The 1031028-nt window shown below is 46.5% G+C and overlaps 1 protein-coding gene and 1 pseudogene across 1 annotated transcript; both read right to left on the bottom strand.

Moving 5' to 3' along the window:
- Positions 1 to 132913: 132913 nt before the first annotated feature.
- FRMD7 (FERM domain containing 7) lies at positions 132914 to 895637 on the bottom strand. The gene is made up of 12 exons (XM_069612841.1): positions 895402 to 895637; positions 482254 to 482358; positions 372311 to 372353; positions 343259 to 343337; positions 318743 to 318840; positions 306552 to 306666; positions 253418 to 253565; positions 240161 to 240256; positions 175714 to 175877; positions 175545 to 175613; positions 175389 to 175452; positions 132914 to 137851 (listed from the first exon to the last, which is right to left on the bottom strand). The coding sequence occupies exons 1-12, from the start codon at positions 895456 to 895458 to the stop codon at positions 136790 to 136792; spliced, it is 2100 nt and encodes a 699-aa protein (XP_069468942.1). The 5' UTR covers positions 895459 to 895637; the 3' UTR covers positions 132914 to 136789.
- Positions 495336 to 496779, bottom strand: LOC138481660 (tubulin beta-4B chain pseudogene; annotated as a pseudogene).
- Positions 895638 to 1031028: the final 135391 nt, after the last annotated feature.

The raw sequence follows: 1031028 nt of genomic DNA, 5'->3' as shown, positions 1-1031028 counted from the left end.
CTTGGGTACCTAGCTATGTCCGCGTCCTCAAGGGGGAGGCCCAGTAGCATTGTTAGAGGGTTTAGGGGGAGTAGTTCCTCTGAAACCTCAGCGATCCAGCCTCTAACCTCCACCCAATACGCCTGTGCTTTCGGGCAGTGCCACCACATGTGCCCTCTCGTACCGACCTGGTCGCAACCCCTCAGGCATGCATGGGACACTCCCGTAAACATCTTCGACAACTTCGCGGGATCTCTATGCCACCCCTGAAGGATCTTGAGGTTGTGTTCCATGTCCGCTGTAAATAGGTTCCCATGGAAGGCTATTTTGAATATCCTTGCCCAGGCGTCTTCAGAGATCTCCTCCTCCGCCAAGTCATTCCAAAAAGTACGGAATCTCCTCCTTTCCCCCAGGTTAACAGTGTTCAGTATTCTATACATCCCTGATACCGCCTCCTTCCTGGTGGTCGCTGTGTCCAGTAATTTCTAAAAGGGGGTCAGCTGTCTTTTCAAACTCTGGCCCCAGGATTGGTCGCATAGGATTCACTTCAAGCGGAGATATTCAAATATGGTGAGGGACCCCTGCCCCAGGGCCTCTCTCAAATCCTCATAAGGCAGAAACTCTCCTTCCCTAAACATTTGCCCCGCCCACTCCAACCCCGAGTCGGATCAGGACTGTGCGTTGCGGAACCCCCTGCTTCCCAGTTTGAGGGGTGACCCCAGAGCGAGGACATCGGTGACGGTCATGACGTTAAGTGAGCCCTCTGGGGGCCTTCCTTCCAGATCCCCAGAGGACTCCCAAAGTTGGGTGAGATTTAAGTCTATTCGGGATGAATTTGCTTGGGGCCCAAAGGAGGTCCCGAACCTTAAGCGGGTGAGCATCCATGTCCTCCAAGTACGACCAATATGTGCCCATCCCCTCTTTCATGTGTTCCAGAAGTACGCGCAGCTAGGCAGCGCGGAAGTAGAGTTGAAAGTCTGGCAGCCCAAACCCTCCCTCCTCCCTCGGTAAGGTCAAGATAGCCTTTGCGGTTCTCGGGGTCCTACCCTGCCATATAAATTCACGCACCGCATTCTGAAGGACCCTGAAGGTTTGGTCGGGGACGTTAGTCGGGAGGGCGGTAAAGAGGTAAAGTAAGGGTGGGAGTATGTTCATCTTCACCGCCGTCATACGACCGTACCATGACAGAATCATTGCCCCCCACCTCCTAAGATCTGCAGTGACCCTCGACACAACGGGATCGTAATTGGCCTGGGCGAGGTTGGATAGGTCCCGGGTGAGAAGGACTCCCAGGTATCAGATGGAGGCCTTCCCTACTGTTATCCCTTCCAGGCTGACCAGGGGGTCCAAGACTGGGTCCAGGGATCTCATGGGGAGCAGGACTGATTTGGAAGCATTAATCTTAAGGCCCGAGAGGCGCCCAAAGGCTGCCATCAGGGACAGGAGGGGGGGAAGCGAAGATACCGGGTTCACCAGATAAGCCAGGATATCGTCCGCGAACAGGGAGAGTTTGAATTCCACTTCGCCTCTCCTTATCCCCCTTATGTCCGGGTGAGCTCTGACCGCAATAGCCAGGGGTTCCATGGAGAGGACGTAGATCAAAGGGGACAATGGACAACCCTGCCTTGTTCCCCGCGGGAGGGGGAATGGTTCTGAAAACTTGCCATTCACTTGAACCCTAGCCTTTGGGGCCCTGTATAGCGCCGCCACCCATTCCCTAATGTATGTCCCAAAGCCCATTTTCCGGAGGGTGAGTTCCATGAATCTCCACTCCACCCTATCGAACGCCTTTTCCGAATCGAGGGACAGGACGCTTGCATCTAGGTCAGACACCTGGGCATAGTGGAGCAGGTCAATAGTTTTACGGATGTTATCTGAGCCCTGTCTTCCCCTGATGAACCCCACCTGGTCACCGTGGACCAGTTTCGGCAGGATCCCCTCCATTCGCCTCCCAATCACCTTGGCCAGGATTTTTACGTCCATATTCAACAGAGAAATTGGGCGGTAAGAGGAACACTCCGTGGGGTCCCTGCCCTCCTTGGGGAGAACCACTATGATTGCCTCCATCATGGAGTCCGGGAGGGAGCCCCCCCTCCAGCACCGCATTAAACACCTTCACCAAATGGGGGGAAAGGGTCGAACGGAACCTCTTATAGAAGTAGACCGAATAACTGTCCTCCCCCGGGGAAGTGCCCACTTTCATACCTCGGATCACACATTCCACCTCATCCTCGGTCTCCGGACCCTCCAACCCCTCCGCCATCTCTCTGGTCCGGGCCGGGATCTGTAGAGCGTTTAGGAACCCCTCAATCTTTGCCTCACCCCCATTGTATTCCGATGAGTATAACTTCTCATAGTATCGGCGGAAGGCTGTCACGCTCACCTGATTCCCACGGAGGCGCAGGTCTGGCTTCGAGTGCTGATGCTTCTTCAATGGTGAAGCGCAGGACTCTGAGGATGGACAGGTAGGGCCCCTCTACTCTGGTTTCTCTGGCTCGCAGGAATATTCCCCTGTGCGTGTAAAGGGAGTATTACCTACTGACGGAATAATGCTCAAGCCTCCCACTCCCTTCCAACCCTCCACGATACCCTTCCACGATTCCCCGTGAAGTCTCACCTTAGGGTCTGGAAGGATGAGTTCTCCATCCTGCTTCTGATGCAGGGGCACGTTGAAACCCAGTTACTTCACTGGATTGAGGTTTGATGGGAGTTCAAATAAGCTTGACTATTCAGGTAAGGCGCTGTAAGAGTTCTGTAGCAAGTTCAAAAGTTCAAGCTTAATAATAATGTTCATTGTCTTATTGCAGCAACCGCTAACGCTTATGTCTTTTTCCCCTTAGGGGCCGGGGTTCGGAATGCCGGAGATATGGCGCCGACCCGAAGTGAAACATTGTCATGATCTCTGCTTCCAAAAGGTCAGGGTTTTCCCAACTCCCTTGGAAGCAGATCCATAACCCAGGTTCCGAGTGCCAACCAGTCCCAATTGGGACCTTTTGGACCCAGTCCTGGCACCAGTGGCACCAGGCTCATAAATATGCCCAGTCCCAGCGCTGGAAGCGCCGGGCTCATAATGCTTGGGTGGACTTACCTGCAGCAGACCATGCTGCTTACTTGCCTGCCAGTTGAGTTTCTGATCCTCTTCTGTTTGGAACTACTTTTCCTGTTGGGTGGGGCAGGAGCCACTCCCTAGATTCAGAACACTGGAACTTTTCTTACCTAGGCGTGGCTGTGGAAGGAGACACCTAAGCACTACAGGAGGCTATTTAAACCACACCCGATGGATGAATCTTGCTTTGCGTTATTCTGCATCCTCAGCAGCAGAACGCTCATCGTGTCTTCTGCATCTGATCCTGGGCCTAAGGAAAAAGGCTTACCATTCTGAATCCAGTCTTCAGCAACACCTATAAAGACAAGAAAGAACAGGTTAGCATTACGGTCTTCAGTGACAGCTCTTCACTTACCTGGTCCATCGGCTGTCACCAACGCCTCGCGCTGCATTCCGGCATCTGAAAGACAAAGGCTTACCTACTCTTCGTGCGCTCCGGAGGTCTTCACACTGCATTCCGGCATCTGAAAGACAAAAGCTTACCAACTCTTTGCACGCTCCGGAGGCCTTCGGCGCTGCATCCCGCATCTGAAAGACAAAACAAGGTGCGTTTAAAGACATTGGGGAACTTTAATACTCACGTGCCATTACTCCTTTCCACATCTAACCCAGTGGGTATTCCGGCACCCTGCAGCCGCCCCGAACTTGTACCTGCAAAATAAAAAGACAGTTAGAGCGCATCGTGAAGCAGGCAACAAGCGCTTACTTAGGTGCTTCCAGGCGCTTCTATTCATCACACGGGCTCCATCTTCAACTCACTTCAGCCCGCCATCCGCCATCGCCGGAACCCTGCAAAACAAGAGACTTCATTACTAAAGACTTTAAAGACATTAGAATTACTCGAAACTTACCGTTCGTGCAGTAAACGACGGACAGCAGTCCTCTGAAGTCAAGAGGCCTGCTTCCCTTATCCAGTGAAGAAACTGGTTACAGCACCCTGCCTCGAGGCAGATGGAGAGCACGGCGTTCACTTACCTAAGGTGAGAGCGTTAACCTTTGGGGTTCTACAGGAGAAGAGAAAGGGAAGAAGAGAGGGACATTGAATAACCCAGTTCATTAATCCCACATTTTCTATCTGCAGACATCTTACCCTTCGAGCCAGACATACAGTGCACAGTGGTCCAGCCCAAAGAGCCAGCCGTGTGTTACACATCACCTTTGAAGATACGGTATACGCCCAGTCAAGACCGGCGCCTCTACGGGAATCAGGTGAGCGTTACAAACGTTCAGTTCCAATAAATGACAGGTAAGTTCTCGATGAGCATTCGGGTAATGTCTTTGCATTCGCTCATTCAATGTCTTTGTCTTTTTTCCCCATAGGGGCCGGGGTCCGGAATGCCAGGAAGCGGCAGGACCCGAGATGAAATGGGAATGACCCAACAGGTAAGTCTTAGAAGGAAACTGAGCTTTTCCTATTCCCTTCCTTCTCTCACCTTGTGTTCTTGTCTTTTTCTCTCTAGGCTCTGGGAAGTGGCTGCGGATCTGGATGAAGATGGAGGTGCCCAGGAAAGGTGAGTGAAATGCAGCGCTGCAGCGATCGAAGCGGAATGCTTTTAAAAATGTCTTCCCTTTCAGGATCGTCGGTGTGATGTCTCCGTGATGCAGCTTTAGCAGGTAAGGTCTTCTTTCTCTCCAATTCTCTTATCTCCCTTTGCAGGTGACCCAGGCTGCTGACAGGCGTGGCTGAAGTCCAGATGCAGGAGCTGACACGGTGAGCGTCCAGCTGCGAGGAGCAGAACAACGCGAAGCGTGAGTTGCTGATCGGGCGTGGTTTAAATAGCTTTGGAAGAAGTTCCAGGTATGTATCCTTCCACCGATCAGGTATGTATCCTTCCCCGACCACACCCAGGTGGAAAGTAGTCCCACAGGTAAAGTAGTTCCATTCAGGCCTCAAGAGGGCCTGGATGTAGCAGCATGGTCTGCATCAGGTAAGTGCACATTAAAACACTTGAACACATGTCTAGCTTTATGAGCTGGGTCGGACCTGGCTCCTTGGAGGTAGGCATCATGACAAAGGCCTCTCCAATGTGGGGTGTATCGTGGCCTACCTCACCCACCTCGTTCTTCACTGCCTTCAACAATCTACTTCTCTGAACCTCCATCAGTTTCCAAGCCAGGATCCTGTCCGCCCTGTCCCCCTTTTCGTAATACTTTAGTTTGACCAATTGGAGACTTCTCTCCGTCTTGTGGAGGAGATCCCTCAGCTGGAGCCTGTAGTCAGCCAGAGCGGCCACCTGAGCACGATCCAAGGGGGCCGTGGGAGGGCCCCCCGGTTGGAGTTGGGCAATTTTCTCCCTCAAAACCCTTTCCTGGGTCTCCCTTTCCCTTTTTTTCTGGGCTCTCATTTTGATCAGGACTCCCCGAAGGGTTGCCTTGGAGGCGTCCCATAAGGTATGCGAACCTACCTCCCCATTATCATTGAGTTCAAAGAAATCTGTGATGGCCTCGAGAACCTCCTGGGCTAGGACCTCGTCTTTCAACAGGGAGTCATTGCACTTCCACCTCCCCCTGCGATCGCTTAACCCTCCCCTCGCTATAATGATGCGGACCAGATCATGGTCGGACCAGGGGACGGGGTCAACCCTGTGGCCAGAAATCAATGGGTGCAGGATCTCGTCCACCAGAATGTAGTCTGTCCTGGAAAATGACGTGTGGACAGCTGAGTAATATGTGAAAGAAGGGGTGTCCGTTCTGGGGGTGGGAATCGTGTCCATCAGACCCAGTTCTGAGTTGACCCTTTGGAAGTTACGAGCCATGATCTCGTCTGCCGCCCTGGAGGGCTGGGGTCCAGCACGTTTCCCATCTCGGGCAGGGTCCAGGACCATGTTGAAGTCCCCCTCCCCCCCACTACCATGCCCTGTATGAAATGCTTGAGTTTATCGCTCACCTCCGCCCAAAATTGCGCTTGGCCCTCATTTGGGCCGTAGATAACGGCCAGGGTGAGTGGGGCCCCCCTGCAGGGACCCCCGCACTAGCAGATAGCGGCCCCCTGGGTCTTTCAGCGTGGCCTCGTTCTCAAAACCCACATTCCTCGCTACTAAGATGGCGACCCCCAGCTTTTTTCATTTGTGGGAAGCACTGAAGACCTCCCTGATTCCTCCTCCCCGCATCTTGGGCTCCTTCCCCCGTGGCCGGTGAGTCTCTTGCACTAAGAGAAAATCGAGGTTTGCCCTTCTAAATTCCCTGCAAACCAGGGATCTCTTCGTAGGGGTGTTTAAGCCTCGTACATTAAGGGAGCCCACCCCCAGGGCGGGCAGACTATCAGCCATGATCTAGAATTTCCTCTCGCGGTCAACTTCTTCCCATAGCTCTTCCCTGCATGCTCCCTTTGGATAGCTTTTTGTTCCCCTGCGCCCCCCTCCAGGTGGGCCTAGAACCAATCCCCAACTGCCCCCCTTCCCCAAACCCTAACTGAACCCCCCCCAACTTTTGTGTACCCCCCCCACCCCGGCATCCAGCCAATTAGTTCCGCCATCATTGGCTTTTGGCCGAACCACCAGCCTGCCCACCTCGGTCAGGAAATCCACGTAAGAAGCTCATCCGCTTGAGCCCCCCAAAACCCCCCCTCGGCTGCATCCCGTGTGTGAACCCATCATACTTGCTGTTCGGTGGGACGATGTAAGTAGTGAAATCTCAGAATCTGCGCCCATCTGTCAAGGACCCGACTGGTCGTCCCCGTTTTCAATCCTCTGAGTCATTCCGTTCTCCGTCTTTCGCTGGGGAGGGGGTATTCATGAATTTCCTCGCGCCGGTGCGCCTTCTTCTTTCACCGGACGGGCCAGGGCCATTAGGTCTGCCATGCTCCGGCCCCGTTGGGCCCCTCCTGGGGTTCGAGTCCACTGTGTACTCCTGAATAGCCCCCCTTATGTCTTCTTCCATAATCAGGGTCGAACGTTGGCCCATGTATTCAAAAGTTAGGGAGAACGGGTAGCCCCATCTGAAGCGTATGCCCTTCTCCTTTAGCAGTTGCGTGAGGGGGCGGCACATTCTAGGTTTAGCCAGCGTGTAGGCCGAGAGGTCCTGGTATATGGAGACCTGGGCGTTGTTGTAGGTGATTTCGCTGGCCTTTCTGGCCTCCTCCAGCACTTTCATTTTCTCCGTGTAGTAGTGGAACCGGACCAAAATCGATCGGGGGGCTCCCGCCCTGCCCCCGCTCTATGTACCCTGTCGAAGGTGGGTTCAGTTGTCATCTCTTCTGCGAACAAGAGGGTGATGATCTCGCGCACCACTTGGGTGACGTCCCTCTCCGTTTCCCCTTCCATTTCAGGCACACCAAAAATTCTGAGGTTGTTTCTCCTCTCCCTGTTCTCGAAATTGTCCATCTGCCGAGTCCTTTCCTCGTCCCTCTTCTCCAGGGCCTCTAGCCTCATGCATATTTGTACGTCCTGGCCTGCTGTTGACGATTGGTTGGTCTCGACCTGTAACAGTCTGTCCTCGACCTTGTCCACCCTTTGGTCCATTTTCTCAAATTTCTGGGCTATGTCGGACCGCATATCCCTGATTTCCTGTAAGATCGAGGCAAAGCACCTTTCCATTGCAGCCGAGGACGGGGCTGCACCCTCCGAATGGGCCATGGTCCTCTTGAGGCTCGTGCCCCCGCTGCCCCTTGCGATTTCCTGGAAGCGGTATCCCTGTAGGGCTTCCCTCCAGCTCATCTGGTGCTTCCCTGTGCTCTGCAGGCCAATGCTCCCAAGCGGGGGTGGGGAGTCCCCTCTAGCCCAGTCCTTGGCCACCCACACGGGCCGTCTTGGAGGGGAGTGTGCTGAAAGAGGGGAAGGCGCGGTCCGGTCACCCCTCGCCCAGTTGAGAGCTTCACTGATGCCCCCTGGGGTGCGTTGTGATCCGTGGTGGCGGGCACAAGCCCCGCCTGTCCACCGGCAGGGGCCTCACACCCTGGTCAAGCTCGTCGTGCCAGACAGGGGCCTCCTCTGGTCTCCCTGAGAGGGGTGATGACGCCTGGAGGGCCCTTGTGGCCAGGCCAGGAGGGTTTTTCTCGTTGGGCAGGGGGAGAGAGGGTCCGAGGCTCTTACCCCCAGCCAGTGGGCTCTTGTTATGAAGATGGGGGGGAGGAGGGGGCCACCCCCGGGCGGGCTCACGCCCCACCAGCAGCAGGCGGGGGCCTCACACCCGGGTATCCCCCACGTCGAGGTGCGCTGGCTCTGTGTCTCCAAAAGGGGGTGGGAGGGCCGAGGCGTCCGACCAGACAGTGGGGAAAGGCGCCACAGCTCCCGTACCCGACCCGCGGGGGCCTGGCAACCCGGCCGAACCTTGTTCTCCAGAAAGTAGGGGGTGGGGGGACCACCTCCGGGCGGGCACATGCCCCACCCTCTGCAGGTGGGGGCCTCGCTCCCGGGTAATCCCGAGGGCCGGTGGCGCAGTTTCCGTGTCTGGAGGGGGGCAGCGTGTTCCGCCGGTGTTCTGCGGCCCCAGCAAGTGCCCTCCAGGGGTCCCGGGCCCCCCACGGCCCAGCCGCCACGTCCCTCCAAAGGGCCGTGCCGGTCCGCGATCGAAATCCCAGGGGGGGGGGGCCAGATCCACACAGTCCACGTGGGCCGAGGGGGGGCACCGGGCCCCAGAATCGCTGTGTCGGGCCTCCGGGCGCTGAGGAAATCCTTGTCTTCCACCGCGCAAGGGGATCCTCGAGCGATGCCGTCCGGGTCGGGAGGAGGGAAGAAGGGCGGGGGGGGGATCCCGTCCCCCAGTCCGCTGTGGTGTCTCCGGGCCGTCAGGGGGCCAGTCCCCGTCCAGGCCGGTCCTCCGATCCAGAGAAGGAGAGGAGGGGGCAGGCCGAGTCGTATTTAGTATTTTATTTATTTCTATAGCGCACCAGGCCCAGGGGGCAACCGGGCGCTTAACTTAGTTACAACAAGATGAAAGCATGACAAGGCAATGTGACAGAGTATTACAGGATTATTACAGGAAGATTTACAAAATTTACAAAATATACATTCAAACGAATATCGATAAGGCAGTGATTTACAGGATAGTTAATAAGGGATGCAGAGTAGGTCAAAGTGCAAGTAGGGCAGTAAGCTGGTGTTGGCAGTCTTGGGCGGATAGCCAAGCTTTGGTAAGGTATTTGAATTTCAGGAAGGAAGGTTCTGCTCTAAGGTCATTGGGGAGTGAGTTCCAAAGTTTGGCTGCCAGGATGGGGAAGCTGGTTCCACCAGATCTTTGGAGATTAAAACGCGGGATGTCAAGGCAGTTGGCTTGGGCCGCTCTGTGAGGTCTGGTGGAATTGTGGAAAGAGAATCTGTTTGCCAGGTAGCGAGGGGCTTGGTTGTGGAGGCATTTGTGTGTGAGAGCCAAGGACTTCAAGGAGATGCGATGTGGGATAGAGAGCCAGTGCAGGTTGCGCCTGGTGTCAGATATATGCTGGCGCCTAGGAATGTTAAGGGCCGCTCTGATCGCATTGTTTTGGACAATTTGTAGCTTGTTTAAGTTGCGGAGATTAGTACCTAGATAGAGGGCATTACAGTAGTCGACCTTGGATAGTACAAGGGTCCTGGCCAAGGTTACGCAGTTGGCAGTGGTTAGGAACGGGCGACAGGCGGTGATGAGCTTGCAAGTATGCGCTGCTGCAGATGAGACTGCGTTGGATTGTCTAGTCAAGGATAGGGTTGAGTCGATGTAAATCCCTAGGGTTTTCGTGTCCTTCGCAATCGGGATGGTGTTCCCATCAATGGTGAAAGACTTGAAGGCAGGGTCAAGTTTAGTGAGTTTTTGTGGTGAACCAAGAATGAGGAGCTCTGTCTTTTCATCATTTAGGCAGAGGCCGTGTTGGGCCATCCACGCTTGGATGACCTGGTAGATGGCGTTGATGGCAAGGGAGTCAGTTGTGTAGTCTCCTGTGATGGGGATTAGTATCTGTGTGTCGTCAGCGTAATTGGTATACGTGACGCCCAAATGGTCCAAAATATCAAAAAGGGGTTTGGTAAACACGTTATATAACGTGGGCGAGACACAGGACCCTTGAGGCACACCACAAGAGACCGGAGCGGGTGGTGCGGCCGCAAGTGGGGAGAACACGCGCATTGATCTATTATCCAGGAAGGATCTGATCCAAGTGGCGGCATTTTCTGAGAAGTGTGCGGCTGATTTGAGGTGATGGCAGAGAATTTTGTGATTGACAAGATCAAAAGCAGCAGAGAGGTCCAGGAGAAGTAATAACGCCAGTTTGCCTTTGTCTTTGAGATCTTCGATCTGCGTTTTTAAATCAATAAGGGCGGTCTCAGTGCCATGGCGAGGCCGGAAGCCTGATTGCCTGAGTCCCAGAAGTTTATTTGATTCAAGGTATTCCTGAATTTGTAGGTAGGCCGCGCGGTCAAGGATTTTTAGTAAAAAAGGTACAGTGGTAATTGGTCTGTAGTTTGTGGGTATGCTGGGATCCAGGGTAGGTTTTTTCAGAAGCGGGATGACCCATGCATCCTTAAGATTGTCCGGTACAATCCCAGAGCTAAAGGAGGAGTTGATGAGCGTAGTGATGAATGGTGCTAGGTCGTGAGCAGCTTCCTTAATAATAGGTGCAGGACAAAGGTCACCCTGACAAATGGACGGTTTAAGGCTAGTGATAATCTTTTCCACTTCGAGAATGGAGAGTGGAGAGAAGCTAAAAGGAGTCAGAGAGTCTGTGATAGAGAGGTTTATGGTAGGTATAGGGATCTGTAGAGGGTTGGATTGAAGGCTAGATTGTTTGTTGTTGATTTTAATTTGGAGAGTGGCAATCTTACCTAGGAGAGCTTCTTGGATTTTGGAGCACCAGGTGCTATCTTTGGTACATGTGTCAGGTGGAGTAACAGGAGTTTCAAGTTCTTTTAGGATTTTAAACAATTCTTTGGTGTTAGATTTGGCTTGCTCGATGCGTTTGTTATATGTGTCTTTTTTTGCCTGGAATATAGCTTCCTTGTAGTTAAGGGTGGCCAGGAGTACGCGTGATTTGTTAGCTAGAGAGTGATTGCTTCTCCAGTGGGATTCTGCAATTCGTTTTTCTTTGCGTAGTGCTCTGAGATGGGGTGTAAACCAAGAGTTTAGGTGGGCTCGAGGTTTAGATTTTCTCAGTTTCGAGGGTGCAATGGTGTCTAAGGCTGTAAGCATGGCCCGGTTGAATGTGTCGACCAGGGCCGTAGGGTGGGTCCGAAAGGACGCGGGAGGGGTTTGCCTCTCTTCCAGCTCTGCGGCCGCCTAGGCCGCACTCTGCAAGCCGCTCAGGAGTCCCGGGTCCTGATCTCCGGATCCCCAGGGACCCCGGATGCCACTCTTTCGCCTGGTGGGTACCCGGGGGGGTCGCCAGGCGAATCGGTCGAGGTGGGCCTGCCAAAGGGGACGGGGGGGCTCAATCCCCTGCGATAGCCCGGTCAAGAAGGGAGCTGTGCACTCAGGCAGCCATTGCCTGTGCGCCCCCTGGTGGCCTTTCTCCATGTGTATTTTACCTGTTTTTGTGATTGTGGACTCTGGAGTACACCACTTCAGTAGTCCCCCTCTTTTGTGTTACACAGCACCTTCAGTGCAGTGACACAGGGTTGTCTTTTAGACTTCCCACCGACTCCATTTCTGAGGCTGACTACAGTCCCCCAGAAAAGGGTAAAGTTGCCATTAACTTTACTTAGTCATTTAACCACAGATCCAGTACACACCATTTTACATGGAGTACTGGAAAGGGTTACTCCGTATCCCTTTTTATCTGTACCTCTTAGAGCATTGTTTCGCTCTTTTAACATTTAGACTTGGCTGGTGGCAGTGGTATCTACCCTAACTTTTCTACTGCGATTATATTATATAAATGTGGTATTGTTTTAGGCTATTATATCAGCCTCGAACATAAACCCGCTTGACCAAATACTTTTTTTTTTTTTTCCTTTTGGCACCAGTCGGGTTTATTCGCCATTTCTTTTTGTTAAAGTCCTTCTTGTGTTTTATTTTGCGCGGCAAACCAGGTTTGCCTCCTTTGTTCACTGTCTTTTGGCAGGCTTCTGCCAAGAAGCCCTCCTCCAGGCGTCTGGGTGTCTAGGTGGGCTGAATGTGAGGGAGGGGTGTAGTCGCCCCCTGCAGAGGGTATCCTAGGAAACCCAAGTCGCACTTTGCCATGATTGGCTGAGGTGGTTGTCCGGGCTGGACAAACCTCCCTGCTGCATGATTGACAGCCAGGCTGTGTGAATGGGGGATTTTCGCATAAAAGGCAGGTCTCTTGGGCTAGAAGTCAGTCGCCACTGGAACCACAAGGAACCGAAGAGAAGCGGAGAAGGCAGCTGCTGCAACTACCCTGTCCTGGTGAAGCCCTGCTGCAGTCCCGAGCTATCTATCCTTCGACGACCAGAGAAGATCCAGTCCAGAGTCTTCTTCCCTTGAGCCTGGTGGGGATAACCACTTTATCTTCCACAGCCAGAGGATCCTCTTCTTACTCGAAATCGCTACACACTGCTGTAGTGGTCCGGATAGCCACCTGAAGAGCCTCTCCTGTTTTTGAGGAGCGCACCTTTTATTCACCATTGCTGCTGCCGGCTTCATCCCTGTGTGGTGCAGACCCCTCCAGACATCCTCCTTCGCACCGATGCTCCAGGAACCGTGGGTCTGCAGGAAACCAACAGGAACTGCCGTGGCACCAGCTTCACTGAATAAGGTTCTGTGTTCTGCTTGAAGAATTAGGGTGAATCCCTTTTCTTCGCCTCCAAGGCTTGTCCTTGTTTTCCCACTTTATAACTTTTGCTTCCTCGCTTGACAATATCGAAGTACTCCTGGCAACGTTGAATCGTGAACTGTCAGACTGTGTGATCCTCGACAACAGGAACCCGGTTCCACTTGATACTGGCTCCGGCCTATTGACTCTTGAATTCCGTCAAATAGTGTTCTCTGATTCTGTCTGCCTTGACAAAAGTTTTGCCTATGATTTTTGCCCCCAACACTCTCTGGTTAACTCGGGTGCTAAGTGTGTTTTTGCCCCAGTAACATTTCTTGCCATGGATATGCGTTTCTTTAGTAAGACCGAACTGTCCTTACTGTCAAAAAGTGATCGCAAGGGTATTCCCGGTAACGTCTTTTGTTTCACAACACCGGTCCGTTAAAACATAGGGTGCTTACCTTGAGTTAGAGTGTACCAAAGTGAATTGGTTGGTTGTAGTATGTTTTACATGTGGTTTTGAATAAATAGAAGTGTCGTGTTTATAGCACATTGTTTCAAAATAAATGTACTTATATTTTTTACCTGAAACCTTGGGTCAGTGTTTGCTTGAGTCGCAGTAATTGTGCTCCCTTTGTGTAATCTCTGCTACTCTCATATACTCTAGATATAAGCCTGGCTGCTCTGCTTCTGCTACCACTTTAACATAGTAGTACAGGCTTGTACCAAAGGTAAAACTTGTATTGCCACCTGCAGTCTTAATTGTGTGTAGTGGTCCCTAAGTGTCACAGCTCCGGATTCCAGGCGCAGGAGTGGCAAGAACCAACCACCCCCACTACAGTCTGGGCACCTGCAAGACCGTGCTTATGCAGGGCTCCGAGACCCCAGCAGGGAAAGAGGGTTAGGATCTCGATGGTTGGATGGGAATCGAACAAAGGGTAACCGGAATGAGGATTAGGGTAGGGGATGAGGACAGGCAAGGGAACATTAGGTAAAATAACAGTACATACACACTATTGCCCAAAACATGCACACAGTGTTTTACAACAACTTTTGATACAAAAGAGGCACTTAGCTCTGGGGGTGAGTGCTGGCCTCCTGCCTGCGCGTACTCGGTCCGGTGCTCGGAGCAGTTCAAATGCAGTTCAAATGCTGCAAAAGATTTTAGGATTAGTGACCGGTTACCTCACATAGGGCACAATACAAGAACACAGACATATGACATGGTGATGTCCCACCCCTGGGTTTGGTTAGTGCGGACACATGCACGTAAAATGTTAATCTGCTCATGCAGCTTGTTTATGCCCAACTAAAAAGGTGCAGCAGGGCTCGCCGCACGTGGCTTCTGTGGATAATTCAGAACCTGTGGCCCAAGTTCACCGCACGTGGCTAGGCACTTAGCTTGACCATCAGCAGGGGATGTGGTGTGGTTGTGCTGTGCCCCCTGCGCGCGCCCCTCTGATGTTTGGGAACCCATAAGCTTCCTTCTTGTTTCTGTGCTTTCTCCCTGCTGCTGCACATTTAAATCCAGCGCAGGTTGAAACACTAGAGCCTTGCAGTACTTATCTGGCATCAACGAGGGGCCGGAATGCTTGTTCCTTGGGGCATGGTCCCTTGCGTAATCCCTGTTGGCAGAAGCTCCGGAATATGCGTCTGCTCTGGTCGGGTGCTTAAGCACAAGCCCCGTGCCTTCGCCCTGCGCGCATGCACGAGCCCCTCCCAACCTGGGAGTGAAAATGTAGTTCCCGGCCCGGTGGCTTCTTGGACTTGTGGTTCGCAGGCCCTTTTGCCTGCAAAATGGACAAAGAAGCCTCCGATAAGGCTGGAGTTTGTTCCTCTGGTTTTGTTTTGCTCTGGTTTCTTTTGCCTTTCTCAGTGCCCTGTCCACCCCTGATAACACCCTGCACCCTGACTCTAAGGGCACTGCACAGCATGCTGCCTAACACCATCAAAGGCCCTCTGACAGTCTTCAGTCCAATTAACCTTCCTCGGCTGTTTAGGTGAAGTCAGTGCTGTCAGGGGTGCAGCTATGGTTCCATAGTCTGCCATGAAATTGCGATAATACCCAGTGAGACCCACAAAGGCTCTCAATTGGGTTTGAGTAGTGGGAGTCTCCCAGTCATGTACAACCTGTACTTTACTGGGGAGAGTTTGGATTTGACCCCCTCCTACCTCATGACCCAAGATATGTGACTTTACTCTGAGCTGTCTGGCACTGGGTGGCCTGATAGTGAGGTTAGCCCTTTTCAAGGCCAGCAACACCTTATCCAGATGTGTCAAATGCTCTTCCCAGGTGGAACTGTAGACGTCAATGTCGTCTAAGTAAGCCACACAAAAGGCCTCCAGCCCACTGAGCGCATGATTGGCCAATCTCTGGAAGGTGGCAGGGGCATTCTGCAACCCAAAAGACATGGCCCTAAACTGGTTGAGTCCCTCAGGTGTTCAGAATGCTGTCTTTTCCTTGACATGGTCCACCAGAGCTATTTGCCAATAGCCTGAGGTAAGGTCAAAGGTGCTCACGAATTTGGCAGCACCTGTGGTGTCCATGAGCTCATCAGCCCGGGGCAATGGGTGCGCATCAGTTTTGGTGACGGCATTGACTCCTCTGTAGTCCACACTGAACCTCGAATCCTTGGTACCTGCCTGGGAACTTGCCTTGGAGACAAGGACCACTGGACTGGACCAGGGACTGGTTGAGGGTTCAATAACACTCAGATCCAACATCTTGGCGACCTTAGCCTTGATGTGGTTCTTAACTGTATCTGACATACGGTGGCACCTGCTTTTGACAGGCATACTGTCACCAATGTCAATTTCGTGCCTACACTATGGTGTAAGGCCTGGAGTCCGTGAAAACAGAGAGGCATACTGCCGGACAAAGCCCTGCAGGCCCTCTGCTGCTCTGTCGTCGGATCGGGAGAGAGATGTACTCCCCCCACAGAGCCATCCTGAGGGTTGCTATGGCGCAAATCAGGAAGGGGCTCACTCTCATCCTCTTCTTGCTCTGAAGCTAGCAAGAGACATGAGAAAGGCTTGAGCCTCTTAACATGGAATACCTGAGAGGCTACCCCAGGGGTTCCCATGTCAACCAGATAATTGACTTCGCCCATCTTGAAGATGATCCTGAAGGGACCAGTCCACACTCTAGGCTTGGTAGGCTCCATCACAAGGATGTCCTATCCCGGAGTCCAATCCACTTGCAAGGATTTAAGGTCATGCCAGTACTTATTCAATTCCTGGCTGGCCTTGAGATTCGCTGTCACCTGACCCATCATCTGTGTCATCCTCTGTCTGAGGCCTAATACATAGTCCCCCACTTGCTTGGCGGAACCTGGAGGGGTGGCCTCCCAACCTTCTCTGATCAAGGCAAGGGGCCCCCCTCATGAGATGTCCAAAGAGTAACTCAAAGGGGCTGAAACCAACACCCTCTTGAGGTACCTCTCTGTAAGCGAACAGCAGGCATGGTAGGAGGAGATCCCATTTCCTCCTTGGGGGCTCTTCAGAAGCGCCTAGCATGCCTTTGAGAGTTTTTATTAAACCTCTCAACCAGACCATTGGTCTAGTGTGGTAAGAGGTGGAGAACTTGTAGGTTACCCTGCACTCTTTTTCACATGGTTTTCATGTAACTAGACATGAAGTTGGATCCTCTGTCAGAGACAACCTCCCTAGGGAATCCAACACGAGTGAAAATGCCCAGGAGAGCCCTGGCAACCACCTTGGCAGTAACAGTCCAAAGGGCTATAGCCTCAGGGTAGCAGGTGGCATGATCAGCCAAGACCAGGATGAACCGATGTCCACCTGAAGTGGGAGGGTCAAGGGGACTGACAAAGTCGTTGCCCGCCCTCTGTGTTCCAACCACTGGCAATGGCTACAGTGGGGCAATGACACTGCCTCCAGTTTTGCCAGACAACTGACAAGTTGGGCAGGTCCTGCAGTGGGACTCCACTTCCACTCCCATCCGAGGCCAGTAGAAATGGGCAGAGAGCCTCTGCTTAGTCTTCTTGGTACCAAGATGACCAACTAAGGGCTACTCGTGTGTCAACTGCAGCAGGAAGTGCCTGTAAACCTGGGGTACCACCAACCTCTTGAGGGCACCAGGTTCAGGCTTAGTGGGCTCATTAACAAGGAGCTCACCCTCACAATAGATCCGGAATGTCCGAGGCACTTCTCCTTGTGCCTGGGATAGGGCCTGTTTCCTCAGACCCTCGAGAGAGTGGCACTCTGTCCCTTACAGAAGTCCACCCACGAGGGTCCCCCTTCAGCCAGCAGGCATTGAAGATCAGGGTGGTCCTCCGGGTTGAGAACCTCTCCCACAGGAGTCTTCTGTCTCTTCTCCCTCAGGAGTTGAGTTTGGGTTTTCCACTGGACTCAGCCCGTCCGGAGCATGGATCCCAATGGGTGTTGTAGGAACAGCAGGAAGAGGAGGAGCCCCCTTCACAGAGGTGGCCTTCTTGGACTTCCGTCTTCTTGCCTTAGGCCTCGGCTTTGGCTCGGGTACCTGACTCACAGCCAGACCATGTGTCACCTGTGATGTAGTGACTGCAGCAGCAGTCAGGGGAGACCATCCGAGATCAACCCCAACTCCACTAGATCATTAACTAACAGAATGTTAGCAGGGACATTGTCCTGAACCAGGACAGGAAGCTTGGCTGTCTTGTCTCCAATCATGAGTGTGACTAAGGCTACAGGTGATAATTTGGGAGGCCCACCAGCTAACCTGGTGGTTCTCAGAGGAGCACCTACATAGTCCTCTGGCTTGAGCATGGTCCTGTCCACCACTGTCATGCTTGTCCCAGTGTCTCTCAAACCAGTAAAAGGCTGGCCATTCAAGCGGACACTTCTCAAAAACCTATGGGTGTTCCGTGGGATAGTCGCCAGTACTTCTGCGTACTGGTCCCCGGCCCCAAGGGACACCAAGGAAATCTCTACAGGAGCACCAAATGTGATCCCTGTAGAGGAGGGGAGGACAGTTGCCGCCACCTCAGACATGGGGTAAGGGTAGGTCAGGCTGACAGCCTGGACTCCAAGTGCCTTTCCTTCACACTTGGGGTCACCCTCTTGTGATCCAGAGCACCACAGTCCCAATAAGTGCCAGGAATGCGTGGTACGGTACTGGAACCACTGGGAGCCTGCTTTGCAGCAGATGAACCACTACTCTTATTCCCACCCACACATGACTTATCCCCACTAGATTTTTGGGTCTTAGGAGAGGAAGGTTTTGGTTTACTCGACTGTGATTGCTTCTGGGACTCCTCAGCTTTCTGAGAGGTCCCCTTTTCTTTGTCCTTGTCCTTCCCACTGGAGTCCTTAGGGGACACCCGGTGGGAGACCCACTTGTCAGCCAACCTAGCCAGCTTAAAGGGATCCAAAATGTTCTGGTCAGCAACATACTGATTCAGCCCTGGTGAACAGGTTTCCGAAAAATGCTAAAAAAAACAAAAGGTGGGACAATTCAAACGTTTTCACTTTGTAACCATCAATCCACCCCATCATGTTCATGTGCGCAGCACTCAGCCGGTCAACCCAAGACACATTCTCTCGTTTCTTAAACTCCCTGAACCTTTTAAGGTATTGGCTAGGTGTCTTGCCAAGCTTGGCAATCAAAGCAGACTTCATGCACTCATACTGACCCCTTTTTTCCACACTCAGTTTCAGAATAGTCATATCCAGCCTGAGGCACTCTGCTTAACAAACACTTAGCCCAATCTCGCTTATCAACATCATGAATTGCACAAGCCATCTCAAATGCTTCAATCCACTGGAGGATATCTTAACCCTCCACAAACACACCAACCAAATCTTTCATAAATTTGATTGCTGGGGATCTGCCACACTCAACTGGTTTAGCTGAAGTCTCCACTCTAGCTTTCTCTAGCTGGATTATTTGGTGCTCAGTGTCCCTATATTGGAGTATCACTTGCAGTTTCAACTCCTCTTTTCTTCAACTCCGCTTATGTTGCCAACTCTGTGTATTGAAAGGCCAACTGTTCCCATTGTAGCTGCAATTTTAAAAGTTCAATCTTCAAGGCTTCCCCCTGAAGAGCAGTGCTGGGGTTTGGAACAGAGGCAGCAAGAATGGTGGCATTCCCAGAATCAGATTCAGCAAAAACCCCAGGGGCAGTCTCCTCATAGGTTGCATTCCCGCCCTTCAAGAGTTTCACCATCAGTCTGGTAGTCGACCAGGGCAGCTGTAAGCTCAGCCCTAGACTTATCCACAAAGTCTAACTCCCTGGCTTCACAAGCACTCTGGAGAGCCTCTAAGCTTATCCTAGTCAATTTTCTATTTCCAATATACTTCATTGCTTGAAGTGCAGTTATCTTGTACACAACTAAAGCTCAATTTAACAAAGTGCAGATATTTTGTAAGTGGCATGGTTATACACTGATTATTAAAACCATAATCATCCCACCACTGTAAAGACTGGAGGGGGGTGTCTGTACTCCTGCTCTCTATATGGCAGAGGAGAGACACAGAGGACCCCAGCCAAGATTCTCTATAGGGTAGCGCTGGTCAGGCAATCGAGGCCTAGCTTCTCAGGAGGTGATGCAGGCATGTTCTTAAGTACAGTGTAGTCCCCAAGCCCCCACAAAGGAATGTCCACACACTATTAGTTAAAACAGTCTTTATATAATTAGGTTCAAGGTTATGTACACTATCACAATAACTCACTTTGTGCTCAGTAAATCTACCATGGCAAATATATACAGTTCTAAGTGGTACCACAATTATTATTAGATTCCATTAAGGTGCATCAACTGTTCCCTCGTTAAATGTCACACAAATCACTTAGTAAAGTTATCCAAAAATAGACATAGGAGGAAAGCAGTTGGTTAGAACAATGGGCAGAATATTGACCCCTACCAACAAGGCACAATTCTGTGTGGAAATCCCCCCCCCCCAAACTGGGCAACCTGTAAATTAAAGATATATCACAAGCCCAGTCCATATATTGTTATCTAAGTCTTATTTCCTTCTATAAGGTTTCTACCCCACAATGTACCTGGTAGAGCAGAGTTGTTCGATGAGGCGTTGATGGATCCTTTTTGACTGACTCCCTTTAAAGCAGGGGCCACAGATCATCAAGAGGCGTCGAAGAAGGTGAACTTGGCGTTGATTGAAAAGTTCGATGGTGCCGAGACCATGCAGTTGATCCAGGCAGTGCTCGTCAGCGATGTCCTTTGAGGATGAGGTGTGTGGGGCACCTCCGTGTTTGATAGTTCAGGACTGCAAAGAGTTTCTGAAGAACTGTGGCCCGACAAGGGCGTTGAGTCATTGAAGTCTTTGTGGACTTCGGGTGGTGGGAAACCCACCGGTGGATGCTCCTCGGCGCGTCGACGGCCTGGCCTTCTCCGGTGGGATAAGGCAGGCGGCGGTGCGGACGAGCGTGTCTGTGAATCAAAAGTCTTAGGCAAAGGAGCGTGCGGTTCTGGTCATCTGCGGCACAGTGTCAAGCTGTCCCCTCTTCTGGGCAACCCTGCTTCGATGGGCCTCCAACGGTTACATTGATGCTCCAAACCCTGGTCGACGGCAATGGACTTCGACGGTGTCGATGTCCGGGTGCTTTACTTCGGTCCCCGTCTCCGGTCAGCAGCCTTTCGAGGGTCTAGCTTTGGTGAAGGTTAGCAGTGCTCGATGGCCCCTGGGAGCACAGGAAGAGGGTGCCTAACCAGGTCCTCTTTCGGATCAGTCCTTGATGAACTCGACAGCTTTCGGATCGGGTCGAAACAAATGCAGCAGCATTTCTTCTTCCAGCTGGATGTCAAGGATAAGCAGTTCCAGTTACTCTTATCAACTCAGCTTCTGAACAATTTCCAGTGGTGAGAGGTCCCCAGATATATTATTCTGTGTCTCATCCCCACTGCTGGGTCACACTCACAGCCAATCATACAGAAGGGCATTCATGCAGTCAGTCAGCCAATCAGGCATACAGTGCATTCAGGCCATACTCCTCCCTCTCAGACACTCACAACAAGGAATGTGTATTGGGACAAGTGCCCAGCCACACTGCATTCATACCAGTTTCTTGCAGAGCTGTCTCAGTCATTGTGTCATACACCAGAAACCAGACATCCCCAACAAGAAGTGCATATTGGTCACACATTCCATTCACCCAGGTCCCTCCCACAGGGTGTACCCACAACATACAGTCACTGGGAAGGCTCCAGCCAGTCTGGCCCGGACTTCACAACACCACCATATATGGAACTTCCACCCAACAGCCAGTCAGGGCTTCCCAGGACTTTGGGAAAACAAGGTAACAGGTTATAGAAAGCAAGAGGCCACAGTGGCCATCTTGTTTCCTATCAGGAATCAACTGATTCCAATGGCAGGGCCTGGCTATCCAAAAATGGAGGATACTCAGAGCAACTGTCAAATTCAGCATGGAGATGCCACCAGCCCATACCCTTCTCTGTGGGCCATACACAGGTGCCCATAAACATACACTAGGGGCACAGGGTTGCACCCCCACCCATGGGTGCCATAAGGGTATCCCATGAGTCTGTACACCAAACCAAAAACAGGAAGAGCTGCACTGCCAGGAGTCCGATATGGACTCCTGGGCAGAAAACAATACAGAACACAAATTAAAAAGGACTACAGGACAAGGACAGGGAGGCCCTGTCCCTCCAATGCATTTCCAGCATCACACTACTGCCATTCTACGTGCTACCAAATCTGAAGATGGCTTGCAGAGGAGGGGCTTAGGTAGAGGGCAGTCATTGGCTGGGGGCAGTATGACGCAGTGATTGGTTATTAGTAGACAGACAGTTTAGAAACGAAACAGATTTTTTCTTTTACTGAGGATTCCCAGCCTGACGGGGAATATTCATGAGCATGTGACTCCTTGCCAGACCCATGCTGGAGAACAACAGTTACAGGTAAGTAACTTGTTCCTTATTTAAAATCATTTTATATTTTCATAAAAATAGGTATGTACAAGGTGGTGCTAACCCAAAAACTTGACAAACCCCAACCAATGGCATACCGCAGTACAACGTTGGATCTGGTGACGGCTAGGCTACCACCCTACGTTCAGGAAGTTGCAGCAGCCACACTGGCTGTGCAGAGGTCACGAAATATAGTTGAGAAGATCCCTCATGCTTGTGGTTCCACATGTAGTAACTGCTCTATTAAGGACTAAAGCCAAACATCACGATTGACTAAATAAGCGAATCTTATTGAATTCTGCAACATCACTCTTGTATGTTGCTCAGTGTTCAAGCCAGCATCTCTGTTGCCCTGCCTCTAAAATGGGGAAGGCCACAACTATATTATAACTACAAGTACCCTCACTAGAGCAGTTTTACCGTTTTTGTGTTGCTTGCGTTGGCATATGTTTTGATCAGTATACACTTATCCAGTTGACCCACAGTCAGAAAAAAATGCCAGTTACTTGGGCAAATACTCTGAACCTGCTTCCTAAAGCTGCCATTGAAATATTGTTACAGTCGAACTCCCCTATTTCTGCAGGCAGGACTGAATCATCACAAGGAACACCCTCTTCCCCACCTGAATCCCTGGTCCCTAGTGGGAGTCGTAGTCGATTGACTGAGGTTTTGGCATGAAGTACAATGAGGAGACAAAGACTCCAGAAAAATGCACTTTATTCTACTAATAGTTGTTAGAGGAAACGTTGATCCAGCTGGGGAGTTTTCTCCTATGTGCATGCAGCCATTGAATATGGCGATACCCTCTTGTTGTTGACGTGAGTGCTATCAGGAACCTATCAGAGGGTAAGGGAACTGGCAGTCCCGAAGCTCATGTGCCTGTGCAGGTTCCACTAACACCATCTCCTTTAGGTAAAACAGAGGAGGTTACCTCTGACGTTCCTGAGAGGTTTTCGAAGAGGATGAATGGCGACCTAAGTAATTCAGGAAGCTGGTTGCTTTTTAAGGAGAGTATCATGTGAGACATTAATGCGTGTATAAATGTTGTAGATTTGTTTTGCATGGGTTGATTGAAAGGATTTTAAAACTCCTATGGTACACTTGCTGAGCGTGGATAAATCCTGCCAATTTGAGCCTAGCAGTGAGAACAAGTCTTGTCAAATCCCTTGCATCCAGAACGGGGCTCATCAAGGCTGCCAAACAGGCTCAGAAGAGTCTCCTAGCAAAGGAATGCATTTTTGGGAAATTGTAGCCAAGCCTTCCCCCAGATCAGTGGGTGAGGTCTCCTATGGTGCTACTTTTACACTTGCTAAACCGGCTATTATATCCGATCTTTCATCTTCGAAGGATATTCGTTCAGAAAAGTCCTGTATGGCAAGAATAACTGACGCCACTTTAAGGAGGTTTGCCATGGACACCAGAAACGTTTATACTCACCAATGTTGAAAAGCCCATGGCACATGACTCCATGGAGGCGCTCAAAAACAGAATTTTAGCCTGGTTACATCAAAGAGTGGGCCATAATTGTGCCAGAACACAAGATTTGAGAGTCCTTCGGAGGGTGCAGATTAGTAACTGGTGTTCCATAAACCATACAGATTGCATAGTCATTGGATGTCGACTAAGCAGTTTGCCCTTGGTTTTGGACAAAAATATAAACTTGCAGACCATGTCCCCCTCATACTAAGTTAAGAATTATTATGAATTGATTTTTTTTGTATGACTGGAAGATCTATACATTCTTTTTCCCCGCTGCTCTCAATATTGATTGATCATGTTATGTATTTTTATGTTATGTTTGTATTATTGTTTGTGTCTTCTGTCAGCGCACTGAAGCCTATGGGCGTTCTGCGCTAGAAACAAACTGAATAGGAAACCCAATTACAAAATCCAGAACTGGATTTCCTGGTTGATGGCAGTTGTGATTAATGAGAAGGGGGAAAGCAAGGCAACCACCACTTTATGTACATCCAATGGAGTGATCGCAAACATCCATTTAAATGGAAGTGGAAAATTCTCCACAGATAGCTGAAATGGATGCATGCACTCGTGTATGCAATTCAGTGACCGCCAAGCGAGTCAATATTTTCACCAGTTCTTGCTATTACTTTGGAATAGTACACAATTATGATGGTTTGTGGAAGAAGCAGTGTTATTTAACTGCAGCAGGGACCTCCATTAAAGATGCAAATGATTTAAGTTGAATCCTAGAATCAACAAGGCTCCCAAAAGAATTGGTAATTTTGAAACGTGCAGTGCACCAATCCCCTATAGAATATCAGCAAAGGGAATATACTCACTTGAGAGACAGCGCGGGGCACAGCGCTTTCCTGTGCGACCTTGGCAGAAAAGATAATTCTCCAGTTTCAAGTGCAGTAAGAAAATGAAACACAATCTGAAACATCAAGCAACTGTCAGTGTTTCAGGAACATGCACCTGATGTATGAAAAAATACATGTGGAAAAGCAGGATGTTCTCTTTAAGGAAGTTTAGTTGTTCCCAATGCAGTGCAAGTGTACTTCCCATTATTGCTACCATGTGTTGCACATGTTTGGCAAGGGAGCTTGGGAAACAGAATGCAGAGGGTTTGTCACAAATCTCAGAACAATTCAAAGATGTTTAGTTGGTCAGAATCAAAATATAGGAAAATCAACCGACTTGCAGCAAAAGGGCACACTTGCACAAATCCTGTGCAACTTAATCCAGATGGCGAAAGTGGCGTGCCTGGAAGATGTCAGTTTGGAATGCATTCCCTAAATTGGTGAAGGCGTACCCCACCCCGAGGATGATACAAATGTAGTTCTAAAAGCATTGATTCAAAATGTATTTCTTAGGTTGTGGGTATCATAAAGTATCAAGAGTTTTAGATCGACCCGTTTGAATGTATATTGATCCAGGAGCTATACAAAATACTGAGCCTAGAGCAAAAGCTGCATTGCCCATACCACCTAAAATCGGCGAGAATAATGGAACGCCAAAACACTGCCCTAAAAATGAATAATGGGGCGGGTATGGGTGCAAATTTGCTTGAGGTGGCCTGACATGCTCCCACTAGCCTTAAAGGAGGTGCACTGCCAGTAACATAATGGGACTAAGCCCCTATGAGATACTAGTAAATCAATGTGTTTGCCATAAACTCCATTGGTGCTTTTGAATGGGGGCACAGTGCATTTGGCAGACTGAGGTTCTAATAGTGCAATGGTTTAGTGAAAAGTGTGTTTTACCTATCTTCAGGTATATGAAACCTTGTCCAAGGGCCAACCACTCCCTTCCATACTTTCTAGCCAGAACAGTGGGTATTTGTGAAGCTTATAGGCAAAGGTTAAGACCAACAGTGGCTGCCACCCTTGGCGATCTTATTGATGGATCTGCCATAGATATACCTACCAGGATCCACACTGCCCTACAGCAATACTGTCAGACATTACCCCAAATAATGGTGACACCATCACCATTGTCTAATATAATGTTGTAATCTTACCACTGCTTATCTGTGTTTCTGGGGAGGAAACCTTTCTTCCCGTCCCCTTTCTTCCATCCTTGTAGGCGTCGCCCAACATGGGGACGGTACCGAAACCTTTTGGCAGCGGAAAATTGAGCTTCCCCTTTAAATTTAGTATATCGTGAGGGGGCGGGCTATGCCCCACTGAGGCCCCCCCGCCCTCAGTCGCCTCACCTTTTGTCCCTTTTTCTGCATGGACGGTGTCGGACCTCTTGGCACATGTTGGTTGCAGGAGGATTCACAAGATGTGCCTCATGCGACCCACTGGTTCCTTGCCTTGCACCCCCATGCACTCTGTCTTGAGTGTTTAGGCCGATCACCACTGGGACTCATGTTCAGCTTGCAGCGCGCTCGGTCACAGGGTATTGATGAATCATTTGTCGTTCTGAAGGGAGATCTTCCACTCTTCTCTGCCCTACCTTAAGGACTTCATCCCCAGGACTTCTCGTCAAGACGAGGTAGGCCCTCTCTTCACCACCGTTCCTGGTGCCCGGCCTTCGCTGGTGGCTGATGGAGGGCAATGTCTAAGTGGGAGCCCCCTTCACGCAACCAGAGCCGAACCTGGTGGTGACAACTGACTCCTCCCTCTCAGATTGGGGGGCTACTCTGGAGGGCTATGCGATTCATGGAGCATGTTCCAGGACGGAAGCCTCTTGCATATCAATCTGCTCAAGCTCAGGGCAGTGGGCCTAGTCCTCAAGGCATTCTTGCCCCTCATCAGGCACAGGTCTGTTCTAGTCAGGATGTTTAACCTGAACAAGCAGGGTGGCACCTGTTCCCTCCCAACCCCTCCTGCATGGAGGTGGTTTTGATCTGGGAATGGGCCTTATATGGAGGGGATTTGGTTGCATTCCACCTCCCGAGGGGTAGCAATGCAGAAGCAAACCAGTTGCGTCACTTGGGGTTCAACACTTCGAGTGGGAGTTGCACGATGACTCCTTGCGTACTCATCCAAACTTCTTGCCCAAGGTGGTCTCTCCATTCCATCTGAATCAAGAGATCTGCCTGCCGGTTTTACCGAACCTGCAGTCTGAGGCATAAAGGGCCCTACATTTCTTGGACCTCAGGAGGGTTCCCAAGTTTTATCTTTCTCGGACTAAATCTTTCTGGAAGTCTGAGGCTTTGTTCATGACTTTTGGGGGCTCCTCCCCCATCTCTCAAGCGTCCAAGGCTTCCATCGCCTGTTGGAGGGTTCAGGCCATTTCGGAGGTGTACACTCCCATGGGCAAACCTGTTCCTGAAGGGATTCATGTCCATGAGGTCAGAACTAAGGACACGGCCGTCGCATTTCAGAGACCTGCTTCTTGGGATGTTATCAGCAAGGCAGCTACTTGGGCCACTCCGTTGGCCTTCTGTAAGCACTGCTCACTAACTAGCTCAAGGCCTGATGCAGAATTTGGTCAGGCGGTTCTGAAAACCCTTTTTTCTTCATTCTTGATATGAGGCAGGTTATCACCACTCCACCCTATGTTCTTGTTCAGTGGAATCACCCACAAGGATGGAGGAAAGGGAACGGGACGTATGAGTAATTAAAGTTACCCACCGTAGTGACTATAGTACTCCTAGTCCATAGTCTCCTTTCCTCAATACCTCCCACCCACCTTCCCCCCGCTTGCATTCCAATGGCTAATGGATAATATGCGTAGCTAGGTATCAAAGTGTCCCATGTGTTCAAAGGGGAGGTGCTGTAGGGCGGGGCCTCGGTGGGGTGCTAAATTTAAAGGGGAAGCTCAATTGTTCACTGCCAAAGGTTCCGGTACCGTCCCCATGTTGTGGATGCCCACAAGGATGGAGGAAAGAGGACTATGAACGTAGGAGTACTCTAGTCACAACAGTGAGTACGTTTATTTAGACTCTTGTGTCCATTAAACAACTGTAAAATGGGAAGGATGGAAGCTGTTCAGCAACAATTACAGATTTAGAACTGGCCATGGTGGAACCACACGAATATTATTGGCTGGCAGTGCAAGGATTGTGGATCTCATTCATGGTATTGATTGGGTTTGTACAGAGTGCAACACAATGTGCATTTGGACAAGTCCCTCCTGTATGTCTTTTGTTGCCAGAGCAGGTCCCTGAAGGGTGGGAAAGATGTTAGATAAGGTAGCGCAAGATTCAAAATGGGCATAGGGTAAACCTATGAAATTGTTGGCCAAAATAGAGAAATTTGAAATGCCAAGACCAACTCATAAAACTGATCAGAGTATTGGACAAAATATGTATATTTCCAGGACATATATAGACAAGTGCATGGCCAAATCTCATAGGGGATGGACAATGGAACAAGGATGATCAGTAGAGAACCAGTGTGTTTGAAGGAGTGATTTAGAGGTGAGCTGTACTTTGAATGGAAATTAACTGAGAAGGTAGACACAGCAGTAGTGTCAGGAATTTGTTCGCCTGCCCATGGAAGCCAAATAAAAGGTCAGTGCTATATTTTATAGCAGAACATATGTAGTTACAACATGAGACATTTGTTTTCATGAGAAACATATAGACTGCCGCATAGGATGTCATTTAAGAGTTGGTTAACACCTCTCTATTGGATTATATCGTCCATTGCTATTGCGATAGTCATAAGCAATCCGTATTCGCGATGAGCCTGTGTTGCATTCGATTGTCAGCAGCATTTACTTTAAACGCTTGAATACTTTGGAAGAATGAATCAAGCTAATTTGATGAAGAAAACCGAAGACTATGCACTTTATGCAGACTATTTGTAGCATGTGCTTGTGGTTTGAATATAATGATGATGCTCTAACCGAACAGCACGAAACAAACTGATATACACTAATAAAGCTGTATAGTTGGAAATATATTTGAGACCCAGGAGGCATTACGATTGGGTGCACAAAGGATGGAATGAAAACTGAATTATGGTAATACATTTATATGGGGACAAAATAAGTAGAATTGTGTAAAAAAGGGGCAAATGTGGAAGGTGATGACATTTTACTGTAGGTCTGTAGATATACATATGCCTTGGATGATCCATTGTGGCTTTGATGTAGAAACGAGCGTAAGGGGTGAGGGTGCAGACTAATGTTTTGCAAGCACTTGATTCCTATTAGGTGGTATGAGGATGAAATAAGCCACCATACGATGTACATGGGTATGCCTACTCGCACGCCCCTCATTAAATCAAGAGTTTTACTGGCGAGGAATGGAATAGGGATCACATGACTGAGTCAGCAGTTTTGATACCATGGGGTGTAATGGAAAGCTCCGAGAGGGGTGATCTGTGTCGCATGGCTGGGCTGTGCTCGGGGCCTTCATTTTGTACCGGATATACTGTGCTGGGTTCATGACCTATTTATGTTCAGCTGTATGGAATAGTCTGTTTCTGCCTTTGCTGTCTGTCTCCATATAAGATTATTTAGTAGTGAGCACTAGGTTTCTGCAATGGAGATAAGGACGCACATAAATTTGAGGAAAGACCAATTAATTAAACCAGTATTGGAAGAGATGCAAGCAAACGATGCAGCAAAGTATAGGGAGAGAAGGAAGGTTGGTAGATTTTTCATTGGCATGTTAGGATAGAGGGACTAAGTTGAAATTGGAGAAGAAAAAATATGAACGTGGGATAGAAAATTGCCCACTTTCACTCTTGGGAGCATATTCTACCTTTTTAAAGGTACCTATAGCTGAGCATATTTGTTCACATCATCTTTAGCCTTCTTAAGAGATGTACATTTCGGTTCATGTTCATTGGCAGTGAAAGCATGTTAAACATTTTAAAGATGTCTGTGTTGGGAGAGCTGATGTGAGATGTCAAGGCTGTGAGTTGGTAACTGAAGATGCAGGGTTGCAGTGAAAACAGGACTATCAGAGCATTGAGGAGGTAGAGTGCCACCTGAATTCTCCAATAGCCAAACAAGGTCTGCCTCAATTACACCTCTCTGAGAAAGTGAAGAGGCATGGTAGCTAAGTAAGTAGCCAACATAGGCCATTCATCTGAGCTACAGGTTTGCCTCTTAACACCCATCGTTTCCTTTGCTCGCCAAGTCTGAATTCCAAGTATCTTCGGAGCCAGATTATTTTTGCCTGTGAGATTATGAATGAATTCAAGTATCAACTTTCTTCACTGCGAATTCAAAAACCAGTAAGTGGGTTCATCGTTTGTTAATTTTCATTTTGGAAAGTCAGAGCAAATTTTAAATAAGTGAGATGGTGCAAGAGAATTAATACTCTACAAGCAGTGTATGTAATCCATAAAAAAGTGAGAGGAACGACAAATTCAGTGATGCTCTAATGGCCAAAAATATTTTGTACATGGAAGACAAATGTTACGCCCAGTCAAATCTTATCTGTGCCACACGTGCGTTTCCTCTGATAACCTTTCCATTAAAGTAGTCTGTTAATCAAATACATGGCGATGGTTGCCTTACCTTTTCCCTGCAACCTAAGGTTTTTAAAACATTTTTCTATAACTGCATGATTTTCAGTATATGTTGTTTTTGTTGACACAAGTTTGAGGCTAGACACTGTGAGGCTAGAACAATCTTTCTCCAAATTCAGGCGAAATGTGATCAACTGGTTGATGACAACAAATGCTAAATGAATGTATGAATTGGTTCCTACTTGACTGCTACCTGTACTACATGCCTGTAACCAATGACTAATGTAACCTGTAACCTGTAACTTACTGTAACTTGTAACCGTTCTCTAAGCTGTACACTTTCTCTCTTGCGCCCTTATACCCCAGGGTCGGGTGCGCATAATAAATTCTAAACAAACAAACAAAATGGTTAATTTGGTAAACCTAAAATGCTAAATCTGGAAAACAAATTTGCTTGTGGTGTATAATAAACACATAAAGGCTGGTGGAGCACCATTATGTATTTATGTGAACACATAATGCCCTTTCCCTTAAAAGAAAATATAAACATGCAACTACTACATTTAGGCTGACCAATCTTATTGCTTTTAAATTTGTGTCAAAGAAACCGAACCAGAATTTTCATTTCATTTGGGAATATGTTCACAGCAAGTAGACTGACCCTGCCACACTATCATTTTATAAAACGACATTTGACTGTTTTTTTATTGTGATAGTGACACCCCTTTAATCGAAAAGACTTTGCACTTGGTGGCGTTCTGCATTCACAAGGGAGCCCAGCAGAGTGCACCAAATTATTGTTTTCAATTTTGTTTCAGGCAAAGTGTCCCAATTAACCGAGGTAGCTTGGAGGGTTGCAACTCGAGTCTGGGGATGAGAAAGTTGCTTGAGACAGTAATTTAGATGTATAGCTTTTTACTGTCGGTATTGTGTTCTTCCCCAGATGTATGTGGTGTGTAAAGTACTGGTAGTCTTAGAAGTTTGGAGAAGGGAAGCTATATCATCAGATCCCATTTAACTGACAAGGTTAAACCAATAAGTCTGTAACAGAGTGGCCTCTCTGCCACCTGTCTGGGCAAGACACTACAATCTGATGTGGTAGTGTCAGTGACTCTCTCACAATAAAACAAAAAAATGCCAAGCAGGGCCCTTATTTGCAGCTACTCCGTTAACCTCATTGGACACATACACAGATGATTTCATACAAAGGATGGCCTGCCTTCACTGATGAAAGCATGGCTATTCACTAGGTCGCAAGAACACCCCCAAGCCAATGCTGACTTTTCATGTAAGGGTGCGACTTGTGTAGAGATCTGACACTCCCAAACCCAACGACTACTGGCCTGGTGACAAAGGGTATTAACACTTCTCCAGTCTAACCTCTCTCGACCCATAAACCGCAGCAATAGGATACCTGCCAGATTTGCCGCTCCTGCTCCAAGGGAAGACCAGCTTTTTTAAAAAAAGACTAAAAACAAGCAGCAAAAGTCTATGGGGTACATGATCTTCAAAAACGGACACATGTTCCCAGATTATCTCCAAGAGTTTTCTGTACTGCTTATTAAGCACCGACGCAGGTAAACAAAGAGCCATGGACAGGTGCTGATATCCAGCCTATTCTCCCCTAACTATTCCTCCTCAATCTCTCTACCTTCCACTACACCAATGGCTAGGAAATGCGTCCACATCAGCGGACAGGCGGCTTGATCAATCCCTCCACTTCTCAAATCGCACCCAGCAACTTTGACCCCTTGTTGATGTACCAACCAAAGCAAAGCCATCCACATGAACAACTGTGCTCGCAAGGCTGAACCCTTTAGCAAGCAACCATGCATGGTAACACTCGGGGCTTCCCTCTAGTATCACAAACTGTGAGTGCCCTCACCTAACTCGCCTAGATTCTTTCTAGTTCGCAGAGTACAGGTTCTTCTCTGCATGTACTATTTCCTCAGGTTTTCGCATTTTGCCCCTACCTTGGAGATTGTGCCAAAGATTGTTCAAATGGCAGAGTTGCATCCGATTCAAGGCAGTAATGTTTGCCATGCTGCGGTATATTTCCCAACAAGATGGCCAAGTTTCTCGGAGTGCCTTCTGTTCACCTTTTGACAACAGAACTATGTCACAAAATCCTGAATTGGGTCTGTTTAGCACTGGCCCCTCTTGATAGCAGGACTATAGACCACAACATGTGGCTTCTTCTCTCTGTATGGTCAGTTACCTTTCTAACACAGACCAACCCTGGTAAGAAACTGGATCTTTCATGGACAAAACCGTACGAGCATGGAAAACCAGAACTGTCCAGAGAAAGCTTCTAACTCTAGCATCCAAATGGCAGATGTCATTGGCACTAAGTACTCGACTTTAAGTGTCAAGTCCCAGCAATTCAGAGCCTGTAAAGGTGCCAACATACGGACAGCACAATGGCACTCTCCTTAGTAGGAGCCAGATATTTAATGGGAATGTATAACCTATTTAAGTGCTCCAAGAAGACGTGCCTGATGAAAATTGTACATATCTAAATTAATAATGGTTATGGCGATGTGGTCTGATTGCAAAGGTGCTTGAAACCACCAGACCGTATTTCCCATTGGTGCAGCTCTGCTTAATACATTGTATGATCACTTCATCTCCTTCTCCTTCATTTAGTTTCTAGCAGGATATTTGCCTGCATTCCAGCTGGGGACAGCTCTGGGTTCATGAATTACTATGTTGAGAAAGCACATGGAGGAGAATGAATAGTGATGTTGGCTGTGAACTCCTAATGCTACAGAGTATCTGGGATAGCGTAGTCTCATCCGATCAACTGGTGGTGTTGGGTCCCTTCAACAATACATCTATAAAATGCTTCAAGAACTTTCCAGCAGCCATATGTAACATGCCATCAAGTAGATCAATATACGTGAGCAGTTGTGGAGTATATTCAAAGCCATTATACCATTAACTGATGGACTATTCAAAGGAACATTATATTTGAAGTTCAGAAGACCTTTTGAAGCAAATGGGGCTTATGCAGTAAAGAATATTTCAATTAGAAGCTGCTAATGACTGGGGAAGGGCAAGAAATAGGAGTGAGAATATATATTTGTTTTTGGTTTACCATAAAACACAAGAAATAATCCAGTCCTTTTTGTGGAAAAAAGAAACCAGTACTATTTGTGGAAAAATGGATTTCGAACATTTTCACCCTTTCCTTCACACCAACCCTAGAAATTCAATGGTCTCACAAGAGAAAACCCAGGTTTGTAGTAAATAACTTTTCTCCCTGTGTGCTCAGCGTTTTTTGGGATGAAATTCTGTTGGCTGCAAACACAGTAACACCTTTTATGTTTGTAGGTCCATAAATCCTTACTGCCCCACATTTCGCCAAGGAACATTTCAAAACAGAAGCTATTTTTCGGAAAAAAAAAGAAATTCATACGTATTTTTCTAAAATGTGGGTTTTACAAATTCTGGTACACTAAAGTATTTCTCGACCCCTAATGATGTATATCTTTTCATCCAATGATTTGATGTGGGCCTCATTGATACTGTTACTGTGGATACGTACACTTCGGCACCTTCTCCACCTTCTCCAAATGAAAATGCACATAAGGCCCCTATCATGCAATGGAAGGAGGAACCAAACTACGCATCATAAATTCACCAGCTTTTAGAAGCCGCAGTGACTTTCCCAAGCCACTTCATGGTAATCAACTCAAACCTAGAGAAAAAATACTGATTGCCCATAAAATCAACACCCCTTCTTAGCAAGCGATCTATTTCATATTCCTCTGTAGGCGAGTTCATGCTTCCTGTCATTTGTTTGTTACTAACAGTTTAGTTTTCATAATAGACATATCATTCCTCCTGACTTTGTTACATTGCTTATTTATTTAATTTAATGTGATTTAGTTTATGTATAAACTTTTCACATAAAATTATCTAAAATTGTACATTTTTCAATCTTATAACACTAACAATAACAATATTTATGAATATGTATATAGATAAAAACATTCATAGACATTACAGGGCCTGCAGTAGCGGCCCTATAGTTATGGTAAAGTTGCTCAACCCATAGGAAGAGCACTTTTTGAGAGGCTTATAACTTTGCTACCCCTGGATGAATCCTTACCAAACTTGTTTGGTGAGGTTTCGTTAAGTGGGGGCACAGTTGTAGGGGGTGCCAAAACCTCTGTTTTTTCCATAGACGCAATGGAAAAAAACATTTGCTCACATCTACAGCACAAACTGCTGCACAGATTTTCACCAAATTTGCGGCAGGAGCAGCGGCTTGGTCCCGAAAGCATGCTTTTCTAAATTTGGTGTAAATCCGTTCAGTCGTTTTAAAAAAAAAAAAATGGTCCAAAAGTAGGTCAACAAATTTAGTGATATCTGGGTTTGGTCCGACCGATTGGATGGTGAAAAGTGTGAAGTGTCAGATTTTTGGAAACGCCCGCCATGTTGGATTCGGGGACAGCAGCCGGTGTCCGCGAACATCGCAGTAAAAACCTATTAAAACACAACATTGCACTTGTCAAACTTATCAAACAATCTCTGGGGAGGTGAGGGGTGATGAAAATGGGATGGGATATGGGCGTAAGAAACCAAAAAACGGGTGTTTTTCATTCCCGAAGTCCGCAAACAGTCCGGATGTTTGGATACAGTCCTGTGATGTTCGCGAACACTTCAGATGTTAGGGGACATCTATGCCTATTTCTGCTTTACAGGGTTGGTGACCAGTAGTTTTTAGATGGCTTATAACTCTGGCGCCACTAAATGAAACTGCATGACATTTTGGAATTTTATTCTAGACCCGATTCTGAATAATATTGGAAAGTGTGGAGCTGTTTTGTCAAGAGGGAACAAAATCAGAGGGGGATCCCAACATATTGTAAAGGCTTATAAATGTGGTGCTATTTGATGAATCTGCACAGAAGTTTGCAAAACGATTTTAAATCTAGATGTAAATGTTTTTACAATGTTTGGTGGCATTCGGTCAGGAGGGGGCTAAGAGGGGGTGTCAACATTTTATGATGGCTTATAACGTTGTTGCTGTTTGACGACAGTGGACAAAGGTATTCGGAAAGAGTATCGACCCAACCTTGAATGTTTGTGTAAAGTCTGAATGGATTTTGTCAAGTGAGGGCTAAATTATACAACTATTGTATGCACATACATTTTGACACTTTTAAACATATAAAACATGGGCAGATTTGAAGCAAACTCTTGTAAGGAGCGTTGGCAAGGACCTTTAAAGCATGGTTTTGCAAATTGCCCGCGTTTTTATTTTTTGACAAGCGTCATAATGTAGGTATAAATAATAGTGATATGCCTTTGGTGACTGAGGTGTAGCCTGTGGCCATGGGCAGTTGCCAGATTGTCTGGGTCATGGAATAAGGTCATGAACCGGACAATCTGGCTATGACTGCGAGGGACGACAAATGGGGTTAAAGTGGCCATGTCCACCTGGGACTGGCTATCTGGTAAAGTTATTTGAAAGTGTGATAGGTTTGAAAGGGACAAAAATGTGCTTGTGGTAATACGGCTATAGGGTTCTTTCTTTGTCTTCTGCAGGCTTCCATGGAATGTGAAGAGGGGCTCTGTACGGAGCCCTGCCTTCCCTTTCCATTGTGGCCATTTTGGAAAAGAATTTTGTTTAAGAATCCTTTTTTTAGTGCCCCGGGTTCCCGCTTTGGGAACCAGGTGTGCTAATGGCCTACATCCCACATTGCAGGGGCTGGAATGGGGGACACACTTTGCTTGGGCCGATAACGCAACATTATTTTCCGTTAGTCTAACACACAATGCTAATGGAAATGTTGGAAAATCTTATTGAGTCTTTGTACTTTACTGAGAAATGTAAAGTAGATGGAGTCTGATTTTATTTTTAGTTATATTTTTTAACTGGGAAAAGTGGTTCCTAAAGGAACCTTTTGTTTTGTTGTTTTTAAAAAAAAATTTAAGGAGAGGTAAGACTGTAAGGTGGGGAGTGTAATGAGGAAAGAGGCACCAAGCACTAATATGGAGCAGCAGGTGGACAGGGGAAGATGTTGCGCATGTGTTACTTCTAAGGTAGGGGCAATGTTTATCATGATCCTTGATTACAGCTTCAAACGCACTTCGAAATTCCTTCCCCCTGCACAGTGGTGTGTTACAGTATATACAGAGGACTTGTCTTTGAAAGATATGGATCAACAGCCTCTTTTATTGCTTCCAAGGTAGCTGGTGGAATTTTGTGTCCCACAGAAGTAGGCTGTGTGGTTACAGTATTGGTTGAGGAAGATGATGTAGAGAAAGAGCCTACTACTTGCTAAGAAAGGAACAACCTTTCTGAGAGCTTTGCGGTGGTTGGATTTGGTGGCAGCGCATGGAGGTGGTCCCGGAGGAGTAATATCCAGGTAGTCCGCAAGTGCATTTCACTTTTGTAGCTTTAGCCTTTGGTACATTCCCAACAGTGGTAAATAACTGTCACACCCATGATTCTCTCTGGATGCGAGAGGGAGGCACTTCCTCATCTTCTTGGTCCTCTTCATTGTCTTTGAAAGTACTGTGCTTTTTGTTGTTGTGTAGGGCCTCCAGATGGTGGCTCTTGCGAAGGGATGGCAGTAGGTGATGCCATTTTTAAGATAAATAGCAGTTTTGCTAATATTCTTCCATGTATGTGCTTTGTACTAGATTGTTAATGGATAATGAGTAAGAATAGGTGTAGGAGCTGTGCAAGGGTACATTTTGAGCTTGAAAGTTCCTAGATCAGTAGAATGCAGTTCCAAACTGTCCTCGAAGCACGGACCCGATTGCAAAGGCGTTCGTGGACAAGTCATTATGACGCCATTAAGCGCATGATCACGTGGCAGTGTCCGGAGGGTACATGATGAGTGAGTTTACCAGTTTCAAGTACAATTTACAAATTCGACAGAATATCTTGTTTTTGGATCATTTAAATTCTGGACTTAACGCAGACAAAAGGAGTCAATTTATATGAGCCATCAAAAGAAATCTGCACATATCCATCTGGGGGAAAATCTACAGATATCTTTGCGTAGCCTTAAACGTGTATTATCTATCAATTAATATGGGCTATTAGCGCTTCAGTTGTATTAAATGTTCACAATTCTGGAGTCAGTCCCCTCTCTGTCTTTTTTTTTACAAATGAGCATTTCAATGTGATGAAGTCCTTGTTCCAATTTGGACGCCAACCAACTTCATCACAATAATATGTTACAGCTGTAACAAATCTCACTGCGGTTTTTCTTAATGGCGACACCGAGCAGTGTCGTCAAAGGGCATCTAGGATTACACATATCCTTTATATAAAGGAAGCCTTGTTGTATTGCTTAAAGCCTTTAACATTCTGAGATTTCACAAACTACTCAGTAAGGTGGCCATAGTATTTCAAACTGGAATATCATTCCCTCTGATCATTTTAAGCTAAAAGTGTATTTAGATCTTAGCTAATGTGGAGCTAAGGTATTTTGTAATTATGCAGCATTGTCTTTCATAGATTCACATGCTGTTTGAATAGTCCCTGTCGCCAGGCAGGGAATCCTCAACTTAAAAGCAGTTTACATTGACATTTAAAAATTGTCACTTTGGGTCATATTGCCCCACATTCAATAGACTGGCCCCACTTTAGCTGCACCTCTGGAGGCCAACTTCAGATGGCATGTCCAGTGTTGAGAGGCCACAAAAAGTCTCCATCTTTTGACAATTTTATTGATCCACAACTTCTGGTGGCCCATCAACATCTACAACCATGAAGCACCTGTCCACAACTACTACCCCATCAATGCCACTTCCATTTGTTCCAGAAACGTGTCCTCCGCTCCGTTGACTACTCCATTGATGTGTATGGCTCAGATGTGCATTTCATTGTTGACGACCCTGTTGACTATTGTTATAGGTCAGATGGTGGAAAGGGAGTAACTGGTTGCATTTTCACAAGTAGATTTATTTAATATGTAAAAAGGCCCATCTATACTGAATAGAGTGGTGTTTGCCCCAACTAACACAAAACTAACCAGGCTGGACTACTGCAACGCTCTTTACATAGGAGCCAGTAAACAAACCATCAATAAAATCCAACTCCTACAAAATAATGCGCTGAGAGCAGTGCTAGGAATCCCCAAGAGAGAACATATCTCTTAACACCAGAAGAGCCAACAACTGGCTCTCCACTCACGATAAAATAAAAATAAAAATTGCCTCCATCACCCACAAATGCTTGAACAATGCAGCACCTTGTTTACCTATCCGACAGATTCACTTTGAAACCTGCCACAAGAATCACCAGACTCGCCAACACCAACTACCTCTGGGTCCCCAGATACAAACTGGCCAAAATTGGAGGCAGCAGCTTCCAGGTCAAGGCAGCCCTCCTATGGAAATCGCTACCATCCCCTCCAAGTATCGATCAAACCTAGTTGGCTCAAAGATGCCGACATCTAGGCATATATCTCGCTGACTTTGCCCGGCACCTCTCTCTACACTGCATACACCAAGCGCACCAACTACTTTGTGTAACTAAGCATGCCTTAATGTACCCGCTTGTATATATTGCATCCTCATTGTGTGCCAAGCTATCTTACATGCTGTAACCAAGCTTTGAGTATCCTTATGCTTTGCGCCTGAATACCCTCGGGTCTGGAGCGCACTACAAATAATAAACTAAACTAACTAGGGTGCTCGTAGTCGGTGTGATTTTCTAAAGTAATAGTCTCTCCTCTGTCCTAAACGACCTATTCTCTCCCTCCCAACAATAAGGCTCAAAGGAAAGAGGTCTACGAGAATGACTCCCTTCTCCTGGACAGGCTTCTATAGCCTCAAGTCTCTCTTGGGATGGCTTCTGTGATATTCTGAATTAGTCTTTTAGTTCTTCCAAAGGGCCCTTGTCCCTTTGAGTTCCTTGTTTCAGTTACTGAAGACTCTGGGCTTTCCTTTCCTCAAAGTTTAGCAATGTCTCTGTGTTTCCCAACTTCTGGTATGACGGGGTCCTTCCCTGGCCTATTCATTTAGTTTTACAAAATAGTCTTTCTGTTATACAGGGATGATTGGCCCCTTTCTACTCCTTTCTTTACAACTTTATTTTAGCATTAACCAAGTACAACTGTCTTGTTGGTGTTTCCCCTCTTTCTAATCTTGCCTTATATTGGGATGAGTGTGAGGGCTTTGTTGGTAATCTTCACAAGTGTGCCAACCTTAATTTATACTCAGACGAGTATGGTCGGTCCCTTGGTACTCTTTATTTCATTCCCGTTACCTCTTGTACTGGGCTGGTGTCTCTGGTGCTTTTCACAGGGTCAGATCTGTCTGACACAAACTGCATGGGCTTCTGTTTCTTCCTCCTTCAGCTTGAGGCTCTGTGGAGCCCATCCTGGTGCAGTCTCAGCGTCATTGGAGGACCACACGGACCACCATCTCTGGATCACGCCACTGCCTCTAGGTCTTCTTCCAGCACCCAAGTTGAGTTCCTGTCTCTTCTGTGCTTCCTTCTTCTCCTGGTCCTGAGCGTTTGTGTGACAACAGAGCGCTCTGTGTCCTCCTGCTTTCTCGGCCCCGGTTTGAACGTCTTTCATTGGTCCCTCCAAGGTTTTTATGAGGAAGTGTTGGGCTCTCCCCAGCGCAGGCACAAATTCCTTTGTTTCTTTCCAGGGCATATTTGTTATGCCTTGTTCCATCTCCTTCATCTCAGTATGGTTGGGTGTCAATCACTGATTACTCTTCATAGTTCTCTTAATCTTCAAATTGTAAGTGGTAGCTAAAGGTTGGTTATTGATAATATTGTAGTAGCAAATAGTGACTGGTTTGTACAGAAGATTTTGGTTCTTTGATGTTCTGGTTATCACCTTGGAAAAGTTATAGAGAGTTCCTGGATGGGACAGAGTCCCTATCACCAAGAGGGAAGTCTCCCCCTGTTAGGTCCTGCTTTCTGCCACCCCTAGCGGGAATGTTGCATAGCAGACTCGCCTCCCTAGCCTCACAGGGAATGGCTCCCCTCTGGGGAGAAGTGACACGATCCTGTGAATTTTCACACTATACAAAGCCTCTGTCTGCTGCTACAAATACAACCACCTCATCCAGGACCCAGGTGCATAACTTCTTTTCCCCTAAAGGTGCTTCCTGGAAACAGGATTTATCAGTTACACCCCATTCTGTTAGTGCCTACTCAGACACAGCCAGTCTTTACCCTAGCACTGTATGTACCTCCGCCTGTTCTAGGTCCTTGCATGATTCCGCCAGAAGAAATACTGGAGCATCTCATTTACAGACTTTGAGGGTCCTGAAGGTGTGTTCTCGGGGGACGAATATGAGGAGGTTACTCCATAACTTCTGGCACATCCCCCTATAATGCTGACCCTGTTCGCACATCCTTCACCCCCAGGGCCGCATCCAAAACTGGCTTCCAGTCACTCAGACTCTTGTGACCGGTCAGTGTACATTTTGTCTATTTTACAGACTCTTGTCTCTAAACTGCAATATATACTGCCTTCTCTGTCTCTTCTTCCATGGATGGATCTTTCTGCAGGCCCATTGCTGACACCTCCGCATCTGACTGAACGCCCCTCGCTCATCCCTATGCCGCACTTTTGACACATACCAATCTTACTGACCCCAAATCTGAGGATGACATCTCCCATGGTGGCTTATCTAATCAGACTGATGGCACCGATAAATTTGATGATCTGGTCCCAGGGAATAGTGAACCTGATAACCCACCAAGCAGAGATTCCCCCCTGACAAAACTGGTTCATTCCACGTAATGACGGAGGATGCAAAATAGTTTGACTTACTGTCGAAAGAACAGAAAAAGGTAGGCTTTGTATATCAACTGAGAGAACACACTAGAAAGTCTGTGGTCTCCATACCTGGCCTCAATGCCATTTTGAAGATGGTCTCTTGCCCATGAAGAACCTATTCATGCCCCCGACCCCCGTCAAGAAGGGCAGGTTTGAGAAGTAGTATAAGATGCGGGATCTGTCATGCATAAGTATCTGCGCATGCAGCCCAGCCCCGATACAGGGGTGTTGGCTGAGCCCCGTAAACACTCCACTAACCCATCCTGTCCATGCACAGTCCTACCCGACAAGAAAGGTAAACAGCATGACTCCTTTGGGAAATGCATCATTTCCACTGCCGTAGCTGCCAGCCAAGCGGTTAATTCTGTGGCAATCCTGTCCCTCTGACGGATTATTGATATCAGGTCGGCCTCTTCCTTGATTTCTTGCCTGATGACAAGGAGGAAGCTTTCGCCTTTGTGTGAAGGTGAGGCCACATCGGACCACGCTATATCTGTGGCTGCGGACACTGGTTTCAGGCAGATGAGAATTGGAGCAGTCCTTACACAGTCCGGGATGGCTGAAGGCGGCTAATTTCCATTCTGAGGTTCAATCTAAGTTCGTTGATATGCCCTTTGACAGGGAGAATCTCTACGGGCTGAAAATTGATGACAGACTCCAAATCATGAAGGCTGATAACTGATACTCGCTCCCTTGGGTATGCCTCAGAAACGGCATTGGTCCTTTCGTTCTGGCAAAGTGTGCATTTTGCTGGACGTTTGGTGACTGCAGGCCCACCTGCCTATTGTACCTTTCAGACACGTAAGCCACATCTGACCGCTACAAGGGGGAAGTCCCAGGCCTATAAAAGGAATCTGCGCTGCTGTGCTTCCTCTCACACAGAGGCCAATCCTCGAAAGCAGACCTGACCAGGCTTTGGTTCTGCCCCTCCACTTTCACAACCCAGTAGGATGGCGTCCCTCCAACTTCGTCAACCAGTGGCTCAGCGTCACCACAGACGCATGGGTGTTGCCTTTTATCCCACATGTACACATGATGGAATTCATTTACTCCATCTCTCCTCAAGAGCGCAGAAACATCTGTCATTACTGCAACGCAAGGTCCAGTCCCTCGTTTCCAAATGAGTGGTCAGAGGTGTCCCAGTCAACTAGTGAAGCAAGGGTGTCTATTTGAGATACTTTCTTGTTTAGAAGAAATCTGGCAGCCTAGTAAAACCTACACCACCTCCGGGTGGTCCCTTTTCAGCACATTCTAAGCCAGCTGCAGCAAGATGATTTTCTGTCCTCACTTGACCTGGAAGACGCGTATTTTCATGTTCCAATTCATCAATGCCACAGGCGGGTACTGAGATCTACCATTTCAGGACATTACCAGTTTAGGCCTTTACCTTCGGCATCAAATCAGCACAGAGTATATGCGCAAAATGCCTCGCCCGGCAGAAGCTCACCTCAATTGTTCGTGGATCCATGTCCACCCGTACCTCGATGGCTGGCTGGTCAGGGCTGCATCTCTACCTCTGGCTTTTCGACATACAGAAGCCACTATTCTTTACCATTGCTGGTAGTCTGTCAATTATGAAAAGTCTTGTATGGCTCCTTCTCAGCACGCTCTGTTCTTGGGATGCCGTCTGAACACTTCATCTTGCATTGCTACTCCATCAGACAACTGAGTAAAATCAATCCTTGCAAAGGCCCACCTGCTTTCACGGAAAACAGCTGCATCAGTCCACAACCTGAAATCCTTGTTGGGAATGATGTCTTCCTGCATTCCCCTGATCCAGCACTGCAGGCTTTGGTTGAGACTGCTCCAAGATTGTATTGGTGCCCGCTGGAAGCAGATTTCCTGAAATTGGCAAGACGAGATTCTTCTGATATGGCCCTGCCACAACCCACTGGGTTGGTGGACGATGCATTCAAATATCACCTAAGGGATCCCCTTCCAGATACTAGACTATCAGTTTACAGTCGCAGCCGACGCCTCCCTGGAAGGCTGGATGCCTACACAGTCCATTTTCATGCCAGAGACCTCTAGTCACCAGAAGAAAAGGTGCTGCATATCAACATCCCCGAGTTGTGAGCAGTGTTCTGGGCTCTAAAATCCTTTTGCGGATAGCTTCAGGGCTGGGTGGTTCGGGTGTTCACTTACCACACGACAACCATGTTTTACATCTGCAAGCAAGGTGTACCCTTTCCCCCCCACCACCTTTCTGTCCTCAGAAGCCACAAGCCCTGTGAAAATGGCACTAAGCCCACAGGATGTTCCTCATTCTGGTCCATCTGCCGGGTATACACAACACAGTGGCAGACCACCTCAGCATGGAAGTGCGATCTTGAGTGGAGTGGGGGGGTTCTGCAAAGCCAAGTACATTGCATCTTTCACATGTGGGAAGTTCCAGATATAGATCACTTTGCTACCAAGACCAACAGGAAATGAAAGGCATTCACCAGCAGTTTCCATCATGCAGGAAGCGTGGGGGATGCATTCAGGTTGCTGTGCGACGGGAAGTTTCTTCATGCGCCACCACCCATCCCACCCCCGTTTCCTCTCGTCCCACACGTCCTCAATGTTTTCACACTGCATTATTGCAGACTGATCCTGGTGGATCTGGCCTGGCCAAGACCATTTTGGTTCTCAGAAATCCCCACTCTCTCCGCGGACGCTCCCATCAACTTGCCTCCACTCTTCAAACTTTTGTCGAGGAATTCCGGAGCAGTGCTGCATCACGAACCAGGATCCCTCAATCTGAAAGCTTGGCTCCTGCATTCCTAGAATTAAGATAGATTCCTATGCCTACAGACTGCCGGAATATCCTTGCCAAAGCCCGGGCATCCTCCATGGCTTCCTGCTATACGAGCAAGTGGAAACGCTTCACTGCTTGGTGTGCTGTCCAAGGAATTAACCCTTTCTGCTTACAAGCTCAAAGCGTCTTGCCAAACCCTACTATCTATGTCTAAGAGTGGATTGGCACATTCCTTAAGGTACACCTCGCTGCCATATTGAGATTTACTTGTTCCCCTGGAAAACCTTCTCTATGGTATCTGACTCGTTAAAGAATTTCTGAAGGTGCTGTTCTGCTCCTTCCTGTTCATGCACTGGCTCCTGCCTAGAAATTGAATGTGGTCCTCTTCAAGCTTTATGAGCCTGCCTTTCGAGCTCATACATGAGCCCAGTCTGAGGTTTTGTCCTGGAAGACTGCCTTTTTGCATGCCATCACCTCTGTGAGTAGAGTGGGGGAAATCCGAGCTTTTTTGTGCAAGCCTCCCTACCTGGTTTTTCATAAATCCAAAGTGGTTCTTTGCACAACTTATGCTTTCATTCTCAAGGTTCTGTCTACGTTCCATATTAACAGACTTGTGGTTTTGCCTCCTTACCTTCCTTGGATGTTGTGCCAGCTCTGAAGTTTTATGTCTTGCACCAAGCAATTCCGCAAATGATCTCAGCTATATGTGGCATTTGGTCCTTTGCCATTGGCACATTTCTTTTGGAGTCCTCAATTTCCTGATGAATGTCGGCATGCATCTTGTACATTGATTAGCTGCGCAACATCCCCATTCCCGGCAGGCCTAGCACTCACTCTACTAGGGCTGTTGCGGGTACTACAGCGCTTCTCTCCAGTGCTCCCCTGGTGGATATCTGCAGGGATACTACTTGGAGATTGATGCATACTGTTACAAGGTTCTACTGTGTAAAACAGGGATTGCACAGAGGAGCCCAGGGTCGGCCAGGCAGTGCTGTGCCATCTGTTTGGCAGAGGTGAGTGGTTTTCTCCAGGTGAGCCTTACTTGTTCCTTTTGAGTACTGATTTGTATTTTATTCAAACAGCATGTGAATCTATGAAGGAACCAAGGCTGGAGAAGAAATGAGTTACTTACCTGGAATGCCGATAGCCTCCGGGGCTGGATCTAAAGAGGGACTCATCTATTGGCTATGGGGCAATATCACCCAAAATGACTCTAAAAGAGCACTAAAGTGACAGTAGTTTTAAAATGTAAATGTTAACTGCTTTTAATGTTACCAAGGATTCCCATCCTAACAATGGGGAATATTCAAACAGCATATGAATCTATGAAAAATAACAGTGCTGGACAACAGGAGTTACAGGTAAGTAACTTATTCCCTCCTGGCCATTATATACTTTGCTATTTTTACTTATGCAGAGGAGTGGTTTCCTCCTTGTTGACTTTGTTTAGATTGATCAGCGTCTTACCCCACCCTTGTGTTTTTGGTTGTTTCTGATTTGTTTTTTCATTAGGCTTCTTAACAATGCAGACACTTTGTAACCTCATTCGATTTGTTTTCCAGTCCTAAATTGGGCATATGTTGACTGTTATCCAATTACTACAATATAATGTAGCTCTTTGACCAAGCCGTCTTGGAATGTTAAAGGTGTTGCAAATTATATCAAACGCCAAAAGATTTTTTCTTTTCAAAATGTGAACCTGACATTACCTGCATTCACGAGACCCCTCCCAGTGATTAGGAAACACTACATTTAAATATTGGACTGTGGAATTGTTTTCCAAAGCTGAAGGTAAACAGGACAGTAGCTATTATTTAATCCAGAATTGCAAATTAGCAATGTGTACACCACAAAACTGATACAGATGGAAGATGGATATTTAAATGCCTTCGGAAAGGAGCTTTTAGTTACTATCAGTGTTTATGGGGACATATGTGTTCATACATTTTTTGGAAACAATTTAAAGCAAAGCTGCTAGCATAAAATTACATTACAATTATGAGGGGTGTGGCCAACATCAATAGTGTTGGGGGTGAACTCCAGACCTGGGCCTCGAAGATCCATCTATCGTCCTTTTTTTAATCGAATCAGTGTGTGATATTTGTGGACTGAGCAGATTTTGGTTCTCCTTCTGAATTCCCAAGAGTAGGTAAAACAGCCTTACTACGAGACGTCCTACAATGTTGCACAAGATGTTGCTAGGCTCTCTTCTGTAGCAGAATATCTTTGCCTTTGGAGGGAGAGAGAGCGTGCATATGTTACAAACCATTGCCTTGCCCATTTTAACTGCTAGACATTCCAATAAATGAACAGGAGATCTTGCATATAATATCAAAGTTCCCTATGCAGGAGATCCCAGGTGGTGATGGACTAACAGCAGAATTCCATAAAGCCTACGGCACTGTTAAGCATTAAATGTAACACTCTCCATTCAGTAATGCAAAGTCGAAATGGCTTGACACATCATGTAATTCATGTTAAACGAATAATGCAAAGTAACAGGAAAACAATTTTTTAGGCTTCAATGAAAAACAAAATGAAAATGTAATTGAAAATGTGCTTTTGCATGTGTGTTGTTACATAATATGGAGAACCAGGTAAATAGTGCAACTTGCATTTTAGTATTCTGCAAGGAAAAGATAGACAGAATGTGTATTTCAAATCCTCCAATAGATTGAGTACTGTTGCTGGGCCTACACTTTATTGGATTTCCATTACTGGTAAAAATTACTTAGCATTTTCCTTTTACATGCAACCTTGAATTTGCCAACTTAGTTTGAACTTGTTAATGGAAGTGTCAGATTTTTTAAAAAATGACTGGATATAGGTCCCATTATCAATTACTTTGATGAAGGCATTGAAATGCCTAATGACATAGCTGTGTTAACTTGAGGCAACATGTTTGTTCTAAAAATACAAAAAAGTCCAAATGAATTTCAAAATGAGGAAATTCATGGTCCTATATTTGTAAGCTTGCTTGGAAAGTCATCCTGGAAAGAGATTTTTGAATGCATTATCAATCAGTAATTGTGATTTCAAATAAGCATATTTCAATGGATTCCATCACCTCACATTCCCCATCTCGATAGATAGTCCCCAGCATTACCTGTTCTTGGAAAACGTATCCATGGGGTGTAGTGGAGCTCAATTACCATACTCTCTGATGCTCGATCTCCTAAACTCTGTATGTGACGTCACCCCTGTTGGGATGGAGGTGAGCCTATCCCACCACCCTTGGCACTTCCAGGTTAGGAGAATCGCATACAAGGTGATATAACCTACAAGTGGGGGTAATAGTCCCCACCCACAGGGCACATATAATGGCCCAGTAGTGCATAGAAGTAGGCAAATGGCGCTAGCCATGCTTCTGCTCTGCGACACCATTATGTATTAGGCCAAGTCCAAACTTGCTGATGGCCTGCGATGCGCGTATCCCGAGTTCACTCCCAGGCTGACATCGGCACACCAAGCCCGCTCCGCCTGAGCCCTGTTCCCACAGAAGTCAATTTCCCTCCTGTCCTTTCAGTTTAGCAAACATCTAGTATCACTTCCAAGAATGTGCCCTGCGAAGAGCGTGAGACCGCACCAGGCCCCAGCTCCGTGTCCATCCATCTCCATTAAACTGCCACTGACCCCCACCCACCCACCCAGCCAGGCCGGAGCCGGCCACACTTCATTGACCCGACCCCATACCTTTTCACATACAGATAAGTATCCAACCCTCAGATCCTGATCTCCCTAAGGTACCCACCACAGATCTAAAAGCTTGCGCGACCGTATATCTCTACAGTGAAAACGCATGTCTTTTCGTATTATGAGGCACCGGGAAGGTAAATCATAGATCAAACACCAGGGGGAGACCTTGGGTGCAGGAACAGTGGCATTAACAAAGTCCTGAATGTGGTGGTCAGCAGGACTGTATTTTATCCTCACATCGTCATGGCACCCCTTTCCTGTGCTGTCCATGTGCCCGCCATAATGACTGAATAATCATTCTCAGTTGTTAAGTTTGGACTAGATATATTGGGCCTCATTACAACCTGTCAGGTTTGGACCGCGGTGATTCCGTGACGGCGGTAACAAAGTTTCCGTGTCCGCAAGGTTGCGGAAAGACCGTCCGATTACGTGCTGTCGGTCGCGCGCACCACACGGATGCTGAAACATTGTTACCGTCATCACAGAAAAAGCCACGGAAATGGACATAGTGCTGCCACAAGTAGTGCAAAAACCGTGTCCGCCTCCTTCGCCACGGACACGGAACCGGAAATACCATGATCGCCAAAACAGGAAACAGAGAGGCGACCATCATATAAAGCACAATCCATTGCCATCCAGAGTCAGCACAAGCAGAATCCACACTGTGAGAAGGCAAAAGGGTCCACCAGCATGTCTGCCAGGATTCCAGCTCAGAGGCAGCGCAAACAGCGCTTTAGTGAGGCGGAGCTAACTGTTCTGGTGGAGCATATAGTGGAGCATGCAGAGATGCTGTTCAGTGCCGATCAACGGCGTGCCACACAGCAGCGGAGGAAGGAAGTGTGGGCGGAAGCAGCACGCAAGTGCACTGCTGTGGGTGTGACTGTGAGGAGCGTCAAGGACTGCCACAAGCGGTAGGGCGACCTTAGTCTGAGGGTTCGGAACCTGATCTCCACACACCGCCAACGCAGCAGTGGGACAGGTGGAGGACCCCTTTCCCCACTGAGCCTGCAAGCATGGGAGGAGCGTTGCAGCAGTGTCCTCCACCTTGAGGGCATCCATGGGATCGGGGAGGCTGAGGCAGGAGTGAGCCCACCTGCAGATGCTGGTAAGTGGTGAAACATGAATGCCACATGAGAATGTTGATGGCATGGCTGGGCTAAAGGACCCATTAACAACCCCCATCCTCCCAAGCAGTGCATGACTGGGCCAAAGGACCCATTAACAACCCCCCCCCCCAAGCAGTGCATGACTGGGCCAAAGGACCCATTAACAACCCCCCCCCCCCAAGCAGTGCATGACTGGGCCAAAGGACCCATTAACAACCCCCCCACCCCAAGCAGCGCATCACTGGGCCAAAGGACCCATCATGATCCCTATGGCAACCAATATCACAACAATGCATACCCCCAACAATCAGATGCATGTAACTAACACTATTGAATGATCAACCTGTATGATGCATGTGATGCACCCATCAGCCACCACAACAACACTAATTGCATGTCCTCTGTGTCCCCACAGCCGTGTCAAGTGACAGTGATACTGCACAACAGGCCAGGCAATCTGCACCGGCACGTGTCCAAGCCACCGCCCCTGCACAAGAGGATGCTGCCAGCAGTTCGGCATCCCTGCCCCCAGTACCAACTGCAACAAATATGCCGGCCACCACCACCAACATCCCCAGCGTCTCCACGCTGCCTGAGTTAACACAGGTGCCACGGGAACTCATCGTGCCCACCCAAACCAACACAGAAGGCAGCTGCACTGCAGAGGAGGCGTCCTGTAGTGACAACAGTGCCCCGGCAGAGCACTCTGATACTGGGCCACAGGGGGAGATGCCCACATTTGATGACCTGGGATCCTTCCATCAGCTGGAGTTTAGTCCCACATCACTCTGAAGTCCCATGAGGTCACCCACCCCATCTATGGCAGAGCTTAATTCCCGCATGCAGCGGATGGAGGAGCAGCAGGCCAGCCTCACCCAGCTGATGGAGAGGCAGCTCGAGGAATCTAGGCTGCAGAGGGAGTTGTAGAGCACGTCAGTGCGTCACCTATCAAGGTCCATTGGACGCTTTGCCAGCACTATTGTCACCCTGGCATGGCATGTGCGGGAGGGTAATGACAACACCTCCAGGCTCATAGAGTCCATGTTGATTGGGCAACAGGCAAATATTTCACGTATGCCATCTATACCTGATTCTGTGCCATCCAATACCACCACCCCATCCAGCTCCACTAATGCCAGTCCAAGGAGGTGCTCGAGTCGGCTAAAGGGGGTCTCGGCAAGGATGCATAGGCACAGAAGCGCACACGGAAGTGATGGCATGTGTGTGGGACACTGCAGGACACACATGGATTTGAAGGGTGTGAGGGGTGGGTACGTTTGGGTGGTGAGGGAGGTTGTTTTGGGTGTTTGAACATTGGGGCCTGGGTGGGGGTGGGTACGTTTGGGTGGTGGGGGAGGTTGTTTTGGGTGTTTGAACATTGGGGCCTGGGTGGGGGTGGGTACGTTTGGGTGGTGGGTGGGCACGGGTGTACAGCTTCCCTAACCATTGCACCTCCTTCCCTGTTGTTAATTCAACAATATATCATCATTTGAAATCAAAACATACATGTGTGGACATCTATCATTTCATTTGCAGTACAACAAATCATTTATTGTCATCACCATGTCCATGCATTGCTGTGAATGTGCTGTGTCTCAAAAGTAAATGCGAATCAGTTCATCCTGTGCTCTTTGGCCATCAAGTGGACCCCCAAGGGGAGGTGGTGCCATCCCATCTCCATCCCCATCCCCATCTTCTTCATCTGCGTCTGGGGGCATTGGGATGTTCCTGCGCAGGCAGAGATTGTGCATCATGGCACATACGAGCGTGATTTTACCCGTCTTCACTGGGCTGTACAGCAGTGATCCGCCCGATCTGCTCAAACAGCAGAACCCGGCCTTCAGAAGTCTGAATGTCCTCTCAATCATTCCATGTGTGCGGACATGTGCCCTATTGTGCGCCTCTTCATGCCTGTTCTTTGGTCTCCATACAGGTGTCATCATCCATGGCGTGAGTGCATATCCAGCATCTGATGCTGTGCTATTTTGTATCATTGTTCATTCATGCATGTGTGCCATGCAGTGGTTGGAAGTGTTTATCGGCCATCACAGTGGATGTAGCCAAATGAATATTGACCTACACATTTACGTGCATGTGTACTCTGCCCTGCGGGTGACATTTGATTGTGAGTATGGCATAGTGCAGTGATGTGCACACATGGCAGAGTCACTCCACTGTAATGAAGTAGTTAATGCAGGACGTCTCATTTACAGGCATCATGTGCATTGGGAGGGCAGTGTTCCATTTGTGGGTGGGTGTTTACAGTGGCACAGGCGTATGGGACAGTGACAGTATCGGCTGTGTGGGTCATGTGGCAGGGTGTGTACGGGCACACTGTGTTGACCTGTCATGTCTTCCTTTGTGATGTTTGGGATCCTCTGTCTATTTGGTTGATGGCAGGGGGGGTGATGCATGTGCGGTCACAGCCGCACACTCATATTGCTCATTGGCCTGGAGACACACACCACTTCAACAGGGTCTGAGCATTGTCAGCTGTACTCACCTAATAGCCATGTGTTTTGTCCAGCATAGCGTTCCATGTACCGTGGCAACGTGGAATTCCGCAGTACCATTGAGTCATGGGTTGAGCCTGGGAAACGTGCGCAGCAGTGTGTTATCAGTAGCGTGGCATCACATACCATCTGTACATTCAACGAGTGATACTGTTTCCTATTCCGGAACACCATCTCACTTGCACGTGGTAATGTCAGCTCAATGGGGGTGCAGTCAACTGCACCTATGCAATTTGGCATGCCTGCTATGGCATGGAAGGCCAACTTGGTGGCAATGACCTCGGGGAGGGTACGGGGTAGGGCTATGTGTTCCGACACATGGCGCAACAGGGCATCCAGTACCTGTACCAGGATTTTTGAAAAACAGTGTTGTGATATGGCGTGCAGCTCACCGACCGTGTGTTAATAGGTGCCAGTGCCAAGGAAATGCAGCACAGACACAACTTTCAGGAGGGGGGGATGGCGGTGTCTATGTGGCTGCTGATGTTGTCCTCAATCAAGGCAGTGATCTACAGGATTGTTGGACGGTCCAGCCGGTATAGTGTGTGGATCTCTCCTGGGGTAAGGTTCCAGGATGAGGCCCTGATGCGTGGTATTGCAGGCTGCCTGCGGGGTTGTGCCGGCTGGACAATGGGGTTTGCCATAGGTGCAGGGTTGGCTGGTTGTCGCCTGCGCCTCTTCCGCCTCCACCTCCTCCTCTGCACCATTACTGCCATCATGTGCAGTGCTGCCTGTTGGTTGAGTAGGCCCAGTCCAAGTGCAACTAGAGCTGCTGCCTGCATGGTTTTGTGTTGTGTTGGGCTGGGTGTGGCCCTTTTGTAGGCTCCCAGTGTGCTGCTGGGTCCAGCTGGGATGATTTGGTGCACCTGTGCACTGATTCATTTCAGCAGGCACTGTTTAACGTCATGTTCGCGTTGGCGGCGGTACCGTGATCAGTTTTAACGCCATTTTTCTGGCGGTGTTTCTGTGTCCGCGCTAGTTGTGATGCTCGCCGTGTTTCGTATTGCCGGTAACGGAGAGGTTTCCGTGCAGGTGGACTTTACGGGACCCTTAACTCCTCAGTGGCGGTTGGGAGGGTGCTATTTCCGGGGCCGCGGGTCATGATTGGGCGGACGCGGAAACGGTGCCGGTATGGTTATACTGGCAGCGTTAATTCCGGACCGGAGCACTTGTAATGAGGCCCATTGTCTTACAAATGCCCTGACGTTCACTGCGAAGATGAGCCCAACTGACCCACGTGGAGCCAGATCGACGAGGAAGAACCAGCCAATTAGCGCCTGGCATCCCCTATGGAGCAGGACCCTGCATAGGGTCACACCAACCAGCCATGTGGATGTCTACTGTATGTAAGGATGTCACTGATGATGCATTTTGCCTTCTTAACGTGCTGCAGTGTGATTTCTAGCAGAGCACTCTCGGGCAGCAGAGTTCTCTGCTGACACTTATATAAAAATCTTGTTATCCTTGCAAAACTATCTCTGGGCTTTATTCCCTAGCGGGTTGTATTTACTCTGTAGTGTGTGCACAAGGGTATATGCCTTCATTTGGTGACCCCCGTGACATGATTCCTGAGCCCCCATACTTGCAGCAATATCAAGGGGCCTCTCTGGAAAGGCATGCCCACCTACAGCTTACCAGACCAGAAGCGGTTCTTGTGGGTTCCAGCTTTGCGAAAACCCCACCTGCTGGTTGGAGCCAGGTGCGGCCCCAGGGAGAGGCCCAGAGGCGTTGTAGATGAACCGCAAACAGAGCTTTCGGAAGAACACGGACATGTGAGTATACACTGTAAGGGATAACAGCGTCTGGAGTTTGGGTAAGCAGCAGTATGATTAAGGGGAAAACGTGGTGACTGGAAGTGAGTGAACGGTCTGATTATTTGTGTGAAGAATTTTAGAGTTTGTTATATGGAGAATATAAAAGAGGGAAGGAAATGGAGCCTACCCCCGGCAGGGGGTAGAAGGTGGCACCACAGTGCACTGTCCTGACCAGTGCAGGAATACACAAATACAGAGATGAAGTAGGAGCCCCGTATAATTTGAGGGCTCCGGGACAAGTAGTGGTTGTTGTTTTAACTCGTTATCTTTGTTATCTTAGCTTGTTATTTTCAGTGTTCTTTTTATATGTTGGGAAGAGGCCCAGGAGGGGCAGGTATGGTGTGAATGGGAAGTGAGTAAGTGGGGCATCTGGATGCTCTATGGGGAAGAAACGTGTTTATTAAGTATATGTTTTTGTTTTATATGTTTTGTTTTTGTGGTCTAAAAATGCGATTGTGTCCAATTTGTTTGACCGCATAAAGATAGTTCTAACATGCATGTGACGTTTACTAATTGACTAACAATGTGGTCTCTAATGGTATAGACAGGCGGGAGGAACTCTGTACGAATAATTTTTGTAGTGCACACTTTAAATAAACAAAATACCATGGGAACAGACACCACACTGTCCCATATATGTAAAAGCCTACCCCTATTTAGTGACAAGATAAAAAAATACCACAGACAATGGGTGACAGAAACAAAAGGGGAAGGAATGCCCTACTCCTGGCCAGCGAAAGGGTCCTTCGATAAAGGTGATTTAGACCACATGGCCCCATATCTGACTGCTAAATACAAAGAGAAATATTAGATTTGTGGTGGATGTTTGAAGCAACACCTGTCCCAGAAAAAAGAGAAATGGCATTGGAAAATGTGACCACTGGTGACGGTAACATTGGAACAAATGAAAATGTACCCATTACTAACACGACCTGCAGAGGGGTACTCCAATCCGACCTGTGTGTCAGTGGGGAAGTGCTCCAGAAAATGAATACAGCACCGCCGCACCATATGATTCATCAACCACAACTCCCACCCACAAAGGAGTAAGCGTCTGGGACATTGAAGTAGCATTGACCTCCACCTGTACAGAGTTGGCTAGATTACCCGCAGCATGTGAGGCAGCAAGAGGATCGGAGAGTGGAACGCAGCCCCTGAGTAACCGCCTCCCCCACAGGAATATGAGTGGAAGTCAGGAGACTTTCTGTTCAGGAATGATAGCGCCCCCAAGCAGGCTGTGTGCGCGTCGAAAGGGAAGGAGAAACAGATATGAACATGGGGTCAGTAAGGGATGAAGAGTATTGGAGTGACTTTGATGATGTGGAAGAAGGAGCAGTGGGAGGGGTTCAGCAAGTACATTTAACCACACCAAGGGTGGAAGGGATGTGGGAAGGGAGGTTGAGAGAAAGGTTCGGGAGAATGGCATTAGCCAAAAGGAAAGGGAGTGGAGTAAAAGGCAGGAAAGTGAAATCGAAATTGCAAATGCCCCTTATCCACAAAGGAGCAGGTCAGCCTCAGGTCGCATGGGCACCGATGGATAAAGACAACCTCCTCAGATCACTCCTGCCACTCATGGTGGGCACAGGAAAATGGATTTACACCTTTGAGAAACACACTGCGGGCGTGCCCCTAGCTATAAGGGATATTAAAAGCTTGCTAGTGTCTGCAGTAGATCAGGCAGAATCAGTATGGGTGAAAGCAGGGTACCCGTGAGTAACCATAAGCAATGACTCCCATGATGGGGCTTCCATTAATAATATTCAAGCACGTGTATGGGAAGCACTGCAAAGAGTCTTCCCAGATACTCCCGATTTACACTCCATAATGCAATGTACTATGGGCGATGAGGAAGACGCTGTGCTGTTCTTTATCCGTGTCCAAGAGATGTGGAGAGCGAAGACGGGCACCGCATGGGATCAATCAACATCCTTGTTTTATGTTATTATAAAGCGGGGACTCCCGAAGGAAGTACAGAATGCTCTGGAAAAGATAGCAGAGATGGAAGCGAAAGTTTGGCCCGAAATTCAAAGCATAATAGTACATCATTGTAGGAGGATCAAAGAGAGGGAAAAGGAAACTATTCAGAGAAGGCAGAACGATGGAAGCAAAACTAGTGCAAACCAAACTAGTGAAAGTAGCTGCAGTAGCAGCCGTGCCGCCCACCAAACAGATGGGGGAAGGTGCCTCCATCACTGCACAGGCAAGGGATTCTCTGGGGCTGTGGTAACGGTTCCATACACAGAAGATTTAGATGTCAAGATAGGGGGCAAAATAGTGTGAGCACCCCTCCTTTACTACAAAAGCTTACCTGTCAAACTCCTGGGGAGGGACCTGCTCAGTAAATGAAATATGACCATATACTTCACAGAGATAGGGGTTGTTTGCTCCACCCCCGGAATGTGCTAGCTCAGAGCAATGTTTGTGGTCCATGCACTGGCAAATGATCAAGGTGAGGGGGATACTTTTAAACCCTATGTCCATATATGTAATTTGAGTGTTAGCAAGAGCAGTACCCACGCTTACCAGGAAAGAATGAAGAGTGCCTGCAGATTTTGTTTTCCGCCCTGTAGCAACATGCAAAGTGGTAGCTGGCACCATTTTGTCTTTAGATCTAGAAGGGTTGAAGGTGTCTGCAAAAAGAATTGTTGTACTAGGTACTGACATCCACGGGTGCAAGTGGCACACACTGCTATGCATTAACCCCAACATGCCATTGTGAGAATTAACCGATGAAGAGCTGTTTGAGGACGATAACAATGATGGAGAGATTGTGTTAGAGATCTGCATTCCCTGTGATAGTGCAGTACAGAAAAGTGCCAAGCCCTCTCATGGCTATTGTCAGTGGGCCTCCCTCATTTTATGAAACAGATATGCAACAGATCCCACCCCACCTATGGACCACCAACCCACATGATGTGGGAATGCTAAAGGAAGTGACCCCCGTAAAAATAACGCTCAAGCCAGGCGCTATACTGCCAAGAGTGAAACAATACCCCCTGTCTAGGGAATCGGAGGAAGGGATACAGGAAACATTACAGGCCGTTTTGCAACAGGGAATAATTGACCCCTCAACTTCCCTTTGTAATACTGCTATCTATCTGATATCTGATGAAGAAGGTCACAGGGGGGAGTTGGAGGATGATGCAGGACCTTCACCCCCTTAACGATATTGTACAGAAAGAATTTCCTCTTGTTCCAAATCCTCCATCCATCCTGGACAGCATCCCAAAACAGGCCACCCACTTCACAGTAGTGGATCTGAAAAATGCTTTTTTCCTCAGTGCATCTCGATCCTGAATCACAATATCTAACAGTGTTCACCCTTGGGGGAGGAGATACGAACACCGTCGTTTACCCCAGGGGTACTGTAAAAGCCCCAGTAGTTTCAATAGGATACTGCACGAAGACCTTGGTAACATTCAGGTCCCTAGTATGGTCATTCAGTACGTAGATGACTTACTGGTCTGTAGTGACAGTAAGCAAAGCTGTCGCAGAGATTCCATTACTCTGCTCTAACTGCTAGCACAAAAGGGGTACAAGATAGACGAGAAAAAAACTGCAATATTGTGTGGCAGAGTTCCCGTACTTGGGCCAGCTCATTTCAAAAGATGGTAAAAGGATAATTCCAGACAGAGCAGCATCAGTGCGTGCAACCGCCAAACCAAACACAGTGAAAGAGATGCAGAGGTTCTTGGGGCTCTGCAATTACTGCAGGGCCTGGATCTTAGATTATGCAGCCTACACCAGGCCACTTCTGCAAGGGCTTAAGGAAGCACAAAAAAAGAGAAAACACCTATTAAATGGACAGCGGAAATGGTAACAGGGTTTAATGATCTAAATAATTTGATCTCAACAGCTCAAGTACTAGCGACCACTGACTATGATCAATTGTATTTATTCTCACATTCTAATGGTACCCTCATGACCGCAGTGTTAACACAGAAAAGTTTGATGGGACACAAACCCCTAACCTATTACAGTGGCACACTTCATTCAGTAATGCAAGGTCAGTTCGCTTGTGAACAGGCTCTCACAGCCACAGCCTTCGCCATTGAAAAAAGCTCAACAATTGTCATGGGGTGCTCCGTCACTCTATACGTCGAGCACTCACTTTTTGCAATCTTGGAATGATCAAAGTCCACCTTGACAACACAGAGAGCATCAGTTTGAGATTATTCTGTCCAGCCCAAACATCCATGTGGTGAGATGTAAAACAGTAAATACAGCCACATTCCTTACAGAACCATGCACTGCAGAAGACATACAAGAGCAGGACTGGGCACAAATGAGGGAAAAGATGACATACCAAAAGCAAAAGAGTATGCTCTAGAGGAAGGGGAAGTGTTTTTCGTCGATGTGTCAGCATCCATCAACCAGGAGACAGGTGAAAAACATGTAGGGGCAGCCATAGTGAGGATGGAAGAAGGGGAATATGAAACTTTAATCGTGAAACAATTGCCCATGCATTATTCCGCACAGGCCGGGGAGCTTGTAGCATTGATTGAGGCCCTTCACGCATCTGAGGGATGCTGTGGGACAATTTTTCTATGATTCTGCGTATGTCATGACTAAGGTACACGCAGGACTGTCCAGATGGAGGAAGAGAGGGTTCAGGAGAGCATACGGCTCCCCAGTACAACATGCAGAATTATTAAACAAATTGATCTTGGCCCTCGCAGAACCTTCTGCGGTTGCTGTCGTCAAATGCCTCGCACATACAGAACACAGATGAAATATCTTTGGGAAATGCAGCTGTAGACGCAGCAGCCAAGCAATATCTCCGGGTACATATGGGTGCTGAGCGTATATTGGCAAACAAAGATGAAGTACATAAAACATATGCCTATACAGCGCTACCTATAGCTCAAATATTAGAACTCCAGAGCATAGCACCTACTGCAGAGCAAGGAATGTGGCTTAAACGTGGCTGTGCCCATTCACCAACTGATTTTCCCTGGAGACAACAAACAGGAAACGTTGTTATGCTGGTTGAGCTATTATACATAGCATTTGAACAATTACATTATCCAGCACACAGCTTATCGTAACATATAGCTGCCTATCTCCAGTAAGATTGGTTAATTCCAAATTTACAGGAATACCTGACCCAAATGGTGGTCCAAAGTACCACCAGCCAAATATTCAGCACAGGGCTGACTGAGAATGTTGTGGGGCACCCTGCCCCGCCCTGTTGGCCCCTTCCACAAGCTACACATTGATTACGTGGACATGGGAGAAAGATGTAATGGGGCCAGATACTTGATGGTAGTGAGGAGTCCACTTTCTCGCTGGTTGTAAGCAGGGGCATGTGCCCACCCAGACATAAAATGTGCAGTAAAGTTCTTAGTGAAGTATTCCCCTGATGGGGAGTGTGTGAGATCATACAGTCAGACAACGGAACACATTTTTTCAAAGAATTGTTCAAAGAGGTAACATTCTTCCTTGGAATAAAACACAAGATGTCCCCGATTTACCACCCACAAGCAAATGGAACAGTGGAGAAAATAAATGGCCTCCTCAAGAGTAGGTTGTCCAAATTATGCAACACTCTAAAGAAAAAATGTGTGTACTGCCTGCCCCAACCCCTGTTCCAATTATGTACACAGCTTAGCAAGGACCACCACTTGTCCCCCCATGAAATTGTAACTGGCCAACATATGCACATACCCTTGTCGACAGTAAGAAGGGTCTCTGATGCACAAAGAACAGCCACTGTCCTAGGAGAGGAGTTGAAAGAGTACCTCACACAACTCACACGTGCAATAAAGTGTATATCAAAGCAAATTGCATTGCCCATAGAGAGTGAGACCACCACAAGGGCTGCAGCAGAATGTACCCCCATCCAGCCCTTATTGCCAAGAGAGTGGATCAATGTGCAAAGCTTCATTCGGAAGTGGAACACCCCACGGCCCCTATGAAGGAGTGTACTGCACCCTGCTTGCTGTGAAAGTGAAAGGGTTGCAGGACTGCATCCACCTCTCATATTTCCGGAAAGCACAAGGAAATGTACCATCGAGCACCCAGAGTGAGGACCAGACAACTACCACTAAACCCTAATAAGTAGCTCTATGCCATCTTTGATTATTGCATGTGATAATGTAAAGAAAGAACATGAGCTACAATAAGTAATGAGCGCTCTTCCCCCTCCCCTCATTCCCATTCTGTTCTCCTCCTCTCTGCAGGTACAATGATAATGGAACTCAGACCACTGAATGACACTGGAAATGTCGATAGTAGGAAAAAGATTAGCTTTACAAGAAGATATAGCTTCAATTTACGGAATTACATTTTCAGTTGCATTGGTTGTTTTTCTAATGTTGATAGTGGGTATTTTTTGGGGAGTATCTTTTATCTGGGTGGCCCCTCTAAATGAAGGGGGCAGGGGCGTAGTGGAAAATGGGAATGGGACGGCCAAAGTGGGCCTGGAGTGGCAGCAGGACCCCAAACCTCATTAGTTTGCATAAAAATACAACGAAAAGAGACCCAGGTATTCTTGTATCCAGTGAGAATGTAACTAATGTGTCACCTGATGCCCCGATGCAACTTCTATACCTTCTATAGTTTTGAATGTACAACAATCTACCTCAGTATTTAACATGTTGCATAACCCAGCACCTAATATAGTTATAGGTTCATTCTACTGTAAGAGGATTCAATTCAACACTACAGCTAAGTCAACGCCTAGTCTATAATACTGAATGAAAACCCTTATTGATATATCTTTAGGTCCAGTTCATGCGTTCTGGATGACTACCCCTATATAACACCCCTCTCTTGGAATCCCCCTGACCCCACTGAGCCAAGAAGTAGTTCTGTTTTGCAAGTTTAAAAGGTTTATTTGATAATTTAAAATATATATATATATCACACTTTATAATAAATTAATAATTGAATATCACACTTAATCTGATATGATAAAGATTAACAACGGAGAATCTGGCACTAGCACACTTCTTATAATCACTAATGAGTTGACATGAAATGGATAAGGTAGCACACTGGTAAATAGGAACAAAAGAAGAAGGTGGTACAAAATGCTTTATAGAGTTCAAATGGATGCAAGGTTGAATGAATGAAATGCAGTATAGAAATACTCAATATGATTTCAACAAAACAATGTAATCACTTTTCTCTGGCAATCCCCTCCCCCCCTTTATGCAAGGCAAGGAAATGGAAGGAAAACACACAGTTCTCAGAAATGCAATCAAATGTGATTCAGTTCACCCCAGCAAGCTTAGACAACAGAAGTTTAAAAACACAGGCCCAAATTGCTTTGATATGTGCTGGCAATGAATTGAAAAGTATGCTAAAATACTTTTAATTCCCTTTCAGAGGTTCAGGGTGAGTGGTATCTGGTTAATATTAGTCCAGGCTCACACTAGCAATGATGCAGGGATAGTTAGCAGGTTAAACGAATTTCTGGCAAATGGAAGGCAAGCAGCAGCAGTTTTTACATGTGAAGAAATTTGCAAATCGCGGCAAAATTCGCGGATGCGCCGAGCGCTATTACAGAGGAACCGCAAGGACTATTCCTATCGTTTTTGGGTCCTAGGAAAGCCTAGGATCTCAGCTTCCAAATGAAAGTTATTGCAGGTCTCTAGCCCAAACGGTTGCGGAGATATGACCGATTTACTAGAGGTCGTTTTTGGTTTTTGCAAATTTTAAACGCACACTTTTTCAGCTTTAAAAATGATGGCAGGATAACACAATTGCTAAGCTGCAGTTCTACTTAGATTAAAAATGGATTGAATTATATTATTTTAACTAGGAGATTGGTTCTGCACAGTTTTCTAGGTACTCACACTATATTCTTGAGTGAAATGGGCCTCATCACGGATCTGGTCAGGGTTTTAGACTGGACTCTGGTCTGGTCTGGTCTGGCCTCTGCACTTCACAGTGATCTGGGTCAGCTCTCTCTGGTTCTCTGGTCTGGGTCTCTAGTTCTGGATAGATTGAAGTCTCTAGTTTGGCTCTCTGGAGGTTTGATGGAGGTAAAGTATGGATTTTTCCGGCAGAGCGTCCCGCTGCAGATGGAATTGAAGGTCCCTATCTGTCCTGACTCTCTGCTTTTATGTGTTTTTGAGAGTGGGTGTGTGTGTTGCATCACTAGACTTGCCCCTCTCACTTGTCATTGGTCCAGCTTTCATTCCTCCCCTTGATTGGGGAATGAACTGTGAGTCAGAGTGATGTCATTTTATGGCTTGCCAAGAGGGCACTCCCTTGTCAGATTGCACACATTCTATATTTGATAATAAAAGACATATTTCACAGTTACACAGTTGCTTGAAATTACGTATACATGGTGTGGCTGAATTTAGCCATGTCTCTGTCCAAATCTGCTCTTTCTAGGAGCTTGCATTCAGAGATGGCACATAATGGACTTTTTAACTGATTTTTCAATTTCTGACATGGACCCAACTTTACATACATGTGCGCAGGGAGTAGGGACATTAACTGATGAAGTTTCAGATTTTTAACATGCACACATTTAGAGTAATATCCACTTTTCCGCTGACACCCCCCCGAACATACCACCGGTTCCTACCACGTCTTAAACTGTGGGCAGAAAAATCACAAGAATTATGGTATCATTTATAAAATTTTCACATGTCCGCACCATGAGTTATTAATCTTTTTCTAAACAATATTCTGGCTACAAAGGGGTGTGGTTTTCTCTCAGCACAAGGTAGAAATACTGGTTAATCCAGTTCTGCCAAGCCAGCTTGCTCTCACAGGCAGTGCCCCTCCCAGCTCCTGCCAAGAGAAAGCTACATTTTACGACTGCGGTAATAAAAACCTTTGCCTGAGTGAAGAGGGCTTTGTTCACTCTCCTGCAGAGCACAGGTAATTCAATTATCAGATAGATGGCATATCCTTAGTGTGGGCAGCAAAAGGAAGGTTGGCCTGGGAACACAGTGGTGACTCAAGTTTCACTCCTGATGGGGGTAGCTGCCAAGCAAAATCAAGTTCCTTAAGCCAGACCTTCAGCTAACTGGCAGGTTTTTTGTTGCTTTTTAACTTAACTTGCAATTTTACACATGCAGCTAGAATGCTGATTCTAAGTGCAAAACTATGACATTTCAACAGTTACAAAGGCATGTGACACCAAACATAGGTCACTCATTTAATCTAAACATTTTCGATTTTAGTGTCTTTAAATCCAGTACAACTTAAACTGCTGACTCCGTAGCAGTTTTGTTATAAGCATTGTTTTGGGCTCTTCATTTCCCAGATTTTGTAGGCACACAACACTCCATTCTACCAAATGTCTGCTGGTGTCCAGTGAGTTTTTAGATGTGTTGCAATGTTTAAAATAGACAGTTTGAGCCTGCCTTCAGAGAAACACAGGGTGGTTTTAAACTGCCGGCTTTTGGATAGTGGTGAGTACTGGTACTGCACCCATTTTTGAGATTTAAGAAATGAATTCCCCACCATTCTAGGTTGCATTTGGCAATCAGCATTGCCATTCCCAATGGTTTCAGACTACTGTGCGGGTAGTCCAATGGTGGTTTTAAAGCGCTTTGAATCTAACCGGCGCTACTGTTTTTCCTTTGGCAACCCATTTCCCTCATGGCAACCCGGCCTTTCATTCTCGCACTGGTGGGTGGCAAGTGAGGCAACCATTTTGGTGTGCGCACAAACTGCGCAGCTTTCCTGGATTTCGGCGCACATGTGGGTTTTCCGCCATCTTGAATTTTCTAAGCCCACAGCACCAAATGTTGTGGCATGATAGCTTAAACGTGGGTCAGGACACCCAACAAGCCCCCCCCACGTGACTGCCCCTTGAATTTGAGTCGATGGGGAGTCGCGTGCACAAGGGTTTTGACCCATGCACCGGTCTGTCCGCATAATCTTCTTCCTCTTCTGTAGATGGCACAGTTCAGCATCTTCTTCTCCATCCGGTACTGATCGATGGTTGTCCTCGCCGGTCCTGATGGGAATATTGGGCGGTCCACTGGGCCCATTGAATCTTCGTTCCCGGTCTCCGGATCGCCCTCCTCGGCCCGTCTTCAGGTTTTCTTTCTCCTAGGACGACAAAGGAAGAGCGGCAATACCTACTCATAGACGTTTTTCCACCACTGTTGAGATAGTGGGGCAGCATATGCATTTCATCATAACGAAACATTACATTCTTATTTTGAAAAACAGTATGACTAAGAGACAGTTTCATACAAATCACAGTATGTTAGAGACTAGATGTGGTACGTTTTATGATTGGAACTGAATTAGTCTGATACAGTACCCGCTAGGATTCCAGAGGATTCCTCCAGTTGTTGCAGAGTGTGCCTGGGATGGCAACACTTCAACTGGTTTATGTGTACCCACTTGTCTTCCCCCTCTGCCGAACCGCCTTTGGGGATGTGGATTTTGTAGGCCACAGTTGAGATCTTGTCGATGATCTCAAAGGGTCCTTTCCATGTAGGCAAAAATTTGCGCTGCTTGGCCTGGTTCCTTTGGAAGTTGTATAGATAGACCCGGTCCCCCACCTGATATTCCTTCCTGGAAGTTTTCAGGTCATAATGGGTCTTCATGCTATCAGCTGATCTTTCTAGATTCCGCTGAGCATAAGCAAAAGCATGTTGGAGGTGTTTCCTTAAATTCTCCACATACTCATGAGTAGTGGAGGCATTTATCAGTGTCTGCTCTTGGGTCCTGTAGAGCAAATGCTGCGGAAGCACCATCTTGCGCCCAGTCATCAACTCAAATGGTGACATTTTGGTTGCAGATGAAGGGGTAGATCTGATAGCCATTAGGACCAGAGGTAATCGGATATCCCAACTTGGCCCAGAATCTGCCACAAACTTCTTTAATATGCTCACAATTGTCCGGTTATATCTCTCTACTGCCCCAGAAGAAGCTGGCCGGTAAGCAATATGCAACTTCCTTTTGACCCCCAGTATCTCCCACATCTTTGTCATTACTTCACTGGTGAAGTGGCTACCTCTGTCTGACTCAATCCTTTGAGGTAGACCAAAACGGGAAAAGATGTGGTTAATCATCAAGGCAGCTGCAGTTTCTGCCTTGCAATTTGGGGCTGGGAGACATTCCACCCACTTGGTAAACAAGCATGTCACAGTCAACATGTACTTATTCCCCCTAGCCGAGCGAATCACAGGGCCTACAAAGTCGATTTGTAAATCTGACCATGGCAGTGTCATCCCCCTCTTTTGGAGAGGCGCACGGTGCGTGAGGGATGATGGCTGAAATTGTGCACACACAAGACACCCCTTCAAGTATTGGTCGAGGTCCTGCCCCATGTGTGGCCAGTATGCAACCTCTCTTAAGATTTCCAATGTTGTGTGAAACCCCCTGTGACCGGCAGTGGCCGCATCATGGGCGTGACTTAACATCAGGCTTCGGAATGAGGTAGGAACCACCCACTGATCGTGGCCAGCTTTGGATTTCCTTACCAGCAAACCGTCTTGGATTCGGAACATTTTTGGACATTTCATCAACACTCTTAGGTCCTCTTTCCCAATGTAATCGGTATCCGTCAGGGGAAAGTTCTCAGGGTCCTCAAGGTGCTGGTAAAATTTACCAATTATTGGATCCCCCTTCTGAGCAGTAATCAAATCAGCATCAGGGGTCTCCTTACTCCATTGTGCAATTGAAAGGTCGTTGTGAGAATTTGTTTGGGACCTAGTGATGGCAGTGACCTGGATTTCCCCCAACAGGGACTCAATCTCAATTATATCCCCTTGGATGGCCCCGGTTTTGGCCAGCTGATCAGCTAAGTCATTTCCAGTTTTGTCTGGTCCCTCTACTTTGGAATGACCCTTGATCTTTTTCCAATAGATGGTCATCTCATTCGAGGTGACCAGATCATCAATGTTTTGGATCAACTTCCCATGTTTCAAGGGTTTGTTGTTAGCACATAACATGCCTCTGGTTTTCCAATTAACCAGGTGCTCCACGAACCCGTTCCGTACATAATCCGAATCTGTGATTATGACCAGTTCGTGGAGTTGATGCTGGACAGCAGTGAGGATGGCCTGATGCACAGCCATCAATTCTGCCACCTGACTACTTCGGGGACCAATTTTGTATCCAGCGGAAGGTTCTGGGGACCCATTCACCCATGCATTCCCTACGCCAGCCACCAGTTCTTTCTCCCCGTCGTTGTCAACATGGTAAGAGCATCCATCCACATAGACAGTGGGCATTCCCTCACACTTGTCTTCTTCAAATACTTTGTGTGGGGAATTAAGGTATGCCTCCATGTTGTCCTTTATTTTTAGACTTTCGTCCTCGAGACAGTTTTCTCTGGCACAATCATGCAAGTCAGGCAGACCTCGCGCGAGGGGACTCTTCTTGTTTTGGCCATATCGGACCTCCACAGGAAAGCCTTGCATTGACAGAATCCAGGAAGTAATTCGGGAATTACTCACATTTCCGGCCCGGATTCTGTCACTTTGGAGATATTGCAGAGGCTGGTGTGGAGTCTCCACTATGATGTGTTCCCCCTGGATAAACGGGCGGTAATTCTTCAATGCCCACACCGTTGCCAGGAGTGCCTTCTCACAATCGTTGAATTTTTCCTCCACAGAGGATAAAGTTTTGCTCGCATAGGAGATTACTTTATTGACCTTGTCATGCTTTTGATATAATACTGCCGTCAAGCACGTATTAGAGAACCCCGTCTCCAGGAAGAACTCCTTGTTTCTGACAGGGTAAGCTAGGCAGGGCGCTTGTGAGAGGCTTCTTTTGAGTTGTTTTACTGCCTCTGCCTGTTCTGGACCCCATTCCCACTTGACCCCCCCCTTCAGGAGATGAATCAGGGGTCTGGTGATCTCTGCGTAGCCCTCAATGAACTTTCTGCTGTAATTAGTCAGTCCAAGGAGGCTCCTTAGTTCCCGCAGAGTTGTGGGGTCTTTCAGTTTCTGAAGTGCTTCCACTTTCTTTTCCTGGGGACAGAGACCCTGAGGAGTAATCTCATGCCCCAGGAAATTAACACAGGTTCTACACCACTGTGCTTTCTGAAAGGAAAGTTTTGCTCCGGCGGCCCTCAACTGCGTCAGAACATAACGGATCTCCGCTATGTGTTCCTCCACAGATGAACTTTTGATGAGGACATCATCTACATAAGCCAGGTTACCCCTTGCACCCAAGTCGGGCATGGCCTTATGTAGGAAAATATTGAACTCGTTACCGGAGTTAAGGTATCCGAAGGGAGTCCGGGTCCATGTGTATTGCTGGCCCCCAAAGGTAAAAGCCAGTTTGTATTGGTCCTCCCTACTGACAGGCACAGTCCAGTATCCATTGGTCAGGTCTATTGCAGTGAATACCTGTGACCCCTGGATCTGGGCTAGCCCTTGGTCAATGTAGGGCAGAGGCCATCGGGAAGTATGGACCCGTTTGTTGAGCTCCCTAAGGTCGGCGCAGAGTCTCCACTGGCCGTTTGGCTTCAATATTCCCAGCACCGGATTATTGAAGGTGCTGTGGACTGGACGGATTATTCCCCGGGACTCAAGGTTCTTAATGATTTCCGTAAGGGACTCCATTGATGCGAGAGGCAAGCGATATTGCTTCACAAACACTGGAGTCATGCCAGGGTCCGTGGGGATTGTTGTGGTGTGGATGTCGGTGCGACCACAGTCATATGAGTCTACCCCAAAGAGATCTTGGAAATCCAAGAAAACTTGTTTCAACTTTTGCCTTTGTTCCAGAGTCACACAGGCATCAGCTAGGTTGACTCTCTCTTCCACCATCTGCCTGAAGCCTGGAAAGACTTCTGGTTTGGCTATCTCAGCGGCCTCCTCCAACTGGGTGGAGAAGTCCCTGGTCAGAGTGCTGATTTGGACCGGAGGCTTCAGGTGGGAAAGGCAGCCCTCATGTACCTGGAAAATCACCTCATCCCTCCTGAAGTCACAAGTCACATCTTCCTTACCATAGGGGCAGGAAGTGTACACCAGGAAGTTCCCCCCATGCCGGGTAAAAATCCTGTCTGGTGTTGTATTGTCATCACTGTCACTGTCAAAACAGTCCTTGGGGATTGGTCCTAACAGTTCGTTACCTAAATCCATGGAAAAATGTCGGTCATCAACCGCCATTCCAATAATGGTGCCTGCGGCTAGAGTAACACTCTTTAAGTCGCTGTTATCCACCTCTATTGGAATGGTGTCATGTTCTAGGTTGACTAATGGAGTTGGGTTTACCCCCAACCCTTGCTGTTGGAGAGAAGCATTTAGATGTATGTAAGCATCAGGGTTTTTCAACTCTTGTCCCCTTTTAACTTTCACTTCCAGGGAGAATTGTCGAGTCCTTTCTGGGATGGTGACTTCCTCTTTTACCTGAATTTCAACTGCATAAGGTAGCAATTGAGCTGACCTAAATGCTTTTTCTGGATCATCAAAGCCCATGGGATTATCCGCTAATCGGGACCAAGCTTTGAAGTTTATTAGGTCCAAACTAATGGCAAAGCGATTGAGAATGTCACTGCCTAAGTAAAAGGCGGCAGGGACGTCTCGCACGACCCAACAATTGTGGACTATGCTCTTGTTGCCAATGGAGATTTTAAGCATACACCTGCTTGGCAGGAGATGTTTTGAATTGGGCGCTTCCAGGTCCATTTCCCATTTGTCTATCAGTTTGAAGGTGGGAATGGCTGGATCTTTTGGGAGTTGGCGAAACATGGCTTCGCTGATGAAGCTCTTACCGTTGTTCACGCACACTCGAGCGAGAACAGAGTCCTTCCCATCATTTAACTGAACAGGGATGAACAACTGCTCTCCAATTTGCTGAATATCAGCCAGGCTCTGAGCTGATTTCGCATCTCTCTGGACTATAGGAGTGGGAGTTTCAGATTGTGGATTAGTATAGAATCTCAGAGTGTTTCCTTCCAGCGTGGAGTACCACTTTAGACTGCAAGGCAGGTTGATTTTCAGAAATAGAGAGGACCCTCCATCACCAGTCTGTTGTCCTACTGCTATTACTGTCACGTCTGGAATTTGGCTATTCTGGAAGTGAAATTCTACTTGGTCAGGTTTTTGTTCAACCATGTGGCAGGTGCCGTTTAAACTAACATGGTTGACACTCTGTTTTAATTTTATTGGTCGGCTAGTCTGGGTCCAGAGGACCTTGTTTACACAATCTATTAGGGGTGACAACCTTCTCAGGAGGTCATTCCCTAGTAAACAAGGGGTGCCCTCTGGGGTCACAACTATGACCGGGTGTTTCAACTTATGTCGCCCAATTTTAATGTCCAAGTCTGCCGTCCCCTCAACGGGAATTTCCTTCCCGTCAAAGTTCTGCAGTTGTCCAGGAAGAGAGGTGAGAGGAATTTGGTAATTCTCTCCCCTTCCTGCATTCAGTTCATCAAAGGCCCTTCTGGACAGAAGGGTAGCTTGAGATCCAGTGTCCACCAGTGCCAAGATTGTACCCTGCCCCTGTACTTGTACCGGGGCATAATATCTTCCCTCCTTCTCCTCAAGGGGGCACAGATAATGTACATTTTTGGACAACTGGTGGGCTAACTTTCTGGTTTTGGACATCGCGAGAGAAGAATTTTGGGCAGAATTCTGTGGAGAGCCTTGGGAATCTGAAAGAAAAAGTTGGCAACTGGAGATCAGAGCCATTGTGGGTTCCCCTGGTTCCGGTTCTGGGCCGCCCCCCCCTTTTTGGAGGCAGTCACCAGGATGGGTTTGAACCAGGGGGTTTTCTTGCTGTTTGTTCTGGGATGAGATAGTGGGCGGCGGTAGCTCAGTCTCCACATCTCCCCAGTCTGGATTTGCATCCCTAGGGACCCATTTTTCTTTGGGAGGAGTTCCCCCCTCTCTGAAGGAGAAGATCCTTTTCCCAGGATCCTCTGAGGATCCCTCTCCCTCAAATTGGAAGATCTGTACCTCCTCCTCAAATTGAGTCTGTTTGGGTCTTTTGTTTCTCCTACCCCCCCTCTGCTCCTTAGGAGGCAGACTTTCAGGGGCAAGAGATTTCGTTTCCGGTTCCTGGGTTTCCAGGGGCTGTTTACAAGTGAGGAAGGAAGCTTCCTCCAAGGCTTTACACCCCCCTTCCCTTTGTGCCTCCTCCCTGGGAACCGGTGAGTTATCGGGGTGCTGCCCCGTCATTGTTCTGGAGCACCAGGTCCAGAGTTGGGTGCGTTCTGCGCCGGCACGCCCATCTGAGGGTTCTGCTGAGCCCTCAGTATGTGACCCAGATCCCGCGCCATGTTTTGAACCTGGCGCTCTAACTGGGAAACCCGCTCAGGCTGATACGGGGCCCTGTTTTCTCCCCTGGGCTGATCCCGGGAAGGGTAGCTGTCCCTCCTCTGGTAATACCCCGGGTTGGGAAGATTTGGGTACCCCTCCACCCTTGGCCTCCCCTCTCCCGGATTCAGTGGTCTGGGCTCAGGGAATTGGGGAAAGAAGGATGGATGGTTTTGGGGCTGAAAGTCAGGTGGATATCTGGGGAAAAAGTTCTGCCCAGGGTTTGGTAAATTTCTGCCCTCCTGTGGGAAGCTTGGAGGGAAGTTCCCTGGGTTAGGTGCTTGGCTGGATCCCCCCCCTTGGGCTGGAGGAGTCCACACATAACCCAGGATGGGTCGATTTCCCTTGTAACGGGGACTTACATAATCAGGAGAGCGAGGGACCCCATTTGTGGGGCTGCCTCCTTGGCTCCCGGTCTGTGACTGACCCGAGGACCTCCTGGGCCTAGCATTATTAGGTGCAGGTAGGTTTTTAGGCCCCCCCATCTCCAAATCCAAAACGGGGGTGACCTTTACCTCTGCCACCTTGGCAGCAGCAGGGGTGCTGTTGGCTTTGGGGTTTTTCTGGGCATTACTTTTGCTATCTATCGGTTTCTGCACCTCATAGATCCGGGTAGCCTGTTCAATGACCCAGTCTAAAGATCTTTTCTCGTGAAAATCCCTCACGAGCTGGGTCATGATATATTTGGGCAAGGCATGGAAAAACGTATTTATAAATTCCCTGCTATCCGTGCGCACCCTTCTTGTGGTCTGTGCAAAAGCACGCTTTAACTCCTGCACAAATTCTTGTGGGGCCTGATCCTCCCCACATTGCAAATTGTAGGCTGCCTTGCGAGCCTCTTGAGGATTTCTGTGAACAGAAAAATGTTTCAGGATGGCCGCCTTATATGTGGACCATCTTAAATGATTTTGGTCCTCCAGCCCCGCAAAGAAACTGGAGTATTCCGGGGAGAATGTCAACTTTACATATTGAATACAGCTTTGGCTGTCCTTCAAATGGAAAGTCTCCATCATTTGTTCAAACAACTCTAAGTGCTCCCAAACAGAATACTTAGCGTTCTTATGGTAAGGCGTGATGACGCTCCTGATGACCTTAATCTGCTTTAAAGGGTCCTTAAGCAAGGCCCTTTTTGTCTTATTGGCCCTTTTGGTCCGGGTAACCCTGGTCCAATCGTCCTCGGACTCAGAGGCACTGCTCCCAGAGGTTCCCGTCTGTTCTTCCAGGTTTTCCCGGATTCTGCGAGCCTGGGAATGGCTGGCAGAATGTGGGGACCTGGTCTCCTGTGTCCTGCGCAGTTCAGAGGAGTCTTCAGATTCCTCCTTGCTGCCAGGATTTGATGGGTACCCCCTCCACTGACCTAACTGGGCAGAGGTTTTCAGGATGCCCTTAATGGGCCTACTCTCCTGGGGTTCCCCATTGAACTGTACTGTACTTGGGTGCCCATACCCGGATGCCCACCCCTCCATTCCTGAGTGGTACTGGCCTATGAGCCCCATACTCTTAGCTGGATAGTAATCTGCCATCCCTGCAGCCCTGTGCTTATGTGCGCCAGGGGACATGGGGGTGGCAGAGTCCAGGGACTGAGAGGTATGAGGGCCTCTGGTACTAGTGCTCCTGAGGTTATGCTCCGGAGTTTCTCTTTCCCAGCGAACCTCATCTCTATCCGCCCCTGCTCCCTGTTGCAATGCAAGAGCCTGCATTTGTGCTTTCAGTTCCTCTGTTAAGGCCTTACTCGACTCTATCAGTCTCTCCTGCATCGCTACCTGTTGTTGGAGCCTATCATTGTGTTGGCAGAGAGCCTCATTCTCTCTCTGTGCTTCCTGATTGGTCCTGGAGTACTGGGCCAGTCTTTGCTGCAGGATGGTTACCTCCTGGGCAATGTCCCTATTGGCCTGCTCCTTTCTTGCTAGAGCATCCTCCACCCTCCTGGTGTGCTCTAGCAAGTTCTGGTGTTCTTTTTGGAGGTCACCCAGTCCCTGGTGGGTCAGGTGATTTTCTTCCATTTTTCTTTTTAAATGGCAGACTTCCTGGCCTAAGGTATCCCTTTCCTGACTAAAAGCCTGCATCTGTGCCGCCAGGTCGTCCCTCTGCCTTTGGAAGGCACCAGCATTCTGGCACTCCTGATCAAACTCTGCCTGGGTATCCAGGTCTTTCAGAATTAGTTTGTTGCTCTCTGCCTTCACTCTATCTAGGTGGCCTTGCAGGGTGACTACCTGCTCAGCACATACCCTGTTGAAGTCCAGTTGTTGTTCCAGCTTTTTCTGGTTTTGCAGTAGGGAGTCCAAACCTTCTTGGTATTCCTTCTGCAAGGCCAGAAATCTGGTATCCTGTTCTACCTTTTCCTGTTGCAGCACATCCATATCCTTCTTTATTTTAATGATGTGCTGCCTACTATCATCTTCTGACTCCTGGCTCCTCTGCAGCCTCTGCTCAGAAGAGTCCAGATCAGATTGGGCCTTCTGTAATGCCATCTGTTGCCTATTTGCCAGATTTTGGCTTTCAGCACATCTATCCTGCATGTCTCCCATATATAGGTACAGGTATGCTGCTATCCTGGCAATCTTATTGTGTTCCTCTTTGGCTTTAGGAGCCATATATAGTTCACTCAGGGCCACATGTAAGGGACCCTGATCTCTATATATATCTGACCCTGTTTCAGTGACCTGTTGTGTGATGGCCTGCAACCACACATCCTGGCCCTGTTCGGTCCATTCACCTCTCACAAATAGCTTATGCAAGAGGTGCTCTCTGGCTATTTTCATGTCTACTAAGGTCGTCATTCTAGAGATTGGTCTCTGTCCTGACTTACAGAAGTTTGTATTTTATTTTTGCAGAACAGAACTTTTCTTGGAGTGTCCCTTTTGAGGAATGCTTCACAGCGTAATGCAGCGTGGTGATCCGACCGGATGTATGTATCCCGTCAGTTAGCACACTGTATTAAGCTGCACAAGTGGTATTCTAACCCAGACGTCCGGCACGAGCCCCCAATTTGTAAGAGGATTCAATTCAACACTACAGCTAAGTCAACGCCTAGTCTATAATACTGAATGAAAACCCTTATTGATATATCTTTAGGTCCAGTTCAGGCGTTCTGGATGACTACCCCTATATAACACCCCTCTCTTGGAATCCCCCTGACCCCACTGAGCCAAGAAGTAGTTCTGTTTTGCAAGTTTAAAAGGTTTATTTGATAATTTAAAATATATATATATCACACTTTATAATAAATTAATAATTGAATATGACACTTAACCTGATATGATAAAGATTAACAACGGAGAATCTGGCACTAGCACACTTCTTATAATCACTAATGAGTTGACATGAAATGGATAAGGTAGCACACTGGTAAATAGGAACAAAAGAAGAAGGTGGTACAAAATGCTTTATAGAGTTCAAATGGATGCAAGGTTGAATGAATGAGTATAGAAATACTCAATATGATTTCAACAAAACAATGTAATCACTTTTCTCTGGCAATCCCCTCCCCCCCTTTATGCAAGGCAAGGAAATGGAAGGAAAACACACAGTTCTCAGAAATGCAATCAAATGTGATTCAGTTCACCCCAGCAAGCTTAGACAACAGAAGTTTAAAAACACAGGCCCAAATTGCTTTGATATGTGCTGGCAATGAATTGAAAAGTATGCTAAAATACTTTTAATTCCCTTTCAGAGGTTCAGGGTGAGTGGTATCTGGTTAATATTAGTCCAGGCTCACACTAGCAATGATGCAGGGATAGTTAGCAGGTTAAACGAATTTCTGGCAAATGGAAGGCAAGCAGCAGCAGTTTTTACATGTGAAGAAATTTGCAAATCGCGGCAAAATTCGCGGATGCGCCGAGCGCTATTACAGAGGAACCGCAAGGACTATCTCTATCGTTTTTGGGTCCTAGGAAAGCCTAGGATCTCAGCTTCCAAATGAAAGTTATTGCAAGTCTCTAGCCCAAACGGTTGCGGAGATATGACCGATTTACTAGAGGTCGTTTTTGGTTTTTGCAAATTTTAAACGCACACTTTTTCAGCTTTAAAAATGATGGCAGGATAACACAATTGCTAAGCTGCAGTTCTACTTAGATTAAAAATGGATTGAATTATATTATTTTAACTAGGAGATTGGTTCTGCACAGTTTTCTAGGTACTCACACTATATTCTTGAGTGAAATGGGCCTCATCACGGATCTGGTCAGGGTTTTAGACTGGACTCTGGTCTGGTCTGGCCTCTGCACTTCACAGTGATCTGGGTCAGCTCTCTCTGGTTCTCTGGTCTGGGTCTCTAGTTCTGGATAGATTGAAGTCTCTAGTTTGGCTCTCTGGAGGTTTGATGGAGGTAAAGTATGGATTTTTCCGGCAGAGCGTCCCGCTGCAGATGGAATTGAAGGTCCCTATCTGTCCTGACTCTCTGCTTTTATGTGTTTTTGAGAGTGGGTGTGTGTGTTGCATCACTAGACTTGGCCCTCTCACTTGTCATTGGTCCAGCTTTCATTCCTCCCCTTGATTGGGGAATGAACTGTGAGTCAGAGTGATGTCATTTTATGGCTTGCCAAGAGGGCACTCCCTTGTCAGATTGCACACATTCTATATTTGATAATAAAAGACATATTTCACAGTTACACAGTTGCTTGAAATTACGTATACATGGTGTGGCTGAATTTAGCCATGTCTCTGTCCAAATCTGCTCTTTCTAGGAGCTTGCATTCAGAGATGGCACATAATGGACTTTTTAACTGATTTTTCAATTTCTGACATGGACCCAACTTTACATACATGTGCGCAGGGAGTAGGGACATTAACTGATGAAGTTTCAGATTTTTAACATGCACACATTTAGAGTAATATCCACTTTTCCGCTGACACCCCCCCGAACATACCACCGGTTCCTACCACGTCTTAAACCGTGGGCAGAAAAATCACAAGAATTATGGTATCATTTATAAAATTTTCACATGTCCGCACCATGAGTTATTAATCTTTTTCTAAACAATATTCTGGCTACAAAGGGGTGTGGTTTTCTCTCAGCACAAGGTAGAAATACTGGTTAATCCAGTTCTGCCAAGCCAGCTTGCTCTCACAGGCAGTGCCCCTCCCAGCTCCTGCCAAGAGGAAGCTACATTTTACGACTGCGGTAATAAAAACCTTTGCCTGAGTGAAGAGGGCTTTGTTCACTCTCCTGCAGAGCACAGGTAATTCAATTATCAGATAGATGGCATATCCTTAGTGTGGGCAGCAAAAGGAAGGTTGGCCTGGGAACACAGTGGTGACTCAAGTTTCACTCCTGATGGGGGTAGCTGCAAAGCAAAATCAAGTTCCTTAAGCCAGACCTTCAGCTAACTGGCAGGTTTTTTGTTGCTTTTTAACTTAACTTGCAATTTTACACATGCAGCTAGAATGCTGATTCTAAGTGCAAAACTATGACATTTCAACAGTTACAAAGGCATGTGACACCAAACATAGGTCACTCATTTAATCTAAACATTTTCGATTTTAGTGTCTTTAAATCCAGTACAACTTAAACTGCTGACTCCATAGCAGTTTTGTTATAAGCATTGTTTTGGGCTCTTCATTTCCCAGATTTTGTAGGCACACAACACTCCATTCTACCAAATGTCTGCTGGTGTCCAGTGAGTTTTTAGATGTGTTGCAATGTTTAAAATAGACAGTTTGAGCCTGCCTTCAGAGAAACACAGGGTGGTTTTAAACTGCCGGCTTTTGGATAGTGGTGAGTACTGGTACTGCACCCATTTTTGAGATTTAAGAAATGAATTCCCCACCATTCTAGGTTGCATTTGGCAATCAGCATTGCCATTCCCAATGGTTTCAGACTACTGTGCGGGTAGTCCAATGGTGGTTTTAAAGCGCTTTGAAGCTAACCGGCGCTACTGTTTTTCCTTTGGCAACCCATTTCCCTCATGGCAACCCGGCCTTTCATTCTCGCACTGGTGGGTGGCAAGTGAGGCAACCATTTTGGTGTGCGCACAAACTGCGCAGCTTTCCTGGATTTCGGCGCACATGTGGGTTTTCCGCCATCTTGAATTTTCTAAGCCCACAGCACCAAATGTTGTGGCATGATAGCTTAAACGTGGGTCAGGACACCCAACACTACCCTCCAACTCCAAATGAAGACATGAATTTAAATAATGTTTCAGTAATAAGTATCAAACAATCTGTACTGGAAGAAAACCACACAATGCCTAATACCACAAATAATACCTGTAGCAACTCCCAAACCACATTGTGTAATAATGATGTTTCAATGATTAGCACAACGTGCACAAAGATCACATAGAACATTGTTTGTTGGAAGGACATTTCCCCTGCGCAGTGTCAGGCGAAAACGGCAGACACGCCAGTACAAATATGATGCGTATGATGGCTTAGAGTTGAATAAAGTGGAAGACCTTGACCATTCCGGTCACTCAAACAGTTGGTACTCGGACATGAGTGCAATGCGAATACGAACGACTAATGGAGTTGCTACATTTATTCCTTAATACTGCACGCATCTGGAGCGCCCAAGGTTTTAGTACCGCAAGAAGTATCCTCAGAAGAAACACAATGTCTCATCCACCTTGCACTATGTAGGATAAAGGGCACCTTTCAGGCACGCAGCATCAAACTAAAACTCCTTGATCCGGACAGTTGCAAATGTAAGGTGGGCTCGACAGATCCCAAGTTCTTCAAAGAATCCTTCCTGGCTATAGATGGAACACGTTTCACAGAAAACAAGTGGCAAGAAGAAACTTTCATATGCGAAGCAGAAGGACTCTGTGACCATTCTGAAGAAAGACTAGCCTTTGCAGAGAAAACATGCGTGCACATATGGACAGAACATATTACAAAACTGGCACGGGTCACTGCCATTAATTTTGCATTCATGTAGCGCCATTGAAAAGCCAGTGAAAGTACAACAAGAATGACATTTTGAACTTTGTTTCTACAGTGAGGGAGCTGTTTCTGTGTGCTCCAACAAACACTGCAACAGAACAGTAATCATTCCAGATCTCCAAAAAGGAGCATCAGTGCTGATGGACTACTACTGGGTCTGTGGCAAAAAGGTGTACTTGCACCTCCCGTCATCATGGAGGGGTTATTGTTCTCTCGCAATGCTACATTCAGCCATGCTGGTAGTATGTGAGAGACACCTAAAGGAGGGGACCGTTGCCTGACAACAGACAAGCTACATCTGAAACAACTGAGGTAATGCCTACTGTGTTACCCCCAAGCTTCCGAATCCTTCCAGAAGATAAGCGCCATGATCGTCTGTTGAGGAAAAAATGATCCTGCAATTATCTGTCCAAAGAGTCCTCTGATCCACTTGCACAGATACCCAATAAATACAAACTTTTCAGTTCTGCAGAGACATTTTTTGCATTCCCTTGTGCCCAGCATTCAAACAAGAACCAATGACAAATGGCTTGAGATCGTCTGCTGGGAGCTTATCCAACTGGCAAATGACACTGAAAAAGGGATCAACGTCATCAAGGTGAAAATGAGAGCACTCCGGTTAAGGACAATGCAAAACAGGTTCGTCCTCGACCTCGTAATAGCCATGGAGGGCGGGGTCTGCAAAAAAATGGGACACTATTGCACGTTGTAGCGGCGGTGCATCAACTCGGTGGAAAAAGGAAGCAGAAATACAAGAAGATGGCTGGGTGAACATGGCATTCGGCTGGGTACCGTCATGGCTTGGGACTACTGTAAAGATTCTGATCCCTATCATCATGTTCATACTTGTGATCTTTTGCGTGTGCCAGTTGGGTCTCCGCTGTTATGCCAGAGCTGTACCTAATAGTGGAATGATGATGGTGACAATTGGGAATATTCATAGTTAAACGTTTCCTCATGATACAATGGAAGTAGAAATACAGTCAGAGCAAAATGATGACCCCAAATTTCGTATGGTTGCAATATATCATGGTCATGGGGATGAAGTGGACACATTATATCATAAGACTATCGCACCCCTGCCAGACCCTGAGAATTACAAAGAAGTGTGGGTAGATTTAGTGGGGCATAGGTGATGCATCTACTTGACCTGCACACCTGAACAGTTTGTGCAGCACACGGAAAGCTTGAGAAGCATATGCAGAACATCTATGCCATAAAGGGTTCCCCAGCATGGGAAGTAGAAGAAAGACGAGCAAATGAACAAACTCATTGTTACTCTCACTTGGTATCCACGGGGGCACCACGCGATACTGGATGGAAGTCTAAGCGCTATCCCGGACCCCTCTCTGCTTGATTATGTGCCTGATGTTGGGTAGCGCCTATAACAGAAGAATGGAGGGTTAAGATACTGGTTCTGTGATGGGTGGACTCCCACCTCCCTCTGGTCCAAATCCCCTCCCTTAGGGTTATTGCTCACCTTAGGTTTTTGTGCGTTGAACTCTCCGTCCTGCATCTCTGTGCGGGGGCGCGTAGTTGGTGCGGGCGTTCCGTGGACCTAGTTGTTTCACTGGTCCATGTGCCCTTATGTCGGGTTCAGACCGGCTATGACTCCGACTTTGCTTGCTGTCTTCCAGGTGAGTTATAATGTCTTTTCCGTCTTTATTCTATCTTTCTTTCCCTCCATTTTCTCTGTCTTCTCTGCATCTTGCTCCACTATGCTGTTCCCTAACAATGTCTCTTTTTGTTTTCACAGGGATGGTTGCGATCTCGGAGTTGCCGCGCTGATGGCGAAGACCACGGTGAGTTATTGATGCGTGGAGCGCTGCACTGTTTATTGGTGTTAATTGCTAACCTGTGTTGTGTTCTCTTCTCTTTTTACAGGTTGCAATGATGTTCCGGGGTGATGAGCGATCGAAGTGCTGCTTGCCCAGGTAAGTGCTTTGTTAATGCTGACCTTGTTCCTTCTCCCTTGCAGGTTGCGGTGAAACCCGGAGATGGGCGAGGTAAGAGAAGCGCAGGGTGCTGCCACGAATCGCTGCTTGCCTAGGTAAGAATTGTTATTAATGCTGTCCTTGTTTCTTTACCTTTGCAGGTTGCGGCAAACTCCGGAGATGGGCGAGGTAAGCGAAGCACAGGATGGAGTCAAGACCGGTTACTTCACAGGTAAGTATTCTTGCTAGCGAATACTGTTCTTTTTCTTCCAGGTAATGGAATCTGGATCTAGGGCTTCAGGATCGGGCCGCCGGAGAAGGAGATGAGCAGGAGCTGGACACGGTGAGCGTTACGCTGCAGGAGTGCAGAATAACGTGAAACGTGTTCTGCTGTTTGGGTGTGGTTTAAATAGCCCAGGTAAAGTAGTTCCAGGCCAAGTAGTTCCAGGCCCAGCCACACCCAAAACACTAGACCGCATGGCTTGGTTCTAAAGAACTGAGCTGTGTAATAGGCCTCCATGTTGGATGAAGGTCCAAAAGTGCTATTGCTTTATTCCTGATAATGAGCCTGGTGCCAGGACTGACTCCATGTATGTTTCTGATGGAGTTTTAAGGCCCTTGGGACCTGTGTGAAGGCCTTTAGCCCCACTGCTGCCAGCGGGCTGTTATACCTGATGGGGTCAGGGGCATGGATCGTGACAGCACTCCCCCCTAAGGCCCCTCTCAAGGTATTTCCTCCATCCAGCCCTGGTTTGGTCAGATGGTTCAGATGAAATCATCTTACCAGGCGTGGCGCATGGACGTGCTCACTAGGCTCCATGTCCTGTCCTGAGGGCTGTATCCCTTCCAGTCCACTAATTAAAATAACTTGGACATGGCAAGTTTAGAATCTAGGATGTCCTTGACTTCAAATTCGGGTTCTCCGTTAACCAGTACTGAATTTGGTGGTGTTTCAGGCTGAACAGGTTTTAAGAGTGACACGTGAATATGGGATGGATCTGCATATTTGGTGGTAAAGCTAGTTTTACTGCCACAGGATTTATAATAGCCTTGATGGTATAGGGCCCTAGATATCTGGGACGAAATGTTCGGGTTCCTCTTATGGGTAGGTGCCGAGACGCCAACCAGACTTCATCTCCGACTTGGTAGTCTGGTGCTTTTCTTCGGTGTTGATCAGAGAATCTTTTCTGTCTTTCTTTGGCTTGGATCAAATGTTCTGCTGCCTTTTTGAAGGCTTGGGTGATGCTCGTATATAAAGTCTTCACCGTGGGCATTTCCAAGGCCATGCGGGTATCTAATTCGGAAGTACATGGGTGCCTTTACATATACGGTATAGAATGGACTCTGTCCGGTACTGGTGTGTAGCGAGTTGTTGTAGGCATATTCGGCTATCCACAGCACATCCTTCCAGCTTTCTTCCACTTGATGTAACATGCACCGTATGTATTGCTCTAGTGTCTGATTTGTCCGCTCTGTTTGGCCATCAGTTTGGGGATAGTGACTAGTGGACAAACGCATTTCGATTTGGACAATTGCACAACTCTTCCTCCAGAAGTTAGACACAAACTGACTCCTTTGGTCAGAAATCAGGACAGAGGAGAAATCATGTAATCGTATGATTTGCTCTTAAAACAAAACACTTTTGCCAGACTGGATGTGTTTAGTAGACCCTTAAGTGGAATGAAATGGGCCAGTTTAGAGAATAGGTCAACAACCACTAGGATAGTGTTAAACCCTTGACAGGGAGGCAGATCTGTGATGAACTCAAGGGAGAGTGTGTGCCAAGGTGCAGGTGGAATTTCCTGGGGTTGAAGAAGGCCCGCAGGTCTTTCTGGGATTTATTCTGTGCACAAATGCCACATGACAGAATAAACTGCGTAATGTCCTTTCACCAGGTCGGCCACCAATAATTTCTTTTCACCTTGGCTAAGGTCTTGGCAATTCCTGGATGTCCTTCTATCAGGGGGTCGTGATAACCAGAAATGACTTGCTCTTGTAGTGACATATTCGGTAGATATAAACGCCCTCTGAAATACGGGAGTTGGTTCTTTTTTGTGTAATGTTCACCTTGAATGGTCCAGTCTTGTAGAGCCTCCCTGTTCATTAGGAGCCACATTTCTTTTTGGAGTTTGTCCAGGGATAATGTTGTTGTAAGTCCTAGTAGTTTGTCACCTGGAATAATGTCCACCGGGTCTTCGGTTTAATATGCATTATCATCAATAACCATGCGGGATAGGGCATCAGCTTTTCCGTTCTGGACTCAAGGTCGGTACGTTATTATGTAATCATATTCTGCGAAGAATAAAGCCCATCGGAGTTGATGGGATGATTGAGCCGTTGCCGTCTTGAGGTACTGTAGGTTGTGATGGTCGGTGATTACTGTGATGGTATGTCTGGCGCCTAGGAGGTAATGCCACCAAGCCTTAAAGACTGCCTTGATCGCTAGGAGTTATTTGTCTGTTATTGCATAGTTAAGTTCAGGTGTAGTAGATTTTCGCAACCAAAAGGCCACGGGATGTAACTGGCCTGTTTCGGGATCCCTTTGGGAAAGAAAAGCTCCATTGCCATGCTGGAGGCATCTGTTTCTTCTACATATGAGAGATGTGGGCGGGGGTGTTGTAGCACCAGGGCTGAGGTGAATCTTTTCTTGAGTTCCTGGAAGGCCTTCTCCGCCTCTTCTGTCCATTGGAACAGTTTGTTGTTTTTTCGTAATAAAGAAGTGATCGGGTGCACAATCCGGGAGAGACCCGGGATGAATCGGCGATAAAAATTTGCAAAGCCGAGCATACTTTGGACACCCTTGACTGAAGACGGTGATGGCCAGCTAAGGATGGTTTCTACTTTGTGCACATCCATCCGGATGCCTCTGGGAGTGAGGACAAAACCAAGGAACTCTACTTCGGTGACATGGAAGGAGCATTTTTCAAGTTTGGCGTATAGCTGGTGCTGTCAGAGTTTTGCAAGGATGGAGCAAACGTGCCTTACATGGTCCTGTTTAGAAGAGCAGTACACCAAGATGTCGTTGATGTAAACTAGGGCACATATGTCGATCAATTCCCATAGCATATCGTTCATGAAGTACAGGAGCGCGGCGGGAGCGTTGCAAAGCCCAAAGGGCATCACCTGATATTCGTACAGCCAATACTTAGAACGAAAGGTGGTCTTCCATTCGTCTCCTTTCTTTACACGCACAAGATGGTATGCCCCCCTGAGGTCCAATTTGGTGTAAATTTGGGTATCCTTGACTTGGTCCTGCAGTTCTGGGATTAGGGGTAGAGGGTAACGGTTTTTAACTGTACCTGTGAGCCACCAACCATGGCATCCCTAGAATCACCCGGAACTGAGGGGCCTTGATAAGGTCGAAGGCAATGGCTTCCCGATGTCTGTCTTGGCACAGAAGGGTCAATTATGCTGTGCGTTGAGTTACAAGACCAGAAGCTATCTCCGTGCCGTCGACCGTGGTGTCCTTCTAAGTTGTCAATTTCTGACAGAGGGGAAGCCCCATCCTTGTTGCCAGGCCTTGGTCTATGTAGTTACCAAACGGCTCTGCTGTCTATGTATGCCGCCACAGCATGCATCCGAGATGGTTGTTGGTGTCTGATCAAAATCACAGGCAGGGCAATGTGTGAGGTCTGTGGCTCTTTTCCTTCGCTCGACAAACGGACCTCTACGCTTGCCGGGCCTGGAAGTTTTTTGACTCTTGTTCTCCTCCTTCTTTCTCTGTAGTTCCAACTGTTCTCCTAGGGGGTTTTATGGGACATTCTCTGAGGAAGTTACCTGATTTTCTGCAGTACAGGCATAATTGCTGTTGTCTCCTTTTCTCTTTCGGCCTTGGTTAATGGGCTCTGTACCCCCCCCCAATTTGCATGGGTTCCGAAGTGTTTTCGCCTTTGAGCGTTCATACACAGTCTGATTCTCCGTTCTGGCTCGATTTGTCCTTCGATCTTGCAGCCTGTGGTCTAGCTGCACTACTAGGTTGATGAACTCTGCACAGTCTTTTGGTGGGTTTACCACCTGAGCTAGGACGTCTTTTGATTCCCCCCGTAATCTTCAATGGAATAATGTTGTTCGTTTCTCCTCAGGCCACCCAGTTTCAACGACAAGTCTGTTAAAAGTGGCGATATATGTTAATAAATCTTGGCTGCCTTGGCGGAGGGACAGAAGTTTGTTATCCAGAGCTTGGCCCTGGGTATGTCGGGCGAACAGCTTCTCCATCTCCTGTTGAAACCCCCTGAAATCCCGTAGGAGTGGGTCATCTTGGCTTACTAACGGTATGGACCAATCTGCGGCACTGCCACTCAGATATGACAGAATGAAGGCAACCCGCGACTGATCGTTAGGAAAGGCTCTGGGTCTACAAAGAAAATGGATGTGGCACTGGTTCATGAATACTGCATAATTTTTTGGGTCCCCCATAAAACGTTCCGGTGGGGCCAAAGGAACTGCCCCAGGGAGGACCACCTGCACTGAATTGACGGATGTGGCTGGAACCGACGGAATACTTCCTGGCAACAGAGCCTGCCCAGCCTGTGTTTGGAGCAATTGTCTGGCTAATTCATCGGTGCGGTCCTTGGTGACAATCAACTCCCTCCTAAGGGCGTTGGTTTCTTGCCAGGCGGAGTGCACCTCGGCCCGTAATTCTCCCAGTAACTGGGCTAATTGGTCAGTCTCTGATGTTTCCATGACGCCAAGGTGGATGTTTTAATTGAGGCTTCGCGTTCTGTTACGCTCACCTGGTATCCACGGGGGCGCCACATGAAACTGGATGGAGGTCTAAGCGCTATCTCGGACCCCTCTCTGCTTGATTATGTGCCAGACATTAGGTAGCGCCTATAACAGGACAATGGAGGGTTAAGATACTGGTTCTGTGATGGGTGGACTCCCACATCCCTCTGGTCCAAATCCCCTCCCTTGGGGTTATTGCTCACCTTAGGTTTTTGTGCGTTGAACTCTCCATCCTGTATCTCAGTGGAGGGGCACGTAGTTGCTGCGGCCGTTCCGTGGACCTAGTTGCTTCACTAGTCATGTGCCCTTATGTCGGGTCCAGACCGGCTATGACTCCGACTCTGCTTGCTGTCTTCCAGGTGAGTTATAATGTCTTTTCCGTCTTAGTTCTGTCTCTTTCTTTCCCTCCGTTTTCTCTGTCTTCTCGGCGTCTTGCTCTACTACGCTGTTCCCTAACAATGTCTCTTTTTGTTTTCACAGGGATGGTTGCAATCTCGGAGTGCCGAGCCGATGGCAAAGACCACGGTGAATTATTAATGCGTGGAGCCCTGCACTGTTTATTGGTGTTAATTGCTAACCTGTGTTCTCTTCTCTTTGTACAGGTTGCAGTGATGTTCCGGGGTGATGAGCGATCAAAGCACTGCTTGCCCAGGTAAGTGCTTTGTTAATGCTGACCTTGTTCCTTCTCTCTTGCAGGTTGCAGTGAAACCCGGAGATGGGCAAGGTAAGCCAAGCGCAGGATGGATTCAAGACCGGTTACTTCACAGGTAAGTGTTCTTGCTCGCTAATGCTGTTTTTGTTCTTCCAGGTTATTAATGGAATCTGGATCTAGGGCTTCAGCATCGGGCCGCCGGAGAAGCAGATGAACAGGAGCTGGACACGGTGAGCGTTGTGCTGCAGGAGTGCAGAATAATACAAAGCGTGTTCTGCTGTTTGGGTGTGGTTTAAATAGCCCAGGTAAAGTAGTTCCAGGCCAAGTAGTTCCAGGCCCAGCCACACCCAAAACACTAGACCGCATGACTTGGTTCTAAAGAACTCAGCTGTGTAATAGGCCTCCATGTTGGATGAAGGTCCAAAACTGGTATTGCTTTATTCCTGATAATGAGCCTGGCGCCAGGACTGACTCCATGTATGTTTCTGATGGAGTTTAAGGGCATTGGGGCCAGTGTGAAGGGTGTTAGTCTCACTACTGACAGGGGGCTGTTATACCTGAGGGGGTCAGGGGCATGGATCATGGCACTAATAGAGAGGGGAATTTGTTACTGTAGAAGTAACGAAAGGGGGGAATGTTGGGATGGAGATGAGCCTATCCCACACCCTGGGTGCTTCCAGGTTAGGAGTACCCCATAAGAGGCAAGATAACCTACAAGGGGGGAATAGCCCCCACCTGCGGGGACACCTATAATGGCCCTGTAGTGCAAAGAAGTAGGTGAATAACACTAGCCATGCTCCTGCTCTGCAACTCCATTTTGTATTAGGCTAAGACCAGACTTGCTGATGGCCTGCGGTACGCAAGTCCCGAGTTCACTCCCAGGCCGACATCAGCACACCAAGCCCACTTTGCCTTAGCCCTGTTCCCATGGAAGTCCATTTCCCTCCTGTCCTTTCAGTGTTGCAAACATCTAGTATCACTTCCAAGAATGTGCCCTGTGAAGAGCGTGAGACAGTACCAGGCCCCAGCTTGGTGTGCGTCCATCTCAACTAAACTGCCACTGAGCCCCTGACTCCCACCTAGCCAGGCCGGAGCCGGCCACACTTCGACCCGACCCCGTACCTTTTCCCGTACCGATAAGTATCAACCCTCAGATCCTGACCTCCCTACACATGTATTTTCGTATCATGAGGCACTGGTGAAGGTAAATCATAGATCAAACCCCAGGGGAAGATCTTGAGTGCGGGAACAGCAGTATTAATGAAATCCTGAATGTGGGGGTCAGCATGACTGTATTTTATCCTCCCCTCGTCATGGCACCCCTTTCCTGTGTTGTCCAGGTGCCCGCCATAATGAATGAATAGCCGGTTCTCAGTTGTTTAGTTTAGACTAGGTATATTGTGTCTTACAAATGCCCTGACCTCCACCGCGAAGATGAGCCCAGCAGACCCCCGTAGAACCAGATCGATGAGGAAGAACCAGCCAATTTGCGCCTGGCATCCCCTATGGATCAGGCCCTTGTATAGGGTCGCACCAACCAGCCATGTGGATTTCTACTGTATGTAATGATGTCCCTGATGATGTGTTTTGCCTTCTCAACGTGCTACCCATGTCATTTCTAGCAGAGCGCTCTCGGCCGCAGAGATCTTTGCTGACACATATCAAAATCTTGTTATCCTTGCAAAACTATCTCTTGGCTTTATTCTCTAGCGGGTTGTATTTACTCTGGAGTGTGCGCAAAAGGGTATATGCCTTCACCCCGTATAAAAAATACAACCGAGAAAGGCTTCCACTGCCTTTCTCCATCCTCGCACATAAAATTATCCATTTTACTTTCTTTTATACTAAACCCGCACCCCCCTTTTTTCCTTTTTTTTGTTTTTGCTTTGAGAGGATGCAGGATAGAGTGATTAATGATCTGTCGGAGGACAAGGAACATTACTGAAAGTTGTTTTTCTTTCTATGGATTGCATCCTCATCTGGATAGACTCCCAAAGCAGTGTGCGTATTCCGAGGAGGACTGAAAACACTCATAAAAGGGCATTCTGTAAAACTGCCCTACTAAACTGGGCGTCCCTGTGGCAAATAAATGTGAACTATAGTCCTTACAAACAGTTTGCAACGAGAACCATATGGCAGCCTGACTGATTTTTCCCAATAGAACACTTCTATGCAATGCAGAAGAGGCTGCCAACCCCTGGTAGAATGGGCCCAAAGCCTTGTTGGTGCTTCCTTGCCCAAGTTCTCATAGCACTTTGTTGTACATTAAAGTATCTATTGGAATAAAGTTTTCTTAACTCAGAGCATTCTTAGGGTCTAATATACAAAGCCTCTCAGAGAGAGAGAGAGGGAAAAAGATTTGAACTAAATCTTTTGATTTATATGAAACTCGGAAAAAACTCTAGGTAAAAAAGGTCTAGCGGAGACCACCAGGGGGCGTGGACCCAGATGGCTAGAACAGAGCTCTGCTGTATGTTCATCTAGGGGCCTGCATCATACCCTCTGACCCCCTGTATTTGAGGTGCTGAGCCTGAGGGTCCCGAGTTGAAGACCCAAGTAGAGCTGGTGGGGTGCTCCAGCGGCGTGCCAGTGAATGGCCCATATGGAACTGAGATGGAGGAGGAGGAAAGGTGTGCCAACCCAGAGACCAGGCTTGGTGTAGCGGGCCTCGCTGTCAGGACGAGAGCCTCAGAAAGGAAAGACGTGCCCCCGGAGCAAGGAGAGACCACAGGAAGGCGCAACAAGCCCCTGCAGTAAGGAGAGACCACAGAGCGTGAAGGGAGGTGAGCCCTGACAGGGGTGAGAGAGGGCACTCGCCCGGTGTGCCCAACGCAGCCATCGTCGGAATGTAGCCCCAGCCGGAGCAAACTCCATGAGATGGATGGCGGCGGGGCTCCCCCATCACCCGCATTGTAAACAACAACCTGGCGGGCACCTGAGGGGCAGAGCCGCAGTGCACACCACCCGGAGGAATAACACTGAGTGGGCCCTTGGTAAACAGACAGGTTCAATCAGGTGGACGTGCCTCACAGTTGCCAGGCCATTGTGGAGACGAAGGAGCATTGGAGAGGCCACAGGAGCAGTTCTCAGCAGTGGGAGTACACCAGTGCTGCGGGTCCCAAAGAGAAGGGGCTCAAGAAGAGTCTGATCCCATCCTGTGAAGTCAGAAGCTGGGGCACAGCCCCCATCCCCACCTGATGATTCTGACGACGGTGGGTCCCAGTGAGGACAGGCAGGGTGGTGGCCCAACCTCCTCCACCTGCCCTGGGGGAAGACATTACGCACTCAGTGTTACCCCAGAAGCGAGGAGGCAGCAGCCTGAGGACAGAGAGGGGTGAGCCATACCTGGAAGGGAGATTGGTGGATGGGGACACAGGAGCCATGCCTGGACACAAGTGGACTGGCATTGTGGGATGAGGAGCACCTGGAAAGTGGAAGGGTCCAGTGGGCCCACAAGAAAGCACTGGTTGCTAGTGGAGGGCCGACCTGGGGGAGTGACACCAACCAGACCACGACCCGCACCAGACGGAGCAGCAAGCCTAGGCCGGCTAAGGAAGAGTGTGCTGAAGGGAATCATGTCACTACAGCGGTTCAGGAGGTTTCAGAGAGGGACACAGGGAGCCATTGGGCATAGCAGATAAAATGGCAGGCGGGGGGGCACCGGCCCTGGCCCTGACCAGGGAGGACCTGAAGGACATTTTCACAGAAATAAGGGTAATTTGGACAGAAACACAGACCTCCATCTGTGAACCATATGGCAGGGTGGATAAACTGGAAGACAAGATGGAGGGCATGGAGAACAACCACATACAGGTAGATCTCCTGGACATCAAATATGAAGCAAGACTGATGGACCTTGAATCCAGGGAGGAAGATACATGCCTGAAACTGGACAACCTCCAAAACGGGGAACGGTGAAATAACCTGCATATACTGGGGGTGAGAGAACAGAGGGGCGAGACAGCGACCAAGTCGGTAGAAAGGTGCAAGGACTGATAAACCAACTTTTCATGCTGGAAGCAGGAAAGGAAGTCCAACTGCAAAGAGCCCACAGAGGAAGTGGTGGTGGAGGGAGAGGCCCGAGGTCCATTGTGGTCCTCTTCCTTAGATACAGGGAGAAAATGGAAGTTCTTGAGAAAGCGAAGCAATTGTGCAGTATCCAGTTCAAAGGTGACACAGTTAAAGTGTTTCAGGACTTGCCAGGCCTTACCCTGTCTCGGCATAGGGACTGCTGACCCCTGACTCAGTGACTGATGGAGATGGGTATCAGGTACAGGTGGTCCTTCCTCTTTGCACTGTTCTTCAAGAGGGGGGATACGGACTATAGGGTCACCAGTGGTCAGGAAGCACAGCAGGTCCTGTAAGTCCTAAAAGAGGGAGCCGCGAATCGGAATAAAGATGATGGTGCAGTTGGAGTCATGGAGGAGTCTGCCTGCGAAGGATCCTTACGGGCCAAGAAGAGGATGCCAGGAGGGAGGAAGTTCAAGAAACTCAACACTCCCCCCCACAGGAGTAACCTGGGGGCCTTCTGCTGAAAGACATACTGGTGGACATGGGCCTCTGCCCAGCAACACAGAGAAACGTTGAGCTGATACTGGGGGCAGGGGTCAAAGGGGAATCGCCTGGCACAGCTGATACTCGACCTGGGTGGCCCATCAAATGGTGGGTGTCTGGGTAGAGGGGCGGGGGTTCTTGTTAGGGGTTCCAGAAGAAGGAGGAGAAGGTGGGGATCAGGGTGGATAGAGTGGGGGTTTCGAAGGGGAGGTAAGAGGAAGGTTGGGGAGTGGTTTGAGAAGACATGGTGAATTGACCAGGGACAGATGGCTTGTAGGCCACAGAGGGCCTGCAGGCCAGAGTGGTATCCAACATGGCACAGGCTGAGAATAGGGGCTGGGCCGATGAGTTAAAGATGGGGATTTTAAATGTTAAGGGTTTAAACTCACCCACTAAGCGGTCATTGTTGGGAAGGACATTTCGTAATGGAGGTTTGGATGTGATGGTGGTCCAGTAAACAAGACTTACCAGGGGGGAAGAAAGGCGTATCCCGGGATCACAGATCGGGCAGGTTTACTGGGCTTTGGGTACAGTCAAAAAGAGAGGAGAGGGGATTCTACTCAGTAAGAGGATTAGCATAGCCAAGCCCCAGTTGTGGAGAAGTGCAGATGGGAAGGCCCTGGTAGTTTCAGGGACACTCGAGGGAGTGCAGGTGACCCTAGCCACAATTTATTGCCTGAATACAGGGCAACCACCATTCCTCCATGAAGTTATGGGAGAGATACTGACTTGGACAGAGGGGCTTTTGTTTCTCAGAGGAGACTTTAACATGTGGGCAGACAGAAGTATGGGCCACAGTGCAGAGAGGGACCAGAGGGGAGTGGGAGTGCACACGAAGGCTGGGGGGCCTCCTAGACTACATGAGGGAGCAGGGCCTGATTGATGTATGGAGAGAGGGTCACCCGGCCAACAGGGAGTATTCCTTTTTTTCACAAGCCCACGGGCCTAGAATGAGGATTGACGATTGGTTCATGCATTGGTCACTTAGGCAGCGGGTCACCACATACAGTGTTGCACCTGTTAGTTGGTCAGACCAAAATATGGTTGTGTTGACAGTCTCACTCCAGGGCCTCAAAACGCATGAAACTCTCTGCCGTTGTAATGACATGTGGTTGAAAGACGTGATCTTCATGGAAGAAATGGGGGCTGCAATAGAGCAATACTTTTGTATAAATGATAATGGGGACGTAGAATTTGGAATGGTATGGGATGCTGCTAAGGCTACACTGAGGGGGCTACTGATACAGGAGGGAACCACCAAGAAGAGGATCAGGGAGCGTCAGACGAAGAAACTTAGGGACGAAATCTGAGTGCTCAAGGCGATGGGGCTGGAGAGACGGAGCCCTGGGGAGGAAGGACTAGCCTTGGCCTGGGAGAAACAAAGGGAATTGAAGGAAATAGATGTTGGGAGGATGGTCTTCGGTCTGCAATCACTGAAGCAGTGCTACTATGAGAAAGGGGACAATCAGATGCCCTGCTGGTGTCAAAACTCTGGGGGCAGAGGGCCGATCGCTGGGTAACAGCAGTCGAATATTCGGAGAGGCTACTCCATTCTAATACAGGGGAAGTCCTAGAGGAATTTGCAGGGATTTACAAACAGTTATACCGGTAAGAAGGGAAGGTAAGTGAGGGGGACTTGGACAGGTACCTAAATGAAACACGGCTTCCTACTCTGGGTGAGGGGTATAGAGATGTTATGGAGTCCACAATCACCCCAGAGGAGGTGCTCAGAGCAATTGGGGGGTTAAAGATAGGAAAGGCTCCAGGGGAGGATGGATACACCTCAGGATTCTATAAAACATTCGACGGCAGCCTGGCTCGCCATATGGCAAGACTATTTAATAATATCCTATACACCTGGAAGGTGCTGCCCTTGTTTGGTAAGGCTCTGATAACGGTCATATCCAAGGTGTGGAACGACCCTAGAAGTTGCAAATCTTATTGCCCCTTTTCCCTCTTGAATATAGATGCTAACATTTTCATTAGGATACTGCTGACCAGGATGGAAGGGGTAATTCTGCAATTGGTGCATTCCGACCAAATGGGGTTAATCCGGGGAAGGCAGGGGGCGGGCACCCTGACAAAGATGCTGCACCAAATGGAGGCGTTGGTGAAGGGGATAGGCAACCCAGTTCTGGTGACGCTTGATGCTGAAAAAGCATTTGACCGGGTTAACTAGGACTTTCTAGACAGGGTACTGAGGAAATATGGCTTTGGAGAGAGAATGTTAGGGGGGATTCGGGCATTATACGGGTCCCCAATGGCAAGGGTCGTGGCCAATGGTAGACTGTCCAGATCCATTAACCTGAGGAGGAGCATGAGACAGGGCTTTCCCCTCTCACCGCTCCTTTTTGCGCTGTTCATTGAGCCGCTCAGGGAACAGCTGAGGCGCTCCCCGGAGGTGGAGGGGATTAAGGTAAGGGAGAGGGAGTTTAAACTAGGGTTCTATGCAGACTACGTCTTGCTACATCTGGTCAATCCAACTGTATCGGCACTAGAGATCAGTGAGAGATACAGGAGATATGCTGGCTTTACGGTAAACAGGGAGAAGTCGTCATCTTCCCCTTTGCAGAGGATGGCCAGAGAGATGTTGAGGCCCTGTGACCACTGGGATTTGAAACTGAATTGGAGGAGATGCATAACTTGGGAGTTTCCATAGTGAGGCTCGGGAAAGACTTGGGAGAGGCCAATTACCCACTACTCTTCAACAGACTGTTTAGCAAAATGCCGGAGTGGGGGAAAGGACAGATCTCATGGATGGGTAGATTGAATGCATTAAAAATGAACCTGCTGCCCACAGTGTTGTATCTTTTCCAGATGCTGCCAATAAAGGCCCCACAATTCATTCTGAGGGAGGCAAAATCTAGGATGCTTCGGCTTCTATGGCAATGAAGGAAGCCAAGGGTGGGATCCTCAACACTGATATTGGGAAAGGATGAGGGGGGTAGGGTTCCTGGACCTGGGGTTGTATTACAGACTGACACAAATTTGAACAATGGTCCCACACCTGAGGGAGCACAGGAATAAGCAATGGATATTTCTGGAAAATTCATACCTGCACCCGGCCTTGGTGGGATAGTGGCTCTGGGTCCTGAGAGGACGTATTCCGAGCAGATCCGGTGGTTTGAGGCTGGGTTGGCCAGGGTGGGTCAGCTGTGGGTGAAGGGGATATTCATCGGGATAGAGGAATTGGAAGCAAGTTTGGGGTTCGGGAGGCTCCCGGTCTAGTTATACCTGAAGTTGAAGGGGGTTTTCACAGCCGACAGATGAAAAGATCAGATCTGAAGGGACCTTACGCCAGTGGAGAAGGTTCTGGATGGTCATGCTGAAATGCCAGGCCTTATCTCACTGCTATATAAGGCTTTAGTGGGAGCGGGGCTTGACGGAGGGTCTCCGGCAAAGTTGGGAAAGGGACCTAGGCTTCACGGTGGGCACGCAGTCATGGTGCCTAATGTGCAGCAGGGCCTTTAAAACTTTGGTAGCTTGTCAGTATTAACTCCATGGGGTAAAGCTGTTACATCGGTGGCAAAACGACCCGATGCGGCTTTCCAAGATGTTTCCTGTAGTGAGTACCCTGTGTTGGCATGGTTGTGGTTGCCAGGCTGACTACTGGCATATGTTGTGGAAGTGCTCCAGAGTTCAGGTTTACTGGACGGAGGTCCTGGGATGGATCAGGAGTGCAGAGGGAAGAGAGTTAGGGTTTGAGCCAGGAGTAGTTCTGTTTGGTTTGGAAAATCAAGACGCCCAGCGGCAACCCCTCCCACATGTCTCCTTTCTTGTTGCTTGTAGCTAGGGCGTGCCAGGCCCGATATTTGCAGAGGGAGAAACTGCCAAGCTTAAAAGAATGGTTTTCTACGACTAAAGACATTTACACAATGGAAATGATCACACCCACAATTCATGGGGGCAGTGGGGCCATTGAGGGAGAACGGCTGCAAATTCATACCTGCTTTGGGCAAGGTGGGTGAAAGGCACTTGGTCTTCTAGAAACTAATCAGCACCGGCCAGGAATGAAAGAATAATGAAGTCAGTATGAGTAATGGCGAACACATCGGGCCCCTTGGGGCCGAGTTAGTTACTGAATTCCTGGACATTCACCAAAACACGAGAGTTGATAATGAGCGAGGGAGGGAGTTGTGAACAGTAGATAGGAACGGAGAAATGATTTAATGTTTAATGTGAAAGGTTTGAGGCTTACTCCCTCACGACATGCTTGTACCTTTCCTCTGTACTTTTCAAATTAATAAAGTTCAATAAAAAAAAGGCCTAACTCCCAGTAATTATTTTCCTCAAAAATTAGATGTTTACATGACAATGCCGGCCTCTCATGAACACGCCTGAGAGATGATCTTTAAAATCAAGTCGAACTGAGAATAAATGTGAAGGCTCAAAAGGAGAAGCCATCAAAAGCAAAACAACAATACTGAGGTTCCATGGGGAACCGCAAATTGTGTCGGAGGCAACATTAAGACCTTCAGGAACTGGGCAACCAAACGAACCAACAATAAGGAACAGTTCTCTTGAGACATCTTCCGAAAGAAAGACCGGTCTGGTAACCCTTTTCCATGCGCAATTGATGCCTTTGCCTATCCAAGGACAACAAATGTTCCAGACTCAATGAGGTGGGACAGGACGTAGGGTTGTTACCCCTTCCTCTGTACCATTCCTTGCATTTACTCCATCTTCATGCATAGGTGGACCTCGTAGAAGGCATGCATACAGAAAGAAACACCTCCAATGTGCTGCACAAGACACTATTTATTTAGAGAACAAATGGGAAATACATTTTTGGTAACTTCAGAACCTTTTGTCTGATTTGAAACTTAATTCAGCAGAATACCAATCATATAAAAAATGATATATTAAAATGTGTGAATTCCACACGATGCAGCTCTACCCCTCCTCTGTGCCCCTCTGTATCCCATCGGACTGTATATGTGTTTGGGTTACCTCTGAAAAGTACTCAGATTGTATCTGTAGTGTTGTATACCTCTGTAAAGCGCTCTGTTGCTTCTCAAAGCCATGTCCGTGCTCAATAAATACCATAATAATGATAAAGTATGAATTATGCATACATTTACATAACTTATGTATACGGTTACAAAATCATAAAGGAGTTCTCTGGATTCAGAATATTGTTGCAAATCTGAATATTTAATTCTTAACATCACATGTCCATACAGGGAATTGTAAGGGAAATATTACAGTCCAATTTTGATTTCACATTCCTGAGTGGTACCTCATAGCTAACACATCCCCTAATGATACAAGAATTCAGTGGGCCAATGTAAGCAAGGAGGAAGACCACACCATGGTTGAAGTGAAGGGAACCTATCACTGGCTCTGTCTAACCCAAACATCCATCAAATAATGCCACATGGGTGCAGTTTGCCTGATATTCAAACCCAAAAAGATAGGTTGGGAGTAGGATTCTTTTGGGAAAACAGAAAAGCAGGAGTGCCCATCTGATCAAAAAGCAGCCCACTTGGGTTCCAGCTGAAGGTAGCTAATGGAAAGCCTCCCTAAGAGAACCTTTTCCACATGGACTGAATTCAGAGGCCTTTTCCCATTACAGAACCAGATTATCTGAAGGGATGTTTGGAGCAAGTGGACCACTGAAATGAGGAACTTATCTGGTGGTGATGCCTGAAGTTGGATGGTCCCGCTACCCGTCCTGGTCCTTTGAAAGATGAACCAAAAGTGAATACAATTAACCCCAAATCATCTTGACAAATGGACACAAATGAGGAATGTAGTAATAGGCATATGTGCATTGTGATTAATAACTAAAATTGAAACCCTAGCTAGTTTCAGCATAATGAGACTTTCCCTAGCAGTTTGGCATCTGTGGAAGCGTTGGACATCCCAAATTGAAATGTGGAATGACAGGCGGCTTTGTGATCGGTGTCTGCCATTTTCAAACAGGTAATAGAAATCAATTCCTTAATGAACGCACGAAACTGAGGTGTTGATGGTGAACCATTTACCTTGAGAATAGTGAGATATTTAGGGCCTGCTACCCCAGAATTCGTGAGACCAACTCTTCAAAATTATTTGCAACTAATTCAACATCACAAAGGACATCAAATTGTACCTATCCACAAGCTTGAAATTAATAGTCTGTTATCAATAGTTAGAACATTTTAGATTGGAATCCGTCCAAGAATAGGTGAGCTACATTAGAGCAACATTTCTCTAATGCCAATACTTGTCAATGGTTCAAGAGAAAACTAAGTAAATTGTTCTATTTCAATCTTTGCTCTGAGGACTGCTTCACCTATTGTTTTCAGGGGGGACGTGCATTTCAGGCAGAATTCTGTATACTGTGGATTGTTTGAGTCATTGTTTATGAAAATCTGTGTCAGTTTATTGTTTGTAATATCAGATCTAGGAAACTCCTGTTTGTCTAGAATTGCGCTTTACATTTGATTATGTCTGTTCCTCCTTTGCTGCAAAAACTATGTTTTGTGTGTGTGTGTCTATATATATATATATATATATATAAATATATATATATTCAGTGAAAAAACTTTGTTAAAGGGACGTTATGGTTCCAAGTAAAACCGAAAAACCCCTGAAATTCGCCAGTTATGGTAAGCTAAGCAACCATAACTCGCGCCACCACTGTGCACTGCTAAGACATCGAAGGACATCAAAGATGACATCACAAATGTCATTGATGACATCACTGATGACATCACATGTCTGACGCCCCCTTTTTTTCCTTTCCTGACATATCTAGGCCACATGATTTTCTTCAGTAACAGTCAGGAACTAAAAATTGTAAATGTACTATATTTGTAGACTTATCCTTCAAGTATGTTCTTACTATAATTCCCTTATGGTCCACTCATATCATATGAAACATATACATAGGGGAAGACACAACCTTGAAAGACAGCAATCCTTTTTGTGCATTAAAATTATCAGTAGAGTTATCAGCACTTTCTGATAGTTTTGATGTTTTTTTATTACTGTACTTTCCCTGTATATGCTCATAATTTTATATGTTGTACTCCCACTATTTTCCTTAGGATCCAGACACATCATGTGATATATATAGATAGGGTAAGTAACAGCTTTGAAACAGAGCAATCATTTCTCTGCATAAAGGTAATCAGTTAGGTTATGAACACTTTCTGCTACTATTGCTGTTTCTTTTTCTTACTTCAATTCCCTTGTATATATTCATATTTGTATCTGGTATTGTCTCTTTCTGATTTGTCTATAATAATGCAATTATGTGGTAAGTGGGTTTTATTACCTACTTATCACAAGTTTCACTGTACGCAAAACTGTACTATGAAAACAGTTTTCATAAGCTTGCCATGTTGAATAGTGAAATGATTATTGCACCTCCATCATGTATGCTGCACACAATGCCTATGTTTCTACATGAGTACCTTAGTATACTGGATTGCAGTTAATAATAGAATGCTATTTATATCAATGCATAGCTTAATGCACTGATTAGCACTTGATATTTATTCCAATAATCCTTGACACTTTTTATTTATTGACATTACACTAAGAATCCCTTGTACAGACTTTTCATGAAAGGTAAATGCACATGTGATGTCATCAGTGATGTCATCAATGATGTCATCAATGACATTTGTGATGTCATCTTTGATGTCCTGGGTGATAGGCTTAGCAGTGCATGTTGGTGGCGCGAGTTATGGTTGCTTAGCTTACCATAATTGGCGAATTTCAGGGGTTTTTCGGTTTTACTTGGAACCATAACATCCCTTTAACAAAGTTTTTTCACTGAATTTCATAGGTTTTTAGTTGCTCAACTTAATCATAACGTCCCGTTAACAAAGTTTTTTCACTGAATTTCATAGGTTTTTAGTTGCGCAACTTAACCATAACGTCCCGTTAACAAAGTTTTTTTACTGAATTTCATAGGTTTTTAGTAGCGCAACTTTTTTTTTTACTGAATTTCATAGGTTTTTAGTAGCACAAGTTAACCATAAACTCCCTTTAACAAACCTTTTTCATTAGCACACAGACAATATACAAAGATGGAGTGTAAAAAGCAATTTCTCAGGGATGGCTTTACACAGAATGTTGCAAAGTAAGAATTTATGCTTGTTCACAGTGAAGGTCAGCTGCTTCAATTTTTTGCTTGTGGGCCGGAGTGGCCCACGACTCGCACTATAAGGTTCTATTGTTTTTTAACCTTGACAGACAGGGATCGTGCCAAAAGACTTCTTTTGAAGGAGGGGTGCAAAAACATAAGAGACGATAAGGATGAAATTTCTGAAACTAAATCGCTTTTATATATTATATCACTATGAGAAAGATCGTTGGCACAGACGAAGTCGTATTTAGGGACTGCATTATGCGTAGACAATGGAAAATGCCAATATAATGTAAGTAACCCTTTAGATTATTTTGTACCGGAATATAATAACAATAGCGTGGCGTTAAACCCGGTTAAGTCGTACTTGTTCGTTCAATGTGGCATATTGTTTTGTACCATGCACTATTACCGCCGAAGTGGTCCCCTGGTGCTCAGACGGCTCTGAAAAAGTCAGAGGAGAGAGGGTGGGTTAGTGGGAATAAGTTAACATACTCCGTTGCACTATCCTCGCTAGCAAATAGTTTAACGCCCTAATAAATAAAATGAATATGTTTAATGAAGATCGGCTCGTGAGACTAATTTATGTTTTTAAAACTCCCTAATAAATAAAATGAATATTTTTAATGAAGATCGGCTCGTGAGACTAATTTATGTTTTTAAAACAGGTACATCCTTCCCTACTGTCAATGCCACGATTTTCAGACCCCGGCCGACGGATTCTTCAACTGCCAGGTGCAGCTACTTCTAAACAACTTCATGACCCTCACCATCTTATGGGACAATCGCCAAGTACCAATATGCCCTTACGCGGTACTAGCGGCTAGAAGCAACATACCAACCATTATGGTGGTCTAATGCCTCGTTGTTGGAACAGCCTTCCCGTTATCAGTGCGACCATAGTGCTTCTTTTATCATAAACCAACACCCCGTGTACCGCAAAGGAACAGCGCATGACTCAAGATGAACTTTTGTGGATCGACAGCAAAGACAAATGCAAATCGCTGAATATTCTCTAAACATTTAATGTCAAATAAAAGTACTTTACGAAATGTACAATCTTGCTGTTTGCTTTTAAATCACAGTTTCATATTCCGAATAGTGGCTCGCTATGTTGTGAGATGATGTGTGTTGTTTTCCGGGTTCTGTGTAAAGTCGCGTAGGACTGGAGACGACTGGGCGCGTTTGGCTACGCACCCTGTAATGTCACGGAGAGAGAGTGGGAATATGAATGCTTTGATAATGTCAGGCTTAGGGACGGGAGATATGATTTAGTGTCGCAAAAGCAGGTCAGCCAGGTCGATGGGGCAAATGATAGGATTATCACATAATGTCGGCGCACAGCAGCCTGATTTATCGTTTGTTTAGTGGACAAAAAGTCAGGTAAGGGCCATAGGAAATTGTAATGTCAACAGACATAAGGAGGGTTCTTAGAACACTTTCAACCTGAAAACGAACAATACGAACAGCGTTCTCAGACCACCCCCATTTTGTTTAATTGCAAACATTACCTCCACGTCCACTCTTCCTCCTCCCAGTACTTACTTCATGAGGCCCCTGCCTCCGACACAGGACCTTCTTCTATTTCTTTAAATTCCTATAATTCCTCCCCCACATCCACATCACTCAGTTTCATATTACCAAGCAGGAGCATGGGACCTTCCCCGCAGGGTGGTTGAGGAGGGTCGTCAGTACTGTGACGAGGAGGAGTAGGACTAGGAGTAAAGATTACCGGTAAAACACACTCCACTAAATACAATTTTTAATCCAAGTTTCACCCCGCTGTCCGCGGTTGTCCGCGAATGCAAGATGGCGGGTGCCACAGAAAATCTGACGCGCTTCACGCACCACGCCGTCCAATCAGTGAACACGTCGCATGTCCGCGGACATCACGCAAGCCACTCGGCCAATCAGGGCACTGTCCGCGGAGCGAACGGAGATATCACACATTTTTTTGCCTTACGTTTTGGTCATTTTAATAAAAACTACTGGACGGATTTACACCAAATTTGCAAAAGTACGCTTTCAGAACCAAGCCCCCGCTCCTGCCGCAAATTTGGTGTAAATCCGTCCAGAGGTTTGGGCTGTAGGCGGGCGCAAAGTTTTTTCCCAATATGTCTATGGGAAAAACAAAAGTTTTGGGACCCCCCCTATAACTTTGCCACCCCCGGACCAAACCTCTCCAAACTTTGCAAGAGTGGGCCATATACTTTTTTTGCAAAGTTTGGGGAGGATTCGTCCAGAGGGAGCGAAGTTATAAGCCACCCAAAAAATGCTCTTCCTATGGAAACACCAACTTAACCATAACTACATGGACGCTACCGCGTCCATGTCATATATATATATATATATATATATATGTGTAAATTAAGGTGAGTGGTGGGTTCTAATTGCTAATAAATTTTGACTCGCATGATGAATTTGTTTTAAATCTTTCAGACAATTTTCTACGCATGGGCCTTTGCGAAAACAAATGCTGTTTTCAGCCTACCCTCATTCATTTTCTTGAAAAGTGCTTGGCACATATTGACTGATTTGGGGTAAATCCATCCAGTAGTTCGTAAAATATTTGAGACATGGGGGTGTCCACCTGTTTCTTAAAATCTTTATATATGTCAGCCTTGGTGCTTTGCAGAAGAGAGGCTGTGAGGCTTTTCAGAAATGAAAACCCACCTTTATTTGTTTTGCTTGGTGCCATTGATTCCTACAATATTACTGAGAGAAGCCGCAAATGAAAGAAATCAACATGCTTTTTGGATGAGGAAAGAGGATGCCATCAAACCTTGGAATGAAGGGCCCAACGACCTTACAGAGTCTAATAACGTTCTTCACTTCAGAAAGAGACTCAAAACTCTTCTGTTTATGTATTCACTCATGTGGGAAAACGGATTGTTTTGAACTACAGCATTTTAGCAATAACAATCACATCAGGCTAGAGTTTGGAAGTGTGAAAGAAGACACCATGTGAATTTGGGGATTTGGGTGTTGGTTGGGGAGCCAGTTACGGTTAGAACTATTTTGGTTTACAGGGGAAGACCACAGTAATCTCACAAGATTACAGTGGCAATGCTGCAAGACACGTCAGAAAAACATGGGCGTCACACGAAGCGATGAGTGATGGGTAATGGGAGAGGGTTAGGTAGGGAAAAAGAAATTGGGTGGAGTGAGGGGATCTGGAAAATGAAGGGGCACATTTTGAGTACCTGTGACGACATGAAAGACTTTTCAATTCGGACAGTTTTTCTTGAGATTGTGGGAATCGGAAACCTCTACCGCAGGAATTTCTGTTATTGGAAATTATTGTTGTGAAATTATTGCGGGACTAAGAAGTTAGGGAAAAAAAGGTTTAACATCTGCAGTGCCTACATCTGCTGGACAGGGGGCAATGGGTGTTTGGTAACAAAGAAATGGTTTGACATTTCCAGTGGACATGACTAGTGGGTCCAAAGGAACAATATTAGTGCAACACACACAGAGGCCATGGCCAAAGGCCATAACTAGTGAGACCTCAAACTATGCAACACGTTTGGCCATGGCCACTGCCAAGGCCCTAAGGCCATGGCTAGTGGGCTCTAAATTGATTGATTGATATTTTATTTCTATCGCGCTCGAACAGGGGAGAACAAACCAGCGATCTTACTAGGCCCAGTGACATTGAGAACGCGCAAGTGCATGGGAGGGGGGGAGGGGAAAAGTGCATGGAAGGGGGAGAGATGGAAAGTGCGAAGCAGAGGAGAAACGGATAAATAACAATAAATAAATAATAAAGGCAACAAACAGTGGTAACGCAGACAGCAATTTGCAAGTGCTAGGTTTAAGGAAAACTATTGATAGAAGATATGCAGTGGCCACATCCGAAGGCCATGGCTAGTGGGCCCTGAGGAAACTAAGGTATTGCGAAACCCTTGAAATTCAGTGAAAACTCATTTGTTAAGAGAGCGATAAGGTGATCAGATTTAATGCAGCAAAAACCCTGAAATTCAGCATTCGCATTTCAGTGAAGTTCACCTTGCCATATTTATATGCTTCTTTAAACCCATTGATTGATTTGCTTATTTATATAGCGCTTGCGCCCAAGCACTGTCCATAGAACGTAATTACATACATCATACTAACCGAGGTTGGTACTAATTTATCGACCTCGGAAGTATGGAAGGCTGAGTTGGCCTTGTCAACATTTGAACCTGCGACCTGCAAATCACACAAAGCTCAAAGCAGCAAGAGCTCAACCCGCTGAGCTATTTTACCAACATGATCGTTGTTAAAATTTTGCTCTGGTTCTTTTGGTGGCAAGTGGAACTTATTGAATATCTAGCCTGAGAATACTTACATGCTTACATGCTTCCGTCCAATGGTAAAGTGATGGACAAATGCAGACATAATGACTACTGAACATATTAACTTTCCTGCGAAACGCTGCACCAAGATCTTCTTATGTAGGTTGGCACTCAGGACAGGCACTCCTCCTCGGCATTGGCCTTTTCCCTTGCATTGCAATGATGTTGTCAACCCTCCCTGCTGTGGTAGTGCTTCCGGTTATTGCAGGAGCGGAGCTGAATCAATGTCCTGCAGCAGACTGAAGCAATGTGAAGGTGTGATCAGCACCAGAGTCCAGCATTGTCCTTTTCCAACTCATTGTTATTCATGAAAATAGATAATTAGCCCACGATGCAGAGACGTTTGGCCAGTGAACACTGTTGCTTCTTGGGTGACAAAATAAAGGTGCCAAACCACCACATCATAATTTTATTTATTTTATTTTTTACATTTGTAAAGCTCCCAAACCCAGAGGCATTAGGGTGCTGTTGCAAGACCAGTTACATGATACAATCTTGGCAAACTAAATAGTTAATTTCACATTAAAGGATAGAACAGCATGGATAGCAGATTAAGGACAGCAAACCGTGTTCAGAGGCCAGAAGGCCCGAGTGGGTGCTTATCTGTTAAGTGAAAAGCCATGTTTTCTGATCTTTTGCGGAATGTCCAGTAGGTGTTCTTAGCTCTTAGTTCAGTGGGGAGAGAGTGGCAGTGGTTGACTGCTATCGTTGGGAAGTTTGCCCCTCCTCCTTTCACACTTTTGGTTTTAGGTAGAGTGGGGCAGTGGGCATAGGTGAACCATACTGGTTTATTGGATTTGGATCTCTCAATTTTCTGGGCTAGGTATTGCGGTACTGAGTTTCTCAAACATTTGTGAGCCATCAATAGCGTTTTGAAATTGATCCTTTCTTTAATGGGGAGCCAATGCACTTTTCTTCTGGCGGCTGATATTTGATTTCTCCTTGGGATGTTTTGGGCCGCTCGAAGGGCATTGTATTGGATTACTTGGAGTTTATTAATGTTCTTTTTTGAAGTTCCTGCAGAGAGAGAGCATTACAATAGCCCAATTGTGCTTCTGTAGTTGCTCTGACGATGGTTAAGCAGCTCTGTGGGGTTAAGAATTGTAGTGTTGATGAGTTTTGCTGTGTATGCTGCTGAGGAGGCGATCACATCAACATGTTTGGTGAGGGAGAGTGCATAGTCTATGTAGACCCCCAGCTTATTTTTTTTATTTTTTTTATTGATATAGTTGATGAATCAACCTTTCAATGCATAAATATAAAAATGTATAAACGAGACAAAGATTTGCATATAAAATCGATTAGACTCACATCACATCATTACACATTAAAGCATATCCTATTAAAATAAATCATCTTATCTCAGAATTGAAAAAAGAGATATTACATTCAATTTTCATATTTTCTCTTTCACTCTTGATAAGAACAGTTTGTTGGCTTTTTCTTTAGCCATAAAGTATGACAAAGATAATACAAATAATTAAAAACAGCTAATCAAACATTTCTATCATTAAGATTTCTTTTCAAATTATCATTATAGTTTCTCCATGATGTCTTCATTTAATTTCAATGCCATTAAGTAATTCACAACTGCTATTCTTATTGTTGTTATTTGAGTATTATAAATCCGAAGCCAGAAGTTTTCAATCGTTAAAGGAATATATGTATCAAAATGTCTTTTGAAATGCTCAATTCTTTTGTGCAGTAGCATGGGACATTCTGCAACTAGATGGTGTAAGTTTTCCGAAATTCTAGGATCTTTACAGAAGCTGCAAAAATCATCCTTTTTTGTAATGATGATCCATTTAGCTAGAACACTTCTTGTATGCCATAGACCCCCAGTCAGGGCTTTAAGTGGGCCGGGGCCTGCCGGGGCTGGGCCCCGGCAGGCTCCGAAATTTCGTTTTGAGGCGGGGCCCTGCCGGGGCCCACTAATCTCCCCGGGCAGCCCCGGCCACTACACGAAAAGGCATTTTTTTCTACAGCCTGAAGCTCTCGCTCGTGTGCGAGAGCTTCAGGCTTCAGAAAAAAATGCCTTTCAGCTATAATGGTGGCGCCGCACCTGCGAGGCATCCCTTTAATCAAGGGATGCACGTGGGCCGGCGCCACCATTATGGAGAAAACGTGAGGCCACTGGAAGCAGAGGCCTTGCTTTCTAAATACTGAAGCTCTCGCGGATTCGCGGGAGTTTCAGTATTTAGGAAAAAGGCCTCTGCTTCCAGCGGCCTCACCCTTTCAGCCTTAATGGTGACGCTGCCCCTCCCCAGCTGGCGAGGGGCAGCACCACCATTAAGGCTGAATAGGCGAGGCGCTGTCCCCTGCCAGGCAAGCCTATACAAAATAAATGCAGAGATCAGCACCCTCTCCCCTATAGGGGAGAGGGTGCTAATCTCTACAAAAGGCTGCCTGGCAGGGGTGCCAGTAGCCCATTGAGCCGGGGCTCGTCAAGGGGGTGTGGCCTAACGGCCCATCAAGACCCCGTTGTTAGGCCACGCCCCCTCGATGGGCCCCGGCTCGATTTGTAGTGCCACTTAAGGCACTGCCCCCAGTGTTTTTACTGCAGCGGATACTGGGATCTGGTGTCCATCTATGTTGAAGGCAGTGTATTGGGGACTGGGCTTCTGCAGCATTGCAGGTGGGCCTGCCAGTAGGATATCAGTCTTATCATCATTTTAGACATAGGTAGTAAGCTGCCATCCATGATTGTATCGTGGAATAGATTTTGTTAAGCAAGCATGTGTCTTCTTCGCAGCAGCCTGACAAGGGTATGAGGATTTGGGTTTCATCGGCATAGTTGGTGTAGGATATGCTGATTTCATCCAGGATGTCAAAAAGAGGTTTTGTGAATATGTTGTAGAGGGAAGGGGAGACGCAGGTACCTTGGGGGATGATGCATGGGATAGGGGGGCATGCCAGTGTCTGAGAAGACCCTCATGGTTCTGTCTTTCAAGAAGGAGGCTATCCAAGATGTGGCATCAGGGGAGAAATTGGCTGAGGTGAAGAGGTAGTGACAGAGTGGGGTGGTCTGCAAGGTCGAACACAGCCGATAGGTCTAGCAAGAGAAGGGTAGCTGGTTTGCCCTTGTCTCTAAAGGAATTGAGTTGGATTTTAAGGTCTAAAAGTGCTGTTTCGGTGCCATGGCATGGATGGAAGCCCGATTGCCTCATACCTAGGATGTGGTTAGATTCAAGATGGGCTTGGATCTGGTTGTTTGCTACTCTGTCTAAGATCTTCAGGAGGAAAGGTACTGTTGTATAGGGCAGTAGTTATTTGGCACTGCCGGGTCCAGTAACGGTTTCTTAAGTAGTGGGCAGACCCAGGATTCCCTGAGACTCACTGGAACCATGTTGTTGGTGAAGGAAGCATTAATACATTTGGTGATGAATGGCACCAGGTGCTCTGAGCCGTCTTTGATAGTAGCTGCTGGGCAGATGTCACCCTTACAGTTGGAGGGTTTAAGGTTATTTAGGATGTTGGCTGTTTTTGCCTTAGATAATTGCCTGAATTTGGACACAGGTGCCGGGTGTACTTTGGAGGGTTGTGGGGGTTAGAGGGGTTGTTTTTTCTGTTTCTGTTCCTTTTTTTCTGTAGTAGAGAGAGTTTCTCGCACATTGCAGTCTGAATGTCTGTGCACCACGTTTCATCTTAGTCAATGGGATTAGGGGCTGTGGTGCGTGCCTGAAGTTCTCTGAATATTTTGAACAATTCCTTAGAGTTGGAGTTGACATTCTCAGTTCTAGTGTTGTATAATTGGGCTTTTACATCTGTGATAGCTTGCTGGTGTTGTTTGGCGATTTTGTTAAAGGCCTTTTTAGCGGCATTGTGGGCTGCTTTTTCCAAAGCACTTCTGCTTGCCTTTTCTTACTGCGCAAGGTTTGAAGGTCTGCTGTGAACCAGGGGTTGGGGTGGCAAGTGGGCTTAGCCTTTCTGAGGACGAGAGGGGCAACTAGGTTGATAGGATTAGTGAGGGTGATGGCATATAGGTCAGCTAGGGCTTGGGGGTCGGTTACCTCTGGATGTACTGAGGTAAGGGGCTTGAGTGAGGAGGAGGTGGAGTCTTTGGAGATTAGTCTTGGTCTACAGGACAGAGTAGGTGGGTGTGTAGGTGGCCATACTATGGGTTGTTTAAGGGGTGAGAAGGAGAAGCTGATGATGTGTTGGTCCGACCATGGGCATTGTGTTTGGAGGTGATGGTGACCTGGCTGTTCAGGTCAGCTATCCAGTCGAGGGTTCTGCCTTTGTCGTGGGTGGGAGAGGATATGCAATGTGTGAAGCTGAGGTCTGAAAGTGCATTTGCTGGAGTGGTGGCTGCTGCGTCAGAGGGGTTGTGTAGGCCCAGGTGGAAGTCACCTAGGATCATGGCTCTGGTGGTGGAATTGATATTGCTGCCTAGCAAGTGGTATATGTGTTCCTCGAAAGCAACTGTATGTCTTGGTTGCCGGTAGAGGATGCATAGGGTGATGGAGTCCGTTAGGGTATGTGGTCAGTTTTAGTGCGTGGTGTTCACAGTGTTCCTCAGTTGAGTTGCTACAGAGTCTAACTTGAAGGGGCTCCCTATAGATAAGGACGATGCCACCCCCTCGTGAGTCTGGCCTGTCGCAGTTTATGGTGGTGTAGACTGATGGAAGGGCTAGAGATAGAGCAGGGCCAGTGCAGCCATGTCTCTGTGATGGCTAGGTCGTCTAGTTTTTGGGCAGTGATGAGGTGATTTATATCTAGGGCGTGGGCTAGGAGTGACCTAGCTTTAATGAGGGTGCCCTGGAGTGGTTGGGATGTTTGAGGGAGTGATTCTAAGGTACGAATGGCTACGGTAGTTGTTTTTAGTTTTGCACCATGGGTCTTGATGTGGTAGTGGGGTTGGAGTTGTTTGGGTTTGGGTTGGAACGGTGGCATAAAGATAAAGTGGTTGGTATTTGTAAGTGAATGGGTGAACTGGGTGCTAACTTAAGAGTGGGGCTCATGGTTGGTATTTAGGAAAAGTGGTGCTTGGTGCTGTATCGCGTGCTCGGTGAGTGTTTCTGAATAAGACAGAGGCTGGGTGGTGTGTGGGTGTGCTCCTGTTGCAAGCACACATTCTGGCATTCCTTGCAGAGATGAGTGATTGCAGAGGTATATGTATGGATTGGAGCATTCATGTGAGTGTGGTGGAGGTGGAGTGGTAGAGGAGCTGTTGGCTAGCTCGTTGGGTGGTGCAGACCATTTACATGAGGCGGGGATGGCGATGTGTGGCTGATTTGGCTGGGGCATGAGAATCAGTGCTATGGGGCTGGCATACCTGGTGTTCTGTAGGCAGGTTTGGGACGAGTGGTATAGGCACCGCTTTGTAAGGCGGGGAAGTGGGACTTGTGCAGATGTGCACAGGGCTCATGGAACACTCATGGGCATGTCTAAGTCAGAGGAGGCTAACGGGCGGGCTTATCTTTTCACAGGCAGACACTGATCGTTCCTCAGAGGTATAGAGGGATGGAAGCTTGTTACAGTGGGGGATTGGTGGAATTTCTACGTTGTCAGAACGCGTGTGTGCTTGGCGGGAGGTAAGGAGGGTTGCGTGTGCAGACCTGGATGCGCCTGGTGCTATGGGTGGGCAATTGTTGGTGAAACTATGTGAATTATGTAGATAGTTTTCGGAAGAACCAAGAGTAACAGCGGGATGGAGAAAAAGAGGTTGGGCATGGTAGGGGAGTATGGCACGAACATATGGCAGGCTGCAAAACATAGTGAGACAATAAGTGAGTGCTGGCGGTACTGGGAGTACTGAATAATGAAAGTGGGTCTGATACAATAAGTGCTGGGGCTCAAAATTAAGGGTCAGAGTTGAGACCTGGCAAACACCCAAACAAATTAAGCATTGTGTACCACCTCGTTTACATGGTAAACTCTAACAGGCTAATTAAACCAATGTCTCTGTTCATGATCTTAGCGATCCCACTTCTATCGGCCACCCTTTGCTGCTCTCTCCTTTAACCTCAAAACCCCTAACCCATAAACATCCCCACCACCCAAGTCTACCTTTCCTCATTCTGCTGTTAGCTCACTTTGCCATTCCATGCTCCACCAGCTGTTGCTTCCTCTGCCTCAACAGATCACCCCTTCATTGCAGTCCACTCCCACCACACGAACTCCCCTACTGCCGCCCTGTCATAATACTACTCCTTGTTTTCCTCAGCACAATTCCTGAACTACTGCTGACTCAAGCATGCACAATTCATTCCTGTCTGCTGCTAATGGGGGAGTACTGACAGCTGTTTCTTGCCACAATACATTCCCACATCACACTCAAATTGGTGTACGTTTGTCATCGATTTTTCTAATTGGTGATTTCACATGGCATGGATCATATATATATATATATATATATATATATATATATATATATATATATATATATATATATATATATTAATATTAAAAAACCTTGTTAAATGGATGTGATGGTTAAGTTGCACTACTAAAAAAAAAACCTATGAAATTCAATGGAAAAATGTTGCTACAGGGACGTTCTGGTTACAGGTAAAACTGAAAAGCCCCAGAAATTCACCAATTATGATAAGGTACGTAACCATCACTCCCGCTACCACTGTGCACTGCAAGGACTAACACCCATGAACTCAAAGATGACATCGCAAACGTTGATTGCAACCTGTACAGTGGCCCTTTGTTCACAGGCAAGACGAAACAAACACAGTGCGTATTGGAACCTAGTTACAGTCGACGGCTTTAAATCGCAATGCGTGTCCAGGTCCCTGCCCACCCTTTGCAGTAGCTATTCCAATTACCTGCTAAAAACATCATATACCATACTGCAATATTCCGTTGGTGACTAATTTACAAACGTTAGCTTCCAACACTTTCTTGCTCACACCACACCCAGAAGCCTTATTGCACAATGTCGTAGCTTCCACAGACCCAGTTCCATGCGTGCCATTCTGCAAACGGCCTGGATGTGCATGTGGAATCTGTTTGTGGTCTGTGCAGATGTAGTGGAATACATTTCTAGCAGGACAGCAGATTTTATATGTAGCAGTGGCTCTAAAAAGAGGTGGTCACGGTTTTGTTTGTGTAGATGCTTCTAAGGGAAAACTTTCTGTGGTTTGTATAGAGATTTTTATATTTGTGCACTCCACCCATTCTTACAACAACCTCCTCACTGCATCCTGTACATGCAACTACAAAACACCATTACCAATATTGCACAAAGAAATGCCATTGTCATGGAATAAATCCGCATTTTTTTAAGCAATGTGTTGTGAAATGATGTAGCAGAAGCTCTTGTGTTGCAAGCTTAAATCTTTATTACTGCAGCAAAATCAGCAGCGGAAAACAGACAAGTGCAGCATTTAGTCCAAAGGTAGCTAGCCTTCAACGGTGCAGGGTGATGCAATGAAATGCAGACTCGAGTCATTGTACAGTTCATTTGTGGGGAGGGCTGGAAGTTCGACCTGCTCTGTGTCTTCTGCTGGCTTAGTCTGAGTCAGTGACAGCTTTGCACTCTTTCTTCCCGGCTCTTCAGGGGTCGCCCGAGCTCTGGCGAGACTTCGGCATCACGGAAGATCCCAACAGAATAATGTCAATCTTGCAGAAAAACATTGCAGCATCATACAAAAATGTAGACATGCTTCCATTGCTGACACATCTTCCGCCCTCTCACAGGGAACAAACTGCATTAGAACAAGTGCATAGTCTTGTTAGTGGTATGGATAATACAAAGGATTTTCGCTTTTTGTACAGATTTCTCTTTTCCTGTACTTCGCGGAGTCTTAAAGTAAGGTTTTCAATGCATCTTGTAAATGCTGCAACAAAATACCATTGCCAATGTTGGACAAAGACATACCATTGTCATGGTAGAAAACCACATTTCTACACCCAATGATCTCGTTGTTGCACAAGAACATTCCAACTTTGCTAAAAAAAAAAGTAGACATTTTTCATTGATGGTACGTGTTTCGCCCTCTGGGTGGGAAGAAACTCCATTCCAACAGGCCCACATTCTTCTTGGAAGTATAGATGAGAATGGAATTTTCGCAGTAGGAAAGAAACGCCCAAAGATCTCATCAGTTGATGCACCACACATGAAGAAGAGTCGTGACCCACATGCTGAGTTCGGTAGTGTAGCACGACAATGTCAAAAGGCCCGAAAGTGACCACTTCTTTGCAAAGATCAATAACAATGCTGAAATTGCAGACGTCGACAGCGCACCACAATGCCTCCACTCCTTCCAACCCGAAATTGCCATCCATGTCTTTTTCCTGGGCATACCTGTTCAAATCTACCACAAAGTCATGACCCAGTAACAACACTCTGCGTCTCTCCATTTCTACCAGTCTGAGTGCACGAAGTACAGTAACAATTTGTTACCGCCCCTTCCTGTTTTATGGTGCATACTGTATGCCTTTGGTCTGTGTTTTTCACAAGTACAGATTTTGCACACTTACCTTAGACCATTCTCCTTGTGATCTACATACATGGTGCTATTTATACATGTGTATTCACTTTGATGAATGGTAGCAGTATGTAAGCCAACTAATGCTGTTTCCAGCAGTTGGAATGCTAACCATTACATGCGCTCATACGTACATTTTGTGGTTATTGTGCTCATTGGTATGGAGACATCAATTTCCTAGGCTGTATAGTACATCTACGCAACACAATGGGTTTGTGGTCAAAATCTTTTAAATTCAGTAGAAAAACTTTGTTAAAGGGAAGTTATGTTTACGTTGCACTAATAAAAACCTATGAAATTCAATGGAAAAACATTGTTACAGGGACATTATGGTTACAGGTAAAACCAAAAACCCCCAGAAATTCGCCAGTTATGGTAAGGTAAGCAACCATAACTTGGAGGTGGAACCTAAGAAGCTAATTGAATAATCGCGGCAGACACATTCCCATTGCCCAGCATCCTTACAAGGGCACAATGTGGCACGTGCGCTTTCCGAACTAGTGCAAGGGCCGCGCCACAATGAAGCAGGAGTCGTCCTTCTCCCTATTGGTGCTCTTTCCTGTCACGTACACCCTGAACACCTGAGTGGCCAAATGTCATAGTTCCATTTCCATTGGCCAGAGTGGTGAAAAGGGCAGAATGTGGCATGTGCCTTTCCCAAAGTAGCGCCATGGCTACGCCCCAGTAAAGCAGGAGTAGTCCATCTTCCCTTGGCACTATCTTTTCTGCGGCACTGCCTCATTGGCTTATGCATTAATAGGCACACACGCATCCACCAATCGCATCAAAGACGCCATCATCCAACACTGTCACCCCTGTACAACACTTCAAATGTACCATCACACATTTACAGTACAAGTGGCGTGCAATTCCAAAGCACGTCCACTACAAAGTTCTGTAAAACTATGTACGATTTCTTCATCCGCATATATCCACATGGCCACCGAGGATGTGGGACGTGTAATCCTAAAAGTACTGCACAATCCGCAACCTTTTTATGATAGTGAGGGGGTGGTGGTGGGTAATATGAACCTCATGAGACAGTATTGGGGCGATTTGGTACTGCCCCTTCTTGGCAACCACACCCTAAACACCTAATTACCTGTTTCTCACAATTCCATTTCCACTATGCTCATAATGGCATAATGTGGCACGTGCGCTTTCCCATCTACACTTAGGGCCACGGCCCAGTAACGCATACTTTTGTATTTGTATTTTGTATTTTATTGAATTTATATAGCCCTTTAATCCAAAGTGCTTTACATGAGAACAAGAAAACATACAACAAGCATAGAATGACAATTGAATCAACTTGAAAACAGTACAAGGAACAATTTACATTATTGCTGAGGTGAGGAGGGAGAGGAGAGGGACAGAGGTGTGAGAGGGAATGGGAAGTATGACTGGAAGTAGAAGCAGAAGTAAGAGGGGAGGCGAGAAGATGTGAGGAAGAAGAGAGGAAAGAATAAGACTAGATAAGAGCAGGAGGTAGGGTAGAAGGGAGTAGAGAGGAAGTAGAGGGTAAAGAAGTACAGGAGTAAGAACCCCCCAGTAGGTGCTGGCAAATTGTCAAACATGAATGCAGCATTCACATTCAAAACCTCTGCATAGCACACTATCATTTCTGCACACCACTCCATATTTACCGTTACACACTCTCAGTACAGGTCCCGTTTCATTCCAAAGCTCCTCCACCCGAAACCTCTGCTAAAGAATGCATGATTGCAGCATCCACAATTATCGAGAGGCACACCCACCACATCTTTGGCCATGCACACAACAATGAAGCACTTTACACACCCACGACACCACTATGGATCCATGCATAGCACCATTTTGCCACCTAACATAATGCACAAACATAACATACGTAGCGCCACTTCTGCCCAACTTCCCCATACCAAATAACACCCATTCTTGGAAAAGTGTCCCAATTAGCATAGTCCGCAAACATACCAAAGCCTGCACCACCCCTACCCACTGCCATTCACAAAGTAGTGTGTCACTGACAACTGCACCCTGTGGCCACAGTACACAACTTCACACTGCACCATCTCATACCGTACATACACCCAATAGTCCAATCCTTCAACACACCCACTGCAAAGAAATGTACACACACCACAGTAACCAAGCACATGCAAGCAGCACTTCAGCCATGCCCTCTTCCATACTTACATTACATAAACACTGCACCCTGTGGCCACACATACACCAAATACTGTACCATGTTGCAACTATCACCACAACCATGGAACGCATAATACACCCTTTGGAACTCACTTGTGCTGCTGTAGCATGTGTACAATGTGCTCCACACCCATTCTCCAAACATCACCTCCCTGTGCCTAATTCACTGTCAAACCTGAAAGGCTGCAGTGCCAGCGATCTGCACATAGCACACTATCCAAGCACATATAAGTTGCCCTTCAACCACTCCCTCTACCATACTGACAGGATGCAGAGGCCACAATACATTAGTGCTGTTGTTCCGCTCAACGCCTAGGCTCTTGAGTTGCACCAAATAGTCTCGGCCTTGCACACACCCACCCCAACGTAATGGCATCATGCATGTCACCATCTCACCAACTAACATAATCCACATACACAACACTTCCACCAGCACTCCCACCCAACCGCCGCACCGCCATTTAGCTATCCTGTACTAAATTGCCACATTTACCATATTGTAAAAATAAAACACTGGCTCCTGCATTCCTGCGCACTCTCATTCACATACTATAGATGTACCGACTTCCACTCACTAAGTATTATGTCACTGCCAACCTGCCCACATACGGCCATGCACCCACTAGTCTAATCCTTCAACAGACCCACTGATACATCATGCACCCATGCATGCCACCATGTGGCCAACTACCACTAACCATCCACATAGCACAGGCATCTGCGCTCCCACCCAGCCTATGCCATGTGCAATTCACTCCCCTTCTAAAATTCACCTGCCACCCCTCACCACGGAAAGTGGTCGCCACCACTATCAAGCCATTACGACAGCTGTCTACAATCACCACACAAAGTAGTCTGCTGTCTATGTACCCGCGAATTGATGCAATACGCACTAATACTGCAGCCACTCCTCCGTCTTCGTCCACCTAATAATCATATCTCAGATGAACCACTTCTCTCTCCCCCACCCTTTCCTTCCCCTCTTCCCACCACATGCCGTACATTATGTTTGTCAGTCCCTTTCAGCAGTGCACTGTCCTCCGACACACCATGGCAGCGTTTCCCAAAAACTTTGACACAAGGCACGATTCCCTCCAGCCAACCACCGGCCATTTCCAACGTTCACTAACATCACAGCGTACCGCAGGCCAATGACACTTCGGTCCGTGGAGCGAAAAGGGAAATGGGTCCATGGAGCGGACCCAGATATCACACATTTTTGGGATGTACATTTCAGTAGTTCGCAACAAAAGTACTGGTCTGGATTTCCACCAAACACACAAAAGCATGCTTTCTGACCCAAGACCCGCTCCTGCCACAAATTTGGTGAAAATCCGTCCAGCCGTTTAGGCTGTAGCCATGCGCACATTTTTTCCCATTCAGTCTATGGGGGAAAAAATGTTGGGACCCCCCCTATAACTTTGCTGCACCCGCACTAAACCCTACCCAACTTTGCGAACAAATTCAGAGCCGCCATATACTTATTTTGCAAAGTTTGGTGAGGATTCGTCCAGGAGGAGCGAAGTTATTAGCTGCCGAAAAAGTGCTCTTCCTATGGGTTTAGCAACTTAACCATAACTACACGGCTGCTACCTCGGGCCGTGTAATATATATTATATATATATTACACAGCCCTGTGATGCCTTACATCACTAAAGGTTGGTTCGTATTGCTGGAACCGCAAATGGACATACATGCCCATGTCGGTCGGCACAGATAACGACGATGGAAAACCTATTGCTTATGGTAATCTTACTGTGCGTGGTCCACCACCCATCTGTTGGACTGTGGAAGGAGTAGCACGCACAGTAAGGTGCAAGGTATCTGAGAAGAAACAGGAATATGAATAGATGTAAGTAGCCATTATTAGTGGGAGCGTACAGGACAAGAGTTTGTGTGAAGCATGTCGTGATGGCTGCCTGCCTCATGGACCCTGTTCTGTGTGTTATTGAGTAGCATCATATGTTAACCCACTGTCTCACTCTCTGCTTTTTAGGTGATATTGTTCTTGTACGGCTCCACACAAGCGAAATGTCTTTGAAACGTTGCCACCAGACGGTCCTTTCATGTGTTTCCTTTTTATAAAAAATGACAGTGCTTGCGAGTGTTGTTAGACCCACGGCACAATGTCTCTGTGTGTGTTGAAAGTAAAAAAAAGTTAAAAAAAGAACCCTCATGTGGGTCCCCTCGTATTGCAGGAGAATGCAGGAGCTGTTTTGCTAAAAAATGCAACACTGAAATGTGACCTGTCGATGTTTGTGTGCTGGTGACTGCTGCATGCACCTCTGGCCATTATTACTTTCAATACAATGAGGGTGCGTGGAACTGGTAATTGTTTGAAAGGGCATAATAAGGGCAAAACAGGTAATCTAGCACTGCATGAGTGAGCATAAGTTGTGCTGTTTCACTGCACGAATTCTGTTCCCTTTTCGTCTTGTCCTTTATGTCTGGATTTTCAGGGGCTGTAGAAGAATGGCAAGAAAACGAAGTACAATCACAGTTGCAATGTACGGGCAATGGTGGAGACATGGCACTGTAACGGCACATGATTACTGCCGTCACAAACCTCCATACAATGCACACAGAGAAAGTGTGTGGTAAAGTAAATTCATAATTATGCATACAGAACAGCAGCCTAATACATTTTAATGCTAATACACATGTGATGTAAAGTTGTACTCACATAACTTTGGCAAATTCCATGCTTGTATTGGGTGGACGACAAATTGCAGTGTACGGCGTATTTAATCGTTACAGACTACCTTTGGGGCACATGGGCAGAGCAACTGCACTGTAAGTTATCTTTCCTTTTTTTCTACAATTCCATACAATGTCTGCCCTTGGAGCTAATCATGCTTCCCACACAAGGCTGTTTTACAATGAGCATTTGTGCTGTTGAAGGAGAGGTATATTAGGTTTCGCTTTCCGGAGATGATGCTGGAAAAAAAAAGGATCCAGGCGGCAACGTGTTTCGATTATACCATGCATTTCTGAATGTTGGTAGTGTCATTACGGTTAAGTTAGTATGATGTATAAGGAGAGATGATGGTGCCGTACACATGCTGCACTGAATGCACAGATGGCAACATACATAAAATGCATTAACAGTCCCTAAGGAACATTTATATATGCAGTGTGTTACGAGGCAGTGGTGGACGATGGCAGACTATGTGTGCGCTGGATCAGCATACGTGGGTGGCTGGGCCATCGTACACAGTTTGGTGTCTTGCAGCATGAACATATTTGGGGCTGTCGTTGATCAAAGAAAAGGAATTACTTCATACCTTCTTCAAACATTGTAAGGGGGGTATGGTGTTCAAATGGTGTATCCATTGCACAATAAGAAAAGGAATCAGAAGTTTGAAAGTTTGAGGAGTAACGCAGTGTTTGCAATATGGCTGCTGAGCTATTTACCACGTGCTCCAGTGAAATCGGTGTTGTATACCTTCTTTTAGAATGGTGTACATAACAGTGAAGATGACCTAATGCCCTAAACGGTGCTAGTGCAATGTGAGGAGGCAAATGTTACAGCAGTAGGGACAGTTACGTAAGACATGTGGATGCATTGTTCAGTTTGCATTGCGATTGTGCAGATTATGGGGCAGGTTACTGTACTGTTGTGTATTCAGTGTGTCCACTTATTATAGGCTTAGATGAACAGTGTGCGTAGGAAACAGGTTATCTATTGTGTGGAAGAAATGCCAAGCAATGTCAACTGTAGTGGCTAAGGGGTAGGTGGCTGTGTTGTGTGGGGTTTCTGGTACGTGGATAGATGTTTGTATGCATAGTTGTACAGTGCAGCAGTAGTTGTGGGCAGGGTCTACAATATTGAGTGCATGGCTGGAGCCCGCACACTTTACTAGGTATAGTGAAGCATGTAGGGCATAGGCACAAGCTGCGTAGTGTAATATAGGTGTACATTGCAAATTGTGGCATTGCTGTGTGCATTGCAGAAATAAGTTCACACATTGCACTGTGGACATTTTAGAGAGGTATGATACCAATAATTTCATACTCATTGTTTGGATTGGGGAGGGCCTGTTTTTTGTGTATGGTATGTGAAATGTTGTCGTAATAGTTGCTACATTATCTCTGGGAAAAGAGAACAGAACAGGTTAGAGCAGGTATTTCGTCACATTGCAGTCCACACCATTGCATATATTTATTTACTTTGTGGAACCTCATAACTTTATAAGTACTTTGCTTTGAACCAGTGTACTGTGCAATTTACGCAGTTTCTGTGTTTCTTTGAATAATCATTGGGTCTGTGGGGGAATAAAATCCATACTGGATTAAAAAAAAAATTCCAAATGTCTTTGCTGCTATGGTGCACAATGAATTACAGTAACGTTTGCAGTGGTTATAGCAGTTTTCAAGGTGTGCTCTTGAAGTAGGAGGAAATGTAATGGTTTACGATTTCTGGCCTATACATGTTGGTAGGATGGGTTGCGTTCGAGAGCAGTTGGTGTTATGTAAATGTTTACCTGCTTCCTTTTTGTAGCACTGTTTCTTTATGCGTTTGGTTGCTGCTGGTGTTTTTCAAGTATTGTGGCATTGTACTGTGCTACTGTAGAATTGTGACGGTAGTTACGTACCTGTTGGCATACTGTAACAGCTCATACTTTGGAAGTGTTTGAGGATGTTTGTAACATAGTGGTTGTTGAAGTTTGAGTTGAGTTGTTGTTATGCTGCAAATAACGTTGTGGTATTCTGGTTGAAGTTAGATACCAGGTGGCGTATTCTAACTGTTTACAGTGTCCCATTCCTATCAGGTACGTTTACAAGCTCGTGCATTCCTGTTGCTACTTTCACATCTGTGTACATTCTAAAGTGGTGGTGTGCCATTATCGGTTTACGTAGTGATAGTTCCATATGCATAGCATTTGTATGCGTATTCTTGGAGAGGCAGTGACTCATTTGCGTGCTTGCTGGTTTCAAAGGTTACTGAGGATAGTTTTGAACCCTCATACTTAGTACTTTCCCTTTTAAGTATCATGTGGAAAATACTGCTACTGTCATTTGTGTACACGTATTGGTTGTCTGGGTGCACTCATTGGGTTAATTGGGGATAGGATTGTCCAACACACACTGTATTGCATTTCTTGAATACCTGCTGTCTGCTAAGTTGCTTTAGGTCCACAGTGTGGAAGGTAATTATATTTTTGTGCAATTACGAAGGTACTGTTGGGTGCTGGGGAGTAGGGTATAGCAGGTTTGTATATCAATTACTACATTTTGGCTTCAAGAAGATTAAGTAGGCATTTGTAAGATTTGTAGGTAATCTATGCTTTGGAATGATGGAAGTATTGCATTCCCACCATCACCATTCCTCTCGAATGCATGCAGTGTAGTGGCTTGCACTGGTTGTGTCGCCGGTATGGTAGACTATGGCTACTGTTTTGAAGGTTTTCTAGCCAAGTGATACCTTCCCATGTGTGAAGGCAGTCAGTTTGCAGTTGTTTTTGGCTCCATCTGCATTGTATTTTAAGAGCATTACAATTACATATTGACTATGTGAGTGGTGAGTGTATATGTAGCGTTGAACGATTATCAGAATTGCACGACGTACACAATATACTATGGTTGGCATTTTGCACCAGTTGCTGAAATGGAATGGAATCACAGTTAGGTATTGATACATACAACGCATTTGTTAGGGACTTGATCCTGAATGGTATGGTTGCAGAGACTGCATGTATGTTTCCACATGTAGGAAATATGAAAGATTTAATTTATGAGTATGTTTTTCCTTTCCAGTGTTTGTAGTAAGTACATTAGAAATTCCTGTGGATCTTCTCGCCTGTTTAACGTGAATTACACCATGCCAGCACAGTAGTCCAATTCTTGCCTTACTCCTGAGACACTGTAAATGTTGTCAGGATTACTTACTGCATTTCTGTGAAGGACAAGCATTTGTAAACACAATTGGTCTGTTCCATTTAAATACATGTTTTCAAGAATTGCTGGCATTTGGAATAGAACATTAATTGTTACATTTGCATAGCAATTAATACCTGTTGTATTAGAAAATTTTAATGGACCAGGTACTTCTGTGTCTGAGTACTTTGATGGAAGGGCAAGTGGTTTGTTTGAAGAGGCACTTTTTTGTGTGTGGAGTTGGGTATGTATTGTCTTTTTTAGACCTTTTGTCTGTGCTTTTGTTAGTTGATTGAGTATGAGCTGATTTCAATTTCTTTGGTGGTACTGTTGGCAAATCATTTAGAACTTCTGATTGAATTAGCTTTCTTTTGAAACCTTTGGGTTTCTGAGGAACAGGGTACATGTTCAGATGGGGTGTGTAGAGTGCACATAGTCTATTGTACTCTATGATGCAAGGAATGTCGGGGCTGACTGCAGTTGCATCAAAATTCACTAGATATAGGCCTTCCAGTGCACGTAGCCGTGACTATGTAACTCATGCCTTCTTTAAAGACTGTGCTGCCAATATCAATCAATGCTGCTTGTTCTAATGTTAGACCTTGTGATTTATGAATAGTTACTTCATAAGCTAGCGATACAGAAAACTGTTCTCTGCGTATATACATGTCTTTGAAAAGAAGGAATTGTGCCGTTGTGCGTCCTATTTTTTTAACTTATGAAAGTTTGTCAAAGTGGATATTGACAAACTGAATGCTGTTGTCCCGTGGGTATGTCTGGAAGCCAACAACTGTACCAAGTGCTCCATTAACTAAACCTTGCTCTATGTCAAGGTTACGCTTTAGCATTACTCTACAGTTCACACATAATGTTAGCATTTTCTCCAAACAAGCTTTGTTGGAGATGGAGTTTTCTAAGGAATTAAGTCGTCCTATGGCTTGTTGACACATGGGTATTGTCATACTTTGTACGTCCAGTTTGTCTGTGGCGTGAATTTCCACTAGTGGTTGTTTTTCTTTTTTCAGCATTGTTGCATTGAATTGTGCACAGCTTGCTAGAGTTGGCATTAAGGACATACAGGTGACATTTTTGTGAGCTAATTGTTCCATGACATCAGCAGCACATGTGTTATGCCCATACAGCTCGTCGATGCGTCTAGTATTGAGGGTAGACTATGCCTCCTCTGATAGTAAACCAATTTGTATGTTTTTTTAAATGTTGGCGTAGGTGAGGTCTGCAGACTGACGCATGTTTTGAGTTACTTCTGTCACACTCACCTGTGTCTCTGCAGGAGGGATGGATAAGCCTCCCTTGAGCCCGAATTCTCACTGCCCCTGTTTTCACCCGGAGGGATTCCTGTCAAATGCAAGATATACACTCAGACCTGAATTCACCTGATTTCCCTACACCCTTCCCTTCACTTTACATGTGCTATGATGTCCCCTAAGGGCTTGCCGTGATATTTAGTAAGGTGTGCACCCCATCCTGCATTCGCAGGGGTGCGATTCGCTCACATGAATGATGCCAATGTCTGTTAGCTGAGTTCAGATGCCACACGCTGTTATATGCCTTCACAGCGAGGCCGAGTGTGCAAGGCCCCAGTTTCTTCACTGGCTAGAAAGTCTTTTCCACAAGTGAACGTTGCGCGGAAAATGTTTAGCATCCTGAATTGTCCGTATTGTCTTGTTTGCCAAGGTATTTTGTGCGTGAGTAGTGCTGCGCGCCTGGTAATGTCTCTCCCTTTTCCCTTGCAGGAGTGGATTATGTGAGTCCAGGTTCAGCGCTACCGGAGACTTGGTGGTCTGGTAAGTTTGCATGGAGGCTTTGGTAAGTATGTACTGCGTTATGAGAGGGAGCGCAGTGCAATAGTCTCTGCGTTATTGGGGCGAGCGCAATGACTAATGTCTCTTCTTTCTTTTGCAGGGGTTTGCATGCTCATACGACTGACCTGGATTCTAGCATTGCGGGAAGATTCGATGAGTATGCGCAGCGTTATTGAAGTGCGCGTGCTAACACTATTCTTCTTTGTTCTTACAGGTGCCAGTGTTGAAGTCCCCTCTTGACCGGAGATAGCTGCGGCATGGAGAAAGCATGGAGTACTTGTAAGTGGAAGCAGAACGTTCCGGAGCAGGTAAGCTGAAGCAGGATGATCCGGAGCAGGTAAGCTGAAGCCGGAGGATCCGGAGAAGGTAAACAGAAACAGGATGTTCCGGAGCAGGTAAGCTGAAGCAGGATAATCCAGAGCAGGTAAGCAGAAGCTGGCTGAACCAGAGCACGGCAAGTGTGTTGCTGATGCAGCTCACAGTAAGCAACACGAAGCACTGGAAAAATCTTGGGTGTGGCTTATATAGCCAGCCACACCCAAACACTAGAGAGCTCATGAATTGTCATGCACTTCCTGTTTGGCAACAGGAAGTGGTAACCAGGAAGTTCCTACAAACACTAGGAAGGAATTAAGTGGTGGTATCTGCTATGGGCTTTTTGTGTGCTTATGCCAGGCCTGCCAAACCTCCACCCAGCTCCCCCCAACTACCTGCCTGGTACCTATGACAGTCTTCCCCCTCAAGACCCTTCCCAAAGGTGTGTGTGTGGGCTTTGGGTTCTCAGGATGGTCCCGATGGAATTTTCACACCAATCGGGGAGCATGCACGTGTGTGCTGGGTTCCCATGATCTTTCCTGGGGACCATACCCCTTCCAGTCAATCAAGGGTCTTTCGTACTAGTTTGGAATTTAATATGTTCTTTACCTCATATTCTGATGCTTCTTCACCCACTTGTATGGGTGAGGAAGGTGTGAAAGTTCGGGTTCCTGGGTGTGCTGTTTTTAATAGTGACAAGTGAAATATGGGGTTTATATGCATATATTGAGGTAACGCCAGTCTCATGGCTGTTGGATTAATTACTGTTTCAATTGTATATGGGCCGATGTATCTAGGCTGAAATTTTTTAGGACCCTTTAAAGCAATGTTTCTAGTTGCCAGCCAGACCGAGTCTCCCACTTGGTAATCTGGGGCTTTTCGTCGATGGCGATCTGCGTTTCTTTTCTGTGTTTCTTTGGCTTGCTGTAGGTTCTTGCTGGCTTCTCTGTCTGCTTTCATGATGCTGACATGCAGGTTTTTTACTGCAGACATCTCAATGTTTTCTGGCGGATCGTAGACTGACATCCTGGGGTTTCGACCATATATAGTAAAGAAGGGTTTTGCTTGGGTTGATGAATGTGTTGAGTTGTTGTAGGCATACTCTGCCATCCATAGTATTTCTCTCTAACTTTGATTTGTTTGGTGTAATAGACAGTGCAAATACTGTTGCATGGTCTGGTTCGTGCACTTGGTTTAGCTGTCCATTTGAGGATGGTGACTTGAAGACAGACGGACTTCGACTCTTGCCAGGGCACAACATTTTTTCTAAAAACGAGATACAAATTGGCTGCCTCTGTCAGAAACGATTACAGTGGGGAATCCGTGTAACTTGACGATTCGGCCTAGAAAAAACATTTGCCAGAGTCTGAGCTGAGGGAATACCTTTTAGAGCTATGAAATGGGCCATTTTGGAGAAGTGGTCCACTACAACGAGGATGGTATTATAACCTGAGCTAGGAGGTAAGTCAGTGACAAAGTCTGGCACTGGCAGAATGGTGATTGGCTGAAGGAGGCTGGCTGGTTTTTGCCTGAATGTTTTGCATTGTGCACACATCTCACAGATGTCGTGTCAATATCCTCTCGCCAAGTTGGCCACCAATAAGATTTGCTTACTTTCTTCATGGTTTTGGCTATACCCGGATGGGCTTCTAACATCGAGTCATGGTAGTCTGATATAATTGCTTGTTGCAGATCCTTAGTTGGAACGTAGAGGCATTTTTGGTAGAATGGTAGTTTGTCTTGAATGGTGAACTGATCTCCCTTCGTGTCCCAAGCCAGTAGGTCTTCTTCAGACATTTTTTCTTTTTATTGCTTCCTGGAATGTGTTTAACGGGGATGGGCCGAAGCAGAAGCTGAGAATTTTATGGCTGGGTATGATCTCCACCGGGTTAGGGGCATTGTAGACTTCCTCTCATGTGCCAATGCGGGATAACGCATCCGCCTTCCCGTTCTTAACTCCGGGCGGTAGGTGATCAAAAAGTCATATTCCATTAGGGCTAGGGCCCAACGTAGCTGTCTAGAAGACTGAGCTTTTGCTGAGCACACATATCGCAAGTTCCGATGATCTGTTATTATTCTGATGGTGTGTTCTGCTCCTAGTAAGTAATGTCGCCACTCACACAGTGCGCTTTTGATTGCTAGGAGTTCTTTCTCAGAAATTGCATAGTTTAATTCTGCTGGGGAGAATTTCCTTGACCAAAAGGCAATGGGATGAAGGCATCCGTTTTCGGGATTTTGTTGAAACAATACGGCCCCCATGGCAATGCTTGAAGCGTCCGTTTCCACGATGCACGGTAAATCGGGCTGTGGGTGTTGCTGTATCAGGGCTGAGGTGAATTTTTCCTTGAGGGCTCTGAAGGCTTCTTCCGCTGCTGGTGTCCATTCAAACTTTCTTTGTTTGCCCAGCAAGGATGTGATTGGATGTACAATATGTGAGAATCCTGGTATGAAGCGCCAATTAAAGTTTGCAAACCCTAGGAAACTCTGTACTCCCTTTACAGATGTGGGAGAGAACCAAGTGAGGATTGCTTCCACTTTTCTATTGTCCATCTTGATCCCTTCCGGTGTCAGTACATATCCCAGAAACTCCACCTCGGTGACGTGGAAGGAGCATTTTTCTAGCTCCGCGTACAGTTGGTTTTCACGCAGTTTGCGGAGTACTGCTTGCACATGGGTTATGTGTTCTTGGGGAGTGGTGGAGTAGATCAGAATGTCATCGATGTAGACGACGGCGCAGACATCGAGGAGTTCCCGTAACACATCATTCATAAAATGCTGGAACGCGGCTGGGCCATTGCAAAGCCCAAAGGGCATGACCTGGTATTCATACAAGCCATAGCGGGTACCGAATGCGGTCTTCCACTCGTCCCCTTTCTTTATGCGTACCAGGTGATATGCGCTGCGTCAGTCAAGCTTTGTGAAAATCTTTGCTTGTCTCACCTAGTCTATGAGTACTGGTATCGGGGATAACTGGTACTTATTTTTTATGGTGACTTAATTTAGGGCCGGTAATCAATACACGTTCTTAAGTCCCCTTCTTTCTTCGGTACAAAGAAGAGTGGGGAGGCGGCTGGTGACTTAGATGGTCTAATGAAGCCATTGGCCAGGTTTTGGTCCAAGTAGGTCCGTAGATGAGCATTTTCTTCCTCAGTTAATGCATAAATGCGGCTGCATGGTACTTGTGCTGCTGGTTGCAGATTGATCTGGCAGTCGTAAACTCGATGTGGTGGTAGCATATTAGCTTTCTCCTTCACGAACACATCCTGGAACTCCTGGTATTCCACTGGTAAGCTGCCCACCAAGCCTAAACCTGCTAACCTTTACTGTGAAGCTAACAATGGGCTTCCTTGGATCCCTTTGTTGTCGTAGCAAGAGACGCATTCCGTGGAAAAGAGTAAGGTTCGAGCTTGCCAATCTATCTTTGGGTTGTGCATCTCTAGCCACGGTATCCCAAGAATCGGCTGGAATTTGGGTGCAGCGATAAGGTTGAATCTCATACTTTCCCTATGGCCACCTTGGCAGATTAAGGTGAGGGTGGAAGTACACTGTGTTACTGGTCCTGAAAGGAGTTGTGTGCCATCCAAAGCTGTCACGCTTTCAACAGTGTCCTTACGGTGGAATGCCAATCCCAAGGTCTTTGCAATGTTTATGTCTAGGTAGTTCCCTATAGCCCCACTGTCTATGAAAGCCTTGAGGGCATGCATTCGGGTGGGCTGTGAAGGGTCTACAAAAATCACAGGAATACTGAAATGTGAGATCTGAGTGCTCCATTCCTGCTCGACAGACCGACCTCTACATCTGCTGGGCATTGGAGTTTTCCGCTTCGGTGTCATCCCCTGTGTTATCTAGTACCCCCATTGTCTTCCGTGGAGGATTAACCATGCAGTTCCAGAGGAAGTGACCAGATTGGCCACAATATAAGCAAAGTTTTTCCTGACGCCTCCATTCTCTCTCTGCTTTGGTGAGTGGTCCCCTGAGAACACCCAATTGCATGGGCTCTGAGTGTGTTTCTGAGGCCTGTCGATGGGACACTCCCTTTGGTCAGACATACACTGGTCTATGTTCTGATCTGGTTTGGTCGGCCTTGCGATCCTGTAACCGGTGGTCTAGTTGCATAGTTAAATCGATGTATTCACTACAATCTTCGGGAGGATTAACTACTTGCGCCAAGACATCTTTTAATTCTCCTCTCAGTCCTCGATTAAATAACATTATTCGTTTCTCCTCTGGCCGACCTGATTCGGCTATTAGGTGATTGAATGTGGTGACATATGAAACAAGATCCTGACCACCCTGTCGCAGAGAGAGTAGCTCATCATCCAAGGCCTGACCTCGAGTCTGATGGGCAAATAGTTTTTCCAATTCACGCTGAAAACCTGGGTAATTTCTCAAAAAAGGGTCGTCCCAAAGCACTAACGGGACAGACCAGTCTGCCGTGTGCCCTCCTAAATAGGAGAGGATGAAAGCTACTTTAGCTTGGTCATTCAGAAAAGTGTCTGGTTTGCTTATGAAGTGTAGGCGGCATTGATTCATGAACGCTCCAAATTTCTTGGGATCCCCAGAGAAGCGTTCCTGGGGTGCTAAAGGGATGTTGCCTGGAAGCAATACCTGAACGGGTGTGGCTACAGGTGCCACGGTAGGCTGTCCCTGAGGAACTCCACCTGGTAGTGGTGCTAGACCAGTTTAGGTTTGTAAGAGCTGTCTTCCCAAGTCGTCCGTTTTATCCCTGTTAACTACCAGTTCGCGCCTTAAGGCATTTGTCTCAGAGCGGGCTGCATGCACCTCTCCCCGTAGTTCACCTAACAATAGGGAAAGCTGGTCTACCTCAGAGGTTTCCATTGCTCGGGTAGAGGTATTGAGGAGGGCTTTGTGTTCTGTCACACTCACCTGTGCAGGAGCGATGGATAAGCCTCCCTTGGCCCCGAGTTCTCACTTCCCCTGTTTTCACCCAGAGGGATTCCTGTCAAATACAAGATATACACTCAGACCTCAATTCACCCGATTCCCCTGGACCCTTCCCTTCACTTTACATGTGCTGTGATGTCCCCTAAGGGCTTACCTTGATATTTAGTAAGGTGTGCACTCCATCCTGCATTCGCAGGGGCTCAATTCGCTCATAGGAATGATGCTAATGTCTGTTGGCTGAGTTCAGATGCCACACACTTTTAAATGCCTTCACAGCGAGGCTGAGTGTTCAAGCCACCAGTTTCTTCACTGGTTAGAAAGTCTTTTCCACAAGTGAACGTTGCGCAGAGAATGTTTAGTGTCCTGAATTGTCCAATTTGTCTTGTTTGCCAAGGTATTTTGTGGGTGAGTAGCGCTGCGCACCTGGTAATGTCTCTCCCTTTTCCGTTGCAGGAATGGATTATGTGATATTAGCCCCTCGAGTCCGGGTTCCGCGCTACCGGAGACTTGGTGGTCTGGTAAGTTTGCATGGAGGCTTTGGTAAGTATGTACTGTTATGAGAGGGAGCGCAGTGCAATAGTCTCCGCGTTATTGGGGCGAGCGCAATGACTAATGTCTCTTCTTTCTTTTGCAGGGGTTTGTGCGCCCGTACAACTGACCTGGATTCCAGTATCGCAGGAAGATTCGGTGAGTATGCGCAGCGTTATTGAAGTGCGCGTGCTAATGCTATTCTTCTTTGTTCTTACAGGTGCCGGTGTTGAAGTCCCCTCTTGACCGGAGGTAGCTGCGGCGTGGAGAAAGCACAGAGTACCTGTAAGCAGAAGCAGAAAGCTCTGGAGCAGGTAAGCTGAGGCAGGATGATCCGGAGCAGGTAAGATGAAGCGGGAGGATCCGGAGCAGGTAAACGGAAGTATGATGTTCCGGAGCAGGTAAGCTGAAGCAGGATGATCCGGAGCATGTAAGCAGAAGCTGGCTGATCCAGAGCATGGCAAGTGTGTTGCTGATGCAGCTCACAGTAAGCAACAAGAAGCACTGGAAGAATCTTGGGTGTGGCTTATATAGCCAGCCACACCCAAACACTAGAGAGTTCATGAATTGTCATGCATTTCATGCTTGGCAACAGGAAGTGGTAACCAGGAAGTTCCTACAAACACTAGGAAGTAAGTAAGTGGAGGTATCTGCTATGGGCTTTTTTGTGTGCCTATGCAAGGCCTGCCAAGCCTCCACCCAGCTTGCCCCAACTGCCTGCCTGGTACCCATGGCAAGTTCTCTGTATTGGAAATGTTGCCTGAGATTTACATTCCTGATGCTTCCAAGACTTTTACGGCAAACATTGTGTCCTAAGGTTTTGAAGATAGGTTCACCGTTCACTGGTGTTAATTGAAGGAGATCTCCGAAAACAATTACCTGTTTTCCTCCAAACAGTTCTTCGTAGTCTGTTTTGAGGACCTCTTGCAATCTGAGGTGAATCAAAGCTAACATTAGGTTAGAAACCATGCTCATCTCATCTATTAGGAGCATTTTCATTTGTTTCAAAACTCTGCGTAGCTCCATAGCAGCTTCTGCTGAAAGTTTATAGTACTGAAATTTGTTTTTGTGTTCTACTGCAAGGAGTAGCAATCGGTGTAGAGTGACTCCACCTATATTGTAGGCAGCTAAACTTGTGGGGGTGCTACAACAGCTGAAAGGTTGTTGTTTGTTAATTTTTGGAGGTATTAACTGATCATTTGTATTAAGAATATTGTCTTATTGTCTTATTAAGAATGTTTTCCATGACCCAGCTTCACCACTTACATACAGCAGTATAGGTGTGTAGTTGTCACAGGTACAAGTTTTACTTTCGTGCTGTATACCATGTTCCATTTTTTTCACTTACTTCTAGAAAAATGGTACGCTGCTCATTGTTTAGTTGGGATTTCAGTACAGCCAACTCTTCTGCAGATTACTCATACTGAAACATGGGGATGGTTACGTCCATCATGGCTAATTCTGCCTCATTTGCTGTGAGTGGTTGTCCAAGTGGTTCTTGGCTGCCTGTTAGAGAAGGTTATCTGCTCTCAGAAGTGTCTACATTTAGTTGTGCTTGAAGTTCTTCTTCTTGTTGGTGTTCATTGTCCAATATGGTTTTGAACTGTGTAAAGTTTCCATCTGTAAATGTACTTTCACTTGCATTGAAAGCATCTTCATAGGTGGCGTGGGTGCCTAATAAATCTTCTTCTTTTCTCCATGGTTTGAAAAGTTGCAGTAGGGCCATGTAGTACAGTTCTTTGTTTTTAGTTTTAAATGACAATTTCATATGATTAATTAGGCTACGTTTGATAAGTTTCACCAGGCTGTCTTCACAACTTTCCACTCTGTATCTACTTTTTTTCAACTGGTTTAATGTTATTCTTGTATGAGAAGTTTTGGGCTATCTGGTGCAGGCACATGGCTTCTAAAGTAATACTCCTGTTCGGGTAGTTTGTGTCCAATAAATTGTTCTTCAAAATGTCCTGGCTGTTGGGATCGTTTTTGGCTATTGTTTGTATGTCTTCGTACGATTTCAGTACTCTTTTCTGAAAGCAGCAGGACCAATGCTTAGCCAGACTATGTTGTCAGATAACCCATATAAGGCAGTGCCGGTTAAATGGTCTGCGGCTTCGTAGCAGCCACATTCTCTATGGGACAGCATTTTTATGCCAAAGCTGTACAATTTTTGTGCCAGTGTTTTGTCAGATGATATGTCATCCCAGAGGTCTTTGAGCTCTGTTTTCTCTGCTTTGGTTAAGTAGGCTGTGACATATCATGCAACTGCATTGGAATTGTCTGCAATGTACTGTACATCAACATTGGTATTCGATAGGAGGGCAATTATTGCAGTGTAATCATTGATGTACTTTGATGCTTCGCTCCTTTTTATGCAGTATGTGGTCTTAGGAGATTTCCCTTTCACACTGTGTTGAACCGAAGACATGAAGCTGTTTACTTGCTCTGTTGCTTAAACTGGTCTAGGGAAACCAAAGCGGCATTTCGTGTAGTATTTGCGCCGACAATACTTGCCACACTTGTGTCTTTGGAATTGCACATTTGTGCGTGTAGGTCACTTTGTGTACATTCTGAAGGGATTTCGCAAGAGACATATTTGTGAATGAACTGCAAAACAGTTTCATCACTCTCCTCCCCAAATTTAGGAGCATTTTTAATCTACAAAAGCATGTGGAGGTGTGATGCTCCTCTGGCTTGATATTATTTTCTCCAAAAGAAATGTTCCACTTCTCCGAGGTGAGGAAGTGCTTTATTACAAATGAAGTGCAGCATGGCAAGGAAGCGATGATGGAAGTACCGTGAAACATTTACAGGATCAAAAGAGCAAAGTTCTCCTGGTGTTTTCATGTCTACACCTGTTTTGTTTTTGTTTGCTATGCTTAGCAAAGTGCGCACCTCTTCCCATGCATACTCTGCACAACTTAAAGTGAACAACTTTGAAGTAGCTGTATAGCAGACATGTTTTGAAAATGGGAACCTGTTTTCAATGTGTGTGCAACACCATAACATAGCGTTGCCAGTTCACTTTCAAAAAGGAGGTGGAATATGTACTCCACGTTCTGTCTAAATCTAGGGTCTTCAGAATACATTTTTAAACAGTGCTATTCTGATGCTGTTATTTGTGTGCATCTTTCAACATATCTTCCAACTTTTCCAGTCAGGAAGAGAAGAGGAAATGCTCGTGCTTCCACACTTTTTTCCCATATACTGATTGGCGCGCCTTTGGCTTGCCGCAGTTGATATGTTTCTAGTGCATCCTCTATAGTGTCTTTGGAATGCAGTGGGTGAATTGTATATTGATCTAAAATATTGGAGGCTATAGTAGGATCTAGACGTTCAAATTGGCCAGTTGTTGAGGAGTCCCAAATTATTTCTGTGGTTTCTCTCAGGTTTTTTTCAACGTTTATTTCCTTGTAGTATTCATTGTTTTTTTTTTAAGGTATGGCTTTCCTATCTTTGTTTAAGTCCACTAGTTGCTGCCAAATATTTTTGTCTTTTGTAGGCACACCATTTACCAGGATAATCAAAGATTCTTGTATTGGCCTTTGCACCCGTGGAGTGTCTACATTTTCTTTCAGATCTAATGGTAAATAGACTACTTTCCCACAAATGCCTCTCAGTAATGGGTGCACTGTTTGGATTATAATGCTCTCATATAAATTAATCTGCTTCAGTGCATTTGGCAGTGGAAATACTTCCAAAGTATTACTGATCACCCATGAAGGCCTTTGGTTATTGTCAAATTTTGCAGTGCAGTATGTGCACAGTATGGGGGTGTAAGTAATTGCACATGTGTTTTCAGCTATAAGGTACAGAGCTAATTGAAACCATTGGGATTCCTCATTGTCTTCTATTTTCTGCATTATATCTATAGTTTTGTTGCTCTTTCTATAGAAAGTTCTATGATAACACACACATACTTGGTTTGGCATTTCAGCAGATGTGCTTTTGAACTTTGTATTTCTTTTTTGTATGTGTGACATAAAAAGTTGACATTTCCAATGTTGTCAGTACTGTTGTCTGAAAATGCTGGAGTTTGTAAGTGCTCTTCAGTTCCACATTATTTCCTTTGGATGTGCTCTATTTCTTCAAGCACTTGTTTGGCTGTACCGTGTAGGAGAATATCATTTAAATGTTGTAGTGCTAAAGCTGGACTTTTTTTGCATAGTACAGTTTGTAAACTAGATTTCTGACAGTTGAATGGTGGGTTGCTAACATTTTTATACGGTGGAAGGTGCTTTTGCAAGCAGGTCCAGAAATACAGGCTAAGTAATGTCCTCGTATTCCTGTATAGTTGCGCACTGGACAGGTGTCCATAGTTTGTCTATGTTCATTTTTCTTTTCTCGTTGCCTTTCACATAGTGATTGAGGAACTGCTGCAAATATTTGGTTAAGAATTGGCGAATGTTACACATTGATGTGCAATACCATTTGTAGGTGAGGTGTGTGTTAGTTTGGTGGAGAGTAACATTTAAGTCTGATGGGGATATTTCTAAAACCAGTGTTTCATCTTTCATTATGGTATTGTACATCTTTTCATACCCTCGTCCACTCCGATGTAAGGCAATTTGGTTTGTTTGATCTTGTTTGTATGATTCTTCATTGAAGTATGGCTCTGTGTTGGTGGTGTGACTCCACTCACCTGTACGCCAAAGGTATCTATGCTGATATTGTGTTTGTTTCGAAATACTGCTTGTAGTTTACCAATTAATGCTATTAGCGGTTTCATTCTGTTTAAACTTACTATAAACAATTCCCGTTTCACAATAATTGCACTGTCAACAAGAGCTTCCAGGATTTATATTCTGCGGTAGGTTTTGAGGGTTGAGTGTGATTTCTCGCCTCTATTTCTAAGGTTCTGAGGGACTCTGTGGTGGAACATTTTTTGTAAAAGTAATTTTTTGGAATGCTTCCTTGTGGTTATATTAGCATTTGTACGTGGTCTGTTAGTAGTAGTGGGAGTTGCACTCTTTTAGTGTTTTTCTTTTCATTGTGACATTTTACCAGACAAATTACACTTTCCCTACTGGTAGGTGTATCTATTTTGGTTAATGACTGTATTAGCTCTTCTCTTTCAACTTTCTGTTCTGCTTGCATTGGATGGCTACTTTCTATGCTTTCAGGTTGCATGGCTCTATTTCTCCGCTGCTTTCTACAGAGTTGCAGTTTGGTAGGCATTGTGTAGTAGCTGTTGGAGAAGAAAGTGAAGTGGGGGTGTGCAGATTTTCACATGTATATGTGTGCAATGTGCATGAGTGGTTCAATATGAGGTTAGGCATATAAAAGGCAGTGTGTCACTGTGTAGTGGCCTTTAACCTTCGGTTGGGGTCAGTATCTTACTATGTGGGGATTAGTCTAATGGTTGCCACATAATAAACACTGAGCACCTGTTGAGGTGGCATGAGTAACAATGAAGTACATACTGGTGGCTTGCTGCAAATCTATATTCTAAAATACAAGAATGGTGCACAGTAAGATGTAAAACACTATGATGGTAGTGTACTTACTTTGTTGCTTGGTGCAAGTAGGTTTATTGCAGGATGTATTTTGAAGTGCACATTTCAGTTGCTTTTGGGAGAGAGATGGGTACTGCACCTTTATGAGAAGATGGTAAGAAAATATGTTGGTTAATGGCATAGTCATCGCATTTGTACAATACATTCTTTAAAAGTGTAGGGGGATGTCTTGGCAGGAAGAGAAAATGTGCGTGTATAAATGGATGCCTTACTATATGAATGGGGACTTGGTAGCATAAACATGTTTATTGAAGGGGTAGGTGGGTTATTTGCAAGTATATTGTATGACATCCTATTTAGCAAGTTGTGTGTATTAGCGTAAAACTAATCACTTTGAGAATGGAGTACTTCTCATGGTGGAAGGATGACAAAAAGGTTTGGAAAGATGTACTGACTGCAAAGCAGAATATTTGTGTATGTGCATGTACTTTTGTAAATAAAAATGCTTGCTATATGAATGGAGCCATTGTTTCTGTTCTTTAATTTCCTTATGCACATTTATGAATGGTACTGTTGTCAATGGACACATAAAACATTTATTTTTCAAGAAATGTTGCAAACTATCAAGTGTGAAAGGTAAGTGGCAGGAAACGTTTGTCATGCATGCAATGTATGGACTTGGCTTAGCTTGGTGGGATACGCTGACTGGTCCTTTTCTGTGCGATTTTCGCAGATTTCATAGGAGCTGCGTTAATGGGGGAAAGCATCGTAAAATTGACGGAACGAAAGAACAGAGTAACCGTTTCCATATAACAATGGTTGCTATGGGCAAATGCCAACTTTGCCACCACTTACTACTGTAGGAGTCATTTCATGGGAGGTGATGGGAGAAATAACAGTATGCATTTTCAGTAAATTATGAAGGTTCAGTGCCAGGTACCGTGTTTTGCGTCGGACGTATAACACAGTTGCAAATGTATGTACATAAAGTAGTGATATCTTCAGGACATGCTGCTGGGTGGCGATGCCGATGAATGTGGTTGCACAACTCGTAGATCGTTTTACAATACTTTCCAGTGCAGGTGCTTTTTATTCACCGGACACTTAATCACTGCGTGTTTAACAGTTAGAATAGACTGTTCAACAGAAATGATAGTGTTAAATGCAGAATTCTTGGTGGATGCATCTTTCACCATTTAACAGTAGCCAATGAGGGTGTGCTGGAAACACAGTACTGGAAAGGGGAGAAGGACTTCCTTTGCTTTACTGGGGCGTGGCCCTCGCGGTAGTTGGGAAAGCGCAAATGCCACATGCTGTGCTTCTTAATATGCTTGCCATGGAAATGGGACTATGGATTATCCAATCAGGTCTATGTCTGCTTCTCTGTTCCATGCTGGGATGTTCTTTTGTGCCCATGAGAACCTTAGTGCTTCTAATCTGATGTTTGTCAGTGCAGTTGATATTTTTTTTTCCCTGTATTGAAAATAGTTTTGTGTAGTAGTAGTAGTTAGTAGTTTGCAGAAGCTCGGGTAATAAAGTAAGGAGGAAAAGCAGAGAGCAATCCTCAACAAATACAAAACAACAAGGTGTTTCTTTACAAGTCGCTTTACGGAAAAAAAAATTCACAACTACCAACAAAGAGGTGATAATCTATCCTGCTTCAAATGTGCTTGTGCACTCCCAACCCCACACAGGACCATATGTTTGCGAAAGCCGCGGCATTTCAAGGTGCACATGTGCTACAGCTGGGTCTTTCCATGGTAGCTGGCATGGAAATGGGACTGTGTGCGATTTGGGATTGGTCAATTACATTTCTTGAGCATGGTGTGTAACAACAGATTGTGCAAGAAGGTGTGTTTGCACATGGCTATGGGTATGGGAGTGCCATTTTGTAGGCGGACTATATGGCTTTTGGGCGACTCCTGGATACATTTGTTAAAGGTTTACGGTAAATGCTGTGCACTGGCTCCACACCTTGGGTTCCATAATGTCGATGTCCACTGGTACGGAATATGTGCGATGAAGTGGCTGCATGTGGGTCCTCTTTGTGCCAGTTTGTTGATGCTTGATCATCCAGACATTATTGTTCATTGTGGAGGGAACAGTTTAGGACATGTTAGCGGCATCTCACTGCAGTTTGCGATGAAGGAGACATTTCGGCAACTTATGGCAATGTTTCGAAAGTCGCACTTTATTTTATCTCGCATTGCCCAGAGACAGATGTGGCTGCATTCTTCCTTGTGTGGCCCACAAATTGAGAAAGCGCGGCGCAATGTGAACAAGGCTGTTTGCACCTTTTTGCGAGATGTTGGCATGTTCTCCTTCCACAATGACAACATTACATTTCGTAGTAGCAACATTTTTTGGTCAGATGGAGTTCATCTGACTGATGCTGGCAATTTCTGCGTAAGATCCAAAATGCAGTGCAGCGCTTCTTGCACATTTAGCAAGCATTTCCCCAGTGGTTGTTCACCACTTCCAACCTTATACACACAAACAGCACAGAAAGTCTCTTTTCAGAGCCACCACTTCATTTTGGGAATGCGTACAATGTTTTTGCCAGAGTCGCGCCGCCCATTGTTCACCACCCTATACGCGATGCTTATAGGCTGCAGCACCGCCTGCATGCTTTTATTGAAAATCTATTTTAGAACAGTGCAAGGTGACTCTGAAAAGAGCCTTTTTGGCTTCCCCCAACCCCTTCTGGTTGTGTTGCATTTTTCCTGTTCTTCTAACACACGCCACAGAAGGAAAGGAAAGGAAGGGAGGTTTGGCAAAGGGTGCATTTCTCCTGGTTAGCATGAGATTTGGTTGGTAAATAGTTCCACACCCTCCACTAACGCTGGCTGCAGGCAATGGGGAATCGCTCTACTCTATCCTCGTTTCTTTCTTGATTTACATCTACCTTATTACGCCTGTTCCCTTGTTCAGGCCCCTCAGAAAGAGGTGATGGTGATGAGGGTGTGGGTGCTGCTGAGTCAGAGGTAGTAAGAGCAGTCCTGGTCACCATTACTTGGAAAGGTACTTTCCAGGCATAGAATCGGTCACAAAGCAATTTCTGCATGAAGCAATGTGCACAGCTGCTCTGTTCTGGAAAGTCAAACAGGGATTGCAGCGCAGCTGGGGATGTGGCATTTTATAGGACTGGTGTGGAGCATGTGCAACAAGAAAGTGGCCCTAAATCTTTCCCAAAAACAAGTAGATGGAGAAGGGAGAGTGTAGGACCTCTGTAAGGGTGCACTTTAACTGTAACACTCTATACATTGTAGAAAATAGTATTTTTTAAATGTGCACGGGCCCGGATCGTGTCTTCCCAATAAGGGCCCACACACAGCGTGTTTCTGTTCCCATGGTGATGTCGCAATTGTTCTGCATTGGAACGGCTGTCCGCAGGACGCATATTGGCCGGAATACTTTGTGCCCATGTGCATAGGTGTCGGATGCCCTTGGCATCCCCGGAATAATTAAAAGTATGGCACAGGTGCCTCAAACATTTCAAAACAAACTGAATGTGTGAATGGTACAGTAGATGGGATGTTCACGTGCAAAGGTATCCGCAGAACGTGGGTGAGCACTTCCACCTACTAAAAGTACATCACACGTTTCTTCACATATCTTGGCCAGGGGTGGTGTTACCAGGCGGCAGAGGAAGAGATACGCATGTGCAAAGTTGTGCGACCGACAAACGTACGCTCCTACATCTGCTTACAGGCGGTTGTGTGGATGCAGACTTGCGGCCCGTAATGGCATCCTACGGATGCTTCCATTGTGATTGCGCATAGGCCGGCCAGGTGCGGTGGTCGTACGACTCCTCCATTTCCTTCACTTGCGATCATCCCCACCAGTACTGTGCCCTTCATAGTTATAATGGGCTTGTTAAAACAAAGCAAAAAGCACATATAAATTCAGCAACTTTTTATATATAAATCTTTATTTCCACACATTCATAGCCACTTTTAGAAAAGGGAAGGGGGAACAGAAATGGATATATATACTGGGGATTTCAACATTTCTACAAGTTGGTCGTAAGGGGAGGAAGGGATTCAGGTCTCATCGAAGCATCTCTCATGATACAGAATTTCGGGGATGGGATTCTGGAAAATGGGGAAGGGGGCATGTGTAGGTAGGGCAGTGGTATTTTATTTTGTCCATAATATGTCCTTGTACGAAATCTTTCAAGGTTCAACATTGTTCACCAAGTGCCCTCCCACTCACGAAACTGCTTTTTCCCCTCCCTAGTCCTTTCCCATTCACCCCCAAGACTTGTGGTTGTGTTTGATGCAATTGCATTCCTGATCAGGTTTTCTTTCATAACCTGTTTTTTTTTGTGTGCACCCACCAAGATGTAGAGAAGCACATTCTACAGCAGTATCCTTTTCACACTAGCCTTCACAAGGCAAAGGGCCAAAACATTACATGTCTAATTGACCTTCTAGGAGGGCAATGCTGAGGATGTGACCAACAGCCTGAATAGTTTTCTATATGCAATTGTCCAGCGGGTGACTGCCTGCGTTTCCTGTCCCAGGCTTGGGTTTGGGTGGGCATTGTGGGCAGAAGGCTTAGTGGAGATGGACACGCAGTTGACTATGTCTAAACATACCAGCATTCAGTAGGTTTGCACATGCTATGACTGACACTACCCCATTCCTTCATACCTCTCTGAGGTTTCTTTGGGGTCCTCTAGCCTTTGGCCATGGCGACTGTACATGTTGCACCAATAGGTTTCATGGGGGCCCAATAGCAATGGCCTTGGGCACAGAGCTCCATTACATCCTGCCTAGGAAATAGGATCACTGCAGGTGTAAAATTACTTCTTTTTTTCACTCTCTCTCCATTACTGCAATATTCCTCATATATTCCGCAGATAATGGCTGCAAACTACACATACAGCGGAATTGAACTACCCATGCCTGTGGACAAACTCTTGCCTGTCCTCATGAGCACTCACCAAGTGCCCCCTTCTCTTTTCATGGTCCCTCCATGCCCCTCAATTGTTTCTTTACTCCCAGGTCCTCTCCTAGCCGTTACCTCCTATCACTGTTTGGTTAGTGTCACGCATTGAGGTGGACTTGATTGGAATGCGAGTGCTGAATTTCAGGGGATGTTGCATTACATCTGATCACCTTAACACTCTTTAACAAATGTTTTTGTACTAAATTTCAAGGGTTTTGCTATATCTTAGTTTCCTCAGGGGCGAATATGTTACATAGTTTCTTGAGGTCCCGCTAGCTATGGCCTTAGGCAGTGGCCGCAGTCCGTGTTGCAACAATATCTTTCTTTTGGGTCCACTAGCCGTGCCATGTCAAAATACAACTTTGTTACCAAACACCCATTGCCCCCTGCCGAATATATGTAGACACAGCAAATGTTAAACCTTTTGGGTTCCAACTCCTTATCCAGGCAATAAGTTCACAGTAATAATTTCCAGTAATGGAAATTCCTGAGGCAGAGTAGCGGTTCAATGATTCACATAACGGGCAAAATTGTTCAGAATTAAAAAGTATTAGACGTCCTTGCAAGCACTCAACATGTGCCCCCCCTTCTTTTTTCCAGGCCCCCACACTCCACTCAGTTGCTTTCCCCCCTCCCTAACCGTCTCCCATTAGCCCCACTCACTCATCACTTTCTGTGACGCACACTGTTTTCTGAGCGCTTCTTTCAGTATTGCAGCTGTAATCTTCTACTGATAGACCAAACATATAACCGTATGTGGCTCACCAACCCACCCCAAATCCCCAACATCACAAGGTATCTTCTGTCCCGCTCCCAACCTCTAGCCTGATGTGATTGCTTTTGGTATTTGTATATCACCTATGGGCAGGCCATCTAAGCGCTGAAATTCAAAACAATTAGGGCTCTATTCTCATTTAGGTGTTAAGTACCGAAAAGGACGTTAAAAGGCTTCCTGACCTTTTCGGTACTTAAGACCTATTCTGAAGTTGGCGCGTTCCTCCGAAGACAGAAGGAATGCGCCAATTTCATAATATATGTGGCGGTCGCTGGGATGGGTTGGAAACCAACCTAGCAACCGCCACATTGGGAAGCTGGCTTTTTGGAAGCCTATTTTTGTGGCACTCCACCAGTTTAATATGTGCGCTAAACATGCACACAAATACAGTACCCTTTTGATGTTGTTAAACTGGAGGAGTGCAACAAGACGCCTTGTTTGGTGTAAATGAAAGTGTTCATATACTCCAGTGTGTTGTATATGGACACTTTCATGTACACCAAAGCAAGCAGCATCAACGTTACATTGAAGCTGGTGTACACGAATGTGTTCATATACAACATACGGGTGTATTTGAACACTTCCATGTACACCAAACCTAGCAGCTTCAACGTTGCACAGTGCAGATGAGTGAACTCTGGATTTTGTAGAACCCACAGGAGTGGAGTAATTAATGCTTTTGTGCTTCGGAACCCTCCTGCAGAAAACTGCAATAAACATAGTGTAGGGGCAAGAATCGGTGCTCCTGTAACCCATGACAAGGTCCTCATTAAGAGGTCACCAACTGTGACCCCATAATTCCTCCTGTGGCTTTAATGCTGCACCTCTGTGATGTTTAACGTTATGTATTAGTTATACAATTAGTGTACGTTTGTGTATCGGCTCTCTATGATTAATCACGTCCACAGACTTACTGTGAGGTGGTAAGAGTCTAAGATAACGGTGGGACGATAATCTTTGATGTCACAGGTTCACAAGTGGCGTGTGCGGCCACTTCTACTACCCTGGTGATTTTGGTAACGTGACGCCAGGGGCGAGGGTAAAAAAGACAGCAAAGGCGCATGTCTACGATTATAATATTACCAGAACTAAAGGTTCTAATAAGAAAATAAGAAAATCAAGCCAGGCTTCAGAAGGAACATTGGAAAACATATTGTGCATAAATGACGCAGGGATTGAAAGAAGTATTTGTAGAGCAGAAGCTGACAGCAGCTCCTGTGTATCTGGCATTACCCAGTAATCCGGGTTTACCTCTGGGGAGCTAGTATTTAGCGACCTTCAAAATCCAAGTTCTATATTAGCGCTAAACTATAATGTTTTGACTTTTATATATATATATGGGTCATTATGATTTAAATACTTTCCTTCTAGATGTGTCCAACATATTTCCAAATACCCAGAATTCATGTCACCTGGTATGTCACCAGTTGGCCTGGGGAGTTGAACGTAGCCAGTCTATTCTAGGCTATAAGCAGGAGCATAATAGCTCCCAGCTCCTGACATTGTCGAATCCTGGTTGGAGAGTGCACGCAGGAGAGCAGCACATCATTTGAAGAATTCTAGAGACTCATGTAAGGTAAGCCAGCAGGTCTGTGTAACAAGGTGTCACAGGGGTGGGCAGGATGTGCCTGGTGGTGCTTACCGTTGTCAACTTCTTCGCCTTTGACCAGTTGAGCTGGGACACGATTGTCCACAACATTGCAAAGACAAATGCAGTGCTCTTTATTAGTGCCCATTGGAATATTGTTCTCATACCAACAAAAAACATTATGCTTTTAAGCCTAATGTTTTTCAATCGTTTAAAAGTCCTTAATGACTCTATAATCTTAATGTATTCTTTTTCAAATCCAATATAAAATGCAGTATATTATCATTTCCAATTTTAGCGCCTGTTCTTGTGTGTTGCCTTAATATGTTAATGCATTACTGAGCTAATACATTTCAAAGGTCTTTGCTACAGCCATGAAAATGGGAGAACATGTATGTCCTCAGCTGGGTTTTTCCTTGTATCTTGTACCCATGTTTCATTTTTGAATAGCCAAAGAGTTGCCATGATGGTGCCAATGAGTGTGCATTTTAAAGCAAGTACTAGGTTACATAGTAATGTGAGGAAGTCCTGCAAGACCTTTCTTCAGTGCAAGCTGCATTGAGGGGAACATCTTCACCATCTCCACCCAACTGAAGGCTACCAGAGGAGAGACGGACCCTGCCTATGGGAGACCTTACATTTTTACCAAACAGAGAATAGTAATAGGGGTTCAGGACTTCTGACTCTGAATCGCTCGACTCCGTCCCACTGTAAACGTATCTCTCCGTGGCCCTTGGAGCACCCGGGACATCAGTTGGAAGCGTAAGCATTTGTTTTGCCAAAGCATACCTTGCAATGCTTTGCCTTCTGCTCAGTGGTGGATAATACCCCAAGGGTCTGAACTCTGAACCAGAAGGATGAGCAATGGATTTCATATCAGACTGACTCCAGGATCGTTTGGCCTGTTGCCCTTGAATATCTGGGGGATCCGGGTAAATGGCACTGCTTCTATGGTCTGGTTCTGTGTACATGCTGTTGCCACTACAATTGTTTGTCCTGAATCGGTCTGGCCACTGGCACTCATTCATCTTGCCCACATTGTCTGCTTTGTAAGAAGGAATTGGTGGGTAGCTTGTCAATTTCAATATTTCATCAACCATCACTGTTGTGCGTTTTGGTGCCTGGGGTGGCCGGTCAAGGTAAAACAATACTGGTGAGGGAGTTGCATCCTGCTGGTTTTTTACAGTGGTTCGCTTGCACTGGCCATCAGTATATGTTTGCTGGGGAATAGTCACCTCTTTCATGGTGCCCACCGAAGAACATTTTCTGTGCCCTTCACGCCTGTTATTGACTTGAGAAGTGGAATGCATCTTCCGCTGTTCGTGCCCCACAACCGTGGCATAGTCGGGGTCCGGGTAAATAAAAGCAGGGATTGAGCTGTTGCTACTGGAGTGATGCAAAAAAGCAACCTCTGCTTCAGGTTTGGAGCGCTCGAGCTCAGATGCAAATGTTACTTCAACTGAAGAGTTCCTCCTCCTGCTGGCTATCATTGGCTCCCAGTACTCACTGTTCACGCTTCGGGAGCACCGTTTGGTGGTGTACACAAGTCTGAGATCATTAACCTGATAGGAAAGAAAGGAGAGCAGTATTAGTTGGGATCAACAGTAATGAAGGTCCAGCTATGAGATCATTAAATTTGATGCATTGACCATCACTAATTTCGACACTTAATATAGAGCGATCAGCCCACTTTCCTCATAGCAATTTCCCTAAAAGGCTGCTTTCATCGCAAGTTGGCTTGTTGGGGAACTACGCATGCATTTACTGTGCTTGGAGGAAGTGGGCTGATCGTGGCTGCGGCAGTGTCGGGCTACCGGCGCTATATAAAATAAAATACAAATACAAGGTGGGGGCTTGGGGAGGGGTAGGGGTGTAAATGTGTGTATGGGATACATATGTGTGTATGTCGGAGAGCAGGTCAGGGAACCGGGGTTGTCCCCCACTGAGCAGCCGACTGGACATGGGGGGAGAGAACAGGGGTTGCGCGGTATCCCCTGCATGATGAACGGGGCGAGGAAAACATGGTTCCCTGCAGTTCCAAAACTGGGACCAGACAACCGGGCTTCGATGAAATCGGCTTGCGGAGAAACACCATAGATTCATATAGAACATATATAGATGATTAGCATAGAGCCAAAAGTATGTTCATGTTCACACTGGCAACAAGGAAAAGTACAACACTAAAAACATATGTACTAATATCCTGTTTATCAGCAAATTATGGGGCGTATTATTTAGCATAAACAATGAGGTAACTGATGGCCCCAGAACAGAATTACAGTGATAATTGGATTTCCGAGAGAGAAGAGAAACATTGTTGCTTTTGGGGGGTTTTAAGAGCACCATGCTTAGCAATCTGTCATAAGTAATTCGCAACTGAACGATTGGTGGACTTCATTTGTAGCATGCTTTCGAGATATTCTGAATTAATTCAGAGCAGTTTGATGTAATAATATATAAGTTGCATGTAAACAAGTGGTATGACCAATAATTCTGCCGCCTGCACCACAGTTAGGTAAATCCATCTGTCAGTCTAGAAAAGTAGACACCCCTTGAACAGAAGGCAATGCAGGATAATTGGTTGGCCGAAGACCAACCGCCTCATTTAAAGTATAAAGAATATATGCCCATTACTTATTACGTAGCTATTAGTTCAACTAGAGTGAGGCCATTTTAAGGTAACAAGAATCACCATTTTGTTTTCTTTATGCTTCTCTTTAACATCGCCACTTTTGCCTCATGTAAAACTGCTTTGCTGTAGATATTATTCCGCTTCAATGGTCCAAGGTTATTAAAGACATGTTGAAACATTGTGCAAGGAGCCAGACAGAAAAGCCTGTTTTCCTCCTTCACATATCCTTGGAAGCAGGGAGCAAGGCATTCTTATCAGTACACGGATGCTAGTGAGTCTCCTAAAAAACTAATATTAAAGGGTTTGAATTATGTTCTTCTTTACGGCCCCCCCTCTGAGCGCTGTGAGCCCCCGGAGAGCAAGCTGACCTCTAGAGTGTGAATCAAAACCAGGAGATAGTAAGGCCTGGAATGTGCCAGTCCCCCTACGCGCAGCTTGTCCATGAAAACAGAAGTGCTGTGTTCTCACAAATAAAGAATAGTGTCTGTAAATTCGAGATTGCAAACTGTTACTAAATATGGTGATCTAAAGTGTCATATTCGTCACCATGGTCAATCATCGCCTCCACTTTAAAGGGAATGAATTAGGGGCGGCATCGAATGTGTCAAATGTGTCATTACTGATTGTAAAATGCTCATTTTGTATATATGTAACTGATGTACGATTTTCGCTCTCTTGCGTCCCCCGAGGTCTCTTAGACACACGTCGCGGGGCGTGAGACCATTTGGCCAACTGAGACTATTTGTTTTTGCAATAAACCCTAGATTTTGGGAATACAACCTTGTGTCTGGCGTATCAGTTCGTGTGTGGTGATTGTGCCTTGTTTCCACATCTGAGGGTCCCTCAAGAGCCCCTTCACATCAAGAATACTTGCTGAGTGTGTTTACCAGGGAGTGGCAATCTGACCGTGTGCCGTATACTAAAAGTAAAGGGGTTCACTAAAACTCAAGTTATCATCGGTTTAATTAGATGAGTTAGCAATAATTCGTTTTTTTAAAAAATGTGCCGATAGCATCTGTATATTTCATTACATTCCATATCATATCAAAAAGAAAAATTAGTTGCCTAGCAAAGGAAGTCACTAATACTGTAACAGAAGAAATGCATAGCCGTGTTTCGCCCCTATGAGCTTTTTCATGGAATATCATGTTTGATAACCTGTGTTGCTCAGTGTCGTCTTGCTTCCTAGGCAAGCACATTGCCACTGAGCTAATGAATGGTAAGTGACATTTAACAAAAAAAATATATATTTTTTTTTAACAAATCACTCTTTTAGAAATGAAAATACATTTAATTGGCTTAGTACTGGTGATCGACTATGAGCCACTGCACTCTATGTATGGTACCTGTTATTTTAGCAGCTTTATTTAGCAAAGTTATTTCTATTATGATCATTGTTATAGGAGTCACACTTATAAAAATTCCATTGAAAGTTCTCAGTTGTGTACTGTGTTACCTTACATAGGTATAATGCCTTAGTAATGATAAATGTATAGTCAATGGCTGTTGGGCCTTTTATAAGATAAAGCTACACCATGATTGTTGTATCTGAATAAAGGGACGAGTCCCATTTAAGAGACAAACACACACACACACCAGGGCGGGAAGAGGGCGGAAGGGGAGGGACAATGGGAGGGACAGGCAGTTAAGTTTTGTAAGGGAGTAATGATGGTTGCAATGAATGAGGGCTCCGTGTATCATTGATGAAGGCGAATGACTGATTGAGGGATCTGAACCCTAACAACTGACGACGAAGTTGACGAGGACCCACGTCGTACAGCAGCACAGGAGGGTGGAAATAAAACACCCAGCAGGACAGGCTGTTTCCCAGCAGTAACGCAGACGAGGAGTAGGCAACGCTGCCTGCAGCAGTGTGGTAACGCGAAAGGAGGGGCAGGCGATGCCGCCTGCGGCAAACGGCCATAAATCACCAAGGGACTGAAGTTCCCAGTAACATAGTTATGAGAGTGTGAAGCGGTTGCCGACCGCAGTGGAGAAGACCGCCACCCACAGTGATGAGCCCAGCAGTGTGCGGCGACGCCGAAGGATCGAAGACCTGCAGCAACAAGAAGTTAAGATGCTCCCTGGATCGCGACCCAGCAGGAGAATTGGAACGTCGCGGGACCTCCGCGGAAGTCCTGCAGCAACAAGAGGTGAAGCTGCTCCCCGAACTGTGACCCAGCAGGAAGACTGGAACATTGCGGGACCTCAAGCCCGGCCACCGCAGAGCAATGCCGCCGGATCGCGGCACCAACCACCAGCGATAAGTAAGAGGCGGCAACGTGGGGGGAGAGCAGTGCAGGAGCACAGAGCCATGTGCAGACCCGCGCCCACCCAGGACACGCATCAGCTGGTAAAGCCTAGAGCGTATCACCATGCCCGCACCGCTACGCTCCCTGGCCCATATCACTACGCTCTCAGCCGCACATGTTCAGAGAGCAAATAGGATAACAAATACAAGCCTCAGTGACATCCAGCACGATCACACCAGTGAGTGGCATGCCCACAGAACACTCCTACCATAAGTCACACCCCAAAGTGACTGGAGAAGGCCAAGCACGCTGGCAAGCAGCAAAGGAGCCACAAGCCTCCTCCACTACCAAGCCACCACATCCTGCATCAACGTGCAACATAGACATTGAAGGTCCATTTGAATACCGCCAATAGCTCCAATCTACCGCAGAGCCAACACACCACCTAAATTACAACCATGACTGACCCAGCACAGGCAGCTGCAGATGCAGGGACACCCCCCACTGCCAATGCCAGCCTCACCTTGCATGCCAGCCTCATGAGGAGGCCAAGCCCATTCACGCTGAACCCTCACCATGACCAAGGTCAGCGATGGGAAGAGTGGGGTGAGGAATTCGAAGACTTCATAGGTGCCATTGGCACCCAAGACCCCCCCAACAAAATCAGCATCTTCACTAATGTTGCGGGAAAAGAAATTAAAAACATCGTACGCACAATTCCCCTGCAATACCGCGCCACTTATCAGCGCCTTTTGGAAGCCATTAATGAAAAAGTTGTCATAACACCCAATCGTGACTATGAACGCTATACCTTCAATCAATGTGCTCAACTCCCCCACGAATCGATAGGGGAATTTGTCATCCGCCTCCAAAGAAAGATCATCAAGTTCGACTTCTCCAACTTTAACGATGACGAAGCGATCAGGCTGCGCATCATAGAGGGATGTATATCGCCAATGTTCAGGAAACATCTTCTGAAAAAGCCCTTATCCCTCAAAGAAGTACTGGACTTGGCCAGGGTGTATGAAAGGATTGATGTTCAAGCAGCAGCCATAGAGAACCCCAAAAAGGGTGACGTCATCGCAGCCATAACTCCTTACACCCTATACCCGAATGCTCAGAGCAGACCAACTCCCAGGTACTCCTCACAACGTAAACAAAGCGGTTGTCAATGCTACCGCTGCGGTTTCGAGTACCCGCACAGGGGACCATGCCCTGCGATTGGCCAACAATGCATGCGATGCAGGCAAGAAAACCACTTTCAGGCCATGTGCAAGGGACAACTCCCTGAGGTGAGCCCAAGCCGCCAACAGAACACTGATCGCCCACCGGAGACACACAGAGAACAGCATGACCAGCGCCCCACAATCGCCTACCATCACCCGAACACAGTGAGAGCGCTAGAGGAACAACAAATTGAACCCGAAAGGAAAGCTCATGAGCTCTATGACTTCCGCCACCGTGACCCTGTGCAATTGGCTGCACAAGAGAGAACGTATGCGAGAGAACTCCCGCCACCTCACAAACTAGACAGCCATGGCCAGCCGTTCCCACTGGACATCGACCCGTAAGACAATTCCCCACCAAGGTATCATCAGGAGGAAGTACAACAATTCCAAAACCAACAAGACGGATATGAGAGAGAGTATGTCCGACTCCTAAGTGTCGACATCGAGGACACGCCAGCCCCCAGAGTCACGATAAAAATGGGGGACACCAGAAACCAATGTGTCGTTGACACCGGGGCAACAGTGAATGTTATGAACGAAGGACTATACCATGAGATTGCAGCCCTCTAACCCCTGCGGAAGTCCAGAACACACATCTTCCAATGGGGTGCAGCCCTGTCGATGACGTCCAAAGGACAATTACAATGTGACCTGACCCACCGCAAACTCGCGATAACCACCACAATCCATGTCATAAGGAGCCCCTCCATAGGATGCTGCCTTCTCAGCTACAGAATGGCCAGAGCCCTGGCACTCATCGACCTGCAATACGACCAAACTGAAATAATAAAAAGTCACCCGTCAGAATGCGATACCATCATGTCAATAACATGCTGACCCCTCACCAAAGAGGATCTCAAGGCTCAGTTCCCACGGTTGTTTGAAGGGGTAGGGATGCTTAAAGTCTCTGTCGTTAAACTGCACATCGACCCCATAGTCACGCCAGTGCCTCAACACCCCCGCAAGGTGGGTTTCCACCTCGGGGCACAAGTCTCAAAGGAGATCCAACTCCTCCTCCTCAATGACATCATTGAAAAGGCAGAAGGACCAACACCATCGGTATCCCCCATAGTAATAGTACCCAAGGACAATGGACGCCTACGCATATGCGTCGACATGCTCATCCCCAACACCGCCATTCAAAGGGAGAGGCACCCAGGACCAAGCCTAGAGCACATGCTTATCAGGCTCAACCAAGTGACGCACTTCTGAACACTAGACCTCAATCAGGGCTATCACCAGCTTGTCATAGACCCTGCTTCAAGAGCAATCACCACCTTTGCGACACACATAGGGCTGTTTAGATATAAACGGCTCAACTTTGGCATATCTTCTGCCGCAGAAATCTTTGAAGAAACAATCATACGCCTAATATCGTCCGAGGTGAATGCCCTAAACTACACTAAACTACAGCAATGATATCCTGATCTTCGGGAAGGACCAAGAACAACACAACAGGGAACTCACAGCTGTCTGCAAGATCCTCCAAGAAGCAGGCCTAACGCTGAATGGACTCAAGTGCGACATCAGCAAAACTAGCCTCAGATTTTTCGGACATATATTCTCAGACAAAGGCATAAAGGCTGACCCGGACAAGATAGGTAGGCTCCAGCAGTTGCGAAGATGCCGCTTTATGGAAAAATTGTTGTCATTAAAAGAAGCGGTTCAGATGGAACCCATTTTCCATTGACGGCGTCCAGTTGTTTGTTTGGGAGGTAAGTAATCATGAATAATGTGAACATATTGATATGCGTATGCCTTGTTCTCCCACTTAATGTCAAATAGCTTCCAAAAATCAGAGCTGGAGATTGGGACCAAGTTAGTACCACATTCTCATGGTCAATTGAGCTTCATGGTTGGAATCGACTAGAACCTTAAACTATCAATATGGCATTACACCCTAATACTAAAAACTTCAATTCCTCACACCTCTCACTCTAACCAAACACAACCACACATCTTAAACTCACATTGGACCATGTGCCCTTGCTTTCACTCACATGACTCCATGTACATGTTTGGACTAGTAGTGTACTATTACTACTTGATAGGCAGAGGTAAACTTGTACAAAAATATTACAAACGCTTCGTTTTCCAGGTAAAATGTTTACTTTGTAACTCTTCTGAAATACTCCCATCGGGAATTGGACTTTATTTTTTACTCTAAAAATGTGTTCCCAACCTTGGAATAGGTTCTAAAATACTAACATCAACATCTTTATCTCGAGCAGTGCACCCGGGGAATAGGTCGCTAGAAGGCAACATTTGCCCAAATTTGCACACCCTGGAAAATGAAAATCGAACACTTGCCCAAATAGTAATTCATACCCATCTTGGAATATGTGGGGGATGTTTGCCTACCTGGAAATGTTCACATAGAACCAGTATTCAACGTATAGGTTGAAGGAGTGGTGACGGGGAGGAGCCAGGCTTGCAGGGACACCCTGTACTTTATACGAGAGGAGGTGGATCGAAAAAGGGGGCATGGATGTTCCGTTGGTATGAAAGGGTGTGAACCAGTCGGACAGTACCAGAGTTTCCTCCTGTGGGATGGTATTTTCAATAGAAGGGTGTGGTGGAAGGCTGCAGAGTTGTTCCAAGTAAGAGTAGTGATGTGTTATCAGTGATGTTGTGGAGCTTAGTGTGTGAAGTGTAGAGGTCTCAGTGCTGTGTCGAGTGTGAAATCTTGGATCCTGTGGAGTTTCACAGTTCATGGGTCGATGGTTTCTGTCTGGGCTTCATTTTGGTCAGAAGCCTGATTGCTGTATCCCTGGGGCATTATTTGTAGTGGGATGGCAACAGCTTTCGAGGATGTTGCCTTGAGAAGGAAGGTTGGTGATGGAGCTGTAATTTCTGAGGTCATCAGGCTCCTGTTCTTTTCTTGAAGGTGGATTTATCCAGCTTTGTTGGTGGTAGTGAATGTGTTTTGAGGTTAGGGGTTGCATTGGTTCCGTGGTGGATTGCATGCTTTTCGGTGGTGCAGTATCTTGAAGGTGAAGGCCGGCAAGATGTTTGGTCTTTGTCCAAAGGCTGCATTTATTACGGACAGTTTCCAAAAACTGTCTGCCAAAATACTAACCCTCCATTATATTGGTGGCTGTCCAAGTCCTGAAAAGTAAACTGTTCTCTGAAAGAACACTATAAAACTGCATACAAAATTAAATTAAAGGCGAGTCCTTCTACTGAAGCATGTTTGATCCATACCTGTACCAAGTGGTGCAGTTTAAAGCATATGACATGAAACTTTAGTAATGCATGGTAAAGGATATACTTTTGTGGCAGTTTGGCAACCTTAACAGTGACCATTTTAGATCAAGATTGTAAAGCCCTCTTGGTGGGTTTACATGTCCTTTAAGGCTCAGCTTGGCATTATCGACCTTTTAGATTCGACCATTTGACCTATAACCTACATTTCCTCATGTCTGTAAACTCCAAGTAGAGCTTGGGCGGTTTGCAGGTTTGAATCCGTGGCCAGCTTAATCCTTTTGTTCTTTCCATAACACATGCTAGATACCTGTTAACCCTGCTTGGAAGTGGGAGAAATCTAGCATGGAGCACCATGCTTGTGATGTAGTACCTTCAATTGAACCTGCTACTTGGGAGGCATATAACAAGACTTGGCGGATGAACCTTACATTTGATAACTTCTATGCTTATGGCGTTTTATGCTATTGCTGTGGCACGTGCGGCTGCACATTTTGTGAAGCATCCATGCGAGACCATTATGGCATTTGAGGCTGTACGTCCATAAATTGTCAGTGCATACATGTTGCGCCTTTAAAATTAAGTGGCACCTATCTGTTCAAAAGCCACGCACTGTGTCTTTGTCAATGCCATTTCTTCTAATTTCCCCCTCATGGGATATGTTGATTTTTGCTTGCAGCTCATTCAACGCCCATGACACTGGCAGATTGGGTAGTGTCTAGGAGTGGCAAATGCTCTGAATGGCCGTAAGTGGCCCACGTGCCATATGGGTATTCCTGCTTTAAGCGGGGCTAGGGATTTCGTAATGCCACAGTATGTTGTGAAGGCAGTCCATGTCTTGTGGGATGAGCTGAACAGGATCGGCAAAACCCATAATCTTGTCAACTAAGATATTGATAGCAGATTGGTGATGGACTACCTTGTAGCAGTTTAGGTGTTAAGGTGCTAGACTAGTATGCAGCCAGCGGGGTTCGAAATTAAGATTTGATGAACATGAATTAAAACCAGCTCCTGGGTTTTGCTTAGCACTCAGTAGGCAGAAGCTACTGCCAGGGAACCAGGAGCGAGTGCACTGCACACTGAAAATCTAGCTTCCACCTGAATTGCACCAATTACGTTTTTCCCCCCTCGTCCTAATTCTTTACATCCTCAATCGCAGTTAATGCCTCATATGTTTGTAAGGCCCTAGTTACAACTAGGTTGCCTGATGGGTTTTGTGGCACACGGGTTTGACTGGTGAGCAGTTAGTTGGGGGATATAAGAGACCTTGGAGTATGGTGTTCAGTTGGTGCCTTCATTCTGAGTGCAATCTTTACTTGTTGAGAGACTTGTGGGGTGGTTTATGGGGCATGTGTCTTGAGGAGTGTCTCTGGTTGTTCGTGTAGCTTGTGTGGATAGCTTCTATGTAGACATTAGATTTTGGGTATGTTGCTGTTCATGGTGTCCGCATGCAGCTTGAAAGTGCTGCCCTTTTTTTGAAGTTTTCAACCAGTGAAGGCGAATTACTCAAGGAAGTAGAGCTGTGGCAAAAGAAATCGTAAATATTGAAAGGGGGTAATTTTTGCGTACAATCCTCCTTTTGCACTATGTAGGCAACAAAAAACGATGCTTGCTCTACACAGCATATCCTCCTGATGAGCAAATGATGGCAAACACGTGGTAGGCTAATTTCACATCAATGAACTAAGGGCCTTATTAACCAGAAGCGTTTTATAATGGCACCACCCCGTTGGAAAATGCTCTGGGAGTCTGGCCCCAAGTGTGAAGGATCAACAGAAAATTGAAAAGCAATGTAATTTTGTGAGATTTAAAACCATATCTTGAATTGAGGCAACATTTGCAATTTGCTACCCAAACTTAAAAATAGAATCAATCATTGGAAATTAGCAGTTTATTTCTAGTGGCTCACCATGCAGCAATAGGCCAAACTGAAAATTAATAACTATTTCCACACTGGACAAATTATTTAACTGATTTATTTGCTACTGAACTCCTAAACGTTGTAGATTTTTGGCAGGGCGTGGGGGGTGGGGGGGGCATTGCAGAATGGACCATGTTGCCCGCTTACCACATGTGAGGTGGGAAATTGGTTCTTTCTGTTTTTCTTCAATTCTGTCACAACAGCCATTTTTTAAATCGTTTTCTAATCTTTTTGTGATTCAGCATATATGTTTAAACTGGATGTGCCCGTTTTATGGCCTTGTGAGAGGAGGATCCCCACCGTTTCTTGAAATTTGTGACTTGACTAGATGTGTCCTGCACTGTGTAGTGTTGGAGCATCCTCCTGAATCGATGGTGGGCATTTTCCATGTTTTGAGCGTAGTGTGGTGCAGATGGTTTTTGACATGTCCTCCTCTTGACTTGAAGCCAATGAAGTGTGCGTAGTGCTCCAGTCCTGTTCGAACTTTTTCATGAGTAATTTGGCCACATTTTCTGGGAGTCTTGAGATAGAGGGTGTTTTTGCAGCTGTTTTGCTGGCAAGAGCGCGCACAACCATGTTTCTGTTAGTTAAGATGAAGCATGCAGAGCTGGAGGGAACGGTTTCTGACATGCTCTTAAACCTAGTTCTAGTGTTGAGTATTCTTACGAGACTTCTATGGTGGTGGAAAAGGGCATGGGCCATCTCAGATTAGAGGATTGAGATGCTGTTTGAGGGAGTTCACTTGCAGAGTAGCAATTCAGATTTTTTTAGCCGAGCTTTAGTCTGTTTTTGCTGTCTTGCAGGTGTCCTCTAATGCAAAGCATGTTTTGCTATCTGGTGGTTTGTCCAGTGGTGGTGACGTGTAGATGTTGAAACTGGGGAATGACTGCTCAGTGAGCATGGTAGGGACGCGATGGGTGGGGGGGCATGATGTTGCTTTCAGTTCTGGGTGTGATGCATGGTAGAGCTGTTTTAACTCCAATGCCTCACTTCAATGGCCTCCAACCGTTTTTTTCTCTCTCGCATACAAATACTGTTGCCTGGCTTTCCATCGCCCCACTCCCTGGCCAGGAAAAAACAGCACATTCTGTACCTCTGGGTACTTCGAAACCATGTTGGGCCTAATTGCAGACATTGTTTTTTGGTGACGACCTGGAGGTGGTGATACATTTTTTGTAGCACTTTTAGTTATGTTGACATACCATGCACAGCTACCACCCAAGGGCAGTCAGTCTCCAGGTACGCAAGTGACTCAGCAAGAAAGAGGACAGTGTTGGTTAGTGAGGGTCAAGGGATAGGATAGGTCCAGAACCAGGAGAAATTGGCGTCTGTGTTTGGTTGCAGATGGGTTGTTTGCGTGCACGAATTTATTGTATCCATACGGTTGAGGCCCAATACCTGGGTTGTTGGTTGAATGCAAATGTCTGTTATGTTGGGCATGTATGTGTTTTATGTGTACTTTGGCTGGTGTTTAAGGTTATGGTTGTAAACACTGACTTGTGTCCGTAGGGGTATGGTCCAATGCCTGGTATTGTTGTATCCAAGTGTTATGTTGAGTGTGTGTGGGTAGTTTGGCCAATGACGTGTATAGTACAAGGGATGTGTTGGGAGGAGGGAGGGGTCAGTACATTTGGTAAGTTTTTCTTGGTTGTTCACGATTCTATGTTCACTGTGGCACATGTCTACATTCTATCTAACTGTGAGGCATGTTTAGGAGGAGCTACTTTCTACATATCTCCACATACTTGACGATGCAATAAAGGAGCTGACAATGTGTGTATTTTAAAATTGAGGCTGTCTAAAAGCAAGAGATCTGAGTAAGTTGACTGTACAAGCACCAAACCAAAGACTGAATACGAACAATAGTTTTAAACCACCAAACACTTTCAATTTAGAGTTCTTATTCAATGTTTCCCAGAGATTTCATTGGTTCGTTGACGTCACCTCGAAGTTGCATGCTGATTAGCGAAGCATAATTGAAGCATACAGTTACTTCACATTACCTCCCCATATCCACAACCCACCCAGGACCAACTATGAAGTAACATTTGTGCTGACTGCCGGTACTTGGTCAGCACCATTGAGAACAGGAGGACACGAGACACCTGCATCTGGTGGGGAACGGGGATATTCAAACCATACCTTTTGGATGATTACCATCGCAGGCTCTGTGGTAGATGCTGTGAAGGCTGGCCACCTCCCAGAGCTCAGGAACGTATCGTCTGATTGCTTCTCCCAGGAACACCACTCTGTCCAGTGTTTCCCTTCCAACGGCCACCTGCCAATGGGGCATCAGCGATCATTTGACTGGCACACTCGTACAGAGCCACTTCCCGCTGCCTTGGCTGACAGCCCTGTAGTTACATCACCCAGTTCTAGCTAGGTTGGCGTTCTTGTGATGAGCAGCTTGAGCCCAGCCCATCTCTTTCGCAGATCCTGGTCATACTAGTCACTTGCTTCAGATGGAGGTTTCCTAGGCCCAGCCCGCCCGAGGGGTTTCTCACTACATGTACTTATGATTGCGCTATTTTTTTCTCCCTCCCTTTTCTTATGCTAATCATAAGGTGGTCTCTTGGGCTGTCTGAACATCCAATGCAGCGTTCCTGGTTATGCCCTTTGGTATCGGGTAATGTCGCCATGAAAAAAGTGGTCAGGTTGGCGACTTTAAAAAAAAATGCATCGATGGTGCACCCTCCACGCTATCAAACACTTTACCCAATATTCTAGGACAGGCGGTAATAATATATAATTGTACTCCTAGAATATTTGGGGAAAGAATTTTGGTAGCCAGGAAAGTCGCTGGAACCTAACTTTTTCACAGCGACATTGCCTGGAACCAGCCCTTATTACAGGGATCTGTAGCTTGGAGTATCTATGCTATTTCTTGTGTAGGTGCCCCATCGCCCCTTCTTTCCTGTAGCAGTTGTTTGGGATGCACACCCCCTCACTGGTGATGAATGGTGATGAATTTTATTTTTTAAAATTCATAGTGGGATTTTCAAAACCTTTTTGGAAAAAGCATTTGTAGAGTCGGCATGTTATAAATCCACTCTTGACATCCCTGTGCCCGCTGTTATTGTTTTTTACTTTTTTCCCCCAGAAATGCCCTTGCGCTTCTTTCATATATTGTATCTGGGCACCGCATATAGAGTTCTCGTTTGGCCATGTGTGAGCAGGTCCTCCATTCCTGTTGTATTCCCTTTGGATTCATGGACTGGCAGATTTTTTTTTTAAATTTCCCATTAGAATTTTAGGGACACAAAGTCCCAACATTCCAAGCAAAGGCAGGACTGGGTGGCCTTCACACGCATGGGCACGGAAAACTTTAATTCGGCAGCATACTACACTTGTTTAAAAAAAAAAAAAAAATATATATATATATATATATATATATAATAAACCCAGGGCTGCGACTTGGGTGGTCGCATGTATACCAATTTCCAAGGGCTCCTTCTAAATTCTAAAGGATAATTGGCTTCACACAAAGGGTAAAAAGTAAATGCATATCGTTCAGAGAACAGCAGCCACACTTTACCCAATATTCTAGGACAGGCGGTAATAATATATAATTGTACTCCTAGAATATTTGGGGAAAGAATTTTGGTAGCCAGGAAAGTCGCCGGAACCTAACTTTTTCACAGCGACATTGCCTGGAACCAGCCCTTATTACAGGGATCTGTAGCTTGGAGTATCTATGCTATTTCTTGTGTAGGTGCCTCCATGCTATCTCTTTCTTTCAAACCTCGGCTTTTATTTGCATTTGTCCATGGCCCCTCCCCGAATAATCCTTTTAGATTCAATGAGGTCTGCCTCCTGCTGAACTTCAGATGAAACTGGAAAATTGGCAGTGTACTAAGGGGAACATTTTCCTGTGTAACTGGAGGTATAGCCACCATGAGCGTTTGTTTTTAGGTGTAGAAGTCTAGAATACTTGTATAATAGATTTTGTTTATAGATTATTGAAGAAAAGCGCTATAAGCATACCTACCGCAGCACACTTGCTGTCCCAATCTTTGAAGAACCCCAAGTAAAAAAATAAACAACTTGACTTTCCTCCAAGTTTCTAACTGAAGCAAAGTAATGACATTCGTTCTGATCGTGACACACCAGGAATATTAAAGCAAGGTGGACCCATAATCGCCCCCTCCCCCTGGCACTAACCTATATTAATCAATGGTATAGTAGAATCCCGAATAAACGAGTATTCCGATCGCCACAATCATGGAGAAAACATCAGGAGGTCCTTGGGTCAGCTTTTTTAAAATTTTTTATTTATTTATTTATTTATTTATTAGTTTTTTTATTTTTTTATTTTTTTTTGGAGCAGTGGTCAGCTTTAGGCAGATTTCAAGGTATTTGGGTCCCGTGATAACGAGGAAGGATCAGAATATAGGTGTTCAGAGTTTAGTGATGGAGTAGTATAGATTGGATGGCTCAGATGAGATGCTGCTGGGTTGCATGAGTCAGTGGAAAAAAGTGAAGTAAATCAGGGAAGTATGACATACAGCATGGCTGAAGCATCGTTGAGATGAGGATGCATACTCGATTAGGCATGAAGTAGAACTGCATACTTTCTACACTGGTACGAGATGCTACTGCTTTCCAATGTGTCCTGGGATCTAAGGGTCTTCAGGTCACTTTAATCGCCATTGTTTTACCGTTTCACCTTTTTTTTTTCCTGGTGATTGGGGAAACTTGCTGGATGCCCATCCACTCACTCCTAAAAGGTACAGACAGTTTCATCCTGGTGCAGAGGACTGGGGATACTTTCAACAAACTGAGCTAGAGAAACTTTTTTTTTTTTTGGGGGTAAACCAACCTGTTATTTGTTGCCTGCAATGGTCTTCGTTGGTTGGTCAAGGCTTCGGTTTTAAAGGAACGTCTCCAGTATTGCGTTGAATTTGCACTAGCCATTGCCTGGTGGGAATAGACTCCTGGTTAGTGTTAACTGAGGGGGCGAGTGACTGTATGCCTGGCTGGTAGTTTGCAACATACCATTTTTACCCATGGTCTGCATGATATGGGTGCCGTTGGTTGGAGTGCTGGTTTGTGAGGGGCAGGTGGTTATATTGTCTGTAGTTTCCCATGGTAAGTAGATCTAGGTCGTGGATAGTGTGCTTGTGGTTCTCCAGAGCATGGGTGGGGAGAGATTGTACACTGAGTGCACAATTGAGAGCAGGTGGGCGTGTCCTTAAGAGGCTGTGCTGGTTGCAGGATAAGTGTCAGCAGTCCCACGAGCGGGGATGCATTGGTTGGTTTGGCAGCAAGGGTATTGCGTGAGAGAGCGGGAGTAGATGGTGGTGGGAAGTACATGGTGAAAGGCTTCCATCCGAGTGTGGCACTTGGTAGCGTTCATGGCGTGGGCAGGGTTGCTAGATGGAGTTGGGCCAGTATGCCAAGTTCTGTCCTTATGGTGTTGTTGCTTGTCTTATTCCACTTTGCGCCGTCTCTTTGGTTATTTTCGTGGTTTCCCTTAGGTTGTAGGATGGGGTTGGGCAGGGGTGCTAATTCTGTTCTCATGGGGTTGTCGCTTGTGTCCCTATCTTGTTGCATTTGTGTTTTGTATTTTATTTATATAGTGCCCAAGGGCATCTGGGCGTGTTGCTTAGGTTACATAGCAGCTTCACATAGACCTAATATACAGGTTAAAATGGCAGATTGACAGAGCATAAAATACAAGGTAATATACAGTCGGGAGAAAGAAGCTTAATTTACAATCATAAGTGTGATAAGCAGAACCATCAGAAGCACAAGTTTGTGCAGGTAAAGATGTAGGCAAAGTATTTACAGGATATATACAAAGCTTTATACAGTGAGGCAGAAAGCACAGGTGGTAGCTAAGGCATGCTAGTGCTGGGCAATGTCTTGGGCAAACATCCATGCTTTGGCCTTGTTTTGAAGGCAGGGAATGAAGGTTCAGCTCTTGAGAAGGTTAGGGAGTGAGTTCCAGAGTTTTAGTGAGGACTGGGAAACTCATCCCACCTGATCTCTGTAGCGTGAAACGAGGTATGGACAGGCAATTGGCTTGGGCAGACCTGAGGGGTCTGTTGGACGTATGGTGAGCAAATCTGAAGGTCAGATGGTTAGGTGCATGGTTGGCTAGGCATTTGTGTCGGCAAGCGTTTTGAGTGATACTCTTAAGTGATACAGGAAGCCAGTGAAGGCTCTGCCTGGTGTCAGAAATGTGATGGTTCCTGGGGATGTTTAACGCAGCTCTGATGGCATTATTTTGGATAAGATTGCATTGGTTTGTGCCTAGGTAGAGGGCGTTGCAGTATCGATTTTGGACATAACCAGGGTCCTGGCAAGTGTAGTGCAATTGATTGGTGTGCGGAAGGGTCTGCAGGCATTGATGAGCTTGCAGGTGTAGGCTGCGGCCGAGGATACTGTGTTAGTTTGTCTCGAGAGGGATGGTGTGGAATCAAGATATATACCTAATATTTTGGTGTCGTTCGAGACTTCAATGATGTTGCCATCCATGGCGAATGATTTGAAGGCGGAGTCTAATTTGTTAGTCTCTGATGGGAGCCCATGCTAAGAAGCTCTGTTTTGTCATTGAGACATAGTTCGTGTTGACCCATCCAGGCTTGGCTGACTAGATTGTTTACGGCTAGCGTGTCGGCTGTGTGATTGCCAGTGATGGGGATAAGTATCTGGGTGTTGTCCGCATAATTAGTGAAGGAGACATCCAGATAGTCCAAGATAATGAAACAGTGGTTTCGTAAACACATTGTAGAGTGTAGGGGAAACGCATGATCCTTGTGGTACCCCACAGGGGACTGGTGATGGTTCGGCAGCTGCTGTGGGGGAGAAGACCTCATGGATCTATTATTCAGGAATGAACTGATCCAAGCAGAGGCTTTGTCTGAGAAATTAACAGCTAATTTGAGGTGACGACAGAGTATTTGGTGGTTTACCAAGGCGAAAGCTGCTGATCGAGAAGGAGTAGAAGAGCCAGCTTGCCTTGTCTTTAAGGCCTTCAATCTGGGTTTTGAGGTCAATAAAAGCGGTTGCTGTGGCGTAAGCCGGATTGTCTAAGGCCCAAAAGTTTGTTTTCAAGATATTCTTGGATTTGCAGGTAGACTGCCCGATCCAAGATTTTTAATAGGAAGGGCACAGTGGTGATAGGCCTGTAATTAGTCGGTATGCTAGCATCTAATGTAGGTTTTTAAAGAAGTGGGATGACCCACGCATCCTTCAGATTGTCAGGGACAATACTTGTGCTAAACGAAGAATTTATAAAGGCAGTGATGAATGAGGCTAATTTATGTGAAGCCTCCTTGATGATAGGGGCTGGTGTTGTAGGAGTTTCCATTAGTCGGTTCTAGGGTTGTCTGTGTCATCCTAAGGTCTGTCCTTTGTTTCCTGTTTGATTGTTTAGTTTCATTTTCATGCATTTAGAAGTGTACCCAATGGCATTTAGAAGCTGCGCCCAACAGCCTCTCTGAGAAAGTTGAATTGTTAGAATTGAATTGTAAGAGCTGAAACTCTTAGAATTGTTCCCACTTGCATTTAGAAGTGTACCCAATGGCATTTAGAAGTGTACCCAATTGCATTTAGAAGCTGCGACCAACAGCCTCCCTGAGAAAGTTGAATTGTTAGAATTGAATTGTTAGAACTGAAACTCTTAGAATTGTTCCCACTTGCATTTGAAGTGTACCCAATGGCATTTAGAAGTATACCCAATTGCATTTAGAAGCTGCGCCCAACAGCCTCCCTGAGAAAGTTGAATTTAGAAGTGTACCCAATTGCATTTAGAAGTTGCGCCCTATTGCCTCTCTGAGAAAGTTGAATTTAGAAGTGTACTCACTTAGAGTAGTATTGTCAAGCCGACGAGTAGCATGTTGTGCCGATGAGTGGTTGGACCGGATGAGTGTTGTGGACTGAATGAGTGTCTAATCTGGACGAGTATATAGACGCGGAAGAATGTATGTGGTGCCGATGAGTCTGTGGAGCGGATGAGTGTACAGAAAAGATGACTGTGTGGAGCGGAAGAACGCATGGAGCAGATGGATTTGTAGAGCGGATGAGTATGCTGAACGAAGCAGTATGCTGAATGGATGAGTACGTGGAGCTGAGGAATAGTACGTTGAGGGTATCAGTGGGTAGACCTGATGAGTTTGTAGATCAAATGAGCGTACTGAACAGAGGTGTATACAGAGCGGTTGAGTATACAGAGCAGACGAAGGCGTGGCAAGTCAAAAGTACAAGCGCGGGGTAGACTGGAGTGCATGCGCAAGGACAGGAGTGCATACGTATGGAACACATGAGAGCATGCGTGAAGCTCACTGGAGAATGAAGGACAGACTTGAGCACGCAAAGTGAACCAGAGTACATGAATATGTCAAGCAGACATGAATGTGTAGGACAATCCTGAACACCTGAAATGAACAAAAATGCATAGAACGGACCTGCCCGCACGGAACTGCGTGACAAACATAATATGCTTTGGAATGCAGGGATGTTTGAAAAAAACATACATCATACCACACCCCATGCTTACTCTCTCCCTTACACCACCACTCAACTAGAACACAGAGATACTATGACACCATTCGGTATAACTGTTCTCATATCTACATCTCCCGCTCACTCCACATCACTCTAAGTAAACATTGCTGGTTTCACACCCCCCAGCCAGGCGTTCTCCTCAGGCCTAACGCAACCACACTCGCTCGGGATAAAGCCGGCCAGAGTGAACACATACTCCTGATCTCTCAACCACCACACCTACCGCTAAGAAGCAGCTACCACTTGAATTCCGCACCAGCTGCACACATACCTGGTGCGCACACGCACTTTTTGGACTCCCTCTACTCTCTCTACTGACCCGAACTTCAGTTCTCAAGGGCGTTCAACCTACCAACGCCTTCAGACCATACCAATAGTATATAAGGCGCTATATAAATGCAAAATAACATAACATAACATAAAAGCAATCTCTGACCTTCAAGCTCCCACAACAACTGCAGAACTACGCTTGTTCTTGGGGATGGTAGGATACTGCACGCGCTACCTCCCCAACTATGCCACAGTTACTGACCTGCTCCAAGCTCTCCTCAAAAAGGACCAGCCGTTCCTCTGGGACGTACACTGCCAAACGGCATTTTCAACCATCAAAGAGAACCTCGCCAATCACTGCCAGCTAGCGTACTTCCACCCAGAGTGGCACACCATCATCACGGTCAATGCTAGTCCAGTTGGCCTAGGAGCCATCCTAGCCCAGACAGACACCAAGGACAATGCACGACATGCAGTTGTAGCCTACGCCAGCCGCGCTTTGTCCCACACCGAAAAGGCTTACCCCCAAGCTGAATGAGAGAGCCTTGCAGCTGTATGGGCCTGCGAAAAGTTCCACCACTTCGTAATTGGCCAAAAGTTCACCCTTGTAACGGACCATCAAGCGCTCCTCTCGATATTTGGGAACCCCAAGACAAAAATGCCTCCCCGAATAGAGCGCTGGGGGATAAGGTTACAAGAATATGACTATGTGATCATCCACAAGCCTGGAGGAGAAGCTAACCCGGCAGACTACCTGTCAAGACACCCGCTGATGAGAAGTGATGACACTCAAGCCCATGAGGCCGAAGAATACATCTCCTACCTATCCTCCAATGCCATGCCACAAACAATCTCAACAGCAATATTTGCAGAGCGAAGCAAGGCCGACCCAACTATCAAAGCGGCCGTACGTCTCACCCGCTCCAACAAGTGGAAGGATTGCCAAGAAAGAAGAAATGGAGGGGAGGGAGCGGACAAGAAAGACCTAGACCGCCTAGCCAAAATACACATGGAACTGGTAGCCACTGATCAAGACATACTGCTACGAGGTAACAGGCTGGTGGCCCAAAAAGATCTACGAAAGACACTAGTAGCGCTAGCCCATGAGGGCCACAGAGGGATTGACAATACAAAAAAAAATCATAAAAAACCACATTTGGTTCCCCTACATGGACACCGTAGTGGAAGACATGCTAGCACACTGCAGACCCTGCCAACTAGGAGCGAGGAAATCACCCCCAAGCCCCTACAGCCGACAACACTTCCAGAGAGACCATGGCAAAAGGTTGCAATAGACTTCTATGGACCCCTGGAAGAAGGCGGATACCTGCTCGTGGTCATCGATGGATACTCGAGATTTCCTTTCATCAAACAAACATCCTCAACATCATTCTCTGAAACGGCACCCATCATAGATGAACTATTCAGTGAATGAGGCATCCCCAACATCGTCAAGACGGACAATGGATCCCCATTCCAAGGACGCGAGTTCGCCAAACTCGCAGATCATCTCGGCTTCCATCATCAGAAGGTTATACCACTCTGGACCCAAGCAAACGGAATGGTGGAACGGTTCATGGCCACTATAAAATTAACCAGACAGAAAGCCTTCGCGGAACAAGTATCTCAATCACAAGTTATCTGTGGCATGCTCAGAAGCTATAGGAACACACAACACGATGTGACGGGGAAAACACCAGCAGAACTAATGGTGAGGTACCGGCCCCGAACACGCATCCCCCAGTGGGAAGACTACACACCAGAAGAAGATGCGGCCATAAGGGAACGAGATGCCGAGAAAAAGAGGCAAGCCAAAGAATGGGCTGACAAAAAGAGGAACGCAAAAGACTCCCAGCTGGAAGTAGGACAAACAGTCCTGGTACGTCAAAACCAGAGGAGGAAAACAGACACCCGTTATGACCCAGAACCTCGATTCATCACGGCCATAAAGGGACCCATGATAACTGCAACAGGAGAACCAGGGGAGATAACCAGGAATGCGTCATTCTTCAAAAGTCTATGGGCCTCATTATGAAGTTGGTGCTAGTCATGGCGCTATTAGCACGAATAACGGGACCGTGTCCTCCCTCGTTCAATGGGGACTTACCGGTCCAGTCCGACCTTGGCGGGACCGATAAGTCCCCATTGTAAAAGCCATTAACCATTCCCATTTGAGCCCCCATAGCCTCAATGGGAGGGGAGAAGGCGTCAATAACGGTACCGCGATTTGCGGTACCGTTATTGACCCCGGTATCCCTTAACGGGTCCCATCCATAACGCCTGGTAAAACCAGGCTTTAAGGGAGGGACCCGCTAAGGGACCTCGGAAATAGGGCGCAAAGGGATTACCGGCACCGGTGTCATTACCGGTGCCCGGTATCCCTTTGCGCCCACCTCAGAATGAGGCCCATATATCTCGATGATCAAGAGGCACCCGAAGCAGTCACTGAGAACCCAGGAGATGAAGAAGACGTGGGCCCCCTGGTTGAAGCGATTGGCAAAGTAGAGAGTCTCCAGGTAGACCTCACAGGACAGTGAGGAGACCGGTGAGACTCATTGAACAGATGTGACCCCGGCTTTCATGTTAAGCACGGGGGAGGTGTTGTATCTGAATAAAGGGAGGAGAGCCCTTTAAGAGACACACACACACACCAGGGCGGGAAGAGGGTGGACGGGAGGGACAAAGGGAGGGACAGGCAGTTGAGTTTTGTAAGGGAATAAAGACGGTTGAAATGAATGAGGGCCCCGAGTATCATTGATGAAGGCGAATGACTGATTGAGGGATCTAAACCCTAACAAAGACTAGTCATTACATGCTTATTAGTTTCATTGTTGTTATGTTATAGGCTTTTATAAAGCATCACATACGCCAGTGGCATCTTGGTGCTAAGGAATACAACAGGAGCCAGAGGACAGCCTAAAACAAATAGGTTTTCAATGCATGCTAGAAAGTCAGATGATCCTTAGTGGCGCAAAGGGAGAGGGGAATGGAATTCCACAATTTAGCTGCTGCTACCAAAAAGGAGCGGCCGCCAACCCTCTGAAGATGATAGCGAGGAATCGGGAGAAGATAGGCCTCTAGGGAACCGAGCGGTCATGCAGGTCGATAAGGAATACATTTTTCCTTGACATTGACAGGTTTTCAAACCTTCTTCTACTCAGACTAGAGATAATCAAATTCTTTATTCCAAATTGTATGCGTTATTAATTAAACAATAAACAAATAGTTTCAGGAGTTTAGTTTCTAGCTCTGTCAGAATCGTGAGAGACTTGTAAGGAAAATTATTTTGGACTTGCTGTTTCATCTGGAAATTTGTTTCAAAAAGTTAATTTTGTCTTGGGTAAATATCCTTAATGTTCATGTTTAGGTTAAGCATACTTTGTACTAGTCCGTTACTTGTAATGTATACATTCTTTTGTTAAGAGTTATCATAAAATATTACCTCCAATCATATGACATCAGTAATATGGCTGCTCACAATGTTAATCTTACGATGCTTTTCATTCTCCGCTGACTTCGGCCCTAGTCCTGAAATTCTTGGAGTGTCTGCATGCATGTGGGCTCTATGAATTTGTTTGTCATTTTCTACTTTAGCATCCGTAGTTAACACGTTCAAACGTGTAACATCGTAATAAAGAAAGAGTGTAGATTATTTACATTTGCTATCAGCAAATATGAAAAACCTGTAACTAATGATTGCTAACTCATCTAATTATACAGATCAAAACTAACCAGTTACGTTTGAATATTGTAGAAATTAACCTAAAGGGGCTGGATTGCATAGGCTGTACTGGTTAATGCAAATTAAAATTGCATTTATGTGTTATTTTGGTCTACTTGTGCTAAATTACACAGGGAGTTATTGCATATGGTGGTATGATGTTTGTTTCTATATTAATATGTGTGTAGTCAATGTGTGTTTACTGCAATTACATATTTATAAAAGGAGCGATGAATTGAAATGAGTAAGAGACCATCATGTGAAAAATGCCCTTGTGCATTTTAGCACCACTGGACAGAATAACATGAAAATGCAGGTTAAGAGGTCGTCACAGCTGCCCATTGACAGCTGCAGTGGCAACCAAGTCTCTGCAGCACTGGGGCTACATGTACGTTATTCAACCTGTACCAAAACTATGATGATCATAAATAGCCCATGATGGTGGCAGGGTAAACTCTAAGAATAAAGCTATTCCTGGGTTATGGCATGGTGCATGGAAGTAGGTATGATCCTTACAGCCACATCCAATTTGGTATCACACATGTGTCAGCTCCTGTGAGCCAGGCTCAGCTGTGAAACGTGATGTGTATTTGTTCCTGACAAGGCTCCCCCTCCCCACTTGCAGGACTGTAGCCTTGGGGGGGGGGGCTTATCTCTCTTTGTTCCTTTGTAAGGGCATGTAACATCCTTTCCCCGGGTACAGACACTCCATAGGAGGCTTGCCTGGAAACAGGAATCAAAGGGCACACCCATTCACAAAGGGCTAGGCCTCACCCCAGGGGGTTGCATTTCTAAAGGACTTTAATTCTACTAGGCAGTGGTTAGTGTAGCTAGGGAGGCATCTGTACAGTTTTAGGGGAAGATTCTGCCATCTTGTTTCTTGCTTTCCTGTCCCCTCCACATCCTATAGCACAAAGCACTTTGGGTGTGATGTCAGAAGGACAAAGTCCACTAATTTCAAGAGCAGGGATTGGTCCACTAAGGCAGGCTAGCCTTAGTCCAATCACCTGCAGGCATTTGCCATTAAAAGAGGGGTCTCCCACCACTTCTTTGAATCATTATTGGAATCATCTTTTGGACTTAACCTTTCAAGAATATTTCATTGGACATCTCTTGGGAGAGTTGATCTTTTCAAAGTCCTCCACCAGTGAGGTGATGACTGAGGGCCAAGGATGAGGAAAGCTCTGTCCCAAATCTATGCTCAGTAACCATTGGGGGTGAACTGCAGCTGGAGAAAGCACCTGCCTCTCTCTGCCAGTCACAGCAGTAACCAGGACCTTGCTGTGTTGAAGGACCCCTGCAGTTGTGTGCCAGGCTCTTCGGTGTTTGGGAGCAGACCAAAGGGACTCATCCTGCCCCTCAGCCCAGCCCCTGGATTGGAACCCACAGCACCCTGAGAGCCAAGACAGCTGGGACCCTATTGTTTTTGCCATTGTACTGCTTGGAGTCGTGTTTTCAAGAACCATTCAACCCACCAGGACTTCTGGTGCTGCTTTTTCTACTCTAATCATCTTCAAATCAATGACACAGTGCCAAGAATTCTGGTTTGATGCTGATGAACTGACATGAACTGCAAAAAGGTACTAATGACTATTAACTGCCCTCTTGGTCACGTTCTGGGCCCTATAGAATGGTTAGGATACCAATTTCCTTTTTTATATCCAAGAAACATATTCTTTTTAAACAACATTGTGGTTTTACCTGCCTTACACGCTTGATACATTACTCATTCTTTAGATGTGGGTGTTGTGTAGTGCTTTTTCTATTTAGTTATTTTGCAGATGGTTTGTTTTATTAAAGTAGATCTATTTTCATAGCCCTTTGATTGGACATTACCTTTATTTTTAGACTTATACTTTGCTGTGCGGGTTGCTACTGAATCGCATTTAAATGCCTCTTAAGAGCATAGTCTTCCCTCGACCCACGTTACCACAACAGGTGAAGGAGGTATATCTCTTAACAGTGCCTGTTTTAGCTCTATGATTGTGTTAGATCTTGGTTTGCAGAAGTGTGAGATATGAGTGGGCATTTTCACCCCTACTCAGCCTTGTACTCCTGCAGAGCAGAATCCAATTTGTCACATTGGTGGCAGCGGTTGGGATTGGAGACAGACTGTGCCTACAGCGTGGTCAGCCAAAATAAAAGTGTGTACCTAACTTTAGATTCACTGCCAAGGTACTTTTCAATTACTATGACGTGGGTCTCCATGAAAATTGTGCAGGGCCTGGCAGCAGGCTGTCTGCACAAGCTACGTGAGAGGTTTGGTCTCTCACATATCAGTAAGGTTAGAGAAATCGAATTGCTGAGAAATCTCAGGGAATTATTAGGTGCATGTGGAATTTCATTTGAGAGGGAAACACCGCAAACCTCCAGTGGGAAAGGAAGTATCTCAGATGGTGGCACCCAAGGACAGCCTAGGCGCCACATCAACAAGGACGTAGTCCAACCATCTGAGGTGTTGAGTAAATATTGTGAGGCATTTACACATCCGTCCTTAGAGGCTCTGTGTGTATGGGCTGCAGGTAACAAAGTTGACACAACTCAGGGCATATCTGATTCAGACACATGTGAAAATAACCTTGAAAAGTGTGAGATGGAATTACAGCAGTGTTTAGATGACATGTGTTCTGACCCTTCTTCCAACCTATTCCAGTCATGGCCTCCATTTCAGTAGGGTGTCTATTAGGTAATGACCTCCGTGACCCATATGTAGTTATGGCAGTTTCTGGAGTAGAAGCTCTGGGAGCAGCACAGGAGGAAGCGCTTGAGGGCTGCACCACTGAGGGTTCCCTAACTAGAGAGCACAAGGGACCATGGTTTTCGGCAGCTCCATATCCAAGCCTGAAGTCCCCTGAGGTGCCTACTTCTGCAAGAGCGGGCCCAGTTGCCAATGAGATGTCTATGGTGTTAGCACCACGTTCAGTGATTTCAGGGTTGCCTACTGGCATAGAAAAGGAACCTGAGATGGTGGACAAGGCAGTTTCGAGCTTCACAGGGCATCCACAATGCCAATCCTACGTACGGTGTAACATGCCCTGCATGGCAAGAAGGAGGGGGAGCACAAGGCACAGAGTGGAACTTTAGCAGGGCGCAGAGAGGGGGAAGAGAAACATGGGGCGTGGAGAGGAGTTTTCATGAAGGAGGCAAACAGGAAAGGGGCACAGAGGAAGGCAGATAAAAGGGAGTCAGAGGATGAAAGTGGATGGAGAAATGCAGGGCACGTAGAGGAGGTAGAGAAGAGGAGGAACGCAGGAGCTAGGCATATTGAAAGCTGATGGAAGGGAAGTGCAAGAGAATAGAAACGCACACACACAATCTCTATCAGGACTGCTGCCTCATCCCCATGCCAAATACCCTACTTTAGGGGGACACAATCAGGCAAGATGTCATTTTTCATTATCAGTGTATGTTAGGGCCTTGCCAGCTAGCTCTGTGTATTGTTTGGACACAAACCTTCATCGATAATCTCTTCATATATTCACTCGGACTTTGGTTCTCCTCAATGTCCTCATTGACCCCTAACACTGCTTCCAATGTCACCCTTACCTATGTTCACATGTCTTATATCCACCCAATAATTCACCACAACCTTTGGAAACCAATTTCTGCTTCGCCGTGCCTTTCCCCACTACAGGAGAATGTAGTACTCATAATAATGGTTTTATTTTCATTAAAATAAGATGTGTACCAATTGTTGGAATAATTCTGAACAAACATCATACGAAAGAACTACAGAAACAAATGAATTCAAATCAAATTAATATTCATAAGGGCAGACAATGGAAGAAGGTATGTAATAATGATATCATGCTGCATCTGGCTATAGATCCTCATTGAGCAGGAAAGATGAAACTTTAAGTGTAGCTCAAAATCTAACATCATTCACCCGCTCCCATTATATTATGACCAAGGTAGTGATTGTCGGGGCCCAAAAGTGTATATAACATACAAACTTGAAATTATGTTTGCATGTCGTAAATCTTACATTTAAATCTCAGTGGAGTGTGAATACAAAGAATATTCTCACTCTCACGAAGTAGGGATGGAAGAAGGGTAGGGTGACTGTGTTTCTTCTTGCCAGCAGAAGTGTTTGCCCTTGGCCGAGGGTAGTGAGGTGTGCAGTGTTCTGCAACAAATAGAAAGTGGTCTGCTGTGAACATTTCCATGGGTTGAGTGGTGTTCATTCAGATCCCTCAGACGCCAAGCTACGTGTGCCTCCAGCAAAGACGACCCAGGTGTGGGAACAGCTCATTACTCCCATTTACTTTTCACTGGTGGTGTTGGGCTGGGCCATCTCCCAAGGTAACACTCATTTGCATAACATTTCAGTCTATATTTATTTCTTCATTTGTTTTTGGTCATTTTATGTGCGCTTATCCCCTGGGATTTCTGACATGAAAATTAGCTCAATTTGTACTATTTAAACCAATGTCTCCTGATGAGATTTCTGCTGACCTGATGTTTCTGAGGATTAATTTAAATAGCTTTACAAGGGACAGGACCAGAGATGTTTTTAGGTGCGAGCAAACTGGGCAAGAGCCCAGACACAGATGGAGGAAGGAGCGCAGCAGGGAGACCCTGTTAAATATCCCACATTGGAGAGCATTGTAACATCATTAACAGATGGTCACATTACGTGGACAGAATCAGGGTACAGAATCTTGCCCTGCCCATATCCATCTACTCCCTTGATTAAACCAATGTCTTTATACTCTGATCACAGTTATTTTTAAGAAGGCTCCTACCAACCAAATTACATGCTTAAACGGGCCCCAAATCCTTAGACAGTAGCATGATAATTGCTGCCTAATTCTGGCATGCCAGAATGGAGGGTTGGACATTTTAGGGTGATCAAATGGGTGACTCTGTGCCATCTGAGCACCCCTGTTTTCTGCTATGTCAATCCAGTTATAGCAAAATAGACTAACATTCCCAGAATGCAAAGATTAATTACATGAAAGCAAAATACTAAAGAACACATTTTAAGGTGACATGGAGTCACCTTGGAAAACTTTGCTGTTTACCGGGAGGCAAAAAAGGTTTGTGCAAGTAGAAAAGAAGCAATAATGTAATCCATTATGTTTGCTGCTTCCCTTTTAGTAGGAACAATGGAAGGTTTGAAGGCCGAGTTGATTGCGTTTCAGGAAAGTATTTTATTTCATTTGCAAACTTTGAGCTAGAGGGAAAAGTATTTGGGGCATCTGGCTTCATTGAATGCACACTCACAAATTACTTGGTTGAGCTCAATAGCTATCACACATGGATACTTGAGTATCCTGCCAAATTTATTAGCACGTTTTGAGCAAAGGGGAAATGTCCTTAGGGCTATAGGGGAACATTTGTTTGCAAGGTCTTGCTGATCACTCAGGCAGTGGAATTTGAGCCAGGTGATTGGGTGGGGAAAGCAACATGCTACCTGCCTGGCCAGGAAGAACTTACGCTGGGGAAGCTTGATTGCACATGGGTTCACACAGGACTTGGTTGAGCGTAATAGCTTATACACATAGGCACCACCTCAATTTATTTTCAAATGTATAGCACACTTTGAGAAAAAGGTACAAATCTTTGAGGCATGCGGCTTGATTGAACATACACTCAAACCTAACTTGGTTGAGCGCAATACCTATCATACTTGAAAACTTGAATTTTCTCAAAATATTTGAGCACACTTTTGATTAAGGGGATAATTCTGGTGGTTGTGTGGCTTAATTGAACTAATTCTCACACATGACTTGATTGAGGCCAATAGTTAGAACAAACACGCACCTGCATTTCTTGTAAGCATTATTAGCACACTTTGAGTGAAAGAAGGAGGTCTTTGGGGAAGGTGCCCTGATTGCCTGCATGCTCATACCCAACTTCATTGAGCACATATTCTGTGCATGATTCATGAAGTTGACTGAGCACAATAGCTGAAACTCAGAAGCAGTTGAATTTCTTGTCAAGCTTAATAGTACACTTTGAGTGAAGGCCAAAAGTATTGGGGTTAAAATAGTGCGAACGATCTTGCTGATCAATCGGGCGGTGGAATTGGTGGCAGTGTCATTGGATGTGGGATGTAACACACTATCTGCTTGGATGGAGGCGGAATTTGCAATGTGGCAGCTTGATTAAATGTGCCCCTCCAAACCACTTGGTTGAGCGCAATGGCTGATACAAACATTAAATGACTTTATTGTACATTAGTACACTTTCAGCTGCAGAAGTATCTGGAGTGCACATCTTGATTGAACGCCTGCTCACAGTTGAAGCTGGCACAGTTTGAACCAAGTGGAAATGTTGATGGGATAAGTGTTTGCAGGGTCTTGCAGTTAGGGCCAGGTCCTTGAGGTGGCAGCCAAATGTGGGAGAGTAAAAGGAACATATGTAAATGTTGCACAGTTTACATCAGAAGCACATGATACCCACATGTTTGCGCATGTACGGATTGTGGGTGGCAGCTTAATACAGCAACAGATAGCAACCAAAACTACGTGCACTCAGAGCACTGACACTTTTTAAGAGGGGGCTACTAGTGCTTCTAACATCATCACATACTTGGCTGTATCACTATTTCGCTATATTCATTATCAGCATTTCACTATTGCTAGCCAACTACCCATCTTACCTAACATTTCAGTCTGAAACAAGTGAAAGTGTTGCTCATCTAGCAATTGATCCAGGAACACGTCCATGTTTTGTAGGGATCTGTTTGACATTATCAGAGGCGTGGCACAGTGAATCTGTTTATGAAGGGATTGTTCTTAATGAGGGGTGGGGTTTAGTTGCAGCTCTTGGCAGCAGGTCAGGGGTAGCAAGTCATGATCTGTCACCATGTTAGAGCAGAATGTTTCTCAGTCTGGCACACTCTCTACATCGCCCCTCACTCATTTCACTCCTCTGGTCTATGAATCTGATGGTGTTGGGGATGACTCTCATGATGACCAATATACGGATTCTAACCAAACTTGTCACAAAAAAAGGTAAAGAAATATATCTAAGAAAGTTGATTCTGAATCCAACCCCACGTCCATCAGAGGTACTGATGGAGGAGCAAGCAACCTCTGAAACGGTAGCTGCCAGCACAGCCCCCTCCAGCATTTAGAGTGCATATTCTCAACAAAGCATGCGTCCTGTACACACACTCTTTGCAACACCTAGTCAGAAACCCCAGAGTGTCAGTATGGTAGCTCATCTTCACTTAACGGCAACATCAACTTGGCCATTACAGCAACCAGGGACACCTATGGCTCCTGTTCAACTTGTGGAGTGACAGTTTCTTCTTCTCCTGTCTAATAGCGATGGCATCTACTACTGTTACGGTGGATCCACAATGTGCATCTTTTGTGTGACATTTTGTTTTCAGGTTCAAGAGCGGTATCTTGCCACCTGCAGACTTTGCCAATCTGGGAATCTCATTGATGCTTGGTCATATGAAGCAACGTTATGCACATTAAATGGGAGCATCATACACAGCAACAGCCCCTGGAATCAACGAAAACTCAACAGCATGCCTGGCACTGCTCTGCACCGTCACCCCAGAAGCAGAAGGCACGCTAAGCATGTAGGAAAGTACTCCCAGCAGCAAGCAAACCTAAACCATCAAAGGGGGACAATGGGGATGTGCCAGCCCAATCTCATTCACTGATTTGAACACAGGCAGAAATATTATGGTAACCATTTATGACTATGGCTGATGATTGCCAAACTGATTATAATGCTGCCAGTTGACCTGCCATATGCCTTTGTTGAGAGAAAAGGTTTTAGGGAGCTTACGGCTAGTGCTGTTGTCTGCTGGAAAATTCACTGCCAGAATTAGCTATATGCGAGTTGTAGAATGCAGTAGTTCTTGCACCGAGAAAGACATTGAACAGGTCAGAGGTTAGAGAAGTCTACTTTGCCATGGATATGTGAATGAATGAACCAAACACTGACTACATCGCTGTAATTGCTCACTAAGTTTCCTTCTCCTTTAGAGGCCACACTGGTGAGCAAAATGGAATAATCACAGCAGCAGCTTGCCATCCACCAACAAGACGCATTGTGCCTGCAAGGCTTTGATGAAAGAAGCCACACAAGGACAGGCATTTGTGATAAAGTGAAGTAGGTGGTGTCAGTGTCTAAATCTTCCCAAGCTCTTCTTGAACTTTGTGGCAATGAACAATGGCTCCAATCCTTGAGATATAAGATGTCCTTTGTATCACTCACATTTTAGCTATAACTGAGTGTGTATTGGTAGCGTGAGATGGTGAAGTCATTGAGACGTGATTCCAACAATTCCATGTATAGATTAAAGATCAATAGAAAGAGTATTAAGCCTTGTGGCACTCCACACGAGGTCCGGTGGAGGTCGGCACGAAGTTGACAATTGGGCAGTTTGGCACCTGTCCAAGAGGTGAGAATTGAACCAGTTGACAACTGTGCCTGAGAAGCCCATTCTGTTCGTGAGTTGATCTAGGAAGTGTGCCAAACGCTTCAACAGGGCTCAGGTCACAAAAATGCTCATTACCCTACCTTTGATCTTTACCAAGTCCATGTGGCCAGCTGACTGAATGTCATGTCCCATTCTAATTATTCCACCCCGATACCAGAGGAATCCATCAACTGACAATATGTAGCCTCCATGTAAATCTCCCATTATTCTCATCCTCTGAGGCTTGGACTTTACCTTATCTCACCACTTGATTGAGGTTGGGTACGATCAAACTGCCAACCTACAGACCCATGTATAAATCTTAATCTTATCCATCCACAACTTACTGACACCTCCACTGCTATGACCTTGGCTTATGGAATGCAAGGTCGCTCTGCAATAAGAATTCTACAGTATTGGACCTTTTTCTACATTTGCATTTTCATTTCTTTTGTATAACCCGAAACCTGGATTCTTCCACATAATTCAACTGTAGCTGCTTCTCTTACTTCTTCTTTGTCTTCTTTCGCCCATGTCCCCTGAGCCAATGGTCATGGTGGCAGCATTGGTTTACTCTATCGTTCCACTTATCAATCTATTCCTTCTCCTGTGCCTATACCGGACTATTCTTTTTTTGAGTTTATTTATAAGATTTTCACTGCTCCAGATGCCATTTCCTTTCTTACTGTCTACAGTCCACCTGGCCCATTTAGGTCATTTTTTGACGACATTGACCACCTTCTTGGACTCATTCTACCTAGTCCTATTCCACTTGTTTTACCTGGAGACTTTAATCTTGACCTCTCTTCTACTCACTTAGCTTCTCACTTTCTTTCTATACTTGACTCACACTTACTTTCCCCACTCCTCCCACTCACACTTCTGGTTCTACTCTTGACTCAGTTTTTATCTCGGCATTTACTGCTTCTTATATATCTGCTCTACCTGTTTATCTGATCATTCCCTATTTTCTGCATCTCTTCTTTCTCTTACTTACAACTTTAATTCCTCACTCTTCTATGATACCTGCATAAATTCTCTTCCATCGCTTACACATTTTTCTACTCTTACTGCGGCCGAAGCTATGTCCACCCTTTCCTCATCTCTTGCCTCAAGTCTCGAACAACTCTATCCTCTTTCTTCCTTTCAGCCCACCCATGAACCGGCCCAACCATGGCTATTTTCCCATCTTTGTTCTATGCAGCGTCTTCTTCATCGTCTTGAAAGATGCTGGCACAAACTCTGATCTCCTGTTAATCATGCTAACTACTTCTCTTATTATGCTCTCTATGATGACTGCATTAACTCTGCTAAACACACTTATTTCTCCGATCTTCTACATAGTCAATCTGCTCACCCGTGGTGGCTTTTTTAAACTTTAACTCGGCTTCTCTCTCCCTCTACGTCCGATTCTTCTAGTAATTCATCTCCATCAGCATCTGACTTTGCACCTTTTTCTCTTCTAAAGTTCACTCCTTATGTAAGGATATTCTATCCTCACCTTCTTATAATTCTTCTCCTTTATCTTTTCCTATTCCTTCTAACATTATTTCTAACTTTGTTCCTGTTTCTGACTCCGATGTGATTCTCTTGTTGGCCAAAATCCACCCCACTGCTGCCCCCACTGATTCCATTCCTAAAATCTATACGCTCTTTGTACCATTTCTTGCTCCCTTCTTTAACATCTGCCTCTCTACTTCCACTTTTCCTTCTGCTTTTAAACACGCAATTATTAGTCCTATTTTTTTTTAAAACACAGCTAATCCCCTTCTTGTTACAAACTTTTGTCACATATCTCTTTGACCTTTTCTATCTAAGCTCCTGCAGCGTCTTGCTTATTCACAAATTTCAACGTTTGTGTCTGGTCTATCCATTCTTCCACCCACTCAGTCTGGCTTTCGGCCACGTCACTCCACTGAAACAGCCCTGACCTGTGTGCTTAACTCCCTTCTCACAGCCCGCTATCCTAGACACTATTCTGTTCTCATTCTTCTTGACTTATCTGCTGCTTTTGACACTGTGGAACACTCTTTGCTTTTGGATTCCCTCTCTTCCTTTGGTCTTTGGGGTTCTGTTCTATTGTGGTTTTCTTCTTATTTATCTAATCAAACTTTTTCTGTCTTCTGGGGTGGTAACACTTCTGCATCTTTTCTCCTTGATCACAGTGTCACTCAATGGTCAGTCCTGGGTCCTTTTCTATTTTACCTATATACCTCACTTCTTGCTCCTATAATTTCTTCATTTGGACTATCGCATCACTTCTATGCTGATACTCAGCTCTTTCTATCCTTCTCATCTTTTACTCCTGATAATGATCACACTCTTTCAACATGTCTTTTTGCCATTAAATCTTGGATGGCCTCCCATTTCTAACTTTAAATGCTGGAAAGACTGAGGTCTTATTCTTTCCGGCTAACACTCTCTTCCCACATTCCCCTCCTCCCTCTATTTCTTTTCCTCCCTCTATCTATCTTTCCCACTGCGCATAGCCTTGGTCTTCACTTCGATTCTAATATTTTCTTTGCCTACCATATTTCTCTCACATCTTGCTCCTGTCGCTTTAACCTCTATAATATTCGCAGAGTCCGACCTTTTCTCACCTTCCATGCTACGAAACTTCTCATCTCTTCTCAAACTTCTAATATTTTCTCGACTGATTTATTGTTCTGTCACGTTCTTTGGCCTTCCCTTTTCACGTCTAGCTCCTCTTAAATCAATCTACCACTCTTCTATTCACTCACTTTGTCTTCTTTCCTATTGGGACTCGATCTCTTCTTCTCTTGCTTCACTTGGTTGTCCTTCCACTCTCAACTTAAATGTAACTTTCTTTGTTTAGTTTTTAAATCTCTCTATGGGCTTGCCCCTTACTATTTTGCTTCTCTTCTCTCTTTCTATACTCCCTCTCACTCTCTTTGTTCTTCCGGTCTTTTCGGGCTCAATGTTCCCTGTCCCTCTGTGCTCAATCCCGCTTTCATTTTTTTCAGCTCAATGCTCCTCTTCATTGGAACCTGCTCTCCCTGTCTCTCTGTTCCATTACTTCTTACTCTCTGTTCCGTTGTTCTCTAAAAACTCACCTGCTTCATTGTCCTTGATTGACTGTTACCGATAGTATCTGAATGTCGATTTGCACTACTGATTTTTATGTACTGTTGTTTTTCTCTATGTAAAGTGCTTTGGACAAAGGTGCTATATAAAGTATAATAAAAATACAAATACAAATACAACCTTATGGCTTTTCTGAATACCTACCTGTTATTGACATACAAGGACACTGGGTTCCATAGAGTCACAGAGTTTGCCTCCTCGGGTGCAGGATCAAAGAATGTACGACCGGTCTTGCAGCCTCAGTTGTACATGACCTGTCATGGGGAATCTGGCTCTGGGTAAGAACTTTTACGTCTGAGGTTAGAAGGCCAGGATTGTTCACTTTCAAGAACAGCCATCATTAGGGCATATTTCATTTATCTATAACATCAAATTCATCCCAGTAAGTGAACCATTTGATGCAGGGCTTGCAGTTCAGGTCCCATTGGAGAACACCCTTGGATCGCTGTTAATAATCCTACTGGAATTTTACCTGAGCAGACAGGAAGTGTTCCTTTGTTCCGTTGCTTAATGTGATTGCAATGACCTCCATGCTGTTGATTACTTCTTGCATCAACGATTTGTCTAATCGAAGGTTCAGACCTTAACAATTTACATTGAAATAGTTTAATTAAAAAGGGTAATATCACAATTAGTAATAAGGTGTATTTCCTTCCTATTTTGTTTGTGGGCCAATATGTTATAGTCACTACAGCAGTGATCTATCACCCACACTCGTAGCATCCCTGACCCCTTTTGGAAAACTCCAAGACCACCCTTGGGAAGAGCCATCTCCTAGGACACAGGATGGTATCCGCCTTGGGAACTTCTCTTTAACAGTACCCTAGAACTCCCAATTCCCTTGGTCTGGTATCAATATTTGGTTCAAAGTTACATCTGTCACTGTTGCTGATGTTTTGGAGGCATTGGTTAGATAAAAGATAGAGACAAAGGGTTATTTGCATTCCCGCAATCGCTGACTCCAACCTGCTGGTTCAACTCACCTTCAATACATACTGTAGCCTTATATCTACCTTAGAGTTGCGCTTAAGTAAAATTGGTGGAACAGTGCCCAGGAGCAGAAGGTTCATTGATTAAAGCATGGTTGTAAATAAGTATCCATAGGCAACACAGTTTTTCAGTCCTTCCAAATCTGCCAACACTTTTGTCTTCAACTACAAATTCAACAACCTCTTCTCTAATTTAATTGCAGGCACTTGTAGGAGTATATATGGGCATGCATCTAAGCAGAATACAATTTAAAGGTGGCTAACTAGCATACACTGCTCCACCCTACCTTCTGCCAGCTAATCCTCCTCTGGAATATAAAACCCTTCCCACCTACCTGCAAAACTCTGCAGCTCAGATGAGTTTCACTCAACCCGGAGACAGGCTACCACCAGGACCAGAAGAACCTGTGCACAAGGAATGAAACGGGAAACTTGCCTCCTGTTTCTACAGCCTGCCTATATGAAAATATTAGAATCTTGGTGGCAAACAAGTTCATGTCAGAGCTGTTGTAGTTCAGGATGGAGCCCAGAAGCTTAGACTTCAGTCTGAACCAAGGCGCCACCTAAGCTACTTGTGCTCCTGCATCACACCCCACCCAACTGGCTGGAACGTCTCATGCCACATATTGTAACCCCCCACTTCATATATTGCCCTAAATTACATGTACAGCACTGCACTGCTTCCTAGATAGGCTTGCGATAAATAAATGCCCAAATACCAAATGCAAATTACCTTCTTGTGCCACACACATGCCTCTTGGTTAAGCATACTCTTATTGATGCACACATGTTTCTGCTGATTCAGGGCCAGTGAAATTAGTACAATATAAAATATTTTGCTTATATCCTGCAATGGTATGCCAGAGATTTGAGAGATTATGTGGGTTTGCTTCGGGCTATAAAGACTTTGAAAAGTTTTGATATCATTGATATTAAAGTACTTGATCATTTCTACTTCATCTGCAAGAGGGAAGTGGAATGGGGCATTTATCATCTGTTTGAAAATTACATATATACAATAAAAATTATTATGAAACAAGAAGGTACTCAGGAGCACTTTACATGCTTCCAATTGCAACTCAAGTGAGGCGCGGCAAGGAGGGTTCCGGTAACTGAGCTCCTCTGCTTAATGCAGACTCTTTTTCTCCTCTGATGTCTCTGTATTTCTAATATTTCGGTGTGCAATTGTAGCACTGTCCCTCCTAATGTACCACCTGATCTATGAAGCTTAGGTAATGTTTGTTGTCGAAATGCATGTGTGTCGGTTTCGGAAGTTTTCTTAGACGCTTTTGGCCAGCAGATGGTTAATTTCTAGTACAAAACAAAAGTCTATAATTTTTTCTTGTTCGAAAATCTACTGACTATTATTATTATTATTTCAACTCGTATTAGGCGCTATATGCTCATGGGCTTGAGAGCGCACGGAAGAGCCAAGAAGGAAACAGAGGAAGAATACCGAGAGATCAAAGACAGGGAGGCAAAAGGAAGGAAACATTCAGCTCAGTCGGCGGGATTAAAAAAGGGCGGTTTTGATAGTCCTCTTAAAGACTGTTCGAGTCGGTAAAGATCTGACAGTAGGTGACAAAGCATTCCATTCCTGTGGTACATGGACATCAAAACTTGCACCGCCAAAATTCTTCAACCGAAAATGAGGTTGGTTCAGAAGATGCTTTTCAGTGAACAGCAGCGTCTGACCAGGGTGTCTTAACCTAAGCCTTTTCATAAGGTACTGGGAGCAGCCGCATTCTGACATTTGTAGGCTGGGGATAGGATCTTCGGCCTAATTCTTTGCTTTATAGGCAGCCAGTGTAGCTTTTGCCTGTAGGCCGAAATGTGATCACGCTTGGAGAGCCCAAAAACAGCCCTGACTGCTCCATTCTGAGTGATCTGAAGACGATGGAGATTTGCCTCTGATGTACCCGTAAGGAGGCTGTTGCAATAGTCCAGCTGTGACATTACCAATGCAGTGGCTTACAGTGATCTGTTCTTTAAGGAGAGATGAGGCCTGATCAGATGGAGTAATTTAACAACATGTCCGCATGAAGAACAAACCTGTGAGACTAAGGGTGTAATAACAGGTTTTGTGGTATTTCCTACCGTTGCCACATGCAGTAACCATGCAGAACCTGTGAGACTACGAGTGTAATGACAGGTATGCTGGTATTAACTACCGTCACCACATGCAGTAACCATGATATGATAAGGCATTTGTAACGCGCCTATACACAAATGTTTCAAGGCGCGACGAGGCAGGGAGGGGGGAACAAGGAGAAGACAGACAACGATCCTATAAGGCCAGGTGTCATTCAGACCGCGCAAGTGCAGGGGTAGGGGAAAGGGAAAAAGTGCAAGGGGAAGGGGGATGGGGGAGTGCAGTACAAATAAGTAGAATAGAAATAAAATAATAAATAAATAGGGCCAGCTGGTGGAAAGTGCAAGGTAAGTGCAGGCAAGTGCTGGGGGGGAGGGGGGGCTGTAGTGATACAGAGACAGTCCCGCAGTGCAGGGGTTGCCAGGGAGGCAGTGCAAGTGAAGAGTGACTGTAGTCACGGTGTAAAAACCATGCAGTAATTATTAAGGGTCTGCATGATTTTGAGTCATTCAGACCCTTCTCTTATTGTCAATTTTGGGGTCCCCTAGGACTGCATGGGGATCAGTAATTCCTGCACCTGGTAATGAATGCATGCTGCAATGGCTCTGTGTGGAGTCAATTACCTCCACACAAAAGCGAGCGTGATCTATGAGTTTCCAAAAGGAAACTCTGAAATTTGCACTGTGCTATCTCAAAATACTGGAGGCTTCACCACTACTGCCAAACTTCTAGCCAGTCCCCAAGTCATTTTTGTTTGTTTCACCTTAAGTACAAATATTACCTGCTTTGAAACGTCAGTCAGAATATCTGGCGAGGATCTGCATTGCCTTTCTGGATAGTGTTTCCTTGGAAAAACACACAGAACAAATGAACATTTATGAGTACATATAAATATGTATACAAATACAATACACACTCAATAGTGAAATACAATTACCTTTCAAATGGTAAATTCTTTGTTTTCCGTTTGCTGGCGTTGTCTAAAAGCTGCTTCTGAGTCCGCCCGCTAAAATGTTAAAAAGAGTCATTGGCAGATGAGAACTCTTTATAAGCAGGTTATATTTTTATCATGAACCTCTTAAGACCTCTTTAGCTTTACAGGTCACCTGTATCTGAAGTTGGAGCCTTTGCTGCACAGGAAGGGTTTAGGCTTTGATTGCGGTTCTTCCGAGAGTCTGAAGAAAGCGTGGTACTCGACACAGGTCTTCCAAAAGGCTTTGCTGGCATCTCTGCTTGCCATGGCAAATTCAAGCGTGTCCTTGCACAAGGCCTGTTGGGAAAAAATTTGTTTAAAGGTGAGCACACTAGTTAACCGTGTGATCAACAGATTTCAATTGACTGGACTTGAAAAAAACTGTTGGTTTGACTACTGTATAGTGAAAAGCATTTCTGTGATGAAAAGTATTGGCTAGATTACTTACCGGTGATCTTCATTGCACAGAGTCCTAGTCTTCCTCATCACAGTCCTTACTTGAGGCATCAGCTCCTGAGACAGACTCCCCATACCACCTTTTCCAACATAAAGGAGAGACCTGGTTTTGCCCTTGTCCCTTCTCTATGTTTTTTAAAACAAATTCTTTTCATATGACCTATAAGAGCCACTCCCACCACAGCACACCACATCCAGTTTAAATACCAAGCTGGCATAGTATAAGGCTAGAGGGGTGGGGATGTGGGACTGTGAGGAGGAAGGCTAGGGACCTCATTACGAGTCAGGCGGAATGGGGTAATGTGGTCCGCTAATGGATGCGGACCTGTTATTCCCATTCCGCCTGATTACGAGGTCCCCTCGTGGGACCCGGTAACGGGTAAAACCAGGCGTCGTTACAGGGTCCCATGAGGGGACCAGGGAGCTAACAACGAGCTGGTCGTAATCGGCCCGTTGTTAGCTCCCTGCACCCATTCCCATTGAGCCCTATGGGGGTTCGAATGGGAATGGGGAAGGTCCGGGCCCGGGTTCCCTGAGGGAGGAATTACCGGGCCCTCCTAACTCGGAATGGCCCGGTAATTCCCCATTCAGGGAACCCGGACCCGGTTTTGGAGGCAGCCATGCCGCCAATAGCGACATGGCTACCGCGAAAGCTGTAATTAGGCCCTAGTACTCAGTGTAATGAAGATAACTGGTAAGTAATCGGGTAATTACCCCTTTGTCCATCTTCCTCATCACAATCCTTAATTACTTGATGACCTACCAAGCAGAATCCGTGTAAGTAACCCAGGATAAAACTGCATTGTATGCAGTACTCCGGGATGCATTTGTGCTGAGATTGATTGCGACATGGAATCAGCTATCGCCGTTACTGACCTTAAATGGGGAGGATCCCATAACAACAATATCACAGCCAATCCCACAGCAGCTCATCAGCCTGGCAACATTACCGTAGATTTCTTCGAATACCATTTCACCTAATGAGATTTCACCTAATTTATTTAACTGAAAATGGTAGGGAAAATGCTCTATTTGTAATGCATAATAAATAGGGTGTGGGGTAAGGGTATACGTTAGGGTGTGGACAGGTGAGGGAGGGCTGTGGGGGTAAAAAAAAGAAGTATAAAAAGTAGATTTCATTTTTCAGTGAAATGGATTCGGTGAAATCTCCATTAGGTGAAATATTTTCGAAGAAATCACATACATGGCAATACACTGCACAGAAGGGCCCACAAACCTGGTTCACTAGGGGCCACTAAAGTGTTAACAATCCTGATGATAGCAGGAGATGGAAAATAAATAAGCCGGTAGGTTGGGAAGATTTGCCAAATTAGATCAAGGGCATGCTGTGGCAGAGCTAGCCAGCATCTATTTGAAAGTGGATGAGGAAAGCATAATTTATACTGCTGCCAAATAAACTGCTAGCAGTAGAACGACAGAAGATATTAAACCTTTACTGGTAATGGCCCATTTGCCGACCCACTGAGCAGACGAGTACCTGGGACTAAGCAATAGAGGCGACCATATTCAGAAGAAATAAAGGAGGGAATCCCCAAACATACTCCGCAAGAAGAAAACGGGTGTGTCTATATGCAAGAACAAACTAAAGTAAGGAGTGCTTCAAATGGCTGCCATGGTGAAAAGTGGTGTGGTGGGAGTGGCTCCTATAGGTCCAATGAAAAGAAAACAAAATCATCAAACATAGAGAAGGGACTAGGTCAAAGCCGGGTCGCTCCTTTATGTCAGTTGGAAAAGTGGTATGGAGAGTGTGTCTAAAGATGACGTTTCAATTAAGGACTGTGACGAGGATGATGGAGGAAGGGTTAATGCCGACATATGCCAATGTACTCACGCCATATACCAAGTATTGGCGTTATACGTCAAAGTACTTTGTTTATTTTGCAGCTTATGATGAAAATAGAGATTCTACAGCTCATTGCTCATGGAACACAATTTTACAAGCATAGCACTCAACTCACGCACTTTTGGCGGGTGTCACCCGCCAAGCCCCATAGACGACCATTCACTTCAATGGGCTCTCACCTGTCCAAAACAAAATCTGTGCTTTTCACCTGCCTTGGTGACAGAAAAGGTTGAGAGCTATGTAATACTGAAAGCCATTTTGCCAACACGTGTTTCTGGGTTACTCCAGTGTTTTCTCAAGACTTTGGCAAGTGGAAGATAGGAAATAAGGTTTACCAGTGTGCTACCTAGAAAAGAAAGGGGAAGCAAGATAATGTTGACATGAATAGGGAAGGTGTCAATGGAAGGATAGTTGATAGAGACAATAGCAAACGACAAAGCACTATGAAATATGGGGTTTGGTGTGCCAGACATCAGGCTTGGTATGCCAGATAATGGTGAAAGCAGATATTAATTTGATCTGTTGCCAGTAAGGTGACTTGTAAAGTAGAAACGTAGTGTACAGTGTACCCATGTGGCTTTGGATATGAAATAATATATATATACTAACAAAAAACATTGTTAAAGGGACGCTATGGTTAAGTTGCACTACTACAAACCTATCCCCTTTACTGAAAAAGCTGTGCTAAAGGAAGGGTCTGGTTACAGTGGCCTACTAAAAACCTATCAAATTCATTGAAAAAACGTTGGTGAAGGGACGTTATGCTTCAGTTGCCCTAAGAACAAACTAGCACTTTCAGTGCAAAAACCTTTGTTACAGGAACGTTACAGCTACTTTGCACTAACAACAACCCATCCATACTATGCTTACAAGTAAAAGTGAAACCCCCCAGAAATTCACCATTTATGGTAAACTAAACAACCATAACTTGTGCCACCATTCTAACACCCCTGACATGAAAAATGCCACATATCTTCAAAGGTGAACCATCCCACCAAAACTGCATGCATGGACACTGGCCCACAAAGCATCCACTCCTTCCAACTGGAAATTAGCAGCAATGCCTCTTTGCACAGCATACCTGTACAGATCTTGTACACATGTATCACCCACGATCAGCACTGTGTGTCTCTCCATGTCCACCAACCTTATTACATAGAGAGTATTGGGAGAAAGTAGTACTGCCCTTTCCTGTGAATCACACCTTTGACACATGATTCCATAATTCCCACAGTTCCATTGGCATACCCACCAAGCTGTGAATAGCAGGATGTGGTACGTGCGCTTTCCCAGATACAGTGAAGACTGCACCCCAGTAAAGCAGGAGCAGTCCTTCTCCCCTGTCCACTGTTCTTCTTCCAGTACCCCCTCATTGAGGATTGTGAAATATTCATGCATGCATGCACCAATCACAGCCAAGAAGTCTGCATTCAACACTATCATTTCTGTTCAGCACTCCATACTTACCGTTGAACGCTCCGAGTACAAGTCACTTGTGCTTCCAAAGCACCTTCCGTACAAAGGTGTGGTAAAGAAACCACAATGTCAGCATCCAATTTCGTCCAGAGCGGCACCCATCATGCCTTTCACCATGCACAGAAGAGTCTACTGTTTGCTGACACCCATCACAACATAATGGAGCCATTCATGAGAACATGTGGCCATAAACCACAATCCACAAACGAACATAGCCAGTGGCACTTCTACCCAACCCCAGCACCATAACACAGCGATGCATGGAAACATGTCACAGTTAGCAGATTACACAAACCTACCACTGCTTCAGCCACAGCTACCCACTTCCATGCACAAAGTATTATGTCACTGGCAACCAAACCACACAGTCCTCACAACATTGGGCCTACTCCCAGGAAGCTGCACAAACCAGAATGTCCAAGCACATCACACATTCACTTCAACCCTACCCTCTTGTATACTGACAGTGTTCCAACACTGCATCCAGTGGGCACACTGCAAGACTTTTCAATGCACAATCTCCAGCCATACACCGGAAACCGTAGGATGTTCCAACAATGATCGCACCCATGGAACCAACAATGTATGCATGGCATCGCACTTCTGGTGCTCAATGAAGAGTAAAATGTGTTCCACAACCATTCTGTGAAGGTGATCACCCTCTGAGAGATGCAGTCAACACTACATTGCTGCAGTGGGTGTGGTGAAGGCCTTGGCTTTCGGGTGTATGGCCTACGGCATTTGGCCATGCACCCAATAGTCTAGGCCTTGGCCACACCCACTGCAACCTAATGCAGCCATGCAACATGTCATCAAGTACCACAATCCACACACATACCACAGCCACCGACACTCCTACCCAAGCTCGGCACCGTCATACGGCTATGCATAGAAAGATTCACCATCTACCAGAATCAACAAACTTAACACAGCCTCCGGCGCCCCAACCCACTTTCATTCACATACGATGGTGTACTGCCAACCCAACCAACCAACAGTATTTGCATGTCAGCTGACTTCTGGTGCTCTATCAAGTGTACAATGTGCTACACAACTGTTCTGTAAAGGTGAGGAGTCTGTGACAAATGCAGTGTAAACTGCATTGCTGCGGTGGGTGTGGGCAAGGCCTAGACTATTGGGTGCAAGGCCTTTGGCCATGCACCCAATAGTCTACGCAATCCGATGTGATGTGCAGTTTAGTCCGTCTCCACTGTTGACTCCAGTAGCTGCATCCATGGATTAAACACTGTAGGATGTGCTAAGGAGCACCAAACCCATGCAATCAACCATCTATGCAATGCTGATGTACCACACACAGAAGGGAACCATGTAAAACCTAATTCCAACTGCGGGACATAGTTGTCACTGCAAGGCTTCCATCCATGCAACACACTGGACTACACGGTATCTTATGATGTGCATGTTATGTTCAATGCACTCCCCTTCTGAAATTGAGCTCACACCAGTCACCACGGAAATAGGTCTCTGCACCAGCTATCGTGCCATAATGAAGCCTGCCTGCATGCAGCACATATGGGAGGCGGCTGTACAGAGACGCGCAAATTGCTGTTGTACGCAAGGACACCGCAGGCACATCAACATCTTCGTCCACCTATTGACATATCTCAGATGATTCACTTCTCACTCCCCCACCCTTTCCATCCCTACTTCCCACCACCACATGGAGTGATATATGTTTTGCCATACACTCCCCGTCTGCTATTAAGGTACCACCAGGCAGCATGGTAAGAGGTTGCGCACAAGCTATCATGCCGTAACGAAGGCTGCCTGCATTCAGCACACATGGTTGGGCCTGTGCAGGGACCAGTGAATTGGCACAGTACGCATGGATACTGCAGACACACCACCGTCTTCGTCGACCTAATAATCACATATCTCCGATGAATCACTTCTCTCTCCCCCTCCCTTTCCATCCCCTCTTCCCACCACCATATGCCGTACATTATGTTTGTCAGTCCCTTTTAGCGGCGCACTGTCCTCTGATACACCATGGCAGCATTTCCCAAAAACTTTGACGCACAGCATGCTTCTCTCCAGCCAAGCACCGGCCGCGTCCAAAGGTCGTCCACAACACAGCGTACTGCAAGCCAATGAGCCTGCAGTCTGCGGAGTGAACAGGGATATGAGTCCGTGGAGCAGAGTCAAATATCACACACTTTTTGAGACGTACATTTCAGCTCTTTGCAACAAAAGTACTGGTAGGATTTCCACCAAACACAGGCACGCTTTCTGACCCAAGCCCCCGCTCCTGCCGCAAATTTGGTGCAAATCCATCCAGCCATTCGGCTATAGCTGTGCGCAAAGTTTTTCCCCATTCAGTCTATGGAATGTGATGTCATCTTTGATGTTATGGGTGTTAGTCCTTGCAGTGCACAGTGGTAGCGTTACTTATGGTTGCGTTCCTTATGATAACTGGCACATTTCTGGGGTTTTTAGGTTTTACCTGTAACCATAACGTCCCTGTAGCAACGTTTTTCCATTGAATTTCCTAGGTTTTTCAGTAGTGCAACTTAACCATAACGTCCCTTTAACAACTTTTTTTGTTAGTGAATTTCATAGGTTTTTTTCAGTAAAGTGAAAAGGTTTTTTTTTTTTTTTAAAATATTTATTTTAAACAGGCAGGTTTAAGCAATACAAAACGATCAATTCCGACAAATGGCATAAAGAAGATACAGTAGATTGTTCACCCCCTCCCACCCTCGTGTCTTAACATTTCTCTTCTTCCCGTTGCCACTGGGAGTTATCTTCCTGTAGAGTCCTCCTGGCTATTTGGGGCTTGTATGTCAGGGCTGGATAATTCCGATCAAAGTCTAGGAGTGGGCCCCAAATGTTTTCGAAGCGATGTAGGCGGCCTGCCCCGGCAGCCGTCACCTTCTCTGCGATTAAGATGTCCCAGATTTTAACCCACCAGAAGGGCATTAGCGGTCCTTCTACTGTTTTCCAAGTGCGAGCTATTACGTTTCTGCCCGCCAATAGGCATTGGGATAGCAGTTTGGCCATATGGCCAGATCTGGGGTAGATTCCGGGGACTGGGGCTCCCAGGAGGATGGGCTCGGGCTCCAGGGGAAGTCGCACCTGAGTGATGTCTGTGATTGTTGCTAGGCATTGTTTCCAGAAAGCCTGGGCCTTCGGGCATGACCACCACATATGAAGGAAAGTCCCTACTTGGCCACATTGCCTCCAGCAATTCGGGTTGAGTGTGGGGTTCATATGGTGTAGCCTTAGGGGAGGATAATACCAGCGGAGGAGGATTTTATAGGCGCCTTCCCTGTTCGTAATGCAAGATGAAGAAGTATGAGCCCGCGACCAAATGTCAACCCATAGCTGGTCTTCGACTGGGCGGCCCAGGTCTGCTTCCCATTGGGCCATATACCGGGTTTTAGAGACTAGGAAGTCAGTTTGGAGGCGTTTGTATAGGGTGGAGATGCTCCCCCTAGTTGGGAGGTCAATTAGAGTCAGTTCCATGGCTGTGGGGGGGCGGGTGGCAGCTTGGCGGGTCTGTGGATGGGAGCACCAGTGGCGCAGCTGAATGTATGTAAATCTGTCCTGCTCACGAAGTTGGAAGAGTTCCTTACATCGCCTAAAGGTGCAGGGCTGTCCTCTTTCGAAAAGTTGGCCCAGGGTCACCAGGCCTCCCGCTATCCAGGATCTGAAGTTTCGGGTGGCCCAGCCAGGCGCAAAGGCCGGGTTCAGGAACACCGGTGAGGAGGGGCTAAGTCCCACTGGGGTTTTCTTTTGTTTCAGCGCTTTGTCCCAGGTAGCCACCGTGTGTTTGGTGGACCTCAGGAGGTTCTGCCACTGGCGGCGCTCGGAGGGATTGATATGTGGGAGAAAACGTAGCGGGAGCGGCAGTTGCGCCTGTTCAAGATCCACCCATCTCGGGCGGTTGGTAAGTATCTGCCATGTTCGAATACAGGCTAGTTGGGCCGCCAACTGATATTTTTGTAGGTCTGGGACTCCGAGGCCACCTAGTTTAGTATTGCCCAGCATCGTGGTCCTAGGGATTCTGGGCTTTCTCCCTTTCCAAATGAACCGTGACATTTCCTTCTGCAGATTCTGAAGGGCCGGTGCCGGGATTGGTACTGGGAGCGAAGAGCAAGCATATAGAAACCTCGGCAGCAAGTTCATTTTACAGGCCGTGATACGACCCATCAGTGAGATTTCTTGCGCCGTCCACCGTTTTAAGTCCGCCACGAGTTCCGTGAACAGTGGGGGAAAGTTTGCCCGGTAGACTTCCCCCGGGTCAGCTGGGATCTGGACCCCTAGATAGCTGATGCTCTTAGTTGACCATTGTATCGGGCATAGTGGGACCAGGGCCTCCCGCATCTCCCGGGAAAGGGCCACCCCCATGGCAGCTGATTTCTGAAAGTTGATGGCAAAGCCGGTGACCTTTCCATAGCTCTCTATCTCAGCTAGGACCTGAGGGAAGGAAGTGCGAGGTTCTGTGATGGTTAGTAAGACGTCGTCTGCATATAGGGCCAGTTTATGGTGTGATGTGTTCGATTGGAAGCCCTTGATTTCCGGGTTTCGCCTGATCCGTTGGGCGAATGGTTCCATGATTAGTGCAAAAAGCAGTGGCGACAACGGGCAGCCCTGTCTGGTTCCACAGGTCAGGCCAATAGGGGAAGAAAGGATGCCATTGACTCTGAGAAAGGTTTTGGGCGCAGAATAGTTAGCCAGAGTCATGGCGCAGAACTCTGGGCCAAAGCCAAAGGCCTCGAGAGTAAGCCTCATGAAGTTCCAGTCCACTTTGTCAAAGGCCTTAACTGCGTCCAGGGCCAGGAGTACCAGTTCCCGGGAGTCTCGGGAGGCCAGCTCCACCAGGTTTAAAGCTCTGCGAATATTATCAGCTGTAGAACGGTGTGTGATGAAGCCACTCTGGTCGGCGTCGATTATCTCTGGTAGGATCCGGGACAGGCGGGTTGCTAGGATTTTGGAGTATATGTTGGCGTCTATATTGAGCAGAGCAATCGGTCTGTAGGACGCAGGATTCTTTGGGTCGCCGCCAGGTTTAGGCAGCAGGACGGTGATTGATTCTTGCATTGACGGGGTTATAGTGCCCGTGGTTCTAAATGAATTAAAGAGCTGTACCAGGGGTGGGAGGAGTTGTGGTTTGAAAATTTTATAAAATCTTGTCGTGTAGCCATCCGGGCCGGGGGCTCGAGACTTGAGGGATTTTATCGCCTCATCGACTTCTTCGCCGGTGATCGGGGCTTCCAGCGAGTCCCGGGCTGCGTCCTCCAGTCGGGGGAGCGCCGCGCTTTGCAGGTATTCCCTCTGTTCTTCGGCCTTCCGAGGCGGGGCGGCCATTACCTGGGTCAGGTGGGCCGATGCAATTCGAAGCTTGTCGTGATCTAAGTATTGCGTCTTGCCCTGCAGGTCCCGTAGGCCCACGATTGTGTTATTTCTTCTTATCTTAGCGAGTTTAGCCACCAGTAGTTTGTTTGCTTTATTATTTTTGACATAATAGAACTGTTTGGCTTTCGTCATTTGATGGGCGGTGTGTTCCGCATAGTGGGCTTCAATTTTCTGTTTTGCTGTCCGGAGAGCTCGCTGCGTTTTAGGGGTCCAGCCTTTTTCCTTGTGGGTTTTTTCTGCCCTCTCCAGTTCTTCTTCCAGGGCCTGACGAGTTCGTTGTTTATGTCTATGATAGGCTGCCCCTTTGGCAATCAGTTCTCCCCGCAGCACTGCCTTCATTGCATCCCAGGTGTTAGCTAAGGAGGTATCTCCGCTGGGGTTTTCCTTGAAGAAATTGACGATTGTGGTTGCGATAGCGTCTCTGAGTGGCATCTCATTAAGGATGGGGTCGTATAGTGTCCATCTACGTCTCTGGGGATCAGGGGGACCCTGAACTCGGAGTTCCAAGGTGACCGGTGCGTGATCGGATAGGATTCTGGAGCCTATGGTCACCTCTTCAGTAAAGGCGAAGATTTGCGGGGAAATTAGCAAGAGATCTATCCTGGAGAATGTCCGGTGAACATAAGAATAGAAGGAGAAGTCTTTTTCAGATGGGTGGAGCACTCTCCATGAGTCCACCACCCCCAAAGTCCTGAACAAGCGCAGAAGGGCTAAGGCCGTGGCGAAGTCTCCGGGGGAGGGTGGGTGCGATTTGTCCTTTACGGGGTCCGGGACCCCATTAAAGTCCCCACCGATCACTATCTGGCCCTCCAGAAAGGGAGAGAGAGTTGTGGTGAGCGAATCATAGAAGGGTGCTTGGCCTAGGTTCGGCGCGTATACGGAGACCAGGGAGAACAGCTGTCCTGCCAGCAGGCATTTCACCGCTATGTAGCGTCCCTCCGGGCAGCTTATGGTGTCTAGAATCTGGGGATTCAGCCCTCTCCGGAACAGGATTGCAGTGCCACCTCGCTTGGAGTTGCCGGATGCGAAGAGTTGCTTTGGAAAGTCACGAGAGTGTAGGCGGCTGAAGTCTGCCGGTAGCAGGTGAGTTTCCTGTAGCATGGCCACGGCGGCGGCCTCATTCTGGAGTTTTTGTAGAATTGATTTGCGTTTGGCCGGTGAGTTCAGGCCCCTGACGTTTAGAGAGACGAACTTCCAGGATTGCTGTTCCGGAGCGGGACCTGGGGTCGCTGATGAGGCTTGTGGGAGGGGGGGAGCCACTGGAGGATCAGCCATTATGTCGTGGGAGATGTGACCATCTGTTAACCTGCTTCTGAAATTTTTGCTCAGACCACCAACGGGAGGTCCAAGTTTTAACTGGGGGTAGGGGACCCATTATGGGGTTGGGCCCTCCCCTGGCCAACGGGGCCGTAAACCAAGGAATAGCCAACATGGCTGGAAACGTAAGTGGTTTGCTCCAAGGACTCATAGGTGGAATGTACCTTGAAGCTGGGCATGGGCCGTGGGGGAGAGGCCCGCTGCATCGGGGATGAAATCCATCCGTGTTTTCAAGAGAAGCGATTGGTTCCGCTGCGCCAGGATCGCTGAGCTGGGTCACAGGGGTCGGAGGGGTCCCTTGCGGGGTCGTTCCAGGTTATCTTTTCCTCCTAAATCTCGGAACCCTCGACCATGTATTTTGTTTGGACCTAGGGGAGGCTATGAGGTCCGAGTCAATTGCCGCTTCAGTGGCCTGTGCGGGCGAGGAGTCAGTGGGGGCCGGCTGCAATATACTTCCAGCGTCATCTAGGTGACTGATCCTGCGTATGGTGCCCTTGTAGGAGAATTGCAAGGCTGTAGGAAAGAGCCATTTATAGCGAACCTTTTGGGCTTGAAGGAAGGTGGTTAGTGGGCGAAGGGCTCGCCTTTTTTGAAGGGTCAGCGGAGATAGGTCTTGGTAAATTTGAAGGGGAGTCCCTTGGAAGGTGATTTCATTCTCAGAGCGACTTATTGCTGATATGGCTTCCTTAGTTGTATAGAAGTGCACCCTGGTGATCACATCAGGAGGTCCGTCTGACTCAACTCCACGGCGAGGGTTTAGTCTGTGAGTGCGATCCAGTAGCAACAGTGAATCCGCCATATCTGGGAGGAGAGACTGAAAGAAGAGGCCCACGTATCCGGCAAGCTCTTGGTCTGGAACCGACATAGGGACCCCTCGAATGCGAAGGTTATTGCGCCGGGCTCTGTTCTCCAAGTTTTCCTGCTTATACTCCAGGATTTCGCATTTGTCTTGCAAAAGCCCGACGGAGCGCTGAATCTCCGACAGGGAAGAGGCGTGGTCTTGGGCTCGGTCCTCAATCTCCCCCACTCTTTGTTCTATCTCCGAGACCCTTTTGTCGGTGGTCTCCAACTTGGCCGTAAGTTCCGACATACATGATCGGAATTCGGTTTTAATGTCAGCCATGAAATCTCGAATGTCCTCTTTAGTTGCTAACGGTCCCCTGTTGTCCTGAGATTCTTGTGAGGCGGGGGGAGGGGTGTCCAGTTTCTTTGCTCTGTCGGATGACATTAGCATTGTCGCTATGTCCGAGGACTTGGCGGATTTCGGTTGCCTAGACATGGCGTGGTCCAGCAAGCGTGGGTCAGGGACCACAGGTAGTCTGTCCGCAGTAGTGGCGATGGCTTAAGGGTAGCCTGAGTCCCTCTAGGGGCTAGAATGGGTGTTCCGATGTCCTGGTTGCACGTAGGGGCTTCTGGTGCATTAAGATGTCGTCCCGGTCTCACTGGAATGGTGGGTGTGGGCCGGGGCGCCCCAGGAAGCAAACGAAGGGACGAGCGGGAGCAGATCAGGTGCCGGGGCCCGCTAGTTCAGGCCTAGCTCTCATGAAGGAGGGCGCGGGTCCAGATCGCCACGGGCGCCCGCCGGATTCCTGGTGGTCGTGCTGGCAGTGCAGGGTTGCTCGCCTCCGAACTCTTCGGTCCCAGCCCCCTCCTCCAGAGTGACGGCGGGGCGTAGCGGAGGGCGAGAGCCGGGGGACCGCCGCTGCGCGGTGAGGCGCGCCCCCGGTGTGTTTGAGGTGGCTGCAGGTCTTCCTCTCCCGGGACAGAGGCGGATGCAAAAGGGGGGGGGGGGGCCCGGGGCCCGAGGCTCCTACCTCGTCTCCCGCCGCCTGGGAAGTCAGCCGGGTCGCCGGTGCGCTCAGGGGTCCATCTGAAGAGCTCCGATGATGAGGCCGCGTCTCGGCCGTCGTCGCTGGGTCCCGTCCGCCATCTTGGATTGCGCGGCGGAGGGGCCGCGAAATGCAGGCGGTCCGATCTTCGTTGTCTCGGTAAATCTGGGCTCCGGCAGCTCAGCGGCGGGGCTCCGGACCCTCCCACGTCCCCTCATCGAGTTGGGATCCAAAACGCTGCCTGGGAACCTTCATAAGCTGGGATGCAGCGGGCTTCCCACGGAGGCCATCAAGGAGGCGACTGCATAGTCCGCGCTCCAGGCCACGCCCAGTGAAAAGGTTTTTAGTAACATATATAGACTTCACCTGGTTGGCGTATGTGCAATTACACGGCAAGTGTCTATAGGACTCCATTAGTGTCTGCATGTTAGCATCTGCAGATGCACTTGTAAGTAGTTGTGGAAGCACACGTGTTTACATTCCACACCTAGACCCATGCATAGGTCATGCACTGTACGCTGATAACACTGCACCTGTCGCCAGTCCTACGTATTCATGCAGTAGTCTACCACATTTAAAGTATTGCTGTCCACTTCGTGGGAGGCTGTGCAAACTTAGCAATGTGTGGCTAAAGTACTCCTAACTGTATTACGGCCACTGGTAAACAAATAACAGCAACCTGCACTGTGACATAGGCGTGTTAAATGTGGCATTACTCAGAGTTATCTGCTGCTTCTCTTTCCAAGACCCGTGAAACTGATACATTGTGTGTGCACTGAGCAGTGTGACGAAAGTATGAACAGGTCACATGCCGGTTATACAGTTGAAGAAAACATGTAACTGCAAGTGGCCCAGTTTGTAGTAAGGCTGCAAAATTGCAAAGCTGGTGCACCTTCCGGACGCACATACTAGTGTGTGTAAAGGCAAGTAAGGAAACAGCAGAATATACAGAGCGCAAACAATCTTACTGGTGGTAAGAAAAGGGCTGCATGTGCATGGGTTGCACAGAATAAATGGCTTTGTGGCATACGTAAAGAAGCTGTGGTTGGCGTAGTTGTAAAGATTCTTGTGTTCCACAATGTATGTATATCCTTGAATGGTACCGCTAACAGTGATGGCGTAACATAAAGTGTTTGTACTACATGTGACGACAACTCAAAACGAAGGACAAAGAAGCAGTGGGCCGGCTACCGCCTTTCAAAGAATGACATTGGGTACTTTCATGTGCAGCATTTGCCACATCTGCTGTGGCCAACAAGAGGGGCACTCCTGTATGGCAGCGGAGATATAAAACAACCTTTCCAAAGCACATGCTGTGCTACAGACCCTTACCCGGCAAAGGGCATTGTATTGTACATGTAGTGCAATGCGCTACTGTGCACAGGGAAGGTACATGGAAGTGCATTGCAACTGTCGTTACAGGAGCATTACAATGAGAGACGCCTATATAGGTGAGGGCCACCCAAAAATTCAATCTCCCCGGCACATGACAAAGAAATGCACAAATACACTTCTTTGCAATGTACCGCGCTGTCTCCATTGACGGACCAAGTAGATAATGATGCTGCCACATCGGTAGCTGCATACTGCGATAGAAAGTTATGCAAGAGATCGGAAAGAAACGCACAAACTGGGCAAGTGCCTCCTTCATGGCTGAAACTCGTGTAACATGCTGTGCAATGTTCCCTGCACAATGAACAACAATAATGTCGTCATGATTGCGCATCACACACACAAACCAAAATCAGGCACTTCATTGTACCTTGTCCATAGCACTACACATGAACATCATTGATTGGTAAATGAGTAGCAAGTGCACAGTGTTTTGCATTCACTTTCACTGAATGTATGTCAGCGTACCCTAAAATCTGCAAGATGTGCCTCGTACAACACACACCCATAACGGCACCCTCTGCATTTCTGTGAACAAATACACAGTGTCGTTCCGTCGGTCCGTACACACCACACCCACAAATTTCATTGCCCAATCCCGTAGCCTCTACAGGCCCATTTCTATGGGCGTCATCTGCAAAATGGGCATATGTACCACGTGCTACCCTGCAACTATTGTGATATTTGCAGACTTTCCGTGCTGCATGTTCGCAGGAATGGGGGAATAACTTTGTAGCAGGGGAGCACACGTCGTTGGTTGTGGTGGCTCTTAAAAGAAAATGTGTTTTCTTTGTGTTTTTTTAATTTTTTAATTATTTTTAAATGTGCTTCCCTAGAAACACTTTCTTTGCGGTTTTCATACGTGAATGTGCGTTTTGAACTGCAGCTCATATTCTTACAGTAGGGTCTTCAGTGCAGTCTGTAGATTGTGCACGAACATTTCATTGCCAATGGCCGACAAAGACATGCCATTTCCCTTGAAAAGGTCTAGGTATCGGGAACCGATGTTCTCATTCTCACAGGCAAGCATCCCAGCAGCATTCAAGAAGTCACACCTCCTTCTGTTGATGAGACCCCTTCCGACCTCTGGCTGGCGACAGGAAGCATTGGAATAATGCCACGCGATTCTCTGCAGTATACATGAGAAAAGCACCTTGGCAGTAGGAAAAATGCGCTGCACTGTTTTCATCAAAATCTTCAGTTGACTGAAAACATGGGAACAAGGCATGGAATCCAAAAAGAAGCCTCCAAAGTGCACGATCACAACATGTACAGTTGCCGAAGAGGCCATGCGTTGACATTCTAGAAGCAGTCCGCTGAAACAGCATGATTCCATACCACTCCACAAAAGGTCCACTCCCTACAAACCTAAATTGCTAGACAAGTCTTCTTGGAGGGCATATATGCACAGATCTTCCACAATGTAATCACCCACGATGAAAACTGTGCGCCTTGCCATGCTTGCCAGCCGCAGTACACAAAGTTCTGGAAAAGTGAATGCCTCCCTTTCCTGTGACGCACACCAAGAACACCTGATTGGCCAAAGGCCATAGTCCCATTTACATTGGCTAGCATGGTGAGAAGGGCAAAATATGGCACGTGCCTTTCCCCCATCACCGCGACGGAGGCACCCCGGTGAAGCAGGAGGACTCCTTCTCCCTAGGATAGGATAGAGCAATCACTGCAGTGCCATTTCCATTTTTTCTGTAACGTACACCATGACCACCTCATTGGCCAAAGGGAATAGTCCCATTTCTATTGGCCAGCATGCTCACAAACGCAGAATGTGGCACGTGCCTTTCTCCAGGTACCACCAGGGCCACGCCCCAGTAAAGCCAGAGGAGTCCTTCTTCCTATTGGCGTTCTTTCCTCTGACGCACACCCTGAGCAGCACATGATAGGGCAATCACTGCAGTGCCGTTTCCATAGGCCAGCATGGTAAGGAGTGTCGAATGTGGCACGTGCGGGTCCCAAGTACGTCAAGAGCCGGACCCCAGAGCAGCAGGAGTCCCTCTTCCTATTGCCGCACATCCTAAGCAACTCATTGGACAATCCCCACAGTTCCAATTTCGTGGCCCCACCCGCGAAATCACTGCATATGACTTTTGCGCTGCATGCGGGCCTCGGGGAATAACTTGCAACCAGGGCAGGGGGAGTTCGTAGTAAGGGGCGACTCTAAAAAGAGTCTGGTTTTTTTTTGGTGTAGATCCTTCTACAAAAACACCTTTTTTGTCTGTTTTTAGTAGCTTTTGTGTTTTCTTCTACCCACATTAGTTCAGTAAACTCTTCACTGCATCATGTAGACGAGCAAACAAAACTGCTTTGCCAATTGAGGACAACAAAATGCCATTTTCTTGGAAACACTCTGCATGTCCACAAGTAATAAGGTCATTGTTGCAGAAGAACATTCCACGAGCGGACAAAAAAGTGTACATGCTTCTGTTGATGAGACACCTTCCTTCGTCTGACTCGGAACAACATCCATGAGCAGTAGGCCATACTCTTCGTGGTATTGTAGATTAATGAAGCACCTTGGTGGTGGGAAAAAGCATCCTCACGACACCCAGCAATCTCCTCAGTCTACGGGGCAAATGTAAGCAAGGCAGGTAACCCATATGCATGCCGCAGTAATTAATTACGATAACATCTACTACTGGAAACGTGGCAAGGTCTTTGCAAAGTGCGTGCATATCGACGAAATGGCACTCATGCAGAGCGTTCCACAATGCGTCCCCTCCTTCCAAACCAAAATTGCTGTCAAAGTTTTTTTTGCAGAGCACAGTTGTGCACACCTATTACAAAGGAAGCACCTACAGGCAACACAATACGTTTCGCCATGTCAGCCACCCTCAGTAATGTGCAATCATTTCACCTCCCCTTCCTATTAACCACACCCACACTACCTGATTGGCTAATCCCCACACTGACATGGCAATTGGGCAAGGTGGTGTAAAGGGCAGATTTTGCCACGTGCGCCTCCCAAAGTAGCATGTGGGCCGAACCCCTGTACATCTGGAACAGTCCTTCTTCCCTTAGCACCATCTACTCTGCAGCTCTACTCCATTAGGTCACTGGTAAATAGGCACACACGCATCCACCAATCGCATTAAAGCCGCCATCATCGAACACTGTCACTGCTGTGCAAAACTTGAAATGTACTGTTGCATATTCACAGTACAAATGTTGTGCCATTCCAAAGCATGTCCACTGCAAAGTTCAATGAACGTATGCACGATTTCTCCATCCGCATACATCCACATGGCCACCCAGCATGTGGCACATGCCATCCTGAAAGTACCGTGTAATCCACTACCTTTTTGTGATAATGAAGGTGGGGGGGGTTGGTTTTAAACAATATGAAACTAGGCAAGGGATTCAGTCTTCCAGCGTATATGTATGACATTTATTTTGTATTTTCTCTTCGTATGCGTTTCTGTTTGCCTATCCTCACATTTTTACAACATTCTAGTCATGTAACCCAAATGTGCACTTCCATAGTGCACCATGACACAGTCCATGTTTGTGACTTACGCCACATATCTGCAAAAGCGAACCATCCCGCTGAAACTGCAGTCACCCTGCCAGGCCCAGAAAGCGTCCACTACTTCCAACCCGAAATTACCAGCTACTCCTCTTTGCATGCAACACCTGTGCAGATGGCGCACAAAGATATCAATGACGATAAGCATTATGCGTATCCCCATGTCAACCACCCTCACGACACAGTATTGTGCCGAAATGGTAATTCCCCTTCTTATGAACCACGCCCTAAACGCCTAATTGTGTTTTTCCCACAACTCCATTTCAATTTCCACACTGCTCATAATGGGAGGATGTGCACGTGCACTTTGCCATCTACAGTGGGGGCCACAGCCCAAAACAGCTGTGACAGTACTTCTTCCAGTCACTTTTTCAGCACTCCCCAAATAGGGTGCTGTCACATTTCAAAACACAGATGCACCAATCACATACAATACCTCTGCATTGCACACTGTCATTTCTATACACCACTCCTTTTTTACTGTTAAACACTCTCAGTATACGTTCCGTTTGTTTGCAAAGCCCCTCCACCAGAAATGTCTGCTAAAGAAGGCACTATTGCAGCATCCACAAACATCCTAACACGCCCCAGCACACCTTTAGGTATGCATACAACAGTGCAACCCTTTCCACACCCACCGCAACACTAAACATCCAAGCAAGAGACCATGTGGGCACCTAACATTTTGCACAAATGTTACAGAGGTAGCGTCAGTTCTACCCATCCCCCCCAAACCATAAAACACCCATTCACGAAAATGTGTCACACTTAGCTGAAGCCACAACCATAGCACAACCTGCACCACCCCTATGCACTACCATTCACATGCTATTGTGTCACTGCCAACCTATGCACACCACCTTCACAACATTGGGCCTATTTCAATAAATGTGCACACAGCACAGTAACCAACCACATATAAACTGCCCTTCAACCATACCCACTTCCATACTCACATTACGTACGCACTGCACCCTGTGGCCACACTACCCAACTTCTCACTGCACCATCTCCTGCCGCACACCAAATATTATGGCATGTTCCAACTATCACCACAACCATAGAGTGCACAATTCACGCTTTGCAACTCATTTGTCCTGCTGTAGCACGTAGACAATGTGCTCCACACGTATTCCCCAAAGATCACCACCCTGTGCCGCATACACTTCTAAACATGCATTGCTCAAGTGGGTCTGCTCCTTGCACACATTCCCCCACCGTAATTGAACAATACATGTCAGCATATCGCCAACTACCATTATGGACATATGCACCACTGGCACCAGCACTCCTAACCAACCTCGACACCACAATGGACATACACATCATTAAGTATAACTTACCATAATGTATAAAATTACACTGTCTCCGGCACCCCTACAACCTTTCATTCACATACTATTCTCTTACCCACTTCCACTCAGAAAGGATTGTGTCACTGGCAACATAAGCACAACATGTTTAGAACATGGCCCATACTCAGTGCTTAAAGTGGGTCTCCAAAAAGTGCGACTGAGCCGGGGCCCTGCCGGGGCCCCCCATCCCACACAACATTGGCGGGATGCATTATCCCGCCGCGGCCGCAGCCGCGACGGGAGATGTGCCCGCCAGTTTAATTTCAGGCGAGCTGACAGAAGTGCCAGCCAGGCACAGCGTCGCTGAGGCTGGCTGGCACTTCTGTCAGTCACTGTAACTTCCCTGATGACCCCTCATTTGAGTTACAGTTCCTTTGTTTGCCCTCGCCAGGTCACTGACCCTCAGCGAACCTGCGGGCTCCATGATCTAATATGCTGATTAGATCACGGAGCCCGCGGGTTTGCAGAGGGTGAAAGGCGCCTCGGGCTCAGTGATCTATCTGCTCTGAGCAGAGATCACAGAGCCCGAGGCGCCTTTCTCCATCGGCAAAGCTTTATAAAAGATGCCTTGAATTGTATACGTTTCAAGCCATCTTTTATAAACGTATAAATATTTCTATGTTTATAAAAGACCGCTTGAAACGTGCACAATTCAAGGCATCTTTTATAAAGCTTTGTCGATGGACAAAGCCACCTCAGGTTTTGTCCGTCCTCAACGCTCTATAAAAGATGCCTTGAATTGTTTACGTTTCAAGCCGTCTTTTATAAACATAGAAATATGCTATTAATCTCTATGCTTATGAAAGGAGGCTTGAAAAGTGCACAAACCATAGTAAGGTAAGCACACAAGTGTGCGTAAATTACTATGGTTTGTGCACTTTTCAAGCCACCTTTTTTATAAACATAGAAATACGTAACATTGGTATGTTTATAAGGCTTGAAAGGTACACAAACCATAGTAGTACGCATACAAATATATAAATGCTCACATACATTTATATATTTGTTTGCGCACCTTACAATGATTTGTGCACGTTTTAGGCCACGCCCACAATGGAAGCCACGCCCTCAAACGAGGGCCCCCCCTCAATTTCTTACCCCACTTAAAGCACTGCCCATACTGCAAGCATTCTGCACACAGCACACTAGCCAAGCACCTATAAGCTGCCCTTCAGCAATACCATGTAACATACAGACAGTATACAAGCATTGTACCCAGTGCCCACACAGCGTGACCTTTCTCTGCAGCAACTCCAACCACAGAGCACCGCAATGGAGGTATGCAGTAACAAATTGCAACAGCTACCATAATGTACAAACAAGACACTCTCTCCTGCATCCCTGCACCCTTTAAATCACATACTATGGGCGTACCCACTACCATTCACAAAGTATTGTGCCACTGCCAACCCTCCCACAATCTATTTGCAACACTGGCCTATAACGGCTGAAATGGACTCCACACCCATTCCTTACATGTCACCACACTTTAACTCATGCACATTGAAAAATGCATAACTGGCGTGTCCTCAAGACCTAGGTTCCTGAATGCATGGCCTATGGCCTTCGGCCATGCATCCAATAGTCTAGTCCTTGAACACACTCACAGCAACGTAATGCCACCATGCATGTCTCCATGTCAGCTTCTGCGACAATCCACATAGACACCACTACCACCAACACTCCTACCCAACCTGTACACCGCCATGGTGCTACGCAGCAGCAAATGGCAACAGTTAACATGATGGCCATGTGGGCAGCTACCATTTTGCACAAACGTGCTACATGTAGGAGCAGCTCTTCACCACAACTCCACCACACCATAAAACACCCAATCACGAACACAGGTCGCACTTACCAGAATGCACAAACATACCGCATCATCCACCACCTCTACCCACAGCCATTCACAAAGTATTGTTTCACTAACCACAACATTTTCGCAACATTCGGCCTACTTCAGCAATTATGCACTCAGCATAGGCCTTGAACACACCTACAGCAACGTAATCGACATACACACCACTGCCAACAGCACTCCTACCCACCATGTGCACCACCACGTAGCTATGCAGCAACAAATTGCAACAGGTAACACAATGTGGAAAGAAAACACTCTCTCCTGCACCCTATACACTTTCATTCACATACTATAGGCATACCCACTCCCGTTCACAAAGTACTGTGTCACTGCCAACCTACCCACATTCAGTTTGCAGCACTAACGCTACTGCAACCAATCGGCACATACTGCACTTTGCAAGCATCACCCTGTACCGGATGCAGACTGAAACATGCCTTCCTGCGGTGTGTATGTTGCAGCCCTACGCTCTTCAGTGCATGCCCTACAGCCTACGGGCTACGGGCTTTGGCCATGCACCCGATACTGTAATCCTTCCACAGACCCTCCGCACCTTCATTCATCCATGCATGCCTCCATGTGGCTAACTACCGCATTCCATCCTCAGCACACCGCCACCCAACCTATCTCATGTGGAATTCACTCCCCATCTGCAAATGTCCTGCCATCACTCACCACGAAAAGAGTTCACCGCAAACAGGTATTACCAGCATATGCTTGGTTTTGTAATATGGCCTAAGATATTACCCACAGAATTTGTAAGACATCAGCATGATACCCTGAGGTACACCATTTGCCAGTGACTACCATCATATGCCCAGGTACTCACATAATTTGCCAGCTATTGCCATAACATTTCCAAGTACACATTTACCAAGTATGAATGCCAAATGTCCACACACTCGCACAAACTACAAGGAATGGCATCATATACCTAGGTACCCACATAATTTGCCAGCTAGTATCATCATATGCCGGGGTACAAACATAGTTTTCCAGGCATTGGCATCATATACCCAATTACTTCCACCCATTGCAGGGCAGTGCCATCAAATCCTGCCTTATTCACAACTGCGCCTTGAGAGGCTGCATCTTTTCCAGCCTGGCGTTAGACTGCTTAGTGGCACTGAATCAGTCATGGTCCTGATCTTAGATGATTTTTCTCTGGCTCAAGACCGCAGGGAGGATGGAGTCTTGATTCTCCTTGACCTCTCTGTGACGTTTGACACCATTGATCACACTATCCTCCTCCAAGGCTTGGAACAGGCGGGATTGTCAGGCCTAGTTTTGGCCTGGTTATCTTCCTTTTTGAAGGCTTGAGTGCAGACGGTGTCAGGTTTTTTGCTCCGCCTATGCACATCCACTGTGGGGTGCCACAAGGCTCTTCTTTGTCACCTCTGCTTTTTAACATATACTTGCGTCCTCTGGCTACTTTAATTGAGTCGTTGGGTGTATGTTTTTACACCTACACTGGCAATACTCAATTAATTTTCATATTGAATACCTCTTCGTCTGATCCACCTGGTAAGCTTAGATCTTGCCTTGGAGAGATCGACCGTTGGATGTCTCAAAACTGGTTAAAATTCAATGCTGACAAAACAGAGATTATTGTGGCGCCTCCAACACCTCCCACCCCATGTTTCAGGTTTTGATATTACATATCTATCTACAATACATCATGGCAAGTTGTATTACCAAATGCCCGGGTACTCACACTACTGGCAAGACATCTTAGTAATATGGCTTGGCTTGCACTATTTACAAAGTTGTAGGTATGGAATGCCTAGGTACTCACCATTTGAACGGTACTGCAATCATGTGCCCTTTTGCTCATGAGATTTGCCAGATTTTGACATTACATGCTCCAGTACCCACACCATTTACCAGTTATTGGTATCATTACCCAGGTGCACAAACTATTCGGCAGGTTTTGACTCACACAATGGATCCTCTATACACAGTAAATACCAAGACACACACACAATTTGCTATGTATTCGATCACATGCCCAATTACTCAAATTATAAACCAGCTATTGGTATTATTAGTGGTATCATTATCAGGTACGTTGAACATTTCCTAGGGTTTGTCATCAAATGATAAGTAACAGACACCATTTAATATGTTTTGCATTGATTTGTCCTGGTATGCTCTACACAGAGAGCACATGAAAGGTACCGACGCCATATGACAGGTAGTCAGGTCATCGTATGCCCAGGTAAGCATGCCATATGCATGTTTAATAATGAAATGTCCAGCTATGACATTTCAAGGTTTTGCAACTATGTTTCCAGCTATTACACCATATCCCACGTTTTGCCATCAATTGCACAGGTACTCAGGACACTTTTCAGATATTTCAATCATTGCCCAGACTTATATCATTTACAGGTTACTGTGATCAAATGCACAGGGACTCACAATATGTGACTGGAGTTGCTATGCTTTGCCCAGGTACATATGTCATTTGCAGCTTCACGTCTTCTACTCCCAGCATTGCCTGGTACTGTCATCACATACATAGGTACTCACACCATGTGCCAAGTATTAGCAACATACATCCAGGTATTTAGCCTAATTTCCAAGTGATGCTATGCATGATATGATAGCATCATCCTAACTAGCTAACAAGAACGCACTTTTCAAGGATAGGCGTGGGTCATAGTTTACAGGAATAGGTGGTACAGGTTATACAGGAGATGGGGGAGTCTTCATCGAATCACGCAGACAATGGGCCTCATTACACGGTAGGCGCTAAGGGATTACCAGCACCGGTAAGGGCACCGGTGCGGGTAATCCCTTAGCGCCCTACTACGAGGTCCCTTAGCGGGTCCCTTCCTTAACGCCTGGTTTTACCTGGTTTTACCAGGCGTTAAGGAAGGGACCCGTTGAGGGACTTCAGAGCTAATAACGGGCCCTCTAACAGCGGGCCCGTTATTAGCTCCTTCCCCATTCCCATTGAGCCCTATGGGGGCTCAAATGGGAATGGGGAATGGTTCCCAGAATGAGGATTTACCGGGTCCTCCAAGGTCAGAATGACCGGGAAAATCCCTATTCCAGGAACACAGACCCGGAATGTGGTAAGGGAGTAGCCATGGCGCTAATAGCGCCATGGCTACCTCCTACCGTGTAATGAGGCCCAATGTCTGGAGTGTCTGTAAAGGTGTTCTTTGAAACTAAGGGTCTACAGGTTCTTCCTAAATTGCAGAGTAGAGATGACCAGCATCATTGTGGTCACTTTGACCACTTTGAAACACTTGTGTATAGGTGCGTTACAAATGCCATATCATATCATATCATTGGCGAGTTCATTTATTCGAGAGTCCTGGAAGCAGGAGAATGACTGTTTTCTCTTTCTTGCACACTTTGGTGTTCAGCTTGGCAATGTTATTTTTTCTGGTGGAGTATTGGCTTCCCGAAATGGTGAGATTTTCTTTTGGGTAGGTCTGAAAGTGTCTTGGTTCTTTGTTTGTCATTGCTTTCTAGGTGATGCAGGTTGATTTAAAGATGATGCAGCCCTGGTTGATAGACTGTGCAATCCTTTAAGGATTCGGTTTATGTAATGGATTTTTTTCTGACCTGTCATGAGATGGGGTGTGGAGTGCAGGTGGCCTACCGAGTTGGAGGCTGGGTCACCGGTGAAAAGGATGTTGCCCCTGCACATTCGGGAAAGGAGCAAGGATTGGATGATGGTTCTCTATTAAGGGGTGAACCGCAGAGATGGACTGGCCTACAGGGAACACTGGAGATTTCCCGACAGGCCTCTGCACCCTGGGCGTCTTTTGTGTGGTATTTCCCAACTTTCCCATAGGAAAAGGGTTGCGCTTGCTGAAAATGTGTAAAATGGGCCCCTTTGAAAATTAATTCCAGGGCCTTGTTTGGTTTTCCAGGGCCTATTTGGTTCCTAGTCCACCCCTGACGGAAACATTGCTTGAAATTGCTTGATTTTGCAGTGAAGTGATAACTAGTACCTGGCTAAATTTTGCTGGCAATCTGATTCTTAAAGGAAAGATCACAGTTGATGGTGAAATCCATAACATCTGTGCATGGTGTCTTTTAGGGTGGAAATCGGTTAGGATGCATTTGTGTTAGGCATTTTTGGTCTGAAGGTTGCTTGGTGAAGGATGAACTCGGATTCCCTCGGGTTCAGCTTCCTGTAGGAGCTCGACTTCCAGGATAGACTAGAGTTAGGTAACTTCTCAATCAATAGACGGCATTAGTACAGTTGACCTTCAGTAGAGGTATATATCATCTGTCTACTGGTGGATTTTTATGTCATGGACAGCAAGGTGTTCCCCCAGTCACTCCATTTAAAGTCCCTGTGGGACCTCAACATTTACTGGCAGTGTGAATGTTCCTCTGAATGAGCTTCTGTCTCCTTGTGGGTTAGGTGTAGCAGAAGTGGCACATTTACCCTTAAATTCGCCTTGTCCAGTTCATGGAAGAAAGGGGGGTTCTCTTTCAAAATATTGCACATTCAGCCATTTTTTGGTAATTTCCACTATGGAATTATTGTGAAATCATGCATATTTTTGTGCATTGTGAAATTCCCTGAGGTGTCTGAATTTCCTCCTGTGAAAGGTTTGCATAGCGATTTCACAGGAATCCACCCAGCACCAGTTGGGAGCCAAAGAACAAGGGGTGGTTCACCCATATGGGGATCAGGAGCATCACTCGCATCCACCAAATTTCTGGATTCAGTGAAGGTTTTACATTTGCAAAGAATCTAAAAACATTAACATTATTTGCAGATTGAAAGACTGGTGGTGTTCCTAATGTCTTTCAAAGGGCTGCGAGCGAAGACTATGAGCATCCTGCTATTGACTCATGGACAGCCGTGTGAAAAGCATTGGGGCGATCTGCCATTATACCACACCTTCCTAGCCATCGAAGGATGCAGGAAATCCAGCCTATTGAGGGCATGAATGCCCTTCAAGCCCTCCCAGTGCCTGCCTGTATCCGGCCATGGGTGTGCTCAGAATGTTGATCCCCACCCCTAGCCTCATTCCAGAGCAGCGAGCCAAGGGGAGGCGCTCGACCTGCTGAGTGCTACCAACACTTGGAGGGAGTCCATGTTGGAGACAGAAGAAGTCATTACTACAGTCCGAAAGTAAGCGTTTTAAAAAAAAGAAAATTCGTATGCATGTGCCCATTATATATGTGTGCATTTGAGTGTGTGAGAGTGAGAGAATTTGAATGAGGGTACACGCATGTGTGAGTTGGTGTCAGAGTGTGTATCTGCCTGAATGTGTCTGAGTGTGTGTGTGAAATTTCCATGGTGTGTGGGAGGTCCCCCCACCTGTCAGCCATGTATTAGGTGGGGTCAGGGAGGGTCCTCATCGTGGATTGCATTTTTCAGGGCAATACATCATTACTGGACAGCTGGCACAGCCAGCATGGGTGTTCTTCTATTTGCACATACTGGCATTGCTGGGGTAAGCCAACACAAGTGTGCTTTTACAATGACAGTACTGGCCTTTCTTTTTTCTATTGTGTTCGTGGTTAAAAACAACAATCATTATACAGTTAAAAATGATAAAAGGAAATTACATATACATTATACACAACAATCATACAATGTACACAAACAAGATTACAATGTGCAATACGGTAAAAAGAGGAAGCTTCCCACCTGCTGAAATGTCATCAGTGCTTTATGGGCCACTCAAGTTAATCCTGTGCAGAGACGTCTTTATGGGAGGGCAAAGGGGGCACTTGCCCCAGGCCCCCACCATGGAGGGGGCCCCACGAAGGAGCCTTATTTCTTTTTTAAAGTCAGTTGCCCCAAGTCAACAAAAAAAGTATTACACATCAGGATTTTCTATGGTGTGCTGCTATGGCTAACCTATTTTCTGCCTGTTGTTGACAAGCACATTTTGTTCTGATCTTTTCTTCCTGTAATGCTATGTTCACTGTGGTATACATAGTTTGCGTAGCACAACACCTGTAGCATTCTCACCTTTCTGTGTGGATAGAATTGATCATGTGCAATGGCCAAAGTTGAAATACATATTGACCAGCCGACGATACAGTGATCCTGGATAAATCTTATATCACTGACAGTACTGTACTGCCTTCTATGAAAAGGTTTGGTTCTCACATAGTGGTGGCATTGTTTGGCCAATTACCTGATCTTTCCTATCATTTAGGCCATTGAGTGGAAGGTGTTCTAGACAGAAGAGAGCAGACCAGATATTGCAGGCTTCTTACAAGCACATTTTAAGGTCTGCTTATGTGACAACAAAACAGTTTGCTTTTTTGTACAATTCAAACGTTTGTCTGCCCGTTTTTAAATACCATTGCACACGCCTGTGTTTGGGGTGTATTTAAAGCTTTACAATACAAAAGAGAAACCTATATGGAATCTTTTAAGATCTCATCCATTAATATGCTGGTATTTATATACTTTCCTTGATGATGAGACAATGAAGAATCATTCCCATTTTTCATAATATGTTTCTATAACGTTTTGTTTTGTAAATTGTTTATATTGGGTTATGTGATTTTCATATTTTCCAAGTCAGTTCTGTAAAATGGGTTTATTTTAGTTTAAGGCAAGAATTAGAAAATATATTGGTAAAGAGCAGAAATTGCAGAGTAGGTACCAATCCCAGCTTCACCTCTTAATGAATGTGTGATCCTGGGTATCTCATTTAATCTTGTATTTCCTCACCTGTCAAAATTGCAAGTCCCCAAACCTTTCAAAATTGTCAGCCCTTCAGAGTGATTTCGTTCTCAGGGTATGATCTTTAAAAAAGACTCACCCATGGTTTCACTGGCTATATATGGAGTTGATTTCTCTATAATGATAGTGCACATTGATATATTACACACCACAGCCACCTGTTTCTTTGCTCTCCAATAGCAACACTGCTTGAAAACCATGTCCCACTTCTAATTTCAGTCTGTCTGGATACAGACACCTTCCTGGTGTCTTCAAATCGTCATCCACTCTCTATGCTATGGTATGTGTAGTTTTATCCTTGCTTCCCTTGGTCGCCTGTATCCACGCTTGAGCACTTTTGCTGTATCTGAGGCAGCTAATCTGAGTCGTTTGACTATTCTGGATTATGTGTACTTTTGTCATAAAATCTGTGTCCTGCAGTTATACTATGTCCAGTATACCTTCCACGTGGCTGCTATTGATGAAATGTTTGCTGTACCTATGCTTGAATGCAAGTACCCTTGTTGTAGACTGCTAATGTTGCCCTTGACATGCTACTTGTGTATCACTCTGATTACAACACGAATGAAGAGGGTAAAGTATCTGAATGGGAGTTTACCATGATTATTTTGATCTCTGTGATGCAGCATATCAAGCTATGGATTGTTATCATGATACGGGATGCGGCGTACTAGATATTCTATATCCATGAATTCCTTTGGTCTGTTGGAGGGGAGCCCCAGAGGTGTCCGTGCCCTGATCCTGTGCAATAATTGTGTTACGGAAAGCCGCAATGCGATGGAGTGGCCACTAACTATCCTCCCCCACAAACTTTCCCTAGGCTCCCACCTAACTGTAATACATTTTTCGAAGCAAAAAAGTCTTGCGTTCATCAGAGTATCGCAACACATGACTAAGGTCCTCATTACGAGTTCGGCGGCGTGGCCAAAAACAGTGGTAATGCAATGGTAACTGAGTTACCACTGGATTAGTGCACTGCTGAACTATGGGTTTTGAGGTAAGGCAGAAGAAATACTGGAGGTAATTCCTCTGCCTTACCACCCAAAAATTGGCAAGTCTGCATAATCACCATCGATGGAATTACCACCGGCGATAATTTTACCAAAATCCCCATAGAGTCTTGTGGACTCCAATAAATAGGCACTAACATCTCCTACCACCACTTGTAATCCAGTGGTAATTCCACCAGACCAAGTGGCAGTAACGGTAAATCCATTTGGTGGTATTTCAGCAGATCTACTGCCAAAATATCACAAAATTTGTAATGAGGCTCTAAGTGATTCAGAGTTTCAATTTGCAGTGAACAATATCGGCATGAGGGATACAGCTATCTGAGCGATCCCACAAACTCAGATTCTCTTTAGTATGCAAAAGATTAAGTGTACATCTCAAGACAGTGTTGCTGAACTTTGGAGAAGGAGAGCGTGTCAAATATGGCAGTTGTTGTCCTAACTTTTTCTGGGTGGACCCAAGACATCAGTAGCACTTGCATGTCCCTAGCTTCTCAAAAGTCAAACTCCAGTCATGCCACTGAAGCTTTTTGTATACATGAAAGGATCAGCCATAACGTCAACTAAATTTAACCTGCAAATCGACAGCAAATCTGACATTTTGTTACATAAGGATTTATTGATTGGGGAATTTGTGCAAGAAAAACCTCTCAAACAATGAGCAACAAGGTAGTTCGGAGAATTTCCTACACAAGAGCAGTCGTTTCCATACGAGGTGCGTATCCAGAGAAATAAACCCTAGCTCATCACAAATGGCTGGCTTTGGCATTCCGTGGGCAGCATTCAAACGTATTTCCATAAAAAGCCCTCCAACAGAGTCAGGTCGAAATCAAAAAGCATATGGTAGATCTTAAGACCACAGATTAGAGCAGGCACCACTTTCAATTCATAAAAAGTAAGTAACAGCAAGAATGACATTTTGCCAAATTTATTATGAAAGTGTTTCATTTGAGTTAACTAATGGGAAGCTTTACTATCAATTGATTCATAAGGAGTTTGTTGTTAGATTGCCCTGAAATAACAAATCCCAAATATTTTAAATCATTTACCAACTCCCATCTATAGCCTAATAGACACCAGTTATGTCTAGTCTGCTTTCACCCAGCAGAGAAGTTCAGGACCTTGGTCTTCTTAGCATTAATGAAACAGTAATTTACCATTGTGCATTGTTTGAAAGCAGAAAGAAGTTGCTGCGCACGTATTCGGTTGCAATCAAATTCAAGCCAATTTTGAGTTAAGGATCTTTGGCGAGCTAAAAACAGCCCTAGACAGTGCACTTCCTATGTCTGAAAGATATAAGTTAAAAATGAACGGGACCAGAATGCATCCCTGACATAATCCTCTATCAATTGTGATTGGTGAAGAAACTTGGCCGGAGAGGTTCAATCTAATTCTTAGATTGATATCCGTGTGTACATGGATTAAAATGCTTAAAGGATAGCTCAGAATACCTCACAAATCTAGTTTGGTCCAGAGACGAGAAGAAGGGGCACTCGCAGGACCATCACCCATCTCTGTTTGAGAAGAACTATCCACCACAGTGATTATAGCCTTACGAGCAGTTCTTGGAGACACCACTGCCTCTTGATCTTTATTTTGCTTATATGTTTTGAATTTATTATGTATGCGATTGTTATGGTCTGGGGAAGAAGTTGCAAAGATGGGAGCGATTGGTCGGAAGGGGCCGGGTTTCTTAGTGTTTTTGGGAACTAAGCCCACATGTTCATCTTCGTAGCCGGTAGGGCACAATGGAATTTCATAAAATTGCTTTTGTTTATTTTATTTGATTTTAGATGTTTATGTTTCTCCCTTTGCCACCCCTTAGGTGCTTCTTTCTTTCTTCAGTGGGCGTTTATCATGAACAGCTGCTCCCATACACAACATTGAAGGTGATGGAGAATTTATGGGACTATCCTTACAAGGAAGATTACTCAGTCTTTTCAAATTCCATTGGAAACTCCCTTGAGAACGTGTATCAGACATTATCAACCCCAGCTTTCCACTGCGTGAGATTTGGCTGTTTCCGACATGCTTGCCCTCCCTATTCAAGACAGGATAGTCATGAATTGCAGACAGCTTATCAAATTTGCTTAAACAATCCTGCAATTCTTGATCAATGGAAGCCATTTGGAGGGTATGTGCCTTAGATTCAAGTTTAATAAGTTCAAAAACTTTGACCAAAGAATTGAGTACGAAGTTTAAGGCAGTAAGTGAGGGAACATTACTGTCCTTGGTAGCTTCTGGAAATGTGGAGGGATATGGCAGCCGAGAGGAATAAGAAGAAATTGTTGAATCAAGAGAAGAGTCCAACAAGTGAGGATCCTGAGATGGAAACAAGACCTTTTATCTGAGAGGTGGGACTAGAGTGCATAAGATATTATCCTTATGAATTAGGATTTTAGGAGCATAATTGTTCTAGGTGTTCATGAGTAACATCAACATCATTCAACAAGACTGCGCCCTACTTGGGTGAAAGAGTATTGATGCCATGCAATGAAGTTGAAGGTAAGTCTCCCAAAGTAGCATTGTGAGACTGGAAGAAGTCTCTAATATTCTTTTATATGTTAGTTGAGGTTAGAGTGAAGTCCTGAATATGAGGAGTAGTAGAGCCCTCGGAAGCATTACGCTGCCTACAAATAGAAGAGGGGTGTGGGACTGCCTGAATGGGCTGGCCAGTGCTGAAGGAGAAGAAGCAGGGCAGGGAGGAGAGAAATGGGAGACAGGAACCCCCAGGCTCTGAGTGTTTACTTCTCAAAAAGTACATATTTCAATGCTTCACCAAAGGGATGCCTACTTCCACAGCCAGCCAGGACATTGTAATTGTACCCCAAAAGCTCTGAATGCGAATATCAAGGTCAGAAGTATATCTCCGTTCTTCCTCTCCAACTGCTCCCAACTGCAGACACTCTGCGGCACTCCACTGTGCTATGCACTGCATTGATGTTTTTAAGCAGAAGAGTGTCACCCTCACAGCGCTCCTCCAGGAAACAGCTTATGCTCTGCCACAGCTTCTGCCGACTCAAAACAACAGATAATTGCCCCAACTGCTGGCCCTCTACAGCATTCCGCTGCACTGCACAGCGGATTGATGTTTTTAAGCAGGAGAGTGTCACCCTCACAGCGCTCCTCCAGATAACACATTATGCTCTTCTTCAGGTTCTGGCGACTCCAAAGAACAGAGAAGTGCTCTCAACTGCAGGCATTCTGCAGCACTCCGCTGCTCTCTGCGCTGGATTGGTGTTTTTAAGCAGAAGTGTGTCACCGTCAAAGCAGGCCTTCAAGAAACAGATTATGCTCTGCCATAGGTTCCGCTGACTCGAAACAACAGAGAACAGCTCCCAACTGCAGACACTCTGCAGCACTCCTACTGGTCCTATTGGGCAAATCCAAGAGATATATGTCCCTACAATTACAGATTTCTAGAATTGGCATTATTGGGCAAAGACAACACAAGGTAAATCACAGATTACTGTGTTCTTACAGTTACAGTAATGGCTTTACTGAGCAAAGCCAGGACAAATGTGTTTTTACAATGGCTGGTAGTAGTGGCCTAATAGGGCAAAATCCTAATGTATGTGTTCTTACAGAACTAGCATTATTGAGACAGGACAAGTGTTTTCTAACAATGCCTGACAGTACGGGCCTTCTTGGGCAAAGCCAAAGGATGTGTGTTGTTACAGTTACAGTGCTGCATCATTGGGCAAAGCCAAGGCATATGCTCTTATAGTGGCAGGCAGTAGTAGCCGAATTAGGCAAAACCATCATCAGTATGTTCTTAATCTACTGACATCATTGGGAAAAACCCCAATACAAGTGTGTTGTTTTAGTGGCTTGCCGTATTGGCCTTTATGGGCCAAGCCATGAGAAGTGTGATTTTACAGGTACAGTACTGTCGTTACTGGGCAAAGCAAAGACATATGTATTCTTACAGTGGCTGGCAGTACAGGCCAAGACGGGAAAAGCCCGATCAAGAGTGTGCTGATGGTTGTTGGGAAATTATTGGGCAATGCCAACACAAATGTGGAAATGATTGCATTTATTGTGGGCATCATGAAAATGATTTGGCTTCTGTGCATTGTTGGTGGCTTGGCACCTATTGGGGTTTTTCGTGTGTTACCTTACAGAAACCATTGTAAATGATGTGCCTTCTTAACCCGTTTTTCACAGATACTGCCTTTAAAATGCACCATTTTACTGTATCATTTAAACAAATTCTCTGAGGGAGAACCCCCATGAATAGCCATTGGTTAGTTTATGCTTGCACTCTATGGCCCTCATTAGGACTCCGTGAGAAAACCATGGTGCTATTAGCACCATGGTCGATGCCGGAGATCGCCATGGCGGAATGGAGAATTACCACACCATTCCAAGGTTAGTGGAGCGGTAATTCCCCATGCCACCATGGCCCTTCCCCATTCCCATTTTTGCCCCATAGGGCCTTTGGTCCAATGGAATCGCGTATGCGTGCTGACGCGCTTACGCGCTAAGGGGCTTTCCTCGAATTACACGCTGACGTGCAGAATTTTCACGTGCCAAATCACTCCGTATCAAGCTGGCCACGCGTAAGCACACGGAAGACCACGCTCCTGCCCAGAAGGCCGAACTACTGCCCCCCAGAGCCCCGAGCACGCTCCCACCTGCCATCTGCTGCTGCCTGACTGCCTGCTGCCCACGTGCCCTGCCATTTGCTGCCTGCACATCAGCCAGGGGTGCTGTTGCTGTGACCACCCCTGCTGGAACCGAAGACTCCCGACTGGGATTCCATCGCTCCACAACCCAGCCCCAGGACCCAGTTGCCCACCCACTCCTGCCTCTGGGGTTGTCATGTGGGGCACTGCAACATCTGGCTCCACTGACAACCCCCGGCCAGAGAGGCAGAGGGGCACCAGCTTCAGTGCCACCGAAGTTGGTGTCCTGGTGGAGCAAGTCCTGGGGCAGTATGATGCCCTCTTCGGAAGTTCCCGCGCCGATAAGGAAGGACGGACTCGGATCTGGACTGACATCGTGACTGCCATCAACGCGGAGGGGGTGGCAGTCCGCGACTTCCAACATGTCGAGAAGCGCTGGGAGGACTTCAGGTCCAGGACCCTGAACAAGGCCCGGCGCCTCTTGAAGGCAGCGGATGCCAAGGGGCGCCGGGGCCACTTGTCAGAAGATCAGATGAGGGTCCTGGAACGCATATCCCCAGCGCTCCACGTCCAGGTCCTTGAGAGGCAGACCCGTCTGGAGTCGAGCGGTAAGTGTACATGCATCCTGATTGTGAGCTGTGCGTGTGGTGATGTTTCAGTTGTGTGCAGGTTGCACATCTGTTTGTATGGGGTCGAGTATGGGTGGGGGTGTACAGGGCCGTGGGGCTAACACATGTGAGGGCTGTAATGTGTGAGACATGGATGGTGCTTGTGTGTGTAGGCTTGCATGCCAAATGCAGTTGTGTGGGCACACATGTTTGGATGAATGTGTATGTAAGTAGACATGTCCGTGAAGTCACGCATGTATGTTGTTTTCAGCTGCATGTATCAGCACTGTGTACGTGTGTATTTGACAAGGGGGCAACAGTGATGCAACTTGGATGCATGTGACAGCGGGATGTGGAAGCCTGATTAGCAGATGTGACATGGATGCCCATCTGAACACTGCGACACTTGGCAGAGGTGTACACATGCATGCAAGTGTGGTGGTGTGTGTACATGTGTGGTGCACTTCCTGTGTTGCATGTGATGTCTGGCTCAGCTTTGCCTGCTCATGCTGTTGTATGGGTATGGATGGTGCTGGCAGTTGCGATATGGCTGTGGTATGGCTCATGTGTGCGAGTTGAAATGACATGTGTGTTGGGGATTGTGATGGCATGTCTGAGGTTTGCCAATGCCACTCATGTACAACTTTCATGTGTGTATGTGTCCATTGTACAGTGCCCTAGTGCCTGTGTTATATTTCTCCCTGTCTGCAGCGTCAACTGATGAAGAGGGCGGAGAAGGTGCTGTGGAGCACAGCGGCGGGGATCCCACCGCCAGCCGGAGACGCAAGTCCCGGCTCCCCTCCCATGTTGCCATCTCGTCGGGGAGTGAGGAGACCGGTGTCGCGTCCCAGGCCGCAGCTGCCGGGGAGAGGTCCAAGAGGCGGAGGTTGGAGTTGGACTCCTCGGCAGCAGAAGGGGCAGCTGGGACCCCACAGGGCCCAACGGGGGAAGATGGCACAGAGTCATCCAGGTTGGTGGGGGGTTTGGTAGAGGAGGAGGCCGTGCAAGCAACAGAGACGGGGTCTGGAGGTGGGGATCCCACTGGTGCTAGTGGTGCAGTGCAGGACCAGGGACAGGAGGCAGCACAGGCCGCCGCGGAGGTGCCTGTGTGCAATCCTGTCCCTGATCCTGTCCCTGCATCATCTTGCACCAGCAGGGATGCCTACGTCCAGACCCGTTTTCAGGCAGGGGATGAGCAAACGACAACTGGCCTTCCTCTGCCTGCGGACGTGGCTATCCGGGTCCGGGTTGAGCCTGTCCTGACTGGTGTGGCGTTGCGTCAACGGGCCATGCGAGGTGACCTGTAGTCTTTTCATGAGGAGACTGCACGTCATCTCGAATGGCTCGTTGGCCACATCAGCCTGCTGGGACAGGTCACCCAGGCCGGATTCCTCCGTTTGATGGGACTTGCTACGACCCCCTCCTCAACTGAACCCCCTACGCGCCAGTCGTCCTCCGTGCCATCTTCCCACCCATCAGTCACCTGGGTGCCCTGTGGAGCTGCCTCTGACGGTGCGGCCAGGCTGGTGGAGGAGGCATCCCTGCCACAGTCGGGAGTCGGACGTCCAGCAGGGGTGGCCACATCAACGACTGCACCCCAGCCGGCGGAGGATGTGCAGGCAGCAGGAGGCAGTGCACGGGCAGAGGCACAGCAGCAGCAGCAACGTGGTGGGAGCCATGAAGGCTCGGGGCCCTCAACATCGGAGGGGCAGACATCGGCCGGAGGGCAGGAGGACCCAGGACAGAGAGTGTCTTCCGTGTGGCAGCGGTTGGGCCATGCCATAGATACGGAGCGGCAGCGGGCGGAAGAGGCACGGCTCACAATGGTCAGGGCGGAGAACTCCGTGCGGAGGGCCCTGAGGCGGGCCGAGTGCCTCGAGGCAATCCGCAGGGGGTTGGAGGTGGACACGTCGACGGCCCGGGGGACCCTTAGGGCCATGGAGGAGGACCGCCTCCGGGACATTGAGGAGGAGTTCGATGATGCCCTGGGCCGGGACATCCAAAAGTGAGCCGTCAGACTAGCCCGCTGCCCTTGTACATAGTTATGTAGGTAGTATTAGGTTTCCTTTGTTTTTTCTTTTATTTTGGACCTTTTGGACATTGGCCACATTTTTGTATATAGTTTATTTTATTAGTTAGTGTTGTTAGATAGGTTTCATTTCTTTTGTTGGGATAATGGACCCTGGCTTGTTCGTCTGTACATAGTTCACAGTTGGATTTAAATTTTCTTTCACAATTTACCCATGGAGCAATGGCTTTCAATTATTATTTCCCATTGGATTTGCTTTTGTGGACAGTGACTTTGGACACCATTACTTTGGATTATGATTTTTGGTTTTGCTTTTTTTCACGGACATGCTTCTTTTCATTTTTGTACATTCCCATTTCTGTTTCTTTATTTTTGAATCTATTTATGTTTCCTTTAATACATATTTTTTTATCGAACTTCAATGTGTAGTATCATCTCATTGGTTTCATGCATATCATGATATGGGTTTTGAGATTCACTGACACCCATTGGGTGTATGTGAGGGACATGTGTTTGTTTCGAAACTTGCAATTGGTGTTCTGTCATGTAATTGCCATTTCTGAGTGGGTGGATGCAATACTCGGGTGGGTGTTTTGCATTTGGAGGCTGACCATAGGGACCAGGGATCTAGATTGTGATGACATGTTGGCTGGGGAACATGAGTTGGGGCCTGCTGGCAGGTGCCCCACAGTGCTGGGGGGTGGGGGTGGTGGGAGACATGGGTGGGGGCCTGGTGGAGGGTGCCCCTGCACTGCTGGGGGGTGGTGGGGAACATGAGTTGGACATGGGTGGGGGCCTGCTGGCAGGTGCACCACAGTGCTGGGGGGTGGGGGTGGTGGGAGACATGGGTGGGGGCCTGGTGGAGGGTGCCCCTGCACTGCTAGGGGGTGGGGGTGGTGGGAGACATGGGTAGGGGCAAAGTGGAGGGTGCCCCTGCACTGCTGGGGGGTGGGGGTGGTGGGGAACATGAGTTGGACATGGGTGGGGGCCTGCTGGCAGGTGCCCCACAGTGCTGGGGGGTGCGGGTGGTGGGGAACATGAGTTGGACATGGGTGGGGGCCTGCTGGCAGGTGCACCACAGTGCTGGGGGGTGGGGGTGGTGTGAGACATGGGTGGGGGCCTGGTGGAGGGTGCCCCTGCACTGCTGGGGGGTGGGGGTGGTGGGAGACATGGGTGGGGGCCTGGTGGAGGGTGCCCCTGCACTGCTGGGAGGTGGGGGTGGTGGGGAAAATGAGTTGGACATGGGTGGGGCCTGCTGGCAGGTGCCCCACAGTGCTGGGGGGTGGGGGTGGTGGGGACCATGAGTTGGACATGGGTGGGGGCCTGCTGGCAGTTGCCCCACAGTGCTGGGGGGTGGGGGTGGTGGGGAACATGAGTTGGACATGGGTGGGGGCCTGCTGGCAGGTGCCCCGCAATTCTGGGGGTGGGGGCGCAAGGGGACATGAGTTGGTGATCATTAGTGCAAGGAGACATGTGCCTTTGCTGGGGGGCATGCCCATGTTGGGTGGGCTGCCTGCGGGACATGACCAGGGATGCAGGGTAGTCCCCTGTGGTGTGGGCTGCCTGCAGGGGCCATGGAGGGTGTACAGGGAACACCTGGGAGGACCCACACTGCCAAATCACATGTAGGACTCCCCGGCACCCCTGAAATACACATACCCTGCTGAAATCGCGTGTAAAACTTCCCGCGCACCCCTGAAATACCCGCACGCAGCCCAATCGCGTGTGAAACTTCCCGCGTACCCCTGAAATACACGCGCCCAGGGCAATCGGGTGTGAAACTTCCCGCGCACCCCTGAAATACATGCGCCCAGGGCAATCGCGTGTGGAACTTCTCGCGCACCTCTGAAATACACGCGCCCAGGTCAATCGCGTGTGGAACTTCTCACGCACCTCTGAAATACACGCGCACAGGCCAATCGCGTGTGAAACTTCTCGCGCACCTCTGGAATCCACGCGCCCAGGCCAATCGCGTGTGGATCTTCTCGCGCACCCCTGAAATACACGCACACGCTCCCCCAGGCCCGATCGCGTGTGGAACTTCTCGTGCACCTCTGGAATACACGCGCCCAGGCCAATCGCGTGTGGAACTTCTCGTGCACCCCTGAAATACACGCACACGCTCCCCCAGGCCCGATCGCATGTGGAACTTCTCGCGCACCTCTGGAATACACGCGGCCAGGCCAATCGCGTGTGGAACTTCTCGCGCACCTCTGAAATACATGCGCACAGGCCAATCGCGTGTGAAACTTCTCGCGCACCTCTGGAATACACGCGCCCAGGCCAATCGCGTGTGGAACTTCTCGCGCACCCCTGAAATACACGCACACGCTCCCCCAGGCCCGATCGCGTGTGGAACTTCTCGCGCACCTCTGGAATACACGCCCCCAGGCCAATCGCGTGTGGAACTTCTCGCGCACCCCTGAAATACACGCACACGCTCCCCCATGCCCCATCGCGTGTGAAACTTCAAGCTCACCTCTGAAATACACGCACCCAGGCCAATCGCGTGTGGAACTTCTCGCGCACCCCTGAAATACATGCACAAGCTCCCCCAGGCCCGATCGCATGTGGAACTTCTCGCTCACCTCTGGAATACACGCGGCCAGGCCAATCGCGTGTGGAACTTCTTGCGCACCCCTGAAATACACGCACACGCTCCCCCAGGCCCGATCGCGTGCGGTACTTCTCGCGTACCTCTGGAATACACGCGCCCAGGCCAATCGCGTGTGGAACTTCTCGCGCACCCCTGAAATACACGCACACGCTCCCCGAGGCCAGATCGCGTGTGAGACTTCTCGCGCACGCGTGTTCCCGAAACCCGTAATACACGTTCCCCGCTTTGTGTTTGCTGTTTGCCAGTCCGGTAAACTGGTACAGGGTTGGCGCAGCCCTTTGCGATGGTTTTGCGATCTTGATGGCTTTTCCTTGCGCGAGGACGTTCTTGGGGGCGTAACTGGCGCTGCTGCAGGGTCGCTGCGCCACTCTGCGCCACGTCTGCTTTTAGAGACGAGAATCCATGAATACGCTGTGCGCGGAAATTGATTTTATCGCACGCGGCTGGCGCAGCCATTCGCACAGGCACGCTGTGCGCCAGCCGCGTGCGACACTTTTGAGAGGAATTACATGAATCGGCCTGATAGACTTTTCTGTTTATTATAAAACACACATATTTTTTATAATATGTATACCCAAAAACACATAGGTTCTTAAAAAACGTCAATTCACCTATACACATTCTGTGGCTTTAATAAGGGCCTTCATACAAATCTATATTTCAAACAAAAACTATTCATTTCAACTTCAAACATAAACTAAAACAGTTGTATAAAATTGAGATCTATTGTTCACATAGACCCCTCTTCTTAGTGCAATTTTTACAGATACTGACTTAGTTCAGGATGGATACAATGTGTTGTTCTTTTTTCATAGGTCCTGCCCTATCTTTGTAGTGTCAGTTGTAATTACTTGCACTTGGCATTCAAGAATATATCTATTTCTCACTGCTACCAATTGAAACTAATTAACTTTACTAATTGCATGCTGCATGCCCTGGGAAATGTTATCTGGTGCGGGTTCAGCTTCTAAGCAGAATTCCCCTCGGCACATGGACCTTGATGCTTGGGCTACTGTCTGAGGCCTGGAACCTTGTGCTAAGCAATTTTATGTGAGGATGCACTATTTTCAGAATTGAGGCCTTGCAGGTTTTGGTCTAAATAATGGCAGTACACCTGCTCTTTCTCCGCAATGTTAGTGTTCTTCTTGTCTTGCATGCCGCCATTCATTATTTCCTGCTGGTGTATGCTGCAACCTCTCCCTACCTGCCCATCTGTATACTACTTGTGTCACACAATCTGGGTCTTCTGCAACCTTTCCCTACTTTTATAAATGCAAACTGCTTCTCACAACCTAATCTGTTCTTCATGGCAGCTTGCATGATCATTAGTGTTTTACTGACTGTTTATAGACCAGTTCTTAGCTTGAATTTTTGTTCTCGCTTGAGGGTAATTCGTGCACATACCTCTGCTTCCTTTTTGCAATATCGGGCAGCATACTGCCTTCTCATGTCAACATGTAGAAATGGGGTGAGTACTTCTCATTTGATGGCAATACCTAGCAATTTGGTGAGTGACTTGGCTTTCTTTTGCGATATCTATCAATAACGTTAAGAAAGGGGAAGTTGTTAGCAATGCATGGCAATTGTGTGCCTATGTGGACTATTGATGACCAACGGCACAAGTACATGGACGTTTGATGGGAAATCCTAGTTTTGGTGTGTAAACCTGGGAATTAGCTGGGGACGATGTTAGGGCCAGGAGCTGGACTGTGTAATCGACAAGCAGACATGCTGTTCTTCTTTTCTGTGGTTGGCAAACAGAATTGTCAAAATTCAGCAACAATTCCTTTCCACCGGCTCGGCGGCTTTCTCCCTTTTCCACCACATCTTGTAGAGGTGTGCTTTTAGTGAGTACATTTTACTTTTCACCAACATTTCGTTTTTTTATTTTGGTCTTAAGCACACACAAACGAAATATCAGAAAAAAACAAAATCTGAGGGGGAAAAACATCCAACATTTTTATTTTTTGGCAGATCAGTCGAAAAAATGGGGCAATTTTTGCAGAGTCCTAGCTTGGCTCCTACTGTGCCAGTGAATGGGAAGAAGTGCAGCAAACAATGGCTCGTCTCTCGCAGGAATTACATTTCCATACCCGGAAAAGGGCTAAGTACATGTGCTTTAGATGCCAATATTTGCCAATGACCTTAAATTTTGATGTCAATATCTCTGGATTGTGTATGTACCTGGGCATTTGATATCTTTACCTGGCAATTACATGGGCCCCAGGAACTGCCAGTGAGTGGCAAGGACTGCAGCATCACTGCATCCTGTTTCACAGAACTTTAATGCCAATACCTGGAAATGGGGCAAATAGTGCTGCAATGAACCTCATTAAAAGTAAGGTGGTGCTGTAAAAAACAGCAGTAGCATAGTGGTATTTCTGTTACCACCACATTACCGCACCACTGTAATATAGGTTTGGCTGTGAGGTGGAGGATATTCCTACAGCAAAAAGCTGGATATTCCTTACTGCCAAAAAGCGGCAAAATCAGCAGAGCTACCGCCGGCAGTAATTACATTGAAATCCCCATGGAGTTCTATGGACTCCAAACAAATGGGGACTTACACTGCCTACCACCACTTATAATCTGGTGGTAAATCTGCTGGATCATGTGGTGGTAACAGTAATTCCATTTGGCGGTATACAGGCAGATTTACCATCGGAATACCACCAAACATCTAATGAGGCCCAATGTCTTGAGTGGCTGGGCTTTTGATGGAAATATCTTCCAATAGTGGGAGTATCTGGGGACTTGATCACACTTTACACTGGCCAAAGCTATTGTTTTTTTCAACATTTGTTACAGTGTTAGTGGTTATGGTGTTATTGTTAATCATGCAATTGCAGCATTTAAAAGACAGAGCAGAGCACTTGCGGTCCGGTGGTGCAATGTAAAGATGTAGAAAGCAAAAAGGCATATGTGAGGTACTAGAAGGACTTCAATGGAATAACCCTCTAATGTAATACATGCTTTCTTCATGACTGGATTGCTTCTGCTTCAGCAGAACTGTTCCAGATTTACAAGGAACGTAATTCTACTTCAGAATGTTCCTCTCTGTGATTTCCTCCCAAGCATTTGCTGACTTCCCCTGCTCCTATTTTATGGAAAAGCTCAAAGCAAAGCAGTCAATCTCGGGTTTGTCAATATCTTCTTCTCCCTCTGTCCCTGAAATGGTTACAAATGCTTCATTCTCTAATTTTACTCCTATTGGAAAATGTGAGCTCGGGCCGATGGTTAAAAGCATGAAAGTTTCTTCTAGGTGGAACTGTCTCCTGCCAACATCTTCACTCTTGCACCATCCTTAATAGCATTAGTGAAATGCCCCTTGAAATTGGTATCTTCCCTCGGGGTCTGAAAAAAACACCTATTTCACCTCTTCTCAAGAAAACTAATTCTGACCGCAATATTCCTTGAACCACTGTACCATTGAAAACATCCTTGTTTTACATCATCTTAAAATAGGTGGCCGACTTCGCTAAGTCCCTGGACCTCCTTCCTATTTTCACCAATCTGGCTTTAGAACAGCCAGATGCACTTAACTACATTACTTTTCATGGGAGGTGGAATAGTGATGTCCCTGGATGCCAATTCCCCTCTCTTTTTCTTTTTGACTTTGACTTCTCACTGATTTGACACTGTGAACTATGAAACCTTCATTGACCTTTGGGTGTTTCTGCTGCTGCCTTTCACCTGATCACATCCTTCTTTATAGACAGGGAAACTCAGGTGAAACCCTTTTCCTTGAAAATCCAATTTGAAATGTTCTGGAGTGCCATATGGCACCATCTTGTCTATGTGGCTCTTCAGCACCTCACTAAAACTTCTTGCTAACCACATCTTCTCGCACACCACAATCTTTCAAACATATGTAGATCACATTTAGCCTGCAAGGATCTGCATTGGCATACCATTGTATATATAAATTCCTATCCCGAATTCAAGATTGGAGGATAGACAACACTCTTTTCCTGAATGATATGAAGGTTCATATTATCTATTTGTCCAATTCCAACTCTCCAGCTCTTCCCTTTATTTAGTCTCCATCCCTAGGAGCTTCCCATACACTGGTACCCTCTGCTAAAAATCTTGGAGTCATCGTCCACAATCCATTATCCTACGGATACAAAGACGCACAAAGAATTCCTCTTTCCAACTATATGTTCTAATGCCCCCCCTGGTGAGGAGGGATAGCTCAGGGGCAACACTTTTATATTGGAAGCAAGACAATGCAGCGCAACACAGGTTTGAATCCTGATCCTGCGCTTAGAAACCAATCCCTGGTATTAAGCACATTATGAAAGAACAATTATAATTAAGGCTCACCACGCCCCCTTTTTGAACATGTCTCAAAGAGTTGGGGGACCTGTGCTATGGGTCACTCTACTCTCGACGACTGTAAAAGCCTCCTGTTAGGTCTCCCTATTCATCTCATTCAACAGCTACTCGCAATCCAGTTGCTAGTGCCAAGGCTTTAAACCCATGGATAACCTCAAACCTAACCGAATCTCCTTACACATACATTGACCTTAATAGAGAGCTTACCGGAATAGAAGATTGCGCTACCTTAGGCAGAATGTTAAGAAATAACTGCCAACCAGATTTCTAAGATATTCAGACTCCAATGCATTGGCTATTTGCTCTTTCAAAAAAAAGAGGACAGGAGTCGGAGTTCTGGGTGCAGCTGGATCCTGCCACTGAAGGGGCTTTCCATTTTCCATTTCATCCATTGAGAATCACCTTCACTTCTGTAAAAGACTGAAACTGCCCTCTGCAGCAAAAGCCTCAGATTGGAATCCAGAACATCAACAGATTTCTAAATCTCTAGAATATAACCTATGGGTACTGCCTGTTCCTATTGTCTTCTTGCACAATGTGACCATGCTCTTCTCCATGCCCTCCTCCCCATTCACCTAACAATTCCAGACATTTCCAAAGCCTGTGAAAGATCTATATTCCCTTCCCTCTGCTTTGGAGGTGCAATTTATTATTTTATATAGTTATACATTGTAACTTTTAACATTACACACATATGAGAAAAAAGAAAGGAAAAATATGTTTTTTCATCACATCATCATAGATAATAAATTTGATAAAATGATGCCTTAAAACATCCTCATATAATTCCAATATACAAAAAAGAAATGATTCTTAAAAGTCCAAATCATTTCTCAAACAATAATTTCATAGATACATTCAGTGCAACGCTTTGATGCTAAAACTTCCATTACAGTGAATAAAAAGAAAACAATTGACAATCAATTTAAAAGTGTTTCAAATTAATGTTTTTAATGTTAAAATAAGCCAATGTGCTCTACCAGTCAACTTAAAGTGCTTCAAAGTTTAGCGATTTGACAAGCCCTGTTACTGACAGGACCAGGGAAGTGGTACGTCCCACAAGACATGTTTGCCACACCCCATCACTCTCATCCCATTTTAAAGCATCCCCAAATTGTTTAAAATAGGGCATACATAGCCCCTCACTGGAGGACACGATATTGTTACATGCCTCAAAGTCCCTATCTGATGCCTTTCTTCACTTTGATTAGGCGATAGCACATCATATTTACCCTGAATTTCTCTTGTAGGTATTAGGTTCAATTTAAATATTAAACACTCTCTCCTAACACATTAATCAGAGTAAATCGCAAAGGATGGAGCCAGAATCCCTGCATTCTTGTAGTCCAGCATTAAGTGCTGCAGTGAGACATAGACATGCATGGAGTCCATGGCACAGGCCCAATCAAAGCGGTATAACATTTTCTTCACCTTCCCAGGATTTTGGACCATATCCTCCACACCCAAGCTCAGAGAATCAAGCAATTCAGAGCAATACAAAGGGCCTCATCATGAGTTGGGCTGTATCCCGGCTGTAATACAGCCCGACTGTAATAGCCCTAGCACCGATCGGTCCGGTGGTTATTACCACCAGATCACGGGTTGGGTGTTAACGGTAAATCCCCATTCCACATTGGGTCCATTGGATTCAATGGGGCATATTCAGCGCTAATTATGCGGGCTAATACAGCCGGCGGTAATACAGCCGAAAACCAGGGATTTTCACCTCCAGAGAAAGGCTGGAGGTAAAACAGCCCATTTAGCGCCTAACTCGTGATAGGGCCAGCCCTTACATGCGGCTGTAATACCGTTACCACTGCATTTAAGGGCTACAGCCCAACTCGTGATGAGGCCTTAGTATTTTCCTAGATCCATTTATTACCACCCCCCCCTTCCATCAAGCTTTTGAAGAGAGAGTCTTTGACAGGAAGTAAAATGTTATAGAAGAACAATAGCAGCTTCCATTACGCTCTGCACTTTAATGCAACAATTGGAATGGAGCCTGGCAAACAGAAAAGAGGACGCCAGAACAAACCCTCAAATTCCACAAGCCAATCCAAGATCCAAGGCAGATGAAGTTAAATCCTGAAGAGTAGTTTCGGTTGAACTTTCCCCTCATGAAATTTTATCACAGGAATCAACGAACATTTCCCAAACGTATGATCTACTCTGCTCATTTGATTGTATAACTTGGCAGCACAAATGAACCAATCCATCATTTGGGATTTATTTTCCTTTGCTGCCATTGGAAAGCCTAGGTAAATAAATTCCTTTAATTTTTTCCAAACTTTCAATTGCCATTTGCCAATTAAATGCAGTTTTTTTTGCGTATTCTCACTGGACAAAATTTTAGGGCCTCATTATACGGTAGGTGGTAAGGGTTTGCCGGTACCGTTAAGGGCAGCTGTACCGGCAAACCCTTACCGCCTTACTACGAGGTCCCTTTGCGGGACCCGACCTTAACGGCTGGTGTAGACCAGCCGTTAAAGTTGGGTCCCGCAAAGGGACCTTGTTGCTAATTACGGTACCGCAATTTGCGGTACCGTAATTAGCCCCTTCCCTATTCCCATTGAGCCCTATGGGGCAAAAATGGGAATGGGGAAAGGCCATGGAGAAAGGGGGAATTACCGCCACGCCAAACTTGGAATAGGGTGGTAATTCCCCTTTTCTCCATGGTGGTACCGGTATGTACCGGCGGCAACCATGGTGCTAATAGCACCATGGTTTACCGCCTACCGTGTAATGAGACCCTTAGTCTTGGACGCATTAACCATTTATGAATGGGCTTGAGCAAACGTGTTAAAGGCTCTAATCAATCTTTTGAGACAGATAAACGTTGAATCAAAAAGTACAAAGTTGTCTGCATAGGCCAACCATACTGGATGCAACCCTGTCTGCATAGGTCAACCATACTGGATGCAACCCCTGGATCTTTGTTGTCGCTTATGCAGCCGCATTCAGGTCAATGGCAATGTCACATAGAGATTTAACAGGCAGGGAGCCAATATGCATCCCTGCCTGACAACCCTGAATGTTGCCACCGAATGTGAGAGAGACCCTTTCTGGTTTAACCTTACCCAGATTTTTGCATCCTCATGCAGCCCCATTAGAAGATGTAACAAACGTACAGGAATCCCCCATGATTGAAGCTTAGTTCACTGCAAGCCGCGGTCAATGGATATCCGTGATTTCACCAAATCCACTTGACCTACAGGAGAAATGTATTATGCGGGGGTGACCCCAGCTCTCCACCACTTCCCCATACCCTTATTATATCCCCTTACCCCACCCGATCTATGTTTTAAAATGTACCTACTTACCTAACCAATTCAAAGAAAAATAAATTTGAAGATTTCTGAGCAGGTGAAATTGGATACAGAGAAATCTACGGTATCAGCGGTCAACTGCATCAAAGGCCTCTGAAAGGTCAGTGGTGGCCACATAAACAGCTTTAGATTCCCCCTTACGAACTTTGCTTCAAATTGATTTTACTATAAACCCATTGATAGATGGAGATGCAATGAAATGGCCTGCTGATGCGTGGTGCCGTATAGAAACACAATAAATAAGTAAACAAATAAATAGGGCAAGAGAGGGAATGCAAACTCAGGAACGTAATGCAATTAGAAGTCCAGATCATTGAAAACTCACATAAATATACCTTCAAAAGCAGTCCAGCTGCAGATCCTCCCAGACTCGGTCTGACTTGACCCAGTAGATAAGTTCAGTGCCCACACACCTGGTCATCCTGCTCACAGTGTGTATAGAAGCCAGGGGGCTGAGGAAGAAGCAGTGCCAATGAGTGCAGGGACACTGGACTGGGGTGTGCTCCACTGCTGATACACTTTGATATTCCACGACCATGCTTCTGTAGACATCTGGACCCAGGGCCAGTCTTTGTGTCAGGCAGCTCAGGCGGCTTCCTGACGTCTGCCAGCCTCTAGGGGGCGCTGCACCAGCAGTCTGCGTGCTAGTCCACATTCACCAGGGACCCGGCCAGTCTGAGTGGCGAGCGTGAGACAGCAGTCTGTCTGAATTGTTATAGCTCGAGCCGGTGCTCCTGCAAAACCAGGCTGAACGTGGCACCAGCCAGCCTATTAATTTTAGCACACTGCAGACTCGGCTCTCAGGCAGGGCAGCAATTAGGAAATTAGCAACATTTGTTGCTTTATTTCACTTCCTCACTTCCTCCCGGGTGGTGGCGCTGGCGCACATGCCCTTCTCCAGGCTATATGTGCGCACACACAGTAGTGCACTGATACAGGATTCATTGGGGCTAGCTGGGCATGGGCAGCTTGCCCTTTCCTGACCTGCTGTCCCGAGACCCAGTGAGCCAGAGCCTGCTGACTTTGCAATTGGGGCGGCGTGAACGGTCCGTGCAGGCCGCAAGTGCCGAGTGCTTTTGCCTTCTGCTGCCGATCAAGGTAAGTCAGCAATGTTGTCATCTCTTTGGGCTGCTGTGAAGGTTGTTAGGGGAGGTCCCAGCCCCCGCCGCGAGCGCTCGAAGGGACGTCCCACATAGCCTGTCACTTCCCCCCTCTGCTCCTACAGGAAGGGGTAGTGGCCGGGCCATCCCAGGGACGGCCATTTCCGGCTCGCCCGGGGGTGGGGGGTGCTGCCTACAAATACAGAGGGCGGACTGCAGCATGGCCTCTTTTGCATTCCCCCTCCGAGGGTAGGTGAGGTACAGATGCGTAGGGGCTCAGTGCTACGAGGGGTTTCTTTGTTGTATCTGTGAAGACCTAACGTTGCAGGGGAATTAATTGCTTTGTTTTAAATTCTGCAACCCGTTTGTAGGTACAACCAATAATTCACCTGGGGACGGATGCCGTGCTGCAGAGGCATAATAATGTTATAAGGTGGTACCAATGGGGGTCCCTGTGATCCACTTTGTTGGGTTTGTGATTACATGCACCCTGTGACGGCCGCCGTGCTGCAAGGGCTGTCCTGGGTTTAGCTATGCTTCTGTTTAAAGCTGCATTGTTTCGGCATGTCACCTTGCCCAGGGTGAGCCGTCGCACTATACGGAGAATGGTGATGAGGCTACATGGACGACTAGGCCAGTGCGTTGCGCGTTTAAGTTAGCACGATTGGCATCAAGCATGTCTGTTCATGGCCTCTGTGCCACACGTTCTGTACTTACTTTGGTCCCTGTGCTGCACGCTGCATTAGGATTTGTCTATTCTGCAGCAGAATTATGTGATAATGTTGGGAGAAGCGGCCCCTCACGCCGCACCTTTCTTTCACCTGAAAAATGAATTGATGGCGAAATTGAATGCTAAAAGGGTAGGGATGACGGTGGCCACATGTTGCTTTGTTTACCGGAAGGTGTATTGCGTGGGAGCTGCTTGAGGCTTGGCCTATCGTACAGGCACTATGTTTTTATGTTTTATGTTCTACCGTTTTTATGCAGGAAGCTGGTGTATCACGTATTTTACTAATGTGATACCTACACGCACACAATTTACCATGATTGCACTATGGTCCTTGTGGTGTCTCCACCTCGGTTCGAAAATAGTGGTTTGGCCTGCGCGCACTTCTTCTATTCGTGCCATGATGTTGTGTGGTGGTCTAGTGTTTTGGCCGACGTGAGCGCTGTGACTGTGTCATGACGCTCACGTACTCACCTAATAAAAGGGGCTCTGCTGGCGCTGCGAGGGCAGTGCAGCAGAGCCCCAGGAAGTGGCAACTCGTGTCTGTGTGTGTATGTCTGGACAGGTTGTGGGCCTGCCACGTGGTCGTGGCCTTGTGAGCAGCACAGCCCGAGTGCCCTCGGAGCCGTGACTGCTGAGGACTGGGGGTGACACCCCCACACTGTGGAGCCTGCGCCCGGTGGCACCGGGCGCCGTAGGGTGCCTCCCTGCTGGTGATATGCTGGTTGCCCGCCGGTGTGTCGACTCTGTCGGGCGATCCCGACAGCATCAGTGGGCTGCCCCGGAGCCCGGACGCAGCCCACAACATTGGCGACGAGGATCGTGCCCTGGGTGTGCACAGCACACGGGCTCGGCTCTGTGAAGCCTGGAGCCGGACTGAAGCGGCATCAAGCCACGTGCGTGGAGGAGGAGAGGCTGCACCCGTGTGTCAGCTGGGCTGTTGGCGGCTCAGGGACCTCGTGCGGTACATCGGCACAGGTCGCCTGGGATCAGCTGAGGTGGCTGATTTTGATCGTGGCATTGGCCGTGCGGGGCACCCGGCGGGTGGTGGCGCCCACGTGGTCCAGACTGGGGGGGAGGAGCCTGGTCTGTCCCTGAACAAAGGAGGGGGTGGGGCCAACCCTCCATCTGGCCCGTGACTGCCGGAAGGTTTTTTTGTCACCCGACTCTGAGGAGGTGAATTGCGTGGCCGACGAAGCGGCTCTGAAAGGAGGTGTGGCCTCCAGAGGTTCGCTGCCCGCACCCCCAGGTACCACCGGGGAACAAAAGAAAAGGGCGGGGCTATCCCTCCTCCTCGCCCGGAGAGGGGGAGAGACATTACCATGCCTGGGCTGCGGCAGTGACCAGTGACGGAAGGCCTGTCAATACCTGGGCCTGGAAGAAAGTAAGTCGAGTTTTGTCCATAATTGCACCTTCTGGCTGGCGGAACAGCCAGAAAGGGGCCTGTCCTGAACATTCGAAGCCCAGATAAAGAAAGAGGGGTGTCATCTAAACCCTGCAGTTGTACCTGACCGGGCCCTAGGGGTTGCGGCTCCATCTGGAGTGCTCGTGCGCCCCTGGGGAGGAGGAACTGGGCAACCCTGGGGCAGTCAACTAAGGGGTGGGAAAGAGCGTGGCCATCAGGACAAAGGAAGGGTGTGCCCTGGTTGGGGTATAGTGCAGCGGAGACGCCCCGGTCTGCCACCAGCGACGCCCCCGAGAGGGAACCCACTACCCCGGGAACGTTTGGGTGCTGCCAAGAGACCTCCCCATAAGGCGGTCAAGCTACCTGAGGCCCAGGACTGCGGGCATCCCTCAACACCGGTGGCTGCGGCTGGCATCCCCCACAATACTAAACATGTCAGACGACGAGGGGGTATGTCGGGGTCAGCTGGCACCAATACCCCATTTCGATGTCCTGGGTGCGCCTGCAAGTCTGGGGGCCCGGTGGGTGGCCTGGGTGGAGAACCTGGAGTTGTACTTCGCTGCAATGGAGATCAAAGACGCAGCCACACGCCCGACACTCCTGTACTCTGCCGGGCTGGCCGTCCAGAGACTGTTCAAGACATTAAAGCCCCGAGATCAGTCGTACGACGCAGCCATTGCAGCCCTGAACGAGTATTTCAGACCCATGGTCAACAGGGACTATGAGAGGTTCAGGATGAGGTGTGCGAGGCAGGAGGAAGGGGAAAGCCTCGATGCATTCCATGGGAAGCTGTGCGGCATTGCACTGTCCTGTGCCCTGGGGAATTTCGAGGAGGACGAGGTCCGGGCGCAAATCATCTATGGCTGCAGCTCCGCCAAACTGCGCAAGCAGGTTCTGAGGGACCCAGCGCTGACCCTCGATCGAATATTGGAGCTTGGCCGGGCCCAGGAACTGGCGGAGGTGCGGGCCTCGGTCATTGATTCATCTAGACATCACCTCAAGGTGGAGTTCCCCACGCCGCGAGTGAAGGTTGAGGAGGTGGCCGCTGTCAACAGGTGGCCAGGAGGAAGAGTGATAAGGAGGGGAGACCGGCCGAGGAGAGACCCCAATGCCACCGTATGTCATCAGTGTGGGTGGGATCTGCCACACCTGCAGGACTGCCGGCGATAGGACAAATCTGTGGAAGGTGCGGAAAAGGGGATCATTTCGCACGAGTGTGCCTCGCTGCAGCCCCAGCTGGCATGGTAGGGGCATCAGGGGGGAATGAGGCGAAGGCGAGAAAGACCCCCAAGGTGGCGGCGGTCCAGGTGGCGGAGGGTCCCCGAGAAGTACCGTATGATGTGGGGGAGGAGGAATACGAAGAGAACATATTCTTCTTGTCCTGCAGCGGCACCGGTGGCCAGTTTGATCCGGGAATCTTCTGAACGTTCCCAGCCCGTGGTCGGGACCCGTGGTGTGCCGACTGGAACACACCTGTTTTGTTTTGCAGTGTCAAAATGTTTGAGTTTCAAGTAGCTTTTAGGTGGTGCGGGGACTGGAATGCACCCAATGTTTGCTGTGATGACGTAGGGGCACACTTGGTGCGTGGACTAGAAGGCACCTAATGGAACCCATTAGAGTGTTTGATTTTTGCAGTGGGTTTCTTTAATTTTGTTTGTTTATAATAAAGGAGGGATATTGTGTGGGGGTCTAGTGTTTTGGCCGACGTGAGCGCCGTGACTGTGTCATGACGCTCATGTGCTCACCTAATAAAAGGGGCTCTGCTGGCGCTGCGAGGGCAGAGCAGCAGAACCCCAGGAAGTGGCAACTCGTGTCTGTGTGTGTGTGTCTGGACAGGTTGTGGGCCTGCCACGTGGTCGTGGCCTTGTGTGCGGTGCAGCCCGAGTGCCCTCGGAGCTGTGACCGCTGAGGACTGGGGGTGACACCCCCACAATGTGGAGCCTGCGCCTGGTGGCACCGGGCGCCGTAGGGTGCCTCCCTACTGGTGATATGCTGGTTTCCCGCCGGCGTGTCGACTCTGTCGGGCGATCCTGACAGCATCAGTGGGCTGCCCCGGAGCCCAGAGGCAGCCCACAACACATATGCATTTCCTACAATGCGGCCTTCTGAAATGGTCGCTTGGTTGCTGTGGGCTGGGACCTCGCTTTCTTGTGAGCACCATATGCCGCAATGCTGTGTTTTCTTATTTTTTCCGATCTACAAAATGAAATGCATTACGTTTGTACAGCATTTCAAGAGTTACAGGTATAATGCAAAGATGCATGTTTTAAAAATGTTTACAGTGGCAGTTCAATGTATAGGGCATTGGTTGGGTTCCCTGGCAGGCAGCAGTGCAACTGGGTTTAGTGAGTGATACTAGGAAGGCAAAACCTGGTAAATATGAGCTTGTGTGCAGTTTTTTGGGCGCCACACCACTTTTGATTATTGCAGGGGCGGTTGGCTGTGCATTGCGGCTCGGTATGCAGGGTTCATTTAATGTAAAATTTGGGGCGCACATTCAGCAACTTCTGGGGCAGCAAAGGTAACGCGGAAAGAACGGTGGCACAAGCGAAAGGGGCCACCATTGGTTTTCGGTTTATGTGACAAACATGGGACATTTGGTGCATCTCTGGTGATAATGCTCACATCCTGGGAATAGTAAAGGAGGGTCCATTTTAGGGATTGTCCATTTTAGGCGCCGCCGTGGAATAGAGGGTACAGCGTGACTGCGAGCTGTAACGTGGGAGGTTTCTGTGGGGAGAGTTTGATATTGCCCAAAAAATATATGCTGCCTCTCAAAATTCGATCGCTTTTATAGTCGCGTGTTCTATCAATCAATATTGCACCGCGTAATCCAATGCGTTAAACACTCCAGGCGCTATATTATTTGCAGATGGCCATAACTGTCAGCAGTGTAGCCTGCACAGTGGGTCGTTAGCGGACGCAAGTTTCCTTGCTTCTTTGTCACACCGCTCCAACATGGTACCACGAGGAAGAATGTTTATGTGCTGTGTGTGGGGGACAGTGTACAAGGTACATATAAGGTTTGGACGGCGGCCGGGGCGTCGCAGTGCTGCTATGTTCAATGAAAGATTCGGATGGCATGGTATCCTTGCAGGGTCAGGGTAACGGATGCAACCGTTGGATGCATGTTTATTTCTGGAACAAAGAGTACGGTTTGGGCCCGCATGGTTTCTGAAGGACCAGCTTAAGTGCCATTGCTTTCACATTGGATGTTTAGGGCAGGTATTCGGTTACAGTGGGCAATTTGGATGAGTGGGCCGCATGTTTTCTCCAGTGTAGAAGTTTAGTGGGAATGTTTGAAGCACGTTCAAAAACGTGTGCATGCTGAAGGTGAGAAGGTTTATCCATGGTGTCTGCGCTGCATTCTCTGGTATGTCCCCTTGTTTGAGTTGCAAGCTCGGGGCCCCTTGACGTGCAGGATGTGACTGTAAATTGGTTCATTTCTAAGGCGTCGTAATTTATCATTAGCCTTATCAATGCTGCATTGCATGGTTGGCTGCCGCGCCACGTGGGGAGTTGATTGCTGTACAGGCATTCTTCGTGTGCACCCAGGTGGACATGGGGGCATTGTGCACTATTTATGGGTCTAACGAAGACTGGCGTGTAAAAAGGTACATTTTGTTTGGAGGAACTTTAATAAGGGAATAGCCACCGTACCATGTGTGATATTGCATTTGGTGGAGAATTAAATACGATAGGATATGATAGTTTATTTATATAGCGCCTATGCACTATACGTTTCACAGGGTTTACATAAGAAATGGTGTTTAGTAATGTGCTCCTGGTTAGCCGCGGTGCCTCGGGGGCTGTGGAGATGGGGGCGGGGCATGTCCTTTAGGGGAATGCCTATTTCAATTCTGTATGCAACCACTTGTCGGTTCCTGCCGGGGTTGGCGGCAGGGCCGCATGTGCGGTCTTGATGTAACTTGGGAATATGTCTTTGTGATGCCAAATGAGATAACTGCGCACGCAGGTGAAATAGATTGACCAGTAGACAGGATTGTTATTTGTTTTTTAAACAAACATCAAATCCCATCAATCCTGTAGTCCCTTAGTCTCTGGCCATGTGACCTAGTCCTTCCTGTTCCTCTGTCCTTCCTCTTCTTTTCCTGCTCTCCACAAGATAAGTACCTCTTTATCTTAGCTCTGTAATATTCGCTTGACAAAACATGTTTTATGCCATTAAAGTAATTGGAATTGTACACCATGGACAATAATAGAATAAACATGTATAGTAGAGCGCGCAAGCGTTAGTGTTTTAGTGTTTAAAAGGGATTCGGAGGCCCTGTGTCGTAATGTACGACACCTCAGGGGCCGGCCGTACCCCCGAGCAGAGCGCGAGTTCGCAGCCCCAACCCTTGGAAGGGCAGAGCTCTACGCAGGCGGGAAACTCCCCGCGAGCCGAGCAGAAACGGCCACACGCAGCGAATGCGCCAATAGCGAACTCCTTCTACGTGGGGGCGTGGCTTTGGACAGCGGAGCCGCACGATTATAGAGTACTACCAGGCAAATTGGAAAGATATATCCTGCAAACATACATATTGTATAAAGAAGGTGCAGCCTCGAGCAAAGTGGATCTGTGGACGCGCCACTACACCTAGACAGGTATTTGATTCAGGCACCGGCCAGCACAATGTCGAACTTCGAGTGGAGCGAAGAGGAGCAGGAGGCAGTCTACCAAGAAGACCTAGCCTATAGCTTCAAAGAAGTGCTGGGAGATTCACTGACAGAGGCAGTGGCACAAGGAGTGCGGCCTTTACAAGAAAGGCTAGATACCATAGAACTATTCCTGAGCCAGAAGGAAGAACGCACCAAGCAGGAAGATAGCGTGTCCACAAGGGCAACGTTTAACGACCCTAAGGGGTGTAACAGGGCCCGGAAGAGCAAAGACTCTTCTGACCCCCCCAGGCCAACCGACAGGGGTGAGTGCAGGAGCCCCAGAGGCTACGGACGCGTTCCTCAGACTAAAGGAAGCGTTCATGAAAGGTGCCGAGCCTCCGGACACCCTACCCAGGGGAAGACAATATGGGTTGTACAGAGGAGGAACCCCCAGAAGGCTTCCCAGACGAGGAACCGCCGATATCCCCACATCCACTCAAGCGGATGCAGATAACGAAGGGGATGAGGGGATCCAACCTCTGCCTAAGAAAAGGCAACGAAAACTCCACCACCTAGAAGAGGACGAAACGGCGGACATGTTCCAACCGGAAGAAATCAGAAATCCCAGATCCTCGGACTGGGTGCCATCGCTGAGAGTGGCGAAATACATGACACAGAGATTGAGGAAAGCTCTTGAAAAAGAGGTCAGACAAAGACTGAGGGCTGAATGTCCGAGACCAGACCTGCCGGGCAAAGTGGCGGAAGCCCCGGAATTGGACCCTAAAATGTTGTCGTTTGTCTTCAAATCGAACAGAGACCCGAGAAACGGCAAAGACTGCTCCTGGAGAAGCTGGCAAGAAAAACTCCTCGACCTGGCAGGTCCGCTAGCCAAAATAATGGACCTCACGGAACGAGCCAGAGATACAGGCGAGGAAGTAGACCCAGGAGTGCTAGCGAACTGGGGCCAACGGGCCGTATGTATACTAGGAAACACGAACTGCGTGATTTCATCGGAGCGCAGGAGAGGCCTCCTCTTGAAAATAGACCGGAAACTAGGAGACCTGTCATCATACGAAGCCGGCAAGGCAGCGCAGGGCCTATTGTTTGGAGAGACGTTTGGTAAGGAGATGGGGAGGTTCGTAGCGATCTACACCTCGCTGGAGAAAGCTCAGGCTTCGATGAAGAAATTTTTCCCAGGGAGAGTTTTTGGCGGGGCCGGTCGCTACAGAGGTCGCTCGACCGGTCGATACCAAGCATCCAGAAGGCCTCAGTACAACAGAAACCAATACTGGGAATCCAGGCAGACTGGTACCTTCTTTCCCCCAAGAGGTCGCTTCCCTAGAGGAAGACGAAGCAGAGGACAGGGAAGAGGACACAACTTCCCCACAGGTGAGAAACTTTACATATCCACCAGTAGGGGGGAGGACAGCGATATTCTGGGAAAACTGGCGCTCGCTTTCCAGCAACGCTTGGGTCCTTCAAACAGTAAAAGGCATGCGTATAGAATTCACAGAAACCCCCATTCAGGACCAAGCGCCACGCCCCGTAGTCACTACGCTGACCGAGAAAGAGCTGCTAGACTCGGAATTGCGAAACCTAGCAGAGAAACAGGCGATCGAACCATGCATAGCGCCTCCAAGATTTGTGAGCAACATGTTCCTGGTTCACCGAAAAGACAAAGTGAGACAAGTGATAAATCTAAGGCACATGAACAGCTGGGTGGCCTACAACCACTTCAAAATGGAAGAAATCCACCAGCTCAGAGATACGCTCAGACAGAACGACTGGCTGGTGAGGATAGACTTGAAAGACACCTATCTGACGATTCCTGTACAGGGGGATTTCCGCCCATTCCTAGCATTCGACTGGGACGGGCAGTTATGGCAGTTCGCAACGATGCCTTTCGGGCTCTCCTCGGCGCCGTGGGCTTTCACGAAAGTGATGAAGCCAGTAGCGGAAGCGATCAGAGGAAAAAGAATTTGCATGATTATATATCTAGACGACATCCTACTGATGGCCGACAGCAGAGAGACTCTAGTCTACCAGACCGAATGGGTAGTACGCCTCTTAACTTCGTTAGGTTTCCTAGTGAACTGGGAGAAGTCAGAGATGGCTCCGGCGAGGAGGATAGAATTCCTAGGGTTTATTAGAAACACCACGTCGGCAACACTGGAACTCCCAAACAAAAAGATCAGATACATAAAGAGAGAAATAAGAGCATGTCTCAGCAAAACGAGCATATCACTCCGCACCGTAGCGAGAGTATTAGGCTTATTAGGGGCATCAATACAAGCAATCTTCCCAGGGCCATTACACTACCGAGCCCTTCAGAGGCTGAAGATACGCCATCTTCAGCAAGGCCTACACTACCACCAACTGGTACTCTTAGATCAGGAGTCCAGGACAGAATTGGAATGGTGGATAGCGAACATGGAGGCCTGGAACGGCAGAGCCATCTTCGGCGACCGCCCAGACCTGATAATAGAAGCAGATGCCAGCAGAGCAGGCTGGGGAGCCCGGTGCGGGGATCTCCAGACAGGAGGGAGATGGAGCGCATCGGAACTCCAATTGCACATAAACTGTCTAGAGTTACTAGCCGGATCCTTTGCGATCAGGGCATTTACGAAAGGGAAAGTGAACTCCTTTATCCTACTAAAAATGGACAACATTTTGGCAGTCAAATACATCAACCATTTAGGAGGGACAAGGTCCAAATTGCTGGCGGAAATAGCCAAGGATTTCTGGCATTCCTGCCTAGAATCAGGGATCTCGGTAGTAGCCGAATACTTACCAGGTTTGTTGAATGTAGTAGCGGACTAGAACTCCAGACATCTCTCAGACTCCAGCGACTGGATGCTGGACCGGATGATTTTTCAGAAACTGGAAAAGATCTGGGCCCAATATGCACAGATCTGTTTGCGTCCAGGCTGAACGCTCAGAAAGAGAGGTTCTTCAGTTGGAGATTGGACCCAGCGACAGCCGGAGTGGACGCTTTCCTACAAGATTGGAGGGAGCACACGCTTCACACTTTTCCCCCATTCATAATGATGAACCGAGTACTAGCAAAGGTACGCAGAGAGACAGCGGACCTGATAGTGGTAGCTCTGATCTGGAAATCCCAAGTATGGTTCCCAGCACTCATGGAACTATTGGTAGATTACCCGAGAATACTGCCCCAAGGAGAACACCTCCTCACGGACCCAGCTGGGTCATATCACCCTCTGAGAATGAAGGGGACACTGCCATTGATGGCGTGCAGGATAGCAGGAGACGCTGAATCTCCCGGGCATTTCAGCACAAGCTGCAAGTCTCATCGCAGAGTCATGGGCTCCATCGACTCGAAGGAGCTACGACGCAGCTTGGAACAAGTGGTTGACATGGTGCAGAAGGAGAAATATTCATCCCGTTTCTGCCCCTCTAGTCGAGATCTTGAATTTCCTAGCGGAAATCCTCCAGGACGGCAAAGCATACAGAACAATAGGGGTATACAGATCTGCGATATCAGCAGGCCACCTACCCGTGGAAGGAGTACCGGTGGGAGAGAACGTAGCAGTAATTCGGCTACTAAGAGGAATAAGATTCAGGAAACCACCGCAGCCGAAATATGAATCTCTATGGGACGTAGCAATAGTATTGAAACTATTTGCGGACTGGCCCGACAACAAGTATCTCTCTCTAGGACAGCTGTCCGAAAAGCTAGCCATGCTACTATGCTTGGTGTCATGCAGGAGAGTAGCAGACCTGATAGTCTTAGAAGTGAATAGGAGAACATATGGGCTGGAAGGCGTGACGTTCAGCTTAGCCAGAAGAACTAAAACGGATTCTAGTACCATCACATACCCGTACATGCAGGAGCACCCGAAATGGTGCGTAGCGGCATGTATAAAGGAATACGAAAATAAAACAGCCGAACTAAGACCGGCAGGGATGACTCAATTATAATTGCGTGCAGAAAGCCACATAGAGGAGTAGCAACAGCCACCATAGCACTGTGGGTCAGAAACATTATGAGTTTAGCAGGCATAGACATGACAAGATTCGGGGCACACTTAGGCAGAGGAGCGATGGCCTCGAAAGCACTAGGACTAGGCGCATCATTACAAGACATCATGAAAGCCGCAGACTGGGCTAGTGATACGACATTCAGAACGTTTTACTACCAACCTATTAATACAATGGCAGGAGTAGTATTAAGAAGCTTTGAACAAGCTTAATGCTCGCCTCCGTCTTGACATAGAATGAAGATTCCCCCTGCTAATAGCGCAGGGAGCTCTTGATTCTATTAAAGACAAGAAGGCGAGCATTAAATTCCCATCCCGAATACACAATGAATGCAATAACGAAATACAGGTTGTAAAGTACTGTTGATAATTAACATGGCTATTTCTTCCAGAATAGGGTGTGTATTCCCGCCCTAACGTATACCATTTTGTTTCTTATTTACTTAGGAGATGAGCAAAAGAACAGCTGAAAGCCCGAATCAGAGCAGGTCGCTTAGAACAGCCTCGAAAGCTCGTATGTGAGAAGATTGAACTGGTACAAAGCAGGAAGTTCAGCACAAGTTCAACAGTTGAGTGCGCAGTTAAAGAGAAAGGACAAGTTCAAGCAGTCAAAGAAGAGGAAGGACAGAGGAACAGGAATGACTAGGTCACATGGCCAGAGACTAAGGGACTACAGGATTGATGAGATTTGATGTTTGTTAAAAAAAAAATTAAATTGAAAGTTATATTTGTTGAAACTGCTGGAGAGTAGAGAATAAAGAAGATGAAGCGTAATGCTCGCCTCCTTGTCTTTAATAGAATCAAGAGCTCCCTGCGCTATTAGCAGGGGGAATCTTCACTATAATGCGCCTACGCACAAGTGTTCAAAGGGCATGGGATCTGCAGGAGGGCATGTCATTTATTTATAAACACATATGACATAAGTGTTTTCGTGTTGTTCTTGCTCCATAGAAGAAGTACAGGGCAGTTACTTGGTTACGGAATAAGTTGTTCGGGAGCCATTACTTGGTAAACAGTTGGGGTCAGACTGGCGTGGAGCAATTTTCACCTACTACTGTAGGAGGAGGACAAATTAATTAAATGGGTGACATCTATGTATTGGGTGGCTATCTAGCCACATGTTAGGTTTCGGGCAAGCAGATTAGTCCCAAAAGGGTGACAGTAGAACGCCCATGACCTGCTTTGTGGTTATTACAAACTGATGTATGTGCAAGCACAGATTCAAGGATGCATAAGTGGGAAAAGGATCATTAGGCAAGCCGGGCACAGTACAGGTAATGAGCTCAAATTAAGGGTAAATTGTGCCGCGTAGCATTGCGGGACAATGAAGGTTGGATAAGGGTCTCCGTAAATGAACAATTTGCATCACATTGCATGGAGGGACCTTTACTGAGATGGCTTCTCAGCAGAATCTTGGTTCCTGCTCAAGCGGTATGTCCACCAGAAGCGGGTTTGGCCATGGGTAGCTGGTTGGCCATGGGTACCTAAGGTCGATGGATGTGGGGATCCATTGGGGTTTGATGGGGCCAGCTGAGGGAAACTACGATGCAGAATTACGGTGTGAATAATGGATTTGTGCTTATGTGTTATCATAGGATATGAAAACAATGTGGCCGCCTCAGTCGGTGCCCGGGAGTGTTACGGGGAAAGCAGAAAAATGATCCGAAAGGTCCGGTAAACTGTCGGACACTCCTACAATTACCTACTAGTGGTATGACTGGAGGATGGCATAAATGTACGATATGTCCAAATTCTGCTTGTTGTGCAGCGGTGGGGTCTGCCAGTACCGCGGCCCAACAACCACAAACAAGTTTTTTGGGGAGCTAGGTGGCCTCCTGCAATGTGCATGCACATGGTAAACCTGGACAGTGGAGAAGTTACTTATTTACATCCATTTATACATAATTTGAGATGACAAGGCCCAAGGTACAGTGAACAGAGCATACTCATCGGTAAGGTGGTCATTTTTTTTGGAATTGCACTCCTTTAAAACAAAACAAGAAAAGCGTGGCAAGGGGTAGAACACACATCCCAAGGCAGCTGGCTGCATCAATGCTGGTTTTAACGGGATGTCAGCCAAGGTAGATCTGATGTTGAAAACCCCCGTAATATGGGGGGAAATGTGTTTTAGGTGAGGGTTGAAGGTGCAAGGATAGGTTTTATTGAAGCATGGGGACATCGGGGGTAGCAGGGTGTGGACGCTTCAGTTTGGTCCCAGGAGTGCTACCAGGAACTCAGCGTAATAATCCCGAAATGACTGGTAAGCGCTGGGGCACCCCACAATGACATACCAGTTGTAAGACTGGAGGATATATTTGGAAAGATTAAGATGGCAGACACACACAGGCATGCAGGTGTTAGGACCGGGTGATGGCGTACATGCACTGTAAATTGTAAGGGTGGTTACATACAACTGAAAGGTCGGTCCAGTGACATGGCACGGTGAACCGGGGAAGCTGGGCAAGCTGTGGGACACCCCCTCAGGATAAATGCCACAGCATAACTGAGGATAAATGTGTATCTACAAGGTAACAATTGCATTCTTGAAGGCAGTTGGGCAAGCTGTGGCACACCCTCAAGATAAATACCACAACATAACTATGGATAAATGTTGTTCTACAAGGTAAAACTGTGCCCTGGAAAGGTTTGGTAAGTTGGGGGGCCTTACACAAGGTGGAGTTACATAGGTAAAACTGGATGTTGGATAAACCCTGCGATAGGTTGGAATTGTGGTTTAGGTGAAGGTTGAGGGTCGTATGCAGCTAGAACAAGGAGAAGTTTTAAAATGCCAGTACTTATTTACTAAGGCAACTGGGCGAAAGCATGCCCCGCTGGAAGGACGGGTGCCTCTAGAACAATGGTAAGTGGTGGGGCCTTACACAACGTGGATTTACAAGGTAAAACTGGATGTGGAAAACCCTGTGATATGTGGGAATTGTGGTTTAGGGAAGGTTGAAGGTCGTTTACTGGCTAGAGCAAGGATAAGTTTTATTGAAGCATGGAGGCATTTGGTGTAGCAGGGGGGCCACCCCCAAAGCGTGGCAGAGTCTGAGGCAGTCCTAGCTGGGGAGGGGTTCAACGCGGCTTGAACTGTGGGCTGGTTTCCCGATGGCCGCACTTGAACCAATCTCAGACGACGGCCACTGAATAATTTATGGACAAGGAGACTCCTCCCCTTCAGTTCAGTGGGCCCGAGGTGGAAGTACTCTGTGCAGCAATCTGGAGCATATGTCCGGTGCCCTGCGACATGCATGGATGCGGCAAGGGGACACCAAGAACATTCAGACCCGCGCAGCTAAAATCTGGAGCGTATGTCCGGTGCCTTGTGACTGATGTTTTGCCCCACTTTTTGGGGTTCGTTTTTTAGTATAGATGGTTGTGAACCATGATGCTTTAGGGCTGGGACTTCCCCCTGTGTTGTATGCTCCAATAAACTGTGATCTGTGTTTCCAAAATGTTAACTCTTGTCTGACTATTATTACTAACAGCTCAGGTTTTGGTTCCCAAGGTATGTCATCTTCACAGGAAAGGGTGAGGGGGGAGCGCCAATGGGGGCTGACACTGCTATGTCCTTTAATTTCCAGTTTTTTATTGCATGCAGCCAGGGTTGTTCAAAACGGCAGCATTAAATATAAAAGGAGGGTTTTAACGGCACAATCCTTGGCGTTCTGAAGTTCGCATCTGATTACGCTCACTCCACTGTTAGTGCCCCACTTAAAGTCAGTGTGTCAGTCAGCTCCATTGCCTGACGTGCAACTGTGCTCAGGATGTAACCAGGGGGTGCGCGTTCCCAGTTGGCAATGCAGTCTCCCAAAGCGCTTTCGAAGTGCCTCAAAGCCTCCTAGAAAGCAGGCTGCGCTTTAGACCAATGCCGATGCACGGGTGTCTGCAGCCTTCATGCTGGGGGGTTTGAATACTGTGGGAGGGGGGCTCAGCCTGACACCTTAGCAATCATGACTTCGTACCTTTCTCGAAACTGCTAAAACACTGAGCAGGCCAGAGCTATAGGAAGGAAGTGAGGGTTGTGCCAGGTAGCAATGCCCCCCCCCCGCCAGTCTTTAACTGTTGCCATGTTTGTCTGGGAAAGGTTTAGGGCGCCTCTTACCTGACTCTCGGGTAATTGTGCCTCATTGCGATGATGCGAGGAGCACAGGAGTGGGGCAAGCTGTGCCCCAGAGCTGCTCACACCGGCTGGAATGGTTCCCACTACACACGCAGAGCAGTGCAGGAGGACAGCTCGCGGGTTAATCGATCCCCTCAGACACGGGGCAGAACAGGCACATTCTTAGCCAACTGTAGAGACCAATGTAGGAATTCTTGCTGCATACATTGGGGGTGGGGCAGGGGGTTATTCTTTATTGGCACGAGAGGGTATAATTTTTGGTCTATTCTTTTCCAAAATGTCATTTAATTGCGTCCACACCTTTGTGGATTCCTCAATGGACACACATTTCTAATACACATATGCATGAAAAGACACAGACATGCCCACACGCACATATGTGTGCACTGAAGCACACATTTGAATACATGTAGCACACACATTAAAGCTCTCCTAATAAGTGGACAAAGATGCTTGTGCAATCGCCCTTTGCTTTCAATGGGTGTTTAATTCTTTCCCACACAGTTGTGGGGTGTCTGCCAGCACCCGGTGACCCTCTGCAGGACTGACCGAATTATAGTTTTAAGAACTGTAGCATCTTTCTGCAGCTGGTCTCCCTGGATGCGGTGACCCCAGCAGCTGAGCTACGAGAGAGAGTGGCTGAGCTGGGGGCTGGACTTCACGTTCTCTGGCACGCCCCGGCACACCCCAGAAAGAACAGATGCATTGTCGCATGTGCACATACCTCATGGCAGCTTCCTCTCACTTCTAGGCGCTGCTCTATTGCACTGAGAATCATGGCGCGTCGACTCACCCCGGATGGGGCTCAACCCTGTTATTACTCGACACACTCTTAAGTCTTCATGAAGCATTTACCCTCCTGAGCTGCCACATCAGTCTTTTGGGGAGATCTCTGCTGTTATAGTGCTGGGACTGATGTAGCCAATATAGACTTTTTGGAAGAGGGTTGCAAGTAAGAGGAATGCAGAGGAGAATGGGGTGCAGAGAGCAAAAGGGGCACATGGAAGTGGAGAGCAGGTGTCGATGGGTTTTAGTCAGAACGTGTAGTGAGAGATGCAGTGAGAATGAAGAGAGAAAAGAGAGAGTCAGATGCAGAACAGAGAACAGAGGGTTCCAGGTGCAGGGGCAGAGAACAGAGGCTGCCGGGAAGAGACGAGCAGAAGGCATGCATGCATTCCTGAAATGGTATCAAGTGGGACCCTCTGATACTGGCCAGGATACTCAGATCATCCTGCACCTCTGAGGTTATCTTTTCGTCATTATTGTTTGGGGGAGGCTCAAGCCCCTCCGTGCCCAAGATCTTCGCTCCCCCCGCTAGTAGAAGTTTAAAACGTTTTCACTGGCAATAGTCTCATTCCACATCCTATGGAGGTGCCTGAACTCATGCCTCTTCTTCCTGTGATGCTTTGCAAACAGCAGAGGTGCAGCCGTTTTATTTCAGCATGTTACTTACTGAATACTATTACCCCAGCGCCACCTTGGGCGTTTACCGACTGGCCACGCCACTGCACCCTCATTCCACTGATCGTGCAAAACCAGCCCCTGCTCAAAGAGTCACGGCCATTTGAGGGGAGGCCAGAAGGACGAAAAAAAGGCAGCATTACAATGAAGCCTGCAAGCGAAATGGAAAAGGCGGCAGTATTCATTTGGTGGAATGAAGCGGCATAAAATGAAGCAGTCTTATTCTTCCAGCAGATTCGACTAGAACTGTTTTTCCTTTTAACATATACCACGTGTCTGCTTCTTTCAGCAGACCTGAAAATGGTGAACATGTAGGTTAACTACCAGTCATTAAATTTTAGGGTTAACATAAAGTAGGGGCAACTGAGAGAAAGCCAAAAAGTGAGAAATCGAGACCACACACGTAAGCAGAAAGATTCACGGACTTTGCAAGGTTTGGACTGCAGAGCGAACTATTATTTCTGAACACAATGTTTGCAGCTAGATTATTGCTACATAACATTTCCACATAAAGTCCACATCAGTCTCATTTATTTCCACCTGTGTGGTGTTTGCTTGTGATGTAGTGTGCAGTGCTATTTACCCTTTCTGAACTCTTCTGAGTTTGGCAGGTGTCAGAAATGTGTGGCAGAGGGATGAAACGATTTGCACAGAATCAAACAAGTGGTCAAAAGTGGAGCTGAGATTTGAACTTTGGTCTCTTGTATAGACAGTCCCCAACCTGCAGTACTGACAAAAGCACAGCAGCTCTCTATGTATTTTAGTATGAGGCAAGGTGAATGGTCTTATGTAGCACCCATAAGCCAATAATGTTGTAGTTGCTGCACATAGCTCTGCATGCAACCTGATTTGGGGTAAGTAGGATAGTGGGAAAGGCAGGTACAGAACATCTGAAGTGTTGATGGGTGCAGGTCAGACGTAACTGTTACCTGTATGCCATGTGACAATTCTGCTCAGGGCAGACCTCGTGTAGTGAAACATCAATGGAGAGAGGGCGAGAGAGAGTGGCTGTTGCTAGAGAACGAGTACAGTGAAAATGTCTACAGTGTGGGCGAATAATGTACCCATTAATGGCTAATTACCTGCAATGTCACAGAAGCACCGGGACCGTTGCTGACAGTGCTGGTGCTTCCGAATCTCAGTTCAGTGGTGTCCTATGGGACTCCACGGGCATGGGGACTAACGTTTTCTGCCGCCTGATATCCCGGGCTGCCAGGACTTGTAATGTCCCGGTGTTACCAGATCTCAGGTGCCGGAAACGGTGTTACCACCCGACCTGTAATGAGGCCCCATGTGTGCCACGTCCTGTATATCGCTCTACCCATGGATCCCTTTGGATTGTGCTACACGCGGCCCAAACACAAAAATGAATGCATACTATTTGCAATGAGTATTTGGAGAAAGACAGTCTGTTCATACAAATATAAATGACATGTATACAAATACTTACGAAAATATGTGGATGAAGTTTAATTAGAAAATGCTTTCTCTTGAAACTCAGCTTCCGAATTTTAGCCCAGCTGAATGTATTGATCTTTGTATTGCCCTGATGAAAATAAAATATAGAGTCACTCCTACAGTACATTGCCACATAAATGACATGGAACTTAAACAACATTTTGCAACTCATAACCTTTATTAAAATCTGCAACAAACAAGATATGGATGAATGGCACAGCAGAAAACATCATCATTAATCTATAATGCAGTCATTCTTCTCTTGACAATCTTAAGACTTTTCATCTAAACATAATTACTGTATGTAAACATAGGGTCAGATTCTCAAAAACAAATTCAAGCAAACATTTCAGAAGGTATGGCTTTTTCATTTGCACTTCTTAGAGAAATGTCTAGGCCACCTTATTCACAAAGGTCACCTGCACTTTTCAGTGGGGCTGGACAGCAGTGTCAAATGTGTGCTATCCAACCACCTGGCATACATTCGCCACACTAATGTATTACAGGCTCCCAGTACATGCATGGGTGTTTGGAGTGCATTTTGCACAGTAAAATGTGAGAACAATGCATTCCTATCCCTATTTGAGGGATAGAAATGCAAGTGGGACAGCAGCAGTTCATACCAGTGTTTTTCCACTTTAAAAGAAAATGCATCACAGGGTCGGGAATGGCATCCTTCTCCCCGTGTTGCAATGAGGCGTAGGGGCATGCCTCGCTTTTCAGCGCATTTCAAAGTGCATCACATTTTTGGATTTGGGATGCAACTTAAAATGGGCTGAACAGGCCCCTTATTTGTGCAAATGCACAAAAGGGGAAATGTGGGCATTTAAATGTGAACTTCCATGATGCGCACAGCCAGATGACCTTTGTGCACAGGGCACATGTATTTTCTTTTGGAAGTAACAAGATTGCTTGCACCAACAAGATTTTGAGAATCTGCCCCATAGATTGTACTGCTCGTGGGGATACTGAATTAGGTTCTGGAGAACGCACTGGATGGAGGGACAGGTTTTAAGGAGGATTGTGAGTTTTTAGATAGCTGCTCAAGTGCACAAAATTCATTTCTGGGAAGTTAATCAGGATAACCTGTGTGCCCACATAGATAATTATTAATAAAAAATATGGGTAGCAGAAGAAATAATTCTAACACCAAACTGAGGTTGATATCATTTGTTCTTGGAATAGATCTGAAGAAAACTGCTTGAGCCACGGCCCGGAGGGGTCCAAGCCATGGGACGATGTCCTTGTTATTCATGTATCATTTGGCAATGACATTGGTTTCCCTCATTAGATTTGCACCAGCAGGTCTTCATTTGCAATGAAGGTTATTTTCTACATGCATTGGCCAACTTCTCATCCACTGATATGGGTACACTGGATGACCATGGCAGAGTGTTTGGTGATCCCGTGACTCTCTGACCATGAATAATCCATAGGCATCCTGTACAGCAAGCACCTGGTAAGATTTTTCCAGCCTGTTTGGGGTCGTTTGGGGAGGTTATATCTATGTTTTAAGTGGAAATTACAAATCCTTTTTTCTGCTGGTGTGCCTGTCTATTGTCAGTAGTTGCTATGGCTTGCAGTTAGTAATCCATAGGCATCCTGCACAGCAAGCACCTGGTAATAGGTTTCAAACCTGTTTGGGTCCTTTTTGAAGGTTTTTATATGGATTTTACAAATCGTTTCTTTCCCTGCTGGTTCAACTTCTAGAAAGGCCTGCCTTGGGGGTGTAGTCCTTTGTTAGTTTCTGTTCACCTTTTTTTCTCCCGTCCCATGTTTGATAGTAATTGGCTGAGGGTGTCAGGTGTGCCTTTCTATTGTCTGTAGTTTACTCTGTTGCAGTTAGTAATCCATAGGCTTCCTGTACAGCAAGCACCTGGCTAGATGTTTCCAGCCTGTTTGGGTTCTTTTGGGGAGGTTTTATCTATGCTTTAAGTGGAGATTACAAATCGTTTTTTCTGATGGCATGCCTGTCTATTGTCAACAGTTTTCCTGGCTTGCAGTTAGTAATCCATAGGCATCCTGCACAGCAAGCAGCCTGTTTGTGTCCTTTTTGAAGGGTTTTATGTATGTTTTAAGTGGATTTTGTCTGTCGGCCATTGTACTGAATTGTGTAAGGAAATGTGTTGCACCTACATGTATACTGATGGGCAGACCTCATAAAGGATTTAGATCTATTTTGCAGGAAATTAAATGTGTTGCACCCAAATGTATTTTGGGGCCAGAAATGTGTTACAACAGACATATTAGGAAGAATAGCAATGCGTTTCATTTGGATAGATCTGTGAAGAATAGCCATGCATCACATTTAGATAGAATTGTGAAGATTAGCCATGCGTCACATTTAGGTAGAATTGTGAAGATTAGCCATGCCTCACATTTAATAGAATTGTGAAGATTAGCCATGCTTCACATTTATATAGAATTCTGAAGATTAGCCGTGCGTCACATCTTGATAGAATTGTGAAGATTAGCCAAGGTGGTCTCTGATCAACACATGCTAGCCTGATCTGCCTGGGAATTGATGCCATGAACTCATTCACCCAGGCCTCCGTATCAGCTATGCTTGGGTAGGACCTGCTCTTTTTTCTCTTGCAGATATGCACTACGCTCTCCAATCAGATGAGCTCCCTAGCACTCTTAGCTCTCGGAAAGGACAATAATACAATATAATTCAGCATCTCAAAACATAAACTAGGACACGAATAACCATCAACCCGCTATAAAGAATTACATGAGACCCGGAAAATGGGCCCACTGGCACTTATTAGCCATGCATCACATTTAGATAGAATTGTGAAGATTATTCAAGGTGGTCTCTGATCAAGGCATGAAGTCCTTCACCCGGGGCGCAGTATCAAGTATGCTTGGGTTGGGCTTGTTGTTTTTTTCTCTTGCAGATATGCACTACGCTCTCTAATCAGATGAGCTCCCTAGAGCTAGAATTACCTGAGACCCAGGAAAATTGACCCACTGGTACTTATAACCGAGCTTCAGCAGTGGACTGACTCTGTTCCATCTCAAGGAATACGCTTTGAATCAAGCCAGGAATCTGGCAAGGCAAGCTCCTGCAAGTGACATTGACGTGCTGCCACCTGTCATAAATGCTCTCAACACACACCAGATCAGGAACACTCTAATCCCCGCTGCATATAACGCTGCCAGCTCAGACACACCACTTACATCATTGCCTGATCTGTTGCCTGACCTTCAGGTGTACCGAGTACCGGTCTTCATGCCTAGGAACATAGGATGTACTTGTGTGTCCAATAGAACAGAACTGAAGTAAATGTACACTGAGAAGGTGTCCTCCAATAAGCAATCTACATACCCAACAAGACACAGAGATGACCATAGTGGCTGATTCTGGTGCCTGGGTTCACTGAACACCAGTTATCGAATCTAGCTAGGACTTGTAAGTCTGATAGAACAGAACTGGATGTAACTGTACAATGAGAAGTATCTTGCTAATAAACAATGGCAGACTCAACGAGACACAGGGATAACCATAGACCTGCAATTCACAAAACCCATTCAAAATTAGGAATAGTGCTGCTCATCACTGATGACACTGCCAAACAGAGAAAGACAAACTCAAGCCCGGTAATCAGAACTAACTCTGCGCTAGACTGAGAATTTCTCCCGGAGAACCAATGCCCCAAACCTTTAGAATAGATTCGATCAGCTCAGTGGGCACTGGAAGGTAATCTGAAGTAGGATTCTCCCACCAATCTGCACAGACACTCACACATAACGATATGCTCTCTGCTCTACACCAACAAACAATATAATGCAGTATATCCCTTGATAAATTTCAACCTACCTGCACACATACCTACACACCTGCATGAACACCTCAATAGTTTTTAGAACGCAGCTATACCCCATGGAAAAATTGGCCTAGCTTCGCACATAATCTCATTCACAAGCTCCACCACTGCCAGAATGCAAACTCTGAGGTCAACGGCCTTGCTCCACACATTTTACTTACCTCACACAACCACTGCATCACACCTAGCATTAGAATGCAGCTACACACCACATAAACCGCATTGGCTGCACACATACTGAGCGCACACAAGCACTATTTACTACCCTACTCTCTCCACTAACCTGGACTACGTTCTCCGAGGGTGTTCAACCCACCGTGCTTTCACATCATACCAATGGAATATAAGGCGCTATACAAATGCACAATAACATAACATAACATGCTGCATGTCTGTTGGCCTGCATTGGCTTTCCTCCACATCTCTCTGTCAGCCTGGTTGATCCATTCAGCACCTTTTCTGTGTGTACTTTCATCTTCCTGGGTCATCTATCCAGCTCGTTCTCACTCTATACATTCAGCAGAATGTGTTTTTCAGCGAGCATTGTCTTTCTGTGTGCGTTCAGCCGCACTACCCTTACATATAAAAAGAGTGTGCTTGCAATTGTGTTCCACAGACATCTTTTACCTATTAAATGTATTGATTATCGTATTTTGAAGTAATTGGGAGCAGTGGCATTCTCTGTGTTCCCTCAAATCATCATACATGTCTTTTTAAATGATTGAGAATGGACAATTTAATGTCAGGATTTGTTAGGTTGGTTTTATTCTGCAATGTAACTTTTTTGGTCGTCAATCCTTTGAAATACCACCAACAGAATTACTGTTGCCGCTATTTGGTCCTGTCTATTTGGCAGTGTAAGTCCTCAATATTTGGAGTCCATAGGCTCCATGGGGATTTCAGTGGAATAATCGTTGGTGGTAAACCTGCTGAATTTGCCAGGTTTTGGTGGTAAGGTGTAGGATTTAACTCCAGCTGGAGGAAAATCCTCCACCTTACACCAAAGTTGTAGTACAGCGGTGCAGTAATGCAGCGGCCCACTGTTTTTTCCTGCACTGCCATACTCATAATGAGTTCATATTGCCGTGCAGAGATTGTAGTGCTTAATATCAATGTGAAATGTGTTATTTGTAGCGAGTCAGTTCTGGATATTATTGTTATTTCGGTTTTGGTCTAAAAATGATCCTACCAATACTTGGTATATTGGTTAATGGGCCTTTTACAACGGTCTAGGAGGATATGAAGTTTACTTATAATCTACAATGTGCATTGATGCTGATATCGTCCGGTAGATGGCCACACAGATATATAAAGTAGGGAGGATATAATGGCTAGATCGATACATTTACCTGTCCAGATGTTGAAATTATCTTGGATTATGATTAATTGGAGCTCATTTTAGAGTCTCCTGTAATTTGGTGGTGGGGACCCGTTACGTTAACACCTTTACGTAAGCGGTTCCCTGCCACCAAATTTTGGTAATTTGCACTGTGGCGTTCAAATTTAAACAGCAAAAGGTAGTGTACTTAAGCAATAAACCTTGAGGGGCCGAGGAATTACCGGGCCAGGTAAGGCCCCAGTATTTCCCATGCTCGTGGGGTGTATTGGTATTAGTATCCCGGGATGTTCATTGTTTTCTTTTTAAGTTGAGAAACGGCGTGCTTGCCATTACAGCGATGGAGCTGCACCGGGATCACAGAGTGTTCCTGGAACCAGCAAGGGACGAAGGAGCGCAAGGTGAGTGGGGATGGGTCGGGGTGGTGGGAGAAGGAGGCAAAGGGGCCTACGGGGGGGCACTTACCTCAGTACCGGTGGGGAAGATGGCGGCCTCCTGCCTCTGAGGAGGCTCAGAACAGGGATTTTCCATGTGGTAAAACCCCTGTTCTGAGACTCCTGATTGGCTGGAAGGCCGCCACCCTCCCCAGCCATGTACTAAAAGCATGCACGCCGCCTTTTGCCCTTCACGTTTGCACTCCGCAGTGCAAAGTGAGTATACTCTGCCTGCCATGCTGGCATACCAGGCAGTGTTTACCTTTCATTATGAGCGCTGCTTGCCATGCATGCATGGCAAGAGGCACTCACAATTACAATTCAATGCTATCCGACCTTCTCGTATGCCCGACAGCATTTAATTATAACTATGAATGCTGCTTACCAGGCGCTTACCATGTAAGCATGGTCGGGCCTCACCAGTGGGGTGAAGTTGTGCCTCTCTAAGCACAGTGAGCAAGGGGTCCATGGCTGGACTACCCTGGGTTACTTGGGTGAAACCCCAAATTTTACAATATTACAAAGGAGTGTGGGAGCCCCTCTACTAAGAATGAACATATGCCAAATACCCTGTTTTTCCACTAACGAGGCCCGTTAAACAACGTTTTAGCTCCCTGCACCCTTCACAGAGCAGAAATACCCATTTGCATATCAGTCTTTCAGACCTACCAGGATTTTGCGACATAAAATGTCAAATTTTGCACCATAAAATGGTAAATTTTGCGGCACAAACCTTTATTTATTGCTGCATTTTTGCTGGACATTTTGTATTAACTGGAGGGTGTAAGATTGCCACATTGCAGGAAGTAGGCAGAGTGCATGGCTACACGAGAGCCAGGGTATCATTATTATGCATCTTTTGAATTAATTTAATAGGAAGAGTCCCAGATGTCTCTGGCTTGGCAGAACAGTGTTTGATTTGGCTACATTTTTGGTTTAATGTGCATGCCGATTTAATAGTATTAACTAAATTGATCATTATCAGTTGTAATCCTGAAAATATTCCCCTATTATGTTCTCCAATCCCCCAAACACCCACACACCTCTCTCACCAACACACATCTCACCAACTCCTATTACAACTTGCATTCCTGAACCTCTCACTCTGTCATACAAATACTCACGTGCTATGTCACAGTGTCAAGTCACAATTTGGACTGTCCAGCCCCTGCCACACTCCAAATCATACTCCCAACTCACACCTTACACTCAATTCCTCCGGCAGTATACAGTCCTTCATTCTTTTGTGCTGCTTCTGCATCTTGCATCCTTTCTCCCATTCTATCGCACTCTTCCTTCATCCTTTCTCCCAATCTGCAGCTCACTGCCTCTTTCCGGCCAACTGCTTTCTCTCTGCTTTCTGGCTCACTGACCACACGCTCCCTCTACTTTCTGTACCTCCGCTCGATCTCAGATTTCGGGCCCACCACATCACTGCTTCCTCTGCTCTCTTGTGCACCGCTTCCTCCTCTGACCCACTGCTCTCCCTCTGCTTTCTTGCCTATCACTTCACATCCCACCCATAACGCTCCCTCTCTCTCCTTTCCCTCTCATAGTGTAACCATTTTAATTTTTTTTGTAAATGTAGATTTTGACCCGGATCCTCAAAAAATGGGGCATTTAAAAATAGAGCCGAGGATATGCTATTTTTAGACAACTCATTTTTGGAAATGAGCAGGTCACTTTATTCTCAAAGGTGACCGGCGCATTTCCACAGGCTTGAGCTGTAGCCCAAATTGTGCGCTAGCCAGCTGCCTAGAATGGTGTTCTGGGTTGTTTGACCGAAGTGTAATTATTTGCGGCAGAATTGACTGTAGTCCATTTCGCCGCAAATTGATTTGCACTTCAGCCAAACAACTCAAAATGTACCTTTCGCCACCACACCCTCTCCTACTTAACTGCTTGGTCGCTGCCGCTTCCCCTGCAACCCTGCTTTGTCAGATCCGTCCCTCTAACGTGGGTCGGATCCGACTCCGCAAGGTCCCCTTTTCATTATTTTCTTTTTTTTCTGTCCCCGCCTCCAATTTTGAGGAAAAGGGGAACACCCCTGAAATCCCATAACCCAAAAACACTGAACTTGGGGAGCTGGTTACACCCCTGCAACACATGTTCTGTATTTATAAAAATCGATCGAATAGTGCTGGACGAAAAAGGTCAAATTGTACCATTCGATCAATTTTTGTTATCAAAATGGGTAGTACCTTGAATAGAATCGCTCTCCTGACAGTGTTCTGCATGCTCCCAGTGCCTTTCATAGGGACAGGCCCTTCAGGGGCCTGCCACTGTAAAATGCGACCCAAAAAATGAATTTTTATCCTTTTTGAGGAACAGAAATGCAAGCGACACAGCAGCGGTTCATACCGTAAAAGAAATGCATTTTAGGGTCAGGAAAGACCCTGTCATGCAGTAGCACCCCCACATCCCGTGCGCATAGGGTTGCCTACAATTTCTGCACATTTAAAAGTGCATCTTTTTTGGAAATGAGTGATGCGATTTTAAATATGCAGAAACGCCACTTTATTTGATCAAGGAGGTGAATAAAGCCATATGAATGGGCGCGCATATAAAATGGCCCATGTCCTTTGTGGATTGGGCTGCTCTTTTTTTGGGAGCAAGTGATGAGATGTGTTGGCGCATTTCATTTCTTGTGTAAAAAAAAAAAAGTTGAGCACCTGGCACCCTGAGTAATTTTGATTTTTAAACAGTAATTTTGGCAGATTACTTTTTTTTTTAAAGATTCTGTTTTTGCGCAAAACAGCGTTTACGCAGCATTTTGCGCAAAACAGCCGTTTTCGCAGAATTTTGCGGGATCGCAAAATCGCTATAAGCTGGAGGGTCTGGTCTTTGTCTCAGCCACAAGGGCAGTCCAGCACCGAAATACTAGGCAATTCTCCTCTAGCATTTTGGTGCTGGACCTGGATGGGTGGGACAAAGACTGATATACAAATGGACATTTCTCCTCTGTGAAGGGTGCAGCGAGCTAAAGCGTGGTTGCAGACCCTCCTGAGTGGAGGAAAAGCCTGCGATTTTTAAATTAACCTGTAGGGTTGTGAGAAAACGATTGTGCTTCACTTCATTATATGTAACAAATGTTTCAGGCAATTAACCTTTATTTCTAGTTATTAACCTCATCCAGATATCTGAATGGTTCCATGTCATTTCATCGCGGGATGAAACAACGATGGTTTTTTCTCCGTTGATATTTCAACGCGAAAACTTATTTTTTTTAAAACAGTTTTTGGGGGGGTTCCCCTATCCTCCACCCCCTTTAATTATTTAATTATTTAACTATCCCCGAACACCCACACCCTATCTATAGATTTTTCTAACCCCCCTACAAACAATGATGAGTTTTCGCTTTGAAATATCAACTGAGAAAAACCCATTGTTGTTTCATCCCACAATGAAAGGACGGTGTACCTTCAGAGATAAGGCATTCCGTACTACCCATTCAGAAAGGTATAACAGAATACATTTAATAAAGCGCTCTTCTATTCCGTCTCGCAATGCAAGCACCTTATTGTTGCTATGCAAGGATCATACTCTTTTTAGGTTTTGTCACATAGGTATCACTTTATCGACGTCCATTGGAGCCAAGCATATCAGGATGGGTATTGGTAGATGAGAAATGGGCATGACACATATCCACCTTGGTGCTGTGTTATTATTCTCTTTTTGTGTATGTTTCAGGCCTTGTGATTTCCTAACATTCTATGGGTGCCCAATTTGAAATTGGTTGCCTTTGCTCCCAAATGTAACAGAATGAGTCCCAGATGTTCAGACATGACAGAAAAGTGTCCTACAGTTTATGTTTTGGCCCCAAAAGTGTCACAACCAAATATTAAATGCTACGAGCAAGAATAGGGGAGGGTGGCATTTTCGGATGGACACATCTAGGTCAGTGCTTTGTTCATGTTCTAACCACTCTACCCTCTTGTTGTGCAGGCATTGGCGGACCATGTCACAACAGGTCATGGCGTTCATTATTCTATGCTGTCATTTACAGAGTGCAAGGTTTTAAAGACAACGTTGTTCCTGCAATGTAGCATTTTTAACCAACTCACCTGTTTTATTAACTTGATTGATAGCTCACTGGGATATTTAAGTGCCATAATTTAACTCTGATGGTTCTGAGATGCAATAAATCTGTCTGGTTGTAATTTAAATGCATTGCCCTGTAGGACTCGTATTCTGTTAGTGTTAAGTGAAAAGAAAAAAAAAACACTAAGAAGGGTAGATAGTATTAAGTGACGATTCACAAATAAACTATGTACTTGAAAGGTGTTGCAGTCACTGGTGATCCTAAGCTAAACGGATTCCTCACTACCATTGGATACTGTGAAATGGGCTGATTTTGTCATTTCAATGTATTGCTCTTAGGTTTTCATTAGTTAGATTGTAGTGAAATTTGGAAACATCAAAAACGTGAAATCTGTCAAATATTAAAACGTGAAATCTGTCAGTAATAGGTGTGAATCATGATGTGTAAATCCTTTTGAATATTGTATTTATTTTAGGGACTTTTGGATGGGACAATTACAGCATACAGAGGAATGCAATTCATAATCATGACGGATTTATTTTATAAAGATGGATGTTTAAATAATGTCAAGTGGTAAGTTAATTTTCCCGAATCATGACGTACCTGCCAGGATGTCATACATTCATGTACCATCTCTAATGGCTCATTCTTTTGAATGTTCGCATTTTGTCCAATTCTTTTGTAAGATCCAAGAGTCTATAATTTATTCCAGTTCGATAGCAGAGCCTGACGCCAAGCTCCCACCATTAGATCCTTCCTACCACAGTTATTTCATCTTTCCAAAGGCCTCATCTACAACAGCAGTGTTAGTGTGGGAAGTTTCAGTTCAACACATTTCTGCCATATCCTTGGACACACAGTTCATGCATTGTGCATTCTGGATAGGCATACTCGATTCTTTTCTCTCTATTAAGCAAAGACTGATCCACCAATTCAGACTTTATACTAATACTTTCCATTCTACTAGGGGTCACACCTCTCATGCAAATATGACATCTTTGAACGGTCATGTTTCCATTAATTCTAGACCCCTTGCATTTGCTATAAAACATGTCCTTTCTCTGCTACAATAAATACATCCATTGTATCCATTAGGGGCATTAAAAGTAAGATTTCAGCCCTCCTACTTGAACTTAAAACGTTCCCTTTCACAGTGCTCTAAACAATGACACATCTCAAAAAGGATGGATTTGCACCATTTTCCCTTCCGCTACCCACTCAATTTGATTGGGAGCACGCCTCTTCCCCTCCATCCCTGCCGTCCTCCTGCGCAGTCCTGCGCAGTCTTAAGCTGCCCTCTAATCCCATTGGTGGGTCGCCTATCCTACAGAGAAATGTAATGCCTACAGAGCTATCAGCTGCTAACTGGGGATTGGAAGAATCTAGGTTTCTCTTTTCTCCTTCCAAATCTCCAATACCTTTTCTTCTGGAGTCTGCTGTGTCTACATGTCACCTTCGCTGCAGATTGCGGGCAGTTGAGACAAATGCTATAAATCAAGCCCTACCCAAGACATTATCTTAACTTCTTGCTACCCTGCCCCATCTCCAGCAGTCCCCAGGGCCCTGCATGGACACTAATAAGAAAGTCATGCATGCATCCTAGAAGGCACAGAAATCCATGGGGCCTGGGACCCAATAAACACAGAATCCCAAAAACAGGGAAATCTGATCATCTCCATCCTCCAAGTTTTGCTACTCCCCAAGTGAATAGAGCAATCAATCTACCTCTACCCTCTCCATTTCATCTTTCTGATCCCCTCCTTGCACGAGTCGTCCACCGACCTTATCAGCTTCTTCTAACCCAATTCCAAAGACAACCTCCCTTTCGTCACTGGTCTCCCATCCACCTGGTATCCAGTTTCCATCTTACTTGATGTACATTCCATGGCAAAACACAGATTTGAGATAAAGATTTTATTTCAGAACTTGAGCCAGATGCATTATTTCTCAAAGACTTCACCCAAAGAGAACTATCCTATAGCTGTCATTAAGCTAAACCTGCAGGATCCAAAATCCTCTAATAAAACAAACAGGAAAGAGCAAAGGAGAATGTCAAAGGTTTCAATTATGCCTTTGTTTCCTCTCCTTCCCTGAGCGTACGGCTCCTCTATGTGACCCCATGTTGTCTGGAACATTTCCCCATCCATTACTATCTAATTTTTACTGATTTACAGTGCCTTATCTTATAAACCTAAATTTGGAGACTAGCTACTTGACTTTATAGTAGATGCTCTATCAGAACGTCTGAATCTTTGCATTCTCAAGGACTTCAAAATCTGACTGAAAATACCACTGAATAGACTCACAAAATGTATTATCCCCAATTTAGGCAGTCTAGAGTATTACTTGTTGCACACAGAGGTATCACCCCTGCCCCATCACATGCTGGATGGCATCTTTGGACCTTCAAATCTGTAGAGGGCTCTCCCTTAGCCCAGTTTGCCATGGCTTGAACATGTGTTGCTTTTCTTCTCTGTGACCTTTCTCTAAACCCTCCCACACCACCTTCCCATGAGAATTATTCCCACTATAGGAACTGGACATCTAGCAATGTCGATGAAAAATGTGTTCCTGTAATTCCCAATTGTTTCTCTTACACAGCAGCCCTCCCTGACCTGTTCTTAGTAATAATATCCTGTGATGACTGGATCACTTGGTACCTTAAATCATTTTCCCAACTAAAACCTTCCAAACCACAAAAACACGTGCACAACTACAGCGCTACTTGGAGAAACATGAAAAGGCGCAGTTCATCAATAACATCCTGATCCACGATTGGATAGGAACCACAGGTGGGGTTTGGATGGTTCAAACTACTGATGCTAATCAGAGGGCAATTCAGAAAGCAAAAAAGGATGAATCTTGCTTTTGATTTGATAGACGTCTCAAGACCTCCAACCCACAAAGGGAATGTTTCAAAATCACTGGGGAGTTCAAGAACCCCTGCCCTCTGTCTGACTCTATCGCTCCTTCCCAAAACCCATACAACTCTTTGGCAGCCCATTTTCCTCTAAAATGTTACCCTGGATGAAGGCCTAACATCAATGTTGGCAGAATCTCCCTCTCCTGTCACAACTGCTTCTCCCACCACCTCAATAGTGATTTCTTACTTTTTTCTTATATTTATTGTTTGGATCCGTGTTTCACTAATGATCAGAAACTTTGGTTCTGTGGCACAATTGCATTAGTATTCGGTACTATTGCAGAGTTAACTTCTATTTTTCTAGACTGCTTTATCCGGAGGAGAAATACTTTTTCCTTTGTGCGTCAGATACCACTATTTGTTTATTACATTCCACAAACCGGATGGGGCCATACAGTTCAGATTGAAAGAAGGGGGGACCATTTGAATCCGCATAATCTTTCTCCACAATTGAAGGCCTTCATCTCCCCCTTATAGGAGACCCAGATACCACCTGATTGATGCAACTATCCTGATGGATCGTGATAATTTTTTCGAGGCATTTACCTGTTGCTAGTATGCCATGCAAATGGAACAAGATTATAATCCCACATTAGCCAGAGAAGAAAATAAGAATAGTTTGTTTGAATTACACATTTCAGGACAACACATTTGTGCAGGCATACACAAAATCAAATGATTTACCTGTAGTACTAGAACTCCCAAGTGTGAAACAGCTAGATTGATATGCATGCCCTCCCCATCGCTGGCTGGGTGTGGTCGTATTCCATACATGTCCAGTTTCCTTGCAATGTCCAGTAGTTGGATATCAGACTCTGCTGGAGTCTTTCCCCTGTAGGAGGAAGATATCTACATACTTGTAAATACAAATCTTTTCATGGAATTCTATAAACTGACAGCAATCTATTAGTCACTCATGTTAAATGAAAACGTGATGTATAAGGTATTGCATTGAGAAGGACATTTCAATTTAAGGGAAGGAAAAATACATTTTTCGACAGCAGAAATGAAAGGCAGAGAGAGAGGGAGAACAAAACAAGTGCTCAAGAAAAAACATTACAGGGCACATCAGGGAAACCTTTGTATCTGCTTCGGCAAGCGCTCTACCGCACGGCAACGTTTTTGAGTTGATGATAGAGGAAGAGGTTTTCAAGGAGGGTTGGGAAAAATTGAGACCAAAGTGGATTTATTAATTGTGATTGGATATCCCTGTAGGTGAGTGGGAAGGTAATTTTCTCAGATCTTTTTATGCAAGGTGCACATGCTCCAGAAGCGCATGAAACAAAACAGTTTTGTACCACCTGCACTGGTCCCTGGTTAGGATGTATAAACTTGGTCTCTCATACACAGCTATGTGTTGGGCCGGTGGGGTGCATAGGGACAGTTTGAGACGCTTAATCAGGGGATGCTACTGGGTGATGCATTCTAGGAGACAAGTTCTGGCTACAATAGAACATTTTATCATTTCAAATCTGGGTAGTCCAAAACAACACCGTGCTACTCACACTATGTTTTCGATGCACCAATTTCTCAAGCACACCACTTAGCTAAATTTACAACATGACACCAAACAGAGAAATGTATTATGGATATATGCTTTTATGTAGTGTGAACATGAGAATTATTGGGTGATAGTGTTAACAAAGAATTAGATAGGATCATATTAATTTGTTACCAGAATCGAGAGCAATTCATTATTGCATAATCCTATATTGCCACTGTTTACACAAAATGAGAAGAAGCCAAATTCAGTTGTTGGCAAGTTCCAGAACAATCTATTGTTGCACACAGATTTTTGAATGGTCTACACATGTTTCACTCCCATCCGGAGATTCCTCGAGGCCTTAAAGGTGTCTGCTGTGCAAGAATCCCATATTCAATAACTATCTCATGGACATCTGATAGACTGCTTAATCACATATTTCAGAGAATCCAGAGATCATATTGCCTTTTGGATTTTACTTCATCTTATTCAATTGAGTAAATTGAGAACATCTTTTGAGGCTCCACGTTGTGTATTGAGTTCAATTTGAGTATTTCCATCGAAAGCTACTGTACAATGTTCCATCAGGTAAAGGAATACTGTAATTATGGCAAATTTAGCTTCTTGATAAGTGATCCCAGTTAATGCGCATTGTCAGTAAAACTGTCATGAGCCTGTAGGTTCATCCTGACAGTCCATCTTGCGTTACATATGGCATTTACATAGGTTTGATCCTGGATAGAAAGGGTTCATGATTAGTGCGAGGAATTGCCTTCTGGCAAGGGTGTAGAAGCTCTGTTTTCTATTTGTATTAATTAATAAAATGATGCAGGTAATTCCATTTCTGAAAGGGTGATCTGGTAATCAGATTCCCCTTTCATAAGCTCTGTGCCAAATGCATAGTGCACATCTATGCTCTGCATCATCAGTAGCCCGATCTGCTGTGCCTGCTCTCCAGTGGCACAGAGCATTTTCAGGGGTTACAGGTGTCCATTTGACAGCTGCAGGGACAGCCAAGTCTCTTCAGTGCAGGGTCAGCATTCAAGATATGCACCCCTGTTTCACAAATGAAATGACTATGAGTATGCTGTCCTGGTGGCATGCTAAACTAATATCTAAGCCAAGAGTAGCAAAAAGGAGGTTAGAGTCACAGGCTACCCTAGTCATGGGCATGAAAGGGGAGGTCACCTAACTGCAGGCCATGGAGCTAGAGACTGGCAAGCTCGGGTCACCGGTAAAAGATCACCAAAGGTTAAAAGGAGTATGATTCAATTTTTCAACAGAAAAAAGTTTTTATTCAACATTACATGAAAGACGTGAATTCATAAATAGGCAAGTGCCTTTAGGTAGCACGTTTCGTATGCATATGGAAATATATTGTGGTATGCATAATGGTGGGTTAGTAGCATAAGTGACAATTATTTCTTGTATTGCAGAACATAAATCATGTAGCCATACATTAACATTGTTGACACATTGGTTGTTGGTGTTTCTGGTTCGGTGCGTAGTAAAAGGAGCAGTGGCTGTTAAGATGGAGCAGTGCTGCTTGTGGGCACCGAACTGTTTTCAGGACACGAATTTACGGTCAAGGCGCTGTTTGCGGATGATGGACGTGTGCCCAAGGGTTAAAAACTGGAATTAATGACACTGATCAGCGGCCGCAATAAAGCACGTATTCTGAAACACTAGCCGCCAGCACATGCGCATTGGAAGCTCCCTTTTGGTTAAAGACGCGCTACTCCACCACGCATGCGCACAATCACACAGCACTCGACTGATACAGCTCTGCAGTAGAGGTAAGCGTTCGTCCGTTTACATGCGTTTTGACAATATTTTGATTTGAGATCACGCTATGGGCACCGCGGCTCCAGCCACCACGATCATGAATGTTTCCTCTTGCCGCCTGGTCACTTTGCACACTCTCGTGCACCTTTGCCATAGTCACCTTTCCAGCTTCCTTTGACTAAGCACAATAGACGACTCACTAGCTCTGCCATTTTTGAGCGCGCATCTCTCTCCATCCATTTCAGATGCCAAAGAAATCCACCTTAAAACACTATTGTTTCAAAAGTGGCCGCCCCTTCCCCCATTCAGCACGGATGCACAGAGGCACAATAAACAAATAACACCATTGTGTATAATCACCTCACAAATGAAGACCTCGGCCATCCGCTAATGGTCACTGATCCACTTACGGTCCACCAGCCGAAATAACTAGGCACCATCATTATATCTATTGGAAATGTCACGTACCTAATAGTATCTATTGGACATTTCCTTCTAGATCTTGCTGTCTGATGCCGCAGACCGCTCCCCAGCCCCACAAACTTACCAGCAGCTGGTCCTCTACTAAGTCTTTTGCCATGGCGTTTAGAAAATAACCCTGGTAGGTCACCTTCTTTTACAATTCACCAAATTGCTGGAATTTTCAGATCACCAAGTCCATTAATTCCAGTTTTTAACACTTAGGCACACGTCCATCCTCTGCAAACAGCGTCTTGACCTTAAATTTCTGTCCTGAAGACAGTTTGGTGCCCTCAAGCAGCACCGCTCCATCTCAACAGCCACTGCTCCTTTTACTACTCACCGAACCAGAAACACCATCAACCAATCTGTCGACAATGTTAATGTATTGCTACATGATTTATGTTCATTAATACAAGAAATAATTGTCACTTATGCTACTAACCCACCATTATGCATGCCACATATATTTCCATATCTCCTTTTAACTTTTGGTGATCTTTTACCCGTGACCCGAGCTAGCCAGTCTCTAGCTCCACGGCCTACAGTTAGGTGACCTCCCCTTTCACGGCCATGACTAGGGTAGCCTTTGACTCTAACCTCATTTTTGCTACTCCTGCTTAACCCTCTAGAGCCAGAACCCCTCACAAAAAAGAGGGTCTCGTCCCCATTGCATCTCATCATAATATCTAAGGCATACACGAATTTAAGGTCTGATGGCCAGCATCTCTCATAAGTATCCGAGCCACAGTAATTTCATAACACACATGTCAGCCCGGTGAGCCCAGCCCAGCTGTGAAAGGATTATGTGCATTCCCCCAGGCATACTGTCCTTGCTGTAGCCTGCAGGACAGTAGCCTTGGGGGTTGCCTCTTTTTCTTCCTTTGTGAGGGCAGGTAACACACTCCCCAAGAGACAGCGACTGCACAGGAAGCTATCCAGGGAACAGGGCACAGGGCACACCCATTCACAAAAGGCATAGACTCACATCACAGTGCTGCATACCAACAGGCCTTTCACCCAAGTGAGAAAGGAAGGGGTGGGAGTAGTGTAGATTAGTGTAGACAGAGGGAGCTCTTTACTGCTGGAAGATTCCATCATCTTGTTTATCTCTGCCTCTAACTTTCCTTCCTGTCCCCTCCACTTCCTGGATATCGGAAGCAAAGTCCATTTATTTCATGAACAGGGATTGAATCCCTGAAGCAGACTAGCTTTAGTCCAACCACCGGTGGGTTTTCACCTTTAAAAGAAGGGGTTCTCCCACTCATTCTTTGATTCACATTTGGACATAAGTAAGGAACAATTCATGGTCCCTCCATTGGGAGAGTTGATATTTACAAAGTACTCCACCAGTGAGGTGAGGAATGAGTGTTCAAGGCAGAGGGAAGCTCTGTCCCCTAAACATCCTCAGGGACCAGTGGGGTGAACTGCTGCTGGGACAAGCTCTGCCTCTCTGCCAGCCACAACGGTACCCAGGACTGTACCCTGCTGAAGGACCCCTGCAGTTGTGTGCCGGACTCCCCCATGTCTTGGAGCTTGAGAACAAGGACTAATCTTCTTGAATCTCTGGATTCGGATTCACAGCATCCAGAGAGCCAAGACAGCCAGGATCCATGTTTTCATCTCCTCAAACTAGTCAAACTTCTTTCAACCCAGCTTCATCACATTTCATACCACAGGACCCACTAGTTCTGCCCTTGGCAATGAACCAAACTGTTCGAACCAACAAGCTTGCATCTCAAATCAGTTTGACTCTGCATCATACCTCACAGACTCTGTTGCCTGCTCAGTTTGAATCAACTGCTCATCCCTGGATCCTGAATTAAACCACTGGACCACTGGAGTCATCTGCTGACTCAAACCTGCAGTTACTAAACTACTCAAACCAGCCTGACCTCAAACTGCCATTCCGAAGCATTAGGATCATCCCTTCTAACAGGGCAGAGGTCAATTTGTCACAATTGGCTAGATCTGTTCTCTTACACATTTATGATGATAATGAGGACTTTGACACAGGTCATATGAATTTTCTGTGCAGGGCCTTTATCATTGCAAATAATTATTGAAGGTGTGGCAATTCAGGAAGGAGTCTTGTGTGTAGGATCGGATACAGGGCATGCATTTGTTGTCTGGCTATGAAAGGGTTATATTTCACAGTTGCATGAACAAATTATTAGAACATTTTTGGAGATGGCTTTATGAACTTTATGGTGGAAATCTGTCATTTGGGGTGAAAAACACTTTGGGCCTCATTACGAGTTTGGAGGTAGCCATAGTGCTATTAGCGCCATGACTACCTCCAAACTCGGGTCCGGGTTCCTTCAATGAGGAATTACCGGGCCATGCCAACCTTGGAGGACCCGGTAATTCCTCATTGAAGGAACCCATCCCCATTCCCATTCGAGCCCCCATAGGGCTCAATGGGAATGGGGAGGGAGCTAATAACGGGCCCATTAATAACAGGCTTGTTATTAGCTCCCTGGTACCCTAGTGGGACCTGCAAAGGACGTCTGGTCTGACCAGATGTTCTGAGCGTGTCCCGCAAGGGAACCTCGTAATAGGGCGGAATGGGTTTACCGGCACCGGCTCCATTACCAGCGTCGTTAAACCCATTCCGCTCACCTCATAATGAGGCCCTTTATTTTGATCTCCCTGTCCCACCCATTGTTTTGTCTACTCTAACCAATAGGCACACAAAGATGACTGCCTGAAAAGAATTGAGTGTAATGGGGAGAATGTTCCTTTCAGTATTCAGTTTAGACCTTGATTGAATCATGAAACCTGGAAACATTTATTTTCATTCCTCTGTCACACACCTTAGAATTTTTTTTTATTGTTTTTATTGTTCATTTTTTTCATTATTAAATTAATAAATAAGCAATAAAAACACAAAAATGCATTCCTTAGAAAACTTCTTGGTGCAAGCAAAAATACACTTTTCAGAAAATGAGTCTGTCTTTGTAAAGCCACTGTTGTCTAACAGTGTTTTCACTGTTGTCGATCAGTCGGTAACTAATGAACAGTGGAAGATGCAGCAGAAGCAAGAAAGGTAGCACCTCCAAAACAATCCAAAAAATAACACTCTTACAGGTTGGCAAATGACGTGCTGGTCAGTAAAAGTCCATATTGGAAAAGGTTATCCCAAGACCTAATTTATGGGGCTGAATGAACATCTTGCAACATACAAGTAATCCCATTTTAATACAGCACATACAGCGGATTACAGAAATGCCTCAAATATGTTATGTTCTCCATGTTCTGCATATTAAAGTTCCCATTGTTTATAACTTATCAACCTTTAACCCCCTTACATGCCACCTGAAGAGAAGTGACCATATCACATTGGCCTTGAAATCCCTAAAATGGCTGACAATGCATCTACTTCAAAGCCCAATATTTGACTCAAACAACCATTCATGGCAAGCATTCCACTAAAGTGCTACTGCTCTATTAGCTGAGCAGACATTTAAGGTCAGCTTCCCATGACCTTTTGATTTCCCACCAGCCGAAGATGCCAATGTTAGGGGTAGATCTATCCATCATCACTGCTCCTTCATTGCAGCCATGTGCATCTCCATCTGAGCAGATAAAGTTCAGAAGGGAAAGGAAGGGAAACCAGTTTCCCACCATGTGCAGGTCTGAAGGTTTACACCTACTTGTTCTGTGAGCTCCCTTCCGTATGGTTGTCGCATAAAACCCATTTTATCTTTCCTAATGACGTTCTCCGTGCATGCAAGTGATCTTTGAGCTGTGTTAAGCATCACAGAAAACTATAGTTAAAAAATGAAGACAAGAAGGGATTGCAAGGGATGCCAACTACTACTCCCTAAATTTCTTCAAGAGCTGCAAAAGACTATAGGAAGTTCAACAATTGGTTCCATTTAGTAGATGAGTGTGGTGGTACGGCAGAGGATATGCACTTTTTGCCTAGTTCCCATGCCTAGGAATCTTCCATGCTTGTCCTTATGCACTGGGACCGTCCATAATTTCAAAAGGTAACTCTCTCCAGTTAATGTTCTACTCATAATAGAACTGCAATGTCCACAATATTAATCTAGAAACAAATAACACACACACACACACCCCACCCCCTTCCAACAGTATCAGAAACCATTGATCTATGTGCTGTTATTCTGACTATTGCAATCTTATTTTTTCACACTTAGATGCACAGTTTTCATTTTCTTTTATCAACCGAAGAAATTCCCTGCATGTATGTTTTATTTGGGCCATTTTGTATTTCTCTTGCAGGGCATTGAATGGGTGTATTGTATTCCCATCATAGCACCATCTAAAACAATATCTTTGCAACCATCCAACCTTTTCAGAACAACATTTTATTGCTGATCTGCAATGCAGGGCTATCCCATAGGGACATATGGGCCTCATTACAGGTTTGGCGGTAACCGTGCTGGTGCTACCGGTGGGTTGCCGCCAGACCTGTAAAATATTACTGGCACCTGACCTCCCGGTGCCACCGGGCTATTCCAATTCCAGCGGCTGGGAAGTCAGACACTTGTAATTTTGTTAACCCACATTCCCTTAGAGTCCCATAGGACAGCTTTGCCTGCCGTGACCACTGTGCCCAGCAGGGTCAGACCTGTCGGGCACAGCGGAACCGGCAGGCGAACCCATAATTTGCCGGTCCGGAAACAAGTGTGCCGGTGATCTTACCGGCATCCTTATTTCCGGACCGGCAAACTTGTAATGAAGCCCATAGTCTTATGCAATCGGAACATCTGATTATTTTCAACCAAGCATGAGCACAATACATTTTTAACGAGCGAAGCATCAGCATCAGTTGTATCCCCACTGGAGGGAGTCTTCACAAGGAACACAGGGAACACATCTGTTCCATGCTCAATGGCTCGAAGCCTACACGTTTATGTTCATCCAGCTTGGTGTATCCGCCCCTTAAGTCTGAAGCAAAAGTGCAATAGGAAGATTGACATTTTTCTCTTCCCACCATGAGAATCTTTCTAGGGATTTAGCCATTTTAAATATAAACGTGTTTTGATCATCCAAAGAACTGATTGATGCAAGTAGAATATTTTCGGGGTAAGGCACGTGTATACTGTTAACTATAAAACAAGTGCCTGTGGATACTTGTTCCCATTGCTAATGTCCAACTGCAGTGATTTCAGTAAGGTGTTTATCTTCAATAGGGCTTTTTTTCAAATTGTTTACTAAGGTTACACACAAGTATATTACCCCTTCCACAGAGCACCTGATGTTCAATGGTGCAAATCACCCTTTAAAGCAGTCCCAAGATCTTGCTAAAATCTGAATTAATTTCCTTCAATGAAAAACAGGGTGTTCATGCAAATTTCGTATTAGGAGCACCACATCATCTCCATACATCATAAACGCGTACTCATCATGACCATAAACAACACCCTGTACTATTTGGTTCTGTTAAAGGAAAACCCTAATGGCTCCAAATCAATTTTAAACAAAAGAGATGACTGGAATCATCTCTGTAAAGTGCCTCTATTAAATGCTACTTTATAAGTGATACTTCTGTGTGTCCAGATACTAGTGAGACATTGGGGGTCATTACGAGGTTGGAGGTAAGTAACAGTTCTTACCGGCATGGAGCTAATACCGTATCCATGTAGTAAAGAGCCTGCTAATAGAGGGCTATAACGAGTTCGCGTGCACGAGCTTTGCGCCATGCCGGTAATGACATTACCGGCATGCCACTAATGTCCAAAAAATGGCCCTTAGCGGCATCATGGAAAGCGCAGACAGCACTACCGGCATCAATGGAAACGGCATTAGCGGGCACCGCTGTCAGCGGTGACCGCTATTAGCGGTGACTGTAAGTAAGCGGAACCGGAAGTAGCGTCATCGAACAGGAACGGGAAAGAGCATGGTGGCCATCTTGAAAAACACAACCCATTTCCATCCTCAGCACACAGGACCTGGAGCATATTGCTGACCACAGACATCGACCTTCCACAACAAAATCAGGCAGTAAAAAAAGGCACCTCCTGCCAGCGCAAAGAGCGCTTTAATGAGGATGAACTAACAATGCTGGCTGAGACCTGGCTGACAATGCCGAGGTTGTTTTCGCAAACAGCTTCAAGAGAGAGGCAGTGATAAAGAAAAAAGAAATCTGGCAACTTGTTGCCCAAAGAGTCAGCGCAGTAGGCAACACCCCCCGCACAATAAAGGATGTTCGGAAGAGATGGAATGACCTGCGCGTGCGAGTCAGGCCATGGCTCCTGGTGGAGGACCTAGCTCTCCAATAAAGCTAAGCCGGTGGGAGGAGATCTGCGCCAGCACGATTGGCATGGAGGCCATAGAAGGTGTGGACGAGATGGAGCATGGCGCCACCTCATCGGCAGAAGGAGGTGAGTGTCCTAAGAAAACACTGTAATGCAAAGTATGATGATAGTCCACCAATTTGTCTGTCCAAAGAGGCAATGCATGACTCAATACATACACATTTGCTGCCTAGATGTCGTCCGCAGCACAGACACATGCACATGCATGCAGCATGGCAATGCCATACCTGACACACACCACATAAATATGAAAATGGCATAAGTCACACTGCACGCAGGCCACAACATAAATGCATGTCACATAGCATACGCCTGCCCCAACATGAGTGACCCCGACGGATGCCTGCATGCTCCACCCATATAGCAAGCAACGTGATCATCAAAACTCCACTGCCTAATCCCCTCTAATGTGTAGAAGAGCAATAATACAAATGTATACATGATGCTTGTCAAATCATCGCTCATGCCGTCCCTCTCGTGGTCCCCAACAGGCTCAGATCCTGACAGCGAGGCCTGGGACTCACCCCCACAGGTGAATACACCCCTGAAGAGGGCCAGGGATGAAGGCAACAGGCCTTCCACTTTGAAAGGCCCAGGCAAGCCACGACAGGCACTGAAGACAAAAACAGCCCAGGATGCCACGGCACTGGTGCCGCCAAGGCCCATCACCACAGTCCCCACAACACCTGTGACACCTGCACAGGAGACAGTCGATGGGGCACAATCTGCAGAGAACAGCTCTGTTGGGGATGCAACAGCAGCTACGGCACCCCTGACAGATGATGATGTGCAGGGTCAGGTATGTGTACCTGTCAAGGATGACTCCTCGGACCTACCTGCAACACCAAGTCCCGCCCCATCCCCCAGCTCACACCTGTCGACTCCTGCAACGGTACCACCATGGAGCAGTCTGGGGGGAGGCCGTACACGGGAGCATGAGTCCCACAGAGGACCCACATGGATTTGCCCATGTCACACATGCAACCTCTACCTCCACTGGTGTACAGGCGGGGGTGCAGCAGGCAGGACACGCAGCACCAGGAGGAGCTCACTGCCCTAGTGAGGCAGTTTGTTGCAGACAGTGCCCAAGCAAGGCAGGAGGGGCGCGACAACACTGCTTCCCTGAGGCAGGTCATTGTAGAAAGCACAAATAGATTATGCAAGGAGGTGTCTGCACTGAGGCAGGTCCTCATCCGCATTGCGGATTCCATGGAGGTTGAGCATCCAGCCCCCAGACTGGAGCAAGCGGCCACTCCTTGATCGTCCAGCTCCACCCAAACCGGCCCCCTACGCAGGTCAGCGCGCACCCTGCGCAGCTCGATCATGCCACCACCAGGTGCAGGAAGTGGAAGGATAAGACAATAGACACTGACACATGAAGCTTCTGCTTGGACACCATGTGTGGGGGAGTTGTGGAGGAGGGGGACGGAGAGAGGGTATGTGGGGGAGTTGTGGGGGGAGAGGGTGTGTGGGGAGTTGTGGGGGGAGGCATGGGGGGAGAGGGTGTGTGGGGGAGTTGTGGGGGGAGGGGGAGAGGGGAGACGGTGTGTTGGGGAGTTGTGGGGGGAGGGGAAGTGGGGAGAGGGTGTGTAGGGGAGTTGTGGGGGAGTATGATGGGGGTGAGGGTGTGTGAGGTGGAGGGTTTGAGCACCTAAATCTTATTTTGGACAGTTAAATAAACCCATTGTGTGAAAAAAAAATCTTGAGTGGACATTCCTTATTGCAAATGTGTCATTTATTGATATACAGTGCATAGTGTACATGTACTCCCACACCCAGTGCCCTCTGTCCAACTTTCATGTCAGCCTCTGCACCCATGTGTGTTAGAAATATTGTGCTATCACTGACTGATGCACAGCACGTCCCTCCTGTGCATCGGCACTGTGATGATGTGCAGCCACATCTTCTTCATCCCCTTTATCATCACCAGGTGGTTGCAGTTCAATGTCAGGGGGCAGGGGCACATTCCGTCAGATACTTATGTTGTGCAGCATGACACATGCCATGATAATCTTGGCCACCTTCTCATGCCTGTAGAGGAGTGCTCCACCAGACCGGCTAAGGCAGCGAAACCGTGCCTTCAACAGGCCAAAGGTCTGCTCGATGACCACACGGGTACGGGTATGGGAACGATTGTAGTCCTCCTCGTGCCTGTTCTGTGGGTTTCGGACAGGGGTGAGGAGCCACGGCTTCAAGGGATAGCCCTATCACCTGCATGAGAGACAATAAAAGGTATATGATAGTCGATTTATGATGGACAGCTGTACTAGTCACACATGCCTGTAGATTATCGTTGGTCACATGCACATGTCCCTGGTTGTATGCACACAATTTTCATGCCCTCAATGTGTTCTGTGCCATGGACTCATGGTGTGGGTTGCATCTCCAAGATGATACACGGTGTACACTGCCTTGATGGTGCTCATGCATTGTGGACGCATTCTGCTGTGTTTGTGTCAAATTTGTGATGTGTAGTGTTCTGTATGATTTTCTAACTGGCAGCGTTGGCAGTAGGCTCTGCAATATGAGCCATTCAGTGCTGATTATTACGATGTTGACATGCTGCACTTCTGTGGTGGTGGCGGCTCTGTGACAAGCAGTGGATTTCCTTGGTGATTTTGTTCAGTGCACTCCCATGGATGCTTGTCCTGTGTAGTGATTTGCTGCAGACATTTACATAGTGAATATTCACAGCATGTTGCTGGATTGTGTTGCGGAGGGTGAGGTACGATGATGGGTGGTGGACGTGTTGTGGGATGTGGGGTGGTTTTAAGTTTGGCATGTTGTGATAGATGTCCAGCTTACTTCATTGCTATGGGATTTGGCTGTCATGTTCAGTTTGGGATGCTTTGGGGCACAGTATTTTTGTGATGTGCACATCGTGTTGTCGCATCAACAATGACACCATGGTGGTGTGTGCATCTATAACCCCCCATTTCACTGCCATGTGCCTGTCATGCAACTTACCAAGCAGCCAGGCATGTTGTCCTGCATGTCGCTCCATGTAGCCTGGTAGCGTGGAGTTCCGCAGGACCATTGAGTCATGAGTTGATCCGGGATATCGGGCACAACAATGTGTGATGATCTTGCTGGCGTCACATACCATCTGCACATTGATGGTGTGGTATTGCTTGCGGTTGCGGTACACCACCTCCATGGCATGCGGGACCACCAACTCCACGTGGGTGCAGTCGAGGGCACCTATACAATTTGGCATGCCTGCCAGTGCGTGGAAGCCAACTTTTGTATCAAAAATCTCCTGGGGAGTCTGTGGTAGGGATATGTAGTCCCGTGTGTGCTTCAGGAGGGTATCCAGCACTTGGTTCAGCATGCGTGAAAATAAGGGTTGTGACATGCCATGCATGTGTCCCACTAAGTGCTGGTAAGTGCCTGTGGCAAGGAAGTGGAGCACCAACACTACCTTCAGTAGAGGGGGGATGGCAATGCGTATTTCAATGAGGCTGACAATGTCGTCATGTATCATGTCCACGATGGTGGTGATGGTGTCCCGGTCCAGACGGTACAGGGTGTGGATCTGCTCAGGCGTTAGGTTGAACGGACTGGCTCTGATGCGAGGGATTGGGGGCTGCCGGTGTGGTACCACTGGCTGCACTGGTGGGGCATGCTGGGCCTGTCTCAGCCTTCTTCCCCTCCTGCGTCTCCTCTGTGGGGCCTGCTATTGTTGTTGTTGTTGCTGCTGGTGAAGCAATGCAAGCATGTCCTCCATCCCCAGTATTGCTACTACTAGTGGAATCATTTTGGTGTGGGAAGGGGTGTGGTGTGTGGGTGTGCTGGCCCAGATTCCATTGTCTCCACCTATGCTGATTGTGTGCACCTGTGGCAGTTGGGAACACTGCACATAGCAGTTTACGGGTGCTTTGCGATGCCGGTATTTCCGGCATGCCGGTATCCCCTATTAGCGCCTTCATGTCCGCCTGACTTGTGATGTCCTCCTGTTAGCGGCATCCCGGTATTGCTGGCCTGAAGGCCTGTGTGCCCACGCGCTTGCCGCTATTAGAGGCACCGTTATTAGTGGTGCCTCTAATACCGGGTTCTTACTTCGGAATAGCCCGCAGTGGTATGGAATGCCAGTAATCCTTCACCGGCATCGTTTTTCCAGTACCTCCAACCTCGTAATGACCCCCATTGTATGGACTCACTAACATTGTTCTTAAATGGTCCCTGAAACTAAGTATAGAAATTGTGTATTCCAAATATAGATGCTTCACTGCATCAAATGCTTTCTCTGAATAAACAATACCCCAATGCCGAAGAAAGCAAATCTTTTCTGGCAAAGCCCGTCAAGTATTTTAGCCCCCTAATGTCATATCCGTGGAAAGATTTAAAACTTTTCTGAAAGGGGTGCATTATCTTTTGAATGCACATTTCCAATCTATTCACATCGTGAGGTCAATATTTGGTTTTGGCCCCTGTGTGTTTTGAGTATCATTCATTCAATCACATAGATCCCGTTTCTCAAAGCAAGCATTAAAATAATCTACAGAATATAGGGATAGAATGCCATCGTGTCATTTCTAAAACTCTAAAGGCAGTTTATGTAGTCCAAGGGTTTTACATACTTCAAGTGACTTGGTGACCTTTTTACCACACCTACAACTATTGATTCATCCAGGACCAGATATTTAAAATGATGGGAAATCACAGTGTGAACGACAGAAGCTAATTATTCGTCTCAATGGAATATCCACCTCACATGTTGATTTGTAGAAATTGTCGAAGCATGAATTTGTTACCTCGCTTGTGGTTACAATATTACTGCCATCTTCCACTATCAAGTTTACAAATCCCTTTTCTTGTATTGCTTTAAGCCTAATGGACAGAATTTTACTGACATCCCCTTGCTCTGTGCATCGGTCCTTAAGCCCATTTTCAGCCAATTGGATGGACCCTGATACCTTTTTCTAACCATGTTTCCATTTTTACGTCCCATGTGCACCGACTGGTTGCATAGTTCTGAGCTTTTAACTTATCCGTCGGCAAGGCCTTAACTTTGTCAAGGTTGTATTCTGAACACCGGCTAATCATTTCCCCCTTAATTATGGCCTTGAACACTATTGAAATATCAGTGGCCTCTGGCTTTATGGTCAGGTAGCCTTGTCTCCACTATGGCGATAGGTAACAGTGTTTCTAAGCATTGCAAAATACAACGTTCATCTGCGACAGCTTTTAGGGTAATTGCCTGCCTGCATGTCCACTACCACACATTCATGACGAGAGAGACATATATCTTTAATTTTATTCTCACTATCAAAACTATTATAAGGAAATAAATAATCCATTCTGGAGTGGGAGTCGTGAGCAGGTGACTAACATGTGTACTCTGTATCACTTGCACGATGGGATCTCCATTAGCCCGTTGAACGGCGACCCTAACTAATATTCTTAAGGCCTTTAGATGCTGACAACCCATAGTTTCTACACCCTGGTGACCTAGCAAGTCATGCATCTATCACTGAATCACTGAATTGAAATCATCCCCAAGATTATCTTGTCCCCTTCCAGTTCATTAAACATATGTGTTGGGTCATCAAAATATAAGCTATTCTACCTGCATGGCCTATACATGTAACCCAAGATAAACAGTACATCCTTAACCAGGACCTCTGCAAAAACACATCTAGCCTTCCCAGCCACAATCAGACAAATGACAGTTCGTTGTAGGTGTGTCCGTAACATGGTGCAGGTCACCCTTGACTTATTTTCACAACCATTGGAGAGTTGTAGATAAAAAGTGTTATTGAGTGTGTAAGATTTGCTTAACAGCCATGCCAGTTTTGAAAACACTTTTCTCGGTTTATTTGGGCTATTAAACCCTTGATCATTAATGGTACAAACTTCAGAGTAACATCCATTGGCTCTCTGAACTGGTGATGTATGTTTACCAGTGTGGAGCCACTCTTAAGGAAAGTCGCATTTGACGTGCAGATATGCACGAAGGAGCAATCGAACACGGTGTGACCCCATTGCAGTGAATAGATAATGAAAACATAACCAGAAACGAACACAAGAAACAAAAACAAGCAGATTCTACATTTTTTCTACTTCATCAAAATCCTATCAAAAGCAAGTAATACGCTAGTACACTATCTAAACTTTACTTTTACAGAGAACAGCCTCCTCCCCCACCTCTTGGACATTGTGTCATTAACCACAGATGACAAAACGAGATACATGGATGGCTGGCCCAGCAGAGCTTTGACCAAAATCATTAAATGGACACTATGCTAATCGTTTTAATACAAAACATATGAGCAGAAAATGAAAGCTTAGCTAGTTTTCATTCTGAGCAATATCATCATAAAACCCAGTAATATGCATATATAAAATGCAATCTAAAGCTCACAGAGTTCGGGCTGCTCCATCAATTTCTGAAGATAGCATTGTGATATGATAGGTTATTTATCATGTGCTTAATACCCAGAGGTTTCTAAGCGTGGACCCAGAGATTGAACCTGTTGTGCTCCTTGTCGTTCTGCTTCCAAGGCGAGCACGTTGCCCCTGAGCTATCCTCCTGAGACGAAGATAGCTGTGCAGTGGTCAAAGTGTACGAAAAGAAGTAGTGGAACTATGTTCCCTGCTGGCCTGCCCCCAATCCCCACAAATCCTATCCCCACTTCCCCTCCACACACAATACAAACCCCGAAACACTTGCCCTGTTGTTTAAGGGAACGTTCAGTGCACAGCACTGAAAGTGCACGTTTCAACTTCTTCCTACACTTTAATTTTAAAACGAAACCATTCCGAGACGGTTTCTTTTTAAAATAAAAATATAGGAGCTGTAAAACGTAATTTAAAAAAGTAGAGGAGCACCGCTCCCGCTCACTTCGACCACTGTAGCTGTGGGTCCATCATTGAATGTTTAAAAAAAGAAAACAGCACTTCTATTCCTGTTTGTGGGATAGAAATACAAGTGGGATAGCAGCAGTTCATACCACTGTCTTTCCACAAAATGCATGGACAGTATCATAAATGGCCTCTCATGCATTGTGCATCCACTCTGCCTGTTGTAAACAAACACAGTGAAACGCCTCACCTCTGTTAATGATGTTTTGTGATTCACTTTTTGGTTAGGTTCAGAGATGATATTAGGTATGCAAACAGACTTCAAAAGCAGGAGTTACTATTCAAAAGGCATCATTTTTTACTTTCATTGTTAGTGTCATAGTTACTGTATGATTTGCGGATACTTGATGAGGGGAATGACAGCTCATGCAAGAATACCGTAGATCAGTGGTCTTCAAACTTTTTTGGCCAGGGCCCCCCTGAGCAAAATTTGGGCAGGTCGGGACCCCCCAGAAATGCCAAATGGACAGTATATATTGCGCGCCGTCACCTGCTCCCATCAAAGTCGCTGGGCTCCCTCATCCCACTCCTACCCAGTCGCTGGTCTCTCCCCACCCCATCACACACCCAGGGCTCTCCCCACTCTGCTCCCATCACTATCCCATGGTTCCCGCCCATTGTGCTCCCACCATAGTCCCTCGGTTCCCCCATCCCGTTCCCAACACAGTCTGAGGGCCAGTGGCGGCTGGTGAATCTTTTTTAAGTGGAGGGGCATTAAGGGGAGGTTCGGGGGGGTTTCCCCCTGTGAATTTTTTTTTAAATAATAGGTTAAAATGTTGCATTGTAGAGCATACTTTTAACAAAAAATGGGTAAATAGCCAAACAGTTTGCAATTGTTGCTGGGAGTCCAGGGGGCAGGCATTGATATTTTATTTCTATCGCGCTCGTACACAAGTGTTTCAGAGCGTGACAAGGCAAGGGAGGGGAACAGAGGAGAATAAAACAGCGATCTTACTAGGCCCAGTGACATTGAGAACGCGCAAGTGTGAGGGGAAAAGTGCATGGAAGGGGGGAGAAGTGGAAAGTGCGAAGCAGAGGAGAAACAGATAAATAACAATAAATAAATAATAAAGGCAACAAACAGTGGTAGTGCAGCCAGCAATTTGCAAGTGCTACGTTTAAGGCAGCAGACAGGGTAGGTCTGATAAGTGCAGGAAGAAAGATGGTTCTCCTCAAGTTTTAGAGTGGCAGGGCGCTGTTCCAGAGGGAGGCCCCAGCCGAAGACGGAGATCTACCCCCAGCTCGTTTCTTTGATAAACGACTGACCCTGAGGGAGTTGGAGGTAGAGGAGTGAAGAGCTCGAGAGGGGAGGTATTTGCGGAGGAATAGCTGAAGGTATTTTGGACCGAGGCCCCAGAAAGCCTTGTGGACAAGGCAGAGGGTTTTGAATGATAGATGTCCGGTAAAAAGATACCATCCCTGTCCCCTGGGCCCCACTGGTCCTAACACAATGAACATGATTATGTGTATATGCAAGGCGCTGCACATTCATACAGCAATCACTCTATCATTCACATGAGCATCCATCACCATACACTCACTCATAACGCATCCATACACATGTTTAAATAAAAACAATGAACATAAACGTACCTTCTGCATTGGCCTGTGTGTGGGTGCTGCTCCATCTGCTCTGTCCGTATGTGCGAGGAGGCGCAGGAGCTCCCCCTTGGACATACAGACATGCAGTGCCCCAGCCAGCATTTCCAATGAGCTATGCAATGCTGGCGAAGCAAAACGCCCCAGCACTTGCATGGCTCAGTGAGCATGTGCGGCTGGGGAACTAAACTGAACTGTCAAAGGGAAACAGTGTTTCCCTTTGACAGTTCAGCCAGCCCAGGAGCACTCCATTAGCTGGATAAAGCAGCTGAGGGAGTGCTCACTGTTTCACTGGGCTGGCTCCTTAGCTCCTCCATAATGGGTGAGGGGCCACTATGCAGTTAGTAATGTTGACCATTGTTGCTGAATATATCTCAATTTACTTACATTTTAACACAAAGCACCCCTTTGGGTACTATTGAAACAGTGGGCTTCATAACTACTCTGGCGGTAGCTGTGCCGGTAAAACCGGCACGGCTGCCACTGGAGTTGCATCCGGGTCTGGCACCCGCGAATGGGCAATTACTAGGTCATGTCGAGTTAGGCGGACATGATAATTGCCCTTTCGAAGGTGCCGGTAGATCCCCATTCCCATTTGAGCCCCATATGGCTCAAATGGGAAGGGGGAGCTCGGATGCACCGGCACCGTTAATAACGGTGCTGGTGCATCCGACGAGCTGAGGTCAGACCTGGCGGGGGCTGTCAAGCACCCACGAGCACAACTCTTACTATGGCGGAACGGTAGCAACGGTGCCGGTAGCTTACCAGCACCGTTGTTACTGGTCCGCCATAGTAGTAATGAGGCCCAGTCTGTGACTAAAGGAATGAATATCCATTTACAACTGTGGGCCACTTTTTCATTGTTGCCTGAGACAGTTTCATGCTTCAGCCCGCCATGTGGGCCACCCCTGCCCATTTCTTCCAATCTAAAAAAAAAAATTATTTTTTCATGTTGAGCTCTCAGGGCCCCCCTGGGATGCACCCGCGGACCCCTAGGGGGTCGCGACCCACAGTTTGAATACCACTGCCGTAGATCATGAGTTAAGTGATTTCCTCTGAAATTGGGCAAGCCTGCACGATGTAAGTCTGAATCCCGATAGGGCTGACTCAGCCCTTCAGAATTCTGAGACAGAGAAATTCAGTATCTTTAGTGCTATATAAATGCTTACCGTGGCCGTGTAGTTATGGTTAAGTTGCTGTTTCCATAGGAAGAGCACTTTTTGGGCGGTCTATAACTTCGCTCCCCCTGGACGAATCCTCACCAAACTTTGTAAAAAAAGTATATGGGGCACACTGATTTTCTTTGCAAATTTTGTTGATGTTTGGTCTGGGGGGGCGGAGTTATAGGGGGGGTCCCAAAACGTGCTTTTTTCCCATAGACTGAATGGGGGAAAAACTTTGCGCACGCCTGCAGGCCAAACCTCTAGACGTATTTTCACCAAAATTGTGGCAGGGGTAGGCTTGGTCTCAAAAGCGTGCTTTTGTAAATTTGGTGACAATCCGTCGAGTAGTTTTCATTAAAACGACTAAAAAGTAGGTCTAAAAAATGTAGTGATCTATGTCCGCTCCGCGGTCACACTTCCCTGTTCGCTCCGCAGACAAGATACCGATTGGCTAAGTGGCTGGCGTCATGGCCGCGGACACGCAACGTCTCCGCCGATTGGCTGCAGTGAGCCGTGATGTGCGTCAGATTGTTTGGATGCGCCCGACATCTTGGATCCGCCGACAGCGCGGCGGCGGCCCGAGGTGAAATGCTGTTTCGGAAACTGTTTATGTGTGTCAGAGTGCTTGGGAAGATTCAGAGAGTAAGAGATTGGTGAAATACTGTATTAGTTTAGGCGGCAGGTGTTAATGATGTATTCCATATACCCGCCTTGTCTGGGATGTTTGTAAGTACTGAAAATGAGGGGTATTTTAGGGATAGTGCTTTAGTCCGTGGTGTGCGCAGGCAACTTGACACTTCTCTAAGGACACTCGTGGTGTTAGCGAATATTAAAATTGAGTATATGCCGTAGTTACATTTTTTGTTTCTATGGGTGTGCTATTGATTTATACGGCGCTATGGGTGTGAGATGCTGTTGTGGCCAGGGCCTAGAGTCTTGGGTGCATGGCCGTGGGCCATACTTCCAAGACGCTAGGCCCTGGCCACAACCACTGCAGCATATCACAGCTATAAATACACCCGTAGTATCGCATATTGACCAGATGGTTGTGGGGAGGGCCTAAAGTCTTGGCTGCATGGCCAAAGGCCATGCACCCAAGATCAAATTTATACGTAGAGAAATTATAAGGCACTATGGGTGCGATATGCTGTGGTAGTTGTGGCCAGTACGTTGAGTCTTGGGTGCATGGTCGAAGGCCATGCAGCCAAGATCAAAGTTGTTACACTGCAGTTATAAGTCACCATGGGTTTTATATAGTGCGGTGGTTGTGGGCAGGGCGTACAGTTTTGGGTGCATGGCTGCAGGCCGTAGGACATACACCCAAGAGTGTAGACCCTGCCCACAACCACTGCAGCATATCACATTCATACATCACACCCATACAATCGATTATGTATCTGGTAGGTGTGGGCAGGGCCTAGAGTCCTGCGTGCAAATTGAGTACATGCTACAGTTAAAATGTTTTATTTTATGGGTGTGCTAATGATTTATAAGCCATCATGGGTGTAATATGCTGCGGTGGTTGTGGCCAGGGCCTAGAGTCTTGGGTGCATGGCCGTAGGCCGTAGGTCATACTCTCAAGACTCTAGGCCCTGGCCACAACCACCGCAGCATATGACAGCAATAGATACACCAGTACTATTGTATATCGATCAGGTGGTTGTGGGAAGGGCCTACAGTCTTGGGTCCATGGCCAAAGGCCATGGACCCAAGACCAAGTTTATACGTCGTGAAATTTTAAGCCACAATGGGAGTGATATGCTGCAGTGGTTGTGGGCAGGACCTAGAGTCTTGGGTGCATGGCCGAAGGCCATGCACCCAAGACTGAAGTTATAAGCACTGAGGTTATAAGTCAGCATGGGTGTGCTGTGGTGCGGTGGTTGTGTGCACAACCTAGAGTCTTAGGTGCATGGCCGCAGACCATGCACCCAAGACCACAGTTATAAGCAGTGAAGTTATAAGCCACCATGGTTTTGATATGCTGCAATGGTTGTGGGTAGAACCTACAGTCTTGGTTGCTTGGCCGCAGGGTGTAGGTGGTAGGTTATACATCGAAGACTCTAGGCCCTGCCTACAGCCACTGCACCATATTACTGCCATACATCAGACGTATAGATTCCAATATGTATGACGTGTGAAATTATACTTACTGTGTACTTTGTTGAGATTGCATATATTTGTTACATGACTTTGGTACTTGGCTGACATATCCTTTTTTAATTTCTGTGATAAAAGAAAAGAGCATGTTAGTGTTTGCATTTTATAAAGACTTATTACATTGTACAATAGACATTTTAGCTTTTTTTACCCTCATATTTACTTTACAAACTAGTGTACTGTGCATTTTGCTCAGTTTCTGTGTTTGTTTTTCAAATCCTTGGGTCTGGGGGAAAAAAAATCCTTGTCGGATTAAAAAAACCCTTTCATTGCTATGCTACAAACTATTTGTTTGTTTCCTTTGAGTGTTTACTTGTTGTTTCCGATTAATGTTATGTATGTTGGCTTGTTGCAGATTTTTTAAACAGTTAGATACCTGTTGGCGTATTATAACTGTGTCTTTTTTGTTATGGATCTGTCATATTCATTTATCTGTGTGGTTGTTATACACTCTTGGGCAGTTAGATACCTGTTGGCGTATTCTAACAGCTTATACTCTTTCACTTGAACTTTTTGTTAATGGTGAAGTACACATTAGTTATTACATTTTGGTTTTAAGAAGATTAAATACGCATTTGTAAGATTAGCTGGCAATCTCTGCTTTAGAGTAATGGTACTATCATTACATTCGAATCATCCACATTTACTTTTAATATATGCAGTGTAGTGACCTGCATTGGTTGTGGCTCCTGCGTGGTAGATCATACCTATTGTTGTAAAGGTTTTCTTACCAAGTGACACTTGACCGTGTGTGAATCCAATCAGCTTGTAGTTGTTTTTGGTACCATCTGCATTGTACCGTAGAAGCATAAGTATTATGTAGTTACTATTGCTTCTTGAGATAGTACACCAACTCTAATACTTTGTAAAATGTTGGCCTAAGTGAGATCTGCAGATTGATGCATGTTTTGTGTTAATTCTCTGTATTGGAAATGTTGCCAAATGTTCACATTTCCTATGCTGCAAACAGTTTTATGGCAGAGTTTGTGTCCTAAGGTTTTAAAAATAGGTTCACCTTCCAATGGTGTCAATTGTAGAAGATCTCCAAAAACGATAATGTGTTTCCCTGCAAAGAGTTATTCGTAGTTTGTTTTAAGTACTTCTTGCAATCTGAGGTGAATCAAAGCCATCATTAGGTTGGAGACCATGATCACTTCATCTATTAGTAGCATTTTCATTTGTTTTATTACTCTGCGTAGTTACATTGTAGCTTCTGCAGAAAGTTTGTAATAGTCTAATTTGTTTTGGAAGGAGTAGTAATCGGTGTAAAGTGACACCGCCTATGTTGTAGGCAGCTAAACCTGTGGGGGCAGTTACAACAGCTGACAGTTTGTTGTTTGTCAATTGTTGAAGGAACTTGCTGATGATTTTGATTAAGAATGTTTTTCCTGACCCAGCTTCACCACTGACGTACTGTAAGCGATATTCAATCAACACTACAGCTAAGTCAATGCCTAGTCTGGGATGCTGAGGAAAACCCTTATTGATGTATTTTTATATCAAGTTCAGTACTCTGGATGACAACCCTTGTATAACACCCCCCTCTTAGAATCCCCCTGACCCCACTGAGCCAAGAAATAGGTTTGTTTTGCAAATTAAAAGGTTTATTTGGACAATTCAACAATATATATCTATCACACTTTATAAATAAATTGATAACTGATATCACACTTCAGAATATGACCGTGATCAACAATGGATAATGTTACAGGGGTACACTGATTTGGTTACTTAGGAGTAGTGTAGAGGATGAGGTAGCTGAAAATGCTTGATGGTTTCAAGGAAATGCAAGGTGGAATAAAATGCAGTACAGAAATAACTGGTTATAATTTTAGCAAAAGGTAATATGATCACTTTTTCTTTTGACAATTCACTCCCCCCCTATGCAATACAAGAAATGGAAGGAGAGCACACAGTCTTCAAGAATCCCAACAACTCACAGTTTATAATGCAATACACAGTTCCAGTTCTCCCAGCAAGCTTAGGGAAAACAGGGATGAGTTTTAAACACAGGCGAATTACTTTAATGTGCTTTGCAAGGAAGTGAAAAGGTGCTAAAATTGCTTTTAATTCCCTCTAGAGGTTCAGGGTAGGTGATGGCTACTTTATATTAGTTCAGGCTCACTTTAACAATACTCTATGAATGATTAGCAGATTGCAAACGAATTTTAGCAAAGAGAGGCAAAAAGCTGCTGATTTCTACAGATGAAGAAATCGGGCCAAATCGCAAATTGCGGTAAATTTCGCAAGTGCGTGTCTTGCGATTACGGAAAAAGTATAGGGAGTAGGAAGTCGGTTCTAGGTTCATTGGAAAGCCTAGAATCACAGATTTAAAATTTCGTTCCTAGCCCAAACAGTTCAAGAGATACGGACGATTTAATAAGGTAGATTTTCGGATTTAAAGTAAAACTCAAAATGACAGGTGACAGCTTGCAGCTGCAGAATTGACAGGTGACAGTTGTGCAGCTTTAAAAATGACAGATGACACGATTTCTAGGAGGCAGTTCTACTTCGGTTAAAATAGTTTGGATTAGATTATTTTAACTAAGAGGTTGGTTCTGCACAGTTCTGCTAGGTACTCACAATATCAATTTGAAATAGGCCTCGTCACGTCTGGTCAGGTTGGACGGGACTTCCGGCGGGTGGTTCTGAAGTCCCGGCTATCTGGGTCAGCTCTGCTCTCTGGGTCTGTCAAGCACCGGATCTGCTCACAACGGTCTGGTTTGTGGTTCTCTCGGGTTCCGGATACAGCACTGCTTTCTGGATACTGCTACAGGTTCTTCCAAAAATTCTTGGCAAAAATGCAAACAGCTCGCCCGGCTGTTGAATAGTTTGGTTGGTTTTGAGGCCTGCTGAAGAGGATTCAGCTGGTGGATTCAGGCCTCTCTGCTACAAATTCTGGAGTTAATTTCTGTTACAGGTTCTGGAGATTGATGGATTTGAAGTCTGGATCTCTGGATGTGAAGTCGTCGGTCAGCATGCTCCGCAGCAAGTGGAATTGAATCTCTCTACCTGTCCCAGCAGTCTCTTTTTATGTGTTTTGAAGTGGGTGTGAGCGTGGCATAACTGAGCCTGCCCCTCTCTACTTGTCATTGGCCCAATTCTCCCCTCTCCCATGATTGGGGGAAGGAAATGGATTGTCATCATGATGAGGTCTGTTTATGGGTCAGAGGATCCTCCCCTGGTCAATTTGCCCACAAATCTATATTTGATTCAAATACATATTTATCTATGTACCATTTTTCTAATATTATAGGTCCAGTTCATCTCTCCTAGGATGATAAAGCAAAGCGGCAATACACATTCCTAGACATTTCTTCCCCACCATTGATATGGTGGGGTGGCATATACATTTTATAGTCAAAAACATTTGCGTTCTTATTTTGACCAAAACAAGATACAATTATAAGACATTTTTTTTTCCAAATCATAATATTTTAGAGACTATATGTGGGATATTTTAGGGTTGGAATTGAATTACTCTGGAGCGGTCCCCTCTGGTATTGCAGAGGACTCCTCCACTTGTTGCAGAGTGTGTCTGGGATGGCAACACTTTAGCTGATTTATATGGACCCACTTGTCTTCCCCCTCTGCCAAACCGCCTTTGGGGATGCGGATCTTGTAGGCCACAGGGGAGATTTTGTCTATAATTTCAAACGGTCCCTTACATGTAGGCAAACATTTTCGCTGTTTGGCCTGATTCCTTTGGAAATTGTATAGATAGACCCGGTCCCCCACAGTATATTCCTTCCTGGTGGTCTTCAGGTCGTAGTGGGTTTTCATGCTATCAGCTGATCTTTCTAGATTCCGTTGAGCATAGGCAAAAGCATGCTGAAGGTGTTTCCTTAAATTCTCCACATACTCATGAGTTGTGGAGGCATTTATCAGTGTCTGCTCTTGAGTCCTGTAGAGCAAATGCTGGGGAAGCACCATCTTGCGTCCAGTCATCAACTCAAATGGTGACATTTTAGTTGCAGATGATGGGGTAGATCTGATGGCCATTAGGACCAGAGGTAATCGGATATCCCAACTTGGCCCACAATCTGCCACAAACTTTTTTAATATGCTCACAATGGTTCGGTTGTATCTCTCCACTGCTCCAGAAGAAGCTGGCCTGTAAGCAATGTGTAGCTTCCTTTTAACCCCCAGTATTTCCCACATCTTTGTCATTACTTCACTGGTGAAGTGGCTACCTCTGTCTGACTCAATCCTTTGAGGTAGACCAAAACGGGAAAAGATGTGGTTAATCATCAGGGCAGCTGCTGTTTCTGCCTTGCAGTTTGGGGCTGGGAGACATTCCACCCACTTGGTAAACAAGCATGTAACGGTCAACATGTACTTGTTTCCTCTAGACGAGCGAATTACAGAGCCTACAAAGTCGATTTGCAAATCTGACCATGGCAGTGTCATCCCCCTCTTTTGGAGAGGTGCACGGTGCGTGAGGGATGATGGCTGAAATTGTGCACACACAAGACACCCCTTCAAGTATTGGTCGCGGTCCTGCCCCATGTGTGACCAGTATGCAACCTCTCTTAAGATTTCCAGTGTTGTGTGAAACCCCCTATGACCGGCGGTGGCCGCATCATGGGCGTGACTTAACATCAGGCTTCGGAATGAGGTAGGAACCACCCACTGATCGTGGCCAGCTTTGGATTTCCTTACCAGCAAACCGTCTTGGATTCGGAACATTTTTGGACATTTCATCAACACTCTTAGGTCCTCTTTCCCAATGTAATCGGTATCCGTCAGGGGAAAGTTCTCAGGGTCCTCAAGGTGTTGGTAAAACTTACCAATAATTGGATCCCCCTTCTGAGCTGTAATTACATCAGCATCAGGGGTCTCCTTACTCCATTGGGCAGTTGAAAGATCATTGTGAGCATTTGTCTGGGACCTAGTGATAGCAGTGACCTGGATTTCCCCCAACAGGGACTCTATTTCGATTAGATCCCCTTGGATGGCACCGGTTTTGGCCAGCTGATCAGCTTAGTCATTTCCAGTTTTGTCTGGTCCCTCTACTTTGGAATGACCCTTGATCTTCTTCCAGTAGATGGTCATCCCATTCGAGGTGACCAGATCATCAATGTTTTGGATTAACTTCCCATGTTTCAGGGGTTTGTTATTAGCACATAACATGCCTCTGGTTTTCCAATTAACCAGGTGCTCCACGAACCCGTTCCGTACATAATCCGAATCAGTGATTATGACCAGTTCGTGGAGTTGATATTGGACAGCAGTGAGGATGGCCTGATGCACAGCCATCAACTCTGCCACCTGACTACTTCGGGGACCAATTTTGTATCCAGGGGAGGGTTCTGGAAACTCCTTCACCCAGGCATTCCCTTCGCCGGCCACCAGTTCTTTCTCCCCGTTGTTGTCAACATGGTACGAGCATCCATCCACATAGACAGTGGGCATTCCCTCACACTTGTCTTCTTCAAAGACTTTGTGTGGGGAATTAAGGTATGCCTCCATGTTGTCCTTAATTTGTAGACTTTCGTCCTCGAGACAGTTTTCTCTGGCACAATCATGCAAGTCAGCCAGACCTTGCACGAGGGGACTCTTCTTGTTTTGGCCATATCTGACCTCTACAGGAAAGCCTTGCATTGACAGAATCCAGGCAGTAATTCAGGAATTACTCACATTTCCGGGCCAGATTCTGTCACTTTGGAGGTATTGCAGAGGCTGGTGTGGAGTCTCCACTATGATGTGTTCCCCCTGGATGAACGGGCGGTAATTCTTCAATGCCCACACCGTAGCCAGGAGTGCCTTCTCACAATCGTTGAATTTTTCCTCCACGGAGGATAAAGTTTTGCTCGCATAGGAGATTACTTTATTGACCTTGTCATGCTTTTGGCATAATACTGCCGTCAAGCATGTATTAGAGAACCCTGTCTTCAGGAAGAACTCCTTGTTTCTGACAGGGTAAGCTAGGCAAGGCGCTTGTGAGAGGCTTCTTTTGAGTTGTCTTACCGCCTCGGATTGTTCTGGACCCCATTCCCACTTGACCCCCCTTCAAGAGATGAATCAGGGGTCTAGTGATCTCTGCGTAGCCCTCAATGAACTTTCTGCTGTAATTAGTCAGTCCAAGGATGCTCCTTAGTTCCTGCAGAGTTGTGGGATCCTTCAGTTTCTGGAGTGCTTCCACTTTCTTTTCTTGGGGACAGAGACCCTGAGGAGTAATCTCATGCCCCAAGAAATTAACACGGGTTCTACACCACTGTGCTTTCTGAAAGGAAAGTTTTGCTCCGGCAGCCCTCAACTGCGTCAGAAAATAACGGATCTCCGCTATGTGTTCCTCCACAGATGAACTTTTGATGAGGACATCATCTACATAAGCCAGGTTGCCCCTCGCACCCAGGTCGGGCATGGCCTTTTGTAGGAAAATGTTGAATTCATTGCCGGAGTTGAGGTATCCGAAGGGAGTCCGGGTCCATGTGTACTGCTGGCCCCCAAAGGTAAAAGCCAGTTTGTATTGGTCCACCCTACTGACAGGCACGGTCCAGTATCCATTGGTCAGGTCTATTGCAGTGAATACTTGTGACCCTTGAATCTGGGCCAGCCCTTGGTCAATGTAGGGCAGAGGCCATCGGGAAGTATGGACCCGTTTGTTGAGCTCCCTAAGGTCGGCGCAGAGTCTCCACTGGCAGTTTGGCTTCAATATTCCCAGCACCGGATTATTGAAAGTGCTGTGGACTGGACGGATTATTCCCCGGGACTCAAGGTTCTTCATTATTTCAGTAAGGAACTCCATGGATGCGAGAGGCAAACGATATTGCTTCACAAACACTGGAGTCATTCCAGGGTCCGTGGGAATTGTTGTTGTGTGGATGTCGGTGCGACCACAGTCATATGAGTCTACCGCAAAGAGATCTTGGAAATCCAAGAAAACTTGTTTCAACTTTTGCTTCTGTTCCAGAGTCACACATGCATCAGCTAGGTTGACTCTTTCTTCCACCATCTGCCTGAAGCCTGGAAAGACTTCTGGTTTGGCTATCTCAGCGGCCTCCTCCAGCTGGGTGGAGAAGTCCCTGGTCAGAGTGCTGATTTGGACTGGAGGCTTCAGGTGGGTAAGGCAGCTCTCATGGACCTGGAAAATCACCTCATCCCTCCTGACGTCACAAGTCACATCTTCCTTACCATAAGGGCAAGAAGGGTACACCAGGAAGTTCCCCCCATGCCGGGTGAAAATCCTGTCTGGTGTTGTATTGTCATCATTGTCACTGTCAAAACAGTCCTTGGGGATTGGTCCTAACAGTTCATTTCCTAAATCAATGCAGAAATGTCGGTCATCAACCGCCATTCCAATAATGGTGCCTGCGGCTAGAGTAATACTCTTTAAGTCGCTGTTATCCACCTCTGTTGGAATGGTGTCATGTTCTATGTTGACTAATGGTGTTGGGTTTACCTCTAACCCTTGCTGTTGGAGAGGAGCATTTAGATGAATGTAAGCATCAGGGTTTTTCAATTTTTGGCCTCTTTTAACTTTCACTTCCAGAGAGAATTGTCGGGTCCTTTCTGGGATGGTGACTTCCTCTTTAATCTGAATTTCAACTGCATAAGGTAGCAATTGAGCTGACCTAAATGCTTTTTCTGAATCATCAAAGCCCATGGGATTATCCGCTAATCGGGACCAAGCTTTGAAGTTTATTAGGTCCAAACTAATGGCAAAGCGATTGAGAATGTCACTGCCTAAGTAAAAGGCGGCAGTGACGTCTCGCACGACCCAACAATTATGGACTATGCTCTTGTTGCCAATGGAGATTTTGAGCATACACCTGCTTGGCAGGAGGTGTTTGGAATTAGGTACTTCCAGGTTCATTTCCCATTTGTCTATCAGTTTAAATGTGGGAATGGCTGGATCTTTTGGGAGTTGGCGGAACATGGCTTCGCTGATGAAGCTCTTACCGTTGTTCACACACACTCGAGCGAGAACAGAGTCCTTCCCATCATTTAACTGAACAGGGATGAACAACTGCTCTCCAATTTGCTGAATATCAGCCAGGCTCTGAGCTGATTTCACATCTTTCTGGACTATCGGAGTGGGAGTTTCTGATTGTGGATTAGTAAAGAATTTCAGGGTGTTTCCTTCCAGTGTGGAATACCACCTTAAACTGGAAGGAAGGTTGATTTTCAGAAATAGAGAGGATCCCCCATCACCAGTCTGTTGTCCTACTGCTATTACTGTCACGTCTGGAATTTGGTTGTTCTGGAAGTGAAATTCTACTTGGTAGATTTTTGTTCAACCATGTGGCAGGTGCCGTTTAAACTAACATGGTTGACACTCTGCTTTAATTTTATTGGTCGGCTAGTCTGGGTCCAGAGGACCTTGTTTACACAATCTATTAGGGGTGACAACCTTCTCAGGAGGTCATTCCCTAGTAAACAAGGGGTGCCCTCTGGAGTCACTACTATGACCGGGTGTTTCACCTTGTGTCGCCCGATTTTAATGTCCAAATCTGCCGTCCCCTCGATGGGAATTTCCTTCCCGTCAAAGTTATGGAGTTGTCCAGGAATAGAGGTGAGAGGAATACGGTAATTATCCCCCCTTCCTGCATTTAGTTAATCAAAGGCCCTTTTGGAGAGAAGGGTAGCTTGGGATCCAGTGTCCACCAGTGCCGAAATTGTACCCTGCCCCTGTACTTGCACCGGGGCATAATATCTTCCCTCCTTCTCCTCAAGGGGGCACAGATAATGCACATTTTTGGACAACTGGTGGGCTAACTTTCTGGTTTTGGACATTGCTAGCGAAGAGATTTGGGCAGAATTCTGTGGAGAGTCTTGGGAATCTGAAAGAAAAAGTTGGCAACTGGAGATCAGAGCCATTGTGGGTTTCCCTGGTTCCGGTTTTGGGCCACCCCCCCCTTTTTGGAGGCAGTCATCAGGATGGGTTTGAACCAGGGGATTTCGGTATTGTGGGTTCTGGGATGAGATGATGGGCGGCGGTAGCTCAGTCTCCACATCTCCCCAGTCTGAATTGGCGTCCCTTGGGACCCATTTTTCCTTGGGAGGAGTTCCCCCATCTCTGAAGGAGAAGATCCTTTCCCCAGGATCCTCTGAGGATCCCTCTCCCTCAAATTGGAAGATCTGTACCTCCTCCACAAACTGGGCCTGTTTGGGTACTTTGTTTCTCCTACCTCCTCTCTGCTCCTTGGGTGGCAGACTTTCAGGGGTAAGAGATTTTGTTTCCGGTTCCTGGTTTTCCGGGGGTTGTTTACAAGTTGGGAAGGAAGCTTCCTCCAAGGCTTTACACACCCCTTCCCCTTGTGCCTCCTCCCTGGGAACCGGTGGATTATCGTGGTGCTGCTCCCGTCATTGTTCTGGAGCACCAGGTCTAGAGTTTGGGGCATTCTGCGGTGGCATGCTCATCTGAGGGTTCTGTTGAGCCCTCAGTATGTGACCCAGATCCCGTGCCATATTTTGGACCTGGCGCTCAAGATGTGAAACCCGCTCAGGCTGATACGGGGCTCTATTTTCTCGACTGGGCTGATCCCGGCAAGGGTAGCTATCCCTTCTCTGGTAGTACCCCTGGTTGGGAAGATTTTGGTACCCCTCCACCCTTGGCCTCCCCTCTCCCGGATTAGGTTGTCTGGGCTCAGGGAATTGGGGAAAGAAGGATGGATGATTTTGGGGCTGGAAATTGGGTGGATACCTGGGGAAAAAGTTCTGCCCAGGATTTGGTGAATTTCCGCCCTCCTGGTGGAAGTTAGGAGGGAAGTTCCCCGGGTCAGGTGCTTGGCTGGAACCCCCCCCTTGAGCTGGAGGAGTCCACACATAACCCAGGATTGGTCGGTTTCCCTTGTAGCAGGGACTTACATAGTCAGGGGAGCGGGGGACCCCATTTGTGGGACTACCTCCTCGACTCCCTGTCTGTGACTGGCCCGAGGGCCTTCTGGGCTGTGAATTATTTGGTGCAGGCAGGTTTTTAGGCCCCCCCATCTCCAAATCTAAAATGGGGGCAACCTTTACCTCTGCCACCTTGGCAGCAGCAGGGGTGCTGTTGGTTTTAGGGGTTTTCGGCGCATTATTTTTATTTTCGATGGGCTTCTGCACCTCATAGATCCGGGTAGCCTGTTCAATGACCCAGTCTAAAGATCTTATCTCATGAAAATCTCTCACGAGCTGGGTCATTATGTATTTGGGTAAGGCATGGAAAAACGTATTGATAAATTCTCTGCTATCCATGCGCACCCTTCTGGTGGTCTGCGCAAAAGCACGCTTTAATTCTTGCACAAACTCTTGTGGGGCCTGATCCTCCCCACATTGCAAATTGTAGGCTGCCTTGCGAGCCTCTTGAGGATTTCTGTGCACAGAAAAATGTTTCAAGATGGCTGCCCTGTATGTGGACGACCTTGAATGGTTTTGATCCTCCAGCCCTGCAAAGAAACTGGAGTATTCTGGTGAGAAGGTCCATTTGACGTACTGGATGCAGCTACTGCTGTCCTTCAAATGGAAAGTCTCCATCATTTGCTCATAGAGCTCCAAGTGTTCCCAAACAGAATACTTGGCGTTCTTATGATAAGGCGTGATGACACTCCTTATTGCCTTTATTTGTTCCAATGGGTCCTTAAGCAAGGCCCTTTTTGCCTTATTGGCCTTTTTGGTTCGGGTAACCTGGTCCATTCATCCTCTGACTCAGAAGCACTGCTCCCAGAGGTGCCCATCTGATCTTCCAGGTTTTCCCGGATTCTGAGAGCCTGGGAATGGCTGGCAGAATGTGGGGACCTGGTCTCCTGTGTCCTGTAATGCTCAGAGGAGTCTTCAGATCCCTCCTTGCTGCCAGGATTTGATGGGTACCCTCCCCCACTGACCTAACTGGGCGGAGGTTTTCAGGGTGCCCTTAATGGGCCTACTCTCCTGGGGTTCCCCACTAAATTGCACTGTGCTTGGGTGCCCATACCCGGATGCCCGCCCATCCATTCCTGGGAGGTACTGGCCTATGAGCCCCATACTTCTAGCTGGATAGTAATCTGCCATCCCTGTGGCCCTGGGCTCATGTGCGCGAGGGGACATGGGGGTGGCAGAGTCCAGGGACTGGGAGAGATGAAGGCCTCTGGTACTAGGGCTCCTGAGGTTATGCTCAGGAGTTTCTCTTTCCCACCGAACCTCATCTCTATCCCCCCCTGCTTCCTGTTGCAATGCAAGAGCCTGCACTTTCAGTTCCTCAGTTAAGGCCTTACTAGACTCTATCAGTCTCTCCTGCATCGCTACCTGTTGCTGGAGCCTATCATTGTGCTGGCAGAGAGTGTCATTCTCTCTCTGTGCCTCCTGATTGGTCCTGGAGTACTGGGCCAGTCTCTGCTGCAGGAGGGTTACCTCCTCAGTCCCATCCCTACTGGCCTGCTCCTTTCTTGCCAGAGCCTCCTCCACCCTTCTGGTGTGATCTAGCAAGCCCTGATGCTCTTTTTGGAGGTCACCCAGCCCCTGGAGGGCCAGGTGATTTTCTTCCATTTTCCTTTTTAAGTGGCAGACTTCCTGGCATAAGGTATCCCTTTCCTGACTAAGAGCCTGCATCTGTTCCGCCAGGTCGTCCCTTTGCCTTTGGAAGGCACCAGCTTTCTGGCGCTCCTGATCAAACTCTGCCTGGGTATCCAGGTCTTTCAGAATCAATGTATTGCTTTCCTCTTTCTCTCTGTCTAATCAAATTTGCAGGGTGGCTACCTGCTCTGTGCATGCCTTGTTGAAGTCCAGTTGTTGCTCCAGCTTTTTCTGGCTCTGCAGAAGGGAGTCCAAACCTTCTTGGTACTCCTTCTGCAAGGCCAGAAATCTGGTATCCTGGTCAGCCTTTTCCTGTTGCAGCCTATCCATATCCTCCTTTATTTTAGTGATGTACTGTCTGCTGCCATTTTCTGACTCCTGGCTCCCGTGCAGCCTCTGCTCAGAAGAGACCAGGTCAGATTGGGCCTTTTCTAACGCAATCTGTTGCCTATTTGCCAGATTTTGGCCTTCAGCACATTTTTCCTGCATGGCTCCCATATATAGATACAAATATGCAGCTATCCTGGCAATCTTATTGTGTTCATCTTTGGCCTTAGAAGCCATATATAATTCACTCAGGGCCACATGTAATGGACCCTGATCTCTCCATATATCTGACCCTGTTTCCGTGACCTGTTGCGCGATTGCCTGCAACCAGACCGTTTTCTCCTGATGAGTCCACTCACCTCTCACAAATAGCTTATGTAAGAAGTGCTCTCTGGCTATTTTCATATCTACCAAGCTCGTCATTCTGGAATTTGAGTTCCTTCCTGACTTACAGAAGTTTGTATTTTATTTTGCAAAACAGACCGTTTCCTTAGAGCGTTGCTTTGAGGGATGCTTTCACAGTGTAAAACAGCGTGGTGATCTAACCGGATATGTGTATCTGGTCAGTTGGCACACTGTATTAATCTGCACAAGTGGTAAATCTAACCCAGAATATCCCGGCTTCAAGCCCCCACTTCTGTAAGCGATATTCAATCAACACTACAGCTAAGTCAATGCCTAGTCTGGGATGCTGAGGAAAACCCCTATTGATGTATTTTTATATCCAGTTCAGTACTCTGGATGACAACCCTTGTATAACACCCCCCTCTTAGAATCCCCCTGACCCCACTGAGCCAAGAAGTAGGTTTGTTTTGCAAATTAAAAGGTTTATTTGGACAATTCAACAATATATATCTATCACACTTTATAAATAAATTGATAACTGATATCACACTTCAGAATATGACCTTTGATCAACAATGGATAATGTTACAGGGGTACACTGATTTGGTTACTTAGGAGTAGTGTAGAGGATGAGGTAGCTGAAAATGCTTGATGGTTTCAAGGAAATGCAAGGTGGAATAAAATGCAGTACAGAAATAACTGGTTATGATTTTAGCAAAAGGTAATATGATCACTTTTTCTTTTGACAATTCACTCCTCCCCTATGCAATACAAGAATTGGAAGGAGAGCACACAGTCTTCAAGAATCCCAACAACTCACACTTTATAATGCAATACACAGTTCCAGTTCTCCCAGCAAGCTTAGGGAAAACAGGGATGAGTTTTAAACACAGGTGAATTACGTTAATGTGGTTTGCAAGGAAGTGAAAAGGTGCTAAAATTGCTTTTAATTCCCTCTAGAGGTTCAGGGTAGGTGATGGCTACTTTATATTAGTTCAGGCTCACTTTAACAATACTCTATGAATGATTAGCAGATTGCAAACGAATTTTAGCAAAGAGAGGCAAAAAGCTGCTGATTTCTACAGATGAAGAAATTGGGCCAAATCGCAAATCGCGGTAAATTTCGCGAGTGAGTGTCTTGCGATTACGGAAAAAGTATAGGGAGTAGGAAGTCGGTTCTAGGTTCGTTGGAAAGCCTAGAATCACAGCTTTTCGTTCCTAGCCCAAACGGTTCAAGAGATACGGACGATTTAATAAGGTAGATTTTCGGATTTAAAGTAAAACTCAAAATGACAGGTGACAGCTTGCAGCTGCAGAATTGACAGGTGACAGTTGTGCAGCTTTAAAAATGACAGATGACACGATTTCGAGGAGGAAGTTCTACTTAGGTTAAAATAGTTTGGATTAGATTATTTTAACTAAGAGGTTGGTTCTACACAGTTCTGCTAGGTACTCACAATATCAATTTGAAATAGGCCTCGTCACGGTCTGGTCAGGTTGGATGGGACTTCCGGTGGGTGGTGCTGAAGTCCCGGCTATCTGGGTCAGCTCTGCTCTCTGGGTCTGTCAAGCACCAGATCTGCTCACAACGGTCTGGTTTGTGGTTCTCTCGGGTTCCGGATACAGCACTGCTTTCTGGATACTGCTACAGGTTCTTGCAAAAATTCTTGGCAAAAATTCAAACAGCTCGCCAGGCTGTTGAATAGTTTGGTTGGTTTTGAGGCCTGCTGAAGAGGATTCAGCTGGTGGATTCAGGCCTCTCTGCTACAAATTCTGGAGTTAATTTCTGCTACAGGTTCTGGAGATTGATGGATTTGAAGTCTGGATCTCTGGATGTGAAGTCGTCGGTCAGCATGCTCCGCAGCAAATGGAATTGAATCTCTCTACCTGTCCCAGCAGTCTCTTTTTATGTGTTTTAAAAGTGGGTGTGTGCGTGGCATAACTGAGCCTGCCCCTCTCTACTTGTCATTGGCCCAATTCTCCCCTCTCCCATGATTGGGGGAAGGAAATGGATTGTCATCATGATGAGGTCTGTTTATGGGTCAGAGGATCCTCCCCTGGTCAATTTGCCCACAAATCTATATTTGATTCAAATACATATTTATCTATGTACCATTTTTCTAATATTATAGGTCCAGTTAACATTTTGTGTAGCACCAAACCATCCGATCCCTGTCTTTGTACGATGTTGTGTCCACTGATGACAGAATTCTCCCCTTTTCATCCAGATAACGACCTCTAAACCTTTCCAGATTTTACACAAATGTGCACCGGGGATATGGGTTACAGATGATAAAGTGTCAGATTTTTAACATGCATACATTTGGAGTAACAACCTTTTTTCCGCTACTATCCCCAGGAACATACCACAGGGTCATAACACCTTTTAAAATGTGCACAGAAAAATCACAAGAATAATGATATTATTTATATATTTTTGACAGGTCCGTACTATGAATTATCCATCTTTTTAAAAGTATGCCCTGGTCAAAAAGGGGTGTGGCTTCCCACATCACATGGTGGAATAACTGGTTTATCCACTTCCCCCAAGCTCAGCTGGCTAGCAGAGGCACTGCCCCTCCCAGTTTCCCCTAAGAGGAAGCCACTTTACGCCCCCCCCAATATAACATTTGCCTGAGTCAAGGAAGTTGCATTGTTCTGTCCCTTCCAGTTCCCAGGTGCTCCACCCCTAATCTAATCAGAGAGGTGTCAACTCCTTTTGGCAAGGGGCAGCAGGATGCAGCTAGGCCTGGGAAGAGTGGCTGAGCAGGTTTCTCCTGTCGGGGGTAGTTGTCAGGCAGAATTCAGTTTCATTAAGCCAGGTTTCAGCTAAATGTCACTTTTTGTTCCCACTTTTCTACATTCAAATCAAACTGACAATTTTTACCTATACATTAAATAATTACTTCCTTCAAGTCATTTCAGAATATAGTTTTACATTGTATCCACCTCTTAGCAAGTCTTCCCTTGGTCTGGTTTTGTTTCATTTGTTCAGTTTTACACAAAAGTCTGGTGGTGAGTACCCGTAATGCAACCATTTTTGGGATTAAGAAAATGAATTCCCCACAGTTCTGAGTTGCTTTTTGGCAATCACCATTGCCATTCCCAATGGTTTCAGGCTAGCGTGTGTGTAGCCCAATGGTGGTTTTAGGCAGTGCCCTCCTGTGCTCACAACATAGGCAAAAATGGGTGGCAGCCTATTCTTCATGTTTTCCCTGTGCACTCTCTGGGGAGTTCTGGCCATCATGTTTCCCATGCCAGTACTGCACAGTTTTATGGCAGGGCTTGGATGCATGGGTAAAAACATCCCACAGTACATCAGTATAGGTTTGTAATTTTGGCAGGTACATTGTTTCTTTTCGTGTTGTACACCATGTGCAATTTCTTTTGTTACTTCTTCAAAAATGGTGTGCTGATCTTTGTTAAGTTTTGCTTGTAGTACAGTTAAGTCTCTGTAGCTTCTTCATACTGACACATGGTGTTTTCCACTTCTGTCATAGCTAATTCTGCCTCATTTGCTATTAGTGTCTGTCCTAGTGGTTCTTGACTTCCTGTTACAGAAGGTTGACTACTGTCGGAAGTGTCCTTATCTAGTTGGGCCTGAAGTTCTTCTTCGTGTTGCTGTTCATTGTGCAACATTGTTTTGTACTGTGTAAAGTTTACATCGGTGATAGTGCTTTCATTTGCTTTGAAACCATCTTCATAGTAGTCATAGTCATCTAATATCTCTTCCTCTTTTCTTCATGGTTTGAAAAGTTGTAGCTGGGGCATGTAATATATTTCTTTCTGTTGAGGAGTTTTTAATGACAATTTGACATGATTAGTTAAGCTTTGTTTGGTAAGTTGCACTAAGCTGCCTTCACAATCTGTCACTCTATATCTGCCTTTGCTTTCATTGGGTTTATATTATTTTTGTATGCAAAGTTTTGAGCTATGTGGTATAGACACATGGTTTCCAAAGTGGTACTCCTGTTCGGATAGTATGTGTCCAGTAAATTGTTTTTTAAAATGTCTTGGCTGTTGGGATCATTTCTGGCAATTGTTTCTATGTCCTCATATGATTTCAGAACTCCTTTTCTAGATTTAGCAGGACCAAGACTTAGCCATACTATGTTTTCTGATTTTCCATACAAAGCAGTACCGGTTAAAGGATCTGCCACTACATAGACGCCACATTCTCTATGAGAGAGCATTTTTATGTCTAGGCTGTACAATTTCTGAGATAGTGTTTTGTCTGATGATAGGTCATTCCAGAGGTCTTGAAGCTCTGTTTTTTCTGCTTTTGTTAAGTAGGCTGTAACATATCGTGCAACTGCAGTGGATTTGTCTGCAATGTATTGCACATCTATGTTTGCATTCCATAAGAGGGCAATGATTGCATTGTAATCATTAATATATTTTGATTCTTCTGTTCTTTTTATGTAATACGTGTTCTTAGGTGATTTACCTTTAACACTATGTCGAACTGAAGACATGAAGTTGTTCACTTCACCTGTTTCTGTAACTGGTCTAGGGAAACCAAAGCAGCATTTGGTGTAGTATTTCCCTTTGCTTTTGTATTTGCGACAACAATATTTGCCACATGTGTGTCTTTGAAATTGTAAAATCTGTCCATGAAGGTCACTATGTGTCCGTTGTGAAGGGATTTCACAAGTGACATATTTTTGGATGAACTGCAAAACAGTGGCATCACTGTGCTCACCAAATGTAGGTGCACCTTTGATCCATAAAAGCATGTGAATATGTGGTGCTCCTCTGGCTTGGTTTTCTTTTCTCCAAAAGAAGTGTTGTACTTCTCCGAGGGGAGGAACAGTTTTATTACATATAAAGTGTAGCATAGCAATGAAACAATGATGGAAATATCTTGACACATTAACAGGATCTAGAGAGCAAAGTTCTCCAGGTGTTAGTATATCTATGTTGGTTGTGTTGTTGTTTGATATGCGTAGGAAGTCATGTAAATCTTCCCATGCATACTCTACACAACTTAACGTAACAAACCAAGTGGGTGGTCCAAGGTTTCTGATCATACAACGTACATCATCTCCATGCCGTCAGAACCAGTATTCTTTCGTACCACGCATGTTTGCAAACAGATTTGTTATACTTGATTGTAAAACCTCATCTTTTTCTTGCACTTTTTGTAGTAATTGTGTAGCTGACATATTTTGAAAGTGGGTTCCAGATTTCAGTATGTGTGCAACTCCATAACATAGGGTTGCTAATTCACTTTCAAAGAGTAGGTGGAATATGTATTCCACATTTTGTTTAATCTGGGATCTTCAGAATACATTCGTAATGAGCGGTATTCTGATGCCGTAATCTTAGTGAGTCTATCATCGTATCTTCCGCCTTTGCCAGTCGGAAATAGCCGTGGAAAAGCATGTGCTTCTATACTTTTTTCCCATATGCTCATTAGTGACCCTTTGGTTTTTCGCATTTGGTAACTTTCTAGTGCATCATCTATGCTCTCATTAGAATGCAATGGATGAATTCTGTAATGGTCCAAAAGAGTGGATACTGCAGTAGGATCCAGAAGTTCAAATTGATCAGTTTCTGATGTTTCTTGAATTATTTCAGTTGTTTCCCTTAGGCTTTCTTCAATATTTATTTCTTTTTAGTATTCGTTATTGTCTTTCAGATATTGCAAGGCTTGTCTAACTTTATGTAAGTAAACCAGTTGTTGCCAAATGTTTTTGTCGGTACACCATTTTCTAAGACAATTAAAGAATGCTCTATTGGACGCTGCACTCCTAGAGTGTGAACATTTTCTGTGAGATCGAATGGCAAATAAACTACTTTGCCACGAATGCCTTTCACCAATTCAGAGGGAGGTAATTTTACTGTTTTTGGTTGAAGGCGTATTATTGCTTGAAATGGGTGAACTGTTTGAATTATGATGCTCTCATACAAATTGTGTTGTTGCAGGGGTTTTGGTAGTGGGAACAATTCCAAATTGTTTGTGATAACACGTGAAGGAGTTTGGTTGTTGTCCAGTTTTGTAGTGCAGTAACTGCAACATATTAGGGGTTCACTTTTTTGGTATTTGTTTTCTGCTAAAAGGTAGAGAGCTAATTCAAACCATTTGGAATCTTCATTGTCTTCTATTTTGTATGTTTCAATTAGAAACTTCAAAAATTTAAATGAGCGGCAGCTCAAGCCCTGCTTAGACAAAATTCTGTGCTCCTTTCAGGATCACGACTCTTGTATTGATCTGCTTGACAAATATAATAAACTTTTATCTGAGTTAGTAGAATCCGTGGCACCGCTTACCACTAAGCTAACTAGGAGAATTAGCAATAGCCAAAAATGGTACACTCCAGAGCTTCTTGTACTGAAGAAGGAAAAACGGACTTTGGAAAGGAAATGGATCACAGATAAATCGGCAGAGAGTAAAGCGAGCTGGAAAGGGAAGGATAAGGAATATAAAGACAAAATGAATGCAGCTAAGGCCAGTTTCTTTAACACAGAAATCGAGCAAGCTGACAACAACACAAGTAAACTCTTCAATATCTTGAAGAATATTGAAAAGCCTGCATCTCTTACTCCCCCTTTCGCACCTTCTGAGGAGGACTGTAATACGGTGCTAAATGCATTCCAAGCAAAAACGGAAAAGGCGAGACAAAACATTATCAAAGCCAGAACTTCTCCTAAACAGGAGAACTGCCCCATAGAAGTTAAGACTACTGCCAGAGAGCAGCTCTTTAATTTCGACCCCATCTCAGAGGCAGATATGTTGGAGGTGCTAAACAACATGAAACCCACCACTTGCGCTGAAAACATTTTACCTCCCGGCATCATTCTCCAACACAAGGATATCTTTGCTCCCATCCTCTGGAGAATAGTGAATGCTTCATTTCAAGAGGGCATGGTGCCTAAAGATCTGAAGAAAGTCACTATTACTCCACTGGTTAAAAAAGCGGGCCTAGATCCCAAAGATCCCGGGAACCTTCGCCCCATAACCAATTCAAACTTCATTCTTAAACTGTTGGATAAGGTAGCTACTCAGCAACTCCAACAATTCGTAGAGAACCAGGAAATCCTGTACCAGCAACAATCTGGCTTCAGAGCATTCCACAGCACCGAAACAGCCATGCTGGATTTGCAGAATCGGATGTTGACTATGCTGGATGACAACAAGTTGGGGATGTTGATGCTGCTAGACCTTAGTGCCGCATTTGATCTGGTGGATCACCCCCTCCTTATCAAGGCTCTCAGAGAGAAGGTTGGTTGCTCGGAGGGGGCCATTGACTGGCTTCTGTCCTTTCTTTCCAACCGCCAAGCGAGAGTCCACTGGGGTAACAGTTTCTCCGACCCTTGTGATATCCTATTCGGAGTACCTCAAGGGGCCAGCTTATCACCAATGTTGTTCAACATCTATATGCGCACCTTGTGCAGCCTACTGGTGAAAGCCGGAGTGTCGTTTACAAATTACGCAGACGACACCCAACTCATACTGGAGTTAGGGGGTAGGAATCACACCACAGACAGTGAAGTGATCACCAGGGTTTATAAGATCATTGACGACTGGATGCAGGGAAACTGGATGTGCTTGAACGACTCCAAAACTGAACTGATGTTGTTTGGCTCCAGCCGTCAGCTGGAAAAATTGGGGGAAGTGTATAACACATTCCAAATCAAGAACGCCACAATTCAGGTGGTCCCCAAGGTGAAGACACTAGGGATGATGGTCGATGCTGCGGTCGACTCGCATGCCCAGACCAGTTTCCTTCAGAAAAACACAGCTTATTATCTCAGGCTGATGAAAGCCATCAAACCACTGCTGAATGAGGGAAATAGGGCAACGATAGCCAGAGCCATTATCCTCTCTCGACTCGACTACGGGAATGCCCTGCTGTTGGGGGCTTCTTCCAAGGATCTTTCCAGCTGTCAGGTGATCCAAAACAAGGCGGTCAGGTTAGTGAAAAATGTGAAGAGGAAAGATCATGTTACGGAAGAGAGGCTCTCTTTACACTGGCTGAGAGTAGAAGAACGTATAAAGTTCAAGGCTCTCCGCCTGGTTCACAAGTGCCTCTATGGCACAGCGCCCGCCTACCTGAAAACGAGTGTAGTGCCCTACAATCCCAGGAGAAATCTACGATCAGGGGGCAAATGCCTATTGATCGCGCCCAAGTTTAAGCTGAAATCCGCGCTGGGCAGATCTTTTCTTGTACTGGCTCCCAAATTGTGGAACAGCATCCCTGAACCATTGAGGTTGGAAGCTAATCACTTCACCTTTAGGAAGGTGCTTAAGACTCACCTTTTCAGGTGAGAAATCGGGTGACGATGCCTTGTAGATGCCTTCTGGTGGTTAGTAGACCCTCTTAAATGTTGTATGTCACGCAGTATCTGTTGTGTACGTTTAAGCGCCCTGATGCCCGTGGGCTACCGGCGCTCTACAAAAACTAAATACATACATACATACATACATGTTACGTCTATAGTTTTTGTGTTCCTTTTGTAAAACGTTCTGCGGCAACACACACACACTTGGTTTGGTACTTCAGCCGATGTACTTTTAAATTTTATTATTTCTTTTTTGTATGTTTATAATAGAATGTTGCTATGTGCAGAATTGTTGCTAGTTTGTTCTGAAACTATTGCTTTTTGTAAGTGGCTTTCACTTCCAAAATATTTTCTTTGGATACGGTCAATTTCTTCTTGTAGGTATTTGGGTGTACCATGTAGAAGAGTGTTATTTAAAATGGCGATTTCTAAAGCTGGACTTTTTGCATAGTATAGTTTATACACTAGCTTTCTTACACTTGAATGATGTATTGCTATTCTTTTGATATCATGGAAGGTGCTTTTGCAAATAGGTCCTGAAATGCAGGCTAATGAATGTCCTTGTAGTCCTATGTATTTGCGCACTGGACAGATATCCATATTTTGCAGCACTTTCATTTTGATTTTGTCTTTACCTTTCACATACTGATTAAGGAACTGACGTAAAGATTTGAAAGATTTAGTAGGAATGGTACACATTGATGTGCATGGCCAGAGTTTTCAGGGGATACTTTTGTAAGCAGTGTTTCTTGTTCCATGATGGTATTATTGATTTTTTCATACCCTCGTCCACCGCTATGGATGGCAATTGTGTTTGTTTGTTTTTGCTTGTATGCTTCTTCATTAAAATATGGTTATGTGGTTGTTGTGTGACTCCATTCACCTCCACACATATTTAAGAAGTTCTTTTTGTTGACATTCCGTTTATTGAGAAGTTTCTTTTGTAGTTTAGTACTTAGTTTTGTTAGTGGTTTCATCCTATTTAACACTAAAATAAATAACTTCCTTTTGAGAAGGATTGCACTGTCTACGAGAGCTTGTAGGATTAATTATCTACGGTAGGTTTTAAGGGTTGAGGATGATTTCGCTGTGGTGAAACATTTTTGCTAAAATACTTTATTTACTATGGGTTCTTGTTACTATATCAGGATTCATAGGAGCATTGTTAGCAGTACTGGTAGCTGATTTTTTGTTAAGCTTTTTCTGTTTCGTGCCACATTTTGATAGAGGAGCCAAATTCTCGGTAGTTGAAGCTTCCTTTGTTTCGCTAAATGACTGTATTAGCTGTTTTGTTCCAACGTTATCTGCAAAATCTGCTAGAGATGGATGCTTACTTTGGACACTTTTACTGTCATTTGCTCTCTTTCTGAATTCCTTTCTACGGACTTGCTTTTTGGTAGGCATTCTTTGGGGTCTGTTGCAAAAAAAAAGAAGAGATGGTTTGATCTGTTGTACAATGTATGTGTGCTGTATGCATGCATGAGTTTGATGGGGAAGCTCTTTGTGGTGGTGTGTGAATGTGCATTGGGCAATTACAATGACTTGGGAAGGCTATTTTTCTGTTGGTATATTAGTACACTGGGCTTTAGATGAGACTAGAAAGTGAGTTAGTGAGGAGAAGCATTATTAGTGAACGTAATGGTATAAAATTAAAACAACTATTTGTTTTGTAGTACTAACATTCTAAGGCTTCTGTATGTTATTTGTGTTCCAAAAGAACAGGGATTTGTGTGCCATTCTGCCTGTTATTGTTTGTTTAATAAATGGGGATTTGTGGGTAGAATGGCTCAGAAATCAATGTTTTTTTTTGGTGCGCAAATTACATAAATAACCTCCACAGTCTCTTTGAGGAACAGTAAAAATATAAAGGTAGTACAGTACTTACTTTTTTGTGTGGAATGACCAGGTTTCTTTGGATATGTTGTTTGCAGTGTAGATGCTGTTGATTTTCAGGAGAGTAGTCTTCACTGCAATTGTAAAAGGAAGAACTTAGTAACTTTGTGTGTTTAAAGCAGTGATGTTAATGTACACGTTCATTTTGCATCTTTCGTCCGAGTATTCACTTTTGGTATCTCAATACAGTGCATGTGTGCATTTCATTTCACTATGTGCAGCCTTTACATGTTATTTGCAGTATGTTAGTTGAACCTGCTTTGGAAATGAGTACAAATTTCAGTTCATGAAAATCGTTTGTTTTTTTTAAGCTGTGTTGTCCATAGCAGAGAGGTTTGTAAGTGATAGGTCATTATAGTAGATGGGAAAAATTTGACTACTTTCATATTATAATTACGAATGCGAAAAATCGGGAGAACCTCAGAGGGAGATTTCACCATAGCAATCGGGAACTTTTTTTTTCTCATATGATCGCATTGGTAGTAGCATTGATTTAGGCGGTAGACAGTAAAAAAATGTGACATTTTCTAATGGAAAATCAAGTTTCGCGTCTAAATCGGGAGAGTTGTTACGTATGTATAGGTTATGCGGGAAACAGTAAGAAGTAGTGCGGTTTGTCAATGAAAAATCGGAAGTCTTCCACTTAAAGGGGGAGCGTTGGTATGTATTGGCTATGCAGATTTAGCAGCATTAATTTGTTTAAATGAAATCATAAGGGTTGCACATGTTCTCTGAATAAAATATGCATACCCGTACTTTGTACTCATGCATGTGCGTATGCATGGAGCTGTAAGTAGAAATCCACGACACTTGCACCGTCACTTTTGAAGTAGGTGCTTTACAATGATATGAGACTTGCATTCAGAGTGATCAACAGTACATTTGAAGTGCGGAACTCTGATGACGGAGTTAGATGTAGAGATCTTGAATGTGATTGGTGGATGGTTGTGTGACTGCTTAGCTGTGACCAATGAGGGAATGGATTCGCGAGTGATGTGGAAAGGGTAAAAGGACTGGCTAAGAGTTACGTGCTGCACATAGACCGCGCTTGTCTGCGGGTAGGCGTGGCACATACGGGGTTCTACAGCAAATCTAGCATGGAACGGGGACTGTAGGCATCAGCCAATCAGATGTTCACATTGTTCATTCGTGTCAAAAGATGGTGCATGTATTGAAGATGGCAGAGGTGGAGACAGTCAGGGTGTTGGTGCTCAGAGATATTTTCGTCCATGGTTTGCAGCACTATTTTCGAAAGTAGGCATGTGGCACACAATTTCGATGTTAGAGGAGTAGAGGTGGTGTGGAGCGCTGTGACTGATTGCAATGTTGCGGCAATTCTTCAAGTTTGCAGAGATATGCGTAGGGTGACCAGTCCCCATCTGGTAGTTTTGCACTACAGTGCTTGCCATTTGGGCTACGTCACTTCACCTACTTTGTTGGAAGATTTGGAACAGTTGGTACAAGCAGTCATTAACATCTTTCCAACTGCAAAAGTAATTTTTTCTGGCTTACTCCCTAGAGGAAAATGGGACACCAGTTCTGTTTTTTGTCCTGATCAAAGTATTGGGAGGTGTATCATCAATAGCGGCATGTGTGCTTTCCGGTTACGCGCTGGTATGTTTTTCTGCAGCCACGAGAACATTGTTTCCAGTAATGCGGCTTATTTTGAAGCAGATGGTGTTTCGTTATCTGTTTTGGGAAATGCCACATTCGTTTGGAATGTAAGGCTTGCTTTGGAGAAGGTTCTGTAATGATTGTAGGAGTAAAGTAAGAAGAAAAAAAATCAAAAAAATACAAAATAACAGGTGTCTGTCAGACATCTGCCCAAAAAACTAAAAACAACAGCTCTTTTCAGAGCCCACCTTAAAGGGAAAAAGGGGAATTCTATTTAAATGTACAGTCGTCACGCTCAGCTACTGTACGTGTCCACGGACATGGCGGTAGTCTGCAGGCAGCGCGTATTACCAAGGGGGTTTCTGGGGTGGAGACGCATGCAAATGAGAATGTGCGTAGCTAGGGATTGGTCAGTAAAGTTCAGTGGGTGTGTTCTGAATGCAGAGATTTAGTGAGAACGTCTTTTCCCTGACAGGAGACCAGATAGCTATGGCTCTGTGTGCTCGAAAACAGATTATCTGGATTTTGGGAGACTCATGGGTACATTGGTTGAAGGTGCATGCAGAAAGTTGCGGTATATCTGCAGATCTTGGATTTTCTCATGTGGAAGTGCACTGGCATGGAGTGCGTGGAATGAAGTGGCTAGACTTGCTACCTCTCGCTGCTACTTTACAGGCAGAGCGTCAGCGTCATTCTGATATAATTATCATTCATTGTGGAGGAAACAGTTTAGGGCATATCTCTGGAAATTCTTTGCAATTTGCAATGAAGGAAGGATTTGTGAAGGTCATGGACACGTTTCCAAATTGCCAAGTAGTTTTCCCATATTGCACAAAGACAAATGTGGCTGCGTTCTTCTGCATTTGTTCCACAAATGGAGAAGGCGAGGCGCAATGTCAATAAGGCTGTTTGTGCCTTTTTAAGAGATGTTGGCATGTCCTCTTTTCACAATGAAAACATTTAGTTTTGCAGCACTTTCATTTTCTGCAGAGATGGAGTCCATCTCACATATGCTGGCAATCAGATTTTTCTTTGAAATGTTCAAAATGCATTGCAACCTTTTTTGGATTCATAGTCACCCATTTGGCAATCTGTTTTTTCGAATGCACAGTTTTTGAAAACACACTAAACACCACCAAAAGGCTCTTTTCAGAGCCACCACTTACTCCCAGCGAAAAGAGCATTGGTTTTGCTCCGCTAGCACCCTGCATTTTTGTGCGTCCTACGACTGTCCGGGGACTTTTTGAAAAATGCGCGGGATCCTACACCAGTCACTTGATAGTTCCATTGTTAAAATGAGAAAGGCGGCTCTGAAAAGAGCCTTTTTTGTAATTTTTGTAGTTTTCCATTTTTTTATTTTTTCACACACAACACACTAGGAGAGGAGGGTGAAGGACGGTAAGGAAGGGACACCAACCATGTGGATAAGAAAGGGCAGGTGGAGAGAGAAAGATGTAGGGTGGCCTTTATTTAGGTAGGGAGCAGTTCTTCTAGTGCTCCGTGACTGTAGTCTCAAAAGCACTTCAAAGACTCTCCCCCCTGCAGAGTACTGCGTCGCAGTACATACACAATATTGTGACCCTCGAAAGGTAAGGGTCAACAGCATCACAAATGGCCTGTGAGGCATCTGGAGGAATGCGCTCTCCCACAGGAGTGTCTCTTGTGGTGAGAGGATGCTGCGGAGGAACTCAACCTACTACGTTCTTCACATGGTACCACTTTGCAAATGTCCGCACTGTGGAACGAGGTTAGGTGTCGCTTCATGGTTGTCGTACCAAAGCTGTACGCACAAGGTCTCCCGCGACTCAGTACCAACTTGCACTGGTTACACCTGACCTGGTTCGCACGTGCTTTTGGTACGTTTCCATAAATGATAAACAACCACCACACCCACGATATCCCGGCGAGTGCTTGTAGTGCGGAGTTCCTCCACCTCATTCTCTTCTTCCTCTTCTTCCTCACTCTCTACATCATCACGCCTATTTCCCTCTGCATGCCCTTGGGGAGGTGGTGGCGGTGGAGGGTTTGGGGGTGGTGCTGAGGCTAATGAAGCACCAGCAGCCATGGATGCCTTTAGGATTGGCCGGTTAATGTTCGCTACAGCAGTAAAGACAGCTCAACTCAATCTGCTATAGCCAGAGGTACAATGAAGATGAGCTTGGGGGTGTGGCCTTTTATAGAGGTTGAGGGGTGAGCCTCGTGACCATATCGAACACTCAAAAGCGTTACAAAAATTCTAAACAATACGTTGAAAGGTATGGTAATTGTATGGGACATGTGAAATGGTGATTTTTTAGTGTAAAATAATTTTCCATATTTGTATAAGTTCTTTTCAAATGTAGCGGAAGCACACCAACTGCGCAAATTAGGCCAGACGCTCAGCGTGGGTGTGGTCACATGATGACATCGTCAACACATCCACGTAGCAAATGGCTGCCCGCTGGACACCAAATGTAGAGTAATGGACGTGCGCATGCACGCGGGTGTTCTAAGGACTGTGTTTGGGTCCTGAAACTAATTAAAAGTGTGACACAAGTGAGACGGACAGTTACGGACAGGCGCGATGTTCGCAGTACTTATGGGTGTAGTGCGCATGTGCGTAGATGTTCTGCTGACTGTACGGCTAGGTACAGTGTCTTTAGGACACCTCCATTTTGTTTGGCTACGGACATGCTGGCCACCGCGCCTGTTCTACGGACAATTCCATTTTGGCTGCGGACGGTATGAACAGCTATAGTGTCCTTAGGACACTCCCATTTTGTTCATTTACAGAAATCCCGGACACCTGGTGTGTTCTAAGAACATTTTTCACATAACAGGAATTTCAAAAGCCGTAGAAACTAAATTTGAAAATTTATGAAGTGCTATTCAAATGGTATCCAACAGGATATCCTGATTATTCTAACTTAGAACAACCCAAGGTCACCATGAGAAGCATAGAGCAATATCATTTTACACAAAGAAAAACATATTTTATTTCTGACTTATTTATTTCACAAAAAGTGAGTGTGTTTAACAAGTACATAAAATTCATTGCTTTAAACAAAGACATACAGTTATAATTTAAACAAAATCTAAGTGCATTTTATAGAGGTACGCCAGTTGATTTAGGCAAGATATAAATACATTTATATGCAATATGAAAGCATTTATACAGGTCTGCCAACGTACACTTCTCACATGGTATTTGAAGAGAAAAGAAAAGAAAAGGTCTCAAAGAGAATAAATCTATAAGCAATTGGGAACAAAATGAGTTCCAACAGACAATGAGACCGTTAAGACGTTTCGGCGGGCCACCTGTAAGGCCACTGATGTTGGAAAACCGCCTTCCTCGGGGCAAAATGAGTAGTCAAATTCCCTACGGGGAAGCAGACAAAATACTCCATCACATAACGAAATATGTAGTTTGTACAGAAAATCAGTTGTATTTCAACAAAAACATACTATCACATGCTGTATGCTTCTCAAACGGAAATCCTGGGCTGACAAGTTTTAATTAAAAAAAACATTATTTCTTTAAGGCAAAGCAGTAATTTAAGTAAAGACTACTAATTTGAACTGCCTAGAAGGAGAACCTTACCCTGAATGAATGAGGGGGAATACTTCAAAGGCAGGAGGTCAAGACGTCAAGCAAGACCCCAGTACAGAGCATGAGCAGGAGTGGCTGGAGGAAGGCACTGAGGTAAAGGAAACATTAAAAAAACGAGGAAGAAGTTTATCCTTCAGTGAATCTGGAAAATACAGAATCTATGAAATGTAGTCATAGCAAGATGGAGAGTGAAAAAAGAGAGAGCACAAAAAGAAAAATTACCTGAGTCTTAAAAAGATATAATGTGCTCTTCTCCAAATATCGCATACGGATCTTTAATTAATAGAACCCGATGATCATGGACATTCTTCAGAGTAGAAGAGTTGATACCCCTTTAGTGAAACAATGTTGGTATCAAATGGGTGTTGCGGTAACAAATACCTACCGGGGGAAAGAAAAGAAGAGAATGAGAGAAGAGAAAGAGAAGGAGAAGAAACAGAAGGGTGAAAAGGGGGACAAGGGCAGGGGACAAAGACAGGACTGATCCAATGATAATCCGTTTGAAAAAACGGAAAATAGAAAAAAGTTAAAGGTTAAACTGCACATGTGCATGAAGGTCACTGGATTGCACAGATATTAAACCAGAGTGTTGTGCAAGATGTAAAGCAGTAAATAAGGCTTCCTAGCAGAGTAAAAAGTGAAACAAAAATATACTTACCAATAGGCTGGGAATGAATCAGGCGTAACTCACAGTGTCAGCGAGGATCTGACAACGGAGAAAGAGATAGACTGGGGACTGAGTAAATAGCCGGCGGCGTGAGGACGTGCGATCCAGCTGCCAAATAGAAATCCTCGATCGGCTGTTACGTCTACGTACTGCATCCCTGGGGGGATACGCGTGACGTATCCTATCTCCTCTTTAATAGGAAAAGCGCGAAGGGGAGGTGAACTGACACACCTTCCCCGTGATTGGGGCACAAGACGTATCCAATCACAGCACGGCCCCTAGACACACACCCTAAGAGGGGAGGTGTATGAGGGCCGTTGAACGCGCCATACAAAGCCGCGTTCGAGCGGAGCCGCGTTTGATCACTAAGCAACGCCGAGACACGGAGCCAACCTCATGATGGATAGCTGCAACCTGCAGCAATTTATAAGGCAGGTTTAGCTCCCACCAGTAGCGTGAGGACGGTGACTCAGTGAAGTGAAAATACGGATAGTAGCCCCATTGTGGTTAGACCCAGACGCTCAGCCTCTAAAAAGAAAAATAAAGTCCACGTGTGACTCTATTTGAAGACTTGTACAATGGCATTAAGGAAAGATTAAAGTGGTGGAATGAATTCCTCATTCAATCCACAGGTGTGAGTGCCTAATCGGAAGATCCACCGGGCCTCTCTGTCTAACAAACATTTTTCATCTTGGTTGTGACCAGTACGGAGAGGTATAATGTCCTTAGGATGCCCCCATTTTGTTAATTTATGGACAACTTGGACACCTGGTGCGTTGTAAGATTAGTTCCATGTTGGTTGCGAATGGTACGGGTAGGTGTATTTCCCTTAGAACATCGATATTATATTGATTACGGCCAGCCCGAGCAGGCACGCTGTCCGCGGACATTTTAACTCTTTTTAAAAAAAAATGTTTGATCCAAATAATTTCACTACATTTACCATAAAAAATGTTCAATACACACGCATACATCAATCAAGAGAAATACTGGGGGAAGCAGATACTGAAACGAATATAGGGGAATTAGGGTTTAACACGGGCTGGTTGTGAGGGGATGAAGGGATGGATGTTTCGTCAAAATGTTTATGTTCCTCTTGAGAGTTTGTGGATGGTTCACTAGGAAATGGAGAAGGGGGACAGGTACAGGTGGGGCAGTGATATCAAACTTTTCCTCTCATGTATTCCTCCACAAATTGCCTTAACCTTTTAAAATTCTCATTCAATATGTCCATTTTCTAATCTGTCCATTTCAGGCTGTCTTGCTCTGTGTCCTTTGGTGGCCTTTCTTCTTTTTTTACCTGGTCTGTTAAAAATAAAAATATATATGTTAAATTCCCTTAAAATACTGACTATTCATTTGCTTATGCAGAGAAGGTGTACCATTATTATCGCTATCTTCCGACATTTACCCATGCGGAAAATTGTCCTCCAGCCACTCCAAAGTACCGCACATTTCTGTGTCAAAACAACAGAAATACATTATTTTTTCTGCACCTCATACAAAAAAGTACATACACATATAAGAAAAATGAAGCACACTTACTATTTTCTTGTAATTTGTTTTTGTTGTACTGTGGGCGTCCACTGTCACTCCTGGCTGCACAGTTTCTGTTAGGTAATTACGTTGGAGGCATATCTTTTCTTGTTATGGTATAATCCATTTAATTCTACTTGGCAATTAAATGCATGGTTAATGTTTGCGACGTGTAGGTTCAATTGGTTACTTATTAGTACTTATAATGTGTTTCTGTGTTCTTTTTTAAACTTGTGCATTTCTCAAATGGCACAGTAGTACAATTTCAAATACCCCCTCAATGTTTGGGTACTGTTGATCTCGTCCGCGCCCGTCCGCAGACAGGCACTCAGTCTGTGCGTTTAAATATCATTAGCGAGGAGGTTCAGTATCTTCTATGTTACATGTATATAAAATAAGGGAATTATAGTACATATCTTAAAAAAATCACATGATGAAAGTGTATATTCTATTCAGTAAAAAAACTGTGTTAACGTGATGTTATGGTTAAGTTGTCCTACTAAAAACCCATAAAATTCACTAAAAAGAATTTTGTTCAGGGGACGTTATGGTTAAGTTATGCTACTAAAAACCTGTGAACTTCACCAAAAACAACTTTCTTAATGTGCCATTATGGTTTGAAGTAAAACCGAAAAACCCATGAAATTCGCCATTTATGGTAGGCTAAGCAACCATAACTGCCCGCACCACTGTGCACTGCTAACACTAACACCCAGGACATCAAAGATGACATCAGAAATGTTATTGATGACATCACTGATGACATCACATGTAAATTTAGTTTTCATGCAGAGGCTCCACAAGAAATTGAAATTATATCATTGGCAGAAAAGTATCAGAGATGATTGAAGAACTAAGATATGCCACGTAGTTCATTAAGCAATGCATTGATGAAAAAAAAACAATTCCATTACTCAGTTCTTTCAGTACATGAAGGAACGCATGAAGACATGTAGCAATTGTCTGCAGCATGCACTACAGAGATGCAATATTTGTGATGTTCCCATGTTGCATACCACATTGATAAATGCTACCTTTACAAATGTTTACATACTGTGAAACATAAGTATCTATGTATGCTTCCTTTACTACTTAATTGCACTATTGCTCACAAAAACATATAGAGAGCACTATGCATACAAATATAACCATATATAGGGAACGTAAAGTGTGTACCAAAAAGTGCTGTTTTAATAGAAAATGTTCATACCCGAACAAATTCACTTCATGAACAGACAACATTCTTGTGTTTCTGGATTTCTTCTTCTATGCACATGTATGATATGATGTAACCGTACCTTAAGGAAAGTATTGTTAGAACAAATGAGAAGGTTAAGGACTACAAATATAGAACTTTTACCTTCTTAAACTCCTGGCTGACAGTGAAGAAAGCCACCTGGCTTACATATGTCAGTGAACAAAAAAAGAATGTAATCCGTTCTGTCACCATAGTACTTTGTACTATGGCATAGTGACTTTTTAGTTCCTGCTTGTTACTGCCCCAAATATATCAGTGAAGGAAAAAGGAGTGAGCCAGACATGTGATGTCATCAGTGATTTCATCAATAACATTTGTGATGTCATCTTTGATGTCCTGGGTGTTAGTGTTAGCAGTGCAGAGTGATGCGGGAAGTTATGGTTGCTTAGCCTACCATAACTGGCGAATTTCAGGGGTTTTTCGGTTTTACTTCAAACCATAATGGCACATTTAGAAAGTTGTTTTTGATGAAGGTCACAGGTTTTTAGTAGCGCAACTTAACCATAACGTCCCCTTAACAAAGTTTTTTTTTGTGAATATTATTATAGTTATCCTTATGCCCATCACTCAACCACCATCATCATCATCGCTGTGTGATGAGGGTAGATGCTGTACAGCACTTCTTATCGAACCTCACAATCAGTTGTAAATGTAAGGCGGTTGCTCGATGAGAATAGTCCATTTTAACCTATTTTGGGAGGGTAATAGGTTACCTATTGAAGTGCATGTAGGTACATGGCTCGGTCTGAGGGGAAAGATGGTTCAAAACAGGGTGCTACCCAACATCCAAATGAGGGTTAGAATCACTCACACACATCACATTCAAAGGTCACTCAGTCAAATGAACTTTGTTCAGAGAAGCAAAAGTATTCATCAAAGTACAGTACAAATATTTCAGCATCACAATGTAACCAAGCAGTAATACCTGTATAAAGCCATCACCTATTAAAACAAATGCCAGATAAGACTCATAAAAACGTTCCTTATCCTTAAGGTACTACAAAACAAAATAAATATCAAATACTTACATGTGCCTCTGGTAATATTTTATAATCTTGTTATCTAAATATTCTTGATTTGGTAAATACTGATTCTGCTCCAAATGCTTCCTGACCGCCTCGTCCTGGAAATCCCCCAACTCGGCTGTTTAAAGATATACAAAATATGACTTAGTTTAAGGCATGACAGGGGGAGGCTAAACAGCTGTTAGCAAAATGAGTGACTAATATCAAACAATTCTAATGACATGTTGGGTGAAAGAAATTTAAAACACAATCTATTGTTATCCACAGTAGAAAATAAATATACCCTGTCATGTTTCCACTGGACACATAGATGCCACCTTTCAGTATAGCATTATATGGTGCCCACTATCAGACAATGTCGGAGGCTCCGAGAAAACATGACCCTAAGAACACCAGGGTCAAGAGTGCAAATGTCCTCAGTAAGATGAGATTGCCTGTGTTTAGTTAGAATTCATCTTTGGATATAGGAAGAACACCAGGGTTGTCGAGCTGTGAGGATCATGAAAGTGTTTTTCAGGGGAGAAAACATCCCTATCAGGGCTTTGTCCAGTTGCGAAACGCCTGTTCTTGTGATGCATCAAGCTTCTAAGCGCAATCTAATTGGCGGATTCTGTTTGCGGAAGCAGAGGTGGATGAGAAAACAGCAATCTGGCCTCTGCTGCTGAGGATACAGAATAGACTGAAAGTTCCACACCACAGATTAAAGTATTACCTTTTCAACAGGGACGTCATTTAGGGGTGACCAGGGGTCACAGTTGCGACCCCTGAGGTCTCCTTTGCTACCCCTGAGGTCTCCCTTGCTACCCATAAAAAAGTGTCTATTTCTTTTTTTAATGCAAGCTCCTGGGCTGGGGCCAGCCCCATGTGGCTCTTTGCTTTTGGAGTGGCTGGCTTTCTTGTTCAGGCTCTTCAAATAAAATAAAAAAGAACAGGGGTTCCACAGTTCTAACACTTTCAGCAGTGACACTAAATAAGAAGGAATAGGTATTTCAAATAATGTGTCTTTCTAGAATTCTATACAATAATTGCTACACTCATTAAAGGTTTATTTCAGGCACACTTCACTTGAGTCACTGATTTAGTCTGTTCTTAAACACCTCAACTCAGCCTTTCAGTTTTCTGAGGTCGATAAATGAGTACCAACATGGTTGGGAGATATTGTATGTATATTTTTTCTATAGCGTAAATGCTATCTAATAACACATCATTATCATTTGGCCATGGACGTAATTTGATAATATGGGCCTATACACACTGATCTTAACGATACATATGGCAATCCATTCTCATATGAAATGTATATCATATTACAGAGATATCGTAACCATATTTTTCTTATTGTACTTGGGAACAATGCTATGTGATACCACTTCCTGTTTTGTCAAGGGGTGAAAGGTCGTGTTCCATCCCTTCCCACAATATCACTTCGGGGTAGGGGTCAAATGTCATCACTTTGTGTGATGTCACTAGAGATCAAGGGTCATGTGATGTCACTTCCGCTACCCCAGGCATTTTGGTGAATTGACGTTGCTGCTTTTCAATGTGATATGTATCAACCTCGACTCAAAGTCAGTTTCGTGACAATTACTATGGGCTCTGCAAGGCTCTGTTCTTGGCACTGTCTTATTCTCATTGTACACTATCTCTGTATTTTCTCTTATTTATTCATTTAATCTTTCCTGCCATTTCTATGCTGATGACTCTTCAATCTTCTTCTCTTTCTCTGAGTTTTCTTAGACTCTTCACTCTAAAGTCTCTGCTTGTCTGTCTTCCAACCAGTTCTGGATGACCTCTCACTTTGTTCATCCCAATGCATCGAAAATGGAAGTTTTTTTCTTTCCTCCCTCTTCCCCATCTCCTCTTTCTCCTCCATCCTATCTTTTCTTCCCCACTTCTCAGCTCCCTTTTACCCCTTCTGCTCGGAACTTAGGGGTTTTCTTTGATTGTTCTCTTTCCTGTTCTTCTCATATTTCTCTTACTGCTCGTAACTGTCGCTTTCTCCTCTTTAATCTTCGTCATACTGGTCCATTTCTTTCTTTTCATGCTACCAAACTCCTTATACTTGCCCTATTTTTTCCCTGTATTGATTACTGGTTTTCTCTTTTGGTTGGAAAACCTGCTGCTCATCTTGCCTCTCTATGTTCTATCTATAAATCTGCTATTTATCTACTTTTTGGTCTATCTACATGATCCTCTAGTCCATCTGCATGTTCAACGGCAGCTTTTGAGTCCCCCATGGCCTAGGCCCACCTTATCTTGCTTCTCTTGTTTCTCTCTATTCATCTGCCTGAGCCCTTCATTCCCAGTCCACTTATCGCTTGGTTGTCCTCAAACCCCCTTGTGCATCTTCTAATTTTTGTTCCTTTTCTCGTCTTATGATATGATATTATATGATGTGGTATTTATAACATGCATATACACAAGTGTTACTAGGCGCAACAAGACAAGGAGGGGCATCAAAGGGAGGACAAAATAACGATCTTACTAGGCCTTGTGTCATTCAGATTGTCAAGTGCGGGCAAGAGGGAAGGGAAGAAGTCCCAGGGTGGAGAGAAAAGGGGAAGTGCAGTTAACTCACAAGTGCAGCCAGCGGGTGGCCTCATAAGTGCAGAGAGAAAGGATTGTAGGGTTGCAGATACAGAATCTTAAGTGCTGGGGAGCCCAGAGGTAGTGCAAGGGCAACTGGACATTCAGGAGCCTGGGCCCGAGTTCAGAGGGTGACCAGGTGACCAGTGGAGCAATCAAGTGCATCAGCAGGGGAGAGGAAGAGAGAAAGCAGAAGCAAAAAGGAAGGTCTTGAGTTGCTTCCAGAACTGGAGGTGTTCCGCTCAAGTTTGAGAGAGGCACAGAGGCTGTTCCAGAGGGAGGCCCCAGCTGACGAGATAGGCCTGCCCCCAACTTTATGCTTGGAGAAGCATCTGACCCTCAGAGAGTTGGAGGTGAATGAGTGTAGAGCTCGAGAAGGAAGATGTCTTGGAAGATAAAGATGGAGGTAGAGCGGGCCCAGGCCCCAGAAAGCCTTGTAGATAATGCAGAGGGTCTTGAACTTGATCCTTGCAGCCACAGGAGCCAGTGAAGAGATTTCAGAGCTGGAGAGATACGATCCCTGGGCTTGAGGCCAAGGACAAGTCTCACAGTACTGTTCTGGATAAGTTGTAAAGGTCGAAGAGTAGAGGCAGGAAGGTTTAGAAAGAGGCTGTTGCAATAGTCCAGCCTAGAGAGGACCATTCCATTGAAATTCTCTGCCTCTTTTTATTTGTTCTTCCTCTACTTTCTTCTTTTGTACAGTCGCTTAAAGTCCTATTTCTTATCCTTGCCATCTGCCTCGTGATCAACTGGTATTTACCTCCCATTCTATCATTGTCTGCTGTACCGTTTTTGTTCTTTTAATTGTAATGGCGCTTTGGCGATAGAATTTCATTTGTTCCAAAACCGCATATTATATGCAAATAAAGGGGACGGTAATGGGGGCAGCTTTCACCCCTACTTCTGCTACCCTTTATATGTAGAAATATGTACAATTATGTATTCTAGTAGACACCAATCCTAAGACAGGCAATGAAATTCTATTGGCGTTATATTGATGACGTGATCATTTGGGACACTAAAATAGGAGATGACAATCAGTTTCTAGAATTGATTAATTCCCTCAATTCTAACTTATGGTTTACTATGCAATTTGACAGCAGAGAGATATCTTTTTGAAGATAATGGTCACTTCATTGTTGATCTATTTCATAAGGAATCAGACAAAAATACAATTCTGAAATATGATAGATTACACTCTCAAGCCCTTCGAAATAACATTCCATCTGGTCCTTTTTTACGAGCCATGCATAATTGTACGAAATTAGAAGACTTTACTACCCAGTCTAATATAATACAGACTTGTTTATCTGAACGGGGCTATCCGGCTAGATTGTTTAGACAGTCTAAGAAAAGAGCAAAAAATCAGTCTCGAGAGAACCTTTTGAATAAAGAGGGAAGGATAAATAGGCGGAATATGACATACAATAAACACCACAATGAAATAAGAAAAGCAATCTTGAGACATTAATCCTCATCGGAAGTTTAGAAACTGTAGACACTGCACAGGATAATGGGAAAGGATCAGAAATATATAAGGAATCGTCCTATGGTATCTTAACATCCTGACGAAGATGGGCATCAGCTCGAATAGCGAACTAGATGTATTTCCATCGAAACAAAAAAATAGGGAAGTTTATATTGAGGAGTTTATTTGTCTGCTCTATAATCACCTTTAGTTGAGGAATATTGAGAATAGGCTTAGTGTGTATTTTAGCTGAACAGTTTAGTATTCTGTTCAGGTCTTGAACAGGCTTGGATTGCACTTCAAATGAACAGCGTATTATTTTGTTCAGTATATTATATCATATGTATTATGATGTGTGTACCACCATTCGATGCAAGTTGATGTCATAATTTGAAGACTGGTACTATATGTCATCTGCGGATTTGCACAAATTATATTGCTTTATTACACACATTCTTAATGTCTTTTATATGAACTGTGTATTGTTTAATTGTTTTTTGTACATTTTTTTCAAACAAAATATATTAATAAATGATTTTTATTGATACGTTTTGCTTGCCACAATCCTCTGTGATTCCTTGAACCTGTGTTGAAATAATAACGATTTGTTTACGCAAGGTATCAATTTTCTGTATTTTTCAAGCATTGCTCCCCAGATACAAGTGAGGAAGGGGATACTCACCTTTTGGTTCTATCTCTCATCCCACACACCATGGGGACACCAAAAGAGAAATGGCACATTGGGCCTCATTACAAGTTCGGCGGTAGCCTTGCCGGTAAAACTGGCAGGCTGCCGTGAACGTGCAAATTTTTCCAGTTCCCAGGAATGGGCAATTACCAGGGTATTACAACCCCAGCGCACCGGGTAATTGCCCATTCCTGGGCGCCAGAAAATATTCTTCACCATTCCCATTTGCGCCCCATAGAATAGATGGCGAGACAGACAAAACAAAACATATTATTCTAGAATACCAAACAGAAGGCCAGAGAAGGAGGAGCAGCTATTGACCACACAGCACACTCTCTCGTGTGAATGATACAGGACACCATTTACCATGGTGCAGGATGCGGCCCCAGATGCACATAGAGAGCTCAGTGTTCCACAATGAGCAGTGGATGGAAGGGCTAATAGGATGTAGGGAAGAGGGATTGGTGGATTAGCAGAAGGCATAATGCTGATGATGAATGATGAATGTCACACTATTTGGAATGATCACATCCAGGCCCTCATCTGGATAGATGATGAACAGCAGCCATTACACACAAAGGCACTCACACAATATTCTTTATGTTTCAGATGTCTGGAACAAAAGGTTTGATCAAATTGGGGACCAATATTGCCTGCCAGAGGACACTTGAGTTGCCGAATATACGGGTCAGAACCGTTGCCCTTATGGACTATTTTTGGGCCTGTGGGTTCCAAGCATATGCCCAATTACCACCAAACCAGAGTAGCCAGTGCTCCCTGCTCACCCTACACTCCCCAGCCCTTGTAGTGCCACATTCCAACATTGTGCCATTGAATGATCATCGAGCCCTACCAAAAGGGCCCTTCACTCGAGTTAAGAGATATATGAATACTAAAAATTTGAGGTCCATGGATACTGCAAATATTGAAAAAGAGACGAATTCATGCGTTACTGAAAATAAGAGAAATCTACGCATAAGACGGTCAATGAATTTGCAGAGGAGGAAAAGAAATAACAATTACTGGTTCCAGTACCGTGCGGACCAACTGGATGTTATCCCAATGGAATTTAGGCTATTTAGTAAAACAGCCATATTTGTTACCTTGTTGCTCGCCCCTAGTGTTCAGACTGCAGCCAACACCAACTGGCTGCAAATTACGAGGTAAGAGCTGCTACATTGGCAAATGGGACAGAGAAGTGGCTGAATGCAGTAAGGGAGGAATAAATGTCCTCAAGGTTGGTCCTTCTAGGGAACTGGTATGTACTAGATTTGTTAACTGCCATGTAGGGTGGCGTTTGTGCCAAGATAGGGAGCAGTTGCTGAATGTATGTGCCTGCAAAAATTATGCTTCAAAAGGCACATTTTCAGAAGCAATAATTGCCTTGCATGCACTCCACGAGACTATGCTTCACAAAACGAGCGGAGTGATCAAATAAAAATGGTTTGAGTGAATGTTTGCTTGGGTACCCACGTAGTTATCAGTGCTGATGAAAATAGTGCTTTCGAGTGTCGTATTGGCTCTCAGTGCCTTTTGTGCATGTCAGTTGGGATTGAGATGGTGTCGAGGGAGTAGGAAGGGGGGAAATAAATTATGACAATGGTGACAGCCAAAATTAGGGATGTGATACCACTGACCCGGCACATCCAAGCACAAACCATTCCTGGAAGTAATGTGGTTCAGGAAGAGGAGCATTGTGGCCTCAGGGGATACTTTCCAAGGCACCTTCTGATTTAGAAAATGATATCGCCCACTGGGTCGATTGTTATGGAGATGGAGGGTGCTGCTTTTTGGGATGCACTCCAGTTGAATATGTTGCTGCGGGAGGGAACTTGCGGGGGATCCCTATAATTTGCATAGCACAGGAGAAGTTGGGCAGGAAGGGCAAAGAAGTGTAGATCAATACATTGATCTAACGGGGGAATGTGAATATGCAGATCCAACGCTCACAAGGGAAAGAAGCAATGTGAAGGGTGACATCACGATGCACGTATATCATACCTACATTACACGAGTGCGCCACACATTAGGGGGTAGAGTAGGGCACTGCACAAGGAATTCCACGTGCTAAAATACACAGAAAGTATAGGTATTTATAAGTAGTAGGTAACTAGGGATAGGTAAGCATGGTGGCCATGATGAAGAGTACACATGCAGAAATAGTAATATTTGTATATTTTTGTAATGTAAGAAGTGTAATGAGTTTATGGGTTAGGTATATTAATTAATTACAGTTTGGCCATATTTCAGTAGATCCAGGGCAGACTAGGCGGAAGCCAATTTTTTTATTGTTTGAAAGGCCACAGCTCACAGTAGAAAGGCATTCTGCTGACATTCACAGAAACATTAGATCAGCTAACCAAGAGTGAGACACCAAGAAGCCCACAGTCTATAATTAATTGTTGCTGAAGGAAAAGTTTCTCATGGGAAGAGAACTGCAGCCGAATACCAGGTGCAGCCTGTGAGCAACCAGAAGGGTCCTCACCCACTAGTCCCCGTGGATACCTCTCTCATGTGGTCAGGGCACGGCCATCGCCTTTGGATACAGGCCATGGAGTGGACCAGTGCGGGAGGATCACCTGGGTGAGGGGCCTTTGGGGAGTGGGAGTGGGACACCGGATGGGGAGACGCAGTATCCCTCCCTGTAACACCTGTACCACATCCTACCAGGTAGGATACATGGGAACTTTACCCCCCCTTTCCCTTCACAAACACTTCCACATGGACAGCCCACTCTGGGAGAAAACAGACTCACACCTGAGCAGTGTACCTGACATGTCCCGCAACTGTGGTCAGGCAAAGTCAGGAAATTACTGACAATCATTCACACTTGACTTCCATTAAACGTCCCCATATGGATAAAAGACGGAGCACGACAGCACACTCTGAGCAAGGCAAAGCACATGAAGGAACAGCAGTTTTGAGTTGGCAGCTGAACAACGGGAGAAAGACAGCAAACCAAGAAGGGTTTGCAAGGAGGGAAATACTCTTTGGCAAGAAACCGTTACTTCCAAGAAACCTTTGAGTCAGAAAGTGTAAGGCCAGGAAACAAGACTGAAGAATTCCACATTGTGTGTTGGAGATACTGGAGGCCCTCCCGGGTAACTGACCAAGGCATGAAGGAGGAGCAGGTGCCGTGGTATTGTCCTTGGTTTCAAGAACTAAGGACGGCCAGAGAGATCAACATAGCCGGTGAGTTGGGGAGATCGATGAATGAACGGTCTGTGTTGAATTCAAGGTTGCAAGCGGCAATATTGTATAACCAGTGCTGGAAAGAACATTGTGAAACGCGTGTGATGAAAGTCGCAAGTAAAGCTAAACGACTGATGAATATTTGAACTTGAGAAGGAAAGATACAATACCATTGACAGAGTGATCCTGTGAATGTGCTCAATCGAAAGGTCTCTGTAAGGTATCCCCCCAAGAGGTAGTAGAAACGAAAGTAGATGATTTATCAGAACATTGTACAAAGTGAATTGAAGTGGTCATGCAACGGTTTAAAAAAAATCGCACATACGAAAGTCTTCGATTTTGATATCAAGAGGAAACCATAGAAAGTGAGACTACATGGTCCGAGCCCTAATGAGGGAGACCAAATGTGGATATTGTGGGGATCCGGGTCCATATGAGGGAGATCCATGATGAATACTGGAAGCAAGAACTTGTGCATGTGAAGATCCTGATAAGAGTGTAACTTGATATTTGTTTGTTACGACAGGCCCTCTGCAGTAAGAGACTGTTATTGGAAAAGATGCTTTGGCAGAAGACCCTGATACCTTTTCTTTGCACTGTATCCTCATGGCAGAGAAGCCAGAGTGTGTGCAAAGCTCAAATGTGCCACCTTGCCCCCTACTGAAAACGTGGGGCAGGGAAGCCAAATGCTCAACCAGCCTGAGATATTGTTTCTTGAATACCTTTCTTTTTGCATGCACAATTGTCCCACACCCTTTTGTATATAGCAGTAAGTATTGGCAATTGGTTTATTAGTATAGGCCCTTTTATTTTGACAGAGACATGACTAGGACTGTATTATTATTATGTGAGGATGGTAGCATGCTCCTAGCCTTAGATTTAGGTTAGGTAGGCATTCAACTAACCCATTGAAGTTCAATAAACACCCTTGAACTGTGATCACGTGTGTCTGTCTTTACTGTTTGATAGCATGCCTTCCTTACAAGTCCCACACAGCAATTTGAAGGACATCAGGCTTGGTACCAAAGGCCCAGGCAGCCAGTACAGTAGCAAAAGAGAAATAAATAGAAGAAATTAAGTTTCCCCAATGGTGTCGAGCACAGTTTTTTCTTTCTAGAGCTGGCACAATACAAGAGAGGAAACAGGGAGTGAACTGGTGCAAGGGGGCAAGGGAAGAGGGGAACCAATCAGGGGACTGGTATATGGTGTTTCATAGGCTGTAACAATATCACTGACCTTGGTGCTGTTCCCTCATAATTCTATTGGATAGACTGGGTGGAATACTGTTGCTCGCGCTGTCTCCAACAAAGGGGCCCAATCCCCATTGAGGTATGTATCAACTTGTATCTTAGCGGATGCCAACCAATGTCAGGCCAGTGTTTGTGCAGTTCAGCAGATAATGATGTAATTGAGGGGAGGGATGCTTGAGGGTCATGACATCATGAAGGGGTGTTGAGGGTGATGTTTCAGGAAATGTGTTTATCCAATCAGGGCATGTACTATATATGAACATATAGGGGTCCCTTATCGACCCACCAATTATGTATTAGCACATCCCCAAAATTGCAACAATTGACACATTATGCTAATATGAGATTTCCTTGTATAACTATTGTAGTCCTTTTGGGTGGAGTTGAGAATGTATTAAAGTTCAGTTCCATGGAGCTGTTTGTTCTCCCAGTCGACTGTTCAATTAAGCTGGATTTTTTTCTTGCACGGTGTACTCTTCTTTTGGATTACTTTTATATTTTTCTTGGATCGCCCCTGGAGATCCCTGGTCTACATGGCTATCAAGAATCTTTTGGTGCAATGCAAAAGTTTGGGAAAATTTAAAAACTTGTGCTAGTATGTCATTATTTGACTGCTTTATAAAGCAATTTTGAAGACCTGTAGCAACAGGTTATTAATTTTGTTGGAATCATTTGTAGAACATTGTAGCATATCAAAGTTTCAATTTTAACAATATATGAATATGTTTGCCTACAGAAAAAGTTAATCCTGTTGCCAATTCCTGTTATATGTGGACAAATGCTTTGCAAAAATGACAAATATGCCCCTGTTACTTTTGTGAATGACAACACTGTTTGTAAATATAGTCATTTATTCAAGCCCGTTTTTCCATTATGTTCTTTTACAGAACTCAGAAGTTTAAGGGCATGGATCTCTAATGTTAAAATACTGAAAATAATATAATGATTCCCTCTTATCAATAATGGTAAATGTTTTGAGGACACCCCTCACTGATTCCAATCAGTAGAGAAATTGAGACATTGATGGGGCTCATTATAAGTTGGCCCATGTGGAATTAACGTGCCGGTATTAATATACACCGGCACGTTACCGCACCAGCCAACTACGAGATGCCTGTAATACCGGCAAACTCCCCCATGGAGTCATATGGTACTCCATGAAATGGGGAGTTACACCATCAACCGGCACTCGTAATCCAGTGGACATACAGTTTGCCGGTATCCTGGCGGATTTACCGCCAAGATACCGGCAAACTTATAATGAGTCCCGTTGTGCCATATTGCTGAGGGAGGCAACAGTCATTTATATCTTTTTTGGGCTGCTTCGAAAATGTCCATTTGTAGAATGGGGCACAGGTGTTGGTCTGGCCCTTTCTGTTTGTTTTGTACAATGTCCAAGCACTCACCTTGAATGCCCTCATTAACAAGAATGTGTTCTTTAATTTTTGTCGAGTGTTTCTGAAGCAAATACTGGAATCCTTGTGTTTGCCTAGCCCATTAACAAAGCAGGCAGATGCACAAACAGTCCTCCAAGCGAGTTCTCTGGTGAAAGCAGCCACAGGATGCCAACTTTAGAAGAGGGGATAGAGGATTTTAAGGACACTATTGAGCGAGCCAGTGGGGAAAGGAGGGTGAAATTCCATGATAAAACAGAGGTTGCCTTATGATGAAGCTGTCTGTGGGTCCAGCATGCTGAAAGCATCCCCAATGGGAAGCATGGGAAGCATTGAGGAGCACAGGAGGGTATAGCCTGCAATTGAAACTTTCCATGTGGGGCCTTTTCTCCATTTTTGTTGGTGGAGCACCTGGAAAACCTACTGCTCCATCAGGGTCAGTGGAGTAACTTTGCTGAAAATGTTGGGGGGGGACATGACATCTGAAGAAAAGGTTCCCCAGCCAAATGATTGGGGACAAACCGGTGTGCCATGAAAGTTGGGGATGACAAACAACCTTGCCCTCCTAAAATTACGCAATTACGCCCATGATCAGGGTAAAACACAAAGGGTTGCCACACAGTCCCAAATAACATAAGGTTGAGGCGGCATGGCATGTCAGATATTTACCTATTAATCCAGCACAAGGAGTTGGTTTGGTCATAACACAAACAGCTTCCGATCCTGAAAACTGTCACCTTCTATCTGATGAGATAGTATGGGCCATCATTGTGTTCGAAATTCAATTGTTTCCCAGCTGGAATACTTTGCTGTACGAATAGCTTGGACGAGCATTGATTATCAAGCTTATGGATAGACGATTTACTCGTACATCAGTCTTTTTCATTGATCAATTTCTTCTCTGTCTCAAACTCTTCTGGCCACCCATGGCTACACGCATTTATCCCTCCTCGTCTTTCTTTGCTTTCAATGTATTTTCTTCTTTCATGATTTGATTCACTATTGCAGGATCCTCTCTAGTTCTGCAGCCCGTCTTCGTGATGATGCATTATTGCAACACATAGAAACATCACACAGCAGTTCCTTCAGCTGAAGGTATTATTGTTTCAAGGACTTTCTGCAATAATGGTGTGCATAAGTGAAGGTGAAGGCTTTTGTTTGAAGGTAATTTGTCAGTTTGGTGAAGAACACGTTTGTCAGCTTTATGAGAAATGGCTCAAACCTTCTTGAGTCCTTATCTGGCTAATATAGTCCTGCTGTTCACAGCCATTTATTTAGACTGGAAAACACTCAGCCATTGCCCTCATATTTTATTATTGCACCACTTGATTGGGGGGTGATTTCATTCTCGCTCAGAAACCATTGATGGAAGCTCGTGATAATTTCCATCCTTCTAAACCCCTTTCTCATGATGTGAAAAATGTGATGATTGATCCTGGTTTCTCAATGATACAATGGCGGTGTAGCATATTTTCTCACACACAAGTCTCCTAAAAATATCTTATCGGCCCGTTTCAATGTAATAGTGTGACTGGAAACCAATAATTATTTCAACATGCAGACCATCTAGGCGTAAAATCTCTGAGCCACCAGGTACTTATTTCCCGGTTACTTACATTGTAGAAGATGTGACACGAGTAAAGCTGCACTGTTATCGTTGCAAGAAAGTCTTCCTATTGCCAAATCCTTTTTTATTTGGAGGCTGAACAAATATCTGAAAAACAAAGAAAAAGCGTTTTTTGTGGATTATTTGCATTGTTTTCAAATTATTATGTTATGATCTGATAGGCCTAGTTTTTTCACTGCTTAAATAAATTAATAACCCAGCACATCTCAGTCACTCCTTTGCAAAAAGTAAGGATTCACGCCTGCCATGTTACTTATTGCATGGCATTCGTTCACTGCTGAATTAAGTTGACAATGTGCATTTTGCCTCTTCTTTTATATCATATTATAGCCTTATGGACCGAGCAAGGTGGCATTATTGTGGGATAATGACTCACCACCAAGAAATGGCCAGAGGCAAGCTGAGGGTCATAAGTTGGGGAAGGGTGATTATTCCAAACAACATTAACCACTCCAGAGGTCTATAGGTCTAATAATACACAATAGTATTAGCAATACCCGTTTTGGAACTTTGGTGCTGCAGTAAACAACGTTAGTTAATAATGAGAAAGTACTTCGACACACTGAGTTAATTAAATGCGGTTTTATTTTGGAGTATTTAAATAGCCAGCTTGTCTTCATTCGTTAAGCATTTCAATTGCAAACTCTGTTGAACTGGTGCAGGTTAACTTGAGCGAGGGTCGTGTAAAATTAAAGAGTTTCTCCATACGAAAGTGAAAGCATTTTCCCCCGTTTTAGTTTTCTTGTTGGTGTGCTAAATATAATGTTTCATTAAAGAAAAGGTTCCCTTAGGGAAGAAGTGTCTTGTTGAAAGACAACTTGTCTGGGAATTGCTATTTTGTTTCCCTGTCTGCTTTTCAAGTTAGAATGTTTTGAATGCAGTCAATGTCAGTAGGTATTGTTTGCACTCTGAATATTCTGATTGGCTGCAACGATTTCCATGTGTTACCCGGCAATCCAGGTGAGTGTGGTGGCGTGCAGACCCTCCTGGACCTTTCTTTTTGTAATTTGGAGCGAGCGTTGAAGACCCCAGGCCCTGCGTGCACCCTAGAATCACTGTGCTGCGTCTGCTTCCTCTCCCTCTCTCCTCCCGACTCCCAGCCTTACCACCTCCCCTGATAGTCTAATCATCCAGATTGCCATGTGTTTGTTGCCGTGCCAGCCCCTGATCGTCTCTTTAGTTACCCGGTGATATAGGTGAGCGTGGTGGCGTGCAGACCCTCCTGAACTTTGCTTTTTGTAATTTTCAGCAAGCGGTGAAGCCCCCAGGCCCTGCGTGTACCTTTGATTCACTGTGCTGCATCCGCATCCTCTCCCTCCCCCCTCCCGCCTCCCAGCCCTCCCACCTCCCCTGATAGGGTAATCATCCAGCTTGCTGTGTGTTTGTTGCTGTACCAGCCTCTGATCGCCTCTTTCGTTACCCGGCGATCCAGGTGAGCGTGGTGGCATGCAGACCCTCCTGGGCCTTGCTTTTTGTAATTTGCAGCGAGCGTTGAAGACCCCAGGCCCTACTTGCACCCTAGATTCACTGCAATGCTTCTGCTTCCTCTCCCGCCCTCTTCCCACCTTCCAGCCCTCCCACCTCCCCTCATAGGCTAATCTTCCACCTGGTCATAACTGACCTTCCCAGGGCAGCCCACTGCCTGGCCGCCCCTGCAGCTAAGGGCCCCTAGGCAAAGGGAGACTTCAACAGAGGCGGCACCAGGTTGTGTCTGCAGGTGTTAGCATGGGAAGCCAGTAGCCAGGCGTCAGCCAGCAGCGACAAATAAGGTATGGTTGTTCAGGGTCGGGAGTAGAGCAATCACTCTACTCTGGAAGCCCTGCCACATAACAGACCTACTAACATTGTGATAATACTGTGATTGTTGGCTTGTGCCCTCTAGGATCACACTGTGATTATTAGCTTGTGCCCCAAGGATAGTATTATGATTATTAGCTTGTGCCCTCTAGGATAGCACTGTGATTATTAGCCTGTGCCCTCTAAGATAGCCCTGTGATTATTAGCTTGTGCCCTCTACGATAGCACTATGATTATTAGCGTGTGCCCTCTAGGATAGTACTGTGATTACTAGCTTGTGCCCTTTAGGATAGCACTGTGATTATTAGCTTGTGCCCTCTAGGATAGCACTGTGATTATTAGCCTGCACCATCTTGGATAGCACTGTGATTATTAGCTTGTGCCCTCTAGGACAGCATTGTGATTTTTAACTTGTGCCCTCTAGGATAGCTCTGTGATTATTAGCTTGTGCCCTCTAGGATAGCACTATTAATATTAGCTTGTGACCTCTAGGATATTACTGTGGTTATTAGCTTGTACCCTCTAGGATAGCACTGTGATTTTTAGCCTGTGTCCTCTTGGATAGCACTGTGATTATTAGCCTGTGCCCTCTAGGATAGCACTGTGATTATTAGCCTGCACCCTCTAGGATATCACTGTGATTATTAGCTTGTGCCCTCTAGGATAGCACTGTGATTATAAGCTTGTGCCCTCTAGGATAGCACTGTGATTATTAGCATGTTCCCTCTAGGATATAACTGTGATTATTAGCTTGTGCCCTCTAGGGTAGCACTATGATAATTTGCACTGTGATTATTAGTGTGTGCCCTCTGGATAGCACTATGATTATTAGCTTGTGCCCTCTAGGATAGTACTGTGATTACTAGCTTGTGCCCTCTAGGATAGCACTGTGATTATTAGCTTGTACCCTCTAGGATAATGCTGTGATTATTAGCTTGTGTCCTCTAGGATAGCACTATGATTATTAGCCTGTGACCTCTCGGATAGGACTGTGATTATTATCATGTGCCCTCTAGAATAGCACTGTGATTATGTGCTTGTGCCCTCTAGGATAGCACTGTGATTATTACCTTGTGCTCTCTAGGATACCACTGTGATTATTGGCTAGTGCCCTCTAGGATAGCACTGTGATTATTAGCTTATGTCGTCTAGGATAGTAATGTGATTATTAGCTTGTGCCCTCTAGGATAGCAATTTGATTATTAGCTTGTGCCCTCTAGGATAGCACTGTGATTACTAGCTTGTGCCCTCTAGGATAGCACTGTGATTATTAGCTTGTGCCCTCTTGGATAGCACTCTTGATTATTAGCTTGTGCCCTCTAGGATAGTACTGTGATTATTAGCTTGCACCCTCTAGGATAGTAATGTGATTATTAGCTTGCGCCTTCTAGGATAGTACTGTGATTATTGGCCAGTTCCTTAGGATAATACTGTGATTGTTAGAGTGCCCCCTACCCTTAGAGATTAACACAAATTGCCCTGATTCGCATCTAGAAAGCACTGCTTTAGAATAGTACTGTGATTACTAGATTGTGCCCTCCAGGATGGCATTGTGATTATTAGCTTGTGCCCCCTAGGATAGTACTGTGATCATTAGACTGTGCACCACCGTTAGAGTTCACCACTTGCTGACTTGAACCACATTTAGAAGGCACCACAATAGAATAGTACAGTGATTATTAGCCTCTGCCTTCTAGGATAGTACCGTGATTATTAGACTACGCCACACCCTTAGAGTTTACCATTAGCTAACTTGAATCACATCTAGAAAGCAACGCAATAGAATAGTACTACAATTATTGAATTGTGCCTTCCAGGATAGTACTGTGATTATGAGCCTGTTGCTCTAGGATAATACTGTGATTATTAGCTTGTGCCCTCTAGGATAGTACTGTGATTATCAGACTGCACCCTACCCTTGGAGATTGGCACTTATTGACCTGAATCACATCTAGAAAGCACCACAATAGAATAGTAATGTGATTATTGACTTACCTTCTGGTATATTAGCCTTCTGGGACGGTACTTTGACTATTAGACTGCACCGCACCCTTGGGGTATACCTCATACTGACTTGAATCACATCTAGAAAGCACCGCAATAGAACTGTATTGTGAGTACAAACTTGTGCCTTTCTAGGATATTACCAGGATTATTAGCTGGTGCCTCTCTGGGATAGTACTGTAATTAACAGCCTCTGCAGCACACGTATAGATTTGTGGATATTAGTTTAAAGCACATGAAGGAAACACCATAATAAGAACAGTATTGGTATTACTAACCTGCGCCTCCCGAGGATAACAGTGATTTTCACCCTGTCCCACACTGGGATAGTACTGTGACTATTAACCTGGACCACAATGGGACAGCTCTGTGAATATTGGCCTACATCACACCCTAGAGAATTGACGAGAAGGCCTTTAAACCACTTCTAGAGGGTGCCACATTGGGACAACGCTGTAAGTATTAGCCCTACCTGCCGAGATGGCACTGTGATCATTGGCCCTGACATTCGAAGATGGTGCTGTTAACAGTACCCTACGTCACACCACAGAGATATGTTTGTTGCTGGAAGTCTCTTCCAGGGAGAGCCACATTAGGAACAGCCACTGGAATACCATAGCAATATAACCCTAGTAGACCTCGCGAACGGGACAGCCCAAACTTGAGACAGCGACTGAACTACCCTAGCGATATCACCTGACTAGACCACCCCAACAGACAGAGCCCAAGCTTGTATCAGACAATCCCCCACACCCAGTCCTATACCACAAGACAACCGGACTGAAAACAGAGCAACTCAGCAACACAACTGTACCAAGACTTCAACTAGAAATCGACCTGGAAGGAAACCTTAACAACAGCAGAAGACAACGCCAACAATAAAACACAAAGCAAACTATACCTTTAAGAGCCACTGCAACCTAATAAATGCAAGATCCATATCAAAACACTCAACAGAGATCTTTGACCTTCTCTACAGCATCAGCATCATATTCATCACAGAAATATGGCTGGGTGACAACTACAAAATCACACTCCAAAGCTGCATCCCACCAAATTCAAATGCCTTCAGTTAAACAGGAAAAATGAAAAAGGAGGAGGCTTAGCAATAGCATTCAAAGAATACATGAAAGTAAAAACAGACAAACCTCTTAACACCATGAACTGCAAACGCATGGTCATACACCTATCGCCGAATCCAAAAATTCATACTGGTTTACAGACCACAGACATACGATGCAACCTTCGTTGACAACTTCATAGAAGCCATCACCAACATAGCCATCGAACACGAACATCTAATAATCTTGGGGGACTTCAAAATTTGGTTAGAAAAAAAACACGCCAACTCTCAAAACTCACTAATTGGGCAGCTAACAACCATGAAACTGCAACAGTTGGTCAAAGCGGCAACACACTCGGCAGGACACACCCTTGACTCAATCTTCGCCAGGAAAAAACTTATCACCACAGCACCACCAATACAAATACTTTGGAGCGACCATCTCATCATTCTATTGGTGATCACACTACCAACTCAAATCACCATCCAGCCACTCAAGATCCCAACCACCACAAACTGGAAAACCGTCAAAGCAAGCAACCTAATGGAACAACTGGATACAACCAAACTTTCAACAACTGGAGAAGGCAGACCTAGATGGGAAAGTGGCATTACTTCACAAATGGATTGCTGATAAAATCAAAAACATTGCCCTGGAAAAACCATATACCCCCTCAAGAAAAAGAGCAATGGCCAAATGGTTCACTCCACTACTAAGCACCATGAAAAAGAACAACAAGAAGCTGGAATTGGAATGGAGGAAAGAATATGACCAAGATAAGAAAAACCAGTTCCAGAAACAGATCCGATCATATCAGAAGGAAATTCAAAAGGCAAAGAGAAGACATTATGATGACAGAATCACCAATGCCACCAACACATAAAAAGAAATGTTCAACATCATTAAAGAAATGAGAAAACCACCAGATGATTGTGACAACACTCCAATACCCTCACAGAAACTATGCAACGACTTGACAGACCATTTCAAAAACAAAATCAATGACATCCGACAAATCATACAAAACAGACCGACCAACCCTAACACTCAACCAACCGGACCTGACGAGTCACCACAGCACAAACTCCAAGACTTCCTGGAAATATCAGTAGAGACCTTCATCAAGCTGGTAAAACACAGCAAGAAAGCGGGATCACTCATGGATCCCTGCCCCCCTGACATCTACAAATCAATCCTTGCACAAGAAACGCCATCAGAATATTACGGAAACCTCTTAAATCTATTGCTCACAACAGGGACTGTTCCACGATCGTTCAAATCAGCATATATTAAGCCACCTTTAAAAAACACAAGTGACGATGTGGAAGCCCTCTCCAGCTACAGACCGATTTCAAACATTCCCTACCTGGCAAAAGCCCTAGAAACATACGTATACAAATTAACCCAAGAACATGTAGAAAAACACCACTTGCTAGACCAAGCACAAGTCGGCTTCAGACCCGGAAGAGGAACAGAATCGGCACTACCATCCATCTGGGATGACTTAAAAAAACCAGAGACTCCAACACAACCAAGGCTCTGATTCTGCTCGACCTCTTCACAGCCTTTGACACAGTAAGCCATGACACCCTAATCAAATGATTGGAAGATATAGGTGTAACGGACATGGCACTACTCTGGATTAAATCATTCCTAGCAGACAGAACAGAAACCTTATGGATAAAACCCTTCAAATATACTCCACGAGTTAACGACAGTGGAGTACCACAAGGATCCTCACTGTCATCACTATACTTCAACATCTACCAGACTCCAGTATTCAGGATCTTCAAAAACTACATTACATGCTACAACTACGCAGATGACACTCAAATCATCTACAAAATCGAAGATACTCAAGCCGATCACTGAACGCTAATAGAATGTCTAAAAGAAATCTTTGACTGGATGAACGCCAACAGCTTGAAAATCAACCTAGGAAAGACAGAAATCATGATTATATCCAAGAACCAAGAGAACAACACCTACATTCCTGGCCGACGGAAATGGGAACCACGCCCACACCATCTAAGGTAGGAAAAAACCTTGGCATCCTAACCTTAGAACTACAAGTAAACGCAATAATTAAGAAATGTTTCTTCCTCCTTCACACAACAAGAAGAATCATACCTTTCCTCTCCTTCACCCACAAAGCACTGACAATCATCGCCCTCATCATGTCTAGAATAGACTATGCAAACAGCCTCTACCTCGGGATGCCGGAATACCTCCTGAAGAAATTACAACGCATCCAAAATACAGCAGCCAGACTCCTCCTCAAACTATCCAAAAGAGACCACATCAGTCCAGCGCTAAAAATACTACATTGACTCCCAATCAAACATCGTATCACGTTTAGAACAATGTGCATAAGACACAGGGCAATCGGTGGACAGGGAGCAGAATTCCTACAAAAGAAAATAACAATCTACAAGCCAACAAGACTCCTCAGATCAAGCAGTGAAATCCGCCCGGAACTAAAACCATGCGTCAAGAAAAAGCTCCTCTTTCTCCCACCTAGCCACAAAAACCTGGAACAACATCCCGAAAGAAATAAGAAACATCAAAGACCACCTAAAATTTAGAAAACTTCTAAAAACATGGCTCTTCAACAACTCAGAACAAAATTGAAAAACACTAAAACAATTAAACAGGAAACACAAAGAACTGATTGACAGAATATATGATGGCACAGACAACTCCCAACACTGACTAAGGGAAACTCCTACAAAAACAAGAGAGCCAACGCTAGGTCTAATAGGACACAAGCAACCACCCCATGAGGACAGAATATAGCATACATGACCAACACTACCAACAACCTTACCCACTCAGAAAGGATGTAGGGTATGTGCGTATCTTGCAAGTAAATCAATCCAAAAACAAGGTTACTGCAAAGTCAAATGGGGATAAAAAGGCTGACCAAATACAAAGACAGAAACATGAAAGTAGCTGGCTTAGCCTAATGACAGAGAGATGAGACAGCCTTATTGCGCTGAAACTTAATCGCCAAAAGGAAACAACCTTCCCTTAATCATGAAGGAGACACATTAGAAATATGCATCTCTCCTAACAACAAGGATACTAACCAACCCAAAAAAACAAAAACTACTAAAAACCTCACCATTCCTCACACACCTCTCACCCTCTAACCAAACACAACCACACCTCTTAAAGCCACAGCAACCTACACACACTTCACCACACCGCAAAAACAACCACACCACACAGACCCCCAAACAACAGCACACGATGGACTCCGAACCGAATAACACACCAGTATGCTCGGCGAACGGTATTAACTGAACTAAAGCTGCCAGCAGTACTTCACAGCTCCCTTGCTCTTCTCCGAACTTTGCCCTACTAACACGCCTAACTTACCCCCCTGTGTTTCAGATCCATCAGAACGCCAAGGGACCACTCCGGTGGTGATAGTGCACGGTACAAATATCCTTTAACATTAACATGTGCTAATAGGAGAGGATCTTTGTAAATGCCAATAGTTTCCCTTTCCACTTGGCCTTTACCACTTAGCACCAATGGCTGAATAGGTGGGTGAGATAATGATCTGTCCAGAGTGAGTTCCTGTCAAGAGCTATTTTCCCAAGTGAGCTGTGGTCTGTAGCACATCCTAAAATAGAGTGGTTTTGCCATGTATTTTCTTTTTTAACCCCACTGTTTTGGCTGCAGTGTGGGTTAGTTTCCTCAGGGTGGCCCAGCTGTCCAATCCTCTGCGAAAACCGAGTGTGATTTCAGTGCATTCCCTAATGTTAGTCTAGCTTTCACCCTATCACAACACGGCAGTGGGATTGCCAGCGTGTAATCGCTCCTTCTAAATGCTCCAGTTTTGCAATTTCAATGACACATGAATGATATTTGCCTGTGTGGGTCACTTTCTCCTGGTGGTAGGTACGCATTTCAATCTTCCAGGACACTCTGGAGTGATTGTCATTCTATGTCAGATCCATTATTGCAGTTGACTCTGTAACCCTTCAAGACTTTGTAGTGTAGCCTGTCAATGTGTGTGTCGAAAATTGCCCTTTGATTAAAATAAATAAAACCGTATTCTGATATATTATTACCAATTGACTTTCTAGGCCAGTAATAAACAGGTATACCTTACCTGAGATATGATATGATATGTTATTTCAAACGCGCTTAATACTCAGAGGTTTCTTTTTTTTTTTAAATACGTTTTATTGGCATTTCTTAAACATTAACATAGGGACACAACATTGTCCCCAACCTCCCTTTCCCACCCCCCTCCCTCCCTACCGGTATTAGCGTCTCTGCAGTCCTTAGTGTCCCATGTGTGCTTCGGGCTCAGCTTCTAAACATATCTAGGATACGTTTGTTATGTGGGCACCATTGAGGCATGTAGTCACTTTGCAGGAATTCTATGGTGTCTCCCCAGTCTGTAGCGAATCGCTGTCTGTCCCCTTGGAGGTTTTATGTTAGTCTTTCCATCGCTACATATGCCCATATCCTGTGGAGCCATTCTTGTGTGGTTGGGGGGGACTTTTGTTTCCATTTTTGTGCTATTGCCAGCCAGGCTGCTATGAGGAACCACATAAAGTTTCGCTTTTGTGTCTTATTGAGAGTTTTATCTCTGGGAGCCCACATACCGCACATCCAAATTTCTTCTTCTAGATTGTCCGCTCTTTGAACATTTCCTGCATCTTGTTTTTCACTTCCGCCCAGAACTGTTGTAGTTCCCCGCAGTCCCACCAGATATGTCTCCAGGTGCCCACCGTGTCACATGCCCTCCAGCAGCTATCTTGGGTTGTCGGGAACATTTTGTGCAACCTTTCCAGGGTATAGTGCCATTGAATCATCACTTTGGTCCATGCTTCCCTTGTTTGTATTGCTCGTGTCCACTTGGGAATTTTATGCCACAGATATGTCCATTTCGTCCTCGGGATTTGTTTTCCTAATGTGATTTCCCATTTTTTCATGTAAAACCATGTGATGTTTTCTTCTTGGACGTTGATGAATTTGTAAAGAGAGGAGACAAATGTATTTTCTCCCATTTGGGTTAGTATGTAGATCTCAAAAGGGGTTGGAACTCTTGTCAGAGCCTTCATAATTCTAGGCGTTGTGAGCCAGTGGTGGATTTGCTCATACTGATATCTGTCCTTCTCAGTGAGGCCTAGTAAATCCTGGCAGTCTGTAAAGGATCTAATCTGCCGGCCCTCAAACATGTCGCCCACTTTCCTGCACTCGCCATCCCTCCACTTCTGGAATGAGCCTTTTTCTACCCCTGGGGGGAAGTCTGGGTTGTCAAACATTGGGATGAATGGAGCGGGGTCTATCGTGAGGGTTTCTCTTTTGGTAGCTCTGTCCCAGATTTCCATTGTGGTGCTCATGACTTTGCTTATCTCAATATTTTGATGCCTATGTACAGATCTCTTCCACAATAGGTGACGCAGGTTGGACCTCGCCACCGCTCGATCTTGTGCCATCCACCATTTATCTGATGTATCTGTGATCCATTCGTGTAGTGCCCACAGTTGAGCCGCCTCATAATACTTCCTGAAGTGGGGGAGCGCCATCCCTCCATCTGATTTTTGTGCTGTAGGCGCCTGTTGTGAAAGTCTTGGTGTCTTGTTTTGCCATATATATTTGGTGATTATTTTTGTGAGTGATTTACAGAAAGATGCTGGAACCCTTATGGGGAGTGCTTGGAAATAGTAAAGCAATCTGGGCAAAATCGTCATCTTAATGACCGTTATTCTGCCCCACCAGGATATTTTTAGGGGGTTCCATCTGCTCAGGTCTGATTTGACGTGTTCCATGAGCTTTGTGTAGTTCCCCAAGTATAGGTCTCTTATCGTAGGTGTCAGGGTCACTCCAAGGTATCTCACTCCTTCCTCTGCCGTTTGAAGACTTAGATCTTTCGTTAGCTTGTGGATCTCGTCCTTGTTTCCTGCCATAGTCATTACCGACGATTTCTGCTTGTTAATTTTCAGGCCCGATATTTCCCCGTAATCATCTATCAGCTGGATAAGATGCGGGAGCGTCCTACTCGGTTCTGTGATGGTCATCATCATATCATCGGCGTAAGCTGCTGTCTTATGTGTTTGACCTCCCATTTCTATTCCCTTTATTTCTGGAGTCGCTCTGATTTTTGCCAATAGGGGTTCAAGAAAGATTGCGTAGAGCAGGGGCGACAAGGGGCATGCCTGTTTCGTGCCCCTTCCTATTCTGATGGGATTCGAGAGCTCCTGATTGACTGCTATCCTGGCGGTCGGTGCGTTGTAGTTGGCTCGGATCATGTTGATATAGTCGTTCCCCATTCCCATTTTCTTTAGGCTTGCGAATAACATTGTCCATTCGACTCGATCAAATGCTTTTTCGGCATCTAGCGAAATTATTGCTGATGGAAATTTCATGATGACTGCCTTCTCAATGAGATGTATTATTCTTCTTATGTTGTCGTGGCTTTTCCTGTTAGGGATGAATCCCCCTTGTTCCTGGTGAATTAGTTTGAGTAGTGGCGCCAGCCAGTTCACAAGAACCTTTGTATAGAGTTTGGCATCTACATTAATTAGGGCTATTGGGCGGTATGAGCTCGGGTTTTCTGGGTCTTTCCCCTTTTTATGGAAGACAAGAATCTTTGCTTCGTTCATAGAAGGAGTGATGTTATTCCATGTCTTGAAGGTATTGAATAATGTGGTCAAATGTGGAACCAGAGTTTCCGCATATAGTTTGTAAAATCCCGCGGTGAAACCGTCCGGGCCCGGGGCTTTATTCTTAGGAAGATCTCTAATTGCCTTCCCCACCTCCTCTGGCGTTATTGGCGCGTCCAGGGCTTCTTTTTCAGAAGGGGATACTTTCGGCAGAGTGATGTCTTTGAGGAAGGCCGCTTGTTCTTGCTCTTTCGGGTGCTGTGAGGAATATAGGTTCTGGTAGAAATTTCGGAATACTTCTTTGATGTCTATCGTTTGTGTTTTCTTTGCTCCTTGTTCGTCTTTTATGGTTTGCACCGTTTGCTCCTGCCATCTGCCTTTTAATTGTCTTGCTAATAATTTGTCTGCTTTATTTGATTTCATCGCGTACCAGTGTTTTGTGTAAAGCAGCTGTGTTTCTGCTCTTTTAGTTCTAATCAGGTCTATTTGGCTCTGTATGTGTCTGTATGTTTTCTTGATTTTCCTGGAGGTGTTCTTAGTCAATTCTTCTCTTATTTCTTCCAATTTCATTTCCAGTTCTTCTTCCCATTTGTATGAGATCCTGTCTTTTTGCGCTTTTAAGGCTATTATCTGCCCCCTCATCACCGCTTTGAAGGCTTCCCATGTTGTGGTAGGTGAGACTTCCGGGGTGATGTTGTCCTCGAAGTATTCCTCCATTTTCTCTCCGATAGTTTCTTTTGCCACTGGATCTTGTATTACTTCTCTAGGAAGTGTCCATCTCCAGAGGTTCGATCTTTTCGTGAATTTGGGGAGTGTGATCCACACCGGAGCATGGTCTGAAAGTGAGATATGGCCTTTTTTCGATGTGCTGTATTTCCCCGACTAGGGTCCCAGTTGTCCATATATAGTCTATCCTGGAACTTGTATCATGTACGTGCAAATGGTATGTATATCCTTCTGTTGTTCCTTTGAGTCTTCTCCAGACGTCCTCTAGAGCTAGGTTTTGCATTGCCTTCTTCAGCACCGGCGAGGGAGACCCTAGCTGGTTGCTTTTGGGGTTCGATTGGTCTTCCGTGCGACTCCATGCCAGGTTGAAGTCTCCAGTCAGGACTATCTCCCCCTCCGTGAAGGATTCTAATTTGTTTATCGTGTCCTTGATGAAACCCTTCTGACCTGTGTTTGGAGCATACAAAGTGGCTAGAGTTAAATGACGGTTATCTATCTGGGCCTTCGCGAATACGTAGCGACTGTCCTTGTCTGTTTTTATCTCTTTGATTCTGACCTGTAAATGGTTTGCAAAGGCAAGGAGTACTCCTTTCCTTTATCCTTCGTCGTTTGATTGTAGGACTAGGTTGTAGCCTCTTAACCTGAACTGCCCTCTCATTTTTTTCTGTATATGAGTTTCTTGAAGCGAGATTATGTCATATTTTTCTTTGTGCAGAAAGTGTTCTATTTTCTTCCGTTTCACTGGTGAGTTCAGTCCTCTAACATTGTACGTTAGAATTTTCAGCCCCATTCTTTTAGGTTGGTCTGTAGTTTCGTATTGTTTCCTCCTTGTGGGACTCTGTTGCGCGCATTAATACCGGTATTGGAGTCTCTCCCCCTTCGAACTTTCCCCTCCGCTTTCCCCCGTCCCCCCTCCCTCCTTCCCCCCCAACTTTGTCCCTGAGGAGGGCACTGGGCCCTATGGTTGCTCCAGCGTAGTGCCTTTGCTCCATGCCCTCTAACTTCTCAGGAGTAACAGTTCGCAGGGAGTCCTAAACCCTGCTTGTGGTGCAGTTTCAAAGGCCGTCCCCCGGCGCAGCCGCGCTTGAGATCGCCATCTGCCCTGGTTGTCTTGTCTATGCGGATATAGCCTTTCCCTCCGAGCGCGCCCACTCTCGCGAAGAATGTCTCTGGTACCTTAGCATTTCTCTGGTTTGCGGGATTGGAGTCTTGTTTTCCGTTTCTCCATTTGTCAGCCCTTCGGTTGTCTCCTTTGTCTTCGGGGTGCGCTATCGTTCGAGGTCTCTGGTTCCTAGCATCCCAGGATCTTAAGGCCATGCTCGCAATTACTTACTCAGTGTTGTCTTTCTTCCCATGTGAATAGGAAACCAAATGGGAATGTCCATTTATATCGAATTTGTTTTTCGGAGAGGATTTTTGTTAGCTGGCTCATTTCTCTTCTTTTTCTGAGCGTTGATTGGGCCAGGTCCTGGAACAGCAGGATTTCTTTTCCGTTCATTCTTATTTGCCCCATTGTTCTGGCCTTCCTTAGAATTTGTTCTTTTTGTGTGTATCTCGTCATGTCCACTAGTACGTCCCTTGGGCGTGATCCGGGCTCCGCTGTTCTGCGGGGACCTACTCTGTGTATCCTGCAAAATTTCTTGGAACACTTGCTGTACTGCCGTACGGAGGTCTTTGTCTTCTACTGTTTCCGACATATTTTTAATTCTGATGTTCGATCTTCTAGACCTGTTTTCCAAATCTTCGCATTGGGAATCCAGTTCCAGCGCCAAGCGAGCGAGTTTGTCTTGTGCCTCAGCTTGTTGTATGCTTCATCGTCCATGTTCTGGACCGCCCTTTCCAGATTGTCTGTTCTCTCTCTGAGGTTTTCTATATCCTTTTTTAGTTCATGTACTGCTTGCTTCAATTCGCCCTTCATATTGTCAAATTGCGCCTGGGTAGATGCGATGAACTGGTCTTGGAATTCCTTGAACCAGGATTTCATATCGTCCCTCGAGGCCATGTCTGACCTTTCTATCTGTTCTGGTGGGTCACCTCCTTTATTTTTCTGTTTGTTTGTTCGCTTGGATCGTGTTTCCTATTCCCCGAATTTGGGTCAGGTCTTGGTCTTGCCTGGATCCGCCTTTATCCACCACCGTTGCCTGTGACCCACTCTTCGTTTTGATTTTTGACATGTGTTTGAGCCTCTTCCCTTGTGTTTCTAGTCTAGGTCCTCTCTTCGGAGTTTACGGACCTATCAGAGTTGTGGTTATTTTCTGAAGTCTCCTGATTTTGGGCAGTCGCTTTAAGTCTTTTGGCGAGCTTTGTGGGGCTAATGATTCGCTTCTGTGTTCCCTTTGGCAAGTTCTTCCTTAGCTAATGTCCATTTGCTGGGGGTCTGTGCTTGTGGTGCTCTGAGGGCTCTCACGTACTTCCCAGTGGTCCCTGCTTCAATTCTCTTGGGAGCTTGCATTCTCAGTTGCTTGTTTCTTGCCAGGTCCCGAGTTAGCCTCTGACTTAAGGCCTCCCCTTTCCGTGTGTGCCTTCTACTGCTGCTTCAGCGCTCCCCGGCCCGGCCCATCCCCACGCCACCTGGAGTGCCCCGATCCCAGTTTTGTGCTCAGAATGGGGGGGGTCTGCCGTTGTGGAGGCATCAAATCTCCCACGGACTTGGTTGTGGCGCGGGGTTATATGTCCACTAATTATTTTGGGGGGGATCTCCCCATCCTCCACTTTCCCCCGTGTGCTTTCTCTCTTCTCCACGCTGGGAGGGGGGGCCTCGCTTCCAATGTCTAGTGGGGGGATATCTCTTTCCCGCTTGTCACATAGTCTTTCCCCCGCCTTGTACCTTTGTTTCGTATGCTGCTCCGATGTCTTCCTCGAGACCCTGCAGCCCGCCTCCTTCAAGCCGCGGGCCCCTCGTTCTCTTCACGGGGCTCGCTTGACACCTGGAGTGTGGATGGCTCTCGCCGTCTGGTCCCGTCCTTCTTGCGGCCTCATTTTCCGATGTCCTTCTCCTCGCCCGTGGGTACGGCGCCGTCTCCGGGCCCGGAACGCCTCCTCCCGCTCGGGGTCCTCCTTGGTGTCGCTCTCCGCTCACACTCTCTCCGCCGCCGGCAGCTTAATTGGAGAGCCCGCTTCACTCTGACAGGGCTTCTTCTCGGCTACTTCACGGTCCCAATTGACCTCCCTCGTTCTGCCCGATCCGGTACTTTCAGCGGGAGTCGAGCCCCGGAGCGAGCGTGGCACGAATCCCGCCTCTGCACGGGGAGGGGCAGCCCGGACCGGCGCCCAATCTCTTTCTATCTTCCCCAAGTACCGGCGCTCATCGGAGGGGGGTTGTCTCCCCTTCCTCCCAATCTGGGGGAAAGGCGCTTCTCGGATGGCTCGGTGGGCTCTCAAAATATGGTGCTTTATTGTTGCGGCCCGAGCTGGGGGACGGAGCTACGCTCATGCACGTCTACCCGGCTCGGCCGCCATCTTGGAATCTCCTACTCAGAGGTTTCTAAGCGCAGACCTGCTACACAAAGGCTAGCAAAGCTGCTGAAAAAAGAGCCCTATCACTCAGTGGATGTCAAATCTCATTCCATCCATCCGGGTCCTCTTAAGGGCTCAAACACAGGAGATCCCAGCAGGAGCTTGTAGACTCTGCCTGCTGTACACATGTTGTCATCGGTGCTGTCAAAGAGCCATGGGACCAAGAGACATTAGAGCTACCTCCCCCCAACCGAGTCCTGAGTAGTAAATTGCCAGATGCTCATAAGCAAAAGATCACAGCACAAGTTGGGACAACCTGCCTTGCTATACAAGCACTGTAAATGTTGCTGGAAAAGAGCCCTAACAGCTGTTTTAAGGCTTTGGGGGGACTTCCGGAACGTGCAGCAATAAGTGATGAGATGAAGGAACAACGGACACCGACATGGCGCCATTCCTATTTATCTTTTCCCCCTGATGGTTCTCTATGCGTCATCACATACACAACATGATGTGATAACATGCAAACATTAATTTTACCCCCAGCATACCTCCTCAAAATAACAATTCCCCCTTGTTTGTTTCTTAACGACAAAGCAGTGTATCTACATCATATGTTAAACATTTAACACATATTCTTAAAACATTTTTTCAATATTCCTACTTGCTCTTTAGGTGTGCCGTGCCCTTCTGTGCAACTGGTGGGACTGTCATCATGTCTCTTTTCCGTTAGATTGTGATGTGCATGTGTGTTTTGTACCAGAACTGAGTCTCCCACTGTGAGATCCGGTAGTTCCCTCTTCCATCTGGTGCTCTCTTGGCTGGTGGGAGTGTCATCCTGTCTCTTTTCCCTTAGATTGTGATGTCCATGCCGGTTTTGTTCACCACTCAGTCTCCCACTGTGAGATTCTGTAGTTCCCTCTTTCATCTGGTGCTCTCTTGGCTGGTGGGACTGTCACCCTGTCTCTTTTCCCTTAGATTGTGATGTGCATGCCGGTTTTGCACACCGCTCAGTCTCCCACTGTGAGATCTTGTAGTTCCCTCTTCCATCTGGTGCTCTCTTGGCTGGTGGGAGCATCATCCTGTCACTTTTCCCTTAGATTGTGATGTGCACACCTGTTTTGTACCAGCACTCAGTCTCCCACTGTGAGATCCTGTAGTTCCCCCTTCTATCTGGTGCTCTCTTGGATTGGCTGGTGGGAATGTCATCCTGTTCCTTTTCCTTTGGATTGTGATGTGCAGGCCTGTTTTGTAGCAGCAGCACTCAGTCTCCCACAGTGAGATTCTGCAGTTCCTCTTTCAATCTGGTGTTCTCTTGGCTGGTGGAAAAAAGCAGTGGATACCTCACTGGACACTGTGAACTTCTAAACAACTGACAACTGGGTGTGAAGGTTTCCAACCACACCAGTACCACAAACAGCGTGCAGACAGTGCACTGGCCCACACCTGATAAACCTACCCAACAACCACAAAGGACTACTATTCTCACCTGTACCCATAACATCATCCACCAAATAACATGAATGGGTCACTAATCTCATCCATGCTAAACTAGCATGAGCACGCACCTCACTGCTACCCAACATCAATGGGCTCTTTACTTACCCATACTCGCCCATACTGGGGTTTAAAAAAACATACGACTCACTGCATCCGAAAACATCAATGGGAAAACAATGCGCACCCATACTGGAACTCCAAAAACATGCAACTCACTGCCACTAACATAGATGGGTTACTCTACTTACCCATACTCAAATAATTCATCCAGTCATCAATGGGGAATCACACTCACCCATAGGCCAAACTTCCTTGTATCTAAGATACCCACGGACAAAATCACTGCACTACCTAGAAGTTTGTTCTTTATACGTCCTATGGCAGTGCACCCAGAACCTCCAGCATTGCATGTTCACGTGAGAGCACTTGCTTCCTGGTCACGTGAGAGCACGGTCAAAAGTGCTTTACTCAAACTTATTGTTGATGCTCAGCCTCGTACTAACGATCTCCGAAGCCCTGAAAACTGATGCACCCAAGGTTCTGATACTGTCGCCAGCTCCCTCAGCGGACCCGCTGATGTTACCACTTCTACACTGAAAGCGGAGCCGCACAGAGCTCTGCAGCCCCAACCGCTGCAGCGGCTGGTCTCCATCACCAAACGTGATTGCTCCAGCTCACTCTCCTTTGGGCCACACAGCACCCTGAACAAGCCTCACGGGAAAGGCTTTTCATCACAGTCTTCACCCAAACGGACTACTTTCCAATACCGAAACTCGGCACACTTTTCAGCAGAATGAGAAGCTTACACAATTCTCCACGCCATCACGCAAACTGAACCAAGGCATCTTGACACTGCTCCCTGTGCCTGGCTCAAGTCGGATTCATCTTTTGCACTCGTGACCTTGAAGACACTCCCAAAGGCCTTCCATGGAGACCCACCCGACAACTGGTCACCCTAGATATGGAACTAGAACTCTGTTTCTGGGAAGTCCAACAGTTCAGTCACTCATGGTATCAAGTCTACTGGCGTTCTGCTGAGTTGCTGAAAGACAAACAGTCTTTGGTATGTCTGCTTCCCCAGGACCAACCACAACAGTAACTTGCTCTGCTACATTAATCTTTGGCACTCTTACTTCACCTGAGTGCCTTCCAAACAGTCTTTTATTTCCCCCTGGGTGGTGGGACTCATCATAAGGGGCAGTGGGCTCCCTCTCCTTTCTTTTGGTCTCTCTACTTCCTGCTCTGCACACCCCACAGCAGTCTCCTTTCTCCTCTCCCTGGCTCTCATTCACACAGGTACCTGTCTTCTCATGGGTTCTCACTAAGATCAGCTCGTTGCCAATTGTTATGTCCAGTAGTCAGCGTAATTATAAAGGATACTCTGGTGGCCAGCTGTGATCTTCAGGTTACTTCAAAAAAGGTAGCAGGCGCTCCTCTCCAGAAAGAACATGGCATGATAACCTGTTCTTAGATGAGAGTTTGCAGCACACACTTTTTGCTCACTGTACCTTTCACAGATGGGAAATATCCATTTGAACATCAGTCTTTGTCCCGCCACATAGGCAGTCCAGCACTGAAATGCTATGGCAATTCATCTCTGAACAAGAGTACCAACAGCAACCTCATACATGTGTTTCAGCCTTGTTGGGCCTCATCAGTGAGGTGAAGCTGTGCCTCTCTGAGCACAGTGAGCAAAAAGTGTGTGCTGCAAACTCTCATCTCAGAACAGGTTATCATGCCATGTTCCTTCTGGAGTGAGCGCCTGCTACCTTTTTGCTGATCTTCAGGTTACTTTAATCAGGTTTCATCACAAGGAGATTAGTACCAGTGAAAACCCACTGGCTCCCACCACCCAGGCTACCTGCCGACACACATCATGCATTCAGGGGGAAAGCTAAAGCAGGGGAATAAACATATAAATAGGAATACCATTCCTAACACACAGGTATTTGAAATATTTTATAGACCTGTATTTCTGTCACCAGGCTGGAAATGATCCAAGAAGCAAAACTGTACATGTTATGGGGTAATGAGTCTAAGGTCGGTGTTATCCTAAACCAACTGCTGTTTCCAATTTGTGTGAAAAGTGAATTTGTAGGTGAGAAAAGAGGTTTGGCCACAGAGTGAGGTGGCGTGTGTTGTGATTTGTGCAAATATACATTTTTCCTATTCATTCTACACACCGGCCTGATTATTGGCTTATCCATGGCACAGGTGTGAGGCATCAACATGGTATGATATGGTTCAAAGACAGAACTAGATTGAGTTATATCAACAGATATGTTGGTGTGGCGCTTTTGATGGAGGGGGAAACGGACTCCCTGTATTAATTGTTGCCCTATAAATATACTCCACAGTATTAACAGGCTACTTTTGTCTTTCATGAGAGCTTGTGCTAGATTGGTACAGCACTATATTAGCTCCCCTTGTTTTAAAAGAGTACTTGCACAGTCCATAACTGGAGGGATACATACGCACTTTGCTACCATCATGTTAGACGAAAATAACTATTGGTTATACGCCAATGAACAGTTCATACAAATCTTTAATAGTCCCTCAACTTTTGGTTCACAGAAGTTGAGTGACAAACCCACAGATGAGTGGGAATTGTTAACACAAAAGAAAAACAAACACATTCTTACTGTATAACTTGGAAACCTGATGTTGGAATATTTTAAGGCAAAAACTATCCCAGACGGGCTTCAGGTGCATAATATTCCAAGGGGCTTTATTGACAACCCAGAATTCATCACTTCTTTCAGCCACATGGGCAATAAATGCACACGAGACTGGATGATATTGATTATTGAATCCGCACAGAAGATAGGAGATGCATTGAAAGGGGATATCCCGAAAAAGATTAATTTGGAAATGTAAAAGTTCAGAAATATCTGCATCAACAGAAACCTTTAGAAGCTTCAAAAAGGCTGCATGCAGAACATTTACTAATGAGTATGGGTAACCGTATTTGCAATCTGTTGACTAGACATAACATACCCGTGAAGTGGCAGGTACACTGCTAAATATCTGAAATTCTTTGATACAGCGGAAGTGTAGGGGGTCCAGCGACGAAGAACCGGTAAAATCCGGTCAGTCAACTTTTTAATCTAGCAGGGAGAGAAGCTTTGACTCCTTTTTTCTCCAGGAGAAGCGCCAGAGGCAGGAGACAAAACTATCAAAGGAAGGATCCATTACAACTGTGAGACATGCAAACACAACAACGCAATTACAGGTAGCCATAAAACCACAATGATCTGAGTGGAGATACAATCCCAGTTTTAATCTATCCTCACAAAACGTATCTTCTGACAAACAGTCATGTGTGACTAAGGGTTTACATTTTGTAACATGTACGTGGGTGGACTTTTTTGAATTGCGTGTCGAATTGACATTTTATTTTAGATCCATAAGACTTAAAGCATTTTTTAAGAATAAAACCTGGGCACACCCACCAGACAGTAAATGAGTCCTTGTCAAATCTAATTTCACACCTCCATTCACAATAATCGACCATGAAATTCTAACATTTGAATATCTAATAATTGTATTGTAATGTATTATGCTTGTCATTTGTATAGCACAATTTTACCATTATTATAAACTCAATGCACTGTTAGTGAGAACGCCATCAGAGGATCGAAGTAAGCTACATTGGCAAATGCAATTTACTAGCACACAAACATGGATAAAGGATCCACTTCCGCCACAAACCCCATTTGACACAAGTAAAATCTCTTAATGCACTTAGAACAGCACTAGATACCCACAAAAGACCACATAGAACACCAACTGTATTTTTATTGAACTTGCTGAACTAGTACTAACAAAAAGAAAATCAGTTTGAAGACTATTACTTCTGGTTAAGAAAGGGCACACGTATCGGCTTTACATTTTCCCCTAACGTTGCCAATATCTACATCGCAAATTATGAACAGCACTTTGTGTATAATGAATTCAACGCTCTCAATGATTGCATATTAAAGTGGTATTGTTATATTGATGACATATTCAGGATCTGGCGTGGTAGTGTTCAGCAAGTCAGAAATTTTCAAATGCGGCTATACATTCGTCTGGCGTCTGTGCGTGCTGAAGGCTGGGTTTTCTGATGGAGGGAACCCGAAAGGACTCAATTAGGTTTGAATATTAGATTTAAAGGAAACAGGACAGATATTATATAGAGGAGCCAATGACGGTTAATCATGTATGTTCTGTGGCAGTGTTCAGCATTAAGGACAAACTGTAACAAATAAGTCATTGATATCTAAGGGAAGACGCTATTCACTTTGAAGTAGGACTGATAAGGACTTTGAGGAAGTTGTTAAACTGAACTTGGCCTTGAAGAGGACCATGTTGGTCGAAAAACATGTTGGCAATGTATGCAACTCTTGTATTGATCTTTGACAATTGGCAATTTATGGCAACTCATGTATTGATCTTTGACATTTAAAAACTAAGAATTTTGATACTGATTCATTGAGGTTTTGTTGGGATAATATCTCATCAAATAGTAAGGTGGCCTTTTTAGAGGAGCGCATTAGATGAAGGCACACCATGTTTACTCTGTTTTGTTAACTCATTTGTTAACTCATTAGGTGGTGGCTTAGCCTAGAAATGCCAGAATCTGCAGCTATCTAATATTACACTATTTTCTTGTCATCAGGAGGGAACCTCTTCATTTATCTGTACAGCCTAAGCCCTCTCATTCACTTGGTTAAGCCTTGTCAATTCTTGTAGTTTAAAACTAACTATGCAGTGGTATAAGAATCAAATCAACCTTTTAGATTTGGTTATTAAAGATCAAGGAGGAAGTCTGACAACTGATCTCTACAACAAGACCACAGATCGAAATACTTTATTGCATTTGGACAGCTGACATCCCATGAGTCTCAAATTTAATTTAACGGTGGGACAATTCTTTAGAATTGGGCATAAATATTCTCCTAAAGAAGACTACCATAAGCACTCCTGCATACTCAAAAGAACTAAAAGCGTGTGGGTACCCAAAAATATCAATACATCGGGCGTACCCCAAAAAACAAATGGAGGTTGAACGTCTGATTTACGGCACTATCTTTTTCAGTGTGAGCAACAGCATTAAACAAGCCATTAAAAAATACTGGCATCTTGTTAGAGTACAAGAAACAATTTGCCTAAATCGCTTTTCATGTTCAAGAAAGGTTCTAGCATCCAGTAAAGTTTCGTTAAAACCCAAGTCATCTGACAAATAAGCTCTTTCTAGTCCTGCTTCCCTGAACATGTAACACTTAACTGTACACCATGCATGTGGACATTGCATTAATTGCAAATATACTAGTGTGACAAAATACTTTATAAACAATGGTTTTATGTGACAATCTTTCAACCTGTCAGACTAAACAGGTAGTCCATGCCATTAAATGCCATTACATTTTGCGTATGCCTTTGTTATTGATTTTCCCTTCCGACCAGGACCCATTTGACTTCAATGTTGTTTTGAAACCAATGTAATGTCCTGATGACCGCTGCAAGTTCCTTCTAGTGCAATGCCCCCATGGGAGACTGCCGGTCACAAGTCAATATATATCTCCCAAAGTAGCACCCTAGCTTTTAATGATCGCTTTTAATGATCGCATCATTTGCATCCTGGATGACTACCATGATTGGAATAAGTATCTGTTGGTTCTTGAAGGTTGGGACACATTGATCCAATATAAGATGGAAAAGAGATTTCAGATGGTAGTGAACCCATCCTACTGTGCTCTGCATGCTGCCATGTATCCTTGAAGGTGCAACCATATTTGTACTGACGATAATGTGCTGGTTAGGACCCTTTCCAGGTAAGAGTTCCCATTTGTAATGTAGTCATATTCTTTCTCAAGGTTCTACTCTGAATGAGACAATGTGCAAAAGCAGTTCTTTGCAAGGTATTTACGGAAAACAGGCATTGCCAAAGCCGACTCACAGTTCTGGCTTTTGTGTACTTATGGGACAGGCATTTGCCAGTCACTGCCATAAATATACTACCCAATCATAAGATGGCAACAGCTGGAAAATGGTGTGAGTACCTAGGCGTATGATTTTGGTGTCTGGCAAATGCAAACCCATACAAAAGCAAAAACTGCTAGTTTTGTCAATGCTTGCTTTTAACAGGACTATGGGACTTCAGTGGCACGCATTGGTATACATCCAGTGGCTGAAGGCACACATGGTTATATCATTTTGAGTAAACCAGGAGATCAATCACAGTGCAATCAAGCCATTAACTCTCAGAGGAATGTTTAGAAATAATGAGGGCAGGCAGCAACAGACAAAGTTGCACAACCTTTTAGGTACACTTCAACCCCTGATTAAAGGTGTGCTTCTGCCCATTTCAGTAGTGCCTCCTGAAATGGGATGCACTTTGGCATGGTCAGAAAACAGACGCATAACCCTGCACCTGTTTGAAAAAGGTGCAAGAGGATACACAGTGTATGAGATGGTCATTTCTGTCCCTTTCATACGTTTTCTTTTATAGTTAGCCAACAGCGTTATGAGCCGCTGCTGGCCCAGTTGTACGTCTATCCATCAAGTTGGGATAGAAATACTTTTTTTGACCTTTTACACATTTCACCTCAACAGGCCTTTCATGATGAAATGTTATGTCAGCATCGATTGGTGCTCTATGACCCTATCATATATTAGTGTTTGGATCACACATCCAACACTAACATAAGCAAGGGGTCTAGCCAGTGCATGATGTGTGCCAATGTACAGCCCATCAGAAATGACAGGTCACTGGGGTGAATAATGTGGCATGCGCATTGCCAAGAATTGGGCATCTAAAAATGGTGTATCTTTAGTTCTATCTTTGATACATGATTATTTGTGAATCAGACTCTAAATGTCACGGTGGACACTTCCCTTATGCTGATAAGGTGTTACTCTGTTGGTTTGCCTTTGTTGAGCCAGCCCCTTGCATGATGGCCAATTGAGGACATTTTCTGATCACATTCAGCGATGCAGCTCCAAAGCGAGTATAGCAGGAACTCTACCATTGCTTACACCACGAACATACATGCTTGCGAGACCTGGCAATGTGTGCACTCATGCAATTTGTCATGGGGTGAGGGAAGTGTTTCTTTCCTGCATACTGTAGTCCCACCGGAAAGACAGTATAGATTTAATGAATGGTGAATGTGTACAGGAGGAAGCATGTCATATTAGGATCTTCCAACAGAAGTTAGAGAAGAATCACTGGTTTACATGTTTCTAGATCCCTGAATGAGGGCATGATTAAAGAGAATGACACTTTACAAGTTTCCACACAACAATGATACTTTACAACAGTTGCCAATCAAGGGAAATAAACATTACCGTGTTAATTCTTCGCGCAGTTGTCCAGGGTCGACCGGGAAAAACTTCACTATAAATTTGAAAATTACTTCCTTGGGGTCTTAAAAAACAAGGCCCTTGTTAGTAAATATTGAACTTTTACACTGTAAAATCATGCAAACATTGTATTCATTTCACAATATTATTCTACAGCTATGCATCTCAGATTGTTGACTGTCTCTCAATTCCACACATGCACTTGGATAGTTCAACTTTCTTTTGGTTCATTTTCATCATGTCCTATTTTAAAGAATGTAAAATTGAATCAAGCACTATGGGTGAAAGCTGGGCAGTTGGGCAGTGCGTCTACTGGTCAGAACTTCCAGTTTTATTTATTTATTTATTTGACATTTGTATGGCGCCTATACACAAGTGTTTCAAGGTGGAACAAGACAAGAAATGGGGGAGGGTGCAGGCATAGGGAAAAATAACAGTAACATTGTACTAGACCTTGTGAAGTTCTTACCTTTTCAAGTGCAGAGAACAAAAGTGTGAGGTAGGGAAAGCAAGTAGGGGGCAGGGCTGGAGAGGGGGAAGGTGGGGAGAGGGAGAAGTGCAGGAATAAGGGGCCGAGGGGGCTGAGCAAGTGCTGGGGGAGTCATGAGGGGCAAGTGTGGGGAAGTGGGAAAGGGAGAAGTGCAAAGCATGGGGCAGACCAGAATAAGGCTTGTCCGGGAAGGGTGCCAGAGGGCAAGTGCTGTATGTATGCTGAGGGGGACTGGTCAAGCAGTGCCTGGCCCACTGTAAACTCATAAGGGGCCAGGCACCAGTTGCAGCAGCAGGGAGGAGTAATGGAAAGTCTTGAGCAGTTTCCGGAACTTAAGAAGATCTGGATTAGGTCTGAGGGGGACAGAGAGGACATTCCAGAGGGAGGTTCCTTCCAAGGAAAGGAATCTACCTCCCACTCTCTGCTTGGAGAAGCGTCTGACCAGCTGAGAGTTGGAGCTAGAGCAATGAAGAACCCTAGCAGGGAGGTATTTAGGTAGGGAAAGCTGGATGTAAAGAAGCCCCAGGCCCCAGACAGCCCTGTGGATGATGCAGAGGGTCTTGAATTTGATCCTTGCATTTTACCAGGAGTAAGTGGAGAGATTTTAGGGCTTGGCTTGCGTCCAAGGACAAGTCTTTCAGCCCTATTCTGGATTAGTTGGAGAGGGCGAAGGGAAGAAAGGGGCAGATTGAGATATAGGCTGTTGCGGTAGTCCAGCCTAGCGAGAACCAGAGCTATGGAGACATTGAGCTTCTGGGGGAATTCTATGAGGAGATGGAGCTGAAGGTTGGGCTTCTTGGCAAGGTCTGTGATGTGCTCAGAGAAGGAGAGAAAGGAGTAAAAGATGACCCCAAGTTTCTAAGCCTCACTAGAGGGTGAGGGGTGGGGACCCAAGGAGGATGGCCAGAGAGTGGGGTAAACAGGTAGCAGGTGTCCCAATGAGAAGGGTCTCTGTTCTGCTGGCATTAAGGCAGAGATCGTTAGCAGAGCACCATGCCTGAACAGCAGTCCGGCAGTCAGGTATGAGAGAGGAAGGGGAGGAAGTAGAAGAAGGAAGCTTAAAGGAAAGCTGAGTGTCATCAGTATAGCTCTGGAAGTGAGGAGAGAAGGTGGAGATCAAGTGGGCCAGGGGGGAAAGGTCGATGTTGAAAAGCCATGGAGTAGGATAGAGCCCTGAGGGTCGCCACAGGTAGAGAGTGAGGTCGAGGAAAGGAAAGTGCCCAATTGCACTTGGGTGGGTCGTTTTGAAATGAAGGCGGTCAGCCACGCCAGTGCACGGTCCACGATGCCAAGGTTATCATGGTAAAAATTTGTGAGGATGACATGATTGACAGTGTCAAAGTCAGAGGAAAGATTGAGAAGGATCAAAACAGAGGGTGAGTTAGAGTCCAGCTTTAGGAGCAAGTCATCACGGGTGTTCAGGAGAGCAGTTTCCGTGGTCCTGGATGCTTGGACGCCACTGGTGGTCGTGGAGGCAGCCAACCAATTCGGATTGGGGAGTCAGTAGGGGGTTGACAAACTTCTCCATGAGTTTACCCAAGCAAGGGGTGACAGAGATAGGGCGGTAGTTAGCCAGGCAAGAAACGTCTGTAGACGTTTTTTTTTAGGAGAGCGTGCACAAGGGAGTACTTGAAGGGTTAAGGGAAAGAGCCAGTAGCAAATGAGTGGTTACAGAGGTCAGCCAAGGAAGAGGCAAGAGATGTTGTCCTCAATAGTTCTGGAAGAGCAAGGGAGCACCTGATTGGAGAGACATTCATAGAGAAGACTACTCTAGAGACCTGATCCAGTGCAATGGTGGGGAAGGAGGAGAGAATGGGTGGGCGGACAGGGGAGCCAAGTGAGGCAGGACAAGAGGGGGGTTGGTAGGGTGTAGATGATATGGAGGGCAGGATATCCTGAGTTTGGTGGAGAAGTGGGAGGCAAGTGCAGTGCACACGGCCTGGGAGGGAAGAGGAGGAAACTGCAGTAAGATTGGCAAGTTCCTTTAAGGTAACACAATACTTTCATAGGTGCCACTCTGTTGTAACATAGAATTTTTGAGAAAAATTGTAAGGACGTTTTTTATTGCCTCAGAAAAATTTAGCTAGATAGCATGTAGTTATAATGCATACAAAACAATATTTTGCACCACAAAAAAATAACTGCATTGCATTAACTAGAGCAAAGGACTCCAGTGTCGGAGCACGCACCTTGAACTGGTAAGCCCTTCTCATGTAGCTGTTTGCCCGTTGCGTGGTTTCCCCTCTTTTTACATCAAAATTGCTGGTAATCCACTAAGGCAGATGGGGATTTCTAATACTTCTATTCCCTGTCCTGCCTTTCATTACATCTTGGATTTCTTTCTCATTTGGCCTCATTGTTCCACGGCCATTCCAAAATGCCCGAGTGCGGAGTCAAGGGCGGTGCTTCATGTTTTTTCTCTACGCTGTTGAGTCGCTGTGGCTCTGGTCTCCTGGTCTACTCTTTGTCCCTCCGTGGATTGTGGCTTTGTGTGGCAGCATTTTGGCTCGTTCAGAGCATCCAGCATGTATTTTGCTGGTGTTGGGCATTGACTGCTATGGAGGCAGTGAACTGGAGGGCTGGTGCCTTTACCTTTAAAACTCACAGAGCACTTGGCCATGCCCTCTCGGAGCCGGAAACAAAACACAGTGCACTGCACCCTTGCAGCGTTAAGCCCGAGTGCGGAGTCAAGGGCGGTACTTTGTCTTTTTTCTCTACGCTGTTGAGCCGCTGTTTGGCTCTGGTTGGAGCAGGGGACACTCAAATTTCATCGTGGGAAACGACCTTTACAAATTGTGCTTCCTTGTCTCGTGGCGGAGATCATTAGCGGCTGCAAAAGGAGATGCATGTTCATGCCAGACCATCTCTCGACGCCGCCCATAGGAAGAGCCCACATTAAAGGTAACTCTTTTCCTGTGACCGTCAATCTCTGCCAAAAGTACTATGAAACTGTGTTATCTGGGAACTCCAAACTAGTATAAAGATATCAGTGTGGTGTGCTAGCAGTGTGAAGCCGTTTCATATTTAAAAAATCCATCCTCAAGTAAGCTGGCAACTTTTTATCTTTCTTTGAAGAGGTCCCAAGCTGCCATGACACTTTGAATTTCCAAACATTTGTCGACTTATACTGACTGCGAGGGACTTTAACCTCGTGTGTGTTGAGGCTGCGACTGCGGGGCCAAGCCCTTTGAGAATCTTGAAGAATTAATTCAAACATAACCCACGTGAGGTAGCTGCGACTGCGGGGCCCAGCCCTTTGAGCAGCTTGAAGAGTTAATTCAAACATAACCCACGTGAGGTAGCTGCGACTGCGGGGCCAAGCCGTTTGAGCAGCTCAAAAAATTAAATCAAACATAACCCAAGTGGGGCAACTGCAGCTGTGGGGCTATCCCCTTTGAGCAGTTTATTGGAGGAACTGATAACATACTGTGAAAAGTGTTATTCATGCTACACAGAGGATATTATTTAAGATCAAAGATGGCAAAAAATCTGAAAACCTCCAGCACATCACTAACATTAAAATCAACGCCTATTAGACCTCTGTTGGTTCCCACCCTGAAAAGAAAGATACAAAATCAATCTCTTGATTATTGTGGCAAAAAACTTGTGAAGGAGACATACGTGAATTCTGCAAAGTAAAGTCTTCTAGCAACATCCTAACAGCCAAAAGTACTGAGAATGAGAAGGTTGCCTCAACTGTTGCAACTGTTGGAACTAACAACTCAATAACGGATACTCAGCTACTGTCAGCTGATAGCCAGTCTAAATCGAACAGTGCCATAAATGCAGAAGCCCAAACCAAAGTCTTAACTTTATCAGAGGTGCAAAGAAGCCCAAACATTGCAGACACAATAAACTTAGAAAATCTGGAAAAAGAACAAACCTCACCAGCTGAAGATCTGAAGCATGAACCAGCATTAAAACAACCTGCTGGTGAGGTATATGATATACCGGCCTCCCCAGTAACTATTGATCTAGAACATTGAATTGAGGGATCAAGTACAAACTTAGAAGAAATATCGTTCATAGCATCCTCCTCTATGATCTCGTCGAGGGATAACAGTTTGTATCAATCACCGAGTCTTTTTGACAATTCTGCCCACACTGTACACATGTCATTGGCGGGCTTAGTGACGGAAGGTCAATTGTCACGTAGACAAACTAATATACCAACCCCAAACTCAGATTTAGCAGAGAAGACCCAGTCACAAAACAAATTACTGGAAATCACATTGAACTCTATGCATATGACTGTGGTCACCTTAACAAAACTGTTCGAGACACTAGACCATAAAATATCTTTACAGGCAAAACAACTTGATCAGATGCAAGTGCAATGGATGAATCAATTGTCATCGACATAAGGTTCTACCAACTGTTGCAATGGAATGGCACCAGTTAAAGGTTGTATGATGGAGAGAGACTATCTGAATTTACCAGAAATAAGTAATGTGATTGAGGATAATCCTCTCGCTAATGGTGTTGATAAGTCTGCACAAAACATCGATAACAGGCTGTAAAGAGACCAATCTGAGATTCTGGACGTCATTCACTTATCACGACATGATATGGGTGCAAATGCAGATATGAGTACACTGGGTAAGGCGGACAAGGCGCAGAACGTGACAAAGGAGGTGGTGGGTCAATCTGTTGATAAACCAATCATGTATGACTTATTTCAACATGCAAATGCGAAGAAAAAAGGCAAGACTGATGCCTAAATTAAAAGGGGTCAACAAACCATGTCTAATGCAAAAGAAAACAACAAAAAGGGGAGAAAGAAATGTCTGCAACAATAACCTAGATCAACCAACTGATTGTTGATGATTAACCACAATTAAATGAACTCATTGCAACAATTGATGTAGCAACATCCCCAATCAACAATACGAGTCTGGCAGTTCCCAGACTAACGTGCCCTACCACGGTGTCACATCTCCCGTTGCTCACACGATCACACGCCCCACACCACACCTACCCACAAGAGCAGTCCCTGCACACAGAAAGAACCAGCAGTTCGCCTGGTGTAGGAGGACACCAGCCTATAGCCCCGGCGTCTACCGTCCTTCGTTTCGTTGGTAGTTGCCATGGAAGCACACTCACGGCTGGCCATGCCCACGGAGACTCCCATAGCAACCCCGAACATCTGGCGTCTCGTGACCACGTGATCACACCAAGTCTCGCACGTCCGTGGGACAACATCGCGGGACACATCACGTGACTGCTTAACCAGTTTAAAAGCATCTTGACAAGGCAGGTACAGCGCTTCACAGCTCATCTCTTGAGGATTGTTTAGCGCTCTGGTTTACCTGCTTTTGATCACAGACTTTGCGACCTCGGACTGTTCTACGGATTTGTCTTGCCTGCTCCTCGGATTTCTGCCTCTTGGATCCCGCCTTGTTTCCCCGGCTCCTCGACCTTGGAACTCTCTCTTGGACTGCCTTTGGATTATCCCCTCTGAACCTTGAAACTCGGTTTTGACCTTTCTTGCCTTACTGGTCCATCCACATCAGACCGAGGTGTGATTCACCCAAGAGCCGGGTAGAACGCCTCTTTCACCACCATCAGCAGTTTGTGGCCCTCGCTATGCTTAGGACCCCACATACAGCACTCTTGGGTAAGCCTTGTTACTACTGATTGTTACCTGTACCAATTGCATTGCTCCTGTTTAACCATCACCCATTGTCTTACAGTGGTCAGGGGGTCCTTCCGGCGTTCCTCTACCTGATTGACGGCTCAACACACCTGTGGCCTCAAAGATTGCGCAGGCAGTGTATCATTTCTGTCTGTGCGGTACTTGGGGACGGAGGTACAATAATCTGCACGACCATCAAGATCAGAACACACGGACCAAATGGAGATGCGACAGGAAGATCCTGCATATAAAATTGGCTCAAAGACAGACGGAACACAAATGGTGAAACCTAGTAGTGATATAACAAATGAGCTATCGGAAAAATCAGATGACAAGTTAGTTACTCTCAGTGGCAACAATATGGAGAAACGAGTGCAGAAACAAAACGAAGAAGAATTTTCAATATTGACAGATGTGAGAATCCAAATTGAGAATTCGATAAAGAAGTATCTTGAAATACAACAACCTGCTAAAATGCCACCTCAAAGCCATCTCCATAATAGAAATATTGCTCTAGAGTCGGCAAGAATTTCACAAATGCAATCTAACAACGAAGAAAGTGCAACACAAAAATTGCAAGCTCAAAACAATAACAAGGCTCAGATAGCACTGTATGATCAAGAAGTGCAGCGATTGCAGCAAGATCAGCCGCATGCATCTAAAAAACATGAACAGAACATGCATTTAAGACACAACACTATCAACAGACAAACACATCATGAGACCTTTGACCATATGGAAATGTTAAGAGGTGCCAGCAATCAACAACAAACTAAAGAGAAATAGAGTGTTTTGTATACAACAGCTCAACAGCCAAAATCTGTTGGAATCGAAGATCAAATTGCCAGAGCGATTGAGAACTATTTTAAACTCAACATGACTAAGTTTCTTTCACCGAATAAAGACAATCCAAAGGTGGACTATGGCCCAGTAAATGCCCACAAAATGGATCTAATATCTCTAGCATACCACAAAACAAAGACAAAAAATGTAAGAGTAATTCCAAAGGGCCTGTACAAGGCAATACAATCGCCAACAACTTGAAAAAAAATGGAATATGTACCATAGATTCATCTTAAAATGTTGCCCAGCAGCATTTCCAGAGTATGTACTGAATCGTACAAGCGTATTGGCGACTTTTGAAGAAGTGAACACTCTACAAGATATATCCATCACTGATATTGAGCAGATAGAATTTTTCAAGGAAAATGAGCAGTCCATAGTAAGGCTTTGGATCCAATCCAACCTAACTAGAAACGCTTTATGGCAAGCCAGAATGGAGATATTTGTTTTGGGATTCTATGTGTATGGACTCAGAAGGAAATATCATGATGGAAACCAAGGACAGTTATTTTGATAAACAGGGACTGGAATACAATGCTAATGCAAACGGAAATTCAGTGAGACATACTAATTCACATCCACAGAACCAAAAAAGAGTGGGTTCCTAGGTCGTAACCAGTCTTGGAACAAGAGAAAAATGCCATCTCTTTGATTGGCTGGAACACCTGTGGCCATTCCCATCTGTTGGGTTCCAGTGCAAAAGTGTTAGGCTCCCATGAAATCATAATTATCCAAGAAATATGGCTACTAAAAAGTCCAACATGGGAAGATCATACTATTCTGCTGAATCCAGCTCAATCAGCTAATCGGGGTAGACCATCATCCGGCCTAATGGTGGCAATTAAAAATCATAAGAGGTGGCATCTTTCTCCTTGGTTATCTCTGAATCCTTTTTTACAGCTGGTTAAGGGGGAATTTCCAGGGGGATCAATGGCTATACTAAACCTGTATAGAAACCCAAAAGGAATCACTGATGATGCTTTTTTTCTAGATATAGAGTTGCTGTTAAATGCCATCATGGAATCCCCGGAGATTATGACAGTGATTGTGGCAAGGGATATACATTTGCAACTCTTACCAGCTCATAATAAGAGATTCAGTTTAACCTGTTTTAGGTGGATGCATCTGGTAAAAGATCGGAAATTGGTGATGTGTAATGGTTCCCTATCGGGAAATACCACTCCCAATGCAACCTGGGGAAGAGGGGCATCTGCTTCAATAATTGACTATGGGCCTCATTCCGAGGTTTGCGGTAAGTATGGGTTTTTACCGGCATGGCGGAAAGACCGAGTCCGGTCTGGTACGACGCCGCAATTTACAGGCCATTCCGACTTCGCGGGCACAAGCTTTCTGCCATGCCGGTAAATCCCATAGCGGCATACCGCTAAAGGGCCCGTAAAACCCCTTAGCGGCATGAAGCAAAACGGTCATTACAACACCGCCACCGAAGCTCCGCTGTCCGTTATTAGCGGTGACCGTAATTTACGGTATCCGTAAATTACGGTCACCGCTAATTAACGGATTCGGAAATTACGTCATCGCACAGGAGCGGGAAGGAGCGCGGCGGCCATCTTTAAAAACACAATCCACTGCCACCTCTTAATACAGTACCCAGAGGTATATTCCGACCCTCAAAAAAGCCATCAGTGACCAGTATCATGCCAAAAGCACTGAAGAAAGGTGCCGCCCGCATCAGGAAGGAGCGTTTCACGCAGGACGAGCTCCAGGTCCTGGTGGACACCCTGCACGCAAATGCTGAGACAGTATTCAGCAGCGACATGCGTAGGCCGACCATTGCCAGGAAGAAGGTGATCTGGGACTTGGTGGCACAGAGGGAGAGCGCCGTAGGGAACACCCCCCGTACGACGAGGGACTGCAGGAAACGGTGGGATGACCTCCGTCTCAGGGTGCGGGCCATCCTATCGGCCAACCGAACACAGGCCCTGGAGACAGGAAGAGGCCCAGCTTCTCCAATCAAGATGATGGCCTGGGAGCAAACGTGCGCGGACATGATGGGCACTGAAGCCATAGAGGGGGTCGGCGAGATGGAGTGCGGTGCCCCGTCATCCGCAGATGGAGGTGAGTGTCATGAGTGAAGATAGTAAATGCATTCCCAATGTAAGGCACCGCCAAGGGCTGGGCAAGCAGTCACATCACGTATGGGAACCCCCCCCCCCATCAAATCATGCCGTCACAAGTAAGACCCAGGCTGATGCCAGGTGCAAGGCTCCAACCCATATTGGCCAGAGCACACAAAAAGGCAGTCAATGTGAGTCAGCACAGTACTCCACCAACATGAGTGACCCAGACACCTGCATGCATTTACCGTCCAAGCCCAGATCACTGTCCCACTCCCAACCCAAATGTCAACAAAACGCTGAAATCCCATTGTCATACCATAGGCTTGTGGAAATGCTGACCCCCAAATCATAGCTCATGCCATCTCTCTCTTCCCCCCCACAGGCAGCGGCCATGAAAGTGAGGGCCAGGAAGCCACACAGCCCTGTACCTCCAGGGGCACAGCCAGGGGACAGCATAAACCTGCAGGAAGGAAGAAGGCACAGGCAACACCACGTGCACCAGCAACCCCCATGGAGGCTGCACAACCCACACCCACACCCCTACCCATGCCTGCACTGCCGTCGGAGACATGCCCCACGGTGCACCCAGAGGAGTCCAGTGTGGCAGGGGAGAATGCTGCCATGTGCCTCCCCGAGGAGCCAGATAGCCCGACATCAGTTCCCGTATCCGACGTGGAGGAGCCCCATGACATCGTGCACAGCCCAGACACTCCATCCTACAGTCAAGTTGCACACAGCGACTCCGGGGAGAGTGACACCCCAGGCCTCACAGGCCAAGGAGCACCACCTGCCAGTCCTGGATCCACATCTCCGGCAGAAAGCCCCGAAAGGGCTGCAGGCTCAACACCACGGCTGCCTAGCACATCTGCCACACCGGCCATGGATGGATTGCACTCCCAGCACCTCACGGGCCTGATTGAGGACTTCATCCGGGACAACCGTGAATCCTGGTCGGAGAGGCACAATGACCTGCAGGCCCTGGGCGAAGTCATCACTGCCAACACAAACCGGCTCTGTGAGGTGCTGGGCCGGATCGCTGATGCCCTGGAGGCAGCACCCCCCAGACCACAGCCCCAGTGGGAGTGCCCACCCTCACAGTGCTCCTCCACACAGACCAGCCCTGTCCGTTGGTCAATGCGCACACTCCGCCGGCAGAACATGGATAACCCTGGCTCTGGAAGCACACAATTACCATACTGCCACACACAAGTGGCCTATGTTGCACTGATGGAACTATTGTGGGGGTGTTGTGGGGGGAGGGGGAGGAGGGTGAGGGTGTGTGTGGGAGTTGGGGGGGAGGAAGAGGGGGGTGAGGGTGTGTGTGGGAGTTGGGGGGGCGGGGGAGGGGGGTGAGGGTGTGTGTGGGAGTTGGGGGGGAGGGAGAGGGGGGCGAGGGTGTGTGTGGGAGTTGGGGGGGAGGGGGTGAGGGTGGTGGTTTTGTTGTACACGTTCCTACATTAATGTTGAATACATTGGTTGTTCATTCCCAAAAAACAGAGTGGACATTGCTCATTTTGCTTGTGTCTTTTGATGTCGCACATTGCATGGTGTACAAGTATCCCCACACCCAGTGCCCAATGTCCTCTCACCCTCACACCCTCAGCTGACTTGTAAGTCAGAAATATTGTCCAATCAATGATTGACGCACTGAACGTCCCTCCTGTGCATCGGCACGTGCTGCTGTCCTGCCATTCCTTCCTCCTCCCCCTCATCATCATCTGGTGGTAGCAGTTCCACGTCAGGGGGCAGTGGCACGTTCCGACGGATGCACATGTTGTGTAGCATTACACATGCCATGGTGATCTTGGACACCTTCTCGTGGCTGTAGATGAGTGCCCCACCAGACCGGCTGAGGCAACGAAATCGTGCCTTCAACAGGCCGAAGGTCTGCTCTATCACCACCCGTGTACGGGTATGGGATCTATTGTAGTCCTCCTCGTGCCTGTTCTGTGCGTTGCGGACCGGGGTCATGAGCCACGGCTTTAGAGGGTAGCCAGCATCACCTGCATGGAAGTGGAAAGGAGGTAATTGTGTGTGCATTCATGGTGGAGAATTGTACTAGTCTTACATGGCCGCAGATGATTGCTGGGATGAGTGTGCACCCCCCCCCCCCTTTCCCACCCAGGTGGGGTATGCATCCCCCCCTTTCCCACCCAGGTGGGGTATGCATCCCCCCCTATGCATCCCGCCCTTTCCCACCCAGGTGGGGTATGCATCCCCCCCTTTCCCACCCAGGTGGGGTATGCAGGCGACCTACTCACAGCCCCAAAGCACTGCCATGGCCCATTCAGGTTACTCACCAAGCAGCCAGGCACGTCGTCCGGCATGTCGCTCCATGTAGCGTGGTAATGTTGAGTTCCGCAGGACCAAGGAGTCATGAGTTGATCCGTGATATCGGGCATTGCAATGTGTGATGGCTTTACTGCCATTACACACCATCTGGACGTTGATGGAGTGGTATTGCTTGCGGTTGCGATACGGCACCTCCATGGCATGCGGGACCACTAATTCCACGTGGGTGCAGTCGATGGCACCTATGCAATTTGGCATGCCTGCCAGTGCATGGAAGGCAGCTTTGGTGTCATATATCTCCTGGGGAGTACGGGGTAGGGATATGTATTCCCTTGTGTGGGTGAGGAGGGTATCAAGCACTTGGTTGAGTATCCGTGAAAATATGGGCTGTGAAATGCCATGCATGTGCCCCACTGTATGCTGGTAGCTGCCTGTGGCGAGGAAGTGGAGCACAGACACTACCTTCAGTAGAGGGGGGATGGCAGTGTGGATTTCTATGCGGCTCACTGTATCATCATGTATCATGTCCACTATGCTGGTAATGGTGTCCCAGTCAAGCCGGTACAGGGTGTGGATCTGCTCTGGTGTGAGGTTGAAGGGGGTGGCTCTGATGCGGGGGATTGGGGGCTGCCGGCGTGGTAATGGTAGCTGCACCGGTAGGGCATGCTGGGCCTGTCTCACCCTCCTTCTCCTCCTGTGTATCCTCTGTGGTGGGGGTTGTGGTTGTTGTAGTTGCTGTTGTTGTAGTTGCTGCCTTGCAAGCAGGGCCTCCAGCTCCAGGAATGCTGCTACAATTGTTATCATCTTGGTGTGGGAGGGGGTGTGGTGTGTGGGTGTGCTCCTTTTGTGCTGTGCCAGACTCCATTGCCTCCACCTGTGCTGATTGAGTGCACCTGTTCCTCTTGGAAACACTGCTCAGGGTCCTTAACACCTTCTCAGCGATGCCGGTATTTACTCCATGGCGGTAAGGTACTTTGCGGTCTTGTGGAGGCCGTTTTTTCCATGTCCGCTTTACTTGGGATCAGCTCCGGTTTACGCCATGCCGCTAATTACGGCATGGCGTGTCGGGTGCGCGCCACTAGACCGCTATTTACGGCATCGTACTTTACGACGCCATAAATAATGGTCTGGTGGGTCAGAATGGCCCGTAACGGGAAACGATGCCGGTATTCCTTTAACGGCATCATTTTTCCCTTATCACCCAACTCGGAATGAGGCCCTAGGTCTTTCTTGATCCTGACACATTTAACAGAGCCGTGAGCTTACATATTTCTCCACAGCCATACAGTGATCATAACATCTTGAAGCTGAAATGGCACTTGGCAGATTTGGTAATTCAAAAAAAGAGTCAAACCTTTTCACATTCGCTTATAGCAAATAATGCCTGAACGAGACCCAAGTGGAATATGCATACTCTGTCTGACTTCCATAAAAATATAGAATTCAGTATGCATGATGGCAAAGAGTCATCAACCGACTATACATCTTTTCTCCATCTTTACTGTGTACCATACAGTGAGCGCAATTTAGATTTCTCCAAACTATGTCATGAATATGATGTGTTGCTACAAGAAAAAAAAACATTATTAAGGAAAAACAGAAGATTGATTTTGCAGGCAAATGGTCTGAACAAAAGTGAGAGACTAAAATCACTAAACTGCCAATATAAGAACTGGCTCAGAGGTCATCGTATGCACATGCTACAAAAAGATGGTGAGTCCATGTTGAAAAACAGCCTCAATGAAAATACAGGACAGATATGGGCATTGATTAATATTAGTAATCATGCCACCCAAAAAGCAGCACAACACAATGGGGTAAATGAAAAAGAATGGGTCACATACTTTAGTAAAATGTACCAGAAGGAAGACTCCCAGTTGAGTACACCGCCTAGTGAATGTTCAAATTATGAAGGGCTCAAAATTGAAGAAGCGGATGTGTTATGTTTTATAAACAAACTCTCCAATTCACGGGCACCGGGTCCCGATGACATAAGTAATTTTGTGTTCAGACAAAATCCAGTCCAATGGGCTAGGATATTTAAGCAAGTTATAACCACCAATACAATACCAGCTACGTGGAAGTCGGTAATAATTATCCTGATATTTTAAAAAGGCGACAGAAAAATGCCCAATAACTCCAGACCTTATTCATTGCTTGATGTATCAGGAAAGCTGTTTTTAAGATTTATACTCAGGGATTTTACACAATGGACTTTACAATCAGGAGCCAGAGACCCACTCCAAACTGGGTTTGTCTCCGGGATGGGAACATGTGTCAACCTCTTAACGTTAACAGCAATAATTGAACATCATGAGGCCATCAAGCAGCCGTTATATATGACCTATATAGATCTGCAAGCAGCGTTTGATTCGATATCACAGGAGTTACTAATACAATAACTAATAAAACAAGGTTGCCGGAAATATATCGTACATCTTATTAATGATTTACACACAGATAATAGTGTACAGATAAGATTAACAAACGAAGGAAAATTGACTCAACCTATCATGACATTTAGTGGATTCAGACCGGGCTGTACACTTAAGTCAGCATTATTTAATTTTTTCATTTCAGATGTGGGAGAAGCATTTAAAAACATCTATACAGACCCGCCAAAATTATTAAATAAGGGCATTCCATTTCTAATGTATGCTGACGATTTAGTCATTATGTCAAAAACTCCTATGGGTCTACATAAGGCACTTGACGCGGTGGTAGCCTATACCAATGCTAACTACTTAAGTATAAATCTTGATAAAACAAAGATCATGATGTTAAATGTCACCCAAAAGATACTAAAAAAATCTTATACATGCAATCTCAAATCCAGAATGTACAAGTGGTACAGCACTACATATATTTGGGAGCCCAAATTCTAACACAAAAACAAAACCTTGCATTCAAACAAAGGAAACAGGACAAAGTAATAACATTTATCCATCAAACTGGGATTATTCAAAGAAAATATGGGAAGTTTTACGCTGGTGCCAACTTTAACGTTTTACTATCAAAAAGTATCAGCTGTCTTGTACTCCTCAGAAACAAGACCCATTTTGAATGAGACCTTTTGAGACCATCTTGAGGGGAAATATTGGCGGGGAGTTCTCCATCTTCCAGCATCTACCCCATTATCCCTCATTCGTTACGAATTTGGGTTGATTTCCCTTAATATAAGGTATACATGGTTGGTTGTGGCAATGTTTAGAAAATGTTTATTAGCCTGGAATTCCGATACAGTGTTGGGAACTTTGGCTGCTTACACATTTGCATCCAAAGACAAATTTATATGTAAATGGCGGAATCGAGTCATCCATATTCTGGCGTCGATAGAAGCAACTTTAGCAACACTTTTCCAAAACCCAACGCAGATAAAAACTAGGATATTTGCCATGGGCTGTGAAAACATGCTCTCATTATTGTGACTTTGACCCAGATACGATCACAATAAAAAACCACACTTATCCAGAACAATACTTGATCAGGTCTCCGTCTATGCAATACCGGAATGACTTGCTTCGACTTCGATTCAATCTTTGGCCAACAAGACAAGTGATGGCTCGGCGGCTCACAATGGTCAGGGCGGAGAACTCCATGCGGAGGGCCCTGAGGCGGGCCGAGTGCCTCGAGGCAATCCGCAGGGGGTTGGAGGAGGAGACGGCGTCGTCCCTGCGGACCCTCGGGGCCATGGAACAGGACCGCCTCCGGGACATCGAACAGGAGTTGGATGATGCCCTGGCCCGGAACACCACGGAGTGAGCCGCTGGACTTGCCCGCCGCCTTTGTATATAGTTATATAGTTAGTGTTAGGTTTCCTTTATTTTATTTTTTTATTTGGTTGCGATTGGACAATGTGCCACATTTTTGTATGTAGTTCAGTTTTTAGTTAGTTGTCATAGTTAGGTTTCATTTGGTTGGGCTCATGGACCCGGGATTATCTTGTAAATAGTTCTTCAATGGATTTGTCTATTTTTTGGATTTTTTTCATCGCCATGGAGCAATGGTTTTTGTTTATCATTTACACTTGGATTACTTTTCTGACTGTGACTTTGGACACCATTTGTTTGGATTATGCTGTGTTTTTTTCATGGACATTCTTCTTTTGGTTGTTTTGCTTTGTGGTTTTTCTCATTTAATTTCCATTCAAGTTGATTTTAAATACATTTTTATTTTCATCCTTCAATGTGTCGTATCATCTCATTGCTTTCATGCATGTCATGTTGGGTGTCTTAACATTCACTTGCAGCCATTGTGTGTGACAGACATGTGTTCATTTGCATTATTTACATTGGTTGTGTAACATGTCATTGCCTTTGATATGTGGGTGGATGTGATAGTTGGTTGGGCCTTTTGGCAGTGGAGGATGGCCATTACGGACATGATTGGGGATTGGTGGGACCCAGGTGCAGGGGGGCATGGATGGGACATGGGTGGGGGCCTGCTGGCAGGTGCCCCACAGTGCTGGGGGGTGGGGGTGGTGGGAGACATGAGTTGGACATGGGTGGGGGCCTGCTGGCAGGTGCCCCACAGTGCTGGGGGGTGGGGGTGCTGGGAGACATGGGTGGGGGCCTGGTGGAGGCTGCCCCTGATGGCTGGGGGGTGGGGGTGGTGGGAGACATGGGTGGGGGCCTGGTGGTGGTTGCCCCTGCACTGCTGGGGGGTGGGGGTGCTGGGAGACATGGGTGGGGGCCTGGTGGAGGCTGCCCCTGGTGGCTGGGGGGTGGGGGTGGTGGGAGACATGGGTGGGGCCTGGTGGAGGGTGCCCCTGGTGACTGGGGGTGCAGGGGGACATGCGTTGGTGGGCAGTAGTGCAAGTTGACATGTAGGTTGGCTGGGGGTCATGGCCATGGTGGATGGTGTGCCTGCAGGACATGTGCAAGGTAGGCCCCTGTGGTGTGAGCCACCTGCAGGGGCCGTGGAGGGTGTAAAGGGAACACCTGGGAGGACCCACACGTGCAATTCATGTGTGCTGCTCCCCGCGCACCCCTGTAATACACGTACCCTGATGGAATCGCGTGTGGAACTTCCCGCGCACCCCTGGAATACACGTACCCTGCTGAAATCGCGTGTGGCACTTCCCGCGCACCCCTGGAATACACGTACCCTGATGGAATCGCGTGTGGGACTTCCCGCGCACCCCTGGAATACACGTACCCTGCTGATTTCGCGTGTGAAACTTCCCCCGCACCCTGAAATACACGTACCCTGATGGAATCGCCTGTGGAACTTCCCGCGCACCCCTGAGATACGCGTACCCTGCTCGCACGGGCCCAGTCGCGTGTGGAAATTCCAGCGCACCCCTGTAATACACGTACCCTGATGGAATCGCGTGTGGGACTTCCCGCGCACCCCTGGAATACACGTACCCTGCTGATTTCACGTGTGGAACTTCCCCCGCACCCTGAAATACACGTACCCTGATGGAATCGCATGTGGAACTTCCCGCGCACCCCTGAGATACTCGTACCCTGCTCGCACGGGCCCAATCGCGTGTGGAAATTCCCGCGCACCCCTGAAATACACGTACCCTGCAGAAATCGCGTGTGTAACTTCCCCTGCACCCTGAAATACACGTGCCCTGCTGATATCGCGTGTGGAACTTCACGCGCACCCCTGATATACACGTACCCTGCGGAAATCGCGTGTGTAACTTCCCCTGCACCCTGAAATACACGTACCCTGCTCGCACGGGCCCATTCGCGTATGGTAATTCCCGCGCACCCCTGAAATACACGTACCCTGATGGAATCGCGTGTGGAACTTCCCGCGCACCCCTGAGATACGCGTACCCTGCTCGCACGGGCCCAGTCCCGTGTGGAAATTCCTGCGCACCCCTGTAATACACGTACCCTGATGGAATCGCATGTGGGACTTCCCGCGCACCCCTAGAATACACGTACCCTGCTGATATCGCGTGTGGAACTTCACGCGCACCCCGACATACACGTACCCTGATGGAATCGCATGTGGAACTTCCCGCGCACCCCTGAGATACGCGTACCCTGCTCGCACGGGCCCATTCGCGTGTGGTAATTCCGGCGCACCCCTGAAATACACATACCATGATGAAATCGCGTGTGGAACTTCCCGCGCACCCCTGAAATATGCGTACCCTGCTCGCACGGGGCCAATCGCGTGAGGTACTTCCCGCGCACCCCAGTGATACACGTAGCCCGCTTGCTGTGCTGGTACAGGGTTAGCGCAGCCCTTTGCGCTGGATTGGGTATATTGATGGCTTTTCCCTGCGCGAGAGGCATTCTTGGGGGCGTAACTGGTGCTGCTGCAGGGTCGCTGCGCCACTGTGCGCCACGGCTGGTTTTGGTGGCTGGAATCCATGAATACGCTGTGCGCGGAAATGGATTTTAGCACACGCGGCTGGCGCAGGGATTCGCACGCGCACACTGTGCGCCAGCCGCGTGCGCCACTTGTGCGCTGAATTCTATGAATTACCCAGTGTAGTCAAAACAGTGGTTTTGAATCCCTGATTAATTACTTTGCAACAGGGTGCAACATGCCAAGCCAGAAGGTTTATTAACCGTTATAGTTCTGCAATTGTACAAAAACTCTAAAATCTGTCCTGAGCGTTAGTGAAAGTCAAACTGTCCATTTAACTACCAATATATGGACCAGATCCAAAACAGTAGGTTACATGTGCATCACTTGACATTGGGTGTAATTGCAACCTCCAGGAAAATAAATCTCCTCTTCTAATGCCTTCACTCCTAAAAACTCCTCCACCGGTAGGATGTGGTATGTAGAAAAGGGCAGCTCTTTGCATCTGTTCATTTGAATTGTTATTATTATTATTGTAATATTTACATAGCGCAAACTTAGCCCAGAAGCAGCTAACATTCACAGTCAAGAGTGTTAAGGGGCAGACAGTAACACAGTAATGTGTGTGTACACAAAACAATTGTGGATAGACACCCTGTTGCTGTTGATTAGCCTTAGAGTCCAGATAATGCCATGCAGCCAGGTTTTTAACTCTTTCTAAAACACGAGGCAGGAGTGGAGAAGTCTGGGTTGCTAATGGGATGGAATTCTATAGGTCCATAGCGGAGCAAGAAAATTAATGTTTCCTAGTTTCCTCCTTGTGGACCCATATTGGCTCAAGTCTGGTGAAGGTGTCAAAAGCATGTTGGGCATGGGAGACTAGCTGGGGCCCAAGCTGGGGCACAAGAGTCCTTGCCACCCCTGTTCAACTTCATCACTATAAGGCATGACTCTTGACAATATTTCAAAGAGCACCTTTCATACAAGAGATGACCCTTCATTTTTAAAGGAGTGACTTCACTATAAGGGATTACCCTTTACAATTTTCTGAGGAGTGGCTTCTCTACAAGATGACCCTTACACATTTTTAGGGAGCTGATTTTATGCAAGAGATGACCTTTAGCACATTTTTAAAGAGCTGTTTTGCAGCAAAGGTCGCCTCTTAATTTTTCAAGTATCAGCTTTCGTACAAGGGATGACCCGTAGAAAGTTTCCAAGAAATTGCTTCACTACATGCAATAGCCCTTAATCTTTCAAAAAGAAGCTTTCATACAAGGGATGACCCATAACTATGTTTCACACTTCAACGTTGCTACAAGTAATAGCCCTTAACTATTTTCCATTTTAGAGCTTCCTGAACCGATCTGTGATCTGGACGGTGTTTAGAGCTGCAGTAGGCCGGTAAAAGCAGGTCCTGCTGCTCCATCCAGGTCAAGGTCGAGGTAAATGGCCCCCTCTTGGTCCCTCCATTTTCACTTTTCTGCCCCTTTCTCTGTTTTTCCACTCTTTTTCTTGCGCCTGCTACGCTGTGCTGTGCTGGGCCACTCCCTTTTCAATGTTCTGCCCCTTTCTCTCTGTTCTTTCCCTCTTTTCTTGCACCTGTGGTGCTGCATTACCTGTTTCTCACCCTTCCTTAGCATCCTCCCTTCCCCTCTGATTGGCTGCTCCCCTTTGTGGCCGCTGTTTTAACAGAAGGACCCAAGGCAGCCTTGCTTGTGCAGCCATCGGCTAAGGGTCAGAGGCGAAGGGCAGCTCCTTCATAAGCAACTCCATTTCCTATTTGGCCCTGTTCGCCTCAGGACCCCTGACACAGACAACCTACAGTGACAGAAACGGTAAGTGTGGTGTGGGCAGGGAGCACAGTCGTTACTGTACCCCAGTAAAGCCCACCACTCTTTTTACCCAATATTACTTAATATCATATACTTATCTGTATTTACACCTATTTGTGTAAGTTAGCCATATGCTGCACTTAGATGAATTGCTGGGGATAAGAAATGCACCGAACTGAGATGAATGGTTGAGGGTGGAAAATGTCGCTTAGCTGGATTGCCGGGGGCAGGAAATGTATTGCACTTAGATGGCTTGTTGGGGTAGGAAAGGTGTCACACTTAAATAGATTGTTCGGGGTAGGATATTTGTCACACTTAGATGGATTGCTGGGGGTAGGAAATGTACCGCACTTAGATGGATTGTTGGGGGGAAATGTATTACACTCAGATGGATTGGTGGGGACAGGACATGTATTGCACTTAGATGGATTGTTGGGGTGGGAAATGTATCCCACTTAGATGGATTGCTGGGGGTAGGAAATGTGTTACACTTAGATGGATTGCTGGGGATAAGAAATGTGTCACACTTAGATGGATTGGCGGGGGTAGCAAATATGTCACACTTAGATGGATTGCTGGGGGTAGGAAATGCACCACACTGAGATGGATTGTTGGGGGTAGGAAATATGTTGCACTTAGAATGAATGGTGGGGGCAGGAAATGTATTGCAGTTAGATGGATTGTTGTGGGTGGGAAATGTGTCACACTTAGATGGATTTTATGGGAGTAGAAAATGTGTTGCACTTAGATGGAGTGCTGGGGGTATCAAATGTACCAAACTTAGATGGATTGCTGGGGTAGGAAATGCACCGCACTGAGATTAACTGTTGGGGGTGGGAAATGCATCACACGTAGATGGATTGTTGGAGGTTGGAAATGTATCGCTCTTAGATGGATTATTTGGGGGTAGGAAATGTGTCAGACTTAGATGGATTTTTGGGTGTATGAAATATGTCGCACTTAGATGTTTTGCTGGGGGTAGGAAATGTGCTGCACTTAGATGGATTGCTGGGGATAAGAAATGTGTCACACATAGATGGATTGGCGGGGTAGCAAATATGTCACACTTAGATGGATTGCTGAGGGTAGGAAATGCACCACACTGAGATGGATTGTTGGGGGTAGGAAATATATTGCACTTAGAGGGATTGGTGGGGGTAGGAAATGTATTGCAGTTAGATGGATTGTTGTGTGTGGGAAATGTGTCACACTTAGATGGATGTTATGGGCGTAGAAAATGTGTTGCACTTAGATGGAGTGCTGGGGGTATGAAATGTACCAAACTTAGATTTACTGGGGTAAGAAATGCACCACACTGAGATGAACTGTTGGGGGTGGGAAATGCATCACACTTAGATGGATTATTTGGGGGTAGGAAATGTGTCACACATAGATGGACTTTTGGGTGTATGAAATATGTTGCACTTAGATAGATTGCTGGGGTAGGAAATGTACTGTACTTAGATGGAATGCTGGGGGTAGGAAATGCACCGCTCTTAGATGGATTATTTGGGGGTAGGAAATGTGTCACACTTAGATGGATTTTTGGGTGTAGGAAATATGTCACACTTAAATGGATTGCTGGGGTAGGAAATCTACTGCACATAGATGTAATGCTGGGGGTAGGAAATGTACCGCAATGAGATGGATTTTTGGGGTAGGAAATGTATAGCTCTTAGATGGATTATTTGGGGGTAGGAAATGTGTTGCGCTTAAATGGATTGCTGGGGTAGGAAATGTACTGCACCTAGATGGAATGCTGGGGGTAGGAAATGCACCGCACTGCGATGGATTTTTGGGGGTAGGAAACATGTCACACTTAGATGGAATGCTGTGGGTAGGAAATGCATCGCTCTTAGATGGATTATTTGGGGGTAGGAAATGTGTCACACTTAGATGGATTTTTGGGTGTAGGAAATATGTCACACTTAAATGGATTGCTGGGGTAGGAAATTTACTGCACCTAGATGGAATGCTGGGGGTAGGAAATGCACCACACTGAGATGGATTTTTGGGGGTAGGAAATATGTCACACTTAGATGGATTGCTGGGTTAGGAAATGCACTGTACTTCGATGGAAAGCTGGGGCTAGGAAATGCACCTCACTGAGATGGATTTTTGGGGGTAGGAAATATATTGCACTTAGAGGGATTGGTGGGGGTAGGAAATGTATTGCAGTTAGATGGATTGTTGTGTGTGGGAAATGTGTCACACTTAGATGGATGTTATGGGCGTAGAAAATGTGTTGCACTTAGATGGAGTGCTGGGGGTATGAAATGTACCAAACTTAGATTTACTGGGGTAAGAAATGCACCACACTGAGATGAACTGTTGGGGGTGGGAAATGCATCACACTTAGATGGATTATTTGGGGGTAGGAAATGTGTCACACATAGATGGACTTTTGGGTGTATGAAATATGTTGCACTTAGATAGATTGCTGGGGTAGGAAATGTACTGTACTTAGATGGAATGCTGGGGGTAGGAAATGCACCGCTCTTAGATGGATTATTTGGGGGTAGGAAATGTGTCACACTTAGATGGATTTTTGGGTGTAGGAAATATGTCACACTTAAATGGATTGCTGGGGTAGGAAATCTACTGCACATAGATGTAATGCTGGGGGTAGGAAATGTACCGCAATGAGATGGATTTTTGGGGTAGGAAATGTATAGCTCTTAGATGGATTATTTGGGGGTAGGAAATGTGTTGCGCTTAAATGGATTGCTGGGGTAGGAAATGTACTGCACCTAGATGGAATGCTGGGGGTAGGAAATGCACCGCACTGCGATGGATTTTTGGGGGTAGGAAACATGTCACACTTAGATGGAATGCTGTGGGTAGGAAATGCATCGCTCTTAGATGGATTATTTGGGGGTAGGAAATGTGTCACACTTAGATGGATTTTTGGGTGTAGGAAATATGTCACACTTAAATGGATTGCTGGGGTAGGAAATTTACTGCACCTAGATGGAATGCTGGGGGTAGGAAATGCACCACCCTGAGATGGATTTTTGGGGGTAGGAAATATGTCACACTTAGATGGATTGCTGGGTTAGGAAATGTACTGTACTTCGATGGAAAGCTGGGGCTAGGAAATGCACCTCACTGAGATGGATTTTTGGGGTAGGAAATGTATCGCTCTTAGATGAATTATTTGGGGGTAGAAAATGTATTGCGCTGAAATGGATTGCTGTGGGTAGGAAATGTGTCGCACCTAGATGGATTTTTGGGTGTAGTAAATATGTCGCACTTAGATGGAATGCTGGTGGTAGGAAATGCACAGCACTGAGAGGGATTTTTGGGGGTAGGAAATGTGTTGCACCTAGATAGATTTTGGGGCTAGGAAATGTGTCTCCACTTAGATGTTTTGCTGGGGGTAGGAAATGTGTTGCACTCAGCCCAGCAGAGAGCATTGACACCCAGTTAGAGACGATCAAATGACACAGCGACACCAAAAACAATGCTCCATCTGAGCTTTAGGTATGCATAAACACACCACTTTGGTGGACATCTGCTGCAGGCACAGCTATCCATCCACACAATTTAGAATGCAGCTACGACCTACTACTAATACGGGCTAGTTAGACACATAATGTTTTTAAGCCTACTTATACCAGACTTGCCTCAACACCTCTGCCATTAGAATACACCGACAACCTCAGACTAAATTTGGTCTAGCTGGTTATACTTAGAATCTCCTGCACTAGTGCACTGTCTTGACCTCCCTCAGCAACCACCCATATGCCTGTACTCTAGGGTTACTTACTGGAGCCTAGCTAGCCCACCTAATTCCTTATCTTGGCCAAGTGCACACAAACTTTCTCTTGAAATGGTCCCATATCTGGACTCTGGTCCCGAGGGTGTCCCCACCACAAGTGAATTGAGACTATAATAATGGTAAAAGGCGCTGTATGACTACCAATAACAATACAATACAATTTGTCAAGGATCGGCTTTCATACAAGGGTTGAGTGGCTTTTGTAGGAGGAAACATCCTTAACAACTTTTCACAGAACAGCTTTGCTACAAGGGATCATCCTTAACTATTTCTCAAGGCATAAATTTGCTACAAGGTATGACTCCTAACATGTTGGGGGTGGGAAATGTATCGCACTTAGGTGGATTGTTAGTGGTCAGAAATATATCGCTTTTTCATGAAGCAGCTTTAATAAAAGGGATGCTTCTTAACATTATTTCTATGAACAGTTTCGTACAAGGGATAACCGTTACCAATTTTTTCAGCGAGCGACTTTGTTACAAAGGAAGACGCTTAACAATTTTTTCAAGGAGCAGCTTCACTCTAAGGGTGTTCATGGAGCGGCTAAAATAGAAAGGATGACCTTAAACTATTTTTTAAGCAGCGACTTTTGTACCAGGTATGACTCTGAAGCCTTTACTACAAAGGATGATTTTTAGCAATATTTCAAGGAGTGACATTCGTAAAAGGGATGATGCTTAATTTTTCAAGGAATGTCTTCTTTACAAGGGATGACCAATAATAATTTGTCAAGGAACGGTTTCTCCCCAAGAGATTACCCTTAACAATTGTTAAGGTGTGGCTTTCGTGCAGGGGAAAACACTCAATGACTTTTCAAGGAGTGGATTTCATACAAGAGATGCCGCTTAATTTTCCAAGGAGCGGCTTTCGTACAGGGGATGACATGTAATAATTTTTCAAGGTGCTGTTTCACTACAAGGTATGACTCTTACTTTTTCAAGACCTGCTTCTATACAATGGATAGCCATAAACAATTGTTCAAGTAGCCTCATCACCAGTTTTTGACAGGGGTGGCTGTCATACAAGGGATGATCCATAACAACTTTTCATGAAGCAGCTTTGTTACCAGCGATGTACCTTGACAATTTCTGCAGGAGCGGCTTTGCTACAAGGGATTACCCTTGACAATTTTTTAATGACCCCCTTTTGTACAATGTATGACCCTTACATTTTTTTCAAGTAAAAGCTTTGCTATAGAGGATGGCCCTTTACTATTTTTGGAGGAGCAAATTCACTACAGGAGGTGACCGTTAACAATTTTCAAGGTGCATCTTTTGTACACAGGCTGTCATTTTATGGAATATACCTATATGAGTGAATATTTTTAGAAATATAATGGAATATACCTACACAGGATAATCTCTATTGATTGTTTGCAGAAAATCAACTTGTGGGTAAGACCCCTGATGAAGAGATTTCTATTTATTTGTATGTTTGTAGGGCACCAAAAGCACTCAGGCATCAGGGCGCTGACATATAACATACTCATAACAATACACAACACAGACATTAAAGTGGACAATCCACACACACGCAGTACAATAATAACAATGATTAAGTTAAGAGGGCACATTCGCTAAAGCTAAAGAAACCAGGGCAACGACAAGGCCATCAAAGACCAGGAGCTGTAGGGTAAAAATCCAACATAAATCTATCAATTCAGTACGATTCCCAGTTTAGTGGGGGAAAACGTGAGCTGTGCTAATGAAAGTCTGTTCATGTATTGAGGTAAGGTGCTGGAGCCATATCCCAGGATAATGCAATCTGTATTATCACTGTGACACCACTTATCCATCTGGGTTCTACACAAAACCTTTGGGTTTTGAGTTTGCATACAGTTGAGGCCTAAATTGGCATTAAACCAGGCCAGGATTTTGTTCTTCAAGGCTTGGTAATAATAAAGTTTCTGGGGTCAAGGGCAAATCTCCTTAAACTGGGATCCACGATATTGGCCTTTTCAGTTTTCCTTTGTCGTATATCCTTGCGAGGAGGAAGAGTCGCCGGGAGGCATACTGTAGCGGGCAGCCTATGAGACTCACTCGAGGCATCAACTCCCCTGCCGAGCACAGGAACGGGAGTGACAATCGTCACCTGCGAAGACAAGTCTGCTTGCGGGGGCTCTATCAGATCTGTTTGACTGCACTGGTGAGTCACATTCAATGAGGGGGAAGTTTGTGCGGCAATCTCCATTCTTTTCGGCTGTGAAGATTGACTTTATCGGCATGGGCGCTGGTGAAGTAGGCATAATGGAGTTAACAGATTTAATCCATAACTGGAAGTCTCCTGCATTTGTACAGGCCGCAAGGTCCCACAGTAGTTGCTCTTGGAGAGGTCTCCACATCTCTGGTAACCCTGTGTCTGCCGTGCCCCTGTCTGAACTCACAGCAGAATTAAGTCCTAACTGATCCCCCGTGGATTTAACTGGGTTAGCATGGAATGGATCCCCTTCAATGTATAACCTTCTGCATTTTCTGCTTCTTGGATCGTGTTGGCGCCCCAATTTATCCCTCCTTTCTCAGTTAAGGAATTCACTAACATTAACTGCACAGGCATAGAGGTTGTTCACCGAGGGCCTGCGTTATTGACCACAACCTTAGAATCATCAAGGAGCTCTTTGCTACTAAGCAGCAGTTTGGAGCAGACAAGCAGTTCTTGCTGGAGCTTCAATCTTTTTCTAGCACTCAGAGCTAGCACATCAGATATACGATTGCTATTCCTGGACGGTGTCAGAAATGAAGATTCAGTACAAAGTTTCTCCCTACTCATGCCACTGGGATGGGTACATGAGGAGCCTCGCCCTTAACTATGCATAGTTTCCATTTCCGTAGTTAGAGCTGTGCAATTGATCACGCCTGCCACCTACTGCAAACTTGTCACTGGCATAGCCTGAAGCTAGTTTCCAAGACCGCTAGGCATGGTGACCTGCCCAAATGGGCCCCTGAGATAACTGGAATAACAACACTAACGTCATCCATTTACCCACCCGAGTAACTCGTTGCCGGCTGGAATAGCCCAATACCTTAATCCTCTTTGTTCCGTTCTCTGAACTCCGCTTGGTCAGCCCATCAACGTGTAGAGGAGTACGAGAACCGTAAGAAACAATCAATGGGCTGGAATCAATCCAGGGGCAGCGGGGGGGGTCAAGAAAGCACAGAGGCGTTATGAACGGAGCAGCAGTCCCCACAGTAGGACTTCGCTCATCGCTGCCATCCACGCTACGATCCTCACTGCCATGACTGCAAACCCTCTGTAGATCAGAGTAAAGCACCCTACCCTACGCGTGTAGAAACCACGACAGCAGTCTGCCGATAATTTTTAAATATGTATCTTTACTGGAGTGTAGGATGTTTATGTTTTACTGAAATGTTCCATATTAACAATATGAATCCAAATTATCTATGAGATTAAGTCACAAAATCATTTTGGACATTACGTAGCAAAGGTTTGGCACATTATTTGACCAGTGAAAGTGTGCAGGGGATGGGAGTTCCATACTTTTGGGAACTTATCTTTTTTTGTGGTACCAAACTAACCCAAGTCTCAATGAACCACATAAGTTGACACATTATATATATTTTTGCAACTGTTAAAACACTCCCAGATACTTTATTACAATCCACCCCCACATGTAATTGGACAAAACCTCTTCAAAGAAATCCCATCTTTCTCCAATTCCTTTATTTGCATTGGTAGCTGTTATCTTAGCTTCCATATTCATCTCATGTGCAGAACACACCTCCGTTTAAAGGATTTGTCAGCAGTAGGTCATGCCATTAACCAGTTAAACATTTTTATTTAAAAAAAAATCATTACTATTAATAACTGGCCTAAGCCCTTTTAATTGTACTCTTAATTGCACATGGTTCGCATAAATACTTTAAGGATGAGTAAACAGGTTCTCTTTGCACTAGCGATAACTATCTCATCCCCCGGTTCACCGGCCTCCATTGGAACATACTAATCTAAATAACTGCCATTTCATCATGCACAGCACATCTGAAAATACAATTGAAACTCCTGGGTTTCAATCACTTTAACCTCGAGCATTGATTCACCCCTTGGTTTATTGATGGTCAGAACAAATAGCTGCCTTTAGCAATTCTTATCAGAACATAAAAACCATGGCCGGATCCTTTAGCTGAGTTGGCCATTGCGTAGATTGAAGTTACTTATTTACCCTCTGGCTTCTGAAACTCTGCAGAACCAGTTTCTCAAAAGTCAACCCCTGACTGCTCTGTTTCAATCTGTTTATAAAAAGCCCACTACATGTATATCCATAAATCCCCTTTATATGTTTTCTCAGTGTGCATACATGTTTAATAAATACTATTTTTCCTTTACAGTCAATTCTTCAGGACAGGCTCCCTTTCTCGCATGCACCTTATAAAAACTCCTCATTGTGTCTGAATTACATTTAAATTTCATTTGGCAGTTTTAACATTTGTCTTTGTACATGCATGCAAAGCTAATATGTATCAGTTTAACGAAAAAGTAACACTAAGTAACATATCCCATTCATATTTAACTATACTGGATACATATGAAATTGTAATATCGCACCCATTTTGCCACAGCACGCCCAGTCAAAAACATGGCACGTGCAACAAAAACATATCTTTATTGTGGGTAACTATCCTGTTCAGACAAACAACAATGATGGTGATATAGTGCCAAAGAGAGGAAGTCAAGAATACTGTTATATACAAAGATGGGCACTTATCAACTACAGGGATATAGACCGCCCAGTGGTCCAGAGTGCATCTGAAAAGTCAAGGAGAGTGAAGCTTAAGGTGAATATGATGTGACTCAGAACTTCGTGTTGCAATACACCCTGTAGTTAAAATCTACCTCACTATAATGTTATGTTGTGTATGGCCGCTCTGCATCCTTTTTCCATCCCCTACCACGTCCACATGCACCGATATTGCAAGAGGTGTAGAGGGGAGGCACAATTGTGTTATATCAAACATAAACAATATCAAGTCCCCTCTCCCTCCGCCCTGCAGGAACCCAAATGTGGGGGGAATACGTCCAGAAGAGAAGATACTGTATTCCCTTGCTGTGATGTGATTATGTCATTTCATAATCAACTGCCATGACATTACATCAGGAGGATACAGAATTCAGAAAGGGAAATAGTTGCCAATGGCTTGCTTTATTCATCAGATATATAGGAAATGCCACGAGGCAGACAGCAAACACTGGAAGACACCAGGACCAGGGAGACAGGAGGGAAGAGGAGAGAGAAGGGGCACTGCACTCTTCTTCTATGGTAGTGCTCCCTCTGCCATTAGGTCACTTCATCTGTCTGACTGTGCCCTGGGAGAAGATATGATTAGCAGAGGAGATCCCGTTAAAAAAGACATGACGGGTGGTTTGTTCAATGCTTGTTTTTACTAATCTAAATGATTTGCCTCACAAGCCTAGCTGGAGGCCACAATCCTGTTTCATTTTCAGGTTCTACCCTAAATAATTTGACTGTTTTGTCACCAGTGTAAATGTATCATCTCTCCTTGCACACCTCGAAGCTTTTCAGATCATGTTGCTGTGCGCCATACATAAACATAGCGACATAAATAAACATATTGCAGTGACAATGGGCAGTTTTACAAAAGTGGTTGACAATGCCGCACCTCCATTGGAAAACGCTTTGTAAATCAGGCCCAAAAAGTACAATGCCACCTTTACTGTTCTGATATTAGAAAGGAGGCACAGCATGACATATGCAAGCACATGTAGTTTTCAAGGGCATTTATATATGCACACTGTATGTTAACATGATTCTTTATACATTTTAAAATACTTACTTTTGATTTGTTTTGTTATTGGTTTAAGAAGTCCCAGCCAAACCTGCAAAAACATGAACACGTTTATAAAATGAGTGTCTACAAACATTTGTCTACTTCAAAAACAGTCAATAGTTTTTATTTTATTGTGTACTTTTTTATAATCACACAGGGGGATCTCTATCAGAAGACAAGGACACATTAGAGATGGTCAGTTGAGGGGAAGTCGATCTCCCCAGGTCATGAGGACTGAAGTTCAGGCCACTGTGACTTTGATCCTTTGTCAATGTCTCTGGTCTGAGGATATAACATTCTCATATCCCCCCAACCCCCCTCCCCCGCAAGCCCCCACCATAGATGTGGCCCTTCCAGAGATGACAAGTAGTTATAAAACAAACCCATGCACCTACTCCAAGGGTTCCTTGCCCACGGCACCTACGCTACAGAGATGGACAGACAATGCCCAAACACTGGCGGAAGAACCACCTCTTCTAGGCATAATCAGTGAGAGGAAACACTGAAGGCCCAATGTGGCCTAGAGGTCGGAAGGAAAATCCAATATCAATCCCCAGGTGGAGGATATTGATACTGGCTTGACCATTTGGCATATTGGTAGCACGCAGAAGGAATACCGATTAACCAGCTCTCAAGAAGAGCTGGACGCTTCACTGCCGCAAAGTGCACTTTACGAAAACACTCAAGTAAATAAATAATGCTTCCTGGTTCCCAGTAGGACACTGCCCATCTGTAATTCAGGCCAATAAGCTCCAATACCTCTTAACAAGCAAAATGCGCTGATTATCAAAAATTTCAAATATTCTAGTTAATAGTTTTTTTTGTATAATGCCGAATTATATTCATGACGCATCATTTCCATAATTTTTTGCTCTCTTATCCGTTAATTAAAAAAAACAAAAAACGTTGCAACCTTTCCCCCGCCCAGATGTCTAAATATATATTTAAATTAAATTGGTCTAAAATAATATGCATATTTATCATTTCAAAATATTACTGGTGATAGGTAGGCAACATATACAATAAAAAGTGACTTTCAGGCCAGGTTCTCCGTGCTCACAAGGTATTTTCGAGCTCTGGGAATGTCACCAAGCCAGTGGCAAGGGCAGCAGATGAACATTTATGTCTCAGTTGCTTGGATGCCAGGTAATTACATTGCTGGGCGATGCGGGAAGCAATTCTTACACGCAAAAAAATATATGGGTACAACAGGATAGCCAACCAGCAGTGCACAAAAGCACTTAAAAGCATTTTTGCTAAAGGTTTGTCATTGGGGCAACGCAAACGTGGCGACGCGTTCATGAACTGGTGAGTGGAGGCAGAAACTTTGTTGGGAGCGTCTAAGGATAGACAGCGACAGTAATGTAGTTTAGAGGATTTGGAACAAAATATACATTCCTTGGTTATCACCTCCTCAGTGGTTTAGGAGAGAATGTGAATTTGAGAGAACCTTATGCCCAAATGCTGAAGTTCCAGTAGTAGCTCAAAGCCTTCCCTTTCTCCTCCGCTTTCTCTCCCTCCCTCACCTGCGGACCTACCGGTCTGCAGCGCCGACTGGTTGCTTGGTTACCCTCAAAGTCTCACTGGGTTCCTGGCTCCTCTTGGCCGGTCTCCCCCGCACTGCCTCTGGGTATGTCACGCACTAGTGGCTGTAACTGTAACCTCTACAGTCTCCCGCCTCCTTGCACTTACCCAGAGCCGCACTGTCGGGCTGCACTTACTCAGAGCAATGCTGCCCGGATTGAACTTTCCACTCCCCCCCCTCTGCACTTCCCCCGCCCCCTTACCCTGCTGTTTGCGTTAACGCAATTGCACGATCTGAATGACACAAGCCCTAGTAAGATCGTTGTCCTGTCCTCCCTCCGTATCCTGCCTTGTTTTGCCTAAAAATACATGTGTACAGGTGCGTTATAAATGACATCATATCATAACAGCAAGTGCCTGATTTAAATGGAGTTTTTGCCAGGCTAGGCACCAGGACTTTCTATCTGGGAGGGCAAGGGTTGCAATCAGGAGGGCCCAATTCCTATTGGGTGTGGTTGTAGGCATACATTCAAAACAAGTCCCACAATACACATGCTAGAGTTTGTTTGCCTACAGACTGTTAATAGTTACTCAAATAGTTTGAGGTTATCAAGTCAGTATTTATCAGTGTGAATCATGACAAGTTCTGGTAGGATAGGACAGGCTATACTTCGCTACAGAAATAGATATATTCTCTTGAGGTAAAAATCCCACCGGTGAGTACGCATGACAGGAAGAGCTGTAAATGGTCCATACTTTCCATCCGTGCCTTGGCATTTTCAGGTATGGTCTTGTTGGACCATGAGGTGCTGCCAGATTCCCAAGGTATAACAAGCGGGGCACCCACATCTGAACATATACAAAGTCACTTAGGGCAGACAAACTGAAATCAACACGCATTGGCAAAGACAGCAGTTTTGGTTTCTGAGCAGGCATGGGATATGCATTTGCCAGGCACTGCCACAAGGGGCCTAACAATAAAATAGTTATAGCTGGTAAATTGTGTAAGTCCCTGGGCATATGATGTCATTGTCTGGCGAATGCTTGTCTAATAAGTTTACAGAAGCCAAAACTGTTGGCTTTGTAAATGTTTGTTTTGGACAGGACTTCAGTAAAAGGAACAGACTGAGGACACACATATTGCTCATTAATTAAGTGGCTGAAGACACACAATGGTAAGATATTCTTATTTCACCGTGAGCTCATTTACAATTGTAATTAAGCAACTAAGTCTCAGAAGAATGCTTAGAACTAACAGTTACAGGCCCTATACAGCACAATGTTTGGTGATACCTTGGGAAAAAGCTAGCTAAAAGAGTTCCCAGGTGGGTATACGTTAGGTGGGGAGGGGCAGTTAGTTGGTGGGAATGGCCATAGGAATTAAAATGACCCTGGGCAGAAAATGGGTGGCTAATTTACCAAACAAGACCACCATAGGCTATGTGTTCCTGCTCACATACCATCTCCCTCCTATCATTATTCCAATGTGATAGCTTTGGCTTATACCTAATAACCATATAGCCTAATAGCCATAACTAAAACCGGCTGGATGTAAGGCTTTGAATCAATTATAACCACTCGTATTGCTCTAATCAGCCTTCCATACCATTGTTAGCAAATCTTCCTAGGTCCTGCCACTAATGTTAGCAGTCTTGTCCAAACTGGTAAACCACAAGGTCTAAAAAAGCATGTGGTGGCATGTGTTCCATTGCAGAGGACACATGGCGAAGCAGCTGAGCTACACATTGTGGTGACAGAACCAACACTCATTTGCCGAAAGCTAGACTGTCTGTAATGTCACAGACATACTAAAGAATTATGGCATGGAAGGCGCTCCCAGAGCAATGATAGTGGTAAGGATTAATTTGAAGCCTTGAATCGATCCCTTTTCAATTGTATTACACTCGCCCGTCCAGAATTTGTTTTCTTGTGCCAACCTTATTTTTTTCACTTATACTCCAGTAGTTAATCCTGCAGAATATATATTTGAATGTAATTTGTAAGGGTCTTCAGTCGGTTAATGCACCTGCTCCATATATATGTGAGTCAGCAAACAATGTCCTTCCATACTGATAAAATGAATAACATTGACATGGATAATGCCCACCTGTTTTAGGGTGGGCACAGTAAACAGATCTGCAGCTCTCAATGGTGGAAGAGGGGAGACAAATGTATGGCATGTGGGAAGCATCATCCCTGACCAACACAAGTTTGTGTCACCAGCACCCCATACAGAAGCTGAGTAGAAGGTGGAGACCACAAGGCCAAGAAACCACAGTGTTGCTTTTGGCACTTCTTTGACCCATATCGACCACCAAAATGTCACCTTTCAAGTACAAACACGAGCTCACTGCTGCAGACAATTCCGAACTGCTGTCTCTTCAAACTCTGTATAGGACAACCAGTACCAGAGCCTCGAACCTCCTACAAATGGGCTCAAACCGATGGAAGCCTCCTGTCACTCTCTGACCCGACCCAGTGGTTAACAATGTCTCATACCAGCTCAGGCTTGACCTTTGAACCAGCCCAGGTGAGCCCTGCAAACTGCACTGTAGAATGTCAGATTTGAACCAGAAAGAGCTCCACTTCGAACTGAGTTGCACCCGTCTCACTAGCATGATTATTCGCATCCAAACCTGGTTCCACCAGGATTTACATCATCCAGAAGCCTGATTCGATGTCAAGATCTAAAAGAGATATTGTTGTGGGGGGGCGCTGTTGCGCACAAAGCTGATGGCTGCTTGAAGCAGAGTGCTCCGACCCTAACAACATCCTTACGGATATAAATCCTTCCTGGGGCCACCACATTGCTAAAATCATTGTGAAATTGATGGTGGAAGACTTGCAGATGAGAATGAAAAAAACACGGTAGAAATCCGTGACATACCCGCTGAGAAATCCAGCCCAACATCCACAGCGGAAAGGCGGCATGGAGGAAGCCGAGCCTGAGCTCCACGTGGAAACTACAGTAGAGGGGAGGCGGAATCCGAAGGATGGTCTAGTGGGGGAGGGGCTGAGACAGCGCCGTAGCACCATTGCGCCCAGCGTGCTGTGGCTGCACCCCCTATGGACTTACCGCCATATACATCCTGAAGAGACAGTGACTGCTGGTTACCGAGGATGAGCCAAAAATCCCTACAAAACACTGCTGGACAATACCAACAGGGAGTGAGGACCCGTGCCAACCTCCGACAGCCGCCGGCCCCACGGACTTGTGAATGGTCCGAGTGGGCATCCTGGCACAGCCCCGGCCTCCCAACGCCCAGAGCGGGCCGCAACCCAGTGAGGACCGAAAAGCTGAAGGACGTATTAGAAACACAGCAGGCAATTGCGATCGCTGCGCTGGGGGCGGTGTGGTTTACACAAGGGCTGGAAATACCATTACCACCTTGCGCTCTACAAACTTGGCGAGTCGGGGTACGGGGCCCCGAGGCGTGACTTGAGCTGCACGCATTATACAGTGTGGGACAGCCGCACAGCGGGCTGTTTTAGCCAGGGGTAGGCTGAGCGGAAAACCTTAACCGCATTACCCTGGCGAGCGAATATCCCATACACAAACTACCTGCGCTGGGCAGGATGATGAGGACACCCCGGGGGCCTCCTAAGCACTAAACGCTGACTACACTGGTGGAAGGGGAGCTCTGACACCCGAATTATGATCGCAAAAGAAACTGAAGTTAGGGCAAATACATGCAATGTGAAGTTCCACACCGGCCCCCAGTAACGCTGTTCCAGGAGGGAATTCCCCAAACCAGATTCACAAGATCAGTGTGATCCAATATACCCAGAGAGCCCTTGAAATTCAATTTACATCGTACAGAAAGAACGTACATCAACAGGAGGGCTACATTCCCCAGTGCCCCAAGCCCCCTACCGGGTTGCTCGGCAGATTCTTGTATTGGCAAAGACTGGCCTCATATTCGGATCACGTTAGCCCTGGAACACCCACGGTGCACAGAAGGCGCTTAAACTCCCGGTGCAAGGGCAAACAGACCTCACACCTGAGCCTAGAGGAGCTGACAAACCCCAGAGGGCACCCTTAAAAACCAGAAACAAGGGGGCACGAGGCACGTGGCCTGCTATCGCCTTACCTACCCCTCTGCGACAAACTACATTCTTGCACTACTAAGGGAAGGAATCTGAATCCCTTACATGTATATGGGCTAGCACTGCCCCCCCACTGCAGGCAATCCTATAACATAACAGCTCACTACGTATTCAACACGATCTACCAGTGGACACTGTACCCAAGGCTGCACATCGAGACTCTGGCCCCTGCCTATGCAGCACAGGCCACAGTGTAGCAAAGCCACATATTGAAACTAAACCCAAGCGGCGGCCCAAAACCCAGTGGAGTCTACATAATAATAACAGTGAGTGGCCCTGAAGACACAGCTTAGGCCAGTCCATTTCGGTCACTACAGACAGTCTTACAGGTGCGGCAGAAAGGGGCACTGGCCCCACGAACCAGAAGATCCCAATCCATCCAGAAACCATCAAAGCAACACTGTCCCTTACAGCCAAGAGACGTGGGAGAACATAACCCATTCTGTGACCTGGCTGCGCCATATGGGCCGTTATGAGAACAGGGGTTTAGGAGCCAAGAAAACTGGCCCAATGGACTCCTTTGCCAGCTCCCAGCCTCATGGGTCGACCACAACACCACTGATGACGACAGACAGCCAACCCGAGACCCCTACGGACGAGAGGGAGGACTGACTAACGACAATTGTACAAAACGGCTTTCTCGCAGTAAATGTCAAATTAGATGACAGTGTGGCAATGATCAGCTCCCTGAAGGCAAGTGTGGACAAGGGGAGTACACGAATTACTGACGCAGAAAACAGGATCAGTACAAATGAAGACATGATAACACAGCACAGTCGTGACATCATGCAAATGAAGAGGGAACTCCAAACAACTCAAAATAAATGTGAGGATCTTGAATCGAGATCCAGAAGAAATAACATCCGGATTGTCGGGATCTCAGAGTCCTTTGGTAAAGGCTCTATGGAACGTCAAATAGAAAACCTCCTGAAAACCCTCTTAGGCGCGGAATACTTTTCAGATCCTTTTCTCATTGAAAGGGCCCACCACACCTTGGCATCGCTTCCCAGACCCGGAGCACCGCCCCGTACGATAATAGCCCGTCTCCTTAACTACAGAAACAGGTATCCAGGGAAAAAGGCACCCTAGGTAAGCATAATACATATTTATCCAGACTTTTTGACCTATGTGCAAACACTGAGAAGATCCTATGAACCGGTCAAGAGGCAGCTCAGGCTACGCCACGTCCCCTATGCCCTTAACTTCGAGGCAAAGATGAGAATCCACCATGAGGGCAGGGCACACTTCTTTGAAAATCCTACGGAAGCCATGGCGTATATTGAGGCCTCCATCCCCATGCCCCCCAGAGACCGGGCAAGGGACCAAAACATGTGACCACAACCTGGTGAGGAGAGAAAGGGCCCCGCTGACTGAAAAGGTTTTCAAATCATATCCTTTACAAAGTTTGACGTCCAAGGGAAGGAAGAGTGGCCCCGACCAATAGTTGTTAAAGTTGGGGTTGTGAGCCTCTGTAGACAGCAGCCATGTGAATGCAACCTGCGACCCTCAGGAGAATTCCACAAGTTATGAGAAATGGGATACATCATCGTTTTGGGGTTCATGGTGCGGGTGGGGAGTTCAGGGGGTACTCGGGGAATGGTTTCCCCTGGCAATTGGCCAGGCCTCTCTGGAGATGTTACAAGTTTAAAATCAGAGAGTTGTGTTGTGGCGGGTGCCGTGCAGTGGACGGGAGCACATCGATATATGGGACATAGAGACAAGTCCAGTTACGGCTGTGACACAGACTAGTGGGGGGCTAAAAATTAAACTACTATCCTGGAACATCCGAGGTCTCAACAACCCGGTCAAAGCCAGGAAGATTGCAGCCTTTGTGACAAGACATAGCCCTCAGATCCTTCTTATACAAGAAACACACGCGCTCAACAATGCTAACACCAAGTTTCTGCCACGATGGGGGCCCCATAGATATTATTTGATTTTTTATTTTTATTTTTTACATTTGTAGCACGCACCAAAGGAAATAAACAGTATATTGGCGCAGATGACACAACCAGAGGTAGACGAGGAAAATCGAGACAGGCTCCCAGATGACATGGGGCCGTCTACCTGAAAAGGAAGGTCTTCAGTGCCTGGCGAAATTGAAGAAGTGAGCTCATTGTTCTTAGCGGTAGCGGCAAGGAATTCCACAACCTGGGACCAAAAACTGAGAATCTTCTGTCACTGGAGGAATGGTGATAGATGGTCAGTTTTCCCTAACTTAAATATTAGTCTAACATCTGGTGTTGTGCTTTCTGAAGCCGCTGAAGCTGTTTGGCAGGAATAACCAACAGTTGACTATTGCAATAGTCTAAGTGGGCACTAGTTAGTGCTCCTACCACAGATCCATGATCTTTGGTTGGTATATAGGGGAGTGCTTGTCATAGCATTCGCAGGACAAAATATACTGCTTTGGTCTTAGCTCCCACCTGGGCTTCCCTGCCCAGGTCTTCTTGTCACATACAACCCAGATTTTTGACTTTGGAGACAAATTTGAGACTCTTGCCCAAAAGTGATGGAATAGGCAGCTTCTTGGCTGCTGACAGCAAATTTTTAGGTCCGAATAGTATAAGTTTGGTTTTGGCAGCGTTGAGTTGCAAATAATTCTTAGACATCCAGCTGCTTATTTCTTCCAGGCAAAGCCCTAGTTGGGTAAATGCTTCCTGGAAATTGGAAATTTGTATGAAAATATGGGTGTCATCAGCATATGAGTGGAAATTCAGCCCATAGCGTCTCAGGATTTCAAGTAGTGGTCAAATATACAAATTGAACAGCAGTGGAGACAGGGAGGATCCCTGTGGAACCCCACAGTTCAAGCAAATAAGGTCTGACAGGAAATCCCCCATTCTCACCTGCTGTTGACGGTTGGTCAGAAAAGACCTGAACCAGTTCAAGGCTGAGTCAGATACTCTTCCTACCTCCTGTAGTCGTTCCAAGATAATTTGATGGTTTAGTGTGTCAAAGGCCACAGACAAGTCTAACATGACCAGGAGTGTGAGCTCCCCTTGGTCCGCAGCCTTTAACAGTTCATCTTATACCACTAACAGGGCAGTCTCGATTCCATATTTTGGTAGGAAACCAGATTGAAATTTATCTAACAATAATTCATGTTCGACAAAGTCCTGAAGCTGGTTGGTTACAAACTTTTCGAAGACCTTGGTTGGCCATGGCAGTCCTGCAATAGGACGGTAGTTTTGTAGTACCTCAGCATCTAATGAAGGCTTTTTCAGTAGATGTGAGACAATTGAGAGTTTCAACCTCTCTGGAACAATCCCTTCCCGTAATTACTTATTAACAAAAGTGGTAATAAATGGGGTGAGATCATGTGCCAGTTTCTTTGCTGCATAGGCCGGCAAGGGAGAGAGAGAATCAATTGTAGGTTTGAGAGCACTAATAAGTGGGAAAATATCTTCTTCAGTGACTGGATGGAAATCAAAAACAGATGGTAAAATCTGATTTTGCAGGTTGTTTACTTCAGTCACTTATGGTCTGACGTGTGCCGATGGATTTGCAGAAGCTGTTTGTTCAATTTCTACCCTTATTCGTTTAATCTTATCTATGAAAAAAGAATTGAAAAGATTAGCTTGTGCTTCAGAAGAATCAGACACTGCATCTATGCAGGTAGTATTACAGAACCTTCATATAATGGAGAATAGTTCTCTCGGTTGATTGTTGGCAGATTGTAGTTTTTTTCCCAAGACGTCTTTATTATACGGAATACTCAGCCCAGTATAGGGGAGTGCTCACGCTGATTCACCCAAAACTGGGTTTCCGACAACTCTCCAGCAAGATAGACCCCCAGGGCAGATACGTATTGGTTTGGGGGGAAGTGCAGGACGACAAATAGTGATAATCAACACCTATGGACACAACAGCGATGACTCAGACTTCGATTCTACAATACTAGATATGCTGATCACATCCCGAGAAGCACAAGTAATTTGGGGAGGGGATTTCAATACAGTACTTGATCTGTTCCTGGATCGCTCTTCAACGGTTTCCCGGGCACCTACTAGGGCTGCACTGGTCCTGAAACAGATAATCGAACAAACAGACACAATAGATATATGGCGCACACTACATCCACAAGAGAAGAAGTTCACTTTCTATTCATCCGTACATGATTCACACTCACGTATAGATTACTGGCTTATTAGTTCATCCCTCTCGGATGCTGCATCCGGCTGTGAGATACATCCTGCACCCTCTCAGATCACTCCCCAATAACACTCACCATCACTTTACATGAATCTGCACCACCAGCTAGACGATGGAGGATGCCCCACTCAATACTTAGAGACTCCCACATTTGTGAGGCACTCCACATCGAAATTGAAGAATTCTTTGAATTGAATGAAGGCTCGGTGGGCAGCTATGCTACCCAGTGGGAGACGTTCAAGGTCTGGGTCCGGGGTGCTATCTTAGCTAAATCCACTGGACTATTAAAGTCTGTTCGGAGGGAACTAGACATAGCCGAAGCCAAAATAGACATACTTCAAATTGAATACAGCACCACTCACACTAAGGACACTTTGTCTGACATACATATAACACTGAACGAATTTAATAAGCTAGCCGACAGGGAAGTCCTATATATGACCACTCCAACCCGGGCCCGCAGATATGTGGAAAGCAATAAAGCAGGCAAGTTCTTAGCCAATATGCTTAAAGCCGAGAGGCACTATGCCCCCATCCCCAGCATCCAGACGACCCAGGGGATGATAGTGAACAGGGAGCAGGATATCAACACCACATTTTCTGATTTCTAGGCTTCCCTGTATTCCAAGCACAATGTAAAATCCAGGGAAGACACAACTAAGTACCTAGATGACCTAGATCTCCCAACTCTAACACCTGAAACACACAGTATACTAGACGTGCCCATCACACTTGAGGAACTCACCAAGGCGATTAAAGCATTAACCGCAGGTAGGCCCTGGTTCAGACTGCCTTGGAGTCAAACTATACAAAGAATTCCATGATGAATTGGCCCCTGTGCTACTAAAGGTTTGGGAAGAAGCAATGGACTGTGGCACTCTCCCTGAATCTATGCAGGAGGCGGTCATCACAGTCCTTCTTAAACCCTGCCGACCTGCACAGGACATGGCCTCTTATAGGTGTGATGGCAGGGATCGACCCTGGGGCAAATGCGGCCATTGCAGCACTAGACACTGAAAAGGCCTTTGATTCAGTCTCCTGGTCATACCTATTCCTGATCCTCAAGCGGTTCGGGCTGGGTCAGTACTTTGTTAAGTGTGTCCGTTTGCTGTACATGAAACTGACAGCTAGAGTCCTTGCCAACAACACCATGTCGCCCACATTCATGTTAAACAGAGGCACCCGAGAGGGCTGCCCCTTCTCTCCCATCCTGTTTGCACTCACCATAGAACCTATGGCAGAATAGGTGTAGGAGAACCATTCCCATAGAGGCCTCAGGATGACAGGACCCCCGCAGATTATATCCCTATATGCCGATTATACCGTTGTACATCCGCAATCCACAAGAGAACATGCAACCTATCATGACTGACATACACATATTCTCTGACTACTCTGGATACAAAATCAACGTGTCAAAATCCGAACTATTCCCATTGACCCCTGGCAACAGAGATTTATCTGGAATAAGTGGGTTTAAAATTGCCCCCACACAGGTCCGCTATTTGGGAGTAATGGTATCCAGAGACAAACACACACTTTATATGCAAAACCATGGGGAACTACTTCAGAATCTGACGGTCAAATTCCAATTATGGGCTAACCTCCCATTGTCCATATACGGTCAAGTGGCCCTTCTCAAGCTGGTAGTACTCCCAAACTGCTATATTACTTTAATAATCTCTCGATCTGGACTGGAAAGACCTTCTTTTCAAAACTCCAGTCACTCGCCACCTCCTTTGTGTAGAGCGGAAAGTCAGCCAGGTTAGGGTGGGCCAAAATGGTGGAACCGTTCTCGTGTGGCGGCATCTCGGCCCCCAATTTTGAGCTATACTACTTAACATCTCAGGAGCAGTTTGCAAGACACTGGTTCGACCCAGAGGATACAGCCACCCACATTCCCCTGGAGAAACATGCGGCTTCCCCCACGGATATACCATCTGTCATTTTTGACTCTAAATACAAAGACACTTGTGAATTTGACCCGGCAAGCACCACCTTACAGGCATGGTCCAAGATATATAAGAGGATTGGACTGGAGACCCCACATGACCCAGAGATCCCCCTATGGAATTTCCCCAATATTGCTCCTACATTTGATAGGGCACTCCAGGAATCATGGACCCGAATAAACTTTTTAAAATGCGTGATATGTTCCCAGATGGTACATACTGTGAACTTACAGACTTTGTTGAGGCAGTGGGGGATGGGCAACTCAAACGCTTTCAATTTCACTGAATGAAGGCTGCATTTGCTACTAGATGGCCGTCATTTCCCCTGGAACCTCCAACCCTTGAATGTATAAGAGCCATGGTGACTGCTGGGGGGCAGAGGAGAGGGGTCTCGATGCTATACTCTCTAGTACAGTCACACTCCACTTCACGCAACACAGGGCATTGAGATAGACGAAACCATGTGGCTCCACTGCTGCCAACTCACTAAAAATGTGTCCATGAACTCGGGGCTACGACTGAGACAGTTTAAAATATTATATCAACTGCACTATACTCCGGCTAAACTAACCAAATTTGTGGAGGGCTGTACAGGGAAATGCCTAAAATGTGATGCACCAAATGCAGATGCCTACCACATGTACTGGGCGTGTCCTCTGGTCATGGAATTCTGGGGGGAAGTTGCAGAACTCCTAGAGGAAATCACGTCAATCCCAGCATCCCTATCTCCATTAAAATATCTGTTTGGGGATATTGCTAAGGTGGCAGAAACCACAAGGAGACTGTTTAATATCTCATGTGCCGTTGCAAAACGATGTATCTTGAAATGCTGGAAATCCGCAGGGAGACCTGGTCGAACCGACTTTCTTAAAGATCTGTCAATGGTGAACGAGCAGGAGGAACAATTTGTATTGACTGTCCGTTCCACCTGCCGACCCAAGGACATATGGACTCCGTTTTGGCTATATTTATGTAATATGCTACCCGATGTAGTCACTACGCCCCCAACATCTCCATAATTCATCATATCTGTTGCCATATGTGTAAATGTACATTATAATTATGTCTGGTGCTCCTGTGAAATATCTATGGAATGGTTCTGCTACAATGTAACTGTCTCTGATAAATAAAAGTTAAAAAAAATAAAAATAAAAAAGATATTGTTATGAATCCCCATAAGTCCACTTTTGGGACACTAGAGACTGCTATTGCCTTTTACATCTACATTCTGCATATTTTGTGTTCTTTACACAGGGGTGGGTTTTCGTTATTGTTTTCATAGTAAAGTTATTGCATATGGTGTGTTTAATTAAAGTATACATACATTTTTATGGAACCTTGATATTGACATTACTTTTTTTGTCTACTGTACCATTGCTGTTGAGGTTGCTAATGTAATCACATCCACACCTCTCTTAAGAGTATAACCTGCCCTCTGCTCACATTACCACAGAAGGGGAGGGAGGAATTTCTCTTTACTGTGGCTGTTTCATGTTTATGATTTGGATTTCTCTTGGTTTGTACTAGTATGAGTGGTGAGAAGGCAGGTAAGCCACTACTCATCCGTGTACTCCTGAAGAGCAGCAGACATTTTGCCACTGTAGCGTAGGCTTTGGATTTGCATGGATTTGCATGCTTTGAGGTGTGTAATAGAGGATGAGTATTGCATATGGCTTATTTCACCACCAGTTGCCATGTGCAACTGGTGAGTGAGAACTCACATATTTGTACCTTCTGCAGAATGTTGCCAGGCGTGTTTATTGTGTATCATTTTCCCTTCTTCTCACTTGAAAAGTTGAGCTGACTGCTGCAACCTCATGCAGGATTCTCCATCTCTAGGCATATGTGTTCCAATCACATGCAGACTGCATTGCAGTAACATAAATACATAGGACTCAATTCACAAAATACTTTTGCAGCCAGAAGTGCACTTCCGGATTCGCAGAAATCTGAAAATGGCCTTTTTGTAGAGAGCCATGAACAATAAATGTCAGGTTATGTCACTGACCGTTTCTAAGGTGGACCGCCACCTCCGATGGAGGCCACATGGCTCTAAGGGATGCTCGCGTAACAACCCTCAGTAGCCTTACATCCTACCACTAAACACTTGTTAGGAACTGTTAAGATCAATGAATCTTAAGCAGTTTCTTAAATGCATAATTATCAAAAGTGGCTCTAGGTGAAAGATCATTCCGCAGAACCTTCTTCTACGCTTCCTTTCTTCCACTTTCATGTCACCGGAGCGGCTGCTACATCGCCTCCTCACTCCATCAGGAGCTCCCTATGGCATGAAAGACATTTGAAATGCAAAGTTAACTCCCCCCTCCCCCCCTGGGCCTTACCGAGCATAGATACGATCGTGCTACTTCTTATCAGATGTTTGTTATTTTTTGTTACTGGATGCTGCCGCAACATTATTACTGGGGTTTCATTTTAAGAACATTTTCCCATTTCTGCTGTTGTTCACGCTTGGGCAATCTCTTTTTATTTGACCCTGCAACATTCTAGTATATGCAATACTAAGATGGCCGCTCCTATTGTTAGCACTGGAGTGTTTTTTGCTATGCTGCATCCCCCTCAGATTGGCTACTGCCCTCCACAAATGGGCCCATCAGAAGGCCAGCCCGCCTACCAAAGGCCCACTCATAAGGCCCCTGTATGCTCCCTGTCTGCTACAGGTAAGCTGCCTGTGATCCTGTGTGCCCCCACGCCTCCTTGGTCACCTGTGATGCTGTGTGCCCCCCCTTGGTCACCTGTGATGCTGTGTGCTCCCCACTGCCCCTTGGTCACCTGTGATTCTGTGTGCCCCCCACACCCTCCCGTTGGTCGTCTGTGATTCTGTGTGCCCTCCCCTTGGTTGCCTGTGATTCTGTGTGACCCCCACTGCCCCCCTTCTTGGTTGCGGTTGCCTGCGGTTCTGTGTGCCCCCCCTTGGTCGCCTGTGATGCTGTGTGTCCCTCGTGGTCACCTGTGATGCTGTGTGACCCCCACCCCGCCCCCCCCTTGGTTGCCTGTGATGCTGTGTGCCCCCCCTGGTCGCCTGTGATGCTGTGTGCCCCCCACGGCCCCTTGGTCGCCTGTGATTCTGTGTGCCCCCCCACACCGTCCCCTTGGTCGCCTGTGATGCTGTGTGCCCCCCACTGCCCCTTGGTCACCTGTGATTCTGTGTGCCCCCCCACACCCTCCCCTTGGTCACCTGTGATTCTGTGTGCCCTCCACTTGGTTGCCTGTGATGCTGTGTGTCTCCCACTGCCCCCCTTTGGTTGCCTGTGATTCTGTGTGCCCCCCTTTTTCGTTTATGATGCTGTGTGCCCCCCCCCTTGGTCACCTGTGATGCTGAGTGCCCCCTATCCTCCCCTTGGTTGCCTGTGATGCTGTGTGCCCCCCCTTGGTTGCCTGTGATGCTATGTTCCCCCCACCACCCCCCGTGGTCGCTTGTGATGCAGTGTGCCCCCCACAGACCCCTTGGTCGCATGTGATGCTGTGTGCCCCCCCCTTGGTCATCTGTGATGCTGTGTGCCCCACACCCCCTTCTTGGTCACCTGTGATGCTGTGTGCCCCCCTCCTTGGTCGCCTGTGATGCTGTATACCCCCTGGCCCCCCTCCCTGAACACCTGTGATGCTGTGTGCCCCACAGCCCCCCTGGTCGCCTGTGATTCTGTGTGCCCCCCTTGGTCGCCTGTGATGCTGTGTGACCCCCCTTGGTTGTCTGTGATGCTTTGTGACCCCCACCCCGCCCCCCCCTTTGTACCCTGTGATGCTGTTTGCCCTCCAGCACCCCCCCCTTGGTCACCTGTGATGTTGAGTGCCCCCTATCCTCCACTTGGTTGCCTGTGATGCTGTGTGCCCCCCCCCCGGTCGCCTGTGATGCAGTGTGCCCCCCCACCTCCGCCCTTGGTCGCTTGTGATGCTGCATGCCCCCCAGCCCTCTCCCTGATAACCTGTGATGCTGTGTGTCCCACAGCCCCCATAGTCGCCTGGGATGTTATGAGCCCCTCTCCCCCGATCCCTCATCCCTCTCCTCCCAGCCTGCTAATGCCCTTTACTTAATTTTGGTATCGTATTTGCATGATGGCGTTGCCCTGCAACACTGGGTAGGCACCATGTATTTGACCACCAACATGACCCTCGCATTTGTGTGCTGATGCCGCCCTGCAACATTAAGTAGACACCATGTATTTGCCCACCAACATGACCTTCACATTTGTGTTCTGCTGCCGCCCTGCAATATGGGGTAGACACCATGTATGTGCCTATTGCTGAACCTTTGGATTTGTGTGTTGCCGCCGCCTTGTAAGATGGGGAAGGCACTATGTATTTGCCCTCTGATTTGACACTTGCTTTTATGTGCTGCGTCGGACCTGCAACATGGGGTAGGCACTATGTACTTGCCCACTGATTTGTCATTTGCATTTATGCGTTGCTGAGGCCCATAATATAGGGTCAGGCTCAATCGGCTGTAATCACTTTATACTTCTTTTTGCACTTTGCGTACGATACCTGTTGCGCTTGCTGTGATGTTGTAATTTGCCCTGTACGCTTCATATTCTGTAACCTGAAGCACAGGAACTATGTTTAATCGCCGAGATACCTTAGGGTTTTGCGCGCTATACAAATAAATAAACAAACAAACAAGCATCCCAGGTGCTGTATAAGTTAACGGTTGGCCGCCGCCAGCCCATCCCACTTGAAGAATCTTGATATTTTGATTAATAACTTAAGTTGCGTGCCGGTTGGGTTGGATTACATTAGTGCTTATAAATTTCGGCCCTGTAACAAAAAAAAGTGGGGCTTTGTACCTCCACTTTGTGCATGCAACGTCGGGATGTCTGGAGGGGTATGAATGGAGCATCATGATCGTTAAACGCAGCAGAAGTCAAATTTGGTACCTGACAAAAGTGCTTGTGCAAGTTTACCTTTTTTTAAAACCCTGTTTCCCTGTGAGTGATTCACTTTCATCAAAGTTTGATACCACTTTCTTTTGTCACTTTTTACCTTTTTTTCAGTTACAGGGAGTTACTCATAGAGATTTTCTTTGCTTTGTTTTACTTTTTTTTTGATTCTGCATATTGTGGACTTATCATTGACAACATGAATGAAGCTGTCTCCCTGTTTGCTCAATGATCTTCCTCTAACCTTGGTATAAGGTTGCATTGCAATCAATGAAGATTAACGTAATTCAAACCCTATTAGTCCTGTGAACACTGTCTGTCTTTTTGTTTTGTCCTTGTCTCCTTGTTTGCACCCTGACGCCTTTGGGCTTTCGGCGCAGTACAAATAAACAAATAAATAAATAAAATGAGATCATGGGGCAATGTCGCAGAAACTCATTTGGTGATACAGGCAAAGCCCTTTCCGGTTGTCAAAGTTAAGATCTTGTGTGTAGAGGAGAACAGTGCTGACAAGAATGACATGATGTATGAATAGTGCTTTAAAATGTATATTTAAATGCAACATGACCTTTGCCTGTGCTGAACATGAGGGTGTGGATCGCTGCATTCACAGCTAGGTGCCCTACTGGATAGGAGTTATAGCGGGCATCTCTGCACATAACACTCTGTGATAAGGACACACTATTCTCCAGTGAGGACAAGCAGTGGCAGGTCATGCTGTACATCAATGCATTTGTAATTTGAGGGACCTCTTGATGTAGAGTTCCTGCTAGACAGTTATGAAGTCTCCAGTTGGTGCCGAGTGTGATTTTGGAATGATTTAACCAATTTGCTCAAACCCAATTATTCGGTTAGCTTTGAGGCATGATGGTTAGATTACATATCCACTTCATGACAGCTCATAAGGACCTCAAGCATGTCTTTGTTTTTAATTATAAATGCAGGACTGGTTCTGACTCCAGTGTGCCCAGTATTCCCTGGAATCCTGACCAGCTTTAAGATTTCAGAGGTTCACTGAAATGTATTGGGTCACAGAGATGGTGGGCAGAGGTAGGATGAGTGTATGCCTTCTACTTTGCAGTTTATAGGATTTTAAACTCCTTCGTTTGCCAAATGTTTTGGCTGCCATAGTGCCATGTGTTAATAAGTGTGGCCTAAAATGTACTTTTTAAATGCTGACTTTTACTCAAAATGTAATAATATTATCATTTAGTGGTGTAATTTTACACTTTGAGTGATTGCTACGCTTCATTGAGTGCCATGAATGAAATGCTGTTAATAGAGTAAATGAATATAATATTGTCTAACTGTCAAATGCAGCATGGCATCCATATTTCACCTTATCCTGCTTCTGTGTCCCAAGCTTGGCTTTCAGTGTTCTTAAACCGCACCTCATTATGGCAGTAACAATCAATAAGAGAATGCAATACATTTAGTGCACACATTCTAATGGAAACCGGTCACATTTGCAAAGGTTATTTTGACAATCCATCCCGTAATTTTATTTCATAAAATACTTCGAAGTTATATTAACTTTTCTTTTTAATTGCTTTTATTGTTTTTCAACTTGCAACATCATCGGGAGTCACAGTTCAAATAAATAGCATTTGCTTGACAACACCACACTCTCTGTACTTTTTGTATATTTCCAAACTAAAACACTTTTTAACCCCTCTGCCCACTCCTCCCCCACCCCTAACCTGCCCGCAACACTCCCCCCCCTTAGGTAACTGCCGGGTATCTTCTGTCTTTTGTTGGGTCAGGGTGCGCTGGTGAGGGCCATATCCATCGCTGCATGTAGGCTGGTTCTGCTGCAACATTAAAGCAAAGAATCTTTAATCATTGTTTTAGGCACCCCAACCAAACATTTCCCACCCCACATATACTTTTACATCTGCCCTGGTGCTATATCTGGCCAGGAAGGTGGACCACTCCATTTCTCTAGATGGTTTGCGCTCATGCAGGGCACCAGTCAGATTTTCCATGTCGTAAATGTCCCTCGCCTTCTGGCGCCACTGTTGCTCCGTTGGCAGCTTAGTAGCTTCCACCTTATCATTACACAAACATGGTCTGCCAGCAGAAGAAAGTGCACCATGTGGGGCAGCCTCCGCCATTCATCCTCCCACACATCAATACCAAAGAGTGCCAGCAGAAGAAAGTGCACCATGTGGGGCAGCCTCCGCCATTCATCCTCCCACACATCAATACCAAAGAGTGCCAGCAGAAGAAAGTGCACCATGTGGGGCAGCCTCCGCCATTCATCCTACCACACATCACTACCAAAGAGTGCCAGCAGAAGAAAGTGCACCATGTGGGGCAGCCTCCGCCATTCATCCTCCCACACATCAATACCAAAGAGTGCCAGCAGAAGAAAGTGCACCATGTGGGGCAGCCTCCGCCATTCATCCTCCCACACATCAATACCAAAGAGTGCCAGCAGAAGGCCCAGCTTCCTTTCAATCCCATCAAGGTTCTTAATCTAGCCCAGAACCTCCCTCCAGAAGAGCTGCACCTTTGGGCAGGTCCACCACATGGGCCATTAATCAGTATTCTGTCCGGATTCATGCCAGCAAAGTAGGTTTACCCCCGGGGTACATCTTGGAGACACAAGTGGGGTCCAACTGCCACCTGTATAACAGCTTAATACCATGTAGGTTGTATTGCCATGCTATCGAAATGTGGCAGGCATTTAGGCATACCGTTTTCAACTGGTCCTCATCTAGGTCCTCCCCATGTCCCTTTCCAAGCTTCCCTGCTTCCCTTGTGGGTCTCTATGTCCACCCGATGCGCAGCGAGCAGTGACTGGTATAGCCTAGAAATTAGACCCCTCATGAACAGTGTGGTGCTGAACACCGATTCGGTAGCGATCCAGGTCGCTTTGGAGTTGCACTTCCGACTTGGGAGACATCAGAACTCATTTCAACTGCAGATATTTAACCCTTTAAGTGTCAGGTTATTATGCAAGTCTATGCAAAAAGGACGAGCATACTCATTCTTGGCACTTAGATGGACAGCGCACCGACATGTAAGCTATCTTCAAGGACTCCAAGTGCAACAAATTCCAATCCCTTCACTACCTGCCCCACCCTTTAAAGTCCTGCCTCATACCAGTCCTGGAATTATAATGGGTCATGTATGTCATCCCTTATCAGCGGCGCCCATATATGGCTCAAAGGGGAGGGCCATGTAGTGACTCCTGCCAAATCTCTTCCTATCATCCATAGCCTCCTAAGCGTGCCAAGGGCCTTATGGTGATGTACCTTGCGTGAGACCGATCTCCATGGCACCCATTACCATTCTTCTACTGTCACTGGGCTAAGCAGGTGGTTCTCAATACGAACCCATTGCTTATCTTTATCTACTCGCAGGTGCGGCACAATTTCTCTAAATTCTACAGCTCTGCCATAAGTAAACATGTCGGGAAGCCCCACTCATCCTTTTTCTTTAGGTTGTATGACACTCTCTGCTTGTGCCCCTCCCAGATAAAGACGTTAATCTTGTGTTTGAGCCCTCAAAAATGTTCCTCAGGTAGTACTACCCGCAACATCTGCTATAGGTAAAGAACTTTTGAAAGAAAGGTCATCTTTGCTCCATTAAGCCTCGCTAGCCAGGATATAGTAGTCGTGACCACGCCTCCATGTCAGAAAAAATGTTGTGTAGCAGTGGAGGAAAGTTTGCTATGTAGAGATCTAACAGGCTCCTGGTGATCTGTGCACCTAAGTATTTTATCATGTGCCTTTCTAAGGGGATCCTGAGTTCCCTCATGTCATCTACCAGAAGTGACTCTTCACGGCTGCAGGGGAAAAGCGACAGCTTCAAGGTGTTTACTTTATACCCTGCCACATGTCGGTTTTCCCCTACAATGTGCAGCGCTCGCCAAACCGAGCTAACTACATCCCGAACATGAAGGCGGTTATCATCTGCGCACATCCCCAGTTTATACTACCATTAGGCCCCTTACTCCGGTGTCACTTCTTAGTTTGATGCCCAGTGGCTCTTTAATTAAGACTAATAATAGAGGGGACAGGTGGCTGCCCTGCCTTGTGCCTCTAAACAGGTAGAATTCTGGGAACGTCTTTCCATTGACTATTACTTGCGCCATGGGGTTGGTGAAAAGTGCATGTATGCCTCTCCTCATTCTGTCCCCAAAACCCATCTTCTCCAATATTGCAAATAGGAACCCCCATTCCACCCAGTCGAAAGCTTTCTCAGCATCTAGGCTAATGAAAGCATAGTCTCCCCATCCCGTTCCATGTGCTTTATGAGGTTCAGCATTTTATGCATTGTGTTTGCATCCTGCCGTCCTGAGATGAACCCCACGTAGTCCAGGTGTATGAGGCGAGGCATCATCGTCTCCAGTCGTGAGGCCAGTACCTGTGCAAACATTTTCTCATCAAGATTGAGCAGGGATATTGGTGGCGCTAGCCTGGGTACCTACCTTCCTTGGGAATAACGGAAATTAGCGGCTTGGTGAAGGACTGCAGGGCCTCGCCATTGACTAGGATGCATTTATAAAGTTTGGCCAAAAATGGCAGGAGTGCGCCTGCAAATTGTATTTAAAATCTTATTATGTACCCGTCTTCGACCTGGGACCTTCCATTCGGGAGTCTGTGTATGACCGCTAATATCTCATCCTCAGTGATAGGGACTTCCATGATTTCTACCTCTGCTTGAGTGAGCTTGGAAATGTTTACATCGATGAGGTATTCCTCAGCTGCTGTAGCGCCCTTTTGGCATTCACTCTTGTAGAGCTTCTCATAATACTTTGCAAAGCAGGTGGCCATCTCCCCAGGCTTTGTTTTGGACTCTCCCCCTTTATCCCATACAGACAGGACGCACCTCTCCTCTCTGCTCTCTGAGCTCTGAGCAACACAGCTAGTAGAGCGTCAGCCTTGTCCTCTTTTTCATAATATTTCTGCTTAAGAAACCTCCGCTCCCCCAATATCTTTCCCGAGGGCCACTTCCACGAGTCTCTGCTCTCTCTTTCTTTGAGCCCCTTCCCTCATTAAGCTTCACCTCAGGGTTGCCTTGCCTGCTTCCCACACAATATTTATGTTCATTCCCCCAGTATCATTGGCTTTAAAATATTCTTCTATGTCGGATTGGCGTTGCTGTGTGTAGATCGGGTCCCTTCAAAGAGAGTCATTACATCCCCCTTGGTGTCCGCCCTACTTATCCCTGCCACATCTACTTCCATTTGCACCATGTCATGGTCTGTCCAGCCCACTGGTCTATGTACACATCCTACAAGCCTCCCAGCCTAGCCACCATTGAGTCTGGTGTATGTGGCATGTAGTGAAGAGTAGAAGGTGTATCCTGTCTTAGTGGGGTGGATCTGCCTCCAAGCATCAATAAGCCCCCTTGTGGCTATAGTTCTTCCAAGAGCCCACACCTGTTCTTCCACATCAACAACTGCCATGTGTCTGGTCTGGGCTCTATCCATTTTCTCATTCATCCAAGAGATAAAGTCCCCCCTTGTTATCATGAGGTCCACCCCTAGTGCCATGCCTATGTCCAGAGCTGCCTCATTGAACGCTGACTGGCCTTGATTGGGGGTGTAAATTGCTGCAAGTACAACCCGCAGCCCTTCCAGGTCTCCTTGCACCATTAACAACTGTCCCTCATGTCACTTTGTGATCACCGCTCCCTTTAGTTGCATGTGCCTGTGTGTGATGATTCTCACTCCCCCCTGCTTGGCTTCTCCAGACGCCCAGTGCACATATCCTATGCCTGCCCCTCTGATTGGCCTCTCCTCAACCATTTTAAGTCTCATATCCTCTGAAAATAGCATGTCCAGCCCTGGGGTACTGAACTCATGGTTGGCCAGAAACCTCTTTGCAGAGGAGTTGAGGCCTTGAACATTGAGACTACCTATCATGAGTGTGGCACCCCCTTTCTGTGCCATTGTCATTCCTCACCCATCACTGCTCCCTAAGCATCTCTAAATATCCTGTCAACCTCTTACCTTCCTTACGCTACAATATGCTCACTGGGGAATGTCAACCCTTCATTTTCCAACCCATTACCCGGCCCTTTCATATCCTAACATACACACAACAGAACATAAAACATACCAGTATAACAACCATTATATAAACCATGAGACGCACTCGCCTCCTCCAAGGCCCACTTGGGGCATGTGATCCACGATCCCATATCAGCTCTCACATAGGATTCTTTGTGTATAGTGCCAAACTATAAAGGTCCAAGACCTATTGTGCGACGTTCCGCACTATCCCCAGCATGTCGTTCACTCATGCACCTTCGAGGAAGGTCCATTGAGTCTCATAAACCTGCAGCCACTTTTCCCTCTCCTTTGGTGCAATAGGCCAGTTCAACTGCCTCCTCAGCTCTGGCCTCCCGCCGAGGCAGCTGGATCCTCTGTCGGTTCCCCGCGGATGAACATAAATGGCACAGCGCTTGCTCTGCCTCAGTTGTCAGCGTTATTCAATAGTCCAATGCTTCCACTACAAATTGCAGGTCAAAGGGGTAGGACCAGTGGTATCTGATTCCATATTCTGTAAGCCATTGGGTCAGTGGGTGGCAGTCTCTCCGGCTGCTCCGCGTCATACTGGAGAGGTCCTGAAAGATTTGTATCTTAGAGCCCTCAAATTCCAGGTCCTGTAGTACCTTGGCCTTTACCAGCATCCCTGCATGGTCCTTGTATCTGAGGAACTTCACTAAGATTGACCATGGTCCATTTCCAAATGGCTTTCCTCCCCTGTGGACTCACTCCAGCTGCACCACTTTCCTGCCTTCAACCTTAAACATGAGGTTGATAATATCCTGTACGTTGCTGTCTACTCGGATGGGCATTTCACCAAACTGTTCATTCAGCCCGATGATCCGTGTATTGTTCCTCCTCTCACGGTTTTCCTAGGTCGTCTAGTTTCAGTGCTACATCATCTTCTCGTACCTCCAGCTTCAACATTCTGACATTCAGTCATATTTCTAGCAGGTCTGCGTTTAGCTGATTAGACTCCAGCCCGTCCATTTTTCCTTCGATCGTGTTAACTCTGTTCTTGAGGTCCGTGAGGGAGGTCTCTATGTCATTTAGAAGGGATCTGATTTCGGCTAGGATACACCCCAAGTCCAACTTCGTGGAGAACTGGGAAATGTCCACTTCTGCTGACTCCACCCCACCACCTTGCGCCCAGACTGATGTTGTTTCAATGTCGCACCAGCCCCTGTTACAGCCTGTGGAGGCACGGCTCTCCTATCTCCAATCCCAGGCTGGATTCTATGCTCTCACTGCCAGCCAGGCCACCTCGTCTCCATGTGAGCCTCAACCAGCCGCCTGCACCTGCTTCAGTGCTCAATCCTGGGCCAGGCTCCGCTCTCTCCTTTGCACACAGTCTTTTGTGTCCTCGCAGGCACATAGACCCACCAGTTGACACACGGCAGCAAGATGGTCTGCTGCTTGCTAGGCCTGTCTGGCACTCCTGGGGGTGACTGAAACATTTGTTCAACCCCAATTTTACCTATTAATGCAGGGACTGCCTTATTTCTGGCCCGCAGCTTCACTCCCACTCAGAGGTGGCTAATGAAGGGCGGAGGGTGCTGCATGTGGCACACTGTCTCTGCTGTGCAGGTCCAGCCAGGCTTATCATTCATAAATTTGAGGGGACACCCTGCACCAACCAGTCTCCTAAGGTCCTGCCCCAGTGCAAGATGTCTTGCCCAGTCTTGCTGCACCCACACGAGTAGCACACTGTTGTGTGTCTTCTGCTCTGTGGGGCGTAGTTCTGATGGGGTCCACAGGTGCTCCCCCAGGGGGTAGCAATCGTACTTCTTCCCGGCGGATGGGCAACCTTCCCTGTTATGCATGCACTGTGTGGGCTCACTGCCCGCTCCCTCACCTTTATGTCTGTAAGGCCTGCGGTAGGGACACCTGATGCCATGCTGCTCTCACCATGGATCCGCTAAGGAGGATTGGCTGCAAACCCACCTGGGCCTTGGCCCAGCTGTCACTGCTGTCCTTGGTCCCTCAAGAGCCCCGTTGGCCTCTGCTGTGCCAATCCACACCTGGCATGGGCGGTTTGTGTCTGTGGCCCCATCCCCTTGGGGATGCAGCGTTTCGCCTCTTGGTGCACCGCCCGTGGCCTCACAGCCCAGTCACAGGTCCCTGCTTTGATTTAGAGTACAGCCTTGACTCTCAGGGCACACATGCAACAGTCAATTGCTGCAGCACCTGTCGGGCTGCGGCCCTCAATTTTCGTTTTCCGTGCCTTTCGATTGCTTCTCGCTTTGCCTCTCCAGCGGTCTCCCTCACAAAAGCCATACACGGGGAGCCGTGGTCCATCCGATTGCAGTTTCTGGGCACAAAATGAGCACCGATCCTGGTATGTTACAGTGCCTCCAGTTCTAAGCACTGGCTCACAAATGATCAGCTCAGTATCATCTCAATGGGCCGACATGAGGGGGAGCTGCCTCTCATGCGGCCATCTTCTTCCGTGCCCCCTTGTGGTCTCCATTTTATTTATTTTTCATTTTAAAAACACCCACAAATATGTGGAGTTGTAAATGAGACATTTATTGGAGGAAGTTTTCACTACGAAGCAGACTATGCATTAAACATTCCCTAACTATCTAAAAGTAAAGTTGTCATGTCCCACTTACAAAATTCACCCTTCTCTGTGCATATGCTTTAACAAAGTCAAAAATAAAGTGTGAATTGCAAAGCAATGACATGGTACTGCTGACACTTACAACGGATAAAAGTTTATGTAGAAACAACATTGATTACATAATCCTGGTTGATACTCTTAAAGCAAATCAATATTTTTCAGCTAGACAGATTCCTTTAGACATTTACAATGGTAGCATGACTATGTCAGATTTCTTCAGAAAATTGAAGGTCTTAATCCCCAAAATATATAGACGAACATTTTGACAGCTTTAATTAAAGCGAAGCCTTTGTCATATTTGTTCATTTGATTAATGATAACATTTTACATTCAAAATGATTTTATGTATGCTTGTTTGCTTCTAATAAAGGGATTTACAGAACTGATGGCTCAGCACTTGTATTCTAGAGAGAGCACAGTATAATAAAAAAGCAGATTCATTTTTATTAGATAATATTGAATAGAGTTTTCTCTTGTTTCTTGTGGTTTCCTGTGGTTTGGCCCTGTTTTTCTTCTACTCGAAGTTATGTGTTGAGGTTGGTGCCTTGGTGTATGGCTCCCATGTGAAAGCTGAGGGACTGCTTTGTGGTTCATTAGACGGGGTGTTGTGTCTTAACTTCCTCAGTAAATCTGGAATTTTGAGTGAGTGATGTAAGTGTGGAATCTATGTGGTTAGAATGCTCCCCCAGTGGCAGGTGGCAGTAGGGATGGTGGGATGAAGGTTCAGCTGGTGGGCATTCCCTCATTTCCTTATCTTCCAATTACCTGATGTTTCTGATGAAACTCCTTGAATAAAGAAGAATCCTTTTAAAATGAAGGCTCCATAATGCGTTCAATGGCCTTCTTTGTCCATCACATCCACTTCCAACTGTTGCTGGTGGAATATTCTCGCGGTATAAGTTGCATGCTTGCATCACTCACTCAACAATCCACATTTACTCAGGAAGGCAAGAGACCACAGTAGTTGTGTGGGAATCCTTTTTTGTCATGAGTTAAAGGAATAGTGCGCTCAGAAATATTATTGTCCCAAGGGTTCGGGAATGTGTTTTTAAGCATATGTTGATCGATCGTACAAACATTTCCTATAGTTTTCCACTTTTGTACACATGCGAAATCAGGCAGCAGAGCGCAGCCATTTTGTGATAAGCTGATCCGTTGTCGCATTGCCCAAGCAGGACTGCCCTGGCGGCACTACATCATATCCCCCGCCCCTGAGGCTGAGATCACTAGACAGGTACCGCACATTTCACAACCCCAAAGCAAGTCTCGTGTCAACATTCTCTGCGCTTCAGCAAATGACGTGTCTCCATGGAAATGGCAGGACGCCTCTTTCCTCAGTAAGTATAAACAGATCACTTCTCATCAGACAAAATCAGATTTGCTTTTCGAATCGTTTCACTTTTTTTTGAGTATTCTGTGCCTCGTTTCTGTACTCTGGTCAGCTACCATTGTTGCTTGTAGCCCATGCGAACAGATACCAGTACCATTTCTATCAATTGTTTTTGTTTCCCCCATAATGGCAACAATACAGCCCTACCAGTACGAGGCAGTACGAGCCAGAGTATTCCGAGGCGGAATTACTCGAAAGAGAAAGATGTGGAAACGATGGGGCTTCGGACGACAGTTGAGAGGACGATTCAACAGATCAAGAGCATGGGCCTAGTCGCATGGATGGCGTCTCCACCTGTTGTACCTGCAATTAGTGTGCGCTATTGCCAACCGAGGAGGAGAACTGCTGTGCGTTACCGAGCTGCCAGACTTCAGGGCAGCCTGCCTCACACGATCCGTGTTAAGGAATATGATGGTGTTTATGCAGGAACTTCGAGCAACAGTTCGCCCTCGGAATCCAAGTAAGGAGTAAGTGTACTTTAGTTGTGATGTCACTTAGGCCACTACCATTTCATGGTTGTCTCCTATATCATCGGAACTTTGATATAACAATGCCAAATGAATGTAGTCTTGCAATTCTATAGTAATAGTCGTATAATAGTTGTTCAATATTGTACAGTGTCTAGGTAGCATTTGTACTGGCAACAATGCCATTGGATACACGAATTGTCATTGGCAACTAAGGTTTAATACAGTTATTTTGTTCATTTAAAAACAGTTTGTATCTTTCTCTTTCACAGGTGATACAGGCTGGTGGCCTATCGTTCGTTTACATGGTGGCTTCATGGGAGGCTTGGACACCGCGTTCGACGAGTAATACCCGCCTGTGTCGTTGGTGCCATTAGAGAAACTTTCCCCAGTGACAGCGGTCAATACAGGGACTTTACAATGTGTAGTAGTTTTGTGCCATCAAAATAAGAAACAAAATAAAACACAACGGAAGTTTAATCAATGGTTGTTTCAGTTTTTCAGTGAATCAAGTGTGTCTCCATTCAGTAGTGTTCTGGGCCTTGTCTGCATGCCTCAGGCCCATCCATCCCCCCTCCATTATCAAAGGCAGTTCACACCGGTGGATGTGCGCTGCCAAGGGGTGCTGTTAGGGGTGGGAACGGCCAAGGTGCCAAACACCATGTACACTTCAAAGGTATCTTCCGCACAGGGGCTATTGTACACATGGCCTCCCCAGACCCAGTGTCTCCAGGCAGCATGGCCTCCCCAGACCCAGTGTCTCCAGGCATGCTCCCCTGAAGCTGGCCGTGCCCCTACCATCCACATAAGACCATGACATATACACGTCATTCATTCACATACACACCCTCTTTTCTAATTCCTTATAAACCACTTGATATTTAACATGAGAACATCTTTGAGCACTGCAAGTAACTCGTGAACGTGCTACCTGAGAACTTCTGTGACCACTGCGAGTCAGCTCCTCGTCTTGCTACCTGTGAACATCTCCCTGTTCTCCTGCCACTAATTACCCTGCTTGCAGAATCTAACTGTTTGTTGGTCAATGTAAGGGCAGGTCACCTAATCATATCTCCTTGATCTCTAAATTTCTATCTATTTCGAGCGAAGGTAACCAGTAGTGTTATGTTCATTCATCTTATTGCCATTTGCTTGATTTTAATTTGTTATGTTATCAATATATATCAACTGTCATCAGTGTCAACTGGGATCGAATAGCATCCTTTGCGCACCGTGTCTATAAGCATGTTTCCTTTTGATGCTCGATATTACATTCAAGGGACGAGTAACATGTTATGATTTTCGTCACATCAATGAATTCTGAAAGTTATCCTATAATACATCCGGCCAGGCTACACTGGTTTTGATGTGGTGACCAAACCATAGCTTGCATAGAAGAATGTATGGTATAATTATTTCTTTCTCACGTTTTTATGCAAAGTAATTTTCAAATAATTTTGACCTTTTTCTTTTGCAGAATTTCCAACAATGCCTGCATGTACGATTTTCAGTTGCCCTTCAAAGACCCATGACAAATCTGAAGGCACTACAATGCATGTATTCCCGAAGAATATAGATCGAATAAGAGAATGGGTCAGATATTGCGGATTTGCGCTGGCAGAGCTTGAAAGTAGAGACCATGAAGTTTTGGAGGACATGAGGGGTGCTCGATTCTGCATCTGCAGCCTGCACTTTACCCCGAATATGTACAACAAATCCATGTACACAAAGAAGAATCGACTCAGAACGACTCGTAAATTGCTCCCAAATGCAAATCCGACTCTATTCATTCACAGGCCGCCTCAGGTGAGACAAGGTTCCGGATTTAGCTGTAGCCCTCTGGGTAGTGAACAGGTAACTAAATGGACGGATTGGTGTTTTAGGTGTAAATGTCCCTTATAATACTTTTCATATTTAGAAGATTGTATTGCTTTTTAAATATATACCATTTTGCTAAACACCTGTACTTGGTTTTAGGAGCATCATAGAAAACGATTTATGGGCACAGACAACTATGCTATAGTGCCCTTTTAAATAAGCATAATGTATTCGTAATCTATCACCTTACATGCCAATTTTTAAGAATCGCATTTCTAAATCAAAGAAAATGTTCCCTTTACATCTCCATGACTATGCACTGAATATGAAGGAGCAAGTTTCAGCATCCATGGGGGTCATTCCGAGTGAGGTGGTAAGGGGATAATGGCGCCGGTAATGGTGCCGGAGCCGTCAACCCCTTTCCGCCTCATTACGAGTCTGCTCGCTGGAACCCTGGTAAAACCAGGCGCCCTTAGCGGGTCCCGCGAGCAGACCAGGGTGCTAACAACGGGCCCGCTATTAACCGGCCCGGTGTTAGCACCCTCCCCATTCCCATTGAGCCCTATGTGGGCTCGAATGGGAATGGGGAAAGGTTCCTCGAATGAGGAATTACCGGGCCCTCCAAGGTCGGAATGGCCCGTTAATTCCTCATTCGAGGAACCCAGACCCGGTAACCGGTAAGGGGGTAGCTATGCTGCTAATAGCGGCATGGCTACCTCCTAACTTGTAATGACCCCCCATGTCTTGCCTGGAGTCAACAACAACTTTGAGCATGTATCAGGTAGTCTTACTTAGCTATTCAGTTCCGGAATTATTTTATGCATGGAATTTGAGATAATATGATCATATTTACGTATAGTGTCACTCGTTTACACAATGTTTAATTCGTGGTTTGTTATTGATATGTACCAATGTCTGTGTCATATTGTGTGTGTTCAATTTCAATTTCAATTTTTTCGTCCATACTAAAACACTGTGTTACAGGGAGATGCTGAAGCTTGGACTACAATTACATTGATCCAGAGCCAGATGTATGAGTACTGACAGTTCCCTCGAATTAGATAATCTGATCATATTTACATATCGTGTTGTTCGTTTACGCAATGTTTCATTCGTGGATTTTTTATAGATATGTACCATTGTCTGTGTCACATTGTGTGTATTAAATTTCAAATGTTTTCATCCTTACTAAAACAAGTACTGTGTTACAGGGAGATGCCGAAGCTTCAACAACAATTACATCATCTCTCATAGTTGATCCAGAGGTATGCGTACTGACAGTTCCCTCGAATGAAAGAAAGTCAGACCTAGATCTGAAACTATTAGACAATGACAATATTAGAAACAAGCAGTTTTTGCAAATTGCTTGAGTACAACATTTCGAACAGTGTGCTTCGCACAGTCAACTTTGATCGAGTAAACTAGCCATCAATCAGGAGAAATTTGAAATGTATATTTTGACTAAATGACATACACGATGTACGAGTTTATCTGTTTAAGCCATGTGTGCGAAGGAATAATTTGATTTCTATTACAATGGATACTCTTTTCTAGGGATGTATACAAGATCGGGATATAGAAGAGGAGGCACGTGGATCCGAGTCGGTGGACCAGCTTACTGGTGCAGTCGTTACAGTGAAGAAGAAGGTTTCACAGAAAAGCAAGAAAGATAGGGTAACTTACAAACAATTTCATTTACAAACAGTGTTTTATGCTGGTGCCTTCAAAATATGCATTTCTTTTTTTAAAAATCCAAGTTGTCCAATACTGTATGTTGGATTTACATGTTTTTCCAACCTGTCTTCTAGTTGCCTGATGGTGTACGAACTATGCAGACACAGACAGCGACAGAAATGAGAGATGCCGCTTGCCAAACTGATTTCACCATGGAGCAACTATTATTTAAGGCGCATCGTGTTCAAATCAATAAGCAGACTCGTGATGCTTTTGCCCAATGGCCAGAAAATTAATTTAATGTGACCGGTGAAGCCAACAAAGTGTTTTTGGACCATTGCTACAATGCGACTACTGCTCCACCAGATGAAGATGAAACTGAATGTATTGAAGATGCTTTTGAATTAGTCGCAGACCACTTGACACAATCGACACCCGCCAAAAAAGGACCACCCAAAAATCAATCGACATTGATGATTTCTCCGATTCATGTTCAAGTAACAGACGCTGAAATGACAGAGACCGAAGCATCAGTACAATTGACCAAGGAACCAGACAAAGATCTTGACCACAGTATGTCTAGTTTGCCTGATATGTCAACCACAGTTCTGTCAGAAACAACATTAATGCAGGATGACAGTCTAATAAAGGAGGCCAAATACATAGTATTCGACAGCAGCTTGATGGAGATTATAATGATGCTGAAATGTGTGCATTCAGTGAGAGGGGAAATATGTGGGAAACCATTGGTGAATGTGACTCGTCTACCACAAGGCAGTAACCTCAAAATACATGCCACCTGTGAAATGCTCCATGAAAAATGTTCATGGTCCCCTCAACCGATGATGCAGTGAAAAAAAAAGGTTCTGAAAGTATTTCACAGTGGTCCCAGTCTTTCAGCAACCATCTTTGGTGGAGCTCCAAAACTTGTGATGGGTCGGTGGAAATTCTACTACAAAAATGGCAGCTTCACTCTTGGACAGAAAACCAACATTTCCACCAATGTGAACATGGCCCTTTGTCGCCGGAGCAGGCACGGGAGAAGAAGTGATTGATTCCATTTTCACCTCCACACAAAGCCCTTGAGAAGAAGATTGTGTTTGATAAAACTCTATCAAGAGATCTGAAGGGACTCACAGAATTCTGTCACACAGGAGATTTGGAGGTACAGTACAGGCCAAAGAGATTGCATTTCAGCATAGAAGGGATTAAATATATAGGACATTAATAGCGGTATTAGCGCATAATGAGAATGTAGGCCGTGAACAATCGAGGACTGTGTTAAACTTTGGGATGCTTCGCTACACTATGGCCCTTACGAAAATAAGCAAAACCTGGGTGGTCAAGCCAGTATATGAGAAAATGGAATTCGATTTTGTGAAAGATCTTATTATTAATGTCTTGGAGATGCATAATCATGGAATTGCGTGCGATTTTGTTCCGAGTACACATGCATTGCCACAAAACATTGCCAACGTGCCCAGTCCACCTAAAGCAGAGCTCGTGGATCAGTCCACTTCCCTGTTCAAATGATTACCATCTTTTTTTTGATCAACAATGTTTTTATGAAGTGTCCAAATAAAGCATCCAATGTGTCTTTTGAAATCTATCCTCTTTGTCAATTTCTTTTTCAACTAGTACCATTTTTACGAATGCCATACAATGTAACGCTGTGCTTTCACAGTTCACAGTTTTGTCGAGCTACTATGGGACCTTCACTGATCGTGGGAGCACAGATGGATTACAGTGTGAAAGAAACTTTGGGGTTTGGCATTTGCCTTACCATACAGTTGACCAGCAAATAGAGGAAAAACTACTGGTCCCACAAAAGGGATGAGACGTAGGCTACATAAGATATTCGGCACGCGAGAACTACTGACTGTGAACAAAAAACAGCGCATCAAAGTGCGTTGTTGGTTAGAAATAGAAGCACTCTGACCAATATATTCATGGGGGCATGTGTTGGGGGTCATTGCTAATGTAAGGAAAGGGTGTGTCGGTTGAGCCCCCAGCCAACATACATTATACGCGAAAGTGGCATCCTGATCTTGCACTTGTGGGGGGCGCCTCCTTTGCCCATCTGCTGCCATGGGGAAGGAGGCCCTGACATAAGCAGAGATGGGGCTATTGCTAGACACACTTTGACTCCATTTTGTGTACCTTCGACTCCAATTTTGGACTACAGCACATTTTGTCATTGCAAAGTTTCCCCTACCCCTCAGCAGCGCCATGAACGGCGAGCAATGACAGCCCCCACATTTTTCCTCCTGTGCCTGTGCTTCACAATTCCAGTTCTCATGGATGCGGTGAGACAAGATGTTGCAAACTAAGAATGTATATTCATTCGGAGTGAAGGTCACCAGCTTTGAATTTTTGCTTGCGAGTTGAAGAAGCCAACGCATTGCACACAGTATAAGGTACAATTGTATTTCGACCTTGAGAGAAAGGGACCATTCTGAAAGGAATTGAATTAAAGGAGGGGTGTAATAATGTAAGATATGATGAGGTTCACCATTCCTAAACTGGACTAAGGAACATGTAAGTTCAGTTTATGAAAAATCGTTGATCCGAACGGAGTCTGCGTTACGGTCTGCGTTACACAAAGAGAATGGAAATGCCGAATATAATGTAAGTTTGACTTTCGACGATTTTATACCCGAACAAGGTAACTTATCATTAGCTGACCGTTATTGCTGGGTTACATTGTTCTGTGTGGCATATTGCAATGAAACGCAAGTACAACCTTTGTGTGTACTGGTCTTTCTACCAGGCACATGGGTAGTCCAGCATCGAGATGCATGTAGACCACCACTCGGTTCCCCCAGGTTCAATGCTAATATTTAATTAAAATGCCATCTATGTGTTCCTCGAATTGTAGTGTCAGCTTCCGCATCCCGTTTCGAGCTGAACATACTCCATAGCACTAACCTCCGAATCAAATTGTGGAGTACTTTCCAAGTTATTTTCTCTGTGTTCACATTGTTTCACGTCTGTGCTAATCGTTAGTTTTAACACAATGCCGAATTAATGGGTAAAATGATAAATTGTAATAAAGATCAGCTACTGAGACACATTTCTGTTATGTTTTCCAAACAGGTACATCCTGCCATTCTGCGATTGTCATTGATTCCAGATACCAACTGATGGATTTTTCAACCAGCAGCTGCAGATACACGTCAATAGCTGGATATCAATGATTCTTTTTTGGGACGATCGACAAGGGCCGATATGCCCTTACGCGGTACCAGTGATTAGGAGCAACATAACATCGTTTACGGTGGTCTAGCGCCAAGTTGATGCGCAAGCCTTGTGATTCACCGTGCGATCAAAGTGCTTCTTTTACCCAAAAGGAACAGCTTGTGTACCCAAAAGGAACACTGCGTGACTCACGATAAACATTTGTGGACCGAGAAAAAAGAAAACAATTACCCATTTCATTGAATCTGGCAATCGCCGGATGTTCTCGGAGCGTTTATTGTGAAATAAAAGTACTTTAAAATGAAATAGCAAGACTGTACAATTTGTAAAGTACAGTTTTATATTCCGAATTGTGACACGCTGTGCTGTTAGACGATGTGTGTTGATTTCTGGGTTCTGCGTCGCGTCACGTCACGTAGGTGGCTACGCTGCCCAGTAACCTCATGGAGAAAGGCGGAGAATATCACTAGGTTTGGTGATGTCAGCCTCAGGGGTGGGGGATATGATTTAGTGCCGCCAGGGCAGTCCTGCTTGGGCGATGTGGCAACGGCTCAGATTATCACAAAATGGCTGCACCCTGCTGCCTGATTTTGCATGTGTACAAAAGTGGAAAACTACCATAAGGTGCATAGGAAATGTTTTACGGTCGATCAACGTATGCTTAAAAGCACATGCCCAAACGCTCGGGACAATAATATTTCTGAAGGCACTATTCCTTTAAAGAGTTTAATTTCTTTTATTTTTCTAAACTAACCATATATTCAAATGTTCAACTCAGGTTTCTTCTCCATTGGGCAATCATTTGGCTGAGCTCCTAGGCTCCACAACCTACATTCCTACTGAGCTCCACCAGAAATGTCCTTTTCAGAGAGCACTCTTTAGCTAGCACCACACCAGTATTCACCAATACTAACTTGCTGCCACTTGTTATTGGTATTGGTGTCAAGGCGATTTCCAGACAGACAGTTTCTATGGCATTCCTACTTCATACCGTGGATGTTATCTAAGACAAGAAGAGCTTTTATATTCGTGATGATCGCATTATGCACTTTCAAGAGCACTCATTTCCTCATAAACTTTAATAAAGGTGGCCCGAGATTTGTCACCATTGTTAGATTTTGGACAATGGCCTTTTTTCGATTGTTCAGATAGCCCATTCCAGTTGATCACTGCCAAAATATATGCCAAGATAGTTATAGTGTTTCACCACATCTAATTATATTTTATCAACATAATCAAATTGATATTTAGATTATGGCCTCACTATTGTTTTTGCCATTCTTTGTAGGCTGGTTGGGGATAGAGACAGAACCATCTGCATATGATAACATACAGATCAATGGATCTCTTTGTGATCTAAAACAAGTGGGAGCACAGTATATTAGGTCATATATATTTATATGTGTTAAAAGGTACAAGCTCAAGTGGGCCTCCTTGTTTCAGGTAATTTTCCATAGTAATTTCCTGAGACTTCCCCCTGCCCTCTGGACAAATTCTCATTTTTTATCAGATTTTCTCATTAAGATATCTTATCTCCTTCAGTACATGTCTGAGTGTCACTCATTTTTCAAGGTTTCAACCATGCTGTGTAAATTGGTGTATTATGTGGCCAGAAATGTGAAGGTTTGAGCACCCATTTACAAAATCAGTTTGGGAGCAGTGTAGCTTTTCAGTGTTTTCTAGCTACTCAGTTAGCTACTCAGTTAGTTTGCCTCGCAAACTATTCAGGCATGTGTTGTCTGGCACTATTAACTTATAACATGCCAGTAACATCTTATAGTTCCCTTTACAAATACACACTAAGACACTCTTGATTCAGTTTACAGAATTATTATTTTCGTTAACAGTTTGTGAAACACCTAGACACTAACTTGAGGCCATCAACATGGGCCAGCTTTTAAAACATCCATCGGGATCTCATCTGGTCAATTCGCTTTCGTTGCTTTTGATTGTTGTCCAAAGGCAATGGTTACCCACTAATAGATATAATTAACCACTGCTGAATGTTTATGTCTCCCAAACCAATGCTCTTTGCCTGAGGATTGTAAATGTTTTGTATATGAACTCTCCAGTTCTTTTTAGACTTGTGAGAGCTCTACAGGGTGTGTGTTTTGCCTAATGCCATGGTTATAATCTCTGACAACCTCTTTGAATTAAGGCCTTTGACTATATGTATGTTAGTCCTCTAGTTCTTATCACTTTACTTTTTAAATAATCTGATTCTTATTTCATCCTTTTAGTTTCTGCTTCATTTCAGTTGGCCTTTTTTTGTGCAGTTCATAAATCCATTTATTTAATCTTTGCCTGATTGCTTTTACTTATTCATATTACCAGTTGGTTATTATTATTTCCTTCAACCCTATCCAAGGAACCTATTCCACAAATCTTATTCCACATACATTGGGTAAAATCAACATACTCCCCCACACATCTGGGGCCTCTCAGTTCAAGCCCTCATTATGTCCACTATCTTATTTACAGTCCTATCTTGCAACAGTTGATGATTCAATGTATTATTGTGTTAATCCTGGATTGAAAATCACCCCTAATGACTTTGCATTGATCTTTGATATCTATGCTAAAAATTAAAATGCAGGATTAAACTGCCATGGCCACTCTCAAAAGTATTCATAACTTTGAACAGTTTGAAAGCATAAAATTACTGAAGCTGGAGTAGGATAGTAGGATGTAATGATAATTGAACAATAAATCAGTTTAAGACATGTTGACTTTGCTGGAATATCTTCACTAAATCTATCATTGGTATAGCAAAACTATTCTTATAACAGACATTGTCAAAATATTTTTCCTGCAATGTACCTTTGACTTCAATCCTTAATTTCACCAGAACATTCCAGCATCTGTTACCCTTCATAATTCATCCTCCAGATAACCTTCAATGGACAATTTGGTAGTAAAGGATCAAATAACTAATATGTTATTATCAGCATATGTTGTTCCACAAATCCTCATTTTTATCTCCAGAACTTTCATCTGAGTTCTTTCTAGTAACATATTGCATTTATGCTAATCAGGGCTCCTAGTCAACCAGTATATTTCTGCTCTTAATTCAGGCAGCCTACATCCAAATAGTCGACATATAATCATATGTATATTGCAATTCCATTGTATTAAAATGTACAGTGGGATTATGTATTTTGTAATGATTCATTATGAGTTTATGAGTCTTTCATTTTTGCATTAGCTAATCTTTTTCAATAGTGATTCATTAGCAAACATTCATAATTAAGCAATAATGCCACATTCCTTTCCGAGGGCATTTCTAGGTGGTAATGGCCCTCTGCCCAATTTAAATGTCTGAGTGAAGCAAGGGTCTTTTACGAGGGCCATGGGATATTAGGACAGTGAGATGTTTCTGTAATTGAACAATTTATTATATTTATTAGTATTTCTAATGCGCCTATACACAATGGGCCTGATTCACAGAGCGTTTTCCAATGGGACTGCACCCTTATAAAACACTTCTGTGAATCAGGCCCAATGTGTTTTGAGGTGCAACAAGACAAGAAGGGGGGAACAGGGAGGAAAATCAAGAACGAAAAACGATTATATTAGGCCTTGTGACATTCAGATCATGCAGGTGCAGTAAGAGAAGTGCAGGGAAGAGGGGGCGGGGTGCCGGTCAGGGTGCAGGGTGGAAGGGCTTGTGGGTAAAGCGAGTGACAGCAGAGGCAAAGTGGACAGAGCCAGTGGAAAGCAGAGTGCAGGGGAAGTAGGGTCCACATGCTAAGTAGTGTGAGGTAAGGGTCTAGGAGGGCTAAAGGGTGCAGTTTCAATCCTTACTTACACCGGAACACCCACCATGTGTTACTCTTCATAAGATCATCCTTAAGTTAACCTTCACAAGATAATTTGGTACTAAATATAACTAATATACTATCATCAGCATGTTATTTCAACAAATACTCATTTTTATCTCCAGATCTTACACCTGGGTATTTCTAGTGATATAGTGCATTTATGCTAATATATAAGAGCTCCCAGTGAACTAGGAAATGTATGTTCTAAATTCAGGCACCCTACTCCCAAATAGTTAATGTATAATCATTTGGATATTGTATTTTCTTTGTATCAAAATGTACAGTGGGAGTCATTATTTTGTAATGATTCATGAGAGCTTGTGTGTCATTCATTTTTGCACTGGCTAATCTTTTTCTAGCTTGATTCATTGGCAAGCATTCATAATTAAGCAATAATAACACATCCAGAGGGCATTACTAGGTGGTAATGGTACACCACCGAATGTAAGTGCCTGAGAGATGCAAGGGCATTTAATGAGGGCCATGGGATATGCTGCTTGGTTATGGCCCAAGGACGGGGGATGGGGCATTATTGCAAGTAAAGCATTCCACTCATAAAGATAGCATGTTCTGTTTAAAAGGATAAACATTTAAATGTTTACACCAAAGGGTCAGATCAACCATTATTTGTCCATGTCAGTGAGTTATCTCCAATGGAACTGTCAACATTTGCATGTTCTAATGAGTTTTATCAAGTGTAAGTGTTCCATTTCTCTGTCAAAATAATTTCTCTCTCAACATGTATTACATACATAAGGCAGAATAATTTCAAGATTAATTCAAAGAAAATTCTTATCTTTTTTTTAAAAAAAGTTTATTGATAAAAATTTTGTTTGTGATGCATACGCATCTTTACAAAATTATAGCATTGTTCATAAAAGTTACATCCAATAAACATCTTTACATTTTTGTGATATTTAGTTCATTCAGTTCATTCCCAAAATTACATAAACAACAATATCATAATTTTTTATCAATTTACAGAATTAAAACAGAATTTAAAAAGGGCCAAAAACAGAACGTCAAATTACAGATAACATATATAAAATCATGTAATACTTTACCTAAATAAGAAGGATAGAGAGGACACAAACAATTTTGGTTTTTACAAGACATAATGTATGGCAAAGAAAGTAAACATATAAAATTCTTATCTTTGAATCTGAAAAGTCCACGATCTCAATTTCTTTTGCATTTAGTACCATTGTTTGTGATATTGAATGTCATATTTTCAAGATATCATCTGCAAACGTATCTCTCACTGTGTTCTCTTATCTACCTTCTTCAGCCACACTTTCTTCTTTCCCACAGTTCTTCTTGTTTCACTCTGAGTTCTTTTATCATTTTATTATAATCCATGTATGTATTATGTTAGCTCTCTTGTGCAGTCCTTTACCTTTCTCCCATCTAGCTGTTTATCGCTGTTCTTACTTTTAGCAGTAGCCCTTCATCTTTTTCACTTCTTTATCTTTTCTGTGCACTTTCTTAAAATCCAATGTGATGCCACAGCCAAGTCTTTCTGAATGGATGTTTTCCTTCCTGGATTATCAGTTTTATTCAAATTTCTTTTCCTTCTTAAAATCTTTTTTGAAAGGGGAACGACTTGGGTTGTTCTCTGTGGACTTAAAAATGGGTGGTGATATTCTGTATCCTCAAGAAGATCCTTCAGATTTTCCTGACAGCAGATCACCAATTATTTTCTGTATCTGAGAATCACAGGATTTTCACTGGTCCATTACTATGATAAAATGTTCCTCGTGGGAAAATTGACTGACTTGTTTAGAGGAGCTGCAGCACTTTCATGATGCAATTGTGACATGCTTTGGTGATACATTCTCTTTTGCCAAAGTTCTCAGATTGAATGTTGGCAAATATGTTTTCTCAAGGTCAGACCATTCTCATTGTGACATCAGGATCCGTTTTCATCTGGGAGTGTAATCTAATATCTACTTTTATTACAGACTGAGACTGACTATGCTATTTTGGCGATGCACATACATTCTAGTGATGGTCTCCCTGTTTAGACAAAGACGAGCCATAGGTCATCCCTTCTGTGCCCAATCATGACACAGATCCATAGCCAGTTCCATCCCAGATCATTAACAACACTCCTAAAGGATGTAAAGCCCTTTTGATCAACACCCGCTCTGCCATAGTAAAATCATTTTAAGATATATGAACTTCTATGAACCTTAATATGGGACTTTATTTTCATCACCAAGACTTGGTTCTCAGAAGAAACCATTGACTTATTCATCTACATGTCTCCATTGCAATTTCCTCTATGCTACTACCATCGACAGACCAAATCAGTTAGACATCTGGCAATAAAAGTAAATAACAAATTTACATTTGAAGTTAGTGAGTACCCACTCATCACACTGTGTGAAACCTTACTGCTTCAAAATTGCTCTTGCCCCAATTAGACTGTTCATTTTTTCTTGAACATCGACCACCCACCCCTGACATCACCTTCACTGACAACATAGCTGATCTTATCGGCAAACTCCTAATTGTTCATCCAAATTTAATTGTATTAGGAGACTTTAATACTTGATCCAATGATTCAAGCCTTCATCTACAAAAAGTCTTCTCAATCTTGACCTTCTTACTATATCCCAACATTTACAAGGTGCCACACATGGCCACAAACTTGATTTAGTCTCTATATGTAATGTATCACAGACACAGTGAGTTACCCAATAAGAATATTTATTTATAACTATTAAATAAATGGAAATGCTATTTGCAGGTCATATGGGAGCCCTGCTGGCACCAGCCCCTCGAGGTTTCTTTCAACCATCTCTCTCCTCCTCCTCGTTCCAACCTCATGGATAGCTGCTAACACAGGACCCACAAGGCTGCAGGATCGGCATGCGAGGAAGCCGACCCTACACACACCCTCTTCTTCACAAAGACTCTCCAACAGGATTTAGGAAAGAAAACAGAAACTTAATGAATATAGTCTCTGAGGTAGGTTGGTCTGCAGGAAATTCTTTCATTTTTTGGACCGCATCAATTCTGTGGCTGAGTACCTTGCCCAGACGAGATGCCAGGCCTGCAAGTCCTTCTACCATAGGGAGTCTTCACATCTGAAGCACTTGGAAAGGAAGTAACACCAGAGAACTTGGACTCCATTCCTTTCTCAATCATCACTCATTCCAAGTTCCATACTCTGTAATACTCAGTCTTAACAGCGGACCTAAATAACTCTTTCACGCTGATGGGATCAGATCATTTACATGCCCCAAAATGAAGTGCTAGGGGTAACATGATCCTCAACAAAACATCCCCAACACACGGCAGCACTCTCTCTCTCACTCCATACAACTTCTTGTCCCTCAACTGACTCCTTGTAATACTCTCTCTCACACTCCCCAATCTCTCCACAATCAAAACAGGACAACCCATCCTTGAGGGAAAAAGTTTAATATTGGCTTTCCCCCCTCTACTGAGCTCAAATGGCAAAACACCATTGTTGCTGTGTGGCGTGAACCTTTTGAACTTTCACAGACTCCCTTGAAGCAAATTTCCAATCACAACCATGGTAAATAGCACTGGTCTTGTGTGTGATGGCATGCACACAACAGTAGTCACTCCATTCCATTGATATAAATTGGGTGCCATTGTTCGTCACTGTCACTCTTGGATACCCTTCTCTTGCACACAAATCCTCTAGAAAATCCACCACCATCTTTGAAGTAACACTATTAGTCACTAACACCTCTACCAACCTGGTGAGCAGATCCAACACCACTAAACAAAATGATTGAACCCCATTGTGCCAAACTGGATCCAAAACATCTATGCCTATTTTCTCCCAACGTTGCGTAGGGATATCAGTCATTGCCATCGGACACTTGGCACTCACACATACTTTATCACTTCTTTTGCAAAGGATGCCATCCCTAAATGCCCTCTCAGTTTGAAGGTTGCAGGCCGGCCACCAATAATCATTGCAAAATATTTGTTTCATCTTCACTAGGCCCTGATGTCCTTCATGGCCCAGTTCACCCAGCCATTCTCTGATGCCTTTGGGTGGAAGGATTTTATCACCTTTCCACAACAGTACATTCTGGATCAACAACTTATTCTTTACCTTCCATAAGCTCTTGAGTTCCAAACACAGCCTCATTTTTGCTGAGATCACCCCTTGACAGAGCATCCATGAATCGTGCATGCTTCTCATCGCATCGCATTTCAGGTTCCCATTCTTATCGTGAAACAGAACTGTTGCTGACATCGAAGACTACTTTGTTTTCTTCGTTCTCAAGTCCTCCCTCAACATTAGATGAAGTTCTCGAAAAACAGTCAGCAGCATGTTTTTCTACACCTGTAATGTATTTTAAGACACAATAATACTCTTGCGGACTAGAAACCCACCTTCTGATCCTTCCTGACACTATCCAATCCTTTCGATGTAATAATTTCAACTAAAGGTTTTTGATCCGTGTGAAATTCAAATCCTGTGCCCCACACAACATTTTGAAACTTTTCTGCAGCCCACATAACAGCTAAAGCTTCCTTCTCAATGGTGGCATTGTTTTTTTCCACCCCTTTCAAAAGTCTTGAAGCAAAAGCTATCAGGTATTCCGTGCCATCTTCCACTTGAGTCATGACAGTGCCCAAACCCATGTTGCTAGTATCTGTTGTGATGACTGTGACTCCACCTCTCTTAACGTTCTGTAGAGCAGGAGCTCTAACTAAGGCAAATCCTTCTTTGCAGGCATCATTCAATATAAATCCTCCTTTGCTCTTTAGAGACTCCCTCATATTGATGGTGTGGGAGGCAAATTTGTTGATGAATTTCGAATAACATTCAGCCATTCCCAAGAATGCCCAGAGTTGATCTCGGCTGATTGGAGCAGGCATGCCTTCAATGGCATCAGACAAGTTGTTCTTACGATGAATGCCCTCCTTTGAAATGACACGTCAAAGATATTCAATTTCACTTCTGTTCATCTTCTGTCTACTCGGGAGGATAGCTCAGGGGCAACATGCTTGCCTTGGAAGCAAAACAACACGATGCAACACAGGTTCGATCCCCAGGTCCGCGCTTAGAGACCTCTGGGTATTAAGTGCGTTATAAATAACCAATTACAATTGCACTTTTCCTTACTGAGCATCATTCCTGCTTTTTGTAGTTTCTTAAGCACACTGTTGAGCTTTTTGTTGTGCATCTCCTGATTATCTGCATAGACTAATATGTCACCCTGAAAGCACAGGACTCCTGGATCTCCATCAAATATATGATCTTAAACACTGATGCTGCAGAGATGAGCCCAAAAGGCATCCGTTTGTACTGATACAGCCCCTCCGGCATTATGAAAGCATTTAAATGTCTCGATTTCTTATGCAATTTTACTTAATGATAGGCTGAAGTAAGGTCTAATGTGGAAAAGAAACCTGCTGGTCCAATGGTGGAGATAATTTCCTGTTACAATGCAGTTGTTCAACTCTCTCATATCCACACACATTCGTATTTTCCCTGAACTTTTCCTCACTAAAACCAATGTAGAAAACCCACTCTGAGATGTCAATACTTTCAATAATGTCCTGCTTCACCAACATTCTTAGTTCTAATTTGACTTCATCTCTCATCGAGAGAGGTATGTTCTGCATTCTTTGCGTGACTGGTATACAGTTATATTTAAGTATGATCTGGTGAACAAATCCCTGTAGACATCCAACTCTATCTTGAAAAATGTCTTGCAACACATTTTTACTACTTAATGACCCTGCCACTGACAGAACAGGGTCCTCTGCATTAGGGTCAAGCTTGACTGATACCTTTTTTGGTGTGTCCAACTTAACAGTGGCACTATAACGCTCACCTGATTCCCACGGAGGGGCGGGTCTTGGCAGGAAGGTGTCTGTAACACGAAACGTGATGTGCAGGATTCGGTTGGCTTCTGGGGTCGAACTTCTCCGCACTGTGTGTCGAACTCGAAGGGTGAGGATTCTGCAGGTGAAATAATATGGGGATTAAAGGTCTGGGTTGTTGAATGTCCCTATCTCTCTCTCCTCCCAGCTTGTCTGTTGAGCCCCCCTCCCAGGTCAACGTGCTCACCTTAGATAGGTGAATGCTGGGCTCTCCATCTGCGTCTAGTGCAGGGTGCCGTTGCCAGTTCCTTCACTGGTGAAACTTTGGCCTCTTGGCTTCAGAGGATGGATACCGTCGTTGTCTGCACGACCGGTAAGTTTCTGGACACCTTTAGTCTTTATAGTCTTTTTATGCGTGGCAGTGAAGCACCTGGAATTGCGTAAGTATGGCAAGCGCTCTTACTGTCTCTTTCTCTGTCTTTGCAGGTGACGATGCGGAATGAAGAAATCCGGAATTCGCCGCGTGCCGGGAAGTGTAACACTGCTGTTGTCTTTGCAGATGAAGATGCAGCGTGAAGAATCCGGAATGCCCAGCGTGCCGGTAAGTAGAATAATGCTGTTTATCTTTGCAGGTGAAGATAAGGCGTGAAGAAGCCGGAATGCATAGCGCGCCGGTAAGTATGGAAATGCTGTTTATCTTGGCAGGCGAAGGTGCAGCGTGAGACTCGGCCGCTGCCGATGGATCAGGTAAGCACTGCGTGTTTAAGTTCGTTCTGCTAACCTGTTGTTTCTGGTCTTTTGCAGGTGCTGATGTTGATCGGGTACAGGAATGGTGAGTATAATTCTTGCAGGTTCAGGATCCAAAGAAGAAAAGCTGGAACAGACTCGGTGAGCGTTCTGCTGCAGATGCAGAATAACGCGAAGCACGTTTCATCAATCGGGTGTGGTTTAAATAGCCTTGGAGTGATGAGGCGTCTCCTTCCACGGCCCCGCCTAGGTAAGAAAAGAGTTCCTGCTTCCAGAAGAGTTCCAGTGCTGTATCCAGGGAGTGGAGCTGCCCCACCCAGGTAAGAAAGTAGTCCCAGTTCACCGAGGACTTCTAAGAGTCTGGTAAGTAAGCAGCATGGTCTGCCGCAGGTAAGTCCACCCAAGCACCTTCACACCAATGATGAGCCCGGCGCTTCCAGTGCCGGGACCGATGCTTCTGATGAGCCTGGTGCCACCGGCGCCAGGACAAGGTCCAAAAGGTCCCTGTGGGGACCGGCTGGTGCCTAGGATCAGGGTAAGGGGCCTGCTTCCAAGGACGTTGGGCTGATCCTGGCTCCTTGGAAGCAGTGATCATGACAGTATCCCCCCTCAAGGCCCCTCCTAAGTGTGTCTTTCCCGGGGGCTTTGGCTTGTCTGGGTGCTTCAGGTGGAATCTCTTGACCAGACGAGGTGCGTGGACATGTTCTGAGGGTTCCCAAGACCTTTCCTGGGGACCGTATCCTTTCCAATCAACCAGATAGTATAATTTAGACCTGGAAATTTTGGAGTCTAGGATGTTCTTCACTTCGAATTCGAGTTCTCCGTCTACCAAAACGGGTTCTGGGAGTTCAGTCAATCGGGTTTCTGGTTATACTGGTTTTAATAAGGAGACATGGAATACTGGATGTATTTTCATATGCGTAGGTAATTCCAATTTGGCAGCCACCGGATTAATTATGGCAGATATGAGGTAGGGCCCAAGGTATCTCGGGATGAAAGTGCGGGGTCCTTTTAAAGGTAGGTGCTTAGTGGATAACCAGACTTGATCTCCTACAGCGTAGTGAGGGGCCTCTTTACGGTGCCGATCGGCTGCCTTTTTGAATTGAGCTTTAGCTCTTTGCAGATGGGCAGTGGCTTCCTTAAAAGCACAGGTGATCTCCGAATGTAAGTGATCCACAGCAGGTGCTTCCATTTCTTGGGGAGGATCCAGGTTGGAGGTTCTAGGATGGTGTCCATATAATAGGAAAAAAGGAGTCTTCCCGGTTCCAGAATGAGTCGAATTGTTGTAAGCGTATTCAGCGATCCAAAGAATGTCCTTCCAGGGGTTTTCTGTTTGTTGGAGCATGCAGCGTAGATATTGTTCTAGTGTCTGGTTTGTCCTCTCGGTTTGTCCGTCAGTTTGGGGATGGTGACTGGTCGAAAGTCTTACATCAACTTGGGCTAGACGACAGCAACTGCGCCAGAAGTGAGAGATGAATTGACTTCCCCTATCGGAGACTAAGACCGAAGGAAAACCGTGTAAGCGAACGATGTTTGCCAAGAATTCCCGGGCCAGTACTGAGGCTGAAGGCAGGCCCTTCAAGGGTATGAAGTGAGCCATTTTCGAGAATAGATCCACGACTACTAAGATGGTAGTATATCCCAAGCATGGAGGTAAGTCCGTGATAAAATCCATGGACAGAGTATGCCATGGACAGGGAGGGATGTCAAGTGGCTGCAATAGGCCGGCTGGTTTTTGCTTTTGACTTTTATTCTGGGCACACACACCACAGGAGATTACAAAGTCTCTAATATCCCTTTTCCACGATGGCCACCAGAAATATCTTTTAATCTTTTCCATGGTCTTGGTAATGCCAGGGTGCCCTTCCATTAGAGAATCATGATAACCGGAGATTACTTGTTTTTGTAGTTCCTCACAGGGCAAGTGCAATCGTCCTCGGAAATATGGTAGGTCTTGATCTACTGAGTATTCTTTTCCCTTTAACTGCCAGTCCTGCAAATCGGTCGGAGTTAGAAGCGATTTCACCGTGGTCTTGATGTCTTCAAAAGATTGAGAGCTGACCAAACCCAAAATCCTTTGTTCTGGGATTATGGGTATTGGATCTGGATTGATCAAATGTTCATCTACTCCCATCCGGGAGAGGGCATCCGCTTTTCCGTTCTTACTACCTGGTCGATAAGTAATTATAAAGTCAAATTCTGCTAGGAACAGAGCCCAGCGAAGCTGTCTGGAAGACTGAGCTTTGGCTGTCTTTAGATATTGTAAGTTGCGGTGGTCAGTCATTACGGTGACTGTGTGTCTGGCTCCTAGAAGATAATGCCGCCAGGCTTTAAAGGCCGATCTGATGACCAAAAGTTCCTTGTCTGTAATTGAATAGTTGATCTTAGGAGGCGACCGGATGTAGTTGGTTTGTGACCGAATCTCTTTGTGATAACACTGCTCCCATAGCAAGACTAGAAGCATCCGTTTCCATGATGTAAGGAAGTTCTGGGCGAGGATGTTTTAAAACAGGTGCAGAAATGAATTTAGCTTTTAAGTCTTGAAAAGCTTGTTCCGCTTCAGAAGACCACTCAAAACGTTTGTTCTTTTTGAACAGAGCGGTGATGGGCTGGACTATCCGGGAAAATTCAGGAATGAATCTGCGGTAAAAATTAGCGAAACCTAGCATGCTTTGAACTCCTTTTACAGAGGTTGGTGATGGCCACTTGATAATTGCATCAACTTTCTTTGAATCCATATGGACTCCGTTAGGTGACAATATGAATCCCAGGAACTCGACTTCCGTTGTGTTGAAAACGCATTTCTCATGCTTAGCAAAAAGACTATGTTGACGCAATCTCTCGAGAACCTTTTTAACGTGTCTCTGATGTTCTTCTTCAGATGATGAATAGACAAGGATGTCGTCAATGTAGACAACTACACACACGTCAATGAGCTCTCTAAGGACATCATTCATAAAATATTGGAAAGCAGCCGGAGCATTACACAGTCCAAAGGGCATCACTTGATATTCGAATAGCCCGTACTTGGTGCGGAAGGCCGTTTTCCATTCATCGCCCTCTTTGATCCGTACCAAGTGGTAGGCTCCTCTGAGATCCAGCTTTGTGTATATACATGCATCTTTGACTTGGTCCAGGAGTTCAGGGATCAAAGGTAACGGGTATCTGTTTTTAACAGTGATCTGATTCAGGGCGCGGTAATCTATGCAAGTCCTAAGGTCTCCTTTCTTTTTCGGAACGAAGAACAAAGCCGATGAAGCTGGTGATTTTGAAGGACGGATAAACCCGTTAGCTAGGTATTGGTCCAGGTACTGTCTGAGATGAAGGTTCTCTGGCTCGGTGAGGGCATAGATCCTGCTGCAAGGAGGAGTTGTTCCAGGTATTAGATCTATTTGACAGTCGTAAGACCTATGAGGAGGTAGGGTGTTAGCTTGATCCTTCTGGAAGACGTCTTGGAACTCCTGGTATTCGGGAGGTAATTTGAGAATCTCCCCAGAAGAGATCGCCGCTAGTGAAACATCAGGTCGAGGATAACAAGTGGTAGAATACTCTGGAAACTGAACCGTCTTTGCTCGCCAATCAATCTGAGGATTGTGCTTCTCTAACCAAGGGATTCCCAGAATGATCTGGAACTGAGGGGCCTTGATTACATCGAACACTATTCTCTCCCGGTGTCCATTGTGACTCAACAGCGTCACTTCTTGGGTGGCATGCGTTACTGGTCCGGAGGCTATCTCCGTGCCATCCACAGTAGTGATGACGTCCTTTACTGCCTTAGGGACAAGGGGTAGATTCATCCTTGATACCATTTCACGGTCCACATAGTTACCGATTGCTCCGCTGTCAATGTAAGCTTCAATTGCATGCAAACGATCCGGACGTTCAGGACTAATGAGGACCATGGGTATCACGAAATGCGAGGTCACGGGACAGACCTTAACGCTCGGCAAGAGGACCTCTACTCTTGTCGGGCGAGGTCGTTTCCCTGCTCAGACTTTGTGGTACAGGTATCCGCGGCTCCTACAGTTTTCTTAGCTGGTTTCACGGGACAGTCCCGAAGAAAGTGTCCTGAATTACCGCAATAGAGGCATAATTGCAGCTGCCTTCTTCTTTCCCGCTCTTTCTGGGTTAAAGGTCCTCTCATGCCCCCTAATTGCATGGGTTCCACAGTGTCCGCTCCCTTATTCGAGATCTGTGGTTTAGAAAACACTCGGGTATCAAATCTGGAACGATCTGCCTTCCTGTTCTGTAGTCTATGGTCCAGTTGGACAACTAAGTCAATATAGTCTGAACATTCTTGTGGAGGATTCACAACTTGCGCTAGCACATCCTTGAGCTCTCCACGCAGGCCTCTGTAGAAAAGCGTTATTCTCTTGTCCTCGGGCCATTGTGTTTCCACTATGAGTCTATTGAAAGAGGCTATATAAGTCAAAAGGTCTTGGTTACCCTGTCGTAATGAGAGAAGTTCATTGTTCAAAGCCTGCCCTTGTGCATGTCTTGCGAACAGTTTCTCCATGCTGGACTGAAAGGCTTGAAAATCATGTAAAACCGGATCATCCTGGGTGACTAAAGGGATCGACCAATCTGCAGCGCTGCCACTGAGATAAGAAAGCACGAAAGCCACCTTGGCCTGGTCTGTTGGGAATGCAGCTGGTCGACATAAGAAGTGCAGGCGGCACTGGTTGATAAACACTGCAAATTTCTTTGGATCACCAGCAAAGCGTTCGGGCGGAGCCAAGGGCACATTACCGGGCAGATTGATTTGCACTGGATTTGAAGCTGATGCAGAAGGATAACTCCCTCCTGGAACGGGCAAAGGTGTCTGTCCTGCCTGCGTTTGTAACAACTGCCTAGCAAGGTCCTCAGTTCGCTCCTTAGAAATTATCAGTTCTCTTCTTAGAGAGCTCGTTTCCTGGCGAGCTGCATGTACTTCTGCTCTTAATTCCCCAAGCAACTGGGCTAGTTGATCAGTATCTGAGGTTTCCATTGCGCCTGGGTAGGAGTTTTGTGGTGGGCTTCGCGTTCTATAACGCTCACCTGATTCCCACGGAGGCGCGGGTCTTGGCAGGAAGGTGTCTGTAACACGAAACGTGATGTGCAGGATTCGGTTGGCTTCTGGGGTCGAACTTCTCCGCACTGTGTGTCGAACTCGAAGGGTGAGGATTCTGCAGGTGAAATAATATGGGGATTAAAGGTCTGGGTTGTTGAATGTCCCTATCTCTCTCTCCTCCCAGCTTGTCTGTTGAGCCCCCCTCCCAGGTCAACGTGCTCACCTTAGATAGGTGAATGCTGGGCTCTCCATCTGCGTCTAGTGCAGGGTGCCGTTGCCAGTTCCTTCACTGGTGAAACTTTGGCCTCTTGGCTTCAGAGGATGGATACCGTCGTTGTCTGCACGACCGGTAAGTTTCTGGACACCTTTAGTCTTTATAGTCTTTTTATGCGTGGCAGTGAAGCGCCTGGAATTGCGTAAGTATGGCAAGCGCTCTTACTGTCTCTTTCTCTGTCTTTGCAGGTGACGATGCGGAATGAAGAAATCCGGAATTCGCCGCGTGCCGGGAAGTGTAACACTGCTGTTGTCTTTGCAGATGAAGATGCAGCGTGAAGAATCCGGAATGCCCAGCGTGCCGGTAAGTAGAATAATGCTGTTTATCTTTGCAGGTGAAGATAAGGTGTGAAGAAGCCGGAATGCACAGCGCGCCGGTAAGTATGGAAATGCTGTTTATCTTGGCAGGCGAAGGTGCAGCGTGAGACACGGCCGCTGCCGATGGATCAGGTAAGCACTGCGTGTTTAAGTTCGTTCTGCTAACCTGTTGTTTCTGGTCTTTTGCAGGTGCTGATGTTGATCGGGTACAGGAATGGTGAGTATAATTCTTGCAGGTTCAGGATCCAAAGAAGAAAAGCTGGAACAGACTCGGTAAGCGTTCTGCTGCAGATGCAGAATAACGCGAAGCACGTTTCATCAATCGGGTGTGGTTTAAATAGCCTTGGAGTGATGAGGCGTCTCCTTCCACGGCCCCGCCTAGGTAAGAAAAGAGTTCCTGCTTCCAGAAGAGTTCCAGTGCTGTATCCAGGGAGCGGAGCTGCCCCACCCAGGTAAGAAAGTAGTCCCAGTTCACCGAGGACTTCTAAGAGTCTGGTAAGTAAGCAGCATGGTCTGCCGCAGGTAAGTCCACCCAAGCACCTTCACACCAATGATGAGCCCGGCGCTTCCAGTGCCGGGACCGATGCTTCTGATGAGCCTGGTGCCACCGGCGCCAGGACAAGGTCCAAAAGGTCCCTGTGGGGACCGGCTGGTGCCTAGGATCAGGGTAAGGGGCCTGCTTCCAAGGACGTTGGGCTGATCCTGGCTCCTTGGAAGCAGTGATCATGACAGGCACGGCACCCTTCTTGAGACAAACTTTTCCAGTGGTATTCCTCTCCTTGAAACTCAAAGTGGCCTGGAACCAACCTACTAAGTCGGTAGTTGCTCCCCCGTAGGTTCTTGGGCAAATGTCTACTTCATTTAAATACTCGGGTCCCATATTCTCCCTGATCTTCTCTGATATCAAAGTGCACTTGGCCCTAGAATAAATCATCATAGCAGTAGGCACTCCATTTACAAGTACAGGTCACTTCGGGCTATGTAGCTCCTCATTCTCATCCATGACTAAATTTACACACTCTTCCTCTTCTCCCTCACTGTGATCACTCCCTATCCAATCCGTGGATCTTTTGACTTGAAAGCATCTTGACAAATGTCCTCTCCCTTTACAAATTCTGCAAATTATTCTTAGAGCAGGGCATTCTGGGCCATTTGCCCAGTGGGATATGCTGTCACACCTGAAACTTCTTCTGGAGTCACCCCAACCTCTTCCTCAAGATTTCAATCACCCTGTAAAATGTCTTCTTCCTCTAAAAGATCTCTCATCCGAAAACATCTTCCCATCACCAGAACTACTGCATCAGTAAAGGAGGCTGAGGTGCTTGAAGGTTTGGCAGTCTCAGGTTTCACAGACAACTCCCTCAACTTGCTTTCCAGGACCTAGAAACACTGTTCTGTGTGCTCTACTTCTTTTGCAATGCGTAGCACTGTATCAGGGGTGGATCATCTTCAGACAATAATTTCTCTCTGACTTTACCACTGCTCCACTCCAACATAAATTGGTCTCTTAATCTTTAGTCTAACCGTTGGTTGAATTGACATGGTCTTGCTAATTTCCTTAATGCAGTAATATATTGTTCTACTGACTTTCCTTCTTGTTGAGTGTATTTCCCAAATTTGTAGCGTTCTAAAATGGTGCTTATTTTTTTCTCGTAGTGCTTTTCCATCTTCTTGATTGACTTTTCATACTCAAGCAAGTCAAAACTTTGACCAGCTAAGAGATCAGGTAGATCCTCACATTTTTCCTAGCCTGCTGAGCCTAAACAATGCAGGAAAAGTGACTTCCTTCTTTCCATGCAATAATTCATCCCACAAACGTTTGCAAAGAGTTCAAAGGATTTGATCCATCTTTTCCAAGGAATTGCTAGTCCCTCCACCTCCAGCAGGATGAAAGAAAGGGGGTGGCCGCATACTGTGGAGAGACATGTCTCCTGTACCCGTGTAAGAGAACGTACTTGCAGGCTCATGGGAGGTAACTTCCCTTATTACACTTATGATTGTGCTTTGTGTGGAGAGTAACAACTGGTATTTTTATTGAGGAAGTTAAGTTGATGTACATCAAAATTTGAAGCTCTTAATGTTGGAACAGAATCAAATACTGGGATGAAGAAGTTTGGACGAGGATGCACTATGTGGCCTTTCCTCTAAGGTACACGTAGCATAGGCCAGAAAAACAATGTGGGATGCAGGCGTTACACGGAGGCTGCAGAGCATAAAATACTAATTTGTAAGCTTTGTAAGTACGAGAGGGTAAGTAAACTGAGCCTGCACAACAAGCAATGCGTTTATGGCTGGCCTCCCTTGCCCTGCATGCGCTCTCACAGGGCTCCGGATCAGGCGTTCAGGAAAGCTGTGTTGCTTCGTGTCGTATCGCTCCGATGAACAGTTGCTGGCAGAGCCCTGGCTACCAATATCGGCACTCAGTACCAGTTTGTAATCTATCATGGACACAGTGAGTTACTTGATAAGAATATTTATGTATAACTATTAAATAAATGGCAATGCGATTCATGGGTCATATGGGAGCCCCACTGGCAGCAGCCCCACAGTCTCCTTTCAACCATCTCTCTCCTCCTCCTCCTTCCAACCTCATGGGCACCTGCTAACACAGGACCTGCGAGGCTGCAGGATTGGCACACAAAGAAGCCAACTCTACACTGTACTGGTGGGAGAACAATTTAAACAAACATGTACATCTTGTGTAGCCTCCCCTTTCTAGGGCAGTACTATGTCTACACATTTGTTTGTTTGTTTGTTTGTTTGTTTGTTTATTTGTTTATTGTTTTTATATGGCACACCAAACCCAAGGGTAACTGGGCGCAAGCAGTACAAGGAGGCTTTAGGCTTAATGATACATAGAGTTACAGTCATAGAATTACAGTCATAGGCCCTCATTACAACACCGGCGCTAAACCATGCCGCTATTAGCACCATGGTTGGTGCTGGTGTTGTAACGAGACCGCCATGGGGAAATGTGGAAATTCCGCCCCATTCCAAGGTTGGCGGGGTGGTATTTCCCCATTTCCCCATGGCCCTTCCCCATTCCCATTTTTGGCCCACAGGGCTCAATGGGAATGGGGAAGACAGCAATTACGGTGCCGCAAATTGTGGTACCGTAATTGCCTGCGAGGTCCCTTTGCTGGTCCCTACTTTATCGGCTGGTCCAGACCAGCCGTTCAGGTCGGGTCCCGCAAAGGGACCTCGTAGTAAGGCGCTAAGTGGTTAACGGTGCCGCAGCCTTTTACGGTGCCGTTAACCACTTAGCGCCAGGGTCGTAATGAGGCCCATAGACTTGCCGTATAGGCGGTTGAGGATATGTACAATACATTACAATATATACAGTTGCATTAAGGAAGGCAGTATAAGGCAGTAAGAGGTGAAGTTTCAGTGCCAATTTATATGGTGGCAGGTGCTGGCTTGATCTGTTGTTTGATACTAAGTTGGTCGGTGAGTGTCATTGGTTCTAATCCATTTCTGTATGTTTCGTCTCAAACTGGGGTAAGTTTGATCAGCCCGGAGTGAGTAGGGGAGTGAGTTCCATGTTTGGACTGCCATGACTGGGACGCTTCTGCCGCCAGATTTGGCTAGGTTGAAACATGGTACGCTAAGGTAGCAAGAATTGGAGGATCTAGTAAGGGGATTAGTAGTTTTCTTGGCTATCCTGTTGGAGAGGTACTGTGGTGCGGCATTGTTGAGGCATTTGTGGGTCAGGGAAGTTGTTTTTAGCATAATTCTGTCTTTAATTGACCGCCAATGGTTTTGTCTTCTGATCGCCGATATGTGATCTCTGTTTGGGATATTTAGTGCCGTTCTCAGTGCGTTGTTTTGTAGCGTTTGGATTTTGTTTAAGATGTATTTGTTGGACCCCATGTAGAGGGCATTACAATAGTCCAATCTTGAAAGTACAAGGGCATTAGCGACAGTAATGCAGCTAGTTGGGGATAGGTAAGGTCTGCAGGTCCTGATTAATTTGCATGTGTATGCTGATGTGGACCAAGGGAGTTGACGTGTTTCCTCATGGTTAGGGTGGAGTCAAGGTAGAATCCAAGTGTTTTTACTTCCTTTACAACCTTGATGGTATTGCCGTCAATGTTGAAGGAGGAATACTCGTTGTTGAGTTTTTTAATGTTGGTCGGGGTACCTAGTATTAGGAGTTCGGTCTTGTCGTCATTCAGGCAGAGGCCGTGCGTGGCCATACATGCCTGAATGAGTAGGTAGATTTTGTTCACGAGAGCCATGTCAGTGACGTAATTGCCCGAAAGGGGTATGAGGATCTGTGTGTCATCTGCATAATTGGTGTAGATGACACCCAGATTGTCCAATTTGTCAAACAGTGGCTTCGTGAAGATATTGTACATGGTGGGTGAGACGCATGATCCTTGTGGAATGCCACAAGTTATTGAGATAGGATCTGCTGAGTCTATCGGGGAGAATACTTGCATGGTTCTATTGTTGAGGAATGACTGAACCCATGCTACAGCTTCCGTAGAAAAGTGAGCCGCTGAGGCAAGTTGTTCGCAAAGGATTTCGTGGTCCACCAAGTCAAAGGCAGCTGACAAGTCAAGAAGGAGCAGCATGGCAGTTTTCCCTTTGTCAGTGAGTGCCTCAATTTGTGTTTTTAGATCGATCAATGCAGTTTCAGTGCCATGTTGTGGCCTGAAACCTGATTGGAGGGTGCCGAGGAGATGATTAGTTTCCAGATATTGTTGTATCTGTATGTACGCTACTCTGTCTATCTTTAAAAGAAAGGGGACCGTTGTGATGGGCCTGTAATTATTTGGAATGGCTGGATCTAAGGTTTGTTTTTTCAGCAGGGGTAAGACCCAGGATACTTTCAAATTACTTGGGACAATGTTAGTTGAAAAGGATGCATTGATGAGTTTGGTAATGAATGGTGACAGGTCTCTCGCTGCATCTTTGATTAGTTGTGCTGGGCAGTTGTCGCCCTGGCCTCTAGTTGGCTTCAGGGAGGAGATGATTTTCTCTACTTCAAGGATGGAAACTTTGGAGAATTTAAATTGGTCTGGTTTATTGGTTGGTGTGTCGGTAGTTTGGAGGGGGAAAATCGTGTTTGGTGAGGGAGGATTTCTTATTCGCAATCTTTCCTTTGAGGAGTACAATTTTGTTGGCTAAAGCGTTCTGGATGTTGGTGCACCAGGCTTTGTCTTTGGTTATATTGTCGGCTGGAGGGATCGGTGCCTCTATTTCTCGTAGTATGGTTAAGAGCTCTTTTGTGTTAGAGCTGGCTTTGGCAATCCTGTCGTTGTAAAGGTCTTTCTTAGTGTTTATTATTTCTTTTTTGTAGTGGTCAGCAAATTTAGTTAGGTTCGTTTTATTTTCTGCTGATGGTGTGTGTTGCCATAAGGCTTCCAGTTTCCTTTTTTTTTGCCTAAGGTCTTTTAAATGTGGGGTGAACCACACGTTTAGGTGTGCTTGTGATTTGCTTTTGCGCAGTTTAAGAGGTGCAATGGAGTCCAATACTGTGGACATAGTTGTGTTGTAGGTGTCAACTAGTATGTTGGGGTCTGTGGATGCAGATAGATTGCTTAATGAAGGCAGGATAAGTGGTAAGAGTCTGTCCATAGTGATATATTTTTTGATCCTGGTGGGTTGAGGAGGGGCTATAGTCATGTTTGCTTGTGTCTGTCTATTACCATGGTGAAGGTAATCAGGTGGTGGTCAGTCCACGGCAGTGGAGAGATAGAATTGATAGGTTACAATTTAGGTTGGCCACCCAGTCAAGGGTTCTGCCTTTTGAGTGTGTTGGTAGGTTTACTTTTTGGACAAGTCCTTGTTCTGATAGCATATTAGAGATAGCGTTGGTGTCATTGGCTGTTTGGTCATTAAAGCCAAGGTTGAAGTCCCCTAGGATGAGTGCCTCAGAGGCTGTCTTTGTGTTATTGGAGAGGATGCTTGAAATGTCATCCTCAAAGGATCCAATGGGTCCTGGAGGCCTATACACTAGGAAGATTGTTAGCGTCTTAGAGCTAGATATTGGTATTTTTGCTATAAGCATTTCGCAGGACGCGTTTGGGGGTGATGGTATATGTCTGATTGCTAGATGTGTTTTAGCTATGATGGTGATACCTCCTCCTCTAGCGTTAGTTCTATCTGCTCTGAGGATTTGGTAGTTTTCAGGGAACGCTAAGGCTAGGGCAGGACCTGCTGTGTCATGTAGCCAAGTCTCAGTGACTGCTAGGAGGTCGAGTGTATTTCAGCTGATCAGGTCGGCTATGTCTATAGCGTGTGCTATCAGGGATCTAGCGTTTATTGAGGCCATATTGAGGTTGGCGGACTGGGCAATATGAGAATGAGTTTTGATGGATTTGCAAGGGCTGGCTTTAGGTTTGGGTAGTTTCTGCAGGGTATCTGAGGCTGTTTTATCTGGATAGTGGGGTAGTTTAGACTTGGAGCGGTTATTATTTGGGTGGTGGTCCTGTTTTGATAGGACATTAGATCGTGTGTCATGGAGGCAGGGTAGCCTAGCTCGAAGTTAGATATTCCTTTCTGTGACTGGACAGGGTATGGATTTGGTACTGGTCATGGTCGTCAGAGCATGGTTTACTGCTAGGCAGTTAGTAAAGGTAGTCTGGTGGATGATTATTATAATGGTAACTGTTAAAGAAGTTAGGGCGAGGTTTCTTATATTCATATTTGCAGTAAAGTGATCCAATTTGTTTGGCAGTAGTGTGCTGTGCCGGGAGGGGGACGAGGTGGAATCAGTTCAGGTGGGTTGGTCCCGCAAAGGGCAGTTCACAGTGGGCAGAATGGGCTAGTGCACATTGGTCAGTTCAGGGCGGGCAATGTGGGCTGGTGCACAGTAGGCAGTTCAGTGCAGGCAGACTAGGCTAGTACACATTAGGCAGCTCTGGCAAAATATGCTGGTACATAGTGGGCAGCTTTAGGGTAGGCAGACTGGGCTAGTAAACATTAGGCAGCTCAGGGCAGGCAGACTAGGCTAGTACACATTAGGCAGCTCAGGCAAAATATGCTGGTACACAGTGGGCAGCTCAGGGCAGACAGACTAGGCTAGTACACAATAGGCAGCTCAGGCAAAATATTGGTACACAGTGGGCAGCTCAGGGCAGGCAGACTAGGCTAGTACACATTAGGCAGCTCAGGCAAAATATGCTGTTACACATTAGGCAGCTTAGGCAGAATACGCTAGTACACATTAGGCAGCTCTGGCAGAATAGGCTAGTACACATTAGGCAGCTCATGCAAGATATGTTGGTACACATTAGGCAGCTCAGGCAGAATAGTCTAGTACACATTAGGCAGCTCAGGCAGAATAGGCTAGTACACAGTGGGCAGTTCAGGGCAGGCAAGATAGTTTCACTTGGAGCGGCATAAAGATTTTGCAGGCATTGTGCAAGAGAGTCAGTTTAGTAAGGGGGAGCATGTAGCATCAAAGTCATTTCATGGGATTGTCATTTGCCTTGGGTGTCTTACCAGGTTACATAGTAGTATGTGTGGGCTGGAGGAAAATGGGCAGGGTTTCTGGCCCCGGCCTCTGAAGCCTCTGGACAGGCTTGAGACAGGCTATGATCCTTGTTGTGAGGATCCTTCTTGGGAGGGCCGGTGCTCACCTGCCGGCACGTGATTGGCCCTTAAGAGGGGTAGCTGGCCAATTGGAGCGCATATGCTCCAGTTTGTGCAGGCAATGTTAGGCAGCTTCGGTGAGGAGGGCGGCGGCCATTTTGGGCAGGGAACACATTGTGTGTTCCAATGGAGGCACAGATGAAAAATGCAGAACGAATGCTTGCAGGGCTGGTTTGTGCCTGAAAAGCATTTACTGCTCCTCAGGGATCGGAAAGAAGAAATATCAGGCAATTTCCATGTGTGTTGGGCAGAAAGGGGGTTCCTCTCAGAAGGGGTGGTAAATCAGGCAGGGGGCCTACCTTACCCAGATGGGCTCAGCATTGGTGTTGGGACACTGCTCCTGCAGTGGGGAGGGCTCCAGTGCCTCAAATGTCAGCCGTGCACTGATCAGCAGGCTTGAGACAGGTGATGATCCTTGTTGTGAGGATCCTTCTTGGGTGGGCATGTTAAAAGAAGAGACATAAGGAACTTTGGCCTGTCCTCTCTAGCCTCTGACTGGACCACTACCATCCCCAGCACAACCACTGAAACACTACATTCCCTGTAATTGCTCTTATAGTAACCTTGTATAGCCTCTAGGTTCTGTCTTCCCTGTAAAAGAAATAACATCAAAACTAATATGGGCTGATGCATTGCCTGGTTTACACCAAATCAAAAAGAGTTTGCTGGTGCACAAGTTTCATTCTTCGTACTGAAAGGAGAAACTTGACATCATGCCTTCTTAACTTATGCTTATAAATCAACAATCATTTAATCCAAAAAAACTCTTTACCCAAAGCAAGGCGCAAAAGCACTCTATACCCAAAAAAGATTGTGAAGCTGCTTAAAGACTTCACAAATCATGCATCTATTGAGTACAAAATTAAACCGAGTTAACATCTCACCAAAAACGTGGCTGCTCTCATTGAAAATAAATTGATAAGAACTATAAGGGACGTTTGACATCATTCTAATTCCCAAGATCTTAATCACAATTCATTTGGGCTTACCGCTCCACCATTTAATATGAAAGTTTCTTTCAAATCATTTATCCCTCTAACTTTATATTGTCTGACTTTCCGCAACCATGAAAGTGAAAAATCAGGCTCACCACTCAACGCCCATCCAACTGGATACTTCAAGCAGTTAATCTATCAATCAGCCCCAGGTTTGGCTCTTAGAAACATCTACATCTTCTCACTAAAACAGGGGATTCTCCCTGGCATACTTAAAGAAGTAATGCTGACTTCTTTAGTGAAGAAACGGCCCCTTAGAAGCCAGCCATACAGCACATTTTCATTTTATTTCTAATTTATCGTTCTTGGTCAAGATGTTGGAGTTCTTAGTAGTCACTCAACTGCAGACTAATCTGAAGAGTATTAACATTTAGGACACTTTGTAAGCTGGTTGTTGGTCTGGTTGAGGGACTTAGTTGTTACAGCTGCCACAAATGACCTGTGCTCACCTACAGGGAAAGGTGGAGTAAGGATACTGGTGCTTGTAGATATCTTGGTGGCCTTTGAAACAATCAGTCCTCCATTCTTGGTCACCCAATTGAAAGATGCAGGAGTCGAGGCTACTGCACTGAACTGACCACTTCCTTTCTTTTCAATCAATGTCAAAGGATAGGTTTTTGCCTCTTTGCTTCTGAGCCTACTTTGGTGAAATGTGAAGCACCTCAAGGGTTGATATCTCCCTTATATTATTCAGCATTTACCTTTGTCAATTATCTTTGATGATTTAAATATGTGGCTTTATTTATTTAACTATGTTGATGAAACCCAAATTATTGTGTAGGTAAAGTCTTCCTCAGCTTGTGTAGTAGCCAATAAGTTTAAAAATCATATTATTGATCTGGATGATTGGATGAGCATGCAGATTTGCGAGCTCAGTCCCACTTAAGGAGAGATCATGATAGCGGGCTATCAATTTCCATATTTGCACATATTCTGGACAGTATCTCTAGGTAATTGCCGCTTGAAATGTCTCTTGGTAAAACATCCTGCATACGATTTTATTAGGTGACCTTTTACCTTCCACAAATCTCTCACATACTTAAGATTGGGATCTTTCATCTCAAAATGAAGAGAAGTCTATTTCCATGTATAGCTCAGACCTATTGTGTAAAAGCGATATTGTCCCTCATTCAGTCATGCTTAAACTGTGCTAATAGGATTTGTGTTTTTCATGCTAGCTGCTTATTAAGAAGGCTATAAAGGCTGCTTAATGTGGTGGTTCACCACCTGTTGAAACATCCACAACATAGACATAACTCACTCATCCTCAGGGTTTTGATTGGCTCCCAGTTGAGAAGCAAAGCACATTCAAGATCTGATACATAGTCCATTGGGCCTTCTTGGTGATTGGTACGTTTCTTGAAGCTCTCCTTAGGAAATATTGTCCCACCTTCAAATAGTGGACAGTTGACTATGCCATACTTGAGACGGAACAGGATAAGTGGCAGAGCCTTCACTTAACTTGCTTCCTCTCTCTGCAATGTGATTCCTATTGCCATTAGACAAACTGACTGCCATCTTCATGTTTGCAAGTGAGCCACAAAGCCACTTGTGTCATATGTGCCCTTTGTAAATAAATAAAAACACAACAATATAACAGATCTGATTGGTGATCTATATCCTTTGTGTTTTCTCCAGAAGATGGAGTGACAATAGGTACATTGGAGTGGTGCTCTCTATTAACTAAGAAGAGGCTACTGAGGACTTAATGAGAAGGTGATTATGGAGAAAAGAAATTAGATCTTCTCACACCTGATGACATTTGTCTACATAGAATTTTGGGTTGGTACGTTTTGCTTCTTTTTTTGATATAGTTGAAAGCCAAGCAATTTCATTGAAGGACAGACACTGGGCCTCAATACGGGGTTGCCGGTAAAACCTGCTGGTAGGCAATGGGTTACCGGCAACTCTGTAACACTGTTTCTGCCGCCTGACTTCCCGGTGCCACTGGATAAATGGCAGGTGGCGGAAATGGTAAATCCCCATTCCCATGGAGTCCGATAGGAGTCACGGGAATGGGGTCACTGTGCTAAACTGTATTCGTATAATACGACCTTGTTATGAATTTTGGCTTAAGCCCATTCGTGTTGCACAGAAAACCGCGTCTGAAATGTTTTGATTTTTGATCAACACCGCTGCCATTTTAAGAATCATCCACCATTTTGATTTTAACTCTTGCTTGTGTCCTAAAATGGTGCACTGTGTTTTGAACTGCAGCCGAACGACCTTTTGAGTTGTGTCAACATGTAGGCTTACCGAGAGCAGACTGTTTGTTCAATGCAAAGAAACCTTGTGACTCGTTTGAACTGCAATCCAAGTGTTGTCTGTGCTCACAAGCCTCATCCTCATATAACAACGAGACAATGTAGAACAAACTCAGATCGTGTGTTTTTGCTGAACTGTATTGTAGCGATTCTTGAAACAAGGCTTACTGTGGATCAGAGAACCAATGTCACCATTGTAACTTCATGGACATGCAAACTTGTTAAATCTGTTGTACAATATTGTAATATTTGTTATGTGAACTGGGCACGAACCCTAGCATGTAAATTGTTAGTTTGGAGAGGGGCTGGACAATGGATGAAAACTATATAAATGAGCCTGTGTTAAGATGTCCAGCACTCTCAGCCCTCACTGTGTCTGCTGGTACACACTGCGAGGTGCTGGGAGCCAGAAAGCTATCTGTCTGCTTTGAATATGTACAGACTAAAAGATATTCTTATCTTTTTGACCTGTGATTGGCATATTTAATTTTGTGGTACTAAGCCTCAATATTTCTTTGGTCTTTCAGATGGCGCCCGAATAGGGACCCTCAAGATTGATGTCTCCTCACTGAAAAGAAGACGTGGCTATCGGACTGGGATCGGAGAGTGAGAAAAAGGGGGCCTCTTTGTACGAGACGCGACACCTCGTCATTACTGCACAATCCGATCACCGAACGGTGAGGACGCGGTTCGAGAAGGCATCTTGACGTGGGACCCCATATCGAGGCAGGCTCTTTGACGGAATCGCCAACCACAAGGATCCTTTGTAATCCGATCAGACCTCCTTTGCATTTTGTAATTAGGTGAGTCATGCCCCGATTCCTAAGTATCCTGATATTTGGTTGTAGATTTGCACTCACGAGTTCAAACGACGCCAGGTAACACCAGTGATCTGACATGCCTGGGAAATTGTCTGCCTGTTTCAGGGGTTTATTCAGCAGAGACAGACAATCTTTGGAATACGGCCGACCGGCACCACCTGAGGGTTCGCCGGCATGTACTATGTACTGTAAGTACGGCCTTGGTAGTATAGTATTCAACGATATTTGGCACAGACAAACTAGACATTCTTCCGAATTTCAGTGGCCAGTTCATGGCAGTTTTGAAATTGCCCATATAGAGTATTTGGAGTCTATTTTGTTAAAGAAAAAGGCTAGGCCTGCTGCAGTTGATATAATTAAGAATTGGAGAAAGGAAGCTATGCAGCAACTTAAGAGCAAAGAGAAATATGCACGTCAACATCTGTCTAACTCTGAAAAAGCATTATTGTATGATCAACAGAAACAGTTGGAATCTATTAGAAGCATGGATAGGGCTTTTCAACTTGGGGTACAGAAAATATATCCGTCTCAGGACTTTCCTGCCTCAGACCAGCTAATTGATAAGCTTTCAAATGAGCATAGGACTGTTGCCACTGCATCACCCCATGTGACTCTCCATGTTGTTTTACCTCTTCCTGCTGTTGTCCCTCCTCCTGTTGTTGTTCCTCCTCCTCCAGTTGTTGCTCCTCTTCCTGTTGTTGCTCCCCTTTCTGCATCTCTGCCCTTACCGCCAGTTGCTGTTCCCTTAACTCCGTCTTTATCACCAGCGGTAGTGTCTCCACTACCTGTTGTACTCCCTTCCCAAATACCTCCCCTCTCGAGCTCTTCGCTCTTCTACCTCTAACTCCCTCAGGGTCAGTCGATTCTCAAAGAAACGAGCCGGGGGTAGATCTCTGTCTTTGGCCAGGGCCTCTCTCTGGAACAGCCTCCCTACCACTCTAAAACTTGAGGAGAACCATCTCCGGTTCCGGAAGCACCTCAGGACCTTCCTCTTTGCATCTGCCTTTGCTCCCCCTTGCTGATCTGCTCTCTCTAGGCACTGTTCATCTGGCCACCCTCCGTCCCCTTGGCCCAGTTACCTGCTCACCCCGCCACCCTTCTGCACTGCTCCCTGGCCACCCCCTGCACTGGGGACTGTATCTGTACCCATACAGCCCCCCTTCACCCCATTTTCTTCTTTTTTGCACTTATCAGACTTACCCAGTTCTGCTGCCGTAAACACAGCACTTGCCACTTGCTGGCTAAACTACCCCTGTTTATTGCTCCATTATATATTTTATTTGTATTTATTATTATTTATCTGTTGATCCTCTGCTCTGCACTTTCCACTCTCCCCCTTCCATGCACTTTTCCCCTTTCCCTTTCCCATGCACTTGCACAATCTCAATGTCACTGGGCCTAGTAAGATCGTTGTTTTGTTCTCCCCTGTTCCCCTCCCTTGCCTTTTCGCGCTCTGAAACACTTGTGTACGAGCGCGATAAAAATAAAATATCATATCATATCATACAAGATTTGTCCGAACTTTGTTTTCCAAGTGGTTCTGCTCCACTTGTAGCAATTGAAGGGGCAAGTGCTGATTCAAAAGTAGTGATTCGTAGTACAGTTTCTAAAGCTAGAAAAAGAGAATTGTATCCATGGGCTAAGACATGTATAGAAGAAGGTGAAAAATCAGCTGTCTTAACTACAATTTCTGACCAAGGAAGTATTCCCGAACAGAATATTTTTATAGAGGGGATGGGAATGCACTTGGCTGATATTTGGAGTGATTTGACGGACATGGATGTCCCACAAGGGTTGAGGGATTTGAATGCCTTAGCTCAAGGGACACTGCAGAGAAAGTACATGAGCATGTTGAGAGGGCTTTTGAGTTTAAGAAGGAGTTAGATCGATTACATAATGATGATATGGATGGCGATAGATTGGACGCTTCGTATGTGCAGAAACAATTTCTTCCTTCTTGTATATCAATGAGTGGAGAAATGCATATTTGCACAAGAGACGCGCTGAGATGGATTTCAGATGTTTCAATTTCTCCCATGGAGTATATGACACGTTTAGTCAGTATGCTCCGGCAATGCAAAGGAAAGTGTTACAGGTAATGGTAGAGTACCTACAGGATGAGTTTATAAAGACAAAGGTTAGTTGTCCCTCAGATTTGATGGTCATTTATAAGAGATCATTTTCGCACGATACTGCTCTGATTACTTTGTCACCTGATTTAGCTTTGTTGCTTAATGAACGTTCAGAATTGCCTACTTTTCAATTGCCAATGAGGGAGGTACCTCTGACATTTGTTCCTAAAGTAGAGATTCCAGCTAATGCCGCAACAGGCACAGCAGCCGCTACTATTGAAGCTCATTATGTCTCACATTTTGTTCATGTCCCATTTTCTAGACAGGAAGTGAATACCATTAGACAGACGATTCCAGATATTAGGAAAAATCCAACAGGATTTTATAAAGAAATTGAATATGTCTTGCATTTGTCAGTTTTCACGCTGGGTGATATAGACTTGTTGTTCCCTGTGATACTACCTGCTGATTTATGGAAACAGATTAGAACTATAGATGATCTGGCAGGACTGGGTGACACGTGGGTTAACTTGGTGGGGATAGATGGAGAAAGGAAAGCTGGTGAGAAACCGCCACAGGTGATATTGACATTGCCAGACAGAATAGTAACTAAATTAAAAGCTTTGGTTCCAGAGAGAAGAATAGTTTGGGACAAGCTTACAGCTTGCATCCAGGGGAAATCTGAGGGCACTACCGAATTTTTTTATCGTTTTGAACAAGTGTTTTCAGATTTTAGCAGTCAGGACTTAAGTACCGAGTCAGGAAAAAGGCTGTTTGTGGACACATTTGTGCGTGGATTGTTTCCTGATATCCAATCACAAATGATGACTTCCGAAAGCGCCTGGCAAGCAAAATTGCAGTCAGAAGTATTGCACATGGCTCAGTATTATGAAAATAGGGTCAATAATGAAAAAGAGAGGATAGAAAAGAAAAAGGGAGACTTGAAAACCGAAGTATTGTTGCAGCAAATAGTAAGAGGAACTGGAGGTGTGAATGCACAGTTTAGAGGACAGTTTGCCCCACAGAGTAATGCACAAATAGGTCCTGTACACATGAACCAATGTGATTATTGCAGACAAGAAGGTCATTGGCGAGCACAAGGCCTGATCCTTTAGCAGAGATCGAATAACACATATGGTATCATGGGTAGACGATCCAGAGGCCGTCCTGGGATAGGGTGCCTGGTAGAAGCCATTTCGCTCAGAATCAACAGTCATTTTCACAGGATAGTCAGCAGCATAGTGCGAATAATGGGAACATTTTTGGCAATCCTTCGACTGTCTATTTTTCTGAGGATCTTGCATTTGATGCTGTACTGTTCCATTAGGACAGCCCGAAGCAGAGGCTGGAACCAGTACCTATTCCCGTCGATCAGAAAAGGCCCTACGTTAAAATGAAGGTGGGGAATAGGAATCATCTATTTTTGATAGATACAGGAGCAGAGAAGTGTTCCGTTGATCATTTGTGGGTTCCAGATATTCCACTGTCAGGGCAGAATAACATTTCTGTAGGGTTCTCTGGTACGCCAATGGTTAGTCCGGTCTCTCAGCCGGTACTAATTGCACTGGGGCCATTCACTGATTCATATTGATTTCTTTTGACAACGAATTGAATTGTGGCAAAACATTTTTGGGGTTGAATCTGTTGAAAGAATTGAATGCAGTAATTTATTGTTCTCCAGATGGCGTGCATTTGACGATTTCACCTCAACAAACTTCTGTTTCGCAATTTTTGACTAGGCCTTCACCGACTGAATTGGATAAAGTTCCGGCATGTTTATGGGCGGTTGATGATAATGACGTTGGTATTTTACAAATTGAACCTGTTAAAATTGTGTTGAAACCAGGTGTTAAACTACAACGTATTCTACAGTATAAGATTTCAGTTGACGGTGAGCAAGCTTTAAAGAGTATAGTTTTTGAATTTGTACATCGAGGAGTGATTGAGGAAATTGCAGGCAGTTTGTGCAATAGTCTGATTTTACCGGTGTATAAGAAAGGGGACAATGCAATTCCTTTCTGTTTTGTTATTTATTTGCATGCTATCAATAAGATTGTTGCTCCACAATTTCCAATTGTGCCTGATTTGACCACTATATTAACGATGATTCCAGCTTCAGCTAATAATTTTTGTGTTGTGGATCTAAAGAAAGCTTTCTGGTATTCCTGTACATGTTGAGAGTAGATATTTGTTCGCGTTCACCCTAGGGGGACGCTTGTTTACATTCACTCGTGTGCCACAAGGGTACACTGTGAGTCCAAGCATTTATAGTAGAGCTTTGAAGGAACTGCTCGACGCACTTGAGTTGCCTTCCACTTGTACGTTGTTACAGTATGTCAATGATCTTCTTTTAGCTGCAGATTCAGAGGTTGCTTGCAAGGAGGGCCCCATGTTGCTGCTTATTTATCTAGCAGAACATGGGCATAAGGCTTCATTGAAAAAGTTTCAATATTGTCGACACAAGGTCGCCTATTTAGGCTATCTCCTGTCATAGGAGGGGAGAAGACTGACACCTGAATGGATACAAAGCATCTCTAGCATGTCTGTCTCAAATACACAGAAAGAGGTCAGAGCCTTGATAGGCATGGCTTCGTACTGTAGACAGTGGATCCCTAATTTTTCATTAATGATAAAACCAATGTTGGCATTGACAAAGAAGGGCATTTCTTTGCCTTTACCGTGGAACTTGGGTTGCCAGAAAGCTTTTGATCTGCTCAAGGCTGCGTTGTGTTCAGCACAGGTTTTGGGCACACCAAATTATGACAAGGCCTTCATATGTGCATGAATGTGATGGATGTCCTTTGGCTGTGTTGATGCAGGAACATTGAGGGAAGAATAGACTGTGCAGTTATTTTTCTTCACACTTGACCCTGTTGCATGCGCTTTGCGAAGATGTTTGAGAGCTGTTGCTGCTGCTCCTGCATCTGTAAAACAAAGTGAGTGTATGGTTCTGGGTCACTCCTTAAACGTGATGGTACCTCACTCTGTAGACGTTCTATTAAACAGAACGCAAACGCAACATCTCACATCACCACGATTAACAAGATACGAGCTGATTCTATTTGCACCGCATATCCAAATTAAGAGATGTTGCGCATTATATCTGGCCGAACTATTGCCTCTTCCGCAAGAAATTGCTTGCAGTGGCAAGATGTCACATGACTGCCTCTATACCACAGAACAAGAGACTAAAGGCAGAATTGACTTAAATGATATACCGTTAAAAGATCCACAAGGGGATCTGTTTTGTGATGGCTCCTGCTTCAAACTTCCAGATGGTACATCCACTGCTGCTTATGCCACCACTACATTAAGCACTATTGTGGAAACCAAAAGAATTCTGCATAACTCCGCGCAGGCTGCAGAGATTATTGCATTGACTCGAGCTTGTGAACTTTCTGAAGGGCTTAGTGTGAATATATTTACAGACAGTCAGTATGCCTTTGGGGTAGTTCACAACTTCGGTAGATTATGGGCAAAGAGAGGTTTCTTGACCTCACATGGAACTAAGATACAGCTTGGCACTTTGATAGTTCGGCTTCTCTCAGCACTTGCGCTTCCGGCTCAGTTAGCGATAATGAAGTGCGCAGCACACCAGAAAGTAACAGATGATGTGGGGAGAGGAAACGCTTTTGCTGACAGAATAGCCAAACAAACTGCCACCGATTTGTATTCTGAAATGAATATAACAAAAGAAGCCACTAACACTTATATAATGGATGAAGGAATTGGTTGTATGAAAGACATTTAGGCTGATGCCACTTCAGAAGAGCTTAAGCAATGGACTGAGGGTTTAGCAAGTTTAGATGATGAAGGTTGTTGGGTAAATAAGTCAAAACACAGATGGATGCTACCCGATGCTTATGTCACCGCTATGGTTACGATGGCTCATGGACCAACTCATATATGTGCTAGAAAGATTTGTAAACTGTTAGAACCTGTCTGTATGAATGTAAATATCTTGAAAACTGCTGAACGTGTGGTCCAAAATTGCATGGTATGCTTACAGCATAATGTGGGGAAGTGTACATCGACACTGAGGGGTAGTTTTGCTCCCCCCTCTGTGCCTTTTGAGGTTATACACTTCAATTTCATTGAAATGGAGCATTGTCAGAATTACAAATATGTTCTGGTAGTCATTTGTGCTTTTAGCAAATGGGTCGAAGCTTTCCCTTTAAAAGATGCCACAGCAATGATGACGGCGAAAACCTTGCTGAAGAAATATTTTCCTAGGTTTGGTTTGCCGAGGGTAATTTGGCCAGACAATGGTCCACATTTTATCACTGCTGTTATCCTGCAAGTATCCGCGGGATTGCAGATTGATAAACGGTTCCATTCGGCTAGACACCCTCAGAGTGCCGGACTTGTAGAACGCCACAACGGTATATGGAAGAATAAATTGGTTAAAATGTGTGCCAGTAGTAATTTAAAATGTCCAGATGCCTTATCGATAGCTCTATTGTCTATGCGAATGGCCTCACAAATGAAAACTGGGCTCTCTCCCTATGAGATAATCATGGGGAGATCAGCCAATATTTGGAATGTACCCAAACCCAATTGGTTAAAAGATGTAGAGCATTTGCCCCTTTCTGAGTAAACTCAAAACTTGTATTTGATTTACCAACAGGTGCAAGAAGCCTTCCCAGTAAAATATGAGGGGCCTGGTCATCAACTCCGACCCGGCGACTGGGTGCCCGTGAAAGCATTTGAAAGAGCATTCTGTCTCGCACCTCGCTGGAAAGGATCATTTCAAGTCCTATTGGCCACACAGACCGCTGTATGAGTAGACTGAAGACGATACTGGATCCATGCAACGCACATCAAGAAGATACCTTTTCCTCTGCCCCACGACAAAGGGGAACAGAAGGAAATTGTTCACTCTGATCCTCATCACAAGTCTGTTCTAACTGACACCGAGGGTGTCATGGAAATCCTTTCTGAGTCTGTGGGGCCTGGGGAGACTGCCGCTTTGCCTTCCAGTTCTTCTTCGGAACTTTCTGTACCATTGAGCAATCTTGCTTCTGCTCCACCACTTCCTTCAGGAAACGACAACACTCTGTTCGCAGATCACACCGTACCTGGAGTCTTGAGGTACGATCTGCGTCGATCACCTAACAAATCACTGACCAGTCCAATTCTGGTGTTCTTCACAAACTGCACCGTCCGGGCCCCCGCATCGTACTGACTTGCCTGCGCATTCCGTTATCTGCCTGTCAGCAGTTGAAACTCGACTACCAAACCAGACCCAATGACGTCCATTATCCGCCTCACTTGAATAACGTTTCGAACTAGAGTCGTCTTCAATTCGACCCTGTTTCAACATCTGCTTACTGTTGGACCACCACAACTGCCGCATTTTGAACTGCATTAAAGCACTGAACAGCCCCAGAAGCTGGGTTCATGGTTGTCGAACCACCAAGACACTGCAAAGGTATTAGTGACCGATACTCCCCCCCCCCTTACGGGGGGGAGGGAGATATTCACATTAATCTCTATTTGCAAATCAAGAACATATCCTTTGAACGTTGTGTTTTATATTATCTTTTTTATATTGTGTTCTTTATACAGAGATGGGTTTTTCAGTATTTTCTAGGTAGTTATTATTGCATGTGGTGTGTTTAATTAAAGTATATATACATATTTTATAGAACTTTAATTGCACATCCATTTATTTTGGACTCTTATACTTCGATGTTTGGGTTGCTATTGAGCCACATTCACACCCGAGTGCTGCATCTTGCTATCTTGCATATTCCTGCATGTGAGCATATCCTTCCCTCAGCCCACGTTACATAAAAGGTGAAGGAGGTATATCTCTTAACTGTGCCTATTTTACCTTCATGATTGTGTTGGTTCTTGTTTTTCAGAAGTCTGGGGGATGAATAGCCTCATCCTAATGCTCCTGTAGGGTAGAAGTCAATTTGTCACACTGGTACAGTCTCCAATGTTACCTCAGTGTGCCTCAAACTTCACAGTGTTTTCCGTACTTGCATACAGTGTGGCAAATGTGAAATACGTTAACCATTTTTTAACTGTTCAGTGTTCGCTGTTATCTCAGCGTGCTGCATGCTCGGTAATGGGTGCCCCCCCATTTGTGCTTAAATGGCCAAGATTTTCATTTTCGATGTTCTGTGCCCTACACCCATTAGGGGCCATGAGCAGTAGTGTCCAATAACTGATGGTCAGAAAGGTCTTCTGACTATGTTAATGTGATGGGATTGGTGAACCTGGACTCAAAGTTGGCCATAGTGTGTCATAAAGCCTATATCTATGTTCAGACCGCTGATTTAAAGGTTAAGCATGATCAGGTATGTGAGCTCACACATCCTTCTTTGTGTAGTATTAGAGAGGTCACCATTCAGTGCCCATCCTGTGTGAAGTTTCGGCCCACTTCACACAGAATGGGCACTCATTGCAGGATTTCTCAGTGATGGTTTTAAAAGGTGGACTCTCGACTACCACTCTTGTGATTTACCTGGCATTGAACATTTTTCTTTGCAATCCAAAAGAGTGTTTGTCATGCAAATGCTTAAGGACAAAGAATTCCACAACAATGCAACTTGGACATAAGAGTGGCAATAGCATTTCTGCACATGAAGGTAGGGTGACAACCAGGAATGTATTTGTTGAGTGGAGAGATGTTTTTGGTACTAACCATGGGACCTTTAGCACTGGTAGGATAGCTCAGTGGCAAGGCCCTCGTCTTGGAAGCAATCCAACAAAGAGCAACACAGGTTCGAATCCCGGGTTACTCTTAGAAACCTCTTCTCTTCGGTATTAAGCGCGTAATAAATAACCAATTATACAATGTTACCTTTCCTTTAATGCATGCCAGTTGTGCTACTATGCAGTATTTTATGTGCTATAATAAGGGCTTTGAATTTGACTGTGGCTCTCATTGTGAGCAGTAACCCTAGCCTTGAAATAATTCTCTTCCGTGCTGCCAGGAGCAGTGTGTTATTGTAATCTAGTAGTTTTGAGCCAGTTATGGCCTGCGCAATACCTACAGAGCTATCTTCCAACAGAAAATGTGTGATGTGACGCAGAAATATCAGATAGTAAGATGATGCACTAATGATGGTGTTGGCTTGATCAGACATGGACAGAGTGCATCTAGTGTAATACCTAAACACCTAACGATTTAACTTTGTTCACTATTTTAATCTTTGTGTGTGTGTGATAGTAATGTCTAAGAAAAGGTTTGCAACTTTTATTTAAGAAGTCCATATATAGAAGGAGGAAATCAGTCTTGGTTTGATTCAGACTCTGCCAATCAACCGCCATCCAAAGGTTCTATGTGACTAGACCTCTTTTTAAAGGTCTTAAGAGAAAAAGACCGATTTACATAGACTGATTTTCTTGTGATTGGAAAACCGATATTGTAAAGGTCTTTTTCTCTTGAGACCTTTAAAATGTGGTATCCCTTTTTTTTCTCCTTCATATTCAGGGGGTTTCATCCCCGAACGGCCCATTGTTCCTCCCCGCCCCACACCCCCCAGGCACCCAAAACAAAACATATACATACATGCACATAACACACACACCAACACACGCACCCACACACTAATCTGTTCTCCTAGTCTTGCCTTCTGGGTCCCCACCTGCCAGTCAGCTCCTGTGCATACTCGTGTGTGGCAGGGGCGTGACAGTTGGATTTAGAAATACCACTCTGTGCGGTCAAGGAGTGGTCTTTCTAAATCGGTCTTTAAGTGAAAAGTTCTTTTTTAAAAGATATTTTCACTTGGGACCCATCCAAACCTCGAGATCTCATCATGACTCAACATGACTTCTGATAAGAGAGATGCTCAAGATTGTAAGGCAAAATGGCCTTAGAAACATATGTTTTTGAATGTGGATGGGGTAGAATGGGGCACTCAAATAATTATGGCTATGTGGCATGTATCCTATTAACCTAACCCGAGCTGTGTCGCCATGAGGTTGTGTTGCCTAGAGATTGCAGGTGATTACAGATGAAAAGATGGGACCTATGGATGATCGTGTTTTAAAGCATTGCAGGGGGTCATGTTTTCAATTAAATTATTTTTTATAGCAGTTACTAAGTATCACAGTAATCTCAAATGAGAGTCTCCTTGCTGCTTGTGGTTTGTGAGCGTGTGCAAGATTTTTGGAAGGAGGTGCTCCAGATGTTGCACTTGATCACCGTTGCATAATTTGAGCGAATACTGTAATTTGTACTATCCCTTTATTGTTGATCCTTTCTAAGGGCATGAAGGGGTTCATTTACAGACACCTGCTCACGGCAATTGAGAGCAATTTAAAAAGTATGGGGAAAGCTATAGAGAGCAAATGGTGAGGGCTCACCACATGCATTCACTAAACGTGCATTGTTGAAGAAAGACATGTTTCACTGAAGATGTACTTTACATGCATTTGAAGCTTTCCATATACTGCTTAGGAATTCTTTAATTGATGCCCATGTGTGTATGTGTACCTTACATATGTGTCTCCTGAAGAGGGTGGATATGCTGAATAATATCACATAGTCAGCAAACTTAGATCCTACACTACCTCTTGTAATAGTTGATCATACACTCACCCCACCACATCACTGGTAAATATGTGTGTTGTGGGGTTGGTACAGAGGTCAAACATGCTCTGCCCCAGTACAGGTCTAAACGTGGATTTATGTTAAATTAGGTTGGAATATGGAGCTTTGTAGTTGTTGCCTTAACTCATGCGTTCATTTACCTTTTTACGTCTATGCACCTGAGCTTTCTGTTTTGTATGGAACTCTATCATGCATAGGTCATGGTATATATGTTATGTTCCACTTACTAATAAAGGATAAAGGACATTCTTGAAGCACAGTCTTTGAAGTGCAGATTTAAGGGCCCATGTTGGTTAAGGTTGTTTGGAGGAGAAAAATGCAGAAGGTTAAGGTTGAAGAGATGGCAGTTTCTCAGTTTCTCTGGCCTCATTATTTATTTATTTTATTTTATTGGGCATTTGTGAGGCGCTTATACATCAAGAAATTGTGTTTCAAAGTGCCCACAGGGCAAAGCGAAGGGGAACAAGAGAACAGTAAAACAATGGAATATGATCATAGTGATGAATAAAATACAAAACGGTCCTACTTGGCTGTGTGAACATTCGGAGCGTGCAAGTGCAGAGTAAAAGTTCGGTGGAAAGTTGGAGGCTTCATCTCCAGCTATGAGCTAGATGTAAATCTGTCAACTTTTGGCCCAATTATGACAGAATGACCCATTGCGTCCAATGGACTCAAATATACGGGGACAAACACTGCCCACCGCCACTTGAAATAAGGCGGTAATAGCGCTGGACCAAGTGGCAGTAACGGTAATACAATTTGATGGTATCTCAGTGGATTAACAGCCACGATACCACCAAACATATAATGAGGCCTGTCCCTTAGCCAGCCTCTATTTTGGTAGAGGGCAGGGCCATGTGTCCACTCAACTCCCATATTGTCTTCACTTACAGCAGTTTAATCTTGGATGTACCATAGCACTGGTAAGCTATCATCCATTGACGCAGTGGTCATTTTCAAAAACAGGTGCCATCTAAAGACCTTAATACTCTGCTTCTTCTTGGCTTTGAAGCAGATGGATGAGCATTTTACACTTTTCTCTCAAAGCACTTCCGGTCGTGCTGTTGCCAGCTCTTGTGTTGTGCGTTGCCAATATGGAGGAGTCCTTACTCTCTAGCTATGGATGTCCACCGCCCAGCACCAACCCCTGAATATGATAGTACGGGAGTTCGAAAAATGCATTTCCCCATTTATAGACTATGTGAGAAGTGCTTCAAGTCAACATGTTGTCTCAGGGACATTTTGTTCTTGAGACCTTACTGGCGTGGTGACATTTTTTGATAGCAACATTACTGGGGGAATATTTTTACTGGAGACATTTGTTTTCACAAATCATCAAATATTGCAGCACTATCACTAGGTGTGATGTCACAGCATCATCCCCTGTTTGCAGCCGGATTTAGAAATACATGCTGAAGAGAAGGCTGGATTTGATAGTTTCTTAAAGGTCGAGGTTTTCACAGGGTTTTATGTGACTGACTTAGCCCTAAACCTATTGTGCTTTCAAAAGTAAGCCTGATATGTGACTGACCTTTCTCCAATTCTGCAGGCCTTTCAGAAACGATACTGGCCTGTAGTGCCCAGTGCTCTAAACATCCCATTCGCTGGCCAACCATGTGGCTAGTTCTGAAAAATGTATGTTTTCTTTTTAGAGGGAAAGTGACCATGTAACTGGCTTTTTACCAGTCCTGCTAGCAAGTCACAGAAGCAGGTGGAATAGCTGTTGCTCACCTTCTAGCAGAGTTTTGGAGTCACCCACCTGAAAATTACCTGCATACCTTACGCAGCTACCCACCTTTAAGAAGTCAACATGAAACGTGACTGTGGCTTTTCAGAAGTTACTACCACATATCTTTTGAAAAACACTGGATTCCTTTTACTCATTGTGCGATACAATACTATTACTTTGTTTGTATGATAAGTCCTACACGTGCTGTTAAAAGAAACGTATAATGAAATGCATATATTGATACAAATATAACAATTGTGTACATTCATTGGGACTCATTACAACTCCGGTGGTAGCCGTGCCGGTAAAAACGACAGGCTGCTGCCAGAGTTGCACATTTTTCCTGCACCTGGCTTCCCGGAATTACCTGGGTATTGCGACCCCGGCGTTCCGGGAAGTCAGGCGCTGGAAAAACGGTATTCCCCATTCCCATGGGAATGGGGAAGACGGTAGTTTGCGAGCTCGGTGCCTTTCCGCCTGCCAGGTCAGACCTTGTACTCTGCTGGTCTGGTAACAATGGTGCTGGTAAGCCTACCGGCACCATTCTTAACGAACTGGCAGGGTTGTAATGACCCCCATTGTCATTAGACATTGGGCCTCATTGCGAGGTTGGCGGTACCCTGCCGGTGCTACCTGCGTGTTGCCAGCAACTCTGTGACAACAATTCCACCACCTGATATCCCGGTGCCACCAGGATACAATTAGTGGCGGCGGAACTATAAATCCCCATTCCCATGGTGTCCCATAGGACCCCATGGGAATGGGGACACTGAAGCACCGACACCGTTACTAACGGTGCCGGTGCTTCAGTGAGAGACGTTCCGGTAGGGGCCTGAACTCACAGCAGGCATTCTCGTAGTATGGCAGTCCAGAAAGGGTGCCTGTACGTTGCTACTGGCACCTTTATTTCCGGAACGCCATACTTGTAATGAGCCCCATTGTCTTTCAAGTGAAATCTTTTTCTCCATAGACTGGTCTAAAGTTCTCTACTGATGAATGATCACTCATGGCTGTGCTTTCCAAGCCAACACTGCACGTGTTCCTACAGTTCAAAGGGACACTCTTGCAGCCAACCCATAATGTATTCATTGATTTCAGAAGATTTGTGGGATTCCACCCGACCTAAGCAAGGGGTGGGGGATCAGCACAATGTGTGAGCCTTGACATTATAGACTTGGTCTGCTATGTGTCATCTCTCTATACTTTCTAAGCTTAATTTGTTGACCAATGAACAATGAGAAAGAAATCGAGAATCCTGGCTTTTTCTGCAACAAATGGTGTGCGGAGGAAAGCTAGTTAAGTATGAGGGGCTTGACAGTGACAGGTGTGATCGCTGTTTCAACCCTCTTTGTGTGGGGGGATTGGAAACAGCATATGTCTGTTGCATACTGGTATAATACACAATAGGGAATTTAACCATGCATGCTGGATTGGACTGGAAGAGAATGTATTAAGTACTAATATTTGCGAGAAAACATAAAAGACATGACCAATATGCAGAGAATATGATCCACGTGGTTTAACCAAGCTATGTCGCCAAATAGTGGAAATGTTTGGCTGTGATTAAGAGTACAACTCAAATGTGCGTGTGTGTCCTAAACCCTGTTTGTTTCATTCCAACTTGCTCCCCATTGCTAATAGGTAAAGTCATTACAAAGAATTCCAAGGCATTGGTAGGTATGAAGACAAATGGGTTGATTGAAATGAAGGTGGGCATAGCCCCCCCAAACTGAACTTGAGGGATCAGCCTTAAATCACTTCTGTATCCAGAGGTCTCTTGAGATATTGTAGGACCAACCATCAGCCAAACATCGTGCCCGAACAGGCAGATGAATCCGAACCCCAAGATGTGCCACAGAGCCTTATATCAAGGAAAGGTTCTCTCAGCTAGGAAGATGCAGAAGATCATATAGCTTTAATGTACATATGGTACAGGAACTCAGCTACTCTTATTTTTATTTCTGTTGTCTAGAGGGCAAACAACCACTGACCGTTCTCATTCAATCCAGCTCAGCCTCGACTGAAATTCCTTGAACACTTCATTCCCTCTTAAGTACCAGCATTCTACCAGCATGCATAGATGACCAGCAGGAACAAACACTACAGACACTACGCAACAACTCATCCATTTATAACATTCAAACTCAGACACAACACACTTTCGATGAACCAATCTTATCCCACAATTCTCTGGTGAGGCTTGGTGACTTGATAAGGGGCTACATTCAATTTCTTTAAATTATGTATTCAAGTGCATAGGACTATGTCGAGTCTTCTGCACTACATACAATAAAATATTACATTTATACTACAATTACAATACATTTAAAGTACAACCACCTATTATTTCTAAAAGAAGATTCATATTATTTTAAAAAACAACTATACGGTTCTGTTATAAAAAGCAAGACAATTAATGTTACAAAATTGATTACAAATACATGTAGTTAGCATTTATAGACATATCATCTATATTCTAAGTGATGGTAAACTTTGATAGTACTATTTTCCATACATGATCTGCTGCTCCTGTTATGATAAGTCAATCAGCGGAATACAGTGTAGCCCAGAACTGGTCTCAGCATACATTTTCTAGATTATGGCAGTAACTGCCATATCCTCTTAAGTATTTATTAGTCCGACAGGAGCAGTTTATTAAAATATGTCTGGCAGTCTCAATATTGTTGTTACATAAACAACACGTTATTTCTTCACTTGGGACATTTGTCCATGCCCTAGTATACACAGAATGTTTAAACGTAAATAAAGAATGAAACGCCGTATTGATGGGTTGCTGAGTTTTAATAAAAAAGTCAGCTGCTGATTAATCATATGTCCCTGTATGGAATACGAGGCATACTTTTTCTTACGTGATAGAGTTGCGATGGATTGTGAGCAATCTCTATAGTTTTATGCTTTAACACTTTAATAATCAGGCTCAAATTCTGAGGGCATTTTTAAGTTAATTAATTGGGCCTCATCACGAGGTGGGTGGTATTCTGGTGGTGAATTTGCCTGAATACCATACAATGCAATTACCGCTACTGCCACTTGGTCCGGCGGTATTATCGCTGGATCACAAGTTACACTGGCAGTGTACGTCCCCATTTTTTTGGAGTCTTGGACTCAATGGGGCATTTTCGGAGGAATTACTGCAGCGGTAATTCCGCTGCAGTAATTGCATCAAAAATGGGAGAAAAGTTGGTGGATTTATCTCCAGCTCAGAGCTGGAGGTGAATCCTCCAACTTTCCACCCTATGCATAGTTAGGCAATGTGGTAATGCGGCTGTAATGCTATTACTGCCACATTTTTACCACACCACCCAACTCGTGATGAGGCCCATCTGTTAAGTGTGTCTCCACTGTGCTTACTAAGTCTATATGCACAGGATTGCTACATTTGAACGAAGCATGCTTGGCAAATAGATCCAGTAAAGAGTTTTGTGTGTCCTTCGCCAGTTTAATCTTGGTGAAAAATGTACAACATGCTATGCTATCTTCCATATTGATTTTAAAAACAATAAACCAAGTTATAGGTGCAAAGCCTCTACCAGCACCAAACTGGGGAGATTAAACAGAGAGTGCAGAAGCTTGCCTTCAACATAATTTCACCATGTTATATTCCTCACAGATAGGGTTTCCAGACCATACATTATACTGGGAAGCACTCCCTTTTTGTAAACTTCAAGCTTACCTTCGATTGATCCTCCACATCTGAGATTAATAAAGTATTTAACCAATTGCCATTTTGTAGTTATCTTTGCAGTGAAAACCCTTATATAGGATCACTGGGAGAGGTGTATGCCCAGATATATGTATGACTCAGTAATGTCAAGCTTTTTATATCCGATCTACCAGGAAGAAGGCTGCTTGCAGATTCTATCAGATCCTTTGATCATGACTTTAGTCTTGGCATGGTTGGGTTTAAGACCATTGAGGGTTGCATATTCGAAAAGGGCTGACTTGGAGTGTTGCACGCCCATGGGTGTTTGGTGAATTAAGATCATGTTGTCTGCATAGCAGATCCATGAAATCGGAACCTTCGCAAGTTTCGGGGGGACGTTTTGATATTTCTGTAGGTGTATATCAAGATATGCTAGTGGTAATGGGCTTTGCGAGCGTGCCGTCTTGAGAGGTCCTTATGCAGACCATAGTGTCTGAATATAATAGTTTGATGTAATATAACATCAAAGGGTCAATTCCACAATTTTCCAATTTGTTCCATAGTTTAAAGCGATCAACACAGTTGAAGGCAACACAGTTGAAGGCTGCGGAATAGTCTATGAATCAAAGATAGAGATGTTCCCCAAATAGGCCGTTATGAATTGTAATGCCCATATGCCAGGCATTGTGTTGCATCCCTTTCGAAAAACAATCTGTTCTCTTCCAATGAGGATTTTTAACTCGACCCATGCATTTAGTTGTTGCAGTAAGAGTGAAGCAAAGATCTTGCTGCATTGTCTAGGGAAGGATAGCTCAGGGGCAAGGACTCGCCTGGGAAGAAAGACAATGCAGAACAAAACAGGTTTGATCCCCAGGTCAGTGCTTAGAAACCTCTGGGTGTTAAGTGCATTATAAATAACCAATTATAATTATAGTGTCTAACATAGTCAAGAGGCAAAAATGTAATGGGTCCACAAAGCTACCATTCATGTGTATCGGAGTCAGGACAGAAGTACGCCAACTGTTTGGTATCTTGCCAGTACGCATTGTTCTGGTGTAGAATCCGTAGAAGAGTTATGTCCACATGTCAAGGTTCTCTTTATATACAATATTTGCTCTGCCGTCAGTCCCTGTCACCCTCGATGTCTTAATTTTTTGTATCTCGGCAAGTATGTACTCAATGTCAAAGACAATTTCTCCTTTTAAGAATGGCAGTCTCCCTTCAGTAGGTACCATTTCCGCCATACTGTCAACCCAAAAATGATCTCTAATGAACTTGTGCCAAGTAGTCTCAGTTATACCATAAACCTCCTTAAGCGCTTGATCCAAAATGTACTTTTGGTAGAGATGCCAGAACCTTTTTCGAATCACGAGATTTTAATAAAGTGAATATCACTTTCCAGTTTGCCGAGTTGAGATTGCCTTTATAGCCCTGTAGCCAATTTTTATGTTGACATCGGAGAGATCTAATTGTTTTTTCCACTGAATTAAGTGATTTTGCTTTTATAATTAATCAGCAATTTTTATGGAATGATTTCTTCAGCGCATGAATATTTCTATCGAAAAGTACGCTGTTATTATTAGACCACTTATTGGTGCGAAATGCATAGGGATGGTATTTTAGAATATGTTACAGGGTCAAGCCAGTAGCCCATCAATTTTTCTGTAATAGCTCAGTAGGAGCGGGAGTAAAAAACAGGCAGCAATGCGTTGACTTTCTTGACATTGGCCATCGACCATAATAGCCCGTTCCCTGGTTATTGCAGGTGACGTCTCTGGATGGTCCACCAGTTGCAATGTGTCTAAATAGTAAAAATACTATGCTTAATGCTGTGTGGTCACTCAGATCTAGGGATTTAATTTTGTATTCTTTTACCAAGATCCGAAGTTCATGTGTAGTAAAACTACTGTTCAAGCAGGAAGCACTATTCCCATTCCTCCAGGTCTTTACAGTAAGAAGTGAATTTCTGTTGCCAGAAGTTAAAGGCAGGCGATCAAAAGATAACAACATGTCGGATCAAACACAGCTCTTGAGCTGCACTTTTCGCAGATATAGATCATGGTGACTAGAGGTGGAAGCTCGAAGAACCTGGCCCTCCTGTGCTTACCACTAAGCATGACAAGGCCATTAGGAGTGGCATCTTTCCAGCGCTGCGCAAGTGCCTTCCGGTGGGTCGTACAATGTGATTGCCAATGTATTAATATTTGCTGTGGGAAAATGCTTTATGACTACACATAGATAGTTAGGATTCTCTTTCCCATCTGAAATGGGGAAGTGGTCAAAAGAACTTTAACCCTGATGCATATACCACCCTTGGGGCACCCAATACCACCTTCTGTGGCTCTAGAAACAAATACGTAATAGATGTTGAGCACAAAATGCCTCCTCGACCAAGTTTCTTGCAGAAAAAATATATCAGTCTCACAGAGTAGATATAAACCCTCCCTATGGTTGATGAAGGATCTGTGCTGCGTGCATTCCAAGACACAAATTGAAGTGGGCGAGAAACTATAGGCTGTCAATTTTGCACTAATCGGCCAGATAGTGGAGCCTAATAATTGCAACCTATGCACAAACTGCATAGGTTGACTTGTCTTATTTAGAGAAGATGCTTTGCCTCTGAATATATTCCACCCATTTGTGATAGAACTTTATTTCTGTTATATTTAGTAATAGTTGGATAGGTGAAATTCTGTGCGGTAAAGGATAGCTGGATTTCATAGCCCAGTTTTAAAATAGATATTGAAAAAAGCCTAATTCTGTCTGCAACCACAGGGGATTTAAAGTAACAGTGGCCCTGTTAGTAGCACTATCCAAGGCAGGGAATTCCACACACTGAATGTCACTAGAACTAATATAGTAATATGTAATAAGTGCAGTATGCAAGAACGATTTTGAAAAGAACCATCAGTGGTGGGGGAAATTTCCCAAAAACATATTTTCTTTCCAAGTAAGACCCCATATGAGCGTGTTAAAGTGTTAATCATGGGGTGAGTAAAGTTGCCAGTAGTGAATTTTGCTTTGGGAACCATAGTAGTGCAATTAAGGGGCAGCCTCCCCATGGATGACGGCACAATGTGGGGATTACTCTACATACTTTGCGGGATTAGCTCCTGGTGCATCTGGGTGGGTACTTCTTTCACTCGATGCACAGCAATGGGGTCACAACTTTGAACTCTTGAGCTGTTATAATCAGGCAAAGTAGAGCATGCAGGTTCCTCACTAAGCTGGCACAAACCATTTTCGAAAAATTGAAGCCACTTGTCCAAAGTGCTGGCAATGTTCGGGCCTGAAACCTTGTGGTTTAGGGCTTTAAAGTTAGCAGGTGTTGTGGAAGGAAAAGGGACACGGGCCCTTTAAGGCAAAGCGAAAGTGGAAAGAGGAGTGGGGCTGGGGCGGGGGGGAGGAGGGGAGGCAGGAAAGGGAGAAGCAGCAGTTAATGTTAAATAAAGTTGGAGTCAAGACGTATCATGTAGCCCGCGTCGTATTTCAGGTCTACACACCCTGTAACAACTGGCGATGAGCAAGGAGGGAGCCGCGCCTGAGGAAGCAGCCCGAGTCACGGAGGGACCCGGCGCCAACTGCGGTGAGCAGAAGATTGTTGCCGGTGAGGAGAATCCGGCGACACATGCTGCAAGAAGCGGAAAGAAGACGAGGACGTGCGCAGAGCTGCGGAGTCACAGAAGGACACAGCAGCGTCACGCCGGAGAGGAGATCCAGCGGACAGAGAAGTGCAGTGAGCGGCGGAGTCGGAGAGGGACCCAGCGCCACCCGTGACGTGCCAGCGCCGGAGTGAAGATCCAGCACGCCGGCCGCAGAGAAGGAACAGGAGACACGCAGCGAGACGCCGGAGTCGAGGAGGGGCTCCAGCGAGGTGCCGAACGACACCGCTGACAAGGAGAACGAAAGAGGACAGCAGTACGCCACCTCAGAAGAACCAGAGGTGCCGCGCAGACGTAGGTACAAAATGAAGAAAAGGGAAACGCAACCGCCCACGTATCATACGCTCCAGAGAGGGGAGGCTAAGGCACGCGCCAGTGACCATTAAAAGCCACTCAAAAGCGAGGAATCTGAGGCACAGGCCAGTGCCAGCCATAAGCCACTTGAAAGCGAGGAAACCAAGGCACATGCCAGTGCCAGCCATAAGCCACTTGAAAGCGAGGAATCATATGCACACACCAGCGCCAACCACAAAGTACTTGAAAGCGAGGAGTCATAGGCACATGCCGGTGCCAAGCCACTTGAAAACGAGGAGTCATAGGCACACACCAGTGTCAAGCCACTTGAAAGCGAGGAATCACACGCACACACCAACACAAAACACAAAGTACCTGAAAGCGAGGAGTCATAGGCACACACCAGTGCCAAACCACTTGAAACGAGGAATCATACGCACATACCAGTGCCAACCCACTTGAAAGCGAGGAATCATAGGCACAAGACAACGACAACTACAAGCCATTTGAAAATGAGAAAGCAAGGGCACGCGGAGCCACGTGAAAGTGAAGAACCAGAGACATTTAAATACAAGGTCCGAGGCCGCAGCACCACAACCACGCCTGAGCATCAAGCCTGAGCATCAGTGACCATGTCACAGTCTGGGAGCACAGCAGTAGACACCACAGAGCCCGCCACACCCGGTGTGACGCCCACCAGCCCAGTCTCCTTCCTCCACCGCCCATACCCGTTCTCACTAGAACCTCAAGAGAACCAGGGACAAAGATGGCAAGAGTGGGTGGACGAGTTTGAAGAATTATTGATGGGCGGTAGGAAACCAAGATGCCCCAAACAAGCTAGACTTCACAAATCTGGTGGGGAAAGACATAAAGAGTGTCATCAAGACCATCCCGACAGCAGAAAGGACCACATACCAAAAACTCATCGAAGCCATCAACAATTGCCTAGTGGCCGTCCCAAATAGAGACTATGAGCGCTACATTTTCAATCAGTGCACCCAGATGCCCCAGGAAATGATCGGCGAGTTCATATTACGCCTACAAAGGAAGATCACGTATTGCGACCTCGCTAACTTTAGTGACGACGAAGCCATCCACCTGAGGGTCATAGAAGGATGCGTGTCATCAATATTCCGCATACACAAAAAGATAGACTCTATCGCGGCCATCACCACTAGTCAAACAAGCCGCCAATACAACAACACATACAGACAAGACCAGTGGAATAATGCGAGATGCCCGCCACCAGAAAGACAATGCTACCGGTGGTCGGTTTGAATTTCCACACAAGGGCCAATGCCCCGCAATAGGACAAATGTGTATGAGATGTGGCCAAGAGAATCACTTTCAGAGCATGTGCCGTGAAAAGACACCCCCACTACCATCATACCAGCCACCCAACCAACAAACAACTGCAAGGAGATTCAAGGCGCCGAGACCTTTCAACCCACGGCCATACCCGGAATGGGAGTATACCAAGCCTGCCACCAACCCCAGGTCCGCGACCAGTGCCGGATTCATCAGAGTGGTAGAGAACCCTGCAGGTAGGCCAGGCGGATGAGACATACACCAACCAAGAACAAATTTACCACATGCAAGCACATTTCGAAGAAGAACGCCAGAGGGAGAGCGTCACCAGAGACCCCTACGAAAACCCACCAATCGAAGAACTCCCAACAGAACAGGCACAATACGCAGAATATGACTGATACAGCAGGGAGTACGTCCACCTCATCTCAGAGGCCTCAGATGACAGCACGGCACCTAGAGTGACAGTACACCTAGGAGGAATAGACACACCGTTCCTGGTAGACACAGGCGCAACCGTCAATGTCAAGAGCCACCTGACATACGAACACTTAGCAGACAAGTTCCCATTGCAACCATCACACGTCCACATATTCCAATGGGGCGCAACACAGCCGCTGACTTCAAAAGGACAATTCTCATGTGACCTCATCCACAGGGGTAAAAGAGCTCAGACGATGATACACGTCATCCACAGTCTGGCAACGGGAAGATGCCTTCTCAGCTACAAAACCGCTGTCACCCTATTTCTCATCGACATCCACTATGACGAATCGGAAGCAATTCAAGGAATACCGCCTGACTCCCAACTCATACAGGCCATCCACCACAAAGCCCCAAACATTGAAGACCTGAAATCCATCTATCCAGCCCTATTCGAAGGATGGGCTTGTTAAAGAATAATGTCATCAAGCTACACATCGACCCAAAGATACGGCCAGTACCACAACACCCCAGGCGAGTAGGGTTTCATCTACAAGCGAAAGTCACCCACGAGCTGCAGACACCACTGGACAACAATATCATAGAAAGAGCGACAGTGCCCACACCATGGGTGTCTCCACTCGTAGTCGTCCACAAAGCAGACGGACGCCTCTGCCTCTGCGTGTACATGAGGATCCCCAATACAGCCATCCAACGGGAGAGACACCCAGGCCCAAACATCGAAGACATGTTGATAAGGCTCAACCAAGCCACTAAATTCTCAAAATTGGATCTCCAAGAGTATATGAGCAGTAGCAGAGATTACACAAAGGGACCACAATTACTGTGACTCAAGCAAACACTGACTCAAGGTTTCAGGTAGAAAAATATAAGTACATTTATTTTTAAACCATCAGTTATAAACACAACACTTCTATTAAACTTTAAACAAAACCACATGTTAAATATACTACAACTAACAAATTCACTTTGTACAGTATGTCTCAAGGTAAGTACCCTGTGTTTGAATGAACCGGTGTTATGAACAAAACACGATAGTTCGGTCTACTAAATAAACGCGTATCCATGACATGAAATGCTACCAAGGCAAAAACACACTTAGCACCTGAGATACCCACTGGGAGTTGGAGGCAAAAATCACACGCAATATTTTGGTTAGGCAGACAAAATCGAGAAACACTCGGAAACAGGAGTTCAAATGTCAAAGGGCCGGAGCCAGGTTCGAGTGACACTGGAGACCTGTTGCCGAAGATCACACCGTTAGACAGTTCACGATTCAGCGTAGCCAAGAGTACTTTGATATTGTCAATGTTCGGAAGCAAAAGTTATAAGAAGGAGGGAAGACAAGGGCAAGCCTTGAAGATGAAGAAAAGGGATTCACCCAGTTTCCTCAAGCAGAACACAGTACCTTATTCCAATGGTGCAGCTGGTGTCCTGGCAGTTGTTCCTGTTGGTTTCCCGCAGACCCACGATTCCTGGAGCTTCGTTGTGAAGGAGGACGTCTGAAGGGGGTCTGCACCACACAGGGATGAGGCCGGCAGCAGCGACAACGAATACAAGGTGCGTTCCTTAAAAACAGGAGAGGCTTGTCAGGGAGCTATCCGGACCACTACAGCAGTGTGCAGCGATTTCGCCCACGAAGGAGACCTCTGGCTGAAGAAGATGAGCTGGTTATCCCCCCCAGGCTCAGGGGAAGAAGACTACGGACTGGATCTCCTCTTAGTCGTTGAAGGGTAGATAGCTCAGGACTGCAGCAGGGCTTCACCGGGACGGGGTAGTTGCAGCAGCCATTGTTCTCTCCGCTTCTCTTCGGTTCCTTGTAGTTCCAGTGGCGACTCTGACTTCTAGCCCAAGAGACCTGCCTTTTATGCGCAAAACCCTGGCTGTCAATCACGCAGCAGGGGGGTTGTCCAGCCAGGACAACCACCTCAGCCAATCATGGCAAAGTGTGACTTGGGTTTCCTAGGATACCCTGTGCAGGGGGTGACTACACATCTTTCCCACATTCAGTCTACCTAGACACCCAGGCGCCAAGAGGAGGGCTTCTCTGCAGAAGCCCGCCAAAAGACGGTGAACAAAGAAGGCTAACCTAGTTCGCCACGCAAAGTCAAACACAAGAAGGACTTTAACAAAAGAAATGGCAAATAAACCCAACCGGAGCCAAAAGAAAGACAATTTGGTCAAGCGGGTTTATGCTTAAGGCTGCTAAAATAGCCAAAAGCATTACCACGTTTATCTAATATAATCGCGGTAGAAAAGATAGGGTAGATACCACTGCCACCAGCCAAATCTAAATGTTAAAAGAGTGAAACAATGCTCAGGGAGGTACAGACAGAAAAGGGGTACAGATTGGCCCTTTCCAGTACTCCATGTAAGATGGGGTGTACTGGGTCTGTGGCAAAAGTGACTAGGTAAAGTAAATGGCAACTTTACCTTTCTCTGGGGGACAGTAGTCAGCCCCAGCGAAATGGAGTCAGAGGGCAGTCTTAAAGACATCCCTGGGTTACTACAGTGAAGGTGCTGTGTAACCCATACAAGAACAGGGGCACCTGGAGGGGTGTGCTCCAGTGCCCAAGATCACACAATGAGTAAAACACATAGGCCATAACACATGTAAGAGTAGAAAAAGGATGTACACTCTTACCAGGTGGAAAAAATAAACTCCAGAAATCCAGCAAAGCTGCTGGGGGACTCATTAGGTGAGGGAAATTAGCCCTAGAAGGAGAATTCTCCCTAACATACCACCAACTTGTCATAGATCCCGCATCAAGACCCATCACCACCTTCACTACCCATGAGGGCCTATTTCGCTACAAGCGGCTTAACTTCGGTATCTCATCCGCTGCCGAAATCTTCCAGGAAACAATCCACAGACTAATTAGCCCGGTCACCAACGTATTTAATTACAGTGACGATATTCTCATATTTGGAGTCACCCAAGACCAACACGACACAGCCCTATACCAGGTCTGCCATATCCTCCAAGACGCCGGACTCACAATCAATAGCCAGAAATGCGAAATCAACACACACACCATATGCTTCTTTGGCCACATTTATTCGGACCAGGGCATCAAGGCCGATACGGACAAGATCCACACCACAACAAACTTACCCAGCCCAAAGGACACCTCTGAACTCCGCTCGTTCCTGGGCATGGCAGGGTACTGCGCTCGCTACCTCCCACAATACACCTCACTCACGTGCCCACTACGGCAGCTACTGAAAAAAGATCAACCCTTCCAGTGGACATTCTCCACCATCAAACGAGAACTGGCCGCCAATCGCCAACTAGCGTACTTCAATCCAAAATGGGAGACGGAAATCACTGTAGACGCCAATCCAGTATGGCTAGGTGCAATTCTGGCTCAAACTGATCCACAGAACAATGCCAAAACCCACATCGTAGCGTACGCCAGCCGCGCGCTCAACACCACCAAACAAGCATACTCGCAGGCAGAGCACGAGAGCCTGGCAGCCGTATGGGCGTGCAAGAAATTCCACCATTTCGTCATCGGACAAACCTTCACCCTCATAACAGACCATCAATCAAAATGCCTCAGCGCATCGAACGATGGGGCATCCGCCTCCAGGAATAGGACTATACCATCATCCACAAACCTGGGGGCGATGTGAACCCAGCAGACTATCTGTCACGACACCCGGACGGGGCGCCCGACACCACAATGCAGGGAGAAGCCGATGGATACATCGCATATATGTCACAGAACGCCCTTCCCCCAGCCATCACTGCACAACTGTTTGCGGAAAGGAGCAGGGCTGACCTCACCAACACAAACAAATGGCGACAGGCGGCCAACGAACACTTTGAGCCGGGGGCGGGAGGGAAGTCGACAGAAGAGACCTAGTCAGAATGGAGAGAATACACAATGAACTGGCCACAACAAGCCAAGGCACGCTACTAAGAGGGAACCGCCTGGTAGCACCCAAAAGTCTAAGGAAGCCACTGGTCATGATCGCACACAAAGGCCATCGAGGCGTGGCCAACACAAAAAAGATATTGCGGAACCAGGTGTGGTTTCCCCATATGGACACCATTGTGGACGACATACTAAGACACTGCAACCCGTGCCAAGTAAATGAAGCCAGCTCACCACCCTGCCCCCTGCAGATAGTTGCACTTCCAGATGGACCTTGGCAGCGCGTAGCGCTCGACTTCCACGGCCCAATGGAAGAGGGAGGCCACCTGCTAGTGGCCATAGATGAGAACTCCTGATTCCCACTGGTGAAGCACATACAGTCCATGGCTTTTACCACATGGTAGGTATAATAGATGAGCTGTTCAGCATCCCCAACACAGTGAAAACGGACAATGGATCCCCATTTCAGGGACAAGAATTTAAGAAATTTGCAGCACACCTTGGATTCCACCACCAAAAGATCACACCACTATGGCCCTAGGCCAATGGGATGGTGGAACGCTTCATTGGGAATATCAAGCGCATGCGCCAAAAAGCAGTGAAAGACCAATCCTCGATGCCACAAGCCATCTCACAGATGTTACGGAGTTATCGGCATACCCCACATGAAGCGACCGGCCGCACCCCAGCCGAACTCATGATCAAGTACAAACCACGGTCCTGGCTTCCCCAAATCGAGGACTACACGCCAGAGGAGGACGACGAGATACGCAGCGAGAAGCGGAGAAAAGACAAAAGGCCAAAGAATGGGCTGACAGGAAACGGAAAGCCAGGGAACCCCTGATCCCAGTAGGAGAGACCGTGCTGGTCAGGCAAGCCCAATGCCGGAAAACAGACTCGAGACATCGCCCCGAGCCCATGATAGTGAAGGAAGTAAAAGGACCCATGGTCACCGCTTTAGGAGACCAAGGCGAAATAACCCGAAACGCATCATACTTCTGGCGAATGTTGCAAGAAGATCAAACCGAGGACATGCCTCTAGAGGAAGACGATCCTATGGACCCAGAGACTTCCCCAGACCCGCCCGAGGCGCCCTCGACAACAGGGACGAGCAAACCGGACGACCTCACAGGTCAACCAGAAGGCCCACCCGGCTCATCGAAGAAATGTAATCACGGACTCAGTCGATAAGTAAGGGGGGGTGTTTTGGAAGGAAAAGGGACACAGGTCCTTTTAGGCAAAGTGAAAGTGGAAAGAGGAGAGGGTGCGGGGAGGAGGGGAGGCAGGAAAGGGAGAAGCAGCAGTTAATGTTAAATAAAGTTGGAGTCAAGACGTATCATGTAGCCCGCGTTTTATTTCAGGTCTACACACCCCGTCACAGCAGGATTTTGGTCGCACCATGCAAAGTGAAATTGAGTCTCGGTGCAGGTAATTGCTAGATTATCTGTGTCAACGACTGTACGGAATTCCGCAGTGGTACAGGAGCCTTGACTTTTTCCCCCTGTCTCTTAATTTTGCGTTTTTGGGCGTTTACCACCTTGCTGTAATCTAGGTGATGGTGAAGATGAGGTGTCAGCTAGGGCCACAAGAGCGGGTGTGGCAGAGTCAGCTGTGTTAATCTGGTCACCTCAGTGTTACTAATGGTGATTACTTCAACATGGGTTGATAAAATTGTGGGAGGCTCCAATGGTCCCACCCGTGATGAAAAATTATTGTGTCCATCAGCCCCACTGTAAGACTCAGTTGTACAGATTGGTAGAGAGGTGTTTGTCATTACGTCATCCACTACTCGTGTAAGGATGGTCTTCATGTCCTGCTGCTCCTGAACAAAAAGTAGACACCATTCCAAAGATATCATCTGCAGTCACAGCCAAGGCATTAATACTAGCCATATAAGTTAAAAACCCTTCTGTTCAGACTGAACACACCCACATAGATATGAAAGGTCTTCTAGTCATATATGCTTCCCCAGTCGAGTGTCTGCAATACAGTTCTAGCCTGGGTTTGTGTTAGGTTCATCGTTAATCACATTTAAAGTGGAAACAATTCCCAGTGATTCCTGCTGGGTCCCAGGCACAAGTTGAGCAAAGAGTTATGATTAGCGAAAAACAAGCCGTAATAGATGGAGAGTGCAGAGTAGCCCATCAGCGCTCACACCAGAAAGAATACAACCCCCTAGGGAAAAAGGCCTAACACACCGATTGCAGGGAGAACAAGGTTTAATCTCACAAAAATACAAGGGCGTGCCAGCAAAGAACTCTGCTGCCATGGAGCGCTCTGACAAAAACAGCATAAGCAATGGGTTTTAAAGATACACAACGTCACAAGTGACGGAGATTACATAGGTTACAAATCCATGTAGCTGGATGATGAGACCCTAAACAGATATGGCCTGCTCCATAAGGGATGCCAGGTGATTGGCCACAGCATCTTCTGTCCATCTCCTTCCGTCATCGGGTATCAAAGCTCTAATTGGCAATTTAGTTACACAATTAGCCAGGTTACACTCTTCCTCTGTGATTGGGCTGACCTCACCTCCTCTCTCCTTTCCTCTACCTCTCAGCTTCTCCTCCTTGGGGATCTCAACATCCACCTGAACTCCCCACACTCCTCCTCCAGGTTTTTCAGCAACCTATGCGACTCTCTTTCCCTCTCCATTTTACCCTCTGGTATGACACACTCAGCCGGACACACTTTGGATGTTCTCATCTCTTCAGACATCCCCCTCTCTAATCCTCTTACTATTCCTATCTCCTGGACTGACCACTTTCTTCTTTCTTCTAACTTGAAGCTTCCTGTGCCCTTGGCAAAGCCACACTGAGCACTGCCACCTTCCTTTGTTGTCATTTGTCCTATGAAGCAAGTGTCAGTGGCCGCCTTTGCCTTCAATTTCTCTCCCCCACCTACGCCTGATGCTGACTCCGACTCTGACACAGCCCTTTCGAACGTACAGCTTTCTATCTCTAACACTCTAGATATCCTTGCCCCTGTCATGAGGATCCGTCTGAACCCTGCCACCAAGTGCAACTCTTGGTACCACTCCGATCTGGCCGCGCTGAAATGTAAGTGTAGAGTAGCTGAGTGGAAGTAGGGGGCATCGGGCGCACCCTCTGACAAACTTGCCTGCCGTCTGCTCCAAAGGCAATAAACACTCTCCATCTTTTCTAAGAAGAGGGTCCATGTGCAAGCCCGCATCTCTGCAGCCTCTAACAACATGGCTGAATTTTTTAAAATCTGCAAGGATCTGGCCAATCCTACTGCCATTTCTACCTCTTCTACACCCACCGTAGCCCTCTGCACAGCTCTGGTTTCTCATTTCACCACTAAAACCACTAAAATCCAGGACATCCTGTCTGCACTCCCCTCTTCTTCTCCTCTCTCTCCCTCTACCTCTCTCAGTCCCTTCTTGGCCGCCCCGCTCCCCTCCCTTTCTCCTGTAACACCTGATGATATTTCTAGACAAGTCCGGTCTATGAACGTCTCATCCCCACAGGTGAACCTGTGCTCCTCCAGAACCATTAAGGACAACATTGTTTCTCTTGCCTCAGCCTTGCCGATTTCTGTAATCACTCCTTTGCCATATGTTCTTTCCCTTTTCTTCTCAATCACTCCCTTGTGCACCCTCTACTAAAAAAGCTTTCTACCGACCCCTTCATTCCGGCAAACTATCACTAGATCTCTATCACCCCTTTCCTGGGCAAACTCCTGGAGAAGTTGGCTATCTCTCAGCTAAACCTCCACACTGAATTGGTTGTCTCCATTACCATCAGTCTGGCTTCAGAGCAGCCAGAGGCATGGAAACTGCTCTCCTGAACACCTGTGAAAATCTGCTCTCTAACCTTGACTCCAGCTCTCCTTATGTCCTCATTCTCCTTGACCTTTCCCCTGTATTTGACATGGTCAACCACACCATCCTCATTTGTCGTCTGGGTCTGTGAGACCCTGTGCATCACGGATCAGGCCCTTGTGTGGCTGATCTCCTTCCTCTCGGACCGACCCTCCCAGGTTCTGCTTGGGTCCTTTCTCTCCACCTATGGTGTTCTCCAGGCTCTATCCTCTCACCCTGGCTCTTCAATGACTATCGTGCCCCTTCGGCCCTCATGATCTCTACCATTTCCTCTAACTTTCAGTGTTATGCAGATAACACACAGCTCTTTTTCTGGCTACCCTCGGCCTCCTCCTCGCTCATCCCTGACTGTCTATTTGCTATTCAGGCATGGTGCACCTCTACAGATCACTGGCTTAGTGCCAACAAGACTGAGATCTTTCTCATTGGGACCTTTGCTCCGGCTTCTCCTCTCTGACTCTGGCCGACCTCCCTGGGCCCTTTCCCCTCACCCTTTTGTGAGGCAATAAACATTGGGGTCAGCTTCAACTCCACTCTCTCCTTCTCTCCCCACATCAAGGACTTTGCCAAGAAGCCCATTTCCAGATGCACCTCCTCAGAGGTATTCTCCCTTTTCATACCTTCCCCCAGAAGCTCACTGTCTCCAGAACTCTGGTTCTCTCTAGGCTGGACTACTGCAGCAGCCTCTTTCTCAATCTGCCTAACTCTACACTTCGCCCTCTTGAACTCATCCAGAACTAGACCGCAAGACTTATCCTTGGCCTCAAGCCTAGGTACTGAAATCTATCCACTGGCTACCTGTGGCTTCAAGGATCAAGTTCAAGACCGTCTGCATCATCCACAAGGCTTTCTGGGACCGTGCCCCTAACTATCTTCAACTCTGTCTTCCTAAATACCTTCCTTCTAGAACCCTCCACTCATCTACCGCTAACTCACTGTGGGACAGTCATTTCTCCAAAAAAGAGAATGGGGGTAGATCAATCTCCATTGCAAGTGCTGTAAGAGGATTCAATTCAACACTACAGCTAAATGCCTAGTCTGGGATACTGAATGGAAACCCTTATTGATATATCTTTATGTCCAGTTCATGAGTTCTGGATGACTACCCCTATATAACACCCCTCTCTTAGAATCCCCCTGACCCCACTGAGCCAAGAAGTAGTTCTGTTTTGCAAGTTTAAAAGGTTTATTTGAGAAATAAAACAAAATATAGATACCACGCTTTTATAATAAATTGATAATCGATATCGCCCTTATAAATATAATGTTAATCACCAATGGGTAATCTGACACTAGCACACTTCTTTATAATCAATGAGGAGTTAGTATAGGATGGATAAAGTAGCAAAAATACTTTTATGATTTCAACAAAACAAGCAATCACTTTTCTTTGACAATTCACCCCCCCTTTATGCAATGTAAGGAGATGAAGAGGAGAGCACACAGTTCTTAGAAATGCAATCAAATATAATTCAGTTCAATTCCCCCCCCAGCAACTTAGAGAAATCAGGTATGAGTTTTAAAACACCGGCCCAAGTGCTTTGAATGTGGTGGCAAGGAAGTGAAAAATATGCCGAAAATGGTTTTAATTCCCTTTAGGAGGTTCAGGGTGAGTGAGAGATACTTGGGATGAGTTCAGGCTCACTTTAGCAATGATTCAGAGATGGTGATTAAGAGGCAAACGAATTTTTAGCAAGGAAAGAAATGACTGCTGATGGTTACACGTGGCTGGATTTTCAACCAAATCGCAAATCGCGGTACAATTCGCGAGTGCGTGAATCGTGATTACGGCAAAAGTATAAGGAGTGGCAAGTCGGTTTTGAGTTCGTTGGAAAGCTGAGATCCTAAGCTTTCGGAGGAAAGTTAAACTCCTAGGACGAACGGTTCCAGAGATATGAACGATTTTGTAAGGGTCGTTTTTCAGATTTAAAGTAACTCAAATTGACAAGTGACAGCTATGGAGCTGCAGAATTGACAAGTGACAGTGGTGCAGCTTTACAAAATGACAAGTGACAACTTCTAGGAGGTAGTTCTGGTTAGATTAAAATAGTTTGGATTAGATTATTTTAAACTAAGAGCTTATTTCTGTCACAATCTGACCTAAGTACTCCCAATATATTTTGGAAGGACTGGACCTCGTCACGGATCTGATCAATCAGGCTAGCGGCACTTCACAGCGATCTGGTCTCTGGGTCTGCGGTTCTGCACGGTCTGGTCTGGTCTGGCACTGGTCTGGTCTGTACGGATACAGCGGTCTCTGCACGGCTCCTGGATCTCTGCACTGGTCCTGGCAAAAGTTCTTGGCAAGGGATTCAAGCAGCTTGCCCGGCTGTGAGTAGCTTGCAATGATTTGAGGCCTGCTGCAGAGAACTCAGCTTGTGGTTTTAGGCCTCTGATTTAGGTTCTAAAGTATAAGTTCTAGGTTCTGGAGTATGTAGCTGGAGTCAGTCTGGAACTGGTATCTTCTGGATGTTGTGTGGTCCGTCAAAACGCTCCACAGCAACTGGATTTGAATCTCCTCTCTAGCTTCCAGTGGCTCTTTTTATGTCTTTTGAAAGTGGGTGTGTGCGCAGCATCACTAAGCCAGCCCCTCTCTCAACTGATCATTGGTCAAGCTTTTCTCTCTTCCTTGATAGGGGAAAGGAAATGTGAGTCATGGTGATGCTGTTTTATGGCCTGCAGAAAGGACACTCCCCTGTCAAATTGCACACAAATCTATATTTGACCCAAATACATATTCCACAGATACACAGTTGTTTGTCATTGCATACACACATCATGCATTACTGATGGGAGGCACTGTTCCGACCCTGGCGTTTCTAGGAGCTTGGGTAAAGAAATGGCAACTTTTTGCGCTTTTTAGTAGCTTTCCCCATATCAGATTTTTCTCCAAATTTATACAATTGTGTGCAAGGCATGTGGGCATTTAGATAAGGAAGTGTCAGATTTTTAACATGCATACATTTAGAGTAACAGCCTCTTTTCCGCTCGTAAACCCCCAGATCATACCACCGGGTCCTAAAACCTCTTAAAATGTGGGCAGAAAAATCACAAGAATTATGGTATCATTTAGATAATTTTGACAAGTCCGCACCATGAGTTATACATCTTTCTTAAAATCATATTCTGGCCAACAGGGGTGTGTCTTCCCAGGTCACATGGTGGAGAAACCAGTCTATCCACTTTCTTTAAGCTCAGCCTGTCCTCAGAGGGGGCTGCCCCTCCCTGTTTCTGCCAAGAGGAAGCCACTTTACGACCCCCCCAATAAACCATCTGCCTGAGTCAAGGAAGGGCTTTGTTCAAAAGGAAGCCATTTACGACCCCCCCCCCAATAAACCATCTGCCTGGGCCCTTTGTTTAGTTTCCTGCAGTCCCCAGGTAATTCAATCAGAGAGTGTGTGACCTCCTTTTGGCAGGGGCAACAGAATGCAGCCAGGCCTCAGAACCTGCTGATCAGTTTCAACTCCTGTGGGGGTAGATGTCAGGCAGAATTGGAATCTCTTTAAGCCAGTTTTTAGCTACATGTCATTTTGGGTTCCCAGTTTAAATCAAACTTACAATTTTTACACATGCAGCTAGAATGCTGATTCTAAGTTCAAAACTATGACATTTCAACAGTGACAAACTATGTGACACTCAAAAGTAGGTCACTCATTTATTCTAAACATTTCGATTTTAGTGTCTTTAAGTTCAGTTTAGCACTCAGCCAGTCTTGTTATCAACATTATTTTGGGCTCTTCATCTTCCCAGATTTGTAGGCACACAAAACTTCATTCTGCCAGATGTCTGCTGGTGTTCAGTGAGATTTTTGGATGTGTTGCAATGTTTGAAAATAGGCATTTTGAGCTGGCATTCAGAGAAACCAAAGGTAATTTTAAAGCGTTTTTTTTTGCTAACAGGCGCTGCTGTTTTACCTTTGGCACCCATTCCACTCATGGCACCCTGGCCCATCATGCTCGCACTGGTGGGTGGCAAGTTAGGCAACCATTTTGGTGTGCGCACAAACTGGGTGGTTCTCCTGGATTCTGGCGCACATGTGGTCTTTTTGGCCATCTTGGATTTTCTAAGCCCACAGCACCAAATGTTGCAGCATGATAGCTCAAACGTGGGTCAGGACACCCAACAGTGCCTAAATCTGTAATGGCCTCCCTGCCTCTCTCTGCCTTCAGCCGGATCCCCTTAAGTTCCAGAAGCTCCTCAAGACCTTCCTTTTCTACTCCCCTCCCTCACTCCCTCTCCCCTGCTAACCTACCCTTGCTCTTTCCACTGACTGCTGACTGGTTGCTTTGTCAGCCCTTCTAAACCCTCTCCTTTTCCACCTCCCAAGCCCCAAATGCACTATTGTCGTTACGTAGGCAAAACCAGAATAAATGATCACCCTGCATCCCTGCGAAGCTAGAAATGCTTTAATAAGCGCTATGTGCTCCATTGCCTGGGCTGCATACTGCATGGGCAGCCTTTCTTGCACCAGTACTTCGTACTCACAATCAACTAGGCAGACAACTACCACACCAGTGTACCTCAGACCTGTCCCCTCGTTAAAGATTGCTGAGCCGTCAACAACAAGTACTTCCCCCTTCAAGCGGACTAACTTTTGTTTTGGTGTGTCCTTCGCCTCCTCTTCAAATGTCACACAGTCATGATTAGCGCTATCTTCCTCAGTACAAAGTTCTGTCAGGAAAGTGGCAGGGTTTACTGTTTTATACCGCACTATGTAGATGTTTGGGCTGGATAAAATGACCTCATATGCAGATGGCAGCTGTGTGGTTAGTGTTGATTTAGATTACTCTAGTATGGCAAATACTGCATGCTCTACGTACAATGTTATGGAACACCCCATACTGTGAATGGGGCAGCGGCAAGCACCTGCTTGCACAGGCACTGCCCCAGCATTACTGAATTTAGCACTCCACTGTAATAGACCAATGGCTTGTTGGGTTTATAGTCATTGCATTGAATGCAATAGCATCGAATGCCATACCAGAGAAAAAAAAGCATTGGAAAAAAAGCATCAAATGCATTTTTTTAATGGGTTCTCCCACCCCCCTTTTTCTAACCTTTACAACCCATTTTAATTAAACTAAAGCCTTTACCTTTTTAAAAAAAAGCATTCAATGCTTTTTTTCAATGCTTTTTTTTCTCTGGTATGGCATTCAATGCTATTGCATTCGATGCAATGACCGGATACCGGCTTGTGGACCATATTGCTCTTTTGAGTGAGTACTGCTGTCATCATCTGGCCATCAGAATGGGAGAACAAGTAAAACTCTTGAGCGTGGTCAGGGGTTGCCAACATGGGGCAGTGGAAATAAACTCTTTCAGCTTGTCAAAGCTTGTGAGCATGTCCCCTGCCCATGTTATCTTATTGTCTGTCATTTGTGCTTCTTTAAGGCCTTGCAACAAGGGCCTAGTGTATGCAGTGTAATCGAGGATCCACTCTCTGCAGTAATTACACAGACCAAGGAACATCAATATTCCTTTGACAGTTTTTAGATGGGGCGCACAGCGCACTGATTCAGTGCATTCTGGTGTTATTTTCTTTTATTGACGGATATCAATTGACCCAAGTAAAGTACTTCCTGGAGGCAGTATTGTAACTTAGCCTTATCTAATTTGTACCCTTTATGTGCTAACAGCTGTAGGAGCGTTCATTATCACTACATACTAGCAAGTCATCCACATACTGAATGATAGTACTGGGTTCCTGTATGTTTCCCAAATCTGCGTGTAGTATTCTGTTGAAGATACTGGGCGATTCACAATACACCTGTGGAAATCTTGTCTCCTGTACTGCTTTCCCCCGTGCATAAACACAGTGAGATATTGAGAGGCTGAGTGTAGGGGAATGGAAAAGAAGGCATTCTTTAGATCTACAACAGTGAAAAGTGTTGCTTGCTTTGGACTGCTGTAAAAAATGGTTGCAGGATTAGGAACTACTGGAAATTCTCTCTACAAAATGTCATTAAAGGGGTGGAGATCTTGTATCATTCTCCAACTTGACCACTTTGCCTTTTTTAATCGGGTATATAGCCGTGTTGCATGGGGAACTGGAGGGCACAATACTCCCTTGGTTTAGAAGTATAGAAATGGTGTCGCTTATCCCCTCCTCTGTTTCTTTGGACAGAGGATATTGTCTCATTTGGGATAACACTGTACCTTGTTTGAGTGTGATTTGAACGGGTGATACAAGGGCCATCATGGGACACTGTACTCTATAGTATTGCACCATTATCTCACAGTGTATACAAATAGCCAACACTGTCTCTCCATCATCAGCCCTGTCCTCAAACAATTCTGCATCTGTTACTTCTTTCAAGGGTATGGTTGGCTCAATACACAATATAGTGCACCAATCACAACCTTCTCAATCAGTCCAGATTAACCCAATCTTCTTTTCTGACACCACCAATCCTTCCAAGTCCAGTGAAATCACTGTCCCTGCCACAAGCTACAGGGACACAACAGGTCTAATGATAAAATCAGATCATATCCGCCAACACACTTTTCCGACCTGGGGAACTGCATCAAGTAACACTGTTATCCCATACACAAACATATCGGGATGAACAGGGATGCTGCGAACCACCACCACCCATGCCATGGCATGCATTATCATCATGGCTCTCACAGCACACATCCCGGGGGTAGCACATACTATTCCTCGATCTGTAAAGGAGATGGCCATGTTATGTTTGCTCAAGATGTCACACCCTAACAAATTCACTGGGGAGGTTTCCGTATATAATAAAGGTGCACGCACTACTTTGCCTCCTATTTTGATGGGCACTTCTTCTGTGAAACTGTTGCCACAGCCCCCCAGAAAACTTGCATGTCAAGGGTTTCACCTGCTAACGGGAAGTCTCCTTCACTAATGCATGATGTAGTAGTAACCATGTCAACCATGATGATGAATAGTTTATTTCCTATCTCAGCACCCACCAAGGGTTCCTCGTCTGGGTGGGTAGTCATGGACAGTACTGGGCTCGGAAGAGATTTCTGTGGGTTCTCAAAATTAGGATATGTATTTGTACCTGAGAACATGAAAAGGTTGCCTCCCGACACTTGTTCCTCATTAATGCACCACTGTCCCATTAGGAACAGCGTTGCTATGAGGCCTTTGCAGCGCAGCTTGTATTGGGATGCTGGGTGGGCCTGAGAGGGTTATGGTGGCAAATGTGTATACACTTGCTGTATCTCATATGGTATTGACGTGGGCACCGGGGGTGCTGGAAAGGGTTACTGCTGTGGTATTGGGTCCACGGGAGAGTACGGATTGTATCCCGCTCCCATCCTGCTTCTGTATTCCCTCACAAAATGACCTATTTTTCTGCATCCCCAACACTGAACTGGTTCCGCTCCCCTCTCAGCCCTATTCCTCCAAATCCACCTCTGCTCCCTTTCATCCTTGAAACCCTCCTCTTCCTTACTGCTGACCTCCTTGGTACCACTCATTGTATTGTGACTGAAATCCACTGTTCCATTGCCCTCTGCCTGGCCAGAACACTGCTATTCTTGCATCGTTCGTGCCACTCCCTGCTCTGCTGAGTCTGTTTGAGTAACTGCCACAACTGCCCCTTCAACTGCTATCTTGCAAATTTCTTATGAACTAGTTTTGCTTCTTCAACCTGCAACCGTCGTGCCATTTCCTTCTCTCTTTCTTTAATCTGCTTACAGTGATTTATAATTATAGTCTGTATTTCGGCCCACGCTTTTGCCTCAATACCTACGAACTTATTGAGAGCTTTCTGTACTTCCTTGGGCAATCCTCTTTTAATAACGTAATAGAAAAGCGGAACCGACCCGTCCCACTCTCCCCCCATCTCGGCCCTCCACATCTTCTGTACTTTCAAAATGTATTGAGCGGTTTCTTCATCATCCCCATTGTATACTGCATTATGGAGTCCAAATCCACTGTATCGGGATACGCCATCGAAGTGCAGCCCACACCTGCGCTCTGATGTCATAGAAGTGCACCCCATCATGCACATAATCATCTATCTTAACTCCTGGATATCTAGCCTTAATCCAAACATCACAGGTCTGATCCCCCACAATTGCTACAAGCAAACATTGTATATCTCCCACTGCTAAAGGGAAACCAGCTGTTTGTTTTTCAAAAGCAAAATGTCAATTTCCCAACCCCTGCACTGAGGGGCGGGCGTGTTTTAATCAAGTTGCTTTTGTCCATCTGAGCCCAAGGTACATTCTGTGCCCTGACGGGGCCTTTATGCAATAATGGCAGCCGTGAACCCACTCCCGTCTTACCCTTCTTACATTCACTCACCTTTTTCCTTGCCACAGCTACCCTCCCAAATCTGTTCCTCAACTGCGGACCCCATATGCTCTCTACCCGTGGCATCTCCCTGACCCCACTCTTTCCTGACCTCCCTGACCCCACTCTTTCCGCTTCGGTTCAGTGCATAGGTACAGGAGGGATAATCCAGCCTATCACTGTATGGTCAGCCTATAACATCATTTCAGAGTAATAACCTGCCCAGCATTGTAGTATCACTTGTCTATTCGCTTCGTATGGCCGGTCTCTGTACGCTATGAATACCTTGTTTAGTAGAATCTTGTAGCCTTGTGCCACTCTTCACCATTCTCCAAGGATACATTGCCAAATCTATGTGGACACACATGCCTGTTAGCCTCTGTATGGTAGTCATTATTTTGCACAGTATCTACCAATTTTGTTACCACTGGTGCTAATTTGAAATGTATTGTGCCGCATTATCCACGTGCATGTTATCATAGACGCTAATTTGAAATATAGTGTGTAAAACTATCTAGTAATTAGCTAAATCTATGGTACCTTCACGTTAACTGTGCACTCCCAAACACAGTACGTTAGCCTGATTGTTAGATTAATGTACACTATGCCCATTACTGAATGAGTAGTGCACTGTAATTACACGTTGCCTCTCGACAAAATGAAATGCCAGATCGACTAATTCCAAACCATGCCCCTAGCATTGTGTAGTGGATTATTCATATAAGTGGCCTCTGCTGCTATATGTGTTTTAGGGCTACCTTAGAAACTTTCCTAAAGAGAATATAGTCATGTTAGGCTGGTTACTCGCTACTATGTTCCTATTCTATGTTGTACAAAACTGTACACCTTGCACAGGTAGCCCCTTCAACGGCTATAGAAATGGCCTCACTAGATTGGGATGCTACCGGCATCATCCCATCCCCTCTCCCACTCCAATCCTACCCTCCACTTTACTGTTTCCACCCATTCAGGGCTATGCCAACACCCTTAGTGCTATAAGAAGCTTTAATACGCCTCAGCCCACTACCATCGCACACATGACGGCTCCCAAATACATACTAAACACTACGGACGACTCACATTCTTATCCCATTAAGGGCAACACTAGATTTTATCGTCTTAGATCACGTACCAAAGTGTGCCATCACCATTATAAGTCAGCCATAGCTACGCCCAAACAGCCGAAGCCTAACTTCTACCTTCATAACAAACACAACAAGACACCTGAGGTAAGGATCACCAAACAATCCTCCAGCTCCCCAGACGCACAGATTTTGACTACCTCCACTGCACACGAAATTGAGCCTCCAATTAACTTCAAAGGTGCCCTTATAAATGCCCGGTAACTAGGAGCCCACGCCATTGAGATACACAACCTCATTATTGAACAACAATTGGATATCCTAGTAGTCACAGAAAGCTGGCTTCACCAAGCAACTGGACCGCTACTAGCTTTCGCCATCCCTCTGATTATATCATCCTTAGGACTGACAGATCCAATACTCAAGGAGGCGGTGCAGGCACTATAGCTAAGACTAATTTACAATTAAGATCTTGCCCCCTCTTAGATATAGAAGGCTACAAACTCCTCGTAGTCAAATTTGCAGCTAACCAGAAAACTAATATCAACTTTGTGGTGATTTACAGATCGCCCAAATCCAATACCCATCCAGACATAGACATATCTCTGCTATTAGCCCCGCTCAATAAGCCGAATGCTAAATGCATCATCCTTGGTGACCTTAATCTAGGATTTGATGACAATCAAGACCACAAAGCAGGAGCCCTTCAGGCGGCACTTAAAGATATGAATTTCACACAATTTGTGAATGCCCCGACCCACATTAAGGGCTGATCACTGGACTGGATATTCTCACTCAACACTACGTTAGCTAGTGATTCAATCACACCCATTAATTGGACGGACCACCACAGTGTAAATTTCACCCTCACTTGCAATGAGATATGCCCTCCCAAGACCAAGACAATGGATACTTATGAAACTAGAAACATTTGCAAACTTACAGTTGAGAACTTAGCCCCCATCCTTAGCAAAGCCTTAGCAACCAACTTGGTCATAAGTGACAACCCATGTCTCCTTGTAGACACTTATCATTAGTGTGTCATGATGCCTACCCCCGGGGACCCAGACCAAGTCCAGCAACCCCGGAAGCAGGCATCAAGTTATTCCAAGCAAGCCCAACAACCCCTGCTAGGGGCTATTTGGGTGCAGTCCTGGCGTCTATGGCGCCAGGCTCATATGGAGAGTCAGTCCTGGCGCCATAGGCGCCAAGCTCATAGATTAAAACTTACCTGATGCAGACCATGCTGCAAATTTACCTGATGCAGACCATGCTGCAAGAGCTCCAAGCCAAAAGAGGCTTGGAAGGGACTACTTTACCTAGGGACTATTTTTTACTCGGGTGGGGCTGGGGAGGAATACTTACCTGGGACTACTTTGGAGGCTATTTAAATCACGCCCGAAGAGCAGCACATGCTTCACGTTATTCTGCATCCAGCAGCGTAACGCTCACCGTGCCTGCAAGTCTGCATCCAGTCTTCTGCCATGCCTGCCTCGAGTCTGGAGCTCCTAGAAAAAGGGAGAAAGAAGGGGAAAAGGTTAGAACAAGAGCAATACCTTTGATCCTTACCTGAATTCCTGATCCATCGCGACTTCGAGCTGGAAGAAAGAAGTTATTTTATGCGCGCCGCCTCGCCTGCTGCAGCGCCGCGCTGAATTCACTGGCCTTCGCAGAATCTTCACATTCCACCACATCCTTCTGCATGTTCCCGCCGCACTCCGGCACCTAAGGGGAAGACAAGAACAGCAAGGTGAGCCAAGGGAATACACAGAGGCAATATTAGTTACCCCCCATAGACTTACCTGATTTTAACACCGGGGGTACTATTCCTCTTCACAGGTCAGCGCAGCTTCCACTGCATCCTCGCCGAACCCCGGCCCCTAAGGGGAAACAAAAGGACAGCAAGGTGAAACAAAGGGACAAACAAGGGGAAACCTCCTCACCACAATAGACTTACCTGATTTTACCGCCGGAGGCATTATTCCCCGAGACTTCATACTTTCTCTCAGCGCCTGAATAAGGGAAAAAGCAACAGGTTACATATTGACATTATTTTATCGAACTTTGTTGGATAATACAAATCCTTACCTGAATATTACAGGTTGCCGCGAGGAACTCTTCGCTAGGGTCAAGCTGCAACCTGCAAGGAATCGGACAAGAGTGAAAGTCAGACATTTGAACTCTTACGAACTACATACTTACGGCGTCTTGCCAGGAATCTCAGAGTCAATATTGTTCTGGAACTCACCAATTCCTCCGAGCCAGTGAAGCAACTGGTTATCTACGCGCCCCTGCGCCCAATGCAGGATGGAGAGCTCATCTTTCCAAACCATCAGGTGAGACTATAAGAGGGGACATCAAAGGTGATCAGTGGGGAGAACAGCGGGAGTGGGGGGGTTAACGCTCAACTCCGCGGTTAATTCCCTTTCTCCATTTGCAGAAGAATATTCCTACGGCCAAGCAAACGAAGCTAGGTGGGCCAGTCCGGTCCGTCATCTCGGCACTACGCGTCACATTGGTGGAGACCGCAGCTGTCCAGTTCAGATCAACGCCCCTGTGGGAGCCAGGTGAGCGTAACAGAGTGCCTCACCTATACTATTGATTCGGTAGCACTGTTAACAACTAAAACGCGACGTGCTGACAAAAGAAGAGTCCTTCTGGTTCAATGATGAATTAGTATCGCTAAAGCGAACTAAACAATCTCTTGAACACATAAAAAATCTCCCACTACAGACTCCGCTAATGCCTTTAAAGCTGAAAACAAAATATATAAAGCAGCAATTATTACTCACAAAGCGAATGCATATAATACTCGCATTATCAATGCTTCAGCAGACTCTAAAGAGCTTTTTTCCATTCTCAGAGAGTTGGAAAACCATACCCCAATCACCAGCCCAGCTAACTCTAATAAAGAATGGTGCACCACCATTCAAGATCCGTTAGCCTCCAAAATCGCTGTGTTACAAAAGAAAATAGCTACCAAAAGAAAAATATTAGCTGAAAAAATGTCCCTAATAACACCCCCACAAAATCTAATGATAATGCTCACCTACTATTCCATTTCACCCCAGTGACTCAAGAGGTAGTGACCAATACTATGTCTAAACTAAAAGCCTCCAACTGTAAAGGGGATAACTTCCCAGCTCACTTAGTTAAGTAATGTGCTTCCACCCTCACCCCTATCATTACCAATTTTGTTAATGCCTCCTTCAACACAAATATGGTCCCAGCTAGTATTAAAGAAGTTTGGGTCACCCCACTTCTAAAAAAACCAACCCTTGATCCGACTGTGCCCACAAACTACCGACCAATAACCACGGTCCCGTTCTTGCTTAAGATCATCGATAAAATAGCATATTCACAAATCCAGGCCCATCTCGAACAAAACCAGCTCCTTGGAGCTAGACAATCTGGATTTAGGCCTAACCATAGTAAAGAAACGGCACTCCTTGACTTGAAAATCCAGATGGACACCATCAGAGACTCAGGGAAACGCTATATAGTATTGATGTTAGACCTTTCTGCGGCATTTGACCTTGTGGATCATGATAAACTATGTACTACCCTAGCTAATGATTTTAGCTTTTCTAAACATGCCACCCTTTGGGTGAAATCCATTCTAGCCGAATGCACGTCCAGAGTCTCCATCAGTTTAGAAGCTGATCCCATACCAGTCCCCATCGGGGTACCCCAAGGGTCATGTCTCTCACAGACTCTATATAATGCATACACAAAGCTTCTGTTCTCGGCATTAGACGACATGGGTGTCATCTACACCAACTTGGCAGATGACACCCAGAACCTCATACCAATCTCAGGGAAGTATGACCAGGACACATTGACCATCAACAAAATGTATGCTATAATTCAAAACTGGATGGCCTCGAACAGCCTTTGCCTTAACGATGAGAAGACAGAGATTCTCATTGTGGGATCCCAAACCAAAATAGGTGCCCTCCATTCAGACTACTCATCATTCAACATAGATGGCACATTGATTCCAGTACTTAAACAAGTAAAAACTTTAGGAGTGTACCTAGATGCCAACCTTACCATGGCTAAACACATAAGTGTACTCTCGTCATCCACATCATATACATATAAATTAATTGCCTTAAGCCGCCAGTTCCCCACACCTACAAACTGCATTACTTTTGCTAGGGCCCTGAATCTATCGAAGCTATATTATTGCAATGCTCTCTTACTAGGGACGTCCAACACCAACCTAAGTAAACTACAATTAATGCAAAATAAAGCATTACGGGCTGCCATAGGAATAAAAAAGTCTGACCATATCTGCAACATCCGGAAGGAGACACACTGGCTACACATTAAGGCCACAATCATCTTTAAAACATTATGTGTCACCCACAAATGCCTCGCCAAAAAAAGCCCCCATCTACATGAATAACGCCATAAATAAAAAAGAAACCATCAGAACGATTAGATCCAACAATAACTTGCTCCTTGTGGTTCCTCGCTACAATAGTACTAGAGCAGGGGGTAGCAGCTTCCAAGTTATGGATCCCTCCCTTTAAACATTAAAAATGAGGAATCCTTCCATTGCTTAAAAAAACGACTAAAAACCTGGTTATTTAACCAATTTTAGCAAACTGACACAAAGGCCAACATCAGTCAACATCTGTAGGTCTAGAAAAACACCTACCGAAGGGAGACTCGATCCAGAATTTTAAATAACTATGACTGTTTCATCCTATGTATGCTAAAAGTCTATGCAACAATGTCTTTTTTGTAACACTGTCCATCCACATGTATGTATTTGAATATTCCAAATCAAGGCCAACAAATAACAAATGTAATAAATAAATAAACAAATAAATCTCCTCTTCGTCCTCTAGTTCATCCACTGTGTTCCATTCTTCCTCCTGCAACTCCCTATTTGTAGCTCCATCTGGCCTCACTGTCCAGTAGTCTACACTCACTGCCCCTCATTCATCACACTTCCCCTTCTCCTTCTCAATGTGACATCCTTGATCACGGTGCTGTCCAATCTAAACAAAATGTCTCCTGCCTTCCATTCATCTAGTCCACTCCCCGGTTTGCTTCCTTTTTCCCTGAGTGCCCTCAACCGTGACAACTCCATTTGAACTGCCTTGAATGCCTCTTCTAACTCCTTCTGTGGGTTCCTATCATCTCTCTTGATATTTGCCGGTATAGCAGTGTTAGTATTCGTTTGATGTGGGGGTGTTAACACGGATGGGGGTGGTGCTGTGGTTAAGGGGGGACATAGGTTGTATTAGTATGTCAGGTAGCGAGAAGGGTTGGATAACACCCTTCTGGGATAGAGGCAACTCTCTTTCCTCAGATACGGCTGCTTTCACTACAATTGTTGTTGAATCATTGTCACACTGGGAATTACACTCCTCATTATCCTCTATATCCTCAACCATTTCTATAGCTCTAAAATCTCTTTGCTCCTTTAGAAATTTTAACCTTTATATTTAGCAGCCACAAATGTGTACGTGTGTTCCAGTATCCCTCTATTGTTTGTACCCTGCTCTGGCCAGGGGAGGAACACGCCCCCTTGCCTCTCCGCCACCCACTGCTTGTGATATTTCTCAATTTTATCCTTATACAACGGCAAGGCACTGCATATGTACTCTCGTGGTGTAACTACCCCCTTGTTAAAAAAACTTATTTAAGAAAATGTCACATCATAAACAAAATATAGTTTGTCTTGAGCTTTCCTACCAGTCACCAACTCCCTCTTCCCTGTTGCCCCTATATACTCTCTCTTCTCTCTCACACCATGCACACACACTCTCCCCACACACAACACCCACACCACTTCTTCCACAGGCCCTCCCTTGGCCTCCTATCCCAGCACAATAAAAGTAAAAAACACTAAAACAGAAAGCTAAAATAATAAACTAAAATACCAACCACTGCTTCCTCTTATTCCCCCACCCAGAATATATTTGGCACAGAAATTCGATGCCTCTAATTATATAGAGCCCCTACTTCTGTATTCTCTTATCTTATTTCAAAATATGGCGCCATCTCCTTCCCTAACTCCGAAAGGATTCCACCTCTCTATTTCTCTTCTCATATACTTATAACAATAATAAAAAATATATATAACCGCCATGTAGCCTTTACACACTACCCAACCCAGTCACACACCATTCGACCAAACACTCTCACCCCCCTTCTCTTCAACACATGCAACCCCGCACCCCTTTTCTCCTTTTCTCCGGTTCCCCTAACTTTCCTCTTAGCGTCCTCCACCGTTGTTTTCACCCACACGAGGGGAACTTACATCAGCGTGTTCACCCGAGCTCCTCTGTTATGGGGTCTCGTTAATAGCCTGCACAATTCTAGGAGCTGCGCCCGCTCCAAAGAGTACACAGGAAATCTGTCAAAATGGCTCCTGTACACCACTACAGGTTGCGCACTTGGGACTGGTGCCTGCAGGTGGGCGCGGCCCCTCCAGATGTGCAGCCTGGCATCCACTCTCTCTGCAGAAAATCTGGGATCATGTTGGTGTCACCATTTTGTAAAGTAGCCCTTCAATGCTCACACCAGAACAAATACATCCCACTACAACCCACAAGGCTCAGCACATCTCTTGCAGGGAGAACAAGGTTTAATCTCACAAAAACACAAGTACGTGCCAGCAAAGAACTCTGCTGCCATGGAGCGCTCTGACAAAAACAGCATAAGCCATGGGTTTTAAAGATACTCAACGTCACAAGTGATGCACATTACATAGGTTCAAATACATGCAGCTGGTTGGTGCCATCCTATACACATATAGCCTGCTCAGAACGGGATACCAGGCGATTGGTGGGGATCTTCTTCTTCCATCATCGGGTACGAAGACACCAATTGGCAATATAGTTACACAATTCATTATTTGTTAGCTCTATGGTGCACCTGGAACCAAGGGCATGAGCGAGCCGGATACTTTTGAGGTTGTGATAACTTCTCAGAACTATGTGTACCCCCACTCCATCCCAGACATGCCGGCGCCTCCACAACTTTTCCACGCACAGTTTAAATGTTACCTTCTCCCATGGCACCTTGCAGCATACATCACATGAACCAAAGTTGTGGACAGCACGTCACAGCTCCCTGATCTTCCTGATCGATTGACACTTTATAGTTTCATGGCCAGGGGTCTTAGGCTGGTCAGTGCACTCAAATGCTTGTATCCTGGACTCAGGGGTCCATGGCCGCTATAACTTAAAGATATGGACTGGCCTCAAGCCCTCACCCCCCTTCTCGTGCGATAGTTCTTCAAAGATCAATTCCAGCCCTCTCTTGGCCTTGCAGGGCACATTCCTTCTAGGTCACATGCATTAATGATAAGACACAATGGAGAGCTGTGTGTCTTCAGTGATTTAACCTCTGCCAGGCTGCCAGGGCTGTGAGCAGAAGATGCACACACACCCTTCTAACCCTCGGGACGGGATTAAGCATACTAGCATAGCTATGGCAGTAGGCTTCAATCTCAAGATGGCGTCTCATTACACATGTGATATTAAGGCCAGGATTCACTACATTTCCATTACAATCTAGCTTCAATGGGTATCCCCTCACCCCCCTACATTCTCCTAGCTCCCCCACAACATCTCCTTCTACAATCGTCTCATCCTAATTCACTGAGGGGCCTGGAACTTCCACCCTCGCTCCCATCAAGAGCTGGCAGAGGAAAATGCCATTGCTGTGCTCGCCATGTTAGGTGGCATCAACTTGTAGCTAGTAATCACATGGGTGAAAAACCCTGTAATTTTTGATCGACTTCCGGCTGGCAATTCCAATTGCCTTTCCGAATTCTGCTGTGTCACCTTGTTGGATACGTTTTCCATTTGCGATGGTGTGCGTGGAGCAAAAGACGTATAACAGCATGTTGGTTTACCGCACCTTTGAGACGTGTTGCCGCCAACAGGCTTACAGTTTCGTGACAATGCTGCTCGGTGGCCCGACCTGCTGTGCAGTTCATAGGGGCACGGCAGTGGGGATTTGGCAAACTTTCCCTTGTGTTTACCAGTAAAAGTAATTTTAGGTCAGCACTATGGCTTTGAAGGGCTCCGAGTGTGGCAACAATAAATAGATCCTCTAGTTTATGGAAGTGGTGGCAAGAGCAACACAAGGATTATCACCAAACAAATGGTTGTTTACAGCTATACAGGTGTAATAACACTCACCCCACTGAACTGCATGAACTGCATATACTGCTCACACCTCTACTCACAACGCAGCTGAGGCGCGAACAACGTTTTTTTGAAAGCCAGTTGCAGGCAGAGTGCATAGATTGCGAGCTCCGCAGAAAGAGCAAACGAGTACCAGCAGCGGAGGCTCCCCTGCATAGACTGCTCACCCTCTGCTCACAACCACGCTCAGGTGCCACGAGCTCACTTTCAAGTTTCCTGTGAGTTGTGCTTCACCGTTAGAGGGATGAACAGGATCAATCCACATGGATGGAGCACAGGAGAGCTTGTGCTGTGACCAATTAGCACATTTAATATGTCTTTTTATACAAAATATCATGTTTGAGTCATGTTTAATGTGCATTATGCTTGTTTTGTGAATGTTCTTAAAGTCTGACTCCCTCTTTCAGAAACCTCTTTGTGAAAAACATCCGGAGTGTTTGCTTTTTGACTCTTTTCCACCCTATTCTTCCTTCTACCCTAAAATGAATGACAAAAAGAAACACTAACCTTTCTTTTACACCACTCAAAAACTAGAAAATAGAGAAACCTGCCGTTTTGCTCTAGATACCTATTTTGACTAATATGTTGCTAATGGCCCCTACTGCCATAATGTTATGGAACAAGTGGATCATTCTGAGAGCTTCTCATCAATGGGTGAGGAGGAGGCAGATGATGTGAGTCAGCAGCAGGTGAACAGCAGGAGACAGTGATGGAGTGGCCGCGGCAGGTGGAGCACTAGGAAAGCAGAAGTTGAAGGACAGTAGGACGGGTGAATATGAAAAGACAGATGAGGGGCCACGGGTGGTTGAATGGGATAGGCAGATGCAAGGCACAATGAGCAGGAAGAGGCAGGGAAGCAGGATTTGTAATGGAGGCCGATGTAGGGCAGGAGGAGGATGTCGATAGGTGTCAGAAGGATGACAGGCAGGCAGAGAAGGTGCGGTATGCCACAGGAGGAGGGGGAGGCTGACAAAGCTGATGCTGGTGGCCCCCGTCCTGTGTAGGGAGCAAAGCAGGCCCGAGGAGGAGACAGGCAAAAGGGTACTGCTCCTGATGTATCTCCAATGGGCCTCTTTGTCAGATCCTAGTAGCAAAAGGCATGTACCATGGTGGGTGTGTGCTGTTCACAAACTCAACAGCATGAAGATCAATTTTCAATGTGACTGCCTCTTTGTAACTTTGTTATTCTGAGTCGATCTCTTTGTAGTGTCAGGCAATTTTAGATTTGATATTTTGCTCTTCTAAAGATGTTTTCATATGTTCTCATTCGTCTACGTGATTGGCCTTCTCATAAAGTACTTATTTATGTATTATTTAAAAAAAGATCTTGTGCCTAGTGAACACTTAGATGTTTATTGTTGGTAAGTGAACCTTTTCCTCAAACACCGTAGAAACTTTGATAGTACTTTAAATATTACAAACACACTTACATTATTGCCAGAGTTACTCTTGAATTCCAATCCAAAATATTCCTTCTCTGAGAGATTCAGTTGACTGCAGCTCATAGTGAACAGTTCTTTCCCGGGCGCTTTTTGCTAAAACAAATGATAAAATTACACTTTAGTAAGTAAGTAAAAGTGTATTCGGAATGTATTCATTAACAACATAACCAACAACGCATAATACAAAACAGAACAAATATTCATAAAACTCTTACTTCAATAAATCCTTTTCTAAATGCTGCCTTTAACTCATTCAAAAAATCTTCACCGGTACAGGTCACAAACAAAGACATGGCATCCATGCCTGTCCCTATGTTATTTTTAATAAAATGCAGCCTATGGCATTTTTCATAAAAAGCAGTGAAAACCTGCAAATTGTTAAAAAAATGATTAACTCCTCGACTCTAAGCAGACCACGCTTGCATATCCTGTCTGGGCTCAACCAGCTCATCCTTGCTTTTAGAGGTAGCAGGTTTAGCCTAATCATCAGTTTTATCCTATGGCAATCAGGTCAATCAATCAATCAATCAACGCATTCATAGAGCGCTCTTTCACCAAAGGCATCATGGCGCTGTTTAGAAGTGTGGAAAGAGAGAGCACACAGCAAATATGGGTCTACATCTCTGTTTAAAGAGACCAAACGGCAGATCCTTATTAGAAGTGTATTTCATAATTCCGGGCCCGAGATGGAAAAAGCCAGACCGCCTATCCTTTCCCGACGATAGGCAGGTATTTCCCAAAGTACTGCCCCTGCTGAAAGAAGTGCATGGCCTGGACAGTACAAATGAATTTTTTCCTGAAGTCCGTGGTCCAGCTCTATGATGCAACTGTCGGGCCAATAATAAGAACCAACAATAAGGTCCTCAGTCTTAACCTTCGCCATTAAGTTTAAGCCAGTTGGCTCCCATCCAAGCCCCAATTGCTTCTAGGCAGGATCTAAGCTGAGCTTTTGCCCCTGCCAGGCCCAGATCCAGCCTAAATAGAATTTGGGTATCATCTGTGTAAGAGTAAAATCTAAACCCAAATGAGTGAAAAAGAACTGCCAACGGCTGGATGTATATATTAAAAAACAAGGGGGGAGGGTAGAGCCCTGCGGAACCCCACAAGCCACCATTTTTAGGTAAGAACCTGATCAAAGCAAGAGACACCAGTTGCGAGTGAGAAGTCAGAAACGCCTGGAACCACTCCAGAACCTGGCCAGAAATGCCAGCATTCTGTAGCCTAGAAGGGCAGATCAAAAGCGTCTGACAGGTCCAATAAAATAAGGCCTGCCATACTGCATTGTTTTTTGATCACTGTTAGGTCATCAAGAACTGACACAAGGACAGACTTGGTCCCCATTAAAGGACTAAAACCCATCTGATGGAGTTGAGGGGTAATGGCTGCTTCTAGAACTTTCATGAGGAAAGGGAGCAGAGAGATCAGTCGATAATTGGCAAAAATTGCTGCATCTAAGGATGGCTTTTTCAGCAGTGGAATCACCAGTGCATTTTTCAAAATGGCCGAATCTGGCCAAAGGCCAGCAAGGAATTTGTTCCCTCCACTATTGTATCACTAAAGCTCATGACAGTGGATTCAAACAAGTGTAGAGGGATATGAACTGTAGGAGATATGGATTTAAGAAGGGTAACACAATTGCAGAGCCATCGGTGGGCTGAAAGAAGTCCAAGGTGGCATTGGCCGGGGCATCAAAGATGCCAAATCGAGACTGGCAGACTTAGAGGCCCGCACCAGGATGTTGGAAATACTAGCCCTAATTGTCTCACTTTTCTCCATGAGAAAAGGGATAAATTCTGACACAACATCTGAGACCCAGGGCCAACAGAAGCTGTACCAGCGTTAGAGAGTTATTTAACTGTTTGAAAATGATTCTTGGGTACATTACCTGCAGAATGAATAGTGGCCGTAAAATGCGCACGTTTAGCCATTTTAAGGGCTTTATGACACGATGCGAGCAATTTCTTTTATTTATCTCTCGGATGGAAATCGTAGGCAACCCGCCATTTGCGCTCTGCCTGTCGCACCATTAAAAGTAAAGCATGTAACTCGGGTGAAAACTAAGCAGCTGAGGGACGCAACCGTTTTTTTATCCATTTGAAAGCAGCCAGCTGATCAGCTGCTAACGTGCATGCTATAACAAATTCCAAAATAGCTGAGGGTAATGGTGCAGGGCCATCCTTCAATTCCTCATAGATTGAGATAATCTGGGGGGACAAAGTCATCGACTCAACCGGCCTCCAGTTTCTCTGGAAAACCTTTATATTTTCACTAGCAAATCAGGAGGAACACCCCGAGATAAGTTGGAAAGGTACCACATAATGGTCCAACCAAGTCAACACGTGACAGGGGAAGATCCACAGAAGCTGTGCAGATACAAATATAAGGTCAAGAGTATGTTCTTTCTCATGGGTGGGTCCAACCACCCGTTGTTGCAATGAAATACTACCCATTGCTGCTTGGAAGGAGGTCACAAACGGGCTACTAACAGCGTTAGCCCAAATATTAAAATACTGTGGTACACATTGTTTTTTAAACTTTAAGACTAGGTCTGATACCACATCATAAAAAGGTTTTTTCAAAGGCAGAGAAACAAAAACAGGGGGGGGCGATATACAATAAGAGAATTAAAACTATGGATGAATTGATAGCAATTCTTACAAACATAGCCTCCATTTCAGCCAGAAAAACCAAAGGCAAAAGACTGCAGGTGAAACAATCCTTAAATATCAGGGCCACTCACCCTCCTGGATGTGATGCACCACGATCCAGGCAAAGAAAGGCATATTCTGGTGAAAGAATATGGAATACATCAGGATCAGTGGACAACGATAGCCAGGTCTCTGTTAGACATACCAGGTCAGGCTTGTGAGTTTCCAAAAAAGAAAACCTTTCAAATTTATGGGCAACCAGGGAGTGAGCGTTAATTAGACAGACACAGGCCTTAAACTCCTCCTGAACAGAGTCAGCTACGGCAGTCCAACCTGTGTGAAAAATTGTATTGTATTTCATCTATAACAGCACCTTCCCTTACACTCACGTAGGAGGGGCTGTGGTATTTTAATAGCATGCCCACTAGAAAACCGAGTTGTTTCCTTAATAGGAAACTGCCTTAACTCGATCATTGCTTTATCCAAATTAGGGTTCACTGGAGTATCAAGCTGGACCCTAAGAAAAAACTCCAAAAACCTCCTTTGCCTGGCAGGCCATGCGTTGAACTCCCATTTCGCGCCTCAACTCATCTCCTGGGGAACTGGGCAATAGTCCGGAAAACGCCTGAGGAAGGTGTTCTACATGACCACCCGAAACCAGCAAGGTGTGGACCCCTGCAATTTCACTACCATATAATACAGCCATCTGGATGTTAGCCTCCAACACTAGGAGGCATTTGTGAAGCCTTTTACCCCCATATTGATGATAAAATCAGAGCAGCCCTCTAAGACCTGAGGCAGCTTGTTTATTCACCATATTTACATGGCTGTGCCAGCTACCTTTATTGGAAAAAGTCAGGCCTAGATATTTATAAATACTGACAACCACTATTTTTTCCTATTTCATAAACCAGCTTGCTTTCACGTCACCCTTTCCAAAAACCAAGATCTTTGTTTTTGACAAATTCAGTTTCAGACCGTGGTCATTGAATATAGAGTTAGCATAAATTAAGCTCTGCTATAAAGCAAGTGTAAGATCAATTACAAATGTGTCATCGGCATGTAGCAGCATGCTAAATTTGGTGCCATTTAAAAGTGGAGGGCGTATCCTTCATGAGGCATTCTGCAGATTAAAATCATACAAAAACAAGACGAAAAATAACATGCAATAAAGCACACCCTTGCTTCACCCCCCTCTTTGTGCAAATGTCTCTTGAGTACTCATTTGCCCTGGAACACCTAACCACAGCTGAGGTATCCTCATACATCAGTTGCATTAAATGAAAGAGCCCAGACAGGGCGACGATCCAGTTGACCTTATTCCATAGTAAATTGTGGTTAATAGAATCAAATGCTTTTGACGGATCCGAAAAAGTTGCGAAAATTTGATTATTTCTCACTGTATACTTCTCCAAAATGGTATTCAGCACAAAGCACTGGTCTATGTTGGAGAAGCCTTTTCGGAAACCAGGCTGGGTGTCGTGGAGAAGTTTACTTTCCCAGATCCATTCTTCCAATCTCGCGACCAGACATCCTGCGTAAATTTTATTTGAGACATCTATGAGCGCAATTGGACGATCGCAGTTAGGGTCTACCACTGAGTCCTTTTTTTAAAGCAGGACAAGCAGGCTTGTTTTCCAGGAGATTGGGAAGGTTAGGTCACGCGCAATTGAATTAAAAACCTGATTTACAACTGGTACCACCTGTCTTGCGACCTAAAAACACCTCAGGTTTTTGGTCATCAAGCTGGAATCTTTGCGCTTTTTCAGATTCTTCATCCAAATAACTATTTCATCACAGGTAAAATTAATGTTTTCTTTGTCTTTACTTTCCTTCAACATACTTGGTCACCCCACTATGCTTCATCAAAACACCTTGCAACCAAATTCCAAAATGTACTTGAATGTTTTTCCCGGACTACCTTATCCAGCAGCTCCCATTGTGACTTGATATATTGCCCCTTCTTTAATTTGAGGAGATTTCTATAAACTCGCTACATAGCGTATAATTTCCCAGCATTCACAACACTCTCCTGCGTAATCAAATGCAGGTTCCATTTTTCGTGCCTGCATTCAGATGAATAGATGTTTTTTTTTATAAATCGAGCACAAAAGGTGTTCAAATTGGGGGACTGCCTTCCTTCTTGGAGCTGCGGGCACTGAGGACATTTCTCTGTATGCCCAGTATTTCACTGTCTTGGATAATTCTTGTAGCCTTGTCTCCATCAACTCTTCTCATGGGAGGGTCAAGCACAAAGCCTTCCTTATTCTGGCAGACCCGCTCCTGTTTACTCAGTAACGTTAGTGGGTACAATGACACTTTTAGAAACCATAATTTTGGTGGGCATTTATACAGTGCGAATACTGTGAGAATAACAATGCTGTTGTGCAGTTCCATCTGAAAATTATGAAAAATATTCTTGTTTTTATACAATTCCAAAATATAGGTTCTCTAATGACTACCAGACCCATTACATTAACCTTTCCTAGGAGTCCAACCCCAACCTTCTCCGTAAGTGCACACAATCAACCTCACTCGCAGTGGCATAAGAGTAGTTCATTAGTTGGTCCAACATAAACCGGATCAACTTTTAGGCAAGCCTCATAGTAAACTGGTAAACATGTCCTAAAAAATGGAAAGAAAACCCTGGCTCTGGGTTTGACAATTTCAGTCATTTTTGTAAAGAGGTAATGCATCCCTAAGTCAATTAAATTGCAAAGTGTGAAAACATCATACTAGTAAAACATCTTGAAACACTTACCTGAAACTCGAATCACAGATTCAAATTCCTGTCCTTAGTCTGCCATTGCTACCACCGCCTTAAACGTCCATTGTATATGAGCTCTTTAAATGGATAATTTTGCTTGCCCTAATTCACTCTTTAGCCTATTATAAAAGATGGCAAAAATAACATTCTAAAATATAAAATAAATACCTATTAAGAATAGTTTTTTATAGTCCATCGCAATAAAGAATTATTGATGATGTTCACAGGAAATTTCAGCGACCTCTAGGCCTGGACCTATTCCACAAGTACATGATTGACACGCCACATTCCAATAGAATCTTAGTGGTGCAGTAAACCACACACTTTCCCACGTCTACTAACCTCAAGGGTACATGCACCATCTAATCTACAAAGATGACCAAACACTAATAACCCATTTCTTTCCCTCTCATAATTGTCACTGAAAAATTGACAATAACAGCATAGAGATTTTGTTGATTCTAGAAATGTGGTTCTCTGATACTTCTCATATTGAACACCTTTATTCCTCCAATCTCTAAAATATATTACTATCACAGACAATTAAAAATGGAAGAGGAGATACCAGCAAAGACTCAAATGCAAAGTCTTTCCTACAAACAGTTGCCAAACGTTTGAACATGTATCATCTACATGCACTGTACTGCAAATGCCATCACTACGGCTACTATTCTGTTGGCCAATAGACTCCTCAGGTTTTGCTCTACTTTTATGGATAGAATTTCTGGACTGAATGACTACCACTGTCAACCTACCAAGACAAGCAATTATCATGGGGGACCTTATCCTATGGCCAAATATAGTTCTAATCCACAGGCCTGCAGCCTCCTTACAAAAATAACTCACCTTGGCTTTTTGCAATTAGTTTATACCGGACTCATATACAGATGTATAATTCACCCCGAACATCCATCAAAGTAATACTATTGTTCTGGAGATATTCTGGTACGAACACTGTCTAGATAAAGACCTTTAAAAAGTATTGACATACAATCAACACTCTTCATTCCAACCCTCACAGCCAAATAGGTAAGGTAGACCCTGGAAGCAGGTCACCCCTGATGACATGCATTTACTTTCAAGGGACCTCGAAGTGGGGTTCACTTTCTTATTAACCTGTGAGCCTTATTAAACATGTTTCACAGGGACATACAAATCACTCTGCCTCTCTGATCCCTGTTAACACACTTGAAGTCCACATTAATCATAAAGGGTGATAGCAAATCCTTTCGGCAAAAGCCTGGCAGAAATGAGAAAAAGGGGGGAAGCTCAAACTTGTTTGGCAAACGTTGCTACCAGAGATGGCAATCTTAAAAACAGTAAAACTATTTGGTGTAAAAAGAAGGAATAGACTCTCTTAACAGGTACACCAAACAAAAAGGCTACGCTCTTTAAAAAATGTATATATATTTTTTTTAAACGTACTTTACCAATTGCCATTTGGAGCCGTTCCAAACATTTTCACATTATTTCACATACTAGTTTACAAGTAGAAACTATCAGGAGTAAAACTCCCCAAAACAATTAGAATTCTTAATTGAATCCTATGCTACAATTATCTCAAGAATCGTGCAGAAAATTAAAACATCTAAAACAAATAGGTCTCCTCAGGTTTAATAACACATCTTAACCCAACACTGGCACCAGCCCCCAATGAATTCTGTAATTTGTCACTGTGTGCAGGAGTCTTACCTCAAGTATGAAATCAGTTTCAAGTACTCCCATGCTCTGAAAGGGAAATGGAGACCCACATCCTACTAACTATAAAGCATTGCACACTTGTCAATGAAAGTTACAATTCTTTAATGAATTTTCATCCAACAACTCATCAATCTGGATGCAGAACTGTATATTCAAGATGACAGTCTATCATCTGTGACAATAACCACCCTGCTACTTTGATTTAATTGTAGCCATCTGCAGCATGTTATATGGCCATCCAGGCTATTTTAATACACCATAGAAACTTTTCTAGGCATGGATGGCCCCGCTATGGGATGGCTCTAACACTTCCTCATTTACTGCTCAGGCACCATCACAATGGGTGCATTCACTTTTGGTATCCTCCCCACTGTACCATGGCGGCAGTACAGAGTATGAGCCCTGACTCTGAGGCTTTTTAATGTTTACATCCCTCATCAAATACTTTGATATCTCATTCCAACTCTTCGCTGATGATACACAACTTATGATAAGCTCAGGGAAACACAACACAAACCAACATACCTAACTAGCCTTCCTTGCATTCAGGATTAGATGTTTGTTAGGTCACAATCAATATACCATGAAGGGGGAAACCCAATCTTTATTACCTTGGTATTAGCTCTACCTTTTATCGGGGAAACAGTACTGTTAGACATAGGAAGTAGTTAGCTCTTATCAAGAACTTAGTCAACATTCATTAAATTTGCACTGTAAAACGAGTAATTCAATCATTTTTTAATAATCATTTCTATGAAAAAACACATAATAGCTTAAAAAGGCGGTGGGCCAGTCCCATTCACTTTACGTAAAACAATCATACATTGTTTAAAAAACAAAAAAACTATGTTGTGACACTTTGACTTTGACATTGAACTAGTGGCTTCTGTCCTGATGACAGGTATTTGGTTCAGTGATCAGTGTGGGGAGCAGTTGCTGTCTCACACTGTTCATAGGACCTGTGTTAGGGTTGTTAGGTCACAATTACATTTTTGGGGGTCCTTTTTGTTAACTCTGTCAGCCCTATACATGTTTTACTGGATTTCTTGGTTTTTAGACTTTCTTATTGTCAGAGGGACACCTTTGCAAGTCCCCCTGCAGTTGCAAATTCTTTTTGGTGTGCTGCCATTATACTCCCTTTTTTCACACAAAAAGTGTGTGAGGGAGTACATGGTAAATTTAGCATTAGAGAAAATCAAATCAATACATGCAGCCATTAAACACCTTGGCAGAAGAATGTCTGCAAAAATACTACATTTATTAAAGGTACTGGAGAAAAGAAAAATGTCTTATGGATATCTCATGCTACACCTTTTATACATTCATGTAGTAACTGTACAGTGCCTAATTGCTAAGGATTAACCACAGTTTTGAAACCTTCAATTTTAGATGGTTTGTCTCATGCCTGAAGAGTTTACCACTGATGTATTATCTTGATCTTTACTAATCCAATGTATTAATAGATTATAAATATAATTTAAACAGGGTTATATGTGCTGTGTGTGTTTTGCCAATGTGACTTTTTCAAAGCTGATCATTTCATAAATTCCAAAAATCAACTTAGCTGCACCAATTGTCATATATTACATTAAACAAATATATAGATACTATAACATTTAAATAAAGATGACAATAAGGGCTATTTAGACACATACAGACACGGATGGGAAAAAGAGATTAAAAAAGAAAGTTAATTGTTCAATGTATAGTAATCATGAATTCTGTGGCAAGACCGGAGGCAAGCATTATGCTTTCTTTCTTTACTTCAAACTCTTCAGCAGCTTACACCAATATCACAAACACAACTTCAACTTGAACTACAAATCCCACGTAAAAGTGACTTTTTGTGGCCACATCATGAAATGTCCCTTCTGAGCCTCCATGATGCCCCTCGTAGCTTGGCACTCTATAAGTCCCTGCTGCCTCTGAGTCCCTCCTCTTTCTTTGCTGCTCCTTGGCAGATTGTCTCGGGAGGATAGCTTGCTGGTACTGTTGTTTCCGGGCCGGTAAACTACGAGTTCTGCGAGCGGATGCTTTTTCGCCCGCCAGGTCTGACGCCTTTTTGCCCATCCAATGAGACTCAAATGGGAATGGGGAGTAGTATTTTCCGGCGCCCGTCAATGAGGAAATACCAGGACCGCCACGGCTGTAATGCCCTGGTAAGTCCCCATTGCTGGGCGCCAGAAAGAAATTACTCTGGTGGCAGCCGTGCCGGTATTTACCGGCACAGCTACTGCCGGACTCATAATGAGGCCCTTTGCATTTTTGGTACTAGGGAACACCCTGTAAGAATGATATTACACTCAGGGTAATAATGACAATTATTGAAAGATGTATTTGATTTTAATTTGTGCTTTTGGTAATGTTTTTCTGTGGTTCAAGAACATGTTTGTTGTTGAGTCAGAAGGGCTTTCCAGTTCCCGTCTGTTAATGCAAAGCATCTGGTGGGCCGGTCAGTAGTGTGTTTAATTCATAACGTAGCCGAGACTTAGAAAGGAGGACCTTTTGGGCGCAATCTTACCCTGACGTTTGAGAAACAGGCGCAACCTAATTATTTGTTTTTGTTTGTGTGATTGTTTCCAACCAGTTTTGTGATCCATAATTTATATTGTCAATGTATTTTTTTTGAGCTCAACTGTTACCTTTTCTGTGGCAGGGAACCGTGTTTAAAAGACAAGCATACTCGTCCTTGGCACTTAAGGGGTTAAAGCATGTGTCCACTGTAGTCTGTCATTTTGTAATGTTTGGCCATGTTACCAGAATACTATGTCGGTTGCTTGTGAATGTTTGCTGGGGTTGCTCTTTTTGCCGTGTTGGCAAATGTAATACAAATCTACACATTTCATTGCCAAAAGTTCAAATTCACTTTGAACTGAACTTTCATTCCACTAACCCTTACATGTCAGCCTTGTTTTACTAATGAATAATTTTTGAAATGTAACATTTAAGGTATATGCCTCATGCTGGTGTGGAGTTTTTAAAAACAATATTGCTGAATCAGTAGCGTGTAAAAAGATCTGGCTGTTTCACCTTCAATATCAAGCGTCCCACTTATCAGACAGAACAGGAATAAACATTCAGAAAACGAATCTTTATAGAAATTATCATCATTTATAAATACTAGAACCAACAGGCATAATCATTGATAATCATGCCTCACCATCAGCAGGTCCTTGTTACCCGCAAAAAGTAGTGAAAAAGTAGTAACCCTACCCAAATGGTGTGCTCTGAGAACAAATATCCACCCGGCACCAAAACCTGAGACCGCCACTGCGCCATTAATGCCTGCTCAGTTCCCAAACACCAAGCCATTACTGTTAGGTTGACCACTCGTCAAGAGAACAATCCTGGACAGTGACTCAAAAAACCCGGAACAAATCCCTGAATTTACAGACAGAAATTCTAGCCAAAATGTTCACTTTATGGACACAGATGCTGGATGGGGCAGGCAACCCAAAAAATGAGGTAAATAAGCGGTGAAATATTAACTTATGTTATATCCATTGCTCCTCAGCATTTTAAAACTGCAAGAGGAAATGTCATTGTTAAACCAGTCAAGACCATGCACAGTGGTGGCTGAGCAAACTCTTGGAAGGGGGCGCTAGAGGGGGCCCCATGGGTAATTGCTTTAAAAATTGACGTCAGACACAATTCATCAAATGAGTCAATAATTTAAAATGCAGTAGCATAATCAGGACCAATGCTCTTCCCTATAGAGATAAATGCATGTTCCCTGCCCCATCAGAAGGCTGAGTGGTTGAATTAACTAATTAATTCATGCCCGACATGCTTAGGACACTAAACATGGATTACAGAAGACACATTTGGGACACCAAGAAAAAGTAGCTATACTATACAATGCCTCATTCCAAGTTTGCCGGTCCAGTAACAGCGGTACCGTTAAGCATGCCGGTACCATTGTTACCAAACCGGCAAACTACAAGTTCTGCTTGCGGGTGCCTTTCACGAATGGTGCCGGTGCATTCGGCCTCCCCATGCCTTATAGGGCTCAATGGGAATGGGGAGTAATGCATTCTGGCGCCTGGCAATGGGGAAATACAGGGTCCGCTAGGGCTGTAATGGCCCTTCATTTCCCCATTGCCAAGTGCCAGAAAAATGTGCAAGTTCAGCGGCAGCCTGCCGGTTTTACCGGCAAGGCTACCACCGAACTTGTAATGAGGCCCAATATGTCCCTGCAGAAAAATTACCAACATACCCATGGACAATAGATATAACCCACATTCAGTTTCGTGGCAGGAAGTAATTTAGAAGAATCACAGTTGCAAAAGCCTACCGCTGTTGGGATTGCTGCAGCTCACACTGGTTGCTACTCACATATGATAGAGCTGCCAGTATGGCATAGAGCTGGCCCGTATGACAATATGCTTACAATATATCACAATAGTTCATGTTATGTTATGTAAAAAAGTGTTCATATTGTGCCCATCAGCACCGTAGGGCTCTTATGCATCAAGGCTTATGCGGATTGGGTAGTATTGTACCTTTGCCTGGAGTGAAGCAAACAGTGGTCTGTGTTGGAAAGGAACTGGGGAAAAAAGTGCCAAGAATAGGGAAGCAGAAGTAGAAAAGAAAGGAGACAAACAAATGGAAAGGTATAAGGGGCTTCAAGGGACGGGTGTACGCTTGTGGTAGAAGGGGTGCATGTGTGTGTAATCAGTGGTAGTGGATCAAACAGATTGTTGACGGGAAAGTATGTTTAAAAGCACAAATGGTGTTGATTCAATCAGCCCATTATGTTCTTGCATCAGAGTCCCAGCCTTAGATGTATTATTTCCTTGGATTGTGAAACCCTGATGCTAGCATATTGATTCATGCAAACAGCTCTAAGAGGGCCCATTGTACATTTTCCACCCATGGACATCTGACAAGCTTTTTTGCATTAACTGATGCCAAAGGCGACGCATTGGGGCTCATTTTCTATAAAAACAAGTGCTTAATTTGTGGGGTCTCAGCCCCAGCACTTATTTCAGAGCCCGGAACTTACTTTCTTAGACTCATTCTGATTATGAGGTTGTGTTTTGGCAACTTTATTGTTAAATCTCATTCACAAGTTGTCACACATCAAGCAACAACAGTATGCACTGGCCACATTCCTTTTCACCCTGTGTCTGTGCATTGTTATTCATGAACCTGATGACCCACGTAGACAACAGAGTGGTAGTTATTCATTTTCATTAATAACAATGAGTTGGAAGGTAACATCGCTGGTTGCTTGTGTTGGCCACACCCACACACTTCTTCAGCCCTCTGCATAACATTGCTCCTCCACTACTGCAATACGCAGCAACAGCACCACATTAGTGTGGGTTGGCAGCAAGAGGATAGTCAGCAGCACCAACACAGAGGAAAGGTCAGGGAAAAAGCCACTGCCTAAGAGAAGTGCCTTAAATGAATGTGAACCCATACACAAAGGGTTTACTGCAATCTTTGACTGACAAGTTTAACAGTTCAGTAATAATTTTTCCTGCAGTTGTCTGTTACATTCTAAACTGGCCCATTCATGCACATATACACAGACTCTATGGGTTCACGTCTTGCTCCTTTATTCGCCAGGCTTTCACTGCCTCTCCACGTGCGTTCCCTCCCGCTTCCCTGTAGTCGCCCCCCCCCAGTCTCTTGTTTCATTTTCCCTTAAAAGGGACAACTCTCCCTTGCCCACAACACCCCCCCCCTTACTTATCACGTAAATCCGTGGCCTACATCTGTTCGATGAGACAAGTGGGTTTTCGTATGGTCCACTGTGGGTGGCCGTGCGGGTCCTCAGCATCCTCACCAGGTTTCTTTGGCAGAGGGTGCGCCGGCGGCTCTGTCTTGGGTTCCTCTTCTTCTGCTTCATCTTCCACCACGGGTGTCTTGCTTCATGATCTTCTTTTTTTTTAAATTCTTTTTTTTAATTTTCTTTTTTATTGTGGTGCAGGTCTGTACAGCATTGCAAATGAAACAGAATGCAGAACACAAGGAGCAGGGCAACAAACAAACAATGCAGTTAAACAGGTTCTCGTTAACAAATAAACATCTTACAACCAAATTTACAGACATGTTAGTTTTATGCAACTTCCTCTTCTGCCTCCTCCTCAAACTCTCCTTCCTCCTCAGCTGTAGCATCCTGATATTGTTGATACTCCGACACAAGATCATTCATGTTGCTCTCGGCTTCTGTCAACTCCATTTCATCCATACCCTCCCCTGTATACCAATGCAAAAAGGCCTTGCGGCGGAACACAGAAGTGAACTGCTCAGAAATGTGTTTGAATTGCTCTTGGATGACCAATGAAAGTAGCAGACATTTTCAACCCACGTGGAGGAATGTCACACACAGCAGTTTTGACATTGTTTGGAATCCATTCAACAAAATAGCTGCTGATTTTGTTCTGCACATTAAGCATCTGCTCATCCACTTCCTTCATGGACATGTGGCCCCTGAACACAGCAGCCACAGTAAGGTACTGGCCATGATGTGGATCACAAGCAGCCATCATGTTTTTAGCATCAAACATCTTCTGCGTTAGCTCTGGAACAGTTAAGGCACGGTACTGTTGGCTACCATGACTTGTGAGTGGGGCAAAGCCTGGCATGAAGAAGTGCAACCTGGGGAAGGGGACCATGTTTACTGCAAGTTCATGCAAGTCAGCATTTAGATGACCAGGGAACCACAAGCAGGTACTAACACCACTCATAGTTGCAGACACTAAATGATTGAAATCACCGTAAATTGGAGTGGTAAACATCAAGGTTCTGAAGCAGATGTCATACAGTGCTTCATTATCAATACAGTAGGTTTCGTCAGTGTTTTCTACCAGCTGGTGAACAGAAAGTGTGGCATTGTATGGTTCAACAACAGTGTCTGATACTTTTGGGGGATGGCACCACACTGAAAGTGTTCATTATTCTGTCTGGGTACTCCTCACAGATTTTGCTGATTAGAAGTGTACCCATTCCAGAGCCAGTACCACCTCCCAATGAGTGGGTGAGCTGAAATCCTTGAAGGAAATCACAGCTCTCTGCTTCTTTCCTCACTACATCTAATACTGAGTCCACAAGTTCGGCACCTTCTGTATATTGCCCCTTTGCCCAGTTGTTACCAGCACCACTCTGACCGAAGACAAAGTTATCTGGCCTGAAGATCTGGTCCATAGTTCCTGGCTCAAGATCCACCAAAACCGCACGGGGCACATATTTCCCACCTGTAGCTTCGTTGTAGTAGACATTGATTCTATCCAGTTGAAGATCACTGTTGCCATGGTATGTACCAGTGGGATCAATGCCAAGTTCATCGCTTATCACTTCCCAGAACTTGGCTCCAATCTGGTTGCTGCACTGGCCGGCCTGCAGGTGGACAATTTCCCTCATATTCTTTTTTCATGTGTATTATCTTCACCAGATAATCAGACCAGACGTCAGAAGTCTTCAGTGATTCGCCTTCATGGTCCTCTTGAACAGTTTACGGAAGAAAGATGCATTCCGGGTTATCTCCCCGTAGTCTCCTGAGGCCGTGATCATTGGCCCTTTCACTTCAGTGACTATGAAGGGCTTGGGTCTGTATCTGGATCCGTTTTCCGTTGCCTCGCCTACTGGGATCTGAGGCTCTTTGGATTTCTGCTTCTGGTCAGTCCACTCTTTGGCCTTCCTCCTCTTCTCGGCCTCTCGTTCTCTGATTTCGTTGTCTTCAGCCGGGGTGTAGTCCTTCAGCTGTGGTAGCCTCGTTCGTGGCTTGTACTTTATCATGGGTTCTGCTGGGATTCGGCCGGTTGTCTCATGAGGTGTGTTTCGGTAACTCCTCGACATCTGGGAGATGGCTTGGGGCATGGAGGCTTGGTCTGCAGCAGCTTTCTGGCGTGTCCTCTTTATGTTAGTGTAAAGGCCCATCCCCGTCTTAGCACGTGAAATATAAATAAATAGACACACCCCAACGGGGAATGAGACTAAGAGAATAGGTTGCCAGAGTTAGTCTTTTTTATCAAGAATTGCCATTCAGAGAACTCTGCTGCCCGAGAGCGCTCTGGCAAACAATACACTTACAATTGATTATAAGGGCAGGAAACATCATAAGTGATGTTAGACAGGAATGTTACAAAGTTCATCGTGGTTGGACACAAGCTCATGTTGTATAGGCGCAAATAGTTGCTGCTCCTCCGTGGTTGGCTGCTGAGCTGGTGGGAGGGTGAGCGTCACGAGGTCCATCTGTCTGTGTCCAAGCGGGGGTCAGGGCCAGATCGCTGTGAGGCAGGGTGGCCGCTAACTAAGCTAACATAATATACTACAACAAAACATGCACTAAATAATAGTCATTGCAACTCCTTTGAACAAATCATCATGAACCTATAAATTGTATTCCCGTAATCGCACCATTACTTATTGGGACTTATATGGGGTACCAGGTTAAGGGTCTTGACCAATATGATAACATCGATTGCGGGGTGGGTCTGGGCTTATCAAAGAGGCTGGGGGGGAAGTTGGCGCTTGTTAGTTGTTGGAGGCAATATACTGTGACAGAGGTCTGATTTTAACTAAGGGCATGCTGGGGTGGGCTTCATGGCACGGTCACATATCTGGTACATCAAGAGAATACCTTGCAGGGACACAGGGTTATACTGGCAGTAATTTTCCAACAGCAAGGGTGAGCGGGCATGGGCAGGTTTGTGGAGGTGGATGAGCTGCAAGTCCTGGCTCAGGCCAGTTCACACGCGGGGCAGTGATCTCAGAGGAAGAGCGAGATGTTACATTTTTTTTTGTTGCTATTGCCTCTGGCTTGAGTGTGAGAATGGAGCGGCGAAACCTTCATACACAGTGACAAAAGGTGGGGGCCCTGTGCGTGGCGCTGCTAAGGGGAGAGAAGCCTTTTCGTATTAGCGTAGTAAGGCCTAGTTAAAAAGATGGAGTCGAGGGTGCACAAAATGGATGCCACGTGTCTTGTGCAACAGCTCCATCTACGCCAATGCCAGCCTAAGGCCTATATTAACATAACAGCGATGGAGGCATCCCCCACCATTGGAAGAGCACATGGTCCAAGCTGTACTGAATGTATGGCAGAGGCCCAAACGACCCCTCACTCCCACACATTCCCCCCTTTCGTTACATCTAAAGTAACAAACTATTTATTATTCTTATTTCAATATACTCTGCTTCTGCAACCACTTCATCCCAAGCAGGTGTTCCTTTTATTGGCATCCATGCCCTGCATACGCTCCTTAAACTATGGCCCTTCCGTGCATATTCATCTGGTGTGCATGTCATATATATTCCTCCTTCCCCATCCAGGTCCACCCACACTTCCCTGTACCATTGCAGCTCCCTTGGTTCTTTTATGGTGGTGTGATATAGATTATTGACCCTGTCCCCATTCTGGCGATATATACAGCTGTCATGCGATACTTTGGGGAGTTAGGTTCTCCAGTTTGCATTTGTGCATCTATCATAGTAGCCACTGTTGTCTGTTGGCCCATCGTTACCATCATCATTGTTGAATTAGGCATAGATTTTGCATAGCATCGGATACCTAGTTGGCACACACAGAAAAATAGTAAAATAAAAATGAAAATTTTCATCACAGTGTTGAACCAGGATGGTATCTAGTTGAACATATTGTCAAATGAGTTGCTTGGCTCTATTCTCCTTCTTTCGACATTGTCTCCCCCAACCTGTGTACTGCTGAGATCACGTGGGAGAGGGTCCCATTATCTGCATCTTCAGAAGGTACGAATGTACAGCATGCGTTCCAAATTTTTCGGCAAACACCGCCGTCCATCGCTGTGAGAAGGTCTAGGACGTACCGGTTCTGCATTGTTATTAGGCGCAAGGCGCGAAGTTCCACCTTGATCACATTGAATCCCTCTTCCGTGTCGTTGGCCAGTTGGATCAGCTCCCAGCGAACGACCTGTAACCATTTTGGCGTTTGTTCAAGCTTGGAGTCCTGGCGTCAGGAGGGAAGCAAAGAATGTCTCGGCAGAATTGAAAAGTTTGTATTTTGTTGGAATCTCAGCAAGGAGAGCGGATGATTAGTTGGAAATGTAGTTTGATGGCCGCTTTTTGCAGGAGAGTCTGTCCTTTAGGTCACTTTCCGACAGCAGATCATATGAAGGGGGTTCTGTTATTGCTAGTTGGGGCGCTGCCGATGTGTCAACCGATTGCCCTGCTGCCGATGTGCCAGCCGATTGCCCTGCTGCTGATATGTCAGCCAAACCTTTTCCTCCTTGGATATGGCTTTCTGGGATCACCATCAGAGCTGAATGCAGGGTGGCCAGGGCGCAAGTACCTCTCCATGATTCCGGTAGATGCAGGTAGGCTTGTTTGCAACAGCCCCAATACATGTCCATTAACGCAGCTGTACCTTTTTTCATATCTGGAATAATTATTGTTTTGTTGCATTGTTTGTTAGCACCCATTGGTACCTTGCCTTCTCCATGAAAACAAAGTTCATGTGGTATTTCTGTTTGGATCTTGATGGGTTTTTCTAATGTGGTAACCCAGGTGAGTTTTGCGATGTGCTGGGACCAGACAGGAGCACACATTTCTTTGACCCATTGAAAGTTTTCTTCAGTTAGTCCCCTGAGTGCTTCAGTTTTGCACTCAATCGTTTCGTCATGCCACTTGTTTTCTGTGAATCTTGTTCCTTTTATGACAAAGAATGGTTGTTTAATGCAGATTAATCCTTGGCGCCTGTTTGTGCATGTTTTCTCATTCTGCAGCAATTCTATTGTAATTGTGTGTTCCTGGAAGGTGCTCCGAATTCTACATAATACAAGATAAATTAAACACTGGGCGTCTGACAAGGGTACTTATTTTGGGTGTGCCTGATGCATGCGGTATGAGAGAGCAGACGTAGCAGCTCTCGTCTGAGTACCATTTATTTGATTGGTCGGGGTGGCGGGGGTCTTCAATTTCATCTAAATCCAGGCCATGGTAGATGTCATATCTTTAGCCTCCCGCCCCCCTTTTCTGTCTCCTCCTCCCCCCTTTCAGGTTATTCAGTGTTTTTACTTTTTGATAATTTATGGGAAAGACTCCTGCCCATGAAGTGCCATTGAGTTCATTCACATTGTACCAAGCCTGTAGTTCTGGGGTCTCTTGGGTAGCAGCAACATAAAAGTGCATTATAGTTCCTTGCAAGGTGGGTTCTATAGTTGTCCGTACATCAATATTTATCAGGTTAGATTCATTCTCCCAAAAGTAATCACCATCATACCGGTTGGTTTTATTGTCATTACTCGGGTTTATAGCAGCAAGTGGAAGGAGGGGGGCTGTTGCTGTGCGATTAATGTGCAACGTAGGGTGGTTTGTATTAACAGAATAATCATTAACAGAATAATTATGTTTCCACACCTGCCCATATATGTATTGATCCTTCTTGTATCAGCTGTGCCCCACCCCCCCTTTTCATGTCCTCCACAATGAAAAATACAGTATAGTACCAAGCCATAAAAAATAGCATAACCGAAAGCAATATTGCAGAATACTTCACACCGCATTCTAAATTATAATATTTATTAGCTCTATTAACTACCCTATCACTAACTGAAATTGTGCTGTTATTTGTGAGTGCACTCCTTTCGGCCATTGTGTTACCTGGAGGGGGCAATATGAAATTGTTAAGCGACAGGCATACATATTTATTCATTTCATTACGTTTGTCATTTTATCATTACTTTCTACTTATTGCTTAAATAATACTTTCTATGGTGTGCACACTTTAATGCTATTTTTCTATATTTATCGTACATACAATTGCTATTACATTTGTTTGTAACTAACATAATTTTCTTCAATAATGAGCATTGTGTCTATGTACAGGCTGTGGATTGTCATTTCATGGAATTTGATAAAAAGAAAACAGAGAGCGAGAGAGAGAGAGAGAGACAGTTATAACTACTTTCTTACTTAATGCTTTTCAATTCTTCCTCTTCGTCATTTTGTTTTGTACTGTTTTCATAGTTACTTTCCTACCCACTAGCTACTTCATTGCTGTTAGTTTGCTCGCATTGAGGGATTGCACTATCACATGCTCTTCTCACATCTGACAGATGCACCCAATATTTCAATCCCTTAACCTTTACAGCTGTAGGTGTGCAGTAAATCACTTCACACGGGCCATGAAATCTTGCAGGGTTCCACCTCCGAACAAAACTTCGCACATACATATTTCATCCGGGCATTAACTGACCCTTTGGGCTGTCTTGGGCTGGCATTGCAGTGTCTGTCGCAGCATTTTCAGTAAAGGGTGGTGCAACTTGTCATGCAATGCTATGCACTGTGCGTGTTAACTGGGTAAGGTATTCCTTGAATTCTTCCCCTAGCACTGTGGCAGCTGTGTGTGCATCTGAAGCTTTTCTTACTGGGGAGAGTGGCGTATGAATGCGCCTGGCCGTCACTATTTTGTGCAGGCTCAAATGGTGGTCTTTACTTGGCTGCGTTCTGAGTTGGAACAGGGCTAGGGACAAGCAATACACCCAATTATTTTTGAGCGTGTTGCACAACTTTGATAACTTACTTTTGAGCAGGCCGTTTATTTTTTCCACCACTCCATTAGCCATTGAGTGATAAATCGAACACAGTTTATGCTTGACCCCCAGTAATGACGTTACTTCCTTGAAGAGGTCATTCACAAAGTGTGTGCCATCATCTGATTTTATAACATCACATATGCCCCACCTTGAGAACACCTCCCGCACCAAGAACTTTGCGGCACACTTTGCATCTGGGTGGGGGCATGGTCCAGCTTCTACCCAGCTTGAAAAGCGGCACACTATCACAATTAGGTATCTATGTCCATTACATCTTTCTCCCATATCCGTGTAGTCAACATGGAGCTCTCTAAACGGGCCCACAGGACGCGGTAATGTTCCTCGTAGTGTTCTCAATGTCATTCCTGAACTGTACTACTAACAGGTGGTACATTCGATAGTGAAGTTTGACAAATGTTCCTGTAGGTTTGTTACAAACCAATGTTTTTGTATGTCTGCTGCGATATGTTGCTTAGATACATGTGTCGGAAAGTGTAGCTGTTGGAACGCTACTTCCAGAAACTCCACTCGCATCACCACTTTCCCTGTTGGTTCCTGTCTCCATATTAAATCTGTTGATGACTGCTTGCACCCTCACCCACAATTCTTGCTCTTCTACCGGTGCGTGCCTTTAAAGCTCTATTATTTGGGATAATGGTGTATGATTGCATCCTTTTTCTAATGTGTCTGTACTCTTTGATAATACATTCAATTGCTGGTGGGAGATTGAAATACGCAGCGTCTTTCGCTGCTGTGTCTGCTGCCGCGTTTCCCAATGAGATTGCGTCCGTGTTGTTGGTATGAGCTTGGCATTTCACCATTGCTACTACTGTTGGTTCTGCTAATGCATCTATCAGCTCATTTAGTAATGCAGCATGTTGTACTGGTGACCCATCTGCCCTCCGGAATTCTCTCCTTCGCCATCTTGACAGCCCTGAGTGTACTGTTGTTGTGGCGTACGCCGAATCTGAATATATCATTACTGGACATCCTTTAGCAGTGCACAACGCCTCAATTAGTGCAGTCAATTCTGCTGCTTGTGTGGAGTAATGAGAGGGGAGGCGTTTTTGTTCAATGATCTCATATCCTTCCTCTTCCTTTCTTACAACCACCACTATTTTGGAATTTGGGAATATCATCCTCCTCTCCCTCATATGTAGCACAATCGTGTTCCTGCATGTCTCCTACAGTGCATGGTTCAGTAATGAATGTGGCGTGGTTCTCCGTATTACACCTGACCACATGGACATTTGGACTGGATATTATTATTTCATAGGCTGTCGCCCTTTATGTCGTTGATGTTGATTTTGATCTCTTTAGGATAGCAAAGAGCGAGTGCTCTGCATATAGGGTCACTGAGCATCCCATCATGATGGTGGCGCTTTTTTCGATTGCGAAGTGAGAGAGCTTGTTCGCATGCAAAGTGCTCTTGCATCACTGAATCCAATGTTCTGCTGTAATAGGCTAGTGGCTTGTGACCTAGCAATGCGTTCTGTATCAGCACTGCAGTCATTAAAGTACCATTGCAGTGTGAAAATAAGTAGAATTCCCTGTCATCATCTGGTTTTGTGAGAACTGGTGCATGTGCAATGAGATCTTGCAATTTGAAATACTGTGTCATCATCTCATTTGTCCATTTTATTGGGACATTATTCTTTTGTGCTTCCTTCAGCCCTTGTAGCAGTGGGCGTGTGTATGGCGCGTAATCAAGTATCCATGTGCGGCAGTAATTACAGGTGCCAAGAAACATTTGCATGTCCTTTACTGTTTTTGGTATTATCATATGGCGTAAGGCTGCTGCCCTCTTGGGCAATATCCTCTTGCCATCTTTTGAAATTAGCTGTCCTTAGTAGAGCACTTCTGCTAGGCAATATTGCAGTTTGCCTTTGTCTACTTTGTACCCTTTCGTGGCCAACAAATTCAACAATGTCATAGAATTGGCCCTGCACTGCTCTTCACTCTTGCTGCAGACAAGTAAATCATCTACGTATTGTATTATTCTGCTTTCTACATCAATGTTTCCTAGATCTTCATGCAAAATCCTGTTAAAAATGCTGGGGCTTTCACAATATCTCTGCGGTTTTCTGCATTGTTCGTGAACGCTCTGTGGTACTGAGAGCTTTGGTCAATTGGAATTGAGAAGAAAGCATTCTTCAGATCCACTACTGTGAAACATGTGGCATCTTTAGGTATGCTACACAATATTGATGCTGGATTAGGAACTAATGGGAATTCTTTCTGGATGACGTCATTAAGTGGGCGTAAGTCCTGGATCATCCTCCAAGCCCCACCCTTCGCTTTTTTATTTGGAAAAATTGCCGTGTTACATGGTGAATTAGATGGCACTATTATCCCTTGTTGTACCAGGGTGTTTATTGTTTCTTGTATTCCTTCCTCTGCCTCCCTGGAAAGTGGGTACTGTTTTACTCTGGCAATATGGCTCCTGGTTTTAATTTTATTGTGATTGGTGTAACTTTATGTAGTAGCCCTACATCCTGGGGGCCTTCTCCATGTCGTTCTCAAATATGGTGGGTGGCACGATTACACTAGCCATAAGAGGATTGTGTATTTCCCTATGCTGGATCATGATATCACAAGGTATACTTATCTCCATTATTATTTCACCGTCACTCTCACTGACAGTGAACAATTCTTCATCAGTTAGATTGAGCAACATTATGTTTGGGTCTATGCACAGTATTGTTCTCCACTCGCACCCATGTGTGTTCAGTCCTATTACTGCAATACGTTTGCTCGAGACCTGCACTCCCTCTAGGTCAATAGGCAAAATTATTCCTGGCACAATGTCTGTATTTACAATTGGGCAGAAGACAATCTGAGGGTACCTTCCACTCTTTCCTTGTTATCTCTGGCACCACCCGTACTAACATCTTGATAGCATAAATGAACATACCCATGTCAATGGGCACCCTTCTTAACGCAACTTCGTTTGTCATTGTGCTGATCATCAGCATCGCCCGTACAGGGCACACTCCTGGGGTTGAACAAACTATCCCCCGTTCAGTAAAGGAGATAGTCATGTTTAATTTACTCAAAAGGTCTCTTCCCCGAAAAATTTACTGGCGCGTCTTCGTGGTACAGTAGAGGTGTGTGCACTGTTTTTCCCCCCACCATTATATCAAGATCTTTTGTGTAAGGAACTTTTAAAATAGCCCCGGAGAACCCTTGCGTTTACAAATTTCTTTTCGAGAGCGGGAACCGGCCTTCCATAAGGCATGATTTTTCTGCTCCCGTGTCTACCATAAAGATTAACTGTTTCTTTCCTATCTCTGCTCCCACTAGTGGTTCCTCATCTGCACTTAGAGTAGTGGATAGGACTGGGCACACTGGTGCTTTCTGTGGGCTCTCCTAATCTGCATATGTCTCTGTTCCTGCAACTGAGAAGACGTTATCTCCTACCACCGCTACACCGCAAAAAGGTGCAGGTGCGCCATTAGCAGATGTTGCAAACATGTTATTGTTCACATTTCCTACAGTATTTTGTCTTGCCATTTTCTGTTGCATACCCCTCTGCTGTGGTTGTTGCTGGGGCTGCTGACTTTGTTGCATTTGGGGCTCATTATAATATTGCTCATTTTGTCCACCCATTCTCATGGGTAACCCATAGGGACTTCCTGGGTGTGGGTGACCATACTGTTGTTCATTTCCCATAGGGGGCTGTCCTTGGTAATAACCCATGGGTCGCATTCTACATTCCCTTGAATAATGCCCCCACCTCCCACAGTTTCAACATGACCCTTGTGGTCCTCCCCTCATCCCAAGCCCTCCAAATCCTCTATTTCCCATTCCACCTTATCCCCTCTTGGTCTTCTGCACCCACCTCGTCCTCTTACTGGCCTTCCTTGCCATCGGGGCCCTCCATACTGTTCCTCTCCATCCCACTGCTCTTGTCCACTTGCCGCCCATGTTGAGGCCATTCTGGCTGGTGCGCTTCCCCCTCCCTCTCTTCTTTCGCCGTTCCTGTCAGTTGATGTTGCTGCATTCAGCGCTGCGACCTTCACTAATTTATTTTGTACTAACATCGCCTCGTCTGCCAACCTTCGCTGTGCTATCTCTTTTTCTCTTTCTTTGATCCTCCTACAATGGTGCACAATTATGCTCTGAATCTCGGGCCAACCCTTGGCTTCTATCCCAGCTATTTTATCCAAGGCCTTCTTACCTCCTTCGGAAGCCCTTTTTTGATTATAAAGTAGAACAAGGCGGTAGATTGATCCCACGCCGTACCCGTTTCACTTCTCCACAGGTCTTGCACCCAGAGGATGAATTGCGTAGGCTCCTCCTCTCCCATAGTGCACTGCATCACTAGGTGTAAATCTGGAATGTCTGGAAACGTTCTCCGCAACGCATCCCATACCTGTGCTCTAACGTTGTTAAATGGCGAACCGTCATGGCAGTCACAGCTCATTGTCACTTCCGGGAACCCTGCCTTCACCCACACTGTGTCCGCTTGATCACCAACAGCGTACACCAGAAAACTTTTCACATCCCCTATTGCCAGTGGTACTCACGCTGTGTTCTTTTCGAATGCACATATCCATTTCCCCGTCCCACCCAAAAGTGGAGGGAGAAGTTTCAACAAGTTATTCTTATCCATCTGTGCCCATGGTATGTAGTGGGGCCTCCCTGCTCCTTTGTGTATTAGGGGCATTTGCAGCTTTGTTTTTCCCCCTTTCTTGCTTACCATTCCCTTCCTTTTTTTTACTTACCAGCATGTTTCCTACTCTTTGTCTTAACCTTCCCTGCCATCTTGGTGCAGCTCTTTCATCATCTTCCTCGAATAGGAATGGCAATGGAGGTCCCGTCACTGCCACTCCCTCTTCATACTCATCTAAATCACTCCATACTTCCTCTACTTCCTCCTCTTGTTCCCTTCCTTCTTAGGCGTCCCCTCTCTGGCTATCTGGTGTTTCTGGCCATATTATTTTCATGGGTTTGCCATTTAAATGGAACAGAAACTCACCTGATTGCCACTTTGTTCTTGCCCTTTTGGTATTGGCACTGACGATGGTGGTGGGGATGGTGTGGATCCCCCTGTGCCGCTTGGTGGAGGTGTGAGGTTGCCCAATGTTAATGGTGGTACTTCCCCTCCCCCTGGCAACATCTGGCCCCTGTCGCACAAGGCTTGTAACCGCATTATCTCTAATTGTGCATGTGCAAGCTGTCTATCTAAATCTCCTGTCAACTGTGCCAAATTCACTGGTGGGGCACTGGTTGGGTCGTACAGCCCTCTTTCGTATGGGGGATGCGCAGTGGCAGACACCACTGCCGGGGTCGTTGGTGCTGTGCATGTTGGCACATATAGGGGCTCACTGTATCCCACTGCAGGCCTTGTCATCAACGGGTATATTTTGGTAGTGTCATTCTCTGTTGTGGTTGTCGTGCATTCTCCCCCTCTATCCCCATCTCCTCCCTCCCGCACCTTCTCTTTTTCAACTATCGCGTCCTTACTTACCTCGCCTGTAGGTGTTACTTTCTGGAACATTCGCCACAAATCTAGCACTTCCCTTCTGTTCTGCAATTGCCTTCCCCTGTATTTCGCAAGCAAGTGTGTTGATACTAGATCTAACACCCTCTTGTCGAAGGACCCTCCCTTTGGCCATAAAGGCATTACGCTGTCTCCTTTTATTTCTACCACCCATTGATCATTAGACTTTTGTATTTTCACACTATACAAAGGGAGATGCTGACAAATGTGCGCTAATGGTGTTGTCCCTCCCATGATAGTGTACTTGTACTCTTATTTTTGGTCACTTCACTTTCTGGAGTTAAATATACAATCAATCAGCCAACAGCCTCTATTTTATGACACTCCTTATTCAACCTTGTTTAACCGTTGGCGCCAACAATATTTCAACAACTTTGTTACTTACACCACTTTGCTGGAACCACAAAGTATTTAAAAAAGTGTTCCTTATTTGCCACTATTCAACATGTTTATCATAATATTCACACATTTTATTGATTTTCCTGATCAACTTTAATTATTTTTCGATTCACAAATACATTGGCACTTACTTAACAGAACATGTAACACTGTCGCACATGAACATAAAACACAAACATATAACATGAACTACCTTCGCCTTGGTCCCCTTTTTAATTGTTTCAGTTTATACCCCTCAACCTTGCTTTCTCATGCACTCCCCACCTCTGAACTCCTCAAGCTACCTCACCAAGAGTTCTGCTCACACGGAAAAAGAATATTCTAAATTACTACTCCGAGCCTACTAAATATATGAGACTCCTACTGTTTTCTCTTTATCTTCACTTATTTACCTGCACTGGACGAGACAATGATATGCGGCGCTACCTTCTACCCCCTTTGGGCTAGGATTCCTTGTACCTCTGTTACCTCTTTTTTCTCCACAAAAACCTAATGGCCATATAAAGGATAGGTAAAAAAAGCCTCAGTAACATTCACACAGACCCTGACTTTTGCCCTAACTTTTATCTTGCCCACTCCGTTATCTGTTCCCCTTTTCCCAACCCCTCTTTTTCTCCCTCTGAATCTTTCGCAAATGGTACTCACGTGTTCAGTCGGGTGGTCCGAGAGCCACCGTTCATGGTCTATCCACAATCGGGTCCGCACCCCAACCAAGCCGTGGGCCGCCTCGGTGAGCAGTTTTTTAGTTGAGTATTCGGTAAACGGGAACCCTTGGACTCTCTCGTTGTGCGCACTGGCTGGTCAACTGCAGAGGTGATGGTTTTGCTGGGGGGCATCCCGAATCTCGACGCGCGGCACCGGGCCTCGGGGAACCTATCTCAAATCACGTCACGGCTGATCACCAAATGTAAAGGCCCATCCCCGTTTTAGCACGTGCAATACAAATAAATAGACACACCCCTACGGGGAATGAGACTAAGAGAACAGGTTGTGAGAGTTAGGGCCTCATTACACGGTAGGCGATGGACTAAGGTGCTATTAGCACCTTGGTCCATGCCGGTAAAATACCGGCACCGCCTTGGAGGAAAGGGGAATTACCGCCCTATTCCAAGGTTGGCGGGGCGGTAATTTGCCCTTCCCTCATTGCCCTTCCCCAATCCCATTTTTGCCCATGATAGGGCTCTATGGGAATGGGGAAGGCGCTAATTATGGTGCCACAAATTGCGGTACTGTAATTAGCACCCTGGTCCCTTTGCGGTTTGGTTAAAGTACCAACCCGCAAAGGGACCTCGTAGTAAGGCGGTAAGGGTTTACCGGTACCGGTGCCCTTACCGGTACCAGTAAACCCTTACCGCACTACGTGCAATGAGGCCCTTAGTCTTTTTTATCAGGTATTGGCATCCAGAGAACTCTGCTGCCCGAGAGCACTCTGGCAAACAATACACTTAGGGCCTCATTACAAAAAGCAGGCGTTAAATTCTCCAACCCGCAAAGGGACCTCGTAGTAAGGCGGTAAGGGTTAACGGTCACCGGTACCATTAAGAGTGACCGTTAACCCTTACCCCCGTCCGTGTAATGAGTCCCTTACAATTGATTATAAGGGCAGGAAACATCATAAGTGATGTTAGACAGGAATGCTACAAAGTTCATCGTGGTTGGACACAAGCTCGTGTTATATAGGTGCATATAGGTGCTGCTCCTCCGTGGTTAGCTGCTGGGCTGGTGGGAGGGTGAGAGTCACGAGGTCCATCTGTCTGTGTCCAAGCGGGTCAGGCTGCTGTTAGGCAGGGTGTCCGCTAATTAAGCTAACATAATATACTACAACAAAACATACACTAAATAATAGTAATTTCAACTCCTTTGAACAAATCATCATGAACCTATAAATTGTATTCGTGTAATCGCATCATTACTTATTGGGACTTATATGGGGTACCATGTTAAGGGTCTTGACTAATACGATAACATCGATTGCGGGGTGGGTCTGGACTTATCAAAGAGGCTGGGGGGGAGTTGGCGTTTGTTAGTTGTAGGAGGCAATATACTGTGACAGAGGTCTGATTTTAACTAAGGGCATGCTGGGGTGGGCTTCATGGGGTGGACTACAGTCTGCTAGCAATCAACCGAGAGAAATGTTTTCCATCATATCTAGGTTTTGTAATCCAGATTGTAAAAACTCAGCACCTGACCTTACAGAAGCACGAGCCAATCTGTTTAACTCCTTCTTTGTAGATAAGATAGAAAAAATCAGGATAGATATTGAACAGACTATATGTGCAAATCCACCGCCAGATACAACTCATTCTGTGGTATCTAAATCTGATAGTCCCCAAAATCAGATCTCGTTGTCTGTGTTTGACTTTCATTCAGTCACTAAAAAAGACATTCTTGAACTTATGACCACTCTTAAACCCACAATCGACTCCCTTTCTCCCCTACCAGCCTATGCAGCCAAAAAATTGGTGCATGAATTAACTCCATTTATCACCACCTTTGTTAACAAGTCTCTGTTGACAGGGTCTGTTCCAGAGAGCTTAAAGCTGTCTATAGTCTCACCCCTATTAAAAAAAACATCACTGGACGTAGAGGTTCTGCAAAATTATCGTCCTATTGCAGGTCTATGTTGGCCAGCTAAAATTCTTGAGAAATTGGTTACTAACCAGCTCCAGGAGTTTGTTGAAAATCAATTGTTGTTAGATAAACTTCAATCAGGATTCCGACCTAAATTTGGAATGGAGACAGCCCTCCTAGCAGTACAGGATGAACTGCTAAAGGCCACAGACCAGGGGGAACTCACACTTTTGGTGATGTTAGACCTGTCTGCGGCCTTTGATACAGTGAATCACGAAATTCTCCTAGACCGACTACAGGAGGTAGGAAGACTCAGCTTTGAAATGGTTTGAGTCTTTTTTGACCAACCGTCATCAGCGTGTGAGACTGGGAAAGTTCTTAACGAATCTCATCTGTTTAAGCTGTGGAGTCCCACAGGGATCTTGCCTGTCACCATTGCTGTTTAATTTATATATTCGATCCCTTTTGGAAATTCTTAGACGGCATGGGTTGGACTTCCATTCATATGCCGCTGATACCCAGATTTTCTTACGAATTACCAACTTGCAGGACGTGTTCAGTAAACTGGAGCAATGTTTGACAGAGGTAAGCAGCTGGATGTCAAAGAACTATTTACAACTTAACGCTGTGTCGGGGGAAATTCTGGGCCGTCCGCAGACCTCCGGGCAGGAAGGCCCCAACTCCTCCCGTATATCCCAAAAAATTGAGTATGAGACACACGCAAGAAGCAAGGTGATACTGCTGTTTATTAAACAAAACGGCAGGGATGGGTCAAGGATCGTACGCGTCCGTCCTGACACTCTCTCTCAATCGTGGGGCTCGCAGGCCCTTTTTACCTTAGTATGACGCGCTACTTGCGTCACCTGGGAAAGTTAGCAAAAAACCTATCGCCACTCTGGATTGGCTCCTCGAGTGGTAGGGTTAGTATAGCATACGTATAGAGAGCGTTATTAGTGGTCGAGGGTTAGTCAGGTGGTATACTTGGGTTGTCCCTTCAATTTGATACATGAAAATTGTTACATGAAGACCCCTGAGGATTGGTCAATGTTAATGGCGTCAGTGATAAGAGCCCCATGTTCTGATTGGTCCACTCGCGAGCCCCCCAGTCTGGGACCATCGTTGTTCCCAGCTCGCGGTGCACCTGTCATTTGCAACAATGTATCTCTATGGGTATGTGCAGACAATGTGAGGATTTATTCATATGCTGGAAGGCAGACTACTCCCACCGCCGCACATGTCCATTGAGTCGCTTAATTGTATCTGCCTGTGTCTTGAAACGAGGGATCCAGGCGCCTCCCTCCTCCTGGGCCTGGCGCCCTGTCAGGTTCGGTTTGGTCACGTGAGGTGAGACCGTGATTGAGGCAGAATTCTGCACAATTAATATTGCATTTTCCACTGTGTGCCTGGCTTAATTTGCAGGTGTGACCTTGGCGTCGGCTTGCGGCATGCGAGTTTGCAACATTGTGCCCTTGACTGTCTGCTCTCGCCGAGCTCATTCTGCAGGGTCAGCAACTGTACTCTTGCTCATTCAATGTTCATGGAAGCTCTTGCTTGCGGCCTACTTGGGCCTGGTGCATAGGTGGAACCGTTTGATACACAGGCGCTTTAGGTTATGGTATCATATTGCTTTATCCCCAGTGTCGTGTCTTCGTTATATTTCTCATTATGATGTATGGGTTTAGGAGAAGCGTGAGCAAGCCTTTTTAAATGAGTTCATTGTGCGTCTTGCGTTTCTGCATTTTGAAAAGCCTATGTGAAAAATAATAAAGATGCGTGTCAGTGGGTGTGTCCGTCACCTACGTCATAGCACTGAGTATGTTCTTCGTGTGGATTGCTGTGGGAGTGTCCAGTGTGCATGTTTGCACGGGTGTGCTGACCGTTGGCTAGGTCGTCATGGCATCTCTAACGATGTGTTGATTTAGTGTTGGATGGTTCAGTCGAGTCCATCCCTGCCGCAGGTGTCGGCATGGGCAGGGGAGGCTGGTGGGCACGCGGGTGGGCACATCCGTATGTTCCTGTACCCGGCTATTTGGTCGTCTGGTAGATGGGCAAACTCCTCTCGTGGCGGGTGCCTGGGCCGTGATCCTCTAGGCCAGGGGTGTGAGGGGATTGGTGGGAGCTTTTTGTGCCATTCTCCCACTTCAGTCCCCCCTCTGGTCGACTTGTCGACCACAAACATATCCTTTTCCTTATCTCCTCTCACTCTCCATATTTTAGTTACTCCTCCCAAATGTCCATAGTGGTTAACATGGTCTTCAAACGACCAATACATATATACACAGGTTCCTCCAGGTGTGCAGTATACCCATGTCCCTATGTAGCTTCTTGGGTTTCTTGGGTTTTCGAGCTTCACAAATGGAGGGTCCAGGTGGTTGGTGATGATCTGGTTGCGCAATTTCTCTCTCTCTTTTATTATTGCACCTGTGTGTTGGCCGCCATCTGCTGGCATCAAGGGGTGCATACCAACCATTTCGATCATCTAGTCTGTGGTGCGTGCCTTCCGGGCCCTCCAAAATCTTATTATGATCAGTGCAGCTCCAGCCAAAATAATGCATCCAACTATAATCTTCAATCCATCCGACAGCCAAGATGGCATCCATGACCATAATATCGAAAACCAGCTGTCATCCTTTTTCACACCTTTGCTTTCATCCATCATTTTGGAGTGCATCTGGGCCAATTGTGATACTGCTTCTGTCAGTGTACCATTGTCAGCATCGTTAGCAGGAATGAATGTGCAGCATGATTGTCCTATCTTTGCGCAAACTCCTCCTTGAGGAGGTCCAGTAGATATCTGTTCTGTAGTGCTACCATCCTTACTGCTCGCAGTTCCTCTTTTATTGCGTTGAATCCATTTACTGTAGAATTAATTGTCATCATTAGTTTCCATCTAGTTATCTGGAGCCATTTTGCGTTTGCGTAAGCCTGTAGTCCCGGATGTATTATTGAGGAGAAGAACATTGCTGCTCTGCTGAATAGTCTGTGTTCTGGCGGGATTGAAGTGAGTGCTGTTTCCGACCTTCCCCATAGGTAATTTCCTGTCAGAGGTTCTCCTTGTCTTTTCTTTCTATTCAGGACAGTGTTGTTGCCGTTGTTTTGGTTTTCTGGCTCCTTCTGAGGTTTTACAGATCTCTTCTTTCTCTTGTTTCCTTCATCCATTTTGGGGAAGTTCGCCACATTCACATGTTTCTGGGGCACCACTAGTGATGGTACATTAACATGTACCATTGTGCATATACCATTCCACAGAGGGGGCAGTGTGTGGTATGCCTTGTCTCCGCAGGCCCAGTAATGGTCCATTACCACTGCTGTTCCTGCTCCCCCCTCAGGTAACTCCGTCACGCTCTCACAGTTGGTGTTGTATCCCACGTCCACTTCTCCTCTATGTTGGTAGCATACCTTAGGTGCAGACAGCGGCAGTATTGTTATTGGGTCTTCATCCTTCTCTATCCACGTTAGCATGGGTACGTACTTGACCCAAGTCATCCAACATCTGTTGTTGTGTTCAGCAATAGTTGTAGTATCCTCTCTTGTTACCATGTTGCTGCCAACCACTCCTATGTCCCATTTGTTACCCAGGTACACCTTCCCTGTTATTGTTATCAGTGGTCTTTCCCAACATCCTTGTTTACCAGGAACTTCAGTGGCGTACCAATCACATGGTAGGTATTGTAGTGTTACTTTCTTTGTTTCTCCTTTTTCAGGGCCACTTGTTATGTATCTGAATGCTTCAGCATGCAAACTGGTCTTGTGGTAACTCAAATAAACCTTGAGGAAGTTGTTTTCGTACGAGTATGTGTCTCGTGTTTTCCATACCAGGTGCACCGTGTTCCCTTGAAATCTCCCTTTCGTTTGGAACAGTGCCAGGTATATTATACATCGTGCTGTCTTTTCATCTATTTCCGTGGCAACGAAAGTTCGGGAAGCGCTCATGATGTATGGGATCAATGAGCAGACGTAGCAGCTGTCTTCTGTTGTCTGCTTGCCTATTTGGGTCATGTGTTGGTACCACATGTTGTTCGAGATGTGTGCTGAATCTTGTATGTAGTTGTCAATACCTTTATTATCTGAGTATGTGATGCGTTTTAACTCTATTTCCCTTGTGTGGAATTTCGCTAGTACCACCTGACGTAACACCTGTTGCAGCCGTGGGTGGGGGTATATTAGGTTTGGGTACAGCCAAAATGTTGATAGCGTAACTGTTCTGCCATACAGAGGCAGCCAAGAACCCGGAGATCATCAAAATCCCTATCATCTTTATTACAGAGGCTAGTCTCACCGGCATTTTGCTCTTACCTTGCTGCAGTCCGGCAGCTAATTCTTGCGACGTTAAAGTTGCCCGCCTGAAAATTCTCAATATGCTTGTTATTAGTGTTAGTTGTTGTTTTTTAAGCTCTCCCTATCAAGTAGTCGTTCAGTGCCCAGGCGAAGAGCTGTTCCCACGCCAATCTAAGCGATCTATCTCTTAGGACAGGCAAGTATGGGTGAAGGTGGGGCATTGATTGTTCTATGGCCAAGAGAAATGCTGTGTAGTAGACACGTACCCTCCTTCTTTTCAGGTACTTTGGCCTTTTTATGTGATAGACGAATTGGTGTGATAGCTCTTCAGGGTAGTTATCGGCTGAGGGTAGCATCTACTCCTGGGCAGTGAACTTTGTTAGTTATCTGTTTTCTTAGCAGTACAATAATACACAGTACCTGCATGTGCGAGCAAAAAAAAAAGAGAACATTCAAGTGTTTACATGTGTATATGTGCAAGATAATGTCCTTCAGTTGGGTTATTACTCCAGTGGGTGGGGCGTCGATAGGCAGAGGGTTTGAAGCTCAACTGGCGGAAGTCTCTTTACTCTTTGATCGTGTGACCATGGAGTGGGCGGTATGGGAATTACCCTTCTTTATTTCAGTCGTTGTCTCTGGGGAATCTGGGGGTGGTAGGGTGGGGAGACACGTAGGCCGTTGGCTGTGGTAGAAGTCTCTTCCTCCGTGGGTGACGCTGTTGTTGTTTTTCCAATGGCCCTGTCGGTGACGCTAGGGCGGGTCTGTAGTTTGCAGATCTTTACGTCGTGTAGGTGATTCCAGGCACGTTTGTCCTGTAGCTTTATTGCTCTCGTTGATACTTCCTCTAGCAGGTGGGGGCCAGTGAAGCGTGGGCTGTTCCACTTTCTGTTGAAATTGTGGAGTAGTACGTGGTCACCTTTAGCAATTTTGCACACTTTTTCTTTTTCCAATTTTTTATCCGCGTCTTCTTGTTGATCACTCTTAGACCCGCCCTGCGTGCGCTCGAGCTGTTGAGACACAAACACCACACTAGTAATCAAAGAAAACACATATTGCTACATTTCATCACCAAGAACGGTTGCAAGTGTTTTCATAATCAGTGAATGCTCTTGATGTTGGCGTTAGAGGAAGGCGCATTTGACGTCCGGTCACCACCTCGTGAGGGGTGAGGTGGTGATCGGAGCCTGGTCTATTCCTTAGCTCAAATAGGGCTAGCGGAAGGCAATACAACCAACTCTTCTTTGTTGTTTGCTGTATTTTTGCAATTGCCTCCTTCAGTAGGCCATTCAGGCGTTCGCATATACCGTTGGCCTGCGGGTGATATGCACATGCAAATTTATGCTTGATGTTCAGTAAGGATGTGATGTGCTGGAACATTTCATTGGCGAAATGCGGGCCATTATCCGACCGCAGTACCTCGCACACTCCCCACCTGGGGAAGACCTCCCTCACTAGAAATTTAGCTGCTCTGAATGCATCTGGGTGTGAGCAGGGTCCTGCCTCAATCCACCTGGAGAATGGGCATATTACTACAATCATATACCTATTTCCTTGACATACGTTGATCATATCAACATAGTCAATATGGATGTGTAGGAAGGGTCCCTCTGGCCGGGGTATAGTACCTTTTATCACCTTCAGCGTGTGACCGGCCGTGAACTGTTGACATGTGAGACAATTGCTGATAAAATTTGTCACATGGGAATTTAACTCGGGGCAGAACCAATCTTCCGTAATTCGTGCTGCAATAACTTTCTTGCCTGTGTGGGCTGGGTGGTGTAACTGGCTCAGGGCGGTGTTTAATAGTGCCAATGGCATTACCATCTGTCCAGTGTTATCCTGGCGCCATAGTGCGTCAGTTGGTGGCATTGTACATCCTCTTTTTACCCAAATTTCTTTTTCTGCCATTGGTGCAGCCGCTTGTAGCTCCATTATATGTGTGGCTGGGAGATGGATGTACCCTTCCCTTATCAACATCTCCTTAGCTATTCCCCTCCCTCTCCCTCTCTCTGACTCTGGGGGGTTCCATATCTCACCAAAATATGCAGCATACTTTGCATGTGCGTCTGCTGCTGCATTCCCCTTTGAGATATGATCTTCTCCATTAGTGTGTGCTGTACATTTGACCAAAGCTAATTCTTGGGGGTCATTTATTACTTCAATTAGTTCAGCCAACAAGAGAGCATGTTGCACTGGGGTGCCGTCAGCTCTCCTAAACCCTCTTCTCCTCCATTTTGACAACCCTGAGTGGACAGTAGACGTGACATATGCACTATCAGAATATATAGTTTGTCAAAGCTTTCCTTCAACGCCAAGATCAGTGCAACTAATTCAGCTGCTTGAGCAGAGTAATGCTGTGGTAATTGTACGCATTTCATCGCCACACACACCGGTACCTCTGTCATTTTTACAACTGCTGCCCCAGTTCCCCTTATTAGCATCACTGTGGTCTATTGTTGATGACCCACCAATGAACAAGAGCTCACCTCCATCTAGTGCGTTCTCTGCAACCTTTCTAGTACATGAGTACATTTCGGTAGTCTGCGTACAATCGTGTGCATAGTCTCCTTCCTCAATTACTTCTGCTATAAACCTTGCAGGGTTAACCGTGCTGCATCTAACAATTGATAGTTCTGGTCTAGATAAGATGATCTCATAACCTGACACCCTCTGTGTGGTTAGTGTGGACTTAGGCTTGTTCAATATTGCAAATAGTTCATGTTCCACAAATAGTGTGGTTGGGCACCCCATGGTTATTGCTGATGCTTTCTCTACCGCAAAGGCAGCTGCGGCGAGACCTTGTTTGCAAGGGAAATGTCCCAACATCACAGGATCCAAGTGACCACTGTAAAACGCTACTGGTTTGTAGCCCATGCTTGTTTTTTGAGCCAATACTGCTTTCATTACTGCTGAGTCGCAATGTGAAAATATAAAGAATTGTCGTTCATAATCTGGGGTGGCCAGTACCGGAGCAGTTGATATTGCATCTTTCAGTTCATCAAAAGCCTCTTTCATTTCCATTGTCCACCCCAACTTTTTCTCCCCTTTGTTAGCTTCTTTTAGGGCCTCAAGTAGGGGTTCTATGTATGAGCTGTAATCAAATACCCAGGCTCTACAGAAGTTGCACAGTCCCAGGAACTGCTGCAGTTCCTTCACTGTTTGGGGCAGCGGCGTTTTTGAAATGGCCTGTGCTCTTTGTGGTGCAATCTTTCTTCCGTATTGGGATATGAGCTGACCAATGTAAAGTACCTGTTCCTGACAGTACTGTAACTTTTCTTTGTCTACCTTGTAACCCTTTTCATCCAATATTGTCAGCATCTTCAATGAGTCCTCTCTGCATCTTCTTTCGTTTGTGCTGCAAATTATTATGTCATCAACATACTGCAACACTGTGCTTTCCACTTCAATGTTACCCAAGTCCATCTTTATTACTCTGTTGAAGATTGAGGGTGACTCGCAGTACCCTTGTGGCAATCTGGTGTGTTTCCACTTTGTGTTTCTGTAAGTGAAGCTTGTCAGATCTTGTGAGTCTGGGTGCAGGGGTATTGATAAAAAGGCATTTTTGAGGTCTATCACTGTAAATCGTGATGCCTCTGCTGGAATGCCGCACAATATTGTGGCCGGGTTTGCTGCTATGGGGTATTCTGCTTCCATTATGTTGTTCAAAGGCCTGAGGTCCTGTATGAAGCGCCAAGACCCCCCTTTAGCTTTGCGCACTGGGTACACAGCTGTGTTGCATGGTGATTCTGATGGTACCAATATGCCATTATTTATAAGGGCCGTTATTGTTTCATATATGCCCTCATCTGCCTCTTTTGATAGTGGGTACTGTTTCACTCTGGGGAGTATTGCACCCTTTTTCAATTTTATTCTTACTCCCCCTATGCTTTTTATGCACCCCACGTCATAGGGACTAGTAGTCCATAATGATGTGGGTACCTTTGCCATATCCCCCTCAAAGAAGGGAACTGGGGTGGATGTGGGTGCTTCAAGTGCCATTGCAATTTTCTGTGCCACTTGTTTGTACATCACTCTTAGCCATATTTCTACACTCATCATAAACACCATTTCACCTTCTTCCTTTTCTTCTGAAAAGAGCTCCTCATCTGACACCTGGGTTAGTCTACATCCCTCTGCTAGTGCTATCACTGCCCTCCATGCTCTTCCTTCTCTCTCTTGGGCATGTACTGCAATGTAATCAGCGGTTGCTATAATGCTCTCTATGTTCACTGAAATCACCTTTCCTTCTGGTTCATTGGCTGGTGTTTCTGGTCTAAACAAATAGGCTGCTGGCCTCCTCCAGATCTTTCCTTCTATCCCTGTCATCCATGCAAATGCCATGTCTGTCCCGTACTGGAACACTTCACCATCTACTGACTCAGCCCTAATCACTGTCTGTCCACAGTATGCTTGCATAATTTGTTGTGCAGTGAGCATGTTAATTCCTGGAGTGGAGCAAATTATGCCGTCCTCCGTAAAGGAGATCGTCATATTCAACCTGCTCATTATGTCTCTCCCCAGTATATTTACTGGTGAGGCCCTAGAATATAAAAGTGGGACTGACATGTTATAATCCCCTATTGATAAGGGAATGTTATCAGTAAAGGGAACCAACCCCCTAGGCCCAGAGAATCCTTGGGTGTTCATGGCTTCACCTGACATCTTAAATTTACCTTCCCTTATGCAAGACCGGGTCGCCCCGGTGTCAACAAGGAATGATAATTTTTTGTCACCTATCGTTACCTCTATGCGTGGTTCCTCCGCACTATTGGGTGTTACCGACAGGATGGGACACACCAAGGCCGTCTGTGGGCTGTCCTATTGAGGGTATAATGATTGACCACTTCCTGTGTAAGGGTTGTGTCCCAGGACCGTCACCCTTCCCAGTTGTGTTTGCTGTAGTTGTGTATTGGTAGAGGTTATGTTATGGTCTTGGATTTGGGCAGGTTGCTGTACTTGCTGTACTTGGGGTTGTTGTGCTATTGCTACCTGTTGTTGTGGCAGTGAATATGTCTGTGGCTGTTGTTGTGTTACTAGTTGTTGCTGTCCATTTCCCTGTTGCAATGTCTGCTGTTGCTGGATGCCCTGCTGTTCCTGTGTAGGCCCTTGTTGTCCCTGTTCACTCCATGATGGTGTCTCACTCTACACGTGCGTGACATGTGCCCTACTAATCCACAAATCCAACACACCGGTGGTTCCCTGTTCTGCCATGGAAAGCTTCCTGTGTTGTCCTGGTATACTGGTTGCCCGGTGGGGTAGAAATTTCTAAGTCCTCCCACCTGCTGTTGTGTGTTATATCCGTATCCTCTCCCCCTCATTGTTCCTCCCCTTCCCCTGTTGTAATTATAATACCCAGCTCCTGGCGTTGAGTATCCTCCTCCCAGGTTAGTCGTGTATGGTTGGAGTGGTGGCAGCTGTTGTGTTATAGTCTGTGATGATTGTATTTGGGAGGGATCTTGTGCAGCCACTACTTGTGTGGGGCTTTGAGTCATTGTTGCAGGTGTAGTTATTAGTGCGCCTTCCATCGTGTATTTAGTAAGTTTTTTCTGTACTAATTTAGCCTCTTCCGTTTTTCTATCCTCTTCTTTTTGTTTCATTTTTTCTTGCCATGTCCTACAATGATGCACTATTGTCAGTTGTATTTCTGGCCATGTTTTTGCTTCCATCCCCACTACTTTCTTCAGTTGTTTCTGAACTGCTTCTGGGAGCCCTTGTACTAGTATATGGTAGAATATTGCTGGTGTCTTGTCCCATTGTTCTCTAGTTTCCATGCGCCACTTCTCTTGAACTTCCTGGATATAATCGACAGGATCTTTGTTCTCACGCCTCTTGCGTGAGGTAATTGCTCCTATGTCTGATGTGTCCGGATACTGTACCCTCAGTGCCTGCCATAATGCATGTCTGCAGTTTGCGAATGGTGCCCCATCGTGTGATGTGTTTGTTATTTTGATCCCGGGGAAGCCCGCTTTCTTCCAGATGTCATCCGCTGCATCCCCTAATATTGATATTAGAAGGCCCTTTACATCCCCCACTGCCAATTTCTGTCCTGCGGTGTGTTTTTCCATTTCATATATCCATTTACCCGCACCTCCACTTAATGATGGGAGCCTGCACTTTATATTTTCCGTGTCTGCATGTTTCCAGGGGACGTATTGTGGTCTAACCCCTCCCCTCTCCAGAAGTGGCATTAGGTTGTGGCCTGGTTGGCCCTTTGGGTCCCATACAATCGAATCTGTACACCCCTCCTCTTCTTCCCTGTCTTCTACGTCGTAAATAGGGTCCACATTGCTCGTAACTTTTTCTCCTCCATCTCTTCCCCCTCTTTTATCATTTCCTTTATTTAATGTGGGCGTGTGTATTCGTTCTCCCTGCCTGCGTCCAGGGAGGTCTCTAAGCCTACCTGAATAGGGTGTCAGTTCGCGTGGGAAGGGCGCGAGTTTAGATGGGCATGTTGCACGTAATGAGCGTGAGGTAGTGGAGCATGTAGGACGGGATGGTGACGGTGTGGCTTCACGTGTCTGCCTTTCCGCTATTCCTTGCTCTTCCTCCTCACTTCCCTCCAGTTCTTCCTTTCTCCTGCAGATCCATGGTGATTCTCCATTTGTCCGGGAGATGTATAATTTATCTAAGCTTTCCCTTTCACTGTCTCTCCCTTCCTTCTCTATCCCTTCTCCTTCCTCACTGCAAAAGTCCTCCATTAATGGCAACCCCCAATCTGTCTTTTTCCCCCTAATCGTTACTGTTTTTAAGTCTATTAGATCCGTTCCTCCATTGTCTTCTTTGCCAATTGCTCCCCTTTGTGCTGATGTTGTTGCTACTTCTGTTTCTCTGTATACATACCTCCTTACTTCACTCCCCCCTCTCCTTCCTTCTCTTTCCCCTTCATTTTTCTCCGCTATTTCTCTACCAATTTCCTCTCTTTTCTTTTTCAATTCCTCCATTACTTCAATACTCATCTTTTCCATTATCCTTTCTTCCTCTTTCTTCCTTTCCCATTTCGCTCTTTCCCGCTCTAATATACCCTCTATCATCCTTCCTTCTTCGTATTTCCTTGTCATTTCTGATAGTAATCTCCTTCTCCATAGTTCCATTTCCTTTTCTTTCTCTTCTTCTTCCCTTTTCTTGTCACGCAGTGCGGCTCTGGATACCCTCTCTGCTACTGCCTTCACCCTTTCTGCTTCTCTCATTTTCTCCTCAGTTCGTTCCCTCATTTTGTCCAACTCATCCTTGCTTTCTTTCCTTTTCCGTGCTCTCTCTCTTTCCTCTCTCTCGAGTTGCTTGATCAGTGTATTCTGCTCATCCCTTAACTCTGCTAACCGTTCTTCCAAAATCTCTTCCTTCTGTCGTAACAGCTCTTCCCCGTTTCTTTTCCCCTCCTCCCCTTTCCTTTCACTCTTCCTGGTGTTGTCCTCGTCCATTTTCCTTACTACCTCCTCCTCTTCTTCTGTTAATGAACCTCGTAATTTTAATAATACCTGCGCAGCTACCCACTCATCCTGTCCTTTTCCTGCGATCTGTTCCTCGCCAATCCCCCCTTCCCCTGCGGGCATTTTCGTGCGAGCTGATCCCGTCGTGCCACTCTGCTCCCTTCCTGTGTGGCTACCTGTGGCTGTATATGGTGGCGGGCTGTATGCCGGGTTCGAGTACCCCTCAGCCGCCTTTAATTGAACCATGTCTCGTAGTTCTGTTAAAGGATATAATCCTCCTTTTTCACTACCTTCGCCAGGGGTATATCGCCGTTCTGTTCCTTTTTTATTTCCTTTTCGCTTATGTTGTTACTCTTCTCTCCTCCCTCTTCTCGGTTCCCTGTGTTTTGTGTGCCTTCACTCTCTTTCCCCCATTCTCTCCTTCCTCCTTAATCTTCTCTTCCTCCGTTGTTCCCCCCATAATAAACATTCCGTTTGGTCCTGGTCGTGACCCTTGGAACATCCTCTATAAGTTAAACACCTCCACGTGGTGCGTCAACTTCTTCCCCTTGTATGTGTTACGCAGATGGTTTAATAGTGAATGTTGGGTATATGGATCGAAGCTACCATTAGGCGGCCATGGTGTCGTCATTTTGTTGTCCGTCCCCTGTGTCCATTCTATGCTATACTTGATCATTTTCTCCCTATGGGGTGACAGTGTTTTACATATGTGCTGTAGCGGGGTAGTGAGGGTGTTCCCCCACCCTCCCGATCCTGCCCCGTATGACATAGTAGCGCTTCACTTGTTATCCTTCCCCTATTTGGTAGTGGTTATCTTACTAACACTTTACACTATACAGCCTTATATCTTTACCTGGCCCCGTAAGTTTGGGGACTTGCGATAGTCCGCTAAGGGAAATTAGTAAAATATAGCATTTACATTTGTATATTCTTTTCTTCCTTTATCGAACACCCTGCGGCCGAGGCACACATAGCCCCCTGCAGCTGCGTGCCCCTTGTGACGTTCTTATACAGCCGTCCCACTTTCACTTGCTCCTCCTCCTTTTTCTACACTTGCCGTGGCCGGCGTTCTCCGTGTGCAGCCACGTCCCCCTTTTCACCTTCCCCTGATCAACTCATTACCGTTTACCTCCATTTCCACTCCCTTACCACAACTCTCTTCCCCACCACTCTCAAAAATAAAGATGCCTTGTGCTCGAGATATCCTATGAAAGCCCTACTGGTGACGTCACCGATCTCTTCAAACTACTGATAAATTCTTCATATGTTTTTTAAAAGTTCAAAATACACTTGCAATCTACCCCCGTTAACCCCACAGCTGTCTTCCTGTTACGCCTGGAACAAGGTAATCAACAATATAATCGGACTGTGCACGTTGCGTCGCCTCGCATGTGATACGCCCCTCGACAGGAGGGCTTAACCAGCCAATTATCTTCCGTATTGGGCAACCAGCTAGCTACAGCCTACAGGGAAACGTCATCTATCTATCGAGTTTCTTGCCCGATCAATAGGGATCCTCATCTACTCATTGATCAGTAATTACCAAATCGTAGGAAACCGCACACACACACACCCTTACACGTGGTCGCGGCCTAGGCCAATCAGTGTCTACGAGCGGCCGCACGTGATGTTTTCGTGCTCTGCCCCCTTCTCTCCCGTAACGTAACGGACTGCTCTCACAATTGGCCGGCTACCATTCATTTCATCGCCAACACTGATTTATAAAACCTTCGCCGCACACCTGTGCAACACCTCCCGCCTCCCGTATTCAATTCCTCCCCCCTCCCTCACAATTTCACATTGCTTGTTGTGCGTGTCATACTCACCAAGTTCTCTTGATGCGGGGCCGCTCGACTGCGTGCACCCCTCCAAGCGGCTCGCCACCTCCCCTCGTCTGGACCACGTCTGGACACTCGCCAATATCCGGATTGCGCTGTCCGGTCTTCTCGCAGTTCCGCGATGGTCCTGTAGTCCTCAAAAGGGGCAGCGGCAGAAGGGGCCGCGCTGCCAGGCCTCCTCGCAACGGGAGTACTCGGAAAAATAAAATAAAAGCAGACCTCAAACAGATCTCAGCAGTGCCTCCAACTTGTCGGGGGGAAATTCTCCCGGTGTCGGCTGGGCCATCCGCGGACCTCCGGGCATGGAGGCCCCAACTCCTCCCGTATATCCCAAAAAATTGAGTATGAGACATACGCAAGAAGCAAGGTGATTCTGCTGTTTATTAAACAAAAACGGCAGGGATGGGTCAAGGATCGTACGCGTCCGTCCTGACACTCTCTCTCAATCGTGGGGCTCGCAGGCCTTTTTTACCTTAGTATGACGCGCTACTTGCGTCACCTGGGAAAGTTAGCAAAAAAACGATCGCCACTCTGTATTGGCTCCTCGAGTGGTAGGGTTAGTATAGCATACGTATAGAGAGCGTTATTAGTGGTCGAGGGTTAGTCAGGTGGTATACTTGGGTTGTCCCTTCAATTTGATACATGAAAATTGTTACATGAAGACCCCTGAGGATTGGTCAATGTTAATGGCGTCAGTGATAAGAGCCCCATGTTCTGATTGGTCCACTCGCGAGCCCCCCAGTCTGGGACCATCATTGTTCCCAGCTCGCGGTGCACCTGTCATTTGCAACAATGTATCACTATGGGTATGTGCAGACAAAGTGAGGATTTATTCATATGCTGGAAGACAGACTACTCCCACCGCCGCAGATGTCCATTGAGTCGCTTAATTGTATCTGCCTGTGTCTTGAAACGAGGGATCCAGGCGCCTCCCTCCTCCTGGGCCTGGCACCCTGTCAGGTTCGGTTTGGTCACGTGAGGTGAGACCGTGGTTGAGGCAGAATTCTGCACAATTAATATTGCATTTTCCACTGTGTGCCTGGCTTAATTTGCAGGTGTGACCTTGGCGTCGGCTTGTGGCATGCGAGTTTGCAACATTGTGCCCTTGACTGTCTGCTCTCGCCGGGCTCATTCTGCAGGGTCAGCAACTGTACTCTTGCTCATTCAATGTTCATGGAAGCTCTTGCTTGCGGCCTACTTGGGCCTGGTGCATAGGTGGAACCGTTTGATACACAGGCGCTTTAGGTTATGGTATCATATTGCTTTATCCCCAGTGTCGTGTCTTCGTTATATTTCTCATTATGATGCATGGGTTTAGGAGAAGCGTGAGCAAGCCTTTTTAGATGAGTTCATTGTGCGTCTTGCGTTTCTGCATTTTGAAAAGCCTATGTGAAAAATAATAAAGATGCGTGTCAGCGGGTGTGTCCGTCACCTACGTCATAGCACTGAGTATGTTCTTCGTGTGGATTGGTGTGGGAGTGTCCAGTGTGCATGTTTGCACGGGTGTGCTGACCGTTGGCTAGGTTGTCATGGCATCTCTAACGATGTGTTGATTTAGTGTTGGATGGTTCAGTCGAGTCCATCCATGCTGCAGGTGTCGGCATGGGCAGGGCAGGCTGGTGGGCACGCGGGTGGGCACACGGGTGGGCACATCCGTATGTTCCTGTACCAGGGTATTTGGTCATCTGGCAGATGGGCAAACTCCTCTCGTGGCGGGTGCCTGGGCCATGATCCTCTAGGCCAGGGGTGTGAGGGGATTGGTGGGAGCCTTTTGTTCCATTCTCCCACTTCAGCTGCTAGGACTGAACTTATATTATTCGGCCCTAAGCATTTTCTGACAGCTGCAAAAAAACTGCCTGTCCCAACACTGCTGGGTAAAAATCTACAATTTGTCTCTAAAGTTGAAAATCTGGGATGTATGTGGCAAGAAGACCTGGGGAGTGAAACACAGGTAGGAGCAAAGACCAAAGCAGTCTACTTTGTCTTGAGAATGCTACGTCAAGCCCTTCCCTATATCCCCAAGGAGGCACATGCCGCTGTGGTAGGGGCGCTAACTAGTGCCCACCTTGACTACTGTAATAGTCAATTGATGGGCATCCCTGCCAAACAACTTCAGCGACTTCAGAGAGCCCAGAATGCGGCCATTAGATTGATATTTAAATTGGGCAAATTTACCCATGTATCATCTTATCGGAGAGAGCTACATTGGCTCTCAATTGCTGACCGTATTAAATTTAAGATAGCCTTGCATTATTTTCAAATGCATAAATGGCATTGCCCCTCTGTATCTGAGAGAGCTAATTCAGCGTACCACCCAGCAAGACAACTATGCTCTAGCGACAGTCATCTTCTGATCATCCCACACTCAACCTATATTTCCAGAGGTGACAGAAGATTTTCTGTCTTTGGACCTAAGCTGTGGAACTCGCTACCTCTGCAGCTTAGGACCATTAGCTCTCTTTTGCAATTTTGTCGAGCACTGAAAATCTTTCTCTTTAGGTAGACAGCCCTGCTTTTTAGGGGACCTGTTTCGACTTACATACTCTACCTTTGTTCTTGTCATCTGCGACTAAATAGAATTAAGTTCGTCATGTGCACGCTATAAATACAAAAAATCAACAACAACAAAAAATCAAAATCAATGGCAGGGTCATATATCTGGTACATCAAGAGAATACCTTGCAGGAACACAGGGTTATACTGGCAGTCATTTTCAAACAGCGAGGGTGAGGGGGCACAGGCAGGTTTGTGGAGATGGATGAGCTGCAAAGCCTGGCTCAGGCCGGTTCACACACGGGACAGTGATCCAGGAGGAAGAGCAAGATGTTACATTTGTTTTTTGTTGCAATTGCCTCCGGCTCGAGCGTAAGAATGGAACTGCGAAACGTTCACACATAGTGAGAAAAGGTGGGGGCCCTGTGCGCAGCGCTGCTAAGGGGAGATAAGCCTTTTCGTATTATCGCAGTGAGGCCTAGTTAAAAAGATGGAGTCGAGGGTGCACAAAATGGATGCCACGTGTCTTGCGCAACAGCCCCATCTACGCCAATGCCAGAATAAGGCCGATATTGACATAAGGGCGATGGAGGCGTCCCCCACCATTGGAAGAGCACATGGTCCAAGCTCTACTGAATGTATGGAGGGGGCCCAAATGACCCCTCACTCCCACACCATAGCCATGAAAAGTTCCACCATGCCATTGGCTTAAGGCCACAAGGGGGTGATCCTTTGATGGTGGAATCCTAGGTGTGCTGAAAACCTCCTGAACTCTTGTCCCTGGAATGGTGGACCGTTGTCTGTTTTTACGACGTTGGGGACACCTAATTCGATGACTAGTTCGTCCACCACGGCCACCACCTGGTGGAATGCTGTGGACAGAACATGCTTCCCCAAGGGGAACCAGGAGTATTCGTCTGGTAGTGGAACTGTTTGAAGGGGGAAAGGGGGTGCACTTTGTGCTGTCACCTGACATGGTGTGCAATGCCTCAGTTTGTCCTCGACTATGGTGTCCATGTACGGTTACCAGACCTGGTTTTTGTGTTGGCTATGCCCCTGTGTCCTTTGTGTGCAATTATGACTAGGGATTTCCTGAGACTTTTGGGAGCTACTAGCTGGTTTTCTCTCAGGAAAGTCCCTTGCTCTGTTGTGGCCAGCTCTCTCTGTACCCTTGCCATTCTCTGCAAGTCTCTCCTGTCCACCTCCCCTGTGTCAAAGCGTTCCGTGGTCACGTGTTGCACCTGTTGGTGTTTGTGAGTTGGACGGCCGCTCGTATGGTGGGGTCAGTCCTGCACTGTTCCGCAAACTGCTCCTTCATGATGGCTGGGGGAAGGGCGTTCAAGGACAGGTACGCAATGTATGATTCCACCTCGAGCTGCATGTTGGTGTCTGGAGCACAGTCAGGGTGTCTTGACAGGTAGTCTGCAGGGTTGGCTTCACCCCCGGGCTTGTGGACGATGGTGTAGTTGTACTCCTGGAGGCGGATGCCCCAGCGTTCTATGCACAGCAGCATTTTGATCTTGGGGTTCCCGAATAGGGACAGGAGTGTTGGTGCTCTGTTATGAGTACGAATGTTCTCTCAATGATGAAGTGGTGAAACTTCTCGCATTCCCAGACTGCGGCTTGGCTCTCCCGTTAAGCTTGGCAGTAGGCCTGCTCAATGGAGGTGAGCGCTCTGCTGGCATATGCCACTATGCGTGTCTCTGACTTTTGTTGCGGGTTGGTTTGGGCTAGAATGGCACCTAGCCCGACGGGGCTGAAGTCCACTGTAATTTCCGTGTCCCACTGCAGGTTGAAGAATGCCAGCTGGCGATTTTTTGCCAGCTCCTTTTTGATCGTGGAAAAGGCGCCCTGACACTGTTCACCCCATACAAAGGCGAGATCTTTCTTGAGAAGTTGTCTAAGCGGGCTGGCAAGCATCGCGTAGTGAGGAAGATAGCGGGCACAGTATCCAGCCATGCCGAGGAAGGATTGCAGTTTGGACACGTCCTTTTTGGACTCCAAGTTGACGATGGTGCTGATTATGTCAGGGTCTGCCCTGATACCTTGCTCAGAGAAGATATGACCAAAGAAGTATAGGCTCTGCTTGTTGATGGTGTACTTCGGAGCATTAAAGGTGAGGCCAGCTTAATGAAGGATGTTGCATACCTGCCACAGTGCCTCATCGTGGTGGTCTTGGGTGACTCCAAAAACCAATATGTCATTACTGTAGTTGAAAGCATTGGTGACTGGAGCTATCAACCTGCGTATCATCTCCTGGAATATCTCGCCTGCTGAGGATATACCGAAGTTCCGCCTTTTATAACGTAATAAGGCTTTGTGTGTCATGAAGGCTGTTATCGGTCTCAATTGGGGGTCATTGACCAGCTTGTGGTATCCCTGTTTCAAGTCCAGCTTCGAGAATCGGGTGGCCTGGTTAAGTCTCACCAGCATGTCCTCAAAGTTCGGGCCCGGGTGTCTCTCTCTTTGGATAGCGGTGTTGGGAATCCTCATATCGACGCAGAGGCAGAGGCGTCCCTCTGATTCGGGAACTACCACCAAGGAAGACACCCAGGTGGTGGATCCTTCCACCCTTTCGATGATGTCATTGTCCAGCAATAGCCATAGCTCATGTGTCACCTTGGCCTGTAGGTGGAACCTTATCCTCTGGGGTACCGGAGGATCAATGTGGAGTCAGATCACTGTATCCTTCAGCATGACTACGCCCGTGAACAGGTTTCGGAAACATTGTTTTCAGTTCGTCCATGTCTAGCGTCCTCTGGGATAGGGCTTGTACTGAGTGAGTGTGTGGTGGGAAGCCTTGGATCGTCTCAGATTGATCATACTGAATGTCAATGAGTTGTAGAGCAGTGGCCATTTTGTAGCTGAGGAGGCACCTCCTGGTCACTGGGCTATGAATGACATGAATTACGACTGGGACTCGTCGTCCTCTGTGCACAAGGTTGCATGAGAATTGTCCTTTGGATTGCAATGGCAAGGTCGCTCCCCACTGGATGATGCGAGCCTGAGATGGGTGTAGGGGTTATGTACCTGTGAGTGCTTTGTATGTTTTCTCATTCATCACATTGAGGGTGGCTCCTGTATCGATGAGGAATGGTGTGTTGAGTCCCCCAAGGTGCACTGTTACTTTAAGGGCTGTGCTGTCATCGGATGTATCGTATATGAGCCGGACATATTCTCTACTATACTGGTCATATTCATGGTACGGTTCCGTACTTGGTGGGTCTTCTTCAATGGGTGGGTTCACATATGGGTCCCCAGTGGAGAACTGCCTTCTTTGGTCTTCCTCATGGTGGAGATGCTCTGGAGTGTCATATGTTCCACTCGGCGTGTCAACGTGTAGGTTTCCACGGCTCGAATGAATCCAGGATGTGTTGCACATGGTGCTGTATTCAGGGGTGTTGCTAGGGGGGGGGCTAAAGGGGCTGTAGCCCCTAATCTTTTGGTTGTAGCCCCGGATAGAATCTCAGGAGCTACAGCCAAAAGACTAGCTAGCCCCCAGTCCCAATAGTTCCAACATCAGCATAGCCCGGGTCTTTTCCAGACCTAGCAACTCCCCTGGCACTGTCCCTCTCCGGGTACGGTAGTGGGTTAGATGGTCTCAATGGGTCATATCGGTAGTAGTGGGGCTCTTTCCCGGAACATGATCTGGACGTGGTTTTCCTGGCCACACCCATGCACATTTGGCCAATGGTGGGGCACTGTCCTTTGTGAGGGAATTCAAACCCACAGCAATAACATTGTCTCTTGGGCTGGGTAGGGCGGGCTGTGTTCCAAGCATCCTGGTGGGATGATGTGCCCAGATTGCGTGTCTGCCCTTGTGGGTTGTTGATCATAGTGGCAACCATGTCCAGCTTTTTTGGGTTCTCGATGTTGGCTGCTTGTGCATCGACCCGTTCATAGACCCTTGCCAGTTCGTGGGAGGGGTTTCTTCAACAGGTATTCTGAATTGGGAGGACAAACACCCTTCGATCACTCGTAAACGGATGGCTTTGTCATCATTAAAGTTCGCAAAATCACAATACGTTATCTTCCTTTGAAGACGTAGTATGAACTGTTCAATTGTCTCATGGGGTGCCTGGGTGCATTGATTCAATGTATACCGTTCGTAGTCTGTGTTGGGCAGGACTACTAAGCGTCCATTGATGGCAGTAATGAGGAGTGGGTAGGTCGATTTCTCTTGAGCAGGGATGGTATTGATGACGCCTTTGATCTCCTTCCCTACCAAGTTGGTAAAGATGTCCAGTTTGTTGGGTGCGTCTTGATTCCCACCGCCCTCATGAACTCCTCGAATTCGTCCATCTATTGCTGCCACCTTTGGCCCTGATTTTCTTGTGGCTGTAACGTGAAGAGGTCAGGGCGGCATAGAAATGACACTGGGTTGGTGGGGGTTACCCCTGCTCCGGGTAGTGCAGCACCATCCACTGCTCCTGCTTGTGACATCCTTGCCTTGCCCTGTCGTGGGTGCTGGTGATTGTGCTGGGTTTATCTTCCCAGGCTGCTGTCCGGTTCTGCACACGTGCAGCTGAGTTGGCTGTGTTATTGTATGGGTTCTGGGGATTCTGAGCCACTTGGTGTGGGCGTGCAATGTCCTGTTGGCACCCAAAAGTTGGTGAAGCTGGATTAACGCCCCACATGTGGTCTGTGCAGTCTGCACTTGGGCTGCTATGTTGTCAAGCGGAAACCTGTGCAGTTCCCTCTGGGACCACTGCAAAAGATTTAGGCCTACAGGTGTTTGGCAGTAAACCCACTTGGTAGCAGTCTGTACCACACAGATTCACTTGGTATTGGTAGCTGTGGCTAAGCAGTCAGACTTCCCTCAAGAAGAGTTAGGCAGTATGTGGAGTATACAAAATAGGGCAATTTACACAGTAGAACAAGCAGACACGGAACAGAGCTTGGGTGTAAAGATATATAGTTATTTATTTATAAAAACACATCTATGAAAAACACACTGGCACTAATATGACAAACAACTTCAATTACAATTACTATAAGTGCCTCACTCCTCTAACAATATTTCGACAAGTCTAGGTTCAACGACACCACTTATTTGCTGACAGAGGTGAATGCTTTAACCTGGATGGCACTCTAATATTTGTTAAAATGGGAGAGAAAAGGCAGGGTATGAAACCAACTCGGTACCAACTCTTTTACGAAGCAAATGCAAGGCAAGTAAGGCAGGGTCTACTGTGGATCACAAAGTTCAGAGGCCAGGCCCACTCGGAGAGAGGCAAGGCGATATGTCCCAAAAAGTATCACAGTGGAAATGCACTTCGAGTCTTTGTAGCAAATTGTCACAGAAAGGTTGGACCAGTTTAGAACAAAAAGTTAAGAAGGTCTGGAGGTGACCCAAGGAAAGGTAAGGATTTAAGACACCTCACGCTAACCGTCACAAGGGAAGCCAGGCGGACACGGTACCTTGTAAGTGACGAGACAGCTCCGGCGGGGGCAGTTGATCCTGGTGGTGGATGCAAGTCGGGGCTTTGCCAAGAGAGGAGATGGTCTCGTCGTCGAAGGAAAGTTGAAGATCGTTGCACCACCAGGGAAGAGACCAGCCGCGGAGTGCTCCTTCACAAGGCACCACCTTTTGGTCGCGGTACGGGCTAGTGGCTATCCGGTTGCTGGAGTGCTCAGCACAGGCAATTCGACCACTACGCCCTGGAAGCGAAGAAAAAGCAAAGGGACTGGTCAGGGGAAGAAGACTCTCCAGCCGGGAGATCTCCTCTGTCGTTGGGAAGTGGTGAGACGGTTCAGCAGGGCTCCACCGGAGGTGTCGTCGTTGCAGGTCGGCTCCGCTTTACCCTTGTCGGATTCTTAGGTCCTGTGGCGACTTCTGAAGATCCAGTCCCAAAAGCTCTGCTTTTATGCGGGAAACCCCCATTCATTCAGCCTAGCTGTCAATCAAAACACGCTAAGTGGTGAGCGGGGTGGCTCACCACTTGGGCCAATCACACCAGAGTGCGACTTGTGTTGGCAAGGCAACTCAGTCCAGGGTGCCTAAACCCCCTCCCACACACCCTGTGGTACCCAGACAGAATGGCACCACTTTGGAGGGCTTCTGTGTAGAAGCCCGCCAAAAGTGGAACAAAGGGCTCAACTTTTGGTTCGGAGTTACAGAGGTGAACATAGACGCCATTTTAAAAACCGAGTTCTGGGAGAAAATACCGACCGGTAGATTTATTTAAGACAAATAAACCGGCGGTATGTTAGAGACTAACGGGAAAAAGTATTAGCCTGCAACAACATTGTACTAGTTCTGTTAGTAAATTTAGGTCTAGTAAAGCCAATGGTGACTTTACATGCCCTGGGAGACAGTAGTCAGTCCCAGGGTATGGAGTCTATGGTGGGGATCCTTTAGGAGGCCCCAGTGTTACGGCACGGAGGGTGCGGTGTAACACACATAGCAAAACACATGAGACCCTATGGAGTAAAAGACCCCATAGCCCATTGACATTCACAGGATTCAACCACATTCATGTCCAAGAGGGGGAGAAAAGAGTCTCACTCTTTGCAGGATGGACAAAAACAAACTCCAGAAATCCAAAGCTGCTGGGGGACTCACTAGGTTAGGAAATTCAGCCTAAACGGAGAATTCTCCCTAACATATGTCCCTCGTTTTCACGTGGCTTTATAGCTGTGTAGTGGGACACTTATTTTTTTCCGCAATCCTCGCTTTCACGTGGGTTGGTGCCAATATGCTGCACGTGCGGAGTGTATGGCGCTATTTGGTGGGCCAATCCTGGTTTTCTAGTGGACCTGTGTGCCGTTGCTGCGTTATGATTGTTAATTATCAGTCTTCGCTTTCTAGTGGGTTCATAGAGGTGTCCTACACATGCAGCGTGTGCAGCAAATCTCTGGCGGTTAATCCTCGCATGCTAGTGGACTCATGCGCTGTACCTGGTTTGGGCAGCATTGGCGTGGCATCCTGCAGCATGCCTCAGTGAATCCTCCTTCTCCTATGACCCGCGATGCTGCTCCTCCATGCAGGTCCGCTTTAGGCTCGTCTTGACCACAGTGCTGCTCCTCCTCTGTCGGTCTTCTTTCGGCGGACTCAGTCAGCAGTCCATTTACCGCTGCTCTAGACCGCAGCACTGCTTTTCCTCTGTTGGTCTTCTTCTGGCAGCCTCCGTCATCAGTCCTCTTTACAGCTGCTCCTTCGGGTGGCTCCTGGGTCTTCACCCCTTCCGCATTCGCCAGCTCCGACCGCCTCTACAGGTCGCGCGGCAGTCCTTGGCCACCTCCGCAGGCCTCCACTTCAATCCTGCTGCTGGTCTCCTCCGTCACCTGGCACGGGAGCTGTGCAGAGGCAGGCCAGCGTCCCTTGACAGGCAGCGTCCCCTCCTCACTGGGACGACGGCATGGGCTGATGTGCTCGTCGCCAGTTGTTACATTCGAAACTGGCCCATTCATGCACATATACACGGACTCGGTGGGTTAACGTCTTAATCCTTTATTCTCCAGGCTCTCACTGCCTCTTCACGTGCGTTCCCTCCCCCTTCCCACTCCTCCCCTTCCCCCCTCCAGTCTCTTGTTTTGTTTTCCCTTAAAGGGGACAGCTCTCCCTTGCCTACAACATTGTCCATCAATTAAACTTAGTAGGACAGCAGGTTTACTATTTGCCACCTACACAATCGGTAGAAAATGTTAACAATGAGGATGATGTGCTTAAATAAGCACTTAAATATTTGTCTTAAACTAGTATGTTATGTTATTTTAGGCTGTTTGGCATTTGTTAAGTGCACATCTGCCATGGCTAGTGCATCCATCGCCTAAAATAGCTAGTGGGAGTTGCAGTATTAATGATTAAAATGCAGGCACTGTGGGGGAAGAATCAAGGGTTTTGGCAACTTCGGGCTAGGAGTTTCCTGTCTGTCCCAAGTGTGCTAAAAAATATTTGAGCCCTGGCACTTATTCCTTTACGAATTAAGCTAAGCACTGATAAAAAACATAGGTGGCTCCCTGCAGCCACATTTTCATCATTTGCACTGTGGAGTGCAACTTTAAAGGGGAAAAGGTGGCATACAAACTAGTACACTGCCCTTTGCTCTTCACATTTGCACTGCGGAGCACAAAGTAGGTAAATGCTCCCTGGCATGCTGGCCCGGCAGGCAGTGTTTACTTTTAGTTGTGAGCGCCGCTTTCCATGCTCGTAAATGAAATGAAACCCTCCCCGACATTCTCGCACGTTCAACTGGGAACACTGGTTACCATGCGTACATTGTGAGACTCTCCATAACATAGTCAGCGATACATGAAGCATATACCGGGCAGTCCGCACTACCAGGTCTCATAATTAGGGTCACTACATGATACATTATTGAGCCAGTCTTTGTCTTAACTCTCTATTCCCATGTACAGTAATAGAAACCTGGAAGAATGTTTGAGCTCTTTTGGAATGCAACCTGCATACATTTCAGATTCTGTCCCAGCGAAATTAAGCAATGTGATATGCCGGTCTACGCACAGCGTGGCAGGTGACCCTCCCAGGATAAGGCTAAAACCTTTGGGTATTTGATCGGGATAGTCTTCATCGTTTAACACACATATGAAATCACTAGTAAACCAATACTTTTAGCATCATACGAATAATAAGGTGGCCCTCCCTTTCCCCTCGATAAACAAGTAATCATGATACATGCCGTAATTAACACACACTTGCCATTCTTTTAACAGTGGCTCGCCAAAGCTATTCAGAAACCGCCGAAGACACAAATGGTCAAGGGTTTAAATGAAACACTCAATCCAATTCTCACCAGTCATCCATGTAATTCGTAGCAGAACTCTTAAAGTTTCCTTGGAAATCTGATAAAAAGGAACATGTATGATTGTAACAATGATGAATTTAGGCAGATCGGACTGTCCGCCTTGAGGAAGGTCACAGAGTGGGTTACAGCTCTGCCTCCCAATATATTACACCAAGGGTACATAGGAAAGATCGTATCCATTTCTGGGAATTCTTTCAATTCTTGCAATCAAAATGTATGCAAATGTAACAGAACATGGAGATACTAAACATTTAAAAAAGGCAAGTACTGTGCAAGTGTGTTTTATTTGGGTGAATGTAATTAATGTTATTCATCAGTAATAGCATTGTGCAGGAAACTGAATTAAATATGAATGAAATATGCAAATTGTTGCATGCACCATTTCAAAGACCCTTTGTTAGGTAAAATGCCTGCTTGCATATGAAGTACATTTTTGTCGTAGCAACATCTACATCTGTAGAGTTAATACTCAACTTTTCAACTAATGAGGCAGCTAAAATTGCTACCCATGTCTGGCTGGTCTTTTAAAAAGTGACAGCATAATAACAGCTGTGTGAAGCTAAGGCTATTGATTCTTGTCGAAATTACAACATTATCAACAATTAAAACCAGTTGTAATTGTTTCATGAGATTTACTTTTATCGCACTGATTGAATCTATTTTAAACGGTTTAAGGATCGGGTGCGATTTTCTGATTTAATGTTATAATTTATTTTCGCATAAGGTAGTCGCAGTCATTTTTGTTGTATTTTCACGTAGATCCCAGCAACTTAGACCTATCATAACGCGCATGAGGCTGTTGTTTTGACTTCAATTTTGCAACATAATTTCCAACTTAAATTTTTTTAACACTGCTTTGACTAATGTATTCATTTGAATTCTGCATTAATTCAGATAATTTCCAGAGCCAACCACTCTTAATAAAGTTTATAAAGATGGATGTTGTGTTTTCTGATGCCTGATTTCTTTCATTGGCGTAACTCGCTTATCATTATCTATTACAAAGAACACATTGCTTTTGGCTCTTAGAGAATGGTGGCCTATTTGCCAGGTTAAATTGCGATGGATTTCCATAACAGTTAAAGATACTATCACATTTTGTAACCACACTTTGTATCTTTCATCTACCATAGAAACAAGTGGCAGCACCCAGCCCCGGTGCCCACATGCACTAGAAACCACTCTGCTCGGCCAGTATCTCTATTATGCACATGCCTTTGGCGCTGGGTGCATGGCATTGTAAAATGTTAAAGGTCAGAAGCGGCAGGTGATGAACACAAGCCACTGTGAAGAATCCTACAGATCCCTCACTGAAACCCTGCCTAAAGTCTCCTTCCAGGTGGCAAGGGGAAAGGCAGACACTTCCTGATCCTGCCCTGGGGGTGGTGTTCTGCGACAGGATCCCCTGAGGTGAGACAAGGCCCAGGGTGGTGAGGCAATCCCCTGGGATGAGACACAGTATTTGTCCTTTGAAAGGAAACATCTTTAAAAATTGCCAATGGCTTATTGCCATTATAATATATATGAACCAAGCATTAAACCTGTGGCTCTGGGCACAAATACAATTAAACCTGAACAAATCTTAATAACAGAAAGATCTTTCAAGGTACCTCAGGATAAAAAAAAACCCTTACTCCCAAAGATACAAGGTATAAGGATCTATTCAAGAATGCCGTAAGTCAATTTTCTTACTCTGTATCAACCAATTGTAAAGGTTCACATTTTAATGATTTTAAGGGAAATAAATCTCTCCTTAAAATCAAGAAATTGCTTAAAAGAACTAACTTTGTTGTTGGGGACGATAAGTCCCATAATCACATGAGTAATGGGACAAGGAAGAGGACTGAAGAGGCATGCAGTATTAGTCAGGAAATTAAGCCTAACAGCCCACACCTGAAGGCACCTGGGAGGCATAAAAGGCCCCCTTCGGCGCAGACAATAGGAAGGAGTTGGAATTGTGACTGGAGTGCGTGCTGTAGTAGCAGAAGCAGAAAGATGAAGGCACAGTGCTTGCAAACCAAGCAGAAGTGGGAGAACCAGAGGGACGCCGGAATGTGGATGCAGCAGATTTCACCTGCTGTTCTGACAGGGTCCTGATCCCCCAAACTCTGAAGTGCACAGCAGAAGATGTGCTGGAAGGCTGCCTTTCCCTATGTGAGCCTGATTTTCATGGTTGCTGTGCAGGAAACGTGTTGCAGACTGAGGCGAGGCATGGGTCTCAGGAGCAAGAGGGGCTCCTTTGTTGAGTAGCCGGACTGGAGACTCCTTCAGAGAGGAAGGGTGTGGGTCCCTGTGAAGCCAGAAGCAATAGATGTTGTGCCCAAAGTTGTGGAAGTCGTGCAATCCACAGAACAAATATTACAGAAGCCGGTGATCCAAACCCGGCATTCTGATTCCTTGCGCGAGCACTGCCGGCAACAATATCCAGTCCTACCTTCACTCGCGTATAAATAGAATCGAGCTGAAGTTGTTTGATGAACTTTTTAACAATGGGACAATGAGAAAGTAGCACTTGTGTGTGATCAGTAATCTTTCTTTTCCCTCACATGTAGAGTAAACACTACAGAAAGCCATTGTTGAATACTTTAAACATTGTAAACTATATGAAGAAGTGGTCGTGTGTGCCTAATTTCACTTTTCAAAGAAAGAGTGACCTTTAAATCTTTATTCACGCGAACCTTAAATGCTTATAAAAGGAGTTAAGCATTTAAACATTGTTTTCAGGGTAATTCATAGAATTTCGCAGAAAAGTGTCGCAAGCGGCTGGCGCAGAGTGTCCGCGTGCGATTGTCTGCGCCAGGCACGTGCGCTAAAACCGATTTCCACGCACAGCATACTCATTGATTTTAGGCTCCCAAACCAGCCGTGGCGCAGAGAATCGCAGCGACCCTGCAGCAGCGCCAGTAACGCCCCCAAGAACGCCCTTGCGCAAGGAAAAGCCATCAAAATCGCTAAATCATCGCAAAGGGCTGCGCTAACCCTGGACCAGTTCACCGGGCTGGCAAACAGCAAACGCCAAGCGGGGAATGTGTATTTCAGGGGTGCGTGGGAAGTTCCACATGCGATTGGCCCCGTGCAAGCAGGGTATGTGTATCCCAGGGGTGCGCGGGAAGTTCCACACGCGATTTCAGGAGGGTATGTGTATTCCAGGGGTGCGCGGGAAGTTCCACACGCGATTCCAGCAGGGTACGTGTATTTCAGGCGTGCGCGGGAAATTCCACACGCGATTCCAGCAGGGTACGTGTATTTCAGGGGTGCGCGGGAAGTTCCACACGCGATTTCAGCAGGGTACGTGTATTCCAGGGGTGCGCGGGAAGTTCCACACGCGATTCCAGCAGGGTACGTGTATTTCAGGGGTACGCGGGAAGTTCCACACGCGATTCCAGCAGGGTACGTGTATTTCAGGGGTGCGCGGGAAGTTCCACACGCGATTTCAGCAGGGTACGTGTATTTCAGGGGTGCGCGGGAAGTTCCACACGCGATTTCAGCAGGGTACGTGTATTCCAGGGGTGCGCGGGAAGTTCCACACGCGATTCCAGCAGGGTACGTGTATTTCAGGGGTGCGCCCGAAGTTCCACACGCGATTCCAGCAGGGTACGTGTATTTCAGGGGTGCGCGGGAAGTTCCACACGCGATTCCAGCAGGGTACGTGTATTTCAGAGGTGCGCGGGAAGTACCACACGTGATTTCAGCAGGGTACGTGTATTCCAGGGGTGCGCGGGAAGTTCCACACGCAATTCCAGCAGGGTACGTGTATTTCAGGGGTACGCGGGAAGTTCCACACGCGATTCCAGCAGGGTACGTGTATTTCAGGGGTGCGCGGGAAGTTCCACACGCGATTTCAGCAGGGTACGTGTATTTCAGGGGTGCGCGGGAAGTTCCACACGCGATTTCAGCAGGGTACGTGTATTTCAGGGGTGCGCGGGAAGTTCCACACGCGATTTCAGCAGGGTACGTGTATTCCAGGGGTGCGTGGGAAGTTCCACACGCGATTCCAGCAGGGTACGTGTATTTCAGGGGTGCGCTGGAAGTTCCACACGCGATTCCAGCAGGGTACGTGTATTTCAGGGGTGCGTGGGAAGTTCCACACGCGATTCCAGCAGGGTACGTTTATTTCAGGGGTACGCGGGAAGTTCCACACGCGATTCCAGCAGGGTACGTGTATTTCAGGGGTGCGCGGGAAGTTCCACACGCGATTTCAGCAGGGTATGTGTATTTCAGGGGTTCTGGGGAGTACTACACGTGAATTGGCCGTGTAGGTCCTCCCAGGTGTACGCTCCACAACCTCCACGGCCCCTGCAGGCAGCCCACACCACGGGGGACTACCCTGCACCCCTGCTCATGTCCCGCAGGCAGCCCATCCACCATGGGCAGCCCCCACCAGGCCCCCACTCATGTCCCCCTGCACCCCCACCCCCAGCAGTGCATGGGCACCCTCCAACAGGCCCCCACTCATGTCCCCCTGCACCCCCACTCCCCAGCAGTGCATGGGCACCCTCCACCAGGCCCCCACTCATGTCTCCCACCACCCCACCCCCAAGCAGTGCAGGGGCACCCTCCACCAGGCCCCCACTCATGTCTCCCACCCACCCCCACCCCCCCAGTCACCAGGGGCACCTGCCAGGAGGCCCCCACCCATGTCCAACTCATGTTCCCCACCACCCCCACCCCCCAGCACTGTGGGGCACCTGCCAGCAGGCCCCCACCCATGTCCAACTCATGTTCCCCACCACCCCCACTCCCCAGCACTGTGGGGCACCTGCCAGCAGGCCCCCACCCATTTCCAACTCATGTTCCCCACCACCCCCACCCCCCAGCACTGTGGGGCACCTGCCAGCAGGCCCCCACCCATGTCCAACTCATGTTCCCCACCACCCCCACCCCCCAGCACTGTGGGGCACCTGCCAGCAGGCCCCCACCCATGTCCAACTCATGTTCCCCACCACCCCCACCCCCCAGCACTGTGGGGCACCTGCCAGCAGGCCCCCAACCATGTCCCCCTGCCCCCAGGTCCTGACGATACACAATCATGGCAGTAATGGGCAGCATACCCAGCACAAACACCCAGCCAAGGATTGCATCCACCCACATAGCAAATGCAATTACATGATACAACCCCAATGGCAAGTATGTAAATGGACACATGTCCGTCACACACACATACACAATGGGTGCAAGTGAATGTCAAAACCCATATCATGACATGCATGAAACCAATGAGAAAATACCACAAAAGAAAGTTATAAAAACATGTATTCTCGAAGAAAATGAAGTAAACTAATCAAACATACAACAATGGGGATAACTAAATAAATTGTCCTTGTCCGATAAGTAATGTAAAAATCAAAAAAACAAAGGAATCCAAAAACTAATGTTGTCCAAAGCAAAATCATGGTGAAAAAAATAAGGAAAAACCATTGCCTCATGGTGAACACAAATGTAAATCAAAAAAATGTATTTTAAAAAATCCAAATATACACAAGAATATTCCAGGGTCCATGAGCCCAACACTATACATGAAACCTACTACTACCTAATAAAATAACTATATACAGAAAAGTGGCCATTGTCCGAGCGGTCCAAAAAAATCTCATAAAATAAAGGAAACCTAACACTAACTAACTAAAGAACTATATACAATGGCAGCGGGCAAGTCCTGCGGCTCACTCTGTGATGTTGCCGGCCAGGGCATCATCGAACTCCATGTCGATGTCAGGAGGCGGGACTCTGTCCTGGCCCCGAGGTCTCGCAGGGATAACCCCATGTTCACCTCAAACTCCCTGCGAGCTTCCTCGAGGCACTCAGCCAGCCTCAACGCCCGACGCATGGAGAACTCCGCCCTGACCATGGTGAGCCGCTCCTCTTCCGCACGCTGCCACTCCGCACCTATCCGCTGGACCAACTGCTCCCACACGGAAGACACTACCATCCCAGGGTTCTCCTGCCCTCCGGCCGATGCCTGCCCCTCTGATCTTGATGGCCCCGAGCCATGATGCCTCCCACGTCGAGCCTGCTGCTGCCTCCGACGCCACTGCCTCTGCCAGCACGACAGCATCCAGGATGATGGAAACCACCAACGCCGTCGTGCACGTGCCCTGCCCGATGATGCCGTCACATCCTCCATCTGCTGGGGTCCAGTTGCTGTGTTGTCCACCCCTGCTGGATCTCTGACTCCCGACTGTGGCAGGGATGGGATCCCCACCGAGCTGGCTGCATTGGTCAGGGCAGGTCCACAGGGGGCCCTGGTGGCATCTGGGCCGGAAGACGGCAAGGAGAACGACTGGCGTATAGTCTCCACAGAGGAGGAGAGGGCCGCCAGATTGGCCGACACATGCAGGAAACCCCCGAACATGGCCGATCCCAATTGGGCCACGTCGGCACGGTGCTCTTCGTGATGACGTGCGTGCTCCTCCTGAGAAGCACGCACGGCATCACGAATCACAGCCGTGCGCATCGCGACCCCAATCAGGACCTTCTCCACACGGCCAGGGGTCCCCTCGTCCGCAGGTGGAGGGGAGTCAGATGACATGGACATCCCCTCTACCTGCGGACGGGCCTGGGACGGGGCATCCCTGCTGGTGCAAGGTGGCGCACCCACAGGTTCAGGGACAGCGACATGCACAGGCCCCTCCACGGTGACCTGTGCTGCCTCCTGCCCCTGCCCCTGGACTGCACCACTTGCACCAGCAGGGATGCCCCCACCAGGCCCCATGTGTGCCTCAGTGGCGGCCTCCTCCTCCTCTGTGGAAACCACCAACCTGGATGGCTCCTCGCCGTCTACCGCCATAGCAGGCCCCTGTGGGGGCTCACCCACCCCTTCCGCTGCAGCCGTGGGGGCATCCCCGCCGCCTTGCTCCACAGCGCCGTCTCCGCCCTCTCCTTCACTAGCCGCTGCGTAGAGGGAGACATAGAACACAAGCATCAGGGTACTGTACAATGGTCCCCTAGACAGGAGGCAATAGCAGATGAGTGCCACTGTCAAAGTACACTTCCATCATGTCACACCACAACACATGTGTCAGTCCAGGCAAAACACACACAGTGACAGTCATGGTGTGTGCCATGGACATTTCAATGCATGTCCAATGGACTCTCGAATCATACAATGTAATGGGACTCACATGCATCATGGGTCATGCCTATCACATGCACACACTTCACCTCAGTCACATCCATCTGGCCCCGTACACCCCAATCACAGTGCATACAAGGATGACTAGGCTGCATCAGTGAATCTGTACATTGTCACAGACATGTGTCATGCATCCATGGCACTCACAAGTCACAGACACGCAGGTCAGGCACACAGACATGGATACCACATATGTATCTGGCATCAGCACCCATCCCCCGCCCCCACCCATGTCCAGGAACAGAGACTGCCATGCTCTCATGTGTGCAATCTGCACAGGGCTCCCCATGTCGCATTCAAACACATGCAACAACCGTGCGGTTCACACATTACAGGTCGCACATGCATTCCCATGATGTTCCTGCACACATACATGCGTACATGGCCTATGTCACACATGCAGGCAAGTATCAGACAACCAGCACACTGCAACATGCCCTGTCTCACACAGCAATGCTTGGCCACTTACCGCTCAACTCCAGACGGGTCTCCCTCTCAAGGACCTGGTGGTGGAGCGCTGGGTGTGCGCGTTCCAGGACCCTCAACTGGATGGAACTCATGCGGCCCCGGCCCCTCTCCACGAGGCACCGGGCCTTCATGAGGGTCCTGGACCTCAAGTCTTCCCAGCGCTTCTTGACCTTCTGGATGGTGCGGGTTGCCACCCCCTCCGCGTTGATGGCAACCACACAGTCGGCCCAGATCCTGTCCCGTCCTTTCTTGTTGGCGCGGGACGATCCGAAGAGGGCATCATACTGCCCCAGGACTTGCTCCACCAGGACACCAACTTCGGTGGCAGTGAAGCTGGTGCCCCTCTGCCCCTCTGGCTGGGGGTTGCCACTGGTGCCAGATGTTGATGTGCCCGACATGGCAACCCCAGGGGCAGGAGTGGGTGGGCAACTGGGTCCTGGGGCTGGGCTGTGGAGCGATGTTATCCGAGTCGGGAGTCTTCTGTTCCAGCAGGGGTGGACACAGCAACTGGACACCTGCAGATGGCTGATGTGCAGGCACCAAATGGCAGGGCACGGTGGCAGCAGGCAGGCAGGCAGGCAACAGCAGATGGCACGTGGGAGGCTGCTCGGGGCACTGGGGGGCAGTAATTCGGCCTTCTGGGCAGGAGTGTGGTCTTCCGTGTGTTTTCGCGTGGCCAGCTTGATACGGAGTGATTTGGCACGTGAAAATCCTGCACGTCAGCGTGAAAATCGAGGAAAGGCCCTTAGCGCGTAAGCGCGTCAGCACGCGTACGCGATTTCATTGGACCAAAGGCCCTTACAGCGTAAGCGCGTCTGTGACGTTTTGCGCACGGGCGTTGCCCTGGCAGGGCTTGGTGATCCCGCGTGCCTTTATGTTCTGTACGTGCTTTTCGTGCGGTGCGTGTGTTTTCCATCCGTTGGGGTTCACACGCTATTACTTCACAGCGGGTGTTGGCTACGCGTTCTTCTACACGCAAGGCACACGGTGAGTGGTACCCCGCTCCCCCAGGCCCGATCGTGTTAAAAACTTCACCGAACATCACGCGGACCCCTGTAATAAACGTAGCACGCTCCCCCAGGGCCGATCGCGTGAGAAACTTCACGCGAACCCCTGAAATACACGTAGCACGCTCCCCCAGGCCCGATCGCGTGAGAAACTTCACGCGAACCCCTGAAATACACGTAGCACGCTCCCCCAGACCCGATCGCGTGAAAAACTTCACGCGAACCCCTGAAATACACGTAGCATGCTCCCCCAGGCCCGATCGCGTGAAAAACTTCACGCGAACCCCTGTAATACACGTAGCACGCTCCCCCAGGCCCGATCGCGTGAAAAACTTCACGCGAACCCCTGAAATATACATAGCACGCTCCCCCAGGCCCGATCGCGTGAAAAAATTCACGCGAACCCCTGCGATTCACACGTTTTTGCCCACTTCCGCCGCGCTAATTATTCCATGAATCGGCCTGTGTATCTACTGTTGGAGAGAGAACAAGCATTGCCCAAGCCAAGAGTATTCCCATTAGGACTGAAAGCAGCTTTTCTTAAAGTCAGAAAACAATCAATCCAACTCTGTGAGCCTAATAGATACAAGTGTGTAAGAATTACCTATAGCCAAGAGTGTGGCACCAAGACTTTTGAGTAATTAACAGTTGGCAGAGAGAAGAAGGCAAAGTTAGTGAAGGGAAACCTGATGCTCATGAACATTATTTGAAGTTGGCACAATCTATATTGCCAAAGACTTTAAGCAACAGAGAGAAATGAGTCATACAGGTAAACTTAAGTTGTTGTTGTGGCAGACAGACAAGAGAGGCAAAGAGGCTGCCCCTTTTAAAGAGAGATATTCAGAATAAGAGTGCCGTACCTTGTAGAATGTGTTGGAATGCCTAAACCTACATCTTTTTAGAACTAAAACTTGTTTTGAATCACAAAGTACGGAAGATGTGGTGGTATAACAAAGTACTGAGGCTGTGGTGGCATAGCTGGTTGTCAGTAGTTTCAACATTTCAGTAGCCCAAGCACATTGGAGTACTGTGAGACATAGGATACCGTTCTCATGGTAAACTTGAGTAGAAGTGAAGTTGTGGCAATAGAAGCAGCATCACTGTGAAGTCATCCTGACAAATATACCTATTGTTAATCCTAATCTTGTAACTCATACTAACTGTTAACAAAGAAGAATGTTTAACCGACAGCTGTAGAAGTTGCATTTCTTGTGAACTGTGGTGACTCTTCTTGGATTACTAGAAGTTGTGACAAAGCATTGTGGCTATGATTACATTGGTGCTGTTCTGAGGAAGTGGAAAGTCCATATTTCACCAAGGAGAAAAGATTTGCTATTGTTGTAACTTTGGTAAATAAAACATTACTTTGACATTGAAACATCAAGAACTTATTTGGGACTGGCTTACCTACAAAGACTTCCTTATTTCTTTCTTTTGTTGAACATTGGAACAGAATTAATTTTGAATCCTGGGGAAGGGAACCCACCCAGGATATTTAGAGGTTATCAAGAAACTGTGAATGTTGTTGATTTTATTTGAATTGCCATATCTTTTCTTTGTGGATTTGATGTTGTGAGGGCCAAGAGGGTTAAGATTCATTCTAAACCTTCCAGCCATCACCTCTTTGTTTTTGCTTTGTCACCCCGAGTGGGACGGGTATGCCCAGACGTGGGTCCTGTGCCTGCTGGGCCTAGAGACCCAAGCTACTCCTCACTGATGAGCCCCAACAAAGGCGAAACATGTTTGGGGATGCTTGTGGTCTCGTGCAGAAGGGATGTGACCTAGCAGTTCGGGCTGGACTGCCCCTTTTGGAGTGGGCCAAGCCTGATTTGCTTATGGTCTTTCCACTTCTGTAATGGCTTGGCAGACGAAGAACGGTGGTCTGAAGGGCTGCCCAGAGCAATGCCAGTGGTTAAGATTCTTTCTAAACCTTCCAGCCATCACCTCTTTATTTTTGTTTTTGTTGTGAGGGCCAGACATCCTGCGTTAGAGTGGTCCCCTTTAGTTTTGGTTAGGCAGGGAAATCCTCAGCAAAGTAGGGATAGTGATTATTTCATTTATGCTTTAATAAAATGGCATGTTTTGAACAATCATCAAACAGTTGTCCCCCTCTCATTGCTGACCCCTCACATCACTGAGCAAAGCAAGAGAGCCCTATGTAATGTTGAAGCGCTTGGCAATGTCCCTTCATGAGAATTCTTGAAACATAATGTGTTGAAATTATCTATTTTACAGCTGGAGTGGGGATCAGACAATGCTAATTCACAGATACGGGACATGTGTGTGTGTGTGTGTGTGTGTGTGTGTGTGGTTGAGAGCCAACCATGGTGTTAGCAGTTAAGAGGGCACAGGAGACCGGACAGTTACCCCTTACCAGTTGTACATGACTTTAAGTGCTCATCCACCGGTTTCCATAGATGCAGAGAATTGGGCCCGGGCCACAGGTCCCACCATGCGATTGAGGTGAAATTCCACAAAGAAATTCGAGTGGGGAATGCACAGAAAGCTTCTGCCCAGTATTCTGCTAGTCAGTATCATGCAGAAGTGACTGCATGGTCAAAGAGAGATGATAAATGCATTCATACAGGGCCCAGGAGGCAGTGCAATACAGTTTGTTAATATACTCAGACTAGACAAAGTCAGGCATAACACAAAATACAGATTCTGTGCATGATGATCATGCAGCTACAGGGGATCATAGCGGAATACACTAAATGAAAGATACAAAAATGTTTTGAATTGCACCTTATATGTTTCACCTTACACAAGAATAAGGTGGGCAGTACCTGACCCTGGCGCCCAAACATGCCAGCTGCCAATGTGTGCAGCCTGTGGCATTATTATGCACATTCCTTTTGGTGCGACGGGTGGGGGGGGGCTCATGAGGGAGTAGGATATTGTAAACAATACAGGGTCTTTGGAGGCAGGTGATGAATAGCTTTAGGGGAGGGGCATTAACATATCCCATGAATTAATACAAGCCACCGAGCAAAGCAAGGGAACCCCAAGTGATGTAGGAGGGCCGCGGGGAGCGATTGTCCTCCCATGAGAAATCTTTAAACATATTATGTTGAAATGGCGCATTTTGTAGCACTTTTTTGTGGGAAAGAGGCTATAAAGCAATACAATTTGCAACTCATTCTCTAGGGTAACACAGGCAAAAATCCAGTAAATGCTGTGTCCCAAAAGGTACACACGCGCATTTTTTCCAAACCTTCAGGAAGGTTGTGCCTACAACATATTCTGCATTGCCATTGTAAGTCACTGTCATGCAACTGCACCCTCAATACATGCCAGCATTGCCACTATAAATTACCTCATGAGGTTGCAAACACAGTCTATGCAAGTATGGTCATTGTAAATTTATAAAGCTGCAGCCACAGTCTATACTAGAATTGCCATATAGCCCTTTGATGACGTTGCACCCACAATAAACTGACATTTTCAAATAAAATGTACACAGACATACAATAATTAACACACACATATACATGCCTGGACACAGATAAAAATCTTCCACAAACAAGTTGCAATACATCAATACGTTCAAACACACACGTATACAGACACTTGTTTTTGTTTTAACTTACCTTCATGGTTACATGTTGCTGCATTGGTGGTACTTTCTTGGTCTAGAATTGGCAATGACAGTGTTCCTTTGGAACAAGTCAGGCCAAATGACCTGGGCAGGCTCTTGGTTACTTTGCAACCACTATGTAGATGTGTGAGGTGTTAATGCCTTAGGGTTGGCACAGCGTACACCACACACCTCAATACCTTTTTTGTAAAGTCTATGGTCAGCTTTAAGTGGGATGAGATATCGAACGGGTGCTCCAACAAGGGGGAGTGGCCTAAATGGCCTAGAGAGTTCTGGGTGTCTTCTAAAGGCAGGGCACAGTAGACTTAGTCAAAGATTGCCTGTCCCAAATAATGCCTCCTACGAACAATATGTATTTTGTCTCTGGAGGATAGCTCAGGAGCAACGTGCTCCCCTTGGAAGCAAGAAGACGCAGAGCAACACAGGTTTGATGCCCGAATCCGCGCTTAGAAACCTCTGGGAATTAAGTGTGTTATAAATAACCAAATACAATTACTCAACATAGTCTCAGCAGTCGTCTGCATATAAAAAATATGCACACTGGATGTATATTAGTTTGTAAATAAATCACTTTTTGAAAATGAATCATTCTTGCACTCTGTTTATAAACAAATCAATCAGTGATCAAATCACCCTAGTTCTGTAAAATAATTATCCACGAGAAAAAGAGCAGGACAAATGGCACAAGTGAGAGTGTTAGCTGTTCTGCATGAATTCCAAAGAAATGTTGTGAACATAAGAATGATGACATATTTCTCTAGTTGACAAATATGATTCAGGCATTTAACCTTTCTATATATGATATATTTTATTTATATCGCGCTCATACACAAGTGTTTCAGAGCGCGACCAAGCAAAGGGCGGGGAACAACGGAGAACAAAAAAATCATCGATCTTACTACGCCCAGTGACATTAAGAACGCGCAAGTGCATGGAAAAGGGGAAAGGGGGAAAGTGCTGAACAGAGGAGAGAACAGAATAAATAATAAGTGCACAAATAAATCAATACAGGCAGTGAAAAGCGGTAGTGCAGCCAGCCAGTGGCAAGTGCATGATTAGTCAGATAGGGTATATCTGATAAGTGCTGAAGAAAGAAAAATGGGGGACTGTATGGGGACAGGTACAGATATCAGTGCAAGGGGTGGCCCGAGACAGTGCAGGAGGGAGGCAGGGTGAGCAGGTACCTGGGGCTGAAGGACAGAGGGTGGCCAGGTTCATGGTACCGAGGGAGAAAACAGATCAGCAGGGGAGAAGTGGGGCAAAGGCAGAAGCGAAGAGGAAGGTCTTCAGGTGCTTCCAGAACCGGAGATCATTCTCCTCAAGTTTCAAGGTGGGCGGGAGGCTGTTCCAAAGGGAGGCCCCAGCCAAAGACAGAGATCTGCCCCCAGCTCGTTTCTTTGAAAAATGACTGACCCCAGGGGGGTTAGAAGTAGAGGTGTGAAGGGCTCGAAGGGGAGGTATTTACGGAGAGATAGTTGAAGGCTTTTTGGACCCAGGCCCCAGAAAGCCTTGTGGACAAACGCAGAGGGTTTTACAATGTTATCCTTGCATCCACTGGTAGCCAATGAAGGTAATTCAGAGCTGGAGAGATACGATCCCAGGGCTTGAGGCCAAGGACAAGTCTCGCAGTCCTGTTCTGGAATCGTTGTAAAGGGCAGAGAGTATATCATTCATTTTAGCCTTGGTGCACAATTCATTTTTTACAACGCCTAGTTTAACAGTAAAATGTCTGTAAACACGAACCATACATGCTCATTTGGACACCTTCAGTATTTAGTTGTGAGGCTTGAGCTCCCCTCCTTAAATAATGGACAAATTATTTTGTTCCCTTATAAATCAATCTCTAATTATTTGTATTTGTATTTATTTGGAGAACGAGGATGCAGAAATAACGTTCAATAACGCATTTAGAGATGGTGGAGGCACTCCCACGAAGGGTGCATGTACAAAGCACAAAGATGAGGTCAAGTGATGAGCCAGTTTATGAGGAGTGTATAAAGGTAGGACATATTAAAGGGACAAAACAAAACAACAGATAAGTATATATAGATATAGGAAAACAGGTGGCGTTCAAATGTAACACTAACCTAAGGGGGCAATTGCTTCAAATTACAGCACACTACTATTTAAATATACAAAATTGCATTATTAAGCGTCACTGGAGGCAATGGTGGGGTCAGGTAGGGAGGATGGGGAGAGGGCAGGGGAAGCTCTCTCTTTAGCAAGAAAGTTAAATTTAAGTCGAAATTTGAAAAGATCCACAGAAGAGCTTGCTTTTATTGTTATGAGCGGGGCGAGCAGGAAGAAAGAGCTGAAGCAAGAGTATGTACATGGAGGGTGTGGGTATGGGACAGTGAGGTTGAGTGCAGAGGAGGATCGGAGGGAATGAGATGGTGAGTAAACCCAGATACAATCCGACTAGGAACCAGAACTTGAAAAGAGAGCTGTGTGCATGGAGAGCCAACCAGCATATTGTCAGTAGGCAAAAGTGGGGAGGATCTGGCTAGGTTGTAGAGAGTGTGGATAGCAAAGATGAGGATGAGATTGGAGATCAGAGAATCTGTAGACGTCTTAGTAAGAAAATGACACATTTTATGAATGTTGAGCAGGTTAATGTGAGAAGCAGCAGCAGTAGAAGTGGTGAATTGTTACAGTCGAAGGCAGGGTGGACTGTCAACCAAAAGAGGCCTTGGAAATAATTTTCAAAGTGGCCCTGAATTACATATTTTCAGCAAGCCCAACCCTTTTCTTATGTGGAATGCCACACAAAAGAGGCCCAGAGTGCAGAGGCCTACTGGGAAATCTCCAGAGTTCCCTATAGACCAGTCCACCCCTGTTCGAAGGTTGCTATCAAAGAAGACACCAAGATTATGAGCCTTGAGTGGGGGAGTAAGAAGGTCAGGTGGGAAGGAGATAGGGGAGCGGAGAGCAGGGACAGCATCGGAAGCCAGAAGAAAGGTGGCCTCCCTTTCTTAAGAGTTCAGCATGATGCATTGGAAACCCATCCAGTGATGAATTGCAGTGAGACAGACAGTTCGTAATCCTTTCCGAGATGGCTTGGGTGAAGGAGGGAATGTGAACATTATTTGAGGGTCATCAGCAAAATAATGAAAGCCAAACGATGAGAAAAGTCTTCCTAGGGCAGAGCTATAGAGGGGGAAGAGCAGAGGTCTCAGGGCTGATCCTTTGGGGACGCTGATGGGGAGAGGGATTGGATCAGAGGTTTGTGAGTTCCAAGAGATTTTAAGGTAGAAGGGGACCCAGGCAAGAGCAGATTTGCAAAACCCAAGGTCCTGGAGAGTAAGAAGGAGGGAGTTGTGGTGGACAGTGTCAAAAGTGGCATAACGGTCCAAAGGGATGAGTAAATAAGAGTATGGAGTCGTGAGTGTTAGAGAGAAAGTTGGCTACATGCATGAGTGCCATCTGGGTGGAGTTTTTACTATGGAAGCCAGATTGAAATGAATTACCAAAGTCATTATCCTCAAGGTCCTTAGTGATCCGGTTGAAGAGCACCTGCTCAAAGACTTTTGAATAATGGGGTTATGAAATTGGCTGCTAGGTTGCTGTGATGTTTGGGTCAGCAGAAGGTTTCTTCAATAGAATTAAGACAGTGGCAGATTTGAAGGAGGCAGGGAAGAGTCCAGGGGGGGAGGGTCGTTAAAGAGCTCAGAGCAATAATGGTACGTGATTGAGACTAAATCTTTGACCATTTTGGGATCAAAGGGCTCGATAAGAGGGCAAGATGGGTTGGCACTGCAAATGATGGAGGCTAATTCAATAGTAGAGGTACGAGAGAAGTAGTTGAGAGTATATGAGGTAGGAGGAAGAGGGAGACAGAAGGGTTGTCACAGTGTCACAAATTTGAGAGATTTTAGATGAAACATAGTGATCAAAGTCATTAGCAGATAGGGAGAAGACGATGGATATTGGCTTTGGAGCTGTGGCAAAATACTGGAAGGTAGATGAATATTTTCAGGGGTGATTCGAATGGGGAAATTAGGTTTGTGAGGTAGAAGGATTTGGCAGAGTCTATTGCAGATTTTAGGGCATAAAGTGCATTTTACGTATGCTACAAGTGAGGTAGGTGCCCATAGTTTGTGCCACCATTGTAGGTCATGGTGCATGTTTCTTTTGAGGGTTGAATTTCAGACGTGATTCAAGTCGGAGGACAGGGACAGGAAGGTGTGAATGTGAGAGCTGGATAGTGTTTGTCTAATGGAGTCAGAAGTGCATTGTGAAAGTCAGAGAAAGCACTGTGAATGGAACGGGCATGAATAGGGAAAGAGACAGGAGTGAGGTCTTCACATCATCCAGGCAGAGGGCTAGGAAGACCTGCATGACTTTCCTCTTTGTCATTAAAGAGGGGAGATGAGGAGTAGAAGGTCGGGGGACAGAGATGTTAAAGTGAACAATGGAGTTTTCAGTGGTGAATGGGGAGGTCAGAGGAGGAGAGTGAAATAGAGAGAAACACAAGTTCTTGAGAGATCCCACCAGAGTGGATAGGCTGGTCGTGTGGATTTAATTTCAAATCAGGCAACTGTGGATGGCTTATGGAGGTTAAAGTCCCCAACCATTACAAAGGGGAATTCAGTAGGAAGCGGCTCAAGAAGGGTCATATCAGGGAAGATGGAGCTGAGAGGTCCAGGGGGTCGATAGAAAGCCAAAACAGTGAGAAGAGTAGGAGGCAGGAGTTGAATAGTGGCATATTCAAAAGAGGAAGAATTGATGTCCGATGGGTATAGAAGGGCAGAGTTGAGGGCCTAATTGATAAGGAACACCACATTGCTGCCCTTCCCAACAGGTCTGGTAGAGTGGGGGAAGGTAGCATACCAAGAAGTGAAAGTTACGGGTGATAAGAGTCAAAGTGGTCACTGACTTGTTGCAGGGGGTTTGTGTATTCCAGAGTCCAAGTTAAACAGTGGTATGTGGTGGGGGAGAGGAGTAGTTGTCCTGTGGTAGGTGAGGGGATAGGTGAGGTTGGAGATCCTGGGAGCATCTTACGTAAGGGGAGAAGGAGGAAGATGGGGAGGCCAAAAAGTAATGCAGATGTTACACCAAGTTGAGGCTGAAGCCTATGAGAGAAAGGCAGGAGAAGAGTGAATGGAAATAGTAATGGAGTGAAGTCAAAATGCAAGATGAGGGGTTGAAGCAATAGGCAAGTGGCAATAGGCGAGTGAAGACAGTGAAGAAAGAGTGCAGTCCAAGAGAGAGAGAGAGGGTAGTTGGATGAGCAGAAAGTGAAGGGGTGGATGGTTGGCACCGAAGAAGCAGGTACACGTTCTGAGGGGGATCGGGCTATTGGTAACCAAAAGACATGGTAACAGAAGCTCCAAAGGGAAAAGGTAGTCAATAGTTAGCAGGGTGTCCCAGGACAAAAACTTTAAAATAGTGGGGCAGGCACGCAGCAGAGTGTGAGAGGATGACTGCAGTTGTAAGCAGTTTGTGTTGCAACTGAGAGTACTTTGGCAGTGACACCACTAATCTTTAAACTCGCAGGGCAGGTGCAGACTGCCGTAGCGGAGTGCCGAGAACAAGTGCAGTTATAAGCAGTTTGTGCTGCAGTTGGGAGTGCATTGGCATTGATTCCACTAATCTTAAAAACTCGATGGGCAGGCGCCGAGTGCCATAGCGGAGTGGCTGATGATGAGTGCCGTTGCAAGCAGTTCATGTTGCAGCTGGAAGTGCTTTAGCGGTGACACCACTAATCTTTAAACTTGCCAGGGAGGCTGTAGCGCAGTAACAGATTACCCAAAGACGAGTGCATATGCAAATAGTTGACAAATAGGGAAAAGATAAACACTGTGACCATGTTTTATGCTAAAAGTGTCTACAAGCCCGTGGTAAGCACTCACCTATTTATTTTGATGATTGAGTGGGGAAAAAACCTTCTCCTGGTTCTACGCACTGCAATCGTAGAAGTGTGCTACCCAAAAAGAAAGGTTCTTCATCACTCATATATAGTGTGCAGTAGCACCTAGAGAATTCCAAGTGCCAGATGGAATTGCCAATAAATGATCTCAGACCCAAATAACCAGACAAACTCAAAGAATATGGGAAAATACGACTTTATTATCAGTTCAATAAAGTATGGAAACCTGGTGAACAAACAGATGGCAGCTCCCACCCTCTCAAATACATTTCAATTACACAAAAGGTTTTATACATCGATGTATGTCAGCTATGATGTCATCTATGTGGTAGATGGAGGGATTGGTTAGGGGAACATATATACCTATACCGTATTTAGGTGTTAGTAACAATAATGGATGCCCCCTATCTGGTAGGCACGCCTTGAACTACCTCTAACTGTGTATAATACAGATAATAGCAGAATAATAACAGCCGATTGGTTTCTGCAACAATGTATAATCCATCATCACATTGGCCCTTATGATTGGTTGGCATTCTCTCTCAACCTTGGACATTCGGCTTGTGCATGTAAGCAAAACACAACCCAGGTGCAGGGTGCAATGTCAGACAACTGCACACTTGGCCAATTAGCCTACAATGTCTTATCAGCTTGGCTCTAAGCCACGGCTTCTTCTTTGTAGTTGACCTTGCTGACTGTTCTCTTCCTCAGAACGTTAAAGGGAGTGAAGGTACATTGCTATCCTTGTCTGTAGCCTTCATGAATAGGCCTTGTTTTCTGGTTTTGCACCACGTGTGAGGAGACCATGATTTTGCCCTCGTATCCTTTGATTTAGTGCCATTTGATTCAATTATATTGGGTGCCATTATTCTCATCGACCTCTGGAGACTTGGTTGCTCTGTTTTTCATATGCTTTCTGCATCTTTGATTGTCCAATACTTGGCATTTGCAAATGTTCACTCCTTTACTTGATCTAAGAGAAATATGTCCTACGTACATGGCTTATCCTCTTCGACTCCTTTTGTGCATTGCATTTGCTTCTTGCTGTGGCATCCTTGATCCTGGGCCAAACAAACATCCTTTGCTCTTGCACAATTCTATTTTCCAGCGCCTTCTGCAGCCTTGATTTTTCTCCTTCAGGCTTCTAGCTTCCTACTATACGAAACCGACGTCCATTTTCTCAACATGGCTGCTTTACCCAAGTTATATTTCCTACATTTAGTAAGCTTCTATATGTCTCATCTACCTTGCATTTCTGCGTGTATATACATCTGCTGTATTTCTTCTCACGTATCTTCTCAACATATATGATTTCTTTGTATTTGCATATTCGTTTACTTTGTTACTTCAGTTACATCTTCATTCTCTTAGTATTGTATATCCTTTCAGTGTGCCATGATCTCTTCTTTTCATGGCGTCACTTTACACCTTTACTTATAGTCCTGCTATGTCCAATGGTGTCGGCAGACATCCTTCCAACACATCAGTTCAAGAGTACTTTTGATACGGTTGTCTGAGCGCATAACGTCCTTCATATCTTCAGTGCAGTGTTGGGATAATACCAGGTGTCATGCACAGTGTTTTCTTGCTATTCTTCAAATATGATGGAGGTGAGGAGGTGGGCTCCATAAGTGACGTGTAGATCTGCTTCTCTACAAAGTCCTGTTTAAACAAACATTAACAACAGTTTTTACTTGTCTATGGTTATTAGATAGTCCTACGTCAGGCCCTCTTATTGGCACTCTTATTGCCCAGGTAATCATAAAATTTCCGAGCGTTTTACATATTTTGGCCAGGCAGTACCATTATGTCTGGCAAATGCCTATCCCATGCCTACAAAAAAAGCCAAAACCATTGTCTTTGCCAATGCTTGTAGTAACCATAAATTAATAAATGCATATGATAGTTCCGTGAGCGACCATATTTCATTATCTTTAAGCCAAATGTGGATAACATAAGTAAATTTTTGGTCTCTGACTCAGGGCAGCTTGCACTTAGCAAGTGCGAACTCCGGGGCAGAGCAGGCTTAGCCGTTCTTTTTTCTGGGGTTGCTAAATCAAGTTGGTGAGCTGTTGGTAAGCTTGTTAAAGTGGATGTAAGTCAGACGACCTGAACCCCACCCACCAGTCAATCACTGCTAATCTTCTTTTTGTGCCTTCTTGTTTTGCCACTGTTCTTTTCAGTGAGAAATCATATTTGTTTATTTATATATTTATTACGCCACCTTGTTTAGAGGCCACCCCAAGGGGGAGTTAAAATAATCATCATTATTCTTTCCAACTTTCTCTCCTTGGCAACAATCTCTAGCTTTAATAGCATTTTTCTCATACACTTCAATGTCCCTGAGTCCCAACCAACAAAACACTTACGTGTCCCCCTATTTTCTCCATCAGACACCATTGACATTAAGAAGATCGTACTCTCCCTAATGCATGTTAAAGGCCACAAGCTCAACCTCATCTTCACATCCTCTCTGCTACTCGTGTGCTTGTGCCCCCTCTCCTTGACTGAACTGACTTTGCCGCATTCCACCTTCTCTCATCACACACAAATCTGCCCCACAAAGAATTGGCTAAATGCCACGGGATTGAGTGTCGCTTCTTCAAGAATTTCCCACACGACAAATTATTTTCAACCTTCACAATATTGTCCTTCACAGGGATGCCTTAGCCCTTCTGGATATATTTCACCACTTAGGTAAGGAACTAGTGGACACTGACGTGTCTCTAAATTTTAGTTGGACCAATGTCAAGCCATCAGCATCCTCAAACACACCCAAGCTCTCTGCCAACAAAAGCTCAATCAGATCCCTTGAAAAACAGTGGCACAAGGACCATTGCCCAGAGGATCTCTCAGTCCTCAAATCCCAGTGCACCCAAGACAGACCTATGATGTCAAAGGCTAAGTTGGCTAACTACACCGACACCACTGAGGAAGCCTCTAACATGGGCTAAGCCTTATTCTAAGTAGTCAAGCATTTGACAAGCCCACACTTGTCCCCAGAGTGCTGTCTTCACAATAGAAATGTGACGGAATCAAAACCTTCTTCATTAAGAAAATTGATAAGATCTAAGATTGCACTGATGCCTCAAAATGATACAATAATAAAAGAAAACCCTTGGGTGTCCCTCCAACTCATTAAGAGTCAGGGAACAAAACTACAGCCATAAACAAGAGATCTTCATAGGATACATTAATACTTATGTATTCTATAAATTGCTTGCTTCCCTCGGCTTTCTGAGGAAAAACACCCACACCCATCCTTCCCCATCCCCCACTCCGCCATCTCCTTTCATTATTTTTTAAAAGCTGCCCAAAGCCCACTCCCTTACCAATCTCCTGACCCTCCCCCTGCCCGCCCTCACCTTGCCCTGATTGGTGCTGCTAGGGTCTTGTGACCCAATCAGCAGCACCAAGGAAACCACGAAGCAAAGCGAGGAAAGACCACTTGCTTTCCTCGCCTCGCTGACAAAAGAGATCCCCCGATCATCCCCAGGTAAGCTAGGCCTCTGTCCTATACGTTTCAACCTCCTCCCCCACTCCCGACCCATTCCTAACTTAATTTTAAAAAAACACAGCTCACATACCCTCTCCTGACCGCATACCCTGACTTACTTTTTTTTTTTAAAGGAGCCCAAAGCCCCCTCTCCCACTCATCTCCTGAACCTCCCCCAACCCGCCCTCACTAGACCCTGATTGGTGCTACTGGGGGTCTCGTGACCCCAACAGCAGTACCAAGGAAACCAGGAAGCAAAGCGAGGGAAGACCGCTTGCTTCCTTCAACTCGCTGAGAGCGAGACCGCCACCCAACCCAGGTAAGTTAGGCCCCTAGTCTATGATTTAAAACCCATTCCCCCACTCCCTAGCCCATCCATAACTTAATTTAAATAAAAAAAGAGCCCAAAACTCACTTCCCCTCTCCCGAAACCATCCCCTAACTTAATTTTATTTATTTCACTTGTTTTATTTAATTAGTGTGTTGTATTTCAATATAGAACTTTTCACACAAGTAGAACAATACATTCCGCTAAAATACACACACAATGCAATTAATTATGGTTTACAAAATTAATCTTGCCATCAATTAACTTATACAATATTTTAAAATCAATGACCACAAATCCTCAAGTTGATTTACACCTAAAAACACCTTACACGATTTCCAATTTTAAAAGTCTAAAGACAACAAAATCTTCCCTTCGTTCATGCTGGCCACGTATGCTATACTTATGATGCTAATGCTAGTTGTCACAAGTGTTCCAGTGGTCCTTGCTTTTGTATGGCACACTGTTGCCCCTTTCCTTCACATTATCGTATTGCCTATCATTTAGTTTGCTCTCAACAATCCTCCATATTCTGCTAAGTGCAATAGTTAATGATATCTGTTTTCTGGATAGGCAGCGTCGCCAAAACATTGCCAGATTTGATATCATTTGGATTATAGACACATTTCCACAGGTACAACCAATAGTCTTGTCCCAATGTTATACAACAAGTCATGACATGGCGATTAGTTACCAGCATATGTTCCATTTGGCATAGTTTGCAATATCTTTCTAAAACTGGGATTGATTTTCGTGGACCAGAGACTGATAAAGAAGGAAGTTGGTTCAACCTTAATAGCAATAGAAATCTCCGTAAGTAAGGAGAAGGGCATTGAATCAAGTATTGTAGAGGGGGTGTGTAAGTGAACTTCGTATCTGAGTAATCGTTCATTGTTTTTAAGGAGGAAACGTGCTCCATATTTCTACAATTGTTGAAATCTCGTTTCAATTGGTAAAAGTCAGAGTCACATACGGGGACCATCCTATTGCCTCAAAGAATTCCAAGTTCAATTTTGAACCCTTGAAGTATCTGCACAGTAGTATTTTTTAAAGCAAATATATAGAAAATATATCACGTTTTAAGGACACCAGGACTGACAATGAGGTTAAGCCCAGCTTGGGATCCCATTGGGATGCATTGAAGCAATCTCAATGTTGTTCTCCAGATGGTCCCTTCTAATGTATTCAACCAGGAATAATCATTATCATAACTAGCTTCTAATCCATAACGTATTGTGGTAGTGAGACTTTGCTTATAATCATGGACAAAGCAATATTGTTTTCCGCCACTTTATTTCAGTAATTTCAGGATTCTTTCTGCCTGCGGTTATAAGCTGCACCAAATATACATAGGAGTTAACTTGCTCAATCGAACACTCTATACCATCTAGTGGGCCAAATTGTATTTTCCCATAGCAAAAGTACATATATTTTGTTTTATCGAAATTAATTTTGAACCCATTGGGCTTCATTACAAAGTTGGAGGTAACCTGCCGGTGGAGGGTTGCCGCCAACCCCGTAACAACGAAACCGGCACCTGACAAGTCCCGGCGGCATATGAAGTCAGGCGCTGGATTTTGTAAATCCCCATTCCCATAGAGTGCTTTTGGACTCTATGGGGGTGGGGCGACGGAAGCGCTGACACCGGACCAACCCATACGTTCTTTTTATCAACAGGGATTAGGAGTGCTTTCTTAACTTAATTTGTTTTAAAAGCCAAATGCCCACTACCCCATAAACTGCTACAGTGAAGTCTCACCACTTGGAACTTCTTCAGATGCTGCCTTTATATCCTGCCACTTTAAATTCTGCCACTGCGAGGTTTCAGCACATTTGAAATTTGATGCTGTGAGGTCTCACCACCTTTGATTTTTGTCTACTGTGAGGTTTCACTACCTTGAATTTTTCTGCTTTGAGGTTTGCACCATTTTAAGTTCTGCTGCCTTTGAATTTCCACTTTGAATGCTGCCACTGGAAGCGTTTGCCACCTTGGACCTTGCTACTATGAGGTTTCCCCTCTCTGAACTGTGCTACTGTGAGGTTTGCACCATTTCACCCCTGCTCCTTTTGAATTTTGTCACAAGAAATTTTGCTATTGTGAAATTTCACTTCATTCGAATTTTGATATTGGGAGGCGTCACCACATTTAAATGATGTTACTGTAATATTTGTATCATTTGATTTCTGCTGCTTTTGAATTTGGTCACACTGCGTTAATTGATACTGCTTTGTAACTGAGGGCATTGGCATTGTGATGGTCCGGTCTCATCTACCTCTGAATTAGGCCAAACCAAGGCAGCACTGCTCGCAATCTATACCACTTGAAATTCTAAATTCCGAATAGAAACTTACTTTCATTCCACAATAAGCTAGCATTTATCATTTATATAGCCCCCAATGACGGCCAACAGCTACAAAATAATAGGCTACAAATGGTGCAGAAGAAATGACATTGATCACTACCACCCCTACTCCTCCACCTTCCCCACCCATCCAAGCATTCAGGAGACGCAACTAGAAGCACCTTCTAATTCTGCCTTAACTATCACCCCTTCCCTCACCCATACACCAGCCCCCACTTTCTTACAGCAACCTATAACAAAGACCCAAACCCTTTGAAGCTGTTCACACCCCCACCCACCCATCCTTGATAAACACACACCTTACTTCATCTCACACGCATCTCTCCTTCAGCAATCCTACTCTCGGACACTTCCAGAATTTAAGTTCCTTTGCCTGTAAAATTCTTCCAACACATTCTACCCCTAACCCACCAATGCTATAAATGCACTGCGAGCAACACTTTTACCTCTCCACATAACCTCTCCACTCAGACTCAATACCCTCTTGCCTTCTAACACTGTTCAACTTCACCCTTCCCACCTCCACTCATTGCCTTCCTAGAACACCCCGCCTTCTATCCAATCCCCCACTATCTTCCATCACTTATTGAACAACTTCCCCTCCTCCCAACCTAAATCGTATCCCTGCCAGCTCCACCTGCCCACACCCTGTATTAAAATCTACCATCCCTACACACTCCTTCCTCAGCCCACAAACAACTTCCACGTAGCCCATCAGTTCACCGCTCTCCCATCCATCTGGTCCGCCCTATCATAAACCACAACCCCCTCACAACGACTAGCATTACCCTCCCAGCTGTTCCTCAGCCACCTCAAATAGACCCTTGCCTTGCATCACTAGGCACATTGTTAGAAATTCTTGCCTTCACCCCCACTCATCTGATCGTCCAACTTTTACTCACACACCCACAGCACCCTTGAAAACAGAAGCAATAGACACCTTGCTTCCCTTGCAATACCTTCTGACCTTAACTCCCTCTAATTTCCCCTAAGACAAAATAAAAACACACACATCGACACCCACTCCTTTCCCTCTACGAGTTAAATCCAGCTAAATCCCTCCTCAACACCCCCCAAGGCTTGCTAGCCAAGCAGTTCACCATCCACAACAAGAGGGGATTGTCACCACACACTCTCCCTCTTCAGACCAATGGTCTCCCAGAAGCCTGAACACTAACTCACTCCCTCCTTCCCATAATGCATCAGCTCCCCAAGCCACCATACCAAATGACCTCTCGAAATAGCCAACCACCCTAGACACCTCCACACAATCTCCAACACCAGTCTGGCATTACGTTCATCTCCTTCCATTTCAATCCTACCCTAAACCTCTGCAGACAACCTTCCATCACACCAAGGTCCTGCTTAGCAGCTAAAGGCCCCAGTCGCAAACAAGCAAATAAAAGGGCTCTTCTAAGGCACTCTCATCAATGCAAGATCTGTGTCACAAATGTATCATAATAGATATAATAAAGTCAGAACAGAGTGTCCTGACATCCTTTTCATCAATGAAACCTGGTTTTCCCAAGGTTTCCTACCGGTTGCACATGAGGCCATCTGATGAATCCTTACCGATTCCTTACTAAAACCCCCGGCCTAAAGTCTCTTCCCATGTGGCCAGGGACAGGCAGACGCTTCCTGACGCTGACTTTGGGGGTAGATTACTGTGGGAGGATCGCCTGGGAGGAGACAAGACCCAGGGAAGTGAGGAGATACAATGGGATGGGGCATAGTATTTATGCTTGAAAGGAAAGAACCTTTTAAAGGTGCCAAAACATGCAATGGCTTATTGACGTTATGCTGTATTGGAACCACCTATTAAATCTATGGTAAAGAAAGATTGTACTCCCACATGTACAGTGAAAAGAAACCTATAAAATTGGGTTACATCAACTGCCTACCTCTTTTCAAGTCAACTTGAATTCTTCTTCTTTAAATGCATGTCTGAAAAATAACTATGCATATGGAAATGAGAAGTTGACAGGAAACCTAAATTTTGTTGTTTGGGACTACAAATCCCATAATCTCATGATGAGGAAGAGGGCTGAAGAACAATGTTGCAGTGCAATTCAGCCTGTTAAGCTGAATGCCACACACCTGAGGGAAGCAGGGAGGCTTCAAAGACCCCCTCAGGTGCAGGCCATTAGTTGTAGAAAGAGATGGAGCTGTGAACTCAGTCCTACCTTGGATACGCTCATCTCAGAAGACATCCCCATCTCCAACCTCTCACTACACCTCTCTCCTGGTCTGACCATGCTCTCCTGACCTCTCATCTGGATCTGCTGGGTTCCCTGGCTAAGCCTCCGCCCTCACAGTCAGTCTCCTTCTGCGTCATTAGACCACTGAAGAGAATGTCAGTTGATGTTTTTGCCGCCACTTTCATTCCCCCTCCTACCCCAGCCACTGACTCTCACACCGATACAGGCCTTGCGAACCTTCACCTCTCCGTCTCCAACACCCTGGACATCCTTGCCCCTGTTATGAGGATCTGCATTAAGCCTGCCTCTAAGCAAAACACCTGGTATGACTCCGACCTAGCCTCTCTGAAACGCATATGCAGAGTGGCTGAGAAGAAGTGGCGGGCATCAGGCACATCATCTCACAGACTGGCCTGTCACCTTTTCAGGAGTCAATACAGACTCTCCATCTGCTCAACGAAGGGGGCCCATATCCAATCCTGCATCAATGGGGCCAACAACAACATGGGCGAAAAGTTTAAAATCTGCAAGGAACTCGCCAATTTCACTGCAATCTTCACTTCTCCCCTGCCATCCCTCCCTGATCCTACGTACTTCACTGGCATCCCACTTCTTTTTTTTCCAAACTTTCTTTATTAATTGATTCATGTTTCATAACATTCAATTACACATCATCACAGCGAGGTACAGTGGCAGTGTACATGCAATGCTTTAACAGACAAGCGGCCTAGTTCCCCTGATATTGCGGGTATGCAAGGTTCGGCTCATACATAGAACGCATATTGGCTTGGTGGAGTGTACTTCAGCAAGGCACGGAGGCCGAGCCACTGTGTAAGACCCCGGCGATGGCTCCCTGGAGTCCATATCAGAGAGTTGAGATAGAAGATAGGACACAAAAGTATCACATATGTTCTTAGCCCTGTTCTGCAAGCCACACAGGAGAGCATATACAAGGGCCTTGAGCCAAGTCCCCAAGCCGGAGGCCGAGCCCGTCCATCTCTTCAGAATACATCTCCTCGTAACTATCATACATTTTGTTAGCAGCTTCCAGTTTTGTTACGGGGCCGCAGGGAGCCAGCCAAACATGCAGCACAGTAATTCACAGGGTACTTTGCACCCCAACATATTGGAGACCGCCTCCACCACCCCTTCCCAGAAGTCCTGCATCTTAGGGCACAACCACAACATATGGGTAAAGTAAGCAGATTCTGCTTTGCATCTCGGACAGTAGCCTGGCTGGGAGTGATTGAATATATGAATCCACTGTAAGCGTGTATTGAATGCACCAGGGTGTGTGCGTCTGCAAATCATAGACCATTGTTTATCTGTAAAGGGGGGTCCAGCATCCTCCTCCCATCTAGGCCTACACTTCAGACTCTCCCACTGGAAACCTTGCTAGAATAGTCCATACAAAGTAGAGACCCCCCTCCTCATAGCGGGGAACCCATAGATATTTCAGCGCGAGAGAGAAGGTGGCAAATTGGGGAACGATGGGGACCATTCTCTGAAGGCAGCACAAATTCTGAAGTACTGGAGTCTGTGATGAAACCCCACTCCCATTTTTGCAGCGAATTGCTCTTGTGATACAAATGTTCCCCAGAGTATAAATCAGCCATGGGTTCAATCCTCACTCCTTGCCACTCCTGGATTACAGCTTTGTCGTATGTTGGTGGCAGCAACTCTATATTCCATATCCGAAGGCCCGGGTCGAAGGGGATATTGACCTGAAGTTGCTTCAGGTCTCTGTTCCATGCGTGTACTGTGCATGCCACTGGGTCAAATTTGCATTTATCCAACACCCTCCTTGACTCCAGGACTCCTTGTAAGGTGAATGGTCGCAGCGAGCACCTTTCTATGCGCACGTGTGGGTAGTGGGGCATCCGGCATCCAGAAGAACGCAAAGTATAGTTGTGCTGCAAGAAAGTATAGCTCCACATCCGGAGCACCGACGCCACCACATTCCCAAGGAAGAACCAGAGTGTCCCAGCTGACTCGAGAGGCCCGTGGGTGGCATGCCAACTTGACCATCTGGGCCTTCAGCTCACCGAAGTAGGCAATCCCCGGCCACACAGGGATGTTTTGGAAAATATAAACATTTAGAGGACAACTACCATTTTGGCGATCGCTATCCACCCTAGCAGCGAAAGGGGGGGAGACTACACCACCCCTCCACCTTCAGAATGTTCAAATAGCTTATGTGGTTATCATCCAGAAGTGTGCAGGCCTCATGACTTACCTGCACTCCTAGATATGTGACTGACTTTTGCTCCAATCTGCAGCCTGCGGTGTCAGGGGGCTTAGTGGTTGACTCGTTTAGTGGGAATATAATTGATTTAGACCAGTTTATTCTGAGGCTAGAGGCCCGACCGAACTCTGCTATTTTGTGGTCGCAGGTTGGTTTCAAGGTCTTTAAAGTATAGGACCACATTGTCCAAGTACAGCGGCACCAGTTCCCTAGCCCCACCCATTGCCAGACCTCTTACCCGGTGGAATTTACCTAGCCAAGCTGCCAGTGGCTCTATCGCGATTGTAAAGAGCAGCAGCGAGAGTGGACAGCCCTGCCTGGTTCCGCCACCCAAGGTGAAGGCTCTGGATCACCTGCCGCCCAGCCCCACTCAAGCATTTGCCCCGGTGTACAGCAGTCGTACCCCTGTCAGGTAGTACTCCAGGATGCCCACCTTAGGACCTCAAACAGGTAGCTCCACTCAACAGAGTCAAAAGCTTTCTCCATGTCGAGTAGAGCTGCCAGTGCCTGCACCTTGGGGTCAATCTGAGCTAGGATAGTAAAGAGCCTGCGCAGGTTCAGTGTAGTTGATCTTCCAGGGATGAAGCCTGACTGGTCCGCATGGACAATGGTCGATACGTGTTGCAGTAATCAGTCTGCTAGCACCTCAGCAAAGATTTTTGTGTCTAGGTTCAACAGGGATATAGGGCGGTATGAGGAACAGTCCCGGGAGCCCTTGTTGGATTTTGGGATCAGGGTGATCACAGCCTCTCGCATAGTTTGGGGGAGCTGACCCACCTCCATTCCTTTCTCCCACACAGACAGCAAATGTTACACTACCGCAGGGCCAAATTCCTTGTAGAATTCAGCCATAACTCCATCTGTGCTTTAGCGGAGGGCAGAGCACGAATTGCAAGCAAAATATCATTATGCATGATCGCCTCTTGCTGCAGTACCGGCAGAGATGCCTCGCCAGCATTGCTTTATAGCTCCTCTGCCGGGAGCGACCCCCTGGATGTATATAGGTGTTTGTAGTATTGGCGGAAGGTGTCCAGAATGGCCTCTGGCTTTACAACCACTTTTCCCCCCTGTGTCTGCAGCACAGCAATATCTGAGGCCCCCCGCTCGCGTTTGATCATTGCTGCCTGATCTGCCTTCAAGTTATCTGATGCTTCTGCCATCATTTGAGACATCCTCCTCCGGAGACCTATCACATAGTCAGTGACTCTCACTGGCTTGGGGGAAGGAGCACTCTCAAACCCCTCCTTAATTAGGGCCAAGGGGCCTCTAACTGGATGGCCATGAAGACGTTCAAAGGGACTAAATCCAACTCCCTCCTGAGGGACTTCTCTATAAGCAAAGAGAAGGCATGGCAGTAGAAGGTCCCACTTTCTTCTCAGGGGTTCCTCTAAAGCACCTATCATGCTCTTCATTGTATGGTTGAACCTCTCTAACAATCCATTTGTCTGAGGATGGTAGGCAGTTGAGAACTTGTAAGTTACTCCACAGTTTTTCCACATGGCCTGCATGTAGTGGGACATAAAATTGGATCCCCTGTCAGAGATAACTTCCTTAGGAAAACCTACCCTGGTAAAAATACCAAGTAGGGCCTTAGCAACAGCCTGAGCTGTAACAGTCCTCATAGGTATAGCTTCAGGATACCTAGTAGCATGGTCTACTACATCCAGGAGAAGTCTGTTTCCTGAAGATGTTGGAGGGTTTAAGGGACCAACAATGTCGATTCCTACCCTCTCAAAAGGGACTCCCAGCACTGGGAGAGGCACCAAGGGTGCCACCTTCTTGGCTCCACTCTTGCCCAAGGTTTGGCAAGTGTGACATTTCCTACAGAACCTATCTACATCAGATCCCCAATTTAGGCCAGTAGAAAGAGAGACTTTCCTTGGTCTTCTTAAACCTTAAGTGACCAGCCAAAGGTATCTCATGGGCTAACTGTAGGAACTGGAGTCTGCTTTCAAGAGGCACTACAAGTCTTCTTTAGTCTCCTGGGGTAGACTCAGTCGGTTCACTGTAGAAGATGCCATCTTCCCAGTAGAACCTATGCTTCCCTGGCTCTTGCCCATCCAGCTGGGAAGCTGCCTGTTGGTGAAGACCTTCAAGAGTGGGACACTCTCTTTGACCACTGCTGAAGTCTGCCCTACAGCGTCCACCTTCTGCCAGTAAAGACTGCAGCTCAGGATGGTCTGCAGGATCCAGATCTTCAACAGGAGCAAGGTCCCCTTCCAGCTCTGATTACTTAGCAGCTGATTCAACCACACAAGGTTGTTCCACACACTCAGCCTCAGCTGGTGTAAGAGTCACATGTGTGACTTTGGACAGTCCTCTCGGGATGTCCTTGCCTTGTTGGTAGCACAGGAGTGCTGGCTGGTTTCTTCCTAGAGGTTTTAGGTTTCCCCTTTTCCTCTTTCCTTTTTGAAATTGCAGTCAGTATGTCCTGTGGACTGTGAGTTATATTTTCTTCTATAATCTCCTCTTGAGAGCCTTTTAAGGTACTCTCAGTGGCCCTCCTAGTCTGCTCCTGTTTCTTTTTGCTGGGAGGCCTGGGGGTGCTTGATACAACTCCTAGAGTTTTTAAGTCATTCCCCAACAGGACTCTCCCAGGTACTTCACTCTACACACTTACAGGTATCTTGACAGTCATGTCATTGCACTGGATGAGAGCTGGTAACTGTGGAGGCATTTAGACAGGGCCTCCAGCAAGCTTAGTTAGGAATTTTGGTGCCCTAGCAACATCTTCAACCTTGAAAAATGATTCATCAACTACAGTTATGCTGGCCCCAGTGTCTCTGATGGCAGGGGTCTCCTTACCATTTACAGGAACACTGTCTTTGTAATACTCTTTAGTATTGTCTGGAATAGGGTTATATACATCTAAATTCTGTTGTTCCCACAGACAAAGGGATACTAAAGAAACACTGACTGAGACTTTCATGGGTTCCTCAGCCAGTAAGTAAAAGTTTCCACTTGCCATTGGTACATCATCCTCTGGGGAGAAGGCTAAGGAGACAGTGAGAACCCCTGAAGGTTTACCCTTACATCTGGGATCCCCTTTCACATGGTCAGTTGACCCACAATCATAACATTTTCCAAATGTCTTTATGAATGGGGGTTTGTTCTGACCTCCTTCTGGTTTGGCACCAGGAGGTACACTAGCCTGATTCGGTTTTCATAGTGGCTTACCCTTGTTATGTTTGTGGCCCTCTTTTGGAGTGGAAGTATTAGAATTATCTTTGATGTCTTTTTTGTGCTGCTTCCCCTCATCCTTCTTCTGAGTTACCACAGAATCCTTGTGAGTAGCCCTGTTGGCAACACACAAGTCAGCAGCCCTTGCTAACTTCTTTGGATCAATTTTCTTTAGAGTCAGCCAAGTGCTGTCTCAGCTCAGGAGAGCAGGCATCATAAATAGATTCCAACATGAACAGATTCTCATACCTTCATAAGTGTTCACTCTGTAACCCTTAACCCATCCATCTTAGTTTTTCAAACATTCAGTCACCCAGGTAGCCCAAAGGGTTCTGTTATGCTTTTTGAGGGTTCTAAACCTCTTAAGATACTGAGAAGGGGTCTTCCCAAATCTAGCTATCAAAGCTAGCTTCACAGTTGCATACACCTTTCTGTCTATATCCCCCAACTCCATTACCACATCAGTTGCAACAGGACGTAGCCTAGAAAAAAGCCAAGGAATCAACGGATTCCCTGTAATGTCTTGAATCCCATGGTTATATTCAAAAGCAGCCAAACAATCCAAAATATCAAGATTAACCTCAAACATACTTACTGCATCTTTGGGCATGCAAGGTCTCTTAGGACTGGAAGACCTAGAGGACTCTGGGAGAGAACCAGTTTCAAGAGACCACTTTTTCATTTCAAGTGCATGATTCAATTCCATTTCTCTGAGTCTAAGTTCTTGATGTTTGCTATCAGTTTGAACTTGGATTATTTTAAACTCTAACTCAAGTCTCAGTTATTCTAAAGAGACAAATTCAGGATTTAGTGTTGGACCTGGTGGGGTCCCAGTGGTCAAAGGTTAAGGCCCATGAGCAGGTGGAGGTAACATAGGGCCTACATCCTGAGACTCGTCTTCCTCATCTAACTCATCAATAACTTTAGAGCCTGGCTCTGACATATTATCATCCTCATCAACATTTTCCACATTTGCTGCAGGTGTGGGGGTTTCAGACCCACTCCTCAGACTTTGGTGTTCTAACAACTTTTCTATCAATTCAACCTTTTTGCCTTTTACAGTGAGATTCCCCTCCCCCCTCTCCCATGCACTTGCGCGTTCTCAATGTCACTGGGCCTAATAAGATTGCTGTTTTTTTCTCTCCTGTTCCCCTCCCTTGCCTTGTCGTGCTCTGAAACACTTGTGTACAAGCGCGATAGAAATAAAATAAATATCAATTTTTAAAAAAAGCTCCCACTTATGGACTGCTGTGAGAACGAGTGGTTTTCTGTTCCCTCTCTACCCTTCCAATCACTCCCATGGCATGCAAGTACTAAACCCACATCACAATTTAAAATGCCTAAATAATTTGGCATTTGAATGCAGGTATTAATAGTGAAATGCTTAATGTTAGTAATTGCAGGGCTCTTCTTACCAGAAAAACCCTAGGTGCCGTTTAACATCTGTGTCCTATTCTCTCCGGCAACTGCTCTGAAGGTCAGCCAGGTTGAGTCAACATAGCCCAACATTTCAGGGGGGAGGAGTGCTGAATCCAAGTCAACTCAATGGTGTTGCACCACCACTTGTGTTTAATGCCTTGATCACTTCATTTCTCCTAGCCATATTGTTCCTCGTCCCAGTACTTGTATATGAGGCACTCAGCCTCATACACAAGTACTGGGATGAGGTAGAGGTACATGCAGGGAATGCCTGACTTAGCTACCTGTATTCTTCATTACTCCTAGTCCCACTCTTCCTCATCCCAGTACTTAGCTGTGAGGCAAGGAGCCTCATAATTAAGCTCTGGGACAAGGAAGCGGGACGTGGAGGTAGTTCTGGGCCAAGGAGCTGATTTTGGAGGTTGGTATAGGGTAGGTAGGGAGAGTAGATGTGTTTGGGGGGTGGGATTGTGCGACAAATCATAACGGTTGTCCATGTCCAGGCTAAGCAGGCATGATATGTGGTATTACTGGCTAGAGAGGCATTTTGGTGCAGCCAGTCTAGTCATTCCTCAGTTTGGTATGACTTTTTTTATAACTGGACATTTCTGATAAAGCAGTCCTGCTAAGTGTAATTACCTGGCTAGACTGGCATTTGGGTGCTGCCAGACTAGCTGTTTCTTACTGCTGCATTGTATTTTTTTCTGGGCATTTGTGATAAAATGATATGATACAAGTCATTTATAACGCGCCTGTACACAAATCTTTCTAGTCATGAGAAGACAAGGGAGGGAAGATAGAGGGAGGGCAGACAAACAATCTTACAAGGCCGTGTGTCATTAATATCATGCAGTTGCAAGAACGAGAAGTGCAAGGGGAAATGGAGGGGGAAGCGCAAGGGAGAGGGGAGGGAAAAACAGGGCAGTAATGCTCTGAGTAAGTGCAGCCAGGGCAGCGCGGCTCTAGGTAGCGCAAGGAGAACAAGGGACTGTAGGGTTAGTTACAGCGCCTAAGTGCGTGGTAGGCCCAGAGGCAGTGCAGGGGTGACTGATCAAGGAAGTGTCTGGACTCAGTGAGACTCTGAGAGTAGCCAAGCAACCAGTCGGTACAGCAGACAGGTAGGCCAGCAGGGGAGGGAGAGAGAGAAAGCAGAGGAGAAGAGAAACTTTTTGAGCTGGTTCCGGATCTTCAGGTGGTCCGGCTCATGTTTGAGAGGGGCATGGAGGCCTTTCCGGAGGGAGGCACTTGCAGAGGAGAGAGATCTACCCCACCCCCCACTCTCTGCCTGGAGAAACGTCTAACCCTTAGAGAGTTGGAGGTAGCTCAGCGAAAGGTTTGAGAAGGAAGGTATTTTGGAAGAGAGTGTTGGATGTAGTGTGGGCCCGGGCCCAGAAAGCTTTGTGGACAATGCAAAGGGTCTGGAACTTGATCCTTGCAGCAACCGGGAGCCAGTGGAGTGCACAAAAGGCTAGAATCTAAAGCAGATTCAGGGCGAACCAACACGTGACCAGCCAGGCGCCTGATTTCATCCAGAACCCGAGGATGCTATAACTTTTCCTGATAAGACGCTACAGTTCCGAGGCCATACCCAGTCAACTAATTGACACATAGCCCTAAAACACTGATTGATGGAAAGGAGGAAGGGTGAATCTTGGGGCACTAGGCACCTGGGTGTCTATTCTGCATGCTGCTAATTAAAGTGGAGATTTATGTTTAGGGGTGTAAATTGCCCAATCACAATGGACCATGTAATCCAGGGTCCTATAGACACTGTAACCAATGAGACGTCGTATTTGTAGTGACGTCAATCACGTGTGATGTAGAGGGATGGGCGTAGACGCCCACCCGATAAGAGTTATCCAATCCACATGCTTTATTTCTACATAAAGATATGGCACCTATACTTAAGTTACCTTTCCTAACCAATTATATTGCATGATGATTTTTTATAGAAATTAGACGTCAGAGATGACGATTTTTGGCTATAAGAATTGCTGTTTTACCAAAGTTCATGGAAGTCAGAGCGAGACCGGTGATCGCACTACAGCTGATTCCCATTTGTTTCCCTGTTTGATGTATGTATCATTAAACGGACTTCCCTTTGCCAAACTACTGTGTCCTCGTTATTGAGTCATGTCGGAGTACGTGAATCCTGCACCCCCTGTCCTCACATGGTGCAGCTATCTTGTCATACAAGTTCTAGAGGGTGAGTGCTGACCAATGGGCCCATCAGCGAATTCCTCCCCTTGTGAACACTTGGTAGCGCGAGGATGGTTTCGGCCATCGATTATAGATTATCGATTGATATAGTGTAAGACACCCTTAGACCGAAGGCACGAAGTAACTATGGGCCTTCGGTAAGGTCACGAGTCCTTTCGCCATTCTGGCTGAGTAGACTGAGAAGCTTCCCGTGGACAATGATAGAGTAATACATTTAAAAAAATCTGCAGTGGGTCTGAAGGAACCTGCCTTTCCAAGCATAACCCTTCTCATTCCCACGGGCAGCGGATCAGACGAAAACCTTGAAAGCATGAAGAGGAAGGGGCGGTGATCCCGACGTTCCAGAGAGGAAACAATGCGATCGGTGAGTAAAGCAATAAAACTCGTTACTTTGGCAAATGTTGTGTAGGCATTAGAGCCAGTAAGGGAAAAGGTAACGGAGGGTGGTGGAGAAACAATAAAATAGTTAGAAGTAGAGAAGACTGTATATATATACAGGGGGTAATGACTCGAGCACCTGAAGTAGAAATGTAAAGAATATCAGGGGGGCATCTGAAGTAAAAATGTAAAGAATATCAGGGGGGCACCTGAAGTAAAAAACGTAAAGAATATCAGGGGGGCACCTGAAGTAAAAACGTAAGGAATGCCACGGGGGCAGCTGAGCAAAAATGTAAAGATTCGCCTTGTTCCTGCGCTTTAAAGAGTGGTCAGAAGGAACGTGAACCCAGAGCCCACAGAGGGGGGACATTTAGGCTACGATAACGTTTAAAGACGTAATTAAGGGGGTTTGTTCAAATCCCATGGTGGGGTAGTGATTAGAAGGCAGGTATATGTATGAGCAGCTGGCGTCCGTCTAGTCTGTCTAGTCTGTCGCATATGTCCTGTGTATGTCAAATGTGAAATTACTGCACTGTTGATTGATTGCAATATATTTTTCTTTACGCGATTTCGTAACTAAGAGGGAATCGCCTTTGAATTGATGAGTTTTGAGTAAATTGTTGATACAAAATTTGCCGTGAAAAGGTTGGATTGGAAGAATGGAGGAAGTTACCCCACTTGCGCATTTATGTAAGATGAGGAGATTAGAAGGGCAAAGGAACGTAGAAACGAACGAATGAGAGAAGTAGATATGGCTAGAGAAGAAGCAAAGAAGCGAAAAGAAATAAATGAGGAAGCAGAACGCAAGCATAGACAGAGGGCATGAGATCTTGAGTATTTGGAGCGGGAAGTCATTAAACCCAATTCTGTTGTAGACTGGGAAGACACAGAAGAGTTCTTTCCTGCAAGTGATGCGGTACCAGGTACAAGCGGGACACATATTGACAATGACTTCGAGACCAGAAGCATCGGGGAAATGATTGATAAAATCTATGATGAGATGGGGCTGGAACTAATTTCCCAAGGGGGAAGGGAGGATGAGCGCTTAGAGAGCACTCAGCTATATGACACCGAGGATGTCACCCAAAGTAGCAGGAGCAGTGGACTGTCCCTAAATAGGCTAGAAATTGGGCAGAACGAAGATGATGCAAGAAGTTGTGTAAACTGGGAGTATTCAGAGTCTGACTCCGGTGGGGAAACGGAGGAAGTGGCACATGACGAAGGGAAACGGTGCGAAAAATGGCTCCCAAGGGACCGAGAGGTACGATGGTCAGATGATAGTGGGTCCACAAGTAGGACACCGAAGTACGCTGGCATAAAGAAGCACCCCACGGTCAGAGGGGGACGTCAGCACCTGGCTATGCGGACAGGTTGAGGGCATTGCCAGGTAGATGGCAAGGCGGGGACGCCACCCCGGCGAAAAACCGGAGAGGTACGGGGAAGGAGAAGGAGGATTGCGCATTCCAATTCCCACTGCTAGAATAGGGGGGAGCAAGACCACAATATAGCCCATGGCCGCATATGGACTGAGAAAACCTGAAAAATAAGCTTCCAATGCGGGAGCTGGAAAACGGATACACGAGTTAGAGAAAATTACGGGGGGTGTCACCCTAGCCATAGGGGACATTAAGGGGCTCATAATTACTATACTTGGTGAAAGAGCAGATGACGTGTGGAAAAGGGCGGGATACCCTAGAGTAACCATAACTGACATCTCCCATGATGGAGCGCCATTTAATAACTGTAGAGCAGCAGTGTGGAAAGCGCTGCGTACGCTATATCCAGACACGTCGGATATGGGAGCTATAATGACTCGAAAAATGAAAGAGTCAGAGGATCCGTTGCTTTATATCCAGAATTTTCAAGACGCATGGGTGCTCGAAATGCATGAATCTTGGACGAAATCCATCCCTGTGTTCTACCATATATTGTGCCATGGGTTACCAGAACCGGTGCAAAAACAGCTCAAGAAATTGGTAGGAATAGAAGCTAAACCATGGGCCGAAATCCAGAAGACAATTGCACATTATTGTAGATTGCTGCAGGAAAATAATCAGAAAAAGGAGGCAACGCGTAAGGAGGAGGAGGCAAAGCTGCAGCAAAGGAAGCTCTCGAAGTATGCTCTCAAGGGAGCAATGCTCACCAGCCCGGCCGAACCAAGCATATAGCAAGCGACTAACCTCTCGCAGAATAATGAAGGTAGCACAGGATTTTACCCGAGGGGAAGAGGGTTTGGAAATAGAGCATGGCAGAGTAATCAGGGGGGGTTTTGAGGTAACCAAGGAGGGTTTCAGAAAGTTCAAGGTGGCTTCCAGAACACACAGATGGGCAATCCAACTATGCCAGATGGACAGATGGCACGACCACCGCCAGTATGTTGGCTGTGTGGAATGACTGGACACGTGCTGCGCATGTGCAGAAGCCAAAGCATATGGCAAAACAGCCAAGGGACGGGGGCAGGCATGGTGAATCAACCTGCTATCCCGCAACAGGGCAATGCACAAAATTATGCTGTGCAGCAGCAGGCGGCAGGCTTGCAGCAAAGTGCACAGCAAGTGGTTCAACCACCGAACATGGGGAATTTGCCACAGGGACAACCCCAGCAGGCACCGCCGCAAATGGCTCAGGGCACTCATTCCGGTGGGGAATTAACCCTGGAAATGGGGAAACCCACAAGTATACAGTGGACCGAACCTGTATATGAAATAGGACGGCTCACAGGGGACTCTGATGTGTTCTATTCTATCAGTGACACCAGACCCTAACAGGGAACTTAGGGTAAATGTCACCATAGGGGGGAAAGAATATTCCTTCTTAGTTGACACGGGTGCAACGCGCTCGTGCATACGAGAAAGCAAGTTCTCCTTGTCCGGCGAGGCTATAGACACCCAGAGTTTTACTGGAGCTCATAGTAGAGCGCGAAATGAATGTACCTCTATTATATTCACGTCAGTCCCCAGTAAATATCATGGGTCGGGACTTGATGACAAAGTTGAATATGACCATCTCGTTTACTGAGGATGGTATAGTGTGCTCCACCCCAGGAATGCATTATTCAAATGTGTGTGAAATGATCAGAGCATACTCTGGACGTGCAGCCATGAGAGCTATACCGCTGGAGCCAGAAGATTTTGCATATGGCATACGGGTGCTTATGGCAGGATTGCCAGGCCTCGCAGACACAACTATGAGAACCCCTGATGAGTTTCTATTCAGACCAAGAATACCCATGCACGAAGAGGAGGGACAAGTATTTCCCTTAACGATACAATCTGCTGCAGTAAGAGGAAAAGCGGTATTGGTTGAAGGATATGACGATGAAGGCAGACAATGGGGTGTGATTATTGCCATTGAAGAAGGGTATCGAGTGACTGACGTCACCGATGACGATCTGTTCGAAGAACACCCTGACCTAGAAGAGAAAGAGGGGAAGTGAGTCTCATATTTTGTCAAAAGGATCAGAAGGGAGGTACCACAGAGAATGATGTTGGCACTAATACGTCCAGAATACTTTGATAATGATATGGCCCAAGTGCCTGCCATAGTATGGACTAAAGGGCCCTATGATGTAGGTCTCCTGAATGGAGCGGGTGAAGTGAAAATCAAATTGAAACCAGGAGCAATTTTACCACGAGCGTGACAATATCCCATGTCCAGAGAGGCAGATGAAGGAATCGCAAAAACAATCTCCGCCATGATGGAGCAGGGCATCCTAGTGACGTCAGAATCACCTTACAACACAGTGATTTACCCTGTCAAAAAATCAAAGGGAGAGTCTTGGTGTTTAATCCAAGATTTACGAGCACTAAACGATATAGTTGAAGCCGAGTTCCCTCTAGTCCCGAACCCCTCCACAATTCTGTGCAACATACCCACCGAGACAAAATATTTCACAGTGATCGATTTGAAAAATGCATTCTTCTCAATCCCGTTGCACCGTGACTCTCAAGACCTGACGTCATTTACAAGTACGAGGTTTCCACAGGGGTACTGTGAGTCTCCATCCATTTTCAACAGCGTCCTGCAGATGGACCTAAGCAATATTTCGGTGGACCGTGTTGTTTTGCAGTATTTAGATGACATTCTGATCTGCAGCACCACTGAAGAGCAATGCAGGTGCGATTCTGTCCAACTATTGACTATACTGGCTGAGAAGGGATACAAGGTTGATAAGGAAAAGTTGCAGTACTGCCAACAGGAGGTGTTGTACATAGGGCAACTGATCTCACATAAGGGAAAGAAGGTAACCCCAGAAAGGGCTGAAGCCATCATGAACACGGCCAAGCCGTGCACGATAAACAAATGCAAAGCTTCTTAGGCCTGTGCAATTATGTCCGAGCATGGGTCTTTGACTACAGCTCGTATACCAGGCCCTTGCTACAGGCCCTTAAAAAGGCCCAGGCAACAAGAGAAGAAATTGAATGGAATGAGAAAATGGAGAAGAGGTTTACAGAACTCAAGGGGGCAATTTGTAAGGCCCCAGTTCTCGGGATTCCTAATTATGCAGAGGAATTCTATCTGTTCTCTCATACTGATGGTAATTTTATAACGGCAGTACTCACACAACGAACCTCGCTGGGGTACAAGCACCTAGCATATTACAGCAGGACTCTGGACCCGGTCATGAAGGGCCACTTCCCATGCGAACAAAATCTAGCTGCTGCCGCGTTCGCCATCGAGAAGGCGTCATCCATTGTGATGGGGTGCTCCATGACCCTGTATGTTGAGCACTCACTGTTCGCCATACTGGAAAAGCCAAAAGGCACACTGACATCTCAAAGAGCATCCACCTATGAGGTGATCATCTCTAATCCATCGATCGAAATAGTGCGATGTAAAACCATGAACCCTGCTATGTTCATAGGTGAGCCAGCCACTGAGGGAGAATCTGTGCACGACTGTGCGAACTATGAGGAATTCTATGATGAGATCCCCAGGATAAAGGAAAATGCCCTGGCAAGTGAAGAGCTCGTCTTTATTGACGGGTCTTCGAGAATTGACCAAGAAGACGGACAAAGGTATACAGGCATGGCCGTGGTAAAACACATAGCGAATGGGGAGTTTTAAGTACTCGTTAGTGCACAAATACCATCTCACTATTCAGCGCAAGCTGCAGAACTATTGGCATTGATACTCGCCATTGAGAATCATGCAGACCAGGAAGTAACGGTGTACAGTGGCTCCGCCTATGTGACGTCTACAATTCACGCAGGACTAGCGCGCTGGAAAAGGAGGGGCTACCTCCGAGCAAACGGCACGCCAGTGCAGCAGGCAGCCTTATTGGACAAGCTGATAAAAGCACTTCAGCTACCAGTGGGCATAGCGGTCGTGAAATGCGCCGCTCATACCAAGGGGACAGATTTTGTGTCACGTGGAAACCATGAAGCGGACAAGGAAGCCAAATGCATGGCATCCAAGAATGAAACATTCATGGACGTGGAGGTGGCACGTACCCATGAAAGAATGATGGTAGCACGAGCCACTCCAGAGGCCTATAGCAACATGGGCAGACTCAGCTAATGGAGCTCCAAGGGGAGGCACCTCAGGAGGAGAAGAACTTGTGGAAGCGTCGAGGGTGTTCTTTAAACCCCTCTGATGGACTGTGGTGGGAAGTCAGCACTGGTAAACCAGTAATGCCTGTCACCCTCCTAAAGGTAGCGTTAGAACAGCTTCATTACCCCAAACACATGTCAAAGGAAAATCTTGCTGCAAAGCTCGCAGAAGACTGGTTCACACCGAATTTAGCAGAGCATGTTGCATTTTTTATGGTAAACTGCATTATCTGCCAGCAATTCACCTCTGGGCACACATTAAAAGTAGTGAGAGGAATCATCCCCAGACCAAATGGACCTTTTCAGCACCTGCATATTGATTATGTCGATATGATCCAGGTGTGTAATGTGTACAAGTATTTAATTGTGGTGGTGTGTCCCTTTTCAAGATGGGTAGAAGCAGGTCCCTGTACACACCCCGATGCAACCTGTGCCGCAAAGTTCCTGGTGAGGGAAATGTTCCCTAGATGGGTGGTGTGTGAGGTAATGAGATCAGATAATGGGGCTAATTTTGTAAATTCAGTTTTCGAACAGATTAGCTTGTTGCTTGGTATAAAGCACAAGTTCTCGTCGGCGTATCATCCTGAGGGGAATGGGATATGTGAAAGAATCAACGGCTTGCTTAAGGAAAGGATAGTCAAGTTGAAGCTCACATTAAGGAAAGGATGGTTGCACTGTCTACCACTGGCCTTGTATACTCTTCGGAATCAGCCAGGCTTCGACCATCATCTCACGCCGCACAAAATAGTTACTGGTAGAAGGATGAGGACCCCTCTTAACACCCGAGACAGAGCTAGATGTGATGCCTAGCCAACTAGGGAGGTACTAGGAGAAGAGATGAAAGCCTATCTGGACTGTTTGACATACAGCACCTTTGTCATTTCAGGCCAGCTGCAGCGACGGCGGAAAGGGGACAGCACAGCACAGACCACAATAGATAGTGCTGATGCAGGTGCAGCTCACAGCCCTTGTGTGCCCCTCGTCTTCCCTGGAGACAGCGTCCTCGTAAGAAACTTTACCAGGAAAAGGTGGGATGAGCCAAGGTTTAATGGCCTTTTTATCGTAGAGGACTGCACCCCTTCCACTGTCAAGCTCAAGGGCAGGAGAGACTGGATATTCCTAAATGACATTAAGCCTTTTGTAGGAGAGAGCTATCCTACTGCACCTAACTCCGAAGAATCTACAGACAAAGGAGAAGAACCTCAGCACGTGCAGACAAGATCCATGACGAGGAAGAAGGACGCATGAGCAGCAAAATAAAGGCAAAAGAACGCTGGTTGAATTGTGGCTTTTAAAACAAGACATTTCCTCAAAACCAGTGAAAGAAATAAAGGACAAAAAACTGACACTCTGTGCATCCTGGTTGCAGGGTAAAAAGAAGCACATCCAAAGCCACAACAACAGTGGTAAAATAAACGTTTTAAATCACGTCACGCCCAAGTAGTACAAGGAATCAAGACTCTGATAGACTGCCAATAAAATATTCTCTGAGAGCGTAACACAGTATCCTGAAGCAACCAGTATCAAGACTTTCTTTACATACCTAATGGTACTCCCCAGCAGAAGCCTCAAGTGGGATGTGCTTACGTACTTTCAATTGGTGGTGCTATCATATCCGTCACTCATAGGAAGAGAAACAAGTGTCACAGAATTCATTCAAGATCCAGATAACAAGAAGGTAATCTGGCAACTGCTGACTGTCATCACAGAAGCTTTCACTGAGCTGCCTGAATACAGTGAAAAGGGCACAAATGCTCCCACCTCAAGTGATCATCAATGAACTGACCTATACCAAATTTTTCCGAATCATAGAGGAGTGCCCAGGACTTGTCGGGAGAACCACAGATACACTAACCTTTATCAGAGATCCAAGAAACAATTAATTTCTCAACCATATATGGTACAAATTAAATTACTTGGTTGCAACACACGCAGCAGGAAGGTGTAAAACCTGTTCGCGTCAAAAGAAGGGCTTGTGATCGGGTCCCAGCAAAACAAGGCAGATGTCTCTGTCTCTCGCGGATACACAACTTGCACACAATGTTATGCTCAGACTAGTCACGGACTATCCAGAAATGGTGGGAAGGCCTGCTGATGTTGACGTTTGTAACGCGCCTATACACAAGTGTTTCAAGGCGTGACGAGGCAGGGAGGGGGGAACAGGGGGAGGACAGACAACGATCCTACTAGGCCAGGTGTCATTCAGACCGCGCAAGTGCAGGGGTAGGGGGAAGGGAAAAGTGCAGTACAAGGTAAGTAGAATAGAAATAAATAGATAAATAAATAAATAGGGCCAGCTGGTGGCAAGTGCAAGGTAAGTGCAGACAAGTGCTGGGAAGGGGGGGCTGTAGGGATACAGAGACAGTCCCGCAGTGCAGGGGTTGCTATGGAGGCAGTGCAAGTGGAGAGTGGCTGGGCCCAGGACCGAGGTCGGTGAGAGTGGCCAAGTTTCAGATTCAGTGCAGAATTTAGTGAAGAATTAGCAGGGGAGAGGGAGAGAGAAAGCAGAAGCAAAGAGGAAGGTTTTGAGGTGCTTCCGGAACCGGAGATGGTTCTCCTCAAGTTTCAGGGAGGCAGGAAGGCTGTTCCAGAGGGAGGCTCCTGCCGCGGAGAGAGATCTACCCCAGCTCGTTGCTTCGAGAAGCGGCTGACCCTGAGGGAGTTGGAGACAGATGAGCGAAGGGCTCGGGAAGGAAGACATTTAGGAAGAGAGAGTTGCAGGTATTTAGGCCCCATAACATAACGAGAATATCAAAATCATTCTGCACAATGTATTCAAGAAAACATATAAATTACAATACAACATGTCGAATTCAATAAACACAAAGACGATAAAGTTCTGAAGCAATTTGTTCAAAGTGCAAATAGAACAAATTATAACTCATTCAGGGAAAATACATGCAACAATGACCGATACTGCAACAGAATTCTGCACAGAATCCATATTTCAATGAACATAGATTATGTTATGATTATTTTATGAACTTACAAGCCAATTCAAACTTACAAATTCTACAAATAGCTGATCGTGTAAATAACAATCATACTGGCTGAGAAATCCTAACTGAAGCATATAGACGATTTATGCTTTTATGCTCAGCAAATCCTGCAAGAAGATTTTGGCTTTGCAAATCAGCAACCAAATCAGACAGGGCCCTGCTATCCATCCCCTGGGTACTTCTCTCCTGGACTGACTTCACCCTCATCTTTCCCAAAGACCTCTCAGTCGCAATCGCTTCCCTCAAACCTACCGCTTACCCGAACAATTTCCTCAAGGCCTTCCTATTGAAAAACTCATTGATCCAGCGGTCATTGCACTTCTTGGTATTTTGAATGCCTCCCTCAGTGAAGGTGCATTCTCAAACAAGTTGAAGGCAGGACTAACACGACCCCTTCTCAAAAGCCCCTTGCTTGACCTAGAGGACGTAGCCAACTACAGACCCTTCATGAGTCTTCCTTTCATTGGAAAGTAGTTGTGGCCCAATTAACTTCCAAAATCAACCAGTTTTGCCTCCTCTGTGAATACAAGACCTTCTTCAACCCAAACTGCAGCATTCAGACTGCAACCATCGAAGTGCTGAATAATGAGCTGCAAATCACACACACAGGGGACCCATTCCCCTAGTGCTCTTAGACCTCTCTCGGCTTCCTTCGACACAGTTGAACGCCTAACGCTCCTTTCCCTCCATGATGACAGGATGGGATATTCAGGAACCATCTTAGGTGGTTTGCATCCTACCTATCTGGCAGACACTAGGCTGTACAGATGGGCTCGTTTAAATCCACCTGACTCTCAGTTAAGTGTGGAATCTTCCATCCAAGGTTCCACCCTCTCCAATAGTCCTTAATCTATACATAGAATCCTTGGGAACTCTCCTAAATGACCCCAACAAAGCCATACATCAGTATGTCGAAGGCACTCAACTGTACCTTAAGTTTAGTGGCCCCCAGGACCAAGCTGGTCAAGTGGCACAGCGAGTAGAGCGCTCGCTTTGACATCTGTGCAGAGCTTGCTAACGCAGGTTTGAATCCTGGCAGGGCCAAACTCAGCCTTTCATCCTTCCGAGGTCGATAAGTGAGCACCACACACCGTGGGTAATAATAAGCAGCGCTCAGATACCTGAGGGTTCGTAGCGCTATATAAATGCCAAATTATTATTATTATTGCTTGCCTCATTGAATGCCTGGCTACATTCCACACATGGATTTCTCAAACTGAGCCCCACAAACACCGAATTAATCCACATCGGTACCCCCACCAAACAACAACTTGTGGAACAATGGCTGGATGACATGTGCTTGGAAGGATTCAACCATCAGCAGTCACACTCAGCAAAATCCCTGGGATTCATTGTTGACAACAGCCTTTCATTCCAAAGGCACATAGCCAAAACGGCACAAACTGCATGGATGCAGCTCTCTTCACTCTGCAAAATGAAACCCTTCATTCCTCTTGCAGGACCTTCACATGGTGGTCCAAGTACCCGCCTTCCTGTTTGAGAATGCTGCTTCGTACTTGGCCCAGCCTTAAGGCAACCCATTATAATGCGGCCTGCCTCATTTTAACGCATCTCTCCAACACAGAGCAGCGCAAGCTCACCGGCTCCCTGTCCCTCCAGGATCTTATTAAAAAAACTGTATCACCTACAAAGCAGTCTCGACAGAAAGCCAACATAGTTGGTGTCTAAACCCCAACCCTCTGGGTTTTAGTCTAAGCTAGCCCGTAAAGAGAAGGTTTGTAGGCAGTCTGTTGTAATCTGGATCTCAGATGGAATGGAATGCACGCGCTTGCAGGAATGTATGCGTGACGTGTGTGGTGTTCGGAAGGGGTCAGTTGGTGAGTGCCTGCTGGGTGGGAAGCCGGTGTCTAATCTCCTATAAGTCAACTTGTACTGGGAGACAATAAAGACCTATAAAGTAACTTACCTGCACATACGGACTTACTTATTACACTGGCAACGAGGTTCGAGGCTACTGCGGAGGGGGCAGCACAGCTGGAGAAGACACTGCCCTCCAGTTCAAGATCCCACCCGGCGGGGCTCTGACCAGTGAGGAGGACTGTTGCTGGTCCGGTCGCTTCCTGGACTGTTCTGGTCTTGGTCCCTCTCTTTGGTGGCTGAAGTTGACAGTGTTGATTTTAGTGCTGGTTGGAGGACTCCTGTCGTCTGCAGCGGGGATGTTGTCCAGTGCCCCCGGGTCCGGAGTGGATGGTCCGGTCCAACTGGTGAGCCTGGTGATTCGTAGCAGGGGTGCCTTGTGCCCCTGGGTCCGGAGCCGGAAGGAGAGAGGCAAGTTGATATAATCTATGTCTCCTTCTCAATCATGGAACTCCTGAAGGTAATTAGTTACATGTAAGTTTATTCTTTAAGATCATAAGTAGAGAAAGCACTGGGACATCCATCTGGTCCAGTATGTTAGGTCCAACTGCCATCAGTAGAACCTTCCACACCAAACCTCACCAACATTCCACCTAGAGTCCCAGTGACATCACCACATAAACATTCCACCTAGAATGTTAGTGACATCACCACCCTTCACCACCACACTCATAGCCATAATCAATCCCACACAGATTATGACATATGTCCTTCTCTTCAACCAATACAACCCACCTAGCAATAATCAATCCCACACAGATTATGACATGTATGTCCCTCTCTTAACCAACCCAATACTAATAGCCATAATCGGGCCAGAACAGGTCATGACATATGTCTCCCTCCCTTGCACTAACACATCACAACCCCCATGACATCACCCACCCTGAGGATGGATGAACCCCGGAAATAAATGTTCCGAACTAAATGGCTCTTAACATCTCCGAACAGCTCCCAGCTGAGCCCTTGTACCACACCACACTTCTCACCCATAATCTGTAAATTTTGACAACACACAGCTGGACTCAAAAATAAACTTATGGCCAAACATCATCTGGCTGCCCCTTAACCTAGAAACAGGCTCTGGCAGCCCCTTGAATGACCAGATAGCACCTAACTGCCCTTACCCAAAACATAGATATCATCTAAAAACCCCTTAGTACCGCCATAACAACACTAACTATTCCTAACCAGGCCCTATACAGCACCTAAATAAACCTTAAATCAACAACAGCACCTCGCTGCCCAACCGACAACCAACAGCACCTGACTGTCCCTAAAAGCACCAAACAGCGCCTAACTGCCTAATGGACAGCGCCTAACTGCCCCCTCCACACCCAGGCAGCACCTCACTGCCCCTAAAACAACCCACAACACCTCACTATCCCCAAAATACCAGCAGCTCCTCACTGCCCCCGAAAATGACCAAACATCACCTTACTGCCCCTAACACAACCAGACAGCACCTCACTGTCCCCAGAAATGACCCAGACAGCATCTCACTGTCCCAAACACACAAACTGCACCCCACAGTCCCTTAAGACACCAGACTGCACCTCAATAACCTAAAGCCAACACAACACCTCGCTACCCCACCTACCAGCATGTGGACAGCATCCAGAAAACACCTCACTATCCCTATTACAAACACTAGACAGCACCTCACTGCCCCTAAACAACCAGACTGCATCTCACAGTCCCAACAACACCAGACAGCTCCCAACTGCCCCTACAACAACCAGACAGCACCTCACTGCCCCTAAAACAACCAAACAGCACCTGGCTGTCCCTAACACACCAGAACACAGCCAGACCGCACCTAACGGTCCCAACAAACACCACCTCAGTGCCCTAAAACCCCCAAAACACACCAGAAACCAACCAGACAGCACCACACTGCCCCCAAAAGTGGCACGGACAGCACCTCACTGCCCGCTAAACAGCACCCCACTGTCCCCAAAACAACCATACAGCACTGTCCCCAAAAACAGCAGCACCTAACTTAACTCTAAAACACCCAGGGCGCACTCGAATGTGCCCCTCAAACAACCAAACACCACCGCACTGTCCCTAAATACACCAGAAAACAACCAAACAACACCTCACCATCCCTACAAACACCAGACAGCCCTTACTGCCCCAAAAACAACAGACATCACCTAACTGCACCTCACAGTCCCTACCAACAACCAGACAGCACCTCACTGTCCCCCAAAAACGACCCAGACAGCACCTCACTGCCCCAAAAACAACCAGACTGCACCGCACAGTCCCTAACGACATCAGACAGCTCCCAACTGCCCCTACAAACGACCCGACAGCACCTCACTGCCTAATGGACAGCACCTAACTGCCCCCAAAAATGACCCAGACAGCACCTCACTGTCCCTAACTGCACCAAGCAGCACCTCACTGTCCCTACAAACACCACCTCACTACCCTAAAACACCCAAAACACACAGAACATAACCAGACAGCACCTCACTGAACTGTCACTGAATACACCATAAACAACCAGACAGCACCACACTGTCCCTAAAAGAACACCAAACAGCACCTAACTGCCTGCTGGACGGCACCTAACTGCCCCCAAAAATGACCCAGACAGCACCTCACTGTCCCTAACTGCACCAAGCAGCACCTCACTGTCCCTACAAACACCACCTCACTACCCTAAAACACCCAAAACACACAGAACATAACCAGACAGCACCTCACTGAACTGTCACTGAATACACCATAAACAACCAGACAGCACCACACTGTCCCTAAAAGAACACCAAACAGCACCTAACTGCCTGCTGGACGGCACCTAACTGCCCCCAAAAATTACCCAGACAGCAGGCCACATACATAAACACAACATAATAAATTACCGGCCATGACTGCTAAAAATAACCTACACAGCACCACCTGTCCCTTAAAACATGACCAGACAGCACCTCACTGCCCCCAAAAATGACCCAGACAGCACCTCACTGTCCCAAACACACCAACTGCACCTCACAGTCCCTTAAAACACCAGACTGCAACTCAATAACCTAAAGCCAACACAACACCTCGCTACCCCACCTACCAGCATGTGGACAGCACCTAACTGCCCCTAAAAACAACCAAACAACACCTGACTGCCCCTTAAACAACCAAACAGCACCTGACTGTCCCTAACACACCAGAACACAACCAGACCGCACTTCACAGTCCCAACAACACCAGACAGCTCCCAACTGCCCCTACAACAACCAGACAGCACCTCACTGCCCCTAAAACAACCAAACAGCACCTGACTGTCCCTAACTCACCAGAACACAACCAGACCGCACCTCACTGCCCCCGAGGTGACCTACGTGACACCTGACTGCCCGCTAAGTGGCACCTGACTGCCCACTAGGCAGCACCTCACTGCCCCCCCTAAAATAGCCAGACAGCACGCCACTGCCGCACAAGAGCGACAGCCCTCACTGCCCGCTGGACAGCACCACACTGCCCCCAAAATTGACACGGACAGCACCTCACTGCCCGCTAAACAGCACCCCACTGTCCCCAAAAACAACCAGACAGCACCTCACTGCCCGCTAAACAGCACCCCACTGTCCCCAAAAACAACCAGACAGCACTGTCCCCAAAAAACAACCAAACAGCACCTCACTGCCCGCTAAAAATAACCTAGACAGCACCACCTGTCCCCTAAAACATGACCAGACACACCTCGCTGCACCCATAAACACAGGGATCATGCATACATAACCAGGGGACATGCCCCTACGAACATGGTAACCAAAACACTGCAGGACAACATGTACACCCCACAGTAAGCGATAACCATATCAAAAGCATGGCGCTAAAGTCCCTGCGCCCAACCCCAACATGTCCCTGAAATGCAAAACACCAAATGCATGACAAGCCATTGTAAATGCAAAAATAACATTTATGGAAGTGACATGGCGCTAAAGTCCCAGCGCCATACCCCCACCCACATGTCCACTTCAGCCAACCTGCAAAGCAAACATTGCATAAACAAACATTACAATGTCCCATGGACCCCACACCCACAAGTCCATACTGAAAACCCAAGGATATGTCTTGACAGCAGGCCACATACATAAACACGACATAATGAATTACAGGCCATAACTACTAACATTAACCCAGGACCAAACCATAGTTGTACTAAACCCAGAAGCCACAACATAAACACAACAGCATTATAATTACACGGGCCTCCCCCACACCTACCACATAAAAAGGTCTGGACCTGACAGATCCTCCACGCCATGCGAGCCCCAGAGGTCTGGATCCAGCGCTCGCCACTTTGCCATGCCTGATGTCAAAACACCCACTTGTTGCCTCCTCCGTTTTACAGCATAAACATTGTAAACTGCCGTTAGAGCAAGCACGATCCACGCATTTCTCACCAGCTCCATTGACAACCGTCTTCCTGCAGGCTTAACCACAGCGCCCTCCATTTGTGCGAGACAATCATGAACACCAGGACAATCCAGACAAGGCATGTGTCCATCCATAGCATGTGTCCCAATATTATTCCTGTGCACCTTGGAACAATCTCTTCCTAATCCAGCGCCGGCAAGACACTCACAAACAACGTCGCGTTCCAAGGGGACGTTGCGTTCCAACAGGTAGTTGCGCTCCAGCTGGGCCTGCTGTAATGCCAGTCCTCCGCCCACTGATGCTGGCCCAGCCCTTGCCGACGTCACCCGATCGGCACCCGACATCCTGAGAAAAAAAAAAAATCTCTAAAGCATTTCCAGGTGCTCTCCGTCCCCTGATGGCCGCGCACCACAGCGCCACCTAGCGTTTGCAGGGGAAGTTAACACCCTGCACTCTGACGAAAACAATTCCAAAAACAGACGACCTCCGGCTCTGGACCAAGGACCCTGCCACACCGTCTGACAGCAAAATCCTCGGACCCAGGGGCTTGCACACCCCCGCTTCCACAACGACAGTCCAGCAGACCAACGGCTGCAACCTCTGGCCCCCTCGATCAGGGCCTCCTGCCAGCAGGCTCCACAGCACCCTTCAGGCTAAATTAAAAGCCAATACAGCTGGACATACACGGAGGTATAACAGCGCCACCAGCTGCACCTCCTCCACTGGGACATCTGTTACGGGCCACCCGAATCCTTCAATGCCCCAGCACTTGCACAGCTCCAGCCCGCAGGACACCTCTGCTTCAGCTGGACCCCGACCTGGACCTCCACTGCACCGCCCGGCCTGCAGCTCCTCTGACAGCAAAATCCTCGGACTCAGTGGCTTGCACACCCCCGCTGCAGCGACGGCAGTCCAGCAGTCCAACCGCTGCAACCTCTGGCCCCTGGCACAGAACTCTGCACCACCCGACCTGCTGACAGAGCCGCCTGGCAATTCCTCCTTGTGCCCTTGTTGTGTACTCCGCCAAAATAGGTTCCCAGCCTTGGACCTTCACTGCACCGCCTGGACTCTGGGCCACCTCAGCCCAGGCGCCGGCTGGAATCCGAAACTTCCAGGCGCTGGGCCACCTCCCCTGGCTCCGCCTGGACTCTGGACCTTCCGGGTCCCCGACCTGGACCAATGTACTGGACCCCCACTGCACCGCCCGGCATACAGCTCCTTGGTGCTGGATGGATGTCACCCTGGAAGGCAGCGCTCCTCACCGACTGCCCCTTCCCAGCAGGCCCATCCTCGTCGCCAGTGATATAATCTATGTCTCCTTCTCAATCATGGAACTCCTGAAGGTAATTAGTTACATGTAAGTTTATTCTTTAAGATCATAAGTAGAGAAAGCACTGGGACATCCATCTGGTCCAGTATGTTAGGTCCAACTGCCATCAGTAGAACCTTCAACACCAAACCTCACCAACATTCCACCTAGAGTCCCAGTGACATCACCACATAAACATTCCACCTAGAATGTTAGTGACATCACCACCCTTCACCACCACACTCATAGCCATAATCAATCCCACACAGATTATGACACAAGTGCAGCCGGAGTCCAGTGCACTGGTGGACGCAGAGCTTTGTGAGCTGAGGCGGGCCGGAGTGCTCTGGCCCCGCGCAGTGTTCCGTGGCAAGATTTTGGGGCGCCCCCCCGACCCGAGGAGGTGAGCTGCGGAATTCTGGGGTGCCAAGGTTTGCAGCCCCTGTAAACCGTTGCTGGTGCTGGGTGCGCGGCCGTCATTCCAGTGCTTTCCGATCGCGTTTTGAAGACTTTCGTGGTGTGACTATCCGTTCAGAGTGTTGACTGCCCTGCAGCCTGTGGGTGGCGCTGTGGTGCACGGCCAACAAGGGAAGCTGAACATTTGTTTGTGATCTTTCTACCGTATTTCGAGCACTTTTATTTTCTGGTGTGAGTGAACATTCTTCCTGGAGTTCTCATGGCGGATCAGATGAGGAAGCTCCAGGATTGCGCGGGTTCATCGAAGGAGCACATTATCACTGGTGCGTTGGTTTCCTCTAGGATTTCCATGACAGGCGATGAATTTACGTCCCCGAGGACGTGTGACAGTGCCGGTAAGGGAGACGTCATGGAGTGTTCGGGGGTTTAAATGAGCAAAAAGAGCATCAGTTTGGCGTTGTTAAGGAGCAGACTGCAGGTTTTCATCACGCCTCCCGAAAGAGGCGTACCGAGCTGGACCGTGGCGAGAAGTTTTGTTCGCATCCAAAGAAGAAGTGTGATCATGGGTGCGCGTTGTGTGGATCGGATGAAAGTAATGATGGCAAAATCTGTGTCAGATGTTGTTCTTTTCTGGACATCCTGGAAGGATTTGACCCGGATTTGCATCATTTTTACGTGGGATTAAAACATCTCACCCTGACTGAGGATTACTGCTGTTCGTGTTGTGAGGTCAGTGTGGGTGTGTATGAGTGGTATCGTTTGTGACCTCTGTTGTGTCTTGGTTTGGGCCGTTTGCTGCGTATGTTTTGGTATGGGTGTGGGTATGCTACGTGTAGTGGCCCTGTGTTCTGTGGATATTTGCCTTATTCTGTAATGCTAACACATATGTATTTCTGTTTTTCCCCAATGTTATGGGGTTTCTTCTATTGTAGTTGTTGTGAGGATTGCATCTAACATTGTTTTATTTTCACAGGTGCGCTATAATGAGTTTTTGTTAAAAGTTTTGAGTAGGGTCGGACTCGTGGGAAACACAGAGTCCGGGGGCAACAATGATTTTTGTTTCAGACCCTTTTCAATATGTCACCGTTTTGTTTGGTAACGGTTACGTCAGGACCGTGGACTGAGGGCTGGACTGTTGTAGAACGATGGGTCACAGGAAGATCCAAGAATGTAACAGTTTATTCATACACAGTGAAATTGTTCATGTGTCATACGAACTTTGTCATACGCTCATGTTCAGTGTGGTATGCTGAGTGGCGTGGGTTCCAAGTGTGTGGACTTATTCGACGTGTGTTTTCCTTTCGCAATGTGTGCGGTTTGTGAGTATTTCTGAGTGGGGCACCGCCCTCACGATTGCTTGGCGGCTTTGTGGTTCGTGGTGTTAGTGTATAGTGGACATACATTTGTGGGTCAGTGTGGGTTGCAGCTGTTTTCTGCCGCACTGCATTCGTGTTCACGTGGAGTTTCCCGCAGTGATTCTGTCTCAACTATTGGGTTGGCGATAAATTTTGACTAATGTTGTTTTATTTAATGGGTCGCCGGTGGACCTATTTGAGTGCCAGTGTTTTGGCGTGATGAATTAATCTTAGTGTGTTGTGTTTTCTGCTCGGTTAACAGCGATTTCACTTCATGTTGTTTTATTTCAATAGGTGCCCGGGTGGACCTATTTGGGTGCCACTGTAATGGCTTGTTTCTCCATGGTGTGTGGGGTGCCGGCCGGGCCCTGTGTGCTATATAAGTGGAGTTGAGTTTTTGTATAACTATTGTCAGGTTTCAATTATTGGTGTCGCCGTGCGATGGCTGAGTAGGGTTGTTGGTTGTGTTGTTGGGATGTAAGGGCCAGTAGTCTTTGCTGAGGGTACTGTGCTATGCTTGTGTGTCTTACTTCTTAGTTGTGTAGAATGTTTTTCCGGGGTTTGATGGGACCGGTGTGTAGTGCTGTGTGTAGTGCTTGTTGTTTGGGATTTTGGACGGCTGGGAGGGTCCATGCCCTTTGGCTAGTGCTTGTGGTTTGGGATTTTGGATGGCCGGTAGGGTCCATGTTCCATGGGTTGTGCTCCGGTGTGGCAGGCTGAAGGTCCTGGGGTGGCATCCTGGGGCAGAAGGCGGTAAGTGCACTGATGGTTGGGAGCGTTAGTTCGGTTTTAGAGTGTCAGGTGTGGCAGGCCTGTTCTCCGAGGGGCAGCTCAGGGTGGGGTTGGTGTTGGGGTTGGTGTCCTCGTAGGTTAGTCCTTGGTTGTAGGCGTAGGTATAAGGTGTACTGAACTGGTGTTCTGTGGTGCAGGTTGTGTTGGTGTTCTAGGTGGGTTGGTTTGGTTAATGTGCAGTGTATAAATTGCACTTTGCTTTGGGTTGTGTTTAGGCGGCGAGTTGGTGGTGTTTGACAGAGGTGTAAGATCTGGTATGGGTTATACGGTATCTTGACACATGGTTCTTCTCACATAAAGTGTGGGTTTCTCCTTGTACCAGTTGATTTGCAGAGTATGCAATTTTTAGGAGTTATGGAGTGCACATCATGGTGGCCACATATTGTGCATTCCGTGTTGGTTGGCTTAGTCCTCTTTGATTCTTGATTAATCAAAGGGGGGAGAGGTGTTGTAATCTGGATCTCAGATGGAATGGAATGCACGCGCTTGCAGGAATGTATGCGTGACGTGTGTGGTGTTCGGAAGGGGTCAGTTGGTGAGTGCCTGCGGGGTGGGAAGCCGGTGTCTAATCTCATATGAGTCAACTTGTACTGGGAGACAATAAAGACCTATAAAGTAACTTACCTCCACGTCCGGACTTACCTCATTACACAGTCCTTCTCCTGCCACTCCCCCACCTTCTGCAACTCAATCCCGGAAGAAGCTTGAAGTACCCCCCACCATCCTCCAGTTCTGCAAAACACTAAAACCGTGACTCTTGCAACAATACCTGCATGACAAATAATCTCTACTAATAATCTAGCTCCACCAGTAGTACTGCGTTAGTGTATACCATGCCAAGCCCTGTGCTGGCACCCTGCGGTGCTGCTCTTGAGCTAGGTTTGTGCTATAACCAATAACAAAAAAGAAAATACTTACAAATGGGGCACTAATCCATTATTACAGCACCTTGGAAGCTGGAAGGTGTTATGCTAATTGCACTTGCACCAGTGTAAAGTTGTAATAATACTACCCACAGTGTGCAAGTAGGGGAGTCTCCATCTTATTTGGGAGAGTGGACAAGTGCAGTTGGCGATTTTGCCTCTCTGTCTGGGCCCCAAACTCTGAATTGGGCAAGGGCTTGGGAGGGGACAGGATAAAAGAACTCGATGATTTCAATCTTCACCATAAAACCTAATGTAAGTAGAACAGCAGGTAGCTATTACATGACTCCAAACTGAGAAGTCAAAAGCAGGCAGTGAGAACCGCATACGTGGGCTGGGGGCGACGTCCATGTGTTCTCACGGCCAGGCTGTTTCATAAATCGTGTGTAGCATATAGAAAACCCCAGGTAATTGTGTCCATATGTCTTGTACATGAACTGAGCAGATACAGACGAACGACTGTAGAGGAGTGGAGAGGAGGTTGGCAGCAGGGGGGAATTTTCTAGAGAAGCGAGAGGGTTTGGGTAAAGACAGTGTGATGACGTTAGCAGCAGAGCGGGTGAGGAGCGAGGCAGTGAGCGAGAAATGATGAGTCCAGCCGTACCTTTTCACCTAAGAACAGCCGGATGTGGTGTGCTTAGAAGAGGATGTGGGTCTGCACTTAACAACTTTAAGTGATGCAGAAAACACTCAGTGCTGTGAAGTTGCAATTATACGCAGGTCTCTGCGTAATAAATTGGAGAAGTGAACCATTCAGTAACAGTTTAACAAATAATAAGAACAATTATGTTCTACCTCATAAAAACGCAAGCCTTTCTGCTGTGTCATCAGCGTCACCAACGGCAGTCATTTTAACTCCGGAAACAAAGCTACATCATTTTGCTGCTCCTGCCTAAATATCCCAGATGTGCATTTGCACCCACCCACACTTTGCACTGGGGCAAACATGCATTGCACTCATGCAACGTTGCTGTACTATGGGACCAAATAAGAATGGGTAGTCTGTCCACGTGCCTGCCCAATACAGACTGCAGACGATTCATGGGTGAGCCCTCATGGGGTAGAGACTGTTTTCAGTGGAGGGTCCTACATTTTTCCTCAAATTTTCATGGCCAACCGTGCGTTGCAAGTGGACCCAAAAGAATTCAGATGGGCTGGGCGGCATCCACAAACTATCCATGTCAGTACTGGTCAGTGTACATCTCATGCATGAGGCTGCTGACACAACCTATCCATGGCAGTAACGGTCAGTGTACATCGCACGCATGAGGCTGATGACACACAACCTATCCATGGCAGTAAGGGTCAGTGTACATCGCACGCATGAGGCTGCTGACACACAACCTATCCATGGCAGTAAGGGTCAGTGTACATCGCACGCATGAGGCTGCTGACACACAACCTATCTATGGCAGTAAGGGTCAGTGTACATCGCACGCATGAGGCTGCTGACACACAACCTATCCATGGCAGTACTGGTCAGTGTACATCTCATGCATGAGGCTGCTGACACACAACCTATCCATGGCAGTAAGGGTCAGTGTACATCGCACGCATGAGGCTGCTGACACACAACCTATCCATGGCAGTAAGGGTCAGTGTACATCGCACGCATGAGGCTGCTGACACACAACCTATCCATGGCAGTAAGGGTCAGTGTACATCGCACGCATGAGGCTGCTGACACACGACCTATCTAGGCCAGCAGTCTCTTCAAGGGATTTACAGTGACCAACCATGCAACCACATGCACACTCATGCTACAGGCTCACTCACCTAATCTTGCTTGAACACACATATACACAATGCATTACATCCAAACACATACGCAAGCATACAAATATACACAAAACAGAATGACAAAAAACACACACACACTGCACAAGGAGATTGGATAAGAAGGCAAGAAGGAAAAAGTCCCACCTGCTTTTACTACCACCTTACCCAACATCACCACTACTTTTGGGGTGTAAGGAGAGAGGGACAGAGACAGTGGGAAGCAGAGGTGGATGAATGTCCAGTATTAAAGATGCTCAGTAAAAGTTGACACACTGTGGGCTCTTGTTTCTTAATTTATTTAATTAATTGGTTTTGTTTTATTTTCCTTTTATGCACTTTTGTGCTTTGGCGGGTGACTGGAGGCCTTGTTTTTTAACACTCATATGTGCACGCATACTTTTATTTATTTTTATTATGTTTAACCATTCTGTTCTTTCCATTTGATTTATTCATTGTATTGTCCTTGTAACTGCTTCCCGCGGTCCCAATTGTGCCTGGGCTTGGGGGAAGCAGGCTACTCGCGCCGGCAGATCTCCCACGCTTTCTTTGCTTTCACACACACACGTGACTTTAGAGCTGAGCATCTCCTCGCTCTCTATTCAGGCCTTCCATTAGGAGCGGTCTCTGCAATGTGTTGGGTTCCCAGTGGGGGCGCAGCCCAAAGTCAGGCCAAAGTCCAGCCCCTATGTGCTCGTCCGCGCAGAGTCCGAGCTTTGGTTGTCCTCGGTAACAGGTAAGATTTTTTCGAGGGCGGCTCTGTGTTATCCCTATGCCTACCAACACCGTTTTTCCAGCGGGCTGGGCCGATACTGCTGATTCTGCCCAGGTCAGCCGTTACCGCGAGTTTGTTTGGTCAACGCTCGCTCGTTAGTGACTCATACATTTGAAATGTTTACATTTATTGAAAGTCACGAGCCAGACTAGGTATGTATAATGGAAAGTTGGCTCTCTGTGTCTTCCACCCGGACTTATTACACGTTCTCCATTTAGATCATGATTCAGTACATCCTGGCGAACGTATAGCTCTCATTTTGAAGACTGCTATATTTGCAGTATTCTACCTTTTGTAGTGGATGTTAAAATGGCGGCTATGCTAACGAGAATTGTAATTATATGAAATTAGACTCTTGTAACATAAGCCTCTCTAACCCATCCCAAGGGCCCACTGGATACTGAAGCCATTCACAACTTTTCACTCCCAAGTCCCCACCCATAGGAATTCAGCTTCTCCCTGAGGTTCCCCTAGCATGCTAAGCAGAAAGGATCAGGCAGTCAGAACTTCCAGGCAGGAAATTGACATTCAGTGGACTGAGGTGGTTGGGTCAATGAGGGGTGAGGGTAGCAAGCTGTTTCTCTCTAGAGGATCGGGTCATCTGGAGACTGGCAATGGAACAGACAACCAGTTCTGTATTAGTCTATCAGTGACTATGCATTTTCACTACCATGTTTGAATCAATTATACTACATTTTTACTGCAATAACAAGATGGCACAGACAAGAGAACATACACTGGTGATATCTGTTTCTTAACTGAGAACTGTGCAGGTTGACTACATGTTAGCCATATATACATTGTTCTGCATGTAAAGTATGGCAGAACCCTCAACTGTACACATTTGCCCTACGGATTGATAGAATTTACAATACCCTTGCTGACTACGGTCTCACAAAGGGCGTTCATTTATTGCAGCACTTTGAAGACATGCTAATGGCAGTAGGCGCTATACAAATATCAAATAACATATCATAACACAACATAACTTCACAACATTTGATTTAATCACTGTGTAATTCCATGTATACTTAACATAAAGGGAGTATCAAAATCATTCTGCACAATGTATTCAAGAAAACATAAATTACAATATAACATGTCGAATTCAATAAATACAAGGGCGATAAAGTTCTGAAGCAATTTCTGTTGTGTTTCATGTTCTTATTGTTTATTGCCCCCCCTTTCCTCTAGTGTCTCTATTTTTGAAACATCTTTTTTTTGGTGTTGAATCAGAGCTAGGTTTGCACTACACAAATGTGTGTGTTTTAGGGGATTTTAATCTTTGGGCAGATGCTACTACAAACTCTGCAGTGACCACTTTCTTAGCAGGTATGGATAGCCTGTTTTTCCAACAACTGGCAGTGGGTCCCATCCATGCTAAGGGGCATACTCTCGACCTTGTTTTTTCATCCACACAGCTACTGCATGTCTTCCCCTGTCATTCTATGACCATGAAGGATCCCTATGTGGTGCCATTCGAACTGTTTTCTTCCAGGTCTGCATGCCAGATTAGCACAAATACAAACGTTTTCTAGAGAAACTGGAGGTCAGTTGAGCCAGATAAACTGGCCTCCCAGATTGTTTCAAATTATCAGGCATCTACAGATGGCCCTTCTCTGGTACCTTCATCTAGTTCCTGGCTGGTTTCAGCCTGTGCCCTAGCAGCCAATCAGCTCTATTTCAGTGGGTTAAAAAGCCAGTGCGCCCTTCCGCTCATTGATTTTCCACCGAGCTGAGGTCCTTTCGCCTAGTAGTTCATCAGGCGGAACGTAAATGGCGGACTGCTTTTAAAAGAGGAGTTCAAGAAGCAGCTGGCCTCATATCATAAGGCACGTAAAATGACTAAACGTGCTCATTTTACTGCTACGATTCAGTCCGCAGTGAGTGTGCCCAAGAAGCTTGTTCAGTCAAAGAGCTTCTGAATCCTGGAACAGTATCTAGTGGGCAACGGTCACAGGTGCTGTGTGATAATTTGGCTCTTTTCTTTATAAATAACGTTGAGGCAATTAGGGTGAGTATTGCCTATGTTTATGTTTTTGTTTACTCCTCAATTACGTTCTTTCCTGGAAGACCAGAACATCTTGGACCCTTGTCAAATGGGTTTCTGCCCCTTAATGGGGATGGAATCCATTCTAGTTTCCGTGCTTGATGACTTGACGATGATCAATGATCAGGGCAGTACGGCAGGCCTTATCTTGTTGGACCCGTCTGCCACCTTTGATACCATCAATCATGCTTTTCACTTATCAAGGCTACTGAATTCTGGCGTCTCTGGTTCAGTCTTGGAGTGGTTTCGCTCTTTATTGTCATCTCCTTTGCAACTGGTTTCTCTCGATTCCTTCAGATCATCTCCTAGAGCTGTCCCTTGTGGGGTACCGCAGGGCTCTGCCTTCTCCCCTTTGCTTTTCAATGTATATTTCCAGTCATTCGCTCTTTTGGGTTAAACTGTTTCCCATATGTGGATGATACCCACATTTTGTTTAGGCTGGACTTGGATCGGGATGGTACTGCTTCCCAGCTGAGATCCTGTCTTGAAGCAATTGGGGTCTGGATGGGAGCCATTTGGCTTAAGCTTAAAGGCGAGAAGACAGAGGTTCTGATTGTCGCCCCCATGGCCACCTCAGAGAGTTGGACCTTTGACTTCTGGCCATTATCACTTGGCTCTCTTCCCGTCCCAGCAGAGGTGGTTAAAATGTGGGTGTAAAAATCTCAGCCACATTGAATATGCAACCCCAGATTAATGCCATTTGTGGTCTGGCTTCTTCATATTAAAGCAACTCAGGAAAGTCCTTCCTTTTATTGCCATTGATCTTCACGTGCAAGTGGTAGCGTGTCAAATGGTAGTAATGACTACTATAATGGAACTCTCCTCTACAGGTCAGTATGTAACATATGGATCCCCCACCTAACCTTTCATATATGTAAGGGGTACTGCCAGCCCAATAGAAAAGGTGAAAGAGCAATTCAGATCAAATTATAAGCAATACAATGAGACAACCTAGCCACCAATCAAAACAGAGGTCTACTATTACCTTGTGCTTGGATTGTGATTTAAGCAATCTTTGGGATCATTCTTGCACTAACACTCACAATAGGGTAATGAAGCTTCAATATATTCAAAGAGGTGTCACCCAGGTTGTGTAATTAATTTGTGGCAAGGTGGGGCCCAGGAGGAACACGAGCCAAGTTTACCCCTGGGCATTTTTGGACCTGGAACATTCAGTCAGTGAGATGTGCCTGAGGGACAGAGTGGCTCCAGATATTTATTAAGGTGTCAACACATGGGACCATAGGTATGTTGCCCACTGCCCCCAGGTACAAGTTGGATTTAATTGGCGTGGGGGCACAGTTAAGGGAGTTATCCTGTTCTTGGGGTTACATATGTTGGGTTTATATGACAAGTCTAGGTATTATTTGGTTGTTTGTATTGTGGTCCTGGGGGCCGTTACTAGTGTGGCAGGTCAACCTGGTTTCAAGGCTGTTAGGTGGGTGGTAGGATGTTTTTACCTGTATTGCTTGAATGTGTGCAGGAAGCATTGGGGCTCAGGGGTGCCATGTGGTCTTCTATTTAATGTACTGGTTGGGTTAGGTTTTAGGGTTATTAGATTGTTAAGTGGGTGGTTAGTTCTGTTCAGATAGACAATGTAGCAAGGTGTGTTCAGGGAGTGTGTGGTGGAAAGAAGACAGCGTGTCAGCACTGTGTGGGGATTGCGGCAAAGTTAAAAACATGTGGACAAATCTGGACAATTTGTACCTTCTTTCTGGGTGTGGGGGGTCTCCCCTTTGAGGCTAGGTAGGTGAATCCGCTAAGCAAGACCCTTCCTAGGGGCCAGGGAAAGCGGGACCTCACTGGGAGTGACTCCCCCTTAGGGACAAGGACTCCCATTCCTACATGGACCTCCGTATGAAGAATACTCTGTCCGCATAAATGAGTATAGAAGAGATTGATGTTATTTCTGTTGTGCATCCAACATCATGATTGCTTTTACATCATTGGCTCAAGGTAACACTGGCATTTCCTTGAACTGAGCAACTGACGCAAAGCAACATGTCTGCAAGAGAATAAGGGGGCAAGGACCCTTGACTGGAGGGGGAAATATCTTATGCAGAGGTGAGCCTCTGATGTACAAATGTCCTGCAGGGGCGGTGCCACTCTAAACCCAGTAGCCTGCAGTAGCATGAAGAGAAGGCAGAGAAGCGAAGGGTGATACAGCCAAGCAAGAGACACGGGCTGAAGGACCTTTTTTATGGCTGGTTTTGGTTCCTGTATGCATGTCTAGGTGAGTGATGATGTCAGTGTGGAATGTCAGTGTGGATACCTATGTGACTGAGAGAATGTTGTGGTGGTTTTAGCTCTGACCAAGACAGTTGATGGAGATGTAGCCTGGGTGGTGGGAGCCAGTGGCCTCTCCTATAATCTTCCTAGCTCCTTGATCATTGATGCTAATGAAACCTTATGAAACCTGATGTGACCAATAAATTACATGTGAAGCACCCTGCTGCGCAAGAGTATCCTTTCTACCAGTATAATAACCGTCTTATCTGGTGGCTTGACCGTACTGCAGCCGTGGTGGGCCTGGAGCATGGGAAGGCACGCCGAGGCCTGGGCAGAATGGAGAAATTATTCCTTTGGAACACTAAGCCCACAGAGACTACCAAAATGGGGAGAAGGAGAGACAAGAGAGATGTGGGCAAAAGGACTGTCTTACCTAGTGGTACGACAACGCTGCAGCCGTGGTGGGTATGGCACAAGATAAACTACACTGAGACCAGAAAAGACTGTAGGAACGAATTATCCACTTGGAATGTGAGGACTGTGGAGACTGCTGAATCCGGCAGAAGAGAAGCTGAGGCCTACATGCTAGCACCGGAGTAAGTCCCGATTCAAGTCCCGGTTTGCCGCTACATGCTGTTGCCGCTCACTTGGACTCCTTGTGTTTACTGCATCAACGTTTGACTTTTGGACAGTTGTACTACAGCCTCCAGAAGGTGATTCTGAACAGCAGTATACTACGTTTGAAAGTAGTATATTTGGACTTTATATTTACTTTGTTTTCCTTTTGTAGGCTTTGCTTGCACTTTTGTGGGCTGCGCTATAAAACCGCAACAGTGCGCGCACCGCGCGCGCGCACCGGAGTAAGTCCCGCTTCGCCGCGGCGTCGCGAGTAGGGATTAGGAAAGGCTATTTGTGTGTTGAACTTTTTGGACTTAGAGCGCGAATAAGTTGAGATTAATAAATCACAACATCTTGCTGGGATTGCATGGTTAGCTATATTATACGCACTCATTACAAAGAATACACCACTGATTCATGCATTTTTGTCCGTATACTCTAAAGACAAACATGCCGGATGCAGATAACGGGATAAGCGTTTCAGGAATCACTGATTTAACGACTCCAAAACAAAGGAAATTAGCCCGTATTTCGAAAAAAGTCTATTATCCTGACTCCCATTCTTCAGACACCACTTGAAAATAGAGATATCCGCACTTTCTGTGAGAAACGTAAAGAATGTATGTCTGAGGAAATCTTTACCGTGCCGCCCTTGCTCACATTGACAACGCCCAAGGCTAACACCGTAAGTACTGTATCAAGTGTACCTGTAGGACATGAGCCTATTAATTGTTTGCCTATTGTCTCAGGTAATACCATACTAGCAAACATGCAATCTGAGTCAATATGTCAAGAGGTAAGAAATGTTCTGCCAATGGTGTGTCCGTTAGCCACAGTTGTTGAGGTGTCTAGTCATGGGCATGACTTACCTGATTTCTCTGATGTGTCTAACATATCTTTACACGTTAATGATGAAAAAATAAATAAATCCCATGAAGACTTGTCAAGGTATCATGGGCTCAACTATTAATTCTATTCATGACTCTTTTTTATTACCCACGCCCAGACGTTGTCTACCAATTAATACTTCTGCAAACCCAAAAGAAAATTTGGCTCTAATTGAGATCACGTTAGCAGCCGTAAACACTACACTAGCCAGTTTGTACAAATTGTTTGAATCTCTTGATCAAAAAACGTCATCTCAAGCTTTACAAATACAGCAGCTGGCTGAAGGAATCGCGAGCTTGTCAGATACTATCCAACTGCTCCCAAAGTGTATTAACAAGGTTGACATGGCTGTAGGCCCTGATCAGCCTATGATTATTACACAAGAACCTAAAAAGCCTGCCGCCCTCAATTCGGCGTTACCCTATTTCGAAAATATAATTTGCCCTGTAACATCCCCTGCCCCTGACTGTGTGTCTATAAATGACTCTTGGATCAATATCGACAGGAGTCCAAAGCAAATAGCGAAAAAAAATACGGGCATTACCAGACAGCCTTTTGTTTCCCTTGTTGACTTGCAGAAAATAGCCAAAGTCCGCTGCGCTCGCTTAACAAAGGCAAAATCCAAAATTAGACCCAAAAAGAAGGATGTGTTGAATAGTCAACGTCAGGTGGTCTTGCAAACCTCATCACCAGTTTGCATGTTCGATGTCCCAAACAAGATCCCAGTACCGCCCACTTCTAAATCTACTGTCTCCATTGGTGTGGGCTCAGTGCCCGTTGTGAATCCAATGACACCCTATGCACCAACTGAACATGCTCCTCTGTCAGAAATGATTGATTTAATTAATGAATCAGGTAATAGGAATTTACCGTCTAACTCTACCTCTTCTCATCCCTCACAAATTCCGATGAATATTGCCTTGAATACTAAACCTGGTCAATCCATTGTAGGATGTCCAATGGGGAGGCATTCTATTAGCCAGTTTGAATTACAAGAACAGATGTCCGCTATAAAGGTGGCTGTAGAGGCATATTTGAATGAACGTGCAGCATTATGCCCCTCTGCTAATACTGCAAATGGGTCCAATTTGAATTTGCAAACACTTGCACACCCAACACATACTAATTCTAATCCCATGAATATTGTGCAAAATCCATCAAATGAACACTCGGGTGGTTGGAAAAAAGTAAGTTTTGCAGCTGAGGTTGGCTCCACCAAAAGAAATGAGGACATTGCTTCCGTCCCCTCACCCAGAAAACAAGGTGTGAAAAAACGTAAGCAGACGAATGGCAATACATTTGCAAATTGTCACTCTTTAATCTTAAAATGTAGAGATGCGCCCCATGAACAATACGATGTATGCAGGGCTAGCGTCCTAAACATCTTTGGGGACGTAAGCAATCTCCAGGATATTGCGTCAAGTGATATTGATCAGGTCGAATTTGTTTGCGACCAAAATCTCGCAATTGTTTGACTCTGGATCAAATCTGGGCTAGTTCCAAATTCGATCTGGAAGGAAAAAATGGCACTCTTTAAAATGGGCTTCCTTATTGCCCAAGATCCGGAACGTTTGATCGAAGAAGCGAAAGAGTCTGAACAATCTGTACCCATTCCAATTGTGTCGCAAAACTCCTCTGAATGTCTCTGTTCCTATTGTGGTCCAGCACAAGTTCCAAACAAATTTACTTCCAGTAACTTCCAAACATAACCATTAATCGAACAACCTCAGGTAAAATATAGTTTACTTTCATGGAATATGAGAGGCCACTCCCATTTGCAATGGGCAGGTTCATCCAACATTAATAAATATGATATTGTGGCCCTGCAGGAAACTTGGCTGGTGACTACTCCCACATGGGATGATCACAATGTTATTTTGCTCCCAGCTTCTACGGCCTCCAGAGGGAGACCAACATCTGGCCTTTTAGTGGCGGTAAAAACGAGTAAAGGATTAAGGATCACTGAATGGGCCTCTCCCAACAACTTCATCCAACTAGTTAAAATCAAAAGCTCTGTGCAATCTCTGGCCTTATTAAATCTATACCGTAATCCGTTGGGACTGACTGAGAACACCTTTTATAAGGATCTGACTGAAATGCTGGAATTAATAGCCTGTGACAACTCTGTGGGTGACATATTGATGGTTGGGGATCTAAATCTCAATTGCATTAGCCCGAAAACACCTAGTCAGAAGCGTGAGACCAGAAGATGGTTAAAGTTTGTGAAATATCATAATTTATATTTGGCCAATGGTGCTATCTCAGGTGATATTCCGGCTAGTGCAAACTGAGAAAGAGGAAAATCCCAGTCAATTATTGACTATGTGTTCGTATCTGAAAGCCTTTTTCATAAGGCTACTCAATTGAAAGTTATACTCAGACCATCAGTGATCACCACATGATAACTTTTGAATGGGAGGGCCTTCTTGATTCTATAACATCGTCTCAACGATGGTCAAAATATGTCTTAACCGTTAACACTGCGAGAACCCGCTTTAAATGGACCTCTGCATCTCTCCATGATCTTGAGCTTGCTACTCAAGGATTGCTCATCACTAAAAAGGATTTCTATGCAGATATCCTTCCAAGCTTTGGAACAATGTTTGCTGACAAATCATATAATATTCGCGTACATAAACATCATTATGACCAAACTATGCAACTAGCAAAACGTGACTACAGAAAAGCCATAAGAGCTACACGAAAAATGCCTATGGGTACTCGACAAGTGGCGCAACAGAGAATTAAATGTCAGTATAGAAACTGGTGCCGCTTTAGAAGGGCCACTTTATATCAGCAGGATGGTGAAGCCTTTCTGGCGGCTGCAAATAACAAAAAAATCAGCTCAAATATGGTCCTTACTTAACAGTGCGGTGTCTCCATCTCAACTGAACCTACAACTATGTGGAGTCACTGAATCTCAGTGGCTTGAGCACTTCCTGAAATTGTACTCTGACCCGATGTATGCAGATTTTAAGTATATATCTATTACACCGAATCACTGGGATTTGGAGTGTTCACCCAGTATAGTTGAGGGTTTAATTAAAAAGTCTTCTTCCTCTCGTGCTGCAGGGCCGGATGGGCTAAGCAATTTTATGTTTAAGCAGAACTCCTTGGAATGGGCTTTGATTTTGAACAACTTATTTCATCATATTATCTGTTGTAAAAAAATTCCAACATCATGGCAAAGTTCTATACTGGTTCCTATTTTCAAAAAGGGCGAAGGGAATCCCCGGGGAGCTATCGTCCTATTGCCCTTGTGGGGGAGGAGTGGTCCAAAAAACCCCCCTTGCCTACATCTCCACCCCAGGTGAGGGCCATGGCTCATCGGGCGTCCCCTCCTTACCACCAGGGCCCAGGTGGTGGATGGCTCACCTGCTGAAGACATTGCCCACACGTATTGAATTTAGCTAGGCCTCAGAAACCATTTTGTCTAATAAAGATGGTGTGAGCTTAACGCACTGTAGCGCGGCCCCCACCCTCGGAGAGTTCCAGTTATCCCTGTTGCCGCAGCACCCTGGCAGATCCGCTGTGAGCCCGTTCCCACGAACAAGACGGACATGAGCTAACATAAGATACTAACATTGTAACATTTCACCTTCCGCAAGTGTATCATCGCTCCCAGCATGACCCGGCCAGCAGGCTTGGGCGATGAAAAGAACGGTAAAATGGTCATCAGATGGTAGAAAGTCCCCACATATTAATGCCAAGACCACTTGCAAAGTGTGCATTTCTCCACAAAATCTCTTGTATTACAAAAACCTGTAAAATGTATAACCATGATAGAAAGCATGCTTCCATGATATTAGCAATGACGAGCCCACACCACTACAGTTGGGTACTAATAATGAAGGAGCGTTCCAGGGATCTATTTGTTATATGTATTACTGGGAAACTTGCACTCCATGGTTCTGCGCCATAACCAAACTAATGCTGCTAGAGTACACGAGAAGATGAATGTAACCATACAGAGGGCTCATGTGAAGGGTGCGCGAGAATGCACTTGTCATGCGTGTATGTCTAAGCCCCTTATGTGCCACCACCGTCACGTACAGTGGCGGGTCATTTTCTATGTACTCCACCAACCACACTACTACCTCACTTACTGCAAATGTATATGCATATAACTAAATACTGTAGTTGTTAAAACAGAGTGTACAAATAAGGTGCTCAGACTGGATATAATCGAGACACATCCAACAAAGTTGAAATGTATGTTTTCAAGTGATTCAAACACATATTATAAAGTGTTCAAATGATTGTGCCGGCAACACACGAGGAAGATACCTTTGTGAATATGTGCAAGGCCATTCCCCCTCCCACCCTGCCAAGACTGCCAAACATGAGAGCAGAGGCCCGCGCCGCGCTGCTCCACCTCCCCCAACCAGACTGGAGCCGCTTCAAAGATTTGGAGCCCCCTCTGCAGCACCCAAGGCCACGGCCCGCCACCTGCATTATTTACAGCACAGCAGTAAACCTCTGCCTGAATACACAAATCCAAAGGCGCCCCCTCGTAAACCCCACAACCCTCCGGAGCATCTTAGACTTATGGCCCTGTGCAATCAGGACACCCAATACTGTGGCAACACACAGCGGCACATTCATAACCACATCTAACAAGACAGGAAGGCATGTACCGCCCGTCCCATGCCCTGAAGCTTAGCCCCTCAACCTATGGCTCCGGTCAACAGGACTCTGGTAACCATGCCCTGACGAATGACCATCAGACCCCTCACAAGGTGCATTCCTCCTGTGTTGCATTAACCTGTAGAATAACCTATTGGAAGATTTACTAAAGAAGATAATATTGCAATGACTGAATGACTGCGGTGTGCATGGCCTAGGGCAAATAAGTCAGGAAAAGACATTCATCTCTGACACTGGCCGCGATGACACAACAACACCGCCCGGATGAACTCAGCCAACCTGCCAGGCCCAGCCCAACCCACGAGGCTGACCAGTGACGTTCTCCAGCCAAGGCCAACCACATCGCAGCAGCACCTATAGCTAGTCATCGCCACCCATCGAACTTGTGCCTCCTATAGTATGTAGGTTCTTATGACGTTTTTTGTAAATATATACGCCTGTCTTTGCTATTGTCAGACAGAGCGCTCTCGGAGTTTGCAGAGTTCTTTGCATGCCCTATTCTGATCGATAAACTCCCATTTAAGCTCACCCGCACTGTCTTGGCTTTATTCCCGACTTGGGAGAGTCCTTCATTGTCTCTCATTGCGGGGAGGATCGTGCTGGCTGGGGACGCTTGCCTTCAGTGGTGACTCCGAAAGCGTGATTATTATTATTATTATTATTTTTTCCCGACCTAACATTACCGTCCCCTTTTGGCACGAGAATCTCCGGTCGAAAAGGGATACGCACGGTGAGCCGGCTCCGGGAGGCTGCCCGCCAACGGCGACCGGTACACTAAGAAGTGCGCACTCAATAGAGAGAGGGTACGGGATCCCGGTTGAAAAATCCCCTTTGAGTACCGCTCGCCGGGGCTGACTGTTGAGCGGACGGCAACACTGCCTGGACGGACCCAGTTTCGGAGACTATCGGTTCAAGACGGGCACATGAGTATTGAGTGCGAGCGATCATAAAGAGAGTGGAGGAAGAAATCTAGGACAGAGAACGAAGAGGGGTAGAAAAGGGGATACGCAGATCTACTAAGGATCATCCTAAACTTTCTTTGCTTTTTCTTTGCATATGGCCATTAGGATTAAGAGGTGAATAAGAGATAAAAGTGACAGGAACCTAGCTCCGAAAGGGGGTGGAAGGCGGCGCCGCATAGTGCTATCTTGACTAGTACTGGGAATATATGAAGAAGTGGATAATAAGATAAAAGTGTCTGTTAAAGGGGGACACGGAGAATATATTAGTGACTGCTATTTCTTCTTTCTATTCTTTTCTTTAGGGTTGGGGGAAAATAAAAGTGAAATCAGTACAAAACGTTAGGGAGAAAGTAAGAGACAGAGAGTTCTACTAGAAGAGGGAAGAGTAGATCAAAATATATATATATGCGCATCAATATATCTGAATAAGACGGACAGGGACAGCCGGTTAGGGAGGAAAGGGAGGGCAGTTTGAATTGTGAATAGAGTGTTACAGAGAGGTGTATGCACCTCGTATGCGTCAGAAGACAATTTGGTACTGTGGGTGTGTAAAATGGCTATAAATGCATAGTAATTGAATGGTCATGGTAAGTGTGGCCGGATAAAGCTTCTTGAAGACAAAAATGACAAGGTGAAGTGAGTGTGTACCTTTTTGATTTCCGGGTTGATATTGTCAAAATCAATGATGGTTTGCTCTTGTATGTGCCCCCCAAAGAGAATAGAATAGAGACTGTGTACAGCCAGTTTTGTATTGTGCAGGCAGGGGGAAGAGCACAAAGGAGCCCATTATTGAATGTGAAATAGAAGACGAAAATCCTATTGGTAGGTAATACGTTTACATTGTAATTGTGGACAAGCAGAAACACACAAGTACTAGGAAAACACAAAGATGGGGGCCGAAACACCCTTATCACATATTTGTAAGAACCTACCAGGGTACGCGCAGCGAATTAAGAAATATCACGACCAATGGATAACAGAGCTGAAGGGAGAGGGGCTACCCCAGATATGGCCCGAGGGGGGGTCCTTTGATAAAAGTGTTCTGGATATGGTGGCCACATGCATTTGTTTGAAATACAAGGGGAAGCAGTTGCACAATAGGAGGGAAATATTAGATCTCTGGAGGTTATTTGAAGAGATACAACTGCCTAAAGCACCAGCATTAAATCCTGACCTACCATCCACCACTGACAATCCACTGATGATACAGAAAGATGCTAAAGAATCGTCGAATGTAGAGCCACCAATAGAGGTAATAAGCTTGTACCCGATATTAAACAAGCCTGTGCCAGCAGAAGGGTACAGTGACCCCACTTATGTGCCTCCCCCGACAAACTACTACACCCCACCGGCCAACGGCACCCCCGCCATATGAAAGTACAAGGGAGCGAGCCCAGGCAAGTACACAAAGGGTGGACATAGAAAAGCTAACAGATGATTAACAATCAAGACTCTCAATAGCGAAAGATGAGCTCTCAAGGATAAAAGACATATGTGAACAAACAGCACTTAATACAGTAAGATCAGGGCGCACGTCTAGAGCGCCGAGTGAGAATAGAACACTTGAAGACGGGTGGAAAAAAGGTGAGATACTGTTCAGAATTGAGGAAGAACCGACACAAATAATCGAAGTAGGGACACGAGAGGGAGGTATTGATAATGAAGAAAGGCCTAGAGGGGACAGAGAGGAACTACTATGTGATATAAGGGACGATTTAGAAGAAAGCGACAGGTTGAGCATGGCAATGGGAGGGGGAAGTGAAGGGGTGGATGGTACATGTTCAATGAGAACACTGGATGATGAGTGGGCGGGACGATTAAGGAACAGGGTGGGGAAAATGGCATCACTGGGAACATCAGCAGCCAAAACGGGTGCAGATGCAACGACAAAAGGAAGGCTACATCTCCCATTGATACATAGGGGAGGAGGGAGGCCGAATTATATCCCATGGGCTCAGATGGATAAAGCCAATTTATTAAAGCTATTGCCCCCGAGGGGCAAGTAAGTGGATATACGCCTTTGAGAAACACACTGCCGGGGTACCCCTAGCAATAGGAGATGTGAAGAGCTTGCTTGTATCAGCAGTGGGGGATCAGGCTGATAGAGTATGGGTCAAGGCTGGTTTCCCGGGAGTAACATTAGACTGCGACCGTCATGACGGGGCCTCCTTTAACACAGTGCGTGCAAGGGTGTGGGATGCCTTGCGAGAAACGTTTCCAGATACGCCAGACTTACAGTCAGTAATGCAGTGTACAATGAATGACGGGGAGGAGGCTATGGATTACATTTTTCGGGTCCAAGAGATGTGGAGAGCAGAAACGGGCACGCCCTGGTATCAATCGACATCTTTATTTTACTTCATTATAAAAAGAGGGCTCCCAAAGGAAGTGCAAAAGGCGCTCGACAAGATAGCAGCTATTGAAGCGAAGGGATGGCCTGAGATTCAGAGCATAATAGTACACCATTGTAAGAGAATAAAGGAAAGGGAGAAGGAGGTGGCGCAGAAGAGATTGGCAGACGAAGCAAAACTAGTGCAGACAAAGTTGGTGAAGGTCGCAGCGGCTGTAGCCGCACTCCCCCACAGCAGGGAGGGAGATGAGGAGGAGGAGGGGCTGATAGCAATACAAGGAAGGATGGCAACTAATTGGGCTGGAGCAGGACAGCGGCAGTGGAACGAGCAGGAACAAGGTGGAGGTCCGCAGTGGCAAGAGTGGACCCCTCGAGGGGGACGAGGTGGGTACAGGGGCCGGAGAGGAGGTGGACCGGGGTACGGGGGAATGGGAGGAAATGGATGGCAGGGCCCTAGAGGTGCACAAGGGAGTTGCTGGAACTGCGGAAGATGGGGGCATTACTCTAGGGAGTGCAGAGCCAGACCCAACAACGGGTTCCAAGAGGTAGAACAGTATGGCCATCCCCACCCGGGGAGCCCATATGGTCTTCCAATGGGACAACAACAACCGAGAAACCCAGGCCAAGGTAATAATGAGCAACAACAGGGGCACCAGTATAGAACACAGAACCACCCACAAAACAATGACAATATGCAGTACATGCCAGGCAACCCTTTTGCGACAACAGCAAACGGGGCCCCCGCACCAGCACCCTACAACGGCGTGTCAGTATTTTCAGGAAGTGTCTTTAATCAAGGGGGGGCGATGAGACACCCCGCATAGGACAGCCCACAGAGAACACTTGCGTGTCCAGTTCTATCTACCACCTACGATGCAGCAGAGGAACCATTGGTAGGGGCGCAGATAGGAGACAAGCAGTTCATATTCATGGTGGATTCGGGAGCGGAGAAATCATGTATCAGGGAGGGCCGGTTCCCGTTATCTAACCGGAAGTTAGAGACGCAGGGGTTCTCTGGGGCTGTAATTGAAGTTCCTTACACAGAAGCATTGGACGTGACAGTGGGGGGTAAGACTGTAAAGACACCCTTACTGTATTATGAACACTCACCAATAAATTTATTAGGGAGGGATCTCCTGAGTAAACTCAACATGACCATATCATTCACTGAGAGAGGTATAGTGTGTTCAACACCCGGAATATGCCCATTGCATGCAATGTTGGTAGTACAAGCCCACACGACCACACAAGAAGTACGAGGTTTGCCAGAAAACGAGGAAATGTTTATTGAAGGGCTAAAAACATTGGCCCTCATAATTCCAGAGCTGAGGAAGATGGATTGGAGAATTCCAGCAGAGTTCCTCTTCCGCCCCATAGTATGCCCCGACACAGCACCAGGGTCAGTGGTATCATTAGACTTACACGCTGTACAGGTATCAGCGAAAAGGATTGCGGTGATTGGAATAGATATGGAAGGATGTGAGTGGCGTACAGTACTGTGCACGAATGCCAACATCGCCCTAAGAGACGTAACAGATGAGGATCTCTTTTCAGATGCAGAGGGGGATGGTGAAATTGTAATGGAAATAGCGATGCCCTGTGACATTTTGATTCAAGCTAGGGAAATCCCCGCTCAACTGATGGCAGTGGTAGGAGCACCGCCGTCATTCTTTGCTGATGACATGAGGCTCGTACCAAATAATTTGTGGACAACAGGCCCCCATGATGTAGGGCTGTTGCATGGAGTACAACCTGTGATAATAAAACTAAAGCAAGGAGCAATTCTACCCCGAGTGAAACAGTATCCATTGTCCCGTGAAGCTGAACAAGGGATAAAAGAGACAATAGATGCACTACTAGCACAAGGTATAATAGTGCCTTCAAACTCCCCATGTAACACATGTATTTATCCAATCAAAAAAGCAAAGGGAGGGTCTTGGAGGATGATACAGGATTTACGCCCCCTAAATGATGTAATTCAGAAAGAGTTCCCTTTGGTCCCGAACCCTGCATCAATATTATGCAGCATCCCAAAAACGGCATCACATTTCACAGTAGTCGACTTGAAAAACACATTTTTCTCAATCCCCCTGGCTGAAGAGAGTAGCTACCTGACAGCATTCACACTGGGGGGAAAGAGATATGAACACTGCAGATTACCGCAGGGATACTGTGAGAGCCCAAGCATATTCAACCGCATATTGCATGAAGACTTGGGAAACCTATCAGTTGACAGTACGATCATTCAGTACGTAGACGATTTACTAGTGTGTGCACAAGGCGAAGAAACATGCAGAAAGGATTCAACAACGCTCCTGACTCTATTGGCCAATAAGGGGTACAAGGTAGACAAGGAAAAGCTGCAGTACTGCCTGACAGAGGTCTTATACTTGGGACAGCTGATATCAAAAGATGGAAAAAGAATGATCCCCGACAGGGTAGAAGCGATAAGATCAGTAGGAGAACCCACAACAGTGAAAGACATGCAGAAATTCTTGGGAATGTGCAACTATTGCCGAGCATGGATATTAGACTATGCAGCATACACGAGACCCCTACTACAAGCACTCAAAGAAGCACAACAGGAAAATAAAAAAATAGAATGGTCAGAAGAAATGAACGCGTCATTCAAATCATTAAAAGAGTTAATTTCAAGCGCTCCAGTGCTAGCAAATCCTGATTATTGACGCAAATTTTACCTATTCTCACACTGCAAGGGAACACTCATGACAGCTGTTCTGACACAAAAGACGTCCCTAGGACACAAGCCTTTGGCTTACTATAGTGGTACTTTAGATGCCGTGATGCAAGGCCATTTCGCGTGCGAGCAATCACTCGCTGCAGCCGCGTTCGCGATTGAGAAAAGTGCCACAATTGTAATGGGATGCCCTGTGACATTGTTTGTGGAACATTCATTATTTGCAATACTTGAGAGGTCAAAAAGCACACTGACAACACAGCGGGCAACAGCCTATGAGATCATATTGTCTAGCGCCAATATCCATGTGGTGAGATGCAAGACAGTGAACCCCGCAACATTCATTACAGAAGCTTGCACACTAGAGGACATGCAGGACCACGATTGTGCAACTTACACAGGAGAAAGAGGGGAGGACACAGTGGTGTGTGAGAACGCTCTGAGCGAGGGGGAAGTGTACTTCGTGGATGGGTCTGCATCGATTGACGTGGACACGGGAGAAAAACATGTTGGTATGGCAGTGGTGAGGTTAGAAGACGGTGAGTATGAAACACTAGTACAGTACCGCCTCCCATCACATTACTCCGCACAAGCAGCAGAACTGATTGCGCTCATAGAAGCACTACATGCAGCAAAGGGTTGCGCAGTGACAATATATACAGACTCAGCTTACATGACGACGACAGAACATGGAGGTCTAGCAAGATGGGGGCGGAGGGGATTTCGACGGGCAGACGGAACACCAGTACAGCATGCAGAATTGTTGAAAGAGTTAATTGAGGCCCTACAAAACCCTACGGCGGTAGCAATAGTGAAGTGCCAAGCATATACATCCAACACAGACGTTGTGTCTTTGGGAAACGCGGCCGCGGACGCTGCCGCCAAGGAGGTTTCCTATTTTCAGAAATATGAAGCAGGTGAGTACATGCTGCAGCACAAGACAAACGAAGAGCTCCCAGAAGGGTACAACATGATGCCTATATCACAAATACTAGAATTACAGGAAGGAGCTAGTGCAGATGAAAAATTGATGTGGACAAAACGAGGGTGCAGCAAGTCGGCGACAGACTTACTGTGGCGGCAAAACAACTCAGGGAAAGTGGTAATGCCAATCAAGTTATTGGAAATTGCGTTTCAACAACTACACTTCCCTGCACACAATACCAAACAGCACATCGCAGCAGAAATACAGGAAGAATGGTTCGTGCCCTGTCTCCAGGAGCACGTATCTCGATTAGCGATGGAATGCACAACATGTCGGATATACAATTCAGGAATGACATTACGCACGCTCCGGGGAACAATTCCAAAACCCATTGGCCCATTCAGAGAGCTACATATTGATTACGCGGACATGGGGGAAAGGTGTAATGGAGCACGTTACATGATCGTGGTTGTATGCCCATTCTCAAGGTGGGTAGAAGCAGGCCCATGTGCACGACCTGATGCCAAAAGCGCTGCAAAGTTCCTAGTGAGGGAAGTGTTCCCGCGCTGGGGAATTTGTGACGTGATTCGCTCAGATAATGGCACTCACTTTGTAAATGAGCTTTTCAAGGAAGTTACTACATTATTGGGAATAAAACATAAATTGTGTTCGATTTATCATCCTCAAAGTAATGGCGTAGTGGAAAAGATGAACGGACTGTTAAAAGGCAGGTTATCAAAACTATGCTTTTCATTGAAAAAGAATTGGATTTACTGTCTGCCCCTTGCGCTATTTGAGCTGAGAAATCAGCCAAGCAAAGACCACCATTTGTCCCCGCACGAGATCGTGACTGGGAGACGAATGTACACAGCACACTCTCCACTGCGCGAACACTCAGTTGCACACAGAAGCGCCGCGATATTGGGAGAAGAGTTCACAGACTATTTGAAGAAATTGACAAGGGCAGCGCGCGCAATATCAAAGCAGCTCTCTCCACCCTCCACTAGAGAGGAGGGAAACATAACAGGGTCTGTCACGGAGCCTGAACAACAGCTACAGCTGATGCTGGGCGACTTAATTTATGTTAGGAGTTTTGTGCGTCGATGGAATGCACCACGGTTCCATGGCCCATACGACGTAGTGTTCTGCACGCCCACGGCAGTGAAAGTAAAGGGCCTAAAATACTGGGTACACTTGACAGATGTACGAAAAGCATATAGTAATGTGCAAGAGGAGATAGATGAGGAGGCACAGACAACAGCAAACGATGCAGCTGAGCAGAATGTCTGAATATGAACTTGTGTGTGTGGCAGTAATGCACTTGAATGGGCAAATGGCTGATAAGTATACTTGCATTTTTATGATAGTACTGGAAAAAAAAAAAAACATTTTTTTTCTTTTTGTCTTGTGGAACCTAAATGTAATTAATGAAGTGATCAAATTATGAAGTGTTTACACCCTTGTCTGTGCATCCCGGTCCCTACAAACCCTACCCGCTTCTGTTCCCTGTCAATATATATTGGCACTGATAGTGCCAACAAAATGTTTACATGCATGCACTTAATGCACTTTTATATCTCAAACAGGAGCTACCATGGCATCTAACGGGCAGCCTGCAACGGATAGAATTAGCAGAATGAGAGAATTATTAAATGAGAGATGCAGATATTCGTATGAGTGTGGATTATCTGTGTGCATTACATTGTTTTTCATAATAATGTTTGGCCTGGTTACATATTGGTTTGTAGCGTTCATCTCTATCGAGATGAACGAGGGGGGAGGGATTAACAGCACTGGGATTAACAGCACTACTGGGACCAATACAACTGCAAGTGTCAATACTAGGGAAGGTGATTTTTTGGTATGGGACGGAACTAAACTTGTATGGGGTTATCACACCACACCATCCAATGCTGTCATATCAGAAAAGAAAGGGCTACAGGGTGGACTGCAAAATAGCACAGTGTCTCCGCCAAAGATGTCTAAGTACAATGCTCACAGTTTAAATGACCGAAACCCGTCTGCCATATCGTGGTTATATAACGCCCCCACCAGCCAACCTGCCCCCATATTAAACGACCTGCAAGATAACGTCAAGGACGAAAAGGAAAAGATGCTAGCAACACACAAAATATTATATGATGCATGGGCCAAGGGGGGCGGGAATGAGAAAGGGGGGTCTATTTTGTCCCTCGCCCAGGAGGCTGGGAAGTACATGAGGAACAAGAATAACAGACGAAAGAGGGAAGCAGGGAGGAGGAAGTATGACGAGTACTATGGGTTAGGACTAGATAAAATGGAAGACCCCCGACACCCCCACCAGACAAATAAATGGTATGCGGATATGAGCGCCACAGCGAAACTAACAACAAATGAGAGCTGTTATGTCTGCTCCCTCATTCCTCATGCTTCAGGTACACCCAAAGTATTGCTACCCAAAGAGTTGCCAATTATAGATGCCCAATGTCTCCTTCATCTCACGTTATGCAGGATTAAGAACACCTTCCAGGCACATGGAGTTACTTTTAGAATGCTGCAGAACGAGAAAACTTGCTATCCAAAGACGGCAGGGGTGGTATGTCTGGAAGAACCATTTTTTGTAATACAAGGGACACTTTTTTCGGACAACAAGTGGAAGGATGAAGAAGTAATGTGTAAAGCTGAAGCACTGAGAGGTGTGGCACCAGAGAAATTGCAGTGGATAGAAGAAACATACACACCAGTGTGGAAGGAACACATTTCAAAACTAACTTGGGTAACCGCCATTGAAAAACCCTTCAAACTGCAGAACGAAATAGACTATGAATTATGTTTCAAAGGAGAGGGGAAAACCTCCATGGGGACGAACAAGGACTGTAACAAGACCCTCACCATCCCAGATCTGAGAAAAGGGACAGCGGCCCTGATGGACACGTACTGGGTATGCGGCAACCAGGCATACCTGCACCTCCCCCCGTCATGGAGTGGCAGCTGCTCAATGGCCACTCTGCACTCAGCTCTAATGGTAATACCAGAAAGCCACATCGATGGGAGCAAAAGGACACAGGAACTCATACAACAGAGTGCGGCCCAACCAACTGCGGAGTCACAAATGTATGTCCTGTCTTCCGGGAGCAAGGGAGAGGTGCTGACCCGTAACAGACGAGCATCAAACTACATATCAAAGGCATCATCAGAACTGTTGGCTCAGATCCCAGACAGATATCGATTATTCAGCTCAGCAGAAACATTTTTTGCCTCACTCATCTCAAGTGTTCAAGCAAGAGCAAACGCAAAATGGCTCCAGATAACACGCTGGGAATTGATTCAGCTGGCAAATAACACCGAAGAAGGGTTCAACGTAATAAAAGTGGAACTAAGGGCTTTACGACTTATGACCATGCAAAACAGGTATGTCCTGGACCTGTTGACGGCAATAGATGTAGGTGTTTGCCGAAAAATAGGAAGTGCCTGCTGCACTTTCGTACCTTCTGAAGACGCAGAGAACGGCTCCCTGTCCCATGTGATCGAAGCAGTCCACAACCTAGGAGAAAAAATGAAAATGGAAGGTGGAGCAGAAGACAGCACGTGGTTCGATGACATCTTCTCCTGGGTCCCCTCATGGCTTGGAACAACTGTGAAATTTTTGATGCCGGCTGTGGTATTCCTCCTTCTAATTTTTTGCCTGTGGCAGGTGGGTCTTCGAGTTTGTGCTAACGCAGTACCAAATGGTGCAATGATGATGGTGACAATGGGCAACACCCGTGGGACAACACAAAACATGCAGGAAGTGCAGGTACAAACAGGAACAGATGACACACCAAGATATCAGCTAGTGCCTATCTATCACGACAAGGATATCATAGATAAAGCATGGCACACCACCATTAGAGAGCCCCGTGTACTAGAATGGTACCAGGAGGTGTGGGTAGATTTGGCGGGAGATGGCGGATGTATATACCTGACTTGTACCCCAGATGAGTATGCCAGAAGAGGGGAGAGCTTACGGGGGGTGTGCAGAGCATGGATGCCCATAAAAGGCACACCTGCATGGGATGAGGCAGTGATGGACGAAGCAGAATGTAGAAGGCTGGAGGACTTAAAGTATTCGTTACTTAAGTAACGAAAGGGGGCAAATGTGGGGGAGGAGTGGTCCAAAAGACCCCCCTTGCCTACATCTCCACCCCAGGTGAGGGCCATGGCTCATCGGGCGTCCCCTCCTTACCACCAGGGCCCAGGTGGTGGATGGCTCACCTGCTGAAGACATTGCCTACACGTATTGAATTTAGCTAGGCCTCAGAAACCATTTTGTCTAATAAAGATGGTGTGAGCTTAGCGCACTGTAGCGCGGCCCCCACCCTCGGAGAGTTCCAGTTATCCCTGTTGCCGCAGCACCCTGGCAGATCCGCTGTGAGCCCGTTCCCACGAACAAGACGGACATGAGCTAACATAAGATACTAACATTGTAACATTTCACCTTTCGCAAGTGTATCATCGCTCCCAGCATGACCCGGCCAGCAGGCTTGGGCGATGAAAAGAACGGTAAAATGGTCATCAGATGGTAGAAAGTCCCCACATATTAATGCCAAGACCACTTGCAAAGTGTGCATTTCTCCGCAAAATCTCTTGTATTACAAAAACCTGTAAAATGTATAACCATGATAGAAAGCATGCTTCCATGATATTAGCAATGACGAGCCCACACCACTACAGTTGGGTACTAATAATGAAGGAGCGTTCCAGGGATCTATTTGTTATATGTATTACTGGGAAACTTGCACTCCATGGTTCTGCGCCATAACCGAACTAATGCTGCTAGAGTACATGAGAAGATGAATGTAACCATACAGAGGGCTCATGTGAAGGATGCGCGAGAATGCACTTGCCATGCGTGTATGTCTAAGCCCCTTATGTGCCACCACCGTCACGTACAGTGGCGGGTCATTTTCTATGTACTCCACCAACCACACTACTACCTCACTTACTGCAAATGTATATGCATATAACTAAATACTGTAGTTGTTAAAACAGAGTGTACGAATAAGGTGCTCAGACTGGATATAATCGAGACACATCCAACAAAGTTGAAATGTATGTTTTCAAGTGATTCGAACACATATTATAAAGTGTTCAAATGATTGTGCCGGCAACACACGAGGAAGATACCTTTGTGAATATGTGCAAGGCCATTCCCCCTCCCACCCTGCCAAGACTGCCAAACATGAGAGCAGAGGCCCGCGCTGCTCCACCTCCCCCAACCAGACTGGAGCCGCTTCAAAGATTTGGAGCCCCCTCTGCAGCACCCAAGGCCACGGCCCGCCACCTGCATTATTTACAGCACAGCAGTAAACCTCTGCCTGAATACACAAATCCAAAGGCGCCCCCTCATAAACCCCACAACCCTCCGGAGCATCTTAGACTTATGGCCCTGTGCAATCAGGACACCCAATACTGTGGCAACACACAGCGGCACATTCATAACCACATCTAACAAGACAGGAAGGCATGTACCGCCCGTCCCATGCCCTGAAGCTTAGCCCCTCAACCTATGGCTCCGGTCAACAGGACTCTGGTAACCATGCCCTGACGAATGACCATCAGACCCCTCACAAGGTGCATTCCTCCTGTGATGCATTAACCTGTAGAATAACCTATTGGAAGATTTACTAAAGAAGATAATTTTGCAATGACTGAATGACTGCGGTGTGCATGGCCTAGGGCAAATAAGTCAGGAAAAGACATTCATCTCTGACACTGGCCGCGATGGCACAACAACACCGCCCGGATGAACTCAGCCAACCTGCCAGGCCCAGCCCAACCCACGAGGCTGACCAGTGACGTTCTCCAGCCAAGGCCAACCACATCGCAGCAGCACCTATAGCTAGTCATCGCCACCCAATCCCATCAAACTTGTGCCCCCTATAGTATGTAGGTTCTTATGACGTTTTTTGTAAATATATACACCTGTCTTTGCTATTGTCAGACAGAGCGCTCTCGGAGTTTGCAGAGTTCTTTGCATGCCCTATTCTGATCGATAAACTCCCATTTAAGCTCACCCGCACTCTGTCTTGGCTTTATTTCCGACTTGGGAGAGTCCTTCATTGTCTCTCATTGCGGGGAGGATCGTGCTGGCTGGGGACGCTTGCCTTCACCCTTCTCGATGCTCCCGGGAAGATCTTTGCTCGCCTTGTTTTACGGGATTTTTTGCGTTGGACTGAGACCTATCAGCAGCGAGATCCTTGCCAAACGTTTTTTCTAGCCGGTTTGGGAACGTCTGTCAATTTACTAACCCTCAATGCCTTGAAAGCCCAAGCACAGTCTTCTAAACAGTCAATGTATTTTGCATTTGTTGACCTTCACACAGCCTTTGATTCTGTATCTACAACCAGACTGATGAACAAACTACATCTAGCCAATTGTCCCAAAACCTTATGTGACATTATACATGCCTTACACTCATCGACCTCCATCATGATTCGTTTGACTGTTTCAGGCCTTCTGTGAAGTGCAATTCCAACTTTTCGGGGGTTGAAACAAGGCTGTGTGTTGGCCTCTGCTATTTTTAATTTCTTTATACAAGACGTTAAATACATTTTTTCTGATGTGATCTCAGATTCGCCAAAAATGAATGGTACCTCTATTAAAGCCCTGTGGTACGCCGATGACTTAGTGTTGGTATCCAAGACGCCCATAGCCCTTCAAAAACTCTTGTCTGCTCTTCATGAATATTTAACATTGAATGAGTTGATTATCAACCTAAATAAGACGCAAGTGGTTGTTTATGCCCCAAGGTCCACCAAAAGAAGATCTTTTGAGTGGAGAATTGATAACAGAATTGTTGAAGTTGTTCCAACATATTTATACCTGGGAATTTTATTTGAGGGCTCCTCACCTGTGGATTCGCACTCAATCACGTTGGACCATAAGGTCAAGTCTGCTATTTCACAAACTAAAATTATTCTGCACAAATTTGGAAAATTTACGAATAGCCCGGCCATAACATATTGGAAACAGAAAGTAGTCCCAACTATATTATATGGCCTTGAAACAAAAAAAATCGTCTGTTCAGAAAGCTTGCATAAATTAGAGGCAAAATACTGGCGAGCTGTATTACAACTTCCTAAATGTGTTCCAGGTCCTTGGTTAAGATTTGAATTAGGGTTGACATCGTTGAGTGCTGAATACCATTGGAGATTATGTGCCTTGTTTCGGAAATGTCTCATCTGTGATAATTCCAACACTATATTGGCATCTTTATCTGACTATATGTTAACCTCGGACCATCACTTTGTAAAAATATGGATGGCTCAGATTTTCAACATCTTGGCAAGAATTGATTTGTCCCTAGAAATTCTTATTGGTCAACCAAAAAAGGCAAAAGAAAAATTGTTCAGATTTGACTGGATTGAAACAATAATGGGGTGTTTATCATATAAAGATTTCAAAATGCTAGCCTATGAACATAAAACTCGTGGAATGCTGGCCCCTTATCTAAAACAAGCTCCCTCTCTGCAGTTAAGGTCAACTATCTTACGGCTGCGATTTAATCTCTTTCCAACTAGAGATGTTTTGGTTAGAAGAAAGTTGTTACCGGCTAATAACAACTGTTGTACCTTTTGTGAGGTTGAGGGAGTAAAAGAAACACTCCAGCATGTTGATTCTGCTTGTCCAGCATTAACTAAACTAAGAACGACATTTTTTAAACCTCATCTATCCCATCTTGGTGAACTAAGCCCTGAAACTTGTTGGTCGCTACTTTTGTCTACCAATTCAATGAGCCTTCGCATTGCTACCCATAATTTTTTGGAGGCCATTATGTCGAAACTCAAGGGTGTGTCGGATAAGATTTAGAGCTATAAATGTGACAACTGCATGTAAGCTTTAGGCACCTAAATCTGTGAAGGGCCTATTAGAAACTGATAAAAGAATCTTATGTTAAATGATGTTGAGATCTACATATATACAAATGTTAAAATTAATCTGTGGAATATTATGATATGTTTGATGTCTCTAATCAAAGAACATATTGATTTATTTAAGTGCGTTATTGGTTTAGGCCCTTTTCTTTTCTCTCCCTTTTGAATTGCTTTTAAAGTTCTTTTGATTTTTTAATTGATTTTATATTGTTTCAAATTTTAACATTAAGTCCGAATTGTTTTAGATACTATGTTTTACCTATTTGGACTAATTACTGTACTTCATATTTATCTAAATGTTTTGTTGTTTCTCCTTTAATGTTAACATTGAATTGTGTATGTAATTGTAAATGAATTTGCTTAAAGATTGAAAAAGTTGTTCATTCAACTATATTCAATATAAAAAAAATTAAAAAAACATACATGCTGGCAACGTCGTGGAGGAGAGTGAATGGCAACATCCCTGCTAGAGCACCCGAAAGCATAGAATGTACCAGGGTTGCCCACGGTGGAGGGAGGTGAGCAGAGACCAATAAAGAGAAAGAAACTGAGAAGGAGGATTACGGGAGCCCTAGAAACCCATGTATTGAATCTTGGCAAGAAGCACATACACAACCAGAGGTGTTAAAGAAACTTAAAAGCCAGAGGGACCCGGAGAGTCCTCGAGAAATAAGGGACATTTGTACAATCATAAGAGGAAGGAAAACTGGAGGGATCAGTGAACCACTTCATGAGAAAGAACCAGTACAGAGAAAGTGGTCAAGGTAGTGGAAAAGGAACACATGAAACATTCCTCCATGTAGCGATCTAGAGACATTGGACTTATAAAGAGACTTACAAGTCTTTCTGAAGAGGCTAACAGGAGAGCTGAGAACACTTCTATTCTGAACTATTTTTTTATGTACTGAAAATCATCTCCAGAGAGGGAACCAAAGGACAATTGGCCAGACAGATCCTAAACTGAGAGGTTATTGCTTGGACTTATATTTTTATGCTGTGTTTTTTTCCACAGTGGTAGGACCAGATAACAGTTAGGTTTGGACTGAGGACTACTTTTGATTTTGACGACAGACGAGCACTCTTACTTTAGTTTTATAAGTAGGGAAAATCCCTACTAACAGTGGGCAAAGATAGGCATTTTCTTTTTAAAAATGCCCTTGAGATGTCATCCTTTAGTCTGACTCCTTTTCTGGTACACCAAATATGGTGTTAGGGTGGGATTGAGACCAGGTGATAGAAGTTTGGGAGCCATGCTATTTACAAAATTGTCCACAAAGGGCCAGAGTCCCAGCCCAGCAACCCCACAATCTATTGGATTCAATTATATAGTGTAGTGGAGGTCCTCATACCACCTAACGAATAACGCTTGGTACCTATTCGGCTTAGTGTTTCCCTTTCAGCTGGGACTTATGTGCGGTTGGCCACAAAGTCCAGGCTTGCCTGGCGAAACACCCTAGATACCATGGCTAGCATTATAGATCCCGATTATCGAGGGAGGGCAAGATAATCATTCAAAAACATGGGTTTCAGACCTATGTGGTCAAGGAGGGTGAAGCCATAGCACAGGGAATTCTCTGAAAAGCCCCCATCCCAGTTCAATAAGAGGTAAAAACCTAAGAAATACCAAAAAGGGGACCCTAGAGTTTGGTGAGGCTGGCCTCACTTGAGATAGCTTACACCCAGTGGAGACTGAAGACATTGTGCCACTGCCCAACCTTGCCTTTACCCAAAGGAATGACCCAGCCCTCATGGAGGCCTTTGGGAGGGTAACGTTAGAAGAGGCTGGACAAAGTCATGCCGGTCCCTTTTTTTTCCTTAAAAAGGGATTGTTATTTAGAGGAGTGTTGACAGGCAGATGAATGCGCCATTCTAAGCTACTTCCCCTCCCCCACCCCAATATCGCTATGGCAACAAACGCTATTCACTAAGGCAACCATATCAGCCTTATCCCAGACAGAAACAGGAGGAAATGGACCTAATGTAACTAGAAATGGCAAGTACAAGCAAACTCACTGTTAACTGACACACGAGCATGCAATAGACATGAAGCAATTATGCACTCAACATGAAGAAACATAAACACTGGGTTAAACATGTATTTATACACAAAGAATATCACTTGCAACCATAAAGACACAAAGAACATAACATAAGAAATGTATAAACTGATATGCAACACGAACAATACACGTATATATTTTACTAATATAGAAACGCAACAGTAATAGGCAGCTATCTTTTCTAAAATGGAAGTCACACCATACAATAAAATGAACATAAGTCCACAAGGCTTCATGGAAGTTCAAACTGCTGAATTTACTGAAACACATACCCATGCAGGGAACAGAAAATAGCTACTGAGGTTACTATGAAATTAAAGGAGAGTTCCGGGACTTTTTTTTTATTGTCCCTACGGTTCGGCCATGTGTTTTTAAGCATAACTCGGTAGATCGTAGAAAACTTTCCTATGGACCTTACCCGACTTTTCGTCCATTAACGCACTCGAAATCAGCCGCCATTTTATGATAATCCTATCACTTGCCGCATCGCCCTGGCTCACCTGCTTTTGCGGCACTAAATCAAATCCCCCGCCCCTGAGCCTGACATCAGCAGACGCGTACCGCCCATTTCCCAACGCCAAAGCACGTTTCGTGTCAACAGTCGCTGCGCCTCAGCTAATGAAGTGTCGCCATGGAAACGGCAGGACGCCTCTTTCCTCAATAAGTATAAACACACCGTTTCACAACACACAGCAGCAGATTTTCGATTCCATTACTCTCGCTGTGTTACTTTGAGTATTCTGTGACTCGTTTCTGTGCTCTGGTCAGCTACCTTCGTTGATTGTACCCCGTGTGAACAGATACCAGTACCACCGCTATAAATTATTTTACTTTCTTTACCACACAATGGCTACAATAATGCCGTATATGTACGAGCCCGAGTACACCGAGGAAGAACTACTGGAAAGGCAAGCACGCGAAAACGATGGGGATTCAGACGGCAGTTGGGAGGACCAGTCAACGGATGAAGAGCCTGGACCATGTCGCATGGACGGCGTCTCCACCTGGTGCACGTGCAATCGGTGCGAGCTAATGCCAACTGAGGAGGAGAACTGCTGCTGCCGTGAAAATTCCGGGTGCTTGGCCTACATTTCGGAAGGCGAGCCAAGTCCGCAATGCATCACCGAGCTGCCAGAGTTCAGGGAAGCCTGCCTCTCACGGACAGTGTTGAGGATGATGATGGTGCTTATGCACGAACTTTGCGGCACTGTTCGTCCGCGTAATCCGAGTAACGAGTAAGTATACTCTGGTTGTGATGTCAGTGATGCCACTACTATTTCATGGTCGTCTCCCACATATAAAACTACATCTACATATCATTCGAATGCATGTAAATTGGTTCCATGTTGTGCATTTTCTAGATAGAATTTTTTTCAAAGCAGAATGACATTTTTGTACCTGAATCGACAGTGATAAGAAAGTTGTCATTTTAATACAGTTTGCATCTTTCATTTTCACAGGTGGTACAGGCTGGTGGCCTATCGTTGCTTCACTTGGTGGCTTCACGGGAGGCTCGGACACCGCGTTCGGAGAGTAATACCTGCCTGTGCGGTACTTGCCATTAGACAACATTTCCCCAGCGACAGTGGACAACAGTGGAAATTAAGATCTAAAATAAAACCCAACATATATTTTAACATAAAAATGAAAATCGCTGAATATTCTCTAAACATTTGATGTCCAATAAATGTACTTTGCCAAATGTACAATCTTGCAGTTTGCTTTTAAACCACAGTTTGATATTCCGAATTGTGGCGCTGTATTGTGAGATGATCTAAGACCCTGTGTACAGCAAAGGAACATCGCGTGCCTCGAAACGAACTATTTTGGATCGAGAGCAAATAAAAAAGAAAATCGCTGAATATTCTCTAAACATTTGATGTCAAATAAATGTACTTTACCAAATTTACAATCTTGCGGTTTGATTTAAAAGTACAGTTTCATATTGCGAATTGTGGCGCGCTGTGTTGTGAGCTGATCTGTGTTGGTTTCCGGGTTCTGTGTGGAGTCGCGTAGAAGACGCCTGGGCGCATTTGCCTACGCAGCACAGTCACGTCACGGATAGAGGCGGGGAATATGAATGTTTTGATAAAGTCTGTTTCAGGGGCGGGGGATTTGATTTAGTGCCGCAAAAGCAGGTGAGCCAGGGCGATGCGGCAAGTGATAGGATTATCATAAAATGGCGGCTGATTTCGAGTGCGTTAATGGACGAAAAGTCGGGTAAGGTCCATAGGAAAGTTTTCTACGATCTACCGAGTTATGCTTAAAAACACATGGCCGAACCGTAGGGACAATAAAAAAAAAGTCCCGGAACTCTCCTTTAAGGAGGGTTTGGATGTCTCGTAGAAGAACATGAGATAATAATTCCCATGGCACAAGACATATTTCTCTAAGATTAATTAAAGAACAAGTAGCCTTTGAAAGCCAGGCGTAGAATAATTACGAGGCCAAACCTTATGAAGAATGGATCGACCAAGTCCCTAGTGGTCCGAAAAGTAATAACACTCACGCTCATATTAACTAAAATCTCAAAACATGCAGGGTGAAATAAATCAGAACATGGTCTTCTCACAAGTGACCAATAATTCAAGAACACTGTCTATTCATTAGCCTCAGACACAGATAGGCACCTGTTTTGACTCCTCACATATTCTCAGAAACAAGGCACAAGCAAGGTTGACTACATAGGGGACTACGTAGGGGTCGCTCTGGATCATGGCCTAGGAATAAGGGATAGTTTCTTATTTAGCTGCAAGGACAGCAGTTCCTGGCCCTCTCTTCCCCTACTCCCATTTTGGCTCATGTGTTGATGACCTGTCAATTGCTCAAAGTTGGAAAATAAGATGGCAAACAATGGAAACTCTCAATGCTATGAAGCGCAGTATATGTTGCAGTAACCAATCAAACAGAGTAAAGATGACATGTATTTTCCTTGATCAATTTAGAGGTGGTCTCAGGTGGAGCCATCAGATAGATAACCAATTAGAAGACTAACACCTATATGTTATATATGTATACAATTCGCTTCACCAATTCCTGTACCTCATAGGTTTTTATAACCAAGATTATAGTATGACGTTAGTCATGACGTATTTTTGACTTATGCTACGTTGTTTGAATGAGGAGCTCTGAGAGCGATGCAAGTTCTTTAATGCTTGTATGCCATTGTTACTTTATGTGGAAAGTGGGTTTTGCCTTTCACTTTGACTATTTCTGCTATTGGGTGCATGATTTCCCGACCTATCATTTCCGCTTAAACTGAGGTTTTCAAGACCATCTTTACATATGGATAGCCAGGACACTCGGATTGTCGTAGTTCCCTGCTTCAACCTGAAATCTGCAAGGTGACCTGTGGAGACCGGTATTATGCATGAACTGAGAGAGGTTGACGGAAGCCCTCTTGCAGTAATCACTGTCTGATCCCTGCAGGGCACCCCGCAGGGTGAAACGCTGCTGGCTGATTGGGGAAGTTCGGTACCAAAGGCCTTGGCTGATCCAGGGATGCATGTATGTAGCGTTGGCTTGGCAAAATGAAAACGGGGGAGGGAATTGTTTGTATATTGTGGAACTGTGAGATGATAAAAGTATTGATTATAGTGGAATACTTGTGACAAGTTCACAGACGACAACACACTAAACCTCGTACAAGTTATTTATGGTAATAAGATTTCCAGGGACAAGGTCATGGAAGAGTGCATTGTAAACCCCCTTCCGGGGTATGATAGATTTGTGAAAAGTGAATTTGTGTGCATATTGGTGTATATTGTGGAAGACGTGAAGTTGTGGTTTGAACCAAAAGGGTGTGGTCTGGAGCATGGGCAGCATTTGTGGTGCTTGCCTGGGTAGTTGTTATTTCATAGAAGGTGTGGTGTTGGGAGGAGACATAGAAGTGTTGGGAGCAAAAGAGAAATATTGATGGGGAAGGGTGTAAAGGAAAGGTGAATAGAGAGTACGTTCAAGTACAAATCGGGGTTTGGCATGTAGACTAAATTGTGACATGCAATCATGGGAGACACTCCCCTTAGTCATTTATGTAAAGTATCATCCCGGTACAAGGACAAAATTACTAAGTAGCACACCCAGTGGGTGAAGGTCACTGCGGGCACATTTTTTATGCCTGGGCCGCAGGAAGGCCCTCTTTCGAGATCAGTACTGTGTCACATGACAAAGTATTTGCATGCTGCATACAAAAGGAAGAAGATAGAAAAATGATTAGCCATTCTAGAACTGTAGAAAATGTATGGGGAAGAGACAAAAGAGCTAACCGTGAAAGAATGGATGCTTAAGCAGCATGAATGGAAAGGCACAGCACCTTCGGCTCCTCCTCCTCCTCCTCCTCTCCAGAGCATCGATGCGTTTCCCGAAAAACACAGGGACTATACCCATTACAGGAATTAAAAGCAGTGGCAGGATTCATTAACCCCACACATGCACCCCCCGCCTATAGCAGCAAAGATGCTAGAAGTGGAATGAAAATAAAAAGACAAAATTCAGTGTTCATACACAATGAATACAGTGAATGAGTTGCAGGCAAAACTGACAGAGGCTGAGGAGGAAACCTGGAGACCGAAAGGCAGGGTGGGTGATAGGGAGGAGACAGCGATTGTCCCGAATGAGTGGGTAGGAGGACAAATAATGCTTAAATTAGATGGAAAGAGTATGGATGACGTTAAAGAAAAAGAAAGGGAAGTTAGAGTAAGACAAGAGAAAGAAGAGGAGAAAAGAGAACAAAAGAGGAGAGAACAGGAGAAGAAAGAAAGAGTATGGGAAGGAAGGTATAAGAAGGAAAGGAAACTAGAGGTAGACTGAGAGAAGGAGAGAACAAAAAGAAGAAAAGAAAAGGGAAAAAGAGTAGAAGTAAAGAGAGAGGGGGAATGAAGAGGAAAAGGAAAGGGTGAGAAGACAATGATAAAATTGAGAAAGGGAGAAGAGACAGGGAGAAAAAAAGGAAATGGAGAGACAAGAGGTGTAGAGAAAGATAGAGAGAGGAAAAAGGAGGAAGAAAGAGATCGAGAGATAGAAGGAATAATGGAAAAGAGTAGAAAAAGAAGACAAAAATACATTGATGAGATTGTCAAGGGGCGTATTCTCCAAGAGAAGGAGAGATATTAGGAGAAGGAGCGGAAAGAAAGAGAAAGGAGCTTAGAAAGACGTCTCAAGAAAGTGGATGAAATACTCAAAAAAATACCTTTCGAGATGAAGATGAGACAGAAGCCATGCTAAGGAGGATTGGTAATTTGTATAGAAGCCGGAGTGACAGTGGTATCCGCTGTGTAAAAAAGATTACAGGAGGATCTCCACAAAGGGGGAAAAAGAGTGTATTGAAAGAAGTGATGAGTGGATTGTATAGGACAATTCCCCTGGGGAGACTACATTTTGAGGATAGGGAAGATGATGAAAGTGATGAAAGTAGTGATGGCATGTTTATTGATGAGGAAAGAGAGGAAGATGGAGACGAGGAGGAAGAGGAAGATGCTGCACCAGCCCCCTCTAAAGGCCTAAGAACAGGGAAATAGAGAACATGGTTAGGTTTGGAAGAATCAGAAAGAGTGTGAGAACCTTTTCAAAGCTCTGGGCTCCCAAAAAGCAACAAAGAACCCTAGAACACCTTATGTGAACAAGGTCAGAAATGAACCGGGGCAGAAGAAAATTAATTTGACACATGTGAAACCCAACACATGGGGGCGGACTGCAGTGGGCAGAATATAGAATTGATGTAATTTCCATTGCTAGAAAAGGGGGGAGGATGGCCATAATATATTACATGACCACAAATGGACAAGAACAAGTCTGTAAGCTATCAACACTGACATCAGGAGCAGGCAAGTGGATTTATGAATTAGCGGGAATGACGTTAGTGGTGGGTGACATAAAGAGCTTGCTTGCAGCCATAATAGGACTGAAGGCAGATGACCTTTGGAAATGAGTGGGCTATCCCAGAATGACAGTCCAGAACCCTGCTCACGATGGAGCACCTTTTAACAATTGTAGGGCTGATATGTGGAGATCACTTAGGGTACAGTATCCTGATTCATCAGACATGGCCACAATCATGACAAGCAAAATGTGTGACGACAAAGTCCCGGTTGATTATATTTACTATTTATTTATCATATATTTTGGCAGGGGCTACCTGAGGCAGTACAGCGCCCATTAAAAAAGATATTGGGAATGGAAGCAAAACCATGGTTAGAGATTCAGTTTACCACTGTTGGTTGAAAAAAGAGAAAGCTATAAAGAAACTTAAGGAAAGAAAGCTGGATGAAGCAAAACTAGTTCAAATTATCAAATTTCTCTGTGTAAGGAGCAGTTTTACCCAGTTGAGAGTGGATGATTACATGGGCAGCACAGCAGGTGCAGTCAACAGCTAGTGGAAACTTTGCAGGAAGGAGAGAATATAATTATTTCCCCTGAGGAAGAGGTGGTGCACCTAGAGGTAGAGGGTTTGATTTTCAGGCTCCACTGGGAGGAGGATTTAATGGGGGACAACCTAGGTTTGGAGGACAGACCCAGCAGTTCTAGCAATGTAGAAACATGGGGCACATTTCAAGAGTGTGTAGAAGCAGAGGAGGGAAGCAACAGAATTGGCCAGATCAAAGAGTGGTGGACAGCATATCCCCACTGTATAGCACATGACCAACAGAATATTATGTCCAAGATCACACACAGTATCAAACACAAGTGAAAACTGCACGACAGGGAAGGCCAATGTAAAAGCAACAACTACCAGTGCAAGCACAACAAGCCTCCATGCAGATTCTGACGCAAGCACAAGTACAACAGAATAAAATGACATTGAATGCAAACGTGGTTTTACCTCTTGGTTCGAACGTGGTGTCCTAGACAACCACACCCAGAATAGGGGGGTGTGACAGTGATAGGAGACAACCACCCCTTTTGAGGCTAGGGAGGTGAGCCCAGTAAGGAAGACCCTCCCTAGCGGTCAGGGAAAGTGGGACCTCACTGGGAGTGACTCCCCTCTATGGGACAAGGACTCCCATTCCTATAAGGAAATCCCTATGAGGAATACTATGTCTGCAATATGGGTATAGAAGAGACTGAGGTTACTTTTTTTTTTGCATCCAACAAATACCGACATTGCTTTCACATAATTGGCTCAAGGTAATACTGGCATTCTGTTAAGCTCAGCAACTGATGCGCAGCACCAAACCCCTTTGAAGTACAGCAGTGGGATTAAAGGAATGAGGAATATTGAATGGACGAGGAAGAATCCTATGCAGAGGTGAGCATCTGACGTACTGACATTCTGGAGGGGTGGATTTGCGCTAAACTGCAGAGCCAGCGATAGCGTGGAGAGAGGCAGAGAGAAGGCAGAGATGCCAAAAGTCAGGTGCCAAGAAAGGCGATACAGCATAGTAAAAGACAGGGATGGAAGGACCGTCTTACCTGGTGGTGTGACCACACTGCAGCTGTGGTGGGTTTGGGACCCGGGAAACCACACTGAGGTCAGGGAAGAACAGAGGAACGACTGTCCCAATGGAACGCTCGGCCCACAGAGACTGCTGAATCAAGCAGAAGTAGAGAGGTAAGAGATTGGGCAGAAGGACTGTATTACCTGGTGGCATGACCACACTGCAGTTGTGGTGGGTCTGGGACCTGGGACACCCCGCCAAGGCCAGGGCAGAGCAGAGGAACGAGTCCTCTCAATGGAACGCAAGGACAACACAGACTGCAGAATTGGGCAGAAGTAGAGAAGTAAAAGGAGAGGGCGGAAGGACCGTCTAACCTGGTGGTGTGGCCACGCTGCAGCTGTGGTGGGTCTGGGACATGGGAAAATACACTGAGATCAGAGCAAACCAGAAGAACGAATTATCCACTTGGAACACGAGGACTGTGGAGACTGCTAAATCGAGCATAAGAAGAGAAGCTGAGGCTTACGTGCTGGCCACTCGGCGTGGGAGGGTGAACAGCAACATACCTGCTAGAACGCCATCCCAATGGAGCACACCCAAAGGCATAGAAGGTACCAGGGTTGCCCTGGGTGGAGGGAGACTAGCAGAAACCAATAAAGAGAAAGAAACGGACTAGGAGGGTTACAGAGCCCTAGAAATCTGAGTATTGAATCTTGGTAAAAAGCACATACACAACCATAGCAGTTATAGAAACCTGAAAGCCAGAGGAACCTGGAGAGTCCTCAAGAAATAAGGGACATTGAACCCTCCAGGCTCCCTTCCGCTTATGATTGTACCAAACAACCTCTTCAAGATAGAAAATCAAAAGAGAGAATGTGGTCAAGGTTGTGGAAAAAGAACAAGACAGCATTCCTCCATATAACAATCTTGAGACATTGGACCTATATAAAGACTTACAATTCTTTCTGAAGAGGCTAACAGGAGAGCTGAGAACACTTATTTTCTGAACTATTGGTGTGTGAACTGAAAATCATCTCCAGAGAAGGGACCAACGGAGATGTACTCCACTGCTTTCTACATTAGTAAATTACATTTGGCCAGACATATAATAAGCTGAGAGGCTATTGCTTGGGTTTATATTTTTATGTTTTGTTTCCACAGTGGTAGGGCCAGATAGAAATTAGTTTTTGACTGAGGCCTACATTTGATTTTGATGACAGACAAGCACCCTGAGCTTAGTTTTATAGGTAGGGACAATTCCTACTTGTAGTAGGGATCGGTAGGCATTGTATTTTTAAACACTCTGGATCTGAATCCTTCTTCTGGTTCAGCAGAACACTTTAGATAGGGAAAGGGGGGTTCTCTTGATAAGAGGTTTGGGGGTTTGATGGGTATCTATGTTTACATTATTAGGTTTTGTCTATAAGTTTGAGGAGCCAGGTTTCAGAATGTTTGTAAGTTTGGGTCTGCCACATTAAAGCAACCTTCTCCACAGAGTCTGAGGTGCTTAATAGTGGCTAGCCCAAAGGTCAATGTGGTAATGAAGAGACACAGATGTTATAGCTGGCCATGTGCAGGGAGACTTTGTCAGTGATCTGTGGTTAGATGAGAATTACAAGTAATTCACATGTCAAACTTGAAGATACAGGAGAGACTAAGGGGGTAATTCATAGAATGTAGCGCACAAGTGGCGCACATGGCTGGCGCACAGTGTGTGCGTGCGAATCCCTGCGCCAGCCGCGTGTGCCAAAACCCATTTCCGCGCACAGCGTATTCACAGATTCCAGCTACCAAAACCAGCTGTGGCGCACAGTGACCCTGCAGCAGCGCCAGTTACGCCCCCAAGAACGCCTCTCGTGCAGGGAAAAGCCATCAAAATCCCCAATCCAGCGCAAAGGGCTGCGCTAACCCTGTACCAGCACAGCAAGCGGGCTACGTGTATCACTGGGGTGCGCGGGAAGTACCTCACGTCATTTCAGCTGGGTACGTGTATTTCAGGGGTGCGCTTGAAGTTCCACACGCGATTCCATCAGGGTACGTGTACATAAGGGGTGCGCGGGAATTTTCACACGTGAATTCAGCAGGGTACGTGTATATCAGAGGTGCGCGGTAAGTTCCACACGCGAATGTCCTGGCTATGTGTATCTTGGGGTGCGCGGGAAGTTTCACACGCGAAATCAGCAGGGTACATGTATTTCGGGGTGCGCGGGAAGTTTCACACGCGATATCAGCAGGGTACGTGTATTCCAGGGGTGCGCGGGAAGTTCCACACGCGAATGTCCTGGCTACGTGTATCTTGGGGTGCGCGGGAAGTTTCACACGCGATATCAGCAGGGTACATGTATATCAGGGGTGCGCGGGAAGTTCCACACGCGAATGTCCTGGCTACGTGTATTTCGGGGTGTGCAGGAAGTTTCACACGCGATATCAGCAGGGTACGTGTATTCCAGGGGTGCGCGGGAAGTTCCACACGCGAATGTCCTGGCTTCGTGTATCTTGGGGTGCGCGGGAAGTTTCACACGCGATATCAGCAGGGTACATGTATATCAGGGGTGCGCGGGAAGTTCCACACGCGACATCAACAGGGTACGTGTATTTCAGGGGTGCGCGGGGAGCACCACACGTGAATTGCACGTGTCGGTCCTCCCAGGTGTTCCCTCTACACCCTCCACGGCCCCTGCAGGTGGCCCACACCACAGGGGCCTACCCTGCACATGTCCTGCAGGCACCTCATCCACCATGGCCATGCCCCCCAGCCAACCCACATGTCAAATTGCACTACTGCCCACCAACGCATGTCCCCCTGCACCCGCAGCCACCAGGGGCAGCCTCCACCAGGCCCTCACCCATGTCTCCCACCACCCCCACCCCCAGCCACCAGGGGCAGCCTCCACCAGGCCCCCACCCATGTCTCCCACCACCCCCACCCCCCAGCAGTGCAGGGGCAGCCTCCACCAGGCCCCCACTCATGTCCCCTATCACCCCCACCCCCCAGCCACCAGGGGCAGCCTCCACCAGGCCCCCACCCATGTCCAACTCATGTTCCCCTGCACCCCCACCCCCCCAGCAGTGCAGGGGCAGCCTCCACCAGGCCCCCACCCATGTCCCCTATCACCCCCACCTCCCAGCCACCAGGGGCAGCCTCCACCAGGCCCCCACCCATGTCTGCCACCACCCCCACCCCCCAACAGTGCAGGGGCAGCCTCCACCAGGCCCCCACTCATGTCCAACTCATGTTCCACTGCACCCCCACCTCCAGCATTGTGGGGCACCTGCCAGCAGGCCCCAACTCATGTTCCCCAGCCAACATGTCATCACAATCTAGATCCCTGGTCCCTATGGTCAGCCTCCAAATGCAAAACACCCACCCGAGTATTGCATCCACCCACTCAGAAATGGCAATAACATGACAGAACACCAATTGCAAGTTTGGAAACAAACACATGTCCCTCACATACACCCAATGGGTGTCAGTGAATCTCAAAACCCATATCATGATATGCATGAAACCAATGAGATGATACTACACATTGAAGTTCGATCAAAAAATATGTATTAAAGGAAACATAAATTGAATCAAAAATAAAGAAACAGAAATGGGAATGTACAAAAATGAAAAGAAGCATGTTCGTGAAAAAAAGCAAAACCAAAAATCATAATCCAAAGTCACAGTCCACAAAGAAAATCCAATGGAAAATTATAATTGAAAGCCATTGCTCCATGGGTAAATTGTGAAAGAAAAAGAAAATCCAACAGTGAACTATGTACAGACAAACAAGCCAGGGTCCATTATCCCAACAAAAGAAATGAATCCTATCTAACAACACTAACTAATAAAAAAAACTATATACAAAAATGTGGTCCATTGTCCAAAAGGTCCAAAATAAATTCAAAAACAAAGGAAACCTAACACTAACTACATAACTATGTACAAGGGCAGCGGGCTAGTCTGACGGCTCACTATTGGATGTCCCGGGCCAGGGCATCATCAAACTCCTGCTCAATGTCCCGGAGGCGGTCCTCCTCCATGGCCCCGAGGGTCCGCAGGGCCGTCGACGTGTCCACCTCCAACCCCCTGCGGATTGCCTCGAGGCACTCGGCCCGCCTCAGGGCCCTCCGCTGCCACACGGAAGACACTCTCTGTCCTGGGTCCTCCTGCCCTCTGGCCGATGCCTGCCCCTCCGATGTTGAAGGCCCCGAGCCTTCATGGCTCCCACCACATTGCTGCTGCTGCTGTGCCTCTGCCCGTGCACTGCCTCCTGCTGCCTGCACATCCTCCGCCGGCTGGGGTGCAGTCGTAGATGTGGCCACCCCTGCTGGACGTCCGACTCCCGACTGTGGCAGGGATGCCTCCTCCACCAGCCTGGCCGCACCGTCAGAGGCAGCTCCACAGGGCACCCAGGTGACTGATGGGTGGGAAGATGGCACAGAGGACGACTGGCGCATAGGGGGTTCAGTTGAGGAGGGGGTCGGAGCAAGCCCCATCAAATGGAGGAATCCGGCCTGGGTGACCTGTCCCAGTAGGCCGACGCGGTCAACGAGCCATTCGAGATGACGTGCAGTCTCCTCATGAAAAGACTGCAGGTCACCTCGCATGGCCCGTTGACGCAACGCCACACCAGTCAGGACAGGCTCAACCCGGACCCGGATAGCCACGTCCGCAGGCAGAGGAAGGCCAGTTGTCGTTAGCTCATCCCCTGCCTGAAAACGGGTCTGGACGTAGGCATCCCTGCTGGTGCAAGATGATGCAGGGACAGGATTGCACACAGGCACCTCCGCGGCGGCCTGTGCTGCCTCCTGTCCCTGGTCCTGCACTGCACCACTAGCACCAGTGGGATCCCTACCTCCAGACCCCATCTCTGTTGCTTGCACGGCCTCCTCCTCCACCTGTTGGGCCCTGTGGGGTCCCAGCTGCCCCTTCTGCTGCCGAGGAGTCCAACTCAAACCTCCGCCTCTTGGACCTCCCCCCGGCAGCTGCGGCCTGGGACGCGGCACCGGACTCCTCACTCCCCGACGGGATCACAACATGGGAGGGGAGCCGGGCCTTGCGTCTCCGGCTGGCGGTGGGATCCCCGCCGTTGTGCTCCACAGCACCTTCTCCGCCCTCTTCATCAGTTGACGCTGCAGACAGGGAGAAATAAAACACAGGCATCAGGCACTGTACAATGGACACATACACACATGACAGTTGTACATGAGTGGCATTGGCAAACCTCAGACATGCCATCACAATCCCCAACACACATGTAATTTCAACTCGCACACATGAGCCATACCACAGCCATATCGCAACTGCCAGCACCATCCATACACATACAACAGCATGAGCAGGCAAAGCTGAGCCAGACATCACATGCAACACAGGAAGTGCACTACACATGTACACACACCACCACACTTGCATGCATGTGTACACCTCTGCCAAGTGTCGCAGTGTTCAGATGGGCATCCATGTCACATCTGCCAATCAGGCTTCCACATACCGCTGTCACATGCATCCATGTTGCATCACTGTTGCACCCTTGTCAAATACACACAAATGCACATTTACACAGTGCTGATACATGCAGCTGAAAACAACATACATGCGTGACATCACGAACATGTCTACTTACATACACATTCATCCAAACATGTGTGCCCACACAACTGCATTTGGCATGCAAGCCTACACACACAAGCACCATCCATGTCTCACACATTACAGCCCTCGCATGTGTTAGCCTCACGGCCCTGTACAACCCCACCCATACTCGACCCCATACAAACAGATGTGCAACCTGCACACTACTGAAACATCACTACACGCACAGCTCACAATCATGATGCATGTACACTTACCGCTCGACTCCAGACGGGTCTGCCTCTCATGGACCTGGATGTTGAGCACTGGGGATATGCGTTCCAGGACCCTCATCTGATCTTCCGACAAGTGGCCCCGGCGCCCCTTAGCATCCGCTGCCTTCAAGAGGCGCCGGGCCTTGTTCAGGGTCCTGGACCTGAAGTCCTCCCAGCGCTTCTTGACAAGTTGTAAGTCGCGGACTGCCACCCCCTCCGCGTTGATGGCAGTCACGATGTCAGTCCAGATCCGAGTCCGTCCTTCCTTGTCGGCGCGGGAACTTCCGAAGAGGGCATCATACTGCCCCAGGACTTGCTCCACCAGGACACCAACTTCCCTGGCACTGAAGCTGGTGCCCCTATGCCTCTCTGGCCGGGGGTTGTCAGTGGGGCCAGATGTTGCAGTGCCCGACATGACAACCCCAGAGGCAGGAGTGGGTGGGCAACTGGGTCCTGGGGCTGGGCTGTGGAGCGATGGAATCCCAGTCGGGAGTCTTCGGTTCCAGCAGGGGTGGTCACAGCAACAACACCCCTGGCTGATGTGCAGGCAGCAAATGGCAGCGCACGTGGGCAGCAGGCAGTCAGGCAGCAGCAGATGGCAGGTGGGAGCGTGCTCGGGGCTCTGTGGGGCAGCAATTCGGCCTTCTGGGCAGGAGCGTGGTCTTCCGTGTGCTTACGCGTGGCCAGCTTGATACGGAGTGATTTGGCACGTGAAAATTCTGCACGTCGGCGTGTAATTCGAGGAAAGGCCCTAAGCGCGTCTGCACGCATACGCAATTTCATTGGACAGAAGGCCCCTCAAGCGCAAGCGCCCCTGTGACGTGACGCGCACAGGCGTGCATGGGCATTTCAGCGCGCGTGAAAAACTGCACGTCCGCGTGTAATCCGAGGAAAGGACCCATGCGCGTAAGTGACGTGACGCGCGGGCGTTTCCCTCAGCACGGGTTAAAGGTGAGCGTGCCCAGCAGTTCGCTGTACATGCCTTTCGTGGAGACCGACGTGTGTTGCTGCTTCCTGTTGTTTCGCGCCCCATCACAACTTCACAGCTATCAAGGACGTATCTCTTCTTTTGGCGGGGGTATTGGCTACGTGTGTTTTTCTGCATCGCGCTAGTCAGACGGTGAGTCGCACACGCTCTTTTTCCCACTGCGGGTGCCCCTGTGTATCGCACCCTTTTTCGATGTCATAGTAGCCTGCGTGTCCCACGCGTACGCGTTATTCGTGTTACTGGGTGCCACCGCGTACTGCGGGAGGTTGAATCCACGCACGTAGGCTGCAGGGTTGCGTGCACGGTTTTACTGCAGTTTTGGGGTGCCTGAGCATTGCGTGACCCGTCACTACATCACAGGGGTCACATACAGCCTTGCAGGTGCAGTGGGGCTGTTAACATCTTGCTTCCCACCCCCTTCACCCCAATTGCCCAGGTCAATTGTGGTGTACACCTCCCATTGGCACCACTCCATCTGTGCCGGCACTACTACATCTGTGCCATGGTTGGGAGGCCACCAAAGGTGAGGGGCGCCTCAGCTGGGCGTCCTCCTCGTGGCGGGCGTGGTCGGGGACGTGGCCGTGGTGACCAGGGAGTAGGGGGACTCCAGGGTGTCCAGGGCGGCCACAGAGGGGGAAGAGGCAGGGGTGCGCCACTTGAGCACAATGTTGTGCCATGTGTCGGTGCAGTCATGCCACCACCCCCTGTGGTTCCGGGGGATGCAGCTTCTGCATCTGGCACTTGCGCCCGTGTGACCCGGCAGTCCGTTCCATCGACTGCCACGGGCCCAAGGGTAGTGGTAGCTGCAGGTGCAGCTGTGGACACCGCCACCGAGGCTCGGGGTCTGCCAGTGCAGGCTGCGTTGGCACTTGAGGAGCCCTTGGTAGATCTCCAACAGGCCAGGAGGGAAACCATAGGGGCAGGCCGGGCTGCTCAGACCAAGACACGTGTCCCTGGGGCAGTCATGTCATCTGCTGCCCCGAACAGCCGGGTGTTGCCAAGTGAAGGGGCAGATGCACCCAACAGCACCCCGGTTGTGAGTCTGCCAACCAGGACCGTTGCGGTCAATGACCCTGCCACAGCTGATGTTGCTGCGCAGGGTCCATTAGTGGGCACCCAGCTGCCACTGACACAAGTCAGGCCTTTGGTCATCCCTCCACCTGCCACTCCCTTGGCTCAATCCACCGAACCCACTGGCCATACTGGTCAGGGCGGCATTAGCCAGCCAGGGTCTGTGCCACAGTCCAAGAGGAGGAAGGTTGCACCTGCAGCACAGGCTGGAACCCCACACACAGCCACGACCTCCTGCACGTCGAGGAAGAAGCCTTTCTGTAAGCAGGAACTGGACTTCCTCGTGGACTACGTGCGGGGCCACAGCCGTGACATGCTAGTGGGTGCCAATAGTCAGACTACGGCTGCCCAACGTGACACCCACTGGAAGCATGTTGCGGAACATGTCAGTTCATTCAGCCATGAGGTGCGCACGGCGCAAGAGTGCAAAAAGCGTTGGAATGACATCAAACGCAGCACTAAGGCTAAGCGTGCTTCTAATTACAACTTGACTCTGGTGACTGGCGGTGGGCCTGCACCAGAGGAGGAAGAGCTCACTCCGCATGAGGGACTCGTTGCGGAGTTCATACCACCTGAATTGGTCGAAGGAGTGGGAGAGATGCTGGACTTTGATGCCCAGTCCAGTGAGTGTTGATGCGTGTTTGTTGAGGACGTGTGTGTTTCACTTGTGGGATGTGTTGTGCATGATTGCCGCTACATGTGACGTGTACATGGTTCTGATGTGTAAGTAATGCAATGCTTCCGTCATGCATGTCTCCTCTGCCTGCATGCGGGGACTCCATGTAGGCATGCTCCCTTGCCCCTCCTCCACCACTCTGCACCCCAGTTCCACCTTTGCACTAGTGTTCTTCAATCTTGCCAATGTTCATGCGTCCTGTGTAGATGCTAACTTCCAGCGCAGAATCTGCCAAACATATGCCGTGTGGTACAGCCTTAGTACTTGATGCAGGGTATCTCACTTGTACTGTGCATAGGTCAGATGTCCCGCAGGGACATGAGTGCCCATTCATGCTCCATGTGCATGCCCCTATGTGTCCTTGACTGGATGATCACTGTAATGCAAGTCCTTGGTTACATACATTGCCTGCCATCTCATCAGCCTTCCCATGTCAACTGTAGCTCAGTCCTGCGTTGCACACATGTTTAGGGTCTGAGAATCTGTGTGGCTCACAGGCCTCAGCCTGTTCAATGGCCAATGACTCTGTCCAACTGTTGTTGTGTCTTCTTCACACATGGGCGGAATCCAGAGTTTTCATCATGTGTCCTGCTTACTGTCCCAGCATCATTTGCAGTGTTGTCACTTTAATCACATTAAGCTGTTGATGCCAGTCAACACTGCCTGTCAATACACAGGTGCATGGTCAGCCTTTTGATACTGGGGTGGAGGGGTGCTTGGCTTCTAGATATGGTACACATTGAATGCACAATGCACGTGATGTCTGAATTTGACATTGCACTGCCTTCACATTTCCTGGCACACACCATGGAGTCCTTGTACATGTAGGTAGTGAGTGGCATACACATTTTCTGCACTGCATAGACCCACTTCCATGGAAACTGCCACCTTTCAACAGGTCTGATCACAGAAGCAATTCAAAGTTGACCCAGCATGCATGCCAGGTTATATGTTGTGTGTCACATGTCTGCCTGATGCGTTTGCTGTCAGTGTGTGTGTGTGTGTTGTGTGCTTCTGACATGTGTAGTGACCTTTTTTTCTCTCTATTTTTCAGGTGATGACGTAATGGAGGCGAAGGATGGTGTTGTCATGCCAGACACAGGGTTGTTACCACTACATCAACCCGGCACTAGTGGGGGTCGTGGGGTGGTAGGCCACGAAAACCCCCAAGTGCTACAGTCCATCTTGTCTCTGGCTGCCTATGAGTCCAGCCTTGATGACGACTCTGACGTCCATGTTGAGTTGGATGAGCATCAAGTCCATTTGTCAGGGGTGAGTGATTCTGATGTGGACACTCCTCTGTCTGCGACACCTGCACTGAGGGATCAGACAGTCTTGGTTCCTCCGCCCGTGGTGGATCGGGACGCAGGGTCACCCTCCACACCAGTCACTGATGTGCCTGGGACATCACGTCGACGGGGGCATGTAGTCGTGCAGCCGCGGGCGGTGCCAACACAGCGAGGACCCCCGGTCCTTGGGTCCCGCAGGGGTCAAGCCCGGCAACGCGGTTGCCACGCGCAACCGCAGTATACTGAGTGGGAGCAAGACATGACTGCCAATTCAGAACGGCAGGGGGCAGCAATGGAGAACATCGCTGAGAGCATGGAGCGTGTGGCCCGATCTGTGCTCCCCCCTACTAGGCAGGTGCTTCTCCAGCAGCAGGAGGCACGGTCCACGGCCCGCTTGCTCAGGTTGGGCATGGCGGCCTCAGACAGGGCACGCCAGGCTGAAATGTCGTCTCTGCGTCAAGCAATTGCTGCTCACGCAGAGGCGCACATGGATGTCCTGAGGGAGGAGTATGCTTCCCACACACCTTCCCACACAAAAATGGTTCTAATACTGCCAGCATTACATGGGCTGGAGGACATGATTGCAGTGCGGCAGCACCAACAACAGGCAGCACAGAGGAGACGCAGGAGGAGGAGGAGTAGGAGTAGGAGGAGGAGGAGGGCAAGACAGGTGCAGCAAGCACCACCAGGGCACCCAGTAATACCACAGAGCCAGCCACCATTTTCCAGGATCCAAGCCAGTCCATTTAACCAAACACCTGAGCACATACATACCCCATACCGTCTGCACCGGGATACCATCACCAGCATCGTGGATAAGATACATGACGACAGCGTGAGCCTCATAGACATCAGAACTGCAATCCCCCCTCCAGTGAAGGTGGTGACTGCGCTCCACTTCCTGGCCACAGGCTCGTAGCAGCATACTGTGTGGCAGATGCATGGCATCTCACAACCAGTCTTCCGATGCACGCCGAACCAGGTACACAGTGCCCTCCTGAAGCTTGGACATGAACACATATTCCTGCCACGGACTGCCCAGGAGATTGCAAACACCAAATTTGGCATCTATTCACTTGCAACCATCCCAAGTAGCATCGGGGCCATCAACTGTACCCATGTGTAATTGGTGGTCCGACATCACAATGAAGTAGTCCACCAAAACAGAAAATAATTTCACTCAATCATTGTCCGAATGGCATGTGACGCAAATAAGAGAATCACACATTGTTGCGCCAGACATCCCGGTTCAACCCATGATTCAATGGTCCTGCAGAACTCCACCATACCAAGCAACATGGAGCGACAAGCTGGGCAACGATCGTGGGAACTTGGTGAGTAGCAGGGCATGCATAGGGCGGTGTGATTGGGGGGGAGAGAACGATACACCAAGTGTGAGTTGGCTGTCGTGCGTGGGACAAATGGTCATACAGATGTATGTCAATGGTCATTGGGGGACGCCACAATGTACTTGAGAAGACCCCACATTAAATGTGAAGCTGCACAACATTGAATACAATCCAACATTTGAAACATTACACATCCATCCACACCCACATTTCACATCATGCCACACCACTAATACACAAATCATCAACATGCCGTCAGGACGGTCATACAGAATTTGGGCAGCACAACATCAATACCGCAATGTGCCCCAGAATGCATGCAAAGGGATCACCCCTAGCCATAGCATCTGACCACAAACCCATAGCACCACTGAAGTGATGCTTTGCAGCATAGCAACATGGATGTAGGAATGGCAGTACACTGCCATAGCGGTACGAAAATTGACTGGGCCCAAGGACACCTGAGACCTGGCCTCACCCAGGACATTTCCATTACTGTCAGAGGCATGTTTCGGCCATGTCGACTTGCATGGTCTAGCTCAGCCTTGTACATTGCAGTCACTCAGATCGTCTGCATGCATGCTGTCAGTTGTGACTTCCAATCACAATGCAAAGAAGATATGTGTGACATGTACAGGCCACAGCAGATGTGGCCGGTAACAGGTACCCATTCTTCACCCCATGCAGGCAAAGCCGGTCATCCCCTGAAGAGGTGCCACCTAACCCCTGTATGGAAACCACAGAAACAGCAGGAAGAGGACAACAATATTGCACATACCCGTACCTGCGTGGTGACGGAGCAGGCATTCGGCCTCTCCAACACACAGCTCTGGTGCCTAAGCCTGCCGGGTGAGGCTCTCCTGTACGGCCATGACAAAGTGCTGAAGATAACCATGGCATGTGTGATGCAGCACAAAAAGTACATCAGACGGAATGTGCCAATGCCACCTGACATGCAAGCGCCAGATGAGGATGATGTGGATGGTGATGAGGATGGTTGAAATGTCCCACCAGGACATGCAAGAGGCAATGTCCAGGAGGGACACGATGTGCGTCAGCATCTGATGTATCAGATTCCATGAGATCCAAGGTAAAACTTTTATGGATGCAGATGGGTATTTTTGCCCTGATGCATGTGGTGAGTCCCACAAAGAACCATCTCCCCAATACAGTACACATACACAATGATGAAGAGCAAGCCTGTGTTTCAACTTTTCAACGGTGTATTGTGAACAAAAATCAAACAAAAAGTGCATGGCCCCAACTGGGAAAATGACCTTAACCCCCTCCCCCCATAACACTCCCAAAAACACCCTTACCCCCCACCCCCCACAACACTCCCAAAAACACCCTCCCCCTCACCCCCCACAACACTCCCAAAAACACCCTTACCCCCTCTCTCCCCACAACACCCCCATGTGAGCCTCATGGTGTGTCCGTGTCCTTCTCCACATGTGCCACCTAGTCCTTGCTGGCCCTAATTCGCAGTGCCTCCTCCGCCATTGGGTGGTTCAAATGTGGTGCGCCTCAGGTTGCGCAGAGAGCGGCGCAGGGGGCTTGTTTGACGTGAACTCCCAGAGGAGGAGGTTCCCGGTTCATCCTGTGTTGTGGGTGGGCATCGGCGCTCAATCGCGTTCGCTATACGGATCATGGCCTGCCTGAGTTGGCCCATCTCATTGCAAATCCTGTTCGTGCATGCCTCCATGCACTCCCTTGTCTGTCTTGCAAACATACAGAGGTCCTCCCTCAGACGGGCTGACTCAGCCACATGCTGCCCTACCAGCCCAGTGATCTCTGCCTGCCTCTGGCTGATGGACGCAAGGTCATGCTGCGTGCTACGGGCTGGTGGGATGACTGCAGCGCCTTGATCCATGCCACTGGCATCAGGTGAGGACACCTGGGGGCTCCATGCTCCTTCCAGAGTGTGGGTGGCTGATGCTCCATGGCTACCCGACCCTGAACTTGTGCTCCTGCTGCCTTTGTCCCTCTGCTGATGGACACTCCTCCCGGTTCCCCTTGAGGTGGTGGCGGTGTCCCCTGTGGCATCTCTCCTGGGCTTTTTGGTAGAAGGGGGGAGCAGGTGTCGCAGTGCGTGTGTCCTCAGTTTCTGTCTGTGATCCTGTAGGGTGAGAAATGGGGATTTTCATCGTTTATGGTTCAACATGCCTTATGCTGAATGCTTACGAATGCTTACATCATGCCACTCTATGCAATGGGGCCTCATTATTGTGGATTGCGGTAAAGGGGATGTCGGGTGGGTCATGCATGAATGGGTCTGTGTTGCACGTGTATGTGGTGATGCATGCATGTATGTTTGTGGCTGGATCCATGGCCTTCATACGGACACATATTTGGGGGGCACCTCACACTTCACTGTGCATTTTTTGATATATACACTCACCTCCATCGGATGAAGTGGCCACACCATGCTCCATTTCTCCAACACCCTCTATGGATTCCACTCCAATTGTTGATGCACAGATCTCCTCCCACTCACAGAGTTTCAGAGGTGATTCGCCGCCTCCTCCTGTGCCCATTGCCAGGTTGCAGTTGACTGTCAGTATGTTCCTGACATGGAGCCGGAGATCGTCCCACCTCTTACGACAGTCCTTGACTGTGCGGGTGGTGGTCCCCACTGCACTGACTTTGTTGGCAACCTCTGCCCAGTTGGCCTTCTTCTTGAGGATGGTCTCCCACCGCATGTCATTGCTGAAGACCACATTTGCATTTGCCGCTAGTGTCTCAGTCAGCATCATCAGCTCCTCATTGCTGAATTTCTCCTTACGTTGGCGCTCAGCAGTTTTTTTACCGCCTTGGGCATTTTTGGGCTGTCCTGGATGGATTTGTGTCCGAGTTTCCTGGAAAGAGGTCCTGGATGCGCAGGATGGCAATGGATTGTGTTTTTAAAGATGGCCGCCGTGCTCTTTCCCGTTCTTGTGCGATGACGCTATTTCCGGTTCCGCTTTTTTACGGTGACCGCTAATAGCGGTGACCGCAATTTGCATGCAGCGTGAAGGCGGAGGTGCTATTAGCACTTTAGTCGAAGCTGGTAATGGACTTTTTGGGGACTTTTACGGCATGGCGGTAGGGAGATTACCGGCATGGCGCTATGCTCGTGTCCGCGTACTAGTAATGGTCCAAAATTAGCGCCCTCTTGCGAGGGCGGAGACGCAAATGACGCCATGCCGGTAAATGCCTTCATCTACCGCACAACGTGTAATGAGGCCCTGTGTGTGTGTTTGTGTGTATGTATATATATGAAATTGCCTTGTACCACAGTATAAGGCTGTCGGAGTGCACTCCAGAAAACGAACCCACGTGGTCATTCCACACTGGACCCAGAGTTGCAAAAGACCAGCAGTCATCCAAACGTCCAAAATGTTCTTTAATGAAATGCCATGGACAAGAGAAAAATGCGGACAACGATGCGTTTCGCGGCAAAGCTAGCCGCTTGATCACGATAAGGGTGCAGAAACAAAAGAAGTAAATTTAAACCCGTGTATTCTCTATGGTGTACAAGGATAGAGTGGCCTGCACAATGATAGCCATTTTCTCACGTCAGTGAGGAGCACTCTCCTTTCAGTAAAATAAATACTCAGTCAAGTACTTCGAATACCATAAACATTTCTTCTTTATTTGATCATAATAGATCGCGCATCATAGCTCCATGACATATAGCCGCCATCAATCCCGGCTCTCCCAAATAAAAAAGTTGACGCGTTTCGCATTATATATAATGCACTAATAAAAACATGAAATTCACTGAAAAAACTTTGTTAAAGGGACGTTATGGTTACAAGTAAGACCGAAAAACCTCAGATATTCACCAGTTATGGTAAGCTAAGCAACCATAACTCGTGCCACCACTGTGCACTGCTAAGAGTAACACACAGGACATGAAAGATGACATCACAAATGTCGTGATGACCTCACTGATGACATCACATATCTGGGCCACTTGTTTTTGTTTACTGACATAATTAGGCTAGTTTTTTGTTTTTACTGACCATGACAATTTCCAAAAAATGTAAAAGGTTCTATATATCTACACATTAACCTTTTTATATGTTCCAAAAGTACCTTCATTAGAGTTTAATCTGAGCTCATAGTTCACATACATGGGGCAATACGCACGCATCAAACACACAATTAATTTGTGTACATGATGTTATTGTCATTTTTTGGTGCTGTTGTTTCTTACTTCTGTACTTTAGTTTCCCTGTATGTACTTCTAATTTGTATGCATTGTGCATTTGTATATGTATTCTTTCTACTTACACAAGTGTGTGGTATATTTTCAATTCTTACCTATTTATTCCATGTTTAACATTACTCAAAACTCTCATAATGTCGCATTTATTATTTTACCATCGGAAATTACCAGATAAAAAATATTGTACTTCTATGGTGCATGCTGCAAAATGGCCTATATGTATGTATGATTAGGCTCCTCTACTAACAACAACACTAGAATATAATGATTTGTTTATATGAGTACATTCTTTAATACAATAAGTAGTTCATGATAGTTCTCCCAATCACCCCTAACATCTTGTTTCCAACTGTATAAACTCAGTCCCTTGTAGGGACTGTTTATTAAAATTAATTTAATATGTGATGTCATAAATGACATTTGTGATGTCATCTTTCATATCCTGGGTGTTCATCTTAGCAGTGCACGGTGGTGGTGTGAGCTATGGTTGCTTAGCTTACCATAACTGGCGAATGTCTGAGGTTTTACTTATAACCATAATGTCCTTTTAACAAATGTTTTTTCAGTGAATTTCATCGATTTTTATTAGTGCAACTTAACCATAAGAGCCATTTAATAATGTTTTTTCAGTGTATTTATATAATCTTTTATTAGTGCAACTTAACCAAAACGTCCCGTTAACGTTTTTTCAGTTAATGTCATGGCTTTTTACCAATGCACGCTAATTTTCTACAACTTACTAATATCATAATTACCCCAAAATAGCAACATTTCTGTCCAATTTACAAAGTTTCACCATAAAGCTTTGCCATTCCCCAACTTCTAGTATCATTTTTAACACTTCTATACATTTTTTGCAACTTTTTTCACTATTTTTGTGTCCGTCGACATCGTGAACATCTGATGTCATCACAGACTTTCCGGACAGTGTCAAGTGACCATGCCCTTGCTTGTGGCATAATGATGTGTTTGCGAACGTGTCAGCACTCCGTGCTTCGTAAGCAGTTCGGAACTGCATTTTCAGCTCATCTAGCAACTTTGAAGCTCAAAATGTACCCTTGCACAGCTCCTACACCTATTCTTACTCATTATCCATTAACAATCTAGCACACACAGCACATACTTGGAAGAATATTAGCTAAACTGCTATTTATCTTTAAAATGGCATCAGCTATTGCCATCCTTCCTCCCCAAGAGTACCCACCACCACCAGCTGAAGGACCTACACAACAGAAGAAGTGCAGTACTTCAAAAAACAACAAAGAGGACCAAGAAGATGAGGTAGAGGAAGTGCCTACCTCTAGCCCCCAGAGAGAATCATGGCTGTGGCAGTTCTTTACCACTGTTGGGAATGTACCAAGGGCTAAAACTACCAAAGTGAAATGCACTGAGTGCAACGTTGTTCTCAGTCGCGTACTACCTGGACAGTACTCCTACGGGACCACCTCCATGCGCTGACACACCAAATCCAACCACCGCAATGCTCTCAGAAAGGTTGCTCCTTTCATAGGAAGTAGTAGGCTGTCTTCCTCCACCTTATCTTCCTCAACTAATACTGTAACCACCCACATAATCCCACTAGCTACCTTGCAAGCAATAAAAATGGCTGTTGATCCATATCTTTCGAAGACAACATTACTCTGTATATACTGCAACACACCACTCTGCAGGGGGGAGCAATTTTCAAAGTGCTTTTGAAGCTGTAATCAAGGAGCAAGATAAACACTGCCCCCTACCTTAGATGTAACACATGCGCAACATCTTCCCCTGTCCACCTGCCCCTCCATATTTGTGGTTGGTGTTTCTACACTCATTTCCCTCTGCACCTCACTTTCTGACCTCTCCTGCAAAAATAACTTTAAAAATAAATAAAAAAACACCAAAGGAACCACCTTTCACAGTTAAAAAATAGAACTAAATAAATTATCGTATAGACTCCATCTACTTTAGATTTCTCAGTAAAGTAGTTAGACTCAATAAAATTCCATTAGCATTATGTGGTACGTTAATGGGAATAATGGACAATTGTATACTAGAGAATAATATAAAAGAACAGAAACAATTTTCTGTCCCAAATACTTTTCTCTAGCATACAATAAGGACCATAATCGATGGACTTGTATAACTATTTGCGGTCTCCACAGTCCCCTTTCCAGGCCATGGATCATTAAAACACCCGGATGGCAGATGCACACCATCGCACAGGGCAGCCCTTATACCCTTTTTAATTTTATATTTGTAACACTCCCTCAATGCCTGCTTTCAAACAGTCACACATCCATCCACCAATCACTTGCAAAAACTGTACATATAACCCTATGACCATATTAAGCTTCCACACACCAACTGCCACTTAACAATCTTCTACAAATCTTTTGCATCTGCATTTCCCTTACATATACAAATACATTGTACACAGTGCTCCTATAAATGCACATATGCATTGTGCAGTGAGCGAAGTGCATGACTAGAAGGGGCAGTACGGATGGGAAAGTGCTCATGAGAACCCAGGAGGGAAAGGCCAATGGATGCCAATGTGGGATGCCACTGGCTAACTAGATGCATATTAACCGTAGCATCCCTTTAACAAAGTGTTTTCTGTCAATTTAATAGGTTTTAATAGGTGAAACACGTTTTTGTTGTCATATAAAAATATAATTCACAACCAGTATTTTTCTGCATTTATTCTAATAATAAAATGCATTTATTAAAGCACACATGCAGCCATATGGGAAAGAAAGGCTGGCTCAATTTCTTCCCCAGCAACAAATTGTTGCTCCTGTGACTGCTGCTGCCTTAAGATACTGTCAGCAATTTAAATAACCTTAATGATATTTGTACACAACTTTTACACTCTACATGCAGCCAATCTGCAATGTGATTGGCCTGCGATGTATGAGCGAGATCATAGAGAATGAGACAGAAAGACCTGTTTTTCCATTTCTTTCCATTTTTATAAATAAATATAGACAAAAAGCAGATTGATTTCTGTCTGCATCTATGTGTAAAAATCAGTAAAAACGGAAATCTGGAAGCCTTAGTTATGAATAATTCCTCTGTTCATATATATTAAAGAACTATAAACCTCCTTTAAGAAACATCATTTTTGCAACACATACTTATGTCTGTCGTTATCAGCAGCGCATGCTCGTGATGCAAATTATCGTTCAGTTGCCTACGGCATAAGGCTCAACCATAAACCCAGCCCAACCAAACCACCACTATTATTCGCTGCACCTACCCTGCATCCTAGCTCGGTGTCCACTATACACTAACAATGTAACCAATGGCCATTGTTCATGGTTTGCAGCCATGGCCAGTCTCCCAATCCATGGGGCATGGGCTTCGGCCATGCCGCATTCCCCAATAAGCAAAGCAGAGTACACATTTATGTTTGCCGAGTTGCCAGGTTGACCCGCACAATCTGGCCACTGTCCATGGCCACAGGCTATACCTCAGTCACCAAAGATATATCACTTTTTTACCTATATTATGAAACTTTTCAAAAAATAAAACACATACACATTTGCAAAACCATGCTTTCAGGTCCTTGCCAATGCTCCTTGCACGAGTTTGCTGCAAATCCGCAGTTGTTTTCTTTTTTTTTAAAGTGTCAAAATGTCCGTACATAAAATAGTCATCTAGTTTAGCCCCCACTTGACAAACTCCATTCAGAATTTGCACAAACATTCAAGATTGAGTCCATAATCTTTCTGAAAACGTTTCTCCACATTTGTCAAATGGCAACAAAGTTATAAGCCATCTAAAAATGCTGAGGACTCACCTCTAATTGTGCCCCCTCTTGACAAAATCTCACCAGACTTAGCAAAGACATTCATATCCAGGTCTAAAATCGGTTTGCAAACCTTTGTCCAGATTCGTCAAATGGCACCACATGTATAACCCTTTAAAATATTTTGGGAGGCTCCCTTTAGTTTTCTTCCCTCTTGGCAAAACAGCCCCATACTTTGCGCAATCGTTCAGAGACGGGTCTATAATGCATATCCACAATTTCATGCAGTTTCATTAAGTGGTGCGAACGTTATAAGCCATCAAAAAACTGCTTTTCACCAACCCATTAATGCAGAAGTAGGCATAGATGCCCCCAAACCTGCCAGGTGTTTGTGAACATGTTTGCAGACATCCGAGTTGAAAAGACACCCACTTTTTGGGCTTTTTAAGGCCAAAACCCATCCCATCCTCATCACCCCTCATCTCCCCAGAGATTGTTTCATTAGTTTGACAAGTGCGATATTGTGTTTTTAATGTTTATACCGCGATGTTCACGGACACCGGCCACTCTCTGCATATCCAACATGGCGGGTTTTTCCAAAAATCTGACGCACCTCATGTTTTTTATTGACCAATCAGGGTGCGCGTTCGATGTCCCCGGACATCACATTGCCCTCTAGGCCAATCGGATGCCCGTCTGCAGAGCGAACAGGGAATTGAGTCCGCGGACCAAACCCAGATATCACTACTTTTTTGTACCCAACTTTTTGGCCTTTTTAAAAAAAACTGGACAGATTTACACCAAATTAACAAAATCACGCTTCCGGGACCAAGCTGCCGCTCCTACCGTACATTTGGTTAAAATCCATCCAGCAGTTTGTGCTGTAGGCATGAGCAAATTTCTTTTTCTATTACGTCCTTGGGAAACACCACCCATTTTGGGACCCCCTAAAACTTTACCCCCCTGCACGAAACCTCACCAAACTATGCAGAAGGGACAATATACTTTTTTTTGCAAAGTTTTATGAGGCTTCGTCCGTGGGGGGGAGGGGCGACATTATAAGCCGCCCAAAAAGTGCTCTACCTATGGGTTGAGCAACTTAACCTTAACTACAGGGCAGCTACCACAGGCCCTGTAATACATTTGTATTCTAATGTCATATGCATTGTATTGTATTGTATTGTATTCATCTTGCTGTTTTTATGGAAATTGTTTATTTCTGAAATAAACATTGATTGATTGATATAGTCCTGCAGATAGTGGTTACGATAGCTACAAGATTTGTATGTGGTGATAAAATTACTACATCTGTCACTTCATTGGGGTACTTTTTGAGATTTAGTCAGGTCTCAGGGTAAGGATGGCTATGCGCATGCTCAGTTCTCAATGCACAGATATCCTAAGTGTATTTTTCAGAAGTAGCCAGCACAATGATTAATCCAACAGACATTTTTTAGCAATGCACATCATGTATCGGAAAAGTGTAATAAGCAGCTCTTAAGTTATATAGATAAACAGAAGCTATCAGAAAAAGGATATGGCATGATACAGACAAAGAGAAGATAGCATGTCATGCTTAAAGCACATACAAAAAAGTGCAATTGTCCATGGACAAGTACGAACCCTCCTAACATTTATAATGTAGATTGCGCAATAAAGCGCCACACAATCCCTTCCGCTACGGAAAATACTTGAAGGATGTGAATCTAGACAAAGAACAATTTGGTTATTGAATTTATTTTTTAATGTTTTTCATGAACTAATCATCATCATAAGAATAAGTACAAAAAGTGAAAAACATTAATTAGCAATTATTACAAACCAGCTATAAAAAAACACCACACCGACCAGTGATCACGTATCTCACACCATTCATCTCATACCTTTTCATTCCCATTCATACCAAAATCATTCGTAATTGTGCAAATAACCGCAATATCTGTCTATTGTCTGTTCTACAACAAGAACATCTAATATTCTACCTTTTAAATACCTGACATTGTTTATCGTCTACTAAAGTGCATCGACATATATTTTCTTGAAGGTGGTACATGTTATCAAGATTTCTTTAAACATATAATGATTGCCACATTGTTTTCTATGTGAACCCAAGTCAGAATCAACTCCGAGTGGAGTGGGATCTAAAGTTGTGTCTCCTCGAGTTTCGGCCAACAGGACGGTTATACAAATTCCAACCAGTGCACCTCATCAGGACATATAATTATGAAAATACAGTTTTGTACAGTTATTCAAGTTGGTGTGTGTTGAATTCTTTTATCCAATAGTAAACATGTTGTGTCTTGCATATTTCATATTCCAAAACCTCTGTGAATAAGATGAATTGCCACAGCGTTGTGGTTGTGGGGCAGGAAATATGCCAGAATGTGTTGCCATAGTGGTTCCTTTTTCGGTGTCTTTATTGCATCTCACAGGGCCGCCTTTTCTGCTTCAAGGTAAAACTCTCCATTGGAGAGCAAAGTAGGGGAACAGTGAGGATGGTAAACCATTCGCCCAGATGTATCTGCAGAGTCAGTCTGTTATCCTGCTTCCTGTGATGTTCTGCCCAATCAGAAAAGATCCTGTTAGCTGTGTCCAGTCCGGGTGTGATTTCAGTGTTGAGACACCGCTTCATCCCAAGCACAGGCAAACCAAGCTTCCATGATGATGGACTTCTGAGGCTCCATGACAGAAGCTTGCATCCCAACCAGAGAGGGCATCTTGAGTGGTATAGGGGTATGGAATCTACATTAAGGGCTCAATGGGAAGGCGCTCACCATAGAGGGCAGATAGTGGCGTTGGTGTCCCTACCTGGGATAATAGGTTGGGTTGGCAGGTACATTTGGAATGGGTTTGAGAGTCAGGAGGGACTGGGTAGGTGATAGTAGGGTGATTGAAAGGAAGAAGCAAGGTTGAGGTAGTGTCAGAGAAGTACAAGGAGGGGCGCTGGGCAGAGAATCCTCTAAAGTATGTTCTAGGACTACATTTGCCATAATGTCATATGGTAGCCATTTCGGAATCATAGGTATAAACGCTGATTGAGCCTGTGGTTCCATGCTCAGTAGCCTGAGGAAAAGAGGAGGGATCTGGTCTTATACGAAAATTGTTCAGATGATATTTGTATTTGGTTTATTTATATTGCGCGTCTGGCTCGGGGGCATCTGGGCCTATTTCTTGCAAAGGTTACAGGTAACATCCTCCAATTACAGTTCTTGGAGGTACATGGTACATAGAGGAAGTGCATGGTGACTAAAGGTACATAGATTACATAATTTACAGGGGAAATACACATTTAAACACATGAATAAAGGTACACATTTACATATAATATCTAAAAGGCAGTCAGCATATGTAAGTACTGCTAGATAGAATGTTTGCAGGAGTATGACAGGATTTACATTTATACAGTTACGGCAGCTAGGTCCTGCTCAATGAACCAAGATTTGGCTTTGTTCTTAAATACAAGGTAAGGGCGTTCAGTTCTGAGAATGTTGGGGAGTGTGTTCCAATGTTTGGAAGCAAGGACTGGGAAGCTGGACCCCCCCTGCTTTCTGTAGTTTAAATCTGGTTATAGCAAGTGAGCGGGCTTGGGCAGATCTGAGTGGTCGGGTGGCTGTGTGTGCACTGAATTGGTTGGCCAGATATTCTGGTGCGTGGTTGGCTAGACAGTTATGTGTAAGTGCAAGGGTTTTGTGTGAGATTCTGAGTGCAACAGGGAGCCAGTGGAGACTCCGTCTTGTGTCATAGATGTGCGATTTCCTATGGATAGTTAGGGCTGCTCTGATAGCATTATTTTGGGTTACTTGAAGTTTGTTGATGTTCTTCTGACTAGGACCCAAGTAGAGGGCATTGCAGTAGTCCATTTTGGCCACGATGAGAGTTCTTGCCAGGATGATGCAATTAGAGGCAGTGATGAAAGGTCTGCAAGCTGTTGCAAGTTTGCATGTATATGCTGATGCTGAGACTACTGCATTAATTTGTCTCATCAGTGAGAGGGTGGAATCCAGATAGAAGCCGAGAGTTTTGGTGTCATTAGACACCTTAATGGTGTTCCCGTCAACGATAAAGTCTTTAAAGGCAGGATCCAGTTTGTTAAGTCTGGGGTGGGAGCCTAGGATAAGTAACTCTGTTTTATCATTTTTTAAGCATAGACCCTGGTGTGCCATCCAGGCCTGAATGACTTTATAGACCTCGTTGAGAGCTTTTGAATCAGTTATATAGTCACCAGTGATGGGAATGAGTATCTGGGTGTCATCCGCATAGTTAGTTTGAGTGACACCCAGATAGTCCAGAATATCAAATAGTGGTTTTGTAAACACATTATAGAGTGTAGGGACCCCACACGTGACTGGTGATGGATCAGCCGAGGCAGACTGGGAGAAGACACTCATGGTTCTGTTTGCCAGGAAAGATCTGATCCAGGATGTAGCCCCGTCTGAGAAGTGAGCAGCGGTTTTTAGGTGGTGACAGAGAATTCGATGATTGACCAGGTCCAAAGCTGCCGAGAGGTCTAGTAGAAGTAATAAGGCAAGCTTGCCCTTATCATTGAGGTCCTCAATTTGCGTTTTAGGTCAATGAGGTCTGTCTCTGTTCCATGTCTGGGGCGGAAGCCTGATTGCTGGAGACCAAGGAGTTTGCTGGATTCGAGGTATTCCTGAATTTTTAAATAAGCCGCTGGGTCTAAGATTTTCAGGAGAAAAGGCACCTTGGTGATGGGTCTGTAGTTTGAGGGGTTGCTGGGATCGAGGGTAGGTTTTTTAATGAGAGGGATGACCAAAGCGTCTTTAAGGTTGTCTGGGACAGTACCTGATTTGAACGAGGCATTGATGAAGGTAGTAATGAAAGGGGCTAGGTCATGGGCTGCTTCCTTGATGATGGGTGCGGGGCAGGAGTCGCCTTGACAGCTGGTCGGTTTGAGTTTTTTAATGATGTTTTCCACTTCCCAAATAGACATTCAAAGACATTCCACAGTTTCTCCCCAAACAAAGGAATCTTCCCCCCTGCCATCTGCTGAAGAACTGGCAGGGAGATGTGAAAGGAAATGGGAGAGGACTTTGGCCTGTTGCTCTGACCAGAAACAAAAGACTCCCTTGACTGAAAGGAAAATGCTAATTCGGGTGTGACAGAAAACAACTGCTGGCAGGAAGAAGCCCGGGACTTCTCTGTCCCAGCCCCAAAATCTTGGGGGCGGAGACAAAAAGACTCATAGAAAACTGAACAAAATTGGTAAAAATCTGTAAATATAGTGTTGTTAAAATGAAAAGGTTGGTCACGTTTTAAAACTACTCTGGAATTTGTGCGATGTTCAGAGACTGAACTATCAAAATATTGACTTTGTAGCAGTTGTGATAATGTTAAAGATATGAAACTTCACAGAAGTATGCCCAGATGTCATGTGCATGTATCTGGAAAGATTGGTACAGATCTGACACTGGGTAACCAACCAAAAGTGCAAAAAACTGTCATTTGTGAACTGAAACTCTTAGGAAGATGAAACTTTGATGGATACGGGCCTTATTTAATATGTAATGTAAATATGTATTATTAACAAGTTGTTGATATTGGAAATAGGTTTTATATGAAAAACAGGTTTTCTGTATAGGAACAAAGGGGAGGTTTTTCCCTGGATTGTAAATTGCCACATCACTATGACACATTATGGCACACTGTTTCCTTCTCAAATCAGGGGAGAGGGAATACCTTAACCAATAGGCTTCTTAGAGGGTTGGGCATAGTATAATCAGCCTACCCACCCCCTTGAGAGATACATAAATAGGGACTGCTGAGGACCTGGACACACATTCACCCATCAACCGATTTACTGGCGAAGCTCTCTGCAGGAAGAACCCAGATCAAGACTCGAGAACCCAGATCCAGACTCCAGAACTCAAAGCAGAAGGCCCAATCCAAAGCTGAACCCTTCTCAGCTGGCCTTTAAAATCTTGCAACCTGATTTTAACCCCAAACTTCCCAAGAGCACAATAATTCAACAGCCTGGCTGTGCTGTTTTTCTGCTTCTTGCCAAGAACCCTTGCTAGAACCCAGAGACCCAAAACAGTAGAGCAGCGCTGTAACACAGAACCAACCTGTCAGATCCAGAACCAGAGGCCGTGCAGTGACAAGAGGTTGTGCTGAGTGCAGAACCGGGTGCCTGAATCCTGTCTGGTGGGCGAGCAGATCCCAGACAAACCTTTGACCAGATTCTGATGGGCCTATTCCTATTCCAACCATAGTTGTGAGTATTTAGCATAGAATTGTCCATAACCAATCTCTTAGTCTTAAATAATCCTATCCCACCCATTCCAACATATCCAGACTGCATTGTAGAATCTCTTTTGTCTGTCCTGAATATTTCTCTAATACATATAATCCTGTGATAATTGTAGTGATAATCATCTTTGTGCTAATATAGTTGCTGAAGAAAGGCAAGTGTCGCAGCGGGCAAAGATCAGACAGAGGCGCCTCTGGACTGGTGGCTGTACCATTGGTATCTCGCATCTTCATACCCTCCCTTAGTGTTAAGAAATCCTTATTTGTAATCTTCAACAGCGCATCTCTCATTTGAAATCTTGACTCTTTTCTAAAACAAAATTGACCTTGACTAAAACCTCTGTAACTTTTGAACCGTACATGCTAGTAACGAAATTTAAATGTCGGATTGAAGCTAACATCCTCAGCTTTCAAACGAATTGCATTCGATAATTGCTGCAATCGCATTTCTTGCGCGCTGAAAAGTTTGCCGCAATTCTACATTTGGCTCAATTTCATCCCATATAAAATAGCTATTTCTTGCATTTAACTTCTGAATTCATTTTCCTATCTATCAGTTATTCAAACATCATTGCTAGTGTCTACCTGCAACTATCCAAAGCAGCTTCCACTACTTCTGAATCCATTTTAGAGAATTAAAGTCATTTTTAGCATTTTTCCCATTCATTACAAGCCATATTCAAAAGCATTTGACCTGTTTAAAATCAGTCCTGTTTCTCTCTAAGCTTGCTGGGGGAACTGGGATTGAAACTGCATTTGTTGATTTTATAGTCCTGAAACCTGTGTTCCCTCATCCCATCTCTTCATACTGCATATTAGGGAGGATTGAGTAGTACCAGGGGGAAAGGGTGATTACATTGCATTTGATTGAATTCATATCAAGTTTATTTTTGTTCTGCATTAATCACATTTCATTGCAGCCACAGTAAGTCTTATCCTATGCTACATTATTCTTTTCATCCAGACTCCTATTGATTAAAGAGATTGTTGGTTACTGTAATATTACCCAACGCTGATCAATGTATAAATATTAATAGTGTGATATCCAGATATTGTTCATAATACATAAAATTGTGATATATATATTGTTCAAATCCATCAAATAAATCTTTTGACTTTGCAAAACAACCTACTTCTTGGTTCAGTGAAACGGGGGGGGGGGATTCAAAGAGAGGGGCGTGAGGGTACATCGTTCAGAAATAAAAGAACTTTTGACATAAAAATATATAATTAAGTGTTCCAGCTGGGCATCTCACGCCAGGCATTGACTTTGGTGGAGTGCTGGGTTAAAACCACTTACAAAACCCTATTCTAGCTGTATAAGCACCTTATAATTGCCCAATAAATAAAGAAATTAAACATACTGGCATTATGGCAGAGATCCTGAAGGTGCACCAATCCTGAATTGCGAATAAACAGTCATAAATGAGCGGGAGAGGAGGCTGCGGGGAGCCTGAAAGAGAGTTGAGTGTCATCCGCATAACACTGAAAGTGAGAGGAGAATGTTAAGATAAGGTGGGCCAAAGGCGCCAAGTAGATATTGAAGAGCCAGGGTGAGAGTTTAGAGCCCTGGGCAACACCACATGTGCAGAGAGTCGTGGTGGAGAGAAAGGACCCAAGTTGGACCTGGGAAGGTCGGTCCAGGAGGAAGGAGGTCAACCACTCCAGGGCCTGATCCAATATTGGTGATATTGGCACAGATGTGGAGATTCAAAGCCTCCTTAGAAGTATCCTCAGTTTTTTCAGTAAAAAAGGGGCATTGTTGCTTCCAAACCTGACAAAGTGTTTCAATATTTGTTCCACGCTTATACAGATGCTGGTAAATACAAATGATCACTGGCACAAAAATTGTATTAAACATGTAGAGTAGACTTGAAGTAGTTTCATTGTAATTTTGTTCATGCGGGACCAGATACCTAGATTCCATTTTCACCAGCATAGTATATCACTGTCTAGAATAGAGTTGGAGCATTGTACAGCTCTTCTGGAAATTAGCTGCCAAGTTGTTTTGTTTCAATTGTTTCTAGTTTGAGGGGCAAGTCGCTTTATTCAGCCGTGCCAGCCAATCATGATATTGGCATCATGCTACATTTTGACCAGCGGATTTCATAAGCTGAGCGAGAAAAGGACTCCTTGAAACCAGTTACATTTAACTTGCAAGACCTTTCTGAAGTTTTCAGAATGGTACGCATTCGATCTAATAGTGATGGTGAAAGGTTTAAGCAGAATGCCAAACAGCATCAGTAAGAATGAGCCCCTACGTTGTTCCTCTGCCATTTTGAACTTTGAAAGACATAGTGGGATCACTTTGTTCCACGAATTGACATAACCCAATGCACGATTGTAAAGCTTCAACAGAATGGTGAGTCACGGGTCATCAAATAGATTTTTATGTCCATTAAACATTTCTGAAGGACTTACACTGTATACTTTCTGCATGTTAGTGCACTGAATGATGCTAAGAGCGTTTCTGGAATTATTACTAACTTGTCTCTTCCCAATGAGGCCAGCTTTCTTTTTAAGTCACTCAGTATGTTTTTTAGTTAGCATCTACACATCTAGATTTCTCAATGCAATGGATCTGCATTTCTTACAGTCTAGGTGAGTTCTGTCGGTAAGGAGCTGAACATTGTTTGCATTACTTTCAGAGAGGATGGAAATTCCTAAGATCTGTTTGTGTGGCTGAATACCCAATATGGGGGGATCTCAGAAATCACAGAAAGATGGATCGTAGAGCATTTCCTTAACATTTTTCATGTTAGCTATATTGGAAGGTCAGGGGTTGTGTGGCTATAATTTACACAACTTTATTTGTTTGTTGCCCTCCTCTTCTGAATGTCCAACAGTTTGTCGATCCCTGCCCCAATACAGGTCTGTTATATATTCATGTCATTGTTTTTTTAAATACAATCATTTATTGCAGGTTACAACACTTATAGAACCACATACACATAACACAGTTCATAAAATATGTATACAAATACAGCTTGAAATATCAAATTAGATGATCCAGCTTTAGTAAAAATCTGTTGAAAAACAATTTTTACCACTTTATGAAAGCTCAAATTAAGCAACAGACCCTTCAATCTTATAAAACAATCATTACAAATGTTGGGCAAGACAATGGAAAACTAAAAGCTCATTTCCAACAATAGATTTCTGAATTTTACACCTATTTTGTCAAGCAGGTAAATGAAATATCCTGACTGCAAGTGTTCTCTTTTCCTGGGCAGTAGATTTGCACAGAAATACATCATCATTCACAGACTTTACTCTATGTTGAAGAAAAAGAGGTCTTAAAAACCTTTTACAAATGTGCACATAGAGAGGATAGAACAATCAAATTTTAATTAGATCCTCTCACGTTATTAAAGAAATAGGAAAATAAATGCTGGAGTAGTGACTCCAAAGGTTAGTAAATGTGGCCAACTGAAGTATTCCTACACGTAAATTGATAAGGATTCATCCATGTGGGTTCCATTTTGTTTATATAGTTCCCGCCCAAACATTGCCCTGATTACATAGTAATTGGGTGTGAAGGATGAGGACCCTGGACAAGATTTCTCTGTGCCTGATCACGAAAGTGCTCCTTAATTTCTAATTTAGATTCTAAGCCTGAATCCCAAGGGCTATAACAAAGGACTGGAAGATTGATGTCACAAATAATTGCTCTTGTACATTTTCCAGATTAGGGGGCATTGAGTAATCTGAATCATGTAATCTATCATACTTTAGGGAATTTCACTGTTCTATTAACTGAGTTTATGGAATGTCTGTCTAATGCCTTGTTGAAACCTATTTTTGTAAATGTAAATCTTCATTTGGGGAGAATGTCTTGTCCCTATTCTTGTTACTTTTACAAATTTGTGAATTCTGCAAATCTGGTATAGCCTTCTTTGTTTCCCACCATTCTAAGGGGAATATCCTTGATTTAGTGATTGGTCCTGCTTTTCCCCCAGACCAAGCAAGTTCAGTTAATGTGGTCCAACTGTAAATTAATTTGCTTTGCAATTCCAATGACCTTTTTAAAAATGTGTATATAGTAAGGGGCAGAGGTACTGCCAATCTGAGATTTCAGTGTTATTTGGTCTGTTAGTGTTATAGGGCCACAATGCATCTTCACATCGCAAATACCTCTATGCTTTCCACCCAGAGCACCAGGAAACTCATCCACATTCAGAGCATGGCTGTTCAGTCTGTATGTATTGGCCAAACAGAAAAGGTATTTATGTGTTGTCCCCCTCTCCCTAAGAGCCAAGCTCACCCCACTCTCTTTCAGATCTGCCAGATCCCCTGGCAGATTTGGCAGCACATTATCACATGACATAACAGAACATAACTTTATTTGCACACATCTGAATGCGTCTTATAGGTAGGGAGTCTTACCCAATGCTTAAGCTTAGATATGTGGCCCCAGTATTGAAGAAACCCACTTTAGACCCTCAGTGCCTTGCTATTTGTAGGAAATAGCTTGCACATGCTATCTCAGTGCATCTAGACATCTGGGGAACGATATCCTGGCCACCCGTTAGTCCAACTTCCATTCGGGTTTCAGCAGGGAGAGGGCAACCCTTCAGGTTCTGAATTATATCTTTCCCATGTTGGATGTCGGGACTGCCTTCTTGCGGGTATATTTTCCTCTCTCTGTTGCCTTTGTCATGATCAGCCATGGGGTCCTCCTTGATATTTTCTCCAATTGGGCAGTTGTGGTCACGTCTGGACTAGTTCTTGCTTTGCAATCTAATTGTCAAAATCTGGTTGGTATGGGGGAGTTTTAGTCCTCTCCATTGCCCATACCATTCATGCTTTTCCATCTCTACATGGAGAGTGGAAGACTGGCCTGGCCAACTGCATGAACCAGTATATGCATAACATCCAGTTGTGCATATTTGAGGCATTTTGTGAGGACACCCATCTCCTAGTGGACTACCTGCAGGTATTCAGTAATTGGTGGGCTTCAAATCCACTTACATTAAAAACTTCAAAGTGTATTTATTTTTTAAATATGCCAACACCTGTGTTTCTGTTTTGCATTGGTTATGTTCAATTTATTTTGTCTGCTGGGGCACTTGCTTCTTTTGTTTTGCCTGCAAAATCTTTGGGTTTCACTTTAGACTGTACTTTCTTTCGTTCCTCACATTAACTCTATGGTAAAATCAGATAATGATCATTTGTTTGCACTGAACAGTATTATCATTTTTGTGTTCCTTCTCATTAATTGCCTTCCCTAGCTCAGGTTTTTGTTATTTCCAAGCTGGAAATGGGAAATTTACCTCAGTTAACTCTCGCTGCCGTGAAGCTTGCCTTCCATGCTGCCACTAGGCTGCTGGCTGAGACACTTAAATGTGATCACCTCACCCACTGCTGAAACAGTTGCAGTGGCTTTCTTTGATGGAAAGGATTGCATCCCAGGTTGCATCTATTACTTATGATGATGCTCACCCTCATACACCCACGTATATGGCACTCAAATTGGTGTTGTCGAGTCAGGTATAATTCAGGTTCTAGAGCAATTTGAAAGGTACAAAAACTTTGTCTTAAGTGAATCTTGAAACAATCTTTCCAGGTGCCCTGGTGATCTCCTCAAATTCTCTTCCGGTGGTCTTAGGACAAATTGAAGAGCTTCTCTTCTTTCAGAAAGTCTTAAGACTTGTCCATGTATTTCCACTTTTATGTAGTTGGAATTGACAAGCTCCCTGTTTTATCTCTATATTCAGGATCATGCTGAATAATCTGCTTTCCACCTTTCTCTTTTTTAGTTTTGATGAAATACACTGTTTTAGCAATCTTTTTAATATGTTTGTTTTTTCTGAAATGTGCAGTTTATGCCGTTATCCAGTGCTCTGGCACAGCTCAGTGTATCTGTTTAAACTTTAGAAATAATTTTAATACTTTAAATAAAATAAAGAATGTCATGTCAGTATCTAGTCTGGATGATTGTAATTTGAGTGTGTCAATAGTTTTCACAACTTTTAGAAGAGTAATAAGTCAGTTTGAGACAACCCTATCAGTGCCTTTTGTTTTTGAAATGTTGTCTTTATTCAAATAGCCTCCAAACATTTATGTTAAAAAAGGAGTCGGAACAAGGGGCAGAACACGCAGAATGGGGAGAAACGTGTGAAAATAAGGGCGTAACTGGGGAAGTACCGCTGGGAAGTACACGGAACGCCCACACATACACGAACTACACGTATTCATGGAATCGAATAGGGGAAACTCGCGCACATCAAAACACATGCACACGCACAATAACGTCCGCCACACGAAAGCAGGCGGAAGCGCCCCCGTGCAGCATAAAAGTGTGCGCAAACAACAAACAAGCATATGCAGCTACGATGAATGTCCCGTTCCTCGCAGCAGTGATCGCGGAACTACGCAGGAGGAGGAGAATAGCCATGACCTGCATTTTTTTGCCCAGGACCAGCCTTTTTGGGATGCCTGATGACCAGGTCTATGGCAGGTTAAGGTTTCCACCTCATATCATCCTAGACCTGGTCAGGAAGTCGGAGGATGAACTCTCATCACCCACCCTGTGCTCCCAAGCATTGAGCCCCTTGGAGAAGGTGCGCAATGTACTGCAATTTTTGGCCACTGGGTAATTTCAGCGGACAACTGCCATAGTGGGGGGAGTCTCACAGGCCAGGCAGTCACGTTGCCTACACCAGGTGTTGTCAATCATCACTGCGCACCCCTCATTCCGCAGGCACATATACATGCCCAGAACACCTGCAGAAAGGCAGGCCCTGGTCTTGGACTTCTACAGGGTGGCACACTTCCCCAAAGTGCTCGGTGCCATAGATTGCACCCCTGTGGCCCTACATCCACCTGGTGCCACTGAGCACATCTTTCGAAACTGCAAGCACTGGCATTCCATCAACGTGCAGGTGGTATGCGATGCCAAGGGAATCATCACCTCTGTCTATGAAAACTATCCTGGGTCCATCCATGATAGTTTCATATTCAGAATGTCCGCCCTGAGCCGGGCCCTGGAAGCTGGGAAGCATGGCGACACATGGCTCCCAGGTGAGTAGAAATGCCTGTGCACATGCATACATGTCACACACAGACAAATACACAAGCCCAACTAATGACAACCATTATGACCTTACCAGGGGACAGTGCCTACCCTCTAAGCACCTACATGATGATGCCCATACGGAACCCCACCACACCACCCCAGGTAAGATACAACGCAGCCCATATTGCAACCAGGGCTATAGTGGAGCGCACATTCGGAGTGCTCAAGTCACGCTTCTGCTCCCTTGACCGCTCTTGTGGACCGCGACTATATGCACCCCCATTAGTGTGCATGATCATTGTGGCAGCATGTTTCCTGCACAATGTTGCAACACGGCATGGCATACCGGTAGATATGGTGGTGCCCCGACATCCCCAACCACACGCACGCCCGCTGCGCATGGGAGGGGAAAGGGCATGTGGCGAGGCAGCTCGTACCCATCTTGTGGTCACATTTTTCACCTAAACTCCAACCCCTGCGGAGTGCACACAGGCCTGGCACATACCAGGTCACAATCGATGATGAGGAAGGGAAAGTTAACGGTCACTACTTTACCACCCTGAGAATGTGTACACGGAAGTGCCACATTGTGTGCATCCCTAGCTAATTAAACACAACCAATCCCATGTGACCAAAGGGAACACATGCAAGGTATTCCCACCCCCCTTGCTAAACAGGGCATGAAAGGACTGGTATGCCACCAAAACCCTCCCAACACTCTTGAACCCCGTATGCCACACCATACCATGGTATGCAATGGCAAAACATCCAACCATATGCACAACACATGACACAATAGTCAGGAAGTGCCACGTGAGAAATGTAAATAGGCACCAGACAATTATACCTGACATGGAATTGGAAGAAGTGACTGACCAAAACCTCACACCATGAAAATGGTGGCACAAATGCATGCCACCAGTGGTGCAAACAACAAAAGTCAGAATACCTGTTGCCATGCACATTGGACAATTGCAAATTGCCATATCAAACACCGCACACTGGACAGCACAGTGAGTGTGCATTGCATTGGTGAAAACCCTTCTGCATCATTTTAAAAAATGGCATTCAACCAAATAGTACCCTGTCATGCATGCACACGATCAATGACTGAGAAGTGAACATGGATTGTCGTGACACAGCATGCCTGAGAAGGCAATCTTGGTGCAGGCGTGTGCATGGTGTCAATGTAGTTGGGGGGGGCGTTGCCTAAGTGTATTTGTCCATAGGGACATGCCTAGAATACATGCATGTGAAATGAAGTGAGTGCCAGTGTCCCGTACACAGCACATGTGAACATAGCACCAAGGACCCCCCCGTGTGTCAAACCACACCCATCCCGACACCTCAAAATAAAGCACAACATTGCATCAGCCATTGACCAGCATAACCTATCATGTACAGAGTATCCCACGTCGGCAATGGCAGACAGTGACCCTTTACTGAATCATAGAAATCCATAATACTACCTACACACAAAGTTCATCAAAGCGCATCAATGAGGGAGGGAACAAAGGAGAAGAACAGTACATTTCTACATGTCCTTCAAACAGTCCACGGTGTGATAATGAACTGGAAAAGCAAAGCACATATTACAAGTGCCTGGACTAATAAGGGAGAGTCTAGGGAGGTAATGTTGGATCACATAACTAGCATCAACATTCCTATGCCTGACAGCAATAGTCGCAGTGCAGGGGTCACATAAGGAGGTGAGTGAGGGAAGAGGAGGGAAGAGGTGTGGAGAGTAACAAAACAAGTGACAAACTGTGGTAGGTCCACAAAGAATCAAGATAGTGCTGGGAATGGGGAAAAGAAAGACAGAAGGGAAAGGGGGAAGAGATGACCTGTAATCAGTGGTGGAGGGACTAATGATAAAAGTAACTGGCAAAATGATACTTAAAATGTTGAAGGCGGGGCGTGGAAGGACGGAGGCAAAAGGGCAAATGTCTGCAAATAACAAGCGCCTACGTATCACCATGGCCGATGGCAATTGAGGTAGTTGAAAATGACAGCCAGAGTACAAGGAGGAGGGTAAAGGGTGGTGGAGAGGGAGAGGGAGGAGAGAGGGGAGGAGGGGGCCAAGCTCAAAATGACTAACGGAGAAGATGGTAAAAGAAAGTACACACAGGGGGCAGAGGGAAACCTGACGGTGCAGGAGAGTAGGGGATGTGACGATGAAGGGGGGGAGACAGAGGGACACTGACAGGGGCAGGGGACACAGGGGGGCATTCAAGTGACTGAGAAGGCATGTGGACAGGTCTAGATAGGGCCACCTTTGTGGGCTTTTGGTAGTGGTGGCAGGCTCAAGCATCCTGGTTGGCCGGATTGTCACAAGGGCCAAGTGCAAATAGTGGGAGCGGCGAGCAGGTCCAGGACGCAAATAGGAAATTCAAATCACGAACAATGCAGTCATAACTCAGATGGCACATCCAAACACCAGCCAGGGCTTGAAAATGGCCAAAGTGGTGCTAGCAAGGAATGGGTGGTTGTTGAAATGCGTGGTGACAGGGGTAACTCAGCCTGCAGCCTTCATGTGCCATATCAAAATCACTGGTGGGAAACTGTCCCAATTCAACATTTTCAGCACATGGACCCCTCCTACCATCAGTGTGTTGTACGCAGCCAAAGGGTGCATGGTATCAGCTACAGCAGGAAGTGCATTAACATAGACAGTCAATACATAAAAAACATCTCAAGCAACATGATGAAATGCACAGTCAGCATAATACTCACCAAAGTGAAGTGCAGACATGCATTGGAGAAACCATCTGGAATACCCACTGGGGTGTACACACAAGTAGAACTGCAGGCTGGCCACAGATATGACAGAAGCCCAATGCCCATGTGTGATATGCTGTTACACCGAGCCATCCTTGCGAGCCCATGGAAAAGGGAAGAAGGAGTAGCATGTGTGTCAAGACCCCAAGCAAAACACATACACAAGACAAGCCTGAATGGGCCCAGCTGGAACACACAGTGGATGCCTTCTGATGCCACAAAGCACCACACGGCCACATGTGTGCACAATAGACAAAATACAATTGAAAAAAAAGAATTCTAAAGAAAATACAAATTAAATCAATATTCAATTGAAATAAAAAAATTAAGATTAATGAAAGAAAGAAACCAAAATCAATTAAAATTAAGAAAACCAGAAAAATAATCATAAAAAATGAAAAGCAAAGTGAATTCATTGTAAAAGAACAACAAAATAAAGGAAAAAAAACTAAAATGAAAAATGAAAATAAAAAGATAACATACTTACCGAAAACCATACAATTTTGAAGAAAAATCCAAAATATTTGTAGAAAAAAAAACTGCTGTCAAAAAAAAACATTTGCAGAAAAAAAATATCAAATATGGCCTCATATGACCCAGGGGGTGGGGGTGCACTCAGGAAGGGGGAGGTACAGGGTGCACCTCAACACCCAAATGTGTAGATGTTCAGATTAAAAAAATACCTCACTGGGCTCAGCGCCTGCACGGCCCGACCTATGTGGGAGATGGGTTGTCATCGTCACCCTCTGGATGGAAATCAGAAGGTGGACGTGGCGCTGTTGACTCACCACACCTAGCCGCCCCTTGCCCCTCAATGGCAGCAAGCATGCGGGTCTGGTTAGCAAGGTCATGGCGTGCAATGAGACTGAGGTCAGCATGCATTACCTCACGTGTCACACATGCTTCTTCCTGCAGGGACTGACGTGTAAGACGGAGTTCTGCCTGCATAGCCTCCCATGACAAAAGGAGTGACTCCCGGCTTGCACAGAGTTCAGCTTAGATGGTCCTTTCAAGCTGTACCATCCTGTCTTCTGTCTGCCTACTCTCATCCATCATGAGGTCAGCTAGAGTAGATCGGAGGGCTTGTTGTTCCACCCTCAGGGCCTCACGGTGTACCTCTGCTTGAGCATTAATTGTTTCATGCAGAGCCACCATTTCAGCCCAGCGCGCCCTGTCAGATGCCGCCATGCCCAGCCTGAGTGAGGGGCACGTGAACTGCGTAGCCCGCTGCTGGAGCACCATTTGCCTTACAGAGGGGAGGATGGAATGGGCCACACTTTCCATACCTTGAGCAATCATATCAACTGCTCCCCCCTGTTGCTGTGCTATGGCAATCATGGAGCGCTCCCACTCAGTTGACCCTGGTGGCACACGGCCACCACGTTGCCAGACCACTACACCTGCTGGGCCCAAGGAGCCGTGGTCCTTGCTGGGTTGGTGCCACCCGCGGCTGCACATCCCTCCGTCGACCTGATGCCCAGGAACATGTCCAACTGGTGTTGAGTGTGACCGTGCACCCGTAACCACCCCAGACAGACATTCCAACCCTGCCTGGCCCCCTACTGCAGGTGTCGCAGACAGAAGATCTTCCAACACAGGATCACTTACCGGCGACGACACATCATGATGCTGATCCGGCTCAACATAGTGGTCAGAGGATACATCAGAGCCTGACTCAGAGTCAGCTCTGGACACAATGGCCTGGAGCACCTGTGGGTTATCATGGGCTGCCGCCCCACAACCACCACTGGTGCTTGGTTGGTCATGTGAACTGACCACTGTGTCTGGGATGACATCTTCATCCTCTGCCGCCAGTGCGTCATTACCTGCAACATAAAGAAAAGAAACAAGGACACACATGTCAGTAGCACATACCACACACATACAGTTCACAACATTGACAGGCAAATAATGAAACAGCCATGTCACAGGCAACTCAAACCCCAACATGCATCCACTGGCATTGCAATGTAAGGCCATCCCAAAAGCAGAAAAGGATGTGCGCAAAATGTTAAGGCAACCCATGTATTGCATGTTGCACATCACCTGCATCACACACAACCTCTAGCAGGCATAAATCCAATGCCAAAATGAGAGATTGGAACAAATAGTTGGCACCTAGCATAAGCATGTGTGAACACACAAATAGACACAGCTAGAAATCTAACCTAAAACACCATGATACATGTAACATGCATATTCATGTGCAGCACTCAACTACCATCAACTATGCACAGTACGTGTGTCATAGGAGGCACCTACGCTAGTGCCTTTCCATACTGTGAAAGGAGGGACATGGGTACATACATGTCAGGTCAACATCACACAGCTCCATCATGATTGCATGTTGAAGAGCTTAACTTGGCACAGGAGTGGGTGTTTGCGGTGCAGTGCATGTGTAGCCCCTCAATTTACAACATCAACACGTATGAAGTGATGACAATAGTCAAACATTAGGGCAGTGTAACGGCAATTGCAGCCATCCTGTGCAAATAGCATGCACCAAGTAGCATGGTTTCCGTGAAACACCCACCCTCTGGCCAATAGCAGGGAGGCACTGCATGGCAATGACATGTTCCACGCAGAACTGTGCATTGCCAGACCGTGTAGGTGTGCGTCTTTCGTCATTCAAATGTCACTACAGCCGATGAGAAGTGGACATGATGGAGGAGAGGTGAGGAACCATCCATAGTAAAACCTTGCATGTAGAAGACAACACCAGTTGAAAAGAGGCCGTGGGCCTGTAACAGGGTGAGCCATGTGCATGATACAGATGTGCACAGCCTAAAGTTGTGCATGATGACACACAGACCTACAGTGAGCATGACATGGCTGTCCAAATGAGATGACACTTGGACCATCCTCGACAAATACAACAATGAGCAGGTGGCCAAGGACACCTAGGGGCATACATGGAATGCACATGGAACATGATCGTGCACATATGTACATGGGTAGCCACTGCCATCAGCACACTCAGAGTGAGCCACACTTCACCAAGGACAAAGGATGTGTATGACATGATGTGACATCTCATCAAGATTGCATTCGTACACAAGTGGCTCAGAGCGCAAACAAGCAAAGGGAGGGGAACAAGGGAGAAAAGGAATTCAAAAAAACCATCATACTGGGCACACTGGCGTAACAGGGGCCCCCACAGCCCCCGCGGTGCGGGGGGCCCCGCTATCGCATGTCCTGGGAGGGGGCCCCACTTGAAAAAAAATTAAAACAAATATTTTTTCAAAATCTTTTTTTTAATTTCTTTTTTAAATTACTTTGCCTTCATAAAGAAATTATTTCTGTAACAGAAATAATGTCTTTATGAAGTCAGAGTGACTTCAAAAAGAAACAATCAGCCTCATTACAAGTTTGGCTGTATCCTTGCCGGTAAAACCGCCAGGCTGCCGCCAAACTTGTGCTTTTTTCCAGTATCCGCGAATGGGCAATTACCGGGTCATTACGGCCCCGCCCGACCTGGTAATTGCCCATTTGCGGGCGGCGGAAAAAAATGCTCCCCATTCCCATTTGATCCCCATAGGGTTCAATGGGAATGAGGAGATCGGATGCACCGGCACCATTCATAATGGTGCCGGTGCACCCGACATGCTCTGCTCACGGGTGTCGGTACGCCCGCCAGGTCAGACCTGGCGGGCGGGACGGCACCCTCAAGCAGAACTCATAGTTTGCTGGTCTGGTAACAACAGTACCGGCAAGCTTACCTGTACCGTTGTTACCGGACCGGCAAACTTATACTGAGGCCCAATTTCTTTTTGAAGTAATAGGGCTCCCCTCAACCCCATGACGTGTGTCTGTGAGTGTATGGTGAAAGGGTGCACACAAATGTATGGGTGACTGGGTGTGCATGTGTGCGTGTACGGTGAAAGGGTGCACACTTAAATGTAAGGATGGCTGGTGTGCATGCGTGTATAGGGTGAATGGTGTTTGTGCTTGTGCTCAGGGGTGCAACAAAACCTACATTTCAAGGGGGCTGATGCTCCAAATGTTGGGGGAGGCGCTAACTTCACAGGTGGTGGGGGAGGCAAACTTTTTTGTGTGGGGGAATCTAACTTTGTTACGCATTTTAATGAGACTATTTTAGTGCAGCTTCAATGTTACAAGCAGTTAACTCTCTCCTTTAAGTGTGAAAGCACCCACTTATGAACTGTTGTGAGAATGAACAGTCTCCTGTTCCCTTTCTACACTTCCAATCACTTCCCTCCCATGAAAGTTCTACACACACATCACAATTTCAATTGCCTAAAAGATTTGTCATTTGAATGCAGGTACTAACAGTGAAATGCTTTACGTTAGTAACTGCTTGGCCCTTGTTAACCCAGGTGCCGTTTAACATAGGTGTCCTGCTCTGAAGGTCAGCCAGGTTGAGTCAACATAGCCCAAAATTACTGGGGGCGAGTGCTGCAGCCCAGTCAACTGAATATTGTTAAGACCCTACTTGTGTTTAATGCCTTAATTACTTATTGGTAATTGTCATTACTCCTAGCCCTATTCCTCCTTGTCCCTGTAATTGTGTATGAGGCAGTACTTGCCTCATACACAAGCACTGGGATGAGGTAGAGGTACATGGAGGTAATGCCTGACTTAGCTACCTGTATCTTCATTACTCCTAATCCCACTCTTTCTCATCCCAGTACTTACCTATGAGGCCAGGAGCCTCAAACGTAAGCTCTAGGACAAGGAGGAGGGACGTTAAGGTAATTCTGGGCCAAGAAGCTGATTTTGGAGGTTGGGGTAGGGCATGGGAGGGAGAGGGCATGTGTTGGAGGTGGGATTGTGCGATAAATCATATTGGTTGTCCATGTACAGGCTAAGCAGGCATGATATGTGGTATTAGTGGCTAGAGGGGCATTTTGGTGCAGCCAGTCTAGTTATTCCTCAATTTGGTATGACTTTCTTTAACTGCACATTTCTGATAAAGCAGTCCTGTTAAGTGTAATTACCTGGCTAGATTGGCATTTGGGTGCTGCCAGTCTAGCCATTTCTTACTGCAGCATTGTATATTTTTTCGAGCATCTGTGATAAAATGATATGATAGAAGTCTATTATAACGCGCCTGTACACAAGTCATTCTTGGCGTGACAAGCAATGGAGTGAAGATAGAGGGAGTGACAAGACAAATTATCTTACTAGGCCTTGTGTCATTCAAATCGTGCAAGTGCGAGAATGAGAAATGCAAGAGGAAAGAGAGGGGGGAGTGCAAGGAAGAAGGTCGGGGAAAACAGGGCTGTAATGCTCTGAGTAAGTGCAACCAGGACAGTGCAGCTCTGGGTAGTGCAAGGAGAACAAGGGACTGTAGGGTTACAGTTACAGTCCCTAAGTGCATGGTAGGCCATCGGCAGTGCAAGGGTGACTGATCAAGAAAGAGCCTGGACTCAGTGAGACTCTGAGGGTAGCCAAGCAACCAGTCGGTACAGCAGACAGGTAGGTCAGGTAGGTCAGCAGGGGAGGGAGAGAGCAAAAGCAGAGGAGAAGAGGACAGTTTTGAGCTGCTTCCGGACATCAGGTGGTCTGCTAAAGTTTGAGAGGGGCAGGGAGGCCATTCCAGAGGGAGGCATCTGCAGAGGAGAGAGATATACCACCCCCACTCTCTGCCTGAAGAAGCATCTAGCCCTTAGAGAGTTGGAGGTAGCTGGTGGAAGGGCTAGAGAAAAAAGGTATTTTGGAAGAGAGCGTTGGTTGTAGTGTGGGTCCGACCCCAGAAAGCCTTGAGCACATGCAAAGGGCCTTGAACTTTATTCTTGCAACCACCGAGAGCCAGTGGAGAGATTTCAGAGCTGTAGAGATATGATCCCTGGGCTTGTGGCCAAGGACAAGTCTTGCTGTCCTGTTCTGGATAAGTTGCAGAGGGCGGAGAGTAGAGGAAGGCAGCTTGAGAAAGAGGCTGTTGCAGTAGTCCAGCCTAGAGAGAAACGGGGCTCGGGAGACAGTGAGCTTCTGGGGAAAGTGAGAAAGGGAAGAGTCCCTTTTCAGGAGGAGCAGCTGGTAGGTAGTGGGACCTCTTGGTGATGTCCGAGATGCGAGGAGAGAAAGAGAGAGTAGAGTCGAAGATGACACAAAAGGTTTATTGCCTCGCAGGAAGGCGAAGGAAGAGGGCCCAAGGTGGGTGGCCAGAGTGAGAGAGGGAAAGCAGGGGCAGGGGTCCCAATGAGAAGGATCTCCATCTTAATGGCACTAATGTCGATATTGTTGGAGGTCCACCAGTCCTGAATCATGCATAGACAGTCAGGAATGAGCAAGAGATGAGAGGATCCTGAAGGAAAGCTGAGTGCCATTCGCATAACACTGAAAGTTATAGGAGAAGGTAGAGATCAGGTGGGCCAAAGGGGCCAACTAGAGGTTGAAAAACCAGGGTGAGAGGATAGAGCCCTGGGGAATGCCACAGGAAGAGAGAGAGAGGTGATGGAAAAAAAAAGGACCAAGTTGGACCTGGGAGGGGCAGTCCAAGAGGAAGGAGTTCAGCCACTCCAGACCATGATCCGTGATGCCCAGGTTCTCACATAGTCGATTGATCAGGATGGCGTGGTTGACTGTGTCGAAAGTCGAGGAAAGATCACGGAGGATTAGGACAGAAGGAATGCTGGAATCAAGGTTAGAGAGCAGATCATCACAGGTGTTCAGGAGAGATGTTTCCGTGCCTCTGGCAGCTCTGGTGCTAGACTTATGGTCATGGGGACAACCAACAGATTCAACGTGGAGAGTAAGCTGGGAGATGGCCAACTTTTGGCCAAGAGTTTTCCCAGGAAAGGTGTGATGGAGATTGGGCAATAGTTTGCCGGACAGGTAGGATCGGCAGACTGCTTCTTGAGGAGTGGGTGTGCTTAAGGGGAGAGGGGAACGTTTCAGTGGTGAAAGAGTGATTACAGAAATTGGCCGAGGTGCAGCGAGGGTGTCAATATGGCCCTTGATGGTTTTGGAGGAGCAGGGGAGCACCTGTTTGGACGGCACTTTCATGGATAAGACTTGTCTAGCACCTTGTCAGGTGTTTTCAGAGAGAAAGAGGAGAAAGGAGGAGGAGAGGTAGAGATGGCCAAAGGGGGGCCGAGAGAGGAAGAGGGAGAAGAAGAGGAAGAGGAGATAGTGGACAGGATGTCCTGAGTTTTAGCTGAGAAGTGAGAGGCCAGAGCCATACAGAGGGCCTGGGAGGGAACCGGAGAGGTGGAGACCGCAACAGGATTGACCACTTCCATGAAGATTTTAAAGAGTTTGGCCGTGTTGTTCGAGGCAGCAGAGACCCGGGCATCAATGTGTGCTCTCTTCTTGATGAGTGTTATTGCTTCGACTGGCATTTTTGTGCATCCAGTCTAGGTCTGTATAAATGTGGCCTGGCATGCTTTACTGTAATTTCATAACGCGTCTGCACTGGTCTACATTGTGCAGCCAGTGGGACATCTTTTCAATGTGGCATGGCATTTTTAATAGCAAAGCATTAATGTTCCTGTGCACCGTTGGTGACTTGCATATATTGGATTGTTGTTACCCTACAAAACAATTGCAAACACTCTGGCTTTTTGGCCAATTATTCTCAGAAAGTGTGCTGTATATTGCATTGAAACACATATTTATATCTTTCTCCTAGTACAGTGTGCGGCATACCCTTCAGCAGCACGTTTATGCGTATTGTGCAAGCGTGATAATCTAGGCCGGTCCAGAGTGTGGCACGACCGTGATTTGTTGCCGAGATGGGGGGGCACCCTCAGCATGGCTCGCAGGGGGGCCCCCACATTTTGTGTTACGCCACTGACTGGGCACAGTGACGTTGAGAACACGCAAGGGCATGGAGAAGGGATAAAGGGTTGAAGACCCAGGAAGGGGGAGAAGGGGAACATGTAAAACAGAGGAAACCAAAGAAGGAAAATGAAGTCCAATGATAGAATGTCCATTCAAAACGTGGTAGTGCAGCCAGCAAGTGGCAAGTGCAAGATGATTTGGACAGGGAAAATCTGATGAGTGCAGACGAAGAGTGCTGGAATGTATGGGTACACGCACTGGACCCATTGATATGGGAGGCCTGGAGGCAGTGTGAGCAGGTAACTGATCCGATGGACAGAGTGTGTGCAGGGGCACAGTGCCAACAGAGGAAACTGTCCAGCTGGGTAGAAGAGGGGCTAATGCAGGAGCAAGTAGGAAGGTGTTGAGGTGCTTCCAGAAGCAGATGTATTTCTCCTCAAGTTTCAACGTGGCCAGTTGGCTGTTCAAAAGTGAGCTCCCAGCTGTACACACAGATCTGCTCCTACCTTATTTATTCAATCAACGACTGACCTTGAGGGAGTGTGGGGTAGAGGAGCAAAGGACTCAAGAGTGTAGGAATTGATAGAGGGATTGTTGAAGGTATTCTGTACCCAGTCCCAAAATATCCTTGTGCACAATGCAGAGGGTCTGAAGTATCATCCTTGCATCCACTGGTAGCCAATGAAGGGTTACAGAGCTGGAAAGATAGGATCCCAGGGCTTGAGGCCAAGGACAAGTCTTGCAGTCCTGTACTGGATTAGTGGTGGAGGGTGGAGTGTGGAGGCAGGTCGAATATTGAAAGAGACTTTCACAGTACCCCAACCTTGAGTAAACCAGAGCTTGGCAGACTGTGAGCATGTAGGAGAATGTTAGGAAAGCCACAGTACCCTTGAGGAGGTGAAGCAAGAAGTTAATCCATCTCAAGATACGTCACAAATGTGTGTGTAAAAGGAATGTGTTGAGTCAAAGGTGACCCTGAGGTTCTTGGCCTTGCAGGAGGAGGGCCAAGTGGGGCTGGCCAGAGATTGATGGCAAAGGATGGCGAAGGTGTATCGATGAGGAGTATGTCAGTCTTGCTGGCATTCAGACAGAGACCGTTGGTAGTACACCAAAAGTAAATGGCAATGAGGCTATTGGAAATAAGGGAGGGACAAGAGGTGGCCAAGGGCAGCCAGGAAATTAGTTGGTTGTCATCAGCATAGCACTGGAACTCGTACAAAAAACTGATAATGCAGTAGTCAAGAGCTGCCAGGTGCTCTTTGTGAATTGAGGCCGAGAGGTCAGACCCCTGGTAAACAACACATGTGGAGAGGGAGATTGAAGATAGGAAAGAGCCAACTTGTAGCTACGCGGGTCACACATGCCAAACACACATGTCATTTAGTTACACGCATCAATACTCACCAGATGATGCATCATAATCCATCCTCTCTCCCACTCTATGAATTTGTTCTTCCGGGATGAACTCTGAAGCGATCTCCTCATGCTGAGTGAGTTCATCCTCCTCTGGTGGTGCCTACCACCAGTCACCAGAGACATGGTGTAATGTAATTGGAAGCACGCTTTTGCTTAGCACTGCGTCTGAGGTCATTCCAGCGCTTGTAGCAGTCCTGAGCTGTGCGCACCTGGAATCCCATGTATGTCACACCATCCGCAACATGCTGCCAGTGGACCCAACGCTGGTGATGCGTTGTATGGCACTGTGGGCCCACAAGCATATCGCGTTGGTGTTCCAACACGTAGTCCACAAGGAAGTCCAGTTCCTACCTGCAGAAAGGCTTCTTCCTTGACGTGCCGGAGGCCGGAGCCCGGAGCCGTGTCTGGGGTCCCAGCCTCTTTTGCAGGAGCACGCTTCCTCCTTTTGGCGGGTGGTACTGACCTTGAGTGGGAAATGTGGCCCTGATCAGTGGGGGCAGTGGCGCTGGTGGACTGGACCAAGGCAGTGGGCGTTGGTATGACAGAAGGTCTGGCTTGGGTCTGAGTCACTGCCGGGATGGTGTTGGCTGCATCTGCACATGCAGTTACCACCACCCGGCTTCTTGGGGCAGCAGATGTCGTAACTGCCCCAGATATGTGTGCCACAGTCACAGCCAGAGTGGACACACATGACCCCAACCTCCGGACAAGATGGAAATCGTCCTGGGAGTCCTCGTCACACAACGCAACATGCGCTGCCTGACCCAGAGCCCGGGTGGAGATGCCCACAGCTGCACCTGCAGCTCCCACCACCGGTGGGCCTGTGACAGAAGATGTAAATTGCTGTTGGGTGACATGGGCGCCAGGTTGTGATGCAACAACTGCATCACCAGGAGCCACAGGGGGTGGTGGCATGTTTGCATCATCACGTGGCTGGGCATCCCGTCCCAGTGGGGCACCCCTGCCTCTTCCCCCCCTTGTAGCCACCCTGCCCACCCTGGACTCCCTGTCCTCCCTGGTCTCCACGCCCACGTGCCCGACCATGCCCAGCCCTGGGAGGACGCCCAACGCTGCCACCCTTAGCCTTTGGTGGCCTCCCAACCATGGCACCGATGGAAAATAGGCTATGGGAGGTTTACTCAACAATTGTCTTGGGCAATTGGCTAGAAGGGGGCAGGGTACTTGATGGAATAGGTACCCCAGTGCCCCTGCAAGGCTGTCTGTGACCCCAGGGGAAAAATGATGGGTCACGCAACGATCAGGCACCCCCCAAAATAAATATATAAATATATCAAAAATCAAAAAATACAAGAACAGGAAATTGGAAAGAAAAACAAAAATTGTGCTTGCGACCCCGGTAGCCCACTTGCGTGAATTTTACCTCCAGCAGTACGGTGTGTCACCCAGGAACAAAAAAAACACATACATGTGGAACACACGGGCTACTATGACCTCGAAAACGGTATGCATGCACAGGGGGAACCACAGTGGGAAAAATAGCATACACAAATCACTGCTTGCCTTGCGTGGAAAAAAAAAAAACACACGCGCTTGTGCACGTAGGCGACACCCCACCAAAAGAAGAGGTACGGACTTCAGATGCTGTGAAGTAATCGCGTGTGATTCCAGCAGAGTAAACACACACGTCGGTCTCCACGAACAGCACGTACAGTGGTCTGCCTGCCCGCGCTCACCTTTAACCCGTGCTGAAGACAACACACACGCGCGTGACGTCACTTACGTGCTAAGGCCCTTTCCTCGAATTACACACATCCACACATGGACGTGATTTCTTTGCACGTGCGGATGCACCCGTGCTGAGGGAAACGCCTGTGCGTGTTACGTCACATATATGCTTACACGCTCAGGGCCTTTCCTCGAATTACACGCCAACGTGCTCTTTTTTCACGTGCCAAATTACTCTGTATTAAGCTGGCCACGCGACAACACACGGAAGACACCGCTCCTGCCCAGAAGGCCATTATCATGCCCCCCATAGTCCAGAGTAGACTCCCACCTGCCATCTGCTGCTGCCTGTCTGCCTGCTGGCCATGTGCCCTGCCATTTGGTGCCTGCACCTCAGCCATCTGCAGGTGTCCAGTTGCTGTGACCACCCTGTGACCACCCTTGCTGGAACAGAAGATTCCCGACTGCTGGTTGCCATCAAGGCGGAGGGGGTGGCAACCCACAACATACAACACGTCCGTAAGCGCTGGGAGGAGTTCAGGTCCAGGATCATCTGGAAAGGCCCGGCGCCTCTTGGGACTTACTCCAATGGCATGAGGGTCCTGGAACGTATTAACCCAGCGCTTCACCGCCAGGTCCTCGAGATGGGGTCCGGTCCGGAGTCGAGTGGTAAGTGTCCATGCGTACTTATTGGACTTATTGGACGCAGTGCATGTTGAGGTGTGCAAGGAGTGTGCAGCTTGGACACATGTCTGAAAAGGCCCATTTATGGATGTGTATGTGCAGGGACATGACCGTGCTGCATGTGAGTCCTGTCATGAGTGATGCACATCAATGGTGTATGTGTTCCAAAGGATAATGCACAACTGCATGTGGAGATGCACACATGTTGGCATTTATGTGTATGTAATATGGCATGGTTGGGGTGTGACACATGGATGCTGGTTACACCTTCATGTACGGCATACATGTGCATGTGTGGGTTGCACGTGTGCGACAGTGATACAACATGGATGCATGTGGCACGGACATGTATGAACCCGATTGGCAGATGTGACATAGTTGCCGATGATTGCACTGTGACAGGTAGTGGAGATGTACAGATGCATGTCTGTCTGTGGCGCGTGTGCATGTGTTTGGCACTCCCCATGTTGCTTGTGACGTCATGCCAACCTGGATGTTCATGCTGTTGTATGCGTATGGATTCTGCTGCCTGCTGCACGATTCCTGTCAAATTCTGCATGTGTGTGGGTTCAAATGATATGAGTGTTGGGGAGTGTGATGGCATCTGTGAAGTTTGACACTGCCACTCATGTGCAACTTTGACATGTGTATCCGACCATTGTACAGTGCCCTGATGCCTGAGTTATCCAGGTTGGTGGAGAGTTTGGTTGAGGAGGAGGCCGTGGAAGGCCCACGCACGGGGCCTGGAGGGGGGCATTCCACTGGTGCAAGTGGTGCAGTCCAGGGACAGGAGGCAGCACAGGCCACCGTGGAGGTGCCTGGTGTGTAATCCTGTCCCCGATCCTGTGACTGCATCAACCCGCACCAGTGGGGATGCCTTCGTCCAGACCCGTTTTCAGGGAGGGGATGCGCGAACAACAACTGGCCTTCGTCTCCCTGCAGACGTGGCAATCCCGGACCGGGTTGAGCCTGTCCTAGCTGGGGTGGCGTTGCGTCAATGTGGTATTCGGAATGACGTGCATGGTTCTCGTGAGGACAATGCATGTCATTTTTAATACCTCATTGACTGCGTCAGCCTACTAGGACAGGTCACCCAGACAAGTCCTACAGCTCACTCTTTGATGTTCTGGGCCAGGGCATCATCGAACTCCTCTTCAACGTCCCGGAGGTGGGCCTCTTCCCTGGCCTCGAGGTCTTGCAGGGATGCAGTCATGGCCTGTTCCAACTCCCTGCGAGTTGCCTCGAGGCACTCAGCCCGCCTCAATGCCCTGCGCATGGAGTTCTCCGCCCTGACCATAGTGAGCCGTGCCTCCTCTGCCCGCCGCCGCTCCGCATCTATCCGCTGGCCCAACTGCTGCCACACGGAAGACACTGCCAATCCAGGGTCCTCCTACCCTCCAGCCGATGCCTGCCCCTGTGATGTAGATGGCCCCGAGCCATGATGCCTCCCACGCTGAGCCTGCTGCTGCCTCCCACGCAACTGCCTCTGCCACCACGACGGCATCCGGGATGATGGAATCCACTGGCGCCGTCGTGCATGTGCCCTGCCCAATGATGCCGGCACATCCTCCATCCGCTGGGGTCCGGTTGGTGGGGTGGCCACCCCTGCTGGACCTCCGACTCACGACTGTGGCAGGGATGGGATCTCCACCAGGCTGGCTGTGTTGGTTGGGGCAGATCCAAATGGGGCCCTGGTGGCATCTGGGCCGGAAGACGGCACAGAGAACGACTGGCATATAGTGTGCACAGAGGAGGAGAGGGCCGCAATACTGGCCGACACATAGAGGAAACCCCCGACCATGGTCCCTCCCAACTGGGCCACGTTGGCACACAGCTCTTCGTGATGACGTGTGTGGTCCCCCCAGGAAGCACGCATGTCATCACCAATGTCACGTGTGTGCAACACAACACCAATCAGGACGGACTCAATCCGGTCACGGGTCCCCTCGTTCACTGGTAGAGGAGTGCCAGATGACGTGGACCTCCCCCCTACCTGCAGACGGGCCTGGGACAGGGCATCCCTGCTGGTGCATGGTGATGCAGTCACAGTGTCAGGGACAGAGACATGCACAGGCACCTACGCGGCGACCTGTGTTGTTTCCTGCCCCTGCCCCTGGACTGCACCACTTGCACCAGTGGTACCACCCACACCAGGCCCCATGTGCGGCTCCGTAGCGGCCTCCTCCTCCTCTATAGACACCACCAACCTGGATGGCTCTGCACCATCTTCCGCCGTTGCAATCCCCTGTGGGGGCTCATCCGCCCCTTCCGCTGCAGCTGTAGTGGCAGACGCGGCACCAGTCCCCTTGCTCCCGGATGATGGAATTTACTGAGAGGGAGACTAGGACTTGCATTGCTGGCCGGTGGAGGCATCCCTGCCGCTTTCCTCCACAGCGCTGTCTCCACCCTCTTCTTCACTCGCCACTGTGTAAAGGGAGACATTGAACACAAGCATCAGGGTACTGAACTATAGTCCCCTAGACACAAAGAAATAGCACATGAGTGGCACTGTCAAACGTCACTTCCATCAAGTTCCTTCCACAACAAATGGGTCAGTGCATTCAACACACATGCAGGAACAGGCATGGCACATGCAACATACATTGGCATCCGTGTCCAAGGCACTGTAGTTTCATCCAATGGTGAGCTGATACTCACATGCATCTCGGGACATGCTGGTCACATACACACACATCACCGGAGGGTCATGCATCTGGCCCGGTATACCCCCAGACACAGTGGATACAGGGATGACTAGGCTGTATCAGTGAATCAACACATCGTCACGGACACGTGTCATGCATCCATGGTGCACACACTACTCAGACATACGTACATGTACATCATGCATGTTCATGACAGCAGCACACATCTCTCACACCCCAAACATGTCAAAGTACAGACACAGGCATGCATACATGTGTGTGTTCCACATGCTGCTCCGCATGATGCATTGCAACACATACACCATCCATGTGGGTCATGCCTGACTAGTCTCACATGCAGCACCATCGTGTCCTGCACACACACATCCAAACATGACCCATGTCACACATGCAGCCAAGTAGATAACTTCCAGCACACTGCAACATGCCCTTTTTTAAACGTGAATGCATGGCCACTTACCGCTCGACTCCAGACGGGCCTGCATCCTGAGGATATGGTGGTGAAGCACTGGGCAAATGCGCTCCAGGACCCTCATCTGCTGGGTGGTAAGCTGGACCCGGCGCCCCACTGCATCCGCTGCTTCCAAGAGGTGCCGGGCCTTCTTGAGGGTCCTGGACTTGTAGTCCTCCCAGCACTTCTGGAAGTGTTTGATGTTGCGGGGTGCCACCCCCTCCGCGTTGATGGCACCCACTATGTCCTTCCAGATCCTTGTCAGTGCGCGATGGTGTGAAGAGGGCATCATAATGCCCCAGAACTTGCCCCACCAGGATAACTCATTTTCAGTGAAGCTGGTGGCCCTCTGCCTCTCTGCTGGGGGGTTGCCACTGGTGCCGGAAGGTGTTGTGTCGGACATGGAAACCCCCGAGGCAGGTGTGGGTGGGCAACTGGGTCCTGGGGCTGGGCTGTGGAGTGATGGAACTTCAGTCGGGAGTCTTCTGTTCCAGCAGGGGTGGTCACAGCAACTGGACCCCTGCAGATGGCAGATGTGCAGGCACCAAATGGCAGTGCACGGTGGCAGCATGCAGGCAGGCAGCAGAAGATGGCTCGTGGGAGGCTGCTCGGGGCTCTGGGGGGCAGTAATTCAGCCTTCTGGGCAGGAGCGTGGTCTTCCGTGTGTTGTCGCATGGCCAGCTTGATACGGAGTGATTTGGCACGTGAAAAACAGCATGTTTGCGTAAATTTCAAGGAAAGCCCCTTAACGCATAAGCGCATGGGTGATGTAACGTGCGCACAGGCGTTTCCCCTGCCACCGGTTGAAGGTCCCATGTGGGTTTCCATCGCTCTGTACGTTCTCTTTGTGAGAAGCGGTACGTGTATTCCGGGGGTGCGTGTGGACATTTACACGTCTTTTCGCTAGCGCGAGCGGGGTACGTGTATTCCGGGGGTGCACGTGGACTTTTACACGCGTTTTCGCTGGCGCGAGCGGGGTATGTGTATTTCCCGGTGGTGCGTGTGGACTTGTACACGCGTTTGCGCTAGCTCGAGCGGGGTACGCATATTCCGAGGGGTGCGCGGGGAGTTTTCCACGCGTTTTCGTGGTTGGGGGGCTGGATGCTGGTCCACTGGCCTTTGCGCCATGTAGGGGATTTGTGTGATATTTTTGGCACACGGGGCGGGGTTGGGGGCGTAACTGGCACTGCTGCAGGGTTGCTGCGCTGCTCTGCGCCACAGCTGGTTATGGATGTTGAAATCCATGAACACGCTGTGCGCTGAAATGGGTTTTGGCGCATGCGGCTGGCGCAGACTGCCGCACGCGCACGCGCACGCGCACTCTGTGTGCCAGCCGCGTGTGCTACTTGTGCGCTGAATTCTATAAATTACCCCCTACATATGTTTGCAATTTTCTTTTGACAGTGCATGTGGCTTTTGCTTCACCAAAACCTTAGATGCAGTAGTTTAGTTGCAGTTTTGTAAATAACTGCATGTTTACAGCGGGACATTCCTTGTATTGATAGATTGAGCCAGAGCCTTCTCTTTTTGCATGCATGACTCTCTGGGGGGAAACGTGTGCACCAGCATCTTAGCAACTTACTGGAGCGCTCTTCTCTTTCCCGGTAGTGCGGTTCCATCCAGTACACAGCATATTCTGCTTTCTGTGAAAAGTATAAATTAACTTCATATTTAAATTCCTCAATTGTTTCTCTTCCAAATAGAGACATACTCCTTTTTTCTTGTAGTTCGAATATGTCCAGACGATCTGTCAGAGAGCCAATGATTTTATTTTCTACCTTTTTTCTTGTGGAAGATTCAGCAATGAATGAGGGGTCATGGAGAAAGAAAATTTGGAATAACGGATACAAATAGTGAATTATGAATTGTGAAGCACATTGATCTATATAGGGATTAAAAAATAGGGATTACAAAATTGATCTATAAGGGATTAAAACATGGTTTAACAGAACAACAAACTGTCATTAAACATTTGCTAGGAGTGAAAAAATAACATAACTCAAAGCTTTGTAACAAATGATTTGATTCAATGTGGGAGATGATGAAAGATGGAACGAACGGGGTGTGATGGCAGGCCAAGAGGGTAAGAGTTACAAGAGCAGAAACCCAGGGTACCCACACTAGAGAGGCCCATGATGGAGAGGCCCGCCAAGAAATCCCCAACCTTCCCTGTGGACCAGTCCACAGCTGCTTGTGAGTTTTAATGTTATTTGTAAGCTGACACGTGTTTTTTGCTTTAAAGACACTTGTTCAAGGGTTACATAACAGGGATTCTGTTGGTTTATAGCAAAATAACTAATAAACAATAATGAAATAGAAAGCAATATGTAGTGGAGAGGGAAAGAGAAAAAAATGAGTGAAAAAACAAGCAGCATGGACAGGCTGTCAAAAAAGGGTTCGATGTGTTAAAATTGCGGCAAAAATGGCTATGGACACAAAATATTGCGGCAAAAAAGCAGTGGTTTTGCCGCTGCAATCCATGTAAAGGATGTGGGGGACACCCCCGGACCCATTATACCATTTAAGGGGAGCGAGGGACACCCCCGCAACTCCCGCTCCACTGAAATGGTTAATGGGGTACACCTTTAACGGGTCAAACCACTGCATTTTTGCCGCAAATTTTTGTACAGGCAACATTTTTGCTGCAATTTTATCACTGCATACCCAAAAAAGCTTTAACATTTTGCAGTGTATATGATTACCAATATAATCCATCTGTATACAGAGAAATACTAAATTATTCTAATACTAAACCACAACTGAAAAAATGTCCTTTAATTTTGCATATTATGTGCAAAACATGACTTAAGAATCAATTATGTATAGTATAGAATATTACATGTTTAATTAATGTTAAACTCTTATATAAGGTGAATCATTGGAGTGGAGCTAAATGTGAAAGCCCATAATGCTACAGCGATATTGTCAAAGTGATAATGTTCAGAGACAATCTACGAGGCTGTTCCCAATCCCGTTAGGGTATATGCATGTATACCAGCATAGAAGCAGAAAATATCCAGAGATATGCATAGTTGAAAGAGCGTAAAACCAAAGAGTACCAAGGAATTATAGCTTTTGAGTGTTTATTGGTTTCAAAATGTGCTTTTAGCTATAGATTTTTTTCATAGAATGTTTTGTACTTACCATTTTGAATGTGTCTGTGTTTTGCCATAGCTTCTCACATGGCTGCAATTCCAGTAATTCCTTTTTTTAGTTTTAGCTGTTATGTGGCGATGAAAGCACTATCTAGAACGCTAAACAATGGTCATGGGAAATGAATATAGGAGAGAAATGTGATGTGCAGAAGGAAACACAGCCTGCGGGTGTTGTTTGGTAATGTACCCACCCATTACCTGCCCAGGCCCTATGACCATTCCCACCCAGTACCTTCCCTTCTGCACCCAAAAAACCACCTCCCCCTCAAATCTCTTTGTGGGTAGCTCGATGATGCCTGAGCAATCTTCTAAAAGGCAATGGCCCTCATTACGACCCTGGCGGTAAGGGGTTTACGCCAGCGTTAGCTGCGCCGACCCCTTACCGCCAACTACGAGTTCCCAGAGCGCCATGGTCACTTTTCCGCCCGCTTTTTGCGGGCGTAAAAATCCATGGCGCTATGGGACCTCGGTGTTAATTACGCCACCGTAGTGTACGGTGGCGTAATTAACACCTTCCCCACTCTCATTGAGCCCTATGGGGCCGAAATTGGAATGGGGAAGGGTAAATGGGTCAATGGGGACTTACCGCCCCGCCGACCTCGGAATGGGGCGGTAAGTCCGCCATCCGCCATGGCGTAAAGGGACTTTGCGCCATGGCGGAAAAGTCCGCCGATGGCGGAAAAAATCCGCCAGGGTCGTAATGAGGGCCAATGGCTCAAATGCAGGTATAAACTAGGGATGTAATGGTATAACGGTATACCGTTAAAGATACCATGAACCACTTAATTGAACAATAATAACCGTCATATTGTTTATACCAGTATATCGTTTATACTGTTAAGTGTGCTTTTCAATCTGATTTGGAAAGGCTGCAGTAAGCAAGTGCTGCGCAGTCTTGGTCTTGCACTGTTGGATGTGCCATCTGCCAAGCAGTATCAGTTGGAGCAGTTTTTAATGCCATTCCATAAACCACACGTGTCTGCACAAAATCAGTATATTAGCAATAGGAAGAATAAATACAGTGCCAAGAAGGAAAAGGGTTTACTTTGGGTTGGCGGCTTTGGGGTTTATATATTTATAATGGATAATGTTTGCTAAACATATGACAATGCAGGATTTCCGTGGTTCTATCATTGAATTTATATATATTAAGTCACACTGCGAAATTCACTCATCTGTGGGTATTCCCTGCTGCCAAACCAAAGGGTAAGATGTCCGTGATTACTGAACACCTTTTGGCCCTCAAGTAAACTAAAGGCTGTAACATAAAGAGAGCGTGCGTGTGTGTGTGCGCACAAGCGTATACTACCATCAGCCTCCATTGATCTGTGCCATGCAGGTTATAAAGATGGCAACATGTTCATCTTCACCATTAGCCAGTGGGGGAGCTAAAAGCCTAAATGACCACTTAAGAAAAGCTATTCAGTTTGCTGTACCAGTCGCAGCAGGGCCCCCCGCCCCTCCTCCTCTCCACACGTGTGTTTGTGTTAGGTGGAAGCAAGGGGTGGCATTTCAGTGGAAAGTATGTTGAAAAGCCAAATTCTTGCCCTGGGTGCCTGGTTTTGTTTGTCATGATAAATCTGACAATTTATGACCTTTTAGAAAATATTTGTTAAGATTGGTTAACTCCACCTGCTATACCACGATAACCATGATATAACATCATTTGGCAAGAAGGTTATCGTACCGTCATAAAACTAATACTGTGACACCCCTAGTATAAACCAACCTGATAAATCAGCTCCTTATGTAATAAAACTGCCTTAACCAAGTGTGCATTGGCCCACTTTATAACGTATGTGTGTCCTTGCATATATTCCTGGCATTGCATACTTGTTAAAAACATGCAAAGCCCATGATTTTGATTCTTGTAACTGCATTTGCCAGGCTCTGACATAATACGTCCAACTAGTAGCACAATTTGTTTCCATCCTGTGGCCAATTAGTACCACCATGGCAGTGCCTGCAAAAAGAAGATCCCAATGCCTAAACAAATCTCTCAAAATTGTTGATAACTGTTGGATGAGATTTCTGTGGGTTACACAAGTGGACTCATTTTCATCTTATTGATACTTCTTTGAGCATGGAGTCTTCAAAATGCAAATGGTTTCCTAAGCATAGTCTATGGGCCTCATCACGACCCAGGTGGTAAGTTACCGCCTGGGCCGTGACTTTACCACCATGGCGTAAACTACGTTTACGCCATGGTGGTTGGTGGATTTACCGCCCCATTCGGACCTTGGGGCGGTAAGTCCCCAATCCCCATTTACCCTTCCCCATTCCCATTTTTGCCCCATAGGGCATAATGGGAGTGGGGAAGGCGTTAATTACGCCACCGTAAATTACGGTGGCGTAATTAACTCCATGGTCCCTTAGCGCCATGGATTTTAACACCTGCTAAAAGCAGGTGTTAAATTCGCCATGGCGCTAAGGGACCTCGTACTCAGGCGGTAAGGGTCGGCGCTGTTTACGGCGCCGTAAACCCCTTACCGCCTGGGTCGTAATGAGGCCCTATGTCTGGTAGCAGGAGGAAGCCTGAACTCCAGGGTTAAGATTATCTAACATGTGTAGCATCTCTGTATATAAAGCAGAAAATCTCTTAGTTTTTCCACACTGTCCCACAAATCTGAACCCCATTTTGCATAGTTACCAGTTATGACCCTCCAGAAATTACTGGCTACATGACATTTAGACACCCCACCCCTTTCCCTGGATTTCAGCCCCTTCACAGATGAGATGGTTTCCTGAAATCGGCAAAACATCAATGTGTTTGTAGAAGGACCCGAAAAAGCTCATCTTAAGCGTCTCGACACGAGGAACAAAACCCTACGGCACACCATTTCGAGATAGTTGTACTGCAATGCACTGCACCGCTCCAGGGTGAGGTGACAGGTGGGTAGAGCACACAGAAGGTGCCTGTATGCTGTAGCACGCCAACTCTCGCCTCTTCTCCATGTCTGCTCTGGGGTATGTCAGCAAGCCACACATGCCCATTTTCAGTGCAGTTTACTACAGAGTACAAAGCACATCAAGCGATAAGCGACTCAGAACAGCAACCTAGAGGATTCAACAATTGATGAGTGTTATCATGTCTGTCTTGTGAGAAACCTGAAGGTGTCTCACCCGCTAGTCCCAGAGGATCTGTCATCCAGATGGACAGGACATGGCCATCACTTTTGGATCCAGTTCCGGGGGTGGACCAGTGCGGGAGGATCACTTAGAGGAGGGGTCTTTGGGAGTGGAAGAGGGACACTGGAAGGTGAAACGCGGTATTCCCTTCGCTGATCCCACCAGGTAGTATACCTAGGAACTCAACCCCCCTTCCCGACACAAACACTTTCTCACAGACGGCTCACCATGAGTGAAAACAGACTAACAGCAGAGCCGTGTACCTGACATGTCCCAATACAATGGGCAGGTAACATCAGGCAGTTATTACTGATCATTACACACCTGACTTCCATCACACTTCCCCACACAGATAAAAGGTGGAGCATGAAAGCATACTCTGAGCGAAGCAAAGCACACGAGGAAACAGAGGTTCCAGGATGGCAGTTTAATATGAGGAAAAAGACAGCAAGACCAGAGAGAGTTGCAAGGAGGGAAGTGCCATTGACCTTTTCAGACCGTTACTTATGCGAACCTAGGAGATTAAGAAACCTAAGACCTGGAACTAAAGCTGAACAAATCTGCATTGTGTGTCAGAGGTACCCGGGGCTCTCCCACGTCGTAACCAGGGTGGGGAGGAGCAGGTGCTGCTGTGGTACTGTCCTTGGCTTCTACAACAGAGCAGTGCCAGTGGAGACAGCTCAGCCGGTGAGTCGGAGCGACGGATGCCAAACCCGCCTATGTTAAAACCAAGGTTGCAAGCAGCAACATTGTATGATGTAATCTAAAGAGTCTAGCGTGTGAAAAGAATGTGGCGAACAATGCAAATGTAATTGAAAACCAGAGGAATGATTAAACCTTGGGAGGCCAAATAGATACCATGGACATAGTGATCCAGCGCCACGTGGGTGCTCACTCGAAGGTCTCTGTCAGGTATCCAATTAATTGGCAACTATTGAAAGGGGACATTTGAGATCAAAGTTGTCCTGCAATGGGTGAAGCTAAATCCTGTGCACATTCAAAAGTCTTCCATAGTTGAATGGGTGCTACAATTGCTCTGAGCCCGGCTCAGGGAGACTAATTGTGGCGGAGAAAGGATCGGAGCCCGGCTGAAGGGTGATCCGGGTGAACCGTGAGTCACCCGAGAATCCGTATTCCTTAAACATTGGAAAATGAGGATCTGCGCCGGGAAGAGGGGGATCAATGACACTGACTGTGATATAAGAAGGGATCTGAGCCCGCTGAGGGGGAACCAGGATGAGACACCCGAACAGAACACTCAAAAGAGGAGAGGAACTTTATGTTTATTTTGTTCTTGTACATCAGGCTCTCTGAGTCAAGAGACTCTGGAAAAGCAAAGAGACTTGCAGCACAGAATGCCCTGATGCTAGTAATGGAACTGTGTCCTCGTTCCGAAGAAGCCAGAGTTTGTGCTTGGCTCGAGTGAACTGCTTTGTTCCGTGCTGAAAACGTGGGGAAGGGAGGCCAACGGCCTGAACATCCTGACATATAATTTTGTGAACACTTCTTTCTTTTTCATGAACACTATCCCTCACTATCTATGTTTATCGGTAAGGATTGGCAATAGTTTGCTTTAGTATAGGCCTTCTTATTTTGACGAGACTCTACTAGGACTGCATTGTTATTATTTGATGGTCATAGCTTGCTCCCATCTATAGATTTAGGTTTAGATAGGCGTTTATCACACCTCTTGAACTGTGTCTGTCTTACTGTTGATACCATGCCTTCCTTACAGTCTACAGAACCCATGCAGAGTACGGGTACTTTTTGGTAGTTGCTAATAATTAAGAAAATGCACTTAGCATCAGTTTTGCTGGTTACAAAATATGAAATGGAGCAAACCAGATTTCTCCCAATTCGTATAATATAAAAATGTTTGCACTGAGCAAAAATTAATGCAACTGTTTTTTTCTTTTACATTTGATGTGCAGCATAAAAAGAAATGTTTTTACTGTATTTTTCTTTTATGCATCAAAGTAACAGAAAACTGTCAATTTAATTTAGTATTGGTGACCGTATTTTTAGATGATACAGAATTGGAGAAACCCTGTTTCATCAATTCCCTATTATGTGAGCAGCAGATATTGGTGCAATATTAATTTGATGTTTTTTACACAACGGCAACGTTTAGAAAATCTGGCCCCACAAGAATATATCTGTTTACAACATGTTTCATGAATATTACATCCAGAATAAAATTCATGCTAATGCTTAGAAGTAATAGAGTATGTGCTCTAGAAAAATAACTACTCATTCACATGCGTTCCTTACCTTCTTGCTGTGACAGAGCATCATTTCGAAGAGCGAGGTAGGGGTAGTGGGGTACTGGGACAAGAAAGAGCGAGAGAAGAGCGAGGTAGTGGTAGTGGGGTACTGTGACATGAAAGAGTAAGATGTGGTAGTGGGGTACTGTGATGAGGAAGCGTGAGGTGGTGGTAGTAGGGTGCAGTGATGAGGAAGAGTGAGGTGGTGTAGCAGGGGACTGTGATGAGAAAACGAGGAAGAGGGACATGGTGGTAGTGGGCGTGCTGTGGGCGGGCTGTAAAGAGAAAGAGTGGGGTGGTGTAATGGAAGACTATAATGAGGGAAAGGGATTATGAGTCTTGATGTTCATTGTGGTACTTCTTTAAGAACCAAGGATTAATGATTGCCTATGGCTCATTAGGCTTTATGGGTGTTGCAAAGAAATGAAAGGGAATCCTTTGTCCCACAGGCAGACAGTGAAGGTCTTTCGGCCGGGGATGAGGTGAGCTGTCTTTTATGTGTGTTTTGGGAGCCCTGCATAGGCACTGTTTCAGTAAATTATTGCTGTGACCAGCATGCGTTTTTTGGTTGAAGGGGGCATATTTTCTTGAGGAGGATTATATTTTATTATACTTATGATATTTATGAATGACTGAGATGGCCCAGAGAGCAGGTGAGAATTTGACCATGAAGAGGGTAGGTGGGATACAACTAGATACATGTGGGTTACAGCTGCAAGCTCGTGTGTTTACAAAGACCGGATGTATGAGATTTACTTGCATCCATTTCACCGAATCCCATTTGACCTGCGCTACATTTTCTTATGGCTTTTTACCTCAGAAATGCATGGAGACACCCCAGCACGGCCCGTTAACCCTCTCAACACTTCCCTTCTTTGTAACTAACCCAAACCCCTATCCACATATGTGATGTCATCAGTGATGTTATTTGTGAGTCATTAGTGCGCTTGGGGGCTGCGCCATGGGTGCCGCATAGTTAGCATCCAATACCTGCTGATTTGCAGGGGTTTTATTGCATTAATTCGGCACCTTAACATCACTTCAGCTAAAGATTTTCGGACTGAACTTTAGGTGTTCACCTTAACTGTCACTTAACTAAAGTTTTTTTCACAGAATAGTTTACAAGAGAATGTTATGTTTCTGTAGAATGCCATCTCTTCTAGGTTCCCCCAGCTGTTGGTCATTGGTAGCTGAGCTGGGTAGATGCCTATGCTGTGCTGATAATACATTATCTTTACATTAACCTCCTGGAATGCATGCTTACGCTCTACCATGACCCTACAGCTTTGTGGCTCCACCTCTGACTCTTTGCATGCCCTGGTCCTGGCTGCCTCAAGGATCCTGTAGCTACACCAATGGACCTGCACAGCAGCCTTTATTCAATTGCCGGATCTGACTAAAGGGGTTTCCAATCTCATTGCTCTGGCCCCATTCACGTGAGTGTATATTTCCTCCAGTGCTGGCTTCTTGTACTAGTACTTCTAGCTTCCCAAGCACCCTGACAGCATCAGGCCCACCAGTGCTCACATTTCCACTTCTCAGAACCCTCTCTGGCGAATCTCAGTGTTCTGTGTGCCTTTTCCCTTGTTTCGGCCTTTCCCGTTCCCTGCCTTCAAAAAGAGGGCTACAGCCAAATACCTGAAATCTGCGCAGGAGGAGCAGTGAGAGAGCTGTAACTAAAATCCTTTGAACTCTCTAGGCAGAGAAGAGAGCGCCCTTGCCAAAGTTCTGTGAGTGGCCCAGAGGGTATTAAGAAGAAGCTGCTGGCCCAGGCGCAGGATAAATGAAATGAAAAGACAGGCTCAGCCATTCCCGTGCAAGCCACCCAGTTGAATTTTCAGAGCGATGGAGTCAAAGTCCTTCAAGCATCCAACAGAGAGCCACAGCCAAAGCTCTGCATGCCACGGTGCCCAGAAAGCATTCACGACTAAACTATGACTAAACTATGACAAAACTCTAAAATCAACCCCTGGATACTGAGCACATCTCCCCAACTTGTTGAGGCAAGCAGTACCTATAACCACCTCCCAGGTTCCTCCCTCGCCCCCGAACCCATTCCTTGCCCTCAGAACATTGGAAGCAGGAATTCCAAACTCACCTCGAAGCCATAGAAGGCATCAGGTTGGCTGATGCCTGAAAAAGGCCATCTTTGTGTATTGTTTAGACAGAAAGAGAGAATGTCTGCAGACAACTGCCTCCTCTTACCCAAGAGGGAAAGGGCAAAGCCCTTAATCCCGATAACGAACTTGTAGCCAAACTGGATCTGAAATACTCGACTAAATGGAATGCGAAAATGCACCTCCACAATATCTATATGAGGGAACAACTACCCAGCAAATCAATAGATGCTGGCACTGCAATTTGGACAATAGCTGCTACATGCAAGTTAAGTTCCGACAACTGAATGATGAAGTGATCATGGACCAACTAATAGTACACACATGAACCCCCCAGATCAGGGAATGTCTCTGGACACTTCACCAACTTCTGAAAGACCTTCAACAACTTCAAGCCTTAAAGGGGATTTGTAAAACACCTAGGTTGGCAGTAGTTGTGGAAGAGCAAGAAATTTGCTATGAGGGGGATCAAAATTTAGAAGAATCCTACACTACCCTGAGAGAAGGGGTGCTGATGGTCAGTGAACCAGTTCATGAGAACACATTCATGATCCTACAATGTCCCGGCTGTTCAGTAGCCGTGGAAGGGGTGCAACCTGTGGTCATAGATCATTCTGGCTCTGTCTATCTCTCTACACAATAAATCTGAATTACATTTTTAGGAGAGGTTTGCAGGAATAGTACCTATGTTAAAACCTTCCTCCTTGGTTGGAGTAGTATCGACCTTACCACCCTCCTTTTTGGCTTCCAGGGTATACTCTCGGAATGCTGGTAAAATAAATGACTCCTTCAAGGCCACAATGAAATATAAGTACAGGATTATGGAAGGGAATTAATGTAGGACGGAAAGGACTGGCAGTCCTACTCTGGAGACACACCAGGCTGCATTTTGGATGAGCATATGTCCTTGTGCCCTCATGCAAGTTAAACTGATAAGCCTTTCAGAGCCGGGAACAGACATCATTGTCGAATACACAGAAGTGTATGATAGAGTGGGAAAACTGAAAGGCTACAAACATGAAATTGCGCTCAGACAAGCTGCGACTCCCATCAAACACCCTGCCAGGAATGTTGCACTAAGGCTGCAGGATAACCAAAAAAAGCATCTGAATGACATGCTAGAACAGTGATCTTCAAGCAAGGGGTCCCGAAGGATGTATTGGGGATGCAAGGCTATGTGAAAAGTGTTAAAATCATTAGAAAATAAATCTGAGATAAAACAATTTCATATGGCTATACATATATGAATTCTGATGACATCTTTAGAATTTTCTTTTGAGATAAAACAATTGCATAGGGCTATTCCTATCTAAATCTTGATGCAAACAACACCCACATGTTATATTGTAATTTTAAACTCTTTAAAAGGGGGTTATAGCTGGTGTGGGGGCTCAGAAAGAAAACATTTACTCAAGGGCGGGTTCAGTAAAGAAAACCTGTGAATACCACTGTGCTGGAATGTTAAAGAATAGAGGACATCAAATCTTCAGAATGGATCGCCCCAGGGGTACTTGCAGCAAAGCCAGACAATTCCATAAGAATTGGTGTGGACTTGAAGGGGTTAAATGCAACCATTCTAATGGGCTGGGATTATCTTCAGAATACAGGAGACCATTTGTACAAGCTTGGACCAGCTAGCTTCTTTTCCGAACCAAAACCTATGAGCATGTACCCCCAAGATGAATTATTGGATTCCTGTAATCAACACACCACCTTCTTCATGCCCTTGGCATGTTCAGGTTCATCAGAATGTCACTTGGCCTAGCCTCAGAGGCATCCATTTTTGAATGTCTAATGGACACATTTTTAAGGACATTGACAATGGGCCTCATTAAGAGTCTGGCGGTAACCGTTCTGGAAAAACCGGCAGGTAGCTGCCGGAACCGTAAAAAGTTACTGCTTCCGGACCACCCGGTAACACGGGGGTATTACAACCCTGGGTGCTGGTAATTCCAGAGGTGGTAACTGTGTTGTTCCCCATTCTCATAGAGTCCCATAGGATTCTATGGGAATGGGGACCATAGTAACACCGGTTCCGTCTTTGAAGGAGCCAGTGTTTCCATTTCTGCCTGCAGGCGGGTGGCGGCACACCACCCGCCTGCAGAGCTCGTAATCTGCCGGTCCGGAAACAATGGTGGCGGCGTGTTTACCGCCACCGTTGTTTCCGGACCGGCAGACTCGTAATGAGGAATGTCATGTTTTTCTAAGATGACATTTTAATATACTAAGTGACTATTTCTGAACATATGGTGGCACATGAGCATGGTGGTTGGTGCATCCCCACATTAAATGTAAACTGCATATGGAACAAGTAGATTATTTAGGAAACACCATGGTAAGGGAAAGGTTTAAACAGAAGGAGGTCAGAGTCAGACCTATAATAGATGCCTCTGCCCCTGCAAAGAAGAGTAAAATACTGTTCTTCCAGGGGGTGTGCACATTTGGCTCTATGCTTGTTAAAGCTTTCTCAGTCATGGTTGAGCACAGGCAGACATTGGTAAAGAAAGGAACAGACTTCTTCTAGGGCCCTGAATAAAAAAAGGTATTTCTTAAAGCAAAGATTCACCTAGCAAATGCACCAGTTTGCAAAAACGTTGACATATCCATGTCCTCCACACTCACAGAAGAAGCAAGCAGAACATTTTTGGCAGCGGCCTAAGCCAGACCCAAAAAGATAAGAAAGTGACTTGTTGGGTGGGACTACAGGTATGCCAGAGGATGACTGGGGGTGCGCCTGACTTCGAGGGCCCAATACCCTCCCCAGAATAAATGGAGGACTCAGCCAATGGCAAGTTAGAACTGTGGTTTATTACAAAACACCAACAGGGATTAATATAAGAAAATGGGAATTCTCCGGTACATCTCAGCTCTTCATGGCGCACAGGCCAGTTTTGTGCATGTACAGCATCATCACCTGGGCCCTTCCCTGATAAACATATCATCGCAGGGGATTGGGTATTGAGAGTACTACTACCTATAGAGAACCCCTATAGAGGTTATTCTACTGGTCCTTGCATGTCAGGTGGCTGGCCTGTCATGTCCCCAAAAACATTGTTGCAGATTAGTGGCCTTATCATTGGTTCGTACCATTTGCCATCCACCCCAGGCTTTCTAAACTGTGATTGGTTAGGGCTGATCTCCCCAGGCCTGGGACTTGATTCAGTTCTCAGCCCATTGTGCACCTCTTCAAGGTGATGTGGACGATTATGTGTCTGTATTGTAACTTGTGTGTACCACCTTTGCCTATGAGAATGTGCTCCTTATGTTGCAACACTTGGTGCTGCCTGCGTCTGACTTGCTGGGATCGGCTTTGCTTTCCCACCATGGGTGAATGTCTGTTGTCTCGTCTGCCTTAACCCTGTACTTAGAGACCATAAACTCAAGCTCTTCAGCTTGCCTTTATGAGGAATTATTCAGTTTCTCTGCAGCTGGTCCCCCTTGTCGTCTAGAGATTGGAATGTGTCTGAGTATCCCTGAGCTTGGCTGTCAGCCTGCTCCATGCAGCCTGAGTCAGCTCTCCTTGTCTCGGGTTCTGTGGCTCACGGGCCTTATGTAATTTTCCTTAGACGAATAATATGATTTCTACATGTTCATGTTATACTAAGTACTGTATACATTAGTCACACATGGTCCTACCAGGTTCCAACGATATCCCTGTAGTCCTATAGGGTTGTTCACGTTAAGCATCTGCAAGCTTGCTCAGGATCTCTTGTGCCTTGCAGTTCTGCATTACTGCATTTGGCTAATGCGAAAATAATAAAAGCATCGACCGTATGTATATTTATCTGTCCTCTAGCTATAGAACTGTTTAAGCATGTTCTTCATGTACACGAGTGTGTGTCTGTGTAATGCGGTGCAAGACTGCGAGTGTGCTTCATGACTAACGCTGCTATGTCATGGTGTCCCTAATGACGTCATCATCGTGTTTTCTTCGTGCTTAGTCGAGACTGCCCACATAAGTATTTCCGTTCACAATCTGTTTCTTCTCCGATACCTGTAAGACATGTATTGGATTAGGTCTGTATGGCTGACTCGGAGGGTACCTTTCTGTGTACTTGTCAATCATGGGTGCACTCAGGATGGTCCGAAATAAGATGGGTGGCTGCAAGCGTTTCTTGGCCTTCGTCTCATCATAGATCAGGGGGTGAGGAGGGGCCTTCTTGGGACCCTCTCTTCAGACTGTAGCCTTCAATTGCTGTTCATTGACAGACACAGAAAGGAACTACTGAGCGAGAGGCATTGGTGTGTCCTTGAGCTTCCGAGTATATCTGTTGGTTTCTATGAGGGAAAGAATACACTTTGAGACTCGATCACAAACCCTTTGTTCATGACTTGAAGATAGGAGGGTTAAATACACTATGGGCCTCATTACGACCCCAGAGGTAACCATGACGCTTTTTGCGGCATGGCTACCCGCATTCCGGGTTCCAGGTCCAGGTTCCCTCAATGGGGAAATTCCGGGCCATTCCGACCTTGGAGAGCCCTGTATTTCCCCATTCAGGGAATCCGGACCTGGTACATCCCTATTCCAATTTCAGCCCCCATAGGGCTCAATGGGGATGATGCTAACAACGGGCTCGTTAATGACGGGCCCGTTGTTAGCATCCTGGTCTCCTTGCGGGACCCGCTAAGGGCGCCTGGTTTTACCAGGCGTTCCTAGTGGGTCCCGCGAACAGACCTCGTAATGAGGCGATAGGGAGTTAACAGGGCCGGCAGCTCTACGGCCCTGTTAACCCCCTACCGCCACGGTCGTAATGAGGCCCTATGGCTTCTTCCCACTTTATTTGATAACAGGGGGCCTGCCTGGTATGGCGAAGAACAAGTGCAGTACAAAAAGCTAGGAGAACAAGCTACCCCTCTCTTTATACGCCTTTAGTAATATTGGATTACGACACGTGTGCTAGAGTTTGATTAAATCATTTGCACATTCACCAGAGGTCTGTTAAAAACAGTTTAATGACTGGCTACTTCTTTCTAAAACCAGTTCACATAACGAAAACATAAACGGTAAAGTCTGTTACAACATCGACTGGACGCCCCAACAATTAATGAATCAAAATGAACATAACCAATAAGACAATCCCCCCGTGGGATTAGTGCACTAAAGTGTCAGTCAATATTATTCAGTACCACATGACATCACAAAATACATTGAATTATAACAAAAAAACATACGTTCCATTTCCGATGGGTGGTCCAGCTTTCCTACTTTTATCTCTGCTGACATCCTCGGTGCCACACACAGCTTCGCCACTGGATGCCAATCCACTTTCTGTTTTCAAAGTGGTCTTGCCCGATATTGTCTCCGGCATTACGGACACAGTAAATCATTTGTTTTCTTCTGGTTTGATCCCTCCATGTCTCAAGCACTCATTGGTGTTCCCTTTATTAAAGAAGCTTTCTTTAGAGAGCTCTAATCCAGCCAACTTTCCGCAATCTTGTTGTAGTCGTTTCTTTTGAAACTCATGGAAACCTTGGTGAGCCCTCTTCTGTGCTCTTTTCTCGAAAAATCATTTTCTTTCATTGCATCCAGTCCCGGGTTCATTCAGGCTGGGGTACAGAGTCAGTTCTTGTGGCCGCAATGGATGATCGTACTTTGATAGCTGATCAAGGCGGTGCCGGCTCACTGATTCTTTTGTATCTTTCAGCTGCATTCAACACCATCGACCATTCCATCCTTCTGTCTCTTTTTTGTTTGGCAGACATTTATGGCTTGGTCCTGGACTGGTTTCATTCTCTCTTGCTGGGTCGCACTTAGTCTCTGTCACCTTTCTCTTCTGTTCCCTCTTCTATTTCGTGTGATGTTCCACAGGGTTCTGCACTTTCTCCCTTGTTATTTAGTGTGTGGTCAGCCTCTGGTTTTGTTAATCCAATCTTTTGGGTTCCAGTGCTATTCATATGCGTATGGCACACATATTCTCGTGCGGCTTGATCTTGTGCACCTGGAAACTGCTGCTTGGTGTCGACTTGGGTGAGGCGCATTGAAGGCTATTCATCTGTGGATGAGTAACAACTGGTTGTGTTTAAATGGTTCCAAAACCAAAGTTCTTTTGACTGAATCACCTAGGGCGCTCCCTTTGTGGACACTCGATTTTTGGCCCCCCTCACTTGGGGTTCTACCTACACCGGTGACCACCATGAAAAAACTTGGTGTAAAAGTGTCAGCCTCCTTATCGATGGAGGCGCAAGTAAATGTGGTATGCCGAAAGGGCTATTACAAACTCAAACTTCTATGGCAAATAATTTACTCCGTATCGGAACGTTTTCATGTACCGGTTGTTTCCTCTTCCATGTCCAGAATTCTGGATTACTGTAACTGCCTTTTTCTTTCCCAACTGGCCTATTTACTGGATCGACTGCAGATACCTCAAAACTCTGCTGTGAGAGTTGCCACCTTGACTCCTTCACAGTCCAATATTTCACCTGTCCTACGCCACCTACATTGGCTCCCAGTTATTAAACGAGTGGGATTTAAGGCTTTATGTATGGTACAAAGCGCTTTCTATCATGTTGGCCCAGAGTATCTACAGGAAAAAATCTGCCATTATATTCCATCTCACTCACTTTGTTCACAGGAAGCACTACTGATCCAAGTTCCTAGATTTAATCAGTCAAGCCTTGGGGGCTGTTCTCTCTCTGTGGCTGCAGCCAAGCTGTGGAATTAACTACCCATGACCCTGCGGGCCGTTGAGCATCATCTCTCCTTCCAGCGTATGTCCACAACTCTGCTGTTCTAGTCAGGTTGTGTGGGTTGTTTGACCTTCTCTCCTTTTTCAGTTAGCACCATGATGCCCTTGCTGGTGGTAGTTGCATTATATAAATAGGTCATAACATAACATAAACCAATTCATAAGAGAGTGCTGCTTCATATCAGTGAACAGACGTTGCCTCTAGGAAAGGCTGGGGATTGATATCGTAGGGCCTTGCTAACCACGCCCCAGGCAAATGCCATTTGCAGTAGTGCTTTTTCACCCTTCAATACATTGGCCAGAAGTAAAGATTCTGGAGGAAATAACCTCAAAAAATAAATGTTGTATCATTCTTTGAACAGTTGTATCTATAAGAAGGCGACCCTGCCACTATATTGTCTGATATACTGCACTGTAATGAGGTGCATCAGGATGGCTTATCCACTTTTCCGATTTCTCTGGAGACATGCTCCAGTCACTGAACGTGGTATTCGCTCCATTAGGGTTCTTTCGTATTTATTTCCCTCCTGGGGTTTGCTTCATTCGGACAGACCTTTGTTGTCCACAGTCGGTGTGCTTTATCCATGGTACATCAAAGTTGTGGCTCTCTTTTAGCCCTGGCTGAAAGTCCCTCCTGGCACTACCAGCTCCTGGACACGCCTTGCATCGGCTGCTTGCTCGAAAGTGCTCCTCAGGCAGTGTTTTTCTAATTTGGTTTGCTGCCGTGAAAACCAGCGTTCTCCCCGAGTCACTGGCTTCCCTCAGCCGGCCGGTTTGTATCTTCCGGGTTTCTCTTCCTGGTTATTTGGATCCTCCCACTTTTATCATGCAACTCTGGGGCTTCCACGGCCTCTCACCATAGTCCTTCCTTTGTGTTGGACTTGTCTTAATAACTCTGTATAGTTTCTTTGTTTCAGTGGTTGACAGACAGTCATTCTTCATTACTCCTACATTCTTCCTCTTCACAGTACCATATTGATTTCTGTCACATTATAATCACATATGTATGAGGAGTTTTGGTGTCTGTCACTTGATACTGTGTTGGGTGTTTTAGGCTAACTCAAAGGGAGCCCTTATCCACAAGAAGGGAGTCTCTCTCTGCGAAGGCCCGCTTACCTCCACCCCTAGGGGGAAATGCTTCATAGGGGGCTCACCTCCCTAACCTCACAGGAAGGGGCTCCCCTCTTGGGGAAAGTGACTGAATCGATTTGCCACAAACCTCATCAACACGAACCTTTCTGATGAAATAGTGGAATTTCAGAATTTTAGCATGCCACAAGGATCAACTTTGACAAGGTATATGTAGTGGATGTCACATGACATGCATTCCTTTCACTGACTCCTTTTTGGAAGAGGTTAAAGGGGTTTGTGTGGACAAGAGATGGAGGCAACCTATTTTTTTTTTATGTGGTGCAAGTTCTGTCTGGAGGTAGAAAAATCTTAAGGCCTTGGTAGGAGCATGATGGCATTAGCAGTGCTAAAAACCCCAATTACAGTTATGGGTAACCGTCGAATCACCCTCTGATTATGAGTTGTGGTTAGTCCCAATTCTAAAGTCCCATAATCCAATTACTTTTGGAGGAAATACCACCAGAGGTAATTCCTCCATTTTTCTGGAGGTAATTCCTCCAATAATTCGCTGAGGTAGGTCCTCCAATCAGTTTGCAACCCCTATGGCCCCATCACAAATTTGGTGTTAATTCAGAGGCAAAGCTGCTGAAATACCATCAAACTCATTTACCTTTACCGCCAATGGGCCCTATCTCTTTACCATGGGATTGTGAGTGGTGGGATGGCAGTGTTAATCCCCATAGTATGTGTCTGTAGGACTCCATGGACATGTTGGTGCAATTACCATGTGTGGTAATTCAGATGCGGTAATACCATCTATTTTTGACATTAAAGTGGGGGATTTATCTTCAGCGTCTCAAAGGGGGTAAATCCACCACTTCAAGGCCAAATTCATAATCCATCAGTGGTGGTAAAAGGATTTGCAACCAGTGTGATGCTGAAGGTAAATCCTCCACTTCAACGTCAAACTGTGAAATTGGTGGTATGGTAAAAAATAGAGGTAGTTCTGTTACTACCAATAAAATTGGCGGAAATAGAATTACTGCTATTTGTACTGCACCTCCTATTTTGTACTGAGGCCCATAATCAGGAGGACTGAAAAAACAGCAGGTAAATCTGTTGTGAGGAGGGAGGGGGATCCAGTCTAATGGAGATTGCCACCCAGTCAACATGTGCCTCATTATGAGGCTGGAGGGAATGTCAGGGGATTTTTGCCTTACCTTCTCCACCGCCAATGATTACTCTGACGTGGTAAATCCCACATGTTTGTCCTTGAAGTGGAAGATGTATCGCCAGCGTCTTGTTGGGGGGTGAATCCACCACTTCTAGGCCAAAAACATAATCCAGCAGTGCCGGTAAACGTAACAGGGATCCCATTACTGCCAAGAAAAGATACTGTCACTGATTGGCCACCACTTTTGTACCATCTTGAAAAGAGGCCCAGTGCTTTTAAAAGGCATGGTGCATGTGGCTGAACCTAATCGATTCCAACAAATTATCTTCAGAAAAGAGGGCATTAATGATGTATGGCTGTTAAATGAACCCCATGGGCCAATGTGTGCTACAGATCCGCTAGTTTTCACATGCACTTATTGCAGCGGCGTGTAGGCTGCCTGTCATAGAACACATGCCTGCACACGTCCAGTGTAGCGTCCTGGAATGGCTTTTAAGGACAATATTGCAGAACATGGTCACTGCCTACAATGCAATGCACTGAAATCTTAGTTCAGTCTTAGGCGACTGCTCATCTGTTTTGGATTTTGGTTTCCACATCATCAATTTTGGAAGACCGAATTGCTCAGTGTGTTTACTTTAAGAGGAGCTGTGTTTTAAGGTCATATTCGTGCCGGCTGAGGAGTAGAACTTTAAAGGCTGAACTTGCTTTGAATTATATGCACACCAGAAAAAAACTGGTTTAAATATCAGATGGAAAGAGAAAATCCCAAAGGAGCACTGAATTACTGGGTAACATACTGGTTAATTAGAGTGTATGTCCGCATCGCCGAGCGTTGGAGGGTAGTGGGCACTCTTTTGGAAGGCTTGATATACTGGAGTGTGCAATTCAGATATGCTAAACCATCTTTTTTTTAGAAGAAGGTAAATTACTGTGTTAGAAGAAAACAATCATGGCACTATTCCTGCATAACACTGCAGAAATGTAAATATGCCTACGGAGCAGCTCCTGCGTTTGTATTTAGAATTTTACGCCCACGGCCACTAAGTGGTTACAAAGAATTCTGTGGCAAGGGAAATAGGACATTTGCATAGTTGCCAACATGTCCCGTTCCAATCTGTAGGTGCTTATCCTGTCCAGGTTTTTTCTTTGCAATCTGGGACTTGTAGTACGAGTTTTGTAATGGGAATATTGCAACTACAAGTCCCAGAATGCAAAGAAAACAAACAGGACTGGACAAGCACCTACAGATTGGAATGGGTCACGTTGGCAAGTATGCATTTGCTTAGGGCTCTTTAGAGTTTCTGGAGGAATGTAGGTGAGAGGTCGTGATCTTCAATTGTGGCCTTCAAAAGCCCTAGACCCGCCAAGTGTTTTAGGATAAGACCTAACGTATAAGTATGTCTCATTTAGATTCAAATTTTCCAAATCTGTTCTGTATGGATATCCTGAAAACACAGATTGAATTTAGTTTTTGAAAATGGATCCAGAACCAATTATTAGGGATACATACTTCATCACCAGTTGGATTCCCACTGTCTAATGGCTACTTTTGCCTTATCATGTGCCATCCAGTGGTGCAGAGTGATCACCAGGTGCTGTGCAGCACTTTATGAAACGCATACAAATACAATAAATAAATGAAAAGGTTATCGGATGCACCAACGAGCATTCAGAACAATGCATTACACTTTCTTATTTTATTCCTCCTTCCTTCTTGCACATTTTTGAGAGCTTTGAACACTTTTATGAATTGGCAGAGCATTAGAGTAGGTAGCCATTTTTATGTGCAAGGTGTTTTTCTGCACGTCATAATGCCAACATACTGTGAATGGGCCAGCTACATTCTTTACTAAACATAGAGTTCAATTGTGCATGGGTGCGAGAACTGGTTTCTGAGTGTTTAGTAGCTAGAATGTTTTTCTTCAAACTGCTTTTAGAAAACTGTATTATGTGATCCTCTCGCACAAAGGTACAGTAATTTGTCCTACTTGGGCCTCCGTAGTACCTCTCCCTTGACAATAGGCAGGTAAGGCTGAGTGTGTGGTTTGTAATCTCAATACTAGTGGCAAGAGAACTGTGTTGCTACATCTCATTCTGGAAGCTCTTGAAATGATCGAGTCTATGTGCTTCAGCATCTTAACTATTGGTTAGAATCTGCGACCACTCGGGATCAGATGACAACAAAGAGGTTTCTCCACCCCCAGTGTCTCAGTCAGCAGCAAACTAGTTTACAAAATAGGTCTCGGGGTCATACACAAAAGAACAATTGCACCTGGGAGGGGACTCAATTACTGTTGTCTAACTAGAGAAGCACTGCAGAGATAACTGAAACGGTACAAGTGTAAAGAAATGCCCCATAGCACGCCTGATGTCCTAAATGCACAGCGCTGACACAGCCACCATCATGTGTGCCGGGTACTCTGGTGTGCTGCACTTGTTTCCTTCTCCCACCAGCTGTGGACACTGCACGAAGGAGCAAGATCAGAGCCCCGGAACTGCACACAAATGAATGCAGGGCAGACAGCTGTGAGGGAGCAATGACGCTGAACCTGCGCACATGAGCACCCCCTGCTGGCATCAAGGTGTGGAGGGGTGTAAGTATTATGGATCACCTTGCCTTTCAATGGCCCTAATTAGGTATATTTCTATGTCTCAAGAGAGTCTCAACCTTGGTAAATGTTGCAGTGATCATTAATTAGCCATGTCAGACCATGGCAGGCAAAGTGGAAAAAGGGGAGCTACCCTATGAGGGGTCAGACCTTCCTGAGCCAGGTTCCCACCAGAAAACCCCTGAGCTCAGCATATGGTGGGGGCTCATGGAATCATACCTCTAGCCTGGGGCAGACCATTTGGTGCATTGTTAGGACCGATGAAGTAATATAATTCTTCAATAATGTATCATTCTTCTTATACAAAATTATAAAAGGGGAAGTGCTTCGGAATTAATGCATTTTCCCATAAGAACATTTTGTAAATGCTAACAGATCTACTGGAATGAACCAACCCAAACACCTCCCAGCTAAAGAGAAAGATGCCGTACTCAGCAGAAGAGAAACTTGACACCTGGATCACAGACACACTAGACCAACTCGCACCTGCAAAATTCTTCAAACCTTGCCCAAAGAAAATTGCAGAAAAATGGTTCAAAGAAGAACAAATCGCAAAGCAATTGAGAAAACACTACAACCAACTGGACAAAAACAAATACCAACAACAAATTTGAACCTACAAATCAGAAGTCCTGAAAGCAAAAAAGGAATTTTACACTACAAGAATCCAATCGGCAACAAATCCACAAAAAGAATTGTTCAAAATCATCAAGGAAATGAAAACCTAACCTTTTGCAACAAATGTGTCGTGCCATAACAATCCTTATGTGACATCACAAACCATCTAAGAGCAGAAATAGAAGCAATACAATGAACCATTGATGCAAGCTGTCCTTCCAAAAGCACCCCATTAGTGCCACCAGAAACCAGCATGCCACCCACCACCACAAAACTCAAGCGATTTGAACCGATAAGCAAAGAAACATTCAATAAACTAATAAACACCAGTCTCACCGGATTCACCAGTGACCCATGCCCGCCGGGCATCTTCAAAAAGGTCCTCAACCACAGAATGCCATCCTCATACTTCCAACTAAAATGTTCAAATCAGCTTACATCAAACCCATCCTAAAAAACAAAATAGGAAATGCAGAAGACCCTACCAACTACAGACCTATATCGAATCTACCTTACCAACAAACATCCTTGACAACCACATCTACAGAGAACTACTCAACCATGTAGAAAGCAACATAATGCTTGACCAATCCCAAGTCAGCTTCAGACTTATGAGTGGAACTGAATGAACACTTCCCTCCATATGGGGCAACCTAAAAAGAAACACAGACAACAGCACCCAATCAACCCTCATACTGCTAGACCCATCAGCCGCCTTCGACACAATCAGATACACAACACTAATAAAGAGACTGGAGGAACATAAAAAACTCTGTGCTACAATGGCTCAAATCATTCCTCACCAACTGAACAGAAAGAACATACTTACTGCCATTTACATCTAAAACTAAAAACATCACCTGTGGCATACCATAAGGATTAAGCCTCTACCCCTCCTCTTGTTCCCCTAATGAAACTCATTCAAACCCATGAACTGACAGCCTAAAACTACTTAGACGACAAGCAACTCCTCTTCAAGATAACCTCCTTACAAGACCCGAGCAACAACCTCAAGAAATGCTTTACCGACATATACATCTGAATGACAAACAACAATCTCAAGCTAAGTCCGACCACAACATAATGATCTCCCCACCAGAAGACAATGCAACTCAGACATCCCCGAGCTGGCCGTGTGCTTAGGAACCCAATCAGAGACATTGTAGTGATAAAAAAAACCTGGGAATTCTCATGGACAACAGACTTCCTCCCAAACCACAAATCAACGCAAAAGCAAAGAAATGTTTCTACCTCCTGCGACATATAAGAGGGATACTCGCTAACCTCAACTTCCCACACATAACCCTCACAATCATCTCCTTAGTACTGTCAAGACCAGACTATGCAAACAGCCTCTTCCTTGAATTGCCAGAATACCTCACAAAAACACTACAACACATTCAAATTGCCACAGCAAGACTACTCCAGCGACTAAATGGAAAAGACCACACCACACCAGCCCTGAGAAGCATGCGACAAGGATGGACTATATATGAGTAAAAAATACATTCACTTTAAAGCCACTGCATTGCCCACAAATCACTACACGGACAAGAAGCCAAATTTCTACAAGCTAAAATCAACTGTTACCAAGCAGGAAGAAACATAAGATTGAGCAACGACGTCCAAATAGAAACTAGACACTACAAGAAAAGGAAATGTGGAGGAACTGTATTTTACTTTTTGATAGCCAAACTATGGAACTCGGTACTGAATGAAATAATTACGATGGAAGACCATCTAACTTTCTGAAAATGACTGAAAACCTGGCTATTCAACTCCTTGAGACAAGGATAAAAACGCAAACCCACACAAAGCATACTCTGAGACCAAAACCAACATAGGATAATACTGATTGAAGAACCAACAATACAACAATCACAAACCCCAAGCCAAACAGAAACCAATTTACCACCCCCTCCTCTTTTCCACACCTGCATACCTCTCAAATACTACATACGCCCAAAAATGGCCAGCAAAACTAGACCCCAAAAAACAGGCAAACCACACACCCACTGCTTACCATACCATAAAATCAAATAGTTGCAAATACCAACCAACCCAGACACTGGTTGCTACCCCTCCCAACACAACAAACCCAGTGCACACAACAAAGCACACACAGATATCTCAAACCCACAGACACCAGTTTCTTCTACACCTGCAAGCAGTGGTCGAAGTGAGCGGGAGCGGTCGGGAGCGGTGCTCCTCTACTTTTTTAAATTACGTTTTACAGCTCCTATACTTTTATTTTAAAAAGAAACTGTTTTCGGAATGGTTTAGTTTTAAAATAAAAGTGTAGGAAGACGTTGCAGCCAGGTGCAAGTGTTTTGGGGGTTTGTATTGTGTGTGGGAGGGGCGTGGTGATGGGGTTTGTGGGGAGTGGGTGCAGGCCAGCAGGGAGCATAGTTCCACTACTTTTTGTACACTTCGACCACTGCCTGTAAGCATCAATAGAAGAGCACAACCTCTATCCTAACCCTCTTCCCCAACTAACCAATCCCTACCCACTTTTCTTACAGAGCCATGTGAGCACCTAGAGACCATGCAAATGGCACTGTTGCACGGTTTACATCATCATACCATAACATAGCTCCACCATGGGATCATTGACACATTGCCATGCCAGGGTGCGAACATGAGTGGGCATTTTTATATAATGTAGCCCCTGGTTCCAACCATGTAATTTCCTAGACTAGAGTAGTAGATACATATTTGTAATAAAGCGGGCTAACATTCTATATTTATTTTTAGCACCCGGGCCAGGCACCGCAACCTAAAAGCGGGATCAGATTGCAGGCTGAATCCTCTGGTTTCCACCCCCTCCAACCCTTCTCCAGGCCACTTACCTGATTCCTCTGGTGGCAGCACGACCAATGTTACTGCCCCACATCCCCAAAATGCACCCATTTAATCTGGTGGGGAGATGCAATGATGATTTTGTCAAATACCAAATCAGGTACTTTTAAAAAAAATCAATCACATCGTTATTGACATTGGCATTAACTTTGACGATGCTGATATTGGGTTATCTAAAAATGAGTAGCCATTTTAAAGCCTGGATGACTGTTTTCATGACCGGCCTTGGATTATAGTAGTTCTTGGCACAACTCATTATTTGCACTCTATCACTTTTGGAACATTAAGATCATTAGATACTTACTGCTCTTTGCTTAGGTGTATAAATAGTTTTATTTGACTGTAGTTCTTTTTTGGAGGAGCATTTGAGTAGATGTTTCTCACATCTTGTATAATTGTATATGGCACACAGCAATTTCACTTCTGTACGAATTTTTGTACTTTATGAATTTTAGATTTTTCTTAGGAATGTCTTCAAATCACATTTTTCACACTTTGTTTATAATTAACATTTAATGTTCTTTCATGTTCAAATGCAGGGAGATCCTTGACCCACTGAGGATTAGGGGTGCAAAGAGAACCACCAATGCAAATCATCTGGTAAACCAAATTGAGACCTTCTTGTGTGAACTGAATTCAACCCCTTCAGAAATGAACACTGGTATGACCATAGCTCATGCAATGCCAGAGAGAGGCCCCAAGCTAAAAAGACCCACAATGGGTCGCACACACTTTATACCACCTAAAGAGATGCCATGGAATTCCGAACAGAAAGGAGGTTCAAATTATTTGATACCAGCTGACATACACCAACAAAACAATTCTGAACTTCAAATCGAGGGGCTATGTCCTCCCATTGCTAACACCCTAGATTTCACAATATGCTGGTGACGCTAAGAATGGAAGGAATAGGTGGGTCCCATGGATGACTGCATGGGTCTCGGTGGAGGTGACATGAATTCAACAGACAAAGCTAATGCTTGTATAATCCATGAACGTGTCAAATGAGTGAGTAGGTTTGCATGGTAATATTTGATCTTAACAACCACAATTACAGAGTGGAAACTTTCACTGTGGACAAAACACTGAAAAACACAGAAAAACACTGTTTTATTGTTGGTTTTAATTTGGGGGGGTCCCTTTCCAAAGCCCCTCTTTTATCCACCCTTTTAAAGCCACCCCGAAACCATCCTGACCCATTTTAACCCCTTACCCCACTACCCTGTATATATTTATTTAAACATTTCTGTGTTTTTCTGTGTTTTTGTCCACTCTGTTATGTACCACTCTGTTTTGTTTCCGATAAAATTACTGGATACCGATTTGCATGTCTAGATAATAAAGAGGCAGCTGTTATTGAGTCTGACTCGCCTTCAGGAAAATTTAGTTGGAGCCTTTAACACAAGTGAAGTGACCACTATACAATTAAGTCCTCCTCCACTTGATGTGGGTGGGGCAATATTAATGTGGCAAAAGGTATAAGCCTCAGAAATTGGTCTCTACATTTTTCAAAATACAACCAAAGGTGCCTAGTTGGTGGAAGGAGCACAGATGAATATTCAGTGTAAGTATTGAGGCCACCCATGGATGAAAGAGCTTTGTACCTGTATCAATACCTTACAATCAGAAGTTAAACCTCTAGCTAAAGTTGTCAAGGATATGTCCGTTAACTGTCTAAATTGTCAGAATGTATCATATTGCCAAAAGCAGGGAAAGAATTGAGCCAGTCATCTATTCTACAGAGAAGAACCACATAAGCATCAGTCAAAGATTTCAAAATCTTGCACAAGAAAATGCTCATGCGACTGACTCCGCATGATAGGTCTACATAGCATATAAGTATTAGGGGCATAGACAAAAACCTGAACAAGGAATCTGTGCCCACAAGTGTGGCCTACAATACATGTATGAGCGTATCTGAAAATATGAGAACTAAGACCCACAAAGTTTATCTAACTTGTATACCTAAGTTGGACTGCCACACTAGAGAATATAAGGACTCCCTAGTTTAGACACGTGTGTGGCTGCCTCTCTATTAGTCACTCTGACATAATTGGTACCAAAAGAATTACTGACCATTCAGACTCCTACTGTGATGTGCTAGAAGTAACATTTGATGAACGAGTTCCTTGCTGGGGTCTTTTGACCTGTGTTTAGATCAACACCTCCCCAATGCACCAATCTCCAAATAAGAGTTTGATAATAGGCGAGAGTGGGAAATCCTTAAATAAGATGAATGCCCTACAGAACAAAGGTCCCTCTATGATATATGAGCCCCCTTGGGTGATAAAGGAAGTGCAAATTCCTCTGGATCTATCATGAAAACCAACCTTCAAACCCAAGTCATTTGAGTTCACTGGCATTGGCAATAGTAACAGAGGCTCAGGGACTGGATATGGTGGAGGTATCTAATCAAATCTCACAAGTACAGACACCTGTTATTAACTAAATTCTGAATCAGACGGAGCAACTTAAATCCAGTTAATAACCAGTGCAATAGAACATTGTTCTTTGTCTCCTGGAACATAGTGGGTGTCATTAACAAAATGTTGGATGATTGGCTGCTGTATATCAACACATGATATAATCTGCCTCCAGGAGGTATGAGCCTGCCAACCAGTCCATCAAAATGTTTCTTTAGCCCTGCAATGTAGGGCAATCATGGAAGGCCCACATGGGAGCCTGGATATCTGGATCAGGGCAGGGAGTTTAGCACAGAAAACTGCTTAGCAGTTGAAGCAACAAATACAGATGGGGATGTTTACTTGATTGCCAATGTTTATCTTAAGCCAACTCAAGAATCCATGGAAACTCTCCTTACTTGTTGATAAGCTGGGCGATACCCAAACGGCAAATCCCAATAGCCTACTTATACTCCTGAGTGATTTTAATGCCCAACTAGAACCCCTGCAGTGAGGGTTATCCCATCCAAGATATAGATGGGATTTGGGGGATTCCTGAAACAGTCGGTCCCTCCCACCTAAGAGACCCAGTAAGTACGCCCAGGACCTTTTCACTTTTGGTCAGGGTCTGGGTGTTTGGGCGTGTAAGGGATGGTTTATAAATGATACCCCGGCTAAATTGACTTTTTGCTCTAATTTAGGAAAGAGACTCATTGTCTACATCTTTTAAGACATCATTTTTCAGGTATCAAAGTGTTTTTATTGATCCTAGACCAGAGAGTGACCATGAACCATTAATGATTATACTGAATTGTTGAGATGTTGCTGCCTCATTGGAGAACTGTAGTGTGTTACACCTGCATTAAAAGCATGTTCCTTGGCTCTAGATTGTTGAGAGGAAGTGCTTCCTCCAATGTATGAGATCATCTTACCTCTGTTATCTAATGATTTTTCCCACAATACTTTATTGACCTAGAATTTTATGTACAGTTGGTAAAACTCACATGTGACGAAGACAAAAGTACCTATTATAGCCACGCTCCACCTTTCAAATGCATGGTACGATGAAGAATGTTGCAATGTGAAAAGGTTACTGCTCTATGCAAATAAAGAATCACCCTTTCGGAACCAATAATTAGTATCAGCCCTAAGGAAACAATACAAATTTATAATTCAGGGAAAAAGACATTGAAAGACAAAGTATGGTGTGAGTTATCGATTCTCACATCTAAAAAAGACCAGAGGGACTTTGACTAAAATAAGCAATTGTCTACCTGGCAAAAAAAAAATTGCCTCCAAATAATATTAATGAAGACCTGTGGTCCCAATACCTCCAAAAACCATACAGTATAACTAACCCTAATGAAACTACCCAAGGGGTAATCCTAGAACTCAATCGAGGTGAGCAAACTCTAAAATGTACTAATGAGAAAGTCAGAATGGCCTAGATGTCTCAAAGCAGCGATAAGGCGCCAGGACCGGACAGAGTGCAAGTAGACCTTTCCATGGGGGGACTCTACGTTTGGGCACCATTTCAAATGGCATAGAATTTTAATAAATGCATGATCTATTCCAGATCCTGGGACAGCGCCAAAATAATACCGATTTTTCAGGTCATTGTTTGATAATTCACTAACACTTTTGGCAATAATTTGTCTAACAGTCTGACTGAATTGCAAGAAGAAGCAAATCTGATATCTCATTTCCAGGAAGGATTCCGTACCAAAATGGAGTGTAACGACCATACAATTAGGTTCAATATGATCATCAAAAAACACATATGGATGCTAAAGCAAACGTTATATTTCTTTTATAGAAGATCACATTTGACTGTGAACTCAGACTTATTATGGAAGGTACTTAGCAGGTTGGGGGTATCTGCTGGTATTTGTATGCCATTAGAAGGATCCAGTCTAATAATACTGCACAGGTGAGGTTTGGGTCAGGAGGTAAGACCACCCGCCCCTTCCAGGTGAATTTGGGCATGAGACAGGGGTGTGTACTTAGACACCTGTTGTTTGTGATTTTTATCAAAGATCTGGCTGTGGAGATATCAAGTCTTGATAGAGATGCACCGTTATTCAGGGGTGGGGGGGCATGCTAGGGTTGATACTCTTCGCCAACGATGAAGCCCTCATATCTCAAAAACTGATGAGTCTACATTGGCAAATTGATTGTCTTTAATCATTTTGCTTGTGAAGAGTCTTGGTATTAACACCACTAAAACAACAAAAATGGTGTTCAACAACAAAAAAAGATGCAGAGACTGTCAGGCCGATTCATGGAATAATTAGCGCGGCGCAAGTGGGCAAAAACGTGCGATTCGCAGTGGAATAGCGAAAATCGCAGTGCAAGTGCGAAAATCGCACGAAAAGCAGCGCACATCGATTCATGGAAGTCCGTGCGCGAGAAAACCAGCGGATGTGCGATAAAAAAGTGCGCACATAGCCCGGCGCACGCAACAAAAGTAGGCGGCACACGGGGCGTACCACTCGGAATGGGGAACAACTTGCCAAAATGTGGGCGTCACGGGGGAAGCACAGGGTACAAGTACGCTCGCCTACAACACGTATTCATGGAATAGAATAGGGCAAAAAAGCGCACGCTCAAACCAGCGCACAGGCACAAACACGACCGCCACAAGAAAGCAGGCGGTAGCGTCTCTGCGCCTGGAAGAAATGTGCGCCAAAAGGTGCGCCAACAAATAGCACCTATATACAGCCATGATGAATGCTCAATACTGTGGCCCTCCAGGACAAATGACGTGCAAAGGGGTACCCACAAACACAGACACGCGCTGACAGAAAAAAAACGTGTGCGTGTATACCGGGGTGCGCAGGAAGTCTCACACGCGAATTGGCCGGGTACGTGGATTACAGGGGTGCGCGGGAAGTTCCACACGCGATTAGGCAGGGTACGTGGATTGCAGGGGTGCGCGGGAAGTTCCACACGTGATTAGGCAGGGTACGTGGATTTCAGGGGTGCGCGGGAAGTTCCACACGCGATTTGGCCGGGTACGTGGATTTCAGGGGTGCGCGGGAAGTTCCACACGCGATTAGTCAGGGTACGTGGATTACAGGGGTGCGCGGGAAGTTCCACACGCGATTTGGCCGGGTACTTGGATTTCAGGGGTGCGCGGGAAGTTCCACACGCGATTAGGCAGGGTACATGGATTTCAGGGGTGTGTGGGAAGTTCCACACGCGATTAGGCAGGGTACGTGGATTTCAGGGGTGCGCGGGAAGTTCCACACGCGATTAGTCAGGGTACGTGGATTACAGGGGTGTGCGGGAAGTTCCACACGCGATTTGGCCGGGTACGTGGATTTCAGGGGTGCGCGGGAAGTTCCACACGCGATTAGTCAGGGTACGTGGATTACAGGGGTGCGCGGGAAGTTCCACACACGATTTGGCCGGGTACGTGGATTTCAGGGGTGCGTGGGAAGTTCCACATGTGATTAGTCAGGGTACGTGGATTACAGGGGTGCGCGGGAAGTTCCACACGTGATTTGGCCGGGTACGTGGATTTCAGGGGTGCGCGGGAAGTTCCACACGCGATTAGGCAGGGTACGTGGATTGCAGGGGTGCGCGGGAAGTTCCACACGCGATTAGGCAGGGTACGTGGATTTCAGGGGTGCGCGGGAAGTTCCACACGCGATTTGGCCGGGTACGTGGATTTCAGGGGTGCGCGGGAAGTTCCACACGCGATTAGTCAGGGTACGTGGATTACAGGGGTACGCGGGAAGTTCCACACGCGATTTGGCCGGGTACGTGGATTTCAGGGGTGCGCGGGAAGTTCCACACGCGATTAGGCAGGGTACGTGGATTGCAGGGGTGCGCGGGAAGTTCAACACGCGATTAGGCAGGGTACGTGGATTTCAGGGGTGCGCGGGAAGTTCCACACGCGATTTGGCCGGGTACGTGGATTTCAGGGGTGCGCGGGAAGTTCCACACGCGATTAGTCAGGGTACGTGGATTACAGGGGTGCGCGGGAAGTTCCACACGCGATTTGGCCGGGTACGTGGATTTCAGGGGTGCGCAGGAAGTTCCACACGCGATTAGTCAGGGTACGTGGATTACAGGGGTGCGCGGGAATTTCCACACGCGATTTGGCCGGGTACGTGGATTTCAGGGGTGCGCGGGAAGTTCCACACGCGATTAGGCAGGGTACGTGGATTGCATGGGTGCGCGGGAAGTTCCACACGCGATTTGGCCGGGTACGTGGATTTCAGGGGTGCGCGGGAAGTTCCACACGCGATTAGGCAGGGTACGTGGATTGCAGGGGTGCGCGGGAAGTTCCACACGCGATTTGGCTGTGTGCTCCCAGGTATTACCTGTACACCCTCCACGGCCCCTGCAGGCAGCACACACCACAGGGGACTACCCTGCACACCTGCTCATGTCACCCACCACCCCCCAGCCACCAGGGGCACCCTCCACCAGGCCCCCACCCATGTCACCCACCACCCCCACCCCCCAGCCACCAGGGGCAGCCTCCACCAGGCCCCCACCCATGTCCAACCCATGTCTCCCACCACCCCCACCCCCCACCCACCAAGGGCACCCTCCACCAGGCCCCCACCCATGTCTCCCACCCCCCAGCACTGTGGGGCACCTGTCACCAGGCCCCCACCCATGTCCAACCCATGTCTCCCACCACCCCCACCCCCCACCACTGTGGGGCACCTGCCAGCAGGCCCCCACCCATGTCCAACCCATGTCTCCCACCACCCCCACCCCCCAGCCACCAGGGGCACCCTCCACCAGGCCCCCACCCATGTCTCCCACCACCCCCACCCCCCAGCACTGTGGGGCACCTGCCAGCAGGCCCCCACCCATGTCCAACCCATGTCTCCCACCACCCCCACCCCCCAGCCACCAGGGGCACCCTCCACCAGGCCCCCACCCATGTCACCCACCACCCCCACCCCCCAGCACTGTGGGGCACCTGCCAGCAGGCCCCCACCCATGTCCAACCCATGTCTCCCACCACCCCCACCCCCCAGCCACCAGGGGCACCCTCCACCAGGCCCCCACCCATGTCCAACCCATGTCTCCCACCACCCCCACCCCCCACCACTGTGGGGCACCTGCCAGCAGGCCCCCACCCATGTCCAACCCATGTCTCCCACCACCCCCACCCCCCAGCCACCAGGGGCACCCTCCACCAGGCCCCCACCCATGTCTCCCACCACCCCCACCCCCCAGCACTGTGGGGTACCTGCCAGCAGGCCCCCACCCATGTCCAACCCATGTCTCCCACCAACCCCACCCCCCAGCCACCAGGGGCACCCTCCACCAGGCCCCCACCCATGTCACCCACCACCCCCACCCCCCACCACTGTGGGGCACCTGCCAGCAGGCCCCCACCCATGTCCAACCCATGTCTCCCACCACCCCCACCCCCCAGCCACCAGGGGCACCCTCCACCAGGCCCCCACCCATGTCCAACCCATGTCTCCCACCACCCCCACCCCCCAGCAGTGCAGGGGCACCCTCCACCAGGCCCCCACCCATGTCCAACCCATGTCTCCCACAACCCCCACCCCCCAGCCACCAGGGGCACCCTCCACCAGGCCCCCACCCATGTCACCCACCACCCCCACCCCCCAGCACTGTGGGGCACCTGCCAGCAGGCCCCCACCCATGTCCAACCCATGTCTCCCACCACCCCCACCCCCCAGCCACCAGGGGCACCCTCCACCAGGCCCCCACCCATGTCACCCACCACCCCCACCCCCCAGCAGTGCAGGGGCATCCTCCACCAGGCCCCCACCCATGTCTCCCACCACCCCCACCCCCCAGCCACCAGGGACACCCTCCACCAGGCCCCCACCCATGTCACCCACCACCCCCACCCCCCAGCCACCAGGGGCACCCTCCACCAGGCCCCCACCCATGTCACCCACCACCCCCACCCCCCAGCCACCAGGGGCAGCCTCCACCAGGCCCCCACCCATGTCACCCACCACCCCCACCCCCCACCACTGTGGGGCACCTGCCAGCAGGCCCCCACCCATGTCCAACCCATGTCTCCCACCACCCCCACCCCCCAGCCACCAGGGGCACCCTCCACCAGGCCCCCACCCATGTCTCCCACCACCCCCACCACTGTGGGGCACCTGCCAGCAGGCCCCCACCCATGTCCAACCCATGTCTCCCACCACCCCCAGCCACCAGGGGCAGCCTCCACCAGGCCCCCACCCATGTCTCCCACCACCCCCACCCCCCAGCCACCAGGGGCACCCTCCACCAGGCCCCCACCCATGTCTCCCACCACCCCCACCCCCCAGCAGTGCAGGGGCACCCTCCACCTGGCCCCCACCCATGTCCCCTATCACCCCCACCCCCCAGCCACCAGGGGCACCCTCCACCAGGCCCCCACCCATGTCCAACCCATGTCTCCCACCACCCCCACCCCCCAGAAGTGCAGGGGCACCCTCCACCAGGCCCCCACCCATGTCTCCCACCACCCCCACCCCCCAGCACTGTGGGGCACCTGCCAGCAGGCCCCCACCCATGTCCAACCCATGTCTCCCACCACCCCCACCCCCCAGCCACCAGGGGCACCCTCCACCAGGCCCCCACCCATGTCACCCACCCCCCCCCACCCCCCAGCAGTGCAGGGGCATCCTCCACCAGGCCCCCACCCATGTCTCCCACCACCCCCACCCCCCAGCCACCAGGGGCACCCTCCACCAGGCCCCCACCCATGTCACCCACCACCCCCACCCCCCAGCAGTGCAGGGGCACCCTCCACCAGGCCCCCACCCATGTCTCCCACCACCCCCACCCCCCAGCACTGTGGGGCACCTGCCAGCAGGCCCCCACCCATGTCCAACCCATGTCTCCCACCACCCCCACCCCCCACCACTGTGGGGCACCTGCCAGCAGTCCCCCACCCATGTCCAACCCATGTCTCCCACCACCCCCACCCCCCAGCCACCAGGGGCACCCTCCACCAGGCCCCCACCCATGTCTCCCACCACCCCCACCCCCCAGCACTGTGGGGCACCTGCCAGCAGGCCCCCACCCATGTCCAACCCATGTCTCCCACCACCCCCACCCCCCAGCCACCAGGGGCAGCCTCCACCAGGCCCCCACCCATGTCTCCCACCACCCCCACCCCCCAGCCACCAGGGGCACCCTCCACCAGGCCCCCACCCATGTCTCCCACCACCCCCACCCCCCAGCAGTGCAGGGGCACCCTCCACCTGGCCCCCACCCATGTCCCCTATCACCCCCACCCCCCAGCCACCAGGGGCACCCTCCACCAGGCCCCCATCCATGTCTCCCACCACCCCCACCCCCCAGCAGTGCAGGGGCACCCTCCACCAGGCCCCCACTCATGTCCCCTATCACCCCCACCCCCCAGCCACCAGGGGCACCCTCCACCAGGCCCCCATCCATGTCTCCCACCACCCCCACCAGTGCAGGGGCACCCTCCACCAGGCCCCCACTCATGTCCCCTATCACCCCCACCCCCCAGCCACCAGGGGCACCCTCCACCAGGCCCCCACCCATGTCCAACCCATGTCTCCCACCACCCCCAGCCACCAGGGGCACCCTCCACCAGGCCCCCTCCCATGTCAGCCACCCCCCCCACCCCCCAGCAGTGCAGGGGCATCCTCCACCAGGCCCCCACCCATGTCTCCCACCACCCCCACCCCCCAGCAGTGCAGGGGCATCCTCCACCAGGCCCCCACCCATGTCTCCCACCACCCCCACCCCCCAGCCACCAGGGGCACCCTCCACCAGGCCCCCACCCATGTCCAACCCATGTCTCCCACCACCCCCACACCCCAGCAGTGCAGCGGCACCCTCCACCAGGCCCCCACCCATGTCTCCCACCACCCCCACCCCCCAGCACTGTGGGGCACCCTCCACCAGGCCCCCACCCATGTCACCCACCACCCCCACCCCCCAGCAGTGCAGGGGCAGCCTCCACCAGGCACCCACACATGTCCCCCTGCCCCCAGGTCCTGACGATACTCAATCATGGCAGTAATGGGCAGCATACCCAGCACAAACACCCAGGCAAGGATTGCATCCACCCACATAGTGAATGCAATTACATGATACAACCCCAATGGCAAGTCTGTAAATGAACACATGTCCGTCACACACACATACACAATGGGTGCAAGTGAATGTCAAAACCCATATCATGACATGTATGAAACCAATGAGAAAATACCACAAGTGAAAGTTAAAAAAACATGTATTAAAGATGAAAAATAAGTAAACAAATCAAACATACAACAATGGGGATAACAAAATAAATGGTCCATGTCCGAGAACACATGTAAAAATAAAAAAAACAAAGTAATCCAAAAACAAATGTTGTCCAAAGCAAAATCATGTGGAAGGAAAATAATGAAAAACCATTTCCTCATGGTGAACACAATAATTAAAAAAAAAAAGTTTCTTCAAAAAGAAAACTATATACACGAATATTCCAGGGTCCATGAGCCCAACACCATAAATGAAACCTACTACTACCTAATGAAAATAATATATACAAAAAAGTGGCCATTGTCCGAGCGGTCCAAAAAAATAAAAATTAATAAAGGAAACCTAACACTAACTAACTAAATAACTATATACAAAGGCAGCGGGCAAGTCCTGCGGCTCACTCGGTGATGTTGCTGGCCAGGGCATCATCGAACTCCATGTCGATGTCCTGGAGGCGGGACTCTGTCCTGGCCCCGAGGTCTCGCAGGGATAACCCCATGTCCAGCTCAAACTCCCTGCGAGCTTCCTCGAGGCACTCAGCCCGCCTCAACGCCCGACGCATGGAGAACTCCGCCCTGACCATGGTGAGCCGCTCCTCTTCCGCCCGCTGCCGCTCCGCACCTATCCGCTGGACCAACTGCTCCCACACGGAAGACACCACCATCCCAGGGTTGCCCTGCCCTCCGGCCGATGCCTGCCCCTCTGATCTTGATGGCCCCGAGCCATGATGCCTCCCACGTCGAGCCTGCTGCTGCCTCCGACGCCACTGCCTCTGCCAGCACGACGGCATCCAGGCTGATGGAAACCACCGACGCCGTCGTGCACGTGCCCTGCCCGATGATGCTGTCACATCTTCCATCTGCTGGGGTCCAGTTGCTGTGTTGTCCACCCCTGCTGGACCTCCGACTCCCAACTGTGGCAGGGATGGGATCCCCACCGAGCTGGTTGCATTGGTCGGGGCAGGTCCACAGGGGGCCCTGGTGGCATCTGGGCCGGAAGACGGCAAGGAGAACGACTGGTGTATAGCCTGCACAGAGGAGGAGAGGGCCGCCAGATTGGACAACACATGCAGGAAACCCCCGAACATGGCCGATCCCAATTGGGCCACGTCGGCACGGTGCACTTCGTGATGACGTGCGTGCTCCTCCCGGGAAGCACGCACGGCATCACGAATCACAGCCGTGCGCATCGCGACCCCAATCAGGACCTTCTCCACACGGCCAGGGGTTCCCACGTCCGCAGGTGGAGGGGAGTCAGGTGACATGGACATCCCCTCTACCTGCGGACGGGCCTGGGACGGGGCATCCCTGCTGGTGCATGGTGGTGCACTCACAGGGTCACGGACAGCGACATGCACAGGCCCCTCCACGGTGACCTGTGCTGCCTCCTGCCCCTGGCCCTGGACTGCACCACTTGCACCAGCAGGGATGCCCCCACCAGGCCCCATGTGTGCCCCAGTGGCGGCCTCCTCCTCCTCTGTGCAAACCACCAACCTGGATGGCTCCTCACCGTCTCCCACCGTAGCAGGCCCCTGTGGGGGCTCACCCACCCCTTCCGCTGCAGCCGTGGGGGCATCCCCGCCGCCTTGCTCCACAGCGCCGTCTCCGCCCTCTTCTTCACTAGCCGCTGCGTAGAGGGAGACAAAGAACACAAGCATCAGGGCACTGTACAATGGTCCCCTAGACAGGAAGCAATAGCAGATGAGCACCACTGTCAAAGTACACTTCCATCATGTCCCTCCACAACATGGGTCAGTCCAGGCAAAACACACACAGTAACAGGCATGGTGCATGCCATGGACATTTCCATGCATGTCCAATGGACTCTTGAAACATTCAATGATATGTAACTCACATGCATCATGGCTCATGCCTATCACATGCACACACTTCACCTCAGTCACATCCATCTTGCCCCAAACACACCAAACACAGCGGATACAAGGGTAATTTGGCTGCTTCACTGAATCTGTGCATTGTCACACACATGTGTCATGCATCCATGGCATGCACAAGTCACAGACACGCAGGTCAGGCACACAGACATGGCTACCATATATGTACCTGGCATCAGCACCCATCCCTCACCCCCACCCATGTCCAGGTACAGAGACTGGCATGCTCTCATGTTCAAAATCTGCATAGGGCTCCCCATGCGGCATTTGAACACATGCAACAACCATGTGGGTCACACGTCACTGGTCGCACATGCATTACCATGATGTCCCTGCACACATACATGCATACATGGCCTATGGCACACATACAGGCAAGTATCATAGAACCAGCACACCGCAACATGCCCTGTCTCACACAGTAATGCTTGCACACTTACCGCTCAACTCCAGACGGGCCTCCCTCTCAAAGATCTGGGCGTGGAGCGCTGGGCGTACGCGTTCCAGGACCCTCATCTGGATGGAACTCATGCGGCCCCGGCCCCCCTCCATGAGGCGCCGGGCCTTCACAAGGGTCCTGGACCTCAAGTCCTCCCAGCGCTTCTTGATCTTCAGGACGTTGCGGGTTGCCACCCCCTCCGCGTTGATGGCAACCACACAGTCGGCCCAGATCCTCTCCCGTCCTTCCTTGCTGGCGCGGGACGATCCAAAGAGGGCATCATACTGCCCCAGGACATGCTCCACCAGGACACCAACTTCGGTGGCAGTGAAGCTGGTGCCCCTCTGCCCCTCTGGCCTGGGGTTGCCACTGGTGCCAGATGTGGAAGTGCCGACATGGCAACCCCAGAGGCAGGTGTGGGTGGGCAACTGGGTCCTGGGCTGGGCTGTGGAGCGATGTAATCCCAGTCGGGAGTCTTCAGTTCCAGCAGGGGTGGACACAGCAACTGGACCCCTGCAGATGGCTGATGTGCAGGCACCAAATGGCAGGGCACGGTGGCAGCAGGCAAGCAGGCAGGCAGGCAGCAGCAGATGGCACGTGGAAGGCTGCTCGGGGCACTGGGGGGCAGTAACTCGGCCTTCTGGGCAGGAGCGTGGTCTTCCGTGTGTTTTCGCGTGGCCAGCTTGATACGGAGTGATTTGGCACGTGAAAATCCTGCACGTCAGCGTGAAATCCGAGGAAAGGCCCTTAGCGCGTGAGCGCGTCAGCACGCATACGCGATTCTATTGGACCAGAGTCCCTCAGCACGTAAGCGCGTCTGTGATGTGACCCGCACGGGTGTTCCCCACTCAGCACGTGATGACGGAGCACACGTGGAAATACTGCACGTCAGAGTGTCATCGCGTATAATTGGACAAAAGTGCGTGTACACGCGATTGGCCTATGTACGTGTATTTCATGGCTGCGCGGGCACTTACACACGCAAGTACGTCAGCGCACCTGTATCCCGTGGTGCGTGGGAATTTCCACACGCTATTGGACTGGGAACTGGATTCCAGGGGTGCGCGGGTCACACGCTCGCCTAGAACACGCGCAAAGCATAAATTTGCGCACTTTAACAATAACAAGCTCAGACGCCAGGATGAACATACCGTTCCTAGCAGCAGTGGCAGTGGGCTACCAAAGGAGGAGGAGGAGGATAGTCAGGGCCAGAATATTCACACCCAGAACCAGCCTTTTCGGGATGCCTGATGACCAGGTGTATGGGAGGTACAGGTTTCCACCACACATAATACTGGACCTGGTGAGTGAGTGGGAGGATGACCTCACATCACCGACCCTGTGCTCCCAAGCACTCAGCCCCCTGGAGAAGGTCCTCAATGTACTGCACTTCTTAGCCACTGGATCATTTCAGCGGACAAGTGCCATAGTGGGTGGGGTGTCACAGGCCACCCAGTCACGCTGCCTACACCAGGTCTTGAACATCATCACTGCACGCCCATCAGTCCGCAGGCACATATACCTGCCCAGAACACCTGCAGAAAGGCATGCTGCTGCCCTGGATTTTTACGGTGTGGCACGATTCCCCAAAGTGCTAGGTGCCATCGACTGCACCCATGTGGCTCTACGTCCCCCCAGGGCATCTGAGCACATCTATAGGAACCGCAAGCACTGGCATTCCATCAACGTGCAGGTAGCATGTAATGCCAAGGGAATCATCACCTCAGTATATGCCAACTATCCCGGGTCCACCCACGACAGCTTCATTTACCGAATGTCCACCCTAAGCCGGGACCTAGAAGCTGGGCGGCATGGCGATACATGGCTGCTTGGTGAGTATGTATGCCACTGCACATGCATGCATGTTGGATACTGAGCAAGGTCACAACCCCAACAATGATACCAATCACCACCTCCACAGGGGACAGTGCCTACCCTCTCAGCCCCCACATGATGATGCCAATTCGGAACCCCACCACGCCACCCAAGGTAAGATATAACACAGCCCACATTACGACCCGGGGCATAGTGGAGCGCACATTCGGAGTGCTAAAGTCACGCTTTCGCTCCCTTGACCGTTCTGGCGGGCAGCTGTTATACGCTCCCCCAGTAGTGTGCAGGATCATAGTGGCAGCATGTGTCCTGCACAACGTTGCAACACGCCGGGGCCTGGCCGTGGACATGGTGGTGGCCCCACATCCCCAACCACATGCACAGCCGCTGCGCATGGGAGGGGAAAGGGCACGGGGGGAGGCAGCCCGTACACAGCTAGTGGCTAATTACTTCACATAGAAATCACACCCCTGTGGAGTGCACACTGCCCTGGCACATTCCATCTGACAATCAATGATGACTCAACCTGACACTGATCCTGAATGTCTGGAGAATGAACCGTGAATACCATATCAGCCTGAGATTGTTCACCTGGAAGTGTCACAATGTGTGCATCCCTACCCACACAGACACCACCAATGCAGTTTTGTGAAGTTACACATTCAAGCAGCTAAAATGAATACCCACTTGCAAAATGCAACAAGAGGACAGTGCCATGTCAGCCAACCCAACCCCAGCACCGCCACACGACACACCGTGCCATGTCATGCTATTTGCAGGTAAACAAAGTAATCCCCACAACATGACACTAGTGTCACTATGTACAGTGTCCCTATTAGAAACCTGCAACACCTGAAATGCTCACAGCAATGCCGGACCAACAACATACTTGAGCACGTACTACCATTAACATGACATCACAAATGTTACATATTAGTAGTCTCACCACCTGGAAATGCCTGCACTCCCACCACTACCAACTGTGCAGTGTTGGCGCCATGTAGAGTTGTAGGTGCACTGCTGCCAACATGGACCCCATCTCCAGACTAGAGGTCCTTGTGTAGACATGAGGAAAGGACCTGCAAATTGGGAGGTAGACACAGAAGATGAGTTACACATCAATGCAACATGCAGTGTACAACACAACAGCAATATGCACTAGGAATGTATACACAGTATTGACTACAGACTGCCCACACAGCTCATGGGAGTCCAACGTCACTGTGTAATTCACTGTCACTTGGGCACACCCTTTGCAAGCCCATGGAAACGGGAAGCAGGAGGGGTGTGTGTGACTCAAACCCAAGCATCTGAACCAAATACATTACAAGCCTGCATGTGCCCAGCCACAATGCAGCGTATGCCCACAGGAACCACGGAAGCCAACAAATCGTCCCAAAAAAATAGGGAATAAAATAAATAAAAATAAAAATAAAAATAAGAAACAATCAAAAATGGCCATTGATGGGCCCGGGGGGGTTAGGGAGGCCACCCAGGAGGTCCGAGGACAGGATGCACACCAGAACCCACCTGCGTGGATCCTGGGAAAATAAAACACCTCCATGGGCTCATGGCCCACACGGCTACCCTATTGTGGGAGTATCACTGCTGTCGCTATTATCACCCTGTGCAGCTGCATCCGGAGGTGGTTGCACTATGGGAGGCAGCCCACGCAAGGCCCTAGTCTGCTCCTCCATGGCTGCAAGCATGCGGGTGTGGTAGGTCTGGTTCTGGAGGATGAGTGTGCGGAGGTCCCCATGCAACAACTCACGGGATGCCCGGACCTCCGCCCTCGTTGCCTGCATCTCAGCTGAGAGCGTACGGATGAGACGCTCCAGCTGCTGTTCTGTCCTTTGGTGTGTTGAAGCCTCAAGCTCAACAAGAGTCGTCCTGAGGTGAAGGAGCTCCTGCCTCAGGGCTTCCCTGTGGCCCTGGGACTCAATGGAGATGGCCTCCTGCAGAGTCGCCAGTGCCGCCCGCCTGCCCCTTTGGACCCCAACATGTCCTCCCTGTGTGACTGGCAGATGGAGTCGGTTGCCTGCTCTAGTCGCTCCATCAGCCTTTCTGGGGGGACAATGGAAGTGGCCACCCTATCCATGGCCTGAGCCATCATCTCGGATGATGCAGCCTATTGGGTTGCCATACCGTAAATGGATTGCTCCCATGCGGTATTGCCAGGTGGCGTACGGCCACCACGTCGGCAGGCACCACACCTGTCTGGGGCAAGGCGAACTGCGCCTTGCTGTGCCGGCACTGCCTGAGGCTGCAGGACTGCATTCCCCCTCTGATCTGCTGGCCCAGGAACAGGATCAGATGTCGCGGAGTGTGACCCTGCATCCGTAACCACCAAAGGCGTAGCTGCCAACACTGACGTCCCCATGGAGGGTTCTGACCCTGGTGCAGGTGGGTGAGACAGAACAGAATCCCTCCCTGGAACACTCACCTGCGACGGCACGTAGGTCTCATCCGAATCAACACCTGAGTACAGCTCGGGGGAGGTGCAGCCAGAGACACCCCTTGAGAGCACGACCTGCAGCACTTGTGGGTTCTCCCCCACCACCACACCACGTCCCTCACTGGTGGTTGGTCGGCCCTCGGACCCCTCCTGGGTCTGCACCATCTCCACAACCCCAGCAGTATCAGGTGCGTCTTCCCCTGCAAAGACATGAAAACAAAGAAATGGAAACAGGCATTAGCACCATTGCACACAATGAGGGCTGAGAAGCAAGAGAACCAGTACTTGATTGACACATGTCCCACATGACTAAAACCCTCCCATGCATGCACCCTCACTGCGTATGAAGGGCAGGCAAATGGCACACACTGATGACACCAAGATGGAAGATGAACACATTTTCTGCATGCTGCCTGGCAGTGGCATCACACATTGGCCTGTGATTGCCAGGTGAAACACACATGCCATCACACAGATGGCATGTACCATTGCTATTGAGTGAAGATGGAGAGGAGGGCAGCACCTATTCATTCAGTCCAGTTCCCGCATGTAATCGCTTTTCTAATTCTAACAGGTCAGATTTTTCACCTGGAGCTGCCAGTCTGAAATGGTCCAATTGCACAGGGACATGTGTGTACAAATGATATCCAGGTAACAAAGTCACTCCACTTTACCATAGCCATGTCAGACATGTGACTAGTGGACAGCGACATGCCTAGTAAAGGTGGGGGAATGCAAACAATCTGACTGAATGAACAGTGAAAAATAAGCAACTATGTTGTGGCAAGGTGACACTTCAAGGGCAACTGGCGTGCAGTTGGGCTAGATGTCTACTGTTGGCAGAAGGGATACTGCTATGGCCAAATGCAGCTGCGCAGGAAGTATTGCATGAAGCACATGGCTGACCCATACGACTCAGGCGCACACACTCTCACCTGGCACACAAACAGAAGCCCTCACACACACACCATGCACATGGATGACACACACATGCATGTGCACTCACCGGACAATGCCTCGTAATCAGCCAGATCTCCCACGCCTTGGATCTGTTCCTCCGTGACGTAGGTCCCAGCGACTGACTCATGTGGAGTGAGTTCCATGTCTACTACTGGAGACCCACCTCCAGTCACTAGAGTTGCGGCATGACTTGAGGCCAGCTTACTCTTTGCCCTGCGCTTTAGGTAATTCCAGCGCTTATAGCAATCATTGGCTGTGCGCCTCACGATTCCAAGGGCACTTACGATGTCCGCAACGGTCTGCCAGTGTGCCTGGCGTTGTGCAGGTGTGGTCTTGGATCCTGCAACAATGACCATCTCGTTGTCATGTCCGGACACATACTCGACAAGTGCATTCAGTTCGTCATCCGTGAAGCTGGGCTTCCTGGACGGGCCAGACTGTGTAGCCGTGTCTGGGGCATCAGCCTGTGCCGGACGAGCACTCTTCCTCTTCCGCTTGGAAGGTGGTGGTGATCCTGAGTGTCCTGCGCCGCTCTGGACACTAGGGGCAGGAGCCCTGGTGGACTCTGTATCAGGAGTGTGGGATTGCACACTCAGCATGGGAGTTGGTGCAGGCATTGGCTCTAGTGTGATGGTGTCAGGGGGAATGTCAGCAGCATGGACTAGGACCGACACTGTCCTGGCTGGGTGTGTGAGGGCTGGGGTGGATGGAGCCGCAGCTGCCCCTGCAGCCTCTCCGCCCTGCCTCCTTGGTGCAGCAGATGACCTTGCTGGCCCAGATGCACGTGGCATGGTGACATCAACGTGCACCAGCGCACGTGTCATAGGCCTGCTGACCTGGAAGTCAGCCATGGAGTCAGCCAGATCTGGTGCCACAATGGGCTGGTCCAACAAGGGCTGAGCATGGATGGTGTCAGCCACATCAGCCTCAACGGGAGGGGGGGGGATTATGGGTGCCCTTGAATGGTCCTCCACACATGGGGGGACAGGCTCACCCTGCAAGTAACGACCACGTCCCCTACCGGATCCACCACGGCCACCACTTGTGGCTCTTCCACCTTTGCCACCCTTACGGAATCCTTGCCTCCCAGCCATGGCACTGATGTAAATGTGCGTATGGGAGTGGCTGTAAACTATTGTCCTGGGCAATTGGGGGTCAAAGGGGTTGGGTACCAGATGGTAATTGTACCCTAGTGCTCTTGCAAGGCTGATTGTAACCCCTGGGGAAAGATGACGGGTCACGCTACGCACAGGAGCCCCAAAAAAGGGAGATGACGTGCACGCAACCCCTCCTAGACCACGTGTGCAGAAAGAAAAACCTGCACTACGCTGTGGCACCCAGTAACACAAGAATGAACGTATGCGTGTCACACGCAGCCTAGAATGACCTCTGAAGGGGTAGGCTACACACGGGGCAAGCACAGATGTTAGATACGTGCGTGACTCACCGTCTGCCTGGTAAACGAGCGTGTAAAAGGAGCACATTTGGTTGGCAACACCCCCGCCAAAAGAAGATTTGTACGCTGTCTGAGGAGACAGGACAACAGTAGAAGGGAACACTGTTTGAGGGAACAGGCCCAGGTAAACCAGTAAAAGCGAAAAAAGAGAAAAAGCTGTCAGAGGTAACAGGGAATACGAACTTGAAACGCCGTGAAGTAAATCGCGTGTGAAACGGCAAGAAGTACAGAATTCACCCACTCGCTCTCCACGAAAAGCACGTACAAGGAAAACGTGTTCTACACGTACCTTTTATACAGGCCCACACGTCCAGCGTCACTTACGCGGCGTGTACGCGCTAGGGCCATTTCCACCAATTACATGCTTTGTCACTTCTGCGTGTAGGGTCATTTCCACCAATTACACGCTTTGTCACTTCTGCGTGTAGGGCCATTTCCACCAATCACACGCTTTGTCACTTCTGCGTGTAGGGCCATTTCCACCAATCACACGCGATTACACTCTGACGTGGAGTCTTTCCACGTGTGCTCTGTCATCACGTGCTGTGTGGGAAACACCCGTGCGGGTCACGTCACAGACGCGCTTACGCGCTGAGGGCCTTTCCTCGGTTTTCACGCTGACGTGCAGGATTTTCACGTGCCAAATCACTCCGTACCAAGCTGGCCACGCGTACGCACACGGAATACCACGCTCCTGCCCGGAAGGCCGAACTACTGCCCCCCAGAGCCCCGAGCACGCTCCCACCTGCTGCTGCCTGACTGCCTGCTGCCCCTGCACTGCTGGGGGGTGGGGGTGGTGGGAGACATGGATGGGGGCCTGGTGGAGGGTGCCCCTGGTGGCGGGGGGGTGGGGGTGATAGGGGACATGAGTGGGGGCCTGGTGGAGGGTGCCCCTGCACTGCTGGGGGGTGGGGGTGGTGGGAGACATGGATGGGGGCCTGGTGGAGGGTGCCCCTGCACTGCTGGGGGGTGGGGGTGATAGGGGACATGGGTGGGGGCCTGGTGGAGGGTGCCCCTGCACTGCTGGGGGGTGGGGGTGGTGGGAGACATGGATGGGGGCCTGGTGGAGGGTGCCCCTGGTGGCGGGGGGTGGGGGTGATAGGGGACATGAGTGGGGGCCTGGTGGAGGGTGCCCCTGCACTGCTGGGGGGTGGGGGTGGTGGGAGACATGGATGGGGGCCTGGTGGAGGGTGCCCCTGGTGGCGGGGGGGTGGGGGTGATAGGGGACATGAGTGGGGGCCTGGTGGAGGGTGCCCCTGCACTGCTGGGGGGTGGGGGTGGTGGGAGACATGGATGGGGGCCTGGTGGAGGGTGCCCCTGGTGGCGGGGGGGTGGGGGTGATAGGGGACATGAGTGGGGGCCTGGTGGAGGGTGCCCCTGCACTGCTGGGGGGTGGGGGTTGTGGGAGACATGGATGGGGGCCTGGTGGAGGGTGCCCCTGGTGGCGGGGGGGTGGGGGTGATAGGGGACATGAGTGGGGGCCTGGTGGAGGGTGCCCCTGCACTGCTGGGGGGTGGGGGTGGTGGGAGACATGGATGGGGGCCTGGTGGAGGGTGCCCCTGGTGGCGGGGGGGTGGGGGTGATAGGGGACATGAGTGGGGGCCTGGTGGAGGGTGCCCCTGCACTGCTGGGGGGTGGGGGTGATAGGGGACATGGGTGGGGGCCTGGTGGAGGGTGCCCCTGCACTGCTGGGGGGTGGGGGTGGTGGGAGACATGGATGGGGGCCTGGTGGAGGGTGCCCCTGGTGGCAGGGGGGTGGGGGTGATAGGGGACATGAGTGGGGGCCTGGTGGAGGGTGCCCCTGCACTGCTGGGGGGTGGGGGTGGTGGGAGACATGGGTGGGGGCCTGGTGGAAGGTGCCCCTGGTGGCTGGGGGGTGGGGGTGGTGGGAGACATGGATGGGGGCCTGGTGGAGGGTGCCCCTGGTGGCGGGGGGTGGGGGTGATAGGGGACATGGGTGGGGGCCTGGTGGAGGGTGCCCCTGCACTGCTGGGGGGTGGGGGTGGTGGGAGACATGGATGGGGGCCTGGTGGAGGGTGCCCCTGGTGGCGGGGGGGTGGGGGTGATAGGGGACATGAGTGGGGGCCTGGTGGAGGGTGCCCCTGCACTGCTTGGGGGTGGGGGTGATAGGGGACATGGGTGGGGGCCTGGTGGAGGGTGCTCTTGCACTGCTGGGGGGTGGGGGTGGTGGGAGACATGGATGGGGGCCTGGTGGAGGGTGCCCCTGGTGGCGGGGGGGTGGGGGTGATAGGGGACATGAGTGGGGGCCTGGTGGAGGGTGCCCCTGCACTGCTGGGGGGTGGGGGTGGTGGGAGACATGGATGGGGGCCTGGTGGAGGGTGCCCCTGGTGGCGGGGGGGTGGGGGTGATAGGGGACATGAGTGGGGGCCTGGTGGAGGGTGCCCCTGCACTGCTGGGGGGTGGGTTTTGTGGGAGACATGGATGGGGGCCTGGTGGAGGGTGCCCCTGGTGGCGGGGGGGTGGGGGTGATAGGGGACATGAGTGGGGGCCTGGTGGAGGGTGCCCCTGCACTGCTTGGGGGTGGGGGTGGTGGGAGACATGGATGGGGGCCTGGTGGAGGGTGCCCCTGGTGACGGGGGGTGGGGGTGATAGGGGACATGAGTGGGGGCCTGGTGGAGGGTGCCCCTGCACTGCTGGGGGGTGGGGGTGATAGGGGACATGGGTGGGGGCCTGGTGGAGGGTGCCCCTGCACTGCTGGGGGGTGGGGGTGGTGGGAGACATGGATGGGGGCCTGGTGGAGGGTGCCCCTGGTGGCGGGGGGGTGGGGGTGATAGGGGACATGAGTGGGGGCCTGGTGGAGGGCGCCCCTGCACTGCTGGGGGGTGGGGGTGGTGGGAGACATGGGTGGGGGCCTGGTGGAAGGTGCCCCTGGTGGCTGGGGGGTGGGGGTGGTGGGAGACATGGATGGGGGCCTGGTGGAGGGTGCCCCTGGTGGCGGGGGGTGGGGGTTATAGGGGACATGGGTGGGGGCCTGGTGGAGGGTGCCCCTGCACTGCTGGGGGGTGGGGGTGGTGGGAGACATGGATGGGGGCCTGGTGGAGGGTGCCCCTGGTGGCGGGGGGGTGGGGGTGATAGGGGACATGAGTGGGGGCCTGTTGGAGGGTGCCCCTGCACTGCTGGGGGGTGGGGGTGATAGGGGACATGGGTGGGGGCCTGGTGGAGGGTGCCCCTGCACTGCTGGGGGGTGGGGGTGGTGGGAGACATGGATGGGGGCCTGGTGGAGGGGGCCCCTGGTGGCGGGGGGTGGGGGTGATAGGGGACATGAGTGGGGGCCTGGTGGAGGGTGCCCCTGCACTGCTGGGGGGTGGGGGTGGTGGGAGACATGGGTGGGGGCCTGGTGGAAGGTGCCCCTGGTGGCTGGGGGGTGGGGTGGTGGGAGACATGGATGGGGGCCTGGTGGAGGGTGCCCCTCGTGGCGGGGGGTGGGGGTGATAGGGGACATGGGTGGGGGCCTGGTGGAGGGTGCCCCTGCACTGCTGGGGGGTGGGGGTGGTGGGAGACATGGATGGGGGCCTGGTGGAGGGTGCCCCTGGTGGCGGGGGGGTGGGGGTGATAGGGGACATGAGTGGGGGCCTGGTGGAGGGTGCCCCTGCACTGCTGGGGGGTGGGGGTGGTGGGAGACATGGATGGGGGCCTGGTGGAGGGTGCCCCTGGTGGCGGGGGGGGTGGGGGTTATAGGGGACATGAGTGGGGGCCTGGTGGAGGGCGCCCCTGCACTGCTGGGGGATGGGGGTGGTGGGAGACATGGGTGGGGGCCTGGTGGAAGGTGCCCCTGGTGGCTGGGGGGTGGGGGTGGTGGGAGACATGGATGGGGGCCTGGTGGAGGGTGCCCCTGGTGGCGGGGGGTGGGGGTGATAGGGGACATGGGTGGGGGCCTGGTGGAGGGTGCCCCTGCACTGCTGGGGGGTGGGGGTGGTGGGAGACATGGATGGGGGCCTGGTGGAGGGTGCCCCTGGTGGCGGGGGGGTGGGGGTGTTAGGGGACATGAGTGGGGGCCTGGTGGAGGGTGCCCCTGCACTGCTGGGGGGTGGGGGTGATAGGGGACATGGGTGGGGGCCTGGTGGAGGGTGCCCCTGCACTGCTGGGGGGTGGGGGTGGTGGGAGACATGGATGGGGGCCTGGTGGAGGGTGCCCCTGGTGGCGGGGGGTGGGGGTGATAGGGGACATGAGTGGGGGCCTGGTGGAGGGTGCCCCTGCACTGCTGGGGGGTGGGGGTGGTGGGAGACATGGGTGGGGGCCTGGTGGAAGGTGCCCCTGGTGGCTGGGGGGTGGGGTGGTGGGAGACATGGATGGGGGCCTGGTGGAGGGTGCCCCTGGTGGCGGGGGGTGGGGGTGATAGGGGACATGGGTGGGGGCCTGGTGGAGGGTGCCCCTGCACTGCTGGGGGGTGGGGGTGGTGGGAGACATGGATGGGGGCCTGGTGGAGGGTGCCCCTGGTGGCGGGGGGGTGGGGGTGATAGGGGACATGAGTGGGGGCCTGGTGGAGGGTGCCCCTGCACTGCTGGGGGGTGGGGGTGGTGGGAGACATGGATGGGGGCCTGGTGGAGGGTGCCCCTGGTGGCTGGGGGGTGGGGGTGATAGGGGACATGAGTGGGGGCCTGGTGGAGGGTGCCCCTGCACTGCTGGGGGGTGGGGGTGGTGGGAGACATGGATGGGGGCCTGGTGGAGGGTGCCCCTGGTGGCTGGGGGGTGGGGGTGATAGGGGACATGGGTGGGGGCCAGGTGGAGGGTGCCCCTGCACTGCTGGGGGGTGGGGGTGGTGGGAGACATGGGTGGGGGCCTGGTGGAGGGTGCCCCTGGTGGCTGGGGGGTGGGGGTGGTGGGAGACATGGGTGGGGGCCTGGTGGAGGCTGCCCCTGGTGGCTGGGGGTGGGGGTGGTGGGAGACATGGGTGGGGGCCTGGTGGAAGGTGCCCCTGGTGGCTGGGGGGTGGGGGTGGTGGGAGACATGGATGGGGGCCTGGTGGAGGGTGCCCCTGGTGGCGGGGGGTGGGAGTGATAGGGGACATGGGTGGGGGCCTGGTGGAGGGTGCCCCTGCACTGCTGGGGGGTGGGGGTGGTGGGAGACATGGATGGGGGCCTGGTGGAGGGTGCCCCTGGTGGCGGGGGGGTGGGGGTGATAGGGGACATGAGTGGGGGCCTGGTGGAGGGTGCCCCTGCACTGCTGGGGGGTGGGGGTGGTGGGAGACATGGATGGGGGCCTGGTGGAGGCTGCCCCTGGTGGCTGGGGGGTGGGGGTGGTGGGAGACATGGGTGGGGGCCTAGTGGAGGCTGCCCCTGGTGGCTGGGGGGTGGGGGTGGTGGGAGACATGGGTGGGGGCCTGGTGGAAGGTGCCCCTGGTGGCTGGGGGGTGGGGGTGGTGGGAGACATGGATGGGGGCCTGGTGGAGGGTGCCCCTAGTGGCGGGGGGGTGGGGTGATAGGGGACATGGGTGGGGGCCTGGTGGAGGGTGCCCCTGCACTGCTGGGGGGTGGGGGTGGTGGGAGACATGGATGGGGGCCTGGTGGAGGGTGCCCCTGGTGGCGGGGGGGTGGGGGTGATAGGGGACATGTGTGGGGGCCTGGTGGAGGGTGCCCCTGCACTGCTGGGGGGTGGGGGTGGTGGGAGACATGGATGGGGGCCTGGTGGAGGGTGCCCCTGGTGGCGGGGGGGTGGGGGTGATAGGGGACATGAGTGGGGGCCTGGTGGAGGGTGCCCCTGGATGCTGGGGGGTGGGGGTGGTGGGAGACATGAGTGGGGGCCTGGTGGAGGGTGCCCCTGCACTGCTGGGGGGTGGGGGTGTTGGGAGACATGGGTGGGGGCCTGGTGGAGGCTGCCCCTGCACTGCTGGGGGGTGGGGGTGCAGGGGGACATGAGCAGGTGTGCAGGGTAGTCCCCTGTTTTGTGGGCTGCCTGCAGGGGCCGTGGAGGGTGTACAGGGAACACCTGTGAGGACCCACCCAGCCTAATCGCGTGTGATAATTCCCACGTACCCCTGTAATACACGTACCCTGGCCAATCGCGTGTAGAACTTCCCACGCACCCCTGTAATACACGTACCAAGCCAAATCACGTGTGATAATTCCCGCGCACCCCTGTAATACACGTACCTGGCCAAATCGCATGTGAGAATTCCCGCGCACCCCTGTAATACACGTACCCAGCCAAATCGCGTGTGATAATTCCCACGTACCCCTGTAATACACGTGCCCTGGCCAATCGCGTGTAGGACTTCCCACGCACCCCTGTAATACACGTACCAAGCCACATCGCGTGTGATAATTCCCGCGCACCCCTGTAATACACGTACCTGGCCAAATCGCATGTGAGAATTCCCACGCACCCCTGTAATACACGTACCCAGCCGAATCGCGTGTAGAACTTCCCGTGTACCCCTGTAATACACGTACCCAGCCAAATCGCGTGTGATAATTCCTGCGTACCCCTGTGATACACGTGCCCTGGCTAATCGCGTGTAAAACTTCACGCGTACCCCTGTAATACACGTACCCTGGCCAATCGCGTGTAGAACTTCCCGCGTACCCCTGTAATACACGTACCCTGGCTAATTGCGTGTATAACTTCACGCGTACCCATGATATGCACGTTACCCGCTTTCCGTTCCTTGTTTGGCAGCCCTGTAGACTGGTCCAGGGTTAGCGCAGCCCTTTGCAATGATTTAGCGATTTTGATGGCTTTTCCTTGCGCGAGGGCGTTCTTGGGGGCGTTACTGGCGCTGCTGCAGGGTCGCTGCGATACTCTGCGCCACGGCTGGTTTGGGAGCCTAAAATCCATGAATACGCTGTGCGCGGAAATCGGTTTTAGCGCACGTGCCTGGCGCAGACAATCGCACGCGGACACTCTGCGCCAGCCGCTTGCGACACTTTTCTGCGAAATTCTATGAATTACCCTGTGTGTCTTTAACATATGCGATCCATACATTGAGAGGGTTTAATACTATGAATATCTTGTGATATGTTTCTCACATACAGTGCTGTAGAGATGTCATCAAAAGCAATGCAATATTAGGGAAGTCTTGTGGAGGAATTATACAATTCTTTAAACAATTTAGCAATGGGGCAATCAAATCAGCTTTTAAAGTGCGCAAAATTAAGTCCACAACATCACTATTAAATAGGGCGGAACTGTAGAGACACTCCAATTTGGCAAGTATGACGATAACAGAGAACACATTTTTCAAACAGTTATTGAAACTACCAAATTCAGCCCAGAGTACTAACACTGGAATTAGGTTGTGATGGGATCAATTGAGTGGCCTATCATAAACCAATTTTTCACAGGGTAAAATGATGGAATTCACCCTATTTAAGAAAATGTACAGACTGCTTTCGGTATGTTAGCAGCCTAGCTAGGGACCAACAGACTCCCCTGATGTAAACATGTTCTAACTACCATGAGATTTTTGTGGGATGGAATACCTGTTCAGGAACCAATTTAATATGGCTACTCTGTCTAGTCAACATCTTAAAATGCGGTTAACCTCCAAATTATTGGAATTTAACTTTCTCTTACGAAATGGCTTATATACTATGTGTCCCATAGGACCAGCGCTGTGTTGGAGAATTATCTCTGAGCCCTTGAACCTGTATTGGGTTTGACACGTATTACTAGAATGAAACTTACTGCCTCATTCTGACTTTGGTAGTAATTCAGGGGTAGATCTGCTGAATCACCACCAAAAATGGTTACCGTTAATATCACTGGGTCCTGTGGACTTAACATTGGATTCAGAGTGGTGGTATGGCAATGTTAGTCTCCCTATTTTCCAAGGCCATAGGACTCCATGGGGATTTCGGCAAATGGTTATTTTTCTGTGGTAAATCCACAAATGTTTGGTATTCAAGTGGAGGATTTACTGCCAGCAACATGCTGGAGGTAAATCCCCCCCCTTCAAGGCCAAACTCGTAGTTTGGCAGTGCAGTAAATGTGGTGATAATTCTGTTACGCCCAAAAAAAGTAACAGCAACAGAATTACCACCACCTTTTTACCACACTGCCAAACCTATGATGAAACCCTGAGTATTTTACCTCTTGAATCGATTACAGCCAATTGGTCTGATAACGACATGTAGATGTGTCCAAACTGTTGCGCATGGCCACGGGATCTGACAATTTTATGCTGATCTGCCCATTATATGATATACCCCGTAAGCAATGGCTCTTTCCAGTGTTTAGAGTACATAAGCCCCCTAATTGTTTCAAAGCTATGGAAACTTAACATCTTGTGACTGTCGGTTTGACAAGTATGAATGTGGCTTTATTTGTAAAGACAGCCTTGCTGATTAGGACCACCTACGTGAAATCTTTGCAATGACTACTTATTATTTTTAGGCTTTATACTGACTGTGATGTCATTATTGATATTTGCATAGGTATTGGATGCCGACAAATGTTTGGAAATAATGTATTGATTTGATGTTTTATGACATGACAATGGGACTCATTATGAAATGTGGTGGTAATTCGGTGGTAAATCCACCAATTTACCACCAAACGTGATTACCATTACCGAGGCGGTAGTATGGCATTGTTAATCCCCATTTTCGGAGTACATAGGACTTCATGGGGATTTCAACAGTTATACCATGATTCTTGAGGCATGAAGTTAACTAATGCATTGCATTGTGAATTAGCATGGGGCCTCATTACAAGCATGCCGGTCCGGAAACAACAGTTCCGGTAAGCTTAGCAGCACCATTGTTTCCGGACCGGCATACTACAACACTACCAGGCCCGCCCACAGAGTTTCACGGAAGCAATGGCACCGTTATTACCAGTGCAGGTGTTTCCGTGGTCCCCACTCCCATAGTCATATTGTACTCTATGGAAATGGGGAACAACATTTTGCCGGCATCTGACTTCCCGGCTGCCGCGGTCGTAATGCCCCGGTGTTACTGGCAAGTCAGGCGCTGGTAAATATTTACGGGTCTGGCGGCAACCGGCCAGTAGCACTGGTGCGGTTACCAATGTGGCCCATGGTGTTAATCCTCCAGAACATACCGGACTGTTAGTATGGTTAACATCGTCTGGCTATTCTGTAATTTGCTTCATAACTTTTTGTTAATAAAATTTTTATATTTTTGCAACAGTTTCTTTTCTCAAAAAACATATGGCTCCCAATTATGGCCCACGGATGTAAACAGAAATCTAATTTCCGCCTTCAATGAACACTTCTTTTCCATTATTTCTTTGTCAAAAGTGTGTCTTGTGTCTCAAACCTTGCAAACAGATTTCCTTGGGCAGAAGATCTGTATACATATCATTCATAGTGGGGGAAAAAATCAATGAGTTAAAAAAGATAGATTTTTCAATAGTGTCTGTTTATGAAAGAGTTCTCATAATGTTCTGGCAAAAATGTTTAACAGCTAGGGGCTTCAAATTAACCTGCTTCTGGGTGCATTTACTGCCAATTCTGCCAAATGAAGAGTGCTTTGAAATTGTTTTTGTGGTAAGTTTAATGTAAGTATAAGCAATGCATAGTCACTCAGTTCTGCAAATACTACCTCTAGGGACATGCATGAATTGAATAATTCCCCAGAAGCTTTGACGAAATCTATGTAATACCTCTACACTAAGTGGCAAAAAGGGAGAATATCACCACTGATTTCCTCTTTACGATTATACAAATCTTTATAGTAATATCAGCCAGACTTGGTCATGTGCATTTGCATTGTCCAGCCCACAGAGCAGATCACAAGGTCTGTTCTCGTAGTTGAGAATATCTGGGCAGTAACTATTAAATTCCCCAGCCAGCAGAATGAAACCTCCGTTACCTTCCATTGCCCAAGAAGTGAGAGTAATGTTTAGATCCTCCACATGCCAAATTTCAGGTTTGCAGGAAGTTGGGAAATAGGCTGAACATTTCGAACAGACACACACATAGGTTGTGTAACAGTCTGTCTGTGGAAACCCTACATCAGGAACGGGTAGGAACAAGCACAACTGATCCTTAGTATGGTGGTGTGGCACCACCTGCCCTGGATGAAGCAGATCGTCTGGTTAACAATCAAATCATGGACCCTTTGCTTCTATTGTCTAAACCAGACCATTCACCCATTAAAAGCTTCTCTGACTTTTCCCTGGGAAACTCTTCAGTGGCAGCTCTTAACCTTGGCGTACAGCCCTTGATAAGGCTGTAAAATAACATCAAGGAAGATGTTAGACTCCATTCTGAACTATTGTCTATAAAAACAAATATGGTTACTCTGCCGGGGCTAATGAATAGAGCAGACAACAGTCGGTTAATATAACTCCTGAAGTTCAGGTACCCAGTGTACAGGGTACGGTTTGGTCCCCATTGCCAATCACTCTGCATAACTCTCATTCATGGTCTGGAGAGGGGGCAAAGATAGGCTAGGTGTAATACCAAATCTACCCAATTCTAAAATTTGGCATGTGGGTACGTTCCATGGTGTAGACAATGTACAAAGTATAAAATATACATTTTTTCTATTTTTTTATTTTTTTAAAAGTGGTCTCCAATGATTACCCCTGCCACATAGCTCTTCGCGCCATACTTCTGATGTAGTTCTATGTAAACTTCAGCAGTTCATTATTCCTAAACTGTCCACACTGTCCGCATTCAAGCTGACATTAGCAGCACTCACTTTTGAGGTCATGCAGATGAGACAAAACAGTGCTTTTGTAGTAATGCGTGTGATAGGAAACAGTGAATGTCTCTTCAATAGTGTCCGCAAAGACGTTGTCCGCCATCTCCGCCAGAATATATGCCATCTCAACGTATGGGTACGGCACTTCAAGCTTACATGCTTCATCCCTACATGTACGGCACTCATGTTGAGGTCGCTGCTCCCTTGGCTGTAGTTCGGGACATCAATGTTGTTGCGCAATATCAACGCTCCAACTCAGAGTAGCTGGAATCGATTGCGTTGTTATTCAGATAACACAAACAATCATGCAACATCATCATCTATATTTGTTAATTGAATGAACTTCAAACTAGGACTGATGCGGGAATTACTGTGCGAAGCATGGGTACACCTGCTAGTATCATATAAATGGCTTGAGGACACATTGGGATTCATCAGGAGTTGGGCGGAGTGGAAAAAATACAGCGGTAACGCTAATACCGCTGCATTACCACTCTGCCCAATCTGGAGTTTGGGGGAATGCAGAGCATTCACCTTTAGGTTTGAGCTCGAGGTGAATGCACTAACTTTCCACCCATTTACGGTACAATTACAATGGCACAATTACTGCCACAGTAATTGCGCCATAAATGCCACTTTGAGTCCCATGGACTCCGGAAAAATGGGGATTTACCCCACCACCACAACTTGTGATCTGGCGCTAATAGTGCCGGACCAAGTTGATGTAACGCTAATTGCGATGGGTGGTATCTCAGTGAATTTTCCACCAGGATACCGCCAGATCTGGATAGAGCCATTTGTCGGTAAACTCCCGGCTGTGACCATTTGAGAGTTAGTCAAATTTTGGTCTTTAGGAAAGTATGGTGTACTTCTATTTTAAGAAATCCCAGAGGGGGAGTCAATGCAGGTGGTAACACAGCTCCAGTAGGACCAGAGTCATGTGTAAATACACAGGGCGCATTTGAGGCGCTGCACAAAGGCTAACAAATACTAGGAGGTAAGAGAACCGGGATGACAGCTGCCTAGCCAGTGGGATTTAAGGATTTTGTGAAGTATTGATCCACTAGATGTTTTTCTTCTCAAGATGCAAGACACAGAAACAGTAATAAACATTTTTGCAAATAAATGGAGAGCTTACCAAAAGTAGTGTAAGCTTTAGTGGGCACCAGCACACCCCGGCACACAACTGCAGTCAAGTGCATATAGTCCAACTTCTCCATTTGGCGCTCTGAACCAGAAGCAAACCTTTAAGCACTTCTGTGTCCATAGGCAATACCACAGAGTAATCGTCATCAAATGCTCAGGTCAAATGGACACTGCAGCCAACTGCACTTAGCCACACTTCTCCACTTCTCTTTTACACATATATTTCTCTGATCCTTTACACTAGTTTTCTTACTTATGTCCTTGCCACTGTGTTATGTAGAGTGCCTTCTGTCTGCTGAACCTGTGCAATACATCTTCTGTTCCTCCTGTCACTCACAGCTCGCCCAGTGCACCCATGAAGGGGGTTCTCTAGCAAGATGCCATAGGTTCTTGCAGGCAAAGTTGCTGATTCAGCTGCAAGTACCATCTCATACTGTACATGGTTTCACCTATCCTCTGGGCAGCTACGACATTAGACCCATTGTTTACTGACATAAAACATTCTTCTAAACTCTGGGCAGTGAACCATTGGGCCGCAACCCACTTATATTTCTCTCCTAGGACCTGTTGTCAAACCCTTCCATACAACACGGATCCTGCTGGCAACTGGTATTTGGGGGCTGCACTCTTGGGCATTGCCTTGAGTACTGGTCCATGTGTCAATTGTTAGGTGAACTTTCTTACCCACAGAATGGTCCAGACGCATCCCCACTGTTTCCAGGACATGCTTGTAAAGGAGTGGGACTGCAGTACGTGTGAAGTATTACCACATTTTCTATGCTGTTGAAACCTGTTTATCAGTGGCTTGTATCAGTGAGGTGCTGGGGCTTAACCTCCACTCACCAAGGCTACACCAAAGTCTCTGCTTTACTGACATTCCCGTACAAAAAAATAGACCCAAAGTGAACTACCTGGTGTTCTGAACACCCTGCCCCTCTTGGAACTTGTGTTATATTTGTTTCACTGTCATCAGTCCTGGTTGCATTGTGTATGGTCATGTCTTTACAGTTAGGTAATACTTTGAGCATCACTAAAGATAAACCCTGGAAGCAATGTCTGCAAAGTAAAATGGAGGCTTATGGGCCTATGGCACACCACCGGCCGCCCCTGGAGGGCCACCTCATTTATTGTCTACTGCCCATGAACCTTTCACTACAAGATGTTTTGCAGGCAATAATTGACTCTAGGTCCACAATGGAGGTAAAAATATATTATTTTGTTATCAATGTGGGACTACTGAGACACGATGTGCACAAGATCTCTATCCAGATGGCCGAGGTGGAAATGAGAGTTTCTGATGACATGCCCATAATTCAACAGTGAACATGCCCTTGTAGTTACACTCATCCAGCAGCCAGGTTGGCTATGGTGTTTTCAGCCCCCCCCCCATTCAACAGTGCACATACCCTTGTAGTTACACTCACCCGCCATCCAGGTACGCTGTCCATTGAGACGTGCCATGTACCCAAGAAGCGTGGAGTTGCACAGCACCATGGAGTCGTGGGTTGAACCGAGAAATCTGGCACCGCAGTAGGTGATGAGGTGGCAGGCATCACACACCATCTGCACGTTCAGTTAGTGATAGAGTTTTCTGTTCTGGTAGACTGCCTCCACAGCATGCCTGGCCAACAGCTCCACATGTGTGCAGTCCAATGCACCTATCACGTTTGGCATGCCTGCAAGGGCATGGAAGGCAATTTTAGTGGTATTGACCTGGTCAGCAGTCCTGGATAGGCTGACGTGGTCTCCAATGTGATGCAGGAGTGCATCGATGACTTGAAAAAGGACACGCGAAAAAAAGGTTTGCGATATCCCATGCAGTTCACCCACAGTGTGTTGGTATGTGCCCATGGCTAGGAAGTGTAGCACAGACACTACCATAAGCAAGGGGGTGATGGATGTACGGATATGTATTAGGCTGACCAGATCATCATGGAGCAGGTCCACAATAGAAGTGATGGTGTCCCTGTCTAGCGGGTACAGGGTGTGAACTGTGTAAATACTGGATATTTGGCCTACCCAGTAATATGAGACAGGTGATGAGGCCAGGAAGATGATAGCATGGCTGGAGAAGCGGGATTCATCCCCAAGTGGTGCAAACTGATACATGACGATAAAAGTATCTAAAGTTTCTGCAGATCATTACAGTTGGCTCTATGCAGCTCCTGTTGTTACACTGAGGCTGGTGCACTCTGACCTTTCGGAAGATATCCCTTTGGCCACTATTTCATCCGATCAAAGTGATATTTTAGATTCTTAAATTAGATCTGTCGTCTGCCTTGGCTGCTCTTAAATCTGACAAATCTATGGGCCCCTATGGCTTCCCAGTTGAACTGTGGAAGACGTTCAACAATAGGGTTACTGGACCCATACTCTCAATGTTCCAGGCTAGTAGGTATGACGAGGAGTTGCACCCCCTTTGCGATAAGTCACTGATATTGTGATACCAAAGAAGTGTAACTCTTCAGTTGAGTGTGCCTCTTACAGGTCAATTTCACTCATTAATGCTGAAGCGAAGGTGCTGGCGAAAATATTAGCAACAAGCCTGACGGCCGTCACTTTTCAAATTGGTGAAACTATTTATTCCATATTCCAAACAAAACCATGTGTGGGTTGAAAAGTTACATGTGCCCAAGTGCCAACATCTGTTTCTACCCTTTCACAGTCCTTATCAAGGCTGGGCTTGTTCCACACATTAATTCATCTGGGGCAATGCCCAGCAAGAATATAGCTGCTCAAGTGTGCTATTCCTTGTTGCACAAGTGACTCGTATCTTGTTGAAAAGGCCGAAATACATGTTGGCACTTGGACACTTGTAACTTTTCAACCCACATATGGTTTCGTTTGGAATATGGAATAGTTTCACCAATTTAAAAAGTGACTTATCCTCATTTATGAGAGAGGAAATTCTACTACAGAGACTGCGAACTCACATCTCTACTTGAATTTAATTAATAGCTAATGTGCCATTAGCAGTTAGGGGCATGGGAATGGATTGAGGTGTAACTTTTCTTCATGTTATATGAAATAAAAATACACTTAAGAATGCTTTGCCATGCTCTCATCCACCCATGAAACAAATGTGGGCTATTTCAACCCATGCCAATGCGCCACACTACACCCTTTTGCCAATGGGGGAAAGAATCTGCCAAAAATTGAGGCGCTAACCCCTGTGCATGCCAAATCTGCAAAACTGCGCATGGTTCAGAAATCACAAAGAGGCAGCACCACCTTGCCACACACAGGCAAAGTTGATGTCAAAACAGAACTCCCTGCAGGAGAATGCCAGTGAGTGCTGTTACCAGTTACATGAATTAAGGCCACAGAAGTGGGTTAAAATCCGAAAATGCCTTAAAATCCAGTTTTCCTAATCCATTAAAGTGCTGTTTTGACGCTAATTTCAGTCATTTCCCCAGTGAGCTATTGAAATTAAAAGTTGCTGAAATCACAGATTCTACAGGTGGCTCAGGGAAGGCCAGGCCTCACTGACTGGCAGCTGCATCAGAAAATTAGCTGTCAAACCCATTTTAAAAGTGTTCTTTTACTGGAAGAAATTGCAAAATGTGCCTATTTAAAGCATGTTTGTGAAGGGCTAATTATTTTAAAATGTAAAATCCCTTATGAATGGTGCTTATATTTTATATGTGTGAAATGAAAAGACTTTCATTTAAAGGAACCCAGTGTGGAGCTAATCAACTATTTAATTCTGATCTGACCGACCAGCCTGGGAAAGATTCACATTTCAGTTTGACAACCCCTTGCTACAAGAAGGCGAATGGCTGCTTAATGGTTCCCGCATAATGACAACAAGGAACACAATGACTGCATCAGACATTCTTCTCGGGCTGAGCCAAGAACAAAGGACAGGCTGAGCATTGACCTCTGCTGGGAGGGGCAGGAGCTTCCCTCTTCAGGAAGGGGACACACCTCCCTGATCAAAGGGATCCGACAGCTGTTTGTGGAAAAGAAAAGAAAAAATAACTCTGAACTTCTTGGTATTTAAATCTGTATTTGTGGTTAAGTTTGCAACTCTTTAACTGTGCAAACTGAAGGAGTATAAATCTAAAAATGTTAACCTAATTTTAGGCCAATGCTTTTAAGACATTGATGAAATCTGTATAATTTAAGAAACCAAAGTTGTGAAAAAATCTTTATGGTAGCAGAACTATTAATGTTGCAAGCCTAAGATTGTATGTACATGATCCACTGATAAGCGCCCCGATGTGTACCGAATTAGAAATTATTAATCCAAACTGTTATGATTAGAATTGATAAAATCCCATAGAATGAGAAAGGCAGCTCTCACCGAGATGGGAATTGGACGCCAGGATAAACCATAAAAAATGTAATGCATGTGTCTGATTTTAGTAGAGGGCATAATTGTAAAAATGTGTATTCATGGGAAAGCTAAATTGTGGTCATAATCAATGTGGGAGTTCCTAAATCACATCATAAAGATTACCGGTATGTTCAGACCGCCAACCAGGACAAAGCATGTGCCTGCAGCCACTCACAGCCGTGGGGTGTGTTTGGAAATTCCGCCCACACCGTAAACTTAGGTGATAGCATTTGATAGTATAAATATAGGAACTTCAAAACACATTGGACACTGCTTCCAGAACCCATCCTGACTCCAGACTTATTTGAAGATCCAGATTTCCTTGCAGAATTTAGACTTTAGCATTGCTGAACTCTTGCTAGCTAGACCCAATTTCAAAACATCCAAAACTTAAATGAATAATTCTGATTCAGCTTGGCTTGCTACCATTAAGGCTTGCCCACTGAAACTAGCATCCTGTAATCTGCCGTGTCCAGTGACCAGAAGGGCCCATCCAAATCCAGCCTGAGGTGCAGTCCAAAATTGACCAGAACCGCGCTGCTGATCCAATCCCTCCAGAAGTGCCCTGCTGCCAGTAGACTTGACCCAATACAATGACCAGAGCTGATGGTTCAATTTAATTACAAAGGACTGTAAGCATTAATAGGAAGAACAGTGACCCATAGTATATCTGCATTGTATTATCCGAATCTCAATCCATCCCATCTTTAAATTCAGAACCCTAGTATTGTTAGAATCCTTCTTGCGCTGATTTTTCTCATCTGTGTTACATAACCATAACACCTTAGTGAATTTGAGGAACTAAAGTAAATCCCAGAATGAAATCGATTATCCACCATGTGAACGGTTGCACTGGCCACGTAGCTTTGAAGATTCATGTGTGGCCTCTTTTTTTCATAGTCTTTAATATAGTGTAATAAACTTATCTGTCATTTTTAAAACAGAATTCCTGGTCCATTTTCGCGCCTATTATCCAAAAATGCCTCTCACTAAAACCTCTATAACTTCTTCAATTTTAAATATAGAAACGAAATTTCAACTCTCACTGATACCTAAGACCCTTAGCTACACCCACAACTAATAACCACAGTGAAATGGACATACCGGCCCCACAGGCAGTGTAAATACCATGTCCACCGCCGTCCTCACGGACACGGAAGCGGAAATACCATGACCGCGAAAAACCGGAAAGAGAGAGGCGGCCATTATATAAACCACAATCCACTGCCAACCAGAGTCAGCACCGGCAAAATCTCCACACTGAGAAGCTAAAAAAGACCACCAGGATCCCTGCACAGAGAGCGCAAATAGCGCTTCAGCGAGGTGGAGCTCACTTTACTAGTGGACCACATTGTGCAGCATGCTGAAATGCTGTTCAGCGCTGACCAACGCGGTGCAACCCAGCAGCGTAGAAAGGAGGTGTGGGCAGAAGCTGCACGCAAGTGCACAGCTGTGGGCGTCACAACACGGAGCGTGAAGGACTGCCACAAGAGGTGGGACGACCTCAGACTGAGGGTGCGAAACCTAATTGCTGCACACCGCCAGCGCAGCAGTGGCACAGGTGGAGGGCCTGCTTCACCACTGAGACTGAAGACATGGGAGGAATGCTGCAGCAGTGTCCCCCACCTTGAGGCAATCCATGGAATTGGCGATGCTGAGGCAGGAGTGAGCCCACCTGCAGATGCTGGTAAGTGCACACATTTCAATGCCATAATGGGTACTTGTTGAGACCAGGAGTGCCCCCCCAAATGACCCATTGACAACCCCCCCCAGTCAGTGCAGGAGTGCCTCAAAGGACCCATTCATGACCCCCCAGTCAGTGCAGGAGTGCCCCAAAGGACCCATTGACATCCCCCACCCCCCAGTCAGTGCAGGAGTGCCTCAAAGGACCCATTCATGACCCCCCCAGTCAGTGCAGGAGTGCCCCAAAGGACCCATTGACATCCCCCACCCCCCAGTCAGTGCAGGAGTGCCTCAAAGGATCCATTCATGACACCCCCCCCAGTCAGTGCAGGAGTGCCCCAAAGGACCCATTCATGACCCAGACGATAAGCAACACCCCCAGAATACATGGCCATCAACAGTCATATGTGTGTAAATGCAAATGGTCACTGATCAACCTGTCTGATGCATGTGATGGACCCATCAGGTACCACCACACAACTAATAGCATGCCCTCTGTGTCCCCACAGCCATTTCAAGTGACAGTGACAACGCCCAACAGGTGGGGCAATGTGCACCTGCACGTGGGCGTCCCAGCACCCCTGCCCAGGAGGAAGACGCAAGCTGCTCAGCAACTCAGCCACCAGCTGCATCTGGTACGGATGTACCAGCCAACACCACCATCTCCACGCTGCCTGCTGCCACACAGGTGCCACGCCCACCCATCATGCCCACAAAACCCACCCCTGAAAACATCTGCACTGCGGAGGAGGCTGCAGGCAATGACAACAGTGCCCCAGCACTGCAGGCTGATGTAGGGCCACGGGGGGAGGTGCCCAACCTGGATGACCTGTCATCCCTCCAAGACCTCCAGTTCAGCCCACCATCAGTACATAGTCCAATGAGGTCGTCAACCCCCTCCATGGCTGAGCTGAATGCCCGCATGCAGCGGATGGCGGATCAGCAGACCACCCTTACACAGCTAGTAGAAAGGCAGCTGGAGGAGTCCAGGCTGCAGCGGGAGGAGGCCAGGCTGCAGAGGGAGAGTTATAGTGCATCTATGCGTCGGCTCTCCAGGTCCATTGGACGCTTTGCCACCACCATTGTGACACTGGTATGCATTGTCCGGGAGGGCAACAACAACACATCTAGCATAGCGGAGTCTATGTTGCTTGCCCAGCAGACATATCTGGGAAGTTTGCCAACTATGCCAGCAACAGTGCCATCCACAAGCACCACCCCATCCAGCTCCACCTCTGCCAGCCCACGGAGGTGCTCAAGTCGCCTAACAGGGCCCTCAGGCAAGGATGCCCATGCGCAGAAGCGCACACGCAAATGATGCCATGTGTGTTTGGCAGTGCAGGACACATACATGGACAAGAAGGGTGTAAGAATGTGGGTACGTTTGGGTGGTGGGGGAGGTCCATTAGGGGGTTAGTAATTTGGGGCCTGGTTTTGGGGGGGTACGTTTGGGTGGTGGGTGGGCACGGGTGTACAGCTTCCCTACCCAATGCACCTTCTTCCCTGTTATGTTAAAAATATATCATCATTGAGAAAATCATTTATGAGTGGACATCCATCATTTCATTTGCAGTCCATCAATGTATTAACTGGCATCATCATATCCATGCAATGCTGTCAACGTGCAGTCTCTCAAAAGTAAAGGCGTATTAGTGTATCCCATGCTCGTTGGCCATCTAGTGCACCCCCAGGAGGAGGTGGAGCCATCCCATCCCAGTCCCCATCCCCATCCACATCTTCATCACCATCATCATCCTCTGTGTCTGGGGGCAGCAGAATGTTCCTGCGCAATCACAGATTGTGCAGCATGGCACAAACAAGCGTTATTTTACCCGTCTTCACTGGGCTGTAGAGCAGTGATCCACCAGATCTGCTGAAGCAGCGGAACCGGGCCTTCATTAGTCCAAATGTCCCCTCAATCATGCCATGTGTGCGGACGTGTGCCCTGTTGTACGCCTCCTCATGCCTGTTCCTTGCCTTCCGTACATGCGTCATCAGCCATGGCGTGAGTGCATATCCAGCATCACCTACATGGGATGTAGATGTGGGAGACATGTCAGTGTTTGTTGTATCATGTCTTCATCAGATACAGTGCAATCTTGTGTCATTGATCATTCATCCATATGTGTCAAGCAGTGGTTGGACCGGTGGGTGATTACCATTCCTGGGTCATTGTCGTCGACGTTGGCATCTGTCGTCGACGTTGGCATCTGGACATTGACCAACGAATTGATGTGCATATTTAGTTGCCCCTGCGGGCAATAGTGGTTGGTAAGTATGGCATTGTGCAGTGATGTACACACATGGCAGAGTCAATCAATTGACTGTGATGATGTTATCGATGCAGGATGGCTCATGTGCAGGCATCATGTGCATTGGGGGGGCAGTGGTGCATAGTGTGGGTGGATGTATTGAGTGGCTCCAGTTGTATGGGCCTTTGGTAGTATCGGTTGTGTGTCTCATGTGGCAGGGTGTGTACGGGCACACTGTAGCAACCTGTCATGTGTAGCTTTGTGATGTGTGGGTTGTGCTGACTGTTCACTACCTGGGCGGAGGGGTGATGCATGTGCAGTCGTAGCAGCTCACTCATTGACCTGGACACACACCCCGCTTCCACAGGGCCTGTGCCTTGGCAGTTGTACTCACCCAATAGCCATGTGCTTTGTCCAGCGTAGCGTTCCATGTACCATGGCAATGTCGAATTCCGCAGAACCATTGAGTCATGTGTTGAGCCCGGGAAACGTGCGCAGCAATGTGTTATCACTTGTCAGGCATCACATAAAATCTGTACATTCAGTGAGTGGTACAGTTTCCTATTGGGGTACAGCATCTTGATAGCACGTGGTACTGTCAGCTCTATGTGGGTGCATTCTACTGCTCCTATGCAATTTGGCATGCCTGCAATGGCATGGAAGGCCAACTTGATGGCAATGACCTGGGCAAGGGTACGGGGTAGGGCGATGTGTTCAGACACATGGTGCAACAGGGCATCCAGTACCTGTACCAATATTTTTGAAAAACAGGGTTGTGAGAGCCTGTGCAGCTCACCAACTGTGTGCTGATAGGTTCCGGTGCCAAGAAAATGCAGTACCTACACCGCCTTCAGGAGGGGGGATGGCAGTTGTGATGTCAATGTGGCTGCTGATGTCGTCCTCTATCATGGTGGTGATGTACATGATTGTTGGACGGTCCAGCCGGTATAATGTGTGGATCTGTCCTGGGGTCAGGTTCCAGGGTGAGGCCCTGATGCATGGTATTGCAGGCTGCCTGCGGGGTCGTGCCGGCTGAACAATAGGGTTTGGCATGGGTACTGGGTTTGGTAAGTGCCGCCTGCGCCTCCTCCGCCTCCTCCTCATCCTCCTCTGCACTATTACTACCATCATGTGCAGTGCTGCCTGTTGGTTCAATAGCCCCAGTCCAAATGCTGCTAGAGCTGCTGCCTGCATAGTTCTGTTTGGAGTAGGCCTGGGTGTGGCCCTTTTGTAGGCTCCCAGTGGCCTGCTGGGTCCAGCTGGTCTCATTTGGTGCACCTGTGGCCTGATTCAGCTCACCAGGCACTGTTTAATGTCATGTTTGTGGTGGCGGCGATACCGCCACACTGTTCATGGTTTTTGCACCATTTTTGTGGCAGTGTTTCCATGTCCGTGATAATCGTAATGCTCGCGGTGTTACGTTTTGCCGGTAACGGGGGGGGTTTTCCGTGCAGGCGAAGTTTACGGGTGCCTTGACTCCGCGGTGGCGGTTTATAGTGGTGGTATTTCCAGGTTCGTAGGTCATAATTTGGCGATCGCGGAAACGGTGCCGGTATGGTTATAACGGCAACATTAAGTCCGGACTGGCAAACTCGTAATGAGGCCCATTGTCTTTCATTCCTGAATACCTGCTGATTACTTACATTTGTGTAGGATTGCTCATTTGTATTTAAAAAAACTTTGCAGGGGGAATATTAACCTAAACGCTATCTGTTCACAAACAAAAACTGTTCTTTTTCCTGTGTTTTCTTTTCTGCCTTATTATAAGTGAATTCAATTGCTTTACTTACTTTCCGAACTTGAGACGGGTGTGATATGAGTGGTATATCATTCAGAATATTTAACTTATAGACAAAAATAAATAAGGGTTTCATCGCGCACTACATGCTAGGTGAGACCTGGGTGTGTGCCTGATTGAAATCCCTTACAGATGGGGGCTTGTGCCGTGATTCTGAATTTGAAATACCACCTGTAACAGTTTAACACAGCATACTAGACTCCAGAGTACAGACACCTTGCTGGGTTGGGGTACTGTGCTATACTGTACAAGCACCTCTCAAAATAAATACTCTCTTACAGCAAAAGAATGCAGAGCAAGATACCAAATTACAGACACTGCAAGATTAGTATCAGGAAAGGCTTGACTCTTTAAAACAGAGTCAACAGAAACTAATCAATTAAATTATAATAGAGTCTGCGCAGAACAGAAAGTCACATTACAGAACCACATAGAATCCTTGAAAGAGGAAAATAATAAATTAATTATTAAAGACATCCACTCTCAAGAGGAATTTGATGAGGGGCACCAGAAATCTAGTGCGTTTAAAAAACAGAGGGACGACCTGGTTGAACAGAGGGGCACTCTAAGTCAGGAGAGGGACGCCTTAGGCCAGGAAGTCAGCCAATTAAAAACTAAGTTAGATGAAAGAATGCTGGCCCTTCAGGAGTTTAATGAAGTTTAATGAAGTTAAAAATGAATATGAGAAGATACTAGAGCACACAAAGCGGGTGGAGGATGCTCTGGCAAAGAACACTCAGACCAATAATGACAAAACTCAGGAGGTGAGTCTGCTGCAGCAAAAACTGGCCCAGGCAGGAAGCGCAGAGAGACAAAGAGGCTGTCTGTGAAAAGAATGATAGCCATGCAAGAGCAAATCATTGAGACCAGTAAGGCCTTAATAGAGGAGCAAAAAAGTCAGATTTTAGCATGTCACCAGGGAATAGAGGCTGAAAGAGATGAGGTTGGAAGGGACAGAGAAACCCCTGAGCATAACATCAGGACCCCTCTCATCAGGGACTTTAACCCCTTCAGTACCATGGGCTCTGCCACCCTCATGTCCACTGGCTCATATGAACCAAGGGCCACGGGGATGGTGGACTTCAGCAGAATGGGAAACATGGGACTGACAGATCAGCGCCTCCCAGAAATAGATGGGCGGGCATATCTGTACAGATTCCCAAATGTTAGGGCTAGCCTCTCTGATCAGGAAGACTCCAGTGAGGGGAGAATCAGGGAAATGGATCCTCAAAAATACTGCCTACCAAAGGATCAGTCTTTAAAATTTGGTGGGGAACTCCATGAAACTAGGCCCACGAAGAGTATCTTAAAGACCCCTTCCCAGCCTGGGCAGTGGGGGGGGGGGTACTCAGCCAATCCTGGTGAGTGCCACAGGTCTCAAGAAACTAGGCCCCACATTCTACAAGCCATTCCCAAGCTCGCAGAATCAGGGAGAGCCTAGAGGATCAGATAGCCAACTCCTGTAGCAGTGCCTCTGAGTCAGAGGATGAGTGGGCATGGGTGACTAAGACTAAAAAGGCCAACAAAATTAAGGGGGCCTACTGAAAGATCCCCTGAAACAGATCAAGGCCATTAGGAGCGTCATAACTCCCTATCATAAAAATGTGTGCAAGAATTAAAACGTGCCTTTGCGTAGACCACCTGGAGTGTGCGCACAGACAGTAGGGAGTTCATTAATATCTTCTTTCATGCACTCCCTAAATACATCATGACCCAGCTGGTGAGGGGCTTTCACGAGAAGAGATCACTATACTGGGTCATTGAACAGGCGACTCGTATTTATGAAGTGCAGAAAGCGGTAGAGAATAAAAATACAAATAAAAACCCCAAACCAGCCAACACCCCTGCTACTGCTAAGGTGGCGGAGGTGAAGCTTGTCCTCATTTTAGATCTGGAGTTGGGGGGGGCCTAACAATATTCCTGTGCAAAATCCTTCTAACCAAAGTCCTAGAAGGCCCTTGGGCCAATCCCAGACAGGTAGCCAGGGAGGTAACCCCACAAATGGGACCCCTAACTCCCCAGATTATATTAGACTCCATTACAAGTGCAACAGAACCATCCTGGGCTATGTGTGGACTCCCCCAGCCCAAGGGGGGGGGTCCAACCAGGTAGCTGCCAACCCAGGAAACTTCCCTCCTAACTTTCCCCAGGAGGGCAGGGATCCCCCAAATGCCAGGTTGAGCTTCTTCCCCCGGTACCTGCCAAACATCAACCCCCAAAACAACCCTCCTTTCTTTCCCCACTTTCCTGGGCCCAGACAGCCCAATCCGGGAGAGGGGAGGCCAAGGATGGAGGTTTACCAGAACTATCCCAACCAATGGGATTATGGGAGAAGATACAGTTACCCTTCCCATGACCCACCTAGTATGGACCAGAGACCCCGTACCAGCCAGAGCGGGTGTCCCAACTGGATCACCAGGTCCAGAAATTGTCACAGGATCTGGGTCGCTTGTTGAGGGCTCAGCAGAACCCTCAGATGAACATGAAGGCCCAGAACCCCTCCAACCAAGGATCTGGTACTCCAGAGCAATGACGGGGAGAGAACCATGACAACCCACTGGTTCCAAGGGAGGAGGCACAGGGAGAAGGGGGGTGTAAAGCCTTAGAGGAAGCTTCCTTCCCCACTTGTGAAAATCCCCTGGAAACCCAGGAACCGGAACCAGAATCTCCTGCCCCCGAAAGTCTGCAACCTAAGGAACAGAGGGCGGGTAGGAGAAATAAAGGACCTAAAAAGACCCATTTTGCGGAGGAGGTTAGACTCTTCCAATTTAAAGGAGAGGGGTCATCAGAGGACTCTGGGAAATAGATCTTCTCCTTCAGGGATGGGGGAACTCCTCCCAAAGAGAAATGGGTCCCAAAAGATCCTAATCAAGACTCGGTAAATGTTGGGACTGGGTTAAAACCGCCCATCATTGAACCCCAAAATGACAAACTGGAAAATCACCTTGCCCAAACCAATTTGGGTGACTGCCTCCAAAAAGGGGTGAGGGGCAGCCCAGAATCAGAACCAGGGGAGCCCAAAACTTCCCCAATATCCAACTGTCACCTTTTTCTTACAGATTCCCAAGCTCCCAAACAGAATCCTGCCAAACTACCCCTCTGTCAGAATCGAGAGTAAAGAAATTAACCGACCAATTGGCCCAAAATGTACATTATCTTTGCCCCCTTGAGGAGAAGGAGGGAAGTTTTTATGCCCCGGTCCAAATACATGGGCAATGTACATTTTTGGCACTGGTGGACACTGGATCCCAAGCCACCCTTCTGTCAAAAAGGGCCTTTGATCAGCTGAATTCAGGAAGGGGAGAGAGATACCAGATCTCTCTCACCGCTCTTCCTGAACAACTTTAGAACTTTGATGGGAATGAAATTCATGTCGAGAGGACTGCGGATTTAGACATTAAAATTGGGCGACACAAGGTGAGACACCCGGTCATAGTTGTGACTCCAGAGGGTACACCATGTTTACTGGGGAATGACATCCTGCGTAGATTCTCCCCCTAATAGATTGTGTAAACAAGGTCCTCTGGACCCAGACTAACCGACCAATAAAACTAAAACATAGCGTCAGCCATCTGAGTCTAAATGGCACATGCCACATAGTTGAACAAAAACCTGACCAAAGTGAATTCCATTTTCAAAACAACCAAAACCCCGACGTGACATTAATTGCAGTAGGACAACAAACTGGTGATTGGAAGTCCTCTCTATTTTTGAAAATCAACCTTCCTTCCAGTCTCAAGTGGCATTTCACACTGGAAGGAAATAATCTGAAATTCTACACCAATTCACAATCCGAAAATCCCACTTCTATAGTCCAAAATGATGAGAAACTAGTTCAAGGCTTGGCTGACATTCAGAAAATTAGAGAACAGTTGTTCATCCCTATTTAGTTAAATGGGGGGAAGGACTCTGTTCTCGCCCGAGTGTGCGTGAACAACAGTAAGAGCTTCATCAGCAAGGCCATGTTCCGAAAATCCCCAAAAGATCCAGCCATTCCCACCTTTAAATTGATAGACAAATGGGAAATGGACCTGGAAACACCGAATTTCAAACATCTCCTACCTAGCAGGTGTATGCTCAAAATTTCCATAGGCAACAAGAGCATAGTCCATAATTGTTGGGTCGTGCGAGATGTCCCTGCTGCATTTTATTTAGGCAGTGACATTCTCTATCGCTCTGCCATAAGGTTTGGACCTAATAAACTTAAAATCCTGGTCCCGATTAGTGGGTAATCCCATGGACTTTGATGATCCAGAGAAAGCATTTCGGTCAGCTCAACTGCTGCCATATGCAGTTGAAGTTCAGATTGGAGAGGAAGTCACCATCCCAGAACGGACCCGACAATTCCCACTTGAAGTAAAAATTAAAAGAGGACAGAAACTGCACAATCCTGATGCATATGTTCACCTCAATGCCCATTTGCAACAGCAAGGTATGGGTTAAACCCAAAACCACTAGCCAATACAGAACACAACACCATTCCAATAGTGGTGGATAACAGTGACCTTAGGAGTTTCACTCTGGGTGCAGGCACCATTATTGGAATTGCAGTTGATGACCGACATTTTTCCATAGATTAAGGTAATGAACTGATAGGACCAATCCCCAATGACTGTCTTGACAGCGATAGCGACAATGACACAACACCAGACAGGATATTCACCTGGCATGGGGGGAATTTCCTGGTGTACTCTTCCTGCCCTTATGGTAAGGAAGAGGTGACCTGTGACTTCAGGAGGGATGAGGTGATCTTTTTTAAGTCCACCAGGACTGCCTTCCCACTTGAAGCCATCAGTCCAAGTCAGTACTTTAACCAGGGACTTCTCTACCCAGCTGGATGAGGACGCTGAGATAGCCAAACCAGAAGTCTTTCCGGGCTTCAGGCAGATGGTTGAAGAGAGAGTCAACCTAGCTGATGCCTCTGAGACTCTGGAGCAAAAGCAAAAATTGAAACAAGTTTTCTTAGATTTTCAGGTTCTCTTTGCGGTGGGCTCATATGACTGTGGTCGCACCGAAATCCATACAACAATTCCCACGGACCCTGGCATGACTCCAGTGTTTGTGAAGCAATACTGCTTGCCTCTCGCATCCATGGAGACCCTTACAGAAATAATTAAGAACCTTGAGTCCCGTGGGATAATTCGTCCAGTCCACAGCACCTTTAATAATCAGATGCTGGGGATTTTGAAACCAAAACGTCCAGTGGAGACTCTGTGCTGACATGAGGGAGCTAAACAAATGGGTCCACACTTCCTGATGGCCTCTTCCCTACATTGACCAAGGTCTGGCCCAGATCCAGGGGTCAAAGGTATACACTGCCATTGACCTGATGTCACAATCCATGCCCCACACCCCATTAGGTATAAGGCTAAAGCCTTTCACACTGGCCCCAAGTGCCTTAAAATTCCATCAGAAACATATATGGAGTCAGTCCTGGCACCTTTGGCGCCAGGCTCATTATCAGGAATAAAGCAATACCAGTTTTGGACCTTAATACCACATGGTGGCCTATTACACAGCTCAGTTCTTTAGAACCAAGCCATGCGGTCTAGTGTTTTGGGTGTGGCTGGGTCTGGAACTACTTGGCCTGGAACTATTTTACCTGGGCTATTTAAACCACACCCAAACAGCAGAACAAGCGTTGCGTTATTCTGCACTCCTACAGCGTAACGCTCACCGTGTCCAGCTCCTGCTCATCTGCTTCTCCGGCGGCCCGATCCTGAAGCCCTAGATCCGGATGCCATCAATAACCTGGAAGAACAAGAACAGCATTAGCGAGCAAGAACACTTACCTGTGAAGTAACTGGTCTTGAATCCATCCTGCGCTTCACTTACCTCACCCATCTCCGGAGTTTGCACACCCTGCAAAGGTAAAGAAACAAGGACAGCATTCATAACAATTCTCACCTGGGCAAGCAGCGAGTCCTGGCAGCACCCTGTGCTTCTTTTACCTCGCCCATCTCCGGGTTTCACTGCAACCTGCAAGGGAGAAGGAACAAGGTCAGCATTAACAAAGCACTTACCTGGGCAAGCAACGCTTCGATCGGAACATCACCGCAACCTGTACAAAGAGAAGGGAACACAGGTTAGCAATTAACACCGATAAACAGAGCAGCGCTGCGCGCATCAATAACTCACTGTGGTCTTCGCCATCAGCGCGGCAACTCTGAGATAGCAACCATCCCTGTGAAAACAAAAAGAGACATTGTTAGGGGACAGCGTAGTGGAGCAAGACGCCGAGAAGACAGAGAAAACGGAGTGAAAGAAAGAGACAGAATAAAGACAGAAAAGACATTATAACTCACCTGGAAGACAGCAAGCAGAGTCGGAGTCACAGCCGGTCTGGACCCGACATAAGGGCACACGGACCAGTGAAGCAACCAGGTCCACGGCACCAACCACGCGCCCTTGCACAGAGACGCAGGACAGAGAGTTCAACACACAAAAACCTAAGGTGAGCAATAATCCCAAGGGAGGGGATTTGAACCAGAGGGAGGTGGGAGTCCACCCATCACAGAACCATTATCTTAATCCTCCATTCTTCTGTTATATGCGCTTTCCAACGTCTGTGTTAGGCAGAATCCAGTGCAGTTCCCTTAGGGAGCACTACACCAGATTAGGACTCCAGATGAGAGCAATAAATCTCCTTTGGTATCAGTCTGTACCACAAAGAGTTAGTTGGTAGCTGTGGCTGAGCAGTCAGACTTATCTCATGAGGGAGATGAGCAGTATTCAGGGTTTACACAATAGGCAGTACAGTACTATGGAGAAAGAAAACACTGACCAAAGCTTTGTATCAAAAAGAGAATATATTTATTCCATACATATTTAGTTTCAACACATAGATCACAGTTGATAAAATAAGTTAAGTTTAGTCAAGGAAAGGCATATACAACTCCCTATTCAATTGTAGACAAGTTTGCGGTAGAGTGAAAACTGAGCAAAACGGCACAGTGAAAACCAACTATAAATGGCACTCTAATAAAAATTTAACAAAAGGGAGGGAAAGCACAAGTTAAACCGAAATATCTTCAGACACTCCCTAGCAACACTTCCCTGAAGTTTTGTGAACACGTAATGCACAGTAACACTTTAGCAGAAAGATAAGTGAATGAAAACTGAGCAAAATGGCACTCCACAAGCTAAAACAGTAGGAAGAAAGAGAGGTTTAGAAGATTTAGGTGCACCCACACATTTCTCATTGAAAACCAATCTAGTGAGAGCAGATCTAACAAATCAGCCAGAGTCAATAGGCCTGAGACAGAGTCAGTGGTACAGGACCAAGAGCTTACAAGCAAAAATGTTCTTGTAGCTGCAGTCAAGTCTTTAGTAGAAAAACATTGAAGAGGTAGATGCTATGCGAAAGGCAATGTTAAGAGAGAGGGTGGCCGACCCCACAAGTAGTTACAGGATTTAAAACACCTTTAGGTCTACCACAGAGAAAGGGCAGCCTGGCGGAACAATGTACCTTAAACGTGAAGCAGTGGCTCCTGCGGTGGCGGTTGTTCCTGGTAGTTCCTGCAGGTTGAGGGGTCCAACAGAGGAAGAGAGGCTCTCGTCGTGGAGGAAGGTTCGAGTCGCTGCACTACCCAGGGCTGAAACCAGCCGTGGTGCTGCCAAACGAAGTTTAAAAGGTACGCTCCTTTTAATCACGGTCCGGGTCGATAGCTGCCTGGCTATTCGGTCTCCAAGTGCGGGGCACTGTCGATTCGACTAAGGCAGATCTGAGGAAGCGATAGGTGAACTGGTTGACCCCACCAGCTCAAGGGAAGGAGGCTCTTTCGCTGAAGATCTCCTCTCGTCGTGTGGAAGAAAAGTGGTGAGACGATCCAGCAGGGTTTCACCGGTGGTGTAGATGCTGAAGATGTCTGTGGCTTCTCTCCCCTTCGGTTCCGTAGTTCCAGTGGCGACGTCTTGCTCTTCCAGTCCTCAGGACCCTGCTTTTATGCAGAAAGAGACCCATTCATACAGCCTAGCTGTCACTCACACAGTGGAGTGGTCTTCTTGGCAGGAGACCCTCCAGCCTATCAGGTTAGAGTGCGACCTGAGTTGCTGTGGCAACTCTGTCCAGGGGTTCTACTCCCCCTCCCAAACAACAGACCCACCCCAGACTCAGAGGCACCGAAAGGAGAGGGCTTCTTGGCAGAAGCCCGCCCAAAGAGCGAACAAAGGATCCCCGACCTTGGTTAGGAATATGGAGTAAGACTCGAGAAAGAAGTTATATCAAAGTTCTGGCAAATAAAACCTACCGGAGTAAAGTTATTAATAAAATAAACCGGCGGTATGTTAGAGTCTGTCAGTAAAAGTGTTAGCCTCGAACAATGGGAAAATCCCATGGGGAAATATTTGCGGTCGAATATAAAAAGGCAGTAACCACTGCCACCAGCCAGAAACTTTGTAGAGGGGGACTTTAAGGTACCCTCTCGAAAATGAACATAGGGGAAAAACTATTAACCCCTTCCAGTACTTCCATATTAAGATGGGTTGTACTGGTTTAGTTCATATAGATTGACTAGTAAAGTCAATGGGGACATTACATGCCCTGGGAGACAGTAGTCAGCCCCAGGGTATGGAGTCTGTTTGGGGGTCGCTACGACACCCCTGTGTCACTGCACGGAGGGTGCTGTGTAACACATGTGCATAAAGATGGTTCCTATGGGTGAGAGAAAAGATCCCATAGGCATTAAACACAAAAATAGCCTAGAACACACATAGCAAAGATGCCTAAGAGTGGGAAAAAGAGTCTCACTCTTAGCAGGTAAAAGGAAATAAACCATTCAGATCCAGCAAAGCTGCTGGAGTACTCTATAGGTAAGGGAAATTAGCCATAAGTGAGAATTCTCCCTAACAGTCTGGAACATAACCAAGCAGAGAGGGGTCCGGGATAGCGCTTAGACCTCCATCCAGCATCGTGTGGCGCCCCCGTGGATACCAGGTGAGCGTAACAGAATGCAAAGCCTCAATTAAAACATCCACCTGGGCATCATGGAAACATCAGAGACTGACCAACTAGCCCAGTTACTTGGAGAATTACGGGCCGAGGTGCACTCCACCTGGCAAGAAACCAAAGCCCTTAGGAGAGAGTTGATTGTCACCAAGTACTGCACAGAAGAATTAGCCAGACAATTGATCCAAACACAGGCTGGGCAGGCTCCGTTGCCAGGAAGTATTCCGTCGGTTCCAGCCACATCTGTCAATCCAGTGCAGGTGGTCCTCCCTGGGGCAGTTCCTTTGGCCCCACCGGAACATTTTACAGGGGACCCAAGAAAATATGCAGTATTCATGAACCAGTGCCGTCTCCATTTTATTTGTAGACCCGGAGCCTTTCCTAACGATCAGTCGCGGTTTGCCTTCATACCCGATTTGGTATTTTTACCAGCCAAGGTTGCCTTCATTCTGTCATATCTGAGTGGCAGTGCCGCGGATTGGTCGATACCTGCGGGATTTCAAGGGATTTCAACAGGAGATGGAGAAGCTGTCCGCCCGACATACCCAGGGCCAAGCTCTGGATAACAAACTTCTGTCTCTCTGCCAAGGCAGCCAAGATTTGTTAACATATATCGCCACTTTTAACAGACTTGTCACTGAAACTGGGTGGCCTGAAGAGAAACGAACAACGTTATTCCATCAAGGATTACGGGGGGAATTGAAAGACGTCCTAGCTATGGTGGTAAACCCGCCAAAAGACTGTGCAGAGTTCATCAACCTAGTGGTGCAGCTAGACCACAGGCTGCAAGATCGAAGGACAGATCGAGCCAGAATGGAGAATCAGACTGTGTATGTACGCTCAAAGGAGAACAGTCCGCGTTCATCAGAAAACACTTCGGAACCCATGCAAATTGGGGGGGGGTACGGAGTCCATTAACCAAGGCCGAAAGCGACAAAAGGAGACAACAGCAATTATGCCTGTACTGCGTGAAATCAGGTCACTTCCTCAGAGAATGTCCTGTAAAAACCCCTAGGAGACAGTTGGAGCTACAGAGAAAGAAGGAGGAGAACAAGAGTCAGAAAGCTTCCAGGCCCGGCAAGCATAGAGGTCCGTTTGTCGAGTGAAGGAAAAGAGCCACAGACTTCGCACCTTGCCCTGCTTGTGATTTTGATCATTCACCAACAACCGTCTTGGATGCATGCTGTGGAGGCATACATAGACAGCGGAGCAGTTGGTAACTACATAGACCAAGGCCTGGCAACAAGGATGGGGCTTCCCCGCTGTCAGAAAACGACAACTGAGAAGGTCACCACTGTCGACGGCACAGAGATAGCTTCTGGTCCTGTAACTCAATGCACAGCAGAATTGACCCTTCTGTGCCAAGACGGACATCGGGAAGCCATTGCCTTCGACCTTATCAAGGCCCCTCAGTTCCGGGTGATTCTAGGGATGCCGTGGTTGGTGGCTCACAATCCTAACATCGACTGGCGAGCCAAGAAATTAGCCTTCTCCAATGAGTGTGCTCTCAAGTGGAAATGCCATTGTCTCACCCAGAGACACCTGTCCAAGATAAAGAGGCATTGGTACTAGGTGTAACAAGTACACTACCAAGTGAATACCACAATTTCCAAGATGTTTTCCAAAAGGAACAGGCTAATACCTTACCCCCTCACAGGCCATATGACTGTCAGATTGACCTCGTACCTGGGGCACAAATCCCATGTAGTTGAATTTATGCACTCACCGAACCTGAAAATCTCCACTTGAAATCATATCTGGACCAATACCTGGCAAACGGTTTTATCTGCCCATCCAAATCCCCGGCAGCCTCGCCCCTATTCTTCGTACCCAAGAAGGACGGGGACTTCAGAACGTGCATCGACTACCGCGCACTAAACCAGGTAACACTTAAAAACCGTTATCCTCTACCCCTTATCCCAGAACTGCTGGACCAAGTCAAGTCATTTACACCAAATTGGACCTCGGGGGGGCATAACATCTCGTGCGTGTAAAGAAAGGAGGCGAATGGAAGACCGCCTTTCGTACTAAGTATGGGCTGTACGAATATCAGGATCAGGTGATGCCCTTTGGGCTTTGCAACGCTCCCGCCACATTCCAGTACTTCATGAACAATGTACTACGGGAATTGATTAACGTGTGCCCCCTAGTTTACATCGACGACATCTTGGTAGACTCCTCTTCTAAACAGGAGCATGTCAGGCAGGTTTGCTCCATCCTTGCAAAACTCTGACAGCACCAGCTATATGCCAAACTTGAAAAATGCTCCTTCCATGTCACCAAAGTTGAGTTCCTTGGTTTTGTCCTCACGCCCAGAGGCGTCCAGATGGATATGCACAAAGTAGACAACATCCTTAGCAGGCCATCACCGTCTTCAGTCAAAGGTGTCCAAAGTATGCTGGGCTTTGCTAACTTTTATCGCTGATTCATCCCGGTTTCTCCCAGATTGTGCACCTGATCACTTCTTTATTATGAAAAAACATCAAACTGTTCCAATGGACGGAAGAGGCGGAGAAGGCCTTCCAGGAACACAAGAAAAGATTTACCTCATGACAGTTTCTTATTCAGAATGTCAGCCCTACACCGGGACCTGGAAGCTCGGAGGCATGGCAACACATGGCTCATTGGTGAGTAGAAATGCCTGTGCACATGCATGCATGTCACACACAGACAAATACACAAACCCAACTAATGACAACCATTATCACCTCCCCTTGGGACAGTGCCTACCCTTTTAGCACCTACATGATGACGCCAATACGGAACCCCACCACACCACCCCAGGTAAGATGCAACACAGCCCATATTGCAACCAGGGGCATAGTGGTGCGCACATTCGGACTGCTAAAGTCACGCTTCCGCTCCCTTGACCGCTCTGGTGGGCAGCTACTATTTGCGTCCCCAGTAGTGTGCAGGATGATTGTGGAAGCATGTGTCCTGCACAACGTTGCTGAAGTGGGAGAATGGAAGACCAGGCTCCCGTCCTTCACCTCTCGCGCTTGGCCTAAAGGGTCACGACCCAGACACCCGCCAGGAGAAGAGTTTGTCCATTTACCAGACGACCAGATACCCTGGTACAGGAACATACGGATGTGTCCATCTGCCTGCCCAGCAGCCCGCACTAGCCATGCCGACACCTGCGGCACGGACCAACTAGACTAAAATCTACATGTCGTTAGAGATGCCATGACGACCTAGCCAACGGTTAAGCACACCTGTGCAAATCTACACACTGGACACTCCCGCACCAATCTACACGAAGAATATACCCAGTGCTATGACGTAGGCGACAGACATACTCACGGACGTGCATCTTTATTATTTTCTACATAGGCTTTCAAAATGCAGCAACGCAAGACGCGTCATGAACTAATCTAAAAAGCTTGCTCACGCTTCTCCTAACGCCAGTTGCCACAATGAGAGATATAATGAAGACACGATACTGATCATGAAACTATATGGTACGGTAACCAAAGCACCTATGCACCAGACGGACCCACTTATACACTAGGCCTAAGTAGGCCGCAAGCAAGAGCTCCCGTGGACATTAACAAAACAAGAGTCAGGTTGCTGATCCTGCAGAATGAGCCCGGCGAAGCAACCAGCCAAGGTCGCAATGTTGCAAACTCACATTCCAAAAGCCAATCATCAAGGGCACGATGTTGCAACCTCGCACGCCGCGCACCAACGTTAAAGGAACACCTACAAATTAAACCAGACACACAGTGGAAAAACAATATTAATTGTGCAGAATTACGCCTCAAACACGGTCTCTCCTCACGTGACCAAGCCGAACCTGACATGATGCCAAGCCCAGGAGAAAGAAAGCGTCTGGATCTCTCGTTACAAGACATAAGCAGATACAACTAAAAAGGCTCAATGGACATCTGCGACAGTGGGAGCAGCCAGCCCTCCAGCTATGAATAAATCCTCACATTGTCTGCACGTACCCATAGTGAAACATTGTTGCAAATTGCAGGTACACCGAGAGCTGGGAACAGCGATGGTCCCAGGCTGGGAAGCTCGCGGGCGCACCAATCAGAACATGGGGCTCCTATCACTGACGCCATTTAGCTTTAACCAATCATCAGGGGTCTCCATGTAACAATTTTCATGTATCTAATTGTAGGGACAACCCAGATATATCACCTGACTAACCTTCATCCACTCATATTATTCTCTATACGTGTGCTATACTAACCCTACCACTCGAGTAACCAATTAAGAGTGGCGATAGGTTTTTTACTAACTTTTCAATGTGACGCAAGTAGCGCGTCATATCAAGGTAAAAAGGGCCTGCGAGCCCTACGATTGTGTGTGTGTGTCAGGACGGACGCGTACGCTCCTTGACCCATCCCTGCCGTTTTTGTCTAATAAACAGCAGAGTCACCTTGCTTCTTGCGTGTGTCTCATACTCTGTCTCATCTGGGATATACGGGAGGAGTTGGGGCCTCCCTGCCCGGAGGTCTGCGGACGGCCCGGCCGACCCCGGCAGAATTTCCCCCCGACAAGTTGGAGGCACTGCTGAGATCTGTTTAAGATCGACTTTTTATTTATTTTTTTACTTTTCCAGGCACTCCCGTTGCGAGGAGGCCCGGCGGCGCGGCCCCCTCTGCCGTTGCCCCCTTCTGAGGACTACAGGACCATCGCGGAGCTGCGAGAAGACCGGACAGCGCAATCCGGATATTGGCCCTCGGGAGCCGGTTGAGAAGTATCCCGCCCGCGGTTGGCGAGTGTCCAGACGTGGTCCAGACGAGGGGAGGTGGCGAGCCGCTTGGAGGGGTGCACGCAGTCGAGCGGCCCTGCATCGAGAGAACTTGGTGAGCATGACACGCACAACAAGCAATGCGAAATTGTGAGGGAGGGGGGAGGAAGTAAATAAGGGAGGAGGGAGGTGTTGCACAGGTGCGCAAAGGTTTAACGACTTAGTGTTGGCAATGGAATGAATGGTAGCGAAACGAGTGAGAGAGCAGTCGGCTATGTCACGCGAAAGAGGGGGGCGGAGCACGAAAACATCACGTGCGGCCGCTCGTAGACACTGATTGGCCTAAGTCGCGACTACGTGTAAGCGTGGGTATGTGTGGTTTCCTACGATTTGGCATTTATTGATCAATGAGTAGATGAGGATCCCTATTGTTCGAGCAAGAAACTCGATAGGTAGATGGCGTTTCTCTGTAGGCGGTAGCTAGCTAGTTGCCCAATACGGAAGATAATTGGCTGGTTAAGCCCTCCTGTTGAGGGGCGTATCACACGCGAGGCGACGCAGCGTGCGCAGTCCGATTATATTATTGATTTGATTACCTTGTTCCAGGAGTGACAGGAAGACAGCTGTAGGGTTAACGGGGGTAGATTGTAAGTGTATTTTGAACTTAAAGAACATATGAAGAACTTACCAGTAGCTCGAATAGATCGGTGACGTCACCAGTAGGGTTTAATAGGATATCGCAAGCACAAGGCACATTGGTTTTGAGAGTGGTGGGGAAGAGAAATACGATAAGGGAGCGGACACGGAGATAAACGGTAAACGAGTGGATCGGGGAAAGGAGAAGGGGAGAGGGGCGTGGCTGCGCACGGAGAACGCCGGCCACGGCAAGTGTAAAAGGGGGAGGAGAACGTGGAAACAGGATGACTGTATAAGAGCGTCGTAAGGGGTACGCAGCCGCAGGGGGCTGCGTGCGCTTCGGCCGCAGGGGGCCGTAAGGGTGTCGTATAAAGAAAGAAAGACAGAAGGGAATATACAAATGTAAAACCGTATATATATATATATTTTTTTATTATTGCATATTTTTGTCAAAGGATTGTCGTAAGTCCCCAAACTTACGGGGCCAGGTAAACAATATAAGGTTGTATATTGTAAACGGCTAGTGAGATACACTGCTAAAAGATAGGGGAGGGGTAGCAAGTGGGGCGCTACCATGTCATACGGGACAGGGTCGGGAGGGTGGGGGAACACCCTCACTACCCCACTACAACATATATGCACCACACTGCCACCCCATAGGGAGAAACTAATTAAGTACAGCATAGAATGGACCCAGGGGACGGATAACAAAATGCTAACACCATGGCCGCCTAATGGTAGTTTCGATCCGTATGCCCAACATTCACTGCTAAACCATCTGCACAATACATACAAGGGGAAGAAGTTGGCAAACCATGTGGAGGTGTTTAACTTATGGAGGATGTTCCAGGGGTCCCGACCAGGACCAAATGGAATGTTCACTATGGGGGAAACACCGGAAGAAAAAGAGATTAAGAAAGAAGGAGAGGATGGGAAAAAGGGGAGTGAAAGCACAAAGAATACGGGGAACGGAGGAGAGGGAGGAGAAAAGATTGATAAATCAGATGACATAAAAAAGGAACCAAGCAACGAGATACCCATAACAACGGGAGTGAAAACAGAGGGAGGGGGGTTGTACCCTTTAAGAGAATTAGGAGAAATAGAAGGAGGACAGTTAAGGGCGGCTGAAGGATATTCTAACCCAGCATACAGCCCTCCACCATATGTGGCTCATAGGAAGATGCCAGTGGGGGAGGGGAGGATTGGAGAAGAGCAGACTGTAGAGATAGGAAATGATGAGTGGGTAGCTGCACAGATATTATTAAAATTACGAGGTTCACTAACTGGAGAAGAGAGGGAGGTAGTAAAGAGAACAGACGAGGATAGTGCCAGAGAGAGTGAAATGAGGGGGGAGGAGCTATTACGGCAAAAGGAAGAGATTTTGGAGGAAAGATTAGCAAAGCTAAGGGATGAGCAGAATGAGTTGATCAAACAGCTCGAGAGGGAGGAAAGAGAGAGAGTGAGGAAAAGGAAAGAAGGTAAGAACGAATTGGAAAAATTGAGGGAACGAAATGAGGAGCAAAGGAGAGAAGCTGAAAGGGTAAAAGCAGCAGCAGACAGGGTATCAAGAGTAGTGCTGAGAGAGAAGAAGAGGGAAGAAGAAGAAAAAGACAAGGAAATGGCAATATGGAAGAGGAGGTTATTATCAGAGACAGCTAAGAAATATGAAGAGGGGAAGGTAATAGAGAGTATAGTAGAAAGAGAAAGGGTGAAATGGGAAAGCAAGAAAGAGGATGAAAGAATATTGGAAGAGATGAGCAATGAAGTGATGGAGGAATTGAAAAGGAAAAGGGAGGAAAATAGTAGGGAGATGGAGGAGAGAAGTGAAGGGGGAAGAGAAGAGAGGAGTAGGGAGAGTGAAAGATGGGGGGATGTATATAGAAGCAGAGAAGTAGCGACAACATCAGCACTAGGGGGAGCAGTTGGTAACGGAGAAAAAGGAGAAATAGACCTAATAGACTTACAAACAGTAACAATAAAAGGGAAAAAGACAGAGTGGGGGATGCCATTTATGAATGATTTTTGTAGTGAGGAGGAAGAAGGAGTGGAGAGGGAAGGAAGAAAAAGTGAAAGGGAAAGCTTAGATAAGCTATACCTCACTCGAACGAACATAGACTCGCCATGGATCAGTAGGAGAAAGGAGGAGCTGGAGAGAAGTGAGGAGGGAGAGCAAGGACTAGTGGAAAGACAAACCCATGAAACCACACCATCCCCATCCCCATCACGCCCTCCCCCATCGCACCCTACATGCTCAACCACCTCACGCTCGCTGCGCAGAATAAAGCTCGCGCCCTTCATAGACGAACTGACACCCTATGCATGTCGGCTTAGAGACCTCCCTAGTCGCAGGCAGGACAGACAAATAAACATGCCCACATTAAATACAGGAAATGACGGAAGGAGGGGAAAGGATGGAGAAGAAGGAGTTAAGAGCAGGGGTAATAAGGACGAAATTGAAGATGTAAAAGAAACGGAAGAGGAGGACGGGTGTGAGGACTCGATATTATGGAACGTAAAGGGTGACACAAGACACAACTTAATGCCACTGTTGGAGAGAGGAGGGGTTAGACCACAGTATGTCCCTTGGAAACATACAGATAAAGAAAATATAAAATGTAGGCTTCCATCATTAAGTGGAGGTGCGGGTAAGTGGATATATGAAATGGAAAAACACACCGCAGGACAGAAACTAGCAGTAGGAGATGTAAAGGGCCTGTTAATATCAATATTAGGGGATAGAGCGGATGACATTTGGAAGAGAGCGGGATTCCATGGGGTAACAATAACAAATTCATCGCATGATAGGGCACCATTTGCAAACTGCAGACATGCGCTACGGCAGGCACTGAGAGTACAGTACCCAGACACATCAGACATAGGAGCAATTACTTCCCGTAAGATGCGTGAGAATGAGGATCCTGTTGATTATATCCAGGATATCCAAGAGAAGTGGTGCATGGAAACTAGAGAGCAATGGGATAAAACACCAGCAATATTTTATCATATACTAGTACAAGGGCTCCCAGAAGGAGTTCAGAAACAATTAAAGAAAGTAGTGGGAATGGAAGCAAAACCATGGCCAGAAATACAACTGACTATAGTACATCACTGCAGGACATGGCAAGGAAAAATGAAACAAAAGGAAGAGGACAGGAAAACAGAAGAGGCTAAACTAGTACAGAAAAAACTTACTAAATACACAATGGAAGGGGCACTAATAACTACGCCCACACCAATGGCCCAAAGCCCCACACAAGTAGTGGCTGCACAAGATCCCGCCCAAATAGCACCTTCACAGACTATAACACAAGTGCCGCCACTGCAATTACAAACACTAAACATGGGGGGAGGGTACCCAATGCAAGGAGCTGGGTATTATAATTATAACAGGGGGAGAGGAGGATTTATGAGAGGGAGAGGATACGGATATAACACCCAACAGCAGGTGGGAGGACTTAGAAATTCCTACCCCACAGGGCAACCAGTATACCAGGACAACACAGGGAGCTTCCCATGGCAGAGCAGGGAACCACCCGTGTGTTGGAGTTGTGGATTATTAGGACACATGTCACGCACGTGTAGGGTTAGGCCAGGAACACCAGCATGGAATGAACAAGGACAACCTAGGACTTCACAAGAACAGCAGGGCATACAACAACAGCAGACGTTGCAACAGGGAAGTGAACAACAACAACAAATAACACAACAACAGCCACAGACATATTCACTGCCACAACAACAGGTAGCGATAACACAACAACCCCAAACCCAACAAACACAATTGGGTAGGGTGACGGTGTTGGGACACAACCCTTACACAGGAAATGGCCAATCATTGTACCCTCAATAGGACAGCCCACAGACGGCCTTGGTGTGTCCCATCCTGTCAGTAACACCTAATAGTGCGGAGGAGCCACGCATAGAGGTAACGATAGGTGACAAAAATTATCATTCCTTGTTGACACCGGGGCAACCCGGTCTTGCATAAGGGAAGGTAAATTTAAGATGTCAGGCGAAGCCATGAACACCCAAGGATTCTCTGGGGCTAAAGGGTTGGTTCCCTTTACTGATAACATTCCCTTATCTATTGGAGATTATGATCTGTCAGTTCCACTTTTATATTATAGTGCCTCACCAGTAAATATATTGGGGAGGGACATAATGAACAGGTTGAATATGACGATCTCCTTTACAGAGGACGGCATAATTTGCTCTACTCCAGGGATTAACATGCTCGCAGCACGACAGATTATGCAAGCATACTGCGGACAGACAGCGATTAGGGCGGAGCCAGTAGATGGCGAGCTATTCCAGTATGGAACAGACATGGCATTTGCACGGATGCCAGGGATAGAAGGGAAAATATGGAGGAGGCCAGCAGCCTATCTGTTCCGACCAGAAACACCTGTTAATGAACCAGAAGGAAAGGTGGTTGTAATGGACATTGAGAGCATTATTGCAACAGCTGATTATATTGCTGTGCACGCCCAAGATAAAGAAGGGAGAGCATGGAGGGCAGTGATAGCACTAGCAGAAGGATGTAGGCTGACCCAGGTGTCAGATGAGGAGCTTTTTTCAGAAGAAAAGGAGGAAGGTGAAATGGTGTTCATGATGAGTGTAGAAATATGGCTAAGAGTGGCTCACAAACAAGTAGCACAGAAAATTGCAATGGCACTTGAGGCACCCGCATGCACCCCAGTCCCCTTCTTTAAGGAGGATATGTCAAAGGTGCCCAAATCATTGTGGACTGTTAGCCCTTATGACGTGGGATGCATAAAAAGCATAGGGGGAGTAAGGATAAAATTGAAAAAAGGTGCCATACTACCCAGAGTGAAACAGTACCCACTGTCAAAAGAGGCAGATGAGGGCATATATGAAACCATAACGGCCCTTATAAACAATGGCATATTGGTCCCCTCAGAATCACCATGTAACACGGCTGTGTACCCAGTGCGCAAGGCTAAAGGGGGGTCTTGGCGCTTCATACAGGATCTCAGGCCCTTGAACAACATAGTAGAAGCAGAATATCCCGTTACAGCAAACCCGGCCACAATATTGTGTGGCATTCCAGCGGAAGCATCACGATTTACAGTGATCGACCTTAAAAATGCTTTTTTCTCAATACCATTACACCCAGACTCACAAGATCTGACAAGCTTCACTTACCGAAATACAAAGTGGAAACATACCAGATTGCCACAGGGGTATTGCGAATCACCCTCAATTTTCAATAGAGTAATACAGATGGATTTGGGTAACATTGAAGTGGAAAGCACAGTGTTGCAGTATGTGGATGACATAATAATTTGCAGTACAAACGAAAGTAAATGCAGAGAGGACTCCTTAAAGATGTTGACAATATTGGCTGAAAAAGGGTACAAGGTAGACATGGAAAAGATACAATACGGTCAAGAACAGGTACTTTACATTGGCCAACTCATATCCCAACATGGAAGAAAGATTGCACCACAAAGAGCACAGGCCATTTCAAGCACTCCAATGCCACAAACTGTGAGGGAACTGCAGCAATTCCTGGGGCTGTGCAACTACTGTAGAGCATGGGTATTTGATTACAGTTCATACATAGGACCCCTGCTTGAGGGTTTAAGGGAAGCTAATAAGGGGGAGAAAAAGTTGGGGTGGACTATGGAAATGAGAGAGGCATTTGATGAATTGAAAGATGCGATATCAACTGCTCCAGTACTGGCATCCCCAGACTATGAGCGACGATTTTTTATATTCTCACATTGCGACTCAGCAGTGATGAAAGCAGTATTGGCCCAAAAAACAAGCATGGGCTATAAACCAGTAGCGTTTTACAGTCGTCACTTAGACCCTGTGATGTTAGGTCACTTCCCTTGCGAACAAGGTCTCGCTGCAGCTGCTTTTGCAGTGGAAAAAGCATCAGCAATAACCATGGGGTGTCCAACTACACTGTTTGTGGAACATGCACTATTTGCAATATTGAATAAACCTAAGTCCACCCTAACCACGCAGAGGGCATCAGGTTATGAGATCATTTTGTCTAGAGCTGAACTAGCAATTGTTAGATGTAGCACGGTTAACCCTGCAAGGTTCCTAGCAGAAGTAATTGAGGAGGGAGATTATGCCCATGACTGTACCCAAATAACTGAAATGTACTCATGTACTAGAAAAGTTGAAGAAAACGCACTAGAGGGAGGTGAGCTTTTGTTTATTGATGGGTCATCAACTATTGATCAAGGAGATGGGATACGGAGGACTGGGGCAGCAGTGGTAAAAATGATGGAGACGCCGGTGTGTGTGGCTATGAAATGTGTACAATTACCACAGCATTACTCTGCTCAAGCCGCGGAACTGGTTGCACTAATATTGGCATTGAAGGAAAGTTTTGACAAACGAGTAACCATATACTCCGACAGTGCATATGTTACATCCACTGTCCACTCAGGGCTATCAAAATGGAGAAGAAGAGGGTTTAGGAGAGCTGATGGCACTCCAGTGCAACATGCCCTCTTATTGGCTGAACTAATTGAAGTAATAAATGACCCCCAAGAATTAGCCCTAGTAAAATGCACCGCACACACCAATGGTGAAGACCACGTCTCAAAAGGGAATGCAGCAGCAGACGCACATGCGAAATATGCTGCATACTATGGTGAGATATGGAACCCCCCAGAATCACAGAGAGGGAGAGGGAGGGGAATGGCTAAGGAGATGTTGATAAGAGAAGGGTACACCCATCTCCCAGCCACGCAGGTTATGGAGCTACAAGCGGCTGCACCAATGGCCGAAAAAGAAATATGGGTAAAAAGAGGATGTACAATGTCACCAACCGACGCACTATGGCGCCAGGGTGGCACTGGAAAAGTTGTAATACCATTAGCACTTTTGAACACCGCCCTGAGCCAATTACATCACCCAGCCCACACAGGCAAGGAAGTAATTGCAGCACGAATTAGAGAAGATTGGTTCTGCCCCGAGTTAAATTCTCATGTGTCGAATTTTATAAGCAATTGTCTCACATGTCAACAGTTTACGGCCGGTCATACCCTAAAAGTGATAAGAGGTACTGTACCCCGGCCAGAGGGACCTTTTCGGCATCTTCACATTGACTATGTTGATATGATCAACATATGTCAAGGTAATAGGTATATGATTGTAGTAGTATGCCCATTCTCTAGGTGGATTGAAGCAGGGCCCTGTTCACACCCAGATGCATTTAGAGCAGCCAAATTCCTAGTGAGGGAGGTCTTCCCCAGGTGGGGAGTGTGCGAAGTGTTAAGGTCAGACAATGGCCCGCATTTCGCAAACGAAATGTTCCAGCATATCACATCCTTGCTGAGCATAAAACACAAATTCGCATGTGCATACCACCCACAGGCCAATGGTGTATGTGAACGCCTGAATGGACTATTAAAGGAGGCAATTGCAAAGATACAACAAACAACAAAGAAAAGCTGGTTGTATTGCCTCCCATTAGCCCTATTTGGATTGAGGAATAGGCCAGGGTCCGACCACCACCTCACCCCACACGAGGTGGTTACCGGACGTCAAATGCGCCTTCCCCTAACGCCAACGTCAAGGGCATTCACTGATCACGAAAGTACAGCGAGTGTGTTAGGTGATGAAATGTGCCAATATGTGTCTTCTTTGATTACTAGTGTTGTGTTTGTGTCTCAACAGCTCGAGCGCACACGGGGCGGGTCTACCAACAATCAACAAGAAGGTGCCAATACAGAATTGGAAAAGGAAAACCTGTGTAAACTTGCTAAAGGTGACCACGTGCTACTTCGCAATTTCAACAGGAAATGGAATGATAAAAGATTTACTGGCCCCCATCTAGTAGAGGAAGTATCAACAAGAGCAGTAAAGTTAAAGGACAAGCGTGCCTGGAACCACCTACATGATGTAAAGATCTACAAACTACAGTCCCGCCCCAGCGCCACCGACAGGTCCATCGGGAAAACAGCAACAACATCACCAACGACGGAAGAGAGTTCTACCACAGCCAACGACCCAGTTGTTCCCATACCCTGTCACTTCCCAGCTTCCCCAGAGACAATAACTGACGAAGAAAGGGGTGATCCCCATACTGCCCACCCCATGGTCACACTCTCAAAGAGTAAAAATACTTTCGCCAACTGAGCCTAAACCCCCCTGCCTATTGACCCCCAAATATAGTAATAACTGAACTAAAGGACATTACCTGCACAAATACAAATGTAAACACGTGAATGTTCTCTTTTTCTCTTCTCTCGCACATACAGGAACTGTGTATTATTGTATTGTTAAGAAAATAGATAACTAACAAGTTCACTGCCCAGGCGTAGATGGTACTCCCAGACGATAACTACCCAGAAGAATTGTCACACCAATTTGTATACGAAATAAAAAGGCCAACGTACCTAAAAAGGAGAAGGGTACGTGTCTACTACACAGCATTCCTCCTGGCCATAGAATATTTAATGCCCCACCTCCACCCATACTTGCCGGTCCTAAGAGATAGATCACTCAGAGTAGCGTGGGAACAGCTCTTCGCCTGGGCACTGAATGACTATTTGATAGGGAGAGCTTAAAGAAAATAACAACTAACATTTAACAACCAGCATTTTGAGAATTTTCAGGCGGGCAACTTTAACGTCGCAAGAATACGCTGCCAGGACTGCAGCAAGGTAAGAGCAAAATGCCAGTGAAATTAGCATATGTAATAAAACTAATAGGGATTTTGATGATCACCGGGTTCTTGGCTGCCTCTGTATGGCAGTACAGCTATGCTATTCATTTTATTGCTGCACCCAAACCTAATACACCCCCGTCCCCTGCTGCAACAGGTGTTATGTCAGGTGATAGTAGTAAAATTGCACCCAAGCAAATTAGAGTTAAACGCAGCACATACTCAGACAATAAAGGTATTGATAATTATATACAAGATTCAGCACACGTCTCAAACAACATATGGTACCAACACATGACCCGCATTGGTAAGCAGACAACAGAGGATAGCTGCTACGTTTGCTCATTAATACCATACGCCATGAGTGCTTCTCGAACATTTGTTGCCACAGAAATAGATGAAAAGACAGCACGGTGCATAATATACTTGGCACTGTTCCAAACGAAAGGAAGATTTCAAGGGACAGTGGTGCATATGACATGGAAAACACAAGACTCATTCCCATATGAAAACAACTTCCTCAAGACCTATTTGAGTTACCACAAGAGCAGTTTACATGCTGAAGCATTCAGATACATAACAAGTGGTCCTGCAAAAGGAGAAACAAAGAAAGTAACACTGCAGTATCTACCATGTGATTGGTACACCACTGAAGTTCCGGGTAAACAAGGATGTTGGGAGAGGCCGCTGGTGACGATAACTGGGAAGGTGTACCTGGACAACAGCTGGGAGATAGGAGTGATTGGCAGTAACATGGTAACAAAAGAAAGTATCTCAACTATCGAGGCACACAATCACCGATGTTGGACGACATGGATAAAGTACGTACCAATGCTCACGTGGGTGGAGACGGATGAAGACCCAATAACAATACTGCCGCTGACTGCGCCCAAGGTATGCTACCAGCATAAAGGAGAGGTGGACGTAGGATATAACACCAACTGTGCAAGTGTGATGGAGTTACCTGAGGGGGGAGCAGGAACAGCAGTAATAATGGACCATTATTGGGCCTGTGGAGAAAAAGCATACCATACACTGCCTCCCCTGTGGAATGGTGTGTGCACAATGGTGCACGTCAATGTACCATCACTAGTGGTACCCAAGAAGCATGTCAATGTGGCGAACTTTCCCAAAATGGATGAAGGGGACAAGAGAAAAAAGAGATCTGCACCACTTCAGGAGGAGCAAAGGAACAGGACCAACGGCAATAATACTGTCCTAAATAGAAGGAAAAGACAAGGAGAACCTCTGACAGGAAATTACCTGTGGGGAAGGTCGGAAACGGCACTTACTTCAATACCGCCAGAACACAGACTATTCAGCAGAGCAGCAATGTTCTTCTCCTCAATAATACATCCGGGACTGCAGGCTTACGCAAACGCAAAATGGCTCCAGATAACTAGATGGGAACTAATGATGACCATCAATTCTACAGTAAATGGATTCAACGCAATAAAAGAGGAGCTGCGAGCTATAAGGATGGTAGCACTCCAGAACAGATATGTGTTGGACCTTCTCACAGCCATGGAAGGAGGTGTTTGTGCAAAGATAGGACAATCATGCTGCACGTTCATTCCTGCCAACGATGCTGACAATGGTACACTGACAGAAACAGTTTCACAATTGGCCCAGATGCACTCCAAAATGATGGATGAAAGTAACGGTGTAAACAAGGATAAGAGCTGGTTTTCACTATTATGGTCATGGATGCCATCCTGGCTGTCAGATGGACTGAAAATTATAGTGGGTTGTACTATTTTGGCTGGAGCTACACTGATCATAATAAGATTTTGGAAGGCCCGGAAGGCACGTACCACTGACGAGTTGCTTGAAATGGTGGGTATGCACCCCTTGATGCCAGCAGATGACGGCCAACACACAAGCGTAATAATACAGGAGAGGGAGAAGTTGCGCAACCAGATCATCACCAACCATCTAGACCCACCATCGGTGAAGATCGAGAACCCAAGAACCCCCAGGAGCTACATAGGGAAATGGGTATACTGTACTCCTGGAGGAACCTGTGAATATATGTATTGGTCATTTGAAGATCATGTGAACCACTATGGACATCTAGGAGGAATAACTAAGATATGGCGAGTAAGAGGAGATAACGAAAAGGATATGTTTGTGGTCGACAAGTCGATCAGAGGGGGGACTGAAGTGGGAGAATGGAAGACCAGGCTCCCGTCCTTCACCTCTCGCGCTTGGCCTAAAGGGTCACGACCCAGACACCCGCCACGAGAAGAGTTTGTCCATTTACCAGACGACCAGATACCCTGGTACAGGAACATACGGATGTGTCCATCTGCCTGCCCAGCAGCCCGCACTAGCCATGCCGACACCTGCGGCACGGACCAACTAGACTAAAATCTACACGTCGTTAGAGATGCCATGACGACCTAGCCAACGGTTAAGCACACCTGTGCAAATCTACACACTGGACACTCCCGCACCAATCTACACGAAGAATATACCCAGTGCTATGACGTAGGCGACAGACATACTCACGGACGTGCATCTTTATTATTTTCTACATAGGCTTTCAAAATGCAGCAACGCAAGACGCGTCATGAACTAATCTAAAAAGCTTGCTCACGCTTCTAACGCCAGTTGCCACAATGAGAGATATAATGAAGACACGATACTGATCATGAAACTATATGGTACGGTAACCAAAGCACCTATGCACCAGACGGACCCACTTATACACTAGGCCTAAGTAGGCCGCAAGCAAGAGCTCCCGTGGACATTAACAAAACAAGAGTCAGGTTGCTGATCCTGCAGAATGAGCCCGGCGAAGCAACCAGCCAAGGTCGCAATGTTGCAAACTCACATTCCAAAAGCCAATCATCAAGGGCACGATGTTGCAACCTCGCACGCCGCGCACCAACGTTAAAGGAACACCTACAAATTAAACCAGACACACAGTGGAAAAACAATATTAATTGTGCAGAATTACGCCTCAAACACGGTCTCTCCTCACGTGACCAAGCCGAACCTGACATGATGCCAAGCCCAGGAGAAAGAAAGCGTCTGGATCTCTCGTTACAAGACATAAGCAGATACAACTAAAAAGGCTCAATGGACATCTGCGACAGTGGGAGCAGCCAGCCTTCCAGCTATGAATAAATCCTCACATTGTCTGCACGTACCCATAGTGAAACATTGTTGCAAATTGCAGGTACACCGAGAGCTGGGAACAGCGATGGTCCCAGGCTGGGAAGCTCGCGGGTGCACCAATCAGAACATGGGGCTCCTATCACTGACGCCATTAGCTTTAACCAATCATCAGGGGTCTCCATGTAACAATTCTCATGTATCTAATTGTAGGGACAACCCAGATATATCACCTGACTAACCTTCATCCACTCATATTATTCTCTATACGTGTGCTATACTAACCCTACCACTCGAGTAACCAATTAAGAGTGGCGATAGGTTTTTTACTAACTTTTCAATGTGACGCAAGTAGCACGTCATATCAAGGTAAAAAGGGCCTGCGAGCCCTACGATTGTGTGTGTGTGTCAGGACGGACGCGTACGCTCCTTGACCCATCCCTGCCGTTTTTGTCTAATAAACAGCAGAGTCACCTTGCTTCTTGCGTGTGTCTCATACTCTGTCTCATCTGGGATATACGGGAGGAGTTGGGGCCTCCCTGCCCGGAGGTCTGCGGACGGCCCGGCCGACCCCGGCAGAATTTCCCCCCGACATTGCAACCCGGCGGGGCGTACCGTTGGTCATGGTGGAGCCCCCACATCCCCAACCACACACACGGCCGCTGCGCATGGGAGGGGAAAGGGCACGTGCCGAGGCAGCCCTTACCCAGCTTGTGGCTTAATTCTTCACCTAACCTCCCCCCCTGTGGAGTGCACATAGGCCTGGCACATTCCACGTGACAATCGATGATGACAAAGGGACAGTCAACTGTCACAACCTTAACACCCTGAGAATGTGTCCTTGGAATTGCAGCATTGTGTGAATCCCTAGCCACTTAAACAAACACAATCCCGTGTGACCAAAGGGCACACATGCAAGCTACAGATTCCACCCCACCCATGGAAAATAGTACATCCAAATGCTGGTATGTCACCTAAACTTCCCTCAACCCCATGCCACCCAGCCGACACACCATGCCATGTGAATACTTCAATAAAAATATCAAAACACATGACACAACTGTCACAAAGTGCACCGTCACAAACAGAAACAGGCCACAGACAATCCCCTCAGACACGGACTCTGAAGAAAAGACTGAGCAAAAATATCCAACTATACTAAAAGTGCATAAATGCATGCCACCAAAGGTGTGAACACCAAAACCTCAAACCTTTGGCGGCATGCATTTCAGAGAATCCCCAAAAAGAAAAGAAAATGCTGGTACTGCACAGTTGGCCCCAGTAACACCCCGCTCACTACACAACATAGTACAGTGAGTGGTGTTTGCGGCCTGGAAACCCCTGCAGCTGCATAAAAAAACAAAGCAAAATATTAGCCTGCAGCACCAGTTCACGATCACGAAAGTCAATGTGAACTTGTGTAGCAGGGACACAGCATGTCTCAGAAGGCAAGTAGTGTGTGCGTGGGTGGATGTTGGGGTGGTGTTGGGGGTGGGGGTGTGTTGGTGTGTGTGTTTGCAAGGTTATTCAATGCATGTTAGCATGGGACATGCATGAACCTTCAGTGTTGAGTAAATTTTCCATGTGAACTACTCCGTTGTGGCCACATCTGCAACGGAAACATATTGCCGATCCCGTGACACATCATAAGCAAAACCAACACTGGACTATCAATTTACCAGCATAACATATCATGAACACAGGACCCAACAGTGACCATGTCAGACAGTGAAGGAACACCATAGCACAAGTGCCTCAATGTGAAATTGCCACCACATGCCCCCCTACCATCATGAGAGTGGCTACGACAGCTAAAGGGGGCATGGGACCGCATACAGCATGAAGTGCATCAACAATGTATACAGTCAAGGCAATACATGAATAAGCAAAATGAAATCATGCACAGTCCACAATATACTCACCAAAATGTAGTCCAACCATGCACTGGAGTAAACCATCATGAATCCACCACTAGGGGTGTATTCACAAGTTGGACTTCAGAATGGCCACAGACATGACAGAAGTCCAATGCCTCTGTGTAAGTTACTGTCACACGGTGCCACCCTTGCAAGCCCATGGAAAGGGGAAGCAGGAGTGGCATGTGTGTCTGGACCCCAAGCCACAAACACGAAATAAGCCTGTATGAGCCCAGCCGGAACACACAGTGGATGCCATCGAATGCCAAATAGCACCACTCTAACATAAATGCACAATAGACAAAAAATGCAAAAGGCCATAGTGGACCTAGGGGGGGGCGCTCTGGGAGGGGGGACGTGCAGGGTGCACCTCAACACCCACATGCAATGATGTTGAGACAAAAAAAAATCCTCCAAGGGCTCATGGTCTGGACAGCCCGACCTGAGTGAGAGATACGTCGTTGTCGTCACCCTCTGGTTGTACATCAGGAGGTGCGCGTGGTACAGGTGCCTCACCACGCATAGCCCCAGCAAGCCTCTCGACGGCAGCAAATATGCGGGCCTGGTAAGTCTGGTTCTGCACGAATATGGCACGGAGGTCCCCATGCAGCACCTCATGTGAAACACATAGTTCCTCCTGCAAGGACTGACGTGTAGCACAGAGTTCTGCAAGCGAGGCCTCATGTGACAGACGGCCTCCTCCTGGCTTGCATGGAGTTCAGCTGAGAAGGTGCATTCCAGCTGCTCCCTCCTCAGTTCTGCCTGTGTCCCCTGGCCCATAATGAGTGTAGCCACAGTAGTTCTGAGGGAGGTGTTATGTTCCCTCGGAGCTTTTATGTGGGCCTGTGCCTCAGCAGCAATAGCTGTGTGCAGGGCCACCAGTTTAGCCCGACGGGCCCTGTTGGAGGCTGCCGTGCACAGCCTAAGTGAGCGGCAGGTGGACTGTTGCCTGCTGCTGGAGCTCCGCCTGCCTATCTGGGGGGAGAATGGAATCGGCCACACATTCCATACCTTAAGCCAACATCTCAATCGCTCCCCCCTGTTGCTGTGCATACATGGCATGCTCCCACCCAGTATTCCCCAGTGGCGCACGGCCACCGCGTTGCTGGACACCACACCTGTTGGGTCCAAGGAGACATGGTCCTTGCTGTGCTGGCACTGCCTATGGCTGCAGGACTGCATTCCTCCATCAATCTGCTGCCACAGGAACAGGAGCAACTGGTCTGGAGCGTGACCCTGCACCCATAACCACCGCAGGCGGACATTCCAACACTGACTGCCCCCTTGAGGGGTCTACCCCCACTGCAGGTGTGGTCCACTACAGAATCACTCACCGTCGACGGCATGGATTGATGACCATCCGATTCAACATCAGAGTCAAGAGATCCTCAGAGTTGTACCCAGAGACAGGCCTGGAGCACCAATGGATGTTCACAGCCTACCACACCACAACCACCACTGGTGCATGGTTGTTGACCTGAACCCTCCACCCTGTCGGCCATCTCCTCCCCCTCTGCTTCCTGTGCCTCATCACCTGTAACAAAATAAAAAAACACCCAAGCACACATGTCAGCAGCACATACGACACACATAGACATCGCAATATTGACAGCCAACACATGAAGCAGCCATGCCACACATAACACAAACTCCGGCATGCATGCAGTGGCAATGAAATGGAAGGAGACCCTGAAAGCAGACATGGATGTGTGTCAAATGTCAAGCCCACACATGTACTGCATGTTGCATATCACATGCAACACACACAACCTTCTGGCAGGCATAGATCTTAGCCGTAAATGACAGATGGCAACAAAGGGATGGCACGTAGCATAGCCATGGGGAATTCCCAAATAGCCACACCAGTAAGTTAAATAGAACTGTCCATGACACATGTAAAATGCATGTCAGCATGCACTACAAGAAAATAAATATAAAAAAAGTACACGTGTCACAGGATGCAACAATGCAAGTGCATTGAAATACAGTGAAGGGAGGCACATGGATACATACACGCCAGGTCAGTTTGACATCACACAAGTGAATAGGCATGAAGAAGGGTGAAACATGGCTCTGAAGTGCGTGGGTGCAGTGCAGTACATGTGTATGGCCTCAACTATCAACATAAAAAAAACATAGTGATGTCAATCTCGTGACATGACGGCAGTGTAAGGGCAAGTGCAGTCATCATGGGCAAAGTGTTGGCACTGGGTTGTAGGGATACAGTGAACTCCCCCTCCCCCTCCGGAGAATGACAGGGAGGCAGTGGATCGCTCTGAATGGCTGACCAGAGTACTGTGTAGTTGCAGTGTTGGCAGGTGTCAATTACATCATCTCAGTAAACTGAGACTACAGCAGATGAGAGGGGGACAGAAAGCAGGACGCATGAGGAATCATCAGAAGTACACCCATACATGCAGAAGCCACAACACCAGTTGCCTAGAGCCAGGGTGGTTGTAACAGAGGGAAGCCTGTGCACAACACAGACAAGGACACCCTAAACATGTGCGTGATGAGGAAGTGACCCTGAGTGAGCATGACATGGATGACCAAATAGCATGAGACGGATAAAATACAGGAGATGTAGTACAATGAGTAGCCTGCCACGGACCCATAGGGGCTTACAGGGAATGCACCTGTTCCATGAATGAACACTCATGTCCACTCTGAGCCTGTGCCATCTGCACGGTCCATGTGAGACACCCTGCATCAAGGACAAAGGATGTACCCCACAGTACAGGTTTGGCTGGGTTGAAGAGGGAAGTGTGCATGTACACTGGAATGGGGAACAGGCCTTTGCAGTAGTCCAACATGGAAATCACCAGTACCATGGAGAAAGTGAGCTGCAGGGTGGTGGAGAGAGGAAGCATGCCCGTGAGGAGGAGCAGCTTGCCGGGTAACCCACATAGCCATCAGTCATGTGATGACATAGGTAGAGTGTTGAGTGGATAAACACCACAGGCTACATGCAAACATGTCAAGCTTGAACATGGACAGGAGAGGCAGCTGAGTGACTTGCATTTAAGTAGGGTGCATGTGTGGTGATGAGGACTGCCCCTGTGTGCAGCAAATGGCCTGCATGCAGACTGCATCACTACAAGCATGCACTCATGAACACATAGCCTGAACTGGCAGTCAATCACAACACATCACACAAACACCACACACATGGGCTGGACACACAATCCTCTACACTCACTACACTCACCGGACGTTGCATCATAATCCGGCATCTCTCCCACACCCTGGGTAAGTCCCTGATCGATGATTTCTGCAGCGATTTTCTTGTGCAGAGTGAGTTCATCCTCCTCTGGTGGTGGCCCACTGCCCGTCACCAGAGTCAGGGCATAATTAGAGGCCTGTTTTTGTTTTGCACAGTGTCAGAGGTCAGTCCAACGCTTGTAGCAATCCTGACCTGGGCGCCTCTCATATCCCATGGCACTGACCCTTTCTGCAATGCACTGCCAGTGGACCTGACGCTGGGCAGGCGTAGTATGGCACCCTGGGCCCACCAGGAAGTCCAGTTCCACTTTATTGAAAGACTTCTTCCTTGCTGTGCCGGAGGCCGGAGCCGTGTCTGGGGTCCCAGCCTCTTGTGCAGAAGCACACGTCCTCCTCTTGGGTGGTTGTGCGGACCCTGAGTGGCTACTGCCGCTCTGGTCAGTAGGGGCAGTAGGGATGGTGGACTGGCCAATGGGAGTAGTCATTGACATGAGGACGGAAGGCCTGGATTGAGTAATTGGTGGCTCGGTGCAGTTGCCAGGACCCAGCAGCACAACTGCCTCAGTGCCAAGGGCTGTGACCAACACCGTCCTGGCTGGCAGACTAACTGCTGGGGTGGTGTTGGCTGCATTCGCCCCTGCAGCTCCCACCACCTAGCTGCTTGGGGCAGCAGATGTCACCACTGCCCCAGATACATGTGCCTTGGTCACAGCTATTTTAGGCTTGGCCTGTCTGACCTGAAAATCTTGTTGGGAGTCCTCCTGTGCCAAGGCAGCCTGCGCTGGCTGACCATGAGCATGGGTGGTGGTTGCCGCAGCTGCACCTGCAGCTTCCACTACCTGGTGGCCCGTGCCAGTAGATGACAATACTGTGGGGTCAGATGTGTACCGGGGATGTCTGCAGCAGCAGCATCTCCCTGAGGTGCTGGGGGTGGTGGCATGGCTGTCCCAGCATGTGGCTGGACATCCTGCCCCTGTGGAACAGCCTGGCAACGTCGCCCTTCCGCGTCCACCCTGGACTCCCTGGCCAACCCGGCCACGTGCCCCACCATGCCCAGCCCTGGGAAGTCACCCAGCTTTGCCACCCTTACCTTTTGGTGGCCTCCCAACCATGGCACAGATGCACTATTGCCAATGGGAGGTGCACACAACAATTGTCCTTGGCAATTGGGGTGAAGGGGGCAAGGTACATGATGGTAAATGCACCCCTGTACTCCTGCGAGGCTGTCTGTGACCCCTGGTGAAAAAAGACAGGTCACACAACACCCAGGCATCCCAAAAAAACAATACAAACGTGCACGCAACCCCCAGTAGCCCACATGCGTGGAATAAACCTCCCGCAGTACACTGTGGAACCCAGGGACACAAACAAAGCATACACATAAAACATCCAGGATACTCTGACCTCGAAAACGGGGTATGCAACACACAGGGAGAACCACAGTGGGAAAAATAAACATGCGTGACTCACCATCTGCCTTGCATGGAAAAGAAAAACACACGCGCGTAGGCAACTCCCCCGCCAAAACAAGAAGTACGAAGATGTTGTGTTTGAACCCACAAGTAGAAGAAACACACGCGTCGGTCTCCACCAAAAGCATGTACAGCGAACTCCTGTCCCGCACAGACCTTTAACCCATGCCAAAGACAACGCCCGCGCACGTCACGTCACTTATGCGATTACGCGCTATGGGCCATTGCTCGAATTTCAAACTAATGTGCAGTTTTTTTATGTGCTGAGTCGTTCTGCATCAAGCTGGCCACGCGACTACACACGGAAGACCACGCTCCTGCCCAGAAGGCCATTTATCTGCCCCCCAAAGCCCTGAACAGCCTCCTACGAGCCATCTGCTGCTGCCAGCCAGTCTGTTGCCAGCGTGCCCTGCTATTTGGTGCCTGCACAGAAGACATTGCCAGAGGTCCTCTTGCTGCGACCACCTCTGCTGATAACGAAGACTCCCAACTGCTGTACCATCACTCCACAGCCCAGCCCCAGGACCCAGTTGCCCACCCAAACCTGCCTCGGGGGTTGCCATGTCAGACCAAACACCATCTGGGGCTAGTGGCAACCCCCAGTAAGAGAGGCAGAGGGCTGCCAGCTTCACTGCCAATAAAGTTGGTATCCTAGTGGAGCAAGTCCTGGGCCCTCTTCTCGTCATCGTGCCTCGACAAGGAAGGACAGACGGGGATCTCGTCGGATATCGTGAATGCCATCAACACGGTGGGGGTAGTATCCCACGACTACCAACGCGTCCTGAAACGATGGGAGGACTTCAGGTCCAGGACCCACAGCAAGGCCTGGCGCCTCGTTGCAGCTCGTGGAGAAGTGGTGTGCCGGGACCAGTTGAGCAACATCCAGATGCGGGTCCTGGAGTGGACACGCCCAGCGCTTCACCAACAGGTCCTCTAGCTGCAGACCTGTCTGGAGTCAAGTGGTATGTGTGCATGTGTACTTGTCCAGCGTACTGTATGTTGAGGTGTGGCAGGAGTGGGCTCATCGTCCATATGTCTGGCATACCCCATGTATTGATGTCTGTGTGCAGGGACGTGACGGTGTGGCATGTGAGTCCAGTCAAGCGTGTTCCACATCAATGGTGTCTCTGTTGCAATGCATGATGTGCACCAGCATGTGACAATGCACACATGTTTGCATGCCTGTGTCTGTGCTCGCCCATGTTTGTGATGAGATACATGGATGCTTATGTCACCCTCATGGACGTGTATGGTGTACATGTGCGTGTGTCTGAGTGGTTAGTGTGTGACTAGGAATCGCCATGGATGCATGACACATGTCCATCCCAATGCATGATTGACTGATGCAGCACAGTTGCCACTGAGTGCACTGTGACAGGAGGTAGACATGGCCAGATGCATGACTGTCCGGTGGTGTGTGTGCAACTGATGTGCATGTCCCATGATGCATGTAAGGTTTAGCCCCCCTTCTGATGTTCCCACAGTGCCTTGGACATGGATGCAAATGTCTGTTGCACGTGCCATGCTTGTTTGAGGATGTGTGTTGCTTGCACTGACCCGAGTGTTGTGGAGGGTGATGATGGTTGTGACGTTTGACAGTGCCACTCATGTGCGTTTGCTTTGTGGCTAGCAGACTACTGTTCAGTACCCTGATGCTTGTGTTCAATGTCTCCCTATTTACAGTGGCGATTGTGGAAGAGGGCAGAGACGTCGCTGTGGAGAAAATCGGTGGGGATGCCTCCACCAGCCGGAGATGCAAGGCCCAGTCACCCTCCCAGGTTATATCATCTTCCGGAAGCGAGGGGACTGGTGCCGTGGCCACAGGTCGGTAGCAGTATCCTCGGCAGTGGAAGGGGCTGGTGAGCCCCCACAGAGGCAAGACAGTGAGGAAGACGGTACGGAGGCATCCAGGTCGGTGGTGGTTGAGGAGGAGGAGGAGGCTTCATCAGACCCACACATGGGGCCTGGAGGGGGTGATTCTGCCAGTACAAGTGGTGCAATCCAGGGGCAGGAGGCAGTGCAGGTCGAGTGGAGACTGCATCACTGCTCACCAGCACGGATGCCTCAGTCCAGCCCTGTCTGCAGGTAGGAGAGGAGTCCACGGCAACTGACATTCCTCTACCTGCGGATGAGGCAATCCGTGACAGGGTTGAGCCCGTCCTAGTCAGTGTCGTGATGTGCACACGCCTCATTCGTGGAGATGTGCATGCTTCCTGGCAGGACCACGCACGTCTTCACGAACAGGTGTGTGCCATCCTGAACTGGCTAGGACGGCTCATTGTTGGGGGTTTCCTCCATGTGCTGGGCACTCTTGGGACCACCTCCTCCCCTTCATCCACTATGTGCCAGTCGTCCTCCATGCCGTCTTCCGGCCCAGATGCCACCAGGGCCTCCTGTGGACCTGCCACATCCACCGCGGCCAGGCTGGTGGAGATCCCATCCCTGCCACAGTCGGGAGTCGGAGGTTCACAAGAGGTGGTCACCCCAGCAACAGGACCCCTGGCAATGGAGGTTGTGCAGGCACCTTCGAGCAGAGCATGTGCACGACAGCCTCAGGGGTTGCCATCATCCTGGAGGCAATCGTGGTGGAACAGGCAGATGGCATCAAGGCAGCAGCAGGCTCGACGTAGGAGGCATCTGGACTCGGGACCAACTACATCACAGGGGCAGGCATCGGCCAAAGGACAGGAGGACCCTGGATAAAGTGTGTCTTCCTTGTGGCAGTGGATGGGTCAGCAAATAGGTGCAGAGCTGCTGCGGGCAGAGAGGGCACAGCTCACCATAGTCCGGGCGGAGATCTCCATGCAGCGGGCAGAGAGGCGGGTGGAGTTCCTTGAGGAGACTCGCAGGGAGTTGGTGGAGAGTATGGCGGCATCCCTGCGAGCACTCGAGGATAGAGCACAGTCCCGCCTCTGGGCTATAGACACAGGGTTCGATGATGCCTTGGCCAAAACTCTTGCTAACAATGGTGAGCCGTAGGACTAGTCCGCCGCCATTGTAAATAGTTCTTTAGTGTTAGGTTTCCTTTCTTTTTTCTTTGGAGTCCATGGACATTACTCCACTTTTTGTATATTGTTGTTTTTTATAGGGTGTTTTCTGAGAATCGTTCAGCCTTTTGGGATCATGGACCCTTCATCCTTTCTTGTACATAGTTGGACTTTGGTGGATTGTTTGGCTTTTATTTTCCCATGGAGTAATGGATTATAATTTTTTTTCATTTGTAACTGCAAACTTTACTTTGGACAAGGACCACTTAAGGATTTTCTCTTTTTTGGAATTTCATGTTCATTTGGATTTTGCATTTCAATTAATTTACGTTCATTTAATTTACATTCTCTTTTATAATTTTTTTTGGTGTCTTTTCTTTTTTTTTAAAACAGTTTCATTTAGTCCAATCTGAGTGTTGTCTGCTCTCATTTGGTGCATTTGCCAATCGCCATTGGCTCTGGCATGTGTCACGTCTGTGTGGCTATGTTGGACATGTATATGGGTGCATGCATGTGTGCCTTGGTGAATGCCATGCCATGGGACCAGTACTGTGAAGTGGGGCCAATGGATGGGTGTGGAGTTGCACTGGGGGAGCAGCGTGGGGTGGCATTTTGGTGGACATTTGCTACATGATTCTGTGTTGTGACAATGTGTTTGGAGGGGGGACATGAGTTGGGGCCTGCCTGCAGGTTGCCGTCACTAGTGGGGTGGGGGGGACATGAGTCGGGGACTGCCTGCAGGTGGCCATCACTGGTGGGGTGGGGTGACATGAGCTGGGGCCTGCCTGCAAGTTGCCGTCACTAGTGGGGTGCCAAAACCACCCCAAGGACGGCAGAAGGTGCTGTAGAGGCTGCAGCTGTGGGGATCACTGACACACCGAACAAGCTCACAGAAATGCACAAGATGATGGCCTGCATGCAGGAGGGGTTCTCAGTGGTGCACAGTAAGCTGGATGACATCACAGGCATCATCGACTACATAAAGTCCCACCTGGAGAAGACAGATACAAGGCTGACTGACACAGGATCAAGGGTGGGATTGGTGAACGACGATACCACCACTTTGAAAACAGAGGTGGTGGCACTGTCTAAATTGGTCCAGTTGGCGACCAGTTAAAATGATGAACTGGAGTTTAGAACACAGCGCAACAACATCCAGATCATTGGGGTGCCCGAGAACAATAGTGAAGGTACAATGGAGGTATTTGTCGAGAAGACTCTTATCTCACTCTTTGACCATCCCCAGCTCTCACCTCAATTTGCGGTCGAACAAGCACACGGGTCCCTGGCAGCTAAGTCTAAGCCAGGGGCGCCACCTTGCCCAATAATTTCCTGAATACCTAACTAGCGTGACATGGATACAATCTTCATTGCAGCCCGGCAGAAGGGTGAAGTCACAATGGGCTCTAACAAGCTGCACCTTTACCCTGACGTTTCAGTAGTGTTGCAGAAAGAGAGCAAGCTGTTTATTCCTGTGAAGAAAAGGCTCTGTGAGAAGGGCCTGAAATATGCTATGCTGTACCCCGCTAAGTCTAATGGCAAGGTTTACTTTTCCACACTCTTTAAGGAAGCTATGAAATTCATGGATGAAAATGCGCCAGGGACATGTAACAGCTAGCGTCCCTTTGGTTGGTGGTTACACATGTGACATTTTTTCATACCTCTATTGCTTTGGATTTGAAACATTTGAACTTAAGAGCTCAGCGATAGTGGTATTATCTGCAGCAGTATTGTTCGCTGTCCGTTACATGACCCGGGACGATCTAGAGCGACAGCCTCCCAATGCAAGGTTGCAAAGTTTTTTGGAGTGGTTATATCTGGGAATTCATCTTCCCAGTATTGAGGGGGATTAGGCTTGGGAGAGGGAGGGAACATTTGGGGTTTAAAGAAGCACTTGGTAATTCTTACATTGACATGGTTGATGTTGAGTGATCCTCTATGGGAGCCTGTTGGCATATGAAGGTTAAGAGGATGACACAGCAGCTGATGAGGCACCAATACAGTAGCGAGAATGAGTGAGGTCATTTGTATGAGTTGGAACTTGAGTGGACTGGGGAACTCTATCAAAAGGCAGAAGTTACTCCTACATGAGACACATGGGGCCAAGATCCTGTTCTTGCTAAAGACGCATGCCTTGGCGACATGCTGTGAGGGTTTTGCTAAATGTTGGAAGGGAAACAGGAATTACACTACATACTCCACGTAAGCTAGAGGAGTGATGATACTTGTACACAAGATGCTCCCTTTTCAGCAAACAATAACACATAAAGACCCAATGGGAGGCTATGTGATGGCCTATTGATCCCTAGCCAGCCAGGAATTACTGCTGCTCAACGTATATGGGCCCATTCTGGATGACCCCCAATGTTACACGACAATTACTGAAATGCCTGCCCTTTACCCTCAAACGCTAATATCGTGGGGCATGGGGGGCAGGGGGCATTAATCCCATTTTGGATATTGAACTGGATAGGTCCACTTGTGTTAGGTAGAATCATCTGAAGTACCCTTTGGGAACACCACACACAATTAAGACTACAAGTGACAGTACAAATTACCTTTTGGTACAAGCCTGTACTACACAGTAAAGTGGTAGCGATGGCTGAGCAGCCAGATTTATCTGAAGAGTAAAGTGAGCAGCATCACTACTTACACAAAGGACCATTACTATGGTTCCAACAAACACTGACTCAAGGTTTCTGAGTAAAAGAATATACATTTATTTACACATCAGTTGTAAAACAATTCACTAAGTGAAGCAGCAGAAAAATTAAGTGTGAGCAAAATGGCACTTCAGCAATTTAAAAGGGAGGGAAAGACACGGTTATACACAATTATGCAGCACCAACAAGTAAGTAGGCAGGGCAATCTAGAAAAGGCTTGCTACAATGAGGATTCAAATCAATAGGCCTGGGCCAGTGTTAATGGTACAGAGTCTTTGCAGAGGATCACACAGTTCAGAGTAGTTTGCGGTTAAGTCTATGCCAAGAGTTTGAAATGAAGTTGGTCGGAAGAAAAGTTACTTAAAAGAGTAGAGAAGGGCAAGCCCTCAGATTGGCAAAAGATTTCAAACACTTTCACTGCGGTTGGATGGAATGAACAACCGGGTTTGAACAATACCTTAAATGAAGAAAAAGGCTGTAGCTGAGGCAGAAGTTCCTGGCAGGTCCTGCAGGCTCAAGGTTCCTAAAGTGACTGTCGGACTGACACGAAGTAGGAAGACTGGAGAGTCCTGCACTGCCCAGGGAAGAAACCGGCAGCAGAGCAAAGCAATGAATAAAAGGTGCGCTCCTTAAAACCCAAACAGGGTCCGGTCCTCCTGGCTATCCGGTTCACTGCAGCTGTGCACAGCAAATTTGACCAAGGGAGGGAGGCCTTGCTTGGTTTTTGGCGAACTGGTTGGTCCCGTCAGCTCAAGGGAAGAAGATTCCTTGCAGATCTTTTCTGTCATCGAAGTTTGGAGATTCGGACCGGCAGCAGGGCTTCACCGTGAGGTTCAGTCATGGTAGTGGTCCTCTTCTTTCAGCTTCTCTTCGGTTCTCTTGATCCAGTGGCGACTCTGCCTTCCAAGCCCCAGAGATCGGATTTTTATGCAGTTTTCCTCCATTCACACAGCCTGGCTGTCAATCACACAGCAGGGTGGCTGTCCTGACGGGACAGTCATCACAGCCAATCATACAGAGTGCGACATGAGTCTCCAAACCCCACCCTCACATCCTGTCGGCCTCAGACATTCAGGCGCCTAAGGAGGGCTTCTGTGCAGAAGCCCGGCAAAGGACGGCAAACAAAGGAACCAAACCTGGTTTGGAGCGCAGAGTAAAACACGAGAAAGACCTTTACAAAAAGAAATGCCGAATAATCCCAGCTGGAACCAAATAAAAGTAAATGGGGTCCAGCGGATTTAAGTTCGAGGCTAATAACTTAGCCTAAAATAGTACCAAGGCAATTTTAGTAGACCGCAGTAGGAACAATAGGGTAGATACCACTGCCACCAGCCAAATCTTGATGAAAGGGAAACAAAATTACGTTCCATGAGAGACAGACAAAAAGGGATAACTATTAACCCTTTCCAGAACTCTATGGAAGATAGTTTGTACTGGGTCTGTGAATTTAAAAAGACTAATAAAGTCAATGGCAACTTTACATGTTCTGGGAGAGAGTAGTCAGTGCCAGAATATGGAATTTAAAGTGGGAAGTCAGAAAAAGACAACCCTGTGTCACTGCACTATAGGTGCTGTGTGACACGCAGTAAGAAGATGATGCCTATGGATTAGGTGAGGCTCCACAGTCTATGAACACAAACATGTTAACACACACAGCAAAACACATGTAAGAGTGGGAGTAAAAGGCTCACACTCTTACCAGGTGAAAAAAAAAAATCCTAGAAATCCAGCAAAGCTGCTGAGGGACTCAGTAGGACCCCCTCACCCCCAGACTAAGGGACCGGAGGATTTAATCCACTCCTGGATGAATCTCTTCACTCTAGTCGGTTATAAACTTCCTAGAGAGACCATCAGCATTTTGGTGGTGACATCCTGACTTGTGCTCAATGGTAAAATCAAATACTTGCAGGCAGATTGACCATTTTAGAAGTTTTGGGTTCTCCCCTTTGATTTGCATTAACCATCTCAAGGGTTGGTGGTCTGTCTGAATCACAAAAATAGATTCATACAAGTATGGTCTAAACTTCTTCAGAGACCACACAATGGCATAACACTCACACTCTATGGTTGCCCACCTTGTTTCTGGTTCCTTCAGTTTCCTGCTGATGAAGCAAATGGGGTGCTCCCTACCTTTCTCATCCAGTTGACTAAGGACTGCACCTATACCTGTATTTGGATGCATCTGTCTGCACAATGAAGGGCTGGTGGTAATCAGGAGCTCTTAGGACTGGAACTTGACAACAGGCTTTCTTCAGGTTTTCAAAGGCTGGAGTGTACCCCTCATTCCATCTAACTTTTTTAGGGAATTTTGGACAGGAGATTACATTCAAAGGAGAAGTCATGGACCCATACTTCTCAATAACATTCCAGTACTACCCAGTGAGACCTAGGAAGGCTATAACTTGGGTTTGAGTAGTAGGGGTGGCCCAGTTTTTAACAGCTTGTTCTTTGCTAGGCAGTGGTCTTATTTCACCTCCTCCTACCTTACCTCGTGACCAAGGTAGATCACTTTGCTCTGACCAATTTGACATTTGCTTGCCTTTATGGTCAGATGGGCCCGCTCAAGAGCCTGCAAAACATATCCTAAGTGATCAACATGTTCTTTCCATGTAGGGCTGAACACTGCAATGTCATCCAAGTATGCCATGCAGAAGTCCTCCATCCCATTCAGAACTTGATTGACCATCCTTTGGAATGTAGCAGGTGCATTCCTTAATCCAAAAGGCATAACCATAAACTGGTAGAGGCCTGCTGGGGTTGAGAATGCAGTTTTCTCCTTGGCATGGTCTGTCAGGGCTATTTGCCAATAGCCTGACGTCAGATCAAATGTACTGAGGTACTTGGCTGCACCAAGTTTATCTACCAGTTCATCTGTCCTTGGCAAAGGATGGGCATCAGTCTTAGTGACTGCATTTAGAGCTCTATAGTCCACACAGAATCTCAACTCCTTGGATCCTGCCTTTGGTACTAGAATAACTGGACTAGACCATGGACTTCTACAGGGCTCTATAACCCCAAGATCAAGCATCTTGTTGACCTCTTCTTTGATGTGGGATCTCACATGTTCTGACATTCTGTAACCTCTGCTTTTCACAGGTAAACAGTCACCAGTGAGAATATCATGCTGGCCCCAAGGGGTCAAGCCTCGTGAAAGTGAAAACAGGGAGGCAAACTGATTTAACAGAACCTTGCACTCCTCCTGTTGTTCAGATGTCAGATTAGAAGAGAGATTGACTCCTGTTCTCATCCAAAGGTTGGCCTCTGAGTAGGTCAGGTAGAGGTTCACTCTCCTCCTCCTCTTGAGCTGAAGCTAGAAGCAAAGCTCCCACTACTGGTCTCGAGACATATGCCTTCAAGCGGTTGGTGTGAAAGACTCTGGCAGCTGCCTTAGGTCTGCCTAAATCCACCAAATAGTTCACCTCTCCAGGTTTGCCCACAAACTTGAAGGGTCCTATCCATTTGTCCTGCAAGGCCCTCAGCCTTGTTGGCACCATAACTAGTACAAGCTGGTCTTGAGTAAAGTCAGCCATGATGGCGTTCTGGTCATTCCAATGTTTGACCAGAGCCTGACCTGCTTTTAAGTTATCACTAGCTTCTGCCATCATGTGTGACATTCTCCTCCGGAGACCTATCACATAGTCAGTCACTCTGACTGGCTTGGGAGAAGGAGCACTCTCCAATTATCCTTAATCAGGGCCAATGGACCTCTGACAGGATGGCCATAGAGAAGTTCAAAGGGATTGTAACCAACTCCTTCCTGAGGGACTTCTCTATAAGCAAAGAAAAGACATGGCAGTAGAAGGTCCCACTTTCTGTTAAGGGGTTCCTCTAAAGCACCTATCATGTTCTTCATCGTACGATTAAACCTCTCTACCAGTCCATTTGTCTGTGGGTGGTAGGCTGTAGAGAACTTGCAAGTGACACCACAGTTTTTCCACATGGCTTGCATGTAGTGGGACATAAAATTGGATCCCCTGTCGGATATCACTTCCTTAGGAAACCCTACTCTGGTAGAAATACCAAGTAGAGCCTTAGCCACAGCCTGAGCCATAATAGTCCTCGTAGGTATTGCTTCAGGATACCTAGTAGCATGGTCTACTACAACCAGGATAAACCTGTTTCCTGAAGATGTGGGAGGGTCAAGGGGACCAACAATGTTGATGGCCACCCTCTCAAAAGGAACTCCCACCACTGGGAGAGGCACAAGGGGTGCCACATTCTTGGCTCCACTCTTGTCTGAGGTTTGGCAAGTGTGACAGCTCCTACATAATTTATCAACTTCTGAACCCATTTTAGGCCAGTAGAAGTATAAAGAGAGCCTTTCCTTGGTCTTTTTGAAACTCAAATGACCAGCCAAATGTATCTCATGGGCCAACTGTAGGAACTGGAGTCTGTTTTATAGGGGCACTACAAGTCATGTGGAGTCCCCAGGGATAGACTTGGTTGGTTCACTTTAGAAGAAGCCATCTTCCCAGTGCAACCTATGCTTCCCAGGCTCTTGTCCATCAAGCTGAGAAGCTGCCCGTAGGTGAAGACCTTCAAGAGTAGGACACTTTCTGTGTTCTCTGCTGAAGTCTGCCCTGTTGGGTCCACCTTCTGCCAGTAAAGACTGCAGCTCAGGATGGTGAACAGAATCCAGATCTCCAACTAAAGTTATGTCTTCTTCCCGATCGACCTGGCTATTCAGAAACTGTATCAACCACACAGGGTTGTACTGTCAGAACCCTGGCAAGTGTTGGGGTGGTGGCAGGGAAAAGAACCCCTATGTTGGGTTATGGAGGGAGGAGGGGGCCTTTGCAGCGCCCAATGGGCTTCTCAAGACGTGTTCTCCACCCCTTTAGCAGGTCGTGTGGCCAGGGGTGGAGAACAGCCAAGAGACTACATTTCCCAGCGGCCCCGGCGGCAGGACACATGAGAACCGCGCCCACGCGAGGGCGCATGCGCGAGCCGTGCCCCACGAGCGCTGCTCGCAATCCTGACCGGCAACCTGAGTTGACGTGCATCCGACGAGCTCCGGTCGGCAAGCATCTGCGGGGCACCAGCCCGCCTGAAAGCATACCCCAGGCCCCGCGTCACACTTAAGATAAGTAGCGCAAGGTTCCACGCGCTGCGGCTAATTGCATGGAAGAGATTTCTTAAATAACTAACAAGAAAACCACGAAAACCAAGTCGCGTGCAAAACGAAACTAACTCTTGGGGCACAAACTATTAACCCTGCATGGGTAGTGCTTGCATAACTACCGCATGCACCGTGGGGGGCATTGCATGGTCCAGACTACTAAGACCCGTATGGGGAAAACAAAAAGACACGGGCCGCTCGATTTCAGAACAATTAACCCATTAAGGGTAGAACAAGCACGCACATCCGTTCTGACTTTCCTTGTTGGCTTCTAGGGAAAGACGAATCTGCGGAACGGTGCTGAGACAGGAAATGCGGCAGTCGCCGCAGATCATCAGAAAACGAAGCTAAGTCCGAGTTTAAGTTTCTTGTAGTTTTAATGACGGAGTGGGCTTAGCACAGAATTGCCCCTCACATGAAGTAATGTGGGGAATGCTTATTTCTACATGAAGTAATGTGGGAAATGCTTATTTCTACATGAAGTAATGTGGGAAACACTTATTTCTACATGATGTAATGTGGGGATTGTGCATGCAGTAACCTGGGATATGTTTAGTAGGTGTTGGTGAATAACATAGGCAATCACACAGGCTCTGCAGAAGCAGTTGGCCAAACTGGTTGGAGCTCCAGCACAAAGGCTCCCGAGTTTACCAGATGAGGTAAAAGAGGATGGAGTGACAAGTCACAACTCCACTGAAAGGAAGCAGGAGCCAAGGAGCATGTTACCCTAATTCCCCCTTCCCTATCCACAACTCCTTCCTCTACCTCTTTCCGGTGATCCTAAAACCCTCAGCCTATCCAATCCACGGACCCTAACCCTCTTTCCCCGAAGGGTCGCGGAAGCCTGCGATGGTGTAGTCTCCAGGCCCCAAGACCTAACGGGAAGGGAGGCATTTGTGCTGCCTCTGCGCCAGAAGGAGAAGACTGAAGGCTCTGACAGAATTGCGAGCCCACGTGTGAATCGGGCGCCCAGGCAGTACAACCATGGCGGATGTGGTTACACTCCTTCAAGAATTGAAAGCGGAATTGTCCGCAACCAGACAGGATTACCAGAATCTGGCGGGTCAGGTCCATACTTTAACGATTCAAAGCCAAGCCCAAGCAACGCCACTTCCAACCCCTAGAGTGTCTTCCCCAATTCCAGTACAGGTGCAGGTGTCCACAGAACCGCCAATACCGCTAGCGGCCCCAGAGAGGTACCATGGAGATCCTCAGAACTTTAACCAGTTTATAATGCAATGTCAACTGCATTTCTTAACCAAATCAGCGGTTTTTCGGACAGCCCAAGCGCGCACCGCATTTGTGATTTCCTACCAGACGGGCGATGCGGCCTCATGGGCCACCCCCTTGGTCCGAAAGGACGACGGAATGCTCTACGATTGGGATTTGTTCCTCGAGGAATTTGGCAAAATCTTCAATCGTAGGGCAGCAACGCTAGTGAAGGATCGTGAACTATTGACACTAAAACAAGGCAACAGAGAACTGGTTACTTATGTCAAGGCCTTTAATCGACTGGCTATGGAAACCGATTGGCCACAGGAAAAAAGGATGGCTTTGTTCTATCAGGGGCTAAGGGAAGATTTAAAAGACCTAGTAGCACAGGTTGACCCACAACCAGAGACCTGTTCTACAATGATCGATCTTGCTCTTAGATTGGACCAAAGACAAAATGAGCGGCGACAAGACCGGCGCAGGTGGGAGAACAAGCCCCTAGTTAGGCTCGATCAACAAAAGACCCCAAAGACATCGGAAAGAGGAACAGATGAACCAATGCAGATCGGAACTGTGCGTGGGCCCCTGTCTAAAGAGGAGAAAGAGAAGAGGCGAAGAGAGAAACTGTGTCTATATTGTGGCAAGGCCGGCCACTTTGTGCGGGAATGTACAAGCAAGCCTGTTAAGGTAAGTCCTTCGGGAAACGAGACCGCTCGCCCATGAGGGTGGCAAGGACGAGCAAAGTTGAAGACACCCCCGAAATTCTAGCGAATGTGCAACATAGCCAGGCAGGTCATGTTTTGATAGCAGGTCACCTCAGATGGGAAAAAAAGCGGACACCAGTGTCATTGATGGTGGATTCGGGGGCCACAGGGAATTTCGTGGATCGCCAGGTGGCCTTGAAAATGGGTATTCCATTGTGTGATAAATCCCGTCCAGAAGAAGTCAAATCGGTGGATGGTTCGCAGTTGGTCTCAGGGCCAATTAAACAACAAACACTACCTTTACACTTGAGTTGTGGATTAACACATCAGGAAACAATCCGCTTTGACGTAATAGCAGCTCCCCAGTTCGGGTTTATTTTGGGGTTGACTTGGCTGCGGCAGCACAATCCAACCATAGATTGGAGTACCGGGATACTGGAATTTAATTCCACTCACTGTCACGCGAACTGTGGAGCATCAGAGGAGGTAACTCATTGTGTTGGAGGAAGTTCTGAAACCGACCTGCCTATGGAGTATGAAGCATATCGGGACGTCTTTAGCAAAGCCGCGGCCGAGACCCTACCCCCACACCGGCCTTTTGGCTGCCGAATCGATCTAGTGGAAGGAGCAGTATTGCCCTGCAGTCGAATATATGCGCTTACGGAAGCAGAAGAAAAACATCTGAAAGAATACATCGAAAATAACTTGGCCAATGAGTTTATTAGACATTCCAAATCTCCGGTTTCCTCACCTCTGTTTTTCGTGCCAAAGAAAACAGGGGATCTAAGAACATGCATTGACTACAGGGCAATTAACAAGATAACCATAAAAAATCGTTACCCCCTGCCTTTAATACCAGTGTTACTGGATCAGGTACGCGGATCCACGATTTACACCAAGCTAGATCTCCGTGGGGCATATCATCTGGTACGGGTAAAACAAGGCGACGAGTGGAAGACAGCATTCCGCACGAAGTTTGGCCTGTATGAATATCAGGTAATGCCTTTCGGGCTCTGCAATGCGCCAGCAGCGTTTCAACATTTTCTAGACGAGGTTTTGCATGATTATATCGATGTATTTGCAGTAGTGTACATCGACGATATACTAATCTACTCACGAGACCCAAAAGAACACCAGAGTCATGTCAAGGCCGTTCTGCAAAGACTACGTGAACATCATTTGTACGCCAAACTAGAAAAATGTGAATTCCATCAAACAACAGTAGAATTCTTGGGGTTTGTTCTGTCTCCTCAAGGGGTCACTATGGACGAAAAGAAGGTGCAGTCTATTCTAAATTGGCCCTCTCCTGGTTCAGTGAAAGACATTCAAACAGTCTTAGGATTTGCCAACTTCTATCGCCGTTTTATCGATGGTTTTGCTAAGAAGGTGCAACCGATGACACAACTACTACGGAAAGGAGTTCCGTTCCAGTGGAACGAGAAGGCAGAGGAAGGTTTCCAAGCTTTGAAGGCAGCATTTACCACTGCGCCAGTTCTGCGACATCCGGATCCAGCCAAGCCGTACATTGTGGAAACCGACGCTTCCAGTTATGCAGTTGGGGCAATACTGTCGCAAAGAGATGAAGATGGTCAGTTGCATCCAGTTGCCTTTTACTCCCGGATGTTGTTGCCAGCTGAACAAAACTATGCAATAGCAGACAAGGAGCTACTGGCTATCAAGACAGCCTTCGACGAATGGCGCCATTACTTAATGGGAGCTCGACACACTGTCACGATATACACAGACCACCGGAACTTGCAATTTTTGAAATCAGCCAAAGCATTGAGTCCAAGACAGCTACGGTGGGCAATGCAATTTTCGGAATATGATTTTGTGGTGACATACCGTCCGGGTATAGAAAATCGGAAGGCTGACATACTGTCACGGTATCCAGAACCTAGTCCGGATTCCAGTCAATCAGAACTCGTGCCACAGACAATTTTGGACCCAAGTCGAGTCATAGGTAGCATAGCTGTGGATACTATCTTTGAAGACATCAGAAAGGCCATGTCGGCACAGGAATTAGTGCATTGGACAGCCGGAGACAAAAACAAAACCGTGAAAGACGGACTACCTTTCTTTAAATCAGCATTGTATCTCCCAACAGTGCCTCTTCGTCAACAGGCCATTCGATGGTGCCATGACTCACCTTTCGTTGGACATCCAGGGAAGAAAAAGACTATAGAATTACTCCTCCGGCATTTCTGGTGGCCAGGGTTAAGTCAGGAAGTTCAACAACACATCGCCAAATGTGAAACCTGCTTGAGAAATAAGTCGGAGCATCAGAAACCGGCAGGAGTTTTACAACCACTCCCAACACCACCCACTCCATGGCATACCGTGTCTATGGATCTGATAGTGGAGCTACCACAAAGTCAAGGCTACAATGCCATCTTGGTTGTAGTGGACTATCTCACCAAAATGGCACACTTCATCCCCTGCCAAGGAACCCCTTCGGCTAGTACAGTGGCAGACTTGTTTTTACAACACATAATTCGACTACATGGTGTACCCTATAGTGTGATCTCGGATCGAGGACCACAGTTCACGTCAAGGTTCTGGCAGGCCTTTTGCAAATCAGTGGGAATGGAAATAAGGCTTTCAACCAGCTATCACCCGGAGACAGACGGCCAAACTGAACGCTTGAACCAGTCGTTAGAGCAATACCTTCGTTGTTTGACACAAGGTTTAGAGAGCAATTGGGCAAAAGTGATATGGCTGGCTGAACTGGCGCATAATAACGCATTCCATACATCAACGAAAACCTCGCCCTTCTATAGTATGTATGGGCATCATCCTCGCTTCCAGCCGGTGCCTCAATACGAGTACCCAGAGGTACAAGCAGCGGAAACAAAGAAGGAACAGCTAGATGTCATCTGGCAACAGGTACGAGACAATTTGGATAAAGCCAAACAGGCATACAAACTACAGGCAGACAAGAAAAGGCGTCCCAGCCCACAATACCTGATTGGGGACAGGGTTTGGCTGTCAACACGGAACCTTCGATTACAGGGGTCGCCTAAGTTCAAACCTCGATTCATTGGCCCATTTAAAATCACCGCCCTGATTGGACCAGCAGCAGCAAAACTGGATCTACCGGCAAATATGAAAGTGCACCCAGTATTTCACGTTGCTCTGCTCAAGCCAGCCCTGTCTTTCATTCCGCCCAAGAAACCCCCACCTGTCCTGATCGAAGGGTACCCCGAATTCGAGGTTCAGGCTATCCTGGATTCACGTGTAAGGCAAGGTACACTGTGGTATCTGGTGGATTGGGTGGGGTATGGCCCTGAGGATAGGTCCTGGGAACCAGCGTCTAATATTCATGCTCCTCGGCTCCTCCGCCAATTCCATCGAAGAAATCCTTCTAAACCTGGGCCCACCGGAGGGAGGGGAGGTACTGTCAGAACCCTGGCAAGTGTTGGGGTGGTGGCAGGGAAAAGAACCCCTATGTTGGGTTATGGAGGGAGGAGGGGGCCTTTGCAGCGCCCAACGGGCTTCTCAAGACGTGTTCTCCACCCCTTTAGCAGGTCGTGTGGCCAGGGGTGGAGAACAGCCAAGAGACTACATTTCCCAGCGGCCCCGGCGGCAGGACACATGAGAACCGCGCCCACGCGAGGGCGCATGCGCGAGCCGTGCCCCACGAGCGCTGCTCGCAATCCTGACCGGCAACCTGAGTTGACGTGCATCCGACGAGCTCCGGTCGGCAAGCATCTGCGGGGCACCAGCCCGCCTGAAAGCATACCCCAGGCCCCGCGTCACACTTAAGATAAGTAGCGCAAGGTTCCACGCGCTGCGGCTAATTGCATGGAAGAGATTTCTTAAATAACTAACAAGAAAACCACGAAAACCAAGTTGCGTGCAAAACGAAACTAACTCTTGGGGCACAAACTATTAACCCTGCATGGGTAGTGCTTGCATAACTACCGCATGCACCGTGGGGGGCATTGCATGGTCCAGACTACTAAGACCCGTATGGGGAAAACGAAAAGACACGGGCCGCTCGATTTCAGAACAATTAACCCATTAAGGGTAGAACAAGCGCGCACATCCGTTCTGACTTTCCTTGTTTGCTTTTAGAGAAAGACGACTCTGCGGAACGGTGCTGAGACAGGAAAGACGGCAGTCGCCGCAGATCATCAGAAAACGAAGCTAAGTCCGAGTTTAAGTTTCTTGTAGTTTTAATGACGGAGTGGGTTTAGCACAGAATTGCCCCTCACATGAAGTAATGAGGGGAATGCTTATTTCTACATGAAGTAATGTGGGAAATGCTTATTTCTACATGAAGTAATGTGGGAAACGCTTATTTCTACATGATGTAATGTGGGGATTGTGCATGCAGTAACCTGGGATATGTTTAGTAGGTGTTGGTGAATAACATAGGCAATCACACAGGCTCTGCAGAAGCAGTTGGCCAAACTGGTTGGAGCTCCAGCACAAAGGCTCCCGAGTTTACCAGATGAGGTAAAAGAGGATGGAGTGACAAGTCACAACTCCACTGAAAGGAAGCAGGAGCCAAGGAGCATGTTACCCTAATTCCCCCTTCCCTATCCACAACTCCTTCCTCTACCTCTTTCCGGTGATCCTAAAACCCTCAGCCTATCCAATCCACGGACCCTAACCCTCTTTCCCCGAAGGGTCGCGGAAGCCTGCGATGGTGTAGTCTCCAGGCCCCAAGACCTAACGGGAAGGGAGGCGTTTGTGCTGCCTCTGCGCCAGAAGGAGAAGACCGAAGGCTCTGACAGAATTGCGAGCCCACGTGTGAATCGGGCGCCCAGGCAGTACAACCATGGCGGATGTGGTTACACTCCTTCAAGAATTGAAAGCGGAATTGTCCGCAACCAGACAGGATTACCAGAATCTGGCGGGTCAGGTCCATACTTTAACGATTCAAAGCCAAGCCCAAGCAACGCCACTTCCAACCCCTAGAGTGTCTTCCCCAATTCCAGTACAGGTGCAGGTGTCCACAGAACCGCCAATACCGCTAGCGGCCCCAGAGAGGTACCATGGAGATCCTCAGAACTTTAACCAGTTTATAATGCAATGTCAACTGCATTTCTTAACCAAATCAGCGGTTTTTCGGACAGCCCAAGCGCGCACCGCATTTGTGATTTCCTACCTGACGGGCGATGCGGCCTCATGGGCCACCCCCTTGGTCCGAAAGGACGACGGATTGCTCTACGATTGGGATTTGTTCCTCGAGGAATTTGGCAAAATCTTCAATCGTAGGGCAGCAACGCTAGTGAAGGATCGTGAACTATTGACACTAAAACAAGGCAACAGAGAACTGGTTACTTATGTCACGGCCTTTAATCGACTGGCTATGGAAACCGATTGGCCACAGGAAAAAAGGATGGCTTTGTTCTATCAGGGGCTAAGGGAAGATTTAAAAGACCTAGTAGCACAGGTTGACCCACAACCAGAGACCTGTTCTACAATGATCGATCTTGCTTTTAGATTGGACGAAAGACAAAATGAGCGGCGACAAGACCGGCGCAGGTGGGAGAACAAGCCCCTAGTTAGGCTCGATCAACAAAAGACCCCAAAGACATCGGAAAGAGGAACAGACGAACCAATGCAGATCGGAACTGTGCGTGGGCCCCTGTCTAAAGAGGAGAAAGAGAAGAGGCGAAGAGAGAAACTGTGTCTATATTGTGGCAAGGCCGGCCACTTTGTGCGGGAATGTACAAGCAAGCCTGTTAAGGTAAGTCCTTCGGGAAACGAGACCGCTCGCCCATGAGGGTGGCAAGGACGAGCAAAGTTGAAGACACCCCCGAAATTCTAGCGAATGTGCAACATAGCCAGGCAGGTCATGTTTTGATAGCAGGTCACCTCAGATGGGAAAAAAAGCGGACACCAGTGTCATTGATGGTGGATTCGGGGGCCACAGGGAATTTCGTGGATCACCAGGTGGCCTTGAAAATGGGTATTCCATTGTGTGATAAATCCCGTCCAGAAGAAGTCAAATCGGTGGATGGTTCGCAGTTGCTCTCAGGACCAATTACACAACAAACACTACCTTTACACTTGAGTTGTGGAGTAACACATCAGGAAACAATCCGCTTTGACATAATAGCAGCTCCCCAGTTCGGGTTTATTTTGGGGTTGACTTGGCTGTGGCAGCACAATCCAACCATAGATTGGAGTACCGGGATACTGGAATTTAATTCCACTCACTGTCACGCGAACTGTGGAGCATCAGAGGAGGTAACTCATTGTGTTGGAGGAAGTTCTGAAACCGACCTGCCTATGGAGTATGAAGCATATCGGGACGTCTTTAGCAAAGCCGCGGCCGAGACCCTACCCCCACACCGGCCTTTTGGCTGCCGAATCGATCTAGTGGAAGGAGCAGTATTGCCCTGCAGTCGAATATATGCGCTTACGGAAGCAGAAGAAAAACATCTGAAAGAATACATCGAAAATAACTTGGCCAATGAGTTTATTAGACATTTCAAATCTCCGGTTTCCTCACCCCTGTTTTTCGTGCCAAAGAAAACAGGGGATCTAAGAACATGCATTGACTACAGGGCAATTAACAAGATAACCATAAAAAATCGTTACCCCCTGCCTTTGATACCAGTGTTACTGGATCAGGTACGCGGATCCACGATTTACACCAAGCTAGATCTCCGTGGGGCATATCATCTGGTACGGGTAAAACAAGGCGACGAGTGGAAGACAGCATTCCGCACGAAGTTTGGCCTGTATGAATATCAGGTAATGCCTTTCGGGCTCTGCAATGCGCCAGCAGCGTTTCAACATTTTCTAGACGAGGTTTTGCATGATTATATCGATGTATTTGCAGTAGTGTACATCGACGATATACTAATCTACTCACGAGACCCAAAAGAACACCAGAGTCATGTCAAGGCCGTTCTGCAAAGACTACGGGAACATCATTTGTACGCCAAACTAGAAAAATGTGAATTCCATCAAACAACAGTAGAATTCTTGGGGTTTGTTCTGTCTCCTCAAGGGGTCACTATGGACGAAAAGAAGGTGCAGTCTATTCTAAATTGGCCCTCTCCTGGTTCAGTGAAAGACATTCAAACTGTCTTAGGATTTGCCAACTTCTATCGCCGTTTTATCGATGGTTTTGCTAAGAAGGTGCAACCGATGACACAACTACTACGGAAAGGAGTTCCGTTCCAGTGGAACGAGAAGGCAGAGGAAGGTTTCCAAGCTTTGAAGGCAGCATTTACCACTGCGCCAGTTCTGCGACATCCGGATCCAGCCAAGCCGTACATTGTGGAAACCGACGCTTCCAGTTATGCAGTTGGGGCAATACTGTCGCAAAGAGATGAAGATGGTCAGTTGCATCCAGTTGCCTTTTACTCCCGGATGTTGTTGCCAGCTGAACAAAACTATGCAATAGCAGACAAGGAGCTACTGGCTATCAAGACAGCCTTCGACGAATGGCGCCATTACTTAATGGGAGCTCGACACACTGTCACGATATACACAGACCACCGGAACTTGCAATTTTTGAAATCAGCCAAAGCATTGAGTCCAAGACAGCTACGGTGGGCAATGCAATTTTCGGAATATGATTTTGTGGTGACATACCGTCCGGGTATAGAAAATCGGAAGGCTGACATACTGTCACGGTATCCAGAACCTAGTCCGGATTCCAGTCAATCAGAACTCGTGCCACAGACAATTTTGGACCCAAGTCGAGTCATAGGTAGCATAGCTGTGGATACTATCTTTGAAGACATCAGAAAGGCCATGTCGGCACAGGAATTAGTGCATTGGACAGCCGGAGACAAAAACAAAACCGTGAAAGACGGACTACCTTTCTTTAAATCAGCATTGTATCTCCCAACAGTGCCTCTTCGTCAACAGGCCATTCGATGGTGCCATGACTCACCTTTCGTTGGACATCCAGGGAAGAAAAAGACTACAGAATTACTCCTCCGGCATTTCTGGTGGCCAGGGTTAAGTCAGGAAGTTCAACAACACATCGCCAAATGTGAAACCTGCTTGAGAAATAAGTCGGAGCATCAGAAACCGGCGGGAGTTTTACAACCACTCCCAACACCACCCACTCCATGGCATACCGTGTCTATGGATCTGATAGTGGAGCTACCACAAAGTCAAGGCTACAATGCCATCTTGGTTGTAGTGGACTATCTCACCAAAATGGCACACTTCATCCCCTGCCAAGGAACCCCTTCGGCTAGTACAGTGGCAGACTTGTTTTTACAACACATAATTCGACTACATGGTGTACCCTATAGTGTGATCTCGGATCGAGGACCACAGTTCACGTCAAGGTTCTGGCAGGCCTTTTGCAAATCAGTGGGAATGGAAATAAGGCTTTCAACCAGCTATCACCCGGAGACAGACGGCCAAACTGAACGCTTGAACCAGTCGTTAGAGCAATACCTTCGTTGTTTGACACAAGGTTTAGAGAGCAATTGGGCAAAAGTGATATGGCTGGCTGAACTGGCGTATAATAACGCATTCCATACATCAACGAAAACCTCGCCCTTCTATAGTATGTATGGGCATCATCCTCGCTTCCAGCCGGTGCCTCAATACGAGTACCCAGAGGTACCAGCAGCGGAGACAAAGAAGGAACAGCTAGAGGTCATCTGGCAACAGGCACGAGACAATTTGGATAAAGCCAAACAGGCATACAAACTACAGGCAGACATGAAAAGGCGTCCCAGCCCACAATACCAGATTGGGGACAGGGTTTGGCTGTCAACACGGAACCTTCGATTACAGTGGTCGCCTAAGTTCAAACCTCGATTCATTGGCCCATTTAAAATCACCGCCCTGATTGGACCAGCAGCAGCAAAACTGGATCTACCGGCAAATATGAAAGTGCACCCAGTATTTCACGTTGCTCTGCTCAAGCCAGCCCCGTCTTTCATTCCGCCCAAGAAACCCCCACCTGTCCTGATCGAAGGGTACCCCGAATTCGAGGTTCAGGCTATCCTGGATTCACGTGTAAGGCAAGGTACACTGTGGTATCTGGTGGATTGGGTGGGGTATGGCCCTGAGGATAGGTCCTGGGAACCAGCGTCTAATATTCATGCTCCTCGGCTCCTCCGCCAATTCCATCGAAGAAATCCTTCTAAACCTGGGCCCACCGGAGGGAGGGGAGGTACTGTCAGAACCCTGGCAAGTGTTGGGGTGGTGGCAGGGAAAAGAACCCCTATGTTGGGTTATGGAGGGAGGAGGGGGCCTTTGCAGCGCCCAACGGGCTTCTCAAGACGTGTTCTCCACCCCTTTAGCAGGTCGTGTGGCCAGGGGTGGAGAACAGCCAAGAGACTACATTTCCCAGTGGCCCCGGCGGCAGGACACATGAGAACCGCGCCCACGCGAGGGCGCATGCGCGAGCCGTGCCCCACGAGCGCTGCTCGCAATCCTGACCGGCAACCTGAGTTGACGTGCATCCGACGAGCTCCGGTCGGCAAGCATCTGCGGGGCACCAGCCCGCCTGAAAGCATACCCCAGGCCCCGCGTCACACTTAAGATAAGAGCGCAAGGTTCCACGCGCTGCGGCTAATTGCATGGAAGAGATTTCTTAAATAACTAACAAGAAAACCACGAAAACCAAGTTGCGTGCAAAACGAAACTAACTCTTGGGGCACAAACTATTAACCCTGCATGGGTAGTGCTTGCATAACTACCGCATGCACCGTGGGGGGCATTGCATGGTCCAGACTACTAAGACCCGTATGGGGAAAACGAAAAGACACGGGCCGCTCGATTTCAGAACAATTAACCCATTAAGGGTAGAACAAGCGCGCACATCCGTTCTGACTTTCCTTGTTTGCTTTTAGAGAAAGACGACTCCGCGGAACGGTGCTGAGACAGGAAAGACGGCAGTCGCCGTAGATCATCAGAAAACGAAGCTAAGTCCGAGTTTAAGTTTCTTGTAGTTTTAATGACGTAGTGGGCTTAGCACAGAATTGCCCCTCACATGAAGTAATGTGGGGAATGCTTATTTCTACATGAAGTAATGTGGGAAATGCTTATTTCTACATGAAGTAATGTGGGAAACGCTTATTTCTACATGATGTAATGTGGGGATTGTGCATGCAGTAACCTGGGATATGTTTAGTAGGTGTTGGTGAATAACATAGGCAATCACACAGGCTCTGCAGAAGCAGTTGGCCAAACTGGTTGGAGCTCCAGCACAAAGGCTCCCGAGTTTACCAGATGAGGTAAAAGAGGATGGAGTGACAAGTCACAACTCCACTGAAAGGAAGCAGGAGCCAAGGAGCATGTTACCCTAATTCCCCCTTCCCTATCCACAACTCCTTCCTCTACCTCTTTCCGGTGATCCTAAAACCCTCAGCCTATCCAATCCACGGACCCTAACCCTCTTTCCCCGAAGGGTCGCGGAAGCCTGCAATGGTGTAGTCTCCAGGCCCCAAGACCTAACGGGAAGGGAGGCGTTTGTGCTGCCTCTGCGCCAGAAGGAGAAGACCGAAGGCTCTGACATGTACCTCACACTAAGCCTCAGCAGGTAGAGGATTCACAGGTTGACTTTGGACAATCTTGGGGATGTCCTTGTTGGTAGCACAGGGTTGCTATCTGCTTTCTTCTTGGAGTTCTTGGGTTTCCCCTTTACCTGTTTCTTTTCTGAAATAGCAGTGAGCAACTCCTGTGGGGTGGTGGTGATAGTTTCCTCTATCAATTCCCCTGGAGAGCCTCTCAAGGTTCTCTCACTTGCATGCCTAGTGAGCTTCTGTTTCCTTTTACTGGGAGGCCTGGGGGTACTAGACACAACTCCAAGAGTTTTCAGGTTATTACCCAACAGGTCTCTCCCAGGCACTTCACTCTGTACACTAACATGTATTTTGACAGTCATATCATTACACTGGATGAGAGCTGGTAACTGGGGAAGCATTTGCACAGGGCCTCCAGATAACATGGTTAGGCATTTGGGTGCCTTAGCAACATCCTCCACATCGAAAAATGATTCATCAACCACAGTTATGCTGGCTCCAGTGTCTCTGATGGCAGGTGTCTCCTGGCCAGTCACAAAAACACTATTTTTTATAATACTTGTTAGTATTATCTGGATGGAATTATAGACATCTAAATTATGTGGTTCCCACAAGCACAGGGACACTAAAGAAACACTAGCTGAGCCTCTCAGGGGTTCATCAGCCAATAGGTGAAAGTTTCCACTTGCTATAGGTACGTCTTCCTCTGGGCTAAGGGGACAGTGTGGACCCCTGAAGGTTTACCCTTACATCTGGGATCCCCTTTCACATGGTCAGTTGACCCACAAACATGACATTTCCCAAATGTCTTGATGAATGGGGGTTTGTTCTGACCTCCATCTGGTTTAGGTCCAGATGGTACACTAGCCTGATTCGGTTTCCCTTGTGGCTTACCTTTGTTTTGTTTTGGGCCCTCTTTTGGATTGGAGGTATTAGAATTCTCCTTATCTTTCTTTGGCTGCTTTCCCTCATCCTTCTTCTGAGTTGCCCCAGAATCTGTGTGAGTAGCCCTGTTGGCAACCCACAAGTCAGCAGCATTATCTAACTTATTTGGATCCATCTCCTTAGAATCAGGCAAGTGCTGTCTGAGCTCAGGAGAGCAGGCATCATAAATTGACTCCAACATAACAAGATTAATCATACCTTCATAAGTGTTTACTCTGTAACCCTTAACCCAACCATCTAAGTTCTTCAAACATTCACATACCGAGGTAGCCCAAGCGGTACCATCATGCTGTTTGAGGGTCCTAAACCTCTTAAGGTACTGGGAAGGGGTCTTTCCAAATCTAGCAATTGTGGGACATATCTGCCTCATCTAACTCATCCATAATAACAGACACACTATCATCCTCATCGTTTTCCACATTTGCCAGAGGGGCAGGTATTTCAGACCCAATTCCCAGACTTTGTTTCTCTAACAGCCTTTCAATTAATTCTGACTTTTTGCCTTTCACAGAGAGATTCCTTTCTCACAGATTTTTCAGATAATCCACAATGTAACTGAGGAGGGTCTCCTGACTGTAGCGTCCCATATCAGACTAGCAATTAAAGCTAGCTTCTCACACTCATAATCCATCCTATCCCCCTCCCCCAACTCCATCACAACATCAGATGCAACAGTGGGTAGTCTAGAGAAGAGCCAAGGAAGCAACTGATTCCCTGTAATGTCTTGAATCCCATGGTTATATTCAAACATTGCCAACCAATCCAAAATATCAAGCTTAGTCTCATACATACCAACAATTTCTTTAGGCATACAGGGTCTCTTAGAACTGGAAGACCTAGAAGTCATTGGGAGAGAAGCATTTTCAATAGATATTTTTTTCATTTCTAAGGCATGCTTCATCTCCATTTCTTTGAGTTTCAGTTCTTGATGCTTTTGTTCAGTTTGAGCATCAATACGTTTGAATTCCAATTCAAGCCTCATCTTTTCTAGAGCAATGAATTCACGACTGAGTGTAGGACCCGATGGGGTCCCAGTGGACAAAGGTTGAGGCTGCTGAGCAGGTAGAGGAGCAGTAAGGCCTACATTGTGGGACACGTCTGCCTCATCTAACTCATCCATAATAACAGACACATTATCATCCTCATAATTTTCCACATTTGCCAGAGGGGCAGGTATTTCAGACCCAATTCCCAGACTTTGTTTCTCTAACAGCCTTTCAATTAATTCTGACTTTTTGCCTTTCACAGAGAGATTCCTTTCTCTACACAGATTTTTCAGATAATCTACAGTGTAACTAAGGAGGGTCTCCTGACTGTATCGTTCCATATCAGACACGATTAAATTTGCTTTTTAGTGATGTTTAGCCTTGTGGTTAGTTGATGCAAGGTAATAGCAGCACTCTAAGTGTAATCACTATACTTGATCCTCATCGCTGTACACCAGTGTTAGGCAGAATCATATGCAGTACCCTTTGGGAACACCACACACAATTAAGAATACAAGTGACAGTACAAATTCACCTTTGGTACAAGCCTGTACTACACATTAAAGTGGTAGCGATGGCTGAGCAGCCAGACTTATCCCAGGCGTAAAGTGAGCAGTATCAATAATTACAAAAAGGACAACAATTACTATCGTTCAAACAAACACTGACTCAAGGTTTCTGAGTAAAAGAAAATACATTTATTTACACATCAGTTGTAAAACAATTCACTAAGTGAAGCAGCGGAAAAATCACACTCTTAATATACTACACAACAGCTGATGAATTCTGGACAAGTTAAGCTCAAAATGAAGTGTGAGCAAAATGGTACTCCAGCAATTTAAAAGGGAGGGAAAGACAAAGTTATACACAATTAAGGAGCACCAACAAGAAAAGGCTTGCTACAATGAGGATTCAAATCAATAGGCCTGGGCCAATGTTAATGGTACAGAGTCTTTGCAGAGGATCACACAGTTCAGAGTAGTTTGCGGTTAAGTCTTTGCCAAGAGTTCGAAACGAAGTTGGTCGGAAGAAAAGTTACTTAAAAGGGCAAAGAAGGACAAGCCCTCGGATTGGCGAAAGATTTCAAACACTTTCACCACGGTCGGACGGAACGCACAACCGGGTTTGAATAGTACCTTAAATGAAGAAGAGGGCTGTAGCTGAGGCAGAGGTTCCTGGCAGGCCCTGCAGGCTCACGGTTCCTGAAGCGAGTGTCGGACTGACACAAAGCAGGAAGACCGGAGAGTCCGGGAGGTTCATTCGTGGTAGTGGTCATCTTCTTACAGCTTCTCTTCGGTTCTCTCGATCCAGTGGCGGCTCTGCCTTCCAAGCCCCAGAGACCTGCTTTTTATGCAGTTTTCCCCCCTTCACACAGCCTGGCTGTCAATCACGCAGCAGGGTGGCTGTCCTGGCGGGACAGTCACCACAGCCAATATACAGAGTGCGACATGGGTCTCCAAGGAGACCATGTGCAGGGAGTCTCAAATCCCTCCCTCACATCCTGTCCCCCTCAGACATTTAGGCCCCTAAGGGTGGCTTCTGTGCAGAAGCCCGCCAAAGGACGGGCGAACAAAGGAACCAAACCTGGTTTGGCACGCAGAGTAAAACACGAGAAAGACCTTTACAAAAAGAAATGGTAAACAAAACCAGCCAGAACCAAATAAAAGTAAATGGGGTCCAGCTGATTTAAGTTTGAGGCTACTAACTTAGCCTAAAACAGTACCAAGGCTATTTAAATAGATTGCAGTAGGAAAAATAGGGCAGAAACCACTGCCACCAGCTAAATCTTAATGAAAGGTGAACGAAATAATTTTCAATAAGAGACAGACAAAAAGGGATAACTATTAACCCTTTCCAGTACTCTATGGAAGATAGTTTGTACTGGGTCTGTAAATTTAAAAAGACTAATAAAGTCAATGGCAACATTACATGTTCTGGGAGACAGTAGTCAGTCCCAGAATATGGAGTTTAAAGTGGGAAGTCAGAAAAAGACAACCCTGTGTCACTGCACTAAAGGTGCTGTGTGACACACAGTAAGAAGATGATGCCTATGGAGTAGGTGAGGCTCCATAGTCTATGAACACAAACATGTTAAACACACACTGCAAAACACATGGGGAAAAAAGGCTCATACTCTTACCAGGTGAAAAAAATCAATCCTAGAAATCCAGCTAGAAATCCAGGAAAGCTGCTCTGGGACTCCGTAGGTATGGGAAATTAGCCATTCTGGAGAATTTTCCCTAACAACCTAAGAGTGCTGTAGGACTCTCACCAGGGTAGAGTGATACAAGATGGAATGAGCAACTTTGGGGCTGATGGATGCCTGGAGTGCACATCTTGCGCATTAAAAAGAAGGGAGCATTCCTTCTACTCCCCCGTGCGCAGGTCCTCGTCCCGGATTTACCTATGGCTAATATCAGATACGCTTCTCAGTGAGGTGTCAGAGACACACACTTTACCCAGGAAATATTCAGATCAATCACCTATTTTCCTTATCCTGACACTAGACATGCTCCCTCGACACAGAATAAGCTGGCGCTTCAAATTGCATGCACTGATGGACGTGGCCTTCGCAAACATTATGAAGGAGCATGTCAAATTGTTCTTTGAGACTAATGAGGGCTCTGTAGAGTCAGCGAATATGTTTTGGCAGACTTTAAGGTTTATATGCGTGGAATTGCCATCTCTGCTGAATTTGGGGTCCTCAAAACAATCAGGAGAGACATAAAGCACAGCAAAGTTAAACTGCATCGGCTTCAATTAGGGCAATCAGCGAATCCCTCTACTGCTTTGCTTGCTTTGGCCATGAAAGGGATTGATGAGTTCTGGCAGTATGCTGAGAGGGAGTTAAAGTTTCTTGACGGCTCATTGGCAGCTATGCATTATGGAGAGGGCAAAAGACCAGGTTAACTACTCATCCGAGCAGTCAAGCAGGCTGAAGAACATAACTGCACCACTGATCAGAATTAGCCGGGTACATTAGTACATACACAAGGGGAGATCAATGTGGTACTTAGGGCTTTTTATGCCAATTTATATACAAAGAGAAAGGTACTTTCGATAGAGGATGTCGAAGAGTTCCTTGTGAATCTTCCGCTCACACAGTTGTCGCAAGAAGCAAGTGTCCAACTTGATCTTCCAATATCTCAAGTAGAGATTACTCGAGCCATTGATGATCTCTCGGCCAGAAAAGCCCCAGGCTCAGATGACCTCATGGCTGAATTTTATAAACACCATAAATCGACTCTGGCTCCCTATCTACATAAGGTGTGGACGGAAGCGCGTGAAGCTCAAATACTCTCTGAGACTATGAGAGAGGCAATTATTATGGTTTTACTAAAACCTGACAAACCGCCTGACAATTGCGGGTCATACCGACCCCTATCGTTGATTAATTCGGCTGTTTAAATATTTGCCAAAATGTTGGCGACTCGTCTGTCGCTACTCATGGCCCACATGATTCACCAGTCTGTGATTTTTATTCCAGGACATTCCACAGCATTGAATCTGCAAAGACTGTTCAATATAAGGGCAAAGATAGGCCCGGATACTCATGCAATAGCTGCCACGCTTGGTATACAAAAGGTCTTTGACTCAGTCCCATGGCACTATGTGTACGCTGTGCTCAAGAAATGTGGATTCGGGACTGCCTTTATCTCAGACATATGACTACTCTACACCCTACCAGTCACTAAAGTTAGCACTAAAGGTACTATGTCAACACCATTTAATATAGCAAGGGGTACCCGACAGGGCTTCCCTTTGTCACCCCTTCTCTTTGCTATTGGGTATGGTGCCCTTAGCCAACTTTATGCGATTTAGGCATTCCCACAGACAGATCTGGTGGACTGGGGCAAGATACATTATTTTCCATCTAGCGCCAGTTATGCAATATGTCCTTCATTTTGGAGAACTATCAGGGTACTCGGTCAACTGCAGGAAGTCAGAGATATTTCCCTTAACAGATTCTACTGTTCAACCCTGTGACCTGCACAGCTTTATATGGGCGCCAGTTAGCATTAGATACCTGGGCATTGTAGTCACTAGAAAAGCTGCAATGTTCTTAAGCCAGAATTATGGAGATTACCCGGTTAGACCCGAGGTAAAGCTTAAGGCTTGAGCACAGCTCCCATTGACTATTTCAGGGAAGATTGCACTACTCAAGGTGATTGTACTCCCGAAATTACTTTAGCATTTTTCAGAACATACCGCTTTGCCCGTGAGTGTCTTTTTTAAAAGCAGTAGATGCTGCAATTAAGAAGTTTGTTTGGCACTCGGGGGCAGTCAGGATGAAATGTGCCACATTAACTCAGCCATACAGTGGATGTTTTGCAGCCCGAGACTACAGGTTGTTTTGGGTAGTAGTGCGGGCATTATTCGCATCCTGGGGTTGCCCATAGAGAAATATTCTGCGGGAGGGCGAAATGTTAGGTCCTTGGTCTTACATATTGTGCTTGCGGATCACTGCCCATTTGATCCAGCAAGTTTGACTGCCTTTGCCTGGCATAAAATATGGAAGGTACTCGGGGTGACCAACCCATACCATAGTGGTTTCCCGCTCTGGAACTGTAACCCTGCACTGCCTGCAACAGAAACAGCCACCAAACTACGCTGGGAACGAGGTGGATTTGACTCTTTGGGGAATATGTACCTGGATGGAAATATGATAAATTTGATATCCCAGCAGTCTCGCAGTGCATGTCTTCACGGTGGTTGCAATATTATGGCTTGCCCAAAGCGTTTAAAGTGCTATGGGCCGAGTTTCCCATGGAACCTGCACAGGATACTGTCCTGGGGTACATTATGATGGGGGGTGGTAGCCGAGGTCTGTTATCTACTCTGTATTGTTTAAATCAAGAACGGAAACTGGTGCCACAAACCAGAATCTGTACCAGGTGGGCAGACGACATGCACCTAGAACTAACTGATGAGATCTGAAATTACATGTGTGCCCAGACATGCAAGGTATTGTACAACTCACGGTTCAAACTGATTCACTTTACAGAGGTTTCACTGTACACCAGCACGGCTGCACCTCTTCCCGTGGGTGGGAACGGGTTATTGCCCAAGGTGTAAAAGTGGCACTGCACGGCTGCACCTCTTCCCGTGGGTGGGAACGGGTAATTGCCCAAGGTGTAAAAGTGGCACTGCAGGGTATTTTCATATGCTGTGGGAGTGCACGTTGCTTGAAGTATTTTGGAAGGAGGTGTGCGCTGCGTTGTAAGAAATAGCAGATGTGGATATGCCGCCTGATCCTGATCTGCTAGAGTGTTTATTCCATGTTTTTGAAGACGTCAGGGCCCGTTATGCAGAAATGATTAGGCCTATGCCTGTTGCTGGCTAAGTGATGTATCTTAATTAACTGGACAAGCCCTAGAGTTCCAACTAAAGAACATGGCTTGTGGCGGTTACTTGGTCCAATGAGAAGGAAGAGCTTTGGGTCTCCATGCAACCAGTGGAAGCCCGAACAAGGGCCATATGGGGCCCCTTCAGGGCGTATCTACTGCAGACAGGCCCTTGAGCGGCTTTCTGGCCTCCACACATGTTGGCTCTATGCCTGTTTCTCAATTGCTTCACTACAATTTTAAGATGAGGTGTCTGCCTGCTTGATCTTTCTGATTTTATGATATGTTTTACCATAATATGTGCTGTCTGTGAGATTTATGTGGTGCCAAATGCTTTAAAAAATAATAAAGAACGTTAAGAAAAAAGAAAACAAAGCAGAGATGTCTACACAGATTCAGTCATTCTGCTCTATGTAGCCCTGTTACACACTTTGCAGATGTGCAGACGTTAATAGTGATGGTATACACTGACAAGAGGGGACGGAAATCCCTCTCAGCAGTGGGTGGCAAGCCTACCGGGGAGCAATCCAGAGCCAGTCCTACCCCTGAGGTGGTCAGTGGCAGAAGAGATGGCCCAATTCCTGCACCTCTTCCCTGTGCAGGAATGCTTCTTTGCAGAAGCATGTCCCACCTGTGTCTCTCAATATGGCTACTTGCCAGTGTTTTCTCTCCCTTGCCGAAAATGCCAGTAATAAGAAGAGATGAGAGACACTGGTACATCTAAGATCAGCAACCTTCACAAACAAAACCCCAATGCCAAGGAGACCCAATCACAGCGACTGCACGGCAAAAGAGAAAAAGATGCTGGCTACCACTGCAGATCGCTGCAGAACAGAAATCCACAGAGTGGGACCAGAGATGCATGCTGGAAATCCTAAAATGGGGGGATACAATCCACTAGACCGCCATCGATTAAAGGGGGACCGTCCCCCAAATTTACCAAGGAGGTCCCAGCAGGGGAGCTCGAACCACAAACTGTAATCAGGAGTTTCCAATGCCGCCAATTCTGCCAAGTGGTAAATCCGCGCAGAGAACGTTTGAGGGTCTAGGGCCCCATTTCCAAGACTTCCAATGCACACACACGCCAGGGGAGGGAAAGAAAGGGACAGATTGGATAGAGAGAATTATCCATTCCTTACACAAGGATGGCTATAAAAGCAGGGGACAGGAAACAGGAAGCGTGGGTGTATCAGGTGAGGTCACATATTGAGGTGGACGATGGCCAAGAGATCAGCAGGAGGAAGGAGAGACTAGTGGCTTGTGGAGAAGCATTTTTGAGAATGCGAGGCATTGGTTCAGGAGCGATAGTGGTTCTGAGGTGTGATTGTGCGTGGTTGTGAGACAAGTATGTATGATGCAATATGATAAGATATGTCATTTATAATGCGCCTGTACACAAGTGTTTCTAGGCGCGACAAGACAATGGGCCTCATTCCGGGTTTGGAGCTAACCATGGAGTAATTAGCTCCATGGTTGCCTCCGAAACCGTCCCAAATCCGGCATGGTGAATGGAGTAATTACCGGTCCATTCCAGGGTTGGAGGGGCCGGTAATTTCCCATTCACCTTTTGCCCTTCCCCCATTCCCATTTCTGCCCCATAGGGCTCAATGGGAATGGGGAAGGAGGTAATTACGGCACCGTAAATTACGGTACCGTAATTACCTCCGAAGTACCTTTGCGGGTCCCGTACTTAACTCCTGCTAAAAGCAGGAGGTAAGGAAGGACCCGCAAAGGGACCTCGGAATACAGAGGTAAGGGATTACCGGCATCGGCACCCTTACCGGTGCCGGTAATTCCTTACCTCCAACCTCGGAATGACCCCCAAAGGAGGGAAAAAGAGGGAGGACAAGACAAACGATCTTACTAGGCCTTGTGTCATTCAGATCGTGCAAGTACGACAATGCCAAGTGCAGGGGGAAAGAAGAGGGGGAAGTGCAAGGGAATGGGGAGGGGGAGTGCAATCAGGGCAGCATTGCTCTGAGCAAGTGCAGCCAGGGCAGCACGGCTCTGGGTAAGTGCAGGGAGGCAGGCGACTGTAGAGTTACAGTTACAGCCCCTAAATGCGCGGTCAGCCAAGAGGCAGTGCAGGGGAGACTCATCATTGAGTAGCCCGGTACCCAGTGAGACTCTGAGGGTAGACAAGCAACCAGTCAGTGCAGCAGGAAGGTCAGCAGCGGAGGTAGAAATAGAAAGCAGAGGATAAAAGGAAGGTTTTGAGCTGATTCCAGAACTTCAGATGGTCCGGCTCAAGTTTGAGAGGAGCAGGGAGGCCATTCTAGAGGAAAGCACCTGCAGAGGAGAGAGATCTACCCCCCACTCTCTGCTTGCAGAAGCGTCTGACCCTCAGTGAGTTGGAGGTAGCTGAGCAAAGGGCTCAAGAAGAAAGGTATTTAGGAAGAGAGAGTTGTATGTAGTATGGGCCCCAGTCCCAGAAAGCCTTGTGGACGATGCAGAGGGCCTTGAACATGATCCTGCCGCCTTCGGGAGCCAATGGAGAGATTTCAGTGCTGGAGAAATACGGTCCCTGGGCAGAGAGTTGAGGAAGGCTGATTGAGAAAGAGGCAGTTGCAGTAGTCAGGCCTAAAGAGAACCAGGTCTCTGGAGACAGGGTACTTCTGGGGGAAAGTTGGAAAAGGAAGAATACCTCTGAGGAGGTGCAGCTGGTAGTGGGTCTTCTTGGCACAGTCTGTGATGTGAGGAGAGAAGGAGAGAGTGAAGTCGAAGATGACACCCAGGTGTTTTGCCTCACAGAAAGGTGAAGGAAGAGGCCAGAGTGAGAGAGGGAAAGCGGGATCAGGGTTCCCATTGAGAAGGATCTCTGTCTTACTGGCATTAAGGCATAGATTGTTGGGGGTGCACCAATCCTGAATCATGGATAGACTGCCAGGAATGAGCTAGAGAGTAGAAGAGGCTGGGGGGAGCCTGAAAGAGAGCTGAGTGTCATTCGCATAACACTGGAAGTTGGAGGAGAAGGTAGAAATCCATTTGGCCAAAGGGGCCACATAAACATTGAACATTGAAGAACCATGGTGAGAGGCTACAGCCCTCGGGAACACCATATGTGGAGAGAGAGGTGGTGTAGAGAAAGGACCCAAGTTGGATCTGGGAGGGTCGGTCCACGAGGAAGGAGGTCAACCACTCCAGTGCCTGATCCATGATGCCCAGGTTCTCATGGAGTCGATTGATCAGGATAGCGTGATTGGCTGTGTCAAAGCAGAGGAACGGTCAAGGAGGATGAGGATCGAAAGAAGGCTGGAGTCATGATTAGAGAGCAGATCTTCATGGATGTTCAGGAGAGCAGTTTCCGGGCCTCTGGCTGATCTGAATCCAGACTGATGGTCATGGAGACAACCAACAGATTCACTGTGGAGAGTAAGCTGGGAGATGGCCAGCCTTTCCAGGAGTAGGATCCAGGTAGGATCGGCAGGAGGCATTTTAAGAAGGGGATGCACAAGGGAGTGCCTGCAGAGAAAGGGGAAGATCCAGTGGTGAATGAGTGATTGCAGAAAACGGCCAAGGCTGGAGCGAGTGTGTCAATGTGGTCCTTGAAGGTTCTGGAGGAGCAGGGGAGCACCTGTTTGGACAACACTTTCATAGATAGGACTTGTCTATAAACATTTTTAGGTGTTGATGGAGAGAAAGAGGAAAAAGGAGGAGGAGAGGGAGAGGCGGCCAGAGGGGGCCGAGAGAGGTAGAGGGAGAGGAAGAGGGGATCAAGGACAGAATGTCCTGAGTTTTTGTTTTGAAGTGAGAAGCCAGAGCCAGAGAGAGGGACTCTGAGGGAACAGGAGAGGTGTAGACTGTAGAAGGGATGACCAGCTCCTTGCAGATTTTAAAGAGGTTGGCCATGATGTTAGAGGCCACAGAGAAGCAGGCTTGAATGTGGACTCTCTTCTTGGACATGACAGAGTCTGTATTGCCTTCGGAGAAGGCAGCAGGACAGTTTGTCAGAGGATGAGCCTGAAGCCCTCCACTTCCTCTCGGCCACCCTGCACATGCGTTTTAGGGCCGCGAGGTCAGAGTCATACCGAGAGTTGTACCTTGAGGGAGGCTTCAGGTGGATTCTCATGACAGTGGCCAAGATGTCCAGAGTGTTGGAGATAGAGAGATGCAGGTTAGAGAGGGCTGTGTCAGAGTGTGCGTCAGCCACTGGAGTAGGAGGAGCAGAGAAAGTAGCGGCAAAGACATCCACTGACACGCGCTTCATGGGCCAAATGACCAAGAAGGTGGCAGTGCTGGAGTAGATTTTGCCCGACGGACAGAGAGTTTCAGGTGAGAGGAAAGCAGAAGGTGTTACATCCAAGGTGTGTCTGGCAGAGTGTGCCGGACCCAAGGGTAGAATGGAGTGAGAGAGAGAGAGAGTGTCACAGAGGTTGTGGAAGAGCCCAGAGGAGGAATTAGAGGCATCCAGTTGGATGTTGAGATCTCTGAGAAGGAGAAGCTGAGAGGTAGTAGCAAGCAGAGAAGAGGAGAGGTCAGCTCACTCTGAGAAGAAGAGGGCAACCTGCCAAGTGGCCTGTAGATGGGGACCACAGTCAGAAAGAGGGTGGGAGAGTAGAGAGCCTGCAGACCAGGCATGCGAAGGAGGAATAGGCCTGCGCAGGAATGACAGAGGTAGGGACCCACTCCAGAAAGATCAGAGCTACTCCACCTCGAGGTTGGTTGGTTTTGTGCTTGGAGAGGATCTTGTAGCCATCAGGGAGGAGAGTGTCAAAGCTTGTGACAGAGCTGGCCTTGAACCATGTCTCGGTGAGATTGAGGACATCCAGGTCAAGTTCTTTGAGGAGATGGCAGATGTCAGAGGAGTGCTTGACATCAGAGCGAGAGTTGAGAGTAGGGACGTGGTGCAGGTTTCCATATTTGAAAGACTTCCTCTGTGGGGTACAGGCTTGAGGTACACCCAGCGGAATTGGTGGAGGGGCCTGAGAGTGGGTAGAGGTGCTAACAAGAGGTGGCCTAGTATCCTGAGAGGAGGAGGAGGAGGTTGCCAGAGAGGAGGTAGAGTAGGGAGCTGGCAGAGAAGCAAATGAGGTGCTAGGAGGAGTAGCAGGAGAAGGAAGAAAGTTGATAAGATGTGGGAGACACCTATCGAAGAGGAGGAGGAGAGCCCTGGACCAAGACGTTGCCATTCAGATAGACATTAATGATGGTTTTGGAGGAGTGGAAGGAGGCCAAGGGGACCTCCCACCATGTGCCACTATAAATGGGAGAGTAGGAGGATTCTGGAATGCAGGCAGCAGAGGCAGCAGCATAAACCTGCAGCTCATGGCCCTCTCGTTATATTGATGATTGGAAATTATGAACTCCAAGAAGAAGATTGCTACAGCAGATAATCCAATCCCCAAGAAACCCAAGCCTACATCAGAGATGAGTGAAGTCCCAAGTACACAGGATAGCTATTCATTTCTCCTGAAAATGGCCCAGGATCTTGGGAAAGTGGCCCAGGATGTAGGGGATGTAAAATCATCCATGGAGGATCTATCCCTGAAAGTCACCCAGATAGAGAGCAGAGTTTCTGTCTTGGAAACCGGTTCACCTTCAATGTCCTCAGAGATTTCTGAAAGCTATAGGGCATACAGGAATTTAAGAGATGATTTCCAAAAAGGAAGATAGAAAACCTTGGAAATGGACTTGAAAATCAGAAATATAAATTTGAGGATTGTTGGAGTTGAAGAAAGGACTGAGGAAGACCTGGTCAAGATGGTAATTGAGATACTAAATATTATGAACATATCATTCCAGCTGATATAGACAACATCTACAGGGTGGGCAAGAAGGCGGGCCCCAAACCTAGGCAGATTCTGGTCTCCCTCGTGAATACAAGAACAAAGGAAGAAATATTAAAAGTGGCCAGAACCAAGGATGCTGCTTTCTTCAGGGAAAACAGAGTTTTTGTGTAACCAGATTATCCTAAGGAAGTCTTGCTAATTAGAAAATATTTTAAAGATGCAAAGGATTTGGTGAGATCTATGGGTGTAAAATCATACTTGAACAGATTTAACTTTTTAACAATGGTTTTTCCAGAGGGAGAAAAAACTACTTCTGTGCCTAGTGAAGTGATAAAATGGCTGGAAGAGCTAAAAAGCAGGTCTTCAGCAATGGATTAGAAGGTTTGGATTAAATTCTGCCCTTTGTTTATATTTGACAACAATAACTTTGCATTTGATATTTTGTTTATAATTATATTGATGGAGCAAAATGGCGCCGCATCCAAATATCAGTTAAACGGATTTAGTTTAAAGAATGCTCACTGTGCTAATGCCGTACTGGGATTCCGGGTTGGTTTAGAGAAAAGGACCCATTTACATGTCTTATGCACGTAATATCAGCTGACTGCATGTATACGCAGTGATTCATTGAAGGATCCGATGAATTCAAGGTGGCTGCTGAGAGTGATGCGGATTTCGATCTGGGAAGATTGATCATGCAATTTCTACATGCCGTGTCAAGACGCATAGATGATCCAGTAAGAGCTGATCGTCTATGCTGGTTTGACATCGTTACAAAGGCCATTGTTGACTGCAACCACTCGCCCAGATGGCTGGTGTGGCAGGGCCGATGTGCAGGGAACGCGCTAACAATAGCGACACTGAGGCGTGCAATGTTTTTTTTCAAAATCACCATTTCACTCCTGCTTCAGCGCTCTTGATGGAATCTAGGAACTTCTGGGGTCAGTTACAGAATTTTGGAACAACAACAAATGCTTATCTGACGCTGCAGCATGTTATTACCAATCCAAGTGAGGCAGGTACATGTGGAACAGATATTTTCATTTGATCTATACTGCGCATGTTGGTCAATGCGTTATAAAATAATTTGTAAAATGGGAGGCGCAATTCATCTGGAAATTGTCTAAAACACGCTTACTGCACCACGTTATTTTCCATTCTGGCCCAGATTGCTGGGAATATCCTGTCTCAATTCCCACACGTCCAGTATTAAACAGTAATGGCTTCTTTTGTGGGAACTAGCTGTCTACAAATATATTTGAACCTGTATTCAATACTAATATTGTTAAGTGCATAGGTTAATGATGTTTTGGGCACCCACCCCTAGAACATACACCGAATTCTATGTGGTGCAGGATATTGGTTAACTTACTGTACTGAAAATGTTCACATTCATGAACAATGCAGGTTTTTCATAAAAAGATGGTACTTTGGAGCTCAAACTGACATGACCTGCACGTTTCACCTTATACATGATTTTAGGTTACGCTTAATTTGATATGGACATATTCAATTGTCGATGTTGTTTGGGTGTGTTCTTTGCATGTTGGCCCTGTTGTATTGGTTGTTTGATTGAGTGGATATTGAGCATTTTATGGGAACAGTAAAAATTCATAGTCCGTTTTGATCTAAATGGTGAAGGATACAACGAGAGCTATGCAGGGGTAGGATTTATCATACAAACAGTAGGACTTTGAGGCAAGATAGGAGGGATGCGAGAGCTGGTATTGACCAATACATGACAAATTGATAGCCAAATACTGTTAAGACAGTGGGTATACTGGAAAGGTTGGAAAGGGGTGCTGTTTGTGTGAACGAATGTTACTGGAAAGTAATATTTGTTTGTTTATTTATTTATATAGCGCTCCAGACCCGGGAGTAAAAGGGCGCTTAAGGACAGGTTACAAGGCACAGTATATATAGTGTTTGCAGTAATACATTTGTAAAGTTATGTACAGTATATACAGACAGAGGTAGTTAAAACCTAGGCATGTACAATATAAACAATTTGTCGTGGGCTAGGTCTAACTTAAGGTTGGTTTTTAATCAGTAGCCAACCAATGACAAGTTTCCTGAATGATTGGAAGGATTTGGTTGATTTAATGTTCAAAGGCAGGGTGTTCCAGAGTTGAGAGGCGAGGACCGTGAAGCTTGAACAGCCGACTCTTTTAGAGGTGAATCTGAGCACAGTGAGGCATAACGTGTTCGAAGATCTAGTGATTCTAGTGGATGGTTTCATGGTGAATTTGTTGGTGAGGTAGGGATGGGCTAGGTGATTGAGGGCTTTGTAGGTGAGGCAGAGAGTTTTTAAGTCAATTTTTTGTTGAATGGACAGCCATTTGCATGATATTCTGGTGGCGGATACATGCTCACGCCTAGGGATGTTTAGTGCTGCTCGTAGCGCATTATTTTGGAGAACCTGGAGTTTATTGATTATGGATTGGTTGGCGCCTAGGTAGAGGCTGTTGCAGTAGTCCAGCTTAGATTGTATGAGAGCTCTGGCCAACGTGAGGCAGCTGTTAGTGGATAATAAAGGTCTGCAAGCTCTAATTAATTTCCCTGTGTAGGCGGTAGCTGAGGCGGTCGTGTTAATTTGTTTGATGAGGTTGGTATTGGTGTCGAGATAAAAGCCGAGGGATTTCACATTTTTAGCGACAGAGATAGTGTTGCCGTCGATGATGATGTTGGAGTAGTCAGGGCTCAGTTTTTGTAAGTTATTAGGAGATCCGACAAGGAGACGTTCAGTCTTATCATTCAGGCAGAGGCCATGTGTGGCCATCCATGCCTGAATGATGGAGAAGATTTCGTTGATCCTAGTGACATCAGCATTGTAGTTGCCGGAGATGGTGAGGAGTATCTGGGTGTCATCCGCGTAGTTGGTGTAGGTGACACCCAGATGGTCCAGTTTGTCAAAGAGAGTCTTAGTAAAGATAGTGGGGGAAATACAAGATCCTTGTGGGACACCGCAGATGATGGGGATAGGGTCTGCTGCTGCCGCGGAAGAAAAAACCCTCATGGTTCTGTTGGCCAAGAAGGATTGTATCCACGTGACAGCCGAGGAGGAGAAATGGGCAGCGGAAGAGAGGTGGTTACAGAGTATTTTGTGGTCGACCAGGTCGAAAGCTGCTGATAGGTCTAGAAGAAGTAGGATGGCAGCCTTGGCTTTGTCTTTAATGTCATCAATCTGACTTTTGAGGTCAACAAAGGCGGTTTCTGAAAGCCAGATTGACGCAGTCCTAGCAGTAAAAAATCCTGAATTTGCAGGTAGGCAACTCTATCAAAGATTTTTAGTAGGAAAGGAACCGTGGTGATAGGCCTGTAATTAGTTGGAATGGCTGGGTCTAGAGATTGTTTTTTTAGAAGAGGGAGAACCCATGATTGTTTCAGGTTGTTGGGTACTGAATTGGTGGCGAATGATAGGTTTATTAGCTTGGCAATGAAGGGTGATAGGTCTCTTGCTGCATCTTTGATGATCTGAGTGGGGCAGCTGTCCCCTTTGCAGTTTGATGGTTTGAGGGATGTTCCGATTTTTGGACATCTGTTGTGGTTACCTTTTTTAATGTGAAGCCTGAGGTAGTGTTAGTGGTGGTATGTATGCTAGGGATGGAGGAGCTACTGTTGGAAAGGTGTATTCTTTTGACCTCAATTTTCGTTTGCAGGCCAGTGATTTTATTAGTAAGGGCTTCATGGATGCTCGTGCACCAAGGTTTGTCTTTCACAGATGTGTCCGGCGGTGGGTTAGGGTTTTCTAACTCCTTTAGGATGCAGCCCTGGATCCTGCATTGTTTATTCTAATGTTGTAGGCTTCCTTCTTAGTGCGGATTATCTCCTTTTTATAAAGGGAGGAGATATTCATGAGATTGGTTTTATTTTCATCTGATGGAGTCATTTTCCATAAAGTTTCCATCTTGGCTTTCTTTTTTCTAAGTATTTTGAGTTTGGATGTATAGCAAGAGTTCAGATGAGCTCTAGGTTTGCCTTTGCGTAGCTTTAGTGGGGCAACAGTGTCAATGGCATTGGTCATGGCGTCATTGTCAGTATTTACTAATAGATTGAGGTCAGTGGTGGCAGGGAGAGTATTTAAGATGGGGAGAACCAGTGGCATAAGGGTTTCCGTAGTAATGTTATGCTTGTTTCTGGTCAGACAAGCTGGTGCAAGGGGGCATTGTTTGAGGTTCTAGTTGTTAATGCTAATGTCGAATGATATGAGGAATGGTCTGTCCATACGAGCCGGTGGGGGACTTTGCAGGTGACATTGCAATTGTGCAGGTAAGAAGGAGGTGAACGTTCGCCGAAAGTATGGTGATTTTGAGTTTTATTACTCTTGTTTATCAATTCCGAGATCTAGCTGTTTGGTATATAATTTTAACAATTAGCTTATGGGGGATGATTGGATACAGTGTCATATTTGTAAATGTTAAACGGGTGAAGTTGATATTGGCTGATTCGCTGGATCAGGAATCAGTATGTTGTTTGTGGGTCTTGGGAATAGGGAAATTATGATTTGAAACAGTCCAATAAGTTAATTAATAGAACAGATATAGTACCTATTTAATAAAGATTTGAGTAACATGATAAAGGGGGGGTGTCCAGGGCTGGACAGTTGAAAATGTGTAATATTAGTTCATTTTTTAGGTTGCTCCTTGTGCTTTGCATCTATTTCACAATTTGTGGGTCAGAGTTCACATGTGAATAGTATCTTGTCAGGATAGGTTCAGTTTATGTTTATAGTTTTTTTTTTTATTTAACATTTATAAAGCGCTCACACAGCCCGCAGGGATCGAGGCGCTGTTACAGGAATTGTTTGTTTTTCTTAGTTGCGTAATTGTTTTTTTTTTTTGTTGTCTTAGTTACGTATTTATAACGCGCTTAAACACCCAGAGGTTTCTAAACGCGGACCCGGGGATCGAACCTGTTGTTGCTTCGTGTTATCTTGCTTTGAAGACGCGCACGCTGCCGCTGAGCTATCTTCCTGGGACAAGGTTGAGGTTGAGTTCGGAATTTAAAATGGATAATGATCTTCGTGTGGTCACATGGAATGTGAATGGATTGAGAAACATAATGTCATATTTAAATGATTTCAAAAGTAATGTCTGTTTCATTCAAGAGACACACCTCATACAGGGAGAACTAGACAAACTGAAGAAGGGTTGGATTGGAAGAGTGTTTGGGTCATCATTCAATACAAGATCAAGAGGAGTTGCAATACTCCTTAGGAAAAATGTTCCAATGAAAGTTTTGAAAGAAATGAGTGAGAATGATGGCAGAATGATTGCGTTGGTTGGTTAATATTCAGGGGTTAGAGATAATTTTGTGCAATGTATATGCTCCTTCAGTTGATAATGGCACTTGCTTTAGAAGTGGTGCCCAAGTCATACAGAATCTAAAATGCCGGAATATTATCTTGGGTGGAGATTTCAACACAGTTCTGAATCAATGTTTGGATAGAATTGTATTGAGACAGGGCAAAATTTAGATATGCAAATGATTGCTCTAGGAGATCTTTTGAAGGAACATAACTTGAGTGACATGTGGAGGGCAGAGAATCCCTTACTTAGAGAATAAAGTTTTTACCCTGGGGCACATGCATTATACTCAACATTAGATATGTTGTTCACAAGCGGGAAGATGTCAGAATGTTATGTAACAAGTGAGATTGGTAACATTGTATTGACAGACCATGCGCATGTAATAATGAAGCTGAAGTTAGACTCTACTGTGCAAAAACACTATACTTGGCACTTGAATACTACTTTGTTGGACAATAATGAAATAATGGATAAGCTTTAAGAAGAAGCAGAATTGTTTGTGATAGATAATTGTACTGGTGAGGATGGGGCTGATGTGGTGTGGGAGGCTTTTAAGTGTGAGATGAGAGGAATTCTGATTGGGATGGCGAGTGGACAAAAAAAGATATTTGAGCAGAAAAGACAGAAACTTGAATCTGGAATTAAAGAGATTAATAAGGAATTGCCGCTGCATCCAGCATGCAATGGTTTGATTCAGGAGCAATTGAAGTTAAAAAAGGAATTAAAGACATTATTGCTAGAGCACATGGAGAAAAGAAGCTTTAATCAAAAATGTACTTAATTTGAGAAAGGGGAAAATGTGATAAGTGGTTAGCCTTTAGTTTAAGAAAGAGAGAGAATCAGAGCGTACTCTCAATTCAATCCGAGGTAAAGATGGTGAGATCATTTTTAAACTAAGTGAAATAAATGAGGTTTTTATCGTTTTACTTGGATTTATACAAAAATGAGGCAAACGTGAATGGGGCAGATGAGGAATTCCTAAAAAAAATAGATATTCCAAAGATTTTAATGGAAGATGCTAGAGTTCTTGAAAGAGACATAACATTGGATGAAATAAGGAAGGCAATTTCTAAGCTGAACTCTAGGAAGTCCCCTGGTCCAGATGGTTTGCCAGTGGAATTTTATAAAATTCTACCTAATTCTGTCTTAAACCTGTTGTTAAATCACTAGCTAAGGGTTTGCTACCAGGTACAACATGGCATGCCATGATTTCGGTACTGTTATAAAAAGATAAGGACGAAGATTTGGCATCTAGTTATAGGCCAATAAGTTTGATTGATGTGGATAATAAGATACTGGCAAAAATACTAGCAATGCGATTGGAGTAGTTTTTACTGAGGTTAATACATCAAGATCAATCAGTGTTTGTGAAAGAGAGGAAAACTTCTAGTAATATCCAGAAGCTATTACATACCATATCGAAAGCGGCAGACTGTCCGGAGGACTCGGCAGTCCTATCATTGGACGCTGAGAAAGAATTTGACAGAGTTCATGTTAGGGAGAATTCTCTGTTTAGGCTGAATTTCCTAACCTAGTGAGTCCCCCAGCAGCTTTGTTGGATTTCTGGAGTTTGTTTTTTTCTCCTGCCAAGAGTGAGTCTCTTTTCCTCACACTCTTGGACATGATGTGAAGGGTTCCTTTGACTTTTAATGTGTTTTATGGGCTATGGGGTCTTTTACTCCATAGTGTCTCATGTGTTTTACTATGTGTGTTAAACAACTCCCTCAGTGCAGTGACACAGGGGTGTCATAGTGACACCCCACCATAGACTCCATACCCTGGGACTGACTACTGTCTCCCAGGGCATGTAAAGTCACCATTGGCTTTACTAGTCCCAAATTATGAACAGAAACCAGTACAAACCATCATATTGTGGACATACTGGTCGGGGCAATTTGATTGCCCCGGGGTCTGTTATTCGAGGGGGCACGTCTCCGTCCCCCCTGATCGAGTTTTGGCTGGTGGCAGTGGATACTAATTTTTATATTCGACCGCGAATATATCTCTATGGGATTTTCCCATTGTTTGAGGTTACCAACTTTAATTATTAAATTCCTATAGCCTCGAACGTACCGCCGGGTTATTTATTTTTAATTCACCGGTTGGTATTTTTTGCCAGAACTCAATTCTAAAATGGCGTTTGTGTTCTCTTCTGTGACTCCAACCCAAGTCAAGCCCTTTGTTCCACTTTTTGGCGGGCTTCTCCACCGAAGCCTCCAAAAGTGGTGCCACTCTGTCTGGGTACCACAGGGGGTGCGGGAGGGGGTTTAGGCACCCTGGACTGAGTTGCCTTGGCAACTCAAGTCGCACTCTTGTGTGATTGGCCCAAGTGGTGAGCCAGCATGTTTGATTGACAGCTAGGCTGAATGAATGTGGGTTTCTTGTATAAAAGCAGGGCTTTTGGGACTGGAACTTCAGAAGTCGCCACAGGACCTGAGAATCCAAAGAGGGAGAAGCTGAGCCGACCTGCAATGACGACACCACCGGTGGAGCCCTGCTGAACCGTCTCACCACTTCCCGACGACAGAGGAGATCTTCTTGCCGGAGAGTCTCTTCCCCTTGAGCTGGTGGGGACAACCAGTTCGCTTTCCTTTTCGCCTACCAGGACGTCTAGTGGTCGAATTGCCCGTGTCAAGCACCCCGGCAACCGGATAGCCACTTAGCACTGAACCGCGAATACAAGGACCACTCCTTTGAATCGAGAAACTCCGCGGCTGGTTTCTTCCCTGGCAGTACAATGACCTCCTGCTTTCCTCCCCGACGAGATCTTCTCTTCTGCCAGACGAAGCACCGACTTGCAACCGCTGCCAGGAACAACTGCCCCCACTGGAGTGTTCTCACCATTTCAAGGTACTGTGTCCGCCTGGCCTCCCTTTCTATAGATTGCTACAAGGTGACAGTAAATCCTTAACCTTCTAGACCGGGCTGGCCTCTTGACCATCTAATTGGTCCGTTTCTTTTGGTCCAACTTCTTTCTGAACCTTTTTGAGACTTTTGTGCACTTTTCAACCGTGTGACCTTGGACACATTTCGTTCTGATCCTCTTAAAGTGGATCCGGCTTTCTGAACTCTAACTTCACGGTTTGATTCTGCCTTTCTCTCTTGCTGTGTTCTTTTGAAAGTGTTGGGATCTGTTTCAATTTATGCTCTGCCTTTCTCTCCCTTTTAAACCGAATTATTAGAGTGCCATCTGGGTTAAGCGCTCACCGCTGTCTGAAAATAAGTGGGGCTTTACTTAAGACTTGTCTAATATTCTTTTAAGGGAGTGTATATACTTTAGTGACTGTGTTTTTGAACTTGCTTGAGATTAGTGCCAGTGTGTTTTCTTAGATGTGTTTTTAAATAAATAATTATATATCTTTTACACCAAAGCTCTGGTCAGTGTTTGCTTGTTCTACTGTGTTTACCTGCCCTATTGTGTATGCTCTGTATACTGCCTAGCTCTTCTTGAAAGAAGTCTGACTGCTCAGCCACAGCTACCAGGTAAATCTGGGTGTTGCAGACTGCTACCAATTGGGTTTACTGCTAACTCCTGTAGTCCTAAGCATTTTGCAATGGTCCCTAAGGGAACTGCACAGGTTTCTGCCTAACAGTTAATTGGGAATTTCTATTTCAGATCTTAGAGAGAATGGGTTTTGGAGTCAAATTTAGATCCTGGGTCAAATTGCTTTACACCAGTCCGACTGCAGATGTTAACACAAATGGGCAGCTGTCAAAACCTTTTAATTTGGAACGTGGCACAAGACAGGGATGTCCACTATCGCCCTTGTTATTTGTAATGTTAATTGAACCATTGGCTATAGGCCTGCGTTCAGGCATGGACATCCAAGGGGTGAGTTGTTGGGGTTTGCAGCAAAACATTTGGTTATATGCAGATGATTTACTGCTTGTGCTAAGCAATCTAAAACAGTCCCTTCCGAAAGTTATGAATATTTTGGAAGCTTTTACCCATTGTTCAGGTTACAAAATAAACTGGACCAAATCAGAAATGTTACCACTGGTGCACATCTGCAACAAGAATGAGGTCACTCAGTTTGGGTTTAAATGGTGTGATAACAAGATATTATATTTGGGTATTTGGATAATGCCAGAGGTGAAAGATTTCATTGCAGAGAATATGAACATGATTTGTTCTGCCTTTAAACTGGACATTGAGAGGTGGAGGCAGCTTCACCTATCTCTTTGGGGGAAGGTAAATGTCTTGAAAATGGTCTCGACCCCAAAAATAAATTTTAGGCATGATTCCGCTGGAAATTGGGAAAAGGTATTGGATGGAACTGGATAGGATTATTCAGAGATTCATTTTGGATCAAAAGCTGCCACGCCTAAAATTGAGCAAATTGCAATTACACTTGTCGAAAGGTGGTTTGGGTGTTCAAAACTTTATGGCGTATCATTTGGCTTTTGTATCACAATTCCTTCTTGAATTTTTAGAACCAAAACCAGACAGTTGGGTGCTTGCAGAAACCAGTTTTCATGATCCACTTACACCAAGAGCAATTTTGACAACTGTGTCTTCTGTGTCCAGAAAGGACATGAAAGATCTGATAACTAAGTACTTGAAAATCGCATGCGAGTAATTGAATAGTTTCCGTGGTCTTGATGCTTTGCATGATCCAGGGGCTTCTATTTGGATGAATCCGTCAATCAAAATAGAGGGAAAGGTAATTTTGTGGCATGAGTGGTTCTTTTGTGGTATAAAATGGCTTGGAGACCTTTATAAAGATGGAAGCTGGATGACAGGTAAAGAAGTCCAATCCGCCTATAATATTCCAAATTTTAGTGGAACAGATTACAGGAAGATTAGAAAAGCAATTAGTGAATTTGAAATGAAAGAAGGATTGTATTTGGAATTGTTCAATAAAACTCTGAAGCCAGGTGAGAGGGGATTAGCCAGCAGAGTTTATGGAATGATTGTAAATGCTTACAAGGGAAATTATTTACTGAGAGAAGAACGGAGCAGGAGAATTGGATATGAGATCAATGAAAGTGAGTGGTCTCGTATGTGTGAAAATGTTAAATTATGCTCGTTGGGATTAATAGAGAGATCACGTCAAATTAAGACCTTGAATCGTGTCTATTGGACACCAGATCGGTTAGAGAGGATAGGAATGAGTGACAATTCAGAGTGTTGGGCCTGTGTTCAGGAATGTGGGACATTAGAGCATATGTTATGGGATTGCACAAGGGTAAGAGGTTTTTGGTTGGAGTTTGATAATGTCTGTGAAAATGAAATAGGCAAGAGGCTCAAATACGGTTTCAAAACATTGATATTGGATTGTGATTTGATGTTAGATGAACTGTCTACATGTCAGAAAAAATGGATATTCAGGAGTGCAATGGTGGGGAAAAGAACGATTTTGAGGGGTTGGAAGACAGCAGAACCTGTAAATATTGCTATGTGGCTTAATGGAATGCATGATTTGGCAGGGATTGAGAGGATACTTTACCGCAGAGAGAAGAAAAATGTATTGTTTGAAAAAATGTGGGGGAAGTTCTTTTCGTTATACTGAAGGATTTAATTACAAATGTGAACTATGGGAGGGGGTAAAATTGGATTCTATTGTATAATCATTTTTAATTGTGTATTATGTGTTTTGTTTACTGTACAGTACTTTGTATAAAGTTTAAACTAAAATAACATTTAAAAAAAAATGGGAGAGTAGGAGAAAGGAGAGAGAACAGAGACCATATGAGGGGACAATCGGTCAGGAGAGGGAACGACAAAGAGGATGTCGGTGAGAGTCTGTCTGGAGTAAGCACTGATATAGGTGTCAGTGATAGGGAAGCCTGGGTTGGAGACCAGGATGTCCCTCTTGAACTTCTTCCTCCCGAATCAGTGAGAGTATAGGAGATAGAGTAGCAGTTAGAGACGATGGGGGAAACGGAAACCACCACAGAGGGTGTGAGGAGGAAGTAGGAGGAGGCAGGAGTGAGAGAGAGAGGAGGGACGAAGAGCACAGATGGGCGGGGGGAACAGAGTAGGGAACACATAGAAGCAGCAGACAGGAACACACAACAGTACAAGATACTCCCAGCGGGGAAGCCTAATGAGACACAGTTAACAGTACTACAGATACTCAGAGCAAAAACCAAATGCTAACGAGAGGGGAAAATGCCTCGTTTATAAACACAGCAGCAATGCAAGGATGTGACTTTCTTGGAGGGATCAGAATGGAGGCTAAACACTACAGTTGCTTGAATGGTTTGGGGGTGGGTCAGTTTATTAGGGTGCTGTGAGTTCAGCCTCGACCACCTACCTGATTGGTTTCAGCAGGTTTATGGTTGCAGGCTATTTGCTTCCGTGGCGGACACCGGCAGACACCAAATGGTGCTGCTGCACTGGTACTGGCCTTGGGTCCTTCGCCATGTGGTGTAGAGAGGACAGAGAAAGTAGTGAATGGGAGAAGACTGGTGCTGAGTGAAAGATGGGTGTTTGTGTAGTAGTGTGGAGGGAGTAGTAGTAGTATAGGAGTAGTAACAGTGTGAGCGGAGTAGTATTAGAGTGGGGGAGGAGAAGTGTGGGAAGAGGAGTAGTATTAATAGAATGGGAAGAGTAGTAGTAGAGTGGGAGAAGGAGTACAGTCTGAGGAGGAGAAGCAGTAATGTGGCAGAAGTAGTAGTAGAGCGGGCGGAGTAGGAGTGGGAGAGTAGGTAACATCAAAAGGTGAAGACAGGTGACAGGAGGAGTGAAACCCAGAGGGACAGAGGATCAGTGGGAAAAGTCTGGGGGGAGGAGGTAGGCAGAGTAGAAGGGTAAGGTGATAGAAAGTTTGATTGAACTAGGCAAATCCAATAGTGTAAGTGCAAAGCACTATTCCAAAACCCATTATAACATCAATCCATGGCTAATGTAGGTGGTGTTCGGAAATCCTTGGGTGAGCCTTAGACAGATAAGGCCAAGGGCCTTTCAGTCATCACAGCAGCTCAGTACTAGCTTTTAGTATACTGAAGGGTTAACAATCAGTAGCACTAACCCAGATAAATAGGGAGCCATGGCTAGGGAGGAGGGTGAAACGGACAAGAGAGAGAGAGAAAATGAGGGAGGGAGTGCTGCATGAGTGTTTACTGTGGCAACACTATCCTTTTGCTCCTGGCTGAAGTCTTTCTATTGTGTTTATCCTGAGGAGGCGGTCCGTCCTGTTCAAAACTTAGCCACACAGCAAAGCGCAGCAGAGTGCTGCATGAGTGTTTACTGCGTTCACTGTGTACACTGAAAAGCTGCGCATTGCCAGGATTAAGCTTGCTATGTGGGACATTACCCATATGCTCGTACACCACTAATTTCAACCAGTGACATTTTCCATCTGACTGCGCTGCTTTCTCCTTGCTAATGTTTTTTTCCATCAGTTGCTCTCCCGTACTTAAAAGCAAGTTCCATCTGTGCACCTGACTTGGTGCAGTGACTACGGGAACTCTGCTTTTCTTATTGCACTGCATTTCAATCTAAAATCTGTTTCATCTACTAATAATGGACCCATCCCGTTGAGCGGCTAAAAACACTTACTAAAAGGACATGGAATTCCCGATCCTTGGTTCCTTCGATTAAGTGCATATTATCGGCTTGGTATCAGGAGTGTCTTAAGCCATTGGAGCACTGGCGAACAATTGCCTTCAATATTCTGTTTACCCTTTACTGCCAACAACTGTTGGGGGTTTATAACTCCCTTTGAGCCGTGCGTGGTTAACTTCCTGTTTACAGTGCTTTTTCCACCTGACTTATGTCTGTTCTGGTGACTGCGGGGACTCATTGTGTGATGTTTCTAGTCCCTTTGAACCGTACAGAGTTTGCATAATTTGTGTCAATTCCACAGCGGGTGGACGAAGTTATGATATTTGTGACTGCTTGATTCTGAAATTGCTCTAACCCGTGCTGATGACTGTGGGGGGTCTGGTACTCCCTTTGAGCCGGGCATGGTCTTTGTTTTGCAGTAAGTGGGACCTGTGGCGGAGACTGCGGGGAGCTATAGTATTCATCTTAACTCCCTTTGAACCCCATAGTGTTCACACACTTCTTGTTATTCACCCGATACTCTGTGAATCCAAGATCTTATATCGGTGTGTTCGATAGCTGTTTCTCTTGAGCATTTGAGTACTTTTATTTTGATTATTCCTCAGCACAGTAAACACAATCTCTCCGTTCAGGGCTGCGCAGTCAACCCCAACCGCACTCAATTATTGAACCCAAGAGCATTGTTGCAGAAATTAACACCTGTTTGAATCAAATAATAAACTGCTGAACTGGAAGCCAAGTGGCTCATGATGCACATTTGGGCTGTAATAAAGAAGCTGAATTAGTTGCACTGCTGAACCACAACTTGGGGGTATCAAATCCTCTTACATCGTTAATCACACCTGTTAAATCCTGCCCAGAAAAATTCAAGCAGAAGGGATGCAATAAGCGCGGCTGTCACACCTCCACCAAGGTCTCCTATTGCGGGCCAATGCATACTGGACTATTTCCCAAAATTAACCGGGACTAGTACAGAAATTAAAACCATAGTACCAATTAGGAAAACGGCTATGATTGATCGTACTCAAATAAACAGCTTGAATGATTTGAGTATAATTGAATACACAGGCTCTATAATTCATCCCATGGTCTGCATAACTATGGATAATGTTACCCAGCAAACTTGTGATGCTTCTCATATTGGTTCTTCTGCTGAACTTACCGATTTCATTCCCCAAGGAAAGAGAAGAGCACAATCGATCTCTTCCCCTGACTATTCCACTCAATCTAGTGACGGTGCCATTCATCACACACTTAGAGAGGCAGAAGACTGCATAAAGCTGTCTTCTCCCAGCCTCTCTGCACTTAATATAGTCCTTAGTTCCTTTGTTAAATTATACGATAATATCTGGGAGGAGGTAAAGGTCCATTCTGCCATGCTAGCACCCATCTATACTAAGGTTGAAGATCTGCAAGCATGTGTCGGCCATCTAGCCTCTTGTAATATCCAACTCGATAAACCATTAAACATGGAACTTGGAAAAGTCTGTATTCCGGTTGATATTATAACAACAGAGGAACCAGTTGGAGATATATCCCCTGTCTCTAAAGATACCCTTATATCAATGTGTCATGATATAAAGAATGAGACTCCTGTCATTATAGAAATGTGTGATAGTCCATCTTTGCAACTGGCCATAATTTACAAGCAATAAAGTGCTCCTATTGATTGCCCTCCCATTCGGGGCGGGAAAAAGAAAAAAAACAAGAATCAGAAACTGCTAAAGAGACGTAACAATTCCTCTCTAAAATGGTTAGGCAACCTGTACATATTTGAGTCGATGAAATGCCATAAGCTGTCACTCAAATCTACAGGGCCTATGTTAACACCGGTGCCAGAAGAATCTGGTTCTGACTTTCAGCCTAGTACATCCAACACCACGTACACCTTTTATGGGTTGACTACTACACCGAATTTAAAACAAACCCTTGAATTAAAATCGAAATTGTCCCGACTTGCGTGGGGAAACTTTTTCTCAAAGTGAAACGTCGGTGGCTAATGTTCGGAATGGTGGACTATCTATTACCCATTCTTCTACACATGTTGCGAGTGGTGTGACTAAAACTCTTAGTGCTGATGCTTGTGTTCAGATGACCTCTTATTCCAAATGCAGAAAGGCTTCTCTAGATGATGTTCTGCATCTGCCCACTGGCCAAGCGCAAGATCTTGGTAGACTCCTTCCCACTCTGCCACCTGTAAACCTCTCTACCATGTCTAAACCTCCTGCTGTGAATGTTGGTGTGTGCAATTGCAAATGTGATATGGCACCTACCCCGAGTCTATTGAGCTCGGCGACAAATCACATTGCCGTGGTTCATCATACAAGCGATATAGCAAAAGAACATTTCAGTGTTGGTAATGTTTCACTAGGTACCCCTCCTAGTAGAAGTCCCCCACAATGTATGTCTTATCCCATTCTCTAGTCTAACAGGAACACAAATTGTCTGAGTAATAAAGTACTTAGTACATCCGAACATAAATCCGAGTCAAGTTCCAACTTGTTATCACAACCCCTTCCTTGCCTGCCCTCTGTAAGTCTGTAGTTCAGTAGTTTATGGTAATCATACCAACCTTGATGCTTTACTCGATAAATTATACATTCCCTCAGAGAGACATTCTATAGCTACCACTGACGGTGCAAAGTCTTTACAGGGTGGAAAGTATCCCTTGGCTAACACAGACTCTGGTCACATATGTGCTTGTTCTAGGGATGCTGCTTTGAATTCAAAGAATGTGATTTATTGGGAAGGAGAACGTCCAACTGTGTCTAGCCCAGTGCCATATAACAGGATGGAGTTTCTTACTTCTGATCCTAACCCACTAACAGTCATAGAAGAGGCTCCCAGAGTATTTACCAATTCTAATAATCAATCTTTGGAGCCCCATAATATCATATTAATGCCTAGTCTCCTGGGCACCTCTATTCCAATCGGTCTTAACCGCATGAATATCCTACTAATTTTAGCTGAAATATCCACACTAATGCCATCTCCTCTGTGGATATTGAGAGGGTTGCGTTCCCCAACAAAAATTATGTGTCTCGAGTTCACATCTACCTTAGATCTAAATTGGACGAAGTCAATGAATCTAATACTTCAATTCGTAAGGACAATCCCTTTGTCAATTATCTGAAGCGCTGGAACGAGGAAAACACACAGTTACCTGCTAGAGCTGATAGACCATCCATAATACAGGGGCCTAGCAATTCGGGAGCCTGGCAGCTCCGATGATGCAGATGTGGTCGTAAAGAATTGTGCTGCAAATGGAGTTTTGATATTACTATCATGGAACTCTAGGGGTAATACGCATCTATACACTAATATGGCAGCCTTGGATGAATTGGCTCATGTCCACTGTTTAATGATTCAAGAAACTTGGCTCATTAATAGTCCGGCACTGGACGGATATCCCTTTTTCTTCCAGGCGGCAAAATCTAGTGGAAAGGGTAAACCGTACAGTGGTTTGGTTATTGCTTTAAGATCTGATCTCTTGGTGGCCTCTCGTCAAGTTCTGAATCTTCCGTATAGACTCTTGGCTGTTGAGCTGGAATTTTCTTCACAGGCATTTTTCGTTTTACTGATTCATATAAATGGCCACACAGGTGTGGGTGACCTAAATGAATGTTTTCTGTCTATTGTTGACTTGGTCTGTAAATGGAAAGTAAGGAGTGGTGCTCATTATGTTTTGCTAGCCGGTGACTTGAATCACCTTCCCGGTCGAAAACCTTTCAGCCAATTTCAAATTTGACAATTGCCTCAATGATCAACACCCTAACAATGGCTTCAAATGGAGCTCTACACTTACCTCTTTAAATCTACATTCCCTGAATGATCATATTAGTAACAGTGGCAATAACCTCTACACTTGATTTTGTGGCTATAGCCATTCTATGATTGATTATATTTTCGCTGATTCCCACTAGCTTGAGCTTTGCTCAGGTTTTTATATTACTCCAACCGTATTGGAGTGATCACCGTATGCTAAAAGCCACTTTAAACTTTCCTTTTGCACTGTTCAACAACGATACAATAGGGCCCTGTGAGTTAAAGGTTTGCTCCCGGGGTAATGCTGTTCGCCGAACCACCTTTGATGTCGATAGGTTAGCCCATTAGTTCCAATAAGTTATGGCCTCTCTACACTTGAATGGAAGATTGACATGTTCAATGTGGGGAATTATGACGGCTCCATTGACACTTTAATCTCTGGTCCCATGTATAATCGTAACCCTAGTCGGAGTCTCATTCGCAAGAAACATCAACATGTTTATGATGAGCAACTAGCGCAGAACAAATCTCAGATGAGGTCTGCCTTGAGGTGAATCAAGTGTCAATCTATTTCAAATTAATTGTGACTCACCAAGTGCAAATCCGTAAAGCAGAATTCTAACATCTGCTGCAAACAGTGGCGTGCATTTTTGCTTCAGCAAGACGCTGAATTGGTTCTAAGAGTTTTGCTGAGAAAAGATGCTGCCATGTTTTGGTCTTTTATTGATGGCCAAGCTTTGTATACTTACACTGCCAAGCTAAATCCAGTGGATGAATCAAGATGGGCAATGTTCTTTCTTAATCTCTATGACTTGGGTTTTGTAAAACCCCTAAAGCTTATGGTCGACTTTAACTCTGTGACGGCAATGGAGGCTCCCATTAAAATCTGTGTAGATAAAATCTTTGATTTAAGTACTTCTTAGTACCCGGCGAGAGTCAAGCAGAATGCAACACGCATTCTGATTGGCTCTCGCCGGGTCCTTACCCGGCCTAGAATCCTTAGTTTCTCGGCCGGGATTCCAGACGCCTTGTCCTCGGCGGGGGGCGTGGCTGCTCCTCAGCCAATGAGGAGGCTCAAAGTGGGGCCATCCCCGCTCCGAGCCTCCCCACGACTGGGAGGCTGCCTTCGTCCCCCGCCAGGGACTCAGGTAAGCTTTTTTTTTCTTTTTTTTTTTTCCCTTCCCTCCCCTCCCTCCTCCCTGCCCTGCCCACCCCACTTACCTGCTTGCTCCTGCATCCCCGCTGGGGGATGATAGCAGCCGTCACACGGCTGGAAGCTTCCATCGTCTCCCGCCGGGGACGCAGTTACGTTTTTTTTGTTTCTTTTTTCATCCCCTCCCTCCCAACCCCACTTACCTTTGCTTCTTTTTCGGGAGCGGACGCGCTGGGAACACTTATGTTCCCAGCGCGTCCGCTCCCGATGGCCACCATGGAAAGGGAAAACGTACTCCGTTTTCCCTTTGCATGGCGGCCATTTTCTTGGTAGTTTCTTTTTTTTTTCTGTCCCGAAACGCTGCAGCGTTTCGGGACAGAAAAAAATGCTTTTAGTGCCCCGGTGACGCACATAATGCGGGCCGGGGTACTAAAAGCTATATGACCCTCGCGGCGGAGGCATTACCGACTCAGGTATTGCCCCGGGGCCTATAACTATGGGCCCCGGGGCATTACCTGAGTCGGTAATGCCCTGGCCGCTCGGGTCATATTGCTTATATGTAAACCCTTAAGAGCTGCTGGCCCCAATGGGCTGTCTAATGCCATCTTAAAAACTGATCCAAGAAACTGGGCTAACGCTCTTGCTATTTTATTCAAAAGTATCATCTTCACCAAAACCTTTTCTTCGACATGGCAAATTACCTTTATCGTCCACATCTTTAAAAAAGGTCAGAGGTGGGACACATCGAATTATAGACCAATTTCATTGTTGGATGCAGATATTAAGATTTTTTCATCTATCTTACTTCAGCATTTGGAGAAATGGGCCATTCATACGTCCAGACTATGTAAATTACAGACTCTCTTCCGAATGGCTTATTCAACATCTCTTAATGAACTTGTTCTTAGGTACATTCAAAACTCTACGTGGGCCATACCTGATGCATGCACCTTTATAGCCTCAATCGATCTCTCATCTGCTTTCGATCGTGTAGATCGTGCCAGACTATGGAGCAAGTTGAAAAAGTGGGGGGTTCCCAGTGGCCTCTTGGAGCTCATTATAGGTCTCCATGAGAATTATTCGGTTAGGGTAAGGCTCAATAGGGACGATGCCATGTCTCGGTGCATTCTGACTCGGTCTAGACTCAGACAGTGCTGTATCCTCGCGGCATGTCTATTCAATCTTTACGTGTCGGATGCTAGTGATTACTTGAACCCGGCTTCATTAATCGCCCCAAAGGTGGGTTCTCAGCATATATCTTGGCTGGCACATGTGGGCGATTTCCTTCTTTTTGACAAATCTTGTGTGGGTCTAAAAAGACTCCTCAAGTCCTTTTTCGCATTTGCAACTGATAACAGCCTTAAGATCAACTTAAAGATCAACTTAAAGAAAACTACATCTCTAGCCATATCAAGAAGTTTGAAAATATTCCAACAAATGTGGTCTTTAGAAGATACTGTGATTACATCGAAGTCACCTATGCCATACCTTGGCTACATGATATCGGCTGCGCCAGGCTTTGTTAATGGGAGGAATGTGTTAAATCATAAGGCAACCATGTTGATCTCACAAGCAATGGCAATACATCAAAAATGTGGATCCTTCTCTATTCTACCCATATTGAAATTCTATGTAGGCAAGGTGGTACCTAAATTAATTTACGGACAGGAATTGTACTATGATGTTGCTCTGAAAGGGTTAGATCTATGGGAAGCGAAGCTCTATGGCAATGAGTTTTAGATGTACTTGTGTCCCACTCACCATGATAAGGTTCGAATTGGGCCTCATCTTTATCCATGCACGGGTGGCATGGAGCCTGCTGTCTTTGTTTAGGAGATTACTTCTGCTCATCAATGAATCACTTTACCTGATCTTACAAGAGACTATGAACTTGAGCGCTAGTAGGAAACACCTAAATGTTGTCACTGCAATCAAAATCAACTGTGAGAAGATTTTAGAAAAAATCAATTTGAATATAGACACCATTATTCTAAACCTAAATAAAGTAAATAATCAGCTGAAGGATCAGGATTGGATTGAGACCATGAGAAATTACTTGGCTATACATCCATGGCTCACCTTGCCCACACACACAAAAAGAGGGGTCAGCTTGTGGCATATCTCATTAAATTTCCAGACCGACATTTTAGGATTTTTTTTTTTTTTACAATTGAGATGGAATTTATTGTTAACTAAAGAAATTCTCTTACGGTGTGGTTTAATTGCCTCTGACGACTCAGGGTGTCGTTGTTGTCATTAGAAGGGGATCACTGAGTCGTCAAGACATCTACTTTCATTTTGTGGAGAGTTAAAGGATAAAAGGCTTTGTTACTTAGCTAAAATGTTCCCTGCTAATCAGTGGGTTCAAGAAATCCATATTTGGCATTGCTGTTTAAATGGAAGAAACACCTCGGAAACTTTGGCTGTTGCATCTTTTTTCAAGTCTTTGAAATTGAATGAAAGTAAGCCAATCATCTCCAATTAGCTTGATGCTGATGTAAACACTGGCGTAACAGGGGCCCCTGCGACCACATGTCCTGGAAGGGGGCCCCACTTGAAGTAAAAAAAAAAAGGAAAACAAATGTGTTTTCATTTTTTTTTATATTTCTTTTTCAGTTCACGCTGCATTTATAAATAACTTATTTCTGTAACAGAAATAATTTCTTTAAGAAGGCAGAGTGAATACAAAAAGAAACTTTCTTTTTTAAGTCCGCAGGCTACCTCCACCCCATGACATGAAGACCCTAGGCTGGAGGCCTCCATATAATGGGTTGGAGGGAGCCCTATGACTTCAAAAATAAATTGTTTATTTTTGAAGTCACTCTGCCTTCATAAAGAAATTATTTCCGTTTTAGTTCGGTTCTTAACGGAAATAATTTCTTTATGATGTCAGAGTGACTTAAAAAAAAACAATTTATTTTTGAAGTATTATGGCTCCCTTCAACCCCATGACGTGTGAGTGTATGGTGAAAGAGTGCACACAAATGTATGGGTGGCTGGGTATGCGTGTGTGCTTGTACGGTGAAAGGATGCACACTTAAATGTATGGGTGGCTGCCTGGGTGTGTCTGTATGATGAAAGGGTGCAGACTTAAATGTATAGGTGACTGTCTTGGCTGTGTGAGTGTATGGTGAAAGGGTGCACACTTAAATGTATAGGTGGATGCCTGTGCGAGTGTATGGTGAAAGGGTGCACACAAATATATGGGTGGCTGGGTGTGCATGTACGGTGAAAGGATGCACACTTAAATGTATGGATGGCTGCCTCGGTTGCACATATATGGTGAAAGGCTGCACTCTTAAACGTATGGGTGAGTGCCTGGGTGTGTGTGCCTGTATGATGAAAGGGTGCACTCTTAAATGTATGGGTGGATGCCTGGGTGTGTCTGTATTGTGAAAGGGTGCACACTTAAATGTATGGATGGCTGGGTGTGCGTGTGTACATATGGTGAATGGTGTGTGTGCTTGTGTTCAGGGGTGCAATAAAACCTACATTTCAGGGGGGCTAACCATTCAAATGGTGGGAGAGGCGCTAACTTCACGTGTGGTGGGAGAGGAGCAAACTTATATATGTGGGGGCATCAAACTTCTTTACGCATTTTAACAAGACTATTCTAGTGCAGCTTCAATGTTACAAGCAGTTAACTCTCTCCTTTAAGTCTGAAAGCACCCACTTATGGACTGCTGTGAGAATGACTGGTCTCCTGTTCCCTCTCAACCCTTCCAATCACTCCCCTGGCATTCAAGTACTAAACGCACATCACAATTTCAACTGCCTAAAAAATGTGGCATTTGAAGGCAGGTACTAACAGTGAAATGCTGTACATTAGTAATTGCTGGGCCGGGCCATTGTTAACAGCGAAACCCAGGTGCCGTTTAACATCTGTGTCCTTTTCTGTCCGGCAACTGCTCTGTAGGTCAGCCAGGTCAAGTCAACATAGCCCACAATTTCAGGGTGGGGAGTGCTGAAGCCCAGTCAGCTCAATGGTGTTGCACCGCTACTTGTGTTGAATGCCTTGATTACTTATTGGTAATCTTCATTACTCCTAGCCCTATTCTTCCTCAACCCAGTACTTGTGTATGAGGTAGTACTTGTGTATCAGGCACTATAACTCATACACAAGTACTAGGATGAGGTAGAGGTACATGAAGGTAATGCCTGACTTAGCTAGCTGTAATCTTCATTGCTCCTAGTTCCACTCTTCCTCATCCCAGTACTTGCCTATGAGGCAATGAGCCTCATACGTAAGCACTGGGACAAGGAAGGGGGACGTGGGGCTCCTTACACATTTGTAGCTAATTAAGAAAATGCCAAGTATCCGGTTTAAGTGGACAGAACACTCAATGTTCAAAAGCCTTTTCCCAAGGAGTCTCTGCATTTTATCTAAGTAGCTGTCCTGTCCAGAGAGGTTTGTGGCGACCAGAATTCTGCTACCTTATGTGCACCTGGTACCTGGGTTTATTATTATTATTATTATGATTATTATTATCATCTTTGTCTCCCACTGCAGCAGCCCAACATAGTTAGACTATTCTTGCAAGTTCAGCCTGGTGATCTCTCACCCGTCTTCATTGTAAACTCATGGCTGGGCTCGCTGGTTCACGGTTACAGCCAGGCTGAGCCACAATTATTTTTAGTTTGGGCTACTAGGAGTTGCTTGTGACACCTCTAAGCCCAAACTATTGCGTTTAAGTACAGATAGGGAGGAATGGCCTGTGGGCAGGGACACAGAGGAATGACATATGTGGAGGGATGCACAGTCGCTAGGTGTTGTTTGTTATAAGCCCATCCATTCCCTGCCCAAGGCCATGCTAATCCCCATGGCCATACCCACCCATTCCTGCCTCTCCCCGGTCAAATCACCTCCTCATGGGAACTCTTTGAGCTGGCTGATAGTTGTTCGCGCAGCAGGTTAACGTAATGCGCAGGCATGCGTCATTGCCCCTGTAGCATGCTGATGTAAGGTGCAGGCTGCGTGGAAGTTTTTTTGTTCTTACCTTCCGCAGAGTGCCCGTCATCTCCTTTATGCTATTCTATGCTTTTATGTGAAATGCAGTTGTGTAAATTCCCATTGCTCATTCAAGAAAGGTTGCTTGCAAAAGTAGGGTGGGAGTGATCTTGCACTCCCAAGCCTTTCCCATTGCCGCAGAAACCTTGTGAGTACAACCCTCGCAGGATGTTTTCCTTGCCAACATTGTACTGGAGGCGCAGGATGTTTTCCTTGCCAACATTGTACCGGAGGCGTGGGTCCAGCCCAAATTACTGTTTGGATCTGCTTTCACAAGGTCTTGTAGTATAAACTGCAAATTCAGCATTTGCAGAAGTAAACCCGTTGTGACCCGATCGCAAATTGCAAATTGCGTAGGTGCTACACACACCGCAGGCCTAATAGTGAAATCGGCAAGTGCACCACCTTTGTCTTTGAATCTGGAGAGATTACCGACATAAATTCCGACATTGGAGCCTTTTTACTTTACTCATTCTCGCGCGTATTCAAGAATTGCTCAGACTCCTGGTTTATCAGTATTAAACTAATCCAATGTTGTCTCGTGGACTGGTAGAAGGAAATGCATTTAAAATGGCTGCAAATAAAAAAATAGGGCAACTAAAATTGTGCAAACTATTTCAGAAAGCATTTTCGCTCTCTTTCAAAGCTATACCAGTCAATTCGATTGTGAAGCAAAGATTACCACTTTTTCGTGCATGCAATACGTTTGCAGCCTCTCCATGCAGTGGAGAACCCCTAAAATCAAATTATGAAGGCCGTTTCCTCCCCCACACACAAATTAACCTGTACATGATCCGTTTCCTAGGTCTCGAATGACGTTTTTAATTTGGGCTATTAGCCGAACATTGAAGCTCAGATAGGTAGAACTGGCATATGAGGAAGGGCACACTGCTTGTAGGTTTTGTTAGGTTATTTGCCCACCCATTGACTGTCCATGGCTATACTAATCCCTGTTGCATTCCCACCCAGTGCCTGTCCCTCTCTGCCCAAAACATTTCCTAATTGGAACTCTTTGAGCTCGCTTTAAATAAGCCTTACCATCAAACTGTGCACTCAAAGTGCCTGCCAATGTTTATTCAAAGATGTCTTCTGAAGGTTAATGAGGCTCATTATATGTTTGCTAGTATCCTGACGGAAATTCCGGCAGGATACAGGTAAGCAGTATTACTGATCCCGCCGCCTGATATACGACTATTACTGGCATATTGCAGGCGGTGGGAATACTGGCAAATACCCATCCCATGGAGTCCTAGAGGCCTGTGTGGGAATTTGCCGGTATTACCAGCACCGGTAATATTGTGCCGGTAATACCGGATGCTTTTTTACCAGTGGTGGCCTGATTTACCTCCAGCTTTTTGCTGGAGGTAAACCAGGTAACCCCCACTGACACAACAATGCTTGTTTTAAGATAGTGAAACACCAACCCTTCCAGCCCATAAAGAAGCAGTCCTGTCAGCCTGGGGGTACAGATGCCGTCCTGGCCGCCCAGGTCAGTGTAGCACTGATGGGCTCATTTTAGATGCACACAGAAGGCAACACATTCACACGCACTTCATGCATGCAGTCTCCACCATGTCATTGTGATTGTTTGCATTAGAAGGCAGTAATGTATGAACATCCGGGCTGACCCGGGAAATGTTTTTGAATGCAATTGGAAATGCCGCCCACCATGTACGTGCATGACATGAGACTTTCATACGGATTCTTATGGAATCCACCTGCTCTGAGCAGTTACAATCCATTGGAATCCATAGCCGCTTGCCCCGAATCCAAATTCCATGCAACAGCAGGTGATGTTGCTGCATTTTGATGGTGGAGCAGATGGGAGAGATGAAAGAAATCGGATCTAATGATCTGAGCCCCATCACTGCCGTACAAATCCACCAACATCTAATGATGCATAAAAAGCAAAACGACTCCCTTTGTCATACATGCTGACAAACCAGGAAATTGAGTATTGGTGTAGTAACGCTATGCAGAATAAAAACGGAGTGGTCAGTGCCTTCACCCACGAAGTCCTGCTGCAGGATTTATGTTGTGAATTAGCACGTCTTGGCCGCTGCCCACATTTCAGCTGAAGGCTGGACGTGAATTTACAATGGCACACTCACAGGACAGGGTGACTGATGATAAAGATGCAGTTTTCCCAAGCATTCCCAGCGTCCAGGAGAGCCCTTCCGTCAGAGGAGTGATTCATTTCTGCTTGCTCTGCATTGGAGCTGACCGGCAGCAGCTGATGTGTCCTAATGAGATCCAGCTGCAGCTAATTATGCCTCTTCCTCAATCAAATCCCTTGCAGTGGTATACAGTGCGGGCTTGATGTATATTATAGGTTTAAGTAAACCTAAGATTCTTCACATTTCAATTACCATAATCGTATGTTGACGTTTTTTTCCCAAAGGACTTTTTGTTCCATCTGTTAACGACATTAATCGCTGAGGAACACATTGCAGAAATAACATCGTTGAACTAACATTGTAATCAGAATTAAAATGGATGTGGTAAAGGTACATTCTTAATACCAAACTACTGCGGGCAAAGGGAGTTAGGTAAGACTGTGCTAGGAATGCCATCACCTCACACCACTGTTCCCTATTTTGGTCACAGCATAATTCTGCACCTACTTTTAACCTCTGCGATGCCGGTAGACAGAGGCTAAAGAACAAAAAGGCCAATACCCCTCTCTTCCCTCCACTCGAATCTGCTTGGATCAACAGACTACCCATTTTAAATTGTTTTCAACTTCCTAAATTATGGAAGAGTTGACTTTACCATAAAAAGGCAATGCAAGTTGTATTTTTTTATTTATTTATGGTTTGCTTGTTAGGCGCTTATACAGCAAATGAACGCTTATACAGCAACTTAATTCTGTTTCAAAGCGCCCACTGGGCAACAGGAGGGAGACATGGGACTGAAGTACATCAAAAAACACAAATATAAATACAGTGGGGGAAGCAACGGACAAACCTACTATGCCTTGTGAGTATTCAGAAGTGCATCAAGGAAGAGGGAAGCGTGGTAGATGCTGGGGTGTCCATGCTCGTGAGTGAACCACAGATGAAGTGCAAGGTATGGTAAGTGCTATCCAGTCTGGAATCGCATTGGGCGGAAAAGTGTGAGTCTCCATAGAAAAGGGTGTGCCAAGGCAAGTGTTGTGGTTGACAGAAGCTGGGAAATTTGGGTGCGAGTGGTCAGGGGCCCACAGGAAGCGGTTGCTGCGGCTGCTTGTCCTCTGGTAAAACCCTCCTGGGCCTTTTATTTGTGGGTGCCCCCTGCCCTCCTGCTCATTGCTCCCTCTGTTGTTTTTTTCCTGTGTTTGTTCCTCCTGCCTCCCTCCTTGCCTGCCCACCAACTCCCCTCCCTGATTGGCTCTCCCTACTTACGGTCCTTCCCTGGGCAGCCCCCACAGCTAAGGGCACTGGGCAAAAGGCGGGTCCCTTCTAGGCGGCTCCTGGTTGTGTCTGCAGGTGTCCGCAGGGGACGCCAGCTGCCAGCCACCATCCCTCTGACTTCCCTGCTTACCCCCTTCCGCCTACAGGTGTTTTTCCCCCTGTTTATAATCTGCACTGTTTCAGTATTAAAAATTGCATTGTGAAACATAGGCCTTTCTCCCTCTATTCAGGATTCTCAAACTTAGGTGTTTTTCCCCCCTGTTGTTTATAATTTGCCCTGCATCAGTATTTAAAATTGCATTGTGAAACCTAGGGCTTTCTCCCTCTATTCAGGATTCTCAAACTTAGGTGTTTTTCCCCCTGTTTATAATTTGAACTGTATCAGTATTTAAAATTGCATTGTGAAACCTAGGCCTTTCTCCCTCTATTCAGGATTCTCAAACTTAGGTGATTTTCCCCCTGTCTTAAAACGAGCATTTGGATAGTTCTTTAATCCTGAGTGTTGTTGTCTTTTCCTACTACTCAACCCTCTTGGCTCTCACTGTCTCGTCTGCCTGCACCTAGCCCGGTGTCCTTCCCTAGTGTTCCCCTCTCCCTTCCACCTCTCCTCTCCCCTCCTACTCTATGGTGCTCTCTGTCTCTCCTATCTTTTCTAACTGCTTCTCTCTTGACTATCCTGCCCTCCTCACGAAATCTGGTAGGAATAATTTTAAAAAGGATATCCTAGTCTCCAACCCAGGCCTCCCTATCACTGACACCTATACTAGTGCCTCCTCCAAGGAAACTCTCACCGACATCCTCTTTGTTAATCCCTTGCCAGACCTATGGACCCAACATATGGCCTCTGTGCTCTCTCCTTTCTCTTCTTCTCCCATTAATGGCGGCACCCGGTGGGATGCCCTCCTGGCCTCCTTCCATTCCTATAAGGTCATCATTAATGTTTATTCAAATGGGACCGTCCTGGACCAAGGCCCTCAGACCAACCTTCACCTCTTTGATAGACGCTTCCCGTGCCTCATCAGTTTCCTTTCTTCTCCTGCTGTCCCCTCTCCCCCCTCCACTGCCGCCTCGCCTCCCCCTGCTGCCTCCTCCTCGGCTACCTTGCCCTCTCATTCCCTCTCTGCCACCCCTTGGGATCCTTCCACACCTCCGCAGGGCGTACCTCTGATCAGTACCCCTCCCCAGAAGTCCTTCAAGGAGGGCAACCTCTCCACATTGCCACTCTTAACTCTCGCTCAGCTGTCAAACACTCCTCCGACATCTACCGCCTCCTGGAAGAACCTGACCTCGATGCACTCAGTCTCACCGAGACATGGTTCCTGGCCAGCTCCATCACAAGCTTTGACACGCTCCTCCCTGACGGCTACAAGATCCTCTCCGTGCCCAGATCCAACCGCTCCAGAGGGTGTGTAGTCCTGATCTTCCACGAGTGGATACCAGCCTCTGTCATTCCTACACAGGCCTACCCCTCTTTTGAATGCCTCGTCTGCAGGCTCTCTCTCTCCCCTAGCCTTTTCCTTACTGTGGCTACTATCTATCGGCCACCTGGTCAGATTTCCTCCTTCCTCTCTGAGTGGGCGGACCTCTCCTCCTCACTCCTGGCCTCGACCACTCAACTCCTCCTTCTTGGAGACTTCAACATCCACCTGGATGCCTCCTATCCTCCCTCTGGACTCTTTCGCAACCTCTGCAACTCTCTCTCACTCACTGTTCTCCCCTCTGGCCCGACTAACTCTGCAGGGCACACTCTGGATGTTCTCATCTCCTCAGACCTTCCCCTTTCTGTCCCTCTTACCACTCCTCTTTCCTGGAGTGATCACTTTCTCCTTTCCTCCCATCTCACCCTTTCTACCCCACAGGCCAAGTCACGTCCATCACTGCCACCCACCTTCTCGGCCGTCCGACCCATGAAGCGTGCATCAGTTGAGGCTTTCGCCGCCACTTTCTCACCCCCATCCCTCCCCCTTTGTCTGACTGTTACCATGACACAGCCCTCTACATGCTCCACTATGCTATATCTGATACTCTTGCCCCTGTTATGAGGATCTGCCTGAAGCCCAAAGCAAATTGCAACTCCTGGTATGACTTAGACCTCATCACCCTTAAACGCAAGTGCAGGGTGGCTGAGAGGAAATGGCTTGCTTCTTGTACATCCTCTAACAAACTGGCCTGCCGCCTGCTCCAAAGGCAATACCGGCTCTCTGTCCTCACCAAGAAGAGAGCACATATCCAAACCCGCATCTCGGTGACATCTAACAACTCGGCTGAACTCTTTAAAATCTGCAAGGAACTGGCCAATCCTGCCGCAGTCTCTACTCCTCCGGTCCCTTCCCAGGCCCTCTGCACAGCACTGGGTTCTCACTTCATCTCTAAAACTCAGGACATCCTGCCCTCGCTCTCCACCTCTCCCCTCCCTCTCTATACTCCCTGTTCTTCCTCTGGCCCTTCTGCAGCCACCTCTCCTCACTCCTTCTCTTCCTTTCCTCTGTTCTCCACAGACAATGTTTCTAGACAAGTCTGATCTATGAAAGTCTCATCAAAACAGGTTCACCCCTGTTCTTCCAAGACCATCAAGGACCACATTGACACCCTTGCTCCTGCCATGGCTGACTTCTGCAACCACTCCTTTGCCAGTGCAGTCTTCCCATCCCCCCTGAAGCACTCCCTTGTGCACCCTCTTCTTAAGAAACCCTCTGCCGATCCCTCCTGCCCGCTAACTATCGCCCAATCTCCATCACTCCCTTCCTGGGCAAGCTCCTGGAGAAACTGGCCATCTCCCAGTTTAATCTCCACACTGAATCTGTTGGCTGCCTTCATGACCATCAGTCTGGCTTCAGAGCTGCCAGAAGCACGGAAACTGCTCTCCTGAACATCTGTGAAGACCTGCTCTCCAACCTTGACTCTAACACCTGCTGTGTACTCATCTTGCTTTATCTCTCTTCTGCCTTTTACACCGTCAACCATGCCATCCTGCTAAATTGTCTCTGTGATAACCTAGATGTCACCGGTCAGGCCTTGGCGTGGCTGACTTCCTTCCTCTCTGACCGACCCTCCCAGGTCCAACTTGGTTCCTTCGTCTCTGCTATAATCTTCTCTACCTGTAGTGTCCCGCAGGGGTCTTTCCTCTCTCCCTAGCTGTTCTACCAATACCTGGCACTCCTTGCCCACTGCATTGCCGCTCTCTGCCCCACCTTTCAGTGCTATGCGGATGACACTCAGCTCATTTTCAGGCTACCTTTGGCCACCTCTTCTCCTTCCCTCATCTCTGACTGTTGTCTGCTATCCAGGAGTGGTGTGTTGCCACCAATGACCTCTGCCTTAATGCCAGTAAGACTGGGTTTCTCCTCATTGGCACACCCGCTCCCTTTTTTTCCTGTCACTCTCTGGCCAGCCTCTCTTGGACCTCTTCCTGCTCCTACCTGTGAGGCTAAAAACCTCAGGGTCATCTTCAACTCTACACTCTCCTTCTCTCCTCACATCCCTGTCGTCTCTAAGAAGTCACACTACCAACTGCACCTCCTCAGAGGTATTCTTCTTTTCCTCTCTTTGCCCCAGAAGCTCACTCACTCCAGAGCACTGGTTCTCTCTAGGCTGGACTACTGCAACACCCTCTTTCTAACTCTGCCTTCTTCTACTCTCCGCCCTCTGCAACTCATCCAGAACAGGACTGCAATGCAAGACTTGTCCTTGGCCTCAAGCCCAGGGATCGTATCTCTCCAGGACTGAAATCTCTGCACTGGCTCCCAGTGGCTGCGAGGATTAAGTTCAAAACCCTCTGCATCGTCCACAAGGACTTCTAGGGCCTGGGGCCTCAATACCTTCAACTCTCTCTTCATAAATATCTTCCCTCCCGCTCTCCCCTGCTGAAGTCCTGGCTGATACTGAGACTGCACTGGTTACCTGGCCACCCATCTGATCTCGGACTCAAGCCCTGCCAGTTGCATGCCTGTACTTCCTCCCTGGCAACCCCTGCACCTGGAGACTTTTTTCTGTATCCCTACCAACACTTATGGCTGCACTCACCCGGCACTTGCCACCAGCTGGCCGTTCTTTTACTTATCTTGTTACTTTATTATCCCATGTACTGCACTTTCCCCTCCCCCTCACCTGCGCACGTTTAATCTTTCCCGCTTCCCTTGCGCGATCTGAATGGCACCTGGCCTAGAAAGATCTTTGTCTGTCTTCCCTCTATCCCCCCTCCCTTACCTCATCGCGCCTTGAAACACTTGTGTATAGGCGCGTTATAAATGATTTATCATATCATACGCGTCCAACACACCAATCACAGCAACTGTGAGATTAGCAGAGGAGCGAAGAAGGGAAGGAGGAGAAAAAGAGGAAAGTCTGGGGGTGCTTTTGGAATTTAAGAAGGTCCTGCCCAAGACGTAGAGGGAGGGGGATGCTGTTGCAAAGGAGGGATCCAGCTGAGGAAAGCAAACAACCGCCTGCTCTCTGTTTAGAGAAACGGTTTAGACACAAGGAGTTGGTGCCAGAGGAATTTAGAGGTCTAGAGGAGAGGATTTTGTAAGAGAGAGTTGCAGATAGTGTGGTCCCCGGCCCCAGATAGCCTTGTGGATGATGCAGAGGGATTTGAATCTGATCTGTGGAGCAAATGGGAGCCAGTGAAGACTTTTTAGGGCAGAAGAGATGCAGTCCCTGGGCTTAAGGCCAAGGATACGTCTCACTGTTCTATTCTGGATTAGCTGAAGGGGTTGCAGTGTGGAAAAAAGTAAATTTAGGGGGAGGCTGTTGCAATAGTCAAGCCTACAGAGAACCAGGGCTCGGGAAACATTGAGCTTCTGGGGGAAAGTGAGAAATGGGAGAATTGCTTTGAGAAGGAAGAGTTGAAAGTGGGACTTCCTAGCAATGTCCTGAGTGTGAGGGAGGAAGGAGGGAGAGGAGACAAATATGACACCAAGGTTTCTGGCTTCAGAAGAAGGAGCCAGGGGAGAGCCCATGGAGGGAGGCCAGAGAGAAGGGAAAAAGGAGGGAGCAGGAGTCCTAATCTGAAGGATCTCAGTTTTGCTGCCATTGAGGCAGAGATCATTGGAAGGGCGCCATGCCTGGATGGCAAATAGGCAGTCTGGGATGAAGGAAGGTGCAAATAAGTCAGCAGGAAGTCTGAAAAAGAGGTGAGTGTCATCTGCATAACATTGGAAGTTGAGGGAGAAGGAGGAGATGAAGAGTGCCAGCTGAGAAGGGTAGATGTCTAAGAGCCAGGGGTAGAGGATAGAACCCTGGCAGACACCACAGGTGGAGAATAAAGTAGGAGACGAGAGGGTGCCCAGAATGACATGGGAAGAGTGGTCCATTAGGAACAATATTTTTGGTTCTATGATCTCCTGTTGCCGCTCTTTCAGAGATTGTGAATTCAATTGTAGAATAGAACGATTACGCAAGATGGTCCAGTTCCAATGTTTTCAACCGATGACCACATCCCATCAGAATGGTGGCCGATTTGCATCTCTCTGTTGCATATATTATTCTTAGGATACTATAAACTAATAGTTGAACTAATAGTGAAATTTGCATTCATGTTTGAAACTGTAACAGAGCAATAGAGATTTAGTAATGTTACTTTTTAATTCTGTGCTGCCAATGGCACGGTTCTTTAGTTGAAGCTCTTCCGCATGTTGGCCCATTAGCTAATGCCATTTGTATTATAGCTTTTCCACATCAGTATGCAATTTTGAATAGCAACAAAAGCAGAACAGCTTTTTTTCACATGCTTTCTCATGTAGAATAAATAATGACTATGCAGGAAAACATCATGTGTGGCTCTTAAGAATTCTGCTTTAAATCAGCCTAGAGTTTTCTGCGAGGGAATTGTTTAATTAATACAATTACTGAATGGATGTTTAATTGGCAATGTTGCCAACAGGAGGCTTTGTAGTACTAGGACAATATAAAGGATCCAAGAGTAAAACGTGCCTACAAAAAATGGGGAGCGCAGTATGGAAGTATTTGAAACAGTTTAGCCATAGATAGAATATCCAGGTGTCCATGTTCTGATCTAGCCTGGCAAACATCATATACAAAGGGTTCGATACTCAAAAGGGAGCACCAATGAAAAAAGTGTAGAGGATGCCAACCCAGTTGATAGATATATCCTTACGGCATGTCACATGCCCTAACCAGACGGAATGCTAGAGACACATGTGTGCTAGGAGAAGGAAGGGAGATAGGCTCTCAACATTAATATGCTTCATGCATACACATGTTTTGCATCAGCAAAACATTAACTGGAAATGTTCTGTCAATTTTGCAACATTCTCTGGTTTCCGCAGCATCCTGCTGGGTGCAACTAGAACACATTTGTCATGCACCGGTGAACCCTTCCGAGCCTCCTCCTCAACAGGGTATTGGGTAGAGCTGTCATGGGTCTCTGACCGCTTCTTCCTTCTAGATTTCTTAGCTTCCTTTGCCGTCTTTTCCTTAACCTTCTATTCCTTCTTATCGTGGAGCTAGGAGCGAGCTCCCCCGGAGGCCACCTTGGCCTGAAATGGAAACCAAGCCAAAGGGAACCCCGAGGAGCAAGCCCCTTAAAACAGGGAAAAAAGGAGGAGAAGCATGCCGTGAGGCAAAAAGGAAGGAGAGAGAAAAACAGAGGACCATGAAGTAACCGGTCAAAAAACAGGTAGGGTTACAGAACACAGCTAGGGAAACTGGCAAAGATCTGCTAACGAGGTAGCAGCAGCAGAGTCCAATGGAGACGGATACAACACACCTTTCCTATGACATGGCATGTAGATATAACTTTGGTGGCCATCTTGGGTTAGGACTAGACCACTAACTGTGGTTGTAGAGACTACCTAACGGCCCTACGCTGGAACCTCCAACGTTGCCAGATCTTCTATGGTGGCAGCATGATAACATTTCACTGGGTAAAATGGCATATTCAATGCTCACCCGGACATGCTTAAGGATGAGTACTGAATATGGGTTATACAGGTAGAGATTTTATGGAAGCAGAGTACAAGACTATGGAACCTCCTTCCTGTCGGTATCAGACTCGCCCCCACGCTTCTACAATTCAGAAAAGAACTCAAGACCCACCTCTTCAAGGGGTCTCTCCTCCTCAACACTTAGGCCATCGCGTCACCCCTCACACCACCTGGCTTGCTAGACGCTGCACGCCCCTCTCCTTCCCGCCACCCAGTACAGCTCTACCCCTCACCTGTTTCCCTCTGTATCCTACACAATGCTGTCTATCTGTTCTGTTATTACCACTGAAAAGTGCTCTGTTATGCATCTGTAATGTTGTACACCTCTGTAAAGCACTCTGTTGTGTATCTGTATTGGTGTATTCCTCTGTAAAGCGCTCCATTGCTTCTTGAAGCTAGGTCAACGCTCGATAAATACCATAATAATAATAATAATAATATAATAATAATAATAATAATAAATAAGTAGTTGTTGGCAAGAAAAATATACCCTCTACACTGAACTTAAGTAGTTTTACACAACTATTTTCCTTCCTTCGGCTTTTTGCCCATTGGACATTCTTTACAGTGCGCACTCTGTTCTATTATGTTATGCTATGAAGCTTTAATCCTGCGCAATGCCACTGTAGTGGTTTTAGGATGTCAGCAAATTGTCCGAGAATATGGCATGTTGTGCCCTACCTGAGGTAAACAGAATGTAATCTTTGGAGAAAGAAGAAAGACAAATAGGGCAAAACAGTGAGTGGGGACGAGAAGCAGCAGTAATGGGATAGCAAACAAATTCAGGAAGATGTGATAGAATTGCTGTAGAGAGAATATGATTGTAGAAGTCGGGGTGCATGTGTAATAGTAGACAATGGATCAGGCGGAATGCCCAACTAGAAAGAGGGAAAATAAATTACACGTGTTGTAACAAGCGTTTTCCACTGATAGCATTTTTTCCATCCACTGCAAATCCTAGGGTTGTAATCTGGGAATGTGAAGCCAACTGTCCGAAGTGACAGAGCCATGGATAGAGTATGCCAAAAGATGCGGGGAACCGCAATGGCAGAAAGGGCACAGGGAAGAACGAAGTAACAACCAGCCTTCAAGAGCAAACAATCCTTCTGTCTTAAATCCATTCAATTTCAATACATTCTTGTCCATTCAATGTTCAGCGGCCACCACACATGTAAAAGTGATTTTTTTTTAACTCTTCTGTGATTTCTTGTCTAGCTTTACCATAATTTGGGTATCATCTGTGTAAGTGTAAAAATGCATTCCACACTCCAGCTATAGCAAAGCCAGAGGTGGTGGATATGATATGGCATTTATAACGCGCCTATATACAAGTGTTTCAAACTAAAGTGCATGAGGCTAAACAGGAGATGAGACAGATTCGTGGCTGGCCGAACCCCACATGAAATGGTCATTTATTTAGAGGCACTTTCACCATTAGTAACAATCTGTGCATGCTTTTTCAAAAACAATGGCATCCACTGGATAGTGTTAGTGGGGAGGAGCAGGGCTGGCACACACACAGCATGCAGCCGCTTCTGCATTCAAACGTAGTATCAATGAGGAGGCCCACATGGTATGACCGGTCTCAACTCCTTTTTTTATTGAACTAAATCCCCCCCAACTCCTGTCACTTCCATTATCCTAGGTCCCGCCCCTACCCTAACCGTGCCTTTCACATAACGATGTGGAGGGAACTTAAACCCCACTTGTAACAACATGACAAATAGGATGTCCTGAAATGCCAAATTGCAAAAGATGACTGAGAAGAATGTCATGATTGATTGTGATGCAGGTTGCACTTAAATCTAGGAACCAAGGGCTCCAGTGTTTGCTAAATCGACTAATCTTTGTATATCATTGGTCTTGGAAAGAATGATTGTTTTGGTGCTTCTAGCAGAGCAAACCACTAATTGGTTATCATCCAGTATTTGGTGTTCACCAAAATGAGCTTGGAGTAAACTAGTGGCAGTTGTTTTCAACAGGTTGCCAAAATAGCAGGCACAAGTAAAGCAGGACCCAAATAAGGTTATTTTCTTTATCAGTTGTGATGCCATTGTTTTTTTTTACATACTACCGGAATATGGGATCTTATTTTTTTACTATCTGTTTGCTTCATAGCAATTTTATTTAGTAGCTCCTAATAGGCGCGGGGTTTTTGGGCACACAAAACACTTTAAAAATGCAAATTGAAGTTTACATAATATAAACTGTGAACATATTCAAATAATATGTCAGCCCTTCTAAATGTTGAATGATTGCACATATGTTCATCTTCATTTTCTGTTCTGTGTAATTATTATTTATATATTTGTTTATATGCAACTGTTAATGTTGTGCTGGATACTTAGTCCATGTACGGTCACTCTGCAAATATTTTAGAGTGGTGGGAGGTCTTAACTATAATATGTTCCCACAGATCAACAGACAACAGTTTTCCAATGTCCATACCATTTCCAGTAGAGATTTTTCAAATTCATCCAATTAATATTGACAGGTGATAATTTCTTACTGGCATATAAAATTGCTTTAGTAACATGGTCATGCTTCTGGTACAAGACTGCAATTAAACAGGTGTTGGAAAATACTGTTTCCAGGAAAATGTGTTTTGAATGAGATATTCCAAGCAGGCAGCTTGGGACATACTTCCTTTCATTTGTTTCACAGCCACTGTATGACAGCGCCCACCATTCCCACTTGTGACAGCCCCTAAGGGCTGGGCGATCTCCACATAATTATCTTTGAATTTACATCTATAGATGGTCAAAGTAACGGGGGCCATGTTTATTTTCACTTGATTTTCTATCCACTCAATACTTTGTAATCCGTCCTGTGGAATGATATAATATGGCTTACAGGCAGAAAGCAGCAGTGTAAAAAAAAAAGGATTTGTGAGTATGTTATGTTACTTTATGTTAAGTTACTTTGCATTTATATAGCGCCTTATGTACCATTGGTATGATCTCAAGCCGCTGGTAGGTTGAACGCCCTCAGGAACCGTAGTTCAAGTCAGGAGAGAGAGAGAGAGAGAGTCATAAGGTGCGTGTGTGCACCGGATATGTGTGTAGTAGGTGTGGCACTCGTATGATAGCTGCTTCTTAGCGGGAGGTGTGGTGATTGGGAGATCAGGAGTATGTGTTCATTCTGGCAGGGTGATACCAGACTGGTTCTGGCTGCGTTAGGCCCGAGGAGAACACCTAGGCTGACGGGTGTGCAGCCAGCTGTGTTTAGTTAGGGTGATGGGGAGTATATGGCAGGTGTTAGTATGAGAACAGCTATACCGAATGTGTCATAGTATCACTGTGTTCTAATTGAGTGGTGGCGTATAGGAGAGAGTAAGCGTGGTGATGTGATATGGTGATTTTCAGTATGTGCATGAGATCGAGCGCCTTCATGCTCCAAGCATTCCATGCTCATCAACTGTTCTATGCACTTTAACTGTTCCATTCACTCCAACCATTCCATGCACTCCAGCCGTTCCACGCACTCCAACCGTTCCACGCACTCCAACCGTTCCACGCACTCCAACCGTTCCATGCACTCCAACCGTTCCATGCACTCCATTCGTTCCATGCACTCCATTTGTTCCATGCACTCCAACTGTCCATGCACTCCGAACCGTTCCATGCACTCCGAACCGTTCCATGCACTCCGAACCGTTCCATGCACACTGAACCGTTTCATGCACTCCATCCGTTCCATGCATTCCAACCGTTCCGTGCACTCCAACCGTCCCACGCACTCCATATGTTCCATGAATTCCAACTGTTCCATGCACTCCAACCCGTTTCATGCACTCCATCTGTTCCATGCACTCCAACCATTCTTGCACATTGTCTACATTGTCCATTCCATGCCCTATATCTGTTCTATGCATTCCAGCAGTCGCATGTACTCTTTCAGCTCTATGTACTCCATCTGTTCAATCTGTTCCATGCATTCCTTCTGATCCATGCACTTCGTCCGATCCATGCATTCCATCGGTTCCACTTACTTCATCTGTTACACCCTCGTCATCCGTTCCACCCACTTCTTCTGTTCTACCCACTTCTATGGTTCAGTACACTTCATCCGCTCTACACACTTCATCCGTTTCAACACGCTTCATCCTTTCCATGTGCTTCATCCTTTCCACACGCTTTGTCCTTTCCACACGCTTCATCCTTTTCACGCGCTTCATCCTTTCCACGCGCTTCATCCTTTCCTCGCGCTTCATCCTTTCTATGCAAACGAGAGCTGGCCCATTTCTAGATCATGACAGCCTGCCCGTCAGGAGGGGGCTATACACTTTTTCCTGCATTGTCTGACCCAGCCTCTAGTTTCAGCCCCCTACCAAAGTCAGTAAGGAAGGAATATGATTATTTTATCCCATAAATTATATCAAAAAAATAAGAGGGGGAAGCTGGGAGGATTGTATGGTATTCATTGCAGTGGCCATTAGTTGTTTGAGAGCTTCATTGTGTCTTTTTCTGGATTGAACCAGTTACCCACCAAATGTTTCAGGAGGCTTTCTAATGCCACAGTTGCACTTGCTTCTTCCACTGAGGACGTCTCAACATTCACTGATTCAGTAAGATTGATCATTCTATGTCAAGACCGGACGCGAGCATTATGCTATAACCTCTTTGTTACTGCCATCCAACAGCTTTTCAAATCTTTACTTTCATCTTATTATTATTTTTTTAAACAGTGTAAACCTGAACTAATTAAACAAAGAACAAACATATAGGAAAGGTGTAGGTAAACAACAGTCCCCATGAGACCTTGCAGCCTGGTAGTCCAGAGCCTCTCTCCTGCTGACCAATCAGGGCTCTCTCACATTTACAAAGTCTGCTGCTCTAGGTCCCTTCCTCTTCTTTTTGGTTGCTTCTTTAACACCCTGTAACAGTCTAAGAAAACTGTCTTAGGAAACTTCTTTCTCCTCTCTCTGCATTGTGCTGTCCTGAACTCCAAGCCTTTCTAGGTGGATTATTTCTTAATATTCTCCCTGCTGGCTCGGTGGATGACAAGTCTCGAGCATTCTTTTGATCCTCTCCCATGTGAAAAGAGATTCATACTGTTAGGGAGGGGAATTCGCTAATATCATCATCATTATATATCATACTGTACAATTATAATGAGCGTATTCCAAATGGGAGGGATAATGCTCGCCTCTGTGTCTTTAATAGACTCAAGACTAACTGCGCTATGCGCGTGGGCAATCTTCATTGTTAATGACTTCTCCAGGGCGTCCACCAGAATGAACCTTGCTACTTTTTAAAAGTCGAGATGGGCATGAGAGTCTTCTCTAAATTCTTCAATGTTTCATGTATGAAGGGATGGTTGTATTCCTGGATGCTTACGAATGTTTAAGTGGGAAAAGTTGGATAGCTGCATTCAAAGCCTACTTCTCCTTCCCAAGGTAGGATCTACCACAGACCTTCTGGGCAAATTACCATTGAAGTTGTTAGATCCAGAAATGCCTGCTCCTTTAACGATTTGTAGTGAGAAGCTGGATTTGGTCCTGATCCATAGATTTGCCTATGTGAGGACTCAGTAGTAGGGGTTAGGATTGATTGGTGGTGCTATTTACATAAGGCATACAACGTCATCTGTGGATAGGACTTTCTTATATATAAAGGTTTCCTTGGTGATGCACAGAGCCAGCCTTTTGTACTGGGTTGAAAGTCTGCACTTTCTATGGTATTCTCTCAAAAGAACGAATCACAAAATAACGAGGCTGAAAAATGTGAGTTGTTAAAATAAATTTTTTTTTTACCTTTTTTGCACTTTTTTACACAAAAATAGATAGGGGGTTGGGTACGTGAATAAATTAAGGTTGGGGGGATGTGAGTGGGGGTTCGGGTGGTCTCCACTCACAGTTAAAATGCATTTTTTCTTTTTATGAAAAGGCATTTTAAAAATTTGAATAAAAAACTTGGTATTTTCGGTCTTGTTATTTTTATTTCAGTATTTTAACGTATAATCCTTTTGACAAGGAATCAGAGAGCCTTCCCTTGCTTTGTGGGGCGATGGCATGTGTGTTGAACTTTGTGAAATAGGTGCTGTTCCTAGAAAGGCATGGTAGGCAAAAACGTTTAAAATGTTCTATCATTAACTTCTCGAATTATGGTTAGTAACATCTCATTGGTTTATTCAACATGCTTAGATATATACAGTTCATTGCAATCAAAACATAATGGAGGCGGAAAAGAAAGCAATTCTCAATGTGTTCAGGATGTCCTATACTACAGTTATTTAATGAATGAGTAGCAATGTAGTAACCCACTTTCAGTTTGGGAAGCTATTCTTATGCCACCAATGGCTGACATTACTGACATGAAACAGTTATGTTAGTCTTTCATCAATAGCCAATAAATAATACACAATTGTTAGTATCTCTATTATTTCATCCTAGTAGCCAGAATGCTAACCCAATTTTCCATATGCTCACAAATCATGGCAATCTTGATATCATAACAGCTAAATGACAAACTATAAACTAAATAACAGACTACAAACTCAAAGTGGAGCAAAAAGACCCTTTCAAAATAAATTGTATTCTAAGACTGAAAAATGTCAAATTTTTAAACAAACTACTCAAAATAATGATCACATTTTGCAAAGGATTATGTTAATTGAGAAACCTCATATTTCTATTAAAAAAATACATGTCTCAAAAGTGAAACAAGACACATGGCAATCAACTTTACATGATACAACAAAACTTTAAATAAAACATAGCATGTTTCGTTCTTCAATCATACCGCTGAGTTCTCATAATTTAAGCCTATCAATCCAGTAGGATTGTCGCTGTGAACGCTTTTGTAGAGAACGTCCACCTCTAAATGATGGTCGCATTACCTAGTGCTTGTCTGCATTAAAATGTCCTGCAACAGATGGTTTAATGTTGTGAGTTTAAATATTAGACTTGTTATTGTCCCACAATACACAGACCCTGCAGAACGATTGTCCAACTGAATATTTGTCACTTGGTCAGCATATTGAGTAAATAATATCTGTGGTTTCAGATATAGGGAACTACTTCAGCTTGATTTCTTCTCCAGTGGTTTGACAGTATACTCTATTGTCCTTGATGATGTTATTGCAATTTCCCCAGCTGAGACATGTATATGTTCCAGGGAATTAATGCAATTGAAGTAATTGTTGTTTCGGCTCATTTTGGTCAGTTTTGAGCAATAGGTCAAATGAAGTTGCTACTCTGTTGGTGAGCAAAAAATAGAAGAAAAAGACCTGCAAAAATGTCTTTTGATTTGGGGTCATACTGGAAAACTATCCATTTATTCAGAATGTTGTGTTATAATTTATAGCTGTGTGATAAATATTTCAGAACATATATGAGTACTGTTGGAGGTTTAGTCATTTTTGCTTTGAATAACTCAACTTGTAATAAATTGATACTTTGATGTTGGCTCTTCCTGTTATTGTGAAGCAGAATTCACCAAGCACTGGATTGTTCAGCAAGTAATGGGTAATACGAGCTGAGATTATGCTATTGTGAGAGAAGTTGTTTGTACTTTTACTAACACTAAAGCATATGCTGTTATATAAGTTAATTTAGAGAGTATGGCCTCATTACGAGTGTGGTGGTCTGGAAACAAGGGTGCTGGTGAGCTTACTGGCACCCTTGTTTCTGGGCCGCCACACTATGAGTCTGCCTGCAGGTGCCGTATCGGAGGGCATTGCCCCCGGTAGGCAGAGTCATCACGGAAGCACTGGCACCGTTAGCAACATTGCTGGTGCTTCCGTCTACCCACGCCCATGGAGTCTTCTGGGACTCCACGGGAATGGGGAGTTACCGAATCTGCTGGCTGACTTCCCGCTCCGCCGGATTCAGTGTTTCGGGGTGGGCGGCAACCCGGTGGATTACTGCCGACCTTGTAATGAGGCCCTCTCTCTGACCACAAACAAGAAACAAATGTGCATTACCAAAGCATGTGAACAGGGAAGTGCATGGATGAACACAACTTGGATACCCAGAAACGTGAGAGTCTCACTGGACAGAGATAAGCTCCATGAAGTATTTTAAACTGAATCCACATATGGTGTGAATTAAAGGAGACCTGCTTGAAGTATGGGCAGATGCAAGAACATTGTTTCCCAGTAAAGGTGTTGTCAAGATCCCTTTGCTACCTGTACTTGAGTGTAGTATCGGTCATGGAGACAGCTGCCTGCATCATGAATAACAGCATAGAAACAACACGCCTGCATCCAGCAGATTTCAGAAGAACCAGAAATATGAGTAGGGCTGGGGCAGGGGATGGGTGGGTGTTCAGCAGGAAACCCAGGCCAGTGTGCACTAAATTCCATCATCACATGGTAGTAGCTCATAAGGTATATCTATCCTTCTCCCATTGTGTCTATAAATGGTTAATGATAGACAAAGGAAACAATGAGGGAGCAGTCACCCACTGAGTTATACCCAGCATCCACCAATTCCATTGCATGGCAGTGTCACATGTGAGAGTGAAGGCCTCAATCACCCAAACAGCAATGTAATGGCTTCCACCATGCACAAAGGAGGGGAGGAGGGATCAAGGTCCCAAATTCTTAGTAAAAGTTTCATGTGAGACCCTCACAAGGGGCATATCATTTGATTTCATTAGATATCTCTAGAGTAGTTGTAATACATTATTTGATTGAATGTAATGATTTTTTTTAAATGACATTTTAGACTGAAATAGCAAGTAATTAATGTTCCTCAATCCCTCAGTGCAGATCGTTCCATACTTTTTAGTGAGCAGCCAAGCTCATAGTCACTTTCAGGTAAATCAAGTACAATTTACAATACCAGAATCAGATCTGCAGGATTTATAGGAGCAGCCACAGGGAACTGATAAGAACAATGAGTGGAGGTGAACAGGTGGCCTCTCGATGGACAAATGAGGCCTGTGATGATAATCCACCCAGTGGGTTACATTCTGTACTTGAGTTATCAGAAAGTGAAATTCTAAATCCTGTGCTGCCAAATCTCCATGGGAAAGGGTTTTTTCAAGTGTTTCCCAAATAATGCGAAGGAATATGGGATACCATGCTAAAACCATTAGTAAGAGTGCAAGTGAATGAAAAAAGAGCCCCCTGGCCACACTGGATTGATAGAAAAGAAATATTACAAGTTGCAAATGACTACCATTTTATAACTGAAATATTCCAGAATGCATCGAGAGGTAGGTGACCCACCACTTGATTTAAATGTCAGTGATGTGAGGTATTCACAGTGATTCAGCTCCAAGAGTCTTTTCTAAGACCTGCCTATCTGAATCACTAAATACTGAACTGAGTCCATAGTCGATGTGCAGGCTCTGATATTTTTGGGATGTCTTGTTAGTCAGAGGGAACAGATCTAATTTAGTCCAGTTCATCCTTAACCAATAAAGGAATTAAACCATACACATTTGTGAGTAATGGGGCCTATATTGAAGGTGGGATTTCTAAAGTAGAAAAGAACATCATTGTCATATAAAGAGATTATAGCCCCGTCACCCCCCACACCGCATCGCCAGACACCAGTGATATTGTCGAATTCTTATCAGAGCAGCCAGAGGCTCCATCAGAACAGTGAAAAAGAGGTGGAAGGGAAGACAACCCTGTCTCGTCTTTTGTCCCAAAGAAAAGCACACAGATCGTGTGCATGCCGAAAAGATTGTCTTTAATGTTTATTCTGCATATGTATTAAGTGTACATAGTTCTATGTATGCTGACAGTTAATATTGTTACCTTATCAATAGGATTTTTAATAAGCACAGCGCAGAACCAAATGTGTTTTTCATTTCAAACATAGTGTTCTGTAAATAATCCTTTTTCTCAGATTAAGGACTCATATTTTCAGAAAGCTCTGACAACAAATGTTAATGTTCATAGCAAATAGATCTGTTAAGCAGGGACACTAATTCACCAAAATGTCTGAGGTAATGGAACTGACATCACACACCCGATGACATCAAGGAAATGGTGTCACATGACCTTTGACCCTTGTGACATCACATGGAATGACATTTTACCCTGATGTCATCACCTGAAGTGACTCATGGGTGTAAAACATAAGAAAGCTTACATTTCATAAAATATCAAAACAGCACCAATGCAGATATCAGAACTTCTAGATACCAAGCACATTTTCACTAGGGTGCTGAATTGATATGCCATGGAGGGGGTCATGTTATCACGCAGCCAGCAGAACCAACATAGGCCAAGGGCACTGCCATGCATATGCCACTATTGCCTCATATGGACATTTACCGCCAATGTATACCAATTATTGCTGCCCATGTCAGGTCTAGTAATCATATGCCAAGTAAAGACCCACATTTGCAGGTGCTGCCGTAAAACAGTGTGGTTAATGTAGTCTCCGAGGATACAGCCATCTCATGTCTGTTATAGTGTTACAGCCAAGATATGATCAGCTTTGTATATCCAGGTGCTTCTTTCATATGCTAAATACATTCTAAAATTACCAGTAATTCCACCAAATGTGAGTTAATGCCACATACACCTGGCATGGGATAAAGTCAGAGGATTAGCCAACTGACACAAAACACCAAACACTGTATTAAGTAACAAACAACCCTTTAGTTATTTTTTTCCCCACAGAAAGACTTTCATCATGATTTCAAGCTCATAGAGGCAATATCTATCAATCAGATTTTAATCCAAAATTTCATAACAAACAAACTGAAACAGAACCCATGACACCTCAAAGCATTTCGACCCGTACATGGTTCATCATCAGGAGGACCAAGAGGCGGATCCAACAGCATTGTACTCCTAGATGGCGGACACCATAAATGCAGCTGACCATACATTTCTGAGCTATATGGTGAGTGCCATATACTGCTAAATAGACCTTGCTAGGATTCACACATGTGACCTGCACAACACACATAAATCCCAGCAGTGAGCACTTAACTCGCTGAGTTATCTTACCAGCTATGTCTTCCGACATGTGTATACCACAGCATTTGGTAATGTAGTTGCTCTGGTGGTTGCATGTCTTATGAAAATAACACTTATATTCTTACTGCTTCTAAGTACTGTAAGGATGTCATGGCCCACTAGTAAACTTGATAATAGTAGTGCTATCCATTCTTTTAAAAAGGACTGGAGGGGACAGGAGAGGGTGATGGGTAGATATCCTGATAAAGATTTCTTATAAACTGCACAATTGAAAACATTGCATTATATTTCATAATTGTATAGCTTAGCAAGTTAAAAGCTCAGCTCTGACCCGTGCCAACCTGCACTTACCATGTTCATATTTAATCAGGGCTGAATCGGTCCTTCATCCTCTTAATGCTGATACACTAAGTACTATCACACTTCATACTAATAACACCTATTTTTTACAGCGCTTAAAAGCAGGAGGCATCAGGAATCAGACATAATGTGGCATACATACAAATATGATATAATACCAACTATTTTACATGGATATGCAAAAGTCTAGGCAACGGTAACTTCAAAACAGGGAGTATTTTTGCACAAAATGATAGGTCTCAGAAACATAAAAGAAACAGGTTGACTCTAAGTAAGTAGCTCGTTATCTGGAGCATCCAGTCTGTCTGGCGTACACAGACAAATACTACTCTTCAGTCTTGCCTTTGTGAACATGACACATTAGAGACAGTCAAACTTCAGAGTGATTTCCAAAAATGAAGTGGGTTCTAAGAACCCACTCTGTGTTTGTTTTCACACTGCCATTGGCAGCTGGTGAATTTGTTTCATTGGTAGGGGAGTAAATATTTGCCACAAATTTGCAAGAGTAGCCTAGTGTAGTGAAGGTGCCTAAACCAACCAAGTGGAGCCCAGGGGGGTAGTCCGCCAGAGAATTATTTTTAAATAAAATAATAGGTTAAAATAGTGCATTATACAGCACACTGTCTGTCGAAAATTGGTTAAAAAGCCAAACAGTTTGTGGGGTAATGCATGAAAGACTCCAACAGTTGCAAGTCACCAACAATGCACAGGAGTATTTCCCAATGCATTTTTATGATGTCTTTCCCCACAAAATATGCCAGTATAAAAAACATTTTCACACTCACTGTGCCCATAAATTTCCATGCTGACTGCACTTATATATGACAGTATTCCCATATAAGAAACAAACTCACTTTGAGCATAATGCCAGTAATGATACCATAGGAAAACATGTCTACACTGTCTCTGCTAATATATGCCAGTAGCTTCCCACAAGAACATACTCCTGTTGGCTTTGCCATTAAAAATGCTATTCCACAATAAGAAAACATGTTTCAACTGGCTACTCCAAAGCAGGCCAGTACAGGCAAACAATAACACTCATCATGTTCTATTCATCATAGATAATCAGTAAAAAATAGCATGCCACAGTACGAAATGGTAAGACTGATTGCATCAAAATTCCAGTGTAGCCACGTAATGACACTTAACATGCTTGCTTTATGATGCCTTCAAATCTAGCTTGATAATTGTTATTATTTGCCTACACTGTCATTTTGTCTAGCCATTTCTTACATTTTGTTACTGCCCATCTTTGATGCGCTATCATAGATGCCCAGTGAAAAATCTCTTTTCGTCAGCCCTCCTCCTCTGGCCTCGTCCTCTCCCCTTCTCCTTCCCCCACCCTGCTCAAATCAGCCTCCTGGTCTGGCACAAACCCAACACAAGAACACCCACATTTATTTACTTATTCAAACACACATTCATGCATCACTCACACAGCATTCATTAAAATAATATTCTGTGACAAGACGGAGGCAAACATTATGCTTAACTCTTTAATTTGCCACCAACACAGCAATTCAACATCTTTAATAAACTTTTTCAAAACAAATGTTTCTTTCTGCTTTCAGTAAAAGAAATCTTTAGTTTAAAAGTGTGTTTCTCTTTCCAGAGGCTCTATATCGATCTCCTTCAAATCCCAAGAGCCTCCTTGTAAACAGTAGTCCTTCCTCCACCAATTCGGTGCCTGTCTCCCTATAAGGACTCTCCGTAAAAGGTTCCTTCCTCTTTCTTTTTGCTGCCAACAGACGAGATAAGTGCTTATTTTCTCTATTAAATGTGACTCTAAAGTTAATTTCGTTTCTGAATTCGATTAAAACGACTATATTGAACGTTAGCACGCAGCGTATATATATATATATAAAAAATAAAAACTAATAAAAGAAAAATATCTAGTTTTGAATATTATTATTTATATTATATTTCTTCCGTGATTAGTGCTCTTGCGAGTGTATTTATAGAGCGACGCCATTGCGCCCGCTCCAAATCATATTACAGCGGCTCGGAAGAGCCGCGCTACGAATAGAACTAACCCGAACTTCGGGAGACTGTGGAGGAGGAACCGGAGTCGCGGGCGTTCTCACCTGTGAGGGGCATCCGGCCCACTCCACAGCGCGTCGCACGGCAGGTGTGTGCTAGGACCATGGGGAAGCGGGAGGTCTCGAACCTTCCCGTCTTCCCCAGAGCCCCTCCGGTATTCGTATTACGATCGCGAGCGAGAGGAGAAAAGCTGCGTGGAGTGCGCTCTGACTAAAAAAAAAAAAAATTACCTTCTGTCACGGAGCACGTGCGATTACAGAAACTCTTGCGTGACTCCAGAAGGCCTGCAGTTTTACAGCTGCCTCATTTTGTGAGCCTGACCTTCTCAATCGACAAAAGAACGTTAGCTCTGCTAACTAAAGGACATTATGGCTCATTATGAAGGGGAACATTCTACAACTCCTGAGTATACCGAGGAAGAGTGGGAGGAGGAACCTACTCGTCAAGAAACTGACCTGTCTCTCAGTTTTAAAAAAGTATTGGGGACTCCCTTTCACTAGCAGTTTCGGAAGGAGTACAACCTATTGCTCAGAGGCTTGACATGCTTGAAACATGGATATTACAAAAAGAGCAGGAATCCCCTTGGAAAACGAGGGCGCTTAGCCCAGACGAAGGCCCGTCGACTGGACACCCTCATAGTGGGGTTGAGCAGGGGTTTAAGGCTCGGAATAGCAAAGTCTCTTTGACCCCCGCGAGCAAAGAAAGGAGGGTTGACCAAGACCCCCACAAGACAGACAACCCCGTTGCAAGGTTGAAAAAGGCCTTCCTAGAAAAGTCATCAGAATGTCTGCCCAGACCCCCTGCCGCAGGGGTGAATAATTTAGGGGACATAGACGAAGGCTACTCGCCCGACGATGAAGGAGGGGAAGAGGATGACCTTCCAGGGCACCCCGCAGCAGGAGAGGAGACTCTAGATCAAGAGGAGGACACGAACGATATGTTTGATCCGGAGGCCATTAGGCATCCAAAATCATCTGAGTGGATACCTTCCCCAAATGTGGCGCTCTACATGGCGCAACATATACGCAAACCACTTGAGAGAGAAGTAAGATCTCGCATGAGAGCAGAATGTCCCCGCCCAGACCTCCCTGACAAGTTATCGGAGACCCGGATCTAGACCCGAAAATGGTCACATTCGTAACAAAGGTTTCTAAAGACATTAGAAAGGACGTAGATAGAGCGTGGAGAGGGTGCCAAGACAAGGTACTGGATTTAGCGGGTCCACTGGCGAAAATTATGGATATGGCTGAGAAGGCCAAGGACACTGGGACCCCCATAGATCCTCTGGTACTAGCTAACTGGGCGCAGAGAGCCATGTGCTTCTTGGGGAATGCCAACTGTGCCCTCTCTTCTGAGAGGAGAAGAGGAGTGCTCCTAAAAATTGACTCAAAACTAAGCGACTTAGCGTCGTATGAGGCAGGGCAAGGAGCAAAAGGTCTGCTTTTCGGTGATGTATTTGCGAAGGAGATGTCGCAATTCGTAGGAACCTATTCAGCCCTCGAAAAAAGCGCAGAGCTCCATTAAAAGAATCTTTCCCGGGAGAGTTTTTGCCGGGACCGGACGACAAAGGGGCCGAGCATCCAGTCAATATTCCTATCATCGCAGGCCCCAAGGTCACATAGCACAATATTGGGAGGGAAGACAACAAGATGCCTTCTTCCCCTCCAGGACGAGGTTTCCGAGAGGTCGCATGAAAAGAGGATCCTACAGACATGCAGGCGCCACTAGTGGTGAGTACCTCGAGTGTGCAAGTGGGGGGCAGGACCCTACAATTTCTGGACGCTTGGTGCGCATTATCCAGCGATGCTTCATTTTTAAACGCTGTAGCAGGCTTGCGCATAGACTTTTTATGTTACCCCTTTCAATGCCAAGAGCCTCAAGCGATACACCTATCAGGGCAGGAAGCAGCGCTTCTTCAGAGCGAGCTAGTGAAGCTTCTCCAGAAAGGTGCGATAGAACGCGAGACGCAGTCTTCCCCTGGGTTTATAAGCAATATGTTCCTCATCTACCGAAAAGAAAAAGTCTGTCCAGTTATCAATCTAAAAAAACTAAACGAATGGCTAAAGTACAATCACTTCAAGATGGAGGGAATCCATCTTCTCAGAGATTTGTTGCGCAAAAGGGATTGGCTAGCACGTCTAGACCTGAAGGACGCGTATCTTACAGTGCCCATAGCAGAAGCCCATCGCAGGCACCTACGCTTCCGCTGGAACAGGGAAGTGTGGCATTTAAAATGCCTTCCTTTCGGTCTCGCCTCAGCCCCATGGGCCTTCACCAAACTGATGAGGCCAGTTGCCGCGGCCATAAGAGAAAGAGGTATTCGGATCATAATTTATCTAGACGATATTCTGATCCTAAACCAGAACAAATGCTCTCTAGTCAAGGATGTGCGTTGGGTTTTCACCTTAATATCTTCACTGGGATTCCTGGTGAACCTCGACAAGTCTCAATTACAGCCAGTTCAAAGAATAGAATTCCTGGGGTTTATCATAGACACAGTGAAAGCAACACTGGAACTCCCGAACCAGAAATTGAGAGCGATAAAGAAGGAGATCAAGACAGTCCTAACGAAGAAGACCATCTCACTTCGATACCTCGCCAGAATAGTAGGGCTTCTGGCAGCTTCCATTCAGGCCATCTTCCAGGGCCCCCTACATTACAGAGCCCTTCAGAGGCTCAAGACCAGACACTTGCAAGGAGGTCTGGGCTACCATCAATTGATAACCTGTGACGCTCACCTGATTCCCACGGAGGCGCTGACCCAAACTGGACTGCTACAGTTGCTTCTATGACTATGATGAGGTGTAGAACTCGGAAGACGCTCTGGGCAGGACCTCCGAATATTGACTGTCTGGCTTGTAAGGTGAGTTTTCTGCAGGTGGAAGAAAAAGGGGTAATTACAAGCTGGTTGGATAAGTTCTCCCACCAATCTTCTGCTTTTCCCACTTCTTGGTTCTCGACTGGTCTCCAAGAACTCTCACCTTTGGTTTAGTAAAGCCGAGCTCTCCATCCTGCTTCTGGTGCAGGGGCGCGTGGAATCCAGTTACGTCACTGGATGATTTCAGTGTTTAGGCTCAGTGTCCTTTTGTGGCTTGTAATAGTCCTTCAGGTGCCGAGGAGCTGTTGGCGACACCACCACTGCTGTGCATGAAGAGGCTCGTGAGTATAGAAGATCTGAGGCCGCTTCTGAAGGAGCACCCTTTTATAATGTCCTTTTCTGTCTTTCAGGTGCCGAGATGCTGTGGGCGATGCCGCCGCTGTTGCACGTGCGGTGGCACGTAAGTATAACTGAATTGTGGCCGTTTCCAAATGGGCGCCTCTGATAATGTCTTTTCCTTCCTTTCAGGTGCCGAAATGCTGAGGGCGATGCTGCCGCTGCTGCGCGTGAAGAAGCGCGTAAGTATAACTGAGTTGCGAACCCTTCGGCTCGGACACCACTAACAATGTCTTTTGTCTTCCAGGTTCTGGGATGCTGCCGAAGCGAAGGCCGCGGTGAACTCCGGTGTCATCACGGATGGATAAGTTAAGCGAGCGCAGCTGCGAGCGTGTTGCCTGTTTTCTAACCTTATGTCTTTATTTGCAGGTTGTCGGAGACTGGACTCTTGTGGCTGAATTCTGGTGAGTAGATGTTCCTCTGCCTTTTCTTCATCCACAGGTTGCTGCTCGAGAAGCTGAGGGTGTGTCTGGACCTGGAATGCAGGAGCCGAATCGGTGAGCGTCCTGCTGCTGTTGCAGAATAACGCGAAGCACGTGAATTCTATCCGGCGTGGTTTAAATAGTGGAGAAGTGCTTTGGTGCGTATTCTTCCTCCAGCCTCACCCAGGTAAGAAAAGAGTTCCAGTGTCAGAGGATTAGCATCAGCCCCACCCAGGTAAGAAAAGAGTTCCTGTAACAGAGGATTGGTCCCTCCCAGCCAGTGGCTGGGACTTCACCCAGCTTGGATTGTTCTAGGTGAGTATGCAGCATGGTTTGCCACAGGTAAATCCACCCAATCACTACTGCACACTTTAAGAATATGAGCCCGGCGCCGATGGCGCCGGAACTGTGGTTCCTTATGAGCCTGGCGCCACAGGCGCCAGGACATGGTTCAAAGGGCCCCTGTAGGGGTCTGCTGGAACCGGGGGTGTGGATGATGAGCCTGCTTCCGGGGACGCTGGGCCAGTCTTGGCTCCTCGGGAGTAGCGCTCATGACATAACCTTAGACAGCGAAGCAATCTCAGAGCTTCACTGGTGGCTGCAAAACATGGAAGCCTGGAACGGTCGCGCCATCTTCGGCGATGGGCCAGAGCTCATAATAGAATCCGACGCCAGCAGAGCAGGGTGGGGAGCAAGATGTGGTCAGTTAGAGACCGGAGGAAAATGGTCAGAGGACGAATTACATCTGCACATAAACTGCCTATAGCTATTAGCAGGCTCGTTCGCAGTTCAGTCTTTCACCAAGGACAGAGTCAAGTGCTCCGTACTGTTGAAGATGGACAACGTCTCCGCAGTACGATACATAAACAAATTGTGGGGTACCAGATCGAGAATGCTTGCAAATCTAGCGAAAGACTTCTGGCACTATTGCCTTCAGCATCAGATAACAGTAGCGGCAGAATATCTTCCGGGAGTTCAGAACGACGTAGCAGACTGGAACTCTCACTACCTGACAGATTCCAGCGACTGGAAACTGCTTCCCCAAGTCTTCCACGAATTAAACCAAGTGTGGTGTCCCCTACACACAGATCTGTTTGCATCCAGACTGAATGCGCAGACAACCAAGTACTTCAGTTGGAGGATGGACCCGGGTGCAGCGGGAACAGATGTGTTTCTACAATTGTGGACATGAGCAGTTCATTACGCGTTCCCGCCTTTCTTAATGATCATGAGACTTCTAGCGAAGGTTCGCAGAGACCGAGCAGAGTTGGTACTAGTGGTCCCCCTTTGGAAATCTCAGCCCTGGTTTCCAGTAGTGATGGAACTTTCCTCGGATTTTCCGAGGAAGATTCCGCACCGCTGGGACCTCCTCCTCAGCCCATCCGGCCAGTATCACCCTCTAGTGGAGCCGGGCTCTCTGCATCTCATAGCATGCAGAATTTCAGGAAGAGATGGTATCTGCCAGGAATTTCACAGATCGCTGCAGATTGTATCAGAGATTCCTGGGCGCCTTCCACCTTTAGGAGCTATAGTTCGGCATGGGATACCTGGGCGCGATGGTGCACAAACCTGCAGTTGGATCCCATTTCAGCACCTGTAGTACAGGTCCTTAACTTCCTAGTGAACACATTTCTCAAAGGCTGTGCTTACAGGATGCTGGGAGTTTCTAGATTCGCCCTATCCACAGGGCACGACAGGGTTGAAGGAGCTCCAGTAGGAGAACACCCAGCAGTCCACACACTACTGAGAGGGATTAGATTAAAGAGGCCGCCGGAGCCCAAATATTCTACCTCATGTGATGTCCGTGACGTCCTACAGTTGTTTATGAGAGGGCCAGAAAATAGTCAGCTATCCAGATCTCAGTTTTCAGGGAAACTGGCCACGTTACTCTGCCTGATAGCATGTCGGAGAGTTTCAGATGTAAAAGCATTAGAGATAGACAGAAAGATCTTTTATCCTGAAGGAATTGCGTTTACTATTGTGCAGAGAACGAAATCCAATTCCAGAGTGATTTCCTATCCCTATTTTCCCGATAACAAAAAGCTATGCGTAGCGCAGTGCATTAAAGACTACGAGGCTGCTACAGAGCTGGTTAGGCCGCAAGGCATCACTCAATTGCTAATTGCGCGAAGGAAGCCCCATCATGCCATAGCTACAGCGACAATCGCTAGATGGGTGAAAGAAGTGATGCAGTGGGCAGGCATTGATTTAACCCTTTTTGGTGCACATTCGGTTAGAGGCGCAATGGCTTCTAGAGCTTTTTCGGTAGGAGTGTCTTTACAAGACATCATGAAATCAGCCGATTGGTGCTCAGAATCTACTTTTAAAACTTTCTATTTTAAACCAGTGTCAGAAATGGCTATTAGGGTGGTACAGAGCTTTGAACAAGCATAATGCTTGCCTCCGTCTTGTCATAGAATAAAGATTGCCCATGCTAACTGCACTGGTCAGTCTTGATTCTATTAAAGACAAGGAGGCGAGCATTATATCCCACCCAAATGAATGCAATAATGATGAATTAAGATTGACTTTGTAATGTATATGAAACTGTTCAGATTGAGTCAGAACATTGCATTCCCTCCTTTACATTATTTTGTGTCTCTCGTAGGAGAAGAGCAGAAGCCTGCAAGAAAGCATCGCTAGCTAAGGCAAAAGTGATCCCAGTTGTCCCGTTGGACCTTATGGATAGCAAGCCAGGACCGCAACAGCCTCGAGGAGGAATTTAAAGTTGGAAGGTTATTCAGACTTGAGATTTTCTGCAGACAAAGAAAGAGGAAGGAACCTTGTACGGAGAGTCCTTATATGGGAGACAGGCACCGGATTGGTGGAGGAAGGACTACTGTTTACAAGGAGGCTCTTGGGATTTGTAGGAGAACGATATAGAGCCTCTGGAAAGAGAAACAAACTTTTAAAACTAAAGATTTTTTACAGAAAGCAGAAAGAAACATTTGTTTTGAAAACGTTTATTAAAGATGTTGAATTGCAGTGTTGGTGGCAAATTAAAGAGTTAAGCATAACGCTCGCCCCCTTGTCTTTAATAGAATCAAGACTGACCAGTACAGTTAGCATGGGCAATCTTCATTCACACCGCATTTACTCGTTCATTTACACAAACATCCACGCATTGACACAGCATTTACTTGCTCATTCAAACACACATTTACACAATCAAACATCATTCACGCAGCATTTATTCGCTCATTCAAACACACATGCACGCATTCAAACAACATTGACACAGCATTTACTTGCTTATTCACATACATATTCAGGCATTCTAACAGCATTAATACAGCATTCACTCACTCATTCAAATGCACCCAATCACCCATACATCAACAGCTTGCTCATTCACACATGCATACATACATGAACATACATATACAAAATTGCATTTTAATTCCACTTCCCGCCGAGTCAGCATCGGCCCGGCACCTGCTTCTGAGCTCCTCTCCAGCTCCCATGCACAAGAACAGAAACCAGGAAGCACAGAGCGCTTCCTGGTTTCTGCACTTTCACGCAGGATCCCTGCGTCTGCATTCCTTCAGCAGGGGTCACAGAAGCGGTGGCAGATGTCAGAGGGGAGTCACCAGGCAACAGATCTGTGACCCCTGGCGACCCCTAAATGACATCAATGCTTTAAATGCCATTTGCTGTAGAGTGGTCTGCATGACACACAGGTCAATATGGAATTGGGCTAATTTCTGTCTAAAGCAAAGGCATGCATCACATAAATTGCTTTAACCTTGGATTTATGCTGAGAAATATACAAATTAGCTTAAAACCATGAAGTGTTTTAGATAATCTAATACTTGCTTAGTCAGTTAACTTGAGATATAATAACTGACATGCCTGGAAAATGTGGCCAAAGACAATCTATTGCGTTCAGTTAACCCCAGACCACTGAGTGAAGCATACTCAAATGTTTCAAAGCAAGTATTAATAGTACAAATGTCACTTTATCCTAGAGGCAAGAAATAGGGAATGGGTTAAGAAGAAGTGAAACTGAAACATGGCTTATTGTGGCGACAAAAGGATTTAAAGTGATTTAAATCTGCTTAAAATGTACTATGACATAAAATACCAAATCTCGGCCTACCAATGTTCAAAAAAAGGACTATGTGCATCATTGCGACATTTGCTGAGTCCATACAAATGAAGATTATTGATATTAAGTTAAGTTTTGCAACTAAAATGTTAAAATCACAACTTTGCAACAGTATAGGCTAGAGACATGGGATGACTTGGTATACAAATTAAACAGTGTGAGGCTCATCAGAATGTGATTTTATAAGCTGTGAGATGCAGCAAACCTTTATGTATGAAAAATTCAGTGATGTCAGATATGAGGGGTGGGCTTATTGGGAAATTAAACCAAAATGTAAGTCAGACACTCCTATATGCGGCCTTCTTCTGTGAAAGAACCAATAGGAATGGAGGGGGCGTGAAATGTGTCATTCTTCTTTGGGTATACAATATGATATATGGCATTTATAACGTGCCTATACACAAGTGTTTCAAGGCGTGACGAGGCAAAGGAGGGGAAACAAAGGGAGGACAGACAGCGATCCTACTAGGCCAGGTGTCATTCAGATCGCGCAAGTGCATGGGATGGGGGATGGGGGAAGGGAAAGTGCAGTACAAGGGAATTAGTAATCACAAAAGTAAAGTAAAGGCCAGCAGGTGGCAAGTGCAAAGGTAAGTGCAAAAATCAGGTGTCAAGTGCTGGTGGTGGGACTGTAGGGATACAGGAACAGTCCCAATTGCGGGGGGTGCCAGGCAGGCAGTGGAGGTGTGTGTGACTGGCGGGTAAGGGACGTGGGCCCAAGATCAGAGTGTGGCCAGGTAACCAGTGCAGTTGCAGCCAGGAGGTCAGAAGGGGAGAGAAGGAGAAAAAGCAGAAGCAAAGAGAAAGGTTTTGAGGTGCTTCCGGAACCAGAGATGGTTCTCCTCACGTTACAGGGAGGTAGGGAGGCTGTTTCAGAGGGAAGCCCCAGCCGAGGAAAGAGATCTACCACCAACTCGATGCTTGGAAAAGCGACTGACCATGAGGGAGTTGGAGGCGGATGAGAGAAGAGCTCAGGAGGGAAGATATTTAGGAAGAGAGAGTTGAAGGTATTGAGGCCCCAGGCCCCAGAAGGCCTTGTGGACAATGAAGAGGGTTTTGAACTTAATCCTCGCAGCCACTGGGAGCCAGTGCAGAGATTTCAGTCCTGGAGAGAAACAATCCCTGGGCTTGTGGCCAAGGACAAGTCTTGCAGTCCTGTTCTGGGTGAGTTTCAGAGGGCAGAGAATAGAGGCAGTCAGATTTAGAAAGAGGGTGTTGCAGTAGTCCAGCCTAGGGAGAACCGGAGCTCTGGAGACAGTGATCTTCTTGGGGTAGGAGAGGAAAGGAATAATACCTCTGGAGGAGGTGCAGTTGGTAGTCTGACTTCTTAGAGACGTCAGAGATGTGAGGAGAGAAGGAGAGTGTAGAGTCGAAGATTACCCAGAGGTTTTTAGCCTCACAGGTGGGAGCAGGAAGAGGGCTAAGAGAGGTCAGCCAGAGAGAGACAGGAAAGGAGGGAGTGGGTGTGCCGAAGAGATTCTCAGTCTTACTGGCATTAAGACAGAGACCAATCAAATACTCTGACCTATAGTTATCGGGTGTACTGACATTCTCCTTATTGGGGGAACTGGCTGGGCATTTAAGCTGAAACACATAGGCAAAAACCAGAATTTTGGTAAAACAGAGAAGTTAAGAGAGCCCATCGGACGGAAGAGGGAAATAATGGATTCCAACTAGATGTAGCTTATTGTGAAATGATTGTGAAGTGTGGTGGCAAAGTGTTGCTGCAGTCAGCAGTTTCTACAGTTTTTCTTTGCTGCCAGTGATTTTGCGACTCCTCCTATCATCCAGCACGACTTCAAAACAGCATCCAAGCCGTGAAGCGGGCCATGAAATGTGGTGGCAAAGTGTTGGTGCAGTCAGCAGTCTCTACAATCTTTCTTTCCTGCCAGTGATTTTGTGACTTCTATCATCCAGCACCACTTCAAAACTGCATTCAAGCTGCGAAGTAGGCCACAAAGTGTGGTGGCAAAGTGTTGGTGCGGTCAGCAGTCCGAGGTACGAGGGACGGAGATGTCGATAGCCACAGTCACCAGCAAGTAAGAGGTGGGTGCAAACTATATAGAACGTAAACGGAAGAGAGAACATCTTTTTTGCTGGTCGCGGCTTTGACTTACCTCCACCATCCCCCCCTCTCTCATGGCGTGAACGACACTACTGCCAAACAATTTCTTGCAGTTCCAATCAAAAGCGCAAAGAAGAGGTACAACCTGCGAAGCAAGCGAAATATGGACCAGGCGCCAGCAGTGTCAATGAGTGAAAACCCACAAGTCCCAGACAAATCAAAAATCTCTGGCTTCTTTCCCCTACGGCAGACAAAGTCACTAGCAAAATAATCACACCCAACTCCTGGGTAGTTAAAGCAGGGCAGGCACAAGCCCCGACCGGCCCGGTTGAAATCACAGTATGTGAGATTTCAGGTCCTGTGCTCGGAGCAATAGAATGCAGACTAAGCATCTCTCCACTGGAGGAGGGGGCTTAGTCTGGAGGGCATCTGACCAATTTATGGACTGACTAAGCCTCTCACCTTGGATGTTTGAATCCCAAACTGGAACTTTTTTCGCTGGAGGTGAGTACCTCAGACGCAGAGGAAGAAGAAGAGGCGGACCAGTTCTCTCTGCCTTTGTCTAGCGAGATTTCGGACGATATATGTAAATGTTAATGTTAAAGGTATGTATATAGTGCACCGTCACCAATGGAGTTGGTCTCCAGGCGCTCAGATGGATCTGTAAAGAAAGATGGACGGGGTGGGTTAGTGGGTGAAGAAGGTGTAAGAAAGTGAGAGATGGTGTACTGTTGGCAGCTTCAGTTCGTTTTCACTGTGCACTGAGCTTGGGTGTGCAAATAGGATCGAAGCGGGACCTCACGTGCTGTTGTTGCGATCCATGTGTTGGTTGTTTGTTGTTGAGGTGTGGTGAAGTTTGTGCGGTTTGCTGTGAGAGAGGTGGTTGTGTTGGTTTTGTGTGAATTAAGTAAGCAGAAATGAGAGGTTTTGGTTAGTGAGTTATATGTCTCATAATCCCTGTTGTTTAGTTTATGTATCAGGTAGTCATAGTGGGTTGGTATATTCTCTCTTGGTTTAATGATTGTCTACTTTCTGTGGTGATACTGTGATTATTTCAGCAGATAACTTGGCATAGTACCCCAGGTTATATGAGCATTGTCCCTAGATCGATAGTGGGGTTTTATTATCATTACCCAGCTTTTTCTATCTATTAACCTCTGGTAGTTCATTGGGTAGTGTAAACTTCTCTTCCCTTTTCTGACTGTCTAGTTTCAGGCCCAGAGAAGAGTTTGGCACCCAGCTAGCCTGTTCAGCTTGGTGCACCCAGGGTGCGGGCATAAGTCCTGCTTAGATGGTGGAGTTATATTATCTCTCCCCACTCTTTCCTATGCATTACTGTCTATGTTCCATTGCTGCCTGTGCCCCCGAGATTGTCAAGTGCCATTGTTGGGTGATACCTTGCTCTCCCTTCAGATTGAAAGATGGGTGTTCTAGTTACAATTGATGAGGATTGTTTTATTTGATAAGTAGATATGAAAAACATTTACTTGCATTCCAGTACATTGATGGCATAGATCATTGTGCTACAGTCCTTTATAAGGCTGACATAGTAGTGCATGAAGTCAGGGCAAATTCGACCTCACTGAAAGAAATCCAATTCTTACTAATAAAATGGAGTAAGGTTAAACTGGATGGGGCCGTGGCAAACGTACGGGAAGCACCAACACTTGGTTGGACCCCCGCATTTGAACCAGACATGGCTGAACCCACAGCATTTACGGTGGAGTCTGACACTGACCTAGGCCCCAGCAATAATTCTCACCATCGGTCTACAACAGAGGCCGCAGCACACGCGATGGGGGCACCCGCTTGGGGAGGGAAAAAATCCAAGAATGAACAACTGCCCCACTTGTAGAGAACCAAAGGTTCTCGAAAATGTATAAGAAACATGTTCCTCATCTCAAACAATCTGAGAGCCATGGAGACAAAAAGCCAGTATACCCAGACTACCAGTGGCAACAAAAATCATGATTGGTGAGAGTAAAAATAAGGATAAACAGACCCAAAAAGACTGTGAATGGCTAGTGGTCAAGAGGAAGAAATCTAAGAAAAGGAGAGACGACAGGCCCCCAATAACAGTGGTGAGAACTCAAGGGTCCTTAATGATGGAGCCGAGTCGGATGCATCTAATACCAAACAGCCCCAGGCGAGAGAGGGAAGAAAGTGATTCTCAGCTGAAACAGCTGGCCCAATCACAAACTAATCGTTGGTGCTCTTTGGAGAACCAAACGACCCCTGCACTGATGGGGGGATTTTTAGCAGACTTGAAACACATGCCTAGCCTGAAGCCTCTGACCTTTGAATCCATCTTTGAGGAGGAACGAAACACCCCATTGAATCGGGCAAAAATACTGTCTTTGCTGTCCTCAATTCCACACCTTTCATCAATCTCAACACAAGACCTGAAGTTTGCGCATTTGAGAGACTGAACCCGCCAAGGCAAGTGCGTTGTTCATTTTACCTCAAAACTGGCAGAGGATCTTGGGCCTCATTACATGGTAGGAGGTAACCATGCCGCTATTAGCAGCATGGCTACTCCCTTACATCATACCGGGTCCAGGGTAGGCAGTATGGGGACCTACCGCGTCATTCCGACCCTGGAGGACCCGGTAAGTCCCCATTCAATGGGAATGGGGAAGGAGCTAATAACGGTACCGCAATTTGCGGTACCGTTATTAGCTCTGAAGTCCCTCAGCGGGTCCCGTCCTTAACGCCTGATCAGACCAGGCGTTAAGGACGGGACCCGCTGAGGGACCTCGTAGTAGGGCACTAAGGGTGCTGGTAATCCCTTAGCGCCTACCGTGTAATGAGGCCCCTTGTCTTTATGCACCAAGAGGACAACTTACTCCAGGGTGTTGAATGCTACTACGCAGATATTGGCCCACTAACCGAGCATGTCCAGATGCGGGGTGGAGATCAGGGACGTCATTTAGGGGCCGCCAGAGGTCGCAACTGCGACCTCTGAGGTCTCCCTTGCGACCTCTAAAATAAAATAGCAAAAAAAAAAAAACATGTTTTTCATTTTTTTTTTTATAATGCAAGCTCCTGGGCTGTGGCCAGCACCACGTGGCTCTTTACCTCTGGAGTGAAAAAAGTAAGAACCGGAGTGCCACATGTCTAACACTTTCAGCACTGACTTTAAATAAGAAAGAATAGGAATACCAAATGTGTCTTTCTGGAATTCTATACAATAATTGCTAGACTCATTAAAGGTTTATTTCAGGCACACTTCAGGGGGTGAGTCACTGATTTAGTCTGTTTTAAACGCCTCAACTCAGCCTTTCATCCTTCTAAGGTCGATAAATGAGTACCAACACAGTTTGGGTGATATTGGGTGTATATTTTTTCTATATAAAGCGATTAAGCATAAGTGCAATATAATAACACATTATTATCATTTGGTCATGGACGTCTGCATGCATTCACAGTGATTTGGTAATATGGGCCTATACACACTGATCTTAACGATGCATATGTTGATCCATTCTTGGAGGAAATGTACATCACATTATAGTGATATTGTAACCATATTTTTCGTAGTGTACAATGCTATGTGATGCCACTTTCTGTTTTGTCAACGGGTGAAAGGCCGCGTTCCATCGCTTCCCGCGATATCACTTCAGGGTGTTGTCAAATGACATCACTTCCTGTGATGTCATCAGGGTCAAGGGTCATGTGATGTCACTTCCGCTACCCCTGGCTTTTTGGTGAAATGACATCCCTGGTGGAGATGGCGGCAAGCACTGTGCCACCAATACCAACCCTGCAACTCGGCTTCTAGAATGAATGTACTATGTTGGAACACTCAAGGGTTTAACTCCTTTTTACACGAATGACAGGCAAATAAGCGGTTATGCTACAAGATTATCATTTTTCAAAAATGTGGCTATCTGATAGCCCTGTGATTGATGGCCGTATTATCAATCATAAGTGTGCTATCAAAGGCACATGAGGCCGCCCAATGGGAGGTTTACTAACAGCAGTAAAAAATTGCTCTGTAAAGAATTGGCCGTGTAAATCTGCTGCTTTATTGGTAACTGTAGTCTCTGAGACCACTGACCTCCCACCCTCACAAATGTTAATAGTGAACATCTACTTTAATTCACTATCCTCGCCCATAGAGGTAGTGTTCAATGAGTTGGAAAACATACTGATAAAATGGAAGACATCCATCCACAATCTCCTATTATAATAGGTGGGGATTTAATTGTGGGTGCATTGTCTCTGATGAAGGAGATGGGTTTGGGGATGAAGAAATGTGTACTAAAATCAATCACATAATCAGCATGGGAAAGAGGGGGGGGTCCACAGCAGACTATGGTCACAGTTCCTATCTAGATGGGGCTTCACTCAATCAAACCTAGTTTTTGGGGACAAATGGGCGAAGATGACCCACATGGCAGAATCATGGCACAGAGTCTATAATTGACTATATGTTCTTGAGAAATGTGAATTTGGAAAATATATATGCTTTTAACGTGGAGAAGATACTGTTGAGCTATCATGCTATGCTCTGCCTTACTATCAGTGCCAGGGCGCCAGTGGTGGCTAACCCTGACAGTCCTACAAACCTGATAATAACCAGCAGGAAAAATAGAATTTGGAAAATAGCGAAGGTCCACAAAGCCAACTTAAAACTTAACAACTGGGGGTCCGAAGAGCAGAAAGTTGAAACCACACTTCTAGCCGAATTTTCTACCATTCTGCTCAAAATGGGCTCTGAGGGGTTGGAACTACAGGTATCGCCGGAGATTCCTTTTGCTCTGAATCATCCAAATATGTGTGATCAAACTATAAATGATGAGAAAAAGATGCTAAGGCAGAAATTGAAATGTCTTAGGGCTACTGTGCAAAAAAGGGAAGTCCTCATAGAAAAGACAAAAACACTGAAAAGAGTCTATAGAAAATGGCTTAAGTGGCACAGATGGTACTTCTACATCTCCAAAAATTAGACCTTATTTAAAAGTCTGGTTGATAAAGACATCCGATCGATTTGGAGGATCTTAAATGGCACCCAGGATCAACAATCTAATCCACAATCGTACAAAACAAACAAATAAATACAATACAATACAATACAATACTGTGTTTCAGAGGCCAGGTGGTATGACTACTATTATAAATAAATTAACTCTGGCAATCTCTGCACCATACATGACAGGGGAAGTGCTAGTAAGCCTGAGATATGAAAGTACGAGTTTGACAAGATAGACACCTGTATGGCGATAAAAACACTGAATAATTCCAGAGCATGGGGCACAGACATGTGTCAAATCTATTTTATGAGGAAGATCCTGACCTATGGTCTGACATCCTATTTAGACTATTCAGGCGTACTGCCGAGGATATGGACTGCCCTAACGCATGGCGAACAGAGACTGTTGTCCCGATCTTTAAGAGTGGCAACAGTTCAAGCCCGTCGAACTACAGGCCAATTGCACTGATAGATTCTGCAGTCAAGATGTTTGCCAAATTGGTGTTGAAAGACCTGATTAATTGGGCAGAGGAGAGAATACTCAGCCCTCTTCAAACCGGGTTTAGGAAAGGCATGGGTACCCTGATGAGTGCTGTGGCTCTCTCTGTTTGTACCTCAGACATGGGCAGTCACTTTGGGAAAACGTTATATGTGGCAGTGCTAGATTTGAGCACTGCTTTTGATAATGTAAAAATACAAGTCCTATGGGGAAAATGAAGATGGTGGGGCATCAAAGAGGGCCTGCTAAGAATGTGTCAGGTGTTATATAGGAGTACCTCAGTAAGAATCCAGTCCGAGGTATATGTCCAAATCTATCCTGATTACTAAAGGGGTAAGACATGGTTGTGTAGTGATCCCAACAAAATTCAACCTTTATAATAATTATTTAGCCAATCTATGGAAAGAAAGCCTGGTTTGGGGGGGGACATGCCCCGAGATGGTGAAAATCAACCCCCTTAAATCCTATGCAATGACGTTCACAACAAAATGCAAAGGTAGCAGGTATACAAGGAAAGTAAATCAAAACCCGATTAAGCAAGTAATCAACATTAATTGTCTGTGTTTTCTGATCTCCTCAAAGCAACATCTTATCATTCAAAAGGGGAAAATTGTGGCAAAAATTAACTCATCTATTACGTTGATGAAAGTTCTAAAGAATAAGCTCTGTGCATGCTCTCTACAACCTCTAATGGAGCTCTATGAACTAAAGATAACAGCAATAATGATATATGGCTGTGAGCTAATATTGTTTACGGACTGGGTTTTCTTAGACCGGTTAGAAAGTAAAATCTGGAAAGCAGTGCTGAGTTTACCAAAGTCCACCCCGATCAGTGCAATCAGAGTGGAACTGGGCCTGACTTCATGGTGGGTTCAATACATAAAAAGATCATTGCCTCTACTGACCAAAATAGGGGAAGCTGAGGAATACTCTTTGAGCTCATATGTGCATGAACGAATGCACAATATAATAGGCCATAAATCCTTCCTGCAAAAATACCATAAAAAGTGTACGTACTATCTGACTATGACACAACATAATAAAAAATTAAATTAAGTACTGGGACAGAAACACTGACTATGAGGATCTGAACAGGCTACAATTGTATAAAATTAATCAGCACCTATGCATCCCCTCGAATAAGCTACGATCTTATGTCCAGAAATGTCCTTTTAAAAAGCACAAAGATCTATACTTGAGATCCCATTTGAATGATTTTCCAACAATGGAAGTATTAGGACTGAAAATTTCAGTCCCTAGGGAAATGTGAGGTTGCCGTGTATGTGGGATGGTCCCAATCAAAACCCTGTATCATTTAGTCTTGGGATGTCCAGGGTTTTGGGCGCAGAGAATTTGTCTGCTGGGAAAATTCATCCACTCGACTTCACGGGTAATAACGGAAAATCTGTGGCCGAGGATTATGATTACCACTAATGAGGGTCTCATAGCTACCCTGGCAACATTGCTTGAACAAATATTTGAGGAACTGAATAAGAAAATGTCACAGGGAGAAGCAGACTGGAGAGCGATATGGGAGGATTAGATGCACTGCACATACTGTTCTCCGGGTGGGTGTTAGATCGTGTTTCACACACTCTGATAGAGGATAAGGTTATCTGCAGGAATAAGCAGCAGCTGTTTTGAATAGGAATGTAATAAGTGTGTAGCGCAAAGCTCCCTACTTCTATTTTAGCGCTAGTTACTAAATAATTGTGTTTTGAATTTGTGATATGATTATGTTTTTGATTTTAGCATTTGTATATGTGTATGTCTAGACCTTAGCATCTATTTTTGTTTTTCTTCTTACTGAAGTGTAAACATTTGTTTATAAATTGAACACACTGTTTCTTTTATATAAAAAAAGAAATGTTTTACCAAGATTGGATTGAATACTTGAGCCTTTCCCAAAACAGGGCTAGATTACCTGAGAGGGATTTCTGAGATAATGCACAGGCTCAAGGGAGAGCTTACCTGAGAAATCTACCTGAGGCCAGTCGCTATCACTACCTGTCCTGCAACTTTGAAAGACAGATAAAAAGTGAGTACCTAACCCCAACATTTTGTAGACATTTTGCCCAAGAATGAATTAATCCCAGATAGAATTGTAAAGTATTTTGGGAGCCCTATTTAAAAGGTGTATCCCTGAAAAAGGGAGTATAGTGCAAGGTGTATGTGCTTTGTGTTTTGTGTTTTATTATTAAAACTGAAACCCTGGGTAGCATTATAGTAATGGAACATTTTGTTGAAATGTGGGCTCTCAGGAAGCTTTAGACATCTCCAATTGAACATGGAATAACATGTCCTATGATTGTTGTCTACCATAGTCAACAAAGTAATCAAGATCAATACCTTAATGAACACATTGAAATAGGGTGTTGTGAGGGTGAACTTGATCCCTGGAAAATAGTGAGCGAGTTAGGCCTCAGTGCCCCAGCATTCCAAAAGAAACAAAGATCCTGAGAAACCCAAGCCTTTACAATTATTTTCAACGAATTCTACATCATAAAATAGGCAACCAATCAGTGTCTATGCCCAAGCAGGAATCAATACTTTGTCATAGATGCTATCCAACATTTTCAATTGAAATCTGCTCAACTATTGGAGAATTATATTTGAATTGAAACTGGTGTGGATTGTTTTGCGTTAAGCTTTATTCTCTTTACTATTTCATTGGTTTATTTCAGGGGATGTTGTTGTAAAGTAGACATAAGTATCTGCTGTACCTTGTTTGATTTCATTTTTGTGAAACCATCAATGTCAAGTTGTGTGCCTACATACAGAGAAAGGACATAGTTAGATTTGCTTTACATTGCGTTAGGGGTGCATTCCCATTGTAATTCAAGTGCGTAACACAGGTCACAATATGATTATGCAATTTTATTTAATAAAATAAGAAAACCATCTTGTTTCTTGGCTCCAAGTGTGTGAGTTGGATTGTTACATTATAAATTGTTGAAATGAGGGATGCATGAGAATGGAACATGAAACCCACAACTATGAAAGTTAATTGTGTGCATCTTGTTTGGGGGTGGATACTCTGCAGGTAAGAGGTTAGAGGTTCATGCCATGAATACAACGTACTGTAGAATAGATGGTAATGAAGAAGGTCCTCATTTTGAAGCACTTTAGCCAAGGGGCGACCAGGTCAGTTAGTCATCCCCTTGGCATACTTGGTAGCTGCCAAAGGCTGAGTTTATTTCCTTTTTTGCCACCAATTGGAACTCGTCCAGCTTCAGTTTAATTGAGTGTAGAATTAAAGATCATCTGTTGAGGAATGAGATGCCTCAAGGTGGTGCAAAAATTAATCAATATCTCTGCTGTTACACCTAATAGTTTTAAGGATACCATATTCTATACACAAGTGTACCTGTCAATGATATACCGTAAATGCCTCACATAATGGTGAAGCTGGTGGAACCGACATAACAACCAACCAACCTACTATCTATTGGATATGAAATTCTGTTCATCCCACTATAACACCACTTTGTCACTGTGTAGGAAAAATAGAGCACTCTACACACTCAAGAAACGAGGGTCGACAACTTTTTAAATAATACAGGAGTGGTTGGGGGAAAGTCTATGGATGAAAATTAGAGTTATTATGGAAAGGGATAGCCAACTTGGCTGTACTATGCCAACTGTGAGTAGGGAAAGGAACAACACAGTGGCGATGGTAATGGCTTCCCAGAATCTTTGGACATTGTGTTGTTTGTCCTTCTGGGGAAGGTTTCCAATGTACATGCAATAGGTTTGGGCTTCTGGTATACAGATTGGATACACTCTTTCATTGTCTGTGGGCTTGGTAACTACAATGAAAGAGGGACAGACCTTTCTTTAAGAATGTATGGGTTATCATACAAGGCTTGATGCCACTTTATTATCCTGTCAACCCTTGCCTTGAGACCTCTACAGACTCTAGTATCTTCTCTTTACAGGTTCACTGATGTGCACCTGGGTCTCGGACATAGTCCCAAGCAGGCTGAGGATTCTTGGTGTTCCTCGGTCTCGTTGGCTTTACAGCAGAATCTCAGATAAAGTCCCAAGCTGGCCAGCACCTGGGAATTCTCTCCTTCAGGCTTTCCTGACCCTTGCCAGGATGTGGGCAGGAGCCTGGCTTTCCTGGCCCTTGCCAGAGTTTGGGCAACTGCCACTGCCATTTTCGGGCCAGGCAGAACTGTCTGGGTTTCCTGGCCCTTACCAAGGTCTGGGTAGCAGCCCCGAGTATGCTCCTGGCAGTGTGCTTCAAGGTCTGAACTGAACAGTGCAGTAAAATGTGTCCTTTATCTTCTCTAATCTTTAATATCCTTCACTGGTTCTTCAGATCTCCTCCCTTACTCCCTCAATACCTGTTTCTATCTGTCTCATTGTATACTGTTTGAGAAACCTTAATTGCCCCAAACAAATGCTGTGTTTGGGTGTATCATTGCCTTATTATCCTTACAACACTGGATTTGTCAGGGCCTGTGGGGTGCATTCAAAGGCCCTAAACTGAGGTCCCTTTAACATGAAAAACAGGATTTTTAAACACTCTCACAAAACCGGCTAAACATATATATTTACAGTTTAAATGTGAACATTGCACCACTGCTACCAGGAAAAATGTCAGGGAAAAGACATGGTACATGCTGACAAAAAGTAATGTATATTATGGTCTGCAAACAATATATCAGTGACATTTGAAGAGACACTTTTCCGTGGAAAAATGGCAGCACGAGGCAAACCCGTTTGTCTTGTGGGTGGGAAAACTTCATGAAATTCCCCACTGGAAGACTGACATCCCCCATCTAATTACAACTGCAATAAAGTGTATCTTGCTGAAGGTGTAGAAACCCAAGTTTTCCCCAGACTTGCTGGCTCTGAAGGCAGTGATAGCAGGATAGTTCACCTTGGCTGGAGCATGACTAAAAGAGCAAGCTGCAAACACAAAGAGAATAATACAAACTCTGGCTACAGGCTGACCCAGTGAGACTATATGGCCTGAAGGCAGAAGAATTGCCATTTGTCCCACATGAAGATTTACAAATAATTTAGAACAATATTGTAACAGATTTTCTTCATTTATGTACCATTTGTTAGGTAATTTCCAGGCGATATTGGAGATATAGAATTCATCCACCTGTGATTCAGTGAACTGTAATGGCCATCTAAGATGTGTTTCTGGCTGATCTGAAAATGTTCCAAATGCGAGAGTTTGGAATATGGGTAACAATTTACATATTCATAACTGTTATGTTTTTAAGGAAACGGCAGGAAATTGCAACATGGCTGTGCAAAATGGTGTGGACCTGGCTGTCGTATTACTTAATTCCCCATGATTAGCTGAATCAGAAAATATGTATACTATGGCAGTTATTAGTAAAATTATGAGGTTTTGCCACATAACTAGCTTTTGCCAAAAATTTGACATGAGAACACATGGGGCCAGTAAATTAAGCTGCCATATATCTGTTCCAGGTTCATTCTTAAACACATCTGTAGAGAGGGTCTGGATTGGGGAGGAGAGAGAAGGGTAACTGTCCAATCCTAGTTGTGAGAACTCTGGCAGGGTACAACCCCAAGAATGTGAAATTGGTGGTGTCATCACTGCTATAAAATGGCGGCTTGCACTAGGAGAAAGGGACAGGGCTGCTGAAATTTACCATCACAAGAGTACTGCTGCAAAGTACAATCTGACAGCTGCAAGGAAACACCAGAGGAGATTGCTGCAAGTGCATCTGGGTGGAGCTGTCAATTGCTAAGAAGGCCTAAAAGCTGACAGGGTCCTATGTTGGAGAGCAAGAGGATATCCTTGAGAGCATCCCCCAACCTCGTTTACTTTGCCCACTGTCTACCGGAATGCTCAACTGGGTGCCTGATGTCCCAACGCCAACCTCACTCTGGAGACCTTGACCCTCCCCCGCCTCTCTGCCCAGCCTCCCCCCACCCCTGCCTCCCGCCCGAAGGCACTCCCACCTCTCAGCACTTGCGGCGCCTGCCACCCAGGGTCCCACTCACCTTCACAGGGTCGGTATGTCCCTCGCAAGCCACATCCACCTTCCATGATGGCTCTGCCGCCACTAGTGATCAGCTCCCAGCGGAGCACGCTACCAACCACCTCCAGGAATTCACCAGAACCTCCGGGGGTGACTGCACTCGCCACCTCCTCACCCAGAGCTGAAACCAGCACTATCTTGACATGCAAGCGTCAGCCTTTCAACTCTCACAGTGACACAAAGCCTTTCTCCACTGTTTTACCGGTACCTCCACCGGCTGAAACTGATTAATTACTGCCTATGGACTGTGTGCCCCTCTTCATGTAATTGTTAGGTCACTGCCTGTACCCATTGGCATACATACTACGATACACTCTGCCATTGATGCATTATTATCTGTTGACCCTGCTGAGCCCCGTACTGCTGCTAGCACACTGCCTTTGCCTAATGTCTTACATATACTGCCACATGTTGCTGATGCATTACTGTCTGTTGACCCTGCTGAGCCCAGTACTGCTGCTAGCACATTGCCTTTGCCTAATGTCTTACATATATTGCAACATGTTGCTGATGCATTACTGTCTGTAGACCCTGCTGAGCCCAGTACCACTGCTAGCACACTGCATTTGCCTAATGTCTTACATATACTGGCACATGTTGCTGATGCATTACTGTCTGTTGACCCCAATGTCAAACAGTTGCCATCTCATGAAGCTGTCGATCCCTATCTACGTGCTCCCCATAATAAGTCCATGATCTCCACCCAGGTGGTTGTGCCTCCTCCCCTTCACACTGCTACCAAACCCTTGTCAGTCAGTGTACCATAGGGACCTTGCCTTGATAAGCATGCCCCATTTGGCTCGCTCAAATGTGCTATGGTTAATGCACAGTCCTTACCCGCGCATGCCCTAGACGTCCACAACACCATTATCAATGACAACATCGACCTTCTCTTTCTTAGCGAAACCTGGCTAAACGACACATCTGGCCCCTCCGTCTCCTTAGCTATTCCAGAAGGCTATACCATCTTTAGGCAAGATCACCCCTACCAAAGAGGTGGAGGGGTTGCCCTCATCGCAAAAGAGTCTCTTGCGATCAGGAAAATTGACAAGGAACTTGACAACAACTCTGACTACCTCCTGCTCAAACTCAGTCCCACACCCAACTGCACCATATCTCTTCACGTAGTCTATCGGCCTCTGGTCCAGTTTCTGACTTCCACGAATCCTTGATCCTCTCGCTATCGCATAATCTAAAAAACACCTCTAACGCCATGCTCCTGGGGGATCTTAATCTTGGTCTCAATGACCCGAAAGATGCCCACGCAGCTGCGTTCAACAAAGCCCTATCCACATTAGGGTTCTCTTAAGCTGTCTCCTCACCCACCCATAACAAAGGTCGCACGTTCAACTGGGTCTGCCAGCACAACTGCCATCTGAGGATCACTGGCGTCACACCAATACCCTGGGCTGACCACCATTATATTCAATTTGACCTTATCACCTCTAAAGGGCCGCCAAAGCTGGCAGCCCCATTCCCTGCATCCTTATCAAGAAGTATCTGTCAGTTGACTAAGGAAAGGATCACCCCACACCTCAGCGTGCCTGCATTCCTGTCTCCGTTCTCCAATGACCCTGAAACACTCGCAAGCGCATTCAAGAATGGTATCTCCCAAGCTGTCAATATCATTGCACCTCTCTCTATGAGGAATGTCAAATAAGTCAAGCACTCGAACACCTGGTTCTCTCAGGACCTTCTTAACCTGCGCTCCAAAAAAAGACTAGCTCTCTCCCTATGGAAAGCTAAACCCAACGGCACCTCCAAGGCAGATTTCAAGGCTATCTCCAAGGAGTACAAATCTGCTATTATTAAGGCCTAAGCGGCCTCATTTAACGTTAGGATAGCGAATGCACAATCAAGGACTAAAGACATCTTTGCCATCTTTAGAGAACTGGAAAACCCTGCCCCACTGCCGCCCACTCTCTCTAAAGGTGCAAGCTGGTGTAAAAACATCCAAACGGCCATGTTGGATCAACGTAACACCCTGCAGGCTAAAGCTATGACCCACCAAAAGGCTTTCACCCACCTGTTAACTAACCTTCACTGTAACACGTCTACTGGTACAGCTACCACTGAGAACGAATACCCTCCCTTTGAATTCAGGGACATGCAAGGGGGACGCTTGCCCTGCCCAACTCATCAAGGACTGCGCCCCTACCCTTGCCCCCTTCCTCACTGCCTTTATCAATGGCTCCTTCCAGTCTGGTCAAGTCCTGTCCAGCCTTAAGGAAGCTTGGGAATGCCCTCTCCTTAAAAAACCCTCACTTGACCCCTCTGTCCCAGGGAACTACAGATCAATCACTACTGTTCCTTTTTGCAAACAATTCTGGACAAAGCAGCTTACCTGCAAGTCCAAAACTTCCTTCTTCTTGGCTTGCGACAGTCTGGGTTCCGTCTACGCCATGGCACTGAAACGGCCCTCCTTGACTTGAAAAATCAAATTGATGACCTCCGCGACACAGGCAAACCTGCGCTCCTATTGCCCCTTGATTTATCTGCAGCCTTTGACTTGGTGGACCACAATACACGATGCCACCATCTCACCACAGTGACTAACTTCTCCCCCAAGGCCTGTGCTTGGATTGCCTCTTTTCTACAAGACAGGGCTATGAAAGTTTTTTCTGACTCTGCCTCTGCCACCCCCAGTCTCCTCAAGTGCGGAGTCCCACAGGGCTCCTGCAATGCCCTCACCTTATATAACCTATTCACGAGGCCGATGTTCACCTTGCTGGATGCCCTGGGCATCTCATACAGCAATTACGCAGATGACACTCAGGTGCTTATCCCCCTGTCTGGGGATTACCAGACCGACCTGAACATCCTCAACTCCAATTACTCCACTATTCAATCCTGGATGGCTGAGAATTGGCTTTGCCTAAACACGGAGAAAACTGAACTACTCCTAATTGGATCCACTGTCACCCTTTGCAAATTGGGCAAACAGTACAGCTCCTTCACTATTGATAACACCCACATCAAGGTGTCTCAAACCGTGAAGACCTTGGGCATATATCTTGACTCTAATCTCAACATGGCTAGACAGGTTAACACTGTTGCATCTTCCTCAGTGTGCTACTCTAAACTACTCAATGGAGCCAGGCCTTTCCTCTCCCAACTGAACTGTCTCACCATTGCTAGGGCAATAATAGGGTCACGCTTGGATTAATGCAATGCCCTCCTTGCAGGGACCTCTGGCAGGAATATTGCCAAATTGCAACTGGTACAAAATAATGCCCTCAGGGCAGCCACTGGGATTTCCAAGAGGGACCACATCTAACAGGTGCGCAAGCAAGCTCACTGGCAAAGAAAGAATTGTTTTTAAAACTCTTGCCCTCACGCATAAATGCATGCATGCCCTGGCACCCCCCTACCTGGTCCAAAGAATAACTAAGTCAACATCTACCAGGCCCACCAGGACAGCCTACACTAATATGATCTCCCTGCCTAAAACCCAGAGAGTGCGTGCAGGAGGGACGAGTTTCCCCTCCCTTGCTGCATCACACTGGAATGCCTTACCACCCCACATCAGGCTCATTGACTCGCACCTTGCCATTCAAAAAGCAATTAAAACTCTGCTATTTGTCTGACTCCTAATGCAACCTATTGTCTAGTCAGACCCTTAGCTGTTAAAACAGGGGACCACCTTCTTTTTTTTATGCCTGTAATAACTGTATGTAATTCTGGAATATCTATTTCCCTGTAACTAAGAAATGTGGGTGGCTTTTTGTAACCCTTAATCAAGCCCTTCTTGTACTTGCTTGTGACAGCCCCTCCATGCCCCTGGGCTGTAATGCACTATACAAACCCAAATAAATAAATAAATGTAAATGATGGACCGGAAGAGGCATCACTTTATTTCATTCTACCTAATACACATGTCTCATCGACCTCCTGGAGCAGGAGCAAAATATAGGCAAATCGATTGTGGTCAACTTTTTGCTAAGAACTGCTACCCACAGAAGCGACTTGGGTGGGGTTGAGAGAAAGGCTCCAAAACATCGCCTATCTCCCCCAAAAAGGTGATAGCACATCCACACATAGGCCTTTGCTATCTGCAAAGCCATATCTACGACAACTACACAGATGCTGTCGCTGGGGCCACCACCCTCACGTTACAAAAAAGAAGTTTGCCAGGCAAAACGCAACTCGTATGATGATCGCATAGCCAAATCGAATTCCAGCATGAAAGAGCTATTTTCCATCCTTAAGTAACTTGAGTCTCCTATCGCCACACCGGACACCTGTACCAAGGACAAACTCTGGTGCACAGATATTGTCGAGGGTTTTGACCCATGTTGAATTATTAGACGGGGTAGATGTGGGGATGAGCTGTCGCCACCCATCATTCTATCCCAGAACAAAACTAAATCAATGGACTGGGTGGATGTGGGGATGAGCTGTTGCCGCCCATCATTCCATCCCAGAACCAGGAAAACCATGCGGTTGTGCGCACAACAAAATGGTTGTCTAACCTGCCACTCACCAGTGCCAGCATGATGGACAGGAAGCGCCAGGGGTGAAAGGCGGTGTCAAAGGAAAAATAACAGTGTTAGACCAAAAGAGCCTTAAAATCACCTTTGTTTTCCTGAATGCAAGCTCAAAGGGCCTATTTCGAACATTGCAGGATATTCAAAAATCTTACTGAACACCAGCAGAGATCTGGCAGAATGAAGTGTTGTGTGCATACAAAATCTGGGAAGATGACGAGCCCAAAACAATGTTTATAACAAAACTGGCTGAGCTGTGGATGTCAGCATCTTAATTGAAATTGGATTTAAAACCATTAAAATCGAAATGTTTAAATTAAATGAGTGACCTACTTTTGAGTGTCACATAGTTTGCAACTGTTAAATGTCATGGTTTTGAACTTAGATTCAGCATTCTAGCTGCATGTGTAAAAATTGTAAGTTTGATTTAAACTGGGAACAAACAGGACATTTAGCTGAAGTTTGACTTAAAGAAATTGAATTCTGCCTGACAACTACCCCCGACGGGAGTTGAACTGGCTCAACAACTCTTCCCAGGTCTGGCTGCATCCTGCTGCTCCCACCAAAAGGAGGTGACACCTCTCTGATTGAATTAGGGGAGTGGTACCTGGGGACTGCAGGAAGTTGAACAAAGCCCTGTCCTGGACTCAGGCAAATGTTATATTGGGGGGTCGCAAAATGGCTTCCTCTTGGGAGAAACTGGGAGGGGCAGTGCCTCTGCTAGCAAGCGGAGCTTGGGGCAAGTGGACAAACCAGAAACTCCACCATGTGCTTGTGGGAAGCCACACCCCTTTTTGACCAGGGCATAATTTTAAAAAGATAGATAACTCATAGTGCGGACTGGTCAAAATTATATAAATAATATTATTCTTGGGATTTTTCCATCCACATTTTAAGAGGCGTTAGGACGCTGTACCATGTTCTGAGGCAGAACCCCACTATTTATTGATATTGCAGACACTGTGTTTAAGCTAGACAAATGAAAATTTACTGTAATATGTGTAGAAGGGGGGTGTACAGTTGTGTCAAATCTGGAAAGGTTTAAAGGTCGTTATCTGGATGAAAAGGGGCAGAATTCTGTCAAAAGTGGACATGACATCGTACAAAGACAGGGATCGCATTGTTTGTTACTACAGAAAATATGTTAACTGGACCTGTAATATTAGAAAAATAGTACATAGATAAATATGTGTTTGGATCAAATATAGATTTGTGTGCAATTTGACAGGGGAAGGATCCTCGGACCATAAAACCTACAGCATCACTCTGACTCACATTTCCTTCCCCCAATCAAGGGAGAGAGGAGGAATTCGCCAATGCTAAGTGAGAGGGGCAGGTTTAGTTATGACCAACGCACACACCCACTTTCTAAACACATAAAAAGAGCCACTGGAACCCAGGTAGGGACATTTACTTTCTTCTTTGTTGCGGGACGCTTTGCCGGGAGACTTCAGACTTCACATCCAGAGATCCAGACTTCAAATCCATCAATCTCCAGAACCTGTAGCAGAAATTAACTCCAGAATTTGTAGCAGAGAGGCCGTAATCCACAAGCTGAATCCTCTTCAGCAGGCCTCAAAACCAACCAAACTATTCAGCAGCCGGGCGAGCTGTTGGAATTTTTTGCCAAGAATTTTTGCAAGAACCTGTAGCAGTATCCAGAAAGCAGTGCTCTATCCGGAACCAGAGAGAACCACAAATCAGACCGTTGTGAGCAGAACCGGTGCTTGACAGACCCAGAGAACAGAGCTGACCCAGATAGCGGGACTTCAGAACCACCCGCCGGAAGTCCCGTCCAACCTGACCAGGCCTTGACGGCTTATTTCAAAAATATAGTGTGAGTACTCACTGTGCCAAAACCAATCTCTTAGTTTAAAATAATCTAATCCAAATAATTTTAGCCTTTTAGAACTGCCTCCTAGAATCGTGTCATTCTGTCATCTTTAAAACTGAAAACTGTCATCTGTCATTCTGAGCTTTAAAATTTCAAATCCGAAAAACTACCTTTATTAAATCGGCCGTATCTCCGTAACCGTTTGTGCTAGGAGCGAGTTTTAACTGTCATCTTAAAGCTAAGATTCTAGGCTTTCCAACGAACCTAGAATTGACTCCTTATAGGGCCTCCGTAATTACGCTCGACGCACGCAATTAAATTCGCCGCAATTTGACATTTTGCACAATTTCAGCCACCTGTAAAAATCAGCAGCTCCTTGCTTTCCTTTGCTAAAATTCGTTTTAACCTGCTAGTTACTCATAGAGCATTGCTAAAGTGAGCCTGAACTAATATAAACTAGATATCACTCACCCTGAACCTCCTACAGGGAATTAAAATCAATTTTAGCATCATTTCACTTCATTGCCACCACATTCAAAGCATTTTGGGCCTGTGTTTTAAAATCATACCTGTTTTTCTCTAAGCTTGCTAGGGGGGAACTGCATTTCGTATTGCATTTTGTTGGGATTCTTGACGACTGTGTGCTCTCCTTCCATTTCTTACATTGCAAAGAGGGGGGGGGGTGAATTGCCAGAGAAAAAGTGATTATATTAACTTTTGCTAAATCATATCAAGTTATTCTGTACTGCATTTTATTCATCATTGCATTGTCCTTGAAGCCATAAAAGCATTCTCAGCGACTTCATCCTCTCTATATCACTTCTAAGCCATCAAAAAGAGTGTACAACTGTAACATTATCCATTGTTTATCACTATCATCCTCACAAGTGTGCTATCAAATATTAATTTACTATAGAAGTGTGATATATATATATATATATATATATATATATATATATATATATATATATATATATTGTTTCATTTTTCAAATAAAACCTTTTAATTTGCAAAACAAACCTACTTCTTGGCTCAGTGGTGTCAGGGGGATTCTAAGAGAGGGGTGTGATATAAGGGTTGTCATCCAGAGTACATGAACTGGACATAAAAATATATCAATAAGGGTTTCCATCAGCATCCCAGACTAGGCATTGACTTAGCTGTAGTGTTGAATTGAATCCGCTTACAATATCCAGCAAGCCCTAGCTAATAAAATGATCTCACTCCAAAACAAAATACAGCATAAAAAAGAATCACTCAAAATTCAGGACTCGGCCAAAATGCCCCATACTAATAACTCAGCAGTACCTTCCACTTCTCTAAAATTACCACTTTGGAAGTAGAAAAAATTATGTTGTCGCTCAAACCATCTAATTGTAAAGGTGACATCTGCCCAGCACAATTAATAAAAGACGCTGCCAGAGAATTATCTCCCTTTATTACTAAATTGATTAACGCCTCCTTTGCCTCAGGCACCATCCCTGCCAACCTTAAACACGCCTGGGTGCTCCCCCTCCTCAAAAAGCAGACATTAGACCCCCTCATTCCCACTAATTAGCGCCCTATTACTACAGTACCGTTTCTTCTCAAGATTCTGGATGAAGCCGCATACAACCAAATTCAAAAGCATTTAGAACTACACAACCTCTTAGGAGAGAGACAATCGGGCTTCCGTCCCCTACATGGAACGGAAACTGCCCTCATTGATTTGAAATCCCAAATTGACAAGATGAGAGACAAAGGGAGAACAGTACTCTTGCTACTGGACCTCTCAGCTGCCTTCGATTTGGTGGATCATAAAGTCCTCTGCAGCCACCTGGATTCTGCCGCCCATTTCTCCCCGGAAGCCATTAGATGGATCGAGTCATTCCTGAGTGAAAGAACAATGAGAGTCTTCTCCCCCTCAGCAGTGGCAGATCCTACCCCCATCTCTTGCGGTGTTCCCCAGGGCTCTTGTGTCTCCCCAACTCTATACAATATCTTCACCAAGCCCTTGTTCGATGATCTGGACCATCTCGGTATCCCCTACACTAACTATGCAGATGATACACAGATCCACCTCCCGCTTTCTGGGGATCATGTGAAAGACATGGATTTGGTGAACAAGGTATATCTTATCATACAGGCATGGATGGCCACACATGGCCTCTGTCTGAATGATGATAAAACAGAGTTGATTATCTTGGGCACCCAAGCTTATATCAAAAAACTAGGCCAGGAATTCTCCTCATTCAACATAGATGGGAATATCATCCAAGTGTCCAAGGTTGTAAAAACCCTGGGATTCTATCTTGATTCCACCCTATCACTTGATAAACAGCTAAAATCCCTTGCTTCCGCCACAGCCTACACGTGCAAACTGATAAGGGCCAGTAAACCATTCCTCTCCAATAAGAGCTGCTTAATCCTGGCTAGAGCCTTAATACTCTCCAGAATTGATTATTGCAACGCATTATACTCCGGAGCCAATAAAACAATAACTCAAAGACTTCAAATATTACAAAATAATGCCCTGAGAGCAGCACTAGGCATAAACAAACGATCCCATATATCTGCCGCTAGACGCCATCACAATTGGTTGACCACGGACAACAAAATAAAACTCAAAATGTTATCCCTGATCCACAAGGCCCTCAATAATTCCGCCCCCAGATACATGATTGACAAATTCCACAGGGGAACATCTCTCAGACCGACTAGAGCTGTCAATTCTAATTGCTTGACAATACCGAACTTTAGACTCACCACGATCGGTGGAAATAGCTTCCCGCTAAAGGCTGCAAAAACCTGGAACTCACTGCCACAAGACTTGAGAATGGACTTGCCCTACCCCCGTTTCAGACAAAATGTCATTCAACTTCTCACTTCGACTGACCTTCGCTGACCTGTGTCACCTACCTCCCACTGTATTTACTCGTATTAATTCTTTACATCTGCAACTCTGATTGACCTCTCTGGAACATTGTACTTTTTGTAGTTATTATTATTTTTGTAATTATTTGTGTTCTAAAGACCTTTTATTGTACTTTATACTGTATGCTATCCTATGTTGTAACCATGTAAGTTTTGCATTTTCTTGCCACTGCGCCCTGCTACCCCTGGGTCTGGCTCGCATAAAAAGTGAATAAAACAAACAAACAAACCCTGAAGACATCATTATGCGTGACGAATTCCAAAGCCTTTCAATGGGAGCCTGTTGACACCGACCAGCCCGCCCTCTTTAAAGGCCATGGTCTTCCCATAGCCCACCTCGATAGAACCGTGGGTTTGTCCGTCACTCTGAATAAGGCGTGACGATACTGAAGAGTGCCCCAGCATTTCGGTAATGCTGTACACCCAGCTGGCAAAAGAGATATTCCTCCATCTGCAACTATAGTTCTTAGCAGAGGGCTCTCTTTCAAGACCGAGGGGGTAGTTCTGAGATTGCCGGTAAGCCGCCAGTAGTACCAGCGGCATACTGGCAATCTCAGTTTACCGTCCCTATTACGGGCAGTGGAGTAACTGTAAATTCCGATTCTCCTTGGGATGCAGGAACAACTGAAGCACCGGCACCGTTAAAAACGGAGCCGGTGCTTCAGTTAATGATCTACCAGTAGGGGCCTGAACTACTGGTAGGTCATGCCTGCCGGTAGTTCACTGCCCCTACCGGCAGACTCAGAGTATGCCAATCCCGAAACTCTAGTTACCGGCACCTTTTTCCAAACCGCCATGCTTGTAATGAGCCATAGAGCCTTGCCATGCAGACTTCAACCTTAAGTCCTAAGGGCATCTATGTTCGTCCTGAATTCCCATAAGAAATCATTGTAATCTCCGCCCACTCCCACAGTTTTAAGAAGTGATGTAATTTAAGGGTCTCCAGGGGTCGCAACTGCAACCCCAGAGATCTCCCTTGCTCCCCTAAAAAAAAAAAAGATATTTTTTTCCTATTTATTTTATTGCAAGGTCCTGGCGCCATATGGCCCTTTGCTTCTGGAGTTGCTGGCTTTCTTGTTCAGGCCTCTTAAAAATATATATATAATAACAGGGGTTCCACAAGTCTAGCACTTTCAGCAGTGACCCTAAATAAGAACGAATAGGAATACCAAATAATTTGTCTTTCTGGAATTCTATGGAATAATTGCTAGACTCATTAAAGGTTTATTTCAGGCACACTTCAGAGGGTGAGTCACTGATTTAGTCTGTTCTGAACACCTCAACTCAGCCTTTCATCCTTCTGATGTCGATAAAGGAGTACCAACACAGGTTGGTGATATTCTATGTATATTTGTTCTACATAGAGGGCTTAAGCGTAAGTCATAACACATTATCATCATCTGGCCATGGACATCTGCTTGCATTCACATTAGTTTGGTAATATGGGCCTATACACACTCATCTTAAAGATAAATATGGCGATCCATTCTTGTATGAAATATATATCACATTACAGTGATATCATAACCATATTTTTCGTAGTGTACTTAGGAACAATGCTATGTGATGGCACTTTCTGTTTTTTCAAGGGATGAAAGGTCGTGTTCCATCACTTCCTGTGATATCACTTTGGATGGGGTTTAAATGACATCACTTCCTGGGATGTCATCAGAGGTCAATGGTCGTGTGATTTCACTTTCGCTACCCCTGGCATTTTGGTGAAATGACGTCTCTGGTTTTAAGACATCTACTATCACTTTAAAGCAACTTCAGTCAACCGTTATCTAACCGTGTGCCACCATTTTCATGACCTTTCAACCTCACTCTTCCGGATGAAGTTTTTCAGTTTAGTTGAATCCTGTTCATTGTTTGAAGTTGTGCTAAGCAAGGACAGTCCCGTTATTTTGAGTCAGGGCTCCTCTTGCTTTGGATGGCCGCCAGCGCAGATGGAGCAAGTTCACCCGACTTTAATACAACCCGGCTAACCTTGCAACCCGGTCACGTGCTCTCCCTCAGCTCTTTGTTGCTTTATGTACGGGTGCAGTGAACATCCACAAGAGAAGATTCGGATTGAGTGCATGGTAATGGGGCGCGCTCGCTATTCAGTGCTCGGCCCTGAACTCCTTCCTGTCTATTCTAGGGAACAAATCGCGCTGTTTTCTGATTGAGGCACAAATGGAAGAAATGGCCAGGAGCGCTTTTCACAACACGCTTCCATTTAAGAAAAAAGTGACTACGGGGTTGTCTAATGGATCCCATTTGCTATAAAAACATTATCTGCGGGAGAACTCCAGTAACTCCTGCAGGCTCTTCACATTACATCACAAACACAGAAAGAACAGTGCACTCTCGCCTAACAATGGTCAAACATACAAACGTGTACCGCTGTTCCTTAAATGGCGTGCAAAAAAATCGGAATTATAAACTGGGTTATCACGTTTGCTTCCTAATAAAAATATGCAAGGCAGAATTTCCAGGTTGAAAAACAGGTCTAAGTGGACATGAAACCTGATACCATGCTATGTTGTATTATATAATGTGTTGCCATCATGCACGATAGGATGTTGTCAACCTATTTTTGTGGCAGAGAGAATTCTTTTAAACTCACAATCCTAATAGATTGCTTGGGTGCTGCTCAATAACATCCCGAAAAAATGTAGATGGGCGTGGAATATTATATAGGGCACACAGTCCCAGAGCCCATACTATATGGGCGCACTAAATTCATGCAAAAAAGCACACGGGGGAGGCTATTCCTTTGGTGGACCTCCCTGGTAGGAACCTGTAAAGGAGTGGTGGGTGAATTGAAGTATTTAAGATGCCACAACATATCGTCTCTTAAGAGATGTTGGTATAATGGAGTGGTGAGGTTCGAAATTGGTGAGTGGTCTGACACAATTATTTTACTAGACCCTGCGTATAGTGTGTCCCTTGAGGGGCAGCAGGGTTGTTTAGGAAGGGGGGGGTAAGGATTGTTGAGTCGAGAACTCTTGTTCAGTGCTTGACCCTCCCACTCATGCATTAGTGCTTTTGCTCCAGATGCTGGAAATGCAGATGCAGAGGAGGTGCGCTTCAGTGGCCAAATGGACCACCAAGCGAGAAGAAAACCTGCATTCTTATGCCGCCTGGCACGCCTACGTGTGTGTACTCATGGGGAGCTCACCTCGACTTGCCCATCCCTTTGCTCGCTCTCTGGAGAGTTGGGGGCCATTGGAGGAGAACTCCACCCAGTATTAGCTGCTATGTAAACAAATACATTGTTAGGTTGAGGCTATCCACAGAAAGGCAACACATCCTCACCTGAGAGCACTAGACAAACTATTATCTTTCAGAAAAAGTCTTGAAAACTACCCATATAGTAGGGATTTAACACTCTTGTAGGCCCTTGTCCCCCTCCAATCAGAGGTCAGCGGCTGCTCACAGGATTTAGACAGTGACTCCAGAGAACCTGCCAGGTGAGGTGCTCAACACTCCCCCTCTCAGGATGGTGGGCGCTTTTCACCCAAATGTCTGATTTAACAGCCAACCAGTGATGAGAAGGGCCGCAAGCAGGCATCTTGGTAATGGAGAAACCATCTTGAATAAACGCATCATATCCACAAGCTGTTATTCATCAAATGGATGGGCGCAATGTGATCACCTTGGAAACAGGACAATGCCATTCAACATGGGTTCAATACCCCAGTCGGGTAGACTCCCAAGCTGTCAATTGGGTCCCACAAGTGGGTAATAAAGGTGATATGTATTACAGCTTTTGGACACTGTGAGAATCTGGATTGAAGAGCTACACAGAACACCAAATTAGTAGGTACGTGTATCCACGTAGCCTATAATCCCACAATTATAAATTCAAGAAACACTTATATTTTCCACGATGATTTCCATAAACCCAGCCCAACTCTAAAAACACCTGAACATTCTTCATCGTGAAACGCTATCCGCTCACTCTAAGTAGTTGCCATTTAATGCATATTGAGTGCGGCCGGCTGTTCACATTTTGATTAATAAAACTGCAATAATGCAGATCTGAAAAATCAATAGTTGGACTGAGCATGTACAGCGATCTCACGAGGAAGGCTTTCTGCTTCGGGTCTCCAGGAAAATGAACACTTGTATTCTCTTAATGCAATGCAATATTGTGTGATCAGCAGATGGCATGCCCTGCACACAGCTCTATGTGAAATGAAAAAAAGTGTGGCTTCCCTTCGTCAGAAATACCAGTAAGCACTTCAACATAATGTTGTGTTACTTGCCTATGCAATGTGCAATAATGTGAGAAACCACTTTATTTTTAGTAGCAATCCATTAAGTCAGGAGTACAGCATAAAACATGTTGTAAAGCTACGTTTCGGTTTTCAGTTGATATTGCATAGCACACACGCTCTGTGCATGTGTGCATGGGATGGCAGCTTCCATACGTAACGGTGCCTATGCAGTGAATCTCAAAATACACACGCAGGCTCGAATACATTCTGATCAGCGCACAACTCTTTACCCAGATTAGCAAAGCAAGAACTAACACACTTCCATTAACAATCAAGCGAGGTGTTTGCTGGGCAATTGGAGCCTCGAACTTGCAAGCGAGTCAGTTTCAAAGCATTAAAAAACCAGTGATTTGTACTTACATCAAGTGCAAAGATGGTCTGGGAATCATCCAGAAACTGGACTCTCAAATGCAGCATCGCTATGTGTGTGTGTAAGGAGGGAGGGAAGGAGGCAGGAGAAAGTCGAGTAGGAGAGAGAGAGAGGGCGGAGAGGAGCAAAAGAAAGAAGGAGCAAGAGATGAATGCCGGGGGGAGGAGAGATCAGGGTGATGGGGGTAGTTCGAGGGAAAAAAGAAGAGCGCGCAGGACGAGCTGCTGGCAAGTGCAGCGCCCTTATTATTGTGACTGGAGAAAAGAGCTGGGGGAGGAGTCCATTTACCACACACACAATTCCACTTCCAGCGCGATTGGGCATTCTGGAACTGTTCACTGTTTCTAAAATGCAAATTGAACTCTGCCTAGTCTTTAAAACAGCAATCTATACTTTATTTGGCATCTTCCTTCAAAGACTTTGTCATTTATTTCACAGTGCATTTGCATATATATGGATAATTTCAATTTGGGTTCATGACTAGTCAGCCTTAAATAACGCATTTTTCGAAGAGATCTATCAATGACGAGCTGTACTTGCCTATCACACACAGACCTGGCACTCTTAATCTCTCTCTCCCTCTTGATCTCGGTCTCTCGCTCTCCTTGTCTTTTTCTCTCCTTCTGTCTGTGCTTTATTAGGAGAGCCATGCTGACCTCCCCAACTCGCTCCCCCCTGAAGATGTCCTGGGATATGAGGGAAAGAGGGGGGCTGGACAAAGGCTACGATCTACTGTGCAATTATATAAATTCGGCATCGATCGCATAAATTGGAATGTTAATCGTACTCATCAAAAATTACAATGGAGAAGGTCACCCAGACAGACTGTGGTCCCCTAGTCTCCATCGTTTCTTCTTCAAACAAGTGGTGAGGAAAGTACAATAAAACATAAACTCCAATGACACAAGGCGACTTGCAAAAACCCTCAGTGGTTAAAAGACAAGTATATATAAAAAAAAAATTCGAAAAACCATTTGGCCAACTACAAGTCATGCTATTAAACCTACAACTTCCTTTTGTGTCCCCTGCTGTATCGCTCTACTTTTGTCCCCTGGTGCCAATACAATGAGTGCCCTGCTGTGCTATTCTCGCCAATGCCTAATGTAATTCACATGGCTCCTAGATATTGCAGCTTCACCTTGTAGCAAGCTGAGTTGTTCCTATAAACTCTACCAGGACATTGACCTCTCAGGAGGACACTGACCTCTCATGAATCCAGACTAACTATTCTCACCCACTGTCTACTCAGCACCCGCTCTTGCATTCATCCCATGTTTTCCACTCCTCCCGTGTTCCCACACTCCCACAAGGCCAACGCTCGAAAAGTACCAAAGGGACAAACACAGATAAGGGCAGACCCTGTCCTTGACCCAACTCCTGCTATCTCAGGAACTCCTTGAGAGAGGAGGAGAAGGTGTATGTTGAGGCTGAGGTCTCCGTTTTAGGTGACATCCCTCAAATGCAAAGTCTCCCTGAAAAAGGGGGTCAAGGAAAAGCAAATATTTTTATGAGTAAAGGAGTGTGTTCCTTACTTGAGGGCATAGGCTTTAGACTCAATTCCATTTAAAAGGTGAGCCACCTGCGAAATACAACATCTGTTGGAAGGATGGGCTCCTTTACAGTGAGCTTGTTGACCCCAAGCCTAGGACCAAGGGAAGGCTGGTGGGGTCCCTTGCTCACATGCCCTTTCTATCGCAGTTGCGCCATGAAGTTGCTCTTGCCTGGCACTTGGGGGTTAATAAGACTAGACAGCCTTTTGTTGGCCCAAGATGCTGATCCAGATTGTACAATATTGCATGAATTATCACACTTGCCAGATGCCTGGTAAAGTAGGTGGTAAGGTCAAGGGAATTTCGGATACGCTATCATTGGTTTGAGTTTACATTGTGAGCATGGGGATTAACATGGTTGGGCTTCTTGATCCTACATTTTCTTTGGTTAGAAACGTTAGTGCTAGTTTACCATGCATCAAGTTATCCAGAAGCAATCCGTTTGAAAACTGTCACTGCCATAGCAGTGGCTAGGGCTCGCCTTCATACATTCACATGGGTAGGTTCCCCCATGGAGGTTGTCTCTGACAGGATAATGATTTTCATGTCTCACTACATGTAAGCCATGTGGCTAGAGTGTTCTGTTACGTATACTTCATTTACCACCTATCACTGCCTACCACCCTCAGATCATTGGTCTGGTAGCAAGCTTCAACAAAATCTTAAATAGAATGCTTGCTGCATTGGAGGAGCACATCAAGGGACGTTGAGACCAGAAGGACTCAGACTATTAGAGGTCATATTTAAGGAGTTTTATTAAAAATAAAAGAATCAAAACACCTAACTAGCCCTATCGCTATGAGGGAAGTTGCCTACCTAGGAGAATAAAAGCTAAGGGTGCAGGTTAAAGTCCAAATACAAGTTCTTCAGTCCAAATCCTAGCCAAATAATGAGACCTACCTCTTTAGAAAATCCTAACTAAAAAAGGAAATGGGGAGGCTTTGTACAATATAGCCTCAGCAGGGCTTCTGCCCGGCCCAACCTACGAGTGACTTGTTCACAGTCTTCAAAGTTCCTTTTCACACAGCAGGATATTCTTCCCAGTCTGTGTATAAAGTTATGGGCTTCACACTGTCCTTTTAACAAAGAAAACTGTCTCTTGTTGTGAACATTTCCATTACTCCAGTAAATGAAAACACTTCTAACTTTGAGGTATTGGGACCCGCCCCCAAAATCTTGTAATCCTCAGACAGGTGTTTTTTCTTTCACCCACGTTATTTCACATAGGGTGGCTGTCTGCACTGGTTTGTCCGAGTTCTGTATCTTCTGTGGCTTTCTCAGCCCTAATTCAAAGTATTCATTTATCTTTCTTTTCCCCCATTCATAGGGTATTTGTGCACACAAGTTCTCGGGTTCTTGTAACCTGAATGGCTTTCACAGCCGTTATTTCGCAATGTTCATATCTTTGTCATTCCCCATTCCTAGGTTGTTGGTACACTCAGGTTTCTCATGCTGTACTAAACTTGATAGCCATTACAGCTGCTAATCCCAATGTTCATATCTTTCTCAATCCCCCTTTCATAGGGTGTTTGCACACTCAGGTTTCTCAGACTCCTGTGACCCAGATAGCTTTTACAGTTGTTATTCACAATGCTCATATCTTTCTCAAATCCCCTTTTCTTAGGGTGTTTGCACACTCAGGTTTCTCAGGCTTTCGCAAGCTTGATACCTTTCCCAGCTGTTACTCATTATAAGGTCCGACTTGTGTGGAATTCGGGGATCCGGGCTCCCTGAAATGATCTGATCTTCACGTCCATTTCCGGCCTACCGGCCCACCACATCTACCGCATGGTCACGCCACCAGACACAACAGGTATGCTTCCATCTCTGCTCCCTTTCCAACCTCGGTTTCTCGGTTGGGTAGAAGGCCAACCTTCAGGCGTTCAGCTAGCATTTCGCTCACGCTCCTCGCTGCCACTGGCTCTGCGGCCCAGCCTGGCTCTACCCCTCCAGGACGTAGATGCTGCAGAGGTGCACCTCTGCGTAGCCATTGTCCTCTCTCTGCAGGAGTCTTTCTTCTTCTTATACATGTCACAGGAATAAACAAAACATTGTCCTTTTTCATTGCCAATGGCCTTCAGGTTGTTTTCAGCAGCCAATAGAGGTAAAGAAGGATCGTTGTGGAATATAGTCGTTATAGGAGATATTAAAATCTTTCCCACATCCATACATGCAGACAAGGTGGTTTGGACTGGGAGTTCAGCTCTGTAATGGGATTTCTTGTCCCGGAGAAGGGAGTCACTCACAGTGAGGTCCCACTTACCCAGAACTCTAGTGAGGGTCTAGTGTGGCAGGCTCACCTCCCTAGCCTTAAAGGTGGTGGCTCTGCCCTGGGGAGAAGGGACACATTGTCCAGATTCATCGCCAATCCCCTGCACACTCTCAAGGGCTAAAATAGCCATCTCAAGGGCTAAAATAGCCAAACAATTAAAAAACCAATGTTAATGGATTAGTGAACAATCATTATAGAATCATTCTTGGATCTTCTTAAAAATAGATGATTAGGAAAAATATTCAGGAATAAATAAGGTATGTTGTATTTCCAGGAAGCATCAAAGTCCTTTCTTGTATGTTTTACAAGGAATTTATTATGCCACCAAGTTCCAAAGTAGCTCAACGTGTTTTAGGACAAAACATCCCTTCTTCAAGCGCCCTGATGCCTGAGGGATTTGGCGCTATCCAAATAAACATAAGTTAACAAAAAGTCTCAGATTTGTGAGATAAAAAGTATTGAATCCTGATACAGGTAAACAGAACTCCAAATGAAAAAGAATATCTCCTTCTTTCTTGGCTGACTGACACTGATAACTTGTGCATGCGAGCATTGGCTCCATACTACTACACAGCTTTTGCACCCCATTATTTTCCTGAGCCCCAAGTCGTCACGAGAAGAAAACCTTTTCCATGTCTCCTCCAAGAAGGAAGAAGACATTATTTTTTCCTTTGGAGTTCTGTTTACCTTTATGGGGATTTAATACTATACAAATACAAACACAAATATAAAAACAATATAGTGCATAGTATTGATTTATATAGCACTTTTGCCAAAGCACTGAACATGATAAATGGTACAGAGTTTTATGAAACAAAAATATAAAAATGACATAACTAGTGGGCAGAAAAAAGGAGAATGTTTTGATATTCAGATGAAATGTTGGTAGTATAGAGGACGGCCTGATCTCAAGTGCTATACATTATTTAGATGGCAGTAGAGTGAAAGCATGGAGGTTTGGATAATGCAAGTAAGAATTGACATTGTAAACAATAGGAGTCAGAAGGGACATAGACAGTGGGAAGTAAAGGCAAGGGGGGGGCAGGGGTGGATCCATGTGTACATTTAAAATCAATGCAGAGAAAATCAAAGAGTAGACAAGATTCAAAGCAGACCCAAGAAAGAGACTGAATAGAATGGGAGATAAAGGTCCAGGAAAAAAACAGCACAATGATGGAAGAGATCAGGATTGAGTGGGGCGGGGCCAATGAGTAAAGCAGAGCAATAGACTTGATGAGAGAGGACCAGTGTTGAGACGAGTCGTTTGGTAGCATGTAAAAAAAGGAAGGAAAGAGCCTTGCGAATATTATTTATTTATTTCTTTCTTTTATTTTTTAAATTATTTATTTTCAAGAATTACCCAACATAGAAACAATATGTGTATAATCCAACATCATGAAATAATGATTACAAAGGCAGCAGAACTATATACATCAGGAAACTCCCCCGACCACCCAGGAGTCGCAAAACAATCAATGAACTGGTCTGATATAATGACATAAATGTACCCCAAATTTTGTTAAATAACGCAATTTTCTTCTCTCTCCAATACAACACTTTTTCCATATCCGCTAGAGAATGCATCTCTGAAATCCATTCCTCAATAGTAATAGGGTTAGATGTTTTCCAGTGTCTCAAAATGAGTCTCTTCCCCACCATTGCCCCACGAAAGATCAATTTCTTCTGAGAAGTAGTCAGGTCATCTAACAAATCCCCACTGCCCAGAACGATTGTCTTAAAATCCATGTGAACCCTTTCCCTCAAAATCTTTTCACAGATCTATTCAAACTCAAACCACAAACTTCACACCTTCGAGCATTCCCACAACATATGCTCCAAGGTGCCCACCTCATGCAAACATGCCCAACATTCAGAGCTGTCACTCATCCCCCTTTTCATCATTCTTTCAGGTGTCCAGTAAGTTCTATTCAAAATCTTTATTTGACGTGACCTATCAGCCAGACTCAAAGAACACAATTTCACATTCTCACAGACACGTGCCCAATCATCCTCCATAAGATCCTCACCAATTCTCCGATTCCAGTCCAATCTCAAAGCATCATTAGCTTAATAGTTCGACACCACCAGGCTATAAACATAGCTCACCAGGCCACATCCACTCACTCCAGGCACCCAGACAAGCCTGTCTATATTTATTCTCTTTTCCAAGTCCACATCCCCCACCGCCCTCCTGATCTTCCGATAATCCGTCAAACAAAAAGTGGGAATAGCATACTTCAACCTATTTCCCTAGCCGTCATCCAATTCAAAACATTGAACAGATCACTAATCCACTGCACCCCAGCTAGATACCAATCCTGCCAGAACAAAGTTTTCCCTTCAAGCGTAATACATGGATTCAGCCAAATTGAAGCACTCGGATCTCTCAATGCATTGAAACCCAGACACTCACACAAGGCCACCCAAGAGTTCCGTAAACTTCTAGTTAGCAGGCCTTCCACCCTTGTTCGCGATGGCTTACTGGTCAAAATGGCCCTAGGCGATAAAGGGCCGACATGGCTAGACTCTGCACACATCCAGTCCTCATGTTCTGATTTTAGAAAATCAAATATATTCCGCGACATAAAGGCCAGATGGTATGCCTTAAAATTAGGGACCCCCAACCCACCCTTAGACAAAGGCAATTGCAATTTGCTAATCTTCAGGCGAGGAGGTTTATTATCCCACAAAACATCCTGTATGAGGCTATCTAACTCACGCCAAAAATGCTTTTCAATATCCAAAGGGATCATACTCAGAACAAAATTCACGCGAGGAGCCGACACCATTTTCAAAGCATTCACCTTCCCCCAAAGGGAAAGGTGCAACACATTCCATCTCTTTAAATCCGATTTGAAATGATTACACACCATCATCATATTTTCTCTCACAAAATCTGCAACATTAGGCAAAATCCATACCCCCAAGTACAATACTTTTTCAGCACACCACCTGAATCCCAACCGGGTCATAAATTGTTTGTCACACAGCGGCATTAATGGTAAAACTTCTGATTTTGCCCAATTAATCTTATAACCAGAACACTGGTGAAAGGCTTCGAGAATGTTCATAAGAACCGCTGCTGACTCACCAAGATTCTTGAGGACCAATAACAAGTCATCAGCGTATAACCAATTTTTTTGCAGCATCCTCCAACAGCCTATGCCTTGTAAACCGTCCTCATTTCTCAATGCTATAGCCAAGGGTTCAATACTCAATACGAATAACAAAGTAGACAATGGACAACCTTGTCTCGTGCCATGTTCCAATTCGAAAGGTGCCGACCTTCGACCATTAGTTTTGACATCAGCCGTAGGCCTGGTATACAGTAGTTTAATCCAGGAACAAAACTGAATTCCAAAACCCATCTTTTCCAATACTTTACACATAAATCGCCAGTCAACTCTATCGAATGTTTTTTCTGCATCAAGTGATAGGACAGCCGAGTCTTCAGACAATTCTGACGCCTTTGTGATCGTACACAGCAATGTCCTCATGTTACTGGACGTCATCCTACCTTCAACAAAACCAGATTGGTTCCGATCTATCAGCCCCGGCAAAAGATTTTCCATTCGCAGAGCCAGAATCTTGGCCAGAATCTTATTGTCCACATTGATCAAACTAATCGGTCTGTAGTTTGATGCAAGAGTTTCATCTCTGTCCTTCAGAAAGACAGAGATAGTTGCATGTCTAGTAGAGTCTGGAAGTATACCCCTAGTCTTGGAGGTCCTATACACATCTGTCAAAAGTGTCAACGCCGAAGTAGGCAACCATCGATAGAATTCAACTGGCAATCCATCAGGTCCCGGAGACCTACCTACATTCAATTTTGATATCGTAAGCTTGATCTCGTCCACCGAAATATCTTCCTCCAGTAAAGTAGAATCCTCCCTGAAATTTCCGGGACCTGAATTTCATCCAGGTAGTCCCCATTATCCGCATCAATATGGGATTCATTCTTATATAAATCCACAAAAAACGTTCTGAATATTTCATTAATACCATCCGGACTGAATGTGATCTGACCAACAGAATCAGTAATAGACAGAATTGAACGCTCCAACTCTCTCAACCTCAATCTGTACGCCAACCAGCGATCACATTTCTCCCCATGTTCAAAATAAGAGCATTTTTGGTGAAAATACTTCTTATTCACTCTATTAGAAATCAACTCCCTCAACTCTCTTTTCAGTCTGTTCAATTCGGGAAGCAATTCCACTCTCGTAGGATCCAACATCAGAACCTCTGACAAATCTCTAATCTTCAGTTCCAGCACATTCTGAGTATTGTCCCATTTTTTTTTCAAACCACTCGCTAGACTAATAAAGATACCCCGAACTGTGCACTTAAACGCTTCCCAAATCATATCAGATCCAACGTCCCCAGTACAATTCTCCTCTACAAAATAGTCTATTTTGTTCGCAATTTTGTCCATCTCATCTAAATTATCCAACAAAATGGTATTTAGTCTCCAAGTTTTGTGTCTACACATAGAATAACTCCAATTCAGATCCACCGAAACATGAGCATGGTCAGTCAGCACAATATTACCTGTATAACTAGTTTTGTAGTCCTGCATCATATCTCCTGCCATGAAAACCATGTCAATTCTGGAATACGTAGCATGTGCACCGGAATATAAAGTATATTCCCTCTTTAAGGGATTTTCTATTCGCCAACAGTCTTTCAGATTATGTTCCTCTAGCAGATCCTTAAATGCCCGAGACTGCATGTCCATCCTACGGCAATGTCTAGTACTGCTCCTATCCAAAGTGGAATCCACAACTGTATTAAAGTCACCACCCAAGATTATGTTATTGGACTTAAGATCTTGAATCGTTTGAGCCACCTTTCTGAAAAAGGTACCATCCTCCGTTGCATAAACATTACAAAAAATCGCATCCTTTCCTTGAATTTTTGTTAAAATAGCTACCATTCTACCCTCCTTATCACATATCTCCTTGACAACCTTGATTGGTGCATTTTTCCTTATAAGAATAGCCACACCCCTAGATCTGGACTCAAAGGATGAGCCATAGACCTTCCCAACCCAGCCTTTCCTCAAACCATCCAAATCTGCTCTCAAAAGGTGCGTCTCCTGGAGAAAATAAATATCCCCTTTCAAATCATTCAGATAAGCCAAAACTTTCCGTTTTTTCTGTGCATTGTTCAGACCATTCACATTCCATGAGATAACTCGTAATTGATCCCCCATAGTCAAACACAGATTATCCACCCCAACCCAATTCAAAATGGATCCCCTCAACCGATCCTCAAAATTATTTATGAACCCAACCGAAACCCCTAATCCCCCCCTACTTAAACAGATGCAAAACAACAAGAACAGCATAAAGAAAAAAAGTCTAAAACGCATTCCAAGAAGTCCAACATCCTGGACCCCTCTCCTAAATAACTCGAACTCCCCCAATTGCCCCCTGTAACTCAAAAGGGAGACCATAAAATAACCCGGTCATCATAACTTTTTCAAAAACCTGAATATCCTCTGTAACTACAACACAACAAAACCGAAACCACTTACGAATATTAAAGAGTTGCTAGGGACAGGAATAAGCTGGACTGGAGATATGTGCAGTGAAGGAAAGAGAGACATCAAAGTAAATGCCAATATTGCAGGCTGAAGTGGTGAAAGAAAGATTAGAAAGGAAAAAGGAAAGAGCATGGCAAGGGAGGAGAGAGGATATAGTAGAGGGGGAAAAATAACCTCTGCATCCAAGATTCTATTGCTAAGAGGCAGGAGGAAATAGCATGGAGTGAGCACCAAAATGTGCAAGGGGGAGAGGGATGCGTGTGGTGCACGTGCATTTTACATCACCCACATCATTTGCTGTGTGCATTAGGATGCCAGAACAGTGTATGTTAAATTGAAGTGGTCATTTCTGCATTCAGCAGGAGCACTTTCAGCCTCACCTGACTCTGATGAGCAAGATAAAGTTGTGCCTGCTCAGTTATTGTAGCGGAGGAGGAGGAGGAAATCCAGCCTTCTTTCTCATGGCCAGAAGGAGGAGAGGAGCTGTAGATGGTGTCGACTGAATGGCCATCGGAGAAAATGCACAGTGTAGAGGTGCAGAATAGGAAATTCCTTGATCCTTCACCATCACCACACACATCCAAAGCTGACTCTGGGGAATAATAATAATGATGAGCAAGATATGAGTACAGACCAGGACACATGATTTTGGAAGCCAATGATAATGATGAGAAGAAGCAGGAGGACAATGTCATGGGCATAGAGGCAATAGGAGAAGACAATGCTATTCTTCTACCTTTGTTCCCTGTCCTTTCAAGACACTCTGGCAGATCTTAAAGTGCAGCACATCACCACTTGCAGCACCACCCCAGACCCCGCCGCCACCACTATATGTTCAGACAGGTGACTCTAAGAGGACACATATTCTTGGCCTAGCAAGAAAATCTAAAATGTGGAAATTGTTCATACATAACAAATAATGACAGCATATCTCCATGCCTACTCTGTGCAAAAAAATTGTGCGCCAAGGCATTCTAGGATGTAGACAAATACCACATCTTTGTGGTACTATATGATGGACCAATGCACAGGACTGTCATGTACTAATGAGACATCTACTGCAGCCTTGTTATCAGTAGACAGTCACTGTATCACCCCAGCCCACACAGGCCCCACAGAAACTTTGATGCTGTGCAATAGCTCCAGTGACTGACTGCAGTAATGGGTGACTGTAATAGCATGGGATTCCCTTTGGATTAAAACGGTTCTGATCTTGGGTACTGCAACAATAAACAAAGAGTTACCTTCCAAGAGGCAATACAGGTCACGTGGCAAGTCTTTCCATTCTCCCTCTTAAAAAAAAGCTACAAACGTGAGCATTTTTGGGGACTCCAGCTCCTGTAACACAACAGATGGAAACATGCAAGGCTGGGCACCTGCCTAAATTCACACAGCACTGAAGCATGTGTGATTTTTAGTTGGAGAGTTTTTCAAGCTTCTCCACACACGATGTGACAGTCATATATTCTCAGGCAACAATGTCTAAGTTTATATTCTATTGACTTTCAACCACAATAATTTCAAGTTCCATGGCATTATCTGCTCTCTTGTGCTTTTACAAAATTGCAGATATCTAAACGGTTGCTTCAGAAAACACCCCATTAGACCTATCAATGACCAGCTGGCATATTTGCAGAACTAATTATGCTGTTAATGCAGTCCTAATAGACTATCTTGTGTTGTATAACCATCAGTTTGCATACTTTGTTTTTTTCTTATTCATCTCAGCTATACGAACATTGTATTCAGCTGTGGCTTGATTAATTTTCCATACATCTTCACCATTTCAAAAATCCTTTACACGACCAGGGGGTGCGGGCAAGATTGCTGCCTAAGCACTGTGCTCCGTCCCCAGCCTTGGAACTACTATGGCATTATTGTGAAAAGCAGGTTCACACCCACTTAAAGTGTTAAAATTCATTTGTTGCAACTTGGAGCCAACGGGTGGGGGGGGGATTTGTGTGAGGAAAGAAGTCCTGAAGCGGCCCGACTAAACGCAGACTGATGCGTGCTAGCGTTCTTCCCACCAGCCGCGCTCCACACTGAGAGCGAGGAAAGTTAAACAAACTGGCTTCCGGACCCAGATGATGTGGCTGCCGAGTCCCGAGCTGCGAGTGAAGTAACCCTGTGCGCATGACTGAGACTGCAGTGTGCCAGCCGTTGGAGAGCCCTCAATCGATGGTAAGTGAGGCGAGACGAAGAGGCCCTCCCCCCAACACAGTGACCCCTGCAGAGGCTGACGTGGGAGCACGTCTTCCCCGACACTGCTTGCAGCAGTGAGGGAGAAACACAGCGGCCCAGGGACCGGGCCACCGGCTGGTACACAGAAGGGGAGGAGACAGGGAAGATCCCGGCCACCGTGGGGGCTGCAAGTCGGGAGCCGTGACATCAGTGAACCATGCTGGAGGCCAGATCTATGCAGTGACAGACCGAGGGTCCCCAGGCGAGGTGACCTGTGCCTTTGAAGTCCCTGGGTACCCGGCGCAGCCCAGCTGGGGGAGGGGCAGACAACGAGCCCCCAGAAGATCACCTTAGCCCGGAGGCATTTACCCACATGCCAACCAAAGCAGTGAATGGACTTTGGGGGCAACATGCCCTACGAGCAGAAGTGGGAGAGGGGCCCAGGGCCCAGGGGAAAGAGCCCATAAGGAGCCAAACAAATTGCCCTTCTATATGTCATGAGTTAGACAGTAACATGATACGCTGATCGCTGGGCCAAATCCCAGGGAACAACGGGCAGCTCCAATGAGGTGGGCAGCCAGTCCCCTCACTAGAGGGCACCCCCCAAACCCAGTGGTAGGACACTGGCCAGTAGAGTCTATGAAGGTGGAACGGGGAGACCCCTTGTGACACACGCCCTGTCTGGGAGACACCCACCCCCCTGTTGCCCAGCAGAAAGGGTGCAGTAACTCAACCCGGAGATGAGGAATCAATAGGGGGACACCCCGGTACAGCGGAAATCACGTTTGCTTTCATCGAATACGATGACTGGCTGAAAAACAGTTGATTAGGCCAGGTAGGCTCAATGGTCATGCCTCTCTGCCACACCGATTTGGGTGATAAACAAGAGAAGGTTATAAATACACTTCGGACACAATTTAGATGACTGAGATTTTCTTTTTCTTGCTTCAAGGATTCTTGGTTTATCACATACACTTACAAATCCCCTGAGGCATGCTCACGATACACCACAGGACTTAGTCTGTAAATCTCTTGGCATGTTGACCACGTGGATTTATAATGAGAAGTATGACTATCACCAGGGTAATATGTAATCATTTATACATGAGAAAAAGTTGTATATATAAGAGATTGGGTCTTTCGGTGGTTTTATTCTGCAGATTTCTGCTCCTGAAGAAGGGCCATATATCCCCGAAACGCGTTGAGCACTAGCAGCTGTTACTCGAACATTACAAGAATGATGAATAAAGAAAATTGGAAGACACCAATGGAACTTTGTTAATTGCACACTGCCTTGTATTATCTTGAACTTTGCCAATTTAAAATAAATATTTGCCTGATATAAGGTGTGCAGGGGACGGGAGTGTATATAGATTGGACACTACACGTTTCATATTTTGTTACGGCTTCGTGTCAGGGCTGGTATTCCTCCCCTTCCACCCATATATTTACTAAATGATTGATTTATCTGTTGATATTCTATAAATTGACCAAGTGTGCACTGATTGATTCGTTTTATGTATAATATCTCTGCTCTGCAGTGGGACACAATACATTGGTAGCACCCATTGGAATAGCATAAAATAATGTCATTTTCGAAAATGTATGATTTGCCAGACAAGCATGCAACTACCCAAGCCTTCTCATCTGAGGAGGCCAGTAGAATTCTGTCTTTAATTGGTCACATAGAAAGATCTGCAGACAGCAACAACGACCCAGACAAATTCATTTTGAAATTAGAGCGGGTGATTAGATGTGAAATATAGCAGGAATTGCACGCAGATATTTTGGTTGAATACTACAGATCTCAGAAAATACCAAGATACATGGAATTAATGAGCGCTGAAAATTCCCACACAAGCGTGCGAAACCATGCGAATCGCAGTGCAACTGCGAAAATCGCAGCAAAACCCGTGCACATCGATTCATGGAAGTCCGTGCGCGAGTAAAATGTGGGATGTGCGCTGAAAATCTGCGTGGCGCACGCCGGCGCACAGGTCATCTAACGGGGGTGCGCTACGGCCACAGCGAAAGCGCACATAGCGCGGTGCACATAACAAAAGTAGGCGTAACACGGGGCGTGACACGTGGAATGGGGAACAACGCGTGAAAATGTGGGCATCACAGGGGAAGTACAGGAGGCAAGTGCACGGAACACCCACACGCTCGACTACAACATGTATTCATGGAATCGAATAGGGCAAACCAGCGCACCGAAGAAGAGGCGCACAGGCCTAAACACGTACGCCACACGAAGGCAGGCGGTAGCGTCCCTGCGCATGAAAAAAATGTGCGCCAAAATGTGCGCTAACAAAAAGCATGTATATACAGCTCTGATGATTGTCCCATACTGTGGCCCTCTAGGACAAATGATGTGCAAAGGGGTACGCGACAAACACGAACACCCGCTGTGTCAAAAATAGCGTGTGCGTGTATTTCGGGGGTGCGTGGGAAGTTTCACACGCGATTGGCCTTGGGCGAGCGGGGTGCGTGTAAATCTGGGGTTGCGGGAAGTTTCACACGCGATAGGCCCTGTGTGAGTGGGGTGCATGTATTCCTGGGGTTCGCGTGAAGTTTCACACGCGATTGGCCTGGGTACGTGTAAATCTGGGGTGTGCAGGAAGTTTCACACACGATTGGCGTTGGGCGAGTGGGGTACGTGTATTTCGGGGGTGCGCAGGAAGTTTCACACGCAACAGGCCATGTGCGAGTGGGGTATGTGTATATCTGGGGTGCAGGGGAGTCCTAAACGTGAATTGGCAGTGTGGGTCCTCCCAGGTGTTCTCTCTATACCCTCCACAGCCCCTGCAGGCAGCCCACACCACAGGGGACTACCCTGCACCCCAGGTCATGTCCCGCAGGCAGCCCATCCACCATGGGCATGCCCCCCAGCCAAGCCACATGACACCTTGCACTACTGATCACCAACGCATGACCCCCTCCACCCCCACCCCCCAGCAGTGCAGTGCACCTGCCAACAGGCCCCCACTCATGTCCCACTCATGTCCCCTTGCACCCCCACCCCCCAGCAGTGCAGGGCACCTGCCAGCAGGCCCCTACTCATGTCCCCTTGCACCCCCACCCCCCAGCAGTGCAGGGCACCTGCCAGCAGACCCCCACTCATGTCCCCTTGCACCCCCACCCCCCATCAGTGCAGGGCACCTGCCAACAGGCCCCCACTCATGTCCCACTCATGTCCCATTGCACCCCCACCCCCCAGCAGTGCAGGGTACCTGCCAACAGGCCCCCACTCATGTCCCCTTGCATCCCCACCCCCCAGCAGTGCAGGGCACCTGCCAACAGGCCCCCACTCATGTCCCACTCATGTCCCATTGCACCCCCACCCCCCAGCACTGAGGGGCACCTGCCAGCAGGACCCCCACTCATGTCCCCTTGCACCCCCACCCCCCAGCAGTGCAGGGCACCTGCCAAGAGGCCCCCACTCATGTCCCACTCATGTCCCCTTGCACCCCCACCCCCCAGCAGTGCAGGGCACCTGCCAACAGGCCCCCACTCATGTCCCACTCATGTCCCATTGCACCCCCACCCCCTGGCACTGAGGGGCACCTACCAGCAGGCCCGCACACATGTCCCCTTGCGCCCCCACCCTCCAGCAGTGCAGGACACCTGCCAACAGGCCCCCACTCATGTCCCACTCATGTCCCCTTGCACCCCCACCCCCCAGCAGTGCAGGGCACCTGCCAGCAAGCCCCCACTCATGTCCCACTCATGTCCCCTTGCACCCCCACCCCCCAGCACTGAGGAGCACCTGCCAGCAGGCCCCCACTCATGTCCCCTTGCACACCCACCCCCCAGCACTGAGGGGCACCTACCAGCAGGCCCTCACACATGTCCCCTTGCACCCCCACCCCCCAGCAGTGCAGGACACCTGCCAACAGGCCCCCACTCATGTCCCATTCATGTCCCCTTGCACCCCTACCCCCAGCAGTGCAGGGCACCTGCCAGAAGGCTCCCACTCATGTCCCCTTGCACCCCGACCCCCCAGCAGTGCACAGCACCTGCCAACAGGCCCCCACTCATGTCCCATTGCACCCCAACCCCCCGCAGTGCAGGGCACCTGCCAACAGGCCCCCACTCATGTCCCCTTAGACCCCTACCCCCCAGCAGTGCAGGGCACCTGCCAACAGGCCCCCACTCATGTCCCATTGCACCCCCACTCCCCAGCACTGAGGGGCACCTGCCAGCAGGCCCTCACTCATGTCCCACTCTCGTCGCCTTGCACCCCGACCCCCCAGCAGTGCAGGGCACCTGCCAGCAGGCCCCCACTCATGTCCCCTTGCACCCCCACCCCACAGCAGTGCAGGGCACCTGCCAGCAGGCCCCCACTCATGTTCCATTGCACCCCCACCCCCCAGCAGTGCAGGGCACCTGCCAACAGGCCCCCACTCATGTCCCACTCATGTCCCCTTGCACCCCCACCCCCCAGCAGTGCAGGGCACCTGCCAGCAGGCCCCCACTCATGTCCCCTTGCACCCCACCCCCCAGCAGTGCAGGGCACCTGCCAACAGGTCCCCACTCATGTCCCACTCATGTCCCATTGCACCCCCACCCCCCAGTAGTGCAGGGCACCTGCCAGCAGGCCCCCACTCATGTCCCCTTGCACCCCCACCCCCACCCCCCAGCAGTGCAGGGCACCTGCCAACAGGCCCCCTCTCATGTCCCATCCCACCCCCCAGCAGTGCAGGGCACCTGCCAACAGGCCCCCACTCATGTCCCACTCATGTCCCATTGTACCCCTACCCCCCAGCAGTGCAGGGCACCTGCCAACAGGCCCCCACTCATGTCCCACTCATGTCCCCTTGCACCCCCACCCCCCGGCACTGAGGGGCACCTACCAGCAGGCCCCCACACATGTCCCCTTGCACCCCCACCCCCCCAGCAGTGCAGGACACCTGCCAACGGCCCCCACTCATGTCCCACTCATGTCCCCTTGCACCCACACCCCCCAGCAGTGCAGGGCACCTGCCAGCAAGCCCCCACTCATGTCCCACTCATGTCCCCTTGCGCCCCCACCCCCCAGCACTGAGGGGCACCTGCCAGCAGGCCCCCACTCATGTCCCCTTGCACACCCAACCCCCAGCACTGAGGGGCACCTACCAGCAGGCCCCCACACATGTCCCCTTGCACCCCCACCCCCCAGCAGTGCAGGACACCTGCCAACAGGCCCCCACTCATGTCCCATTGCACCCCCACTCCCCAGCACTGAGGGGCACCTGCCAGCAGGCCCTCACTCATGTCCCACTCATGTCGCCTTGCACCCCCACCCCCCAGCAGTGCAGGGCACCTGCCAGCAGGCCACCACTCATGTCCCACTCATGTCCCCTTGCACCCCCGACCCCCCAGCAGTGCAGGGCACCTGCCAGCAGGCCCCCACTCATGTCCCCTTGCACCCCCACCCCACAGCAGATCAGGGCACCTGCCAGCAGGCCCCCACTCATGTCCCATTGCACCCCCACCCCCCAGCAGTGCAGGGTACCTGCCAGCAGGCTCCCACTCATGTCCCCTTGCACCCCGACCCCCCAGCAGTGCACGGCACCTGACAGCAGGCCCCCACTCATGTCCCATTGCACCCCAACCCCCAGCAGTGCAGGGCACCTGCCAACAGGCCCCCACTCATGTCCCATTGCACCCCCACTCCCCAGCACTGAGGGGCACCTGCCAGCAGGCCCCCACTCATGTCCCACTCATGTCGCCTTGCACCCCCACCCCCCAGCAGTGCAGGGCACCTGCCAGCAGGCCACCACTCATGTCCCACTCATGTCCCCTTGCACCCCACCCCCCAGCAGTGCAGGGCACCTGCCAGCAGGCCCCCACTCATGTCCCCTTGCACCCCCACCCCCAGCAGTGTAGGGCACCTGCCAGCAGGCCCCCACTCATGTCCCATTGCACCCCCACCCCCCAGCAGTGCAGGGCACCTGCCAGCAGGCCCCCACTCATGTCCCATTGCACCCCCACCCCCCAGCAGTGCAGGGCACCTGCCAACAGGCCCCCACTCATGTCCCACTCATGTCCCCTTGCACCCCCACCCCCCAGCAGTGCAGGGCACCTGTCAGCAGGCCCCCACTCATGCCCCCTTGCACCCCCACCCCCCAGCAGTACAGGGCACCTGCCAGCAGGCCCCCACTCATGTCCCATTGCAACCCCACCCCACAGCAGTGCAGGGCACCTGCCAGCAGGCCCCCACTCATGTCCCATTGCACCCCCACCCCCCAGCAGCGCAGGGCACCTGCCAACAGGCCCCCACTCATGTCCCACTCATGTCCCCTTGCACCCCCACCCCCCAGCAGTGCAGGGCACCTGCCAGCAGGCCCCCACTCATGTCCCCTTGCACCCCCAACCCCCAGCAGTGCAGGGCACCTGCCAACAGGCCCCCACTCATGTCCCACTCATGTCCCCTTGCACCCCACCCCCAACAGTGCAGGGCACCTGCCAGCAGGCCCCTGCTCATGTCCCACTCATGTCCCATTGCACCCCCACCCCCCAGCACTGAGGGGCGCCTGCCAACAGGCCCCCACTCATGTCCCACTCATGTCCCATTGCACCTCCACCCCCCAGCAGTGCAGGGCACCTGCCAACAGGCCCCCACTCATGTCCCACTCATGTCCCCTTGCACCCCCACCCCCCAGCAGTGCAGGGCACCTGCCAGCAGGCCCCCACACATGTCCCACTCATGTCCCCTTGCACCCCACCCCCCAGCAGTGCAGGGCACCTGCCAACAGGTCCCCACTCATGTCCCACTCATGTCCCATTGCACCCCCAGCCCCCAGTAGTGCAGGGCACCTGCCAGCAGGCCCCCACTCATGTCCCCTTGCACCCCCACCCCCCAGCAGTGCAGGGCACCTGCCAACAGGCCCCCTCTCATGTCCCATCCCACCCCCCAGCAGTGCAGGGCACCTGCCAACAGGCCCCCACTCATGTCCCCTTGCACCCCCGCCCCCCCAGCAGTGCAGGGCACCTGCGACAGGCCCCCACTCATGTCCCACTCATGTCCCATTGCACCCACCCCCCAGCAGTGCAGGTCACCTGCCAGCAGGCTCCCACTCATGAGAAACCCTTGCAGCCCCACCCCCCAGCTGTGCACGGCACCTGCCAGCAGGCCCCCACTCATGTCCCCTTGCACCCCCACCCCCAGCAGTGCAGGGCACCTGCCAGCAGGCCCCCACTCATGTCCCATTGCACCCCCAACCCCCAGCAGTGCAGGGCACCTGCCAGCAGGCCCCCACTCATGTCCCCTTGCATCACCACCCCCCAGCAGTGCAGGGCACCTGCCAGCAGGCCCCCACTCATGTCCCACTCATGTCCCCTTGCACCCCCACCCCCCAGCAGTGCAGGGTACCTGCCAGCAGGCCCCCACTCATGTCCCCTTGCACCCCACCCCCCAGCAGTGCAGGGCACCTGCCAGCAGGCCCTCACTCATGTCCCATTGCACCCCCACCCCCCAGCAGTGCAGGGCACCTGTCAACAGGCCCCCACTCATGTCCCACTCATGTCCCCTTGCACCCACACCACCCAGCAGTGCAGGGCACCTGCCAGCAGGCCCCCACTCATGTCCCCTTGCACCCCCACCCCCCAACAGTGCAGAGCACCTGCCAGCAGGCCCCGACTCATGTCCCATTGCACCCCCACCCCCCAGCAGTGCAGGGCACCTGCCAACAGGCCCCCACTCATGTCCCACTCATGTCCCCTTGCATCCCCACCCCCCAGCACTGAGGGGCACTTGCCAGCAGGCCCCCACTCATTTCCCCTTGCACCCCCAACCCCCAGCAGTGCAGGGCACCTGCCAACAGGCCCCCACTCATGTCCCATTGCACCCCCACCCCCCAGCACTGAGGGGCACCTGCCAACAGGCCCCCACTCATGTCCCACTCATGTCCCCTTGCACCCCACCCCCCAGCAGTGCAGGGCACCTGCCAACAGGTCCCCACTCATGTCCCATTGCACCCCCACCCCCAGCAGTGCAGGGCACCTGCCAGCAGGCCCCCACTCATGTCCCATTGCACCCCCACCCCCCAGCAGTGCAGGGCACCTGTCAACAGGCCCCCACTCATGTCCCACTCATGTCCCCTTGCACCCACACCACCCAGCAGTGCAGGGCACCTGCCAGCAGGCCCCCACTCATGTCCCCTTGCACCCCCACCCCCCAGCAGTGCAGGGCACCTGCCAGCAGGCCCCGACTCATGTCCCATTGCACCCCCACCCCCCAGCAGTGCAGGGCATCTGCCAACAGGCCCCCACTCATGTCCCACTCATGTCCCCTTGCATCCCCACCCCCCAGCACTGAGGGGCACTTGCCAGCAGGCCCCCACTCATGTCGCCTTGCACCCCCAACCCCCAGCAGTGCAGGGCACCTGCCAACAGGCCCCCACTCATGTCCCATTGCACCCCAACCCCCCAGCACTGAGGGGCACCTGCCAACAGGCCCCCACTCATGTCCCACTCATGTCCCATTGCACCCCCACCCCCCAGCAGTGCAGGGCACCTGCCAGCAGGCCCCCACTCATGTGTCCTTGCACCCCCACCCCCCAGCAGTGCAGGGCACCTGCCAAGAGGCCCCCACTCATGTCCCACTCATGTCCCCTTGCACCCCCACCCCCCCAGCAGTGCAGGGCACCTGCCAGCAGGCCCCCACTCATGTCCCACTCATGTCCCCTTGCACTCCACCCCCCAGCAGTGCAGGGCACCTGGCAACAGGTCCCCACTCATGTCCCATTGCACTCCCACCCCCAGCAGTGCAGGGCACCTGCCAGCAGGCCCCCACTCATGCCCCCTTGCACCCCCACCCCCCAGCAGTGCAGGGCACCTGCCAACAGGCCCCCACTCATGTCCCATCCCACCCCCCAGCAGTTCAGGGCACCTGCCAACAGGCCCCCACTCATGTCCCACTCATGTCCCCTTGCACCCCCGCCCCCCCAGCAGTGCAGGGCACCTGCCAGCAGGCCCCCACTCATGTCCCATTGCACCCCCACCCCCCAGCACTGAGGGGCACCTGCCAGCAGGCCCCCACTCATGTCTCTCATGTCCCCTTGCACCCCCACCACCCAGCAGTGCAGGGCACCTGCCAGCAGGCCCCCACTCATGTCCCATTGCACCCCCACACCCCAGCAGTGCAGGGCACCTGCCAACAGGCCCCCACTCAGGTCCCCTTGCACCCCCACCCCCCAAAAGTGCAGGGCACCTGCCAGCAAGCCCCCACTCATGTCCCATTGCACCCCCACCCCCAGCAGTGCAGGGTACCTGCCAACAGGCCCCCACTCATGTCCCACTCATGTACCCTTGCACCCCCACCCCCCAGCAGTGCAGGGCACCTGCCAGCAGGCCCCCACTCATGTCCCCTTGCACCCCCAACCCGCAGCAGTGCAGGGCACCTGCCAGCAGGCCCCCACTCATGTCCCATTGCACCCCCACACCCCAGCAGTGCAGGGCACCTGCCAGCAGGCCCCCACTCATGTCCCACTCATGTCCCCTTGCACCCCCACCCCCCAGCAGTGAAATGGCGATCTCATGACACAAACCAAAAGTCAACTATGTTCATCAACACATGTCCGCCACACGAAGGCAGACGGTACCGTCCCTGCGCTAACAAAAAGCCTGTATATACAGCTCTGATGAATGTCCCATACTGTGGCCCTCTAGGACAAATGATGTGCGTACGCAACAAACACGGACACCCGCTGTGTCAAAAATAGCATGTATTGCGGGGGTGCGTGGGAAGTTTTACACGCGATTGTGCCTGGGTGAGCGGGGTACGTATACTTCAGGGGATCGCAGGAAGTTTTTCATGCGATTGTGCCAGGGTGAGCGGGGTACATGTACTTCAGGGGCTCGCGGGAAGTTTTACACGCTATTGGGCCTGTGCGAGTGGGGTACATGTATTACTGGGGTGGGCGGGGAAGTACAGGAGGCAAATGCGCGGAATGCCCACACGCATACGCCAAAAAAGACGCGCTAATCCGGAAACACATACGCCAGCAGGAAGCAGGCATACGTGGACCCGCCGCAGCATAAAAGGGCACGCAAACAACAAGGAAGCTCAGACGCCAGGATGAACATACCGTTCCTAGCAGCAGTGGTCGTGGGATACCGCAGGAGGAGGAGGATAGTCAGGCCCAGAATTTTCACACTGTAAGAGTATTTAGCATTATTTTTTATGCAGCACCACTGCATGGGTTTGGTGCATTGCTATAATGCGGTACAGCAAGGCATGTGTTGCCAGTGTGACATGGACATGCAAATGAAAAACAGGCTATTTAGTCAAAAACGATTTCTACATTTAAAATGCAAATAATTTTTTATTCACAGTTAAAAGCATAGATTTTTTTTCTCCACCTGAAATTCCTCTGTTGCAGGAGACACATTTGAGGATTAATGAACTAACCTTATTAACAATACTAATGATTCTAACTCATTAATAATATAATGTGTTCTCCAGTGCAAAATGAAATGGAAAATGACAGGCTCTGAAAGTCATTTTAAACGTGCATCCAGATTTTTTTTTCTTTGCTTCTATCTGCGCTCTGTCCACAGTATTTGCAGGAAGCAAAGACTCGAATAAGTAGGAAATCAGTTTGGTTACAGTTGCAACTGTATAAGCCAAGCCATTGTTAATGAGAAGGAGGGTAGGACATGATAGAATTTCATTGGTTGAACTCGTTTGGCAGGCTGTAACAGAGCTTTGCTAATGAATCTCGGGAAAAAGGAGAAGAGAAGACTTTTTACACAGCTGGGACAAAGACCTGGCTGGTGGCTGGGTATTTTCCGGATTGAAAAAGCAGATCCCAGTGCACTGCTCTAGAGACTGGGAATTCCAGTCAATAAGCCCCGTTTTGAGTGACGGCAGATGCTCGTCCTTGCTGGGGTGATTTAAGAAGAATTCCTTGAACCACTTCCAGAAGGCGACCAGCCGATGAACTTCACATGCTGGACAGGCCTGGTAATTATATTACAGAGTGTGGGGGCAGTGTGTATGTGTGCGAAACTATTCAGTCAGCGTGGAAGAGGCAACTCCAGTGTTTTATCAACAGGTTTAATGTTGCGAATTGAAAATGTTCTTGCCACTCTCTTTTCATTTTGTTACAGATAAGGTTGTTACTGTGCAATTTCCATTTATTTCTGTAAAAAGAGTAAGATCGTGTTGAAATGCAATTTTTATAATACACAAAAAATATCTGAAAGCAGACGAATAGTGTGTTTTATTTTTCTCTTTTATTTGTGCATCTGCCATTACAGTACTGATAATATGGGGAGAGGTTTAGACAGTGCAATTGTCATTTTTAAGCTAGCTAAAAATAAGACTTAGCGGTAGCTGTGTGCATGATTCCATTCAGTATATAAGTGTATGTTTTCTGAACGCAACATAATAATAATATAACGAAATAGACTACTGCTGGAGAAACATGAGTCAGCAGAAAGAGAGGCCTTGGACATAGTTCACCAATGTAGATAAATTGGTGATAAATACCGCATGTTATCTCGCTGCCGTAGATAAGACAGCGAGGACAGCCCATGGTGGCACTCCAAATGAAAATGTGGTGTTCCTGAAATGTAAGCCTGAGGCCTCTCTAGTGATCACATGAACAAACTAAGCAAAAATAAGGGGTTCTGGATATTGGGGCCACATATAAAACAAAGGAATTATGCTCACCAGAAATACCACCAATAACGCATACCAACATAATGTATACCACTAAATGAATCAGTGTGCTGAAATAATGTATGTATACTGTAGTACTATATACCAAATCTAATCAAATTCAAAGAGTGATTATTACTGAATTATTTTCATTTTGGCGGTAAGAAAATACTGCTAGGCCCCAAATCTATACAAAATACCCTACATATTTATGGTGCGTTGGCCGGGAAAGTGATCATAGAGCACCTACTGGGCGTGGCAAGTGTGTCTCACACTGCCATCTGTACATTAAAGGGAACCCATTTCATAATAACAGTGTGTCACCAAAAATGAATTTCAGAATGTCACAAAGGGAAACCACTTTCTCAGACTTAGTGCAATATTTAGAGGCAAAGTTGTTTGCACATGGGACGTGGTCATCGAACAGTACCTCAGAATGGCATGACCGAATTCAGGGTGAGGTGCAGAAAGAAAAACTAGACAATATTTTTGCAGAAGGCAGCATAATTCAGGTCTGCCTTACAAGGTTATTGAATGCAGCCGATAAAAGTCAGAGAAAGACTGTTTAATACGGCTACGGGCCAAAATATGGTTTATTTTGAATAGGTCCCTGCGAATGCAAGAAAATGATACCCAGCTAATTAACAGGTTAAAGACTGACTTAGATGGGGCAAGTAAAAAAGAGAAGATGTTAAGAACAGAAATAGAAGGATGTCAGAAAGACATGCAATTAAAATGCAGAGATTTTGATATTCAGTTGTCCAAAAGCAAGAAACAGTTTGAAGACAGTGAGCAAGAATTGGTACACTTAAAAGCCTTAGTGGATCACATTAGATAGGATAAAGATGAGATTGTTTCAGAAATGCAAATTTTGCAAAAAGAACATTTTTAAAAAGAAAGTGATCTCCAAGGTGCAGAGCAAGAAATGGTTAAAATGATTCAAGAAAGAGACAAGAGAAACAAAGAATTCAATGAATGCCAAATGCAAATGCGCGACATGCAGGAGGTAATAAATAAAGTGAGTGATGAAAACAACTATCTGCAAAATGAAGCACACAGGCTCCTTAAAAAGTGCAAAGACTTAGAAAAGCAAATGTGCATTCCCAGGTCCCAGGAGAGGCAGCAGGGTACTACATTCAATGGAGTGGAGGTGAATTCTAGTTCTGCCCAAAGAGCTAGCGCTCCAGTGACTATGCTGGTCACTGAACTTGGTTGCAGCGCCCTTGGGGGATTTGATACCCCCATTGGGGGCAGCCACCAATCCCATACACCTGGAACCAGGATTGAGTCACCAAGTAGAGCAATTCCATGCATTGCAACAAGTAGCCCCATCAAAATAATGAAATCTATTAAAGCTCTGATCAAACCATTTAAAAAAGGAGGGGAATACTGCATTGATGATCACTTAGAAGCGGTTCATGACATTTTTAAAGCACTCCAGATACCTAAGGAACAGTACAGACAATATTTTCATTTAACTTTAGATGCTCCGACGGCCAGCATCATAAGGGGATTAAATGAACAGCAGAATATGACATGGGTGGAGTTTGAAAAAGAAATTAGGCGTAATTTTTCTCCTTTCCAGTCATTACAGGAGGCAAAGAAAGTTGCTTACACACTTACTGCTGGGCCTAATACATCCCCTCGCCAGTTTTTACAAGACTTAAAAAGAGCATTTTCTCACTTTGATGTATCTTTTGACCCCAATTGTAATGAATTTAAAACCGCCTACTTCTATGGGCTACAGAAAGACATCATATCCCAATTGGTTCGTGAATTTGATCGTGACAAGTCCCTTGAGTGGATTGTGCATCAAAGCACAAAACTATACGAGGTACTCTATTGTCAGAGTAGAGAAAGTGATAAAATGAAAGATACTAGACCTAAATCTAAAGAACCCTCAGCAACAGTGATGGAAATCAGGTCAGCCAAAATGTCCCTTGAGTCTGCTCAAAGTCCAGGTAAAAATAATTCGGCACCTGAACAAAGGGTTAATCAACAAAGGTCATCACACTCTGCACCAATGTTTCAATCACATGATCCTAGTAATAGGGAGAGCTACATCAGTCCTAGGTATTTAGGAGATAGGCCCCGGGCAGGCTATCAGCCTGATATGTCAGGTATGAACTATAATCAGAGACAAAATCAAGATCAAAGAAATGATGGTCCCTACCAGACATTGGGGACACAGAGCAAATTTGATCCCAACACCATGATATATGGTAATCAAGATAGACCCCGATATGTGGATCGATTTGCTGATAATGGGAATCAACATAGGGGCCAGTACCCACAACATGAGAGACAGGACATGAGACAGAACATGAATTATACTCCATGTCAGTACAATGATTCCCCACCAGGGGACTACAACCAAAGGATGGGTGCACCCCGCTCCCCTCCACAAATGAATCAAGAGTTCAGAAACTATCCCAATAGAAATCACTCACCTGAAAGGTATCAGAATAGATCCAATCAGGGAGAAAGCAACCAATATCGATATAAGCCACAGAGGGAGGATTCTAGAGAGATGCAAAGGTTCCAGTGCCTTGAGGCCCAAGTGAAAATGTTTGCTGAACAAATAGGGAAGCTTTGTACAGCACAAAAACAGTCAAAGGAGGGGGCTGATGGCCATAGCAATGACCGGGGGGCTTCTTCTGAAAAGTGACTAAGTGCTCATGATACCTACAGCGCCGAAAAGACCGATTGCTCTGATGTAATTTCTCATAATGAATCTGAGATGTCTAATGATTTAAAACTGAAAATGCCAGTAAATGAACATGTAACAGAAAGTGCAAATACTTCTAAAAGAGAGGTACGGTTTAACCTACAGCTAAATCAAACATTGGAGATTTGTACAAATGAAATAAGAAAACCTGAAACTCCAAGAGAACAAAGAGACAGATTTAAGAAAAATGATTCATGCATGGGGATTACCAGTAAACAGGGAGTAAGTGGGGATGCTATGAATTCTTCCCTGGGCAGTCAAAACAATGACCAAACACAGGCAGAAAAAGGAAATACTCCAAAGGAGGGTACATGCCAATCACCTGAAGAATTCTTTGAGCCACATATTTTTGAAGAGGCTGAAAGGGCTGGTACCACACTAAATGATCACAAATGCACAGAATTAAACAATGACAGATTGCTGAATGATGTTGTTACACATGTTCAGTTGGAGGGTTGTAATGTGCCCTTTGATGATACCTGGATGGATAGGCGAACAGTGGCCACACTCCAAAAAACCTCTGAACATGGAGAAATGAATAAAGTCTCTCGCGCAGAAATGGGTAAAAAGGAGGGAAAAATGTCTTTCCATTTACCACTGTGCTTAGCCAAAAGTGAAAAAGGCCTGAGAAAGGTGAGTCCTGAAATCAGTAAGAATTAACACTTCTTATGTGTATTAGAGGAAGTTGAGGACAGGTATTATGCTCCCATCAGTGTAGAAGAAAAATGACAAACATTTGCAATGATTGACAATGGCGCACAGGCCACAATTATGTCCAAGGAGCTGGTAAAGAGTATCAATGAAGGGAGATCCCCACAGAATCAGATCACAGTGAAGGAAAATCAACGTCCAGTGCATAACTTTAATGGGGAGGAGGTGCCCATCATAGGTGTAACTGAGGTTGACATAAAAATAGGAAAGCACAGAATGAAACAAGAGGTATTGATCACATCTATTTGTGAAATTCCATTTCTGATGGGGACAGATTGCCTGAAAAGATTGTCTCCTCTCATAGATCGGGTGAATGGAGTGCTGTGGTCCTTAACCAAAAAACCATTGAGACCTAAGAAACTAAAATCACAAAACAGCAACATAAATGAATGTCACACCGTTGCCAAAACAAATGATGCTGTGGAGATATATCTCCAGAATAGTTGCATACCTAGTGTCACTGTTATATTAATGTGTCAAGACAAAATCCAGAGCGACAATGAAAAACTACCTGTACAAATATACTTGGACCCAAGGAAAAATTGGCAGACCGCCATAGATGAGCACACATTATGTTTTTATTTAAAAGAGCCAAGGGCCAACTGAAAATGTTTTCTGAACAAATAGGGAAGCTTTGTACAGCACAAAAACAGTCAAAGGAGGGGGCTGATGGCCATAGTAATGACCGGGGGGCTTCTTCTGAAAAGTGACTAAGTACTCATGATACCTACAGCGCCGAAAAGACTGATTGCTCTGATGTAATTTCGCATAATGAATCTGAGATGTCTAATGATTTAAAACTGAAAATGCCAGTAAATGAACATGTAACAGAAAGTGCAAATACTTCTAAAAGAGAGGTACGGTTTAACCTAGAGCTAAATCAAACATTGGAGATTTGTACAAATGAAATAAGAAAACCTGAAACTCCAAGAGAACAACAGATTTAAGAAAAATGATTCATGCATGGGGAATACCAGTAAACAGGGAGTAAGTGGGGATGCTATGAATTCTTCCCTGGGCAGTCAAAACAATGACCAAACACAGGCAGAAAAAGGAAATACTCCAAAGGAGGGTACATGCCAATCACCTGAAGAATTCTTTGAGCCACATATTTTTGAAGAGGCTGAAAGGGCTGGCACCACACTAAATGATCACAAATGCACAGAATTAAACAATGACAGATTGCTGAATGATGTTGTTACACATGTTCAGTTGGAGGGTTGTAATGTGCCCTTTGATGATACCTGGATGGACAGAGCGACAATGAAAAACTACCTGTACAAATATACTTGGACCCAAGGAAAAATTGGCAGACCGCCATAGATGAGCACACATTACGTTTTTATTTAAAAGAAAAGATATGCAAACAAAATATTACTCCTAAAGCAGATTCAGAAAAACACATTACCACTCTTGCTGAAATACACATGGAAGATGAGCAACCATGGGTTCATGTTGGTATAAATGACTGTTTTAAAACAATAAAAGCCACTTTAGCGCTTGAACAGAAGAGGAGCTTCATTAATGAGAAATTGTTGCAAATAAATAATGGAGAGGGAGGAAATCCCGAAATTTAGGATTAACAACCAATATGTTTCTGGGTTGGACAGTCCAGACTTTGAAAACCGAATTGCAGGCAGATGCATGCTGAAAATTAGCATTGGGCAGAAAACAATTTACCACAATGTATGGATAGTGAGTGGAGCACAAAATGAATTTTACATGGGCAATGACATCATGCACAGAATGTGTATGGTGTTAGATTTCCTTAATCAAAAAATATGGTCACACCTAGGTGGGCCGGCACCTGAATTTGAAGACAAAAGAAGGGCTTATCATTGTGCACAACTGGTTCCTTATGCAATCGAATTACAAATGAGGAAAGATACTATTATTCCTGCATTTACAAAACAGTTTGCAATAACACTGAAATGCAAAAATGGACAGCAGATGAAAGACTCTGATGCATTTGTGTGCCTGAATGAATCCATAAAACAGCAAGGCCTGTATTATGAATACATTCCATTGGTAGATATTGGTGAAGGGCCTGTAAGAATTATGGTAAATAATAAGGGTTGTCAAGATATTCACTTAGAGGGAAACTCCCCATTAGGAATGGCCATGCAAAAATCACATACTGCAGATCGCAATAACATGGTGATTGGAAATATCCCTGAAAAGTATGTAGATGCCAAGGGTGAGTTACCAGAATACCTGGACTCTCAGCCCAAAGGAATATTTAAATTCATTCTGTGTACCCTTCATGATTCAAGTGAGACAGTGTGCTGTTATCAAGAGAGTTGTATAACATTTGATTTAAGTGAAAATGAAATGGAAAATCAGCCCATTGAAATGGAAGCTGACATGACAAAACATTTAAAAGTGGCAGCTTTACAAAGAGATACAGCCACACAGCTAGAGGAGAGCGCCGAGATTCCACTACCAGAACATTTTCCGGAATTTTCCAAAATGGTAGAAGAGCAGATCTCCTTAGCGGATGCATGTGACAACGATGAGGATAGAAACGAATTGAGGAAGATATTTATGGAATTTAAACATGTATTTGCAAAAGATGCCTACGATTGCGGGTTAACTAATTTACATGTGAACACACTTCCGGAAGGGTGTAGCAGAAGTCCAGTATTTGTACGCCAGTATAGACTACCGCTGGCATGTTTAGAATCATTGGCAGAGATCATTAAAAAATTTAGAATCGCGAGGAATCATCAGGCCTATCCATAGCACATCCAACACGCCCATTTTAGGTGTGTTAAAGCCAAATGGTCAATGGAGGCTTTGTGCAGATTTGAGGGAGTTAAATAAAAGAGTACCAATGTCCAGATGGCCACTGCCATTCATTGATCAGGGCCTAGCTCAGGTACATGGTTCAAAAGTGTTTACCACATTAGATCTCACCTCTGGATATTGGTGCGTGCCATTGGCAGAGGAGATACAGAATTTATTTTCCTTTACATTTGACAGGACTCATTACGCATGGGTTAGAACTCCGTTCGGGTACGTAAATAGTCGGAGTGAATTTGGAATATTTTTGAGGAAGGCCATGCCTGATGCAGCGGAAAGAGGAACCATAGTTTATGTGGATGATGTCCTGATAAAAAATGAAAGCTTAAAAAAACATTTTGATGAAATAAGGCATGTGCTTGGCCAGTTGCAGAAAGCAGGCGCCAAAGTGTCTTTACAAAAAGCACAATGGTGCAAGAAAAAAGTGAATTTTCTAGGCCATGAAGTAAATGAACATGGACTAAATCCACAAAAGAAGAAAATAGAGGCCATACAAAAACTAAAAGACCCTAAAAATGTGAAAGGGGTGAAACGTTTATTAGGAATGACAGGCTACAACAGAAAGTTCATTGAAAATTATGCTGAGATCACTCAACCATTGACTAAACTGCTAAAACTAAATACGCCCTGGAAATGGGAGAAAGAGCAGTCTGAGGCAGTAGCCAAATTGAAGGAATGTCTTGTAAAGGGACCATGTTTAGCATACCCCATAAAGGATAGGGATTTCTTTATAGAAATAGGTTTCTCTGCACATTGTATGTCAGCAGTGTTATCACAAAAACATGATGTGAATCACAAAACCATTTCCTATGCAAGTAAAGCATTTTCCCAAGTTGAAATGAAATTCAATGAATGTGAAAAGGCCCTGTTAACCACTGTGTGGGCGCTCCAACATTTCCGCCCTATTGTTCAGGGAGAAAAGGTGATTATTGAAACAAATCATCAACCTTTGCAATTCTTAGAGAGTAAAAGAATTAGGTCAGGTAATCTAGCGCAGTCAGGAATCACTTCATGGACGCTAGCATTACAAGGTTTTTCTGTAGAAGTGAGATATAGCCAAAATAAAAAGAGCCCAATTGCTCAAAGTTTAGCAGATTTACACGACTGTGCAGCTGAACAAGCATCAAACGAAATGGAAATAGAACCTAATTTACAGGAGTTTGAACAATCACCACACAAAGCTTTTGATGAAAAAACATGCAAGGACTTGCCAACTGTATATGTCGATGGTTGTGCTTTTCAAATTGAAAATGACAGTAATAAACAATTAGTATCAGGAATAGGAAATGTCTGGTTGAAATGTGAAGGTATCCCCAGCATAGGGATGAGAATTGGAGCTAGGAGCAGTCAAGTAGCGGAATTGGCAGCCATTTTTAGAGCCATTGCTACTGCAATTGATAATAAATTCAGTGGAATTGTCCTGGTGACTGATTCTGACTATGCACGAAGCAGCTTTGTGGAATATCTACCTGGCTGGAAAGCGAGAGGCATGATTACATACAACAAAAAGCCACTTAAACATGGAAAAATGATACAAGCCATAGACAAATTAGTGTCAGAAAATAATTTGGCAATATACTGGAGAAAAATTCGTGGGCATTTAAAAACTCCAGGAGAGGATAAAGAGGGGAATGATAAGGCAGACCACCTGGCTAAAATTGGGGCTGTGATGGGAGAATTGCTACCTATTGAACATTTATTGGGTGAAATACAGATTGATGCAGTAACACGTTCTAAAGCACCAAAGGAGACAGAACAATCAGTGGTACAATGGAGTTACAACACTCCAGACCAAGATTTGATTGAGGCACAAAAGAATGATCGAATTTTGGGAATCTATTATAACCATTTGATAGATCCTGGACAAAACCCTTTAACAGAAGATGAGTGTGTGGGAAAAGAGGAATTGAGGGTGCTATTAAAGAATAAAAAACAAATTAGACTACATGATGGACTCATGGTTAGAGAGTCCATAATAGGACAGATACAATGGGTGGTACCCCTTTCATTTAGAGGGCTAATGCTACACCATGCACATGATGCCATAACTGCAGGCCACAGAGGTTCACAAAAAACTTTGGAAATACTAAAAGATTATGCATATTGGCCACATATGTCCCAAGATGTGGAATTGTATACTAGAGGATGTCTAGTATGTGCCCAATTTAAACCTGCTTCACCAATGCACAGAGCTCCACTAACCCTTCCATGGTCAGATTTGCAAATAGACTATGTAGGGCCTTTAAAAAGGTCGGGCAGAGGAAACCGTTATATTTTGAGTGTGGTATGTTTGATGTCGAAGTGGATTGAATGTATTCCTGCACCAGATTGTAGTGCGCAAACAGCAGCCACATTGCTAGTGAATCATGTGTTCTCAAGGTTTGGGTTGCCACAAAGAATTGAGTCAGACAGAGGAAGTCATTTCACAAGTGCTCTAATGAGCAAGATATGGCAAATACTGGGTGTGAAAAGGAAACTACATATCGCATATCGGGCGGCTTCTTCAGGTGGAGTTGAACCGGGTAATAGGTCTGTTGTGGACATTTTAAAGAAATTTGTAGCTGAAGCAGGTTCCAGCTGGGATTTACGTTTACCGTTGGTTTTGATGGCAATCAGATCAACTCCTGCCAAAGCAACAGGTATTAGCCCACATGAGGTCTTGACAGGTAGAAAAATGGTGTTGCCGCAACACCTACTATACAGAACACATAAGCAAACACTTGTAAGCGCATCTACAGTTCATGAATACATTGATGGGCTGAGGAAGCATTTACAACATGCATTTGCTTTTGTACAGAGAAATCTGGAAAGGGCTGCTGACGGTGCTAAAACATATTATGATAAAAAGTCAACAGTAAAGGAATATTGTGTAGGGGATCAGGTGTATAAATTTCATTTTGGAAAAAGTAAACAGAAAAATTCCAAATTCCTAGCAGCCTGGCAGGGGCCATTCCGAATTATAGATAAAGTCTCTCCTGTAGTTTACAAAATTTTAAAGACTGGAGGTGAAACAGCAATCGAACAGTTTGTGCATGTAAACCAAATCAAGCCATGTCATCCAAGACATGAGATAAAAAATCTGGAGCGTGTAGAAATAGATAAAGTCCCTTGAACACAAGAAGGTAAAATAAATGAGTACAGTCAGGAGGCAGTGACAGAGAAGTTAAATAAAGATGGTTGATTATAATGGCACATAAACACTGTAATATATGTAAATATATATATAATATAAAAAAGAAGCTGAAGTTTATGGAGTCGGTGTGCAGAATGAAAATGCATTAAATATTGAATGTTGTTTTATGTATGCTTGTTCTCTATAACCTGTGCTTAATTTCAGAAGGCGAAAGAAAAAGGGCTAAATGTTTTACAAAGCATGTTTTATTTTTGGCAAAAGGGTGAAGTTAGTATTGTGCTATATACTTAATCTGTTTCTTTTCTATTTGATTTAGAATATTAACATATTTGTACCAGAGGTCACGGGAGACGATGGAGTCCTGGAGTCCCCTGGATGAAGATCGAATGATGCCTGCCTCCGGGTGGAGGTGAAGACAAAATAACCGGAATGCCAAAGAAAAGATGACTTCTATAGAAAAGCATCCAAGAGTACCAAGATGGAAGAACACCAGAATGAGCCAAATGATGTGACATCGCTGGTCGGGACATATCAGAGGCAGACAAGTGTCCTGGCGTAAGGAGTTCCACGTATTTATTATTTTAATTAATTATTTTAATCTGTTATGTTAATTCTTTGTTTTAGTTATTTGTTTTATCTTATTGTTTTTGATTGACTTCAAGTATAAAATTGAAGCACTGAACTATGGACACTTCCATTGGGAAGGAACATATGGACCCAAAGATGAATTTTGATATTATGTTGATTGGACAGTGGTCTTTCAACTTTTTCGTTTTTTGCATGTGAATATTCATTTTGTTGGATGGCTACATTTTAAAAGAAGGAAGGGAGCAAGTTGATTTTCCTCTAATTATGGCTTGGACTGCCAAATTCTCAGAAAAAAGGAGGGAATATGTAAGAGTATTTAGCATTATTTTTTATGCAGCACCACTGCATGGGTTTGGTGCATTGCTATAATGCGGTACAGCAAGGCATGTGTTGCCAGTGTGACATGGACATGTAAATGAAAAACAGGCTATTCAGTCAAAAACGATTTCTACATTTAAAATGCAAATAATTTTTTTTTCACAGTTAGAAGCATAGATTTCTTTTCTCCACCTGAAATTCCTCTGTTGCAGGAGACACATTTGAGGATTAATGAACTAACCTTATTAACAATACTAATGATTCTAACTCATTAATAATATAATGTGTTCTCTAGTGCAAAATGAAATGGAAAATGACAAACTCTGAAAGTCATTTTAAACGCGCATCCAGATTTCTTTTTTTCTTTGCTTCTATCTGCGCTCTGTCCACAGTATTTGCAGGAAGCAAAGACTCGAATAAGTAGGAAATCAGTTTGGTTACAGTTGCAACTGTATAAGCCAAGCCATTGTTAATGAGAAGGAGGGTAGGACATGATAGAATTTCATTGGTTGAACTCGTTTGGCAGGCTGTAACAGAGCTTTGCTAATGAATCTCGGGAAAAAGGAGAAGAGAAGACTTTTTACAAAGCTGGGAGAAAGACCTGGCTGGTGGCTGGGTATTTTCCTGATTGAAAAAGCAGATCCCAGTGCACTGCTCCAGAGACTGGGAATTCCAGTCAATAAGCCCCGGTTTGAGTGACGGCAGATGCTCGTCCTTGCTGGGGTGATTTAAGAAGAATTCATTGAACCACTTCCAGAAGGCGACCAGCCGACAAACTTCACATGCTGGACAGGCCTGGTAATTATATTGCGTGTGGGGGCAGTGTGTATGTGTGCAAAACTATTCAGTCAGCGTGGAAGAGGGAACTCCAGTGTTTTATCAACAGGTTTAATGTTGCGAATTGAAAATGTTCTTGCCGCTCTCTTTTCATTTTGTTACAGATAAGGCTGTTACTGTGCAATTTCCATTTATTTCTGTAAAAAGAGTAAGATGATGTTGAAATGAAATTTTTATAATACACAAAAAATATCTGAAAGCAGACGGATAGTGTGTTTTATTTTTCTCTTTTTTTTGTGCATCTACCATTACAGTACTGATAATATGGGGAGAGGTTTAGACAGTGCAATTGTCATTTTTAAGCTAGCTAAAAATAAGACTTAGCGGTAGCTGTGTACATGATTCCATTCAGTATATAAGTGTATTTTTTCTGAACGGAACATAATAATAATATAATGAAATAGACTACTGCTGGAGGTACATGAGTCAGCAGAAAGAGAGGCCCTGGACATAGTTCACCGATGTAGATAAGTTGGTGATAAATACCGCATGTTAGCTCGCTGTCGTAGATAAGACAGCGAGGACAGCCCATGGTGGCACTCCAGTTGAAAATGTGGTGTTCCTGAAATGTAACCCAGAGGCCTCTCTAGTGATCACACGAACAAACTAAGCAAAAATAAGGGGTTCTGGATATTGGAGCCACATATAAAACAAAGGAATTATGCTCACCAGAAATACCACCAATAACACATACCAACATAATGTATACCACTAAATGTATCAGGGTGCTGAAATAATATATGTATACTGTAGTACTGTAGTACTATATACCAAATTTAATCTGAATGCAAAGAGTGATTATTACTGAATTATTTTCATTTTGGCAGTAAGAAAATACCGCTAGGCCCCAAATCTATACAAAATACCCTATAACACCCAGAACCAGCCTTTTTGGCATGGCTGATGACCAGGTGTATGGGAGGTACAGGTTTCCACCTCACATAATACTCAACCTGGTCAGTGAGTGGGAGGATGACCTCACATCACCCACCCTCTGCTCCCAAGCACTCAGCCCCCTGGAGAAGGTCTTCAATGCACTGCACTTTTTGGCAACCGGATCATTTCAGCGGACAAGTGCCATAGTGGGGGGGGCGGAGTCACAGGCCACGCAGTCACGCTGCCTACACCAGGTCTTGGCCATCATGACTGCACGCCCATCAGTCCGCAGGCACATATACCTGCCCAGGACACCTGCAGAAAGGCAGGCTGCCATCCAGGATTTCTATGGGGTGGCACAAATCCCCAAAGTGCTAGGTGCCATTGATTGCACCCATGTGGCTCTACATCCCCCCAGGGCATCAGAGCACATCTATAGAAACCGCAAGCACTGGCATTCCATCAACATCCAGGTAGTATGTGGTGCCAAGGGAATCATCACCTCAGGATATGTCAACTATCCAGGGTCCACCCACGACAGTTTCCTTTACAGAATGTCAACCCTAAACCGGGACATAGAAGCTGGACGGCATGGCGATACATGGCTGCTCGGTGAGTATAAATGCCACAGCACATGCATGCATGCCAGATACTGAGTAATGTCACAACCCTACTAATGATACCCATCACCACCTCCCTAGGGGACAGTGCCTACCCTCTGAGCACCCACATGATGGCGCCAATTCGGAACCCCACCACGCCTCCCGAGGTAAGATACAACACAGCCCATATTGCAACCCGGGGCATAGTGGAGTGCACATTCGGACTGTTCAAGTCACGCATTTGCTCCGTTGACCGTTCTGGCGGGCAGCTGTTATACGCTCCCCCAGTAGTGTGCAAGATCATAGTGGCAGCATGTGGCCTGCACAACGTTGCAACACGCCGGGGCCTGCCGGTGGACATGGTGGTGCCCCCACATCCCTACCCACATGCATGCCCGCACGGGGTGAGGCAGCCTGAATGCAGCTGGTGGCTAATTACTTCACTTAGAATCACACCCCTGTGGAGTGCACACAGCCCTGGCACATACCATCTGACAATCAATGATGATGACTCAAGGGACAGTCAACTGTCACTACCATACCAGCCTGAGATTGGTCACCTGGAAGTGTCACAATGTGTGCATACCTACCTACAGAAACACCACCAATGCTGTGTCATCAAAAGACACATATGCTGCTAAATGCATTACCCCCTTCCAAAATACAACATGAGAACAGTGCCATGTCACCCAACCCCTCCCCAGCACCACCACCCAACACACCATGGCATGTCATGCTATGTGAGAGCAAACAAAGCAATCCCGAAAACCTGACACAAGTGTCACAAAGTACAGTGTCCCTAATGGAAACTGGCCACAAACAATATGCTCCCAGTAATGTTGAACTAACAACACACATGACCAAATACTTACCAACAATACAATGCAGCTACACAAGCTCAAACATAACTAAAACATGACAGTACTAAGTTAAAGTAGTCGTAGTCTTACAACCTGAATATGCCACCACATCGCCCCCTTCCAACTGTAGTCTTGCAGGCTTCAAAACTTGTCTGTGTACTGTATAGAACATGAACTCCATCTCCAAAGTAGACGGCCTTGTGAAGACATGAGGAATGAACCTGCAAATTCAGAGGGAGACATGGAAGCAGAAGCATACATAATTCCAACATGCAGTGTACAATACAACTACAATATACACAAGGAATGTCCACACAGTATTGACTACAGACTGCCCACACAGCTCATGGGAGCCCAACATCACTGTGTACATCACTGTCACTTGGTCACACCCTTTGCAAGGCCATGGAAACGGGAAGCAGGAGTGGTGTGTGTCTCACGAACCCAAGCATCGAACCCAAACTCAGGACAAGCCTGCATGTGCCCAGCCGGAATACAGTGGATGCCCACGGGAGCCACACAAGGCAACACACTGTCAAAAAATAATCAAAAATCAAAAATGGCCATGTGGGGCGGGCACCCAGGAGGTCCGAGGACAGGGTGTGCACCAACAGCCGCCTGTGTGGATGTTGGGAAAAAAAACACCTCCATGGGCTCATGGCCTGCACGGATATGCCAATGTGGGAGAACTGCTGCTGTCGCTCTGAACACCCTCTGCTGCTGGCACAGGAGGTGGTGGTGCTATGGGAGACAGCCCACGCAAAGCCCTGGTGGGGTCCTCCATGGCAGCAAGCATGCGGGTGTGGAAGGTCTCGTTCTGGAGGATTATAGTGCGGAGATCCCCATGCAGCACCTGACGTGATGCCTGGATCTCCTCCCGAGTTGCCTGCATCCCAGCTGAGAGCGAACGTGTGAGCCGCTCCAGCTGCTGTTCTGTCCTCAAGTTAGTGGAAGTCTCAAGGTCAACAAGAGTCTCCCTGAGGTGATGGAGTTCTACCCTCAGGGCTTCCCTGTGGCCCTGGGACTCTATTGAAATCGATTGGCGTAGAGTCTCCAGTGCCGCCCATCTGTCCCTGTTGGACGCCAACATGTCCTCCCTGTGTGATTGGCAAATGGAGTCTGTTGCCTGCTGTAGTAGCTCCATCTGCCTTTCAGGGGGGACAATGGAAGTGGCCACCCTCTCCATTGCTTGAGCCATCATCTCAACTGATGCTGCCTGTTGGGTTGCCATACCGTAAATGGATTGTTCCCATGCGATATTGCCTGGTGGTGTACGGCCACCGCGTCGGCGGGCTCCACACCTGTTTGGGGCAAGGCGATCTGCGCCTTGCTGTGCCGGCACTGCCTGAGGCTGCAGGACTGCATTCCCCCTCTGATCTGCTGGCCCAGGAACAGGATCAGATGTTGTGGAGTGCGACCCTGCACCCGTAACTGCCAAAGGCTGACTAACCAACACTGACATCCCCATAGAGGGTTCTACCCCTGGTGCAGGTGGGTTGGGTTGGACAGAACAGAACCCCTTCTAGAAACACTTACCTGCAACACCACATAGGTCTCATCATCCGAATTAACACCTGAATAGAGGTCTGGGGAGGTGCACCCAGAGACACCCCTTGACAGTATCGTCTGCAGCAAGAGTGGGTTCTCACCCACCACCACACCACGTCCCCCACTGGTGGCCGGTTGTGCCTCAGGTTCCTCCTGGGTCTGCACCATCTCCTCAACCTCACCAGCATCAAGTGCGTCATTCCCTGCAAAAACATGAAAGACATAAAATGGAAACAGGCATTAGCACCATAGCACACAAATAGGCCTGACAAGCTACAGAAACAGTACATGATTTACACATGTCCCACATGACTATAACCCTCCCATGCATGCACTGTCACAGAGTTGGAAAGGGAGGCAAAAGTATGACACTGATGACACCAAGATGGAAGAGCAACACATTTGCTGCATGCTGGGTAGCACTGCCATCACACATTGGCCTGTGAGTGGCATGTCCTATACACATAAATGACACATGCCATCACACAGATGGCATGTACCATAGCCATGGTACATTCCACAAGTACATCCATATGTCAGTGAATGAGTACTGTCACCCATCCATGTGAGATGGACATGAAGAGATGAAAAATGCCACATAGTGTGAAAAGATATGCCATGTGCCACACACTGCAACACATCCAGTGTACAAAAATACAGTGATTGCCGGGCCATGTACACATCAATGGTTGTGCACTTCAACATGACAGGAAACAACTAGCATGTTCCACATTCAAACAGGCCCAAAAACATCATGTGATCAGGACAATACTCATTCAGCCTGAATGGTCAAATCTTTCAACTACCAAGGTGACACATGTGGGCCTATGTGGGGTTCTTCACTGACAGAAGCATGTCACAATAGGGCTGAGGAATGTGTTGCAAAAGTGGGAGAATTGAAACAATCAGCCTGAAAGAACACTGAAAAATACAAACAATGTTGTTGCATGATGCCACCTCAAGGGCAACTGCCGTAATGTTGCGCTAAATTACTACTGTGGGCAGAAGGTATAGCGTCACACCCAAATTCAAGGCCGCAGAATGTTTTGGATGAAGCACATGGGTGACCCATACTACTCAGTCACACACACTCTCACCTGCCACTCAATCAGAACCCGTCACCCAAACAACATACACATGCATTACACACACAAGCATGGGCACTCACCGGACAATGTTTCATAATCGGGTAGTTCTCCCACACCTCGGATCTGTTCCTCTGTGACGAAGGTCCCAGCAACAGACTCATGTTCAGTGAGTTTGTTGGAGATCCACCGTCAGTCGCCAGAGTAGCGGCATGACTTGAGGCCAGCTTGTCCTTTGCTCTGTGTTTCAGGTCGTTCCACCGCTTGTAACAATCATCAGCTGAGCGCCTCACAAATCCAAGGGCACTTATGTCGTTGGCGATGGTCTGCCAGTGTGCCTTAGGTTGACCAGGTGTGGTCTTGGACCCTGCAGTCACCACCATTTTGTGGCTATGTTGCAACACATAGCTCACAAGTGCATTAAGCTCCGCGTCATTAAAGCAAGGCTTCCTTGACGTGCCGAAGTGTGTAGCCGTGCCTGGGGTCTCAGCCTGTCGTGCCAGAGCACCCTTCTTCCTCTTTTTAGAAGGTGGAGCGGAGCCAGAGTGGCTAACGCCGCTCTGGTCAGTAGGGGCAGAATCACCGGTGGACTGGGTTATTGGAGTGTGCGAATGCACATTGACCATAGGACTTGGTGCAGGCATTGTCTGAAGTGTGATGTTGGCAGGGGGAACATCAGTATGATGGACCAGGACCGACACTGTCCTGGCTGGGAGAGTCAGAGCTGGGGCGGATGGAGCTGCAGCTGCCCCTGCAGCCTCACCACCGTGCATACTTGGGGCAGCAGATGACATAGCTGCTCCAGATCCACGTGCCTTGGTGACAACTTGCACCGCCACACGTGGCCTAGACCTGCTGACCTGGGAGTCATCCTGTGCCAGGTCAGGTGCCACAATGGGCTGGTCCAACAGGAGCTGAGCTGGGATGGTCTCAGCCACATTTCCCTCAACCATGGGGGGGGCATGGGTGTCCCTGATTGGTCCTCCACACATGGGGGTCTACGGGCACCCTGCAAATCCTGGCCACGTCCCCTACCGCGCCCACCACGTCCACCTTTTGAAGGTCGGCCACCTTTGCCTCCCTTACCACTTGGTCGCCTCCCAACCATGGCACTGATGTTGTTGTGCGTATGGGAGGAGCAGTAAACTATTGTCCTGGGCAATTGGGGTGAAAGGGGCAGGGTACTAGATGGAATTCGTACCCTAGTGCTCTAACAAGGCTGTCTGTGACCCCTGGGGGAAGATGACGGGTCACGCAACGCACAGGCAGCCCAAAAACAAAAATAAACGTGCACGCAACCCTTCGTGGACCACGTGCGTGGAAAAATGAACCCGCACTACGCTGTGGTACCCAGAAACACAAAAATAAGCGTACGCGTAATACACGCAGCCTACAATGACTTCTGAAGGGGTACGCAACACATGGGGCAAGCACAGTTGCTAAGTACGTGCGGAACTCACCGTCTGCCTGGAAAAAGAACGTGAAAAATACGCGCAACATCCCCGCCAAAAGAAGAATTGTACGCTGTCTGAGGAGACAGGACAAAAGGAGAAGTGAACACTGTTTGAGGAAACAGGCCCAAATAAAGTAGAAAAATGAAAGCTGTCAGCGGTAACAGGGAGTACGAACTTGAAACGCTGTGAAGTAATCGCGTGTGAACCGACAAGAAGTACAGAATCCACCCACTCGCTCTCCACAAAAAGCACGTACAAGGAAATGGCGTCCTACACGTACCTTTTAAACCGGCCCACACGTACACGTCACTTACGCGTGTACGTGCCCTTTCCTCCAATTACACGCGCTGACACTCGGACGTGCAGCTTTTCTACGTGTGCTCTGTCATAACGTGCTATGAGGGAAACACCTGCGCGCATCACATCACAGACGCGCTTACACGCTAAGGGTCTTTGGTCCAATGAAATCGCGTACGTGCGCTGACGCGCTTACGCGCTAAGGGCCTTTCTTCGAATTACATGCTGACGTGCAAAATTTTCACGTGCCAAATCACTCTGTATCAAGCTGGCCACGCGTTCACACACGGAAGACCACGCTCCTGCCCAGAAGGCCGAATTACTGCCCCCCAGAGCCCCGAGCACACTCCCACCTGCCATCTGCTGCTGCCTGATTGCCTGCTGCCCACGTGCCCTGCCATTTGCTGCCTGCACGTCAGCCAGGGGTGCTGTTGCTGTGACCACCCCTGCTGGAACAGAAGACTCCCGACTGGGATTCCATCGCTCCACAGCCCAGCCCCAGGACCCAGTTGCCCACCCACTCCTGCCTCTGGGGTTGCCAAGTCGGGCACATCTCCATCTGGCACCACTGGCAACCCCCAGCCAGAGAGGCAGAGGGCCACCAGCTTCACTGCCACCTAAGTTGGTGTCCTGTTGGAGCATGTCCTGGGGCATTATAATGCCCTCTTCGGAACAAGACGCACCAACAAGGAAGGACGGACCAGGATCTGGACGGACATCGTGAGTGCCATCAACGCGGAGGGGGTGGCAGTCCGGAATTCCATCATGTCAAGAAGCGCTGGGAGGACTTCAGGTCCAGGACCCTCAACAAGGCCCGGCACCTCATGAGGGGGGGCGGGTCAGCCTGAGCAACATCCAGATGAGGGTCCGAACTCGTAGGCCCAGCACTCCACGCCCAGAACCTTCAGAGGCAGAGCCGTCTGGAGTTGAGCGGTAAGTGGCCAAGCATTGCTGTGTGAGACAGGGCATGTTGCAGTGTGCTGGTAGTCTGATACTTGCCTGTATGTGTGACATAGGCCATGTATGGATGTGTGTGTGCAGGGACATCATGGTCATGCATGTGGGACCAGTTATGTGTGAACCACATGGTAGGTGCATGTGTTTTAATGCAACATGGGGACCTCTATGCAGAATGCACACCTGAAAGCATGCCAGTCTGTGTTCCAGGACATGGAGGGGGGGTGAGGAATGGGTGCTCATGTCATATACATGTATGGTGCACGTGTGTGTGTGTGCACCAGAGAAGTGTGTGTTTGACTTTGAAACGCCATAGATGCATGTGACTTTGAAGGCAACATGTTGGTTTACAGGGGCCCTTGAACATGGGTGTTGATGTTGATTGCAGGCACCCCAGGAGTGTTTATGCATGTGTGTTGCATGCATTGACCCATGTGTTGTGGAAGGACAGGATGGAAGTGACATTTGACAGTGCCACTCATGTGTTATTGCTTCCTGTCAAGGGGGGTGCAAGGGGGTAATGCGTTGGTGATCACTAGTGCAAGGCGACATGTGGCTTGGCTGGGGGGGCATGCCCATGGTGGATGGGCTGCCTGCGGGACATGACCAGGGGTGCAGGGTAGTCCCCTGTGGTGTGGGCTCCCTGCAGGGGCCGTGGAGGGTATAGAGGGAACACCTGTGAGGACCCACACTGGCAATTCACGTGTAGGACTCCCCTGCACCCCCGAAATACACGTACCCCACTCACACAGGGCCTATCGCTTGTGAAACTTCATGCGCACACCAGTAATACACTTACCCTGCTGAAATCGCGTGTGGAACTTCCCGCGCACCCCAGAAATACACATACCCTGCTGAAATCGCGTGTTAAACTTCCCCGCTCCCCAGAAATACACGTACCCTGCTGTAATCGCGTGTTAAACTTTCCCGCTCCCCAGAAATACACGTACCCTGCTGAAATCGCGTGTGGAACTTTCCGCGCACACCAGAAATACACGTACCCTGCTGAAATCGCGTGTTAAACTTCCCCGCACCCCAGAAATACACGTACCCTGCTGAAATCGCGTGTGGAACTTCCCTGCACCCCAGAAATACACGTACCCTGCTGAAATTGCGTGTGGAACTTCCCGCGTACCCCAGTAATACACGTACCCTGCTGAAATCGCGTGTGGAACTTCCCGCGCACCCCAGAAATACACGTACCCTGCTGAAATCGCGTGTGGAACTTCCCGCGCACCCCAGTAATACACATACCCTGCTGAAATCACGTGTTAAACTTCCCCGCATCCCAGAAATACACGTACCGTGCTGAAATCACATGTGGAACTTCCCGCGCACCCCAGTAATACACGTTCCCCGCTCAGCGTTTGCTGTTTGGCAGCCCTGTATACTGGTCCAGGGTTAGTGCAGCCCTTTGCGCTGAATTGGGAATTTTGATGGCTTTTCCTTGCGCGATGGCGTTCTTGGGGGCGTAAGTGGCGCTGCTGCAGGGTCGCTACGCCACGGCTGGTTTTGGAGGCTAAAATACATGAATACGCTGTGCGCGGAAATCGATTTTAGCACACGCGGCTGGAGCAGACATTCGCACGCGCACACTGTGCGCCAGCCGCGTGCGCCACTTTTGTGCGAAATTCTATTAATTGCCCTGCAAGTGTTTTGAGGGTGTATAGTTATGACCCCCTTGTGTAAAGATAGCTTAGAGTTTGTTAAGAAGTGGGACCAAATTCTTAACAAGTGCTGATTTGATTCTCCTCACTATTGAGGAACTTTCAAAATCTCTGAATATAATTGAGAAAGAAATTACTGAATTAAAAACACAATTGAGCTTGTTCAAAACTGATCTAGAATTTACCTCCACTTTGGAGGATATTAATACGAAACGTGCTTCCTACAACCGGGATAAAGAACAAAGAAAGTTGAGAAAATACAAACGGGATACATTCGACTATATGAATGATTTTGTGTATTCTTGGCAGGAGTACTATGCACCGAGAAACCATAACAGATTCCCTAAACCACACTCTGGTCAGTCAAGCTCAGACAAAAAATCTGAAAAGGGCAGGGAAACTCTAGCCTCTGGACCAGAGTATTATAGTTGCATAGAACAACAGAAAAAGATTGTCCAGAGAAACAAATCAATTTGAAAAAATGTGTATCAAAGTTTATTGAAAGTGATACCAACAATTTAAACAATGGTGAGTCAATCACAAATAATTAAACACTGATCTCTTTAATACAGCAAAACAGCAGCAACCGTATGCCTAAAGTCGGCTAAAACATTGTCACACATACTTGCCATTCATAGTGCACTCATTCAAACCCAACTCAACATACCGTGACATACATCCAAAAGCTTAAAAGACAAAAGAATCATGCTAAAAACCTGTGGGGAGAAGGAATTGATTTGTTTCTCTGGACAATCTTTTTCTGTGTTCTATCCAGTCAAGCTCAGACAACAGCATTAATAGCAGCCTAGTGGACCCAACTCGGGTTGATAGTCAGAGACCAGGAACACTAATAAGTAATTTGATATTCCCTGTAGGGACACCTCGGCCTATAATCCCGGAGACCAGTACTGTACTCACCCACCAGGAAAAGAGGAATCAAGGCGAGGCAAAAAAAACAACACGTCAGAGAAACTACTGTATAGTATAGTGAGCGGGGTGTTGCGGGGGCCATACCCCCAAAACCCCCCAAGACCCTGACTTTATTTGCTCAGTTAGCTTCAGGGGTGTTTCCCCCCAGCACCCTGCTCACTATACAGTATACTATAGTGAGCGGGGACACCCCCAAAGCACCTGGCTTTTTTTTTTCTTCTTTTGGCAGAAGGCTGAGGGGGTGTCCCCCGCAACCCCCGCTCATCCCCCGCTCATCCCCCGCTCATCCCCCGCTCACCCCCACTCACCATAGTGACCCCACTGAAACACCTAAACACATACCACAAAAAATTTGAACTTTTGGTAGTTAGAAATTTTCGTGGTGTGTGTTTTAGGACTTTTGGTGGGGTCGGTAATTTTTATTCAGACATTTTGTCCTAGTCCAAGAAAATATTGTGATTAATATATCTACCAAACCTTTGACTGATGGACAATTAAAAGTCCTGAAGCAAGGACTCTCCTTTATCACTACATCCAAAACTACCCTATTTGACGAAAAGATCAATCTACATAGGTTGTTAAATAACATTTGACTGAAATTGTGTTTTGAGATACAACCTCCAATAGAGGAACCTTTAGGCTCTCAGGAGAAACTAGAAATGAGACCCAAAAGATATTTTGACGCGTAAATCCAAAACCCTGTTATGAATATGTTTGTGAATAAATTTGAGATAGAACTTAAGAAGGTTAACTACTAGAAGAAATTGCCTTATAACATGAAGAACTCTCAATTGAAACAAACAGAGAGATTAGCAAGGGACAAACAGTTAACTCTCAAACCAGCGGATAAAGGGGGTGTATGACCATTATGGATTCAGTATACTACCATCAGTATACTACCATGAAAGCTGCCTGACACTATTGAGTGATGAGTCCACATACATTGTATTGAACCACGATCCCATCAATGAAATTAAAATCTCGATACAGACTATAATGGACAAGGCATTCGAGAATGTTTGGATAAATGACACAACAAGGAGTTTTTTGATTAATCGATTCCCCATTACCCCGATTTTTCTATTGGCTACCAAAGATGCATGATCACCAGACAAGACCACTACATAGACCCATTGTGGTGGGGACCGGGAGTATTTTTGATCCCGTAGCCATCTATGTGGATAGAAGCTTACAGCTACTTCTTCAAGGTATCCCTACATACCTGAGGGACACTATGGATTTTTTGAAGTGCATGAATGAGATTGAGAAATTGACACCAGAATATTTACTCTTCTCACTTGATGTGAGCAGTTTATACACATGCATTCCCCATAATGAGGGAATCGAGGCTATGGAGTGGATGCTGTTGAATTCTAAAACAGTGAGAGGTGATAGACAATTCATTATCGAATTAATCAATATCATCTTTTTAACAACTAATTTTGATATCAGGGTTCATTTTATGCACAGCCATCATGAACATCAATGGGGTCAGCAATGGCCCCAGCATATGCTAATATTTTGATGTATGTCTTTGAAAACACTTTTGTACTAGAACATCCAGAGTGGTCAAGCAAGATATTGACTTGAAAAGGTATATTGACAACATATTTAGCATTTGGTGTGGATCTAAACAAGAGTTGACAACCTTTGTTGAATATCTGAACCAACTATATTCCCATGTCAAATTCACTTTAGAAATGGGGACACCAGACCTAAATATTCTGGATGTACAGGTTTCAATTGTAGTGGACAGAGTGATCACCACAATATATCACAAACCGACTGATATTAACAACTACTACACTATGGAAGCTTTCATCCAAAAGCCATGACCAAGAGCCTTCCTTACAGTGAGATGTTGAGACATAAAAGAAGCATCTCATACCCAGAGGTCTTCAACAAGGAATGTATAGATCTTAGCAAAAGATTCAGTAGAAGAGGATATCCTGAAGAGATATTGGATGAAGCAATATCATGATCGGCACAAGTACCTAAGGAGTCGTTATTACAACCTAGGCATAGAAATACAGAGACACCATTGTTATATATCCCTACATTTTCAAGACAGAGCTTTAAAATTAGTAACATACTTTAAAGGAATTGGTGCATCTTGCAACACAAGCCCTTACTCCTTAAGCTGTTTCCTACACCTCCTATGATGGCTAATAAATGAGGGGTGAATCTAAGAGATAAACTGGTACGGGCAGAGAGACCCCAAAGAGACAGACAATCTTTTTTGAGAACACGAAAAAAGGCACATTTCCCTGCTTTGCATGCAGCCATTGTAATGACGTGATAAAAGGGAAGAGTATCTCTCATCCCCATACAGGAAAGAAGATTCCCCTCCATGACCATGCCACTTGTGTTACATCTGGTGTTATTTATAGCATCAAGTGTCTGTGTTGGCTTCTATATGTGGGGTAAAAAGCAAAGACAGCTCGTGAGAGGTGGACTGAACATAAGTCTAATGTGAGTTGCAAAAACATTAAATCACCTGTAGCGAGGCACTTCAATGAACAAGGACACTAAATTGCACAGATGCAATTTACAATATTAGAGGTATCTAAATGCCCCATTAAGGGTGGAGATTTCAATACTTGTCTGTTACAGAGAGAAATCTTTTGGATTCATCTATTGGATATGGTATACCCCAAGGGGATGAATGAAGAATTTTGTTTGAACTGTTTCATCTGATCTATAGTTGAATATTGATCATATTGATCAGTCCAGATAGTGTAAATTATAGATGGATAGTACCTGTAACAATTTAAACAAGATGTATACAGACTGATACCTATATGAGAGTAGAATGAGGAAATGACATTCTGTAGGGTTAACATGCCCCGGGAGGGGGGGACTCCTCCCAGTAAAGACTATTTTTCAGAAATTATTTATTTATTTATAAAGCAGCGAAAGTCCACAGGCATCGGGGTGCCGGGGAACACAGGGACAAAGGTGAAAACAGGACAACATAGCAAGTGAAAGGACAACATAGTTCTAAAACTATGAATGCATCCTCATGGCAATACATCGAAGATCAATATGATTTGTCTATGTATATTTCACTAATAATGTTGACTGTTCATGCATTTTATTGAGAAATTACTTGAGAACATGACTGTCTGTAAAGAATTGGGCAGCTCAGATATCCATTCTGAGACCTGTTTTTGTTTATTATTTATTATTTATCATTTATGCAGCATGATTGAGTTGATCTTGTTGTGCTATGTCATGGAATGTATACAGCATAAATGAGGAACATTGTGATTATGACCTTTAGATTGCATGGGGTGGAGTTCCATCCCATCGGGGAGTGGCTAGTCCATTACCACTGACTATACGAGGAATACCGTTTACAGTTCATCAGTCGAAGGCACTAGATTCCGGATAAAACTTTTTTTTTTAATTTGAAATTCTGGTTTTGTTTCGGACTCTCACGCAGGAGTTTTGTTGAACACAACTTTATATCCTCTTCACCATGATATTTAGTGAAATGCGCATAGATTTGACTGTATAATAGAGAATATGTAGAATACTCGTAGGTTTAGTTGAAAGCTATCATTGAATAATTCCGTGTTAAAATGGCTGCTACTTTAGCATGGGATGGATAACACGACTAAAACAACGGACTCACGTGATGCGTATAAGCTCACTTGACTGTTCTAGGAAGTAGTTTCGTTGTAAGCGGCAGTTGAACCCAGGCATTACTGGGACAAGATAGCAGTGGCAACCATATTCATTGTTGATACTATTATCCAAGGTCAGAGGGAGAGAATGTATATGTCTACATAGAATTGGTACGATTTGACTTCCATAAATTATGGGATCTTTAGAGCGTGAGACTAGTGGTCGTGATCCCAAAACGATTCTAAAAAATGGTACTACACTTTTGTTGTTGTAGAATCTACATTTCGGGTACCTGATCTGTACGCTGGGACTATTGAGGACTGCGGGATGGAGCCTCTACTGCACTTATGGTCTGAGACAATGGGAACTTCCTTGAATGCTCAGGTGAGCTATGACTCCATATAAACTCTTACTTTTGAACATTAATCAGGAGTTATTGCTGTGGTTGACCATTTGTTTCAAATAAATCTTATTATCCTATATTTTGCTTTCATCGAATACGATGACTGGCTGAAAAACAGTTGACTAGGCCAGGTAGGCTCTGTGGTTCTGCCTCTCCATCAAACCGATTTGGGTGGTAAACAAGAAAAGGTTCTAAATACACTGGGGACACAATTTAGATGACTCAGAGTTTCATTTGCTTGCTTCATAGATACTTGGCTTATCACATACACTTGCAAATCCCCTAAAGCATGTTCACGGTACACCACAGGACTTAGTCTGTAAACCTTTTGGCATGTTGACCACATGGATATATAATGAGATGTATGACTATCACCAGGGTGATATGCAATAATTTATATATGAGAACTTGTTGTATATATAAGAGATTGGGTCTGTCTGTGTTTTTGTCTGCAGATTGTTTCTCCTGTAGAAGGAGAATATATCCCCGAAACGCACTGTGTACTACTGTCTGTTACTTGAACATTAAAAGAATCATGAATGAAGAACATTGGAAGACACCAATGGAACTTTGTTAATTGGACACTGTCTTGCATAATCTTGAACTTTGCCAATTTAAAATAAATATTTGGCTGATATATCAACACTAAGGTGTGCAGTTGACAGGAGTGTCCATAGATTGGACACTACACATTTCATATTTTGTTGCGGCTTCTGGTCAGGGCTGGTAATTATCTGTTGATATTCTATATATTGACCAGGTGTGCACTGATTGACATTGTTTCATTTTATTACATGTATTTATTTATTGTTGCATTTGTTGCAGCGCTCTGATCCCTTGTGTATCTAGGCGCTAGTTACATTGTGAGACAAAAATAAAATACAGAGTACAACGAATGCAAGAAACAAAGCAGAAAACACGATGGGGCGTGAGAGGTGACATGTGTCTTAAAAGTCTTGGTTCATGGAACAGGGGTGGAGGAGGGGGAGACAGGTATCTGAGTGTCTTAGTGAGTTAGCTCAGGGGATCTATTAGGTGGAAAGCCCTGTTTTTAGTTTTTTTCTGTAGGTCCAGTAGGAGGGTTCTTTTCTCAGGGTGATGTGAAGATTGTGAAGATTGTTCCAGAGCTTGGCGGCCATACCAGGTTAGCTCTTTCCTCCTGCAGTCTTTCTGGTGAAGGTGGGCACTTTAAGGAGATTACTTTTTGTGGATAAGTAGGCAGGGGCAGTGTTCGTGGTGCACCTGTCTACGATGGAGAGAGTTTTGAATGTAATCCTCTCATGGATCGGGAGCCAGTGAGTGTCTTTCCTGGCCTTTGTGGCATGGTCGTGTTTGGACAAACCTAGGGCTGCTTGGAGGGCATTGTTTTGGATGGTTTGCAGCTTGGACAAGTTGTACTCATAGGTTCCCACAAAGAGAGCATTACATTAATCCAATTTGGCTCCGGTGATGAATCTGGCTATGGTGAGTCAGTTAGTTGTGTTGAGGAATGGCTTGCTGGCGTTATGATATGATATGATATGATATGGCATTTGTAACGTGCCTATACGCAAGTGTTTCAAGGCATGACGAGGCAGGGGGGGTGGGGGAACAAGGGGAGACAGACAACGATCCTACTAGGCCAGGTGTCATTCAGATCGCAAAAGTGCAAGGGTAGAGGGGAATGGAAAAGTGCATGGGAGAAAGGTAGAGGGGAAAGTGCAGTACAGGGTTATTAGCATACAGCATACAGGATAAATAACAAGGGCCAGCTGGTGGCAAGTGCAAGGTAAGTGCAGACAAGTGCTGGGAAGGGAGGCTGTAGGGATACAGACACAGTCCCGCAGTGCAGGGGTTGCCGGGGAGGCAGTGCAGGGGAGAGTTGCTGGGCCAAGGACCGAGAACGGTGAGTGGCCCAGTTGCAGATTGCAGATTCAGTGCAGTTTCAGTAGTATTAGCAGGGGAGAGTGGGAGAGAAAGCGGAGGCAAAGAGGAAGATTTTGAGGTGCTTCCGGAACCGGAGATGGTTCTCCTCAAGTTTCAGGGAGGCAGGAAGGCTGCTCCAGAGGGAGGCCCCTGCAGCGGAGAGAGATCTGCCCCCAACTCGTTGTTTGGAGAAGCGGCTGACCCTGAGGGAGTTGGAGGCAGATGAGCGAAGAGCTCGAGAAGGAAGATATTTAGGAAGAGAGAGAGTTGAAGGTATTTTGGCCCAAGGCCCCAGACGGACTTGTGGACAATGCAGAGAGTTTTGAACATGATCCTCGCAGTCACTGGGAGCCAGTGTAGTGATTTCAGTCCTGGAGAGATACGGTCCCTAGGCATGAGGACAAGGACAAGTCTCCCAGTCCTGTTCTGGATGAGTTGCAAAGGGCGGAGAGTAGAGGCGGGCAGATTTAGATAGAGGCTGTTACAGTAGTCCAGCTTCAAGAGAACCAGGGCTCTAGAGACAGTGAGCTTCTGGGGGAAGGAGAGGAAAGGAAGGATACCTCTGAGGAGGTGTAGCTGGTAGTGTGACTTCTTAGAGACATTGGATATGTGAGGAGAGAAGGAGAGTGTGGAGTCGAAGATGACCCTGAGGTTTTTTGCCTTGCAGGTAGGAGCAGGAAGAGGGCCCAGAGAGGCCGGCCAGAGAGCTGCAAGGGAAGGAGGGAGTGGGAGTGCCGATGAGTAGAATCTCAGTCTTACTGGCATTAAGGCAGAAGTCGTTGGCGGCACACCATTCCTGGACAGCAGAAAGACAGTCAGAGATGAGGGAAGGAGAGGAGGAGGCCGAGGGTAGCCTGAAAATGAGCTGGGTATCATCCGCATAGCACTGAAAGTTGGGGCAGAGAGCAGCAATTCGGTGGGCGAGAAGTGCCAGATACTGTTTGAACAGCCAGGGAGAGAGGTTAGATCCCCGGGGGACACCACAGGTAGAGAAAAAGATGTCAGAGAGGAAAGACCCCAGTTGGACCTGGGAGGGTCGATTGGAGAGGAAAGAGGACAGCCACGCCAGAGCCTGACCAGTGATACCCAGGTTATCACGGAGGCGGTTGAGCAGGATGGTATGGTTGACAGTATCAAAGGCAGAAGAGAGATCAAGCAAAATGAGGACACATGGAATGTTAGAGTCAAGGTTCGAGAGCAGGTCCTCGCGGATGTTCAGGAGAGCAGTTTCCGTGCTTCTGGCAGCTCTGAAGCCAGACTGATGGTCATGAAGACTACCAACAGATTCAGCATGGAGATTAAGCTGGGAGATGGCCAGTTTCTCCAGGAGCTTGCCCAGGAAGGGTGTGATAGAAATTGGGCGATAGTTAGCTGGGCAGGACGGGTCGGAAGAGGGTTTCTTAACAAGGGGGTGCACATGGGAGTGCTTGAGAGGGGATGGGAAGACTCCAGAGGCGAAGGAGTGATTGCAGACCTCAGCAAGGGCAGGAGCCAAGGAGTCGATATGGTCCTTGATAGTTGGAGGAACAGGGGTGGACCTGTTTTGACGAGACTTTCATAGATCTGACTTGTCTTGAAACCTCGTCAGCATAAAAAAGGGGAAAGGCAGAGAAGGAGAGAGGAGGGGTGGCCGCAGAAGGGCCAGAGGAAGGGCAGGGAATAGAGGGGGTGAGGTGATAGGAGGAGAGTGAGGACAGGATGTCCTGAGTTTTTTAAATGAAGTGAGAGGCCAGTGCCGTGCAGAGGGCCTGGGAGGGGACAGGAGAGGTAGAGACTGCAGCAGGGTTGGCCAGCTCCTTGCAGATTTTAAAGAGTTCAGCCGAATTGTTAGATGCCGCAGAGATGCGGGCTTGGATAAGGGCTCTCTTCTTGGTGAGAACGGAGAGCCGGTATTGCCTTTGGAGCAGGCGACAGGCCAGTTTGACAGAGGATGAACATGAAGCATGCCATTTCCTCTCTGCCACCCTGCACTTGCGTTTAAGGGTGACGAAATCCGAGTCATACCAGGAGTTACATTTGGCTTTGGGCTTCAGGCGGATTCTCATGACAGGGGCAAGGATATCAAGAGTATCAGATATAGCAGAGTGGAGAGTGGAGAGGGCCTTGTCAGGGTGGGAGTCAGCGGAAGGGGGAGGAGGGGGTGAGAAGGTGGCAGCGAAAGCCTCAACTGACACGCGCTTCATGGGTCAGATGACCGAGAAGGAAGGTGGCAGTGATAAGTGATCACTCCAGGAGAGAGGAGTGGAGAGAGGGACAGAGAGGGGAAGGTCAGAGGAGATCAGGGCATCAAGAGTGTGCCCTGCAGAATGAGTCGGCCCAGACGGGAGAATAGAGAGTGAGAGCGAGTCGCAGAGGTCGCGAAGGAGTCCAGAGGGGGGACAGGAGGCACCCAGGTGGATGTTGAAGTTTCCAAGAAAGAGGAGTTCAGTGGTTGAGGACAGAAGTGAGGAGGAGAGGTCCGCCCACCCGGAGAGGAAGGAGGAAATTTGACCAGGTGGCCGATAGATAGTAGCCACGGTAAGGGAATGGCTAGGAGAGAGAGTCGGAAGACAAGACATTCAAAAGAGGAGTAGGTCTGCGTGGGAGTAACAGTGGCAGGAATCCACTCGGGGAAGATAAGGGCCACACACCCCCAGCACGGTTGGGCCTGGGCACGGAGAGGATCTTGTTGCCGTCGGGTAGGAGTGTGTCAAAGCTGGTGACAGAGCTGGCCGTGAACCATGTCTCAGGGAGACCAAGTACATCAAGGTCAAGTTCCTTAAGAAGGCGGCAGATATCAGAGGAATGTTTGACGGCAGAGCGAGAGTTAAGAGTGGCAATGTGGAGAAGGTTGCCATCTTTGAAGGACTTCCAGGGAGGGGTACAGATCAGAGGTACGCCCTGCGGAGGTGAAGAAGGAGCACGAGAGGGGGTGGGGAGGGAGGGTAGAGGCAAGGTAGTCGAGGACAGAAGAGGGGGCACAGCAGGAGAGGAAAGGAAGTTGATGAGGCACGGGAAGCGTCTATCGAAGAGGTGAAGGTTGGCCTGAGGGCCTTGGATCAAGACGGTCCCATTAGCGTAGACATTAATGATGGCCTTAGAGGAGTGGAAGGAGGCCAAGAGGACATCCCAACGGGTGCCACCATTAATGGGAGAAGAGGAGAAAGGAGAGATCACAGAGTCCATTGGAGGATATGATATGATATGGCATTTGTAACACGCCTATACACAAGTGTTTCAAGGCACGAAACCTGCACTAGGAGGCACTAGTGTAGGTGTCCGCGATAGGGAGGCCTGGGTTGGAGACCAGGATGTCCTTTTTAAACTTTTTCCTACCAGATTTAGTGAGGAGAGCAGGATAGTCAATGGAGAAGCAGTTAGAAAAGATCGGTGAGATAGAGAGCACCATAGAATAGGAGGAAGTGTGGGGGGAGACAGGACAAGCGAAAGCGGACAGGAAGAGAGCGGCAGGCCCTAGTTTACCACAAAAATCAGAACACAGTGAACACAGTAAAGCGTATCAGGTACACATTGGAGAGGCCACCTAAGTTTGAAAATCCTGCGGGGGGGAGAAAAACCCTAGTTTACCACAAATTCAGAACACAGTGAACACAGTAATGCGTATCAGGTACACAGTGGAGAGGCCACCTAAGTTTGAAAATCCTGCGGGGGGAGAAAAACCCTAGTTTACCACAAAAATCAGAACACATTGAACACAGTAAAGCGTATCAGGTACTGTCATGATGCCTACCTCCAAGGAGCCAGGTCCGACCCAGCGACCCCAGAGGCAGGCATCATTTCCCCCAGGGGAGTGCCAGCGGGCCCAAGCTGGGGCCCTTTGGACGCAGTCCTGGCGCCTTAGGCGCCAGGCTCATGTTGGACCTCTGTCCTGGCGCCTTAGGCGCCAGGCTCATAAAGCTAGACATGTGTTCAAGTGTTTTAATGTGCACTTACCTGATGCAGACCATGCTGCCACATCCAGGCCCTCTTGAGGCCTGAATGGAACTACTTTACCTGTGGGACTACTTTCCACCCGGGTGTGGTCGGGGAAGGATACATACCTGATCGGAGGAAGGATACACACTTGGGACTTCTCCCAAGCTATTTAAACCACACCCGATCAGCAACTCACGCTTCGCGTTGTTCTGCTCCTCGCAGCTGGACGCTCACCGTGTCAGCTCCTGCATCTGGACTTCAGCCACGCCTGTCAGCATCCTGGGTCACCTGCAAAGGGAGATAAGAGACCTTACCAGCTAAATCTGCACCACGGAGACATCACCGACGATCCTGAAAGGGAAGACATTATTTTTAAAAGCATTTTGTTACGATCGCTGCAGCGCTGCATTTCACTCACCTTTCCTGGGTTCCTCCATCTTCAGCAGCGATCATCCGGATACACAGCCACTTCCCAGAGCCTAGAGAAAAAGACAAGAATAAGAGGTGAGAGAAGGAAGGGAATAAGACTTACCTGTTGGGTCATTCCCATTTCATTTCGGGTATTGCCGCTTCCAGGCATTTTCCGGACCCCGGCCCCTATGGGGAAAAAAGACAAAGACATTGAATGAGCGTATGCAAAGACAGTTCCCGAGCGCTCATCCAGAACTAACCTGCCGTTTACTGGAACTGGAACTGCACGTTTCACTTTGGGTCGGTGCCATATCTCCGGCATTCCGAACCCCGGCCCCTAAGGGGAAAAAAGACATAAGCATTAGCGCTTGCTGCAAAAAGACAATGAACATTATTATTAAGCTTGGACTTTTGAACTTGCAACAGAACTTTTACAGAGCCTTACCTGAATAGTCAAGCTTACCTGAACTCCCATCAATCCTCAATCCAGTGAAGTAACTGGGTTTCAACCGCCCCTGCATCAGAAGCAGGATGGAGAGCTCATCCTTCCTGACCCTAAGGTGAGACTTCATGGGGAATCGTGGAAGGGTATCGTGGAGGGTTGGAAGAGAGTGGGAGGCTTGAGCATAACTCAGTCAGTAGGTAATACTCCCTTTTCACGCACAGGGGAATATTCCTGCGAGCCGGAGAAGCCAGAGTAGAGGGCCCTTCCTGTCCATCTTCAGAGTCCTGCACTTCACAGTAGAAGAAGCATCAGCACTCGAAGCCAGACCTGCGCCTCCTTGGGAATCAGGTGAGCGTTACAGGTATACAGTGGGGAGGCCACCTAGGTTTGAAAATCCTGCGGGGGGAGAAAAACCCTAGTTTACCGCAAAAATCAGAACACAGTGAACACAGTAAAGCATATCAGGTACACAGTGGAGAGGCCACCTAAAATTGAAAATCCTGCGGGGGGAGAAAAACCCTAGTTTACCACAAAAATCAGAACACAGTGAACACAGTAAAGCGTATCAGGTACACAGTGGGGAGGCCACCTAGGTTTGAAAATCCTGCGGGGGGAGAAAAACCCTAGTTTACCACAAAAATCAGAACACAGTGAACACAGTAAAGCGTATCAGGTACACAGTGGAGAGGCCACCTAAGTTTGAAAATCCTGTGGGGGGAGAGAAACCCTAGTTTACCACAAAAATCAGAACACAGTGAACACAGTAAAGCGTATCAGGTACACAGTGGAGAGGCCACCTAAGTTTGAAAATCCTGTGGGGGGAGAAAAAACCCTAGTTTACCACAATTTCAGAACACAAAGACGTGTAGCCACACTGCGAGGAAGTGAACAGGTAGGGGTGGGATGGGCCGGTCGAGCAGGTGGCGCTCACAAGATGGAGCGGTGGAATGGCGCCTGGCGTCCCCTGCGGACACCTGCAGACACACCAGGAGCCGCACAGGAGGGAGCCGCCCTTTACCTGAGGGGCCCTTAGCCGTGGGGCTGCCGGCAGGGGCTGCCCTGGTAGCACCAATAAGAGGAGGAGGAGACACGGGGCTACAGCCAATCAGGGGGGAGGTGGGAGGCTTGGAGGCGGGAGGGAGGGAGGGGAACCAGGAGAAACACAGAAGTGGAGAGAGGAGGCTGGGGAGAACACACGAGGGGAAAAAACAATGGTGGCAGCCCAAAAATGGGCAGAAAAACACAAACGGCCCACGGAGGGCTCAGATCACTGAAGCTGGGGGCCTGCAGTCACTGGCTCTGCCTAGATGGAAGTGGCGAGCGTGGTGGACTGCAGGCAGCCTAGCTAGGAGGAGAGACTGGCTACAGCCAATCAGGGGGGAGCTGGGAGGCTTGGAGGCGAGAGGAAGGGAGGGGAACCAGGAGAAACACGGAAGGGGAGAGAGGGGGTCGGGGAGAACACACAAGGGGAAAAAACAATGGTGGCAGCCCAAAAATGGGCAGAAAAACACACACGGCCCACGGAGGACTCAGATACCTGAAGCTGGAGGCCTGCAGTCACCGGCTCTGCCTTGACTGCAGGCCCGACTTCAATAGTTGCAGTGGAGGAAGCAATGATGTTGACCTGGAGAGTGAGGTCAAGGGTGGCGCCTATGTAGATGCCTACGGTTATGGCTGCAGAAGATGTTTGGATCCGGTTGCCGTCAATGTCAAAAGCTCTGTAAGCTGGGTCAATGCTGCGGAGGGTGGATTGTGATCCTACAATGAAGATCTCCATTTTGTCGTTGTTGAGGCATAACTGATGGGTTGCCATCCAGTTTCGGAGAATTTATAAACTGAGTTGATGGATGTGGTGTCAAGTTGATATGAACCAAAGAGGTGGAGGAGGATTTGGGTGTCGTCGGCATAATTTGTGTAGGACATGTCGAGGTCATCTAGATGATCAAACAGGGGTTTGGTATAAATGTTGTACAGGACCCTTGTGTGACTATATCCCACAAGGATATACACATATATACATATAATACATATACTCATTCAGGCCTCGGAGGTGTGTGACATTTTCGTTTGAATAGCTACAATTGTCATAATCTCGCCAGTGCTTCATCTAGATTCATGCCTCGTGCGTAGGTCAGACCATGTCAATAATTGTCCATTTGATGTCTTCTTCTGTATGGTTTGATGCAATAAGATATGCAAGGAATGGTGTTTTTAAGTTGCCTATTCTCATTCCCCACATGTCAACTATTCTGGTATGTATGGCTCTTGCTGTTTTACCAATGTGGGCTTTTTCAGATAGCAACTTCATACAATATTTGGCAACCAGCAATATCAGTATAAAAGTCTGCAAGTAATGTACTTATTGCAATGTAATTGTGACATCACCACTTACCTGTGGTGGGAAAATGGCATCATTGTTGTAACTGTGATTACATGTTACAGTTGAGTTATGACATAACAATGCCTGTTGCTTAAGTCTGCTCAGAGCAGAATTCCAGCTGCAACTAGAACCACTTAATTAAGGTGTGACGTTAAAGTACTGTTTATATTGGTATGTTTATTTTGTACACTGCTGAAGATTAGCATAGGAGAGCGGGAATCTATTAGAATGTTAATCCGGCATTTGAAATCACACAATATCTTTGAAATGCATTGTATTAAAATACTACAAATCTTTTGGCAACACTTTAAAAGCTGTTTATTAGTATTCTTTTTCCCTCTGAAAAGATTCTGCATTGATCATACGTATCAACAAATGTTGGATCTCTTGTATTGGATTAAGCAAGAGAATTAGGACTTCATCACAAGTTTGGCTGTAATTCTGATTTAATTTCCGCCAAACTCATTTATCGATACTGCCAGTTGGTCCTGCTAATCTACTGCTAGATTACAAGTGGGCAAACAGTAACAAAGTATTCCATGGGGAATTAATCAGATTTATCATGGGCAGTATTTCGGATACAGTATTTCGGATGTAGTAAATATGATGATTTCCACTATGCCTCCATGGTCAAGATTCAGCCGTGCGGTAAACAAGGGTTAAAGCAGCAATAATGCCATAAGTGCCATTTGTCTTCCATTTTTCAACGGGATGATGTTGTCTATGAATAATTAAATACTCACTACCATATGTAAAACAGATGCTGCATGTTACATTGAAGTTACATTGATTAATATATTTGGTCACAAAACTTCTAGGAGAGTTGCAATATCTCTATAACTTATAGTAGTGGGTTCTTTATCCCACATGGTGTGGCAGTGTTTGTGTTCTTTCTTTTGCCATGTCATGAGGCGACAAGGATTAAGAAGTATGCCAGGACAATTTTATGAGAAACTAGTAGTTTATTAGGTAAACAAATCCATACAAGATGGGCCAAAGTATTTCAAGCAAGGTAAGTTACTAAAATTCTGTTCGACTCTCATTCCCTAAGGTTATCCCCTTCTGGGTTAGGGCTTTTTGGCCCAGTCTCTCACCCCTCTTCCCAAGCCTGGTTTCTTTGGGGTTCTTACCCCCTGTGACTCCCAATTGTCCATTGTGGATTTCAGAGGTGTTCTCAAACCCTGCTTTGTCTCCAATGTCTGTTGCAGGTTTCAGGGGAGTTCCCAAACTCTGCTTCCTCTCCAATGTTCATTTGGGATGTGAGGGTTGTTGTTGAACCCTGCTTCCTCTACAATATCCCTTTCAGGTTAGGGAGCCCGTCCCAAAACGTGCTTCTTCTACGATGCCCTCTGCAGTTTTGAAATGGTTCTTGAGCCTTACTGTTTCAAGGTCAAGGTCCTCAAAGACTTCTCCTGATTGTAATTCCCAGGGATTTTGTGGGGTAAACTCTCATGACCGGTAGTGGTACTGAGGAGGATTCCCCCGCCAGCTGGGCTGAATTCTCTGGACCTGCTGAAATATTTTCCTCCATTTGAGGTCTGTTGTATGTCAGTTTGAATGCATGTGTTTGTTCTGCTGGCCAACCATGAGTGCAGGTTTAATGATGTCCAAGGGTGTGATTGACTGCTCAGGGGATGTTGGTCAATGATGTGGGTAAACATTCTGAGAGTGTCAGTTGGGGCCCTGACCTGGAAAAGATGAAAGTGGCTGGTGGATGATTTCCCTGTGTTGTCAGGTGACTTGACCCACGTTCAAGTTATTATGCTGAAACATTTGGTGATGTGGGCTTAAAAATTCCAAGATAGCCGAAAAGCCCACATTTGCGCCAGAATCCAGGAAAACCGCACAGTTTCGCGCACACCGAAATGGTTGCCTGACCTGCCACCCACCAGTGCGAGCGTGATGGGCCAAAAGCGCCATCAGTAAAACGTGGTGCCAAAGGAAAAACAGCAGTGCCTGTTAGCTCAAAAAAGTGCTTTGAAATCACCTTTGTTTCTCTGAATGCAAGCTCAAAATGCTTATTTCAAACATCGCAAGATATTCAAAAATCTTACTGAACACCAGCAGACGTCTGGTAGAATGAAGTCTTGTGTGCATACAAAATCTGGAAAGATGAAGAGCCTAAAGCAATGTTTATTACAAAACTGGCTGAGCTGTGGATGTCAGCAGCTTAAGTGAAATTGGATTTAAAACCACTAAAATGGAAATGTTTAAAATAAATGAGTGACCTACTTTTGAGTGTCACATAGGTTGCAACTGTTTAAATGTCATAGTTTTGAACTTAGAATCAGCGTTCTAGCTGCATGTGTCAAAATTGTAAGTTTGATTTGAATGAAGAAAAATGGGAACAAAAGTGACATTTAGCTGAAGCCTGGCTTGAAGAGATTGAATTCTGCCCAGCAACTACCCCCGACAGGAGTTGAAACTTGCCCAGCAACTGCATTCACAGGCCTGGCTGCCTTCTGCTGTTCCCACCAAAAGGAGATCACACCTCTTTGATTGAATTAGCGGAGGAGCACCTGGGAGCAGGGAAACAGAACAATGAACTTCCCTTTGCTCCAAGCAAATGCTAAATCAGGGGTCGTAAATGGCTTCCTCTTGGAAGAAACTGGAAGGAGCAGTGCCTCTGTGAGCCAGCAGAGCTGGAGGCGGGGACAGACAGAAATTCCCCCCATGTGCTTTGGAACCTAAACCACACCCATCTGGGCCAGAGCATAATTTTAAAAAGATGGATAATTCATAGTAGATAACTGTCAAAATGATATCAATAATATCATTATTCCTGTGATTTTTCTGTGCACATTTTAAGAGGTGTTAGGACTCTGTGGTATGTTCTGGGGGGTAGTAACGGAAAATAAGGTATTACTCCAAATGTCTGTATGTTAAAAATCTGACACTTCATCATTTGATGCCCATATTCCTTGCGCACACTTGTGTAAATTCTGGGAAGGTTTAGAGGTTGTGTTCTTGATGAAAAGGGCAGAATTCTGTCAGAAGTGGACACAACATCTTACAAAGACAGGGATCGGATGGTTTGGTGCTACAGAAAATATGTTAACTGGACAAATAATATTAGAAAAATTGTACATAGATAAATATGCATTTGGATCAAAAATAGATTTGTGTGCAAAGTGACAAGGGGAGTGTTCTTTCTGTATGCCATACAATTGATGCCTGATGACACTCCATTTCCTTCTCCAATCAAGGGAGAGAGGAGAACTTGGCCAATGATAAATTGTGAGGGGCAGGCTTAGTTATGCCCACGCACACACCCATTTTCAAAAGACATAAAAGGAGTCATTGAGACCCAGGTAGAGACATTCACTTCCCACTTCAAACTGATTTCTTGCAAAGCATTTTGACGGACGACTCCAGATCCAGAACCAAGCTAGAACTTGAAGTAGAGAGGCCTAGTCCAAAAGCTGAATCCTTCTCAGCAGACCTCAGAATCCAGCCACCTAACCAAACTATTCAACAGCCGGGCGAGCTGTTTGATTCTGGCTAGAACCCTGTGCCAGAACCCAGAAAGCAGAGCTGTATCCAGACCGCCGTGCAGTGCCGATAGAAGACCAGACCAGACCGCTGTGCAGTGCCGAGACCGGAACCAGAGATCCAGAACCGAGACCAGACCAAACCTGACCAGACCTTGACGGCCTATCTCAAATTTATAGTGTGAGTACTCAGCCAGAACTGTGCAAAACCAATCTCTTAGTCTAAAATAATCTAATTCAAACAATTTCCACCTATTTAGAACTGCATCATAGAAATCGTGTGTTCATTCTGTGAATTCAAACCTGTGAAAGTGTCATTTGCCATTCTGAATCATTATTTCATTTCTGAAAATCTACCTCCACGAAATCGTCCGTATCTTTTGAACCGCGTGTGCTAGGAACGAGATTTTACTTTCATTTGAAAGCTAGGATTCGACTCCTTATAGTTTTTCCATAATCGCGCTCAACGCACTCGGTAAAAGTGCCGCAAATTGCAACTAGCTCATTTCACCACTTGTAAAAAAATAGCTGCTTTTGCTTTGCATTGCTGAAATCCGTTTTCAACCTGATAATCCCTCATGAATCACTGATAGTGTTGACCTGAACCAATCTTAAGTAGCTATCACCTACCCTGAATCTCCTATAGGGAATTTAAATCATTTTGAGCATATTTTCACTTCTTCGCAAATCAAATTTAAAGTATTTTTGCCTGTGTTTTAAAATCATCCCTGTGCTCTAAGCTTGCTAGGGGGGAACTGAATTGGTATTGCATTGATGGTATTCCTGAAAATTGTGTGCTCTCCTTCCATCTCTTTATACTGCATAGGGGGGGAGTGAATTGCCACAAGGGGAAAAGTGATTATATTCTCTCTTGTTGAAACCATATCAGTTTATTTCTATGCTGCATTCTTTCCATCATTGTTTTTCCTTGAAACCATAAAAGCATTCTCAGCTACCTTATCCTTTCTATACCAACTCCTAAGTGATTACAAAAGTGTGCTAGTGTAATATTATCCATTGTTGATCACTGTCATATTCATAAGTGCGCGATCAAATATTAATTTATTATAAAAGTGTGATTATATATATATATATATATATATATATATATATATATATATTATATATATATATATATATATAGTTTAATTTTCAAATAAATCTTTTAATTTGCAAAACAAACCTACTTCTTGGCTCAGTGAGGTCAGGGGGATTCAAAGAGAGGGGCGTTATACAAGGGTTTATCATCCAGATCTATGAACTTGTCATAAAAATATATAATTAAGGGCTTCCCTTGGGCATTCCAGACTCGGCATTGACTTAGTTGGAGTGCTGAATTGAAGTCGCTTAACAGTGTAAATGTGGACATTTAGTTACGTTTCTTGGTCAGGCATGGGTTGGCATATTTTGGTCTATTTTGCCCTTTGTTGAAGCAGTTTGGTGTGATGCAGAGATCTAGGTCGGTTTGGACATTTGTTGCATCGATACTGGCTACAGCCTTCTGCATGCTATTGCAGCATATTATTTAGTGTTGTGTCTAGGTGTGCAGGGCTGTTGCTGTTGGTACTTGCTGTGGCAGGACACTTTATGTACTTTAAGTTTGGGAGATTATAGGGTTATAGTATAGAGTTTGTTTATAGGTGGGATAGTGTGGTTGGATATAGTATCAACATCATTACCTTGTTTCCATGGTAATGCTGTGAATGTTGTTGTCTCCTAGGTCTAGGTCAAAAACCTATCATCTTTACTATTTAAATGTTCGTATGTAACCCCCGGATCTAGGTCATTGGGTAGAACTTTAAGCTTATACTTAGATCAGGTATAGGTTTAGGTGAAGTGTATTTCCATTATATCAATACCATTTTTAGGCCACTCATCCTCATGAAAGGTGCGCAGGGGAAAGCATGCGGTGGAATCCAGCACGGGTTAAGATAGACTCAGCCCATCACCTCTTAGGACAATCCATTCAGGCACATCGCCTTCCATGTATAGGTGGGATCTATGTGATCACATAGATCACCTATTCTTTTTTCCCCATATCCTCTGTACTTTTTTCGTTGCTATTTCCCTTTTGGCTGCATACTTCTGCGTGGGTCGGAGCTGGCGCCACAGGGTCCTTTTTTTTGGTTTCACTCCTTTACTTTCTTGTCCCCCGTTTTCCATGTAATGAAAGCATGGGGACACCCTGTAACCCCCGTCTCCCATTACACTGAACAAGCAGAGCAGGGGACACCAAAATGAGTCAGAAATTGGTAGGGTGCAAATGCGCAGTATTGTATTTCTTGCCATTATATAGTCAACATTTTGGTATGATACCGTATAGGTGTAAGTGCAGGCCCCAAGGAACTGTTTAATCTGAGCTATGCAAGAAGAAAGCTATCTGGGACTGGAAGCCTGTTGTTCAAGACCCAGAGTAAAGCAACTTCCAGCTAACTCGTTTTCCAGAGAACGCAGGCCCCACCACAGAAAAAGGCTTCCCGGGCACTGTGAGACAGAGGTGATGCGGCATCATAATATATGCACACTACCCTGTGAGCATTCATGGTGGGGATGCCCTGTAGGAGTGTGTCTTGGGGCCAGTGTTGATGTCCCGTTTGGAGGTGGTCATGCATTAGTTTGCAGCCACAGAGTGAAAGGGAGCACACGCCTCCATCCTCTGTCATTTCAGATGATCATCTGATGATGCCATGGAATGTGCACGTCAGTACCAATGGTCAAATTGTATCAGTGGCAGACCTGAGTATCTGATGAGTATGTGTATCCACCATTCCTGGCTCAGCCAAGCAGGAGCAGATTCTTCTGCAAGTGATTTGCCCATCCTTACTGCACACCAAACTCAGTATTTATCCATGCTCTAGAGAATAAATGCAAGCACACTTACAAAAAATACACCATAATTGCTACTGCCTCCCCAAGATCATAGAAATACAAGTATGGTCTTTAAACAGACTTAACATGGTTCCAAAATAGTAAAGCAGCACATAATTCGAATTTTGGAAAAATTGAGAAAGTGTCAATTTTAATGCCTAAAAAGCATATTTACTCTGCTGTGGTTATTTTAAAGAACCAGCCAGGAATTCTATCCAGCTCTGTAGTTCTGTTCTGTCTGACACTTCTGACTCCTGGCATAGGATATGCTCTTCAGAAACTCATGAAAGTCTGTGTCTCCTCCATTTTGTCCTTTGCTTCATAATATTTCAACTGGCATTCCATTGATTTAAGATAAATGTGCATTGAATATTTGGGTCTCCTCTCTAAAACCGTGGGCCTGTTCCAAAATCTCAGGCCACCCACCCATACAAACTGAAAACTGGAAGCAGGTCACTTTCTCATAGACTTTCCACTGATTTCAAGAATTAACAGTGACCATGGTCCTTCTAATACCTTGCAATTCTTTTCATCTGTAGGGACACCTTGACTCTCTGGCTTTCCTGAACGCTGCATACCGAGCCCCTCCAGTGACTGGTCCCAGAGCCTGTTCCATCTTTGAGCTGGCTACACTTTTATTCCTGCAAACGTTTGTTCCTTCTCCTTGTAATATGTCTGATGCTGTTTTTCCCATTTCTACTCGATGCACATTTCACTCCTCTACTTATTGTTCATCTAAATGAAATCTAAACAACCTTATCTATCCCCTTTTTTCCCACTAATCTACTTCTATTAATCTTGCCCTTCGGAACGGTCGTTCACTATGCAACAAATCCTACTCAATCCTCGATATTTTTCTTCACCTAAATCTTCATTTTTTGTGTATTACCGAAACTTGGCTCTCCCCTGCCAATATCTCCATTGCTGCTTCTCTTACTACATCTGCTACTGCCTTTGTGCACCCTGTGTGTCCCGTCCTGCGACACTTGGTGGTGGCATGGGCATTCTGTATTCTTCCTCCTTTGTTACCTCTCCCTCACTCTCTCTACCCACCTTTCCTTCTCTCGAATATTCTCTAAGCACCTTCATCAAACGTTATTCCCTGACTTTCCTACAGGTGTATTGACCTCCTAGCTCGGTTGCTACCGTCTGTGAGGATATTGATGCCTTTCTCCTTGCTGTTCTACTTCCATCCACCCTGCTTATACTCCTGGGTAATTTCAATCATCATCTCTCCTCTACTCATTCCCCGCTTCCACTTCTTGCTGTCTTCGATTCCTACCATCTCTCTGCTCTTCCCACTCCCCCTTCCATTCATCGGGCTACAGTCTGGACCTTATATTCGTCCCTTCAGTATTGTGCTCTCCTGTCTCTGCCCTGCCCATCTATACCTCTGATAAGCATCTCCTCTCTTTCTCCATTCTTCCTCTGCCCACTCCACCTCCTTTAGGTGGACAGGAGACATCCACCTATCTCCTTTGCGATCTACGTGCCTTCAATACTCCCCTATTTATCTCATTCTGTATTTACACTCTTCCCTCTCACTCCCCATTCTCTGCCCTCTCGGTTTATGATGTTGCAACCTCTCTTTTTTCCTCCCTTTCCTCATCACTTGATACCCTTTATCCTGCTTCTTCTTTTTCTCCCTCTCGCAAACCCCCTCAACCTTGGCTTTCTTCCCATCTACATTCAATGTGGAAAGTACTTCACCGACTTGAACGTTGCTGGTGCAAGTCCCACTCAGACTCCGACTCTTCTTCCTTTTCTTCCTACCACTCCCTCTATGATGAGGCCCTACTGTCAGCTAAACAAAATTACTACTTCTGCTTGGCCAATCTGCTCATCCCCGTTGTATTTTCCAATCTCTTTCTCGCCTTCTTACACCACCCACTCCTGATCATTCCCTCCATTATACTCTCACTGCGGCCAACTTCGCAAAGTATTTCTCTACCAAAGTTGCTTCTCTTCATGCTACTATTGTTCCCACTACCTCCTCTGTTCCTCCTTCTTCCCCTATCTGCCTAATCTCCCCCTTCTTCCCCATTACCAACTTAGAAACCTCTTCACTTCTTACTCGCTCTCATCCCATTGACGCTCCTTTGAATCCCAATTCATCTTCCCCAGTTCGCAAAGTCTTTCCTTCTCTTGTCTCCTGTCATACCACTCTCCTCAGCACCTCTCTCTTCACCTCAACCTTTCCCTCTTGCTTTAAGCATGCTTCTATTCTCCCCATTCTTAAGTAGCCTTCTCTCAACCTTCGCCCCTTTCTAATTTTTGCCCTATCTCACTTCTTCCTTATCTCTCGAAACTCCTTGAGAGGCTCGTTTATACTCAGGTTTCCACCTTTGTCAATGACAACTCTATTTTCCCTTTGCTCCAATATGGCTCCCGTCCCTCCCACTCAACTGACACTGCTCTTCTCTCTGTTTGTAATTCTCTCCTTTCTGCACGTTACACTAAGCAGTCACCTCTGCTCATACTTCTAGATCTGTCTGCCCATTTTGACACTGTTGACCACACTCTTCTCTTGGTTTCTCTGGCTTCATTTGGGGTTGCTGACTCTGTTCTTGCTTGGTTTAGCTCCTATCTTTCTGGTCGCACCTTTTCTTTGTCCTGGGCCGGTTCCTTTTCTCACATACTTCCCCTTCTTAATGGTTTCCCTCAAGGCTTGGTTCTTGGTCACTTCGTTTTCTCGCTTTACACTTCTCCTCGTGCTGTTATTATCTCGTCCTTTGGGATTTCCCACCACTTCTATGCTGATGATACGCAGCTCGTTCTCTCTTTCCCTACCTTTACTCCCGCCATTCACGAAACCGTATCTTCCTGCCTACTTGCTATTAAGTCATGGATGTCAGACCACTTTATTGTTCTAAACTCCTCAAAAACTGAAGTTCTTTTCTTCCCTGCCACCCTCATCCCCACCTTTTTACTCCCTCCTCCATCTCCTTCCCCCTTCTTCTTTACGTCTCTCCAGTACTGTTCACAATCTCTGTCTTTACTTTGATACAGACTTGTCCTTTTACCCTGACATCTCAACCCCCTGGTCCTGCTGCTTCCCTTTCTTTAACATTCGTAAAGTCTGCACTTTTCTGACTTTTGGCACTACCAAATTCCTGACCTCATCTCTAATTTGTTCTCCTCTTTTTTACTGTTCTTCTACACTCTTTGGTCTTCCTCTTTCCCATTTGACCCCTCTTAAATCCATTTTCAACGCTTGAATATGTCTTCTCTACCATTTATCCTGTCCCATTTTGCAATCTTTGTCTTTGCTTGGTTGGCTGACTTTTTCCTCTAGGCTCAAATTCAACTTTCTATGTATGGTTTTTAAATCCCTCCACAGTCTTGCTCCCATGTATCTTCCTTCCTTGGTCTCCTTCTATGTGCCAGCTCGTTCTCTTCATTCACAATCCCAGTTCTTGCTATCAGTCCCTTGCCCCCCCTGTGCCCAATCCCGGTTCCGTTCTTTTTCTGTTCTTGCTCCCTATCATTGGAATTCTCTCCCCTTCCTTCTCTGTTCTACTTTTTCTAAATGTAGTTGAAAGTTTCAACATTTCTGGGAGCTATTTAGCTCCTGCTTCAAGCCAAGAACAGCCTGGTTAACTTAAAACCAACAGCTACCAGGACCTACTTTTGGCTGCCTGGGCCACTGGTGCCTTATACACATGCATATGTGCCATTAGCTTTGAGTATTTGAGAATGTTAATAAAGACAAATTAGGACACATCTAGTGCACATTTAAGCATAATGGACGAAAAGCAAAAATGTGTATCTCATGTGGAAGGTAGATTTGCAGTGCGCTGGGCACTCACTCCTAGTTTCCCAGTGGTAGCCCCTGCCTACTGGGTGATGATGCCTGACACACAGCAGCTGGTTTTAGCTACTTCTCATTGAATCCACATTTTCGAACCCTGAGTTGACTTTCAGAAACAGTCAAAAATCAAGTTGAAGCATAAGATGCGTCTGTACACTGCAAAATCCAACTTTTTTAAATGTGTTCTGCTCATTTTTCAAGGGCTCATATCACAGGAAATATAAAATAAAATTGTACAAGATATTAAAACGTGAAGATCAAAAGTATGCAGCAGAATTTCTATTCACAAACACCTCATGTGATATAAAATGATTTGATTTGCTTTGTTAACACAACATCTAACAACGACATGCAATAAATGTTCTAAAGAATAAACAATATAACCAGATGTATAAATAGTTGTTGTCTCGTATGTGAAAAATATGCAACACTGAAGGGTGATGGCTGGAAGGTTATGAATTAATCCAAACCATTGACAATAGCTCGGGCAACCCTCCTGATCATTTATTTAAGCCTGACCATCTGGAAATGAGGTCTAATCCCTTTTTGTAATGACATAGACAGGATACAAAGTAACGGTACCAGTGTTTAAGATTCATTCAGAACTTTCTATCCATCAAATTTTTGATATTTGTTTGTCTTTGTAAATGAGGGAGGGTAGGCCCATGCCTGCGTCCTTTGTTCGCTGCTCAATAAGGAACCATGCTGCACCTCAGTGATGAGGAGCAACAAGGTGGAAGCATATCTGGAGTTGCTTGTGTTTTTATTTAGAGGGGATGTGGCCCAGTAGTTCAGCATGAACTACCCCATTGGTGGCAGGACCAAGACTGATCTGCATATGGCCCTTCTGTAATGGAGGAGACGTGTAAGAAAAATGATGGTGTGTGCGGTTGCCGTGCCAGTGGTTAAGATCAATTCGTAATCTTCCACCCTTCATGCGTTTTGGTATTTGTCTTCCTAAGAGAGAGAGGGTATTCCCAGACAAGGGTCCTTGCTCGCTGCACAATAGGGAACCATGCTGCACCTCACTGATGAGGCCCATGTCTGGGGTTGCTTCTGCTTCTATGCAAAGAGTAAGCGGCCTAGGAGTTCCATCTGGACTGATCCAGTTGGTGGCAGGTCCAAGACTAATTTAAATATGGCTTGTCCCCTTCTGCAATGGTACAGACGGAATAAAAAAGAATCGTCATGTTTTAGGCTAAATGACCTGCATGTAAAACCCCACAAATTTGTACTGATTATGTTTTGAATCAGTGAATATTTTCTTTTAAAACAAAATGCAGATAAGATGCAGATAAAGCTGTTCCACGGTACACATTCTATTGGCACAGCTTGCAAAGCTTTGCAAAGCTTGCAGCTTGCAAAGCAATGAGCTGCTCACATTATTGATTAGAACAGCATAGACATGTCTAAAGGACACACTCTAATCAGCATTGTGTTTAGGGCTGCCTGTGTTAATACATTTTGAAATAAATAGAACTCTTAAATAGGGTCACGCGTGTGTGTGTCTGTGTTTGTGGCTACAACATTTTAAACCCAATGGTAAGTAGATTTCATACATTCAGACTAATAACTTGCCTTTAGCAATTTAAACCCATTAGGAAGTAGATTACATCAATTCAGACGAATAGCTTGTCTTCAGCTTACATAGAACATGCCACATTCTGTTAACATGGAGTACGCTGCATGGTAAATGTGGTTTTGAATGCATGCTTGATCTCTGTGTGGCTGGTGACTTTGTGTATCTTATTGGGTGATTGTGTGAAGAGCAAGTGAGGAGCTGCATGTGTGAGTAGATAGTGACACTGTGCAGCCGCTGTTTGTTGTGACAATGTCTGGCAGGGTGGATCCAAGAGTGGATTTCTGGTTGTGTCTGAGTGCAAGACTACCTGTGCCTGCACACCCCGCACTGTAACTGTAGGCAGCAGCACCACTCTTTGCCTTGTGCAGTGTTGTTTGTGCATGTGGGCATGTGCAGATCAGAAGCCTGTACTCCACACCTGTAGTACAGGTGAATCCTCATGTACATGGGCAGTGTTGTGCCCTGTGATTCTCTGCCGGCAGTATTCTTAAGTATATTGTGTGTATTCCACTGTGGGTTCTGGTGTAACTGTGATCCCTGTGTTTCTGGGTTGTATGTCTTCAGGGGAAGGATATTTTGTGAATGTGGGTTAAATGCTGTAGGGTGGGACTAGTTGTGGGAGTCTTTGAATGTGATAGGAGGGGAATCGGCTGTGGGTGTTTTCAATGTGTTAGAAACAGGGATGTTGTATCTTGGACCAAACCAGGTAAGAGCATAAGAGGTATACAATTATCGAATATAGATTAAGAGCTATCATTTGAGTGGTCGCTATAGTGAGCTACTGCCAATAAATAACCTAATATGACATTTTTGAGAGGACATTTTCCCCTACAAGCAGAGCTTCTCTCGAATACAAAGCTAATATTCCCACAGTGATTTATCCAACATCACAATGGTGGTGAGTATTAAAAGCACTCTGCCAGAATGATGCAAACAAGACAAATTAATTAGCACTCTAGAATGAACATTCTATGACTAGTGAAGTCTAACACCAGAGCCAAACGTCTTAACAGACGTATACACTCATGAGAGCAGAAATATCAAATTAGAGATAAATCTCCATAAACAAGTGAAGTTTTAAAACCAGACCATGGCAAATCTTATTAGATAAATATACAAGTGATAGATATCCCAAATGGGGTCTATATAGAATAATGCAGACAGAGATGAACATACATATGCATGCACCTGGTTAATGGCAACCATAATCGAGTCGTAACAACTTGCATAATGTATTAAAATCCATATGAACATATGGTAACATATACCAATGTTCATGTCATTTCAGGAGAGATAAATGGGTCCTCTAGTACTGATGACCCCCAAATGTATCGAGTTGCAGATACTTGCGTCACTTCTGGATTACGAAATAAGTTCCAGTCATCGTTTTCAACCGAAACAGGAGACAGCAAGCCCCTGATGAAATTCCTGTAGTGGCGTTTGTGCCAATAGATATAAGGGAATTAAACATGTTGGCTACATAATGTTTGAGTTGTATGACTGGGTGAAATTGAGTTTGTAGAGTGAATGAGAAGTGTAATTTTCCATACTGTACTGAATAGCACGAAGCACTTTACCTAGATGTGTTATATTATTGTGGCTTTTTTCTATGTGTTTTACCATTTTTAAACAAAGTCAAATCAAATAAAACATGATATTTAATATACAATGAAATTGTTTTGAAGTGTTAAATTTCCTGGACTTTATGAATAGTATTTCAGTGCATTAGGTGACCCTGACGCTTTTGAAACGACATAGACCCATGAGCATTGTTGTTTTGGACAAGGTTAGTAACCTAAAGAGGGCTGCTCAATTGGGTCGGTAAATTACCCTCAAGCCTCTATTTGTTGTAGAGTATATTGGTTTGTATGCATGTGTTTGTGATGCTGCCCCTCCATGAGTGCAGGTAGAAATCTGGTTCATTGGTGTGATTGACAGCTGAGGAGAATGTTGGTGAATGCTATGGGTGAATGCCCTGAGAGTTTCAATTGGCCCTTTGTGTAAATAGCTCAAGAGTAACTGGAATATGTAGATATGTAAAATAAGGTAATCTGGACAATTACCAAGAAGTGGCACACAACTTTATCCAAACATCTCCTGTAGTTACCTCCTCCTTTCTTTCTCTGACCATCTCCAGTTTTTATCACCTTTTCCTTTCTTTCTCCAACCACCTTTAATATTTTACCATCTCATCCTTTTCTGTCCACTACCTTCGGTTGTTACCACCTCCCCCTTACTCTACCTCTATCACCTTCTGATGTTACCATCTCCTCACACTCCCTCAAACCACCTTATTTTGTTGTCACTGACTCCTATTTTTCTTCAACCACCTCCTGGCATCACTGCCTCATCCTTTCTTTGTTCAACCACCTTCTGATGTTACCACCTCCTCCTTATTTTAACTGAACCACCTTCTGGTGTTACCAAGTCCATAATCCTGAAATACCTCCTCCTTAGTTTCCCCAAACCTCCCTGTGCAGACTCTGTATTCTGTACACTGCTTCAAACTCCTCGCACCAACCTGTTCTCGAATTTCCCACACCAACAGACTGGGCCTTTGGGTTTTATATGTCTGGGTTCCCTCCACCTGTCCTTGTTAAAACTGTAAGTTTGCATCACCCATGAAGACTCTGCCGATGGTGAATTTAACAGGACGAACAGGAACTGAATAGAATATTTTCTATAATTGAGAACTGGATGCTCAATAATAACTTAGCACTTAACAAAAATAAAACAGAGCTCATGATTGTGGGGAGTTTTGCAGCTATAAAAAATCTAGATAGCAACTATGGACTGTTCAAACTTGGCACTGACATAATTGCCCCTGTACCAAAACTCAAAATCTTAGGAACAATCATTAACCATGGAAACCCAAGTCTCGAGTATAACAGCTTCCTCCACATACAACTTTTACACCATCTCAAACCACTCATTACCCAAGAAAGCGCAGAGATCATTGCCAGAGCCATAATTGGCGCTAAAATAAATGACTGCAGTAGCCTACTAGTGGGAATTAGCAAACATGAAGTGCATAAGCTGCAAATAATACAGAATAGAGAGGTTGGAGCAGTTTTATATTTCTCTAGAAGAGACCATGTTACGAGTGCCAGACGTTCTCTTCACTGGCTCCCAATTGAAGTGCGTGTATCTTTCAGGCTACTTACCATAACCTTCAAGTGTAGGTCAGGTAACATGCTCGCCTATTTGCAGGACTCCATCATCGACAAACCAATTGGTAGGTGACTCAGGTCCAATGGCCAAAACCAGCTCATCCAGCCCAGATGTAGAACTGTCAAGGCCGAGAAGGGGGCTTTCTTCTCATCTGCTCCTAAACTCTGGAACAACTTACCAAAAGAGTTCTTGGTACCTTACCCGTCTTTAAGAAAGTGCTAAAAACTCATCTCTTTGGATAATTGCATCTACACTAGCCCCTATGGCTCGACCATATATGTTACATGTTTGTCCATCTGTCGGCGCCTTTATGCCCGAGGGTCCACAGTGCGCTCAACAAATGTTGTAAAGTAAAGTAATGCTGCGTTTGTAGCATTTGTGGTTGGAAAGCTGCTGGAAAGCTGGAAACTGAAGCCTTGTCTGCCAAATGGAAATTGGGGCATGGAGAGAATCTCTGCAGACCTTTGAAGTCTGTAATTCCTTGCCACAGAATGTTTGTTAACTGGAATGGTGTGAGCTTTTGAAGTCTCTGGAAAATGAGGAACTGGTATCATTATATTTGCACCGGAACTCAGGTTTTGGGGAGAAAAGATGTACAAGTATCATGCGTACAAACCCGCCTGCCAATGTATCTGTGCATTTGTGTTTCTCCTCCCAGATGTTGGTTCTGGCTAGTTGGAGCATTAGACCCCCTTCGCTGTGAATGGGGCCCATAGGGGTTTCTCCTGCGACTGTCCCCTGACATACACTGGGTACAAAGGGAGGCTGAACAGGGGATCCTCTCCATAGCAACCCCATGCTCATCATCCTCTGGTTTGGAGTTGCATGATGCACCCCAGGTCACTCCTTTGATAGTCTCTGTAGCTTTTGGACTAGCATGAATCATGTGTCTTTAGATTGCTAGTCCTCAATGGCAGGGTTTCTTTTAAACAGATCATCCTTTCTGATGATATTCAAGTTCCTAAAGACTAGGAGGGTAATTCATAGAATTTCGCAGAAAAGTGTCGCAAGCGGCTGGCGCAGAGTGTCCGCGTGCGATTGTCTGCGCCAAGCACGTGCGCTAAAACCGATTTCCGCGCACAGCATATTCATGGATTTTAGGCTCCCAAACCAGCCGTGGCGCAGAGAATCGCAGCGACCCTGCAGCAGCGCCAGTAACGCCCCGAAGAACGTCCTCGCGCAAGCAAAAAAAAGCCATCAAAATCGCTAAATCATCGCAAAGGGCTGCGCTAACCCTGGACCAGTTCACCGGGCTGGCAAACAGCAAACGCCAAGTGGGGAACGTGTATTTCAGGGGTGCGCTTGAAGTTCCACACGCGATTGGGCCAGTGCAAGCAAGGTATGTGAATTTCAGGGGTGCGCGGGAAGTTCCACACGCGATTTCAGCAGGGTACGTGTATTTCAGGGGTTCGCGTGAAGTTTCTCACGCGATCGGGCCTGGGGGAGCGTGCTACGTGTATTACAGGGGTTCGCGTGAACTTACTCACACGATCGGGCCTGGGGGAGCGGGCTACGTGTATTTCAGGGGTTCGCGTGAATTTTTTCACGCGATCGGGCCTGGGGGAGCGGGCTATGTGTATTACAGGGGTTCGCGTGAACTTCCTCACGCGATCGGGCCTGGGGGAGCGGGCTACGTGTATTTCAGGGGTTCGCGTGAACTTACTCACGCGATCGGGCCTGGGGGAGCGGGCTATGTGTATGTCAGGGGTTAGCGTGAACTTTCTCACGCGATCGGGCCTGGGGGAGCGTGCTACGTGTATTACAGGGGTTCGCGTGAAGTTGCACACGCGATTGTCCCAGTGCGAGCAGGGTACGTGTATTTCAGGGGTGCGCGGGAAGTTCCACACGCGATAGTCCCAGTGCGAGCAGGGTACGTGTATTTCAGGGGTGCGCGGGAAGTTCCACACGCGATAGTCCCAGTGCGAGCAGGGTACGTGTATTTCAGGGGTGCGCGGGAAGTTCCACACACGATAGTCCCAGTGCGAGCAGGGTACGTGTATTTCAGGGGTGCGCGGGAAGTTCCACACGCGATAGTCCCAGTGCGAGCAGGGTACGTGTATTTCAGGGGTGCGCGGGAAGTTCCACACGCGATACCAGCAGGGAATGTGTATTTCAGGGGTTCTGGGGAGTACTACACGTGAATTGGCCGTGTGGGTCCTCCCAGGTGTACGCTCCACAACCTCCACGGCCCCTGCAGGCAGCCCACACCACGGGAGACTACCCTGCACCCCTGCTCATGTCCCGCAGGCAGCCCATTCACCATGGGCATGCCCCCCAGCCAACCCACATGTCACCTTGCACTACTGATCAACAATGCATGTCTCCCACCACCCCCACCCCCCAGCAGTGCAGGGGCAGCCTCCACCAGGCCCCCACTCATGTCCCCCTGCACCCCCACAACCCAGCATCCAGGGTCACCCTCCACCAGGCCCACACTCATGTCTCCCACCACCCCCACCCCCCAGCCACCATGGGCAGCCTCCACCAGGCCCCCACTCATGTCTCCCACCACCCCCACCCCCCGGCAGTGCAGGGTCACCCTCCACCAGGCCCCCACTCATGTCTCCCACCACCCCCACCCCCCGGCAGTGCAGGGTCACCCTCCACCAGGCCCCCACGCATGTCTCCCACCACCCCCACCCCTCTGCCACCATGGGCAGCCTCCACCAGGCCCCCACTCATGTCTCCCACCACCCCCACCCCCCAGCATCCAGGATCACCCTCCACCAGGCCCCCACTCATGTCTCCCACCACCCCCACCCCCCTGCCACCATGGGCAGCCCCCACCAGGCCCCCACTCATGTCTCCCACCACCCCCACCCCCCTGCCACCATGGGCGGCCCCCACCAGGCCCCCACTCATGTCTCCCACCACCCCCACCCCACTGCCACCATGGGCAGCCCCAACCAGGCCCCCACTCATGTCTCCCACCACCCCCACCCCCCTGCCACCATGGGCAGCCCCCACCAGGCCCCCACTCATGTCTCCCACCACCCCCACCCCCCGGCAGTGCAGGGTCACCCTCCACCAGGCCCCCACTCATGTCTCCCACCACCCCCACCCCCCAGCATCCAGGGTCACCCTCCACCAGGCCCCCACTCATGTCTCCCACCACCCCCACCCCCCTGCCACCATGGGCAGCCCCTACCAGGCCCCAACTCATGTCTCCCACCACCCCCACCCCCCGGCAGTGCAGGGTCATCCTCCACCAGGCCCCCACTCATGTCTCCCACCACCCCCACCCCCCGGCAGTGCAGGGTCACCCTCCACCAGGCCCCCACTCATGTCCCCCTGCACCCCCACCCCCCAGCATCCAGGGTCACCCTCCACCAGGCCCCCACTCATGTCTCCCACCACCCCCACCCCCCTGCCACCATGGCCAGCCCCCACCAGGCCCCCACTCATGTCTCCCACCACCCCCACCCCCCGGCAGTGCAGGGTCACCCTCCACCAGGCCCCCACTCATGTCTCCCACCACCCCCACCCCCCGGCAGTGCAGGGTCACCCTCCACCAGGCCCCCACTCATGTCTCCCACCACCCCCACCCCCCTGCCACCATGTGCAGCCCCCACCAGGTCCTCACAATCCCCAATCATGTGCGTAATGGTCAGCCTCCACAGCCAAAAAGCCCTACCAAGTAACCCATTCACCCACATGGAAATGGAAATCACATGTTACACCCCCAATGTTCATGAAGCTAATGAACCCATGTCCGTCACACACATTTTTTGCAATTGAATGGGAAAACACACAACATGACATGCATGAAACCAATGAGATGAAACCACACAGTGAACTATGGCAACAAAAATGTATTGAAAAAAATAAAGAATGCTAAAGAAAGAAAAATAACTACAATGTAAATGTGAAAAAATAAGCTGCATGTCCGCATAAAAACACAAAACTGGAAATCCAAATCCTAAAAAAATTTGTCCAAAGTCAAATGTAAAAGATTCTCCATGCAACAAAGAATTATGTACAAAAATAACAAGGGTCCATGATCCCAACTGAACTAAGGAAACCTCCTAAAAAACCTACCTAAATATAAACTATATACAAAAAGTGGAGCAGTGTCCGTCGACTCCAAATCATAATAAGAACGAAAGGAAACCTAAAACTAAAGAACTATATACAAAGGCGGCGGGCAAGTCCAGCGGCTCACTCTGTGGTGTCCCGGGCCAGGGCATCATCGAACTCCTGTTCGATGTCCCGGATGCGGTCCAGTTCCATGGCCCCGAGGGTCCGCAGGGACGACGCTGTGTCCTCCTCCAACCCCCTGCGGATTGCCTCGAGGCACTCGGCCTGCCTCAGGGCCCTCCGCATGGAGTTCTCCGCCCTGACCATTGTGAGCCGCGCCTCTACCGCCCGCCGCCGCTCCGCACCTATGGCGTGGCCCAACCGCTGCCACACGGAAGACACTCTCTGTCCTGGGTCCCCCTGCGCTCTGGCCGATGCCTGCCCCTCCGATGTCGAAAGCCCCGAGCCTTCATGTCTCCCACCATGTTGCTGCTGCTGCTGCTCTGCCTCTGCCCGTGCACTGCCTCCTGCTGCCTGCACATCCTCCTCCGGCTGGGGTGCACTTGTTGATGTGGCCACCCCTGCTGGACCTCCGACTCCCGACTGTGGCAGGGATGCCTCCTCCACCAGCCTGGCCGCACCGTCAGAGGCAGCTCCACAGGGCACCCAGGTGACTGATGGGTGGGAAGATGACACAGAGGACGACTGGCGCGTAGGGGGTCCAGTTGAGGAGGGGGTCGGAGCAAGCCCCATCAGACAGCGGAATCCGGCCTGGGTGACCTGTCCCAGCAGGCTGACGTGGTCAACGAGCCATTCGAGATGACGTGCAGTCTCTCCATGAAAAGACTGCAGGTCACCTCGCATGGCCCGTTGACGCAACGCCACACCAGCCAGGACAGGCTCAACCCGGACCTGGATGGCCACGTCCGCAGGCAGAGGAAGGCCAGTTGACGTCAGCTCATCCCCTGCCTGAAAACGGGTCTGGACGTAGGCATCCCTGCTGGTGCAAGATGATGCAGGGACAGGATCGGGGACAGGATTGCACACAGGCACCTCCGCGGCCGCCTGTGCTGCCTCCTGTCCCTGGTCCTGCACTGCACCACTAGCACCAGTGGGATCCCCACCTCCAGACCCTGTCTCTGGTGCTTGCGCGGCCCCCTCCTCCACCAAACCCCCCACCAACCTGGATGACTCCGTGCCATCTTCCGCTGTTGGGCCCTGTGGGGTCCCAGCTGCCCCTTCTGCTGCCGAGGAGTCCAACTGCAACCTCCGCCTCTTGGACCTCCCCCCGGCAGCTGCGGCCTGGGACGCGGCACCGGACTCCTCACTCCCCGACGAGATGACAACACAGGAGGGGAGCCGGGCCTTGCGTCTCCTGCTGGCGGTCGGATCCCCGCCGCTGTGCTCCACAGCACCTTCTCCGCCCTCTTCATCAGTTGACGCTGCAGACAGGGAGAAACAAAACACAGGCATCAGGGCACTGTACAATGGACACATACACGCATGACAGTTGCACATGAGTGGCATTGGCAAACCTCAGACATGTCATCACAATCCCCAACACACATGTCATTGCAACTGGCACACATGAGCCATACCACAGCCATATCGCAACTGCCAGCACCATGCCTACACATACAACAGCATCAGCAGCCAAAGGGGAGCCAGACATCACATGCAACACAGGAAGTGCACCACACCTGTACACACACCAACACACTTGCATGCATGTCTACACCTCTGCCAAGTGTCGCACTGTTCAGACGGGCATCCATGTCACATCTGCCAATCAGGCTTCCACATACCGCTGTCACATGCATCCATGTTGCATCACTGTTGCACCCTTGTCAAATACACACACATGCACATATACACAGTGCTCATACATGCAGCCGAAAACAACATACATGCCTGACATCACGGACATGTCTACTTACATACACATTCATCCAAACATGTGTGCACGCACAACTGCATTTGCCATGCAAGCCCACACACACAAGCACCATCCATGTCTCACACATTACAGCCCTCGCATGTGTCAGCCCCACGGCCCTGTACACCCCCACCCATACTACACCCCATACAAACAGATGTGCAACCGGCACAATGGCGAATGATCACCACACGCACTGCTCACAACCAGGATGCATGTACACTCACCGCTCGACTCCAGACGGGTCTGCTTCTCTAGGACCTGGACGTGGAGCGCTGGGGATATGCGTTCCAGGACCCCCATCTGTTCTTCCGACAAGTGGCCCTGGCGCCCCTTGGCATCCGCTGCCTTCAAGAGGCGCCGGGCCTTGTTCAGGGACCTGGACCTGAAGTCCTCCCAGCGCTTCCTGACATGTTGTAAGTCCCGGACTGCCACCCCCTCCGCGTTGATGGCAGTCACGATGTCAGTCCAGATCTGAGTCCGTCCTTCCTTGTCGGCGCGGGAACTTCCAAAGAGGGCATCATACTGCCCCAGGACTTGCTCCACCAGGACACCAACTTCGGTGGCACTGAAGCTGGTGCCCCTCTGCCTCTCTGGCCGGGGGTTGTCAGTGGTCACAGATGGTGTTTGCCCCGACATGACAACCCCAGATGCAGGAGTGGGTGGGCAACTGGGTCCTGGGGCTGGGCTGTGGAGCGATGGAATTCCAGTCGGGAGTCTTCGGTTCCAGCAGGGGTGTTCACAGCAACAGCACCCCTGGCTGATGTGCAGGCAGCAAATGGCAGTGCACGTGGGCAGCAGGCAGTCAGGCAGCAGCAGATAGCAGGTGGGAGCGTGCTCGGGGCTCTGGGGGGCAGTAGTTCGGCCTTCTGGGCAGGAGCGTGGTCTTCCGTGTGCTTACGCGTGGCCAGCTTGGTACGGAGTGATTTGGCACGTGAAAATCCTGCACGTCAGCGTGAAAACCGAGGAAAGGCCCTTAGCGCGTAAGCGCGTCAGCACGCATACGCAATTCTATTGGACCAAAGGCCCTCAGCGCGTAAGCGCGTCTGTGACGTGACCCGCACGGGTGTTTCCCACACAGCACGTGATGACAGAGCACACGTGGAAAGACTGCACGTCAGAGTCTCATCGCGTGTGATTGGTGGAAATGGCCGTACACGCAGAAGTGACAAAGCGTGTAATTGGTGGAAATGGCCGTACACGCATAAGTCACAAAGCGTGTAATTGGTGGAAATGGCCGTACACGCATAAGTCACAAAGCGTGTAATTGGTGGAAATGGCCCTAGCGCGTACACGCCGCGTAAGTGACGTTGGACGTGTGGGCCTGTATAAAAGGTACGCGTAGAACACCATTTCCTTGTACGTGCTTTTCGTGGAGAGCGAGTGGGTGAATTCTGTACTTCTTGTCGGTTCACACGCGATTTACTTCACGGCGTTTCAAGTTCGTATTCCCTGTTACCTCTGACAGATTTTTCTCTTTTTTCTCTTTTACTGCTTTACCTGGGCCTGTTCCCTCAAACAGTGTTCCCTTCTACTGTTGTCCTGTCTCCTCAGACAGCGTACAAATCTTCTTTTGGCGGGGGTGTTGCCAACCAAACGCGCTCGTTTTTCACGCTCTTTTACCTGGCAGACGGTGAGTCACGCACTTATCTAACATCTGTGCTTGCCCCGTGTGTAGCCTACCCCTTCAGAGGTTATTCTAGGCTGCGTGTGACACGCATATGTTCATTCTTGTGTTACTGGGTGCCACAGCGTAGTGCAGGTTTTTCTTTCTGCACACGTGGTCTAGGAGGGGTTGCGTGCACGTCATCTCCCTTTTTTGGGGCTCCTGTGCGTAGCGTGACCCGTCATCTTTCCCCAGGGGTTACAATCAGCCTTGCAAGAGCACTAGGGTACAATTACCATCTGGTACCCAACCCCTTTGACCCCCAATTGCCCAGGACAATATTTGACAGCCACTCCCATACGCACATCAACATCAGTGCCATGGTTGGGAGGCGAGGATTCCGTAAGGGTGGCAAAGGTGGAAGAGCCACAAGTGGTGGCCGTGGTGGATCCGGTAGGGGACGTGGTCGTTACTTGCAGGGTGAGCCTGTCCCCCCCCATGTGTGGAGGACCAGTCAAGGGCACCCATAATCCCCCCCCCTCCCGTTGAGGCTGATGTGGCTGACACCATCCATGCTCAGCCCTTGTTGGACCAGCCCATTGTGGCACCAGACCTGGCTGACTCCATGGCTGACTTCCAGGTCAGCAGGCCTATGACACGTGCGCTGGTGCACGTTGATATCACCATGCTACGTGCATCTGGGGCAGCAAGGTCATCTGCTGCACCACGTAGGCAGGGGGGAGAGGCTGCAGGGGCAGCTGCGGCTCCATCCACCACAGCCCTCACACACCCAGCCAGGACAGTGTCGGTCCTAGTCCATGCTGCTGATATTCCCCCTGACACCATCACACTAGAGCCAATGCCTGCACCAACTCCCATGCTGAGTGTGCAATCCCACACTCCTGATACAGAGTCCACCAGGGCTCCTGCCCCTAGTGTCCAGAGCGGCGCAGGACACTCAGGATCACCACCACCTTCCAAGCGGAAGAGGAAGAGTGCTCGTCCGGCACAGGCTGATGCCCCAGACACGGCTACACAGTCCGGCCCATCCAGGAAGCCCAGGTTCACGGATGACGAACTGAATGCACTTGTCGAGTATGTGTCCGCACATGACAACGAGATGGTCATTGTTGCAGGATCCAAGACCACACCTGCACAACGCCAGGCACACTGGCAGACCGTTGCGGACATCGTAAGTGCCCTGGGAATCGTGAGGCGCACAGCCAATGATTGCTATAAGCGCTGGAATGACCTAAAGCGCAGGGCAAAGAGTAAGCTGGCCTCAAGTCATGCCGCAACTCTAGTGACTGGAGGTGGGTCTCCAGTAGTAGACATAGACATGGAACTCACTCCACATGAGTCAGTCGCTGGGACCTACGTCACGGAGGAACAGATCCAAGGCGTGGGAGATCTCCCTGATTACGAGGCATTGTCCGGTGAGTGCACATGCATGTGTGTGTCATCCATGTGCATGGTGTGTGTGAGGGCTTCTGTTTGTGTGCCAGGTGAGAGTGTGTGCGCCTGAGTCGTATGGGTCATCCATGTGCTTCATGCAATACATCCTGCGCAGCTGCATTTGGCCATAGCTGTATCCCTTCTGCCAACAGTAGACATGTAGTCCAACTGCACGCCAGTTGCCCTTGAAGTGTCACCTTGCCACAACATTGTTGCAAAATTTAGCACTGTTCATTTAGTCAGATATTTACCATTCCACCACTTTTACTAGGCATGTCGCAGTCCTCTAGTCACATGTCTGACATGGCTATGGTAAAGTTGAGTGACTTTGTTACCTGGATATCATTTGTTCAAACATGTCCCTGTGCAATTGCACCATTTCGGACTGGCAGCTCCAGGTGAAGAATCTGACCTGTTAGAATTAGAAAAGCTATTACATGCGGGAACTGGACAGTATGCATAGGTGCTGCCCTCCTCTCCATCTTCACTCAATAGCAATGGTACATGCCATCTGTGTGATGGCATGTGTGTTTCACCTGCCAATCACAGGCCAATGTGTGATGCCACTGCCAGGCAGCATGCAGAAAATGTGTTCATCTTCAATCTTGGTGTCATCAGTGTGTGCCATTTGCCTGCCCTTCATACGCAGTGAGGCTGCATGCATGGGAGGGTTTTAGTCATGTGGGACATGTGTCAAACAAGTACTGTTTCTCTTGCTTCTCAGCCCTCATTGTGTGCCATGGTGCTAATGCCTGTTTCCATTTCTTTGTTTTTATGTCTTTGCAGGGGAAGACGCACCTGATACTGCTGGGGTTGTGGAGATGGTGCTGACCCAGGAGGGGCCCGAGGGCCGACCAACCACCAGTGAGGGACGTGGTGTGGTGGTGGGTGAGAACCCCACAAGTGCTGCAGGTCCTGCTCTCAAGGGGTGGCTCTGGCGGCACCTCCCCCGAGCTGTACTCAGGTGTTGATTCGGATGAGACCTACGTGCCGTCGCAGGTGAGTGTTCCAGGGAGGGATTCTGTTCTGTCTCACCCACCTGCACCAGGGTCAGAACCCTCAATGGGGATGTCAGTGTTGGCAGCTACGCCTTTGGTGGTTACGGATGCAGGGTCACACTCCGCGACATCTGATCCTGTTCCTGGGCCAGCAGATCAGAGGGGGAATGCAGTCCTGCAGCCTCAGGCAGTGTCGGCACAGCAAGGCGCAGTTCGCCTTGCCCCAGACAGGTGTGGTGCCCGCCGACGTGGTGGCCGTACGGCACCTGGCAATACTGCATGGGAGCAATCCATTTACGGTATGGCAACCCAACAGGCAGCATCATCCGAGATGATGGCTCAGGCCATGGATAGGGTGGCCACTTCCATTGTCCCCCCTGAAAGGCTGATGGAGCGACTAGAGCAGGCAACCGACACCATCTGCCAGTCACACAGGGAGGACATGTTGGGGTCCAACAGGGACAGGCGGGCGGCACTGGCGACTCTGCAGGAGGCCATCTCCATTGAGTCCCAGGGCCACAGGGAAGCCCTGAGGCAGGAGCTCCTTCACCTCAGGACGACTCTTGTTGAGCTTGAGGCTTCTACACACCAAAGGACAGAACAGCAGCTGGAGCGTCTCACCCGTACGCTCTCAGCTGAGATGCAGGCAACGAGGGCGGAGGTCCGGGCATCCCGTGAGTTGTTGCATGGGGACCTCCGCACACTCATCCTCCAGAACCAGACCTACCACACCCGCATGCTTGCAGCCATGGAGGAGCAGACTAGGGCCTTGCGTGGGCTGCCTCCCATAGTGCAACCACCTCCGGATGCAGCTGCACAGGGTGATAATAGCGACAGCAGTGATACTCCCACAATAGGGTAGCCGTGTGGGCCATGAGCCCATGGAGGTGTTTTTTTTTCCCAGGATCCACGCAGGTGGGTTCTGGTGTGCATCCTGTCCTCGGACCTCCTGGGTGGCCTCCCCAACCCCCCCGGGCCCTTCAATGGCCATTTTTGATATTTATTTTTATTTTTTTTATTTTTATTTTTATTTCTTTTATTCCCAATTTTTTTGGGACGATTTGTTGGCTTCCGTGGTTCCTGTGGGCATACGCTGCATTGTGGCTGGGCACATGCAGGCTTGTAATGTATTTGGTTCAGATGCTTGGGTTTGAGTCACACACACCCCTCCTGCTTCCCGTTTCCATGGGCTTGCAAAGGGTGTGCCCAAGTGACAGTGAATTACACAGTGACGTTGGACTCCCATGAGCTGTGTGGGCAGTCTGTAGTCAATACTGTGTATACATTCCTAGTGCATAATGCTGTTGTGTTGTACACTGAATGTTGCATTGATGTGTAACTCATCTTCTGTGTCTACCTCCCAATTTGCAGGTCCCTTCCTCATGTCTACACAAGGACCTCTAGTCTGGAGATGTGGTCCATGTTGGCAGCAGTGCACCTACAACTCTACAGGCGCCAACACTGCACAGTTGGTAGTGGTGGGAGTGCAGGCATTTCCAGGTGGTTATACATTAGTGATGTCATGTTAATGGTAGTACGTGCTCAAGTTTGTTGTTGGTCCGGCATTACTGTGAGCATTTCAGGTGTTGCAAGTTTCTAATAGGGACACTGTACATTGTGACACTAGTGTCATGTTGTGGGGATTACTTTGTTTACGTGCAAATAGCATGACATGGCATGGTGTGTCGTGTGGCGGTGCTGGGGTTGGGTTGGCTGACATGGCACTGTCCTCTTGTTGCATTTTGCAAGTGGGTATTCATTTCAGCTGCTTGAATTTGTAACTTCACAAAACTGCATTGGTGGTGTCAGTGTGGGTAGGGATGCACACATTGTGACACTTCCAGGTGAACAATCTCAGGCTGATATGGTTTTCACGGTTCTTTCTCCAGACATTCAGGATCAGTGTCAGGTTGAGTCATCATTGATTGTCAGATGGAATGTGCCAGGGCAGTGTGCACTCCACAGGGGTGTGATTTCTATGTGAAGTAATTAGCCACTAGCTGTGTACGGGCTGCCTCCCCCCGTGCCCTTTCCCCTCCCATGCGCAGCGGCTGTGCATGTGGTTGGGGATGGGGGGGCACCACCATGTCCACGGCCAGGCCCTGGCGTGTTGCAACGTTGTGCAGGACACATGCTGCCACTATGATCCTGCACACTACTGGGGGAGCGTACAACAGCTGCCCGCCAGAACGGTCAAGGGAGCGAAAGCGTGACTTCAGCACTCCAAATGTGCGCTCCACTATGCCCCGGGTTGTAATGTGGGCTGCGTTATATCTTACCTGGGGTGGCGTGGTGGGGTTCCGAATTGGCGTCATCATGTGGGGGCTGAGAGGGTAGGCACTGTCCCCTGTGGAGGTGGTGATTGGTATCATTGGTGGGGTTGTGACCTTGCTCAGTATCTGACATGCATGCATGTGCAGTGGCATTCATACTCACCAAGCAGCCATGTATCGCCATGCCGGCCAGCTTCTAGGTCCCGGCTTAGGGTGGACATTCGGTAAATGAAGCTGTTGTGGGTTGACCCAGGATAGTTGGCATATAGTGAGGTGATGATTCCCTTGGCATTACATACTACCTGCACGTTGATGGAATGCCAGTGCTTGCGGTTCCTATAGATGTGCTCAGATGCCCTGGGGGGACGTAGAGCCACATGGGTGCAGTCAATGGCACCTAGCACTTTGGGGAATCGTGCCACAGCGTAGAAATCCAGGGCGCCAGCATGCCTTTCTGCAGGTGTTCTGGGCAGGTATATGTGCCTGCGGACTGATGGGCGTGCAGTGATGATGTTCAAGACCTGGTGTAGGCAGCGTGACTGGGTGGCCTGTGATACACCACCCACAATGGCACTTGTCCGCTGAAATGATCCAGTGGCTAAGAAGTGCAGTACATTGAGGACCTTCTCCAGGGGGCTGAGTGCTTGGGAGCACAGGGTGGGTGATGTGAGGTTGTCCTCCCACTCACTCACCAGGTCCAGTATGATGTGTGGTGGAAACCTGTACCTCCCATGCACCTGGTCATCAGGCATCCCGAAAAGGCTGGTTCTGGGTGTGAATATTCTGGCCCTGACTATCCTCCTCCTCCTCCTTTGGTAGGCCACGCCCACTGCTGCTAGGAACGGTATGTTCATCCTGGGTCTGAGCTAGTTATTTTGTTAGCGCGCAAATTAATGCGTTGCGCGTGTTGTAGGCGAGCGTGTGACCCGCGCACCCCTCCAATCCAGTGCCCAGTACAATAGCGTGTGGAAATTGGCGCGCACACCGGGATACAGGTGCGCTGACGTACTTGCGTGTGTAAGTGTCCGCGCACACCTGATATACACATACATAGGCCAATCGCGTGTACACGCACTTTTGTCCAATTACACGCGATGAGACTCTGACGTGCTGTCCAATTACACGCGATGAGACTCTGACGTGCTGTCCAATTACACGCGATGAGACTCTGACGTGCTGTCCAATTACACGCGATGAGACTCTGACGTGCAGTCTTTCCACGTGTGCTCTGTCATCACGTGGTGTGTGGGAAACACCCGTGCGGGTCACGTCACAGACGCGCTTACGCGCTGAGGGCCTTTGGTCCAATGGATTCGCGTATGCGTGCTGACGCGCTTACGCGCTAAGGGCCTTTCCTCGGTTTTCACGCTGACGTGCAGGATTTTCACGTGCCAAATCACTCCGTACCAAGCTGGCCACGCGTAAGCACACGGAAGACCACGCTCCTGCCCAGAAGGCCGAACTACTGCCCCCCAGAGCCCCGAGCACGCTCCCACCTGCCATCTGCTGCTGCCTGACTGCCTGCTGCCCACGTGCACTGCCATTTGCTGCCTGCACATCAGCCAGGGGTGCTGTTGCTGTGACCACCCCTGCTGGAACCGAAGACTCCTGACTGGAATTCCATCGCTCCACAGCCCAGCCCCAGGACCCAGTTGCCCACACACTCCTGCATCTGGGGTTGTCATGTCGGGGCATACACCATCTGTGACCACTGACAACCCCCGGCCAGAGAGGCAGAGGGGCACCATCTTCAGTGCCACCGAAGTTGGTGTCCTGGTGGAGCAAGTCCTGGGGCAGTATGATGCCCTCTTTGGAAGTTCCCGCGCCGACAAGGAAGGACGGACTCGGATCTGGACTGACATTGTGACTGCCATCAACGCGGAGGGGGTGGCAGTCCGGGACTTACAACATGTCAGGAAGCGCTGGGAGGACTTCAGGTCCAGGACCCTGAGCAAGGCCCGGCGCCTCTTGAAGGCAGCGGATGCCAAAGCCACTTGTCGGAAGAACAGATGGGGGTCCAGGAAGGCATATCCCCGGCGCTCCACGTCCAGGTCCTAGAGAAGCAGACCCGTCTGGAGTCGAGCGGTGAGTGTACATGCATCCTGGTTGTGAGCAGGGCGTGTGGTGATCATTCGCCATTGAGCCGGTTGCACATCTGTTTGTATGGGGTGGAGTATGGGTGGGGGTGTACAGGGCCATGGGGCTGACACATGCGAGGGCTGTAATGTGTGAGACATGGATGGTGCTTGTGTGTGTGGGCTTGCATGGCAAATGCAGTTGTGCGTGCACACATGTTTGGATGAATGTGTATGTAAGTAGACATGTCCGTGATGTCAGGCATGTATGTTGTTTTCGGCTGCATGTATGAGCACTGTGTACATGTGCATGTGTGTGTATTTGTCAAGGGTGCAACAGTGATGCTACATGGATGCATGTGACTGCGGTATGTGGAAGCCTGATTGGCAGATGTGACATGGATGCCCGTCTGAACAGTGCGACACTTGGCAGAGGTGTAGACATGCATGCAAGTGTGGTGGTGTGTGTACATGTGTGGTGCACTTCCTGTGTTGCATGTGATGTCTGGCTCCCCTTTGGCTGCTGATGCTGTTGTATGTGTAGGGATGGGGTGGCAGTTGCAAAATGGCTGTGGTATGGCTCATGTGTGCCAGTTGCAATGACATGTGTGTTGGGGATTGTGATGACATGTCTGAGGTTTGCCAATGCCACTCATGTGCAACTGTCATGCGTGTATGTGTCCATTGTACAGTGCCCTGATGCCTGTGTTTTGTTTCTCCCTGTCTGCAGCGTCAACTGATGAAGAGGGCGGAGAAGGTGCTGTGGAGCACAGCGGCGGGGATCCGACCGCCAGCCGGAGACGCAAGGCCCGGCTCCCCTTCCGTGTTGTCATCTCGTCGGGGAGTGAGGAGTCGGGTGCCGCGTCCCAGGCCGCAGCTGCCGGGGGGAGGTCCAAGAGGCGGAGGTTGCAGTTGGACTCCTCGGCAGCAGAAGGGGCAGCTGAGACCCCACAGGGCCCAACAGCGGAAGATGGCACGGAGTCATCCAGGTTGGTGGGGGGTTTGGTGGAGGAGGGGGCCGCGCAAGCACCAGAGACGGGGTCTGGAGGTGGGGATCCCACTGGTGCTAGTGGTGCAGTGCAGGACCAGGGACAGGAGGCAGCACAGGCGGCCGCGGAGGTGCCTGTGTGCAATCCTGACTCCGATCCTGTCCCTGCATCATCTTGCACCAGCAGGGATGCCTACGTCCAGACCCGTTTTCAGGCAGGGGATGAGCTGACATCAACTGGCCTTCCTCTGCCTGCGGACGTGGCCATCCAGGTCCGGGTTGAGCCTGTCCTGGCTGGTGTGGCGTTGCGTCAACGGGCCATGCGAGGTGACCTGCAGTCTTTTCATGGAGAGACTGCACGTCATCTCGAATGGCTCGTTGACCACGTCAGCCTGCTGGGACAGGTCACCCAGGCCGGATTCCTCCGTCTGATGGGGCTTGCTCCGACCCCCTCCTCAACTGGACCCCCTACGCGCCAGTCGTCCTCTGTGCCATCTTCCCACCCATCAGTCACCTGGGTGCCCTGTGGAGCTGCCTCTGACGGTGCGGCCAGGCTGGTGGAGGAGGCATCCCTGCCACAGTCGGGAGTCGGAGGTCCAGCAGGGGTGGCCACATCAACAAGTGCACCCCAGCCGGCGGAGGATGTGCAGGCAGCAGGAGGCAGTGCACGGGCAGAGGCAGAGCAGCAGCAGAAGCAACATGTTGGGAGCCATGAAGGCTCGGGGCTTTCGACATCGGAGGGGCGGCCATCGGCCGGAGGGCAGGGGGACCCAGGACAGAGACTGTCTTCCGTGTGGCAGCGGTTGGGCCACGCCATAGGTGTGGAGCGGCGGCGGGCGGAAGAGGCACGGCTCACAATGGTCAGGGCGGAGAACTCCATGCGGAGGGCCCTGAGGCGGGCCGAGTGCCTCGAGGCAATCCGCAGGGGGTTGGAGGAGGACACAGCGTCGTCCCTGCGGACCCTCGGGGTCATGGAACTGGACCACCTCCGGGACATCGAACAGGAGTTCGATGATGCCCTGGCCCGGGACACCACGGAGTGAGCCGCTGGACTAGCCCGCCGCCTTTGTATATAGTTATTTAGTTTTAGGTTTCCTTTCTTTCGAATTATGATTTGGAGTCGACGGACACTGCTCCACTTTTTGTATATAGTTGATTTTTAGGTAGGTTTTTTTAGTTGGTTTCCGTTGTTCAGTTGGGCTCATGGACCCTTGGTAGTTTTTTATACGGACATGCATGGTTTTTGTTCTCATTCACATTGTAGTTAGTTTTCTTTCTTTTGCATTCTTAATTTTTTTTAATACAATTTTGTTAGCATACTTCACTGTGTGGTATCATCTCATTGGTTTCATGCATGTCATGTTGTGTGTTTTCCCATTATATTGCAACCATTGTGTGTGACGGACATGGGTTCATTAGCTTCATGAACATTGGGGGTGTAACATGTGATTTCCATTTCCATGTGGGTGAATGGGTTACTTGGTAGGGCTTTTTGGATGTGGAGGCTGTCCATTACGCACATGATTGGGGATTGTGAGCACCTGGTGGAGGCTGCCCCTGCACTGCTGGGGGGTGGGGGTGGTGGGAGACATGGGTGGGGGCCTGGTGGAGGCTGCCCCTGGTGGCTGGGGGTGGTGGGAGACATGAGTGGGGGCCTGCTGGAGGCTGCCCCTGCACTGCTGGGGGGTGGGGGTGGTGGGACACATGAGTGGGGGCCTGCTGGAGGCTGCCCCTGCACTGCTGGGGGGTGGGGGTGGTGGGAGACATGAGTGGGGGCCTGCTGGAGGCTGCCCCTGCACTGCTGGGGGGGGTGGGGGTGGTGGGACACATGAGTGGGGGCCTGCTGGAGGCTGCCCCTGCACTGCCGGGGGGTGGGGGTGGTGGGAGACATGAGTGGGGGCCTGCTGGAGGCTGCCCCTGCGCTGCTGGGGGTGGGGGTGGTGGGAGACATGAGTGGGGGCCTGCTGGAGGCTGCCCCTGCACTGCTGGGGGGTGGGGGTGGTGGGAGACATGAGTGGGGGCCTGCTGGAGGCTGCCCCTGGTGGCTGGGGGGTGGGGGTGGTGGGACACATGAGTGGGGGCCTGGTGGAGGCTGCCCCTGGTGGCTGGGGGGTGGGGGTGGTGGTAGACATGAGTGGGGGCCTGATGGAGGCTGCCCCTGCACTGCTGGGGGGTGGGGGTGGTGGGAGACATGAGTGGGGGCCTGGTGGAGGCTGCCCCTGCACTGCTGGGGGGTGGGGGTGGTGGGACACATGAGTGGGGGCCTGCTGGAGGCTGCCCCTGCACTGCTGGGGGGTGGGGGTGGTGGGAGACATGCATTGTTGATCAGTAGTGCAAGGTGACATGTGGGTTGGCTGGGGGCATGCCCATGGTGGATGGGCTGCCTGCGGGACATGAGCAGGGGTGCAGGGTAGTCCCCCGTGGTGTGGGCTGCCTGCAGGGGCCGTGGAGGTTGTGGAGCGTACACCTGGGAGGACCCACAAGGCCAATTCACGTGTAGTACTCCCCAGAACCCATGTAATACACGTACCCTGCTCGCACTGGCCCATTCGTGTGTGGAACTTCCCGCGCACCCCTGAAATGCACGTACCCTGCAGAATTCGCGTGTGGAACTTCCCGCGCACCCCTGAAATACACGTACCCTGCTTGCACTGGCCCAATCGCCTGTGGAACTTCCCGCACACCCCTGAAATACACGTACCCTGCTCGCACTGGGACTATCGCGTGTGTAACTTCCCGCGCACCCCTGAAATACACGTACCCTGATGGAATCGCGTGTGGAACTTCCCGCGCACCCATGTAATACACGTACCCTGCTCGCACTGGCCCATTCGCGTGTGGAACTTCCCGCGCACCCCTGATATGCACATACCCTGCAGAATTCGCGTGTGGAACTTCCCGCGCACCCCTGAAATACACGTACCCTGCTCGCACTGGGCCAATCGCGTGTGGAACTTCCCGCGCACCCCTGAAATACACGTACCCTGCTCGCACTGGGACTATCGCGTGTGGCACTTCCCGCGCACCCCTGAAATGCACGTACCCTGCAGAATTCGCGTGTGGAACTTCCCGCGCACCCCTGAAATACACGTACCCTGCTCGCACTGGGCCAATCGCGTGTGGAACTTCCCGCGCACCCCTGAAATACACGTACCCTGCTCGCACTGGGACTATCGCGTGTGTAACTTCCTGCGCACCCCTGAAATACACGTACCCTGATGGAATCGCGTGTGGAACTTCCCGCGCACCCATGTAATACACGTACCCTGCTCGCACTGGCCCATTCGCGTGTGGAACTTCCCGCGCACCCCTGAAATGCACGTACCCTGCAGAATTTGCGTGTGGAACTTCCCGCGCACCCCTGAAATACACGTACCCTGCTCGCACTGGGCCAATCGCGTGTGGTACTTCCCGCGCACCCCTGAAATACACGTACCCTGCTCGCACTGGGACTATCGCGTGTGTAACTTCCCGCGCACCCCTGAAATACACGTACCCTGATGGAATCGCGTGTGGAACTTTCCGCGCACCCATGTAATACACGTACCCTGCTCGCACTGGCCCATTCGCGTGTGGAACTTCCCGCGCACCCCTGAAATCCACGTACCCGGCCAAATCGCGTGTGACACTTCCCGCGCACCCCGGTATACACGCACACGTATTTTTTGTCAGCGGGTCCGTGTTTGTGGATACCCCTTTGCACATCATTTGTCCTGGAGGGCCACAGTATAGGACATTCATCATGGCAGTATATAGGTGCTATTTGTTGGCGCACCTTTTGGCGCACATTTCTTACAGCCGCAGAGACGCTACCGCCTGCTTTCTTGTGGCGGTCGTGTTTGTGCCTGTGCGCTGGTTTGAGCGTGCGCTTTTTTGCCCTATTCTATTCCATGAATACGTGTTGTAGGCTAGCGTGTGGGCGTTCCGCGCACTTGTGCCCTGTACTTCCCCCGTGATGCCCACGTTTTGGCAAGTTGTTCCCCATTCCGAGTGTTAACGCCCGTGTTCCGCCTACTTTTGTTGCGTGCGCCGCGCTATGTGCGATTTTCGCTCTGGCCTGTGCGATTTTCGCTGTGACCTGGCGCACGCTGTTAGATGGCCTGTGCGCCAACGTGCGCTGCGCACTTTTTTATCGCACATCCGCTGGTTTTCTCGCGCACGGACTTCCATGAATCGATGTGCGCTGCTTTTCGTGCGATTTTCGCACTTGCACTGCGATTTTCGCTATTCCACTGCAATTCGCACGTTTCTGCCCACTTGCGCCGCGCTAATTATTCCATGAATCGGCCTGTAGATGTGTAGGTGTTTATCCTACATTCCCAACACATTGATACAAGGTTTCACAAGACTCTTTCTTGGTTTTGGTTTCAAATGTACAATTCTGTCACAGAACCATATCACCTGAGAGGCTCTTTTTAACTAGTCCTAGTGGATATCCTTCACTATTAATAGTTCATGCAAGATCCTACATTTCTTGTGACAGTCTACTTTATGAGTTCAATTCCTCCACATGCAAACTAATTGGCCAGTGGAAAATGTTCTTTCATGCATTTTTAGTATTGACTTATGCAGTGAAGCATGTTGTTCCTTTCAATGATCTTTTTACATAATGCATTGTAGAATAAGCTGTTCTTCTGTGTAATCTACAAATACTAAATTGCTATTTTACTAGTACGGGGGAATAAGTACATTAGAAATTGGTGTCCAGATGATTAAGTAATTCAAGGAAGGTACCTTGTTCTCCAATTTACAACTGTCTCAATTCTATCTGTGGCCTTATATGAGGGAGCGTCTATGTCATAGCTGAATACGATATTACTATCCACAATGAGCTCAAGGGCAGCCATTGCTCTGATAATGTATTTAGTGTATTGTAAGAAGATTACCTTTTTAGGAAAAATGCTGCATACTGGATAGTGCTTCCAGGGCTGCCAGACAAAATTGGTCACCCTGGTTGTTTGCATCAAACCTTATTATTTTAGGAATGATATAGAAAGATGTGGGGACTGACAATTTGAAAGTTCAAACGCTTTAATCCCTATGAAACAGTGGTTTTTCACATTCATGGTGAGGTCAAAATCAGCATTTTCAATTCTGCTTTAGGACTTCTACCAAGTGTAGAGTAGTGAGTTGAGCAATCTAGGAGCTCAAATACTGTTCTATCATGTTGTGTACCGTAAATATCACTATGCTTTCACTTTATCACAATGGAATCATTTTATTTGAACGTTTACTTTAATCCCAGTGATTCCTCTTCGGTGGTTTTGAATCTGTTGAAAATCATTTACTTGTGGTTTTCTCTAGTTGTATGAGGATCTTCTCAATTGTGATAAAATTTGGGTAAGGGTAAAAGAATAAGGGCCTCATCAGGGGTTGGGCATAGCGGTAAAAATGCAGCAGTAATGCTATTACCGCTGCAATACCGCTCTGTCCAAACCCGAGTTTGGACGGAAAGTGGGAGGTTTACCTCCAGCTATTCGCTGGAGGTAAAAAGGTCCCCTTTCTGCCCATTTTTGACACAATTAGCATGGCGCTAATTGCGCCGACGCTAATAGCGCTGTTACTGCCCCATAGAGTCCTACGGACTCTACAGAAAATGGGGAGTAACAGCCTTACTGCAACTCGGGATCCAGCGCTAATAGCGCCAGACCAAGTTGCGGTAACGCTATTTGCGGTGGCGGTATCCCGGCGCAGTTACTGCCGGGATACCGCCAAGGCAGTGATGAGGCCTTAAGACTAAACACTTCACAATAAAAAGAAAAACAAACATAAAACAAGATCAAACCCAACTAATTAAATCCAACCCCTCTTCAAGACATATTCCTAAATCACAGCCAAATTAAGGACTTTCTATGACCCTAAATATTGAGTACAAGAACAAGTCTTCACTTCTTTTGGAAAAGCAAGCAATGATGGGGATAAACATGAACAGGCTGGGATAGATTTTCAGGCTGCTGGAGCATAATGCCAAACACCTTTCTTTTGTTGCTTTTTTCGCACAAGGAATCTGCAATATTAAGTACTACGCACTCTGGTAAATACTACTAAATCTTGACAGTCTCACTTGTTCTGACAAGTAACTTTCCTCTCTCTGATGGACTGCTTTATGGATCACACACCCAATCTTAAATATAAACCAAGCCTTCAAAAGCAGCCAATGTAGAATTTCAAAATTGGCAAAACAGTTTGAATTTCTGATTTCATGTCACCAGTTTGGAAGTCGTATGCAGAGCCATTCTCAACAGTGCCAGCAAGGACATTCCCACACTCAACATTGGACAACATCAACACCTACACAACAATTCAGAAATTCTCAGAGGGCAAACAAGATTTCTTTTTTTTCTAATATATATATTTGAAATCTCTTCTCCAAATGAGCTTGAAATCTAGTTCAGACTATAGAAAGAAACCTACAGTTTTTGCACCCTTTGATAAAACAGATTAGCAGAAACGTCATTGCATAGTTCAGCCATTTCTGGTTGACCTCCTCTTTTGTTTGAAGAAAAAAGAAAAACACCGGTTTTTGAAGGGGTTACTCTTCAGGGTGGCTGCTGCCATCCACGCCTCATCACAAGCAAGACAATTCTCCAGGCAGTGGACATCAGCACCTGATGACACTCTAAAATATGATTGGGTGTCATGGGCATATTGATGAAAAGAGACCCAATGCCATGACCATAGCAGCTTGCAGTTGCTCCATATACAGAGTGAATAGTAGTGGGGACAGGAAGCCACCCGGCGGCACCCCACTAACAACTGGGAGGAAAGGGGACCTGGAATTTTCTCCCAACAACATTTGTGTAGGGCTTTAAAATAATACGTAAATCATTCCAAACCATTTTCCCCTGTATCCTTCCACCTCTTCATTGTCTGAATTAATGTCCCATGGTCCACACAGCCAAACACAGCTGAGAGGTCCAGCAGCACAAGGAGGCAGACCTCACCACCATCTAGCACCTGAAGCATGTCATGCACCATCTGGAGAGTGGCAATTTCTGTCCCACAGGCGGGTCTAAAGCCGAATTAAAATGCCTGTAATAAATTGGCCTATTCAGTATGTATCTGAAGCTGCAGTGTCACAAACATTTCTATTATTTTCCTCAAAAAGGGAGCTGGGTCATTTGTTTAAAATGTACCCAGTCCGATGAATCCAAGTTGGCTTTCTCCAGAAGGGGAAACAGCCTACCAGCTTGAAGATCTGAGGGAAATAGATATTTTTTAAGGCAGCATTTACAATTGTCAGGAGGAGCCGTGGAGTCCCAGCTTTCTATATGTTTATGATTTATTATGGAACCATATCATCAATAAAAGAGGTAGCTTTTAACGAGTGGATGACCAAAATAAGGGCATTCAAATCACTCTATTAAAAGAGTTCCTTTCTGATAGAGCTCTTTGTATAAATCCAGGGACATCGCATGGGCTACTCTAGGGTTGCAGTTGAATCTCAATTATTTATCCTCCTAATTTTGCTCCTGAAGAAATCACTCACTTTTTTAACCGATAGCTCCAACCTCATTTCTGACAGTGATTTATATAATTACAAACTGCTTTAAAAATTGATTGATGACCTCCTTGTCTAATGTCATTAAAATAACATTTGTTTTCACCTGCTTTTATATCTATTTCTTTTTTCGTAGCATCTGTAGATGGTACTGCATTATATGGAACCCAATTTCTTCCAACACTTGGCTTATAGTCTCTTAAAGATTGATTATTGCCGGCAGATTTCTTATTTCAGTTGGAAGATTATTTTTTCTGGGATATACTGAGCTACAACTGTCTTACAGACTCCTCCACTATTGCACGCAGTGCATCCTTAAGAGAGGGTCCCAGGAATGACCCTCCTCACCCCCATTAACATGACGGCCCGAAGAGTCATGACACCCGAAGTCAGTCACTATTCGGACAACCCCCAAGTGCCCCACTGACTGACACATATGCAGAGAGGTATTCCCTCAGACAGCCATTCCAACCTTATCCAGTGCATGTCCTCACGGAAACAGGTGACTCGACAGTAATCATGGATCCAAACACCATAATGGACTGCATTAAATAAATGCCAAGAAGCCACTGTGCTGACGCCATTAGTGATGCCACGATGAAGCTGCATTAGCCACGAAGAACACTTGCAACCATACACAGCTTACACAAACACTCACTCGTATACATGAAGAAAATGCTTACACAGTTCTGTAGATAGTGGACAAATACATATACATACAGTAAAGAAAATATGCAGCATAAGAGAAGATCCAGGACATTGCGCCTTATTTAAGGTGATTGTAAATGTATTTTAATATCTTTTCTCAAAAAAGTTGCCCTTATAATATTACACGTGTTTCGGCCTCTGCCGGCCTTTTTCAAATTAGGGCTAATATGTTGAACTGATAAAAAGCATATACACAACAATGTATTACATCATACATATTCAAGGTGAAGTAAATCAAGAAACAATTAATGCATTGCAAGAAAAAACCCATAATACGAAAGTATCAGTGAAATTGAGTAGATAACAAATCAAAGTATTCAATAATGAGTTGTCAATGGGACAACTCACTCCTTTATTGTTCTTGAATGGATAGCAATTAACTAATCTGCTTTCATCGGACATGTGTATGCACGATTTTTGGTGAGTATGCACCTTTAAGGCATTTCTGTAACAATGAAATAGTGTTTAGTCTTGATCTTGTATAAATAAGTTGACTAAAATAGCCATTGAAGGACATATTTGCATTCATAATCCACTAGTTGGTTAATGAGTAAATGTAGACATTCGCCTCGCGTACACGTTGCCAAGCAACAGGGCAGAGCGGCACATACAGCGTTCACAACACGAGCAAATGCAGACTAAGGTAACCGAGCTCATTAGATTTAGAGCTTCGCGCGCACGTTGCCAAGCAACAGGGCGAAGCGGCACACACAGAGTCAGGTATCCATGGGAACAAATAAATTAGTCCCAAGATGGCGGCCGTGTAGAACAGTGAAGCCGATGCGAGAGACTACTTCCCTTGTCAAGTAAGTGGCGTTTGTCGCTTTAGCACATTAGCGACCCACATGAGGATCGCTTTTGAAATATGGATTTGCTAACTTTACAAGATAAATACTAACTTGTAGACTGTTAGCTTTATCATGTTATAACGGAAAAGAAATTACTATATAATGGAGAAGTATACTGCGCTTGCACTGCAGTGCATGATGTATGACACGCGCATAGATGAATTTGGAACTGAAAGACAATTGTATATTCTTTTCTTGGTAATGGAGCAGATAACAATGGGATTCGACCCAATACATTTTTCGTGAATAAGAAGTCAGTGAGCCCCAGTGTGGGTAAGTTTTGGCCTGAAGTAGCCATGGTTCTTTTACTACACACAGCAAATAAGTAATAACCGTGACTAATATAACATTTGTGTTTTGTCTCCCGTTTTGTTTGTATGTCTCCCCTCCCCACTTTTCCACCTTTCTCTGTGTAATTATTCTGTTTTGACCTCATTATTGAATACTTTGATTTGTTATCTACTCAATTTCACTGATACTTTCGTATTATGGGTTTTTTCTTGCAATGCATTCATTGTTTCTTGATTTACTTCCACCTTGAATATGTATGATGTAATACATTGTTGTGTATATGCTTTTTATCAGTTCAACATATTAGCCCTAATTTGAAAAAGGCCGGCAGAGGCCGAAACACGTGTAATATTATAAGGGCAACTTTTTTGAGAAAAGATATTAAAATACATTTACAATCACCTTAAATAAGGCGCAATGTCCTGGATTTTTTCTTATGCTTTTGCATATTTTCTTTACTATTTTTGACGGGTTTCTTTGTGGCTTACTGTCGGTCCAGTGATTTGCGACAGATCATTGAATGTCAGCAATAGAGGGGTTATTGATCACTGTTTACACTTTGGATATTTTTGCATCTAATTAAGGTCGAAGGAGTCGCCCAACAGACCAGCTGTAACCTTAAACCCAGCTTTTTTGTATACATATACATACAGTCAAAGCTTGTATTATTTTTCTCATTAGCCGAGTGAAGCAGCGCTAAACGCAAGGCAACAGGAAATCCTGAACAAGCTTCCAGATGCTTATGGCAACTAATCCTTTGAACTACAGGAGTATATATGGAGCCTGGTAGGACCACATACGACTAACCTATAGGAAACATGGCACAATATAACTGTAGAAATCATATTATAAGTCTAATGAAAATCACAAAAGGCCTTAAACTGCAGGACACCAGACAGCTGGAAGACCGAGCTCACAGCCAAGATCAGAGATAAAAAAAAAACCACATTCCAGCTTCTAACGACAAGGGGCCAGCTGCAGGAAAACAGAATAAATCTTCAAGAGTGCAGTCCCAAAGAGCTTGATTTCGTGGTCCACAACCATGTGATGCGGCCGAACTAGACAATATATATGTGGTGGGAAGACGTACTGTTCACAACCGAGACGAGAAGTGAAGCAAATGTTGCAACATGGAGCACACTCTCATAGGCAAAGGTGGTGTTACTACCAGATACATTTGGGACATATAGTCGCTCATATCAACTTGGAGAGGTGCACAAAGGGCTGAGAACCGAACTGGGTCCCAGGCCTGGAGAGACCAGTCCCGACCAATTAGGAGACATACATCCAGGGGTGGGGGGCAGAGGGCTAGGGCCAAAGGTAAGTCTATGACCCTGCAATAATGTAACAGATAGTTTCTTGGGGACGGGGCAGGTCAGCCACCTGACATGGACGGTTTAATAGGATCAGATGCATACAGACCTGCTATGGGGTATACTACCCCAAGCACACAACCAGGAAAGGGGATAGGTTTTTTGGGGGAGGACCCAGGTGATGAAGTAATTTGGTATCAAACCTGAGAAGCGTGTCTTCTGACATTGGAATTACTGGAGAATAGTGATTGTCCTGTACAGTCACTTTCAGATTTTTGTAACAAACGATAGTTTATAACTTGCCCTTGGCTGATTCCTCCATTTATTCTGGGGAAAGGGTTGTTTGGCGCTTAGGAGCAGGACGGGTAAGCTCTTAGCCATCCCCAGACCTCTGGCATACTTTGTTTCTCTCTAAAAGTTGGTAGCAGACGACGGTCAGGCTACACCCGTTCAGCACAAAGCCGGCTCTACAGCTGCAGTGCCTGAAACAATTATCCATTTTATTGTGTTTTTCCCAACAGCGGAGAGTCAAAAACCTCGACTTGAGGTCAAGCAAGAATAAACACAATGTATTAAGGGATGTGTGGAGGTGACACGCCCCTATAGTACTTGTGTAAGTCACTTCCTCCCTATAAGGACAAGATTTGTAAATATAGCGCGGAATGGAAGAAAAGTACCAAAAGTAAATTGACTAGGCCATGGCCACAATGCAGAAGTTTCTCCAAAGATGTGCAGCAACCACTATTGACACACTTACAGGACACTTTTAAGGGGGAAGAAGTTAGCCAATCGTATGGCGATATTCGAACTCTGTCAGATGTTCCAGGAGGGCGAGGGGGAAGCAGCGAGGCGTCAATGGATGCTACGCCAACAGGTGACACCAGGGCCTGCGTCCCTGCCCTCCGCTCTCCCACCTTCTCCTGCAAGCAAGAAAAGCAGGGGACACAGATGACGAGCAAGGGCTTTACCCACTACGGGAGCTAAGGGCAGCAGAAGGGTATTCAAATCCAGTATTTCAACCTCCACCATATACCAAGGAGGAGGGTCAGAGAGGGGTAGGGCAGATGGACAATGGAAAGGGAGAGTGTGGGGAGGCGCAGGCAAGCACTAAGGAGGAGCTAGGGGCATCGCTTCGAATGAACCGGTAAGAGGACAGATCCTCCTGAAATTGGAAGGAAAGACAACAGGAGAAGCAGCAAGGGTGACCAAAGAGATGGAGGGCCTTAAGGTGTTGCAGCAAAGCAAGAGACTGGGCAGAGATAATGGAAGAAGTGGATAGAAGGGAGAAGGAATCAGAGGAAAAATGTGAAAGATCGTGTAGAGACAAGCAAAGAGAAGAGGGACAAGAGCGTGAGCAGTGAGAGAAGAGGAGGAGGCAGGTAAAGAGGGAGTGGAGGGAGTGGGAAAAAGAGAGACTCGCAAGAGAGCGCATAGGCAAAAATAATAAATAACAATAATAAGGAAGAGGAGGATCGCACGATCAGAGACATAGGGACAAAGTGGGGAATGGGCATGGGGGAACGAACAAACTAGTAGGAAGCAAGCAAACAGAGCCAGGCATCACTGTCACACGGGACGGTACTGCTACGTCATCAGACAGAATAGACATGAGGTCCTCCGTAGAAAGGGACAGCAATGACCTGATTGACTTTGCAGGAAAGCCCAGTACAGACACAGCCTCTAGGAGGCTGAGCTTTTGCTGAGACTTTTTGCAGTGATATGGACACAGACTCAGACAAAGATGCAAGGGGAAGTGGGGACAAGGGAATTGGGCAATCCAAGCATAAGTCGGCGAGGAAAAGCGCAGACAGAAGTGTTACCTGGGATGTGGGAAAGTGTACAGGGGGATCTTAGGGAGACAGGGACGATCGGGTACAGTAGTCGATCACAGGTTTCTGGTAATCATAGGTGGGGCCAGGATCTTTTGGTTCGGTTGAATACCTTCTTTTATGGTGAAGGAGATAAGGTGATGGTCTAATCATGCACAGGGTGTATTGGACAGGATGTTTGTGTCGCAGTTGAGGTCAGCTAACCAATCAAGGGTTCTGCCTTTGTTGTGACTTGGTTCAGGTATTCGGTGTAGGAATCCTAATTCAGTGACAGTGTCAGTTATAACAGAGGCCTTTGGGTCTTTGGGGTCCTGATAGCCCAGGTTAAGATCACCCAGAAGGATGACTTGTGATTTAAGTTTGGTGTAGTCGATAGGAGGAGTGAGATATTGTCCTCGAATGTGGTTGTAGGGCCTGGGGGACAGCAAATGAGGTGTATCGTGATGGTGAGGTAGGTAATGTAATGGATAATAGTTCTGCAGAAGGCATTGTTTGTTTGGCGATGATTCTTTAACCAAGTGTGGTTTTGTAGATAAAGGCGACACCCTGCCTTTTGAAAGGTTGGAATCCTGGTCATGTCAGATGATGGAGTATTTGTCAGGGATAGCAAGAGCAAGAGAAGGTCCTGATGTGGCATGAAGCCACGTCTCTGGAATTGCTATAAGGTCGAGGTCATGAGATGTTATGTAATCAGCAATATCTAGTGCATGGGCTGGAAATGATCTTGCATTAATGAGGGCACCTTTGATTATGGACGGGGCATTGTCCAGTTTGCGTTTGGACTGGGGGGCAATGTTTGAAAGTAGGAGTGCTAGATACTGAATCCTTGGAGGAGTTGGCTACCCTGGTGATGTGTTTGCGGTTGGCAGTAGTGTGCAACAATGGGAATCTAGTGCCTAGTCGAAGATTCCTGTGATTTAATGGGCATGGTGTGTTGGATAAAGGTGTTAAAGTCGCTTTGCTTAACCTTGGGTAAGGTGTTATGCGACTAGACATTTCTTTTGGAGGTGGCGTAGTTAGCAATGGTAATGGGGTCGACTGAGAACAAGGCTGTAGGGATGTGAGGTCCAGGGAAAGGGAACTCAGAGGTGTAATATCTTGCGGTGATGTTTGAAGGGAAGGTGGTAAGAACCCTGAAGGTGTGATGTCTTTAGAAGCTATTTGTGGACATGGTGGTAAAAAGCATGTCAGTCATATAAGGTCCGATAACGGTAAGCTTAACGCCATAGATATGCAGATGTGTGGCATTCTGGGAGTGGGGCTAAGGTCCAAGGTAGGTCGCATTATGAGACTAGTTCTAGTAATGGGTAATGCATGGCTGAGCACTTATGTAATAAACTAGGGTCAATAGAAATGAGGAAGCTGCTAATTTTAGCGGCTTGCCTGGGTAGAGTTAGCATGATGACTAGAAAAGTATGATCAAACTGTAGGAGCAAGAAAATTTAAGCTAGCATAGGCTGAGGAGCATTGGGTTGAAAAGCCTTGCTAGAGAGATTCCAGTTGTGAGTGGCAGGGGAGCAAATCATTCAATACAATTATGAACAACAGAGTGCAAGTGACGATCTATAGAAGGCATGACACATAACAGAATACATTTGGCAAAACATTGCAAGTAAAAAGGTGATACGTTACAGGTACATTGGACCAGGAGTCAAACACTCATTAAGTTTGAACAGCAAAATCCAATTGCCAAAGGTGGGATGGGATGCAAGTGGGATGAACAACTTGGCAGGTGAGCAACTTGGCACTTGCATTCCATTTTTCCAGGCATTTATCATTTTCTCCTGCACTGTGTTCACTGGTGATTGTACTGTCACGATTCCTGCCCCCAGACCCTGGCATATCAGGCTGGAGCCAGGTCACGGCCACCTAGACGGCCCCTAAGGGCCTCTCCATCTCCCCAGACAACTACTTGGACTCAGACTTGGCGCCTTTGGCACCAAGCTCACACACAGTCCTGAGATCGACTTAGTATTGCACTTGCAATGTATTATGGGGCAATGGATGCCCCCATGTAATTCAGTTCCTTGAACTGGATGAGCGGTCTAGTCTTTCGGGTGTGGCTCGGCCCAGGGATACCTGGGATACCTACAGACTATTTAAACCACACCCGGCCTGAGAAACATGCTTTGCGTTTCTCTGCACCTGCAGCGTGACACTCACTGTGCTCGGATCTCCTGAAGAGGCCCACTTCTTTCTTCAGCGTCAGCGCACCTGCAAGAATAAGAACTTTGTTGCCAATACTCACCTCGAAGAGCATCCAACTTCTGTCCAGCACTTCCCAGTCTTGCGGATTCCTAGGGCAAAGTCATCTCCATCTCGGCACGCCGCACCCTACCAAAGGGGAGAAGAATAGAAGAAAAGACGTTAGTAAACATTCTGCAATACCTAGCTCTCTCGAATTTGCAAATAGAGTTTAATCCTTACCTGAACTCCCGTTGATCGGACAACTTCGGCTCCGGAGCATCCTGCCGATCTGAAAAAGGGGAAAAGACACATCAGGTTAGTGCAAAACATTTAAGAGGCGCCGCACATCGCGCTTTCTCACTGCAGCTCATCTCCTCAGCTTGCTTCCATGCTGGGTTACCGCGGCACCTAAAAGGACACAGAAAAGACGAACATTGGTTAGTGCTAAGGAAGTCAATAAGCATCACGCTACGCATTCCTACTTACTCCAGCCTGCATCACCCAACGCACCCCTGCATCGAAGGCAGGACGGAGAGTGCCCCACATCAAAAAACAAGGTGAGGAGAGGTCCGGGGGAAGGTTGGGACCCAGGGAAGAAGAGGGGGGCCAGACAAGGAAGACCAATAGGGAATTGACCTCAGATAATACTTTGTTTCAGGCCCAGTGCATGGTTGAGCAATTCCAGGGAAGGGTTCGAAGTGGTCGGATGTCCGGACCGGCTGAGTGGCATCCCCGAGGATATCAGGTGAGCGTTACATGTACTAGGATGTGTGCTTTGCTTCCTACTAATCCATCTTTCCATCCCTCCTCTGTGAACACTTGGCCATAAACAAGCATATGTGGTCTTTCCCAACATCCTGGTTCTCCTACTATCTGCTTGACCCCCCTCTTCGGGCACGGTAGTTTCTTCAGTGTTATTGTTTTTGTCTTGCCTTTCTGCGGGCTATCTTGGTCTAACTGCCAGTAATGGTTCAGCATGTCAACAGCATTTATGTAGCTGTCTTCGTAGGGGAATGTTATTTGAGACATCCATCTCAATGTTGCTGTTTTCCCTTGAAATCGTCCTCGGGTTATAAACATGGATTGGTACATTAGGCATTGGCTGTTGCTGCTGGTATTTCAGGAGCTATTCACGTTCTGGAGGCACTCATGGCATTAGGGATTAGCGAGCAGACATAGCAGCTCTCCTCAGTGGTTTCTTTACCTACTTTGGTCATGTGAGCATGCCACATGTTGTTAGACACTCAACAGTGTCAGTGAGATACAGGTCCACCCTCCCATGTCTGTGTCAGCACTGCGCTTACCTCTCCTTGCCGTGCTTACAGTGTTCCCCTGTCCACCTGACATGATCATTCCACCTTCTGGGGTTGGGGTAATGTTAGTAGAGGATATAGCGGTTTCACTAGACACAAGAGATATTCGCCAAAAGGAAAATGGAAAAACCCCACTTGGAGGGAAGAGGAAAAGCAAGATGAGTATATTTTTAAATTACTCCTTCCATTTACCTGTGCTGCTGCATCCTTGTGCGGCAAGAAGATATCAGCTGCCTGAAATGCGCAAAAACTTAGCATTATTGTATTAGTGTTGTATTAGTTTAAGCCCTGTGGATCATATAATCTGTCATGGCAAAGATTAATAGCTGTTCCCACGCAGTTCTCATTCTTTGGTATACAAGTGTAGTTTAAGCAAGTCCACTGGGCTGTTGATGCTGTTGCTTTCTCCACCGACTGCAGGCCACTCCTTATGTCATTGTATCTGGTGAGAGATAAAAGATGCACTAGCAATCAAGGAAACCATCTAATCATATGTTTCCTGACCCAATACATCTGCAGTGGTCTGCTCATCCTTCACTGCTCTATTGGGAAGGGCAGAGGAAGTTACATGTGCTGTCCTGTTACCACCTTGTGTGGGGTTAAGCGGTGGTCATACCCGGGCTTGTTGCGCAATGCGGACAGGGCTAGCGGAAGACAGTGTAGCCAATTCTTATTGAGGCTCTTTTTAGTCTTGTATATAGATTCCTAAAGCAGGCTATTGAGGCGTTCACACACCCCGTTCAGTTGTAGGTGATAAGCACAGGAGAGTTTGTTTTGGATGCCCAGCAGCATTGTAATATGTTGGAACATCTCATTGGCGAAGTAAGGGCCATTGTCAGACCGTAGGACCTCACACACGCCCCATCGTGGGAACACTTCCCAGACCTGAGATTTCGCTGCTCTGAGGGTGTCAGAATGAGAACATGGACCAGCCTCGATCCAACGGGAAAAGGGACATACAACCACCATCGTGTAGCTGTATCCTTGGTAGACTTGGATCAAGTCGACATAGTTGACGTGGAGGTGTTGGAATAGACTAACTGGGCGAGGTATGGCTCCTCTCACAACCCTCAATGTATCTCCTGCAGTAAACTGCTTACAAGTCAGACAATTACTCATGAATTCGGCCACGTGTTCTGCCAAGTTAGGATATAACCATGTTTCTCCAAAATGGGCAGATAGCACCTCCTTCCCTGTATGTGTTGGATAATGTAGCTGTCTCCATCCTGTGTGCAATAATGTGAGTGGCATATCTACCTTCCCAGTGTTATTTTGCCACCATAGGGCATCTGTAGGAGATACTGTACATCCTCTCCTAAGCTACTAGTCCTTTTCCTCCCTGGGGGCAGCTCCATTCAACTCCATGATTTGTGTCACTGGTAATATATTGTATCCCTCTTTTAGTATCATAGTCCTTGCATAATCACATGCATGTGATGAAGCCTCCATTTCTAGCAGGTCCCCAAAGTATGGTACGCATTTTGCTTATGCATTTGCTGCTTCATTTCGCCTTGAGACAGGGTCCTCCCCTCTTGTGTGTGCTTGACATTTTACTATTGCTAGTTGCTCTGGGAGATGTATGTTGTCAACCAACCTGCCGAATAGAAGTGTGTGCTGCACGGGAGATCCATCAGCACGCATGAAGCCCCGCCTCATCCAACTTGACAACCCAGAATGCACTGTGGAGGTCACATAGGCTGAATCTGAATAAATCGTCACTTCCTTTCCCCGGCTGCACTCTAAGGCCAATATTAAGGCTTCTGTCACTACTACTTGTGCTGAGTAATGGGATGGCAGCCTTGCGCTTGTCACTACCTCACTTGTCCCGTCTTCTCTCAGTCCCACCACTGCTGTTTCAGTATGTCTTTCCCCATCTGTTTGGTCAATTGTTGCTGACCCATCAATGTAGAGGACGTCTCCCCCCTAAAGTGCGTCCTCCGGTACCTTGTGAGTGTTGGCTAAATTCTTCCAGATTTTCTGTGCAGTCATGTGCATAGTCACCCTCCTTTAGAACCTAAGCGATAAATGTCGCTGGGTTAACAAGTCTGCATCTCACTACCATTAGGTATGGGTTGGATAGTAACACCTCATACCCCAATGCTCTTTGTGGTGTCAGTGTACTCTTTGGTCTCTCCAGTATTGCAAAAAGAGCATGCTCCACTTACAGAGTGGTGCTGCATCCCATGGTAATACTCGCAGATTTGTCCTCTACGAATGCTATGGCAGCCAATGCTTGCTTGCACGGATAGTGTACTCTCATTACTGGGTCTAACTTCCCACTGCAGTAGGCTAGTGGATGTGCCCCAGGCTAGTCTTCTGTGTCAGTGCCACTGTCATTACCACTCCATCGGAGTTGGAGAACAGGGAGAATTCATTTTGATCATCTGGGATCCCTAACACCAGAGCAGTGGATATTGCTTCCTTCAGCTTGTTGAATACTTCAGTCATTTCTGTTGTCCATTGTATTATGTTCTCCCCTTTCTGTGCCTCTTTTAGTGCAGTTAGTAAGGGTCTGGTATATGTGCTGTAGTCAAATATCTATGCCCTGCAATAGTTGCATAGTCCCAAGAATTGCTTAATTTCTCTGACTGTTTCTGTCTTATGTATTGTCTCCTCCTTCTCTGGCATCACCCGTTGGCCATATTGGGAGATCATCTTCCAATGTACAGTACCTCTGTCTGGCAATAGTGCATTTTGGCCTTGTCCCCTTTGTATCCCTTGACTGTTAACACTGTCAGCATGTGCATTGAGTCATTTCTGCACTGTTCTTCTGTCTTGCTACAGATCAGTATGACATCTACATACTTTATGAACATGCTCTCCATCTGTACGTTGCCTAGGTCCATCTGAAGGACCCTGTTGAATATAGATGGAAATTCACAGTACCCTTGAGGGAGCCTTGTATGTTTCCACTTCGTATTTCTATATAGAAATCAAGTCAAGTCTTGTGAGTCTGGGTGTAGTGGTATAGAGAAGAAGGAATTCTTCAATTCTGTGAAACAAGCATCCTCCGCTGGGATGCTGTACAGAATGTTTGCTGGAATCGGAACTAAAGGATATTCTGCTTCTACAATATAATTAAGAGGGCACACGTCCTGTATAAAATGCCACAAACCCCCTGTCGCATTTTAAACTGGGTACACGGCCGTGTTGCATGTTAATTCTGATGTAACTTGGATGCCTTGCCTTACTAGTGCTGCAATGGTTTCATAGATACTCTCATCTGCCTCCCTCGAGAGTGAGTACTGTTTTACTTGCAGTAGAATCGCTCCTGGTTTCAGCTTGATCTTCACTGCTCCCACCCCCTTCAGAAGCCCCATATCATTGGGGTTAGTTGTCCATAAAATGCTGGGTACCTTGGCCAAATCATCCTCGAGAAAGGTCAGCAGTGCCTTCAGTGCCATTGCCATTCTCTGTGGTACCTCCCTCTAATGTATCCTCACCCAATATGTGATGCTCATTTCGAACACCATCTCATGGTCTGATCTGTTGTCCCTGAATAATTCTTCGGCTGTTACTGTGGTCAACCTGTATCCTTCAGCTATGGCGATCACTGCTCGCCATGGCCACCCTGTGTCATCTGTCCCATGCACTTCTATCCACTCGTCTCCCACAATTACTGCCTATTATTCTAGTGGCACTATCATCCCTTCCTCTTCATCTAATGGTATCTGTGGTCTGAACAGGTACTCATTTGGAATGCGCCATATCTTCCCTTGAATCCCTGGGAGCCATTCTATTCCAATCTCAGTCTCATATTAGAACAGTTCCAGGTCGACTGGCATCCCCCTCTGTACCCTTTGTGCACAATAAGCTTGAATTATTTTCCTTACATTGCAAAAGTGTATCCCTGGTGTGGGGCACACTATCTCCTTGTCCGTAAATGAAATGGTCATGCTAAGTCTGCTCATAATGTCTCTCCCCAGTATGTTTACAGGTGTCTGTCCGGAGTATAGTAGGGGCAAGTATAGATCATGTTCCCCTATAGAAAGTGTAATATTGTCCGTGAAAGGAACCACTTCTGTAGCCACAGAGAATCCTTGAGCATTCATGGCATCACCTGACAACCTATATTTCCCCTCCAGCATGCAGGATTTAGTCGCCCCTGTGGCCACACGAAAGGAAAACGTTTTGCCACCTATTGTCACCCCTATGTGTGGCTCCTCCACAGGATTGGGTGTAAACAATAGGATGGAACACATCTAGTCCATCTGTGGGCTGTCCTATTGAGGGTATAAGGACAGGTGACCCCCCCTGCAGGTTCCTAATAGGGGCTGTTCCTGTGGAGTCTGTGCGTGCCATTGTCCCGTCATTTGGTTGTGCGTTATTCTGTGCCTGCGGTATCTGCTGTGCTGTGTATGCGTACTGTGTGTTACCTTGCTCCTGGGGCATCTGTGGTGACTGCAAATACAGCAGTATAGGTGCTTGCATCTGTGGTGCCTGTGTCATGGGCTGGTGTGGCTGCGGGTATGCCTTCAGCACCTGTCCTTGTTGTTGTGTTTGGTCCTCTGTATAATACTCATCCTGTTCCCCTTGGTATGCTGGCTGGTATTGCATCCCCCATTCGGTGGCATTCCCCTGCTTCTGCACAATCTCAAAATGTGCCCTATCTGTCAGCATACCCAGCACTGTGGTGGCTCCCTCCCCTGCCCCTGGAAACCCTCAGAAAATCCCCCTGGGCCCTGCTGCAACTGCTGCCCGTATCCTCGAAACCACCCCGGAAATCTTCCTTGGTTGTGATGTATCCGAGACCGTACCTGCGTCCACTAGGTGGTCTCCCTCTTCTTCGAAACCCCTGCTGCACATTCCCCCACCACATGAATCCTCCCCCCGCGGGTGGTGGTGCGTACTGCAGCTGTGGTGTCCCTTCCCCCCATGATTGTCAGTACTGCCCCTTGCATTTCATATTTAGATAGCTTTTTTTGTACCAACTTTGCTTCCTCGTGCGTCCTCTCCTCGTGCATTTTCCTCGCGTTTTCTTGTAATAGCCTACAATGGTGTACTATCGTGAGCTGGATTTCTGGCCACGGTTTTGCCTCTATGCCAAATTAATTTCTTAAGCTGCTTCTGTAACGGCTCTGGTAATGCTTGGCACAATAAGGAATAGTAGAATAATGCTACTGTTTTGTCCCTCGGTTCTCGCGTTTCAAGGCGGCAAAGCTCTTGAATTGTACAAATGTAGTTTAAGGGGTCTTCGTGTTCCCCCATTTTGCATGCCATTATCACACCAATGTCTGATGTATCTGGGTATTGTGTCCTTAGTGCTTGCCATATGGCTGCTTGGCAGTTTTCAAATGGCAAACCATTGTGCGCTGTGTCCTGGGTGGTTACTCCTAGGTTCCCCGCCCTTCTCCATACATGATCAGCGTCCTCCCTGAGGATTGCCACTATTAGACCCTTTACGTCCCCCATTGGTAATTTCTGCCCTGCTATCATTCTTTCCATTTCATATATCCGCTTCCCCGCACTCTCGGTTAATGAGGGTAGCCTATACCTCAAGTTTTCTTTGTCTATATGCTTCCATGGTATGAATTGAGATCGCCCCTCTCCCTTTTTCAGTAGGGGCAACTGTGTGAACCCTAGCGCCCCATTCGCCCCTCATGGCAGTCTAATCTGCCTGTCAGTGTCTTTAATGTTATTGTATGCTTTTATTGGCTCCCTTTCTGTTGCCCTGCGAGATCCCTAAGCGTTTGTACATATGGAATCAGGTCATTTAAGTTGCATAAAGCGTCCCTCAACTACTATACCCGATCGTCCTTGTCTCTCTTAGATCCCCCTGTACCCTCTCCCACATCCCAGGTAACACTTCTGTCTCTGCTTTTCCCCGTCGATTTATGCTTGGGTTGCCTGCTTCCCTCGTCCCCACTTCCCCTTGAATCTTTGTCTGAGTCTCTGTCCATATCACGGCAAAAAGTCTCAGTGAAAGCTCAGCCTCCTAGAGGCCATGTCTGTACTGGGCTTTGCTGCAAAGTCAATCAGGTCATTGCTGTCCCCTTCTTCAAAGTACCTCATTTCTATTCTGTCTGATGACGTAGCAGTACCGTCCCGTGTGCGGTGAGGTCTGGCTTTGTTCGCCTGCTTCCTACTAGTTTGTCGTCCCCCCATGCCCATTCCCCACTTTGTCCTTATGTCTCTGATCGTGCGATCCTCCTTTTCCTTGCATATGCATTCTCTTGCGAGTCGCTCTTTTTCCCACTTCCTCCACTCCCTCTTTACCTCCCTCCTCCTCTTCTCTCGCTGCTCACACTCTTGTCCCTCTTCTCTTTGCTTGTCTCTACACAATCTTTCACAGTTTTCCTCAGCTACCCTTAACTCCAGCCAATTATCAACCCCCCATCTAGACTTCCGGATCCCTCTGCCTTGGTTGACCTCTATATTAGCACTATACTTAATGCCATTAATATGATAGCACCACTAAAACTGCCCAAATCTAGACCACGGGAGCACCTTAACTCTTCGTACACCCCTCAACTTAGATCCTTGCGGAAATTGAAAAGAAACTCAGAAGCTCTCTGGAAAAGCATCCCTTCAACAGCCAGCAAGGATAACTTCTCATAAGCTTCCCTCAATTACAAAGAAACCATTGTCCAAGCCAAAAAAAGACAATTACAACTACCGCATCACCAAGACCAAATCAAGCACTAAGGAACTTTTCAACATTTTGAAAGAGCTAGAATCTCCCGCCCACCACCTTATACCAAAGATATTTCTTGGTGTACCAACATTCAGAATGCATTACAAGATGAAATTACAATGCTCCAAAGCAAAATAGAATCGAAAAAACTCCAAATTTCCAACACCTCCTCCACGCCCAATTCTAATATTCTAGGCATGAATACACAACCAATTCAATTTGTCCCCCCTCTCCATCAAAGAGGTTGAGAAACATAATTATGAAATTAAAACCTTCTAATTGCCAGGGAGACATCTGCCCTGCTCCCATCATTAAAGAGGCCACGAAGGAACTTGCCCCTTTCATCACTACCCTAATTAATGCCTCATTCAAATCTAGCAAGGTCCCCAATAACCTAAAAGCTACCTTGGTACTTCCACTACTAAAAAGCCATCCCTCGACCCAAATAACCCCTCTAATTATAGACCCATCACCAGAGTACCCTTTCTGTAAAAAATCCTGGACCGAGCAGCTTATCTGCATATTCAACATCACCTGGAATCCAATAATCTTCTCGGTCTCAGACAATCAGGGTTTAGACCCAGCCACGGGACTGAAAGAGCGCTGATTGACTTTAAGACCCAAATTCAAGCCTTCAAAGACAAAGGCAAATTGGCCCTGCTCCTTCTACTTGACCTGTCGGCTGCGTTTGACCTTGTGAACCATAAATTCCTTTGTAACCATCTAACATCTGCTGCGCATTTCTCAGATGAAGCCAAGGCTTGGATCCAGACATCCCTCAATAATAGATCTATGAGGGTCTTTGCACCACCAGCTTCCGCAGAACCAACACCTGTCACATGCAGTGTTCCTCAAGGGTCCTGTGTTTCACCAACACTTTACAATGTGTTGACCGAGCCTCTGTTTGATGACCTTGACTATTTGGGTATGATATGATATGATAGGTTATTTATAAAGCGATTAATACCCAGAGGTTTCTAAGGACAGACCTGGATATCGAACCTGTGTTGCTCTGCCACAGACAGTAAAACACTTAACAATATCTACCTCATTATACAAGCGTGGATGGCTAAGCATGAACTCTGTCTTAATGACGATAAGACAGAGTTGCTCCTTCTTGGGTCACCTGCTAAACTTAACAAATTAGATGAACAATTCTCCTGCTTCAACATTGACAGAAACATAATGAAAATCACTAAATATGTAAAAACCTTAGGCATTTACATCGACTCCGCTTTATCATTAACAAGACAAACTAATGCTATTGCATCCTCCTCTGCCTATACCTGCAAACTTATCACTGCTTGCAGACCATTCATAACACTGGCTAATTGCATCACTATAGTTAGAGCCTTAGCCCTCTCCAAACTGACTATTGTAATGCACTTTATCTAGGCACCACTCAACAGAACCTAAATAAGATGCAAGTCATACAAAATAACTGCATCAGATCAGCTCTGACTATCCCCAGATCACAACATATCTCTGAAACCAGGGGCAACCTGAATTGGCTTGCTGTCAAGCAAAGAATCACACTCAAAACCTTGTCTCTTACTCACAAGTGTCTTGCCAACTTGACACCCCAATACCTGTCCAACAGCTTCACATGCAACATACCAGCCCGTCCGACTAGAACAGCTCAGACCCACTGCATTAAGATCCTCCAGTTCAACTTACAAAGAGCAGGAGGAACTAGCTTCCCTGTCCTAACAGTGAAAAGTTGGAACGCACTCCACAAAACAATAAGATCAGAACCCTCTTACCACATATTCAGATAAAATGCCAAGCTTTGGTTACACGAGCAAGAACGTAGCCAATCCACATTAATCCACATAGCTTTACCTACCTTGTATAGTTTCTCCGCTGATTTTGCAACCATCTTAAGTATTAGAAGATAGCCTTGGTGGGGTACCTAGTTAACGGTGTGCTGAAGGCCATCCCTAATTACAAACTCAAGTTATCAGTTAGAGAAAAGTCTTTGTGGCGGAAGTGAGTGTTGGCTGCGGTACAGGTAGAAATGATGGGTTACCCCAACCCACCCTTATAAGGAGAAATAATTTAACTATTCTCCTCCTCCGTGCTCTACACGCCTCTTGAAGGAATGGACAATGAAATAGACTGCAATTTTGATTGTCTGGGAGCAATGCAATATTTTATTGCAATAGTTTCAGAACGTGTTAGCTCACCTCCAATTTTAGGAAGAAACTGAAAATATGTAGCATTGAGATCAATTAATTATCTACTGGTTCAATTCACTGTGTTACAAAAGCAAAAAGTACACCACATGATCTGATATGAGAAGTCAACAAATCACAAAATTGTCACATAATCGGCTGTACAAATTCACAGAATTTACCAACACAAAATAGTCTTCGAACATCTCACTAGAGCCAAAGATAACAAACAAAAGATTGCCAACACGTGTTTCGATCCGTTGGGTCTTTATCAGGGCACACATTAGCAATACAACTCTTCAGTTTAAATAATGTACTGTCCATATAATCACTTGAACACATTAATCATCTGATAATCAATGAAAATCAACGGCGGCACACTGTTGGAGGAGAGGAGAGGTCGAAAAACACAGGAAAAAACTGCTGAGTATTGTTAAATCTCCAATAGAGCTCAATTTGTTCAATCTAGGATTATGCAATTGTTGTCATAAATGATTTAACTGCCTGAAAACTATGGTCTGAATGACCCATGTTTAATTGGGTAGAAATCACAAATAATACTCATGTCTATTGGGAAACAACATCAGATGGTTGCACAAGGGAGCATCCGTGGAACTAACAATTTCGCAAGAAGACACCAAGTTGTATGGGGCTGTTTTATAAAAGACGAATAATGATTAAAGGGTGCAGTGAGTATGTTACTTGTCTCACTGTATCAGTATTCATGATACACAATTTCTGACTGATGAAGTCTTTAAGATTCTAGGAATGTTGTAACTTGTGGTTCGCTTCCTCGTGCTAAGCGTTACCTATCTGTTAGATAAGATGGCGCTATTTGTTTTGTGAAAGTGCAGCCGTGTTAGACCATTTAATGAATACAGCAACACTATTTATTCATAATCGGTTCATTCTGTTTATGAGAACTGTGTCAGTAATCAACACCAATAGACACCTATTTTGAATTTGCACCGTTGTTCCCTGTTTGCAAGATACTCGTCTCGGGCCGTTATTTACTTGTACCGCTGAGTCACAGCGTTATTGTCAAAGGCAAAGCCTTTTGTAGTCTGCCTGAAAACATGCGCTCTGTTTCATGCTGCAACAAGATAAAAAAAATGTTGTTCTATTTACCATAGCTAGTGGTCAGAGTATTTCACGCTACTGCGTGCGCTGTGATTTACTCGAAGAAAATTGCTTTGCGCTATGCTTACCTGAAATTAGTAGTTGAAGTGAATAGAAGTCTACGCATAAATGCGATATACCTGCCACTGCTCCAACAAAGGCAGGTCTGTGCTTTGGGCACTCAATTTCTACATTGGGAGGAAAGTCATGTGAACAATCACCTGACCCTGTTTTACTGTTACACTTAATTCAGTCAGTAATTTATTAGTATCAGTTTTGGTGTCTTCAATATTTGTTTGCTGAATTGAAAAAAGCAGTGAAATCACTTGGTTCAATCCTACTGGTAACATATGCTCTGATAATATTGAATACAGTTATTTATTTCAATGAAAGCCTGCTGTTCCTCCATTCCCTTTTAATTAGAGTTACAGTGAGTTAGGGCTGAATCCTTGAGTCTAACGCTGCATTTGAATCAGACAAAGAACGCGTTGTATGTGTTTGATGGGAGCTCTCCTATTTTTCTGTTCATTAGTTATTCACATGATAGATGCTTGATGCCATATAATCGTGTTATGCATTTATCGCAACCAGAAATGGATAGCGGCTCATAATGGCGGCTCCATTGTGCTCCCTACCTAAAGTTGGTTTAGGGGTAATTGTGAACTGGTAGTGCTCACTAATGTATTAATTCTTATATTCAATGACAACATTAATTGTACATATCAGATTGGCTAACACCTTGCCACTTGCAAAATCTTGGATGTCATCATATGCTAATTATAATGTCAAACTTGCATGGATATATACATCTTCTCGTTTCATTCCTAAACACTTCCTGTCTGTGATTATTGTACATATGTAAAGCAAATTAGTGCACCACTATTGAGCAACGGGATCCAAGGCATATGAGAAGCGGCCACCCAAATGGGTAGGGGTTTGCTCTTGGTACAGATCAATATGCCAGCATTGGTGGTGTCACAGAAAGACGCAAAGATCGACGACTCCCCTAAGATGTATACTGATGCGAGAAAGAAAATGTCCATGGGAGTAAAAGAAAAGAGAGGGAAGAAACAGTCTGTGGAAGTGAGTAGAGTAAAGAGAGACAACTATTTCTCATCACATTCAGAAGCATCACTAGACGATGTATCACCTGAACATTGGTTATTCAGCAGGACAGAAACGTTCTTTGCGTCAGTGGTTCTAGCAGTTCAGACGTATACAAACGAAATGGTTCAGAAAACCAAATGGAGCTGATGCAGACAATAAACTCTACAGTAAATGGCTTCAATGCTATAAAGGAAGAGCTCTGAGCAGTAAGGTTGATGGCACTTAAGAACAGATATGTTCTGGATCTCCTCACAGCAATGGAAGGAGGGCTTTACGTCAAGATCCAGAGTTCCTGTTGCATATTTGTGCCTGCCAATGACAGAGAATTGCACACTGAGAGAAGCAGTGACCCGATTATCAAAGATGCATGCCAAGATGGAGGAAGAAGCCAAAGGGTCCGGAAAAGACCAGAGCTGGATGGCGTACCTATGGTCCTGGATGCCGTCATGGCTGGCGGGCAGACTGAAAGTATTACTAGTGGCCCTAATATTAGTACTAGTGGTACTGTGTGTGGTGAAGATCTGCATTATGCAATGCCGCAAAACTACTAAGAAATCAATAGGGATGAAGGTGATGGTGGATGTGAACATGGGAGAAAAAGAGCCAGGATAGTGGAAGAAAGAAATAGCGTAAGGACCAGGATAAAGAATGCTCGATGTTTAGGGCTCAGTTCATAAAGTTTGAGAACCCATATGACAATAACATATACTGGCGGAAGTGGGTGTGGTGCAACCCAGAAGGAGAATGTACTTATATGACCTTCCGTTTCAATGATCATGCACATTTCTATGGACACCTTGGTGGAGTGACAAAGATATGGATGCCAAAAGCCAGAGTGACGAATTATGGAGGATTGGTCGACAAGCCGACCAGAAGGGGGGACTCAAGCGAGGGTCCCAGCAATCCCCCTCATCACCCCCATGAACATGATGGCCCGAAAAGTCAGGAGATCGAGAAAGACGACATATATTTAGTCTGTTCAATTTGACACCGTTCTGAGCTTTATCAGGAGTAGATTTACAGATATGTTAGAAATCTTGACACTCTGTTAGATACCGTCTTTGAATTGAATTTGGCCTTGTATACTGAACCCTGGTAAATGTTGCTTATATTTATCTATAAATATTTTGTCTATGTGTATCACTTTGCACTTATGCATTTGTCTATGAACAAGAAATGAACAAGCAATGTAGATTACTTTTTTGCACTTCTACGTGTGTATATGAAATTTGAAAATGAGAAGAAAAAAAAGAATAACATATCAGCTAATTAAAAATGCTGTTTTGTTTCACATGAATTGTAGATGTTTTTTGTATGTTGATTGGATCAGCAAACAAAATGTTACCTCTGCCGAAGGTGAAAATGGGCAGACTGTTTTTATGCCCCAATTCAAAAATTCTCGAATTAACTAAAACATACATGAATCAGAGTCCAAAACTACAAGTGGCAGGATGCCATAATGTTTCATACACTCTAAGATTAAAAGCACACCATTGAAGACAATAAAAACAAAAAGCTGTTAAAAAAAGATAATCACTGTCTCTGGAACTAGGTCCCAGGAAGGCAGACTCTCGAATTTAGTCCAAGTGTTGACTTTACATCCTGCATCTGTTTATGTGCTTGGGCCTAAAAACATGAACAACAAGGAGTTCAGCATGGGCAGTGGGTCTTTCTCATCCAATCTGATATTTCAATCACCCAGGCTTGCTTTCTTGAAGGAAGGAATCTGACACCTGGGAAGACAGAATGTATTATCTAAGACCACCCGGGGCCTGAGATCACTCCAAGGGGGTGGGATTGTAACCATAAAAGAAGACTTTACCATTTAAAGGCCCCTTGATCATAAATACCCCAGCTCTGAATTACCACCATGGACACCAGATCTTTTGGTCACCAAGCGGTAAAACCAAAGACTGACATTTAATAATTTATTAAGAAAAACATGCATTCGGGAAAAGACATTGGATTCACATTTCTTGTGATAACTCTTAAACGAAAAATCTTTTTTTTAAATGTTCAGCTTGAATATATTTATTAGATGGAACAAAATTGTTCTGATGTCATTTGCATTATGGAAATTTGGTGATTCATATATCACAGCGTTATTGGAGAGACCATTACTTTGAGATGGAAAAATAGTTTTTGCATGAAGGTATAAGTGAGTTAAATGAAATAATGTGTACGTCATCAACCGTAAGGTGTAAGTCATCAACCGTACATTTTACTGAGATGAAAATTGCATCATTTAATTTGCGCCAGAGACAAAGATCTAGTGAACCACTTAGTAAAAGGGTCACATGTGGGAAACATACTATTAAAGTACAGTGTTTAATGCAGACATCCCTAAAATGACGTCACATCAAATGGGAGGGAAACTGGGTTTAGAAGTTACTCCCGTCAGACTGCCCCTTCATTAAAATGCCTAATGACCACTGGTAGGTAGGTCTATTGTCAATTTTGGAAGAGTGTTTAATTACATACATTGGCTAACTAGATTAGATTAAATTATACATGCCTCAAAAGAGTGTGTGGTGTATGGTCTATGGAAGTCCAAACCCCTAAGATGGAGGAGACACTCACTTGCTCACTCACTGACTGACAGAGAGGAAGAAGGAGACATAGGAGAATTCATAATTTTTCGATTATTGTTTTTCCTTTGTACTTACCCACCGGTAGCTTGAATTGAAGACTGCCCGAGTGGACTCTTGTTTGTACAACTACAAGCAGTGGTGACTGCTGGGCCGGGTTGCCCTTGAAACCGCCACCCCGCCCCCTCCAAGCATAAATACAATGGCGTGATGGCCCAGTAATGGAGAAAGTAGATTGCAGTAGTATAGACCTGCCCCAAGAGAACAGCCATATTGCATCTTCCTTGTCGGCCACTGTGAACTATGGTAAACTGAAGCTTCCACAAATTACTGATAGACAGTTAAGGTCTGCAAAGGGCACTAATGGTGGCTAAACTCAGCCTTTGGTAGAGGTTAAGACTGCACCCAGAATTACCTATTCAAACATTGAACAAGACTATTGCTGATTCTCCCCCCTCCACACCCTTTAACTTTGTGGGTCACCTTACTCACTCTTTTGGTTGCCTTGGCAGCCATTTAACTGGCTCCATTTAACTGGCTCCATTTCCACTTCTCTGGCAAAAATCTTACAGTGTGTAACATCTAAAGTTGGCTGTCTTTTCACTAACCGTGACCGGAGAACTATACTAGAGGGTGGTTACGCACAATCTCTGCTGATTTCAATCCTCCCTTCTGTGGCTCACTCAAACAGGTTAAAATGACTATAATGAGACCAAGCACTGTTAATGACATCTGTGCTCCTACAGCACCTGTCTTAACGCTGGACAATGAGACAGCAACATTTGGAGTTACTGTGGAGCCGATTGATAAGGAGGCTTATATAGCAAATACAAAACATAGTGGATACTCGTTAGCATTCATAATGCAGGTATAGAAAGCAAAAATTCACCCTATAATTATTTATTGTTCTAAAATCTGGGGCTTTAAACATCTAGGAAAATTGAAAAGAATTGAAGGCATGTGTCTTAAAGCTTGCCCTAGTCATACTCCAGTGGAATGCATTTAAGCTATGTTGTGCTCTTTTATGCTGGAAATTGAAAAACTGCTCAGAAAACTCTGCGCTCCACATTATTCGTCGAGCTGATGAACTTCCTACTAGAGGCTTGGCTGGCACCAGTTTCAAAATGCTCATGGACGAGGGCCGCAGGAGATGCATTTCATTCAGCATTGATACTTTGGGTATTCCATACCGGCAATTCAGGGGCTTGACTAGAACTTGCATTCCTATCGACCTAGAACAAATGCTGGTTGATTTAGCGACTAAATCACACAGTGATTAATTTATAGGCTGACTTAGCAAGTGTGTTACACAGCCCCGTTATCTTACCGGTTATGCAAACAATCAGATTACCACTGAGTACCTCTGGATTAAGTACAACTTTGTCAATACGCTCCAGTTGGTAGGCAACAGGAAGGGTTTAGAAAGAAATCAAAGATGGTGCAGATGGTGCAAATGGTGCAGATTGTGTGGTAATAAGTCTCTTGAGTCTGAAACATTTGTTGTTACACTGTGAGAGTTTGGTAGCTGTAAGCACAAAGAGGCTCTGTGCCATTGAGCGCGGGGTGCTTAAGAGTAATCACACTGATTATATTTGGCAAGCACTTTTTGGGGGCAATCCTTTTCTAATAGTGTAGCACTTCGTAAAAATGTGGACTAGCATCAAAGAGATTCTAGAGATTATTCATAATTAATCATGGTATTATGATTTATTAAGTTTTTATTGTTGACTTTGGATTGTATTTAAGTTTATGTTTTGATTTCTGATGAATCTGTAATAATGGCTTTTTATTGTATTACTAAATGTATATAAAGCCTTCTTGGCTTTTTTATTTATACTAAAAATAAAAATAAATACAAATAATTGTTAACAACATAAAGGAGATGGAATAGATTGCTCTCCTTTTGAACCCATTGATGGGTTAACAACAAAACACTGTAAGTGAGGCTTGTTGACTGATGCCCACCTGAAATGGGGAGAATTGAATCAGTCCTTAAGAGGGTGCCCACCTGTCTGTGAGACAGCCAAAAGAAATTCATATGTGAGTATAATATATCGGGGAAATAATCCTGTGGAGAGTGATTTTTTAAATGTAGTATATATACAATCCTGGGGCCTTTCATTTGTAAGTACTGAGGGGCGGGGTCTATAAATTAACTGTACGTGCTGGGAAATAAGTAAACATTTCAGAAGCCTGTGTTGTTCTGTAATTATAGATTTGACCAAATAGTAAATATGGTCTGTATATGGTAAGAACACCAGGCTTCTTCATTGTGCAAGCACAGAAGAGAAAAGGACATCTCATTGTGGATTCCTAGAAGAATTAAGTAATTGAAGCCACTTGCTACACCATGAAGCAAATGCTAAAATGCTCAAGACAAAAGGGAGCGGATGATAATTCACTACCCATTTTCCCAAATTTTTAAATTGTTCACTGAAAGTGAGAAAGGCATACTTTTATACTGTAATTAAATAGAAACAGCACTGAAAGTAATGTAGCCTACACACATGTTGAATATACATTTTCCTTTCTTCAACCAAATTACATGCATAAGGATCCAGTATTTGTATTATAAGTATCCATTCTGACATGTCTGTTGAGTATGGGGGAGGTATCTATTTTCATAGAGTAGAGAGAATTAGGTAGGCTGGGATGTTTTGAATTAATTTGCTTTTTAACAAATTAAAGATTAATCTTGGCCTCTCATGCATTTTTCAATTCATGGTACATGCACGCTCAGGGAGACTTAAATAGATAGATGCATATGGTGTTCTGTGTGTCACAAAAGTCTCTACTTCAAAAACTGTATCAATGAAACCTGGTTTCAGGTGTATTGATTCTTTTCCATCATTGGCTTTGGAATTTCATGGATGTGTAACTTGTTTATCTTTTTTTTAATCTTTTTTTTTTCAACCAAATGTTTTATTAAGCATTTCAAGTTCTAGTTACAAGAACATTGTATCAGCATTTTCAACACATACAAATCACAAAACCTGTTCTTTGATGGTGGGGGGTAACTCTTACAGTGCCCGTTGCTGAGGGGCCATTCTGTCAATATTCTCCTAGATCCTCAGACTCCCCTTGCTCCTTTCCCCTTCAGCAGCTCTTCATTGGAGCCATCTTGTCAACAGGGATCTCCTGGTTATTCCCGGGTAGTTTTCTGGATAGTCCATAAACAGTGCCCATGTGTTTCGAAACACGTTCATGTTACCTGAGCGGATCGCCAATTTCTTTTCCCCTGCTGCGATTTCCCAACATTTGGACCATCAGATTGGTATAGAGGGGCCTCCTGGGTTCTTCCATAGCCGGGCCAATGTTATTTTGGCAGCTGTTAGGTGTGTGCGCAGTCGCGCCAGCTGTCCTGTGAGCGGGTATTCTCCCCCCTGTTTCTCCTAGGAGCACTATTCCCGGGTGGTCCCATGGGATAGACAGCCCTGCGATCCCTTTGATCTGTTCCAACACCCCCCTCCAGTAGGTCCCTGCTTTTGGGCAGGCCCATAGTAAGTGGAAAAGAGTTCCGCCCTCTGCACAACCCCATCCAGCATTCCGGTGCGATATCTGGATTAGATTTGTGGAGTAGTTCCAGGGTAACATAGTATCTGTAGCAGACCTTATATCCCCCCCTCTCTGTTTGTGATGCATTGGGTGCTTTTGCGTGGCCTGGACCAGATTCTACCCTATTTTTCTATGTCTATTGCCCACCCCAGGTCTCTTTCCCAGCTCTGTTTATATTGTTCTTTTGGAGTTGTGTCTGTTTTGTCTAGTATGCGGTAGAGCATAGAGATTTTACCCCGAAGGACTGGTGTGGTAAGAGTTTGTTCTAGTGCTGTGAGGTTCCGCGCTCCCCTTTCCCTGACTACTTTCTGAAACATCCAATGTCGGTGCTGGGCGTAATGGAACCATTCCCTCTCTGTCACCTTGAGCTTGGCCTTGCATTACTCAAATGTGCATGGGTTTACCCTTTCTAAGAAATCTGAGATCTTCTTCAAGTCTCCCTCCCTCCACGCCTGGAAGCTCTCGTGATGCAGTCCCAGTGAAAATTCTGGATTATTCCAGATTGGCGTGAGCGGGCCCAGAGTACATGTACAACCCCATTTCCGTCCTGCCCACTTCCAGTTTGATAGGGTGTTTTTCGTTGCGGCAATGGGGCCTCGACTTGTCTGGGGTTTTATGGTCGGAATGTGTGGGAGATCAGCCATGGGAGGAGGGGAGGGTGGACAATGGGGTGGACCATGCTTCTTCTATTTGTTTCCAGTGGGGCTGGTCTGAGTCTTGTGTCCATGTAAATGCATGTGATAAGTGCGCTGCCCTCTTGTACCTGGATATGTCAGGGACTCGCAGTCCCCCCAAGCTTCGGCCTCGGAGCATGATCTGTCTGGCTACCGGGGGTTTCTTCCCTCCACATCTGAACTTCAGTATGTTTCTCTGCAGGGATTTTAATTCTGTTTCCGGGATGAGTACAGGATGTGTGAAACATTGGTAAATCAGACAGGGAATTAGATTCATTTTTACTGCTGCTATTTTTCTGAGCCAGGAGATCTCTTGTTTTTTCCAGTGCTCTACGTCTCTTCGGAACTCCGAGAATAGCTGTGGGAAATTGCACTGGTAGATGTGCGATATGTGATTGGGCAACTGTACCCCCAGGTATCCTATTGTGTCCTTCGCCCACGGGACCAGTAGCAGACTCTCAAGGTCTTTCCTTTGGGTCTTTGGAAGGTTGATCGCTAGCGCTGAGGATTTATCGTAATTTATCGTGAATCCTGAGACCCTGCCGAATGCCTCGATGTCTGTCCATGGGGACCCCAGAGAGGTGTCCGGATGAGTTATTGTAAGCAGCACATAGTCTTCGTAGAGTGCTGCCTTGTACTGCCATCCCCCTACCTTGAGCTCCTTGATCTTAGGGTTTTGTCAGAGCTTCTCCGCAAATGGTTCCATCGATAAGGCAAACACTAGGGGATTTAGGGGGTAGCCCTGTCCTGTTCCTCTCGGATGTTTATGTTCCCTGACCTGATCCCATTGGGCCGGAGTTGCATCGACAGGGTTTGATAATTGGCCATCTTCCAGGTTACAAAGTTAGGGCCTAGTCCCATGTGTATGAGTGTGTTCCTGATGTATCTCCAGTCTACCAGATCAAACGCCTTGTGGGCATCCAGCGAGATGATCAGCATTTTTTCCCCCAATCTGTTAGCGCTTTCTATGAGATTGACCGTACGCCTAATGTTATTATGCGTCCCCTGCCTGGGATAAACCCTGTCTGATCCCGGGCTATTATGTCAGGTAGAAACGGTTTCAATCTGGATGCCAGCACCATCGAGAATATTTTCCCATCGTTGTTCATCAACGTTATTGGTCTGTATGAGGCTGTAAGTTCCGGGTCTTTCCCTGGTTTGTGGGCCAGTATTGTTAGTGATTCGGCCATTGTTCTCATGACACTCCCAGTGGTCAAGACGGAGTTAAACAGTGAGGCTAGGTGTGGGGCTAGGGTGTGAGAGTAAGTTTTATAAAATGTTGTTGTTAGTCCATCCAGGCCTGCAGCTGAGTTTTTCAAAGATTTTATAGCCTCTTCTATTTCTGCCACTGTGATTGGGGCTTCTAAAGATTTTAATTGTTCTCACCTTGTGGGGCGTGTGACAGTTCTCAGCTATTGTGTCTGGGGTCCAGACGGTATTGGGGGTCCTGTCATTATTTCTCTATGGTGTGCTTCTAGGGCTTCTGTTTTTTTTATCTGTATATATAACGCTTTGCCGTTCTCTCCCCTCAGCCTCAATATGCTGTTTCTCCTGTGCACATTCTGTAGCTTGTATGCTAATATGCGGTTCACTTTATTGCTTTTGCTATAGTAAAATAGTTTTGTGTATGCCAATGATTTCGCCGGTCGGTCTGCCCAGTGCATTTCTAATGCTATTTTGTCTTTTTTCAGTTCCCTTTCGGATCTCCTGTTATGGCGTTTTTTTAATTCTCTCTCTAGGGCTGTTAACTTCTCTTCTAGCTTAGATGCTTGAATTTTGGAGACCCTATTCTTTTCGAAGCTTGCACTAATAAGTGCTCCCCTCACTACCGGCTTCGTGGCATGCCAGAACATATCTATGGCCGTGGTCACTGTGGTATTTTCCACAAAGTAGTTAACTAGAGTTTCCCCCCTTTCATCTAGCTGGAGGGAATCCCTAAGTTTCCAGTATCTTGGGGGGGACAGGGGGACCCACTGATGACCGGTGCGTGGTCCGAGATCATTCGAGTGTGTATTTCAACCTTTTCCAGACAGGGGAATAGAGCGCCTGTGACCAGAATCAAGTCGATTCTTGAGAAGCCTTTATGTACGTGAGAGTAATGGGTAGTCACTAGAGCTCTCGTTGGCTAATCTCCATGCGTCCACCATTTCAGTTTCCCTAAGGAGCTTGGTTAGGGCTAGCGCTCGGGAGTAATCTACTCTGGAGGGGGGGAAGCGTTTTATCCTTCCCTGGGTCTGGGACCAGGTTAAAATCTCCCCCTACGAGGAGAAAACCTTCTGAAAATGGCAGCAGGATCGGAATCAGATCGTCTATGAATTTGTCTGGGGCGTTGTTGGGGCTATATATGGCTGCAATGGTGATCGGCTGTTCTAGTAGGTGCCCATTCGTTAGGAGATACCTGCCCCCTGTGACCCTTTTTACTGTGATATTCATCAGTGGTATTTTGTCACCCAGTAGTATTGCCACCCCCCTCTTCTTCTCCCCTGATGTGGCGAAAAATGCTTTTTTAAATCTTTTGAACCTGATTCGTCTCTCATCCTCTAGCAACAGGTGTGATTCCTGGAGGAGTATTATGTCTCCCGTCATTTGACTCAGTCTATGCTCCACCGATGTACATTTCCCCGGAAAGTTTAAGCCCTGGACCTTCCATGTGATTATTTGAACTTCTTCCTCATTATCTGACCCCATGGTGCTTCCTGTAGGACTTTGTTTTGGGCGAGCATAGGCCGCACCCATTTTGTGGACCCTCGATTGTCTTGTTCAGCGTGTGACTGTGATATGTATGGATGTCATTGTAATACTAGTTCTAATCTTGTGGGGGATCAGGATTCCAACTTCTAACCTGCCCCCTGAACTTCTCCCTTCCCCTTACTCCCCCCTCTCACTTCTCAGGTAGAGACCAGCCTCACCCAAAGGGGTAACTAGCTGTGTCTTACCACCTAACAATTAAGGTCAGCTGGGCTTATACAGTTGTCACCTGGTTGCAGTAGCGGATTTCTGGCCATTGTTCTCATTTGTGAGTGAGTGACTCATCTTTGGTTTCTCCCCCGTAGGGCTGTCCGAGGGGCCGATTTCTCTTTCCCAGTCCGCTCAATAGTTTCCCTCAACTTTCCCCAATTCCTTAGACTGTTCCGTGCCTTCGATATTAGTGACCCCCGATGAATACATTTTGCCGGGGTAGGTCCACTGACCTTGCGTAGGGATGTACCTCCTCTCCGGCTCATTCTGGTTTATGTTATTCCGTGGTGGCCCTCGAATCCTGCGTCTCCTTTGACTCTCGTCCAAGCTGTTGTCGGCTGCTTCTTCAGCTCCTCTCGTGTTGAGGCCTCAGTTTCAGATTCACCATTTTCCAATCCTCTACCAGGGGATATTTTCACTTCTTTTAGGGAGTAAACCTGTCTTTGGGCTCCTTCCCAGGTGAACTTCAGGGAAGTTCGGTAGCCCCATCGGTACGGAATTTTCCTTTCTCGTGGCCAATCCGTGAGAGGTTTGAGCGATTTCCTCTTCTGCAGGGTTGAATTTGCCAAGTCTTGATATAATTGGATGTTAGCATCCCTGAACGAGATCTGTTGTGATGATCTCGTCTCTCTCATGATTTCTTCTTTCACCATGTAAAAGTGGATCCTCGCTAGGACATCCGGCGTGGAGGCAGATGATTGTCTTGGGACTGTTCTGTCTACCCGGTCAATTTCCAGCGGGGAGCTGTCTGGCAGGGTCAGGATGAATCTGGACAGTTCTGCTGCATATCTCTCCAGTTCTGAGTCTGGGATTGAGGTGGGGACGCCCCAGAGGCAGATGTTGTTGCGCCTCGATCGATTTTCTGCATCTTCCTGTTTTGCTTCTAGGGCTTCGCATCGCGCCTCTAGGGCAGCCACCCTGTCCAGAACTTTTTCCATTTCAAATGCCTGGTGGTCACATAAGTTGTTTCCAATATCCACCGTGTGGGGTTCTACCATTTCCACTCTATTGTCCAGGGTAGCTATCTTCTTTGTTACTTCCTCTGCCCCCTCTGATCTCCTTTGTAAGGGCTGTCAGTAAGTCTTTTAGATCCGACTTTGTGGCGGAGCGGGCTTGTTCTGGGAGATCTGTAGTGTGGCCTGCTTCCATGTTTTGCCCCCTGGCCTCGTCCCCTTTCTTCTGTTTCTCCAGGTTGGAGCTACTCATTAAAGTTGCAATGTCTACCTGCTTAGTCGTCTTTCCCCTCTTTGCCATTGCTTATTGTTATGGATGGTGGGGCCAGGTGGACTGGGTACAGGTCGCCGTACTCACTTGGAATTTCAGAGGCTTGTTGTGGTGCTTCTGCTGGTCGCCGGAGTAGGTGGATAACATGCCGTGGCTTATAGAGTGCTTGGAGTTGCACAAGAGTTGGTATCTGATGTGGGCATCAGGTGTGGCAGGTACAGTCTGAGTATCAGCTCCCCACTGCCTCCCCACCCCAGCTCGTAGTGGGGGAGGCCGCTTGCGTGGGGATCCCCTTCTCTACTGCTTGTGGGCCCTTGGTGTCCGCTGATAGGAGTGGGCCGTTCCCCACACTGGCACTCAATATTTCTGAGCCGCTGTTTCTCCCTAGGGGGCTTTGTTACCATTTTAGGCACTTTTCATCGGTTCAGGCTCCTCCGGTAGCACCTCGTATTCACTGCGGGCTCAGAGAGCTGTGTGGCAGCTGTTTATGTTCTCCCCCCTTCCCCTAGGTGTCACTTGTTCCCGCCGCCTTGTCGTCAAGGATCCAGTTCACATGGAGCCCAGTGCTCCCTCAGTGCAGTCTGGCTTGCATAGGGTGGAGGGGATGGGGGTGACGAGGGCCTCCGCAATGGCTTTCTCGAGGACTACTGTTTACGAATGTGTTGTTTTACCCCCACTCACCACTGCAGCCAGTCGGTCGCTTCCTGGAGGGTTGTTGATTCCTCACATCTGCCCGGATGATGCTCCTCTGTGTCAGTGTGGGGCTGCTCCCCCACAGCTGCTCTGATTGGTCCGGTGACTCTCCGCTGCCCACCTGCTGCCTGCACTTCTCACCAGTGCTCCCTAGAGTGCGTCCTGGCCCCTGATGAGCTGGGTCCACACTCCTGGTGTTTGCCACCTGATGGGACGCCTTGTCCTCGGCTCCGCCACTCTAGTGGCCATTCCCGCCTCTGATGGATCTCTGCTGGCTTGCTATGTGTGGGGACTAGTCAGGCCTGCTGTCAGGTTTCTCTCGGCTGAAGGATACCAATGCCACTCCATGTATGTTTGCCTGCAATGGCTAGCCTCCTTGGGGCTGCAGCGCCCGCATCGGGGGGAGCCGTTAGCAGCTCTGCTGGCTGCTGGGGGTCAGCTGCGCTCCCCACTGGGGCCCTGCAATTCCGTCTCCGACGAGCCGCCACATGGTACTTTCAATGTTTCTGGGGTGAGTCGCTACTGCAATGGCCAGATTCGCCACCAGCTGGGACCGCCTAGGCGTTGATGTCTCTCTTCATTTCATGGCTCCTCCTCTCTGTTGCGGGTAAAGAGCTCCGGGACGGAGCAGCCACCATTTTCCACTTGCGCTTAGGGCCAGCTTTGGAACATACCTCAGGCTTTTCCCTATGATGCCAGTGTTTTCACTACACGATTCTTGGCCAGAACACGCTCCCTCCGTTCCTCACTCTTTCTGCCAATTATTGTGAACTAATGTGATGCCGGCGGGATCACTAACGGTGGACATCGCATACCAGGAGCTTCTACTGAGCCATACCACTCGTGGCAACTCCAAGCCACGCCGCTAACTTTTTTATCTTTAAATTGATTCAACTATTTAGATTTATAAATAGACCTGCTGTGCAACCTCTTTGTGTTTCTGTTCCCAAAAGTGGAGGGAGGAGGTAGGGAATCAATACTGTTAAATTGGGGTCCAAGATTCATAAAAAGAACTTTATCAAGTAAAGGAAAATTATGCGCACCTGTTGAAGGGTGGGTGGAAATGTCCCCTGAATTAGATGTCGTCCTAATAAAACATCTTACAAATCCTTATCTCCACCCAGAATCCTAATTTCAAAAATGCACCCAATATTTATGCAGTCCCGGTTCAACCATACCTTAATGGGCTGTAATACTCTCCTCACCTTAAATAACACAAAATGCTCTATCCCGTATCCCTCTTTAAAACAATTTGCGTCCTCTGTACGTACACTATGTCCACAACTTCAGCCACAACATTAATAGCAAACAGACAATTGTAGATGGCTCACCAAAATACCAGATCATCAAAGAAGCATGCTCCGTTACTCCTGTATTTATTTTTTATTAGTAATTGTTTTGGTTTACAAAAACTTTCACAAAAAACTATATGCAAAAAATCACAATTAACATAAAGAACCAAATATTCAACCATAATGACAATGTAACGCATACAATTTCACGTAATACATCACAAATGTATAATATTTCATGACATCAAAGCACAAACTTTACAGAAGTCTTAAAATTCAAAAAAACAATTCGTCTTGAATTCAGTAAGGCCTTTAAGCCAATTTTTGATATGTACACTCACGATTTAATTACTCTACTTTCTTTCCCTTTGTGCAATTATTTTTCAATGGTTGCTATATACAAAGGAAACACATTCTAAAAGATCCCATTAAAATAGGAGACTAATTAACCCACTTTACAGACATTCTTTAGAAATGACAGTGCTCTTAACTTTATAGAAAGCGATTCTCCATTAAGGATATTCAATCAAAGCAAATAAATCGGGACCCATTCAATATTGGTAATGTATTGGATAAAATATTCCATTCTCTGGGTCTCTAACGCTGGACACACAAGCAATAGATGTCATAGTGATTCAATTTCATTCTCGCAATGCCTACAAACCCCTTTCACCATACCTGATCGGTTACGAATAGGTAGTATTTCATTTGTCCCCATTTCATTATATCGGAGATGCATAAAGTTGTTCCTCAAATAGAATTCCATTATCCCAGGTTCTTTTTGCAGTGATACAACTTGATTGTTCAGATGAAAACTCCTTGCTGGGTATTACCCCAATCATGACTTTTTTATTTTTTATATACATTTTTATTGGTTTCAAGCAAACATACATAGAGAGCAAAAAGAAACCTTTAACAGTTTTGTTTCTCCAAATTACATCATGATACAATCATCATCTATCTTCACCCTCATTTGAAACAGCAATTCTCGACAGATAAAACCAAAAGGAGACACAACATGTATAAGAAAAGAAGCAAGGGAAGCATTTCCAAAAGAGAGGGGAGTAAAGACTGCATCATTTCAACCAATTCCAAACACATTTTTCCCCTTAATTTCCAGGATTAAATCAACGAATTTCAACACTCCCACTACTAAGCCTACCAGTTCCCCCAGTAACATCAAGCCCCGCCATTCTTTAGCTGATAAAGATCTTAATGTATCCATATTTTCCCCCAAATACAAAGTTCTGAGTTCAGTAAGTGCCCGAAATTCATTCACCAAATGAATAATTGATTCCACCTGATCTTTCTTTTCTCAGTATCTGCAATGGGCATTTCCACGCCTTATCTGATGTCTCTTTAAATATACCTCTCTTGTGGGGATAACATTTAGGCAACATCTCAGAAGGAGATCGCTATAGAAGGCTGACAGGAATTTCCAGAGGTACTTTGGCAGATTGTTTAGTCCCTTCTTCTCCTTCCAACACCTATAATTCAGGATGTTTGTTTCTCGCCTCACTAGTTTTAATTCAATCATCCTCTCTCCAAAATTCCCTTAACTTTAAGGGGGTTCAGCATAAATAACTCACTCTCAACTTCGTGTTGGTGTAGCACCTTTGCTATTTCATCACGCCACTCTTTCATGACTTTTTGGTCTCCCTGTTCCTGGGGTCTTAACATGGCAAATGGGAGGGCTCCGTCGGTGGCCATACATTTTCGATACAATGATATGCATTTCCTTTGACACTGTCAACCATGCCATCCTGCTCAACCGTCTCCGTGATAACCTGGGTATCACTGGTCAGGCTCTGGCGTGGCTGACCTCTTTCCTTTCCAATCGACCCTCCCAGGTCCAACTTGGGTCCTTCCTCTCTGGCATCTTTTTCTCCACCTGTGGTGTTCCCCAGGTATCTAATCTCTCTCCCTGGCTGTTCAACCAATATCTGGAACTCCTTGCCCACCGCATCGCCACTCTCTGCCCCAACTTTCAGCGCTATGTGGACGATACCCAGCTCATTTTCAGGCTACCCTCGGCCTCCTCCTCTCCTTCCCTCATCTCTGACTGTCTGTCTGCTATCCAGGAATGATGTGCCGCCAATGACCTCTGCCTTAATGCCAGTAAGACTGAGATTCTACTCATCGGCACACCCACTCCCTCCTTCCCTGCAGCTCTCTGGCCAGCCTCTCTTGGCCCTCTGCCTGCTCCTACCTGCAAGGCAAAAAGCCTCGGGGTCATCTTCGACTCCACACTCTCCTTCTCTCCTCCTATATCTGACGTCTCTAAGAAGTCACACTACCAGCTGCACCTCCTCAGAGGTATTCTTCCCTTCCTCTCCTTCCCCCAGAAGCTCACTGTCTCCCGAGCCCTGGTTCTCTCGAAGCTGGACTACTGTAACAGCCTCTATCTTAATCTGCCTGCCTCTACTCTCCGCCCTCTGCAACTCATCCAGAACAGAACTGCGAGACTTGTCCTTGGCCTCAAGCCCTGGGACCGTATCTCTCCAGGACTGAAATCTCTACACTGGCTCCCAGTGGCTGCGAGGATTAAGTTCAAAACCCTCTGCATTGTCCACAAGGCCTTCTGGGGCCTGGGGCCTAAATACCTTCAACTCTCTCTTCCTAAATATCTTCCTTCCCGAGCCCTTCGCTCATCCGTCTCCAACTCCCTCAGGGTCAGCCGCTTCTCGAAGCAACGAGCTGGGGGTAGATCTCTCTCCGCGGCAGGGGCCTCCCTCTGGAGCAGCCTTCCTGCCTCCCTGAAACTTGAGGAGAACCATCTCCGGTTCCGGAAGCACCTCAAAACCTTCCTCTTTGCTTCTGCTTTCTCTCTCCCTCTCCACTGCTAAATTCTTCATTGAAACTGCACTGAATCTGCAACTGGGCCACTCTCACCGAACTCGGTCCGGGGCCTACCACTCTCCACTTGCACTGCCTCCCTGGCAAACCCTGCACTGCGGGAATGTCTCTGTATCCCTACAGCCCTCCCTTCCCAGCACTTGTCTGCACTTACCTTGCACTTGCCACCAGCTGGCCCTATTTATTTATTTTATTCTACTTACTTTGTACTGCACTTCCCCCCTTCCCCCTCCCCTTGCATTTTTCCCTTCCCCTACCCCTGCACTTGCGCGGTCTGAATGTCACCTGGCCTAGTAGGATCGTTGTCTGTCTTCCCCTTGTTCTCCCCTCCCTGCCTCGTCGCGCCTTGAAACACTTGTGTATAGGTGCGTTACAAATGCCATATCATATCATATCATATCATAATACAATGGAAAACATGGATGGCAACCGTAGTTCGTGTTGTATGATGTACCCCAGAAAGGAATTCGGTAGTCTCAATATTCTATGCCAGAGGTACCCTTCCATTATGGGCCACACCTTCCACCCAAGATTTTAGAGGGTCTCTGCCCCATATGTTAGGACTTGAGCCACCTTCTGTGTATAGAAGGTGGTTACCAGAACAAACGAAAAGCCCCCATATCTATTGTGAATGGCTACTCCTTAATTCGTACATTTTTTCAATTTGTCCCTCAGATACGTAAGATGACCACTTTCATGATTGTTTTTATTAATTACCACTCCCAAGTAGACAATTGATTCCACATTTTCTAAGGGACAATCTTCAACTTTCCACACAAAGAGCTCCTTTTTTTTTTTACCCGCCGATGACCTAATCAGGGCTTGCGATTTTCTAACTTTCATTTTCATGCCAATAGCGCCCAGGTAATCATTAAATGCGATAATTCTGCACTGGAGACCTATGGCCGTTAGGTCCAGAAATACTATATCATCAGCATATAGTAGCCAAGGGAGCTCACAATTGTTCATCTTAGAAGTAAATGCTCGAATACTCCTCTGTGAGTTCCCTAAGTCTGATAAGTGTAGACTGAACAGTAATAGGGCCAACGTACAACCCTGTTTGAGCTCACAAAAGGTGCAGATCTTTCTTGACATTGTCCCCTCTGTTCCTAACCTGATCAGAATAGATGTCCCCGTGTAGAGGGCTTGAATGGCCTCCAATATATCTGTTGGCCCGTTCCAACTCTTCAGCTTAGCACACAGGCGATTCCTGTCTACCCCATCAAAGGCCTTATGGGGATTTATAAAGGCCATAATTATAGAGGATTTTTTTCCATTCGCATTGTGCTTAAATGCATTTAGAATAAACACATTTAGGTATGTCCCCACACCCTTTATGAAACCTGCTTGCCTTGGGTCAAGTATACCACTTCTGGTCACCCAAGCATTCAGTTCACGTAGGACCACAGACGCAAAGAGTTTGCCCAAAGAATCCAGAAGGGTGAGAGGTTGATAGTTCTTCTGATCGACCCTTTCGTCACTTCTTAAATATTAGGACAACCGAATCATCTCTCAATAACTCAGGGACCTGTTTATTTACCATTACTTGTTTGAACAGAATAACCATCAGGTCAGTCCAGCTTTCTGCATTCACTTTCAGGGTGGAATTGGTTATGTCGTCTGGGCCAGCCGCTCGTGATGAGTTAAGCTTAGATATCATAAACCTTACCTCTATAACATAAAATTCAAAGGTCTAGCCCTTCATCCCTGAAGTCCCATTAATTGAGCACCTCTCTTCCCCTCTCGCAAAGATTGTTGTATAGTGACTCCCCCATTGCTCCTCGGTAACATTCTCCATCATGCGGGATTGCCCCAATCATGACTTTTGATGATCTTTTTCACCTTCAGAGAGTTCGACACAAAAATATTTATGGACAAACCAAGATTCTGGAGGTTCAATACTCCTTTGTCATGGAGATCCTTCGTAAACCCTTTGTTAGCATCTTCACCCAACAAACGATAGAAGTTACCCTCTAAGTTGACCTGGCATTTCCTCAGTGAGTTCAATCTCTTCCATCAAATTATACTGTATAATGATTGGCGACCTAGTTTATATCTTATAACCGCCAAAGGAACACGCAGGTGAAAGAGAATTGAACGCCAAATCAAACCTTCCATTCGCTTCAGTTCTGGAAATATCCATGGTGGAAAGAACTCCAAACCATAACATAGTCTCGGGATAGCCTTCATTGTATAGAACTTCCAACAAGGGACAATAGAAAATGTACTGTATTTTCTATCCACTTGCCTCATTTGCATAGCTAATATCACAGCGTTATCTTTTATATAGTTACGGTAAAAAGCTTTTGTTGGTCTGGCTATTATGGGGAAGCCTAAATACTGCATGTTTGATTTAACTTGAAGTATGCTATTGTCCAACCTCCATGTGAATTTGGTCTTTTTCTTCGAGCCTCCTCTTGTTAGTATAAATATAACAGTTTTTGAGGAATTCATCTTTAAGTCATGAACTGACATATATTGTCTAAAAGTGTTAGGGCCTCATTACACGGTAGGCGGTAAGGGTTTACGGTACTGGTAAGGGCACCGGTACCGGTAAACCCTTACCGCTTTACTACGAGTTCCCTTTGCGGGACCCGACCTTAACGGCTGGTTTTACCAGCCGTTAAAGTAGGGTGCCGCAAAGGGACCTTGGTGCTAATTACGGTACCGGAATTTGTGGTACCGTAATTAGCGCCTTCCCCATTCCCATTATGCCATATGGGGGCAAAAATGGGAATGGGGAAGTGCCTTGGTGAATGGGGAATTACCGCCCCGCTCACCTTGGAGTAGGGCGGTAATTCCACCATCCACCAAGGCGGACACGGTAAAATACCGGCAGCAACCATGGCGTTAATAGCGCCATGGTTACCACCTACCGTGTAATGAGGCCCTTAGTCTTTGCAGACCTATTGGGGTGCGTCCATAAGGATGAAATCATCTGCATAGGCTGCCCAGACGATTTTAAGGCTTCCGATTTTGGGAGAAATGAAGGATGCAGTCTGTAATGACTTAACGACATCGGCCATGTACAAATTAAATAAAGTAGGAGCTAGGATATAGCCAAGACATAAACCATTATTAGTCATGATATTTTTTTGTCAGTAGACAGTCGGAATTCAATTTAACCTCCATTTGAGACTCTCTGTGAAGATGGATCACTACACTTATAAGACCTTTTGGCATGCCAAGCTTCTCGAGTTTCCTTCACAGAATATGTATGTTGACCAAGTCGACCACCGTTGACAGGTCCATTGACGCCACATATACTGGGGAAGAGTGGGACTGCCATGCTAGCAACTGTAGACAACTTAACAGAAGACCCCCACAGTCAGTTCCCATTTGGCCTCTGAAGCCCATTTGTCTGTAGTCTAGTATATCATTGTCAAAATATCAGGTGTCTATGTGTTCCAATACAATGGCCGCAAAAATCTTGGAATCGTCGGCTTATAATTGAACGGTGACAATTTAGAAATCTGAATTACATACAAGGTTTTCCAAGATACAGGGGTAGATTTGGACACAACAATATCTGAAAAGGATATAAGTAAATGTTTGCCCAGAGATCAGGGTTCTGTTTCAGTAGCACATTGGTTAAATGATTAGGGCCGCCCACTTTAGATGGCTTTGCTTTGGTGATGATCCTAGCGATAGATTTTATTGAGACGTTCAGAACCTACTCCGAAGGGGCGGACACTCATCCGTTTCCATCATTGTATCCATTCCCATCATCGCTAACATACCTGTTCAGAGATCGGATTTGTCAACAACATCTGTTGCTTCACCTCGGTATGATTAATTAAGTCTAGAAACTTCTGGCATTGTTAGCCTAAATAGTGGCCAGCATCGCCTCATCATCCATTTGGTATAACTTGTAGTGGTGGGAACCAGTTATTATAAACTTGCCTGAGTTTACGTATATGTTCTTCCATAATTTCCCAATTTGTTGAGAACTTTCTCACTAGTCTTATCACTTTTTGTAACTGAGACTGTTTGTCTTTAACCTGATAGTCGTAGGTGTGCCTGCACTCGTTGCCCTATATGTCTTCCTATGAGAATGCTTATTAGCTGTTAAATACAACATAACGTTCTTAATATTTGATGGTATTTGCTGTACAGAGTAATCAAACACCTTCTCTTCCGAGGATGACTTCTCAAAATCACCCAACATAGTGTTATTAATATTTGCTGTCCTGGCTGCATTCCAAGTGAAATTTTGCCCCCTGACATTCACACTCAAACTCCGCAATACAGAAATTAACCTTTTCGCCTTTGGTGGCCAAGACAGTTTCATACACAACCATGCATGATCGCTGAACTTGATAGCCAATAGCTAACATTTTCGAATTTGATCAAACAGGTATTTTGTGACAAAACTATAGTCAATAACTGACTCAGCACCTCTAGCAGACCAGGCGGGGGTATTATCTTGTATCATGTGCAAACCCCAACAGTGAGAAACCCAAGGGTGTTCTCACGGAGAGACCCCGAGGATCTTTTGTTTAGGTGTCCGGGGCACGGCCATCGTCTTTGGAACCAGACCCTGGGGGGTGGACCAGTGAGGGAGGATCACCTGGACAAGGGATCCTTGGGGACTGGAGGAGGAATGCCCTCAGGAGAGATGCAGTATTCCCCCCTTTCTGGACCACCTCTACCCGACATCCCCACAGTCTTCTTGGGATACTCTAAACAAGAGCCCACATATCCACAACCATACACCTACCTTCCCCAATGTGACACCATTACATCCAATTTGCACGTAATTACCCAAGGAACCTAGAACTCCCAAAATCCCCCATCCC

This window comes from Ambystoma mexicanum, chromosome 5p, assembly GCF_040938575.1.
Source record: "Ambystoma mexicanum isolate Mex_15411 chromosome 5p, UKY_AmexF1_1, whole genome shotgun sequence".
Taxonomy (NCBI): Eukaryota; Metazoa; Chordata; class Amphibia; order Caudata; family Ambystomatidae; genus Ambystoma; species Ambystoma mexicanum.
This window is presented reverse-complemented; position numbering and strand designations above follow the sequence as displayed.

Coding starts and splice junctions, on each gene's coding strand:
- FRMD7 (XM_069612841.1), bottom strand. CDS start 895,458: ATGCTGCATTTGAGAGTCCAGTTTCTGGATGATTCCCAGACCATCTTT. Junction 306,667..318,742: donor CGTGTCACATCTTCTACAAT/GTAAGTAACCGG, acceptor ATCTTTAAACAG/CCGAGTTGGGGGATTTCCAG. Junction 253,566..306,551: donor AAATATTACCAGAGGCACAT/GTAAGTATTTGA, acceptor TTCCTCCTACAG/GGGAAAGACTCCAGCAGAGT.